Source organism: Zootermopsis nevadensis, unplaced genomic scaffold (genome assembly GCF_977971745.1).
Source record: "Zootermopsis nevadensis isolate Lab colony 2312 unplaced genomic scaffold, Znev_1.0 Znev_ptg000013l, whole genome shotgun sequence".
NCBI classification, from domain to species: Eukaryota; Metazoa; Arthropoda; class Insecta; order Blattodea; family Termopsidae; genus Zootermopsis; species Zootermopsis nevadensis.
Window position 1 is genome coordinate 6510104 of NW_028259145.1, and position 1141110 is coordinate 7651213.

A 1141110-nucleotide genomic window follows, 5' to 3' on the forward strand; every position below is an offset into this window, starting at 1 on the left:
AGAACAGGGTGCTGGGTTGAATACTGAGACAAGATGGAAACACAGAGAATGTGGGGAATTACATAATGATTTTTTTCACCAATTGTGAAAGGGAGCAAATAGGACAGATGAGGAAATATAGTATGCATGCAGGCATTGAGCAATACAAACAATATTTATGTGCGAAGAGACCCCTTGGGAAACCAAAGTGTAAGTCAGAGTATAATATTAAACCGGATGCAGAAATGAGAACGTAGGCTGAATTCATCTGAATCAGAATAGACTCCAGTGGTGTGTTGTGAACTCAGTAAATGTCTGGATTCCATACAAGAATTTTTGGCCAGCTGAGCTACTATCAGACTTTCGAGACCTCAGCTGCACACAGTTGGTGTCACTGCATGACATCAATAGACGGTGCTATAGAGACGTATATTTGTTAAAATTTCTGTTAATCCTATTTGTAGCCACCAGATGGCTCGTAGGTTGCTATTTATTATGGTATTAACAAGTGTGGCTATATAGTATCTTCTTGTTAATGATGAGAGTTAAGTATAATCTTGTTAACAGCCTCCTTCCGGATTTTGTAAGGTATGGACCAGAATAACTTGAGAACAGATGAGATACCTTGTGTTTGTCCGATTGGAAAATAGGGAAGGTATTATTAATCTGTGGTGGGAAGAACCTGGTTGTGCTGCCATCTTATCACACAATGATGACACTACACATAAACAAATTAATTAGTCTGGGCGTAGTATTTGTGGTTTGATTTGTTGTTAAGAATAATTAATCTTCTACTACGGTAACGACATATTTGCGGTTCTAGTTGAAATATGGCATCTGTTGGAGAACAATTAACCTTGGCACGTGGTAAGTTCCTTCTTGCATTTAATACAGTTTGCTGTTGCATCGCTTCGATAAAATTGAATTTTTTTTATTTTGACAGATGTGAAAAGAGCGATCGAATTGCTGGAGAAACTACAGAAAAGTAAGTAATTTTCACTATAATTTAAATAGCTGTTATTGTAAGTCTTATTGCATTTATTGCTACATTAAATTTATATAATGCTTGTAAAACTGCTGTTTGAAGTGTAGGGTGACAGTATTTCGTATTAAATATTTAATTTTAATTTAATACTGCATGTACAGGTGGGGAAGTGCCTGCTACAAAACTGGCAGCTCTTCAAAAAGTCCTGCAAAGTGACTTTCTGAATGCAGTGCGTGAAGTTTATGAACATGTGTATGAGACTGTTGATATCCAAGGGTCACAGGATATTCGGGCATCTGCTACTGCCAAGGCTACGGTTGCTGCATTTGCAGCAAGTGAGGGGCATGCACACCCTCGGGTAGTGGAGTTACCAAAAACAGAAGAAGGTCTTGGTTTCAATGTTATGGGTGGCAAAGAGCAGAATTCACCCATCTACATCTCCCGTATTATTCCAGGGGGTGTAGCAGATCGGCATGGTGGCCTGAAGCGTGGTGACCAGTTGCTTTCTGTTAATGGTGTGGTGAGTGTGTAGGAGGAAGAAATTATTCAAGTAACATCTATAGAAAGTATCTGCTGTAAAATAGAAAAGCGGTGTATATTTATCAGCAAAATACACTTCTGCTAAAAGTAAGGTGGTTCTTTTGAAGTGATGGGCACAAACAAAAAATGATGTAATATATACTCCTAGCTTAAATTATGCAACATTTGCTTCCTGTCACAGTGTCTAGGACGTTTGAAGAATTGTTGATCAGTAAATTCTTACAGTACATTTTAATATGTTTATTGTGGGCAAGTGGTTAGTACTCCTGTTTCATACATGGGAGGTCCTGGGTTCAATTCGTGGTCCAAATATCTGACATCCTGTCTGAGTTTCTTCATGGTTTTACATAGTCCCCCCCTGGCAAATGCTGGTATTTTACCATAAATTCAGCCAGGCCTACTTCTTTCCACATCCTTTCAAATTCATTAATCATCGCTTCATTTGACACAAAAATCTGAACTTTTGACAGGTTAGGCCAGTTTGTTACTTGTGAATGGGTAGTTAGTGTGAGCACATATATATATGAATTTAACACTGTGATTGGCTGAATTAACATCCTTCTCCACACTGTCAATCAAAATACTGATTTGCAGTTAGAAAAGTCTGTAGCTAGTAGCAGACTGCATGAGGTTCCAAGCATGAGCTATGTGTAAGTTTTACTGTCAAGATTGGTTGATGGCGAGGAAGTTCTACGAGAACTTGGACATATATGACATAAATGAAAACCTGTCCTGCCAGTAATCACAGCACATACAAAGTACCCAAAGTGTTCCAGTTTTGTGTTTGATAGTCAGTTAACACTAAATATCAAGTTAAATTGTTGTGGGCTCCGAATTGTGATGAAGTAGCTTATTTTTAAGTAGCTGCAGAACTGTCACTTAGCTATCTAGAGGTATATTTGCAGGTTGAAATAAAAATATATAACTTCATTTAATACATGATAAATTCTTCCAGTAAGAGGGGGAAAAGGGGGTATCATTGTATAAAAAAATACTGTAAAGTGCTGACAGATTACTGTTAACCAGATTCAGGTTTGTAATTATTTTGTAATGTGAATATTTATTTTTATTTTATTTTTGTTGCCAGTCAGTGGAGGGTGAGAACCACGAGAAGGCAGTGGAATTGCTAAAACAAGCACAGGGCTCAGTGAAGCTCGTTGTACGTTACACGCCCAAAGTGTTGGAAGAGATGGAGTTGAGGTTTGACAAACAACGTGCTGCACGGAGGAGGCAATTTCAGTAGAACGTATGTCACATGACATTCTCCCATATTTTGTTTTGCTTCATGTAAGACAGCTGTGTTTAGAATTTTATCATTTGAGAAACTCTGTTTGCACTGGTCATGAAATCATATTCCCAACAATTTCATAAAATACTGTCATTCATATGTACCATGATAAGTAACACAAAGCATTACTAAGTGAGCAACCAGGTTGCCCTGTACTGTATGAAAGATGTCTCAGCACTCGTAGTTTGTTTCATTAATGTCTTAGTATGCTGTTTCGTAATGTAGAGCTCTGTGAAATAATTATTGTCAATCTTTGCGTTCCATCAATATCTGTCTATAAAGTCTTAAAACACTGATGTAAAAGTACTGAGGAATACCAAAACCAAAGTTTGGATGTATGTATATAGATTATGGTATTTGAGGTACTGTAGTAACCAGTAACCACCAAATAAAATATCAGATTTATACTGTTTTGAATTGTTTGTATACATGGTTATTATTCTATTATTAAATATTTATTTTTAATTGTGTATGATATTATGGTATAAGACATATGTAACATTTTATAAACAGTTTTAATGGAATTGTCAAGCAAATTATTCATTATAAGGAGCTTAATTACATTGCCCTAGAAGTATTAATAATTATTCTGTTTACCTAAATTTGTGCCAGAAATGTGGTACTTTCTCAGTTTTGGTGGTGGCTTTCTATCTTTTTCTATCTTGTGTATCAAATAAAGGTTGAAACATCTGTGTTACTGAATGATGTGCTGAAACTAGTAATACTGTTTGTCACATCTGTGTAATCTTATGTTGCACTCACTGTCAGGAGTACTATCTTACTAGTCCTTGAAAGTGAAATGAAGAGGCATGGCTCGTTCTGGAATAGATAATATCTTATTATTTTTGTAGAAAGACAGGCTGAGTTGTTAGTCCATGTTCAGGAAGTGAGGAGGATGCATTTATATTGTTCGAGGGAAATATTCTATTCAAATTATCATGAATAAAAAGGTTTTTGAGTCATTTATAGATGTCTCACAAACAGGGAATACAACACATGGTGTATTAAGTTAAAGGGATACACTGACAAGAATATTACGGAACGAGTGGTATAGCTTTTGAGTAGATTTTTAATGTCAGAAGTGGTTTACAGTTGTACTGTTATTTTCATAAGTACCTTGCGGCAGCAGAAAAACTGACAGTGACAGTGACATTGAAGTACGCTAGTATTAGGCTATGTTTGATACAGAGCAACATAGTTTATGAAGTTTAATCAGCATATTATGGATACAAAATGGGAAATTCACATGAGACTATAAGAAATTTTAATATTGATGATGCATTTATTATTTAATGAACAAGCATAATATGGAAAAAATTATCAATACCCATTGAATCCTGCTCAGGAAATCCTAATTGCACTTTTCTTTTCTGAAATGAATTGAAACGTATTTTGAGTTGTTTGAAATTAAAACCTCCATAATGTGGGAAATTTAACATTTTTTCTGTGATACTCTGAGTTTTTTTTAATAATTTTTCAATGACGCATTCTGCACCTGATCCTTGAAATGGCATAAGTGTAATTTTCCTGGGCTTGCCTCTGCAAGAGGGGTTCTTTGTAATCATAATTCTTTCTACAGTGTGTCATTTGGGAGAATCACATAGTTTATATATTTTGGACACCCAGTGCCTAATTTCTAGAATTGAACAAATCAATAATTTTCTGTGAGTTGTTTTTTACAAAAATAATGTTTTCTTATATATTTATTTCTTCCTCCTAGTATATGCTTATAACCACGGTGGTCTAGCGGTTAGAACGCTGGCCTTGTAATCCTGGGGTCTCGGGTTCGATTCCCGGCGGTGCCCGAAATTATAACTTGTGTTGGGCAAGGCCGTGGTCTAGGCAACACGGAGTTTTCCTCCGTGGCATCCGAACAATTACTCCTTTCACACACAGAAGAAGTCAATGGCAAACCACTTCTGGATCATCTGCCAAGAACGTATATGAACAGGTCCCAGTCCGAGAAAAGGATGGAAGGATCCTGTTCATATGGACCTGTCGTCAGACAGAACACTAAATAATAATAAGATGAGGTGGTCTAGCGGTTAGAACGCTGGCCTTGTAATCCTGGGGTCTCGGGTTCGATTCCCGGCGGTGCCCGAATTTTTAACTTGTGTTGGGCAAGGCCGTGGTCTAGGCAACACGGAGTTTTCCTCCGGGGGCTTCCCCGGTTTCTCCGTGGCATCCCAACAATTACTCCATTCACACACAGAAGAAGGCAATGGCAAACCACTTCTGGATCATCTGCCAAGAACGTATATGAACAGGTCCCAGTCCGAGAAAAGGATAGATGGATCCTGTTCATATGGACCTGTCGTCAGACAGAACACTAAATAAAATAAATAATAGTATATGCTGTCAAGAGAAATTCACTGTGTTGCAATAGTTTTGGACATATCTGTGCTCTATTTCCAAACTTTAAAATCAGTACTCTTTCTGGTGTATGAGCCGGGATAGCTCAGTCAGTATATTGATTAGCTACAGGCTGGACGACTGAGGTTCGATCCCCGACGGGGGCAGAGGATTTTTTCCTCTAGCGTCTGCATCCAGACCAGCTCTGGGGCCCACCCAGCCTCCTCTACAATGGGTACCGGGGGTCCTTTCCCGGGGGTAAAGCCGGCCGGGGCGTGATGCTGACCACTCACCCCCATCTAGTGCCGAGGTCAAGGAAGAGAGGAGCTATACGTCCACTCACCCCAAATGCCTTCATGGCGTATAGTGGGACAAACTTTACTTTACTTTTACTCTTTCTGGTGTTGTCTCACCAAGATGAACATTTTTTGTGTGTATAATTTTTCATACAAATTGCCATTGTATAAGATTTGGACAACTTTGAGCCTTTTTTTCTAAATAGGCAAAAGTAAAAAAAATTCAGGGTTCGCTTTCCAAGAGTGACATTTTTTGTATTTACCTTTTTCTCTATGGCACACCATTTGGAATAAATGTGCTAGTATATTAGTTTTTTCGATACCATTGTGCCTAATTTTTTAAACCAGAATTCAATAATTGCCTCCTGTTGTTCTTTCAGGAGGATCATTACTTTTTTGTTAATTTTTTCTGTGAAACTGTTGTGTATTTTTGACACCTCTATTCCTAATTGTCATAGTAGAAAGCAGTTACTTTTTTCAGAGTTGTCTCTCCCAGTTGTTTACTTTTTCAAAATTTCCTGAAAACTTTATCATTATAGCAGTGAATATTTATGTTTGAGGTGAGCAGCAAGGCACAATCTTGACAGCCTTTAAAAGTGAATGTGCAATATCATGAAAATTGTCCATGCCAGTAAGATTTGAGGCCCATGGTGGTGAATGTGAAGATGGATGTTTTCTGAGTTGTAGCAAGCACAGTGTAGTCTGGTAGAAGTTTACCAGTGTCTCATCGACCTGATGAGACACGGCGGCAACGACCTCTGAAACGTTAGTAAACTTCTACATGACAACACCAATATAATAACAGTTGCAAGTCATCCACACTGATACATAATTACGTTATAGATTGTGTCATCAGTGGCATTTACAATAGTGCGGTAATGCTAGTTATAAATAATTCCGCAATGCACAGTAGTGCGCTGGTAGCATATCAAAGTTCTTCATACGCTATATAGTAATGGCGCTATTACATGTGTGCGTTGTACGGAAGGAGAAAGTTCAGTAGTTAATCCTACGTATTCTTCTTCGTTCTTTCGCTGTGTTCGAGTTAGATGCGTAGAGTAGTTATTGTTTGTGTCATTGGAGGCAGCTGTTTATTTCCTATTTGTTTCTGCATATTATAAAATATACTATTTTTCTTCAAGGTACTACATTACAGTAACCTACTTCTTGAAAATCAAGGTAAGTAATTTAGGTTGAACTAAATATATGTAGTTTATATATGTAGATTTACAACAGTGTATTTTAGTTTTTAATTTGGTGGTAAATATTGTAACCGTTATGATCATAACCGTATTTGTTTAATTGAAACAATTTAAACCAATAATTTTTCTCGAACAGCACAACTCGTTTGGTATTCGCTCTGTGTTAATGACCTCTGCCAGCACTTGTTGACATTTTATGAGATGTACGATGTGTGTTCATTTTAAGGGGGCTATGTGAATAGGAACTTTCAAAGTTTGCCCATTATTTTCATAATGTATTACACCTGAGAGGATCTACAAAATGCTATCAGGCCCATAATTCACATAAATAAAAAATACCTTTGTAATTTGTCAACCTGAACCATCAGTGTGGGAATTTTATGCCTATACTTTTCCTTTGAGTAAAGCATAAACTTTATACTACTGAATTCCCACCTTACGAGAAATCTTGATCTCAACAGTGATTTCCATCTTTTGGCTTAGAACATGATATAATATAAATTAATGTTACTGGAAATTAATATCATGAGTAGTGGTGTTACTGAGAATAAAGAACACAGTATTGCCATTTTGTTTAGATGTATGACTACTAATTTTGTCACCAATCCAAATTACAACAGAGAGCATATGCATTTCATGTTTTGTTGCAATGGTGACTTGTTTTGAAAGTGGTGATTTAAAATTCAGAAACTTATTACAAAAGAGTATAAAATAGCTTTTGCCAGGACAGACCTGTTTGTATCTTTGAAGAATAGTGCTAGAGAAGTGTGATTATTTAAATGTTGCATAAAATAGTACATAAACATGTGCAAATGAAGGGCAGAACAAGCTACATGTACAGTGTGGCAACTGACAAAATGTGAATTGGGTGTTATTCTAACCACAGGAGAATCCATGGGATCATGTTTATGAAAGATGGATAGGGCTGGAAATGAAAGAATGGTGCTTGAGAATATGACATTCCAAAGGATGTTTATTGTCTGAGATGTAGGATATTTTGTGCTTAAAGTTTAGTTTGTCAAACTAGACTGTAGTCTAGGTAAGACAGAAGGACCGGTTAATCTGTGTCAGCAGAGCAAGCAGGGACTGAACACCTTCTTGTGAAGATGGTGTTGAGTCTCTGGGATCCATAAAGGACACAGTGTCTTTACTTCTCAATAATATCTCTGTTCTGTGTTGTTGGTTTAATGCACTTTCTGTTGTAAGCTATAATTGAAGCCTGACCCAAGTGAATGTGTTTAGTAACAACTGGCACCTGAATTTGATGTATCTATTTTTGGTAGTTTAGTTATGGCAATGGTAATGCGAGAAGAAAGGAAAGTCTGTTGTAGGATGTGAATTATTGAGCACTCCAGGTAACTGTTCTGTATCCATGGATACATGTGCATTATACTAGCCATCACCAGATTGCGTGCTCAAGGGCCACAGCAGAATCATACGTTACATGAAAAGCATAACCCAGGTAAGGTGAATGAAAACATCTCAGAATTTGCAGTGTAGCAAAGCTAGCATCACTGTTTTGTTGAATTAGAGTCGAACGGGACTTTGGGAGGCCTTTAGTTCCTTCCTTGGCCTTCTGTATGTGTATCACATCTACAAATTAAGGTAATGAATGTGAGTACACAAAAGGGAAGTGATAGCAAATGTAAAGCAGCAATTTTTTTTATGAAGTGCTGTTCATATTTTTATTTAATAAGGTAACATTAAGCAGTGTGAACAGAACAATGCTCTGCAAATTTTGAACACCCATGACACACCCTGATTTGTCAGACATGACAGCACACCACAAAATTTTGCTTCACGAAAAATCCCGTAAATATGGATCTACATATAAATTCTTGCACTACAAGAATGCAGGCATAAGAAAACAAAACAACACGTGTTGAATTAAACTATTGATGATGACCCTATGTGTGTTTATTACGAATTCTAATTGCATTTTAAAAATGTAACGTGCTAATATGCGTTAGGTTGACAGTCCGTCAATGTTTTTATTATAGTTTCACTGTTTATTAAGACTGCACTACATATTTCGACCTTAAATGGTAATCTTAAGGTGGTTTGTGATAGACTGTGTCTTAAGCAGCTTTCCTCGTTCAGTAGGCTGTAGTTGAGTTGAACTACACTTCTCCGTTGGTAACTACTTCTACATAGTCCACTCTGATTAAATACAGTGAGCTGGTTAAGAAACAGTCCATTACGTGGTTGAGTGAGCAACAGAAAAAAAATGTACGTATATAGGGGTCTGGCATCAACACGCATTCTTCAGGAAGGTGGTCCAGCGTCACGTTGTGCTTTCTCAGTTCGAGAATATCTCGATAACACATTCAGTGGACGGGGATTTGATATGGCATGACCACCCAGACTTGACAACATGAGATACTTGGCTCTAGGGCAGAGGTTCTCGCCATTTTTCGTTGGCGTACCACAGATTCTAATTTAACACACCAAATTTACCACTAACCAAATGCGTTCAGGGAAAACTTATTTATGTTAATATTATCTTTTGATTTTCTTAATTAGTTCGCGTACCATAGGTTGAGAAGCGCGGCTCTAGGGCATTTTAAAACATTTCTCAGCAAGATTCAAAAGCAGCCACCAGGGACTGTTCCTATGCTATTCGGAATTCAGCGTGGAAGAAATTTTCTGAAAGAATATGGAAACTGATCAAACAATGAGCGGAGAATGGAGGGCGGGCAAAGGGACTTTCTGGCCACTCTGTATATTTGCATGCATGCCAACTGAAAATTGAGAGTCGAATTGCTTGAATGATATACGTGAAGCCAGTTAATTTGTCACAGTTCTTATATACGAGGTGCGATCGGAAAGTTTCTAGACTGCGCCTATAAAAACCCGTACACTTATCTCAGGTATTAAATTCATCCATCACCCTCGAAGTAGTTCCCCTGCCGCTGCCAAGCCTGGAAGCATCCCTGGAAATCTTTCTTTGTCAGCCTGTCAAGCACCATCTGCGATTCTGCATGAATCTCTTCTATCGTCTTAAATCTCCTTTCCCTTTAGCTGAATTTTCATCTTTGGGAAGAGGAAGAAGTCACACGGAGCTAAATCCGGCGAATAAGGAGGGTGCGGGATGACGGCCATGGTGTTTGAGGCCAAAAACTGCCGAACTTTGAGGGCGGTGTGCGCTGGCGCGTTGTCATGATGCGTCGCATGTGAAGTTCTTCCTTTAGAATCAGCTGACAGGTCCCATAGCCTATCCCAACAATGTCGCACAAGCCGTTGATGGTACGACGTCGATCTTCGTGAATGGCCTGCCGAATCTTCGTAACATTTTCGGGCGTTGTGCTCGAAGATGGTCGTCCAGAACGCTCGTCATCATCGACAGAGGTTCGGCCATTTTTAAAACGTGAATGCCACACAAAAGTTTGTGCACGACCCATTGCGGACTCCCCAAATGCTTGCTTTAGAATTTCATAGGTTTCCGTAGCCGTTTTGGCGAGTCTTTGGCAAAATTTGATGCACACGCCTTTCCGAAATCGCAGGAGGGTCGGTGTAATGCACTACCAAAACGCTCGTAACTAAGAAACAAATGCTAATTGGATGATGCCGGCTGGCACACTGATTCACTATGAATGTAGGCCGCACCCCCTAGCGGCAGAAGCTCGTACTACATCCGGTTCGCCCTCCATTGACACAGTCTTGAAACTTTCCGATCGCACCTCGTAGGTTACTTTGTCAGAATTGTTGAAAGTATCTCTGCCTTATTTCGATTCTTACCAATGTAAGGTGAGTCCCAACCGTGAAATGTAATCCGCCAGCAGTTGGAAGGCAGTTTCCTATAATGAAGAAACGTAAAATATGTAATTGTGATAACATTAGAAAAAATTAATATCAGGAGTTGGGGGCCATCGGCAAAGAGACTGCAATTACGTAATTCCATTATATGAAAAACGTGTTATGAGGCGTACAAATTGATTGCACTGACCTTGGAAATGTTACGCAACAGAGAAACGGACCAGTAAACTAAAACCATCATGAGAAACACTTCAGAGGAAAGTTTTTAGAAATCATTCAGATGTAATCATGTTTTTATTTTGTAATAAACCGGAGGACAAATTAGTTTGATGCTACCCTTCTCCCCCTAATAAAATTTGAATCATGGGACTGGTTTCTGGAACTTTAAATCCAGCGCGTCCACTGATCGAATTTTCTAACGTGAACTTGTACGAACAGTTTTCTACGTGTTATGTAACTGTGTATACGTCGGATTGCCGAGTAAATGTGTACTTAGTTTCTTTCTGTGCAGGAAACAGGTTCAAGTACGAATATAATATTGTAATCTGCAAACAAGTTGGCGTGTGGGTGACGGCACAATTCTAGAATATGGTTAGCTATCTCCTACTAACTGAACACACATTTTACTATGAACTGGATATCATGACTTGGAAGTATTTTCATAACTCAAACCTGAGATATATGTTTTCAGCAAAGCGTGTCCAAGACTTCCGCCACGACCTTTACGAGCAGCTACGCGCCAAAGTAGTTTTCCCCTTGGATATGCATGTTAAATTGCATAACTTTTTTTTTTTGTAGGGAATATGTTCGCGTATTGAAGGTGTTCGAGCAGATATATTTGTGTTGCACATGTTCGGCACAGTTTACCTGTTTTCCGCTGGAAATGTAGTCCCGTTTAAAATGTTATTTTCAGTACAGATGCACAATTTACAACACTCACAGGTGTTTAAATGTTTGTGTTATTATTTCCTAGTACAACAACATTGTAGTAAATTTAGTTCAAGGAAAAAAGTGAGCACTTCAAGACAAACGTTGGTTAGAAACTAGTGCAACTTCTCTCATAAAAAATTGTTTGTTCGTTAGTGCTTACCTGTGCCACACAATGTGTGCTGTAAATACACCATGGAATAAACTGAACAGTAGGTATTTAATATTCTGGAAAAGTACTGAAAATTTAATATCCAACAGTAAGCGTCTCTGAGGCAAATGTTTCTTGAGGGTGTAAGCCAGCTCAAAGATGTAGGAGTCAGAATATTGTTTGCACTCAGGACCATATATTTTCATACCATAAAAACCCAACTTGCTACCAGGTGATTAAGCAAATTACCTTTCAGACTACGTGTAACCCTGCAGGGCTCCAATTTACATCACTGCTGCTCGTTTGTCTATTGATACGTGTGGTACAGCTGGGGAATCGTCGAGCCTGTTTAATTTAAATTTTGTATTGGAGAATGTTGCAAAAAGATTTGAGCTTATTTTAATTGTCACTTGGTCAGATATTCGTAACAACCACTTCACATAAGAGCTTCTAGATGCCCTCCAGCTGTGCTTTAGGGGTTGAGGTTCCAGCACGAGGGGTCTCATCACATGGCGGGAAAGATTGTCCGGGACATGAGGGTTGTCATTGCATGGCCACCTCTGTCGCCCGACCTCACTCCTTCTGATTTTTTCCTATGGGAGGGGGGCCGTGTACAGAAATTCAGCTGCCCGCCTCGAAATTCATGGCGGTCTTTGGCCATGTCGAGTTTTAACTTTGTCTTTGTTTTCGTGTCGCATTTGATGTCGAAAACAGAACGTTAGGCGACGTTCGTTGCTTAACATCTGCTGCATGGAACGAGTGCACGAACTTTCTCCTCTCTGCACAGAAGACGCCTTGGTGTAGGAAAATAGCAAATGGATATTAAACAGGCTCATATACCAGTAAACATAAGAAACTTGATATTAAGTTTAATGTAATGTGCTTTTACTTCGGGAGAGCCCTTTTCGAGACAGCATTTTAGCAGAACCCTGGAAACAAAATCTAATGACTTGAGTATTTGTTTTAAATTTAAAGCCATACATTTAGAAATTTTAATTTGCGCCATGTTTTAGGAAGCAGTTTTGTGATCCGTTTACCCAATGCGGCGGTTACACCCACTTGCTGACCGTATGGGAGTTGAAGTTGGGAACAGTCGTTGAAAGCTGTTCGTAAGCCAGTTTCAGCTTTTCATTCTTGTTGTCGAATATATTGAGAACGTCGTTCTGTTAAGCTACGTTGAGACGATGAACGCGCCTTCACAACTGCATTTGAAATGTGTGGAAACTCTTCTTTCGGAGCTGCCCAGAAGTTGGCCAGGCGAACGTTAACGAAGAACGTGAAGATTTTAAACCTTTCGCCTGTTGAAATGTCAATTAATCCCACACATTGTTTTGTTAATTATCCTTAGTCTGAGACAGGGCATGTTGCCGGGCATTGTAACCGAAAAGCTTCTGCCATAGGTGGGAAATACTTGTTCACTGTGACTTATATGTGTGTCATGAATGTCCCTGTGTGCCTTGAACTTCACATCACTTCTGAGACTCAGATTTCAATAAAAGAATTCATCTAGTGTCTGTGCCATTTCTTTTGTACGCAGTTTTACGCAAAGAAATACATTTTTTCACGTGCAGAGACAATTAATGTCTCTGCACGTGGAAAAGATATTGTGTTAGCCCGACTTTTGAATGATAGATTTATTTTGTTAAAATCTGAGGTTCTCGTGGACATGAGTATGAATATGGCCGCCTCCATCGCCAGAGTGGTGATGGAGGCGGCAGGATTTCCTCAGATGTCGGTTAATGTCTACCAGACAGGCCTGTTGAATGCCAGGAGGGGTGGCCAACACTGAATACCAAATTTCCCAGCGTTGTGTGATTGCACGAAGCGCAAACTCTTCGTCGTGATAGACATCCAACCTTTGTGTACAGAAGCAGCGTTATGTAACAGCTACTGCCATTTTATTCACAGAGCGCGCTGACAGTTATTGACTCCATTTGGGCTGGATTTTGTAGCATTGGTCGTCAAAATCTCGTCTGACAGTTTTCAGTGATTTTTAAATCGTTTTGACAACAGCGTGACGAAGAATCTTACATTGGCTTCTGGTGCAATGGCTTTAAGATTTGCAACAGAGCAATCATCGATTGTTCGCCATCTGTGTAAAAATCAACATGTTTCTTGTTAAGGCCGTCTTCAGCCATGTACAAGCGAAGTATATTTAACAGGCAGACATGTGCGCGTACATCTCTGCTTCAGCTTACCGTAATAAACGTGTATCTCATATGCAAGTAAAACAGGAGTCTTGAGGTTGTGTATGAATGTCTTTAATGCGTTGAAGTAACTCACATTCAGTGTTACAACTCACGTTCTGCAGTCTTTTCGATTCGAAATTTTGGAGGTTATAATCACAGTCCTACGAGGTATTGAGTAGTGTGATAGCTGATGTGTATGGGCTTGAGACCTGTGTATTAATGCAGCACCTTATCGACGGAGTGTTCATTTCGCATCGAAAGGTTCTGTTTTTTAAGATGACATGTAGATTTATTAACGCGTGAGCCTTTTTATACAGGGTGATCGTAAAGTCGTGGGACCCACATTAACTCTTTCGTGTCGATTCGGCGGGAGCTGCTGCGTCCAGTGTCTTCGGAAACTTCACGGTATCTCAGCGTTTCCGATTCTCATCTACGAGCTGAAAGTTGCTGTATTAAAATTTAAAAAAGAGCTGAAACAACCGCGCACGATTTAATGAACTGACGACTCGCACGGCGAACCAATGTCCACGCCAAGAGCTTCTTGTGCGCAATGAAGACCATTACAAGACATCGGTTCGTTTTTCCGTAGCTTGCCTGGGGTAGAACTGAATCCACCGATTATGGCCGTTGACCTTGTAGGGAGTGCCCAGTATGAGGACTACTCAATGAAGGAAGGAGTTTCCGTCGGTCAGTACAATCTGTGTCAGTGCAAAAGTGTGGAAACCTGATAATTGTTGTCTTGTGACTGTGCTGAGTTGACAACATGGCACCTGTTCGTTGTAATCTCCTTTCTGGTCATTAATAACGCCTCGTATCACAACACTCAGACAGACAAACCACCGACGTCTTAATCAATGAAGGACGAAATGAAAGCCTGGCTATTGGAAATGAACATCCCATTTTGTGACAGCGTGTTGAAAGCTCAACTGTACGATTTAATCAAATTAAATAAGCCAAAGCACAAATATTATGTGATTGATCAGATTTTAGCAGACAAAGAACGTCTGTGCTGAGACTTCCGCCGTACAATCCCGATTTAAACACCAATAAACTTATTTGGGCAGACGTAAAACAATGGGTTGCAAGCAAGAACACAACATTTAAAATTAAGGTCGTCGAGCATCTGTGTCGCCAGAGGTTCGAAGAAATTGGGCAAGAGGAATGTGGAAAAACTAGAACAGATTTATTATGAGCAAGAAGGCATAATCGAAGACGCTATTGAACGCATTACAATTGAAGATAATGGAGTGACCAGCAGCATCGGTAGTGATGAATCGAGTGATGTCAGTAAGCGATGGTCTGTGAGGAGTGGAAGATTTGGAAGAGGACCGAAGAGTTGTGAAGAAGATAAAATCATCTAATACTCTCTGCAGTGTTAATTTTCTAGTGAAATCGACTTTCCTGTGTTACATACCGTGGTGGTATTTTATTTGGAGTGTACTGTATGCGGCCTGCTGCCATCACTACCAGGAAACTTCTGGTAACTGACTCGCTCCGAGGTTCCAGTTTACAAACGTTCAGCGGCCAAAAACGCTGGAACGCAGTATACGTAACGCTCGGTTAATTTTGGCAACTTTGCAATACGTTAGATGATGTTACGACAGGTTAGGTTAGGATAGTCTGAGTTGGGTTAAGCTAGGTAGGGTTAGATTGTTAGGTTAGGTAACGTGTTAAAAATCTTTGTCACGTTTCGACATTTATGACCACATCACATCACGATGTTACATTACGTCACGCTGAATCACGTTTGGTCACGCTTTGTAAATCGTCACGTTTCGACACTTATGGTGATCCATCGTCACGACCTCAAAGCAGATCACGCCTAGTCACGCGCGGTCACTAAGTCAAGTTTCGGCACGCTTGCGTTATGTTACGTAAGGCTCGGTTACTTTTGGCTACTTTGCAATACGTTAGATTAAGTTTCGACGTGCTGGGTTAGGTTACAAATGTTCAGTTTGGATAGGTTGGGTTAGGTTAGGGTAGGTTAAGTTTGTTAGGTAAGGTTTTGAAATTTTTTGTCACGTTTTGGCACTTATGGCTACAATTCATCACGCCGTTACCCGGTGTCCTACATGAGCGGTGCGAGTTGCGTGGGTGAAGTGGAAATATCAAACTGGCTGTTTGTGTGGCGCTGTCCTAGGTTACAGCGAAGCGGTCAGTGGCCAAAGCCGAGATCAAATATTTTGATATTTTCGAGCAGGTCGCTGCGCTGGCCAGTAAGGCGCATGCGCAGGAAAGCTCTGACTCTGCAGTACAGGGAAGGCGCATGCGCAGGAAGGCCGTGTGTTTCTCTCACGGAGGACACAACAAGCGATTGCCTTATGTCATATGACACCCCATGCTTCTTATGCAGCTCGCACAGCTCGCTTCTTATCGCTTACGTAGGACATTGCCTTACAGTACGTCACGCTTTGTCAGTGTTGGTCACGCTTGGTTAAGCTTTGTAAATATTCGTCACGTTTCGACACTTCTGACCACATCTAGTCACGCCATTACTGTATGCCACGCCTAGTCACGCTTTGTCACATTTGATCACGCTTGGTAACTCTTAGACACTTTCCAAGATTTCGTCGTATTTTAACACTTATGGTGACCCTCTTCACGCCTTTATAGCAGGTGACGCCTAGTCACGCTTTGTAAGTCTTCATCAAGTTTCGACTGATATAGTGATCTCTTGTCACTAGGACAAAGCAAGTCGCGCTTTGTCACGCTGGGCACACGTGGTCACTAAGTCACTTTCCGACACGCGTACGTTATGTTACGTATGGCTCTGTTAATTTTGACAACTTTGCAATTCGGTAGATGATGTTACGACAGGTTTGGTTAGGTGGCGTTAGGTTAGGATACGTTCGTTTGGATTAGGTTAGGGTAGGTTAGGTTAATTTCAGTTAGGTTAAGCTAAGTTAGTTTAGGTTAGTTTGTTACGTTAGGTAACGTTTTGAAAATCATTGTCATATTTCAACACATATGGCCCCATCTCGTCACGCCGTTACATTACGTCACGCCTAATCACGCTTTATCACGTTTGGTTACGCTTTGTAAATATTCGTCACGTTCCTACACTTCAGGCCACATTTCGTCACGCTGGTACAGTACGTCACGCTTTGTCTCGCTTGAGCACGCTTGGTCAGGCTTAGACACTTTTAAAATATTCGTAGTATTTTAACACTTATGGTGACCTCTCGTCAATCCTTTATAGCAGGTCACGCCTAGTTACGCTTTGTAAATCTTCGTTAAGTTTCGACACATGGTGATCCCTTGTCACGAGGTCAAAGCAGGTCACGCTTCGGCACGCTTAAGTTATCTTACGTAAGGCTCGGTCAATTCTGGCTACTTTGTAATACGTTAGATTAAGTTTCGACATCTTGGGTTAGGTTAGGTTAGAAATGTAAGCTTGGGTTAGGTTAAGTTAGGTTAGTTAACGTTTTGAAAATCTTCGTCACGTTTCGACACTTATGGCAACATCTCATCACGCCGTTACATTACGTCACGCTTATTCATGCGTTGTAAATCTTCGTCTAGTTTCGACACTTATGGTGATCCCTTTTCAGGACGTCGAAGCACGTCACGCCTAGACACGCTTTGTCACGCTCGGAAAGCGTGGTCACTAAGTCATGTTTCGGCACGCTTACGTTATGTTACGTAAGACTCGGTTATTTTTTGCTAATTTTTAATACGTTAGATGAGGTTACGAGAGGTTAGGATAGGTTGGGTTAAGTTAGTTTAGGTTAGGGTATGTTAAGTTAGGTTAGGTTTATTTAGGCTAGTTTGTTAGATTAGGTAACATTTTGAAAATATTCGTCACCTTTCGGCACTTATGGCCACATCTCGTCAAGCCGTTACAGTACGTCACGGTTAGTCACGCTTGGTCAGGCTTTTAAAATGTTGGTGATGTTTTAACACTTAAGGTGTCCTCTCGCTACGCTTTCAAAGGAGGTCACGCTTTGTCACTAATATATATAACTGAAGATAATGGAGTGGACAGCAGCATCGGTAGTGATGAATCGAGTGATGTCAGAAAGCGATGGTCTGTGAGGAGTGGAAGATTTGGAAAAGGACCTAAGAGTTGTGAAGAAGATAAAATCATCTAATACTCTCCGCAGTGTTAATTTTCTAGTGAAATCGACTTTCCTGTGTTACATGCCGTGGTGATATTTTATTTGGAGTGAACTGTACGCGGCCTCCTGCCATCCCTTCCAGCTAACGTCTGGTGAGTGACTCGCTCCGAGGTTCCAATTCACACAGTTCAGAGGCCAAAAACTCTGGAACGAAATATAACACCCTGCACTTCGGCCCGTCTTTCCAGGCATATTTCTTGACAGGTAGATCCTCGTGCCGCCGAGCTTCCTGAAGATGTAGTGCCTAAAAACCGAAACGCCTATCGTTTACCAACTCTGACGAGTGAGGCAGCACTCACAAGGGAATGGTCCGGTTGGTCATGCCGAAACCTCACCTGAAATTTTGCTCGTCTACAGAGCCCATCTAGTAATGATTGTACACAAAATTTCAGCTGATGATGCGCTGTGCAAGGGTGCGAAAAAATTGCTCAAAGTTGGTATGTATATTTAAAATTCGCGCCGCTGCGCATGCGCGTGACAGCAGCGCGGTATTCACCGGTACATTGCAACGGAGGGCGTGGACCAGGCGCTGAGAGGGCAGTGAAAGATTAGTCTCCGCGGAGCTAGAAGCTTAACTATTGTTGTTTGCGCGTAGTAGAGGAGGTGATTTAATGACACTTTGATTAGCAGATCTTGAACTGCAATGTGGAACGCTGTCAACGTTTTGCGACTATGAAGGACGCAGTATTACAGCTAGTCCACACAACACGTTTGAAAACCAGCAGATGTGTGACCTTCTTATGCAGATTTTGGACAATCAAGATTTCTGTCCAGATCATTTCGTCGAAACCACTGACACGCTGGACATTTTAGACAATGAATACGAAGGTACTGAACAACCTGATAGCGATGTACCAGTCAGTCGGTCATCAAGCGATGACGAGCAGCCATTACCTTCAAGCTAACACCCTAGTCCGGAGAAGAGACCTAATGAGAGTGTTGATTCCTAATATAAAATATACTGGAGAAATACCCGTCAAAAGTAGCAACAACAATCTTTTGAAACCCACCACCATTCATTGCACATTACACCCGAGGCTCAATGAAATTTTATAAAGTTAATTGCATCAATGCTCGATGGGCTCTGTAGACGAGCAAAATTTCAGGCGATGTTTCGGCATGACCAACCGGACCATTCCCTTGTCGAATTATTGATGGGGTGGACGTTTAGACAGTGTGTCGTAGGATTCGAGGTTCTCGCGTCGGTGAGTCCAAAGATGGCTGTCTTCTGGGTAACCGTTTGCGCGAGACAAAAAGCCCGCAGGTCCTAAAGCGTCTCGTCGATATTCTGTGTTAAATGACGATACAGAACGCGGGCGATATTTCCAACACGCGGTAAAACACTTCTTTTGTTCTTTTGATTTTAATATGATTTATTTTTGATGATTCTGTCAGGAGTGAGTTTTCCTTCAGCCTTTATTAATGGCACGTTCGTCTTTCAAACGAGGTTTTGTTACCTAGCTGCCATATTTTTAGCGTCCGTCGGCCCACAGTTCTGCGCGGTTTATGTGGTTATATCACCGTGCAGAGTTTGAACGTTAATTTGAGAGAGGGAGTAATGCAGAGCCTTTCGAACGTAGTTAAACGGTGAGGTAGATATTTGTTACCTTGCCTTGGCACGTTACATATTCTGCAGTGTTTATTACATCCGCTGTCGGTCTGTGACATGCTTCGGTCTCGTGTTCGAAGCCCAGAACTGCCCGGAGGAACTCGGTTCTTCGTGTAGATCTTTTGGTGGTTTCTTGGAAATTTTCAGTTTTGTTTTACCGATTTTTCTTTCTTATACTGACCTCTAGTATTCTAAATTTCAAATTTACCCAAGTTTACTTTAAAAATATAAATTGTTTTCATTTTTAATATGCTGGTATTTTTAAGGTTTTGGAAATTCCTCCTTCCACCCTAGATTACAATTTGATGTCCTTGTGGCTTGAAGGAAGCGTCTGTAACCTGTTTGATATTTGAATTAGGATGTATACAATATGTTAATGTAATTATAATTTCATAGAAACAAAGGTTAATGACTAACACTTCCTTCAGAGTGACGGCGAGTTCTTGGCTGTGGAACAATAGTGAGTTCGCAGTGACTTGAGAAGAAACGTTTCCTGTTTGTATATTTAAGTAAGCGTCATTATGCAAGTTAGAAGCTTTTAAAATTACCATTGGACGAGTAATCCTGGAATTATTAAACGTACACTCAGGATGCTGGATCGTCTTGTGGCCAAGAGAGAAGACTTTGAACTTGAACAGTTCGGCAGAGAGCAGAGAAATTTGTGACAGATTTAAATAAGTATCAGCGATCGCAGTATGGCGCCTTCCCAGAAGGAACTTGCGATAGGCGCAGTTTGGAAACGAGGGCAAATGATGATTATATCGATTTCGCTCCTGCGTACTGACAGCAAAAGCCGGCATTATGTTAATATTTCCCTCTCATGGATGTTAATACGATCTTATGTTGCACAGATTGTGCATGAGAATCAATACGTACGTTCATCAAATCTTAAGCCACGAACCTCAGGACAGGGCAGCATTTTCTCCAGCTCCGTGAATCGAGCGGAGTTCTTCTTGGGAAACTTTACCGTCAGGCAGCCAAGAACATGTTTCTATTTTAAACGTCCATTATCGTGTTCATGAGAGTCCGCCACTGGATCTTATCCTAAGCCAGTTGAATCCAATCCACACACATCGTATTTAAGATCCGTTTTAATATTATCTCCGCGCCAAGGCCTCTGAAGTTGTTGCTTCCCTTCAGGATTTTTTAATAATCTCTCGTTTCGGTCCTACGTGTGCCCTGATCTTGACATCGATTTGATCATTCTAGTAATTTATCTTTGCTTCATTAAAGAATTTGATGCTGTAATAACAGTGATTTAAAAATAATCACACACACACAGGGCGTCCGAAAAAGATGTATACAATATTCAGTTAATTAAATAAAGGAATATTATTAAACTAAGCCATCACATACGTCAGCATTGGCACTTGGTGAATTAGCGAATGTACGGACCACACTAGTGGGTTCCCCTGGCAAACACAAGACGCGGACATTTCTGACAAACTTAATAGTATTCCGTGTTCTAATGTGTATCACCGACGATACGAAAATCCTCTTCTTCGGGGGACTGTGACATTCCGGTGAAGCACGTACCAAACAGAGCCCGAATCGGAGGGTAGAATTCGACGCCCCTCCTTCTAAACGTAAACCTATTTAAATAATTACTTTGTTGTGGCCAGGAGGCCTTGCGTTGGTCTCTCAGATTAGAGGTCGACACGGACCGGGTCTTGTAGCGTGGATAATGTTCTAAATCGGACCGAGTTCAAGTGGTCGCAGTCTAAAGGTATGGCCGTGTGGGGCTTTCTCGGGGTCATCTCTTTTTTTCTCTTTCTAAAAGAAAAAGTTATTCGATGATGCGCTGATGTTATGCTCATGAAACAGTCGGAAAATTAGTAACAAGCATGGAGAGATGTGACGCTGCTTGCAAGTTGCGGGTTTATGGTCATCGAGGTAAGAAGGAAGTGGACGTGCGCGTTTGGTGTGAATCCCCAGTTTGTGCCTGAGATAGACAGGTCGGGGGTGGAGGGGAAGTACGGAAGATAAGATTGGGCGATTCTCGTGAATGTTTTACAGCGTACAGGAACTGAATGAGAAAAATGTTGTCTCCATTTTTTTGTATACAACCTTCAGTTTAAGGGGCTGATAGGAGGTTCACCTTGAAACAACATTGTGTGTGGTGAGTCGACTGTTTATCTTCATAATAATTTTGTTGTGTGACTTGGCGCATTAATAGACTCGTCGGTATATGCCGACGTTTAGGAGGAACTAATGCCTCCATCTTCGGGGCTGAAGTGGCGATGCTCCAAGTTCCTTTGCAACAGAGAACAGTCATCCAGCCTGTCTTGGTGTCGAGCCCCTTTTGGGACTCGTGACCGGGTCTGGCGGTCGTCATGTGGCGTCCTCTCGGATAAGATGGCGAGGCAAGACTGTCCGTTGTCATCAGTGACGTCCCTTGCCAAAGCTGTACATATTTACACGTCACGGTACGCGTGTGTGCAGACTCGACATTAGCACTTCATTATGTGTAATATATACGACGAGGCTTGTGTCCAGGCCGTGTGCAGCGAGCGGATTATGCCTCGTGTCAAATTGTCCTTCGGTACGCAGGTTCGACCGTCGCCAAGTTTAAGCCTTCTGTTCATGTTTCGTGTATAGGCTTTGCCTTTTCCGATACTGCGAACATTTGTTTTGTGATAATTCTGTGTCACTTCCGATTGCTGCCTGCATAACGTTCGGAACTTTGAACGCCACGTGCAGATCGCAGAACCGCGTGCGTCTTGGAAAATTACCAATGGCGTTCGTGTCGTGTCAAATATTTCTCGACTCTTTCGTGCCGCCATTGATTCCCACTCTTTAGAGCATTGATTGTGGTGTGCCTTGTTTTGGATTTCCGCCACTTGAGGGCCCCTACACCCCCCCCCCCCGTCTCCTTCCTTTTCCCGCTCTCCATCTTTTTTTACTGGTTGTGGGGCGCCCCGGATGATGATCACTCCCCCAGCCTTCCCCCTGTTAGTTTCCAAAATCTTGTCTTGCCTGGGTGTTTCAAAATCGTCGTTTCGGCAGGGTTGAAATCCGGTAGGTGCTGGCGTCCGTCGTCGTATGTCCAGAATATTTGGACTGGTGTTGTTTTGTTTGCTTTGCTTTGTAGGTCAGGCCCACGGGCTGAGTTCGGCCTCTCAAGCGAAATCTAGAACGCTCTCAGTGACCTACAAGTTCATACAGCGGTACAACCCTGGGTACATAGATCACATCCTCACCGTCGGGCACACTTCGAATTTCACATTTCGTTAGAATATTTTATTTGTTCTCGTTTCTGCCTTTCCTCGTCTCCTGCTTCTGTAGTTTTGTCTTCGCGTCTTTAAACGTGAAGTTTTTGACGCATGCGCCTGAGTTACGTTCCTGGCTTTAAAGGCACTTCGATCTTTAGGGTTATCATCGTGCATTGACATTTGTATAATTTTATAGTTTTCTTAAATAACCTTCAGAGGAACTATTTTGTTTACTATCACAGCTTTTTTCCCATTCTGTTTTTACCATTTGCCCTAATGTGCTTCATAAGGCAAGTCACAAAACTGGAATAAAGTTTGAAAATGCTTATTGCATTTCCGTACTTTATATTAAGCTTTCTTCTTGTCCTTGCCTTGTTTTTGTTTTGCCATTCCCAGTAACTGTTTAAGGGCCCCGGGGGACTGCGAAGAGACAGTGCTACTACGTTGATGCGTGTTTTTCGAGAAGGTGGTGACTATCTGAACAGTCATTTTCTGACGAAACAACACTCCACATGAAGGCGGCTATCTTCTAGGTTGCGCCGTGTAGTGTGATAAGAGTTTACAAGAGTTTCAGAGATCCCAGCCGACTCATCTCCCTGATGATGGAGACAGCCAGGACATTTGAAAAACTGGGAAACTCCTACCACGCTACACGGCGCTACAGCCCACTGAATACCTAAAACATCAAAGAGGGCGGATTTGTTTGGCTTGTATAAAAGGCAGAGCTAATAAAATGCTCTTCCCAATGCCCTGGTACATAAATATACAGGGTGATTCTAAAAGGACTTTACAACTTTGAAAGTGTATAGAAATTTATTCAGAAGTCTTACAGAGTCGGCTGAGGTGTGATTTTGTAGCAAAACAAATCAAGTTTTACCTCAAACAATCATTTTGGTTCGATGTTATTGCCATTGGTGATACTGCAGACATCCCACCTGAAATCAATTTCTTGCCAAACACGATCCAACATATCCAGTGTCACTTCTGCAACTGCGGCGGTGATTCGAGCTTTGAGCTCAGTGAGACTGGCAGGTAAGGGTGGCAAAATCTTTAATGGAACCCCATAAGAAAAAATCGAGAGGTGTCAAATCTGGAGAACGAGGTGGCCATGCTATCGGCCCTGTTCGACCAATCCCCCGACCTGGGAAACGGTTATTGAGGAAATCCCGGACTTCTGTGAGGTAGTGAGGTGGCGCGCCGCCTTGCTGGAAGTGAATGCGTCCTTGGCCATCTTCGTCTAACTGTGGTATGAGGAAATTTTCGAGCATATCCAGATACACGATACAGTTGATGGTTCTCTCATGGAACGGGCCGTACACTTTAACTTTGCTACTGGCAGAAAACACATTCACCTTTGGGCTGTCACGAACATGTTCCAGAGATGCACGTGGATTTTCGCTGCCCCAAATCCTGCAGTTGCAGGTGTTCACCTTACCACTGACATGAAATGATTATGTAGTCAAGTAATGTTTCGTCTTTCCCTATCCGATGCAACATTTCTGCACAGAATTCCTGACGAGCCATTTTATCTCCGTCAGTAATTTCTTGCACAATGGTAAGTCTGTATGGTTTTAAGTGAAAACGTTTTCGTAACACGCGCCAAACGGTCGGTTGTGGAATGCCAGTCTCACGAGATGCACGTCGCGTTGATTTCGCATGACTACGGACAAATCTCTCTCTCACTCGTTCCACGACAGAATCAGAAACACGCGGGCGACCTGGAGATTTGTCATGGCGAACAGAACAACCAGACTCAACAAAATTCTTGTGCCAAGAGTAAATTATAGGTCTACTGGGAGGATCCTTGCCATACTGGGTGCGAAAATTCCGTTGAACCATTGTCTCCAATTTCGTTTCTTCAAACCAAAGCACACAGCGAGCGCGATCCGCACCTGTGAAAGTAGCCATTTTGAAATGCACTGCCGCTTGCGCTCGCGGTGACGGAATTCGTTTCTACAGCACAACGTGAGTCAAACTTGATTTGTTTTGCTACAAAATGACACATTAACTGATTCTGTAAGCTTTCTGATTAAATTTCTATACACTTTGAAAGTTGTAAAGTCCTGTTAGAATCACCCTGTATATTCATCATTGTACAGTCACCAATGCATATTCACTACAGTTATCCTTTGACCACGTATTTCTTAAAATGGGGTATTTTATTTCTTTGGGGAAAGAATTATACTTCGGGCATGTAACTGTTATTTTAAAACATCTGTAAACATCGAGTTGGGACTACAATGGGATTCGGTTTTGTGAAGCAGTTTCTGTGAAGAGTCACTTCACTTGTACTGTTGAGGCAACTTCCAGAAACTGGTTTCTTTTTGATGTGTGTGTGCGCGCGCGCTCGCTGCTGTTCTTCTGACTTTTGTTTTACATTGAGATGCCTAAGTGCATTCGTAGATACAGAAGAAAACGTTTGGCCTTGGCAGTGCCAGCGTTGTTCTGGGTATGCACGAATCTTGCTTTACAAGGCTTAAAACTGGATCATTTTTCTTTCTGTTCTTCTTTCAAATTAGTTTCATTGTTGACTCTGACACTTCACAATAATTTGATGTTCCTTCGTCTGCAGGTCAAATCCACTCCTCGTTTACACTGGTAGTTGACATACACTTGGTTTATCATCTCCACAGCTTCCCTATGCATGGTTTTGCCCTTCTTTCGACTGCTGGTCATTTGTAAAGTGTTCATTTTATGTCGTAAACAAATAGAAGACACAAAATATGGCGCATTATTTTCTCAACTGGACTGCATCGATTTTTAGACACGTTGTTGCTGTCGGCCTTCCGTGCTGCCAAGGTCAAAGCTTTTCAATTGCCTGACGAACAGTGGATACCAATTATCCTCATGACTGTGAGAACGTCAGATCTGACTTATTGTTCTGATATAGATTAATTTATGAAGCAGTTTTCATGTGTGATGACATCGCCTGTGTCTGTTCCAGCTGCTTAGCTGACCACGGGATGGCAGAAGCCCACTCAGCTGTTGCGTTCTCCTTCTCTATCACTCACGAAGGCTGGGATGTCAACTTTGATCGGGAAGTCCTGCACCTGGTCTGGCAGTCTGGAATTCGCTCGTGGAAGAAACGGCTTGCTAGATTCAAGGTAAAAATGTTACACTCATATTTAACTTCAATGATGTTTGTATAGATTTGTCATTATTACATGGAAAATTCAACAGGGTATTTTAATTATTTTGTTTGGGTAACATATCTTCACTGAATGTGCCTTTGTTAACACTTTTTTAATTAATGATTATTTATAATTAAACTTTTTTGCAGTTCTCATATGTCACACTGGTATATGAGACACCTTCCTATTTTCGTGGTATTCATGTTTCTAGCCATTGAACTAACATCATCAGCACGAGCTGAAGTGTCCTCTTCATTTTCAGTCTCTCCTGACTTTCTTGCGCCCGTCCTCGTGTCATATACTAAAGCAAGAAAAAGCAATTGCAATAAAGCATGTCTTCCTTTTAGACAATTCTGAACAGGAAATGCATCAGACAAATGTTTACCCATTTGCATTTTACAGTAGGTTCCTTCTATACCATAACTAGTTTTGTTAGTTTGTTGAATTTGTTGGGATTCTATGCAGTACTTGTCTCATAACAGAGTCATTGTACTCCAATTGTTTTTCTCCAGTATCTGTTAAATGCAGAATATCGTCTGTTACATGGAAACAGAATGTAAATTAATCATGCACACATGAAGTAACAGACTCGATCGTCCTTAACCCCAAAACTGGGTTTCATACCAAGTTTACCAATTTGAAGGATTTGGCTCACTGTGAACCTACATTTGGCATTGTTAATCAAAAAGGTTATGAGCCGGCGTAGCTCAGACAGTATAGTGACTAGCTACGAGCTGGACGACCGGGGTTCGATCCCCGACAGGGGCAGAGGATTTTTCCTCTAGCATCTGTGTCCAGACCGGCTGTGGGGCCCACCCAGCCTCCTCTACAATGGGTACCGGTGTCCTTTCCCGTGGGTAAAGTCGGCCGGGCGTGATGCTGACCACTCACCCCAAGTGCCTGTATGGCACAAACTTTACTTTATTTAATCAAAAAGTTTGGTACTTCTAAACAATTAATGCTGTTCAAGCCCAGTAATGAAGGTTATAGCATACAGAGTAGATGGTACTGCAGAATGTTTTATGAAGATGTTTCTCTAGAACTTCTGGTGTATATTAACATTGTGATGTATGTTATTGTGCAGTTCCATACATAAATGTGCACTGAAAAAAGTTTCCTCTAAATTTGTAAACCTTGCTGGTGTAGAAATGTGCTCATACTTTAAAGTGTTCTGTAAACAAATCTTACACTTGTGGGCATGCGAGTTAGCCACAAACTTTATTCATAAAGAAATTAAATGTCTTGTAGTGTGCATGAGTACCACATTACTTATGCAGAGAAAGAATCAGCAAGGATTTTGTGAGTAAGAATCCATCAAGAGACAGAAACAGTTTTACAGTATTAATAAAACTTATTGATGTTTTTCTTATTTATTAGAATGTGTGTCTGTTTCTTTCATGATTTCTTTTTTTCGTTTCTCTCTACTTTTATTTTGTAAGAACTAACGTATGCGATTTTCTTTTTCAGAATAATATCAAGAATGGGATCTATCCAGCTCCATTACAGAGCCTTTGGGCAATTGTTGCCATTTTGGCAGCAGTGCACTTCGCTAAATACGGGATAATTCACACGTCTGTCCATATAGTCTTGATGCTGTTGCCAGCGTATGTATTTGTACATTCAAGTCATTCTGTAACCAAACCCGTTGCCCGTTTATAATTTAGAAACCTACAGAATTGGATATTGCCTGTATTGATTGTACAGCATACTATTATATGATATTCACCCTTTAATGTTTGTTTGATGTTAGGTCAACGCTGCTGTGGGAGCTAGTGGCATGTACGCTACTGGGCTTGATTGTTTGGCTTGCAATAATCTACTCAATTCGCTACTTGCTCAAGATACTTCTCATGTACAAAGGCTGGATGTATGAGCAGCGAGGGAAGGGTCGTGTCATTTCCAGGTGTACCATGATTTGGTTCCTTTTTGTAAAAATTCTCTCCGGTGGTAGCAAGCCGTTGCTCTACAGCTACCAAGGGTCTCTTCCACGCCTGCCCCTTCCGTCTCTCAAGGACACCATGAGCAGGGTAAGATTTATGTTTCTAATTAGTTTTGTACTCATGTTAAAAGAATAATGAAATCAACTCTAAACAAGTGGTTTCATTCATGAGACTTGATTTCAGAAAGTTACTAGACTGAAACTGTCACTGTTGCACCCTGTACAGCAGTGGTCCCCAACGCAGCACCCGCCAAGGCTTTTTTTTGGGTGCCCACGTTGTTACGGAAAGAGGTTATACTGAATAATGAAGGCCGTTCAACCACGAACATTATAAAATCAAAGCGCAGATCTTGACTTACTGATGTCCATCTTGACGATTGTTTGTGAGCAGCAACATCATCCTACACTCCCAAATTTGAAAAAACTGCCCAATGAAATGCAGTGCCAAACATCACACTAACTTCCCACTTGAGTAATAATAATTGTACTTATAAAACTACGTATTTTTGATTGCATGTTTTCTTGTATCATTAAACGTCATGTTGTTTTGTGTATTATTTGGTGTCCATATCTTATTTGTCCAGAGAAAAGAAAATTTGGCTTTGTTAATTGGTTAGTGCCCGCCACGATCTCATAAATAATCAAATGTGCCCGTAGGCACAAAAAGGTTGGGGACCACTGGTGTACAGAATCTCTTGATGACTTTGTCAGTCTGTGTCCTGAAATGCATTGATTTTCTCTGATTCATCAGTGCAAATGGTTTATGCACTGGCACATAAATTTTACTACAGCAGTGGTTGTGACATGGATTCGTGTGGCTCGGCATTCACAGTCACTGGATGTCGTGGAAAATTTCCATTTTTGCGTGGCTCTTGGCATCACGTGCAGAATGTTCTGCATGTGAGCATGAACAGAATTTAAGCATCCAGTATTTTCCAGGAGGTCATAGACACATCATAATATTTATTGCTCATATTGTGTAATAAACTCAGGGCAACACCCACATGTAACTGTGGGAAACTGCATGCACAGGTCTTCATCCTTCCCAGTTCACGTTAACTGGCTCTATGAAGGTGATGGTGATAAATATAAACATGTCTACAGAAATGTATCACATTTATTTTTGCGTTGAAAAGGTACATGGAAAATAGAGAATTTTAAGTCTGTTTCTGAAAATTATAAAGTTTTAACAAGGATGGAAGCTTCGGTTTTGGAGGATAGTCTGCATCAACTGTTCAAGACTTTCCAACATTTTAGCAAAGGTCATAATTTTATGTTTTTATATGGAGAAGTAAAAAGCACACTTAATTATTTCAGAACAAAGCTTCTTGTTAACATCTTGTGCTATAGTATTATTTGGAATTTATTCTCATTTTTTTTCGTGTCCAATACACACCATTCAGCATGGTGTGCATTGGTGGTTAGCAGGATTCATGACCCATCAGTACATGGGTTCGATCAGGACCGCAACATTTAACGCTCCTGCTCTGACCCCCTTTTTGCGAGATGGTGATGAAAGTGGAGTAATTGTTGGGATGCCAGGGAGAAACTGGGGAAACCCCGGAGGAAAACTCCGAGATGCCTAGACCACGGCCTTGCCCAACACAAGTTGTAAATCTGAGCACCGCCGGGAATCGAACCCAGGACCCCAGTATTACAAGCCCAGGGTTCTAATCGCTAGACCACATTTTCATTATAGAAAAGGAGAAAAAATAACTAAAAAATATGAAAGGGGAGGAAAAGAAAAAGAGACATGGAAGGCAGAGAGAAACAGAGTATGACGGTTAGGTAGGAACTTGTATTGACGTGAAGGCCAATCAATTAAAGGTTATGTGCAAAAACAGTAGTTAATCTAACATGGTAAAATGTAAATTAGCTTTGGTGACTCAAGAAGTGAAATTCAGAGGCGACATTTCTGCACCATCTATTATAACTTTCGGGGAATCATCATAATAATGGTCACAAATGTACATATATGAAAATGGTCAGGGTAATTTATTATCAGATGTTTTGAAACCTCAATCAGAGCCTCGGACAGAATGGACCTAACAGTAGGACTGAATGGAAGAGGAGAATTGAGGAGGCCATGGACCGAATACGGACTGGAGAGTCATAGAAGAAGAAGAGAATTTATTATCTATGTCCAGGAGATAATGATTGCTCTGCCAGAAGAGATGCCATGTTTTGAAGTCCAGTTGCATTTACCTGATGCTTGCCATAGTTTGTTCCATATGACATCCAGATATACAGGCCAGGAAAGCCTAGAGACAAATACCGTATTATGTGCTTCGTGTACAGTGTGCTGAGCTTCAGCATTGAGATGTTTGAAGCAGGTCAGGTTGTCCATCATAAAGTAGGTTTGGAACTGCTGTAGAACTTTTCTCCAAGCATGTGTAGCATCACAACACTCATCTTTCCAGCAAGGAACGGGCGCACAATGTCTCGTGGATGGTTGGTAGGTGTGGGAAGGCACGCCTTGGAATAAAGAGATTGTGAAATATTCCACAATGTTATCAGTGGATGAAAATTTCTGATCCTCGAATGATTGACTGACTGAACACGTTCCTCCCAGTCAGTGTATTTTATGACACAATTCAGATGAAAATCAATTGGGCATTGCAAAGAAATGTGGATATTTACTGGGTATAAATAGGAAATAATGAACCGTACAAGATAGACTCTGGGTGGATGAGGTTCCTGACTTGAGGCATGTCTGCACCTGTGTTTTAAAGGGTTCAAATCCCAAAGCAGTATGAATGGTGGAGATATCTGTGACAACAGATATTTCAGTTTGGCTTGATCTGTTGTGCTAGTGGGAGATGAATATCATTGAGAATTACTGAGGGATTGGGCAAGTTAAATGAAACATACTGCAGAGTCCTGTAGTGCAATTGGGAAGTTAACTGTATGTAGTAAATGCAGCCATTAACTAAATCCTGGTGCTGAAATGTTCATGTAAACATCTCTGCCTTATAGGAGCACTCTGTTTATGCAACAAAAAAAGAGAGATGAATGAAACGACTGCTTTTGCTTTCTGTGTGACAATTGGACTCCTGTTATCTGCCATCTTACAGACTGACTTGCTTCGGCTGTATCAGTAGCAGCACAGTATTCTCCTACCAACTACAGTAATCTCTGTGAACTACTGAATTCTCAGGCAAAGTTTGGTATTTGTTCCTTATATTATGTGTTAAAAAAATAAATGTGTGAATATTTTATTTGTCACTCTGTGTATTTACACACAGATACTTTTGATATAAATATTGTTAGAAGTTACCTAAATGTTCCGCGCCATTGTGATATACATAGTTGTTTACTTAAACTATTCTTCATGCTTGTGAGCCGGGATAGCTCAGTCAGTATAGTGACTAGCTACGGGCTGGACGACCGGGGTTCGATCCCCGACAGGGGCAGAGGATTTTTCCTCTAGCCTCTGCGTCCAGACCGGCTCTGGGGCCCACCCAGCCTCCTCTGCAATGGGTACCGGGGTCCTTTCCCGGGGGTAAAGCCGGCCGGGGAGTGATGCTGACCACTCACCCCCATCTAGTGCCGAGGTCAAGGAAGAGAGGAGCTATACCTCCTCTCCCCCCAAGCGCCTACATGGCGTATAGTGGGACAAACTTTACTTACATTCTTCATGCTTGTAAAATGCCGAGTTTCACAGCAGTTCATTATGTATCACTGTCACTGAAATCTAAAGGAAACATTTATGTGGCCACTGTTTTGTTGATGTGCTTCCATGCATCAACTCAGACCCTGTATTAAATGGTCCCAGTGCCACACTCACCTCACAGGTTCATGCAGCCTCCATGGTCTTATTATCAATTGCAAATGAGAAAGTATGAGGTTTGGATTTGCACCCATTGGCATAAAATTATACCGTGTTTGATGAAAATCAGTCCATTTGTTTAGAAGTTGTATGGGGAACAAACATTCAGAAACATTGTAATCTCATGAGTTTACTGTTTATCCTCAAGAAAGAAAAGTACCAGAAATCCATTCACTGGTAATTATAATTTTCAATTTGTTTACTTGACTTGTGTGTGGATATTGTGTGGTCTTGTTATATTAATTTTATTCTGTTATCTTTCTCGGATTTCTGTGTAAATAATAATTTTATTATATGTAATGATTTTTTCCATTATTAGACATGAGGCTGACTTTGTAATTATTTGTAGTATCTGCGGGGTGTGCGACCTCTGCTGAGTGAAGAAGATTATTCGAGGATGCACAAGCTTGCTAGTGAATTTGAGAGAGGAATTGGTGCCAAACTGCAGCGTTACCTTGTTCTCAAGTCATGGTGAGTTAATATTATCATTGCACTTTGTCTCGGCGTTAGAAGTTGTTTGGTTGTTTCTGTAGAAAGTGCTGCATTACGGCTTGTAAGAATTAAAATATACTTGTCTTCACTTTTACTGAAATCATATCGGTGCAGTGTGTCATGTGATAATAATTTTTTCAGGGGGTCCTCTACATGTCAGGGTTACACGCCAGAAAAATGTGATGTGTATTGAAAGAATGCAGCGTGAGAATTTTCTCTGTTTGAATTGCATTAGGTCGGACATGGACCATAAGAACATCCAAACTGTCAAACACTTCATTGAAAACAATTTTAACATTTCTAGACAGTGTTTTTTTATATTAAAGCTTAATTTACTCAGTTTTAAGACAAAGGTGCATTCAGTTGACATTTTTAAAATGTGTCTACCGCAGTGTGAGAATTTTCTGCAATGTTCGTTGCAGCATTTTTTTCACCTGAGTACCGCAAGGCCCTCGAGTTATTTGGGTTCTCTTTTTAAAGAGAGGCAGGGATTTTTTTCCTTCATCCTGTTTATTTAGTTATAGCATAATGTTTTGGAAACTGACAGACAGTTTTCTTTTGTTTTTATTTTTTAACCAAACAACGAGATGAAGGAAAATATTGAAAAATATGTATGAATTTAAAGAACACTTTTTTTGTTTAACAGATTTTTCCCTGATTGAATAAAATATTATTATTATATTAATTAGGTATGTGAAACATTTACAGACAATTTTTGGAGTACTCAGGCTATAACTTAAGTCCTTGTGTCAGACAACAGAATATTTTTGCATTCTCTTACAGTCGTGGTGTGACATGTGTTTACAGGTGGGCTACTAACTATGTGTCAGACTGGTGGGAGGAATATGTGTACCTGCGTGGTCGCTCCCCTCTTGTCGTCAATTCAAACTTCTATGGTATTGACGCTATCTTGATCAACCCTGTACGTACCCAAGCAGCACGTGCTGCAACTGTCATCAGCATCTGTTTGCAGTTCCGTCGCCTCATTGAACGCCAGGAACTGGAGCCTGTATGTTAACCTATGTTATGTTTTGAACACAAAGGCCAGTAAAGGTCAGGAGTCTCCATAGGTCAGGTTCTTTAAACACAATATCAAGAGAATCAGCAAGATATAGGCTAGATTTAGTGGGAGGATGGAAAGTCTGATGGGACGAGGGTGGCACTGAACCAGCAGATGATTATACATACTATGGATATGAGAATACTGATCATCGCTCAGCTACAGGATTTTTCATATGTAAGGGGATCATATGAGCAGTTAAGAGGGTACAGTTTCTTTGTGATTGAAGAGTGTGTTGGTGCGATACTGTTATTCTGGATGCGCATGCACCAACTGAGGATATATGTGATGACATGAAGAGCAGCTTTTATGAGGAACTAGAGCATGTATTCAGTTTCCCTGATGAGCATCACATGGTCATTTTGTTAGGAGATTTTAATGAAAAGTCAGAGGGAAGATATTTTCAAACCAACAGTTGGGAATGAGAGCTTAGACAAAAGTAATAATAATAATGGGGTGAGGTTAGTAAACTTTGCGACATCAGAAACTTTAGTTTTTGAGGGTACAATGTTCCCATGTTGCAAAATTTATAAATACACCTGGAGTTTTCCTAATGGAGAAATTCTTTTAGAGGTGCTGGCTGTGATACTGACCACTGTTTGGTGGTTGCAAAACTTTGGAGAGGCTATTGATAAGTAAACAAAGAGCACACATGTGTGATATGCAGGGATATGATACAAACTTAATTTTTATGCATTCTGTGCTGGAAGTGCATAGGGACACCACATTATGGGCTGATTGTGTCTGTCCAGTCAATTCAACTCGAGAACTAGTCGACAGATTTGGTTGAAATTTGATGTGGAGTTTGTTCCATTCTATATGACCTCAAAATTTTACTTTTGAATATCCTGTGATTGGTGATTACAAAATGAAATAAGGAAAATCATGAGTTAGATATTGAGGTGCTGCGATATGGTGGTCAAATTGGGAAATCTCTAAGAAGGCGGATTTAATTCCTATACATTCACATTGTAAAGAAAGCATCAGGATATTATGTGTATTCCAGTACCAAACACACTTTCTAAGCTTGTTGTTCTAAGTTAGAGTATTAGTGCAAGATATGGGCCCATTACTTGTACTGTATTGCGTGTGTAAGACGTCTGACAGGTTGGCCAAGTGGATCTTGTTGAATGCCGTAATATTCTTAGCATGTCTGTGGAGGCATGAAAATGATTGCACATCTCCTTAGTTTCCAACTGGGCAGTGCAAAATTATATTATGTCCCTTCGAATGGTATGGCTGAGGATGGAAAATTCATTTCTCATTAAAACAAGGTGTGCTTCTAGAAGCATGTCTGCAAAGTCATGAGAAGTGCAATGTCATTAAGTGCATATTCTGAGACCCACATCTTGATGTTACCCTGATAAACATTGGTGCTGTTAGTGATGCACGTGTTGAATGCTTTCAAGAGAAATATCCGTGATGGAAAATCAATATCAGGGCAAATGTAGCCCTGTCATTGAGGGTGCATAATGCTAGACAAGTGTAAATTATCAGGAGGTACATTTTCGGTGATTTAAATATTCAGTTTCTATTTTAATGTCATTGCTGCATGTTTGAATTAGTCCACATTTCAGTTTTGGTTCGGTCAGACCTGGGGAGTGATAGACAAAATTAAGATAATCATTATCCCAGCATTGAAAACCTAAGATCCAACTATTTTTATACATGTGGCAAAATGTTATTTTTTGTCATGTTGTGTAATAACTTATTACATTAATGTTGCAGATATTGATCCAAGGGCTAGTGCCATTGTGTTCGTGGCAGTATGAACGTGTATTTAACACGACCAGAGTTCCTGGAATGGAGACAGATCGCATAGTTCACCACACAGACTCAAAACACATTGTTGTATATCACAAAGGAAGATACTTTAAGGTGTTCATATATTTTCGTGGTCGCATCCTCAGATCTTGTGAAATTCAAATGTAAGTTTGTCATCTGTAGAAAAGAATGAAGTCAGAATTTGGGCACTGTGAAAGATGTAATGCAACAAGTGAACTGCAGCAAGCATAACCATTTACAGTTTTGGATGTAAAGTGTTCATTTGCTCATGCTGTAATATTATCAATGTGTATGGCTTTTTATGCGGGGGGTCAAAGCATGTAACATACGCATCCAATAGTATGTGGTCTCTTAGAACAGCGACAGATAGCAGTGGCAGGTGAACAGTGGTATTTCAGAGTAACCTTTGGTATTCAGAATTACAGCAGTAAGCTTTTGCTTGCAGTTTGTTTTGTATTAGATTAGATTTGTCAGTGCTCAAGGCCTTATTTAGATGATTTTTATTGTGTCCTTGATGCTTCCTTACTGTCCTTAAAATATTTACTTCCTTTCTTTGACTTTCTCCTGCTTTTCCTTCAACTTTCACAGTCTTTTCCATTGTTTTTTATTTTGTTATTCTCATTTTAAATTATAGTGAAAAATTACTTTAAGTAGTCACAATTTAAATATGACCCATGAACAGATAATTTAAAGTCAACTTATAACACAGACAATGAACAAGTGGAGTAACACTTGCGATCAAGCTAGAAGTAATCAGGGAATTCCACATTTACTTACATGAGGAATGTGATTCAGTTTGGCATTTTTCATTTCCATGACATTTTCAACAAGACCAGTCAGTATTCACAATAATTTTTAAGGCAATATTGTGTTTAATAGAACATTTAAGGTAGCCTGTAAGAAGCCTCGTTATGCGCACAGGCCATGATAATACTCCAGCATTAAGAAATGGGAGAAATGAGACTTGTCACCTTCACACTTTGGCCTCCTTTATCCCCTGTGGTCATTTACTTATAACCAGTAGTTTAAAAGAATTAAATCGGAAATAATTGCTGGTATAATGAAAAATATGTATCATTCATAATCAAGGTAAGATTTGGACTCCACAAATGAGATTATAATTTTGCTTAAATGTTTTATTAAAAATAAGACTTTAACATTGTAAAAATGTTTGAGTAATAATTATGAGAACAAAAGCTGAGATCCGAAATGCTGTGACTGATGTGACCCTTAGGCTTGTCAGTCTTTCAACAAAATGTCTGTATTGAGCGTGATGACAGATTTTGCCACTCTTATATTATTCTGAAAATGCTGATCTACAAATGTTGTCCCATCAGGGAAGGTATCTGTACTAACGGCTTTCACTGTCTTGTGCTTCTCATAAGATTTCTTAATGTCATTGATGTTGAACCTGTTATTTGTTGCTGTCACATTTATCTGTTCTGCCTCCTTATCCAGACACAGGCACCAGTGCACTTTTGTTTTAATTTGGTCTGTAAAAGTGGTTATTTAAAAAAATTGTTTTGTTAAGAACCTGATGAAGACTGGTATTGTTAATGCTTTAAGAATAGTAAGTCTCATAATGTTGTTCTTTCTTTGGTATAATTCATCGAACGTTGAAGGAATAATGGGATACAAAAATTGTTGTATTGTTTTCTTTTTGTAATTAACAACTTTATTTACATTATTTTGTTGCTTATTGAATCAGCCAGTATGAAGAGTTTGACAAAACATTGTATAATGGTCTATTCTAAAGGGTTATGACAATAGCGTAATACAATATGGATTGTTGGGTTTTGGGACCTTGTCCATCGTCTGATGTTATAAAATCTCACAGCTTTTTGAGGACTGGATCTGTCCTTGTCTTTCCCTTTACCACACGTGAAGACAAGGACAGATCAGTCCTCAAAATGCTGTGTAATTTTATAACATCAGATGACAGACAAGGTAAAACAAATCCAACAATCCACATTGTGTAATGTAGTACGTTCATGAGGCACTGGGTTTGACAGTTTTGTGCATTTCCTCAGTTTCTCCAGATCCATTCTGAGACCGTTTTGGAAGTGCATGCCACAGGCACCTCCCACAGTTTTTGCATCACATCATTCATAATGATTCTAACATGTCAATGTCTGATATGATGATGTTAATTAATATAAGAAATGAAAGCACTCGGACAGACGGACCTAACAGAGGACCAAATGGAAGAGGAGAATTGAGGAGTCCATGGATCGAATACGGACCGGAGAGCCATATAAGAAAAAGAAATGAAAGCAACTGTGAAATGTGATGTAAAGCGTTATTAGTTCTACAAGTTGGGAATTCATTGCAAAACAACATTTATTTTGCAGGCAGCTTGAGCAGATACTGTCTGATGAATCACTGCCAGCCAAAGGAGAGGAAAAGTTGGCAGCTTTGACTGCAGGAGAGCGAACAGCTTGGGCAGCAGTGCGCCGGGAATTCTTTTTCAAGGGGTTGAATCGTCAGTCGCTGGATGCCATTGAAAAGGCTGCCTTTGTAGTTGCATTGGATGACTTCCCTTATGAGTTTGATGAGGTACGGTGTTACTGAAGAATATGTTGAAGATAATCATAATACTGGTGTAGATTTGAAAACCTTATGTTCTTTGATCACTATTTGCCTTTTATCATGAATGAAATGTGAGCAAGATACTGTTTATCAATTTCAGCTAAAGAAAATACATTGCAACAATATTTGTTTACACTGTGTAGTCACCTTCAGCATGTACTTGTATTTTGCTACATGTAAAAAGTATTAAAATTGTATGTCTTCGTTTTCTTATGCTAAATTCTTGTATTTTGAAGTTTAGTTTGTGGCGATTTATAGTTTTTCTTTTAACATATGACTGTAAACACACTTTTGTTCTGGTATTCTGTCTTGTAGCATGACCCAAGTAAATTGGACCACTATGGACAAATTCTACTGCATGGGAAGGGATATGACCGTTGGTTTGACAAGTCCTTCACACTCTGCATTGGCTCCAATGGACGGGTAAGCCACAAAAAATAAATCATGACATTACAAAATATATTCTCAGAAAAATAGAAGTGCATGCATTATGTGTTACGAAATTTGGTAACTGTTCCTCATGTAACCGTCTCTCATGTCTAACAAGTAAGAAAATTAATGCTGGTAGTGAACAATGCGACCAAGTACTTTTTAAACATATATAATCACTTCCTTCATATTGTTTTGTATAGTGCAGAGAAGTGTCTTAAGAACCTTTTTATATGAGACTTGTATCTAGTAAGAAAAACTTGTCAGTCGTGGCAAAGTTTGCAACCTTACTCATTCCAAGCACCATCTTATTTCTCAACTTCCTCTTTGTTTTGCATATCCACAAGCCAATCCATATTCAGCAGAGGGCAGGGGGGAAGAAATTTGAAATAGAACTGCCTGTGGAAAATATAATACTAATGAAAGTTTTATAAGTGGTTGAATAAAAAAAAGCAAAAGATGCTGCAAAGCAGTGATAGTCAAAGGGCTTCTTTTGGCCAGAAAGCAAACTCTTCTGAAATAGGCTATGTAAGTGAGAAGTGTCAGTTCAGCTGTGTCATACCAAGTAAAATATGCCTTAGCATCGGCAAAGGAACATGGATCTCAAGTTTCAAGGCAAGTTTGGGGTGGATGGTGAGGTTTCTTAGAGTAAATTATTTGTGTGATAAAACTAAATATTTCCCAGTACTTCTACATGCATGTGAATGGGAATTACTGTTCTGGGTTTTGGTGCGCCTCTACCATGAAAAACCTTAATTGTCACAGGAATTATTGTGTTTTTGAAATTATGTTATCAGTTTGGAGTGAGCGGCAGCAGTGCTTGCACTTTTTTTTAGATTGATAATGTTGATCAAACGCATGTATTTTAAAATGTCTCTTAGTATGACAGTGAACAGTAAAATTGAGAAGGGTGTTACAGTAAGAACTGCTGATGTTGAAAAACAACAGTGCTCCATAATATTGCTCATTATGGTGGACAGCAGAAAATTTCTGCCAGTCACACCTTTAAGAGAGAAACACTACCAAAAGTCAATGTGAAAGTTGTGTTAATTCAATCAAAAGAAACTTGATGCATTTATCATGATGTGATCCTGTATTGGATCAAATGTGTGTGTGCATGTGTCTGGAGGGCTGACATTGATTATGTATCTGATGTTTGCTTGTATAAATCTTCCTTTAAAACAGTGGTGAGAGAACAGTTTTGTAACAGGTATCAGGAGCTCAGCTATTGTATTGACTGGCTATGGACTGTACGACCGGGGTTTGATTCCCACCGGGGGCAGAGGATATTTCCTATAGCCTCTGCATCCAGACCGACTCTGAGACCCGCCCAGCCTCCTGTTCAGTGGGTACCAGGGTCCTAACATTCAGCATGCATATTTATTCAATATGCTTCTATAAATATTATTTTGTTTTTTGTTTATTAACACAGTAGGGGGTGAGGTCTATTCAAGGGTGCAGCATATTTGAGAAAATACAGACTGGTCCCTTCAAATTGTCAAGTATGAGGAATATTTGTATGACTGACAGAAATAATTACAAACAGGATCTAGCTCAAAAAATTTTCTGGTGATCAGTTTACAATGTGATGGAAGTTTTCTTTCCTCATTTCCAGATTGGCTTCAATGCAGAGCACTCATGGTAAGTACCTGCTATTCCTTCATCAAATTGAATTTGCTGTTCTTCAGGTGGTATGGCTGTCTGTTTTTATTGCTGTTGTATGTTGATAGATTTTCAATCATGTAATGAATTTAAAATTATTGAGGTTGATTGATTGTGGTATAGAACAGTGGTATTCAACCTTTTTTGTTCACATACCCCCAGATATAATTTCTCTTCAACTTTGTACCCCCAAAGTTGTTGGTGTATAATTCAAGTTATACATAGTATATAATCTACATCTTAAATAAATTACATTGCTGATTATTCAGTGTTTATCATAATTTTTTTTTTAATTTCACTTACCCCTAAGATGTCTTTGCGTACCCCCGGGGGTACAGGTACCCCAGGTTGAATACCACTGGTATAGAAGACTAACTGAATTCTTTTTGAAGATAAACAATAAGAGTTATTAACAAACAGATAACTAATGTGTGTTTCTGTCTGAAGTGAATAATTCTCTGTTTAGATAATCACAAAGGAAACCCCAGTTTGAAAGTGGAAATTAATTTTTTTGTAGTCATTTGAGTTGTATGCGAATTTAGCGGTGACAGCTGCAGTCTGAACCGTGTATTGTCTTTTTATGATAATAAAAATGTGCACAAGTTATTCCAATTTGATTCTCTTTTAACAGGAATCATGTTGGAAAGTGCTATAGAACATGTACCTAGTATGTATGAAATGGCAGAACTAGCCATTGGGAAGTTGAAATGTTATAAATCTCCAGGTATTGATCAGATTCCAGCAGAATTAATTAAAGCAGATGGCAAAGGGTTGCATATGAGGATCCATAAGCTTATTCAGTTAATTTGGAATAATGAAGAGATGCCACAACAATGGAATTAATCCATAATTATTCCTATTCATAAGGAGGGGGACAAGACTGAGTGTGGTAATTACCGAGGAATTTATCTGCTATCAACCTCATACAAAATTCCATCAAACATTCTTTTGGCAAAATTAACCCCATATGCAAATGAAATTATTGGGGATCACCAGTGTGGGTTCTGACGAAACAGATCAACGATTGATCAGATCTTTTGCATTTGTCAGATACTAGAGAAAAAATGGGAGTTCAGTGGAACCATACATCAATTATTTATAGATTTCAAAAAAGCCTATGACTCTGTGAAGAGAGAAGTGTTGTATAATATTCTTATTGAATTTGGTATACCAAAGAAGCTAATGAGTCTAATACAAATGTGTGTAGGTAAATATGTATCTGAAACATTCTTCATCAAGAACGGTCTAAAACAAGGAGATGCTTTGTCTCCCTTGCTCTTTAACTTGGCGCTAGAATATGCCAACAGGAAAGTCCAAGATAGGCAGGAGGGTTTGCAATTGAATGGGATACATCAGCTATTGGCATATGCTGATGATGTTAATTTATTTGGGGATGATATAAATACAATAAAGAGGAATGCAGAAGTTTTACTAGAGGCTAGCAGACAGGTGGGGCTAGAAGTAAATTCAGAAAAAACTAAGTACATGTTAGTATCTCGTCATCAGCAGACAGGCGGGCAGAATTATCTTAGGTTGGCTAATAAATCCTTTGAAAGTGTTACAAAGTTCAAATATTTGGGAACAACAATAACAAATCAAAATGATACTCATGAGGAAGTTAGGAGGAGACTAAATTCCAAAAATGCTTGTCACTTCTCAGTTCAAAATATATTAAGGTATCGCTATAAATGTTTATGGAATTAGCAAATTTTAAAGTTTTCTTGTTGTAGTAATACTCTGCGACTAGGACATTTATGTATGTCACTATTTAAGGTTATATACTATAAAGCAGCATGTTATGGGTGTTTGTCGAAAAGTAGATTAGATGAATTGTAGAGAGAATTTTGAGATGTCTAAAGGTTTATCTAATACCGTTATATATTTAAATTTGTGCCACTTGTTTTAATCAAATGCATCAGTTCAGTTTCCTGGGACATGGGATTGACTGTAGCTTGCTAAGTCAGTTGCCAGATACAGCTTACATTTACTGACTTAGAACCTGGACTATCTGTTTGGTCAGTAGCAGATTATTCTCACTTGATGTATTTCAACAACAGGAAAATGAGTACTGTTACAGGTACAGTATTTATGATAAACAAACATGCTACATGTTGCATTGTACAATAACATACCTTCAGTGCAGATCATTACAGGTTCTGCAAGTACCAGTGATTTTCTTGGTCTTACAAAACCAATTACATACTGCTTTTGAACAGTAAACCCTGTTACTTATGTTCATGGAATGCACATTTTCTGTAGTTTACATGATTCTTTTAAGCCCCTTTAATTTATTGTTTTTGTTCCTGCAAAATATGTGTTACTTCACAGGAAATTCTTGGGGTGTTATCCCAGTCATGTGACTGGTGGGCTTTTCTTTTCAGTAGTTGTCTACTCTGCAAGCATAATTTTAGTTTTTGTTGTGTAATTTATTTCAAAACAGCTGCAATCTTAGCTGAGCCTGCTACATGTACTGCAGTTGTCTTATTTGAATTTGCATGTTAGATAAGGTGTGATGACAATTCAGAAGGGGAAAAACTTGTTTTTTAAAAGAAAAACTCAGCATATTACAGAATGTGACAGACACGTGGGGAAGCATGTCCTTGGTGAGTAAACATTTGTTATCAGCACTAACTCTGAATAATGTAATTCAAACAGTCGTGCCATTGTAATAATTTGGTATGCATTCCAGTAAAGTATTGAGATGAAAGAATCTTACAATTTTTATGTTTCATTCAATTTACTCCAGTTTCTATCAGTCTCCAGAAAAGTATACGTAGGGTTGCACTGTATGTGATATTTACTTTGACCATAATGTTTACTTTGAGAATTACCAAGTGTCACTGTTGTACCATTATAGTAAGACAACTTTAATTACCACATGCATGTGCATCCACAATAGTTCACACTTTTTATTTTAAAATTTAGAATTTAAGTTGGTGTTAATGCCTGCAAGAAAACTACTTTCTCGGGAAATTGTAAGAAAAATATTAACTATGAAAAGAGTTCGTACAGGAGTACCTCAGAGATATTGCGGGTTCGGTTCCAGACCACCGCAATAAAGCGAGTCACACGAGTTTTTTGGTTTCCCAGTGCATATAAAAGTTATGTTTACACTATATCGTAGTCTATTAAGTGTGCAATAGAATTATGTCTAAAAGGACATTGAGAGAATTACCAAAATGTGACACAGAGACACGAAGTGAGCACATGCTGTTGGTAAAATGGCGCCGATAGACTTGCTCGACACAGGGTTGCCACAAACCTTCGATTTGTAAAAAACGCAATATCTGTGAAGTGCAATAAAACGAGGTATGCCTGTATTGTAAAGCATTGTTGGCTCATGATACCAGATATAATTCCTGTTGTAGGAGTAATTTGTATATGTGTGTAGGCCCTTTGGCATATTTTCTTCATTTGATGTCATTGTTCTATTGGTTACATCTTGACATGAATGGTTGTTAAGCCAGATTCATATGTTCTGTTCATTATGTTGTTTGTCCCTTCAGAGTAAACCATAAGTGCATTTTTTCAGGGCGGATGCAGCCGTCATGTCACATGTCTGGGAGTACATCATCATGGAGGAGGAGACGTCTCTCATTGGGTAAACACTGGCTACAGACTGAAGCAATATACACCTTTCTTTCAGTTTCTTTTTGTCAGTGTCCTCATATCTGAATTTTGAAATCTTTCTGTTAGCTGCGGGACTTAACAGTATGCAACCACTGGATGAAGACAAGTTGTTCTTATAATGACAGCATTAAACCCTTACTTTTTTGCCAGGGCAGCCAGAAATTACAAGTGACACAAAATTATGAGGAATTTGACATCATCCTAAGCTTCTTCCTCCTCTCGCATATACATCAGGCATTTAAATCTTCTATGGGTCGTTTCTCGTACGCTGTACATTCGCCTGTAAGCTGTACTCTCTGGCCTGTAGCCATCAAACTAAGAACCATATTGAGATATTTTTTGAAATTTGCTATGACATAGGCACTGAAGTTTTGGTTTGTATACCAATAACCTTGCATTAGGAGGACAACAGACCAGCCAGACAAAGAAAATAAAACTTTTACCAAAACTAACATTCAGCATGCTATGGACTTACGAGATGTCACACACACACTCACCCTGGCAGGTTTGCAAATTTGGAGCATTTTGCACTTCTAGATGACAATGACATTAGTGGAAAAATTTCTTGTGAAGACAGTTCTGAAGGTGATGACTTCATACAGTTACTGCTACCATAAATACACTTAATTGAAAGATTATATTGCATCACAGATCTTGGGTACTGAAGAGAATTTCACAGAAGCCAACACAAAGATCACACTAGAATAAGAACTGCCTGCCCTTCATAACCTCCCTCCCCCCCAAAAAAGAAATTTTATATATATGCCAAAATTTTCGAAATGTATCCAATTCTTCAACACTTTAACAAAAATTTACACAATTTGTACCCCCAAAACCAGGATATTGGTATAGAAGAGTCTTTGACTCTGTGGAAAGGCTGTCTGTCTTTCAAGCTGCCAAGTTTGGGATAAAATCTTAACAAGCTGTGTGGTTCCAGCACAATATGTCTGATCCATAATAATTTGTATGGACAAGGCATGGAAGTGACCAACCTTTTTATGAATTCGGACACAAAATTTGGTTTGTTGGGTCACTGTCACAGACTCTGGATGGGCAGTTTTTATAATTCTCTAGATTTAGCATGTTTCCTGAAATAAAAGGAAACTGATTGTATGTGTTCTTCCCTTGATAAAAGCCTCACACCCAAAGTAAAACCAAAAAGAAAAAGAGGAGATTATTTGGGTCTATGTTTAAGGAACCTAATTGCTGACGTAGATGATGATAAGATAATGGTGATGATCTCCACCTACAACACAGGTGACATGAGGTACAAGTGTCTGTAAAGGCATGTACACACCAAGAAACATCTCATTAGCAGAGTGTGCCAACAGCTTGTGCAAAGATCACAAGTTGTTCATGCTTGCTGTTCACGTGGCGTGCATCTGCGTGTCGGATGTTCTGTGAAGTCGTACCCATTCAAATGCTGGACTTCATGTTCTCAACTTTTTGATGCTCGTGTCTGTGTTGTGACAGAATTATTTTCATCTTTCTTTCGGTTTTGCTCAGTTTGCTCTTGAACTAGAAGTGGTCTGATTCCACGCATCATCCTTCTTGTTTTTAATTCTGTCATTTAATTTTAATCTCATAACTGAATTTTTGTGTTATTTTTAGATGAATATTAACATACTTTATATAATCACTGTTCACACAGCAGGTTCAATCAAGTTTAATTTATTAGCATTGGTACCAGTGCAGTTACAATCAGTTATCCTTGTTAAGTATGTCAGGAAACGCTGAAACTGGAAATGTTGGTCCTTAATTAGTTTTCCCTCCTGTCAGACAGACAGTCGCTTGAATCGAATTCTGTTCTCTTGCCAGATGCTTAAACACAGATCACTCTTCCTTTACCAATCAAGTAACAAGTTTTTGTTCTGACATTGATGTTGGAACTTCATTTGCATCCTGTCACGTCTGCATTGTCATTCATCCCATGAACTTTTCAGTTGCCAACTTCTGTTTTCTGACTAATTTTCATTCTACATTTGTGGTTTGTTTCTATTATTCTTAGCTTTTTTTTCTTTTTAGTAGACAACCTTCTCCAGTAGTTTTCTTCTATTGTTTGTGTCTTTACTAAACATTTTATTTTTCAGTTTCTTTATGTTGGGTGTTGGCTCCTTGGTTCGAGATACGTCGACTGTTAACAGAATTGGGGATGGGCAGGTGACCTGCACTGACAACTACAATGTAAATTTTTCAGTGACTTCAACTTTTTTGTGTGTAATTGGTTATGGTTTCTCCTTGGTTTACCAGGGCTGATGCGCCAGTCATGAGTCACATGTGGGAGTACATTGTCGCAACTGAACTTGAAAATGGGTAACCATATGTTAATGTTATGATTGTTTGTGGTGTGATACTTAAAGTAACTCTCTAACTGCTACAACTGTTGCATTGTAGACATGACATATAGGCACTCACTGTGCAAAGTAACTTTTTTTTCTAATTCTCCAAATTATTACAGCATGATGATCTGGGTTATGTAAAATAGACAGTATACATTACATAATTGCGATATTAACATGAATATGTTTGGGTTTTGTGCTATACCTTTAGGACATTGCTTGCATTTAATAATTGCTTGGCAGGTCATAAATGTACATAACAGTGTTCTAAAAGTTTCACTTTCCTTATATTACTTTATTCATTATAATGTACAACATAATTTATGCAGCAAGTTTATATTTGTGCGTAGTTTGTGTGACTGAAGTAAATACAAAATGTTCGGACAGGCGAACCGTCAGGTGGGGTATGGTGAGGGAAGCTAAGTTGCAAATAGTTATCAATGAATGTTGTCAGTTGTACATAACTGTATTTTCTCAACTACTCCGTGAACATTTTTCCAAGAATTTGTAACCAAAAACTTGGGTACACCACTTGTTCGTAACAAGGTTGACAGTAATATTCATTTCCAGCACAGTTTCACATTTTCCTCTTCCGTACCTGCACGTCAAACCAGATGCAGCTGCAGCGTGTGTTTGAGGTACTGCATTCTGTTAAACCCTGGTACTACAAAAAGCATGGGGTCATGATCTGTCACAGTTCATGAAAGACAGGAAAATAATTGAAGAAAAAAAGCAATCTGAAATTGCACTGCTTGGACAAAATATGACATAAGTTATGTAAGAGACTGGAAAATAGGGAAGTGTTGGTGCTGCATGTAGTCATCTTTTATTTTCTCTTCTTTGTGTGATCTCTCTTCCAGAATTAATAAAAAATATTTGTGTGAATTTACTGAATAGCCCTTCAGCCACAATTGCTTTGCAGCAAAATTGAGTTTGCTAAAATTTATAATTACTTTGATGAAACAAGAACTTTTTCATCATGTGATTTAAGTTCTGTCATGTTCCAAAATTTTAGACTTTTATCAAGCAAGTGTAAGAATGTATGAGCAGTGTGTGTGTTCTGAACTCTGAACAGCACACCATTTTCAAATGCAGTAATGCAAATGATTCATGCAACAAGAAGCAGTTAATGACTTGATTCGTAACATATGATATAATAACGTGTGCATGTGTGTGTGAATAAGTAGCATAAAATACAAATAAATCTGCACAATATTTCCCAAGAACAATGTGCACTAATGGGCTAAATCACATACACAGTCACATTATTAACATTTACTCATCAGATTTACTTTACATTAAAGAATTTATCTATTTAAAATTTACTGTCATGCACTAAGGTTTTCTTTCCTGAATTTGCGTAAGTAGCATGCAAGAATTAAAAAATGTTGGCAGAATGTAATGTATAAGTTTAATTTTTCTGACAGAAATCTGTTTTTAATATACATACTAAAATCCCTCTTTGTGTATCTCTAAACTGTTCCTGGAAGGTCGATGATAGGGTGAGGTCATGACACAGCGCTGCACCTCATTTCTTTTTATTCATCTCTCGTTCTTGCAACTTTGCTACCAAACTAATAACTTGTGTGAGCTGCATGTTTGTGTACAATGTGTTGATATTCCAGGTGATGGCCACATTTTCATAAAGCATTACTGATTGTAAGAGTGATCATTATTTTATAATAAGAGGTAAGATATTAATTAAAATATCTGAAGTTACTGTTTCAGTTTACTGGCATACTTCACTGTGTATTTTAAGATTTGTAAGACAGAAGTTTAGGCATATAAGAGAAGTTTTTATTGAACGCTATACAAAAGTTTTCAAAAGTAAATTTGTCAGTTCAGGTAAGAAGTGTTCTCTTTTCCACCATTTTATAAATTTGGCTGTTACATTTCATTTTGCAATCCTGCAGCCAAAAGGCAACACTCTCTGCACCGTGACTTAAAGAAAAGTAGACAAGGAAGTGTGTTAAGCTGCAGCACTAGAAAGGCACTGATGGGAAGCAGCATGTCCAATATGAATTTGTCTCTCAAAATACAGGTTTTTCGTGCAGACTTATAACATAAATTTCATGTTGAGGAGTTAGCCTATTAGTGGACACAGGTGTTGATCCATTTAAAAAAGAAAATATCCATGTTTTCAGCAGTTAGAATTTGCTACTGAAATCATCAGTGAACAGCTGTGTACTTTACATTATAATACAGAATTTAATATTTACATTTATGAGGCCCTAATTTTTATTCAAATCTAAGATAGCCGGCCATTTCTTATTGTTCGTAAAATATTTTCCCCAGACTCGGCAGTCTGCAATTGATTCTTCTTGAGATTGGTACACAAAATGGGCAAAAATCTATTCTTTCCCATGTATTCGGCACTTGGCTCATGGTAATCCTTTTCTTCATCACTGTATCTCATACCTTTGTCTTGTCAGTATTCTTGCTTTTGATTGAAAAAAAGGCACACTAGATTAATCTGTAACTAAGATAGGCATAGAAAAATTAACTTTTGATAGTGGAATTGGATTTTCAGTTCAACCTTCTCAGTAAATTTTGGCCTCCTCTTTGTGTCAGTTTCTTAAAGATCCCTTAATCATAAACCTTATTTAACCATCCACAACCTGAGAGCTGATATGTGGTTAAAAATATAGAATTGCACATATATTTGTTTGCATTGATAAATAAAATAATTGCACAATACATAACCTAAGTATTTTTATGACCCAAATAACTACATTGTTATTATGCAGTATACATTCATATTTATTTTATAATAATCCATTAAAGTATTCTGCATATATTTTGTTTATGATCAGGATGACAGCTTTCTCTTTCATATTGCGATAAATTCCAGGAGGCTTATTTCAGAACAATTGTATGAACAGAAAGCAATTACTACTCTTGAGAATTGTATTCTGTTAAATCCCTGGTTTTCTTCCCATTTATGTGTTGAACAGTTTGAATTTATTATGTTTTACTTTAATATTGTACACTGGGGACCAGAGACATTTTCCATTAAAGGTTGGTTTCCGTTTAAAATGGTCCATTTCTGTCATGTTATATTGTCTTATGAAGTCAGAGTGTATGCCCCAGTAGAGCGCTGAATTTGAGGTTTGCACAGTGATGTTAATTTAAGTGACACTGTTAATTTTTTTGCCAAAAATTGATACATTTGCTTCAGTAATGTAATGCACTGCCTTTCAGTCCTGTGCTTTATTTTTGCATTTGCTTTATAATTGCTTCTTAATTTTATGGCTTAAAATTTAAAAAACAAAATAATTCCATCTGGGAAGTGAAACTGTAGCACTATGTGTTTAGGGAATTCACTTATAAAATCTGCATTTGGGAATAGCACCACTGTAAATGTTAATATAGTATTATTTATGTAATTCTTGTTTCTTAGAAAGGAAGATTTTATTAAATTTATGGCTAAAGATTGCTGTGACATTTTCATCCTTTAAGTACACAGCAAAGGTGTCAAAGTTCAGTGGTTGTCAAACTGCATTTAGTATTCTTGGGTGTCTGCTGACACAGCCCCCTTCATACATTTCTGTATGTAATACTGCAGGTTAGGAGAATTACATGTACAAATACTGTACTCGTATGCTGATAATATTCTTATCTACCATGTTAAATATTTCATATGTATATTCTCATCTGCTCTTTTGAAAAGTGATATACCAGGAAGTAAAATTGAAATGAAAAATCACGTACTCATACTGTCAAAATCATTTGAAAGTTGCTATATTAATGCTGCAGAACATCCAGATGTTAATACCACAGCATTGTTAGAAATCCCAAGAATCAATTAAATTCTATTTTGTGGCCTTGTTTGTAGCCAAAAGACATTCTGAGTGAAAATCGTATGAAAAATACTGTTTTGTAACAGTGTGTTTTGAAAATAGCAATTATACTAATTGTTGTTTTTTAATGTATAGGGAATATCTTACAGCATACAATCTAATTTTCTGTTAAAATTCTGGAAAAGTATCAGGATCAGTGTAAAAGAATGAGAAGAAGTATCATAAATTAGTAGTATTTAATAGTGTTTACAGTATTTTAATGTTATGTTTAGTATAGTAAATATTGAGGTGTGTGGGTAATTGAATATGAAGTTATATTGCAAGACTCGTCCTTTTATTCAACATCAGTATTTGTTTTTTATGTGATGATGAATAATTTACAATTTATTGATCCCATGAATATAAATTATAATTTAATTGTAGATATGGAGAAGATGGGAGAACAAAAGGTACCCCAGAATTCACACCTCCGGCGCCTATCAGATTACAGTGGAATCTCTTGCCACCTTGCATTGCTGCAATTGACTTGTCATATCAGGTAAGAAGGTGCGGTAGAACCTTGATGTAGCAAATATCAGTGAACCGTTGTATTTTAACTTTGTTATTTTGTGAGTTTTTTGCTGTTGTACTGTGTGTAGTTAGCTCTGATTTAATTCTTCCAGATTTTCCTTGATATAGGAAGGTTTTTACAAGGACTTTTTGTGTAATTATTGGGCCCATTTAGTTTGCTCTGCAAATTGGGAGGAAAAGGAAGAGTGGACTAATTAAGAGTAATTATCTTCAACATTGGATGATTAAAATACATTTATTAGTATAATGTATTTTTCTTTGTAACAAAAGCCTTTGTGGTGTGTAATACTGAAACAGTTGCATTTTGTTTTTAAAACAAATTGCCTGAACTTCTAAATGCCATTTGAAATAATATGTATTTTTAAGTATTCTAAGAAAATTAATATTCCGCTTTCATTATTTGCTCAAAAGAATTATAGTTTATGTAAAATGTTCTTGTTGTTTTCTTTTGGTTTAAGGTTCTACATTTTGTAGTTATAGTGATGTAGAGTTGCTTCATTTCATCCTGCAGGTAGCGTTGAGCCTGCTGAATGACGTAGACCTGCGAGTTTACATGCACAGTGCATATGGAAAGGGTTTTATGAAGGAGTGCCGCATAAGTCCAGATGCCTTTATACAAATGGCTCTTCAGCTGGCTTATTATAGGGTAAGCTAACACTAACTGGAGCTTAACATGATTGTCTTCTAAAATGGAAGGCTCCTGGACTTGGCTAAAATTTATTCCATGTGTTCTGTCTTGTGATGTTCAGATCAAAAGTTCTCTTGATCCTTTCAGGGTAAAATTAATTATACATATTTTATAAAAATATTTGTAGGCATATCCATATTGTCTGTGTGGCCAAATTGTGAACACACCATCCTCGTATATGTGCCGGCATTTCAGCGTTATAAGGGTGAAGTCAATGGCTTCGACTTTGAAAGCCATCACAGATATGTTGGGTACCAGAGGGGATAATGGGAATCCCATGGCTGTGCCTTGGACTTGTCAGTAAACTGAAAAGAGGGAACATGTTGGCAAAATGTATTGGAAGTAGTGTCATATATAAAGTTACATATATTGTGTTAGCAAAAGCACTGTGAAGTGAGTAGTCTGCCATTAGATGGTATTCTTTCATGGAATTCCAGGCTTCTGGCAAACACATTGAGAAATACTCATTAATAGAATCCAAAAAGGACATCCAAACCTTGTGTGATGTTTTACAAAATTCATTTCATAAAATTTGAGAAGCTTTATTAATGGAAAAGACTTAAATGCAAGATAATCAGGCACTTGGGGAGGTACAACAATGGAACCTTGACAGTGAATAAAACCTTCAGTTACAGATTTGTTGCTTAATTCTATTGTTACTCTGTTGTAAAAATTTATGTGAGATTCTTAAAATAGTCTTCAGTTGTGTAAAAAATGTTGTGTTAGTGGTAACACTTAAATACCTTCCTGGCTTAATTTTTAAAATCCCTCACAACCATAACACCAAAACAGTGGGCACAGGACATGTTTCATCAACTCAGGTTTTTAAATGGGGTGCAGTGGTACATTTTAAATATCCTTTGAAGTTCAGGTAGTTTACATTTTAAGGAAGGGAACAGTGAATTAATCTCCGGAACTTCTTGACTGCAAGAACAATAATATTACATATCAACAACTGTTGAGAAAGCTATGTTATACTAAGAAGATGAAACTCTAATGAAGGACACCATTGTATACTTACTAAATACATTCAATTAACAGGATGCTGGCCGGTTTAGTTTGACGTATGAAGCATCCATGACGCGGCTGTTCCGTGAGGGGAGGACTGAGACTGTACGTCCTTGCACCATTGAGTCAGTAACATGGGTCCGTGCTATGCTTGGAAACGTTGCGTCGGTGAGATGAATCTGGTCAAGTTAAACTGTAAATGCTGTACAATCTGAATGTTAATATGTCGTAGCATTCTTTATGTGACTTTTACTCTCACATTTACATAGTTTTCTCTGAAAATATATTCAATTCATATAATGCAGCTGTGGTTTTTTGGTAGGTGGAGGAGCGTGTGCGGTTGCTGCAAATTGCATGCAATGTACATCAGGTAGCATACCAGGATGCTATGTGTGGTAAGGGAATTGACCGTCACCTTTTCTGTCTGTATGTGGTATCTAAATATCTGGAGGTAGACTCTCCATTTCTCAAAGAGGTGCTGAGTGAACCTTGGCGATTATCTACATCCCAAACACCTCATGGACAGACACCAAAACTTGACTTGAAGAAGTATCCTAGATGCATCTCTGCGGGAGGAGGTTTTGGTCCTGTTGCAGACGATGGATACGGAGTGTCATATATCATTGCAGGAGAGGACCTCATCTTCTTCCACATCACAAGCAAGCGGAGCTCGCCTGAAACTGTAAGTTTAAATGTAACTTAACTCCTTGAAACAGGTTTCCTCTTGAGAATCTGATAGTTACTTGGTCAAAAATAACCCATCTGTTTGGACTCAGAACATACTTATCCAGTTGAGTCTGTTCCACTTCTTCATGCCATTTCTTTAAGATCCATTTTAGTATTATCCTGTAGTCTCTACCTAGCTCTTCCATGTGATCTCTTCCCTTCAGTTTTCTGGCCAAATTGGATTGCATTTTTCATCTCCTCCATGCATGCTACATGTCCACACATCTCATTGTCCTTGATTTTATTGTCCTAATAATATGTATTGAAGGATACAAATTATGGATTTCCTTTTTGTGTAATTTTCTCCAGTCTCTTGCTACATTTTCTCTCTTAGGTATAAAAACTCTCCTCAGCAATTTGTTCTCCAGTACCAACAGTCTTTCTTTTCTTTTCTTTTCTTTCTTTCTCTTCTCTCCCCCCCCCCCTTTTTTTTTACATAGGGCTAGGGACAATGATTTGCATCCATATTATAATTTAGTAGTCATGTTGTTTCACAGATTGGAAAATACAAGATTATGGACTCATTGATAGCTGGCATTCCCAGAATTTAATTTATTCATAACTTAGTTATGAATAAGTTTGATCTGTTCCAATCTAAAATATATTAATTTTGCCACATTTTAAATGGTTATATTGACTATACTGTCTTACATTTTTATATATTTATTGTATGGTATTAAGGTATCACTGTTATGATACTGACATTTTTATTTTGCCTCTTTGCACCTCCCAGCACACATCTGTATTGGAGCTTATTTTGTGTGTTTCAAAATGCTAGGAAAACAGGAACCGGACTGACTGATACATTGCAGATGATGTGAACAATGACATGGCCAACATTTGTTGCGCATGTTTTGCTTCCTTTCGTAGATTTATTTCTTTCTGAGATGATTCTTCTCTAGTTACAGTATATATTTTTTATTATAAATGACCAAAATTTGCTTTCCTCTTACATGGTTAAATAAAAGTATTTAAATAAAATGAAGTGTTTCAGAGGAATGCATTGAAGTTTTATTCCTTGCGTTGCTCCTGCAGGACTCAAGCCGCTTTGCAGTGCATATACAACAGGCACTGTCAGACATAAAGAGTTTGTTCCTAGAATGGAGACAGCTCCAGCAACGACAGAAGAATCAGAAGCAGTAATGTTGTACATGCTTAGGGACCCAGCAGCAGGCATTCCACGTGACTGAGCGGCAGTGCGCAGCGTGTTCTCCCGAATCTCTCGTCTTGTTTATCTTTTGTTGAGATTGTTTTATTCACTGGAGAATTTGTTTGGATCTGCAGAATCTGTACAGAAATAGAACTTTTTCCTTTGTAAATCATGCACCATGATACTTTACTTAACACATTTACCCCTATATTCCATTCAGTTTATTTGTTTACTGCTGCTTTTACTGGACTAGTGTAGGTCAGATAGCAACATGTCATTGGAAGAGCACATAGTCTTCTCATCTGTTGCTAGATGGTGCATGTGCTTACCTTTTATGATTCCTTGAGCATGTATAGGTTTCATTTCTTTGCCGTATATTAGCAAAATATTCTTGTGCTGCTAAAAATGGCTGGGCTGAGAGGTAAGCCAGCAGTAGAGTTTGTGGGGGTGAGCATGTTCATGTGTTATGGAGTATTATCAGTGGTTCTTGTTTATAAGGTCCTACCCTAACAGGTCTGTTTCACATAAAACACAGGAAATGTTTAAATGCTGTACTCTCTCCTTACCTGTATCATGACATCATATGTTGCTTCTTATCTCATCTCAATAACCAGTGGGTTCTTTCCAGAGAACCTGAATTTTGGTGCATATTGAATCTTTATGTATTTATATTATGCCTTGAAAAGAAGATTTTTTTTGTAAATCTTTTACCTTTTAAAGTAATTGTTTTATTTTAACTTCTTGTCCATTTTTAAGCTGGCATTGTGCATGACAATTTGTTAGGATGAATCGTGTTGTGGAGTGATATACCATTATGCCCTGTTGTGAAAAATTTAAGGTCAGAGGGAATTTGAAGAGTAGGCAGGATAGAACTACAATGACTTCGTGTGTGTGGGACCCTGTGTTTCATTCATATGCCCCTCCCTCATGTAAATTGACTCTTACAAATGTAAATCAATGCAATTTCAACATGCAACTGATCAATGCAATAATTGTTGTTGACTGTTATAGTATAATTTTCCTTTTTAAGTAATGCTTGAACTTTGATGTTGGAAGTCCTATTTTTAAGTAAGCAACAACGAATCTAGTTAAAAAGCATATTGATTATGAACAGAAAGACTTGTTTCTGTGACAGTTTCATCTCACACATGTCTTGTGTCTTGCTTACATTCCAGTGATGGCAGTTGCAAGTAATGTAATATAACAGCTGGAAACTAACAGGAATAGCAAATGATCTAGTAACAGTAAAGTTTCTGTTGAATAATTGAAGGAAAAGCATGATACAGTCATCATGTCTGATCATTTTACCACAAAACTGTTATTTCATTTCTATAAATATTTTATCAAGTTATATCTATGAAATTGTGACATGAAGTACTTACATGCAGCAAATACTATGGTCATCCAGATTTGACCCAAACTTTTAATCATACCATGCTTTGTAAACCATCTTATTTGTTTTATGTTCTGTATTTTTCTTGAGGTACTCTCCATCTGCATATTTACACTAGTTTCATCTGTGCAGGTTAGAATTTTTAGGACAAAAATCAAAAAACTACTGAAATTCTGGATCAAATCTGAACCACCCTTGTACTCCTAAATCCTCTCATTCTTACTGGGAAATTTATTCCCTACCTTAAACCTTTGACTGCTGAGGATTTCTGCTTTGTGTGTTGGAAGAAACATACAAGTACGTAAATTCAAATGCTTGTAAAACGATGGTAAGTATGTACAGTTTGTCACTGGCCATACAAATATCATTAGAAGAATTATAAAATTCTGTACATTACAGGGGAAGAGAGATGCTGTGATATGCATAAACCCACACGGTGGTCAAAGGTTTAATTTAAAGCAATTTTTCTCCATAGTGAATGAACCTTATGTCCAGAATTTTATTCCTGTTTAGTAAATGGAGACTTCTCAGATTTTTATACACAAATACTACTTATTGTTATACTAAATACATAAGTTACTTATAATGTTGGCTTTAAGGGAGTTTCTAGCTTGTTTTCTCTTTTGTGATGAAAGTTTTTTTGAAAAATGTTGGTAAAACATTGATGTATTTCTGCTGCTTTGTACATATTTACAGACAAGTCTTTGTGAAAAGAGTTCAGAAGATACAGTCATATCATTGCCATGGTGAAGGTGTTTGCATCATAACATGTGAATGCATAATGGTGTTGGTGTTAGTTCATTATGTAAGGCTCAAGGTGAACAAATTTTCTACAGTACACAAAAGTTCAAAGTGTGCAAAGAAACTATGAGGAAGATTTGTACATGTGATTACTGTTTTCAGCATTACCTCTTTGTTTCTAAGGAAAATAAATTTTAAAGAATCTTTATGTTGTAAATATAGTTTCTGTTTTATGGAAATCACATTGTGAACTACTTAAGAATAATGAATCCCATTCATTTCCATCTGAGCCAGGGTAGCTCAGTCATATAGTGACTGGCTATGGACTGGATGACCAGGGTTCAATCCCCAATGGGGGCAGAGGATTTTTCCTCTAGCCTCTGCATCCAGACCAGCTCTGGGGCCCACCCAGCCTCCTATCCAATGGGTACCAGGGTCCTTTCCCGGGGGTAAAGTGTGGCCAGGGCGTGATACTGACCACTCTCCGCCATCTAGTGCTGAGGTAAAGAATGAGTATGGGCTATACCACCTCTCCCCCCATGCACCTAAATGGCATATAGTGGGACAGCTTTAATTTAATTTAATTCCATTGCCATCCAGTTTCTTCAAATCCCAAGTCTCCTTCATGTACCTGAAACTAATTTTTAGTAAAGATTCCTTTTAATTTATGCGGTGTGATGTACATTATCATGTTTAGGTATAATGATTGAACTTTGTATGACCTATGAACCTTGGGCCAGCATACACATCGTGCTGTACCACCAGTCATTCACACAGACAAGTGCCCCATCATACATCTTCATGGTATGGTGCTCACCTTTACCTTTGACAGACTCCATAATAGAAAAACTTACTTGTTAATGGAACACAGGTCAGCCACGCCATAAGTAAGAATGCTGTTGCCACCTGAGCTATCACAGATGGGGTGACAATGTGGCACATTACAAGAGTATGAAGTAACAGTAAAGAAAGTGAAAAATAAAACTGTTTTTCCCAAAGAGAAAACAGTGGAGTGACTACACCTGACATTTTGGCCAGGAAAGCAGAGGAGGGTCCACTGCCACACTGCAAAACTGGAAGATAACAATCACCTGGTTCCCCTTGTCAGCGTAGAATCCTTATTTATACTCATTGATTTATCAATAAATTGTCACATTGAGTTTGGCATGACTGCCATTGTGGTAATAAAGCTCACTCTGCTTCTGTGAGATCTTTATTCATAACATTAACATTTAAATTTTTCATGTTTTGAATGAAAAAGTGCCTACTTGAACACACATTTGGAATAGAATAGAGAGCGTGAAATTTCTTTAACTGTTTTGTATTACCATTAATGTGACTTCCGATTTTTATTCAAAGTAGCATGCCAAAAGGAAGGTGGTAATTAATGTTTCCCGTGATGTTGACTATTTAGAAATTATATGTTTACGCACACATTTGTTCAGAACCTGCCTGTTAACTTCTATCACATTGGAATAGGACATTTCAGTGCTCAAACTATTAGTGTGTTGATCAGAATGTAACTTGGGGATATAACCGTGTCCATACAGGTGGCTAAAATTTCATTGACAGTTATAAGAATATGATTATGATGAGAGGATAACTTTCTGGCTTCAGAGGCTTTTGATTAATGTGCACAAGCAGAAAATATTTTAGCCACATGATTACTAAAGAACGCCTTGTTTTTGTTACACACAAATTTAACCGTATTTATTTGTAAGGTAAATTTTTGGTAGTCTGGCTACTATAGGATGTTAAAATTATGTAAATGTTCAGTAATATTAGATCTAGGAAGTAAAAGAATAACTTGTGTCCATTAAAATGTTATAAAGCTAATTGAATAGCTGTTGACAGTTGTGTCACCTTTGTCAACATAGCCAGTTTGCCAGCTGTCTTCAATGATGGCGTGTTTATGAGTTTACTGTGTTCATCACAGAAGTTGCCATCTGTTGATAGTTATGCTCATTTGTCGGTATACACGTGCCTTGCTTGTCTTTCCAAATCACTGATGTCAAGACACTTCTCACACTATCACCCCATAAGAGTCTTACTGCCAAAGGCCTCCTGCATTCCTCTACGATTCTTTCTGACATTTGCACAACAGTTGGTAGATAGCTTTTGTGTTCAGGTCATTAAATATTGAGAGGAGAGAAAATTGTCGGTATAAATTTTGTGGCCAACCCCTTCCACTCCCCTTGTGAGACTTCTCACCATCTTGTGTTGCTGCCGTTGCCTGTGTTGCATTTTACATTTATATTGTAAATGTAGCCTGTCATGTCACAAAGTTTGTAAATGTTGTACAACAGCGGTTATGTTTCTTTGGTATGTATTACTTGAAAATAATACTCCCTTTTATCAACACAGTGACTTCATCTACAGTTAAATGTTCAAATGCATTGTACAATTTAGCATCAGTGTCATTGAGTGTATCAAATAGAGATCTTATTTTCAAAAGTCTGTCTCAGTTCTTGTCATTCTTGACTGCTTCATTATTATCATCACAAAAATGCCTGGGTATCTGAAAAAATTGATTATGCTTCATCATCTTACTGCAAAATAGCACATTGAACTGTTCAAAAAGTGGACCAGTAATCTTTCAGTGTGTCTTACTCATTACATCCCATGTGTGTGGCAAGAGCCAAAAATACATAATCTCCTGCGATGTCTCATCAGGAAGTAGTGAGCATCTGTCATTGTCTGGTATGCCTAATTATTAGTTATACAGTAGACTCATGATTATCCAGGTTGGTTGGGAAATATATTTTCCCAGACAATTCACAAAAATTTTAAAAAAAATGTAACAAATATGTAAATGTATTTACAGACATACACTACTAAAATGTTTAAAGATTTACTAATAACAGGAAGGATTTTATATACAGTACTTTTTTTAAAAAGGATTCCAACAGATAGTAATAACTTTCTATTGTTGTAAACTTCAGGTTGTAGCAACAATTTATTTATGTTAATACATTAAATATAAAATAATTATTGTATTTATTCCTTTCTTTTTAACTTTTAAATTACCAGGATTTTAAATTCCCTGTTACCCAATTTAAATCCCACAGTTACACTACTCTGTGCATGTTCCTGTAAAAATAATGTATATTTGTTTAAAACCCACATACAATAATGAAATAAAATACATACAGAAATGTTTACTGTCACTTAGGATCTGTTTCTCAAGCTGCTGCTCTGCAAGAGTATTTGTGACGGAAAGGAATGTTACACATATTTGCATTTTCTGCTATCGTTAGATTAATATTTTGATATTATTACTCCCTTTGCCTTAAAATGTGAATGCATCATGTAAACGTTTTTTTCCCCAAGACAAACAACTGTAGAATTCTTTGTTCCTGCTGTATACCACAGAGAGATAAGTTCAACCAACTTTTCTCCCCCCATAATACAGTCTGCCATTTGAGGGTCAATTTTGCTTGGTACAGTTTTCAGCACATAGAAATGCACAGACCAACACCACGGGCCTCACAACAGTATACACTCACTGCATGATGTTTCCTCGTGTGCTTCTTCTCCAGACAGGGCAACTAGGATGATGTTAGGCTCAGTCTACCTCATTGTATTCTTTGCATTTACAGTCCTCTCTTTCACTGCAAGGAAAAGGCCACAGACAAGTTGTTTCCTTAATTGTCATTTTATTTCACATGACTTTTGTATTATAAAGTAATTTATTACAACCTTTATTATTATTGTTCCAACTATTCACCAATTTATAGGGTATTTACTTCTGTGTACCCAAGACAAACCTTGCCCCTGACGTACATAGTGCAGCAGCTATTTCTGAAATACATTTTGTTTTTAATATGTGTTACATGTATTATATTATTATTATTACTGCATTCTGCGACTTATGTCACACCTCTTGCCCATCCTGTCACCTTTATCAGCATAGCTTGTGTGTGTTATAGTTTGCACTACTTGGAGTTCAAAGCATTATTCACATCAAAAATGAACTCATGTGTGCTGGAAAGACTAAAGAGTCTTTCCAGCACACTGCTGTGATATTGCTGTTATCTCCACTTAACAATATCCTATTTATTTCTTTTCAGGGCTCTAGTGTCAACATTTTGTGGCTTATGTCACAGTTAAAAATTTCCCCCTTGTAGAGGTTATCAGTGATAGTACACCTTGAAATATTGCAAATTTAAGTACATATTATTCTTATTTTCCACAGACGATTCTACTTCTGCATTTGTCATAGGTGGGGGGAGGTTGTATTATCAGCATAATATTAAAACATGAACAAACAGGTTTTGAGTAATGACTTTAGACATGTCTAGTACTGTTTGTTGTGCACAGTAGCTCTACTTGTGCCCTCTATAGAGAATAGATGCACTGAAAATTTATCATCTCTTTAGTTGTGATACCTGCCAGTGGCAGGCTGCTAATTGCTTGTAAGATGTAACATTGACGACTACAGATTTTATTCTTCCAATAATAATGTGGCAAAAAACTGCAAGGAAGAGCTTTAAGTATTCACTGGAATAAGAATAATCCTAGATATCAGGTATTTCATTACAAGCCAACCCAACACTGGGTCTTATAAATCCTTGTACCTATCTAATAATACTGCTTCTCATCATCTGCGAACTATTCTGATTATCAGTTTTTAATCAGCAAAAATGTTTGTTCCAAATAGCTGGCTCCTCGTGTTCAAGCTTCTCTCTGAATCCTAGTCTAACAGTCCTCGTGCCATAATTTCTTCACTCATACAATACCCTCACAAGGGACCTGTTGGTTGTTTATTGATAATAAATTTTATGTATAGGAGAAAATAATGCAAATAGGCAGCGGACATTTGACCATAATATTAGACCACACCAATGATAAAGGTACGGTGAAATGAACTATTGAATCATAGAAGGCACATATTAGCATGTCAGTAAATGACATGAACCCTTCAAGAATATGTTGCTGTCGCGAAACCCACGGCCACGGTGGGCCAACTAGCGATACGACTGTCATGTCTTAAAAGACAAATTAGGTGTTAATGGTTAAACAGATGTCAGGGCATTATGTGAGCCACAGAAAGGTTTTAGGGTGCCTGCATTAATTTTGTTATCTCTGTATTATTCGGGTTAGCTTATACATATAAATTTATGACAGCAATATTTAAAAACTCCTACTAGTTGACATAAATTTAAAACAGGTGTTATATCTGTGATGGTATCTACTACGTATTCCTCTACAGTTAAGACAGAAGAATAAAAGTACATTTTGGTTTTAACCTTCGTCATCTGTGCATTGTACTGTGAAGTGTCATATACTAGTAGTTTGCAGTTGTTGACGGGATGGACAGGTAAGTTTGTGAGGAAGCGGGGCAGACCAGAGCACTATTAGAAAGCTAGGCTACGTCATGTGTCTGTAGTCTGCCACATTTAGCGTTCGAAGTTTGTTGTAGTTGAGTGAATAAGTCGGAAGTTCGGGCGGGGGATTGGCGATTGACGAACCATAGCACTATTAGAAATAATAAATACAGAAATTGGCCTGCATTATGTGTTCCTCGCTTGAGACTGCGTGGCCACTGTGATGACAGATTTAATGTTTGAAACGAATTAATTCAGTGTAATTTCCGATCAAAATAATGGAAGTCGAATACTAGGTAAGCTTGTTACCGACAGAGGTACCGCTACCACAATGTAATAGGCTGTTGTGATAGATGGCAGTATGTAACATTTTATGTCTTTTGCATATAATTATCATCTGCACCAAAATAATCCGGTACTCCAGAGATACGTGCTGTGATTGGTAATGTTCGATCGGTTTGTGTTCAAAGCAGGTAATGTCGAAGTGCGAAGGAAATAGTGCGCCTCGTTATTTCCAATTTTATAATGGAAACTGGGAAAAACTACCCATATTTAAAGGTACAAGTGTAACATAGTTGTTAGAAATATATTAATGTGCCAGGTGGTGAAACATTTGTTGACAAATTGTAGATTGGAATCACTTTATTTCGCAGAATGCTTTACAGGTTCTGATCTAACTTATCATATTCTTTTGGTATTTGAATTACACGGAAATTGTGTAGTTGTTCCTTAACGTATTCGAATTAACTGCAGCCAACTAACAAAATAAATTCACTTCGTGAATCCTTGCTGATATAAATGTGCCCGTTGTGAAAGTATAGATTTCAGGCATCAGTGAAGCACATGATATTTATACCATATTTGATAGGCTTACTTGTCATAAACACTTAGAACTGGCAGTTTTTGTGGAAGCTCACCAACATTTTGTCAGCACATCCTATTGAGTATACAGCCTGACAGTTACTGACAAACTTCCCAAAGAGCTTAGACACTGGGTTTGCAAGATTAAACTTTCTGCATTCATCTCTTTCATTTGGGTTATCAAACTTTTGCATTAAAATCAAGATTGAAAATCTATTGCATTCGTCACATGACAGTGCCATCTGTAGCAAATAATTATCTTACACTCTGATGTTTTGATTTAAAAACAGCAATGTAAAATAACAGCCCCATACAAGCTCTTAGTTCAATGATGTCAACATTGTGCATATCAGTTGCATTCTCATCTTCTTAATTTACTTTTTTTGTGCACAATATCTTGTAGAATTTCATCAGTTATTAGTAAATTCCATGCCTGAAGTGGCTGAGCTTGTGTTCTAATTCTGGCTGGAAACAGGATTCCAGGAAGTTAAATGATTATATTATGCTTTGGCATCTTGCTTCTTGCGACAAATTAACTGGTGCCCATTTGAATCTGTTTTTACCAATAAGAACTTTCCTAAATTTGTTTCCTTCGTGTAGCAAAGAACTTTTTACTTCAGTTTAGAACAGTTCTAAATTTAGGTCATGGTCACTTCTTAATGTGTAGTTCATTGTTAACTTCACTGAGGATTTCTTCATCAAACCACTCCTGCCTTGCTTCAACAAAATTTGCATCGTTTTCCAACATCTGTTGTGAAAATCTGCCTCCACTCACCATCTGAAAAAGTAGCACTTTCACAGAGATACAGTCTTGAAGATGTGCATGGCTAATAAACTTTACATATGCAGACCTAGGCAATCACTGCCATGTCATGTGAAACACAGGGAGTAGGAAATGAGATAGCTAGGGAACGGATGGAATGGTAAAATGGCATTAACTTCTTGCATGTTCTGAGAATTTGATCTTTTAATTTAAGGGTTAATGTTACTCACATGGATATAAGAACATGACTTTGGGTTGAGTCACTATTGGCAGATGTAAAGTGTGGAAATTAGTATAAGTCAGCTTAAACCTAACCAGTCACCAATTTTTGATTTTAGGGAGAAACTGAGAAGTCTGCCCAATCATGAAAATAAATTGTTCAGGTGTCATATTACAGTACATTATATTTGTCATTGATTTTGAGTTTACCCACAATCAAACAAGCTGTTATAAGCTACATAATTATCTTAACCATCAAAGAATTTGGATATTATGTAAGGTCACTGGCTCAAAAAAAAACCGTTGCGCATCCAACACCATTTTGTGAATATGTACCTTTATTTATTTTTACTTAGCAAAACAACAGACTTCTGTTGGTAGATAATATTAGTAGGACAAAACATTGAACAGAAGCATGAATGACTGGGTACCATATTGTAAAGATATAGAATTTTTATTTTGTAGGATTTGAGTATCTCATGGCAGTGAGTACAAAGATGACTGTCTTCAGGGTTGTTGTGCCACGTAGTCTGGTAGAACGATGGAGGCAGCAAGGACCTCTGAAATGGCCGTCTTCAATTTTTGTTTTTTTGTTCAAAGAATGTATCACATTAAAGTGTATTATCTTGACCTTGCTCAAAAAGCTGAACTGTATTTTTGCTTATACTGTGTATAAATAATACCTAAATCCTAACTTTGTTTTTACATATTATGAATACAGTATTTCTGACTCAGTTTAAAGTTTTTGTCTGAAAGTTAGAGATCTGAAATTATTTTAATCAACCTTTCTATATGTATGTCACCACAGTGAAAACTTGAAATGTCAAACTTTAAATAGGGCTGCCTGTTGCATTAATTGAATTGGATGTTTTTGTAGGTTGGCTAGCACCAGTTCCTGACAAAAGGCATAAAGCATTTTGTAAATATTGTAAGAAGGAATTTCGTGCGCATCGTACAGATCTCCGCGCCCATGCTCGTTCAAAAAAACACCAGAAAGCAGGAGACACATATTTCAATGATTCAAAGAAGGTATTAAAATTTATTTTGCTTCTTTTCTCAGAATTCAGATGTTTTTCTGACTTCTTTTGCATGTGTGACGTTCATTTTCCCCATATATGTAGGAAGTTCCGAAAAGCTGGTAGGAAAGTTTTAAGAATTTTGAATGTTTACTGCTGTCACAGTTTGTTGTACAAGCATCACTAGCTGTAGAATCTCATGCGTGAAAAGAGAACTAGGTATAGATGGGAGAATCTACTATAAAAATTTGGTGATTCCTCATTGTCGCCAACCAATTTGTCGTCAAAAAATGACGTCATCAACAATGTCACCTTATATTTGTTTATACTCGGCATTGTTGTGTTCCACAACAATGCTGAGTAAACAAATAACGCTTCGCAACAACTACTCAAGGGTTAAAACACTTGAATGAGACACTAAACTAATCCCCTCTTGGGGGGTTAGTTTAGTGTGTTACTCAAGATTTTAAAATGCAAACCCCCCCCCCCCCCCGAAGGGGGGCTGGTCAAGTGTTTTAACCCTCCATTCCCTTCGGGGGGGGTTACTTAAGTGTCTTACTCAAGATTTTAAAATGAAATCAACCACCCTAAAGAGGGGTTGGTCAAGTGTTTTAACCCCCCGTTAGTTTCTTACTCAAGGGTTAAAACACTTGAATGAGACACTAAACTAACCCCCCCCCCCCCCCGAAGGGGGGGGGGGTTGGTCAAGTATTTTAACCCTCCATTTGGGGGGGGTTAGTTTAGTTTCTTACACAAGGTTGGTTGCGTTTTAAACACTTGACCAACCCCCCCCCCCCCCCCCCCAAGGGGTTGGTTGCATTTCAAAAACTTGACCAACCCCCCCGAGGAGCTCCGAAAGGAGCGCTCTGCTCTGGTAATATTAAAATAGAAATCAGTGTTGGCTGGACCTATCTAGCACATGATAGGGACCATTGGTAGGCTGGTATGAAGACATTAATAAATGTTTATGTTCTATAAAAAAGCAATGAATTTCTTGACCAACTGAGTGACTGTTACCTTCTCAAGCAGGATTTTGTTTTATGGAATTATAGTCCTTCTGGGATTTTATAATCCCTGGGTGAAGGTTGTCTATACACTGTGTAGCCAAGTGACCCATCAGGTTTCCTGCTGACTGGGACATCTAAAAGCTGAAGCTACTGTCTGAACTTCATCTAATACAGAAGAGGTTGGTGCTAACAACACTCTTTCATTGTTCATGGATGATCTCTGATGCTGGCAGCCTCGCTGTGGAAATTGAACACCTTATGAAGACCTTCAGACAAAATTTCCAAGACATCAAACAGGATTTCTGTCACAAGAAAGAGTTACAAACACAACAGAAAAAATCTGACTAGCATAGCCTTGCTGCTTTACCAATTAACCATCTCATACAGTATCAGCAGACTGCTTAATAAATACATTGCCCTTAGTGGACTAGTGGTTAGCATGCTTGCCACTGGACCAAAGGTTTGAGGGTTCAAACCCGGCTGAGGTCGATGGATTTTTAAGGGTGATAAAAATCCATAGCACAACTTCCTTTGGAGGGGAAGTAAAGCCGGCGGTCCCATGTCGTAGATTTGTATCATGTAAAAGAACCTTACAAGCATGAACAAGATGTTTCTTAAGCAAAATTCAGTGACCATTTCTCACCCCAGTCTCTCCTGATTCACTACTAGATGGCTCTAGCAGACAAATTAGGATTGAGTAGAAACTGTGCAGAGGCAGTGGGCTTTTCACTCACTACTCATAAATCACACTTTAAAGACAAAGAAACCTCCCACATGGGAGGAGGCCAAGGCTCAGCTTCAGGCTGTTGCGCCATAGAGTCAGTCGGTCAGTCAGCTAGCTTGATAAATACAACATCAAGAGTATCAACATTCTGGCCAAGAAAAATATCCACCTACTCAGACCAGTTGCCAGTATCTACCACATCCCTTCTGAATGTGGTAAAGTTTATGTGGGGCAGACTGGCAGAACCATCAACATTAGATGCAAGGACCATATGAGGCACATTTGCCTTGAGCAGCCAGAGAAGTTGGTGGTGGCAGAACACTGGATTGATACAGCACACAATATACATTTCAATGGTATCTCCATACTAGGGATGGCTGCTAGGTACATGAATTATCTTGTGAGGGAAGCCGTTCCTATGAGGGACTCATGACAAAGATGCACGTGCTCATGAAACATCCAATATGGTAAATGTTTTTGACATATCTGTGGAGACTTGAAAGTGGTCACACTTCTGCTTGGTATAAGCTAAGCTGTGTGAAGTACTGTTATTTCTTCTGTGAATGATGCATCTGAGCATGAGAAAGCAATTGCTCAGAGAGACAATGGTCTTTTTGACTTAATGAAAAATGTCATTAAAGCTATAGATTGAAGTGTAAGTGGGTTCCTATTCTTAAAATAGATAGATAGATAGAAAGATGAGATATTTATGGGCCCACAGATTAGAGGAATTACGAGAGACGTTATGTGTTTTGAAAATTAAAGTATAATTGACAGAGGAGCTTGGAGGGCATTGATGACAAACTTCCTTGGAAATAGCAAGGCAGAATATTATGAATCTCTTGCTGAGGTACTTATGAATCCCTGCAAAATCATGGGATGCAAATGCAAAATATCATTATAAATTCCTTTTATGGATTTATATCTTGACATTTTCTGAACGTACTTGGGTGTTAGTGTCTAACACGGGGTAGTTTCAACAAGAATGTTCATGATGGAGGTGCGATGCAAATGGAGCCCCAGCATATTGTCTGACTACTGCTGGATGTTGGTAAGGGATGCCCCAGTGGCAAAATCCAAACATAAATCTCCAATAGCTACATTTTATTTGAGTGTAGAATGCAATTTCTACTTTGATATTGTTATTGCATCTTTTGATTAGTCCAAATTTAATTTTTGTGTCTTCCAAATTGGTGAGTGATTGACACATTTTGAGGCCATTTTTGAACTCGCTGTTAAAAAGCGACCTATCTTTGTGAGTGTGACAAAAACGTTTTTATTGTCTGCACTTTCCCAAAATACAGTTATCAAGGTCTTAGCATGAGATCAAATTGCAATAAATAAAATGTGACTAGATGAGATAGGGGTGGTTATGTGCTATGCAGCTATGTGAGGCTCTCCTTGAAATGGCTGTAGAGTGAGTGGTACACCATTTATGTTGTTTCTTGCAATGTTGCCATTAACCTTTGTTATGATTCAAAACAGTGCTCTTTGTATTCATAACTGTACATACTGACAGACAGGCCTGTACATATCCTGAATGCCAAGTTGCCATGATGCCTAAAATGTTCATGATAATGCTTAGAATATTCTGTGTATTATTTTGACTGTTTTGTGTCTTTTCATATAATTAATATAATGTAATATTTGTATATTCACACAATATAATTCTGATTCCAACATGTAAAGGTAGATCCAGGCATTGGCAAATAAGTTTACATTAATTATATTTCCATTTTTTGGTATATTCTTTCTCCTACATTTTGCAGGTGGCCCCTAAATTAAAGATAATTTGTGCATGCTTACCTTAAGATGTCCATTTTCTATATGCTAATCAGAGTTTAATTAAAGTTTTATATTACTTCACATGGTCCATGTGAATTCCCTGCCTACAGAATGGGAATTATATACATGTAAATCCTTTATGCTGCTGTAATAACCAGATTTTTTTTCAGGATCAAAATCCAGATATTAGTTCACAAAATGTTGCAAAGGCTGACAAAACTGAAGTGAATAGCACCAAAGGTTGGGAAGAAGTAGATCCTGTGAGTACAAAGCAAGGTGAGAATCTTGTGAAACCATTAATGTGTAGAATTTGATATTAATTACTTTACTGACTTCTTTTCCAGAATGTTGCTCAAGTGGAAGATGCCACTCCAACGTGTATGGGAATGATGGCTGTAAGTAGTGAAAATTATGCACGTGTGCTTACTTGTCTGTAAAACCATTAGTTTTGGTTGGATTGTAATGGTTTTTAGTGTGGTGGAATGTCACAGTTATCAGTGTACACAGTTTTAACCTTTGTCATAAGGGAATAAGCTATTTAAGTGCCTGTACTGTACTGAGCGTGTATGCAAACTTAGCCCCTGTTCAATTTCTATTTTATTCCTCAAAATTTGTGCCATTGTTATGAGAATCAAATTATGTTCTGTTGAGATAAGTAAAGTTTTCTACTGGTTCCCACTTTTGAAAAGTAGAATATGTATGTAAGATTTGAGGTTTTCACAGCGGTGAGTATGAAGATTTCTGGGTTGTTGCGCTGTGTAGTCTCATAGATGTATACCAACGTTTCAGAGGTCATACTGCCTCCATCATCAGGGCGATGTATGAATATGTATGTTAGTTTCTGTATCCAGCCCTCTGAATGCACCCGCTGCGTCATATCCTCACCCCTAGCACACTACGAACACTTGATGTAGGTCAGTTTCTGCATTCAGAACTTCTAGGAATGCACTGACATACCCTATATTTTGAGGTTAAGTGTCATTTCTGATTGGTTATTTTGGTTCAAATGTTATTCTACAATATGCCCCTGAAGAAGGTGCTGTAGTATTAAAACTTGTATGTTGATTAAAATTGCCTATATGTAGCAGGAAATTAATGTGACATTAATAGGAATATAATGTACAGTAGCATTGAATCCGAAAATTAAATTTGCTTTCCATAAGCCTAACAGAAAATGAGGGAAATGGAGATCTCTTTCCCATAGACACAATGCTATAATTCATGGAGTCAGTCTCTGTGTTGCATCTAAAACATCATAAAAGGTAGTGAAAATGTAATCAGTGGTGTAAGTGGAAGGACCATCATACTAGTCAGACAGTGAAAATAACGGATTGACCGTGGCCTGATGATGATATTCTTCTTTGAGTGAAGTATGATGTTCCTTTGTCATGATGATGTAGCAGTGTCAGAACATTTTGCCAGATTTAACTCATATTCATTGACTTGTAGGAGAATCATTTCATTGGTATAAGTAGCAACCCTGTTTTTCTATTTTAAAAATTCAATAACCATTTGTTGATATTTTACAGTGTATGCAGCTCATGGGTGCTGAAAATCAAGATGTTGTGACATGTGGTGTTTCAACTCAAGTACTCGATCTCGTACGCGGTGTTCCTGTTAGTCGTATGGCCGTCACACTTTGGCTGGAATGTGGAAACTCATGGACACAGATAAGTGAAGGGTGAGGTTTCAATCAGTAATTTACAACATAGTTCTGGAATGCCCCACTTAATGGTACCTGCACCTTGTCATTGTGGTGGGGCTTGAGTACCTCAGTGACCCCAAGAGCTATGCTGGCGGTAGCATAGCTACTGGTAGGGCCTCCCTAGCCAGATTGGTCGAGGGGTAGAGGTGAGACTAAGACAGGTACCCTGGTCCTCCAGGTTGGGGGTTGGTCGCAAGGCTAACAACCTTACACCGTAAAAAGGAAGATGTTTCGAAACCTCAATCGGACCTAACAGAAAGAAGGCAGCAGAGGATAGGACTGAATGGAAGAGGAGAATTGAGGAGGCCATGGACCGAATACGGACCGGAGAGCCATAGAAGAAGAAGAAGAAGTTCTGGGATCGGAGTATTTGATACTTTAAGTTCTGATGGTTTACGTTATTATGTGTGAAAAGGGCGGGCTGTGTGAGAAGCTTCTGCTGACTGTTGTGCTCCAGAAAGAGGGATACCTGTTCAGTGTGCATGTCTGCTGAGTTTTACCTGTAATGTAATACCATAAATAACTCAGTATGCAGTGTTACAGCTATGTGAAGAGTTACATGATGTGAAACAAGAGTGGACAGATGCTTCCTTCTTAATTTTTTGTACCTCATTCTCCTTGTTGATATATTGTAGATACAAGTGTATTGTTGCAGAGCTATTTATGTTACATATGAACATAAATTATTTTTTTCTTACTCGAGCTGTAGAATTTAACCCTGTGCCTCTGCTAACATAGAACGTAATCAAAATTAGAAAGCCCTGTTCTTTGTAACATGGTCTAATGTAAAACTAGCCCAGTATTGAAGGAATGTCATGTCAGTGCAGCTACAGAACCAGTTGTATGAATAGTAGTTGGAGAAAGTGAGGCATGGGCTTCATATTATTTCATGTCCATTCACATTTTCAGTCCTAAAACATTCATTATAGGATAGATAGGATTTGAGGTTTTCATGGTGCTGACTCTGAAGATGGCTGTCTTCTGGGTTGTAGTGCCATGTAGTCTGGTGGAAGTTTACCAATGTTTTAGAGGTAGCAGGTACCTCTGAAACATTGGTAAACTTCTACCAGACTAAGGTAAAAACAAAACAACCCAAAAGACAATTATTTTCATACTCATTGCTGTGAGAGCATCAAATTCAAAATAAGGAATGTGTTTGCCAAAATGGCACACCAGATAGTCAACTAAGTTACATGCATTGGCTCCAGTTTTCAGTGGGTGATAATGTGAGATGGCAAATTAAGATCTGGCTCTTAGCTGTCTCCCAGTGACATGTTGTCCATACCAAATATGATTCAAGTACTTTATGTGTGTATTGTTGTTCAAAGAACACACAACAACCTTTACTGTATGGGAATAAAGATTAAAACCTCCCATATTACAAGGCTGCTCTCCAGATTTTAATTTTGGGATTAAATTGTTTATCAGTATGCTGTGTGCAAGTCTAGATATATATTGTACACATTAAATTATATTGCTCTAAAGGAAGTTTACATCTTGTATGATTTTATGATATTGTAGGCACATGTAGACTTGTATAGTGACATTGCATTAAAGTTTTATACACAGAATGTTTTCTTCCTCCAAAATACAATTCCATTAAGGTGGGAGGAAGTTCAGAAACATTGTTCTTTGTGTAAAGTATAATTATTGGGGGAGAATATATATATTTCGACACCCCTGAACTTGAAATATCATATCCTTTTGGTTCATTATTACAATTTTTCCTTCATCGTTATAATTGTTAGGGCTTAGGGAACTAACTTCAATTGTAGCTGTATAATTCTAGTTGAAGGAAATGGTTGACCCTACAAAGAAGGAACTTAAAGTTAATTTTTGCATTAACTTTTACTTTTTTCACATAATTATTCTCTCTCATAACTTCTAAACAGTATGGTGGTCCAAGAAGTTTTATTTTTGTTATGTATTTTTATAACTGAATGGTACAGAGTGAAGGGGTTTGATCCCTGATGTGGACAAAGGGTGTTTCCTCTAGCCTCTGTGTCCACCCAGCTTCCTATATAATGGGTACTGGGGTCATTTCCGGTGGTAAAGCGCAGCCGGAGCGTTGTGCTAACCACTCACCTTCCCCCTAGTGCCTGCATGACATAATGGGACAGCTTTACTTTATTTTATGGTACAAAATGAAACTTCCTTATTCAACTCTTCAGTCATTCACCTGAAATGCTCCAAATTCCATGCACTAGTATGTATATGGCTAATTGTATAATAATACAAGATCCAAAGTACCTAAGCACCAACATACTTTGTTCATCAATGGCCAGGTCTCAGAATGTTAAAACATTAATCTGCATTCAGAATTACAGATGCTGGTGGTTACTGCACCAATTTGCTGAGAATGAATGAAGTAGTGGCTGGCCGTTACAAGATGCATTTTGAGGTCAAAAAGTATTTTACACTTGGGCTACACGATACATTTTATCCCTTCATTGAGGTGAGTAGATATATCAGTAGTCTGTTCTAGGTAGAGAGCTATACTTACAAAATAAAATAAAAACAATTATTTTATTTAGTTAAATGTTCAAAACATCAAATGATATTTCACATATATTGAACCTTAACCCTGTGCCATCCTCATTCATCATGCTCTTGCCTGAGCCTGTAGGATTGCTTTTTTAAAATTGCCTTTTAACTATTAAATTAATACTGTGTAAAATTAACACACCTTTTGAAAATCTTATACACAGGGTTATTCATAATTCCCTGACACATTACAAAAAATCGCCTGACTTGAATGGTGCAATAATGGCAACATAGGACATGTCGATATGACGTACCTCATAAATGCTCTATGACCATGCGCTGCTTCATTGGCCACTCCGTTCACCCGACCTGACGCCATGTGATTTTTTCTTATGGGGGTTCGTTAAAGACTAGGTCTTTGTACCGCCTCTGCCACGGGATCTGCCTGAGCTGCGAAGACGAATCATCGCTGCCATCTCAAATCAATTGTGACATGCTGCAGCAGGTATGGGCGGAAATGGATTATCGGCTTGACATCTGCTCGTCACAAAGGGTGGACACATAGAGCATTTATGTGGTATGTAAAATAAACTTGGAGAGTTTCTCTTTCTATCGGCATGTCCTATGTTGCCATTCATTGCACCATTCAAGTCTAGCGATTTTCTGTAATGTGTCTTCAGTTTCAGCATTTTCAGATTTATGAATTCCTTAGGCCAGTTTTTTTGTCCCAGCCTTGCTGTTCCACAAGCTAGAGCCTCCTTTGCTAAAGCAATTTCAATAGTTTTGTTGAGGTGAAAAAGTTGTAAAACTATATATGGTGCCTGTTTCTGACATATTCTTCAGTTATTTGTAGAACTGTTTGCTTCCCCAGCAATAGATCCCAGAGCTCTGCCTCTTTTCTACTCCTGTAAATTTGGCAACAACAACAACAACAGCAGGCATCCATTAATACTATCTGCAAGATTCTATCCTTTGATACTCCACTTGGTTTTCTGGGCACGTACGGTTTCAAATGAAACCGCCCTTTCAAACTAATCACGGCCTCGTCCACTACCAAGTTGTGACTGGGCAGGTTAGGTTCTGAAAATTGTCTACAGTATCTAATGTCTGCCTTACCTTGTACAGTATGTCATAGTTTTTGTTGTGTTGTTCAGGTCTTTGTTCTTCATCTTTGAGATGCAGATACTAACAAGTCTTTTGGGCATTTTCATTGCCAAAGCTTGCCAAACAATGGTGCATGTACAGAAGTCACCATAAAAATAACCATCTATTTCTGGAAGATCCATGGTTCCCATATATATCAAGATTCCAGCATAAGCTTAAATTTCTTCTGCATTTGTTTCTTCCCAACTGAAATCATTTACACCTGATTTTCTTTGTGAGAAAGGAGCATGTTTGTTTCTTTATTTCTTTGTTTCATTTGCTATGTCTCAGTAAAGAGACTGTCTGTAAACAAATTGAAATAATCTTGATTCTATGGCAGATGAAAGTAAAATTTTTGGACAGTACATAGACTATATGAATATGCAAGATAAAATGAGAAACTTGAACAGTTGCCGCCGCTGACGGTGTATGTTGTGCCCGTGTAAGGTGAGAAATAATTTTTTTATTAACTTTTGAAACCGCACCATTCTTTTGTGTATACCTGTATAAAACTCTACTCACCAGACTAACATTCTTTTTCCATATCAAAGAATTCCAACAAGACTGGTTTTTAACAAGTTGGAAAATGTTTACAATTACCATGTTGGGGACTCCTTGTGATTGTGATGTTACCTCTCTGGCTGGGGATTCCCCATTATAACTTATGCTTGCACTGGTTTGCATGATATGTTGAAGGCCTTTCTTCTGTTAGAGGTACAATTTTTTTATGTTTGAATTGCCTCAGGTTACTTTTGATGTGTCAGACCCAGTTGAGCAGTACCATGTCCCATTACTTCTCAGCCCATTTGGATATATGGTGTATAGAGGAAGATAATTTACTATCATCTCAGTGTACTTTAAAACTTGGTTCATTAAATGATGGTACTCCAACCTGTGCAGGTGAGTTTCCAGGTTTAAGAGCTTCCATCACTAGGGACAAACTGCACAAAGTTGGAATGAATTGGATTATCATCTCAACATCTCCCATGTAACTCACAGAGCACATGTCAAGTCTCTGTGAGGTGTTTACAAAACGTTGATAGTTCTTCTGGTTTAGGTGTGAAATTCTAAGTATGCCGAATTTGCCAAAATTGAAGGGAATACTGCAATAACATAACGAGTTGCAACATATCACATTTGCAGATGTTAGTCATGATAAAATTTTGTTAAATAGCAATACGTGAAGTGAAATTCCTGACATATGTAATGGTTTAGTTTATTAAAATGTCTTTATCTCATTTACTGAATGTGTGTATACATCTATATAGGACAGCCTGTGTATATAATATTTTGAAATCTTAGGATAATTGTAGTAATAAGTAAAATTAATAATGATCAAGATGCTGTTTATTACTTTCACATCACATAAAAAATGCAGTTTTTATAGATGTGTAACAATTGTGTTATGGGTCTGTTGACTGTGACATTTTATATGTTAATCATCTTCACCATTCAGTAGCAGTTAGTGAATAATAGTCATATCGGTGCACCAGAGGTGACACATCTTTCAGGTAGCTAACGTTTTTAAATGTGACTCATATACTTCTCCTGTATGTTGCATAAAATTGCTCTGATTGATTTACCCTTTTCAGGAGCATTGATTATTCTTCATTGCACTCGTGCTTCGAAAACATGAGAGCTGGATGATGATCATACCTGAAACACGGAACGTCAGTGAACTCAGCATTGTGCTCGTCAACTTCGGCTTTCTTCCTTGGAAAGGAGTGAAAGAAGTGAAGTCATGCAAGTCCTAATGCATATGGTGGACATCAAACTTATTCAGATCTTTGCTTTTTTTGCCACAGTATGTCATTCTTAAGGTAAAAACACCTGAGGAACTTTGATGCTTCTTTGTAAGAGCAAAATCTCTCTCTGGCAGAAGATGGTTGTGACTGCTCGCCGATCACTCCGTATTTTCCGTCTTACTATTTATATCCACAAAATAATGGCAGTACAGAGCATTGTTTAATCTTGTCTGTGTAAACAGATGGTCTGCAAGTTTTCTTCCTTTGAAGAACTTAACTAAATAAGGTATTTTATTACTGCTGTGTTTTGCTTTGTCTTCTGACCACATACACGTGCATTCCTTGTCCTTACCAGTCATGAATACTCGAGTTACAAACCCACGGCTTTTTTTCTAATAAACTTGGTGAACTGTCTGTTGTGGACTGAGACAGGTACTGTGATGCAGGGTCACACCTGGGCTTCTTTGCACCATCAGGAAGCCCAAATGTGTCTGTATTATTAATTATAAATGTTAACATATTGTCTTAATCTGTCATAAATAAAAAATATAAAATCAATAAAAATAAAGAAAGAGACAAGAGAGAACCATGAGAACATGACTTCATGTTATCCAAAATGTGTTTTTAATCTAAATAATTGATAATTAACACATGGGTAATTCTGGTGGGTTAGGATTGGCAGTGGGTAGGATGATGGAATGCAATGGTGTTGGGTATAATCTTGTATCTCTGGGGCTGTGACTGCATCTCCGTAAATGTCATTACACCGTTGGCTCCAGAATTGGCAATGTCTGTTGGAGATGAAATGAAGTAGTAACCTATAAAAGTTTGTCAAATTTAGCACACGCTGATTGTTGTTTTATAGGTCATATATTGTAGCATTGGCCCTGTGATAATGAAGGTCCAACTCTTTTAATGCACCGTTGTTATTTTCACTTTGAGCAGACTCCTTCAAGACTTCTAATATGTCATGAGATATACAGGTGCAAAACTGATGTTAAACCCAATACTAAAGTTCTGTACATTCTGAAGGAAGTTCTAAACATTGCTCTTTAGCCCAAGACCCATAGAAGTTTTGATAAAGGCTTCATGATGAAAGGTCACAGCTGAAGTAAAATTTATAGTAGTTGTTACTGTATTTTGCTATTCTGCTAATATATGGAGGCAGCAAGGATCTCTGAAACATTAGTAAACTTCTACCAGACTACACGGCGCTACAACACAGAAGACAGCCATCTTCCACTCCAGTTACTTAGTAGTGAATGTACTATAGCAGCATCCAGTAGGCACTGTGCTTGATGTATGATACAAGTACGAAATAAAGTATAACATCAGTTTAATTGCCACCAATCATCTCAAAGCAACATTGACACAAATATTTTCTGAGGAGTAAGAAAGTTGTGCTGTTGTATATGGCTGAGCTGTGGTATTATCCATAATTATTCTTGCACATGGTTATAGTGATATGTATAGTGTGTGTATATGTATACTAATTTATAGCAGTATTAAGTACTATTAATTATTTATAAGTTAATGGATGTGTGAAATATGTATCACAAAACGGTGGAAACCATTTGTACATCTTTTGTAACTTGGTATTCTTCCAGTGTTATTTCTGACCAGGATGATTGCAACTAAAACATAAACAGGATGTGTACACTCACATTTCTGAAGTCTGTCAGGTACTAAAACCTAATCCGTAGTCTTTGTAGGAAACAGAGGAAGATTGCTGAGGATGAGGTAAGTTTGTGAAAATAGATTTGTTGGTAAAGAAAAAAGTGAATATGGAATGTAGATGACTGTCTTCTGGGATTTTTCACTGTGTAGTATAGTAGAAATTTAATAGCGTTTCACAGGTGCTACTGCCTCCATAATCAGGGAAATTAAGTTTTGGTAAATTTCTAATAGACTACATGGCACATCATACTTACCACCATGAGGACCTGAAATAGCACATCAGTGTATGTCACTCAATTTGCTGGCCAATATAAATATTGGCATACAAATTGCTCTTCATTTTTTGGAATAGTGTAATCCATGTCATAATTCTGCTGCAAGTTTGATAGATTATACTGTCCGTACTCAGAGAGGATCTTATTTCTCGAGGGTTCAGCACACTCTTATTTGATTATTACATTAGTAAACTTTTTGTTAAGATCCTTTCTCAAGTGTTACCATTCTCCACCACCATCCACACTCCCATCGCTTGCTTAGCTGGGGAATCGTGAATCATCTCACTCAGAATCCAATATCATGTAAATATCTACGATATGATATACTACAGAATCCTCATGTAAGCAGTGGGATACAACATAAAAATCTGGTGTCAGATGTGGCAGGCATCGAACCTGTTGCTGCAGGACCATTAAAAGATGGGAATTCGTGGGATGGGACCAGTTTGCTTCTGTCTAAAATGTTAAGGGACAGGCAGTGATACACTTTGGGAAAACAGAACATAATGTGTTGAGTAAAGAAGAAATAAATTAGTTTTAATGTTCAGGGGAAACTAATAAAACTGAATGCACTCTCCTACATTGCTGTGGAAACTTTACAATGGAGTAAGCGTAAATCTAATAGAGAGGTAAACCAGCTGTGTGGTACAATTCAAACCAAGTTTAATTTTACATTGTAAACCTTGCAGTAATGAGAAAGCAGCAGAGCAGGTAGACTGAGACTACTGAAAGAATGTAGAAGCAACCATGGGCAACTGGACCAGGAGGACAAGGCAACCCATCTTACACTTTGGTAGTGTGTGATGCTTAAACTGAATGGTGTTACACATCAAGCCACTGGGAAGCTGCAAAATGTGTGCTGCTACCATCATAGAGGAATCACAGGGGTAGGTTTTGCTGAGAAGTCTGTGCCTCTTAACACCTGCTAGTTCAAGTACCCAGGTTGCCAAGGCAGGAAGGTCCAGTGCCATAGCTTAGGGGTATATGAGTATAGGAGAAGCTGTGCAGTTGATTCTACCTTTCAGATTTTGCCTTCATAGAAAATTTATGAGATTAATAGTAATTAATCCATGTTATTAAAACACATATAGATTTGTATTGAACCAAATAAGCTGATATTGAATAACAGCAATAATATGTAGGAACTTGGATAAGCTCTTTCATAGAAAAGAGGACATTTGATATCCATCGCAAGCCAACTTTTCAAATTGTGATGAGGAAAGCAAGAATGAAATGGGTTCAGAAAATCCAAACTTCATTGTCTTTGTGTTTATGAAGCAGCACTGTTAAATTGTTATGAGGGAGGAAGAGAGGGAATATTTAACATGTCTGTATTCTTTTGTTTTGTTTTTAATTTGTTTTATGTAGGGGGTCCGTTCAGACAGGTTACACACAATCGTGCATATTAGAAATTACAATACTTTCGATGAAATAGTATAGACTGCTCTTTGAGAAGAAAGTGCCATTGTGTCTAAACAGGATGGATATGAAGGGGAGCCAGTCCTAATAAATGTGGTCACTTTGGTAAGCTTTGTCAAGTGTTACTGTAGGGAAAGAAAATATGCATGTCAATTATGTTGTTGAGAAATGAACAGGTATTGCAAGAGACCTGACCTGTTTTTGCTGCAAGGAAAAGAAGCACTTTATTTTTCCAATCTTTACCCACACATTCATTCAAGCTCTCCAGAACCATTTGAGGTTTTAAATTAATCTGTTCTTTAACTTCTACCTTTAGGTTCTTGAAATGAAATCCTCTTCTTCTATGGATCTCCGGTCCATAGCCTCCTCAATTCTCCTCTTCCATTCGGTCCTATCCTCCGCTGCCTTCTGTTAGGCCCGTCTGTCTGAGGCTTTGATTGAAGTTTCAAAACATCTTCCTTTTTTTTACGGTGCAAGGTTGTTAGCCTTGTGACCAACACCCAACCTGGAGGACCAGGGTACCTGTCTTAGTCTGACCTCTCCCCCTTGACCAATCTGGCTAGGGAGGCCCTACCAGTAGCTATGCTACCGCCAGCATAGCTCTTGGGGTCACTGAGGTACTCAAGCCCCACCACCACGACAAGGTGCAGGTACCATTAAGTGAGGTGAAATTAAATCTCTCTGTATTGAATTGTTTGCTCATTTACTTACTGAATGCATCTCCTTAACTTGTGCAACAACAAATATTGGCCAGTACCTTACCAATACATTGACTGCTAATTGTATAAGTACTTGAACTTTACCTCTCATCTGTGAAGACATGATCGGTCTCATTGGGTTTATACATCATAATCCAGGTTCATATGTAAATCATTATGTGGAAATATTATAGTCTTCAAAACTGTATTTTTTAATGTGGTAAAGTTTACTATTCTAACATCATTCTCATTCATGATAGGTATTATGTAAACTCTGTTTGATAATACCTTTGCTTCTTATTTTTCTTTATAGTTCTCGGACATAATGCTCGTGTGGCGAGTACGGAACTGAACAATTTGTATGCACCGAGAAACTTCCTTTCCTCCACTCTCTCTGATGTTGCTTGCTGTTGGCCTGTTAGAGACAAGGACTTGATTTTGTTTGGTTATTCCCCCCATTTTTGCTTGTATGTTTAAATGTTACATTCTTATACAGTTTGTACTATGAGCCAGCGTAGCTCAGTCAGTATAGTGATTGGCTACGGACTGGGAGACTGGGGTTCGATCCCCGACGGGGCAGAGGATTTTTCCTCTAGCCTCTATGTCCAAACTGGCTCTGGGGCCCACCCAGCCTCCTATCCAATGGGTACTGGGGGTCCTTTCTCGGGAGTAAAGCCGGCCGGGGCATGATGCTGACCACTCACCCCCATCTAGTGCCGAAGTCAAGAATGAGTAGGAGCTATACCTCCACTCCCCCCCAAGCACCTACATGGCGTATAGTGGGACAGCTTTACTTTACTTTTACTATACAGTTTGTACTTGATATACAGAGTGAACACAAAAGAACTTTATACTTTGAGAATTCTACAGAGAGCAAATGTGGCATACTTAGCTCTTCATACCCACACTAGTCAATAGAAAAATTCTCAGTTTTCTTTCAAATGACCTGAGTGATTGTTATTATTGCTTGTCTCCAATAAAGCTCATAAAAATCAAATTGCTCAGCGAGTCATGAGATGCAGCTACCACAAACAACTGTCTCCAAAATCCTGCGTTTACTTATGAAACCCTTCAAACTTCAATTGGCCAGGCTCTGAAACCAGGACATTAGGCTGTACAATACAAATTCTGCTGCGAGATCCTAGCCAGGATTGAAAACGATGATTTCCTGCAGATATCAGGTCTGTGAGGTGTGTATAAAACTTTAAGTTTCTTTACCGACTGGTGTAGGTGTGAAGTTTCTGTATAATTTTGAAATTGTAAAATTCTGTGCTCACCTTATATTGTTCTGGCCATTGCCTAGTCACTTTAGATATTGTCCATTCCATCTTTAAACATGCCAAATTCTGTGTTGTCAGTAGTAACTTATCTTACTTTGTGTTTATCATGGCCTATCTATTATTTATATCACTTTATTTAATACATAATCATTGTGTCTTCTGACAACATTCTGTTTTCTTATTATCTCTGCAAGTGAACTCCACAGTTATGTTTATGTTGTCATGGAAATTTGATGACAGTTTCAGCGTGTTTATGGCAGTGTCCCATTCAACATACCACCTCAAGTTCAAGAGGTAGCAGAACGTGGTCTTGTAAATGCATACATTATGGTTTATACTGTTTTGTCTCCTCCCCTTAGTCACTTTATGCCCCATGTTCCTGGTGTAGTTTATTGATATTATAAGGAACATAATAGGCTGTATGCTGGTCCATCTAATCCTTGTATTTCTGATGACCTCTATTGAGTTGCAGTTTGAATTTGGTAGGTGTAGGCCTGCCTCAAGGTTGTCAAACATGGAAGCAGCTTGTTATAAGCTAAATGGACTGTGTCGTAATGGAGTTTAACAAATCATGATATGATGATAGATATTGCCCTCCAGATTTTGTTGCTGATGATGCAGGCACACCCTCGTGGCACTGTCAACAAAGTGTGTTCAAAGCTGATGCTTTGGTGGCTGCTACCTGAAAACATTATTCTCAGCCTAATGAATATGAGTGGTAGTCGCTGCATGCTGCTTCATTCTGTCACTCTCATTTCAGAGGTCATCATCCAGTGTGCGACAGAAGCACATGAAATCTGCATTTTGAGGAAATGGGGAGGCATACACTGCATTATAAAAACATTATCCTTGGCAAAATTAATGATTAGTCTGTTTTATCACAGGAGGTAACAGTGGAAGCTGGTGCACCCTCTGTCTCTCTTGGTCTCTGTTCCTCTCATTTTAATGGGCATCACCTGCAGACAATGTGCAACTATTCTATTGGGAAATGATTTTGCAGGCTGTGTGTAACAACATTATGCACACTGTGACTGGCTATCAAGAAATTGCTACAGCCAATGTCTTTTGAACTTAACAATTTAAATGTGAGAAGTGCTTCAGGGAATATTAATTTAAGAACTTTGATATGGCTTATAAATGTCTCCTTTTTATTTTTCTCTTAAAGTCAGATGTGGCTTATATACACAGCCTATATTTGCATACATACAATATACCATTTGAATTTCACATGCAAATGGGATTAACTTATGTAATTTATAAGTATTAAACTTTCTCATACCTAAAATGATAACAAAAGTGGTGGCAAAATATTTAGAAAGTGAAAGTAATCAATTAATTAATTTGCAGAAAAACAGAACTTCAGTGCACAGTATTTTGTGAAAAAATTAAAAGTTGCTTTATCCCATCTCTTTTATGCTATTAAATTGAATGGCATTTTCATCTGCCCATTCCATGAAACCGTTTCCTAATGCCACAATGCATTCCAGAAGATTCAGGGCATCATTCTCTGCATAGTGACTGTTCACAGGATCCCTCTTTAAGAGGAACCTGTAAACATCATCAAGTTTAAAGCTACTTAATGTGTTTTGCAGTTTTTCCTTTGAAAGCAAATTGAGTCTCTTCTGTGTTGGACAGGAAACATTTAAACAACCCCTTTTTCCTTCAGTTATCTCAGAAGTATCAACTTCTGGTGTGGTGGATTTGCAGGCTTGCAGCAGGTTCCGGAAGCCACATAGGGAATCAGCGCACATAATGTGGTCAGGAAATGCCTGTAAGACACAAATTATCAGTATATAAAAATTAAACTTCTCTCTTCTTATACCAAGAGATCTTAGAGTAACACCATTATGTAATGGTTCCTATTTGGAAGACTTTAGGTTCACAGTCTAGTTCATGATTTTCCTCAGGTCCTCCAGTGAAATTCTTTATAGAATGTTGTAGGCTTGTATTCAGGAGAGACCTGGTACTCACGATAACTTTGCCATTTCATTTGATGCTATGTATAACAGGGCTGTGGAGTTGGAAGCAATTTTAGGTGGAGTCGGTAAAAATGTACCGACTCCGACCTCGACATAAAATCTTAAGAACACTTTCGCTACCGTGTGGGCTGCCGGCGGCCTCATGCTTAGGGATATTCAATGACGCATTGAGCCACATGGTGTGGGATGCCTTGTAACTTTGGCTCCAGTACCTTAAGAATACAACTAACTAACTAACTAACTAGATGGCTTACCGAACCCGAAGGTTCATCACCGAATTAACCAAAGCCCTCCACCGGACCCTGTCCTGGGCCAACAAAATCCAGTTTCCTTCAACTCCTATCTCGGATAGATCCCGCCTGAGATTATCCTCCCATCTACGTCTAGGTCTCCCCAGCGGTCTCTTCCCTTCAGGTTTCCCAACCAGTACCCGGTGCACACCTCTTGTCCCATCCATGCGCGCTACATGTCCCGCCCATCTCACTCTTCTCGACTTAATCACCCTCACAATACTGGGGGAGCAGTACAGATTTTTAAGCTCGTCATTGTGCAGTTTTCTCCACGCCCCATCGTCTTCCCTCTTAGGCCCAAATATCCTCCTCAACACCCGATTCTCAAACACCTGCAATCTGTGTTCCTCCCTCTGAGTGAGAGACCATGTTTCGCACCCATACAAAACAACAGGCAAGATTATTGTTTTGTATACTTTAATTTTCAGGTTCTTAGAAATCAGACGGGAAGACAAAATATTTTGGACTGAGAAGTAGCAAGCATTTCCGGAATTTAGTCTCCTCCTAACTTCCTCACAAGTATCATTTTGATTTGTTATTGTTGTTCCCAAATATTTGAACTTTGTAACCCTTTCAAAGGATTTATTAGCTACCCTAAGATAATTTTGCCCGCCTGTCTTCTGATGACGAGATACTAACATGTACTTAGTTTTTTCTGAATTTACTTCCAGCCCCACTTGTCTACCAGCCTCTAGTAAAACTTCTGCGTTCCTCTTTATTGTATTTATATCGTCCCCCAATAAATTAACATCATCAGCATATGCCAATAGCTGATGTGTCCCGTTCAATTGCAAACCCTCCTGCCTACCTTGGACCTTCCTGATGGCGTATTCTAGCGCAAAGTTAAAGAGCAAGGGAGACAAAGCATCTCCTTGTTTTAGACCGTTCTTGATGAGGAATGTCTCAGATACATATTTACCTACTCGAATTTTGCTGCAGGTTTCATTTAAGCACATTTTTATTAGACCCACTAGCTTCTTTGGTATACCAAATTCAATAAGAATATTATATAGCACTTCTCTCTTCACAGAGTCATAGGCTTTTTTGAAATCTATAAATAACTGATGTACAGTCCCACCGAACTCCCATTTTTTCTCTAGTATCTGACGAATGCAAAAGATCTGATCAATCGTTGATCTGTTTCGTCTGAACCCACACTGATGATCCCCAATAGTTTCATTCGCATATGGGGTTAATCTTGCCAAAAGAATGTTGGATAGAATTTTGTATGAGGTTGATAGCAGCGATATTCCTCGGTAATTACCACACTCAGTCTTGTCCCCCTTCTTATAAATAGGAATAATTATGGATTCCTTCCATTGATGTGGCATCTCTTCCTTATCCCAAATTAACTGAATAAGCTTATGGATCCTCATATGCAACCCTTTGCCACCTGCTTTAATTAATTCGGCCGGAATCTGATCAATTCCTGGAGATTTATAACTTTTCAACTTCCCAATGGCTAGTTCCACTTCATCTAAGCTAGGTTCTGGCACCAACAGTTCAGCTGTATGCATTTTAATCTGTCTAATATCACCAGTATCATGAACATTTAAGAGCTCGCTAAAGAAATTTTTCCACCTATTCACAATTTTTATTGGATCTGCAAGCAAATTGCCACTATCATCCTTTACCAAATTAGTCTGGGGTTGATATCCTTTCTTAAAGTTATTAATGCCTCTGTACAGGTCTCTGATGTTTTTTTCCTTACTATTTGTCTCAAGTTCAGCAATTTTGCCCTTCAGGTATTCCCTTTTCTTAGTCCTAAAGGTTCTACTAGCCTCACGTCTCACGTTACATAGATTATCCGCATTTGTTTTGTTTGGGTTCTGCAACCATTGAAATTTTGTTTGCTTCCTTCGATCTATTAATTTTGAACATTCTTCATCAAACCACGGTTTATTTTGCTTTCTCCTGTAGTATCCTAGTTTCTCTTTTGCTGAAATTTTGATGCAGTTTCTGACATTTTCCCACTCCCTGTTGATGTCCACACTTTCATTATCCTCATTTGTCTCTAAAATTTGAAACCTATTCGAAATTTCAACTTGATATTGTTCCTTTGCCTCTCCCTCACTTAATTTTTTCAAATCAAATCTTTCTGTGTCAAAATTTTGTTTAGTTCGTCTACTTACTGAAAGCCGCTCCCTCACTTTTGCTACCACCAGATAATGATCAGTGTCGCAATCTGCTCCTCTGAATGATCTCACATCAATTACATTTGTCTGCCTTCTCTTATCTACTAAAACATGATCTATTTGATTGTGTGTTCTGCCATCTGGGGAAGTCCAAGTGTATTTATGAACATCACGGTGTGGAAATTTTGTACTTTTTACAATTAAATCTTTTGACGTAGCGAAGGTCACTGCTCTGACGCCATTATCATTACTAAGTGCATGGAGACTCTCGCTGCCTATTGTGGGTTTGAAGACATCCTCCCTCCCAATTTTTGCATTGAAATCTCCTAGCAGAATTTTCATGTGATACTTGCCAAATGTATCAAATACTGATTCCAATTCTTCATAAAAGCTATCCTTGATATCATCGCTTTTGTCTTCAGTTGGGGCATGAACATTAAGGACAATGATGTCGCACCAACGTCCTTCCAAAATTACGTAAGACAACCTGTCACTAACAAATTCTACTCTCTTAACTGCTGCCCTAATTCTGCTATGAACAAAAAAACCCGTCCCTAGCTGATGATTGTCATTCCCCTTTCCATAGAAAAATGTAAAATTGTCCACTGGGATCGTGCCCTCCCCCTCCCATCGCACTTCCTGCACTGCCACTAAGTCTAACTTATAATTCCCTAATTCCCTACACACTGATTTCAGTGCCCCAGCCCTATAGAGGCTCCTAATGTTCCAGGTACCAAATCTCATGTCCTTTTTCAATTGCCGTGGTCGTGCCAAAGAGTCCGTCCTGATCCGAGGCTTGGTTGATTTTTTCGTAACACATATTTTTTTTAAAGGTGAAAGGTTGTTAGCCCTACACCCAACCCCCAACCTGGAGGACCAGGGTATCACTCTTAGTCTAGCGCATCTCCTTAGACCTGTCCGGCTTGGGTGACCCTACCATGAGCCGAAGCTCAGGCCGGCATAGCCCTAAGGGTCATTTGAGCACGCAAGCCTCCTCACCCGGCAGATTGCCTTCGACAAGGTGGTGATACCTTCGAGAAGGACCTTAAGAACTATCTACAAATCAACCGATTTCTGCAGTAACCATTAGACGTATATTTAAATACTGGGAACGACCCGTTCTTCAAGTTCCTGAGCACTGTGGGTCCCAACTTTCCATTGACTTGATCTATAGACATTCGGTAGGACTCCTTGGACGAGGGATCAGCCCTTCGCAAGGCCTCTACCTGTACACAGGACAGCACAACACAGAAAAACGCAGACATACATCCATGGCTTGAGTGGGATTCGAACCCATGGTCCCAGCGACCGTGCGGCCACTGCAGACCCTGTATATAGGTTGTAAGTCTAAAAAGTAGTCTGATGATTAAGGTGGTGGTGATGAAATCTCTTGTGGTACCATTTACTATTATTAATACATATTGAGCTTTTATGAAGGAGTCAGAGTCAGATTTTAGTACTGACTCCACAGCCCTGATATATAAACTGCACAGTTAAAGCAGTGAAATTTGTAACTCAAACATCAGTCTTTAGCAACCAGTGCTACATAAGCTATGCTGTTGACTACCATTAACCAATGGCATATAGCGGGACAGCTGTACTTAAGAGGTGCAAATATCACTCCCCTTTCATTAGTTCAAGATATCTGGCAAGCTGTTGTTACTAAACATAGAAAATACTGAAAAAAGTGTATTCTTTGGAGTATACTGACAATCCAGAGGTGTTTGTCACATTGCAGTGGTTCCCAATTTGTGGTTCGTGAGCCCCTTAGGGGTTAGAGAAAAATCAATAATGATGGATTTTTGCAGTCTTAGTTAATATGATGATAAGTAATTTGGACTTTGTTCATTGACCACTATGTTTAATTGTTCATATTCACCTTGTATTTTGGAAGAAGATGGATCACCGAAGGATAGGTATTTGGTGACACTGGGTGCAGAAATTGTCAGATAGAGGAACTTTTATGGTGCCCCCAACTCCATCCCTCACCAAGTACCATTACTGCTGAGACTGTGGGTTATAGCTTGTGGTGGTTTTCTTCCTGGATACTGAATCAGATAGTAATTAAACTGAAAGAAATTCTTGCATATACCATGCTCAGAATCATGGACACTTGTGTTATCTGGATTATTGAATTTTTGGACCTTGTCCATCGCCTGATCTTATAAAACACATTTCAAGAACTGGATTTGTTCTCATCTTCAGGTGTAATGAAGGGGGCATCTACAGTAATACTGACATGTCACACATGCTGTTTAAATGTAAATTATCTGTTTTATGCATGAGTACAATGTTAAGGTCACAAGTAGTCCCAAGATTCAGAGTCTGGAGGGTACTTGTATTTTGTATAATCACTGTGATGCTAAACGTTTTTGCTTCTTTGGAGGTAAACTGTTAGACTGAGGAGAGGTTGGCCATGTGTGTGGCTGAAGTGGTTCGCCTGTGATTCGTGCTTACATTAACACTGCCAAAGTGATAAGAATTCATCATTTCAACCAAATTGTACTGCAGCTAAAATTTATATTAGTGCACAAATGCATTTATAAGATGAAAATCATTCTTTAAAAAAGTTTCCATTAACAGGACATAAAAATACTTGATAAATTTTTAATGCATTGCAGAAAAGGAAAATCTTTTCTAAAATAGCATTAAACATAATGGGATCATCTTCAGGTGGTTACATATAGGATACTACTGATTGTTGAAGATGATGTGGATATGTTAATACAATATTAGTAGTTAAAATGGTTATACCACTGAGTAGAAGTTATCAATGCTAAAATTAAAATTATCCTGCAAGACCATTATAAATACACACCTGGGAGGGAGAGGAAGACCATGAAGTGATAGCACATACAGAGATATAACCCAGTCCTTCCTTAAAAACCGTCAGATATGATACAATTACATTTTGGCTGTAGAAGTGTCATGTGCAGGCTAAAGGTGGCGACTGACTTGTAACATTTGCCTGTAATGTAACGTGTTACAAATCGAACATTACACAAGTGAAGACAGCGAACGGAGCCGCTCGATGCGAGCCGCTCACGCTCGCGGGCGCTCCATCGTGTTGTTGGTTTTTTCGCAAATCCCTTTGAGTGTTACATTACAAGTCAGTCAGTCAGTCGAGCGGCGTCGTAACGAGCATTCACGAGTTCTTTAGATAAGAGTAGCGTATTAAATGAAACAAAGATAACACAACCTCCACGTCCGACATATTGAATGAAATGAATGGAGCACACACGAGCACAGTCGAGCCAAGCGTTCAAAACGAGCATTTGATACGCCTCACCAGTTGTGGTGTAATGTAACATGCTCGCCGCGAATGTTACATTACAAGTAAATGTTACAAGTCAGTCGCCACCTTTAGATGTGTGCCAGCATTGCTTGCTTTTTGTAGTTCCTTTAGTTCACAAAATACAGTATAGTGCAGAAGTCAGTGAATGAGAATTCCATCGACTGCATTGAAATTAAAAGGGGAAAACATGTTTTCAATTATACTACAAATGCTTAGACAGACTCTTTGCCGTCTTGCTCCCCCCCTTGCCCTTTTAATCTTCCCTTCCTCTGTTCCAGTTATGCAGCTGAAGCTTGCGATTATGTTTCAGCCACTGTAATTGCTCTTTCTTCTCAGCACTCAATATGCAAAAATGGCAGTGTTGCTGAAAGGATTAGCTGAACATTGTGCCAAGCCGTCTCAGTCAGTTTCTTTATGAATGACTGAACTTGGTCTTGCACATTGAAAGGTGTAGTGTTCAGCCCTGAAGAGACAAATTTAAATAATTTATTGTTAGGGACAATATGTGCCAAATAATCCAAAGCAAGGAGCCTGACAGGATCTTGCAATTGGATGGCTTTGTGAAAAGGGTGGGTGGAGAGACAAAAATTTGCTTCTGAGGTTAGGGACTGCATTTCATACCTTGCCAATCTTGAACAGTTCCGCTTGGAGGATGGGGAAGTCAAATCGAAGACCATTATGAGCAATTATGCACACTGGTTGTGGTACTCTTTTCATAAAGCCATTTAACATATTGAAGAGATGTTCATCAAATGGATTCTGATGCTCTAATAGTTCATTGGTTAAGTCTGAAATACATTACATTTTCATTTAATCTTACTCAGTTATAAAAGTTAGAATATGTATGCCTGCCTTAAACTTACAAGATGCCTGCATACATACACTGGACAGGAATTGTGAATGTGAAGTAAAAAAATAAGTTGGACTACAGCTTGACCAGACCCGACCTGCCCTACAGTCTATAGCATGTAGCTAGAACCTTCATTCTGGAAAGAAATAACAAATCAACAAGCTCTGTCCTATACAACTGCAGACAATACAGGATTATTTAATTAATTTCTCAAGTGGTTTTGACGTAATGGTCTAACCAGCTCTTACAGATATATACCAGATAGGCAGAATATGTAGCTACTACTTTGATACATTCATTTTTAACAAAAAGAAATGGATCATGTTCTTTAAAGATGTAAGACTTGAGGTTCTCACAGCGGTGAGTATGAAGATTTCTGTCTTCTGGGTTATTGCGCTGTGTAGTCTGGTCGATGTTAACCAACGTTTCAGAGGTCATACTGCCTCCGTCATCAGGGCGCCCTGATGACGGAGGCAGTATGACCTCTGAAACGTTGGTTAACATCGACCAGACTACACAGCGCAATAACCCAGAAGACAGAAATCTTCTTTAAAGATGTCACCATATCATAAGTCCACAATCATCGTGACAAATGATGGTAGGAAAAAAATTCAGACACTTTATTCAAGTAATAAAGTACACCTTCCATTCTCTGAAAGCACATAAACTGTACAACTACTACAATTATGTTGGAACATTGTTCTCCAACTTTAAGTACAACCCAGACCCTCCTTACAAATATAATCTATAATTTGTCCTCATATCTTAAATATTCACAATTTAGGTTAAGTGACATTGCAGTTAGGTATGGTAGGTCTAGTTCTGCCTCAAAACAATAATTGTGCTATAATGGAGAAGGAGTATCAGCAACCAATACAGTATCTTATTACTGAATTGAATTCCTCTTGTAATTTCCCAGCTACTAGCCAGAGGCAGCCTACCTTTAGCTAATCCTGATAAGAGCCTAAAATGATGCAGGCTATTACTAAATGTGATTAAATGATACACACTAACAAGAGTATATGTTCTATTTTGGCTTTTCATCTTTGAATCAGTAGGGCTGTAATAGTATCTAACAGGTATTAAATAATGGTTTGCATTGTGAATGGCTATATTTCAATACACTTCAATATGTATGTATTATGGAAGGCTAATATACGATATGTGATAGTGCAAGAAAATGTTGATGAAAATTTTGCGTAAATATTGCAAAGTTATAACTTCAAGTACTTTAATGTATTAAAAAATTCAAAAACAACTTTAGTGGCTCATTCCTTGGCAAGAAATATATTAAAGGATGTTGCATATTTTGAGATGAGAAGATAATGTTTACCTGATCTTAACCTGTGTAACTTTGATTCAATGGTTACAGTCTAGCAGAAAACAAACAAAATGAACCCACATATGCAACAAAAGTTGATGTAGTACATCAAATTCCATGGAATAAAGTACTTAAGACATTTATAGTCGCTCTGATGGTAAAGTAATTCCCCATAATTTATTTACCATGTTAGTCAGTTAACGAAGAACTGGGGGATATTTTTTAGTTTCAATCTTATTAAACCATACTGATCTGTGTAAGATAAGTCTCGTAAATACCTTATCCACTAAAATGTAATCTAACCTAACATCAGCGGCGAATATCATATAAAAGTACAAATTTAACGTACGTGTAATGTCAGACGCACGTTTTGAAATTCTTCTTCTTGGGGAGATACAAATAGATAACTTAGACAATACTCTAGGCACAGCAACTCCATTTATTAGACCATTTCTATATTCAGTTATATGTTCTCTCAATGCAGCAACCATTGATATTTCCGTTATTTTAACGGGTTTGTCATATGGCAGGCCTGTTGTTTCTAAATCTAATATTACAAACGATCTGATTCGATTTTTCACACATCCCTGTTGTACCACACCACCCATTTAATTTAGAAGCACTGCATGTATCAAAATCACAATAATTTATTATCAGCACATTTGTCACAGATTATAAGATGTTTTATGGTTAGGGTTCGGCTAAACTAACGAATAAATCGATAGTGAAATTTCTGGATCTAATGGCTGTGAGTATGAAATGACAGTTGTCTGTGATATTGCACCGTGTGTTGGTATTGTCTGTGTACAAACAGGCCGATATTTCAGAGGTGTGTACTGCCTCCATCATCAGGGCGATAGCCCTGCACCTCTGAAACGTCGGTTAACTTTTACGAGACTAAACGCTCACTTGTTTATATATCAAGTGATCGGGAAGACTAGAAGGAGTATTCAATTATTTAATATTCCCTTTTACAAATACCACGCTAGGTAGAGTTATTGGGCCTTTCGTCTAATTGCTCACACCTAACACATGTACAGACACGTGGTAGAGACATACTTTATAATTGTAAGCGTATACGATAAGGTGTCGAAATGTGGCTGGTCTACTCCTTCAGCTTTCCCTTCCCCTAACACTGTATAAATTCTGGGTAAGTACGAGTCTGCAAGTCCAAAACGCATTATAAAAATAATACAAAACAAACGACATAGAGACACCATAGAGAAATATCATATACAAAGAACACATAAACAAAACCTTGCACTAAACGACAGCAACATTTACACGAACAATCCGATATTTAACATTCTACAGTCCATTGACCCAACCCCCTAAACAACTTTCACCCAATATATATAGCCACACACGATACCTACAACTCAGTTGCTGTCTGCCATTCAATAACAACGGACACGCACCTCACACACAACCCGGTATGTTATAATACTTTATATTTTGTGATTGTATTTCTTATGCTTGTATTACGATATATTTGAGTAATTCCTTAAAATAATATAAAATTAGAGTAATATTATTCCATTTCCTATGTCGGTAGCCAGAATCACGATATGAAAATTAAAATTGATTTTGCAGATATAGGCACCCAGACGCGTCTCCAAAATTAAATGAAAGAAGCCTGGAGATGTAATAAAAACGGATAAAACATAAGCAATATAAGCAGAGCAACAGATACACCAGATTTTAATTTTAATTTTGATAGACCTGACGATGATAGAATTGTATATCGAAACATGTCGTCAATTTTAAAATGTAACAATTTTATGTGAAATTTTATATGATTTTAACAATAAGCTTGTGTAACGACGGAAAATAAAAGTACTGTATTGCAGAACATCATCTTTTTACCCCTATTCGAATAAATAGTCAAATGAAAAAAATAGGATGATTTATTCGTGTCACATTCAAGTATGGAAAATATTAATATTTACAATTATATAATTGTACCCGTCATTTTCTGTACATAGAAGCCTGTCAGTATGTGCCAGCAGAGACCTCAATCTTCTTAAGGGACTATCAAGACTTAAACTACATATTACAAACATAGAAGATGACCATCTTCTGGGATGTTGCGCTGTGTAGTCTTGTAGAAGTTTACGGACGTTTCAAAGGTGCTTGCTGCCACTATAATCAGGGCAATGTTGACTACACGGCGCAAAATTCCAGTAGAAAGCAACCTTTTATACTCGCCACCGTGACAACCGCAGCGGTAGAGTATATCAGCGTGTACATAGATAAGATGTAGAAGAATTTATCTATATAAAATATTTAAAGCTGTAAGTGGCAGAAGAAATGTTGAAGAAACTGGGGGAAGATATTTTAAAAGCAAAATCATATATCATTTTAAAAGTTGGCTGTCTTCTGGGATGTTGCGCCACGTAGTCTGATAGAAGTTTACCAACGTTTCAGAGGTAAGTTTTGCCGCTATTATCAGGCGAACGTTGGTAAAGTTCTTTTCAAACTTATTTTTAGAAATGGTCGTAGTTAGTTTCTCTAAATATCAATCTCCACTATTTCTGGGTTCAACTCCCAGAGAGCCATCCAACCAAATTGCTTCTTACACAAGACAAGTTTCCTGATGGGACAATCTCACACCAGTAGCAACAGCCCCTAGTTTAAGAAGTCATGGCTTTCAACCAGGACGAAATTCTCGTTAGCGAAAGAGCACCTCTATGTTGACACAGATAATACTGAAATCTTTCCTTTTGTTTGTGACAATCGTTGGCAAGGAGTGAGGTGTGTGCTAACGCACATAATGTGCTACTTCGTTCATAGCTGCTCAAGACGTCGTCAGTTGGTTACATCTCGGTTGATATCTTAACAGTGGTTAGCTCATGAGTAGATAATTTCCAGTTCGGAGGAGGTAGACGTTGTCAGGGAACGATTATGACAAAAATAAGTCATCAGTACCTTTATTTTTGATCACTACTATGTTGCATATGTCATACTTTGGCAATCCACTGTTGTAGAGTAAAAAGAAGTTATTTTCTAAAATAAGATGTCTGTTGAGAATAAAGGTATTTGTAACGCGGATATGCCTGTGCATGACACAGGGACAGGTAATGTTCTTTCAAGAAGATTAAATAAGATTTTGGAGACAAGAATTGAAAATGATAAGGAAACCTTGGAAGCGCTAAAGGAGCTTTCGACGTTTTTTACTGAAAACACCTTACAAGCACGAAGAAATTTAAGAAGTAAAATAGAAAAGCGAAGTCTTGTTATAAACGAGGTATTTTTACAAGTTGTGCCCCAATTAATGTAAAAAATATTCCTTAGTAAATTGGATTGTGATTATCTTAGATGTTAAAGTAGGATCAAGTGATGAAGTGAGCTGCTGAATCACATTTTCAGGATTATATTACTGAATATGGGCATCAAGGTGGGTTGTACAAACTTTCAGCCAATACATTCTGAGAAAAATTAGTGCTGATCCATAAATCTTGTATATCTGACAGTTTAAATAGTGGGGATATTTACATATTTCTGAAAAACATAGCCTGCCACATGCTAAAAGTGCCTGAATTCATTAATTAATATATAGGGATTTAGTTGCAATAAAAATTGAAATCGGAACTTCCACTATGTTGATATCTACATGTCAAATAAAAATAATAAAACTCGATGGTGTGGTTTAAACTTCATTATTTTCTCTTTTTTATTTAGTATGGAATGACCGTGGCACTAATGCCACTTTCACCTTGCAAGTTCATGTATCTGCCTTGTTGGTATCACTAATTTAGGATGTCAAGAAAGTATGAAGGCCTGCACTGGTATGATGTCCATATCAGATTTTGTCAGAATCCTTCCAGTGATTCTGGAGTTGAATCATGTGGCCAGATGAGTAGATGTGGTCAGATCTATAGGAGTTAATTTTTTTTGCACATGTCCAGAGAACTCACGAACGTAATCACCGATTCATCATGGGAAGGTCCATTCACTAAGAATCTTTTTATAGGATTTCCTGTCAGCTTTCCGTGATGTGAAAGAAGTGCTAGATGCCATCTATAGTGATGTTTCTGAAATGAATAATTCAGTTCAGAAAATGATAAGCCGTCTTCAGGCAACAAAAACTCAGACACACCATCTTATTGATCAGACAACAAAACTTCAAGCAGAAAGGTACTGAATCTACATTAAAATACTTATGTGGAGTACATGATTTTAAGTGTTTTTTATATATGAAGACAAACAGCATTGTACTACATGAACTGCAACTGCTAACTCAGGATTTGTTGAATGATGAATGATGTTTGACTGGACTGATGTGTGAGTATCATCTGTATTGTTACCATGGTAATCCATACTATAGCAGTAGGTGAAAACGGTTTTATCCAATATTTAAACAAAAGTCACAGTAGCATTACATACTCTTCGCATTTTTAAATTCTTTTTTATGATTTCCTGAATGACAAGTGAGATTTAATTGTCTTATGCTCACTTACAGAAGGTAAATGCAAATTCAGTAAAGGAGGGTTGTTTAGGCTGAAGTAGGCGTTTGTTACGTTTAGTAACTCTAAATAAAACTCATACTCCTTTCTGCTTTACACGATGTCCAAAAATGTCTTTCATCATCTCTCTTCCTACCACCTTGTCCTGAAAGGAGCTGCTGTCTGTAACTTATCCTAACCTAGTGGCCCACTCATGTAGCTACTGAAATCTTTTTGCCATCCTTTCCTGAGTGCCATGGTCACCAAAACTTATTTTGTCATTCCTTTTCCTCATCAGATGGCTCTTAGAAGAAACTTTTTATTGATTCTTTTCCTCAACCACATGTTTATTGTCAATTGTTTATCAATGCACTCTGCCATACGAAATTCACCACCTATTTGTGTGCCCAATAAAGTGCTTCAAAAAAATGCCCAACAAACGTATTCATCCTGAAGATGGAAACTGCAGTGTTAGCTGAAATGTTGGATAACTTTTAACATTCAACATGGCTCATCCCTGAAAGCTGAAATTTTACATTGAACCTCAGTTGTGAAAACCTCAGTACACTTAAGTCAGTAGTAGGAAAAGTTGCTTAAGAAGTTGTCAGAAAAAAGATCTTTAGTGAGCTTTAATGAATTTATGCAATTATAGAATGTAATTAAATGCTGAAGATACCAACTGTGAATGTTGTGGACACAAAGCCACCTTATATAGTACTTGTGCAAAGAAACAGGTTGCAAACCAAGAGTATGAGGGGCACACAAAAAGTAATTGCTAGTCTTATTTCTTATTGTTTGTTAGCAGTTTTTACCTTTTTCAATGACACTAGGAAATTCAGTCAAGTGGACTTCACTGTTTCCATTTAAAACTATTTAATTCCATGTAAAGGCCATCACACTTGAAGAAACTTTTGAAGGAGGTGTCTCAACTATTGCATGTGATTTATAGTCACTCATAATGAAAGCATTCCAGATTTTCACATCTAAAATGAACATGTATTTATTAAAATTTCCACTTTACCTTTTAGACATGAATGTTTTCAGAAAGAGGGCATTTATTGTTACCTCCTTTATGTTTTATGTGGGTCAATGGTGTTATACTCTGGTCATGATGTATATGGAGCAGAAATAAACACAGACAAAAAACAAGAACTTGCAGGTGATATGCTACTTTGCTGTTACGTAATATGTACTTCACTGTGTGATTATTATTCTGTTCCAGGAACATGGCATTAACTGTGTTCAGAGTACATCCCAACTCTCATACAATAATAAGTCAATATGATATTGCTCCCTGGTCAGTGTTTGTTGTTGTATGGTTCATACACATCCTAAATAGACTTTAGTAATGTAGTTTGATATTAAGAAATTATTTTTATTGCAGCCAGACATTAAGTCTACAGAAAGAGGTAGCAGGTGCATTCCTTAGAAGTTTTCAGCTTTCTCCTGCAGAACAGGCCGTATTGCGTGGTTCCTCACGTGAATGTGCGATCACGGATGAGTTCTTCACAGTTTTAGATAGAGTTCAAAGTATTCATAGTAATGGTCGAATGTTAATGCAGTCTGGCCACCAGACAGCTGCACTTGAAATCATGGAGCAAATGGCTCTTTATCAGGTATGTTTCACCCTTAATGTTACCACATTAATGTTATGCTGTATGGGTGTGAAACTTGGCCTCTCACTTTGAAGGAGGAACACAGATCGAGAGTCTTTGAGAACAGAGTGTTGATGAGGATATCTGGATCTAAAAAAGGAGGAAGACCAGTCATTTAGAAAATTGCATAATGATGAGCATCACAGTCTGTACTCCTCACCTGGTATTGTTAGGGTGATTATATTGAGGTGGGGGGGACATGTGGCATGCATGGTGGAGGGAAGGAGTGTTTATAGGTCGTGCGAGTAGTGGTGGCACCTAAATGCACAATGTGTAAGCCAAGAGAGGAGAGTTCAGTAGTAGTGGGGATTGCACAGCCTCAACTGCAGTGACGCACCGATCTAAACACAGCTAGAACTACAAACCAACTGAAGCTGACACCCCTCTAGTGCTTGCTTTGGATGGGTCCATCTCATATGACCAAAATCAGTCCTTTGCACAAGTGCCAGCACTTCTCGCTCGACCTCTACAAGATATTGGTTGGGAGGCCTAAAGAGAGGAGACCACTGGGAAGACCTAGGCGGAGATGTGAGGATATCGTTAAGATGGACCTTAGGGAGAGAGGAATCAATGGAGCAAACTGGATGCAGCTAGCTCAGAAATAGAGTCCAGTGTCAGGCTTTAGTGAGCACACTGATGAACCTTCTTTGACAAGCCAAGTATACAATTTACTTTTCAAAGAAATTTCTGCACCGTAGAGTGAGTGACCCCATGCCATTCAGCAGTTTCTCATATTACAGCCAGCAGGGGATATGGGGATTTAAATGCCTTGCACTTTAAAGGTTAAAGCTCAAACAAATTAAATTGGACTGGTTAGATGCTACATGTCCAAATAAACAGACCTCTGCTAATAATAGTCCATAGCATTCCATAAATTTTGTGCTTATAATTCTTTCAGATCATAAAATTATTCTGTAGGTGATTAAGTCTAAAATTTTTATTTCTAGGAAGCTGCTTTAGAAAGATTGTATCGTTGGACTCAGAGCCGTTGTCGGAACATAGAATCACCAGAGACAAGTATTCTTCTTAGTATGGCCATGTCACGACTGCAGGGCAGACCTGTTTTGTTCAGGTGAGTTTTTATTATTACATTCTTGTTTGGAGGCAATCATCCTGTAATTTGTCTTTGAATGAAACCTTTTAGTCAAAAACAGATGTAGATTTATATGGCATTTCTGACAGAGAGTCCAAGAATGGTTCACATATTTTTGGTGTTTCAAGTTCCCTTATTACTGATGGATTTGTTGACCTAAATCATAATACCCATATTGTCATGTGTACATCTGGTTGTGTCTGGGAGGTACAGTGTAATACACGTGATTCAGATGTGAAGATGAGAATAGTTTTACCAATGTTAGGGTCATCTATGATCAAGACTGTGTTTCAGAAACTAACAAAGCTGCCATCAAGAAAATAATTAATTGTAACAGCAGTGATGGAATAAATTCAGATTTAAAACAAAAACCCAGTCTTAATTATTGATATTTGGTACAGTTCACTGTATATAATAGCAAAAATTAGCCTGTCTCACCCTGTTTCTCCAATGGCATATCTTAGAAGAAAATGGTAAATACAAAGAAATTTCTTCTTGCAGAGACAACACAGAGAAAATTGCCTTTCTTAGGAGCAATGGTGTCCAAAAATATTTCCACATCAATATATGTGACATTAACCTAAAAGGAAGATGTTTTTGAATGCAAGGTGACTACACTGAAAATTTTGAGTGAATACACGAAACTCATGTTACTACAAACATGCAAAATGTATTAAATATTTGAAAGGATGTTATACATATCACTTATAAAGTCTCTTCCTGTATTCACTTTGACTAATATGTGACTCATTTTGCCATTCCTTTTGTCTTTCTCGCCTTCAGTGTTCTCACATTTGCGGCTCTTCAGTGTTCTCACATTTGCGGCTCGTACTCACGTCCACTCCCAACATTTCCGATTTCATTTTCCTCCCACAGAATGTCATCCTCCCTCCTGGCCATTGTGTTGTGACAGGTGTTTTATGGCCTATGGCCTCTGACCCTGAAACATATTTCTGTCTCTCTTTTTTGCTTGCTACTGTCATAACTCAATATTTTGTGAACTTTGTTATCAACTGGCCAAAAGCTAAAAGCATATGAAAGCTTGATACATATCCTTGAGTTTAAATACATTATGTATTTAGCAATCAAATTTTTTATGGTCGTTGATTTTGTGACTCTAAAAGTAGGGAAAATGCCCCAACCTCCATTTGGGTAAAATGGCACATCATAGAATGGAAAAACTATGTAATAGTCCTTGAGAAGTTAGTAGTTGCTTAAATGCCATGCATAGAGTAAACCTTGTTTGAATGGCATTTTTTGGAAAATTTCTCTGGTTTAGAAAAAATTGTATTTATTTTCAGAAAGCATCTTGCTTAAGTACACACATTCTTCTTTCTTTTCAAGTACTTTTGTTCCTTATGTGCTCTCTGGAATTTATATGGAGCAATGTAGCTTAAGGTGATTCTTAATTGTATGCAGTGAATATAAGGATTGTGTTCTGTTCCTAAAATAAAGCCAGGAAGTTCCTACGAACATGTGGTTGAATCCACTTTGTTAGTGAGATTAGGAAATCAAATATTGTTTCTTTTCTTTACTGGGTGATGTATGGTCTTAATGTTGTACTTGGTCAGCAATCTGATAATCTTTCCTGAGACTCTCAAGTCCCAGTGAAATGTTTTTGTAAATGTGAGTGGTCTATTTTATTACAGTTTTTGTACACTGGGTGTCTTTAGAGGAAATTATGAAGTTCAGCTTAAGCTTCATGTAAAACAGGGGTTAGGCTGAGGCCAGAACGTATCAGCTTGACTGCTAGTTGGTGATAGTTGAGCTGGAATGAGCAAAAATTAAATTTACAGATGGATGGACCTTTTCATTATGCATTTCCTACACAGATGAGATAAGAAAAGTAAATAGAAGTACATACTGTTAAGTCCAAATTTTTCTCATAAATTTAAATTAGTTGCCGCCTTGAGAAACTTAATTTTCTCTTCCAGGTATGTGTTGGATGAATACCGAACATCCCGGCGATCAGTTTTGGTGACAGCATTTATTGATGCTCTAACACAAGGTGGTCCAGGAGGCACCCCAAAACCCATTGAAATGCATGGTCATGATCCAAAGCGCTATGTGGGTGACATGTTGGCATGGCTCCACCAGGCTATCCCTAGTGAAAAGGACAACCTGCTCATCTTACTGAAGGGCTGTGATAAGACAGGTGTTGCCATGAAGTTTTGTTCATAATTATAGTTTATGCATACATTGTTATGTAGAACCTAGCGAAAGCACACATTCTTTGTGTGAATTTTCGTGGAAAGAAAAAAAATTATTCATTGGTGTGGGTATGTGCTTCGAGATTCTATTTCTCATGTTTGAAGGTAAGTGAAAATGAGTACTCATTTTTATGTCTCAAGGTGAGTTTGCCTTTAAATGTCTTGATTGAATCAACGTTTTTTGCTGTTCGAGTGATGAGAATACTTCCATCCGCAGTATACAATCTGCATCAGACTTCAGATTCAGCATTTTGCATGTCCTTGACTCCAGAGTTGAATCTTACAGGGATGCTGCATCAGCCGGTTTGCAAAATATAGTCATTGAATCCATTCAACATGGTGGTGGCACATTAATTGCAATTTCTGACACTTATGGATGTGAAATGTTAACCTTTATCTTACTAGCGTTTCCTGTCTGGGAACGTAAGTTGTGTACTCAGCCCTACGAACGTTCCCGGAGCGGAACTCAAAACTTGCAACATTGTAAGTAGACTTGGCTACGTCTTTTGGCCTCTTTTAGGGGCTGCAAATATTGAATCACTTTCTAGGGTTTTTACAAGATCAGCCTGAGCTGTCAAACCCGAAACTATAACCATAAAAAGCAATAAACATTGTTATTGTCAAGTGGGTTTCGGCTTTGTTTTCAGACCCCCTAATCAAAGCTACTCACATTCCTCGGCATGATCTGTGAAAAGAATGTGTATACACTGAAGTAGGGGAAACAAATTTTTCTGTGTGGTCATTAGTTCACAAGTTAAGTAAAGTTACTATGGCCTATTTAGGCAATTAAGATATTAACTGCATTTTTAAAAATCTCTATGTACTCTGTTCTATTCGAATAAATATGGCTTTTATTTTGTCAATTTATCATGTTTACTTTAGATAATATTAAAGTTTTCCGTGGAGCCTGCACAAAAGTTTAAAAACCTACAAAGAAACTCCATAGGGCTGCTACCACTATGCCATTTAAATCTCCGTCGTTTAAAGGTTAATCTGACATGGAATCATGTGAAGAATGCAACTCTTTGTGAGAGACGGTTTTAGTCCATTGATCGGTAATCATTATTCTGCACACAACACTAAGGTGGACATATTAAACAATCACTTTATGGATGTTTTGTCTTGTTTTCTCTTCTTGTATCTTTCCCCCTTATGTTAGCTGTGTAATAGGTTCCAGCAGCTGTTTTATCAGCATGTTAAAACAAAGAAATTAATTATTATTTCCCTCTTGGTGATAATGTAGTAATTACAGATTTTAAGAATGTAAAATGTTCGGACATAACCTTAAATTTTCACTGTCACCTATTTCTTGACTGATAAGCTATATTACATGCAGAATTTGAAGATATGTTTTATAAGATCTATTTCCTTGCCATATTTCAAATGAATACCTGCACATTTTCCTTTGTAATTGCCAACAGAATGTAAATATAGATTTCCTGCAGCTTCCATTTTGTTTTTTGCATTATAGAAAGAATTTGCATTAACAAATATTCCAATTTTTGAAAAGTATGTTACTGTATATACTTTTTTAAGTTCATGCATTTATTATATTGTTATTATCAAGTGCACAAAATTAAAAGGTATAAATTTTGAGTAGCCTCTAATAACATAATATTGACATCAAATGTAATTAAAATGTGTCTGGCAGTTCTGTTTAAAGAAATGCTGGCAGGCAGAGTGACAGACAGGCACAGTCTTCTCTGTATGATTTTATTTTGTGCACATTGTTCAAAGAACAGATTTTAAGTGTGAAAGATTTTGAAATTTAAATTATTGATAGCAGATGTGTTAGCATTTCATCTATGTTGGGGTGGAATTGGTAGTGGTAGTGTCAAGAGGGGCCTAATCTGCTATTTTGAGAACTATTACTGCATTAGTGTTTTCTTTGTTCTGTTACCTTATGAATATATATTTGCATAATCAAAATTGAACTATGCTGAAATAATCAAATTGCATATTTATTGTGATACTCTTTAGTGATAACCACATACTAATTTGTTGCTGCGTTATGTTGTTTCCAAGTTGAAACAGCAATGGACAGAGGCCATGTTTTGTGATTATAAAAGCTGGTTACAATGGTTTGGCAGCCAGAAGACCACTGAACAAAAGGATTTTATATGTTAGTCATTCTTTTCTTCCCAGATGTCTCAGACCAAATTCTACAAACATTGTCTCACATTACTGAAGGAGTTTGTCATCCGCTGAAAGTTCGAGTGGAACGCATGTTAGCAGTAGACACAGATGCCACTGTGCTATATTCTGTCACCAACTTGGTTTGTTTTTATAAGCAAGTCATTGGACAGGTAGGAATTGTCTATTAATTGGTACTGAAGTGTCTTAGTTTTGATTTTGTGGCATAAAATGAATACAAAGGAGAAGACAGTCTGTTATCTTTTGCAGCCGCTGAAAGTATGTGTAGATCTCGGCAGTTCCATGCATTTTTTGCTGGTTAAGAAAGGCATTCTTACAATTATTTATTTTCATCCGTCTTATCACAATATTTAAAATTTCTTATAATTAAGATAATAAAATATTATTGATGTTCCATATCGATTGATCGATTTACACTTTGGAACATCCTTTACACAACATGTTTCAGTTTTTATAAAACCATCTTCAGGTGTATAAGATTTTCGAACTTAAAACTCAAATATTATTCCATTTGGTGATGTTTTATGCCATTTGTTTTTCGAATTTGGGCGAGGTGTTGTCTTTTCTTAAATTTAATCAGATGTACATATCGGTCTGTAAGTAGAAGATTGAAAGAAACACTAAAGAATTTGAAAGAATTTATAAAAGAATTTAGAGAGTAAAATGCAAAATATATACATTATAGATAAAAGTATCAGTAAGATATAAATAAAAACAAATAAAACATACCTTAGATGTAGGATTGATTGTATGTTCCGATATGTCCAGAAGTACGACTGTCATCGTATAGGTGTGGGTCAATACTGACTGTGGTTGCTTGTGGAAGGAGTAAGTGAAAGGTGGCTGTCGGGGTTGGGGTTAATGATCTGTAGTGCATTGAAGATGGGGTTATTAAGGAATATGTTATTGTCATTTAGACAAATGTTTTGTTTATATGTTTGTTGTATGTAATATTTTTCTATTGTATTCCTATGTTTTTTGTTTTGTACTATTTTTAATATGTCCATTGTTTCGTTTATTGTATTATATGCATGTCCTGTATTTAGAATATGTTTTGCGTATGCAGAACTGTCTTTATTGTGTCTTATGGCTGCAATATGTTCTTTGTATCTATGTGTGAAAGTGCGGCCAGTTTGTCCTATATATGTTAAAGGACAGTCTTTACATTTTAATTTGTAAATACCCGGTAAGTTATATTGATTGTTTATGTTTATTGGTGGTTTTTGTTTGAGGAGGTTTATTATTGTGTTTTTTGTTTTGAAAGCGATTTTTATTTTGTTTTCTTTAAATAGTTTTGTTATGAATTTGGTTTCCTTACCTATGTATGTAAAAGTGGCCCATTTATCTTGTATGTTTTCATTTTCGTTAGGTTTTGTTGTTTTATTAGGTTTTATATTTATTTTGTGATTATTATATCCGTTTTCATTGAGAATTTGTTGGATGATGTTTAATTCTATTTGTTTGTTTTTTGTAGATATTGGATATAGGTTTTTTCTGTTTAGTAAGTAATTGATGGACATTTGTTTATGTTCGAAAGGGTGGCAAGAAGAGGCATGTATTATGGTGCTTGTTGTAGTTGGTTTTCTATAAATTTTGAATTCAAATCTTTTTGTTTTTCTAATTATAGTTAAATCTAGGTAGTTTATTGTATTGTTTTGTTCCAGTTCTATTGTAAATTGAATATTTTGATTTATGTTGTTAAATTCGTTAAGTACTTGTTGAATATTTGTCTTTTCCGTATTGTAAATTATTAATATGTCATCTACGTATCTGCTATAGTATTGGATATGTTTTTATTTAAAATGTTTATTATATTATTATGTTCTAAGTATTGGAGGAATATTTCAGATAATATGCTAGACGTGGGGGCACCCATAGGTAGTCCAGTATTTTGTTGCCAGTATTTGTCATTAAATTGAAAATAATTTTGATTAATAATAAGATTTGTTATTATTTTAATTTCGTTTATTATTTGTGTATCGAGGTTTTGTTTATTTAGTATATTGTGGATGATATCTTGTAATATATCTGTAGGGATATTAGTGTACATGTTTGTAATATCGAATGAACACATATGTAACTTTCTATTGAGATTGAGTTCATTAAGTTCGTTAATTAAATTTATAGAATTTTTTATGTTGAATGTATTTGGTAAATTGCAGTATTCTTTTAAGAGAGTGGCTGTTTTTGATGAAATTTTGTATGCAGGAGCTGATGTCCAGTTTATTAATGGTCTAATAGAATAGGGATTTTTGTGTAATTTTATGAGTCCTGTAATTGTGGGTGAAGTCGCGCTGTAATTATAATATTGAGTTTTTGGGGGGTTAAAAATGTTTTTACATTTTTGGGTTATTTTTTGGATTTCCTTTTGGTATTGTGGTGTAGGGTTCTGTGTTAAATTTGTAAAAGAATTTTTGTTGATGAATTGTGATATATATTGTTGGTATTGTTCCGTAGAAAGTATAATAATACTAACATATGGAAAGAATTTTGGGATATCATAGAAAGCAAAATAATATATAAATTACAAACTGAACTTACTAAATTAAGTATAATAATAAAGTATAATTAAGTATAATAATAGTTTTTCCTTTGTCTGCTTGTGTGATTGTTAGTTCGTTTTGTTGTAATTTTTGTTTTATATTTTTTATTGTTTTCCATTCATTCATGTGTATTTTGTTATATTGTGTATTAAGTTTATTTTGTTTTATTAAGTGTTCGATGTTGTTTCCTATTAAGTGGCGTAGGTGATCTTGTTTATGTATAGGTATTAGGTTAACAGCGGTTTCAGCTTCTAATGCTAAATTTTCGATCCATGTTTTTTGTTTGTGGTGAAGATTGTATTTTAATCCTTTGCTGAGTAATGTGTATTCGTGTTGTGTGAATTGGGTGTTTGTAAGATTTTTAATGCGGCAAGAGAAAGGATACGGTGGTACTTCTGGTTGGTAGTTATTATCATTATTATTATTTATTTGTATTTTGGCTTTAAGTTTTTGAAGTTTATTATTTTGTTTTTGGTATAATTTAGTAAGTTCAGTTTGTAATTTATATATTATTTTGCTTTCTATGATATCCCAAAATTCTTTCCATATGTTAGTATTATTATACTTTCTACGGAACAATACCAACAATATATATCACAATTCATCAACAAAAATTCTTTTACAAATTTAACACAGAACCCTACACCACAATACCAAAAGGAAATCCAAAAAATAACCCAAAAATGTAAAAACATTTTTAACCCCCCAAAAACTCAATATTATAATTACAGCGCGACTTCACCCACAATTACAGGACTCATAAAATTACACAAAAATCCCTATTCTATTAGACCATTAATAAACTGGACATCAGCTCCTGCATACAAAATTTCATCAAAAACAGCCACTCTCTTAAAAGAATACTGCAATTTACCAAATACATTCAACATAAAAAATTCTATAAATTTAATTAACGAACTTAATGAACTCAATCTCAATAGAAAGTTACATATGTGTTCATTCGATATTACAAACATGTACACTAATATCCCTACAGATATATTACAAGATATCATCCACAATATACTAAATAAACAAAACCTCGATACACAAATAATAAACGAAATTAAAATAATAACAAATCTTATTATTAATCAAAATTATTTTCAATTTAATGACAAATACTGGCAACAAAATACTGGACTACCTATGGGTGCCCCCACGTCTAGCATATTATCTGAAATATTCCTCCAATACTTAGAACATAATAATATAATAAACATTTTAAATAAAAACCATATCCAATACTATAGCAGATACGTAGATGACATATTAATAATTTACAATACGGAAAAGACAAATATTCAACAAGTACTTAACGAATTTAACAACATAAATCAAAATATTCAATTTACAATAGAACTGGAACAAAACAATACAATAAACTACCTAGATTTAACTATAATTAGAAAAACAAAAAGATTTGAATTCAAAATTTATAGAAAACCAACTACAACAAGCACCATAATACATGCCTCTTCTTGCCACCCTTTCGAACATAAACAAATGTCCATCAATTACTTACTAAACAGAAAAAACCTATATCCAATATCTACAAAAAACAAACAAATAGAATTAAACATCATCCAACAAATTCTCAATGAAAACGGATATAATAATCACAAAATAAATATAAAACCTAATAAAACAACAAAACCTAACGAAAATGAAAACATACAAGATAAATGGGCCACTTTTACATACATAGGTAAGGAAACCAAATTCATAACAAAACTATTTAAAGAAAACAAAATAAAAATCGCTTTCAAAACAAAAAACACAATAATAAACCTCCTCAAACAAAAACCACCAATAAACATAAACAATCAATATAACTTACCGGGTATTTACAAATTAAAATGTAAAGACTGTCCTTTAACATATATAGGACAAACTGGCCGCACTTTCACACATAGATACAAAGAACATATTGCAGCCATAAGACACAATAAAGACAGTTCTGCATACGCAAAACATATTCTAAATACAGGACATGCATATAATACAATAAACGAAACAATGGACATATTAAAAATAGTACAAAACAAAAAACATAGGAATACAATAGAAAAATATTACATACAACAAACATATAAACAAAACATTTGTCTAAATGACAATAACATATTCCTTAATAACCCCATCTTCAATGCACTACAGATCATTAACCCCAACCCCGACAGCCACCTTTCACTTACTCCTTCCACAAGCAACCACAGTCAGTATTGACCCACACCTATACGATGACAGTCGTACTTCTGGACATATCGGAACATACAATCAATCCTACATCTAAGGTATGTTTTATTTGTTTTTATTTATATCTTACTGATACTTTTATCTATAATGTATATATTTTGCATTTTACTCTCTAAATTCTTTTATAAATTCTTTCAAATTCTTTAGTGTTTCTTTCAATCTTCTACTTACAGACCGATATGTACATCTGATTAAATTTAAGAAAAGACAACACCTCGCCCAAATTCGAAAAACAAATGGCATAAAACATCACCAAATGGAATAATATTTGAGTTTTAAGTTCGAAAATCTTATACACCTGAAGATGGTTTTATAAAAACTGAAACATGTTGTGTAAAGGATGTTCCAAAGTGTAAATCGATCAATCGATATGGAACATCAATAATATTTTATTATCTTAATTATAAGAAATTTTAAATATTGTGATAAGACGGATGAAAATAAATAATTGTTAGACTATTCACAATATGACGCAATTACACTATCTTATGAAAGGCATTCTTAACACAAAAATTAATTATGCTTCTCGTAAATATACAGAGAACTGTAATTAGTGTGCTCAATTACATGTTTGAATTTGTAACATGTATGTATGATAATTCTGTTGGTTGGAATGTGTGCCATCTGTAAGTGAGGAATCAAATGATGTGAAAATACATTTTCTGTATCATCATGAACCTTCTGTATCTTATATTGAACTATGCCACATATTCAATGGTTTCTTCAATCAGCAATTCTAGCTATAATTAGTCCAAACACTGCAACAGGATGTAATACACTTTAACCAATGAAGAGACCTAATTAACAGTAGAGAAAAATAAAACATACATCTGTAACTTCCGCTAACCAGCATGATAGAACCTTACACTTCTCATGTATGTTATCAAATGAAAATGTGTGTTGGCCCAATGTCTCGTCACCTTCGAGTGTTTACAAGATTGTACTGACAATTTTTACTAGCTTTCATACAGGAAGCTTTATTATAAGTGTAAATAAATTGCAATACAAGTGAAGTGACTCTTCACAGTAAAATGCTTCACAAAACCCAACCCCATTGTAGTCCCAACTTTTTAAGCTGATGTTTTAAATTGTAATTATATGCACAGAAATTTTTGTTTCAAAAAATTGAAAATACTACATTTTGAGAAATACAGTTTTAAAGACCTTGAAAACATAACTGTGCTGAATATATTGGTATAATAGGGCTTTGGAAAGAACATATTATTAGCTTTGAAATGAGCATAGAATGATCTTTGTACCTTGATTACAAGTTATGGACTGGAGCAGGGTGAGGAGCCTTTGGAATTGGGTGTTGTGGGACTCAGTTGGAATGGACTGTAGAGGATGCATTGCTCAGAGTAATTCCCCATGTGGGTCACCTGGATGGATGGGGCAGAGTCTCATTTGTTGGGTGTGCCCTAGTATGTGGTGGAGTCCTGAGAGAGCCAGATATGCCATATGGAAATTATCCCCAGTGCAGAACTCTCCTATTGGTTAAGTTTGGTTGTGAACTTAGTTTGCATTGGGTAAGTTTAGTTTTGGTGAGGTTAGGATAGGTTGGGGCAGATGATGACCTGTCTAATTATATTAGGTGGGTTTGTTGGGTGAGTGTGTATTAGATTGGATTTGATTAGTGTGGGTTGAATTAGATCAGGGTGGGTAAAGTTGGGTTGTGTTGTGTCAGGTTAGTTTTGGTTGAGTTTAGGTAGGTTAGATTAGATTGGCTTAGGTTAGTTCAGATTAGATTTGTAACTAAAAATTAGCAAAGAATGCGTGTGAAAACTGTATTCGAGGACAGCTTATACTTTCCAGTGTTCTTTGAGTAAGAGTGATCTATGTTGACATTTCCTGTGAGCTGTAGTTATCAACGAAGGAACCTGCTGACATTGTCACCTGTGACGTGGCATGAAGAATGTGTGTGAAATTTCAGTGTATTCTAAAGAGTACACATTTCTAGTCTTGTTTTAATTTTATCTGTTTGTTTGTGTATTGTTTGGAGTTTCTGTGCACTAGTTTCTTTCTTGTGTGAAGATGTTACTTGCTAGATACAATTCATTTTTCTTTTTCTTGTCATGCTGTTTGTATTGCTGATGTTATAGAGTGGCAGCCACTTTTCTCTCCTGAATGTGGTTCTGTTAACCATAGGTGGTTCCTGGAAGTCAGCTGCTGACTACGCTTGAAGAACTGCAGGAGTTAAGCCAGCACACATTCTTGTTGGCACTCCAAAGCCAAGTGAGGCAGCAGTTGAGTGAGTGTGTAGAGACACCACCATCTGACTTATCGCCTTCACCAGGTGTTTCCCAGTTGTTGAACCTCCTGCGGGATGTTCTGTCTGTTGGCTGTATAGCTGAAGGAAGACAGCAGGATCTTCCACAGGTGAAGAATAAAGGGCTGTGTGATATATTTTGCTTGTTGAAGACTAAGCCAGTGTCAGCATTGGAAAGAGATGAAGCAGACGCGAACTGCACTTCACATTTTGTTAATACTGGACAGAACTTGCAATAAAATACTTACAAACTGCTTAAGCTCAAAGTTAGAATCCAGCTGGCAACCCCATAATATGGGGTTTAAATTTCTTGTTCCCATACAATAAACATCATTGTGTGGTCTTTGCACACGTGCACGTACACAGAGTATTTCCGTGATATTAGAGGTGGACATCGTGTCATTGTGAGAGTGTTATTGGATTCCATTGAAGTCCAGCACATCCTCACCATTTTCAGTATCAAATTTTCTATGTTAAATATGTGAGTTGTATGTGTATATTGTAGTTTACATGGTACAGTGACCACGTCCTGTGACTGTAGTCGTGGTGGTGATGAGTGACAATGGTAGGGTGGTACATTATTATTTTTATTGGCAGAATAGGTCTGTATTTTAACATAGTCTGTGGTTCACACTGTATCTTATCAGGTTAAGGTGAGGCCCCTTAACCTTTCACCACTGTCTTTTCAGATTGTGTCAATTATTGTGGAACCACTCCTTCAAGCGATAAATGAGAGCGCTACTAGACTGCCTACCTCTGACATGGCCGTGTACCTCCTAAACTGCTTGTACCAAATGCAGTCCACACTCTCCTTGTATGAGTTTGTGGACGAACTGTTGGAAAGACTTCAGGTTTGTGTTTAACTTTTATTTATTAATGCTCACTTACACTTTCATGGTTATGATCAGAGAATTTCCACCATGTGGAAATGTTTGCAGGTTATGGATGTGTGTTTCTGGAGTACCATATTGTGGCCTCTGCTGACAGTTCCACAGGTATTGCAGCATTACTGTCACTATCACTACTACTGTTCCTTTGTCAGTAGAATTTCATTTGATGTCAAACTGTTACTTCCTGTATTCAGATCTATATTTTGAACTGATAAGTTTATGAGTTGGTGATTTCATACATACAAAATAAAGTAAATTACACCAAAAACCTGTGGGGGAAAAAAACCAAATTTTACTTAGTTGTCTTATATATCACGTAAGCTTGGATCTTTTCGAAATGTGGGATGACGTATCCTCTTTCATAAACGTCTTGTTTTACCAAAAAATATTTTAAAACTGAGGGAGATGTGATTATTTGTCTGAAGCCGCATGCTTCTAAAGATCGAAGAGGCATTTAAATGACCATTGGGTATCATACAAGCAGAGTGGAGTTTTTAAATAGCCAACAGTTTGAAGGGGTAAGGGCCATAATGAGAGATATGGCAGTCTGTGATAATATATGTAGATCAGTGATGTACAACTCGTATGCTGTGTGTTTCGTTCCAAAGACAAATTGTACATGGCTTGTAATTAAGTTCAGTTCAGTGCACAGTGCATTTCCATATACATGTTTTTATGTGGGTATCTGTAGATTGTTTCTACCTGAAGAACCTTTGGCTCATATAACAACATTGTGGTGGCTATTATGATGACACCAGCTGTACACTTGTAACACTTCCATTTATGGACTTCCAAGCACTTGATTTTTGTTGCACAAGGAAATGTCTCAAAACCATATATCAGAGTCTGATTTTATATAAAATAAACTGAAGATTATATTATATAGATCTGTTATGGAAAATTAAGAAAACAGAGTTTGAAGCATTTTTCTCAATATATATTTTAGTACCCATTTTTCTCTTCATGAATTTTCCTCTATGTAGATTAATATTCCTGATCGTTGTCATTTAGTGTTCAGTTGAAAACTTGCAATTAATTTTAATGGTCCATTATATCGCTAAATTACCCATGATTTGCTTCCAATTCAAGGCTCAGTCTGATGCTCAGTTGGATACACTGACTTCAGAGCAGGCAAGTTCATTGGTGGCCAATTTGAACCTTGGCTCAATCTACACAATACTGCAAGAGCAAGGCAAGGGAGCTCTGTCTTCCGTCCCAGGCATGGAGCCAACAGGCCTCAAGAACTTTCTGGTTTGTATACATTTTTATTCATACGATTTTTAACACTTAGTACTGTGATACGTTGCCAAGACAAGGCACATGCTTGTTTGAAGGTTCCCTTTCTTATTTTATACCAAGTCTCATATGAGTGGTAAAAAGGCTGGGAAAACTGTATTGAGTTCAGGGGAGCCTATTTTGGAAAGGAACATGCTTTAATGATTCAGAGCAAAGGAGGCATGTGTTTTGTATAGATCATTCTCGGTCCTTATTGAACAGCCCTCGTATCGAGGAGTAATTCCCCTGAAGTATTTCCTCTGATTGTGTTATGATGGAGGCCCCCAGTGTGGCACAGAATACAAAGATTCTAGTGTCTCCCCTCCTATTGGCAGGATGCTGCCAATAATTCCAGATCATGCTCCTTAGATATTTGTTATAATAAATGGTGATTTAATTCATACATGTGGAGGGAACATCTTTATAATTTTCTTTCTCTTACATTAATAGCTAATTTTATGTGAAAACAATGATTCTGATCATATCGATGGAAGAATTCTTAATGGTGTTGATGGTGTCATTAGAACTTGCTTACTTATAGTGTAAACTCTATAAAACTTTAAAAATTAAAGGGGGAAAAGGAAATTTTGTAGTGGAATTTTAATTGATATATGTAACGTGTTATGTTGTTGCTAAAAACTTGTAAAATAACAGAAGGCGTACGTGGGTTCCTTTTCAAAAGTGTTGCATATATTTATGGAGATATTGTGAATTCATGTAATCTTAAATATTATTAAGCACTGCGTAGTCTTGTCTTCTGTCAACATTTTTATGGATTTTTGTTTTGGTTAAGTGCTCCCCTTGTCAATTACCCAGTTTTTAAAAAAGTCAATTTTGTCTCATAATTTTTATTCTGAAATGCTGCCACTCAGTCCTATTAAAAAATGGCCAAACCACTGGATCAGCATGTACTTGGTCATCATCTGCAGATTTTGTATGATTCAGGGAACTCGTCTGGTCATTTGGTACGTAAATATTGAGATGGCAGTGCCTGTAAATATGGAAATGTGGGTACTTCCCAGCTATTAATAGCAATGTAATTTTTTTTCTTTCTACAAGAGCTGTATAGAGATTGATTGTAAATAAAGAGAGAAAGTAGTGCAAAAATGATTTAAGAATGCTGATTTAATGTTCTGGGTGGAATGTTACTATCGCTGTACCTTTAAAAACTTCAGAGCAAGTTGGACGCCTTCCTGGTGATGCAAGATGTGTTGCTGCTGCCTCAGATTTGCCTGTTGCTTAGCGGCACGCATCGTTCCATTGTACAGCATCGGGCATTTGAAGTGATTGCTGCCATATACAGACAGTTGTATGAAGCGGTACATGATCCTGAGAACTTATACCAGAATCCGGGGGTTCTAATGCCACGATCTCCAGACCAAGTTCTCAAACTTCTTATTGGGTAACACCATCTCTATATTGCAGTAAAATAAGTCGTTCTAGGCACCAAATCTGCAATATCATATTTTGTGAAACAAAGCAACATTCTAGTTTCTGGTCTGAGGCTGATAATTTGCCCTCCTTGGAAGCCTGTCAATTAAGAAAACTTCCAAAATTTGAAGTGTAGTTTCATAAGTTTAAACATCAGAAGGAAAAAGTTGGTACTAGAAGTATTTGTCAAAATTGTTATTGTTAATAAGAAATGTATTTGATACAAAAACAATAAAAAGATATATATATATACACACACACACACACACCAAATGTTCAACCACAATTACAGTTAATGAACCTAACATACCTTTTTATGTATGACTAAGTGTGCGTTAATGAATAATCTGTCAGTGCAATTACCTGACTACAGCTACTAATTTCATACAGCCCAGAAACTTATTTGACATCACGGGCAGTGGAACATCTCAAACAAAATGTGACAGAAGCAGTGTATTTGCTGAAGGGCCATGTTCTAAAGAACTCTAAAAGTAGAATAAGTTCTCATTTAAAAGAAACTGCTAAACATTATTTTTAACAGGCTGCTATGACAACATGTAAGAAAACTATTATATGTCATTTGCACGATGTACGCCTACTGGACTGACAGTCTCTCCACCCGTCCGTGTTTTCTTCTGTCCGCTTGAATCAATTCACGGGACGGGTTTTGATGACATTTTGTGTATACTTTATGCCATTTGAGGCTACCCAAACTTGTACATTTTTTTAACTTCCTGCAATCGACATGGCAGACGAACGATCTAGGATCTTCGAAAATTACATAATTTCGGTACAGTAATTATTTGCAAAATGTGAGAAAAACATCATGGCGGTAGCATGAAACAAGCCCTGAAAGTGTACTGCGGTAGGGCCCCGCTTTATGGCGATCCGCTAATACGGCGCTCAACAGCTGAGTCAGAGAAGTGCGTCCGGCGCCATTTTCTCGTCGCTGATTCAGTCTGTTTACAGCTTTTGTGCGCTCTGCGTCTCTCTGTATTTCTGGCAATTTTTCAGTTATTACAAACTGTATATTTATATAATATTTTTGTGTTACTACAGTGTAATTACAATGGCGTCTAAGGGTAGTAGCGATAAAAAGAGGAGTTGTAAGCCTCTTACTTTAAATGCCAAGTTAGAGATGATTAAACTTCGTGAACAAGGCATGTCTATGGCTTCCGAACCATCACCAAAACCAATAAGATTCGTTGAAGAGTAAGATGATGAAGATGTGCCATCTCCTTCATCCTTCCTACTATAAGCATATCAATTTTCAAATTTATATTCACCAATCACTATAAGCTGAGGACAAGGTGTGTATTACTGATATTCATTTTACTTTCATGTCGTTTTCTTAGGCCTAGCGCTATTGTGCACTTACTATATGATAGTGTAACATCTTATTAGGCTTTGATATGCATTTACAAGTGAAATAAGGCAAAGATCCGCTTTTCGGCGATTTTCGCTTTACGGCGGGGGTCTGGTCCCTAACCCGCCGTATAAGCGGTGCCCTACTGTACCGGAAAACGCACAACAATATCATGAATTATTTACAAAGTGCGTTTGAAGGTATTAGAGCCTCCTTGCTTGTTAGTTCCCACTTTGGCCACAAGATCGCAGCATTGTCAACCTCAAGACTTTTCTCATTCGTCACTTTATCACCGCTCGCAGGATATTTAATAATTATTTTGAGGCCTTGCAAAATAGCACAACCTCAGCACCAAAATTCATCCAAATCCATCTCTTGGTTCTCGAATTGAATCGACTGGACAGACGGACACGATCAGCCGATAATTCGTTTTTTGCTATGTATTTTGTGGGAAACGTATAATAACGAATTTTGTAAAGTTACAAATCAAAGCGAAGTAAGATACAATACGTTTTCTGTTCCTTATAAAGTTATTTACAATTAGCAAGTGGGACAAGTAGCACGCATTGAAAAGATGCGAAATGAACACAGGCTTGCATCTAGAAAACTGAAGGGTCCACCTACTTGGAAGATCTCGGAGTAGGCGGAAAGATAATATTAAAATGCCGCTTTCAGACATTGTTAGCTAGGGTTTGCACTGGATCTTGTTGGCTCAGAAGTGAACATTGGTTCAATAATAGGATGGAGTAATTTTTCGTTTATTTGAGCGACTATTAACTTCTCAGTAAAGCCTGACAAGTGAAAAGAATGCATTTAATTTTCCTCACAAAATAAACTAAGGGGCAATATATTTAGTCCAAGGTCATTGAACTACGATTGCAGTATATCATGAATACAGTAAATATAAGTCAAGTTTAACAGGATATAACAAAACACAGTTCAGAGTTTGGATGGTCGCTGCAATTTGCAGCTACGTTTAAATTATTTTTAGTTTTATATTTACTTGATGCGCCTTGCGAAAAACTCGTGCCAGTCATGACAGACGCCCGAAGTAAGGTAGCCATTTAACCAATGAACGAACGTGTTACAGTGTGCGGTGTTGTGTCTTGGTTATGCTGTGTTATGCTATTGGCTGTAGTTTTAGTTCATGAGATTAGTTTGATGTGATGGAATGCGGAATGATACTACTTAAAAAGGAAACGCCAGTTATTAGTTAACATCACGCGTTAACGAACAAATTGATTATAACTGATATTTATAAGGCATAGTTGTCAGATGAAGTTTTATTCTTTTGCCTGAGGGTAAACATATAAATGGTGTTCAGGCAATTTGATGCACGTCAGAACCAATCTGGCAAGGAGTAAAAACTATTTGCAAGATGGCGGAGTCGAGTTATTATCAGGTGAGTTTATGGTGGTATTTTTAATAGACTTATTGGCTTTTAATGAGGTTATGAAAAAGTGATGAATATTCTTTCTTCTGCAGTGTATGTTCCACAGACTTAGATTTTAGTTGCAATAGTAACTGTGAGAAGTAAGACGTACGTGATGTTTTAACCTAGTAAGCTATTGAAACAGGTTCTGATTCTCGCTTGTTTGACCTTGCTGAATAAACCACCCACCTGTCAAATTCATCTGTGTATGCGTAATTCATAAGCACATTTTTAATTGTTTATGTGATTGATGTGTTGCCACGTTAGACAGATCTTGTTGCTACATATTCGTTATTCCTTCTAGCTGAAGTTCAAACAAAATGTTTCACCATACTTGACAATAGGGGAAAGTTATTTTTAAGGTTCCCTCATGCAATTTTTAGGTTAATTATTTGTGGAGATTTAATCGTATAAATGGTACGTTCAGTTTGATGAACTAGTTGATTAACTTGATTTTTTATTTTGTAAAGTATACCAGAGAATTGAAAAGAATAAGAATTATTGTTATGTGATAAAGGGCTGTTTTCAGAACCTGGCATCTTTATTAAAGTGACCAAAATTTTTGAGGTTTCAGATATGCTGACAGTGCAGCATATTTCCCGAATGAAAACTGGTTATTGTTTATTCTAGTTCTTCCATGTTTCTTGGCTTCGTGTTACTTGACCCATTCCTCAAAAATAATTCAAATGGTGTCAGAAATGTCGGGACTGGGCTGTGGAGAGACCTGTCAATAATACCACATCTCTCAATATATTATTCTGAGAATTTATTGTAGTGATTCCAGAAGAATAGTGTGGCCTGTCCTGCATGAAATGAAGTAGTGTGATGTTTTCCCAGTGGCTGGCCACACATACTCATAACAATTCGTATAGTATTTATTGTGTCTCTCAGAATTAAATATCCAGTTACTGTGGTGGATGTGGTACTGCATCTTTGGACAACTAATTATTTTCCTTGTAGTGTTCAGGGCTGTCTGCTGCCCAGTAATTACATTTGTGCCAATTTACAAGCTTGTCAATATGAACCACTTTGTCAGCACCCTACAGAATGTTTTCAAAGAACTGTGTCCAGTCATCATTCCATCCCACAAAAATTTCTGCTAATTTCATCCTTCTGTCTTAGTTATCAGCAAATCTTAGTGAATAATGTATTCCCCACAACTTGATTTGTTAAAGTAAGTTCAAAAATAAAATTCATACAACCATTTAAAAATAGGTAGTGACTTGTCATACAGCCTGTGTGTGGTTTTCAAAATGCAGTGGCTGTTGCACAAAGCTATAATTTGTAGAATGTTTTCGGGCACGAAGTATAATTCACTCAGAAGAGTGTCTTTATTGATTCTGAAATAACTTTGATGACTCTAAGTCTCAACTAGGCAGAAGTTATGCTGTCATATATGTGTTGAATTGGTGGAACACTTCTTAGTAGGGTGAAACGTAAATGCTTACCCCATTAAATTTGTCCACTAAGATTCGTACATGAACTTTCTCAGATTGAATACAGGCTTCTGCAGTAGGTGCTGCCATCAAATTGCCTCAGCTGTGATTGTTTCTTAATCCTTAGCTGTCTTTTGAGGCTTTCTTTTCCATGTGTGTGTGATATAAATGCTGCAGTTTAGTGGTTAGTATCAGTGATTTTTCTGATATAAGTCCATGTGGAATGGCTGAGTCTTTGATTCAAGTAATTTTGTATTTTTAAATATTTTAGTGACAGTATTACATATAAATATATGTTCAAGCATTATAGCCGCTCAGTGATAGGAGCTTGGCTCCCCGGTAGATACTCGACTCTCTCAGAAGTGTTCACAGCATGTAACTGCCGACAACTAGAGGCTGAGGCTGTCGCTATTTCTGAATATTTCACACTATTTATTTACTTGAGAATGATATAGATATTACTTGGCTGTAGCTGTAAGAACATGATTTCAGTTGAATTCTGGAATTATAGTAGACTTGCGTGCGACTATTTTCAAAGTTTGTTGTAGAAAGCCAAACTAACGTGCTGCTGTAAGTGTCCTGTCCCTGGTTCGAAATATTCAAACCCAGTGACGTAGTCACTTGCATACAGCTCTTGCATCTAATTGGCTCTTTCAGATTTCCTCACTCGCACCTTACAATGCATTGCCCAGTTACATTTGTCTGCTGAGTGACAATGAACCATAAAGCCCAAACTGACTTTCGACATATTGAAGCCACAAAAAGTTAAAATTTTGAAAAGGAACTTAAAACAAATTCAGATTAATAAATTAAATAGTATGATTAAATTACCTCAACAGAAGATGCAGTTTGGACCGTTAACAGCATTTTCTGATTTTTAACATGTAATATACATGCCAGGTTTATTATTTACAAACTAAAAAATATACACATTTTATAATTATTGATAATAGGCAGTTTTTCTTTGGAAGCAGGTATTAAGCTCTGACAGAAGAAGGTGCCTGCCATTTAGGGACCCTGAAGGTTCATTATCCACGTTAGGTGGGTCACTTGGTCACCACGGCATGGCACACCATCAGGTTGAGGATGGAGGAGAAGGCATCCAGATATGGAGGGGAGCTATGAATATGTTGAATAAGCAGTCACGAACAGCCGAAAAGGGGTGATCCTCCAGATTGGGGGTTGGGCATGGGGCTAACAACCGCTCACTATATAAACTTTATTTTGTAATGAAATCTCTCAAAGCGCTTCTGATCTGGACTTATTCTTTGGCTCGACCGAAGCAGTGTAAAACGGGCATGAGATTTGGCGCATGGAATTTTAGAGATGTCTTTACAGGGTAGGTTCAACCAAGTCGGTAGCAGGGAAGTTAGAGAAATACAAGCTAGATTTAGTGAGGGTACATGAGGTGGGAAGTGGAGGGATATCAAACAGCAGAAGATGATACATTTTTCCATGGAAAAGGAAACATTAATCACCGCTTTGGGACAGGATTTTTCGAACATAATAGGATTATTTCAGCAGTTAAAAGAACAGAGTTTGTTAGTGATATTGTACTGCATGCCCATTCCCCAACTGGTATTTGACCAGTTCCCTGGGTACCAAATGAAAATTTTGCTAGGAGATTTCAATGCTAAGGTAGGGATGGAGGACATTTTTAAACTGATTATTGGTAAGGAAAGTCTGCATAAAGTTAGCAATAATAATGGGGTCAGAGTAGTGCTTGGGAAAGTATTAGGGACAATATCAAGACCGTAGACAAGGAAAATATAGCATATTGCAAGCTAGTGCATAGTAAACTATGGTTTGATGATGAGTGCTCAGAATTAATAGACAAACGGAAACAGGTTAAATTACAATAGTTGCAAAAAACCCAGCAAAATCAGTGGTGCACATTTAGAACATTTAGGAAGGAAAGGGAATACCTAAAAAGCAAAATTAATGAACTTGAATCTAATTACAGAAACAAAAATATTAGAGATTTATAGGGAGGCGTAAATGAATTTGAGAAAAGTTACGAACCTAGAGTTCATATTATCAAAGATGAGAATGGTTATCTGCTCACAGATCCACACAGGGTTTGAAAGAGGTGGAAAAGTTTCTTTAACCAGGTGTTAAATGTTCACAGGGTTTATGACATTACACAGATAGATGTACATAAGGCTGAGCCATTAGTGCCAGAACCTAGCCATATCGAAATGGAGTCTGCTGTTGAGAAGTTTAAAATTATAAATCTCTGGGTACTGATCAAATTCCAGCAAAATTGATCAAACCGGGGGTGAAACGCTGTGTTCTAAGATACACAAACTTATTTTCTCTGTATGGCATAAAGGAGGAAATGCCACAACAGTGGAAGGAATCTATTATTGTACCAATTCATAAGAAAGATTATATGACTGATTGTAATAATTATTGAGGAATTTCCCTCTCATCATCTGCCTACAAAATTTTATCCAGTATTCTACATGGGAGGTTGACTTCATATGCCAATTAAATTATTGGGGATCTTCATTGTGGGTTCTGTCATTATAAATCTACAACTGATCAAAATTTCTAAAAGGGAGGGAGTGAGTGAGATCATGGAGAAAATTTCATAATGATGAGGTTCACGGCCTATACTCCACACCAAATATTGTTAGGGTGATTAAATTGTGGAGGATGAGGTGGGCAGGACATGTTGCACACATGGGGGAGGGGAGGGGTGTTTACAAGGTATTGGTTGGGAGACCTGAAGAGAGGAGATCACTTGAAAAAGTTATGTGTAGATGAGAAGGTGGGAGGATAAAGTTAAGATTGACCTCAGGGAGGTAGGAATTGTTGGAGCGAACTGGATGCAGCTAGCTCAGGATAAAGTCTGGTAGTGGGCTTTTGTAAACCTGGTGATGAGCCTTTGGGTTCCATAAATAAAGTTGGCTATTCTTTGGCAAGGCAAATTATGGAGCTTTCATTATGCAGTTTTCTTTAGCCTGCTGTCACATTCTCCCTTTTTGGTTCAAATATTCTCTTAAGCACTAACTGCATAGAACAGAGTTCTTCTTGAGAAGCTAATGGTATGTGCAGCCAGTCAAGGAATTTCCCACATTTTATGAAACCCAAAGGTCCATTACTATGTATACAAGAGCATACCACTGGTGCAATCCTGAGCTAGATGATTCTAATCAACACTCCAAAACCCAGGTTCCCTGAGATCCATTTTAAAGTTATCATCATATTCACACCCACATCTTCCAAGTGGTCACCTCCCATCAGGCTTTCCACCCAAAACTTTATGCACGTTTTTATCTCCCAGTGCATGCTACATGCCCTGCCCAGCCCAGCCCAGCCCATAATCCTTAATTTTATCACCCTAATAATACAGGATGTCCCAGAAACTTGTATACACATTCAGTGAATGAAATAAAGACTTATAATAAACCAAACCATTACATACATCAGCATTAGCACTTAGTGAATTAGACAAACTATGTAGTTTTCACCGGCCTCCTTTGATTTCACCTTTCTTATGTCCAATTATTCTCCTCAGGACCCTGTTCTCAAACACCGTCAGTCTGTATTCTTTCCTTAAATTGAGAGACCAGGTTTCACACCCATACAAAGTAAAAGGTAAAGCTATAGTTTTGTGTTTTAATTGTGTTTTTAACTAGAAGACCAGAAGACAAAAGATTCTGAAATGCAAGGTACCAACTGTTCCCTGGATTTAGTCTGCTCTTAGTTTTCATGTGAATGCAATTCTGTTTTCTTAACATTGTTCCTAAGTATTGTAACTTTTCCATGTTTTAAAGGATTTTTAGCTACATGTATATAATGATTCTGTTCTGTAGTCTGTTGCCATTTACATTGTCATTATGATGGACGTCTTCCAATTCATTAATGGATAACTAGCCATACTGTACTCGCAATAACATGAGAAAATTAGAATTTTCTTCTTTCAACACGGCTTCAGTAGGCTGACATGGTTCTCCCACTGTTTAAACAGGACTGAAACTAGTGACTGTTGTATTGTAATGACTTTGTCTTTTAATCAGGTAACGTGACAAGAACACATACTTTGTTACTAGCATCCAGTAGAGCTTGTATGCCCTTCTTTGTGATGTTTATGCTTATATCCAATAAATTAACATAATGAGCTTGGACCAGATTCTGATGTGTACTATTCAGATACAAACCCTGTTTGTTTTGTTGGACCTTCCTGATGGTGTCTTCTAAAGCGGAGTTGAAGAGCATTTGTGATGGGTTGTCTTGTTTCAGATCAGGAAATATATTTGATAAGTATATACACATACATACACACAGACATACCTATAAACATTTCTTAATTATTGTAACTAGTTTTATTGAAAAACTGAGTTCAGTGACACTGATGTAGTGAATCCCTTGCAACTGAATTGTAGGTTTTTTTGAAGCCAATAAATAGCTGATTTACACGCAGCCTATTGTACTCCCATCTTTTCTAAAGTTCTTGATGGATGCAGAATATCTGATCAGTAGACAATCATTAATGTCAGAATCCGCACATACAGACCTGAATATCTGCATTGAAGTTAACCTCTACAGAAGAATTTTGAGTAAAATGTTACATGTAGTTGATGATGGTGATATTCTTCAGTAATTACTACAGTCAGTTTTATCACTGTTATGAATAGGTACGGTAGTAGAATATTATTGCTGGGAGTTCTCCCTTATTCAGAATAGAATTATCAAGTTTAAGGAAGAAGACTTGAATTTAGACGATGAATGACACTACTTTGCTACTTCTAATGGAAAGTGGCAACATGATGGAAGTGTCTTTACAATAAACTCATACACAGAGTTCATTTATGTGCCCAGCAAAGACGTCACAGATGAAGAACGTGAATCTTGCTTGTCCTACAACAACTTCAAGTACCAGAGACCGTCGCCATTATATTCCAATTGCAAGCAGCGACGATCGGGATTCGTGCTTAACGACTATACGCAGTGTAGTTATATTAATTAGAATAATTAACATTAATGTTCTTAGGTAGGTGATATCGCAGCGAAATGGAAGTGACGTGTATTGCGTTATCACGGTCGGGACTCTACCGTATCTTATCTTATCGAGTATGTGTAGCTGGCGTGAGTAATCTTTCACTGTTGAATTAATTGTTGTGCGTCTGGTCCGGTAGTCTTGGGGTCTGTTGTCTGACCGAGTGTCTGGAAGGAAAATGCCGTGCGGTTCGTATTATTAGCACGGCTATGTTGCTTTAGCCGTGTCGTGGTGACAGAATACACCAGTCAAGGAGCCGGAGGATGAGTTGTTTCAGAGGCGCTGAAGAGGTATGGAGACCGGAAGTCGTGACGTTGTCGTATTACTTTCCACTTTTGTGTTAACCTAACCTGTTTCTGCACCGTTATAATCTTCTGATGCTCTGTTACTGTCTGCACTGCTGAAACTCTGCGCAGGTGTTGATGCTAGTAGAAGGCATGGCATTCGTTGTGTACGCCGATGCAAAATGTTATACGTGTGGCCAACAGAATGTTTTTATTTTTGGATTAGTTTGCGCTTTTTATTGTTTTAGTACAGTATTATCTGTCGACAGAAAATCGTCTTGTTTCATTTTGTGCACGACTACAGATTACCACGACGACGTCAGGTGTAGCTCAGTCAAAAATCGCGGACTGGTCTGCCGGCGTCAGATCTTCCTGTTAGGTCGGTGTCGATGGCTGTTTCGCAGGGGATAAAGCTTCCGGGAGACGAAGCTGAGAATGAATGGAGCCGTGCCATCACTTCTAGTACGTCTTCGTAGCGTGGTGTTTAAATTAGCACAAGAAAAATTTTACGAGTGTAGGCTGTACTCTGTAGAAAGGCGCGCAGCATCGAGAGGCGTTTAAATTCGTATTTTGTGGGGGTTAACTTCGAGTTGTTACGCCCATTTTCACCCCCCCTCCCCGACTGTCTGGTTTAACCTGTCGCAAATATTATTCAAGCCACGATGTAGTCTGGGATATCCGTTCTTTTGTTGATGACGTGTATCTCGAAGGTTTTAGCGCTTAGCCTAATAGTATCATGGGCTTCTGCACTACTGGCATAAAAAAAGTTTTGTTCGAGGGTTTGAAACTCGGCCGTCTGCTTACGAAAACAAAATATACATGTCGGAATAATTTCATTGTAATTTCTTGCAGGGTCGCTCGTCTGTTTTACCTTCATTTTAATACAGCCCTGGATTCCACGATTTTCCCACTTTTCCCCTGTTTGGCTACTCTCTCCAGTCACGTGCTCTCTCCCACGTTCTGTTCGCATTTCCTCCGCTGACGACGGGGCACGCGCTCTTGTCCCCTGAGCTCGACGGACGCGCCCCCTCGACCGTTTTCTTATTGGCCTTGAGACGCATTTATCCAGAAAGCCACGACAAGAGCACCCATTCTAGACATGATTTGTTCTTTTCGGCATTTGATGACGTTTTCTCAGCTGCGTAGGTTGTATACATTCAAATTTCATGGCGCTTGTGAATGACGGTTTTGAAGGGGTGTGAAACGTTGGGCTGCGATGGCTGTTTTATATTACTGCCACATCTGTTAGGAGGACTTTGTAAAACCATGAATGCCCCCAGTTGTTTGAGTCGGGAATTGAACTCGCGAGGTTCTGAATGGGAATCAGGATATACGACGACTGCCTCGTCGTTCGGTTTCCGAATGTAAACTTCCAGTGTCCCTTAATAGGGAGGCCACCGGGCAAGCTCCCGCGCTGGAGAATGATTAAGTAGGATTCAAGGTTCTCACAGCGGTGAGTCCGAAGATGGCCGTATTTAGTCAGTAAGGAGACATTGGACTGTAGAGTCTTCTGGACATTGATACCACATTATAAATTTGTGACGTCATTGCCGACGTGTCACAGTATTAAGGAACCGCGTGGATTTCGAGTCGATTGTAAACGTGACAGAAATCGAGAAGGTGCATGGGAACGTCGACTGTGACGAGAGAGGTGATTCAGAACGTCGATGCATCTTGCTGTTCAGTTTTTACCTTATGTTCTTAGTTGAATTTGATATAAGAAGCAAATCTGTTGTGTAAAGTTGGTTTGAAACTTTCTGTCACACTCTGAAGCTGACGATAGCCCATCAGGGCAAAAAACCAGCGCTGTTTATTATCGCGTACACAGCAGCCAGCAAGTCGAATGTACGCACGGGTCTAATCAGAAGTCTTTGTACTTTCGCTGTAAACCGAAATCTATAACATCGATAAACACGGCTTATCTATCATTTGACTTCTTATCTCCGTGTTGTAAGTCGTGTGATTCATTGTAGTTGATTATAGAAGTCATTCTTCCTGCAATTTCTCCTCAATTGTGTGTAGGTCACCTTACCAGTGCCCGATTTAGACGTGCAGGGCCTCGAAGCCGTCGTAAGATTCGAAGATCCAGTAACTGGACAATATAAAGATGAATATTAATATTTTATGCTTGGTATGGTCTGTGACGAAGTTGTTTGGAAACAGTAGTTAGTGAACCCACCCACGTGCATTTTCTTAGAGATCGGTCAAGGAGTTTTAAATCATAAAATTAAAACAGTACATTTCCATTTTTTTAGTCCCATCAGTAAGCTATGGCGTATTTTTTCTGCCTTGTGCCCCTTCTCATTTCAGTGCGTGAGCCGTCTCTTTGTCCTGTCAAGGCGGTCGTCTGCCATGACAGGACACACTTTTTCGTGTTCACATCTTCTGGGCACTTAATCAGGTCGCAGCAGAGTCCTTGAGAAGCTGACATTCCCTGCCTTAGTGGAACCCAAAGGCTCATTACATTGTTCGCTAGAGGCTGCTACCGATCCCTATCCTAACCCAGATGAACGCAGTCCACACCCTCTAAACCCTGAGTTACATTTTCATTTTTGCCCGGATCTTTCGATTTTTGTCTTCAAACCAAAATTCTGTGCGCATTTCTCATCTCCCGTAAGTGCGTTACATTCCCCGCCCATCTCAACTTCCGTGATTTGATCAACCCTTTATGACGGTGGTTGAGTAGGAAGCTGATCTCATGCATGCCACATTCTACATCCGTCTCCAAACAAGACCCCCATTTTGTGATTCATATTTCTGGGCACGGAGGGTTGTCAACCAGTGGAGATTCATTGGTGGTTGCAGGCCGAGTACAGCGTCGCTTGTGTGTCAAAACAGTGGCGTTTGACTGGAGCATACAGTTTTGCCTCACGTAGCAAACATGGCAGCAGCAGCCTTCGGAATTCTTAAGGTACAATTTGGCTGCACGCGACAGAGACAAGCGACCGAGGCAGGCGACTGAGTTACGAGACTGGTTTTGAATATTGAACTCATAGGTTTTCTTTGTGTCTTTCGCAACAAATAACACAGCAACACATCATCATCTTCTTATTCTTCGAGTAACCTTTTTAGAAGCATTTTTGTACTCATTTTTCACAGAATATGTGCACGTATGTCTCAACAAAACAAAGAAAACAAACACTTTGCCGCATGTCTCGGTCGTCACCTCAAAAGTGTGTGGCGACAAGCTGCGATGTGTCCGTCTCCCGTCTCTGTCACCTGCCTCGGTCGCTTGTCTCTGTCGCGTGCAGCCAAATTGTACCTTTAGAGGAAGTCGTTCACCGCTTGCTGACTCAATGGGATGCATGTCTGGTTGTGGGCAATGAGTTTATTTAAGCGCAGTAGACATTTCAGTTGAACTGCCCTAATATTTGGCGAAGAGTGCAAACTGTGTAGCTCTTCGTTATGCAGTTTTCTGCACCATCCAGTCACTTGATCCCTGTTTGGTCCAAATATTCTCATAAGCACACTGTTCTCAAACACCATCAGTGTGTGTTCTCTCCACAGTTTGAGAGGCGAACTTCCAAAGTTGTAGTTTTTTTAATGCTCTTAGGTAGCAGACAGGAAGACTAAAATGTTTTTGGGTTGCAAGATTGTAACTATTCCGTGAATTTGGTCTGCTCTTTTTGTTTTAATTCAAGGCTTGCAGATGCTGAGGATACCTGCAAATTCGCCTTTTTATTCGGTGGAGTAGACGATGGGTGTTATCCTGCTTGGGGGTTTGGCAGACGGCTGACGCCTCCTCACCATAAAATTTTTTGTTACTGTTTTTCAACCATTATTTGCAGTGTTGTTCGTCAGAGAAGCACACACATAAAGCTGTGTGTGTGCCTTTATAAATATCTCAAGGATTTTCTGTGTTCATGATACTTCATATGTTTATACGTACTAGGAGGTTTTTGTGTATTTTCTTTACAAACGAATTATCGTTCTCCATTCATGTTTAGTCCACGATTTATACTTGTGATTCTATACTAAACGTTCTCTCTCCTCGTTGCTGGTGTCTGTTTTGGGTTTTTCAAGGGCCGTCAAAGATTTTACGTAACTTAGAGACGTCTGCGAACGATTCTGGAACTGGTCTGAGCTCCGCCATTGCACAGCACCACTGTCACATTTTTGCTGCTTCTCTGCGGTTCTTTGAAACAAGTTAATTTGGCGTTCTGTCTTTCCAGAGTGCGATTTACCCAACGTCCTTGCACTCGTGATGCTTCGTGGGAGGTACTGGCTCACCCAATTCCATATTTTTCTTTATTCTCCAAAATATCTTTGGGTAAAACCCATCTTGAAACTGCAATGTCACGTGCTTCCATTGCAGTATTTTCCAGCATAACCTCAAATTTCTCCTTTTTCCTTGGGCCCAAATCACGTCCTTGAATGTTGAAATGTGGCCAGTAATTCCACTGTTCGTTGTTTGTGCAGGGCGTACACATCAGATTTTTTTCCACAGAATTGTCTGAATGATTTCAAATCTGCTGCAGCAAACAGGATGAAATGGAGGGAGTCTGTTAGAAGTCGTCTGAGGTCACTGGGGTGGCATTTATTTGTATCTGTGCCATCTATAGAATTAATGTGTGACTCCATGAATTTTGGGATCATTGTGCCGATTGAACTGGATACAGAAGGAAGAAAGTTCTTCCGATGCCAGGGCTGCGTTCTACATTAATTTGTCTCTTGCAGGGAGATTACATCCAGCATCCCGTGCTCTACGAATTGAGCCACAAGTACGGCCTGCAGTTGGAATGCGACCCTGATGAGCTGAAGGAGCTTATCCGGCGGGAGATACGGAAGGAGTTGAAGATCAAGGAGGGTGCCGAGAAACTGCGTGAGGTGGCCAAAGACAGAAGAAGCCTCTCCGATGTGGCCACCATTGTCAAGAAAGCCAATACGAAGTTGGCAGAACTGCAGGCGGAGCTTCAGGAGCTCGAATCGCAGATTATCTTGACACAGGGCCAGGGCGCCCCCAGCAGCCCTCCTCTCGCGCTCAACAATGGCCAAGGTGAGTGTCTGCTACCACCTCACTTACTCAAACACGTGCATGTCGTTATAACGCACCAAGAAACACGCTCACTTTTCCCAGCCTGAATGGAGTTGTACACGACAGCTCTGTCCTCTACGACATTCAGGTAAGTTGAGGAGTGATGTAAAGAATGGGAAGTGTTCTTTTCTGTTATCAGGTGTTATTTTATTTTACTGTTCTTGTTTTTACGTAGAATGAAGTAGCAGTTACATTGCTCCTTTATGGCATTGTATATGTAAATAATTATTACATAAATAGTGTTACAGGATGGGTTGAAGAACTTGAAGGGGACAGGGTTAATGTAACGCTGATGGGGTTTGCGGTAAGATTGTGGAAATAGACAAGTTCATAAGTGAGAACGTATTATTTTTCATTTGCTTCTTGACCGAGATGCTCCTTGAGTGGGATCAGGCCCCAGTTTCTCTGTCCGTGTTTACCACCGTACAGACCACTGGGCCCAGGTAGATGGTGCAACGGTTTTTGTTGGTGGGCTCACAGATATGCTCTGCCAATCTGGGTTTGTCATCTCGTTAAGGTTTCTGACAAACGGTGTTTGTGGAAGCAGACCATCGGAGTTCATAATGGCCTGCCTCTCACCCACACCACTCTTGACCTTGTTAGATGTGACCGTCAGTCGAACTCAGAGCTGGGGTTTAAGGCTGCCCACAGCCAGGGTGCCGCTCCTGAGTGATTATGCCAACAGCAACTCCTGCTTGATCCATGTGTCACAGTCCCTTATCATTATCAGTTCTGAGTCCTTGGTATCATGGTGGTCAAGGTACATCTTCGCCCTGCTTTGTGCATCTGACAGACTGTTCTCTCAGAACACGGGCCTGTCCTTACCGACACCGCGCATCAAACATCCTTTCAAAACCGACTGAACCTCGTCGACTTAATTAATGACTTCAAGTTAATGGACTGACCAGATTATCCAGGCCTACGTTGAATGCGGCCCACCTTGAAATCTTGATGTCACGCGGTAAACGACGAGGAAGCGGTCGGTGAGTGCTTTGAGGAGCTGACGAGTGCCATCCTGGAGGTCAAAGTGATATTTGCTCCTAAGTGTCAACCATGAGGCTGCCTCCTGCATCCTCCAATGTTTTTGATGAAACGTGCCTGAAGATCCCATTGTAGAGGCAATGGCAAGTTACGATTTACCTCGCTGTGCACCCCACATTAGTTGAAGTCGCTTGACTGTCCTGCTCCTGCATGTTTTTGCCTTTTGCCAGGCGGAACAGTGTCTGAAGAGTATTCTGTTTTCTTAAATCATAATATTTGTACAATAAATGTAACTGCAATCTACCAAGATATGGTCAGACTTTGGGGTGTCTTGAAGAACAATAGTGCAGTTAATTTTCCAGAACCTTCACACTCCTGCAGTTGTCTCTTACTTTTGAAATGTGTTTTGATATTTGTATTTGTGTAGCTGCTCTGTCTTTGTAAATGAGGTGGTCAGTTTGTTGTTTGCAGATGCAATGCCGTCTCCAGAGTCGGGCCATACGACTCCCACACAAGCGGATGCGCTGTTTAGTGACCTACGTCTTTTGTCCCTTGAGAAGCAACTCAACATAGAGCTTAAGGTAATAATGCAGTCATTCGTTGTTCAAACATATTACTTTTTATGCATTCTTGACATGAATTGGGAAGGATGGCACAGCGACAAAACTTTGAACTCGGCATATCGAACCTTAGTTGGGTCTCTCCATGAAAATGCCAAGACAGAACATACAGGATTATTCGTTATTGCCAGGTCTTGAAAACGGTTCTTTCAGAGGCTATCATACTAGTTTATATTTTTTACAAGTAACTGGTATATTGTAAGATACAAAAACACTTTTTATTTCTGCTGCTAGCATTCTATTCCAGTGTCTATTTTTCACTGTCCATGTTCTGCTCTCCTGAAGTAGCTGATTATCACCCTCTTCAGGTTTGTAGTGTTCTGCCATACTGTATCCATCTTTAAGTGCACTTATTTAAGATTGCTGTTGATCAAATCTTCAGTTAACAATCATGGTCTTTGTTCATTACTGCTGGGCGAAAAATAGAAACTATGTGCTGCTCTGCGTAACCAAATCAAACCAATACTTTGCTGGCCACCAAAACCAATCGTACACACATCGGCACTGAATGTAGTGTAGATTAAGTTTTAAGGTCAGAGTATTTTGTTTATTGTTATTGCAACCATCACGGACTCACAACACCACAAACTAAAGATCACTGTTTTGTGTCATGCCTTTTGTATTATTTTGGGAAAAAATTTGTAGCATTATTTGAAATGTTTTTTATGACTATTTGCAGGTAAAGCAGGGCGCTGAAAATATGATACAGAGCTTGACGAGCGGCCATTCCCGGGACAAGAAATTGTTACAGGAGGCCCAGCAGATGCTTGCTGACTCGCGTGTTAAAATAGAGTTCCTCAAGTTGCGAATCCTGAAGATAAAGCAGAATAAACAGCTTCGACAGCAGCAGGGCGCCAGCGACACGTCCAGCAATGGCGACACTCATCAAGCCAAAGGTGAGAAATAGAATAGTAGCGCTGTACTGAGTCTGTCCTACATGCGCAGTTCCTGCTGCGTACAAATCTTATAAGCCTACACACTGCTCCCGCGCATACACGCAATTCACGTAGTTCCTCAACATTAAAGTGCACAGGCTTTTGTCCATCACAGTGCACATAACACCCACCCAACGTCAGAACTTTTGCCCTGGTACTGCACAGATTATTCTTGCTGCAAGTCAGCAGAAATTTTCTTACATTCTGAAGGGCAGGGACTGGTTTTTGTCTAAACATCAACTTGCCACCAGTGTCTTGTGCGCTTTTGTGCGATGCAGTTTCCATTATTCGGATTTAACTTTTGATATTTGAGTTTGTGTTAATTCCGCCCTGTATGTATGTCATATTACAGAATTGTGCATACACATTTCAGTCATATGACAGTCATCAGTCATCAGTGAATGTACAAGGGCGTTTCAAAAAGTAACAGCAAATTAAATTGGAGATACAAATGATATGTCATTTTTCTACATAATCACCCTCGTTTTCAATACACTTCTCACACCGGTGCACCAACTTCTTTATTCCATCAGAAAAAAATGTTTTTGGTTGTGCCTTCAGCCATGAATGCACCGCTTCTTTGACCTCGTCATCATTCCCAAATCTTCGTCCTGTCATTACGTCCTTCAGGGGTACAAACACATGATAATCAGAGGGAGCAAGGTCAGGGCTGTATGGGGGATGCTGTAACATCTGAAATCTCAATCTCCGAATGGTGTCAAGAGTTGCAGCAGCCGTGTGATGGTGTGCGTTATCATGGATGACCGGAGCGTCGGTCATCACGGATTGATGTTCGCCCATTTTTAAATGCATCTACCCACTCGTACACTCTTCTCTCCATACTGTTGCAGCATTCTTCTATGAATTTCACGAGGTTTCACACCCTCCGACCACAAAAATCTGATGATTGCTCACTGCTCCTCTACGGTGCAAACAGCTAAGGGCACCGCCAATTTGTATCTGCATCCCTTCCAATTAAGCATGCCATGCCATCCCATCCCATCTATTGGGCGGTGTCAAAACCTCCTCTAAGAATGTATCTTCCCTGTGCAGGAGTTTGAAATGCCTGGGGTATTTTTTTCGTGAAATATTGTCAATTTGCTGCTACTTTTTGAAACGCCCTCGTACTACAGAGGACTGCGTGCAGAAGTTTACTTTACTCTTTGATAAATGCGGTTGTAAGGAATGGTTGATGATGCAGTTTATATGAAGAACAGAAACTGTGGATAAGAACAGAGCCATAATTTGTCCTAGTGTCCATGGCAACATGCTTCTTCAACTGTTTACTACCGAGGAACCCTTTTGGTTATAATATGTTTTTGCAGAGCCTTTGGAACAAATGTTCTTAGAAGTACTGATCTTTAATTTATAAAGTAATTGCAGAAAGTACAATTAAATTCTCCTCGTATTTTGTGAAACGGTTTATGCTGTTCAGATGGTTCCATTTCAAAAACAAAGAATTCTGACTGCAGTAGTGTTTATAAACTTTGGTGATGTAAATGTGACACGGGAGACAAGTTGCCTTTAGTTTCATTTCTTAGGAAGAGCTTACGGGAAAGCTTTACATCAGATATATGCAAAATCTCCACCGCGCCCTCAAAGACAAGCATCCGCCCGAAATGTTGTTAGCGGTCTTTGTATTGTCTTGTACTGTACTTTGTTGTCAGGATACGCATTGCTTAATGCATATGAACGGCAGCAAACAATTTTAATGAGCGAGAATGATCTTGTTCAAGTATCATTGAGAAGGTTGGGCGAGAGTGTTACATTGAGGTAGATCTGTTTTTGATTTTGTTTTTGTATGCACTGTAGTACATGATTGTATGCTGGGTTTCATTTTAAATGGTAAGCCTGTACTTGCCTAATATAGTTGGTGCACCTGCTTGCTGGAGTTTGTCAGGTGCAGGTTCGGAAATTTGTATCCTTATGTTGCGTTTGATATTTAATTTTTGTCACTGCATATTTTGAGAATGTTATTTCGTGCAGAACATAACATTTTTCTGACTAACGCTGATTATAAAAGTCATTCCATGTTGGAAGACAGCACTGTTTTTTTTTCCAACATTCTTTTCTTTCAAAAGTCTATTTTGCAATAGAAGGACTCTGTTTTTTCACATGCCAGGATAGCTGTAATAGTTAAAAATTAAAATGTTAAATTTTATTTATTTATTTTTGCAACAATATCCGCTCGGTATGCTAACCTCAGGAGCCACAAAGTGTCACACGACGTTATGAAAGGCTGAAGGTATGGTCAACAGTAAATATCTGAATCAGATCTCTGTTTTATAAATTTTGAAATCTTTCTGACCTTATTTTCAGTGTTTGGAATCTCTTTCACATGCCAAGAGCGTGACCGTGACTCGTAATACAGTGGCTACTTGTACATTGGCTTTAACATGTGCAATAAAAGCACTCATTTGACCAGCCACCGATCATGCCCTATCACTCCTTTTCATATGAAGCTTGACCTTTGCTACATCATACAACAGCCAATCACATTAGTGTGTTGGGGGACAGCCTCCAGCCTTTTGAAAGAATGTGCCAAACATTCTTAAAGGCTGACCATTTGTGCAAGGCTCAAATGCTTTTACTCTGTTTTAATTTTTGGTGGTGAAGGCTGTCTAAATTTTTCATGCGCCCATACGAAGGTACATTCGTATCAGTGCAGAAAAGTGCCTCTGACGGGGAAGAGTGAATTTTCGAGATTCTTGCTGCCAAGTGGACAGTTGACCCCAGACCTCTTGACGTTTCTTTAGATTTTGCCTAGGACATCACAAAAGCTTGCTTATTGCTTGTATGTGAATGAAACAGATAGAGTTCTGTAGGTACTGTAATGGTCGAAGGTTTTCCACTAAGTAGGAACTGCCCACCGCCACGGTGGTCTAGCGGTTAGAACGCTGGCCTTGTAATCCTGGGGTCTCGGGTTCGATTCCCAGCGGTGCCCGAATTTATAACTTGTATTGAGCAAGGCCGTGGTCTAGACAACACGGGGGCTTCCCCGGTTTCTCCGTGGCATCCCAACAATTACTCCATTCACACACAGAAGAAGGCAATGGCAAACCACTTCTGGATCATCTGCCAAGAACGTATATGAACAGGTCCCAGTCCGAGAAAAGGATGGAAGGATCCTGTTCATAATATGTCGCCAACCTCCTGTAAAGGAGACGGCATAATAAAGAATCAGTATCCGTGATCAATATGCAAACTATTTTAAGTGATGAAGGCCAAGTACCTTGGCAGTTAGGTATGATCCATTGTTAGGGGAATGTAAATTACACAAAATTATTTTGTAAATTATGTTTTTTTCCCCCAGTAGTTTTCTCATTAAAAGTGGATTAAGTATTAATATTACTTCGTGGCTGTTGTTTACTAGCCTTGCACCACAGGACCGACTGCCCCTCAGTTTCAGAAATTAGATCTTCGGTATTAATTGATTCCCACGTCGATGGTTTCTGAGTAGATTCCAAGTGGCGACTGAAAAGTGTCGTGTGAAGGAAGTAGTGGTTTGCTACATGCTACGCCACTTTTGCGTGTCCCATGGTCTGTGGCGATACCAGACACTCAGAAGTCGCGGCCAAATCGGTAAGTGAGTGATCTGCTTCACGAGCACTTTCCTACGATTGAAGCAGCACGTCTCTGCGCTACGTAAGTTAGGCCAGCTTGGTGTTGTCACGGTAAATGCAAGATGGCGAATGTTATAGGAACCAAGTTGAGATTTGTTTCATAAGTGACTGAGGAAAATAAAATCTAAAACCGAACTGTGAGCCTACGCTGACGAAGCAGTTCGACAGCTGGAAAAATGTGTGTTTCAATAAGGCATCCACTTCACCGAGTGTTTGTCAACAGTACTTGAGACGGTGACATTCAGTCACATAATCACGAAGAAATTCCCTCGCTTTGTCCGTCCTGAACGTTCACTGGCATGTTGAGAGCTTTCCGCTACTGGACGTCCCAAGGCAGTGGAATTCAATTGACACCCACATGCCCTACTTCAATCTGTGTCTGGATTTGGTCTGCTGAGGATTTACGTCTCTTTCAAGTAGAATTTGAGGTTCTCACGGCGACGAGTACAAATATTTTTGGCTCCTTGTTTGCTACATGGCCAGTTCATCTCGTCTTACTGATTTTACCTCCCGCGTAGTATTTAATGAAGAATTCAAATTAAGTTGTTTCTGATTGTGCAGTTTTGTGCTAGGTCGAAGGGATGAACATGCAGTTTGCACAAGTTCAAGGAAGTGGGTTTAAAGTTACACATATTAATTACTCTCTCTCACACGCTGCTGCATTGATCGTATCAGAGTTACATTATCGCGTGTTCTTTGCCTGAAATTACCGCATTAAGGGCTGATAGTGTCTATCCGTCCACATGCTTCAACTCGCTGGGCGGATTTTGGTTAAATTTCGTATGGACCAATGGGTACCGGTGTCCTTTCCCGGGGGTAAAGCACGGCCGGGGCATGATGCTGACCACTCACCCCCATCTAGTGCCGAGGTCCCCCCAAGCGCCTACATGGCGTATAGTGGGACAGCTTTAATTTAACTTTATAGACACTATGCCATTTGAGGCTTCCCCAGCATCACACGTTGCATTTTATGCAGTCCATGACAAAATGGTGGACACGCGAACTTGTGAGGTGTCAGCGACCCTAGATACAGGATCCTGGATTGACGCATGGTAACATTTGTTTAAAAAAGTATGCAGCTTTCTTGCTGCGATTGTTTGAATTCTGTGAAGCAAGAACTTGGCCGCTGTATGGAACAATAAATAAATTCCGATTGGATGATGTTTCGATTGCATTATCATCTGTGTCCCGAGTCCGTTACTTAGCTTAATGCGTTGCATCGTGGGATTATAAATTACGTAAAAAGCGCATGGAAGTCGTTTGCGTAAGATCGTGGAGGTTTTGGGTTATAATTTTTTCTCTAATACGGTCAATTTAAGTTGAATCTCGACATGATGACTTACAGATACAGGGCGAAGGCGCTGCTCTTGTCTTTGCAGCCGGATTACGCCCTTCCAGTCTCATTGTCATTTTGATTGCGAGAGAGGAGTCTTTTATTTCTATCCATTTCGATTCCTACATTTTGTGTTTCTATTAGTCGTGTCGCTCCGAGAAGTTCGTAGCCGCTTAGCATTGCAGTTGGCGACGAGATGCGCGCGTCTTATCGCGATATCGCAAGTGTTCGGACGCATATCGACGCGATAAGAGGGGGCGGCAGGAACGTCCTGGCACCTGACCTGCTCTTCTCCGCCTCCTGCCCTGCTCGTACTTGACCGTATTAGCCAGAGACCACGTACCACCTCGGGCGGAGGATTCTGCGCCCTGGCGAGTGTGCCAAAAACATCGTCATCAGGAATAATTACGCACTTGCACTCTCCCCGCCCCCCGCCCCACTTCATCCAGCCCCTCCCGTGCCGCCAAACTATGCGATCTAATCTAGGGACGCTTTTAACACCGCGCACCCTTGGACGCTGATGGACATGTTTGCCGCTGTCCTAGTTCGTTTGTTGGTTGACCTAGGAACCGAAGTCGCGGGCAGCTTGAATATTATCAGTGGTCGCGAAGTTCGTCTCAAGTACGTCGACGGTAAAGCCGTGAAGTCGCCCTCGGTTTTAGTCTCCCTAGCTGGGGGAGGGGGGGAACGCAACGTCACTTTTTTGCGCGAAATTTCGTTATTTTGTCCGTGTGTTGTGTCCGTTTGAAGAATTATCTCGCGAGTGCGTGTTTAATCGTGTTTATATGTGGTCTGTATGCAGAAGCTACGTACGCCGGGAGTGTTTTAGACGGAATTCCGGAAATGAGCGAAGGGTGGGCGAAATGGCCACGAACTGTAAAGCATGATGCGAAATACTGCCCAGTTTCTCGTGCAAAAATCGACGTAAACTTACTCCCAGTTTGACGCCATTTCCGCCGAGTGCAGTAACTGTTACGTAATGCGCGTTTTTTGGCCCTCGGCATTGTTAATGACCGCCCCCGCGTCACGGCATGGTTCGTCCGAAAGGGCCTGCAACGCAGGTAACATTTATGAAATGAAAGTTCCAGGAACATGACATCTTCCGCGATGACCTAGACCACTTCGCGATGAATGTGCGGTCGCTGAAGAAGTGGCCGCGCTGGATGATAGTGCGTAGCGATGCCACGTATCAGGTGAATGATGACATTGATGATTTCCTCCGTGCAGATAGATATGAGCCGAACCTGGAGCTGCCGTTGGAGGACCGCGTGGAGGAACTGCGACATCGGCTTAGGATCGAGGCGGCTGTGGTCGAGGGGGCGAAGAATGTGATCCGCCTCCTTCAGAGCTCGAAGGTTGCCGACAAGAAGGCCCTCCAAGAGGTGAGTCCAGCAGTTCAGCGAACTTTTGTAAGAATTTCTATATTCACACGTTATAATAATAAAAATGCAATGTCGTATGCTTCGTGATTAGAATTTGTAACACACTGGTTCATCATCGGTACTTTTCCAACATGTATTAAGTTTTGCGCACTTAAGGCGAAGGTTTGTGTGTGGTTTCATGTTTATGGTCATGTGTAATTCTGTACCTGCCTTGGGTGGGGCGAAATTGTGTGGTGTGTCATCATGTGGCTTTGACAAACTAGACTGTGCCCTGAGTCAAAAGACGTTGAACTAAAGTGAAGATCTTGGGGGAAAGTCTGGATTATTACACACTGAAGTCATTGATCCTTGTAGATTCCGGTTGAAGATGGGAAACTACGTTTCTCATAAACGTCAGTGGCTACCTGTGCATCCACACAGTGTCTCAGCCTAAGAAAGGAACATGTTAATCTTCTCCACCATCAGAAGATTAAATCTTACAATTTGCACTGGGTTTCTTAAGAAAATTCATGTTTCCATTATGAGAACACTGTGTTAAGGATTCCAGGTCTTGAAAATCGTCCCTTCAAGGGACAACATACTGATTTTTATTTTGTAATGGTTACGGGTTTAATTAACAGAAGAAAGACGTTTTTAAAGTATGTTTTATTGTAATTATGACACCAGCTGTACATTTGCATCTCTTCTGAATTCGGGCATCGATAATTTAGAGTTCGCTTCTGTTTTCCCTGCCCGTGGCTTTTATTTGCCTTCCATCAGTTGTAGTTGCTTGTGTCACACGTGTTTAATGACACAAATAAATGTAATCAATTTTGAAGAGAAACATGAATGATTGTGTTGATGTCCGAGGTGTTGGACTTCATCGCAGGGCAAAACGAGTGTGAAGACCGTGCATCGCTCTACCGTCTGTATCCTGAAGTAGGCAAGCTGCTAGCAACAGCTAGGAGCACATTCGAAACTCGTGTCTGCTTGAATTTTTTTTATTCTTATAATTTATTCACGAAAATATTAATTTAAACAGCGAAGTTGTATATTCCATTCAATTCTTAAAAAATTTCTGTGTGGAACTCATACCAAGAGCTATTGCACACAGATGACGAAATATGTTGATTGTGATATCTGAAGGAGAAAGAACAATTTTGTTTGCCTGTAATGCGAAGGTGGTCCACTACCGAAGCTTTCGTTAACGATCAAGATTTTAAATGTTCCATGTTTGAGTCTGAGTGTAGGCAAGTAATTTTGTTAAAAAACTTAAGAAGCGTTTTTGTTTCATGAAGTACGCCAGTTTTTTTCTTTCTTTCAGAATATGACTTAGTATGTAGGATTTTTAGGTTCTCACGGCGGTGATTCCGAAGATGGCTGTCCTCTGGGTTGTAGCCCCACGTAAACTTCAACCATGTTTCTACAACCCAGCAGACAGCCATCCTCATGACTTAGAATGTTTGTCCTTAAAAGGGCTACTTGAAAAACTGGCATCTTCAACAAGATGTCCAGAATCCGCTTGAGTTTGAACCACGGATCTCATTCGTCTCAAAATCGACTGAATGATGGATCGACCATAACGTTAAGACGAAGAAACTTCAACTGTTAACCGACTGTATATTAAATTCATCGTGGGTTTCATTTCCGTTATTTCTGACTTGTTACTTATGATGGACTTTTGTGTGGTTATGTGACGGAGATACTTTGATGCTCGCCCAGAGTGCTGTTTGTTAACGTTTATGTGCCCACAGAGGGGGTGGGGGGGAACTGTTCGTCTGAAACCCTCCGATTCGGCTGTAGATTGTCACCGACAAACTTGACTGGCCTTTGCAGAGGCGCGCTGAATGCCCCAGCGCTTTATTCGCGGACCGTCGAGTGCACGGACATTAGCCGCGTCACTGTCAGTGAAGTTTCGGCGTTCGGAACTGTTTGACACTTTTCCTCAAGGTCAGACGCTCGTATAGATCCTTCCGTAGTTAGATGTAAAGGTTCGTTCCCGCCGAGTTGCCGCAGGACCCGGATGGTGCCTTGACAACCGTCAGAAGTCTCGGTCACCAGGATTAGTCAATTATTCGCCCTTCATTTGGGCCACGAGGCTGCTGGAGGACTTCGCCTGGTGGGCGGTGGCGAGAAATGCACCAAGTACTCGCTTGTCGTACGCCCCACACACTCCCTCCTCGGCGAACTGAGTTTCTGGCCGCTGGTCGCCCGTGGAAATGGAGGTTTGGGCGTTGGGATTCTCTGACGTGGGTGCGGACTCATCTCCTGACAGGCTCTGGGCGTTTTTTTTTAGTGACGTTGCCCCTCTTCATCTGTTGTGAGACAGCCCGTGACAGCTCGTCAGTTGGGCGTTGACAAAAGACCAGTTCCTCGTCTGAAGGCATGCTTCAAGCAGTCGGAGAAGTCGCCCTTAATAGAATCGTTCCAGTGTGGAAAAAACCATTCGTCTGCCTCGAGTGTCTCCTTCCTTTGGGTCAGATGGGCAGTTCGTCCCGTCCAATCAGCCCGGGGTCTCTCAATGTTTGTGGCTTCTGTGTGTTGCGTCCCTAGGTCCTGGAACACGCTTGCATTTGGTCTCGCCTGCTAACCAGCGACGAAAAATCAGCATATCAGTCAGAACCTGGCCTTGCGAACATGATATCACAGGATTCGATGAAACTGCCCTCCACTTCCTGTAATTTTTTTAGTAACCATAATAAGTAAAATAAAAACAGGGAAGTCATCCATCGGCTCTAAGATGGCTGTCTTCTGGGTTGTTGCGCCGTGTAGTTTGGTAAATTCAGTTCGCCATTTGTCGTTGGTGTCTAAAATTGGAAGGAATTTGTCCTTTAAAATATGGATTTGTGAGGCCGAAGCAGCGTCGCCTCTCTTTGAGTTGGTCGACTTGCCTTCGGCGAAGGGTCATTGCTCCTTTGGTTGCCGTGTATACTCGTAGGTTACGTGTGCAGAGTCGTTTGCTTCGGAAGGAACTGTCTATTTTTAAAAAGGCAGCATCAGCAATCGATTCGTCGTGTCTTGGTATCCGATCTTTTCCCGTATAAATGATGTGATGCCGACCAGTTCACTTCGTCTGCCGATCGCCCGCATTTTTGAAACTGGAGCAGTTGACTCATTTCGCCAGGGGCGCGAAAATTGTGGCTGTCGTCATTCTTACTGAAATGCGGTTTGTTAGCGACTTTTTCGCTACCTTAGTGGTAAAAGCTTCACGCCCTGACACACGAAGCATAGATCTGTTTTCATGCTTTATTGTTGATAATGCTAAAACGGAGGACATCTGACGCGGAAATCGTCTGTCTGCGTAAATATTTTGTTCGAAACCGCTTTATGAATTTTGGTGCGGCCTCATTTTGGGTGTCTTCGCGGAACTTCGTCGGTCGCGTTCTGTTTTACGTTCGCGACGAAGGGCTAGAAAGATATTCACGCTGTCACTGTATTGTCTTTATAAAATTATTGGGCGCTTGGCTGGCGAATGAAGGGGACTTTAAGAGGTTAGGCTATCGCAGTGTCTCCGAGAGTTTCCATGTCATTGCCGTGCTGGAGCAGTCGACGTTTCAACTTTGAATGCCATCAGTGATTATTTCACATATTGCGTCCTTGACTGAGTGCAGTAAACTAATTTAATGTTTTCATCTTTATTGGGTTAAAATGTAACCAAAATCGGTGTTATTTTGCTGATATCTATTAAATGTTTTCGCATTTGCGGTAACAAGTGGCTTCATGCAAATCCTTAGACAATTCTTCGTTAGCAAGTGTGTTTTTGTTGCAACGGCGTCGCCACTTGGGACATTTTTGAACAAAAGAATGCGAAATCATTTGGTGCTGCCTCTCAGTATGAGACAGGAAATACTTCATCAACTTGTGGTACCAGAAAGATGATTTTTGTGTGATTGGCAAGTGGCTTTTTTTTCAGCATCTCGTAGCAAACGCGTGTGTGTGTTATCGGATCGGTTGAACAATTAAAAAGGAAACGAGAAAAACAAGGCTGCCAAACCATCACGAGGCGCTGTCTTGAAGATTCCCTCCCTCAGTCGCCTTTGAGCACTGAACTGTTGAACACGACAGCAAATAGACAGTTTGAGAAAGCTCGAACACTTCTGGGTACTTACCAAACGCTTTGTGCCATTCTTGCCTTAAGAAGCCAAGTTCAGATAAACGCGATTTCAAAAGCGCGTGTGTTCAGCAACACATGACCTTCTGAAGGACTGTGCTCCGAAAAGTCGCTTGGTTACAGTTGCCACGACCGGGTGAAGTATTTGCGCTTGTTAAACACTTCCTGTCATCGACTTTTGTGACTCAGCCACCAGTAGCTTAGTTTGACGGCGCTGGTGGCCGAACTGCGGCAGAAATGAGGCGTCCGGACGTGGAGAGGCTCTCTGTCACTCAGTGGAGCCCGCAACCCTCGTCGTGTCCGAGCCGAGTGGGCACCACAGTCCCGGTTCTGTGTGTCGGCAAAGGCACGATCTTACACTCCGCCGTCATGGGCAGGACTTCGATAAAGCAGGAGGTGTTAAAATTGCGAACGTCAGATTATTGCCACTATATAAGCCCGTCACTTCTGAAACTTAAATTTGTTTGCTAAATTTCTCCGTATACGGCGTATTCCTACAGGGTTTCCACAGCAGAAAGTGGCATCAGCGTAAAAACGTCGTTACTCGGAAACGGCGGCGAATCTGGGAGGGGAAAAAAACGTTACTTGTATTTGCTCCTACAGATGGTCTCCGAGACAAGCCCCGTAAGTATTATAGCAGAGCTTTGAATCACCCTGTATAAAGATTTTGTTCTTTAGTCTGGTGAATGTGTACTTGGTTTTCCTTGAGTTTTTCAAAGACCCCCCCCCTTAAAAAACACCGTTCTAGCCGGAACGAATGCTCTCTCTCTTTCTCCCTCCCAAAATTGTTTTCGCGGTTCACGGGTGCTGTAAGACACCAAATCTGCGTTCATCTTCAGGGCGCAGAGGGCTAGACGGGGACCAACCGACGGGTCGCTCTTTTTATTTCGTGTCTACTTAACATTCGCCCTGAGAGAACAAACATGCGCATTCCGTCCTGCTCACCGCCGAGGGTTTGTGTGACTTGTAATGTGCAGCAGCAGTGCTGAAGACTGTCCGTCCCCGAAGTAGAGCTGGAACAGACCGAGGTAACTCGCCCGTTAACGAAATGGAAAACCAGCAGTTGCTTGTGGTCCACTTTTCTGTCCAACCGAATACTGGAAATGGGAGAATTACGTGTGGGAAGTCTTCGGGACGGACGGCCGATCGACTGTGTAAACCGTTTTCAGAGACTGACCACTCACCGCGTACGGGAGTTACGACAGCATCCAGATCTGTAGAAATACATAAATAAAGGCCTTGGGTAACCCATCCTGTGGCTTTAACCAGGAGGCTTTTGCAGCTTTTCAGGGACCTCAAGCGTAACTTAACATTGACCAGTCTGCATTTCAACACGTTTCATACGCGATTTTGCGGTGTCCGGTTAATGACATTTCAGTGTCATCAGCGGCGGTAACAGATGGGGATCTTGCTCAGATCGACTCACGCTTGCTGGCGTCTGTGCCCAGACCCCGCTTTGCCGAAGCTGTCGGAGCTCCCGGTTACTTGAACATTGGGACACGTCTGTTAGAATCGGCAATCACTGGCATAGTTCATCGACTCGGCGTTTGAAACCCGTCTTCCTGGTTCTGTTCGTCAATTTGACGTCGACCCAATGCTGTGTGTTCGATCCTCGGAGTCAGACCGGAAGCCACTCGTGGTCTCAGGCCGTTTAATCGTGCTGTATAAATGCAATTTGGTCACCCCCGTGCGACTCGGTCTGCAGTTGGCAGTATGTCAACTACAACACACGTCACCATAGTCTAAAACTGCTATTTTCTTTACGCAAATGTCAGCCATTGGCAACACTGTTGAGCATTCTGCTCCATTTTCAGATATTACGACAGCAAACCTCGAGCATCCGTCTCAGTTACACTAGGTTCTGAAACGTAATAGCTCAGTGCACGTGATCGGATTTCGATGCGTGGTGTGATGACACCCGTCTAAATGATGGCAATTTAATACGAAGCTGAATCTGCGACTGAGGAAAATAATGCAGACGATAGGTTGACAGTGAGACGTGTCAGAAGACAGACCAGACAGGAAGCCGTTCTAAACACACGAAACGTTCTCTGCAGCATCGAATGTTATGTGACCATCTCTCATCACGAGATCAAAAAGCAGCCCCGTTTAACCTTGTTCACAAGGCAACTTTACTTTTCGCTTCATTTACCAGTGTAGTAAAGACGGCTGCAGCGTTGAAGTGCGTACGCACAGTCAGTGTTGAAGCTGTGTTCTTCCCGATTTCACGTTCCTCTTTGTACCTGATTTTTATTCATTTGTTTCTGATACAAATCTTCTGATGGGCGATTAAGACTCGCCTCCCCCCCCCCCCCACTTCGTTAAGTAAACCTTCTCCTTTGCTTTTTCGCTTTATTTATTACGTCAGACACGCTTTTACGATTGAAAGTTTTCGAGAAAGCCGATAAAATTTAATGTGTGTGTCTCTTGTTCGATGAAGTTCAGTCTGAGCTTCGTATCAGTCAAAGGTTACAGGGTGTTTTGACCGATTCGTACCTAAAAGGAGAATGTGCGCCCTTCAGTAACAGAGTCGCTTCGAGACTGCACCAGACACAGATCCGCCATGTTGTAATGAGTAGCAGGGGAATTGGGGGGGGGGGGGTTAGGTCTGGGTTGACCTTCCACGCGTAATTTCGTGAATATCTGTTCGTAAGTTAAAAGAGGGGACGCATAGACAACACGGTAATCGTATAAATCTGCCCTCCTCTTAACAAAGGGAAGGGAAGATTAGATTAAAGTTCTCGTTGCGTTGAGTATGAAGATGATTGATGATGGAGGCAGCAAGCACCTCTTAAACGTCGGTAATATTCCGCCAGACTACACGTTGCAACGTACCAGATAGCAGTCGTCCTCATGTAGGCTATAAGTCGAACGTAATTTTGCCGAGTTCCATCGGCTGTGGCCATTTAACTCTAGGCTAAATTGTGATTTTTCTCTCTCTCTGCTCTTACTTGCAGATGAACTTAGTAACATCTGCTAGAGCTTCTGTGTTTTTCCTCACGATATTTCTGTCTTCACTCAAACTACATCGTCAGAATAGACCAAACGCTGACGTTTCCTATACACTTCAATGCCCTCTTTGTTTTCATGGACCTTTCTAATGGCAAATTCTGAAGCGACATTTGACAGCAACGATGATGATCCATCTCCTCGCATCACATAATTATGAGTAAGAGACAGGCAGGCAAATATTTGCCTTTACAGGCCTGGGGTTCCAACCCTGAGCCCTGGGCCTCGTGGTCATCTGCCATCACAGTCGTGTTCCGTTGGGGTTTGTGGCCGCTGACGTACACAGGAATGTAGACATTTGAAATCTTTCCATTTTCCAGTATTTCTGTTCCGACATGTCCAACCCAGAATTAAAAATTAATTAACCTGCTCAGAATAGCAACGACCGTGCATAGAATCAGAAACAACGATCAGAATTGAGCACGTCTCCTTCCACAGTACATGATGCCCAAGCTTTGTGATACTGCGAATTTTTGGACAGAATTTCAGCAAGTAAACGAACAAAACCAGTCCGGAATGTCCATGGAAGGATTTCGTTATAAGAAGCTCGTAAATGGTGTACGGTTTGAGGTAGCAGTCTCAGGTTTCCGACTTTCAGAAATGTCAGCGATAATTTGGGCATCAGTAGGTCTTTAGAAAGTATTTCAGATATCAACGCATCATTAAACCTTTGCAACGAGAATAAACCACGCATTTGCAATGAAAGACGTGTGAAACGTCTCTTAAATACGTTCCAGCCAGCTCCGGCGGTTTCCTGTAGTGGTAAACGCCAGGGCATTCGGGCCGGATTGAAGCCGCCCGCCTTCCGAACTCAGATCGATTGACCACGAAGCTAAGGCAAATAGAATTGTTGAGAAACTTTGCCGATGATCTGAACATAGTTAAAACGAGAACGGAAAATAGCGTACAGAATACAGTGGCATTCGAAGAAATAGAATGAACGTGTTGGAGATATGAAAGATTGGGGGGGGGGGGGGGGGGGGACTAATTGCAGATTGCTACAGCAACATCATTATAAATAGATGCAGGTGTTTTAGGGTTTGTAACGTCGGGCAGACTGCAGTGGGTAGTGCTGGGACTTTCTGTATGAGCCTCGTTGTGTTTTGAGGCCTAGAAGTTTACGAGACCAGCCTTTGAGTAGTTTAAAATGTTGAAGAGTTCCTTCAAATGCATGTCTCTAAAGAAATAGAACGGCCTTCTCCTTGGAGACATGAACATTACCAAGTCCATGGAGATGCTAATAGCTCAGGTGGTAAAGGAATTCCCTATCTTAAGCCAGCTTTATCTATTCCACATTCTGACACCCATTTACTTTTAATATCTGTTGTAATATATTTAAATCACATCTAAGCGTGCTTCTCTCACGTTTTACGTAATCGTAATCCAAGTTCTGAAATTCTGTCTCGATGCAGTGTACGTTAAGATCAGCGTTTATGATGTTTGTCCTTGTCAAGTCCCTCGAGGACTCTCCTGCCTGTGTCAGCATGCCACCCCTGGAGGGCCTGTGGGCGTAGAACCGCCTCTCTGCGTTTTGAGCCCAGTGTTGGGAGGCAAACCCGAAATAACTTTCTGCGGTCCTAGTTGAGAACTGGCGGCGTGCCGTGACGCAGTTTCGCCGATGTCTCTCGCGTGTGCGTGCGTTTGTGGTGACCAGTGAATCGACGGCTGTGGTAATCGTTTCCGCAGACCTGGAGGCCCCTGGCACGAGATTATTTGCCGCCAAATTTAATTTTGTGTATCCCCTGGGGGGGAGGGGTGTGACCCAAGCTTTCTTCTTTCTTGCTTTTGGCATTTGCTTTTTACGCAAGCGAGGAAGCAGGGTTTTTGCCCCTTCAAACTTTGATGAATTGTGTACGTTACTGGCTATTTTTTGGAGAGACTTGTATAATTATTCGTCGTTTCTGGTTAGGAACTAGCCCCTACACTATGTCATCAACATGCGTCTAGTGCCCCAGTGCAATTTGTCGAAACGTCGCTCGTTTAAAGGCCTGTTTTCCGCTCGCAGGTATTTTTGTCGAGGTCGCTGCACTTTGTGCTAATTCCGCTTTAGGGACGAAAACGAGTCTTTACTTCTTTCGCCCTACTAACAAGTAACACTCGTCCTACGCGAACTATATTATTAATGGTCCCGAACCCCGAACAGGGGATTCTTTGCACAAAATGGAGGAAGTGAGCGCTTATTGAGGTGGTCGGATCCGCCAGTATTTCGCCGTCGAATTTCGGTTTCGAGGATGTACATGTAGGGCTTAGAGCTGTTGTTATTCTGATCGTGTGTGCCCAATGCAACTCCAACGATGTGTGAAGCTAAAGTGGATTGCGTTTTCTAATAATCGGCGCTTTATACGAACTCTATTAGCTTTTACTTGAGACTTTTTTTTTTTTTTTTTTGATCGAATAGCAAGGAAATACAAGGACGCGAACGTTTTCATGTCGAGTTGTAAGTCGTCCCAAGATTTGTATGTGACGTAGCAAATCATACGTGTACTCCGCCCAAGTGGTCTACACATCACAGTTGTTTCTGATTGGCTGTGTACGCAAGGGCACGTCCATGTTGGAGCAACGATAGTAGGGAAACGCGTTTAGTGTCGCACTCCTTGTCCACCAAAGATAACAGCAACGAGAAGGCGCATTCCATTTTCTTTGCTCTTATCGTTGGTCAGGTCACACCAGTTTTTACGTAATTCAAGTGCAAAAACATTTTACCGAAAAATTAATTAACGCTGCTTTTGTTGGAGGGGTAATGAAACAGCCGAAAGAGAATTCCGAACCGTTTTGTTATGGAAAATTGCTGTGAAAGCCATGGAAACGTACGTAATTACAGCCGATGTCATGATAAAGACCACTTGCATTTTGCTCAAAATTGTTATTGAGAGGGGAATGAAGGAAGTGAACGCCATCTGAAAGATGTCACAAAATGGTGGGAATATTCCACATGGCAGGCCAAAGGCCCACGCAAGTGTCAAGAGGCGTGTATCACGTATAATGTTTATTTGCTATTTGTAATTGTTAATTTAATGGCCTTTTTTATTAAGTGCTGTGTAACATAACCTCAAAAACATGCAAACTTTTAAATACTTGTTTCAAATTCCTCAAAAATCCTGCGTGCCCTGTAAAGTCATTATTGCTTCTTTGAACCCTGTCATTGCTTACTACAAGGTTTAAATAAAGTTTTCATTAATGAATATGCATCCTCGCCTTCTAGTGAATGAGACATGTGAATAGATGCTTCAGGGAGGGCATTTCCTGAAATGTGGCGTTTTGTCGCTTTGCTTTGCACATCCTTCGCCCTCAGTAGTCATGTAATTGCATTCAGTATCATCTGGAAGGCAGTGAAAACAACTGCATGATTACTGTACATTGAACCTGGATTTGTGGCGTTTTTAATCCGAATGTTTTTAAAACAGTGTCGAATATTCCGTCATTATATTATTCATGTGCGGTTTTTAGAATTAGCCTCTTCATTCGGTATTTTCATGTGTATTGACAGGAATAGTCTAGTTGCCGTAGCATTTCTACTGTTTACATGGTTATTCCCACGCGAAATTAGACAACGAAACTTCTGAAGGACGTTGCGATAGATAAATGCCTGTGAATGTGTTTCACCTATTACAGTATACAGTTTATCCTGTAATTTAAATCGTTTTATGTCCAGCGAACGTAGTCGTTGTTATGAGAAAATTAAAAGGTAGATTTTATGGATGCGAAGATTCATATCAACTATTAATATTAAAAATAAATTTCTTACAAAATGTTTATAACGATATCTATATGACATAGTGGGAAGCAAGTGGAAGACATTTCGTGATACTTTTAGACAAAATACCTCTTCAGTTCGTGTGAGGAAGTCAGGTGATGGCGACCTCCTCTGGCCGGCAATATTTGCAGAACCTACTCCTTTTAAGACATCGCTTTAAAACAGGGACGTCGTGAGAAATTTCCCGTCAAGTTACGATGATGGTGAGGAGGACTTTGAAGACGCGTAGTTCGTGTATCATCGAATGAGGTGAACTGATGGTGTATGAATGTTGCGTGGGCAAGGGTTTGGAAGAAGGCGGCCGTGGCATGTTTGGTTGTGGGGTCCTTCGGACCAAAACATTAGTTGCTCAAGCTTTAGTACCTGTGCCCAGTGCGTTAAGTTGAGTAGTACGGGTGGACGGACATACTAGTGGATGCGACCTCCCATTATGCTTTCATTTACCCATTTTCTGCAAAGAACACTTGTTAATGAGGCTGCTGAACGGAAGCCTCAAAACCCTTTCTCGTATCTCTTTGGTTTTCCTGACACACTTCATGTTTTAGACTTGAAGGTCCAAATAATTTATCAGCCTGCTGATTCAGCTTTCTTTCAGTGTTTTTATATAGAAGATATGTGTATCGTATGATGATTTCTGCATGTCTGATCCCCATCAGTAGCTGTCTAAACAGTTGTTGGATTTTGTTTAAACTTCTATGAAAGTTATGTCATAGAAGCCGCTCTGTATTACAAAGAATTCCAACATTGTGATTATGAGAATTTGCGAGTTAGAAGCGGCATTAGTGCCAACTAATTATTGGTTTTGAAGTCATGTGTAATAGCAAAATTGTCAAAGATGTGTAATTTTGATGAATTTATTTTAAGAATTAAATGTAACAACATTGCAGCCTCAGAATCTGCATATAGCTTTCACTTTGATGATGTCAGTAAGAAATTGCATTTAGGTATGTGAAATTATGCACTGAGACATACCATAACTTTGAGACTACATCTTCCACTCGATAACTTACTATAGGATACCATTTCAGTGATTGTTGTAGTGTTATAGCATTTAATTAGTGCGTGATGAGTAAAGATAATTAATATTAACACTTTTTTATAGTACTGAGTATATTGTCCCTAGGTTTCATTTTAAAATTGTTTATACATGGGGATTTTATTTGCCATATATACATTTTTATGCAACAGTTGCATGAAACTGGCTCAGGAAGAGAGAACGTACCTGATTGCGGATATTTTAAAAAATTATGTTTTGTTTTTTGGTTTTTAATACGAAGAAAGGTGCAGGTAGCGTGTTGTGTAATGAGTTTTGTTAACTGTTACTAAGAAAACTGTTTTCTTTATGGGATCCTCCATTGTTTTTCTCTTTTGCTTGTGTGGTGATGTGATCAGTTCTTTTTAGAAAGCACATGGAGTTTGGCCTGTAATAAAATTGCATTACAACTGAAAGCTCTTGATGAGTGAGATGTTAACATTTCCTGCAATATGTATGGGCGACCTGGAATTTCGCAAGAATGGTCCTTACATGCTCAGCTCACAGTATCTCACTGCCCACCTGTTGGTGCTGCACCGCCTCCAGAACATGACTCCAGTGGTGTGCGTATGCAGTACATGTGGGGTGGAGAACCTGTGTCACCACCACCGTCTTCATCAAACATTCCGCCTAGAACCTGTTACGGTTTCCAGCGCGGCAACATCCTCTTCACTACTCGTCCTCCACCCCGAGAACCGCAATCTGCCCCAACCGCAACACACCGAGTTGGGGCAACGCATTTGTTGGACTCTGGGTATAGCAGTGAACAGGTGTCGCCAGGGTCATATGCAAGCCTCCCCACACGTAGGCCATCCCAACCATACAACCGCCGATGCAAGAGCACGTGCAGCATTGTTCTGTCTGGCACTGAGCACCAGGGAGTAGCCAGTGCTTCTATGAGACCAAATACGGAGTACAGCAGCGCATGTAAGTGTGGTGACCCCACCTGCGTTCATCAGCACCGCTCTTCCCCATTGCCAGGTTATAAGGAAGTTAGACCCAGAAGCCCAAACTTTTCTCCATTGCCAGAGATTTGCGAAGTCTGTGGAGGTGGCAAGAGTCCCACAGCTATTAGACGAGGATCAGCAGCAAATACTTTTACAGCACATTTTTGCACTCATGTACCCGAACGAGTATTACGAGACGTAGATAAACGGAGTCAGGATGTTGCATCTCAGACCTCGGACCATATAAGTGCCACTGCACCTGACCTAGGTGTGACGTCAGTATGCCAAAATAAGCCCATTCAACCCAAGATGGGAAACAAAGTGGTGTATGGTGGTGCAAGGCGGAAGACTGATTCAGAACTGCTCCAGCTTCCAGTAATCAACGTAGTAGAACCCAATATCACCCACATGAAGGCAAGTTTAGGAATCCTTTCTTTCATGCTTATAAATGCAATATTATTTATCAGACGGACCATATCTTTAAAAATATTACTGTGTGATAGTGGCTAAATCCTTGTTGGCCACTGATTTCTCTTAAATGGTTTACAGAACGTCCTGATATGTTGGAAATGCTGCTCTGATTAGATAGTTGTGAATGAAACTGTTTTGCAGTTTCAGCATTACATGCTTATTCTAATGTTATGTGATTTTAATGTACAACACGGATTCTGTTGGCTACTAGTGAGACCACCCACCATTAAATATTTATTATATTTTTCCGTGTCAAGTATTATATCTTATTGCAACTGATCGAGAGCTTTACAAAAACAATGCATAATCAGAATGAATTATTTAATAACCACCCCTGGACACAGCTGTCAATAGAGAAACAGTTTGTTTAACAAAATTTCTTATCACATGTAAAAAATTGGCTTGACTGGTTTTGTGAATCATATTAGTCTGTAACCAGTTTAAAACCAAATTGCTGCTGATAACACTTTTGTTCTTCACAACCTGCACTGAGCGTCTGACTGATATTTGTAGCTGGCTCAACTGTCTGGTCCGTTTGATCTGTCTGTTCAGTGATGTGCAGTGTAAACAACTGACTTCTATTTGTTGTTGCCTGCAGCCCACCTCCCGACTGACCCGCTCACCAGCTCGTCTGTGTGGTCAGTCCCCTCTTCTGTCTGGTGGCCCAGGTCGCAAGTCTCAGGGTTCACAGTGCACTCTTAGCCAGCCCAAGGACAAGGGGCAACACAAACCCCGTACTGTCCACATCGACGTTTACTGCACCGGTTCTGAAGATGCTGATGCAAGCTGTTCCAGTGATGACTCAGATTCATTTTCATCTCCACAGACTGTTTTTGAATCAGATAAACTTAAGGTGGTTCACACTCACATAGATAAAGATAAATTACCTGCAGGTTATCCCAGTCGACAGCACCTGGAGCGCCAAGATAAGGTTGCGCGTGTTGCGTCACGCCGCAGTGAGAGCTTCAAGTATGAGATGACTCGCACAGCAGAAGAGCAGCAGGTAGCAAGGGGCTATGACAGTGATGATGGTTTAAGCTCTCACTACCCTTCACAGATCAGTTCCTACTCAACTCTGCGAGGTGCAACTGATACAAGTGTGCCACAGAGTGAGGTCACGAGCTCTGCCTCTCGCAATCCTTCATCATCCACCATCTCTTCATCAAGCATGGCCCTAAGTGATGAGTATGACTCAGCAGCAGCAACCTCATGGAAGGACACAGTCACTGATCTAGATTCCTTGGTCCAGAGTTCGTTGAGCCTTGCCCAGAGTGACAGTTTTGAGTATGCTGATGTGGCAGATAGGCTTCGAATTCGTGAAAAGGAGAAGGCTTGGGCTGATGACGGGGGTGATGGCGACGGTTCAAAAACTTGGAGGTCTCCACATGTTGAGCGGAAGCATCTCCTGCAGCAACAGAAATTTAAGGAATTTCTTGAAAAACGTCTTGGAAAGATGGCTTTGCCTGTGTGGAAAGCTGAAGTGACGGAGGATTCGGATGATGATGATGAGACGGGTGATGCGTGGAGTTTCTGTGGTCCACAGACACACCTTTCTCCACAATCTGCAGGCAAAGCACTCAAGAGAGAAGACACTGTGAAGAGAGTCCCTTCGGGTAGGGGCAAGGGTGAAATGAGATCGGTGACTCCTGCTAAAGGTGCAGTGACAGCAAAGGCTTCGTGTTTACCGAAGCCGCCGGCCCTTGATCTTGGAAGCCTTAGCGATTCTGGACCACACAGATTTATGTGTCGCACATCCATAGGCCCATTTGGTGAAAGAATGCCAACACCTCCACCATCCAAAGTTACAACTAGTGTTACTTCACCTTTCACAGATATCCCTGGTAAACGGACTGATCAATTGTCCAAAGCAGAGAAATTTGGTACAATTATTGGCACATTTCGGAAACCTGGTCATCATGTGGGACCTTCAAAAAATCCGGACTGTGCGTGTGAACATTGCCGGAAGTATTATGAGGACAGTGGTTACCGCACACGAACACGTTCTGTAGGAGATATGCCATTAGACAGTGTGAATTATAATTGGAAGAATATGCAACCCCGTGATGCTCAGGGCAACATCAATGTAACTGGCAAAGATTCTGATATGGAGAGCAGTAGCATTACAGAAGATGCATGTACTGATAATGAGAATTATGAAAACAACACTTCCCTAGTGTGATTGATAGTGGAGATGATTACTGATATGTGCTATGAATTGGACAAACAGATTCTGAAAACAAAATAAATGGAGACACATTTCTACCCCCTTCCATTATCTGTCACTAGTTTGGTCAAAATGACAGCTGATTGATACTTTCAGGTCACCTGACTTCATATTGTAAGCTTAAAGGAGACAAATCTGAACCAACCAGTAATGCATATTTGCGGTACATTCTTGACAGCCACAGGATGGGAGGGCCTGTAAATAAATATAGGTGGCACCACAGACTGTGTGAGATTTCTGATTCTCATGGCTGTGAAGATGTCAGTGCTGGTGTTCTTGGTTGTAATTCCATGTGGACTTGTAGGTAGATACCAACGTTTTTGAGGAACATACTGCCGCCATGTTCAAGTCCACATAGCATTGCAATCCAAAAGACCAACTTTGAACAACAGTGACTGATGTGTAAACTTTCTCTAGTGTGAACATGAACATTTCTTTGTAAACTTCAGGATACTTAGATGATTTTGAAGTGTTCAAAGCTGTAGACTAGAAATATTTTATATGGAAATAATAAATTAATTTTCTGCAAGACTGCATTGGATAATGAGGTAATGAGAATAGACCAGGTTTTTTCCATACTAAGGAATGTTATCCCAAATCCTTGTACGGCCTATCCAAACTGCACAATGTCACATATTGAACTGTTAGAGTACCATCACTTATTTAACTTTTACACAAAGAAAAGTTGCATTTGCTACAGTGTGATGTTTTGATTAGCTGTCCACTGACGTCCATTGCAGTGCAGAAGACTAATGTGGATTACAAGAAACATTGATGTCCGCAGATAAAGAATAGTGCAGTCTACCAGATCAAACAGAACAGATGTTTTCTTCTGTATCTGAAGACAGAGTAGCAATTGAAACATTGTGATTGTTGAGGCATTTTTGAAACTCTGAACAGATGATGGATGAAGTTCAAAATAAACAAATGAAGAATATAATGTCATCACAAAAGACACGCAGTAAAGAATTGAGGATTGTCTTTCCACTGTTTAGTGATAACAGTAGCAGCTTTTGATATTAGAAATTGTTTTATTAATTTGTATTCTTCAATTAGAAAAGAAGTACTATAATACCCAAGATACATTAATCGAGATATGTCTAACAGAACTGCATAAATACTGTGGAAATAACGCTGAATTTCTCTCATAGGTGGGAAAAGAAATTGGTCTACAAGCAAATTTATGCAAAAGAAATATGCTGATTTCAGTATAGCAAAACAGAAATAAGCAATAGAAATAAGGTTTAGGAAGAAATTAGGAGAAAGGTCTGAAGTTGTTTATTATTGTCTAGCTATAAAACCCGTTCACTTTCCAAGGTGTTGTAGATTAGTAAAACAACAATTTTGCCATTTGTGTTTTATGGGTGCGAAACAAGGTCTCTTGTTCTGAGGGAAGTACATCAGTTAGACGTATTTGGAAATAAGATGCCCAGGAACGTGAAGAAGGACAATGTAAGTGAGCAGTTTGAGAAGTTACATAACAAAGCACTTTGTGATGCAGTATTTCAATTTTTTATCCCAAGCCCCAATATGAGGTCCATGCTGCCTCCATCATCATGGCGATGACTCATATACGGCACAACAACCCAGAAGACAGCCATCATCTGTGTATATGTATTCATGCACATGTGTGTGTGTTTGTTTGTTTGTTGTTTTTATTGCACTCAAATTTTGGTTACCAGAGGAATTAAAAGAAATGTCTATTGAATATTTTAGAAGTGTAATTATGTATGCCAAATGTGCAGTGCTTAATCATGAAAAGTGAAGTGAAGAAGAGAATAAGGTAATCATTTGGACATGACAAATTATTTGTTATAAAATTCTGAGTTGCAGTAGAGAAATCGATTTCATTTTTAGTGACCCCAGTTTCCATGTTGATGCTAACCGTAACTAATACTGATAATCATGCAGCTATGCACAGGCAGTTTGACATTAGTTACTGAAACTGAAGAATCACACAGCTTATGTATCAAGTGTATCTTAAGTTAGGTGTTTGACATGTGTCAGTAAGCTGTGAACTGAATGGCCAGTTTATTTGCTGGTATCAAACAGTTTTTCTGTGATGATAAAGAGACTGAATATGATTTGGCCACATACTTACTGAATCTGAGGTGTTAGACACATGGTTCCATGTCTTGATGGCTCATATACTGCTCAGTGGCATTGTGCTTAGCCTCAAGCTTGACATGTAAAAGTGACTACTACATTATCCAAAAACCTTTTCAAAAACATATATGTGTAATAAAATATACTTCTGCTGTGGTTGGTTAATTTTGGTTCTGCTGTTGAAGAATGGTGGTGGTGGTGTTTCTTTTTTCACAGGCACAAGCAAGTCTTGCAGAGTCAAGTCGGAAGTTAGATTTGCTTCGCAAATCGCTTGAACTTCGTAGACAGGAACTTCCACCTGACTCACCTGCAGCTGCCCAGCTGAAAAGGGAGTTGCAAAATGTGCAGGCAGCTAGCCCTGTTCCTGTTACGTACACCAGTCTGCAACCCTTTCATGGTCAGGGGGATGGCACCAAGTCTGCTGGTCTGACACCGTCGTCCTTCACGCGATGTGCAGCTGTCACTGGGAAACTGGAAGTAAGGTGAGCCTTACTCCTCGTATTCACTGATTCAACTCATTGTCAATCAATGACAGAAACAACAATTCTGGTTACGCCATTGACTGTGATCCCAAGTACGCAAATCGCTGGTATCAGTGTTGTGGGAGGCTCAGCATGTGATCCTAAGAAGAAATTAGTAACATCACAGCTCCCACAACAGTAAAAATAAGGACTAACCCAAAAGAAACAAGGGCTTTTGATTTTTGTGTGCTTAAGGGTCATTTTATAAATTGAAAATTGTTCTACTTTATCAACTCCATTGAGGAACATTAAGAGATATGAAATTCTCACAACAGTGAAGACGTCTTCTGATTTGTGATGCCATGTAATCTTCTTGGTGGTTACGGACATAATTTTTTATCATAAATTCTTATGCTTATTTTCTGTTAAGACTGTTTTGGAAAAGAGAAAAGGAATTCTCTTTAAGTCACTAAAAATTATGGAACATGTCATGTAGTAATCAAGAATTGATGATTGTTTACTTATTACCCTGATGATGGAGGCAGCAAGGATCTCTAAAAAGTTTGTAAACTTCTACCAGATTATGCAGCGCTAAAACCAAGAAGACAGCGATCTTTGTGCTGATTTATTGTTCACATCTTTTATAACAGTGGTAAACACTTTACAAATACACTGCATCATGTTGTTCATAGCTAGTCCCTACAAAGTTCCTAAAAAGCAGAGCCCATCCATATTTTTGTTTATTGTGAATGTAAAATTCCTTCTGAAGAATATATAATCACAGACTTGCCACTATTATGTCATAGGAGAAATTGTTCCTTGTTTTGGAAGAGCAAAGTAGCTGTATTGAATGAAGGAGACTTTTATACAACTGAAACCACATAGAAATAGTCTAGTGAAAGTAAATTCGAGCATTAATTATCAAATTCAGTAAAGCAGGAGAAGGCAGTGGAATGGTTTCTGCATAATTTCATATTAGATAGACAATCATCTGGTAAAAAATGCCATTAGGTGTCATTGTGGCCATCAGTTTTGATATTTTGGGTGCATTTTCTGAGTGATGTATACTGAAATGATGAATGATGGGTTAATTGATTTAAACTTTTTTTAAACACTCTAGATTGATGGGCTGCCAGGACCTATTGGAGGAAGTTCCTGGGAGATCTCGGAGAGACAAGGATGTCTTATCCAGTCCGGGTGATCTGCGGTCCTTCGTGAAAGGTGTAACGGGACGCAGTTCGAGCAAGTCATACAGTGTTAAGGATGAGACAAGCAGTAAGTTCTTCATAAGTAAACAGACTGTTGTCCTGATGTCATAAGTATACAGTACCCTGAGGACGAGGATGAAGACGGTTCTCGAAACGTTGATGTTTTCTCCATTAAACGTCCCTACACGGCTGTTAGTCCAAGAAGAATTTGTTATAGTATGAGGGGTGACTTGACATCTGTAGTATGGAATAAAACAAGATGTAAACATATTGACAAACATGCATCATATTCCAGCAGAAGTTAATTTCATTGCTGAGTAGGAAAATGTTCTGAAACCATCCATTGCACAAGACTATGACAGCAAAAACAGTTACAGTGAAACCTCGATGCATCGTTTTTGGCGGGGGTGGGAAATAAAAACGATGAATATGGGAAAACGATAGTTGCGGGAAAGCATTCAAAATTAAAAAAAAGAACTGAATGTTTCTCTTTCAAAGTTACTTCTTTTTACCAAAAAAGTCTTTAATGTACAGCTGGTTTGTCGAAACTTTACGTTTTGGACCAAACAGAGCCCTTTCCACGTTCAAAATGTTTTCCTCGTCACGTTCACTAATATTATGCTCATAAAAGAACGACTTCACTTTTGCCAATGCTTTGGCAAAACTCGGCACAGCTTCGGGCTCGCTCCCACCCCCTTCGCAGACAATAACAGGAAGAATGGAAATACTATTATTGCCGAACTCAACGAAACGTAGCTGTAGAAGACACTGAACCACTGGAAACGAGTTGAACCAGAAGAATGAAAAGTGTCGCCCGCCTTTCCTTTGTACTTATAATAAAAGCATTTCTGAAGAAATTCACACTGCACATGCCATCTGGCATCGCTGGAACGAAATATGAGTGCACCCTAATTAAACTCATAACATTTCTGACAATGAGCACCGCCATTCACTCCAACTATCACCCCTGCACCACTGACCCCTCATTCCAAAAGGATCTGTGCTGGTTGGGCAGCATAACAGGTTACCGCTACTGCGTATTCCAAAAACATTGTGCGTCTTTCGGTATTAATTTATCTCAAAACCCAGCATTTTAAATTCTAAAAACATCGCGTAAATTTCGTTATAATTTCTCAGAAACGATCATTGCGGGAAAATTGTGGGTCAGGACTAAGATTTTTGAACGATCGATGCGATAAAACGATAGTTCGAGGAACGATAGAAGCGGGAAAATGTAACATTATTTTATATGGGATGTATCCGGGACCGAACAAAACGGACGATGCATCCGGGAAAACGATAGTTCGGGGAACGATGGATAGAGGTTTCACTGTACTCCCTTAGCAGATGGACATGGAAGTGGATGAAAAATGTATTGTCACCTCCTGGACCTTTCAGTTCTGAACAGTTTTGTTTTCCTCACTTCTAGTGTTTTAAAATTGTTTCATCGAAATTTCAGACCTGCCTTGTTCAGGTATCTAATGGGGGGGATATCTACCACAGACCACCCCACAGGAAAGATCAAGCATTTCCACAACTCAGCTGACTTGATGACATGTGGCAGTGATAAATGGCCCTCAGAAAGAAGAAGCCCTTCAATACACATTACGTGGTTCAGAAAAGGTCAATATTTGTTGTGTGAAGCAAAGTTTTTGGCACATGGGGAACTATCACAGATGTTAAAAGTGACCACTGTAACCTCTAGGCACTGTTAGCAGTGGTGAACAAATGAGTGACCAGTGCTGGCCAAGCTGAACTAGAGGGCTGCTATTGGTGGGAAGTGTGATACGTCAGAGTTTTACACTACTATACACAGACTGAAAACATTAAGCAGTTAAGAGTAGCGTGTAGTGAGTGCACCTCTAATGTGTTCTGCGGGTGTTGCGATAATATTCTAAATTAAATCACTGTGCCACTGTGAGGTAATCTTAAAGCTGTACCCATTAGAACACATGAAAGCCTGTTGTCTGTTGTTCGTTCAGTGGTTGTGGAATGAATGCTTTTAGGATCAGTCGTCACTCACCGCGAAATCTTGCGCATGCGCGTATATCGAATTCCTAGCAGGGATTTTCTCCTGATCTGTGGACTGTACTATTATGCTGTACAGTGTGGGGGGAAAAGTCTGGTTTTAATGCTCCCATGTATCTTGTACAATTGCAGATGAGATTATGGCAGTTATAAAGCTGGATAACCAGACAGTGGCCCAGACCAGTTGGAAGCCCTGTTCTCAACAAGCTTGGGACCAAAGGTAATTTAATTTAGATATTGGATATCTTCATTTAAACTGTGACAAAACTTAGTTACAGGTATTTTATGATATAGTCAGTAATGTGATTTATAGTATTTTACCGGGTTTTGCTGTTTTTTTGGGCAAGTGGGAATATTTTCTTTAGTTTTAGTAAGAATTGTTTTACGTGTCCAAGCGTTTGTGAACTCTTTAATTACCAGTGGTTATTATATTGGCACACACAGCTTTGTTTCCAGTTGCATAGATCATACCAAGGATTCAGTCCTGCATAGAAATGTCATGTTCACAGAGGAGACGTGGTTGTTGGGGGGGGGACAGCTTCAGTACCCGCATTATACAACTACTCATGTTACGAGTGAAATTGGCATTTATGTAATATTGGAATCCTTCATGTTAGTATATTTATGTGGTGACTAAAATACATACAATTTAAGGTACCTACTGCAAATTACATATCTTTCTAACATTATAATTAGAAAGTAGGACTTGAGGTTTTTACGGTGGTGAGTCGTCCTGGAGATAGCAAGTACTTCTTAAACGTCAGTAAACTTCTACTGGACTGCATGATGCAACAAGCCATAAGACAGCCATCTTCATTATAATGAGAAGCTTCACATTTTGTAATTGCATATATTTTTTTGTTATTGTGCCTGCGGAAGGTCATTCTGATAAATAGAAGCCATTGGACTAACTTCTTGATCTGAGGAACCTGGATAATACCTCCAGTGGTTTGGAACACCACTGATACATTATTTTATTAGTTATAATGACTGTCATAGTGCCACAGTGTCTGTCTGAAACATTGCTCATTGTATTTGCAGTTCTCCAAGGCTTGCATTTTATCAGCACATATTGTTATAAATCATTTGTTGAATGCAGGTTGTCTTGGAACAGTGATACAGACATCTCTTTGAAATATTTTGTCAGTAATAGTGGCATCACTGTCATTTTTCTTTTCTGTTTTGTCCAGGTTTTCAATTGACCTGGATAAGTCACGGGAGTTGGAAATTGGTATATACTGGCGTGACTGGCGATCTCTTTGTGCCATCAAGTTCTTGCGCCTAGAGGAGTTTATTGATGATATCCGCCATGGTATGGCACTGCAGTTGGAACCTCAGGGATTGCTTTTTGCAGAGGTAATTATCTAATTGTAATCTATTTACTTACACAACTCTGAAGCATACTGTATTTTGGTTGCCATTTATTATTTTTATTACATGCAGAACTCAGAAAGTTCATAAAACTTCGTTGTTTTGTTTGGTGCCATGTGATAGAGAAATGTTCTTTTGATATGAACAGGCATTTTAAAATACATATCCTGCTAATTTAAATCTGTAATCAGATAAAATGCTAGAAAATTTCACAAAGATTGCCATGTATTTGTACCATACTTATGATTTGCTGCTAGGTGTGCATTTGCTTCTTTTATGAGGCATGAGTTATAGCCCGATCACACTCCACCCAACTCTTGATGTCTCACCAGATTCATTCCCTGAGGCCCTCACAAGGGCTATTCTTCAACCCCTCTCTCTCTTTTTCCTTTCTCTCCATCCCTCTCTCACACGCCCATGCTGTCATATTGGTCTCCACCCACGCTTGATTTGACACCTGCTCCCATTGGCTGGGGGCAGGCAACTTCATTCACTGTCCAGTTCCTATAAACGTAGCCCCCTCCACCCAATTGGCACCCTGATGACAGAGGCAGTATAACCACTTAAACATTGGTAAACATGTACCGTACTACATGGTGCAACAACCCAAAAGAGAGAAATCTTCATACTCACCGCTGTGAAAATCTCAAATCCTACAGATGAATGCATCTGTTTGTAGTTTTCGTCATTTCTCTTGTGTATCGAGGTGTTGAAATTTTTATAGCTCAGCTGTTTAGCACATTTTGTTGCCTTGAACAAAGAGAGTAACTATTAGGTTTGCTGTATAAGCAGAAGAAGAAAGCTATCTTCCTTAAAACATGCTTGGCAACATTTTTAGTGATTTATTTATTGCATTGCTTACTTCATAAAATCAACACAGATTTAACCTTAGGCTTCCTTATTGGTCAGCTCTTCATTTTTAGGAGTGACCCAGATTTTGTTGTCATGATCTTTCTAGCAGATCAAGAATTAATCCTTTCAACCTGAGCTACGCTAGGAGTTGTGACTATTGACCTTTGCCAGATAACCCATAATGTAAGACACAAGGAGTTGATTGGGTGTAGTTACAAACTGTGTAGTAAGTAGCATTCAGGATTAGCATTATCTGTACCTTATCCATCATATCTAAAAACAAGCATGCCACATGTTTTGCAATTACAGGTAACATTTCCGGTTTTTTTGGGATGTGACATATTTAGTTTTTAGCACAAGATTAAGGCTTTTATTGATGTTTTAGATTAAATTTGTGAATCCAATGATATCACGGAAACCTAAACTCCAGAGACAAAGAAAAATCTTCAAGCAACAAGTAAAGAACTTCCCACGTGCAAATCAGATGAACATCAATGTAGCAACATGGGGTCGTTTGCTCAAAAGGTCATCGCCTTCAATCCAAAACAACCATACTCAACCAACGTCAGAAAGTCCTCCATCAGGTATGAATATTTCTAGAGAAGTAATTTATTGGCATCTGACGTGATTGTCACGTTCAGACACACTTGTAGTTTAATTTTCTTGTTTCAGACTCTTTGATATTCATATGCTCGTATTTAATGCAGCTCACACTTTAGGCTTGCCTTATATTTCTTGAAAATTTCCGCAATTGGGGATCATGTAGGTCTTTGATTTCCCAACCAGTGTGGCACAGAAATTGAAATCTGTATATTATGAGAGCCTCACTTAATGGTACCTGCACCTTGTCTTGGTGGTGGGTCTTGAGTACCTCAGTGATCCCAAGAGCTATGCTGGCGGTAGCATAGCTACTGGTAGGGCCTCCCTAGCCAGATTGGTCGAGGGGGAGAGGTCAGACTAAGACAGGTACCCCGGTCCTCCAGGTTGGGTGTTGGTCGCAAGGCTAACAACCTTGCACCGTAAAAAGGAAGATGTTTCGAAACCTCAATCAAAGCCTTGGACAGATGGACCTAACAGAAGGCAGCGGAGGATAGGACTGAATGGAAGAGGAGAATTGAGGAGGCTATGGACCAGAGAACCATAGAAGAAGAAGAATGTTATATACTAATTTATCATGCACTTTCATACAAAATACATTCAAGTGTGTTTTGTACGGCTGTTTCAGGGTACAGTAATTTAGATTTAAAATATTATGTACTAATAATAATAGTAAAGACAAGTGCAGTAAAAGCCTGATCAAATAAGTATGGCTAGTAATGTCAAATAACTCTTTATTGTAATATCAGTGCTATTTTATTATTTGCTATGAGTGTTTTTGATCACTTTCTGCCTAATAGTATTTATGGCTAATATGGTTTCTGGTGTGACTGAAAAATGTGAAGGGAAGTGAATCTCAATGTTCACACACTTGTATGGTGACCAGTCATCTAGCTGCAGTGGGGGTAAAAGAGTTTGTTTATAGGAAACAAAATGACCAAACTTGTATTAGGCTCATAACTATATGGTGGTCCTTTGGTTTTGTGTGCTCTGTAAACATGGTTAATGTATATTGTTCAGGTGGTGTAGTGGTCATTTTGATTTAAAAACAGTTCTTTTCTCCTCAATCTGGGCATTTAACTGAACTGTATTGTGAGTAGGAGCAGATTTTATCTCTTAAGAACCAAGCTACTTGCCGACCCGCAAAGAAACTTCACTAACTTTGGAACCAATAACCCAATTTAGAAAATTCTTTTGGAAGGATGAAATGCACACTTTTCAAAAATAACATATTGTAAAAGATAATTCTGGGATATGGACCTCACCGAATTTAGAAGTTCAATGTGAAATTCTTTGACAGAGGCCAAGAACACAATCTGGGCACCCCTAAATGACAAAGGAATTGAAGTTCTTATGGTAGTGAGTGTGAAGTTGAGTAATATACAACTGCACTGTTTAAATGATGATTTGTGTGATTACAACATATGCATTACGAAAACACTTCTCCTGCCATGACTTGTACTTGCATCTTTGACTTTTACTTCAACACTATTCTGATGTATGATCTGAAGCTTTCATGGTGACCATAATGAATTCTTCTCTGGCTGTCAGCTGTGTCAGGTGATTTAAATTTGAGAACACCAACATTTTGAGAACCACCCTCATCCTCGTCCTCACAGTACTGAAGTCAGACTCATCTTTCAACTACCTGACTTGGGTGGTAGCCTGAGAAGAATTCATTAAACACTCTTCTGCTGTGCTACCCACTATTGCACCAAGTGAGTATGGATGTCAGAATGAAGACTTTGGTGTTGAACCTAGTTCCAAATCTTAGAAGTGTCATGGTTTTCTTCAAATTAGGCACACATGATGGTGTCTACTTAATACATGTCTGGCATACATAATGTAATTAATTGAATGTAGAGAAAAGCCACGTATGGACAAATACTAGGAGATTACAAATTATTGGAATTGTGATACCATCTGTATGCTTACATCACTTTCAGTTTTGTCATTAGCTAATTTTATAAAACAAATCAAAGCAAATAAGAGATACTGTTATAAACTGTAATCTCATACTCTCAGGCTTTCCACATGTGTCCTACAGACCTGAATGACTTGTACATACAAGTTTTGTGTTTATTGAAATTAATTGGCAGGATGACATGCTTGCTTCAATTTCATAGTGATAAATAGGTGACATGTGCACATTGAGGCAAAAAAATTATATAAATTTACAAGTGACTATCAGCTCAGGTATAATATTGCATCTACCAACCATTTTATGCAGTCCTTTGCTCACATGGTGCAGTTGGTGAATAAGATATGATTTAGCCTTAAATTAACTACCCTGTGTGTAATGTATTTAAAAATTACTTCTTTTGAATGAGAATTTAATACAAAATCAAGTTTATATTTCATACGCCCAAAAAGTTTGTAATAACAAGTAAAGTGAGGGAAGCATACAGGGGTTGTTCCCTTCAGACTGCTTGCTTAGTGCCTTCCATACTTTGAACATTTATTCCATCTCTCTGCAGACTTGTATGTAGAGTGTTATTGCACTCACTAATATAAAGGTGTGTTGTGTAGTATTTTCCAGTTACATGTTTATGGTGATTCAAGAGAAGTTTGCCAAACTCTGTGGGTACATTACTGAAGTGATTTTTCGTAAGAAATTCTATTAAGATGGGTGTAATTTACGTTAGTTAGAAAGCAAGCTAACAATTTACCAGAGGCAAAGGAATTTAAACTAAACATTTTTCATAAATCTGAAACTGAAATAAAATGTTATTTCATAATGGAACATATTTCAAAAAACATGGGGGGGGGGGGGGGGGGGGTTCCTGTCACTGAAATGGTTCACCAGACAAGATAGTGTCAATTGGTTTGGCACAGGAGAATTGGGAAATGCATCCCTAAACTCATTCTGGCAAGTTAAGTATGAAGATGCTGGGTAGTGTTTGACAATGAACATTGCACTTGTGAAAAGATATCCTTGCACTTCGACTGTTGACAGACAAGTGAAAGACTGGCATGAGCAGGTTACAACATGACATGACCTGCATGATCTCTTTTATAGTGACAGTGATATTGTGATCATACTGTACTTCAGAAGCACAAGCCGCAGGTCATGCAGGATGCAGTTAATACCCTGCCTCTTCCTCAGATATACACTAGAAACTAAGCATTCAGATGTGACATTCTGCATCCACCATCATACTGTTTACATTTCACTGTATGAGGTACGGGAGGTTTGCAAACTGTCTTTCTGGTTGCTAACAGTAGAAGTTTCTAATAATGAGAATTTATGAATCAGATAACTTTGAAGATTATATGACAACCTCTTCAATGTGCTGTATTATCTTTCAGGTATACAGCCACTTCAGTTGTCGTTTGACATGTCTTTGACAGAAGATAAACCTGAGGCTCCTGGTGAAACGCCTGATCCGCAGGCAGTTGGGTTGTCTGGAACACGCCCCCTTGGACTTGGTGTAGCTGTACTACCCCCTCTGCCCCCTGACACAGCTGTATCCATGTCATTACTTCCTTCAACTATTGCTCAGAAGAAGCGAAGTTCAGCATTACCTGCACCTCCACCCCCTCCGAGACTTGATGTGGAGGTATGTGAGGTTATGGTTTGTTAATATTGTTCCCTACCACATGTTACTGAACATAAAGTAAGTGAACAGAAGTTTCTTGGTCATGTGTTAAATAATGTTCTCATAATGCCGCCTTGTAATGTTCTTGAAGGACCTTGCCACCTATACCTGTAGCTGCACAATGTACAGTATATTGTAAAGTCCATTTGCTGGTGTTGGAGTAATTTTGCACAGATCTGTATACCTTCTTTTAGATAAATATTCTGCTGACACTTTATCTGAAATTCTCTGTTTATGTTCCATCTTGATACATGGAATGGCAATGTCTGGACAGAAGTTGATGTAATTGTTAGAGTAGGTTTGATCAGCATGTGGGAAGGCACCCATGCTACCCGGCAGCAGCTCGGCTATTCGCTCGATGCACTCCTTGTAGTGCTTTGTCCTCCCATGCTGTTTTATAGCTGCAGAGTGCACTGCGGGAGTTTGACTTCCTGCACACAGAGGAACGCAGTTCACCTGACCTGGGTCCTCCACCGCTGCCACCCACTGCTCGGCCATCGACCAGCACTCCAGAGGAACGCTCACCCTCACCCCAACCTGTGGTCCAGTTTCCAGAGGAAGAGGTACATGACCCTCCCTTACCATACTTCAATGGAACTATGGTGCTTGAGCTTCTGACCTGAACCATGCCAAAGGTGTCACATATTCTTCCTTGTCCTGTTACATTTCTGGCCAACAGCTAACTTCAACATTAACATTGCATTTCTGGGCTTAGTATATTAACTGTCTCTACTTCCTGAAATTCTTCTTGGTTTAATTAGTCCCTCAAAGTGGATTAAAGTAGATAAGTTCTTCTGGGTTATGAAAGTGATTACCAGCTTGTCAGAGGTAGTTTGCCTCCATCGTCAGGGTAGAATGCTAATATAGAGGTGAAGGAGTGGTAACCACCAACAAGACTATATGAAATCCTAACCTGGAAGACCATAATCCACATTTTTATTGCTGTGAGAACTTCTGATCTCATGCAGTTCATACAAGGCTACATGCATGGGCACTGGAACATTATTATTATGTTCTGTATTTTTGGTTCTTGCATCCATCCTAAAAAATACACTTTGCTGACCAGTAACATTATCTACCCTTGTACAATCTTAACAAACTTGTAAGGATTTGGTAGAAGTTTTGGCAGATAAAATTACATTTATTTTCAATCAAGAACATTATTCAGTGACTTAGAAAAAGTTGGCTTGGGTAGGGGGGCATACAGTCAGATAAATATGTTACATCTTGTAGTTTGGTACCATATGAGGTGCAAAGATGTTACATGTGTGGCTGTGACGCAAGAAACGCCATTCTGAAGCTCTGGTGCAATGTGAAAGTTTCTCTTACTTTATCTCTTTTCCAACTTTCAAAGAATAAACAAAAAAGAAAAGTTCAAAATGAAAAATGTATGTAAACTATGCTGTCAGGCTGATTATTTTTAAACTCTGGTATGGGGAAAATTGATTCATACAAAATAGCCTACATTTTATTTGAAGATTCTAGCCCTAAAACTGAAATAAATAGGCCATTTTTTTCATGTCCTGTAATGTGTTTAAATTTCCATATATTCCAGCTGCCTGGCGAAATAGGGGGATTTAAAGGTTAACCTTGATCTTTCTCCATCATCCAGTACACTGACATCTTTCCTGGCAAAACCACTCAGAAGCCATGGATTCTAAATACTTATTTTCTGCATTTTGCGTTAGCTCTTATGTCACCAGTCTTCCGTCACCTGGAACAGCTAATCATATTTTGCCTCTTGTCATCAAAATGGCAAGTAATATTGAAAGCCAATCCTAAGTCTTCTTATTTAAATCTTTGATTAGCCACTCACTTCACAGACATCTCATCAAAGACTTCACAGGGATATATTATTTAAAACTTCATATTCTAGTCTGAGCAGTCCAGTTTCATTGTCATAATTTAGTTTTGAACATTTCTGAAATTGGAAAAGTATTTATCATAATCACTAAAAAATTTGCAACTATCTTTCGCTGTCCAAGCAACATAATCACAATGAAGAAAGCTGTTGGACTGAAGAATTTCAGATTCTGTCACAAGATGGATACCTTGAATTTGAAGAGATAAGCCGTCTTTCTTCTTGTATACCTGGGAGAGACTGATGGTGTGGGGTGGTTTAATTGTGTCTTTACAGACTGCCAGCTGCAGGATGGTCAAGCAACCCATTTCTGACACATGTTCTGTTTGTCCAAACATAAATTACTTTGAAATCATAAAACAGAAAATAATGTTGTATTAAGTGTTGGAAATGTCCACCACATTCAGGAATGCATGCGTTCTATCTTTTCCCCATGTTTGATTCAACCCAGTGAAGAGTTTCTGAGGAGGCTAGGGCTCGATTTTGGGCTGTTACGCCATAGTAGTAGTAGTAGTAGTAGTAGTGAAGAGTTTCTACAGTGACATTTGAAATGTACAGCTCAGTACATTGTTTCAATTCTTCCATTGTGTGTGGGCTGTTTTTGTGCTTGTTCTCTTTCATAAACCCCTACATCTGGGGATCAAGGAGGTCACGAGTTTCAATAAATAATAAGACCACCAAAGAACTCTCTCATCATCTCAAATGGTCAACAAAAACATGTTGTGCTTTCAGATCTAGTGTCAGTATCTTTGTGACCCACCTTACACACACTTTCTTGAACAATACGTGTTTATGAATAACTCTCTCTACACTCCCAACACTTTGGTTACAATTTTATGCACTTTAATTCATGTGTTTTCCAAAATCACCTCCTTACCTTGAATGTTCATATCTGTGACAGCTGTCATCTGCACATAACCTTGTGGTAAGTTAGCAACGTGGACAAACATTTTAGAATTAAAAGAGTGTCCTTTAATTACATAAATATGGTTATGCTAAGTTGCATTTAGAGAAACCATATTTTATTCGCTGTGTATTTCCTGTAATTCAGCTCTCTAGCAGTCTCACACTTCATACTTCACTTGGTAGTCATTTTATAAAGTGCATTCCCAGGTAATGAAATCTTGGTTCAACGTGAGGCTGTTTGTTCTCTGTTATGAAATCTCTTACAGGTGGGACTCTTTGCCAGTCCAAGTTTGAGTAGTTGCCGCTTTTAATGAGAGTCTTGTCAATTGGAATTGTCATTTCTCTTGTCTTAGCTGGTTCAGTTTTTAATTCTAATAATTCCCTAGTTCTTTTGTCAGAGGATTTCTGAAGGAAACCTGTCACATGTTTTGTCCACTGATGTTTTCTCTTCATCCAATCCCTGGTGGCCCACGAAGCCGCTCTTTCCGAGATGCTACGCGTCATTTCAGGTTGTCTAGATGCAAACTGGATTAAATTATCGTGGGATTTTTGGTTATTAGTGGATGTGTTGAACTTTTGGCTTTTATTAATTAGAGAATCCATTTGTTAACATTGTATGGGCACTGAGCTGAAAAATTCAAGACACTTTAAAATTTCATGTAATTGCTTCTACCAAAGTTTATGTGATGTCGAATGTTATTGTCGAGTATGTGAGTGAACTTGTGTTTTTTCTTTCCTACACCCTTAGCATCTTGCTGTTGGCATGTTTTCTTCCTTAGTCCTGTTGAAAATGGCATGGCTTGAAAGTAACAAATGGCAGAATCAACTTCACTTGGTCTTTTCACACGTAACTAAGTTAAGTGAAATAAAATCAAGCTTTTTATAATGTAATGACCATTCATTATGAATCATGGACACAGAAAATATGTTCACTGAGAATTTCTGATTTCATTCAGTTGAAGACAGTATATGCAGAACACTGTATTTTGACTTATCAGTATCAAAACATCGGGTAATGAAAGACAAGATGCCATAATCTATGATAAATTTTGGCAGCAGATGGAGTGATTTTTTATTCATCAGACATTTCATTTCCTCATATACGAGGGTCACTCATTAAGTAATGCCCCACATTTTTTTCCTCAGAACATATTTATTCAAGATGGCTCAAATTTAGTGACAATATAAATCAATGTTTCCTTTAAACATACTATTTTTCCACATAGTCCCCATCAACTTGTACGGTTTTACGCCAGCGTGGAACAAGTGCATGCATGCCTTGCCGGTACCAGCTCTTGTCCTGTGCACGTAGCCATGTCCTCACTGCTTGAATAACGCTCTCGTCATCTTCAAATCTTGTTCCGCGGATAGCATCTTTAAGTGGCCCAAAGAGATGGAGTCGGAGGGTGGATGGGGCAGCACCGTTCAACCAAATTTGGTGATTTCTTCCCGGGTTCTCAGACTTGTGTGAGGGCGTGCATTGTCGTGCAGGAGCAAAATTTCTGCTGGATGCTTGTGAGGCCGAACTCGTCGAAAACGCTTCTTGAGGGTTTTCAGGGTCCTGACGTACGCGTCTGAATTGATGGTCGCACCTCTTGGCATCACATCCACAAGAATGACCCCATCACTGTCCCAAAAGACAGTCATCATGACTTTTCCGGCGGAGGGAGTTGTCTTGAATTTCTTCTTTCTCGGTGATTGAGGATGATGCCACTCCATTGACTGCCTTTTTGTCTCTGGCTCAAAGTGGTGTATCCAGGTTTCGTCACCTGTAATGATCCGGGACAGAAAGACCTCTCCCTCAGCATCAAAACGCTCCAACAATTCAGAAGAAATCGTTTTCCTTTGAATCCTGTGGTCTGCTGTGAGACTTCGTGGAACCCATCTTGCGCACACCTTCGAATATGCGAGAGCCTGGATAATTGCAATCACACTTCCATTGCTGACTGAAAGCTGTTGGGCCAATTGTCGAGTTGTGATGCGCCGATCCTCACGAATAATGGCATCCGCGCGGTTCAACATGTCTGGAGTGGTGGCTGTGGCAGGACGCCCAGAGCGCGGCAGATCACGGAGCTCGGTTTCTTCACTTCCTGAAGCTTTAACTCTCTTAGCCCAGCGACCAACGGTGCTCCTATCGACTGCACAGCTTCCATACACAGCACACAAACGTTTATGAATGTTCACCACCGTTTCTTTTTCAGCAACAAGGAATTCAATTACAGCTCGTTGCTTGTAACGAGAGTCGTTCACAGACGCCATTTTAACAGTTTACTACAGCTCCGCTATCGGTTGGAATCATTTGAAACTCCGTACACGAACGCGGGAAACATCAAATCTCAAGCATGTAAAAGTACACTTTTCTATCTTCATTATTGGCTGAGAAAAAAAATGTGGGGCATTACTTAATGAGCGACCCTCGTATATTTTTGTAGTCCATCCATTCTTGGAACTGAAAATTTAGGAGACTTAAGGTACGTGTTTTTATTTTAGGTTGGTAGCTTTGTAAAGAGCACTGTTTTAACATAAAACATAATGAGGGCCTACAGTGTGCAGCAGGAAGATTTCTTGTGGAAAAAGCGTACAAAAGTGGAAATTTTGTGGTTGAAAAACACAAAAAATTCTGTACAGATTTTGCTTCACATGAAGGACCAACCAAAAAAATACTGTTTGGCATTTAGTTTGGTAGTTTTAAGAGACAAGTAGTCTATTTAATCAGCGGAGAGTCCATGCTGGGTAATTGATATGGTGTGTGAACTTCACTGAGCTGTCCTAAGAGCAACTGATATTACGTTTCACAGCAAATGACCATGAGCTATGTATACCACATTGAATTATCAGCGTATCCATACAAGATGCAGTTATCTGAAGCTTCAAGTGGCTTTAAGAGAAAGACAGGCATTTAATGTTTCTTGGTAATGGGGCAGAATATGGTTTTCCGATGGAGCCCATTTTTATTCAAACAGTTACATGAATGAATAGAATTCTCATAACAGAGCTTTCCAAATTCCAGAGATTGTTATTGACAGTCCCTCATATGCTTGGCAAGTTACAGTTTGGTATGCACATTCTAGTATTTGAATGTTGGAACCTGTGTTTATTGAAGAGACAGTCAGTTCTCAGTTTTACCTTAACGTTTTAAAGAATGGTTGTACCTCGCCTCATGGCTTACAGTGTTATTGACATGGTCTGGTTCCAAAAATATGTTTAAAGGCCTTACACAGCTGGCATTGTTGGATATTTTTTTAGGGAAGTGAGTGCCCTCACGCAGGTTTCCTTGCATGTTTATTGTGGAGGTTTTGATTGGCCACAATTGTAACCACATTTAAAACCATATAACTTTTTCTTGTAATATTCTTTTGTAGTCTAACAGGCTTGTATATTCTGAGTCATCTGTACTATACTTGCAGAACTTCTTGTAGCTTGTACGAGGTGTGTTAAAAGAAAGACCGAACTTTGTAAATAGCGTGCCAACCGGGACAGAGAGTGTGCTGCGGCTACTGAGCGCACCTAGCGGCAGGTTTTGATGACAAACTGCCATTTGCCACGTTCCGCTATGAACATTAGTCGTCGAGCTACATCCGCTTAACTGAGCACATGCACAAGCTGTTCGTCAGATTAGTGGCAAAGTGACAATTAAAGGGCTTGAAGAACAGCGTGTGTGTGAAATTTTGCTGCAAACTTGGTAAAAAATTTTAGAGAGACATTTCAATTGCTTAACCAAGCATACGATGAGCCGGGATAGCTCAGTCAGTATAGTGACTAGCTACGGGCTGGACGACCGGGGTTCGATCCCCGACGGGGGCAGAGGATTTTTCCTCTAGCCTCTGCGTCCAGACCAGCTCTGGGGCCCACCCAGCCTCCTCTACAATGGGTACCGGGGTCCTTTCCCGGGGGTAAAGCCGGCCGGGGCGTGATGCTGACCACTCACCCCCATCTAGTGCCGAGGTCAAGGAAGAGAGGAGCTATACCTCCTCTCACCCCAAACGCCTACATGGCGTATAGTGGGACAAACTTTTACCAAGCATACGGGGAGGACTGTATGAGCCGAATTCAGTGCTATGAGTGGTTTAAACATTATAAAGAGGGCAAAACGTCGGTCAATGAAGATCCCAGGCCTGGACGACCTTCCACATCAACAGACGACGACCATGTCGTCAGAGTTTGTGCTGTGATTCGTGGAAATTGTCGTTTAACTATCCAAGAAGTTGCTGACGAAGTGGGCATCAGCATAGGATCTTGCCATCAAGTTTTGACTGAAAAACTTCAGATGCAAAATTCATGCCGCGTTTGTTGACTGACACTCAGAAAGAGAACCAATGCAAATGGTAATGAAAACTTTCGTAAGAACATCATAACAGGAGATGAGATGTGGGTTTATGGCTATGATGTTGAAACCAAGATACAATCGTCGCAGTGGGTGGAGAAAGGGTCTCCTCGACCAAAAAAATCATGGATGAGTCTGTCAAATGTCAAGGTGATGTTGGTTGTGTTTTTTGATTAGAAAGGCATTGTCCATCATGAATTTGTACCACGTGGTCAGATGGTAAACAAACAGTTCTACCAGAAATTTTTAGTGTGTTTGAGGGATGCTGTGCGCAGGAAGAGGCCTGAATTGTGGGGAAACCAGACTTGGATGTTGCACCACGACAATGCACCGGCTCACGGGTCGCTCCTCATCTGCAGTTGTCAGGCAAAACATCAGACAACCGTTTTGCCCCATCTACCCTATTTTCCGGACTTAGCCCCAGCAGACTTTTTCTTGTTTCCCAAACTTAAAAGCAATTTGAAAGGATGTCGTTTCCAAACCATAGAGGAGATTCAGGAAAATGTGATAAGAGAACTGCTCGCCTTCACAGAAAGTGCTTTCCAGGAAGCATTCCAACAAGGGAAGAAACGTTGGGAACAGTGTAACGCCAGTAGAGGGGACTACTTTGAAGGGGACAGAGCTTAAAATGTTGTAAAATTAGCAATAAAGTCTTTATAGCAAAAGTTCGGTTTTTTTAACACACCTCGTATTCTTCTGAGAAGTTACACATGTCTCATTCTCTTTTGGTGGTGGTTGTATATATGACAACAGAGGTGGTGGGCTAGAAATTAATATTTTTTGTTGTCTGTCATAATGAGAAATGCCTCAGTTGAATCATTCTCCATGAATGTTATACATAGAATGTACTAATTTTGGACAGCTAAATTCTTGTTGCATAGGTTTTCCTCTGTGATTTGAGATGTTTCTTATAATTTTGGTTTGAATTTATTTTTGAGAACATAAGTATCACTGTCAATATTGTTAAAAATTTAGTGTGTAACCAGTGTGTCTTGTAATGGACTTGAGCAACTCAAGTTGTGTGTATGAGTATGCTACAGCTGATTTAGAGTTTTGATTGTCATTTTTTCTGAAGTAGCTAATAATATTAAACAAGTTCTCCTAATAGAATACTACAGATTTTTTCAAACAATCTTGTGTGTGAGTACAAATGGAGCTGATTTACACAGTATTCATATTGGGATTGCAACTTTGTTTAATACATTACATAATAAATTGTTCGTGAAAGGATTCTGATTAAGGTTTGTACTGGAAATTCAGTATCAAATCTACTATTTTTGTATTATGTCATGAATCTGAGATCACACTTAAAAGGGTGTCCGTGAAGCTTTCAAAATGTTTTAGTAAGTGTTCACAGATATGAGTCAGTATTGTTTTATATTTTATTCTAAATTTATTTCTAAGATTATCATTTATATCTTAGAAAAAGCTTGAATGTGCATACGAATCTTGTGATCAGGTAACTTGATGTGAAGCCGCAAAATATCACCCTGCATAGTGAATGTTTTATGCAGATCCTAAATATAAAGCATAATACAATAGAGGAGATTTAATTTCTTAGACAAAGAAGTACAGAAAAAGTGCAGCAAAGTGATTAATTTGACTTGCCTTGAGAAATTATGTTAAATGGTGTTTACTCAGTGTGATATTGAAATACCAGTGGCAGATTTTGAAATATTACGTTATGCAACACAGTATTAGATTATTGCACACAGTTTAATTTTCAAAGACATAGTAGGAAGTGGGAAATTTCTTGACTCACTGAGTGAAAAGGCTTGTTAAGAAGGCCTCTGAGCCATGGAGTTATGTGGTTTACATTCTTTTGTAGGATTCAAAACATTTTACATTTTCTGTACTGACAGTTTTCTTGTTGTTACATTGCAAAAGCTTGCAGAATTGAAACCCTTCACTCTGGTGGCTTAACATTTATGCTTGCCTCATAATATTTCATTTTGTTTACCTATAAAATACTTATAAAATGTGCCCACTGTGTTACCATCTGACAGTACTGTCACTGAGAAGAATGTCTGTTTAGGGCACTCCAGATATTGTTCAGATTTAATTCTTTTTATCTACTTTCTAATGCTGGCTGGATGAACACAGATGTAAGCTATGAGTATTTGACTAGTTACTGGAAAGGGTGGTATGATTCCGATGTACATGCCGACCAACTTGTCTGGCAGGTGGTGTATGAGCAGGCAGGTATGGTGCGGCGCCCATCTGGTCGTGGACTGGAGTACCGAGACAGTGCGTATGAGTCACGAAGGCACTCACAGTTCTCTGGCATGTCTATGGAGAGCTTCCGTTTGCTTAGTGTACTGGGTCGAGGACACTTTGGCAAGGTAAAGATCTGCAGCTGAAAGTCTGAATGTGAATTGTGACAAGTTGAAGCTGCAATTTAAAATAGTTACGCAATGTTACATTCTGTGTACTGAATTGTAATTCTCAACATTTATGATATGGCATTACATCAACCTTTTAAGTAAGGGATTTAAATCAAAGCTCTTTAAATGGATGGCCAGATGAAATCCGAGTTATATAGCATTGAAATGTAGCAGATTACCACTACTTCATTAATTTATAATTATATTATTTTCACATTTTTTCTTTTTCCGAAAATATTCTATCCTCTGTCAGGGAAGTATGGCACAAACATTTAAGGTGTTCATATGCAATAGCAAGACAAACAGATTTACCTCCAATATTTGGATGCAGTTTACAAAAGATGCTCCCCACTGCTTGACAAGACTATGCGGGAAATATACTTGTTTCTATCTGTTATTGTGCAAATGGGGCATGACCAAAGAGACAGGCTGAATGATTACTGGTCCATACTAGAACAGTTGTTATGGCCTTTTACAGAAACACAGTGAAATGAGACAGATTTGTCCATATAGTAAGATTCCTACATTTTGATGACAACAAATATGAACTTGATAAGACAGATGAAAATGATGACAGGTTGTGAAAAATGATAATCATTTCTTATGAAGTAATTGTGCTTTTGGAGGGTGCGATTGTCTTCAGACAGTATGTACCAAAGAAAAACAAAGTCTCTTAATCATTGATCTGTTCAGGAAAACATTTTATAATTTGGTTATTGCTGATTTGGAAACTTCTGCAAAATGTTTTGCATCTGCACAAGTATTTCCTCCTGCTTTGCCACAGGTCAAGTGCATACTTGAATTTCATTGTGATTTGTGATTAGTAAGATACTATACTGTAAGGTACATGCAACTTGTGATAACACTGAACTGCAGTTGAAAGGTGATCACTTTGAGCATTTGCTCTGTTTATTATTATTACCTTTGTGAAGTTATAAATAAACACATTTGCTTGTAGCTCATTAAGGAATCATTTGCGGACTTACATTCATAGCAACATTTTTCATAATCTCAACCCTCTGAACATATGGTATATAATTGACCTAACCTTTCTGACAAATAATTGGAGTGTCTCTGGAGAATGAAAATTGTTGCCACAAATCATTTGAATACAGTCTTTATAGCACTCTTATATCTTCAAGTGATTGAAAATTACCCTTTCAAGTTTTTGTCCCCCCCCCAAAAAAAAAAAAAAAAAAAAACATGACAGCATCCAGACCTTTTAAGGAGGATGCTTTGTTGTCTATTTGAATTTGTTTTTCTGTTGAAGTTTGTAGTGCATAAATCTTTTGATGTAATAAAATCAGAAAAGCATTTCTTTCTTTGAACGTTCTAGTTTTTCAATTGGTCACTTCAGCATTTTGTTTGTGTGTCTGAGGGACTTAGGTTTCGTTACCAAGTCACTATTTTCTTTCCCAGAAAATTGGATTCTCCAAACAGTCTTGCTGAAAGGCCTGACCTCATTTCTTTTCTCCTGTTTTTTTAACAATCAAAACATTGCATCAATACAACTCTTACTTCAGACTGCTGAGTCATGTAGTCACATGACCTGTACTGCCAGTTGCTGTGCTGTTGTGTAGGTGATCCTGGCACAGTATCGCAACACCGGTGAATACTTCGCTATCAAGGCGTTGAAGAAAGGTGACATTATTGCCCGGGATGAAGTGGAGTCGCTGCTTTCAGAGAAACGTATCTTTGAAGTTGCCAACACTATGAGACATCCCTTCCTCGTTAACCTATTTGCTTGCTTCCAGACAGAGGTGAGTACTAGTTTCAAATTTTAAATCTATTACAGTTGCTTTTGACTGTAGTTGGAAGTCTGTGCACTACCTTACACATTGGAAACCTTTAGTAGTTTAGGTTATCATGGCAGTGAGATTGAAGATGACTGTCTTCTGTGTTGTAGTGCCATGTAGTCTGGTAGAAGTTTACTGACATTCAGAGGTACTCCCTTCAGGCCTTCCAACCAATACCTTGTAAACACCCCTACCCACCCCCATGTGTGCTGCATGTCCTACCCACCTCATACTCCTCGATTTAATCACCCTAACAATATCAGGTAAGTAGTACAAATTTATAGACTCATTGACCAGTTTTTGTATGAAGGGCAAGTTCATTGGAAGTCACTCAATCCATGTAACTTAATACTTTGTAACTCTATCCGTAGCACTACTAATGCGGCAACCAAATGAAGCTATCAAGTTAGAACAGTACTAGTACCAGTTTGGTGATGGCACAAAATATTTTGATGTGATGGTAATGAAAGTTTATGATGTAAAATTTGTATCGTCGCTTCTTACAAAGATCTCACACTCAGGAAAGAACATAATTTTGTCACTTGTAATTCTGATTGTGATGCCAGCAGGTGGTTACCTACTTCTCCATCTTCAGGGTTGGTAACCTCATCATCACACCCCAGTGATCACAGTGGGCATGTTCACCACCATGAGAACCTCAATCATGTTTTTTATATTACTGGATACTGGGAACAACCCGTTCTTAAAGTGCCAGAGCACTGCGGGTCCCAACGTTTTTGTTGGCTCGATCTATAGACATTCGGTAGGACTCCTTGGACGAGGTATCGGCCCGTCGCAAGGCCTCTACCTGTACACAGGACAGCACAACACAGAAAACGCGGACAAACATCCATGGCTTGAGTGGGATTTGAACCCATGGTCCCAGCGACAAAGCGGCACAAGGCCCACGCCTCAGACCGCGCGGCCACTGCGGACCCCGTTTTTTATATTACATTGAGTTAATGTAACATCCCATTACACGTTTCTATTGGTCACTCATCATAATGAGTGAATGTAACTGTAATGTTCATAACATTAGCGGCCGTGTTCCATTGATGAGATGAGAATACAAGTAGGTAGGTCTGTGTTTCTAGCAAAACAAACCATTTTTTAGATGATTTCCTAGATATATTTTTGTACGTGGAATTTTCAGGTGTTGCGTGAACATCATGCATTTTTGTGAAAATATGTTACCTAGGCATAAAATGCCCTGAAATGGTTCATTCTGTAAATAAGTTTCTTTTGTTCTGGTGTCATAAATTGCATGTTTCAATAATTCATTAACCTTGAAATGCATAATTTTAAGTAATTAATTTGTGCTTTTGTTGAAATATTTTATATTGTAACTTTCAGTTTCTACAATGTTCTTTATTGCAGTCGCATAATTGTGTAAATTAGTGCACTGATTCAAGTGAGTTGAAAATGAGCTTGTCAGTTTCATTATTTGATGAATGAGAATGGACTGACCTGAATGAATGTTAAGTTTCCAATTTTGAACTGTGACTTTGGTTGGAAACTGTGACCCACACATATATAAATATATATTATAAATGATGCAGGGAACAGATAGTTGTGTATTTACTTGTAAATTGCAGTCAGTTCATATTTTAGAAACTAATGTAATTGACTGTTAATAGTTCACACTCTTCATGCAGATGTTACCTGTTTTGCTTCCAGGCACATGTGTGTTTTGTGATGGAATATGCTGCAGGTGGGGATCTCATGATGCACATTCATGCAGATGTTTTCACAGAGCCACGAGCTGTGTTCTATGCTGCCTGTGTTGTCCTTGGCCTACAGTACCTGCATGAGAGTAAGATTATCTACCGGTGAGTCAACAAGCGTGCCATCGTGGCCATATTGTTATGTTCCTCATATTTAGTAAAGACTAGATCAAGTGTACAACTTTGGCATTCAGGGATGAGCCACATCAAATGTAGAAAGTTATCCAATGTTTCAACAAAAATTGCAGTTGCCATCTTCGGGCCGAATGTGTATGATGGGCATTTTTTTTGGAAACAGGCAGCAGGTGGAAAGTGGAATGTGATGAATCTGATTGTCAGAGCAGAAGAACAAGCTGGTAGTAGGTGATGAAAGGATTTAGCGACTGTATTAATAAGGAGATATTAGAGTTTTTCTTTTCTTTCTTCCTTTCCTATTTCTTTTTGTTTCATTCTTTCTTTCTCTCTGTCTCTCTTTGTGTGTATGCTCGTGCGTGCGCATGCTATGAGGTTAGGAGACATGCTGGAAAATTGCCCAGGTGACAGCAGAAGAGGTGAGAAAAGACATTTTTGGACACCATATGAAGTCGGAAAGAGTGATGAGAAAGTTTTCACATTGTTGAGAAAGGTTCATTGGATGTTTAAGGACGAAGTGTTTCTCTGCATGTATCAAGTTATTTGATTGTTATAATTGCTCTGATCCATTAAATATGGCCAATTGTAATTATCTTATTCGTTTAGAAATGTGGTATATTTTCAATGAATCAAAATGTGGAAAAATACAGAATGAAATGAAACCTACATTCTTAAAGAAGTTATAAACTTGGTGTGGACTAATGGGAAAATATGTTGAGATTTATAAATAAACTGAAACAGACAGTTGCCTAATCCTTGGATAGAAGAAGAACAGTTCAAAAAGAATGGTCAGTAATCGACTTCTTTCAACCAAGGTAACATAATGATTTAGTACATGATGTCTGGTAGCCAAGCAGCTTGTGGATGACTATTGGTAGATGACAGCACTGACAATTCTTATAGACACTGATAGGTTGCAGTACATTTGGATTACAGATGCAACAGATTGATAGAATATACAGTTCATATGGCCACTGATAGATTAGTTCTTAATTCTACTTATAGATGGCAACATGAATAGTTCATATAGTGACATGATATCTAATGACATCACCACAGATGAACATCCTCCCACCTTAGAAATTTTATCATCTGTTACATAGGAAACACCATTTGTGGGAAATTAAATTTATGAGTTTGGTGTAATTTATTTGGGAGGGGGAAGGTATGAAAATCCCCAAGAAAATCAAGTTGGTGTGATTTGTTTCTGGAGCCCAGCTGTGTCATGGGCATAAGATGAGCACAACCATAGATAACTTTTGTTTACAGAAAAAAGAATCACCTGAGATAGCCCAGAGTGTTCTATATAAAATTTGATTGCTGTCATTTGAACCACGCCTAAACCTGGCTTGGACCTGGACATGTCTATGCTACCAGGCCCAGACCTTGCTCTTGGGCTGCGTTGGTCAAGGGCAAGGCCGCAGCCCATGTAGAGCTCTAATTCACTTACATCATTTACAAGTGATATTCTACTTCATGTTCATGGTAATGTACAAAGGTCAGTAATGAGGTGAATGGAGAAAAATACGTATGTAGCTCATCTGAATATCTTGTGTTTTGTTCAGAAAATATTTAACATGCATGTAAGAACAATTTTAGGAACTGCCATAATACTATACTCTCCGTGTGCATGCTGCATTGACCTCTAATTTTGAGTGTGCTTCTAGGGACTTGAAACTGGATAATCTACTGTTGGATACTGAGGGTTATGTGAAGATTGCTGACTTTGGCCTATGCAAGGAAGGCATGGGCTATGGGGATCGCACTGGAACATTTTGTGGCACGCCTGAATTTTTGGCACCAGAAGTTTTGACTGAAACATCATACACACGTGCTGTAGACTGGTGGGGTCTTGGTGTCCTCATCTTTGAGATGCTTGTTGGAGAGGTATGCATCTTTGTTGTTTGCCAATTTATGCTTCTGAAATTATCAAATGAGAGACGGCATGATGGTGAAGAATAGTAAGCCCTGAGGAAAGGGGGAGGCAGTCATTATGACCAACTTGAGGCATTTTCCTTCTGTTTCTGTGGAAGATAAGGAAAAGTGAAAATGACTGGACACATTTGACATTCACATGAGGTATCCACTTGTTTATATAAGGTAGTATGAAATTAACTGGTGTGGTATATTATTATTGTTGCCTAGAAAAAGTTGGTGAGTGTTAAAGGGCCTTCACAGTTATGTACCAGTTACGCTGTTACTTCTCCCTGGAAAATTCTGTGGTGGTCTTGATGTTTGCTGTCTATTTTTTATGTGAGGACTGTGTTTCTGATAAAGATGTACTTGCAGTTCTTGTACTTAGGTTTTCATGGCTCTAGTTTAATATAAGACTCTGGCTTTTGGGGATAAGCAGTTTCGACCCTTGAAATGTGTCCAACATTTTGGCAAACATTGCATTTGCCGTTTTCAGGGTGGATATGTTGATTAGACACTGTTTGGAAGCCTTATATAGCACAGGCAGTAGGCTGTTAGTAGGATGTGATGGATCTGATTGTCAGAGCAGTTGAGCACGTCTCTTTCCAATTTGAGACAAGCACGTGATTAGGAGAGGGGGTGATGAAAGAAGTTTTGTTCATCGCAGAAATTAGGAAAGGATTTCAGCAACTATATGGATGAACCACAAGGGTGGAACAGGGGGTGACAGTGAGTGGCCCTTTTCAGGATCAGGTCATAGGAGAAGAGGTGATGGTCATTCCCAGTTCCCATCTTGAATTAAACATCTTTTGTCTCCACTTCTTACTATGCACCCCATAAAACAAAATTTTCATTACCTCTTTTGTACTTCAACAATGTGCTCATCTCCAGTGTGATAGCAGAACTCCTGTAGTTCAGTAGTCACATCCATCATATACCACTCACCGGCCGCTGCCTGCCGTATATAAGTTTCAAAAAATACTCAACTGACATATTCACCCAAAAGATGGCAACTGCAATGTATGCTAAAATGGATAAATTTCAAACAATAACGCTGCTCATCCCAAAAAGTTGAAGTTTTACTATATTTTTGGAGTTTTTGTACTTAGCCATATGAATATCACAGAACAGGACTGTATGAGGTGCCTAGTAACAAAAAACCACAAACAACTAATTAAAAACTCAGTGTACAAAGTACATAACATAAAGATGAAAAATACTGAGAATATCAAACAGAAAATAGTGTAATAATTTAATAATAATACAAGCAAACAAAAGCAGAACCATAGTTATCATGCAAGTTGGTGAATACGAACAACAAATACAAAATTTCATACTTTACAATAAATTCATACCAATCACATAAAATCCAGTGAACCAATACCATAGAACTAAAAACCATCGTCAACAGCTCTGGTAACAGCGTACCAAAGGAACAGACACAAATACTGCAGGCAAAGCAAAACCCCCCCTGACTTCGCACACATGATGTTCTTTTACTACACAATAACAACCACACTGATAAATTTCAGTAATTTACACAAGAACCTACAATTTACTAGAGGAAACTAATAAACAATGCAATACATTATTTAGACATCACCATTCATAGGGTAAACTTAAAACTACAGTACAGTATACAGGTAGCCCTTGATTTACGCCAGGGATGCGTTCCTGGATGAACCGGCGTAAACGGAATCAGCGTAAATTGAAACTCTTTTATAATGTAAATCAATAGGAAGTCAATGACATGCGTGCCCAGTACCCAAACATTGGCGATTAATGTAATGGCATTACATTTAAAGCTCTGAAATAACGTAAATAAAATAAAGGGAATTTAAAAAATATATTTTATACACTTATGAAAATTTGGGACCCGCAGTGCTCAGGCACTTGAAGAACGGGTCATTCCCAGTATCCTAGTATTTTATACACTTACAATCGGCAATTCGTTGGTCCCCGTGATTGACTGCGATTCTTTCATGTGATTGATGTGTGCAGTCATCTCTGCTATTATGCAATAGTTGCATTCATGTAAGACGCTGACCTATAGAAAATCGCATAGTAAAAATAACCCTGGTACTTCCGCTGAGATTAAATTAGTCATTTGAAAGTTTAAAGCGCCAGGAATGAAATTGCATAAGAGCAAACTCGCATATGCAAAAATTTGCATTTCACAAACAGCTTTTACCAATTCATCGATCTCATTAAAGTAAATTCGCATTAACGAAACATACGTAATTGCAGAGATGACTGCATTTATAATTTTTATTCAAAATCAGCGATGTAAGAATTACGATTTAGTATAAGAATCAGTACGAGATACATTGTAAAACGTTATAAATAATAGTAAAGTATATTTTTTCACTTTTTGACTTGCTGGTTTCAAAATCGGCGCAAATCGAGGGCTACCTGTATAATAAAAACCCACATTAACATGCACAGTGGTACACAACTCGTCATGCCACCTGGCAGAACATAAAATGGTTGCATTTGATTTCTTTTTCAATGAGAAACACATACGCACTACACAGTATAAACAACAACAAGGAATACAATATTATGCAACAAATATCATACAGAAATATCATTATACCAATATCTTCTGATCATGAAGTAGATTAAGTAAACAATCTACATGAGTTTCATTGAGAATTTGTGTTCTTATTATGTATGATTTTGAGTATGTAAGATAGTTTATTGGACTGTCAATGTATAATTTGCATGTAATAAAAGTTGTTTCCTTCTTGTTGTATATTGGACTTGATTTCTCACTTTATTTATGAAACACTAAAGAATTTAGATTATTGGGCTTTCTTCTTAATTCTTTTTGCAGTCTCCTTTCCCTGGTGATGATGAGGAAGAAGTTTTTGACTCAATTGTCAACGATGAAGTTCGATATCCTCGATTTCTATCTTTGGAATCCATTGCTGTCATGAGGCGGGTATGTAGAATGAATGTAGATGTCAGACTGAAGCATGAAGCCGATTATTTTATGCAAATGCCCTTATACTCTGTAGTTAACATAAGCTCATGGATATTTTCAGTGGAATGAAAAATTACATTTCATTCCTTTGAGTATATACACAGTCAAGCCAGCTGTCCCTGACAGGACACAAAAGTCTTGATGAAATAAGAAGGAAAAGGAAGTGTGGACTTTATGAAAGGGGGGTGATGATATAACGGGCATTTTTGAAGGTGGGAGAGGTGTGTGCATTCTCACGTACATCTATATTTTCCCCCCTCCTCTGAAATTACAGGGGGATGTTACTGAGATAACTCACCCGTTAAAGTCGTTGATTATACTGCAGATAAACTTCCTACAATCTGAGAAGCCTATAAAAGGATATCAAACACAAAAGTATCTTATATTCTAGGTGTAGAAACCTTTTAATACTCCTATGCTTAGAATTGCTTTTTATTTCTTTCAGCTGCTACGTAAGAATCCTGAACGCCGTTTGGGCTCAAGCGAACGTGATGCTGAAGATGTTAAGAAGCAAGCATTTTTTCGCACTATTCAGTGGGATGAACTCCTGTTGCGTCGTGTCAAGCCTCCATTTGTTCCCACAGTGGTGAGTCTTCATTATTTGAATTTTATGATGTGGCTAATGACTTAAGCTGACTTCATGAAGGAGAGTCCTCCTTAAGAAAGTAATAGTTTGTCATCTCATCAAATTCTCAGTCTTGTGTGAAACCTGTGAAGATTCATTACTATGTTGACAATCCTTTTCATCGCGTCATTACATACAGTTTCTTCAGGACTCCTTCCATTTACATTTGATTGTCCCCATGTGATATCTTCACTTCTGAGTTTCTGACAAAATTTTTGTACTACCATCTTCTTTCTCCCATGCATGTCATATTCCCTGCCTGTATAATCCTTTTTTGATTTGATCACCGTAGTTATGATTGATGAAGAAGCTCCTCCTCATGACTCTATTCAGCCTCCTGTCACTTCCTTCCTTGCATTTCCAATTATTCTCTTCAGCACCCTGTTCTCAAGCACCCTGTGTTTGTGACTTGTGTTTTTGCACAGCCTTGCCTTCTGAATCTAAATGTATTGGGAATGTACATGCTGGGTCTTGTTACTCTTTATGTAATGCCACTTTGAATCCTAGTTAATCATGAGACACCAGATTGAGACCCAAACAGTGCTACCACTGCTCTTTATGAAGCGTTTCCTGTCAAGTAAGTGCTGAATAATAGAATGCCACATTGACTGGTAACAAAATTTTGAGACAAGAAGTGTTTGTCTACAAAACGTACTCAGCAAGTGACAGAGATTGCTTTTTATTTCTGTGGGATTGATATTTTTTTATAAATTTCATTTATTTTAATATTGGGAAGTTTTACAGTGGTCATGTGTTATTTAACATTTTTAACAAAAAAAATTAAAGCTGGAAGTGGCTTCTCCTTTATCTTTCCCCACAATAAAAATGTTACTATTGGATACGATTTCAAAACGAATATTTGTTTCTAATATGCAGTTTAATGCAAGTTGAACGCTATCTCCGCCTGCCTAATCTTCAGATGTCTCATAGTAGTTTTTTTAATTTTCTAATTAAAAAATAAGTATGTGTTTTACACATGAGTAAGTATGGTAACAGTAACTGAAGGCTATGAGAGTGGATTACCAAATGCACAAATGACAAAAGTGTTTGGGATAAGGAAATGTAAGGTAAAGTTGCCCCTGGTATTTAAGCATGATGCCATGAAGATGTTTTGGAATTTGGAGATATAGCTCCACTTTGTTGACCTTGGCAATAGGTGGTGGTGAGTGATCTGCTTCATGCCCTAGCTTTTACCCCTGGCAAATGACTCCCAATACCCACTAGATAGGGTGTCATTGACCAGAGCCAGTCTGGATATGCTAGGTAAGAGAAAAATCTCTTGACCTGGTGACTGTACCAGCCGAGTGACCCTGTTATGTGAGAACTAAATGAAAGTATCTTACAGAAGGACTTTCAAAGGACTTATATGTGTAAATATTTTAGATTTAATGTCATAATTTAAATTGGCATGTGATTATGAACGTAAGCTAGAGGAGAGTGCTGGGAAAAAAAATTGTGGATTCATTATCTGAAAGGATTTAGCTCATTGAAAGCCCAAGGAGGTCATATTAAGTAATAAATAGTTAGTTGCATTTCATTCTTGTAAGTTTGTAACAAAATAAAGCTTTGGCGTAGAACATTTTATTTGTTCACAGTAAGTTGCACAAGACTGTAAATATTTATTTATTTATGTCAAATGGCAGGTACATAGAATTTTATCTTTGACCCTTTTTTGCCAAGTTTGTAGACCACTTTGCCAACAGAGATGTTGCCCAGGGTGTACCACAAGGAGGTAGGTCTACTTTGCACCCCAGACTGTAAATATAGTAATGCATGTTTTACTCTGCAGTATGCTCAGCTTTGTGGATTTAGAGGTGCCAACTTAAGGTGTTGCTGCCCCTACCTCCACCCCCTCGGTGTAAAATTCATATGACATAATCTTAATGCATGTGACAAGTGTTTTATGTTTTATGGATAAGATATTTTTGATACTATTTTCTTGTTATTAGCATTCTGTGGAGGATGTAAGCAACTTTGATGAAGAATTCACCTCAGAGAAGCCTCAGTTAACACCAGCTAAGGACCCTAGACCCCTGAATGATGATGAGCAGACTCTGTTCAAGGAGTTCTCGTACATGGCGGACTGGTGCTGACATCTGGTGTGCACCATTGCCTTGGGGTCCCATGGAGAGAAGTGACATCAAGTTGTGCCATGTGCAATATTTTGTTTGTAACCTGTCAGCATTGTTCCAGGCGACACAGTTATGCTGTGCACCTTTTACTGCATGTGTCGTCAGTCTGAAACTGATCCAGTCCCAGGAAAATCAGAGGTACAGATTCCAGAAGCCATGGGTACATTTTGCAACTGAAGTGCACTAAGAGTGTTGGAAACTCTTATTACGGGAAATGTTTTTTGTTCTCGAATGCTGTATAGTGTGTGTGTGCGCGCGCGCACGTGCTGCTTACCCTATTGATATTGTTTTCTTATCAAACTTCTGGGTCCTCCTCCTTCAGTATTTTAAATAATTAATTTTTCCAGCAGAAGTTAGATATTTTAATATTGCTGTATTTTGGAGCAGGTTTTGTTCCTCTTATAAATGGAAAATAAGCAAAGCTCAAACTATCGTAATTGAATTGTAGCTTTGCAGTTTATAATACTTAGAGGAGTGGTGTGCTGTACTAATTTGTGGTATTGTAGCGCTTCAGTAAACATGTTCCACCTGTAGCAACAAACAGAAGTCAGCAGTTATTATCATATTACAAAGAACATGTCTTTTAGATCAGAACTTCCTGACATAATGCCTTGTGATGAGCAGTGTTGTTTTTACAGTGATAATTTATTTTTAAATGATATTTATGGAATGTAAGTTTTTTTATATCTATTCTCTTCTCATCCTCAATCCTACAGACATTGTCTTGTGAGAAGCAAGACCAGCCAGTGCTGCAGGTACAGAATATGCAGTGTTTTATTCAATTCTAATATTTGATTTCTTAGTTTTGAGGACAGATGCGAATTACATCCTCAAACTTCTGAAACTTAGTAGTGACTGTTTTTGAACTACCAATTAAGATGTGCGATATTAGTGATGGGCTGCATTTTTTGGAGAGCTCTTGAGTCTTCCAGTTCTACAAGACTGTAGCAGGATCTCTTTTCACCTCATAGAAAAATATTATCTATCTTCTTTCTAATTTGTATGTTGACTGGTGCTTTCAGTTGGATGTGTGACATGAAAGAATGTCCGTTTCCCCTGTACAGAAAAGATAGAACTGGGAATGGGGACTTGTGACCAACGCTCTCTGAATTTATACCACTGACCCTCCATACACACTCTCCTTATGACACTGGACTGCAAATTTAAAAGTATTATATACGTGAAAAGGCATCTAGGTATATTTACATATTTTATAATAGAAGTTTAGTAATTGTACATACCTGTTAACTTAGAGTGAGAATGAAGTTTCAGTTAATATAAAAGTGTTCCTCTGACCATGTGTATTACACTGATACTATGAGTGTGCCAGTGGCAGCTGCTGCGAGTAGCTTCAGGCACGGTGCTAAAGTGGAATATAATGTGTATGAATGTAAGATATCACAGGAGGACCCAGAATGTTGGGTTACAAGAATCTGGAGATTGCAGTGGTGGGGGAAACTGCATTGATTGGGTTATTCAACAAGAATTGTATTTCATAGTCAAGTCATTTGTAACATTGGGGTTGTTTGAACATTAAAATCTTTGTACCATTTCAGTTTCCTTATACCTGTCACAAGATAAATCTGAGCTTCGTTGGCCATTATGAATGCACATGTTGGTGGCCATCTGGCAGAGGAACAGAGGTAGTGGGAGGGAGGGAAAGTGATAGCACATGAAATGTATTGCTCTCCCCTTGCCCTTTCCATCTTGACTTCACCCTCTTGTTGTGATGTAGTCCAGGCTCACAGATATTTTATGTCTAGTATAACTACATATGGGGTCCGCAGTGGCCGCGCGGTCTGAGGCGTGGGCCTTGTGCTGCTGGGACCGTGGGTTCGAATCCCACTCAAGCCATGGAGGTTTGTCCGCGTTTTTCTGTGTTGTGCTGTCCTGTGTACAGGTAGAGGCCTTGCGATGGGCCAATCCCTCGTCCAAGGAGTCCTACCAAATGTCTGTAGATCAAGCCAACGAAAACGTTGGGATCCGCAGTGCTCAGGCTCTTGAAGAATGGGTCGTTCCCAGTATCCCCAGTATAACTACATAATGAAGTTATACTATGTAAAGCTAGCTCTGAAGCATGCAGTGTTTATATTGGTTTTATTTACAATATATATCATAAAGAAAGCAAAGACTTCAATTATTTTTACCCTTTAATATAGAGTGTGTTGCAAAGTAACAAAACTTGTTGCCTCCCATTTAATTATAACGTGGTAAAATCGAAACCAAAACTGCAGTGTTTGTTTCAAAGATCATTTTTGGCCTTTCAGTTGAAGGACAATTCATTGTCTATATAAATGCTTCTTCTGTGTGTGTCCCCCCCCCCCCCCCTTCAGAATACTAATACGACCGTAGTGGAATTCGGGATTTAGTTGTTCCTGCAGTTTATGTACTTTGCTTTTCATCTTACTAATTTCCTCCATTTACCTACATACTTTTTCTTCCCCCCTATTCTGATCGCTCTTTTATTTCTTCATCTTAAACTCTGGTAGAAACATTTGCGTTCGTGATTTTTCCCACAGTTTGCATCAAAATTTGATAAAGATAAAATAATGGTAAAGTTGTCCATGGTTAGTATTGACAGTTTTTGGACCTGTCCATCTTCCTATGTTCAACAAAACAGAGCACTGCGTTTCACGAGATGGGTCTTCTCCCATCTTCAGGTGAAAGGTATCTACACTGTTAGGTCCATTAGATGGGGCTAATCCCTCTCTAATGGTCCCACCCTAAGCTTGAAGATAGGAACAGACCCATCTCCTGAAATGCAGTGCTCTGTTTTGTTGAGCATAGGAAGATAGACAGGTCCAAAAGCTGTCAATACTAACTGTAATTTACCATAATCAGTACCCTTTAGGATTACTGTCCCTGGTGCTAAATTAAGCACCACAATATGACATATGGTTTAATGGAGACACTCTCCACATATTCTTCTTGGCATTAGATAGAAGTGAGTGGTCAGCTGCAACTTCTCTAGGGAAAGAGCCATGTTACCCATTGAATAGGAGGCTCAGTGGGTCCCAGAATTTACACAAACTTGGTGAGAAGTTTCTGTCCCTGCCAGGAAGTGGATCCCAGTTGTCCAGCCCATAGTCTAGTCACTACACTGACTGAGGCAGTCTGGGTTATTTGGCTCAAGGTTCAGTTATTAGCTGTTCCTGCAAATTACAGGGGTCCACAGTGGCCGCGCGGTCTGAGGCGTGGCCTTGTGCCACTTGGACCGTGGGTTCGAATCCCACTCAAGCCATGGATGTTTTTCTGTGTTGTGCTGTCCTGTGTACAGGTAGAGGCCTTGCGACAGGCCGATCCCTTGTCCAAGGAGTCCTACCAACTGTCTATAGATCAAGCCAACGAAAAGTTGGGACCCGCAGTGCTCAGGCACTTGAAGAACGGATCATTCCCTGTATCCAGTATCCTGCAAATTACAGTAATCGTCAGAAGTTCATTCTGTAAATGAATACACTGTATTGATAAATATTGCTACCACATTATTCTGTTACAGATGTTAGAACAAACATGTCACATTGCAACATCAGAAGTGCATGCACATCAGTAGAAGCCAATTAGTTAATTGTTTCATATGTTTGCACAGTAATCATAAACCACCCATAAGATTAAATTCTTTCCACTCAAATTAGCAAGCTATGTGTGTGATGGGACTGTACTTTAACTCTTTTGCAGAAAAAGCTCTTTAGGAATAAACATAAGAGCACAAGATATGAATGAGGATGTTTAAAATTAAATATTTTGATTAGCAGAATCATATTGTAAATATATTTGAATTGCATGCATTTGATAGCCTCTAATTATTGGCTGCTTAGACACATTTCAGAATGCAATGTGGCAGTTCATGGAAATGCATACTCTTCCAGTGAAATAAAATCACAATAACCCAGATTTAATGTTAGAAGCCAAATGTAAGATATGTTTCAAAAATTAAATTTTGGAAAGCAGCATTGGATATAGGCTCACTGTGTTTAACTGCTACGTAGACAGGCTGAAGGAAAACTATGGTATTGATCATCTAAAATCTTGGTTGTTTCTGGGCTTTGTAAAAAGAAGTATCCCTCTTACTAAATTTAAGGTGTAATGTGTCTTCTACATATTCTCTTTTTTAAACACATTAACCATGGCACATGAAATTCATGACTTCCTAAATGCAGTCCCCAGAAAATTATGAGTAGGGGTTCCATTGTAGTGCAAATATGTTTTTAATTTTGAGCCATGGGCTACTTGTTACCTTGATGCTTTGTTAAATATTAGCTGACACAGTGAAGTACCTCAACAAGATCCTTAAAACATTATTTGGACCCTTTTGAAAATACATGTATGCTAAACAGTATTGTGCAAATTGCCTGAATCCAGAATTTGTTGACAGATAATAAAAACAAATCTCTACAGATGCAATAAAACAAAACTACACTTTGTACAAAGAACACAGAAAAGTTAATGTAGTTCCATACACAGCATTAGCATCTTTTAATGTGTGAGACCTCTCATCACATTATACTTCTGAGTATTGGGGGAGAGTCATAGTACTTGCAGCATACTCCCGAAAGGGGCAAGCCATATTTCTTACTGTGCTTCTAAAAGGGGCCAAGTTATACTAAAGCATATTTCCAAAAGGGGCAAGCCAAATCCTTACAGTATATGTCAAGCTGCAATTCTTAAACATATTAGCATAAGCGACCAAGTCAAGGTACAGCATACTTCTAAAAACATTAAAGCTATTATTCTCCAGGGTATTTGTGAAATGGACAGTCATAATACTTAGAGGACAATTCTAAAAGAGGGCAAGCCATTATTCTTACAGTATACTCCTAAAAGTATAGTACACCATAATTCTTCCAGCATATTTCTAAAAGGGGGAATGTCACAATTCTTATGCTGTACTTCTAAAAGGTGTCATAATTGTTACTTCTTCCATAGTCATTAAACTTCTCTGTAGCCATCTCAGGAAATATGAGAAATTAATCTTCTCCTGCTGTCCAAAATTGACACCATCATGTTTACCAGCGAAGTGTGGCATGACTGGTATAGCCAGTTTTTTCTTCTTCCATTTCATTCTTATAATGAATTTTTGAAGAAGAAAAACACTACACGGACAGCCATCCTGTATACCAGTACCTTTTATATGTGAAGATAGGACTTTATTTTTTTAAGATGCACTTTTTTGACATTTTAAACTTTCTGCATTTGGGATACATCATACATTTATTTAATGGCATCTAAGAATCTATATAACATCTTTTTTCTTGAAAACCTACTACTAAATCAAATCTTAAAGTTGAGGAAATATAGTGTGTGTATATATATAAACAAAGAATCTTTATACAACTGGTCAGGGAACTTTACAAAGAAAATTCTGGAAATTAGTATCTTGTGTTGTCAACATTAAGGTGCAAGAAAAGGATTACAATGTGTGGAGAATGAACTGAAGGTTGCTTGGTAAAATTTTGAAGATTACACAGGCTAGACATAAAACATAACCCTTCTGCTTACATCATAATTATACTATGTAGTTGCATTTAAATGAAAATACATAAATAGAATGATTATAGACGTGAAGGACGGATCTTGTTGGTTCAAGTACTGCTAAACGTATGAGTTATAATAGAAGGAATTTGAACTTTAGTCACCTTCACACCATATTAGCAGCATTTCCAATAACTGACATGTTAGCTTTGGCATTTTTGTCCTGTCCTTTTATAAAGATAATATTTTGAAATGGTTTCAGTTATTTAAATTTTTAGGAAGATAAATTTACCTGTTCATTTAGTGCAAATGGGATTTCCTAGTGTCAGAAGAACCATACAGCTATTTCATTGGTAGATCAGATTTTACTGAGCCACTCTCATTGGACCCATGTTAAGAGATGTTACATAACATGAACACTTTCTCAGGCTAAGTGTATAAATCAGTGCTTTGTTCGACCAGTGCAATCTTCCATCATAAATATGGCAGCTTTTGCTTTGAACATGTATTGATATGAACATGCAAATTAGATGATCATTTTGTTTGGGCAGCAATGGGTGACATTTGCTGTGAAATATTTTGACATTCATATGAAATATTTTATTGGCAATACATAACAATTTAAAAATTACAATGGTGCTTTCTACCTTGTGCAGTCTGTATGTAACCTTACAATGAACTTTGTTACTGCTATGACTATTAACTTTGTAGAGGGTTTCAGATTTGCTTTATATGAACATATTGTTTTTTATTAATAAAATGAACATTACAATATGTAATCCATATTTCCTTATGGAATGATTAATCTTACATGATCTCATTTGCCTTTGATGTGAGATGTGCAACAGCAGTACATGCAGACTACATGGGTAAGTGTTACCAGATTCAGTAGACAGAAGTTCCCTGTCCAAAGATCCAAGTTTCATTTCCTTACTAAGATGCCTGTTATTTTTGATTGACAAAAAGCCCAGTGAGAGAATCCAGTCATACCACCCAACCTGTGTTCTGTGGAATTATGGGTTTCAGGTGCGAATTATTCCACTGTTAGATTTCATTTTGGCTGCAAGGAATTTAAATCCAAAGCCATTTCTATAATTTCCAAGAAAGGCAATTTAAGCTGCTACTGATGGATGCCATATTTTTTACGCTGCACATATGCTTCCACTATCAGATCAATATACAGAATGATACTCTCTTAAGGCCCCAGAGTTTCAGCAACAGAACCACTATTTATTCACCAATACTGATAAAATACCTGTCTTTGTGAAACTGTGACCTGCCACATAAGTGGCTGCTCTTGCAGAACTGAACACCATGTTTTAAATCTGCAAATGCACTTTGTAACATGTTCATGCGAATGGCTGCACTCTCCCGCTCAATATTTCATTTGAGGACATTGATGGTACAGACCTTACCTCTCAGTAGGCCAAAAAAAATATCCAATAGGGTTAAATCTGGGCATCTTGTTGTCCAGAGGTCTTTTGAGATAGCCAGGTACGCAGAAATGCTTTAAGTTTCCTTCATGCTTGCATCTCATTCACCACACACTAGGAAACAGCCAGTAGTAATATCATCAGTCAACTAGTTCAATATTGTGAAGTAAACTTCTGAGTTCAAAGTGCAGTCAAACAAAAAGAGTCCCAATAATTCAGGTTCAGGAAATAGCACAATCACACATAATTTTCACAATACAATGGCTCCTCACAAACTGCTTGTGGCTTATCCAACAGCCACAAATTATTTTTGTGCTTACGTATGCACAGACATGAAACCATGCTTCATCTGTAAATCAAATGAAATCCAAAATTCCAAGGTGCTCCACCCTTAATTATTGAAAACTTGTACTAAATTTACATGTCTTTCATTAAGTAGGATTTGAGGTTTTCATGGCAGTGCATCTGAAGATGGCTGTCTTCTGGGTTGTAGCACCTTATAGTCTGGTGGAAGTTTTTGAGGTCCATCAGGGTGATGAGACTGCCCTGATGATGGAGGCAGCAAGGACCTCTGAAACGTTGGTAAACTTCTACCACACTACATGGCACTACAACCTAGAAAACAGCCATCTTTGTGTCTTTCATTGTCCACCGAAACCATCTCCTGAATCACTGACACATAGCGTAGGGTAATTGGGGTCTCATGGGAAAGCCTACGCAAAGATTTGGAAAGTGAAACACTCACGGGAGGGGAATCAGTGGGAAGGCCAGGCAACAGTCTGGATAGAAATTACTTATACTCAGTAGAAAAGCCTGTCAACTTCATTGCAGAGAGGACGGCAAACACAAATGTGGGACTCATCGACCTCTTTAAGAGGCAAGACAAGCCACAGATGAACAGGAAGATTAGGAGAGAAACTTTTGGCTTGATCAGGCCCTTATGGGGTGTGATATGGCTCATGTTGGTATCACTGACTTCTTCTTTTGTGGAAGATGACTATACAACACGTGGCCTCTGCCTAAATTCTCGAGGCAAAAGGAGACCGACACATCTGACTGCTGAGAGAATGGTGGTGGTGGTCACGTGTTAGCATTATTCCTGTTATTACCCATGCTAGAGCCTCACCTTTTTACCTTAAAGTCAAAAGCACAGAGACGCTTATCATGTAATTAATGCAATTAACTTTGTCCTAAAGTTCATAATAAATATGTAAACTCACCAAATTCATTAATATCATTCATCATATTACAAAATAACTAAGAAACAAAAGTGAGTAATTAATACCTTCTTTTGAAATCGAAGGCATAAATCCCCATTTTCTGTCTAAGTGAACATCACACGACAGAAGAGGATTTGCTGGACCTCACAGGCATTGTTGTGCAGCATGACACCCCTCATGGGACACACCAGATCACTTGATAGGTCTTTGTATCCCAATGCCATGCCACTACCACTCCCTCTTGTTTTGAAAATGGCAGCCATCTTCCTATGGGAAACTGGAATGTACCCTCTCTTGTGGGCTAAGTTTAAATATTCCAAAAATGCTACAGTATCAATGCAATGATTGTTTAAATAAAATTAGAGGGTGATTATGTGTAGTGAAATGGAAAGAAATACAGAAGCAGCTATTACCCATTTTAATTCCTATATTCATACATTTGCCTGGTAGATAATTCCTTGGATATCAGAAATGTTACTGCTTATCTAACCTGATCTGACTCTTGTTGCATTATAGGATTTAAGCCTAGTTTCCAACACAACCTATCTTCTACAATCTTTATGTACTGCCTGTTCACTACTTATTTCCTGATCTTTTCTGCCTTTCTCTGCACCTTCATCGTTCACATCAGCACTTGACTCTTCTCTTCCGGATGCATGGTCAGTACTTGCAGAACTGCCTGCAACTTGTTCATTACTGGTACTTGGAAACTTCTCTTTCTCTTCTGAAGACCTGGCTTTAAGAGCCCTGTCTAGCAATCTGTGTTCCATCCTGCGCATTTCCACTTCAATAAAGTGTTTCTGCTCATTGTGCTGCTTCTTTCGACGTGCAGTTTCTGGTGAGTCAGGCGGTACTAAGCCTTGTGTCAGGCGGTAGTAGACTACTGTGGAGTCATGCTCCTTCATGGCCAGTGTTATCCTGAAACAGTCATGTGTAACATGAACACTGCATCCCTTGTTGATATTACTGCAGTGGAATATGTCAATTACATGGTTATCTTTAAATTACCCTTTCTTATCTTTGTCAGTGCAAAGTGTATCTTGCACTTTCTGTATCCATGCAGGGGTGATTTCAGAAGCAGTCGAAAGTGGTAGAAATATCTCCGTTCTTGAGGCAGACTGTGGACCTCTCTGCGTTTTACCCAACAGGTAAATCAAATCAAGTTCATGGCTGTACACGTACCTGACATCTTCCATTGCCTGCACTAGAGAACAGGGAGATAATATTAGCAGTGATATTATTCTAAGGCTATTGTATGTGCAGCTTTGGTCACAGTTACATTTTGTAACAAATGAAGTGGTTCAGGAACATTCCCATCAGCTGTTCAAAGTATTTGTCATTTAATGCCTCCATCTCCAACTCAAAAGCATAAGTATCTCAAATTCCTGCTGTACCATGCATGGTGTCATTCCATGTTAAATCAATGCAAACTTTTCATGACCATCTCTGATTCTAACAAAATATTGCAAAGTAGGATTGGAGGTCTTCTGGGTGGTAGTGTTGTGTAGTCTGAGTACTGATCACTCTGATGATGAAGGCAGCAAGTACCTATGAAATGTATAAAGCGAAGCTTTCGTGGAGACTGAAGTTGATGAAAGACTCTCGGGTTACCAGCCGTGTAAGGTGGCTGAATGGTGAACAAACCATATCTTCTGCCTACGTTTTGTGAGCCATCTCTGCTCTCATCCTCAGGGCTGCTGCTTAACAAATCTGGTCCTCTGTAGCAGGCTCACCAAAGGGAACTGGTGCTACAAAGGACCAGGTTTGTTACGCAGCAGCCCTGAGGATGAGAGCAGAGATGACTCTCAAAATGTTGGCTGAAGATATGGTTTATTCACCAGTAAGCCACCTGACATGGCTGGTAACCTGAGAGTATTTCTACTGCCTATGAAATGTCAGTAAACTTTGACCAGACTACACAGTGCTACAACCCATAAGCCAGTCATTTTCAAAAAATATTGTATGTTTGTTGGGTCTCCATATAAAGTGGCATGAATTTTTACCTTCCTGTATCCACTGATTATAGAGATATAGCATTCTTAAGTTTTAAATTTTCCCATTTTCTAAATAAAATACTTGGCAATATAACACCCTTAGATATGCATTAGATACCTTGCACAAGAGACTGGAGCTCCAGAATTCCACATAATCCTAAAACCAAAACAATTTAGACTGAAAGCATGTGATTCAGCTAAAAGAGTGAATCACTATAACTGATCAGTCTGTCCATGACAATAAAAATTACCCTCAGTTGATTTTATTTTCCAGAAAGACTTGGTTTGATTTACAAGGTGGGACAAATTCACAGCTCAACACATACTGGAGTTAACACAATCCTGGGCTAATACATGAACAACACACCTTCACAGAGGTCCATATAAACCTGGAAAGCAATGCCAACACTGAGCTGATTTCTGCATCCCAAGTTCACCATGTCTTGTTGCTGAAATTATAAACACATGTTTATGGATTTAGAAATGCAAGGTTATGTTCATAAATAAATATGAATGAGCAAATTTAAACACCACAATACACACAACTGGGTGAATTGGGTAATCAGCCATATTTCTGTTCATACTGTTGTTAATGCTTCCTTTTTTTTAACGAATAGACACTTTTCTAATAAACATATTGTACACGCTGTGCCTAGCCATACACATGCACGCTTTAACGTGGTATTAGCACGCCCTGTTCCAATCGCATGGGAAAGCTCGGCCACTCGCTGTGGTTAACACGTGACACTCCCCCGCCCCCTCCCCAATTGGTGATTAATCTCAGCATCTTAGGACGCATTATTTTGTATTCTGATAACAGATATTTTGAAGATCGTTGTTTTCTGGGTTGTTGCGCCGTGCAGTCTGATAAATATGCCAACGCACTGATATTATTACCTTCTGAAGTTCACAACAGATCAAGTTACTATTGCATTCAATTCTGGATAGCCCATGTACCCATGGTAACAAGTAAAGTGAAGTAAAGTAAAGCTGTCCCACTACACGCCACATAGGCGCTTGGGGGGAGAGATGGTACAGCTCCTAATCATTCTTGAACTTGGCACAAGACGGGGGTGAGTGGTCAGCACCACACACCGAACACACTCTACCCCCGGGAAAGGATGTCGGTACTCATAGGATAGGAGGCTGGATGGGCGCCAGAACCGGTCAGGTCTTGGAGGCTAGAGGAAAAATCCTCTGGCCCCGTCGGCGATCGAACCCCGGTCGTCCAGTCCGTAGGTAGTCACTATACTAACGAGTAATTTTCAAATACGTTTTTCTTGCACATACGTATTTGAAATTACTCGTCTGTGATTGGTTAGACAAAAATTAAAATACAGGCTGTAGATAAACAATTTTGTAGTGCATAGAAAACATTTGTACTATACATACGTCTCACAGATTATTTCAGCATGTGTTCGTTATCTGTGACAGCCAACTCTCTGTACTCACAATGACCATTTACATGGTATAATCTGTGGTAGCCAATGATTGGTTAAGGTTATGTTTATTGCTTTTTGTCATGTATTTTTCAACTGTACGCGGTTTGGGGTTACTTTAAAGTATATATATACATTGTAATACAATAGATAAATCTTATGATTTGAAAGATGGGAAAATGAGCTCCAAAAACGAATCTTTTTTCGATTTGATAGCGAAACTGTCGGAATGGTCAACACAAGACGTGGAAGAAAATCTTGCAGACACCCTGCCCGTGCTTTTGATATCCTTTAAATGCTATGCTGCCATGTGTTAAAAGGGAAGGGATGTGGGATTTAGTTTTATTTCTGTCTTAATATATGCCATCTTAACTGAAATTACAGAATACTGGAATGTCCAGATCAAAAGGCATTGTCACTTCAGGCCTTGCAAGCCCTCTTGAATAAGTGTTTGCCTTGTATCCCTGTGAATGATGTTGAAGAAAAACTGTTTCAGTATGTCTTGCCTTCCGCAAGGCAACTGTTTTTGGAGGTAATTTAGTTTTTAAGTTAGTGAAGGACTGTAATATGTTATAAAACTGGCAGGCTCTATACTTGGTTATGATTTGGTTGGCTCTTGGTTTCACAAAGGCTACATAGTGAAAACAGTAATGTACCTTCTCTAGGAATTACATCATAACTTGATACTGTATTGAAGTGACATTAGTGATATAAGTTGTTTATGCTTATGTTTTTTACTTCAGAGAAATGAAGGGACTGAATTGCATATGGGAGTTTATTAGAATGATAATTGTGTTTAAGCAGTACTGCAATTTATAGGGGTGTTGAATTAGTGAATATAAATGCTTAACAATTGGAATGCAATCAGAATAATGTGAACTTCATCGAGGGTAGATGTAATCATGTTGGGGCTTCATAAAAGGAAACAATAATTGTAATAGGAATAACTTTGTTGCCTGAATGAAACTATTAAAATTTGACATGAAGACAAAATGACAAGGTAATAGAAGGTACTGTGCATACTACATATACTACAGTTTCATTCTTATACCATAATTATTTTTTTATCAATGACATATATATGTGCATGAAAGATGGAAATATGTTGTTATAACTCACTCTTTTAAACCCACATTTAGTACATGAAAAATTGGGAAAAGACAATTTCATGTTTTATCATAGGGGAATATTATTGATTGTGTGATGTCACAGGAACAATGCCACAAAACTCACATGCTTTAAGTTAGAAGGGACTTAAAATTATATTTAAACCAAATAAATATACAATAAAACCTCTCTAAGTTGGACACTTACAATTCCACAAAAATGTGTCCAACTTACAGAGGGAAAAATCATCCTTTCAGATTGTGGTGTAAAGACAATGTAATCTGTTTACTTACATAAACCAACTACTGTAGGCTTACTTGAATTAAGAATTGATAACAACAATAATCTTTTAAAACCCACTCCCATGTGTTGCACATTACACTCCAACCTCAATGAAATTTTCTAAAGTTAATTCCATAAATTTTCCCATTTCAGTTAACGCAGTTTGAACTGAAATGGAAGCATAGTACTGATGGAATTAAAATTGTATCTGCAATACTATAGTGGAAAGCCACGGTGGTCTAGCGGTTAGAAGGCTGGCCTTGTAATCCTGGGGTCTCGGGTTCGATTCCCGGCGGTGCCCGAATTTATAACTTGTGTTGGGCAAGGCCGTGGTCTAGGCAACACGGAGTTTTCCTCCGTGGCATCCCAACAATTACTCCATTCACACACAGAAGAAGGCAATGGCAAACCACTTCTGGATCATCTGCCAAGAACGTATATGAACAGGTCCCAGTCCGAGAAAAGGATGGAAGGATCCTGTTCATATGGACCTGTCGTCAGACAGAACACCAAATAAAAAAAAATACTATAGTTCAGTGAAGGGTTCAACAAAAGAATAATGAAACACTCTGACTGCATTCCAATGATGGGTTCAATGTCTTCCACCCTCAACCATAAGCTAATCCTCCAGATAGATGGCATTCCTCAGTCAGAAATTCGAAAGAACAAAATAAATGTAAACATTTCCCTGAAAAGTATTGAAGCTAAGTGCATGAACCTGTCCAACTTACAACAAAAGGGGTGTCCAAGTTCCAGGATAAAAGGGTGTCCAAGATATAGGATATTTGCCGGCTCCAATTAAAAGTGTCCAATATAGAGGGGTGTCCAACTTGAGGGGTTTTACTGTACATCAATTTTAATTATCTTTATTTTTTGAGGCACAAAGTTGTAGCTTATACATAAATCTCTCATTGAAGATTAAGTTGTAGTGGTAAACACTTATGCTCCGTTTTTGGGTAGTATGTGGATTGATCCTACTTTTCTGAAGTCTTTCTTCAGTATCTCTTACAAAAATTGGGTTATAGCTTCAAATGTGTGTCTTTGTCACTGCTTTCCTACCATTAATGAATTAAACTCATCATCTCCACAAATGTTGTGATGAAGTTATTTGACTTTAAACTTTAGAAACAGTCAAACTAACCTAAGAATGCAAAATCACTCATGAGAATCTGTGCGAACATAATGTGTTGTCATTTGATATTTCAAATTGTCTTAAAACATTGAAGCACAATTAGTGTTTCAAAAGATTATGATACACTTTTTTTATGTTTGTTATCTTTCTTTTAGGCATTACAGGGAATTCACGTAATGTTACAGGATGTACAGAGTCTGCAACAGGATGAACTTCTTGACAGTTTGAGTAGCTTACTTCAGGTATGCTATCCACAATGAGTCTTTTTATAGTTCCTTCATTGCTAATAGAAATATGTAAAGAGAGCAGTGTCTTTGGGGTTTCACTTTAGAGTACAGTACCAGGATCTGTGTCTGAAAAATTGAAGATGCTAAAATGTGCTGCAGTTATTCTGTAGGTAGCAGTTTGATGTGAAAAGTCATATTGATGCCACGTAGTTCACTCACTTCTTCTGTATATATAAACGTGTGTCTGTGTTCTGGCTTCATTGTACTCAGAGGTATGTCAACAAGACTGGAAAGTGTTATCCGTACTGAAATACACAGCGTATCCAAGTGCGTTCCTTGCAGAAATAGGTTTGTTGAAAACATAAAACTGTTTTAGGTAGGCCCTCAGTGTTATGAAACCTTAACCATCTTAAACACCCTCATCTAACCCAACCCAACATATGAAACCTGACCGAACTTATCCTATCCTAATTTAACAGCTGAACCCACTGAGGGGTTCAGCCTCAACATGGGACTATGCCCCATAAATGGTACTCTGCCCCATCCATTGGGCCAATCTGCATGGTGGTTTCCTTTCAGCTGTGGATCCTGTATACCTGAGTCACCCCAAGACCCATTACACCAGATCCTCAAGGGCATCCCCTCCAGTGCATATCCCCCTGGGCCACATACTGGGGCATACCCCAGTACCCCTCTGTCTACCCCTGATGAAACTAATGTGTTTCCTGAACTAATGTAACTTAACCTAACCCAATCTGACCTAACTCACCCCAACTCAACCTGAAGTAACGTTACTATTTGTTTGGATGTGTGACATTTTAATAATGTCATGGTATAGTGGGACAAATATAGTACCATTTGAATAACAAAATTCATTACTTCATGGACATACATGTCCCTTCTGTCTCTTGAGGGTCAAACCAAGATACTGCATTACTACTGCTCTCGCTGCCTTTGTATATGCCAGTTAACATGTGTAAATAAGTAAGTAAACCTTAGAGATGTGCCTTCACATCCATACACCTGCACAGTGAAGTTTCCTTTCTGGCAGCATTGACACCAGACTCAGCTGTGTAATGTAGAACATCTTATAAAGTTGGGTGAGTGTTTAACACGTAAATAAAGTCAGAGAAGATTTTGTCTTATTAAAGTAATTGTCTTTGTCAAAGCACTGATAGACTTGGCTGCAAATTTACTTGTAATAGGGGGAAACTGAATTTGATAATGATGAGATGGTACTTACTGACAGCGTCTGAACAATTCAGATAATATGTGGATGCAAATATAAGAAATGTATTCTCTGCAGTATTCTTGTTAATGTACTTGTCAGTATTTTAACGAGATCTCTCTCTTTTATCAATGTAAGTAGTGTGTGTATTTTAGATGAATTTTAGTGTGGTTAACCAGTTTCCCGTACATTATTTTCTCACCACTTTCCTGTAAAGGTAAAAATATGAAAAATTCAAAATTTTTGTCAAATGTAATGTAACAGCATTTTCATACAATGTCAAATTCTTCAAACTAGGTGGCAGCACGCAGGCAACCAAAAATTCGTTTTCATAGCTCAGTGAATGAAGTCAAGTGTCACAGCAAAAGGAGGAGATTATTTCTTGATGTGATCTAAGGTCAAGTGTCGCACTGTACAGTAATTGATGGTTATTCAACTTCAGTCGAACGTCACAGCAATAGGTTTAAATAGAGTATGAATAATACAACAATGATAAATCTAAGTGGCTTATGCCTCAGATGAACTGAATGATGCCTCAGAAGGTGACAGAACATGTTGGGTCTGCAGTTAAGAAACCATGAGTTTTTGTTTTAATTTAATGTTTATGTTTTTACAAATTAAGTGTATTACAATATGCATCGACATGTGAAAACAAATATGTGTTTTGCAGGTGTGCATTGAGATACTGAAATGCATCGACAACACACTTCATTATATACAGGCAGTTGGGAAAGTGCAAGTGACATTGGTTCCAAGTCTTACAAAAGTAACTGTGTCTGTCCTGTTTGAAGCTTTTAAACACTGCAAAGAAAGGTGGGTGAAAGATGGATTTTGCTTTTGTGAGTTTATCAACATCTTCTTTCATTGTTTAAGATCGTCGGTTAGCTGTATCAATCTTCTTCCCAGTCCTCGCTTTCCTTCAACCTGGCCTTCGGTGATATCACTCAGTAATCCATTCCTTCTCATAATATGTCCCAGCCAGTTAGCTTTCCTTCGTGTAATCACCTGCAGAATGTTTCTTTGCTCGTTGACTCTCCTCAATGCTTCTTCGTTGGTCACTCGATCTGTCCACCTGATCTTCTCTATTCTTCTCCAACACCACATTTCAAAACTCTCCAGGTATTTCTGTTCCTTCTTCCTGAGTGTACAAGTCTCTGCTCCATACAGCGCGACACTCCATACGTAACACTTCACTAGTTTCTTCTTCATCTCCAAGCCCAACTTGCTAGTGAGAAGTATCCTCTTCTTGACGAAAGCTGCCTTGGCCATGGCTATCCTTGCTTTTACTTCCTTGGTGCATCGGGCGTCCGTCGTGATTATGCTTCCCAAGTACTTGAAATGCTCCACATTCTCCAGCTGTTGGTTTCCAATTACAACGTTCAATGGTTCTGCTCTCGGTGCTGTCCTCATTACCTTTGATTTTTCAATGTTGATTTCCATTCCATACTCTCTACCTGTTTCCACTAACTTGTCCATCATGTTCTGTAATTCTTCCTCTTCCTTCGCCAATACTACTAAGTTGTCTGCATACTTTACAGTTGTTATCACTCTTCCTCAAATTTTGAAGCCTCCTGTTCCCTCCAGAGCTTCCTTGGCAAGCCAGTCCCCGTACAGGTTAAAAAGAATTGGTGATAAGCAGCATCCCTGTATTACTCCTCTACCTATCTCAACGCTGTTGGTGTCTCCTGAGTCCAGTCTCACTTTGACTTTTTGCTTCATGTACGGGTTTTCGATTAGTCTTCTATCTCTCCAATCAATTCCAATTCTCTGTAGGATCCTCATTAATTTCTTTCATTTTACTCGATCGAAAGCCTTCTTCCAGTCGATGAAGCAGGCACATACTTCTTCCTTGACATCAAGAACTCTCTCTGAAATTATTCTCATAACTCTGATGGCATCTCTGGTTCCTCTTCCTCTCCTGAATCCAAATTGGTCATCTCCCATCACTTCCTCTATCTTCTTTTCTAGTCTTTTAGTCAGTATTCTAGTCATTATCTTCGCCGCATGTGAGATTAGGCTGATGGTCCTGTAATCGCCGCACTTCTTGGAATTGTATATTAATATGAAATGAAATTTATTTATGTTGGTCTCATTTACAAATACAAGTTATTGTGAGATTTTTCACCAGTTATTCCTGGTTTTACACTGTGCTGTCTCATACACACTCTTATTTTACATTCTACTATTAGTTGAATGTTACTATACTGTGCTTTTCTCGTATTATTTTCCTTCCTATGTCCATCTTTATCTAAATGTTTTCTGAAGTTTCATATCTGCATTTTGTTTGTACAGTTTTCCCCACTCCCATTTATGCTTCATCTCCTTATAAGAGACTAATGGAATCTTCAAGAATATTTTTCACTTTTCTGTATCATTGTGTCTCTGTAATAATTATCTGTTGTCTGCTGGTATCCCTTTTCTGCTGACTGCCAAATATATGCAAGTTATGTACTATCTAACTTCTCTGTCACCTTCTTCACCCAGCTTTCAAATCTGTTACCTTTTTGCCATTCATAACATTGTCTTTCAAGGATTTGAGTGTCCAGATGTGTTGTTTACTGCCAGTATTTAACTGTCAACTGATAACAGTTTTGTTTGTTGTCTTGGGGAATTTCTATAAATGTACACCAATCATGTACTGGTTGTAAAAATTTGTCACATAACTTTTGGTACATCTCCTTATAAAATTCAAACCTTCTCTTCCTATCCATTTTAATAATATACCTGTACAGTTGCCCTGAGATGGAATTACATCTCTAGCAAACTCATAATTTTATCAAAGTTCAATTCAGTTTCAGCAACAGAACATAATCAGGAGTTATACTGATAAGTTGCAGTGATCATCTGTCTGTCTTTACATCTTCTCCTTCATTTCTGGTCCATGATTTGTTTCACTGCCCCTAAAAAGCAGCATCTTTGATATTATGATGCCAAGAAACCAAACACTTATCAAGTTCACCTCACTTTTCTTTGTATTGCTGTGCTGTACTTCACTTTTGTTTGCGCTGAAGAGTCCCATCCTAGTTCTGCACACCCATACATTCCATTGTAACACGTTTTCACTTCTGTCTGCTCCTAGTGCTAGATATATGTAAAAACACTAACAATCTCTTGAAGCCTATGTGTGCTTCTTGTTATGCATCTGTCCTTCAGTAAATAAAAACTCAGTAATTACAAGAAAGTTACACCATATATTGGGTTATGTTTCAGTGAGAAGATGTATGGCACATTATTCCAAGCTCTTAGTGAAGTCCTAACATTACTATTCCAGAAGAGTCGTGAATTGCAGTTGCATTTTCTGGAAGTGGTTTCAGGGGATCTTCAGTTCGAATGCATGTATGAGAATGACTTGATGCTTCTTACAGAAAGTTAGTTACTTTCATGACTACTATTTTCTGCTTGTTATTTCAGTTACATTTATAATTTAAATATAGCAAAATCAACATATGGAGTTTTATTGAGATATGCTGGATCTGAACATGAAAACAAACACAAAATCATCAGAAGTAGAAAGTTAATTGAGTTTAGACCATTGAAATTGACAGTTAAATTAGAGGATTGAAATGGACAGTCAAATGAGAGGAAACCTTAGATTTAGTATCAAATGGTAATGTTTGTATTCTCGTAGTAAATCACTACTCACAACTGACCAAGTTAATGTTTTGTGCAATACAGTTTCGTTTATCCTTCGACCACTGGAACCTGCATATCTGAAGCTGCTGCAGACAATAGTACATTGCTTCACCTCTGATATTCCAATCTGTTACAATTTTTTAAATTTTGTGGTGAGATTTGTATGGTCAGCAATAAATTGTACCGTGTTTTGACAAGTGTTTGGAAGTATTGCAAATTTCTTCAAAATGCAAGAGTCAGTGAGCAAAGAAATACTTGGCAATCAAAGGGCTGAACACTACTGACAGTTGTGGGTGCTGGCAGTACTTCTCCATTTCAGATGTGCCCACATTAGGTTTCGGCTGTTTGTCCTGGCCAAGTTATTTGTTGTTTTCCCCCCTACTTCCTTGTTTCTCCCTGTGTGTTTTTATTCTCTTTTTTTCGTGACATATTTCGACTATTTTACTGATTTGTTTTATGAAAAGAGTACAGGGACATCATACCATTGTGTGCCATTGGAAACAGATGCTCTGTGTGTGTGCACACACAGAGTACATTTTTCCTAGAAAGGAAGATCCAGTTGCTCTGATGTGTCAGGGAGGGTGGTGGATGACCACCACCTATATTACTAAGATGTTACACAAAATAAGCCTTTACAATATTGGAAACAATATTATTTATAATACTCGCCCTCGGTGGACTAGTGGTTAGCGTGTTCGTCACTGGATCCAAGGTTTGCGGGTTGAATCCTGGCCGAGGTCAATGGATTTTTAAGGGTGATAAAAATCTGAAGCACAACTTCCTTCAGTAAAGCTGGCGGTCCCATGTTGAGGATTTACGGCATGTAAAAGAACGTTACAAGCATGATACAAGATGTTTTGTAAGCAAAATTCAGCGACCATTTCTCATCCAAGTCTCCTGATTAACAGCTAGATGGCTCTGGCAGTCAAATCAGGATTGAGTAGAAATTGTGCAGAGGCAGTGGGCTGGTCACTCACTGCTCATAAATGCACACTTCAAGACCAAGAAACCTCCGAAAAAGGAAGCGGCAAAAACCCACAACCAGGTTGTAGAGCCAAGAAACAACAACAACAATTATTTATAATAAGTGAGCAACAAAAGTTGGTATAAGAATACATAATGTATAATAACTTTAGACAAATCTTCTTATTTATGGAGAAAAATGATGATATGATGTACTGTGTACTGCTAGGAGAAAAGTTACACCAAGTAATTACAAAAGTGATGTCTCTTTGTTTGAAGAAGAAGTTTTGTTTACTGAGTTTATTGTTATTTAAATGATGACTAAATTTAAGAAACTTCCCTAATTATTTCTTATAGCATACTAGGATTTTTTTTGTGTAATTATACTGATGAGAAACAAGAGTTTTGGTCATTTAAAATTGTACTTGTACTTGACGTTTCTCTGGATTAAAAAGTGTTTGATTGTGTCGTACATTGTCTGTGCCAGTACTAGATATGCTAGGGCAGATAGGGCAGTTGGTGGTTGACTTGGATGTGAAGACTATGGCAGAGCAGTGGAAAGGATACACCCGCCTGGCCTTTCAGTACGTTGAACATTTGAAACCACGCCTTGATGTGACAGGCCCTCTTCAGTTCCTGGCCATGAATATTTCTGATAGCATAGCAACAGTTGTAGAAACAGTAAGTACCACACTGTGGAATCAGAGCTAATTTCATTAGGAAAACATTGTAAATCATTTTCTTCTAGATCTAAAAGAAGTTACTTCCATGATTGAACCAGCATCACAGGATTCATGGAAGACCATGGCCGAGATATGCTACAAATAGTATCCAACACATAATTTTTTCCCTTAATGCTATTGCATTATTCTCTTCACTGGAAAGAGTTTGGAGAAGGTCAACCCAGTAGCATTGTTTTTTAGATGCAATCACTCAGTCCCTACCCCATAATCTTTGGCTAATTCTGTTGCTGATCATCTGTTCTCAAATTTTTCAATTAACTTAAGTACTTGTACAGTCTGTACAATCTTCATGTAATTTTCAGTTATTTTACTCAGGATCCACAAGTGTTAATTGTGATTTCATCTAACTGGCTCATGGTACAATGTAACAGAATTTACTTTAAGACACTAATATTTCAAACAGACCAAATATACCTGTAGTGTCTCTTATTGACACCATGACCATTAAAACAAACCTCCCTACTGTAACTGTGAAGTTGTATTGAAAATTACTAAAGCAGTGGGCTTATATAGTTAAATTCCTTACATTTTGCACAAGTCTTACCAAGCGCTGTCATAATAACTGCGCTGTTACAAGACCATTGTCCTGTTAGCATTCATGTAATGTGGGCAGATGCTCATTTAGGTGACGTAGTACATAGTTATATAATTATGACTTGCGTGATTGGTGCTCAGGACCCGCCTGACATGAAGGCTGTGACACGGGCTGCAAAAGTTGGAAACTTTATGCTGAAAATCATTATCAAGTTCTGTGACGAGTACAGTGGATTCTTAGGCTCCTGTCATCAAGAGTTGTTTCAGATGCTTCTCACATTGCACAGGTACGTGGCTTTGATTCATGAATATTGGTACGCTACTGTTGTTGATTTCATGCTTGATTGATTTGTCTTATATTGTACAACATTGTGTCAGGTGGAGCAATTTTGTGAGATATGAGATGTGAAAATGGTTGTCGAAGGTGTCATAGTATTAGATTGTCTTTCATGTAGAAGGACTGAGGAAACTTGCAGAAGACTCCAGTCAGTATAGGCAGTAAACTGACTGAGATTTGAACCAGGAAGTGGATGGTTTACATATGGTTAGGAGAAGGAGCTGTATTTGCTGTAATCATAGCAGCATTTAGTCAGTGAAACCCTTTATTTACAGGCCTGCCTAACTAAATAGGGTCTCCCCCTCCTGCAGGAAAAACAGTAGGTAAAACAATATTTTTTATTGTAATCAGTAATTTAGTCCCTACAAAATGTCTAAAATAGATCAGAAACCTCCAGGAGGAGGCCCCTGTGCTCCACATAGTAGAGACAACAGTATAAGAATAAGTATTTTGAAAAGTAGACAAACTTCTGAATTAATAGACATTGCTTGATCATAACTGCATCATAAACATATTTTTGATTGCTATTATAATATCCAGGATGTGATTTTTTTAAACATTTTTTATTATATGTAGGCAGTTGTTACATTGTATTTTTAATAGCATTGTGCTTCATCTGCTGTTATTACTATATCATAACCTTTGTTGTCCCACTTTACCAAAATGTGATTCACTGGCCTTAAGTTGTATTCTTGACATGTCAACAGACTGTAGACTCTGACACTGCTTATACAGAGTGGGGCAATGTTCATTCTTCATTTATAAAGATATACTAGTTGGCCACATTATATTAAAATTTATTCAAAATAATTGAAGAACAAGTGCTTGCCATTACAGAGGACCATTATAACAAAGTTACTTCATGAAAATAACACCAGTCAGATGTCATACATCAAGATTAATGCACCGATGCAGAAATTCTTTGTTTGAGTATTTAAGTATGCCAGATGTGTTTGAAACACTTTGCTTTTCAAGTAGCCGAATGAAAAGAAATCACAAGCCAACAAATGTGTTCTTCAACTGCCGAGCAGTAAATTTCTGAATAAATTAATGCCATACCACCAGCCATGGTACTGCACATAGTGGAAAGTGTTATGAATCGAGTGCATCAGTACCTCACGCTTGATGGACAACATCTGATGGGTGTTACTTTTAAGAAGTAAGTTTGTTACAGTGTTCCTCAATAATATCATACACTCGTCTTTCAGTTCACATTACCTTGAATCAGTTCGAATAAACTGTGGTTGACTAGTGCACATTTTGAAATTATAAATGAATGCTGCCCCATTCTGTGTGTGTCTGTTCTGCAGCAAATTACGCTTTAATCTGCAAAGCTCTTATCGTGTGTGAACTAGTGACTCAAAAAACATAAACATCACATCCCTGTGTTGAAATATAAATAATATTCCAAAGTGCTCACATGTGGTAGGGAATAAAGGATTAATTCATAAGTGGTGACCGCATTGCTTACAAAGGTGGGGAAACGTATTAAGGAGATATCAAAATGGCATTACCTGTATCGCTCTGTGCACCAGAAGGAGGAAAAGTTCTTCTGTCATGTCTGTATCATTATTCTGGCTTGCATGATTTCACACATTAACAGCAGACATGCTGAAGTCATGATGTGAGAGATTACAAAGATATGTTCACAGTGATATTCTTCTTTTGGTGTCAACAATGTTATTTCACCTTATCTGCTGAGAGTCAAGGTCGGCTTGTACAAAATGTGCCCCAATCATTTCTTATGATTGCAGACATTGCCATGAGAGCAGCACTGTCTATTGTGCTTATGAACAGCCAACAAATTCATTTTTTGTATTCATCTACATAGAGAAAAGACACATTGCTGATATATGTTTCAGTTCAAATTTACTTTTGCCACAGAGTAGAGACATGCTGTAACTTTAAAGTGATGTACCAGCCAGTGAGGCAGAAACTTCTTCAAAGATGTATAATGTAATATAAATGCCATGGGGAAAACTGAAGTGTGAGCTGGATTTTATCACTGCATTCTGCGTGCCACGGCTCGATAAACGAATTATACGTATAATATAAATTATTTAGTAATGCTCTGTTCATGTCAAGATGCTTCTTGTTTTATATTTTTGTTATGGGTAGTTCAGAGAAATTTATGTTTTTGAAAGGGAACACAGTTTTAATTAAATGCAGCATTTTTAATTTCAGCCTACAATGCCTACATGGAGAGTTTTAAATCTGGTAGACTAAAGATTATTGGCATTCGCTGAGAAGCTCCATATTAGGTTAGCCTCTGAAACACCACTCATTTAAACATATATTCATTCTTCAGGTATTCTCGTCCTTATCTGCAGTTGAAGACAGTACCTGAGGACCTTATACAAAGTGTGGAGACATACGTGACCATAGGGGCTGAACCTCTGCTTACACATCTAATTGCAGAAGTTGAGTTCACAGAGGTAGGGATTTGTACAAAAATTATGCATTCTAATTGGATTTATGATAATATTGCCCGAGAGTTCACACTGCAGAGGCTGTTTCATCCATCTTGGTCCTCGACAGGGGCAGAGTACTTTTCCTCTAGCCTCTGCATCCAGACTGGCTCTGGGTCCCATCCAGCCTCCTATCCAATGGGTATTGGGGAACAGGAATTTACTCTACCATCCAGATCTAAGAGACTAGGTTAAACTGAACTGCCCTGTTACTTGCTGAACTCACTGTCTGGAATCCAAGTAAGGGGAATTTCCAGACTGGCTTCAGTGTTCTGAGATTTGTCTGATTTGGATGGTTTGTGGGACAGCAAACAGAGGAGAACTTCTTGGAGAGAACTATGAATATTTTAGAATTTTTGATGGGATGTTAGAAAAAACACGAGTCAATATGGATAATTCAGCTATAAATGAATTTCTGATAATCTAAGGAGCCCATAGAAGCATTTTAGACACAAGTGTGTCTGATCTTCCAAGTATTTAAGCTTTAAATGTGACATAATTGGATAATATAGTCCCATTCAGCCAGTCACAGAAACATTTCTTGTGCGTGTACAGTTTAAGTAAGTAAATAAGTTCGTCATGACCCTTCTTAATTTGATCATGCTCCCAGCCACTTCGGACTTGTTAGCTAATCTGCTTAATGCAGACCTGCTTGGTGCTTTCCTGCCCTCAGATTTGACTCAGAATTCATGCTGAACCATAACACTAGCTAACTAACTAACTAGATGGCTTACCGAACCCGAAGGTTCATCACTGAATTAACCAAAGCCCTCCACTGGACCCTGTCCTGGGTTAACAAAATCCAGTCTCCTTCAACTCCTATCTCCCATAGATCCCGCCTGACATTATCCTCCCATCTACGTCTAGGTCTCCCCAGCGGTCTCTTCCCCTCAGGCTAACCAACCAATACCCGATGCACACCACTTGTCCCATCCATGTGCGCTACATGTCCTGCCCATCTCATTCTTCTCGACTTAATCACCCTGACAATATTGGGGGAGGGTTCCTAGAAATCAGACGGGAAGACAAAATATTTTGAACTGAACAGTAGGAAACATTTCCGGAATTTAGTCTCCTCCTAACTTCCTCATGCGTATCATTTGGATTTGTTATTGTTCCCAAATATTTGAACTTTGTAACACTTTCAAAAGATTTATTAACCACCCTAAGATAATTCCATAACACTAGCACTCTAGTAAAAGAAATTTCACTAGAAGCATGTGCTGTTCTATTGTGTATGCTATCTTGATGACTCCTGCGTAATGACATTGCCACCAGGGGCAGCTCATTCTCTTGACTACTGAACTTTTACACCAAATACAGTGGTGTTGGCTATGTAGTTAGGTAATTATGTGCAATTAAACCTGGAGGATCCTTTTAGAAAGGCCCTGTGTCCTCAGAAACCTAATAGTTTATCATAAGAATAACTGCTTTGTTTAGAGCTGAGGATGCAAATCCTAATCAGTTCTAGGAGTGAGGTTTTTAAAGTCATATCATACCACAGTAACACTCATAGATCGCAACATGACCCAAGTACATTTTTGGTGACCAGAGTATAAAAGTATGTAGATGTGCTTGTGGGCTCAAGTGGGTTAAACATCGGTGGAGGACATTTGTTTGCTAGGGAAATTTGTGTATACCATTAATAATAAAAATTAGAAACACAAGGTTTTTAAAGTAAATCAAATTCACAGATTCCTTTTGTATTGAGTGATGGCTTATTTAAGAAAGTGACTGGATGGTTGCACCTATATAGCTGCCCATGTTAACAGACGCTAGGAGTAAATGGGTGATTTTCCAGGATGTTGAAGCCCTTGACCCTTCGTCCCCATGAAGTGCCATTGTTGTCCACCCTAGTAGATGGCAGCACAGTACATGACTGCATGCATAATCTGTTGACATGTTAGTGCATTTGCGTGTAGCTTTTCATAAGTTGGTACATTACTCAGTTCATTGATTATGCGTGATTTATTTTGATTCCAGAAATTCATGGCTTATGGTAATAAATTGGTGGAACCACAAAGTGAGCGACTTGCTTTCCTGCTGCTGTCTGTTTCAATTCTCAAAAAACTTCTTCATTGCAATGAGGATGTAAGAAAACTGTGGTTTTGCTGTGATTCAGAAGACAACATACTGTTTGTATTGTTCAGAGCTCTGGATCATTGTAAGTACAGTCTCAGAACAACAACAAATTGTCATGATAGTACATTAGTTTACCTGAACATTCTTCCATCAAACAGGTCCTCACTTTTGTATAAATATATTGCAAAGCGCTGTTGTATGTAGTTGTGTGTTTTTGACCCAGACTACGAGTCTGAAGTCTCTTGCTACATAGATACAGTACTACCTGGCTACGTTAAATCTTTAGTTAGTGATGGAAAATATTGAGTGCTGTTGTCTCAGCTCAGCTACAAGGAAGGAAGGGAGGGAAATTTCTTATCAGTGGCAGGTTCACCTACTGATACAATATGATTATGATTACTGAAATTACTATGTTTTTTATAATGCAATGCAAAACTAAAAGAGCATACTTCTCCGTAACAAAAATTATTGCATTTAACCTGTGCCTGAAACAGTGTGCCTCTCAGCGAGAAATAGATGAATCACTGTCATTTCTGGAATTAATATTAAATCTTCCCCACCAAGTTTATTAAAACGTGTTCTATTTATTCCTCTAATAGATCCCTTGCCCTGTAATAAGTTGCTACTTGTTGTCACATATGAAATAGCACTTTACCAGTTTTTCTTGTTTACATTTTCAGTAACTTGCATCATAAGCTTTTGAATATCAGTTGCACTTTGACCAACATTTTTACAAGCTACTTTGATTGTAACAGTGTTCCAGATAAATTCTGTTGCATTAGGTCTCGGTAATCTTGGGGCAACCATGCAGTTTCATGACCGTGTCCTTGGAGGATGGAGTCTACGGAGTGGCGGATATTGAATCCAAACAAGTTGAAATACTTCAATGTTGTCATTTCCTCTGTGCCACAATATAACTTTTCTAAATCAACAAGGGCCTCTTATTATTACACCTTTTAAATTTAACACCGGTCTTCTTCAAGAATTCTTCAAAACTCCTTACATCCAGGAAATTTAATTTATTATTTCAGTGTTGATAATATACTTTTTAATGATGGAACTTTCTTCACAGCATGAAGATTATGAGTTGTCTGTCTCATTATCCAAAAATCAAAGTAATCAAGTTTAATTTTATTAGAAATGGGCTCATAGTATGTATTTTTATTTGATTTAAAAATTTATCTTGATTTTGATTGAGAAACTATAGCTTTATGTATAATATTGTGAACTTCATTGTGTGTAGTAGGTCTGAATTTAGTTATTGCATTTGAAGACATTTTCTTCATATTTATTTATTTATTTCCCCCTGTTTTGCCCTTCACTGTGTTTTGTTAGTACTTTGATTTTTCAGTAGTGTGATAAAATGTCGTTCCATGCCAAATCATCACATAAAATTCAATCTGACCAACTCATGTTTTAATGAAAGCTGAGGTACAACTCTTTACAGAGGTGAGTTACTATGCCACGTTTTATCCTGTCAGGTGATCGATCAGCCGAATCTGTGAACTCTGTCTGGTGTTGATTTTCAAAAGTATGTAAGGAGAAGATTCTGAGAGACATTTAGTATAGAAAAAGGAATTTTTACATTCTAAACCATTATGTATCTTATACACTGGGTAATACTGTACACAGTTTGAAATATTTAAGTAAACAATTTCATATTAATTATTATTATTTTTCCACTGTTTCCTCATTAAATGGGTTTCATTATGAGAAGCAATTTTAATTTGTTTTTACTTTGTATTCTCATAACTAGATATTTAATGCAGTAAGGGCATAGTTATGTCTAATTAATATTCCATTTTAGACCCATTTTATTGTGTTGCCCTGTTATGGTTAGACTCCATATTAGCGGGGGTCTGCAGTGGCCGCGTGGTCACTTGGACCGTGGGTTCGAATCCCACTCAAGCCATGGATGTTTGTCCGCGTTTTTCTGTGTTGTGCTGTCCTTTGTACAGGTAGAGGCCTTGCGACGGGGCGATCCCTTGTCCAAGGAGTCCTACCGAATGTCTATAGATCAAGCCAACGAAAAGTTGGGACCCACAGTGCTCAGGCACTTGAAGAACGGGTCGTTCCCAGTATCCCATATTAGCAGTTTCTACAAATATCTAATTTATGCTGGAAAATATTTTTTGTTTTTTCCTTCAGGCCATGCAGAAATGAGTTGGGATGTGCAAATGCCTGGCATCAGACATGATGGAGGGCCCGAGAGGATGACAGATTTGTATGAGACTATAGTAACTCATGCTTCAGGACTTGTTTTATCAGCTTCAGGCCAGGAATTCCTTTCAGTGGAGCAGATTCTACTTGAGAGTGTCTTGCAGTCCACTGTGTGGCGGGCTTTACTTGCCATGGACATCTGGTGCATCGTGGCTAGGTAGCAGCTTTCATTTATTATTTTAGTTAGAATTGCCAAGTTCCTCATTTAGTAGATACATTTCTGTATATTATGTTTCCTTTTACGCAAGTCATCAAAACTATTGTAAATCAGGATTTGAGAATTTCACAGTGATGAGTCTGAAGATGGCTGTCTTCTGTGTTGTTGCGCCATGCAGTCTGGTAGAATTTTACCAATGTTTCAGAGGTCCTTGCTGCCTCCATCGCCCTGATGATGGAGCTATCTATTGTAAATTACTGTTACAAAACTTCAGTATATTGTAGTGAACTTTAGGACATATCTTTTCTTGCCATTACTGTGATTTCTGCAACGTTTTGGATGATACGGTATTGTGCAGCATTGTACAGGTTGGGGCAGTATTCATTCAGCATTTTTAGACATGGTAGCTGACTACAGTTATTTAGAATTATTCAAAATAATGTGCATTGAAATGTTGTCGATAAAGATTGATGTACACATCCATTCCATTCATAACACTTTTCAATATATGCTGGGCTTCGTGCACTTCGTTACCGATGCATTTTGATTAGCAGAACACATTTAAAAATACTTGAAATTATTTTTTATGTGTGTTTTTTGAGAATTTTTTGTGAGTAATTCTTTTGGGCCTGTCACTCAGCTGTGTTTGTTGTTGCAGGTCAGGAAGCTCAGAATTGTGTTTCCAGCAATTGTGTCATCTGGCTGAAGTCATGAGGCAACTTGCCCACCACCGCGGTCATCCTGAGAGGACGTACTTGATGGCGATGGCCGACAGACTGTTCTCATTCCTGCCTAATAAACACAAGATGCAGATCGTTGAAATGTTTCCTCCTCAGACTGACCCTTTTCTATGGCAGGCTTTAAGTGTGAAAGTTTTGCCAGAAAAGCTTAGGGCATCAGTGACTGAGAGTTTAATGAGATCTGCCATCTCACATTTAGAGAACTTCTTTACGCTTCCAGCTTCAATTGAGCGATATAATTCTATGGTTCGTATATGCACTTCTTCAAGCATCTAACGCTCAGGTAGTCGAACCACAGGGTCATTGTTGCTAATAGCAAAGCACAACAGTAGATTTAATCAGTTTTATATAGGATTTGAGGTTTTCACAGCGGTGGGTATGAAGATTGCTGTCTTCTGGGTTGTTGCGCTGTGTAGTATGGTCGATGTCCAATAACGTTTCAGAGGTCATACTGCTCATTCATCGCCCTGATGATGGAGACAGCATGACGTCTGAAACGGTAAACATCTACCATACTACACGGCATAACAACCCAGAAGACAGCAATCTTAATCAGTTTTGTTGTTGGGAACGGCATTACACATTGGAAGTGACTTCTTAAAAGAAGATCTGGAACTAGGTAGACACTGTCTACCAGAGTCTGCCCCTGTTCATACCACCGGGTTAAGTAATGAATAATAGGTATTGGAAGTGTTCTTATTCTTCCTTTTGTATATTTACTTTTTCATTTATGCCTGTGTAGATAATTGACCATTTTCATGCATAGATTATTACATCCTGTTCTCTTTGTTTCAGGTGGACACCCTTGCCGCTGCTTCACAGTGTGTAGAAATGCTGAATCCGAGCCAGAGAGACATGTTGTTAGCCGTAACAGGTCATGTAGTGACACTGTGGCAGCACGTTGTCCTTAATGAGACTCTGGCAGCAGAGGAGACGAGTGTCAAAGGATCACAGTGGATGGAACATTTTGTATGCGTTCTGTGCTCAGTTTCTGCTCCTCTTGCTCCCCACATGACGAACTTGCAGTTAATTAAGGTATGCTTATTAGCACTGTGACTTACGTAAACCAAGCCAACATTTCGTATTGTATTCGTAACACATTTGAATCTCCTTATTCCTCTCTCTCTCTCTCTCTCTCTTTTTTTGATTTACCCTTCAAGCCCATCCGATGTTGAATGAATGTCCATGCAGAATGTCATGTGCTGCCAAGATGGCTGTCTTTTGGGTTGTAGCGCTGTGTAGTCTGGTAGAATTTTACCAACAAAATTATTTGTTTCAGGTTCTTGAAAGGCTGAATAACGTCTGTACCTGTGGATCTTCAGTTTTGAGGCTCAAGGTTGTTACTGTTTTAAAAAGACTTGCAAATTTGGTTGTAGAACCAACTCCAGACCAGATAAAAGTGTTCCAGCTCATAGCAGGATTGTTTTCAACTCTTCTGCAAGATGAAAATCATTTGGTGCAACAAATGACTTTAGAAGTGTTCACATATTTTGCACATGTAAACTCTCATGAAAGTATTCTTGCGTTGTCTGTCAAGAAAAGTGTAAACCTTCAACAGAAGACCAGAAGATATTTGCAGAAGTTACCTACAAAGGAACCCGACAAAAATTTCTTATCATACGAATCTTATATTAAACGTCAATCACAGGCGCAGTTTTCACACCGTTGCACATCTTCTGTACAAGCTCATGAGGATGTTGCCAATAGTAAGCTGACGTCAAGAACGGAATTTCGCGCGTCAGATGAGGGTGACACTGGTAATCGGCTCCCAAAAAGGCCAAAATTGATGATTGCCGAGGACAGCGTGATCAAAGTAATCGAAAGACTGAAGAACGATGCAAGCACGGTCGTCAAGTACTGTGAGGACAACAGTCTGCCAGCAGAAACAAAACAGGATATACTGCAAATTGCTCTTCAGTTGAAATCACTGTCTCTGCGCTGAATGTGTTGTGTTGCCAGCACATTTTTTTTTATTAAACTGTGTGTGTGTTATAATTACTTGCATAATTCTCACTCCTAATTTTTATTTACAGGTATTAGCTTTGTGAAATACTGGAACATTCACTTGTGCTACAGAATGCACTGTTTGTCTGAAAAATCGCAGAATTGCGTATGTTACAGTATCATCAAATATATTCCAAGTTAAATTTGTTGGCCCTCAAACTTCTTCCACCTGCATTTAAAAACTAGAATATTACCCATCAAAAATAATGAGAAAATTCCAAGCAGTAAACATTTGTGTCGTAGCGTTGTTGTCTTCATTGTTAACTGACTTTTGACGTGTCAGGTGTAAAATAACAGAAAATAGTGATTACAAAAAATGACCACCGACCACTCGACACATATTTCAACATATGTCACAGTGTAACACAACTGGTGATTACACGTTGGGTTTTTTGTTGAAAAGAATATAATATAGTTGATTATTTCCTGGATTAATATCCGTTGCTTCACAGATCACAGCCCTGATTGTCTGGTTGTAAATGTGTTCTTCGACTTTCATGATGTCGGACAGAAACAGTTTACTCCCTCAAGTCAGTGTGCGCGTGCAGAGCACTTTAAAATAAACAAGGTACGCTTCTGGTTGACAATGAATTCAAGATTGATTTAGTTCATGACTTCCTTGTAGTTTATATACGCTACAGACCACTAGGCCTCAATTCCAGAATGATCTGTGCTAGCTGCGATGTCTATAGGATGGCGTTGAAATATCATACTTTTTCACTGTGTGATGTCCGTCGTTAATCCTGGTGATTATCTTGTGTGGTACTTTCCAAGATGGCTGCAGTTAAGGTGACTTTCTTCTGGACCGGGTCGGACGGTACAGCCCCTCCTCGAATCCTGCAAAATTGGCCAGGCTGTCATAGTGGGCATTACTGTCACAGACCACCTTCACGTGTTTTCGGGAAACAAATGTTATTGCTCCTTGTCAGGGGGAGCGGCAAACAATATTTTACAGAGCAGACGTAGTTATTTCCCGAACACTGTGCCAGTGGGCATTATGGGTTGGTGTTCTGTGGCCCAGCAGGAAGATTGATAGTCTCTGGTCCCAATCTCTCGGGAAGCGACCTTCCTTAACTGTCTTCCCGGGTCGTTACACGAAGGTACGTCCGTTGTTCATGCGCAACTCGCAACACCTCCTGTCACAGTGGTACTGACATGACAAAGTTGTATGAAGCTTGCAAGAATGATGCATACGTCGTCGAGAACAACGGAGAAGGTAGGTCACACTGTTTTTCTTCTCCGCCCTTATCACTACCCGATTGAGGTTATGTGGAGTCAGGGTAAACATTTCATGGCAAGGATCAACACGTCATTTAACCAGCTTGTAGAGCTAGACGAAGGTTCGCAGTGGCCGCGCGGTCTGAGGCGTGGGCCTTGTGCCGCTTGGTCGCTGGGACCGTGGGTTCGAATCCCACTTAAGCCATGGATGTTTGTCTGCTTTTTTTCTGTGTTGTGCTGTCCTGTGTACAGGTAGCCCTGCGACGGGCCGATCCCTCGTCCAAGGAGTCCTACCGAATGTCTATAGATCAAGCCAACGGAAAGTTGGGACCCTCAGTGCTCAGGCACTTGAAGAACGGGTCGTTCCCAGTAGAGCTAGACGGATTATGCTGGTGATGGTAAAATTGAGGGTATTGAACCCCTGCAGGATTAGTAGGAAAGGTGTCCTTCATATTTTTTGTCTCCAGTGTTTTTGAAGTGTGAATATATAGTAAAATATAATTTATATAACGATGTCACGAATTATGTTTGTGCTGTACTCGTCAAGCACGTTGTGTGTAACCCTATGCATTCAGTCGGTCGCTTTAGTCGAGCGAATCTGATATCGGCCTGGGCGGAGGAATACATTCGATGCAATGTTAATGTATAAGCCATATTTGATTACACTTTCATGACGCGCCTGGATGGAAATTTAGCGCCCGGTGTGTCCACCACGGGTTACGTAGAAAGTATATATAGGGATTAAAGTGAAATGAATGAACCATACATATAAAGTCCCCAGAAGTGAGCACAAAGTCTGTTTCCTGCTTGTTGCATGCTAAGGGGGGTGGGGAGGGCTCACTGACGAAATCACGAAGGCAGCGAGGAACCTGGTTCGGATTTTGATGACAGCGTTATTTAAGTAACATTGGATGATGGAAAGGCGAAGAATTATACATTGGGAGATTAGCGTCGTTGGGAATGAAAAAGAGTCGACGATCATTACAGGCCTACCAACATTCAGTTTTCCAGAACAGTTGCCTGTAAAAGAAACGCATCTGAAGCTTTGAAACTGTTGGTCTATGTATATGCTACATTTTTGGATGGTATAAGATACTGAAGCAAATCGGTACGCTGCAAAATTCAGAGACACACAACAATGAAATAAAACGATAATTCTGTCTTCTCAGCTGGAAATACGATGGCATTATTGAACTTTTTGTCCTTTTTACCTTATCCAGGTGCTAACCGGAACACACACAAATCTGCTATCACGCTGAAGCCAGTTTCTAAACCCAAGCAAAAGAAAATTTACATTTTACCGCATTAAATTTCAGATTCTTCCTAACACTGTCAGAAAAATTTAATAAAATTCTATTGAAGAGGTCCTAAAATTCAATAAACAAAAGGGAATATGAAGGTTCTCCTGCAGAACCTTTTGAATACCGCCGTAGGGCATAACCGTTCAATTCCTCAACGAGACTTGGCACACATTATTTGGAACGATTATTGCGGGCAATTTAGCCTGACTCGTATGATCCTGCAGTCCAACGAGATGACAAGATGGCTGTGAATTGTGAACAGACAAGAATTTGAAAGGTTGTCGTGACCTGTCCCAGTGCACCGCCGACAAGCCTCAAGTCACCATAGCTGGCGACTCAACAGATGTTTGTAACTGGGCGCATTTTCAGTATCATTTGTGTGAAAGAAAGCTGGCTCTGGTGGTTTTGTTTCTTACGAGTTGTCTTACGAACTTGTACCAGGTGGAGAGGTTATGTACTGCCGGACGAGAAATGGGCGTTGATGTGAGGATATGGTTTCGTGGTTGTTCGTCTTGAGTGACAGAGATGTCTCTAAAGTAACCCTAGTTGGGATTAGCAGCGTCTGGCCGCCTTCAGAGCCACTTTGGCGTGTTACTGTACTTCGACTCGAACCAGCGATATCCCGAATGAACGTCGCGGAGCGGACTCTGTCAAAGTGGTTACTGACAGTTTACCCTGCGTCTGGAAAAGGTGAGAGATGTTACTCAGTGCAGTTCTTGACGACACACAGTATTTGCTATGTTCCGTTGTGTTCTGATGAATATAACTGCAGGTTTCAGGCACGGTTCTCCGAGGTCACTCCAGTTCAAGTTATTCATCTCGCCCAATTCACCACGTGGTCTTTGTAACCATGGGCACGAAACAGGCGAGGAGAGAATGTCGTCATGGCAACCGTATGACAACAAACTGACAGTGAAGACGGGAAAGTTTTTGATCAATAAAAGCAGTGTTATGGGTGAAGAAGTAAAGTTTTCTCAGTCTTTGGGAAGTGGGCCATCGGTCTGCAGCCGAGCTGCGAGCGAGGTGGGATGACGACGCCTGCCGTGACAAAGGTGAGCTTCGCCTTCCTCTCGTGTTTTGTTGCGTTTTGGTTCCTTTACAGGTGCCAAACTCGTGTATGTGATCATGAACCGATTGATTACTCTGTTCAGAATTCTTCTAACATAAATCCACTAATTAAATTTCGAAGTTGCCAATTATGTTAGAAATGACCGTGAAGTAATTGCAATTACATTATAGATTTTGATGAAAGACTCTTGTAGCCCGAGAGACTTTCATCAACTTCAGTCGCCGCGAAAGTTTCGCTTTATACATTATAGATGTGTTAAAGATATTTCCATTTCTTATGGAACCTGAATGTGTATTATCGTCTTCACAAAAGTTACTGAGGCAATTTAATATAGTCAATGCTAGGTTTACTACTTCTGAAAGATACGTTTTAATATTATTCCACCAACGCCTACGTCTTCCAAGTTGTATTCCTGTCGACATTTAGTTAAATAATATAAACGTAAAATTACGAAGCAAGTTGTGTTTGTGGAAAACTCTGTTTCACAAACAAAGTTTGTGCTTGTGTTTCGTTGTGTTTCCGGAGTAAACTATGGGTTCTGCTCGTTCATTGCGTTAATCATCTTCACTGGACCAGTGGCCTCATTACGCAAGATAAACTTTCGCAGAATTTCAATTCTTTCAATGTCTTTTGAACTTGACGTTGCTTCTGCGGACTGAAATAAAAGAACGTTCGACGAGGAAACTCACAACTGACAGCGATTTCGGGAGCGGAGGGAGATGGGGAGATATTTGTGCCCTCTGTTCAAAGCCGTGCATGGCAGAAGCACACACCGGGATGTCATCATGTGGCTTCTCATGCGTCATACGCCATTCTGAGAGCAGTTTCCTTTGCTGTCATCGGACCGACTTTGACGAAACGTGTTTTAATGTATGTAAAATATATAAGGGTAAGGATATCAGCACCGCATAACTCAGTCGTCTTGTTTTATAATCTGCTCTTCAACTCTTACCACAAAGACAAACCAAATTCAAAGTTTCATGGTAGATAATAATTGCGTTATTTAATCTTTATACACATGATTCATCTTGTTTTATAAGCGACACAGAGGATTGACACGGTATGTGTTCCTGAGCGAAGCGGCGTTAGAAAGACATCGACCTTACGAAAACTTCCCCATTTATAATTTTATAATTTTACCGAAGAAAGAGGTTTCTTTTTGCATGTATCCCTTTTTTGTTTTATTTCAGCCTTTTATACAAATCAACTTAAGGAAATACGTGATGAAACACCCACGATCCAAGCCAGTGTTAATAATGACTTGTACGTACGCTGTACTGAAATTCTTCTTCTTCTTCTTCTTCTTCTTCCGTTGTGTCATATTAGGCCCGCAGTTTTGTTCAGATTCAGAAGTAATTCAGAAATAGGGAATCCATTAGATAATTGTTAGGACACAGTGCAGGAAGAACGTGTCTGTCGCAAGACCGGGGCAGTTACGAGGATCAGTCATTCACACGCGGAGTGATATTATGCAATTTGTTTCGCTTCGCGTTCGTCTGCTATCTTAGTATGGATTGTTGTGCTGCCATAACCTATAAGTCAGAGCGACAGCAGAAGGTGGGACAATGCTTTCGTTGACGCACATTTTATAGGTATTGATATTACATTATCGACTCTCGGAAACAGTGATATAGGCTTGTGTGAGACATAATATATGAATACGTTTCTCTGACGTTTTAATAAGCGAGATATCCTACGTCCAAAATATATTAGGCCCTTAAGTAATGAGAATTTAAAACTCATTAATGACTCAACTAAAATTTTTATACTCCTATAGCTGATGCCATCAAGTCAAAAATCTCTCAAAGGAAAAGTTAGATAACGTAAAGTCCATTTTGCTCCGTGATCAAAATACTGCTTGATCGATAGAAGCAGATTAGTTTCATACTAGGGAATTGTTCTTATGACAGAAGTTTTATTAAAATCCGTGAAAGCGACGTGAGGACAGATTGATCGGGAAATTAACCCTTTGGTTAAAGTTTCTAGATGCACAGAGAACTTGTGTTGGAAAAGGCACAGTGAGTTAAGTCAGGTGATCGGTCAGCCCAGAGTCCTTCAGCTAACGTATACGAGGTGCGATCAGAAAGTTTCAAGACTGCGCCTATAAAAACCCGTACACTTATCTCAGGTATTAAATTCATCCATCAACCTCGAAGTAGTTCCCCTGGGAGTGAACACAACGATCCCAGCGCCGCTGCCAAGCCTGGAAGCATCCCTGGAAATCTTTCTTTGTCAGCCTGTCAAGCGCCATCTGCGATTTTGCCTGAATCTCTTCTATCGTCTCAAATCTCCTTCCCTTTAGCTGAATTTTCATCTTTGGGAAGAGGAAACCTTAGAAAGGAAGTTGGGGTCGGTTCTTGCAAGATCTTTGAGCTCCTGACAAACGAGAAGTCGATTCTGCTTCTGGTCCTCAGACAGGATGCGTCGCATGTGGAGTTCTTCCTTTAGAATCAGCCGACAGGTCCCATAGCCTATCCCAACAATGTCGCACAAGTCATTGATGGTACGACGTCGATCTTCGTGAATGGCCTGCCGAATCTTTGTAACATTTTCGGGCGTTGTGCTCGAAGATGGTCGTCCAGAACGCTCGTCATCATCGACAGAGGTTCGGCCATTTTTAAAACGTGAATGCCACACAAAAGTTTGTGTACGACCCATTGCGGACTCCCCAAATGCTTGCTTTAGCATTTCATAGGTTTCCGTAGCCGTTTTGGCGAGTCTTTGGCAAAATTTGATGCACACGCCATTCCGAAATCGCAGGAGGGTCGGTGTAATGCACTACCAAAACTCCCGTAACTAAGAAACAAATGCTAATTCGATGATGCCGGCTGGCACACTGATTCACTATGAATGTAGGCCGCACCTCCTAGCGGCAGAAGCTCGTACTACATCCGGTTCGCCCTCTATTGACACAGTCTTGAAACTTTCTGATCGCACCTCGTACATAGAATTATCAGCTGTGTGGGCTGTAGGACTGTTCAGCATGGATGCCCACACCTTCTTCACCTTCAGTCGACTGATCAAGTAATAATTAATCTCACGTCGCTCGAAATTTATCGTTTCTTCAAAATAGATTGCACCTGTTATTATCGTAACGCTGCTCACATACCACGCCACGACTTTCACGCCGTGTACACTTGTTTTCGGTCAAGACGATCGTTAAACACAGATTCCTCAAAGCACCTGCAGTACTCAATTGAGTGTCGTTTTATGACTTCACTTTGGCCTTTCTATTCCGTGTGCACAATTAGGTTAATTAATTGGGTTTAGGCACCAGTGGATACCGGTTACAGGTTTCTGGCTCTGTAGTTGATAACCATGAGGTAGATGAGTCGTGAGATTAGGGGCTGCACTGTAGAAACGAGTGCTGATGGATCGAGAAGCGATGTCGGTGGTTAGAGTACAACGAAATGAAGGAAATTATAAAGGTGATGATGATTGTGATTTTTAGAGTCTGCACATAAGGTATGCCGTTGACGAGGCTCCGGTACAGAGTAATTACACTAGTATTGAGTTTTCACACACCATAAAGTTTCAAATTAATCACTGTTCGTTAATTATCTGCGCCAGTAGTATTATGGGCTGCTATAAACTTTAGCATTTAACAAGCAATCTGGATGCCGGTCCTCGGTACTCTGACATACTGAACTCCTCGTTGCTGATGGGATTAAACCAGCCGCCGAGTCGCAGACAAAACGCTATAGAAGCATGATTAAATAATCTCGTAAAGTCCTGTCTCCGACTTCCAAAATTGTTAAAATTTTCAAGTGAAATTGGCTGGTCATAGTCACAGACAAAGGCCAGTTGTTAGTCAGCTGAAATGTCAACCCAGAGGATGGATGTGTCTTTCTGAGAAACCTCGTGACATAACTTGTTCTTGCCCTCAGGAACTTGTAAACTGTTGTTACACATTCATGCTTGATAAATGGTGACGTCCTGTCATTTGGACCTCAATTTCTATCTCTGCTTTTGTCCTGAGTGTATCGAATCGGCCGACACTTGAGCTGACGGGCCGCCCCCTGTCGTGGCGAGCTGCACATCTTCCTGAAGGACTGCAATTTGCGACGGCTTGTAATTTTAAGCGTGCGACCGAACTCGAAAGACAGGCCGTGCATAAGCAATCTTTGCAAAACGCTTGGCAGAGATCAATAAAGTAATCCAGTTCTCTTAAGGTTGGAATAAAAAATACGTCAGATTTTCTTCAAGTCAAAATGCACGCTTAGCGTGTCCTGTTCAGCGTTATTTATTGACGCTTCGCCACTGTTATGTAAATTATTGCTTTAAAAGGAACCGCGCTCTCAGGGGATTCCTTGTGAAACCTTTCTCGACACTTCCCCCCCCCCCCCCCCCAAGACTTTCGCTTTCTCGGTGTCGTGAAGTCTGAAACATAGAAATGTCTTTTGTTTTTATTCACTTAATGAAGTCTGCTTTTCAAGTTTTGTCACCGGAAACTTTAAGTGCAGCCTCTGGTCACACAATATGCCATAATAATATCGAAATGCAATAATTTCGGAGACACGCGGGCACACACAGTACCATTATGGGCCAACGTACAACTGGCACGCAAGACTTGAACCACGGTTGTGGCACCTGTCATCAAGGAACCGCTTGGCGTTTCGCGTGCAATGACGGGCTTTCTAGTCTGCGTCAGAGTACACACGTCCCCTAGACGCCGTTCAGCATCGGAATACAGAGGGTGCGAGGCCCCTTGTCTTCGCGCTGTGGAACAATAGCTTCTGAGTGTGTTGATATGGGAATTTCGCCAAATGTTATATCATGAACTCTGATGGTCGATATTTTGAACTGAACTTCTCATTTAATTTGTTGAGTGTTTGATGGAAGGGATCGCCACGTTTCCGCCCTAATTAAACTAACAGCTACACTTACAAAAGAACGACGAACAGGGAGTTTTAAAGGCGGTAAGGAAATACTTAATTTGTGTAATCGTTCTGATCGCACGCCGGGTAGAACGCAACTACTCGTCTCGCTGGAGAATCCTGGGTTCGACGCTCTTAACAGTTCCAATGCTGAGTGCAGTTCTGCAATTTCTGCATCGAGTAGACGTTTTTTCTCTTTCACGATTCTTAGGGCGCAGATTTTATGTAAGCGTGCGTTAAAAATTCCTCCGAACCGGTAAGGCACTAAGCGGGGGATTCGAGTAACTTTGTAGCAGACAGGGCCTGCAACTCTCCTCAGAGACGAGACCTTGATGTGGGTACAGAGGGTGTCAGAAATATGCGCAGAATTTTGACAGGGAAATCTCTGAGAAAGTGACTTCTTGGAAAGAATGCTGGCGGTGGCATGTTCAATCGCGCGGGACCTCGTAGTTTAATGCTTTTGTTCGAAGTGTTTAGGAGGAATTTAAAATGGTGGGGGTACGCCTTCAGCCGATCGCTAAGAAAGGAAATAAACACAGGCGCTGATGAAGTTTCTTCTGAATTGGTGACTTTTGCTGCAAACACGAATTGGCTTGGGGAAAAAAGTGTTAGTGACGCGGCGACGGCTGTACTTCGTAAAAGAGGGTTCTGGGCAAAAGAAAAATAAAATGAGAAAATTTGAAGGACCGAGTAATTTATTCGGTTACTGTTAATTCTTCATCAAGAAGAATTTTAAAATGAATCGCGTAATGGACACTAAGTTAAGACTGTGATGGTGCCCGTAAGTATGGCCGCTTTGTACGACAGTAAGCGAACATAGCGACATAATTTGCCATGCTGTTGTCAACTAATTACGCCGAGAATGTTTTGCAAAAAAACCTTTTTTTTATTAACAGAGGTAAAATTTCTTCCGGCACTAAGGAACAAGGTGTTGAAGAATTCAGTCATGCACGACGAACGATCAAGACGTTCCCTCGAAGGTACAGCCACGTCGGTCGGACTTCCCCCCTAAGTGTGGCGAAAGACTGGCTTTCCCTTGTTGAAGGCAGAGGCTTGTCTCGTGTTCCTCTCACACGACAGCGTGGACAGTGACTAACGCGTTTCGTTGCAGGAGCAAGCATGTCTGGCGGTCCGGTCAGGCAGCTCTCCCTGCATCTGCCGCCTTCTACGGAGTCCCGTGGTCCGCTGAGGAAGCAGCGGTCAGTAGACGCCGACAGGCCTTGGACCTCGGCTGGTTGTAACTCGGGTCTGCGGGTTACTGCGAGCTCCATCCTGACCGGTGGCCACTTCCCACAGGAAGCCGTCATCACGAGGTCAACTTCAGGTATCTCCATCACAGTTTTGTTCCTAACTTCCTCCTCCAGAGAGTATTTTAGTCTAGGTACGGTTTCTTTGGAATTGTTTATCTTTGAGCTAGACACCGTGTAGTATTGATTTATGTGCAATTTATGAGAGGCTCTCAGTTGGTCAGGGTCTTTTGCGTCGAGCGATTAAGGATAACGAATAATCCTTGGGAACTGAGGACTACAGTTATGGATTATGACAGGGAGAGTGATGTGCCGAGAGCACTAGGTGTCAGATTCCGAGAAAGCGGAAGCCCTGACCCAGTTTCAGCCGGTGGACGACCGTCGGACGCGGCAGTCATTGAGATAATTAACGAGGCGATGCGCCCCGCAAGTGAACCGAAATTAACCAGTCCCTCGGAGGTCCTTTAGGCCATCAAAAGGCTCAAGACTGGCAAGGCTCCGGGCCCGAACGGTGTTCGGAACAGAGTCCTGGGGGTTTCTGCAAAAGAGTGCGGTCCTCCGCAAGCAGCACGTTGATGTCGTGTTTGCACTGACGACGGGAGAGGACTCCGCGCTGCTTTTTCCTAGAGACCCATCTGTCTATTTGTCACTGTTGGCAAGTTCTTCGAGAAGAACTTGCTCACTCTGATCCTCTGGGAGTGGAAGAGCGCGGGCTATGGGCGAAGGGCAGTTGGGGCTTTGACCAAGACAGAACACGAGGCTGGAGATGGCCCGCCTTGCTAAAATAATTAAAGTAAGCTTTGACGACGACAGGCGTCTAATCGGCGTGATTTTTCTGGGTGTGGGTAAAGCCAATAAAGGTTAAATGCCTTGTTTACAAGCTAACCGTTCTAAATTTTCCGACTTACCTCTTAAGCCGCGACCTCATACCTCGACTGCTGAACGTTGTAAATGTCTCTACAGTGAGACACATTCAGATTTCATGACATGCGGGCTGGGGTGGTCCAGGGTGGACCAGGGTGGACTCGTATCCGTACGCTGTTCGGTTTGTATGTGTACGACATACCAACACATCGACGTAGCGCTGTACGCGGACTCGGCTCTCGTAGCCGCTTCCCGCGGTCCATGGCTTCTCGTCGGTTATCTGGACGCCTGCCTGCCTGTAGTGCTGGTTGCGTCATTTGAGTGTCGCCATCAACGTCTCGACGAGCTCCGCTGAGCTCTTTGCCAAGACCGCGAAACGAGTAATCTGGACCTGTGCTGTTTCTCGAGAGCTAACACAGCGGGTCCAAACAGCGCAGTGCCTTGGACAGCCAGGTGAGAAAGTAGGCAGCGGTTGCTTGCCCCCCCCCCCCCCCCCCCCCCCCCCCCCCCCAGCAAAGAGAGAAGCGGCCTATCTGTCAGAAACGCTGCGCCGCTCCACAAGCAGCTAATCCATCCTGTGGTGGATTATGGATGCCCGTTCTGGAGGTCAGCCGCGCTCGGAATCTGCAAGTGTTATACGATCCAGGTGTCCTCGCATTGCGACTATCACGCCGTGGTACGTTGGTAACGGGAAAATTCACGAGGATTCGAGGACTTCATTCTTCGCCGACCTCATCAGACCACTAATTTAGAGTTGCGGGGAACCCCCTAGTTCTGCAAGTTGGCAAGTATTTGTGCCGACCAAGGGCTGACTGAATTCACGCTCTTTTGACCGAGGTGATCTGATGTTCATCAGGCCAACCGAAGGTGAAACCACGGTGAATTCTGGGGGGGGGGGGTTAATTTCAAAGACACCTGGCTCCGGTCCAAATAGAAGCCCGGAGTTCGGCTATCCTCACTGAGGGTTTTCGTGATTTTCCTCAGTCCTTCAAGACACTACCTGAATTAAGCCACGTTCGCTTCCTTCCACATCCTTTGCAATTCATTATTCACTGTCAGCCTCACTTTCGACGCTGTACTGTCCGATCCACTGATAACGTCGTTAAATAAGCTGTAAATAAAATGATGCTGAGCAGGCGAGTCAAGGCTGCTCCTAAGAAGGCGTGTACGTCGACAGGACGGCTCGTGTACACCGTTCTTTTTCGCAGTTGTAAGGCAAATTCCAGGCTGTAACTCAAAAGGGTCAGTCTGTCTACACCGAACTTTGGAGCCATCAGCACCGTTACGTCGGATAGGCTTTCAGCCAAAGCTATTCCAACCTTGCAGGTTCAATTTCCAGGCATTCATCCAACCAAGTTCTTTTCACCAAGGACAATATTGCGTGACGTACTAATCCTCGAACTGGTAGGTTTAGCTCCCATTCTGAACGTGGCATGGCCCTCGGCCAAGACGACAGTCCCGTTAGCAAGAAAGATTTCCAGGGATGCTTCCAGGCTTGGCAGCGGCGCTGGGATCGTTGTGTTCACTCCCAGGGGAACTACTTCGAGGGTGATGGATGAATTTAATACCTGAGATAAGTGTACGGGTTTTTATAGGCGCAGTCTTGAAACTTTCCGATCGCACATCGTATACATTTACCAATTCTCGTACGCTCGTAGGCTCCTCCATTTCTAAGCTCTTAGTTGGTTCGCTGGTTGGTTGGTCTGTCGGGAATGGAACTTCCACTACAATGATTGAGACCCATCGACTGATGAACCTAAACATCGTGAGAACCAATGAGTAACCGATAAGTTAAACTTGTATATTTGAAAATAAACCAGTTAATTACTGCAACTGTCTCCTTCCACCAAGTGTCCTCTTGTCCGAAGGAAGAGTTCTCAGCCAAGTGTCGTTGTGTTACCACAGGCCGCGGAGCAGTGGCACGCCCTCGTGCGGTCAAAGTGGCGTGGACCGACCACCGGCAGGAAGACAGCGAGAATGTGGAAGTGGTAGTCAAGCGCTGCACGGGTCAGCCCAGGCCCGTCACCTGCAAACCCCACCTGCCGTCCATCGGCTGCGACAAGGACACAATTCTGTACACTCGCCAGCAACTCGCCGAGCGGCTAAGGCGAGCTTGGCTGGAACGGGAGCACAGCGGCCGAAGTCTGGACATCTTCCTCGCCCACAGCAACCTGGAATCGAAAGAGGAAGAGGAGGAGGACTCTTCAGCTGACACGAAACAGTCACCCTCACGTGTAGCTGAAGACAGATCCCTATCGGCATCCAGAAACAGCGTTCGATATTCCAAATGTGCAAAGAAGAACGCCTTTCCTTGTGCTCAAAATAATCTAAACAGTACCTTGTATATTTCAAATGCTGTTGGGGTTTCAAAGAACACGCCCCTCAAGAAGAACAGTGCAGCATTCCTAAGAACCAGCCTCTCTGCCCAACAATGTGGGACAGGTGTTGGAAAAGGCGAAGGCGACGTGCTTCTGGCCAGAGCACCAGACGAGCAGGAACCAGTCGGTGCCCATAACGCTGCAGGAGACACCCCGCAGATTGAAGTGCAAGGCCTGCGTAGTTCGGGACTGGCTACAATTGAGATCACTTCCTCCAGTGCTTTTCGAAACGCGGACACCGCGGTTTCTTCAAATGGCAAGGTCCAGAATCACAAAAATGTCGAAGTAAACAAATCAGAAGTAAATCCTAGTAACGAATCCGCTGCAAGTTCTGACAAACGAAATGTTGAAACTTTAGCACGAGACGTACCTCGGGCGATTAATTCCCATTCGAGTTCACGCCTTTGTGACGCAGCAGAGGAACGCGATCGCGGCACTGAAGCCGTCGAAGTTTTTTCTCCACGTGGGAAAGGGTCGTTTTCGGCGGATTCCGTGAGGCCTGGCGAGGCCTCTGGAAATCAGCGCACGGAAGATGAGCAAGAACGCGACGTCAGAGCTAATCGAGAAGAAACAAAGCAAAGCAATGAAGTCTGTGTTGTGGCTGTCAGCGACAAAGAAAGCTGCAAACTTGTTCAGCCACCACGAGCCAGAGTTACGAGCACCGCTGACGTCACGCCCGCAACCGCACGCCGGGTTAACTATCGCAACAGCCTTAATAACACGATTACCGGCAGTTTCTCATCTGACATTCCGCCGTCCACCAAGGTGTGTTCGTCCGCACCGGCTGCCGCAGTCACGAGGTCACCAGCAACCCGCGCCTTGTCGGCGACACCCGGAAGAAGCATTCTGGTGCAGAGGAACAAGAGGCCTCCACTGCAGAGGGGCGTCGGTGTTGACATGTCTGACGACGGCGAGGAGGCGGACAAGGGGACGGCGTCGCAGTCGGTGGCACCAACCAGGCGGCGCGCGAGGACGGCAGAACCACGCCGAAGAATGGGTGCCTGGCAGAGGCCTGGGGAGGACATCGTGACCATGGTGTCCCTGCTGAGCGACACCAGCGACCAGGAGGCGGACCCCACCGGACCGTTTGCCCCCCACGCGCCTTGGCTCGAAGGGAGAGACACTGCCGGGCAGAACCAGGGCGGAGTCGTCGCCGTCAAGAAGCCGTCCAAGTCGGGTAAGTTCTTGTTAATTGCGCACCGCGTCAGTAGTTTCACACGTGATGACGGAATGAATCGTTTCAGGATGGGCCACGATGGCGCCCGCTGCGTCGCGGTGTCTGGGTCAGGTTCTGTCCAAATAAGTGCCCCCCCCTTTTGCAGCGTCTGGGTGCCCGCATTATTCCTTCCGCCGCAAAGGGCCTGAGAGCTCTTGGTAGTAACCGCAAAGTTTTTTCAAATATTGAATCTCACTGTCGTGTTTGTCTTCAGTCTCTTTTACTCCTGTGTGAGCAAATACGCAGCCTTTGTTTATTTAACGACGCTGTCACTAGCTATGACTATGCGTCTTCGAACGATATATTATTAATAAATAATGAATTTGAAAGAATGTGGAGGGAAGTGGTGGAGGCCAATTTAAAGCAGTGCCCCTGTATTAACCGCACGGGCCGAGGAAAGCCACGAATGTGTAGGCGTTTTGTAAGACTTTAATCGCGTACAACTGATTAGGCAATCGTAAATCCTTGATGTCTAGATCAAAAGTAAAATAGTCGAACGTAGCTGAAGTTTACACTTAGACCAGATTTAATTTTCGTTAAAAATAAAGTTGTTTAATTGTGACCTGATACAGTTCAAGTGAATGAAGTGGGCTGGACGATGTTCATCATAATAAGGCCAACAGTGTGCGAGGGCCTACAGGATATCGACCATTATTTTGGGGCGTGACAATTCGATTTTATTAATCTTTCTCCGCAGTCGAATCGAGCCCCGCCACAGCAGCGCCATGGCGAGTAAAAAGGGCGGAAGTTTCATTTGTTCCGTCTGACAACCGAAAAGTTTTGCTCATTAACTTGCGAGAAGCACAAGGGCAGAAACTTTGATGGACTAAGATTGAAGTGTAATTACGAAGAGGCGTGGACTTTGAACAAAAACGATTAATTTGACGGGAAATTAAATCCTGCAGCCAAGTTCTTGTGAACAATAAGAAGCAGATTGCCAAATATTACGACAGACAGAGCGTTTCTTGAATAATTTCTTGTCAAAGTTTTCGGAAGAACTTAGGATGTATGCGTGCTTGGAAGTACTTTTATCTTAAATTTTAAGCAAACACTTAGTATCTTGGCGACTTAATTCTGTACGAAATGCCCGCGAGTGTTTGAAACGCCGAAGACAGATTTGCGTCTTTTCAGTGAAAAGGATTAAATTACAAACAGAATCGATGATGTGTCTGTAATGTTCTTTAACCGTCCTTGGTTAGTTGTTTGCCTCGGCTAGCCAGGGACTCAGGGTCGTTCACGGGGATCGAGTGAATAACGAAGAGATAATAATTAACTGTTGATCTAATTATACTTTTATTATGTATTTTCTTCTTTACACAACTTTATAAAAATCTTAACCTCTACCGTCAAGAAACTTTCCACGACTGCCCACGACACACTTTCCGACTACCACTCGCTCACACCCCTAAGAGACCACATGTGAGTCCTCCCCTACTTTCTCACTTAACACAGCCGAACCTTTGGTTTTAAAGAATTTCGGCCAGCTCGCCCTTGCAGCGTTACTCCACAGGACTCTAATGTCTGGACGGTTACAACCTCCCCAATCCACTCAACTCACTTGATTTTGCCTCCGGAGTTAGTGACAATCTTATAAAATTTTAGAAAATACAATGTTATACAATCAATAGTGTGTTTTACCAGTAGGTAAAATAGAACAAAACACATGAACAATTCATAATAAATGTAGTAACTCATTATCCAGAGAGCTTCTTGGATCACAGTAGACTGGTTAATAAACACTTGTCCCAAATACAGGAATACACGGGGACTGTTTAATACAACAACAAATCTTAAACATGTACTTTTCTAATCTGATATTTGACCTCCTAATTTAATAGCCTGCCTTAGAATTATTAAAATATTTTTAATTTAATCTTCTAAGGGAACATTGTTTTCCTCTTAATTAATTAGTGGTTCTTTGTGGTGCGATGGTTGATGATTTTGTTTACGTCCTCTTATTGCAATCCATTTCTTTACTTCATAACATTGGTCATCGTATTCATTAGTTCTTTTCGTCGCTTTATTTATTTATTTCATACTCGAAGATTCCTTATATTCGTCGCTTTATCTTCCTTGCTACACATTCGAACATTATTTACTTATTTTCGTTTACCATTATGTTATTTCCCTCAAATTTTATTCGAAGCATAATTATGGACCATTATTGATTCAGTAGACCAGCATTTAGCACAGAACAACAACATAAACAGAAACACAAGTTTCAAAGAACAATACGTGCGTTACTACTGAGAACCACTTAAGACCTAAAGAAATGCAATTTTCAGTTTTCTAACAGATGATCTAAAATCTGTTAAGGACCAATATAAGTATATTACGTCAATTGACAACTGTAAAATAGAAGAGCTATCAAGACAGGTCTCTTGCATCCAAAAGAAATTGAAATATATCAGGCATTACAAAATCATGAATTGCCCATTACAAAGATAAACAAATTAAAGAAGTGACAATTCAAATACCAAACAGAACTCTCAATCACAAATCACATCTTAAAACTTATTATCCTTATTATTACATAAAACAAAACATGAATAAACAATAGTCTTCTATTGTACACATTGACCGGCAATTCAACAACCCAGTCGCACATCTACAAGTTATATACTTCCTGAAGCAACCAATTGGGTGAGTGATAAGGACCACTAAAACTTGATACTGAACCATCTTGCTTTGTATTATTTCCTAATTCACACTCATTTTATCATTACTAACACCCAAATGTAGTCCTCACTATCTGTTTTCAGACATAAACTTCCTTTTACTCATCACCACCTTCATCACCTTCTTCCTCTAGGACCTCTTGTTCATCTTCTTCTGCCAGTACCTCATCATCATCCTCTTCCTCACTTACTGGTTTTCCAAACGTTCGTTGTTGGGGACGCACGTCACCAGCATTTGTTTGCCTGCGAACAAACGGTGAAGCCTGCGGATCCATTTGAGGTCTCTGATTTGGTCCTGAGTTGCTTCTTCCATTTCTATCCATAGATTCTGGATCCCGAGGGCTACAATCACGGAAGGCTTCCCGATCATATTGTCGATAAGGTTCCCATCCACGTTGATAATCACGTTCGTGGTACCGAACTTGTTGTAAGCGTGGCGGACTCCTCATTCGTCCATTATCTTGACCCTGATAAGAGCGGTGGTTTCCGTCGTTGAAACGAGATCCAGGGTTTGTTGGGGCTGAAGCGTAGTTTGACGACGACTGATCAGAATCCAACGCCTCTACTTCATTGAGAAACGTTACCGCATCTGGTATACTTTTTGGTGGCGCAATGACCCACGATCTTTGTACTTGAGTTGGAAAGTGGTGTCTAAGCGCTTCTAATATTTCAGTGTCAGTCATGGGGCGATCCAAATATTTAGCTTTGACCACGTATTTCATTAAATGGTCGGCATAACTCATTCGGTTTCCCTTAAGATACCGGTCCTGATAAAGAGAAACGCGGACCTTGGATTAACACGACACATTCCAATATTGTGATAAGAACGCTTCTTCAAATTCTTTGAAACTGCTTATATTTCTTGATATTCCAGACGCCCACGTCGTCACAGAATTTCCTTTCAAAGATTTAACTGCAGTGATTAATTGTAGATGCGGGGAAATATTCTTGAATCTCATATAATCAATTAAAGATTCTAAATGAGCCTTCGCGTTCTGACCCGGCAAATTTTCAAAAGTCGGTAACGCTAATTCAACAGAAAAGCTATCACAACTCTTGCAACAGGCACAGGACCGATTAGCACTTGCATTATCGCCATCCTGGACATTAAAATTTGCATGACGACTTGATCTAGCAGCATCAACGTCAACAGAGTCATTCATGTTAGTAGCTTCCTAGTTTCTTTGCCCCAACTCTTCCATGCGCCCTTCAAGTTGACCCATTTTGCGTTTCAATTGTCGAACTTCGTTGTTACTCTCCACAACTTGGCTTTGGAAAACCATAACCTCTTGATTTACGGTATTGAGAACAGAATCGCAACTATCTTTGTTTAATTGGATTACCTCAGCTAATGTTTTAATTTGGTTGTCAGTCTTCTTTGACAAGGAATCTGAATCGTTGCTTACACGACTAACGCGTTCATTTAATCTTTGTTCTACTTCTTCAGAAGTTTTACGTAATGATGTTAACATTTCTCTCCTAACATTCATCATTTCCTCCTTAGTTTCTTTTAGTTTATTTTCTAATTTCTCATCTATCTTAGCAAAATCCGCCTTAATTTCTTTCTTAAATTCCTTGAATTCTTTCTTCATTTCGGTCAACATATTCAGGATCGTGGTTAACTGATCATTATCCGTGGTCACCGCACTATTATCTACGTGGTTTTCTTCTGTGTCTATAAGCTGACCACGTGGAACGTCTATATCTAATTCACTTGTTTCCACGTCTATATCGCTATCTCTCTTACCACTTCGGAGAGCCCTCTTCGCAGCCATGTTCTCGTTCCGGGTGGAAAGGAAGTCTCTCCCCGCTCCGTCGAACTAGTTCCGGGTGGAATGCTGTATAAATGATGATACTCCCTGCTCCGTCCGTCTTGTTCTGGGTTTATTCCGATCAATATCGTGCCCCAGGTTGAAGCGCCAATTTCTATAACCGTCCTTGGTTAGTTGTTTGCCTCGGCTAGCCAGGGACTCAGGGTCGTTCACGGGGATCGAGTGAATGACGAACAGATAATGATTAACTGTTGATCTAATTATACTTTTATTATGTATTTTCTTCGTTACACAACTTTATAGAAATCTTAACCTCTACCTTCAAGAAACTTTCCACGACTGCCCACGACACACTTTCCGACTACCACTCGCTCACACCCCTAAGAGACCACATGTGAGTCCTCCCCCTACTTTCTCACTTAACACAGCCGAACCTTTGGGTTTAAAGAATTTCAGCCAGCTCGCCCTTGCAGCGTTACTCCACAGGACTCTAATATCTGGACGGTTACAGTTCAGCCACCCAGAATTTTACCTGAATAGCCACATTTTCTCACAGCCGACATCCCGAAGTTGGCTCACTTTCGCGTACGGTGGCGGGCTTTGGTGTTGGACCTGCAGGTTATGCTACCAGTCACATTTTCTCAAGACCTATGGTCATGAAGAATGATGCTGGTATTACCGCCTGTGTTAATGTCAGCAGAAAATGACTTTTGCTTCCCAGAGAAGATTTCTGCCGGATCATGTGATTTCCGGGCCTGGAACTAAATGGATCAGTGACCCAGACACACGGTCATTTCTAATGCAGGGCGCGGTCATTAATGACTTTCTCAGACGATTGTTCATTGCTTGGGAATTGAGGCCTCGAAACGAACTGACAATTGCATAATGATGTTAAAACAGTACATTCGATGTTGCATTGGAATCTCAAGTTTATAACAAAATAGTTTTTCTTTGCCCACCGAATGTGATTCTCCATGATTCGTAGTCCATTCTGCCGTGTGTCTGTCTGTCTGTTTAAGTGAGCGAGTGAGTGAGTATAAAAAATGTCATTCAGAAATTGAGTGAGTCTGCGCTCCAGAATTGTTGTTTTCATCTGAGGCATGTAACCAAGACCCAGGCAACAATGAAACTGTGGGCCTGTACTCACTTCAAGATCGCAATGTACAGAAACAGCGAAATGTTTCTCTTCTTAAGAGCATATTCATTTTTAATTGTTCATGTCTAGAATTGTTTTTATTGAAACAATCACGCATTTAAATTCACATAATTTTTAAAACTATAGAATAATAAGAAAGAAAGAAAGAAGCATTTTAAAATGTACTGAAACCCACATTGTTGTACACAATGAGAGACAAAAGTTTCGCATGTTAATTATTGCACCCAACGACAATGAAACGAAAGTTAAATTTATTTGAAGATTATCTGCATTTAAAAACCTTTAACCGTGGAGTATGTCAAAGATTTCCGTAATCACGAACGTTTTAAATATGCGTGATTCAAGAAGTACTCAGCAGACATGTGCTGATAAAGTTAGTGGGCTGTAAAGAACGACAATTGTAAGACAAAAGTTAAAAAAAAAACATTTTATGGGCGGGAGTCCATAACAAGAAGAACAGTTATAAGGAAAGTTACACGAGTCAACAATGTCGGCTTTCTCATTGTTCATTGTTGTATGAAGGCGACAGGATACAGAAGAAAGTATATAATACTCTGGTTGAACTGACGTTTTTATATGGGAGTTAAAAAGTGCTGACACTTGAAAGGAAAATACGTCAGAATTACGGCAGGTGAAATTAACTTAACGAGAATAGCGAAACACTCTTTGGTGGACTGTAAAAGTAAACATGATTAAAAGTAGAACGTATATTGAACAACATTTAAAATTATTTATAAAACGCATTTGGATTCAACACGTTCACAGAATCGCGAAAGACAAGACGACATCGACACTGGGACACCTCAAAATGAACGTCTTGCTGCGTTGTGATTTGCAAGAAGGGAACTCGTCATGTCCACACAGTCCCAGGAAAATAACTGGTAGCCCCAAAGCATGGATTCTTTTAGATTCTTCTGGATAGGGCTTCACGCGGATATAAGATGTCACAAAACAGCTTGAAAGCCGTAGTGACGTCACTTCCTTTTGATGGTGCGTAATGAAGAACACTGAATTGTGCCTACTTGTCACATCCCTCCCTGCTTATTGCTGCTTAGTCTAACAGGGATTAAGTGCGTCGTTAAAGAAGCAGGCTCTCACCCCCGGATGTCGCTTCAATTGCGAGGAATGTAGGAGAGTTGGTACCAGACAAAACGATGATTGTATCGCAGAAGCAGTGGCTTCAGGGAAGCCGCGATCCGTCGTCATCTCCAAATGAACTCTCTTCAGTTAGCAATTTGTACCACGGATTAATGGGCTAGTGATTAGTGACTCTGGTACCTTTCAGTACTGATCACGTGTAATCGGCACGTGACTGTCAGGGGCCCAGTTCGGTTGTTTGTGATATCAGATTTAATTAATGGAGTGCGCTTTGCACTGATAGGAATGGCTGCAGTCGTCAGTACTAACCAGGAGTTATCGATGTCAGTACGTCGAACACGCACGTGGTACGTACGCTGTGATCCCCTGCTCACCCTCGTCTTATCGAGTCCTGAAATTCCAGGCGAGTTCGTAACGAAGCCGCAAATAAGCGGCAAGCAACTTCGCCACATATGTCCGTCCCTCCCTCCCTTCGTCTTCTCAAAACGACTCGAGAACAGAATGGATTTTTATGAAATTTGATTCTGAAGAGTTTTGATAAAATTTGAAAGATTCCAATTTTTGTCAAGATCGGACAACACTGATGTGCTGCATGCGATAGGGCGTCAGAACTGTTACGCCACGTGTAAAATTTCTGACTTGTCTGATTTAGCTCATCTCTTACCGTGTAATCTCTAAATTACCAGCAAAGGCCGCTAGACGGCGAACAGAAGGCTCGGGACAGGCCGAGGACGCTGAGGACTCTGTTCGGAACACCGTTTGGGCCCGGCGCCTTGAGGCTTTTGATGGCCTGTAGGACCTCCGAGGGTCTGGTTAGTCTCTGTTCACTTGCGGGTGGGGGGTACTCGTATGCGCGCATCGCCTCGTTGACCATCCCAGTATTTGGCGGGTTCGACGGGTCGTCCACCCTCATGCTGACTTAATTTCCTCCGCATGGAATTTAGCTTTAATTTATGTAAGGGTGCGCTTTGCAGAATTCTCGCTGTCTACGACATTCCCCTCAGCTGCCCTGTGTTCTTCAATGCACCGAACCTGTCTTGATCCGACCTAGCCTGCACCGAGGCAGGAGCCTTCATATTTTATAACTTTGTGTTCTGTGTGAAGAGGCCATCGGAGATGTCGCCACTGTTCCACGGAATATTCATTAGGACTTTGCGTTTTCAACGACTCGCCTGATCGACGAACCAAATGCCTTTCCTATAGTTCGTTCGTTCCGGACTGTCTGGAGGTCAACCTGGTTCTAGGTACAGAATTGGATAAAGCAATGGGAAACTTTAAATACCTGGCGGCCTACGGCTACAGGCTGAAATTCTTTCTTAGGTTCGCGTGTGTCGCATTCTCGTCGTATCCGCTCTGCCTCCATGCAGATCGTCGCAAATGTTTTTCTTTTCTGGGAGAACTCACAACTCCGTGCAATGTCATGTAATTTCCTGCAGTGGGATTTTCTCACAGAACACTTCGGCTTTCTACCTGCCGCACGTGTGCAAGATTTTGTATGTCGCGATCTCCACGGGAAATCTGCGCAACGGCGTCCTAGTCGGCTTGTCCTTCTCTGGCTTACAGGACCAGCCATACCAAGACTTCCCCCTTCTTGGCCTTTTGCATCGGTTTTCCGGTAACACCGCGTGCGTTCGAGTGAGTTAAGCCACGGCCTGAAGTTTTCTGTCTGTGGAGAAGCAGCCACGTACGAAAGTCTGGCAACTTACGCCTCGTGCTGGTCTGCTGTTGCGTTGGGAACACTGTGGTCATGTCGGCTGAGTTGTTTCTCTTGGTGTAGTGGTAACACTGCTCAAGCTGTCCAGTAACTGCTTAGTTGTTGTAGGATTAACACACTGTTCGGTGGGTTCTGAGTTCGAACCATTATCTGATAATCGGGTGTCCTGTTGGCACTTTTTAAGTTGACAGACGCGCGCACTCGCCGTACGTAAGAATTTTCCCGTGGTGTAACGCTCGCTCCAGACAGGGCGTCGTTAACAGAATGTGACTGTCACACTGGCATCCTCGTCGATGCAAACCGCACCGCATTCTTGCGCCTTCTGTCAGGAATTTCTTCCTCTCCCAGTGTCATTCCAGGAGAGCCTGCCGACTCCGCCGCGGCCCTCCGCCGCTCCTCCTCCAGTCACGCGCCGTGTCTTACCTGCGGCGTCCTCAGAGGAAAAGAAAGCGGTTCCTGCCCCGGCAAGAGACGCGTCGATCAAGACACCCGGCCGAGAAACCAGCAGACAGAAGGCCACCTCCATTCTACAGAACACGTAAGCATCTCACCCTTCTTAAGCTAGCCGTTGTCGACTTCACGGGTTGGCCCCATTGGCCGCATGTGCGCATTTCCTGCTGTCTGCCCTCGCGTTTCTGTCTCCTCGTTTCCTTTACGTGGCATTACACCCCTGAATTTAACGACGTGAAACACCACAAGAAAAGTTGGAAACGCTTTCAATTCGCGTTCAGACGCTTGTAAAAATGTTAATGTCTTTTCAGGACTTAATTCCATTTTCCAACTTGTCATTAATTTTGATTCAATGCAAAATGAGAAACGGAGGAAATTCAGGATTAGTTCTGAATCTTCCCCTGTACGCAATTCCACTCTTCCAGAACTTGAGGAATCCTGAATACAGGTGACAGGCTAAAAACGTAAAAGATGGTAAGAAACTCTTCAGAAATATCCCTCAATTCTTAATCAAAGAGATCAAACACTTCACGTCCTTGTCGTGCAGTTGCTCATTTAAGTGAACACTTCAATTCAAACGCCTTTTGCCTGATTAGTCTTTCGACGCCAGACAAAACTTTTGTTGTTGCGACTGGCGTCCATTTGTCCAAGTGGTTGTCACTGAGACGCGTCCGACTTCTTAATTTCACGAGCAGCCGACGCTGATCTGAGTTGTGACGCCGTGCGGACAGGCAGAGATCGATACTAATTCCTCAGAGGAACTTGCTTTGCTTTCGAAGCTGAAGGCGGAAACTGTGTTTCTCAGACGCTGATGCCCACCTACGAGTCCACGCGCCGACGCTACCCAGAACAATATGGACATCTTCACCGCCTTCAGAACCTCAAATCTCACTTCCCCAGTCCCATCCGTCAGCTGCACATTCGAATTTGCTGGAAATTTCATATCGTGAAGGTCGATGGAACTTTTCTTTCCATTTCCAGTAACTTCCTGTGATGGTTTTAATAACCATTCGCATCTGGAATCAACTTCGTAGTCGATAACGAGCAAACTGCTTCAAGTTCCCCAAGCCTTTAGATGCGAAGTGTATGAGGTAAACGGAGTCAGAGAATGTGGCACTTCGAAACGTATTTATCGACAGTAAATTCAGCTTCAGTGACCGTCGTTGTCAGAAGCTCAGATGACATTGATGAATAATGAAGTGGAATGAGTGAGGAAGGAGGTGGATGTGTCTTTGCATTTCCGTCGACGAGGAAAACAACAACATGACAAAACGTCTCATTCAGGATAGCAGGTCTAACTAACTAGATGGCTTACCGAACCCGAAGGTTCATCACCGAATTAACCAAAGCCCTCCACCGGACCCTGTCCTGGGCCAACAGAATCCAGTCTCCTTCAACTCCTATCTCCCATAGATCCCGCCTGACATTATCCTCCCATCTACGTCTAAGGTCTCCCCAGCGGTCTCTTCCCCTCAGGATTCCCAACCAATACCCGGTGCACACCTCTTGTCCCATCCATGCGTGCTACATGCCGCACCCATCTAGGATAGCAGGTCTGCTGGTCAGTTTTGAAGCGGGGACCGCTTGTATAGGAAAGCACTCGAACGTGATGTTCCTTTTTGGGGGTGGGGGGTGGGTTTATGATGTGTTAATTCAGTCAGTTTCGTCAGTTGAAACGGCGTGGATGGCTGTGACCGAACATCAGTAGAATCCGCAGTATTCTGTTTCACCTCCTTCCTACAGATGGCAGTGGGGCAGTGCTGTTTTCCCTTGCTGTTGCAAATTGCTTTCCGTGACCAATTTTCGATTTCCGATCACTCTCTCCTCGCGCTGACCTACTAGAAAGGGCCGTCTCGGCCCGTACCTGTTCCTATTGTGACCGGCTTACGGACACTGCTCCTTCATCTTTAAGCGTTCAATTAATTACCGAAATTTGCCTACGTCGAAATGCCCTTTCATCGGGTCTGGCGCTTAATGAATTTTGCTAAGGCTTACCGACCCTCAACTTCTGCAAAAGAATTAATCGAAAATTCTTGAGTTATTTACGATGCTTTACACATGAATTTGTGATTCACCGTCTAATGGCAATTGACCGTGATTGATGACCTCGAACGCATTTGGTCGAAATCCATCTCAGTACCAGAGATGAAGATAAAACCTCGGGCAGGCAAATATCCGAACCCGGGATCTCCCCAATACAAACCATTTAACCACGACGTTTAATATCGCCTGCAGCTTCTGATGAGCAGGGTTAGGTTAGGATAGAATTTATAGTTGACTAATAAATGAATAGGCGTACGTGCCCTTGCAGAGCCAGATGAATCCAACTTACACCCTGGAACACTGCTTATGTAACAACCATTTTAATATTATCTTCCCGTCTAAGGCTTTCCCCCAATGGCTTTCTTCGCTTTGGATGCATGCTCACTTCTTGTGTGGGTGAGTCTCATTATGCGCGGGTGTTGCGTTCCTCGAATTTTCCGCGTATACGAAAACATTAAACGTATAAAATTGTCATTTTTATGTTGGCCGGCAACAGAGTGCACATGACGGTGTCTCTGGTCCAAACGAGTGAGGCCAGTGGCCGGACACGGAAGAGAATTTCGTATTGCTGGAGGTGGCGCCACCGGAAGTAGACCATCTGACGGCTTTTATCTAAACCAGGGGTGGCCAACCCAAATGATCTTTCGGGCCACTTTGGAAATGCATCATAACTCCGCGGGCCACATATAAAATTAAATATCCCCATATTAGATTTAGATACACTATAGACATTTTTTTGGAGTGAAAAATTGAAACATAATGAGTTATTATTATTGTGTTTACTATTATTCTTACATGTAAACATAGATAATATAATAATAATGATACTAAGCATACATTGTAAAGAAATATATAGCACTAAAAATTAAATATAAAAAATATATAAATATGAATGAAATAAAAATAATGAAATCATTAAAAAATATTTATTTTACTAGTGCGATATTTGTTTCTCCACTCTTTCACTTAGCTTTTGCAAATCGATCTCAATTTGGGTATTTGCACATCGTAATTGGTGTTGCAGGTTAGCGTCCGTTATGTTTGAGCGTGTTTTGTGTTTGGTCAATTTCATTTTCGAAAAAAACGATTCGCAGGTGTAAGTTGAACCAAAAGCGCTAACAACTTTTTGTGCCAGATTTCTCAAATTGGAAAATTTCTCTTTTGTGACGTAAGTGTTATAAAAATCTATTTTTGATTCTGATGTTTCAAAAATGTGTTTTAATTCAATATTGCACTGTAAGTCAAGATGCACGCGCATCATGAGTTCGCAGAATAGTTTAATTATTCTGCGAACTCATAACTGTAAACTCATGAATAAAACAGGCAATATCTGTCATATATTCGCAAGAATATTATTTTAAAATCAAAGTTAATTTTTTCTCATAATTTCGACAGATAATTTTTGAATATATGGATGCACAACTAATGTATTTTTTTAATACATTGGTTTTCACTACTTTGGCCATTATAAAATAAATATATTTTGTAAAAGTGTGATGAATCTCGGGGGCCGGAAAAATGTTCAAGGCGGGCCACATGCGGCCCGCGGGCCGCGGGTTGGCCACCCCTGATCTAAACTAAGGTATATCGCGGAGAACGGAGTACCGGCGCTGTTTTCCTGCCGTTGTGGGTCAAAGGCCTCTTTTGCAAGGTAAACGCCCTAAACTTATCCTCTTACTTCGGGAAAACCTTATCGACGTATTTGACTGCCGAACGTCTCCAAATGTCGTGGCGTGCGGTCAGGAGTGACCCAGGGTGGACTCGTCTTGCCTGTGCTGTTCAGTCTGTGTGTGATCGGCGTACCCACACCCTCCCGCCACGTCGAGCTAGCGCAGTACGCGGACGATACGGCTCTAGTAGCCGCTTCCGGTAGTCCATCGTTCTCGTCGGTTACCTGGAGGACCATCTCGGTAGACTGGAGCTCTGGCTACGGGGTTGGAGGATTTCCAAAAACGTCTTAAAACGCACAGATCCGCTCTTTTTCAAGGCGTCAAGACGCATCCATTTTCACAAAACAAGTCCAGTTTGTTGGATCGAAACAGCTCGGGATCTTGAGGTGACGCTCGCCACACCTCAATTAGATAAGAAAGAACGATTAGGCGGTCTTGGCCCCCTCTGCCATCAATGGCGTGCTACTTTACTAGCAGCTTATCCGTCCTATGACGGCAGAACTGGAGGTCTGCTGTCTGTAGCCTCGTCCGGAAGCTGCAAGCATCACGATCCGAGTGTCTTCGCCCAGCGACAGACGCGCCGTGGTACGTTAGTGGCATGAAAATTGACGAGGAGTTGGGGATTCTGTTCCTCGCCGACCGACCACATCAGAGCGCGGACTGACAGGTTCGAATTAAAGTTTGTCATCGTGGAAGACAGTTGTGACGTCAAGCGGCTGACTGAGGTACATAACATGAAATACGATTTTAGAAAGTATATAAATGCACGAAATATTTTTCTTTTGCGAAGAAAATGTTGAACAGTAAACACGCCCTACTATCTGGCCACAAGAACGTAACAAGACGATATTAAAAGAATTTAAGTAGTTTACGCCTTTTAGAAATGACAGAACCTTGCCGAAAGAAAGAAAAGGGGTAAGGGGTGGGGGTAATAATGAAATTGTTCGAAATTACAAAAAGCAAATTGTATGCTTAATAAATTAATAACAGGCTCATATATCAAATCTAAAACTTCTTGACGATGGTGAAGAGTCAATTGAATAAAAATTTCCTTGGATATTATCCATCGTCTAGTAAATATAAAACGTAAAAAAACGACGTTTCGGAGATGGGACTCTATCTCCGTCTTCAGGTTCCTACTCAGTTGGGCCCACTAGATAGAGCTAATTCCTATCTCCGGATCTCCCTATCTTCGTCCGGAGATAGGGATTAGCTCTATCTAATGGGCCCAACTGTGCAGGAACCTGAAGACGGAGATAGAGTCCCATCTCCGAAACGTCGTTTTTTTACGTTTTATATTTACTAGACGATGGATAATATCCAAGGAAATTTTTGTTCAATTAACAGGCTCATACGTTAGAGCAATTTCGGCACGTGTTCTTCACGTGGCTACACTTTGTACCACACGCACCAGAGTGCCATAATAATATAGCAGTCTTCCGCAGTGCACCGAACCCAGGACCGTACAGACGCTCAGATGACGTGAGTCTCTTTCGTGGCGTGCAGTCGGTCTGCCGGAAGACGTGTGCCGTTGACACTGTTGATAGCACGGCACAGAATCACGGTGTTTGGTTGCGTGAAAACAGGAAGTGAGGAAGACCTACTTCTGTCGCGTGTTCGCACTTGAGAATAATTCGCTGTGCAGAAGAACGCACGCACTAATTACAGAACTTCCTTGCGGGGATGGGCGGAGGGGAAAGACTTATAAATGTTGGTTCACCAAAGTTCTTCCCTGTCGTCTTTTTCACGCTCCATTGAGTCGTCTGTCGCGTGACCAAGAACTTCTGTAAGTAATTAATTACACGCCGCTGACGCGATAAGGAACTCACATATGACACCAAGTGGCAATTTTTTCAGTGGCTTGTGGTTCCCGGGTTTGATTCTTATGTAGGAACATTTACGGGCTGTTAATTATTGTTTAGTGCATTTTCTGCCTACGCTGAATCAAGTATGAGGCGCCATTTTTGCTGTTACGCGAATGGCGGTGAAATGATGGTTAAATGATACGCAAGACCAAAGGCTTCTGCACTTATTGTAATCTGATCGCGGGATTGGGAATGCATAAGAAGAGTATTTGTTGCTAATTTAAGGTACTCGCCCGGCATTGGCCTGAGTAACTGAAGAGAACCACGATACGCCTGTCAAGGTAGCCGGTCTTCGAGTTGGCATTGGAACCCGGAAGCTCCTGAAGACAATGCAGGAGGACAGTTACAACAGCCCATTCGAAACTTCTGTCTTGTGATTGAATATTTAGTCAACGAGATTTAGTACGAACGTACACGTCGAAATAATTGCTTTCTTTGAATTACTGCGCTGATCCTATTTCCAAGCACATAATAATCGAAAAGTCACGCAATCTATTCCTCACACTTGTTCGATTTTCAAAAAAGTGAATTACATTGAAATCAAAAAAAGAAAGGTTATATTATGTGCTGGAAATGCACACCGGGTTCATCGATGCATGCATTTATCTTTCGCTCATGTTTGATGCTACGCGGCAGGTTTAGGCATTGTCGCTGCATGTCAGACGAGATTCTGTCGATTTGTTTTGCACACAGGCAGGCCAGAAGAATTGCTGTTGAACACTGCTTTGTAAATAATAACGGCACAAGACTCTGTCCTTTGATTGCCACTGCATTTTTCAGATGGAAGGACAGGCTCAAGGCAGCTTTGTGACCTGTGTCTGACCCTACTTTCACATAACGGTTGAACATTTTTTGATTTCTCTAAAATTTTGAAATTTTTTTAAATTTCTCTTCCGAAACCCAACTCTGCCGGACTCGGTCTCTTGACAGACCCCGGTCTCTGCCGGACCCCGTTCTCTACCGGACTGTCTGTGTCTGAAGTTCATAAATGTCATGAAAAACGAAAACACCAGAAATTTTTCGAAAAAAGTTAATTTTTTTTGTTTTGTGCGCTTTTTGGACATTTTACAGCATTTTTTTATTTTTTCGAAAAAATTTAAAAAAAGATTGATTTTTTTAAATTCTCCCCATCCGACTTCTGGCGGACTGGATCTCTCTTGGACCCAGTTTCTGCCGATCACGATTTCTGCTTGATTCCATATCTGCCGGACCCGATCTCCGCCTGCCCAGGTGTAAAGTGGAACTACTTCCAATTTTCGAAAATTTTTCAAAATTTTGCAAGTTTTTACAAAAAAATTCAAAAAGTTCATACATTTCACGAAAAACAAAAAACACCAAAATATTCAAATTTCTGAAAAAATTTTGAAGTCGAAAATTTTCAATTTTTTTATTTTGTGCGTTTTTTGGACATTTGCCAGCATTTTTTGATTTTCCGAAAATTTTTAAAATTTTGAACGTTTTTCTGAAAATTTCTTCTCACCTGACCTCTGCCAAACCCCGTCTCTGTGCCTGATCCTATCTCTGATGGACTTGGTCTAGGCTGCACCCAGTCTCTGCCGAGCAGGATTTCTGCCTGACCTCTCTGCCGTACTATGCGTCATACCCGATCTCTTCAGGACACGGTTTGACAGACTCGGTTTCAGATGGAACCGGTCTCTGCAAAGACAGTCCGGCAGAGACAGGGTGAGGCAGAGCCTGCGGACGGCAGAGAGCAGGTGTGGAAGGGCATAACCTAGAAGAGACGTATTCTGTTGGTGATCGGATGGGTAGAATTTTGAAAAAAAATTCAAATTTTTGAACATTTTCAAAAAATCAAAAAATGCTGTAAATTGTCTAAAAAGCGCACAAAACTAAAAATTTCGATTTTTTTAAAAAAATGAAGTTGAAAATTCTCAATTTTTTTTAGTTTTGTGCGGTTTTTGGACAATTTATAACAATTTTTGATTTCTTGAAAATTTTGAAAAATAAGATTTTTTTTTCAAAATTCTCCCCACCCGTTATTATTCTGTTCAGCGTTTATGGCCGCTGACCTTGTAGGAAGAGCCCAGTATGCGGACCACTCATTGGCGATAAGAAGCAGAGGGGGTGTGGAAAATAAGCAATTAAGATTGCCACTTGCTTCCGTGTGCGTCAGTGCAGCAGTGTGGACTGTGCTGTGTTGACATGCCACCTGTTCGTTCCAAGTTAGGTTCCAAAACTTTACGCAGTCAGAGCCGAGAAATTGTCACGAACGTCTGCAATTTTATGAAAAGAGAGGCAAGAAGTAAAGATAAAGTGACTTCGCCAGTTTACTTTAAAGAAATACAAACAGTGCAGAAAAGAGTGTCAGAAGCTATTGGAGTGTCTGAAAGGACAATTAGAAGGATTCTGAAAGAACTAGAAGAACACGAGGAACAAGGCACTTCATTTGGAACGCCTGGCAAGAAGCACGACGTCCCTAAGCGAATAACTGAAATAGACGACTTTGATAAATGTGTTGTCCGGCGCACCATCCATAATTTCTATGCACATGAGGGAACTGTTCCAACACTTCCCAAAGTAGTTGTAAAGCTCAAAGAGAGCATTGATTTTAATGGAAGTTGTTCAAGCCTCAGAATAATTGTTAGGGACCTCGGTTTTAGGTGGAAGAAGACCAGGGCAAACAGAAGGGTGCTCATTGAAAGGCACGATATACGGTCTATGCGCTTATCGTACCTGATTGCACTAAGAAAGTACAAAGCCGATGGACATCCAATCATATTTGAAGACGAGACTTACATTCATGGCAGCCATACCAGATCGAAGAATTGGACTGACGATAGTGATTCTGGTTTGTTGGCGCCAACATCAAAAGGCGTCATCGTTCATGCTGGAGGAACAGCGGGCTTTATTTCAAATGCACTTCTCATATATAAATCTAGGCAGAAAACTGGAGATTATCAAATGAAATGGACAGTAAAAATTATGCCCGCTGGTTAAGAACAATGCTAATACCAAATTTACCACCAAACTCCGTTCTGGTCATTGACAACGCCTGGTATAACAACACTCGGACAGACAAACCACCGACGTCTTAATCAAAGGACGAAATAAAAGCCTGGCTATTGGAAATAAACATCCCATTTTGTGACAACGTGTTGAAAGCTCGACTGTACGATTTAATCAAATTAAATAAGCCAAAGCACAAATATTATGTGATTGATCAGATTTTAGCAGACAAAGAACGTCCTGTGCTGAGACTTCCGCCGTACAATCCCGATTTAAACCCCAATGAACTTATTTGGGCAGACGTAAAACAATGGGTTGCAAGCAAGAACACAATATTTAAAATTAAGGTCGTCGAGCATCTGTGTCGCCAGAGGTTCGAAGAAATTGGGCAAGAGGAATGTGGAAAAACTATAACAGATTTATTATGAGCAAGAAGGCATAATCGAAGACGCTATTGAACGCATTACAATTGAAGATAATGGAGTGACCAGCAGCAGCGGTAGTGATGAATCGAGTGATGTCAGAAAGCGATGGTCTGTGAGGAGTGGAAGATTTGGAAGAGGACCGAAGAGTTGGGAAGAAGATAAAATCATCTAATACTCTCTGCAGTGTTAATTTTCTAGTGAAATCGACTTTCCTGTGTTACATACCGTGGTGGTATTTTATTTGGAGTGTACTGTACGCGGCCTGCTGCTATCTCTTCCAGCAAACTTCTGGTGAGTGACTCGCTCCGAGGTTCCAATTCACACAGTTCAGAGGCCAAAAACGCTGGAACCAAGTATACCTGCCAGAACCGGTGTCTGCCGGACAAGATCTCTGACGAACCTGGTCTCTGCAAGATCCGGTCTCTGAAGGGCAGTAATTGCAGACCTAACCCATCCCTATCAGAACTAGTCTCTACCAGACTGTCTACTTCACTCAGTCTCAGCTGGAATCCGTCTGTGCCTCAACCGTTTTCTGCTCTAAACGGTCTGATTCACCCGGTCTCTGCTTGCAATTTTCTTTGACTCACCAGGTCTTTGCTTGAATCTGTCTGAGCCTCACCCTGTCTCTGTCGAACCATATCTTTGAACAGACGGCCTGGCAGATATCGGGTGATACAGAGACCGGTTCTTGCAGGGATCGTGTGGGGAGAATTTTGAATTGAATTATCAATTTTTTCAAAACCTCAAAAAATATAGGAAAATGTCCAAAAAGCGCACAAACCTCTTTTTTTGTGTGTGTGTGTGTGTGAAAATATCTCTACCGGACTCGGTCTCTGCAAGATCCGGTCTCTTTGCAAAGACTGCGTCCGGCAGAGAGCGGGTGATGCAGAGACCGACTCTTGCAGTCTGTGTGCGGCATAGTCCGGGTCTACCAGAGACCGGATGTAGGACAGAGCCTTGCAGAGACGTATTCTGGTGATGATCGGATTTTCAATATTTTCGGAAAATAAAAAATGATGGAAATTGTTTAACAAGGGAATGGTTAGGTTGGTAATGCCGAAACCTCACCTGAAATTTTGCTCATCTACAGAGCCCATCTAGTAATGATTGTACACAAAATTTTAGCTGCTGATGCGCTCTGCAAGGGTGCGAAAAAATTGTTCAAAGTTTGTATGTATATTTAAAATTCGCTCCGCCGCGCATGCGCGTGACAGCAGCGCGCCATTCACCGGTACATTGCAACGGAGGGCATGGGCCAGGCGCCGAGAGGGCAGTGAAAGACTCGAGAAATGTCTCTCTCTCTCACACACACATACATACACGCGCGCGCGTAGTTTATAGAATAAGTAAGTACACAGGAACCATCTATATGTACGTATATGTATTAAGTTGGACAGGTTCGTGCACTTTAGCTTCAATAATTTTCAGGGAAACGTTTACAGTTACATATTTTGTTGTTTTGAATTATTGACTGATGAATGTCTTCTGTCTGGAGGATTAGCCTATGGTTCAGTGGGTAAGAGACATGAACCTATCGTTGAAGTTGATGTCTGCTCGTCATCGCTTGATTACCGACTGACTGGTACATCGCTATCAGGTGGCTGATCAGGTTGTTCATTACCTTCGTATTCATTGTCTAAAATGTCCAGAGCGTCAGTGGTTTCGATGAAATTATCTGGACAGAAATCTTGATTGTCCAAAATCTGCACAAGAAGGTCACACATCTGCTGGTCTTCAAACGTGTTGTGTGGCCTAGCTGTAATACTGCGTCCTTCATAGACCTGCATTGCAAGTCGCAAAACGTTGACAGCGTTCCACATTGCAGTTCAAGATCTGGTAATCAAAGTGTCACTAAATCACCTCCTCTACTACGCGCAAACAACAATAGTTAAGCTTCTAGCTCCGCGGAGACTAATCTTTCACTGCCCTCTCAGCGCCTGGTCCACGCCCTCCGTTGCAATGTACCGGTGAATACCGCGCTGCTGTCACGCGCATGCGCAGCGGAGCGAATTTTAAATATACATACCAACTTTGAGCAATTTTTTCGCACCCTTGCAGCTAAAATTTTGTGTACAATCATTACTAGATGGGCTCTGTAGATGAGCAAAATTTCAGATGAGGTTTCGGCATGACCAACCTAACCATTCCCTTGTAAGAAGCGCACAAAACCAAAAATTTTCGACACTTTGAAAAATATTCAAGTTTAAAATTCTCAATTTTTTTTAGTTTTGTGCGCTTTTTAGACAATTTCCAGCATTTTTTGAAAATTTTGTAAAATTTGAAAATTTATTTCAAAATTCTCCCCACCCGTTACCTGCCAGAACCGCTGTCTGCAGGACACGGTCTCTGATGCACCGTCTCTGACTTACCCGGTCTCTGCACGATCCGGTCTGTGTATGACCCCGGTCTCTGAAGGGCCGTCTTTGCAGATGCGGGTGTTGCAGAGACAAGAGTCTTGCATTTTGAAAATTTTACAAAATTTTCGAAAAATCAAAAAATTCTGGAAATTGTCTAAAAAGCGAACAAATTTTTGATTTTTCGAAATTTTTTAAAATTATTTCAAAATTCTCCCAACCCGGTATGTGCTGGACTATGTCTGGACCCAGTCTCTGCCAGGCCAAATGCGAGGTGGAACGACGTTGAAAATACGAATTTAATTTTTTTTTAAAATTCTCCGCACACGTTCTCTTCCGAGACCCGTCTCTGCCGGATCCGGTCTCTGCCAGTCACGGTGCGAAGTGGAACGACTCAAAATTCGATAATTTTTAAAAATCTTCAAAAAGTTTATAAATGTCAAAAAAACTAAGTAAATAAAAAAAATTCATAAAAAACTAAAAAACAGTCTTGTCCCATTCCATAGCCAAGTCTATCCCAGCCCAGAACCTAGCCTAGCCCACAGTGCACCCCAGCCTACAGTAGTACCCTGCGCACATCCAAGCCCAGCCCAGGCGAACCCAGTGCACCTCAGCAGGAAGTTGTGTGGGCCTAGAGCCAGTATGGGCGCAGAAGTTAGAGGAATAATCCTGTCACTCTGTAGTCCAGCCCGCAGTCAGTCACTATACTGACTGAGCTACCCCAGCTCGTTGGTATCATATTTTTTAATTCTTTTGATTACAGTTTTTATAGAAAATATATCAGTTCACACGAGTCCACACAAAATAGTTTATCTTTGTAAAATACAGACACTGCAACAGCTCCATTCCCCATTACGAGTAACTTCTTACCACGCAAACCTGTGCTTTTCAAAAAAATGCAAGGTCCTACTGCGGCTGTGCAGTGGAGGAACCGTGGCTTTACGCATTTTGAAAGCGAAGTTCGGCGTCATTCCAGTTCTGTATGAATGCAATAGAAATACAAGGCATACCAGGATTTTAATGTTATTTAGGATTGTCTGTGCTCTCTGTAGGATCTGAGGTTCTCACGGCGGAGAGTACGAATACAGCTGTTTGTGAGTTGCATATTCATCTGAAGGGAAATCCTGGGCACAAGAAAGGAATTTTCCTGTTTTGTTCTTTCCGGACTGTACAGTGTCAGGTAAGACCATGCCATGTCATAATGCTAACTGCTGTCCATGTAACTCCATAGGAGAAGCCAGGTGGAACCGTGCCCTGGGAATGCAGAAGAGAACTGCAATGATGACCAGCACGACTGTGCTGAGACGGCGCCATCTGCAGCTGCAGAGGAGTCCCATGCCGGACCAGCCCGCACCCCATCTGAAACGCACAGCACAGGTGATACACATTGTCAAGTTGAATGAAGTTGCCGTGTTGTGAGTATTAACTGAACCTTTTACGGGAGATCTGAAGCATCAATGTCGAGAAGCCTAACCGTTTCGAGACCATCAGTCTCCATCTTAAGAGTTTAATGCAACTAATTTACATTGTTTACAAATGTGAAACTTGGTTTATCACGCTCAGAGAAAAACAAAGGATGAGCATTTTTGAGACCGAATTGGTAAAGAGAATAATTTGATTCAAGAAATATGTAGTTACTTTTAGACCTAAGACAGAGGCGATATATTTCACCGAAATGCTGGTACCACATGCAAAATTATACGTCATAACGCAGGAAACAGCAATCCACTCAGTTACAAGAAAACCCACGAAGTACTTGATCAGAAGCTTATAACATATTAATCAACAACACAGATCGTTTGCTGGAAACTGATTATTGGAGGACAAAACAAAATTGTTTTAAATAAACAGATTTTGAGGTTTGAAGTTAATTATATTTGTTGAGGGTAAGTGTCCATTAGCAAATTCCTGTGACATCAGTGAAAAACTTCTGAGTTTCACGAAAAATGCAAATTTGTGAAGTAACTAGGTGAAACTTTGGGGCCAAAAGTAGGCTTTGTGGTTGCAAAGAAAATGCGCATTGAGCCAACTGTGTTTGTCCTCAGGCGTGGGGTCCACAGCTCCCCGCTGCGTTTCGAAGCCGAGTGCAGACCCTGCTGAGGTCGTCGCCATTCCAGAAGACGTGGAGCCAGAGTTCCAGACCCCTAAAGAACGAGAATGTTGGCAGTTGTACCGCAGGATGATGGAGAAAGGAGTCAGCGTGTCCTACGACACTGTCCTCAGGTGTGGCAAATATAGAACAATTTGTATTCACCATAGTATTCCTCGGGAGTCCGCTTCCAGCATCTTAATGGAACTGCCAAGAAGCTTGGCCGTAGGTTCGGGCCTTCGTTGTCCCAAAGCCAGTAACTCCTGAACTCTCTCAACGTGAAAATCAATCTCTCTTCGTCTTTCCGAATGACGGAAATGTTGATTTTAAAAAAATTGTCATAAAGTCGAAACGAGTATGCGTTAGTGTTTATGAAGGTTCAACATCAGCAACAATGGCAGAACAATGCAGTAAAACTGTTATGATTTCGTTTGCTATCCAAAACGCCAAAGATCAGGATTGTATATAAAACAATAATTTTGCCTGTTGTCTTGTATGATTGTGAAATATGGTCTCTTACCTCGAAGGAAGAACGTAGATTACAAGTGTTTGAAAACAAGCTCAGGAGGATATTTGGCCCTAGGAAGGATAAAATAAGTGCAGAATTTAGAATACTGCATAACGAGGAGCTGCGTGAATTGTACGGGTCACCTAACACAGTGAAATCTCGGAGCCTCCGATGGGCTAGACATGCAGCAGGCATGGAATGGAAAGGCAAGGGGTGCACACAGGATTTTGGTAGGGAATCCTTCTGGAAAACGACCACTGGGCAGACCAAGAAGGAGATGGGAGGATAACATCAAGATGGATCTTAGGGAGGTGGGCTCTATGGATAGCAGATGCATGGAGATGGTTCAGGATCATGGCCAGTGGCGGGTTTTGGTGTTGTCGGTGTTGAACCTGTGGGTTCTGCTACCAGGGAGTTAGTTTATGAACATCATGACCCCCCAGTGATTTCAAATGTGCCCTTGTCTCTCTTGCAGGGGGCTGCTCACACCTACCGAGTACCGCCTGAGGCGCACGTGCTAGTCGGTCAAGACAGACAGAGCAGCGCCTGACGCACTACTGCTTGGACAGATCCTCCAGGTCCTCCAAGTCCAACCGCCACAGCTAACAAGCACACCAGTAGATTAGTTAAGAGACATTTTTAGTCACTCAGTCTTGATTATTAACGACTGCATGTGAACCGCAGTTCATTTAATGTAGAATGGGAGGAGAGGACAATTGTGGACCGTGAACTGCAAAGGATGCGCTGTGAATGGGGAAAATCACTGTCACTATAGTCATTGCACCGCCTGAAATTTGAACTGAATGTCACCCGAATACAAGCAAGGCGTAAGTGCTGGAGGCAGAGAATAACGAACAACGCTGATGTAGAAACTGCTGCAGTTATGAAGTGTCCACCTTTGAACACAAGAACGAATTCCTTGTCATGTCATATTATGTCAAACGACCTACAGGTTATGCATGGCTATTGGTAGCAGACCACAATTTGAACGAAACCAAAGTAGGACTATTTATTGCTCAAGTGTCTCCATGTGTAGCATAGATGCGTCTGCTGGCTGACGCGCAAAGTGAGTGCTGTGGGTGGACTTCCTCTTACGCGTGCTCAGACTCTCATATAAAGATACAGGAACTGAAGTTCACTGTCTGGACGGATGGTCAGGGTGTGGCTGCGATACTTTTTATATGTAATACACATTTGCAAGGTTTATCACAATGCTCCACCACTGACAAGCGGCCTCCTGATTTATTACATGCATGTATATATTGTCTTTGCACAAGTCCTCGCTACAGCTAGGGTACCAACCTGGCACACTGTACTGGGCTGAAGTGCCTCATGCGCGACAGTGGACACTCACCTCCGTTAACTGCCGTTAATTATATCCCCAAGGGTTCCTGCGTGGTTGCCTCTTTCTGCAGTTGTATGTGCATCTTCTGGCCATATCGTCCTCCTGATGATCATGGGGCACAGCCTTCTGCATGCCACTTTCTCGTCTGATCGTTGATGATCTCACAGAGAACATAACACTTGAACTTCACAAAATTAAACTTCTTATGCTGTTTATGGGAATGGACAGTTTTTTGTGATAATCATGAGAAAACTACAAATTGCACACTGTGTGGGAAAAATAGTGAGTTAATTATTATTACAGCATTTGGTACACTGTTACTACTCGGTTTAAAGACTTCAGTCCCGTAAAAGTTATGCGTAAATACTAAATTAGGGCTTTGTTTTCACTGCAGGTTTGCATAACTGGAAGTCAGTATCCACAGCATTCACGCCTCTTAGGTAGTCTGAAAAGGGGTCGCACGCTGTATGTTACAGGGGAATGATCCAGTACTGGAGATTACAGTTGCCTTCCATTAGAAAACAAAAATTGTGATCTAAACTATTTCATTGTGTCAGATCTTATAAATGAACTTCCAAATTACAATCAAGGAGCAAGAGGTTTTGCAATTAAAACTGTAATAACAGGCTTTTGTTCTGTAACAATGTTTGAGTAAGTAGGGTTGAATATGTCTGCAGGCAAATGAAAAATAGCGATAAGGAAGAAATCAGAGCAACAAGCCATACACAAACGTCCCTGATCTCATATTTTAAATTTAAACATACACATTAGTGCCGCTGCAAAGCTAAAAAGAATGTGTTCAGTTCAATCGTACCGTTATCTTGTCCTGACGTCAGTTTTTTTCAGTGACCTCCTCCTCCCTATGCTCAGGGTAACTCAGTCAGAATGCCTGGTTATGAGCCGGACAGAGTTCAGTTCCCGGTAAGGCAGATATAATCCTGTTCGCCACAAAGTTCAAGGAGCATGAGGCTGTCCGCTCATTTTGATCCAGTGCCGAAGTAGCAATACGTCCACTTCCCCATGCGTCTTCATGGCAAGATGTTACTACATTGCATATACAATGAATTCCCTGTTCTGGCAACAAGACCTGACACATGAACTTCTCTGTAGGTATTTCTAAGACTCAAAATGTCCTGAGTTACTCCACCAAGTTTAATAATTCAAACTCTGTCTTAGAGTTTGTATCTATGTTAAAAATAGCCCTGTGATCCAAGTCCTAACTGAAAAGATAACAGTGGCTCATGTGGTCAAAGATTTCACCACATTTTATGGAAACCAAAGTTTCGTTAACACCTTCTTTTAGTCAGATCAAAGCCTTCCTTCCCCCGCCACAAGTTAAATAAGGACAGACAGACATTCAGGGATGCAGCAGCACAATCTCTACTTCTGAATGGTAGTTTTGCTTAGACACAGCATTTTCGGATTCAAATTTGATACGATCGCCTTGGCAGGCTGTAAGGCGGCACACATTCAGACGCGGCCCCTTCCCTCACTGGCTTAGTGCAATGTTTATGCTCTGTCACAATTCCAGCTGGTCTGGATGAGAGCTAGCAGGACTAACTGTCCCTAGATGTGCTTCTGAACACGGGCATCTGTAGGCTATCAGTCCATTGAGTCTAAGATTCTGTGCTGTTACGGTCAAAATGGGGAGTGTTCATGGTGAGACAACCACTTTCCTCATTTTTTGCAAGTGTTTATTTCGTGCATTTTTAAACGTGTGTTGTATCATGCAACCTCATCCCAAGGATCCTTCCATTATTATTTAATTTCATCGGGAGTGTTAGTTAGAATGCTGTGGAACTTCACAGCTCAATGTGGGTCCAGTACCTTACAAGATCTGAATTTCAGTCCCGGAATTTGCTGACAAGGGATAACATGAAGCGTCGCTGACCGCACTCCTCCATTTTCTCATGAACTCGTTTTGCTGATAGAAATCGGTTTCAGCAGCAACTGAGCATTCCCCATTTTAACCACACTTAATTTCGTAATTAATTTTGTAAAGATAGACAGTAGTCTTGCAAACTGAACTGACAATGTTGAATCATAGACAATTATTAATTTTTATAGGTACAGGATATTTTGTACTTTTATCACGTGGCTAAGTATTTGTATGACATAAAATCTGGATATTTAATCCAAACGTTTATTTTAGTGCAAGTATAAGAAATATTTTAATTGCAGAAATATACAATCCAAATAATTGAAAAAACATGTAAAATTATAGCATACAAAAATATTATGAATAAAAACAAACTCAAGATTAGTATCTTTGGCATTCACACGATAGGGAAAAGTTAAATATGGAGCGTAAAAAAGTATACACACATTCAGTAAATGAAATAAATACATTTTAATAAACTAAACCATTACATACGTCAGCACTGGCACCTGGTGAATAAGCAAATACAGAACTGTCAAAATCGTCACAGTGAATTTCATGGAACAGCTGAGAGTGGAGAGCAATCGACTGATCAGCGGCCATCAACACTGCAGCCAGGACGCTGCACAAGACCGTTCAGTTTCTTGCCAGAGCTCTTGTGGTGCTGCTGGCTTTGTGCTGCAAACCACGTCCTGCAACTAAACCCACAAGAAAACGTCAGGTGGGGTTAAACTTGGCAATCATGGAAAACAATCAAAGCAACCAGCCTGCATCATGGAAGAATATATTGTGCTGCTATCTGGTAAGTGTACACCACACTACATTCCCCTCACAAACATAAAACATGGAAATCAACAACAAGGCTAATATTCCGTATTCTGCGCCCATAAAATTCCTATTAGTGCTTGGAGGTGAGTCACAGAGTTCCTGCTGGGAGCAGGGAAGTGACAGTTGCATTTAACGTTGTCGCTGGACACAATCTAATACAAAAGTTCTTACTTAATTACTTACAAAAGCACTATTTAAAGTAAAAGTAAAAGCTAGGTAAAACTTAACAAAAATGTCGGCCTAAGGTCCAAGCAGGTAAAGAGTAACACATTTCCTTTTCAGAATGGTCTGACACAAGGAGCTGCTTTATTACCATTGCTTTTCAACTTTGCTTTAAAATATGCCATCAGTATGATCAAAAACATGCGCCAAAATGATTTGTAACATACACTGCCTGATCAAAAGTATCCGGACACCCCTCTGTAAATGTAAACTCGAGCCTGGATATCACTACGACCGCCACTGCTGCTATAAAAGGAAGCAGAGGGCTCGATGTTGTTCAGTGCTACGCGATACCGACAGAATGGGTGGAGCAAGGGAGCTCAGTGACTTCGAACGTGGTATGGTTATTGGTTGCCACATCAGTAAGCAATCTGTCAGGGCCATTTCCGCCCTTCTCAAGTTGCCCAAGTCGACCATCAGGGATGTGATTGTGAAGTGGAAACGGGAAGACACAACCACAACAAAACTACGGCTGGGTAGACCACTGTGTTGACCGACAGGGACCATTGAGCATTGAAAAAGGTGGTACGGGAAAATCGCATGTCATCGTGTGATACCATCACCCGTGAATTCCGCAGTGCCACTAATTGTGCACCTAGCACCATGACTGTGCGCCAGGAGTTACGAGGACTGGGGTTCAAAGCCCAGGCACCTGCCCATAAACTGCACATTTCACCTGTGAACGCTAAGCGCCACTTTCAGTGGTGTAAAGAGCGCCGCCACTGGGCTCTGGACGACTGGAGACGCGTGATTTGGAGTGATGAATCACGCTATACCATGTGGCAGTCCGATGGGAGAGTTTGGGTGTGGCGAATGCTAGGTGAACGCTACATGCTGGCCTGTATAGTGCCCACAGTGAAATTCGGCGGAGGTGGGGTGACTGTGGGGGTTTTTTTCATGGAAGGGACTCGGTCCTCTCGTAATACTACGGAGCACGTTAAAGGCAGAAGGATATAAGGACATTTTGACCAGCTGCGTGTTGTCTACGGTAGAAGACCAGTTCGGAGATGTGTTTCAGCATGACAATGCTCCCTACCATAAAGCAGGGTCTGTTCGTGAGTGGTTTGTGGACAATAAGGTTCCGGAAATGGACTGGCCAGCCCAGAGCCCCGATCTCAATCCTACTGAACACCTCTGGGATGAACTAGAAAGGCGATTGCGCACCAGACCCCAACGACTCAAATCACCAACTACGCTTGCTACAGCGTTGCAGGAAGAATGGTCGGCCATTCCCCCGGTAACGTTCCAACACCTGGTAGACAGTCTCCCCCGCAGAGTTAGAGCGGTAATAAATGCCAAGGGTGGGCCCACCCCGTATTAATGTCCACTACTGGGCAGTAAATCCAAGGGACACTTAGAGGACGGTTTCGCATAGGTGTCCGGATACTTTTGATCAGGCAGTGTACATCACTCAACAAGGTCACCACAAGGTTTTTGCAAACAACTTTACACCAAGCTAATGGAAGTAAATAAACCATGTCAACAGGCAAGCCAGCGTTCTTCTTTGCAGCAACTGCAGCAGCTACCAAGTTATCCGACTATAGCAATGCCAATCCTTGTACTCCTTTGTTGCCCCAAAGCTTCATCATGTTTTCCCCAAGGCTGAGCTCTGCCTGAACTGCCCAATTAACAATCGTGATTTCAAACTTGAGACACTGATAGTTCACCCGAAAATCAATCTCAAATTTCCTTGAAACCACGCCCGAAGTCGGGCAGCAGCAGGATCAGCAACATGGCAGTTACACAGAACGTCAGAATTCCAGACAAAGGTAAGGCATGGTGGAGCTGATTACAGGCCACTGTACAAATTAATATATTTATAATACAAATGTAGAATGCACTACAAATTAATATGAAGCTTACAAGTCATTACAGCAACATCATGCCTCAAACCTAAAACAGTGAGACGCCAGAGTTCAAAATGACTGGAGAAGAAGAGGGAACTAGGAAGTATGATGAAGAGAAATCTAGACAGCGCCGTTAGTTAAATTGTCCATTACCTTTATTCTTATTATTACGTTTCCTCTTCATAAACCCAGTTTTGTCTTTCTGAGGCCTGACCCTGGTGTTACCAGCAGACTGCAGCACTGTCACAGCATTGTCCACATCACAGTGTTGCCTATGCACATGCAGTAGGGCTGTAAGCTGTTTGCGCTTCGCAGTAGCAAGTCTCCTCAGTTTGCTGCTTTCACTGTCATCAATTTGCTTCGGTCTGCAATATTTCTGTTAAGGAGTACATACTCGGGATGCCAGAATTATACATAATTATTGCCATTTCCAACATCTTCAAACACTTCTCTCCCTTTCCAGACAAATTCCTTTCTTATGTATTTATTTTTTACACTATAGTCATGTCCAAATCAATTTTGGGAAAATTCATTGTCGCTTGGCAAATAAGAAAACATAATTCACTCACGTGATCAGCGTTATCACTGCTTTCTATTTCATTCACTTCTCTCTAATTATGTGATCACCTCTCAACCTTACAGCATAACAAAGATTTATGACAGAAGTGTCAGACTGCCACCTAACAAAACAAATTAACATTGCCGCAGCTTGGATACCAACATGCAGTTATTTCATTTCAAGGTTATTTCCGTTGGTACAGTACAGTAATTTAAACTGATGAATGAAGGTTCAACAACAAACACAATATAATTCATACAGCCACTGACAGGTGCAAGAGCAAGAAATCTTACAACAAAACCTGGTTGACTGTCCCCCCCATCCTGATTCAGCTCATTTTGCTGCATGGTAGTGGATCCTCCTCTTACTTCTTGGCTTAATATTAAGTGCAGGCACTCCAGGGTTTGTTTGTAATTCACAATTTTATTCTTCACTGATACTTTGACAGCCTAGTAAACTGATCGTTCCTTCAGTTCACCATCACAGCTAATTTGATAGCACGTGTGCTTACAGTAAGGGTGACCTGAATTTTGTTCCCAGAGTGGGATTTTCTAATCTCACACACACAAACTTTGTGAGGGGACTCTGTCACCATGGAAGAATAAATCAAACTTACAACCACCTCTGTGTAAGTGTATGAAATGATGTTACACTGTAATAATTTCATTTTGGTCATAATACATTGGGAAATCAACTGCACTCTTCTTCCTCTCATTCATGAATGTGAATAAAGGAAGAAAGAAAATAAATGTAAGGACTTAAAAAAAAGACACTCGTGGCCTTCACAGCCATTAGATCTGGTGACAAAAGGCCTACTTGGGAACTGAATTTGCATCTGACACCTGCAGTGCAATAATTTAAAAATGAAGAACAACCACAAAGCATTCTGAAATGCTGCACTGGTGCTGGTTTTAAAAGAACTTAATCTTTAGCAAACACCAGGAGTCTACAACTTCTGAATCCTGGAGCTTCATGAAATCTATGCCTATTTCTACAAGGGTATTTTTTAAAAAAATTCAATTTTTATTTTACAACTTTGCTATTCACGGTGGATAGGTACAGCCTCTAGGAACAAAATGCTACTTTTCAATGTAGTCTCCATCTCTCTCGACTGCCTTAAGCCACCTCAGAGCAAGGGCATGTATGCCCGCACGATAAGACTCAGGATCAGCGCTTTTGAGCCACTTTTTCACAGATGCCACAAGGGAGTCATCGTCCACAAACTGTCCCACAAATGCTGTCTTTCAGTTTACCGAACAGGTGATAATCTGACGGTGCCAAATCAGGACTGTATGGTGGGTGTGGCAAGACTGTCCACCTCAATTTTGAGATCACCTCCGTGGTTCTCAGATTGACGTGTGGTCGGGCATTGTCAGACCTTTGAAAAACCCAATGTTCCAATATTCTGCACACAAACTGGCATCTGTAATGTCCAGTTGGAGTGATAATTGTTTCACAGTTATGCGTCTGTCTGCCATGATCATGTTGTTCACCTTCTCAACACTGGCTTCCGTCCGCACTGACAGTGGCCTGCCGCTGCGCGGCAAATCGCAAATGTTTCCATGTCCACCTTTGCCTGTTGTTCTTTGTGCCCAGTGGCTAAGTGTGCTGCGAACTCGATAACAGCACGTTGTTCCTGATGAACGTCAAGGACAGCAGCCAAGTTTAACGCTTTCTTCCTTCATGTTATGTTTTAGTTCCCACATTCTGTAGGATTTTATGAAAGTGATTTGATTTGTGACTTGTTTGCATCTTATGCAGTGTTTGCTATTTAGTAACATTTGAAACCTCTTATTTGTGTCTCAAAAATGTAAAATTTTCTTCTGAAGCAGGAAAGCAAGTATAATTTTATGACTGTGAAAGACAAGTGGGTATGCTTGCTGTGCCAAACAATTATTTCTGCAAGTGAAAAGTTAATCTTAAGAGACATCACACGTCACAAGCAAACTGAGTATCAAAGCAAGGGAAAGTATACTTCACATTTTTAAATACCTACATATTCATTGCATAACGTTAATAATATCAAGACCGAACATGTTGCTGTTAAGGATACAGGTCTTCATCATCCATCAGCATATCCATTTCTGTCAGAGCTTTAGAGAACCACCCAGCCTCGTAGTTGCATCTCCGAGCAGCCAGTTCTAGTTGATCCAGCTCCCTTGCCAGAATCACTTGTTGCTTCACTATTGCCAATAAATCACTTTCCACAGGGAACACTGGCAAGTCCTTTCCTGCGTGAAGTAAATGCAAGCTCTTGACATAATTCAGGAACAGTAAACAGTTAAAGGAGGTGATGTCATATGATGAACTGAACTGACATTCACATTTAACTGCAGCAGGAAAGGACAGAACCAACAGCCTTAATACAGCATACAATGTCCTGCTATGGGAGGAAAAGAAGAATGATCCAAAAATAAATCAAATAAGTAAATGGCATAAAAGTTTAGAAAAGTTAAATTCAACAATCACGTGTTAAATGTGTTATCATGAGAACTGGTGTACACAAGACATGCAAGAATTGGCACTGAATAGCATTTGAAGAAAAGTGAAAGTTCTATTATTTGGGTAGTAAAATTTCCTGAAGCATAAAAAATCAAGAGAAAGTTAATTACAGTCAAAATTTTAGTTAGATGAAACATTAATCATAAAAATGTGGCATGGGCTAAGAATGATGCATGCAGACTGTAGACCAAGCTTATACACAGGATTAAGAAATAAATAAGAGGAGACAAACCCAAAACCAAGGCACTGGGCTAGCTGTGATGGTGGAGGCACTTCTAGAAAAATAAGTAGAATTGTCACAAAATAAGATTTCTGATGTGTAAAGCAACACTCACTTCTGCCAAGTGTTCTACACAGACGTGTGTAGTAGGAAACCTCTGCTGGTTCTACAAGCAACAGCGTAAGGCCTTCTTTCTGTGCACGAGCTGTGCGTCCACTGCGATGAACGTAGCTCTGAAAAAAACAGCCTGGAATTACTGCACGTCAAATACCAAAATAACTTATATTAATCACACACTAAATCTTTGGAAGAATGATTTGTGTAGACAGAAGGAAAGTGTTGCAATCTGCAGAGACTGAATGCAAACATGATTCATAACATAATAATAATAATAATCCGTGGCGTAACAACTCCAGAGAGCCAAAGCTGACTAGCTGGCTGCTGGCCTCATGTTCAGATGCCTAAGCAGAGGTGAACAATCATCCAACCAGATATAGGGTGACGTGTGGTCAGCACGATGAACCCCCAGCCATTGCTAGTTTTCATGACCGGATTACGCTACCCATTGTAGCTCCCCAATTTAATCACGATGCTGGGTTGGCACCGGTCCCATACACCGGTCAAAAATCTCATGAGAAATCTTTCCCCAAGACTCAAACCAACGTGCATTCCGTATCACCGGTCCGAAGCATGATGCTTCAGACCGCGCGCCTGATTCATACACATGATTCATAACATAATAATGAAAAATATAATAATTACAGTAATATATCAGAATGGCTGGAAACACTCCTGTGACAGAAAATATAGTTTGACCTTCACTATCTGTCCAGAAGTATGTATTGTAATCATTATATTTCCTGGGCTAGAAGGTATTAAGTAAAGTTAAAAAGACTACCAACCAAGAATACCAATGCTTTGAATTATGATGTAGAAAAATCTAGAGAAAATTACATGCAAAAACCAGTAAAGCAAGGAAATTTTAAGTGTTAAAAATAAGACTGAGGACTGGAAAATATAAGAAAGAGGTCAAAATTATGAAACATAGAACACATTTCATGCCCAGTTTTACATACGAAGAACTGGGTGTAGACATCAAGTGACAAAATACAGAACAGTATACAAGGCTGTACATGCAGCAAAAAGTCAAAGTGAGACTGGACTCAGGAGACACCAACAGCATTGAGATAGGTAGAGGTGTAAGACAAGGATGCTGCTTATCACCAATTCTTTTTAACCTGTACGGGGAATGGCTTGCCAAGGAAGCTCTGGAGGGAACAGGAGACTTCAAAATTGGAGGAAGAGTGATAAAGACTGTAAAGTATGCAGATGACTTAGTAGTATTGGCGAAGGAAGAGGAGGAATTACAGAACATGATGGACAAGTTAGTGGAAACAGGTAGAGAGTATGGAATGGAAATCAACATTGAAAAATCAAAGGTAATGAGGATAGCACCGAGAGCAGAACCATTGAATGTTGTAATTGGAAACCAACAGATGGAGAATATGGAGCATTTCAAGTACTTGGAAAGCATAGTCACGACGGACGCCCTATGCACCAAGGAAGTAAAAGCAAGGATAGCCATGGCCAAGGCAGCTTTCATCAAGAAGAGGATACTTCTCACTAGCAAGTTGGGCTTGGAGATGAAGAAGAAACTAGTGAAGTGTTACGTATGGAGTGTCGCGCTGTATGGAGCAGAGACTTGGACACTCAGGAAGAAGGAACAGAAATACCTGGAGAGTTTTGAAATGTGGTGGTGGAGAAGATCAGGTGGACAGATCGAGTGACCAACGAAGAAGCATTGAGGAGAGTCAACGAGCAAAGAAACATTCTGCAGGCGATTACACGAAGGAAAGCTAACTGGCTGGGACATATTATGAGAAGGAATGGATTAATGAGTGATATCACCGAAGGCCAGGTTGAAGGAAAGAGAGGACTAGGAAGAAGATTGATACAGCTAACCGACGACCTTAAACAAGGAAAGAAGATGACGTTCCAGGAATTAAAGCGAGAAGCCGAGAATAGGGACAACTGGAGAGCTCTTTTTGGGCAGAGCAATGGACCTGTCGTAAGACAGAACACTTAATAATAATAATAATAATACAAGGCTCAGAATACATGGGAAAGAGATGAAAATAAAGCATGAAGACAGCAGAAATGAGTGGTTGGTTAAGCACGAGATGAACGGAAAGCACTGCTTGGGACAGCCCACCTCAACTGAAAATAGGTTTGTTGTGTTTTTCTAATCTGTCTTCTTTAAACACATTCTTTTTTATTCCAAGCTATGGATCCAAGAACACAAATTACTACACCTGTATCTTCTTTTGGTTTACATTTGGTTTTATATTGCCTTTCCAACACCGCTGAATGAGATGATGGTAAAGTATACAGTATTTTGAAACAAAAGCAATAAAATTCTTTGTTATCCTATGATGTGCTGCCTCATCATTTCACCTCTGAAGTACGCGGAACCTGGTAATGGATGACGTGCTGCACACCAGGGACATCCAGTCCACGTGCAGCCACGTCTGTTGCGAGCAGCAAGCCGTGGGGATCCTCTCGGAAACGATCCAGGTTCTTCAGTCTCTGTCGCTGCATCATGTTGGCATGAAGAGGTAATGGTCGACATCGCAGAAGGGTGAGAAGCTGTGCCAAGCGGCGCACACAGCTGATACTATTGCAGAAAATGAGTGTTCGTCCTTGGTGACGCTGGATGAAATAATATAGATAAAAGTCCTTCTCCTCAAAGGCACAAATAATGCGAGCTTCTGTCAAGGTCCCAGCTGTCCCTGTGGAAGAGGAGAAAAGCTTGAACTCTCCCCTATCTAAAAATCATGGGACATGAAGAGGACTAATTTAGGTTCAACCATTCAGCATCATATGAAATGGGAATACTTTAAGAATAATGCACTTCTGACATGGAATGAAAAGCATGAAACTTCAGGTAGTCTGGGCATTCTAACACAAATAATGAAGACATAATGTCATTGCTTCTTAACCCTCTTAGCAGCAGATATTACTGTTATTGGTGCACTGTACGCATGTGGAGATTGGCACAGCCAATCAGTGGGAAATTCCAAGTGTGAATCTAACAGATGCTGAAGTATGAAAAACAAATAATTTGCCTCATCTACTTGAAGAGTGCAGGCCATGTGAAGTCTTCAACACTGACAAATCTGAGTTATTCTATAATCTTTTACCCCCTTCAGGGAAGAAAAGTGCCAAGAGGAAAAATTAAGGAGAAGCAACAGCTACATTAGTGGCAGCCAATAAGGATGGTAGAGAGAAACTCCCCCTACTAGTCACTGGTACATCTGAGAAGCCATTTCCATGCAAATACAGGCATGACAAAATGGCATGGACGACTTGCACTCTCTTTGAGGAGTTCCACAGACAATGAATGCCAAAATGGCAGCTAAGTATAGGAATATACTGTTGTTTATTGATAATTGCTTGTCTAAGGTTTGCAGGAGTTTTTACTGCCAAATGTGACCTCAGCTATGCAGCTAATGGACCAAGTTGTGATCCAGGTTTTGAAGCACCAGTTGTGGAAGCGATTTGTTGGAAGGATGCCACAGCACCAACCTCAACAAGTTCATTCAGACTGTCAGTTTTAGATACTACAGATTTCTGTGTAGTTTCTTGTGACTTAATTAGAAAAGTGATTAGCAACTGCTTCAGAAAAGCTGACCCAACCTGTTGAATGTTTACTTAAGGAGCCACCTTACAATACTGTGTATGATATTGAAGTTAATGATGGATGTAGCTGAACTACAACAGAGGGTAGAAATGGACGTGAGGTAAATCAACTCGACTTTTGAGTTCCTTAATGAGATGCATAAAATGCTGTTTGTACACACTAAGCAATTTTTGCAATTTGTTGTCATTAAAAAAATAATCTCTAAGTTTGTAGTCAGCAGTTTGTAAATAAAGTTTCCTGAGGATGGATTTATACTTTACTTTCTTTCTCCTTCCACAATAAAATGGACCATTACTCAAAGACAAAGTATCCAAGGACCCACATTTTTCATAATTTTTGTGCGCAGAATATGTCCCAACATGGTGTTATGTATTTCAGAAACAACCTGTACATATTACATCATGGACTATACCACAAACAAAATATAGGGAAAATATTTTGAAAACACATGAAATGCAAGCTCACCAGATTCCTTTGTTACATCCACTACTTTTGGGTTTGTAATGCCAAGCATTGTCATGATGTTCTGAAGCTTCTGCCCAGGGGTGAGTCTGAGCTGTTTATTCTGTCTGTTTACACGCCTAGGAGGTTCATGCACCATAGTCAGGGTAGCTGAAAATACAAAATTCTGCCGTAGTCTCTTCTTGTTTTCATCTGCGTTCAGAATCTCCAGCAAGTTATGCAATTCCTGAAAGTGACCTTTCTCCAGCATACGATCCGTTTCATCAATAGCAAGATACCTGAAATAAAACAAACAAAAATGCAAATATCAAACATACATACAAAACCGTAACATTTTATAGTGATTGTCATATTTCCATGCATCCTGCCGAGATCTATGAAATCAGACACACAGGAACATAAGCCTGAAAAACACATTTGCATAAATATAAGCCACACATTCTTCTAATCTGCACCCCTTAAACTAGGGTGTAGCTTATAGCTGGATTATTATTTTAAAGGAGAGATAATCGGCCTGAATCACAGTTGAGTAGAAAATTTTGTATTTCGGTTTCCAACACAAAGAAAAATTGCAAATATTGCAATAGGAAATATATAAAATTTGTTTTGCAGAAGAATGGCTGAAGCTGTATGTAATTATGAGAGATAAATTACTTTGTTTGGAAGGTCACATAAGTCTCAATGTTTTCGCAGTGCAGCAAGTTAACGTAATGGATAAAAACTATTAAATGGCTTAGCAGAAGCCACTTAGAGAAGGCAGATGAAATAATCTGCGTGAGAAACCTGCATTACTTAAGTGAGAGACATACACAAAGGTGTGCATTCTGCCTGATGAACATGAGCAGCAAAACAGTGGCGTCTTACACAGACCAATACTTTCTGTCTTTCTATCAGTTTCTGCCCCCCCCTCCCCCCCCCATTCCAACAGTCACCACTTGCAGAGACACTATGTGATTGCTCTGCATGAAATCTGTGCAGATGACTGCATCATCACTTTAGCAGTGGGGTAGAGAGGGGAGAGAGTGTACACTGCATTCGAGATATATTATCCCGAGCCTATCAAACAACAGCAGTAGTTCAGCTGTTTGTACATAAACCAACTCAATTCTGATGAGTAATGGCAGACACTGATGCATGCTGTCTTTATTTTTGTTTGTTTTCTCTCTTTTTAATGGTCATCACCTGCCAATATCATACAATTTATCTAATTGGAACAGAATTTTTGTGAGACCAGAAGACTCTGTACATGTGGTGTGACTGATTGTCATGAAAAATTTGAAAAAGCTTAAGCTGAGATTCCATTTACTTTTTACTTCTTAAAAGTCAGGTGCAAGTTTTTAACACTGGCAGCTTATATTCATGTAAATATAATACATACATAATGTAAAATACTTCCAGAAGCCCACACAACATTTTAGTAAATGTAATAGTTTCGTGTCTTAACTCACTTGATACTACCAACTTGGGACAGGTGAGGATTACCATCTTGTATGAGCTCCCAAAGCCGTCCAGGAGTGGCAACTACAATTTGTGGTCTGCGACTTAGCAAGCGTTCCTGCTTTTGTGATGCCATACCTCCCACCACAACAGCTATCTGGAAAAAATACACCAACAGCTGAGTCTGGAGTTAATCCAGCTGTTTTTTTGGTCTCAATAAACTGTGAAAACCACAAATTACGTGCAGACAATGTGTAAATGAAGACGTGAGGTTGATATATGACTATGCTATTACATAAAAGACGACCGCTGGAATATTATACATGCATGTAGTACATTTTCCGACCTTCAGATGTTGGTACTCTGTGTATAACTGACCTTAATGCTAGTATACGCAGCAGCAACTGTGAGGTGCTTGTGCACCTGCAACGCCAGTTCCCTTGTAGGGGTTAACACTAGAGCACAAAGCTTTGATTCTGCAGCAACACGGAAGGAAACATCGTCCATAAATTGGTCCCCATCATCGCAGTCTTCAGAAACAGTATCTTTCTGGTATGACTCAGCATCATTTGTGCTTCCTTTGTGAACTATTAAAAGAACATCAAAAAAGCACTCAAAAGTTTATTTACTTGTATGGCTACAATAAATGTAAAACAAGCAAATATTTCCATTTGTACTTTGTTTGCTTCTATGTTCATGCCTTACAGCAAGCGAGCAAGAAGAGAGTTGGGAGTCTGTCTGTTCTGAAACACCACACCAAAAGTTAGCTGAATGGACTCACAAACCTTTTTTATCATTCAGTCCACCACAGGCATCAGATTTTTCTTGGATCTTGCACTGTCATTAACATTACACAAATTACAATACTGTTTTCAAACATCAGTTCTTTGACACCTATGGCACTTGAAGTCATAAAAAATTGTAAGATTTGAGATTTTCACAGCGGTGAGTCTGAAGATTTCTGTCTTCTGGGTTGTTGCGCTGTGTAGTCTGGTAGATGTTTACCAACGTTTCAGAGGTCATACTGCCTCCATCTCTGATTCCATGCACACTACTTATTCATCGCCCTGATGATGGAGGCAGTATGACCTCTGAAACATTGGTTAACATCGACCAGACTACACAGCACAACAACCCAGAAGACAGAAATCTCCATAAAAAATTAATTTTGCAACTGACAACACTGCTATATAACTTTGCAGACAGGTAAATACATTTCAACTCTAAATGGAATCAAGTGTTAAATGACGGGCTGAACCGCCATAATGCCCTGCAGCATATCTGTGCAGATCACAACATGACTCATAACGCCTAACCATTCAGTGTAGCTTCAGACCACTAACAAAAAAAAAAATCTTCTCAGCACTTTACAGACTTTTATTAAACTATCAACATGTTCTGTGGAAAGAACTTGCACAAAGCTGGCAATAATGTTTTTCATAAACAAATGTCAAAAGTTCAAAGTCATGATGTTAGTGTGCCCTATAATATTACGAGTTACATACTAAATGAAAGTTCCACTCAAGAGCTTCCAACCAGTATAAGAGTGCTCTGACTTAATTAAATCAGAGTTACAAGCAGTTTAATGAATCAGAATACAGAAAAATTTAAGGAAAACTTAAAATTTAAAAATGCTGTATACAAGGAAGTACATTTAATACATGTCACTTCTTAGGGAGACCATATAAGCCTAAAACATTTTATTAGAAACAGTAATGGTCATGAATATTTTTACCCTACGTACAGAATTTCTGTTCCAAGGCTTTCTGGGGTATACTGCAAGAATGTAATGAGAGAGTGGTAGTATACTAAACAGCAGTGAGTACAGAAAGTGGATTAACCCTAAATAGTCTACAGTTTATTCAGAGACAGTATGTCAGAGTATGCAGTGAAGAGGCCATAATTTGAAAATGGCTCTTCTGGGTAGTAGCAGCAAGTGGTATGGAAAAAGTTCACAGTCGTTTCAGAGGTCCTTGCTGTCTCAGGGCGAAGAGCCAATGCCGTGAAAAACTCAAATCCCACTTAGGCCATAATTTATGTAATCATTTTCTTCACTTGAAAGCGTTTAAATGCCAACTTAATCTGGCTGTGAAGTTATGTAAGTATAATTTAAATTCCCATATCACAAAGGTTAACAGCTTCAGCAACAAGAGTACAGCCAAACTCAAAAGCCGACCTGCAGCAAAAATTACAGCAGAAATTAAAAGGTAAACATTATAACTACCTGAGCTCCATTTCTTGTCTTCTAGAATTCTATGAAGAATTGGAATTCCAAATGCCAGAGTCTTCCCACTCCCAGTTTCTGCAGCACCAAGGATATCTCTCCGGCCCAGGAGAGCGGCTGGAAGGGTTTTGGCCTACAATAGTCACACAGTAATGAAATAAGGTTATTTACTGTTATTATTCTATCAGGCACTCAAGCTACATTTAAAGCATTTGAAAAACACCATATTGTCTCCAAGTTAGCCCTCTGCCTCCAAACTGTGGAACTAGCTGAACATAAAAGGGTTTAATGGATGACTACATCCAGCACAGCCTACAGTCTACAACACCTCAGAAATAAAAGTGAAGTGGGCAGCCAGGGACTGGATAAACAGAAAACACCTGCAAGACCAAAGTCCCCACCTGATAAAGAAAATGCCAAAATAACTAGTATTACAAATAAACAGGAGAGGCAAGAGACAAAACAATTCAAATGCAGTAGTCCCTTGGTAAGGGAGCTAAGGACAAGACAACTGAAGTAGGATTTCAGGTTCTCACGGCCGTGAGTATGAAGATGGATGTCTTCTGAGTTGTAGCGCCATGTGGTCTGGTAGAAGTTTACCAACATTTCAGAGGTCCTTGCTGCCTCAATCATCAGGGCAATGAATAAGTAACGTGCATGGAATTAGAGAGGAGAAAGTAAAAGTCTGCAGAACACAAGTAAGTTGATGACATACCATATTTACTCGTGCACCCCACGCTGACTTTTTTGAAAATAATTTACCCGTAAAATGGGGTGCACGGCTTACACGAGTATGAATCATTTCACACCTAACTGTATGTCTCTACCTGCTCTTTGTCCTTTAAAATTGGGGTTGACCATTACCTTCTTCAGTTACTATTTTAAAAATGAGTAACAAGGGTATGAGATTACAGTCTTTCACACTGAGAGAGAAACTGAAGATAGTTCGAGTGGCTGAGGAAATCAGAAATCGAAAATCGGGCTGCCGGGAGAAGGTTCATCATCAGTGAGGCATGTATAACAGACTGGAAGAAGAAGAAGAAGAAGAAGAAGAAGGGCATTCTAATGGAGACTACAAGCAAACGAAGAGCCTTCAGAGGATCCAAACCAAAGTTTGAGGTAATCAAAGAGGAGCTAGTGAACTTTATTTGCGAGAAGCGGCAGTTCAGATACGCTGTATCGCCGGAAATAATCCAGATGAAAGCACTGAAAATAGCTGGGACCAAGCAAGTAACAAATTTTAAGGCAAGGTAAGGCAAGAGTGGTTGGTGAGGTATTTTGCCCATAATTTAACCATAAGAAGACAAACCCAGATCGTGCAGAGGTTACCAGACGCATATGAAGAAAAACTTGAGAACTTTTTAAAATACATCATAAATTTGAAGCAAATAAAAAACTTTATTTTGTCTCAAATCAGGTACGCCAAACAAACTCCCATTTATTTTGAAATCCCTTCAAAAACTACTGTAAATGTGAAGGCCCATTACATCCCTTCATCAAGGGGTGCATGAGTAAATATGGTAAAAGTAAACTGAGATTTCATATCCAATAACTTTTAACAAAAGATAAGAACTTCTTCAAAGGTAATGAAAACTACGTGCATGGAAGGGCAAAGTTGTTCCTGTGCTTAAAGTGAGGCCTTACCTCCACTTCCCCCCTTCCAGAAGTGAAGGTAAGGTTAAATGACCATTTATTTCCTTAAAAAACTGCAGAATAAAGTTAAAAATCTTCATAACAAAAAATAAATAAACAGACCTTGAAATACCACCACACTGTTCCACAAGAAAAATTGAATTCATAATAAACAAGATACCCAGCCACACCCTGCCAGTTTCATTATAATGAAACAAATTATTTTTTGTTTACACATGGAACTGGATAACAAATAAAACTGAAAATGTCACTTTACTGAGAAGGTGTTCAGTCACGCTTGACAGCTACTATTTTGGACTAGTTTCTGAATCATACCTGAATTTCTGTGGGTTCTACAAACCCCTGTTCACTGAGTGCTCGCAGTATGGAGCTTGAAATGCCTAATCCATTCCAAGCAGACATTTTGTCCAGTAACTCTGATGACACACTCTTCCTTTCAACTTCACTATCTGATGACTGTGCTTCATATTTATCAGTTTCAAGCACTTCTCTTGATTTGTCAGTCACACCCTTTCTCCTGTGTTTCCTTTTATGGTTGACTTTTTTCCTTTTAGGAGATGGCTGTATGGAATCTTCTTTCCTTTTTTCAGATTTAAGTTGAACGTTTCCATCAGCAGACAGGACACTAAAGCTCTTCCCAAACTTTTTCTGGTAACAAAAATTATGCAATTATTAAAACATGGAGAGAAACATGGTAATATGCTTGCAAAACAGGGTTCTCCACAGCAATGGCAATTTTCCAAGGTGCACACTGATCTGTGATTTGCATGTAGGTATCAAAATTCCATGTTTGTGATTTGATCACAAAATTTTGCAGGCAGCAAGCAGAAGCAACACAAAATCTTCATAATGCAAATGGTTGTATTACAGGACAAGGCGAAGCCCAACACAGAAAATATAAGAGCCTTAAACTTGTGGTCAAGCCTAGGACCATTCAAGTGACTAAGCTGCCACTGTAGCACAGAGAAAATTAAGATAACACATAATCAGCTGAACAAAACGTGGACTGACAGAGACAATGTTTTTATTTTACATAGGAAAATGTAAAGAAACTATGTACAGACGTGACAAAGGATGACAAATGACAGACTCGTCGTCTCCTCATACAGGACACACGACGACGACATGCTGGAACGGTCAGACACAATTAAAATCTGGCCGAGTCTCGATTGATCGGTCATAAAATGAGCTGGCCTTCGAGGATAAACAACATCGTTATTGTCCAGGGTCAACTGCGAAGTATAGCCATCTGAAATTTCCAGTAAAAATATAAATAACCTATATGCCACTAAGAAAATTCAACGCAACATGCACATCCCTACCTTGCACACACTCCGTCTGGTATCGCCTGGAAGTATTTCATAAGTGTTCAATTCCTCTATTCCAACTAAACCTTCAATTCCTTTGGATATTAAATTTTCAGTCAACTGTACTGGTTTCCAGTCTGCGCACTTTCTTTTCCTAACCATAACTGCTACATATGACTTACAGCACCAACACGACTTCTCAAAACCTACAACAACAACCTAGATGTACAACCCAGAAGCATGGATCGGAACACGGCACGATAGTGTTATGTTCATATCTGTGAATTGAGTGGAGCTTTGTGTTTATAATCTGTGACTAGTACTACCAACATATAAAATGTGAAATTTAAAGTTTTCACAGCCGTGACTGCATGCCAATGTTTCGGAGAAATGCGAAACGTTGGTATCTATCGACCAGTCAACACGGCGCCGAAATCTGGAGAAACTTCAACATTAACTCATAATATGGATCGCAGATAACCTAACGGAACATAAACCTGGTTTGCCAGCTTCTAGTTATGCTTGTAACCACCTGAGTGCAATAGAGTGAATAAAATTGCATTATCCTGGGCTTATTTACAGCACTCGTTGGATTAGGGGGGAGGGGGGGGGTTTCAGGCGCATTTTTCATCTCCCCATGCACTAATTCCTTGACTTTGCATCCTTGATTTAAAATCCGAATAATATTTGCTGCAATGCATGTACTATGGAGAACAATGGGCCATTTTCTTCAATTGTTTCTTGAGCTATGATTTTGTTGGAGAGCGAGAAGGGAAAATTCCATTTGGAAAATACAGGCGTGTAGGTGGGAGATATTATTAAAACGGGTCATAAATAGGATTTGTGGGTGTTTATGTGGCTCAGCATAAGTGTCGGTTCTTGCAAACACGGTAATCAGCCTTCAGGAATTTATTTACTTGCTGAGCGAACAAAAACGTTCTCTAGAAGAGCTCCGGCAGACTTATGGCAGTCTGTGAAAAACGCTAGCATTTTATATATATAATTTATTTTGTTTTGTTAGCTTCCTAATATCGTGATTAATTTCTTTTGTTACAAATCGCATGCACCCTTCCAAGTGTTCACCAATAAGACGCATCCTACTTCTTCGTTCGACGTTCTCCATCGAGGCAAATAATTGCTCATAACTACCAACTATTGAACAATTTAAGAAAACGTGTATTCTTATATTAGGTAACTATTCTTCATCACATAGGGTGGCATGATATTACAAGACATGGTCGCGGGCCGCTTGTTGAGAACCCCTGTAATAGCTGAAGATAAGAAGACGCCTACAGACGTATCGGGGCAACAGAACCAATGGCTTACAGAGGCGGTTAGAGTGGTAATCAGCGTACGTACAGTTTAGCCTGAAGTGCAGGTTGCCGTCAGGGACGCCGGAAGCATTGAGGCTCCGCCCCCTGCACGCGAGGTCCTGGCACAGCGGATATACGTCGCTTTTGCCTTGGGGAGTTTGCCGAGCGGTTATTAAGAAAGCTTTTCGTGGCTTTTCTCAGACTCTGTAGTCGAATGCCAGCACAGTAGTTTTTTTGTTCATCTCTCATTTGAAGAACACTTTTATGGGATGTTGCGTTGTGTAGTCTGGGATCACCCTGATGATGGAGGCAGTACATATGCACCTCCGAAGAGTCGGTAAACTTCTACAATTCTTCATGACAAAATCTCACACAAGTGTTCATTTTGTTCAAGATCTCTGCCCTGACCGTCTGTAATTTGATTATTGGAAACGAAAGTATTAAAGCAATTTAACAGCTTTGATTAAGTTATTTCGAAAACCTGAATCGCGACTTTGAATGTTTAAAGACTAGGCGATAGCGTACGTTTGGTAACCAGTCCAGGAAATAACATTACCCTTTTATTTGTGTCTCAAACATCCCGTCCTATCTCGTGAAAACGAATTCCCTACTCTTTGATTTGCGAAAATTCCAAACGTCCTTCTACTCAGTCACAACCACATGTCGTGGAATGCGGGCTGGGGTGGCCCAGGGTGGACTCGTCTCCCTTCTACCCTTCAGTCTGTGTGTGAAAGGCGTACCCACACCCTCCCGCCACGTCGAGCTTGTACGTCGATGACATGACTCTAGTAGCCACTTCCGGTAGTCCATTGCTTCTCGTCGGTTGTCTGGAGGCCCATATCGGTAGACTGGAGGTCTGGCTGCGGGCCCGGAGGATTGCAATCAACGTCTCGAAGATGAATTGAGACGCATCGAAAAGCCACACGAGTGCAGTTTCTCGGACAGCCGAAATAATGGGTCGAGATTGCGCGGTATGTTGGGGTGACCCTTGGCACCGGGTTAACCTGGTCGGCGCACGTCAGCCAGGTGGGAAAGAGGGCAGCTCAACGATTGGGCGTGCTTGGTCCCCTCCGTAACAGGAGAAGCGATCTGTCCATCAGAAATGGTATGCTGCTCTACAAGCAGCTTATCCAGTCTGTGATGGATTACGCATTCCTGATCCTAAGGCCTGCTCCCTGCAGCCACGTACGGAATCTGCAAGTGTTACAGTCTAAGTGTCCTCACATCGCACTGGCACATGTTGGCACATTGGTAAGAGGCAAATTCATGAGGATCGTGGACTCCATTCTTCGCCAACCTCCCCAGAGAGCACAGACTGAGAACTTAGCCTCAAAGTTAGCTGATGCAGGGAACCCCTTAGTACGGCAAATGGCTGACTGAGGTAACCCACGGGCAATCTTGGGATGGGTGGCGGGGTGATGCTCAGTAGACCAGCCGAGGCTGCCCTGGAAAGTCGGCGCAACGAGTGGTCTAACCACTCCACTACCCTGACTGAGGTTTTCCGCGCTCTTCCTCAGTTGTAAGGCATACGCCACTGTATAATTTAAAAAAGGCACGGTCCGCCTCATCCAGTCACGAGCCCTTCAGCTGGAGCTATTTTCCCCTCAAGTCCCAGAGAGAACTTGCCAAAGGGCGCCACAAGGTGCAGAAGGTTTTGTGTTGCTCAAGTAGGTGTGGTGCCATTTGAAGTAACACAGGGAAGTCCAGGGCTTACGTAGAAGTAAACTGTGGGCCGCCATTTCAAAGGCACTACTTCAGCCAGAACACATGAAATCAGAATATCGCTGTGAACACACCGGAAGCACAACGGTAACCAAATTTGTCGACGTCGAATCGTGTTTCCGGAAGCCACGCGGAAAAGGATCGAGTTAACACCGCCTTGTAAATCGCCTACAAGAATTTCAAGTTAATAAATTCTGAAGGAATCTGTAAGGATGGAATTAGCGGTGCAGTTACCAACTGTAGTATTATTCCTCTACTCGCACTGACTGGAACAACAGTTGTCTATTTCAGACTCTGATGCTGAGCGTAAAAGTTAACAGCGCGTGAAAAATGTCGGTACGATTTCGACTATGGTCTGTGCCCCTTTGCGGCTCTGGCGAGACAGAAGGTCTACGAAGAATACGTAGAGTGAGCAGTGCAGACGGACAAGATAACCCAGAGATGGATTAACAGAAGGGGGGGACATATTAACTTTACGTAGAACGTAATTAGAAAAACCACATCGGTTTAATTCTCATGCTGTAATCAACAGAATTCAAAGACTACCGCTTCTTAGATTAGACAGAAATTTGTAGAACTTTAAGTATGATGAAGAAGGGTAATCTATACGAAACGCAATTTCAATTGGAATAAGAAAACTGAATGCATTAATTACATTTCATATTTTTTTAAATACGTAAAAATCACTATTACGCCAAAGAATGATGGGAAGTGGGCGTTAACGTCTCTTCACGATGTGTAGGTCGTGATGATGATGGTAAAAACAATAACAAAACAACAGTGAATGTCATTTGTTATCTTCCGCATTTTTTCGCAAACAAACAGCAGAATGGGGTTTTCTATCACACGCAGATCAGGGATCACAATCAACGGCTTCCTGGAATTGTTTTCCGGGAAGCAAAAACAATTACGAGGTCGTCGAATAACGAGCTTCTAGATGTCAACTACCTACACGCAGTGCAATTATTCTGTAAAAACTGATAGGCCCTCACAGTCTCAAGAATTTGCCCGCCTTCGATAAACATCGAGAGTTCTTAACTTTGCGGACAATACAATATTCTTTTTCATCTCTGAAACTTACGCAGCTGATCATTCTATTGTCATTTATCATCTCCTACGTTCAAACGGTGCCCACTATTTCTTACACAGAAAATAGCAGATACAATTCTGAGATTCGAGAATGTCACAACGGTGAAGCAGACGATGGAGTTCCCCTGGACCGTGGCGCCGTGTGCATAACAGCGTTTCGGAGCCCTGGAGATACAGACTGTATCCTTCTGCGAAGCGTAGGTACAACCTACGTACGAGTCCACACGACGTCACAGCTCAGAGGGACAAAGTCGCCAACAAATGCAATTTTGAGTTTCGTCTTTCAGTCTTCGGAGTTTTTGATTGGGCACGGAAAGACAAAGTACTCTGAATGAAGGGTAGCAAGTATTCCTCCATTGAAATCCACTCTCAGATAATTCTTGAATTTAATATCACCTGACATACTTTAAAACTCTCGCATTTTCAAACAACACGTCGTGTATGTTTACTTTCATAATCTATTATAATTTTGTCCTCCTTTCCGAACACTGATCTACGTCACGTTGAGCGACTTGAGGCGCAGATTTTACTGCGCTGGGCACCCCTGCCCATATATTTTCATTCGTGTTTCTACTTGAAATAACTACGTTCTAAATAGCCAAGCACGCGTCGCTAATTACCGAGGAAAGATGCTTAAAAATGTACCATGGAATTTCCCTCCACCCCCCTACCCCCACCACACGCCGTGTAATTCCAACGTTGTTGCATTTCTAGAGACGCTACGCCTTGAAACCGCCTCAGAATCGGAAAGCCGATGCAACTCGACAACAGGATTTCGATTCCCGACAAGGAAAACAATTCTCAACCACGTGTAGGCTGTCTGCTGTACCCACCCAGCGCCCTAGTGGTCTTTCCTCGGTGGCAAAGTGGACCGGACGTAGGGCTCTTTCGCGCTGCTCCTCAGAGGAGAGAGATTCTTGTGATAGTTTAAGTCAAGTCAAGTCATACAAGAAGAATGGTCTCTGATTACCCTATTACGTATCCGTACACCGACAGACCACGGTGGTCTAGCGGTTAGAACGCTGGCTTTGTAATCCTGGGGTCTCGGGTTCGATTTCCGGCGGTGCCCGAATTTATAACTTGTGTTGGGCAAGGCCGTGGTCTAGGCAACACGGAGTTTTCCTCCGGGGGCTTCCCCAGTTTCTCCGTGGCATCCCAACAATTACTCCATTCACACACAGAAGAAGGCAATGGCAAACCACTTCTGGATCATCTGCCAAGAACGTATATGAACAGGACCCAGTCCGAGAAAAGGATGGAAGGATCCTGTTCATATGGACCTGTCGTCAGACAGAACACTAAATAAATAAATAAATAAATACACCGACAGAATCAAAAATGTAATAACGGCTATTTTTATTTTAAATACATAAAAACGGAAATGACGTCAACTGTAACGAAGTGGATTGAATCCAGCTCCAAAAGACCTTCATAATTATTGCAACATAAGCCCACGAAAAAAAAAAATTGCTGCAGCACAAGGCAGCGAACTCTTTAAGAGTTTGGACGAGTTCGTCGTAGTGACCTAATGGAGTTCCAGGCAACATATATTCTTGTTGATGATAATAATTTTGCATTGTTGTATAATTGTCGGACGGATTTAATAGTACTGCATTTCCGCTTCACCTGCTTTCAGACCAGGCATAGGCACTGTTAATTAGCAGAGTCAACTCGACCTTCCATGTTTTCAGTTTCCTTACTTACAATACTGAACAATCAGTACCACTTCATCTTTAGGTGCGATCGCAACAAAATTGTAGAGATGTTTCCCTTTAGTTAGGTTATGTCTGCCTGTTTATTGAACGTAACAAATCGACAACTACTTTACGAATTTTCAAGAAATTTCGTATCGGGGAGTTTACTAAAATTCGTTGAAAAATTTATAATTTGGTTGAAACTGGGCGACAGTGACGCCCCCTTTACATGAAGAGGTGCCTGGGCGCAGGTGCAAAGCCACATAAGAAACCTTTCGATTGCATTCGCTTGCCTTTGAACACGCCAGGAGGATCAGAGCTTGGCTTTTAATGTCAGGATAAATAGTCTCGTGGTTTCTTTCATTGTCCGAGGTTTGGCCTTGGCGCAGAAACATACAATTACACGAACGAACGAAGCAACGCACAGTATATGTAGCTGCATGAACGTTTTATGAATCTCAGTGGCACTGGAAATGATGGCAAATGAACAATTCAAGGAGACAGAGCAGTCACGAGACATGAATTATCAGGAGGGTAATTATGGAAGAAGAATGTACTTATGCTTCTGAGCAACTTCCTCATAAAGGTGAGGGCACTGAAGAAGATATTTAAGTTTTTTACGTGTCTAACTTTACCGCTTTCGTAGCAATATTCGACTTCTTAAGAACTTGTTTTCACACGTTTATATTTTTAAATGTACTGGAAAGAAATTAACGTTTCTTCGGCAAGAAATAGCCTCTCAGCTGAAAGAGGGAATAATCGACAACTTTTGCAGGTAAATTAATCAGTTGGAATAAAGAAATATGTTTCGTCGCTTTTTCTTAAATGTCTCATACCGTTAAGTCTTTTGTGAATATTTCCTTTCTTGAAACATCCCGAAAACAATAACAGCTTCTTAGAAGTTTGATTAATCAAATTTACAGTGCACAGAAGTCCTGCAATTTATTTTAAGAGTATTTTAACTGTTTTCTCTAAACTGTCTTGCTATGCTCTTGTAATTTAGCAGTAGAAATCTTACATCAAGAGGTTTTCTGTTCTTCTGTAACATTCGACTGCTTGTTTAAGAGTAAACCAGCGCAGTTCTGTGAATTTTGTAATGGAGATAGAATAGCAATGCCCTTAGTGTACGGGACACGTTCATTGTTAAACAGGAAATGTGATACGAAATACGACACGGATTTTCGGATTAACTACAACCAAAAATGGTACAAACGGCCTTGAAATTGAACAGATTCGGTTTAGGAAGGAAACAGTGTTTAAAGATTCTGCGACAGAAATCTTCATACTCACCGCTGTGAAAACCTTAAATCTTACAAATACAATTGTTATTTCAGTACAGACGATGACCTGCTGTTTGCCGAGGTTCGTTCAACCAGTTCTCGCCTTGCTTTTGCTCGTCACTATTCATGCGCAGAGCTGTCTGTCAGGTAAGTCAGTTGATATAGCAGAAAGCAAGCAAAGCAGGGACGAAGTGGGAAGTGAACGTTTACGCGGCAAATAATTTGCTGACAGCGAACAAAACGCGCCCATTACAGGACTCAATTTCAGTTCCGTTGGTGAACAACGCATTTGCAAAGTGACTCACACTAAACAACGTAGGCTGCTTACATATTTCATTGCGATTTTAATATATCGACCCTATCGATAATGGTTTCTTTCAGGTACAAAGCGATATCTCGCGGCAGAAGATGACCTCTCGCTCCCTACGATTGATCAATTATCCAACTCGAACGAGTAGCGAACAAAGTACTTCTACTGACTAACCTCAATTCAGTTCATCATGGTGACCAACAATGCTGCACTAATGCTCTTAAAATAATTTCGCTTCTAGCTTGTTATATGTTCACCATATTTAAAATGTTTCAAATAAAGATTGTGGAACTAAAGCATACCGACGGTGTGATCGCTCAAACCATTTCCGTCTTGACTCGTTGCGGCATTTTATAAAACATTCATTTGCAATGTTTGAGCTGTTTTAAAGTTATAAGTTGTGATCATCTGTATCTCTAAAATGCCTCACGTCAACGACCGAGCGAGAAACTTAGTGACGTGCTAATTTATGAAACCAAGGACATTTCTAAAGGATCGTGGAACTCTGATACGATAATGACGCCTGATTATTTCACGTATTTTCAACAACACGCGCCCTATAATTCAATAGTGTTTTGTGGGAGCGACTTTCATTCAAACTGAAAATAGCAGAGTTGTTCCCAAACATCCGGATTCTGCCACATTTTCAGGCAGTTCACTCATTCGCGTACCCCGAACGTGGTGTTTAATTATTGTTGAATCCTCTGCTCCGGTCACCAGACATGAACATACACTTCACTTAATGGTAACATAAAATTTACATGATTTGTAACTACGTTCAAGTCCTTGGTTCTTTTAACCCGTTGAACACAAACATCATCTAAATAAAATTTTATGAATTTAGTCTGTAACAAAGGAAATACCGCACTTTACTATTACAAGCATCGACTGTTTAAAAAAATAATCGCTGTTTACACTGAGGATCTAACGAAACACGTAAAAGAACAGAATTCAGAGTTATTAATCGCTTTAAAGGATTAACAATTCACACTCGTCTGAGCGTTACAATAATGACCACATCGCTTTCTTTCAGCCGTCAGGATGGATCTGCACTACAAATTCAACGAACACAGCAAATCCAACCACTTCGGCTATGGAAAACAAAGTGGTACGTACTCCTTCAACCTCTAACCACTAGATAATCGTGGGAATTTAAAGCAGTGGCGGACGCTGCATTACGAGGCCACACCACCAAATTGGAGGACAAAAAATGTTTTTCTCGTGTCACAACAGATGCAAAATGATAATAATACGACTACGGTGCGACCTCACTTCGTGACCAGGATTCGCCACTGCTTTGAAGGAAGACGCATCTTCGAATCTGGTGAATATGGAGACAGGGAAGGATAAGTTAGGTTAGGTTAAGTTAGGTTAGGTTAGGTTAAGTTAGGTTAGGTTAGGTTAGGTTAGTTTGGATAAATTTGGTGGATGTGGGTAGGTATCCTGTCCAATGGCGAACTCTGGTACGCGGTGTCTGGAAACTTCCGATTATGCTGAAACAGCCCTTCCTGGCTCTCTAATTCCAAACAGGCTGTCACGAGATGAGCAACTAGCAGTCGATCCGGTTTATAAGCTGAGAAAGAGGCCTAAGATACGTTTTTGCACTCGACTGACAAAAAACTGGTACTGCGTGTATTAAAATTGTCCGCTTATTTCTTATCAGACAAACGCAGTCTGGAAGGGGGGGGGGCACAAAGCCGCTGTTTTCTTGAAAAAACGGCAGGCTGGCGCCGTCTTGCGTGCTAGGGCAAAGGAAATTTCTTTACGAAAGTTCTTCTTCATCCACTGAAAAGGGTAATCCTTCCCATATGCCATTTTCACGTTGACCGTGGCCCGGTACGCGAGTTTGAAGGAAGTTCCTGGCGGCGGATTGGAATCATCTGAAGGACGATGTGATCAACCAGTGGGAAACTTTACTTGAAATTTAAAGCTTAGAAGATTTTCTCGCGGCACCTTGCGTGCTTGCCGAAGCGTCTTTCAAACTGACTTTTTCGTGTCGATTCGGCAGGAGCTTCTGCGTCCAGTGTCTTCGGAAACTTCTCGGTATCTCTGCGTTTCCGATTCTCATCTACGAGCTGAAAGTTGCTATATTAAAATTTAAAAAAAAGCTGAAACAACCGCGCACGATTTAATGAACTGACGACTCGCACGGCGAACCAATGTCCACGCCAAGAGCTTCTTGTGCTCAATGAAGACCATTACAAGACATCGGTTCGTTTTTCCGTAGCTTGCCTGGGGTAACACCCTGCATGTCGGCCCTTCTTTCCAGCATGTTCCTTGACAGGTAGATCCTCGTGCCGCCGAGCTTCCTGAAGATGTAGTGCCAAAGAACCGAAACGCCTATCGTTTACCAAATTCAGATTATTGCTGGGGTGGGCGGTTAGACAGCTAGAAGTAAACTGCTTTCTCTCCAGTCCAATAACGATATATCATGTGAGAAGTGTCGAGTAACAAAGAAAACTCAATTCCTTAACAAAATCGCGAGACTTTTCTTGATTTCCAAAGCACACGACTCTTCTGGGGGGTTCTAAATGGCACAGCCTGTGTGCGTGAATGGACCATTTCTTGCCTCGGGCTCCAGTAATGGAGGTTCCCAGGCCGACGTAAGAAACGATGGATGCGCCTTCTGTGCAGAAGTTTAAGGAGTGACTGTGGCAGGTCCTGCCACGTGGGTGCAGACGTTCCACACGTGTGGAGGCCACAGCCAGAGCCCCGTGAATCTGGACACAACCACAGCAGTGACGAGGCACCACCCACGCATCATCTGGTGGAACTACTCGCTGAAGCCTGCCGCCATGACAGTCACCAACAACGGCCACACAGGTGAGGCCAGTCCTCGAGTCCTCGACGGACAATGACAGTCAATTACTTCAAACGTCCAGGTTTATTAAGCTCCTTTTTTTTACACGACTTGGACATACGGTTCTTACTTAAACAGCTAGCCAGTGGAGTGACGATCTCAGCCCCCACCCCACCCCACACCGCCGAATATACGCGCCCATCTCTACTGCCGAGATCATGCGGGCTTCTTTTTGCAGCAACCCGCCAGGTACGCCTTCAAAGAGTGTGCTTAAGCCAGTGAACTCCGAATTTCAGTTCTGCTGATGGCCACGTGGGCGAGGAAGGAGGACTGTCCGTACCACTGGTCTACCCAGACCTCGGAGGAATACGTCTTCCAACAGGTGCACTTCCACTGGGGCGAGGACGACCAGTCGGGGAGCGAACACACGCTCAACAACGAGAGGCGAGTTCAATTCCTTGCGCCCATGCGAGTCGGCGAGAAGAACTTGCAGACAGTCGTTATTTTTCTGTTTGGCTCACAAAAGGGATCAGTCGCGGGCTGTAAACAGTCCTCGAGGGTCGCACACAAGCGGAAAATTTCACGACCAGTTCAGATTCTCAACGAGTCTGCTTCGTGGTACTTGAAGTAGCGGTCTGTTGTAATCGCCACCAACAAATAAGACAGACGTAAAATAGTAGTAACGTTCCATTGCAGTCTCGTGAAGCACAAAACTGGAAATGTGGGTGTGCTAAGTATTTTCACTTGGAGCTAGAGAAGGAATAAGCCAGTTTGCCCCAAATTCTGCTTGACTATGCCCTGAAATCAGGAAGAGGGTTTAGAAAGCGAAAGACTCTAAAGAATTGTCCTGGGTTCGAGTAACGACGAAAATGGTTTCTGTAGCGACAGACGAGGAGGGTAGGTCCATGAGGTACGTAGTGAGAAAAATACGCGCATTAAAAATGAACGTATAAGAGAAGCTAATAAATGTTCTAAACACGTCTTCACAGTCATAAGAAATCAAACTTGCAATCACGAGGAAATTAAGAGCGCACTAAAACCGGAAATGTTTTCTGACGCGCAGTTCGAAATTTTCGTTCTTCTGTCTGCTAACCAAAACACTAAAATAAAAATATTCAAAGTTAATAGTACCTGTTGTCCTGTACGGGTGTAAAACTTGGTCTCTCACGTTAAGGGAAGAACACAGATTGAGGGCTTTGAGAATTTGGTGGGTAGAAGAAGAGTGCTGACCAAAGAAAGTGGTTACGGGCTTAGAGAATACGTCGGAGGAAGCCTCGACGAAGGAGACCACGGCACGATAAAATAGAAACGGATCTTAGGGCGGATGTGGTTTGGATGAATGTGGTTCCTATGAATGATCCTTCAGGTTTTATACAGGATGGGGGGGGGGGGGGGGTGGCTGGCTGAAGCGTTCTGTCAACTTCTTACGCAGAGCAGTTACTTAGTTCGATGTAAATAGCTCGACACTCATACGAAACGTATTATCTGTAATTTCATCTCGTTGATTCAACCAATATCAGTTACTGTCCACCAATGCAAGCGATCAACCTCACTGATAACACCACCATTTGCAATTTTTCAGATTTGCCCTGGAAATGCACGTGGTCCACTATCGAAGGGATCTTAGTTCTCTGGAGGAGGCGGGGAACTACGCGGCTGGAATTCGGGTCATCGGCGTTTTCTTTCGGGTACTGACGCAGACATATTTTGACGTCACAGCTAGTTACGAAATTTGCCTTGGAAGCCAAGTCATGTAAAGCGATGTCGAAGTTCCCACTCATTCTCTGTCATTTTCCCATGACTTAACGTCATCAACCTCGACCAATGGAGTTACTCCATTAATAGGACTCGAGGTTCTCTCGGAGATGAGTCCGAAAATGGCCGTCTTCTGGGTCTAGCGCCGTGCAGTCTGGTAGAAATATGCCGACGTTTCGGAGGTCTTTGCTGCCTCAGAAGTTTTCTAAGCTTCCGCAGCCAACCAACCAGAAAGCCAACCAAGGGCGGGATCAGTAGCCCAGCCGAGTCCGTCCCCAGGAGAGGCGAACAGGTCGGCGCAACGAGTGGTCTAACTACTGGGTTAGAATGATAGGGTTTCCATGCTTTTCGTCAGCTGTAAGTCAAATGACAGCGTATAATTCAAAAGGGACTCAGCCCGCCTTCCCCAGTCGTGGAGACCTTCAGCTGAGGTGATTCCTCCTCCAAGTGGCAGAAGCCAACAGCCGAATCGATCCGTACACTTCTACGTTCAAATCCCAGGGATCCATCCAAGCAAAATCCATTTCACAAAGGACAAGTTGCCTTGTCTGGTGGCCTTGTGGCCAGGTCGAGGCTGGCAATTCTGCGCCGCATGTTTTCTACGTCCTTCAAGAGTGTGGACGAGGGGCTTGCATGATCGACTCAGGGAAAGGCCGCCTTCCGTCCTCTCCTTGTTCGAACGTAGCTCAATCTCTAAGGCCTCCCGCATCCTGGGCCCTCGCTCGATCCGGACCCTGTACCCACTTCTCCGGCCAAGGTTCTCTGCCTGCACTGACTGGCTCCCGCATCTCAGACTGATTCCACGCACACCACTTACTCGTCACCATGACGAAAAAGGCGGAAAGGACCCCAGAACTGTCGCTAACTTCTGCCAGGCCACACGGCGCTGCAAAATCGTCTCAGCCTCCGCTAGGTTTAGCGTCAGACTGTGCGTCAGATGTCGGTAGGTGCTGAGCAGTGTGATGTCGCGCAGGTTTCGGAGGTGGAGCACAACTACACGGCCCTGCAGCAGGTGGTGCAGGCGCTGCAGGCCGTCAGGTCGGCAGGCTACGTCGCAGTGATCGCCGAGCCGTTTCCGCTGTCCAGGCTAGTGCCGGAGTTCTCGAACCTGTACATGACGTACAACGGCTCACTGACTACGCCGCCGTGCTCAGAATCCGTGACCTGGGTCATCCGGAAAGAACCGCTGACAGTCTCCAGGCATCAGGTATGTCTGTTCAGGATGTATTTTCCACAGGAAGGGGTCAGTGCCAGGGCAGTCGCTGCGGACAACGCCCAACAACATGACCGAGGACAGAAGTTCTAAGATTCGAGGAGCTGAGGTCGGTGAGGATGTCGATCGCGGTCTTCTGTCTTGTGACGTCGCGTAGTCTTCTGGGCGTCGGAGCGTATTCAGAGTTGATGTATGGCTGGCGACCAGAACACAGACGACCACAGCCAATATTAAGTTTGTTTTGTGGAATTCTTGGTTGCTTGAAAAAGTGTGTCGATACGGTTACATCAAATAAGACCGGAAATTGAGTACATTAATCTGGCGAAAGAAAAATAAATTGGATTCACATACTTCGATCGGAGTCCGTGGCTACATTCAGGAAAACCGAGTCGGCTTTCCTCGACATAGTTCGTGCTGACATTTTGTTTTTCAGAAAGGCGGGACAGCTGCAGCGCCGTGTCCAAGGTTAATTGTGGGTCGAAACCCAAACTGCTCGTCGCGCAGCAGCCCGCGCTCCTTCACCTCGTGTAGCACTCTAGTTAATATGATCTACTCAAAGAGCTTGCCGACCGTGTCAAGAAGACTGATTGGTCTGTAGGAAGAAGGTAGCGTGGGGTCCTTCCCCGGTTTCATTATGGACACCACGCGAGCGTGTTTCCATGCCGAGGGGAAGTTCTGCCTGCGGACGACAGCGTGAGAAAGGTTACCGCGCGCCTTGGCAGACGTCTCAGGAGCCTGTTCGGAACACCAGCCGGGCCCGGCGCCTTGCCAACTTCGAGTCCCTTCCTGGCCTGAAAGGGTTCCGAGGGACTTGTTAATTCGACTCACTTGCGGGGGGCATACTCGTATGCCCGCATTGCCTCGTTGACCATGGCAATAACTGCCGGAGCTGTTGCAGCTACTACAATAAAAAGAAAGTTAAAATTGTCAGACGACAAGTGCAATGTTTATCTTTCTCTTACGAACGCAGGTTGACGAGTTCAGAAGTCTTCTGGCACAGGATGGCCGGACAATGAAGCGCAACTGGCGACCAACACAACCCCTCAACGGTCGAATCGTCGTGCAAATCCGATGAAGGAAGAACCGCCCGGCGCTTCAGAAGTTGCGTTGGAAGAAGAAAACATCATCGCGGATCGAGGTTTCCCTCCTGCATACGTCTGCACATGCCGATTCAATTTCCAGATTGTTTTTTTTATGACGACAAGCAAGTAAGAGACGGACGGAATTCTTTGTCTCTACGTTGATTTACAGCTCTACAGACCCGACATGTTTCTCAAGTTTCTTCTTCTTCTACTGTACGTCTGGGCGTAACAAATTTGTACGTACTCGACGCAGTCGTCTTCCGCGCACAAGCAGTCAAGGGCGAGAGCGGACGGTCACTTTTTCTTTGTAGTTGTTATTGGGTTACTCAACTCTACAAAAAAATTGTTAATGCGACTGTGGATACTTCATTACTGTTAACTAAGTCTCTACACATAATTTCTACTGCAGCGTCATAATTACTTTCTTGAGTCGTGAGCAGAAATGTAGGCTAGAGAACAGAGTCCGACAGATATCGCCCAAACTATCGTCACCTAACCCAAAGGTCTACCGTCCCGGTTTGTGTCCTGCAGGCTTCCTGTGCCACGGAAATTGTACAAAAACAAGGCACTGTCGATTTGTTTGTCACACGAGAATCGGAAAATCCATCGCTAAACTCGTTCTGACAGGTTAAGCAAGAACGAGACGCCAGGCAGAGCCTGACAATGAACACTCGTTGCACTTTTTAAAAATACGTCCTTCTACTTCGATTGTTGAAAGATAATCGACGGACTGGCGCGAGCAGGTCACAGCACGACGCGACCTGCGTGGGGTCTTGTACAGTCACATCGAAATTGTATGTTTATTAATAAAATCGAATTTTACTCAGTTTCAATAAAAATCGTTACATTTCGATCATCCTGTCGCCTCCGGTAATCTGATCTCCACCCGTTATCAACTTTCATTTTGCCTACAAGCCATTTCACGTATTATAATACCTTCCCTTTTACTTGATACTAGACCACCTACATTATACTGGAAAAACCTGCGCCCCTTCCTTCCATTGCATCCAAAATCTGAGTTTTCTTCTTGCAAATTTGTTTCCTTGTATTTAAGGTGGGGAAAACATGAACGCTAGGATTCCATCCATATGCCACGCTGGGCAGAAATTATCCCTTGCAGTTTATCTACACGCTCAAGAGCTCTTTTATGCAAGGCGTGTCTTTTTTTAATGTATTTAGATGAAAATATTTCATATTTCTGGACGGAAATAAAAAAAGTAAATTAAGACCCAAACTAATATTCTCTGTAAGATTTGAGGTTTTAATATTCTCTGCGTTTAGTTTTCATTAAATTGGTAAATTCTTAGTTTTTAAATTGTTTAGGCTGGTTATTCAGTTCGGATTTTAGCACAGCACCTTAATTTGTCTTCCGTTACGTTAGGTTCGAATAGAATTTAGGTTAGGATTTTAGAATCGTACAATACGAGGTCGTAATGATTGTAATCCGCAGTATATTAAACAAATGCAATTGACAAGTATTTATGAGAACCAAATGAAATTAGTACATCCTCTACTAAATTTTCAGGAAGTGAATCTTTCATGTCGTCGAAACTTTGCCCTTGCCCGTGTACAGGGGCACACGCGTGCATTATAGTCGGCGCAGTAGTTTTTGGCCGGCGGAGAAGCTATCGGAGCTGGCGGACGGGCCTAGTCTGTGTACTGAGGTGGCGCGGTCAGCGTATTTCTTTTGTTTGGGCGTTCAGTCACACAAGCTCCTCGGTGCAGTCAGCATTATACTATCGCAAAAGACTCGCTCCTAGCCTCCCCCTTGAAAATTCCACCGGCCAAAAACTACTGCGCCGACTATAGAACTGGTTAAAATGCAGTCACGGGACAAAAGACAGGTGTAATATCTCGAATGCAAAACTGCAGTCGGCATGTTGATGTAGATTACCTTACTTATTACAATTGTATGCGCAATGGAGTGTACGTAAATACGAGAACTGAAATCCTATTCTCTGCTTACGAGTCTGCATTCAAAACACATTTTAGTTTAACGGCTATGACTAATCATCATTTTAAGAGGTCCGCCTTACCGGTATTATTCTTCATATTATGAACTTCATTCGACTGCCCACACGAACCAAAGTACCCTGAAGAATGTGGGTGTTGACTCGGGACTTTCGTGTCCATGGCAGGGGCTTAAAATAATGTTCCAGAAGATACACGATCTTGCTTTTAGGTACACTCCAGTGGTGTCTGGGGGATAATTTCTCTGACTTCATTAATAAAATAATGTGGCAGAAGTGCTCCTTCCCGTCCATAATCCCCTCAAACAGACACCAGCAAACGTAATAACGTGATTGGTTATTCGTCAGATGTAAATTGTTCCACGATTCGTTACAATATGGAACACTGTAAAAAAAAAAGACTTATTTTTGTACCGCCCGCACAAATTTTATGTTGTACAAAGAATTTTCTGCCATTACAACATACACAGATGGAAAATCACCCCAGGATTCATTACCCCTCAGGGTTGCTGTGATATTTGCAACTGCAAAGATTGCCAGTAGCAGTGGAGGGAGAAGTTATGGGACAGTTACAAATGCCATGTAACACCATTTTAATGTACCTGGTTGTGTAAATGGCCTAAGAGAACACAGAGGACATCACTGCCTGCATCTCTAACAATATTTCCTTGATGAAAAAGTGCATATACCTTAAATGGGTTCAAGACACAATTTCATTCCCAATCTTGGCACTCTGTCTTCTTCTCATTCCTTTCACTACAACACACAAATTAACAATGAACACAAACTTGATAAAGGAAGATTCAGTTTTAATGCTGCACATTTATGCTCAATGTAAGCAAAATCAAATATTTCAGTGCGCGATAGTCCATAAATGGGGTTTGTTACCGTTCACGGGAATCTTTTGTCTGCCCAACTTTTAAACAACTGCTTTAATTCCCATCCTGAGCTCAACGATTCCAGTCTTCATCCTACCACGTCTGATTTTTATTGTCCGTGTCACGTCTTTATGCGCGGTTCAGGTTTACGCGTGTTGCACTACCAAACTGCAAAACTGTTAACTACAGAGTAAAAGTCCAGTAGTAAGGAGCTTTGAATCACCTTTTCCTAATAAGGCTAATAACCATTTTATAACATTCGCCACAAAAGAGCACACTTACAGCCCCGTTTTATGGGGCTGACTGCTGGACTTAAATCTGAGGGCAAACACTTTGACACATGAAAGACTGAATGCCCACATGATAAAGGATTGTATTATCATCCCATTCAGCAGTCTCTTACTTTCAGATCTTCTGACCAAAACTTTTTATGCTGTCCAAATACTCACCTAAGTTCTTAAACACTCCCCAATCCCTTCTCTCAACGTGACAGATGACGTTTCATGTCTATACAAAGCAAAAGATAAAATTATATTTTGTATATTTTAATCTTTCTGTTTTCAGACGATAGATGGGGTGACACACATGATTAACGACCGCACAGTGGCAAGCATTCCCCAAATTTAATTAAGCACGACTAACACATGGTGAAATAAATTAACAGATATTTATCAAACCACAATTTTTCTTTTTGCATATAACTTCATTTTATACATTGTATAAATGGTGGTTGCATTTATACAAAACACTACATTCAACATTACACTATAATTTTTTTTTCAGGTAGTGCTACTTATAATACAGTTTGCTTGATTGTCCTTCTGTGAAATTAATGAAGAAATACGAAGTTAGAATGCACGTGGACTTAACATGAAGACAATATAAAATATTTTAAGGGGAAAACTAACATTTGCTCATGTAGAACTGGGGTTTGCAAACGTGGGACAAATTCTGATTCAGATTACCAAGTGGACTTATTTAAAGCAAATGGTGGGGATGAAAACAAGTGAAAACTTTTAAGTTGCCATTTTTATCAGTATTTTTCACAGTGTGAAAATGTGGTTTCCATTTGAAGTACTTCCTTCAAATGGGAAACTAATAAAATACGGACTGACCGCTACATCATAACATTTTCACAAGAAAAATACAACACATTCAACACAATCAATTTACATTTAGTAACTGAAGTACTTTATATATGAGTGCACCTAAAAAGCACAGAAGATATAGAATACTCTTCATGTAAAAGAATAAAGGTTAATAATGAAATGCTCTGAGAGCTGATGAAAGTGAACTGGATGTAACATTAACCATCAACACTTATACATGAACACAAACCAAGGAAAAAAAGTGATGACCGATCAGCTTGCGCATTTATGAAAGTGTCAAGAAAAGCAACTGGAACTTATGAAGCAACAATTCTTTCCTTCACACTTATAAGCAAGAAATGCATCCAAAGGCTAAGTTCAGATATAAAAGTATCGTCTCAAATGCTTATAAATGATTTGTGTAAAAAGTCTTGATTGAACTGTCTTATATCACTGCATAAAAGCAAAACACAGTTATCACAAACAATGAAATATCATCTTCATGAGCCTCACACGTATTGCACTATCCTCACTCAATACAACATTGATCTCAATACGCCCATGACACTTAAACAAGCATTTAACAAACATTTTCACTTTGGTAAATTAGCTTTTCTTCTCTCGTTTCTTTTACAACTAAAAACAGAAGGTATTTACAAAGAATGTGCATCAGCATATTTAAATACAATAATTCTGCAAATTTTCTGCTATTCACAACTCTCAGAAACGCATACCGCCACCACCAACTATAAATGCAATGCAGTAGCAAACCATTCTCAGCAGCTTACTTCCACCCAGTAAACCGTGACATTTTCATTATTTTATGTGAACGTTATTTAATTTAACAGTATGCAGAGGATGAGAGACAGCACTTACCAGGTGGTGGGCTTTCAAGTGCATAAATGAGAACAGGACCACTGATTGCTGTAATTTTTAAAGTGCTGTTTCTCAGTCTCTTTGATCTAGAAACTGCTATCTGAATGACCAAAAATCTTTGAACTGTCCTACAGTTCAATTTCTCTTTGTGACACAATTTTCATCCTGCAGCTGAGGTTTGCACACTAATCAAAATGTAGATTGTGGTTTTCTGGGTCGTGATGCCATTAAGTCATGCAGATTGCTAGAATAACTTTTGAGGAACACGGCACCTTTATTTTTACGATAGGAGCTCAAACCTGAAAATATCACCTTCATCTTAAAAAAAGAGGTTCTACCATAAAGATGGATGTGACACGTACCTCTGAAAAATTGCTAATAACATTCAAGACTACAGAGTGTTAAAGGCAGAAAGCCACAATCCACAATGCTGTAGATGTTCCACATTTTATATTTTGAAGGTGTGCTATGACACCACTGGGTTTTGTAATATTCTCGCAGAAGAACAGTGCTCTAAAGAATCGAGGAGGCGGCTCGCGGCACTACAATATCAAACATCGGGTCTGCAAGAACAAATAATATTCATCTTCAGTTCATCTGTAATTCTTTAAAAGTAATGCTACGTCAATGTTAAAAATAGCAACATCGCATCAACAAACATCTGAGAGAAAAAGCTTCCAGTTTAGAAAAGCATCTTTATCATTAACCCTTGTTGTATGAGAACAGGGGATTTCAACCACCATACTACAGGCCTGCCAACCAGGCAATAACTCCGGGGTTGATGGCTTTGCGGTATGCTAGTGCGATGCACAGTCAGTGTGTTGCACAGACGACAAAGGTTAGAACTTAATATAAAATAAATATGTTTGTTCAAGTACATTGAATTTATTATGTTTCGGTGTAATAATATCCAGTAATAAACATGTAGAGGAGGAAGTTTAAAAATATATGGTTATCTACAACAATCACCGAGTTGAAACAGCCATTTACACATACCGTCATCTGCAACGACTTCACCTTTATTTGCATAAGATTCAATTATTGAAGTTCCTCTGCCTTTGCAAAAGTTAAAGGTTTCACTTATGTAGAACATTTTAAAGTTCCCGAGAGACACTACTTCTACGTTGGAGGGTGACCTGGCCTATGCCACATCTCTGCAGATGCTTCAGACACAGAGGGGATGCAAGATTGTGCACATCTGTAGATGGTAACAGCCACGCTGAATACACTTTAAAGACAATTTTGACACTGAATAACGTCAAATCATTTTCACACTATTTTAATGTGATGGTACTTATTTACTGTGATTTTTTTGTGGGGAGCTTTGAAGGTTTGCATCTACTGCAACAAGTCTCACACAATCAAAGAATTTTGGGAAGAAAGCCAAGTCATTAATGGTACGACTGGTAAAAACAACTTCACTGATTTCATCCTTTGCCTGCAGAATTATAGATGCTGAAGACAGAAAACTTTTTCACCCATGAGAAATCTGATTACTCTGACAATCTCTGCAACATTGCACCGTGATATATATAAAAACATAAAATTTATATTAGAAGACTTTAAGTATCAAAGAGATTTGATTGGCCAAACACTGTTCTTCATAATTCCAAATGTCCTGCCATCTCACACACAAACATAATAATAACTTCACTGGCGTCAAGCCGTCTTCCAATGCTATCACATTTACACCTTCACTTACAGAAATATTCAATGTGCATTTATACACGCTCTTATTGTTATATTACTACATGTAATGTACAAGTGAATATTATAACATTTTCACTATTTCTTTACAATTTTAAGACAGAATAGCACTTTGGGTACTTTGTGTTATGTACAAACCAAACAGCTCTATACTGCAGTTTTGCTATAATGCATACAAGACAGGCACCCCAGTGGATTCACATCACAAAAAGAGAACAGATATTATGCTACTTACTCATAAATCATTGCTCATTCGACCACGAGCAGCACAATACACTAACAGCACTATAAAATCACGAAGATTATGAGTGAAGAAATAAACAAATCTTTATTTACAGACTGAAAAACTATATACATTATAACTCATGAGTATCAGTATGACTATATGCATCCTTGTAACTACAGGACTCAAAAAGAATCAATCCTGAAACACAACTTTTCCTGAGTCCTCTTTTCTTCTTCTTATAACTTCAGTCTGCTGACAACTGTTAGAGTGCTTACTTTATATTTCTATTGCATTCTATAATAATCCATATGTGTCATATTAAAGTAAAATGGGTTTCACATCTTATATGAATGTTTCTTACATCATTACGTAGTTCAGTAGCTACAGTGAAAATCACACACGCACACAACACACATAAGATTATGAATATAAAAATTATACGACGTAATGAATTTTTGCCTTGAGGATTTAATAATGATACTTACTAAAACTTATTTTATTATCAATCACACTGTGTTTTTTAATGTAAAAATAACCTAGAAAATTAGAAACCTACATATGGTCTCTTATTTCGGTGGAATTATATGACTTAGTTATTAAGGGAATGTACTTTACTCTTACTCGTGTACCTGTGTATCTCAATATCTCAGGTTAATTCATCCACTTCCTGCAGTTGGGTGCACCACAGTTACAAGGAATCTTATGCTGATCGTCTTCAATGTCAAACTTGTAGTCATACGCCAGCTGAAATTAAGAGTACAGTCTGTTTCAGACCTCTATAAAAGTCATGCAGTACGACGTGTAATTCTGAAGATGGGTAAGGCTACTACAGTCAGTACAGAAAAATGTAGCAGCAGTCAGGAAGATGAAAGTTTGAAAAGATAAAATGAGCACCAAAACAATCATGGAATAAATTTATAAATCATTTACATGAAAATAAAAATATTATCTGATATAATTAAAAATAAATCCAAACCAATGTAAAATAACATCACAATAACTGATAAGAATGGGACAATAGTAAATACTTAAAAATACAACTGCAAAAAGAACAGGCAAGTAATACTGAACAAACAAATACAGAAAATATGATTATGTTTGATACTGATATTTCCATCGCGAGCATAAATAATAATAAAGTCACAGGAGATGATGGAGTGATAGCAGACACGATAAAAGCAACAGGACCAGTAGGAATTCAGTGGATACAGAGAACCTTGAGAAGGATGTGGCAATAAAATGAGATTCCAGATGACAAGAGGAAATATGTGACAGTACTCATACCAAGAACAAATTTAAATTAAGATTTAATAGACCTATATAATTCACTTGCATGATTAATCACATTCTCATTTCCAATATTTTTTTAAAAAAGGACGGTTAATGCAGAATGAGCAACTTTTTACCCACATCTATAAAGTAAGTTTAAAATGCAGCAGAACACCAGATACTGCAATATTCATGATCTGTGCTATTTTATATTTCTATCCACTTTTGCTAATGGGTGTATTTGGTTTTATGTTTCCAAGGTTTTAATTTCAACACTTTACTCCTTTGCTCATTCTTACACAGTATAGAAAAGGAACACTGAACTTTCATACTACAATAAAATACAAAACAATACAATTTTGTTTTTCAGAACATAATTCCGTCAACTCTAAAGGGATGGTAAATTACACTTAAAGTTACTCATTGCCTGGAATTTTCCCATCATCCTGATTTCTTCTTTTTTCAACAAGGATGATGGAAAAAGTCCAGACAATAAATAATTTTAAGTGTAATTCCCTCAGTTGGAGATGGCCTCAGAAAGTACTGGATCAGTTTCACAAGGATGTTCCAGCAAAGAACAGCAATCACAACTGGCACAAACTGATCCTGGAGACTGGGTGTTTGTGTAGTGGTTGACCCAAAAGCATCTGATGAAACTGCCGAATGAGTGGGGTTCTTGTTATTTTGCAGCCCTCTGAAGCCAGGCTCCACATGTAGACTTGCATATAGCAGCATCTTCATTTATGAGTTCCCACAGATACAAATTTGGATGTGCCACTGAAATTGGGGCAGTACCACAGAAAAAGGGACAGTCTCTGCCAATTAGATTAGTATCATATGGTGATTATGCGATGATGTGGTAGGTGTTTGGCATGCGAAGGGGAGAGTAAAGAAGAGATTGGAGAAATGGTATAGATGACGCATAAAAATGGCAGAAGTCACAGCAATAGAAAGGAAAATTTCAGAACCTCCTTTGCATCCCCTGTCATGATGGTGACCAACCTAACCTTGACGAGTGTCCAAGTAGCAGCACAAACGCATACACATCAGTTTGTTTTAAGAACTGTCTAAATGTGCGCGTGCTAACAATTATGACGATAAAGTACATAGATCCACTAATTTTGATACTGCATCAAATACTGTCAACACATAAATTTTCCAACACATGTATCAATGATATAAATGCTATTTGTTACACTTTAGAGCTTAATCAGATCCAAACTGAAGGTGTTTAAGAGGCAAAAACAAAGCAACAGTTTATAAAACCAAAATTTTAAGTTCCTCTGAAAAAACTCTGATTCAAAAAGGAGAAATGAAAACTGAGGGAAAAACCAAACAAAAGCTATAGCTCGAAGTATAAAAATCAGGATTTAACTGTAACTATCAAACACTGACCTCTTCTCCACGGGAGATCCGTCTCTTTGCAAAGATGATTATCCTAAGATCTCGCTCCACTTCTACAATCTCAGCCACACAGTTTGGGTTGCATGAGTGGTTAATGTATCGAGCAAGTCCTCCTGACAAAGTGGCATCCACAACACGATCTTCATCCAGGCGGAACATATAAATACCACGATTCTGCAAAAAGAAGTAATAGCATGTTCTTGCTCTACAGTTCCAGCATACAGCACCCAGAAAAAGGGAGCCACCATGTGTGTGGACAGTCCAGTTTCCTTTCCTCACAAAACACATGGTGGTGTTATGTTACTGCACCTGTCCTTGTGTACCTTCCCTCCAGCAAAATGCATTCCATTTATATCACCAGGATTACAACAGAAAGTGCAAAGTTATCAGAACATATATCATGGCAAGCACAACTGCTGGTTAACAGATACAATGAGCTTTATTCCTCCTCTTTGACTTTTCATCTAATGACAAGGGCTGGTATTCCAGCTGGGGGCTTGAACAGAGACTTAGGGTACGTACAAGACGGAGCCTAGAAGGTCGATGGTAGCCGGGAAGGTAGCAAAGCAGAAGCCGAGAGCGTACACAATGACACTTGTTCCAGGCTTATCATTCATGCTGACTCATTTCCGAGACTGGTAGTTGACGACTAGACGTGCCTGTAGAAACTATGTATTCAAGTAGTGGCAGCGACTATGAGGAATTACTGGATAGTTGTGCTTCTAAATGGTTCTTGTTGCAACAAGAATCATCTCTGTGGGAGTATCAAGTGCATCCAGTCAATGTTGACAGAAATAATTTTGGAGAATAGCACCATCTTTATAAGAAGTTAAGAAATTATCCAAGTCGATTTTTCGAATATTTAAGAATGGAAATTGAAACCTTTGATTATCTTTTGAGTGTGACAAGTGAAAAGATAGAGACGAAATTGAAAAACTGCCATGGAAATCCCATCGGGCAGGAAGAATAACTTGTGCTTACTTTGAGATAGGCTAAAATAGTTTTTGTGCCAATGTGCAGTAATATATATGTTTATCATAAGACATAGGCCGACGTATAATTACGTTTATTTTGCACTAACATTCATTCTGCAATGTTAATTACATAAGATTTTTTTTCGTAGGTATGTACGGGCCAAAATACTCCAAGCACCAAGATTATCAGATATGCTTTCAGAATGTATGTCTGTACGAATCAAATTCCTTATTTGTAAACTGCGTAATAAAACGCAAATCAACTTTTCCACGTTCATTTTACACGGCACCCGTAACTGACATACAAATTCATTACCCGCATGGAATACAAATCGTACTTTGCGCATGCGTGACTTCCGAGCTGGTCGCTTCAAGGGACTGAAAGAATGAAAGATTTCATTCTTCCAGCAACCAGCGAGCTGGCAAGCGACCGACCGCATTCCGGCCCGGCCTCGTCATGTTCACTCATATTTAAAATACACTGTTCCATTCTTCATGCTAGGTGACCATCCCGGTTACCAGCGACCTCCTAGGCTCCGTCTTGTACGTACCCTAACCACCCCTCACCAAATATACAGAATTATGAGGTTGATTAAGTCAAGGTGTTAGAGAGATGTATACAACATATCAACTGCAAAATGTGAAATAAGAGATAGCACTGGGTCTTTGTAAAACAGGGTGTGGACTAAATTTTACTGGTCATCAAAGGGCCTATTGGCTGAATCTTGTGAACAGAACAAAGAACCTTTAGATTTCAAAAGATGTGGGGAACATATTGACCAACAAGGCTACTATCTATTTGACAAGATGAATTCTGATCCATGCAGTGAGTCGTTAGAACTGAAACCCACATCAGCTGCAGGGCGGGGGGGAGGGGGGGGGAAGAAGAAGAGAGAGAGAAGAACAACATATTCTAAGGAAGGTATCAGAACCCAAGAGTAAAATATTAAGTGTGGAATCCAGTATGTTAAATAATAAAGAACTTGACACTTCATAGAGCTAGCTGAATATTAAATGAAGTTCGCTGCAATGACCTCAGATAGGGAAAATAAGAAATGTAATAGGTTTTTCAATGGGCAACTTACCGAAAACTAGTCATCTGGTTGACTGGAGAGACAGATGTGAGGATAAAGCTAAGATGAGTCTTAATAAACTAGACTGCACAGGTTAAAGACTGTGTCATGGCTGATTATGCTTTACTGATGCTGAAACTTCCAATTCTGTTATCAGACAGGTATTTAGAGACTTCACTATGACAAAGACAATGAAGAAATTTATAAAGTTGTGATTTGAATGTTTATCTATTGGGTTGTAATACAACATTGGTTTGTAGGTAGGTACCAACATTTTGAAGAAAAACACTGCCTCCACCATCACTGAAGACAGGGGTAGTACATTCCTGAGCAACACTGGTACCTGCCTACAAGTGCATGTGGCATCACAAGCCAGGGACCAACATTGACATTTTCACTGCAGTGAGAACTTTACAGTAACAATTTTATCAATAAAGTATATTCTGCTGAGTTTCCTTACTAGCTCCTCTGACAGAATTTTTTTCGTGAAAGTCAGAAACAGTTTATATACACATATATATGCATGTGTTTATACGCATATACAAACCACTCCATGAAGAAAATAATAAAAAATCTCATTTATAAGCTGCATCAAGCAAGTTAAAAGACATTAGTTACAATAATTTTGTGACAAACATTCGCACTGTACATTCTGTCTGCCAATCCTGTGAATATGCAATTTTAACTACAGCAGTGTCACACTGTGAGCCAAGTTCCACTGTTACCCATCAGAATAATATAAGTTCATGTGACAAAACTACTTGACTACTTCTCATGTTTCTTAGGTCATGGATTATTTTAGAACACAGTGCACCTCTCTTGCTCAAGTGATGATACAGTTGTCCCACGCGCATTTTGCATGCAGTGGTTGAATATTCGGCAGCCACTGCTAAAATGACAGAGGCAGAAAGAAAGAGACAGCATACACCATCTGCTGCCGAGGATAATGTATTTGGGTTGCAGCCTATCCTATCTCCCCCCCCCCACCCAAAACAAAGAAACAGAGTTATTGGTTTATGTGATGTATGGGAGGACTGTCACTCATGTTCATTGGACGACGTGACCTTTGAAACAAAGTAATTTACCTCTCATTATTTCATTCAGTTTTATTCATAAATGTATTCTCCTACAGAACAAATGTTTAAGTATTTAATATTACTGAAACACTTGCATTGATTTTATGTGCCAAAACAATAATAACAACACTTTCTAAGTGATATGGACCAACTACCTTACCATTAAAAAGGAAACCGATTGATTAAAATTCACTCTTAGTCTCAGGGTATGCAAAAATGTGTGCGCGCGCATGTGCATACAGGCATGTGTATATGAGGGAAGCGTGATGCTAGTTACATGAAAGTAAAAAGTAAAAGTAAAGATGTCCCATGATACACCATGTAGGCACTTGGGGAAGCTCCTACTTATTCTTAATCTCGGCACTAAGTGGGGGCAAGTGGTTAGCGTCACGCCCTGGCCTTGCTTTACCCCTGGGAAAGGACCCCAGTACCCATTGGATAGGAGACTGGGTGGGCCACAAAGCCAGTCTGGATGCAGAGGCTAGTGAAAAGATCATCTCCCCCTTACGGGGATCAAACCCCAGTCATCTAGTCCATAGCCAGTAACTATACTGACTGATAACATCTGAACATTGTACTTCTGATTAAAAAGTAGGAAATAATTCCAGCAATTTTAGACAAATCAATACTTACTCGGGCCTCATACTGCTTCTCTCGCAGCTCAGACAGTTCTGTTCGGATCACCTCACCAATATATTCAATCACCATGGTGTGGCGCTCCAAATCCCTAGCAGCATACAGACCCAGACCTTGGATTTTGGATCTAAAATGATCACCATACAGCTACTGTTAGCATATTATGGGTCAAGTAGTGCAGAACATAGTGCTTTGGTCTTTTCCCATCATCACAACAATCACCTGTTAAAACCAGTATATCTCAAGCTTCAAGATATTTATTTTAAAACACTAATATCTACTAGAAGTGCAATGTAAAAATTTTATGTACTCTTCCTATAATATTTACAAGACACTGCTCACCTACAACTGACTATGTTTATATGCACATGCATTCCTGTGATTCTACCATGTTGTCCTACATTTATTAACTTCATAATGCAGTATTCAGTGGATCCGTATGTATTGACAGAATTCTGTAGGCTAACAGAAACTGTGAGGAAATGGTAGCAACTATTGCAGTGCACAACTGCTCATTTGAAAGGTATAAAACTATTCTATTTTGGACAAAGAAGTAATCCATGCCGGTATAAATGTTTTATACTCATATGATACATAATTAATGTCTCTGTACATTCCAACACACAGTAACTTTAATTTTGCCAAAGTACCGCAGAGATAGAATTTAGCCCAGCTATGCTGTAATGTAAATATTATATTGCTCAGTAGGTAACTCATGAATTATATCGGGTGTTCTAAAACTATAATGACAAACTTGCATGCAGCAAACAACAGTGAATCCTGCATTTGAGGATCAGCATAGGATATATCACAAAGCACATGAAGTTCAATGTTTTAATCCATACATCAGACATGACATTATGGTAATTGTTCAAACTGTTAGCCATTAATCTCAATACAAACTGACGGCACCTCATCAGCGACTCATCCTTCTTCACAAAGACCCCTGTCATATTTTGTGTCCTGTCACAGGCTGCATGAATTCATTATTCATGGCTGTAGGTCTTCCTTCTATTCAACAACTGTTTTGTACATAAGGCTTTTGAGATACGAGGTGCGATCGGAAAGTTTCAAGACCGTGTCAATAGAGGGCGAACCGGATGTAGTACGAGCTTCTGCCGCTAGGGGGCGCGGCCTACATTCATAGTGAATCAGTGTGCCAGCCGGCATCATCGAATTAGCATTTGTTTCTTAGTTACGGGCGTTTTGGTAGTGCATTACACCGACCCTCCTGCAATTTCGGAATGGCATGTGCATCAAATTTTGCCAAAGACTCGCCAAAACGGCTACGGAAACCTATGAAATGCTAAAGCAAGCATTTGGGGAGTCCGCAATGGGTCGTGCACAAACTTCTGTGTGGCATTCACGTTTTAAAAATGGCCGAATCTCTGTCGATGATGACGAGCGTTCTGGACGACCATCTTCGAGCACAACGCCCGAAAATGTTACGAAGATTCCGCAGGCAATTCACGAAGATCGACGTCGTACCATCAACGACTTGTGCGACATTGTTGGGATAGGCTATGGGACCTGTCAGCTGATTCTAAAGGAAGAACTCCACATGCGACGCATCGCAGCCAAGTTTGTGCCAAGGCTCCTGTCTGAGTACCAGAAGCAGAATCGACTTCTCGTTTGTCAGGAGCTCAAAGATCTTGCCGGATCGCCGGATTTAGCTCTGTGTGACTTCTCCCTCCTCCCAAAGATGAAAATTCAGCTAAAGGGAAGGAGATTTGAGACGATAGAAGAGATTCAGGCAGAATCGCAGATGGTGCTTGACAGGCTGACAAACAAAGATTTCCAGGGATGCTTCCAGGCTTGGCAGCGGCGCTGGGATCGTTGTGTTCACTCCCAGGGGAACTACTTCGAGGGTGATGGATGAATTTAATACCTGAGATAAGTGTACGGGTTTTTATACGCGCAGTCTTGAAACTTTCCGATCGCACCTCATAGCTTCAGAGAGAAAAAAATCAAGCATGTCAAGGTCTGGTGACGCCACTGGCCCTGGAACAGGACTTTCCCTCTCCACTATTATCTTCATGAAATAACAAGTAAACGGTAGTAAGGGTTCAATGATATAAGAAGAAGAAGAAGGAGAAAAATTGACCGATACACTGACTACAATCAGGTTCATGTCCCTAATACTGACTGACTCTATGGTGCAACAGCCCGAAGCGAAGCCTTGGCCTCCTCCCATGTGGGAGGTATCTGTCTCCCTAAAACTGAAGCAGCTGGAAAAATAAAGTACCTGGCAAGGTAAACATTATTACGCCACTCTTGTTTCATCTTTTTGTACTGGGAACTCTTTGAGTGGACAAACTGCTTGGAGTAGGGGCATGCTGCTTCACCAGCCATGCTTGCTGTTGGAACGAAAATTGGTCTAGACGATGATCCTGTCCTTTGAGTGTGAGGTCGCTTCCATAGGAACTGGTTTCTCAGTTTGGGTTCTGTCCGGGCACAGCCAGTTGGATTTACAGCCAGTGGCAACTCCAACAGCGGATTTCTTCCATACTTGAATCGATAGTCCGTCAGGGTTTCAACTCCTGTTAACAAAAGAATTAATCACAGAGTGCAAAATCAGCAGTAATTAAAATGGAAAACAATAAGGCCAAATATAATGTATAGTAAGAGTAGCAAATTAGTTATGATACTTCTTCATGGCAAGATGCTTAATTAAGAACCAGGGACAACTTTACTGTTCACTTTACGAGCAAACTTTTACTCAGTCCAAAGCAAATGTCTTCTTTGCTTACATTAGAGCTAAAAAGGTAACAAGACATTATAAGTAACAGATGGAAGGACATCACATCTACGAGGATTTCAAGAGCCACAGCAGAATAATTTCAACAGTTCACAATGGTCTACTTATGCCCGATCTGACAAAACGATTACATTTCCTTCGCCTAACTGGGATATATCCACTGACATCCTCCAATTCTCTTCTGCATGACATATGTGATATCTGAAGTATGAAGAAACTAAATCGTACCTGGCAGACTTTCTAGCACTCGGACAACAGCAGGTTCTGTCAAGCCAAAGAGATCCTCTCCAGAAATGAAACGAGGGAACACCTGCACACCTCCCATCTCCTTCCTGAGGGATGCAAGGGGTTCAAGAATTCTGGCCCACACAGCACGAGGTGTGCAGTCACGCAGTTCCAGGTCATCCTGACACGGCTCCTGGACCAGCACTCGGAACTCAGGACGACCGGCCACATCGTGGATGGAACAGACATAACGACATCGTTTGTTTGGTACCCTCATGCTCCAATAGAAGCGAACCTATGGCCAGAGAGAGACAAAATATATTCACTTGACCCACTTACAAACCCAAATACAGTATAACAGTAACAATATTAAGTATGGCCTATAACGAGACTTCATTACAGCAAGCAAAATCATCTGCACTGTCAATTTATCAATTCTGTGTGTGCAAAAAATCTCATATAAAATAGGGTATTCTTTCTAGGGGGCCTTTGTCACAATGACTGACTGCTAAGTAGCTGCCACCACTTTCAATTAACAATTTGGTCTGAATGTATCTGCAATTTAGCTTTCAAAGCTATCACAGTAGGTGAGCCACAAAAGCAATGTCAACCCACTGTCTATGTCCCTCTCATCATGTCTAGAAAAAACTATGCATTCCAAAATCTGCAACTTCCCCCTTTCAAAGTTTAGCCCAGTGTGGTTCCAAACTTTTTCAGGCCACCAACCCCTTGTTTCCATAAACTAATCCCCAGTACCCAATACTCTATCCTACCCTACAAAAAGCATTCTTCAGAACAGCGGTTTGCAGGACCCACTGAGGAAGACAATGAAAATAAAATTCAAAACAGTAACAATTAATCACACATTTATTCAAAATCCAATTAGAAGTTATTAGTTTAATTTATTCAACAAAATTGATGAACATGATCCAGCGATACCAGCTTTTCAAAGTCTGATAGTCATTTAGCTTGATTCTCAGATACCACATTTAGTAACCACTTTACTGTTACTAAATTCTTAATGAGATGGATGGGACTGACAAAACAGTAAAACTTTAAAGACAAAGTGAGGAAGGTATTTTGCTCTAGGGCTAGAGCCTGGAGTATAGGCTCTAGCCTGGGCAATCGTAAATAAGCAAACAACATGCTCGGAGGGGCCCACCTCCACTGCCCCCCCAGGGGGCGGTACAGCCCACTCTGGGAACCACTGGTTTAGCCAATCAAAGATGTCAATAACATGAGATCCCCTGAACTTGCTCTTCAGTCCAGTTGCCTGTGTCATTACGTATTGTGTCAGGAGCTGAAAACCTTTATCTAATTATGCTTCCTGTTTAAGTTTATAAGGTGTTTAACCCTAAATAAAACAACAAAGTGCTTTGACTTGAACACAAAGTTTTAAGTACAGTATGGTGATCATATCCAAAAGTTAAAATACTTCCTGCATAAAAGAACATGTCACCTAAGAAGAGCAATTTTACAGACGTGTATCAAACATTTTACTCATTTAATAAGTTTAATCAGATTACAGAAAAGAACAGGGAACAAAACAGATGCTCACATAAATCAAACATATCACAAGTGCTTAGCAGCACTCATTAATGCCAAGTTAAGCAGAATTGGTGGTGACTTCCTGATTACATCTATTGAAGTATTTGAAGCTGATAGCATGGTCTTTGTACGAAAGGTTAAGTTTCATGAACATGTGTGCTAAATCTTATGAAGTAGTAAGAAAACTGACTTGTGTATTACATACAGCATTATACATGACAACATAAAATGTAAAGTATTATCAGTTTCTGAGAAACTGGAGATCATTAAGAAGGTAAATGACAAACCACTCAACAAACAACTCAGCAAACAAGTGCCAATGCTAAACAATTTTGTGGTGAGCAAGGAAAATATACTTCAACAACGTATAATTTCTAAGCCGAGCAGGAACAAGCTACAGACTCGTAAGCATAAGAAGACTGAATCAGTGCTTCTAGAGTCATTTAGGCAGAAACTGGTATTAAGTACACAAATTCAATGTCTGATGCTAGACAGAAACACTGAATTAACACCTTCAAATGGATGGCTTGATCGACTCAGAAAGCGTGCTGGGCTTAGCTACAGGATTATGTGTGGGAAATCCAAAAGTGTAAATGAAGACATTGCAGGGGCCTGGAAGACAGGAGTGCTCCAATTACATCAAAGGATGTATTTACAGCTTCCATTTTCACAGCATCATAACACAGATAATCCAAATTACTCTGTAAATAATACAACACCATAACTACAAACTTACAATCTTGTATCCAATTGGATAAATGTAGTTAGGTGTGTGGAAGGCTTGAAGTTGGTGAGGCAACAGTTGACCCACACTCAGGAAGATGAGACTGCCGACTCGTAAAAGATTGTTATGATCCTGATGCATCACAGTTGCCACCTGACGATTCTCATCGCGATTCACATACACTCGTCGGAACACTGACAATGTCGTTAGTTCGTTATCCTTCTCATTCTTTGGGATATGAGCAGAGCAGTAAGTAGACTGTTGAAAGAAATAAATGCATAATTTTAGAATAAAACACTGAAAGAGAACACAGGGCTTAGCAACTAAGACACGAGAAAAATTTTTTCTATGGGTTAATAGAAAACGTGGCCAAAACAATGACATACGACAATCTTAACACCTTTCACCTAAAATCACCTTGTTCTTGAAGAAAACACAGCCATCTTTAACAGCACAACCCAGGTGATAAACATTTGAGCAGCGAAGTTTGAAGCAGCGAATTGTAGCGCCCATGCGATGACATACAACGCAGCTAAGTACAAGACTTTGCTGTAGTGAATTCTCTAGATTCATCAGTGCGCCATTCACGGTCTCATACACGTCATCTGACCACAGGGCACAATTCAGATGCACCCACTTGTCCACATCAAAGTTTAGTAACCTGTAAAAACAATGAGATAAAACACGCTTTTATAGAAAGTGTCTACAAGCACGATCAGTTCTAATATGTAAAATATCTCAACATGGACCGAATAAATTTACTGACCGAACTGAAATTTGACAAACTTAGATAATTCGGTTTACCGCTTTACATGTGACCAAAAGTTTGCCTTAAAAATCTGATTTGTTCAGTTACAGATTTGAACAATATTTAAGGGAGAAATCTGAATTACAAAGTCTAATATAACCCCCCCCACTCTCTCTCTCTCTCTATATTATTATTATTTATTATTAACTGCAAATGGGTTTATACCTGGTGTCAGTGGAGCTACAATGAGACACAACAAAACAATAAGACACAAAAAACCATAAGACACAACAAAACAATACACATCACACAAAATAACACACCACACTCAAAATAAAACACACAAGGCAAAAGTATTTAAACACAACAGATAACCTAAAGTAGATAATTTAAAAATTAATACCAACTAGACATAAGACAGTAACAGTAATGAATTACATACGTCATGAACTGATGCACTCACATTTCATCAGGACCTTCTCTTCACTTCAGTACACTTATGAAGCCTTCCCATCCTCACCCTGATTTACCTCCCTTCTCATCACTTATATATATATATATATATATATGATCAGTCTCACAGTGCACCCATGAAAGCTCATAGAACAGAAATTCCCTTTGTAATTTCAAAGCAAATCTCCAGTGAGATGCCACTCCAACTACATGCCATCCACCAGCATCTTTTGCAAAATAAACTTACTGTTAAACACTATAATCAAGTCTGACATAGCAAAAGTAAAAATCTGTCCCACTAGACATCATGTAGGTGCTTGGAGAGAGATGAGGTATAGTTCCTACTCAGAGGTCCTTGCTGCTTCCATCATCAGGGTTATGATTGCCTTGATGATGGAAGCAGCAGATGAATGTGGGTGGAAGACAATCCATATACGATGAGACCCTGACACAACTGACATTAACCCGTCGACGTGGTAGTTTAAATACCCCGCATATACTGCTGTCGTGCTGTTCCTGCGGTAGTATTTTTTAAATGCCCGTTTAAATTTTGCTGTAAAATACTCTTTTTTTCATAACTTTTGAACTATATGAGATATAATTATGAATTTTTCACTGAAATCCTCTTAAAAGATGGTTTTATAATCTTACCTTATAAGATGAGATGTGTGAGCAGTGGAAGCAAGTCGATTAGAAGTTTAGTTTCAGAAAAAAACGGAGTGTACAACAGCCGGTTCTTTGAATAGTAAGATCTAAGTGTAGGCTTTTGCACAATGCCCATCAACATAAATAGAGCCAAAAGAACGTAAATTTCGTCCACTGTAACATCTTGCCACTTCCTAATCCTAGAGCGAAATGTGAGAGGATTGGCACTTTTTGATATTTCTTGCTGAGCATATCTGTTGGTTTGATCAGCAATGTGCTGCACAAGTGCTATATCGAAAATATTTTCGAATAAACTCACGACATCTAGATCAGCAGTGTCGAACTGGGGACCACATACATTACAAAATGCTTCTCGTGAAGCAGGAAATGAGTCTATATTTTCCCACAAAAACTTGTTGGAAACCACACCTGCATGTACGATGTCGTCCTGTCGACCACGTCTACCATTATCACAATCACTATCGCTAAACACGACAGTTCCCGGTGTAACAAACTGTGTATAATCAATGTCAAATACACTATCATCGTCCGAACTATATTCACTTATACTATCATCTTCTAAAACTTCATTTAAAACTTGTATTTCTTCAAGCTCCGTCAAGGGTCGACTTGTCGAAGAGAAAGCCATTGTAAACTACCAGGTCAGGCGTTTATTTTTAGACTCTCCCTTGCAGGTCATTGGAATGTAACCCTGTTGCCACATGTATACACATAGAGCTTTATTTCCACAACAGGCGAGAACAAACCTCATCGCGCTGGCGTTATTTATTCCATACTTATGGGCGTTTTAAATTAGGCTTTGAGGCTCGCGTGTTTATACGTAAATCCACAAGAACTTTAATTTAAATGCCCGCGTGTGTACACGTAAAACCACGTCTGAGGGTTAATTTTCTGTAAAAGTGTCGCCCTGCATCATGAATTATCATCTCAGTGGCTCCTTCATCTCACCAGCAAAACTTCCTTGACCCACATACCTGTGATTTCTCCATAGACATTTATCTCAATTGCTGGAGGATGTTCTGCTGTACGCATGATGATGGATGTAGCTTTTGCATGATAATGCTAAAGCACATTTCAATCTGGCTGAATGAGAGTCGTTTGGCAGGCATTATTCCAAACTGTTGGTTGTGGTCATAGCCACCACAGTCACCAGAAATTAATCCAACACATTTTCACTTGTGGGGTTCCATGAAAAATGCAGTTTATGCCAACACTGTTGACACCAAACAACTTTGGCAATGCATACACATGCAGCCAACAAGAATCATATCACCACTGGGGTGTTTGAAAATGTTTGAGCCTTGCTTAAACACTGTGCTGACATACATGTTCATGCCCATGGGGGACATTTGAAGCATTTGATGTAAATATTCCAAAAAATCTGAAGACCACCAAAAGTGTCAAGTTGTCAAAAGAAACCAACATTTTGGGAACCATCTGTTCATTACCAAGGATGTAACGTGACTGAATACCTCAAGTCTCCAGCACGTGTGGCTGGGTGCTAGCCAACGGGAGCTAGTGGGCGAAGTCAAGCACTTGCTTTTGAACTTAGAGAAGTTGGAACATTTTTCCCGCAAACTTTCATCCTCTGTAACTTTTCCCAAAAATATTTTTGACCTATGTTCTTAAGACCTTCTTGATTCATACTGCTGTCATAAAGCTTACCTATCATTTATGGCACATATTTAGAAACACTCCGTATGCCCACAACGTACTTAAGTTGTCTGAAGTTTATTTACCTGGCTGTTCCATCACCTACTCCATCTCCAATTTGGTGACAGAACATGCATTTGCGGGTATCTTCAGGAATCTTGGCTGGAGTCATCGTGATACCCATTCGAAACAGCATCTAAGGAAACACAAGCAACATACAACTGTAGAACTTAGTAAGACTTGTGAAAATGAACATGTTTATGATGTCTGACAAATAAACAGAGATTGCCAAAGAGGTTAGTAAAAGAACGGTGAAACATGGGACCACACGTGTTGTTAAGTCATTCAGTCATTTTCTTGGGAGTAGCAAGAAGTGGTTTGTGGAAGCAGTAATCTGTTCTTTTAACATAAAAACAGACAATTAATTGTTGAACAGAAAGCTAACATAAATACAGTGAAATTCCAATGATGCATTTTTATATTTTACATCTTACATGTTTTTACACATTCTTTGTCTAATCCCAATTAAATGAATACAAGTACAACGTAAGCATTAACAGATTTTAAACTTCTGTCTTTCCCAAATTTGTGCATCACTTTCTGCATCTTGAAAATGTAATTTTACCTGATTTTATAACATTCTATGTCATAAAATTACATTGCTACATGGCTAATGAATGATAATTTATTTTTTAAAGGTTTCGTTAGAGTGAAAAAGTGTTTAGTCAACATTATGACAATGAAACAGACATGTGCAGGCTTCAGTATGAAGTAATTTTTCTGTGTGAAGTCAGCGACTCATCAAAGAGTAAAATAGGTAGACAGAATGGACTGACCTCAATGACAATGTTCACCACTTTGAACAATGGCAAAATTTCATCAGCTAATCATTATGATAGAAATCGAGTTATTCCAGGCATGGTCTTAGAACTAGATCCTAATATAAAGTCACCAGCACTTTATACTTCACTGTGTGTGACTACTGGTCACATGGCTTGATTCACAGCTGTCCAGCCCATTTCAAGTAGCACCTACAAGCTCTGTGGACAAACTGGAAAGCATGTAAAACAACAATATCGATGTAAGAATTGAGGTTTTCACAGCGGTGAGTATGAAGATTTCCGTCTTCTGGGTTGTTGCGCTGTGTAGTCTGGTCGATGTTAACCAACGTTTCAGAGGTCATACTGCCTCCGTCATCAGGGCGATGAATATATCGATCTATGATATTCTTGGAACATTCCTAGGTCCTATAAAAGGCTAATTGCTGTGGGCAACTTGATTCACTTCAGTGATAGAGTGTTACGGTCTGTGGAGTGAGCAAGTACAGAATTGTGCTGCTGTGAAAACAGTATCATTCCAGTGACTGTTGCAGAGTGTATTCAAGGTCATATGAGAGTTCAGCCAACTGCAGGCACAGACATACACTGTGCAACAGATTATGCCCCGTGCTTGTCATTCTGTATGGGTAACTGCAGTAATTTGTATTACTAGCATCGATCTTTGGTCAACATATCCATGAAATGCTAGATCTAGTGTGTGAAGATGATGAACTTATTTCAAATCCTTTCTTTGCCTGAAATGCTGCTAACAGAAGGAAAATGAAAAGTACTTTTGATACACAAAAAACAGGCATTATAGCAAAGTTGACCTGCATACTGGAACACAGTCAAACTGACGTCACATTTGGGACTCTCAGTACCCACAATGGACAAGATTGTGAAAAGCTGTGAAGTAACTGAAAGAAGTTATGCCCAATGTGGAACTTTCTCCAAGGAAAAAAAAAATGTGTATGGAAAAACTGGAAGCAGCTACTGCTGCATGGTACAAACAGCTGTACGTGGCTAATGCTTCCACAGATAACATATGTACAGGTAAACCTCGATTTGCGCCAGTTCAGAATAACGCTGCTTTTGAAACCAGCAAGTCAAAAAGTGAAAAAATATATTTTACTATTATTTATAACGTTTTACAATGTTTCTTGTACTGATTATTATACTAAATCGTAATTCTTACATCGCTAATTTTGAATAAAAAATACAAATACAGTCACCTCTGCACTCATTGCTAAGTAGCTGCGAGATAATCTCCTAAAAATCCGCCAACATTGCGCAACAGTCACGTGAGCATTGGTCACTCTTCACGGTGAGTTATTTGCGTTCAGCATGATAAGGGAGTAAGGGAAAATGCCCTCAGTTTGCTTCTTGTTGACACATTGAATGTGCTGAAAACTGTGTGCTAAACGTGTTTGTGTTGTTGTTCGACCACTATTCTGCAGTAGCAACTGTTTTATATTTATAAATTGTAGAAGAGCCACCATGTCTGGTAAGAGAAGTGAATGTGTTGCTAAAAAGTTGCGTAGGTCTATTGCATTAGAAGATATGATGGACGTAATTCGTAGAATAGAAGGCGGTGATACCCGTCGTAATGTGTGCAGAAGTATGAAGTTGCCTCCTTCCACTGTGACTACCATAATGAAAAATTCATATAAAATAAAACAGTCAATGCAACAGGCTACGAGAGTAAGTGCAACGCAAGTGAATTATAGCAGAAGTAAACTTTTAGAAAGAATGGAGAAATTGCTGTTGCTATGGGTGGATGACATGAATCGAACATTCCCTTGACTGAAATTGCTATCACGGATAAGGCGAAGTCAATTTTTGAGGAACGTATGTCGTCAATGTTTGGGTGCCGGGAATGCATGTCATCGACTTCCCATTGACTTACATTATAAAAAGAGTTTCAATTTATGACAGTTTGTCCAGGAACGCATCCCAGGGATAAATCGAGGGTTGCCTGTACATCTAAAGAAGAAGGTCTTGTACAATGTTGCTCCTCTGTGAATAGCAAAATTTTCAGCTTTTAATGATTGAACTGACAAAAATAAAGGACATACAATACTGTTTATGGAAGTCTGTCAAGCAGGGTCAGAAAAAAGGACACCAGAAAAATGGCCGACTATTAAAAGACAGGCATAGTTTTCAATCTGCTATCAAGAAAACCCTCACCACGATGGTACAAAATCCAGACAGTGGATAACTGTGCTCCCTGCATGCAATGCTGATGCTAGAGATAAACTTCTATCTCTTGAAACTTGAATATGGAAGTCAACACAGACTTTAAAGAAAGTCAAGACTGCAAAATACGAAGTTAATAAGAATTCTTGAATAACCACCAACATATATGAAGAATATCTTACATAACTGGATAGAAAATTTGGTGCCATCATCCATGGATTCAGATGCCATTACAGAAAGTAGGGGACTGGAAGGATCTAACCACGATAGATAAGGATTGTCTTGAGACGATATAAAGCTGAAGCCGGATCTCATACATTTTCAGCAATCAAAAATACGAATGTAAAACAAATACTAATGTAATGGCATATAGTGGTTAGCTAAAAAAGTATTACTGTACCATACAACTGGACAGTCTCATAATGATTTACTTTTTAGTACCTTATTAACAGACAGCAATCTGCATTACCTCTGTGACCTCTTTGTCAGTGGGTTTCTTATATTTCACAGCAGGCTGAATAGCTCCAGGAGTCCAGTACTTATATTTCACTCCTTTCCACAGTTTGGTAGGAGGCGGACAATGGGAAGAAGGGGCGATGGCCTGATCATCTCCGGTATGTCGACGGCTCCTCTTGTCACTAGATGTCCCTTGATGCAGAGTGGAGGATGGCACTGTTACAGTTGCTACGGCTGATGCTGTAGGTACTGTTCCTGATGCAGGCTTCTTTTCTAGTTTTTCAAGTGGTACTTCTGTATTTACACTCACAGATTCAGTTTTCTTGCTCTGCGTCTAACGAAAAGAAATGAGGCACAACACTATAAAAATCTTAAATTAAGGATGGACATAACAAAAAGTGTTACATTTCCATATAGAAAAGATGCGAAACAGATATATCAAAGAAGTGCTGCAAAATTGTCAATAAATGTGGAGGAAAGGATCAAACAAACACAGTCCAAGGACAACTTAACAACCTGAAGAATGTGATTCAATATACACAGAACAGGGTGTTTTGTGGCTCTTAGGTGTTATATACGTTTGAAAGACAAAGTTTATCAAAACAACCCACATGCAGAGCACAAATTTAAAGAAAATATCAGACACACAGAATGTAAAATTTCTAAACATGAACTTTGGAAATTTTTAAACTATATTTACCATGTGCCAAGCATGCCTGAGATGTGACAGATGTTACTTCCAGTACCTGCTATAATACAGTCTGATCTTGTACTTACTATGTATGAGCTTATTGTCATCCAATGGCATGCTCTTATGGTAGGTTCCACTTTAATGGCAATACACCATACTTACCATTTACAGGGAAACAGTATATAAGGGTTCACATTATCCAATCCAGTGTTTGAAAATAAACTGATCAGAAAAGTGTTACCATCTACTTTCTACGAACAGCCACTTACAGCCGCGTTTTAAATGCTTACTGGAATGGACTGAGGCTCCGCAGACTCACTCTTCTCTGCATCATCTTGCTCTGTCTTCACGTCTTCAAACTCGTTCAGCTGCCGGTCTACGTCCATCTGCTCATCCTCCTCCTTTACCTTTTTCTCAGATCTCTCATCTTCCTTGACTTTCTCTGTACTTTCTGGAGGGCACACCTTCTTCTGTTGACTTGGAGACTCTGCTGTCTGACAAAGATGGTCCACAATGGCAGCAGCCTGAAAAAGCAGTCATAACCAACTTGTCATTAACACTATGGTATGTGGATGGCAGTTGGTGACACAGAAAGAGAAACAGGAGCCAGGCTGAAATGTTGAGAGACTGCTTCAGTTGCGACTATCACTCATGGTAATGTTAAGAACACCTCGTAAATGATCATATTAAAAATTATAAAAACACATGACTGTTATTCACAACTGTGCATCTATTACACTACATTAACTCATGAACAATGTCATTACACAGCTGTATGCTCAACTCGACATATCACAGCAGTCGGTCTAATTTCATACTCTACCATACCCTTCCACTTCCTATTTCAAATAGAAGTGCACATTAAAAACTGGGTTGTTTGTAGCTTTCTTCCACAACAGTTAGCATTTGCATACCTTGTCTTCATATTTCAATTAACAAAGAAAATAATTATAGCATAAAACAATTTTATTTTCACAGAACAGTTATCTTAACATATGAAAACTATAAGAAATTGAACACCGCCAATTTTAACAACTGACAATCTGATTAGTTGAGCTTCATCATGTGATAATCTTTGCTATGGCACAACAGATAACTATTGAAGATCATTCATTATATGTAGTACAGAGAATAAAATAAAAGCCCAATGTAACAAGTATGGTCTAGAATGATCTGTATGCTCTTCTCAGTGTTAAAGTAATATTTAAGAATATTTTTAAATTGTAATGAGAGTGCTGTGTGAATACTGTGCTATAATTAGCACTTCCGATCAATTTCTGTATATGTGTAAATATATATCTGACAATGCGGCACAGTCATCATTTCATTATCTTTGTAAAAGGAATTTGAACACGGCTTAGTTGCCGCTGCTATTTTAAATCAGCCATGTCCCACTGTTAACACATTGCCATCATCGACCACTCCTGAACGGAAAGTATCCAATTATTTGGATGTTAACAACTCCTGCTTCATTAGATTGCCAAAAGAATATATTCCACTCCGCTCTGATGTCACTGAACACAGGAAAGGAGAATGAATGTCAAAGGTTACACATTTGTATGGCAACCAGCCATGCAGCATCCAAGAGGTAAATGAGCAGTTTATCTTCAGATTATCACAATGATCAGACATGTACTGGTCTTAACCACATAGTGACCCTTGGGTCTTGGATGTGCTGTGAAGTTGGCCGAGTGTACCCTGCATTCTGTATATTCTTACTTAAATATATGTTACATTATGCAAGCTTTACCATCAATATCATTAACACATGAGTAGCAACACACCTCAGGCCATCCACAAACCTTTGCTTATCTCTTGAACATAATATTTATTCACTGACCTACCTGTTTTCTGATAAGTCTTCTTAGTAAAAAATAAATTAGTAAACTGCAACATAATGTACACACTTTCCAAATCTTCACAAAAATGAAAAAGAGTTTTAAACGTTTCCTTCCTTCCATGCTGATTCAACTGTTTATGAGAAACTGTTTGTTAACAGGACAGCATTAAAATTGATTAATAAATGCAATTTATAATCTACAATATATGATGAAACATCTCTTGACCTATTATTCTTTAAGGAACAAATATTAATAAAAGATAACACCAATTATCTTAGACAACTTTGCTTTTACCAAAGACTCTACCATAAATCAAGTGTGACCTGAATGTGATGAGAACTTGCATGCATGTAAATAAGGTATTTATGATGAAGCATGCCCTGCAGCTGTGTTTTGTAACCACCATTACCTTTGTATTTCTCTGCATTCAGCACGTGAATGCTACTTACTTTATCCTCTGATATACTGGGAGAGCGATGCATGAGAGCGAACTGCATGTAGCATGCGGAGCTACAGAAATACAGATCATCTCCATTCTCTACCACATCATCTTTGGCTAGAAACGGCAGTTCTGACGCTTTCTTGCGGATCAAGCTGCTCAGTATCACCACGTCACAGTGCCTGCAGAACTTTGCAGCTCCGTTCAGAATACTCTGGATATCAACTGGAGCTGCAGATAATTAGATAATTAGTCTTCTTGTAATACAGGCGCATATGGAATACGAGATTTAAACCCATGTACTATGGGCCTGCAAACTGTACTTTTACTCTGGCAATGTGTGGCCAATTTTACTGTGTGTAAGCCATGACACATGAGCAATGAAGGTTAAGAAACACCATGATCATTTGAACAGACATGCAAAACAACACTTGTTAACTACAGCTACCAACTGACAGGCCTACTTTTTAATCATGTACCCTTGTGTTGGAACATCAAGTATGACTTATGAGACAACATGGTGTGTATTCTAGTCAACATGTTACACTCATAATCACTTTTTAAATAACTTAAACTTATATCAAGTTTTCATGAACATGTGGCAGAATATTCTTATACTGTGAATTTTGAAGTACCTTCCATTTTCCAATATGAGTAAAAATATAATACTGATATACAATCCCTGTGAGAAAATGGTATACTGCAAACTAAAATGGCCAATGCAGAGCATCCCATTTAAACATCAAAACAAATACGTAGCTACTTCCCAAATGTCTGGAGAATGCAAATGTCATTGCTTTCTGTTCTTTTTCAGGTTGTTCTGTAAAGAAATATGAAGAGTTCGGATTTTTCAGATTTGTACTCATATCCGCATACTGTATCTACTGCTTGGATATCTCCTCCTCATTCCCAGACTGTGTCTGACCAGTTCCCCTAGCATAAGTCCTTCTTTTGACACTACACAAACTATTCACTTGGAAACAACCTCACTTTAGCCCTAAATGGTAGCAACATGGTTCTCTAAAATACTGACATGTACCTGCATGTTCACATGGCATTACATCACAGAAGATCAACAGTGACATCTTCACTGACATGGGAACCTTGTATCTCACAAGTGGGTAATAATTTTCATGTCTCTTATTTACCCCATGGAAGAATAACAAATCGAAGGCTGGATGGGCCCGAAGCCACGATGGCTGTTAGAAAGGAGGCACAATAAACAGACGAAACTCCATTACGGACCATAAGACAGCTATCCAGCTCAGGGCCCAAATGTTGCTATGCCGCTACATGCAAATTCATCTGTACATATCTCACCTCCCTCTTTGCCATCTTTCCCCTTCGTGCGGTAGAGCCCCAGTTTCTGGCTTGGTGGTGTACTGGTCCTCTCCACTATCTGGTATCCTGAGGGTGCTGGAATACTGAGAATGTTTGCCAAGTGACGCAAAACACCTAGGATATCTCCTGCGGCCGCCGATGTTAATGTCAGAGTCACCGTCACATTACCAGCATCACGAAGAGGGGCAGGTGGATAAACACCAAACCGCGTCTTAAGCTGAATGTGGTCACGTGTCACGCCAACATTTTCCTTATCCTAGACAAAGAAGATAACAGTCCAAAAATTATTTGTCAAACCACTCTCCTCACCTGCCATGTTCTTAAAAATTGTCTAAAGTAATATAAAATAAAAGTATCTATAATATATAAAGCTTATAAAGACAAAGCTGGAATCCGCAGTGGCCACACGGTCTGACGCATGGGCTTTGTGCCGCTTGGTTGCTGGGACCGTGGGGTTTGAATCCCACTCAAGCCATGGATGTGTGTTTGTGTTTTTCTGTGTTGTGCTGTCCTGTGTACAGGTAGAGGCCTTGCGACGGGCCGATCCCTCGTCCAAGGAGTCCTACCGAATGTCCATAGATCAAGCCAACGGAAAGTTGGGACCCGTAAAAGGGTACCGGAAAACGTATAAAACATTGTTAAACCGGAAATAGAAGAAGAAAGACAAAGCTGTGGTTTTGAAAGGTTATGCATGATTAATTCATGTTAAATACAGGAATATTTTTCAGCTGTAACATGAGTGCCATTTCATTACTTTTGACATGCGTGACTTTCTGAAATTATGTAAATATGCATGTCTAAGTGGTGTCATTATTTAATTACTTTCACAAAACAAGTCTGAATGTTTTTCAAAATCATGTAAAATTACATCTGGCAATGTGGCTTAGTTGCTACTGCCATTTTTCGCTAGCTGGATCCCACTGGTAACACATTACCACTTTCAATGGCCACTACTACTGAATGGAAAGTATCAAATCATTCAACAGTTGTAGACTAACACTTCATTTAATTGTCAAAATTATTTATGATATACTCAGTTTCTGATATGACTGAATACTGCAAAGGGAAGTGAATCAAAATGTTACACACTTATATTACACGATCTATGTAGGAGCGAATGGCACAGAGACAGTACATCCATGGAGAATCAGAATGACAGTATACTTCTGCAGCGATCAGACATGCAGAAGTGAAGGGAGTAACATGGCAATTTGTCAACCAACTGAGTTGACTGACTGACTGACAATTTCAGGTAATCTGAAATATCCTTTTGCACTTGCAACCAATCAGTCTTTATTTGTTACTTTTGAATTGATTTTACTACTTGTATTTGTACATTTTGCATTACTGAATTATTATTATTATGATCAATTGTTTAATTGGTCCACAAGCAGCCAAAAACTTCAGGCGTGTTGCCGTCATAACTCGGATGCTTGCAGGCCAGGTGAAACTGTAGCCACGGCTCGAACGAGATGGGCGGCTACAGTGAGTTGGGGTCGTGCGCACGCAGTAGTCGGAGCAACCCAAGAAGCATGGCCTTTTGCATCCGGCTGAGTAATGCTTCAGCATTATGCTGGCATGCCGGAATAAGCTTGATGTTAGCCAGCAGTGACGACTTGACTCCTCCAAGAATTCCGATTACAAGGACGACTAATTTAACAGTAAATCCTGGATACAGCTGTCTTAGCTCAAACACAAGGTCTTGATACTTGGTCCGTTTTTCAGCCTCCTTCACAACTATGTTTGTTTCAGCCGGGGCCAAAAACTCGATGACATACATAGTGTATCCAGAGGCATCGATGAGAACGATGTCAGGCTTAGTGGCTGTTAACTGCCTGGTGGGGGGAACAAATAGTTCCAATAAATTTTACATTTGTCGTTCTCAACGACGGACTCAATGTCCCCAGGAGCGTACGGCAAAACGGGGGTCTTATCTATGCCGTAAAAGTGTCTCAGGTGGTAATAGAGTACAGTAGGGCACCGCTTATACGGCGGGTTAGGGACCAGACCCCCGCCATAAAGCGAAAATCGCCGAAAAGCGGATCTTTGCCTTATTTCACTTGCAAATGCATATCAAAGCCTAATAAGATGTTACACTATCATATAGTAAGTGCACAATAGCGCTAGGCCAAAGAAAACGATATGAAATAAAATGAATATCAGTAGTACACACATTGTGGCTGGTTTGATCTTCAATCCACACAACTAAAAGTTTTTCCATGTCGGCAATAAGGCTATCTCTTTTTCTTATGACTTTAGAGTTCATTCGTGTGGCACTTTTAATTCCTTTAACACTTTCTCCTTAGCGTTCACGATGGCACTAACAGTTTTGCGAGCTAAGCTTAGCTTACGTCCTATCTCGGCCATAGACATGCCTTGTTCACGAAGTTTAATTATATCTAACTTGGTATTTAAAGTAAGAGGCTTACGACTCCTCTTTTTATCGCTACTACCCTTTGACGCCATTGTAATTACACTGTAGAAACACAAAAATATTACATAAATATACAGTTTGTAATAACTTTGAAAAATTGCCAGAAATACGGAGACGCGGAGCGTACAAAAGCTGTAAACAGATTGAATCAGCGACGAGAAAATGGCGCCGGACACACTTCTCTGACTCAGCTGTTGAGCGCCGTATTAGCGAATCGCCGTAAAGCGGAGCGCCGTAAAGCGGGGCCCTACTGTATACGTAAAGCAGCATTATGTCGATGAATGTAAGTGCAGCTGGCATAATGTTTACATGCCGACAAAAGATGCATCAACGTCTCTGGTTGCATTCGGCATGCCCTGCAGACAGTATCCGCTACCCCCACACCCATCACCATTCGGCGGTACACAAGTGTGTTTACAACACCATCTTGGCACGCTAAGATGAAATTCTCGGGTTCAGACTTTAGTCCAGCCGACCATAGAAAGGCGAACGTCAGGTCTTTTCACAAGCCCATTTTTTCTACATTTACGAAGAAGGCCCCATGCATGGGTTTATCTGCATGTTTTATTATTATTATTATGAATTGTTTAATTGGTCCACAAGCAGCCAAAAACTTCAGGCGTGTTGCCGTCATAACTCGGATGCTTGCAGGCCAGATGAAACTGTAGTCACGGCTCAAACCACGAGATAGGCGGCTACAGTGAGTTGGGGTCGTGCGCACGTAGTAGTCGGAGCGACCCAAGAAGCACGGCCTTTTGCATCCGGCTGAGTAGTGCTTCAGCGTTACGCTGGCATGCCGGAATGAGCTTGATGTTAGCCAGCAGTGACGACTTGACTCCTCCAAGAACTCCAATTATAAGGACGATTAATTTGACAGTGAATCCTGGGTACAGCTGTCTTAGCTCAAACACAAAGTCTTGATACTTGGTCCGTTTTTCAGCCTCCTTCACAACTATGTTGGTTTCAGCGGGGGCCGAAAACTCGATGACATACATGGTGCATCCAGAGGTATCGATGAGAACGATGTCAGGTTTAGTGGCTGTTAACTGCCTGGTAGTGGGGAACAAATAGTTCCAATAAATTTTACATTTGTCGTTCTCAACGACGGACTCAATGTCCCCAGGAGCGTACGGCAAAACGGGTGTCTTATCTATGCCGTAAAAGTGTCTCAGGTGGTAGTAGAGTATACGTAAAGCAGCGTTATGTCGATGAATGTAGGCGCAGCTGGCATAATGTTTACATGCCGACAAAAGATGCATCAACGTCTCTGGTTGCATTCGGCATGCCCTGCAGACAGTATCCACTACCCCCACACCCATCACCATTCGGCGGTACACAAGTGTGTTTACCACACCATCTTGGCACGCTAAGATGAAACCCTCGGTTTCAGACTTTAGTCCAGCCGACCGTAGAAAGGCGAACGTCAGGTCTTTTGACAAGCCCATTTTTTCTACATTTTTGAAGAAGGCCCCATGCATGGGTTTATCTGCATGTTGTTTGAGCAACAAAGTTTGCTCAGCCTTCTTAACAGTGCCCTTGAATTGATCTGACGTCAGTGTCAAGAGGGGCAACTGTCTTCGCTGTACAACTGAGCTGGTGTCGAAGTCAAGTCCGAGGTCATTTGCTGCTCTCTTTGCTGCCTGAAATATAAACGCCCCTACACCCGCAGACTCATGCGAACATACGAATTATTATTATTATTATTATTATTATTCTCTGCAACTGACTTAAATGATAATGGACTGACTTTCTATTCCCTTACAACTGATTACTTGCAGGAAAAGGGTATACAGCATATACTACCAAGATTGGCATGCACATTACACAAGTTGTGCTTTATAGGTTACTGTAACAAACCTTTTAGGCTTCATTTTATAAAAAGACTTAAAGATCCTTATATCTATTAAATATTCAATGTGCTGGATAAACATCATGTTTTAATTACACCATCCAGCAATGTAACAACTGAGATGTCATTTATAACTGCAACCAATATATGTATGTTGTCACAGCCTGCATTTGAGAAACTAAAGTACAGTTGTGCTATGCAAATGTAATGTTTGTTCTATGGTTAACATATGCACACATCCTGTTCTTGTGTTCTGGTACTGATTTAACTTAGTTATTTTTATTAATTATCAGAACATAAATTTTTCTTTCACATCACCAATGCTGAGATGAGCCCGGATAGCACAGTCAGGACTACATACAAGCTGGATGACTGGGGTTTGATACCTGTCAGGGGTAGAGGATTTTACCTCTAGCCTCTGTGTCCAGACCAGCTCTAGGGCCCACCTAGCATCCTATCCAATGGGTACCAGGGTCCTTTCCCAGGGGTAAACCACGGCCTGGGCATAACGCTAACTACTCACCCCCACCTAGAGCCGAGGTTAAGAATGAGTACGAGCAATACCTTCTCTCCCCCCAAGCGCCTACATGGCATGTAGCAGGACTACTTTACTTCTACTTTAACCAATGCTGCTGATTACTAGAAGGTCAATTCACACAAAACTAAGAAGTAGTCATCTTTATAGCTTCACGACTCACATTTAAGAAATGCAGTTACAATAAATAATGTGAAAGTACATAATTCATGTAACACACTTGATTATAATAATGTATCAATTAAATGATAAAAGAGTGTATACCACATCATTAGTTAACTGATCTTTGCTACTGAACAGTCTGCTGTGCAGAAATAATCTAGTTGCCAGACAGTCATCTTTGTTCCTGATAAACGGTCTCACTTACCACATCGCTAATTTCTTTTGCCATCTGCATGCCTGGGCGAAGACGAATTGGTATTGGAGATATAATAGGGATAATGGGAGAAGAACGTTTCATCCATCTGGTTTCTTCCTCCTTCTCAGAGTCTTCCTCTTCAATAAGCTTCAGACCTAATTAAATATGAACCAGTAAACTGCGTTAGTATAGGACACAAAAGTAAAACAAATTAACAAACAGCATGAACCATAAGTGAATACTGTATCACGAATCTTTATAAAATCATAATTCAGTGAAGTGTAATATGTACCTCAGAGCTACATATTTTTACAGTGAGGTCTTCTCGAGCTTTTCACGTAACATTGACAGAAACAGTGCTTGTAAAAGGGCTGCATGTATCAAGGATTAAAAACCACCCACTGCAATGTGTCCAAAGTTTTGACTGGGGAAACTTCTGTCCTCAAGAAACACCAGTATAACTCCACAGCACACAAAACAAAGTGGAATTAAAGGACAAACATGAGAAGAATGTGAGCTTATTTTGGCAATTATGTCTTACCTTGCTTTACATCATATAACAACAGATGTTGTTACTGCTGATGTACGTTATACTCATTCAGTCATTCTTACTTTTGGACTGATGTCATACCGATTTAAAATTGTGATCGCGAATTTATGTCTTACTGTTTTAATTACAGATGCTTTTGGCTTGAATAAGTTACCCCCTTTTAACATTTCAAGTATAATGTAAATAAATTTTTATATACTTTGAACAGCCCATCTCTGTGAATGCCGCCGTTCCTTTCCGCTTGATTCCTACGCCTGAGGTAGACAATTTTGTTTCCAATTTGACCCCACCTCCCCTATCCTTAATTTCACTATTACTTAAGTGAAGGAATGGATACAGGGTTCAGTACAAAATAAATTTTTGGCCACATATAACAAACATGCCACTGCAGATTTATGTCTTCAGCACAATAAACTTAATATCACTGATCTTATGTGAATGTGCATCAAAAGCAAAATCCAATTTGTACATAAACAGCACACCACATACAGCAATTAAGTACATGGGCCGGCAATGTGCCATACCTGGGAATCTGATGGGCAACTCATGAATCACGCACTCTGGTGATGATGAACTGACAACCGTGTCAGGAGTGTCATTGCCTCGATCACGATTCCCACTCGTCTGTCCATCTGGCCTTTTATCATCTGTTAACAGGACAAAATTTTCAGTCACATATCATTCACCTACAGAGGTGGGATGCACTTACAATAAAAGACCACATGATTCAAGGTAGAGTTTAATTCAATTCAATTCAATTCAATAAGAGGCTGTAGACCATGATAGCACAAAATAAAAAATTTAACAACTCAGCTCCTTCCCTATTATAACCCACAGTTCTGTTACTGTATTCACATTCGCCCTCCACTGGTCCCATTCCTGAGTCAGATAAATCCAATCCACACCTACCATCCATACTTCCTTAATATCCATTTTAATATTTTCCTCCTAACTACATATGTCTCCTGAGTGGTCTCTTCCACACAGATTTTCCAACCAAATTTTTCCACACATTTCTCAATTTCTCCATGTACTACGTACCTTGCCCACCTCCTTGATTTACTCATCCTAATAATATCTGGAGAAGAGTACAAATTAAGGAGCTACTCACTGTAGCAACTAAACAGGCTCACCTGCTATTTACATTCATGGAAAAGGAATGGGTAAAATGCTGATAAATACCTTTCAAAGTAATTACAGCACTACAGCTCTTCAACTTTGCTTTACAAAATTATGTGGAAGAGAAGAAAAAAACAGGGACTGGTACTGAATAAGAAACATCAGCTTTTGTTCTATGCTGATGAGGTTAATTTACTGGGTTAAAACATAAATATTACAAAGAAAAACATAGAATACCTATTAGATGCTAGTAAATAAGTTAGTTTATATGTAAACACACAGAAAATAAAATTCATGTTCATGTCTTGGCACATGACTACAGGTCATATGGAATTTAGTATCTTAAATTAAGGGAAAAAACAGGATGAGGGTATTTAAGAACAGAGTTTTTAGGGAAATATTTGGACCTAAGAGGGATAAAGGGACAGGAGGCTGGAGAAAATGGCATTATGAGCAGAACCATAATTTGTACTCTTCATCAAATATTATTAGGATGGTCAAATCAAGGAGACTGAAATGAGTGGGGCATTTAGCATGCATTAGGAAGATGTGAAAAGCATACAAAACTTCGGTTGGGAAGCCTAGAAGGAAAAAGCCACTTGGACGACTGAGGCATAATGGGAGGATAATGTTGAAATGGAAACAGGTTTCAAGAATGTGGACTGGATTCATCCGGCTTAGGACAGGGACCAGTGGCAGGTTCTCGGACCTTTTGGTTCAACAAGAAAATGGCAGGGAATTTCGTGATTACCTGCTTGTACTGTTACTGTTAGTTTATTAAGAATGCCTCTGCTCCACGGAGTTAGCCTATCTAGTGAATAATTACAATGCAATACAATACTAAACACTCACCATCATTTTCAAGTTTCAGTGCTGCAAATTCTTGGTCATAGAACCCCCTCTGAGTTGAAACTGGAGGCTGTGGTGGTAGTGGGGGAAGGTCTCCAAACGGCTGTGTATTATAATGATCAGACACATGAGCTAAATATGCAGCACAAAATGAACCCTTTAGATCACCATGACGTGTAGAGTAATCGCGTGTTGTACCAATTTTTGTCAAATCACCAGACCCAAAGATGGAGCACACAGCATAATTTCTTGATAAAGCAGGTTCTAAGACGCTCATAGGTGGTAGCTGTCGTAATTGCATCATCAGATTCTCAATGTATGTGTCATAATCTTCATCCACTTTGGAACCCTGCACAGAATAAAGCAGTATATCAAAATCCATAACCAGTGCTTTTAACCATTAATCATCACTTGTGCCCGATATTTTCTCATCTCTGTTACAGTAATATCCTGTTGAAAGCCAACTCACTATTAAGTTGTTTTGTGAATTCAAATGAACAGTTGAATTTGAGAGATTTCCAAGGGCTAGAGGATGTGCAGGCTAATATTACTATCACAGAAGACACAGCTGAATTAAAATACTGAATATACAGGGTCAGTCATAAGTATGTTTACAAACTTTGTGTGCGTGTTCCAGGATAAAAAATAAGAAAAAATGTTCCTATGAACATGGGGTCACAAATGTTTCATTTTCAAATAGCCAAGAATAGTTTTCAATGTATGCCTTTATTGCCAAGTATAAGGACAGGGATGTTCCTTTATAACAGATGCTCAAAGGTTGTTCCTCCATTCTCCACACATGCACGTGCACGACGTACACAAGACTGACGAATTCGTTCATACACACCAGGGTTTCCTCGGATCATCTGGCATGCATTCTGCACACGTTCCCATAGGTCATCATCATTGTTTATGGGTATTCAAGTGACCCCACAGATAAAAGTCCAATGGAGTTAGGTCCGGTGACCTCGGTGGCCATGCTACTGGGCCACCACGCCCAGTCCATCGCTGAGGGTACTGTTCATTGAGATGATCTCTGACGCGACGGGAGAAGTGTGCTGGGGCTCTGTCGTGCATAAACCACATTTGTCTTCTTGTATTTATTATTATTATTTATTTCACTGCAAATGGGTTTTTACCCGGTGGCAGTAGTACATCTTCAAGGAGATGTGGCAAGTGTCTTCTTAAGAATTGCCGATATGAAGGTCCTCATAGACATGATAGAATACGTACATGTGTGGACCAATAAGTATGTCGCCAACAATTCCTGCCCAAACATTAATTGAAAATCTTTGCTGGAAGTTAGATTCACTTTGATATAAAGTCAATTCATTGAAACTTATTTTTGTCTATTATTTCAAAAATGAAACATTTGCGACCCCATGTTCATAAGAACATTTTTTCTTATTTTTGATCCTGGAACACACACATAAAGTATGTAAACATACTTCTGACTCAACCTGTATATTCCTGCCCTAGAGGAAAGTTTAAGCTATGTGGAACTGGTACATCAGCATGTTCTAAGGAAATATAACAGTGACGCTCCAGTTCAGTGAAAGGAATCTACTGTAATTTTAAGTGAAGGTGAGGAACTGGAACTCCTTTCTGAGGTCGGCAGCTTTGCAGTTACAAGATGTTCTACATAGAATTGACTGTTATGAACAAGGCAGTCAATTACAGCTAACTACATAGCCTAGATCTTCTTCCCAGCTATGTGCAATGAGTGATCAGAACTAAATTTAATTTTGTTTAATCAATGCTACCATAATGTTTTTTTCTGTAATATAACTTTTAATTTAACTGGAAAACAGGTTTCAAGACTCAATATATGATATTTCAGTAATTTATGGTTCTGAATCAAGGGAAGTCAAACAAATCATTGTATCAATGTACAATCTCATCAAACACAAATCACATTCTAGTAATCATAAACTGTGATGTCATTTTGGCCTCAAATCCAGGGACAAATATAATCAAGAATCAACACCTTTAAAATATAACAAAAATATGTTTTTTTGTTTGTGTTGAGAAGACCATCCAGAATATGGAAACATTTATATCCTTTGTGCATGCTCCTTGAACACAATCGACTAAATGTCGTGGTCGAGTGATTAGCACTCCTGCTTCATATTCAGAAGGTCCCGGGTTCAAATCTCGGCCCGGAGACCACCTATCCTGACTCCGAGTTTTTTGTGGTTTTCTCAGTCACTCCAGGCAGTACTCATCAAGGATTGTGATTTAAATTAGGTCATGACCGCTTCCTTCCACATCCTTTCCAATTCAGCATTCACTATCATCACCTCATTTGATGCTATAAGGTCTGAGTTACTGAAAAAGCGTCATTAAATAAACTGAACACAACTCCAGCCTGAAGTTTTTTACAGAATAAAATCTGTACCTTTAAGTTTAGTACACACAAGTACTCCATCCCCTATGAGCCTGTCAATATACCTTGTGATTCCACACAAAACAGACTGCAATTCAACATGTAAGGATGAGACAATTAAAGAAATACAAGGCACAAACCACTCCTTTCTACATAAAAAAGCTGCAGAGATAATTTTACTGGTATTTTAAAGCACGAAGATGTTTTCAAAATGGCGAAAGTTGCTGTACTGACATTTCATGTACAAAATAAAGTAAGACACAACAAATTTAATGAAAATATGTTCAGCACTTTTAAGGGCACACGTGGCAGAGCCAACAGGCTCACTGTTGAAACTAAAAGCTGCAAACAGTGAATATTAAACAACAATACTCACACTGACCTTCCGTATGCGCTGCTTCTTAGGAGTTCCTCCACTAGCAGTCGGTTCCTTTCCTTGGCTCTGCCGCCGCTTTTGCTGGTACAAGCGTCTTTTAACTTTCTTTGCATCTGGAAGTACAGACAATGAACGGTGTGAATGCTCCCACTGAAGGTTAAAAAGACTTTTAACATTATAAGCAGAAAAACATTATATACTACTACTAATAATAATAATCCGTGGCATAACAGCCCTATGAGAGCCAAAGCCGACTAGCTGGCTGCTGGCCTCACGTTCACATGCCTAAGCAGAGGTGAACAATCATCCAACCAGATATAGGGTGACGTGTGGTCAGCACGACGAACCCCCAGCCATTGCTAGTTTTCATGACCGGATTACGCTACCCATTGTAGCTTCCCAATTTCCTCACGATGCTGGGTTGGCATTATATACTGGAAATAATTTCACTGTTTACACGAAACATAAAAAATATAAACTGTATGCTCCGTGGAACAAAAGTCTAGCACTTAAAACTTATGCAGTCCAGAACCACAAAAGATGTAAGCACGCAGCAGGAATCACAATTCCAATCATTTGTAACTTGCTTATATTTTTGTACATACCAGAATTATCTCCACCACCCATTATTACAATTATGTATGCCAAATATGTATTAAGCAAAGACATTCAACACATGAGACTAATTTGAAGAAAAACATGAATGTCAATTACCTTTGTGAGACATGGGATTAGGTTCCATGGTAAAATTAAAGTGCAAGTTGTACTTCACTTCGATTTCCATATTTGCTATTCGATGAGTCGATAGCATAATAGACTAACACTGATACAGAAGTCAAATATGTGAGTTTGAACTGTGGTAGAAGAATATTTTTTCTGAATGAACTTCTTGTATATTAATTTAAACTGTGAAATCATATATTATTTAATACATTTCAAAATTTTTATGAGAAGCTCACACCATGAGAAAATGCAAATAGATTGTGATATTTGAAACAATGTGTAATTACTGTTTGTCTGTAGCCCAGTATTATTCATTAGTGAGCAAAAAGCAACTGGTAGTAATATCATCCTTATTATCACTGTTTTATTTATGCAGCATTTTGCTTTAGAATGCCACAATTACAACTATGACCACCACTGAAACGAACACTATGACAGGACTCACCCAATGCTGCCTGATCCTGAGTTGTCTTGTCACAGCTTGCTTCCATTCCTAAATCACCAATCTCATCCTTTGATGGCTGCTCTGTCTTGCCATGAAACTCTTTCTTTTCACTTGCCACCTGCTCTGACGAATCATCTGACACAGTCTCCTTCTTCACATCAGCAGATGGACTTTGCAGCGGAGGTGCAACTTCCTTTTTTATTGTCACAACATGAGGTGATGATAAGGGGGTTGGTTCATGGAGGTTAGATTCAGCCACATTAGCGCAGGACCTCAGTGTTGCTGGAGGAGAGAGGACATTCTCTCTATTTGGAGGGTCTGGCCTCCTGTCAGTTTGCACAGGGATGGACAGAGAAGTAGAAAGTTGTGGAGGGGGTCTTGAAACAAGGGATGTTTCACGTGTTGTCAAGTGTGACAACTGTCGTGATAACTGTGGTGTTTGTGACTGTGGACTGTCATTTGTAAGAAGCGGCGGCAAAAGGGAAGATGGCGTGGGAGGGACTGGTCTTGCCAGCTGAGCTTCTAATGATGGTACTACAGGTAAACTAGGAGCACCATGATGGTGAGTTGGTACAGACGATGTTTGCTGTGACTGGGTTTGAGCACAGCCAGTGTTTTGAAGAAGCTGCTTCAATAATACATTCTGTGACTCCTCCATCCTGTGTGGGAATGCAGGCACTGGGGCTTGCTGCTGGGGCTGGGACAAAGCCTGTGTTGTTGATGAAAATTTACAGCTGCTGACCAAATGCTGCGTCTCGGTCTTTGGTACTATAGTTGCAACTGATGGCTGAGAAGCCATTATGCACGATGTTGCAACAGGTTTTGAAATTGATGTAAGAGTTGGACTAGAATGCTGCTGTTGCTGCATGATAATACTTGTGGTGGGAACTGGTGATTCTTGAAACAGACACAAATCCAAGGTTTCAGTTTTAACTGCTGTCAGCTGCTCGAACTGGCATGACCTTGCTGGTTCCTCCACCTTGATTTCTCCAGCACTCATTCTTCTCTGTGGGTACATGACACTGGAAAAAACACTGCAAGATGACTGGATTCTTGGTGGTGCAGAACTTGCATATGGATACTTTGAAGAGTCCACAAGATCGCTGTTTCTAGAACTTGTTGCAGATTCACTAGAGACTGACAGAATTACATCTCTTCCTAATCTCTCTAAAGCTGATGTTACTACTGTCTCGATATCTCCATCTGTCCTGTTGGTTCCTTCATATGATGTAACATGCTGTATTGCTGCTAATCCAGAGGCAGATGGTGGTGCTGATACTCGTGTCTGCAAGATGGTTCCTGATGGCTGAGGCATGGAAGAAACTGTGGCCTGTGACTGCATAACACTACTACTCACAGTCAGCACAGGTGGTGCTTCTGTTCTACTCTGCACAAACTGTTCTGCTGCCAAACTTTGATGTGACTTTGATGAAATTACTCTGGCAGCAGTGGTTGGTGCCAAAACACTGACACTGCCCTGAGCTGGCAGGTGTGGTGAATGGGCAGGGGAAGGCATTGACAAGCTTCTTGAGATACCTGCAATTACAGGAGATGTTTGTGATGCCACTTGCTGCTGTGTGTAAGCCACATACTGTCTCACAACAGATGCTACAGCTTGCCCTGTATTCACTATGGGTGAGAATCTGCCAGCAGTGGATGAAATCCTAGGAGTCATGACAACAGGACACCCTGTGGACATGGGGACAGGTACTGTTGCAATTTGGCTCACTATCTCAGAAGAAGTCATAATTCCCTGGGGTGCTGCACTCTGACTTGTCTGTGTAGTATTTACTGGAGGTCCACTCGCTATCGTACTCAGTCTGCATGCCAACATGGACTGGCCAGAACCCGACAATCCTCCTGAAAATACAGATCGAGGCAGAACTGCAGTACTTTTAACCACTTTGCTGGAGAGGGCTGTTTCTGGAATAGATTTCACCTCTGAACTGGTGGTGGATGCTGTAACTGTACTCTGAGAGGGTGAACTGAACACTGCTGATGTTTCTGGTGGAATTGCTGAAGGTGCACGAAGAACATCTACAAGTGCTTCGCTGGATGCAGTTGATTCAGTTGTCTGTAATGGCAGTTTCAAATTTGTAGAGGGTTCTATTTGTGATGCAGGTAAGATATTATGTGAGTAAGATGCATTGGTTTTATTTGGAATATCTGAAGTCTTGTCACCATCCTCATAGTCCATTCTCACTTCCTCTCTCTGGTGAGGTTCTATAAACACCGTAGGCAAATTTGATGAAGGCACAGGGTATGGTTTAGAAACTGCTTGAATTTTATTTGATGCTGATAATGAATCTTGAACAGGTGGATGCAGTAATTTATCAGCTAAGGTCAACTCTTTTATTGGCTCTTTATCAGTGACAGGAGGACTGGAAATTGAAACTACAAGTGACTGCTGTGTATCAGATGAACACTTGTCTTCAGTTACAATAACAGATCCTACAATGGATGATGTATCTGGTATGTTGTGCTGCCAACGTCTGCGATCTGTTTCAGTACCTGCAGTTTCTTGCTGTACTACTGCTGCTGCACTCTGTGGCACTCTCTCTACAGTTGCTAGGACACTAGGTCTTGTATCTTGAAAAATTAGTTGCATAGTCTTCATTAATATTTCATCATCATCATCATCAACTTTCTGAGGGGCATTCTGAACTGCGCACACTGATGATGGTTCAGTTCCCACAGACTGTAGTGGTAGCTCATTATTCAAATTTCGGCTTGTGTTCTCCAGCATGCTTGGCCTAGTTACCTGAGAGAACTTAGATGACATGTCAGCCAAAATTTCTGTGTCTTCTTTCTGAGAGCCAGTTGATTGTGAAGTCAAATATTTGCTTCTAATATCCACATCTTTTTCTTCAGCATTTGCTTGAACAGAGGTTGGTGGTGCATGTTTAACTATGTAATTCTGGTTTTCACCAGATGACTGCTTAGTGTCCACTATTGGGATAATGGAAGAATTTGTTTCAACTGTGACAGGTACATGTGGGGAAACAGACTGAGAACTTGTGACTGGAGCTGTGGACATTCTGGGTGGTGGAACCAAAGAATCAACAGACATACTTATACCTCCCAGTGACACAGTTGACGCACTTGCTATCACACTAACACCCGCTGGCGACGCAGTCACCAGCGGCACCACACTTGCTGTCGTGAAGGCCAAATGTTGGCCTACCGAAGCCGGCGGGTACGGTAAACGCGCGGCATTTACTGCATCTGCAACCAGATTTGCCACTGTAGCTGATGTTAGCTGAGAACTGGTAACAGGCAATGCAACAGTTGAAGCAACCGCACTACTGATAAGAGACACCGTAGTTGAAATTCCACTACCACTGCCACCACTCTGTGACCTAATTATGCAAACTGGCACAGCTGACATTGCAGATAAGCTTCCAGCAGAACCCTGGAGAATCGATGTCCTCCGAGGTGAAGAAGATGCTGTAGCTGATTTAATGATAGAAAAAGTGGGTGAAGCTCCAGTCACACTCGAGTGCATGTGAGGTGCACTGTCTGATGTCACACAGGCTGTAGACACTAGACTGTCAGCATGGAGAGGCACTGCAGCTGTTGAACACCCTGGGCTTGCTACTGGTGTGGTTAACCCGACTTCAGACGTGACTGTAATCCCTACACCCTCGGTTACAACTGCAGATGGGCTGGTCAAATATGACGCGGTCAACGTGCTTGGAGTTTCTTGAAGTTTCTCTTTGGCCGAAGTTGCAGGAGGTACTTGTACTGGCAAAGTTCCTGTTGAGTTTGTCAGTTCTGAATCAAGTGCAAATGGTACAGAACAAGGAATTGCTACCGCTGAAGGAACAAGAGAAGTGACCTGTCTTGTGACTGGGGCAACTGCAGATGCTATCAGAGTATTCAAGACAGACACTGTGTCAGTGGCAAAGGTATGTTCCTCTACTAAGAGAGGTGATAAATTCTGAAGCTGGCCCCTGGAATAACTTGTAGCAGGCACAGTAAGGCCTGGGAATGTAACAACAGCTGTTCTGTTTGCTTGATGAACACCTGAAATTGGAAGTTGTGCTGCTGTTGTCAAACCACATGACAGGTCAGGTCTCGCTACCTTTCCACTCGAGCTAATCTGAGTTGTAGCTTCTGATACAACACTTTTAAGAGCTTCACTTGAACTGTCTTCTACTGTGTCCATGCTGGCTTGACAGTGGACTACACTGTCCATTACAGGCATCTCAGCACTGCTAGTAACATTCAAGTCTAGTGTTGTTTGACTGACAATATCAAGCTCAGTCACATTTTCCACATCAGTCACAGGCGTTCTGCTTGCATCATCCAGTTCCATCATGTCTGCATCATCATGCATCATTGGCATCATATCATCTTCATCATCTTTAATTGTGTCAGGCGTTGGCAAATATGGCTCAGGAGAAGGATCCACGTTCATTTCTTCCTGGTCTGGAGATTCTGGCGTATCAGTAATTGCAACAATCTTCTCCTGCTGAAGAGCACCAAGGCTTCGAACAATACCTATCCTTAGTCTCTCATTCATTGAATGAATTTCCCTGCAACCTTCAGGCATGTCAAGAACTGGGTCTCTATCCAACATTCCTGTTACTCTACTGTCCAGAATGTGCATGACATCCATGTCCATATTTGGCATATCATCATTTCCTTCAGCAAGTTCTATTTCTCCTAGTTCATCATCTACATCAGCTGTTTCCATAATATCTCCTGATTCTACTTTGCTCTCCTCATCAACCAAATGAAGAATATCATCATCCTTCTGAATGCAGGAGGTAAGTTTGTCACAGTCTCCCAAGGCATCAACAACTGAGATGTCCATGACAATATCAGAGGATGTTACAATACATTCCTCAATTACATCTGTATCTATGGAGCTGGACACTTGAGCAAGATCACTTTCAAAGACCACAACATTATCACAGTCTGCGTCCTCTATAGCCAAATCTGAAGACACGACGGTATCTGAATCCAAAATATCCTCGTGAGAAATGACAGAAACCTCAATTTCTTCACCACATTTCTCTCCAATCAGTTCTTTGGTATTACTGCTAACCTCTTTTTCTATTTCTACTAGAACACTGGATTTCTCACTTGCTGATTCATCTGATTTTTCAGTACTGGATAAATCTTGTTCACTTATAATTTTGGCTACTCCTGATAAGTTTTCTTCTTTGTTATCAACAATTAACACACTTGAAGGTACACAAACTTCATGAGCCTGAGAAGGAGGAGGGGTTAGAGGTGGAGTATGTGAATTCTCATCATCAAAATCATTGTAATCTACACACACAAGAGATGCAACCTTAGACACAACTGCAACAGTCTTCCCCGGTGTAACAATACTTCTAGTTTCTCTGGCAGAACTACATGACTGCAGAGCACTTTTACTTTCCACCTGACCCTTGGTCTTTGTCCCACATGTACCCACCCCTGCATCTTTGTCCTGGTGCTCTCCACTGCCATTCCCCTTCTCATCGTTGCATTTAGAGCTGCCGTGTCTCCCTCCCCTTCTAAAGCCAGTTCCAGTAGACCACATGGGTGACCCACCACGAAGTCCAAGCTTGAAGTAACCAAATCTTCCAAACATTGCTGGTAATGGCAAAGGGTTTGCTGGGTTGTTTGGATTGCCACCCCCTCCTCCAGGTGCTGTATCATTATCCTGGTGCTCCAAATGGCCCTGACCGAACTCTCCTCCTTGCTGGCTGCTCTGAGGTGTGTGTGGGGTGTGAGGTGTTCGTGGTGTTAGGGGATTTTCAACACTTTGTGGCCTATCAGGCAACACAGGGCTGTTACTGACACTTCCTGTGCTTGAAGGATGCCTCATCTGCATTGGCGAACCAACTGAGTGTGGAAGATTCTGGACCATAGAATTTCGAAGAACTGGTGAACTAGGTGGCTGATTCTGGCCAATCTGCTGATATTGTTGTTGAACCACTGGACTGCACGGTGGCATTGGCGAATTTAGCGGCTGAGTCTGGTTCATCTGCTGAAGCATCGGACTGTGTGGAGGCACCGGAGAATTAGGTGTCTGACTCTGATTCAATGATTGGACCATGGGACTTCTAGGAGGCATTGGGGAACTAGAAGGAAGATTTGAATTTTGATGTTGTTGATGAATAATTGGGCTTCGAGGAGGCATCGGGGAGCTTGGAGGTTGATTTGGTTGCTGCTGAAGCATTTGCTGCTGTTGTCTTTGCTGTGCTAACTGCTGATGTTGTAAAATTTGCTGTCTCTGCTGATGAATCATCTGTCTTTGCTGTGCTAACTGTAGCTGCTGCCTCTGAGCCAGCAGCAAATTTGCTTCTTGTTCTTGTGGCTGCTGCTGCTGCTGAAGCAAGTGCTGCTGCAGTTGTCTTTGAACCATCTGCTGTGGTGACTGCTGGCCGACACTTTGCTGAACCTGCCGCACAACCATCTGACCAGACACGCCTGTTTGTGCCTGCTGAAAATGAACTGATGTTTGTTGCTGAGAATGTCCTGTTTGCTGTTGTCCAGACTGTGACGTAATTTGTTGAAACTGCTGCTGCTGCCCCACAACATTTGACACCACAGACTGTGGACTTCCCAGAGGCGAAGGAGAACTGGAACTTGAGTAGACAATACCAGCTCTAACATTCTGAGTTGGTGATGGCTGACTATACATGACATTGGTGGGTCCCATCTGTCCTGGCCCTTGAATAGGCAAACCACGAGGTCGCAGAAGGGCTGGCTCAGAGTTTCCACTGATAGGAGAGCGTACGAATCGTGGAGGCATATTAATCCTTTAAAAAAAATACACTAAATGTAATGAATTTAGACAGAAAATACAAACAGCTGAATGAAAGCACAGAAATAAAATACTGCAAAGAAATTCACGTGACACAATACTCTTGTCTCTAGAATAAAAAACAACATATTATACAGAAATCTATTATTACTATTTTAAACTACCTTATGAACCATGCCAACAATATTAACCTTTCATTTCCTTTACCGCTAAAACACAACATCTCTTTACATTTACTGTAACATCTGCAAATAAAAGATGGTTAAAATAGAACCATTTCTCAAAAAAACTGCTGTTTTCATGACAGTACCTGTGTGCTGAGTATGTGAACCATTAACAACCAAACCAATTATCTGCCGTATCTGAAATCTGTTTCGCCTGTTTAATATACTACTCTCAATTTCTTCTCCCTCCATCCTATATAAATCTCCATTTGTAATAAATCTTGTCAACGATGTTCATAATCTGGGTTATAAGGCTGTGCAGAACTGCAGGTAGTATCATCATTTCAGAGCAAGATACTCTCTCAATCTTCAGCCCTGAAGATGGAGATACAGGTAGCCCTCAATTTACGCTGGGGATGCGTTCTAAATCTGTGCAAATTTAACCGGCCGAAATCGAGGGCTACCTGCACATATTTATCTGAACTGGTGATATCTACACAGCATTATAACCCAAAAGAACACCAACATCACCTTCACTGCCATGAAAACCTCATATCTCGCACGTATACAATTTTTTTATATCTATGTCAAATTCTGCCATATGCTATGCTAGCAATAACATTCATTCTCTTACATCGTCACAGCAAATACTGCTGTAGTAGTTGTTTCTGCCTTACTGTCCTCACTACTTAGCATATATTACATTAGTTATTGCTGGATTCTACATATTCCCTAATTAAATTAATTTCTCCGCAATTACATTCAGTACGCTGTGAAGCAGGTTACAATGGGCAGTGCTTGTAGCTCATACAGGCAGGCAACTAATGCATACAGACCAATATATTACGAGAAGTTTACTGTCTCACAGAACACAAATTCTATTCTGCAATATACAGTTTTGAAATACAGTAAAACCTCTCTAAATTGGACACTTGGAGTTCCACAAAAATATGTCCAACTTACAGAGGTGTCCAAGGTAGAGGGAAAGAGAAAAATCAGATTGTGGTCTATAAACTATTTACTTACATACACTAACTACTGTAGGCTTACTTGAATTAAGAATTAAAGACAATGGTATTAATAATAATCTTTTGAAGCCCACTCCCATGCATGGCAAATTACACCCCAGCCTCAAAACATTTTCTAAAGTTAATTCCACCAATTTTCGCTTACCTATCGCAAAAGGAAAAATTCCATTTCTGTTAACACAGTCTGAACTCAAATGCAAGCACAGTACTGATGGAGTTAAAACTGTGTCTTCTGCAATACTGTAGTCCAGTTAAGGGTTCAGCAAAAGAATAGTTAAACACTTGCAATGCATTCCAATGATGGGTTCAATGTCCATAAGATAATCCTCCAGAGAGGAGGCATTCATCAGTCAGAAATTTGAAATAACAAAATGTGTAACTGAAAAAGTTTTGCTGAAAAGCATCGAAGTCAAGTGCATGAACCTGTCCAACTTAAAACAAAAGGGGTGTCCAAGATATAGGGTATTGTGGACATGTAAAATTATAGGATATTCGTCGGTTCAAATTAAAAGTGTCCAATATAAAGGGGTGTCCAGGATATAGGGGTTGACGGGTTTTACTGTAGTATCTTAGATACTCTAGAGCGGTGTTGAACAACTGGTGTGCCACAAAATTTCATATCTTCCACAACTGAAATTCATAATACACACTCTGGTTCATTATCGATAGTTTTATTCAACATGTGTAATATTTCATTTTCATGTGCACAAATCCTTTTCGTAAAGCAAAAGTGCTGTCTTGTGTTCTTGACAAATTAGGGTGTGAGGTGGGTGAAAAAATATTGCAAAACACTGCTACAGAGTCACATGTTTAAATCCGTTGCATAACCATGTTCAGGCTCCTATCGCATATAATTAAAGAATAAGGAGATTCTTGTTACTGTAGTAGAAAAGTGGACAAATACTACCACATAAAGAAATGTTTGCTTCCTCTGTGTTGAACCAAAACCAGACAGCAATATAATAAAACAGATATACTCATTTATTTTACTGAAGTTATAAGCTGAATCCAACAATTTATCCTAATATTTCAAATGTATATTAAAGGTACTTTATAATTCCACAGATTGTCACACTGACAATAACCCAACCAAAAAGGGGAGTTCTGTCCCAACCTGAGGCTGCCTCTTTGAAGGCTCTGCCACTCCAGTTATGGTTTGCCCCCACAAGGAAATTGTTGTCATTGTTGAGGACATTGCTTCCCTCACAAACTGGATTTTGCCCCATCTGGCAGGGTGACAAAAGATTTTTTTCTCCCAGCAGCATATTCTCTATGCCTGAGTCATCCTGAAGCCCACTACACCTGAACCCCAAGGGCACACCCTGCATTACATACCCCAATACTACTCTGGATCTCACCAGGGCAACTAAATTAACCGAAACTAAACTTTTTGTTCTGTCCCACCAAAAGTAACCTTCCTGATGATATCCATAACCAACAAAACACAACCTGACCTACTTTGAGAACAACATAATCTAACTTCACCCAACCCAGCCTAATTCAACAACATTACCCAATCCAATGTAACATACCCAACCCTACCAAACTTTCAAATCCAACCCAACTTAACCTAATCTGGCCCACCCTATCCTAACCTAACCCAAACTCGCAATGTAAATGGTGCATAAAAACAACATAAATAGTTATAAAACCTAAAAAAAATTGAAAAGGAAAAATTATCTACAAAGCATTGTTCCCATGAGTATCATGGCAAGAAGAAAATCAGGCAAGAGTTGCACTATTCATAAGTAGCAAAGAAATTAGTAGTGATGCTGAGAGACAGAGCCAGACATATGAAGGGTTAAATAACTACAAAAAACTGCAGGTGGCTCTAATAAACAAGTGAGTTAATATAACTAAGAGGGCTGCAATTACAGTAAGTGTTAAAAATATCCACTATTCGTTCCACGACATGCAATCGAACATTGTGGAATACTAGCTTGCATACATCGCAACACATATGCATCATTGGTTTCCACAACAGCATAAAACTGCTGTCAAGATGTACATGTCAGCTGGCAGATCCCTGTAAACAATTTAATTAAAGTGTCCCCAATATAAGAAGTCTAGAGGGTTCAGGTCCATCAATCTTGCAGGTCATGATACAGGGCTGCCATGTGTAAGGCACATGTCAGGAAACTGTGTGCTGAGGTGCTGTTGGGTCTGCGCAATACAATGCACTAGCACTCCATTGTGTTGAAACCACATGTGAAATCAAACCACCACTGGTACATCTCCATGCAGCACTATGCTTCCTGCAGGAACATACAATAATCAGGGCCACTGAGGGAGTCAGGGATTAGGTACACTTGTCAAAGATACCAGCTGACATATTAATGCTTCAGTGAACTTCATGGCCCCACTCATGTGTGTTACATGGGGATTAAGCTGTGTCCACAAGACGCTGCTTTGACTGCTTAGGATCTCACGTGTCAATGCTGATTTGCCAGACCATAAGATATGCTCCAAAAAGTAGTGGAGATGATGATAACAATCATGAGTTATAAGATCTTGAACCCATGAGTAGTGGTATGGATACAGGTCATCATCTTGAAGGATTAACTAGACAGTGCAATGTTTGACACCCAACTCTCAGGAAATTACTCGTGTACTGCAACACAGATTCTGTGCCACCACATCCAGAATGATCTCTCGGAAGAATGCCAGTGTCCAGCGAGTGCAGTCGACCACTACCCAATGGTGGTGCTGGTAGGATGCTGTCAATCTCCCTCAACCTCTTGTCCAACTGGTAAACCACATTATTATCTGGATGGCAGTGTGCTGGATACCATTCTGCATAAGACCTGGCTGCATTGTTGACCCAGTTACCATAATCACCAAGGATCAAACACATATCACAGCATTTGTGCAACATGAAGTTCATTATAGTTATACTTTCCTATTAATGTCTTACTGCCACAGAATGACTGCACACTGCAACAGTAAGACTACTACTGTGCGGTGAATGTTCATTACTGTCTACCGCAGTATTGCAGAGAACTATTTTTGTATTTCCTGTGCTGCATATCATGTCTTATGACCCCTGGTCTTCCCACAGTGTGATTAATGTACTTGCCCCATTTGACAGTAATGTACAGTGAAACCTCTATCCATCGTTCCCGGAACTATCGTTTTCCCGGATGCATCGTCCATTTTGTTCGGTCCCGAATACATCCCATATAAAATAATGTTACATTTTCCCGCTTCTATCGTTCCTCGAACTATCGTTTTATCGCATCGATCGTTCAAAAATCTTAGTCCCGGCCCACAATTTTCCCGCAATGATCGTTTCTGAGAATTTAAAATGTTGGGTTTAGAGATAAATTAATACCGAAAGACGCACAATGTTTTTGGAATACACAGTAGCGGTAACCTGTTATGTCGCCCAACCAGCACAGATTCTTTTGGAATGAGGGGTCAGAGGTGCAGGGGTGATAGTTGGAGTGAATGGCGGTGCCCATTGTCTGAAATTTTACGATTTTAATGTGGGTGCACTCATATTTCGTTCCAGAGATGCCAGATGGCATGTGCAGTGTGAATTTCTTCACAAATGCTTTTATTATAAGTACAAAGGAAAGGCAGGGACACTTTTCATTCTTCTGGTTCATCTTGTTTCCAGCTGTTCAGGGTCTTCTACAGCTACGTTTCGTTGAGTTCGGCCGTAATAGTATTTCCATTCTTCCTGTTATTGTTCGCGGAGGGGGGGGGGGGGGGGGGAGTGGTGAGGAAGAGGAAGACGACAAATGCGAGCCCGAAGCTGTGCCGAGTTTTGCCGAAGCACACGCTGCATTGGCAAAAGTGAAGTCGTTCTTTTATGCGCATAATATTAGTGAACGTGACGAGGAAAACATTTTGAACGTGGAAAGGGCTCTGTTTGGCCTAAAACGTAAAGTTTCGACAAACCAGTTGTCCATTAAAGACTTTTTTGGTAAAAAGAAGTAACTTTGAAAGAGAAACATTGTTTTTTTTTAAATTTTTAATGCTTTCCCGCATCTATCGTTTTTATTTCCCACCCCCGCCGAAAACGATGCATCGAGGTTTCACTGTAACGATTCCTTCTAGAGAATTCTTCCTTTAAATTTTTGTTCTATTTTGAGGTTTTCTACCCATTCACATTGTTATTATGCACTATTTTTCCCACATCTGTATATGCGCCAACCTCTTACCTGTGGAAATATGCACTATAGAATCAAGTGATTTGACACATGAAAAAGTGAAATGTGCACTGGTATAGAAGCCACACTGCATCCACAGAATGAACTAAATATGGATTAGCATAAGAACATGATGTCCACTCTTCATAATCAGCCTTCCATGTTTTAGGCACAGTGGCATGTGACTGTCTCCTGCCAGCATCTGTAGGGATCCCCTGAGATTTTTGTCCTTTGGTTGGTAAGAGATAATTTGGAATGGGCTTCTATAACTTGCTGTGTATGTAATTTCTTTATTATGTCTGAATTCATTTCATACTCTAAATGAGTACAGCCTATTGTTCTGAGCAATGACCAAGAAATGTAAAGACAACAAACAGTAAATTAAATGATATGGCAGAAAAGGATTTTCCACACATAGCACTTAAATTTTGTAAGTACATAATTACAGTCACTTGAAATCATGCTTCCGCCAATGCTACTGAGAAATCTGTCAAAGACTGTACCTCTCAGATAGCTGCGGCATGCCACAGCAGTAACACCCTGAGACTGACCTAATTTGTTCACCTCCTGAGAACTGTTGCTGGACGGTTCTGTGATCTCCCGTATAAGAAACAGGACTTGTGACAAGACGCCCCATCCCTTGTGGAGTTGGAACTCCCATACGATGCTGTGGTGAAGTCATGCGTGGTGCCCCATGCCCTTGTGGTGAGGCCAGACGGCCCGCTGGAGGTGGGCACACCTGCTGTGGAGATGGGAGAGAACGTAACATCTCCTGAGGTGTGCCAGGACTGAACGGACTTTCCTCACTCTGCAAAACATATGAAATGATTCAATGTACATGGACTAAACTCTCACTTTAAAATGTGAGTTGTGAGAAATAAATGAACTCATTATGTAATAGAAATTGTAACTTGCAGTGACTGTGGTCATATTCAAAGTGCATGCCTTCTGAAATATACACATTCCAATATCTCTTTGGTTTCACTTCACTGAAAAATATGCACAATGTCATGATGCAAAATCCACTTCTTGAGCCAAAGGTTTTGTCTTCAAACATAAAACTTGAATTAAAGTGCTTACTGGACTGTACATTATTCCACTACATGTTTAAAAACTTCTGTGCAGAACTCATAATGAAAGCAAATGAAAATGGATACCAAAATTTGCAGGATGTGATATTTGAAAGAGAATGTCTAACTGCTGTTTGTCTGTAAAGCATACACAGTTTAGTAACTACTTGTCTCTTCTGAATACCACAATCTGCTTCTTTTGGTATCCATTCCCATTTTCTCTTGGTATGAGTTTCATATGGAAGGTTTAAAACACATAATTGAATAATATACATGCGCACAATTTTTATGAGTTCACTGCAAATATGTATTTTAAAGTATGCAAAAATCAGGACTCAATCTTGAAAATGTGACCTTTGCATCAGCCCTATTCCCTGCCTTATTGACTTGTCTATGTAGGAACATGGGCAACCAAGGAAAGTACAGTCTTCACCTCTGTTTTGCCATTGGTCATGTCTTCAAAAAGTAATAAACATTCATGCTTTCCTTCAAACTGACTAGACATACTGGTGTCTTTGCCAAATACAATTCTGACATAAGTAACTGCAATTAACCCCTCGCTGAGGGAAGTCGTCTCCAGACGTGCTGGCATTTAAATTTAGGTCTTCGGAACCACGTTCAATGACGTGCGGCTGTAAGCCTAATTTCAAATGCCCATAAGTATGGAAATAATAACGACTGATATATGATGTTTGTAGTTGATTTGTCGTGGAAAAAGTGCTCTTTCTGTTCATGTTGTGGCAACGTCGCATTTTTGGATCTGTCATGGCAAAGTAAGTGTATGAATGCGTGACCTAAGAGTTTACGGAATCTTCACTGTGGTGATTGTTTGTGAAGGGAAGAAACGTGCCTGTTATCCCAAAAAGGTTTATTTTACAATCTTACCTAATGCTGTGAAGGACAGAGGGGAAAAAAAGTATCTGAAACGGTCAGGGACCCCATAATTTTTCTATAATATATGCCGTTTTCATGTTTTGGTGTGGCAGAATAACAACATTTTAGCACCCCTATATTTACAAGGGTATGGAAAGAAGCCTTCCTAGAAAGAGACAGATTATAACTGTTATGTATGATGCATATATTTGGCCTTCAGTTTGGGGTCAGATGGTGGGGTGAGGCTGCAACATTTCCTCCCGCTTATTCCTGACACAGGCCTCATTGCGTGTTATGCAGGAAACGCCAGAAAAGAATAGAATCTCTTTATTTGTATAGTGTAGTGTGGTGACGTTTCAAGAACTACATACAAAACTCAACATCTTCCATTGCTAACATACACAGTGTTCAACATATAAGATAAGATTACAAAACCAACTTTGAAATTCTAATCCACCTGCTTCCATTCCTCACACAGAGTGCTCATCTTATAAGGTAAGATTATAAAACCATCTTTTAAAAGGATTTCAGTGAAATTTCATTATTATGTCTCATATAGTTTAAAAGTTATGATAAAAAAGTGTTTTAGAGCAAAATTTAAATGGACATCGAAAAAAACCCCACTGTACGAACTCGACTGCGGCATTTAAACCCCCCAGCTGACGGGTTAATGGATGGTGAAGAGAAGTCACACATGGTCAACACATGGAGATTACAAATAAATGTAATTGTGATGCCAGGTGTACACTTACATGAATTTGAGGCTTTGAATATTTCAAATGTCTGAATTCTGTTGTATATGAATAAGAACCAAAAGAAAATGAAAGACATACTCTTCTGATTTTGTAAATGCTGTTGTTAATGTATTCTGAACCAGCTCACTGAAGCATGTCACAAGGTCCCATACCTGCGAGTGTGGAGTGCCCATCCGTGGGGAAGGCTGCAGACTGTGAGGAGACATGCCACTGCTGCTACCAGGCCCTGGGTTGCCTGGGCTATGCTGCAGCATACAAGTCACAGACCCTGGCCCTGGGCTGTGTGACAGGAGAGGCCCTGGACTGTGAAGGGGCGACGGATGCTGCTGCATCATAGGAGAAGGGGATGGTGACATCATGGGCGACTGTGGGGTGGAAGGGTGGTGGACGGGCGAAGAGGCAGGGCGTCCAAGAGGGGAGTGAATGACTACTGACTGTTGCTGTGGAGTGCTGGAACCAAGGACTGGAGGACCAATGAGGAGACTGGGAGGGCCAACACTTCCAGGACCTTGCTGCTGGCGCTGCTTTTGTTGCTGTTTGTTGCGATACTCCTGCAAGTAGTGAGCAGAGTGCACTCAATTACAAATATTCCCTTCAAAACTGTGCTCTCTCTGAGCATCAACCACCGCTGACTCTGGTTCCTTCTCATCATATCCTGAAACATTTTTTTTCAGAATAGCAATAGATCGAATGCAAGAAAGTGAAATATACCAATTAACTTCATGATACCTTCTATACAGGTACAGGTACCAGACAATTTTTATAAAACTTGGATATATGATGTAATGTGGAAACACTGCATTTTCCACTGTAGAAAATTAAAATCTCACAGTGACATCAACAAAATTTCATGTGTACTGCAACCACTTCTATTATTAATGCAATATTAGCAGTTTAAAATTAGGACTGATGTCTAGCCATTACAAAGTAAAACAACTACATAGTGTAATAGGTACAAAATATAAGAAATTGCAACATTTTATATAAAACCTTCACTTAACACAACACCTGTTATGGCCAACAGAGCAGCATTCACCACTGTTACAAACTGAGCATTCACTATTGTTACAAACTGAGCATTCACATTGCCTTGCAGTGTGAATGCTCATCACCTGTCATCACATTTCTTATAAGAGGCATACAATATAAAATACATTAGATTTATAATGTGAACTGACCTCTTTCTTACACGTGTTGTGGCTTCGTAATATTTTATTTTCACCTTCGTTTCTGCCACTATGAATTTCCTACACATAGCGTTTTCTGAACTGCATAATCACAATGATGACAATGATGATAACAAAAGCAATAAACTTAGAACAAGATGCAGAACAGCATACGTTAAAGAAAGAACTACACATAATGTGGAATTAAGAGGGCATCTTACAAATGTCCAAAAGACAAAGCTTGCCAAAACCGACAAAAACAATAAACTAACACATTTTAATAAATAAATAAATAAATGAAACTGGAGTACTTTTAAAAGAGCATGAAACTGATATAACAGTACAGTACAGTATTATGGCATTGTTCAGTAGACAATATCTCTAGTAACATTGTCATGTGTTTTAATGATTCCCTTCCTTTTATTCAGTTTACAGGTAACAATATTTTAAAAAAAGACTGCAAAAGCAATGGTTTAAAAATATGATTTATGCTACACATTACCAGAAAATTGTAAAAGCACAATTACTGCTTCATGCCATTAAGTCAGTCTGTTAATGAGGCCCTAGTCTTTCTTGAGAAGCAAACAGTTGCAAATTTTCATATTCCCCATCTTTCATTCACCCCAAAGGAAGAATCATTGACATCTTCACATCACATCACAGAGCCGTGTACTAACCCAGATAATCCAGCCAACTATTTTAATATTATCATACCATCTATGCTTAGATCTCCCAAATGGTCATTTGCATTCAGGTATTCCAACAAATAAAAGTTACATACTCAAAATAAATGTAACGTCAATAACACACATATATACAAAGTAGATATGTCCAAAAAGTCACTAGATACCGGGGGGGGGGGGGGGGGGGGGGGTAAAAAATAAAAAATTGTATAAAGTAAACCAACATCAAAACTAAATCCTGAGGTGAGAAAGGAACATACAAGTGTACTTGCCATTCATCTTTACTCTTCATCAGGTAAAGCTAGAAGAATGAAAACATACTGTATGTTAGATCGCTAGATCACATTCCCTTCCTCTACAACTAATGACTTTTTGGACAACTAACAATACAAACAGATATATTAGTAACATGCTGTTACCTCGTACACATTCAAGAAGCAGAACACCCAAAATAAATCTACAACTTTCCAAAAGTGTCTAATAAAACAATGAAGTCTCAGCTAATAAATGCTAATGAAGGTAATGAGAGGCTGCCAACCATACTAAATCTATGGGTTTCAAAGCTTCAGTACTACATTACTGTGATGCACACAGCCAAGGCTTTCTTAGTGATAAAAATGAGGAGTGTGGTGGATACCAAATTTCAGAGGAAGATACTATCCACATCTTCAGCACAGTGCCCACTGATAACTTTGGCCATTCATCCATATTCATATTACAACTCAAAAATGGCTGAAAGGATTTTCATAAGAGTTTGTATGGATGTTATGCCAAACTCATACTCTTCAGTTAACTAAAATCAATAATATCAACATGATATCCTCAGACTTGTGAGGTGGGAGGATAATCCTCAACAATCATTCATGATAATGTCTCAATTATACACGTGTAACTCAAAAATGTGCTGGATACGTATCCACGAAATTCCGCAGGAACATTACACTGAGTCTATTTCAAAGTCATACACTTTAATTTCACACAACTGGTGATCACAGTGTGATGAATTTGTCAGGTGGGAGGATATCATCACATGTGATCCTCTACAATTATGTCATTATCCATGAGGCTTCATTATGACATCATCACTTCTTCACTTGCTTCAGCTAAATACTGGAACAGTTAAGAAATTTATATTATCACGGTTTTGTTCTCCAATGGCTATCAAGCTATAAGCAAGGTTCTTCCAGTATTTCATCTCACAGAAGTCAAATCCTGCTGACAGCACCACAACTGTCATGCTAAGTATACGTTTCCTGACTTGTTTTCATTCACATTGGCCTTTACCTAACCTTTCTTTGTTTTCTTCTTCTTCCAAATTCATATTGGCCATTCTATTTATTCAGCCTGTACCTCCCATCTCATAACTGTCTTCATAACAATTTATAAATTTTCAAGAATGAACAAAAGCATAATATTGCACCAAAATGAAGCATAAAGAACAGCATAGTTAGTTACACATGGCAGACTTTTGCCTAGTTTCTTAGAAAGTGCTTTGGGTAGCCACAGTACAAAAGCAAATATCAACTCAGCAGCCACAAGACACATTTCAGTTACTGAATTTTCTTTTCACTTTTCTTCAAAACAACATATTCTTTTAACTGTCACACAGTCCTCCTGCAAAAATGAAGAAAAATATTTTTTGTTTCCATAAACATTTAATACAAACTTCAGTCACCATAATACTTACTCATTCATGTCCTTATTTAATTACACTTTACATGAAGGTATGTGGTGATCGATATGATGACAAAATGGTAAATTGTAAATTAAATATAACAGTAAAAGAACTCTATTGCAAAATAATAACAATAATTTTCATAAAATATTGTGACAGAATGAAATGAGGTAGGAGACAGCTGGAAAAATGTTATTGATGTTGCTACTGCTCTTCTTTCCATCATCACCATCACCACCAGCATAACAACAATTCCACCTTCACATGTTTTCCTGGTATTGTTCCTCTTTAACTAGTGGTGAATCCATTATAACCTATAATTCTTCAGTCTCTTAGCTGCAGCACTAAACTTCATACCCAGATTATCTAAATTTGATTTATTATATACCATTACTGCTGCAGCCAGTGCATTCTTATTCACATATCTAAATCGAAGTGTTTTGCGTCTATCATCCAGATCAGCGTCCTTGAATTCAGCCACGGCTTTGCCAAATTCATAGCTTGCTTTGTCTCACTGCATTTTCCCTCTCTTTTGTGTGTGGTTCTGTGTTGCTTCTGTATTTATCAATGCCAGAATCTCTTGTTCTTCTCGACAATTTTCATTGTCTTATGTCACTTTATCATTTGCATCAGGGAACTAAGCCACTTATGCTTTTATTTATTGGAGATGCATTACAAGTATCCTATTACTTCTAAGAATGCCACTGATCACTGGTGCATTGTATCTGCAATCTAAGAGAATTTATGAAAGTCTGAAGATTTCTGATGATTATGCAACACACTGTGTAAAACTGATTTCTTTTTAACTTTACTTTACCCATCACCTAGGAGTTTTGGAAAACCAAAACATTTTTTGAAATTGGTTCTGCTAGCTTGACCATGGTGCCCAATCAATAATTATTAGCATAAAAATGGCCTTCACATTCCACGTGTGTTGTGTTCCAGTCAATAGGTTTCTGTATTTTTCTACTTAACAATTTTTGTTTTCTTATACACTACATTTTCATCAGTTTGTATATAAAACATCTGTCACAAAGTGTGATGTCAGGGCAGTTCAGTCTCCTGTAACACTGCTCAACAGCCAAAATATATCGGAGATGAAACTAAGCAATTTTTACTAATTTTGAGCTGCTAAACACGAAAATGACATTCATTTTGCATGATTGGTTCGCATTTCGAAGATATTCAAACCAAGCTGTTTCGCTCAATTTTCATAATTTTTAGAATTGCAATGGACTACTTACTTCAGAAACAGCCTGTAAAAGGGTGGAGAAGGTTTTATTGCTTCCTGCAGGTCTAGTCAACATCCCTAAGGGATGTTTAATAAATTGGTTCAGTTGTCCTTGTGGTTCTGTTTGGCAAACAAGTGTTTTGTGGAGTGCGGATTTTGTGTTTCACTTCGTCTTAGAATACTTATGTAGCAAACAGCAAAAACGTTGTTGCGAGTACTTAAATGAGATATTTATAACACTAAAATATACAAAATGTCGCGTTGATGTGTCAATAATCCTAACAACTTTTGTTATATCTGTGGAGAAATGACTTTTGAATCACAAAAACAAAACTTGACCCCCATCATTAAGAAAGCGTACCACCTTTATTTTGGCTGCAAAGTGGGTAACATGGACAGGGCATGGACACCCCATATTTGCTGACTGAAGTGTTCTACAAATCTACGAGACTGGCTAAAAGGAAAAATGCAATCTATGCCCTTCGCTGTGCCCATGGTGTGGCGGGAACCGCATAACCATGTAAACGACTGCCACTTCTGTATGATTCCTCCTGTCATCGGCATAAACAATAAGAAAAAACATCCTTTGATCTATCCAAACATCCCCTCAGCCATTCGTCCTATACCCTATAAAAATATTGTCAATGAACCACTAGTAGTTCAAAGGAAAATAATACTGCCAGCATTGCACATTAAATTGGGTCTGATGAAAAATTTTGTAAAAGGAATGGACCGAAATTTCACAAATTTCCCTGACTAAGTGAATCTAAAATCAAAGAAGGCGTTTCGTAGGTCCCCAAATAAGAAACCTGATTGTTGATGAACATTTTGTTGACATTTTGATGGGAGAGGAGAAAATTGCATGGGAATCCTTCAAGTCAGTTGTTGGGAATTTTCTTGGAAACAACAGGGTGCCAAACTAAAGGGAATTAACAGACAAATTGTTGAAAGCATACAGTAAAATGGGGTGCAATATGTCTCTTAAAATGCATTTCCTCCACTCTCACTTGGACTTTTTCCCTGATAATCTTGGATTGGTTATTGATGAACATATTGAACGATTTCACCAAGATGTTTCTACTCTTGAAAGGCATTATCAGGGGAAATGGTGCACATCAATGATAGCTGATTACTGCTGGTCGGTAGTAAGAGATGCCCCTGGGGTAAAATAATGAAGAAAGGCCAAAAGACAGTGTCTATAAGGTAGTGGAAAAGTTTTTAAACATTTGCATATAGTGAAGTGAAGAGAAGGTCCTGATGAAACGTGTGATTCATTACTGTTACTGACTTATGTCTAGTTGGTATTAATTTTTAAGTTATGTACTTTAGGTTATACGGTTTTGTAATATTATAAGTTGTTTTATTTTGAGTGTGGTGTGTTGTTTTGTTGTGTCTTATTGTTCTTGTTGTGCCTTATGTTTTTTGTGTCTCATTGTTTTTGTTGTGTCATGTCTTTTTGTCTTACTGTATTGTTGTGTCTCATTGCTTTGTTGTGTCTTATTGTTCTTGTTGTGCCTTATGTTTTTTGTGTCTCATTGTTTTGTTGTCTTATTGTTTTTGTTGTGTCTTATGTCTTTTTGTCTTACTGTTTTGTTGTGTCTCATTGTTCTGTTGTTTCTTATTGTTATTGTTTGTGTTGTCTTATGTTTTTTGTGTTATTGTTTTGTTCTGTTTCATTGTTCTGTTGTTATTATTTTTGTTGTCTTATGTTTTTTGTGTCTTATTGTTTTGTTCTGTCTCATTGTTCTGTTGTTTCTTATTGTTTTTGTTGTCTGATGTTTTGTTGTGTCTTATTGTAGGACCACTGCCACCGGGTAAAAACCCATTTGCAGTCAAATAAATAATAATATGGACGAATTTATTGGTAATATTTTACAAAGTACAAATATCTTCAAAACACGTAACTAACTAAGCTTTTTTATTGTCATTTTCGAATTTAGCGGACGAAAATACATAAGAATTGATTAGTTTCATTTCCGATACATACAACTCATTAAAATTTGTTGTCTAGTGTAATTTGTTGGTTCAGTAGTTAAAGAAACTTGATTATGCTGAATTATTTAAATTGGCTTTGGTGCTTGTTCAATCCATTTGTTCTTCATCATTATCATTTCTATTTGTGTACAGACATTGAAATCTAGTTGTCTGCATGGACTTTCATGTTTTATACACTATGTATTCTCTGGCCAGAGCCAGACAGCCCACTATAAAGTGTTTTATCAACTAATCAGATTGCTGGCAACTATTACATTTACTGTACTGTGCACTTTCATAGTGCTTGATCTCGCACAGCAATTATCTCAGTATCATGTTCTCCCTTTACACAGATGAAATGGGGATCCAGGATTGAAAGTATTGACCTAGCACTGTCTTATTTTAACATTCCATTTATGTCTTAAACTATCACTGACATGTTTTGTTTCATTTTGTTTTTCAATTACTGCACATGCTCAAGTATTCCATTAATGCATGCTATGTAGCTTTTCATTCACTTTCTACGTGACAAAGTTTTCCAGTGACGTGATGCTTGCTTTGATGTTTATCATTCACTTTCTGCATGCACAAATTTCCTATAATTCTTGTTCATGTCCTGCTTAGAGCATATTTTTTTGCTGGCAGTTATCATATCTCCTTGATACTTACTCACACTACCATTTTTCATTCAAGAGTACATAAAATAGTTACCCACATGATTACTTTTTCCTTAATAATAAAGTCAAACAACTATATTTAGCTAGTCGACAGAAAACACTAACAAATTCACTCATGTATAATACAATATTCAATATCAACAAACAAAATATGCAATATCATAAAATCTCTTTCATGCATGTTATAGTTTGTAAAAGAATTAATTCTTCAATTGCTTACAGTCTAATACAATGTACAGTCTACACAAAGTAGCTGTGACTCCAAGACAAGAAAAAAGGGGGAAAAAAGATCATGCAAAATTCAAGAACATTTTTCAAGGTTTTGCAGAAAAACTATTTACATAACATAAAGTATGCAAACAGAATATAACAAGATGCATGCAACCCAGAATTATAGCACAACAAAGCATGGAATTACATCATGAGGAAATTCAACAAATTCATATGGTTACCCTCACATCACAATTCAGCAACAGGTGCAAAGAAACAGGCGCCATTGCTTAGCATCGCACAGTTAAACCCCACTCCCTCCACAAACCAGAGTGCCTTATTTTTCATATTTCATTTATGCAGAGCACATGTTTTCCTTAAATTTGATTGTAAATATAAACAGCTTCAAAAAAATTTCTCTTTTTCATCCTAATACCTAAACTAAATTAACGCATATCATTGAACTATGAAAAAATATGCCTGTCTTCATTAACTATATAAACTGAGAATATTTACGTATAATTATATGCTATAATTTAAACTTTTCAGGCTACCCCCTCTCCCTATTTGTCAAATTTAGTAAGGTTTTACTCCATTAAGTTGAGAACTGCACAAACTACACAACTTGAGTTTCAGCTGTTCACATGTATGCTTCCATAATTAGCAAATTATTTTTTTAGTTTGGGGTTTGAAAATGTTTATGAAGAAGAACAAGACATCAATATATCCAAAATGAGAAGCACACGTTACTAATTCAGTTAAAAAATTTATCACCATCTAGTCTCACTGCATGAGCCAGGATAGCTCAGTCAGTACATTGACTAGCTACGGGCTGGGTGACTGGGGTTTGATCCCTGATGGGGGCAGAGGATTTTTCCTCTAATCTCTGCATCCAGACCGGTTCCAGGGCCCACCCAGCCTCCTATCCAATGGGTACTGGTGTCCCTTCCCCGGGGGTAAAGCACGGCTGGGGTGTGATGTTGACCACTGGCCCCCACCTAGTGCCGAGGTCAAGAAAGAGTAGATACCTCCACTCCCCCCCCAAATGACCTACATGGCGTGTAGTGGGACAGCTTTACTTTACTTTTACTTTTGTCTCACTGCACATTACGCAATACAGTAAAAGTAATTTCCACCATTCCACTGACTCCTACAATTTAATGTCTTGTAGAAATATCAGGCATCTTTTATTGGTGATTCTGAACACTTAACATCTACAAACACTGAAATATTAAACCATCATTCAAACTTGCCATTTTAGCGATTCTCTCTCACCTGTATCAACATTCCATGCTGTCGGCTCTGTTTCCGACTAGCATCAAGCTGCTTCTGAAGCACCGACTGCTCACTAGAGATTCTCTGTAGTTCTAGTGCATCTGCCTCTGTCAGCTCATTCCCAGATTTACGCAGCTGCCGCTGTTTGCTATTCAGAGACTACATAAGGCAGCAAAAGAAAAAAAAATCATATCTGCAATTAAACCCTTGCTCTAGTAATACTTATATAAGAATAACAGATGGCAGAAATTTACATTCGTAAAAATATCAGCGTGTCTTTTATCTCCATTAACATGTTTCCTATCACCTGGTGCACATGTGGTCTTTGTGTAACAAAATGCATATTTTATTGTGCTCTATATAACATAAGTATACTTCAGGGAAAAAAGTGGAAGTAGGAGCTCCCATGGCTAAGCCATTTGTTTGTTTATAAAAGGTGCCATTAAGTTGGAAATAATTTTGTACTAAAATTATGTGCATTAAATTTTGTATTTCTGTAATTAACGTATCATATCACATATGAATCTTCCAATTTGCAGTATTGCATCCTGTGGAATATTAGTGTACATGTTAATTATGTAATAGGACCAAAAGCATGTATTTTTGGAAATATATATGTTAAAAATAATCTATAAGGCTATTTGTATTCCTCAATTGCATGAATGTGGGAATCTGCATGATTTCATTCAGCAATTTTGCTAAATATGTAGCAACGTTGTGCCACTTCCTTATCAATTTAATGGGGGTTTTTGTTTACGCAATTCTATAAGTAATTCAATTTTAAAGGGTTTTGACGACGGTAGTTTACACTTAAAATTGTTTGTTGTCAGGACAGAGACTAGCTCTTTCTAAGGGACCCAACAGAGTAGGTACCTCTCACCTGAAGACGGAGACAGAACCAGCCTCCGAAACGTCGTGAATTTTAAAAAAACAGATGATGGAAAAAGTCCTGACAACAAACAATTTTAAGATTAAATTCTATAAATGCTCTTAACTTGGGTGGCTATCGGTTAAGGTTAATTGATTTCCACTTTTTGGGTTCTTTTAGTTTTGAGTCAAGGTACTTAGTGACCAAAAGGAGTCCTGTGTTTGACTTATGATAGACAACATTATGATGGGGCCTAACAAAACATGTTATCTGGATGATAATAAATGTTGTGATACTGTATTTCTGAGAGTAAATGTAGTGGTGACAGTTACATGAATGTGAAACACAGTATCAAGACACGAGCAAAAATTAGAGAATTCTGAAATCAAGATTTTCCTCTGCACAATATATATTTCTTAAATGTTTGGAAAGAACTATTCAATAAACCCAACACAGAACATTTGGCCTAGTAATCCAGACCTTCCCATATGACTTCCAAAACACAGTTCATAAATATTTAGCAATGTTCTTCAGGACTCATCAATCTTTGCTCCAAATAGCAAAGGCATGAGCTTTTTATCACTATTGGCATTTCCAAAGTATGAGACTGGTAGAAAATGGCAGATGCGTGCTAGATGTAAAACAATTTTTCTTGTTGGGAAATTCATGGTCCACAGATGTGATCCTTGGAAGTGTGGGGAATTTTAACAAAGTTCCTAAAAAATTTGGCCACATAAACAGCATATGTGGGTACAAAAAAATGAAGACTTAGATAACAGGGACCTCCCACACAGACCTCTGATAACTGGTCTTTCAAACAGTTTATGATCCACATTCTATTACAAAAAATGGCCAAGATATTTAATTTTATAGAGTAATGCAAAACTCTTAAAATTAAATGACTGCTAAAGAAAATTAAAATATTAGTTCAATGTTAATAACTCACTGTGGGAGAGATGACTTGGAAATATACTTCATTAAGTGATTAATATCTTCAGCGCAGACCAAAAGACTGACACGTCTCATACAACTACTCGGATGTACTTAAATGAAGCTTACCTTGCGTATCTTCCGTAATTTGCTAACTTCAGTTTCATAATACTTCAGTTGTGATGAAACTATCTGATTTTGGTGATTCAACCACTGTTCGTAATGTAGTTGTGTTTGACGATCCTGCTCAGTCATGATATTCTCTGGCGGTAACGGAGGTGTAGGCAAATGAGGAGCATTGAAAAGAGGCACTCGGCCAGCTGAAAAAAATTCAAATAATCAAGTATTTGTTTCCCGCCTTTCATGGCACTACTGAGGGCTTTAATTGTACAACAATGCCACATTTTTGCAGTGGAATCTCTGAAATTTAAGCAAAGATGCACACTAAACACTCAGCTATTTCCTGCAGTAACAAGGTGACTCTTGGAGCTCTGTTCTTGCATAATACCATGGCACAGTTCCATTTTGACTGTAACTAATAATTCAGAAAAACCTTTCTTCAACTGAGACATCTGACAATATTTTTATATAATGCAAACGGTTTGGTAACTACACACAATTAATTAATCTTCTTGAATTAATGATCTGCCTGCTTACAAATCACTCCTGTAAGAATTTTTCTCTTCTTTACTCAAGTTCAAGTCCATGTACCTCTGCTTGTCACACTCCACACTGATCTCCCAACACTGGACTCCGTCTCTCTCGGCATAACACTCAGGCTCATAAGCAATTCATTAGGCACAACCATGTGGTCTGCTTTCTCACTCAGCATTCAGCTGGATTTACGCTAGGTTAGCCATATACAAGGTCTTTAGCTATCCATTCTTCCATTGCTAGCCAGAGGGCTGCCATCAATTAAAGCTGGATGGATGGCCAGAAATTATGCAATCAAGGTATCAAGTAAGTATGACTATATGAAAAAGTGTAAAACTAAACAAATTCCATGCAGAACTGAAGCCACGCACTGTTTACTATCCCAAATGCTACTGAAGTACAAACTGATTGCAAAATATATTGCAATTTAATAACATTTTCCTTTTCAGTTTCAAAAGCATAAAAACAACTTCAGCCATTTTCAAAAGCTACAGAAGCACATGAAAAAGACAATCATGCATCTTTTCATAGTAATGCTATTTCTTAAAGTAAATACATGCACAGTGGCTTCATAACTCAAAGGAGTGTTATAATTCACACACCTGATGCTAGTGCTGAGGTGAGACGTGCTGCTTATAGCAACAGAGAATTTATAAGAATTTTCAATTTAAGGCAGAACAAGCTTGTCTGCTGGACAAGTGTTTAACGGGACTTTCGAATCTACAGCAATGGAAGAATCTGCATGCTAGCATATTGTGAGGATTCTCTGAAATGGACAGGTGGAACCTGATATGCAGCCACCTTGTTGTGGTGAATTCTGGATTGTTTTGCAGCTTACTGTGCAAAACAAGCAAAGACCTGCAACTATCAAACATGATGCAAGAAAGCAAAAACTTTGATGCTGAGGCAGCATCTCAAAGCACTTTGTAACAGCAGCCATATTGCACACAACTCACCAGCTGCCTACAGGGCAAATTTCCAACACCATTAGAATTTAAAACAAAAGAAAAATAAATATGGCCTGTATTCACTCCTTCCTATTATGCAAGCAGCACTGCAATATTCTTGATCAGTTTAACCCGCTGGCATAGACAGCAACCAGGCAAATGCAAGGATCGTCCTTTAAATGAAGCAACAACCACTTCCTTCCACATCCTCTACATTTCAACATTCACTAATCATCCTATAATTTGATGGAATATAATCTAAGCAAGTAAATGTGTCATAAAATAAAACATTATAAAGATAAATGAATAAAATACATTGTAAGCAGATTTAAATTCTTTAGCATGATAACTATGTTATCATGATGTTTATACTAAGCACAAAATAATAAGAACCAGCTTTCCTCTGACAGTGAATACAGGCCAAAATGTTTGTCCTCTGAGTTTCTGCAAATAAGTAAACACATTCAAAGTTCTGGAAAAATACGTATATCATATTAACAGTATTTCTTCACTCAAAAGATACATTCTGCCACATAACTGCCTCATAAAGACAAATCAATACAAACAGAAATGTTCACACCTGTAGCTTCTCCAGGTGTAGACTGCTGCCGCACTAGGACACCACTGGGCCCCATTTTGGAGTCCAGCCCCGAAGATGGACCCGATTGCCACTCTATTAATTTTGATGTGGTTTGTGGTGCAGGTCGAGGGGGATAAGGTGGCCTTAAATTTGTTCCAACAACTGACACAAGATTTGGGCTGGGCAACAGACCTTGGGCTGAAATTGTGAAAAGACACAAGCTCGTAACAAATACAACTTACTTTCAAAAACTAATTTCCTATATTTGACTATCTAAGATGACAATTTACCACCATGAAAAGACAGACAGGCTTCATCACATGACAAAGATGGCTTGAGCAGAAATGATGTGTTGAGAGACTGGCACTTGGGACGTGCTTTCAATTAAATACACTTTTATCTTGCTGTTCTTAATTTAAGAAATCAAGGCTTCTAAGTCAAATGCCTGAGAAGCAGCCCATCAAATACTAAGAAATTCATACATTACACTGAATCTTGTCTGACTTCACTATCTAGTACAATTATTTGCATCATAAAATCAACAAACATAATTCAATTTCCTGTACTACTTCACACTGGATATAAATGCATGCCTCCTCAACATAACTCAGTCAACCTATCTACATCACTACATCAGAAATATGGCAGTAATTTATTTAACCCCACAGTACTATACATAAATGTCTACTTCTCACACATAACTTTACGAAATGGACTAATAAAATGACATTTAATCAGTTAAGATAACATAAGGTCGTGCATGGCTGCAAGTGCACTACCTGGATGACCTACTCCTAGCTTTCCTTGTAATCTGATAGCAAATCCATACACTTTGATCTTAAGCAGAAAATACATGGCCATTATACACCATGTTTGTAATTACCGACATATAAGCAATATTTAACTCAAAATTTGTAAACTTGTTTATGATCAACAAACACAATTTCACATGGTTCATCAGTTGCTGCCATAAAACTGAAAGCCAAACATAAATTTCAGGCACCACAGAAAATCCCAGGCCCACACATTAGCTTGCTTTTTTTTTGTTAAATACCTTCTTCCAGCTCACAACACTCTAAAGTGCCTGTGTTTCAAGCTTTTCCCAACAAAGACCTCAGACTGAGTTGTAATATGTGTAAAATAAAGTAAGACACTACTAGAAACTGCAAGAACACTGCTCATCACAGAGAACTAGATTTACTTAATAATTACACAGAATCACCAATGACTTATCAGTTGAAGATTTCTGTCTTCTGGGTTATTGCGCTGTGTAGTCTGGTCGATGTTAACCAACGTTTCAGAGGTCATACTGCCTCCGTCATCAGGGCGATGAATATGCCAATAGGGTGTGAGGAGTTGGATTTTATAGGCAGGGAAGTGAAAGGTGTAGCCTGCCCCGAGCCAATGGGAGCAGGTATGGGAGTGGACCAATGGTAGCACGTGGGCGAGAGTGGGAGAGGGAGAGAAAGTAGAGAGAGAAAGGTGAGTTTAGTTGTATGGCTCGGGGCAGGCTACACCTTTCACTTCCCTGCCTATAAAATCCAACTCCTCACACCCTATTGGCATATTCATCGCCCTGATGACGGAGGCAGTATGACCTCTGAAACGTTGGTTAACATCGACCAGACTACACAGCGCAATAACCCAGAAGACAGAAATCTTCATACTCACCGCTGTGAGAACCTCAAGTCTTACAGACTTATCAGTTATTTGGTGCCTATGTCACTCACAGCTACTATCATGTCTGCAGCGAAGCCAGTATCTGAGCATGGCAGCTTTGCTGTTTACAGAGAGAACGGGACACAGTAAACATCCCTGGCACATGTATAAATGCGAAACCAAATTTTCTCTTGACAAAGCTGTGCTGTTATCAGTGAATAGAACTGTGCATTACTGAGTAAGAAATAAGTGGAAGAACATTCTGGGGAACTGTACTGTTATGCCACGAGAAATGCACTGTAATCGTAAGTAGAGCAACTCTGCGGCAACTATACTGATAGGTAAATGACAGGAGTGGATAGCATCTGATGGTGTGACATGCAAACAAAGTTTCACAAAACTCTGTCAAATGTTTCAGAGGTTATTACTGGGACAGACACACAGACATGATACACTTTCTTACTAAATATGTAAAACAGACTGAAAAATGGGTTATACAATGACAAATGTAACAAGTGAACAAATATCTTTCCCACCTGGAATCCCCTGAGGTGGTGAGCCAAGACCTGGGGAGCCTCCAGTAGGAGTGGTGGTACCTAACACATCGGCCCTTAGTCGTTCGAAGTCAACATCACTGAGTAACGGTGGTGATGCTGAAGCAGGTGGCGGCTGCTGCTGCTGCTGTTTCTCCTGCTCTCGTTTTTCCTGTTCAAGCAGATCTTCTAGCAAGAGTGGCTGCTCCTGTAATGGAGACTGCGGCACGTTAGTCCAGCACAAGCAGACCACTTTTATTAGAACAAAATCAAGAATTAAAACAATCATAAATAAAATAATACAAGGTAATGCTCCCAATTACCCTAGATGCTCAATGCCATAAGAAAGAGAAACCAGAAATAAATACTTCTAACCTTTAAAAAGTTATAGGCCTTATCAACACAATTTTAAAACCATTGAAAGTTCAGAAAAACTGCACCATAATACATGGTAATACCTTCACATTACCAACATTTTTATATGGGAATGAAAACTGGTCAATGAAAGCAAAAGCTAAAATCAGAATCAGAGTCCCTAAAATGAAATTTGCAAGAACACAAATAAGCCTATGAATGGTCCCAGCCTTGACTGGTGGTGCCCATAATAAACATAAGCAAGCATGCAATGCTGTCTCCAGAAGTAATGAGTCATCTAGTCCAATGAGCAGTACTCATGTGCGCAGCGCATGAACTACTATTTATAAGTTTTGATCATGAGTGCATCACAGAAAGGAATTTTCCGACAAGACAACAGACAATAACAGCAAACACATTACCACAAAATGTACGGCTGTCTCAAGAACACGTGCATTCCAAGAAATGTCTTCTGAGCAATGATGCTTTTTCTGACAGTCAACAGTCTGAAGAAGATATTACTCAGCTGCAGCATAAACAAAGTAAGATTTCTAGGACGAATTGGATAGAAAAATTTAAATGGATAGCCAACAGAAATAATACTTCTCGGTACAAAGTATTTTCAAGACATGAGAACTTTTCAGATACAAATTTGAAGTGGTTAATGATATTTGGGTCCTTTCAAGATGGGGACTTTATGAATCCAGTAATTGCTTGTAATGTTGCTGAAGCAGAACATATGTGTACTCCATTTGCAGCACATCAGAAAAAGACATGAGGAAATGTTTAGTCATCTTAATAATCTTATATGACTGGAAGCTTCTGTGGTGACTAAGTGATAAAATCCTCTCAGGTGACCAGCTGCATCAAATTGGAACAGAAGTCCAACATTTCAGAAACCCTCTGTCTCCATAATCAGGGAATAATATAATGGGCAACCAAAGTTGTTTGTTTGAAGATTTCCGTCTTCTGGGTTGTTGCGCTGTGTAGTCTGGTCGATGTTAACCAACGTTTCAGAGGTCATACTGCCTCCGTCATCATGTTTGTTTATATATATATATATATATATATATATATATATATATATAAAAAATCAGTGTCTCCTTCATGCACAGTCAATGGCCAATGAGCTAAAGGGGCTGGAGTAAAATGGAACTCATTTCAAAACATTCGCTTAGAGTCGCTGTACCTGGAACTTTCAGTCAAAGCAACACAACCATTGCTGTCTTAAGGAGAAAAAAGAAATTAAAAAGAAAAGAAAATAAACTGTCTATCACTGGTCAAAATGTTGGCACCTGCAAAGGCAAGTATCAGAAATATGAAATGAAAATGATGTGACAATGGCCAAGATAAAATTGAAAGCAGGATAAGTGCCATCACAAGAAGACAGAGTAAATTTGAAGAAAAAATTATAGAGATGCTAGAAAAAGTATTACAAGATGTCACGGCAGTTGTTGAGTGGACTGGAAACTTCAACGAAGTGATGAATAGTGAGCTGCAAGTAACATGATGAGACATCAAAGTGGCACGATGAGACACAAACGGAGCTCAACATAACTTGGAAGCCTTACGTTGTTCCTGATGCAGCTGGCAACAGTAAAACTCCCGAATGTACGTGTGTGAAAGCGAGAGTGCGGAAGCAGCACAAGAGGGAAGATATAAATTATTACCATTGCGGAGTGTGGGCAGAGCAGTCAATATTTTGACTGATGAACTAACACAACAATAATCACAAAAATAATTAATTGTAACTGTAGGGAGTGCAACAAATCTACATTGTAAACAAAGGACCCAGCAAGCTAATGACTAAAAATTGACAATATGAAGGAATATTAAATTCATGAAAATCCATTCTGAAATACCAGACATACATCATGTTTGTGGATGGATCAAGACTCTTGGCATTTACCTCCAAACTTTAAACAAAGCCCAATATAAGCAAGTACATGACTAATTAAAAATTTGAACGATTCAAATATTCCCACACAAAATACCACTAAGAGCCACAGTTAGCATAAAAATGACAACTATAGATTAAAGTTAAGGCACCAGGCACCAAACATAGCAGTTACCAGAAAACACATGGCCCATAAACACATGAAACACTACAGGGCAACATGAAAGAAAAAAATAAAGCATACAATTACCACTGTATTATAAAAAGACATCTTATTTCCTCTAGAAGCGAAATAAAATAGACAAATTAGCAAGACGTTAGAAATTCAGTTTTATAAGAACGGAAGTATCAAGACAAAAGAGAACAAGTGACACTGCTCACAGCACAACAACAGAAATCAGATACAGGCACACCACGTGACACAGCCGCGCATTCCTTAAAATTAAAAAGAAAATATTACTGGCAGCAATCACAAACTTCGAGATTTTAGGTTCTCCTGGTTGTAAACATGACAATTCTGATCTTCTGAGTGGTTATTCCATGTGGAACTGCAGGTAGATAGCAATGTTTTACAAGAACATATTGCCTCTATTTCAGGCCTTAAGTGTACTGAAGTCTTCAGGGAATTCGTCCCTGTAATGGAGGCAGTCTGTTCCTCTGAAATGTCAGCAACACAGCCCAATTCCACAGGTTACAGCACACAAAAGCAGGATAAACATTGGCAGTAATCATTTTCCAATGCACTTAAAGTGCTGATGAAATATGGGAATAAGGGAGAAGAATGCAAACTGGTTACTCATAAGGAAGTTTGTGTTCTATTTTGCTGGACAGATGTAAATGTATGAAGTAGTACCTTCACTTCAAAGTGTTTATACTTTCCTGAAAAGCACTGAAACAGGAACTATAGATACAAGTTTCAGATTAATTAAAATATTATGATTCTGCTACTTAAACATCACTAAATGGTGAACTGATATTTTGGATACACATGTTCACTGGAATTAAGCCACAATGGAAGTAACTTGACACGTTCTGCAGCGCAGATCAAAATTAAAAGCCACACATAATGCACTTTTCTCAACAGTTTGCCTCCTAACATAGCTGTTTGAACATCATAGCTACCACTGTGATCTTAAAGCTTTGAAATTTCACTTTTATATAGGGAAAATCAAAAGCAGCTTCAAGCTTTTGATAAACTGACAATTGTGTTAACACCAGATGAAAGCCACAGGCAATAACAAAAATGGGTAGACTAAACCACACATTTCATTCGCAATCTTTGCACCTCCGGTGCTCCTGAAGTGAAAACAAAAATGGTGACTTAACAGCAGCACAGACAGAGCACAGTGCATGTCTCAGTTCATAAAAACAAAGTTGCAAATCAAGATCACTGACAGTTTCATATACAAAAACACCAGCAGATATTCTGTGTAGAAACAGAGTAACAACTCTGCTGACACCAGGTGTTCTTGGAATTTTTGCGAAGAATAGGCAGACCAAGCATGAGCAAATGAGAATTAGCTAACATAATGTGCCAGTCAAGAAATTAATGTACTACAGAAGACAATATGGAGACTGTTCTGTACAAACTGCAACAGCAACCCCAAAGTAAATGTGATTTGTGTTCTACATTGCAGAAAAGTTTACGGCTCATTCTCTTTCACTGAAAAAAACATCTTGGTACTGTGTCCCTAGACATGCTAGACAACTTTCTGATCCTGCGAATTACCAAGGACAGCAGTCTCACAACTGTAATCTTGCAGCTGCCACACTTCAATACAGACGAGGCTTCATGCCAACTAACTCTTTTGTCTAGGCATTCATTAAATGTCATATTTACTGACCATTACCACTCATCTTGAAGAATTAAAGGACAGGACTACTGCACTGATTGCAACAATTATACCAAGCATGAGGTACAGAGAACAACAAGGGAGTCATTACTGCCAAGATGTCTGACACATCACTCGTGGTAGTCATACTAGAATAATGTAATTACTGCAAGTGCAATAGAATGGAGGGTTTTTTCTATCTCACAATGCCACTCACCATCTATGTCTTATCTCAGAAAAGAAAACTTTCACAAGTCTTCATAAGTGTGAAGCTGCCTTTGACATACACTGATAAGATAAGAAACTGTTCTAAGAAAATGATAAATTGGATAGTATGAGATCAAACAAACAGAAAGGTATCTTGAGCTTTGTTTCCACACTTGCATTTTTTCTGGGGGTGGGATTTTAGGAAGTCAAGTACATGATATGGCTGAGCAACAACTTTTATTTTGGTGCTTTAGTCAGTAATGGTTGGTGGTTGGGGGAGGTTTGTTCCAATGGTCATGGTGGTGGACAAAGGGGATGCTACAGGTCTGCCTGGTCTATTCCAGGGGTCATCAACCTGGTCCCTACCGCCCACTAGTGGGTGATTCAAGCTTTCATGGTGGGCGGTGTGGGTTTTTGTCTGTTGTTACAAATTTTGTTCTTCTTCCATACATCGAATACATTGCTAACAACTTCGCGATTTTGACTTTTTAAAATATGCTTTTGCAATTTACTTTTGAATTCCATCTCTAAAATTTGAATATAGATAATAATTCACTGAACACTTCTCGAAGTATTCACGTGGACGAGAGAGCAACAAATGAGCTCTGTAGCCAAAGGCACGACTTTAGTGTGCATAACGACGACGGGGCTTACCACCGGCCATCATTCAGTCTTCGAGCTGTACCTCTTTCATGGTGGTGGGCAGTACGTGCGGCACCGGTGGGCGGTAAGGAAATTTTACCATCAACAAAGATACAACAGTGGGCGGTAGGTATAACAAGGTTGACGACCCCTGGTCTATTCAAACATTAGTGTTGAAGTCACTTCCATTATGTTGTACTGTGTGTCACTTATGTGGATGTGTTAGTTAACACTAGAGTATCCCAGGTAAAATGGTTGAAAATTATAAGAAAACTGTACTGACAATAAATCAAACGACTGAGTTACTTTAATAATCTGAGAACAGAGAATCAGTGACAGAATTAGCCAAGGATTATGGGGTAGTCACTAAGTGATTGAATCCACGAGACAGTGCTATTGGACTGACCTTAGATCTCTTGCCACAATGTGATAGTAATGTGGACTGAAAATTGATGGTGTTGGAAGCTTTACGAGCATATCATGGGTTGAAATAAGTTATGCTGGGTTCAGTTAAGTTGTGTTGTGTGACTTTAAAATAGGTTAGGTTCAGTTAGATTACTCTGGGTTGAGTTTGTGGAGGTTAGGTTGGGTTAGGGAAAGTAAGGTTAGTTTAGGCTGGTTTGGATTATATTAGTTGCCCTGGGGGATATCAGGAGTGGCACTGTGGTGTGCCCCAGGGGTAAGCACTGGAGAAGTGAGCCCAGTGAGGTGGGCCGCGGTGTGACCTGGGCATAGAACATACATGCTTGGGAGAAAACCCTTATGTGGGATACCCAGATGGATGGAGCAGATTAAAATCTGTCCTACTCTGAACAGCAACTCTTTTGTGGGGACGAACGAAACAAACATGAAGGAGCCCTTAAAGTGGAAAATATGCTCCAGACTTTCTGTAAGCCTGGTGAAACAAAAAACTTTTTGAGATAAATAATAACTGGTAGTGAAACTTCAACAGCACAAAAACAAAACACAAGAATCTATGATGTGAAAAAAAGTGGAAATATCAAAATCAAAGGCCAAAACCATACCAATTTGGTTAGATGTGAAAGGACTTATATGTTACAAATTTGTTGCTCCAAGACATTAAACCAAGCATCCAGATTCAACTTTTGGAATGCCATGGAAGCACATTCACCAAGAAAGCCAAAATGTTTGTCTCAAAAAGTGTACTATGCATCATGGAAATTCACATTCTCACACTTGTGGTAAAGTCAGTACCAGTGTTACAACATTTGTCGCTCTTAACCCATTAAAGCAGTGTCATTTTTAATCACTTCAAGCTGTTAAAGAGGAATGTCATGTACATAATGAAAGAGCATTTGGAAAATTACTGAAGCAAGCAGTGTTTGTCAGCAAGACAAAGATGTTGGAATGTGCATCTTAGAAGGTGAATGCTTTAAAGACTATCACAATCACTGCAGGTCAGTGACATTATACACATGTTCCAAGACCAACCTGTTAAGTGTTAGATCTCATACAAACTGAGCTGGCTGCAAATTTCGATACCTGACTTGCACCTTCTACACTAACCAATACAGTACAAGTAAGAGAGCACACACAGTAAGCCACATCACAACAGCAGCATGTACACTCTTTTCCATCTGTAGGACGTCTGGCACCAAGACCATTTGAATAAGTCACTGTAATTCTGTACAGAACTTCAAATGTTCAGCCTACCTCTTCTTCAGAATGACAACAAGAAATTCCTGATTTGGTTTTAATGGTTGTGGAGCAATTGGATGTGATTAAATAGTTTTCTAATAACATTCTTTGGACTAAGACACCACAATTTGCATAAGCAAGCTTCTCATGTGAGTGGAAAGTGACAGAATGGTTAGCTTTAGGCTCAGTAATAATCTCAAATATGAACACTGCAAACTGATGTTAATCACTCAAGTTATTCTCTGTTTCCACGAACAGTTTTCAAAGAAAACAATGCTCCAAGCTCGTCTGATAAAATTCTATAAACTCAAACCGACTTAATCATGAGTATATTTTGGCAGCATTACAGCAAGTAAGTCACAGTTTATATTTGAAGCAGAAGGCTTGTATACTGTCTTCCAAGCTTAATGTTAAAGTAATTAGCAATCACCTCCTGACTGACTCCAATGTCTCCTTGAACTTATATTTTAATTGAAGATGGCTGTCTTCTGGGTTGTTGCACCGTGTAGTCTGGTAGAAGTTTACCAACATCTAAGAGGTTCTTGCTGCCTCCATCATCAGTGTGATGAGTAAGTCACGTGAGTGAAAAGTGCTAGAGTAAGAGGGACTGGATAGTTAAGGAATACCCAAATCCCAATCAGTGGGGACTGGTGTCAGAATCAGGCGAGGATGTGGGAACCAATAGGAGTGCGTGAGTGTGTCACAGCATGCAAGAGAGGGGTGGAGAGAAGGAAAGAGAGAGAGAGAGAGAGAGGTCCAAGAAAGCAGCCTTTTCAAGGGCCCCTCGGAGTCTGGCCGGTGGATCACCGGACATATGGGAGGTGGGTGATCATGATTGGGGGGGGGGGGGGGGGGGAAAGCACGACCCAGAAAACAGCTATCTTCAGACTCACCACTGTGAAAACCTCAAATCCTACATAATACTTTTTAACAGTTTCATTATAGCTAGTCACTTGCACTAATTGTAGAGAACCTTCTTGAGAAGATAATACTAGCTGAGTCAGTGTCTTAAACTGGGAAGTACTGCTCACAGCCATTACTCATGTTGTCGTAAAAGCTGTTAATTGTCCCATAAACTTTCCATGCTGTAGGTGAAATGGGTAAGGATAATGGCACTGCCAGATGTTTCCATTTTACTGCACAGAGACAGTAAGTTACAATAAGAGAAAGGACAATGCAGAATTAAAGAAATTACTATCACTTGCACACAATTCTGGCATAGCAGTGGGAATTTAAATGACTGGCCTTTAAATTCACAATAATTTTGTAGTGCTGTAGTATCTAACTTCATAAAGTAAACAGAAACACGAATTCAGTTGTCTATAATTCTGGCCTCACCTGCAGCAACAGTGGTCTGCGCTGAAGATGAGGTGGTCCTGGGACATGGCCCATTCCACCACCAGGAGGGTGCATCATGCCCCCAGGAACCGCAGCCACCATCTGCGGCATCACTGTTATAGGGGGTGGTCGTGGGGGCCCAAGGGGCAAACCCACTCCTAAACCACGTAGCCCCGACGGTGGCATCTACAGAAAGTAGTAGCAGCAGCGGAGAAGGGGCACAAAAGTTAGGGGTTAAGTGTTAGCAGCAGCCAAGATGCAGTCTCAATCAACAATTCCTGAGCCCTTCCAAGCATGCATAATAATAAGTTCTGTTATGTACTTAGTGTACAGAAACTATCAATACTGATATTACAGAGGCCAAGAATTTAACAGTATAAGTCTACATTGATAAAGTTTATGTTGATCAGGGCCTGAAAAACTTTCTCATAAATGAATTTTGTATGAAGGTCTTGACAGATTTAACATTATTTTCTACAACATGTATAGGATGTTTGTGAAATATAAAGCACAACCTTAGGGGCATGTTCTATACACCCAACCAACGAAAAAAGTCTATGTATCCACGGGTTCTAGGATGCTCCATCTCTGAGTTATGGGCCACTGTATTTTGGAAGAAGGATGAATGATACAAGGTAAACAGCCCACCAAAAAGTGGTAAATTACACATTCTTGATATCAATGTTATAAATTAGTTTTGAGAATAACACCATGACAAAAAAATTGTCAAAGTGTTGTACTTCTGATTCTACACAGCACACTGTGCATCTAATTAAGAATTATCACAAGAGACCAAAAATTCCAGACATTTTATGAACTAACTTGCATCCATCATCCCACCTTCTTTTGTAGTTCTGCTACAACATGAAGTCCCACAGCAAACATGATACTTTTAAGATGGCCCCATAAGTTACCCCATGTTCACAGATATTTTTCACTCTGTGCACATAATATGCCCATAAAGTGGCACCATGTATTTCAGAAACACTCTGTTTACTTCCTAGAGTAACAAAAAGAAACCAGTGAAGTAATAACACAAATATTAAGTCACTAAAGTATAACAACATTATCACCACCACCATTAATAAATACCACGGGCAGAGTCACTGAGTACCAGGTAACTCTTCAGCTGATGAAGAAATCCTCCATCTTATTAAACATCAAGTTTCATTACTGTGTTCACAAGAGCCCACCACTGGACCCTTTCTGGACCTATATAAATCCAACCCATATAATCAGTCGCTCCTATTAATCTCCTCTTAGTCTGCCAAGTGGCCTGCTCCCTACAGTCAGAATACCTATTTCTCATCTCTCCCACGCATGCATTCTGCCCAGTTCATCTTTGATTTGATCGTCCTAATAATACAAGGGTCATTCAGAAATGACTGGGACTTGACTCGAATGCAGGCCGAGAGATTATGACAGTGGCACAATCACACTTCGGCACACTACACAGAGGTCAATGCCATCTTTCTAGTAACTTTCTGATATATGCAGCAAACCAGTCTTTCAGGACAGTAAGCACTGGTCTGCAGACACCGTCGTGAAAATCACCATTCTTAAGGAACTGGCAACCACGCACACATCCTTGCTGGAAAATGCAGCAATCACATAAAGATGAATGGTTACAGAAGGTGATGCTGCTGCAAAACGATGCCAGGCCCCACATCATCCATCAAACAACAAAGACACTGATGCCCCTCAAGGTCATTGTTCCACCACAGCCGCCACATTCATCAGATTTTGACCAATCAGATTAAGCCCTGTCTAACAGGATGAAGTGGCTGGGCAATGGAAGACATGCAAACCTACTTGGGCCTAATGATGATAACGTGAAGAGCATGTGTGTGATCTGGTCCACACTGTCCTGAAAAACTGCTTTGCAGCATCCACAAGGAATACAGTAAAGGTCATACTGATGTCAGTGGGGAGTACACAGGCTGTGTGAAGTGTGGATCTAATCACCTCTCAGCCTCTATTCCAGGTAAGTTCCAATCATTTCTAAATGACCCTCATATTTGGCGAAAGGTAAAAATTACAAAGCTCCTCAACTGCCACCATCATTACTGCTGGTATTTTATATTTCCAATAATTTTTGCCAAATGAATGTTTGCATAGTTTGTAACTATGCATTTTAACACTAATTTCCTTACTTTAACTCAAATGTATCATATGTACCTTAAGTAATGGCAAAGTTTTTACCTTGACAGAATGCAGTTTCATATAGTGTGCCCAAATTAAGCAAAGCAAGACGTCAACAAGTGCCACATTCAATATTCTGTTAACGACTCAGCAAGTACAACACGACATTCAGAAGAATGTGTAAATTTGGTAGGGTAGAGTGGGGGTTCCAGCAATTAAGATCGTGAAGTGCACTCCAGTTTGGAGAACCAGGATCTGCATTCTTTTGTGATTTTGATCCTCATTTATTTATACAGTAAACCCTCAATTTAAGAAATTTCAGACTTAACGGACACCATTTGTTACTGAACATTTTTTTTAGGTGTGAGACATTAGTGGGCATTTTCGGTTTTAACAGATGCCCGTTAAAATCGTAAATATTTACTAATTGTAGCCACATGTGTAGATTTAAGGCCAAAAACATTCTAAAAGACAGTAACTATAATATTAAAATAATTATAAAACACTGTATAGAAGAACTTTTAAAATGCAATACTGTACTACGTAATTATGAACATATTTTATGAGAATATATGAGGTGCGGCATATTATAATGCATCCGTAGTTGTGTCTTGTGTGTTGGTGGAGCAATTAAGGCAGTGGCTGAGTCATACAAGTGCATGTTTTTGTCGAGGTGGAAAAATGAGTGACAGGCTGTTAGAGCAACGCATTAGCACCAAGTTTTGTGCAAAGTTTGGAAAAAGTATGAGTGAAACTTGCAGATGTTAACAGAGGCTTATGGTGCAGAGCTATGAAAAAGTCAAGTGCCCCCAAGTGGCATAAAATGTTTAAAGAGGGTTGGTAAAAAAAAGAGCTTCAGATATTCATTGTAGCAACAACGAGAAGTTGAAAAGTTTTTCACTAACATGCAGTGTTGTTGCTTCAAGATGGGGTTAAAATTTGGGTGACAGAAAGCACATGAAAGTGGCAAGTGATAAAAAGAACTTGAAGATACTGTGTACAGAAAGTACATATAATGTTTGGAGAAACTCTGAGTGCTCCTATAGCGAACACTGAACCATTACGAAAATCCCTAAATGGAAAAGTGCATTAACCATACATATTAAAAGATATCATTTGAGGCATCCCAGAAATTTATTACAATTCTCAGAAAGTGTGGTTTAATGTTACAGTTTTTAATGATTGGTTCTATTAATAATTTCATTCTTGAAGTATGCAAGCATCTAACTGAAGTCCTGAAGATAGCCCCAGAAAATGTTAAGATTATTCTTGTCTTGGATAAAGTTCCAAGAACAGAAAAGCTCAGCAGCAGAGAAGGAAGTGTAAAGTGTTTGATACTGCCACCTAATAATACAATTTCATTCACAGCCATTACAGATCTGGCGATTAAAAAATAAAACGGTTTCTCAGGAACCAAATTCAGGTTGACCGCACCGCTGACATACATGCTACCAACTGAGCTACAACAGTGAAATGAAGGAAGGATTTGTTTACTGGAATACAAAGTAACACTGAAAAAAGCGGAAAATAAAGCTGTGTAATACAAAGAAAAAACAGTGGACTGTCTACACGTGACATTTTGGCCAAGAAGTCAGAGGAGGGTCCTCTGCCACATTTCAAAACTAGAGTAGAATCGTAAGGTAACAATTGATCGGGCCCCTTGCAAGTGGTTTGGGAGGAACATAGACATAATTTATGTTATGCATAAGGTGCAATGAATGTACAGAAATCCTTCCATTTGATACAAAGTACTACTATACAGCTGTGCCAGACCATTAAACTGGTCAGCTGGTGTAGAAATTATAAGACCAGTCAACAGACATAATCCGAACATAATTACTCTAAAATATATTTAACACCATAAAAAAATTTGTATGCACGATAGCGACCTAGATCCTGGGATTTGTCGATCCGTGTTTTATAGGAACACCTTTCAAGGATCTTGGGTATGTACTGGATAAAACAATATCAAAATTTCTCCCAGAGACATAGACGGCAAAATGAGAAGCAGAGTCAGTAATGTGAATAAATGCTGGCTGTTCAGGATTTTGGATGCCGCACACGTACATAGGAAAGATTAATCACCACATTTAATAACGTAAATATTCACAGGGCAGTAATTTTAACGAGTGTTTACATGGTAAGCAAACAATCCAATTATGTACTCTTTGTGTTTGCTAGTTGTAAACACTGTCCATTATCCGTACCACTGAGTTTCCCTTGTTCATTTATTCACATATGAATTCAAAATGGTATACCAATTATGAGATATCCAACTGTATGAATCATTTCCCACCAACTTGTGAAAAATATAAACAAACTTTGTCAGTAATAAGAATGAAATACAAAAGAATTATGGAACATAATAATACTGTCAACATAGAAAGTAGTAAGAAAAACTGAAATACAAATTGAAGATGGCTGCCATCTGGGATGTTGCATGCTGTAAACTGGTAGTTCATCAACATTTTAAAGATACTTGCTGCCTCCATAATCACGGATCGGCAAACTTCTACTAAACTACGTGGTGCAACACCCCAGAAGGCTGCTGTCTACATACTCACTGCCACAAGAACCTGAAATCTCACCAAAATAATTTTTGTTTGCAAACATGCATTACATAAAAGACAAACACTTCACACATCACAGATAAGCAACTCAAGTATGATGTAAGTCCCTCGACAATATCAAAAAGCAATATGCCACAAAAAACTTAAAAGGGCTCAGTAAATGATGCTCAAAATAAGTGAAATACGATATTCCATCAATATGTCAAACTTAATAGCAAACTGCATAAATTCCAAAGGCACCAACCACCAAATTATTATTTTGAGCACCAGCTGTTAAAAGAATAAAACACCACATTAATAAATTCTACTGTTATACTGGACCAGTTAAAAGTGATTTCAGGTAGCCCTCGATTTATGCTGGGGATGCATTCCTGGAAACCGGCGTAAATTGAAACTCTTTTATAACGTAAATCAATGGGAAGTCAATTACATGCGTTCCCAGCACCCAAACATTGACGAGTAGTATAATGGCATTACATTTAAAGCTCTGAAATAACATAAATAAAATAAAGAGAATTTAAAAAATATATTTTATGCACTTACAATCGGCAATTCGTTGGTCCCTGCGATTGACTGTGATTCTTTCATGTGATTGATGCGTACAGTCATCTCTGCTGTTATGCGATAGTTGCATTCATATAAGACGCCGGCCTATAGAAAATCGCGTAGTAAAATAACCCCGGTACCTCCACAGAGATTAAATTAGTCCTTTGAAAGTTTAAAGCGCCAGGAATGAAATTGCATAAGAGCAAACTCGCATATGCAAAAGTATGCATTTCACAAACAGCTTTTACCGATTCATCAATCTCATTGGAGCAAATTCACATTAACAAAACATACGTAATTGCAGAGATGACTGTATTTATAAATTTTATTCAACATCAGAGAAGTAAGAATTACGATTTAGTATAAGAGTCAGTACGAGATACATTGTAAAACGTTATAAATAATAGTAATTTCCCCCCCCCACTTTTTGACTTGCTGGTTTCAAAATCGGCGTTATTCTGAATCAGAGCAAATCGAGGGCTACCTGTAGTTCGCCAAAGAAAAATATATATTTCTGTGCAATCAACACATGTTATGTATATTTTTTTATCTCTACAAGAAACACTAATCAATGTCAAAACTCAAAAATGACATCATTTGACACATGACAAACCTAGAAACACTTTTGAGGTCTCTAAATGTGTCCTGGTATCATGAAACGTACACGCGAAGTGAAGAAACAATATGTGAGGGAAAGTTACAAAAGTGAAGGAAGCAACAAAAAAATTCCAGAAGAAAAATACCCTTTAGCTAGACAGAAAAAGTTCTGTTCAAAAGTGTTCAACATGTGGATAAAAATTCCAGTTTCATCTTAGTCTGAACAACGAAATTAAAGCTTTCACAAATGCATGTCAGAGTAATCTGTTATCCCAACCACATCCACAAAATAAACAGAAATAACACATTAAAATCATTAAATGAGACAATAGAATTTTGCAGACAGTTTCTGACTACAGAAGAGCAGCAAGCAATTTTTTTATGGTTTACGTCTTTTCACTGCATATTTAAATTTTACTCAGGCTTACGTGATTCTGAATTGCCTGCTACTGAAATTTAGAAGGAACATTCTATTGTTGCTTGATGAATATCCATCATAAAGGTTTTCAACTGAGATACACTACTTGATTAACCATAACTAAAACCCACTACATAAAATGCACATACCAGAAGTGCATTGACTAATTGTTTGTGGGGAATAAAACTGAATGCCCTGCGACTGAAAGTAGATATTCTTTTATTGTTGCAGCAGCTTGGAATTCCGTGTCTGGTTTTAAGTAATGAATAAGTGAGCGCAATGCGGATGAGCCAGTTCCTTGCCCTTCCTTCCCACTGCCAACAACCACGTACAAGAGACGTAAGTAAATGGCATGCTCACAATGGAAGAGACCCTTTCCAAAAGACAGGCAAAAATTCTCATGAACAGAGAAAAACTGATAATGGATAACACAAATTGGTGACAGTAGTATGTTAGTGTTTAAGTTAATCTGTGATTCAAATTAAAAGTGATATAAGTATCTGAAATATAAATTAAATTTCTCTTAATTCTCAAACTAAATTTATCCTAATTCTGAAACTAGTGTTTACCGTCATTATTATACTGATATCTCTAGTATTGGTTCCTGTGCTCAGTAGAGAAGCCCATGATGAAAAATCACTTAATTCAGAATCAGTTCATTCAAAGTTTGTATCTTTCAGTCCCTATCACAATTTGCAGGCCCCAGGAACGTTACAAAACCTGAAGAGAAGGAAAGCAGTCAACTTTAGACACATGCAAACAGAAGGTTAAACACTGCAGACGATCAGATAAAACAGTGACACAGACATAAATAAAACCACTACACCACATTCAGTCTCCTTCCAGTATAAAAAAGCACTCACCTGCTGGCATGGGCCAGGGTAGGGTGGTGGGGGCCCAGGGTAGGGGGGTGGAGGTGGGGGAGGAGCCAAACCCATTGCACTGACTCCAACCCCAGAGTGCTGTATGACTGGACCTCCTGGAACTACAGAAATAACTCTTGCAGGACCTTCCCTAACAGCACCTGGAACCATCCGCATCTGTACACGCTGCTGTTGAACTGAAACAAACAGAAATCAAGTGATCAATCTGTTTTAGCCCTTGAGTCATACATGGTTCAATACATAACAAATGTAAGATGTTTGAGATCTTAGACCAGCTAAGGAACAGTACATCTGGCCCATCTGGTAAAATGAATGGTTGAAATATGTGAGGCTTTATACAGTAAACACACCTGGGTACCACCAAGGGCAATACTGTGCATGATAAGAGATTAAATGCTCTGCAAGCGATAACATAACACAGTCAAACAAGCAAATTTTGACTTAAAGAAACTGTGATGCATTATTCTAGCCCAAAGGAAATGGATAGCTTTATTGGTCTAGCTACTTCTGCAAGGCCCATCTTTTACAATCAGCCACACACATTTTCTGAAAATTACAAGCTGTAACAAAGTACAACCCTTAAAGGAGAATGTGCAGCTTGCCACCCCAGGGAGCTATCTTGTCATCTCAACTAATATTTAATTTGCCACACTTATGAAAAAGACAGAGACATAGTGCATGTCTGAATGACAGGTTGTCATCATTTATCAAGTATGAATGTGTAACTGTTTCCAAGTTCTTAAGTGCAAGAATAAGGTATCTCACAAGCAGCATCAGAAAGTTACAAACTCTGAATTGAAACTTCAGCAACAACCAACAAATGACATGTGAAAAATTTACAATTTTTGGAAGATAGAGGACTTCACAAGACTTTTTAATCAGGCATCTTCAAACCACCACTCTTCCTGGAGGTCTGCTGTAAGCCTTAAATCAGTGAAGTCCATGGCAAACAGCCAGACAGTTTAGTCACATCGTCAACCAAAAGTTCAGTTTTCAGAATACCAAAGATCAGCATCCATTATTTCTACATTACAAACTTTCATATCAGTCTGTAATTCTACCAGCCCAGACAATCAATATACGTTAAAAATTTGAAGGTTCATGGTGACTAAGTACCAAAGCATCAACAACAGCAGACCTACTGTGTGAAGTCCATTCATCCAATCAATCACATTACTCCATGATCACTGGTGTCTCTAAGTTCCCTTAATTTTATTGAGCGCCGGCAATCCACACTATTTTCGTAAGATTTGAGGTTTTCACAGTGGTGAGTATGAAGATTTCTGTCTTCTGGGTAGTCAGTGTAGACAACAGGCAGGAATGTCATACAACATCTGTACATAACCACGCAACTATTATGAAAGAAAGAGAACCTTCTTACCATTTTATAACTTCTATTCAAATGTTCTTCAAACTGTGAACAATATGTTGTGTATGTGTGTATAAAATATTGGCAGCCCTGTGGTGGTTTCAGTGCATATCAGTTACCTTGCAAGTGTCCTGCTGGAGGTAATCGCTGGAGATGCGTCACTCCTGTTGGGACAATAGCTGGACTTGAAGCAGTTGGTGGAAATGTGTTCTGGAAGCTCACAGCAGTTCCACCATCTGGAGAAACCATTCTTCCAGCTCCAACAGGCCTACTAATTGGCGGCTGCAAAATAAAAACACAAAGTAATCAGGCACTAAATTGAATGTATTGTTTTGTGCAATCCTAAATGACAATGGACTGTACTAGTATTTGTTGATGACAAACTGATTAATCATCAGGTTATTTTATGATACTCACTGAAATACAGAAATAATAAATAATAAAGTTAAATGAGATGGAGAGATGCTCATAAATGGTATTTACACACAAACTGAATGCTATCACGTAAATGTACGTTTTACGGCATAAAATTTGTCCTAATTATCAGTAAACATTCACATTGAAGTACTTTGGTCTCCTCACAAGTCATCCTTCACTTCTGAACTGTGCATACAAGTCGAACAGCTTCACTCATACCTCAAACACTGCAGATGCCACTACTTTTCAGAAATTGCCTCTTCTAATTTTTGTGTAAATCACAGTTGCAACAGTGTATCACCTGCGGTAATGCAAGCAAAGTGTGTGCAGTTAAAATGTGATCCTTTTATAACATCTATTATAAGTAAAAACAGTTAAATGTGTACATAAAAATTGGAACAGAGCAACAGAAAGACAGTTCAATGTCAACTGAAACGTAACTAGAGGCTACAGGCACTGTAAACCTGTCGCATGTAAACAGAAGTATTGCTTTCAAATTCTGAGGCACACCTAACAGATTAAAAATTCCAAATGCAAAAATAATCTTACATAAAATGCAAGACAGTGTATATCATGTTTTGTACAATAAATTACATTAACCCATCGACGTGGTTTTATGTGTATACACGCGGGCATTTAAATTTCAGTTCTTGTGGTTTTACGTACAAACATGCGAGCCTCAAAGCCTAATTTAAAACGCCCATAAGTATGGAATAAATAACGCCAGCGCGATGAGGTTTGTTCTCGCCTGTTGTGGAAATAAAGCTCTGTGTGTATATATGTGGCAACAGTGTTACATTCCAATGACCTGCACCGGAGAGTCTAAAAATAAACGCCTGACCTGGTAGTTTATAATGGCTGTCCCTTCGACAAGTCGTCCTTTGACGGAGCTTGAAGAAATACAAGTTTTAAATGAAGTTTTAGAAGATGATAGTATAAGTGAATATAGTTCGGACGATGATAGTGTATTTGACATTGATTATACACAGTTTGTGACACCGGGAACTGTCGTGTTTAGCGATAGTGATTGTGATAATGGTAGTGGCGGTCGACAGGACAACATCGTACAGGCAGGTGTGGTTTCCAACAAGTTTTTGTGGGAAAATATAGACTCATTTCCTGCTTCACGAGAAGCATTTTTTAATATATGTGGTCCCCAGTTCGACACTGCTGAACTAGATGTCGTGAGTTCATTCGAAAATATTTTCGATATAGCACTTGTGCAGCACATTGCTGATCAAACCAACAGATATGCTCAGCAAGAAATATCAAAAAGTGCCCATCCTCTCACATTTCGCTCTAGGATTAGGAAGTGGCAAGATGTTACAGTGGACGAAATTTACGTTCTTTTGGCTCTATTTATGTTGATGTGCATTGTGCAAAAGTCTACACTTAGATCTTACTATTCAAAGAACCGGCTGTTGTACACTCCGTTTTTTTCTGAAACTAAACTTCTAATCGACTTGCTTCCACTGCTCACACATCTCATCTTATAAGGTAAGATTATAAAACCATCTTTTAAGAGGATTTCAGTGAAAAATTCATAATTATATCTCATATAGTTCAAAAGTTATGAAAAAAGAGAATTTTACAGCAAAATTTAAACGGGCATTTAAAAAATACTACTTCCGGAACAGCACGACAGCGGTATATGCGGGGTATTTAAACCACCACGTCGACGGGTTAAAGCAGGCAAAACTGGCCATATTAGTAAAATTCCTGGGAGTTCCAGAGCAAGATAAAATATACAAATCAGGCCTACACCCAAAATAAAAATACATTATTCTCAGTCAGGTGTTTTGAAAGACATATCTTATCCACTTAACACCTCACAGAAGAAACCACACACGCACTGAAGGCATTCAGACAGCTCTATGGTAACTTGTGAGCCCACCACTGATAATGGGTACATCAATGTTCTATATCTGTGGGACCAAGACTAAACTAGTAACAGCAGTAGGTCTTTAATACTGTGATTCCCAAGATTTTTCTTTCATACTGATGTGTACAATTGAGTTACACAAACCAGCTGCTTAGTGATGCAACCACAGGGTCTAGTAACAAGTGATATGCTGCAAGTTTAATTATTTATAATTAAATAACCTAGCAATTAACACTATGTAAACCTGATTTATCGGATAAAAGTTGATTGTTTATTTTTACTTGTGGTCACCTATTCTCTTGTACTGGCCTCAAAATTTACAACCACAGCATCCACCAACACTTAATTGTAAATACTACAGAGTGGCGCACGAAATGATACCCGACTGAAAGTTTAAATAAAGGCTTTAATATTCATATAATGGTACATATACGAGGTGCGATCGGAAAGTTTCCAGACTGTGTCAATAGAGGGCGAACCGGATGTAGTACGAGCTTCTGCCGCTAGGGGGTGCGGCCTACATTCATAGTGAATCAGTGTGCCAACCGGCATCATCAAATTAGCATTTGTTTCTTAGTTACGGGCGTTTTGGTAGTGCATTGAACCAACCCTCCTGCGATTTCGGAATGGCGTGTGCATCAAATTTTGCCAAAGACTCGCCAAAACGGCTACGGAAACCTATGAAATCCTAAACCAAGCATTTGGGGAGTCCGCAATGGGTCGTGCACAAACTTTTGTGTGGCATTCACGTTTTAAAAATGGCCGAACTTCTGTCGATGATGACGAGCGTTCTGGACGACCATCTTCGAGCACAACGCCCGAAAATGTTACGAAGATTCGGCAGGCCATTCACGAAGATCGACGTCGTACCATCAACGACTTGTGCGACATTGTTGGGATAGGCTATGGGACCTGTCAGCTCTTTCTAAAGGAAGAACTCCACATGCGACGCATCATGACAACGCGCCAGCGCACACCGCCCTCAAAGTTCGGCAGTTTTTGGCCTCAAACACCATGGCCGTCATCCCGCACCCTCCTTATTCGCCGGATTTAGCTCCGTGTGACTTCTTCCTCTTCCCAAAGATGAAAATTCAGCTAAAGGGAAGGAGATTTGAGACGATAGAAGAGATTCAGGCAGAATCGCAGATGGTGCTTGACAGGCTGACAAAGAAAGATTTCCAGGCTTGGCACCGGCGCTGGGATCGTTGTGTTCACTCCCAGGGGAACTACTTCGAGGGTGATGGATGAATTTAATACCTGAGATAAGTGTACGGGTTTTTATACGCGCAGTCTGGAAACCTTTCGATCGCACCTCGTATATCTATGAACACAAAGAACAATTCATGGAGATTTATCCTTTATGGATTACATGCTTAATATGACCACCGTTCTGTCTTCCAGCTTCCGAAACACGAATGGCTACGTTCGTGATTACTCGACGGCACATATCCTCCGTAATTTCGCCATACATTTAAACAATTAAAGCCCTGAGTTGCATGATTGAGGCTGTTTTTTTTTGGAAACAGTTTTTCCTTAAGGTAACCCCAAAGGAAATAGTCGCAGGGGTGTATGTCCAGACTATTGGGTGGCCACTTCTGTCCACATCCGTGGTGAGCAGGATATCGGTGAGAAATCACACGTGGACCGAAAATGTCGTGCAGGAAGTCCAAGACAACGTTTGCTGTGTGTGGTGTACCCTTCCGGGTTGATTTTCCCGGGGTTCTTTGCATGGCTACTCTGACAGCTTCAATGTTCTGTGGGCTACACACACTTGCGGCACGTCCACGTTTCTTTTCCAACACTGTAAAATCCTGCTGAAACTGCTGATGAAGTCTGTGAATAGTTTTTGGAGCAGGGGCCCACCACGTACCAAAATGGGCATGAAACCATCTCTGCGTTTCCACGACACTTTTTGTTCCCACAAAAAACAAAACTGTTTGTGTTCTCTGCTGAACCGTAAGTCTTCCCTTGTCTGCCATCTTCTGCATACTGGCGGGAAACCGCGACATAATCACCTCGCGTTAGCTAGGTGATGAATATGCCACCTAATGGTATCTCCATGAACTACTGCACTTACCCACATTACAGAAAACTTCATCCGTAACGTGGTTGCTGATTTATCGTTAAAACAAATAGGGCATCATTTCGTGCGCCACCCTGTACAATTCTCGCAAGATGGTTAAGTAAAGTTGACATTTTTGTGTGTTCAAATTTCATATTTCCACATAAGACCAAGGAACTTGTTAATTCTTTAACTTTACTTAAAACCCTCTGGTACAGGGGATTTGGAAGTTCTGGATGGAAAGTGTTAATGTGATGCCTTCTCGTCTACTAGAAACTGACTACCTGCTGAGAGAGTGAAGACATGGTTGTCTGCTGTAGCTGCTGTGACTGTGGGGTGGCGACAGGTTGTGACACCACAGTGGTTGCAGCGCCAGTAGGATCTCCTTCAACAGCAGTGGATGGCGTAGCAGAGGAACTGTTTGCATCATCCTTGATTACTGTTCTAGAAGATGAAATCTTGCCAGCTTCAACCGAGTCAGCTGGTTTATCAGGTCTGGTGCTCTCACTATTGTTACTGAAACAAGAAAACAATCTAATCACAATTCGTAAGCATATAAAAAAAGGAGGGACCACTGTACAGCAAGAAAATCCATTCATTACTATAAGAGTATCCTCCATGTTTGTTCTAATTACCTGATCACCAACAAAGATAACTCATTAAAAAATCTTTACGATTAAAAGCCATCATTTCTTATCAAGGACTGGGCCCTGTTCCAGACAGCTGCTCAAGGCAACTTGTCTCATTAGTCTTCTTAGTGCCTCAGAGTAGCAGGTGACAAGCTCACTGCCTCCGCACAATTTCTACTCATTTCTGATTTGTCTGCTAGAGCCCGCTAGCAACAAATCAGAAGAGACATGGGTGAGAAATGGATGCAGAATTATGCTTACAAAACGTCTTGTTCATGCTCATAAGGCACAGTTAAATGTCTTTCCTGCCTCCCTTTTTATTGTGTTCCTTGTAGTTTTTATTTTAATACCTGATTTAGCTATAAGTCTGCTATAATGCTGCTTTATAGTAGCATCTTTGATAACATTAATCAGGATTTTATAATACTTAATGTAAAATGTTCTTGTGTTTGCATCATTACTGTACCTCCTCCAGATGTAGATATAGATTCCTCTCATATTTACAAGATATTTTTATTCCTTTGGTAATCCAGCAATTATTTATTTTGCCTATATTTTTAAAATGAATGTGAAAAATAGCTTCAAATATATTTAAAAAAGTATACAAAAATAAGCTAAAGTTATTGTTAGTACCATTATCTTTACAAACAGATTCCCATGTTTCATAAAGTAGAAGTCAAAACCACATGATTATTTACATTCCTTTTTCTTCTGCAGCAATATTATTAATCACAATATACTGGGCATCATGATCTGAGAGACCATTTATTATGGGAGATGTAGAAGATGAGCTAAATCTTAAACTACCCACAAAAATATTATCAGTTGCTGTGCTTGAGTCATTTTGAATTCTTACTGCATAATTTATAGTATGTACGTAGTTATTACTGAGTTTCTTTCTCTTGGTTGTTGTTTCCATTGAGTTAATGCATATTTATGTCACCACAAATTAAGAATTCATATTTTTGGTTGTACAGATACTTTAAAGCAGCATCTAATCCCTTATAAATAGACAAATATCAATCAATGTTGGTAAACTGATTTGATGATGTCATTTTAATTTCAATCTTAATTTAATTTTAACCTTAATAACTTCTAAAAATAGTAGTTAAAATGGTATAACCACTTAGACTACTATTATTGTATTATCAAGTCTACATCAACTTACACGGTCAACAGTATCCCACGTGTAATCACCTGAAGGTGATCCCATTAGGATCGAAACATGAGGAATAATTAACGATTGGGAAAAAAAACGTGTGTATTACTGTATTATTATCTGATGCCTAAAATCAAGATCATCTACTATATCTAACCATACAATTAACCAAGAAATAAATAAACCAACCAAAAAACAAGAAACAAACACACTAATTAACTAACCACCAAACTGACCAACTGAATAAGTAAATAACAAATCATATAACCTACCTGCAAACAAACCACCCAACAGAACACATATTCAACCACTCAACCAACAAGCTAATGAACTGATCAGCCAACCAATCAATCAACCATCTGATTAATTCGAAAGAAGCAGAATCCCTGCTGAGAAGTTTCTCATACACAGTCAAGGAAATAAATTCCCTGCCTCATAAGAAGGAAAGTGAATATTCTTTAGCATGTTCATAGGAGCCCCCTTAACAGTCACTACCACGAGTTACATGAATCCAATCCACAACCCTAAAACATATTTGCCTCAATATCCACTGAAGTTATCATCTGCTCTACATCAAGGTCTTCAGGCCCTTCAAGCTTTCCAAAAACAAATTTGTTTTGTTTTTAGACCTCTGTGTGCACAAAAGCCCTACACATCTCATTCTCTTTGACTTGATCCTAATAATATCTGGTGAAGAGTACAAATCATACGGCTCCTCTTAATGAACCAACAACTGTGCAATTTACCAAGGGAAATACAAACGTGATTACTACATCACATTATATACAAGTTTTTGTAAGTTCATGAATGCTACAACGGATGTTCATAAAGGCAGATAATGTCCTCACAGTATGTAATGGTGAGAAATAAGTTTAAAAAATCTGTAATTCTTCACAGTGATGGCATACAAGACTCTGACATGTGTATTTGTTTCTGTTTCTTAAAAATTAAGTGTTAAAATTACTGTTCTAAAATCAGTGCTCTTTGCAAAAGGGTGCACTAAATACATTGTATCTTATGCTTGAAAATGCAGGAATGTAATAATACTGAAAATATTAAACAAACAAATGTTAACTTTCTGTTACACTGTAAAATATGAACATTATACAAGAAGATAATGTTATGACATATTACATCTAGTAACATTGGTGACATTCGTATCTTCATCCGCTTCCTACCAAGAAGATAATGTTACGATATATTACATCTAGGTACATTGGTGACATTCATATCTTTATCCGCTTCCTACCAAGAAGATAATGTTACGATATACTACATCTAGGAACATTGGTGACATTCGTATCTTCATCCGCTTCCTACCTGTTCTTATCTGGAAGCTCCTTTTTCACACCTTTGTGCTCTTCCTTGCTACTGTCATCTTCTTCCAAGTCCAAGTTCTCATCCAAGATGTTCGTCTTTTCACCGCCAGTCACACTATCCAGTTCCGGATCTGCATACTCCAATATGTTGAAATCATTTCCCATCTCTGTAACCCACATGACACACAGCAACTTATTACTCAATATTTATTCAAATATGACACCAACATTAATAAGTATCTTTAGGTGGGTCTTTTATGCATTGTTTCCCAAATAAATACTGAAAACTGTCTCTGGTAAAGAGCCAAGAGAAACATCATTAAAACATAGAACAGATGCCAACATATCTGATGCAGGTAAAAAAACTTCAATAGTAAAATGCTAAGTAATGCAATATTATAACACAAACTGTAATAAAGAATAAAAGTTAAGAAAATAAATGCAGAAACTCTCATTTGGAGAACTGGTAGAAACAATAAATGTTTTTCAGATTTACACATTTAAGCTTTAAACATCAACTGTATCTTTGTTACATTACCATACAAAGGGATGTTAGAATACATACGAAGGAATGAAATGTCTACAAAGTAAAACAAATAAACTAGATAATAAAGAAGAAAACATCTGAATGTGTTACTGATATAGTTCTTTACCATGATATCACAAGATTTGCATTTCCATCAGATGTTTGGCTTTCAAGTATTGAAGTAACTCCATCGAACAAACTCCTTGAAAAATTAAGTCACTTGTGTAGTCAGAAATTTGGCCATTTTATGCAACACATTTTTTAGAAATCCATAATTCTGAAAATTTCTCCATTAAACAGAAAGAAATGTCTTACAGAGGGGGTTGGCAACTTGTATTTCACAAGCCACATGAGGCTATTCCAACAACAAACATGCAATTCTTGATTAGCAGGCCAACAGCCAAAATAAATGAAGAGGCCTTTTCATTTTTGAGTTGGCTTATCCCACTAATGAGCAAATGTGTCATTCTACAAACAATTAGTTTAACTAACTCTTGAATAATATACTTAAATAAAGGTAAAGTTTTCCCCAGAACTTAATTAAGCAGCACTGCACCATGCACACAACTGTGGGAATTGAGATATATTTCCATATATTCTTAACCTCGGCACTTAGATGGAGGTGAGTGGTTAGCTTCATATCCCAACTGCTTTACCACCAAAGGAACAGCTGTGGTTGTTGTCTCAAAATACTTATATGCTTAAAGTACTCATCTCTAAACTAGCCAGAGCCCACACGACCCAACCTAACCGAATAGTGCTTAGTCCTACCAACCCAACCTACCTTAATCTATGATCACACATCATTGTATGGCTCTCCTGTAAGTAATGGTAATGTTGATTCTACCTCACAAGTTTGCTTTCCCATCATATTGGTAGTAGGAAATTCTTACACTCCAATGCCATAATGTTTATACAGAATTCCATCCAAATCTGTCCAGTGGTTCTCCAGCTGAGTTGAGTGGACAGAGAAAAAGACAGGCATAGCCAGTCCTACACGCGTTCATTTCATGCACAATTCACAAATAACACATGCACACACCACAATGATCACATGTTCATGCAGGTTGTCTATCTTGCAGGAAAAAATGCAGAGGCAGACCTGGATGGGCCCAAAAGGTGATCCTTGCACACACTAAAGCATTCAGACACCTAAAATGCAGCCCTCCAAGAAGTTACTTTCTACGGGTACTATAACAGTTGGCTCTTCCCTTCTAAGGTTCCTGACCCATTCAAGAGCAACACTAAAATTAAAAAACTGAATCCACAATCTATGGCTCAGGAATTGCTGAAGAGTATGGAAGAACCAAAACGGATTGTCAGATGGACACTCTGCAGCTGTATTTAATTACTGTCAATACAGAAGTTGAATATTCGTATATCCACCCAGAAAAAGATTTAATATGGATACATTAAGAAGATTAGGAATGCAGCAACAATCAGTATCAACATGTACAGAGATAATACAGTATAGTGCCAATTATCTGACCCAAATGGCAACAAAGGAAGGCTAGAAAAAAATGTATATATCACAAAAGACTAATGAAAAAGATGCTGGTCAATATCAACTCAATTTACAGTATTATCAAATAATCTCACAAACAAAAATAGTATTTAACATAACAAATTTGTAAATAAAAGATTTTTTAAAGAAATTAGCAATGGATATTTGCTTCTGAGCCTCCTTTTATTTGTGGCAAGGTCACACCTAAATGGCAGTATGTCTGTAGCAATCGCCTGCCCTTGTTGTTAAATGTCAGCAGGTGCAGTCTTCAAAGAATTCAGTCCCTCACTATGACTCATTCTATCAGTTTCCTTCTGCCCTTCATTGTCTTCTTCTCCATCATCACCCCCAACAACAACCACGCTCTTTCTTTTCACAATAATGTTAATAAAAAAATCATTACTTTATGAGAAAGCAGTAATTTCTATCAACAAACTAAAGCATAATCATGCTTTGGCAAATGAGTACATAAAATGTAGAAGATGTATAGTGGGGGAGTATGATTCATTCTGCTACATGCTGAGTTGTTGATAAAATGGGGCATCCTGACACAGCACCTCAGATAGAGCAGAATGTCGGATAATCAGGACTCTCCTATATATAAGAAATCCTGACTCCTAATGACACATTTATGTAAGTTTCACTCCTATTTAAAATTTAGATATACAGAGTCCCTAAGAACTGGAAGTCTCCTTACCCAGCAGTTCCTTGTCATCCCCAAGTTCTGCCAAAATAGCACCCACACCTTCCACTTCCACCATGGCTCCACCCTCCTGCTCCAGTTTCTCCAGTTCAGCCGTCACACTCTCGGGAATCTCCTGAGTGTCGGCGGCTGATGCAGTCACTTGCTGGCCAGCGGAGGGGGAGGCCACATGTTGCTGCAAAGTCTGATGAGCACAGATTCCCACAACTGATGACACAACAGGTGACGGGAGGGTCACCTGGCCCGGACCTGTCGTTGTTTGGCTGACTAAAACAAGTCACCATAAAAGCAGATTAAAACATATGTCAGGACACAGGATGAAATTGGGATTAGGAGTCAAACAAAGTATCAGCTGTAGAAGAACGGTGAAACATGATTCACTTCAAATTTACAAAACTTGTATGTTACTGTCACACATACACTAGCTATAACGAGGCAGGACACAACTAACTTAGAGCCCAAAGAGGTAAAGTGGCAATTTGTACTTCTGAACAAAGGCAGAAACATTGCTGCTAAGGAACACGATCACCAATGTCACCAGTATCGAGTGAATTGCCCAGAATCCAATGTAGGAACTTATGCACAAGAGCTGAATATTTTACAGGCTGGACAGAGAATGAATTTCATAACAAGAATAAGATACCAATGTAGTCTGCAGAGATACTGTTAGGAAATGAACCACATACTTCAAAATGGTTCAGCCTGGGAGCTTACTACATGCAGTATTAATCCAATGGCCAGGGTTGCTTACCAGTAATACTACCCCACATAAAATATATGAACTCGTGATAAAATTTATTAACCCGTCGACGTGGTAGTTTAAATACCCCGCATATACTGCTGTCGTGCTGTTCCTGCGGTAGTATTTTTTAAATGCCCGTTTAAATTTTGCTGTAAAATACTCTTTTTTTCATAACTTTTGAACTATATGAGATATAATTATGAATTTTTCACTGAAATCCTCTTAAAAGATGGTTTTATAATCTTACCTTATAAGATGAGATGTGTGAGCAGTGGAAGCAAGTCGATTAGAAGTTTAGTTTCAGAAAAAAACGGAGTGTACAACAGCCGGTTCTTTGAATAGTAAGATCTAAGTGTAGGCTTTTGCACAATGCCCATCAACATAAATAGAGCCAAAAGAACGTAAATTTCGTCCACTGTAACATCTTGCCACTTCCTAATCCTAGAGCGAAATGTGAGAGGATGGGCACTTTTTGATATTTCTTGCTGAGCATATCTGTTGGTTTGATCAGCAATGTGCTGCACAAGTGCTATATCGAAAATATTTTCGAATGAACTCACGACATCTAGTTCAGCAGTGTCGAACTGGGGACCACATACATTACAAAATGCTTCTCGTGAAGCAGGAAATGAGTCTATATTTTCCCACAAAAACTTGTTGGAAACCACACCTGCATGTACGATGTCGTCCTGTCGACCACCACTACCATTATCACAATCACTATCGCTAAACACGACAGTTCCCGGTGTCACAAACTGTGTATAATCAATGTCAAATACACTATCATCGTCCGAACTATATTCACTTATACTATCATCTTCTAAAACTTCATTTAAAACTTGTATTTCTTCAAGCTCCGTCAAGGGCCGACTTGTCGAAGAGAAAGCCATTGTAAACTACCAGGTCAGGCGTTTATTTTTAGACTCTCCGGTGCAGGTCATTGGAATGTAACCCTGTTGCCACATGTATACACATAGAGCTTTATTTCCACAACAGGCGAGAACAAACCTCATCGCGCTGGCGTTATTTATTCCATACTTATGGGCGTTTTAAATTAGGCTTTGAGGCTCGCGTGTGTATACGTAAAACCACAAGAACTTTAATTTAAATGCCCGCGTGTGTACACGTAAAACCACGTCTAAGGGTTAAAGAGTCACAATATAGTTACATGCCAGCTGTTTACAAAAAAGACTCTTGACCATAGTAACACAAGTGATAAAAGCTTTTTGAAAAGAGAAGCTGAAATTACCTGGAGCCCTGTGATCCACAGAATGTCCTTGCTGTGGAGAGACCCTCGTTAGCCTCATCTGAACTCCTAGTTGATTTGCATGTCCTCCTTCTATAGCAGTGTTCTGTCTCACTAAACGCTGGGTGGCTATAACTGTTGCATTTGGTGCCAACACTCCTTGACTCCCAGAACTATCTGTAGAAAAATACAGCCTTGTTTTGTGTACTTGACATTCCTTCATCTATTAATGCATCATCATCTTTGCACACTACTTCACCTGTGAACTGTATATGTTAGCAGCAACAATATTAATTTCTTAATTTGTAGCTTAAATGCGTCATGTTTGTGTTGATTAAATATATATTTATTTTCACAGTCTATACACAAACGTTGTAATTAAACGATGTTGTTAAAATTATATAATATTAAAACATTATGTTGTATAAAATATTATATTTTGGCGCTTTTTATCGTAAATACGATTTTACATTATTTAGAGCTTTTTTACGACATGTTTCGATGGATAAGACCTCATCTTCAGGTTTATATCAATTTTATAATATCTTAAAATTATTAGATATTTTTATGCAATGTATTATATTGATCTGTGGTTTGTTTGTAGATTTTCCATTTTCATGATGAGTTGTTTGTTTGTAGTCAGACGTTTATTTTCAAATAAAATAATCTGACTACAAACGAACAACTGTTGTGTTCACTCCCAGGGGAACTACTTCGAGGGTGATGGATAAATTTAATACCTGAGATAAGTGTACGGGTTTTTATACGCGCAGTCTTGAAACTTTCCGATCGCACTTCGTATATGTAATATGACATTCTGTGGTTTAATTGCTGCCACAGGAAAGGGTTCAGCCTTTTGTTTTCACATAATGTATAAACCAAGCCACTGGAGCATGTGCACTATTATTCCTCTGGCTTCTCAGTATCGCTGATACAAATTTATTCATCAGATTCACCATGAATTAGAAAATGACAACAAACCTTGTGTGAAACCCAACTGTTGTCGCTGCTGAACCAAGTGGTCATAAGGGTCAAGAGGATTCCGTGGTCCGGCCAGCCTATGTACAATCTGCGTAGGATATCCTATGACTCCTCGCTGCTGATGTATTAACAACTTTGTACGAGGGTCCACACCCTGGAACATGACATATATTCTTTACAAACAGGAAAGAAATAAATATGTAACAAAGGAGTAAAGATGCTTGCAAGGTTACAACAGGTTGAAGTGCTAAATCTTTCTTACATTCTGCCTAACCGTTTCCCCAAATGAACAGCAAAACAATACTGACCGCTTTAACACTGTTCACCGTTTTCAGGAACAAACAAAGTTAGGTCAGCTTATCGGTGATGGAAGTTGCACATTCTCCAACCGTGGTGTGCAGAAGCAACCAGTAACATAGCATACATATGTAAAAATCGGTTTCACTTTAAGTCATTTGTGCATTATGTCCATGAAGGAAGTTCATGCATGCAAACAGTGTACACACACGCAGCAAACTGTGTGGAGAATGGGCATGGCACTTGCTGACACATTAAAATAGTGGGCAATATGCACTGCTCCTTATAATAAGTAGCTGCTTGCAAGCACAACAGCTTATTTGTGTGCGTGTGCGCGCATGCACGTGCATGTGTATATGCATGTATGTGAACATCTTTATCTTCTCAGTTAAAAAGATGCTAAAGACATCAAGAACAATGAATTGTTCATCATTATCTTCACATCTCCATGCTAAGATTGCTGAATTGTCACACGATTAGTAAGACTATGCTGATGTTGGAGACATACCTGAAGACGTGGATCTAGACCCTGCAGTGGGTGTCTAACCCCTGTTGGATTACGAACAACAACAGTGCCTTGGGAAGGAAGTCTTGGTCTTGCCAGAGCAGGAGGTAAAGGCTGACGGAAAGTGCCATCTGAATTTGTCGCGGTGACAGGGTGTGGCGATGTAGGTGCCTGCTGCTGATGGACGACTGGTGCTGCTCCAGACGTTTCAAAGTGGGTAGCTGTTTGCTGTTGTGTCTGCTGCACCTGAGATGTTTGTTGTTGGGTTGCTGCATGGATCCCGCCCTCCTGGCCACTTGGCTGACCATCTACACCAAGTCCCAACACAAAGACAAACTGTACAAAGCAATACCAAACATTTCCTTCCCCAAACCTTTAACTGTTACAGCCTCATAAATGCGGTCTTGTATGTCTGAGGAATAGTGTTCATCACTTTCCTTTTTGTGTGCATGTGTTGTGTGTTTTATCACAGACACTGCTACCTTAATCAGCTATTCATCACAGTCACCAAACTATTTCCATGTTTCTCTGGCACCTTGATAAAAAGATAACATTTTAAATTGATATGTGTGAGTATTCACACTTCCAAACTGAAATGTAGCTTCACTGAAAACGTTTCATTACCACGCCTACATTCAGCAAGGATCACTAAGCAGCTGTACTTAATAATACTGCCACCACCAAGATTTATAATTTAACCATATGGGACATTCCAGACTCTGACAGAAATAAAAAAACTCAACATAAAACTGAATTAGTTATACAAACTTGACAAACACGTTTGAGTATGGATCTGAAGGGTTCTGATGATGGCTTAGTACAATCTGGACTGTAGAGTTTTTGGTACTTCTCCATCATCTGATGTTATAAAACACATATCTCAAGGACCGGATCTGTCCTAGTCTTCAGGTCCCCCCCCCCCCCCTCTTTCACTACACCTGAAGACAAGGAGAGACTCAGTCCTCAAAGCATTGTGAATTTTATAACATCAGATAATGGACAAGGTCCAAAAGCCCAACAACACAGAATGTTTAACACGGTATAAGGGCATTTTAAAAATGAATTATTTCTGCACAAATTGATAAAGCAACTTCAAGAGCCATTAACAAATTACACATCCTCTTATTGTCAATTTAAGGCAAAACTTTGGTCCATGTAAGAATAAAGAAGCAGTAAAGGAAGCAGGGCATACTTCTGCCGATAAGTACTGTTGAGACCAATGTGTCTCTCCAAGCAACTGCATTGTATGACCTTGGTACCATGGTTCCCTCTTCCTGTTTCAGATTGGAAATAAATCAATGGATGACATTTGGAGCAGATACTATTTACACGTTGAAAAGAAAAAGTGCTGTCACCTGGAAAGGATGGTATTCTGGACTCATGCTCACTTGTGCTTTTCTCATAGTTTTGGTATGTAGAACTTGACTTCAAAAGTTTCATCACATGTTTAAGTTACACCCCATATTTTATTTAATTGACATCATTTACAATTTTCTGTGTCAAGTGGGAACATGATACTGTATAAATGGTTAACCAATAGCCTTGCCTTACCTTGCTGGCTCCACAGTCGGGACAGACCTGGCACAGCCTGATCTTGTTCCAACTTCTTGATATGCTGCTGTCTTTGTAACAGATCTCGAAGCTGTGTATTCACCTCAGGACCTTGTTGCTGTTGTTGTTGACTAAATATTTCGCCTTCTGTTCTAGGCCTTGGAGTTGCAGGCTGCTGGGCATATGGGTCAACTTGCTGTGGTCTTGGTGCATGTGACTGGTTTGTGTAAGGATCCTGAGGTCGAGGGGTTGGAATCTGCTGTACATAGGGATCAAATTGAGCAGGTCGAGGTTGGGATGTGTATGGATCCTGCTGCTGTGGCTGCTGCTGGACTCTAGAAGGCGCATATACAATTTGCGGAGTCGGTCTAGTAGCTGCAGAACTGAACTGAGGTCTAGGAGTAGCATATGGGTCTGAGGCAGGGCGTGCAGCTGACACATACACAGGACTTCTCTGAGGTACAGGAGATTGTTGTCCGTTGGCAATGAACTCCTGCCTCGGTGTATGTGGTGGCTGAGAATAAGGGTCTGATGGTGTTTCCGATGGAGTACGTTGAAAAGGATCTACCAAAGATGTACCAGCTTGGGGAGTTGTGGGTGTAACACAGGATACTGGAGACTGTGGAAACTGGTCATGGGGCGACTGAGGAGAGAATGGTGACCGTGGCTGGGATCCTCCTGGAAATGGGAGACGTGCGGCACTGAATGTTTCTGATGCAGGAACACTCTGACGAACAACAGCCGTAGGAGCTCCACGGGGAAGAGTTAGAGTAGTCGGACGGCTCGATGTTAATGGCTCCTGCCGACTAGCAGGATGAGGAGGCGGTAAGGGAGGAGGGGGGAGATTTGGGTGTGAAAATGGAACTGTACTGCCTGGACTCTGAAGAGTATGAACTCTGGATACCTTAACCTGAGGAGATGGGAACTGTGTTCGTGACCCAGGTGATGGAGAAGACAAAGGAGCCACTGCATTAGGATCCTGTAAAAAAACGGAACATTTACAAATTAATACGTAAACAAGTGCCCATCAATGTTTATCAAATGGGAAAATAAGCAGCTGCAGCTTACCACATTTATGTTGGGCAAATTATGATCACTATATTATAAAGACATTCACACATATTCAAGAGTGAAGTCAAACTTTGTTGCAACATTCTTGCCACTGAAGAATTTACCTTTTAATTTCTCAAGAAACAGCATAATTATCTCAACAGCATTGTACTACCTGGATAAATGTAACAGCCTTAAAAACTTTGTACCCCATGCAACAAAAACCATACACACAAAACCAAAGTGATGTAAGTTTACAACTGGCATAGTAATTCCATTCATTCATAATCCACTCACATGTGTCCACACATTTCATGAACTGCAGCTAATTATGCCACATGTCAAAAAAAGTAAAGAATATCAATACCAAATCTGGCGTTTTTAAGAGAAATCTAACCTTTGAAAATGGTGTTTGTAGTGTCAGTTGTGTGTGTGTGTGTGTGTGTGTGTACATGCGTATGTGCATGTGTGGCATCACTGTCGGTGAGTGATGAATGCATGAGGATTCATCAGAAAACTAGGATACTGAGGGAATTTCCCACCCAATCACTTCCACTCACAAAATACCAGTACGGCTTGATATAAAGTTCTGGTTAGTTTGCCCAAAATAGTGACATAATAAGTAAAGTAAAGTAAAGTTTGTCCCACTATACGCCATGTAGGCGTTTGGGGTGGGAGGAGGTATAGCTCCTCTCTTCCTTGACCTCGGCACTAGATGGGGGTGAGTGGTCAGCATCACGCCCCGGCCGGCTTTACCCCCGGGAAAGGACCCCGGTACCCATTGTAGAGGAGGCTGGGTGGGCCCCAGAGCCGGTCTGGACGCAGAGGCTAGAGGAAAAATCCTCTGCCCCCGTCGGGGATCGAACCCCGGTCGTCCAGCCCGTAGCTAGTCACTATACTGACTGAGCTATCCCGGCTCATAATAGTGACATAATGGCAAATTTTAATATAACTCCCCAGTATGAAATCAGCAGTTCTTAGGTTGTTACATGCAGATGGAAAGACAAACAAGGCAATGCTAAGAGGCACATTTATGCAGTGTTTAGTTGTGAATGCACCTAAAATGTGATTTTACCACGAAGTTTATGATAAAAATGTTCAAAATGCTTGGTTCACATTCAAACAATACTACATAAAGCATACTTTTGAAGCTAAATAAAGTAACAATTTTACCTGTGTGGTTGAGACTTGCAACTGAGTAGAAATAGGTGGCACAGCTTGATCAGGGGAAAATGGTACACCGTCTGCACTTATCTGACGATGAACACGTGCCATGGCTGCAAGAAGAAATAATGCATCTGATGCTACTGTCATAATGCAGGGGTCTTGAAATTTCTTCAAAAGTGGGCTGCTAGATCAAAGCTGTATGCCCATGGGCTAGACTATAAGGCCCTTTTCCTTTAAATATGGCAAAGAATATACACACATGAACTAATCTTGTATTCAAATGTAGCATAATAAATTGGATATATTACGTAGGACTCGAGGTTCTCATGGTGCCAATTATTAAGACGGATGTTTCTACCAGGCTACATAGCGCTACAACCCAGAAGACAGCCATCTTCAAGGAAAAACTGGGTTTTTAAAGGGGGGGGGGGGCAAATACCTAATGTGTTTGGTTTACCTTCTATATTTTTCACTGAACCTGTAACATAATTAGACATAACTGGAACAAACGTCTGGTATAAAAACATGTGACTATGCAGTACACTGCAAATAAATCAGGCACATGTGTATGTACTGCTGCTTCATTTCTCACATTTAAAATTCCTGACTGTTACATTTAGTAAGAAAAGCAATTCTGAATAAAACCATTAAACTGTTAACTACAAATTATCTCTATGCAGATTATCTATGTACAATTCTTTGCGTACCAGCAAAATCCCTTGCAACTGAAAGAAGTGTGCGCCTAGGCATAAATCAGCTACAGAATGCCTTATAGTCATTTGTTGTAAAAGTGGAAAAGAAAATACAAACTAAGCCTTGCAGTGATGGGGGGGGGGGGGGGGGGGGGATAAAAATAAAAGATTAATCAAGGGTACCAGAGCAAGCTGCATTCCTGCCCATTACCACAACCAGAAAGGAGCAAGGATGGACAGGGTGATTTTGTAAAACTGGTATTTTGTACCTGAAGTTTGGGCTTTCCTGAAGAAGAGAGGATTATCACAAAAACCAGTGGTGCTGCTACACAATGCCCCAACTCGTCTGAGAGACAGAGTAACAATTTTAAAAATGGCCTCATCATTGCAAACCTTCTGCCTCAGCTCATGGACCAATGAATGACTCCATCCACGAAGTGATGACAGTGTCAAATGGGGTACATGGCATATTTTGGGCATGGCCTTCAATCAATCCAGTAATACTCATTTCATCACGGATGATATTTATTACAGATATGAAAGATCATCATCATCCTGCTCAAGGCAACTTGCCATATTAGTCTTCTTAGTGCCTCAGAGTAGCAGGTGACAAGCTCACTGCCTCCACACAATTTATACTCATTCCTGATTTGTCTGCTAGAGCCCTCCAGTAGCAAATCAGAAGAGACATGGGTGAGAAATGGCTGCAGAATTTTGCTCACTAAACATCTCTCTCATGCTCATAAGGTTCCTTTACATGCCATAAATCTAGGACGTGGGACAGCCGGCTTTACTTCCCCTCCAAAGAAAGTCATGCTATGGAGTTTTATCACCCTTAAAAATCTGACGACCTCAGCTAGGTTTGAACCCACTAGCAAGCACGCTACCACTAGACCACTGAGGGCGACATAGATGATTTGATACAAAATTTGGTCGGAAAAACAGAAGTAAAAGACCACTTGAAACACTTAGGTGTGGATCAGAGAATGACGTTAAAATAGATTTTTTGGAACTCATACATTGAACCAACAACCAAAAAACAACCTTGGGACATAAAAGCACTCAAGCCTGATAATGAATCAAACTTATAGACTGTTCACAGTTACTAATACTTTTAGCATGCCCCTGTGACTAATTTTTAAAGCAAAAACTCAAACATTTTTTCCTGGGATTCTCTCTCCAAGCGGTGCATTTTTTGTGCCTATTACTTTACATGGAAACATTATTAAAATCTTTAGGATAATCATGGTATCTTAAACTTGATACTACTCTGAGTTTTGTTCAGATTTGGTGGGGAAGGCTTTTGGTAGGTATTGAGGAAGCTCATTATGACATTTGGTAGGGACATCATGCCAATGGACTTTAAAAGTATTTTTTTATTCTGAGACACCATTTGCATTGCCTTTACAAACGCTGCTTGGGATGAGTTAACACATTCTAAGCAATGCTTTAAAAAAAGTCATTAAATGAAACATATTTTCTTTTGAATGGGGAAATCATTTTGCTCCAGCATTCTAAAATTTCACTACAACAGCATTCATTATTGTGGAATATTTTCCCCCAAAAAACATTTCGTACTTTGTTAGGGAATGGACAATATTTTCATTATGCTGAAAGTTAATTACACTGGGGTTCCCAAAACTAAAATTTTACAGTATCATCATGGAAGCCAAAGGGAGCTACAGCTTAATATGGTGTGGGCCTGATATTCTACATGTACACAAAGTCCTTACTTTATCAGATGAGAGAAAACCCACTGAATATGCGCACTCTGAAACCTGAGACTGTACAGGAGAGAAGTGGCTCATCCCTAGACCACCAGATTCCCATGTTACGTATAAAGTCCCTTAATCTGTAACTGTAACTACATTCTGGGCAACTCCTTGAACATAAATAAACTGCTTCTGTTCACCACGCAGCTTACTGCTAACCTTGTACCCTCTGGTCGTGTATGGTCTGCTGCTGCTGCTGCGCCTGCTGCTGCCTCAGAGCTTGAAGCTGTTTCCACTGACGTTCTTGCTCTGCCTCCCGACAAGTCTTCTGTTGCTGCATGATCTTTTCCTGGTCCTGCACACACAGGCATTACACTTACATTGCTCATTACATCACTTGCAAATATACAATAACAGGCATGCTGACAAACAATTCTTTCAAAACTTAAGAAATAAGTAACTCAATTCAAATTATATGACACACTAATAAATTTAAAACACACAAAAAATTATTCCTGTCTGCTGCCTTGGTCCCCATACTCATTTATGGTCTGCATTCTGCCATTGTCACAGTACTTTCATAACTAGAAATGACTTGATATTCAACAGAAAATCTAAAACATGTTTTCCTATGCTGCATTGTCAAGTACCACTAATTTTCGGCAGAAAATCTTCATCTCCGCAATAGAAGATTTTTTCTGTGATGCACGAAGCTTCTTGGACAGACCTGTGACTACTTTTTAATACTCACTGACTATCCCAGATTTGTTTCCCCAGTGGAAGATTTCTGAACTTATCATTCTGTGATGTGTCATCACGCAGGTTGGGGCAGCACTCATTAATCGTTTTTGAAGTTACACTAACCGACCACAGTTTATTAAAATGTATTCAATGTAATGAGAAATGAAATACAAGTGTTTGCCATTATTGAGAAATATTATAACAAAGTTACTTCTTAAAAATAACACCAATCAGATATTGCCCATCAAGATTGATCCAATGATTCACTTAAACCATAACACTTTCCATTACACACAGTAATATGGCCAGTGATACAGCATTAATTTATTGGTTGTCAGTCAGTGAACACTTTAAGGACCGTGCTTGAACATCGAATAATTTCTGGCTATGGCAACATTTCTTGGCCAGCACATTTGCCTGATCCGCCAGCAAATGCCATACCAATGGACAAGTTATTGCACATAATAGAAAGTGTTATGAATCAAGTGCATCAATCTTTATGGACATCTAACAGGTGTTATTTTTAAGAAGTAACTCTGTCATGACATTCCTCAAAAATAGCAAACACTTGTCTTTCAATTCACATTACTTTAAATAAATTTGAATAAAATATGGTCAACTAGAGTATTTTTAAAAATGATGAAGGAATGCTGTATAAGTATGTTGGCTACCCCTGTGTCAGATTGTCAAAAGAAACAAAATTATTCTCCTCTGAGTTGTCTCCAGCAGGGACAATTCTGTATTCACCATTCTTCCTATAATGTGCCAGTGTATACATTTCTTGGACATCCCTATGAAAAACATCAAAGTCATTCCCAGGATTGTTCTTCTTTTTGTGCTGACCATCTGCTCTAATAATCACCAATATGTGTTCTGAACATCCCTGTGCCCAATTTTTTAAATAAAAAACTATTTTCCTTGTGTTCCCTAAGGGAATAACTTCTTTTATTTGAATTTTTGCTTACAGTTCACCATTTGCCAGAAATGTGCCATTGCATAACTCCTGTGGACACCCATACACATAATTTTCAACACAGAAAAAATAGATATTCTTCAGGGGTGTCCAATACAAGAACGTGTATCATCCTTTTATCACTTTTTCTGTTAAGTTTCAGACACACCTGTGTCTAATTTTAAATCAAAACAGCTATATTTTCTTGGAGTTGTCAAAAGGATTTTTTTATATCTTCCACTTTTAAGACATGGCATTTCGGAAAAATGTGTAATTTTATGCTGCTTGGACACCCCAGTAACTAATTTATAAAACAAATGTTTATAATTTTCCAGGAGATATCTCTCCATTGGGGAATATCTTTTGTATTTACGATATCAATTGACATGCCACTGCATACATATCTTTCTGGATGTGTGTGTACCAAATTTTCAAAAAAGAAAAAATTCAATTTGATTCAAATAACTTTCCCAGCATTTTCTCTACAAGAGAAGCATCTTTGTTCCACTTCACGCACTTCTACAACCTGCATTTTAAAATATGTGCACTGTTGTATAACCCTATGCCCAATTTTTGAAATAAGAGAATCTATAATTTTTGTAGGAGTTTTGCACAACAAGGAAATTATTGTACTTATCAATTTTATGCAATTCACACTTGGATAACACATGAATGTACTTGTTCTTGGTCAGACCTGGGCCCAACCTTTTAAAAATGGAAATGCTCTACTTTTGTGGGGGAGGAACACTTTTCTGTATGTATCATGTCTGCAGATATATTATGTTATTTCATCATACAACTCTGTACTGCATAAAATCATAACAACACTGCAGAGTTCTTTTCAAATCGCATGTCAGAAAACTGTTGTGAATTTATAAAGTTACAGGTGCAGTAATTTCCAACAAAACAAATAATAATACAAAATGTTTCAAAACTATGATACAAATTTTTATCATCTCTGAATGTTTAAACTTGGGTACATTAACACGAAGCAGATGCTATCCAGAGAATTTGTGGCACAGTCCACACAAGCATTACAGAAATCTTATGTAAAGAAATGGACAATGTAGGTTTAGTATTGAGAGGAAGAGTTTATAAAATGTTACCACACAAAATAGAAAAAAACATCATGATTCAACAATCCATGAAAAAATATTTTGATCTTCAGAATATTGTTCGTCTCCATCTTCTAAGGTTTAACAGACGCTCTGTTGTCCACTTATCCACATAAATGGCTACCAAGTAGAAAAATAATGCAAGCTGGACATATTACACAAAAATGTTGTAAAATGTACAGATAACTGACAAGTGATATTACTAACTAGTAAACCAAGCAAACATCTAATGGCACCCGTAACTTTTCCAAACAAAACTTACAAAATTTATCAAATAATTATGAGCATTAAAATTTTCAAAATTCTACACTGAATGGCAACATTTATTTGCACATTACAAGGCTACATTCGTAACATGTCAGAGACTTAAAAGTGACAATGTTGTGATATAATGAGTTCCAATTACTAAATGTTGAAACAACTGCAGTTCATGAACAGAGGTCCAAAAAAGTAAATCTGTCTCCTTCTTGACACATTTCAGTGTCATTTGCAAATGAAAGTTGTGACACAGCCAAGTTCAATGATTTCATATGCCCTCAATAAACATCACTTGATAGTACCCCTTCTGATCACTTGCATTTCTTTGTACTCCCTTTAAGAAAATTAAATTACTGAATTTGTACTTATTCCAGCATCACTATGTGAACTGTTTGTGTATTGGAGTTATGCTTAATAATACATTTAGGAAATGAAGACTGTTAAGAGATCTAAGCACGAAGATAATTATTTTCTGAGATGTGCCATGCAGTGTGATAGAAGTTCACCAACATTTCAGAGATAATTGTTGCTTCCATCATCAGCACCTCTGAAACATCAGTAAACTTCTACTAGACTACACTGCACATCACACCAGAAGACATTCGTCTTCATATCCACTGTCTTTAGAAACCGAAAGTTCTCACAGATTGGTGCATGTGTTTGTGAAGTCCAGTAAATGTGGCAAATTCAGAAAATCATAAACTAAAAGATACAGAACATATTCAGACACAATCATTATAGAAAGTGTGTAACACAGGTCTTGTCAGTTCACCTCCGAAACTAGTAATACAGACTTTTATTAAATTTAGTAAAAGGCTTGCATGATAAAATTGTTTTGGTTTTAATGCCTACTTTATGTCAAACTCAAGCTGAACTTTAATTATCAATTCATCAGATATGGCTCATCAAAGAACAGAAATTAAATTATTTCATGGTATAAAATATTCATCTCATTAAGACCTACGACTTTTATTTAAAATACGTTTTCATATCAATTAAGTCTGAAGAAATTGAAGGAAAAATAGAGTCTCACTATGTCTAGTAGCTAACTGTACAGTGTGACTCACTCTGCACCAACACACAAAGGCCATGTTAAGTGTACATACTGAATAGCAGTAGCATAACGCAGTCCACAGTCAATGCTTCTGTACAAGCACACAAGAGCAGCGCCTTTCTGTTCTGACATAACCTAACCTCCTCACAATGAAAATGAATCATGGTCAAACTAAAGTGAAACCCTTCAGGGCTGAAAGATAGAGATGGGTTAGTCTTCACATAAATTAACATTAAACAACTAATTTTCATACCTAAAGAAACAACTTACTTAACTCAGCCCTGTAAAATTTTATTCACATTTTGAATTCTGTTAGATATTCATTATTTCTGACACCAATAATTTTTTAACTAGAAAACTATAAGTTTTTAAAAACTAAAATGAACATTATTAATGATATTTTTTGCTAATGTCTCAACGTTCCCCGAGAATACCCTAACAACAGTCTCACTGCACATTTATGATTTACAAATTCAACAGTGATAAATCTCATGCACAGAGAAACTTTTCTCAGTTACCTCAACTTGAAACAGGTTCATACTCAGAATATTTTTAGTGAATGAGTGACTACGCAATACATCTTATTTTTGCACTTTAAATGAAAAACATTCAGATTCTCTACACCATTTGAAGCTCACAAGTTACTTTGCTACCAGTGCATGCTTCTTAAATATCAATAAATAAAGACTGCAGAATGTCTAGAATTCAGTTTGGTATTAACAACTGCAAGAAAATTGCAAAATGCTACATAGGCCACTTTTTAATATACCATTCACCAAAGCATTATACAGCCATTCACAGTTAAGGTGAGTCAGAAAGAAACATTGCCAAATGTAACATGACAACACACGACACCGTACCTACTCAACATTTGCATTCATATTTATTTAAACTATTATAATTAACCAATCAGTCAATAAAGAATGGTCTGTAGCTAGCTGGGTATGCAGAATGTAGAAATTCAAAGCACTCAGTGGATAAAATTTCCATTTTTCTCCCAACAACAGTATGTTAGTGAAAGTGATGACAAGGCACCAAACCTAAATATATGATAATTCTCCTTTTTCAGTGACAAATTGTTTAAAAAAATCAATTTTGTTAATTTTATGAACAAAATTATCACTTCTCTGCAATCACTGAGCAAAGCTGTAATGCATACTGACAAATTTAGTGGCATCTCACAACTGTGGCTTACTGTAAAACTCATGTTTTCATACAGTGGTAAGAGAGAATTATTTCCAAGATCTGTGTCTGATTTCCAACATGAATCTGTTTAGTTCAATAAAAGCAAACACATCAATTTTATCATTATGAAATCCAATATGAAAGAGCTATAAATTCCATTAATCCAACAGCTCATCATTATCCAAAAGCAAAGGAAATCCATCACTTGCTGGCCTGTTCAGCCTTATGCATCCAAAAGCATGTTCAAAGGTCTCCTTGATTTCTTAACCCATGTGATCTGCCATTCTTAACAGTTTCTGAAGTCTGCCTCTTTGCATTCCATAAACATGTTCAATTCAACCAGTTGGTTCTATATTTCAAAATTAAGTTTTCTAGATATCAATATACCTTAGTTTCATTTTCCACTCAACTGCACTTCACTGTTCTAATTAATTTAATTCACGTGCCTGTAATGCGGGTTTTGTATTTTTTTTATCATCCAGTTTTCATTCCTATGCACAGAAGTTAGTAAACTCAAAGTATAGTACACGATTGTGATCTTGAGACTTGTGGGGTGAAGGAGGAAAGATAGCATCTGCCTTTAACGCTTCGGACTTCCTGCATTCCTTGCAAGTCTCAAGATTATAGTCTTGAACTGTATAATCTAATATACTGTATTTCTGGACTACCGATGATCTGAAAACTGTGTTTATAATGCCTCTAATTTTTAAACTTGAACCTGGTATTTAAACCTGCACTTACCACATACCGCGACTACTTGGGATACCATCAATGGGAATATTACAGCTATAAAAGTGCATGGGCTCCAGGCTCCTGGCTTCAAGAATTAGAATGTTAGCTTCTATATCTTTTTTTCCTTCATATCACATTGAATTTTCAAAGTAACCAAAAGTATTGAAACCTGCAGTATCATTCTATCATTTATCATGATTTTCATTTAGATGGGTTTTCAATTACAGAAAACCATTTCTTTCATTTATCTGTTCAGAATGTGTTGACAGCTGAACACAACTGAATTAACTGTAGCAGGTTCGATTATAACTCTAACAACAATCTAACAAAAACTAGTAATTCATTTCCCATCAATTTGTTGCCTTGTAATATTTTACATTTTCCTTCATAGCCTTCAATGAATGGTATTTATACCCCATGTAATCAGCAAAATTTTTCCAATGCAGTGAACGGTTAATGAGCACTGACAGAAAATACATTATGTAAGTGCACAAACTGTAGCATTTTGAAGGTACCTAATTTTCTGTGAATATATGTTAAGACTAAGCAACTACGTGGAGGAAGCCTTCTTGAGAAACTAGTAGTAACCTCAAAAAGTCAAGAAATTCCCAGCATTTTATGAAACCTGAAGTTTCATTACCATGTTCACAACACCCTGCCAACAGCCCCTATCATGAGCAAGATAAATCAAATCTACACACTTCAAAAATAATTCTTTAAGATTGATTTCAAGGTATCCGCCCATCCGTAACTAGGAGTTGCAAGCAGTCTCTTCCCTTCAGGCTTTCCAGTCAAAATTTTGTATGCGTTTCATATGTTAAAACTAAAAACATGAACACTTTCATAACAAATGCATTAGAACTCCTTTATTTCTGATCATAGTTGGAACAATATTGAAAATGTATACTCTTTAGAGTGCACTGAAATTCCAAAGGAATTCTACATGCCACATCACAGATGTCAGCAGGGCAATCAAGGGAATAAGAAACTGCAATGGTCCTGAAGGCAACACTGGCCTTGGTTCACAATCTTACAAAACGGCCCAAAATAACCTCAGTTCGTTGTTGCAACAATGTGTTCCAACACTGACCTTGGATCACACTGCTGCAACATGTTCCTACAATGACCATGTATCATGGGGTTGCCTAGTTCCTAGAAAAAAATGTGACAGGCAGACATGAACGGGTCCATAAGGTGTTCTTTGCTCAAGTCAGAGTGTGACGAACACCTGAAAAATGGCAACATGCAGCATGTAACTTTAAAACAGGAAAGCAAAATGACAAACTAAGCAATTCTAACCAAGATTAAAACATTAAAAATTACATGTTTGAAACTGTAGAACCTGCCAAAAGAAAACTTATACAGTTACAAAGAATTATTTAAAAGACAGGATCTCCTTTCTGATCAATGGAGCAGCGATTAAATAAGGATATATATAATCATATTAGTGGAATCATGCAAAGGAGCATTCCAGTACATAACAAAAGTATGTTGACATATACATATGTGAAACAGAAAACCAACACCACAAAAAACAAGCACACAAAACAGCGGCCAACACGAACTGAAGCAGCAGGGACTAAAGGAGGGGAAAAAGGAACTCGCCGGCTGTCGAATCACAGCCAAAACATCAAGTTACTGAAACTGACAAACCTCATCAAACAAACTTACTTCCTCTCTTTTTTTGTCTAAATTTTTCTATGAACACCAAGTACCACAACATGTAAAAATATCCTCTCACACTTACAACAGAAACTCGCCCCAGCAAGCTGACACAGAACAGAAACTTTTATCTAGGCTACTCCACTCACTGTTCATAATTTATTATTTCATGCAATGCTAAGACTTCTTTCCAGTACAAGTGAAAATACTACTTAAAAGGTCATTAATCTCTTACAGTTTAAGGGAAATATAAGATGGATTTCTAATCAGTTTGATATTACAGCATTAAATGAATTATAATGATGAAGTGGCAGGTACATGCAGGGAGTCCAGAAACTAATGCCCCACCTCTTAAAGGTCATTTCCATCACAAAAAATTAGGCAAAAATGTTCTATAACGAAATGATATCTGATGCCTCCTCTCTGAGTAAACTGTAAACTAGAAAATGCAGCGTCACATGACAAGAAATCCTGCTTCTTTTATGTTAGTAAGTGAAGAGCTTTTGATGGACCGTGTAGCAGCATACCGCCAATGTTCAGACTTTCAAGGGAGCACCTTGGGTTAAGTCCCAAGCAAATAATTTGTTTCCTGTATTATAATTAAGATAAAGTAGACACCTTTGATAAGCCATACTTCACACAATAAGTGCCCTTGTCTGATGAGGCACATTTTGCTAAAAAGAAAGTGACAAATTTACACAGTTCTTACCACTCATCACATGAGAATCCACTTATTACACAACATAAATCAGTTCAGGCACAGTGGTACATACGCATCTGGGTAGGCATCATTGGAGATTCATTTATTGGACTTAATATTCTCTCAAAATGTCTTGCTGGACTGCTTGTCAAGCTCCCAGACAATGTATGTACAGATACAGCACAATGTTCACAAATTGCTGAATGCCACATTTCCAGCAAAGATAAACAGAAATAGACTAGTCCTGGCCTCTACAGTTCCCAGATATCAACCATACGTATTGGCTTGTATAACAGTCAATGATTTGACAAGACAATTTTTCATACATATGGGAGGGTGGACAAAGAATGCTTTCTGTAGTTAGAAAAGTAGACTGACCAGCTTCGTAACCATTAGCAAAGAAATACTTGGAGTGCAGTTCACATTACAGTACATACACCACTTGGCCATGCTTTTATTTGTGCCTGTCCTGCACAGGATGTAATTCCTAATTCTACCTTCTGCATTTCCAAATGTAGGATTTCATTACATAACAAACTGTCTGCAGTGTGTGTGGAAATTATACCACTGGCTTAAAGTCATTCTTAATGGCGCATGAATATGCAATCATAATTCAAAATTACCAATTTGTTTTTATAATTTCATAATTCGGCCTACTTATACAAAACTAAATCTGAAAGATCCCCACTGCATATTGCAATTCATGCAGCCCACCTACTTTGTTTTACACTTTAATACAGCAAATGCTTTGCTCAGGATTTGAACCCAAGTTGCTCACTTGAAAATCTGGAAGACTAATTGCATGGTACAATACGACACTACATTTTCAACTCTTCAGTAACTAGTGGGATTTCTTAGACGTGTAACACTGCTGCATTTTCTGACTTTAAATGGTGTTTTACTTGGAAAGTGGGAACTGAATACAACTTCATCACAAACATTTTCACCTTATTTTTCATTGCAAAGATGATCCCAAAGAGGCGAGTGTGTGTGTGTCTGTATGTGTGTTTAAGACAGTAAAATATGTCTTAACAAGTGTTTCAATCCTTTTCAATGTATGATGCTCCTAAGGGCTTTTTACGCACTGTTATAAAATTACAAAATACAAAATTGAAGTTGTACAGTTTATACTTGAAAGGACTAGTCTGTTACAACTAAAGAGAAATTATTTGAAATTATCATGACACGTTTTAAGAATAATATTCTTACATACAGATGTAGGAGCAAAAAACTATAATATGTTAAACATGTACACTTCCCTTAAAGACAATTTGTGTGAATATTGAAACAGGTAACAATATTTATGATAAAAATAACAAAATGTATAAAACTGAGCTTGACAGAAATGAAAAGAAATATTCTAAACAATAACAAATTTTGACCATTCAGGAAGAAAGAAAATTTGTTTGGGCTGGCTCACCGTAGGTGCGACGGAGGGTAAGTCGTACGTTTCTTGACCTAGGGATGGGAGCGTGCGCATTATTTCAGATGGTGTCAGCACTCGAATCTGCTGATCTGTCACTGGATTCACAGTGCTGCTGTTCAAAAGGTTGGGTGGTGGTGGTGGTGGTGGTGGTGGTGGTGGCGGTGGCGGTGGCGGTGTGGGTGTGGGTTGTAGAGGCGGTTGCGACTGGGGCTGAGCTTGCTGTTGTGCTTGTGGCAGCAGATTCAAAGCTCCAGTTGACCGACCAGATGCTGATATAAGCAAGTGGTGTTGGTTTAAGGACTGAGGTGGAGGTGTTAGATGTTGACTTGCAGACCCATCACCCCCAGCAGTGCTCAAAATGCTTCCCATGTTAGTTGTAGCAATCTCTCTCCCACCAACAACAACAACAACATTAGGTGAAGGAGAGGCAATTGGAGGAGGGACCTTCCCGGCAGATACGGGCCGGGGAGGGGATACGACAGCGTTTGCAGGAGACTTCCCAGACTGTTGGGCACAAGGTTTTCCAGAATGGTACTGCTGCTGGACTGCATACTGATGAGGAATTACATGAGAAGCTGTGGGCTGGTGTTGCTGGTTTGGAATCTGCTGAATGATGTGAGAGTTCAAGGACTGATGTGCAGGAGGAGGTACTGATGATATTTGATGAGGATTTGGTGGCTGCTGGGGTTGATTTACATTTGAAGGTTGATGCTGGACAGGAGCTGGATTTGGGGTATATGAATTTACTGGAGACGATGATGGAAGTATTGGTGGTGTGTTGAGAGGGGAGTGGACTTGAACTAAGTCAATGGAAGAAGAAGAGGAGGAAGTTGTTTGCAGTTGTTGCTGCTGCTGTTGCTGTGCTTGGGCCTGCGTTGCCTGTTGAGGGCCTCCACACACCTCTACTACATTTGATGAAGGAGAGATGCTGCCTCCAGCATCACTCTTCTGTTGAACCCAAGCCACTGGTCCTCCTGTCTCTCTTCCACTTGCCGCTTTCTTGGCTAGCTGTGGAGGACCCCCGACGCCGCCGGTCCCCCCGCTTGTCGACGGAGTCGACTGGGGGCTGATGGAGCCAACTGAGGGCTTTGTGATATCCTTGGGGATCTGCCGGTATATAGCAGGGGATGTGGGAATTTCCCACATATACATACAAGTAGTAAAGGGGGAGTCTCAACAGCCATAAGCGAAGTCAAGAGAAGTAAATGTTGATCTCAGATGTGGAGTTTTAAAATTCAATATGCTATTCTTACATTAGTGCAACATTCTATTCTTGGGCCTTCATTGCTTTAACTCAAACTACATGTCACAGTACAGTGGTAAATTATGTACTGTGCAGGAGGCTGAACTGCAAATTCAAATGAAGGAGAGCTGCTACATCTAGCAACCACACACGCAGTACAGAAAGGAGGGTCCAAAACAACTACATGAGCTATAAATAGACTGTTCAGGTACCACTTAGTTACATCTAACATTCTTATAAAATGCTCCTAATGCAGAATAATCATTATTCCTACTTTTACATATATGAATGATAAATATGGATTATATATGCAACAGATGGTCTTAAAAGTCATTAAGCATTAAAATAAGCAGATACAGTAACAGAGGATCATTAACTGATTATACTATAATGACAAGGGGAGGTTATACCTACTGTTACAATCAACATTAACAACAGACTTTAAAAATATCAAAATGTGTAAGATGGGTTGAAGGGTAACATCAAAGAAAAAATATTTCAATTAAAAACAGGGAAATAAGAGAATTCCAACAAAAAGTAAAGAGAACAGCACCAAAGAACGAGATTGAGTCAGTGTAAGAAGGAAACAGCAGAAAAGGCATGTGGAGAAACATCAACAAGGAAGAGGTACAAAGAAGCATCGAATGGCAGAGTTGCAAAAGGCATAACAAAGAAATGAGGCACAGAGAAATCGGTTTAAGGACACAAAAAGAATGAGAAAAGGCAAAGAAAAGATTATAATTCCTAAAAGGGAGTCATGTAAGAAAATGAAACTGAATGATCAAGAATAAAATTATATGGCACACAAAAAATAAATCTAGAGTAGGAGAAGAGGAGAAATACGACCAAGAAAGGGTGCAAAATCATAGATAACTCATAAAAGCTAAGGTGGATAAAATACATAAGTAAGGTGGGTGGAAAAGTCATTAATGGGACACAGGAAAAAGAATGGAAACACATGGAGAGAAGGAAGATTATAAAATGGAACAGGATGAAGAAATAAGTAAGGAAAAAGCAACAGAAGAAGATGAAGAGATATCAATCAAAAGTATAAAAATATGAAGAAACAGAAAGACATCAGTGGACTCACAAAGTACCAAGACAGCTGTGGAAAGGAGAATGTGTTGACCTATTGACCTGAATTTTACTGTATTGCTGGCAGTCTGCAGAATCAGGGAGCCCTACTATCACTGCTGCTGGCAGAACCATCTACTGGCTGTTGTGTTCTATACAATAATCCCAGCCAGTATGATGTTTACATTGTATACTGCTGCATAAAATACTGTTCAAGACCATTGCACCAAAGTATAAAAACTGGCTGTGAGATAAAAAAAATTTATATTAAGAATTTCAATAAATTATTTAAAGAAGACAAACACTGTTCCCCTTGGCCTTTGTAATCTCATTTGTGAAAGCCCACTTCACCAAACCATGGAGAAATTTACCGTCACAATAACAACAGGACCAACTACTAAAATGTACAATATTAATTCAAAGTTGGACCCTGTAAGACAACTCCACCTACAAGTTTATAAACATAGATATAAAAAAATTCAAGTTATTTTATAAACACACTGATTAAATTTAATACTGTGATTTCCTAACAAAGATCTAAAACTCCCAATGTTACTTCTGGCTAATAAAAACAATCAAAGTTGCTACTGTAATAGACTAAATTCAATTTTTTTAAATATTACAGCCACTATTCACAAGACTGAAAAGTTAACCATCTTCTACCCAATAAATTCCCTACCTTTTATGAAACCCAAAGACCGGTTACTACATTCCTAAGAACCTGCAACTGGACGTTATCCTAAACCACATAAATCCAAGCCACATACTCCCACCCTACATAATTACAATCAATTTTAATATTAGCCTCCAGTGTGCACTTATGTCTAAAAAACTGTCTTCCCTCCTGGCTTTGCTACAATACCTTTGCACCCATCTCCCTCACATGTGTTACATGCCCTGCCCTCCTCATTCTCCTTGATCTTATCACCGCATTATTTCATGCAGAGCAGAACTTGAAGTCCAAATATTCTCCACAGCCCCATTCCCAAACACCATCATCAAGTTGTCTTCTCTTAATGTGAAACACCAAGTTGCACAACTACATGAAACAGCAGGTAAAATTACAGTTTTAAATATTTTAAAAACTGACAACTGACTCAAGCAATGTTTGGGCACAAGTATTATCCTGTTATTAGCAAGACAGCAGTAATATGTAACCACTCAATCTCTACTCCAGAATGTAACAATCACACATGCATAATATTTTGCTCCAGGTGGCAATCATATTATCCTCTAACAGTCTCGTGACGTAGCGTACGATTCCACGCGCAAAACTACAAAAGGGAATTTAAAACTCCATTTCTGATACCAACCACAAAGTCTGAGAATCAACATAACAAGCTGGAGGAAATAATCCCACATTTTCATAAATCTACTTATTTTAGAGAGGTTCAGAGAATGATAAACATTTAAAGACACATTCCTTCCTCACAAAAAATGAATAGATAAGAAACACACACATATACAAGTTATAAGTCCCAGCAAGACCCACTGACCACTGACACACATAATATATCCATAATTGGTTCCCATACAGAGTTTTCTTTTAAACTTCAGCAGGGAATGTGCACTCTATAAAGCATAAATATCACATTCTAGCCTAATACAAGCACAAACTTACTTGACTGCAAACAGTCATTTTACCTGCACTTTTTTCTCATTACAAAGAAACTAAAGAACCATCAGCTTTTTAAAAAAGAGTGTATATGTAACAGGTTAGGAAATGATCACACATCATAACAATTCTGCAGTGTTTGCTCTCTTATTTCCAGTTCATATAGTTCACTCGATGCAAGTTATGGCATGCTGTTTGCTATGTAAAAACATACATGACATCTGATCTCTGTGAATAGTGCCAGTAAAGTCAGCTGTCCTTGATCAATCAATGACCTTCACAAGGGTGAGGTGTCTGGCACTTGTCTGGCTGGATGGCAATGTCATCAAGCAGGAACCCACTCAGTGGTTCCACGGCAATATACCTGACTGAGAATTACACACCGAGCCACTTCTGCACACAAAAATGTAATACTTCGAAAAATCTTAGTAAAACCTACCGACAGCAAATATGAAAAAATATTCTGCGGTTCCTGACTTGTTACATGCATGCAGACAGACAAGACACATGCAACAGGCACATTTTGTAACCTCTGGTTTGTGGATGCATCCATATATTGGGACAACAAAACATTTACATATGAACACAAATAAACTGACATGCTCTAATCATAAATGAGAAACCCAATGATATATCAGACGCATCACTTTCTACAGCAGACTCCCTATTATCATTGTGCAGATTATCCATGCACAACACTTCTTTAAATAAATGCAGACACATTCGAATTACACTTTTGAGGCACGTCCACGTTATGCTGCCCCATTTAGGGGGTTTGGTTCTGGGAGGGTCTGCAGAAGATAAGATCAAATAATACCTTTTATTTTGGTACTTTAAGGTCAGTTTCGATGTTGGGGTGTGGAGGTTTCTTCAGATGCTCACGGTGCCGCTGAGTGCGGATGATACAGGTTAGGTTAGGTTCTTTCCAAAATATTAGTGTCTTACAGCTAATTTCATTATGTTAAACTGTGCATCACTTAGGAGAGAGTGTTACTTCACACTTGTGGACCTTTAGTAAGATGGCTGAAAATTGTAAGAAAACTGTACTGACGATAATAATGCAAAAGGAAGACCTTCATTCTTACAATCTCCATGTGGTGCCAATTTTTAATTAATGGTTATTAAGTATGTCATCCTTCAAAATATATTACTTCTGAGCCAATAAGTGCTAAAACAGGAAATCATGTTCGAGAAAGAATGACTACATTTTAAAATTTTATTGTGAAAACCAATACAACTTAAAACAGTGTGGTTTTCACCATATGAGAGAAAAACTGAAAGCTAGGCAGTCTTTGTTGCCCATGCAATGTCTGTCAGATATTTGAACGTGCTGACAGCAGTGATACACATTTCTGGAGGGTTCCATCCACAGCATACATTATGCACTAATTCAAATCCTGTGCAGAAGTGGCCTTCTGCTATCTGATTATCCAGATCACTGTAAATTTACCACTTTTATTCCTACAATCTGACAGGGACCAACCACTACATCACAATGCTATGGCAACAGCCTCAGAAGGTATTTCTCTCACTCGCCACAAGGAATGTAAGAAACTACTGTTCAGAAAGTGAATCATTAAACACAAATCTTCGGGAATGCAGTTCATTATTATTCCACAAGTCAAATGGTGAATCAATCACACTGCAGCCAGAATTATTACTGCGAGAACCAGACATTTGATAAGAGGTGTACACACATTTGGAGGCAGAGTACCCTCTTCATTCTCCATATAGTTCCATGTTAAGAATTTTATCTGGTTTTAGAGTTTGTAAGCATACATACACTTGGTTTCTCCTTCAAACCTCAAAGGCACACAAAACTATTACAACATTTCATCAACAACTGTGTGCATACAAGCAATACTCATTCTGATGTAGCCTTTTTGTTGGAAACTTCCCAGTTGAAGAATATTCAACCTGCTCCCCATGTACTTCCAGTTGAAAAATAAAAGAACAAGTTTCAGACAAGTCAGACACAGTAATACTCATTTGTGTTGGGTTACTTCTGGAAAGACCACTGTTGAATTGCTATGGCTTAATAATACAGCAGAACTTGCAATTTTCCAAAGAAAACATACAAAAGTTCTTCCTTGTAGTGAATAAGTTTCTAATGCTGATCTGTGTGTCAGTAACCATTATTTGTGCATCACTTCATCAAATGCATTTAATTCAAACAAATCTGTAGGCATCTGCTTTAGATTTTGTTCACAAGAACAGTACTCACAGTCTCCTAAGTGACATTCTGGCAATTATGGATAAAATGAAATGCACGACAGACAGTCTTTGTAGCAAGTTGTTTCAGTACTAGATGCACCCAAATGTTCTTTCAGTTTGCTTCCTATTATTAAAATTAATTTTACATTTTTATGCACTACATAAATATACAGAATGAATATCAAATGCCCCACCTGTAATTACATTCCTTGGCTTTACTGCACAGAATTTGTAAATTCAAACTTTTACATTTGGATATCACTGCTTAATAATGAGTATGTGTCATTCACATTGCACTGAAGTGACTGTTTTTAATTTTGTCGTCATAAAATTCACCAATAATCTTCACAATATCATCTTTCAGCATGTTACCAGTTTTAGGCTTTGGAGTAAAGCATTCAATTAACTTTTAGAACTTCTCTGGTCTTTCCAACCATGTCACTTGATGCTCTAAATTCTTTTTGTATTTTCCTTTACTCTAGCTTTCATATGACAGGGTCTGGCGGAGGGCTTTGGTTAAGTTCTGACCACAGGTTATGGATGGAGAATTTCCACAATCAGAACCCATTATGGTCACACGGTATTTTGATATTAAAAAGTTATTAATAAAATTTAGGCAATATCACATTTACCTCTAGAAGTTGTGTAAATAATGAATCTTAAAAATAGGTACTCTATCCTCCCTCTCACTGTCAGTACTACTGTCATCCTGAGCAGTGTCACTAAAATTTTGATTTCGCCAATGTCACTGCCACAGTGTAGAACACTTTCATTACCTCATGTTGTTAGGTCTTTCACATGCACTGATTTTCCACATAAGAATTTGGACATGCCCGTGCGTGCAGAAGCCGTAGTTAGAACTGAATCGAGGAGTGAAATTTTTCTTTAAATGTAAATACAGCCTACAAAACACATAACACAATTTAACACATATTACAACCAAAACTATAAACAACAACAGACAGCATTATAACAACAGTGGCACCTATTAACTAAATTGTTTACAATGCCCAAAAAAGTATATTGGCCAAAACAGGAAGATGAAAACTAGATATAAGAAATACATTCATGCCATACAAAACAACCAACCAACCTAAGATATTCCCAAAACATTGGACACACATATGAAAATACACACAACACAATGACAATAATAAAGAGAACCAGAAAAAGAACATTTCTAAAGTCTTTAAAAATACTACACATTCCTGGCCAGCAAACAAGAAATACATGAGAACGAATCTCATATCAACCACAATAACCCTATTTTTGAAACAATGCACTAAAACCTAAAAATATATCCACTCACATAGCAGCACACTAACCCCTCCCATCCCTAATAAAACACGTCATAACCCCACACCGTTCTTCGACAATACACTATAAGATGTACAGCTCAGGTAAAGTAATGCTCCACAGCCACATATCATATCTACCAATTTTGCAATTTTCTTATTACAGATTACAAAAACACTCAAGACTCACTGAGCTCATTATTTGTGACACAGAGAATAAATAAATGATTGTCCCAATGTAGTGACTTCAAACATGTATTCAAACCTAATGATGGCCACATTGGGCTGAAACATGTAATTAAAGGGAATGGACTGTGAGTGTGTGAAAGTAACTATCAGGAATCAACAAGAATCTGCGTAAACCATTCACAATACCAGTACTGCTATCTGCTGCAAGAGAGCCTTGTAAAACTTTCACGAAGCCCTACTCGTGCTTACAATAAACCATGCTTTTGTCTTGTAAACACTAAAAAATACTCAATTCCTTGATATGTTTTTAGAGTTTCACCTTCACACCTTCAGGTACTAACCTGTAAAATTTATTTTTTTCAGAATTCTAAACTTTAGTTAATTAAAACACTCAAGGTCACATTTGAAATTTAGTAACATTAAACTGCTTTAGTATGGTAATAAAGTTCTATCATACATCATTTTAAAGTTCACTGCTAATGACTTAAAAGAACGCCAATTTCAGCACTGCATTGTCACGGAAACCAGAGCTAGGATCAAATTCATGATCATTCATGAGGCATATTTTCCCCATTGTTCAAAGATTTAAATTACAATATCTCCTCCAGTAAATAAAGTAGCAATACAAAAAATTTCACATAAGCATCTGTAGTAGGTGATTGCACATGACACACACTTCATTACACTCAGCATACATGAGACTGTAAGATGTGCTGATTTCTCATGGAATGCTCCTATATCAAATATACCTCAGGCAAATGACAACTACCAACACAACTGTGCATTTTATAATATGTACTTCTATGCAAATCTGTTTCCACTACATACACAAAAGAACAATATGGTCAAATTTACCAGCCAACACGGAAAGAAAACAGATTGTGCAAGGACAATCCATCACTGTGGGTCAGTAAATCTCTATACTGTTTATACATATTACAATTAAGATAAGGAATTTATCAATAATTTATTTACAAATACACTCTTTTATTATTAAGCTGACAAATTACCATAATTTAAAATTAATGGTACTGTAAAACAAGTCTAAACTTGCAAGTGAATCCACACCATTGGTACAATTTGCAATGGTTTGCTGATGGTCAAAACAAAGATCTCCATTACAGTTACAAAACATATAACATAAGATGGACTGACTGACCTGCTGGGCCCTCCTCATTCTAAGTGCGGCTCGGTTCTCCCTGGCTTGCTGCAGAAAAGGAGCTTTCCGATCTGACGGCAAAGCACGCCACTTCTTCAAAATTTGTTTATATCGATCAGCCCAGACTGTGAACAATGCATACCAATGAGTGCCTTCTGTATACGTAAAAAATTCGGATGCTCTGTCTACAAACAGCTACGAAGAGCGTGGTGTCAGTTGCGACTGCAGCCACTATCTTCAAATTCCGACAAAATTTGACCCATAAATCCATAGCCTTCCACAGTGGCATACTAGTATTATTATATTCCATCTGGATATAATCCATTGTTTTTTGGAGTATTCATCTAGTTTACCTAATGGGCTCCATAGTAGGTACCTTCTTATATACAGTGAAACCTCTATCCATCTTTCTCCGAACTATCGTTTTCCCGGATGCATTGTCCGTTTTGATCCGTCCCAGATACATCCCATATAAAATAATGTTACATTTTCCCGCTTCTAACATTCCTCAAACTATCGTTTCATCGCATCAATCGTTCAAAAATCTTAGTCCTGGCCCACAATTTTCCCGCAATGATCGTTTCTGAGAAATTATAAAGAAATTTACGCGATGTTTTTAGAATTCAAAATACTAGGTTTTGAGATAAATTAATACCGAAAGACGCACAATGTTTTTGGAATACACAGTAGCGGTAACCTGTTATGTCACCCAACCAGCACAGATTCCTTTGGAATGAGGGGAGGTGCCCATTGTCATAAATTTTACGAGTTTATTTCATTCCAGAGATGCCAGATGGCATGTGCAGTGTGAATTTCTTCACAAATGCTTTTATTATAAGTACAAAGGAAAGGCTGGTGACACTTTTCATTCTTCTGGTTCATCTCCTGTCTTCTACAGCTACGTGTCGTTGAGTTCGGCAGTAATAGTATTTCCATTCTTCCTGTTATTGTTCGCGAAGGGGGTGAGAGTGGTAAGGAAGCTGTGCCGAGTTTTGCCGAAGCACATGCTGCATTGGCAAAAGTGAAGTGCATAATACTAGTGAACATGACGAGGAAAACATTTTGAAAGTGGAAAGGGCTCTGTTTGGCCTAAAACGTAAGTTTCGGCAAACCAGTTTTCCACTAAAGACTTTTTTGGTAAAAGGAGGTAACTTTGAAAGAGAAACATTCAGTTTTTTTTTAAATTTGTAATGCTTTCCCGCAGCTATCGTTTTCCTGCATTCATCATTTTTATTTCCCACCCCCGCCAAAAACGATGCATCGAGGTTTCACTGTAGAGGTAGAGACAGGGACAGTCTCTGAAACATAATGAATTTCAGAATTTTTAATGCTTTAGTTGTTATATATGAGCAAATTTGTGTGTCAATGGATAATGTCCAAACAAATTATAATAATTTCTCAAATTGAACTGCTATGTAGTGAATCATAAATTGCCTTATCTGAATGTTCATTTCTGATCTTGATAGATACATGTCCCTTGTACTCCTTACTTCAATCAGCAAATACATAAATAATAACAAAATGCACATATTTTAATTAAATCATACAAAAACTAAAATGACTTTCATGATTTATTTAGTTGTAGTTGTAGTCCTGATTGGGAAAACAATATGTTGGTATTATCACTACAGTCATATAATTTTATTAAACCCTTCACTGCTATGCCCTGGATATCCCACGCTAATGGACATCACTTTGTGTGGGATATTCCAGTCTGTAACTTATATAATTGCATTTCATTTGTTTGATGAGTGAGATCTAGATTCAGTATCAAAATGCACATAGTAGTGCCAGAACTGCGGTCTGGTAGGGGTTTTGATGCAGGTCATACCTGGATCCTTGTCTGACTAATGGAGTCAAATTCAGGTTTTCAGATGAGTCAGGGCAAAATTATACCAATCACAGGCTATGGAACTAACTCCCTTTAGTCTGGGACAGGTCAAGGATGGCTTGGAGATCTGGGGCAAGTGTGTGCGCAGGTGAGGCTGGAGACGAGGCCATCCTTCTCACTTGGTGTGCATACCACAATGATCAGGCAGAATTTCTTTTGCAAATATTAGCCTGGGCAAAGGAATGTACAGGAAAAGCCTATAAAGGTGAGCAATAAAGGAACTGGTTTTCTTAGGGGCAAGGGTGCATTTTTAGTTATGCATTACATTACAAAGATTAGGAACTTCAGTCACAGTACACAATCATGATTTGCCATCGAGTGTAAATGCCACTGATAAAAGTTCCCCTCTTTCTCTCTGGCATCAGCAGTGTTCAACTCTTCCCCTTGCTGGCTAAAATGTTAACAAAGCCAAACAGCGGGCACTCAACTTACCAGGAAATTCCTTTTTCCACTCAGGATGATTTACGTTAGCATATAACACAGACGATATGGTCGCATTACTTCCTAGTTCTTCATCTGCTTCTATTTTCAAAATACTCTGCTTGTTTACAGACGATCCAGAAGTGGAGGCAGCACCTCCCTCTGCAAAGCCCTCAACATCCGCTTGAGACAACCAAGGGCTTGGTGGTTCTGAGAATGGACTACTGCAACATACGTAAAGAGAAATCTTCATCACAGTACGTGTGTGTGTACACCCTGCAGCAATGCAACACTTCACAGTGGGCTTCTCTTCCAGCCACATGATGAGCTGCAGTTCTCATGAAGATGATAATGTTTGTCTTCTGAGTTGCAACACTGTTGAACTTGTAGGTATATACCAAATGTTTCAAAGAAATGCACTGCCACCAATTTGAGGTATTCTTACAAAACTCAGGTATCTACCTACAAGTCCTAATAGCATTACAACCCAGAAGACCAACACTGGTATTCCAGAGGTCTTCCTCATGTCAGATCATGGGCACTATCATCAGCAAAGCAACGAAGAGAATAATAAATGCATCCAATTGTATCCAACATCACTGTTGTAATAAAGTGATGAGAGGTCACTAATGCAAGAATGTGACATGACAAGCCTGGTTCAGATTGCCTCAACAATGTGTTCCAACAATAGTTCACACTGTTGCAGAAAAGTGCTCCAACAATGAATGACCTGAAGTCATGGGCATTGCCTACTTTATATTTATTTATTTAGTGTTCTGTCTGACGACAGGTCCATATGAACAGGATCCTTCCATCCTTTTCTCGGACTGGGACCTGTTCATATACGTTCTTGGCAGATGATCCAGAAGTGGTTTGCCATTGCCTTATTCTGTACCTAGACAAAATGTGATAGACAAGATGTTCTTTGCCCACACCAGAGCATGAAGAACACTTAAAAGTTAAAAACACAGTGTGACAAATGTTCATTAAACAAACACCAATATGGCACATACAAAACTTAACCAGGACTACTGGTTGCATTCACAAGGTCAACACAGTACCTTTCCAATCAGAACCATGTAAAACGATCTTTAGTCTTTAAGCACTTTTTACTGGAAAAGATTTTTTATTTGCTACACATTTAAACTTACGGACACAAAGATCGCACTTCCTCCTTTATCCATTTTACTTCAACAACAGCTGCAGATACTATAAATCCAGTCCCTTCCAGTTACTGAGGAAATTAATGAAACCTCACAAAAAGGCCAACTGAAGCCTCTAATCCAAATTTAAATCAGTCAATCAGGTGATTCAGTACTGAGATTATGTGCTAAGCTACTTATATGACCGCAGTGTTCTGCTCTGAGTAAGCCACCTGCTACTGCCACTTACTTGCTGTACTCAGAGTGGTATGGAGATGGTGGTGGGAAGCTCACTGGTGACAAGTTTGGCTGACCAACTGAAGGAAGAGAACCCGACACTTGAGCCCTTGTTACGCCTGACTGCAATCCTGAAAGATCCACACAGTGTTAGCATTATTAGGTTAAATCAGGTTACACTTCTCCCACATTAAATATCCATACAAAAAGCATAATTAATTTTTAAACCCTTCCCTAATGTGCTGTGCCATTATATCCACATTTTGTCCAAGTCTACAAGAGAACATACTTCTAAATGGCAGTAAGTGATGGCCTTACACAGCAGTCCTCCATGTATCAATAACAATCCACATAGCATCAAGTCTGTAGGCCTTCCCCTAAAGAATATCCCAGTTTCCTTTGGCCAGTGAAGGATGACTCGGGACTCCTGGCATATGTAGCGTTCTCCGCGAATGCGGTAAAGTCTACATAGAGCAGACCAGCCTTTCTATCGAGACTAGGGTCAAGGAGCACTGGCGCCACATCTGGCTGGAGTGACCAGATAAATCCACCATGGCCAAACACAGCATCAATCTGGGCCTCCTCATCCATCTCCAAGATAACAACAGAATTGGAAGTGGACAAAAGGACTTTCTCTTCAATTGTTGCACTTGACAATTCTGCAGCTTCCTTTCCATGTCCTTGTGCAGAACTCGATCAAGAAGGATGTGCCTTTACTTTGCCCACATCAATATTTGTATCAGAGAAACAAGTACAGGTAGCCCTCGATTTACGCCGGGATGCGTTCCTGGACGAACCGGAGTAAATGGAATTGAAACTCTTTTACAGGTGCGGCAGAATACATTAAACAATTAAAAATTTGTGAAATGGGTAATTTATTTTCAGTTAATATAATAAACACTTACAGATTTGTGAAGTCTGTAGAAAAGCATATCATGTGATAACGACTTTTTAAAGACAACATCAGTCAGATGAGCTCTATTGTTCTGCAAACAATCCTCTGCACGTTGCCTGAGAAAGTCCGTTGTCTTCTTCAGCATTTCCACTGGAATTTGCAGAATGGTAGTCCTGATGGATTCCTTCAACTCGTCAATGGTGTGAGGTCGATTTTCGTAGAACTTCTGCTTTAAATATCCCCATTAAGAAGTTGTCACATGGGGATAAATCTGGAGAGCGTGGAGGCCAAGCGACATCACCATTTCTCGAACTGTTTGCATTAAGATTCGTGCTGTGTGAGATGTCGCGCCATCTTGTTGAAATCATACTAAGCGTATATCATTGTGGCGTCGGCGTAGTTCTGGCAGAATAAATTTGTTAAGCATGGCCACATAACGCTCAGCAGTTACCGTAAATGAATGTCCGTTGTTGTCTTCAAAAAAGTATGGTCCTAAAATGCCAAATAAACTGAGTCCACACCACACTGTGACCTTCTGGCTATGCAAAGGTGATTGATGCAGTAAGTGTGGGTTTTCTTCTGCCCAGTACCTGAAATTCTGCTTATTAACATACCCGCTTAGATGAAAATGGGCTTCATCTGATGTTATCAAGTTTGGAAGAAATTGCAAGTGTGTCAATCATTTCCAATAGCTTCGTGCAAAATTCCCTTTTCATAATCAAATCATGAGGCAGTAATTCTTGCACCATTTGAATTTTGAATGGATGAAAGTGCAAGTCCATGTGTAACATTCTCCACACACTCCTATCAGACATGCCTAGTGCTACAGAATGTCGTCTAGCAGAGCATCATGGACTCCGCTATAGGGCCACTCTCGCCCTCTCCACATTTTCTGGGTTGCGCACAGACCGTGGACAACCAGGATTCTTCTTCGGCAAGGCAGAAGCAGTTGACCTAAACAGGCTTACCCAATTTAAAATGGTTTGATGTGTCGGAACCTTACCATTTCTTCCAATGTTAGTCAATGACATGCGTTCCCAGCACCCAAACATTGACAAGTAATATAACGGCATTACATTTAAAGCTCTGAAATAATATAAATAAAATAAAGGGAATTTAAAAAATATATTTTATACACTTACAATCAGCAATTCATTGGTACCCGCGATTGACTGCGATTCTTTCATGTGACTGATGTGTACAGTCATCTCTGCTGTTATGCGATAGTTGCATTCATGTAAGAAGCCGACCTATAGAAAATCGCGTAGTAAAAATAACCCTGGTACCTCCGCAGAGATTAAATTAGTTCTTTGAAAGTTTAGAGTGCCACAAATTAAATTGCATAAGAGCAAACTTGCATATGCAAACAGCTTTTACCGATTCACCGATCTCATTGGGGCAAATTCACGTTAACTAAACATACATAATTGCAGAGATGACTGTATTTATAATTTTTATTCAAAATCAGCAATGTAAGAATTATGATTTAGTATAAGAATCAGTACAAGAAACATTGTAAAACGTTATAAATAATAGTACAATATATTTTTTCATTTTCTGACTTTCTGGTTTCAAAATCGCCGTAATTCTGAATCAGTGCAAATCGAGGGCCACCTGTAAGTTACTTGTTGGCTGGAAAGACAGACCGTGGGGAAGAAGCGTTTGGGATAAAAGATGAAAGAATGGGACGAGCTGCAAATATGTCAGGGCAGGATCACTAATCACAGCTGTGTCAGGTATACAGTGAAACCTCTATCCATCGTTCCCGGAACTATCGTTTTCCCGGATGCATCGTCCGTTTTGTTCGGTCCCGAATACATCCCATATAAAATAATGTTACATTTTCCCGCTTCTATCGTTCCTCGAACTATCGTTTTATCGCATCGATCGTTCAAAAATCTTAGTCCCGGCCCACAATTTTCCCGCAATGATCGTTCCTGAGAATTTAAAATGCTGGGTTTAGAGATAAATTAATACCGAAAGACGCATAATGTTTTTGGAATACACAGTAGCGGTAACCTGTTATGCCGCCCAACCAGTACATTCTTTTGGAATGAGGGTCAGCGGTGCAGGGGTGATGGTTGGAGTGAATGGCGGTGCTCATTGTCAGAAATTTTACGATTTTAATTAGGGTACACTCATATTTCGTTCCAGCGATGCCAGATGGCATGTGCAGTGTGAATTTCTTCACAAATGCTTTTATTACAAGTACAAAGGAAAGGCTGGCGGCACTTTTCATTCTTCTGGTTCATCTCGTTTCCAGCGGTTCAGGGTCTTCTACAGCTACGTTTCGTTGAGTTCGGCTGTAATAGTATTTCCATTCTTCCTGTTATTGTCCGCAAAGGGGGTGGGAGTGGTGAGGAAGAGGAAGACGACGAATGCGAGCCCGAAGCTTTGCCGAGTTTTGCCGAAGCATTGGCAAAAGTGAAGTCGTTCTTTTATGCGCTTAATATTAGTGAACGTGACGAGGAAAACATTTTGAACGTGGAAAGTGCTCTGTTTGGTCTAAAACGTAAAGTTTCGACAAACCAGTTGACCATTAAAGACTTTTTTGGTACAAAGAAGTAACTTTGAAAGAGAAACATCGTTTTTTTTAAAAATTTTAATGCTTTCCCGCATCTATCGTTTTCCCGCATTCATCGTTTTTATTTCCCACCCCCTTCGAAAACGATGCATCGAGGTTTCACTGTAGTATGATTCATCTGCGACATTAATTCAGTTTGGAAACTTTCTAACCTCACATCACAGAGATTACAACTTACTTTCTGCAATACCACCTATAAGTAAACATAAGTGAGAATATAGCAGAGAAATCCAGCGGAATAACAGAAAATCTAGGAACAGTTGCCCAAAGAACCATGTTCATCACAAATCCAAAAGATTTGCCAAGTCTTCAATCTTTTATGTGAAAGACCAGCAAACATATCACCTTCACTTAAGACATATGTCTGACACATACAAAAATCACTCACGCAATGTATCACAGAATCAAGTACCTGAATGGGTAACACTGCCAACATTGTGTGGTGCAGATGTGCGGACTGGGGTACCAACAGGAGCCAACGGAAAAACAGAGTCTTCAGATTCTTGAGATTCATCTGTAAGAACACCTTTGAAGATCTCCTCTACATCCTTACTGTCCATGTTGGGTAGCCCTGTTCAACACAGTTTACAGTCAATTAAACATAGCTGTTATCTCTGAACTAAGATACTATTAATGCACTTCTGTTAATAAAGGCATTCCTTAACATACTTACATCCTGTGCAGCCCAAGTCTGTAGCTGACAGATGTGAGTTCTGATTAAATAATAGGGAAGAGAAACAGGTTTAATCAAATGTTATCTCAAACCTGTAGCAAAATTCATATAGGTAAATATTTATCTGATTCATTTTCCACCAAGAACGGTCTGAAACAAGATGCTTTGTCTCCACTGCTCTTTAACGTTGTCTTAGAATATGCCATCAGGAAAGTCCAAGATAGGCAGGAGGGTTTGCAATTGAATGGGTCACATCAGCTATTGGCATATGCTGATAATCTTAATTTATTGGGTGACGATAGAAATACAATAAAGAGGAACAATAAAGTTTCACTAGAAGTCAGCAGAAAGGTTGGCCAAGAAATAAATTAAGAAAAAACTAAGCACATGCATCCCGTCATCAGACAGGCGGGCAAAATCATATTAGGGTGGCTAATAAATCCTTTGAAAGTGTGACAAAGTTAAAATATTTGGGAATAACAATAACAAATCAAAATTATAATCATGAGAATATTAGGAGAAGACTAACTTTGGGAAATGCTTGCTACTTCTCCGTTCAAAATATTTTGTCTTCCGATCCGATTTCTAAGAACCTACAGATTAAAATATACAAAACAATAATTTTGCCTGTTTTGTATGAGTGTGAAACATGGTCTCTCACTCAGAGGGAGGAACATAGATTGCAGGTGTTTGAGAATAGGGTGTTGAGGAGGATAGTTGGGCCTAAGAGAGAAGACGATGGGGTCTAGAGAAAACTACATAATGATCAAATTAAAAAATTTGCACTCCTCCCCCAGTATTGTCAGGGTGATTAAGTCGAGAACATTTTATGTATTTCGAAGCATGTTTTCACAAATACTTAACTTTTTCATTTTCCAACCCAAAAATAAGTGTGCATGTTACACAGATTAAATACAATAATACTATGACCACAGAATGAAAGGAAGGAAAACCAGATGCCTTTGTGCTTTGTCTAACGCCATTCCATAAATTATAAAATTCAAATCAATGCAACAACCCAATATATATCATTAATCAGCAACCTACCTGTGTGACTAACCATCGACTCCAGATTGAAATTTGGACTAAGAACGTCAGCAAGCTCATCTTTATGACTTGTGCCAGATACATCTGCAGATCCATCAGGCACTGACAGGGAATCATTCAATGAATCATCTGCCAGAGCTGCATCTGTATGAAAATACAGCTTTTTTTTAAAAAAAATTCTTTAAAATGTTAAGGGGAGAGTGAATATGATATATTCACAGATAAAATATATAATACAAAATACTTCGAATCTGTACTGAAGGAATCTCAACAGAAAAACAAAGTAACTTAAAGCAGATAAACTATAAACACAAGAATCTAACATCACATGCTGTGTACATAAAACATTTAACCATTTGAAACTGAAGCTCATCCAAATAATATTTAACACTTGGTAAAAAGAAGCAAAAAAGAAAAGAAAAAGTATAGCTGTTCCGCTACACGCCATGTAAGTGCTTAAAGGGAGAGGAATTATAGATCCTACTGGTTCTTAACCTCGGCACTAGATGGGGGTGTGTATGGCCAGTGCCATGCCTCAGCCGCCCTTTGCACCTGGGAAATAACACTGGTACCCAATGGACAGGAGGCTGGGTGGGCCCCAGAACCAGTCTGGACTCAGAGGCTAGAGGAAAAATCCTGTGCTCTTGTCATCCAGTTCGTAGTCAGTCACTAAACTGACTGAGCTACCCCAGCTCATACTTAACACTCAGTTCCTTTGGAAAGAAAACGCAACACTACTCCGCTACAAAGACTAATTGATTAATGCTGCTGAGGAAAACAATCAATGTTCATACTGAAAATCTTAAGAAACCTGGAAATGCATTCTGTGAGCAAAATAAAGAATTTTGATTGCTGAAGCAGTGATACACATGGTTACCACTGAACTTTAAAGGGTAAATATACTGAAATTTCTAAACTGAGAATTCCAGACTCCACTACACTCCCTCAGTAGAAAGTAGGCAGAAATATTGGTGTCTCTGCTTAACAGACATCTGACATAGGCAGCTGTAATTATAACAGAAAACAGCCACATACAGACAAAATGAGGTGATTACAAATGACTGGAATTATGGCACCAGCTGCATGCTTACATCACTTCCAGTTTGGGACTTAGAAAATTGTAAGTGCTTGGTTTTTTGATGTGCAGAGTGTACAAGACAAAGAGTTCTAAATAAATGTATTCTGTTCCACATTAACATACTTCAAGCACCATGCTGTCCTCACCAGTACTCGCTTAATGAGAAACAGTAACAATCTTCACTGATGCATAAATGTCACATATTCCATTACATTCAAACACTGAAAAAAATTAAACCTGTCAGTTAGAAAATAAAGGAAAAGCTTACCTCCAATATCATCTAGATTGTCCTCACTTTTGGTGATATCATCATCATCATTCATAATAGTGTTGACTAGATCTGTGTCCAGCAAATCACCGGGTAATATGTCCTTCAGACCTTCTGTATCACTTCCATCATCCTGGTCCTATAACCATATGGAAATTCAAAATGTTTCAGAAACAATTTCCCTTTTCTAATGCCTCCAGATTCCTATCAGTCCTCACACCTGCCATAAACACCTCGTCACATTCATATACATTTTAAAAACGAAGCATGAACTTCCCAAGAAAATTGGAATGTAGGAAAAATGTTTGCATGTTCTTTCATTGTTAAAAAAAGAAACATAACAAGGGTTAATACTTGTGATTTGTTATTTGTGGTTTATTTTTTAAGATACGCCAAAGCAAATTAGCATGCGAGCAGCTGTTACAACTTGCTCTTGCCAGTCTCTGCAAAAGTCTTGGCCATGCCTTGCTGAAAATATTCATCTCAGATTTTAATTCATGATATATTTTCAAGTCCTGAAGTCAAGCTCATAGACAACTGCATTTTAAATCACTAATATAATTTCTATCGATTTCCTAGAACTGTGATCACCCTCAAACTGAGTTGTTTGCTTGAATCTACACAATGGCGTCAGTAGCTCAGACTACACAGTCAGACACAAGCTGGTTGTATAAACTTCAGAGGGTAACAAGCAGTGAAAACTGAATGCACTCAGAATCAAATTTTGTGGTTATGGATTACTTTTCCAAATCGGAAAACAATAAAACAAGTACCGCAGTATTCACTTCAAAGAAGTGAAAATATTATGCTCGATGTAACATCCCTGTGCCCAGCAATATGACTGCATGGGAGGCTAAGAGAAGTCACAGCTCAGTTTAAACATGTTGAGAGGCAAACCCAAGTCTGCAAGCCTTAGTTCAGATAGTAAAGCAATGTAATTAATAAACTGTAGTTCACTGTAATAAAATCTGGCTAACACACCAGTCCCTACACAGTGATGCTTCAATCAGTGCCAAAAAAGGGCAAGTTGTTTCAGACATCAGAAACTGTTACTGTTGAATGAATTATATTCTTACCTTCCCTGGAGATTTCAAAGGAACGCTTCCAGACTCACTTCCTTCAACTTTATTTGTGTCTTTATCAAAATCCTTTTCTTGTTTTGCTTTCATTTCCTCCATTACTTTCAGCTCATCCTAAGTATATCAATAATTAAACCATTATTTTCAATTGCATGAGAATCAACAGAAAATAAAGAATACTGAGGTAATAAAAATAACCCTTCATAAAATGTACATAACATCCTTACTATATTCTCCTTGCACCTTGTAATATCATCCTACCTTACTTTCTACTTAACAAAGACAAGAAATCCTTCATAATCTGATGATTCCCATTTCGGTATTAAACTTACCAAGATACAACACCATTCTAGCTGGAAATTCTGACAGCAGAATATGGCAGGCAAAGCACATTCCTACAACCCAGGGCCGAGACAAAATCAAGGACTGTAAGGACATGGACAGCAGACAAGTTCCTAAGGAATCCTACACTGCAGAACTGTACATCCAGCCATCAACCGATTCAACTGCATACAGCAATCCCTCGCCAAGTCACATTTAATTTTGTACATCTGCTGTTTCTAACTGTATAACATGAAAAAAAAAGTGATTTCCACAAAATATATGTATTTGCTGGCAGCAGGGCTGTTAACAGCATCTGAAACTGGTCTCCCATACATATTACCACTGTGGTGTCCTTTCATGGTGCTCCTCAAAACTAACTAATAATTTAATTAATCAATCAGCAGCAGAGTCCTTCTTGAGAAGTTTAAATTTGGTCAACTATTCATAACCCACACCTTCATTACCATTTTCACAAGAGCCTTACGACTTACTATCTTGAGCCAGAACAATCCACTCTATACCCTCCCACAATCTTCCTCAAGATTCATTTTAAAATTATCCTTCCGTCCATACCATGGTCGTCTGAGTTGTCTCTTCAGTCCATCTTTTCCCCCACTGATTTGATTGATGTAATAATATTTGGTAAAAATTCCAAATTATTAGTCTCCTGCTTATGCAGCTTTCTGTAACCAACTGCTATTTCAACCCTCTTAGGTCTAAATAATCTCCCCAGAACCCCCTTCTCAAACACCCTCAATCTGTGTTTTTCCCTAACATCAAGGGAAGAGAAGAATTTTACACCAAACAAAACAGTAAAAATTATAGTTTTGTACATTATAATCTGTACTATTTATATAGCAGATGGATGGGAGGACAAGACAGCAAGCATACCCTCACTTAAACTCGACTTACCAATACGTATTTCTGAATTTGGAGCAAAAAAAATTATTATTATTATTGTTTAGTTTTGTGATCTTTGAACACAAACAAAATATTGCACGTGAGTAATTCTTTCAAAAACTTTATTATACCATAAGAAAAATTTGCATATAAACAGCCTCATTACTACCCACAGTTATCCTGGGCTCTGCTTAGATACTTTGTGCTGTGGGGCAGATCTTAAGTTTTAAATTAATCCACAGTCAAGCTTCCTTGTCAACAAAACTCTGGGAATATGTTAAGACTGATACCAACTAATCTGAACTATAAAATCTGCAGGGTGACACAATACAATGCCACCTACTAGTGCTGTAGGAAAAATGCATTAAATTATGCTGTCTAATCATAAAATGCACTACTCCAGCTAATTTGGCTTCAGACAGTATGAATATGGTCATGATTTTTGGTACAGCCTTCCACAACTTGAAGTTTTGTTTTCTATGTTCCTAAATCCATGATATGCTACTCAAACAGTACAGTCAAACCAGTCTAATAGCCCTGCAAAAAAAAAATTCTTTCCTTGCCCAAGAGACATTCCTCCCACACTGAAAATGCATGGAGTGTAACAACAGACCAGAACTTGCAGAAAAGGATGATCAATCTCATTACCCCAGATCACCCCAAGTTAGTTATCAAGACTATTTTATATGTTCAACCAACTAGATGTACATGAATAAAATTTTACATTCCTAACATAAAATTCACGCCTCAAGAAGTGTATGGTTCCACAAAACCAAACAGTGCTATTGTCAAAGAAGACAGCAATTCTGGGTGAAGCAAACCACTCAATTTAATCTGCGATAATCAGAAAACTTGCAAAACATGGCAAACGTTTAGCACGAGGAACGATCATCGCACAATTATCCAGGAAACCCAGCATAAAACTATTTTTCTACCTCAAAATCATATTCAGAAAAGAGTACCTACTAAACCTACCTGCGACAGCTGTATGATCTTATCATCACTAACTTGTAGTGGTGAAGCACGCTCATCGTCAGAGTCACTACTGCTGTCCACATCCTTTTCCTTTGTTGTATCCAACAAATCTCGACCAAAAAATGCCTCCTGTGAAAATAAATGTGTATTAAATACAAGGGTCGCTCATTAAATAATGCCCCACATTTTTTTCCTCGGAACATATTTACTCAAGATGGCTGAAATTTAGTAACAATATAAATCAATGTCTCCTTTACACATACTATTTTTCCACATAGTCCCCATCAACTTGTACGGTTTTACGCCATCGTGGAACCAGTGCATGCATGCCTTGCCGGTACCAGCTCTTGTCCTGTGCACGTAGCCATGTCCTCACTGCTTGAATCACGCTCTCGTCATCTTCAAACCTTGTTCCGCTGATAGCATCTTTAAGTGGCCCAAAGAGATGGAAGTCGGAGGGTGGATGGGGCAGCACCGTCCAACCCAATTTGGTGATTTCTTCCCGGGTTCTCGGACTTGTGTGAGGGCGTGCATTGTCCTGCAGGAGCAAAATTTCTGATGGATGCTTGTGAGGCCGAACTCGTCGGAAACGCTTCTTGAGGGTTTTCAGGGTCCTGATGTACGCGTCTGAATTGATGGTAGCACCTCTTGGCATCACATCCACAAGAATGACCCCATCACTGTCCCAAAAGACAGTCATCATGACTTTTCTGACAGAGGTAGTTGTCTTGAATTTCTTGTTTCTAGGTGATTGAGGATGATGCCACTCGATTGACTGCCTTTTTGTCTCCGGCTCAAAGTGGTGTATCCAGGTTTCGTCACCTGTAATGATCCGGGACAGAAAGATCTCTCCCTCAGCATCAAAATGCTCCAACAATTCAGAAGAAATTGTTTTCCTTTGAATCCTGTGGTCTGCTGTGAGACTTCGTGGAACCCATCTTGCGCACACCTTCGAATATGCGAGAGCCCGGATAATTGCAATTACACTTCCATTGCTGACTGAAAGCTGTTGGGCCAATTGTCGGGTTGTGATGCACCGATCCTCAAGAATAATGGCATCCGCGCGGTTCAACATGTCTAGAGTGGTCGCTGTGGCAGGATGTCCAGAGCGCGGCAGATCACGGAGCTCGGTTTCTTCACTTCCTGAAGCTTTAACTCTCTTAGCCCAGCAACCAACGGTGCTCCTATCGACTGCACAGCTTCCATACAGAGCACACAAACGTTTATGAATGTTCACCACAGTTTCTTTTTCAGCAACAAAGAATTCAATTACAGCTCGTTGCTTGTAACGAGAGTCGTTCACAGACATCATTTTAACAGTTCACTACAGCTCCGCCATCGGTTGGAATCATTTGAAACTCCGTACACAAACGCGGGAAACATCAAATCTCAAGCATGTAAAAGTACACTTTTCTATCTTCATTATTGGCTGAGGAAAAAAATGTGGGGCATTATTTAATGAGTGACCCTCGTAGATAACAAAAAGTAAAGCTGTGCCACTCTTAGCCATGCACACACCTGGGGGAAGAGAAAGTATAGCTCCTACTCATTCTTTACCTTGGCACTAGGTGGGGGTGAGTTGTCGGCATCACACCCCCATGAAAAGGACCCCCAATACCCACTGGATATGAGGCTGGGTAGGCCCCAGAGCTAATCTGGATGCACAGACAAGAGGAAAAATCTGGTCATCCAGTCTATACTCAGACAGTAACTGACTGAGCCACAACGGCTCCCTATACATTATTAAAGGAAACAGGATACTTCCGTCACCATAGACAAGCATGAGGGATTTGAGTACTTCACAGTGATGTGATATTCTACATTGTTGCAGTGTGTAGTATTTAAGTTATATGCCAATGTTTGAGAGGAAAATATTGCCTCCATCTTCAGGGGTGGTGCACTAACCCACAAGAAAACAATCTAGTAGCATGTGTTTATCACTTGAAGTAAATGTTACAATGCAACATCCTTTTAATAATCATAACACCAAAGTGAAACCCAAGAGAAAAGGAAATTTTTCAACTGTAGGTATCTTTTTGCTTACTACAGGCAGTTACAAATCCATGGCACAAGCCAGAAGACAGCCATTTTCATAATCACCACCATGAAAACCTCAAATCCTTCTGCAATTTACAGGAGTGTTTTACCGTTTTAAATTTTAGCAGTAGTATGAGGCACAGGTCAAATTATTATAAAAAAAAATTAACAACATATTTACAGACTACACAGCGCAACAACCCAGAAGACAGAAATCTTCATACTCACCGCTGTGAAAACCTCAAATCTTACAACATATTTACATGTATAAAAACCACAATTTTTTCAAATTTTCATCTCCTAAAACTAGGTACAGCTTACAACTGATACTTATAATGGCAAGACTGTCAGTCTGCATCAAATTTGATTTAGAAGTGTCACATGGTCTTCCCAGAAAAATGTAAATATTTCAATAACACTAAATACAGAAACAATTGTGCATGTGCATGATTGAGACATTTAAGCTGAATGGTATACTGAACCCGATAACTGTGTACTGGCCTTCTAAAAATCCAAACATTCAAGTTTACAAGGCAGTGAATTTACCAGGACTTTCAGTCAGGTGCGGTGTGTCACCTAGGGGTGTTGTGGGACCATCCTTCTCAGAAACTGACATGTTTATAAATTCTATGTGAAACATCTGCATGTTATCAAGAGTATCAAAATGGCAATGATCTAATATTTTCAAAATGTCATAAGCTTCCAAGCAAAGCAAGCAACGTCAATTGGGACCACAGCATCTGGTGAACAATTTTAATTTCTATTTACTAACCAACACTCACCCACCAAAGTATAATTACCTGCAGGTATGATGGATAGCTCTCCATCAGTCTGTTCTTAGGTCTCCTGCGCTGGGCTTTGCGACGAGGCTTGTCTTCAGGGGCTGAACCCCCTTCTACATTACTTGTGCTTGCTGGTCCTGCTGATGTAGGGGTAACTGCTCCAGACGTAACCTCACCACCGCCCTCTTCATCTTTCTCCTTGTTGCGAGTACTACGTAGCCGGGCATTAAATCCTCCAATTCCTGGGAATCACGGTTAGGTTATGATATTGAAACGAATGTGAGAAAATAAAAGCTCAGATGGAGTGACGCATATGTTAGTTTAAGAATGAATGAATTGGGGAATGCAACAAAGGAGATTGAGTGGTACGTTTTTACGATGTTGGTACAATCATACATAAGCAATTAGTGTACACAGCAGCCCGAAGAAATATCTTGCATGCCTGTCTGAGTTAGTTCATTTAATTTGAACATGAAAGCACCAAGATAATATGGATAAGCTCAGAAAGTATTCCATACAGAAATACACATAATATTTTGGTGACCATTCTCCACAGACCATTTTAGTAAATAAGTATACATACAGAATGCCCAGAAGTGAGTGTTTAAAATCTAGGCAGTAAGGACCTCAACAACATTGGTAAACTTCTACCGGATTACATGGTGCTACAACCCAGAAGACAGGCAGCCATATTCACACTCACCACCGTGAGAACTTAAAATCATACTGATGCATTATGTTTAGACAGTAAAATAACAGAAATATTTTACTAACAATAAATATACAAACAATTCTTTCACAGACAAATAATACTGCATGAAATAATGAGGTAAAACACATTGTTTCCCCAATGCCATACTCCATGGACAAAGGAGTAACTGTGTCCATAAAACAATGTTACCATGCTGACCTTAGAACTCTTGCCAATGAAGACAGTAGTATAATAGCATTATGGAAAAAATGACAGTGCTGGATGCTACAAAGAGCGCATTTTGGGCATCATCTTCCATGAATCCAATAACGCTGGTTAATCATGGATATGATGATGTTGATTTGCTAGGTTTTCTTAACACAGGAATTGTAAGGTTCAAAATTCTTGATATGGTGTGTGTGATGGGAAGTTTTTTAAATGTAAACAAAAATAATATTGTAGAACAGCTACAAAGTGATGCATGTGAACTGGGCTTCCAGCACATGACAGACCTTGACACTGCAAATTCCATCATAAAACAAAAGGTAGAAGAAGATGGGGAGGATAAGAGTGAAGTAGCAGCAGTACAAAGCAGTGAGTGTGTTAATAAAGCATGGCGCTAGATTGTGCTGATACTACTATACCATATGGGGCAGAGGGTTCAAATACAGTGGCATTACAGCAGTCAAGAAAGATAAGTACTGCTGTTGATGTGTCTAAACAGTTCACAAAATCAAGCAACCGTTACAAACTAGTTCTCAAAATAAATTCCGGAACTGTGTAAAAAAAAAGGTAATTTGTAGTATCTTGTGTACTTTCTTCTGTCACAGAAGTTTCTCAAACCATGATACAATGTATATCACTAATTAGAATTTGCAGCTCTGAACAAATACAAGTGCAGGCTCACAGCCACCACCTACAAAACACTGCTATAAAGATACAGCGGGAGAATACCATTACCAATGTCTTAACTTACCAAGTTTCTGCAGATTCCGCTGTCTCTTTCTCCTCAATACCATAACTCCACTTTCAGTAGTGTGAATTGTAAAACCCTCTGGAGGGTCTGGAGGACGCCCATCCTCTCGTGGAGGCACGACCATCCCCTCTTTGTACACCTCCACTGGCTCCATTTTTGCATCCTCCTTCGCCTCATCCAGTTCCAGTTTTGAAATGGGATCATGTTCCAATGAGCTATCTGCAAGAGCATCACAAGGCACTCTTGTATTGCAGGTGTAGGCAAGAACATTATGGTGTTATCTACCACTAGGCTTACAAAATATGAAGTCTAATTATTAGCAAGCAAAGTTCACTACCTTGATAATATTCATTTGAAAGGATATGAAAGAAATGCTCAGCAAATCCAAGGATCGTAATGGTTAGGACAAATGCATGAAAGACTTACCATTTGCTGACAATCTAATACCAAATCAGAATTATAAAAATTTATAAAGAACAGAGTTCACCTCAAACAATTACATTAAATTTGCAGTTTTAAAATGCGAACAAGAAATAACAAAATTATGATTATTCAGGCACAAATTTGGTAAGAAAAAGTATCATAGTAGATTACCACATTTCAGAGCAGGAGGAACAGAACATTTCAAGTATTAGATATTATAATATGACAATAATTTAAAGAATATACAAACACTACAAAGAAATTGTGATACAATTAACACCTTCAGTGGGGGCAAAATGTATGCAATTGCATCACCAGGTGGGGCTTTTTTATCTTATTAAAGATAATGGTGATTTTTTTATATATTACAGACAATACATATTTATTAGGTATGGAAATAAACATTTTCATTTTGTTTAAATTTGTAGCTATTTTACGAACAATTTCACCACATTTTTTATTCCCTTTTATTTACATTGGATTTAGTGGAGTAATTCACTATAACTGCTTTTTAATGTCTTGCAGGACCTATTGTTCACATAGTTAAAAAAACAATTTTCAATTCCATCAAATTAGTTACGAAAAAATCATTAAGCCAAAAACTACTGTTCTGTCATGTATGGTTCCTATTTCTCCCCTGCCATCCAAATCTCAGTGTAAGCGCAAATTCTATGACTTAGAGCACCACCACTGAGTTTAAAAAAAAAATTCTAGATGGCAGAGCACTCAATTGAGGCATGACAGAAATAGCATGCATATATGAGCTTAGCCCACTGAAAAATAGTATTTTTCCTGAAGCGCGCATATATGCGTGCAACCCATCAGGCAGGCATTAACCAACTGTGTATACATGCGCTTAGCCAACTTAAGACCAGGCCTCTAAACCAGTCAGTTAATTTATTTATTTTGGGTTGAAATATTTTCCTAATCTTAGTTCCAAGCACTTTAAACTGACACTGTTCCCTCAGACCATACCTAGACTGCCACCAGCAACAACAGACTCAATGGTAGCTAGAATGCCAGCCTCTTTATCAGCTTTCGTGGGTATCTTCTTGGTGATACGCTTTTTACGTGACTGCTGCTGCTGTTCCATTGTTAGAGACTTGATCTGATGGAGTCCCATCTCAGACAGACAAACACCATCCATGTAGAACTGAGCCTGGGAACTAAACTTGGGTGCCTCTGCAACATGTTACAACACAACAACGCTACCAAACTCTGACCACAAAGAATATGACAAAATGCATTACATTTGTATCCATACTGGACACCCTGGGCTACCACTTTATATGAATCCCTACATCAGAACTGAAAGAAATGTTCATGCAATATTTACAAACTTAATCTAATACTGGCACTTCTAACAATAAATTTGACCCCACTCAGCCTTTGACCAGCAATTTCCTGTGTACATTTACCTACAGCTTGAAACATGGTTGTCAGAACAAAAGAGGCACAAATGCATCTGTAAGTCTGCATTACCAGCCACTCACGTGACTGCTAATACCAGAAATTAGCCCCAAGTGCTACACCATAAGAACAAGAACATCTATCACAATAGCTCGACCACTTGTGAGTCTGTTTCTGCAGCTGTTAGCAAGTTCATATTATTGAGATACAGATTATGACATTCTGAAGCTACGTTACAGAGCATTAAACAATATCTGCTATTCTAACTCTTCTGTTTTCGAATATTCAGAGAATTAAAAAAAGTGGGATCAAAATGGCAAAGACATGTAAAATATGCTGTCAGTCTGGTTATTTAGAAATGATTTATCCTTAGTAATCCAAATTTTATTTGAAAATTCTACATTAAGAACTGAAATCAATATACTACAGTTTATTTCACAATTTTCTGCACTTTAAAGTATTTAAATAACATCTGACTGCAACACAGAATGGAAGAAACTGAATATCCATCAGTTAAAGGTTCATTTATATTCTATATCATCCTTCTTTGCTATTTTATTTTTTAATTTCATTTTTTTATATCTTCATTCTATATATTGTATTTTCCTGTCTCCTTCCATAGTTCTATTCTGCCCGCACATTGGTCAGGCTGCAGTTGGCCACATTCTCACACTCAACTCCCTTGTTCTCTCAGTCCTACCCCCTGATCTTCACCCTCAACCACTGGTGCATCAACGCTTCTGCATTGTCTGATCTGCCCCTGCATCTTAAACCACTTTTCTGTGTGCTGCTTACTGATAATGGATGGGAGTAAGTACCTCCAAAATGGCAAACTATATACCACACAATCGCAGAAGAGTCATCATATTCAGACCCATTACCTCAAATTTTACTGGAAACAACATACTGGTACCCTCCATCCCATACTGCATATGCACCCAGCTCTATCAGCTTTATTTATGTATATATGTTCACTACTAATTTAAGAAGCTAGTAATTTCTTACACTTCAGTTTTTTCTGAGTAGTCCCAGTATTGTATGTATGTATGCAACTTCTCTTTCATTTCCATATACTTGCCATCCATCTGTTGCAAAATCGATTTTTTCATGGTTACAACTATTGTTCAGCAGTTGTAATACAAACTTTGCTTCCTCACTATCACATCTGATAGAACAAATGTGTCCTCTGTATTGCAAGGAAAAAAGTTTGTCATTGACTAGTGATAATTTTTCACTGAATATTCTTTTAAAAATTGATAAAACATATATAATCTGAGAAAACCAGTTTTCTGTTTTATCAAGGTTCAATTCTGACAGGTTTTACTTTGTTGCAAACATGCTTGTTATTTCCTTTTATTTTAATAAATGAGGTCACCTTTCAAAATGTCCTCTCCGAGTGATTACCTGGACTTTTAGTTGGTGTTGGAGGTTTCGGTGGTGGTGGTGTAGGTTGCAAGTGCGGTGGTGGAACGTCCCTGGGGCGACAAAGAACACAGTTGTATCCATCTTCTGCACACCTCTCAGCTTCGGCTTCAGTGTGAATCTGATCACACAAACAATGTAACCACCTAAAAACAATTTGAGAAACAAATAAAGAAAATATGTGTTCCTGGTAGTGTTAAGAAAGCCATCAAAACAAGAAGTTCAAGAGTTTTTGGAATCAAAAAAGAAGGTGGGTTGTTAAAGGTATATTCTTATACTACTAGCAACAAACAGCGTTGCAATAAAAACTATCAGTAACTGCAAAAAGCAACAGAACAAAACTAAATGCCAGTTAGGTGCTGTTTTTTGATGGGGAAATAAAATGACCATTTCATAATTTGCAGTAATGTAAAAAACTGACAGTACCAATTATTTCACTCTGCACATATTCCCACTTTTTCACTTTGGATATAGAGATCCAGTATCTAAAACACTGTATTCTTTCTAGAATACCAGACAGTGGACAAAGTCCAGAAATCCAGTAACAATAACTGAGAACTGCTGTAATATTAACACTAATAGATCTAAGTACAAACCTCTCACACTGGACACACTGAATAATGAGGTCCCCCTCATTATAACCCTCTAAACATGACGGACAAGTCGTATGAGATGCACATGGCCCACATTCTGTAAAACTCTTCTGCCACATACAGTTGAATCCTGGATCATTGGAACCGCATGACAAGCATATAGCACACCTGTAATAAACCATGCACATATGAATTCAAATTAACAATACTCAAATCTGCAATTCATTAAGCAACAGACTCAAGAAACATGTGGCATAGACAACTTTTAAAAATGCTGCAATTGAGAACTTTCCAGATTCAACAATCATATTCCAGCAAGACCTGCATCTCCAACATTGCTATAAAGGAGCTTCCTTGCTCAATTGCAGACAACAGCACTGAAAGAAGTATGACAGGAAAACGCAAGCAAACACACAAAACCCCAAGTATAAATGCAATGAGAACAAAACATAATCTCTACAATTGTGTGTGTTTATGTTCGCTCACTGATAATATAACAAAATTTCAATCAAAAGATTGTGGCAGCTTTACAACCCACCTTCAGATGATTTACTGTTACTTGCGCTGAATTGCAAACACATATGGATGATACTACTTCATCATGAATTATCACCTTTAGAATAATCCTTCAGTTCTGCTGACAATATTTTTATCTCTGTAGAACATGTAAGTAAATGTAGCTTAAACAAAAATTACAAAGTATAAATAGAGGGCTCTGAAGGTGCAGACAGTATGTTCCTTTGAAATACTGTATCTACCCACCTGTCTACGTGGTGTCACATCCTAGAACATCATCATTATCTTCACCACTGTGAGAAATTCAAATCACATGCATACCAAATGTACTGGTGACTTAAAACCAACTCTTCCACAGTCCTCTGATACATTCCATCTTTCATAACAGTTAACTTCAAAACTCTACAATAAATGTTGCATGGTGAGATCAGAAAGGTAACGCAATGTGTCACTGACTTTCTGCATCACACATGATTTATGAAATATCGGTGCATTTAGGGTAAGGCTTCTGTCAAGTCACGGAGGAAAACTAGGTCAAGTGACATTTCTGTCCACATCACTGGCTTGCGTTACTCAGTAATTTAAAACCTTTGGTGGGATATGATGTTGATCTTGGTTTTCTGAGAACACCATGTTCACTTCCATGCAGATACCAACATTTCACAGGATCATACTGTCTTCACCTTCAGGGTTGAAACACTTATAACAGAGGCAGTATGTTCCTTTGAAACATTGGTATCTACTTGTAAGTCCACACAATGTTAACAACCCAGGGCAACATCAACAACTTCAAAGTGAGATCCTCAAATGTGATTTACTGAGGGACAATACATATGTCACAACCAAAATAGTACCCACACTTCCAGTTTCCTCTATACAAATATGTCATGGGTCTTTCCTAAAAATAACAGTTTTATGCATTCTCAGAACACAGAAAATGAACATTTTGCAAAATATTTCAGCCAGATTTGACACTACCATTATTCAACGTCAATCTCAAGAAAATCAGTGACATTCTATGAAGTGAGGAAGGCTAGATTTGTTGCTAATTTCTAGTTCTTTCTCTCTCTCTCATACACTGTTCCTACTAATGCTAAAGCACGAACTAGTTACAGACTGTTACCAATTTCCAACATGATGAGGTGTAATAATGTAGTTCCTGGAATGCCATCACAAAAGCTGTATTTAATTACTTACACATTAACGGTTGCTGTCACCTCTGAAGTAGTCTCCTCGCACACAAATACACTTGGCGAGTCAATGTTTCCGATGATCAAAACATTTCTAAAACTCCTTTTCTGGTATGCTCTTCATGATGGTCACCATATGTCAATGAATGTCAGCAGTGACTGAAAAACTTCAATTTTGGGAATAGCCAGAAATAGCATGGGGCAGATCTGGCGAATATGGTGGATGGTCCAATTTCAATACTGATTTCTTTGCCAAAAACTCCCGAACAGCAAGCGTGTCATGACCGGGGGTCATAGTCATTATGAAAGAATCAAGCATCAGACCAAAGCCCAAGTCTTCTCCCATGTACAGCCTTATGTAACCTTGCCAATATTTCCAAATAACAATGCTGGTTCACTGTTTGACCATACGCAAAGAACTCGAAGTAAACAATGCCCTTGTGATGAAAAAGACAATAAAGAATTTTCTTCACATGGGCTCATCTTTCTTTGCTCTCTCTTGGCCATTAAATGACACCTAACTTTTTCATAGCATCAGCGCCATAAGCCACTGTTAACATCTGCAAGTTTCACTCAAGCTTTTGTCTAACACTGCACATTAAGAAAAAATACCCGCCTTCAGTATCAACTTCTCTCTCTGCAGCTGAAAGCTGTTACAATGGTGAGGAATGCAGAACAGGTTACCAGTATTAAGCTTAGTAACATCAGAACAGCAGTGAACATGCAGAATCCAACAGTACAAAATAAATTAACCAGACATTAAAAACTCAGTGCAGTCAGAATAGGACTGATTTATCAGAATAAATTATCCAAATGTTAGTGGTAATGTGACAAAAATTACTGAATGAAAAATGACCCACAATAAAGGTACTGCACAAACCAAAGCTGTGAGTTGCTACAGGGAAATTAAGTTCACAGGTCAGCAGCACAGACTAAAGTTATTAGTTTGTGTGTATCCAGGTAATGTAGTTATGCCTTGCAAATACATGTGTGGTCATGGAAATTTTAGCTAACTACTTACTTACCGTTACTTCCTGTCAAGTGTTTCCAGTCCCATTAGCAACATATAATTTTTTTAAAAATCTTGCCAATCTGATGCACTAATACACAGAGATGGCCCTACCATACAGACTCATGATGCAAGTTGTAGCATTTGTACCCATGTCTTCAATTTAAGCCCACCACAATAGCATACTGTGTTAAATTTATATTAAACACAAAAGATGCTCATCTTAAAGACAAAACATAAGCACTTTATACCTATTATGTATTATACTTTCTAAAAATCTGCAAAGAGGGAAGTTGCATATGCACGTGCACTCTTGTAGGCTGCCTGCAGTCAGAGCTTTGATGTGACCACCACATGGGAAGAATAGGACAGGTATGGATTCATGAGTCCGTAAGTTATGCACAAAAAAGTCATCACTAAAATCTCATCTAAATAATGAATAGTTTACCATTTGCATTTCCAGTTGCCATGAGGGACATAATCCAGAGGTGGATCCATACAGTATATATGAAATGAGATGTCACAGTCATCACACAGGATCAGTCGTGCTTCATCATTTCTCTGTCCACAGCCTTCACAAACAGTACAGTCCAAACACCTCCACCCTTTCTGAAGAATAACCTTTGTTACCTGAAATTAGTATTTCAGATATCAAGACTGAAAAGGTTTTAAACACAACTAGGTAAAACACTGTACTTATGCCTGCACTTTTCTGAAAATAAACAGCACTTAAGCAGCAAAATTGCATATTTCTTACATCATGCATCTTTAACAAACTCATTACCTCTTGCTTGTAACAAGACAGATATCAGATTAATCTTCTATAAGCAACTTCAATGAACTTCATACACAAAGTAAAGGCAGCAGCAATTGCATACCGGTATATATATAAAAACAAATACAAGTTTGTAACAAATCTGACTTAACCCAACAGTTGGATCATGCAGTACTGTAACTACCTGAAATGCAATGAGGGGGATTAATGTAGTGAAAGAAAGATTCCAAATGACAATTCTCTCTAAAAAAAACTGTGAGACCAAAGACTGGAATGCAGGTCAGCAACAGTACTTAATCCAAGCACCATCTTAACTTTCACATAGCCACATGCAGTTGAAGTGTTTAAGTGTGTGTCAATTTGTGAGGCACCTGGCATACACCAGAAGTGAAGTGAAGGAACCACAATAAGCATAAATGTGTTACACCTAATGGTGTAATAGCTAAACGTTTGCACATATTGGCCATCTAAAGCCATCCTGATGGATGGCTACAAAGGAGCACATGTTCACACAAATGGGGAAAATCAAGATCCAGAAACTGAGGACCTGTGTAAAGATAAAAAATGCAAGGCCACAAACTTGGCCGATATTGGTTGAAAACACATTTAACCCTTGACCCTCTGAGGAGTGATCCTTAACTAATACCCTAATACACTACCAGAGTAACCCTCTTTCCTCCCTCAATATAACTCCAAAACTGATGACTCTTTTAATCAGAAAGTCAAAACAATGAATAATCAAAAAATATGGATAATCCAAAATAATTTGTTCGGTGCATTCACACAACTTCACATATTACTCTTTTTTATACACACACAAAACTGATGTTTATTGTGAGAAACAGTTTGTAACGGTCACTTGTGTTTGTGAGGAGATGCAAGGCAGGAGTGGCAGACAGCAAGATTAGAGTATCACAAGGATTGTAACTAAATGAGGTAGTCAACAAATCTATCTGTGAAATAAAGTGAACGCTGGTATAATGTAATAAGGCTTACAATGTAAATTAAAAGTACAAACCTTAACATTCACACAATACGGATGGTAACACTGGCCACACTGGGCACAGGAAATAAGGCAACCCTCCTGATCTATGCCAATAGCACCACACATGACACACATGTCCTGTGTCAACACAAATTTGTCTTTGGCTGAACACAACACCAGACGATTCTCCACTCCAGGTTCTTCGTCCGACTTATTGAATGAACAATCTGCCTGAGGTCGCTAAAATGAAAAAATTGACATTGAATAAGTCACAGGTACATAAAAATGTAATTTCATAGAATAACCTGAACTGTAATGCTTCAAGCCAGATGTCATAATGAAACCTCATCCTGGGAGAAAGAGTTGACAGAAGAAAAGGCATTCATGACAAAGTGCTACCTTACCTGTCACTCCATGTATTTCCGGCCAAAAACAAGTCACAGATGTACCTAACAAAAGAAGCTGCAGTAGATGCATTCTCCTTCTTAAGTTCCAAGATTACAGAGCAAGACTGAATGTAGACCTATTACTAAACACTGTGCCTCCAGAAGAATGTCACATGGCTTGCTCACAAAATGATCCTTCTCCATGACACTACTGTGTTACCCATACACCAAGGGACTTGCACTCCTTCAGACCACTGACAAAGCATCTCAAAGCAAAATACTTGCATGATGACAAAGAGAAAGACGAGGTGCACCAATAAGGTGCAAGAAGTCAGTCAAGATTTCTTCTACACACAAATCAAACAAGTACTGTACTAATGGTACAAACATCTCAAACTCCGTGGCAATTATGCACAAAAATTAAAGATTCAACCATTCTGCCTTGTTGTTTTCGATATTTACAAAGAAAGCAGTAAATATGTTTCCTAACACATCCTTACTGAACTACCTTCATTTATCTTGACTGCCGATGTGGCAGTTCAAAAATATAAAAGCACATACTGCGGAATGGTGCCCTCATCTTTGACGCAAACCACATACCTACAAGATCAGTACTCTCCTTACCTGTAAACCAAGTCCAGGCACACCAAAAATTCCTCTCATTTTTGCTTTGGGCGCACGCTTACGACCAAACTCCAGGACCCTTTGCCGTTTTTGATAACCACCGACAACCTTGCCTACGGCACTTCCAGACTTCCCTATTCCTTTTGGTCTTCCAGCAACACTGCTTAAACCCAGCTTCTTCTTGGCAATCTTGCTCGCACAAAATGGTTTTCCTTTGCCCAATCCAACTGCTCTTATGGGTCCTTCATCAGAATACTACAACAATCACACATAACACATTTATCTAAAAACCACATGCACAATTTTATCAAATTTCCATATAAAAGTAATGGACACACAACACATTTGAGGATTTTATTTGGTAGCAAGGAGTGCTATGCTGAGAATACACAAGACAAAGCAGCAGACTTGGCAATGCTGTTGCACAAGCTGTGTAAGAAGCTCGAGTATAACATTTTCCTTATTCTTATAGCAGGAACTAAGAAGCAGGAATGAAGCATCAATTGTTAATTACCGCAAGACAGTCCCCACCACATGTAATATTCTCAGTCACACTTTATTCATTTGCAACAGGTTTTCATTACTGTCAAGGTCAACCATAGTTACTATGTCTGTGTCAGCATTTGAACATAGCTCAGTTCATTATGGCTAGTTTATGCAACAGAATAGCAAAAACATTAGTTCACCAAATAAAAACAGTCTACACATCAGTATCTTCACTACATGTATGAGCTACTCATAATATGTGAACAAAAGAGAAATGTTACTTCAGACAGTGGTACAGACCAGAACATTCATGCAGCATATCATATTAACCTCCCATCCCATTCCACTTCAGTAAGACACCACAATTAATGACTGACACACACAGCTGATGTAAAGAAATGAACTTGAAAAACTGATGATTTTAAAGAAAGCAAACATAAGAAACCATACCACTGCCAGAAAGTCTGAAGTGGAAGTATGTGATAGCAGCGGTCACACACAGTAGTAATTGCTAGCTATTATGGTTTTCTTCAGTGATCATGCATGTGTATAGGCTTCTAAAATATGAAAAGCCATAGGCCTATAATATATCAAGTTCCTCATCTTCTGACAAAATAGCCCCATTAGTAAGTTCCTGAAGTTTGGCGAATGTTTCATGGCACACACTATACATTCAGAACCTTTAGAAATATAAGTACTGTATGATAAAATCATCTCTGGCTATCAGCCATGTCAGTTTCTCAAAAACTGGTGTTTCAGGGACAAAATCCTGATGATGGGGATGGAGCTGGTCCCTGAAGCACTGACTTTTAGCCAACTGATATGGCTGATGGCCTAAGAAGATTTTATTAATGTTAGCTGCTCTGAAAGCTGCACATCATACAAGTACCATATGAAAAATTTAAATCACTGTATACAAATCATCTCTTATTTCATTTCCATTATGTGATTCAAGTTTACTGTACCTTATCAGATGAAGAATAGTCCACTTCCATGCTGGTATCTTCTGCAGCACAGACAGATTCCTGAGGCCCAGTCAGACTAGATTCCATTCCAGCATCTTCAGTACCTGCATGAACAACAGTAAAACTCACAAAACACAGTATACAGTACCGGCCACATAAATTGCACCACTTAACATAAGGTTATAAAACATGTTGCTGACAGCACAGGAACTGCTCCCTTTTTCTTCCACACACCTTTACCTGCATGATTAAGGACTGAAAATGTCATCACAGACTCAGCACAGGCTGTGATTATGTAATTTATTTTATGAGTAAATGAGTAACAGCAAAATCCTTTTGCTGCTTCAACTGCATGATAAAAAATTACTGAGCCAAAACAAACAATATTCCTTCACCTAGGCCTGCTCTTATAAATTATCAATATGTTGTGGGCCTTCCACATGCTTAAATTACTACTTTGCACCTGCCAGGCACAGATTTTATTAGTTCTGTAACACATTCACCCCCCCCTCCAAAAAAAAAAAAGAATTATTAATTCTTGCAATGTCCTTTACTTCGCAAGTTTTTAATCAGTACTTTTCTTGCTCAAAACTTGCCAACAGTTCTCTACTAGATTTAAATCTGGACCATTTCCTGGCCATTATAACAGCTGGGTCATTCAATCCATGTGAAGTCATGAAATGGAAGTTGCATCACTGTCACAGAACTTTATGGCATCTGGCAGTCTTACTGTGACTCTTCATGAATTAGTAAAGAAGCACTTAGCTTCTATGCCTCATTATTCCGTGAGATTTATAACATGACTGAAATAATTACCAATAACCTTTAACACAACACTGGATATTATTAAAATTAAAAACCAGACGTATTACAGCTTTACATAGCAATCATCAGGTTTATTATGTTTCACATTAGTTCAAAAAGTTGACAGTATCAGTGGCTGAAACTGACAGTTAAAAGGTTAAAATATCACATTACAATGTAAAATTAGCTTTCTTGATATCAGGTATTACAATTTTTCAGGAAGAATACATGAGAAAACTTTCAGGTATGCTATTTTCACAAAGATAACACAGTAACTCTGGAAACACTGATTTGATTCATACTACAGTGAAACCTCGATGCATCGTTTTCGGTGGGGGTGGGAAATAAAAACGATGAATGCGGGAAAACGATAGATGCGGGAAAGCATTAAAAATTTTAAAAAAACAATGTTTCTCTTTCAAAGTTACTTCTTTTTACCAAAAAAGTCTTTAATGGACAACTGGTTTGTCGAAACTTTACATTTTAGACCAAACAGAGCACTTTCCACGTTCAAAATGTTTTCCTCGTCACGTTCACTAATATTAAGCGGCTAAAAGAACGACACTTTCGCCAATGCAGCGTGTGCTTCGGCAAAACTCGGCAAAGCTTCGGGCTCGCATTCGTCATCTTCCTCTTCCTCACCACTCCAACCCCCCTTTGCGGACAATAACAGGAAGAATGGAAATACTATTACTGCCGAACTCAACGAAACTTAGCTGTAGAAGACCCTGAACCGCTGGAAACAAGATGAACCAGAAGAATGAAAAGTGCCGCCAGCCTTTCCTTTGTACTTATAATAAAAGCATTTGTGAAGAAATTCACACTGCACATGCCATCTGGCATCGCTGGAACGAAATATGAGTGCACCCTAATTAAAATCGTAAAATTTCTGACAATGAGCACTGCCATTCACTCCCACTATCACCCCTGCACCGCTGACCACTCATTCCAAAAGAATGTGCTGGTTGGGCGATATAACAGGTTACCGCTACTGCGTATTCCAAAAACATTGTGCGTCTTTCGGTATTAATTTATCTCAAAACCCAGCATTTTAAATTCTCAGAAACGATCATTGCGAGAAAATTGTGGGCCGGGACTAAGATTTTTGAACGATCGATGCGATAAAACGATAGTTCGAGGAACGATAGAAGCGGGAAAATGTAACATTATTTTATATGGGATGTATTCGGGACCGAACAAAACGGACGATGCATCCGGGAAAACGATAGTTCCGGGAACGATGGATAGAGGTTTCACTGTACTGTCATGTAATCACCGTTTACAAAGCAGATTCATTCAAGATGGATTTATTTGGCAGCAATATGTTCATAATCACAAACACAATCAATTATCCTGGTTTACTGCATCAGTATGAGAATAATTTCAGAGAGAGTTCTCGATGTCAAGGAAGAAGTATGTGCCTGCTTCATCGACTGGAAGAAGGCTTTCGATCGAGTAAAATGGAAGAAATTAATGAGGATCCTACAGAGAATTTGAATTGATTGGAGAGATAGAAGACTAATCAAAAACCTGTACATGCAGCAAAAAGTCAAAGTGAGACTGGACTCAGGAGACACCAACAGCGTTGAGATAGGTAGAGGTGTAAGACAGGGATGCTGCTTATCACCAATTCTTTTTAACCTGTATGGGGAATGGAACGAGCAAAGAAACATTCTGCAGGCGATTACACGAAGGAAAGCTAACTGGCTGGGACATATTATGAGAAGGAATGGATTACTGAGTGATATCACTGAAGGCCAGGTTGAAGGAAAGAGAGAACTAGGAAGAAGATTGATTCAGCTAACCGACGACCTTAAACAAGGAAAGAAGATGACGTTCCAGGAATTAAAGCGAGAAGCCGAGAATAGGGACAACTGGAGAGCTCTGTTTGGGCCGAGCAATGGACCTGTCGAAAGACAGAACACTTAATAATAATAATAATGGGGAATGGCTTGCCAAGGAAGCTCTGGAGGGAACAGGAGACTTCAAAATTGGAGGAAGAGTGATAAAGACTGTAAAGTATGCAGACGACTTAGTAGTATTGGCGAAGGAAGAGGAGGAATTACAGAACATGATGGACAAGTTAGTGGAAACAGGTAGAGAGTATGGAATGAAAATCAACATTGAAAAATCAAAGGTAATGAGGATAGCACCGAGAGCAGAACCATTGAACGTTGTAATTGGAAACCAACAGCTGGAGAATGTGGAGCATTTCAAGTACTTGGGAAGCATAGTCACGACGGACGCCCTATGCACCAAGGAAGTAAAAGCAAGGATAGCCATGGCCAAGGCAGCTTTCGTCAAGAAGAGGATACTTCTCACTAGCAAGTTGGGCTTGGAGATGAAGAAGAAACTAGTGAAGTGTTACGTATGGAGTGTCGCGCTGTATGGAGCAGAGACTTGGACACTCAGGAAGAAGGAACAGAAATACCTGGAGAGTTTTGAAATGTGGTGTTGGAGAAGAATAGAGAAGATCAGGTGGATGGATCGAGTGACCAACGAAGAAGTATTGAGGAGAGTCAACGAGCAAAGAAACATTCTGCAGGCGATTACATGAAGGAAAGCTAACTGGCTGGGACATATTATGAGAAGGAATGGATTACTGAGTGATATCACCGAAGGCCAGGTTGAAGGAAAGAGAGGACTAGGAAGAAGATTGATACAGCTAACCTTAAACAAGGAAAGAAGATGACGTTCCAGGAATTAAAGTGAGAAGCCGAGAATAGGGACAACTGGAGAGCTCTGTTTGGGCAGAGCAATGGACCTGTCATAAGACAGAACACTTAATAATAATAATAATAATAATAATAACTGCATCAGAAAGCACTGAAGCAATGCCACTGGAAATGTTTGTCCCTGTCATCATCCTCCAGTCCATTTCCATGCCACACATTACCCCTTCACAGGTGTTGAACACAGTAGTCTCACTTCTACTCACTTTAACATAGACCACTGTTCCTCCGCTAGTCATGTAACTATTCACTTCTCTTCCACTGGTCAGACATCCAATGCCTGTACTGGCTTGAAACCACCAATTCAGCAATTAGTGAACACGCAAACTGCCAATACCTCACAACACACCGCCTCAAGACCAATTTTGATAAAGCCAGCACTGCTTCCAGAAATTTTGTAGTGCTACTCCTAGTCTACTGGCTTTTCTCTATTCTGAAAATCAACTTTACTAAATCTTTTTTAGAAGGCAGAGTGGGGCAGAAAAGCCTACATATATTCCATGCACATGCATCACTCTACCAGTTTCATGAAGAATGACCTGCCACACTGAGCTGCACTGAGACACGATGGTAGGGGGCCTGTACAATTTCATGGCAAAACTTGTCACACTACTCTCACCCGCCTTTGGGTGGCTCATCCTAAGCGGCCCCGAGGAAAGGTGCCAGTTTAACAATTTCATACCAACCTTCACAAAACAAGAAACACATATGCAAATAACACTGTTATAAACTGCCTTTTAACAAAGACCCTCCCATATATGTGAAATGTCCCCACAGGAAAATATCCATCAGAGTTTGATCCGGTGACTGAGGAGGCCATGCAATCTTCCCCATTATGCACTGCAGCTCCATTTGCTATGCCTCACAATTAGAGCACGTCTTCAAGCAACCCTGGTACAACAGTTTCCAGAAAATCATGATATCACTGAGCAGTCAACCTGTCAGGTCGCACATACAGGCCATGACAATGTCCCTGACAATACCAAGCCAAACACCGACAATGAAGTAAACTTGATACCCACATTCACAGACAGCATGAGAATTATTCAGTGCCCAAAGGTAACTGTTCTGGATGTTTAACATACCCTCAAGTATGAAACATTCTGCACTCATCCACAGAATGTTGTATAAAAGGGCTCGCATGAGCTTCTCCACAGCTGCAAGTGTGGCAACTTCATTGAACAGTGTCTGTACAGTCATGCATTCATAGGTGTTACACGTCCTGTCTCGCATCCACTCCTACAGGTGTCGAAACACATTAGATCACATTGACCAGAATAATGTAGTGTATTCCCGTGCAGCAGCACCAGCTCAACTAATACATGCACCGACATAAGAAGTCTCAATTAAAAACGAACACAGTGTGTATTACTTCTGTTAGGTTTACCTTTGATAACGCAACATATGAACAACTCTATTAAATCTATGGGTATCAAAGTTATTAGCATGCTTTGGTAACTGGTAGTGCATGCTCTTACCTATATGAAAGGACGCAGAGTTTCTGATTGCAGAGCAAAATACGTATTTCTGTCACAGATAGTAACTACGAGTACAAATCATTACAAACAATTCACAAAAGAAATAAAGAATGTATGCATTGCAATACTTACTGTCTTTTCTTTTGGGAAAAACATCTTTCCCTAGCTGTGCACGTGGCTTGCAGATTGGACAGATGTACTCATAGTCAGGGTTACTTTCCTTTTTGCGGTTGTACACTGTCAGATCTGCTTCCGTATCACACGTCCCATGAACAAATCTATAAAACCATACAAAATTAGTTTGTGAATACACTTAATGTCAAGGTGACCATTACAAAATGTTTCACTTCCAGAAGATAACAATTATAGAGGACTCCACTATCTTCTGAGACTAAAAGCAAAGTTGTCCCACCACACACAAAGGAGGCACCTGGTGGTATAGCTCCTACACTTTCTTGACCTTGGTGCTAGATGGGGGTGAGCAGTGGGCCTGGAGCTGGTCTGGATGATTCTGAAATTAACCCTAACTTTGATTGAATCAGTCATTTTTAAAAGGACCTTATTCTACTTTTGGCACAGTGTTGCCACATCACTTTCAACTTAACTCTGTTTACAACAGAAAGAACGTGTCATCTGAAACTTGAAGAAGGAATACTTCCATCATCTTAAAATGTTATAAGAATTCATATGGTTAGGTCGGTGGGTACAAATTTTCAGACACCTCTATCATCATCACAACAGGACGTTACACAAGGATAAAACTTTTTAACTTTGCCGAACATGCATCCAGTGATTTAGCTGGCAGGTGTGTTGCAGTAGCTTACAGCTAAACTACAGTGAAACCTCGATGCATCGTTTTCGGCGGGGGTGGGAAATAAAAACGATGAATGCGGGAAAACGATAGATGCGGGAAAGCATTAAAAATTTAAAAAAAACAATGTTTCTCTTTCAAAGTTACTTCTTTTTACCAAAAAAGTCTTTAGTGGACAACTGGTTTGTCGAAACTTTACGTTTTAGACCAAACAGAGCACTTTCCACGTTCAAAGTGTTTTCCTCGTCACGTTCACTAATATTAAGCGCATAAAAGAACGACTTCACTTTCGCCAATGCAGCGTGTGCTTCGGCAAAACTCGGCAAAGCTTCGGGCTCGCATTCGTCGTCTCCCTCTTCCTCACCACTCCAACCCCCTTTGCGGACAATAACAGGAAGAATGGAAATACTATTACTGCCGAACTCAACGAAACGTAGCTGTAGAAGACCCTGAACCGCTGGAAACGAGATGAACCAGAAGAATGAAAAGTGCCGCCAGCCTTTCCTTTGTACTTGTAATAAAAGCATTTGTGAAGAAATTCACACTGCACATGCCATCTGGCATCGCTGGAACGAAATATGAGTGCACCCTAATTAAAATCGTAAAATTTCTGACAATGAGCACCGCCATTCGCTCCAATATCACCCCTGCACCGCTGACCCTCATTCCAAAAGAATGTGCTGGTTGGGCGACATAACAGGTTACCGCTACTGCGTATTCCAAAAACATTGTGCGTCTTTCGGTATTAATTTATCTCAAAACCCAGCATTTTAATTTCTCAGAAACGATCATTGCGGGAAAATTGTGGGCCGGGACTAAGATTTTTGAACGATCGATGCGATAAAACGATAGTTCGAGGAACGATAGAAGCGGGAAAATGTAACATTATTTTATATGGGATGTATTCGGGACCGAACAAAACGGACGATGCATCCGGGAAAACGATAGTTCCGGGAACGATGGATAGAGGTTTCACTGTATGAACTGTATTAAGTGAAGTCCCACTGGCAGCCTTCTAGTACCTACTGGGTGGTGCAGTGGGAGAGGTTAAATTCCCTGTTTCTGCACAATTAAGGTTGCACGGTTGCTAAGTGTGATTTTCAGCAATGATGTGAAATTTGTGTCTTGATTTCAGAAGGCAGACATGAAGGGTACAGACCATGGCAGAGACGGGATGTAAAAATAACTAAAAAGCCACAGTAACAGCTGCAGAAAGTCTATAGGACAAAAATACATTTCTACAATAAACAAGTAAACATCCTATTAGTGTGAGTTTCCATTAGGCATTATAGCACCAAGAACCAGTTAAAAATAGCATGCACTTGTCCTCCTGACACTAGTTTTGGTGTTAAAAATAGTGGGGAAAAGACAATACATTAAGCATGTAAATACATTAGATGGTTGTCTTCTGGGTCATAGCGCCATGTAGTCTGGCAGACATTTACCAATGTTTCAGACTCTATCACAGGGCAAGGACTCACTGCCCTGATAATGAAGACAGCAAGATCCCCTGCAAATCTGGCAAGCTTCTATAAGACTACACGGTGCTAGCTACGATCAAGAAGACAGCCATCTTTGGACTCACTGCTGTGAAAACTTCAAATCCTGCTATGTAAATACACCATTTTGAGAAGTATTCGAAGTTCATTCCCAACATTTTTTTCAAACTGATGATATACACAGCATAAATTTGAAACTTCAGTTGGATTTTATCAAAACTACAAACAGAAAACCTGCAACAGCATGAACAATATAACTCCAAGCTCTTAGATAACCCCACAAAATACTGTCACAGGCAGAAAATCAGAGACCTTGGCAGCAGTCAAAACCACAAAACTGAGATTAGACAATGCAGAAACTTTTTGTGTAGTTTCTCTATACTCCTTTGTTCAATATATGATATTGCGCCATCTTGCTAGAATCACACTGTCACACGTGTGTTCCCAATCAAACTCTTATGGATGCTCTATATACTTACTGTCTTCTGAAAACCCTCTCCACTACTTGCACTGATCTATATTACTCGACATGAAAATGTCAGTCTTCAGTGTAAGACTGTGTGGTACACAAAATGTGCATTTTCCCTCTGCTGCTGTCATGGCTGCCATGAAGTTGACATGTTCATTTTTTTAAAATACTGACTCTGAGGCCTACCCAACCTACAGCCCAGTGATTACTGGGATCCTTTCACACAGGTAAAGCATGGCCAGGATGTGACGCTGACCACTCACTCCCATCTAAAGCTGAGGTTAAGAATGAGCAGGAGCTGTAACCCCCCCCCAACACCTACATGGTGTGTAGCAAGACAGCTTCACTTTTTTAATATACAATAGCAAAAGATCTAACACATTTATTAACACACTAATAAGTTCTGAATTCCATCAACATATCATACAGTTTGAAAGATTCTCATGGAAACACATGGCCAGTTGGTTTATGCACATCATAGGGTAAAGATGTTTCTTTCCTGGTTTCCTTGACATCCAGTTGCTAAATAAAGTACAGTTTTTGCAATTTTTTTCCTCAAAACGGTGGATAAAGTGTGACCTTTACCTTAGTTGTTCTGTGTCAGCTGACCCTGTGAGTGTTCTCTTTCTTGGGGTATGAACTTCCCCTATCATGCTTCTTCAATGAAATCCCGTGGATATCTTACATGTGGCACTGATTTTGTGCCTAACTGTAGCTTTTGACAGCAATATAAAAATGTAGGAATTCATAAGCACACCTCCAGGCACCAGAAAACATTTTCCTCACTACTTCAAAGATTAAGAAGTAAAAGAATTGATGAACTTTCAAAGTATTGCCTTGAAGTTTGTCACCTAACAGTGTGGGCAATGAACACCTTACGACAAAACGCGATCATGTTTCTGTACATTTATCAAATTGCTTTACAATTATATCTCTTCGAGGACAAAACACACTGCTAATTTTAGTCACCTCCGTCATTTTGAAAGCCCCATACATAAACTATTTTCTCTTTTGTGCCACACTAATTCTTTACATTACAGCATCATTTATATTTCTACTAAAGAAGAAATGCTCTAAACACAAAATGAACAATGATAATGTATGGCACCACAACTTACTTGCGACAGTGCCCACACTGGACCATCTCCCTGTAAGCAGCAGCACGATACGCTCGCCTGCAGAGAGGACATGAGAAGCCTTTGTTGCGTTGCTGGTAACATGAGTCACACACAGTGTAATGAGCATGCCATCGTGAAGACAGACCTGCACCAGGAGTTCTGGATCCACAGTCACTACACACCCGACAACACTGCAGACATACAATTAAACACGGTAATCTGTAAGTATAGTATAATTGGACCATAAACCTTAAAAGCTTTTCTTATCCATAAAATGCATGATAGAGAAACCATTTTGTATCATACCTAACTAACTAATTAGATGGCTTACCGAACCTGAAGGTTCATCACCGAATTAACAAAGCCCTCCTGGGCCAACAAAATCCAGTTTCCTTCAACTCCTATCTCCCATAGATCCCGCCTGAGATTATCCTCCCATCTACGTCTAGGTCTCCCCAGCGGTCTCTTCCCTTCAGGTTTCCCAACCAGTACCCGGTGCACACCTCTTGTCCCATCCATGCGTGCTACATGCCCAGCCCATCTCATTCTTCTCGACTTAATCACCCTGACAATACTGGTAGAGGAGTACAGATTTTTAAGCTCATCATTATGCAGTTTTCTCCACGCCCCATCGTCTTCCCACTTAGGCCCAAATTATCCTCCTCAACACCCTGTTCTCACACACCTGCAATCTGTGTTCCTCCCTCTGAGTGAGTGACCATGTTTCGCACCCATACAAAACAAGGTAAGATTATTGTTTTGTATACTTTAATTTTCAGGTACTTAGAAATCAGACGGGAAGACAAAATATTTTGAACTGAGAAGTAGCAAGCATTTCCAGAATTTAATCTCCTCCTAACTTCCTCATGAGTGTCATTTTGATTTGTTATTGTTGTTCCCAGATATTTGAACTTTGTAACCCTTTCAAAGGACTTATTAGCTACCCTAAGATAATTTTGCCCGCCTGTCTACTGATGACGAGATACTAACATGTACTTAGTTTTTTCTGAATTTACTTCTAGCCCCACCTGTCGATTAGCCTCTAGTAAAACTTCTGCGTTCCTCTTTATTGTATTCATATCGTCCCCCAATAAATTAACATCATCAGCATATGCCAATAGCTGATGTGTCGCGTTCAATTGCAAACCCTCTTGCCTATCTTGGACTTTCCTGCTGGCATATTCTAGCGCCAAGTTAAAGAGCAAGGGAAATAAAGCATCTCCTTGTTTTAGACAGTTCTTGATGAAGAATGTCTCAGATACATATTTACCTACTCGAATTTTGCTACAGGTTTCATTTAAGCACATTTTTATTACACTCACTAGCTTCTTTGGTATACCAAATTCAATAAGAATATTATATAACACTTCTCTCTTCACAGAGTCATAGGCTTTTTTGAAATCTACAAATAATTCATGTACGGTCCCACCAAACTCCCATTTTTTCTCTAGTATCTGATGAACGCAAAAGATCTGATCAATGCAAAAGATCTGTTTCGTCTGAACCCACACTGATGATCCCCAATAATTTTATTCGCATATGGGGTTGATCTTGCCAAAAGAATGTTGGATAGAATTTTGTATGAGGTTGATAGCAGCAAAATTCCTCGGTAATTACCACACTCAGTCTTGTCCCCCTCCTTATGAATAGGAATAATTATGGATTCCTTCCATTGTTGTGGCATCTCTTCCTTATCCCAAATTAACTGAATAAGCTTATGGATCCTCATATGCAACCCTTTGCCGCCTGCTTTAATTGATTCTGCTGGAATCTGATCAATACCTGGAGATTTATGACTTTTCAACTTCCCAATGGCTAGTTCAACTTCATCTAAACTATGTTCTGGCTGTATGCATTTTAATCTGTCTAATATCACCAGTCTCATGAACATTTAAGAGCTCACTAAAGAAATTTTTCCACCTATTCACAATTTTTATTGGATCTGCAAGCAAATTGCCACTGTCATCCTTTACCAAATTGGTCTGGGGTTGATATCCATTCTTAAAGTTATTAATGCCTCTGTATATAGGGCTGTTACGCCATAGTAGTAGTAGTATATAGGTCTCTGATACTTTTTTCCTTCTTATTTGTCTCAAGTTCAGCAATTTTGCCTTTCAGATATTCCCTATTCTTATTCCTAAAGGTTCTACTAGCCTCACGTCTCACGTTACATAGATTATCCGCATTTGTTTTGTTTGGGTCCTGCAACCATTGAAATTTTGTTTGCTTCCGTCGATCTATTAATTTGGAACATTCTTCATCAAACCACGCTTTATTTTGCTTTCTCCTGTAGTATCCTAGTTTCTCTTTCGCTGAAATTTTGATGCAGTTTCTGACATTTTCCCACTCCCTGTTGAAGTCCACACATTCATTATCTTCATTTGTCTCTAAAATTTGAAACCTATTCGAAATTTCAACTTGATATTGTTCCTTTGCCTCTCACTCACTTAATTTTTTCAAATCAAATCTTTCTGTGTCAAAATTTTGTTTAGTTCGTCTACTTACTGATAGCCGCTCCCTCACTTTTGCTAACACCAGATAATGATCAGTGTCACAATCTGCTCCTCTGAATGATCTCACATCAATTACATTTGTCTGCCTTCTCTTATCTACTAAAACATGATCTATTTGATTGTGTGTTCTGCCATCTGGAGAAGTCCAAGTGTATTTATGAACATCACGGTGTGGAAATTTTGTACTTTTTATAATTAAATCTTTTGACATAGTGAAGGTTACTGCTCTAACACCGTTATCATTACTAAGTGCATGGAGACTCTCCCTGCCTATTGTGGGTTTGAAGATATCCTCCCTCCCAATTTTTGCATTGTAATCTCCTAGCAGAATTTTCATGTGATACTTGCCAAATGTATCAAATACTGATTCCAATTCTTCATAAAAGCTATCCTTGATATCATCGCTTTTGTCCTCAGTTGGGGCATGAACATTAAGGATAATGATGTCGCACCAACGTCCTTCCAAAATTACGTAAGACAACCGATCACTAACAAATTCTACTCTAACTGCTGTCCTAATTCTGCTATGAACAAAAAAACCCATCCCTAACTGATGATTGTCATTCCCCTTTCCATAGAAAAATGTAAAATTGTCCACTGGGATCGTGCCCTCCCCCTCCCATCGCACGTCCTGCACTGCCACTAAGTCTAACTTATAATTCTCTAATTCCCTACTCACTGATTTCAGTGCCCCAGCCCTATAGAGGCTCCTAATGTTCCAAGTACCAAATCTCATGTCCTTTTTCAATTGCTGTAGTCGTGCCAAAGAGTCCATCCTGATCCGAGGCTTGGTTAATGTGTTCGTAATATAGTTTTTTTTTTCCAGGTGAAAGGTTTTTAGCTTTACACCCAACCCCCAACCTGGAGGACCAGGGTATCACTCTTAGTCTAGCATATCTCCTTAGACCTGTCCGGCTTGGGTGGTCCTACCATGAGCCGAAGCTCCGGCCGGCATAGCCCTAAGGGTCATTTGAGCACGCAAGCCTTCTCACCTGGCAGATTGCCTTCAACAAGGTGGTGATATCTTCGAGAAGGAATTTTGTATCATATTAATGTAAAATGTCTATGTAAATCTAAAACAGAAACTTACTTTGCATTTCCAACCAATTTTGGGTATTGTTGTGACAATTGGACGGAGACACTGTGGATGGTAAGCCTTGTCACATTTCTCACACAACATGACCTTTGAATCCTCCTCAGGCTGCCTGCACACCTGACACACACGACAGTCAGGGCACTGCCAACCAGCACGGACACCTTTGTGACAATACACAGCCAGCAATGAGTTTCCCTTCAAATACTTCAAAAAACATGATAAAACACAAAAAATTCTCTTATTTTGCAAATGAAAATAATATAGTTATTGCAGCTACTGCACAGTGCAATTACAATCCCACCAAAATCGACATAAGCTGGTGTATCTACAACAATGAAGTGAACATATAACAATACAACATATCGACAGGTAAATTGGTTAAAGCATCAGTCTAATCAACAGTGACACTTAAACAACCTCCTTCCTTCTCAACCCTCATATCAATGTTGGAACTATGACAATTAAAAACAAAAATCTTTCCCATTATGTTTCTTAAACACAGCAGAAGTGGCCTGTAACAATAAAATTTAACTGTTCAATAAGCTTTTTATGCATCATCAATTTGAACACAGCACATAAAACACAACACTCTTCAACATGTTTCAACGATACTACTTTTTCTTAGAACTTCCATTGTTATGAGTGCTCCTCTCTCATTTCTAGATTAACATAAATCTTTTGGCAACTTGACTTTGGGAGTCAAATCAGCACTAATGCCAACACATCATTCACACATCCAACCAACTAAAAAGCCAACTAAGGACAGAGTCTTACACAAGTGCAACATCATCCCTTGCTAGGTAACACCATTCCTGCGTACAAAATGCATTGCTGGAAATGGTAAACAGAGCCTTACAACTAAAATGTGAATTTGCGGGAGCCTCAACTATTCAAACTAGGGTCTGACGCTGCTGATGGTAGGTTATCCTGTCAGGCAACTTTCCCAAAGGAATTTGGTTGGTTGGTTCTCTGGGGTTTGAACCCAGAGGGGGTGGGGTTGCTTTGGCAGAAGACCTCTGCGACTTGGGGGTGGGGGGGGGGGGGGGGGGGGTCATTCACACATCTTGGTTCTCAGTCCCTATTTATACATTCCTTCAAAAGAGCCTAGACTTCAAAGAATGAACACATAACAAATGCTTGAAAAATATTGCATGAAGTTCAAATATTTGGAAACAAGAGTGATACATAAATTCAGAGAAGATTCAATTTGGGAAATACTTGCTACCAAGCAGTTCAAAAACTTGTCTTCCCATGTGCTATCTAAAAATGTAAAGGTTAAAATATACAAAGCTAAAGTTTTAGCTGTTTTGTATGCATCTGAAACCAATCTCTCATGTTAAGGAAAGAACACAGACTAACTCCTCACCGCCGAGAGGCGTAAAATTACGCCCGGCATTTAAATGCTCGGGATTGCAGCTGGGCGTAAAATTACGTCCGGCTTTAAGCCTAATTTCTTCAGCTCATAACTTTGTAACGATTAATGCCAGCGCAATGAGGTTTGTAGTATTCTGTTGTGGAAAGTTTTCTGTGTGTGAAGATCCGGCAACGTTGTTGACAAACCCTTGAACGACTACCTGGAAGTCTAAAAATAGACGACTGGCCTCAGTTTTACAATTGAGAACCCTTCAAGCAGTCGTGTGTTATTTGATGCTGAACAAAGGGCACTTCTAGACGAATTATTGGAAGTGACAATTATAGTAGCTCGGACACTGAGAGTGTAGACTTTGAATATACACAGTTGGTGACACCGAGAACGTTAGCGATTAGTGATAATGAGAGTGACAATTGTGGTGGCGAAAGCCAGGAAGAAATTGTAGAAGCAAATTCAGGTATTGTTTGCGGCAAGTATATGTGGGAAAATATAGAATCATTTACTGCTTCAAGAGAAGCATTTTGTAATGTATATGGTCCTCGGTTCGACACGGCTGGACTAGATGTCGTGAGTTCATTCGAAATCATTTTCGATACAGCTCTTGTGCAGCTCATTGTAGATGAAACCAACAGATATGCTAAGCAAGAAATTTCTAAAAGTGTCCATCCTCTCACATTTCGATCTAGGATTAGGAAGTGGCAAGATGTCACAGTAGACGAAATTTACGTGGTTTTGGCTCTATTTATGTTGATGGGCATTGTTCAAAAGCCTACAATCAGATCTTATTATGCAAACAACCGGCTGCTGTACACTCCGTTCTCAACTTCTGATCAATTTGCTCCCATTGGTCACACACAGAGAGCTCATCTTATAAGGTAAGATTACAAAACCATCTTTTAAGAGGATTTCAGTGAAAAATTCATAATTATATCTCATATAGTTCAAAAGTTATGGAAAAAAACGTATTTTACAGCAAAATTTAAACGGGCATTTAAAAATTACTACCGCCGGAACAGCACAACAGCGGTATATGCTGGGTATTTAAAATTCCGCTTCAACAGGTTAAGGGTACTACAGAACAGAGTGCTGTGGGCAGATTTTGGGCCTCAGAGGGTTGAAGTGACAAAAGGCCAGAAGAACAACGCTGAAGAGCTCCATACCTTGTATTACTCACCAAATATTATTTGGATGATCAAATCAATGACGATGAGGTGGTTGGAATAAGTAGCATACATGCAGCAAAAAATGTACACAAAGCAAAGACACCACTTGGCAAAGATGGGGAAAATAACAATAAATGTACATTAGGGAAATAGGGAAGGTATGAATTGGATTCATCTGGCTCAGGACAAGGACAAATTCTGTGATCTTGTGATCATGTTACTGAACATCCAGGAATTTATTGGCAACATGAGCATATGGTCTCTACACCATGGTATTAATACTTTTGGCTGGAAAGGTCTTACCTGGTAAGAGAGCAAGCCCTACACAGCTTCCATGGTAATGATGTCCACAGTTTGTACACATCATAAGGTTCGACACATCACCCAATGCAAAACAAATCATACAGGTCACCTCTCCACTCACTGCAAAAGATAAAAAGAGTGAAAATGCAAGAACTGTATGCATCTTTATACTTACACTACAAAGTCTTACAATTTTGTCTGTAGTATATTCAAGTCTACCATTATTAGTTATGCGAAATCATAACTAGAGCATTACTTGGTCTAAAAGCATTGGCTACATAATAATAAACTTCAGAAAGATAGCAACAATGAAAGGTAAAGGTGATAAGTGAAGATGTTCCTGACGCTTAATTACATGCAATGAAAACACTTAAAGGGTGCAAAAGTATGGATGCTCTAGAAGCAGGTAAGTAGTTAGCTTCAAGACCCTGGTACCTACTGGAGAGGGGCGTGGGTGGGCCCTACAGCCATGGAGGCAAACACAAAAATATCTGCTCCTGCTGGGAATCAAACCCTGGTCTTCCCAGTCAACAATTCACTCACTATACTGACTATGCTATCAAAGCAACAGAGAGTATTTTCCAAGTATCAAATTTAAAATAACCAACCTGTGACCTTACAAACTTCATCCTCAGATTCAGATTAAATGCAGTCTAATGCTGGCCACTTCAAAGTGCCTGTTTTCATCTTAACAAGGCTCAAAATCCTTCTACAATAGAGTCACGTTCTGTAAAGGAAAGTTCTACTCACACAACAGAGGGACTTGGTCTAGATGTTGGCCGCAAACCATGGTGACAGTTTTACAATCCTGAAAAGCACCCGATGCTGCAGCACAGGGAAAGTGAAGGACACGTGCACAGCTGGTTACTATGCAAGTTATGGTTCCGCCAAAGTGGTTGCAATGGGAGCACCGCCGCTTGCAAGCTTCCAGAACAGCTGGACCTACATTCTCCATCACCAAGTCCTCCGTCCTTGTCACCCCAGATGACCAAAGGGCACAAGACTGATGCACATAAAAGTGACCTAAGAAAGAGCAGAACCAAGCATAAAAATAATCAGAATATAATAACCCTTTGTCATTCCTAAAACTGCAGAGAAAAATAAAACTAAATTCCTTCTTCTCCTGTGCTTAATGTATTAAAATGTGATTTCTATAACTTGTCCAAAGGGATTTGTATTATATGAGAAAAGTTTAAGCAGTTAGTCATACATCTTATAACTGGATTTCTAAATCCAGTTTAAACCATTTGGTTAAATGAATTGATTTCACAGATGCCACTGATGATGACCTCTTGAGGTTGAAAAGCATATGGCAATAGTGTCTTTTTTATAGTGTTAATAGTTGTTTGTTACTTATTTGGTTAGTCATACATGTTTAACTGTAAAATTAAAAAAGAGGTTATAAAACTTACACCTCTATTGTAAAGTTTAAGGTAGGGTATATGAACAGATAAATGTTGCTAGAATTAAATGCTCCAGACAGGGTTGCTGGCATTAGCTAATGGGGTGACACCACTTCCTTTGCAAACAACCGCACTACAGGACCATGAGCCACAATACTAGTTCTGTCTACGGCAATTCTTGTGTGAAAGTCAACTGAACCGATAAAACAATGAGATATGACACTAGCCTTCACAATCTTTGATAATTATACTTCTCCAACAATGACAATGCTACTTACAGGAACGACACAAACTGATAAAACACAAAATATATAACTTACAGAACCACACCCATAAGAAATATTATACTCTTTCAGAACATCTGGCCATAAAAAACCAATAAAAACAAATGTTTCAGAACAAAGATTTTCAAATGATGTAACAATTAATTCATGCATACATCAGACATGCGCATGGGACCACAATACCACATCAACAATTTGACCAAAAACATAAAACAATAAAATCCAGCCAAGAGAAAGAAAACATGTGCAGAGTAATTCATGTGAAAGAGGACATAATCTCAGTTGTACTGTAATGCTGTATCACACCAAACTCCATTTCTGAGACTGTAAAAACTGCAATGGAAAAATCTGATCACACAAGTGTAAGTCATGACATTTTTAATTTTTTAAAGATATCTTTTAAAAGTTAACAGGTTGCTAAAACATAAATATACCAAAATGATTTAAAATTTGTGAATGAGAGATGAGATAAACAGAGGGATTTCACAGTATATTTAGGCAGTTGTTTGGATCAGCAACAGGAAACAACTGTGCGGAGAGAATTATAAATGTTTCAGATAACTTTTACAATCTCACGGGGGCCAAGTATCTTCAAAGAAAACATCAGTAACTTGTCACGTACAGTTACTTACATGTCAAATGTTAGAATTTGGTACAAACTGATATTCATTATGACAGCTGAAAGTAAACTTTTGATGTTAGCTATATAAACAAAACAAGATAATGAAAGAAGAGTACAAATACATTCCTACATAATTGTTGAACAATTAATACCAAACTTACACAAAAGAAATTAGTGTTCTGTAATCACAACAGGATTATAGATTAAAACTAATGCAAACTTACCTGAGATCTCAAAAATGTTAACAATTTCAGGTTCTTCAGGGAACCCTACTATACTGAGTTCATCCAGCTGTTCCACATTAGTACCCAGTAAGGGATTCCTGTAGAAGAAAAGGAAATATTAATCACATAATTACAGCAGAATCTAGCAGAACTCTTCCTTTAAAACAATTCATATCATGCAAACAAAAATGTTTGTTTTTGATAAGACACAGCATACAACCATTTAAAATAAACTCAAAATGTATCTTAAAATACTTTTATACACGATGACACTAACAAATAAGGTGACAAATACCCCCACCTATTCCCAGAAAGTAATAAAAAAAATTCCAGTACAACATTATAAAGGAGAACTATAACATTTTACCAGACTCACCACCATGAAAACCTCAAATTCTACTTAACATTTTACCGGTCTGTAATGCAGCATCCCGGGAGTAATGCCGAATCTCGGTTACTCTGCATGTCACTTTTCACACACTCTGTTCACCTGAACACGAATCAAGCAAATGCAGTCATTGTCTGGTTCAAATGAACAGACATTGAACAGCCTGTGTGGAATGTAACATGTGCAGAAACCAAGAATCAATGTCAACCAACAACCAAAAAAAGTTTAATTATGACAAATATCTGTTATTGGCAATTAAAAGTCTGGAATGGTAAAACTGCCTCCACAACCAAACATCAATTAAATTTATTCACTTTGACCACATACAAGGTGTGACAATTAGGCTCCCAGAATGCCCGCACGTCACATGAGGGTATGCAACAAGACTTAAGTAGCACAAGATTCAAACTAAAAATGGGAGGCATTCCAGTTAGGGTGAGAGATGACAGTGCAGCATTAGTTTGGAAAGACAAACACACACACTTCTCCAGAATGCAATTTTTGTGATAGGCATGGAAATGCCACAAACGCAACAACAGTGGGGGACTAAAATAAACATATCAGCTATGTAGACAACAGTGACAGGATGGCAAACAGTTCTTCCAACATCTGCCGAACATGGAAATAGAAAAAAAATCCATTTATTCGATCTCACCATTCTGAACAGTTTGATCCTGTCATCATCCTGTGATGCAAAATGTTCACACTTCAGACTCACCCTTGTCTGAAACATGCTGGAACAAGGGGTGTCCAAACAGGGTAGTCTGACAGGCCAGACAAACAGGGGTGTCATTAATAATACCCCAGACAGAAGATAAGGCAAGGATAATGACAAGATGACACCACCACCACTTGCAATAAAAGGGATGGCCAAGTGGGGACAACCAACAATGGTCCAAACAAGGGAGTCAATCAGTTCATTTGTAAAACATGGCAAAATACAAAATGTGACAGTGATCTGTGAGAAAGAACCATAAATCAGTGATGACAATTATCTCATTCTATTAAGACATTTTTAAACACAATGATTTATGGAAATTTTTTACTAAAGAAAGATATTACATAAAAAGGGATATGTGGTAAACTTTGGTGCATTGCGAACAAATGGCTAGTATTATAAACTGTGAGTACAGTGGAAAGATTAATGTAATAAAGAAAATTCTTGTTCTGATCTTGATTCATGGGATTTTTCCAAATTCTCATTTCAATCTAATCTTCAGCTGAAAACGTCATTCTTGCACAAGCATAAATACTTTCATTCTAGGATGAACACCTGTAATAATACTGCTATGACAGTGGGACAGAGCTGACTAAGAATACCAGCAATGACCAAGTTCTATTGCCAGACAAAACTTTACACAACACAGGAAGAAAGCAATTTGTTTCACAAAAACAATGAAAAACAGACTATGCCTCAGGCACATACTTACACGACTGTGAAAGTGATCAAAAGCACTCGTTAATATAAAAAATAACTAAATAACATTCTTGTTGCAATAAAAAAATTCTATATTGAACATGCATAAAAAACTTATGAAAAAAGACCTCATTATAGGTTGTAACATGTCTGCAGCAACAAATAAGCAGTCTCAAACCATATACAGTGAAACCTCTATCCATCGTTCCCGGAACTATCGTTTTCCCGGATGCATCGTCCGTTTTGTTCGGTCCCGAATACATCCCATATAAAATAATGTTACATTTTCCCGCTTCTATCGTTCCTCGAACTATCGTTTTATCGCATCGATCGTTCAAAAATCTTAGTCCCGGCCCACAATTTTCCCGCAATGATCGTTTCTGAGAATTTAAAATGCTGATTTTTGAGATAAATTAATACCGAAAGACGCATAATGTTTTTGGAATACACAGTAGCGGTAACCTGTTATGTCGCCCAACCAGCACAGATTCTTTTGGAATGAGGGGTCAGCGGTGCAGGGGTGATAGTTGGAGTGAATGGCGGTGCCCATTGTCAGAAATTTTACGATTTTAATTTGGGTGCACTCATATTTCGTTCCAGCGATGCCAGATGGCATGTGCAGTGTGAATTTCTTCACAAATGCTTTTATTATAAGTACAAAGGAAAGGCGAGCGAAACTTTTTCATTCTTCTGGTTCATATCGTGTCTTCTACAGCTACGTTTCGTTGAGTTCGGCAGTAATAGTACTTCCATTTTTCCTGTTATAGTCCGCGAAGGTTGAGGGAGCGGTGAGGAAGAGGGAGAAACGACGAATGCGAGCCCGAACTTTGCCGAGTTTTGCCGAAGCACACGCTGCATTGGCAAAAGTGAAGTCGTTCTTTTATGCGCATAATATTAGTGAACGTGACGAAGAAAACATTTTGAACGTGGAAAGGGCTCTGTTTGGCCTAAAACGTAAAGTTTCGACAAACCAGTTGTCCATTAAAGACTTTTTTGGTAAAAAGAAGTAACTTTGAAAGAGAAACATTGTTTTTTTTACAATTTTTAATGCTTTCTCGCATCTATCGTTTTCCCGCATTCATCGTTTTTATTTCCCACCCCCGCCGAAAACGATGCATCGAGGTTTCACTGTACTACTATACAATAATTCAATAAAGCACATATCCACAATATACCCCTCGGTGGACTAGTGGTTAGCGTGTGTGCCACTGGACCCAAGGTTCGCGGGTTCAAACCCAGCTGAGGTCGATGGATTTTTAAGGGTGGTAAAAATCCATACCACAACTTCCTTCAGAGTGGAAGTAGAACCAGCAGTCCCATGTCATAGATTTACGGCATGGATAAAAACTTTACAAGCATGAACGAGATTCATAAGCAAAATTATGCTGCCATTTCTCACCCAAGTTTCTCCTGATTCACTATTACCAGATGGCTCTAGCAGACAAATCAGGATTGAGTAGAAATTGTGCGGATGCAGGCAAAGAAACCTCCCACATGGGAGGAGGCCAATGCTTGAATTCGGGCTCTTGCGCCATAGACGAAGATGATATATCCTCAATATACCAAAGCTATAATACTACATTTCATCCTATATTCAATAACACATACTTACCGTGACTTGGCTAGGCCTTTCTGACGCCGGCCAGTGACAATGCTGTGGCTACTACCTCTAGGACTCTTGTCACCACCACTACTGCCAATACTCTCCCTGTCTGCTGCATCTCCAGCATATGTCTCAGATGAGGGACTCATCATCTCAACAGCATCACTCCGCTCCACCGATGTAGGAGATGATTTATATGGTGTGAAACCTTCTGGACAGCTAAACCGCATAAGATCACCTTGACCTAACTGACTTCTCTCACCCAAGTTACAGAGGGCACAAACTTTTCCAGGCCTGAAAAATCAAAGCATAAGTGTAGTGCAGAACCAAGCAAGCCCCAAATTAAGCAAATCATCCTTCTTCTTCCACTGCTAAGCGACTTCAATAAGCTTGGCAAAACTTTTTCCTGACTTCTGTCCTCCATTTTGTGTTACACAGCACTATACCAGAGTGGCCAATTTTTTAAAATCAGTTACATTGCTGTAACCTTACAGCAAACTTCATAATATCAGTACGTGCAGAACGTTCTGCAAGTACTGATGCCATAGAAATCAAGAAAAGCCAAAAACGTGACACAGAGTATTATTCAATGGGGGACTTTGTCAATGAAGGAATTCGGAGAGACATGGGCTGTTCCGATTGACACCACATCCATACTTCCATCATTCACCTCCATCCAGAATGGATATTCATAAAGTGTGGAACTTTACTCCCTGCCTCCTATACACCTTCAAAATAGGATGTGTAAGCACAGGGGTACAAATGTCCTAATATTTACTTTATCAGTAACATGTTGCATGGATGTAATTTGATCAACATAATGCAACCAAACCATTAAACCTATGGAAAAATCTTACCATTGTTCTTGGAAGTATGGAGGTTCTTCTAATGCTATAATTTTCTCTGGTTTAGCAGCAGTAACAGAGCATTCACTTTGTCCAGTGTCTCGTTCAACAAAGTGTGCACAAGTTGTTGGTGTTTCATCTATGGATCTGACAGGACTTGCTAACTCAGGTGGAGGTTCAGCATCTTCCAGAACAGCACAGCCACCATCCTGCGACTCTTCTTTGATAAGAGTTGGTGATTTTTCGATCCCATGGACAAACACATTGCTATAAGAAGAAGAACTTAACAGTAAAGGTGTAATCCACACAGTATCATGTGAAAGGACAATGTTTCTCCCAAAACATTTTGCCCTTTTAAGAATACTGAGAGAACTGCAGACTGAAGATAAAAGTTTCAGATACAATGAAAAAACAGAAGAGGATAATTTCATGCAAGTGCATGAGAAAAGGCAGCAAACAAAGTTTAAGCAATATACCTGGGATAGCAAAGAAGAAATTCATAATTACAGAGCGAAATTTGAGGGTTAGATCCTAAATGCAGAAAAACATATATTGTCTCCTTTATGTACCACAAAAGTCCAAGATCACATGGGAATAACAAAACAAATAAAATAAACTTGAAGAGTATGGTTTTATTATAGAAAATATTTGTCTACATGAGAAAAGCATTCAAAATCTATTAGTTTCCTGCTTGGCAGTCATAATGTAAACCACCATTACAAATGTTATCCCAACAGCTCTCAGAGAATACCTCGCACTATCCTCTATGTTTTGTGGAACAGTCTGAGAATAAATGACACAAGTACTCCTGTCTTTCACAGCTACAGCATTTACAAACATATTCACTATCACACTTTTCCTTACGCTATTTACTACACACAGATTGCAAATATAACATGTGACACACTGTAACAAGACTAATTCTGTTAAGTGCTTTCACTACTGTCATCACAAGTTAAAAAACCCACTCACCTGTTCACCCAAGGTGAGTAGAGTTGAACAACTGGCAAGTAAATGTTATTACACCTAATTTACCTTCGGTTCCTGAACTTCATTCTCGATTGGGGGGGTGGGGGGGGGCATTATTTTGACAAATTTTTGTTTTGGATCAGAGGCAGTTATACCTTTTTGATTACACATGTTACATTCCTAAGTGTACTATTTGCTCTGCATAATTAGCACTAGTTGTGTAGTTTATCTTCCTTTTTATATGTCTGTGTTCTGGCATCAGAAAGCTTTATGGTATGAAATATGCTGCTTCCTTTATGTCATTGTTAGTGAGTATCTTCATTTGTGTTGTGTCTGGTCTGTTGAGTTCAGTCTGAAAAGTGGTACAGATCTGCTGCTTGCTGGCATTATGTTTATTCATATACCTTTTGTTTTCATAAACTACTGATGTCTTACTGGTTGGTGCTGTTCTGAAAAGCAAATGCAAAGCATGGCCAAGTTAAGGTTAGGCTGCAATGAAAGTGGATGACACTCTTCATAGCGAAACTTATTAACCATGGTCGAAGCAAATAAAAATTCACACCGTTATCATACATCAGCAACACAACATGTTCAGTAAACACACAGACACTAAGAAAAACAGAGAATATGAATAACCGAGCTGCTTAAATTTTGACTGCACAAAAGTCAAGACAAGGATGAAATTTCAGTCTAAGTGACTGAAGGATTTTTTATGGCTACAATATAACACTAACAGTGAAGCAGCAAGATGCAATGCATGTTATAACTTAAAGTATCAAATAATCAAGTCCTGTGTTGTTCATATGGTATCTACACTGAAGCACCAGGAAATTCAGATTAAGTAAACATATGGGTCTTCTGTAGGCACCAAACAACTACCACTTCAAATAAACAGATCTTTTCTGTTGGACTTTCCTGCCATCTTTAAGAAGCTAACATTAATTTTCAAAGGAAACCTGATGTATAGCCATGCAAAAGTTAGGTCAAAATTGCTCTTATTCATTAGAAAAGCTAAAAGATACTGTAAGACCAGCAGATGAAAATGTCTGTGAGAATATATTTCAATTACTCGAGAAGATACAAGGAACTCGCCAGACCGAACATTTACTACAGTGAATGTACAAGTCTTTGAGGTGTTTCATATACACATGCAACACAGCAGGAAGGGTGGAGGCATCGTTTACCAGACGTATATTCCTTTCTAAACAAGTCCACTTTTTCAGATTATACAGGACAATGCCAACTAAAAAACTTTTAAATATCCTTAGTTGGGGCCACATACCAATTCCTACGCACAGTTCCACATTCTAGTGCACAAATGCAGTTTGCATGAAACAGGACCATAATTTTGAAAGTATGATATATGCATGTTGATTTCATGCAAACTTATGAACCATTTGTCATACAACACATCTGCAAAAAACTAACAAGGAAGTTAATGAAGCATACCTCTTCCACCCTTTTAATTTTAGTCCAATTGATTTCTTAGCAGACCTTGGAGATGGTTTGTCTTTCCTTGGTCGACCTGGCCCTCTCCGTGCACTGAGTGGCTTCCCACTGATGTGTGAATGTTTGTGCTGCACTGCAGGAGTATCGTCTTGTGAAAACGGAAATCCTACCAAAATAAGAAAACATGGAACATGACAACAATAACACAATTAAATGTGAAAAATAAGCATGCTTTAATTATTAGGTTATTTATTTACTCTGTTCAACTGCAAAAGTTACATAAACTTGAACAAGATGTGAATATGATGAATAGTGTGCAAAAATTAGAAAGAGGCTGTTAAAACCAATTTCCAGATATCTCAGAAACTGGCTGACAAAAACCAACAAAAATCTGTGCCACGATAGCTCACAGCCACAATAATTTGTAAGGAAAAGAAAATACATGGAATATTTGAAGGTATTAATCATAATATTTGGACAGAAAAAGTGAGGAAACTTAATATAACAGGAATTTTATTCAAGATTATTCTGGGTAAAATGATCCAGATGCTGTAGCTAACAACTTAATATTGTATGTCACATATTAACAGTTTCATACACAACAATAAAACACAAGTGCAGATATTAGTTTTCTCAGTTGTTATGCCATGTGGACTTGTAGATACCAAATGTTTTAAAGAACAGGACTGAAGATGTTATGTCTACTTATAAGTTCAAAACTTTAGAATTTTTATTTTTATGCTTTTAAACAACAAACAATGGATAATGTACAACAACAACAACAACAACAATAATAATAATAATGCCAGTAAAGCATTGTGAAACATTTCAGAATGACACTAGACACCACTTGTGGAGCATAAACCCCACTGGAATCAGGAACAAGCACAGAAGGGAGTCATAAGAACACATACTCCAAATTTGATTTTAATACTGGTAAGCCAGTACATATAAAATAACAACACTAAATATTTTAAGTCAGCTTTCTTCCATTCCTGTAATCATGGCAAGCAGTATATGAATACCGCTCATTCCACTGCTACAAAGGATACCATACTTCAAGAGAAGTGCAGGACTGCTAATAGATTAAGTGTAAAAAACCTCCAAAATACAAAGCATGAGTGCTAACCACTTGGCCATGATGTTCAGCGGGAATACAAGTCAGAATCGAGTATTATGAGCACGAGAAAAATACATGAACCTATTTTCACACTACTTCCTTTGCTAAAAAAAAAAAGCACAATTAAATTATAAATATCTTCAATGCTCTTATAAATCACATGACCACTACATCTAAACACAAGACATAACCATATCTTCCCATTCAAACCTCAGGAGCTGGTTAAGTCACAGATGTTACTGGAGGGGGTTTCAAGCAAGGTTTGCCACTTCACATGGCTCATACTTATGCTTGCAACAATTCACAATCAAAGCACAATGCACATTAACTACAAAGATTAATAACAGCAACTAAATTTCAAGAATGGAAAATTAATTAACAAATTATTTTAAAAGCTATTCAAGAAGGTTCTATGTGCTACAGTTGCCAGTACAAATGTCGTTATTGAAAAACCTACTGCAACCAAAATTTGTTGTCCGATTGCTATATATGGACAATGTGTTGTATACGGGCATTGTCGGTATACAGACACTACTGCTATGTTTTATATAAACATAGTTTACTCCTGCATGTCGGTATACTATAAGAATTACAAGGTGTATTTCATATGCTCATAAGATATTCTGTTACATTTTGTAACTTGGTTTTCTCCAAATGTTATTTCAGACAGCCTGGTAAATAAGGTATCCTTGTAACATGGAAGCAAGATACTGACACATGCAATTCAAAACTCCAGTATCCAGCTAAAGCAGACAGCCAAACTGATAAACAGTGGCAGAATACCAAGAATAACACAATGTCCAGAAAGGCAAACCTATTTGTAACATAGAAACCTTTTTGGAAATATAATACAAGGTCACATGCCTTTTTGACCAATACAAATACTGCAAAAAACTGTGATACCAATAGATGTCTTACTCTCTGTACTTAGAGATTCCAATTATCACATTCCATTGGACTTCCCTACCAAAATTAAAAATGCATTTTAGGTTCCCAGATTTAACCTACATCCTCAGATCATTTTAGGCTCCCAGATTTAACCTACATCCTCAGCTCATTTTAACTCCCCAAATTCAACCAAGAATCAATAAAAGGAAGCAAGTATAAGTCATGTCAATCTCTTCACTACTGTGCAATTCTCTCCATTCATTACATCCATCTCATTTCTAATTATTATTCTTAGCACGTCACTTTCAAATAATTCTTACACACATTTGTATTCTTATCCTATTTTAAGGTAATACTACACATGGACTGAGGAATGCTGCAAGAATTTCTCCAATTCCAGTGCCATAACTCAAACCCTGAACTTTCCAATTTTATGAAGCAGGTGAGCAACTGACTACACCTCAACCCCGACTCCTGTGTTGAATGGTGCTGGTTATGCTCACAGTCACAGTAATGGTACCAAATGGTAGAGGGGTTTAAAATCTCTGGCTATGAAAAATAAATAAATTATGCCCAACATAATTCTCACAACAATCAAATGAAAATGAGTTCAGACCTGAAGCTTCTGACTGGCCTGAGGAGCCATGATCGAAGGCCATTTCTTGTTCTGGGCTTGGAACTGATGCTGGATCACCAACTTCCTCCTCCTCTTCTTCCCCTGCTGAACCCTCATCCATTTCCATCTCTTCATCTATCTCCAGTTCACTAGAAGAACCTCCTTTCAAGCATGTAACAATATCCTGCCCATCATCCATTTTGTTACTGTTCACCTCCAATCTTAAAAAAAAGGACTGGAATTTAATTTACCAAGCTTTATCACATCAATAATAACTCAATGATTCTGTTAAACCCAATACACACTTACTCTATTACGCACCAGCCGAAATTAACTTGAAGTACTGCATTAGAAAACACATGGTTTTAACAGCAATAAAAGTTATCAAACAAGCCATTCTTGTGAGACGACCTTGTCTTCAACCATTTGCCACTGTAAATGTAAATAACTCGAATCCTTCTCATTTGGGTGCCATCACTGGACACCCAGCAAGCTTCCATGCACCGTGCTGCCGCGTCATTTGTATGTTCCCTCTTCCGTGAAATTACTGGAATTCATACAGTAGATCCGAAAACAGCAAAACTCACTTAAAAACTATTTCACTTAGCTACTTCGTGTAATCACAAAATAAAGTAAACTTAAAAATATACCGGCATATTTTTACAACATACAAAACGCACAAACCAAACTCTATCCATTGATTATAAAATTTTCCTGTACAGAAACCCACGCCTACTGCCTAATGCAACTTTTGCAAACATACCGATAGATGGAAGAAGAAAGCTGGCGCTAAAAAAAAGACTACATTTTTGACTACAGAAACACGAAGAGGAACAACCGGGCGTCTGCGATATATGGCCGAAATGTAATTCTCAACTTAATTCAAGTTATCATGTGACAAAAGGACACATTCTAATAGAACCTAGATACCTTATTCTTCTTCTTCTTCTTCCAACGACAATTCCGTTTCATGTTGGTAATATGATAGCCAAACCATTCCGTCAACCTTTGGCTTCCCTGTATTCTAAATAGTCCATATATCGTGTTATTTTTCGTAATCTACAATATCTAATACTCCCATTCGTCCAGCCACCTATCCATGCTACCTCTTCGTATAAAAATGCAGAAGAGAATGTTTTTCTTCGACTGTCAACCACAAGAATAGTATCGACCTTTTTAATTGCGAAAACCAAATCAAAGGCGCATAACCTACCTTGAGCAGGAAAAGAATACTCCGTGTTGGAGAAGAGAGCCTCGAAAACAACATGGAAGTTTTTTATTCCCAAATTCACGCACGCAGGTGACTGAAAACTTAAACAACCGAGCAGTTCTCACAAACAGCGCGATCTTGAAAAATGGGAAATATGAGCCGGCGCTGCTCAGTCAGTATAGTGACTGGCTACGGACTGGACGACCCGGGTTTGGTCCCCGATAGGGGCAGAGGATTTTTCTATCCTGTGCGTCCAGACCAGTTCTGGGGGCCACCCCTTCTATCCAAATGGTACCGATAATCCTTTCCCGGGTAGAGTAAAGCCGGGGCGTGAAGCTGACCACTCACCATCTAGTGCTGAGGTCAAGAATGAGTAGGAGATATAACTGATTTTCTCCCCCCTCCCAAGCGCCCACATGGTGTATAGTGGGACAGATTTACTTTTGCTTTTTTAAATTTCTATTTGGAGAGACAGTCCCGAAAAATGATGAGGTTTTGTTGATGACTGTCTTTTGAATTGTTGCACCATCGGGACTGATAATGGAGGCAGCAAGAACCTCTGAAACCTGGTAAAAGTCTACCAGAATACACGGCACTAAAACCCGTGAGAACGTCAAACCCAAAAACTGTGTTAGTTTCGGAAAAATAGGCTCAAGAATATTCAATGAGTCATATAATGCAAAGTCGTGGTTAAAAATTGTAATAACAAAAGAAATTTCTTATGAAAAGAGAACCATGGGGAAGTTAATGGACGTTTTGAAAATTAGTCACGGAAGTGTCAAGAAAGCATACATCGGTGTTTGGAATTAGAGATGGGTAAGATGAATTGATATATGATGTCCAATATTTTGATACTGATATATCACCTCATAATTTCTTTCCCAGTAACAAAGGTTTTAGATAATTGACCAAAAATTAACAAGGGGCTTGTGAGAGCCCCTCTGAGACCCTGTAGCAAATGCTGTACAACAGCAACTGAACTAACATTTTCACTATCATGGAAAATTATAAAGCACACTGTTTAGTTTTGTGGATTGTTTATTTTAAAGTGAAATGGAATCAACATATCTCAACAATAATTATAATGATAATGACACCATCATTGTAGCCAAGCTGAGACTTTTGTAGTCCCACATATATTTGTTGTTTGCTCGTATATACAGATTTGAGTCTCCAACTTTCACTTTGAGATTTATGGAAGTGATGGTAAATTAATATAAGCAGTAAAGTAAAAAGGATTCTGAAGCAATATTAATGGTAGACAGACATGAAAATACATGGTGAGATTAAATTCTACGACCAATAGAACTGGTGGTGGAGAATGGGTTCTCATTTATTTGTTGGATTCTGTTCAGCACGTTTAAACATTTACCTTACAGTCATAGTTTGTGCAGACAACGTAAGATCCTAATTCAGTACATAATACTTCATATAATCACATCTTTGCCATATTGAAAATATAATATCACAACCATTGTGTTCAAAGTAAACATAGCAGTTTTTTGTACATTGGACCACACCCAGCATCATCTTTTCAGTAAACACTTCTGTTCAAACTGGAATATAGGTTTACATGCACTGAAAGTCATGACAGACATTTTGTAGCCGCATTAATTCATTTAATGTAACTGGTTATATGACTTTGGAAAAACTGAATGCTAGGATAGTTTGTTCAAATCCCACTTGAGGCATGAATGTTTATTTGCATTATCCTGCATTGCACTCTCCTGTATAGGTAGAGACCGTGTAATAAGCCAATCTCACATCCAAGGAGTCCTCCAGATGTATTATTTTGAACTACTACCACAGTGCTACTGCAGGGAAATTCAACAAATATGTATATTTCTTTATGAACTTTTATTGCCCAAAAGCTTTATCTTTTGGCATTTAGTGTTGAGCAACATAGAAAAAAATTATTATTCTTAAACCAAACATATATATCGGGATCTGAACCCATGATGGGTTTCAGTTTTATGACCTGTGTTCCTGTAAACTCCCAACCAAAATTATTTAAATCCAGGCACCATTCTTCTATTGTGCTTAGCTTTGAAGCTACAAAAGTATTCTTACTGGGTCTCCAACCCAGTACAATTTTAGGAGGGTTTGTGACTTTTGTTAATGTAATGAAATAAACAATTTTGTTCTCAGAATCATTCTACTATTGTGCTTAGTTACTGAGTTAGAAAAACAAATTTCCTTTGGACTCAAGCCCAGGGAACATTTTCAGTGGTGGTCTTTGTTCCTGGAACTTCAACCCAAGACATTTTTTTTCTGGAATTCTGTCCACTCATTCTGAAATCTGTTCCTGGTTTCAAGGCACAGGCATGAAAAGTTTGGGGGAAATTGCTGGATCCATTCTCAAGCCATAAGTGGGCATACATACTGGCAATTTCAGTTTTATATATAAGATTATTAGTTTCAGAAAGCAATTCTGAACAGAAACAGGTCACCCATAATGGCTGAAGAATTTAGTATGCATTTTATTCACAGAACAGGCACTGTGGCCTGTGTAACCTCATAATGAGTTCAGAGAGAAAGAATATTTCTGACATGTGTGGCTCCTTGGATGGAGAATTAGTCTCTTGTAAGACAGTACAGGAAAGTGTGGACAGCCATTTACATCCAAGTGAGATATTGACCCATGAACATAATATGTGTGCCTTGATATCCATGCATCCCAGCTTGTGCACAGTCTATCTGACTGCAGAAGTACTAAAGAAGTTCCTGTTGTTATTGCTTGTCAGTTTTAATTTTAATTTTCAGTATTCCAACTTCCATGAAACATAGAATACTACATGTAATATACCAAGAAAACACTAATGATTATGTATATGAATTGAAAACTGCTGTCTCAAATATCTAAAATACATAAACTGGTTGATTCACAGAACTATCCACATGTTATCTTTTGCAGAGATATAAGTCAGCTGCTTCATCAAATTCTCATTATCCAAAGACTATGCCTGCTTTATTAAACAAAATTATCAGGATAGTATTACATTCTTAAATAAACTATAACATCAAATCTTACAAACTATAACTAAATTAAAACAACAACTTATATTCCTTACCAGTGCTCTCAGGGCATGTTTGAGTTTAGTGCTGAATAAAACATGTATTAAACTAATTCTGAGTTAATTAACATTTTCATCAAGTGATTATTTGCTTCCAACATACTCTACCTTTCTGCCTGATCATCATGCTAGGTAATTCTCAAGTACCGAAGTACACCTGTCCCTGTGTTTATTCAAGCACCATGCAGGAATATTGGAGGTCAAACTGGACAAAAGGTAACAGGCATTCTACAATGGGTGCAGATGGAGTAGTAGACAGATGCCTCATCCTTTGCTCAGCTAACAGCAGTATGGGCCTGTCCTGCCTCAATTCTGAAGCATTTAAGTGCAACCCTAGTGTGCAAAACTTGAGCAACATGCTTGTATCACAAGTTTTCTTCACTTACAAATGCAACTTAACATGGACTGTTGAGATGCCTGTATCAGGAGAGTAATGTTTGAAACTGTACATATTCTGTCACATCATTTCACGATTAATTCAGTATTATGCTTATCACTGTAGGTAAGATCTATTTTCCTTTAGTGGTACTGTTATTTATATTATTTAACCCTGTGTTCAATCACACAAACTGTATTTTAATAAGTGATGTACAATCTGATGATTACAAGGATAGCACTGTTAATTACATTATAAGTTACCAATATATATAATTCGAGTCATTAATGGGAAAAGAGTAATCAAATTCATATTTTGCCTCCTATTCATATTCTTGGTAATACAAGGTAGTACCATAACATAGTTTCTTATGCAATAGCCCTATGTCTTTATACAGATATATGCCTAACTTTGGAAGAGAACACTTCAATAAAGAAACAAGATTCATGTGGCTCAGGACAGAAACCATGGCAAGCTCTTGTAAACACTATAATGAACTTCCATAAAAGATGGGAAATTTATTGATTGTGTGAGTGAACTATTAGTTTCTCAATTATAATTATGCTCCATGGAGTTATTCTTCTCAGTAGTAGGTGAAGTAAAATGAATGCAGTATATCAAAATCAAATTAAAGTCACACCACCCATATTAAAACACTGATGGTTCCAATTCAATAACATTTGAGTGGAATAATACACACACAAAATTAGTGTGGCTATACAAGAGCCTTCATAGATTATGTCATGCTGTAACCTGCTCACACCAATCTGTCGGTTGTATTGAAACAGTCGAGGTGCAAGAACGTCTTTTTCAGAAGTGTAACAAGTTTTCATTGTTGAACACTACCTGGATATCATTATTACATAACTTGCCAGAATAAGTTTGGGGATACTTTTATCAGTCTTCCTGTTCCAAAGAAATTGGAAATATCTCATCTGACAAACCATTTTTGTGACACAGAAAATCTTCACTGGGTTGCATCGAACAAGAGGAAAATACCAAATGCATGCATTGATGAATTCGATGGACATTTCCAACACTTTATATAACATTTTTTGTTTTCTGATATCAGTAAAATTATTTCTTGACAAATAGAACATATGTCAGAAATTGGTTGCATTTATAATCATTGGAATGTTGAATCCGCAAAATATGTAGGATTTGAGGTTTTCACGGTGGTGAGTCTGAAGATGGCGGCAGCAAGGACCTCTGAAACGTCAGTAAACTTCTACCATACTACACAGCACAACAACCCAGAAGACAACCATCTTCAGCAATAGTTACTTTTAAAATTCTAGTATAAGGAGTAAATTATATAGTCAAATACATTCCTATTCTTTATTCTTCATACCAGGCACAATATATTTTTTAATCAATTCATGATTTGCAGCAACAGTAATTTAAAATTGGTTTACAGCAGTGTTGCTCAGAACATGAACCATGAGCTGTTATTAAAGTAAATGATCAATATTGTGAATGGAAAATTTTCTGTATGTTAACATTCAGAGCACAACAGAAAGGTACTCCAGTATGAGGTATGGTTCTGTTACTTTACATGACTGCTATCTGATAGGGTTCTATTTCCCACTGTTTATGGCATAGCTTCATATTGTAAAGCTACAGGCCACAGTGTACCCACTGCCATGCCAAGGATGGACTCTATAAATTCATTCTCCTTCCTTTTATTATTAAATCATTATCATCCATAGCAATGTTTCATTTTCTCTTCTTACACATAACTGCTAGACATACAACAGATTCTCACACAAAACTGCTTCAGAAAGTGCAACAACAAACTTCAGATACTGTTGTAAATTTCAGAAAACATTCTATATAACCTCAGAATCTCAAAAGAGGTAAGTAAAAGAATTATCATAAGTAATGTATTTTCATAAAATTGTAATAGAAGGTTTACTATGTCATGGTTAGTTTGACAAAATGCAAAGAGGCTTCTTAGTGCTGTTGAAAGCTACAGTTTTGTTCAGAATCAAATATTTGTTTTCTTTGCATGAAATTAATGTTGTTTTATCATAAAACTTTTAAATTTATTCCAGAAATTGTTACTCCTTGATTCAAATGACCTGCTTCCTAAGCTGTAAACAGAAACCTTGCAAATATTTATGCATATACTCTTAACACATTGGAAGGCCTGCTGTGGGAAATAAAAAAAGTATTAATGGATTGTAGACATCTGGGTTGTTCTGCCACATAGTCTTGTAGGTGTTTACCAACATTTTGGAGGAATGTAATAGCTTCCATTTCTCTGAAGATGGCTGGAAGATTCATTCCTCCATTGGTAATTACCTGCGAGATTACACAGCCTCATTGTCCAAATACTACAAATCCACATTTTCAGTATTGTCAAAATCTCATATCTCAAAACACACATGAATGTTACTTCTGTACCTTTAAGCTCTAAGATGTAAATTTAACACACATCATTCAACCAACATCTCACTGACATTTCAAGTTCTCATGGTGGGGTACAAAAAAATCACCATCTTCTAAGTAGGATTTGAGGTTCTAACAGCAGTGAGTCTGAACATTGCTGTCATCCGGGTTATCATGCTGTGTAGTCTTGTAGAAGTATACCGACGTTTCAGAGGTCCTTAACCCAGAAGACAGCAATGTTCTAGGCTGTTGTGCTATATAGTCTGGTAGAATTTTGCAACATTTCAGAGGTTCTTGCTGTCTCTATCAACAGGTGATCCACAAAACCCCCAAAAGCTAGCCATCTCCACACCCACATCTTGTGACAGGAAGTACGAATCATATTCATTTTGCAAACACTGGGTTATGATACTGATCATCTATGCAAGAACTCCCAGATTTCCTACCTTTCCAAAGAAAAAATGTATCACAGTTGTTATGCTGAAAAGATTTTCCTTTTTCATCCAGAAGGGTAACAAAAACTGAACACAACAAATGTATGTGATATTCTAAGAACCACATAATCACATCATACATGGGCAAATTACATACCTACATTAAAACCTTACATCAAAATTCAAACAATTTCATAAAATATTTTATTTCATGATATAAATCACACAGAAATGTAAAACTCGCCATTGACAACTAACTAATGGCACACATACTGTGTATTTATAACTGTTCAGCATTACTTAAATTTGTGGCTTTGAATTTGCAAAATGAGATAATAGAGAAATATCTTAATATTTGTGAAACTTTTTCTCTGAATATTTTGTGATGTCTTGCAACATATCTGTCAGATAGTTCATATTTTATGTGCTGGCATCAGTGATATTATTTACACAAATCTGGTTTAAATTACTGTAGTCTCAGTAAATAAGAACGTTGTTTTAAGAAATTTCACTTAATGGTACCTTATACACATCTGCATACAATTTTACAACTATTTCACACATCCTCTATTTTGCTTTATACCCCAAAGAGACAGTGCAGAAAGGAATTGGTAATAATATTTTATCATAAGGCCATAAACTCTAGACCACACATGATTATTTTGTGTAATAAGTCTTTTAAATGACACAACAGCCACCTTTTACTCTTCTATTAAGAAATGTATCACACAATCCTGTATTTCTGGTTTGTTTCCTACATGCAACATGTGCCTTATTTTATAGATCATATTTTCATTGGTGTAAATGTAATAACTTCACAAATCATGCATCACATTCATTATATCTGAAACAAAGCTAATTATGTGATAATTAAGATGTTGAGCTTGGAGTACATCATTGACCAAAAATGCAGGTGATATCAGTCCATTACTTTAATTTCTAACATTTTGTAGTATAATTAAATTTGTTCTATGGTATTTTACACTATCAAGAACTGGATATATGGATAATTAAGTATAGCATCATTTACACTATCATGATAGAATGCATGTATGGTCTAACCAAGGTGAATGTTTTCCTGTATCTGATAACATGAAGTCACACAGACCCAGTTTCTGTTAAGGGAAGCAATATTGTAGTTCCTTCAGCACAGATATAATATCAATATTTTTCAAAATGTCATTTTTGTAAGACATGCACGTACTTAACCTACATTAAGGGCTTTCAAATCTCAGACTTCCAGAAACACATAATATGAAAACCCCAGTAGCACAAAACAAAATGGGACATTTTCTATTACTAACAAACAATTGAAGATCAAACTTGTATTGTCATTAATATTATACATGAACATAAATACGGCCTCCTGTGAACACGATGAAAGTCCAATACATAAAACTACTAACATAACCTCCACAATCCCCATGTCACTAATACAATTTTGTTCATGAATAATTAAAGGTAAAGATAAGCCTTTTTTTAAAATAATGCTGATTTTCACCATCTGTATTAACTAGACTTCACTTTAAGAACATTAGAGAATACTTTAAAAGTTTGGGGTTAATATAAAAATTGTTTCATATCTCAGTAACATGCGAGCCTCTGAGCATTCTTTATGTTGATATTTTATTCAATGGTAGCCAAATGTTTGACCATGAATGCTTGCTTATGATTTTTGGCATGACTGAAAATAAACAGAACCAAAATCCACCTACTGCTGATGACATATGTCCATGTTACAGGCAAAGTACAAAATCCTGTATTGTATAAAATGACTCTGAATTGTATAAAATGCCAAAAAGTATAAGAAACTCTTTTGGTTTCAAAGTTTGCATAGGCATTTTATCCAATGTCAGTCTTATGTTAAATGAACACAACAATTTTAATCTTAAATGGTTGTATCCTGTTGTTGGGTAACTCCTCAAACCTGCCTGTCTAAGACACATCTCTCCATGGGATACCTCCAATCACTGCCCTGAATTCACATACACCAGGGTGCTCCATCAGTACTCACCTACAGTTACACAATGTAAACTTTGGATCGCACCTACATCCCTGATCTTAAGCTTCACATCATAATTTCCTCTTTATTCATCAGTATCTTCAAACAAGACACTTATCAAGCTGGGCATCTCACAATTCAATCATGTCTAGATCTATTTCAATTGATAACGTCTAAAATTCTGCACAGCAATATCTAAAACAAAAATCACCACTTCTTGCCACAATTTCTATCTTCACTTTTATAACTTTTATTATTTTACCATTTGTTATTAAGACTTTTATCAAATTCAACCCTTCCCAAATAATCACTGTTAAGTCAGCAACATACATACATACATACATATATATATATATATATATAATGCATTACATGTTGAAAGAAGTCTGTGACTCTTCTTAATCACATTATTTGCTGAGTTTCTTTCAAAATAGTGATTACGGAAGTCACTGAACTTACAAAACAATGGTTTTAAGCAGAAGTAAACAAAAGTAATTGCATTGCAGCCAAAAACAGAACTTTGAACATTACATAGAGCTAGTTAGAGAAGTGATCAATGCCAAAAGCTTGGGAAGAAAGCGGCCTTGTCATTATTGGTCTCTGGAAAGGTTTAATGTGCTGGCTGTGCACTAAAGAACAAGCTTATATTGCCAGTAGATGAAGGGAGTAGCATAGCAAAATATCTTATGTGCTTCAGGGAACACATATTTCTATTGGATGTTGTGGACAGACAAGATGTTTATGGAACTTTCAAATATGTGCAAGAATATACCTTGTCATGATTTGCAGTCTCAGTATGTGGTGATAATAATTCATGCTGGTATATTAAGAGTATCTCACAAAATTTGTGAATCTCAAAGCCCTTTGTTATAAACCAGCAGAAGATGTAGCCTATCACATAATTGATATTTACATTGACAGGAACACCATCAGTATTGCAGTCTGACAATGGGAAGGAATTTGTTAGAAGCCTTGATAATTACTGGCCACTACTTATAACTGTGCATGGAAAACCCCAATACAGCCAGGAATGTGTTGAGACGATTAACCAGGACAATGAAGAAATGTTGACATCATGGACACAGGATGAAGGAATTGCCACTGGAATGAATGTGTGTGATTTGTTCAGTCATGAAGAACACAATCTTTCATGGTGGTACTAAAAGATGGCCATCTGAGGTAATATCTGATAGCAAAGTTAAGGTTGGGCTACACACATCAAACTTTGATATACTTTACAGAACAGTGTGCCAGAAGATGATCCAGAGGAAGTTCAGCTGATGATAATGATGTTGCTGATGCTCCAGAAATACATTTCATGTAAAAGGAACAAATTTCGACAGCCAATAAATTTCTGTGTTCTGTGCTTAGAAGAGAACAATGGCGTTCATAAGTGAGAAGGCTGTGGATTCATATTCAAATCATTTGTGGAATTAATTCTGAAGAAATTGAAGGGTATATCCATTATGTAGTAGAAGCAAAAGTGTGACCAAACGGCAAGAAGCAGTCAAAGACAATCTTATCCAATAAGAAAAAAGAATGAAAAAGTCATAAGACAACTTTCCTCCAGTGGAACAAGGATCCAGTGTCCAAGTGTCAATTTCAGAAGCTGATAAAGGCCAAGAAGATGCTCATAACATATTGGATGATGTTATGGAGCTGGATTCCATCACTTTCACACAAGACGTGGTATTTCAAAGTGGTCATACTCCAGATTCCAATTTTCTAAATGCAAAAGGATTCCCTGAGTTTAGATGGCAATGAGAAGAATAGAGTACCCATCACTTAGGTCTGTTGCTACACAGCAATCAGCTGGAACTGGCCACAGATTTATGAAATGCTCTTGCACAGCAATGTTCTACGTATGAAGTATCTGTGTTAGAAACTAAGTTTTCTGTCAACATAAATGCCATTCCAAATTTGATGTGTTGGACTGTCATTCAGCTTTGGTGTTGTGAACTGTCTATCACACATAACAACGTCTTTTTCTTTACAATTATTATTTCCATTTCATTTGGACTTCAGTAAGTAGTAATATTGTGACAATCACTTACGCATTCTGTTTTCACATTTATTACTCCATTAATTTTCTTTGCTTGTAATTAATAAAAACACATTTACTTTATCATACTTTTTTTCCAATATGTTTCAAAAGATTCTGTATAAATCCTATTAACACTTACCTAAATCTCTCTTGACATTCTGTAGAATACTGTGTGTGGGCACACACATACATGCATATATGCCTGCATCTGTGTGTTTTTGCATTTGCTTATGTGTGGGCATGCGTGTGAGTGCATGTTCATGCATGGCGTCTAGAAATGGTAAAACAACGCACTCAAAGCACGTTAATTTTATACTTTGCCAAAAAATTACAGACTTTTATACAATGCCTGAATTATAGACTTTGTCTATAACATATGAAATCCAATGTATTTATTATTTGACCTTGAAATTAAACAATGTAGAATACCTTTTCAGCTATAGAGATATCTATGTAAATGTTCAATATCACATTCATTAAATGAGAAAGAATATTAGAAAATGTAGATCAAAGATATGTTTAAGAAATATGATCAACAAATGTTGAAAAACCATTTAAAATATTTTTATGTACAAGCCTTGGTGTGAGCAAAGTGATTGTCACAGTCTCTAAAGTTTTGAATTTCACTGTATTACAATGAATATTTACTCATGAAATTTTAACTTTATAAATATAACTCACTGTAAACATTTTCTTACGTATCATTGATATTAAGTCATGAATAAGATTTCAAAAACTATGAAAGCATAAATAAATAAATAAATGTACTGCTATATTTTCTATAGTAAGAGAAATAAAATATGATTATCAAATTATCAAACAGTTGAAATGTAAGATACAATCTCAATACAAGCTGCAACATTCAGTCTGCGTGTTTCTGTTTTCCTATAACACAATTTCATAACTCTCATTACGTTGCTCTGTCACTGTATCAAACTGTGTCTAGCTTAGCCACCCGTGTTTAAGTTGTAGCTGTATGACAGGCCATTTCATGTAGAACATAATTGATGAGATCCTTCCTAAACAAGTAAAGGATTCAGAGTTAAAACGATCTTTAAGGCTACTAGCACAGTGGTGCGATCTTACATGCATTTCATATTCTCTCCTATGCTTTCATCATAGATCATCGCAATATATTATGGACCTGAAGTTCCAGCTCATATAATCATCTTTGTCATTTGTACTCATGGCAATCATCATCAAGTTCAACAGCTCAGTCAATTCCTGAATATCACACATAAAATGTTTTGGTACATTCCTCTATCAATGTGACAGAATCATATGTGGTTACTAGTCTCAATTTTGTCTGTTGATGCTTCTTTACATCATTCTGGGAAATCAGTGAAACGATGGAAATTCATTAAGTATTGTCATTTGAGTTTTCCTTTAAATATCACTCGGAATCCTCAGCTGGTAATGTTATTAGGAACTTGGGGGCATGACTTCTTCTCTTAAGAGTAACATACCCTTAATGATAATATTGGTTGGTTCTTAATCTTTCTCTTCTGAGGATGCCATTTAATTATGTATGACTTTTAAACAGTGAATTACCAATGGAATTAAATGAATTTAAAGAATTATTATGCTTACATTCCTTTTAGTACAGCTATATCTGCTACTTATATTATAATGTATTCTGAAGCAAGAGTTGATCATGTGCACAGCTGTATGTATGTATGCTCTTAATTCTCATTTAATCTCCATATATTGTAATTCATACATAATGGACTGAAACCAGCTGGCTTTTATAAATCCATTTCTCCCCTTCTCTGTCAAATTGCACCCATGTTTAACTGGCAATGCAGCAATTACACACCTGGACCTTAAATCTAATCCATTCCAAAATGAAAAACACTGCTGACCTACATTCGTGTTTTCCAACACAACAAAAGCTGCACTGTTTGTTCCATTTAATTTCACTTTCGTATGTTCAATGCATTTCACTTGAAGTTACCAAGATTAATAGAACACATACCACATGAAATTCATTGCCTACACATTTAAAACATTCTTTATCAAGAATGCACACAATTGAATGTAAGCCCCATTCTTTTCTATGTGAGTGGTCATCCATTTTCTTCATCAGGGAGGACAATCGACACAGACTTCCTTGGGCCTCTTGTGATGGCAAATGTTGTAGCTTTGACTGCTTCGTGGCTCTGAGATGGCTGCACACTTGGTTGTATGGTGATTGGTGCAACCACTGTAATTTCTCGCTGTGGTGATCGGAGTTTACGTGGTGATAGTGGTGCAAGTACTGGTGGAAGGTCATTTTTGGTGGTGGCTGAGGTCAGGGAAGAAGATTCATCTGCTGCACCCAAAGTTGGGCTTGTCATCCTGATAAAATAAATAACAAATATCCGGTTACTTTAGGTGGTGTATGTTAAAGACCACTTGTACCTGCACAAGAATAAGATTAAGTGGTCTGGTGCCACAAAATCTCACAACTAGTATGGTGTGGTCTCTCAGACTGCTTCTATATTTTGATATAAATAATACTTTGTTTGCAAATGTATCTATTTATTTACATTTATATAATATTATATAATGTTAGAAACTAAACAGAACTATTATTAAACAGATTATTTATTCTTAATCAAATTTCTTTCAAAAATGGGTGAAATCACTTTCATCCACTTTTGACTGATCCATAATCACACAATAAAAGTTACTTTTAATTAAGATGGGCAAATACTTCTGATGACAGGCGAAAAGAATAAAGGAAAAATCTCTCTAGGATTTATGGCATAGGCAGAATTAAAGTCACTTAGTAGGATGTGCCAATGACAAAGAAGAAAACTATGTAGTTTTTTGTTTATGCGAGATAACTTTGAGAATGCCCTTTCCCATGAATAAGGAACAGGAGCCACTGTAAAATCATGATAAAGTACTAGCTTTTGGAACGGAATTGTCACTTCACAGCATCCTTATTTTTCCTCCCAATTTGTATACAAAAACATCAAATGTCTCGGACAAAATCTTTTGTTGGTCTTTTGTAATATTCAAATTCAAAAGGTTACCCATCACAGTTATTACATTTAATGTTTCTTCTTTAAATGTGTAGTCGAATTCTATTACCGTGGTGTCCAATAATTGGTAAAATGGATTAATTTATATTCCAGAATAGACTGTGTATTTACAGTGTCAACATGGCAAGAATTTATTTTTAACAGCTGGAATACATATATCATGTTTTTCACAAATTTCACTAATTTTCTTGTACAGCTCTTGAAAATATTCATCATTTCTCATTGCAGCAAGAGCAGAATGGAGAGATTTGACACCATCAGCTGCAGATAGAAGATTGAGTTCTAAGCTTTGTAATGATTTACTAACCTCAGGTATGAGCTGAAGAATGGGATGCATCACTTCAAGCGAAACTCTGACGATGATGTGAAAAGTGAAGTCCCACACACACACACTTCATGGATCCAATTACTGAACCTCTTACAGTTTTAAAATGTCTGCCATCTTTGCTCAAAGTGTTTTTAAGTACTAAATAGTTTATGGCATTCAGAGGAATTTATACTGATATAAGCTCACCTTTCCCTTTCCATGGCGGGGGGTGGCGTAGGCGTCCTCGACAGAGGAAAACTCGCAACTTCCCGGCTCACTGACAGGGATCGGATTGACCCAAATGTCTGGTCGGGAGACAGGTTAGCCACAGCAGATGGCACCATGCCACTGCTGATAAGAGAAACAAAGAGATGTCATGGAATGTTCAGCACAGTATACAAGAAATTTGAAATATTCATGATTCCAGCTGTGCCAAGTACTGATGTCTATTGCAGAGCATTGGTGTTATGATAGAAAAAAGTTAGTCAAAGCAGGACTTATGGGAAGGTGGGGGTTCAGGAATCCACTATCAGTTATCAAAGTCTTACAATTATAAGCCTTATCATTTAGCAAGGCAAGAAATATTTTCCATGCTTCTTACCTGATGGATCCTGATGTAACAAGAAATGGCAGGGGTGTGGGGCATGGTGAAGCCGGGGCACTGCTCACAGAACTCCTAGTGCTGGACACAGTGCTGTGGGGGCACTGTGGTGGGCCTCCAAATGTGCCAGGTTTTACGTTAGTCCCCTGACTCCAGCAGAGTGTCCATTGGGACACAGGTTTCCCTTTCATGCCTGCAAAGCAAAATTGAGGCTGCATCTGCATGGTAAAAATGACCTAATAAGATGCACTTGCACTTTCTCCATCCAACACTTGAGTCAAAATTTTCTTACTGGCAGCCAAATGCTTGCAATACACTCTCACAATTTAATACATTTCTGGAATAAATCTGTTAACACACTATGGCGAAAATGAGTTACATTTGTCCTCACTGTAAATTACACAAGGTATAAGGCATAAGGTTTGCTCTAGCTGTGAGTGAAGAAGATCTATAAATGAAATCAACCCATTTGCCTTCTCCCATTGCTTTCACCAGAGCTCAGAAACATTGTCGAAGTTGGTATCGTGTAATGCAAGCGGCCGAGAACAAATTACGAGTAGTATTCATCTACACATCAAGGGTCATTTACGCTGATATTATTATTTTGTAAATTCCTAAAATGTTCGTGTTCTATTTTTACTCAAAATTAATAAATCCCCAACATATCACGAAAGGAGAGTAAGGTGTTTAAACAACTCACAGGTCTAGATATCTTTGGTTATGGCGTATCACGATCGAATCCTAATGTCAACTAACCTAACTTCGATGCCGTTTAAGACAAGTCTGTGAACACACGTAGAGTTTCATTGCAGCAAGTAAGTACTTGGGTTAGACGCGTTTTAACACGTCTCACTGTAGTAACTCAAAATGAAAAAAATTTGATACTTCCTACATGTGATTGGAATCCTAGTGCTGACTTCCACACGCACACTACGGAAGTTTTATTTCTTTTCTAGCTACGTCGCGGCTGCAAACGTGTTTCATTGTACGCATCTGCCGCTCTGAAGCGGGTACCTGAGGAAAATATTTCGCGAACTCACCGAGGGACCTGGACCCCGAGACTGGGCTCAGAGGGTAGAAGTCTCCGTGCAGAGGGCAGTGAAAGCCAACCCTTCGCTCTCGCCTCCTAGCTCGCCTCGTCAGCATGCACAGCATCACCCCTGCAGCGAGCATGATGGCGCCCACGACGATGCAGGCTGGGCCCAGGACGCGCGAGTTGCCTGTGAACGCGATCCGCGCGGCGTAGTGGTCTGGGCCCTCGCCCTGCCCCGGACCGCGGTACGAGGCCGCGGTCAGAACGGCGCCCACCAGGATGAACAAGAAGCCGAACGCCGGAAGAGCCACCTGGCAGTTCGCTGCGACCACCACTCCGGCAACCATGAGGCCGCCTTCGATCTTCTCCACCCTGAGACGAGATATGGGTGCGGGGCACTGCAGTGGGCTGCCCACAACCTCGTCACTGGGCCTGTGAAGGGGCAGATCATCAGAGTCGTTTCCTATGAAAATCTTCCAATAGCTTCGCCACTCCGCCCTCTTGAGTCACGACGCGATTCAACAAAAGCTGAACAGCCGTTTGACACACACTTCAGAAAAAAACAGACCGGAGAAGAAAAATCACGATTCATAAAACTTACCCTCGCGCTAGGCTGCGTCCACTGTGGCCCAGGGACGAAACAGAAGAACGGTAACTACACACATTAGCTTCGGCCAATGTATCTCTCGCAAAAGTAATTGTAAAGATTACTGGGGCCACTTTTCTCGCGTGACTCGGTGAAACCACGAAAGTACAAACGAGGGCACAGAGCACACTTGAAGAACCCGTAGAACTAAATTCCAAGTTTATTTGATTTCGAAATCATTAATTATTTTCAAAAAATTTAATAAAAATCCCATGCTGTGAAAACTGGGTAAGCCACTGTCAGCGTACGGCTTAACCGGAAACAAGAGTCGAGAGAACTGCGGCTATCTGACGCCATCTGCAAATCCAGAATACCTTCGCATTCTTGAAGCCAGTCAGTCCCTCGAGTCAGTTCTTATGAAATGTGAAATGAGTCGAGGGGGATCTAAGAGAAATTGCATTCACACTTTCGGGCATCATTCCGAAAAATTTCTTCTGAGTTTAGATTGAACCTAGCACTAGTTTCGTGGACTAAATAACCTAGCACCGGGGCTGGATCAGCGTTGCTTTCGTAGTCTTCACGTGATAACTGCTTTTTAGTTCTTTATATTCTCACGCTAAACAAAATAATATTCCAAAATGTCCCTGCTGCAACAACCACCAATTCTGGAAACAAAACAAAATTTTGCATTTGGCTGTGTCTTCTTTTAAACAATACTTAAAATACGTAATATTTTACGCATTGCTGCATCCAGAATTTAAATTATCGATGTATGTGACGTATCGAAAGGAAATTAATTACTGTCGCCGAAATTGTGGTTTCGGAAGTGCATGCACAATGATGATCTCGGCGCCTTGCTGGTGATGCGACTTATTTCAAATGCCTGGCAACGGACCAGAGACCCCACACCGAGCTTCGAGCTGCATTAATTAAGGCTGGTTCACACTCCGGGGATGGACGAGTCAGGTCTCGATCAGGTCTCGGACGGGACACGGGACCGATGCGGTACGTCCCACGACGACACTTCGAGAGCAAAGTCTTTTATATACAAATCAAGGAAAAGAGAACGAAGAAAAATACGATACGTGGACGCAGAATGAATTCCTATCAAACTACACTGTTTCGAAAACAGCGCAAAGACCCTGCGAAACACAAACATGAGTACTTCGAAGTTCGAACACATTTCTACCGCGAGTATAACTACAAAAGAACGTTTACGACTGCGTCTAATGTTCCGACATTTGTTATTTAAAATAATTTAATCGTCTTTAGTTTGTAAAGCCCGAGGAGCTTTACTGGAGGACGATTGTTTTCTTGGAGGTCGGGAAGAGGGCAGACGCCGAACGTTCTGAATTGACGTCACTGGTTAAGCTTCCAGGTTCATTCTGGAACTCAGTGGGGACGCCATTAAGTGATCTTAAAATCTGACGAACACAAATTAAACAATTAGAAAGGACATGCGATATTCACATTTTCATGCTTTAGTTGGTTCCAAATTCTTGTCCACTCTTCGTAGTTCCCTTTGCGTTCTGAAAGCCCGTACAAAGGACAGTGTTACACTTCGATTCTGATTAACTTTTTTTTAACACTTCTTCCGTCTGTTCGAGGCATGACGCAACTGCAGGCTCATAAAACAGCATCATCTTCAGCTTCCGTCCAGTTCAGTGACTGCAATGGACGCGTATAGTAAGTCGGTTCTACCGGAAAGAAAAGCGATAATGACGTCTTCGCTTATTCCAACACGGCCAGGTACTTAGAAGACAGTGCACGAAAACCATTTCCTGAAACAAATAAATCACTTCCCCTGAATCGTAGTTGGGGACGAGACTTCGCCACTTCGAACTTACGCGCCCGAATCCTGCTTTTCAGCTTGACGGTGACTGCGTGCCGCCGACGGCAAGAACAACTTGCGACAAGGTATTCGGCATCCTAAGCCAAAGACTCAGATAAAATCAGAGAACACTAAGGCAAGCCCCGAAAATGCAGAAAGAGTCGTCCTGGCGCCTTGCGTTCTGCGCGGTTTTCTTTTTTACGATATAATTCAAAACCAGATGAAGGTGAAATGCACAATTTTGGTGGGAACGCGTGCGAAGATGCACGAACAGCAAAGATACTTAAGTAAAAGATTTCATTTCTATGGAAGTATCGGTTCCATGACAGTGCGAAACCATTAACGAGGCTTATCTCAATAAACAACAACTAATACGTAAAAGTGGCCACCATCTTTGTTACGACCCGCACAAAGAACATAGTTAATGATTTATATGCGTTTGTCTTTTTAACTTAATATGTTCCTTCGCTGAATTTCAACAAATTTAAAAGGCAGAAAACGAACCGGGCATTCATTGCCTGCTTCATTTGTCTCCTCGCCGACCTGCCATCTGTCCCTTCCTCAAGGCGTCGCCGCAAAACCTGTTACTACAATCAAATAGTTCGACGTTGGCACCGACTAAGACAGTCAATAAATCAACCAACCGACTCCTCGTCGTCCATACCACACAATCGGAGGTACTTTGCGTCAGTCATCACGTCGAGATGTTAATCGGTTTCCGCTCCTCCGATGTGACTTCGGCTGTCATCGGAAGTGACGACAGCAGCTGAGAGGCTGGCACAGAAGTCGCCTCTTTGGGTGACCCGAGGTGTCTAATCCCGTACGCAATCGAGATCCGACCTCCGAGTGCGAACGCTTCTTGTCCATCCAACGAGATCGCTATTGAGAGGACGGCTCTACGTTTGGTCTTAAATGACTTGACCGATCATGCCCTCCCGTCCCTCAATGCCAACCAGCCTTTACTGAGGAGACTTCAGAGCCGCTCCAGAGAATAGAAGTGACGCGGTGTTAAGTCAGCTTAATACAACAACGTTCCTTAAGTCTATGATCTACCCCTAGCACGTGAAATCTGAAATCACAGTTGATGCAGTGTCTTGAAATAAGTAACGATTTATATAAAACTAATATTACGAACATACGAAACTAAAAGTTCTGTTTCGGTGTGAAACATGGCCTCGCATTTTAAGAGAAGAACGTACAATGACGGTGCTTGAGAACAATTGGGGGGGGGGGTGACAGGAGGCTGCAGAAAAGTGCTTCATAACAGGTAACTCACGGCAATAAAATGGAGGACGAGCTCGGCGGAACATGCAGCACGAACGCGTGGAAGGCGAGAAAGACACACAGCGCCAGCTTTCAGCAGGAATGACTGAGGGCAAGGGCGTAGAGGCAGTCGTGGTGCGACGTCATTAAAACGGACCACGGGGGCAGAAATGCACGGCGAGTGTCAGTCAGTGAGGTTCGTAAGGTTCAAGACTGGCTCCACTGCATGCAGTCTCGTGATGAGATGACAGCAAAGTGCCAAGGACCAACCAAGTGTCAGCACGTCAAAAACGCCTACGTCACCATCAAAGTCCTTTCGTTGCTTTGAGACGAAATCGGTCGCCTTCGGTGCAGCGAAAAGGAAATGACCGTCGACTCATGAAGCAGGCAAAACTTAAGACACCAACGCCTCAAAATCACAGAGGCTGACATATTTATCGAATTTTCCACAGACAGGACTGAAACAGAAGAGCAACGTCTGCAGGTCGCGTGTTGCGCCTTGTGTTTATGCCGTTCTCTAAACTGTGTCGCACGAAATGCTGCCTAACAGTTAGGTGCATGCAAGTTTCATGACTACGTTCAAGTGGGTGACGTCACAGTAAATCGATGCGTTGCTGTCAACATCAATGAGAAGCGGAAGCGTCATCCTCATGCCTTCTGAGACGATATAAATTTTACTTACTTACAGTTTGTTCAACGACGCTTTTTCAGTAACTCAGACAAGACACCGTCCGACGATACAGACGAGCGTGCAGCGAACCCACACGTGGTTCATGAGATTACTGCAACCTCGTCCTTCGACTTCAGCTGCCGGAGTCCAACGTACAACTTCGGCTTTCGGATGTGATCCGCGTCGAATGACGAGAATTACCCAATGTCTCGGCAAACTCTACACTTGCCATCTTAAGGTTCATTACGTAGTGCGACCAACCAAATGACAAAAGGGCGGAGTCCTGATCTAGCGCGATTATCGTTAGACGAAACGTAAGCACGACTGGAAATGGCGAATAAAGTAAAGTTTGTCCCACTATACGCCATGTAGGCGCTTGGGGTGAGAGGAGGTATAGCTCCTCCCTTCCTTGACCTCGGCACTAGATGGGGGTGAGTGGGAAATGGCGAATGGTGCCCCATAAACTATAATGTGGGACATACTTACCCTTAACGGGACTGTCTGTCGTCTTCGCTGAAGAGGGTCTTCGTGTGTTCAGACTAGGGGCTGCTGCAACCGGTGGCAGGATAATTCAATCAAACAATTTTACCCCTTACGGAAAGAAATGTCGCGAGTTGCCTGACTCCTAGGAGAAACGCGACAGACAGATGTTGAAGGGCCCGTAAGGCTGGAGCGTCGAGAACATTTAATAATTTCCAAAAATGGCGGAATAGATTTTCAGAACACATTCCGTTTTCGTAAGCAAAGCGTGACCCGCAGCCATTTGATGCGTGTGCATTCTTCTTCGTGTCCTCACGACCTGAGAAGGCTATACTCCAATGGAGTACACATAATTTCAACTGCGCCCGCCAAACGTGGCGATCGAATGGTTAGCACTCCTGCTTCGAATTCGGGAGGATCGGCGTTCAAATCTCGGCCCAGAGATCGTCTATCTTGACTGTCATTCTTTTCTTCAGTCTCTCCACACAAACCTTGAATTAGACCACCACTTCCTTTCACATCCTTTCCGATTACTTATTCACTGTCATCCTCACATTCGACGCTGTATAGGCTGATCTACTAGTAAGAGAACGTCGTTAAATAAACTAAATAAATAAATTCAAGTTCGCCCTCCTCTATTTTACGTATCTCGGCGTTCACGTTAGTTCAGTGCAGATTCAAACGTAGTACAGCAAAGCTTGTCGTCGTGCACTGAGTTACAAGTTACTTCCCACGCATTATTTTGTTAAATATAAAATTTATCCAAAAAGTTTCGAGCGGGCGTTGTACATCTTCAGGACGTGCCGTTCTGCCAACTGACCGACGCCTCCAGACTGGATTCAACCGGTCTCCGTCGATCGCCGTGAAGTAAACACGTTATTTGCCACCTGATACAAAACCTGCGTCATGCAGCATTCGAAGGCCTTCAATGAATGTCGTAAGTGTAATTCACGTGTCACGAAACAGGGCTCGCTGTTTGTGATTTAAATTATCGACGCGGACATGTCGCAACACAAAATACGAACGATACGCGGGCATTAAGACTGCCAAGGTCACGTGGCATGAGTCCTGGGTTGTAGCGCCATTTAGACTCGCAGACATTTACCAACATTTCATAAGTGTTTGCTGCCTGCATCATCAGGGCTCGAACCCATGTACTGATGGGTCGTGAATCCTGCTAACCACTAATGCACACCATGCTGAATGGTGTGTACTGGATTTATTTTATTTATTTAGTGTTCTGTCTGACGACAGGTCCATATGAACAGGATCCTTCCATCCTTTTCTCGGACTGGGACCTGTTCATATACGTTCTTGGCAGATGATCCAGAAGTGGTTTGCCATTGCCTTCTTCTGTGTGTGAATGGAGTAATTGTTGGGATGCCACGGAGAAACCGGGGAAGCCCCCGGAGGAAAACTCCGTGTTGCCTAGACCACGGCCTTGCCCAACACAAGTTATAAATTCGGGCACCGCCGGGAATCGAACCCGAGACCCCAGGATTAAAGGCCAGCGTTCTAACCGCTAGACCACCGTGGATACGAAAAGAAAATCATCAGGGCGATGACGACCTCTGAAACGTCGATGAACTTCTACCTCCTACCACGTAACTCTGATAAAATAATCAACCGCAGAACGGATTCCTCCAGAACGTGAAACCTCTGCAGGCCTATATAGTTAAAAGACAGAGCACTGTAATTACTTAATTTACGTGCGTACGGGCGTGAAACGAGGTCTCTTATATTGATACCAAGAGTAAGAAAAGTATTTGGATACATAAAACAGGCGACGTTACAGGCGACTGAAGAAGGCGCAATTAGGAGCTTCGTTGTTTCTGCGTCTTACGAACAATGACGGATGGACTGACAGGACAAGACACAGAGCAGAACGTGAAGTGCGCACTAAAACCGACAGTGCGGAGAAAATCACAAATTCGAAAACCGAGGCGCAGAATTTTGAAGAAATGGGGTCTAACTGTGTGAACTGCATTCAACTGGCTCACCACAGACACCAGAGGCGGGGTGCTGTGTGTGTGTGAACTCGGCCAACGACCCTTGAGCTCCGTACAAGATTGCAAGCTACGTTATCGTTTTATTTCTTTTTATCTAGTTAAAATGTAATTTAATTGGTAGGTTTAGGCCTTCGAACCGCGGTCTTTCACTAATTACAAAGGCCTAAGATTGACAGACGCCATCTTCTTGTTATATAACGACTGACTTTCGTCACGGATGTGCTTGTTACAGCCGTTGCCATGGTAACGCTGTTAAGGGGAATGTCGATATCACGGTTTGCAACACTGGCCATTACGAAAACTTTATCGCCTTGTGCTGAAGTGAGACGGGAAAGGTAAGGTGCATGGCGAGTAGGTAAGTTTATGACAGGGAGCCATCATTACTCGTTTCAGCGTTATATCCCTCGAAAGACTTGAGAAAATCACGAAAATATCAGGAAGGTAGGAGCCGGCGTTCGAGATACAGTGAGGATATTTTCTGCGCCTCGGAACCTTAAAACGATAGAAGAATGGCGACAAGACCAAGGCTGCCTGTTTCGGCGAGGATGTGGAAGCAACAAAGAAAAATGCCTGGTGGAATCCTCTTACCAGGTAACAGCTTGAACGGACATGTGAAGGCCTTCCTCCACGACAAAAATCACGTTAGTGTCAGTGTTAGTACATGCCCAATCACAGTTTATATCACGCATTCCACTATTTCTATCTGTGCCCTTCGTAAGCAGAAATCGTCCACCTATCAAACTCAGACTCCGCCCTTAGTTACCCCCCCCCCCCCCCCCCCCAGCGGCACTGACCATTGTCGTCTGTATTTACTTCACGTCGCTACAAGTCAGTACAAGGAACGTGCCCTGACATCTGCTACTTTGAAGCCGTCTGCTAACGGCGTTCCACCGAAACAAATGACAAGCTACTAAGCAAACATCGCAAAAGGAAGTTTCCGGAGGCCGCATGGAAAGAAACAGCAAACTAGCATCAGCCGTAAAGGATATTTTTATTTGAGGTTGATCGGGAGGAACATTTTGTAACATCTGACTGCAGCGTGGCGTTTGAGCGGTGGCGACATTCTCCCTGCCCAAATCGGACGTGCGCTTTAAGAAGTTTCGCTGCTTATTGACGAATGGCGCCTCTCAAACTGTCGGCACGCGTTGTGATTGAACGAACATTCGAAGTGAGAAAGCTTACGGACAAAGCTCTAATGTGTGTCCTGTAGTCGGAGCGATTGTGTGCGTTCTCCTGACGTTACTCGCTTCTGGGCAGAAGGAAAACGAACACATTCATCCACAAAGTACTGCAGCGGGGAGGTAATGTTTAGAGCAGGGGTGGCCAACCCAAATGATCTTTCGGGCCACTTTGGAAATGCATCATAACTCCGCGGGCCACATATAAAATTATATATCCCCATATTAGATTTAGATACACTATAGACTTTTTTTGGAGTGAAAAATTGAAACAAAATGAGTTATTATTATTGTGTTTACTATTATTCTTACATGTAAACATAGATAATATAATAATAATGATACTAAGCGTACATGCCAAGGAAAAATATTTGAAATCTCGAATTCTGTCACGCAGTTTTAAGATAATTTCATTTGAAATGTCATTAATTCGACGACACACTGTTTGCCGAGATAGGCTGTTGAAGTACAGGCATATTAAAATAATTATCCTGCAGTCACAGCACACAAAACGAAACCAAAAAGCAAATTTTCACTTGAAACTGAGAGTCTGCTCTGCTCTGCTATAAACAATCAACTGTGCGTATCTAGGTATGGTCACTGAGGGCACTTAAGAGTGAAACATAGAACCTGTTATATTAGATGTTCCAAGATGCACGCGCATCATGAGTTCGCAGAATATAGTTTAATTATTCTGCGAACTCATAACTGTAAACTCATGAATAAAACAGGCAATATCTGTCATATATTCGCAAGAATATTATTTTAAAATCAAAGTTAATTTTTTCTCATAATTTCGACAGATAATTTTTGAATATATGGATGCACAAATAATGTATTTTTTAATACATTGGTTTTCACTACTTTGGCCATTATAAAATAAATATATTCGGTAAAAGTGTGATGAATCTCGGGGGCCGGAAAAATGTTCAAGGCGAGCCACATGCGGCCCGCGGGCCGCGGGTTGGTCACCCCTGGTTTAGAGCATCGACAGCTTAACCCCTACTTACCCACCCCACCCCTCTCGTCACCTTGCCCCTCACTTGTAACGGATGTCGAGAGCACAGATTCGCCCCATCAACAACAACAAGGAAGATCCCGCCAGGCAACTGCTGCTGTTCAAAGGGTACTCACATTTTTGCAGAGTGCGGTGCTCCTGGGTGCCTCGCCTCGTCATCCGCAGTCCTCCACCAGCTCGTGTGAACGTCCACTCGCGGATGTTCTTGAGGGCAGTAATTCCATCGAAGGTCCACCAAATGCACAGAACGGGTTTGTTCTTGTCAGTCACAGAGATTTCTGAACCGCAATAAGACAACGTTCTGGACACACTTTACTCCGCCTCGTGTGTGCAGACAAACTCCACTGAGCATTTGCGTTAAATAAACGAGTTCATGTCAACTGCACTTTCGTTACACCAGTGCCACTTGCCTCGCACGTGTCATCGGACGATCAGTGCCCAGAGGAAAGCCAAATGAGGACGTCTTCGACGCATGAAGCGTGTCTCAGAGCCACTGGTCTCTAGAAAGAACAGCCAATGACTAGAATGCCTCGTGTACAGACCGTTCTAGAAACACAGACGTGGGAGGTACGGGAAAAGACCGCGAAGCCACGGCACGTACAGAGAGCCCAGTCCCTCCTTGTCAGTGTATCAAAATGCCACCGACTGCGTCCAAAATTAAAAGGGGAAAATGTTTTCAGTTGGACTATACATGCTCAGACAGACGCTTTGTAGTGTTGCACCCCCTCTCCCGCCCTTTCCATCTTCCCTTCCCCTCCTGCTGTGAAGGTGAGTTTACATATTTCGTTGCCTTGGCAACAGGCTGTGGTACTCTGCCAGCAGAAGACCACAACCGAAACAAGTACTGTCTGTCTGAGCGGAGAACTGACTCGATTCTGAATCCGTGACGTCATCCTCAATACTGTCCTAAAAACATCGCCCCTTACTAAAAATGTCCCCACTGTTGGAGCAATCTGCATATTTGATACTATGGGTGTGTTACCGGTGACTCAACTAACTTATTAAGTTCTATAACCTATGAAATACTGAAAACACAGGAATGACATGAAATACTAGAAAGCTACAAAAGTAATGCAGAAATTGAATAAAAGTGCCAAATACCCACAAAGTATATACGAAATGTTATTTGTAAGTTACAAACATGGTAAATATTGTGTCTGATAAACTTAACACTGGCAGTAGGTAACAAGTTCTTAACTCGATACATCCAAGAGGCAAATTATGAACCTCCCCATGCCGTGTAATGCAAACAGCGAAACTAGTAGATGCTATTAAGAAGAACTGTGCTATTATACCGAATTAATCAGCCATGTGTCTGACTTGACAACTGGGGCTAGATTATCGGAAAGGTCGGTGCGAACGTTTGGCTCAAAATTGTATTAAGCGCAGAACGGCTTCTGGTGGATCGGTGTCGCCACTTTCGACAAAGATAAAGACGGGGCAAGAGTGAAGCTGCGACTTGGTTGGGTCTACTCCTGTGTCATGATTAAAGCGTCGATATTGACCTTGTTTCTTGTACAATGATGAGGTATCATCCTCCGGGTAAAACGACCCAACCCCGCGGGAACACCACAGATGCGGAACGGGACGATGAAAGTGGCGAAGAACAGGCACGTATGGGTGAGCAGCTCGCGGGCGCCGTCGACAGACAGACGGATACGAGGTAAAGGCGGGCAACATCGGATACACTACCCGTCTGTTGCACTGGACCTTCTCACAAAACGAACACATGACGGCCAGACGTTACTGCTCTATTCATCGCTCAATGGAGACGAACATACATTTCAGAAATTTGCCGCTTTTCATCACAATTAACTCGGAATTTGCCGTTAACTCAGGAAGTGTTGGGATTTACACTTCTTTGTGTAGTTGAAACGGCGTTGTTAAATAGCTAAATACTTAGTCATAAGAAGTCAGTATCAAGAACCGGGGGGGGGGGGGGCATAACTGACACATTTCGCAAGCAGCAGAAGCCTAGCAACAAGGCGTAGCTTGAATACGCGGGGTGTGGACTGGTTAATTTCCGATGCTTCAACTGCACAGGTCACAGGCATGAGCGTACTGTCACGAGGGATCCATCTGGAGGGACAGGAAAGACCCGCGGATAGTGAATGCACCGTAGGACGTCTGACGAAAATCACGAAATTACTCTCTATTTCCAGACGCAGTTTGTCCCCCCGAGTACAAGTTACCACTCAGCTAACCTCCTCGCCGCTCTCAAATCGCGTAGCTCCACGACGGAGTCGTTCAACTCCTCCGATGTGGGCGGCGGGACCTGTCCGCCCATATCCGAGGGAAGGCGAGCGAGTCCTTCCCTCGTGGACTATACGTATATACATAGAACCAGGTCCTGGTGGTCCTGGCGCTGCGTCTCTCTCTCACACACAGATCCTCAGCGAAGAAGCAGACCCTCACAAACGAAAGGAACCAGTTCGCCTTAACAAGCAACTTGCATCGCTCACAGTCTGCGCCATACCAGGTGCGCAGTCCGTTATTCTGCTGTTTTGTATGAAAATTTATTTTCTTCACTCCCCCTACTTAATAAGCGTACAATGTTCCATATCTTTCATAAATTAACATCACGTCTGCTTTATATCTTTCTGTTTTTTATTTTGACATTCAATTATAAACTTTCGCTTATAATTTATTTTACGTAATAATTAATTTTGAGAAACGAGACTGTCAATTAATGAACGTTAGCTACCAGCATATGCCTCCAGCAAAGTTATTTATTGTTAAATTTCGATGTAATAAAAGTACAGGCTTTGCAATCCAACCCGGAGCTGAGGATGACTTCACTGGAAGGAGTTTGAGATCGAACTACGTACCTCCGGCCAGAAGATGGCTGTCTCCTGGGTTGTTGCTCCGCGTAGTCTGGTGGAAGTTTACAGAATAATGGATGTAATCTTTTCAAGACACTGTCTATTTTAGGAAAATAACTTCACAATCTGGCATATACAAGATAACTTGATGACGACTAAAGATGTCGCTGTTTACCCAATTTCTAAAACATCTGTACATTTAACAATTGTATAATCGCAAAAGAATTCCGAATTGCACTTTTTACATTGCGGCTTTCTGGGTTGTGTGACACCTTGTACTCTTATGTAGATGGGCACATACCCTGAAGAAATTTTAATTATTAATCGTGAATAGGAAACGAGATCCAATGCCCGGTAGGGATTAAACATTGCAACTTCGGCCTTTTTACATTATTTTACACGTATCGTATTAAGAAATTTTTATTTTTGTTGTATTCATAGAGCAGCCATGTTTTGTTTTCGCCGGACAGCTTTCCTCTGTCGGGGCAAATTCCGCATAAGAGGACAGACGCATTACCGCTGTGGTAACCCCTCCAGTTTAATTGTAAATCATAAACTCTTTTACGAGGGGGTGGGGGCGGGAGGTGCACTGGCAGCCGCCTTCCACTGACCATGACGTATTGCACATGCCCCTTGTGTGCCGTGAATAACCGAACGATGCAAATAAATTAACCTAAAAAGGCATTCCAGTTAAGATGAAATCGAGTAAGGGGAAGGGCGGTTACAGCTTCCTAACCTTGTCCCTCATCCGACGTTATTTTATAGGTTCTTGTTTCTTTTTAAGAGTGAAATAGCATTTACATTATTCCTTGCTCCGATAACGAGTTGGAGCGTCATGTTGCTTAGTTTTGAATTCAACTGTTTATTACTGGTGTGCTGTATGAACAGCCAGATGGTCGATTACAGGCATCAACGCATCACAAGAACAGTGTTAAAAGCTACTTGCAGACCTTGCATAAATTCCTTCTGTACATACGACTTGGGGTGTGAGTGCATATTTATGGCGACCAACGCGGAGTCGAGCCAGTTCACGAACTACCCATGAGAAAAGCATTCCTTCGTCGGATGTGCGACTCGCTGCGGCAATTTCCGTCAAGTCACAGCTATCAAGACTTTGTTTGTTCGTGAATGGTGAGAACAAACGTCTGCATATTTACATTGTATGGGAGGAAGTCAGCATTTCAGTAACAGAGAACGTATCAGGATGATAGAGGCAAATGTTTACAGGACGGACAGTAACATTTTACTGCGTGTTTCAAAAGGAATGGGGGAAAAAAGGAAAATTTTGTTTCACCTCAACTGGTGTAAGCTATAATAGTCCAGGCAGGCACATTTTACTGCTCGGAACCGTAAATATGTTGGACTATCATTTTCGAAAAACTAGAGCATTACGCGAGCAAAACATCACGAATACGGAGGGCGGATGGATTCCAAGTGGCCGCTATCCGAGAGGGATTTTCGCCAAAATTCCATACGCACTTCTTGTTCCTCACTTCCGAGCTACATACCAAGTCCATTTTAAATTTAATTGTCCTTATAATAATACTGGTGCCGTGCATAAATCAGAAAATTTATCTTTCAGTTATAGCCTAAATATCCAACTTCCTTCATCCTTCACAGGCCGACATTTTTTCTAGAATGCTTTGTTTACTGTTATTTTAACTTATGCAGGGGGGGGGGGGGGTAAGACCCAGAGAAAAATGCCGCCCTCTACAAATTTAAAACTAAATTCACAAGAAATGAAGCCAGGTCCCTTTCATTTCTTTTAACAGCAGAGAAGACGGACACAAGATTCATCTAGAGCAGCTCATCGAATGGCTGCAGTCGACAAACACTGCGCTTTATTATTGCATTCGTTTCCAGGCCGAGGGGTTGAGGTCGTCACGGAATGACCAGCCGTTTTACACTGTATCAATTACTAGCGTCTTCATAACATAATTAGTAACAGATTCGACAAAAGTTACGAAAGAAGTACGGACTGCATACTGGGCTAGCGTGAGCGGGGAGCGCAAATTAAATGGCTACCCTGCACACATACACGCCCCCACCCCCCCAATAGCACAGTGAAGTTGGTCGATGAAAATTAAATCGCATTTCGATTCGATCAATAGCATTGCAGGGACTATTAAAACAATCACTGAGCCGTCAAATAAAACTTCCATATCCACTAGCAGCAGCACTACCACACATCACTGTTACAACCTCAACCTCATCCACTGGGCTCTATTTTTATCTGAGGCAGACTTGTTAAAACAGAGCATCCTATGAAACACAAACACATCAACTAGCACTCTGTGACAGGTAATTTAACTCAAGATGTTGATTTGTCACCTTCAAATCTCGCTTCCTTCGTTACATTGTTGATGCAGATATTCTTCTCCTGTCTGGACAAAGTGCACGCCCGATTCTTTCTGTGGCCAGTCGGAGAGAGACACGATGACTAGAATAGGGGTTAGTTTGGCGTCATACGGAGGAAATAAGGAGAGAATTCTGAACCACAAGTCGATTGAGCCCGGCGGCCTACTCCTCCGTTACTCTCACCAACAGAGTACTTCGACCTGAACTGGTCTCAGCTGTGGCACGCTGCTTCCTTCCCAAGCAAAATGGCAGGATATGACGTCACAGACGTCGCGCGGCGATACCCCTCGACCGCTGCTATGTACAATCGATACTTAAACGTGCCCAGAGCCGAAAAACAGCAACACAAATTCGTGGACCATCCAACAAAGAGCGACGGTTTCAATTTGTGTAGATGTTTCCTGTTGTCCCTAGGAATGCGATTTATAAACAATCGACATTAACCTTCACAGAATTTAAGAGGAAATTACTTTCTGGGAATGTTTCCTGGCACGCAATCTAGAAATAAAGTTTAAATATACAAAACCATAATTTTACGGGTTTTGTATGCGTGTGAAACTTGATCTGTCATTTATTTATAGTTTATATAACGACGCTTTTTCATGACATAGTGCTTGGACACTGTCCATCGTCCTTGTTTTAATTAAAACGACGTTTCGAACACCGGAATATGTGTCCGCCATGGAGTAACACTCACCGTGTTGGGCCCAAACGAGATCTGGACAACAGCAGTAGTTACATCAGGGCATTAAAACTAAGCAAGACGATCGACAGTAGACCTGGAGTGTGACGCACATAGAAGCCATAATGTAGCTACAAGTAGGTCACACTCACAAGGGACCGCGAGTCAGAGATGGAGCAGTCGATATAACTCACGGCCGGTCTAACCACAATGGAAACTAGGCGGTCGCCCAGAGCAGCAAAACCCGAATGAATAAAAAAGGACGTGAATAATAATAATAATAATAATAATAATAATAATAATAAGAGAAAATATATAAAAAAAATTGTATTCGCGGTCTTCGCCTTTGTAATATGCCACCAACAATACCCGGCATTGAAACCAAATGGTCCCTGTGTGCAGCAAAGTCAACGATGTGACCTGACAAACACATTGCCTCTTGAAATGTGCCTTTTGTCTTCATCGTGAGATCGCGGTAGACAAAATGAAAAATTTGGGGGTATAAACTTTTGCAAGCTAAAGCAGATCAATACATAGGCCACATTTGTTCCTCAATGTTGCAAGACAAATCTCTCGAAGAATAATACGTCTGTCTGTCGTTCCAAGAGCAAATGAGTGCAAATTCAGTCTCGTAAACAGCGAATACAGTAAAAACGCTGACATCTACTGCAGTCGGCATGCAACTCTGCCACAGACACGCGGTCAATTCAGTAACAAAAATACAACGTAAACATCTCGTTGATGTCGACTGACCGATACTTGAAAAATACAAATCAAACTTCGATACAATTTCAGCTCGTATGTGGCCTGGCGGAACTATCTAGAAAAGTATCAACAGTACGCATTGCAATTCAGTTGGAGAATTTGCAAGCGAATTCGCCCGCCCTAGAGTAGTCGGCAAATTATGAACACTCCTTGAGGAAAGGTCGATTTTGCGACTGAAATAAAGCGCCTGAAAAAGCCGTCGGTCCGGATCCATCCCGATGACAGGCATAAGCAGGCCACGGTGGCGTCCCACCCGTAAGTTCAACGTGCATGTACGTCCACGGAAGCACAAACAAAGGCGGCTCAAGGTCACCGACTGCATCCGCGCTCTGCAGATGTGACGGGGGCCACTGCCTTCTCGCATTTCGCTGCGATCAGTTCTGTGTACTTGCGTCGTACAAGACGTACTCCAGTTTCATCGCAATTGCACGGTCGATTCTGGTTGGAATTTATTTTCTTTAACTCGGGTGCCAAAAGACCGATAAACTTGTTCTCGTTTTCTTTGGTAAATGATTTGACACGAGCCGCTGAAATAGCTAGAGGCTGTACAACGAACAGAACTTCCGAGTGGCGTTCGAGAAAACGTTTGAGCCACTGTTTGCCTGCTGCCTCTTTTTTGGTGGAAGGACTCTTTTCTTCCCAGCATAGTTGAAGGGCAATCTTCTTCAGTGGGTGCTGGTCTTCCTTCTGAGTGGGATAGCTCTCTTCTTCCGAGTGTTCGCGCCGTGTAGTCTAGACTACACGGCACTACACGGCGCTACAACCCAGAAGACAGCCATCCTTTGTTCTTCTTTGCTTTACGTACGTTTCTGACGTCGTGTGAGGAAGACCAAAATGTCTGGAAGCTTTGAAGACCCTCATTTCCTTCGTTATAGGAGCTCCTGCAGCTTGATTAAGTTTATCCTCATTCCAGGTGTTCTGCTTTTTTGGGAAGGCGCCATCTGGTTCAGCGGATAAAAACAAAGTTCGCGTTTAACGGGGGCTTCATATTTTCGTTCTTCAGAGTGTCAGCCTGGCTAATACGGTTAACATTAACGCTCCGCCCCTGGATACATCCAAATACTTGCGTTCTAGGTCTGCATGGGCCGACATTTTGTAATTTCACCCGGCCCGAGGACTATTCGGCCTGGGCACAGCCCAAACCCGAAGTTTATCTTTAAATATATTACCCGCGCCCCACCCAGGCCCGACTACTTTTTATTCCAGCTGGAATTAATCCGGATGTATTTACAGTCCGCCCTTACTATCGTATCATAAATACATTTTACCTTTGACACATAAATGCCAGTAACTCTTAAACTAAATAGACCTCGAACTACAAGTGGGAGGGAGGGAGGAGGAAATGAAGTGGACGGAATTGGATTCCAACGCCTAACTGCGTCGCGAGCACAGGAAGAGCGCGACTACGAATAACATTTTCTTTGCGAAAAGAGAAATGACCCGAAGAAAGCCGAAATACTACGTTCCATTGTTATCACTTGGACCAGGACCGAAGCTGACCTGAAGCCGAACGTACCTTTCGCCAGGGACGGGTCGTGGAGACCCCCGTCGTACGCTTCCGTTTCACCTCAATCCGCTTCGCCAGTTAGTTCACGCCTCAAAACGTTTTTCGTTCCTCTCTCTCTCGCTCTCTCTATGTTTCTGCTTCCTCGGTGTGTAGCTGCTTAACGGGCCCCTTTGACCATCCCCCAGATGACACATGCGTGAATATGGAGTAGCGGCGGAATTATTGATACTGGCAGGGGGAAACAGAAGAAAACCGCGTCCCACCACGTAGAAAACTGTTCAGAATGTCTTCAGTGAAGTGTTGACGCCATTTTCTGTTGGGTTTCCACGTCTGTGCTACGTAGTCGGGACGAGTGTTGATGTCGAAAGGGAGGCAATCGCCATGTAGGCGCTTGGGGGGAGAGTACTTTTGCTCCTACTCATTTCTGACTTCGCCACTAGATGGGGTGAGTGGTCAGCATCACGCCCCGGCCTCGCTTTACCCCTGGGAACGGACCCCCAGTACCTATTGGATAGGACGCGCGGTGGGCCCCAGAACCGGTCTGGGCGCAGAGGCTAGAGGAAAAAATCCAGCCCGAAACGTAGCTCCTCCGTCCATTGCATTTGGCGTCTTCACAAACAGCCGCGGTGTTGTGAGTTCGAGCACTGTTCTTGGGTGCGATGTGAATCTTTTGAAATAGTAATCTGAATAATCTGTGGACTGCTGCTAAGCACAGCGCGTGACTTACCGCGTGCGTCGGCTTCCCCTCTCTGTCTCCTGCTGTTACAGATGCAGCGTCCGCCGTCCACGAAGGAGAGACTGTAGTAACAAAACGCCAATCAGGTTCCTCTGCCGGACTTTGATCGAGTTGAAAACGAAACGAGTTCCATACGCTGCATAGTGACGAATTTTCTGCTGAAAAGATCTCTTATACTCAGCAAAAATCTACGGGCACGCGGTCTGAGCGTAAGGCAGACGTGGAAGCGATGTCGCTCTCTGAATCCCGATGACAAGAGGCAATGTTCCAGAACGCGACATTACGGATACTTCTGTCTGACAAATGGTAGTGCCTTCTCGTTTGACCCCAACGCCAATGACAAGGCGTCTCGGTGCACCGCGCCCATCTGCGGGCCGGCCGGTGAGTGTGACCCAGAAAAAATCCCTCAGATGTATCGTCCCGGCATTTCCACCGCTTCTCCAGGAGATCGCAGGATTGTCGATTGCGCCGGAAGTTTTCGTAACAAAGAGCTGTCTATTTTCATTTGGCAAATGCCAATACATTCATAGCATTATCGTAATATATAAAAAGCGCATTGCATTTTAAGAAAACCGCAAAAGTTTGCAGGGCCTTCGCTGGTAATAACCCAGATCGACTTCCCCGCCTGTTATAAGATCCCACGCACTCACAAAAAGAAATTTTAGCTCGTAAGTTGTTCCTATTAATTTCGAAACTGCACGTGGCGCAATGTTGGTTTCTTTCAAATAACTTGAAGACGCATTTAAATCGTCTTCTTGTTTTCTTCTCCTGCGGTCTCTCCGTCTGTCACTTCGACGCTCTCCTCTGAGCTTTGCGTGTTTTGTACTTCATCCAGCATCTTCTGTATCTCTTCTTCCTCTGTCTTCATTTCTGCATCTCGCTGCTTACTTAAATACCCCGGCAACCAGAAGCAGGCGTTTATCAGCCGCAAGAGAACCCAGGCGAAGAAAGCCAACGCCAGGCACGTGCATGACGTGACCATCATCTGCCACACGTTTACAGAAATTTGTTGGTAACGCATTATTTATAATTTGACGTCGCACGTGGATCTGCAAAGACCACAATTAAAATAATCTCGATTTTCTGAGTCTTCTGACTTGAAAAAATATGTTAAATCCGCCACAATTTAACAATTACAGTCATTTAGATTTTAACCAAGCAAAGCACCGTCTTCTTTAGAAGTAATTTGACATATCTGGGAAAGAAATAACGGTTCCCTACTGGCAGGACGTAAATCAGTTTCAGGAAACTCGAACGTTGAGCGCAGTCGCAGAAAATCAACACGTCGCGTTTCTTCTACTCTTTTTTATCAGAGCCACAAAAGTAAATTCTTCTTCGTGAGAAATACGTTATTATTCCACGAAAACGTTAAGAAGTAATAACTTGTTTCTTCTAGTTATCATATTGTTGCTTGTTAAATATTTTAACTTGTACTGTTGCGTCTCTACTGGCCACGCACATTAATATTTACAGTACGATATTGTGTTCACACCAGAATTACCTGCAAGTAATTAGTTCCACGCTGAACCAAAATTAGCATAAAATTGTCCTTGTAAAAGCGAAACAACAATTGCTTAGATTTGCCTGTCACTTAAACCGAACCAACACGATATATTGTTGAATAATATGGCCATTTATACATTGTTATACACCTGTAAGTACTGTTCTTGTCTCAGAGTTTGAAGTTGCAGAAACGAAACTAACGCACCTTGATCAACGACGTACTTATTGAGTACTATAATGTTGAGGCACAGAAGCAGTTCAACACGAGTCACTTTTGTTCACATATACGAACGAAATATTTTGTTTTGGTAAGTAAATGCACTTCGTCCAAGAATGAGAACATCACCGCCATTTGCGTCGTAGTATTTGAGGAAACTGTACACAACATCAAGTGCCAAACGTAATAATCGATATAATATATAAAGCCTGACTGACATGCAATGTTGACAGCACAGTTGCCCCTGGAAACGGTGCGTTCGCCTGTTTGCAGGCCTCGCAGGCGTTGTTACACGGCGGACTACGTCCACAAAGAGCTCCTGGCCTTCGGAATCCCGACTCGTTTCGTCACGGGCAAAATTTCTGGTTTTATTTTTTCCCGGAATTCAGTTTGCTCTCGTGAATGCAATTTTTATTTCCCAGTGTCGTTCTCGAACATTTTAACTTTGAGCGAGCGTCGTGTTCTCGTGGCGGCGGCACTACGTCCATGGTAACGATGACGTCGCGGCGCGCCATCTTGTCGGAAGAAGACAATCTCTGTCTTCATTTTAGCCGCGATGACGTAGACGGTCCTTTAACTCGTCGGCACACAGCCAAGGCACTGCAGGGCGCAACAACATAATCGATATTCACAAAAGAAGGTACAATTTATTTATCTTGCACTTTTTAGACGTAGGGAAAATTGCTGTGATGAAGATTTTAAGTTCCTCCTGTGGCAAAACAGTGATGGCTCCGTGAATGGAATTTTATGAAGTGCGAGGTCGCAACCGACTGGAAGAAATTTATGATTAAAACCCCAGCGCGACGTGAATATCTCTATTGAACTAAAAATAAACATTCTATCGTACTCCTGGCATAGAATTATAGCAACCGTCAGCAAATTGCATGCCTCAAGGCCATGCGGCTCCAAGTCAACAGTACGCCATTGCTAGCCTTGTTACGTTTCGAGTACTGAGCGTCTTCACTCGCCTGTGCTCCACTGTTTCTGTTACATCCGTGAACGATTTTCCTGTGACTTTGAAGAATGTAATTTGGTGACATACTACGGATGCGAAGGGCACATGAATGAAGCAAGCATCAAGGTTGACTGCTCATACTAGAAGATAAACCAATGCAACAAACTGGCAACCATCGCCTCGTGTTTCTATTGGGCGAGGATGAGGCACGCATGACTGTCGCCTCGCGGCCTGACTGACAGACAAGTGTTTCGGCGTAGCTACTCACACAGAAATTTCGTATAATCTGAAAACCGAAAAAGCAATTTTTGACTTCGTGGGTTGAGCAAAATATTTTAAGAGGTGACTTAATTTCGTCTGGGGACGAAGAAACTTACGTTATGGAAACGTGGCTGGCACCTAATTTCTGATCGGTAAAGATGGAATGAGTGATAATGTTGTTCGTCTGGGTCTAGACTCGTTGGTAGACGACAACGTTTCGGAGAAAGATACTGTCTCCATCTTCAGGGCTGAAGTGGCAATGCTAACCAACCAAAAATGTAACTAACGGCGGAGTGTGCGCGCACGTACCCTGAAAATGGAGACAACATGTCTGTCTGAAATGCTGGCATCGACTTATGCTTCTACACGTTGCCAAAACCCACAGAATCATCCACACTGCCTTCAAAACCCAACACACACTTTTATTTTCTTTCTAATTATGACTACCTGCAACAGATTCTCTGATAAGGAACTTCATTAGTTGAAAGTAAATTGATAACGATATTTGTAAATGTAAATGCCTCTGATTTCATTAAGGTTGACATGAAATTATTACACACGGAATTGCTAGTGACTAGGGGAGCTCGCTGAACACAAGGACATTCTTCTGCCAGGCTGCATACACAGGTATGACAAACATACTGTGACGTGTTGCCGTGAGAGCAGCATAACTATGTCAATAAACAGTTTAGTTGTCTGTTTATTGACATTGTCGCGTCTGGCACTGTTGTCTGTTTATTAACATTATTGGGTTTGGCATTGTTGTATTCTTTTATAGACATTGTTGTATTTGGCATTGTCGTATTCGGCATTGTTGTCTATTTATAGGCATTGTTGATTTTGGAATTGTTGTATTCGTTTATAATTGTTGTGTCTGTTTAATGACATTGTTGTATTCGTTTATAATTGTTGTGTCTGTTTAATGACATTGTTGTATTTGTATAAAAGCAGATTGCGCAGGCCTCCGCCCTCAGTTAGCTTTTTGGTTGGTTGGTTGCTTTAGAGTGGTTGGAAACGGAGAGTGTTGAAGAGTGGTTGGAAAAGGAGAGTGTTGGAGGGAGTATTGAGAGAGTGTGTGGAAAGAACAGAGCTGTGAATCGGGCGTAAGAGAAGTGTGTGATGGAGTCGAGTGAGTGGAGCCAACGAGAGGTCTGGTGTGGCGCTGAGAAAGGACAGGTCGGCTACGTGTGAGCAAGCATCGGGTACGTGGACCGTGGCGGCCGGGGAGGCAGCGTGTGTCCAGTGGGGTGCTACGGGCCGATGTGTAAGCGAAGAGTGTGAAGAGCGCCGAACTCGAGGGACCAGATAGACTCGGAGGACAAGAGTGTGTGTGTGTACAGAGACTATATTCTGGTTCTGACGTGGTGAAGAAGAAAGGCACTGTAAAGCAAGACTGGATATGCTGATGTTGCAGCTATAACTAAAGGAGTTCAGACATTAAAAATCCCAAATAGGGCAGGTTGTGGGACTAAAGGAAGAAAAACTGTAGTAGAAACCAACTATTTATCATTGGACTTGTCAACGCTTCGGAACAAAATTGCAATTCATTATGATGTGGAATTTAAACCTTCACCATTTCCAAAAAGACTTTTGAGACGTGCAATGGAAGAATTCGGGCGGAGAAACTTTCCTGATCGATATCCAGCTTTTGATGGGAGGAAAAACTTGTACAGTACTCGAGGGCTGCCAGAGAAAACTGATAGTTTCATGGTGTATGATCAAGAATCTGTTAGGGTTAAACAGTGTGAGATTACTATCAAATACACATCTCAAGTTAATTTGGGATCCCTCTCTACATATATGAGCAGTGAAAGTACACTGGAAATCCCACAGAAAGCTATTCAGGCTGTGGATGTTGTGCTGCGCAATGCAACATCTTTGAAATGGGTTTGTGCAAGTTGGACGCTCATTCTTAACTCTTCCAAGAGGTAGAATTTTGAAACTCGGTGATGGACTAGAAATGTGGTATGGAGTGTTCCAAAGTGCCACTTTGGGCTGGAAGCCATCTGTGAACATTGATGTGACACATAAAGGTTTTCCATCACCACAAAATGTTGTGGATGCCATTTATGAAATCTGCAGACCTCAAGATGACAGTGAAATGAACTACAATCAGAAGGAGGATTTCAAGAGCTATACCCGTGACTTAAAGGTTGATTTCATGATCCCTAACAATCCAACCAGCAAGCGAATAAATCAGGGTTGACAATCAGGGTAGCAATGCTGCCCCACGTTACAATACCTTCACTGGACATACAGAGTGTACAGAAAGTATTAAGTTTATAAACGTAACTCCACGGGTCTTTTATTTTACCCCCAAGCCATTACCTACAGTATTCTGCAATCCCACCTGACACAGAACTGCATTAATTAAAGAACATGCAATCCAAACAAAACAATTACTTTGCCACCAGCCCTGCTTCAATAGCGATATTCGTGGACAGGGTTCAAGCACAGTATGAATATCTGTCTGTATGTGAAAATAATTTATTTACATAAATATAAATTAAAAGTGAAGTGCAATGACATTTAGCTGGAACAAACGTCTGTCAACATTACAACAGCATCAAATGTGACACAGTAATGAGATTCACAACCAAACATCACATGTTCCATCTTACTGATGAAACTTTTTAATATATCCAAATACATAAACATCTTAAATACATGTTTGTATCTTCTATTGGTCCACAAATAAATATATAATCACTATTTACATAAATTAAACATTCACATCATTCAAAAACACGACTGTACATCTCAGATTTAATTAAAAATATTTGTATACCAAACCTATGAAAATTATTTACCAGATGCTAATAATGTCCAACAGTGGGCACACAGTTTATACAAATATCGCAGGCTAATCAACAGACAAAATATAAAGATTTATAAATGGAAGAGAAACATGTGCGTACAGGACACGCAAAACTGAAGATTCTAGGTCTCCCAGAATTGTTTAATATTGCTAGAAGTAACTTCATTATGTGAATTTAAATTACTAAAACAGCCAAAACTCTATGACCAATGAAAAATGAACAGTAATATGCAGATAAGCTCCACCTTAAAATGGGCCATTCATCAAGGTCAAAACAGAAGTAGCAAGTTCTAGCTGCAAAATATATAAATTACTTACCAAAATCACTTGCAAAGATTAGGCCTAACACGTTCCTTTACACAAAATATGAAGTCCTCACTGCTATGAAGATGGTAACCTTCGTCCTCTGCTGCTTTCTTCTTATTATCCGACTGTTTAGTCGACCTAGTGACTAAATGAAATTTCCAGTTCTCGTGGAAGAATACAAAGATGCTGTCTTCTGGGCACTCACACCATGCAGCCTGGTAGAAGCTTACTGTTTCAGAGATACTTACTGCCTCCATCATCAGGGCAACAAGTAATCTTACTCACTGCCCTGACAATGGAGGCAGAAGTGCCTCTGAAACATTGGTAAAAGTCCACTAGACTCTCTGGCATAATGACCCTGAATCTTACTTAATTACCATATATTTAGCACTCAACAGGCAAGTAAAAAGGAAAACTGTCAGGCAACATCAGGGCAAGCATGAATTTTGAGGTATTTTGCAGATATTTAACAAACTGTCAGTTTGCCCACAATATGAAGTTCAGTTAATTTATGCAGAATCTTCAGTTTTGAACTCCTCTGACAAAATGTGCATCAACAATTCTACATTTTAATTCACAAAAATACCTATTTTCAAACAGACTTGCTCACCTGTGCGAATAATGTGCATCTTTCACAGCCAAGCTCATCTGAAATGTTAATCTGGCAATAAATATCCTGATAACCTGATTAAGATGACTAAAATTTGACAAAAATTAATTATTCACATTTCTATTTTCACATACCAGTATGTTTACCAAAATGAGAAAGAGTATATTTAGTAATAAAAATTATTTATCAAAATAACTAGCAGTACAAATTACACAACTGTGCTGATTACCTAAATGCAACGTTACACTACGTACAGCGGCTCTACAAGCAGTCGCAATTTATAATTTCTCTCACAAATCCCAAATAAACTAACACAATTAAACAGCATGAAATGTTCCAAAAAAGCAGAGCTTCCAAATCCTCGAATACAGCAAAAACAGAATCAACCTCTTCCGAGAACAAACACAGCTCAGCAACGAAAATATCGTAATGCAAACATTCAAACAAGGGCAATCAGCGGTTTTAATTCCAGTGTCGTATCATCTTACTGGAATACCAAGATCCTCTACACAGCACGTGGAAAGACACAGCAAAGTCAGTTCTCAAAATGACAGGAATGGACAACAGCCAACTTTTCGCTACGCCTGCTATACCTAAACACTTACCTCCACTTTGTAATAATCTGAGAGCAGAGACATCACACTTTGTAGCACAAATATCACAAATTATCATCACACTTTAATTTGGGTCTGATTGCTAATGATCATGGTTTGAAAACTCTCACTCATTACCAATCAAATATGAAATTGATTAATTTCTCTTCAGTGACCATCATCAAAACATGCCCCAACTGTAATGATTGGAAAATATTTGATACATAGCAATCCTCACTCATACAAATGTACGTTAGCGCCAAGGCGAGTACGATACAGCCGATCGCTAAAATCTGGATCAGTATTTCGATGGGCACATTCAATTATTCGAGAGAAAAGTGAACAGTTGCACAGCGTGTGAAGGACTCATTACGCGTGGTTTCTCTTTTAAGTACACCAGCACACTGCAAAAAGTCTAACTTGAAAAACAGTATAACAAATTTCACAGGAATCCAAGCAGATAGTCTATGCAATTTTTGCAACAAGCGGTAATGGAGTTCGATTAAGTTTGACCAGATAATAACACAAACAAAAGCAATGAAACACATGTGAGGTACACACGATCATCTTATCAGTACCACACAAGATGACCAGTGCACTGCACTGTCGTTTCTGTCATTGAGGTAAAGATTTAATGATAACGAAGATACACGGTGATGTTTCTGTCCATAGGGATGCCATTCATGGTGACACATCATCAAAACAGTATCAACTAACCTGATATCAGCTACAAACCTGTCCAACTGATGGCTACAAAACATTTTTTGTGAGTTTCAATTACATTTAACATAATTTCTTTTCCTTCTTTAACATACGAATACATGAATATAACGCTAGAATAATAAGGCAGTGATATCAAATATCTTAGTGAAATAATGAATGTTAAATATGACATCAGGTGGCATCCCTAAAAATCATGGAAACTTGCACTCCACTTACTCTTTATGGTATGGCCTCCAGACAGTCTCGAATGTGTGTCCAAGTCTGCAGACCCTGCAAAATGTTACACACGCTGGTTACGACAGGCAGACAAACAGTGTGAACACTTTCTGGGTTAAAGAATAATGGTCATAATTTTAAAATACGGAAGAGGATGGCAAAAAGGGGTTCTATAATGGCAATATTTCCGTAACATTTGAGTACCTCAGTAATATTCTGGCAGTCAACTGGTTTCATAAAAAAAATTACAAGTACAGCCATTTCAGTATCATCTAGGAAATTTAAACAAAGACAATTTATGTATGCACAAACAACAACAATAATAACTGACATGCCACTGAGAAAATGGGAACAAAAGAGAAAGGATGGCTTTCGCCTTGCTTATCAGCATTAAAGCTTTATGTCCCATAGGAAAGAGCCGTAACACCTGCCAGACACCAAGACGGGTGGGCCCAGATCTCAACACAGCAACAACGAAAAAATTCCTGCCTCTGCCAGGAATCAAACTAGCTAACTGATAACAGCATAAGAACGCTACCAGCTGCTGCATACATAATAAAAGATTTTTGCTGAAAGAAAAGAACAACAACTGTACAGGCATCCAACAAACCAAACATGAATGGTAAATATTTCAGGATGACAGCAGACTGCATGCCATTAATTCACACTGCCTGATCAACTCATAATATAATCAAACCAAATTCTGGCAGAAGTGAGAATTGTAAAAGTAAATATGAAGAACGTCTATGTTGGAATAAGTCAGCTGGTGGCCCAACTGCATCACTGCTACCGCACAATGAATATAATAGTACCACATCAAATGAAATTGTTTTGCAATCATATCAAACTACTCTATATACCTATTAAGATCATCCATCACTCATCTCTGAAGAATTCCCAGTCTAAAAGTAAAACGCAGCAAAAGTTTGGAAATACCGCAAAGAGTATTACAGTGATTCATAACTCATACCAATAGAGTAATAAGGAGATGGACTGCCATACCTTCCGACACATTTTGATCTGGAGAACCACATAGCCTGCCAATGTTTCACGAAGATCCAGAACCTTCTGTTGCTGGAATCTTTCAATATCAATTAAAGCTTCCCTCGAAAATTCACTGGAAGAAAAGGAAGACAATCATAAAACACTATACTAAATTGAACAAGTCAGTACTTTGAAGTTTCCCTGGTACAATGAAATGTTCAACAGCATTCTGTAGAAAAATGAATACTTCAGTGATGCGGAGGATTTAAATGCAAACTACTGCTCATGGAAGAGAAAATTTAAACTTCACACTCCCCTAACAGCAGACACTCTTTAAAGTCTGAATACATTTTGATCTAATGGAGACAAATTGGGGAAATCTTGAATAACTTCTCCTATCTACCCCTCCTCACTTGACAAAAGACTGGAACTGCACAAACGATAAGTTAGCTACTCCTGGCTGGAAACATCAAAGGCTCTACTAGCAAGCACCCAGTTTAGTTGGGCCTAGGATGGCCTAAAAGGTGAGTCCTGTTTGACTAAATTCCATTTTCTTGGGGATTTTAAATTTGACTCTTTTAGGCTTTGACTCTGTTTTGGGCTTGCCTCCAGTGCCTTGGTTGTTACACATTCTTTGAACTGTGTGAATAAAATCAATGCAAACAGGGCTGGTCATGTATGTATATCTGCATGATTCAACTTGAGAACTGCTGGACAGATTTGAATGATATTTGGTATAGATATTATGCAAATGGTAATGGCCCTAAAAGTAATACCAACATGGTGGACTAACAAACTTGAGAGGTAGGGTCAACACTAGTGCCACTTGCAATATGGCCATACAATAATATATGGCTACAGATTTTTGTAAAATACAAAATTTTGGTGTAGTAACTCTTTGTACAATGTAAAATAAAAAAACATTGTGGCTGCACACATGCAGGGAAAAAAACAAGATTTAATCTCTCTCCACGCGTGTGAGTGCAGTACATTACCACAGAACTAACACACCTTATGCTGTATTGATACTGATGTTTAATTACAGAATACATTAAGATCACATTATTTGTATTGATGGAAAAAGTTGTTTAATTATGATAAGAGATGCAATCTTTTAGTAATAATTCAGAATTTGTAAAGATGCACAGTGTATTCTGGTACAAATTATACCCTTCCAGTCTTGTTTTAAACAGACCTGACATGCTGTTCCCTAATATTCTTCAGAATATCTAATTTTGTATTAGGTATCACTGTATTACGAGGTGCGATCGGAAAGTTTCAAGACTGTGTCAATAGCAGGCGAACCGAATGTAGTACGAGCTTCTGCCGATAGGGGGTGCGGCCTACATTCATAGTGAGTCAGTGTGCCAGCCGGCATCATCGAATTAGCATTTGTTTCTTAGTTACGGGCGTTTTGGTAGTGCATTACACCGAACCTCCTGCAATTTCGGAATGGCGTGTGCATCAAATTTTGCCAAAGACTCGCCAAAACGGCTACGGAAACCTATGAAATGCTAAAGCAAGCATTTGGGGAGTCCGCAATGGGTCGTGCACAAACTTTGGTGTGGCATTCACGTTTTAAAAATGGCCGAACCTCTGTCGATGATGACGAGCGTTCTGGACGACCATCTTCGAGCACAACGCCCGAAAATGTTATGAAGATTCGGCAGGCCATTCACGAAGATCGACGTCGTACCATCAACGACTTGTGCGACATTGTTGGGATAGGCTATGGGACCTGTCAGCTGATTCTAAAGGAAGAACTCCACATGTGACGCATCCTGTCTGAGGACCAGAAGCAGAATCGACTTCTCGTTTGTCAGGAGCTCAAAGATCTTGAAAGAACCGACCCCAACTTCCTTTCTAAGCTCCGTGTGACTTCTTCCTCTTCCCAAAGATGAAAATTCAGCTAAAGGGAAGGAGATTTGAGACGATAGAAGAGATTCAGGCAGAATCGCAGATGGTGCTTGACAGGCTGACAAAGAAAGATTTCTAGGGATGCTTCCAGGCTTGGCAGCGGCGCTGGGATCGTTGTGTTCACTCCCAGGGGAACTACTTCGAGGGTGATGGATGAATTTAATACCTGAGATAAGTGTACGGGTTTTTATACGCACAGTCTAGAAACCTTTCGATCGCACCTCGTATGTTCAACCAACTAGATGTACATGAATAAAATTTTACATTCCTAACATAAAATTCACGCCTCAAGAAGTGTATGGTTCCACAAAACCAAACAGTGCTATTGTCAAAGAAGACAGCAATTCTGGGTGAAGCAAACCACTCAATTTAATCTGCGATAATCAGAAAACTTGCAAAACATGGCAAACGTTTAGCACGAGGAATGATCATCGCACGGGTTTTTATAGGCGCAGTCTAGAAACTTTCCGATCGCACCTCGTATTGTAGATTACTGCTGGCTAGATAAGAATATTTTGTAACTGTGGCCAATGACAAACACCACCAATTTTTAGTATTCATGGTTCTACCAAAGAAGCCTACCATGTGCCAGAGACTCTTGCTGTTTACTTATTTTGTTAGTTAAGTATATACAAACAATGGGTTCTGTGACAACTGTAATTGCCAATTCTTTGTAAATTAAGTTCCCCTGGGACAACCCTGGGTTTCAATTCGGTTTGTAAGAGTGAGAGTTGTGGGTGGGCTAGACCTTTTTGTTCCCTCATCCACCACATCCTTACAAGATGCGAGATCCCAAACCCAGAGAGCCACATTGGACTGTAAAATTCTTTACTTGTTTGATTTTACAACAGTCTTACTAAAGTAGACCTGCATTTATGGAAGACCAAATATTTAAATACCTGACAGCTGCATGGCATGGTTCCTTTCAAATGTCCTTTGTTATCAAAGGGTGAAGTAAAACAAAGTAGGCTAAAAACTAAACGTACTTGAGTTCCTCTTGAGCATTGAGGATGCTGTTCTTGCCCTCCTGAATTCTCTGGTCAATGAGATTCACCTTTAGTTCACGTACCTCTTCTGTATCCACACTCCCAAAGAGACGTGACATCAGTCCAAACTTTCCTGTGGAATGTATAAAGAGATCACATGCATAAACACAAGATGCCAAAAAGATTTTGAACTGGTTTCCCATAAATCATCTCAGTGTCAGTGATAACGCGGACCACTCCCTCGCCTGATTCTGATACCAGACCTCACTGGCCGGGGTTAGGCTCTTCCTTAACTGTCAGTTTCCTGTAACTCTAGCGTTTCCACTCGTGCGGCTTAATCATCGCCCTGATGATGGAGGCAGCAAGGACCTCTGTAATATCGGTAAATTTCTACCAGACTACACGGCATAACAATCCAGAAGACAGCCATCTTCAGACTCACTGTCGTGAAAACCTCAAATCCTACGGCAGCACAAATATTTTATAGTCAGTGACTGACAAACAGTTTACATGGCCACTGATAGATGATAGCATGATCAGATACTCTGGAAAGCCCTGGAGGTTGCCTAGTTCCTAACGGGCTTCCTTGGTGGGGACAAACTCAAAGATGTGGTAGACACACAGACATGGATAAGCCCATAAGGTGGTCTTTTTCAATTTCACTAAGTATAAAGAACACATAATAACCAACAATCTTATCATTCAATAATCATTATCATAATTTAACAGTTACTATAATTATAATCATCAAATAACAATCATCATTATCATCTACAATAACAACAACTATTATCACCATCAAATAGTAATAATTTATAAGGGGTAAAGCATTCACATTTACCAAGTGTCCCTGTTAGACATTTTGAAAAGCAAAAAATAAATGTTTTACTTTGATGGTTCGGTGGTGCTCCATACAGTGGAACACAGAAGAACTGCGTAGATAAAGTGCATCGTTAGAATCGTGCTTATTCCTCAACTAGCTGGCTACTAGTAAGCCAGGTAGTCAAGCTGCAGAGAGTGGCCTAACAATGCTACGCTGCTTGGAGTTGGCTAATGATGCAGTCAATCAGGTGGTTCCACTGCATCCACAGAACTGTTTGTCTAGCATCTCTGTCACTTTCTCTTCCAATTCAGCTTAGCACTTGTTTAATTAATTCATTTTTCTTGTGCACAGCTCGCAGTACATAGGCTGCTTAATATTTTGTCCTGGCCACCACTCATTTTTCTCATCGTAATTTTTTATTTCCTCTGGTTGTTCACTCTTGTGGGTTCTTTGAACTGAAAGATGGATTGATTCCAAACACTATTAGGTTCACAATACTTCCTTGATTAATGCCCTATAATTTCACATATCACAGTTTTGATTATAGATACTCAGTTTCTGGGCTTGTATTCAGTTAAACCACTCATGTATCCAAGTTTACGCTTGACTAGTTCTAGACGTCTGTTTACCAGCAATCAGCACAACTCACTCACTCAGCTTACACAGTCATAAAAATGGCCACAGAAGAGTTAATTTATGTAGTGTGTTCCAAAACTTTCCAGAATAAACAATGCCAGCAAACGGGTTTCTACTTTGGACGTCAGAGTCACAAAATTTACCGGTGTCGGCATGCAAACAACCCCCCCAGTAGTGGCATGATATACAGCCAGCTGCCTGGAGTGTTGTCACAGCTAGCCATGCGATAATAATAAACAACAAATAATGATCATTTAATAATTATTCAATGTCATTTAATAAGCATCATCAAATACTTCACATGGCAGCACAAATGGTTTATTAGGCAACTGATAGATAGCAGCAAGATTCTTCAGCTGAAGCATATTAGTGAGACAGACAATCAGACAGAATACGCCCATAAAGTGTTCTTTGCTTTAGATGCCTGCATAGGCCAAAATTTTAGAATCTTACCTGAGCTAACCTGAGGATCATTTGCCCCAAACCCAAGATGTATCTTCAAATATGTTATTTATTCCTGACCAAAGTCTGACTTCCTTGTATTCCAGCCTAAATGAAGCCCAATCTATTTATAGTCTGCCCTGACTATCATGTCAGTAGTATATGTTTTTGATGCATAAATGCCAACAATCCTTAAACTATTTCACAATACTCTGAAGCACTGAGAGGGGATTCCCAGGAAACTCATTCTCCAAGAAGCACCTTCAGCGAATCCCGAGAGTAAGCACCTTTACGAATTAACAGATAACAATGAACTAGTACTCACCCTTCTGAACATTATCTTTCTCAGTGGCGCATGACACTACTTGACTCTCTGCTTTTTCTAGTTGCAACTGCAACATTTCCTGCCGACGGCAGACTGCTTGGAGGGCTCCAGCGTAAAAGAGATATTCCTTTAGTTGATCTGCAAACAGTTCTTCTTCCTCTAGGGGGATGTCAATACCAGCAGCTACTGAGTCCAGGTAGTGCCCTGCTTTCTGCAAATGAGAACAACACTTCTTTCAATTTAACCTCAAAATAATTTTATAACTTGCCATCAAGTTAGTTTGTGGAATAGCTATTGATTCACACTGAATTATAAAATATATTTAATTAAAAAAATTATATTATAATAACTTTATTTTAGATGTGCAAACATTGTTTATAGTGAGTGAATCATAATTATAACATGATTAATGCTTTTAAAACTTCTAAGTAGTTACATTATCTAAATTACTGTATGGAGTAACCCAGACTTTATTTTGTATTCCTGAAAACTAATCAGCCTAAAAAACATTAAGACACTTAATGAGTGCTTTAACTTCCACTGCTAAAGTTCAAAATCAAAGGCATATGTACATTCCACTGGCTGGATTACCTAGGAGCTTGCTTGGCCATCCCACTGGGGATTACAAGATGATCAGAATCCTCAATAACTTTTGCTTCCACCATTTCTGTCATATGTCCACAAAAGTTGTCTAAAACCAACATGGCCCATTTCCACACCACTTTAAACCACTGGAGGATAACCTTCTCAGTTATCCACCCTCTTTCTTGAACTCTTACAATAATTCCTGGTGGAAAGTTACGTATTAAAACTGTTTCTCCAACAAACCAGAAGATGTCTGCAGACAAATTTAGTGTGACAATGATTTCCAATTATGAATTTTGTGTTTTCTGTTGCTCTCAAAGAAAAGCCACCAACAATTATCTGACTGATTTAAAATATGAGCGTATCCAGGTCAATTTTATCACAAAACACCGCCTGCAACAACGAATGCTAACTATGCATGCTTAATCTTCAGACATCATACTACATAATCATTTTTTCTTTAAATTTGTTTTCACTACTTATATTTTATTTACTCTGAAGCATGTTACGCATGAATATTTTATTTTTTCATTTCCCAAACCAAAAATTAAGGCGTGTTACGCATAAGCATTTTGGTGAATCAGAATGTTAGAACGTTTGAGGAAAACAAAACTTCGAGTGCAATAACTCTGAAATCAACAGACACAGGAAGGAAATTTTTTTATATTTATCATTACTCATCTGACTCTGTAGGCATGAAATATGTAACTGAAATCCATGTCAAATGCTCTGTTGATTTTACATAAACTGCACAAAGTCCAAGAATTCTGGTAGAAGAATTGCAGATCCACTTCCTGTTTACTGCTGCTTGACAGGAAGTGGACTCTTCCTTAACACAAGTGTTTTCTGCACACTCTGAGTAACAAACACACTTTAATTTGAGTATAATCTCCAGGCTAATCACAGTAAGGGAATTAAGTATTACACAGATACAGGTGCATACTGTATACTCATACTCAGTTGCATCTGCCTGGCTTGGGGAAAATGGCAGGGTTAAGTGATGATGAAAGAAAAGACTTGTGTCTACAAAGAACAACATTCTGTGCAAGCCAGCAAATTAAGCTTTAAGAGCAATTTAAAAAAGCATCTGATCATAATAATAAGTGAAGGTAACTATTGCATTGGGAATAAAGTCAGGGTGCCTCCTGCATGGAGAACAATGACTTGCATATGTCTTACATCATACTTTTTGATCAGAATCATCCTGTTGTTTCTCGTCTTCTTCCATGGAAAACTAAGCTCCTCCACAGTGCTTCTAAGGCGAGTGCTACCGAGGTTGAAATTAATCCTGTCACTCAATTTTGCAAGTAGTTTAGAGATGGCTGCTGACAATGTCTCACAGACAGCTGTGGTTCCATGGTCATTAATGGCCCATCCCTTCCTCATTCATTCCTATTATACATTCATTTCAAGCACTTTATGACGGGAATGCACAAAAAATATTGACAATGAAATACCTGCAATCCATCTCCCATTTCCCTTTCCTTCGCACTCCACTCACTGAAGATATGGCCATAATTGGCATGGAGCTTGTGTATCCCATACAGTCGTTCCACCATCCTGGCCCGCACACGCAACAGGTTGCCGAGGTTAGTCTGTAGAAAACAACAATACATCGCATGACTTCAAAAAGTAATACACCTACTGAACTCTGTCGTTCAGAGGTGATAGCTGTGCAGCTAGTCAACAACCTTAAATGGAACCCAAAGGTTCATTACTGTGTTCACTGGACACCATTATGAACCAAATTAATTAAATCTACACATCATCTGTTTATTTAAGATTAATTTCACCCTCAAATTTATGAATATGTCTCTCCAAAGGGTCTCTTTCCTTCAGGTTTTATGCCTATAATTTGATATGCATTTATCTCCTTATGTGTGTTACATGTCCATCCCACTGCATCTCCACATGATTGATAATGCTAGTAACATCTGGTGAAGACTGTCCCCTACAACTACATTAAATATATGTATAAAGTGCTTTATTCAGGGATGTTCACAGAACAGAATTAAGAAACTGTCAACTTTGAAATGGGATGCAGTCAGAATTCTTGACACATGCAGTAACATGAGTGTCACTTAAAGAACAAAATCAAACTGGGATGAAAATGAAATTGGCTTGTGAACAAAGAAGAAACAGTCCCACATATCAAGAACTTCCTCACCTTCGGGACTCTTGTTGAGACATGGATAGTGTCACAGTTTCTTGAATTGTAGTGACTACTAGGTGAATAGCCCACTGCCATCAGACAGACATAAAATTACCAACACTGGAACTCTGATTTTGCGTCCCTTACTCTTAACACATAAATGCAGCTCAGTGAATAAAATCATGCAGTCCACAGGATTTCAACCTGTGGCCCATTCACATGTTTTGTGTTATCCATTCATATTTCTGTAATATTGTACCACCACACATGATGACACATTGGTTACTGCTTAAATTAAATGTTTGATTATAGGTGAATAGCTAAGAAAAATAACAAACAAATTTGTTACCGAAAGTAACTGACTAATATGTGAACATGTTGATCTAGAAATTTTAAGTTTAATATGCTGAAAGGGATGTGTACTGTGAAACAGTGTTTGTGGTTGACCAAATGGGACTATATTGTCCTGCTACATGATATTATTGAACATTTACAGAAACAACACCTTGTGTGTCTAAAATTCTTCTATAGACTTCTGAGATTGTCACAGATCCCTTTGTAATTTAACCACCCTCTTTAAAGAGTGTGTTCTGTTACTAACATCCCCCTGAAACCAGCAAGAATGTTGGAATGTTTAAAATAGCTCCCTCCAAGACACTGTTCTTTCTCTGCTGTCCAGCAAAATGTCAAATCAAGACAGAAATATATGATAATGCTTAAAAAAACCGTTCGTATAGCCAATGTTTTCATAAAATCCACTCCTCCATTTTCTTGTTATTTCAATAGGATAGGCATGTCTTGCTAGAGCACTAATGGCAAGCTGTGGTTACTTGGCTTGATATTAGAGGCTCTTTTTTCTTCATATGTGCTTGTCTGGTCTCCCAGCTGATAAAACACAGAATTGACTTTTCATCTTCTGCTACATAAATAATTATTTTATCCCACTGTCACCTTGTAGCAGAGAAAAATGAACGCTGGAGATAGGATGATTTTTCCCCAAGAGGCAATTCTGACATGTGTGCTCTTTGTTTGCCTTCAAATTGTCATGTAATGGAACAAATGTGCCTGTATGTCTGCATGGTTCAGGTCACTTCTTTTGATTCCCAGCCAATAAGAAGCCAAGGCACTGACAAAAAGAAATTTTAAAAACAGAAACAAGGGCTTGTAATACTGAACTAACTATCAGTACTTCACCACTTTTGAATTTGTTACACAGGTGTCAGCTGGAGGGGGAGAAATTGATTTTATTACAACAAAGATTATGTCATTCTGAAACAATGGTACAGTGTGTTAAAATGTTCCACCCCTTTAATTCCATCTATTTACCAGCATGTCAAAGAATACACAGAAAAACGGGAACAAAATAGGAGAGAAATGAGAATTATGGTGCTGGTCCCAATTTTAAGACTCTGGTAAGCAGGAAAGTTGATTCATCCTTAACAGCCTGCATTTCATTCAGAGATTCTGCATTAAAACACCAATGAACAGACTAATTCACTTTATGATACTCTCTGCACTCTAATGTGTTTAAATAAGAAGTTAACATGACCATAACACCCTGTATCATAATGGTTAATAAATTGCCATGAAATTTCAGTAACTTGGTGGACAGCAAGTCAATAAGTAAAGCCAAACTCCATTCCAAGTATGAAAATCCAATCAGTCAACCTCAAGTTATTATATGGCAAAATGAATAATCTGGTACAGTGCATTACAGTTTTCAGCCACTCTTTACTAATCTATTTCCCAGTATTTTAAAGAATAGAAAATAAAAGGAAACCAAAACAGAAACAGTATATAAATTATGCTGTCAAGATGATAATTTACAAACTTTGGTTTTGTGGGGAAAATGAATACATCCTTATTATCCTAAATTCTATTCCAAATTGTAGGTTAAAACTACAATGAATAGACCATGATTTTATAATCATCTGTACTTTAACTAACTAGATGGCTTAGGGAACCTGAAGGTTCATTACTGTATTAACCAAAGCCCCGGGCCAGCAAAATCCATTCACCATCATCTGTACTTTAAAGCATTTAAATGTCCATTTAATCCAACTGTAAGGTTAAACAAGTAAATTTAAATTCCTATAACTTAAAGGTTAACAGTATTGATGGACAGGATAAAACTAATCTAAGTATAAAATCTACAGACAGTGAAGTTGAAGGAAGACACTCTTCATCTGGGTCATTACTGATGAAGTCCAAGCACCATTAAGGTGACTAATGACATTACGCATACACATTTCAAATCAATAACAGGTTATACAAATAGTTTGGTCATATATCTCTCATGATCACCATGGAGAAGAAAACTCAAGCAGTTTCAGGTTTATAAATTGCCACTGAAATACATACATATCGAGCGTTCATTTGGGTTACACTCTTTATTTCAGGTTAGACAGCTCTTGGATGTGACTTACTCAATTGGTCTAGTAGACATATTTTCTAGGTGCGTATTTTGAAGAGAAAAAAACCCTTCCAAATCCTTAAACCAATACACATTCCATGATAGAAACTAACTTCTCATATATGCATGCAAATATTATCAACACCAGAGAATGGAAACACCTTTCTGCAACAGAAGGCTTTGCTCTTTCATGACCTACCATATGTTTTTACACAGCACAGCAAAAACACATTAAGTGTTAATGACAATGGCAAACTAAAATTTTGCAGCTTTCTTAAGTCTGATCACAAAACTTTTATTTTTCCCAACAGTAGGGTGATGCCTGCTTTCAAGAGTGGTCGCACACCCTTTTAGACGCTTCTGCTGGCTCAGATTTTCAATAACTGTACAGAATTCTATATACAGAAGTCAGAGCTTGCAATAAGTGTACTACTTTACTCTAATCAATGTACATATATTTTTTTTTAGTGTTCTGTCTGACGACAGGTCCATATGAACAGGATCCTTCCATCCTTTTCTCGGACTGGGACCTGTTCATATACGTTCTTGGCAGATGATCCAGAAGTGGTTTGCCATTGCCTTCTTCTGTGTGTGAATGGAGTAATTGTTGGGATGCCACGGAGGAACCGAGGAAGCCCCCGGAGGAAAACTCTGTGTTGCCTAGACCACGGCCTTGCCCAACACAAGTTATAAATTCGGGAACGTGGAGTTAATGAAATAGAAATATACAATACATCATAAGTAATCAAACTGCAAGGGCCATTTATGCTCTCTCTTCTCAATCTACTCTAATCTAATTTAGATGACATGAATTTTATACTGTGCTACAGAAAGGTAACTCCACTCATTTCTTCTACAATTATCAACAGTACCTGTAACTCATTTCCATAGTTTTTGATCGCTTCAAACCTCTTGTCAGGTTTCTTCAACCTTACAGCCACACTCAAAGCTTTCAATTTGGATTCAGCCAGCTGCAAACAGCCTGTAACAACATGAAACAAGTCTCCAACACTTCTAAATATTATTTAATTTTCATTTTAGCAAAAGATTAGAACAACACAATTCAATACTGATAACTTGAGAAAGACATCATTTACTTGTATATAGTGGTATCCACAAACAACTTCCAGTATTTAAAATTGAAATATTTAATAATGAATGTGACAATACAACAAAACAAATCAAGCAATTAGTCCTCTTCTACCCGTCCGCTTACTGGAAGCAGGGAATTTGATGACTGAACACATCACTGGTATGTGCAGACATGACATCTTGCTGTAGGATTATGTTGGCACATCCTTCACGCTATGGGGAAATATAATTCCCTTGCTTGTCCAAATACATGTTACTATTTTTTTTATAATGTAAATCAATGGGAAGTCAATGACATGTGTTCCTGGCACCCAAACATTGACGACTTAAGTTCCTCAAAAATTGACTTCGCCTTATCCGTGACAGCAATTTCAGTTAAGGGAATGTTTTTTGATTCATGTCACTCACCCATAGCAACAGTAATTTCTCCGTTCTTTCTAAAAGTTTACTTCTGCTATAACTCACTTGCGTTGCACTTACTCTCGTAGCCTGTTGCATTGACTGTTTTATTTTATATGAATTTTTCATTATGGTGGTCACAGTGGAAGGAGGCAACTTCATACTTCTGCACACATTACGACGGGTATCACCACCTTCTATTCTACGAATTACGTCCGTCTTATCTTCTAACGCAATAGACCTACGCAACTTTTTAGCAACACATTCACTTCTCTTACCAGACATGGTGGCTCTTCTACAATTTATAAATATAAAACAGTTGCTACTGCAGAATAGTTGTCGAACAACACAAACACGTTTAGCACACAGTTTTCAGCACATTCAATGTGTCAACAAGAAGCGAACTGAGCACAAATGACTCACCGTGAAGAGTGACCAATGCTCACATGAGTGTTGCACAATGTTGGCAGATTTTTAGGAGATTATCTCGCAACTACTTAGCAATGAGTGCAGAGGTGACTGTATTTATAATTTCTATTCAAAATCAGCGATGTAAGAATTACGATTTAGTATAAGAATCAGTACGAGAAACATTGCAAAACGTTATAAATAATAGTAAAATATATTTTTTCACTTTTTGACTTGCACGTTTCAAAAGCGGCGTTATTCTGAATTGGCGCAAATTGAAGCGGCACAAATCGGGTTTACCTGTATCTACAAAAAGCATATATTTTGGAAGTTTTGCCACTAATTCACAAGACTCAAAACGTTTGTTAAAGTCACATCATACATGTAGTGACAATGTGAGATTTAACTTTATTTGCCTTCCTTCAGTTAATTTTTACGAGACTGAGTTCAATACAACACCATACATTTTGGGGATATGACGCTGACCTTTCATTGCAGCACATCAAACATAAAATCACCTCTCACATTTTATTAATGCAAGTGTCAAGTCTTCTCAGGTGACCAACCACGTGTGGAGTCGGGATCCATTACTTTGTGGATTGTCTCTGCCTCCAATATCAGGGTTGGGATAATGTACAGTGCAAGTAAACACATGCAATATTCTGCAAAGGCGAAGAAGAGTGTCTCTATGATCATTTCGGTGAAGTTATTTGGAAACTAAAAAGTATTAGGCTCATCCCTCCTTTTGCCCTAATTTATGAAGGTAGTATAATTACATGTGAAACAGACTCATCTTGTTATTCTATAACATAGTATTCTTACTACAGATTTATCTTTTTTTCAGAAATATGAAACGCTTCCTCTTCTACACCAATGTCATTATAGATATCTGTTATGCTTAGCACCAACTACACATGTAATTACACTTCTCAGATTTTAGAAAATGCCAAAGCTTACCTGCATCTTTAATACATTCCCTCCAGCTTTCGTCTTGCTGCAAAAACCCGATGAACTGTCGATCAAACGAAATAAGGGGATGTGATGCAACACGAAGCAGAAAATTCTGAAAAGCACAAAATCAACTACTGTTATGTGACAAATCATTACCTCTTCAAAAGGTTAAGGCTTAAAAAAATCACAATAATATAGAGATAAAAACTTGAACTTCACCTTTTACACTACAGTAGGGCACTGCTTATACGACGGGTTAGGGACCAGACCCCCGCCGTAAAGCGAAAATCGCCGAAAAGCGGATCTTTGCCTTATTTCACTTGCAAATGCATATCAAAGCCTAGTAAGATGTTACACTATCATATAGTAAGTGCATAATAGCGCTAGGCCTAAGAAAACGATATGAAATTAAAATGAATATCAGTGATACACACATTGTCCTCAGCTTATAGTGATTGGTGAATATAAATTTGAAAATTGATATGCTTATAGTAGGAAGGATGAAGGAGATGGCGCATCTTCATCATCTGACTCTTCAACGAATCTTATTCATTTTGGTGATGGTTTGGAAGCCATAGACACGCCTTGTTCACGAAGTTTAATCATCTCTAACTTGGCATTTAAAATAAGAGGCTTACGACTCCTCTTTTTATCGCTACTACCCTTAGACGCCATTGTAATTACACTGTAGTAACACAAAAATATTATATAAATATACAGTTTGTAATAACTGAAAAATTGCCAGAAATACAGAGAGACGTGGAGCGCACAAAAGCTGTAAACAGACTGAATCAGCGACGAGAAAATGGCGCCGGACACACTTCTCTGAATCAGCTGTTGAGCGCCGTATTAGCGGATCGCCATAAAGCGGAGCGCCGAAAAGCGGGGCCCTACTGTACTCTAACCTCTGAAAATATTTTCATACATTACACCCAAGGCATCGGAGGTATCTAACTAAAACAGTGTTAGGTGTAATATCACTTCAGGGTCTGACAGACATTTTTTCGAGAAGGTTCGTTACTGTGAAGTCTTCTTTAAATACTCACATATTTAGTCGATCAAAGAAATTATAGCATGGCATTACACACTAATGCATTACTGTTGGTATCCTATCAACTCATTGGTCTAGCCTAAATAATTTGTTAAATCTGCTATCCTTTGTACTCACTGATTCAACTGCTATTGCAATATAACTTATCAAATACTATTATGTGTCATGAAAAATACATTTATGAAAGCCCTCTACTTCCATCTCTGAAAAACAAAACTCTACAACCTGATGGCAGAGACATGCATACTATGGTGGAAGGACTAAAGGTCACTAATCCCATACATTCCCTAAACAATGCTTCTCTCTAAACAGACGTATGAAGAATGGTCATTACAGTTTTCTTTAAAACTGTAACATTATGCAAAATGTTTGCATCCAGATTTGGAATTACCATATCAGAATAAATTTAAACACATACTACTGTAACCTGGATGACCTGTTTATTATAGTAAGTACCCATTTAACTCAGTATCTATTAAATAAAACTTATTCCACTGAAAGCATTCTACTCCATACCACATCAATATAGTAAAACAATTCATGAACACTATGAGACACTAACACAATTGCTATGCTCAATTACCTGAAAGATTAAAGAAAATGTTAGCTGTATTCCAAAAAAGATCAAAACCTTATCAAATGAATAAACATGAAATGCTGAAATTGTAATGTATCTTCTCACCTCAAGTCCTGCCCGACGCCTGTCAACAAAATCAGGGTCAAATGTATCTGAAGCAGCTTTCTGCCAAGCATACAGAACTTTTTTCTCTGGTAATGGAGGTAAGACAATATATGGATATGTCACCTCAAGGCAAGTCCGGAGAAGTTCAAATTCACTGTAACGTCTCCATAATGAACTCAATTTGTTCACAATTCCACTCCAATCCAGATCAATCACTCTGTGAATGAAATAAGCACGCAATTCAAACGACAGGCTCAATGATTACTTGTCCATACTAGAACAGTTCTTATGGCCCTTTACAGAAACAGAATGAAACAAGACAAATTCTTCCATATACTGAGATTTGTACACTTAAAAAGAAACTCAGATTGATATGGGCTGACATAAAGCTTAGAGCAAGAAAAGACTTGACAGACATAAAAATAAAAAGACAAATTAAATGTAAACATGTTAACAGGTACACAACATCCTTCAGCAGAACACAGTTCCTGTGACAAGTATGGAAACACTCTGAAGCCAGCCATAGAACAAGTCTATAACAGACACAGGAGGCAGGCAGACATAAGTGAACACATGACAAACCATTACTCTATTAGCAGACTCACACTGAAAACAAAAAAAGTTATTTTTTCCACAGCTGGCCCTTCTAATCTGAACATTTTCATCCTCTTCACCTCATGTGGTTCAATATATCTCTGAAAATTGACACTTGCCTTGATCAGGGAGCTAATATAACAAAAGGGAAAGGTTCCTTGACCAGAAACCACTTCATAGAGAAGGGCAACCCCTTCTACAAGCCAGCCAACCAACCTGACTTGACACACAATATAATGAACACAAGTTCAGCGCCAGAGAAATAAGACAAACTTAAGATGTTTAAAACTGACTGTGGGATTGTGTGCTTCTTGGCGTATCCTTATTTATTTACTTATTTAACAATGCTTTTTCAGTAGCTCAGACTATATAAGGTGTGACAAATAAATTGGATAAAACAAACTGATGGATTAAGAAACTGAGGGACTGAATTCATATTCACTAACTTTGTTTCTATTAAGTAAACGGTGTAGAAATCCCTTATGTTGAGGGTTCCTGCTTCTCTCTTCTCTGCTTCTGTCACACATATTTCCATACGATCAAGAATGCAATCCTGCAACATAAAATCACAACTGCATCAAAATTAGTTTACACAACAAAGTGTTGTCTGGAAATAATACATACAAGTGTAATAGTAGAGATATTCTGTCTGCTGCTGTGATCTTGAACCTTCACAAGCATGCCAGTTGATGAGGAACTGCACACAGGGTAAGGGAATAAGCACTATGGCAACATAACACCAGCCCATTGGCCAGTTGTAGCAGGGGAGCATGGGCTTGCAGGAATACAATTATCAGCATCAGATGGTCAGATAAATACAATTTAATAAACATACCTATAAGCCAGGCTTCAAAAAATTACTAAAAGTCTCAGTACAGCTTCAGAAAGGTGGAAGCTAGGATGGAAAATCAATATTTTCATAAAACTTTACTGTTTGATAATATAGCAATCCTCTAGCAGTTCCATAGTGAATAATAAATTGTAAAGGATGTGGAAGGAAGCAGTCATGGTCTACTTTTAGGTACTAACATGGCATTTAACTGGAGGGACTGAGGAAACCCACAAAAAACCTCAGCCAGGATAGCCAGCCTCCAGGCTGAGATTTGAACCCGGGACATCTCAAATACAAAGCAGGAGTGATAACCACAACTCGACCACAACGTTAATTGAAGTCTCAGAATTTCAGTAACAGAATAACTGCTTATGAACGAATGGCGACCAAATGATGTATGTACCCAATCAGTCCTTGTGAAACTGCATCATGTCTTGTAATATGCTGAAAGTGGTCATCCTCTTGTATAAAAATGTTTCAGGACTATATAAAAGAACAATACCTAAGTTAAGTGCAGCATATTATCCAAATAAGATATATTTTTCATGCCAGCAATACTAACACACTCAAATCAGTTTACTTTGCCTATTTGCGCTCTCTAATGATGTACTGAATAATACTGGGGAGTTAATTAATCGAACAGCAAAAAGATATTAATTTTGTAAAAAATATTAGATTAATGGCTGATGTCAAACCTAGAAATTCATGTAGAAGTCTATTTAAAAGATCTGCTCTTCAAAGTCAATAAATATTCCAATTAATTAATTTAATTGTAAATAACTAAGAATATTTTCAAAACTACTTCCACTATACACAGTGTCAAAACAAGAAGACTCAACTTCATAGTCCAATTGTTAACCTCTCGTATTTTCAGAAGAGTGCATATTATGCATCAAGTCTCACAAGTCTTTTAAATAAAAAGACACAGTTTAAAGTAGCATTAAAGAGATACTTCATTAAACACACCTTTTACTCTGTTGATGAATTTATAATGTTTACAAATAAGTCACAGCAGACATTAGGATATTCTTGTCTTTATCTCCTGTATGTAATGGGTGGATTTATTTGGAACATCCTTTATTTTATGTGAAATATGTATAAAAGTACTGTATTATTATGACTTATTCCACATCTTATTGTCATCTGACCAAACTTCAAAACTGTGTTTATATTTTCATTGGCATTAATTATTGTTCATGTATTCAGCATTGTTCCACATCCTTGACTTGTACTATGAAGGGCATATGGAACACAAATACATTTTATTCTATTCTATTCCGTCACTATCTCTGGTAACATTATGAACTAATATGTACTCATGTATTATTGAGCAACTTACGATTGTTGTCACATGAATGTGATACGACAGGAAACGCACATAAAACATACCACTAAAAAAAACTACTGAAAACATGCAAATGATGCCAAAATTACACAAACCTTTTTTTTATGTTCTTGTATTTCGGTATTAGCATTTCCCTTCTCTTTCAAACTTTCACCAATACAGTTGTCTTCCATATTTGATAAATCGGCAATGCTGCCACCTATTGGAAAGATTTAGGTACAGGTTGTACAGTCAGTTCACAAAAACCCACGTACCATATTCCCATTCGTTCTTCTGTGAAGTAGTCAAGGCTCTTAGTTATTTTGAGTACATTTTAGATATTTGAGGTTTGACATTGTCATCGCAGGGAACCCAGACAAATTTATATGCAAAACAACATGTAGGCGAACAATTTTCTATTCTGCCGCATCACCACTACCTGCGTACGAGTACAGCAGCGAAGAACTCTTTCACAAGTTACTTCTTCACCGAATGGTTTAATTTACCAAATCGATTATTTTACCTAATGGCCCTGTGGTAAATTAGATTCATATGGCAAATTCACACGTTCCGCAAACGTTAAAATAAGCGATTCAGAGACGGGGTCCTACCGAATTCACCTCCACAAAGTTAAGTTAACCGATCGGCTCACGTTGATGGAATGACGTTCACAAGACAGAGAGGCATTGCTGATTTCACATGGTTCGTTTATTTACCTAACGATGGTCACGTTACCATTTATTGAAGAGAGGCTATCACTGTAGGACAGGACTTTGGAAACATACAAATACAAGGATCTCACAATAGAGGGAATGTGCAAAATTGTTCATCCAGATTTAGAGTTATTGGACGTAAGAAACAGTAATAAAGACAAATTATCCACAATTTTTCATCATCACAAAATACAGCAACACTGATTTCAACGAGACCAGTGTGGGTTTCTCCTTCTGCTATCGTTTCGATGGTTTCACAGATTTTGTCCATTGGGTACCGGCGTCCATTCCCTGGGGTAAGGCGTGGATGGGGCGTGACGCTGACCACACACCCGTCTAGTGCTGAGGTCGTGAATCCCCCAAGCACCTATATGGCGTGTAGCGGGGCACCTTTACTTTTATTCAGTTAGGCATACGGTCATACGGCTGTATGGCTATGAGGAAGTGCAATCACAGTGATTAACAAAACGAGTCCGATCTCCTTTAATGTGCCTTGAGAGCTATAAATTGGTTCAAGATCATATTTCTCTTCAATATTTTGAGGCTTGAAAAAACATGCTTCTACAGATGTAAGATATATGTATAATACTTAAACTACAGCTGTTGGATATACAGTGAACCTCCTTTACTAGTAACTCATGCATCAAGCACTCTTAAAACTATGGAAGTTACCATCATTCAAATGATTATAATTATTCAGCCTTTATTTTTCAGATTGTCATAAATGCACTATTAATAAGAGGATTGTACAAGCCTAATTGTGACAAATGTAATCATCTGTAGTCAGGAATGTTTTGTGCACATTTCCACAGATAATTAACTTCATTATACTAATTTTACATACCACATACAGTTGCGATGCTGGTTGTTATCTGTCTTGTTTCAAGTATCAGCTTATATGGCTCATCCCATTAAACTTAACCTGAAGGGTAATGATGGGAAGTAATAGAACTAGGCTATTGCATTATCATTTACTAATCCTCTGTTAGCTTTGGAGATTATTAGTATTTTTAACTTTTGTGTCTCCAGAATGCTTGAAGTATCACCACAAAGTATACAAGAATTTTCTTTCATTTATTTCATAAATAACTACTATCAAAATACAGGTTCTGTAGCAGCTCAATTATTCACAGATAACCAGGTGAGAATAATAAGATCACAACGTCACTTACAGAATGATATATGGCACTGAAATTGTTCAAGACTGCAGGAAAATATAACGTGGAACTATGAACTGCAAAGACAAAGATTTTGGCATTCCAAGGCAAATAACTAATAAGAGCCCAAACTGTATTGAATGAAAAACTAACTAAACAAGTCATCACTGCATTTAAATACTGGGGTATAAAATGAATCTTAACCATTAATATGAAACTAAATACTTTTCAATATATGTGTCACACAATTAAAAGGATATCGGGTGGTACAAGAAGATTTCTATACTAAGGCTGCGCAGATCAGAGTGTGGAATCCTAAACAAACAATAAGGAAACTAAAATGAGGTTCCTAAAGACTGTTGCAGGTTATAGTAGAACAAATATCACAAACCAAGCAATCAGACAAAAACTAAACATACAAATTTAACATCCTAGAAAGAATATCTGAATATCAAACATTATTTAACAATATGGAAAAAATTGATGAAAGTAGTTTGAAAATATTTTACCACTAAATACCAAAAGGTAGGAAAGGATGAGGTAGGCCATAGAACTAATGGAGTGATCAATTTTGACAGGGACATTTTAATAAGACTAACTGCTGAGGTTAATGATGATAAATCAACTTATCAGCAATATAACTAAATGATTCAGCACTGTTCATTGTATTGATTCTTTGTTAAAGAAAAGTCATCAACTTCAGTAGTTATGTAGTGCCTAAGGGTAGGGTAATTTGTAAATTGTGAATTGGAAACTATGTGGAAGGAGGTGCCATCGAACCATATAGAGAGACCACATTGAGGACAGCGAGTCCTCTGGATCATGCTTCAAATATGGGACCTGCCATATACAAAACAGTTATGACATTCAGCCAACATTAAATTATTTCACATGTGGTCACCATCTTCTGAGGTTGCAGTCTAATTAGCATGTCTTATTAATAGTCCTGAAATTCCTTTTTACTGTAATATTAAAAAGGTTATGCAACTATTGTTAAGACCATTTTTTTGCTGAATCTAAAATACTATAACAATATGGCAGCTACAAAATGATATATGTAACTTGTACCATTGGAGATTGGCATGTGAAGGTTTGTATGGAAATAGATGTCTACACTAAACTATTGTAGTTTCCCAATATAGGCACTACTTATTCCTGTTCATAGATGGCTGTAAACATGGTTGTGACATCGAACAAAGCAGTCAGATTAGACACATCTCACTGAGGATTAGTCATTCAAATAGGTTTAAGATAACAATACTTCTTAGAGAATACTGTTAAGAATTGGCTACAGAGCTAATGGGTAAGAACTAAAAGAAATCCCATTCGGAATGAACGAGAAATAAGCAGGAACTTAATGTACACAATTACAACCAGTGGGCATGGAAGCGTTAGATGTGCCAACAACAAATGGGCAAATCAACAAATTAACCATGTAGATAAGAGAACCAACAGTATAAATATCTAGTAGCACAACACACTTTACTGTAGGTGTAATATACTACCGATTCCTTAAAATACATTGATGAAATACAACCAACAGCACCATTAAATATATAATTAACCCTTCAACTGATTTCAAATATAGAGTATGTCAAGCATTTAAACATCTTATTTGCAGTTTCCCATACACTGTACATTCAGCTGCACTTATATGGCCTCTCGTGACAAAACTAAGAATTATAATGTGATGTGGATTGAACTGAGCTATGGTGAATGCCCAGAACATCTTGTCTGTGTAGCAGAAACCTTGGATAAAGGAGCAAGTGGCCAGCCAAACAAAGAAAATTAAGTTTCTACACAGGTTATGACAAACAGATGGAAATGGCAGGGATAACAATAATTCTTTTCTGGTAGGATACACGAACACTTAGTGCCAAACAAAACGTTTTGTGGAATATGTAGACCACAGTTCAATGATATTGACTTGGATATTGCTCAAATGTTCCCAAAGTTTTTGTTGTTGTAGTTCTTATGTAATATATTGTAGAATAAACTAACAAATATGCACAGCACCAAGTTGCAAAAAAGTGTCATGCATTTCACATATTACTCCAGGATGTTCTAAATTACATTTTCTTTTGTGAAATGCTACCTCTGGAAAGTATTGAGCTCAATGTCCAATTTTTTCATTTCATTGATAACCTTACAGTTCATGAATATCAAGGTCCTGTCAAACTTTTCAAAATTTGTCCAACTGTTCAACACTTAAACAAAAAAAAATTCAAAATCTGTTCCTCCAAAAGCAGTATATTGTTAAAGATGAACCATTGACTCTATGGAAAGAGTGTCTGTCAGTATAGACCTCTGAAAGCTCCGAAGTTTAAGATAAAGTCTTATGAACTGTGTGAATCCAGCACAGGATGTCTGGTTTTTCATAATTTATACAGAGAAACGCATGGAATTCTGACAAAAGTAAAGTTGCAAGAACAGTGATTAAACTGTGGAACATCTTCTGGGTCATGGTCACACACTCTGTCTGGATGGACAGTTTTTATACTTCTCCACAGTTAGAAAGGTTCCTGAAACTAAAGAAAACATTGTTTTTGGCATCCTACATGCCAACAAAGAAAATGTTAGTGAAAGATAAATAGCTTAAAATGGGTGAAAGTTATAAAGCTTGACTAGAACTCCCACACAGGAGGAGTTTAAGTAAAATATCAAATGTTGGGACCATACCTACCAGAATGACGGAAAGGTTCCAAGGAATGTATAAAATTATTCAAGAAGCTACTTAATGGTGCCATACATAATTCAACAGTAATATATCAGTCTCTGCAATCAAACTAGGAAACAGATCCATTCAAATTCAGGCTCCATGTCATCAAAGGATTTATACATATATAACATACTAATAGAAGAGTAAAATTATAAACTAGTCTTATGTAAACTGAAGCGATAAAATCTGATACCTATAGACTGAAAATTACAAAAATTGAAAAATTTCACTTCAGAAGTTGAAGGGGTGGTTAAAAATACTGCTACACAATTAAGACCATTGAAAGATTCAAATTCACTCACTAAAAGTTTTTATTGAAAGTGCTCAGTGCCATGATTCCTAATCATATCATTCTATAACAACATTCAGTGAAAAATAATGAGACTACATAACCTTTTATTACAGGTCTAATACACTATTTGAACAGATCAACAGGCCAATCCCACTAACTGCAAATACATACCCCATTACAGTACAGTGAATATTATTACCAGCACTACTACCTCATACAAACAACGTGCTCATGGAGCAGCAGTGCTGCCAGTGTTACTGCTAAGAGGCAGATGGCTGTCTAGCCATGCTTCCAGAACAGGCAAATTCACATCACTCCACCGGGCTTCAGCACTCACTGTGCGGAGAGCCTGCTCCACAATTGATTCAGCAGTTCCAAATTCGCCCTGATGAGTCACATACAGTTCTGATACCTGGAACAGCAGCAGCAACAATCTCAGTGAACATTGCAATGAACTATGTACCATCAGGGTGATGGATGCTGGAGACAGTAAGAACCCCTGAAACGTTGGTAAAACTCTACCAGACTACATAGTGCTACAACCCAGAAGACAGCCAACTTCATAAATCTAATAAATGCTCTTAATTTTATATTTTTCCTCACTGTGATGAGAAATGTTTCATGAAAAATTACAAATATAGAAATGTAAACAGTGGACTGCCATTGCTTACCATGTTGTAACCTTCCAGTGTTTTGAACATCTCAGTTGCAGCATGCACCAGGTATTCCCACATATGAGACTTCCCTGTCAATCTGCAATGAAGACACATCCCAATGTTACTTTACATACACCACAGAAGAAAAATACATCTGGATAAGCAATTAAAGCAAACAGAAATGTATGACTACAAACAAAGATTTTTGCATTATCTTGGGTTCACATTTCCTGTCATAATTTTTTTTCATAAACTGTAATTTGTTTAGTGACTGCAGCAAAGTGAAGAAATAAATAATTGGATTTAAGACAGGTGAATTAACAAGACAGAAGTAAAAATTATACAAAGAATTTTATAATTTGTACTCCTCACCAAGCATTATTATAGTGATCAAATGAAAAAATATGTCAAGGAATGTATCAAGCATGACGTAAGAAAAGTAAATAAAATTTTAGCCAGCAAACTTGAAGGGAAGAAACCAGTATGGAGATTCTGGTGCAGATAGGGAAAGGAGATTAAACTGTATCTTGATGAAAAGGGTGTGAGGGTGTAGACTGAATGCACCTGGCTCAGGACAGGACCGAGCAGTGGGCTGCTGTGAACCTTCTAGTTTGATAAAAGGCAAGGAATTTCCTGATTGCATGAACAACTTTCACCTTAACAAGGACGCAGTTCCATGCAGTTGATGAGCACAAGGACTAAGGTAATTTAGCACTTGTGGTTCTGTTGAGAACAACTAAAACAGTGAGCAGAAATACTGAAATTAGTGGAAAGCTTAACAAAAGAACTCATGCAAAATGTATCTAGTACATCAGTCTGTAATAATGCTAAATTACAATCATGCTAGACAGAAGGCTAGCTGTGAAATGTGCTTAATTACATTTTATAATGCTATGCACTCAATCAGGTACACAATTTCCTGAAAGTGGGTCAACTCTTCAAGTATGAGTACCCCTGCCAGCCACTGCCTCCTGAGAATGACCTCTTTATTTGTACTTCTGTTCCTGAAATGTGTGGTCTGAACCACTTGTGATGTCAAGCACACTGCAAGATGACACTGTGCATACCTCATCAGTGTAACTGTGTCGGTGTATCAATATGACAGTTTCACAACCTGGGACATGTTTTGCATTAACCTCTTTTAACCATATTAGTGGACACATCCTGCCTTGCTAATGCAATGAAAGCTTCATAAGATCAGGCTACACAGTATAGAAAGACATACCTCTGCCTCAGTCCTTCCCAGTTCTCAGAAAGGAAATTGAAAAGTGTGGTGTAGCCAGCAGAACTACCTGTGAGCATGTTCAGAACCAGGCGCACATCTGAATCTGTGAAGTTGTCATTGCTTTCCAATAAAGTGATGTTCAGAATCCTGTGGGAAGAAATGTTTTCTGACACGGACTTCAGTAATTATTACTTATAAACATAAAATAACTAAACAGAAATACATGCCACCAGAGTAACATTCCACAAAGAAAATTTCAATATTCGCCAACATTTTGTAACTCAACCTTCAAACCTTTCTGGGATTATTTTTCTAAATTTACCTACCAAAGTTCTGATCAACTTGTAACACAAACCAATATCTTTCAGCTTTAATTTAGTTTTCTTTGCTCCTCACTGATCTGAGTGCCTTATATTTGACTCTTACACATAATAAAGAGTACAATTATTTTCTAAGGTTCAAGATTAAAAGATCGAAACATAAGTATCAGCTTATATAAAAGCACATAATGTGGTTTCCTAGCAGAGGAGGGAAAAATATACTGTATAAGTGTTCACCCTCATAAAGCAGTAAAAAAGTAAGAAATTACAGTATTTTGGAGAATATCAAACTGGTTGCATGAGAAGATGTAGCAGCAGAGAGAGGAGGCTGTTATGTAAATTTCTTTTTTAGAACAATACAGCTATTTATATTAACCTAAATTAATAAATGTAGAGAATTTAGAAGAAACGTGTTGCTTGAAGTTCCCAATCCCATTACAGCCAAAACTTCATATCTGCAGATGTTTTAAATAATATATAATATATTTTAAAAACATTGGAATCAGTATTTGATACATTTGGCAAGTATCACATGAAAATTCTGCTAGGAGATTTCAATGCAAAAATTGGGAGGGAGGATGTCTTCAAACCCACAATAGGCAGCGAGAGTCTCCATGCACTTAGTAATGATAATGGCATCAGAGCAGTGACCTTCGCTACGTCAAAAGATTTAATTGTAAAAAGTACAAAATTTCCACACCGTGATGTTCATAAATACACTTGGACTTCCCCAGATGGCAGAACACACAATCAAATAGATCATGTTTTAGTAGATAAGAGAAGGCAGACAAATGTAATTGATGTGAGATCATTCAGAGGAGCAGATTGCGACACTGATCATTATCTGGTGGTAGCAAAAGTGAGGGAGCGGCTTTCAGTAAGTAGACGAACTAAACAAAATTTTGACACAGAAAGATTTGATTTGAAAAAATTAAGTGAGGGAGAGGCAAAGGAACAATATCAAGTTGAAATTTCGAATAGGTTTCAAATTTTAGAGACAAATGAGGATAATGAAAGTGTGGACATCAACAGGGAGTGGGAAAATGTCAGAAACTGCATCAAAATTTCAGCAAAAGAGAAACTAGGATACTACAGGAGAAAGCAAAATAAACCGTGGTTTGATGAAGAATGTTCAAAATTAATAGATCGAAGGAAGCAAACAAAATTTCAATGGTTGCAGAACCCAAACAAAACAAATGCGGATAATCTATGTAACGTGAGACGTGAGGCTAGTAGAACCTTTAGGACTAAGAAAAGGGAATACCTGAAGGGCAAAATTGCTGAACTTGAGACAAATAATAAGGAAAAAAACATCAGAGACCTGTACAGAGGCATTAATAACTTTAAGAAAGGATATCAACCCCAGACTAATTTGGTAAAGGATGATAGTGGCAATTTGCTTGCAGATCCAATAAAAATTGTGAATAGGTGGAAAAATTTCTTTAGCGAGCTCTTAAATGTTCATGATACTGGTGATATTAGACAGATTAAAATGCATACAGCTGAACTGTTGGTGCCAGAACCTAGCTTAGATGAAGTGGAACTAGCCATTGGGAAGTTGAAAAGTTATAAATCTCCAGGAATTGATCAGATTCCGGCCGAATTAATTAAAGCAGGTGGCAAAGGGTTGCATATGAGGATCCATAAGCTTATTCAGTTAATTTGGGATAAGGAAGAGATGCCACATCAATGGAAGGAATCCATAATTATTCCTATTTATAAGAAGGGGGACAAGACTGAGTGTGGTAATTACCGAGGAATATCGCTGCTATCAACCTCATACAAAATTCTATCCAACATTCTTTTGGCAAGATTAACCCCATATGCGAATGAAACTATTGGGGATCATCAGTGTGGGTTCAGACGAAACAGATCAACGATTGATCAGATCTTTTGCATTCGTCAGATACTAGAGAAAAAATGGGAGTTCGGTGGGACTGTACATCAGTTATTTATAGATTTCAAAAAAGCCTATGACTCTGTGAAGAGAGAAGTGCTATATAATATTCTTATTGAATTTGGTATACCAAAGAAGCTAGTGGGTCTAATAAAAATGTGCTTAAATGAAACCTGCAGCAAAATTCGAGTAGGTAAATATGTATCTGAGACATTCCTCATCAAGAACGGTCTAAAACAAGGAGATGCTTTGTCTCCCTTGCTCTTTAACTTTGCGCTAGAATACGCCATCAGGAAGGTCCAAGGTAGGCAGGAGGGTTTGCAATTGAACGGGACACATCAGCTATTGGCATATGCTGATGATGTTAATTTATTGGGGGACGATATAAATACAATAAAGAGGAACGCAGAAGTTTTACTAGAGGCTGGTAGACAAGTGGGGCTGGAAGTAAATTCAGAAAAAACTAAGTACATGTTAGTATCTCGTCATCAGAAGACAGGCGGGCAAAATTATCTTAGGGTAGCTAATAAATCCTTTGAAAGGGTTACAAAGTTCAAATATTTGGGAACAACAATAACAAATCAAAATGATACTTGTGAGGAAGTTAGGAGGAGACTAAATTCCGGAAATGCTTGCTACTTCTCAGTCCAAAATATTTTGTCTTCCCGTCTGATTTCTAAGAACCTGAAAATTAAAGTATACAAAACAATAATCTTGCCTGTTGTTTTGTATGGGTGCGAAACATGGTCTCTCACTCAGAGGGAGGAACACAGATTGCAGGTGTTTGAGAATCGGGTGTTGAGGAGGATATTTGGGCCTAAGAGGGAAGACGATGGGGCGTGGAGAAAACTGCACAATGACGAGCTTAAAAATCTGTACTGCTCCCCCAGTATTGTGAGGGTGATTAAGTCGAGAAGAGTGAGATGGGCGGGACATGTAGCGCGCATGGATGGGACAAGAGGTGTGCACCGGGTACTGGTTGGGAAACCTGAAGGGAAGAGACCGCTGGGGAGACCTAGACGTAGATGGGAGGATAATCTCAGGCGGGATCTATGGGAGATAGGAGTTGAAGGAAACTGGATTTTGTTGGCCCAGGACAGGGTCCGGTGGAGGGCTTTGGTTAATTCGGTGATGAACCTTCGGGTTCGGTAAGCCATCTAGTTAGTTAGTTTATATTTTAAAAACTTAAAATGCAGCAGTGTGAGAATATAAGGTTAAAGGTCTAATTTGACAACCTTGAAAACATAGCTGCGCTGAATATATTGTTCTAACAGGTTACTGGTATGGTTATTTTATTAGCTTTGAAATAAGTATAAAATGAGCTCTGTACCTCAAGAATTTATGCTACTGTTTCTAAAATAACTTATGCCCAAAAAATGAGGTTTAGACAACTTCAGATGTCTGTTCTAAAAAATTCCAGTGGCAAGAAAGCAGTAACATTTAGCAGGACTACTGGGACTATAATCTGACAAAAATAATTCAATTTTGAGGGCATCAGGTTGTGACCTGTGTTGATTTGACATAGAATGACCCCAAGAAGAAAATGAAAATAAATAAATACAGAAAAACCCTCAAAATATGATAGCCAGTATTAAGACAACAAAACCCTGGTCTACCAAACATACAGTGAAAATAGAAAATGTTCTTCTTACAAGATTATCAATGAAGAATGTTATGTCTCATTTATTTCATTAACCTCAATGTAATGAAACAACTGAATTACCTCTCAACTTTCTCCTGCTGCCTTGGGCAACCTGCCAGTGTCTTAAGTAGGTAGTATCGCTCTGACCAGTTTCTACCAGCTGGAAAATGAATCAGTCTTTGTAGACCAAACTTCCATTCTTCCATTGTACCCCACTGGAACACTGTGCACATATATAGTTCTGGAACACTGAAACCACAAACAACATGTGACTGTCTCCTTTCTCTTATGCCAAGTATAAATTATAAAATTTTACACTGAGGAAAAGCCACAAAACTTAGTTAGCTATGAAGCAAATAATTCTGCAGAAGCACTTTATAATCTAAACCAGGGGTTTTCAATGCATGGCCTATGGATCAAAATTGTTGGCACGCAAGCCCATAACAGTTTTCTTTAAACCAGGCTCATATCAATAACAAACACAGTGCACTTTCTAACTTTCAAAGAAAATGCTAAATCTTTATATTTCAATGCAGAAAAATATGGTTAGTTCAAAATATTCCATGTAGTATATGGCTATCACTGGTGTGAGGGGCAAACATATGGCAACACCATCTGTTTGGTTGTAGAAAGTGCCATTATATAGAAAATAAGTTGTGGTCAGGACCTGCCTAAAAATGACTTACAGTCTGGTTATGGATGTGTTGTGACATCATGTGTGGTGTGTCCTCTAGTGAGAGCTTGGTGAACAATGAGACTACATAGAAGTTCAACAGAATGCATGCATCATGTATAGGTTTATGGTGTTTAGTTTATGGATAAATGCCTCAAGAGTTCTTAATGTGGTGGGCTGTCTGTCAAACAAGTGGACACAGTACACCAGTGAAATGTTTTGCCAGCTGATACATGGGTGAGGTGATACAGTGGTATATCTTTTCTTGTGGATCTTTGGCAGCCTGTATAGCCTTGGTAGCACCAAGGAATGTGGAATCAGCTTCTTTGCAACCTCTCCAGGGATATCTGACTTCTTTGCCTCTCTATCCTGATGGTCAGTTCCATTGTTAGTATCCTGTAGACAGAATCACTCAGAACAGATTTTATCTTGTTATTGTAGTCCTTGCTTGATAGCACAATGGCTGCAATGCCTTTGCCAAAGGGGAGAATTGGGATCTGCTGTTGTTTCATAGATTCAACACAGCATCTTAATTCAGTCTTGATGTATTCTTACTCATCTGCAGCTTGGCATGTCTTATGATATGGCTGGTCTCCTGTCATATATCTCTCCTGCTATATCCATTGGGAGATGTCAGATAGATTGTTCTACTCTGCTGATGACTTCCTTCAAGATGGATCTGGTGTTTGTAGTTAGGGCAAAATCTAGGCCTTTGCTGAAGACAGTGATGGTTGCTGGATCAAGGGCCTTGTCGGAAGCAGTGGATGCTTGAGTGAGGTGTGCCTGGGCCATATCCCAATTGTATAGTCTGAGAGTTAGGGTCAGAGACAGATGCACATGAACAGTTCCTTGGAACTCTCACCTAGTGTGACATATTCTTTCAAGCAGTAGTGCCAAAGCTAGTTCACTGGAGAATTCTTCTTGAGTCAGCCTTATTGACATGATGTTTTGGTTTCATGCAGGCAGAAACAACATGCTAGTCTCTGCAACTGAGCATCAAGGCCAGTGAGCTAAGCAGTCTTGCCTTCTTTTTCTGAAGAGTCTCCAGTCATTGAATAATATGATGCATGACGTGTGATCTATAGCAGTCGCAGCTACTAAATTCAATGAAGTCTTCTCAGGGAATCAGCAGCATCAGATTATGACAGAAAACTGATGCTTTGAGAACCATCTCAGTCCTCATCATCAGGGATGCGATGGCTGCGGAGCCCAGGAAGTCGCATACACATATACACTCTGTCTAGGCTGCTTGCTGCCAGACTGGGTGGCAGATGGGGCTAGTGAGTGGAGTCACGTGCTGAGCTCTGCTTGACCTTGCTTTCCCATTGGTGCATCTCTAGACCATTTGAGTAGATTGATTACTGGGTGTCACGTGTGACAGAGAGAATGCTTTGTCTCTGCTATAGTTGCTGGAACACAGCCGGATCTCGATGGCTTCGCCCACAAGGCAACCCATGTATCTAGATGGCTTCCACAGTATGGAGATACCACTTAAATCCCTGATGAGGACCAAGACACTTCATGTAATGTCTGTTTTATGCAAATATTTGACACATGTAACTACCTGAGAAGACTTCACTCAATTCAAGGAATTGCCAGACATCTTGGTACATATTAAAACTCACATAACTACTTGTGAATGCTCGTTCTAAATGTAATAAAAGTTATAAGAATGCTGGAAGCAACACAGCTCAAACAGAAGAACATAGGAACTCATAAAAAAGAAGTTCTGATCACCAACCTGTCAAAGTACGGCACTGATCTAAGTCAGCAGACAATGGGAGCAACGAGATCACAGCTTTGGAATTCTTGCCAGAAGATATGGGTGTACATTAAGTAACAAAGGTAACAGAACGTCTTGACAAGGACTGTATACTAACAGAATAATGTAAACAATAAAAATTTGAAGAAAATGTTTACCAAGAAATCTGGAGGCAAATTTGTCCAATAAATGAATAATAGGCATTGCACAATGTGAAAATCCACTTATGAAATGCTAGAACAATTGCTTGAACTCAAAGAATTCTTCACCAACTTAGTATCATCTTTAATTATTGCATTTCATGAACCAGTTCAAACTTGTTACCAAACTCTTCACTTAAAGTGCTAAATCAGAACAGAACCACAGCACTTTATCACTTACCAAACAAAAACTAAACCTAAATCAAATGTTTATTTCAACCAGTTAAAAGCCTTGGCTCCAAATCACACTAATAATTAGAATCTTACACATTTCCAGCATTGGGGTCTTCATTCTGCATCCACACTGAGTATGTTTCTCTAGCATCTGTCACACATGGCTGGTGGCCAAGTTGACACAAGCAGAAACGAGCAAGTGACCGCAATTTTGTCTTCTTACTGCATTCATCTGTTTGAGGAGCTCCCAGAGATTCTGTGAGTCTTGTCAGTATTAAACGAGCATACTCCTATAACAAATTCCATTTATTTTAATAACACCATAATTTATGGTTAAGCACTGCTCCATGAAGGCATGAATGGGTGTGGCTATAAACCTTCATGTATTCTTAATCATATGTTGAGATTTGAATCTGAGTTACCTAACCTGTAGCCACTCACTTTACAGACTGAGCTATCAGGACTTCTAATAAATCAATTAACACACAGAATGAAACACAATCTTGTGCATTTGTTTATCATCAACATCATGGCACAATGGTCACAGGTCGTGACTTGTATCATATCTCAGTCCAAAACTTGCTACAGTGATCAAGAATCTGTGGTGATATCTGAGGTTCTTATAACAATGTCCATGAAGATGGTTGTCTTTGGGATGTAGCACCATGTAGTCTCACAGACACTGGCTGACTTTCATAGGAGTTTATCGCCCCAATCATCTGAGTTGTACACTCCAGAAGACAACTACCTTCACATTTTTTTCCTCATTCTGAAGCACAGGACATTAATAAGCCATGAAACAAACAATTGTACAAGTATTATGTGAATGTATGTGGCAGATACTGCAAAGCAGGGTGATTTGTGCACAGTTTAAAAATACTACATCAATTGTAGGGGTCAATTATCACTAGAGATGAGAAGATGATCACAAGTAGTGAATTAGGAAGAACCTATTTCAAAGTACCATCCTGATCTTCTACCTGGAACAAACAAGTAATGTCATAGTCAGGACAATCAGCCTCCAGCCCAGACTGAAACTGGATGCAAGTGAGACACATTACTGTCTTACTACATTGCTTGTTAACATCATACATCAGGCAGACTTAAGTATTACAAAGATCTTTAGAAACTACTAACCTCAAACTTAAGACCAGCATCAGTACCACTGATGCACCTTCCAAGATGGTCGATCATTGTAAACATGACTTCCCAGACAGACAGATCTGTCTCTTGCTCCAGGATCAGAGTCATGTTGAGAGCAGTTGCCATGTCCAATTCTCCTCCATATGCCAGGTTCCAGGCATCGTGCAACAGCTTCGCTCTTGTTGCAGAGGAGATCTGTGGCCCAGAGCCAAGCAGGTAGTCTAAGAGAAGGGCCCAGTTTTGCTGGTCATAGTTCACCATGAACATACCTGTAACGAAACAATAAATTTAGCTCAGTTCAGATTATTGCCTCCAGTTTAACATACAAAATTTTGTGTTCTATCCATAAAGTAGACAAGATGAATGCATATAGGTCAGATCATGTCTGTCTGTCTGTCTGCAATTTTAAACCCAAAAATCATTGGACAGAGTTGATAAAATCTGGTATGGGCATTATGCCATAGTACACTACCCCCAATTCATATATGTTAATCATTAAAGCTGCCTCCCGCTTCCTTGGAACCCTTCATTGTTTCCATAAATTACTGAAGAAATGGAACAGGAGTTTCTTACTTTCTTTGACAAAGTATTTCCCAATTCCATGGGCATGCCATCAAATCCTACACTTTTCCTGTTCCTACTGTTTTAACAGCTTCTTCCATTTCATTATATGATACAGCCTGCTCCTCTTTCTCTGACCTAGTGTTAAGTCCAAATTATCCTTGTATAAAAGATCCTTGCAATGTTTCGTCCATTTCTCTGCCAATATAAAATTGATTCAGGTGTTATCATTATCTTCAGAGGCCAGTTTTTCAAATATTTTGAAGCTCATTTGCTGTGATCCAGTCATATCATGTTCTATTCTCTTGATAAAGACTTCCCGGCTTTCATGATTCATTTTTATACACTGTAATCCTGCTTTTAATAATATTAAACAGTTCAATAAGAAATAAAGAAAAAAACAAACAAACTTGGGTTAATAAGAAAATGCTGGTAAAATTCTATCAACAAATTTATATTTTTAAGAAATTTCAAGTGATGGATCGCATTAGACAAAATTGAAATGATCTAGGGAACAAACTTCATGCAGGACATAGAAGAATAGAAGTTTATAGAGACATAAATTTGAAGTTCATTTAATTCATTACAAACCAAAACCACACAGAGGTCAAGTGAGGCCATTCAAAATACGGCTATGGAGTTGAAACAGGTTTGATCTTAAGCTGTTCAGGGCAGAAAAAATGCTGAAATAAAGAAATGCCCAGACATCTCACAATATATAAAGCTGCTGCATGCATGGACAACTCACCTATCTCGTCTGGATTGACGATGATGAAGTAGTCGGGCCCGGGCAGGTTGACGATGTTTGTGTGTCTCTCCTCTTTCATCCACATGACTGTATCATGAACAGCACTGGGATCCAGGTTGTCATATGTTACATATATCAAAGGAACCCACCACAGCAGAGAGTCTTGCTCATACACGTCATGAGAATGCTCTTTTAAGAATACATGCTGCAACATTACACCATTAGTAGAACTACAGATACGGGCTTCTACAACCAGCCAGTCCAGTGTTGAATGAAGTAATGGGTGACACATGGACCAGGAAGCTGTGAAATAGGCAGAGAGCTGACAGTTAAAGGGGTCCAAGGCAAAGAAAGGGGTGGAACTACACAGAAGAATGATGCGCGCACCTGACCAAATGCATTTGTGAAGGCTACAACTGCAAGTTGGTGACATTTTCCCTAGATTCTCATGCACACAACACATTATAGCATCTGTTAGAATATATGATTTGAGAAAACTGATGCCTAATTTGAACATCATGGGTATTACAGTGGAGTGAAACTGTTAAGCAGAATAATGTGATCAAACTGGCCATTCAGTAGTTCCAGAAGTACAAAACCTCCCTTTCACGAATTCACCTCATGCACAGAGCATGAAATAAATAGAGTTATTATAACACTTGTGAGAAAATTTATTTTACATCAAACTAATTAGACCAGCATAAATGAATGGTCATTATAGACTGTCTGTACTGACTGACTCCGTGATGCATTAAGATGTGTAAGTAGTTAATAGATAATAAATTGATCAAAAAATTCCTTTTCACTATGCAACCCTCTTTATCATCGTCATCAGAAATAGCAGCACTATATCCTGCCACTGAACCCTGCTCTAAGTCCATTCACTTCACCACAACCTACTTACTAAAGAGTGTTTTTAATATCATCCTTTTATATATATATGGCTTTGCAGTGTAAAGTTTGTATGAATTACTTCTTACTTCCCCCATGTGTGTTTTTATCCTATCAAAATCATGCTAAGTCTTGGTTTATTTAATTTCTTCAGTTACTCAAGATTAAACAGAAGCAAATAATGATGAACTGGAAGGAAGTGGCCATGGCATTGTCCTGGCAACTGCCTGAACAGACTATCAAATCACAAAAAGCCTCTGGTATTTGGCTGAATCTGGGTCCTTCCAGACACAAAGCCAGATTAAAATGTCCAGTTTGTACTGACATCTTTAATGTAACACTAAAGCACCTACCTGCTCTACATGGGCCGAGTTATCATCATAGTCTCTTGTCACAGTTACCACTGGAAAACGATCTTTTGTAATCCAAGACTTTGCAATTTGTTGCACTGTGATTGGTTCCTCTAGGGTCATATCTTCTCTTGCTTGACTGGTTAGTGCTCTCCAAACTTCGTCTTCATTATATGTTTTGAACTTCCTGCAGATCAGATACAGAAATCAATTTGAAGATGGTTGTCTTCTGTGTTGTAGTGTCATGAGTATGGTAGAAGTTTACTACATTTTCAGAAGTCCTTGCTGCCTCTGTCATAAGGGTGATAATCAGCCTTCTTCATCCTCACCACCATGAGACCCTCAAATCCTACATATTCTACCAGACTACATGGTGCTACAACCCAGAAGACAGCCATTTTAATATATATTTATTTTCACAGTCTATACACAAACGTTGTAATTAAATGATGTAGTTAAAATTATATAATATTAAAACATTATGTAGTATAAAATATTATATTTTGGCGCTTTTTATCGTAAATACGATTTTACATTATTTAGCGCATTTTTACGACATGTTTCGATGGATAAGACCTCATCTTCAGGTTTATATCAATTTTATAATATTACAGATTATCCTCACCAGCTATCAGACGTAAGTCACTCCGCACAACACATCTTGAAAATAAACGTCTGACTACAAACAAACAACTCATCATGAAAATAGAAAATCTACAAACAAACCACAGATCAATATAATACATTGCATAAAAATATCTAATAATTTTAAAATATTATAAAATTGATATAAACCTGAAGATGAGGTCTTATCCATCGAAACATGTCGTAAAAATGCGCTAAATAATGTAAAATCGTATTTACGATAAAAAGCGCCAAAATATAATATTTTATACTACATAATGTTTTAATATTATATAATTTTAACAACATCATTTAATTACAACGTTTGTGTATAGACTGTGAAAATAAATATATATTTAATCAACACAAACATGACGCATTTAAGCTACAAAAAGCCATTTTAATATTAACCACCATGTACACTTAGTGAATTTCTGAAGTCATCTATAGTTTCGGACATCGTTAAATCAACATGTGACAAAAAGAGTCTGATTTTAATTTATTCTTAGCTTTAGCTATGGAATGAGCTGTACTCATAGTAACATGTCAGCCACATTGATTCACAGTGCAGTATGTCAAAGACCGAAATTCAGGACACAGATTTTTGATCAGACTTCATAAGTCTGATAATACAGATCACAACTTCAGACCTCAGATTGTGAGTGAATGTGACCAGAGGAAGCAGAACATTTGCCAATCAAATGTAAACTTTAGTGGTATCAAACAAGCAATGTTGGCTCAATACAGAATTGTCTCTTCTGAATGATTTAATTTTTGATATTTCCTGACAATTCATGAGTAAATTTGCCTTTCTATCATCAGTCTTAGTACTGCCCTTGCCTGTGTTTTCATGGTGTACAGAAGAGAATACATTTTTATTGAACAAAATGGTAAAAACTGTGTTCTAAATAGTATTCAGTTATCAAAAGAATCTGCATATTTTAATGAGACTACAAAAGACAAAGGAAGAATCTAAACATCACTGAATACATATGAAACTGAAATGAATACTATGACATCATGTTATAAGTAAAGAGCAAGAACAACACATACTTCTCCTGAAGGAATTTTCTTAGTCCATCTCTGAATGTGACTTCTGTAAGAGTGTAGTTCAGCATTCGGAGCAGCCACTGAACTGAAAACAAACACAATATTATGAGTGTTATGTGTCTAATGGTAAAACTGACTCAGTAACAGGTCTCAGATCCATACTGTACTCAGACTTCAAAGACCTTGCAGTCTCCATTATCAAGAAAAGTCAGAATAGAAAATGTATTATTTTACTTAAAAGAAAAAGATTCTTTTAACATTAAAAAATTCAAAAATAAAAAAGGTGAAAGGGAAATCTAAATATAATTAGTTAAATTTTGTATCTTTAATTCAAGCCTTTAATTTGTAATTCATGGCAGAACAAGACTTTTGGACATAATCATAGCCAATCTATTTGATTCTGGATGATGCAAAGAGATTCATATTAAATCAATTTTTTTTATGCATTTTCATTATAAGCCTATGACTATGTACTTACTTATTCTGTTCAGCCAAGCCCTTCCTGAGAAGCCAACAGTTGCTCAGCCACTCAAGAAGTTCACAACATTTTTTGGAACCCAAAGGTACATTACCGTGTTCACAAGAGCCCGCCTCTGGTCCCTATTCTGAGCCAGTCCATAACAACCCATCCTACTTCTCTAACATCTATTTTAGTATTATCTTCTCACCTACACCTAGGTTTTCCCAGTGGTCTCATTCCTTCTGGTTTGCCTACCAAAACCATTTGTGCATTCCTCTTCTCTCCCATGCGGGCTACATGCCCTGCCCATCGCACCCTCCTTGACTTGATCTGTCTAATTATATTTGGTGATGAGTACAACTTATGAAGCCCTCATTAAGCAACTTTCCCCAGCCTCCTAATAATTCATTCCTCTTAGGTCCAAATATTCTCTTCAGCATCCTGCTCTCAAACACCCTCAGTCTATGTTCCTCCCTTAGCGTCAGAGACCATGTTTCACACCCACACAAAACTACAGGCAAAATTTTAGTTGTGTATTGTTTAATCTTTACGTTTTTAGACAGCAGACGAAAAAACAAAAGGTGCTGAACTGAACGGTATCAAGCATTACCCACATTCAATCTGTTCTTAATTGCTTCATTAATCAAAATTTGATTTGTTGCTATTGTCCCCAAATATCTGAACTTTACCACATTTTCAATGGATCCAATAGCTATCTTTATGTGATGATTTTACCCTGCATTCTGGTGACAAGACAGCAACATATATTTAGTCTCCTATACACACACATTCTTAGTGACTATTTTCTATAACTGACTGCCATAGCTACTACTTGATGTATTAAACGGTTGCCAAAGAATTAAAAGACAGTGGACATAGATTGCTTTGTAACTATAAAATCTTGGGAACAGTTGCTCAGCATATCCCACTCAAACACAGAGAAAACAAGTTAACTGGAAGAACACATTTACTGCATCAGTCGCCTGTTGAAAAATTACTTAAATTATGTTTCATCAGTAATCCAGAATTTAAGTGTTCTTAAATTTTCTAAGAATTCTGGTCAACGGCCCATGGATATGAATGAATAAACAGCACTGACAATGCAGATGTGATGTGATACAGAAAATGTTCCTCATATCATCTACTACTACTCTTAGGAGAGTGAGCTTCATAATAGGCTATCATCAACATCATCATCATGAGTGGTCAATGTGTTATAATTTCAGATAGTAATTTTTTATGTATAAAAAAATTCTTCTGAGAATAATTCATTATACTTAGTCATCATGAAAGCTTCAGATCATACAAGTATAATTATATATGATTATTTGTAAAAGGAAGCCTGATATTTGCAAATCATTTTCATTCTCAGCTATTATTACTTGATTCCAACAGATGAATTTTAAAATGCTGTATGGTGAATTCAAATATACACTTGTTAAATCACTGCCTCATTCTTAGTTCAGTGTACTTACTTCTAATAATCTTGATGTACTCTTCCTGAGAGCCAAGACTGGAATATGGATGGCGCTTGCTGAATTCATAATACAGAGAGTAGCCTGTCACTAGATTCCAGTTCCATTTGTCCTATAAATTATGAAAGATACCAAACACAGCTTAGAAAAACTGTTTTCCATATCCTTAGCAGCTACCCCCTGCAGATACCACAAATTTGGTTTAAAATTATGTTTTTACAGATAGATAAAGTAAGAAGACAAAATTTTATTTGCAAAAAATTAAGACACTGGTTAAATTCAGAATACATACTGAATATAATTCTGAGACTAAGCAACTACATCCCAAGTATCCAAAGAGCGTATATATATATATATATATATATCTCAGAGGGAGTTCAGGCCAGTTTTTGCTCAAGACTTTTTTCACCTCACTCCACATATTCTTGATATGGTTCACTTATGGTAGCCAGTCAATGAGTTTGACATCAGCCTGCCATAACAACCATTCCTGCACCACATGAGAATCAAGAACAGAGAAGTGGTTTTGTTCGGTGACCAGACAAAACCGTACAAGACAAAACCGTACACGAAAATTGCGCACAGAAAGAAGCTCACTGTCATGAATGCTCACACGAAAATTACTCACACGGACAAATGCTCACACGGACAAATGCTCACACTGACAAATGCACACACTGATAAATGCTCACACTGACAAATGCTCACACGTACGAATACTCACATGGACGAATGCCTATATTCACAATACTATAAGTAATTGGAAGCGTTAACTGGTTACCGTAGTAAACCGACGTTTCGGAATCAAATTCAATAAAATATTCTCGGGCAATCAGCCGCGTTAATTTTTTACCGTAGTACACATTCCGTAGTAACCGACGTTTCGGGAAAATGTTCAATACAATCTTCTCGGGCAATCAGCCGCGTTAACGTTTTACCGTAGTACACATTCCGTAGTAAACCGACGTTTCGGGAAAATGTTCAATACAATCTTCTCGGACAATCAGCCGCGTTAACTGGTTACCGTAGTAAACCGAAGTTTCGGGAACAAACTGTCCCCATCTTCAGTGTTTGTTCCGGTCCAAATTACATCTTCTGCTGAGGTAATTTCATCATACTATTTCGTTTTCTTATTATTTTATTAAGCTGAACTTCTTTTAAGGTTTCGTTTCAAAATTTTAACTTCTTGTACTGTTTGGAGTGTGATACTGTGATGGACACTTCCATTTTATGGCATCTACCTAACTGTTTAAGACAAAGAATCAGAAACGTTAACTGGTTACCGTAGTAAACCGACGTTTCGGGAACAAACCCTGAAGATGGGGACAGAGTTTGTTCCTGAAACGTCGGTTTACTACGATAGCAATCAGCTGCGTTAACTGGTTACCATAGTACACCGACGTTTCGGGAACAAATTCAATAAAATATTCTCGGTCAACAACCGCGTTAACCTTTATCTTACTAGCGGTCCTAAGTTGTGTAGTCAGCCCTACGAACATTCCCGGTGCGGATCTCAAAACTTGCAACATTGTAAGAAGACTTGGCTACGTCTTTTGGCCTATTTTAGGGGCTGCAAATATTGAAACACTTTCTCTAGCATTTTGACAAGGTCAGCCTGAGCTGTCAACCCATAAACAGCAATAAACATTGTTATTGTCAAGTGGGTTTTGGCTTCGTTTTCAGGCCCCTAATCAAAGCTTCTCACATATCCTCGGCATGATGGGTGAGAATAATGTGTATCCACTGAAGTAGGGGAGACAAATTCTTCTGTGTGGTCATTAGTTCACAACCATGGCTTCTATCATGTCGAATGAGCTTCAAAAGAACAAAGTAAAGTTACTAAGGCCTATTTAGGCAAGATATTAACTGCATTTTTTTAAAAAAACTCTATGTATTCTCTGTTCTATTCGAATAAATATTACTTTTATTTCGTCAATTTATCATGTTTACTTTAGATAATATTACAGTTTTCCGTAGAGCGTGCACAAAAGTTTAAAAACCAGCCAAAAACTACCACTTTGCCATTTAAATTCCCATCGTTTAAAGGTTAACTGGTTACCGTAGTAAACCGACGTTTCGGGAAGATATTCAATAAAATTTTCTCGGGCAATCAGTCGCGTTAACTGGTTACCGTAGTAAAGCGGTTAACGCGGTGATTTTATTGAATATCTCCCCGAAACATCTATTTACTACGGTAACCAGTTATCGCGGCTGATTGTTATCGTAGTAAACCGACGTTTCAGGAACAAACTCTGTCCCCATCTTCAGGGTTTGTTCCCGAAACGTCGGTTTACTACGGTAACCAGTTAACGTTTCTGATTCTTTGTCTTAAACAGTTAGGTAGATGCCATGAAATGGAAGTGTCCATCACAGTATCACACTCCAAACAGTACAAGAAATTAAAATTTTGAAACGAAACCTTAAAAGACGTTCAGCTTAATAAAATAATAAGAAAACGAAATAGTATGATGAAATTACCTCAGCAGAAGATGTAATTTGGACCGGAACAAACACTGAAGATGGGGACAGTTTGTTCCCGAAACTTCGGTTTACTACGGTAACCAGTTAACGCGGCTGATTGTCCGAGAAGATTGTATTGAACATTTTCCCGAAACGTCGGTTTACTACGGAATGTGTACTACGGTAAAACGTTAACGCGGCTGATTGACCGAGAAGATTGTATTGAACATTTTCCCGAAACGTCGCTTTACTACGGAATGTGTACTACGGTAAAACGTTAACGCGGCTGATTGTCCGAGAAGATTGTATTGAACATTTTCCCGAAACTTCGCTTTACTACGGAATGTGTACTACGGTAAAACGTTAACGCGGCTGATTGCCCGAGAAGATTGTATTGAACATTTGCCGAAACGTCTGTTTACTACGGAATCTGTACTACGGTAAAAAGTTAACGCGGCTGATTGCCCGAGAAGATTTTATTGAATTTGTTCCCGAAACGTCGGTGTACTACGGTAAAAAATTAACGCGGCTGATTTCCCGAGAATATTTTATTGAATTTGATTTCGAAACGTCGGTTTAATACGGTAACCAGTTAACGCTTCCGATTACTTAAGCATTGTGAATATAGGCATTCGTCCATGTGAGCATTCGTACGTGTGAGCATTTGTCAGTGTGAGCATTTATCAGTGTGTGCATTTGTCAGTGTGAGCATTTGTCCGTGTGAGCATTTGTCCGTGTGAGTAATTTTTGTGTGAGCTTTCATGACAGTGAGCTTCTTTCTGTGCGCAATTTTCGTGTACGGTTTTGTCTTGTACGGTTTTGTCATGGAACCGTTTTGTTCAAACTGGATTATTCCATCAGGTTAAAGCACTTTTACAGACAGCACATTGTATAACTTTAGACGTGCTTATACTAAAGGCCATCCAGTTGAATTCCATGCAGCAGAGTATTCCAGTCTCTTCATGGGAGATACAACCCCAACAAAAAACAGACACACGGACATTGCGTGTAGAGTTCAACAACACATGTTGGGAGTTGCAATGTTCTCCCTGTGGTCTGTAAACTAACACTGACCCATCATTTGATAACCTACTGAGAGCCCACACCTCAAAATGCTCTCAGCAATTGCTAGGTGGTAATAGTTCATGTACATTGGTAAGCACATCCATCACCACAGTATGTGATGTTCTGAGATAAGCCTCTTTTAATCTTGAAATAACCGCAAGTTTCTGTCAAAGAAAGTTGTTAGCAGCCTGAAGCTCCCTTGCACTGGCAAAAGGGTTCCTTCAAAGGGTTGAGTTTCAGACACTAACACAGTACCCTGAGTTTTACTGGATATGCATCATAATCCAGATCCTCACTGCCTTTCAACTAGTCCCCAGGTCCAACATTTCTGTAGCCAGTCTCTTGCTGTAAACCCTGAGGACCATACCGTCCACCAGCACTCCTGACACTTAACTGACCCTCTGCAACAACAGCAACAACTTTCTTGAAACTAGGCCTATCATGGTGAGCCACTGAGATGACAAAGGAGTAGGATGGGTTCAAACCTCATATATCAGTTACATTAGCAGATTAACTGATGATATGAAGTGATGTTTAAAAACCCACCCCACACCCACAGTAAAGAGTAGAACTTGCTACTGCACTTTCAAACATAAACAAACAGGGTGATCATCAAAGTAGGCAATACAAAACTCTCTCAGTCTCAGTTACACAAACAAACCATATGCCTACTGAAGTCCAAGTGAAACAACAAGAAATAAATAACAAATGGAACCCACAATAAAGTTAGTACTAGATTGGTTAAGAACAAAGTTGCTTCATATCAACATTATGTTCAATATCTGAGTCCATGCTGAGACAAATGAGATCCATGGCTGAGGCACAGAGATTCTGGATATCGTAATAAAGTTCCAGGTCTTGAAAACAGCCCTTTTAAGGGCTAACATACTAAATAATATTTTGTATAAGTGATTGGAGTACTTTATGAAACAAAAGCACTTTTAACTGTAATTTTGCAAATAGAATTTTTTGTGTACTTTAGATTCAAACATAAAACCCTTAAATCAGAATGACAATGAACAAAATGTCATGGAGAAATAAAAGAAATACCTGCTTCCCTCACCAATGCAGCATACATAATACAGTGATAATATGAATGATAATACTGAAAATTAATTACCCTTTGCTCATTAACAAAAAGTTACTGGATGCATACGGTTTAAAGACAAACATTAATTACATATTATTTTCTGAATATCACAATCTACATATTTCAGTATCCATTTCCAAATTGATTTTGGTATGAGTCCCACCCAAACATTTTGAAAGACAGACTATAGCTGAATAATATACAGCTGCACTGGGCAGTATAAATGAGTATTTGTGTGAATACAACATAAGCATTAAACAAACAAACAAACAAAAAAGACATCAAACATGAGGCTTAGAACTCGTGAATGTGATTTTCATATCAATGCTAGCCTCTTATGTTATCAGATTGTCTAATGACAGATATAGATGTTCAGACAAAGTGCAGTCTTCATATTAATTCTGCTGTAGGACATAGCCTCTCATCTCAGAAATATCATTAATAATAATTCATAATTTCTTTCAAATTAGCCACATATATTGGCATCTTTACTTAGTACACACCCAGCATTGGTAACTATAATTAGTATAAGGCAGAGAAAACCCGCATATGGACAAATATCTGTTGCTTCTCCATTACATGTATCTATTGCTATCTCCATCATCAGGGTGAACCTGATGATGTAGGCAGCAAGGACCTCTGAAACGTTGGTAAACTTCTAACTACATGGCGCAACAATCCAGAAGACAGCCATCTTCGTCTAATATTTTATCTTATATTCCGCAGACTGTTTGTCTTTCACGTTGAGCTATTTTATTTTGTGCCTACTTCATGGGATAAATCATTTCCTTCTTGCTCAACTTTTGCAGTCCACAAATTAACATTGCGACAGTATTTCTGTTACTAATTTTTTATCAAAACATTTCTTTGAAACAGAATTCTGCATGCTAAACATATTTTTTACATGACACCTGTAGCACGCATGCAAATGGTTTGCTATTGCTGGATAATACTAATACTTTTAATAAACGATTAGAATCATACTGTAATATACAGGAAGGAATAACTCAGGCATATAGCATTTCTTAATTATTCAACTAATGAAACAATTTAGTTGAAATTAAATGGCATAAAATTATAAATTAATGACAAAAAGAAACTAGAGCCGTCAAAACTTGTTTCAGTATATACTGACCTGCTTTGCTGCCATAGTGGCCAGATAGTAAGCAAGGGCCTTGTTAATCCTGGCATTACCCCAAGTAGGGCTCACTAGGTGACCGAACCACTGCTTAGACACTTCAGCAGCCAGGCGCCATGACAGAGTCTCTTCATTCACTAAATCACTTTCCCTGATCATGGAAAGAGAAAACACATAACTTAATACCGAATATTTTCAAGGACAAATATTTCTAAATTATAAGTGAAGAGGTTACTAAAGTGGCAATTTATCTAAGGTACAGGTTAGTAAGACCCATTCCAAGGCTCAACACTGGCTAAACTGTCTTCTTTTGTGTTTCAATATAACTCCATCCATTAAGCCCACACTGTAGTGACTTCTTTGAAAATCTTTCAAAATGTATTTAGTCATCTACAGGCTGTTCTTTAGTTACATTTATTTTATACAACTACTTGTTCGTTTTCAAGTGTATGCTTACAAATGTTGCCACAGTAGTTGAATATTCTAGCTTCTTTCGCCACCATCCCATAAACAAACCAACATTTAAGAGGTATGCCAGTTTTTTTTATTGAAGTTAAAATTTTGCTGATGAGATCTTATTAATAACAAGACTGGAAAGTGTAATTCGTCCTGCAGTACACTGAGATTCCACATGTGTTCCTTGCAAATACTTGCTCATGGTACTGCAGCACCTGCTAAGCTCTGCCTCACAAAGCATTCACCCTCACTGTTTAAAGTCGTGCTCACAAACTAGACTCTGCTAATCCACTGTGGTATCCCACGTGGGGGATTCACTAAGCAGGACATCATCTGCCCTGACTCATCCTCAAACCCACCTAACCGAATACTCCAGGGCACCCCTAATGGTGAAAACCCGACTGGGCTGTGCATCAAGGACCACCACAATAGTATAATACATACATACATACATATATATACATACACACACACACACACACACACACACATATATATATAATAGTTGACATGACCTCGCACATCCTTCAGTCAACAGGAGGTGTACCATATATTGCCACGTCCCCACAAGGAAAATATGTTACAGCAAAATTTTTATAGCAGCATTTACAATATTTTACTACTTCCACACATATCTACAAATGTTACTATTCACCATTTAGAGTCCAGTGGTAACTAATTGTATGTCCTGCTTAAATATTCATAACTTTCCTTTTTGACCACACAGTACGGTGATGAACCTTTCGATTCCATAAAGAAAGTGGGCTATTCTTTGACAAACTGAGGATACAATTGACTTTTCAAAGAATATCCTGCGCCCTAGAGTGAGTGAGTGAGTATATTTATGGGTTTTGAATGATTCTTAGATTCAACAGCAGTTACTTCCTTAAACTGAATTAAATAACTGATCTCTGAAATACAGAAGCATTCTGTATTCTTTGTGGTAGGAACCAAATTTTTATACATGATTTTTATGAGCTTCAGTATCAAATGGTTAGTAAATTAGTTAATAACATAAAACAAGAGTTATGCAACAATTGTTTCATGTGACCCTGTGCATGACCTCCATATTTGGAATAGCAGAATTTTATGATCAAACTCCAGTTTCATGAACACAATTTTATAAAACTGGTTTTCTTGTGTATTACTTGCTTCCATGAAGGAAATACTCCCCAGTTTTATGAAACCTGAAAGTTTATTACCATGTTCACATAAGCCTACTGTAAGTCTGTACCTGAGCCAGATGAATCAAGTCCACATCATCATATCCAATGTTTGTAAGACATATTTCAATATTAATGTCCCATCTCTGCCTAGGTCTCCCAACTGGTCCTGTTCTGTCAGATATTCTGACAAAATTGTGCATGTATTTATCATTTTTTCAATATGTGCTACATGCTCAGTACAACTATCATGGAATAAGTCCAACTGGACTCCACTATACTTTGAACCCCCATTTTTTAATATGATAAATATTAATAAAATGTACTTATAAAAGCAAAAGATTAAAATTATAATGCAGCAGGTGATAGTACTTAGTAACAAATCTGCTTTGAAAACATGATTTATTGTAATTCAGCATGTAGCAAAGGTAGTAATATAGACAAATGTATATAAAATAAATGAGAGTGGGGAGGCAGTGTAGGAAGCAACAGGACAAGGCAACGAACAACTAGTAAGACAAATGTTGTATTAAATTCAGTTACTTACTTCAGAATGATAAGTCCCCAGTGGTTTGCTGGCTCAGGATCAGAATACCGAGGTAGGGCCACCATATCGAGTTTTGGTAGTGGAAATGGAACTTTCAGGTAGTTCTCTATAAACTCCGCCACCAGAAATGCCTTTTCCAAAACATGCTGCACTTGGGAGAGGAAGCTGGGTTGTACAAATATGGACATGGTCACAGCACCTGGACAAGAATTAACAGCTTAGAAGAAGATCAGACATCAGCAAAATGTAGACAAGATATATCACACCAGTAAAAAAATACAATGGCCTTTAACCATTCATACTTCAAAAAGAGATTGCAGTTCAGAGATCTTTTGTCTCATATAACAACACAGTCTCTCACATTCACAAATTAATTTGTTTTTCTAGGTACCATATTATCAAAAATCAGTTCCCAAAACATAAGGACATTTTCATTCCTTTTTAACAAATTATTTTTTAGTGTTTTGGTTTGCAGAAACAATCATGACAAGGACAAAGTATTAATTTTTATAAACAGCAACAGGACTGCGCCTCTTTCAGGAGTTCCACCCATTTCTCTCCATCCGTCACATTTCTCCTACAAATCAGGTAACCTGCATGATCCAGGGTCATTGTTAAAACATATTTTTACAATATGGGAAACAAGACCATTGTCAGAGCATAACCATAAACATGGACTACACTACCATAACAACGACCTCAGATACTACTGTTGCCCTTGATATTCCTTTTGAGTAAGAATGATCTATATTCACAGTGGCTTTGAGCTGTGGTTATCAATGAAGCAAAATCCTCATATCACATCCCTTGATGTGGCATTGTGAACAATGATCAAAGACAATGTCACACACTGTTCAGTTACATTTTTTTCCCATAACAGTGCTATGTCAGTTGCCTTTGATAAAAAGGACCAATTCTGCTTGCTTTCAATGCAAATACTGGTGGCCAATAGAATAATCCTGTTCTCTGTTTATTTTGAAGCACATGCCTTGTGTACTTTCAAATCATACAAGAGTTGCAAGGTGCAGCCACAACAAATTCAATTTATGACACTGTACCAATTAATGCTGGGAATCACACACCCCTTCAGTTTGCATATTGCATCTGTAAATGCTGACAAAATGCTTTCTGAAGTGCATTTTGAAGATATTGCTGTAGCCACAGAAATTTTGTTCTCGTGATATACTTTGTAGAACAGATTTATTCATTACATTTTTTTTTTTTTTTTTTTTTTTTTGAAATCTCTTCACTCTTTCTTCTTTTGAGACATTTCCTTATTCAAGTTCCTTACATGCCAGCATTTCATATTTATGGCTAACTTTTCCAGTTTTAAACAGTTGAACAGTCTATGTCATATTGCTCTTCCAGTTCTCTCATTCTGGTTGGTAATGCACTCCTTCAGTTGGGACACACATGCAGAGCGCTTTGCAATCGTAGAGCTTCGCCCCCACTTGACAATCAACTCAAGACTGGCTTTTTGCCATTGTCTTGCTGTTCCTATATGCCACAGACTTGTTTCCAGAATGATCACTGTTACTGGTGGATTTCTTAGAGTGGTGATAACAGACTGCACTGTTTCTCATTGTTTGTAGATTAGCTGAGGGTCTTCCAGAGGTAACGCATGCAGAAAACTGGCTTCACTACAGGAGGGGGGAGGGCAGCATGCAGTTTCAATCCATAATGCGAAAAATAAAAAATTATTAAATTTCATGAAAATCTGTCCAGAGGTTCCTGAGTTGATCATCAGGCAGACAGATATGATCAGCTCTATGTGCATTCACTTCATGTACACCTCGCAAAAATTGCATAACAATAAGGCAAAGACAGCAGGCACCTCTGTTAGTTCATTATATTAATAAGACTGTGCTCTACCTACCTCCAGCATAAGCTGCTTTTGTTACAGATACACTCTCCAAATCCAAAACAACAACTGCCAAAGAAAAGGTTGACATGGGGGGAGTTTCTTGGAAGTGTACCCAGGTCCACTCAGTCTCATTCACCCTTTAAACACAAATCACAACTGTACAAGTTCTTCCAGATAAATAAATAAAAACATTCAACTCTTGAACATCCTCAGTATAATGAAAGCCAGTATTATGATAGTGCAGTACAATGAAAATACTGTTCATCCGCAACAGAAATACCATATCCTCACAAGGAAAAAATACATCACAATAAAAAATACTGGAATAACAAAATTTCAGTGTAATGCAGTGAAACCTCATTCATATTCTAAACAAAATATGTTCTGTTTAACAACATTTTTAAGGGTTCTTTAGAACGTGCTAACCCTTCTGAAGAAACCTTGTACTATGCCAGCAATGCAAGCAGTGTTTCAAAATTAAAAAAAATACTTTGGTTTCTTCTAAATAATTTGTTAAACATGCACTGGATAAAACAAGCACACAGATCTCTATGTGTACTGCAATTTAGATGTCAGTTTAGTGCAGGATTATTCACAATCAAATGGGTCCTGTTTTCAAAACGTCATGTGCATTTTAACCTTGGACGATGGACAAAGTCCAAAAACCCATTTAACCCCTACTATAATATACCATCGTCAGAACCCTACAGAATCCGAGTGTTTAATAATGCTCAAATAACATAAATCCTTCAACACATTATAAGGACTGAAGAGCAAAATAATCGTTTAAATACACTTACATCATAACTTAAACATTTAATGTGGAAGAGTATTAAACAGTGCTTCCAGTTACAGTTTATATTTTCAGTACAGCAGGTGATGGTGTTGTGTTCTGCCTGCAATTTGTGACAATGCGACTTGAAAATCAGGTATGTGAAAATGAGTGTCTACTAGAAAAAGAAAGGTGACTGTTCAAGGGGCCCTCACATATGTCTGGAAAACTATAACTGCTTACTTCTACTAACTCCATTCCATAACTTATGATATATTTTTGGTTTCTCTATTTCTCTGCAAGCAGACATGTGAATGTTATTGAAACACACTTTCACTAGATTTAATTGAAATATCAAACAACAGAACATAAGTAGCTATTTGGCATGCATCTGAATCTTAGAATTTCTTGAAACTGATGCAATGGAAGTTGTGCATCTTGTGGGTCTGCATAAAACATTGAAGAGAACTTAATTTGGCCGTGAGTTTTATGTTCATGTTCTAAACAAGAACAAGAATAACAAAAACAACAAAAGTTCATGATGTTTCAGAAAATTATGGCAGAAAGAAGTTAGTTTCATGGGGAGCAGTGCTGAGAATGCTATAAGGACAGAAACAAAAACTGAGAAATATCAATTAGGAGAACATAAGCTGGAGCACTTCTTCAGTCCAGCAATACTAATAACAATTATGATGATAATTATAGTAATAATGTGTAATTTGCTGGTGTGTACATGCCAAAACTTGCAGACCTCAAAGTCCACAACATCCTGTGGTCTTTGCTCTGTAACAATATCTTAACCAAAACTCACATTTTCTCATTGGATTTGACAGGCATGTTGGAAAGAGCAACCATACGGCTGGTCTTTGCAACACTGATTTTAAATGAAGCCTTCATTTCTGGTTCATCAAAACATGGGAAGACTCGTCGAGCATTTCTTGGTGACATTTTGGTTGCTGCAAACCATCTGCAACATGATATAATGAAACAGCTTGACTGTTGTACACAAAGAACTTGTTATCTGAGGGATTGATTCATTGACCTAAAGAATAAAATTTCAAATTAAATTAGCAAATTTTATAATTTCATCTCTCTTCAGTATGATTTATGTAAGTAATGGCTTAGCTTTTAAGGTATGAGAATAGGGGTTTATATCCGTGTATTACTGGGGTTGTCAGCTGAATTTAGCTCCAGGGTTAATGGTTTAGTGGTATGCTATTGTATCACATGGCCACTTGGATCACACATAGCTCATTTAACCAACAGGCAAACTTGGTGGCCACCCATGAGAGAAAAATTTGAAAGGCAGCAGAAACTGAATAAATAAAAATAAAAATAAATAGTGTAAAATAGAATATAATAAACATATAAAAATTAAAAGGCAAAACAAAAGGAAAGAATAAATGTGTGTTTGCATTTGCAGCTTTGTAAAATGCCACCATCAATATTTGGTATCGTGTAAAAATGACATCTCTGTATAATGAAATCCATATTGTGATCAGTTGGCACATATCCTGACAAATGGATTTCCATGTGAAAGGTTACTTATAGTCATCATCATCAATAGTGCAAAAGATCTTATGCTAACTGATTCTGTTTTGTTTCTAATCAGTAATTTTTGCTCACTGTTCGTGTACCTGTTATCTTTATGGATTTTAAATTCTAATGTGTATTTATTTTAGTAATTATGTGTAAAGTTTCTAATGACAATGTTCAATCAATATCACTCTCTTTTATCATGCAAACTAAACCTCAGACTATAAACACTGAAATTTTATTTACACTAAGGTACAATATTCATTTTCAGATGTTAATTGCAGGGGGGCTCAAAGCTAAAGTTAACCCTTGTTCCAGCCCCAGGATCATGCATAAGTTGAATCACAAAAATGATAAAGGATAATATTCATGTCCTGGTGAGGGATGTATTTACACCTCAACTTTTGTTATTTGGTCGTAGATCCATAAGCAGTGACTCCAATGTCATGCACAGTAAACTTAATATTTCAATTCTAATATTTTGTTATTTAGTCCAGAATGTATCCATATACATCACAATCAATAGGTAAAGGAATCTTATTTTACTCTATGTACAACTCATGTTGTTTGCAGTACAAGGAATAACAAATCTGTGTTTCATAATAAAGATTCTGCCTGTAAGCCAATGGGAGGGGAGAAGGGCATGCCAAAATCTGGCCAGCATCATCAAGAGACAAGAGGAAGGGGTTGGACATGATGAGGAGAACAAGGAAATATCTGCAGAGAAAATGGATAAAAAAAAAACAAGAGATCAGGAAGTGGAAAGAAGGAATTGGCCAGGAATGGGCAGTGCCCTGAAAAGGACAATGTGGTGGCCTAGGTGGCCAGGTCAGGGCTAGCAATGCTGTATTGGATGCTTCCTAAATCCTCTCTGTTGCATGTCCTTCCCCCCCTCTTGCTGGCCAGGCTGTGACATGCTCCCCCTGTCCTATATTTTAATGCAGAATTTAGGTAGAGTCCATTTAAAAATAAAGGTTATTGTGAGACAAAACACCATTTAATATTTTTTAATATTACTATCTATAGTACTTTTGTCACCCCATTTTACCATCTTATCTAAATATCCCCCTAAATTTATAATATGAACATAATTTGCACTGTTTATTGTTTTCCTGTTCCTCATTAACACAACCACTTCTTACTCACAAAATACATTATTCACTTTTTGGTTTCTCAGCAGCTCAGCAGCATGTGCCTTAAATCTTCATTTTCCATGCACAGGGGGCATGTTCCTTTATCCAGTCCCCACCTACTTGCTCTTAGCTTCCAAACTCCCACTTTCATGCAAACTAACGCATTTCTTTAATTTCTGGAGCAGAATTTGAAATATTCTTTTCTACCCCATTTGTGCTTTATCTCATGGCACAATACTAATGGAATACTTCAAAACCCATACGTAACCTGTGCTAGTAGTGTCTTGTTGTCAAAATATCTGGCAAAACTTTGTTTATGCTCATAATTCATATACAGAAGTGTGACAATCAGAAATCTCCTTAATATGGTTAGCAACCAATACAGTTTCAGTACAAAGTTACTGTGACAGAATGGTTCACACATTATTTTTCTACATTTCCACCTATCACGGAGCATTAAATGCTTCAGCTCTTAGGCCAGCAGAGAATGAATAAATAAAATTCAAATTATAACAATCTTTTCCCCCGCTCTACAAATAATAACATCACAAAAACACCCTACTGTCCTCATGTGCTAACCTTGTTTCCTTGGTTCGGTGAAGCTGGTAACTGGCACGGAAGAAACCCTCTGTTGTATCATTAGTCAAGGTGCCTGTGAATGAGAGGTCCAGCTGATAGGCTAGATCTTTCTTCAGTTTGTCTGCTAAGGTTATAACATACCAGTGCTTTGAAGGTTCCTTCTTTGTGCTGGAGATTGTAACAGGAAACAATGATGATAATGAAGACCTTAAACAAATGCAACCAAAGAATATAAAAATATGAAACTGGAGTCAACAGTTATGTTACACAAGGGTGGTTCTAGGTTGACCTGAACTTTTATTAACAAAATATGTCTGCAGCAGAATGACGAAATACACTTTGTGGCAGATGGTGGTGACACTGCTCTAATTCCCACAGACATAGCCATACCCCCTTGTGTCTTTGCATTAGAAGCAATACAAAATGTAGCTGTACCATATTACTCTGAGTGTAGAACAGTGCTGTATCACCAAATTTCTGGTGAAAGTCTCTCTGCAGGTTAAGCCCACAGTATGGGGAAGAGACTTTATCATTTATGTGATTGGCGCAACAAATGTTCTGAATTCCATGGACAGGTTGCCAACTGACCACATGGTCACATGCAGGCAACAGCTGTCACAGATGTGAACACTGAATGAGGTGATTTTGGAATACAGACAAATTAAAGTGTGTGATATTGCATCCACATTGTATGTAAGTGTTGGGAGAATAGAGACAATTATTTGTAAACGTTTATCGTACAAGAAAGTGTGCACATGGTGGGTCCCAACGATGCTGGCATTCAAACAGAAGGCATGTGTTTCTGTTTCTGTTAACCATTTACACCAGACTAAACTGGAGGGAATTGCATTTCTGAAATGATCTGTGACTTGGAATGAGACAATGGTAGACTACTTCACTCTATGACTGATCACTCTCTCTTCCATCAGAAATCTGATGTGGACTCTGACACCATCTTGTACTGCTTCTAACATGAAGGGTATGATTATGTGCCTGAAATAAAAGTAGAATTGCTACCATCTGCCATGAAGGGTATTTTGTCATTGTGGTGCAGACTTATTTGTAAGGAAAAGAAGTCCAGGTCACCCTTGAATCACTCTCATACAATGTTGTTTTACCAACTGAAACACTGAGCGAGAGATGCTAAGATAATTACGATGGTGGATTTTGGAGGATTCAGAGAAGAACAAGACTGAAAAGGTGTACTATCTGCAGTACACTAAAATTTCAATAGTGTTCTTTATGCCATATGTAAACATTCCACTATGCCAAGAATCATATATACATGCATACACAGCGGATTATGGATAAGGTGTCTTCCCCTAACTGTGCACTTAACCTGTGGAGAATTTAAACCAGTTTAGATAATAGAAATGTTGCCTGCCACTAGCAGCAAACACAGACAGCAATCAAAGTTCATTCTCTTTCCAGTAGCAAACTCATCTATGTAGCCATGTAGGATGTACTGACTATCTTTGAACGAACATTTAGCAATTTCCTTAGTTTTGCTGGTCACTTACTCTGACTATTCCAACTTCTCCCAACCCATATGTTACCTACTCAAAATCAGGTGATAATTACCCATATTCCCCAATGTGCCTGAAAGGATAATCAGTCTTAACGTTTGTATCTTTTGATTCTGATGAAGCAGACCCTCCTCCAAGCTGCTTCACAGAAACCTCAGAATGTGCTATGTGCAGGCTCTCATGAGCATGTAATGTTATGGTGTTTGTTGCCTCATGACACGTGATGTTTATGCGCACACGACCCTTAAAGTAACCATCATCAGGAAATGGATGAAGTTCTAGATGGTAAGCCATTGGTGTTACATCCCTTGGTAAATGTAAATCATCAACATGGGCCTTAGCCATGTTGATGGTTGGCACGTCAACACTTCGTCTTGAAATGGAATGGCCTGTAGAATGTTTAGCTTCATAGCCTTGTGATCCTCCACTGGGTGACTGAAAATTATTTAACAGAAATTTAAATAATTAGGTGCAAAGAAATGAAAATCTGTAGGGAATTTTTTATAGATAAATCGTTAATCTTTATCATTATTTGTACATTGGACTGTCAAGTTACATAAGTGGCAAATAGATAAAAGAGGCATTACACTCAACAAAATATAAATTCCTTCTTATCACAAAGGTGTAAATTTTAGGAGAAAATTGAACAGCAGTTAATCCTGGAGACTGGCTCTATGAAGCAATCAAACCTGACAGTCAAAGTGAGTTTCATAAAGACACTATGGTGGTGAGTGACAATAATAACATTGCAAAAGAGCACTCTTTTGGAGTACACTGATATATCAAAAAGCATTCTTCACTCCACATCATGCAGGCCATTGTTGCACTGTGATTCAAGGCAATAAACAAGACCATATACGACACATAATAGCTGACAAAATTGAACACCTAATTAAACAAAACAAAAAGAACGATCAATATAATAAAACACATATTAACGAATGGAAATTAATAAAAAATATCAAACAAAAATTACAACAAAATAAACTAACAATTACGCAAGCAGATAAAGGAAAAACCATCATAATACTCTCTATAGAACAATACCAAAAATACATTACTCAATTTATAAACAAAAATGAATTCACACAACTAACACAAAACCCAACACCAAAATACCAAAAGGAAATACAAAAAATAACCCAAAAATGTAATAACATTTTTAACCCTCCCAAAACACAATACTATAATCACAGCGCCACCGCACCAATCATCACAGGACAAATTAAACTACATAAGAACCCATATTCTATTAGACCATTAATAAATTGGACATCAGCCCCTGCATATAAAATAGCAATAAAAATATCAAACATTTTAAAAGAATATTGTAATCTACCAAATACGTTTAACATAACAAATTCTATAAAATTAATAAACTAAATCCAACAATTAAATTTTCATAATAATAAAAATATACAAATTTGTTCTTTTGACATCAATAATATGTATACAAATATTCCAACAATCATGCTACGAGATATTGTAAGAGAATATAAATACAGATCTAATAAATGAAATTACAAATATAACTAACATTATTATTAACCAAAATTATTTCCAATTCAACAATGAATATTGGAAACAAGAAACAGGATTACCCATGGGAGCTCCCACCTCGAGCATATTATCTGAAATATTCTTACAATATCTCGAGCATGATTATATAGTAAATATATTAAACAAATATCAAATCAAATACTATAGTAGATATGTTGATGATATACTCATGATTTATGATGCAAAAAATACAAATATAAAAAATGTTTTAAATGAATTTAACAACATAAATCAAAATATACAATTCACTTTAGAAACAGAACAAAATAACAAATTAAATTATTTAGATCTAACTATAATACGAAACGAAAATAACTTCGAATTCAAAATATACAGAAAACCCACAAATACAAGCACCATAATTCATGCCTCTTCATGCCATCCAAATGAACATAAACAGATGGCTATTAATTACTTAATAAACCGAAAAAATACATATCCCATAACCACAATAAACAAACAAATTGAATGCAACATAATAAAACAAATTCTAATAGAAAACGGATATAATAATTATGAATTAAAACCCAAAAATAAAATAAACAATGTAAACAACATAAATGAAGACGAAAACGAAAATAAACAAAACAAATGGGCCACATTCACATATATAGGAAAAGAAACCAAATATATAACAAAAACATTTAAAACAAATAACATAAAAATAGCATTTAGAACAAAAAACACAATAAAAAACATCTTGAAACAAAAGCCACAAATAGACACAACAAATCAATACGAAAAACCAGGCATATATAGGTTAAAATGCAGTGATTGCCCGTTAACCTATATAGGCCAAACCGGACGCACCTTTAGTCAAAGATATAAAGAGCATATTACAGCAATCAAACATAATAAAGATCATTCAGCATATGCAAAGCATATATTAAACACAGGACATACATACAACAAAATAGAAAAAACAATGGACATTATAAAAATAATACAAAACAAGCGACATAGAGACACCATAGAAAAATATCATATACAAAGAACACATAAACAAAACCTTGCTTTAAACGACAGTAACATCTACACGAACAATCCGATATTTAACATTCTACAGTCCATCGACCCAACCCCCTAAACAACTTTCACCCAATATATATAGCCATACACGATACTCACAGCTTAGTTGCAGTCTACCGTTCCGTAATATCGGACACGCACCTCACACACAACCCGGTATGTTATAATACTTTAAATACTTTGTGATTACTTTTCTTTTGCTTGTATTACGATACATTGAGTAATTCTTTAAAATTATTCCATTTCCTATGTCAGTAGCCAGGATCATGATATGAAAATTGATTTTGCAGATTTAAGGCATCCAGGCGCAGCCCTCAAAATTAAATGGAAGAAGCCTGGAGGTTAAACAAATAAAATCTAACGGGTAGAACAAAATCAGTATACGCAGAGCAGCAGATGCAACAGTTTTTAATTTTGATTGATAGACCTGACGATGATGGAATGAACATCGAAACATGTCGTCATTTTAAAATGTAACAATATCAAATGTTGAAATGTTATAATTTTATGTGATTTTAACAATCTATAAGCTTGTGTAAAGACGGTGAATAAAAGTATTGTATATTAAAGCACTGTACTTAGAAACTATACTATAAAAGTAACTTTTTGATTGAATTACTTAAAATGTTAAATCGGTGACAATCAAAATGACCATACAAAATACAAGCATTTCTTAATGTAAAATGGTATTTATTTTACCAATTCTGAATAATGTAAGCAAAAACAAGTTATTACAATAGTAAACTTCTTGGAAACTTTCCATCATCCCAAGTTTAATTCAAGAAATGCTGGAGAGAGGAACTTGCCTTACTGCAAGTTAATCTTGAAATACCTTCTAGTGTGTTTTCTAATGTTTACCTTGGAATGGAGAACTTTTCTTGCCGGACTGCTAACAACTATGGTAGCTAACAGTAGAACCATCCCTTTAAGCCAAGGAGCTTGTAACATGGTTGCAGTTTAAATCTTGTGCACTTGCTATAAAAATATCAAAATTCACATAAAAATCTCATTTTACAGTGAAGAGAAAATACATTACACAAATGCTAATTATTATACAACTGAAAGAAAGAGATCTTATCTGCTTCCCAAAATACTAATGACACTAATGGTACAGACTATAAAACGGTTAGTGTGTTGTATGATCTGAAGCTTTCATGGTGAATGGGTTCAATAAATTCTTCTTGGGCTACCAGTCATGTCAGGTGGATCAAAGGTGGAAAAAAAACAGTTTCGAGAACCATCTTCGTTCTTGTCCTCAGGGAGCTGAAGTGGTTGGAGACCAACTAACCCGTGCTGTTTCTTGAGAGCCAACACAGTGGGTCAAAACAGTGCAATGCCTTGGGCTGACCGCTGATACATAGCTTACCTGTTGGACAGCCAGGTGGGAAAGTAGGCAGCTGGTGCTTGCCCCCCCCCCCCCCCCCCCCCCCCCAAGCAGAGGGAGAAGCGGCCTATTTGTCAGAAACGCTGCGCTGCTCCACAAGCAGCTAATCCATCCTGTGATGGATTATGCATGCCCATTCTGGAGGTCAGCCGCGCCTGGAATCTGCCGTGGTATGTTGGTAACAGGCAAATTCACGAGGATTTGAGGACTCCATTCTTTGCCAACCTCATCAGACAACTAACTTAGAGTTTTGACTCAAGTTAGCTGATATGGGGAACCCCTTAGCTTGGCAACTTGGAAGGCACTTGTGCCGACCAAAGGCTGACTGAGGTCACCCAAGGGCAACTGAAGGGGGATAATGTTCAGTGGGCCAGTTGAGGCTGTCCCTGAAAAGATGGTCAAGTCGGCATAATGGGTGGCCTAACCACTCAGCTACACTTACTGAGGTTTCTCGTGCTTTTCCTCAGTTGTAAGGGAAATGACAGGGTATAATTCAAAATGGGCATAGCCCACCCTCCCTAATCATGATAAGACCCCAGAACCATACAAAAAGGAGCAAGAACTGTGCTACTTCCAAATCTTCAACAGCATACGTTTGAATTTTCTTGTGAGGGTCATGTCTGCCTGCTGAAGTCAAGAGTTGTCTACTGTCAAAGGTTTGGTGGAAGAACATGGGCGGACAATGAAGCTTACTCCTGGGTCAAAGACATGTTTTCTCTCACCTAAGGCAATGGCAGGCACAGTTTTACCATCAAAGGTATGGGAATGCATCTCAGTGGATTTTTCAGATTTTCTGAGCTATGAGATCTACGTCGTATCACTATTTGAATATTATTTTGGAAAAAAAATCTATCACCGATTGTATTACAAGTGGACTTCAATTCTTCAGCGTCCTACCGGAAACCAGCAGACTTCCGCTCGGTCTAACTCGCTTATCCCAGCACTAACTATCCTTGGAGATATAACGCACTGATTTTACTTTGTTACGTTCTTCAGTTTAGGTTTACACAGTATTAAATCTATGCACTATATAACTGAAGACCGTAACTTTATTTTCTGGAGTTGTTTGATGCTTGGTGTCAGTCCGAGTGGGTTTATGGTATATTTCCACTGTGACTAACACCTCAGATCTCAGTAATGCAAAATTTCGATAATTTCGCCAAAATTTTCTCGGGCGACTGACCGCGTGAATACGGACCCGTAGTTTACCGTTACAGAGACCTCTTTCTCCATCATCAGAGACAACCAGAAAGGCAACTGAGGGCAGAGTCCTGCGCAAGCGCAAGACATCGTCCCTTGCTATGTAACACCATTCCTGCGTACGGAACGCATAACTGGAAACGGTAGAAGTGCCTTAAAATTAAAACGGGAGTGTGCTTACGCTAACGAATACTTTGTCATGGCGAAAAGCCTTGGCTATTCAAACTAAGGGCTATTAATATTGGGGAGAGTGTGTTCCATCAGGTAACTTGATCATTGTGAGAAGGACCTGGGTTGGATGGCTCTCTGGGATTTGTGCACAGAATTGTTGGGATTGCTTTGTCAGATGGACACATCGTGGGGGGTTCACTTCAGCTGAAGATCTCCATGACTGGGGAAGAAAGGCAGTGCCCGTTTTAAATTATACGCTGTCATTTGCCTTACAACTGAGGACAAGCACGGAAAACCTCAGTCATGGTAGCCTAGTACAGTAAAACCTCTCTAACTTGGACACTTGCGGTTCCACGATAATGTGTCCAACTTACAGAGGTGTCCAGGATAGAGGGAAAGGGGAAAATATCCTTTCATATTGTGGTGTAATGACAATGTGGTAATTGTGAAGTATTATGGAGCCCTTCCCAAAAAAGGAAATTATTGATAAGAAAAATCAAAGGGGTAAATTAAATTTTCATAACTTTTGTTTTCACTAAATTAAACTTACATGGATAAGCTCAAAGAAGGGCACCAATACCTTACGTTTACCGGCAATGTATTCTATTTTACATAATCTAACTACTGTAGGCTTGCTTGAATTAAGAATTAATGACAATAGTATTAATAATCTTTTGAACCCCACTCTCATGGTTGCACATTACACCCCAGCCTCAATGAAATTTTAAATGTTCAGAATGTATTTTTTTAATTGTACTTACAGCATTAGCTCAACATATGATATCACTTAATTCTTGTAAAAAAGTCCGTCACAAAACACTGCTTTTTTGCTTTTGTCTTTGAATTTGCCCATCCTCTTTCTAATTTTCGCCGCAATCCGAATAAAGTTTCAACCATTGCTGGTTGATTATGAGCGAAACCATACCGTTCTAATTCTTCCATGCATTGCAAAGCCCTCTGATGTGTAGGTGGTTCTTCGTACATAGATAACTCTTCTTCCTCTGAAGATTCTTTACACACATCGTCACTTGAAGTCATCACTTTGTCTAGCACATTATCGATTGTTCCAGCAACATCGTCGTGAACCTCTAGAATGTTGTCGAACGTTGAAAGAGCTTGGACATCAGGAATTTGGTTGCGATACTCCTCAGGAAGACAGTTTATTTCTTCATGAAAACTGTCTTCTTCCATCCCTTCCTCTTCATCCTCAATGGAATCTGCCATAAATCCTGCATGTCGGAAACACTTTGCAATGGTTTGAGGAGAAACTTCTGCCCAGGCACCATGAATCCACCGAATGGCATCTAAGACTGTAACGCTTCTTGAAAATTCGGTCACGTCTTTGCACTTATCTGCAGCATTGATTAGTGAATGCATTAGTTGCTTCCTGTAGAGCAGTTTCACAGATTGAATAATGCCCTTATCTAGTGGCTGCACTTCGCTGGTCAGATTTGGCGGCAGAAATTGTATACTGACGTTTGAGAGATTTGAACTGACGTGGCTTGTAGCGTTGTCGACAAACAATAATATCTTCCGATTAGCCCGCTTCATTTTAAGGTTGACCTCGTTCAACCACTCAGAAAAAATTTTAGATGTCATCCAAGCCTTCTTGTTGTGACACCAAATTACGGGAAGGTCGTCCAATTTCACATTGTTCGTTTTGAAAGCTCTAGGACGTGCAGCATTTCCAATAACTAATGGCTTTAATTTCGCTCCTCGCGAATTGCAACATAGCAAAACAGTAATCCGTTCCTTAGATTTCTTCCCTCCTTTACATGTCTCTCTCATTTCTATTAAGGATCGCGTTGGAAGTTGACGGTAGAATAATCCAGTTTCATCCGCGTTGAAAATGTCCTCTTCTGCGTATCCCAACAAAAGGCTTGGAAGTTTGCGTTTCCAATCTTCAGCAGCTTGAAGATCAGCAGAAGCTGATTCGCCAGAAAGGACGTGCAGACTTATGTTATTTCGTTTACGGAAACGATCCAACCAGCCATTGCTCGCCGAGAAATCTTCGGTGTGGAGTCTAGTTGCAATTTCTCTAGCCTTCTCCTGTAAAAGTGTGCCACTAATGGGAATGTTCTTTGCACGACAACACCGGAAAAACTCTAACACTTTGTCATTTAGTTCATCATGAGGTGTTTTTCGTAGTCTTTTTCTGTGTGCATTACAATTCTTTTCCCACGCATCGGTAATTGCGGCTCTGTTGCTGTTGATGTTGGAAACAGTAGATTTTGAGATGCCGTATTTCTCTGCCAGCTTCCTGCAACTTTCTCCTATCTTCAGAAGATCCAAAACTTCTTTCTTCTTTTCCAGAGTTAATTCCACCAATTTTCGTTTCCCCATCGCAAAAAGAAAAATCCAATTTCTGTTAACACTGTTGCAAGCTAACTCAGCTGCAAGCACAGTACTGACAAAGTTAGAACTGTACCAGCAATACTACTGTAGTCCAGTGAAGGGTTCAACAAAAGAATTCCAATGATGGGTTCAAAGTCTCACACCCTCAATTATAAGCTAATCCTCAGGTAGAAGGCATTCATCAGTCAGAAATTCAAAATAACAAAATACTAACTGTAAATGTTTCCCATAAAAGCATTGAAGCTAAGTGCATGAACCTGTCCAACTTGCAACAAAAGGGGTGTTCAAGTTCCAGGATAGAGGGGTGTCCAAGATATAGAGTGTTGTGGACATGTAAAATTATAGGATATTCGCCGGTTCCAATTAAAAGTGTCCAATATAGAGGGGTGTCCAGGATATAGGGTGTCCAACTAGAGGGGTTTTACTGTAGTTAGACCACTTGCCCCCCCTCCCCCCCGTCATAAACTCGTTAGATCAGACTTGACCAAGGGTCGTGTTGACGAGAGGTAGGTCGCCACAAACTTCGCGAGCCTGGTCGCCAATACTAGGTTAGTGGCAGTGGCCTCCAGGTGCTGCAGACCTTAGAATGGCACAGGATAATGATCTACGTCCCTGAGGACAATGATCCCTCCGCGTCCTCCTCCACGAGTGTGGCAGTGACAAATATAATTTGCGAACCTTGGGGCCCGGGCCGTCTCCAAGTGCGTCTCGTTCAGCAGACAAATATCAAAGCCGTGCTGCGAAAAACATCGGCATTCCAAGAAGCCAGCAGCACGGTGAATAACTGTAGGAGTCAGGTCAGCACGTTTGAAAGCGGAAGTTGCTCCAATGTTTGGAATACAGATATACTGGTGTAGTGATTGTAACAATGCTCATACAACTAAAAGTTGACACAACTACATGCATGCGTGGTCACAGTGAATGAGATACTGGGATTAGACCTTAAATGGATCAGCTAAATAAGAAAGTTCACTTATTCTACAACTGGCAATGAGGATTCTACATTGATGAACACAAAAGTCTCGTATTTTATGAGAAAGGAAATGTCAATTTTTATAATAAGAATCGAATATTTTCATCATAACTGGGCAGTACTCCTGCCTGTACACGAGTCAGAACTGGTGGTTTAACTCTGTACTTTCATGTAGTTTTAGAGTATTATTCTTGAAATGTAAGATTGTGTGTAACCTACTAATTGGCCACTCAAGATGACCCCTTGGGGTCGAAACGCACATGGTCTATAGACATAATACTGCTCATTGTCAGTGCTAATAGTTGTTGGATATATAAACTTACACTGAGCTGCTACACTGTATGAAAGGATTTAAGTTCCAGTAAGTTTGTAATCTAGAAACGAAAGTAATGTAGCTCATGAGTTAGCATTCTAAGCTTCTGTGTCGCTCAGACATTTTGTTTGCTATTACTTTCAATTGTAAATGTGCTGAATGTTATTATCGCTAAATACATTATTATCATTATCTGTCGCAGTGTAAAGATGTTTGCGCTGTGTCAATAGCGTGTTATTTGTTTGTTGTAGGAACTTCACTATCTCCAGCGGCCAACATTGCCATCAACAAGGACACGCGCTTATTGTGTTCGAAAGCCTTTCATGGAAAAGTGCGTCGGCCGTGGGTTTGCCATTGTCACCTAAGCTGGTCCACATCAGCGACACTGCACGGCGTTACGGCGGTGACTCCGAAAATGGCTGTCTCCTCGGTTGTGTAGTGGGATACAAATTTACGAACGTTTCGGAGGTCCTTGCTGCCTCCATCATCAGGGCCCTCATCGCCCAGAAGACAACCATCTTAATACTATAGAAATTGAGTGGTTTCGACATTTAAGTGCGCTTTCTGTATTAAGTCCTACGCATGCAGCGGATCTACACCTGTAAAGACACCCCCCCCCCCCCCGGGTCAGTCGTCTGCCTCGGACCTCCCTAATAAAGGAATCTCTCCGGAGAGGTCTCTCGTTATTCCTCCGGTCACAGATCCTGACAAGTATGACGTATTTTGAATGGTCCGTGTCTTGTCATTGCTTTGTATGTTCCAGCGCCATCGAAGCGGAATCGCGCTGTAGGTTCCTGAGAACACAGCCCTTTGTGCGATGTGTTCTATACATGCACGTATCATCAACAAAGAGGGTTAGATGCAGGCCTCTGGGGACAAGACGTAACCTTGTGGCAGCCCTGCTTGTATTGCTCTTGGCGTTAACAATTCAAAATTTTCTACTTGAGAGAAATGAGCTATCAGCACCATTAATTTCGTCTTGCTACTCACTGCATGACCAACATAAAGCCTCCAAAGACGCCCCATTTCATAACCACCCTGAAAATGGCAACTGAAATATTTGCCGAAACACTGGTTAACACACACCAAACATTTGACGCAGCTCTCGTCTGAAAGCCGAAGTTTTACATTCCTCATATTCTCTTACTGGACGAACTTAATAAATCTAAGAGTTCTTGACGATGGTGTTGAGTCATTTGAATAAACATTTTCTTGGATATTATCCATCGTCTAGTAAATAAAATATAAAACATAAAAATATATTATATTTTATTTACTAGACGATGGATAATATCCAAGAAAATTTTTATTCAAAGAACTTAAGAAGTTTTGACCATGCTCGCAATATGTTAGGTCACATTCCAAATCTGCTTAGCAAATAGGTCTTCCATTATTCACGTCTTCTCCCTATTTTTGTGTTGCTGAGAGGACCACATGAATCCAGCCTTGGACCTCTTGAACATTTTGAACTAACTTTGTTAAAATTAATCATTCCAAATTTAACTTATTGCTGATGATCTGAAAATATATCTAGACATAAAATCCATCAAAGACTGCAAAGGTATGAAACCTATTCATCGCCCTGATGACGGAGGCAGTATGACCTCTGAAACGTTGGTTAACATCGACCAGACTACACAGTGCAACAACCCAGAAGACGGAAATCTTCATACTCACCGCTGTGAGAACCTCAAGTCTTACGTATGAAACCTGACATTTGGTACACTAGCGGTGAGATGAAAATGTACATAATTCAACATACAGAACACTAAAATTATATCTTTCGCAAGAACAGCAGGATCCATTTAAATTACTATATCCAAGATGTCATCATTTCGTGAAGACTGCATAAAAGATCTTGGTGTTATGTTTGACAGCAAACTGTATTTTCATTGTCATGTGGCTGGTTCAAAATGTGAAATTAGACACATAATACAAACATATTCGGCATGGTGATTTTATTTTGCCACTCCTTCCCTAAGGCAGTAAAGTGGGTCAAAATTGGTGGTCCAATATGAAGGATTTTTTAAAAAATAATTTAAAAGTAGTCTATCACGTTTTCTATAAAAAAATAGTCCTAATATTCATTTAGAACATACCATAAGAAGTTTCCCATTAGTAAAGAGCAAGCTTATGTTAAAAAGTCAGATTCTGTTATCCACAGTTGCAAAATGTGCACACTTACAGGTACTTAACAATGTTTTGGAGGCACAGACTGCTTCCATCTTTAGGGTAGAATTTCTGCCACCTACAACACTACTTTTGGTGACATAATTCGTAAGACCACAAAATGAACTTTCACCACAATAAAGTCCTCAAATATCAAAATGTCAGCGGCAAAGAAGTTGCCAACTACCAAAGCCAGTAACCACTGAATAGTGCTGCAGTTCATTAGCCAGTTCTAGCAACAGCTAGAGGAGTGAGTAACTAACTAACTAGATGGCTTAGGGAACCTGAAGGTTCATCACCAAATTAACCAAACCCCTCCACCTGTCCGTTCTGGGCCAGCGAAATCCAATCGCCAATAGCTAGAGTAATATGTAATTAATTATCAGTACTACTTCACACCTAATTCTTATAAATTCATAATCATGGTAACAAACATCTCTGTCATCCTCTCAGAAAAGGTATACAAACAGATCATTCGCAACACGTTTAGACTTAAAACACAAAATTCACAAAAGCCCTTTCTTAAACTCACCACAAGACTGGCAGATTATGCACCAACTGTTGAACTGATGGTTTCAGTGAAGAGCCAGCTACGTTTTAATAAAGGACTTACGACCTCTGTGAAGGGTATCCAGTCTTATATGGTAGTGGCGCAAGTCTCAAACTCATAACGCAACAGAAGAGTTTCATCATCATCATCACCACTTACTACATGGTTAATCTAGTGCTGCCATTATGTGACTCAAAGAGAATATGGAGCCAATTATGTCTTAAATATTGAAGGAGTGGGTACTGACAAATCACATCATCTCACATTGGGGGAGGGTGGACAATTCTTCACATTACATAATCCAATGGCTCACATCTCAGGGTTGTACAACATGTGCTAAGAGAACTGCCTCACAGAGGGAGGTCAGACACATTACTGTGCAAATACATTCACTGCCTATTTTTTTCTGCTTATCTCAGGAACTCTACACATGAATAATAATAAATACTTGCACCATGCATTTAAATAGTACTTTGCTCACATCCCAGTTGCAACCAATCACACAAATTTAAGGTTTTCATCACTTTCCAAATACCTTCTGAGAAAAAGAAGTTTTGACTTGGAAACAGACCATGTTTACATGCTTCATTTATTAATCACCACTAAATATTTTATTCCAAATTTTGTATCATGAATATTTTATATATACAAAATGCACACATTCTACTTCCTGCACAGTAATTACAAAATCATTTGTCAGTCAGTTCATATCAGTTTGATGGTGACAGCACCTTCACATCGTGTTGATATGGCTTCATTAAATGGTCAGTATTTCACTATACAAATTAGGCTTTCTCATATCAGAAACCAAAGTGCAGCAGAATAGTGATGACACTTAAATTGTTCACAAGACTGCATTTCATTTCCACCACTAAAAGTAGAATCCAAAGGTCAAAATATTTTTCAGAGCACTTTATTTTTGAAGGCTTGTAATTTACATTCTGTGTTCATAATGACAAACCTTGTTTCACAGTCACACAAAATTATTCTCAACTAGACGTCCTACAGTAGTAACAGACCACAAGTTGAATGTGTATATGAGCCAATAACATGAAACCATATTATGATTTTTGTCATAACATCATGTAACAGTGCCTGAACTGGTCTCTTCTAACATGGGATGCAATTTATGAATTGGAGTTGATGAGGTAATTGGAATGAGTGGAATCCCATTACCCAGTCGACTATATGAATAGTGTGACCGTGAACCAATTACATATGTAACAACTTTCATACACGATCTAGTCACCTTGAAGACAACCATGTCTGTGGGAATACAATGGTTTGTGAAAATGGACAGTATTGTGGAATCCTTATGTGAAGTGAACTGTAGTGGTCAGAATTCTGAACAAACCACCTTAGGATGTTCATAAGATGAAGAAAGATATTACGTAAAGAAATGTGAGCAATATTCTGCAATTCTTAATGGTTACTCAGATTCTAAAGTAGGTGCAGTGAACACTTCTAGCCTATACTTCTTTCCATGATACAGAATGATATAATATTACAAAAATGCATGCAAGCCACAGAAAATACACTGATGCACCACACGTAGCTGACTGATTGAGAAAAACTATCGTAAAGCAATTAGTGATCACCCGTGAGACATGGATCTTACGAATGCAAAATTTCCAAATCACACATAGACTTAGGTCATGTACAAGTATCAGAAAGATTTGGGAATAAGGGTAGACCCTTGGGCACGGAGAACTCCAGAAAAGAAAAACAAGTGACCCACAAATGAGAAACTGTGAACTTGGGGCAAGATAAGCAGAAAACATGTGTAACAGCACAATATGTTACAAATAAATCTACCCATTACATACAGGAGTTGATTACACTACCCATTTATATTATACGAAGGCAAAAAGACCTTAATGAACACAATATTTATTTTCAAGCATTAGAAACCCATGAGGAGAGTGAAAGGAGTGTGAAACTGCATATCTCATTAAAATCTTTCAAAATGTGGCAAAGTTCAAATATTTGGGAACCTTAACAAACCATAAATGCACTAATATGGCTGTCTTCTGGGTTGCAGTGGCACAAATGCTGACTTAACAGATCAGAAGATAAAATATTACAGAACCAAACTGACATCTAACAAGTGGTGGAAATATCGTTGCATTTTGTTCTCAATGATGAAGCCAATGAACCTTAATGTTTCACATGGGGATGGACAGCAACAGCACGGCATGAAGATAATGAAGTAGCCAAGTGGAAACTCGAGTTGTCAAGAGATGGTAGGGAGAAAGCAAAGTGTTTCACATCTTACAGATGCACCCAGAACACTTCACAGCCGTCTTAAAAATGAAATGAGTGCCTAGAGACTTGGATAAGGAAAGGAGAAAAATCACCATCAAGGTGTAGGATTCAAATAGCATAAAAGCAGGAACAGTTTCCCACAATCTTCTGTTGCAACATGTTACCTGCTTCCTGTGTTGTCACAAAAACAGGAATTTTGAAGTGCATGAACATAAATTCTACATGAAACATACAAAATAGCATTTAAGTAAAAGATTCACTGTAAAATATTTTTTTTTATAAAGCAAAGTACCATTATTATAAAATGTAATTCCTGTAAAAATATTTGGCTGACAGCAGCCAAACAGAATGTGAGCCCAACCAATTAAGATGTTTTGTGGTCATATTTTTAAGAATTATGGGTATCTGCATTCTGGTCCTATCATTTTAAAGGTTGAATCTGTACAACATCCAAAAACTGTGTGCCAGTGCTTTGACCTAATCGTTCCTTACATTGTAAGTTGTTCCTTTTGTAACTTTAAGATTCGGTAATTTTGACATTAGGTTCATGCAGAATGTCTTATTATTTCATCGGGATTTTGAATTGTGGGGTGATATTGTAGTGAAAAAGGATCTGTTTTAAGACACTGCTTCAGTATTTATTTTAAGAGAATGAGAAAATTCACAGAAGACTGGCTGATATACAAATATTTATGGATGGAATGATCTCCAAACTAAAAAAGCAGTCTAGACTGAGTAAATTTTAAGTTTTGAAATTAAAGTTAATGTAAACAAAATTTAGTTATAACTCAATAGTACACATTGTTTGTTTATCACATTCAAGAGAATCTCAGTACAGTATGCATGCAATGTAACAACGTAAACAGTGTCTTCAAACATGACTTTCAAGACATTGACTACAATTCTAACATGACATATGTTTGAGCTGCTGACGATGTAAATCACTATCACGAAGGTGTTACGCATAAAGCATCATACAAAGTTTCTTGACAAAATATTTTATTCTCTAGTAGCTGTTTTATTGCTGTGCAGGAAAATATTTTGAGTTTCCTGCTAATCTTACACCATTTGCTGGCATGCTATATGACAGTACGTGCAATATGTGGAAAAATACATGTCACAGTGAAGTTAAGTGATGGAGTAACTCAGTCAGTATAGTGTTTGACAATGGATTGAGTGACCAGGTTTCAATCCCAGGCAGGGCAAACGAATTTTGCTTTAACCAGCAGACTGGCCGAGGGCCTACACAGCCCCGTACACAATGGGTACCATGGAGTAAAATATGGCCTAGGCATGATCACTCACCCCCATCTAGTGCCATGGTTATGAAGAAGCAGAAGCTATACTGCCTCTCCTAACACATGCCTCCATGGTGAGTAGTGGTGATGGCTTTACTTTTACAGAAGTTGCCAACACAACAAAGGAAGCAATAATAAGTCTCATAAAAAACTGCTGTGATCATTTATCACTGACTTCATATAAATCATCGGAGTCAACCATTTTTAAACATGATTTTAAATGTTTGCAAATAAGTATGAAATGCTACCTGGAAAATGGAAGTCAGACAATCTCAATCCCACATTTCTCATAGAAGACTCACTTCTGTTTGCACGAACAAAGAAAATACCAGACGTTGAGCCCTCAAAGAATGCAAGTCTTATGACTGCTAACACACTGCACCCAAAGAAACTTATAGTGTGGTGTCATTACCAAGTGATAAAAATTATGGATTTTACAGACATTTCTGATGTTTGCTAAGAAATTACTTTGTCTTTTGCCTGCAGGGATACTTTAATTTCAACAAGATGGAACCAGGCCTCACACTAGCAACACAGGAGAAAGCCCACTCATACCACTTCCCAGTAGTGTCATCATGGCCACCAAATCTGCCAAACGTCGAACCTTGCGAATGTGTTCATTGGGGTTAATTAAAGGACAGGGAATTTTAGAAATATCTGCATAAATTCCATGAACTGACAATTGGCATTCTGTCACAACTGAATGCATTACTAAAAAACCTTTGACCAGTTCTCTGTGTAATTTCATTATTCATTTACAAACACTTCATAGACTTCAACAATGTCATAATGAATATACTTTGTTGCAAGCAACCATTTTCCCCAGTTTATGACAGGTATGTGAAACTTTCATATGATTACATTCACTAAAGAAAAAGAACTTTCTACATGAACAATTTATACAGAGGTTTCCAGCTTCTAGAGTTTAATAAAAATAAATTTCTTAAACTTCATCACAATTTCACATACATAATTATTATTATCTAACCAATGGACACACATATGGCACAATATACAGTTCACAAGTTAAATGGAATAATAAATTAAATACATGCTGCTACCTCTCTTACATCGACATCACTAGAACTTACACAGTATTAAACAAGATTCTGTGAGATTCTTACCAAATTATACTGATATGTTCTGACATATCTGAATTCTCAAAGACTGGCTAAGCCTTACTTTAAATAGTGTTTATTCATGTAATCATTAAAGAAAATTTCTTCCCCACACAAAAGATTATTCCAGAACAAAGAATCTGATAACAGAAAAGCCACATATAAATAGGGACTCAATCATATCAAAGTATATTGTCCATTTTCTACGAAGATCTGAAATTCATCTTCAATTCTTCTATAAATGTCTGCTTCTTCGATAATTTAAAAGAACTGAAAAAAAAGAGTGTCAATCAAATATTTTGTTACCAACTGAGCTGTGGACTGTTATAGTTCAGGAAGCGTACCCACAGAAGATCGCTTGTGTTTCTATAACAGATTGTGATTCTGAACTACAGTCCCAAAATTACCAGCAGAAGCAACATGGGATGCATTTCAAATCCCATGAACCTCAGATAACTTCCCAGGCACTACAAAAATATGTATCTTGTTTTCCATGCGAAATTAAAGGCATTAATAATAGCAGCACATCAGTGGTCCTATTCCACTGTACTCAGAAAAAAGTTTGCCTAAAGTGTCATAAGCATACGAGGTGCGATCGGAAAGTTTCAAGACTGTGTCAATAGAGGGCGAACCGGATGTAGTACGAGCTTCTGCCGCTAGGGGGTGCGGCCTACATTCATAGTGAATCAGTGTGCCAGCCGGCATCATCGAATTAGCATTTGTTTCTTAGTTACGGGCGTTTTGGTAGTGCATTACACCGACCCTCCTGCGATTTCGAAATGGCGTGTGCATCACATTTTGCCAAAGACTCGACAAACCGGCTACGGAAACCTATGAAATGCTAAAGCAAGCATTTGGGGAGTCCGCAATGGGTCGTGCACAAACTTATGTGTGGCATTCACGTTTTAAAAATGGCCAAACCTCTGTCGATGATGACGAGCGTTCTGGACGACCATCTTCGAGCACAACGCCCGAAAATGTTACGAAGATTCGGTAGGCCATTCACGAAGATCGACGTCGTACCATCAACGACTTGTGCGACATTGTTGAGATAGGCTATGGGACCTGTCAGCTGATTCTAAAGGAAGAACTCCACATGCGACGCATCCTGTCTGAGGACCAGAAGCAGAATCGACTTCTCGTTTGTCAGGAGCTCAAAGATCTTGAAAGAACCGACCCCAACTTCCTTTCTAAGCTCCGTGTGACTTCTTCCTCTTCCCAAAGATGAAAATTCAGCTAAAGGGAAGGAGATTTGAGACGATAGAAGAGATTCAGGCAGAATCGCAGATGCTGCTTGACAGGCTGACAAAGAAAGATTTCCAGGGATGCTTCCAGGCTTGGCAGCGGCGCTGGGATCGTTGTGTTCACTCCCAGGGGAACTACTTCGAGGGTGATGGATGAATTTAATACCTGAGATAAGTGTACGGGTTTTTATACGCGCAGTCTGGAAACCTTTCGATCGCACCTCGTATATAACACCACAATAATACATTTTCACAGATTTGACACATTAATTTTAATGTTTGTATTGCATTTTCACGAATAAGCTAATTACGTAGCAAAGTCTAATATTTATTTTTATTGTTTATTTAATGATTCCACCAGTACATCAGACTACACTGCATCAAATGATGGAGTGATTAGTGCATAATGAAGTGAGAAGAATATGGAAGGAAATGGTTCTGGCTGAATTTAAGGTGATACACTAGCATTTGCCTGTAAGGACCGAGGAAAACCACAAAGCACCTCAGTCACAAAAACCCACTTGATTGCAACATCTGATAACTCCACTTTCATTCCGCATAAAACTGATATGAGAACTGTGGTCTTCTCAGCTGCGACAGCACGTAACCTTGCAGGTGGTTAGTTACCAGTACTTCGAAGGAGTGAAAAAGTTTCGCGATTTTGATATGACTACTAATGACTTACCACAGTTAACAGTCAAAAAAGTATATCCTGTACGCAAATTACAACTGAGGGGCTGAGAAAACAGGTGGCACAAGGTACAAAATAAAAATGTTTATTTTATGTCATACGCAATCCCAACATGCCGAACAACTAGGGGAACAAAGTGGTATGAGTGTGTCACTGATTGGTGCTGATCTCTGTTAATTTTAATTCTTACTTAACACAGAAGTTGCAACATGATTCAGTAAAAAGAGAGTGTAAGTGGCTAGATGGCAAGCTTGGAGAAGCACATGACAAACTGATGGATTAAATATGATAATAGAGTGTCAGTAATTTTATAATGACTTTTATAGTTCTAATGAGTATTTTACCATTTATTTAATGTTTATAGTTATGAAAATCACTCATAAATGAAAACATAACTTCATAGTGTAAACCAGATATGTTAAAAGTACGAACATTAATGGAATATACAGTAATAAAAACACAAACCTATACATTTGATAATTGCTTTGAATATGAGATTGACACTCAAGGTGACTTCAGCAACACAAATATTTATGTCTCAGAGACGCATTCACCTCCCTCTACTTTTACAGGCATACAAAAACTTACACGAGTGTAATGCGTACATGTATGTTTAACAATAGCCTAATTGCATTCCTTTTATTACTTTCTGGATGTGATATTGAAACTGAAGGGGGCCACAAGTGGCAGAGAAACTCAAGTAACTAGAGACAAAATGTAGCTAAGTGATACAGAACCAGTGGTCAGGAATACGAAGGTCGTGGGGGCAAAGTTAAAGACGATCACTCTAAGAATTTAATCATAAATGTCGATTTCAGTGCAATGTTGTACTGGAAGACAAACATACGGACATCTTTCATGAGTTCTGCTCCTTATGTTCCTAGGAACTAAAAAATTCCTTCAAAGTAACTTTTGTTAATATTAAAGAACCATCATGACCTAGATCAAAGCAAGTTCACAAAAAGAGCATATAAAATCCATCTGACTGGATTAAGAACACACAAGAACGTTTTCTTAAGCACCCTAGATATATCAAATGGGACATTTACTAGGGTAACTTTTGGAACTAAGGAAGCTGGTACTACAAAACATGACAGAAGACAATGGAAAGGGGGAACCCAAACACCAGAACAGAAACAGTCAGTCAGACACCACATTCATTCCCTTCCAAAGTACAATGACCATTACGCAAAGCACTGTAAACCACATAAGAAGTAGTTTCCACAACATCTGAGCACCAACAAAATGTATGAATTATAAGAAGATATATGCAAGGAGAGAAACATCACACCTGTAAAGGAACGGCAGTACTGTCATATATTCAATAATGACCTTAATTTCAGCTTTCATCAGCCTTATTCTGATACTTCTAACAAATGTGATTTTTCTTAAATGGCTTTGAATGTTAGTAAAATAAAAGAATTCACTTACACTTGGAAAAATATCAGCCATAAAGTAAAAATCTATTGTAAACAGTGAAAATTAATTTATTTAAGCCAGACATCTCTAAAATGTTTTCTCAAATCTACATTCAAGTGAACTTTCCAACAATTTTAAGTAAGGTACTTGTACCACTTTTTGGTTAGCCCTTCAATTAAAGTGTGTCAATGTGTTCAGATATATGAATCATTGTACTAGTTACTAGTCCTGTGGACATTTTTCAACTTCAGGAAAAATCACAGTAGCCGAGACATATTTTTAACGTAAGAATAATATGGTTAGATTAGTTGTCATATTATTTCAGTTCTGCAGTGGAAAACACATCTTCTATTGAAACTGGTTAACTGTCAATGAATGATGATGTTCAACCCAGAGAACAGGGACCATGATGGCAGCTGGAATGTGATACCAACTAATGTGTAAGAAAGAATATGCTAGATGGAACAGAGTATATTACTAGCAAGATACTGCATGCTCATGTATGTAAGTCGATAAGTATGCACCACTGTTATGCAGTACTTAGTAAATAACGTAATATTACAAGAAAGTAAAGAGAAAGTTACCCATACCCTGGCAGGGTTGTGCATGCGTTAGTTAGAGAAAAGCACTGGGATTAGCACGGGGGTCTTTCTGATTCCGGTAGCGCACTGTCAACCAGACACCAAGAAACTGCAAACAAGAAACATACTGTTACCTTACTACATTTATGTCTACGTGTAAGAAAATGTTACAACACTGTAACTGTTAATTTATCATTTGTTTCCAACACTGTATCTCATAAGCATCAATGGAATGATTATAATAGTGGGATTTTTGTACACTAAACCTTTCCAATGTAACAGAAAATTTTGCATGTCACGTTGTTTACACTGGTTGTCACAAAATGAAAAAATGATTTATCTTTAAGTCACATGCGAGTCATCGGAAGAATGTAAGATGCAAGGGCTTAGTTACAAACATCCCACATCATGAATACATGTTAGGCATTGTCATAAATAGATCTGGTGGCTGTCATATGCAAAGTCAAATACAATTAACATCCCTAGGTATGAATGATTTGTGGTTTTCATGGCAGTGAGTCTGAAGATGGTTATCTTCTGGGTTGTAATGCCATGTAGTCTTGTAGTAGTTTATCATTGTTTCAGAGGTCCTTACTGCCACAATCAACAAGGCGATAATTGCCCTCATTGGTAAACTTCTACCAGACCACATGGTTCTAACATCCAAAAGATAGCCATCTTGATTCCGAGGTATGTCAAGGACAGTCCTAGACAGTGGCAGAAGTTTTACTATGCTGGTAGTGATAAGATACAGATATGAACATTCTGAAAGTAAGGTAAATGAACACTGTGTCATGGAGCATATTACCACAGAGATGCAACTGCTTACACAGACATCATAATATTATTCTTCTGCATAATCACAACCCTTATGGAGATATCTGTCCCGGAACAAAATTAGTATATAAAAGCTCTTTGCAAATAAATCCTGGTCAAGAACTTGTGGAGTCAGGATAGCTCAGTCAGTACAGTGACTAGCTACGGGCTGGACAACTGGGGTTTGATTCCCAACGGGGGAAGAGGATTCTTCCTCTAGCCTCTGCGTCCAGACCAGCTCTTTGGCTCACCCAGCCTCTTATACACTGGGTACTAGGGCCCTTTCCCGGCAGTAAAGCACGGCCAGGGCGTGATGCTGACCACTCACCCCCATCTAGTGCCGACGTCAAGAAAGAGTAGGAGCTATACCCCCACTCCCCCCAAACGACCTACATGGCGTGTAGCGGGATGGCTTTGCTTTACTTTACTTTTTCACAACAACCTGTAGCCATGTCATCACCACTACAATACCCTCATAATCATCCGAAAACCACTGCCCCAATAAATGCTGTTTGAGGGGCATAAGGAGATAAAAGTACGAGGCAGCTAAGTCAAGAATTTCTGTGGGAAGCTGCAACACCCTCCAAACATGCTACTGGAACCACTGTTGGTTGCAACGTACCACAGGAACGTGCTTCCTGCTCGTATCATGTTCCCCATATACAACAATAAACTCCTATTAATTTGCATTAAGAAAATTAATCACAATTTTCCCCACCACATTTGTCCAAATGTCTTGCTACAGTTTTGGTTTGGATTTCATGTGCACACGCATGATCATCTCACTGTTCAAATGTTCTCAACCCACTTTAACAAAATTAACTCCACTCATAAACATTCAGAGCTTGGAAAACCCTTGTACTGACAAAGTTTGATATTGTTATAAATTAGTGACCAACATGATGACACTCACAGCTTATATTTCACATCCAAGAGGTTTACACAATACAGGCCATATTTCATCCATGGCAAACAAATGATATGAAACAAAATCTTCCTTACTGTATGGTCAATTATTTTTAATTGCTTTAACCAAGAAACTCTATTCTGAAGAAACTCAAATATTTCTGGAAAATAACAGTGACACGTATCAGAGGATAAAGGCTAAGAAACAGAAGTGGAACCACAACTTTAAGTCACCAGCACAGCACGAACAAGAAGAATAGCAACAAGAATCCCCTGGCTCACAGTGGGGTCTGCCATCTGGGACTAAACTTAGCAACACTGTCCACAAATACTATACTGGAGGTCCTCGTAAAATTAAAATTTGTGAGAACCACACATAACCACCACCCCAAGTCCACTGGCTGCGTTCATATTGTTATCTGCAGAAGCCATCAAACTGCTTGCAGTGGAGACAAACTGGTGTTATCATCAATACCTAAACACTTTACAACTTGCAGTAAACAGAATTTATGTTATTTTAAAACAGTGAATAGTTCCTAACAATATATTTAATGTCATAACAATTTTCAAATTATGTGGCTGTACCGAGTGTACGTATGACATGAACATGTACTTGGGGAGAGATTGACAGCACAAGCATGATTACTCCTCGTGCTCCAACAAAAGGCCTCACTAGAAGAGTGGAAGGATTTGGACATAAGTTACACACAGACAAATTATTTTCATCCCACAACTTGTTTGATTACTTCACAGAGAAAATAAACAATTGCAAAACATGGATAAGGTGTGCTGCAGGACATAGCACACAAGAATTTCAAATTAAATCGCAGAGGCCCCTCAGTGATGAAATAAAAAAAAGAATGTTTTTAATGCAAATTAATTAATATTTGTGTAAAAATTCAGACCTCACACCCTATAGTTTATACACTGTAACTTACTAACATATTTATGTTTTTCTTACATCTTGCACTCAAATTTAAATGCCTAGCCAGAAAAAAACTCTGTACATCCAATGATACTAGACAACAAATGACTTCTATTAAAAAGTTGCAGACTATAGAAGTTTTGAGGCTTCAGTCTATTTCATGACTTATATTATGTGTCATATCAGTCAGAAAAGAGAAACTCTCTAAGACTGAATAAGAAGAAACATAAATTACAGCTCTATAAATATCACGTAGCTGCCTTTACAATCCAAAGACTGTTATTTTCTACGAATCCGAGTCACTCTCTTCGTGAATGCACTAATCATTAAACTGCATGAACAAACAATGAATGCACCGTACACCAGAAGAATGACTAAAACAATCCAAATTGTGGGCAATTTTTGAATTTGAAAATGTAGTAATTTACACAAGTTGAGCCATTCTCTCAAATGTGTCAAGGAAGAACTGCCAAGGGGGCGCTGCCCTTGGTGTCTGTTTGTAGAACAATATTCACTTCTTGGCAACACTGTGTACTTCTACTTTGCTGGCAACTGTCTCTCCTGGTTTGTAACCCCAGCCCCTTCCTTTTTCACATGAGGTGATCAAAAACAAACAATCCTGTCCTTCATCCGGCATCTTGAAAGCCAGGGATTTATCACATAATCACAACGACTGGAGTTTCTTTAGCTTTGCTTCACCTCCCTCTCTTTCTTGTTGGACTGCAGGCCATCAACACACGAACGAATTTCGTTTAGGCAGTCCAGCACATTTCACTTATTGTGATGTGAAAATCTTGTCTGAAATAATATGATGCGGTAGGTGCCTTGCAAAGTAGAGAGGGGAAGACGTATTTTCCATATATGTTTTTTGTGCGAGTATGTGTGCGTTACTTGTATGGAGGTTTGTCGGTTATGGCACGTGATGCAATATGATATAACTACGTACTGGTAGCTTACAATTGGGAGAATGAAGGCTTTTAATCGATCTGAAATGCTACAGCTGTATTATTTTCTGATATGGTAAAATTATAGCTGATCATGCAGGCCCCTTTCCACATCAGGGCGGGAGTAGGATTCGAGGTTCTCTTGGTAACAAATACGAAGATGTCTGTCTTCTGGCTTCTAGGACCATGTAGTCTGGTAAAACTAATCACCCTGATGGTGGAGGCAGCAAGAACCTCTGAAACGTTAGTAAATATGAACCAGATTACATGGCACTGTAAATCAAAAACCTGCCATCAGTTTTATTACATAGTTTAGCTAAACTATCAACATCTGAGCATATGTTGTGAATAGCTGTAATGTTTAAATGTCTGAAAGTTTGAGAATGACAAAGGGCAGCTGACCATGCGGACTGTCGGCACTGGGTGACGCCAGAGCCAGGTGCTGTGTAGTGCAGAGTAGCCTACTTGTAGGTTAATGAGTCGTAACTATTAGCGGAAACATACGTTACCAATGTGGAATGTTGTATTGTTAAGAGGCATTGTTTGGCGAGAGCTGAGTTTGACTGAAGGAAATGTATGGCACACAGACCATACATACTTTTTGGAAGTTGAGATGTCACTCTGTGGAGTATTGGTACTTGAAGAGTTTATGGTATGATAACTATGGATAGTTTGACCTTTCCGTTGTGATAACTTTGTCATCCAATTTGAGTTGGTAAATGTGTTTTTCTGATAACTGGTGGCTCATGCAAAGGTAAGGCTCCCTTTGTGGTGAGTGCTGGGTTCAAATCTTTTTGCAGGTCCTTTCATAATTCTGCATAAGTACTTTGTAAGTTGGAAATGTAAACTTTTGTTATGTATTTCCTTGTTTCCACAATCCAGTTGAACTTCTCTATAAGTACATCATGTAATGTGGTAAAGTGAGGGCTAGATACTTCAGGTACCTTCCACCATCGGATAAGGCTGTTTTAGAACACCATCACGACGCCTAACAATACTTTTGAGAGTAATATTTCTTAAAACACGAATCTTTTTAGAGTGAGACTGAACAAAATTATTACTAGATCAGCAACTAACCAGCAATATCAGAAATCATAAAAACTACATAGTTTTTCCAGTACTATATTATTTACTATTTATCTAATAAATGATTCATCTGTTGTTGCACAGTCTACACTCTTTGATGAAGAATCTGTGTTATCATCAACAGGACCTACACTGTCACACTCTTTCCCTGATTCATAAGCACTCACACTTCCATGGCTACATGTATTCACCCTAACCCCCTCATCAACAATACTTAATCAATAACACTAGACTGTGAACCATTATGTTCACCATCAAAATATGTGACAGTGCATCACAATAAACTTCCACAACAATTTCTCCTCCAGCTAAAATTGCACTGGGTCTCTTCTGTGTTGCCATACTTGCAGAAAGAGCTGTCGTAATCCTATATATGAGGCACTGAGTAAGTTAAAGTATGAATTTATATTTGGTCTGAAAGCTCATCAAAGGAAGTTGGTGTTCGAAATAACAAAATACATAAGACTGGAGTCTTTAACAAGGTACATGTCTGATGGTCATCCCTAGCTAAGTTGCAGCTGACCTAGAATAGTTATGGTGCAGAGAAGTGGTCTGGTATGCATTGCAGTCTGCTTATCTACATAAATTTGGTGTCTAAACTGTCAAATGTGGAGGCTTCAGAGCACAATACTTAATTTAATATTCAAAACTGAAAACTACTCACCTGAGCTCACTGAAGAGATTGTAAAAAATATTGCTTCCAAGCCACAACAATCAAGTCACCACAGATGCCAACTGCAGTCCCCACCTTCCATATACTGTAGGAAGAAATTTCACCTTACCTCAGTGAAGCTGAAGAATAAGCCAATGCCACCACACAAGTTGAAGGCATAGTTGATTGTGCTTTGTAGCTTCTTCATGCAAGATTGACAGGGGCATCCACCATTACAACATGAAGTCTGCAAAACCACAATTGTTTCAGCATTAGTCTCCTAACAAGCAAAGTAAAAAAAAAAGGTGGATATTTTCCACCAGAGGTGGGAAGTTTTTTGGTTCACCATCAGAGGGAAGCTACATGTAGGAACAGCAGATGGAGACAACACCCAATTCTTCTGACTTCATCTTCCTGTGGCTCTGCAACCAAGTGTGGGTCTTGGCCGCCTCGTTTCAGAGGTTTCTTAGTCTTCAAATTATGCATTTGTAAGTAGTGCCTCTGCACAATTTCTACTCAACCGTTTTTTTGTCTGCTAGAGCCACCTGGTAGAGAATCAGGAGATATATGGGTGAGAAATAGCAGCTGAATTTTGCTTACACAACATCTCGTTCATACTCGTAAGGTTCTTTTATGTGCTGTAAATCCATGACATGGGACCGCTGGCTTTACTTCCCCTCCAATGGAAGTTGTGCTACGAATTTTTATCACCCTTAAAAATCCATCGACCACGGCCGGGTTTGAACCAGCAAACCTTGGGTCTAGTGGCGAGCATGCTAACCACTAGTCCACCAAGGGTGAATCCAATTCTTCTGACACTTCATGAAATTTATTTTACTCTTGTAACAAATTTTAGAATTGTAAGATTTAATGAAAGTTCATGAGAATAAAATACGGTACTGACAATCCTGTAATCTGAGAAGGACTTGATATTTATGCATGCATTTCTATTCATAGAATCTTCATATCTTTCAGCACTCAGTAATCTCTTTATATTCATCCTTTTAAAAATCTTTTAATATCACATCAGATATTCCAACGCCTTGTACCTGAATTAAAACGAGGAAAATGGCCTGCTGGAATCAACTGACAAAAGGATCAAGTCTCATATCAGTTACATCAGACGAAGGCCGTGTTTACTTTTAACACACTCCCAACAGCCCAGCTGGCCATGTGTCACATGACCCAAGTCCTATCTCTACAGTGCTAGCAACTTCTAGTACATCCTTGACTGCATCACCCTCACCATGAATAAAATACAACGAACCAGAATATCCCCCCCCCCCCCAAATGGCCTTGGCCCATCTTCAAGCTTTGTTCCACTTATATAATAGCAACAAAGTTGGTCGTGAAGAGCCAGCTGTGAGCTGACTATCTACAGAGTTGGCATAGTGTGTGGCAAAGAGCAAGAAACAATACTTGGTTTTAGAGATGTGTGTGAAGAGAATGTCTTATAGCCACACGGCAACTAAGCAAGATATTCAGTGACCAAGATTCATGAATAATAACTGCAAAAAACTGCCATCAAAAGGATAACTGTAATTACTGCGGAAATAAAAAATCCATATTTCAGAGATAACCAAGGTATGCAGTTATTTTTGTCATAAAATGAATGCATCTCATTGAAATAATATTACAGTGTGTCCACAAATTTGTCCTATGGACCTAACTAAATAAATCATTAAAAAATTATAGAGTGAATGGGCTTTCTGTTGAAATTTTGACCAATGCATTATTTCCATGGAAAACACTATTATGGCTGAATGTGATGTAACAACAGTGTACAGGGACCAGAAGTTACGATCATGACTCTTGAGTGGCAGACCATGTCACACCATCTCACTGCAGATCAGAGGAAGAGTGCTCGCTTTGCATGTGGCTGGTCTCCGGTTCAGTCCCCAACAGATCCGACTGCTCTTTTCTCCAATGTTCTTCACTCGTTTTGGTCCCTTTCTGTAATTCTTAATTCATTTTACTTGTTTCTATTTCTCTTTGGTTTCATTTGTCTTTATTTCTCACTGCTTTATTTCAAATTTCTTAGTTAAGTGGATTTGAATTAACACAACATTCTATCAAATAACTGCAGAACTACCTACAATAAAAGACAAAAATCAATCATAAAGTAAAATAATGAGACAAAAGTGACATGTAAAACTTATACATTCACATTACAGAAGCTGTTCAAAGTTGCTTCTACTGGCAGCAATACTTTTTTCTAAACATACGATCACATCTGTAAGAACAATTCGCAACATTTCCACTTTAATGTTGCCAGGCCTGCATGGACACATGCAGTTAGCTCAAAAAATGTCCTCCAGTTTGTCCCTATTGTACACCAATGGCTTCAGATGACCCTGACAGAAAGAAAATGCGAGGGTTCAGGTCAAAAGACCTGCCAGGTCATCGAGTGAGGCTGCTGCACCCAATCCACTGGCCTGGCCATGCAGCATTCAATTAATGTTCCACAGCCAACCCACAAAGCACCAGGGTGCTCCACGGTGATACCCCATTTGTTGTAATATGTGTATTGGAATGTGCTGCAGCAGATTTGTAAGGGCATCCCACAGGAAGACATGATATGTTCATGCACAGTCTCTCAGGAACTTGAGAGGGACCTATGACTTGGCTGCTTAAAATTCTGGTCAACACAATGACTGACCAATGCTCTTGAAATGCTCACTTGTATACTAAGTGAGGATCTGCAAGTGCCCAATAATGTTCACTGTACACGTTTATCACTCCTTCCCTTGAAAATACAGCCTCGTACCTCCACGGCACACAAACGACAAAATTAGGCTCCTCATTACGTCACTAAAATCCAATCACAGGAATTCAGTCCGTGGTGATGAAATACCAGTGTGAAATGTCATACCCTGATGTAATGAAAATGGTGTAGATCATGATCTTTAAGAACACCATAGTCAAATGGGGCAGTACAGTTTGCAAGATATCTGCCTTACGGATGTTTGTGGATTTTCGTTAACTTCTTCTCGTACATGATCCACATTCCCTGAGGTGAATCATGCTTCAACATTTGCAGTGCTGTGGCACTCTCCAGACATAATGTGCATATCCACATACTCATCAAAGGCATAATCTATGTTGCCTGCAGGAAGATTAGAGAGTGACTTATGGCTGCCTTCTGGGTTGGTGCAGCGCATAACTTCTACCAGATTACATGAAACAACAACCCACAAGAAAGCCACCTTCAAAACAAAACAAAATTAAAAACAATGAAAAACAGAACAGAAAAAAACAGATCTGTTGGGGATTCAACCCCAAATCAGCCATATGCAAAGGAAGCACTCCACTGCCACCGGGTAAAAACCCATTTGCAGTCAATAATAAATAATAATAAAAGCACACTACCACGGATCTAGTGACAATGTCTGTTGCTCGAGAGCAGTGATCACAATTTCCTTTTCCACATACAAAGTCGCTACAATGTGCTCAACTTTAATCATGCTTTCTGCCAAAATATTGTCAGCTGAAATTGCAACAAAAATATTTGTCTTATAATTCACAAGAATGTGCATACTTGGGTCTGTGGGTGCAAATATTCAGACACTTTTTAAAAATGTTTAAGAAGATAGCATTAAACAGTTTGTGCACAGAATTTAATATAAACCTCTGAAAATTGAGTGTATTGCAGGCAGTGATAACTTCAACAGAGCATAATGCTTACCTCACATTTATCTTGTGGTACTGGTGTGGATGATGGAATGCTGATGTCATTGAGATTATGATCAATTTCACAGCAGTCAAACATTTTCTGCACCTTATGCTTGATATCTGAAGCCACTGTGTTCCATCCCTGCACAGAAAATCGAGTTCTGTAATCTACAGTTTTTATATTCACGTCATACTTAGTTTCTCTGCTTTTCTGTTTGTAGATAAAACACACTGGGACTCACCAAACTGTGCAAAATACATTTAAAACATTGTTAAAAACTTTTAACTTTTCTTTTACATTTTGAACTTTTAACATATAATTTCATCATTATTTATTTACACAGAGAGTAGATAATATGATCCACAGTCGAAAGGCATAGACACAGGGAAATGAACCTGTGATGGCCACACTGGAACAAAACATGCTGTTCAAGTAAATGGACAGGGTACAGAGGGCGTCAGAAGTGATTTACAAGAACCAAGAATAGTTTCTCTTACTGTGAGCCAGATGCATTACACACAGATAATACAGCTCTAAAATAAATTATAATAAATGCATTAATTCTGTTGAGAACCATCTACTTTCTCTAAAAAGTGTGCATTAGAAATATGTACAGTACAAGTACAAATTATACTACAGATGTCACATTACAGTCATGTATTACAAGGGTGGTTCCAGGTTGACCTGGACTTTATTTGCACAAACCACATACACGTCAGAATAACCATACTATTACTTCTTCTGAGTATACTGTCCCTATGCACTGACACATTTTTTGACACTGCCATTGCAGGGCAATGATACCAACAGCAAAGAAGGAATTACGTTGACTGCGTAGCAAATTCAGGATACCATGCTTTAGTCTGCCACTCCAAACTGGACCTCTTTGATTCTGGAGTGGAGCAGTTTACCCATGTCTCGTCAGAAGTAACTATTCGCTTCAGAAATGAGTGAGCGGGAATGAGAGCAGTGTTGTCACCATCTGGCATGAAAGATATTTTGTCATTCTGGTACAGACATATTTTGTGAGAGGGGAGGAGGAATGACCATGTCAACCTTGAACCACCCTTTCCAAGCTGCATCGATGAGGACAAATTAAATTCACAGTACCACTTTAAGTGCAAATGCTCAACCTCAAATATCACTGAAAAACTATTCAACAGATTCTGAACATGCGATGTTGACAGACATTTCAGCCAATCACTTTCCACAACTTACACATAAAAATATAATCTGGCAGTTTTCAGAAACTGTACAATCAGGCTGTTAAGTTAATCACAGTTGTAAGATTCCAGGCCATTAATTTTCCAGCACTGGAAGCTGAACATGCACAAGCAACAACGAAATGTGTGAAGAACAAGATCAGCGCATACTGCGCACACTGTCAAGGGTATAATTAAGCACCTGCTCGGCCAACTGGTGTTGCTGCTCTGCGTTGAAAGCCAGACATGCACAGGCAATGCTGAACTGCACCAGGAACAGCAGGAACAAGATCAGCATGTACTGAAGAGACTGTCAAGGAACTCACAGTCAACTACAAGAAAGTAATATACCTGTCATTAGCCAGAAATCAATCACATCACATTTTCCCTGACATGGATGTTTTATGCAATCTTTTTAGTGCTAAACGTACTCTTTTAGCTTTCCTGTGACTGACAGTTAATAAAGTAATTGCTTGAAGCAGACATTACTGACTGGCCCTTGATAATATCACACTTGCCTAAATAATATATATATGATTGTCAACAAGATGGCAGATAAGAGCACTGGTCAGCAGTTTTGTGACTGCCAAAGATGTAACTACAAGTTACTGAGTTAAGCAACTGAAATTCCAAGCACAAATGGAAAATTCTAAATTAATATTAAGGAGTAAAGAAAAATGACCGAACACAAAGCTTTTGGAACACCTGGCACCAAATAATTCAACATGTAATTAACTTAAGATTGTAAATAGTATAAACAGTAGACTCCCATTTATCTGGGCTAATGAAGGGAAGAAGATGCACAAATAATTAAAAAACAGATAATCCAAAATATTTTGCTTGGCACATTCACAAAACTTCACAATTTGTCTTGTATTTCTTACACAACTGAAGTTATTTTGAAGAACAGTTTATAATGATTACTTGTTTTTATGAAATGTTCCGACCCCCTCACAGCACACTTTTCCCTCATTCCCCCCCCCCCCCCCCACTAACCCTTACATTTTGCAATAGCATTGCAGTGTCTGTCTGTCATGTGTTGAAAGCCCATTTCATCATTTTTCATTGATAATTTCAAAACTTATCACATCACACACATTATCAAAAATTTCAGACTTGCTGATTACTACATTAGAAAAACCTTGCAAATCATTTTCTCCATGATCATACAAGCATTACTGGATTCATGGAAGGCCAACTTGAGGTGTTGTTTTATTGTTGGTAGTTTTCTTACAATTTTCAGCCATCGCACTTAGGATCTACAAAATGTTAACTATAATTTTCACCTAAGTGGTGTACAATACAAGGTAACAAGATTGACTATAAGCCACTACATAATATTCAAAAAGACCAAGTGCACCTGTAGCATCCCCTTCTCCACCACCATGACCACTGGAACAAACCTCTCAACCACATCACTGACACCGATCATAAAATTCTGAAAGAACGGTATTGTTAGACCACATTTTCTGCAGACAATCTCAAAACCAACCACCCCTACACTCCAAGGCAGTCACAGTAAGATGTTGAAAACCTAATTCAAATTTGCTTGTATTTTCTTGTGAAATATGTAGTTCCAGTATTGTACTATGTTGATAAACACAACTTAAATGACAGAATTATTGCAAGCCCCCTTGCCTGAAAAGGTGTCAGACAGCAACCCCCCCCCCCCCCAATGGGCAGTGTGATTAATGACCTGTGGCACATGCAACATATCCAGCTGATACAATGTTCCGGAAACTTTGGTCAGTGTTGCAAACATAATAAAACTTTCAAGTGACTGCTGGAAATAACTATGGACATCTGTTAGTGTCTGGTGTATCTGCAAGTACTACAAGTATGTACTCAAGCAAACATTCACTCCAGTGTTGAAATGAAAAGCATAACAGTCCAACAAGGAGTGTGAAGTCAGTAGACAGTGGGCACAATCAGAGCGCAGAGCAGTGTCTTACGACATACAAGATAGAATTTACACCTGGATAATCAGGTTTGTCTTTTGTGGAGCACAAGGTACTATTTCAGCAAATAACCAACCACCCTTGTAAAAAATGTGAGATAAAGCCACCCTGTGTAAAGAAGATATTGCACAATCAGTGATATGTCACAATCCAAACACCATTTGATGGCTTCACAAGAGATTATGTTAGATTTTATATGAGTCTGCCAGTGACAACGCAATAAAAGACTGATTTGTAAAGTAAAAATGGCAGTCGGTTAGAAATACAAGAGAAAACGTGTTTTCATCTCTTCTCACTTTTATTTAAAGTAATAGTATGAAAATAAAGTGTACGTAGCATAAATGCCATTGTCAGACACAGAACAGAATATGACAGGTGGACATTAGTGACTCCTGCACCACAACTACTTATGAACCTTTTATACTTCCCTATACAATTCACTGCACCCTCCCGCACAACACTGTTATGAGAAACTGTTTCAGACATCTACCGGGAATTTGAACAAGTGTCCCTTCTCAGTCATATACTTGAAGGATACAAAGAAGAGCAGAACTTGATGGTGTTTGATGGCTCCAATCAGACCAAGAATGGAGATTAGGATCAGAAACACTCCACATGCAAGAATCCCACCAACAATGGGAAGGTTTGTCACAACAGCTGAAGCTCTTCCATACACTGCAACTCCAATCAGGATAAATGCCACCAGCTGCAAACAAAGGATTCATCAACATATTAGTTATAATTCCAACTCATGGTTCTGTCTCTCCCTGGAGTTGCCCTTTTGGTCTGGACTTTTTAAAGGCAAAAAGGCAAGTTCAGATTGTAGGCCACTTTTCTTTATCAAGGACAGGGACATCAACTGATTCTTTCCACTGTTGTGGTAGCACTTCCTGGTTCTAAATCGAGACCATAAGCATACGAGGTGCGATCGGAAAGTTTCAAGACTGTGTCAATAGAGGGCGAACCGGATGTAGTACGAGCTTCTGCCGCTACATTCATAGTGAATCAGTGTGCCAGCCGGCATCATCGAATTAGCATTTGTTTCTTAGTTACGGGCGTTTTGGTAGTGCATTACACCGACCCTCCTGCGATTTCGGAATGGCGTGTGCATCAAATTTTGCCAAAGACTCGCCAAAACGGCTACGGAAACCTATGAAATGCTAAAGCAAGCATTTGGGGAGTCCGCAATGGGTCGTGCACAAACTTATGTGTGGCATTCACGTTTTAAAAATGGCCAAACCTCTGTCGATGATGACGAGCGTTCTGGACGACCATCTTCGAGCACAACGCCCGAAAATGTTACGAAGATTCGGTAGGCCATTCACGAAGATCGACGTCGTACCATCAACGACTTGTGCGACATTGTTGAGATAGGCTATGGGACCTGTCAGCTGATTCTAAAGGAAGAACTCCACATGCGACGCATCCTGTCTGAGGACCAGAAGCAGAATCGACTTCTCGTTTGTCAGGAGCTCAAAGATCTTGAAAGAACCGACCCCAACTTCCTTTCTAAGCTCTATGTGACTTCTTCCTCTTCCCAAAGATGAAAATTCAGCTAAAGGGAAGGAGATTTGAGACGATAGAAGAGATTCAGGCAGAATCGCAGATGGTGCTTGACAGGCTGACAAAGAAAGATTTCCAGGGATGCTTCCAGGCTTGGCAGCGGCGCTGGGATCGTTGTGTTCACTCCCAGGGGAACTACCTCGAGGGTGATGGATGAATTTAATACCTGAGATAAGTGTACGGAATTTTTTTTTTAAATAGGCGCAGTCTCTAAACTTTCCGATCGCACCTCGTATGTATATCTGAGTGCAGTGTCCCACCACCTGCACGGATTAGTTCTGCTGCATACGCAAGCCGATGATTTCAACATAAAAATGATAAGCTATGGCATTCAGAATATAAGTTCTCATCAGAACCATCATGATCAGTAATAAAATAACAGAACTGTCACATCAAATATACATTAACATGCTAACATTAAAAATAAATTCAAAAACATATAAAGTTCTCAACTTATAGGTCTAATATTTAAGCAATCAAATGTTCATACAAATACACGAGTAAGAATCCATAACTCATACCTTCAGCCACCTATCACCTACAATAGTGAAACACAAAAGGAGGTCAAAAAGAAATCTAGAATCACAGATGGTGAGATGACACTCAGAAAACAGGCACAGAAAGACCACAAAATTAATCAACACTTTGGATGAACTAATGACTTAATCTCTATTGACCAAAATTTTGGACTACAGAAAGAAATGGTTTTGCTACACTGACAGAATGCAGAGAGACCACATGGAGGACAGAATCAAGGGCAACTATTGAACTACAGGATAAAATGAGGCTAATCAAGTCAAATGTTAATCTAACTCCTTGACAGCCATCTTGTGTTCAAACATACACACACGTTTCACCAACTTTTACCCATCTGCAAGTCTACAACTGTATTTATAATATTTTAGAATTTACATCCATTTCTTATCGAATTTCAAACATGTATCAATTCATCAGAATAAATCATTTATAGTAGTGGTTACAGCTGCTGAGTTTATGTTCCATTTACAGTCTATCTATATAATATGCACTGCTGGTTCCTTGGTTTGTTAGTGAATTTTTGCAGTCAAGGGATTTTGGGCTTTATGGGATAATAATTTTAACCATAGCAATGCTGCTAAGGGATGCCTACTATTTACATGTAGTACAACGCAGCACTGTTATTATAATTTGAGAATGCAGTATATAAAATAAATTAATGTTCTGTAATTAAGCAGAGATATGTAACAATATTAATTTTTCTATACACAAAATTACTAAACTTTAAATTTTATATTCTGCTTTGTGGAAACAATGCAATGAAAAAAGACTGTTTGCCCATCCATTGCCTACTACATACATTTGCTTATATATAACACAGCAAAACAGATTTTTATGTGTTATAACTTTGCATATTTCATAAATAAGAAATGGGAAGCAATGATTTCAATTTTTATATGCAGCTGTTACACTTTCAATAAAGACGTGTTTTTTTAAGTGCTGCTTTGGATTTCCACACCATCCTTGACCGGCAATTTTATACAGTATTATTAAATGGGAGAAATGTTGGATCACACAACAGTCCCATTTTTCCATTGTATAACAACGTAAATTTCATTATATTCGAAGAAAAATGCAGAAATACTCTATGAATCATATAATTGGAACACATCGTTTATTTGAATTATGTAGAATACAGAACAAATTAATCAACTGTATGTAATAAAAATAAAGAGGAACGTATTCTGCCCGGTCTTCAAAAAATCTCAAAATATTACAATAACAATTGTCCTGCATACACGAAAATAACATTCTTGATAATTTTGAGGTTACGCCCCTCCAGGTTCTACATATTTGGAACATCTCGGTTCTCGTTATACAAATACTTGTCATGCATACAACATGTAATGATTACTTACAATATAGAGAATGTTTAACGCTGTGAGGGCATTTTTCGAACACGTAAATCCACCGCACATGGTAAACACATAAAAATATGATGTAGGCACAACAGACTAGCAAACACGATCAATGAAAGCCAACATGCGACTGCTACGATGTCCACAGGCAATACCAACATAAAGATTGGTAACTCAAGAGTTGGCAACGCACATTCCAAATTACATGGCATGACGAGAAGCAAATCCTAGCTAGCATTTGAGGTTTGCCCAACGGTGAGTCCGAAGATGGCTGTTATATGGGTTGTTGCGCCGTGTAGTCTGGTAGAAGTTTACCGACGTTTCAGAGCTCCTTCCCTTCAAGGCGCAACAACCCAGGTGACAGCCATCTTCAAAGCCTAGCTCTGCGTACGAACTTCGTATAATCCCAGCAAATCCTTTCCCGTTCAGCATGGTCATCAGGTCCTCTTCAGTTATTGCCAAAGTTACGTCACAAACTTTCCTCATATGCTTTTAATAATGAAATGCTGGTTTGTGGAATATCTTGCGATCTTTCTAAAGCATTTGGTTGTGTAAATCGTGAATTACACTGTCAAAACAACATTTTATGGAATTTGAAATATAGTTGGCCAGTGATATAAATCGTACCTTCGTGACAGAAGATTCAAATAACACCTGTTCACATTGGGGCATTATATACGACAATGATTTATTGCCAACCATTAACTCTAAACCCATACTCTTTGTGGATGATACTATTATTATTTTGTAGGATTTGAGGTTTTCACCATGGTGAGCATGAAGATGGCTGTCTTCAGGGATGGAGGGGAAGGATCAGAGAGGGAATAATAATAGCTACTTACTTATCCAATGAATGCACAATCTAAAATCAAGAAAAGGGATGTCATAATTCATGGATGTGTATTTCCATATGATATTCTAAAATAAATGACATACAAACAATGTTAAGACAGCTGAAATATTCTTCCCTTCAAAATGTGTTACAAACTACACAATACAGAGACTGTATACAGTGTTTATCACATCAGGATCTATATGAAATCAAATATTTTATGCATTAAAGTCAATGAAAGTTAAAATCTCATCTGTACTAAACATGTGTGAAACTGATCTTTGAGTGGTTAATTCTTCATGGATGATTTTGAATCCACTCTGCAGAAAGTATTAAAAAGTTGTCTCCTCATTCATTCCAAAATCTGTAAAAAATACTGTAGTCACAGAGAATCTGTGAATTTTACCAATGTTACTAGCTTGCAGGTAGAAGGAAAACAAACACATATACTATGTAAACCAAAAACACAACACATAGGAAATGAGATCAAAAGCACATGTGCACACACCATTTAATGATTTGAAAGTTGGTGTGGAATCAGTGCAAGGTGAATCATATTTCTAAACGGATACTCTAACCTCAGAAAGGTATATTTGATTTTGGACAGGTTTTTCTCAGAATTAACACAGGAAGAAAGACTATAGTTCTTCCAACATGACTGAGCAATGATGCACAGAGTCAGTAACCCCATGGCCATAATAAGTGAAGTATTTGGTGAGAAAGTTCTTAGTGAAGGCTTATGGCCAACTCATGCCCCAGACATTATGCTGTAGGATCTTCATCTGTGGGGTACCTTGAATGCCAAAGTATAGAAAAGGAATCCTCACAGATTACAAGAACTTGAAAGACATCCAGATGGTTGAATAGACCATGAATAATCATATACATAGAGCAGCGTTTCTCAACCTTTTTGCCCTTGCGGAACCCTTGAAATAATATTCATGTCTCAGGGAACCCCTACATAAAAATTATCATATATCATTATTAATATCTTTCTTTCTCTTTTATAAACTTAAAGTTCATACGGAAAACATAATATATTTTTTCTGATAGCTGGTTTAAGCAAAAAATAACTTACGTTTTTCTCAAGTTTACTGACAATACAAAAAAACTGAAATCAAACTGCCTGTTCAAGAGACCTCATACGGAGGTTTTCATTCACACAAAAAATTAACCCCACTTTTTTTTAAAAAAAATATAAACTTAAATAACCGATATCGTATATAACACATAAACAGAACGAAAACAGATATTAACTACTACAATAACTAAATCGTTTATTGACAATTTGAAAAGGCGTAATATAAATCAAGGTAAAATGTTATATGAACAAATATATGTATCAAGGAAATGTTATTTTTGAAGGCAATTTAGATAATAAAATTTACCTTTCTAACGTGAAACTTGTGCTTGTCTTTTGGTGCACAAATACTTAATTCGGGGTCGAACTTTAGATAAGCACACACTCATTTCATCTTCAACTGAAAGGAGACGATTTCTATCTTTGTTCTTGATACTTGTTAAATAAGAAAAAGCTTGCTCACACATGTAAGAGGTTGAAAATTGGAGCAATATATTTATAGCCTTCCTATGAATGGCAGGATGCTCTTCTTTCACAGAAATCCAGAACTTGTCCAGGAATAGGTCACTAAATCTCATTTTGAGTGTACGATCAGATTGCAGCCAACAAAGTTCTTCCTCTTCTCTTAAAGTCAAGTTCTCAGGATGAGCAGAAGATTCAGAGTATGGATCCCTCACCCAATCATACACTTGTGTTGAAAGGGAAGGAAAATAATGTTCAATTTTGATCAACAGTTCTTCCAGGTGATTAGCCTATTCATCACTATTTCTCGCGGAACCCTAAGGTTCCGGGGAACCCCGGTTGAGAAACGCTGACATAGAGCAACACCTCTGGCTAGCAAAATTCAATTTAAATACCAGATATGCCATAAGTACACCAGCTCTAAGACTATAGTAATTGAAAAGAAAGGCTTTGTAAATAATTCCACTGGTACAAAAAAGCTCATTACTTGTTTTACTTTACTGTCTGGATACTTTTGTGCACCCTTTGTCAAAATTGCCCTTCTCTTTATGGCTAATAATAAACTACTTTCATTTTCTAAGTTTTATTTCTATTTGGACTTTACATAAAACCAGCATCACATGCACTTCTAACCTGAATCATCAATGTGAAGCAGCTTGCGCATGATCCAGCTGGCCATGAGTCTCACACTAGCAGACTGCTGAACTAAGCCCAGAGCTAAATTCTGGCCAGCAGCCATGAAATACAGGATTTACACTGCATATTCCAAAGTATACCCATGCATGTAGGGTCTCATCCCCTTCTTCTTCGGTTAACAGTTTGGAAAATCTGAATATATTCATGGGGCATCATACGGAAAATACACAGTTCAACACATCTCTAATACTTTGTGGATTTTTTACTTTCATGGGCACTATCCTGTCACCCTCTTCTGTATGTACTCGGTTTCAAATCTCAATTCCAACTACAAGTGTCTTAAATAAAATAACAATTCATTGTCTAACAATCTCTAATACATTTTTTAAACACTGTAAACAATTGTTCCTCTCCCACACTATAAATCACTTTAATACAAATGTACCACTTTTACTTTCTCAATAAATACATTCTTTATTTACATTCTAGCATTATCACAGACTATTAACACACAATAAATTTGTTAAATTCTATTCTGCTTTCCTAGTTAGGCACAAAACACAAGAGAGTTGTCAATCACGACACAAGTTTCAGATGTATGAGTAGTGGGTGGAATTCAAGGTCTATAAATGTCAATCCTATTTTATAAATTTTTAACCCTGATATGACTTATGATTCTGCTACAAATATAGTTATATACAAAGTCTAATTACTAAATACACAAGTTAATTACCAGTCATATGTTTTATGTAAGTCATCTACTAAGTCCATCTACTTCAAACAGAAATTGTGTCAGCCATAAAGCTTGATGCACAATAGTATCACCGACAAAATTGTCTCATAATTTTCTGAATGTCTGAACATAATAAATTCTCATGGAAGCTTGGGATATAGTGTGTATGTTAAACACAGCTAGCCTGCAGGCTTAAATATTAGCAGAAAGCTAGAAAGAAATTGCATAAACATTAACAGAAAAACAAATTTTTTTTAAGAAAGGTTACAAAATGACATATATTATCCATTGCTAAGACATTTTTAAATTGCTATGTGTGAGGTATATACATTTATTTATTTATTTTGTGGTTTATTTAATGACTGTCGGCAGCTGAGACTATATTGCAATGTGATAGGATGATTATCAAACAAAAAACTGCAAGGGATATGAAAGAAGAAAGTCATGTCCTCTTTCAAGGTACTATACAAACATTTGCCTGGAGGGACTGAGAAAAACCACAAAAAGTCAAAAAAGCTGGTCTCTAGGCCAAGACTGGAATCTGGGAGTTCCAAATATGAAGCAGGACTGCTCATCACTTGGCTGTAGTGTTCAGTGTGTAATAGGTCTCAGGTAAAATGAATTTTAATCAATTAAGTTCCTTACTACTTTTGTTGTATGGTGGGTGGAACACCCGATTTTTGTGTCCAAGTCCACACTGACAAAAATTCTGTGTATTAATAATATTACTGTAGAATCATTTCATAACTCCAGAACAAGGGTTTGTTAGCTGGATGCATCATAATACTTTTCCATATGTAAATTATCACATTTATTAATCAGGTTAGCATAGTTAAAATCCTTGTCAGAAACCTATCCAGACAGGGTTTGAATCTCTAAGTTCCTCCAGGTTTTCTGGTATAGTAGCTTCCTACCATATCCTTCCTACTTATTGTCTGAACATTTATAATTGTGTCATATTTCATTAGAAAAGCAGAATGGATGCATCTCCACTCTTACCGCAGCTCATCCCTTGGCAGCAAGCATAAAAATATATTCTGTATATGAAATAATACTGCACATTACTAATGAACTCTGCCCAACTCTGAAAATAACTGATCATTAAAATCTGTTAGTTATTCGTTACTGCTGAAAATTTACACTGAAAAAATCTGTAAGTTTGTGAAACTGGAGTAGTGGAAGACTTGATTAATAAGACAACAAAGAAAGTATAATAGTCACCCATATGATATTACTGTAAAATAAATGTCTACTACTTTCAAGAGATTAGCACACTGCACTTTTTAACCTTAAGTAACTGTTATGTTTTCATATGCTACTGTATTATGCAAGAGTGTATTTAAAGTACATATAAATGCACTCAATTAGAAATTCAACATTTAAAAATTGCCTATCTAGTGATAGAAGAACATGGTATGACATTTGCAATTTGGATATACTGAATAATAATAAGACAGCCAATAAGGGATGTGTTCCAACTTGGAGTTTGGGTGGAGGACTAACAACAGCCCACTGTGAAAAAACAGCGCTACAACATTCTATACAAGACACAACATATTCTGATTTGGGCGCGACTTCACGTGAAGCAGAAAATTTACCCGTGACTTAGTGTCAGCGATGCAGGTGATGACTGTATTTTTATAAAATGTATAAGAAACCCTAATTAACTTTCTAAATATAGGATTTCATTGAGGCTTTGTTAAAACATCAGTTTTTTTAAATGCAATTTATCTAGCATCAAAATGCAGTGGATTAAAAAATAAACTGTATTTACCACATTTTTAAGCCACAGGTTTTCGAACATGAGTAAAATGTTAAGAATTAATCCATTTATTCATGCAAAAAGTTTTCAAACAGCCAGCCTTTACACAAGCAGCTTTAGTTAATTAGAAGTTGAGTATGTCATGGCAGGGAGTACAAAGATGGCTGTCTTCTGGTTTGCAGTGCCATGTAGTCTGGTACAAGTTTACCATTGTTTCAGAAGTAGCTGCTGCCTCCATCATCAGGGCAATGTGAGTGGAATCAGTCTGAGATACAGTAACCAGTCAATCAAGGCAGAGCCTTGGCCAGACCAATCAGGAGTAAGGTCAAGATTGGGCGAGTGCCTGGGAGCCAGTAAGAGAGGAAGAATGCCACAGCCTGGCCAGCCGGGGGAGAGGAATATGCAAGAGACACAGTTCAGAGAATCCACCCTTGTAAGGGCCCAGTGGGTGGATGTTATGCAGGACAAGGAATGCATTCCTTGTCCTTAATGACATCTCTCCATCTTCAGCCCTGAAGATGGTGACAGTACATTTCTTTGAAATGTTGGTTTGTGCCTACAAGTCCACGTGGTGTCAAGACAAAGGATCTAATTTTGTAAAACAAGCCTCATAAATGCAGACACAGGCTCTGTTATATGCTCCATTTCAGGTTTTGTATATAATTCTAATATATAAACTGGTCAAGAGAATGAGCCTGCTTCATGACTCTCAGATCTAGGAGGAAATTCAATGTTGTGGTAAGACTAACAACAGTTGTCCCAAGGAATGCATATCACAAAATTTATTCTGTTAATTATTATTCATCTATTCTTGTCCTGACATACCTTCATCAACTGGGAAAAGCACTAAGAAATAGAATCCCAAATTGCAAAATACCTACAGAGAATGACTACAGATGGCTCCTTCATGGATCATCTAATGAAAATGTGCCAAACATACATTTCATACGGAAGGATTTTAAGTGTGAAATTTTCCTCTCTACTTTCACAGCTAAACTTCCACAGACAAAACCCATGCATTTTGAGAGAAAGACTATTTTTACATACAAATAGACTGTCTATAAGTTTGGAATGTCTACAGTAAATGAATGGGAGTTTCTAATGACAGCCACATAGATTGCCACAAAACTAGAATAAAAATATGTAGTTTAGGCCCTTTTACCACAAGCCGGATCTGACATATATAATTTGGATTTTCAGGAAGCAAGTACTGCTGGTATAGAAATCAGATGGTAAGCCTCTCAAGTAAAATAAATTCCAAATCAAAAATGCCCAAAACATTTGCTAACAAGAAACAAAGATCCAATGAGAGGGAGATCCAGCAATGATATGTCTGGGAAGAATTCTGTTGCATCACATGGTGATATAGGGAGAGTCAAGACTACTGGTCCTGATGGGATGGAAAGAGGAAAGGGGCATCAACTGCCCTTTTGCAAGGGCTTCATATACATGTTGCTTCACTAAAGATGACTGCTTCCAGACTTTACACCAAGTTCCAGAAATACTGGACTAACCTGCAAGCTGACTATAAACTGCAACTTGTAATGCATAATATTATTAGGTATCCTGCAGTATTTTGTGATTATAATTTTCATGTCTATTATATTATTTCCCATAATCCAATCAGACTCCTTCTTGAAATGCTAATAATCACAGTAAACATTTTCCAGCTGTTTATGGAACCCAGGAGTTTGTTGCCATGTTCACAAGAGTCTATTACCGGTCCCTATTCTGAATGAAATAAACACAGTCCACACCATCATACCCTGTCTATTTAAGGAAACAGTCTTCTATATATGCCCATATCTCCCAAGTTGAGGTTTTCTAACAAATTTTTTCATGCACACATCATCATTCCTATACCTGGAACACGCCCTGCAAATCTCATTCTTCTTGACATGATCACCCTAATATTATTTTGTTAAGGGTACCAACCACAAACATTATACCATGTCTCACAAGCAGTGTAAACTGAAATGTATAAATGCTCAGTGAATAAACCCTGCAATTTATAACCCACACTGTAGACCAAGCATGTCAAACTCGCAGCCCGCAGGCGGCCCAAAACGAATATTTTTGCGGCCCAGCCAATATAACGATATGTAAGAAACGTTTTAATAAAAATTTCGTAACTTAATTTGAAGGCAAAATTCAGTGAAGTTGGCATGCCTGGATTTTACAAATATTTACCTGCCAGGTTTGAAAATACTCGAAAATTCGCATATGAAATTATTTCCATGTTTGGAAGTACTTATCGGTGTGAGCAGTTATTTACAATTATGAAAGGAAATAAGTCTCCTGTCAGATCCAGAATTACTGACATTCACCTTGGGTTAGTTTTGAAAGTAATCACTGCGAACAAGATTTCCCTCGAAGTAGGAAAGATAGTAGCAGAGAAGAGATGCCAAGTGTCAGGAAGAAAACATTAATTTTATCGTTGTTCTTTTTTTATATACTTTTCGAAATAAACCTACGTTTCTATGACAATTGAAGTTTTTTTTCTGCGGCCCACATAAACTTGAACCTTGTTTATGTGGCCCATGTTAGCCTTTGAGTTTGACATGCTTGCTGTAGACCTCTGACATCAGTGGCATAACATCTGTTCTGTTAACTCCCATATGCCATATTATTCTGTCTACTGTTGATATTTTGATCGACATAACATTTCCTATGTTGCAGGGAAAATTATACTACGGTGTAGCACATATGTGACAAGGTTTAAAAAAAAATAAGGCACCCAGAAACCTCAGACAATTTTCCCTTACTTTTCCCAGTACATTTTGATAGTAAGGATAACTTCTTTCTTATGTAAAAAGGTTATGCAAGTAACGAGCTTTGACGAGGAGACTCCAAGAAGAAGACACAGTACAAGACCTGATTTTAGACTCTGACTCCCACACATCTGAAGATGATGACAACTGAAAAAGGGGGTGATAGGACTGAGACAGACTGCGCACAGTGGATTCACAGTACACAGCAGTCTTAACCTTCTGCACCTGTAATACACCAGTTTACAAGGGGTCCTAGTGGCTTGAAACAAAATGAGTCACTCAATGTAAACAGAGATTCTACCTCACTAAGCATTTTCGTGCTCATTTATCATAAAAATATACAAATGCTGGTGGAAGAGAAAAACAGTTATTAATGACCATTACCTGGACACACTTCATGAAGAATGCTCACACAGCCAGACATACTTGGTTCTATATTTTATTGCGCAAATGGATCATGACCAAAGATAGTGGCCCACAGCAGAACACACTTTTATGGCACTTCAGAGGGACACAATGAAGTGAGACCGGTTCTTCCATACACAGATTTTTACAGCTAAAAAAAATGTGAACATGTTCACAAATATGCATCATCCTCCAGCAGAAGGCAATTTCTGTGCCGAATATGGAATTTAGAGCCAGCCACAGTACAAGTCTACAGCAGACACATGGGGTATGTACACAGGGAAAAGTAACTCCATCCACTGGCCACTTGACCCAATCTGACAAACAACACAATGAACATTTGCCTTCAGAAGGAAAATGAGTTTGGTGCCATGTATGTTCTGAGAAAAACAAATAAATGAGGACAAAATTCAGACATCCAAATTGCAAAGTGCAGTTATGGTTAATCTGTGCCTCAGAGTGTCACACAAAATTACATTTCGGAGACTGTCCAACAGTACACCGGACCACAGAACCAAAGTACTGATATGATACCATTATTTTACTCAAAATTTTTAATACAAACATGTTGATGAAATAAACAGGATGAGATAAGCTGATGCTTTTTTAAAAGTATGGTTTGTATTTCTATTTGACTTTGATGTTTTGTGGGACAAAAAGAGAGTATGTTCATCTGCAGAGAACTATAAATGTTTTGACATTTTTGGAATTTCCATGGGGATGTTAGTAAGCAAACCTATTCTTTAAAGTGTTCAGTTCAATTAAAAATGAATCTAAGGAGCCCACAGAAGCATTTTTGACACACAAGTGTCTGTCTGACCTTACAAGTACATAAAGCATTTCATAATGTCAAGGTATAACAGGACAACAAAGTCCCATTCAGAAAACTAAAAACACATTTCACAAGGTATGATGTCACTTTTGGCACAGAGGTTAAAACACTCCAAAAACAATATTCTTTAAATACTCTGATCTATCAAGGCCTCAACATGACATTGATTACTAAATATGCATTACATATACAGAGACTTAAATGAACTGAGATTGGAAAAAATTATAAATTAATTTGTAATGGTACATTTATCTGAGGTATGAATCCATTTAGATTTCATAATTCATCTGTGCCCATACTATAAGAATGTATCATTTCTTTCATGACTGAGATATTTCTTCATCTGTGAAATTGTTACATGCAAGCAGAGTGAACAAACATACAATCTACCAGAATTACATTAGATTGCATACACCTGTATGTAGCATAATGGGGAGGATATATATATAGGTTGGGGGAAAAAAACAATGAAAGTTTCAGCAGAACACAACTGGCAGATTATCTAAGGATCTGCTTTAGTACAATGGATGGTTTCAGTATTTTAGGCCAATTAGAGCAATAACAGCTAACAAGTTTTGTATTAAACTGAAAGAGTAAATAAAATTTCTTACTTCATATAAATTTTGCATAAGTTTTACATTGGAAGGTTCATGGTTCACACAATTGAATTTATATTATTCAACTACGTGAAAATAATATATACAATTAATATTGTCTAAAATTAGAATTTACTAATATCTGTTTTTAAAATATGTTGTTTCATAACTTTGAAACAGTTCATCTTCATGTAGGAAACATTTACTATCAGTAAATCACCATATAATTAGTGATTCACATTTTTCAACATTAAAATCTAAAAATAAATACATATTAAATACAACAATGTGCTTCCTCATTACAGCTATGCAATGTTTCACAAATATGAGTATAAGTACTTAAATCTACTTCAGATTTATTATAAATAGTCTACTCATCACTTTATTAAGTTCTTTTCAAATATACTTCCTATGCAAATAGAAAAAAAAAAGCTTTGAATGTTTAAAACACCCTTGCACTTCCTCTCCATCACATCACAAATTATGTTGTCACATCACAACAGGATGTTGTGTGCACAAAAGTCTACATTTATGACACTGGAAATACTTCCCAGTCCTCAGTCACTCAAAAAGCAAAATTTCTTTCCTTAATTTTACCGATGAAAGCCAAGAAAATCTGTAAGTCTGTCATTCCAGTCTTGGAACCACCGGAAGATGGGCGGTGGTTTTGAAGTTGCCGACCCAGGTTCTGCAGGCATGTAATCCTCTCCTCTAATGCAAAAGTAACTCCTGATGGGGCTGCGGCACATGGGACATCTGTCTAACTTTCCAAAACAACTGGCACAGATGCAGGTATGCCGACATGGCAGGAGGGCTCGTGACAGGGGGAAATATTGGCAAACGACACACAACTGTTCTCCTGCAGCATTCCACACAGAGCCACTATCTTCATCAGAGGTGGTTGTGCACAGCAAGGTCGTAGATCCACCTCGTGGCATTCTCCCACTCTCACCTGTGTTGCAGTTTTCTCGTATCCCAAGTGACACTGATGGCTCATCTTCATAATTAAGGGGATTTCCGGTGGCCAAATATAATTGCTGGAACAATTGACAATATCACCTCAAGTTAAAAATGCCAGTACCAAACCACTACTACTGGCAGTGATGCCACCATAACTGCAACACCAACATCTGCATCTCTTCCCTATTTATGGCATCTACCTACCAATTCTGGAACTTCTGCCCAGTATTTGCCGTTCTCTGGCCCAGCTCAACTTCTTCCCAGTTTCACTTCCATTCTATTTTTCCCACCTCTGCCCTCCATCTCCGTTGGTCTGCAAAGCTACCTCCACCTCCCCCACCACATGCTTCAGTCTAGTACACATCGTCCTCTTCCTCACAATTTTCCACTTCTGTCACCTCTACACACACCCATTCTCTGTTCCCATCAACCACATAATCTACCCCACATGTTCCCTCAACTTGCCCACTTATCAAACTCCCCTGTAAGTTTCTGCACTTCCTCCACAGTCCTACATCTGCCAGCCTTGTGTTTTCTTACAACTTCATCAATGTAACTACTAAAGAACACTCAAGACAATCACAGTCTTGCTTCAAATCCAATTTTGGGATGAATTCTGTCCATACTCCCTTCTCATCTACCTCTTTCCCTATCTTCATCTGTCTACGCATCTCTCTCAATCCACCTACGAACTTGTATGAGACCTGCTTCTTGCACAGCTTCCATAACAGTGCATCCCTGACCACTATCAAATGCTTTCTGTAAATCAATAAAAACCAAAACACTCAAATTTCTTATTATAAAAATATTGTCCTCCATTCTCCTACTCTTTCTAAAACTCATCTGCAAATTTGAAATATTCCCTCTCCTCTCCATCTAATCATTTAATGTTTCAGCAAGTATCCTTGTATAAATTCTTGAAGCTGAAATCAAAGCTATTCCTCTAAAATCCCTGTCAACCATCTCCCCTTTACCCTCGTCTATCAAGTGTAATAGAATTGTCTTCCATACTGTTGGAAACTTTCCTGTCTCATAAATTTTATTAACTTAGTTACCATTCTTCCAACATCATCAATACTGCACCTGTCCCTCCAGAATTTCACAGGTAATCCATCTATCCCCGTGCCTTTAACTCTGCTTGCAGTTTTCATATATATAGTGACTTCCTGTATGTTTGTTTCTCTATCCAACTCACCCAGCCTAATTCTCTCCAAAAATTTCTGGCAGCAAGCTGTACCATACTGCTTGTCTCCCTAAAAGCCTCTTTAAATATTCCTTAACCCGACTTAGTTTTAGCTTATATCCGTTCTGTTTCTTCACGTGGGTCAAAGTTTTAATGTGTCTCCACAACTGATGCATTTTTCCCGTCTAGCCAAGATTTTTCTTTTCCTGCCAGGTTCTCACAACTGAACAATGGAGGTTCATAATCAATAAAGAGGTATTACTCTGGTCAAGGAGTATAACTAAGTAAATGTAACATACTGTTAGATGATGTACAGGTAGCTCTCGATTTACGCCCGGGATGCGTTCCTGGACGAACCGGCGTAAATTAAAACTCTTTTATAATGTAAATCATTGGGAAGTCAATGACATGCGTTCCCAGCACCCAAACATTGACGAGTAATATAATGGCATTACATTTAAAGCTCTGAAATAACGTAAATAAAATAAAGGGAATTTAAAAAGTTGTCAGTGGAACCACGGTTCCGGAGAATTTGACGTAAATACGTCATACATGCTTTACAATTGAGTAAAGTTTGATTAAGACATTGCTTATTTAACTTGAATTAGTTACGCTTAAGATGGGTCTGTGGTAGATGAATGTAATGTAAGGTAATGTAAGGTAATGTAAGGTAATGTAAGGTAAGGTAAGGTAAGGTAAGGTAAGGTAAGGTAAAGTAATGTAATGTAATGTAAGTTAAGGTAATGTAAAGTAAAGTAATGTAAGGTAAGGTAAGTATGTAGGTAACCATTGTTGTTTATTTGTTGATAAACAGATGACGTTTCCTAGGTAACATAACAATGAAGTTACACTTTTTCGTTTCCCTTTTTCGTAACACATTTTTGCCGAATGACACTGACCCTAAAATACAGACGTATTTACGTCAAAAATATATTTTATACACTTACAATCGGCAATTCGTTGGTCCCTGCAATTCTTTCATGTGATTGATGTATACAGTCATCTCTGCTGTTATGCGATAGTTGCATTCATGTAAGACGCCGACCTATAGAAAATCGCATAGTAAAAAGAACCCCGGTACCTCCGCAGAGATTAAATTAGTCCTTTGAAAGTTTAAAGTGCCAGAAATGAAATTGCACAAGAGCAAACTCGCATATGCAAAAGTTTGCATTTCACAAACAGCTTTTACCGATTCATTGATCTCATTGGAGCAAATTCACGTTAACGAAACATACATAATTGCAGAGATGACTGTATTTATAATTTTTATTCAAAATCAGCGCTGTAAGAATTGATTTATAAGAATCAGTACGAGATACACTGTAAAACGTTATAAATAATAGTAAAATATATTTTTTTACTTTTTGACTTGCTGGTTTCAAAATCGGCGTTATTCTGAATCAGCACAAATTTAACCAGTGCAAATCGAGGGCTACCTGTATTATACAAGTTTATGTATCCTTGTATAATGAAGATTCAGAATACATTGTATACATATATTCCTACCTTCAGACAGGACAGCTGCCCATTGGCTTGCTTCAAGTACTGTGCCAGGATACTTGTTGGCAAAGTGCAGACAGAGTCTTTAATGTGAACCACATTCACTAGGGCAACCTGAAACATACGTCAGTTAAACAGCGTTTCAAATTTCAATAACCAGTGCTTTCGCCCGCACCTTCTCATTCTTACACACAGCACAAAGTGTCTCACCGTTTCATCTGGATGCATAGTGTGTCCCTCATTCCTGATGAGGAAGATAACAAGAGGATAACAGAGTCGAGGAGGCGTGCCCAGATCTAGTGCCGGCTGGGGAAGGAACAGTGTGAATACTTCTTCTCCGTGTGAAGTTTTGCTGTGATACAAGTCAAGGTTCTCATATTCAAACAAGTATAAAATTGATGTGTAGCGGACAGAACATGTACTCTGCACTTTGGGGATCCCAAATTCTTAATTATGACCTGGGGCCTGGCTTTTCATGTTTGGAATAGTACCAAGACAGTTTTATTCCCCATGTCTGCAAGTTCATAATTTGTAAGTCATCCTGCCATTTGATGCTACATAGCAACTATATCTCATACAGAATCATTAAATAAAACACAAAATGCAAGCAAATACTTATGTTATCCATTACTGGACTGCTCTTACTTTGGAAATGGCTACTATGTTTTACTTTGTCAAGATAAAATGCTGCTGTAACATTCAGACCAGAATATGCATTCTTCCAGTTCAAAGCACCTCACCTCACCTCACCTCACACTGCAAGGCAAATGCTGGAATGTGTCCCTAAACAATGCGCGCACACTTAATAAATAAAATAAAGATATTTTAATTTACTAAACCATTACATATGTCAGCACTGGGACTTAGTGCATTACTAAATTTAGTCCACGTGTTCAAAATGACTACCACCAGCTTCATAGCGCAGCTGACAGCAGTGAGCAACTAACTGAAGCGGTCACCATATAATGTGTCTACATCTTTTTGGGACACACCGTATGTTAATCAAACAGTCCACATTCATCAGATACTTGAGAAAACTGGAATACAAGATGAATGGAATGGTCAGGGCATGCAGCACATGGAAAAGATAAATACATACATTATGGTCAGAAAATCTGAAGGGAAGAGGCCACATGAGAGACCTAGGCATAGATGGGAGGATAACATGCATATGGATCATAGAGAAATAAGGCTTCAGGATAGAATCAGAATTTGTTAGGTTGAGAACACAGCCTATTGGAAGGCTCTTGTGAACATGAACCTTTGGGTTACACAAAAGCAACGAATTTCTTCAACACTACCCATTTTCCAAACGTAACAACCTCCCCCAGTTGCCCGATCTTCTCATACAGTCTAGTACATTTAAAACGATTAACAGTTCCTGATTAATGGTAGTTTTGTAAAGAACAGAAGTACACAAGTAATTGCAGAAAAATGAATGAGTGTGTTCACTGTGTGTGGTTGTTGTCCAGAAAGAAGGTCCAAGTCATCTTGGCTGCGTTTCCACTGAAACTTTTTCTTCTTCTTTTCCCTTCTTAGAAACACGTGTTGCCCATCAAAATCTTGATTCAGTTACTTAAAGAGTATTGCATGATTGCATCACAAACTTTGTCACTGTGTAACACTTGCAAATTGCCACAATTCATTTCTCTTAGTACTGTAAATGTCTTCTGAAGAACGTGTCTAAACACTGGAGTTCATGTTCTCTAATGTAAATACAGTGATTGAAAGTAAATTGCAAGATAAAGGATACTGTAACACACATCCCTTGTGTTGGTAGTGACCCTGAAGGATTGTTCCCTGCTCCATCTGCCCCTCCAGCACACTCCAAGGGCGCCACAGAGACAGGTGCAATTCCCGGATGGAGACGCCCCAGAATGCCTCCAAGGTATAAGGCACTTGGCTTGATACCATGCACTGTACATCTGTAAGTGAAACACAGCAAACATTAGAAAGAAATATGCCTTGTATCACAAAACAGCTGTGAAGTTCATACTTTCTTGTCAAGTATAATTAATTCTCTACTTTAAAAATGTCAGGTCCCTGCATATCTCTGGTTAGTATTCAAAATCAAGGGAAGACAACAGACTACCGGTCCACAAGTATAAGACTTCCGACTTCAACCAATCAAGTGGTACAAAGTCCGAGTCTTTGACCGGTTGCTGCAATGGCTACACCGTCATGTCCTAGGGTCAGCGTCCACCGTGACCGGCACGTCTCGGTTCCCGAAACGTCCAAATTATGTGCATTTACACTCACAAATTTGTGTAGACTGTTCATTATGTATGGTGGGGAGCGATTTAAGGACCCATAGCGACTGAGTTTATCACACAAAGTTTGTAAACATACTTTTGACTCACCTTGTACATTTCGGAGATATTTACAAGTAGAGAGTAACCTTACAAAATATTCCAAGTTCTGAATGCACACACATTCAGGCATCGACCATTACACGTGACTGATTCATGTGCATTTCAACAACCACCACGAAAATAAGTCCAAACAGCTTGGGCAATTGTGTCCAAGCGTGCGCATTGTCAGTCTACTCGTTACAATTTCCCGGGACAGAAGATCACGTTCGTCACGCTGTGATAACCAACCACAGTCGCCACTTTCGTGGGTGCAGGAATCCTATGGCGCCCAGCAACTAACGCAATTCACCATCTTCTTTATTTTCGACAGCAACGCAGAGGGCGGACAACGGCGAACGCCATCAGTCCGACGGCCGCGGCTCAGCTGGACAGAAAACACACCGACTCACTGTACCGATCCACCCGTAATGACCATTCGTCGGGTTTCAATGACACTCTACGCAACAGACGTCAACGTTCGATCGAAGCTCCGTGTCGTTGTCGAAGGAAATTCCCTTGAGATTGATAAGGAGAGAGCGGAAAAGGTGGTAATCAGATGGGGCAAGGTCCCGAGAGTAGGGCGGATGCGGAAGAACCTCCCAGCCGAACTCTTCGAAGACGTCTCTGGTGAGCTTTGCGACGTGGGGTCTGGCGTTGTGTGCAGCACCCACGAACCGAGTTTCTCGACCTTTCCCATCGATTGCAGGTATCGAACGATTGTTGAATCGTCGCATCCCATCTCTTCTGCCAGTGCTCGAGTTGTTTGCCGGATATCAACGTGGATCAGAGCATTCAGACGGCCCTCATCGATAATGGAGGGTCGTCCGCAGCTCGGAGTGTCACTCATGTCGAAATTGCCCTCCTTGAAGAGCGCAAACCATTCCCGGGCTGTTCCTTCGGCAAGAGTCTTCTCCTTAGACGGCACAAAAGTTTCGGGCGGCTTCTGCAGCTTTGGAGCTTCGACTGAACTCGTAGCAAAGAAGGTGTCAGAAACGTTCGTTTTTGTCAGCTGGGCACTCCATAGTTTTTAGCCTGAAATTTTTCTTCATTAATTCAATCGAAAATTTTCAAAACAGATCCACAGGGTTGACGATGCGAGCTATCAAATCGTATATAACATTGCGGCCTCAGGCAAATTTTATCACGTCAAAACTTTGATTCATTGAAAACGGCACGAACTTATGCACCAACCCAATAAATACGGGACATCTTCCATTCTTACACGAAGCTGACGCCAGGCAAGCATTACAACATCCATCCTTTCTTTCAAGTCTTTTGTGCGTTCTCTGCCAGGGAGGAGAAACTCATTACCGGCTGGTAGTGTCTGTCCGTCCGCATGATCCAATTCCAGAACCACTAGATGGAATCAGATAACACCTGCTCTGGGTGATGCGCCACAGAGCACTACCTCAAAATCATACTTTTGAATATCTGAAGATAAAAATGAGATAATTGGCGGATGACGAAAGTTGTGAGTGCTACCACCAGCAGGACAATGAGGTGCCGCAATCTGGTCGCCAAAGTTGAAACTATCTCACAAGACTACACACAGCTCCATCTGGTAGCGGAACTCCGAACTAAAATCACGCTGCAGCCAAACGGAACGTTGAAACGGGGAATTTGTATCCACTTGTTATGCAGTACATGGCTACAAGAGCATGGGACAAAAAGTAGGGTTATGACGGTTACCATGCTAAACATTATCAGAAAGAGATAGTGCTTACCATGCTAGCCCCCAACAGAATGAGACAATACGTAAATTTACCACAAATACCATGAACACGGTGATTGCCATGGTAACCATCGCAATAATTGTTCCGACAACTTCTACGTTTGCAGCAGATAACACAGTTTTGTCGGAAACCATGGTTACTGTGGCCGACAGCAGGGGGAGTCCCTTTTGGTGGCCAGGCAAAGGGGCTGGCTGGCAGATTGTGACCTACAAGGCGCGGAGGAGGAACATGTCGGCGTTTCCATGTGTCTGACTACTTTAAGAATGGTTGGGTTATGGTATCTTACGGTCAAATGAAGGTTAAGCTGCGGGGGGGGGGGGGGTTCTGTTAAAGGCCTGCCTTGATGTTCACAGATCTCTTTCCGCGGGCAAGGCGGATTTAATATTCCAAAATGCGCCTTATAAAGAAGGTATGAGCAAACTGTATTCCGAAACGACAAAATACAGTTTCCTCGTTGTTTTATTACAGCGACAAATCAGTACTCTATCTGCATCTTCAACTTCCTCAACGAAATCGGACACTTTCATCATTTGGACACGAAAACAGGCCACTGAAACACGAGCGTCAGAACCGTCTGGACTTATCGGTGTAGTAACTCCAAAACATGTCCAATGACAGGGACAAGGAACGCCAGCCCAAGCTTCTGAACTGTGTGCAGAAACACAATCTATCCTTTTAAGCACTTGATTTACGTTCTCCGGACAACTACGGTGGTGCTGGATCTCAAAAACGGAACAAGGAAATGAATTCTCTGGCAATTTTAACACCACGAGACGTCATTCTGAGTAAACTCTGCCCTTGTTTCCTCAAAATCCATTTCCTTGTGATCTTCCATGTGAAAACTTTTGTTCAACAGGTTTCCCAACAAAAGTTCTGCATGCATTTATTATTTTCCCACATTCGAGAGACGACAAATGCTTCAACTCATTGACAGATCCTTTCAATGCATAGCAGAGCAGAGCCGACGGGGTTTGCTAGGAGCACGGTCTACGACTACTTGCAAATCTGTGTAATGCGGCAGAAAGCAGGTCCACCTTCCCACGTCATCTCTCCCAAAGCTGAAAATTTCTTATTTTTCAGCTACATTACTTACGCATAAAAAAGTGCTAGAGTCGTTGGTGGTATTTTCCACAAAGAAACGATCTCTTTGTGGTAGACAATTTGCGATGTCTGGAAATGCCCAACCACTTACCCTTCTCCGGAGCCGACTTTCGTATTAAGACTGGAGGTTATGTACGCACACAAGTCCACACGCACGGCGTCACGACACAGGACAAAAACACTGAGTTTATTTGCCCCTTTCTCTTAGCTTCCAAAAAAAGACAAAATCCACCTGTTGCACAGAGTAAAACTTCGAGCAGTGAGCCCCAAAGTGTGGCCCTGGCGTTCGCGAGAGAATAAACACAACGGCGGGTGTTTTTAAATGTGAGACACATTATTTTTAAAATCCGAAAATTCAGCCGTCGCTGCTTGCTGAATTCTGCGGTTAGAACGCTGGCCTTGTAATCCTGGGGTCTCGGGTTCGATTCCCGGCGGTGCCCGAATTTATAACTTGTGTTGGGCAAGGCCGTGGTCTAGGCAACACGGAGTTTTCCTCCGGGGGCTTCCCCGGTTTCTGCGTGGCATCCCAACAATTACTCCATTCACACACAGAAGAAGACAATGGCAAACCACTTCTGGATCATCTGCCAAGAACGTATATGAACAGGTCCCAGTCCGAGAAAAGGATGGAAGGATCCTGTTCATATGGACCTGTCGTCAGACAGAACAATAAATAAAAAATACACCATTACATAAGTCAGCACTGGCACGTAGTGTTCAAAATGGCCACCAACGTTGCTGGTAGGTCGCTGCGCAAGACCGTTCAGTTTCTTGCCGGAGTGTTGCTGGCTTTGTGCTCGACACCGTCTGTGCTCTTTGAACACATTCTAGAATTTCCAGCGCCACTTCGAAATTAATCTGCTTTGCTCCAAACTCAATCGACCCATAAGCCATTCTGCGCATCTGAATCATGGGAAGAAAAAAACACACGTATTGCGGTGCCATCTGTTAGGCTATGTGTAAACCACTCTACGTTGCCCTCGCAAACACAAGAAACGGAGATTGATAACAAGGCTAATTAATATTCCGTCTTATAATGCGTGTGCACATTTTTTGGAGCACCTGTTTTTTTCTCTGGTTGGCAGGAAGGGTAGGTGGAGGTTTCACAGCTCCCGAACCTAACCTAACCCTCACAGAGCACATCTCTGGAATCTCTGCTGAGTTTCCCAAGCAGCTGTAATCGTTCATGATGAAGACACAGTTTTGGGAATAACCTACAGAAAGTAATCAAACTGAATGTTTTAGCGATCTTCATAAGTTTCTGATACAAAATTAGTGAAAAATGGATCAGGACACTAAAACTAACAAAACGACACACCTAAGAAGCCTCTCGGAAACATTCTTGAGGTAGTTTCTCGTGTCGTCAGACATTACGTCCCATACAGAGTCAGCATGGGCGTTTTTAGCAGTCGGGAGTTTCAATTGGAATAATCTGTAAACCATTCTTACCGAATGTCGAATTTCGTACGAAAGTCAAAAGACGTTTCCATGGACTTTCCTTGTGGAATCTCCTCATTTCCTTTGTTCAAGTGATTCCTCTTTCCAGGCAATGCTTCAGTTTCAGCGATCGGCTTTTCCTCTACGATTTACAAGTCGTGTCTCTTATCTCATAATTATGGGTTCCAGTATGAACATGAGCTTCCTCATTTACCTGATGACTGTTCTAATGCACACTCGAAATAATAAGATCGAAAAATGGGCGGGTGTTCGTGGAATGGGAACGTCTGGGAAACAATGGGTTAAACCATCAGGAAATGGGAACACCTTCTCCAGGATCTTGGACAAGCTGTCCCCACCCTCTCCCAAGCCGCTTCAGGAACTGGGTTGCCATTGGTCCGGACAGCGGTACGTTATTCAACAGACTATATTTCGACCACTCGACTTGGTCTGGTGCAAACAGATCAGATGGCGAAGATGAAGAACACCGGTAGTTAGGATCGGTATGTATTCTGGCAAGAAAAATGTTCCCATGTGTACCTCTCCCGACGCCCCTTTTGTGATTCGAAGTCTGCGTCACCTGCTTGCTACACTGAAGAGGGCGATCGACTAAGCGCCGTTAACACAAGGACGAAAGGATCCGCGCGCAAGAATAAGGAAAAAACACATAAGAGGGCAAGTGCTGCCGATCTTATGGAGTGCGCTGTCCTCTCTTACGAGGTAGGTGATTTACAACTTTCACTTTCGTCAGCCAGTCGTGCCGAACGCGTTACATAATAACTGGGCCTTCGACACGGAGCAGCCGGTGAACCATACCCACGGACAACCAGCGGCGAAGTTGACGACGGACATCAGAAGAAGGTCGATGCAAAACTTGCTCTCTCACGAACATCGCACTCGGTGCTGACGAGAATATCGCCTAGGACCTGGAAGGGCGGAAGTAACAGGACAAGAGAGTGGGGGGAAAAACTGCGTCATTAGAAACTTAATAGTTCGCAGGCCTGATCTTCGCCGTATATTATTACAATGATCACACAGAGGAGGACGAGAGGTGTGAGGCAAGTATCACGCACGAGGAAGATGAAAAATGCTCACAAAATTTTTGCCGGGACAAATTGGAACACCCAGATACAGATGGGAGGATGACGTAAGAATGGGTGTCAACAACTAGAGGGTGCAGACTGGGTTGATTTGGTTCAGAGTCCTGTGAACGAGATTCTAAACCGTCGGTTTCATAGAAGATAGAAATTTCCTAATTGGCTCAGTGACTATCAGATGCTAAAGGACTCTAACACGTGGCGCCAGTTACCAGAAGAATGATTAAGCAAGATACAGCATGGCGGCTTATGGAATAAGGGAACATTGCAGAGTATTTGGCAGCAAAACCTTAACGTAAAACAATTCAGTTTAAACCGGCAAAAATTAAGTCTTGGACAAACGAGGTGGAATCGGGCGCAAACGATGGTGGTAAAATTAACTACTGTTCAAGGGATGACAAATAACTGTGCCGATTGCATGGGAATATCGAAGGAAGAAAAATACATGGAGACAAGAATTCGTTAGAAAGCGACTAGAAAATGTGTACAAGGAAACCACAAAGTCTAAATATAACGTAATTAAAAAACAGGGGGGGGGGAGACTAACTGAAACATGCAGAAGGCTTTTTTCCCGTTCTGTGTAAGTTTCAAGTGTGAACTTCACAAGGGAAATTCACGAAAACAACTGTCGATATTCGGCTGACTACGAAATGTGGGGAAGTTTTAGTCCAGTTCCTCGCCATTTATGGCGGAAGTGAATTACACAAATTATCATCATGGTGTGATAACACAGAAAGCAGACCGACCCGAGGGTAATTAGCACAGGCTTCACCGTGGCTGAGAAATGAACCAGGAAAATGTGAGAACTTGAATACGTCCTTGTTGCTACAGTCCGAGCCGCGGACATGTCACTCGTCGCAGGCCTCGTCGTAGTAATCAGTAATCAAAAGAGGAAGAACAAAGGTACAATTTGGCTGCACGCGACAGAGATAAGCGACCGAGGCAGGCGACAGAGTTACGAGACCGAGACTGGTCGCTTCCTGTCTTCTCTCTGTACAATAGTATGAAGTACAATTACGAGCGCGAGACAAAGACAGGCGACAGAGACAAAGCACAGGAGACCGCTCTCGGACCAGTAGTGTCTCGCGACGGGCTCAGGTAGCACGTGTGTTGTTGAGTAAAATAATGGCAGAAATTAAATTTACTGGTGACCAAGATGAGCAATTGGTAGAATTAGTAGCAGAAAACCGACCACTGACCACCGACAGAAAGATCCTTCTTCGCGTCTGGTTTTGAATATTGAACTCATAGGTTTTCTTTGTTTCTTTCGCAACAAATAACACAGCAACACATCATCTTCTTCTTATATTTCGAGTAACCTTTTTAGAAGCATTTTGTACTCATTTTTCACAGAATATGTGCACGTATGTCTCAACAAAACAAAGAAAACAAACACTTTGCCGCATGTCTCGGTCGTCACCTCAAAAGTGTGTGGCGACAAGCTGCGATGTGTCCGTCTCCCGTCTCTGTCGCCTGCCTCGGTCGCTTGTCTCTGTCGCGTGCAGCCAAATTGTACCTTAAGTCTCCGAGACGTGTTCAAGAATCGAGTGGACGATTATGTGAACCGCACAGTCATTTCGAAATAATATGTAAGTCCACCTCTCACGACGAAGAAACTTACGCATATTCGCAATGATAAATTGTTTTATAATAAGAAGTTATGGCTATAATTTAAAGTTAATGATATTCTTACTATAACCCTCCTCTGTTTAGGGTTATCTTTAACGCTGGAAGAATCTGTTCTTAAGGTACGCAGAAATAAAGTGAATGACCATGAAAAGTTACATTTTGAATAAAGCCCCTAATTATAAGCCATATGAACAATTAAGAAAAGTACGTACAGTCAGTTTGCCTACATCACACGTAAGAAAACAATTCGCTGCTTACGTTAAACAACCCAGAATCGCATTAGACGCGGGGATTTGGATCTGCACGTCGCAGAATTACGCACATCGTTTAATAAATAAATAAACTACAAACCACTGTGAGGGAACAAAATTTCAGCAACTTCCTTATTCAGACAAAACTGCAACTATTTCAAACTGCACGCTCCTACAGCACAATAAAGTCTGTAAGTTCATTTCGCACAAACTTCGTTCCATATTACAGCAGGTGGGTCGATGAAACCATCTGCAAAGTCAATATTCAAATAATACGTTTCATACACACAATTAAAAGGAGGAAACGCGAAGTTTAAACCTTTTGAACGCTACGCACGAGATTTCTCGCTAACAACTAGCCCGCCCCTCTCTTCAGGACGTATTTCGGCGTTTGAGAACATCACTGGCAGGTGAAGGTAAAAGTGCTCGTGGCTTTTCAAGAATTCAGACGACTACAGACAGATTAACATAGAAACGAAGACGACTAGCAGAAGGTTCTGCGAACAAGAACCGGTTCGCAAAGAGATCAAGGATCGACTGCAGATCGGCAATGGAGACGTCATTATTTTATTTTTACTTTTCCTTTTGCGACGGAGGTGGAATTCCAGTCAGCAACGAAGGGTCGTCCAGTCAGTCGGCGGAATCTCTCACGACGTTCGGTACAACCCGGGTATATTCCACGCCGTCCCCGCCGAAGAAAGAGTGCGTCTGCTTCACGTTGCCTGTGAACATCGATTACACGGACAGCTGTTCCACTCTCCAATTACGCGGCGACCTCGACCAGCGAGCCTCGCACGTACCCGAACAAAAATAAATCGGCAAAGAAGCGACCATGACCTACTGTGGTTAACTATCGCGGCACATTCATCTTTCGAGAACAAGGCGTCGCACCAAAACAATCAGAACCTAACCCACTTTTGTAATGTCACGACGGGGCGGGCGGGCGACTGTCTCTGGGGAACTGCGGCCGCTGACGGGCCCAGTGTCCGTCTCCCTTATGACACGACAAACCCGAAGGGCTCACATTAAGATAACATTTCCCAGTGCCAATTTGGCCACCAAAAATCAGATACGGTCTGCGCTGGAAGAGAACCCGGGATAACGCGGTGAGACGCTGACGACTAACCGGCGAAGCTTCGGCAATCCCTGTATAACCCACTTTATCGACAAGCTGCACCCAGTGTTCCTTGCGAGACTGATTCAGAGACGACCGCTTCAAAAAATATATTTCAGAATCTAAACCCCCCGTGAAACAGAAAGACACTATAAATACGCTTCGTGGTAGAATCAGGCTACAAGAAGAGCTGGAAATGCCTCTCATTATTCAGTTCACAAGCCATTATCACCTAATCCTAAAGATTTTAGAGCATTACGATCAAAATAAATACTTTCGCCAGTTGTTTTAATGGTTACAAAACGCGGTCTCTTACTTTGTGTGAAGAAAAATGAATCTGAAGGTTTCAAAACGAAGCTCTCAGGAAAATATTTCGCTCTACGTGGGCAATTGAAGATGTAAAAAACGAAAAAGGAAAGCTGTCCCGCTAAACGCCATGAAGGCACTTGGGGGGGGGGAGGCGGTATAGCTCCTACTCATTCTTGACCTCGGCACTGGATGGGGGTGAGTGGTCAGCATCACGCCTCGGCCGCGCTTCATCCCCTTGAAAGGATCCCAGGACCCCGGTACTCATTGGACAAGAGGCTGGGTGGGCCATCGGGCCGGTCTGGACGCATAGACTAGAGGAAAAATCCTCTGCCCCAGTCGGGGAATGAACCCCGGTCGTCCAGTCCGCAGCCAATCACTATACTGACTGACACCTACTCCAGCAGAAAACAAAATTTCATGAAAATGAAGGAGACGACTGAGCCAAACACGCGCCCAGCGCGAACAGAATTCCGGTGCAGAAACCGCTTCAAGGAAAGTGCTTGCTCGACCAAGAAGGACACGGCACCCCGCACCAAGGTAAGTCTTCGGGGCAGACGCGACCTGGAAGGGCGTGGCATCACATACCTGACGCCGCACACGACATTAAACGTTTGCTAAGCAGGGAACAGCAGTGGCGGACCGGGCTCGATTTACGCCGTACGGACACCAGTCAGCCACCCCGCAGATGGAGAGAAATAAGAAGAAACTGCAGACACGAAAAACAAAGTTGTGATGGCGACGGCACCAACATTTAAACACAGCTCAGAGTCTGTGTCACAAGGCGTAGTTTCTCTTCATTCTGAAATGCCGATGCGAAAAGAAAACTTCGATACAGGGTACAGAAAGGGCCGAATACTTTCTGGATCTTGAGGAACGGCCGTACATGATCTACACGTAAACAGGGAGACTTCGGCTCGAGAGGCCAAGTCAAAACGTGACGTAACTGACAGTGCCTGAAACCCCGATTACCAAACACCAACCTAGCCGGTGCAGTTCGTAAGCCTACCTGCTTGTTGCCACAGAGCGCCCCAACACGGAATCGAACTATTGTACGTAATACGCCTATTTCACTCACCAGTAACAAAGAAATCTGCATGTCAGACTCACACAAAGCTGTTTACGATACATACAATTTATGCCGACAGCGACTGCATTCGACTAAATTATTCTCAGCGTCGTTTACTCTTGGCGTCCCAGCAGCCTAGAAATTTCCACAAAACTTGGCGTGAACCCCATGCCGCTGCTGAGCACCGCGTCCATTCATCTCTAATTAACAGCGTCTTGCTAGCAACTCAAACGCCTGACAGCAACAGCAGCGCCTAGAAACTGTTTCTAGGCCTAGTGACGCATCGCGCTTAAACAAGTCTCACGATCTGCACACATAAGGAAATTTGAATAGTATTATTAGAATATGAATCTGAAGGCACGTTAGATGCCTTTAAGGAACATTAACCTAAGAGGTGAGCAATGGAACAGTAAACACGGCCAATGATTCACTTTAGCGTGACAAATGTTTAGAAGAACAGAGGACGTTCAACTGCTTCTTTAGACTTAAGCAAATAATTACAAGATGACAAGACTGTTAAAGACAAAGGCACTTCGGGGGGGGGGGGGCTGAGCTTGATCGGTCTTATCCATTGCAAATTACATTAGCAGCTCTTTCTGAGAGGAAATCGCGACAAATTCATTCCTTTCACCGTTTTCACTTCTATTAAGAAACGAATGGGACGGGCTCAAAGAAATACTCACGTAATTAAGTAATGCATATTCATAGGAAGAACTACAAGCCATATGCGATTATGACGTCACTATATTAAATGTCGCTAACGGTTCGCCCGCCACGAAAACCAGCTATAATGTGAATTATGTTAATCCCGTCGAGCATAATCGCGTACGCTTGTCTCTGGGCAAAAAAGTATTACACATTCTCTTTCTCCTATAAGTCTTCTGCCTTCCTACTTCCTATCTCTGCTCGTAGGAGTTCAGGGAGGACATTTTGAAACACGTAGTTGAAAAACGAGTGTCTACGCGCGCACAACGAGCAACTTTTTTTTAATCAGGGCGCAAATTATCGGTGGCTTTACTTAGTGCATATTTGGCATAAGCAACTGTAATTAATGGAAGGCGCGCGCAAAAGCGACATAAAGACCAGCTAAAGGTGACTGATTACAAATGAAAGGAATCATGAAGCCGGATGTACGCGTACATTACTTCAGGTTCAGGACTTGGAAAATTTCAAGAGCTTGATTTTAGTTGCACAGAGTGAACATTTTAATTAAATTAAGTATGTCCATTAATCTAGTCGCTAAATTAAAAATTTTGAACAAAATCTGAAGCAAAATCCGTACATTTAAATACTTTATCATGCGTTTCTAATACAGAATGATCTGAAAGAAGAAGATGATTTATCGTCACTGATTTTCAGCTTTGCTTTGCAATGCGCCACTGGTACGGAGAAAAACACTCGACTGCTCGTTTGAGACGACTGAAAACCACAAAAATTTACTCCAAACAGTGTTTGCTGACAATGTTTGCATGTGTGTAAAGGCTTTTTTAGGCTGGACGGCTGAACTAGCGTGAGCGTGAGGGTCTTGTTAACGTGGACACTGAGGTGCTTGAACGTCGGGACGCACGAGAAACATTGCAACAAAGTACAATTCGCCCGTTGTTTTAGACATCACTCTATGAATGAAAAGTCGCGTTTTGTTTCGGCGACGCTAAGAGCTTCCGACAGCAGCCAATTCTCCTCTCCGCTCAGAGGCCAGTCGTGCTGCGATGATCGCCCTGATGACGGAGGCAGCTGAAACGCCGGTAAACATCTACCAGGCTACACAGACAGCCATCTTAAGACTCACCACCGTCGAAACCTTAAATCCTTCGTCACCGATGTTATTACATTGAGGGTCGGGCTACCGATGTAAGAAAATTCGTAATATTCTATTTGTCGTCATGATATGCTGTAAAATTTTAATTGCATTTTTAATAATAACCGTAGGAATTTTATTAAAATTCTGCTAACTAAAATGATCGTTCGAAGCGACGTCGAAGTGCGTCTGCTCCGTTCGAAGACTGACCCAAGAAAAGTTCCTTCCTCCCGGGCGACGAGCACTAAAAGAAAAATCCTAACCGACAAGCTAGAACTCATGACTTACCCCAACCCGTCCCGCTACAAAACCCTATAAAATAAATTACATAAGTCAGGTTACACGGAACTTATCTGAAAATTACCTTACCCGCCTTAGCCTTGTTCCTTCGACGAAGCATAAACCATGATCAACATCCCAAAAAATCTTTGAAGATCCTTTCGTGGTTTGGCAGTCACGTGACTTCACTTGAAGGCATTCGTGATCAGGCACGCGCATGCGCGTCCCTAACGAACGATAAATAACCACAAATCTAAAACTTCTTGACGATGGTGAAGAGTCAATTGAATAAAAATTTACTTGGATATTATCCATCGTCTAGTAAATATAAAACGTAAAACGACGTTTCGGAGATGGGACTCTATCTCCGTCTTCAGGTTCCTACACAGTTGGGCCCACTAGATAGAGCTAATCCCTATCTCCGGACCGGAGACGGAGATAGAGTCCCATCTCCGAAACGTCGTTTTACGTTTTATATTTACTAGACGATGGATAATATCCAAGTAAATTTTTATTCAATTGATAAATAACCACATTTAATCGTGTAAAGTCACCAAGAGAATCAAAGCTGAAGCAACCTCTACATTAACCAAAGGAAACAAGCATGCCTACTCTTAAGAAAGTCACATCGCAATGATTAATAATAAAAGAGAGATCTTATTACGTCAAGCACACCGAATATAAACTGATATCAGGATACGCTGGCTGCTTAAAGTAACTTCTGCATTTAAGTCAATTAGACTGTTAAATCAGAGCAACATAATTTATGCGAACTTCTGTCTGCGACTGCTGGCTCGATGTCTCAGAGAAGACGCAAACAGCAGAGGGACAGTGGAGGGGGAGGGAGATGGCTGTTACCGGAGAAGAACAGGCACACAAGGCACTTTCTTCATTATTTTAAATACAGTATAATAAGGCAAATCAGTGTTGGTCCTTTTGGCGAGGCACAGGGCTCAATAAACATGCAAACTGCAATCGTCAGTCATGAGCTTAGTCATATTTTTTTAAGCAATTGTCTTTTCTTTATATCGAGAGTTCGCCTGCATGTTGGCTCATGGTTCTGACCGCCCCGCGTTCATGAACTGCTTCGAATCATTCCCCCATCACCACGACTTGTGTCAGCAATCGTGTTTAGAGCAGTGACAAGACCAATAACTGTTTAAAGTTTTTTCGAACCGGCAACACAGTCTCACCCCGCTTCGATCACAAGATGAAGGGCCGGTTGGGGGGAGGAGGGTAAGTTCACCTCGCCTCTAAAACATCGAGGTAACAACATATTGAAGTCGCAGCAAGAAGAAAGAGCAGAGACTACCACGTCCAGTCCCTGCCACAGGGACCAATCGAGTCCACTTTTTTAAAGTGACTCGGACAGACCAAACGTTCTCTGCATCGTAACAGCGCACAACTTACACAGCATCGCCCTTCATGTTAGCACTTCCTGCTTGCGGAGAACATGTTACACGAAATTAAATTCAGTACACTTTTCACCGAGACACCAAATGGAAACAACGCGCAAAGAAGTAAAATGGGCTTAAAGGACGAAGTGCACACGCAAAATAAATAACGCTATATTTAGATCCAATGCTGAATCGTTTCATCTCACCTGATCAAGCCAAATTTAAATCCACTGGAACCAGACTCATTAACACTGAACCACAAAGTTGACTTTTGACCTCTAACCTTCAAATTCGGCGAGATTAGAATTGGAATCAGTGAAATATCAAACAAACGACTGTCGCGTCTGCGACTCAGACATTAACGCTTCTTAATCAATCGATTCACAGGCATTAATTAAACCACACGAGTCGTTCATTACTGACAAGGGAATGGTTAGGTTGGTCATGCCGTAACCTCACCTGAAATTTTGCTCATCTACAGAGCCCATCTAGTAATGATTGTACACAAAATTTCAGCTGTTGATGCGCTGTGCAAGGGTGCTTAAAAATTGTTCAAAGTTGGTATGTATATTTAAAATTCGCGCCGCCGCGCATGCGAGTGACAGAAGCGCGCCAATCACCGGTACATTGCAGCGGAGGGCGTGGGCCAGGCGCCGAGAGGGCAGTGAAAGACTTGAGAAATGTCTGTCTGTCTCTCTCTCTCTCTCTCTCACACATACACGCGCGCGCGTAGTTTATTGAATAAGTAAGTACACAGGAACCATCTATCTACTATAACAATTTGTGATTAGTCATTGTCGTAAAAAAATAACGTCATCAACAATGTCAACTATAAACAAACTCGGCATTGTTGTGGAACACGACAATGCCGAGTAAACAAATAACGCTTCACAACAAAGAAATCAAAAACTATCAAGCCAGTCGCATTATCACTGCTCCAGAAGCAGCACATCGCCTCCGAACACCGACATAAAACTATTTAAGAAATGAAGAAACGTGAAAGAAGACGTTGCCAACACCAACAAGGTAATCTGATACTGATAATAATACTCATTCAAGTCATACTGCGCATTCAAGGGTTAAAACACTTGGATAAGACACTAAACTAACCCCCCTTGGTTGGTCAAGTGTTTTAACCCCCCATTCGGAGAGGTTAGTTTAGTTTCTTACTCAAGGGGGGTCACGCCCTTACACTAAGTCACGCCTAGTCACGATTGGTCACTCTTAGACACACTTTTCAAATGTTCGTCGTATTTTAACACTTATAGTGACCTCTCGTTACAACTTTATAGTAGGCCACGCCTAGTCACGCTTGATCACGTTTAGTCAAGCTTTGTAAATATTTGTCACGTTTCGACACATATGGTGATCCCTTGTCACGAGATCAAAGCAGGTCACTCCTGGTCACGGTTGGGTACGCGTGGTCACTAAGTTTTGTTTGGTTGGAAATGTTCGCTTTGTTTAGGTTAGGTTGGGTTAGGGTATATTAAGTTAGGTTAGTTTAGGTTAGGTTATGTAAGACTTGAGGTTCTCACAGCGGTGAATATGAAGATTTCTGTCTTCTGGGTTATTGCGCTGTGTAGTCTGGTCGATGTTAACCAACGTTTCAGAGGTCATACTGCCTCCGTCATCAGGGCGATGAGGTTAGGTTAGTTTGTTAGATTAGATAACGTTTGGAAAATATTCGTCACGTTTCGGCACTTATGGCCACTTCTCGTCACGCCGTCACAGTACGTCACGCGTAGTTACGCCTTGCCACGCTTGGTCACCCATTTAAAATCTTGCTGTGTTAAGACTTGAGGCGTCCTCTCGTCACGCCTAGTCACGCTTTGTCACTAATACATATAACTGAAGATAATGGAGTGGACAGCAGCATCGGTAGTGATGAATCAAGTGATATGTCAGTAAGCGATGGTCTGTGAGGAGTGGAAGATTTGGAAGAGGACCGAAGAGTTGTGAAGAAGATAAAATCATCTAATACTCTCTGCAGTGTTAATTTTCTAGTGAAATCGACTTTCCTGTGTTACATGCTGTGGTGATATTTTATTTGGAATGTACTGTACGCGGCCTGCTGCTATCCTTTCCAGCAAACTTCTGGTATGTGACTCGCTCCGAGGTTCCAATTCACAAAGTTCAGCGACCAAAAACTCTGGAACGCAGTATAGCAGGTGAGTTGGGCTTTCGGCACGGTCCGTAGTAGACGTGAAGCTCGCGTGTTATTGACGATAAAAGACGGCTGTACCATTCCACACGCATATTCCTTGAGGAATAGATCTCGTGCGCCTACAACAACCACCATCCCATATCAAAACCGCACCTAAACCTCCTGAGCTAGTCGGGGAGCGAGCCCAGAAGAGATGTGGGCGGTTACATGACAAGACGACTCTAGCAGGCGATTGTTACGAAACTTTCAATTGTGATTGCGTCTGAAAGGGTTCACTGATTCTCCGACTAAGCAGTATCTGTGCATGTTACCTACCTGGATCGAAAGAAAGGTTTGTCATAATTCCAGATGTGAGAGTGACAACTTTCAGGCGTTTGTAGTGGTTACATTTTGTTAAGTGTTAATTGCTTGGTTTTTTCCCCTGGTTGTTAATTTATGTTTGGCTCAACTCCAATTTCATGCCCTTAGAGGAAAAGTAGAGATATATAAATTCTTCTTGGAACTTTATCGACTTCTAGTGTACAAGGAATGAATTTGAATGCTAACATTCGAACAGGTCAAAATGTAAATTCCAGGCTTTCATTATCTCCGTACATAATCCGAACCAAAATATGACTGTAAAAGAATGCACTGTGCTGTTAACAGGCGCGTTCGGCAGACGAGCTCCTTTGTAAGTAAAGTGGTCGTTAAGATGTTCCGATCTTACAAATCGGAACCGAAATGGCAGTTTTTCGTAAAATTCCTTTATCCACTCTCGAGTTATGCCATTCATACAGACAGACGGTCGGAGGGATTTGAATACGCGCTCCACAGGACTGCGAACGTGCCTAAAATTGATGACGTTGATGATGATAATGGTCATAAATGGTGTTACCGGGCATTTTGTTGGCCTGCAGCGCAAATTTCCAGCTTCCTGGTTTCTGTAGCTTTCTTCCCGTCTCCTTCAAAGTTGGAACGAATTACGTGCTCGTGTTTGTTTCGTGAGTAGAGGGCCGCAGAATCTCCCGTTACTCTTTTTTAACCAGAATGATTAGTATGCACTTCTTTCGACAGTAACCTTGGCATACGGTACTTTAATGCGGCAAACACCACGTCTGCGTTTTAGGCAACTGTTATGTGCGGATGGTGATAGTAGTAGTAGAGCTGCAGCCAAGCAGGAGCACACGATTTTCAGGCCCAGGGTCATCAACCTTTTCCAGACCGAGTGTCGCATTCGCTCTTGCTTACGGACTCGCGAGGCGCAATATTACAAATGAGGAAGATTTACCGAAAACTTCTTATTACAGACAATAATTTTCTTTAACAAAAACCGTCAGTGTGTCGCTGCAGCACACCTTCAACGTCACCCAGTCACACTACAGACAAAATAAAGTAATCAGATTCAAGCTCCGGCCGCTTTGCGATGGAGAAAAAGCACGAGTTCCAAATTCACAGGACAATATGTGGGCTCCAGATCCGATCTGAAGAAAATCCGCGTCCTCCAAGTTACTTTACTGGCTCATCAGACGATTACAGAATCGAAGAAATCGACGTCTTCTAATCATTGGGCATCAGGGACTCTTTCTATGAGGGCAAAGCGGCCTCAGCGTGACGCTGACCATTCTCATCCTGGTGACGTGCTACTTGGGACGATGACGACATAACACATTACCCAATCAGAGGCGCTCACACGGAAGCGCCAACAAGGAAAAGCTCAGAACGCAATGGATTCTCGAGATACAGACACACAGGCGAGTTACATAAGCTGCAACAAATACAAAAAGAAAAAATTGCACATCCACACGATGTGTAAAAGATCTGAGAAACGAGAGTGCTTCAATAATCCACCTTTCACTTTAACATTCTGGCCTGCGACTTCAAACGTCACATGGAAGAGACTGGAGTACCCGAATGTTGCAACGACACATCCGACCGTCAGGCCTATCTGTAGCGCTAGTTCGTCCAACCTCCCATCCCGCAGTGGAACAATCTGTTAGACCGAAGACAAAAGCAAACTTTGCAAGCCGGTGGTCCGCACGTTCTTCACAAGGTTTTCTAAAAGCTATTTGCTCCTCAATCTCTCAGCTGTCGACTGTTTCACAAACCAAAATTCTAGTCTGGGTTGTTGTTGGGTATTTGGGCCCTCTTATAAAATTACGCAATGTTTCGAGGTATTCAGATGTGGTGATTGAGATTGGCTCATTCTAACGAACCCCACTTCACAGAACTGCATTTTAGGGTTTTTATTTTTATTTAGTGTTCTGTCTGACGACAGGTCCATATGAACAGGATCCTTCCATCCTTTTCTCATATACGTTCTTGGAAGATGATCCTGAAGTGGTTTGCCATTGCCTTCTTCTGTGTAATTGTTGGGATGCCACGGAGAAACCGGGGAAGCCCCGGAGGAAAATCCGTGTTACCTAGACCACGGCCTTGCCCAACTCAAGTTATAAATTCGGGCACCACCGGGAATCGAACCCGAAACCCCAGGATTACAAGGCCAGCGTTCTAACCGCTAGACCACCGTGGCTTCTATTTTAGGGTTATTTAAAATTTATTATTCTGTTAAAATACACTTTTGTCTTATTATGTTTTATGTCCATGGCATGTTGCTTGTTATTTCTTTACAAATCAGTCACACGTGATAAGTGCTAGGGTAACAGTCTCCGGTGACAATTACACACATTGACGGGCGCATAAGAAACGTCACCTTCGTCTATCAAATGACGCCGAATACAAACGATCCGACGCACACATTCCTGTAAGTTATACCTCGTTCGAGGGATTTCGATTACGAAAAGTAAAACAACTTCCAAGTTCGGCTGCCACGCGGCCAGAAAGGGAAGGCCAACGATGGAAAAATGCGACAAACGCACGCGGACAAGCAGATTAGTTTGTCAGATCGTTTATAAAGTTGTTAAGTTGTGTTTTCCGGTTACCATCTTGAACGTATGTACATAAGTAATTCTGTTTAGTTTTTTAATCAAATCTAAACGAGTTAGTGTCGAAGGTGAAACTAAATGTTCGGAAAAAGAAGTCGGGAAGAGGGCAGCTGCACTCGTTGTGAAGGGACTAAACCACAGTGGCGACGAAATTCCCGACGAAACAATGGAAAGTCAAACGACATCGAAATACCAGACATTGAACCAGGGAACAAGCAGAAAGAATATTTCGATACGAACCGAAATAAGCCGAAAGGAGAACGGAAACTAACAATAGCTATAATATGCACTAAAGGCGCTGTTCAAACTGATTCTGCGCATTGCGACAGGAGTTTATAATGGCGTCGTGGGAAGGGTCAAGGAAGCTGCTCCCTACTGCGAAAAACAAAACAAAAAATCACTCATAGCATTTTTCACCGCGAAATGATAGCAGAAGGAAAGAAATGTCAGCTGAACTTCACAGCGACCTCAACGAAGTCGACAAATGGTTGTCTCGAGAGTTGCTTTTTCCTGGATAGAAGAAACCTGATTGGCCAAAACTACTGAGGATTAAGTTCGGGTTGATCAACTGACGTGTTTTGGATTCGCTGAAGAAACTGAAGGCTTCTAGTGGAAATCAGAAGTATTTTTGGCAGGGGAGTGCGGGGAGGGAGGGCACCGCCAAAGAAAAGTTTCGATATATTTCCTAATCTCGTTTCCTTTGTCAACAAAGACGTCTTAATCTGAGGTGGTTAACCAGTGTCACTGATGGATATTTCAGATATCAGAGAATTTTAGTGTTCACTTTCCTCCTCAAGATGATCCGAGGAAAAGCAACGAATCAGCAAGAAGACAATTCGCCACAGCTTTCGTGTCTCGGGGGACCAGAAATTTCCTTTAAAAAAAGCGACGACGACTGTCCGCCTCCTGGACGAACATTTGCCCTGAATGTGTTCAAGTACGTGACACTGCCATTAAAGCGCTTCTACCGTTCCCAACGTCTGTGAAACAGGATTTTCGGCGCCGGCTTCTTCAAAGATAAAACACCGAAAAAGGGTGGACGCTCGTGTGTGTCGCTTCGCGTCGTGTTAAGCAACGTCACTAAGCCTTGCCTGGACAAACTTTATTGAAGGAGACAAGCACAGAGGTACTGGTACCACAGTTTGAGAACCGCTGGTCTAGAGAAACATTGCGGATGGCGTACAGTCCAGTTACAACCCACTGACGGATGACCGATGATAATTCTTAGATTATATAAAGAAGCTGTTCTAACTGCAGCCTCAGAACAGCGTCGAATAAGATGGGAAGACGATAGATAATGAATGGAGAGCAGGAAAGTGCCTCGATAAAACGAGGAAAACCTCTAAAACCTGGCAATCGGCAACTCGAGAGAGAGATTCTACACGAACCTTGCTCACAGGCTACAAGGGCGAGTGTTGGCTGGCCAGACCTGGATTGTCCGAAGGAGAGAAATGCCTCCTCCCGCCTCATTTATAGCACTAATCATGCAAGACGGATTTAAGAATTGTCTCCGTAACTGTAATACGCTAGTTCGCTTCGAGACTCGGCATTCTTGGTATAACAGAGGCAGCAAGGATCTCTGAAACGTCGGTGAACTTCTACCAGACTACTACACGGAGCTACAACCCAGCAGACGAGGTTCTTCAGTCGTCGCTGAGCAGCGAACCGGACGTCAGACTGCAACTGACACGCCTGCAGAGATTAACGGCGCCTTACATTTGTGCAAAGTGACTGGGGTGACCTTGGCAACAACCATTACAGGAGAACTTGCCAGAACCTGGTGCAACAAATAAATCTTTCAATATTGTTATTTAAATAAAATAGAATAAAATGATTTAAATGACTATGGAGCAGTCATCCTTGAAATGTTCATGTCATAAAAACTCGCTGCATGGAGCAAGTTCGCCTTCCTGAGAAGCTAATAAGCATTACAATTTCGCTTTTATGGCACTGGAACGCTCACAAAATCCCGCCAGCGGACCCTATTCTGAGCCAGATTAATCCAGCCCACATTCTCACGCCCTATTTATCCTCATCCAATCTACCCTTGTGCCTCTCAAGCGACATCTTGCCCTCAGATTCTCTAACAAAAAACCTGCACGTCTACCACGCGTGCTACATGCCCGCCCATCTCATCCTCCTTCATTTGATCATCATCATTGTGTTCCTTCTCTGTCTCAAGTCAAAATATTCTCAAAACGTGATCACTAAGTACAAAATAGATTTCATTTGGATTTAAACTGACACTCAAAAACACGCATTATTTGAAGTTGAAGACTGAGAAGAAGAAAATATTTCAGAAAAGATCCAAGCGTAGGCATTTCGCGATTTGAACATACGAGACACGAACCTTTCAGGATAAAATAACATTAACGGAGGTCTCAAACCAAATGACCTCAAATTTATGAGTAATATCGGGTTTCATGGAGACAAATGTCATCCGTCTGTTAAAAAAGACAGAGTTAAGTTAAAAAATTTGGAGTTGCTCTTCGTGCCTTTTATTTACAACAAAGTTCAGATTACAAAATGAAAAAAAAATCTTTCGGGGGAGAAAAGTCTGAAGTTAAACAGCACTGTTATTTATCAGCGGCAATATGTTAAACACAAATAACATTTACTCCACGGAGCCGAGTCCTTCCTGAGACGCCAGCAGTTGCTCAGCCAGTGAAGAAGTTCCCAACTTTTTGAACTCGCAGGTTCATTGCCGCGCTCACAACAGCCCACCACTGAACCCCATCCTGAGGCAGATGAATCCAGTCCGTACCACCCCATCCTATTTGTCTTAAGATCCATTTTAATATTATACCGCTTCGGGCGTTAAGTAGATCCGGGTCCACATCCGTGCATTCTCCTCAATTTTGCCTCCCACTTCTATACCCGTGACACACACGTGCGACTGCAGACAGACAGACAGATGTCGTGGTGTTATGGAAAAGGAGGGCAAAGCCAAAAATTGGTAAAATTAGATACCACTGTGCGGCCATCGCGAAACTCCTCTTAGATTGCTGTTCAGAGGTTATATCACAAACTGAATCAAGAATAAAAATGCACAAAATTTGCTTTGTTGTGCTTTCTTCTCGTGAACATCGACGCTTTGTGAATTACTACTCTCGTGCACGTCACCAATGATTGCAAAGTTAGGCAGGTGGACTAACGCATAATAAGAACGCACTCTACACAAAAGACAGAATTTAGCAATCTTCAGACTCACCGCTGTGAAAACCTCAAATCCTACAAAGCATAATGGCTTCAGTTTGAGGTGAATGTGTGTGTCTCTCTCTCTCCAGTTTGCCCACCTGACGATAAACGCGTACAAGAAAGCCAAAACAACTGAAGTCAGGGGAAATCGGCAGGAAACATTGGCAATGAAATGCCCACTTGTCTGCGACGCGCCGATTATCTGCAAGCTTCTTGACGTCACAGTCGCGCCTACGGCGTTAAACACCCGTGAATAAGGCTGGTCCTTGACTCACCCACGACCCAGTCACGTCCAAGCCAATCAAAATGTTACCCTAGAAGGAGGACGCGTGCTTGACGCCCGCTCTCCGTAGACGCAGAGAAACACGGCCACAAGCTAATCACGTGTTACTTGCATTGCACAAGACAGGTCTACGACCTATGACTCTGCGGATCTAGGCTTCTAACGGCCCCTTTGTCCATCCCCCGGATGATATGACTGAATATGGAGAGTCGGAGAAAAACCTACCCCAAACAAAGTTCAGACGTCGACTAGCCACTGACGCGAACCTGAGGCGCCGCTGTGACAGGCCGGCGACTGACCGTCTGAGCTACGATGACGTTTGGCCGTCTGTTTTCTTATCCGACTGAATTAGATTACTGGCCAGCTTAAAGCTCCGATCGCTTTACCCCGGAGGAAAGACTATGCTCTATCAACTGGATGGGCCCGACGGCTGATCCTGGCACAGGTTTTAGTGATTTTCCGCAATCATGAATATGATTATTAGTGGATGATGATGATGAATTAGAAAGGGTATTGAACGAACCTGCAATGGTTAAATTGAACATAATATCCCGGAATTTATCTGGAGGGAGTGAGAAAAACAACGACAAACCTCAGTCAGGATTGCTCTCTTTGGGCGGAGATCTGAACCAGGGATCCCCGAATAAAAAAAAAGCGGGGTGGTTGACCTTTCGAACGCAACGCGCACGTGCGCCAGTGAACAAACAAACAAACACACACACACACAGAACCCTGAATCGAAAATGACTAGCTAATGTCGCAAATATAATATATCTGTGTCAGTTCTAGTAATTAAATAGGTGCAAAGGTAATGAGGAGCAAAGATGTTCTACCAGTCTGTTTTCCTCATATAATGTCGGACAAAAATAACTGCAAATATTATGCAAGATCATAATACGTTCTAAGGCCAATATGAATAATCAATAAACAGTCAAACCAGTGTAGGATTTGAGGTTACCACGGACAGACAGGAAATGACCTTTCCTGTTCATCCCGTCAGCCCGCACCCAAGCGACCTGACTTCAAAGAAAGTCCGTGTACTTTCAGGCAAGCCATTCTGACTTTGTTTAGTCTGACTCATTTACTCAATTGCCTAAATGTGCTCTTTTGCCTAGACCTGCGTTCTCAGTCCGGATCTGGACCAAACACCAAACACGACGCTTCGAGCATCAGAGTCCCAAACACTTGAACACATTTTTGGAGCCTAAGTGAACATTTACGAACACAATTTTAGTCTTGGCCGATTTAGACACAACATTTGTTATCCACTCGTGGGTTTCGTTCACGAGAATTTACTTCAAGGGTTAAGTTACTTGCAGTCCCCTGTTTGCAACGAAACTGCTCCGACTCGGCAGCTGCTTGCTTGCATTACACAAACATTCCCTATCGCCTTTTCATTCACAACCACTGGCTTTCAGCCTAGCAACTCGAACACTTACGGGATAAAGTGGCTACATCTCTGGGCGTGTTTGAAAGAGCATTCACGTAAGACAAAAACTGCACGAACATCATAAAGCAACTGACGTAGCAAGTCTAAATAAAATATTAATCAGCCGACAAAGAAAGTTGTTCCGTCAAATGCCGAGGCTGAAAACATGCAGAAAGAGAGAGAGAATATGTTGAGGCGCAACGTCGATTATGCGCCGGGGTTTCGCCACTCTTCGCTGTCAGTCATTCTGTTCAAACTCTTCAGAGCAAAATGGTGATTCATTAGACGATTCCAGTTGCTCGAGCGATCACATCGAGTCGAATGACAGGATAATTTTTTATGACATCGAAATGATGTCGAAGTGGTTGTGGCCTATTTAAGGAAGAACTGAGATGGGCCGCTCTGGAGTAAATTGAGGTAGACTGGGGAGAGCGAGGTGGCTGTCTACTAGTGCATCAGTTTATGCCAACAAGAACTGCAGAAGAAACACGAAATGTAGTAAAGATGGTCTTAACTTGGGTGCAAGTTATGGACGAGCCGGCCGAAACAAATTATGATACAGCACTGGAAGGTCACACGCTTACAAACTGGCAGAATTGAAGAAACACTGCGCCCTTAAAGGGCATAAACTGCATCCTTGAAGAGGATAGTAAAGCTAATGCATGAAAAAAACTATTGCAACAAGAAAACGTAATTACATAACGAAAATCAAATCAGCTAAAAGGAGAAAAATGAAACTTTCACTAAAATTAAACTCAGGAGAATTTTGCAAGCCTCACAGCGTTCGTCAACCGCAAAAAGTGTTAACCAATCCGGTTACATCAGCTGCAACACGTGAGGAGTACAGGCTAATAACGTGAGCACGCTCAAACGACAGCAGATGTAAAGAAGCACGCAGCGCCGTTGGGCTGCCCCAAGTTCAGATCCCGGCCCGGGAGTCGTCCGCTGGTCCACTCACTCCACGACACCAACTAGCCTATACAGCGTACGGCTCTTACAACTCACCTTCACGCGGCGCACTGTATTAAAACATGAGAATCGCGTTGTATACCTGACGCACAATCAGGCCAGTCTCGACACACCAAAGCCACACCCCTGCAAGTTCGCACCACGCCGTACCGCTGTTATCAGAATAACGAAGGAAAAACTTGAATATGTTCGCTGGCGTTATGATTTCAACGCTCCGAGTTCGAACAATTTCATCTACAAAATACTCCAACCGTCCTTTCACTCCAAACTTTCCGTCAGGACGCCCGGCTGGTTACAAGAGATTTTCTGTTGGGTTTCGTTTTGGTAGCTCAGGGGCATGGACTCTCGCCTTCGGGGAATATACGTTGTGGCCATGAAGGGTTCCAGGAACAAGGTGCGAGGCGGTGGGATACGAGGGGATGTCGTTCAGTTATAAATTGTGTATTCGTTTACCTTCATCAGGCATGTTTATTAATTTCGTACTTTCCCTCGCCGCGTGCAGGACTACTCGCCGCCGAGACTAATGAATATTCATCGCCCTGATGACGGAGGCAGTATGACCTCTGAAACGTTGGTAAACATCGACCAGACTACACAGCGCAACGACACAGAAGACAGAATCTTCTATCGCCCTGATGACGGAGGCAATATGACCTCTGAAACGTTGGTTACATCGACCAGACTACACAGCGCAACAACCCAGAAGACAGAAATCTTCATACTCTGATGACGGAGGCAGTATGACCTCTGAAACGTTGGTAAACATCGACCAGACTCCACAGCGCAACAATCCAGAAGACAGAAATCTTCATACTCTGATGACGGAGGCAGTATGACCTCTGAAACGTTGGTAAACATCGACCAGACTACACAGCGCAACAACCCAGAAGATAGAAATCTTCATACTCTGATGACGGAGGCAGTATGACCTCTGAAACGTTGGTAAACATCGACCAGACTACACAGCGCAACAACCCAGAAGACAGAAATCTTCATACTCATCGCCCTGATGATGGAGGCAGTACGACCTCTGAAACGTTGGTTAACATCGACCAGACTACACAGCGCAACAACCCAGAAGACAGAAATCTTCATACTCTGATGACGGAGGCAGTATGACCTCTGAAACGTTGGTAAACATCAACCACACTCCACAGCGCAACAACCCAGAAGACAGAAATCTTCATACTCTGATGACGGAGGCAGTATGACCTCTGAAACGTTGGTTAACATCGACCAGACTACACAGCGCAACAACCCAGATGACAGAAATCTTCATACTCTGATAACGGAGGCAGTATGACCTCTGAAACGTTGGTAAACATCGACCAGACTACACAGCGCAACAACCCAGAAGACAGAAATCTTCATACTCATCGCCCTGATAATGGAGGCAGTACGACCTCTGAAACGTTGGTTAACATCGACCAGACTACACAGCGCAACAACCCAGAAGACAGAAATCTTCATACTCTGATGACGGAGGCAGTATGACCTCTGAAACGTTGGTAAACATCGACCAGACTCCACAGCGCAACAATCCAGAAGACAGAAATCTTCATACTCTGATGACGGAGGCAGTATGACCTCTGAAACGTTGGTAAACATCGACCAGACTACACAGCGCAACAACCCAGAAGATAGAAATCTTCATACTCTGATAACGGAGGCAGTATGACCTCTGAAACGTTGGTAAACATCGACCAGACTACACAGCGCAACAACCCAGAAGACAGAAATCTTCATACTCATCGCCCTGATGATGGAGGCAGTACGACCTCTGAAACGTTGGTTAACATCGACCAGACTACACAGCGCAACAACCCAGAAGACAGAAATCTTCATACTCTGATGACGGAGGCAGTATGACCTCTGAAACGTTGGTAAACATCAACCACACTCCACAGCGCAACAACCCAGAAGACAGAAATCTTCATACTCTGATGACGGAGGCAGTATGACCTCTGAAACGTTGGTTAACATCGACCAGACTACACAGCGCAACAACCCAGATGACAGAAATCTTCATACTCTGATAACGGAGGCAGTATGACCTCTGAAACGTTGGTAAACATCGACCAGACTACACAGCGCAACAACCCAGAAGACAGAAATCTTCATACTCATCGCCCTGATAATGGAGGCAGTACGACCTCTGAAACGTTGGTTAACATCGACCAGACTACACAGCGCAACAACCCATAAGACAGAAATCTTCATACTCTGATGACGGAGGCAGTATGACCTCTGAAACGTTGGTAAACATCAACCACACTCCACAGCGCAACAACCCAGAAGACAGAAATCTTCATACTCTGATGACGGAGGCAGTATGACCTCTGAAACGTTGGTAAACATCGACCAGACTCCACAGCGCAACAACCCAGAAGATAGAAATCTTCATACTCTGATGACGGAGGCAGTATGACCTCTGAAACGTTGGTAAACATCGACCAGACTACACAGCGCAACAACCCAGAAGACAGAAATCTTCATACTCTGATGACGGAGGCAGTATGACCTCTGAAACGTTGGTTAACATCGACCAGACTACACAGCGCAACAACCCAGAAGACAGAAATCTTCATACTCTGATGACGGAGGCAGTATGACCTCTGAAACGTTGGTAAACATCGACCAGACTCCACAGCGCAACAACCCAGAAGACAGAAATCTTCATACTCTGATGACGGAGGCAGTATGACCTCTGAAACGTTGGTTAACATCGACCAGACTACACAGCGCAACAACCCAGAAGACAGAAATCTTCATACTCATCGCCCTGATGACGGAGGCAGTATGACCTCTGAAACGTTGGTTAACATCGACCAGACTACACAGCGCAACAACCCAGAAGACAGAAATCTTCATACTCTGATGACGGAGGCAGTATGACCTCTGAAACGTTGGTAAACATCGACCAGACTCCACAGCGCAACAACCCAGAAGACAGAAATCTTCATACTCATCGCCCTGATGACGGAGGCAGTATGACCTCTGAAACGTTGGTTAACATCGACCAGACTACACAGCGCAACAACCCAGAAGACAGAAATCTTCATACTCTGATGACGGAGGCAGTATGACCTCTGAAACGTTGGTAAACATCGACCAGACTCCACAGCGCAACAACCCAGAAGACAAAAATCTTCATACTCTAATGACGGAGGCAGTATGACCTCTGAAACGTTGGTAAACATCGACCAGACTACACAGCGCAACAACCCAGAAGACAGAAATCTTCATACTCTGATGACGGAGGCAGTATGACCTCTGAAACGTTGGTTAACATCGACCAGACTACACAGCGCAACAACCCAGAAGACAGAAATCTTCATACTCTGATGACGGAGGCAGTATGACCTCTGAAACGTTGGTATACATCGACCAGACTCCACAGCGCAACAACCCAGAAGACAGAAATCTTCATACTCTAATGACGGAGGCAGTATGACCTCTGAAACGTTGGTAAACATCGACCAGACTACACAGCGCAACAACCCAGAAGACAGAAATCTTCATACTCTGATGACGGAGGCAGTATGACCTCTGAAACGTTGGTAAACATCGACCAGACTCCACAGCGCAACAACCCAGAAGACAGAAATCTTCATACTCTGATGACGGAGGCAGTATGACCTCTGAAACGTTGGTAAACATCGACCAGACTACACAGCGCAACAACCCAGAAGACAGAAATCTTCATACTCTGATGACGGAGGCAGTATGACCTCTGAAACGTTGGTAAACATCGACCAGACTCCACAGCGCAACAACCCAGAAGACAGAAATCTTCATACTCTGATGACGGAGGCAGTATGACCTCTGAAACGTTGGTAAACATCGACCAGACTACACAGCGCAACAACCCAGAAGACAGAAATCTTCATACTCTGATGACGGAGGCAGTATGACCTCTGAAACGTTGGTAAACATCGACCAGACTCCACAGCGCAACAACCCAGAAGACAGAAATCTTCATACTCTGATGACGGAGGCAGTATGACCTCTGAAACGTTGGTAAACATCGACCGGACTACACAGCGCAACAACCCAGAAGACAGAAATCTTCATTAGCATCCTTGTTTCCAATAAGAAGGAACGTCTCCTTCTACGACCCTCCCAGTTCATAATTCGCAGTCTTCCTGCTAGCCGCATAACCCGAGGAAGGGTCCTTAAAGAAACAACAAATGTCGCGGCTTAACGATTCACGCAGAAGAAACAAGACTGCAATGCGCACAGCAAAAACGCCTATTACAAAAACGAGATTTTCATACAGCCCATGCGCATGAGGTCCACTTCTCTGAAAGACGAATGAAGTACAGGAACTATTAATTTTGTCACACACATTTTCTGTTTAATATTTACTCCACTGCGCAGAAGAAGTCTTGAAGAGCTGACAGTCACTCAGCTTGCCGAGACATTACCTGTCTCTTACGTAACCTCAAGATCCATTACCACTGTTCAGTTGCACCACTATACAGAGTAATTCGTTTGAAATTATATAAATGTGGAACATTGAAATATTCTAAATTATTGTTGAATTTTATTTCAACTTTCAAAAAAGGCGCAAAAAATTAAAGAAATAAAACAGGAGTTTGTGTCAAAAATCAATGCGCCATATCATGGCCCCTTGGCGTCCACAACACAAGCGACACCCGGCAGCTAAGTGTTTCCAGGTCTTAAGCTGCGTTTCTGGAGTGATTTGCTCGAATGCAAGAGCCATGTCGTCCATCAGACCTCTAACTCATCTTGGGTGTTGTGTTGAGTGTAGACATGGTTCTGGATGTAAACCCGCGCAAAAAGTCAAGCAGGCTCAGAGCGGGTGAATTCGGAGGCCAAGCAGAGGGATCCCACGACCATGTCAACATTGGTTAAGTAATTGACGCACCTCAAGAGACCAGTGCGGAACACAACGCAGGCTCCAAACCTGCGCTAGCCACTGGACACACTTCGCTCTCTGCTACGGTTTCGGCGCCATTTTTAAATTTCTGCGACAGTGACGCATCCATCGTTTAACACCCACCAGCGCTTCACGTGCCTGGATAAAAAAATGAGAACTGTCGTGTGGGGAGAAACAGCTTTTAGTTCAAAAGGATCAGCGCCGAAACAGATTGGCGATTCAAGTACAAATTTAACCGAAATACGAGGTGCGATCGGAAAGTTTCTAGACTGCGCCTATAAAAACCCGTACACTTATCTCAGGTATTAAATTCATCCATCACCCTCGAAGTAGTTCCCCTGGGAGTGAACACAACGATCCCAGCGCCGCTGCCAAGCCTGGAAGCATCCCTGGAAATCTTTCTTTGTCAGCCTGTCAAGCACCATCTGCGATTCTGCCTGAATCTCTTGCCAAAGACTCGCCAAAACGGCTACGGAAACCTATGAAATCCTAAACCAAGCATTTCGGGAGTCCGCAATGGGTCGTGCACAAACTTTAGTGTGGCATTCACGTTTTAAAAATGGCCGAACCTCCGTCGATGATGACGAGCGTTCTGGACGACCATCTTCGAGCACAACGCCCGAAAATGTTACGAAGATTCGGCAGGCTATTCACGAAGATCGACGTCGTACCATCAACGACTTGTGCGACATTGTTGGGATAGGCTATGGGACCTGTCAGCTGATTCTAAAGGACGGAAGCGGCCGTGAAAGTGGCGCAACCACAACTGGCTGCTGCATCATGACAACGCGCCAGCGCACACCGCCCTCAAAGTTCGGCAGTTTTTGGCCTCAAACACCATGGCCGTCATCCCGCACCCTCCTTATTCGCCGGATTTAGCTCCGTGTGACTTCTTCCTCTTCCCAAAGATGAAAATTCAGCTAAAGGGAAGGAGATTTGAGACGATAGAAGAGATTCAGGCAGAATCGCAGATGGTGCTTGACAGGCTGACAAAGAAAGATTTCCAGGGATGCTTCCAGGCTTGGCAGCGGCGCTGGGATCGTTGTGTTCATTCCCAGGGGAACTACTGCGAGGGTGATGGATGAATTTAATACCTGAGATAAGTGTACGGGTTTTTATACGCGCAGTCTGGAAACCTTCCGATCGCACCTCGTACTTCCTAAAATCGTCTGGAATAGACGATGCACGACGATGCTACGAGGGGTTCAGAAGGAAGACGCCAATCCCATCTCGTTGTAGGACCCTTCATCGCAGAGTTCTTAAGCACATAATAATATACGTACATGAGGCGAACGTGCGGATCAGGCACAAAAAGATAAAAATAAAAAACTAGTCAGTACGTAACATGGGGCCGGGATCACAATGGATGCTGATCGAACCCACTTTCACCGCGAGCACAATGGCTCACTGGAGGAGAAACAATCCAGCCCCACACACACATTACCTCACGGCGTGTGAGATAACTTCCCAGTGAAAGTGGACTCTAAATCCACAAAACCGGCTTGAACCTCGGGCTGTGGGTTACATGATACAGCCCGCGTACCGGGAACAAGAACACTTTTAAGGCGCTGTAACGTAATAGGTTATCGCACGGCGAGTTCCCAACACAAGTGGATTTATTTCATACTGTCAGTACAGTCGACAATTTCCTGCGTTAATGCTCGACGCTACGCATCGCAAAGGACGGTCAGTCAATGTGTCCGTCCGCCTGTCTTGGCGTCGAGCCCGTGACCAGTTTGCGTCTCGTGGCGCCCCCTCTGACGCGAGGGCGAACACGTGTGCATATTTTCCAGTGTAGCGTAAGTCCGGGAGACACGACGCACTTTTAGCAACATTTTTTCTAACTCAACGAGAAAACGGCTAAAAGCACTGAGAATAAAGAGATACGTTTAAGATCTCTATTATACTAAGCTGCAAGCAAAATGACTGCAGAAAACAAAGTGTCAGAGACACACGGCGGCAAGGAAAAAATCTGTCTTAGCGGCGTCTCTTTTTGGAAATATTCTGTTAATTCAAAAAGTGACTACTGTTAACTAAAACTTATGAACTTAATTCAAAGTAAGGACGTAATACGGGCATTAAAATATAAAATGGGTGAATAATTCCAATAAAAACACAAAGGTATAATAGAAGTTCAAAAGAATTGTTTAATTATTATGTAGGTACATTAAAAGAAAAAGGTTCCTAACTTTACCCGGAGCCTGAGCTTAAACTACTGAACTAGAGTCCAATCATCAGTAAATGAAATGTTCTCCATTTACTTCTGGTTCCTGCTGTTAGATTCTCGCAAGATCTTTCTGCCGCAGTCGACGCATTTCATATCGTATGGAGAGCAAACCTCGTGAATCCAATTACAGCAACACACACAGTCACCATCTCTCTTGTTTCGAAAGTAGTTTTCCGAGCACTGACAGCGCTTGCTGGTGCCAGAATTGTCAGAACTTTCTTTTCTTTCTTTCTGTTCCTCATTTTTCAAACTCTTCCCACTCTGTGGACCTCAAGCACAGGAAATGTTCGCCTTCGGGCGTTGCCTCTGCTCCTTGAATTCCAAATAACAAGACTGGAGACACGCACTCCGCACCGAAACACGCGTTCGTTTTCTGTGAATTGCGAATCATCAACAAGAGATTACGTCAGTTACCTTATTCAGACAAATTTAGTTCCAAACTACACAAATCACGTGGTTTTCCAATCTTCTGCAAGTGCCGTAAATTAATAACGAGCCTTTGCTCTGCGCCGGCGCATCAGACTCAAAGCACGCTTTTCGTGTGCGACCTATTCCTGTGAAAGAATTCTTTTCTTTCACATCACGAAAAGAATTATTTCTCTAAGTTCTGCATTTTCCAAATATCTTTTCAATACATCACCACATCGCCATATAGAAAGTGGCGCTGGTGTCGATCCCACCTCACACATCGCAGAGTGAAAAAGCTTGCGACGGTCTCGGTGAGGACACTTGATTACTATTTGTATTCGGGTGGCTTATGAGTAAAGGAAAAACGTACGGGGAACGCGGGACACAGCTCGGCGCAATCAAAACATATTAACTCGTTTATGGCGGCGAGTGGTCAGCTTTACCCCCTGACCGATTTTACTCCCGGTACCCAGATGAACGGATGAGCCGGGATAGCTCAGTCAGTATAGTGACTAGCTACGGGCTGGACGACCGGGGTTCAATCCCCGACGGGGGCAAAGGATTTTTCCTCTAGCCTCTGCGTCCAGACCGGCTCTGGGGCCCACCCAGCCTCCTCTACAATGGGTACCGGGGTCCTTTCCCGGGGGTAAAGCCGGCCGGGGCGTGATGCTGACCACTCACCCCCATCTAGTGCCGAGGTCAAGGAAGAGAGGAGTTATACCTCCACTCACCCCAAGTGCCTACATGGCGTACAGTGGGACAAACTTTACTTTACTTTACTTTACTTACCCAGATGAACGGGAGGCTAGGTGGGTAGTACCCAGAGCCGGCCTGGACGCTGTCCTGAAGAGAAAAAATCGTCCCCTTCTACGAACTGAAGCGCGACGGTGCAGCGTGTTGCCTATTTCCTCCCCTGACTGCACGATTCTGAAGGAATGCGAGCAGAGAACGCAGGCTCGGACGACAGAACACTTCCTTTAACAAACCGTGTCTTCGGCGCGCTCCTCAGGTGTCGTTGCTCGCGCAGTTGAAAGAGAGAAGTGCTACTGCATCGGACGGCGAGTTCCGTTCAGAAATTCAGAAGTGCTGCACATTCTACGCTGCATTTGCCAGGTACGACTTCAAAGTTTGCACGGTCGTCATGTGAGCAAGTGCTGACTTACAAACAATATTTGACGTGAAATGCATGAGTAAGTTCATGGCGTATCGCGACACTCGACTACACGTTACGAACCCAAATGAGTAATCAGTCATCGCTCTCAACATGCAAGCACCGGACAATTTCCGAACGGCCGCCAAATTGTTGGTTTGAATTTGGCAAAATATTTACTGCAACATAAGCGGCGTATATTCAAGGATAAACATAAATACACATACATACATATGTATAGCAGCACACCACTTCAGGGCCCCATATTAAGTGTCGCTCCTTTGTCAAAGTTCGAGCGGTGGAGGAGGAGGAGGAGGAGGAGGAGGTGCCTTGGACCTCCAATGTCCACACTAAGTTTAGTGAAAATCGGTTCACCGGCTCGAAAGTTGGCACGCGCGCACAGCCTGGCGATCTATCACACGTGGTTTGCTAAGGTGCTGGGGAGGGGGGACGGGCAGATGAGCCCCAATCAACTTCAGCAACCGCAAAAAAGTGATTCTTTTGGGGCAACTGAGAAGGAAGTTTTGCGATGTGTTCTTTTCATTTCCTGCCATTGGTACAGACCAGTTAGCGCCAGCCGGTTCTCTTCCTGAGTCTGGAAAGCGTGGAAACTCAAGAACCCCCACCGACCAAAGTCCTTCTTGGGAAGCTGATAGTCAACCAGCTTGCGAATAAACAATCAACTTCCTATGAAGAAACAAGTTTAATTACCGTTCACAACAGCCTGCCACTGATCTTGAGCAAACGTACTCCAACGGATGGAGTCTTATCTCCATGCCCTTCACACGCTTTCATGAGAAGGCCATTTATTATTCTCCCAGAGTTTCCAGAAAGAAGACAGACAGCGACATTCAAACGGAGCAAAGCAGAGGGCAACGGAACTGGGCGATGTCAACATCACACGCACGCCGGATTTCAAACGTTTTTCTTCTTGTTCTTCTTTTTCAACGTGGCCATGAGAAGACAAAGAAGTGTTTCGACTGGCGCTCGTTTTTATCAGAGCTGTAAACTGCATTCCATATAAACAGTCATGATGTCACGAGGCCCCTTCTCGTAACAAGTGTCTGAAAGGTTAGTTAGTGGAAGGCGATCATCAAGAGAGTCTGTCTACCTGTTCAGAGTCACGTAGCCACCAGATTCAAGGTCTTTCCGACATTAAGGCTATTAAAATACTCTGGAATACCACGGAATAAAATGAAATTGCAATTGTGGTTGAGTCGACTCAGCGTCCAATTAATGTAATCCCTGTTATTGCCGTGTAGTGCGCTGACTCAGAAATCCTCCTCTCCTTTAGGCCTTTTAATTCTCTTCCCAGGGAAATTATTTGTGCCTAAGCGGGAGGAAGTTGGCATGAGGACGGAGAATGTTCCACGGCGAACAGCTTCATAAGCTTCAGTCTTCACTAAACACTGGGATGGCCAAATCAAGGCGGATGAGCTGGGCGGGGCATGTGGCACGAATGGGGAGATGAGGAATGCGCAGAAAACTCTAGTCGAAAAACAAGAAGCAAGATGCCACTTCGGATATCTAGCAGATGGGACGATAATATTAAAATGCTTCTTAGAGATACACGGTGTGTCCACGTGGACTCGGTCCTCAGGGGCCTTCGAGTTCCATAATACTTCGCGTTTTTCCTGACTACGTGACAGGAAGTTTCTGAAGGAGGACTCAACTCCATCATGCACCTAGTTATTTCACAGTTCCAGTTAAAAGTTTGGCACTGCGTTACCCTTTCAGTCAGCTCGACGCAGTTTTCTTAGTTTCAGATAAAAACGTGCGAAATGACTCGTCCATCCTCAGACGCCAGGACACGAGCACGCACCGGAGGCCTACAACGGCGTATTTTTCGATCAGATGCCGTCGTCAAGAAAGCGTGCATCTGAAGCCTCACGGGACAAGGAGCACGGGGTAGGCACCCGAAGTGTTCAGTGGTAATCCCGAGTACCCGGGAGCTCTCGACTACTAAAGTAGCAGCCGCCATTCATCGCTCTTTAACGCACGGTCTACGCACATTGTCATTTACCAGACACTGACGAAACAGGCTTCCACGAGTCAGCTCTTAAAGTCCAAGCGGGCCCAGTTCTCGTGCAACTGATAGTCGCTCATCTAATAAAATTCTCCGACTATTCACAACAGCACGTCACTGGAAACCTCCCGTGAGCCAGATCAATCCAGTCCGCACACTTCCCCCCTATTCTGCACACGTAAGTTCAAACAAAACCTCTCCCTTTCTTGAATTTACGGCTAAAATCTCATGAGGTACGGTGAGTGCATTAAAAGGCTGAGAAAACGTTAACTCGATCGGGACGGAAACCGGGATCTTCCCGAAAACAGGTTCTGCGCGTCAACAGGTCACCGACCTGCTCGACTGAAGGGCAGGCAGACCGATCCAAACTACGATGCAGTGTATGACTTAGGGTTCTCACGGCGTTCTTTAGTACGAAGATGGCTGTCTTCTGGTCATCACTGATGATGGTGGCAGCACGGACCTCTCGTAAATTTCTGCCACAGTATTCGACAGCACAGTTCAGAAGACAGCCATCTTAGGCTATTCAGCGCTGGTCTTCAGGGCTGCAACGCTGAAGTGAAGATACGAGGTGCGATCGGAAAGTTTCAAGACTGTGTCAATAGCGAACGAACCGGATGTAGTACGAGCTTCTGCCTTTAGGGGGTGCGGCCTACATTCATAGTAAATCAGTGTGCCAGCCGGCATCATCGAATTAGCATTTGTTTCTTAGTTATGGGCGTTTTGGTAGTGCATTACACCGACCCTCCTGCGATTTCGGAATGGCGTGTGCATCAAATTTTGCCAAAGACTCGCCAAAACGGCTACGGAAACCTATGAAATCCTAAACCAAGCATTTGGGGAGTCCGCAATGGGTCGTGCACAAACTTTTGTGTGGCATTCACGTTTTAAAAATGGCCGAACTTCTGTCGATGATGACGAGCGTTCTGGACGACCATCTTCGAGCACAACGCCCGAAAATGTTACGAAGATTCGGCAGGCCATTCACGAAGATCGACGTCGTACCATCAACGACTTGTGCGACATTGTTGGGATAGGCTATCGGACCTGTCAGCTGATTCTAAAGGAAGAACTCCACATGCGACGCATCATGACAACGCGCCAGCGCACACCGCCCTCAAAGTTCGGCAGTTTTTGGCCTCAAACACCATGGCCGTCATCCCGCACCCTCCTTATCCGCCGTGTGACTTCTTCCTCTTCCCAAAGATGAAAATTCAGCTAAAGAGAAGGAGATTTGAGACGATAGAAGAGATTCAGGCAGAATCGCAGATGGTGCTTGACAGGCTGACAAAGAAAGATTTCCAGGGATGCTTCCAGGCTTGGCAGCGGCGCTGGGATCGTTGTGTTCACTCCCAGGGAAACTACTTCGAGGGTGATGGATGGATTTAATACCTGAGATAAGTGTACGGGTTTTTATAGGCGCAGTCTAGAAACTTTCCGATCGCACCTCGTAGTCACGTCTCTCCAAAAGTCTGGTGCCTGGGTACAAGTCCATAACCCAGAAACCAATATCGACAGCTTCGCCGCAAGCCAATCGGTACCTGGCCGAGAATCGACCCCTGTACCTGTCACACCCGTGGCACGGCGTCTGGGCGTCGCTGTGGAATCGGACAAGACGTTTCTCACCTAATCCAAGAAAATAATACTCGGCCAATCACAGGGTCTGGAGACTGACCACGGGCTGGGCGATTCCTGGAACGGCTTCTTATCTTGTCTCGGAGTCCAGGCTGGCTTCGAGGCCCAACCAGCCTCCTACGAAATGGGTGCTGGGGGCTACTACCCCGGAAGGAAAGCGGCTGCCGCGTAACGTTCGCCCCTCACCAAAATATAGCGGCGAGGTCAAGAAAGAGTGGAGCCCACTCTTCTTCTGCCGCATTCGTCTTCACGACGTGGTACTGCGCAACAAATCTGCTGCAGCCCTCGACATGGCCGATCCCCTATTCAGAGATTTCTACCAGATGTTCAAAACACCGAATTCGTACTGATGCAGATAATCGTAAAAATACGCGAAATGCAGTTTGCGGCAGACGAGTGCGGGTCATGAACTGGAAACTTCGGATTTAACGAGTTCCTGACTTAATGCAACTGTTCAGTAGCGGCGAACGCGTCGAACACAGCCAGCCGCAATACTGCGTGCGAACACGTTCTTCGAACAACTGATTCTCGGCCGCGGTATGCGCCAAAAAAAGGCAAACCAGAACCAGGGTTTGCCCCTCAAAACCGCTTTGTATGAGGTAACAGAACTCACGTCACGCGAAATGACGTCATTTCAACTCGTGTGAGGTTTACCGTGGTTCATGAACAAAACGTAACAAAGAAATTAAAGTTCGTGAAATTAGCACTCGTCTCCTTGTGACAAGCATTTCAAACGCACTGTGACGTCCCGGGCACAGCTTACGAAGGCTGATAAGAAAAGAGCAGACAGATGCTAGTACCACGCAAGACGCTGCTTCATACTATGAAATTATATCAGAAGACCCGCGAAATCTCTTGCCTTCATTTGTGACGGCAATTTGTTGCATATGAGATTCTCACGGCGATCAGTCCGAAGATGGCCGCTCTCTGATAGACGTTTGCCAGCGTTTCTGAGGTCCTTGCTGCCTCCATCATCAGGGCGATCACGCAGCCCAACAGGAATTTTATTTACATCTGTACCTTAACTTGACAAAAGTCACTCTGACCACTTCCGCTATATCAACGCAATGTCGACGAAATTAATTACGCTTTCAACAACAGACAAGACTGACATGCATTCTGTAGTGCGCCTACACAAATTTCGAAACACGTTCTTTGCGATACTTCAGTGGCCTTGATGTTCATTTACTGCAGGCCGACTCCAATGTTGCAAAGCCAGACGCCGCAATGCATACGTCGAAAACTGTTTTACTTGAATTTCAAGAACTATTCGACACATCGATCAATGTATCTAATAAGATTTATGGGTCTCATCGCCACAAAATACAGCAACTTATATTTTAGTTTTGCAATAAGTGGCTCTTGTATTAAACCTATGATAACAAAAATTAAATTAGACCTCTCAGCTTTTAGTGAAGACTCCCAGTAGGCCTACGTCGAGTAATTTTAAAGACGAAACAGCGGATGGTCATGTACGACCTCGCTATTCTAAGCGATTTCACCTTTTTTAAAAATAAAACAGAAGTGGCTTGACTTCTGACACACAATACAGGCATCCATATACACATTATCGTACCACGAGACAGCTACACAAGCCACAAAGAAGACAAGAAGACAGTGGCGTACTTTGAAGTCGCGGTTCACCTAAATAATAGTCTACTTTAAAATTGGGTCCGAACCTCAAAGAGAACAACGAGTCTCCATTATAAAGACCAACTGGTTAATGCTGCTCAAGGAAACAATCGCTGATTAATCTGAGAACGAAAAAGACTCGCACATACGACCGAACCACGCCGCAGGGGCGTTCGGTGTTACTGCTTCTTCCGGGTACAAGTCCGGTCTTAACGTCAGCCTGTATGTAACTCGACGAACAAGCTCTTTCTTTCTTTCTTTCTTTCTTTCTTTCTTTCTTTCTCACTTCCCTCAGGGTGCTGGCTGGCTCGGGACCCGCTGCGGAGAACGCAATTAGGCTACGCCGTTCCAAAAAGTCTAGTTCCTCCGTCGGTCACAGAGAACCGCAGTTTCAACAGTCGCCCTCGTGGCTGACACAGAGAATGAAACAACGCATTTATTGAACTTTCGGAAGGATTCCTCGAGTTAGGGATCGACCTACGCGCGCGGACACTGCGTTCATCCGTGCCGTCAGCAAGACTGGAATTCGAGAGGTCCTTACCCGCGCGATATCGTAACTAGAGCTTCCTGGAACGTCGTGTCCCCTTCCGATCAGCACTTCCGTTTTGGCTTCTCAATTTTATTTCCGACTCTGGAAACAACATTAAAACGAATTACATTTCACAAGCACGTGAGCGACTTTTTGTGAAGTCTGCTTCTCACACACGCTGTCTCTGCTGCGGATAAAACAACCGGAGCGTGAGGCTAACTACTCACCTTCACTCGGTACAGTACACTCGAGTGAAGCAAGTCCCTGTGACGTACGCGGCCTGGGAAGTCACGTGCTGCACTACTAGCAGACCGCAAAACGTCGTGCTTGTTCTGATTGGACGTCATCTTTACTGGTAACAATTTAAAACATTGAAGTTACTGAACAGTCAGTAATAATAAAACAAGTAACAATACTACAGGCAGCGGAAAGCAACAAAGACGTGTGAGAAATATATTTGAACTAAAGACCAATGTTCTCCACCAAACAACAGGTTAGGTTAGGTTAGGTTAGGCGTGCGTCCTTTGAAATTTTCTACTGCTAACAAAATATTGCGTACGTCAGTCACCTTATTTGGACAACTTTAATTGCGAAAGATGTAAATCACATGTTCTTCCTGTGTTCTGTGTATCAATAACGAACGGCACGTCACGTGGCGCCGCTCTGGCTATGCGGCAGCGTAGTGAACTAGTCGGCACGGTTTCGTACTATCGATTCAGGTGAAGTTTGGACGCTCTTTTCTTTCATGTAGCTGCCATGTTGTTATTATACATTATATGAATGTTTACTATATCAAAGCTGTATTTTCCGAAAGTCTTTCAGTATACATGGCCCAATTGCAAGTGTCGCTAGTGTCGACTCCACCTCATACGTTTCTTCGCCCACCATGTTGGTATTTCTGAGAGTAGTAAATTTAAAACGACGATTTCAGGACAGTCCCCAACGTCGAAACCAAATTTAATCCAAATCCGTCCAGTGCGGACACAGCGACATGCACGAGTACATTGTAAATAACGCATAACAATAATTAAGAGGTTACGTGTAATTTTCATACTAATACGGTCACTATTGTTCAGACCCTAACCGCTCAATTAATATGGCTGCAGCTGGCAATCTAAATATTCGGGACTCCTCGGCACTGGAAACAGATCGACTTCATTGGGTAGAAATCATCACGAGTTTCGCGATCATCGGCCACTATTTAATAAAATGTAGTGAATATTTTTATATTCCCGCAGGCAATCACAACCCGTCCGAGGGCACCACCGAGGCAGTCAGTCAGTCGCGGGGTGATCCTTGAAAGACTGGAACACTCGAACGACCGCGTAGACCTCAGAACACGGAGCGCTGGGATTCTCCTTCGATTATTCTCAACGTTTTTTCAGCTTGGTTGGTCGTACAGCACGGGATGGGAACATTATTGAGAGTCATAAATTGGAAGGGATGTGAACAGAAGCGCTGATTGCCTAACGTTCCGGCGCTAACACAGACTTTTCATCAAGGGACGGAGGATAAAGCACTTGAACATAACAGCCGGCCACGAGAGGGAAAAAAACACGCGAGCAACGGAACACGAAGCTTGTCACGTTCTTACGTTATGGACTGGCCTTCGACATAATATACAGCCGCTTATGATATTCTTATAAACAGTCGTATTTACTTACACATAAAAATTGCAACGTCTGGCTGCTAGAGGAGCGTACAAGTAGACGCGAACATTTTCTGGGCGATTCAACAGTACCTGAAGAATCGAAGTTCCAAGGTTCCTGACGACGGTGAGACATCCTATGTTAATTTTATTAGTGCACTTACCCTCTACGTGGTCCACGTTTGCGACTAATTAGACCAGGTTTTGACATCCTTTCACCTGAAAATGGAAGGAGAACCAACTTCCAGAGAGGTGCAACTATTTTAATAAAACGTAGACAACGGATACGCAACAGCAGAGACAGAGGCGAATAAGCAGAGCAAAACGAAACAGAACAGTCACAGAACCAAGAGGAGACTGAGTTACCCTTCCACTAAAAATACGAAATTGGGCGTGCATAAACAGAAATCAGCTGACATGAGCATTGGCAAACGACGGTGGCCGCGTATGATAAAAGAGCTAGCGCGACACGATCCAAAAGAAGAGACCGGGGGGGGGGGGGGGGGGGGGGCACGCGCCATCCTACCAAGTTCTGCGAACAAGCACGACTTGGGCAATTACTCGGGATGAGCAATCTCCTGTTCAGACGCTTCGGCCAAATACAAAGGAGAAAAACAGATTGCTGTTTGTTATTTTTTCCAGAGTGCCTTTTTCATGAAAGCCAAGAAGGACAATTAGTGATGGATGCATTCACATTTTCAGTATTCACCAAATTATATTACAATAAACTGCTACATGAAAGTTAATATTTTTATCCTCGTGTGTTTTTCCAAGAAGCGAAATGTCTTGTATTTTGAAATCGGAAACGTAGCAAACCCTTTACTTAGACAGAATTCGTACAAAGACTAGACGTATTTTAAAAAAAACCTACTTCGAGATATTTAACAAGGGCACGAGCACCCAAATGGGGATCAAGACGCTTCGTTCTCTCTGCCACAAGTGCAATCGACCTCGCAACTGCTGCCACGGCAAGCGCGATGCAGCCGGAAGAAGACAGCTGCGACGGTTACGTCATTAACACCCCTGTTCCGAATTCCGGACGTCCCGCCTTCGATTTTGGGCCAAGGCACCCAACGGCGTCTTACGCTTTTCGTGGTGTTTCTCAGTACATCCGCGACGAAAAGGTAAAAGTACCAGGCTCGTCTTAAAATAGGTAACGGCCGTTCCTACCACATCCTCCGACTCGACTCTCGCATAACCCAAGGAATTAAAGAACGAAACAAACATCACAAAGTTGAATTCACTTGGTCACTGCCTCAATGATCCTTGTAGCAAGGTCAAGCCGCAAACCTAAAATAAAAATTACAGTCTATTCGTTGTTTAAGCACGTGTCGTCTACATCAAGGATCATAAACATTTCGTCATGACCTTCGAAACTCTTGTAACATTCGAAAATGCACTCCTGTTCTCGAAACACACCTTAAGAGGGGCGCCGCGTGGTCTCGGTCGCTTGAACAATGTCTGCTTGCCGCAAGGGAGGAAGAAAGGAGTCCTTAAAGGTATAATTTGGCTGCACGCGACAGAGACAAGCGACCGAGGCAGGCGACAGAGTTACGAGACCGAGACTGGTCGCTTCCTGTCTGCTCTCTGTACAATCGTATGAAGTACAATTACGAGCGCGAGACAAAGACAAGCGACAGAGACAAAGCACAGGAGACCGCTCTCGGACCAGTAGTGTCTCGCGACGGGCTCAGGCAGCACGTGTGTTGTTGAGTAAAATAATGACAGAAATTAAATTTACTGGTCACCAATATGAGCAATTGGTAGAATTAGTAGCAGAAAACCGACCACCGACAGAAAGAACCTTCTTCACGTCTGGTTTTGAATATTGAACTCATAGGTTTTCTTTGTTTCTTTCGCAACAAATAACACAGCAACACATCATCTTCTTCTTATTATTCGAGTAACCTTTTTAGAAGCATTTTTGTACTCATTTTTTACAGAATATGTGCACGTATGTCTCAACAAAACAAAGAAAACAAACACTTTGCCGCATGTCTCGGTCGTCACCTCAAAAGTGTGTGGCGACAAGCTGCGATGTGTCCGTCTCCCGTGTCTGTCGCTTGTCTCTGTCGCGTGCAGCCAAATTGTACCTTTAAGCTCTCTTTCTAAGGATGTGCAACAAAGGAGGCCAAGACAAGAAGAAGGAAGATTGCAGGTTAGGTTAGGTTAGGTTCTGCATCCACCGAGCGAACGAAGGCAGCCAGCAAGGCGTTCGTTCACATTTACATCGCAATCTGCGCTTCCGTGACGTTGTTTTAAGAAGGGCAGCGAAGAATTAATTGAAAACGGAGCGGTTGAGGAGAAAGGTTGTGGCCTAATTTAGGGCACTATCCCGCCGTCTACGTGGGGGGACTCAGGTACAGTGACAACTGTCTGCCGGTGATAATCCATTTCCTGAACAGACTGAAGGACAAAATGGCGCTATTCACGCTGCGCACGAACTGTGCACCTGCCTTCATGAGTTGACGCAACGAGAAACTCAAACCAACGAAATGACAACGTCTGTTTGGACACTATGCAGACGAAACTGCCCAATGCCAGGCTCATGCGAACACGGCAACACAATAATGAACATTCGCGTCCAATGCGACACGAAGGATCTAAAACTGCGCCAACTATTATTATCTTTCCCGGCCGACGACGTGATCTCTGGACTAGCTGTGTGTCCACAGGGACGAGAACGTAAGCAGACGCGTCTACGAGTGTGGTTGTGTTTAAATGGGGCGTAACGCATGACAAGCAGAATGGTTTCGTCCTCACCTCGCCTTTAGTAGGTGGCGGAGCTCCATCAACTCTGACCGAGCAGGCTGGCGTAGCTGGAACACATTTGCCAGATAGGTACCTGGTTCGAATCTCGGTCATTAGCCAAAGATTGCTCAAACAAGAAACGCATCATCGTCACCCTGGTGTTGAGACAACAGACACGGCACGTACCACAGCCGTCGTAATATTTCTGTGCAAAAACGTGATTAGGAAGGATTAAGAAAGACTTCCAGAAGTAGCAGGGAGAGTGAGCGGTCGGTAAGCCAGCGCACTGCACTCCATCGCGCAGATCCCAAACAGAACTTGTGGCCAGAAAGTAGGTCCATGTGTTCCACTCATGACCCCGAGACGCCACTTCCGACATTGCCCACGCAGGGGTCGCGGCGTTACGCAAGGAACCGCGGTGAAAGCGACACAGCTCCCGTTTGAAACGACTCCCGCCATCACTCGCAATTAATCGACGAGATCTTTCGTGCGCTCAGGATGCGGAAATTGACGATGCACGACAATCACCAACAAACGTCAGATCAGCTGATATTATCGATGCTGATATTCAGACACGTAATGCTAAATACAAACGGCCTTCCGATCTGTGGTTTCGGAATGGAATATGAAAGGCCGACTTCACTCGCTTTATCCTTTCACCTATTAATTAAGCTTACGCGGTAATACATCCAATTGCACCTTCGCCCTCGGGTTTATCGAATATTTGTTTATTTCCTTGTTTGTTTGTTTAATCGCGCAGTCTGGCGCCTCTGCTCCTTTCGCTTTGTCGGTTACTCCATTCGTCTAACCAAAAATAATTCTGGAACACGCGACGTCCGAGGTCTCACCGCGGTGAGAGTGCCGACATCGGTCTTTTGCGTTGTTAACGCCGTGCGTAGACGCCACGTTTCGGAGGAACATACTTTCTCGGCACTGAAGACGGACGCAGTGTGCTTCTCCGAAACGCTGATATCTACACAGGAGTCTAGACGGCGTTGCAATCCGGAAAACAACACGGACATCCGAACCGCCACAAGTCGTATTAATAGAAGGACCACGCACTTAAAAGCCACAAGAACGAAATGCGTTCTTAGCGACGGGGCGCTTAATAAAGAATTCAGATTGAAACAAAACATTAAAATAAACGCATCCACGACAGGGCGTAGGGAAAATTCGGATCGTAATACAACAGAAATAAGCGAACAAATGAAACTGAAAAGTTGGAAATATTCAAAATCTATTACGTGATGTTACATCACCTGTCACTTGTAACACAGAAATGAGGTTCTTTGCCTTTCTTCATAGTTAAACACCAGCGAGGTTACCGAGGGATACCAGGTACCCCGTCTGCCTAACAGACGCATGATAATACCTAAAAGCCTACTTATAACTGGCACGGTCACACAAATACACACACACTCTCTAACTAAATGGCTTACCGAACCTAAAGGTTCATCACCGAATTAAGAAAGACCTCCACCGGACCCGTCCTGGGCTAAATACACACACACACACGTCCTTATCCACATTTTAACGTCTTTAAGTAGTATTAAAATTTAAGAGACGAAACAACCATCCACGTGGAGCATTAGCAGTTAAAACGTAAGCAGGAAGACGTATTAATTTATTTAATTAGCAGACAAAGGCGCGTTCCGAGATTGTGTGGTCTTAAACACCACAACCCCTTATATTTCAGACGAGCGCGTACTTTTCCACCTCGGTCGGGCCAACGCGTCGTAAGAGAGTGAGGGAATGACAAAGAACGTATTAGCAGCGTTCAACACAAACTAAGCAGACGCCAACAGGAACACAGATGCGTTTCTCAGTATGTAGTTGTAAGACATTCGCTTCTACAGGCGTCTTACATGCACTTGTTACAGAGCACTGACCAGCCAGTTAACTAACTAACTAGATGGCTTACCGAACCCGAAGGTTCATCACCGAATTAACCAAAGCCCTCCTGGGCCAACAAAATCCAGTTTCCTTCAACTCCTATCTCCCATAGATCCCGCCTGTCATTATCCTCCCATCTACGTCTAGGTCTCCTCAGCGGTCTCTCCCCTTCAGGCTTCCCAACCAATAACCGGGGCACACCTCTTGTCCCATCCATGCGTGCTATATTCCCAGCCCATCTCATTCTTCTCGACTTAATCACCCTGACGATATTGGGGGAGGAGTATAAATTTTTAAGTTCGTCATTATGCAGTTTTCTCCATGCCCCATCACCTTCTCTCCTAGGCCCAAATATCCTCCTCAACACCCTATTCTCAAACACCTGAAATCTGTGATCCTCCCTCAGAGTGAGAGACCATGTTTCGCACCCATACAAAATTACAGGTTCTTAGAAATCAGACGGGAAGACAAAATATTTTGAACTGAGAAGTAGCAAGCATTTCCAGAATTTAGTCACCTAATTTCTTCGTGAATATCATTTTGATTTCTTATTGTTGTTCCCAAATGTTTGAACTTTGTAAAACTTTCAAAGAATTTATTAGCTACCCTAAGATAATTCTGCCCACCTGTCTGCTAGCCTTTAGTAAAACTTCTGCGTTCCTCTTTATTGTATTTATATCATCTCCCAATAAATTAACATCATCAGCATAGCTGATGTGTCCCATTCAATTGCAAACCCTCCTGCCTATCTTGGACTTTAATGATAGCATATTCTAGCGCAAAGTTAAAGAGCAAGGGAGACAAAGCATCTCCTTGTTTTAGACCGTTCTTGATGAAGAATGTCTCAGATACATATTTACCTACTCGAATTTTGCTACAAGTTTCATTTAAGCACATTTTTATTAGACCCACTAGCTTCTTTGGTATACCAAATTCAATAAGAATATTATATAACACTTCTCTCTTCACAGAGTCATAGGCTTTTTTGAAATCTATAAATAACTGATGTACGGTCCCACCGAACTCCCATTTTTTCTCTAGTATCTGACGAATGCAAAAGATCTGATCAATCGTTGATCTGTTTCGTCTGAACCCACACTGATGATCCCCAATAATTTCATTCGCATATAGAATTAATCTTGCCAAAAGAATGTTGGATAGAATTTTGTATGAGGTTGATAGCAGCAAAATTCCTCGGTAATTACCACACTCAGTCTTGTCCCCCTCCTTATGAATAGGAATAATTATGGATTCCTTCCATTGTTGTGGCATCTCTTCCTTATCCCAAATTAACTGAAGAAGCTTATGGATCCTCATATGCAACCCTTTGCCACCTGCTTTAATTAATTCGGCTGGAATCTGATCGATCCAGCAAACTAACCGAGAGGAGAAATGTTTCGCTTTCAGAAAACGCACTGAGAACTAAAGGTTGGGTCAGGGTTGCGAACAAGCGGAAGTCACAGGCGCTAACACCCAACGGCGTAAGACTGCCCCTACCTTAATGGGGACTTTGCCGAGAAATAGTTTGCGTACTGCCCACATCGAAATTGCACACACGGCGTCTTGGCACCACAGAGTTATACTAGCCAGCTCGACAAGCGAATCGGATAATTTGCGGGGTTCACACGAACTAGCAGAAGTAAAGCCATCCCGTTACACTTCGAAGTTGGCACCGAACGGAGAGGTGGTCCAGCTCCTACTCATTCCTGACCTCGGCACTGAGTGGTCAGCATCACGCCCCGGCATCGCTTTACCCCCGGGAAAGGACCCCAGGACCCAGTACCCAATGGATAGGAGGCTGGGTGGGCCCCAGAGCCGGTCTGAACGTAGAGGCTAGAGGAAAAATCCTCTGTCTCTGCCTCTGTCGAGGATCGAAGCCGCCCGTAGCCAATCACTATACTGACTGCACCACCCCGGCAAGCGCACGTTTAATACGATACTGACTGGTCGGTTCTGCACGTCCTTACACCCGAATTCTTCGTGATCCACCTACGTCTTGGTATCCTAAGTAGATTCTTTCTTTCAGGGTTTCAGACTAAAATGTGGTATCAAATTCTCGCCTCTCCTACGCGTCCTGGACTTTTACTGCTTACAAAAACAACAAAAGAGCTATCAAATTTGTGTTTACGGCAATTGCAGTTACGTACAATAAACGACACGCAAATAACTGATCGTGTACGTAAGACGGAGAAGGGCGCGCAGTGAGACAGGCCCCTGAACGCACCCTGGAACTTCTTTTAAATGCGCTTCCTCTACCTTCGTGCGCCCAGCTTCGCCTACGTCAATGCCACGTGTTACAAGCAACGGGTACGCAAAAACCCACTTACTTTTGTACATGGCGTGGGCGTGAAGGACGAAATCACGAGAGGTTTCATGGAGACAAAAGAACAAAAAGTTTATTAGACAGGACAGCGTCTATACTGTGTCAGGTCTCAGTCAGCCAATGGAAGATTCCGTTCTATCACGTAAGAAAACACGTAACATGGCACAGGGCGACTTCTATTTAGCAACTGCGCAATGGACTTCCTCCTCCTTCGTAAACAAGTTCGGGGCCTTTGTCTTTCTCTTGATCAGAGATCTGCAAACTACGACCCACGAGACGGGTACAGTTTTCAAAAGTGTATCATGTCACCCGCCGGCAATTATAGTTAAAGACGCAAAAATATTGCATTCACAGATGGAAAACCACTTACCTCTTCTGTTATTAAGTAAGTGGCGATACGACTGATTGTAATAATTATTGAGGAATCTTTCTCTTATCCATCAGAACAGTCAAATAATATCACATCACATCAGCTTTTGGTCTATGTCGATGATATTCATCTGTTGGGCAAAAATATAAATACTATACAAGCTAAGACAGAAACACGCTTAAGGGATGGTATAGTCGGCGCAGTAGTTTTTGGCCGGTGGAGAAGCTAGCGGAGCTGGCGGACGGGCCTAGTCTGTGTACCTGAGGTTCAGTCCGATAAGCTCCTCGGTGCAGTCAGCATTATACTATCGCACAAGTGACTCGCTCCTAGCCTTCCCCTTGAAAATTCCACCGGCCAAAAACTACTGCGCCGACTATAGGGATGTTGGTCTAGAAATAAATGCAGTAAAGACAAGGCGTATGATCATGTCTCGGGATCAGAATTCAGGACGGAACCAGATTATAAGGATAGCTAATGAGTGAATCATTCGAAAATGTTACAGAATTCAAGTACCTCGGAACGACACTAACAAGTCAGAGTGACATTCACGACGAAATCAAGAGCAGATTAAATTCAGGGATTGATTGAGATCATTCAGCCCAAAATCTTTTGTCCTCCAGTCTCAAATAAAAAAGTAAAGGTTAAAATATTCAAAAGTGTAATTTTGCCAGTCGTGTTGTATGGGTGCGAAACTTGGTCTCTCTCTTTGAGAGAGGAATATAGGCTGAGGGTCTTTGAGAAGAGATTGTTGAATAAGACATTTGGACCTAAAAGGGAGGGAGGCGGGATCATGCAGAAAATTGCAAAATGATGAGATGAGCTTCACGGCCTGTACTCCTCACCTGATACTGTTAGGGTGATTAAATCGAGGATGAGGTGGGTGGGACATGCGGCACGCATGGGGGAGGGGAGGGTTGAGAGGCCTGAAGAGAGGAGACCTAGGCGTAGGTCGGAGGACAACGTTACGATGGACCTTAGGGAGATCGGAATTGTTGGAGCGAACTGGATGCAGCTGGCTCAGTGTAGAGTCCGTTGATGGGCTTTTGTGACCACGATGACGAACCTTCGGGTTCCATAAAGAAAGTAGTCTATTCTTTGACAAGTTGAGTAGCCAATCGACTTTTCATAGAATTTGCTGCACCACAGAGCGTGTGAGTGATTATTAAACAAGCGACCGGTTAAAAAATGTGATGAAGGAACAAGCGGACGAGAACTAGACTCGTGCATGCGGCTGAGGAGCGAACCTCAGAGTTGTGGAATCTGACCAGGTGACAACTACAAGCTTCTCAAGAAGGACTGCGCCACTGGCTGCATATGGAAAAGCGGCACAAGGTCGAATGGCCAGATAAGAATCAAAGCAGCAGCTTTCGCCATATTGCATTCCCGACGCGAACAAAACTGCGCCTGGCAGCGGAGCAGGGCTTTCGCGGCCAAGGTCGTCGCCTGCGACCACGTCGAAAGTCTCCCTCCGGGTGGTGACTCCGCCCGCTACGTCTGACTGGGTGACAATGCTACGCACAACTTTTCTCTCGCGGCACACCACAGAATTTCGCCCCGCCAGAAAGAGGGTTTGAAACTACACATAGCCATAAATATGCATCTACAAACAGGTTCTTGCCCTATAAGAATGCAGGAAAATGTAAACAACACAACACATGTTGAATGAAACTTCGATCATGAGCGCGTGCGTGTGTGTTAGTAATTCCAATCATAGAAGATACTGACTTTTCCCAAATAACGTGCGAATATACAATTTGTTATAAAAACTCGCGGCCCACTAGTTGCAGAACACTGCTCGTAGAATCTGCGACTTTCCCACAAAGGATGTTTACGGATGTCGTACGATTCTCAGAATAAACAGCGATTAATTCCACGAACAGAATTATCCAACCGATTATTACAAAGGAGTGGCATCGTTTTCTTATCAGTAGAAACTGAGTTTTTAAATAATATTTACTCAAGATCCGGATTCAAAGGGTTAATCAATATACCGTATTATAATATGCTTCAAGCAACCGAAAAAAAACCCAGCAAAACCTCGTTAGGTTGACCGTCCATCACTAAACTTTGTTATTGAAGTTTCAATGCATATTAAGAGACCACTACATGTTTCGACCTTTTATCAAGGTTCTGCATTAAATGCAATCTGGCATGACATGGCTGTCTCCTGGTACAATCACGGACATCAACACGGTAAAGTAATATGACTGCCATATGACACGTTAAGAATAAAATCCCAACGGAGCGGACGCGATCCTCGCAGGCTGCTCTTGAAAAAACAGAACTGACATCGTCGCAGTAGGAATTCACTATTTGCGCTTGTTATCACGTTTTTTAAAAAAATATCACATGCAATTTTCAGACACAAACACATTCAAATAAAAAGCTGGTGGGGGGGGGGGGGGATAGGAAGGCCAAACGGCGGTGCAGGCGAACGAGAAGTTGTCCTATCAGCAGCGACAAATAAAGTACATAAACAATCCTTCAAGTCGTTAAAATGCTTAGCCTTCAATGCCACAAAAAGAGATCGAAGTGAAAACTCTTCTTTATCGACCTGTTTGTGTGGCAAAAAGTGTCTGAATGTTATGCAAGAGGAATGCATCACGCACGCTTACATCTGGACAACAGGCACAGGAACGCGAAATGCGGCTGCCTTTAAAAATACCTTGTGTACTGTGCCATCACGCGAATTTCTTTGCACATCCACAGAAGAAGAAAAAACGTTCTAATGGCGTAACAGCCCTCTGAGAGCCTAAGCCGACTAGCTGGCTGCTGGCCTCACGTTCACATGCCTAAGCAGAGGTGAACGATCATCCAACCAGATATATGGTTACGTGTGATCAGCACGACGAACCCTCAGCCATTGCTAGTTTTCCTGACCGGATTACGCTACTAATCGTAGCTCCCCAATTTCCTCACGATGCTGGGTTAGCACCGGTCGAAAATCTCATGAGAAATTTCTTTCCACGAGACTCGAACCAGCGCGCATTCCGTATCGCCGGTCCAAAGCATGACGCCTCAGACCTCGCGGACAGAGGGTAAAAACCCTGCAAAATTTTTAACTGCCTCGTGCACTCATCCATACGACAGTACACACTGCACCATGACAAAACGCCTCCCAGCGTTGCTCAACGTCTACGAGGAGGGCCTTCTGAAAAGTGACGGCTCCATTTCCTTTTCTGAGAAAGAAACGCGTGACTGTGTACTCCAGTCAACAAATCAGACTTCCCGCACTTTTGTGCGACGTTTCATAGTCCTGCCACTAGAGAGAGATCCGTGAACCAGAGCCGTGAAAATGGCACCGCGGAAGGAGACGATGTCAGGGCGGAAGAGAGACAGATTTGGCTCTATAAAACGTCCCAAAGATTCGCTGACGAGTGAAAGTCCCTCACGGGCTTATATTTCGTGAGCTGCAAAGAATTCTTGCCGCTAAACTGTCACCAGAGACGAAAACTGCGAGCATCATTCTGAGCAATAAAAAAAACAAGACGCAGACCACGGACAGAAGTTCAAGATCGCTCCTTCTTCTGGCACAAAAATGCTCACTGGCTCCTTAATGGCGTAGTGCGTTCGGAATCTATCATACCCACTGGCGCCACCACATTTGGAGGCACGCATTCCAAGACTTTGTCCTCACGTAAAGAAGACCTTCCTCTAACACGACAAAGAGAGGGTCCGACTTCACGGTCCTGGACCACGCACGGTTCTATCGCGACGGACACGTGAAACTGCCTGGAAGTTGGCGGAAGTGTGCAGACCGCAGAGGCGATTATGTTGAGAAGTGTGTAAAATTACACGACGGAGTCCAAGAAACGTAACTGCTTCTCTTCCGATCTATTCGCGTTGCGGCAAAAGGCGACATTAATCTGCAGTACGCCTTCTTCATTTTTCTTTTCGATTTCGAATGCAATTCTCAAACGAAGCCTTCAGTGAGAAGTTCTGGGTAGAACACAAGATTATTAGTTGCCTTCAAGTTCTTCGATGCATACAGCGAGGCCAGGAAGAACTAAAATTTAAAAATCACACAGGTGTGTAGCGACGCATTTCTGCCCTACATTTCCATTAGTCCAGAATCCGAGGGAGTTCACACCATCACACACGAAACCAAAAATTTCGCACTGTGGCCATATTTGTTATTTTTATGCGTTGCACGACACGCGCGACATGAACGCACATGACTGTCTGCCGCATGATTCACCTCGAGAACAGCTAGACGGAATTGGAATAAATTAGGTATGGACGTTTCGTCACTCGTGCTTCTCGATTTTCTGCAGTCTGTAATAATAATATAGCGGACTAACAAACCTGTGAGGTGGAATCGACACTAGCGCCACTTGCAATAGGTCCACACAGTGATGCAATAATTCTTCGTTTTATATAAAACAACCGCACAAAAGAAAAAAGTTTTGACTTGACCAAGATTCAATTCCATGATATCATGCGTACGAGAAAATGATCCCATCACAGAGCTAAAGAGCGAAAGAAGGCATTAATACCACGTGACTTGCACAGCGTAAAACTAGAGCACTGTGAGACAGATGAAGTAATCAGTTACTAATAACAGTTCTTAAAAAACCTGAAGGCCAACAAAGTTCAACATACGTTGATTGTAGACTACACATTGTGTTTATTGGCCAATTTCCAATGCGAAATTCAAGGCCCTCTGACCGACTACAGGTTGTCCTCCGAATAAGCAGAGAAGAAAGAAAGTGTTTCACGCGTAGTTTCGCGCTCTCCTGTGAGAACTGGAATAGGCTGGACCGCAATTCGCTCGTCTCTTTGCTCACGATATTAGCAGAGCGGCCGCGGTGTCACTGTCGGAAAATTCGACAAATGCTTACGTTTCTTACCGAACTTCGGCGACCGAAAGCGCATCACAGGCACGATCATTAGGCAGGTGTCGGTGAATACCGAAGGAAAATTATTATCCCTGGCCCCAAGAACGCCTGTCTCCACAGCATCAACTACTACAGTGAAAAGTTTCAAGGACATTAGCCACGAAGTGCTCAGAAGATATCAAGTCACAGACTGCTCTTGTCTGCACAACACGACCTTTAGTTCCACGTTCTCTTTGTGGGGTGCGCTGCTTCTGTGCTCTCAGCTAGGTTAGGTTAGGTTAGGTTGACAATTATCTACCTCGAGACGATCATTATCTGTTTGCCGGAGTCTCAGCTGTGCTACATTCACAATCCCCTGTTGGCTCACGTTTGCCAACATCGCGTGTCCTTCGGCAACCCGACGCTCCTATTGGCTTAATTTGGAACTCTGAGCCGGCGTCGATTTGCCAGCGTTGTGTCACATGGCATCTTTCGGCTCTTCTACGCATGAATGATTTCTAGTGTAGGCGTCGCGACGTCGGGTGTCGCTTTACCACAATCATGTCGCACGGTATCCCGGGGCTTCTCTCAGCTTGATTCGGAACTAAGTCAGCGTCAGGACGCTACGCGTCGGCTTGCCAATGTCGTCTCTTATGGCTTCCCTAGATTCATCCACACTCTTTTTGAATCTTTTCAGCGTCGCTGTGACAGGTTCCCCTCCCCCAAACGCCTGCATGGCGGGTCGCGGGACGGCCTTTACCATTTTTTAACTTGCGCTAAACAACTTCCATCGGTTGGTCGTCTCCCGCATTCCCGTGAATAACCGCCGGTGTAACCATCCTGTCTGACAACATGAATGGGTCTCTCACAACCTTGAGTTAACTGCTGATAAGAGTCAACAGGAGGCACTACGAAGCGAGCTGAAGAAAAACTGCGGGCAAGCGGTATCACATTTTAACACGGCAATAACCAAAACAGGCGAACTCAGCAAAACTTCGGGGCCATGTTCCTCGAAATGTGATTGTATAGGGCGGTAATTTTCCCACGGGCTTCTGTCTTACAAATCAAGACACGTTGCAAAAAATTAGTCTGGGGTTGCAACAAATATTAACACTGTCTACATTTCTTAAAGGTAATAATTAATTAATAACATCCCTGTATATGTAATAATCAAACAGATCACTCAGAAAGATAACCAAAACCATTTATAATAAATTATGAACCCAGGGAAACAATGCGTGAATGATACTCGCAGGGTACAGGCGCTATCGACGCACGAAGGTCGCATTACGTGGCGGCCGAAACCCGGGGTCCGCCTCTTTTTACCGAAGGACACACACAAATCAGCAACTGGGCGCGCTCCTGAGTTACACCCAGTCCAATCCAGTTCAGTCCACACGTAGCATCTATTTCAGAAGTCGGAAGTTCAACGCTTCTAATTCGGTAACGTGCTGAAGCCTGAGATCGGATACGACCTTGAACCAGTTCCATCCAATTCACACCCTCGCCAACAAAACAGCACGCTGGACTCTAAATATTTACTAAGTACAAACAAAAATAATTAATCTGGCTTAAGTCTACAAACATTCAATGGGGCACTGGCCAAGGTTTCGCTCTCTCAGCAATTCTGTTCAAACTCTGCACGAATGCGAAAGATGGCAAGTAGAATAACAGCAACACAAATCTCAAAAAACAAAACATTTGCTTTTTGACATATATAAGTAATATTAATAGTGGCCGATGACGGGCGGTTTCTGCTACCAGGCAGTTCTATTTTCTCATCAGCTGCTTGGCCTTGGATGAGGTATCTCCACAAAACTTCTGCATGCATTTCTTCTATCCCAATTCGTGTTGCACGTCCATTCCATCTTACACTGACTGCTTGCGCGTTCATGAAGTCAAACTCGAGAAGAAGTTACTCGTTACGCAATATGCATTCCAAAATCACTTTACCCTCGTCGTTTTAAGTTCCGCAACCAATACGACAGTCAACTGTTCTTTCATTTTTGCTAATACTACTTTCATTCGTATAAAGCACGTCTGAAATAATCTCTGAGACACGTGAGAATCGTCCTCATCTACTGTGCAAGGCGTTCGTTCTCCAAGCGTGACGGTGCGATGCACCCGGAAACTCATCTGACCACACAAGAAAGAACACGCGAGTTCCGTGCGATCATCGATTACGCACGGACCCCCATTTTCAACGAGTCCGGACCTGCGCACAGAGTAACAACAATTCTGGTACTTTAATATGAGGAGCAGAAGATGACTTGAGCGCAAAGTGCAGCTGTGAAATGATTTTTCGACCCTTTGAATCTTCCCTCCTAGGAAGAAGTCCTACTGCTAACATCGAAACGTGTAGTCTGTGCTGCGTCAATTTAATCCATTCCACTCCAGCTATTCAGAGCAAATCTCTGTAAGACGTCGCGTGCTTTCGGAATGGCCTAAAACACGGTGCATTTCAAAGATGTTTGTTTCGTACGTGTATACAAGTCCTGACCTCGCCGGCTTAATCACTCTAACAAGCCTAAGTGAACAGCGCCGTAACGTAATTTTCATGTCACCTGACGTCTCTAAGGTTCTGCAGGATCACATCACTAAAACAGACGTCGTCCTCGTTACCATGCATTTCTCTCATTTTGTGCACTATACAGCGACGTCTCTGCTTGCTACAGTCACGTTTAAAAAAGCAACTACTAAACCCCAGAGCGACAGAAATAATTCGCTGATTACTTTATCTCAGTTAGCATCACTACAAAACAAAGCCTCTAAGGCACGGTTCACATTACGCGGTTTGCGCCGCGCGGTTCAATGATAGTGTTCAGTGTTGGCGACGCTGCAGCCAGATTCACCACGGACGTTGAGGAGGCTGTATGTCTCGTACTTTATTCATTTTACACGTGCTTCATGGGTCGAACCGCGCGGGCAACTGAACGCCTGCATTTGAACTCATGGTAACACAACCGCGCGGTTGAATGTGAACACTTAATGAGCCATCTATGGTAAAAACAACCGCGCGGCGCAAATCGCGTAATGTGAACCGTGCCTAATTCGGCACGACCGAGCGGGCTGGAGCAGCGGTACAGCGAGTACGGGTCGGACGAGGGGGCATCGGAGTGGCAAAACAAGACGTCGAAGTTCGACCAGACACAGAAGCGACTCGATACGACCTAGAAGCGAGCGGCACATCCGGAGGTCGAGACGCGGCTGATAGCAGCAGATACGGAGGCGGTGAGAACTTACGGACAAGCGCAGAGAAGGCGAAACCGCTCGTGTGTGTCTGCATTCCACCCGCCAGGAAATCCGGAGAAGGGGCAAGGTGCGAATATCCAGCAGCGTCCCGGCGGTAACGGCTTACGAAGATACCGCCTGGGCTCTGGAGGGCCGTGACGGAGACCAACAACTGGTGGCGGCCTACCGGTCTCCACCCAAGGCCAGGATCCAGCTGAGCGGCGAATCACTACCTGAGTCTGCAGCAACCGTCAAGCAGTTAGCGCCTACACAAAACGACCACCGGATCAACGACGTGGTCTGACGAAACCGGAGAAGATGACGGTGGTGCACCTGGACAGACTGGTGCCATATCTACGGGCTACCTGATTCGGCGTGCACATTTTTACCTTCCAGAGTCCCGAGCGATAGCCAGAGACATCTAAAAAAAAGGGCAGATACTTCTGGAACAATGAAGCGGAACTTCAAATAGCAGAGCACAACAATGGCTGAGTCAATGCTAGCGTGACTGTCGGTTCAGAACGAGTGGAATGCTAAGAAGCAGTTAGTTCAACGTGTGGAGCGGAAAGAGTGCGCAGTTACCGACTGGAACGAAGACAGCGAAGCAGTGGAGTCGTAGGCAGATGCGTTACACACAGGACGAAGCATGGCATCTACCAAGACTCCGATTTGTAAACAAACACATGATCAATCAAGGAAACAATTAACTGTAACTGGGAAATTTTTAATAAATCCATGTTTCATTCTAAAGAATCCACAATGTTATCACTGACAATTCATTACGATCTGTTGCATAACCAGTTTATAAAAAAACCTTTATTTAATTAGCCTAATAATACTAAAACAATAAGTTCTTCGTTGTAATTTCTTAACTCTCTGGTTAATCCATCTGTCTATGGTCTAAACAATATTTTCAGCGTTTTCTGGAACTACATCACACAAAAATTAGTGTTATCTGAGACCATTGGTAAGAACAGCAGTCACAGTAACAGTTTAACAAATAAGAATTAGAATCAGTTGACAAGAGCAATATACAAATCGTTGCTGCTACTACCACAGTTTGTGAAGTAGAATATTATTCATTACCTAGACACATATTTTAATTTAAAAGGTCACAGCACATTTCTGTTCAAGTTATCCTAAATGGTTGAAAAACATTTATTTAAATACTGCAAATCTGTTCTATCCCCAGTGTGAACAAAATGATGACTCTTTTACTAAGTTCATTCTGATGCAATTACCCGTTCCAACACACGAATTTGGGGGGCACTGCAGCAGATGGAAGAAAACGTTACCTTTCTTTAACTACAAAAGAAAATTCCACGATGTTTGAGAGGCGAGGTAATTAGTCCCCCCCTCCTTCTTGTGGTCCACTGCACTAAGAGCACTGATCTGACAATTAAACTTATTTCTCCTGACTATATGCACTTATCACTATTCTGTAAACACGTACTTTAAAACTGAATTGCAGGATAATGTGTTAACACAGCAGCACACAGTGCATGTCAGTCAGAATGACTCAAACTAAAGTTCGTAGACCAGCATTAGTCAGTGGCAGCCTTCAGCATTGCAAGATGCAGCCATATCACCTGATACTTAAAATATCGAAAGATGCCGCAAGAAGATGATTACCAAGTTCATGACTAACGATAATGGTCAACAGCTTTATTCAGACCTGTGTGTGTCACAAAAGACAGACACATTACTCATCGCAATGTATTTAAAATTATGAAAATACTGTGAATGGGTTCTGTTCAAGTACCAGTCATCTCCGACTCTACTGGCAGACCCTCACTATCACAGCCTCTCAAACAATGTGTGAAGGAATATGACACGCATATATTTGCGCTATAGTTCTTCATAACACAGAAAAAATGCATGTAATGCTTTTACATTATTATTAATATGATTGAGTGTTCTGTCTGACAGGTCCATTGTTCTGCCCAAAAAAGAGCTCGCCAGTTTTCCCTATTCTCCTGAATGCAATGCTTAGGGGGACAAAAAGTTCTGCAATTAAGAACAGGTTCTGATAACATCTCACAAGATCACCTTTCCTTAATACATTTCAATGTCTATAATAAATACAGCAAAAACGATTTATTATGATGATGATTTAACTGTTTTGGTATCCATTTCTGTAAATAATTTCTGCTAATAACAGAGCTGTCAGATATAATCTCGAAGTTCTGCACTGTCACCACTCTTAACTGTTCATTAAAAACATTTAAAAAAAATTAATTTTAAAACTGGGTCAGTTTTAAATCTGTAGGAAGAAGGGGGAAATATAACATGGAGCATATCTACACACTATTATCTGAAATTTCATATGAACTGGACTGGAAAAATCTCAGAATTTCAGCCATACCTCCAATCACATGGAGGTTTTCAGTGACACGTGTGAAAGTGAAGAACTAGTAAAAAAATCACAAAAACAAAATAAATGTAGCAAAATACCTCTCAATTTGCCACTTAATCATGTCGCTTTACATTTGTATCTTTATTTAATTCTGCGTACCTCCTCTTCCATGTGCCATTGATAAGGTCTCACATTCCCATTCATTCCCCTGCTCTTCCTGCCCTCGCCCATTCATCCTGCCAGGGCTTTCTTTGCCTTCACCAACCTTCTCCTACCCATGCATCACAAACTCTGCCCACAGCTCACGTATCACACTGATAATGAAGGTGGTAAGCTCCTCTGAAATGCCGGTCAGTATGGTGCTAAATCCCAGAGGAGAGCCATCTTGATGCTATTCTGCCTATTAGCAGAAGGAACCAACCACATTTGTGGGGTATGACCACAAGTTGAGAAACCCCAGCACAAGTACTAGAATATGGAATTCAGCAACTCACCAGAATGAGAGGATCTGGAAGACTCCTGCAACTTGAAAGTAAAAGGAATGTGAACCTTCATCATCTTCATCTGAGGGATTTGTGGCTGCACAGGATGGACAGCGCCTCCAAACACAAGCTCATCTCCATGCAGACGGAATACCATCATGTTCCTACGTAAAGTTAATATTTTTATTAAACTTGACAACACAGGCTTGTGTTACAAGTTCATAATGAAGAATTATCACTCAATAAATTAACAGATTTTGGTGATACCGAGATTCACACCCCTTCATCGTATCAGAGAATTAATCTGTAGGTGGGAGGATAATAGTAAAATGGATCTCAGAGAAATATAATGGGGTGGTATGTTCTGAATTCATTTGGCTCAGAACAGGGATCAGAGGCAGGCTCTTGTGAACACGGTAATGTACTTTCGGGTTCAAAAAATGTTAGGAATTTCTTGGGTAGCTGAGGGACCGTTGGCTTCTCAGGAAGGACTTAGCTGCATGAAGTATGTAAGTCAACATGCTTTCCTACTTTCACAAACAGCATTGTTTACAATGAGAATAATCATTTTTATCATACTTGTATCTTTCACCTTCAAAGGCTGAAAAATTAATCAATGAATAACTAATTTTTGCATTAAGTGAACAATTTCAGAACATATTTCTATTCATCGTACCTGAGGAAAATTCCGGTAAACGATCACCAAACCTCGACTACAGCAACAATACTGGTTTGTTAATTTAAAAATCATGGTTGGACCCATAGTTGATTATTTCGTAGAAGGCCGGTAATCACACAGCCACTTATCTAATTTATCAGCAGCTACGGCAATTCAAGGAATAAACTATTTCGACTACTCTCATTATCATTTATAAATCAATATTAGCAAAACTAAACACACACGAGTATTTACTTATTGCCAGCGTGAGTAAATTTATATGACTATTTGCTTACCGCATTATGAATAACACCATTGCGCAGAAACATATCACAACCGCTAACACAGAAAATATGTTTGACAGTTCTGCAACAGACACGAGCATAGCTGTCATTGCAACCATCATTGTGTTCAAGTTGACATGTGACAGCACGGTCCGACACAGGATGACTGAAACAGATTGCCACTAGAAACACACGCAACACCACCAAGCGCGTAATGTACCAGCCATGTCGGTAACGACTGACAAATGTGAAAGTGCTGCCGACATAAAAATACAAGCTCTATTCCACCACTCCACTCACTACCCACTGTCCTACATCTTCCGACGTTCGATATAATGCAATACGATACTGAATGTCATGGATTATAAGCAAGTCCTACCTATACCTTCACATGTACGACCTCTCGTGACAAATGTAGGAACTTCTTCCAATATAAATGTGGTGATCTGGGATTTGATGTAAAAATTATTTTCAATTACAGCCTAAGCAAGTGAATGACTGTTTTTGTACTGTACGTAATTTCTTCCAATAACAATGAGTCATTTTCCATCAAGATTCATATTCTTGGTATTTCCTTCCTTGTTCGCTTCTTTGTGACATCTAGTGGAAGTTTCGGCACCAAATGTGATTCATAATATTTATGTGCGTTGTATTTTGTTGTATGATATATATTGTGGTCAATTTGCTTAGACGGTCTGTTTAACCAGTCATGTTTTCAGAAAATAAATTGATATCTGTAGACTTCGAAGTTTTTGGAATTGTACAAGGTTTGTTCTGGAAATAGCAGTCCGAGTTGTAGAATGAGAATTAGAATGTATTGTACATTCCATAGTCCCTTTTAATAAAAGCCAAAGATGTGGAACATGTCACAGTATGTATATAAACACTTCGTACAATAAAATACCAAAACAAAATTGCAACTGCATCGTTATTACATCTATTTATATAAATATTTACAGTATTCAATAATTTTCAATTTAAGTTAATTCTTCTAGAGTATGAGTGAGATAAAAGAATATCTTTTAGTGCTGGCTTAAATAATATTTATATCGTGATTTTAAACTTTTAATGCCATCTAGAAGAGTACAGAATATTTTCATCACTGCAGAGGAAGCACCTTTCTGATAGGTGGTGAGGTTAGATCTCAGATGATGGTGATCATGCTTATGACGTGCATGTATGCAATGTGTTTGAAGTGCTCCATGTAGTCAGCAATGGAAGGCAGTAATGAGAGTAGGAATTAATTTGCAAGGAGTATATTAAATTTCTTAAATTGTTCTCTGCAAGATACTATTCTTTTAACACCTGCTATTATTCTAATGAGTTTCGTTTGAATGATATATAGTCTTTTGCTGTCTGCTAAACTTCTCCAGATGATAATTCCACATGGGTTGATAGAATAGAAATAATCAAAGTAAAGCATTAAGTTTCAATAGTGGTGTGATTGTTCTCATGGAAAAACATTTAATTGGTAAAATATAAGATTTGAGGTTCTGACAGCAGTGGTCTATGTTGGTGCCATGGATTGTAGCACTGTGTGGACTTGTAGGTTTTGGAGCTTCATCTTAAGCCCAGTATGTTCTGCCAAAATGTTAGTATCTAACTACAAGTCACAGCCCAGAAGAACATCATCAGTAGAGTATGATGTCATGAGAAGTTAAGGATAAGAAAGTTATAAATACAAATCATATAGCATGAGTGCAGTCATAATGGAATAGAGGAGCTGTGGATTACAAGAACTAGGTGTTAAGGAGGCAAGAACACATTATTATTGTTGTTATCATCATATTTGTTGATGGTTGCAGTCAAATACAGTTTGACTAATACACAATATCACCATGACTGTACAGACGCCCATGCAGGTCACATCATATTACAACCTGCACACACCAGTCCGTCAGTTATTTTTCAACAGTTGAAGTGCAAGGATGTCTTTTTCACAAGTGCAAAAGATTTCATTGTCAATCACTACCTTGCATCTCATTCTTACTTAACTTGCCAAAATTCATTTTATCTCCCATGGGTACAAGCTGGTGCACTCAGTTTATAAACTTTGATTGGCACTTCTGCTGTTGCCCAGAGATAGGGACTATCTATGTCATCTGGGCCCAATGGAGTAGGTTCTTTACCAGAGGATGGAGACAGATTCCAGTCTCTGAAATGTTATGTTTTGTGCAATTTTGCATGAAGTGCATAGTGAGAATGCATTATGGGCTGGTCATGTCTGTCCATTCAATTCAACTCCAGAAACAACGGATGGACAACTTCAAGATCATACTCTTAAATATCCCATGAGCAGTGATAACAAAATGGCAGATTTAGAATGTTGTGAGGTTGACCCTGAGGTGCTGCAGTCTGGTAACCAAAGTGGAACACATAAGGATATTATGTGTATTCTGGTACATAACACACTTTCCAAGTTTCATTAACAAAAAGTCAAGATGATGTATAATGTCCAGAAAGTGTTGTTGTTTTAACAATACACCATCAACACAAACCACCATATTTAATTTGCCAGAATGAGTTTTTGCACACATTTCCAAGTTCTCCAGTGCCAAACAAATCAACAATCTCTTGTCTGATGAACCACTTCCACGACACAGGAACTCTTCAATGTGCTGCATCAGACTTAAGGAAAAGAGTGAATGCGTGCAATGCTTCATACAACATTGTTTTTTGGTTTCTGACTTCAGTGTAATTTATTTTTTGACAAAGAGAACACGTGTCAGGATTGGGTGCATTACTTTTCAATCACCTTGTACAAGTAGGTGATCCATTGTATAAGGTAAAGAAGTGTCTGTAATGGACATCAATATAACTTATAGTTACACAGAGACAAATCCTGCTCAGATTCAGTGACTGATCTATGTTTTGTACCTTTAATTGTATGTCAGTTGCAAAGATTCTGTGTCACTTTGTAGGTGAATTACTATTTCTCAGTTGAAAAATAATTTTGGGGATAGAATAGAATAGAACAATTTACTTACATCCCATAGGTTCTTGAAAGTACAAGCCAAGGATGTGGAACATGACATGATATGAATATGAAACATACTACAGTAAGAGTACCAATATAAGGTCATTTCATGTCACATCAACACACTTAAGGGGCAGCATTTTTATGACCATCTCTGATTTAATACAATTTTTCTAGCATTTTGGCTCTCCTTAATAAGTAACATGTATGAAATTCCACCTTCCTTTGTCAATTAATTGCAGAAATATAGGATTCTGAAATTGAAAGTTTTACTTAAATTTTACCTCATTCTGATTCATTAAAATGTTTGTAATTCTGATCCTAATTAAGGCAAAACTCAATGTACCAAATTAAATCTCTTTAAGTGGGGATTTCATTTGGTATGCCACCCATAATATTTTAGGGCATGTTAACCTTTCTATCTTGACCCATGACCTAGAATTTATGAAAAAGCATATTGCCAGGTTTATGCAAGTATTTTCCCCACATTTCAATACATTATGGAATGTTGGGTTTTCAGAACATGCCCATCGTCTGATGTTATAAAAAACAGTTTTGAGAACTGGATCTGTCCTCGTCTTTAGGCCTCCTGAAGGGAGCACCTACTCTGTGGGGTCCATTGGAATGAGCTGTATACTTTTAGCATTGGACAATGGACAAGGTCCAAAAACCCAACACTCCAGATTATATTACACCATTGTCAGAACCCTCCAAAATCTATTTAAATAAATCTCTGTAAAGTAACATGAAAGTGATGATGAGATACAATTCTTTTCCTGTTAGTGGTCTGATGCTACAGTGAATAGTTAGGTGTGGTGAGTCATGTTGTGATCTGTACAGTCATGTTACAGGGCATCATTACTCATCCAGCCTTTCAGTTCACATCTGATTCCAATAGAGTCAAGTTGCATTTCCTTATCTTCCAAGTTCTATAGTGGTTTTGTCAAGTGCAAATTATTTCTTTCTTTCTTTCACTTTTGGTATCGATTTACTTTAAGGTCTCCAATATTGGTCATTTTTATTGGAGGCTTTATATTATGTTTGTGGTATGTCCTGAGATACCCAAGTCTAATTGCCTGTCACTGTTTACTCTTGAAGGTGTTCTTCCAGCAACCTAACTGAAATGTCCGACCAACTCACTTCCTCCTGTAACCCTTTGACAAACACTGTACCAGTAGTAAACTTTCTGCAATCACAAAGCAATTTCTGTTTCATTGTTGCCAACTGCTACACAAAAGCATCAGGTGTATTTCCTTTTACAGACTTTTTATACCAATCAGTAAACTATTTCAGAAATTGGTATGTACTAATTTTGAACTTTGTTTTGTGGTTTCTTTTGGGGTGTGCATTTTCAAACAAGTGAAATAATACTGACAGAAATAGACACTGAAATCTTGAGTGTGACCATCTACTGTTGCCATACTTCTGACCTTGGGCCTCTGTTTCAGAATTATATATTTCAGTGTTATAACTTATTCCTATTAGAATTAACAGTCAGTATTAATTTTTTCAAAGAAATTACAGCAATAAAGGATGTCATGGGAATACATTCTAATCTTCATTTATTTTCTTTCAGGTGTCTCCTTCAGAAAGGTTTGTTTTATATTTCTTTATCCAACTTTCTGTTGTTAACAGTTTTTTAATTAATGCTTGTCCTCATCACTGCCTGCAAAATTCAGTGTCATAGCACATAATCTTATTGTCCAAAGATCTTAAGAATCTTGTCCTGCAGTATGGAAGATCTTACCATTTGATCTGATATTAGGGCGGTTTAATCCACATGAGATTTCAAGTTTTCATGGAAGTGACGATGATGATCTTTTGGGTTCTAGCACCATGTGCACTGGTTTGTAGATGCCAACATTTCAGAGAAGCATACTGTCTCCATCTAAAGGTCTCAAGTGACAGTGCTGAGAGTCAGAGCCCAGAAGAACATCATCATCACAGTTTAATCCGGTTTACAGTCCCACATTTATTTCCTTGAGATAATTTTAACAGCTCAAGAAACATAAGTTGCTGCTATTCTCTTAGAACCACAAAATAATTAGTAGAAAACTTCTGAATTCCGACATGATAAATCAAAGTAATTTTGCTGTCATCTTTTTACAGTATACAGTTAAAAAAGGGAAGGAGCTCGAATTAAAAGGATGGTGTATGAACACTGATCGAGGCACTGTACTGGGGCAGTTAGAAGGAGAACCAATGAAGGTGGAGCAAATGTGAGTAGCATATAACGTAGTCTAGTGAAATCAACACTTAAGTTGTTTGTCACTTATGTGAATTCTTATTTCATTCCTGTGGTGTGAAGATAATTTGGTTTCATTGTAAAAAACATTACACAAAGTGCCGACATGAAGAAGGTGTATTTATTCTCTGTATTAAAGACCCAGAGTTTTGCATTGTTATGTACAGTGACCCTTGGGTGACAGAGGCAAAATTCTTTTGCAGAGATTACAGGAACTATGAATGTTTCATACATGAAGATTACATAGCAGAAGTAGGGAGCTTTTTGACATACTTCTTCATATTCTAGAATTGCTTACAAATATGTAGAAATTATTGGCTTATGCTTTCAAGAAAATTACAAGCCCAGAATTCAGTCAAAGCCATTCATTCTGAGTGTTCTTGATAATAAGTCACTGCTGGATTGATATGAATTGTTCTTTGCTCTGCATGAAGAATATCTAAAAGTGCACAATGTGTGGCACATTTTAGTTTTATGGACATTTAATACATAAAGTAGACACTTTCACAATGTCTTTGAGGCACTAATATTTGAAACAGAATCAGTCATGTGTCTTCTCTTAATCTGCGTACCTGTCTGTGAATGTGTTGATTGGTAGATTGTAGTCTTCTCTGGACTGTGATGCATGTAGTCTTGTAGGTATTTACAACATTTTGGAGGTCTGTATCATTTTTGTCCTCGTGTTTACTCCTGAATATGGAGGTGATACATAGCTCTGAAATGTGAGCCGGCATAGCTCAGTCGGTATAGTGACTGGCTATGGACTAGGCAACCGGGGTTCGATCCCCGACGGGGGCAGAGGATTTTTCCTCTAGTCTCTGCGTCCAGACCGGCTCTAGGGCCCACCCAGCCTCCTTCCTATCCAATGGGTACCAGGGTCCTTTCCCGGGGGTAAAGTACGGCCGGGGCATGATGCTGATCACTTATCCCCAGCTAGTGCCGAGGTCAAGAATGAGTAGGAGCTATACCTCCGCTCCCCCCAAGCGCCTACATGGCATATAGTGGGACAGCTTTACTTTTTTACATAGCTCTGAAATGCTGGTAATCAGTTACAAGACTACACAGTGTCATAACCAATAAAATTGACATCTTCACAGTCAAGAAATCCTTGTATCTTGTACCTATTCAATAACAGCATATGGACACTGGGTACTGAATCAATATTAGGGTCATGTTTGTTCATGTGAAATTGGCCCAGCACATCAGTGACTAACCTACCACCTTTTTTGCTTGCACTACTTGCTCACTGAGACATGTTTGGTAGTTGATAAATCGTATTGTAGCGTATGTCAGTGACTTCATAGTGGGTTCTTCAGAATACAAGACGGACTTACTGCACACAATATTTCAACTAATTACTTCTTCGCTTAATGTTCTGTCAAATCATGGTCTTCATCATAGACAGTCAAAATGTCTTCACACTGGTTATATCAGTTGATTTTTACTCCAAAATACATGTGTGAAAAATTCTGCTGCTACGCTTGTTCACTGTTTGCTCACTACTGTACATCTACTTGAAACAGCCACAACTGACCTTCATGTAAGCATGCAGACCAGTGCATTCCCTTATAATAAATATGTGAATATACAGCACCTGAGAAATCTCATTTTTTACGCTCCAAGTCTTTTTATATGTTTTCTCTCCCAAGTCCATTTTTCTGCACCAAATTTCAGTAACTTTCTTAAGATTTAATTAGGCACTTCCCATCATTTATGTAATTAAAAATAATAATGTTTTTTACATTCTATGTCAAAATAAATCCGAATTATTGATTTCTTCCCTAATCAGGTGCTCCCTTCCTTTCCTTCAGTAATCAGTTTGAATCTTGGCCACGTTATTGGCTGTCCTTATCTTTCCTGTCCTGTCCTAAGTCAAATAAACAACCCATGAATACAATGTTTTCTGTATATGAATTTAATTTTTTGCATTCTGCTGTAAAACTGTTAGTTATGAACTGTGATGCTGTTACAGGAAACTCTGGTTGAAATGTACTGGGACCCCAAAGTCCAGGATTGATAAAGCTGAATTTAGAAATGAACGAAGTATAGACAGCTTTTCTCTAAATGAATTTAAAGTTCGACGCTAACTTATTATGTTTTCTTCTCCCCATTCAAAACTCCGATTTCACTTTGTTTGAATCTTGTATCTTAGTGTTTAAGATGTAATTTCACTGTTAACACCATGTGAGGTATTTATACACGTGTTAAATTGTCTATAATGAAGGTTCTTTAGACATTATTGGCACTTGTTAGGCCTCTTCCTTTGAGAATGCTACCAGTATTACACACGTTTCTAATTTTTGAAGCCTCATTCAATTATTACGTTAAAGAACTCAAGATGGTTTGTATTCATTTCATGCTCATGTTTCATTAACCTGACACATAATCCAGCATTTCTATCGTAGTCACAGTCATACATGTATGTTTGAATATTGGCCAATAAAATGCTCATTTATGGTTATTTTTTTATTATTATTGGATTCTGGTTACATATATAACATTTCCTTTGTTTGGACTGAAAGGTGTTGCATTATGAGTTAATTACTTTATTTGTCTGTTATATCTCCTTACCAGAGATTCTTCAAATCTAATGAACTAATTAACTTGTATTATGAAACCTAAAAATCCATTATCAGAGTCACTAAAGACTGTCATAAGAGCTTTCCTGAGCCAGTGAACTCTAATGTTGCAACAGCTGATCCACAAGGAATGCGGGTATGGTACGAGTCATGATTGCTTCCCCAACATCTGTCCTGATTCATCAGTCAAGCCACTGACATGTCCACTAGGATGGGCTGTCTTATGACAGTTCTTTTCTGTTCTGTATCCTCCCATAAGCACTTGTATCAATATCCACTTTTTCCATGCTCCCTTTTGTATACCATGTCTCCATTGGTTCACTGCCTTGTATGCACTTGCTCCACCCACATCGACTATGGTGACGGTGTTAGGTGATGTGACCAAGAAGTGTGACCATTGCAAGAGAGTGTAACCAGACCATTCACTATATCCACCCACTTTCTTTCACCCCTAACATGCACTAATCATATAATTTTATCATCTGTCCATCACTGCTCACACATGACCCAATTGACCATGCCTCGCATTAGCATGCCACGAAATTGCTAACTGCAAAGTTAGTAGTCCCATAGTACAAGTGTTTAAATCTTCTGTTACTCTACGATAAAGATTAAGTAGCATTAAGCAGGCAAAATATTTTTCTTGAGTTTGTGGTCATGTAGTCTTGCGAGTGATTACCAGTGCTCTGGAGGAACATAGTTCAGCATCTTCAGGATGGATGTAGTGTGTTCCTTCAAAACCCTGGAAACCAGCTACAGCAATATCCAGGATTATAAACCAGAGGTTACAGTCTGAACTCTTCGTGCTCTTAAGAACTCAGATCTCAAAAAGGCTTTGTGTCTGTAGTGCTACTGAACTGTAACAAAGTCTTTGTTAATAGACGCTGGGGATTCAACGTTGCAAATAACAAGTCCCACATTCAGACATGGTGGCTATGACCTTGTCTTTTCTGTTAATATCGAATAAAGACAAAATTGTGTATTACTAGGGACCGTGCCCCGGCTTAATTCGGCAACAAAATCAGGGGGCTTCCACCCATCACTTCCTTTCCTCTATTGCAACCAGTCCAATAATTTGTGTTCACATGAAGATTTTAGCCAGTGACACGAAGTGTCGAGCTCAGCTGAAAGGAAGAGCAAGAGGAAATTATAATAAGTAGCAGCTACACTTGCTGCCAAAACATTATGTTACTGTGACTGAAGTTCCTGTACTTGTATAACCTAATGCAGAATTAAATGAGCATCCCTGAAACACCAGTATGTGTCATCTGCTTCTCAACAAAAAATGGACAAATGACAGTCATTGCTGGAATTGGTGACAGAAACTTTCCTGTCAATCTTGAATAAAATTTCTTCTGTTTCTTCCTCGAAAAGATTATTACTTGCCCATTAAACAGCTTCTTGTGTTCACATATGACTACACTTTTCAAGATGTTTATTTTTGATAGTATTCAACATTCTTCTAAAAAAAATTAATTAATTTTTTTAAGAGTGATAATATATTTTCAAAGTTGGAATCTCTTTCCTCACAGCACAGACTGAAATAGTGACGTTCCATTCTTATAGAGTTGGTCTTATCCACGTTAGGTCGCGGATGGAGGAGAAGGCCTCCAAATATGGAGGGTAGCTGCGAATATGCTGAGTAAGCAGTCACCGACAACCGACAAGGGTTGATCCTCCAACTTGGGGGTTGGGCATGGGGCTAACAACTGCTCACTGTATAAACTTTATTTTGTAATGAAATCCCTCAAAGCGCCTCTGACCTGGACTTATTCTTTGGCTCGACTGAAGAAGTGTAAAAAGGGCATGAGATTTGGCGCGTTGAATGTTAGAGATGTCTCTACAGGGTAGGTTCAACCAAGTCAGTAGCAGGGAAATTAGAGAAATACAAGCTAGATTTAGTGGGGGTACAAGAGGTTGGGTGGGAAGGGGAGGGGTATCAAACAGCAGAAGATGATACATTTTTCTATGTAAAAGGTAACATTAATCACCGCTTTGGGACAGGATTTTTCATACATAAGAGGATTGTTTCAGCAGTTAAAAGAACAGAGTTTGTTAGTGACAGGATGTCGTATGCATTTCTGAATTGTCGCTGGTGTGATATTGTACTGCATGCCCATTCCCCAACTGAGGATAAAGATGAAGACACAAAGGACAACTTTTACGAAGAGCGAGAACAGGTATTTGACCAGTTCCCTGGGTACCACGTGAAAATTTTGCTAGGAGATTTCAGTGCAAAGGTAGGGATGGAGGACATTTTTAAACTGATTATTGGTAAGGAAAGTCTGCATGAAGCTAGTAATGATAATGGGGTCAGAAGAGTAAATTTATATGTTTATAACTGAGTAGAGAAGTATTTCGGAATATTATTCTACTAGCAGCTACTAGGGTCGAATGAATAAGGCTGCGATAACGCAAGAGTCTTTGTGATGCCAGCAGTCTGTTCCGTGCCGAGGTTCCAAACAGCCACCGAACAAGAACACAAGAATCAGTTTCCTGAGTTTTCTTCGTCCCGAAAAGATCCGAAATGGCCGCCGCTCAATGCCATCCACACTTTCCACTGACGGACGAGAAGAAACAAGCCATTCCTGATAGCTCGTAAACAAGAAACGGTTTACAATTGAGCACGAAGCGACGTGCTCGAAGTTAGGTTACGTTCGCGTTGCTACCGGAGACATCACGCGCTCCTAGCAAACAGGCAGCGTGCAGCGCAGGCATAAGTCGGCCGACATAGAACAGAAATGTTGTCAGTACAGTGCCCGTCTGCCATCGGTGTGGGCTGTATCGTTGCATAGAGCAGAGGAATGTGACACAGCGCTTCCTGTTATTACAACGGCCTTGCCCAACCTACCACAGCTGACTGGTAAGGACACTCTTGTAACGCACTACCGTCTTTAAATTGACAGGAGGAATCACGCGATTGGTCAGAAAGGTTGACCCTACACTTCCATTGTAGAAGGGCTGTTTGTAATCGGTCTCCGCACTTATTGTTACAAATTCTTTTACGTAGACACTAAATTACTTTGTCTCATAACAAATATAACTGCAAATCTAAAATGGATGCTAATAAAGTAATGAATATTTATCGAGATCGTCACTTTTAGCAGTCTCGATTATTTGTGCTTAATTTCCACTGTGGCAGTCGTCACTAAACATCAGTACCTTCAATTTGCCCGAGTTACGCCTAACCACAGTTTTTCAGCGACTGTGCGTCTGTTAACTGGCGACCTTTAGAAATATTTCACACATGAGGAAGTATGTTCTTCCGAACGTTGCTACCTACGTAGAGGTCCACACAGCGTTACGACACAAAGACCAACATCGTCAAAGGTAAATAAAGATGAAATGCTGTCGCCATGTTATTCCGTTATATTGACAATAACACATAAAATAATATTAGTAGTTTCGAAGTTCTATTGTCTTATGTAATTTCAGGGCTGTACATTCGATGGTGACGTCACGTTGAATTTTTGCACTGTTTAAAAAGCACCGACCCGTCTGTACTGTGGACTCAAATGTTCACAGGAGTTTCGCCTGAATTTCATAATTAAATAATCCAAATGATTTTCATAATTGAATCAGGGGACGGACGTGTAGACCTGCAGTGGAATTCCGAATAAAGGATATAATTCATTCAGAATCCTAAGATTCGTCCAACCCATCTTACACGGCGAGGAAATGTCCTGACTACAGATGAGGCGACCAGTCAGAACCGAATGCAGAGCCGATTTACAGCTGTCAATGAAACTGCATTGAATCGCATTAGTTGCACTAGGTTAGTAAACGCAGGGATGCATTCTCGTCGCCCGGCTAAGTGTACAGATAACTGCAACACGATAGACAGGCTACAGACGCTTGAAGAGATAACAGCGCGCTGTCCGTATCGCAGGGCGCAATCTCCACGTGCCTCAACTCTCTGGACTCTTCTCATGAAGACGTCAACACCTTGTAAAAAATGGAATTCAATTTACAGACTTTCCACTATTACAACCATAAAGAACATATGACAGTAATAATTATGGTCTTTCTTTTCGTTATAAGAAGCGGACTGTCAATACTCGAAACAAACAAAAAAATGTTGATTAACTTATCTTCATTACACAAAGGACTTTTTAATCGAGACTCAACAAATATTGTGTCGTGATACAAATGGAAGGCCAGTAAGGAAATACACCTTAGCTCAAGTGCGCCACGCCACAGAGGCGCTACGTCACTGCTCTACACGCGTCATTTATGCGTTCGCCGTTATATTTGACCTCTGTGAATGGCATTCGAATCCCGTGCTTGCGGATTGCAAAATTGCACGTAAAACGTCGGTCATAGTTGTCCGGTCTAAACCAAAACTCGAAAGTGTCCACAAATTTTAGTAGATCTCCCCAGTATCAATTTTAATGGAAATTCGGTCGGCCTCCCTCGAATTCTTACTTGAAACATACGAACTAAAGTATGATTTGGGGGGGGGGGGGGAAGCCCTCCAAGTCATAATGTTCATACCGAATCACTACATAGCTTGCAGGCCTGCAGTCCCAACCAGTTCTTAAGCAGCGTACACACCAGCCATTGACGAGGATTTGCTGATGCTACACGTAGCGTCGCGAAAAGTGCTATATTCGTAAAGTGTAAAGTTCTACGACCGACCTCGAGTTAGATTTTGCGGTTCTTCGTGGTTTTCCTCTGTCTCTAAAGTACATTTCTGAGAAAATACCTTAAATATCCATTATCTCAGGTATATTTTATAGCCTGCACACGACGTATCGGGAGTTGGCTCTACTCTCGTTTCCAGGCGATGACTTGCTATTATAGTGGCAGATTTGTTATCACATTTTTTAGTTATTCGAGCCTGCGACATTTTGAATACTGGGTTGGTACGCTAACCATCAGACCTGGGGCTGCAGTGCCTTTGTACGTATTTCTGATACACGATTAAAAGTAGCTTAGAGTACTGATACGTATTATCCATCCGAAATGTCTGTGTTCTTAAAAAAAACTTAATGCAATGTTGCAAGCGTCTGATCATCCTCCTGCAAGACCCGTGACGCTTCATAAGACATGTGGTTTAAATTATACGCCACACATCACTAAGCTCATCATGCATGATACATACTGAACCCTAGCACGAACCACGTGCGTCACACACAGCAGCTTCTCTATTACCTGAAGCCATTCTCAGTCCGTTCTGTCACGACCAGATTTTGTCTGCTTCTGACAGACCAAGACTGGCGACTGATTGAGTGTCTGGTAATTTACGGACGCTGCTGGAAAACTCTGGTCGTCACATATTTCAAGATTCTATCCCAGCCTTTGATTAGTGTGACTGGGGAAAGCCACGAACCACCTCAGTCATGATGACGGGTGTCCCGGCCGATATTCGAACCGGATACACACAGAATACAAGTCTAGAGAATTATCCCCATATCAGTTTCAAAATAATCGAAGAAATTGGACGAATGACGCGCATGGCATAAAGATAAATTATAAAGTAAAGGGCATTTTGAAGACGAAGGCAAATCAAGTAAAATGCCCACTTTTAGAAAAAGCATTTCCTGTGCATGGCAAATGCCCTTAAACGCTGTCACACGGCAGTGAAGGTTAAACAAATGACTGTACATTTCGGAGCTACACTGAGGCGAGAATTTAGCTTCACCTCCGGAAAAGACCAACGCAATTGGGGTCGAAGTATCAGTCCCTAGCCTGCCGGGAATCGATTCTCGTCCTTAGCCAACAGCCAGTTACTTCAATGATGAAGCTACCGCCGTTCTTTTATTTAAAACGCAACAGACAAGCCATTTAGCCGGAATATTCACATCAGCGTTCACTACGTCCAGTAATTTTCATTAGCACACTAATTCTGTCGAATTAACTGACTCCACCGAGCAGAGTCGTACTTGTGAAGCTGTTGTACGTTCAGTTGGTCAATAAATTCACCAATTCCGAAATTTCACGGAACCCGAAGGTTCACTGCCAATAGCTAACTACCGGCGAGATCAATGCCAACAAACACCCCAAACCCTACAAACAAATATTATTATCCCGTCCATGCCGATATCTTCCGAGCGGTCTTTTCCGTTCTGGCTTTCAAACAAACATTTTTGTGCATTTCTCATCTCCCATGCACGCTACATGCCCCGCCCATCTCATCCTTCTTGATTTGGCCGCTAAAAGCCTTCGTTAAAGTAGAAGAAAGTCCTAAATCGACAAGACGAAGCACATGTTGAATGGCGTATGATTCTGATTCTGATCTGAACATACGAAATGGCGTCTTCTGACGCACTGCGCCGCGAGGCGCTTTGCTTGCGTGCCAGTTTTTCGGAGGATCTACCTCCGTGCCTGCGTCTTAAAGCGATTCGATTTCAGTACCGCATAGGAGTGTTAATTATTCGATTACGTTTGGACGTGAACTCAATCGCAGGTGATGACAATCACACTCCGCCGGTTCGGGACCTCGGAAGACCCACTGGTGCTTCATCTCTTCGTCGATGACACGCGGGCGCTGCGTTACCGACACAGTCTTCCTTGACTTTCACTGGATGCCTTTCTATTACTTTAGATGACCCCCCCCCCCCCCCCACCTCCCCAGCAAACAAATGTGTAGGTCACAGTTCGACCTGTGAGTCTCTGGATGGTAGTTCGACGCAGAAGGCGTTCGTCCAACACCTGTAGAAAGCAGCGTCTCTTATTAGTGTTTTTCGTACCGGCAAAGCAAAGTGTCTGAGCGTGAACCACAGTGCAGTCTTGTGTCAGCGTCTGCTGAGAACGTCGGTGGCTCGAAGTGTTTACGCCAGTGTTTGTCTTGGTTCGTATCGCTCAGTTTCCTTAAGACGACTTTCACCAGACGCTTCTCCAACCTTAATGCCGCCTTCATGTGGCACAATACAATTAGATTACGTTTAATTGCAGTTTTTATTTAAGTTTCCGTCTTGGACTCTTGTCTGATGCGACAAAAGTCGCGAATAACGCAGAACCGCTAACCTTTCTTTGCACATAGGCGACCACCTATTTCGCTGATGTTCTTATGAAGACGGCAAAAAATTGTTTAGGTAGGCTATTTAGCAATACCGCATCAACTACAAATGTTATTTAATGTCGAACTGAAAGAAATAGTTGTGACCGTTGTTTTCTGGTGTCTTTACTTTCAGTGTAGAAAATGAACTGAAAGTGTTTTGAAAACACAGTGCTTTCGAAAATATCTAGCCCTCAGAGCACTGAGCAGGCATTTTTCAATGTTGTATACGACGGTTACGTGAATAGGGATTTCCCTCTTCTGCGATATGACGTCATGTAGTCTTGTAGGCGGTTGCCAGCATATCGAAGAACTCTCCTGTTTTTTATCCTTGAATGCCACAATCTAGGTTAGGTTACAACAACACTAGACATTTTTGGCAAGTCTCTCCTATTGTCGTTGGAAGCGAAATCAAGCTTTGGTTTGGTGTTCATGCAACTGGGATGGGGAAACAACAATTGCATTCAGAATTCTGGTGGGGAAACCCACTTTCGAAGAGGGCACTTAGAGAACGAATCAGGAAGTGGGCAGATAACATCAAGGTGAATTTGAGGACGCTATGTTGTGTGGATAGGAGGCTGATAACACTGGTTGACGACTGTGTCCATATCGGTAATGGCAGTGTTGACTCAACTGTTGTTATTAGAATGACAAAGAAATGCAGACGCTGCTTGGGACTCTCTTACACTGAATGCCTCACTCCAATGCGTGGATCTGGCAAAACTGAACACACTACAGGAGAACTTCGTTGTTTACTCGTAGCCAAACGTCGCGTTAAGGTCGCTTCCTATTGGCCGAGTTCACATTTGGCAGCACTGTGAGGGCAGCGCTTTCTTGTTTTTCTGAGTCCCTCTAGGCAAATGCCAGGGTTCAGTAAGGCGACGACCGCTTTCTTCCATCATACGCCATTCAGAATGAATATATTTTGTCAAATTGAAAGGCCGTTAAATTAATTAAACACAAAGTAACTTATGACACATCTAAAGAAATGCTTTGCATATATCCATTGTGTTAGGTGACGCTAGTACAGCTGCGAACCCAGAAGCGGAGGAAACTACACTGGCTAACACGGAGACAATGTTGGCACTACTGATAACTGGAAATCAAAAGAGCGCAAGTCACTTTTCATGAAAATCTGTCGAACTCTTCTGTCGTTGTGGAGGGAACGACGTCGCACGCGTTCACACAGTTCTGCGTCTGATTCCTTAAACTTGTGAACGAAGGAATCTGGAAGGAGACTGTCACCTGCTAGGAAATTGTTCGGCTCATTACAAAACACAGTGGAAAAGCGTGATCGTGTTGGAGTACGTGATGCTTGTGATTTTGCGTTCGTCTTTGGCCTTGGTGTTCATGCAAACACAGGGTACCGTTACTAAGCCACACACCGCAAAAATAACTCTGCGTGCTCATAAATGACTGATTACAAAGGTCAGAAACAGCTGAGATGTGACGCTACACCGGAACATATTATTTGTCCTCACAAATTTTTCCTCCTAACAATTAAAACGTAAATTCGGCAGTGTTTTGTAAGAAATCTGGTCTCTTACTTTGGGCGAGGAACACAAATTACAAGTGTTTTAAAACAAAGTTCTATGCAAAACGCGCCTAATTGCACCAAAATAAGATAATTTATTGTGTTACCGATTTTCTTTGGTTTCATACAGACAACCAATTTTTATAATCATATTTTAAAAAAAATTTGGAACGAAAATGAATATTTGCCCAGCAATCGTTCGGAATACCGCAACAACGCGTCACTGATCCAACTTCGGCAAAGTTCGGACAGCTAACCAGTCAACCACGGCGTCTCAGTCCCGTACACAAGTTATCTAATCTAATGCCTCGATGATGTTGCGAAAACACGTTCAGCAGAAAAATCTGATTTATCTTAATCGGCAATTCGGCCTCAAGAAAAAGTTCCTTGACGTCGAAGCAAAGACAACCGAAAGTCGTATGACACCAACACCCACCAGGATTGCGGAGCTGTAACGGAATAAAGTTTCGAAACGTCCGATCACCGTCGGTGTGCAAACAGTGGTTTTATTGCTTAAAGTCTGGGGCGTCTAAGGACAGGCTCATTCTGCACAATATATTCAGTGCCTCATGTTTCATATTCGGGAGGTCCCAGGTTCAAACGCCGGAGCGGAAACAGACTATCCTGTCTAAAGTGTTTCGTGGTATTCCTCAGTCATCCGAGGCAAATGCCAGGAGAGAATCTCGAAATCGGCCACGGCCTCTTCGTTCCTTATCCTTTTCGTTTCATTATTCATCACTCGTTTTGTCATTCGATGAGACAGCTAAAGTTCTGACTGCTGGCAACGTCCTAGCATAAACCACAAAACAAATGAATAAATACATAAACAGTGGTCTAATATACACTGTGACCGATTCGTCCCAATTATGACTAATTTGAAGATTATTAATATTACCACAGTATGAAACAACTAGCACAGCAACACAGTTTAAATAAGTGACTACAAATAAAGTTATCTCAGAAGATGGCTGTCTTCTGGGTCGTTGCGCCTTGTAGTCTGGTAGAAGTTCACCGACGTTTCAAAGGTCCCAGCTGCCTCCATCATTAGGAAGATGAGGCGGCAAGGACATATTATACACTTACATGCATACGATATTTTCAGCGCCTCTCAGCATTTAGGTCTGTTGATTCCATGCTGTGACTTCCCAAAGGCCTGTGAGATCTGATTTTCTCGCGGCGGTCAATGTGTCGACGTAGCCTGAAAGTGAAGACAGTATGTTCCTCCGAAACAATGGCGTCTACCCACAAGTCTATGTGCCCAGTGTCACAATACAGAAGACAGACATCAGTTTCTCCCGACGCCCGTCTGTGTTAACAATGATACTGAAATCTGCCAACGAGAATAACTTGGTTGTGACGAACGGCTGAGTCGAGGGAGGGCCTTCGCCCTGGAGGAATCCCAGTTGCCGCGAAACATCACGAATTTCCTTCTGCGGTAGAGCCGGCCTCGCCTGCATCCTGTTCACGTGTGTTTGGGGAGACACAGGAGAACAAGAAGGCAAATTCTGGAAAGGACTCGAAGACGGTACCTAGGAACCCGAACGCCAGCTCCTACAGCCAACCCGTTCTCCTAAATCGACATTAATAGACACTTGCTGTCTGTCGCCGGCCATTAATGGTCGACTCGTTGGACCTTGACAGTGACACCCTCGCTCTGCGGAAGCTGCGAGTCTGACAGTTCGAATGTAGGACGAAACAAAGCCGGAAGTATTACTTAACGCTCGCCATGACAGGCGTCAGATATTTTGCCAGAAGCGACGTGGCCTTTCTCGTACTCCGGGTGAATATCTGCGTTCCAGGACCGTTTATAGAAGCAAAAGGGGTCGAGAGGGGGGTGTCCACAAATTTTTGGAAATTTAAATGTAGAATTTTTAAATTTTCAACATTTGCAAATTTATTTCTAGGGGTAATGCGAATTTTATGCCTCGAAGTGCACGTTGCAAGAAACGCACGAGGAAATCGTGCGTTTTTGTAGCGCGGAAAAAAACTTGTCTAACTTGTTTGTACGTCAGCATGGCGAGAGAGTTGATTAATGATAGGACGTGGTCGGTGAACACGTTTCCCTTCGTATTCAGAAGGCGTCTGCTTCGATTATGACTGGGATCAGCTAGCCTGTTGGAGGTCCTGAAACCTTCGTCATTTCAAAGAGGCGAATGCGGGGACAAGAGAAGACAGAAGGCCGCCTGCCATCGTGAGCCCTGCTGTGAGGCCTGCGTTCGAATCTCGCCCAGGCTTTCGACAGGGCTGAACTCACAGACTCGTCTGCTGTCGAGGCCGATAATCTCTTTCATCAGTAATCTCTCCCGCTGTTTTTCTACACTCTCTCCATGGAAGTCACACGGTTGCGGCTTGCATGTTTGCGTGTTCGTGTTGCAGGTTAATAAGAATTTATGCAGAGAACTGGCAACGACCACAAAGTTCGCCTCTAAAATCTCGTCGTCAGCTGAAACTGTGTCGCGTCTGGCTGCCCCGATCTGTACAATCGCGTTGCGAATTGCTGTGCGTTTAAGTTGCAGTCTGATCAGGGTTGTCCAACATTCTTTTACTTAGCGCCAAGAATATTACTCCCGTTGGACCCAAGGTCCAAGAAACCCCTCCTGACACCAACAGCCAATTTTCGTGTTCGTCGCTATATGATATGCTCGAACAGAAATTTTATTGAAGTTTCCACAAAACACTAGTGGCATAAAGCTGTAGATTATGCAAAATTTCCTCCTGCAATAGCCTGTACGTATCTAACACAGCCCCCCCATAAAACTTTCATTTAGGGGTTTTAAAATTTAAATAATTTCGCTGGCCGAAAACCGGATTTTCTTCAAATGTCACTCACGCACCCAAAGAGATTGTTTCAGACCCAGAAGGTTCATAAATAGGCCCACCTGTCTTTTGAAAACGAAGGCGAGAAAAGTTTTATGTTTCATGTGGCACATTTCAGACAGGCCTACGTGACAGAGCGTCAAAGACGGGATTCTGTGTTGTTACGTTGGACGTACGAGCTGTCGGTGTCAGGCGACTCCGTGGCACAGAATGCGGGCGAACGTTGACAGGATTTCGTGGCCAAGTGTTGGCAACACTGCCTGCGAAACGGCTGCTTTTATCCACTTGAAACAACCTCGGAGAGTAGGGCTGAGAGACATTAAGATCTGATGATGGAGGCAACAAGCATCTCTGAAACGTCGGCAGATTTCTACAAGACATCCATCGCCATACTCGCAGCCGTCGGAACCTGAAACATCACCGAGATGATGGTGACTGAAATGGCGGCCAGATTGCTGCTTGGCGGGGACGGCGACCGCTTGGACACCCCTCACCTTCCAATCACAAACCGTTTGTGGCCGCCGAGAGAAAGTCCTTCAAGCACGCTCAGCTAGTCAATAAATTCCTCGCCGTTTACAGAACTCGAATGTTCATTACTGTGTTCACAGGCTGATTCTCTTATGGTCAGGGGTTATTGCCCCCGCTCAAACTCAAAGCCGGAGGATCACCCCCTGTCGGCTGTCGGCGACTGTTCATTCAATATATTTGAATCTGCCCTTCATATCGGGAGACATTCTCCTGCGACCGCAACGTGGTGGCAAATGTCCCACTCAACACGGGACCCGAAAATTTTGACATGCAAAGTTTCGTTCGCGATTCTCGCCACAGCGGAGCGGAGTGAACGTGCGGGTTGCAGCAGAACAAGGCGGATGAAGCGATTCGTCGTAAGTTCGGTGACCGACCAGTTTCTGATACACCAAGAACTTGATGGTTTCATTCCCATCATGCCTCTGGAGTTTGTGACGAAGCTCCTCGTCATGTAATTTTCTCTATCCTGCTAGATCAACGCTGATGCGTCCAAATATTCACCTCAGCGCTTTGCTCTGAAATACCCTGGATTGACGCACATTCTCTGGGGACTTTCACTTTGAACCCGCGAAAAATAAAGGAGTTGTCAGAAAAATTTTTGTGCGTCGGCGTCAAAACTGCCACAAGAACACGCGGACGCCGTTCGTTACAGGAACGAATTAAATTACTACCTGGAGCTGCGTTACTGAAGAAATCTCGCAGCAAGAGAACAGCGTCCCAAAATGTAATGCTTCTTTTATCGTCACAAGGCCACCGTCTTGCGTCATCGCCTGGCACTTTGTAATGTTTATCGGTTATTTAACAGGATAATACAATACAAACTGCAATTGGTCTTACTGTAAAAATGCAAGACGCAGACATGTTTTCAACAAACACCTACTGTTGCACCGAACAATCCTTTTAATTCGGTCCAATAATTCCAAAAGAAAAAATACTTTTTTCATTCCTTTAAGCTATCGTGATTCAGAAGAGAAAGTGGGCTATTGCAGTGGCAAAAACCTCGGTTCGTGCTACGCCGCCATTTTCTCCTCCATTCGGTGCACGAACTCTGTCAGTGGTGAACGAAGTGGCTTCAGCGGTAACAAATTCCCGAGTCGACTCTGTTCTTCACTTACGCAGTGCGACGTCCACACAGATCATAAAATGCGTCTGGGATGATTCGTAAATTGGTGGGTGAGTCTCAAGCATTGAGCTTTTAATTTTTTCGTTGTATTCGTGCGTGTTATTTGAGCCTGCAGCTGCGTCCACCTACACAGTCTTGCACAATTCACAGAGGGCAGCTTTAAGACTGAGCTGGCTTCTATGTTCAGTTACCAACTACAGGAATACAAGCGGATCCAACGGCGAGTATTTTGCTACTGTGCCGGAGGCGATGCGGCAACCCCCCAAGCCAACTGCGATCACTGCGTCTGCTTCCGCATTTCCCAGTCTGTAAATGATTTCCGAATGGTTCTTTCAACTACACTGTGTTAAATGCGAAGGACACCTGGCGCCAGAAGGAAGCTGACGGGAAAGTCGACGACTATGTCGGTACTATTCCGCTTTCCTGCAGACATTCGGCAGAGCGAGAACAATTTAATCACAACCTAACCTTCCGAGGTTCGAATGGAAGAGCATTTGACCACAGAACTTTAGTAAAAACCTCCCTTCGTGTTTCTTTTATTTTCCTCTCTTTATTTCTGCATTCCTCGTATCACGGAGCATAATCTCTTAGAGATCTGGGGGGCGGGGAGGTCCTCTGGTAGAATACTGCCCCGGACATCGGCCATCTTCTGTTAAATCAAGAAATTTCTGTGCAGAATTTCGAATTTTAGGCTAGGAGAGTCCGACGTTAAACATGAGCGTCAAAATCCCTAGCAGTCTCCCACAGAAACGATTTGTAGAGCGATAATTTTAACACAGACGCCGATAAATGCGCCAGGAATGTTTAATGTAGATAATTTCATTCAGGGCACAGCCAAAGGTAATTCAGTGCAGTCCTTTACTCATTTGTGTGCTGACGTAACTAATTACAAAGCAAGCACGAGTTAACAAATTGGGGGGGGGGGGGAAACACGCAAACAAGATACTAAATCAGTTCAATTTATGTAATTTGTTTGTTAAAAATAATTCCAGGGACACAGAAGCCAATTTTGCAAGTAGAATACGAGAGACTAAAAAAAATGATCCATTCATAGTAAATTCCATTAATGTCTCCTAAATTTAAAGTGCCGCGGTTATCATAAAACATGACTGAGATAAGAAGGTTTTGTTTTAAATATCCACTCCATTGCAAGTAAAAAGGAACAGATAGAATTTAAAACCAAGGCAAACTTGAATAGGGAACAATGCTTCAAGGTGATACCTCCGCTTACGTAAGGCGTTGATTTATAAACATAAGCCTTCTCCAAAATGCAAAATAACGTGAGACGATTCGGACGACGAACTAGGCTCCGGAGCAAAGTCAGGCTCCAGAAGTAAATCCAGGACACAAAGAACATCCCACGCGAAAGCGGGGACAAGTACAGGGTGTATATAAATTATCTTTACAAAATTTAGTCCTGGATGAAACCTTTATGAAAAGACATGGACACAATGTCTGAGCCTCATATGCGAGGAAATGTCTCAGAGTTTGACAAGAATATTATACGCACCATCTGGCGTAGGAGATCATGATTTTCCTCAGGAATTCGCTGTCTTCGTCCAGTTTCTCAAGCATGGTAACGGCAAATTCCTTACGGGCTACCCTGTCATCAGGACCACCGAAAACTCGTAAGCACGCAGACACGAACGCCTTCGTAAGACCGCATTCGACGGACGCTCCGTCGAATACGACAGGCATTTGCTGCAGCTCGTGGACCGCGGACGAAGATCCTTCCGGGGTTTTCATCAGACACGCGGACGGACGTGCATAACACTTCCGGTCTCCTTCAACTGTTTGCACCAAGCACATGTTGATGATAGTCCTGGTGGCGTCGTCGTCTTGGGATGCGTTGATATGAAATGTCTTCGGACCTGTGTATCCGATTTCGCTCCGACAAGGAACTCCACGTACTCCGTGCCGTCTCCTGCGGGTTCATGGCGACTGACCTGATTCAAAAAGACGCATGCAATGAAGTGGAAAACAACGGGTGGTACTATCTACCGACAGCTCGCTGAAACTTCGATAGCCTCTCTCGCACATGACGCGCAAACTTCTCCGTGTATTTTCATAAAGGTAATTTACATACACCCTGTATACAGGAGAGGCGAGAAGACAAATTAATACCAGAATTACCGAAACATAAAAAAAGCTCGTGGGCCGAGGACCACAGAATATAATGAATAAGGTTGGTATCACACAAAGAAGTAAACATAATCATTGGGAAACTGAAGGAATCGGTGTTCATCAGAACACAGCAGAGACCATCAGTGAAGGGGGCACAGACGTGAGATGATTATGACTCCGTCTAGAGCGGAACAGGAAGACAGTTTGCGAGACGAGTAGAGTCAACCATTTCTGGCCACGCCGGTGGCACTCAAAGGATCCTGGGCGCGGTCCAAGCCCTTGTCATCATCAGGAACACAGAAAAGTTCCATTTCAATCGCGACCGATCAGCTGAAGACTCCGGAGAAAGCTTTGACCTTGGCAGTGCAACCCGCGCCGAGGTCCACCGGCGGTAAATTTTTGGCTACAAATTTCTCAGTTGAAACGTATTTATTAAAACCTTCCATTATGCAGAGTTCAATCCTCGTACCTTTGACAAGGTTCAGACGTTCCCACCACAACATTCATCGTTAATGCCGAGGTCAAAGGTTTTTTCTCTTTGAGCAACAGACAAAACAAATTCTGTGTGTGTCAAATTGAACCAGACAATGGGCAATGTCTGACGCAGTGTTTCCGTAGTGAATCAAACATTGTCAACAACCTTCAGAGCAGTGATTTATAAGTGTGGCACGCGTACCACCAGTGGCACGCGACAGAAAAATTAATACTTGTTCCAGAGTTCTGCCTCCTGTCCGATGAGTCTAATGCAGGGGTCGGCAAACATTTTTTCTAAAGGGCCAAATAGTAAATATTTTAGGCTCTGCGGGCCAAGAGGTAAACTCGAGGATATTTATATAGGTAAGCCTCCTTATGTAACAACAAGAAACCAAGTTTTAACAAATTTATTGAACAAAATGTAACGTAATAATAATAATAAGTAGACTACAATTGTTTGAAATACAGCTCTACTAATGTGAAGAATGGAATTGCCTGTTATGAGATAACATTTCACCAAACTGAGGTTTAAATTCAGTACTCCCTATCATCAAAATTGATTGTAAATAATCATCCGTTAATGCTGACCTGTATTGAGATTTTGCATATTTCATCTTTGAAAATGTCTTTTCACACAGGTAGGTGCTGCCAAATACAGATATAAATTCCCGTGTAACATAGGTTCCCGTTCCACGTATTAAGACTGAGCATGGACAATGTGAGGCGCGTTCAAATGTGGGTGTGTGGTCCATGTAACTTGCAGCTGTGTCTTCAGAGGTAGGTTCTGGTCCCCCGCAGCGAGTCTAAGCAGACGCAATGAGGCGCCTTCAATTGTGCGTCTGACCCATGAAGGTTGCAGCTGGCCTTTAGGGGTGGTACATTTTCTGTTGCGTTTGAGTAGAATGACATATCTCTTGACCTGACTGTTCACCCATCTCGTTTGATGTTCTATATAAGCTTGTGACCCCAAGGCACAGCATCAGAAAGTGGTCAAGAAGTCATTACTTCAACTTCGTGTAACCTGCTGTTCATCTTTTCTGTACACTTTCGTTCTTGTCTTGAGTTTGAATAAAAACTCTTCTTATTAGAAAATACGAACTGACTATCTTCTACAATTGGAATACCTAGTTATTTCAACTTATCCGCGAATCCTGAACAATCCCAAACGTATTACACAACATCCAAGTTTTTGCTACTACCACCAAGATCTGCACCGGCGGCGGCTCCAGGCGGGCTCGCGCCCTGACCCTTCCGCGCACACCGCCGCGCCCTCCTACTTTACCTCAGGCACTTCCAAGAGTATTACACCCGAGCATATGATCTTAATCCGTTCTTAGCTCGCGGGCCGTACAAAAAGAGGCGGCGGGCCGTAGTTTGCCGACCCCTGGTCTAATGCAAAGAAAATGGAACCACTCGGAAAATACTGAAAAAGATTGGAAGTTTCCGGAGCTGTTTAATTCGCCTTTTTCCTGTGTTCGTGCCCGAAGCGTAGCAGCAATGGGGTTCAGCCCTTGCGAGCCAACTGATTCTGATGGAATTGTGAGGGGCGGGGGGGGAGTATTTAGAGAATCGATATGAAATTATAATTTCATGCATTCGTCCCTTTGTTCTGCCTCGAAGGTATTTCGAGGTACTGGCAGGACAGAACCCCAAACTTTTGCGATTTCTGGGAAGAGATCGCTGACGGACGCCGCAGGAACGATCCTCGTGCCTGGCGCCCGTTTGTCTGAGGAATCGGCGATGGAAACCTGCACGACGTGGACGAAACCGTCTTTCGAACGGCCTTCCAGGAAGCGGCAGTGGAGAGGTCGACACATTCTTTCACGAAAGCGTTCTTTGCGACGTTGCATGCGCCACTGACCTTGAAGTGCGCGCAATTACAGATAAAGAGACGTACGTTCTCTCCACTACTGCGCGTCACTTACGTTTCCATGTCATACCGGGGACGAATAACGTTTTCACTTTGTTCGACCTCTGAAACATTCGCGCGGACCAACAGACAAAAAATGCCAATTCAGAACCGTCCGATCTCGTTCGTCCAATCCGATGACGATTCTTTTGCGTGCAGATTTTGACACAGAGTAATTTCATGTCGAGGGTCCCAGCCTATTCCAAGCCGACACCCTTATGCCACGAACCATTCCGCTATTGAGCGAGCAGTATCAATCACTGAGGTCAGTACAGTTGAAACCGCGCCAAGAGAACAGGTCGAATGCAGTCTCATAAAGAAGCCTGACTCAGCTGACAGCTGCGACGAGGGAGGTCAAACGGGAAGAGATTGTTACAGTGGAGATACCAAACAGCCCGAAAACACGGCTTTTTTTTTTGGGGGGGGGGGGGGGGTTTCTGTCGGCGTAATCAAGTGCCAGCACACCCCATGCTGCAATCAGAACAGAATTCCAGGGCGTGAGTTTCGCGCTACCTTCACGCTCGTCCAGTGATTGAACTAAAAGAGGGACTGAACTGCCTTGACTCCGAGACCAGGTCGCAGAATTAGTCCAGAATTTGTGCCGAGGTTACAGTTGAGTTGGCTGGCCAAGGCTGTCGCAGACGCGGGTTGGCGACAAACGGCCATGGAGCAGTGGTGGAAATGCTCTTAGGAGGGGAAACAGAAGAAGAGAAAAACCCATTCCAGCGACACTGTGTGCTTCTTCAGCGACTGATATTCCAGCCCGCGGAATTGCTTTGTGCTTTCTGAAACCTTCACCCTGCAGACGTCGTGATCCATCAGGACGGTGCGGATGCATGAAGCAAAACGTGCGTCGTTTAATTACTCGCCGTGGCAACTAACTGAAACGATATTCCCTGGCCTGCACCATGACGCTGTCAAGTGGTCATCAGGGCTGTCCAGCTCCATTTCTTACGTAACATCCGCAGAACCACATTTGTTCGATGATCGCCCCTCCCCTGACACACTTGTGCCTCTCAAATGAGTCCGTTCACCATTTCAGGAGACAGGTTTCGCGTGTCTCAGTTTCTCAGTGCGTTCTACATGTTCCACGAAATTAATTTCAGTCACTTGAAACAACTACAGTCCACAGACCAGGAGAAAATCCCTGCTAGGAATTCGATATACGCGAATAGAATAGGAAAATTGAGGAGGCCATGGACCGAATACGGACTGGAGAGCCATAGAAGAAGAAGAAGAAGAAGAAGAAGCATACGCAAGATTTCGCGGTGAGTGACGACCCATCCTAAACTCATTCGTTCCACAACCACTGAACGAACAACAGACAACAGACTTTCATGTGTTCTATTGGGTACAGCTTTAAGATTACCTCACAGTGGCACAGTGATTTAATCTAGAATATTATCGCAACACCCACAGAACACATTACAAGTGCGTTCACTACACGCTACTCTTAACTGCTTGATGTTTTCAGTCTGTTTGTAGTAGCGTAAAACTCTGACGTATCGCACTTCACACCAATAGCAGCCCTCTAGCCCACTTGGTAGTAAACATTCCTCCTGCACCGCCCCAGAAACGACTTTCCTCCTCAGGGATTTTCTCCTGGTCTGTGGACTCGCTATTACTGTTGGTGCAATTTTCAGCATCGGTGGCTGTGACGTCTGGGCTTACTGGGGAGAAAGAGATGGCTGGAAAAGTGATGGAAAATATCACGCGACAGACTTCAGACACATATGGAAAATGTTAAAATGGGCCTTAGGAGAACGGGTGGTGAATAAAAACGCAGTTGATCGATTCAGGATACGAGATTCCAGTCGAGGACTTATCTAAATACGTACGGTATCGGATAGATGTTGATCGAAAGCTTACAGCAATGGTTCTCAACCGCGAAGCTTTCAACAGAAGAATGATCATATAGAATTAAACATTCAAATAAAAAAATCAAATTCGTAACTGAGTATGTTTTAGTAACGAGTTATCATAAGAATAAACTTATATTTGCGAAACTTGGAAGCAGAAATTAATGACAATGCTGGTGGTGATTCAACAATGGCTATCAAAGCGCCTCACCCCACTCCTTGCCGCAAATTAATTCCTACGGACTTCGTGTCTTGACAGAGTCTACCAGGAACGGGAAATATCTACGTCTGCGCACGCAAGAAGGTTCTCTGTGGCTCAATTATTGCAAAAGTTTTGTCGAGTGTCTGAAAGAATGCCGTGATGTCTGCTTAAGCTTTTTAAACTGATATGTATATCAAAACTTAATCATGTACCTGTTCTGAGGCAGACAATTCTACACAGCAAACGACAGTACTGAAAAATAGGCACTTTTATCATAAATTTTAGTTCTGAGTTCTGATTCCAGGGTGCCACGAGTACCGAAAAGGTTGACATCCTGTGGTATGCCACACCAAAGGAACCGGAAAAAAGGTTTCTCTGAATCACAGAGAGAGGGCGATGTTGGGCAGAAGAAGGAAGTCCTCGCCGCAAAACTCTGATAAAAAAATGATTGTGGCAAAGTCTGCTTCTGAGCTAGTCGTGAGGGGATTGGCACTGAGTTGTAGCAATCAGAGAATTAAGCCCATAAATTCCTCTGTAGGTCTTCGGTGTTTGAAGAATATCTACTCTGTAAGCAAAGCACAACCAATGGCCTATTTAAATAAATGTCGCATTTTGGCATAATGTTTTCTTTGCTTTTATCGCCAGAATGACAGGGGAGGCGTTTTTTATGGCCCACTTTGTCATCAAGCACAGCTGCACGAAACAGATGTGGCCCTGTACATGTAAACAATAATAATTGTACCTGCAACAGGCGAGGGATAAACAAACTATTTGTGCACCCTCAACTAGGAATCGATCATTCTTACATTTTAACTGATATTTAAGCGGCAGTGAAGATATCAAGAAGGCCTTGGATATCCCTGCCTGCAGCCAAGAAGGAACGAGGGTTTATCAGTCTGAGTGTTAGTGCTCGAGGTTAAAGGTTACTGTAGGAGCTGATACCCAATCGGCAAGTGACTGAGGGAAGTTTAGTGGACACGCAACATGTCTTCCTCACGACAACAACGAGACTCATCAGTCCACGACGCTGCAGTCCGCCTTAACAGAGTAAGAAGTGCTCCATATCACGTTTAATAGGACATACGAGGTCAGAACACAAGGTGCTCAAAAAGTATTTTCACGATATCACGACGCGAGTTGCGAGGTAAGCCACTGTAAGTAGGAATATGAAAAAAAAATTGCGATCATGAAAACAAAAGAGACAAGAGGTGCGGACAAAGCGTTTTCGGCTGTCATAACGAGCGTTGTGACGCAAAGCAAGTTCAGTGGAAATTAATGCAAATGTTATGAACGTGAAACAGTAAAAACAATATAAAAATAGAGCAAGAACACGTGAAGAGCTCAGAACAGATGAACTTTCGAACTGGCTCTGACAATCGCAACGCGTTTGCAGCGTGAAACACGGATATCGGTCAACTAGCAGCTAGGTTTTCGAACACCTGTTTCCTGTTTGTGTCACTTTACTCCTAACATAAGAACATTCTCATATTTTTCACTACTTGCTGTGTGAAGTAAAGTGTTTCTTTGGCACAGAAACAGGAATGACGTCACAGTCATTGAGAATTCGTAATTAAAATGTATGCACCAGGGCAAATGAGGCGATTTAAGTTGTCGGACATAGGGGTTCTGCAAGGAATCTGGGTATGACATTTTGACATTCATTATTACTCTGTTGGTTACAGTTTCCGATCTTGAACATGACCCACCGATCTTTTGCCCACTTCTGCGTATCTTTGCGTTAGTCTTACCATTTTTCGCAAGTGGTCTTCAGTTCATTCTGAAGCGCCAGTGATGTTTCCCCCCCCTCTCTCTCTCTCACTTGATTCGGCTTCTTGTCTCTCAATACTCCATGCACCTTCTTGCTTCTCTCCACGCGTTTCTCTTCTCCATTTCCCAGCCCGTCTAATCCCAATTTTACTGTATTTAGCCACTGTTCCTTTCTCCAAGATTTTGGGTTTGTAACAAGGCTCCCCCCCCCAACCCCCCCGTTTCGAGATTCCGTGTACTCTTCGCCGTCAAGACGAGGCATGGCATGAATCAAGAGAATGGTCACTACACGGACAACTGCAAACAATTGAAATACCAACAAAAGGCACCCGACGTTTCGACGTTATGACTGGCGGCAACCCTTTCTGCTAAAGGATACGGACGTTTTTTCTGGGGAGAATTCTGCCAAATTATTTCCTGCAGATGCCAACCCACGTGCTGACATTACGGTTCATCACCCGTTCCTAAGTCCTACACGTGCGAACTTTGTCTGAAGTATTTTAAGGACAGTCTTCATGAGCCATGAAGTGCAAGTTTTTTGAACCAGCAAAATTTCCGAAATCGAAACTGTTTCTTTCGTCACGTGAAGAATCCTGCCTCACATGCGGCAGAGCTAGTCTCCAACACCGAGGACCATGGAAGTTGTTTGTCTGGCAATGATCTCTCCGCCCCACTCACACGCATCCCCATTCTGCGTGTCTTCAGTCTCACACAACATTTCAAGCGTCGAATTTCTTTTGATGTCGTCATTTAGTCGGTGGTCAACTCTGGCAGTAAACACTCTTTCCACTCGTGGTCTTTCGTCGCCATTCATCTTCAGTCGTTCTGCAACTGACATGGCAAGAAATGAGGAGTCCGAACCACTCACTCACTCCATTTGCTTCTGTTTGCAGATGGACAACGCCGGATTCGAGCACGACAAAAGAACCACGGTGGAAATGGACGAGGTGTCGCCACCTGCTCCTGCCGAAGTGTCTGCGGCGACTGTCAACGGCAATGGTGTCCGCGGCTGCACAGACGTCTGTCTTTCTTTGCATGAACAACATCAACGGAGCCTTCAGCAGTATCAGCAGAAGTCCAAGACTCCTCGACCGCCCGAGAGCCCGTGGCATCGCCTCAAAACTATCTTTCTCGTCAGCACCGTCGTGTTCCTGGCCGTCTGGATCGTGGTGTACGCCGTGCTCAGTCAGATGGCCGTCGTGTGACCACCGCGACAACACGTGACCCGAAACATCCTCCCAATCGCCCGTGTTACTCAGATCGGTACAATCACATCAGAAGTCTAATTTATCGTAAACCGCTTCTTAATCCAGAACGATGCACGAAATGTTAAACCTGAAATGTCATATTTAGATCAGATAAGACATGGCAGGTAAGAGTCCCATTTCGAGCAGTTTCATTTTAAAATAAATAATTGTTCGCAAGAGAAACTTCAACGCGGGGCTTCGTACGGATATCGTGAATGTTAGTAACGGTCACAGCGTTGGATGACTGATAATATTAATCCAATATGAAGCCCTTACAATCGAGACATTTCAGTAAATAACACATTTTCCGTCACATGGGCTCAGGCTGCTGTAATGTCCAGAAGAAAATTATAACAGACGCCTCACAACAGACAAATCCACGTTCGAACACAGTCCGTGCATAAAATTTGGCCACGGACTTTGAAACAGATGTTCGTCTGCTGTGATAATTTTATACGAACTTCGTCACTGGATTCGACAATAGTCTGAGGCAATAGTCTTGCAAACCCCATGTTATGGAAATTTAACAGTTTATACATGTTCATATATTGATCATGGTAAAAAAAAAATTCCTAAAAATTCTTGTAGGCATATTCACTGTCGCCACCCTGAACAGCGGATTCGCAAAGCAGCTATGTTTGAAAAAGCATCGCTTCCTAAATTCGCCAAACAGCCTGCCCCTTTTAATTTACTGCAAATCATTAGTTCAGGTTTATAAATTGAATAAATAAACAGTCAAACAGATCCGAAAAGCAATTTTATGAAAATCGATAAGAACACATTCTGTATTCTGCGCAGATATCAGTTATTTTCGTGAAATTATCTTTCGTGTGGAGGGGGCCTTGAACAGTGTGGATTTTGTTCACGTGTGAACACGAACCTTTTGTAGAATGTGTCACGGCGCGTGTCTCATGAGACACTGTTAATACAAAGTTGCAGGTACAAAGGTGAAATTATGGTCGATATAAGTTGATGAGTAGATGAGCGGAGTGTTCGTCTCGTGTGTAGGCCCATCTGATAAGATACCAGCGAAAACAATTTTTTATGGAGACCAAATACACCGCAGAACTGAGTTTACAGATTCAACCATCTTGTGCACTTTACATACAAAGCCTCGTGAACGCCAAAATAAAATTTTGTTGTCAACAATCGTGCGAAAAATGTTACAAACATGAACGCCCATACCGAAATTGTAAGCCGGAAACACTTTGCTTTGTTTCGTGACGTCCAATCATTTGGAAAACTTTACCGCTTCGTAACAATGTTTTCAACAATGCTGTGTATGTGTGGGTGGGGCTTGACATTGTTGGAAACATTTTTTTGTAATTTTCTTTGCTTTTTGCGACTGATCATGGGAGGGGTTTTCAATAGGACTGTTAATTATTAATAAAATTTTACAGAAATCGTTGACAACGCTGTTTGTAGCACATGCTTTTCAACATTTGGGTACGGACAGGGCTTAAGAGTTGTACAGCTGGAAGCAATGCATGCACAATCCATTTCCATTTTAAACTGAAACGTAATTTATAATTAAATGTATTTCAAGAGTGTGATTAATATGTATTAAACGACGTGTAACATATTCGTTAATATACAACCTGAATGACATTTTCCTTCTCTTACAAAACAGTGCAAATTTCTTATTTAGAAATTCCTGACCTGCAGCTCAATTCCTTACCCCCCCCCCCCCCCAAACAAAAGCTGCTTACAGTTAAATGATGTGACATTATACAACATTTAAAAAAATGCAAAACTATAATTTTGCCTGTAGTTTTGTGTAGATGTGAAACGTTGTCTCGTACTTTAAGGGAGGAACATAAACTGAGGGTGTCTGAGAGCAGGGCGCTGAGGAGAATATATGGACCCAAGAGGGATGTTGGACGACTGTTGGCTTCTCAGGAAGAACTCAGCTCCATGGAGTAAGAACACGTTGTTGTTCTTACCTAACACAGCCGTCATCCCACCTGCTTTAGACAGAGTACTCGTACATGGGCCTGTCAATTTCGTGACCTTCCCTTGTCATATCCGCAGGCAGGGAATAAATGACAAGAAACGGCGATCAGCGAAGCATTTGGACACAAGGCAATTCTGGGTAATGCGTAAGGGGGGGCTGGCATAACAAACAGGACAGTGATATCAACGACGTTAATGTGGGCTTGACATGCAGCACGGATGACAGGCACAGCCGTTGCATGCACGCAGACGGAAGAACCGGAAGACGTCATTGAGGCTGAAATATGGCGGATGCAATTTTCTCTGGGTTGTGCTCTGTGGCGAGCTCGTGTGTGAGAAGACGGATAAATTTAGGAAGACGATGCAGTCTGAATGTCCACTGGCGCGTATTTATACGAAATATTTACAAAGGATCGTGGATCAGATGATGAACGAAACACGACCGCAGCCCACGCCAACACGTGCACACGGGGTGAACGCTTTCAAAACTTTGAATCTGAATTTGGAGAAACTTTCTCATTGGCTGGCGATGAGGTAATACCCCTCATTTCACGCCTCGGAAGTCTTACCCTCCCATCCTCAATCGCTCATTGCCGCTCATTTGTTTAACAAAATTGTCATTGTTGAATTTACAATGATTTTACGATTTTAAAGTCTTCTCAGAGAGGCCCTGTGCTATCTCAAAGTGTCTCCAAAGACAAAAGGATTTTCTGTGTGCACGAGATTTAATTATAAAACAGCTCCTTCCCTCCTCACGACACATCTGCAAATGTTTGCACAGATGATTCATTTTTTGTGTGCATGAAACTTGCGAAAAAAAAACGTTACACAATCCGCTTTGAACAACAGATTATATCAAATTGTGGTGACATCATAATGAACAAGGAGATGCAGACTGATACCACGACAACCGCGAGCAAAGTGCGTGACACAGTTAGAGAAATCAAGATAAGGCAACAATGCGGCCAAGCGATAAAATTAAAAACAGATTAATCTGAGTAGACAAATGACATGTCGAACACAGGGCTGATGAATGAAGACGCCACCAGAGTACCTCGCAGGTCGGAGGAAGAAAGTCAATCAGTCCATTGTGAGATAGGTCATAAACAGCTACGGTGTGTCCTACCAGACGTCGGAATGTTTACAAATTCAGAAGATTCTGGGAAGGTGTCTTCAGCCAGAGAGGGGGCCCCAGCTTCATCGAATACTCCAGATGACGTTCCAGAGTCACCGAGCATTGACATATCCACCAGTTCAAATGTTTCAGAGTTGCCACAATCTACAAAATCGGCAGACGTGTCTAGAAATGTAAATTCAAGAGAAACTTCGCCATCTACAGGAAAGTTCAAATCAACGGCAACTCCCGATGGACTTCAGGAAGAAGACGGGGAAATGAGATCAAGCACCGAGAAAGATTTGGAACTCTCGTCAACAAACGATAATTCAGCGTCCAGCTCGGAAGAAAGACTGTCTTATGGGACTGCTCGGGGAACAGATTTATCAGGGTCTACTTTTAGAGGAAGACGACAGTCACGTGGCTCAACAGAATCAAAACAATTTGCAGTTCCTTCCGATGTTTGGAGTTTCACTAACAATGCGTTTGAACCTGAAGTCACTCAGAAGGAAGATGGCGTCCAGGTAGGTCTTATTATGAAGCTTAAAACGGAAATTTTGTTTAAGTGTATCAACAGGGACACCATCATTTGAAAATATTGCGAATCCGAGGAAACTGACGAGTTTCTTCTGAATGTTACTTCAAGAAGTATTTTTTTAATTTTAGACCGCATATTCAATATCTATTGTAATGTGTGGCACCTGCAGACCTAATACGGGCGTCCTTTATGGAATATCGATATATTGGGGGGGGGGGGGGGAGGACAAAACAACTTTAACACAACTTTAAAACTGTTATAACATTTACGTTTGGAACGATGTTAACTCAGGAGCGTCTGGTTGTATTTGTCAGACTAAACTATTACGAAAGACTCGGTCAGATTTGTGCGGCTACAAAAGTGTAATAGCAAAATAAAATGCTCCTGGATTTCGTGACTTTCTGTTCTCTGCATTTATACGAATGTCAATGGAACATAAAACATTCGAGCAAATATGGTTTCTTAATATGCGTGCAAATAAATACATCTTCTACGAATACTACTACGCATCGATTCTAAAGGGTTCTAACGATGGCGTAATACAATCTGGATGCCTGCCACCATCATCAGGGCGATAAGATCGATTGCTGGGTTCTTGGACCTTGTCCATCGTCTGATGTTATAAAATTTCACAATGTCCAGTGATTGAGAAATTAGCCCATTCTAATGCAGAGTAGGTGCCCTCCCCTCCACTACACCTGAAGACGAGGACAGATCCAGGTCCAAGAACCCAGCAATCGATCTTATCGCCCTGACGACGGAGGTGTATTTTGATAGTTGTTTTTCTTAAATGTTATATTTGAGGTTTTCACTGCGCTAAGATTTCTGATCTGGCTATCTTGGTTGTGAAGTCTTGTAGGTGGTTACTTCTACCCTGCAGATGTTGTCTGAGACGTTGGTTACCATCTGCAAGGTAACTCAGCGTCACAACCCAGAAGATGACAGCCTGGACTCCTTAAGTATTCCTTCCGCCACGTAAAAGGTTAAGTTGAGTAAGTACACATGCAAACGGGCCGATATTCACTGATTCGAGACGCCTCGGACAAAATCGTTCGGCCTTTTTTCGCACTTCGAGCTCACTGTCTCCCGTCTCCGAGCCAGCCTAGGAATTGCACGTTGTGACGTGAGTAATAACGGGAGACCTGGGTACTACTGATATGACGAGGCACACATCAAGTGCCTACTCCGTGCGTGTCGTGTTCCATCGTTTCAGTCCATGTGAGTAGGCCTTTTCTCACACCCGGTCCACGTTCTTCATAAGATTAGTCCGAAGTACGCAACTAAGGACGAATGTTCTTACTTCGTAATCGACAGGTCCAAAGTTCGAATTACGCCCTGAAGAAAGTTGTGTCTATGGTTACCTCATTTCTTAAGAGCAAAGCTAACCTAACCTAACTTCAAGCCGAACGCCGACAGATTTCCAATCCGCCCTTCCCAACGCTACGGAATCCTGTGCTGCTGACAACGCCATTAAATTAATTAGGAAACAAATGACAAATGCTTATCGTTCACAAGCCGTTTCGCTGAAAAATCAGAAGTCAGCGGCTGACAATCAACCTTACGGCGCTCGTGGCACACCTGGGATGTCATTTTCTTTTTGTGTGGCGTACTAGAATTGAATCGGAGAACTCGAATTTAAAATTGAATTACCCATTTTTAGAAATATTGCTTGGCTTGAGCCCGTTCATACAGGGTTTTGGTCATTATTATTTTCGCATCTTTCACTGTCAAGTTTTACTGTAATAAATCTGTCAAACTTTAGCGGCTCTACATGTAATAATCATTTTCTTGAACAGAAATTGTTTCCGGCGAAGGGCAGGCACAAACTCGACAAACCTTTTGCAATAATTGAGCGACGCAGACGTAGATATTTCCCGTTCCTGGTAGACTCTGTCAAGACACGAAGTCCGTAGGAATTAATTTGCGGCAAGGAGTGGGGTGAGGCGCTTTGATAGCCATTTGAATCACCACCAGCATTGTCATTAATTTCTGCTTCCAAGTTTTGCAAATATAAGTTTATTCTTATGCTATTAATATACTCAGTTACGGAAAACAATGCGATATTACCAATTAATTGTTTAAATACGCATATTTAATTTTACATTAATCGTTCTTCTATTCAAAACGCCGCGGCGAACTCAAGAAAAGCTCGCGGCACATTGGCTGCGAACAACTGCCCTAAGAAAATAAACTTCTTTTCTGAAATGAGATCTGAAATTGTCATTGCGGTAAAATTCCAGTTTTGGTCTTCTGTCTTATAACGCCCTGTGGATTTTCAGGTGGATACTAACATTTCGGATGCCCTCCTGAAGACGGAGACAGTATGTTCCTCCGAAACGCGTGTCTTCACTAACAAATCAAGTCGGCGCTACGACCCGGAAGACCAAAATCGGCATTTGTATTTCAAGCGGCGCTGAAATTGCTATCACCTCAGACGTTCACACGGACGCCATACTGTTTTAAAGATGGCAGGATAGGAAATTAAGGTAATTGGTCAGCTGGCCAAAGTTCTTCGGGCATCAGACAATACGACGCCACTGTGATAGTCTTTTCCTGCAAAAACGGGAAATATGCTAAAAACAACATTTACTTAAAACAGGGGTTTCTAAACTTTTCGTGACCTGATGCCACATTCCGCCCTTAGTTATCGACTCCCTGGCCGCAAGGCAATTCATCGAAACTTCATGGCATTTTATTAAAATATTAACTTACTACTGCACGAAGTTCATAAATTACTCATTAATTCCCTTGAATCACGCGAGTCACTTGAAAAGTGCTCTTGCTCAAAATCTGTCATTATCCTGTTGCTGTTATTCGCATGCGTCGCTCCAAGTGATCGGCAGTAAGACGCGTCCTGCTTGTTGTTAGTCAGCTTCTTCATTAAACTGAACGTTTGCTCACAGCGTTACTTTCTGACAAATATTGACGACATTTACAAAGCGCGTTCTTCGGTTATAATAGAAACACGTGACGAGGAAGAGAATTTTTCCTTTATCGTTGAATCACTGTGAATAACGGCAAATTCCAATTGTAGGTTAGGTTAGATTGGGCGTCGTCAATTTCCACCGAAACAGTAACTCAGAAGATCCATCATTCTTTGCCCATTCACGGTCCTGGTGCAGTTGCAATGTTTCTCTGAGTCACGCGTTCCACTTGCATTTACCCCCGCTGAAGTGGAGACACAGAATAGTTACTTAAACTTCCAGGTGGCTTTTCTGTAAGACGTTTCGTCTGAAAGCGTCCGACGAATTGGTAAAATATGCGAACGAGTTCGTCTTAGGCCTTGAAGGCGACAGTTAAGGTCGTTCAAATGCCCAGTCTTCTTCTTATTCTTCTCTTTCTTAGCAATTGGGCCCGGTTTGGCGGGGTCTGCTTTATTCCTATCTTTTTTTGGAGGTTGCTTGATCTATTTAGATCTGGTAGGACTCCTTGGGCGAGGGATCAGCCCGTCGCAAGGCCTCTACCTGTACACAGGTCAGCACAACACAGAAAGAAGCGGGCAAACATCCATGTTTTGAGTGGGATTCGAACCCACGGTCCCAGTGTCCAAGCGGCACAAGGCCCACGCGGCCACTGTGACCAGCGTTCAATTGCTCAGTAATGTTGACAAAATCCACTGAGAATCCCAAACTCATTAACAAAATTCTCTTTCGATTCCATGAAGTCCTGGACTTTGTTCCGCAAAGAAATTGCGCGGAGTAGGACTCCGGATCACTACTCTTAGCAAGCCTGCGGCTGAGACCTTTGGGCAGGACGAACTTCACACCTCTAGTGACGACAGCCAGGGAAGGATTCTGGAATCAAATTTTCTTTATCCACCGCAACGTAAATAATATTGTTATTCCTCCTTTGTAGCCTCAAGAGTGCATGCACGTCGTCCGCACTTACGGCAGACATGTTAATTTGTTTCCGATGCTTCTCTAAGGCACTCCGAACAACTGAGTACAAATCAGCGGCCTTCGTGCTGTTCTCGCGGTGGAGCAACGCAGCCACTTCCGCCATTATTTTTAAATTTTCGTCAGTCCCGGGAACGGAAGTGGCAAACTGTGCAGTTAGTGAGTGTGGTCTTTTCAAGTCACTCACTTTGAGGCGCGTTCGAAACGAAGTGCCAGTGGGAAAGCTCGCATTTCTTCTGTTGCTTGACGTAGCCAGGCGCACACGAACAGACGATGATATGTTGACATAACTTTCACCACCAGAATGTGGCAAGCGACTGACCACGGCCCCCAGCACTGTGCGAGTACCGCAGTGTTGCCACCGTCACTGCCATAGCCGCAAACGTTCCCTGCGGCAAAACAGCTATAAAACTTAAGAGAAATCTCAATAACGTATCGGCGGACTGCGGGCTGAGAACCCATGCTCTGATCAAAAAAAAATAGTATTACTGATGTCATTGGTGTTTGTGTACACTAGTCTACTTCAGTTAGGCAACCTGTGGAGAGGGTTGACGATTTCTAGAACAAACCGGCGAAAACGGGACTGCCCAAGTTTGTATAAGAAAATAAGCCAATATTTAGTTAAGATCTCTCAGTCTGTCGTGGGCGCAGGCCTACTTTGTGAATTCCAAAGACACTCGAGCTAACAGAAGTGTCAAGGCGGTCGTAACATGAAAGATTCTGCAGTGACAACACTGAAGCTGGCGATGCCTGCGATCATCACCGCACTTTTTGTAACCGCGTTGAAGTTAACAGTTGTTCATCTTCCAAACGACTCGTCGAAGAAAAATCCCCAAAAATAATTACGTCACGTCCGTGAAAATAAAGCAGAAGTTAATGTCGGAACGGTACACGCCGCGAATAAAATTGCTTCGTAGGAAGAATCGGCTAAAGCTGTAATTTCTCCACCGAAGTTCCGCGTTATGGCAGCTTACAGGGGCGTGGGCGTCGGTCTCCTCCAAGTAGTCTGAAGGGAGTGATGGACCGACCGACGCTTTTACGTCAGTGAACGAGGTTCAACTTCTGTCTGGACGGTGTCGCAAAAACAAACGTCCATTCTCCTACCGGGAGTCGTACGCCATTTTACCGACTGCCTAAAAATGAGGGCAGGAGACGGCGAAAAGGGCCAAAGTCTGGGAGAATTCAGCGTCTCCTGAACGGCGTAAGCAACAGTTGGAAGTAATCTGGGGGGAAATGGAATTCAAAACGATGGGGAGGGTTTACCTTCAGAGGTCGAACGTGTACGCTTATTATTATTATTATTATTATTCTGTTGTTGGTTCGCAGATCCAAGTGCCCTCGTCGGCGAAGCCCGCTGCCCTGCGCCAACAACTGACAGTCGGATGGGAGGGCACCAAAAACAGAACAATGGTCGTCCTGCTTGCCGCATTCGTATTGTGGGCGATCGTATTCTTCCCACTTCTGCACAGTGAGAAGATCTAGCACCTGTGCCAAGCTCGCGCTGCTGCACGTGGGGGGGGGGGGGGGGCCATGAAATCTGCATTACGTCAATCATGTATCGCATAATAAATTAGGCAATGTGCTTCTATCATGGTATACACAATTTTTTACTTAAGGAACAAGTGTCCGTTTTATAAGCAGACCCTTCCCATAAGACTCTTCAACAAAATAATGTGTGTTTGTTTTCTTAAATGGCAAAGGCCAGAGGATTTGTAGCCTGTGAGGGCTCTGTAAGTCTCTGGCTTATAAAAGAAGTGGTGACGTCACACATGGCATCTTTCTGCTAACGAGTATCCTGTTTCTAGTTACATAACTTTCAGCCTTGAGCGAGATATTGATGGCAGTCATAAAATGCGGGTTGCGAAATTCATATATCCACTAGGGAGTCCTCTAAACCAGTGGTATTCAACCTGGGGTACGCGAAGACATCTTAGGGGGTACGTGAAATTAAAAAAATATATTATTTTATGATAAACACTGAATAATCAGTAATGTAATTTATTTAATTTATTTTAGACATACATTACATACTATGTATAACTTGAATTATACACCAACAACTTTGGGGGTACAAAGTTGAAGAGAAATTATATCTGGGGGTACGCGAACAAAAAAGGTTGAATACCACTGCTCTACAAGACTTACTACGGTCACGCAGAGTATGCGTGTGTTCGTCGAATTACTTACGCACATTGCCGGACAGCAAAGATTTCTGGGCTGTAAACAATACGTATGCCCAAACAGACAAACTTTGTGCAATAACACAGCTCAGTGATTCACGAACTTCTTTCTGGTGCCAGCACTGAAATACAAAAATATTTCGCATTTACTATTTTACATTTAAGAAATGAACTGAGCAGTATTTACTCAGTAGGAAGGATGGACTCGCATACTTGAGACATCCTGGGGTGGATCCTTGTCGCAGGCGAAACTTCCATCACGTATTTCTCGCCGACTGCAATTGTCGTTGAATTTTTGATCCGTCTACACTGAGAAGAGTTAGGTCTGAAAAGCGACTCTTAAAGTGGTTCAGAACTTCACGTTCATTTCTTGGAGTTCACAAAGTGTTTCGGGAATTCCCAATGGCGTTGACAAACAATGCGATCTTCTAGGTTGTAATACTTTCCGTCATCAAAATAAAAACGACTTCTACTCCGAAAATGGCGACGTTTCCTTCTCCATCTGCTAGACTACATGGCGTCACAATCTGGCCCACAATCCACATTCTCACTACAGCGAAAACCCGGAGATTCCACAAAAGTCTCGTAAAAAGATTGCGTGGAATCTCTTTCGTGCTCTGCGCAAGTTGCCTGTGATGTTTGTCAACAAAAAACAAACGGAGACCGTGTAAAGCTTCATTTTCAATGCTCTTTTCGTATATGGCGACTTTTCCTTGGCCCCCACTGAACCCGATGACATGCCGTTTTCTTAACGCGTAAGAAAATAATGAAGAAGTGTCCTTGGCGTTTAACGGGCGGGGTTATGACGTATACCAGGTGTCAATATTATTGGCTCAGACGCGGTGTAGACGTCACTCCCGCCGATACATTGGCGGGTGAGAACGAGAGATCTGTTGAGGAGAAGGAAGCGGAGGGAGGCCAAGGAGTTTCTGTGGAGCTTGGCTAGTGTTAGCTGCATCTACTGACCAGGATGAAGTTGCTCATTGCATTGATTTTTACTCCGTTTATCGCCAGTGTCTGGGGTAAGCGTTTAATCAGTTTTCATTTCCTGTGCTTGTGCAGTATCTGATGTAGGTCCGAACTGTTCCGTTGACATTATCGTCGTAATTCCGGTCACTGGCTACTCTCGTTTGTCGTCTTGGACTGGAAATCTTCATTTCGAACGACGTTTCAGCTAGCGTTTTATGAGTAGCAGCTCTAGAACAATTTCTGTTCTTTAATAATTAATTAACAAGTAACTTCCGACAACAGTCGAAAGTACTAACAATCAGAAACAGGGTTTTACCTAATGGATAAGGCGCAACGTCGTGTTTTTATAGCAGTCGTTAGAGATTTGAGACAATATGCCGACAAGAGAAATGATACTTTAACAACAAATCGTGACAGTGAATAATGAATTGGGAAGGAAGGGAGCTGACAAGTTAAGGTACTATCCTGGCATTTCCCTGGAGGGACTGAGGGGGGAAACCCCCCCCCCCCCCCAGCCAGAATAGTCAGTCCCCGGGCAGAGATTTGAACCAGGGACCTCCAGAATACAGAGCAGGTTGTACTTGTAATCTAGTGTTTGTACCTTACACATCCTAGAATATAAAGTGCTGCAGACTTTCTGGGGTATTCCTGAGTATGCATCAGATCTTGATGAAATTGTTTGGGATGGTCAGTTGATTCATTTTAAGTTTAATTAACTTACTTTACTTAACTTGCTGTTCCAGCACATGGCTTTGGCACTGATAAGTTCTTCCAGTCTCCTAGAAATTGCAGTTGAAGACTCAACTAATCTTTTTATGTTTTAATGGATTATGTAGTGTGTGGAAGCAGTGTTCCTTTCACACATGGGCTTGTGTTATCAGCTGGTCTTAACATAAAATAATGTAAAATAGCAAGTTTTGTATGAATTAATAGTGTAAGATGTTAAAGTAGTCAGTTTTAATAGGGCTAGGAGAAAAGCTTATGTAAAACTGAAACTGTACAGTTCTAACATGACCTACACATCATCAAACACCCCCCCCCCCCCCCCCCCAGTTTGAATGATGATTACGGTAACTTTGTGAATTAGGAATTTCTTACATTACGTCTGTGTTCTAAACCTGAATTCACAAAAATTCTTATTATAATAAAATTAGATAAGATTTGCAATAGATCTGTTCAACCAAAGTTCTTCATATGATACTTTACGATGCCCAATATATCTCAGAAGCTCAATGGCACATACACCATATTGTTTGTCACCCAGCACCTCTTCCCCCTTCTGGGTTATTATAGGGAAATGTTTCAGCAGGCTCTGCATTGACCATCTTAGTTCAATAGCCAGCCCACCTCATAAAGCCAACTCTAATAATACTGGTAATTAATGCTTCGTTATATCTTCAGGCCACTGACCATTCTCATTCTTTCCAGTTTCATGCATGTCTTTAAAACCTTTCTTTTAAAAATACAAAATTAATATTTTTCTCCTTATGTCAAAGTCTACCTTTCAGGAACATTGCACAGATGTGTTTCTGATATATCAAAAGTGTGAGGATTTGACAAACCGTAACTTTTAAACATGTTGTCAAAACTTACGAGTGGTTACCATATCATCAAGAAAGACCCATGGAAATATACATCTGCGAAGTCAAGTTATGGATTGTTGTTCAAAATGTGCTTCCCTCCCCAAAGTACAACTCTGGTTGGTACAATGACAATCTCACTGACCCTTCCAGGAGGTATTTGGTTCATATCTCATATGGAAACTGATTATCCTCAGGATTTTGTGGTTTCCTCCATTTATCTTGGCATTCCAGCATGGTTCCTTGAAATTGGTTGTGACCGCTCAGAATACCCAAATAGTCAACCAGTCGCATGGAAGCAAGTATGTTAAATGTGTAGAAGTTGGATCTTTAGTACAGTGAGAAAACTTGATGTGGGAATAATGCAACATCTCGGAAACTCATTCTAGCTGTACCAAAAGACAGGTTTACTAAGTGCCATTGTTTAGATTGCCTGCATCACAACAGAAAATAGTTCCCAATACAACCATCCACCTGTTACAGTTAAATATATGGTCCATGTAGATACGTAGGTTTCTATGCCTGAGATTATGTACATCTCAGCAACAAATAGCCATAAAATTATTTGAAAAACGATTACATTGAAAAAATGTTGTAGCTACCATGAAATGCTTCATTCATGGTTCCAGTTGCATGAGCAAGTGCATACTTAATATTTTGCTACCCCCAAAAAACAAGAATAAAACTGGATAATTGTCTTTGTATTTATTAGTAAGACTGTGCACTGGTCCTTGAAATGGTGTTGCAAATGCCAATGCTTCATTCCACATGTGATCTTGTTATACATTCCTTGTATGAAGTGCACAGTGAGAACGCATTATGGGCTCATCGTGTCTGTCCTTCTGTCTGTCTGTCCAGTCGATTCAACTCGAGAACCAGCGGATGGATTTGGATGAAATTTGATGTAGAGGTTTTGCTATTCGTACCTTTGGATATCCTACAAAGGTTGATACTGAAGTGAGAGTTGAGGAAATGTCATGAGGTAGACACTGAAGTGATGTGATCTGGAGGTCAAATTGGGAACCATCGAACAAGGCATATTTAATACCCCGAAATGCATGTTGCATAGAACACCTGAGGATATTATGTGTATGGATTACACATTCTGAGTTTGTTTTTATATCTGGTTCAAAATGACATATTGCAATATCAGAACCAGAGAAAAAACTGTGTGAGATTTGAGGTTTTAATGAGAGTGAGGATAATGATGACGTTCTTCTGGGTTTTGGTGCTGTGTGAACTTGTTGGTAAATACATCTACCGATAAGCATACACAGTGCCAAAACCCATAAAAAGAACGTTATAAAGTAAATACCGTTTATCAATATTTTCAAGTGCAGGTAACTAGGTTGGCTTATGCCAGTAAAAGTATAGAAATGTTAACTAATTAATGCAAACATAAAAGTAAAATTAACATTTACTAAAGAAAAAAGGTTATCAAAGGAAAATGAGGCAGTACCTCTTTGCAATTAAAGCAGATTATGTACCAAAAATGTAAGTGCACGCCAAGAGGATGATGTGATGAATGGTGTTACAGGAGATAATGCAAAGGCATTTTTGATAATCTTAAACCAGGAAGAAGCAAAAGAAGGTTAAGATACACAAAATAATTTTACTTGTTGTTTTTATATTTTAGTGTTGAAGCATCGAAAGTAGCCACATGAAAGGAAATGGGCAAATTATATTAAAATGAATGGAGAATATGAACTGATAGTTTCTGGGTAAAGTGGCAGTGTGGAACTTTCAGGTTCAACTAAGACAGCAGTTTACTGGTTAACCAGTAAAGTGAACTGAACTCCATAACTCTTAAAATTCATGTGAATTTTTCAATGTCAGGTGCTGAAAAGAGTAAAATAAGTAACAAAGAGCTTCAAGCCTTTACTGACGAACTGCTCAAGAAGGATGTCAACAATGCTGCGCAGTATATCCGCATAAACTATCAGGGGCATACAAAGTCTAGCAGTACAAGAGATGAAGCTCCAGAACCGTAAGTGTATATACAGTGACATGTGTCTGATTATTCAAGTGTGGACTGATAGGACAGAGAGGCTATCTTTAGTAAATTCAATCTTAATTTAAAGGTCTTGAGAGTATGTTAAATGTTATTAGAAAAGCTTTAAACCTTTCAGTGTGAAATGCATACTGTTTGTTGCGAGATGAAACTGTTGTGCCATAACATACAGTTTTGCTCAAAAGAAATTCAGTGTCAAATCAGCGTCTCTGATACAAATTTTACTTTAACATTAAAAAGTATCTTATTATATTCAGAATGATCAGATGCAGTGTTTGCCGTGTTGTAAAAATTCTCAGTCTGGTAAGTACTGACTGATACGGAATTTGTTAAGGTTGACAATTAAAGATTGTAGTTAAAGTAATTGTAAATAACACAGACCTGACCTGAAAAAGATTAAATGATAAGTTAGTTGTTTGGTCATGTTCTATGGTGGGATAATTAAGGGATATTCAGCTCCTTCTTCTATGGCTCTCCGGTCCGTATTCGGTCCATGGCCTCCGCAATTCTCCTCTTCCATTCAGTCCTATCCTCCGCTGCCTTATTCAGCTCCTAATATGTGCTTAATATCGTATATTAGGAGCTGAATATCCCATTTAAAACCAGTAAGAACGAAATTAATTTTTATGATGTGATGGTTTTTCTGAGCATTTCAGTATTAAAATAAGATAGAAACAAGATTTTTGTTTTGATTTTTATAGTCTTCCCCTTTTCTTTCATTGTATTCTTATTCATGTTTATAATCTTCTGTTCCTGAAAATACGTAACTCCTTTCTTCCTTTCCACTCTTTCCTGCACTTTCTCTCTTGCTTCTCTTCTCAATCATATTCTTTGTCTCCCATTCCTTCATTGTTCTGACCAGAAAAATTGTGCATTTAGGGTCTGAAAGGTTATATAAATTCATGAAAACAAATGATATAATAGAAGCTTACTTTTGGTTGTAGGCTTGTTGTGATCAACAGTCGAGCACTCCAGATTCCAACTATATCGAAGTTACGTCTTCTGTACGATAACTACATCCGCGATGCTGGTGTGAATGAGCATGTAACGCCTGCTGAGCATGCCGAAGAGAATGATCTGTTGGACTCGTTTATTGCCACACCTGTAATGAAATACACGATGCATTTCCTCGCAGACAAAGGTTATATTACTACTTTCTGAGTTGGTCCCCCATACAGCCCTTATTATTATACATCACTTTAGAGTTCATGTTATTTTCATATTTACTTCAAGTGTAGACTAGCATGTAATATCCACCTGTGTTGCTTAACTATGCCCCACTGAATGATATCTGTATTAAAATTAAAATAACTTTCACAGTTAAAACACCTACAGACCCCCTATTACTCCCTCTACTTCTTCTGTAGCATTTGAATTATTATTATTTGACTTTTCCTACATTTTGGTGATTATTATTTACTAAAATTTACACAGACATCTTTAAATTCAAATTTTGTATGCCATGCTTGCAACATCTATAAATAGACAGAATCATAGGAATGAAAATAAAAATGAGATATGGTCAGTGCATGGTATGTTACACTGAATGCAGTACAGGGCATTGCCATTAACTTTCATTTGTGTTTGTTTTAAATTTTAACTTTTATGCAAATGAAGAACTTTAATAGTACATTTCCATCAGAGTCCTTCACATTCCAATTAAGGAAGATTCTGACTCACGAAAATCAACACTTGGTAGCCTGGCGATGTCAGAACATATTTTTAATTTGTAAGTTGTCATCAGTTCTCTTGTTAAGTTAGAAAATTAGGAACTTGTCCTTTTGGAAATTACAGAAATAAAACCAGTGATTACAGTAAAAACAATCTTCTATATCTGGCTCAAAACATGTGAAGTACCGATAACATTAAGATAGATCAATGACCTCTTGCCTCTGTATTATTCCTTTCTTGCATACAATTAGGGATATATACATATACATTATTATAAATTTAGATACTCAACTCTGCTGCACTGTTCTTCTCAGAAATACATATTTATCTGTTCCTGAAATTCCTTATTCTTATGACACTTTACAGTTTATCAGTGCCACAACATAATCCTACCATTTGGCCTTTTGGTCATTAGTTTATGATAAAGGTGGGCAAGGCTGCTCATCTCTTTGTTATCTTCAGTTTCTCTCTCATAGTTCTAAAAATATTTTTTAGGCGAGCCTCATGGTGTAATGTGAATGAAGAACACTTTGTGGATCCATCCATGTCTGTGTGTCCGTCGGTCTGTGTCATGTTTTTTTATGGACTTGGAAACCTGCTTGACCCAGGGGTTGGGGCACTTGTAACAATGTGAATTGAGGTCACTGAAGCAACAAAAGAACCAAGATTGTTGAAACGCATTTTGCAACAAAAGGGGCTGAGGTAATACAGTGTGAATTCAGGTCAGAGTTGGAGTGCACTGTTGCAACAATTACCTTTGGATTATGCTGCAACAATGCCCTTGGATACCACTGTTGAATTTTTTCTAATGGTCGCCATGCTGATGTCAGTGCCTGTGATGTGGCAAGAAAAACAATTTCAGTGTATTTCACAGAGTACTCTTTTTCGGTCTTGTTAGGTGTGTATTTTCTGTCTATCTCTTTAACTCTGACACATGCACAAAAGCAGACTGACACTTCCCAGTTGAGTGTGGAACTAACCACATCCCAAGCACATAGAAAGTGATAGGTAAGCTACACAGCAGAGTCCAAGCAAACAGAGCATTTATTGAGGTTTTCAAGGCAGTGAGTCTGAAGATGCCTGTCTTCTGGGTTGTAGCACCATGCATTCTGGTAGATCATTGCCCTGATGACTGCAGTCAGTAAGGACCTCTGAAGTGTTAATAAACTTCTACTGGGCAGCATTTGCTAGCTGGATTGACTGTGTAGGCTACAAGTTGGAAATAACGTGACGTCTATGTTTAAAAGTGATGGTGCTTGAGAGGATGCAGGAATGGTCATAGACTGTTCAAAGGTAGATTCCATTTATTCCTAAAGGAACTGAGAAAAACATAAAAAATCTCAGGGTAATAGGTCTCCTAGCCAAGATTCAAATTAGGTAGATCCTAGATATAAAGCAGAATTTACAACGCCAAGATTCCAGTCTGAAATTTTATTTGTATGCGAAGCACATTAATAGTACCAACTATATCCATTCCCTTCTAGTTAAGTACAAATTTTGTTTTGTTTCTTGGAATTTCAGGCTTGGTAAGTAGGGATGTCAAAGCTCAGAAAAACCTGCTCAAACAGATTTGGTTCACCATGTACTCTCGAGGTGGTGGCAAGATTGGATCCAGTGCATTTGAGCATGTGTTCCTTGGGGAGCTGAAGCGGGGGGAGGTCTCTGGAATGCACAACTGGATCTTCTTTGGCACGGAGGAGGCACAGAGGCAGGCAGACTACATGGGCTATATTAGGAAGCTGGAACTTGGAGGGGTGAGTTTATTTTAAGGGTACAACAAAATCACAGGTGTTTGAAAACATTGTGCTCAGGAAGACACAACAACAAGGATGAAGTAAGTGAGCAATTTAAAGAATTATATAATGAGAAGCTTAGTGACTTATACAGACGACTTAGTCTTCCTGTGGTAGTGAAATCTAGGATGCTACAGTGAGCTGGGCATGAAAGAGATAAGGAATGAATATATAACTTTTACAGAAAGCTTCTTGGACAAAAGGCCACTTAGAAGCCCTGGAGGAATATGGAACTAGCTCAGAATTATGTTCATTGGTGAAATTTCTGGTTCTTCTGTCATGGTGTCATCATAATTGTGTATTTTATAACAGCAATTTCAGGTCCACACAAAGATTTTCAGGGTCCATGAGAGATATGTGTTATTGGACAAATGGATTGGAATAATTGATTTGTATAATAAGTTAAATTAAATGAATTGAAATTGGGCCTTGCACCACAGCTATTTCTTGATTTTTTTTTTGTGCATGCCCATTCACCTAATCTGCTAGAAGTCTCATACGTCTCTTCAAAAACTGTATCCTACAATAGCAGGATCTTGTACTTTGAGTGAGAGACATCAGACTTTGTTAAAATAATTAGTGCAGCCTTTGATTGGCTGTAGGCTTAATGACCAGTGTTCAATTCCTGGAAGAGCAAGATATTTTTGTCACCACATCCATACCATCTCTGGCGTCTACCCAGCTACATATACTGTGGGTACCATATCGTCTTTAATGGAAATGCAGACACTGGAGAATGAAATGGTCCGTGCACCTGCATGAAGTTCTGAAGTTAGGAATAATAAACCTTTACCTCTGGCATATGTCTGCATTCATAAGGGATAAATTACTTTTTAAATTTCTAAACAAGGTTAAGGGGGTCTGAGAAAGGATTGTATCCTTATTCCTCACAGCTTTACACTTTCACTGTCATTGCTCACATCACTTATCTTATACTCTTGAAAGGTTAGGTTAGGTGTGGAAAACAAAAGAAAGATGGTGAACTTCTGAATGTATTTACATGACTTCGTACTTAGGCATAACTTTGCCCTTACTTTGAAGTTAGGTTTCTTTCTGCAAATATAAGCAGTTGCAGACAGCTGACAAAAGTGGTCCTCCAGCTTGGAGGTTGGTTGGGGGCTAACAATTCTGGTGGTGGTGCGGACAGAATGTTACACGGGGCCTTGGACTATGCCAGATTCTTTGGAACAGCCTAAGCAATGGAAAATGAACATGAAATTTGGAACTGTGAATGTTAGGAATCTGTATAGGTCAGATCTTTTAGAAACAGTATCAAGAGAATTAGCAAAATATAAATTAGATTTAGTGAGAGTACATGTCAAATGAGATAAGTGTGATACTGATGCAGTGCTGATTATCATTTAGGAACAGGCTCTTTTGTACTCAAGATAATATCAGTGGTTAGGTTAGGTTAGGGTTTGTTAGTGATGGGATATCATACTTAATACTATATGGTCATTGGTGTGATCTTACTCTGAATGTGAATACATCAACTGAGCATAAACGTGATGACATATAGGACATCTCTTATGAGGAAAAAGAGTGTATATTTGATCAGTTCCCCCGAGTACCATATGAAAATTTTATCAGGAGACTTAATGCAGAGGTGGGGATGGAAGACATTTCAAAAAATGATTATGAGAATTTACACAAAAATTGTAAAGATAATGGGATTAGAGTAGTAAAATTGGCCACACCAAAATGTCTGGTTTTCAAGAGTACAAGGTTCCCACATCACACAATTCATAAATACACTTGGTCTTCTCCTGATTAAAGTTGCATGATGAGATTGGTCACATCTTGGCAGACAGAACACAACGGTCAGATCTATCATGTAAGTAAGTAAAAATTATAAACTAATTCTCTGGTAATAGAACTCAAGGATTCAGTATTTGTGGTACCAAGTCTTTCCACAGGGCATGTTGTTGAGCCTGTTCAACTGAGTCACATCCTTACAACCTAGTTCCCTAAGATGTGTCTTAATATTATTTTCTGCCTGTCCCTTGGTCATAAAGTGATTTATTTGTGAGAGGTTTCTTAAATAAAATTCTGCAAACTTTTCATCTTTTCCCATATCTGACTACCTATTAAAGATGAAGGATATATTTTGTGTTCTCAACAATTTTCAACATATACATGAAAGTTTTTATTTTTTCAGAGTTCAGGGCATTCTTGATACATTTTATTAGGGAATGCTCTTCATATTTTGTGTTGTTTCACACCTAATGAATTCAAAATTATGTTCTAGAAAGGAGCAATATTGAAACTGCACTACAAGTGGGCCAACGTGATGAAACCTGTTGGCTCAATGTTTGTTGGCACCAGTCCTGAGTTGGAGATGGCTCTGTACACAGTGTGTTTCCTTGTGCACGCTGATGAGAAGTGTCAGGTGCGCATGGCAGGCAAGCACTTCAGCATCAGAACGCACACTTACCGCTATCAAAGCAAAGAGATTATAGGCAGTGCTTTCCCTGAGATATAATGCACCTTCATTCATACTACCTGCCTACATGGAAAAATATCCTTATCTGTTATCAGTAGTGTCATTTCTTGGGACCATATCAAAAGCATGGGGAAATATAGCTACAACACTACCAGACTGGCCATGAAGAGAAACATTGACCAATCTTGAAATGTCTGGTGGTCACAATCTCCGTACTAACATTGGTATAGAATGTGTATGTTTGGAACACTTACATGTTCAGAACACAGAAATTAATTCTGAGCACACAAAAATCTGTGTTGCTGTAATACTTTGAATTTCTCTGAACATTGCTAAAAATTAGATTGAAACTAGACCTTTCTTGATAATAACGGTTAATCATGTTTCATGTTTATTTGATCACTTTTATATATATTTTTTTTACTTAAGTGTCCTCTTGGGTCATCAGAAACAAGGACAAGTAGTTTAGCAAGAATTTTTTTAGTGCCATGATGTCCTGTTCATATTTTAACATTGCATTTAAACCCTTGACATGTTGAATATCTTATTTCAGAAATTATTTCATTTTTATATCCTTAATGATAATTTGCAATTTGAATTTTTGAACAATGAACTGAGAGGAGACAGCAGAAGAGACTTCTTTTTTGCTGATGTTGATATTCAACAAATACATCTGCAGTTGTAGAATATGTTTTAAAGCTGATATACCTTGATTGTAGTGTGAAAAGGGATGAAGATAAAACAGTTCTTAACCGATATTCTTCCTAACTGAAAATGTACTGACAAAAACATTAAATGCAACATTACATTTTTAAACTTAGTAATGAGGTAATATATGTTAAAATGTTATGGTAACTATAAAAATTATAAGCTGGGTTAGCTCAGTCAGTATAATGACTAGGCTGGGCTTGACGACTGGGGTTAGATCCCCGATGGGGGCAGAGGATTTTTCCTCTAGCCTCTGTGTCCAGACTGGCTCTGCGGCCCACCCAGCCTCCTTTCCAATGGGGACTGGGGTTCTTTCCCGGAAGTAAAGCGTGGCTAGGACGTGATGCTGACCACTCACCTCATCTAGTGCAGAGGTCAAGAAAGAGTAGGAGCTATACCACCATTCCCCTCAGCACCTGCATAGACGTGTAGCAGGACTTTAAAAAACCCCTAAAACAATTCTCTTTTGGATATCCTTCTCCAAAAGATTTTTCTACTCTTTGTATTTGCCTGTGTTCTGCTTCAAAATTTAAAAAATTGCACAAAATTTGGGGCTATGTATGATATGGATGCAATGTTTGTTGGATAATACTCAACATTCAACAACACAGTTCATGCCTGAAGGCCGAGTTATGCACCAAACTTGGAAGACTTCTTTTTTTATTATTTAAGAATAATATTGTGATGTTATTGGTGATTACATTGTGAGTGTAACAATATTATCATACACTGCATTTAGTACTTTCACAGAACATAACAAAAACATGAACATTAATACTTATATTGTTACTATATAAATGTTGTTCTTGCTCTCACATTTACAAGTCTGGGAGTAATTCCAGGATTTTATTTTTGGTTTACGGTCATTGTGACCTATTTAAACAATGTGCAGAATATTATTAATGAATCTTCTATTTACTGGTAAAAAAGTGATAAAAGCAACTATTCTCATCTCCTAGAAATTATCCATTTAGATATATTATGGCACATATAGATGTTCACTGATAATATAAAGGAAAGGTCACAGCTTGAATGAAAATTGTGTCACACAAACGTTTATTTTAAATATTCTCATAGTATTACTGTTATTTTTTATAATTATATTCTTTGGTAATAAAATGTTGGATTTAGGGATTTATATTGTGTGGTTTATTTGTGCTTGTTGTGTGACTGATTGTGTTTCTAGAGCACATGAATATCAGTTCCGTTTCAGATAACAATGTTCTGACCTTGTATGTCCTACTAAACTTTTTATCTATCCTAAGTGGATTTAAGAGAACTCAAAGGTCGACTACAGCTTTTCTTCAAAACACTGAATGAAAGCAAACCAATGACATTGAGTGCTCAGATAATAATCATAACAACATACAACAAATTATAGACTCCACATTTGGTTATATGTTTTGGAAATAGGTAGTATGTACATAAGATGTGTGCAACACATTTGTTGCATCAGCTGAGATGTTCCTGGCCCTTTATATCATGTGTGTGTGTGTGTGAGAGAGAGAGAGACAGAGACAGAGAGAGAGAGAGAGACAGACAGAGACGGATGGTAAAAACTAGTGAAATAATACATGAGATTTTATTTTTAAGAATAACCCACTACACCAGATATGTAAGAATGGATGTCAGCTTTAAGCCTTGCAAAGTATTGCTACTTAAATCTGTTCTGTCTTGTGTTTGGTCTCATAATAAAAGTTATTCAATGCCAACATGTTTCCATACAAAGTACAGGTTATGCACATCCAGACTCAGTGCACATTATGTAAGGAATTACCATAGTAAGTCTGGTGTATATGGATTTTGTCCACGCAGCAGAAACACATGTGCAGGTAGGTACAAACCAAACTTTTTTCAAGAACCCAAGATGTTTTCTTCTTGATTATTCACTACAATTTAAAACTGTCATCAAGTTAAAAAAATTATTTTGTTTCCAGTGCGTGAGTTACCTACTGCTGGAATATTGGCAGTTTGAAAACAGTTGCTTTGCATAACAACGGCTTCTTTTCCTTTCCGAGAAGGAAATAAATTGAAGTAGAATGTCACGTAAATTATACAGAAATAAATTAAATAAAGTAAATAGTAATGGAGGGAATTACACAACTACAGCAATTTGCTGATGTGTTAAAAATCTTTTCAAAGCCCGAAGTTAAAAGGGGTTGGCCATTTAAGTCTTAGGATGAAGAATAAACATGTGCAAGTTTACTGCTTCATATGAATGAGCTTATGTACAAACTCTAAAATTACAGCAAATCTTTAATCGTTAGCAAACAAAACTCATTTAGTGGCTACAGTAAGTATAACATCTAAAGGCCCATAGGCCACATCCAGTCCAATTCTTCAGAGGGAAGAATGTTCAATTTATTATGTGTGTTTTGTTCCCAAGGTAATTAAATTTAACAGAACACAATGCAGAAAAAAGATTAATATCAAATACTTCAAGCATAAACAAATGCCATTTGTAAGATTATAGTAGGTTTATGCCCCTGCGTAAGCCAGCGTTTGTGATAGTAAATGTTCTTTCTTATCTTAACTCAGTAAGACTCCTCAATCAGATTTTGTGGAAATATGGCAGTTCTTGGGTTGCTACAATCAGACAAAAAAGCCAGGAAAATGCTAATAGGTGCCACATGTCTGCAACTTTTAGCTGTGAGTGCACATAACACGAAAGAAATAATTGCAAGGACAGTATGAATAAAAATATGTATGTATTGATAATATCAAATGAAAAATTACTTCTAAACTTGCTTATTGAAAACTGACATAACACAACTAAAATAAAATTATGTATTTCATTAATTTTTGAGGCCTCTCACAAGGTGAGTGCCTCCTAAGCTGTAGCTTACACACAATTCTGACATTTATTGCACATAGATAAGAGTGCTTTTTATTTATTACAGAGTATATTTTCTCTTTCAGTCTCAAATAGTAGTTGATGTAACAGATCACCAAATGCCCTCTTTTACAGTTTCCTCTGAAGCATTAGAATCCAGGATAAAGCAAAGTAATTTATATCGATTTGTGACAGCTTACCGCCAGCATGGACATAAAAAGGCAAACATCAATCCTATTGCTATTACAGAAGAAAGGTTTGTGTGCATGTACAAATATTGTATTATGATGGAAGAAATTCAGTTTATTCATAGGAAAAAATAGCCCTTACACAATCTCAAAATCACAATCAAATCTGTGCTGTACCTGAGGGTGCCATGAGATAAACCTTTAGACTAGTACAGTAGTAGCTATATGCACCACTTACTTTAACGTTCATTAACTCTGCATTTTCCCCAGAATGTATTTATGGCATATGAATGACTGTCACAATAAACATCAATTATTTCCATGAGTAAGTTATTGGTACAGCCTATCTTGACAGTGTTAAACTGTTAAAATTCAAGTGTTCCCTACACTGGATTGAATAAGACAGAAGACTAAATCTTTGTGCACATGTGTTGCATTCCTTTAGGTGTGTGTACACGTACATATGCACACTATATATTTTTGTCATTTTGACATAGGCAATTATTGTTTTACAATTCTCTATGAAAGCTGAAAATCTGAATCAAATTTCTATAAACAAATGTTCTTTCTACAATCAATTTTCAACACATTTCAAAATATTTATATTTAACATAAAGAAATATATTAGAGTGGAAATTGATACTGAAGATAACTTTAAAACTTGAGTCATTTCTAAGGTAAATTTTTAAGAAACTGAAACTGAAAAATCAGACACTAAGGTTCAAATATATGAAGGCCCTCTTTGGAAAAGATCTCTGTAAACTGGTTTTACCAGTAACATTATTCTCTATCTGCAGTGCTGCAGCTACACTACGAATTCTGGGGAGAGTCCATGCTGTGGGTTTCCATCTGCATAGTTTGTGAAGTTACTGCACTTTTCATTTCTTTAGGATCACACGCATTACTCCTAACAGCTTTCCCACAGCAGTCATGCTGTTTGTCTATTTCGGTACATTAAGGCCTTTACGTTTTCCACCAAAAGGTCTCAACTGAGAGCCCATTCTTTTATGCATGTGACCAATGCATTCTAATTCATCAGTTTTAGTGCTGCTGCATTTTTGTTGAGCTAATATTTTTTGTCACTCTTTACTGTTGCCGTTACCAAGATACTTTACATATGTAACCCCCTTTGTATCCTCTGATCTTTCACATATGCACAATGCCCCTTCAGCTTCCATTACACCATTTCCTGCACAGTCTGACATATGCAGTTCCATTCATGGTTTCACTGTATTATTTTAATGCAAGACAGAATTATGACAAACACAACGTCTGCAACTTTCCCAATATCTACATTTATGGCAGACACTACACCGTGGGGGTGGGGGGAGAGGAAGTTTGACTTCTTTTCTGCCCCCTCCATCAAATTGCAATTGTGATATGATTTGAACAATAATTTTCTTCAGCAGCTGACTGCATGCACTACATACACTGAGTACTGAACATAATGTTTTGCTGGCATCATCCCCCTTTCCTGTACAGCACATTCCACACATAAACCTGAGATTTACTTAATGATCACTATAAAAGAGTTTGGCTGTGTCAAAGGGATGTTCCTTATTGAAGATGTGACAAACAACAAGACGCATATATTATCATGCATTCTTTGCAAAATGCATTTAAGTTATTACATCCACCTTGTACTACAAAATAAATTTACAAAGTCTGAAAAATTAAAAATGTCTAAATCTTCAAAAATTTACAAAATCTGTAAACACCCACAATTTTACAATTTTTGGAATTTTCAAAATCCAGAATTAAAAGTTTCATAATTCACACATTTGAAATTCCAACGCTTAAAATTCATATTTAAACCTAACCTATACTAAACTAACATAACAAACTAACCTAACCTGTCCCAAACAAAACAATCTTAACATACACAAAAACTTCCAGAGTAACAACTGTAAACAAATTCTGACAATAGCCACCAGATCGCAGCACTTCACTGTATAACCTCACCATTTCCTTCATCCGTCATTTTGTTATCACAGCTCGTAGGTTATTCTAAAGTATGATTTTGAGGTCATGCAGAATAGCACAACCTCCACAGCAAATTTCATCCCAATATGTCCAGTGGTTTTCTAGAGTTGAATCAACTGACACGCTGTCTCACATGACCAGCCCATAACAAATTCTTTGAGTAAACAAAGCATAACTAGGCATATGTTCATCAACATCTTTCAAAAGAGACACAATCTGCATTTTTATAAATACACAGTATGAATGTCCTAATGACCTTTGACAAATGATCAGTCAGTATCCACTAATTGAAAACCTGTTTTCTGTTTCCAGCTATCTACTTTTTATTGCATAATTCTTCACAGAAATTCTTTGCAGAAAACACTTTTATGCATGAAGAACTTTGTGGAATGTGAAATGACTAAAGTTGAAGGGGTGACTACAATATTTACAATGAAGACATTAGTCTTCTGGGTTGGAATGCCATGTGGATGTTTAGGTCGATTCCTGCAGTCCACATGGCCCGAGAACTTCAAAAGCCAATATTTACACTGTTCCCACACATGTCAATTGCTTTTATTCACATTACTGTCACTTTAATTAATATTTACAATACTTAAAGAATATCTCTTGTTCTCATGCTGATTTCCATTGCTTTTTCTTTAATCAAACTTCCTTATTAGCCCCATTACAACCAGAAAATACAAACAATTTTCAAAGCGTGTTTGCCTGCCATACTTTACCTCCATAGAACTTATGGCAGCAATGATAATGCTGACTCTAGAAAGTGTAAATTTCTCTTCAAAGTAAGAATGAGTTCACAAATGTAGCTAAAGAACATAACCAATTATTGCTTATAATGGAGATGTATTGTGTTTTCTTTGAAATAACTGATATTTTAATACTGAGCTAAGTTCATCTTATAAATTCCCACTAGCAATTTAGTCAGTTTCTTAATTAAAACAATCAACTGAAAGTGTGTGAAAATAGTTGGGAAAACTGTTCTTATGTCATTCTAGATTCATGAATAACAAGTTGTGTACACTTCATATACTAACATATGCTCTGTACTAGTTCACCCAGTTAATACTGTGTAAAGATTATATAGTACTTAGTAAGTAGAGAATTTCTCTAGCAGGCATGTTTTATAAGATGTGATATTTACATTAGCAGAATGACATGTTGCAGTGTTGTGCCCGAGATTGAACCTGGTTATTATGGACTGAATGAAAATGACACATTTGCATTCAGTGGGATTCTGTCTGCACCAGTCGCTGAGGGTACAGTGGCCAATGCGATCAGTTTCCTACAGAAGACTTATAGTAACACTATGAGTGCAGAATTCAGTTACCTTGAGGTATTTGTTTTATACTATGAATCAACTGCATTGACATTCACAAAATTAAAACACGTTAATCAAGACAGACACTGGCCTTGAAAATTGTGCACTTCCAATGAGGAGAAATAAACATTTCCCACCACCACTTCAGACAATAAAGATACTGTCATAATTAAAGGGTGTGACTACTATTTATGTATCTCTACTGTATTTCTCCCATTCCCTACTTTGTACAGTTCATCATCATACTTCTCCCCTGTATCAGGTCACATAAGTTGTTATAGTTTCATGCCACCTCTTCAGTTGCTCCTCAATTCTTCCTCCTATGCATGTACAGTTGGGACTTCACACGAATCCCTTTTCATGGTCTCAACATTTAAATCTGTGAAGAAATTACAAGCACATCTATATACCAAGTGACTATTACTGTGCAGACAATATATTTTTGATGCAGTTACTAGAGCTGCTTGGAGGAAAAATTTCTCCCATTATTTGTTTTGTTTTTCTTTCTGTGCAAATCTGTCTGTACAGCATCAAATTTACATTCTTACAAATGTTCCCAGAAACATTGGCAGTTTGGGGTCTATAGCAGTCAACCTCCATTCTGAAGGTCTTGATACAATTTCTCCTTCATGACATCTGCCTCAGTTTAATGTTATGATCAGATCTGTGTAAAGTATCATTATTGTTGCAGTACACACTAAAGAACAAATGTACATGAACAGAATCTGAAAATTTTCAGAATTCAGAGGAAGCAGAATGGTTTGCAGAGCAAATGGAACAATTAGTACACAAAGAGCTTGATCACAGCAAAAGAAAAAATCTGGCTAAAGAAATGCTTAAATCACAGGCATTTGACAAATTCCTAGCTACTAAGTTTGTAACAGTGAAGAGGTATGGAGGAGAAGGTGCAGAGAGCATGATGGGCTTCTTCATGGAATTTTTCAATACATCAGCAAATGGTATGTGCTAATAAGACATTTAAGCTGTTAAAAATAGAAAATAAAGAATTATGGCCGTCATACATGCTGCCCAGAATGATTGAATACTTCCAAACATATTAGGTACAATAACCCTAAGGATCATTACCATTAATATAAGCCTTCCAACTTTATCTATCAAGACATCATTAAATATTAAAATCTAATTCACCAACATTAATTTTAATACTGTCTTCATACGTCTTTGTTGGTCTTTCAAGAGACCAATTTCCAAAAAGTTTCCTGATCCAAAACTTCATAGTCATATCATGTTTTCAATCTGAATTACATGTTCAGTCCTTCAGTCCATCATAATTTCCTTGATCCAACTACTCTTTGGCAATCAAAGCTGGTGCACACAAGACAAACTTCCGTACTATTAATATCCATCATTCCACACTTAAAACATCTCATCTGGTTCCATATATCTTCCTCAGCATTTTGTTTTCAACTCATTATCATCAGGCAGAGTAAGTGAGAGCACGTTTCACAATCATGCAAGCAAAGAGTAATATCAACTTTAAAAAATACTGAGAATGGTGTTACAATTGGGATCACTAAATTCTTGAACTATGTCCACTGACTGCATTTTTAAAAAAGAACACTATGTTTTGGAAGCTGGGAATGCTTCCGTCCTCAGGTTAAAAAGGGAGAAGAGCCACCTACTCAGTTGGGTCTGATAGAAAGAGCTAACCTCAATCACTGGTCCAGCAGTTTTAAAAACATAAGAATTTAGTGATCCCAGAAGGGTGATATGTAGTGACTTTGAATAATGATGAAAATATGCTGATATTTGAATTGAATAACTGATTGATTGGTGAGCATATGATTTAGTGCATCGTATCTGACTTATCTCTGGGATATAGCCAATTCAGGCTTTCGCAGATCTTTCATGATTTTCCATAACATTCTGGGATAAATAATTATGTAGCACATTCAAAAACACTGTGACTGTGCTCTCTCCAGTAATCTCATTTCCACTCTCACATGTCAACTAACCTTGTAGTTAATACAACACTGCTAAAAAATGTATGAATCAACACCAGATATGAGAACAGGAAAATTTTTCCACAAGTTAAAAATCTTGTTCATGTTAGTAGTACAAACAAAATTTATAGATTACATGAGAATCAATTAATTTTACTGGTCTTCTAGCATAACTTGTTCTCTTTAATTTATACCTCTTTCAAATTTCAAAAGCTGGTGTGGAACAGGTGATAATGTGTATGCCACATCGCGGGCGCCTCAACGTGCTTACTGGAATGCTTCAGTTTCCTCCAGCAAAACTCTTTAGAAAGTTTAAAGGAATATCAGAATTTCCAGAACATATTAAAGCTACTGGGGATGTTTCAAGTCATTTCAGTAAGTATACCTTTTAAATAGTAATGAGGTTACTGATAATTATCTTGGAGCTACTGTTTTAAGTAATCTTTAATTCTCATGTCAATTTTTCAGCATCTTCAATTGATCTCACCATTAATGGGAAAACACTTCATGTAACAATGCTACCAGGACCTTCTCACCTAGAGGTACGTCATCATAGTAAGCTGTGAAAATTATGTAAAGTTTAATTGCAACAGTCTGCAGTGTATAGGTAGGTCTTGTTTTCTTCCACACAAAAAAGAATCGAAATATATCCAAGTGCAGCAACTTACTTTTACCATTTCCATTCAGATTTAACATAAGATCCAATCCTTGGAGTGAGCCATGAATGTAAAGTAAAGCCATCCCGCTTACACGCCATGTAGCTTCCTTGGTGGGAGAGGAGATCTAGCTCCTATTCATTCTTGACCTCAGCACTAGACAGGGGTGAGTGGTCAGCACCATGCCTCAGGTGCGCTTTACTCCTGAGAAAGGACGCTGGGTGGGCCCCAGAGCCAGTCTGGACACAGAGGCTAGAGGAAAAATCCTCTGCCCCCGTCGGGGATCGAACCCCGGTCGTCCAGCCCATAGCTAGTCACTGTACTGACTGAGCTATCCTGGCTCACCTGAGCCATGAATGGCTGTATTTAAATTCATAGCTGCAGATACATAAAAAATAAATCTGCTTTACAAGTGGGAACACAGCTGTATTGATTTAAAACAGCAGAAGTCTTATAACTTCTGTTATCATAACATACTATTTACTATAGTGAAGGGTTATTAACTAGATTGGGTCCAGTAACAGGCTCCTGTGAACAGAGATGAACCTTCAACTACCATAAAACGTGAGGAATACATTGACTAGGTGAGTGATTATAAACTTCTCAAGAGTATCCTAGTTTAGTGTTATCTGAACACCATATTCCCAAGTGGGAGAACTTCTAGGCTACCTCAGAATAATTATTCAACATACACATAGCTCCTGCATCCACAGCTTGCTTATGATGGAATCTATTAGTGAGATTTCATGTTATCAATATTGGTCATTTAAGCTGTAATAGCAGAGAGTGTAATTATTGACTAAGAAATCTGATGTTATCATTTGCAGGCAGCAAATCCAGTGTCCATGGGAAAAACAAGGGCTCGACACCAGTCACTAAAGGAAGGAGGGTATTCTCAAACACATTCTGCTGCATGGAGTAACAAAGTACTCAACTTGCAGGTGAGTGTACACATATGTTTAATAAGCCTCAATACATCAAATTTTCTCAACTCTTTCAGCCCAAGTTAAATTTACTATCTTGTGTGTGCCCCTGCTCCAGGTTTTGTCTGCATAATTATCATAAAAATGTTTCCTCTTGAAAAAGAGATACAAGTATTTCTTTTGATCAAAATCACAAAAAACTATGAAGAAACAATATAACAAACTTTACAATTCAGGTTAAGGACAGAATGTTTCATGCCCAGCACGTGTTCTGATTACTGTGTCTAGTATATATATGGAAGATCAATGGTTAAAACTGACATATTTCTGTCTTCCTCAATTTCTTTAGGCAGTGTCTTAACTGCTACCTGAGCAGATTCTTTGAAGCTATGGCAACTTTCAAATCATAGTTTGTAATATCACTACTGTCTGCATTAAGCAAGACATAAAAGTGTAGAACTTTAAACTATGTAACCAACAAGAAGTATCATATTGAACTGCATACTTCCTTTTACCTTAGTCGATGCTAATTTTTATGCAGCAAGCATAAGCAATTTGTCTAAACTTGTATGAAATGAAAGAGGCATGCATTTTCATACCATGGAATAAGTAAGTGAATAATTTTCATCACCTAAAGGTGAATGCAGATAATTATACTCCGAGGTTCTTCATAATTTATACTCTTCACTTAATATTGTTATGGTGATCAAAATAAGAAAACTTAGATTGATGAGGCATGCAGTGTATTTTAGATAAAATAAATAAGAAATGCATAAAACAATTTGGTTGGAAAATCCTTACTGGGGAAACCAACAGAATGTAATGATATGAATCAGTTCAGGACATGGCTTTACTAATGACAATGATGAGTCTTGTGGTATATAAGAATGGTGGGTGTCTTGTATAACTACCTAATACTCAAGATAGACTATGATTTTTGCATCATCAGGTGCATGGTGATGCAGCTTTTGCAGGCCAGGGAGTGAATCAGGAAATGCTGGAATTGAGTATGGTTCCTCACTTTGAGGTTGGAGGTTCAGTCCACCTGGTTGTTAACAATCAATTGGGCTTCACCACACCAGCTAACAGGGGACGGTCATCCAGATATTGCACTGACCTTGCTAAGATCATTTCAGCTCCAGTTCTACATGTCAATGGAGATTTCCCAGAGGTAGGTACAACTTTTAATAAACTCAACATATTAAGTTATATATGCATGTTATCGTATAATGTGTTACTTTCTAGCACCACCAGATATCACACTAAGCAGTTGCCACGCTGCGATCTGTTGAGACTCATCCCCTCGCTTGGAGGATTTGCTACTACCACCAAGATCTGCACCGGCGGCGGCTAGGCACTATTTGGGAGGTCACAGGTTCTAATCCTGGCCCAGAGATCACGGTTTTCATGGATTTAAGTCAAAACATGACTGCGTCCTCATATATCCTTTCCAATTCATTACCTAACAATTATTCTATCATGCAATGATATATAATCTGAGGTACTGACAGCATCATTATTTAAATCACAGCTACAGTAGACTTTAAAGTCTGAAGAAGTGTAAAGTCCCATTCACACCTAAATAACATTTCCAAAAACAATCAACATTGGTCAACATCATGGAACAGAAAGATTTTGTAACCGTTTCCAGCAGCGTTACGTAGGGTCGGATGGGGCTCAATAACTGCTTATGGCATCAGTGCTAACAAATAAACTGTTTAATACAGACACAATGTCCCGGCAACTATGGTGTTTGTGATGTGGAAGAAAACAAACACTACCATTATAAAGATAATTACATCAATTTAGACCTGTACTCTGCAGAGGAATGGAATGAAAATTTTGTCTATAGTGTGGACAGAATATTTAATGTGATTTAAATTTTAGTCTCACAATGGAAAAGAGAATAGCATGGAAACAAATTACCTTTTACTCTTGATATAAATTGATTTTTAAATAATATAATAAGTCAGTCTGAAGGATATGTCAAAGTGTGTTCTTTCTACTTCCTGAAATATATTTATTGCACACTGTGCACTGTCATTCTTTAAAAAATATATGTCTTTTCCAGATGGTGGTGAAAGCAACTCATATTGCCTGCAAATACCAACGAAAATTCCGCAAAGATGTATTTGTTGATCTCAACTGTTATCGTCAGTGGGGCCATAATGAACTTGATGATCCTACTTTTACAAATCCAGTCATTTACAAAATCATCAAAGCTCGAAGGTAACTCTGGAAATATGTCAAAAAATATTTAAGAAAGAATGGATTGTAAGATGTTACTTCATCATCATCATCATGAACATAATCAAGGATCAGGTCTCAAGAACTGTTCCTTTAAAGCTCAAAGTGTTCTTGGTCTCTCCATCTGCATCTAGGTCTTACCCTATCTTGCCATCTCCAAGGGTGATGGTGGAGGGCTAATTTGGATTGGGCAACTCCTATCCATTCATTTCAGGTGATCTAATCAGTTCTTCTGATACAATTTTATGTCTTCTAATATGCTGTTCCCTTTAAACTGTTACAGATGTCATAATTTCCTTCATGGTCCAGTATTGTTGCCTAATAATGGTCTTAAGAATCTCATTTGTGCTGTTTCTAGTTTTTGGGCATCTCTCTCATTTATGGTCTGGGTTTTGCTGCGTGTTACAAAGCCGCTGTAGAAGTGAAATTATGTAATCATAACTTTGTGTCTGTTGCCATATATTTTGTTTAACTGTTCCATTCATTTTGTTGTATCTTTGTAACTTGATATTTACGTCTTCTTCCTCATTTGATATTACATTTTCTGCTAGTTAAAAGTAGGAACTCGTTCTATAATTTTGCCTACAATTTCTACATGAACCCTTTATATGTTTTTACCCCACAGTGCAATTTTTATTTTGGAATCAAATATTTTCATATCATATTTCTTAACAGTTTTATTTAATTCACTGGCTGCTTCTTTCAGTTCATCTTCGGATCTTGATTTCATAACGTAACCATCAACGTACAATATCATTTGAATTGTTTTCCCAGCAGTCAATTGGATGCTGTTTTGAGAGGATAGCTTCCATTCTTCTAAGGTTTTATTAATGTATGCGTTAAACAAGTCTGGTGATAGTCAGGATTCTTGTCTTACTCCTTTATGGATATAGTTTTGGATACAATTTCAGACATTATGCACCCTCTGTTTTTCTCATAACACAACGTTTCGTAGACTGCATCTATCTCCGTCATCAGGTAAAATACTACACTGTGGAGTCCCTTAGAAGGAGCTAGTCTCAATTACTGGACACCTACAGGCAGCTTAGGAGTTTCTGTGATTTGGTTTCATACAGATGATCTGATTTCCCTGCATCATAGAACTGTTCCAGATATGTATGCTGATGTCTTAGTCAGTGAGGGTGTGATAACTAAAGAAGAGATGGAGAGTATTGTGGCTGAACATTCAGGATGGCTTAACGATATCTTAAAATCCATAGACACATATATTCCTCAGGTAAGAAACAAATAATTGATTTAATGGAATTAATTAATCAGAGGAATAAGCTAAGGTAAATGCTTACAGCTAATTTGTTTGTGAATCTGTATTTCACATCCGGTAAGTGAGATAAAAAGCTTCAAACATGGGCAATTTATGGCATATTGAAGTACAGCCCAAACAGCATTATTGTTTTGTCTTTGTTACTACACACTGCTTTTAAGCAGATGGTCATGAAATTTCTTTAACATTTATTATTGTACTGTTCTTCCATTAAAGTAATTGTTAATCAGCACTTAACCACACAGGTAAGGACTGTGGGTCACTGTGTACTGACAGCATGTCCACGTGACTGATTCAAAATCCAAAATTGTGATAAAGATTTATTAAATTTTAAACATTCATTCCTTATATAGAATTCTTCATCACAATGTCAAAACGATTCTTCTAACAATGACTTTTCTTTCACTTGGATAAGCATAATATACAACAGAATATCAGCTGAACATACATTCAATAAGCCCATGTTGCAGGGCAACAGTTAATTTCATGGTCAGAGAATAACTATTAATACATTTATATTTCATTCAGTCTTGTGATTTCTAAAGTCTGCACTCTCTGACTAAACTCAGTTCCTAAATATTTATTTCCCCATTCAGTGACTGAATCTCCTGATATATTTTTAAACATCTACATACAGAATGTATTGGAAATACGTGTTATAACTTACGGGGTGATACTACGGTCAAAAACAACAAGAACAACAAAATTCCACATAAACATGTGTCTAACATAGCACATGGAAATAATTATCCCTATTTCATGTAAGGGATACAAATAATGTCCTGTTATAACTAATGCTATTGCATTTTAATTTAGAGCAGGCCTTTGTCTACTTGTGGTAAGTACAATGACCTCTAGGTCTGTATGGAAACAAAATAAGACCCATGTTTATATTGAGCTATTTTATGTTTCTGAACATAGAATTCACCCTACACATATTTCTTACATTCTGTATCCAAGTAAATGCAGTCAGAGAAACTGTTTGACTGACTTGTAGCCTATTATTTCAGGAAACGTTTCTGAGGAAACACTGGGCAGGAATCCAGCAGGCTGATGCTGCCATCACAGTCTGGGACTCTGGGGTTGATGTGGATCTACTCAGATACACTGGAGAGAAATCCGTTGCTTATCCACAAGATTTTGTAAGTTTATTACTAAAATATTCATATTTGATGTCAAATACAACAAAATACATGGTGTAGAATATAGGGCATGAACTTAGTTACTTTGCATATGCCAAAATAAGAACTATATCAGTTGTCATATAATTATTTTGGTGCGTTTCAGACCATTGACTCATCATAAAAGCTGTTTCTTAGAAGTTACCATTTACTTTTCAAACATCATATAAAACATTTCAAAATTTTGAGTTTGAGCAACCGTAACAAAAACTACCTTTCAGGAGCATGGATATTGAAATTCACTTCTCTGTTAAAGTCTAAAGATTGATATTTTGTGTTCACCATACTACTTTGTAGAACATCCCATAAGTAATTTCTGTGTTACTGCCCTTCTATAATCCAAGCCCAGGTTACTGTTTAAACTATTATAATACAAAATTTATAGCACTATAATGTCTGAATTAAGGAATATTTACAAATTCAAATAATACATTTGTTGTTGTAAAAGTAAGGTAAGGAGAGCAAGTGAGAAAGAAAGATGTCTGATATGTATGGAGCAGGAAGATGTTATATATTACTGTAATGTAAGGACACTAAGAAGTAGAAGGTGAAGTATTTATGTAACAAATGGCTTAATATAAATGAGAAGTTAGATATTAAGAGAATAATAAAGTTGTATTAAGGTGGCTGATTTAAAAAATATTGGTAGTTAGATTTAAATGGGAGAATAAAGTCAGCAAGATTTAATTACAAGTAGACAGTAAGAGAGAAGAGAATTATAGGTGTGCAAATATGAATTACATAGTATGAGTGTAGCTGTAATGGAAGAAGGTGCTGAAAAGCTATGGGCCAGAAGAACCCAGTGTCAAAGGGACACAGCCCTATATGTAAATGACCATAAATGTTACTACCATAATTATCAGATGAAAACTCTCTATTACCTATTTGCAATATTGTGATAGTAATAATCTGTAACTGTAGCTGAAGCTACTGTTTTATCTATAGCAGTCAATCAAATATTTACAGCATATTAAATAAGTAAAAGAGAATTTACCTATTAATTGACTACTTCCCTCAGTATCAAACAGATTGACAAGGAGCAATTAAATATATATTAACTTACAATCTTATAATAATAATTAAATATTAAATTTGCTCTAAGAAATGGAAGAGAAAATATAGGAATATGTTTTATAGATTACATGTTATTTGGTAATTATTATTGCTAAGGAAAATTTTTAGAAGTACTGTTGCTTATTTACCAGTATTAGAGTACAATTATTTATTATTAGTGTTCTGTCTGACGACAGGTCCATATATTATGAACAGGATCCTTCCATCCTCTTCAGGTTGTCAGGGACCTGCTCATACATATATACATTCTTGGCAGATGATCAGAATTGGTTTGCCATTGCCTTCTTCTGTGTGTGTGAGTGGAGTAATTGTTGGGATGCCACGGAGAAACCGGGGAAGCCCCCGGAGGAAAACTCCGTGATGCCTAGACCACGGCCTTGCTCAACACAAGTTATAAATCTGAGCACCACCGGGAATTGAACCCGGGACCCCAGGATTACAAGGCTAGTGTTCTGACCGCTAGACCACCGTGACAATATTTTTATATAATTGCTTGGCATGGAGAGGGTTCAGTTTCTGAAAGAGAGTCCTCCACTTTCATTCAGATAAGGCAAGTAAAGAAAGACTGGATAAGATTTAATTAATAATCAACAACTTCATAAAATCTTGTAATAAACAACCAAATTTATAGGTCTCACAGCAAAACATGGTATGGTATTCATACTCTCTCGGCAAATTATCTTTTCAGAATATTCATCCTCATTTGCTGAAAACTCACATAAGTGGGCGTCTGAAAAAAATGTCTACTGGAACTGAAATTGACTGGGCAACAGCTGAGGCATTGGCTATTGGATCACTTCTGTACCAAGGTACTGCCACTTGTTTCATATCCCTGCTTATCTGGAGATAAAACAGCCAGGCTGCTGGTTTGTGGTTAAGAATGCACAGATCTTTAATATTAGGTTCACTATACATCCTATATATGTATTGTTACTAGATAGTGTATACAGTTTAAGTATAAAAAAATATATGAAATTGATAAATAGATTTGATCTGAGAGTCATGTTTGATTAACACTTGTCCCTGACTATACTTTTGAAGCTAAAGCAAATTTAAACAGTATTTCAGAAATTAAGTTTGTATCACAAATAAAATAAACACAATACATTTCCATTACAAATATCAATTTTTGTGACACCAAAGAAAGTAATCACTATTTAATCTGAGATTTATAGAAAACAAATAAATGCACAGTGTGGACATTATGCAGATTTCTTGACTGTTAAAGCAGATGGTACATATAGTTACTACTGGGCTGTAAATAGTTCAGGAACATAAGTAAAGCTGACCCACTCTGCGCCATGTAAGCACTTGGTGGGGGGAAGGGGGTATAGCTCCTACTCTTTCTTAACCTCGGCACTAGGTGGAGCGCGTTAGCATCATACACCGGCTGCGCTTTACTCCCGGGAAAGGACACCAGTACCTACTGGATAGGAGGATGGAATGTCCCTGATAAAAATCTAAGATATTTTCTATGGAAGATTTTCATGTTGTTCTCAGCTGTTAGAAACAAATTATAGCATAGGATCTCATGACTGTTTCCTTTCACATTTCAAGCTCATTGTTCCCAGTGATTTATTAAGACTATATAGATCCTGAATCCTTTAAAGCACCATTAACTAAACTAAAAAAAATATATTACACTGAAAGTGGTGATAGAAATGGATTTTCAGTACCAGCAACTAAGATTTTGATGTCTGTATGCCAATGAATTAAGTATGATGGATCTTAACAGTTCCACTAGTAGAAAAGATGCCCATAGTACAGGGCATATTCTCAATAGCTGATCAAGTAAGTTAAGTATCCAAGTGGCCTCTTTCAATGGGGCTTTCAAATCAAAATTGTGTATGTTTCTGCTAAAGATCAAAATTGGTGTCAATATTAAACAGCTAAGAGAGGAGCTATACCTCCACTCACCCCAAACGCCTACATGGCGTATAGTGGGACAAACTTTACTTTACTTTACATTCTCAACACTAGCTAAGTAATCAATGTTAAAAGAATGCATTTTGATCTTTATCTGGGCAATATTATGGTTATCTATTAATGCATGGCTAATGTCAGAACATGCTTGCCACATGACTGCAAACAAAATAAAATGTGTAAATTTTGAGGTTTTCACAGCGGTGAGTATGAAGATTTCTGTCTTCTGGGTTGTTGCGCTGTGTAGTCTGGTCGCTGTTTACCAACGTTTCTAAGGTCATACTGCCTCCATCATCAGGGCAATGAATATGCTGGTCACAGGCTTTGTGATTTGATAAAATAATGAAAAACAGGGCTTATGAAAGGAAACACAGGTCACCATAGCATACAAAGCAATGTTTGGCTGTCATTAAAAATTAAGAAACTGAAAGGGACCCTCAAGAAATACTGAACAGCATGACAATCAGACTATCAGATGAAAAATCTGTCAAACATTCTGAACTCATCCAGTGATGGAGACTAGCTCCTTCTAAGGAACCCCTTGTCGTCCTTATTTTACCTGATAACAAAGACAGATCCAGTCCCTGAAATGTCATGTTATGAGAAAAAGCAAACAATAGATAATGTCCAAAATTTTAGCCAAAACTATTGCAATACACCATCATCAATATCCTTTAGAATGATCTATAATGACTTTCTGTGTAACATGATGCAACATGTAATATGCATACATTGTTTTTATGAGCAAAATTGTGACAATTATTTGTAGTGTTATGGATGTAATGATTTTTTATGTCAAGAGAAGTAAAATGTAGCAATTTCATATTGTTACATTAACAATTTTATATACATGCCATAAATTTATTTAAGAATTTTCTGTTTGATAGTAGATGCCCTAGTTTGGTGAACCTCATAATTACACAGTACATGTCCTAAACGCATTTTATTTTTAACTTTATCGTGTTCAATAATGTCATTAGCTGGATAATATTGACAACAGCTGGTTTCAGTTGTTAGCTGTAGCATATACAGTAGGGCCCCGCTTTTCGGCGATCCCCTAATACGGCACTTTTCAATCGCGTACATATGCCCCACGCGCTCAACAGCTGAATCAGAGAAGTGTGTCCGGCGCCATTTTCTCGTCGCTGATTCAGTCTGTTTACAGCTACTACTGATATTCATTTTACTTTCATATAGTTTTTTTAGGCCTAGCGCTATTGTGCACTTACTATATGATAGTGTAAACATCTTATTAGGCTTTGATATGCATTTGCAATTGAAAAAAGGCAAAGATCCGCTTTTCGGCAGGGGTCTGGTCCCTAACCTGACGTATATGAGGTGCCATACTGTATAGCCTACATTTTTAAAGCTGGATAGGATAGAATCATTCTGCATGTCCCTTGTTTACACTCTTAGTTGGCTAAAGGCATTATCCTTTCTTACCCTGTTCTAAAATTACAGGAATACTATTACAAAACATGGAACTTCATAGTCAGTATGCTTCATTCAGCAAAATATGTCATATTAATCAAAAACATAAATAGTTATGGCATTTCTGCAGTCCTTTTTGACAAGTAAAATGAAGTTCCACAATAAATAAAAATTTTCCACTTTTATTTGCTATAAGAATGTTTATCTAGCTCTTTATGGTAGTATGAGGTGCAATGGCAATTAGGATGTTGTTATTCTCATTCCTACTGCATCAGATATATTTAAAATAAAATCTGTTGCTTCTCAGGATATAATGTGCGGATCAGTGGGCAGGATGTTGGAAGAGGAACATTTTCTCATCGTCATGTTATGTTAGTTGATCAGAAAACTAATGAAATGTACATTCCATTGAACAATTTGATTGAAACACAAACAGGATATTTGGAGGTTTGTATGACATGTTTCTGCCATTTGTATATATAGAAGGCACATACTCAAATTTTCATTTCAACACAATATTTAAATTAAGGCACTTTGTGTGAGGAAAAAAATTCAGTTCACAACATATCCTCCAGTTAATATTGTTCTTCTGGATTTTGGCACTGTGTAGATTCATGGGTGGATGCAAAAATTTTTGAGAAGTGGATATCAACAGGGAGCAGGAAAATGTCAGAGACTGTATCAAAATTTTTGGCAAAGAGAAACTAGGATACTACAGGAGAAAGCAAAATAAACCATGGTTTGATGAAGAGTGTTCAAAATTAATAGATCGAAGGAAGCAAACAAAATTTCAATGGTTGCAGGACCCAAACAAAACAAATATGGATAATCTATGTAACATGAGACGTGAAGCTAGTAGAACCTTTAGGAATAATAAAAAGGGAATATTTGAAAGGAAAAATTATCAAGATTTAAACACATAGTAAGGATAAAAATGTCAGAGATCTCCATAGATGCATAAATGATTTTAAGAAAGGATATCAACATCAGACTATTTTGGCAAAGGATGATTATGGCAATTTCCTTGCAGATAAAATCAAAAATTTGAATTGGTTGAAACATTTCTTTAGCCAGTTCTTAAATGTTTATGGGACTCATGTTAGACAGATTAAAATACATACAGCTTTACGGTTAGTGCCAGAACCTAGTTTAGATAAAGTTAAACTAGCCACTGGAAAGTTGAAAAGTTATAATTCTCCAGGTATTGATCACCAGCAGAATTAATTAAAGCAGGTGGCAAAAGGTTGGATAAGGAGATCCATAAGCTTATTCAGTTAATGTGCGATAAGGAAGAGATGCCACAACAATGGAAGGAATCCATAATTATTCCTATTCATAAGAAGGGGGACAAGACTGAGTGTGGTAATTACTGAGGAATTTCTCTATCAACCTCATATAAAATTCTATCAAACATTTCTCTGGCGAGATTAACTCCATATGTGAATGAAATTATTGGGGATCATCAGAGTGGGTTCAAACGAAACAGATCAACGATTGATCAGATATTTTGCATCTGTCAGATACTAGAGAAAAATGGGAGTACAGTGGGACCATCGTCAATTGTTTATAGATTTCAAAAAAGTCTATGACTCTGTTAGGAGAGAAGTGTTATATAATATTCTCACTGAATTTGTTATACCAAAGGAGCTAATGAGTCTAATAAAAATGTGCTTAAATGAAACTTGTAGCAAAATTCATATTTATCTGGCACTGAACGTCATGGTTGAGTGGTTAGCACTCCTCCTTTGTATTCTGGAGGACCCTGGTTCAAATCTCGGCCTGGAGACCGGCTATCCTGACTGGGGATTTTCGTGGTATTCCTCAGTCCCTCCAAGAAAATGCCGAGATAGTACCTTAAATTAGGCCACGTCTACTTCTTTCCACAACCTCTCATGCAATGCTAAACCGTTAAAGCTGCTGAAAAAGCATTATTAAATAAACTACAAATAAATAAACAAATTGACCATTATACCTACAACATATAACACATTACAATACAGAATAAATATAAGCATCACTAAATATGTCTTATAAAGTCAATAATAAGTGTCACCTCAAATTTCTATGGAATGTTCCAGCAGAAGGAAGTCTCTTTATTAAGTAATTTTTTACAGCACAAACAAGATATACATAAAGTATTTTGATACCAAAAACTCTCAAAAATGAAATGATTAATTGAAAATTTTTATGAATGTTATAAATGAAGGATTTCTGTATTTAGAATTCTTGAGAAAAGTTTTACATGAACAATCAATTTTACTTTTCCAATAAGAGTAGACTGCCACCCTTGCTATACTTAGAAAAAGACAAAGACTGCCCTATTAAAAATAAACATTCATGTAATCACTTTCATGACTTGTATTACTGAATATAAAGTAATGTTCTTTGCAGGTTGCAAACAGTATCTTATCAGAAGAGGCTGTGTTAGCGTTTGAATATGGTATGAGCATTGAAAACCCAAATAACCTCATCATTTGGGAAGCTCAATTTGGTGACTTCTTCAATGGAGCTCAAATCCCCATAGACACCTATATTACAAGTGGAGAAAGCAAGTATAATCCCATAAGGTGTTAGACTTGATCCTTTTATATTAATACATAACAAAATTTGATTATCAAATAGTTCTGTAGTAACTGAAACAAACAGTCTCTGCTTTACCATACATTATGCCACTTTAAGTTAAGGTCTGACGCTTCTGTAGGCATGTCATGAGACTTTGAGATCAGTTTTGCTGCTCTCATTTAAACCTTTCAGTCAGCACAGCTAGCAAACAAAGGCTTAAAAGTAATATTTCTAAGGGAAAATGAGTAGTAGAGAAGAACTAATATTGGTTTCTCAATTTGGAGTCAAATTTTTTTGAATTTCAGACTACATGAATAAAGGCAGTGGAAGTGCTCTGTAACAAGGTGTGCAAATTGAACTTCACTGAAATACATTCTTCTGCTCTTCATAGTCTATTTCTAATAAAAATATGTTCTGTCATATTGTGTGGTTGCTACAGCAAAATGGATGATGTGTAGTGGTTTGACAATGCTGCTTCCACATGGGTATGATGGAGCGGGGCCAGAGCACAGTTCATGTCGAATTGAACGCTTTCTTCAGCTGAGTGACTCAAATGAATCAAAGCCAGATGGTGATGATGTCAACATTCACATTGCAAATCCAACAACTCCAGCTCAGTACTTCCATCTGCTTCGAAAACAGGTTTGTGTCTTTGAAATTTACAGCACTGGCTGTCATTTCTAGGAATTTGAACAGGTGCCATTATTTTAATCTGGTAACTTTATTTCTACTTGCCTTCTGTCATGAATGTATGATTTAAACCACTGGCCAGCTATACTAAACATTCCATAAAAGAGTAGTTTTTACAGTAATAGTTCATGATTTACAGAATAAAATGCTTTAGAAAGATTAAAAGATGTTCCACTATAACATGCATTTTATTATTAAGAGCACTTAAAAGTTCATCCATAAAACTGAAAAGGGCTTTATCAGTTGAGAGACTTACCCTAAATCCAAATATTTCACTTGCAAGGAGATTGTTCAAGTTGAAAAGTCACTTCCTATCTAGTACATGACTTTCTCAAATACCTTAGAGACTGCTGTTAGTATTGAAATTGGTCTGTAGTTAGATATCTAAAAAAATTTTTTGTTTTTTTTTATATTGAGGTTAAACTTTTGAATATTTAAGTCATTCTGGAAAAACTTCTACTAACACTGAGTGATTGCAAAGATAACTTCCTAACTAACTAACTAGATGGCTTACGGAACCCGAAGGTTCATCACCGAATTGACCAAAGCCCTTCATCTGTCCCTGTTCTGGGCCAACAAAATCTGGTCTCCTTCAACTCCTATCTCCCACAGATCCCATTTGATATTATCCTCCCATCTACGTCTAGGTCTCCCCAGCGGTTTCTTCCCTTTAGGCTTCCCTATCAACATCTGGTGCACACCTCTTGTCCCATCCATGCGCGCTACATGCCCCGCCCATCTCATTCTTCTCGACTTAATCACCCTGACAATATTGGGGGAGGAGTACAAATTTTTAAGTTCGTCATTATGTAGTATTCTCCAGACCACATCGTCTTCTCTCCTAGGCGCAAATATTCTCCTCAACACCCCATTCTCAAACACCAGCAATCTATGCTTGTCCCTCAGAGTGAGAGACCATGTTTCGCACCCATACAAAACAACAGGCAAAATTATTGTTTCATATATTCTAATTTTTAGGTTCTTAGAAATCAGACAAAAAGACAATATTTTGAACTGAAAAGTAGCAAGCATGCATATAATGAACAGTAATGCAGTCTGCACAGCTTTTGAGTAAAGTTGTTGATATTTCATCAGAACGAAATGAATTTCTTTGATATGAGAGAATTTATTATTCTTTTAGTTTCATTTACTGTTGTGGGCATAAGATTTATGTTTGGAAAGGTTTTACGGATTGCTTGAGTAAGGAACTTTGCTGGGTCTTCTGTTGTTATGGTTGTAGTGTCATTGTTCACTCTTTCTATTATTAAGAATTATTGCAATGATTTGTTAACATTTGAATAAAAATTTTCTTGGATATTATCCATCGTCTAGAAAATAAAATATAAAACGTAAAACGACGTTTCGGAGATGGGACTCTATCTCCGTCTTCAGGTGCCTACTCAGTTTGTTAACAGTTTGTTATTTTTTATTGCATTATCATTTACCTTTATTAATGGGGCCACTTCTTCTGTAGAATATTTTTGTTTCCTTTTTTTATAATTTTCCACACTATTTTAATTGTGTAGAATCCCTAAACATAGCAACAAATATGTGTATCTAAACTACACTGTAAAAATAATGTTATAATCAACCTTAAAATAAATAAAAATTTATTTCAAAATGATTCTGGGCCAGTAGTTTAATTGGCCCCTTTTAGATCAAGTTATTGAAATACTTTACAGCAGGCTTGAACAACTTGAAAGTACATGTGGTCCAAAATGGAAACTGCAGAAGTGCTTCGGATCACAGTCACATATTTCCTATATGATAATTACATTAGTTAAAAGTATGTGAACAGTAAGCATTAATAATGTGTAAATAAATACATTAATGTGTTATTTTAATAGCTGTATTAATTAAATTCAAATACTGGTGCATTATTTTAATATTCCAATTTGTAAGTGCGCGAATTCGGTAACATGTTGTTATTAATTTTTTTGGTTATTAGAAAGTACAGACTTGTATGATGGGTCAGGTACGGTAACTTTAAAGAATGCAGGTAAGAAAATAAGATTAATGTGTCCCACAAACCAAAGTATTTAATTTTTAATCTGGAACTTAAAAGATGTAACTAAGCTGAAAAAAAGCAAAAATTATTTTTGAGGTTGCATTGCATGTCAATCAAGGTAACCCTTAACAAAGATCGGTCGAGCCGATCACCCCTATGCCAGTGTCAATCTTTCCGGGGGCCACATGTTGGTACTTTCAAATAAACGTCGACTACAAGGCTGTAAAGAAAGTTACAGGGTTTAGCTGAAAATAAGGAGACAATTCACACTTACGTATGTGGGTCTGTCACAAGTAAAAGACAACTGACAGCCAACATACGTAAGTGTGAATTGTCTCCTTATTTTCAGCTAAACCCTATAACTTTCTTTACAGCCTTGTAGTCGACGTTTCAAAGCGTTTCCATATTTATCATAAAAGTTACCTTCGGTTATTGGTGGACTGTGAACTTTTGTTAGTACATGTCACGTTTACTCATCCAGACTTTTCGCATGAAGTCGTCACTTGTCCTGGACCGAATATATCCACATTTCAGTCGTTTTGGTGGTTAGGATTTCTAGTACATAATCGCACTTGCCGTTTCCAATTTTTTTACCTAAGAGATCTATTGGTTAGGCTTGTGAGATAGATATCACATAGGTGTTTCCTCTGTGGCCATTAGTTTATAGGAAGCACCAAATGTGAATCCTGGCTGCTGGATTCTGTCTAATTGGACTTCATCTTCATCAAGTCCCATCTGCCATCCATTTTCTCTTGTCAAAGTCCTGTTGCAGCCTAACCCTTGCAAAGGCATGGGCTCATACAATGACTTATATCTTCATTTAACAAATTAATCTTGGGTGGGCTAGAATCATTACAATCAAAATTAACATAGTTCATATTCACTGGGATATGCAGTTCACTTTGTATCATTACAGGTCATGCAAAATTACAGGAAGCCTCTTATTCTTGTGACCCCAAAAACTCTGTTGCGGTTACCAGAAGCCACTTCAAGTCTTACAGATATGGGACCACAAACCACATTTACACCAGTCATAGGTAAGGTGATATCATGTGTGCCTGCTTTCCTCACATTCAGGAATGTTTCAATGGCACTTTTTAACTAAACTTTTTATGGCCATCCTTCCCTTTTTTTGATCTGAAGAGGTCAGTGTTCATTTCAGTATTGTTTTGGTCTTCTTTTGTGACTTTGCTTTTGAGTTCACATGGGCTAAGTTTGTCACTGTGTTTAGTTAAACACAACATCAACAATATGAAGGTGCAACCACTGCTTAATTAAGTGCTACATTTGCATGCAGATAGGAATAATTTGCTAACTTGTTTTTGTCATGTGTTATCAGGTTTACTGGTATTTCTAGATCTTAATTTTGTCATAGTTTGGAATTTCATTGGTGATTTATTCTGGTGAGGTCAAAAACAACATCTAATTTTCAGCCAGAACATGAGGCTGGCTGACCATGCCTCCAGCTACAGCATATGTGTGTTCACAAAATGGGTTGAAACCAATTCAAAAGGAAATTCTTCAGATGAACAAGAGTTTTGCATGAACATTTGAGTAGCTTCTGTAAAACTCCTCATTATTGAAGAAGAAATGTAAGACATATATAAATTATTTGTGTTATGCAAATTGGATACAGAGAGAAACATAACAGTTCTTAATCATTTGGTAAATAGCCTGCAGGGATACTAAAATATTTCAATTACAGTGCGAGGTTCTCAGTGAGAAGACAATTTTTATATGTATTGTTATCTGCCAATACTTAGTCTGAAGATGACTGTCTTCTAGAATATTGCACTCTGTAGTCTGGTAGAAGTTAACCAACATTTCAGGGGTGCTTGCTGCCTCCATTATCATTGTGATGACCAGGGGCTGCACACAGTCCTGAAAAGTCAGTGAACTTCTATCAGAGTGCATGGTGAAAAATCCCAGAAGGCAATCATCCTCATACTTGCCACCATGAGAACCTGAGATCTTACATTGCTTATCCTTTTTGATTGTTCCCTTTTTATCTCATTACATCCCAGTAAAATAGCATAACTCATTTCTTATGTATTTTGAATTTTGGTGTTTTGAAGAAATTGCACATCAAACTGGAACCTGTAGAAAAATTATACCAAAGTAACAATCAGTTTTGAAGTCATACATAATTGTTTTTCGTCATAGCCTTGTACTTCCCAGAATGAACAGAAATTTTCAGACGAGGGTCATACCCAGAATGAGTGTGATTGCACGCACGTGCTCATCGGAAAAAGAAGAAGAAAGACAAAACGGGGATACAAATTTTCACAACTCAGTAAAATATATGTTACTTGAATTTACTAAAGTCATTGGGTATATTTATATATTGAAATAAATGCCCCAGAGGGACTTCTTTGACTTTATGCAGCTGATTAGGAAGGAAAGGTGGTCTGTTGATTTCAGTGGGGACAAAATAATTTGGAATCAATTAAAAGAATTTCCTGTGCATCAACAAACACTGCATGAAGTCAAATTCATAAATTTCAATGACAAAGAACATAATTTATTTCATATACATTATCTTCCATTTCATCAGAATAGAACAAAGATGTATTATCATTGTGTGTAAGTAGAAAAATTGCTCTTCCTTATAAGTTGTTCTACTCCTTGAAATACACAAATTGTCGACCTTGTGCTATATGAGTTTTATGTGTGTCTCAAAAAACCTTCACTCAGCATTACATAATCATGAATAATACTATTAATACTCAAATTTATAAGGGGAACTGGACACTACATAATAGGCATTCCTCAGTGACCTTTGATTTTAACCTTCCAAGTAAGGAGCTAGAAATCCCAATTGTTGACAGACCCTGAGAACCATGTTCTGGCTCTCCTAGAAAACTAACAAGTAAGTTATGATGATTTCCCTTCCTCAGAGCAATACAAACAACTGACTGGACAATGGAGATCAAATAATAATTGACTACTTTCACTTTCCACAGATTTTATACAGCAGATTGAATATAATTGAAGAACTCAAAAGAATGAGTTGTGGCCATCTAAAAGAATAAAGTATAATTATCCTGAGGAAGAAAGGAGTGAACAAATGCAAATATAGGGAAACATTCTATTTTAAACATTCATAACAGGCCAACTAGAACCTCTGATAGAAAGTATTATGATTATTTTATATATTGCTTTACACTACAGTAGGTCATTTCTGCCCATTAAATTACTTTGTTGTCTTTTAATGAACATTGGTGTTTCTCAAACTTCTTATGTAGATGTGAATTTAGAACTTCATCACTGATAGATAAAAGTAAGTAAGAAAAGTAAAGCTGTTCCACTATATGCCATGCAGGCGTTTGAGGGGGGGGGGGGGGGGGGGGGGAAGGTGGTATAGCTCTTACTCAACCTCAGCACTAGATGGGGGTGAGTGGTCAGTGTCACGCCCTGGCTATGCTTTACTCCCGGGAAAGGATGCCAGTGCTCATTGGATAGGAGGCTGGGTGGGCCCAAGAGCCAGACTGGATGCAAGGGCTAGAGGAAAAATCTTCTGCCCCTGTTGGGGATCAAACCCCAGTCGTCCAGTCCGTAGCCAGTAACTATACTGACTGAGCAACCCCAGTTCATTCATCACTGATAGATTCTTCTTTAAAATTAAAACATTTAGGAACTGAGAGGCAATAAAATTGGGCGGCTTTTTAAGACATGCAGAAAGGCGAGACAATGAAATTTTGTATTTTCCTTTAACTTCCTTTACTGGAAGTAGTTCCAACATTAAAAGGTTTTATGTCTGAGTTCAGCATTAAATTAAACATTCCCTTCTGTAAGCACTTCAAATTCTTACTTTTTGCAGTTCAAGACCAAAGTCCAGCTTAAAGAATTAACTTTGAGACTGTTTTGAGATACAGTTACTATTTAGGTTGGGGTTCATACTGAAGTATGTAATTAGAGACACAATGTGCAGAATTCCTGGATTTGAGCTCAATTTCAGAATCACTGGTGTTCTTTATTATATGTTAATTACTTTCTAGTTGCTTCTTATTATGAACAGTTATTTTAACTGTATACATTATTATACCCCTGGTGTACATTTTTATTGTAGGTGATCAAATGAAAGATGATGAGAAGGTTCAAAGAGTGATATTTGTCAGCGGGAAACACTACTACAGTCTTGTAAAACAACGCATAGCCTTAGGTGCAAAAGATGTTGCACTTGTGAGGTTGGAAGGACTGTCACCATTTCCAATACTCAGTTTGCAGCAGGAAGTAGCCAGATATAGAAATGCTAAAAGTAAGCAACAGTGTTTAACTGCTTTGTGTGTTATATAAACATGACAATGTTTTTAATAGACATCCTATTTAAAGTGATGGGAATTAAGTTTATCAATACACTGTCAGGTGTTTTTCTCATTTATTCAGTTGCCCTAAGGACATGAGATTTGGTACTTGGAACATTAGGAGCCTCTATAGGGCTGGGGCACTGAAATCAGTGTGTAGGGAATTAGGGAATTATAAGTTAGACTTAGTGGCAGTGCAGGAAGTGCGATGGGAGGGGGAGGGCACGATCCGAGTGGACAATTTTACATTTTTCTATGGAAAGGGGAATGACAATCATCAGCTAGGGACGGGTTTTTTTGTTCATAGCAGAATTAGGGCAGCAGTTAAGAGAGTAGAATTTGTTAGTGACAGGTTGTCTTACGTAATTTTGGAAGGACGTTGGTGCGACATCATTGTCCTTAATGTTCATGCCCCAACTGAAGACAAAAGTGATGATATCAAGGATAGCTTTTATGAAGAATTGGAATCAGTATTTGATACATTTGGCAAGTATCACATGAAAATTCTGCTAGGAGATTTCAATGCAAATATTGGGAGGGAGGATATCTTCAAACCCACAATAGGCAGCGAGAGTCTCCATGCACTTAGTAATGATAACGGTGTTAGAGCAGTAACCTTTGCTACGTCAAAAGATTTAATTGTAAAAAGTACAAAATTTCCACACCGTGATGTTCATAAATACACTTGGACTTCCCCAGATGGCAGAACACACAATCAAATAGATAATGTTTTAGTAGATAAGAGAAGGCAGACAAATGTAATTGATGTGAGATCATTCAGAGGAGCAGATTGCGACACTGATCATTATCTGGTGGTAGCAAAAGTGAGGGAGCGGCTTTCAGTAAGTAGACGAACTAAACAAAATTTTGACACAGAAAGATTTGATTTGAAAAAATTAAGTGAGGGAGAGGCAAAGGAAAAATATCAAGTTGAAATTTAGAATAGGTTTCAAATTTTAGAGACAAATGAGGATAATGAAAGTGTGGACATCAACAGGGAGTGGGAAAATGTCAGAAACTGCATCAAAATTTCAGCAAAAGAGAAACTAGGATACTACAGGAGAAAGCAAAATAAACCGTGGTTTGATGAAGAATGTTCAAAATTAATAGATCGAAGGAAGCAAACAAAATTTCAATGGTTTCAGAACCCAAACAAAACAAATGCGGATAATCTATGTAACGTGAGACGTGAGGCTAGTAGAACCTTTAGGACTAAGAAAAGGGAATACCTGAAGGGCAAAATTGCTGAACTTGAGACAAATAATAAGGAAAAAAACATCAGAGACCTGTACAGAGGCATTAATAACTTTAAGAAAGGATATCAACCCCAGACCAATTTGGTAAAGGATGATAGTGGCAATTTGCTTGCAGATCCAATAAAAATTGTGAATAGGTGGAAACATTTCTTTAGCGAGCTCTTAAATGTTCATGATACTGGTGATATTAGACAGATTAAAATGCATACAGCTGAACTGTTGGTGCCAGAACCTAGCTTAGATGAAGTGGAACTAGCCATTGGGAAGTTGAAAAGTTATAAATCTCCAGGAATTGATCAGATTCCGGCCGAATTAATTAAAGCAGGTGGCAAAGGGTTGCATATGAGGATCCATAAGCTTATTCAGTTAATTTGGGATAAGGAAGAGATGCCACAACAATGGAAGGAATCCATAATTATTCCTATTCATAAGAAGGGGGACAAGATTGAGTGTGGTAATTACCGAGGAATATCGCTGCTATCAACCTCATACAAAATTCTATCCAACATTCTTTTGGCAAGATTAACCCCATATGCGAATGAAATTATTGGGGATCATCAGTGTGGGTTCAGACGAAACAGATCAACGATTGATCAGATCTTTTGCATTCGTCAGATACTAGAGAAAAAATGGGAGTTCGGTGGGACCGTACATCAGTTATTTATAGATTTCAAAAAAGCCTATGACTCTGTGAAGAGAGAAGTGCTATATAATATTCTTATTGAATTTGGTATACCGAAAAAGCTAGTGGGTCTAATAACAATGTGCTTAAATTAAACCTGTAGCAAAATTCGAGTAGGTAAATATGTATCTGAGACATTCCTCATCAAGAACGGTCTAAAACAAGGAGATGCTTTGTCTCCCTTGCTCTTTAACTTTGCGCTAGAATATGCCATCAGGAAGGTCCAAGGTAGGCAGGAGGGTTTGCAATTGAATGGGACACATCAGCTATTGGCATATGCTGATGATGTTAATTTATTGGGGGACGATATAAATACAATAAAGAGGAACGCAGAAGTTTTACTAGAGGCTGGTAGACAAGTGGGGCTGGAAGTAAATTCAGAAAAAACTAAGTACATGTTAGTATCTCGTCATCAGAAGACAGGCGGGCAAAATTATCTTAGGGTGGCTAATAAATCCTTTGAAAGGGTTACAAAGTTCAAATATTTGGGAACAACAATAACAAATCAAAATGATACTTGTGAGGAAGTTAGGAGGAGACTAAATTCCGGAAATGCTTGCTACTTCTCAGTCCAAAATATTTTGTCTTCCCGTCTGATTTCTAAGAACCTGAAAATTAAAGTATACAAAACAATAATCTTGCCTGTTGTTTTGTATGGGTGCGAAACATGGTGTCTCACTCAGAGGGAGGAACACAGATTGCAGGTGTTTGAGAATCGGGTGTTGAGGAGGATATTTGGGCCTAAGAGGGAAGACGATGGGGCGTGGAGAAAACTGCACAATGACGAGCTTAAAAATCTGTACTGTTCCCCCAGTATTGTGAGGGTGATTAAGTCGAGAAGAGTGAGATGGGCGGGACATGTAGCGCGCATGGATGGGACAAGAGGTGTGCACCGGGTACTGGTTGGGAAACCTGAAGGGAAGAGACCGCTGGGGAGACCTAGACGTAGATGGGAGGATAATCTCAGGCGGGATCTATGGGAGATAGGAGTTGAAGGAAACTGGATTTTGTTGGCCCAGGACAGGGTCCGGTGGAGGGCTTTGGTTAATTCGGTGATGAACCTTCGGGTTCGGTAAGCCATCTAGTTAGTTAGTTAGATTCAGTTGCCCTGGTGCTCATTGGATATGAGGCTGGGAGGGCACTGGAGTCATTAGGGATAAGGTGGCAGCTGAACCATCCCACCTCATATGTGAGGTTTCAATACATAAAGAGAAATAAGACACTTTTTATTTTTTCATTATTCTCATTTACAGTTTAAATGTTTTGCTTTCAAAACTGGGTGAACTAAGAGAAAGAGAAATTAAAAATATGTAAACATGATAATGCCACAATGTTTTTGTACTAATATTAAAGTTATTAACACAGGGAATTCTGCTTTTAGTATTTATCTGGAGTCAGGAGGAACATCAAAACATGGGAGCATGGAATTATGTCCGACCACGCTTTGAGAACCTTCTTGGGCTAAGAGTAAGTACTGACATTGTGATGTAGTGGTTAGCAGATATGGTTCATATGTGAGAGGTCACAGTCTCATATTTCAATTGGAGATCAACTATCTTGACAATTTTATCATAATTTTTCGGTGTCTGAAATGAAAATACTGAGACAGTACCTTAATGTAGGCTACAATTATTAAATAAAACAAGAAACAATAAAACAAAGCATATGTGTTATATTGTTGAAATGTTGATAATTGCACACATTCTTTAAGTCTTATTTTACTCTGTTCCTACCATTGATCTGATTTTAATTACCAGTGAAGACGTAGCTTTGGGATAATAACTAACATTCAAAGTGAGTTTCAATAAGTTTTCTCAATTTAAGTAAATTACCAGTAAGGAATCTTTCCTTCATTTATTCTCTGAAGAAAATTGAAAAGTAATGTAATTACAAACTTCAGGTAACAAATGAATATTTTTCCTTTGTTTGTAGGATGTTATAAAAATATGAATATCATCAGCTTGTCATTTTTTTACAGCTCAAGTATGCAGGTCGAAGACCACTTGCAGCCCCTGCTGTTGGAATTGGACAACTGAATCAGAAGGAGGCAGAAGAAGTCATTACTCAGCCTTTCACTATACGATGAAGAAGATTGTGAACTGAAACTGCTGTAAATCATGCTCTATGAATTTATACTGTATCCAATATTTTGATTGGTTATGATTTCTAAAAACATCTTTATTTTTTATTTGGTTTGTCTACAACACCACTGAGTATTCATACCAGCAAGGAATGACAATTTTATTAAAATTTTTACTTCACAAATAAAGTGTGTAGAATTTACTGCTCTTCTGTTAGTATTTCTTATTTTTCCCTTATCACCTTCTCCTAATCTCAGCACTATATTATGAAGAGAATAAAATATCTCATAAGATAAACCTTTTTAAAATGAAGTTAAGATTCCAGCCTGAGAAAATATCTGTAAACTTTCTACTGAATTGTGGATTGTAATTTTCTCATACTTTCCAGTGAAAGTTCAGCATACTTAGTCATGGAACTATCACTTGAGTTATTATTTTGGTTTGCTATGAAAATCGTGCAGGGTAATTAGTTTTGAAAGAAATGACAATGAGTCCACATTACAAGATTTAATACATTTCCTTATTTTGTAGGTAAGTTATGTAGAAACAAATAATCGCATTTTCAGAATTATTATTTGATATTACCCTTTTCCTTACATAAAATCACTGAAGTGATGCAACATACCATTTTTATAACTCAAAGTCTACAGAAAGTCCTGGTTACAAGGTAAAACACTGGTAAGATAGGTCAGTGTCTGCGACATGTTATTTTTTTTTGTGTTCACTGAAACAGTTCTTGGGTTCAAACATAGGCGCATATAATCCTGCATCACGTTTTGCATGCCTGTATGGCGTGATGTGGAGCAATGACAATACTGTACTGTAGTGTGCACATTGGTAAGACATGTCCCCTACAGGCAGACTGATAATATCTTGTCTAGAAACCATGAATGCCTTCAAACTTATTTTGAGATACGAGTATACTCACTTTCCTTGTCCTTTACAGATTTCACAAGACTCCAATAAGACCACTGGCAACAGACATGCATAATTTCTTCAGTGATAATGTTCTTGCTTCTAAACTCCTTTCCTTGTACAGAATGAAGTTACTGATGATTGAAACATTAATGAAAGGTAAGCACCACTTTCAACTCTGTTTCATACTGAGATTTCAGCATGTGCGCTTTAACAAGTCCGATGTTTACATAGTATTGTGCGGACATAAAATCCATCCAACATGTCATCTCTGTTCTTCCTTGCCACAGAATGCCTTTTCCAACTTTCCGTAGTGTTGCAGTAATGCCACTATTGCTACTCCTAACACAAAAATCACCTCTCTTCATGTGTCATTCTCAAAAGCTTTTCTTCACTGTGCCACATTCATAAATTAGCTTCTTAAGCCATGGAGTTGATTATGCATATGGTACACTCAAGTCCATGTGTGTCACCTGTAACAGTTTTTCATTCAACTGACTTTAGTGGTTAACATACCTGATTTGTATTCAGGAGATAACATTCATATCTAGGCCTAGATGTGCTATCCTGACCCAAGTTTTCTGTGGCCTTTGTCATTCCTTCTTCGCAAATACCAAGTTACATTTGTAAGATTTACCTATGGTATTTATTTGCTGCCCAGGGAGTAGGAGGTGAGCAAGACCCATAGCTGCAGGGTGAGAGTGTTAAAGTATTTATTGCATGACCTATCTCTGTCTTAACAGGTAAGAATACACGATTGCTGTACATGGTGATCTTTCATTACTGCTATCATGAATACAAAACAGCTTTTTCAGGCAGAGCTGCAGATACAATAACAATGAAGTAAGCCAAAAGACCTCTTCCTTGCAAATGTTAGGGCCATTAGATCTGATCTGATGTTATGCAAACTGTTTGACCCAATTTCATTTATGATCTTAAAGCCTGCTTTGAGGTCTGTACATGAAAGCCCTTCCTCTTAATCCATATAGCCTGGCATCCATTAACATGATTTCTCCACTTCTCCTGGTACCCCTTAATGCCATTTTATTAACCTCATACAAATTCCTTACAACCTAAATTCGCTGTCTCTGAGTTACTACTTTCATTCTAGGCAAGAACCTCATTTTTGCTGTTTAACCCTCTATTTACCTGTTGTTCTAAAGGCCCAACATTCACTTCCCATACAGCCTACAAAGATTTTTTTTTGATATGACATTATGAAATCTCAACTGGACTGCCATGCTCATTTATTTACTGTAATATCCTGTCACTTCTTCATTCATTTTATTATATGTCCCAATATTTATATACCGGGTTGTTCCGGTGTGTAGTCTGGTCGAAGTTTACCGACGTTTCAGAGGTCATTGCTGCCTCCATCATCATCTACAAACCAGAAGACAGCCATCTTCAGACTCAATGCTGTGAAAACCTCAAATCCTACACATTTATATACTTCTACATTTACATCGTTGACCTGATCCAAAATTGTTCAGTTTACTATGACTTTTGACCTAATTATATACTTCCCTCTCATTGCCACAACTCTCGATTCATTTTCAGATATCTTCATCTTACAGATTTCCAAAATCTTGTTCAAACTAAACCTCTTTCTACAAATGTTCCTCTTCTTCCGCTAATAATACTTGCTCATCAGCATACAAAACTGTACCTACAGGGAAGTCTGCACAATTTTTATGTGTACAGGTTTTGCCATTTCCCATAATTGTATTTGGGCCAAACATAGGCTTACAGTAAACAGAAGAGGTGATAATCTGCATCATCTATGGCCCTCATTTGCTAAAATTGTATTTGAGTATTTTTGTAGTGTAATTTTATATCCTTCTATTCCTGATTATGTTTGTCAGTAATAAACATGTAGCGAATTACAAATATCTACCGTATCATAAAATATGTCCAAAGCTGGTTGTGTACATATGTACTGGCTTCTTAATGTCACTGACATCTTCCAATTCATAGTCACCATTCTTCTCTATCCACCCATTGTCCATCAAATCATCTTTGCCATTACATTCTGGATTCCTTTCATCCATTTATCTTATGGTCTTCCCTTTTCTTTCTTGGTGATATCCACTCCAGCATTTGTTTTGTCTATTATTTGCCAGTCTTTGAACATGTCCATATCATATTAATTGTATTGTTCTTACATCATCCAAAATATAAATTTGTAAACCCACCTACAGCCTATTTGGTTTGGGATTCTTTCTTTCCTTACTATTCTTGCAAATTGTCTCCAGAAGTCCATTTCCATCATTTTTTTTCCATTTTAAAATGCCAGTCACAGAGGTCAATATTGCATTAATGTGTTCCAAGGTCATTGTTAAACCTTGTTTGTTCCTCTGTAGTTTCAAGGTTGTGTTGAAAGCTGGATTGGTAGTTTGCTAGATGTTTGATTTTCTAATATCCTGACTAGCCTAAAGTTGATCATTCTCTCTAGCAAATTGAAAACACAGCTGGTGAGACATATTAGGTGATGGCTGCATGAAAGGGAATGATCTTTACCTGCTTGTAAGATGGGGACTACTAGCACCTCTCCCCATTTTGGTGGAGAGGAGCACCTCACTCTAAATCTTGTCGCACATGTTCAGAAAGAACAAGGTAGAAGTCTCAACAATTGGCTGTGAATGGTGTCAGGCCCAGCAGATGTTAACTGTGTATGCATTTTAGAGTACTCTCCACCATACAGAAGGGTGAGTTGAGATTGTGGCTTTCTTTGCACGTTTTAACCAAGTTAACAAACAGTTACTAGTACTGTATTCCACTCAGACATAAATTAATTTACAAATATATCAGTTCCTGCACTTTTATTAACATGCACAAAGATTTAATATGTAGGTTAACAATAATATCCATTCAGTTAATAAATTAAATTTGTCTGTAATCAATGTAAAACACACTGAACACTTTTTGATGTAAGTGTAAGCATGCCCTGACTTCCAACTACTGGTATTTCAGAACTTTTCTCTATAACTAATCTGCAAATGTGAGAGGCAGTTTACTAAGCAGTACATTTCTGAGAACAGGTATCAGAATGTAATATTATATTTGGATTTTCCAGATTGACATTTAATAAAAAGATAAAAAATCCTTTAATGTACTGTTAAGGTAAATCTTAAGAGTCAATGGCCTACATTTTGAGCTACTCATCGACAATTAGACAAGAAAATCTTATTGGGAATCCAGTTTTTATTTTGACTACAATTCAGCAGTCCTTAATGCTGATGACACCTACGGTGCACACACCAGCAGGAAAAACTGTGTAGACACCAGTGACTGCAAGTTCTTTCACAGAGTGTGCTTAGTCCCTTCACCCTAACATCTGTGCCTGGTTACCTGATTATATGCATCTGTGATTGCTTGTACTATATGAGTTGAAAATGCGTTTCAAGGTACTTGTAAGATAAAAAGCTTAGGGTCTACTACATTACCTTCCAGTGACTTCAGTTATGGTTGTTTGACCTTTATGACCTCTTTCCAGGTGGCAATGGTGGAAATTCCTGCTTTTCAGGCAGGACAGTCCACAATGAACACAACAGCAGAGGAGCTTTACAGCTTAACAAATAATACATGTTGAACTGCACTGACTATACAGACAAATACTGCAATCTTATAAGTACTGCTTCACACCATTAATAAACACCATCCTGTACTTAAATGCATGCATTTCATCACTAAAATTAAATAGAAAACCTCAAACAACAGCTCCAATTGCTGCTTTAACAACAACAGAAATGCATGTATAATATTAATTTTCCAAAAAATGTGCTTAAGAAGCTACTTACCTATTAAGAAACGCACATTACTTTGTATTTCTATATCAATAATCTGTTTTGTCTATAATATGAAAATTTGTATTTGAAGACATTCAAGTAAACATGACATTAATGGAAACAAAGCAATCCTGGTCTCTACTCCATGAAGAAACAAACTTTCAATGCTCTGGTCGTGTAGTCAAGAAGCTGGACTATGAATGGTGACACAGACACTCTTGTCTACAGAACATATATATATATTTACACATCTGGCTTTAGTTTCATTGCACCAGACTCACCAGATACAGAATCTCTCTCATGCTCATGTCAATGGCTTGCCAACATTGGACCTATATTTATGATGTTCCACCATATCAATATGTGAAACAATGAAAGCAATGATGTGTTATAGTACTTTATACTTGCGTATATTTCTAATATGTATACAGCACAAGTGCATAACTACAAGTTTGTGGTACATGAATAATTAAACTCACAGATTTGATGCTTCTGTCAAAAGACAATGCCTAGTACTACCACAGCTGAATAATGTAATGAAGTGCAATACCATTATAGTACTTGGCAATTTTTAAAAGTGATTTGTTGGGGAAGGAGGTAATAAAATGGAAGAATGTTACATACAGGCAGAAATTGGAACATGTCAAACATAACATACCAGAGAATCGAGAGCGTATTTCACTAGCATAACAAGTGCACTCTACCAAACAACTTACACCTCCACATGTCACATCCTGCACAGTCTTGTTTGTCCAAGTAACACTGGTTGTGTAGTGGAACGAACAGCAATGCATTCATTACACTCAATATTAAACCATGTTTTAGAAATATTTTTATGGCACTTGGAGAAGGTAGTTTTACTGTCAGTGTAAGATCACCAAACACCTACTTCTCATCCATCTATACAGCACTTGGAAACTGGATGGACTATGTAAAAATAGCTATAGATGTTATTTTAAAAATTCATTTAATTTTAAACATTTTCCAGTATTTGAGATGGTAATAATTATAACAGACGAACTTCAACCACCGTGTGATTGGCACACCTCCGACATGACTCACGACCTCAGTCAATGTTTTCTTCTCAGCTTTGTACAAAAGAAATCTCAAAACATACTCATATATTTACTTCACTCTCAAAATGTTAGTGTATTTTCTTTAACTAAAAATTCATAGATATACCAACATTAATATGTAATACCTTTCAAAAATACAATGAAAATTTACGACATAGCACGAAGTTTACACTTAGAAATTTCTGCTCAAAAACAGCACAAACACATTTAAGTCTATTTACATATGAAGGGAACACAAAATAAATCAACAGTCTTGTATGACAGAACAGATCTTTAAAAAAGTTGGCTAACTCCAACATCATTAGCTTGACAATATGACCCAGTCACACATAAAATCTTATTCAAGGATATGCAAAATGCAAATGTTATGGCTTGGCTCAGTGTCTGGGCATTCTTAAAGACCCACACACAAACACTCTGGCCTCACACTTTTAAATTTGATTTCACATTATATATAAAGCACGAGGGCAGTAACTGTATTAATACAGACACTCCACTATAGGATATATACAAAAAAAAAAGTGAAACTGAATACAAATGTAAAAACAGCCTCAAGAAACATGGCATGGAATACTATAGCTGCATACCATTTTGATTTGGCAAGAACTCCAGATCATGTTTTCTCTGGCACCACTGGAACAATATACAAGGTGAATACGTGTGGGTTTCACTTTTCCTTTCAAACATTTGCAGCACAGGGCTGAATATCCGACTTCGCAATTTTCTTACTGGTTACAGTAAACAGTTATATTTATGTATATTTACAATGATACTGTCATACACATGCATGCATACCAACATACACACAAATAGCACATTCATTCAATGGCCTGAACAATATATGCAGAAAAAAGAACACGATCATTACAAATTTTTCACAACACATTCAAGACCATTAATTTATATCTGTATGTATATCAATCAAAAGGAAATAATAATAATAATAAAAATAAAGAGATTCAATTACATTCTTGTCTCTTCAATCACTGGGATCTAGCACATTATGTGTGTAGGCCTTGCTTTATGAGGGGACTGGTGTAATTCGAGGTAATTAGGCATCCTCACATCCATGCACAAGTGGTCAAGGAACAATGTTTTTCCCCACTGCAGGGAACTACTTGTAGACACACTCACTTAAGCAGAACTTGCTGCCTGTCAGCATGAAAAATGATAACTTAATTGACCATGAGGGTATGTGACTCCATAGGAGCTGCTGAATCATACAAGGTATCTGTGTCTTGTGTTGGCTCGCCCTGAAGCTGACACTGATTTGTTAGTGTACCAGCACCACAGTCACAGAAAAACCTGAAACAAAAGGTCACAATATAATCAGAAAAAAATTTATGAAACTGCAGTAATACTATTGCCAGTCCAATGCAATCAGATACAATCCAAAATTCCAATGTAACTCTGACTCTAATAAATGGTAGCTGTCTGAAATTCTTGATGTAGCACAGTATTTAACGACAGTTCTTATAGCACGTCATAGTAGGTAGGAGGAGGTGCTGAGAGTTAACAGTTTAGTCAACACAACAATAGTGATCTGAGTACATGATGACATTTGTGTTACAAAATCTGTATTTTGGGAACAGCCATGCTGCAGGGCTAGTCTAAGTTTCAGCTCAGCCTCTGTTAAATTTATGGGATGTACGTGCAAGTCCATTTGGTGGTTTTCTTGACTGATAAAGTTTGTTAACTCGTATCACACCACCCGTTTCAAAATTCCTTACATGTTATTCTGACACATTACACTCAAATTCTATTCATCAGTTCTTCAGTATGGAAATGCACCAGAGTGACCATAAAGAAAAGTGTTTCAAAACAGGAATCTTTCATATTTTGAGATGAACCTGGACAGCCCAATCAATAAAGTGATTGGATGTGGGTCGGACCACTATTCACCACCATGTTTAGACTGGTTTCAGGGCCCAACTTATCTTGTGATATAAGAGACCACAGAGTGCAGAAACCAGTGAGAAAATTGTCACAATTATCACACAAAATAATATTCAATCAGGCATGAACCAATTGAAAAAATGGGTCTGAGTTATAATCCAAGAAAATGACACTCATTCAACTCTGATGTTGATAAAAATGTGACTGACTTGTCAATACTTATATTTTTCTGTGTAAAGAGTTATCCAAACTTAACATTTAAATGATGGGTATATAAATCCCTTATTTAGAAAGGTGGCTGGAATATTTATGAATGTAAACACTTTAAATAGTAGCAAATTGTTAAATAAATAGTATTTTCACTGCAGTGTTAAGTCTAAAATTTCTGAATACAATGTAGGCTATTACGGATGAATCAATTTTCCCCAGTATAGTTTACATACATTTTTTGCTTTGAAGGTGTTTTATTTTCTGTTTATTCTTTAAAATGTTGGAAAACAAATTAGTAACACAAACTTTTAACACACTGTACCATAGCTTCAGAATGGTGTGTTTCCTCAGTCACAGTAATTTATAAGGTTGCTTTTAAACAACTTATAGCCACAGATACCCAACTGCTCAAGGTCTGTCTTGTGACAGTTGTTTCTATTCAGACATCTCTGGCAGTGCATTTCATCAGTCCTTGTCAATTTCAGCAGGGATACATAAGTCTGGTAATCATTGAGGAAAAGTGATCTAACTAATGCAGATTTAAAATCACGTTTGTAATAATTTAGTTCTGAGAACCATATTTCAAGCACAGAGGAAATTTACAGGCTAAAACAGACCCAAGTGTCATGAAATAGTTATTTATGCACGACAATCAATATACAGGAAACAATCATAATTTTTATTTTACTTATTGTATGTGAATGACCCATGCATTTCATGAAAGAATAAACACTGAGTTAATTTCAAGTGCCAAAGTCTGAAATGTTGACCTTCTGCACAATGATAGGAGACAGATTCTTACTGAGATTTCTGCATTTCAGTGACAACAGACATGAAAATTATGACAGGTTATGGAAAATAAGAACTATTCTAGATATGCTCAATGATAAATATGCTAAATATTAAAGCCCAACTGAACATTTAGCAGTCAATGAAATCACTGTGCTGTTGAAAGGAAGAAGTTCCCAAACTATATATACTGAAGAAACACAAAAGGTTTGGGATACAAATCTACAAGCTATGCGATTCTAAGGAATACACATACAACAGTGTACTTAGGAAAACACAGGAACATGCAACAACCACAAAGACTGCAACTCACTCAACTATGTTAGAACTTACTACAGGGTATTATTATTATTATTAAGTGTTCTGTCTTACGACAGGTCCATTGCTCTGCCCAAAAAGAGCTCTCCAGTTGTCCCTATTCTCGGCTTCTCGCTTTAATTCCTGGAACGTCATCTTCTTTCCTTGTTTAAGGTCGTCGGTTAGCTGTATCAGTCTTCTTCCCAGTCCTCGCTTTCCTTCAACGTGGCCTTCGATGATATCACTCAGTAACCCATTCCTTCTCATAATATGTCCCAGCCAGTTAGCTTTCCTTCGTGTAATCGCCTGCAGAATGTTTCTTTGCTCGTTGACTCTCCTCAATACTTCTTCGTTGGTCACTCGATCCGTCCACCTGATCTTCTCTATTCTTCTCCAACACCACATTTCAAAACTCTCCAGGTATTTCTGTTCCTTCTTCCTGAGTGTCCAAGTCTCTGCTCCATACAGCGCGACACTCCATACGTAACACTTCACTAGTTTCTTCTTCATCTCCAAGCCCAACTTGCTAGTGAGAAGTATCCTCTTCTTGACGAAAGCTGCCTTGGCCATGGCTATCCTTGCTTTTACTTCCTTGGTGCATAGGGCGTCCATCGTGACTATGCTTCCCAAGTACTTGAAAAGCTCCACATTCTCCATCTGTTGGTTTCCAATTACAACGTTCAATGGTTCTGCTCTCGGTGCTATCCTCATTACCTTTGATTTTTCAAGGGTATATCAAATCTAAAAGTTCTTGACAATGGTGATGAGTCATTTGAATAAAAATTTTCTTGGATATTATCCATCGTCTAGTAAATAAAATATAAAACGTAAAACGACGTTTCAGAGATGGGGCTCTATCTCCGTCTTCAGGTTCCTACTCAGTTGGGCCCACTAGATAGAGCTAATCCCTATCTCTGGACAAAGTAAAAAAGTGAAAGTCCCAGAATATAAGAACATCACCACACCATCCATCCGTGGGATGTAAAAGAATAAAATATAAATAGTAGAAACATAATTCGTTAAACATTTAACAAATTATGTTTCTTTTACGTCCCACGGATGGATGGTGTGGTGATGTTCTTATATTCTGGGACTTTCACTTTTTTACTGTCTAATGAAACAGAAAAGGAATGTCTACTGAGTTGTAAAAAAACTTCAAACTAAAAGGGGGTGACAAAGACTACAGCAAAGAGTGACTTGATAGCTGTAGTATGGAAAGACAAATGAAACCTAAACATACTAATAAACATTCGTCGTCCTCCAGCAGAAGAAGATTTCTGCAATGAATATGGAAACTGAGAAACCAACCATTGTATAAGACTATAACAGACACATGGGATATGCAGACAAGAGTTACTGCATGAAAAACATTTACTCCAATAGCAGAAGCACATAGAAATGAACACAAAAATTATTCTTTCACCTTTGGAACCTTTAAATTTTGAAGTTTTGTTCTACCCACTTCAATTTTCTCATTGAAATTTCAGACTTACTTTGGACAGGGAAGACCAAGTACTGTCAACAGATCACAAGAAAAACCTTGCTGGGGGAAGTCATTTCTGGTGTGGTGCGGGGGGAATGTTACTTATCAGCTGAACTAGAGGGTTGCTATTGGTGGGAAGTGTGACATGCCAGAGAGTTATGCTACTACACACAGACTGAACACATCAAGCAGTTGAGATTAGCGTGTATTGAGTGCGTCTGTACTGTGTACTGTGGGTGTTGTGACAATATTCTATATTCAATCACAGGTGATTTAAAGATGCCGAGTGTACGTAAACAGGGAAAAACTATTCACGGGGAAGCGCGGGAAATAATATCCAGCGTAGTGAAGCTGTGTGATGAGGAAGCAAGACGGAAAGAGCTAAAATTTCCCTTGACCCATGCAACAGACAGAGCAGGCAGATACGCGGGTGTACCTAAGGCTTTAATTAATAAGGGAAGGCGAGAGTCAAAAGATAGAGACGAGAAGGGCACACTGTCACCTTTACACACGCCAGGGAAACACCGGCCTAGACCTACTGACAGGAATGTCACCATTGACTCCTTTGACATGTCAGTGATAAGGCGGACTGTGCAAGAATTTTACGCAACACAGAAGAAAGTACCAAGCTGCCCCAAGCTACTGCCCATAATTAAACAAAAAATTGACTTTCCATGGGGTGTTGATTCTCTATGGAATATTTTACATAACAGGGTTTAAGTGGAAGAAATGTCTAAGTAAGCGCAAGATCTTCATTGAAAGACCAGACATAGTAAACTGGCGAGGGAGGTATTTAGTGAATATTAAGACGCTTCACAATGAAGGAAGACAAATATTCTACATAGATGAAAGCTGGGTAGACAGCAATTTAACTTTCAAAAAGTGCTGGCAAAGTACGGAAGTTAAAGGGGTATGCTCTGATGGAAATGCTGGAAAAAGACTGATTATGGTTCATGCTGGATCGCGTACTGGTTTCCTTCAAGGTGCGGTACTGATATATAAAGCTGGCTCGGCAAGTGGCGATTACCATGGTCAGGTGAACAGTACAAATTTTGAAAAGTGAGTTAGAGAGAAAATGTTACAGAATTTGCCCCCCAGTTCAGTGGTAGTAATTGACAACGTTCCATACCATAGTGTACAAGCAGATAAAGCCCCATCAAAATATTCGGTTAAATCTGAAATGATCTCATGTTACAGCGGCACGGAGTTTTCTGTGATCCAGCTATGAGAAAAGGCCAACTGTATGACCTAATATTGACTAGGATACCAGTAGAAAAAAATTTCAAAATTGATCACTTACTAAATGCCAAGGTTACATTGTAGTTAGGTTGCCTCCATATATGTGTGACCTTAGCCCAATAAAACTAGCATGGTCTAAGGTAAAAAACTATGTTCGCAAGAACAATGTGACAGGGGATCTGTCTTTGAAGTGGCTGCTGGATTTATCAACAGAAGGGATTGCAACTTTGACTGCAAAGGATTGGGAAGGATACTGCCAACATGTGGAACAACTGGAACAACAATACTGGGAACGGAACGGGGTTGTTGCTGACGTGACTCATTAATTATTTCCAATCCAAATGACAGTAGCGATGACGAAGAGACTTCTTGTGAAGATGTTGAGTCTGAAGAAGCAACTGACTTTTCTGACTCTGAGCTCGCTCAGCCACTGTGAGGTAATTTTAAAGCTATACTCATTAGAAATAATGAAAGCCTTTTGTCTGTTGTTCCTTCAGTGGTTGTGGAACGAATGCTTTTAGGTTGGCTAGTAGCAGCTTGTCACTCACCGCGAAATCTTGCGCATTCCTACCAGGGCTTTTCTCGTGATCTGTACATCCACAACTCAACAAACAATTTGACATAAGACACAACGAACACTGCCTCTAAGAAGGAAGATGAGTTAGGCAGCAAGTGTGTTCAGTGAAAAACAGAGAAACATGGAAAAAATTCAGATATTCAAAATGCAAAGTGGGGTCATGTGTTGATCCTTGCTTCAGAGAGCATTATACACAATTACATTTTTTATGATTGTCTGAAACTACACTGGGAAAAGTTGAACATAAAATGTTATGTGCTGTAATTATCTTATTACTTGCAGCATGCCCACACTGGTACTGTGCGGAAATTTGACAAATGCTTACATTTCATATCAATCTTTATTGCCTGAAAGCTTACCATAGGCCTGATCATTCAGTATGTACTGATGAACAACAACACACAGAAAATATCTCAAAATCCACCATATTCACTGAGACATGAAATCAGGTCAGTTTCAGGTATGTGACCTTAGTTTCTGTAATATCCTCATTGAAACAAAAAATGTTCTTTGTGTCATTCTTCTATCTTGCCTAGTTTCTGACCTAGACAAAGTCTTCACCAGGACTCAAACTCAGGACAGATTTAAAGGGTTGTGGCCTTTTCTCCTGCAATTTCCTCAATTAAATAAAACTTTGGTCTTGATAAAAATTTTCTGTCGTGCTTAGTTTCCAAGCAACGACCCTGATAAGGACTTGAACTCAGGACAATTTTTTGGAGTTTTTACCTTTAAAACATCTCTTCCTGTACACATGGAGGAAGGATACCAAGTTTGGAATAATTTGGTTTATCCATTCTTGGGCTATAAGTGAACGTGCACACATCCATAATTCCAAAATCTTAATTTTATATATGAGTTAAAAAAAAGGGGGGGGAATTGAAAGGCGGTTGAAAGGGTGTGGATTTTATAATAGGGATTATGAAATCAGTTAACACTTTTCTAAAGTGCTTTTAGATATTTCTTTCTCATTTTGGCATTTTTCAGTAGAACAATGAAAAAATGGATTGAAGAAAACCAAATATTTTCAACAAAATCTTCTCGGGCAATCAGCCACATCAGTTGGTTATATGAAGAGACTGATGGGTTGGGAACAATCTCTGCCCCTTTCAATGGGGGGGGGGGGGGGGGGGTCCCCCCACATCAGAACTGTGATAATGGGGACAAACATGGTTCCTGAAATGTCGGTCTCTATGTGTAACTAACTGAGGTGGCTGATTACCTGAGATTACCTCAGGGCGATGATTGATGTAAGCAAGGACCTCTGAAACATCAGTAAACTTCTGCCAGACTACATGGTGCAACAACCAGAAGACAGCCATAATTGTAAAACATTGTTTCCCCATTTATACTTTGACTAATATGGTTGTTGTTCTTTTTACCCAGCTAAAATTAATTGCATACGTTTTCTTAAATCTATGTTAGGCACTACACTAGATACTTTAGATGTATCAACACCCAGCATTCTGTATTCAGATATGGCAATTTTTAATTACATTAAACTTGTATCTGTCCATTTATGTTAAACTGGTATGTAACAAATTTAAAATTTCCTTAGTGGAAAGAGTTAAAGAAACTCACAAAGATGTTGAACATACCTATCATGTCTGATGAATTCAACTTCATGTCCAGCATGGCAGGTTTTAATACAGTTGACACAAATGGCATTGCGATCTGTTGTGTTGCATGTCTGACATCGATAAAAGTCATGCATTGGAAATGAGGTGTAGCTGGAGATCTTGTACAAACACTGCCCATTGGCAACTGCCTTTTCTACTGCATCTTGATTATTAAAAATCTTGTTATCTAATGATAAAGGAACAAATTAAAAACTTACATTCCACAACAAAGGTAGGGGGAAAAAAAGTAATGAATCAGACACGACAGCACCCACTACACTTTTGGTGCAACACTTATGAAGAAGTGGTAGCCCTTTCAATGCTGAAATGAAGGTCCCAGGATGTGAGGTGAGAAGTGATGAGAGCACATCATGTTAACAAACACTGAAAGGACTGACATCATGCCTGTAAGAAGATTTAGGATTAACCTTTGCTGTGCCACTTAACTGCACTGTTTCCTGTAACCAACAAGTTAGTATTTCCTATAAGAATGTAATATTTAAGGTAAGAACATGAACTCATTATGAGGGCTTGATGTATGAATGTGTTTAAATAATTTTCAAAAAATTTACCAACACACCTATCATTGCTAACTTTTATATTTAAAAACACTTCTGCAATCTCACAACTGCTTAAAAGTGAGAAAAATCAAACAAGTGTCTAGATCACACTCAAAAAATTAAACTCGCAACATGGCAGTCATGTTGCAGATCTGTACAACTTCAAACTCTTCACATTAGATGGCAGCATCTTGCAGACAAACAAGAACAAATTTTTATGGCTCAGAGAGGAAGTCAATGTCACAGCAAAGCAGAAAGTCATTCTTTGAAGTGGACTAATATAACATCTTGAAGCTCATCGCAATGCACAAACATCTGATTAAATTTAAACAATGTAGCAACAAGACTGAAATAAGCTGTAACACATTTAACCACATATGAATGTATTTTCTATTATGATAAACATGACAAAAGGTTAAAAATATTATTTTCATACAGTAAAAATTTCAGCATAACAAAGTTTTGTTGACTGATAAATGGCATTTTGTTATAATAAAAGGCAACAGAAACAAGCTAATAACATGAGATTTATTATTTTTACAAAGGTCAATGCATTTTTGTTGAATGTGTTGCACAATGCATGTTTGTAAAAATACTTGGTGTGTAAAAACAACTGTTCATCCTTCTATTACAATGTAAACTAGAATGAGCTAACATTTATGTGATTATGTAAGTTATCCTTTGCCAATTAATTACATAAATTATTATTAAACTGGTTGTCCACCAAAGCTTATGGATGGTCCAGCAGGCTGTGTCACAGCATCATACTGGCAAATCTTTAACTCAAAAGTTAAAAGTCCACCTAGCAGTCCTATACTATGGGTGTTTTAATATCCTATTTACATATAATAAAAGTTATTATGCATTCTTTTTATAAGAAGACATACATGAAGCATTTCAGTAATACTTGTTATGGACATCATGCCACCCACCGACAACTGGAGCCACTTTGTTTACTTCAAACAGGTCCCTAATCACCATCAATTTCATTACCACTGTTACTAGATTCTAACCCTGAAGCATTTTCTTCTACACAGTCAAATACTGACACAATATCATCATTACTGGCTGCTTTATCATGTGTTGGAAGGATTTGCAAAATGCTTTGTTCCTAGCAAAGATTGTCATCAGAATGTTTTCATCCAATAGTTCACCTAATTGACATCTAGACTACAATACATGCACAGATTTTTATGCTTGTGGCATCTAGTGCATGCTCAACAAACTATATGAAAGTGTTTGCTTAGGAATTGTTAACACATTCCATAAAGAAATGAATTAACCTGAACAATTTTCTTCCCTCCAGATGGGGACAGGTTTTACTTACACCAACATTCATTATTGTGAAAAAAATTCCCATAACAGTATATAATACTTTGGTAGGGGATGAATAATATTGTGATGTGTTGGGGTTGGCATTGTTGAACTGTTTAATGACATTGTTGTATTCATGCATTGTTGTATTATTATTGAAATTGTTGCGTTTAGCATTGTTGCGTCTGTTTATTGGCATTGTTGCATCAACCATCCGCGACTATGGCCACTGCCAGAAGTTCGAGCAACGAGCGGGTCGCGTAAAGGTGCGAGCCGTCGCCGCTACAGTCGCGGATGGTTGGGACCGGGTGACATTAAGAAAAGAGCAGCTGGAGGACCAAGATGTGGGGCAGATCTTTCAAGAGATGGAAAGGGGACAACGACCCCAGTGGGATGACATTGCTGACCGTAGCCCGGTCTACAAGAGCTACTGGGCACAGTGGGACTCCCTAGCGATTAGGGACGGCGTGCTAGAACGACACTGGGAGTCGGCGGATGGTAAAGCGAAGACGGCTCAATTGGTCCTGCCACGAAATAAGATAAAGGAGGTTCTGGCCGAGGTTCATGGAGGGTCTTCCGGGGGACACCTGGGAATTAACAAAACCCTGGACAAGGTCAGGCGGCGGTACTACTGGCTACATTCTAGGAGCGACGTGGAGCAATGGTGTCAGCAATGTGACACATGTGCCGCCAGCCGGGGCCCCAGGACCAGAAGTCGCGGCCTCATGCGCCAATACAACGTGGGCGCTCCATTTGAGAGGATCGCCTTGGACATCGCGGGACCCTTCCCGAGGAGCGACGCAGGAAACCGCTATCTCCTGATCGCAATGGATTATTTTACGAAATGGCCAGAGGTCTATGCCATACCCAATCAGGAGGCATTAACAGTGGCAGATGTACTCATAAGCAATTTCTTCTGCCGCTTCGGAGTTCCGAGGGAGCTGCACAGCGACCAGGGCCGGAACTTTGAATCCCGATTGCTCCAAGAAGTGTTGCAGCGTCTGGGGGTGGCCAAGACTCGCACCACCCCTCTGCACCCACAGTCGGACGGCATGGTAGAGCACTATGTGAAAACGGTCGAAGAACATCTACGGAAGGTCGTCTCATCACATCAGCGGGACTGGGACACCAGACTGCCTCTCTTCCTCCTGGCGTACCGAGCCTCGACCCACGAGACTACGGGGGTAACACCGGCCAGCCTAGTGTTTGGGAGGGAGCTACGCCTGCCGTGCGACCTTATGTTCGGGTCTCCTCCAGATAGGGAGAAGTCGACAACCGATTATGCGGCGGATCTCGAGGAACGACTCTATGACGCGCATAACCATGCCCGCCAGCATCTGAAGATGGCCAGCGACCGGATGAAGGCACGCTATGATCGCCTGGCAAACTCGGCTGGCTTCCAGGAGGGAGATCGCGTGTGGTTGTATCATCCTACCCGGACAAAAGGGAAGTCTCCCAAGCTACAAACATCTTGGGAGGGCCCCTACAGGGTGGTGACCAGAATCAACGACGTGGTTTATCGGATTCAGCGGCATACCCGGGCCCGGATGATGGTAGTCCACCTGGACAGGTTGGCGCCGTATTCGGGTGCTGCTCGGGACGAGCAGCTTTCAGGAGGGGCTAGTGTGATGTGTTGGGGTTGGCAGGTGGTAGAAATTGTGGGCTTTAAAGAGTAAAATGATCACACAGATCTCCAAGAAACATGTGCCAAGCAAGTAGTGAATTAGGAAAGGACATGAGGTGGTTTTGTAATTTCTTGAAAAGGAAGCTGGAAAATAACATTTTAAATGAAAGAAATGGAAATATTTATTTGGCTGCGATATATATCAATGTGGGCATGGCAATACAGTTTCACATTTTAACTGAACGCCATTCTCCATCACATACCTCGTAGCAATAGGTTGTTGCAGAAAATAACGGAAAGGTGAGGTCCTAGATATATGTAACAACAGATTTTACTGTAATACTTGCCTGTAACAATGGGCTGGACACCACTTGCAAGACAAAGTCCTCCAAAACGATTATTAAATATCTGGTTCACTTCTAATGTTGCAGTGGCGTTATTAGTAATTTCTACTCCTGCTGCTAGTCCATCAAATATCCGGTTCCGCCTGAGAATGGGATGACTCTGTGTAGATATAAGAACTCCAGCCTGTGCATTACGGAAGATGTCGTTCTCTTCCAAGATACCTTGATAACACAAAAGAGTAAGTAGAAGTGGAAAGAAATGTGACTGCAGTGAACCAACTGTAATAATAGTTTTTCTCAATACATTATTTTAATTACCTTTGCCACCATTGAAGATACATATACCTCCATCCCTGCCATCAAAAATTTTGTTCCGTTTAAGTGTTGGATTAGAATCTGTTTTGATCCAAACACCTGCCATTGCATTGTCAAAGATCTCATTCTGCTCAAGGAGTCCCAAGCCGCCATTATAGACCAAGACGCCACCATTCTGACCGCCCCAAATTTTATTACCTCTGATTATTGGATTGCTGCCAGTTCTGAAAGTAAAGAACAAATATTCCCTTCTGTTAACGTCAATAAATCATACAACATTCACCATCATAAGTAGTGATGTGCGAACAGAATTTTTTAAGTTCAGACGAGTTCAAACTGAACAGTATTAAAATTCTGAAGTTTCAAGTCAAGTTCATGTAAAAAATCACCTTGACACCAAACAATACACTTCACTAGATATACAGTATATAGCAGTTTCCTAAAAATTTAGAAATTTTTGCTACCAACTAGGCCTACATAAGTCATTTGAACAAACCTTCAAAAACTTTTTCTGTAACAATATATCACTTTAATTATCACAACCACATTCATGCACACAATTTAATGATTGGCATAACTTTTTAGGAACAATTAAGAATTCAAATTCGTGGTAAGAGATCCATTTAAATAAACTAGATACATAAGTGTCTTGTTTAAAAACTCGTACTATACTTCATGTTGTGGTGAAGATGCACCAGTTACTCCACGTGTTTGAGGTTCACATTTGCTCTAAGTACAGTCACAGTGGTTCCTGCAAACAGAAAACTCTCTCACTAGCAACTTGTGTGTCTGGTATGGGCAAATAATGTTGAGCCAGAGGTTGAAGATAGTGGTACTGCCAGGCATTGTCTTTCCACTATACACAAGGGTCTTCATGCCTAGGAAGAACAGGCTCCAGTTAAGTATTTGCTGATCTGTTCCTGGACATTTTCAGTAGGTTTGTTCATTTTGGCAAGTATGTCAAAAGAACTTCACAGTGAGCAGGATGGTTCAGAGCTTTCTCAACTTCTTCCTCTTGTGACTGTGGATCTGGAATATGTTCATTGACTTCTTTCTCAATTAAATTAATTGCCAACTTGACCTCATCTTCTGTCACCAGTATGGCTTTAAATCTAGGATCCATAAACACGACTGGAGCATTTGGTTTTATTTTCCTATAATTGGGAAAACGAGCTTTGAAAGCTTTTAGGAACTGTTTTGCTAATGCCAAGCCACTCCCTTTTCCTGTAGATTTTATGTAATTGTCCAGCAGGGCTTGTATGCTGATTAATAGAGGAATTACCACGGAGAGGACTGGATATGATTCTCCACTTAACTCTATGCATGCTTGGTCGTAGGTTGTAAATATTGACCATTTCACTTACTATCTGCCCTTCAGCTTAATCAAAACATTCCACCTTGCCACTCTCAGCTAACTCAGCAGAAACTGGTCCAATCTGTTCATCAAGTCTACTAAACATGTGATACTCTTCCATCGAGTATCACCATCCTAAATGAGACTGTGTTCAGGTTTTCCCATCTTCTTTTGCATACGAACAAGTTTTTCTCATGCTTGAACACTACAACGATAATGCACTATAATTGACCATGCTTTTTGGCAGAGATCATTGAAGTCTGGAGTCAATTTCTTTGCTGCATTTATGGCCAGTTGCATTGTGTGGGCAAGACAGGGTATAGAAATCCATTCTGTTGCAGTGTGTGCTGATACCATGTATCTGGCATTATAAGTAACAATGCATATTGGTACTGTATATACTTCTAAGTTCCTTTCCCCTAAAACAGTTTCTGGTTTTTCGTATACTACACATGGAATATATTTCAGGTATAACACTTCAAAAGAATACAGTTCTTGAAGGAACGTGATAGCTAGGTCCCACTGTATGCAGCAACTCTTGGAATCCTGTCTTCCGCCACTGAATATGGCTGATAATCCAATACTATAACTTTCCAATAGCCATGGTAATTAATTGCTTTTGCTTGAGGTCCAGGATTCATTTTCACTACTTTCATAAAGCTACTGCCTTGTCAGCTGTTCTGAAGTTTGTTTAGTTGTTCCCTTTTTACTGGTCTTTTTTTTTTGCTTCCAGTATTATCTATTCTAATGTGGATGCTTGGCCAAATGTCGAACCAGTGTTGCGCTTCCAGTAGTCATTTTGAGCAAACGTTCATCGCACACGTTGCACTGTGCATCACTGTTTGATGTTTTGGTAAAAAAATTCCACACAAGTGTACCTTTCTGGGTTTCTTCAGTCACTGAATATTTAGAAATTTTTAATTTTATCAATTAATGGGGTAATAATATTATTGAAAAATAGTTATTCCACAGATTACTAAGCTTGTTACACGGCAAAAGAAATAATAATAATTGCTAGTAACACATAACAGTTCACAACTTCCTTAACAATAACAATAGCACACACTTCACATAACTTTTAAGGAGGCAAAAATTACAAGCACAGTGCAACAGTGAAAAAAGTCTCGCTTTTAGTGCTCGTTAGGAGTGATATATAGTCTTGTTTTATTATGACATGTTCGGATTCCTATTTCTACAGAGTAGTTCGATTAAACACATTTTTGTTTTGCTTAAAGAGTTTGATTTTAGAGATGACAAACCATAAACATGAGATCAGCCAAATGGTGCACTGCACGTTATGAGCTGATGCTCATAAATGATAACAAAACCAGAACAAAGTTCAACAAGCAAAAAACATTACATTGGAGTTGATTGTGGTCTGTTGCAGATGGTTACAGATAATGCAGTAATATATAATATCCAACTTGAACCATGAAGATGGAGGGAATATGTTACATGATATTGGGAATCCCTGAATTGAGGACCCCCCCCCCCCAAAAAAAAAAAGGCAGTCAGAAAGGTGTTATTTTGAATATGGAATAAGCCGCTAACTGCTACAATATAAATTATTACCAGCTCGTTTTTTACGTGCCTGTAATGTAATTTTTTAATTGTGTTATACAAATTCTGCCTGGGAAATTTTTCAGTCTTCTGAATATTAAAAGTTAAATTCTGGTATAAAGCAAAGTGAAAGTGTAATTTTGTAGTTGGAAGAATGTACTGCTAGCTTACAAAATAAGATTAATAAAAATCTATAAATATAGCCTGAATATCATTTAAAATTTTACAGGCCTATTTAAAATGAAGCAGTAACAACAAGAATTATATGAGAATTTTTTTATCAAATCAATAAGTGCAACCATTATTAAATTTAATAAAACTGTTTCAGCAGGGGTGAAGTTTTCTTCACGTGCACAGGAAGGCTATGATCCTGTTCTCCAAATAGTAGGCTGCACACGTGTCTACGCTTTGTCAGCTCTCAAGTATAATTCTTTCAACTATGACAATTTCTGCAATATTTTGGTCCAACTAATTTAGTGTTTCTAAAATCATGAGAACACTCATAATCATTGTTCCAAAATAACTGTACACTTTGCAGTTGAACATTATACAGGCTAAGCAGAGAAGAACTTTACACTTTAAAATAATACAGAAAACAAATGCAGCATACTTCACACCCACACCAGTTGATAGAAAAACTCTCGTAGTTTTGTTTCAAATTACCCAGGTGACTGCCGCTACTGCATATTTTTGCTAGAAGCCACTAGTCTGAAAATGGCTAGCCCACAACAGAGTTGGTGTGTTTTGCAGTTAGTGAAGAAAGAGCGAACAGCTGTGCAACATGCATTTTGCATACAATTTCACAAGGATACACACAGCCAAGTATCCAATTATGCTGCAATGTTTGTCAGAGTTAAGACAGAAAATCTCAACTGCCAGACCGTCCGTCAGTAGGGACACTGCACAAAGTTTGGGATGAGTTGGATCATCTTCTCGGCACCTGCTGTGTGACTTGCAGAGCAAACATTAATTCTCTATGAGGTGCATACAAAACTTCAAGAGTCTTTATATCAACTGGTGTAGGTGTGAGGTTCTAAGTATGCTGCATTTGTTTTCCGTACATTTTGAGAGTGTAAAGTTCTTTTGTGCTCACCTGGTATTTAATCCTGCTTGTCACATGGAACTGACACCCCCCCCCCCCATGCTCATTATTACTTCACATTAGCAATCCTAAGCTATTAATTGAGATAACTGTTACAACATTCTACTAGATTTGTTTCGGTGTTGTTAGGTACCATCCTTAAATGTAAGTTGTGATTACTTTATACAAATATAATTATGAAACATTAATTAAAAAAGACTTTCCCATTAGTAAATGCATTACCTTATTTGAACACCAGAATACAGATGATTGAAGATGTCATTATCTTCCAGTTTCCCATGTCCATTATCATAGAAATATACGCCAACCTGCTTTCCTGAATGGATCCGATTTCGCCGCAGGACAGGCGTGCTACCAGTAGTAATCCATACACCAGCTAGTGTGTTGGCATATACTTCATTTTCTTCTATTAGACCTTGGCCCTTTTCATGTACATAAATACCACCATGCTGACCGTGGTGGATCTTGTTGTGACGCACAATTGGATCACTGTTTGTTCTAATCTGTATTCCTGCTAATGCATTTCCTGAAGTACAACCAATACTCAGTAATTATCCCCATTCAAGAAAATATTCCACATATATAACAGCCTGTACTAACTTCAGAATGTTTGTAACTGGAGTGTTTCATATTAATACAACATTCTTAAAACAAAATTAACAAATGATGAAGACAGACATAATGAATTCAATGCAAAAACTAAAACACATTTCTAAACACTACTATCACATATGCATAAATGGAGCATACATGCATAAACAATGGTGATAAATTGCCATAATTTAAAACTACCTTTCTGGTACAAATGACTGGTCTATGAGAGAACTAGGTTATTTTGGAATACTCAAAAACAGCCAAACTCATCAGCACAGGATACCTTTGGCAGTGAAAAGTGTCACATCCTGAAAATCTGACTACAAATTACCATATTCTACTTCTAAAACAAACACTTCATATAACTCATATTTGATGGTTTGTTAATATATTCTCATCTCATGTTAAGATTTCTTTTCCTAGCACTGTAACTAAAAACAGAGAGAACTATAAGAGACAATTCAGATCACAAGTAATAGCAATCATCAGTATAATGAACAACAATATGAAGAGAGAAGAAGTCAATTCCCCAAATTCCGCGTATATGAAATATGTCTCAGGCAAGACAATGTCCAACATAATATTCATATATCTGTATAACTGTATGTGTCCATTATATGTAATCTGAAAGTAATTTAAACAACTACAGCCAAGGTACCTTGCAGCAACTACAACTAAAATAAAATGCACTTGCACAATGATGAAATGCCACATAATATCCAGCATAAAGATTCTTTAACAGAATCACTGAATCTTGATGAACATCATAGTCTCAGCAGCCTTGATTGTCTGAACTGGCTGGCTGGCACTACTATTTAGTTTCTTCATACTACAGTCACACTCAGATTCAGGTTTCACTGCCAAAATAGGGGCATTTAAAAATATAACTGAGAATATGGTATACTGAGGAATTTAAATCCTCTCACTGAAATGTTAATGATCCCTTTGTATAAGAATATTTTCTTGATATAGGCTTATCACAACATGCTCTCCACATGAAATTGTTTCAGTTGTTTCAGCCAAATTTCACAAGTTAAAATATAAAAACAAATAATACATTTATATTAATACTGTTCCCTCTTCCCCTAGTGACAAAACTGTGGAGTGTTCTTCTAGTAATTGACCTGATAAGAGTCAAATCCTAATGAATGCACCAAAATTCTCATACTGCATATATTTCCTAACTTGTTAAATTACACTGCACCATCACATAATGTGTACCATTATAGTGTGACATTCTGCATCTTGAACCTCAAATTCTGATAAGACTTTGTGTTCATAAAAAATCCTTGTGATAACATTTATGTAACAGGGACACCTTAGATCAATGTTAAAGGGAGTCACAGCATCACCACCATATCACACTCTGTATTTTATTGTGAACTGAGAGTGAATTGTACATTCTTATAATAAAACAGATTCCAACAGGTAAAAATGGTGTAGCTCAGTCATTCTTGTAAAGGACTTAAAATCTACTTACCATAAATATTATTATGTTCAATTAGTCCCCGCCCTTCTCCAAATATATACACTCCACCTTGATGGCCATTGTATATCTCATTGCGTCGAATGGTAGGATTGCTATTTGAAGTAATCCACACTCCAGCAAAATTATTAGAATGAATCTTGTTGTCAATGAACTGACCCAAGCCATTTTCATGAACATATATACCACCTGTCTGCCCATGATGAATTTCACAGTGCACAACTGTAGGGTTGGCACCTGCTTTCACTTCAAAGCCAGCAATTCGGTTGTTGTGAATGTCATTGGCTTCAAAGTAGCCCTGTTAAAACAATAATTCACCAAAAGTACTTAACATAAAATAAAATATGAATGTTCTGACTTATCAGGTCAGAGTCTGTGGACAAATAGCAACAAGACAATGTCTACTTTCATGCTAAATTTATGTAAAAAACATAAATACTTGTATAATTCAGTGCACTTGCCACAGGTCTAGTGTGGACAGCACAAGGACAATTCCATCACATCACAAAAATTATCACAACTCGTTAGGCTGTCGAGCCCTAATGACAGCATCTACAAAAGAAATTACAGAAATTCTTCTCACCAGTCCATTATCAAAGGTGAAGATGCCCACATCTCTACCATGATGAATGTGATTCCTCCTCATAATGGGGTTGGCAAAGTTCTTGACCCAGATTCCTGCCAGAGCGTTGCGGCTTATCTCATTGTCTTCGTATGTGCCTTGTGCATAATCTGTTACATACAGTCCCACATTCTCACAGTCACTTATGTCACAATGCCTCACTACTGGATTTGCTCCCACGCCACTTACGCACACAGCAGCACCAACTGTAAAGTAAGAGTGCTCCTTTGCAGTCTCACCAATATGTAGCAATTAACTTACAGACTTGATAATGAAGAGTTCTTTTACAGAAGGTAAGCCACTGAACAGCTTCAGATATTCCCTACCTTTTATGGAATCTTAAAGTCCATTACCATATCAGAAGAGCATGTCAATGGGCATTACACAGACCTGCATCAATCCAGTTCACACCTTACAGCCATTATCTTTAAGATGAATTTTAATATCATCAATTCTATGTAAGGTCTCCCAAGAGGCATCTTCCCTTCTGGTTTACCAATTAAAATTTTATATGAAATTCTCATCTCTCCCACATGTGCCCCATGCATCTCACACTCCTTGGCTTGAACACCCTGATATTTGGTGAAATAAATTGTAAAGCCCCTCATTATGTAATGTTATCCTTCCTCCACTGATTTAATCCCTCTTAGGTCTAAATATTTTCTGTCTGGCCGGGTCACCCCGCTACGGTAACCAAGTAGACCGTACAGCCAGCAACTCGACGCTGAGTGTCGGGTGGCAGGAAATAATGAGACTCCCTAAGGGGGCCAACGGCTTTGGGCGGAGGAGCCCATTTAGGTGGGGTGATGGTCCCCTCAGTGGAGGAAATGCCACTGAAATCCATCATGTAGTGTCTGTTCTCCAGGTTAGGGGGCGGCTGCAAAAGGCGTCTGCTCTCCATGTTAGGGGTGGCCTAAAAGAAACCTTGAGGAAAGCAACGGGAAACTACCTCAAGATTTTCTTTCCCAAGAAAACCCATCATGGAACGTGTCTAATGCTGGGTCACCAACTTTCAACATTGAAAGCTGGACTGATGATGATGAGGTCTTAATATTACCCTCAGTACTCTGTTCTCTATTTACTCTTTTATGATGAAAAATCAAACTGTCAAATAAAATATCAAAGCACAAGAAAATGGGTAGCACTTCACAGCAGTGGATCAACTTTGATAGCACCACGATGGGCTGTTGGGGTTGTTGGCCCACACCCAACCTTGAGCAACCCTTGTCAGCTGTCTCCACCATCCACAACCTGAAGATGAGCTATATTAAATATGTAAGCACACAATTTCTCAAGAAGGCAAACAGCTTATGTTTACATAAAAGGACAGGAATGAATAAAGTGGACTGGATGCAGCTACCACAGGATAAGAGTCTGGTGACGGCTTTTGTAAACACGGTGAACGGGTTCCATAAAGAAAGTGGGCTATTCTTTGACATGCTGAGTATACAATTGACTTTTCAAAGATTGTCCTGCACCTTAGAGTGAGTGAGTAAATTTTCAGTTCAAATAATACTTACTTAAACATGCTAAGAAACAAGTACAATACTTTTTCAATATTACATAACAATAGATAATTACAAAAGAATTTTGTTTACAAACTATTACCTTAAAATGTTAATACTATGCACTTTTACTGATATGTTTAAAGAATTCTAATCTGTGGGGAACTAAACGGCAGCCTGCATTATTCCCACACGCTACGTCAAGCAAGGCAGATAACTGTCTAAATCACTCACGCCTGTAACAATGTCATCACCCAGTTGCCCAATCCAGTTCCATACATCAGACTTGTCAGATTAGAAGTTACACTAACCTTACTTCACTCACTCATGTAATATCAAGCCATCCACATCACCCAAGGTTTCAACACTAGAAATATCAGATCAGCAAATGAAAAACTCAAATGAAACTCAGCATAAATTCTAAATTTATCTATGCTTTTGCAAACCCATTACCAAGAAATGGCCATATGATATATTTATACAGTGACAGTGCTAAGAGGAAACTTAAAAAGAAATTGCAACTGATACAAGATTTTAAATTGTAACACTACAATCTAAACTCATGCTGCTACGCAAACTTCAAAGTCAATGTGAATTATGATTGCTAATTTAGGTCGACAGGCTATTCCAAATTATCTGTACTTTAGTATAAATTAAAAAATCATCAAACTTTGTTCATGGCAACTTTCAAAAGAACATTTTTTGTATTCTGAATGTTTTGGATTTGCACTCCTTCATCCTGGCATGAACAAATTATTATAATATCCATCTGCAGCAAAAAGATGTTGAATACAGAAAAACAAGATTAAATGGTAAACATCATCATCCAGTTACTAACTGGGATTCTTCTACTGCATTGTAAAAATCATAAATAAAGATGGTAATTTTATGTTACAATGTAGTAAACTCATCTGAACATTTCTGGATTCTAATAAACGCTAATGATATGAACGTGAATTCTGTAATTTAATGTTTCTGAATAGAGAAATTATTTTCTGCATTCTTGCAAGTAAGTTGTAACTGTAAGGAAAAGTTGTCAGTGGAACCACGGTTCCGGAGAATTTGACGTAAATACGTCTATACGGAAAGGAAGTTTATATACAGTGAAACCTCTATCCATCGTTCCCGGAACTATCGTTTTCCCGGATGCATCGTCCGTTTTGTTCGGTCCCGAATACATCCCATATAAAATAATGTTACATTTTCCCGCTTCTATCGTTCCTCGAACTATCGTTTTATCGCATCGATCGTTCAAAAATCTTAGTCCCGGCCCACAATTTTCCCGCAATGATCGTTTCTGAGAATTTAAAATGCTGAGTTTTGAGATAAATTAATACCGAAAGACGCATAATGTTTTTGGAATACACAGTAGCGGTAACCTGTTATGTCGCCCAACCAGCACATTCTTTTGGAATGAGGGTCAGCGGTGCAGGGGTGATAGTTGGAGTGAATGGCGGTGCTCATTGTCAGAAATTTTACGATTTTAATTATGGTGCACTCATATTTCGTTCCAGCGATGCCAGATGGCATGTGCAGTGTGAATTTCTTCACAAATGCTTTTATTATAAGTACAAAGGAAAGGCGAGCGAAACTTTTTCATTCTTCTGGTTCATATCGTGTCTTCTACAGCTACGTTTCGTTGAGTTCGGCAGTAATAGTACTTCCATTTTTCCTGTTATAGTCCGCGAAGGTTGAGGGAGCGGTGAGGAAGAGGGAGAAACGACGAATGCGAGCCCGAACTTTGCCGAAGCACACGCTGCATTGGCAAAAGTGAAGTCGTTCTTTTATGCGCATAATATTAGTGAACGTGACGAAGAAAGCATTTTGAACGTGGAAAGGGCTCTGTTTGGCCTAAAACGTAAAGTTTCGACAAACCAGTTGTCCATTAAAGACTTTTTTGGTAAAAAGAAGTAACTTTGAAAGAGAAACATTGTTTTTTTTAAAATTTTTAATGCTTTCCCGCATCTATCGTTTTCCCGCATTCATCGTTTTTATTTCCCACCCCCGCCGAAAACGATGCATCGAGGTTTCACTGTATTGGCTTTATTCTAAATATTTCCTTTATACATGCTTTACAATTGCATAAAGTTTGATTAAGACTTTGCTTATTTAACTTGAATTAGTTACGCTTAAGATGGGACTGAGGTAGCTGAATGTAATGTAAAGTAATGTAATGTAAGGTAAGGTAAGGTAAGGGGAGGGAAGGTAAGGTAAGGTAATGTAATGGAATGTTTTATAGGTAACAACAATGCCGAGTAAACAGATGACGTTTCCTAGGTAACAACAATGCTGAGTAAACAGATGACGTTTCCTAGGTAACAATAATGCCGAGTAAACAATTGACGTTTCCTGGGTAACAACAATTCCGTGTAAACGCGACGTTTCCTAGGTAACCAGGTTACACTTTTTCGTTTCCCTTTTTTGCCGAATGACCCTTCAATATAGACATATTTACGTAAAAAACACTAAAACAGCAAGTGGCTCACAAGGAATTATGTATTTACCAGGCCACAAACTTTACTGTTACTTTAACTTAAAAGCAGGGATATATTATATCTCCAAAATATTGGGGGAGGTGGGGAACTCCAATGTCTGGGAAAGCTGGCTGCCAGAATCAGTAGAGTACACACAGTTTATTTTTCCTTTTGCCACTGTCTCCAGACTAGCTCCAACAAGGGGACCTGGTTGATTGTGATAGTTCAGGTGGTAGCACCCTTACAGCATGGCTGACATGTCTTCCATTCCCAACTAATGCTGATGATGTGCTAATATTACACTTTATGAGAATATAAAGATACAGTGAATAAGAAAAATAAAACCATATTTTCCAAAGAAATTGAGTGTCTATACCTAGCATTTTGATCAGAAAGTCAGAGGAGGGTCCACTGCCATACTGCAAAATCAGCAAGTAATTGACCATGACCCCTTTTAAACGTCCATCCAGCCTCCTATTCAATTGGTAGAGGCCAAGCGAGAAGTGCTGGCATTTGTGCAAAGGACTGAGTTTGATCGTATGAGATGGACCCATCCGAAGCACACGCTAGAGGGGTGTCAGCTTCAGTTGGTTTGTAGCTCTAGCTGTATTTAGATCGGAGTCTCACCACAGCTGAGGCTGTGTTGACCCCTACTACTACTGAACTTCCCTCTCACGGCTTACACATTGCGTATTTAGGTGCAACGACTACTGGCTCGGCCCCTACTAGGGTCTCCTGCTGCACTCATCCCCACAGTACCGAGTTAAGAATGCCTGGAGCTATACTTCTACACCTCCCCTCATATGTTTCCATGGTATTCACGCTTAATTGAAACACAAGGGACAACTTTACCTTTACCTTATTCACAATAATGTAACTTATGATATATCAATACACAATTCCAACATCTTTGCCTCTGTTCTACCAACAAAAATTGTGGTAAAATAATGAAAGCAAAACAGTAGCTTTGGAAATTAGTATTTTCATATTGACACTCTATGGACAAGAAAGTTGCCAGGTGCACCACAGCTGACAGGTCTTGCTTGGTTTGTGAATGCACAGTGATACTTTGTGGTGACTGGTGGGAATGCATATGGTAAAAGTGGTAATATTCTACATTTAAACATAACAGATATAAATTTTATGAGTCAAAAAAGAAGTTTGTAACTGTGCCTATAACATGTAACAAGAGTTGAATAATGATCTGAGGCAGTCACGTAAGATCAAGTTGAAACAACAAAGACAAAAGACTTGTTCTATGGACATTCCCACCATATTGCAAATGGCACATAAAGCCAAGAGAGAGTGAAAGCGTGACATCAAGGAATTACATCCAAAGCACACTAAACTTTCACTTGATGAGTAATAAAATAATCTATTTAAATATACATCTGTAAAGAAAGGTATGTTTTGTAGGTGCATATCTACAGTACATGCTTATGACACTCACCAACTGATGTACTACGTATGATGCAGTGGTCTATTGTTGGACTACAATTTTCACCAACTTCCAGGCAATAATGCTTATGATGTGGAACAGTGGATGTCACATCAGGAGAGAATTTGAGCGTGAGATGACCAGCATATGCTTGCTTGGCTCCCTCAACAAACATAACAGTGGACTCTGATTCCCTCTCCAAGATGACTGATTCCGCCACATTGCCTGGGGCAGCCCCAATTAACGCAACATCAGAGTCTATTACAAGAAACTCTCCACGGTATGTCCCAGCGTGAAGAAACACCAGAGCACCATGTCCATCGCTTCCATCACCTGATCCAGAGCTCGTTCCACGTTCATCCGCATAGTCAAGGGCTCCCTGCACTGTATTGAAGTAAGAAATATTGCGGCCCTGGAATGTCAGGTCTTGGTAGCCTGGCCGAACATGAACACCTCGGTACAACTGATGGAAACTTTCTTTCCAAGGGTTGGCATGTCCTGAGACCTCTCGAGACATGAACTCAAAGCGACATGGTGCAGGGTTGAAAAGAGGCAAGTCGTACTCATACACATGTTGGTATAAGTTTTTCCTGAAATAAAGTGTTGCATCAATTATCTTTACACACTAAAATAAAAAGTACACTTCAAGACCTCCATGTTCATGGAGGAAAAAGTTCGAGAGTCCTGTGAATACAGTAATGGACTATAATACACATACAATTAATTCCACATTAACCATGTGCGGATTATTCAATTTCCAGATAATCTGTGCATGACTTCTCTGCATAAATGGACAAGTGTGGCTTTTGGCAGCTTTCCACAAATACTCTCCACTTCCGGGGGAGGATCTACAGAAGGTATGGTTAAATATTTATTTTTCAGTGTTTTATGATCAATATTGTTGGTGGGGTTGGGAGATTTTTTCTAGTGGTCATGTGGTGGAGAGGGGATGCTATAAGTGCACTTGGTCTTTTAGAATATTAGCGTCTTACAATCAATCTTTAATGTATATAGTCTTGGAAATTGCCATTTTTTTCTAACATATATTTCAAATAGACAAATTTATTTACATTTTCCACCTCTTTTCGTTTACTTCCAACACTACACTTTTTCTTCCATTTTTTGAGACTTTTAACAATATTTCAAATCCATATTAGTTGCTTACTCATTCCAAATGGCTCAGTCTTGTCTCAAGTTCCTTCAAATCTTCATAAAAGTGTTATTGCTATATAATAAATGCAGTGATATTTTGTATAAGTGGTGAAATATAGTGATGATACTGACATGAAACTGAAAACTGTAAGTAGCCAACAAAGTTGATAAAGTCAGTGACAACAAAACATATAGCCCAAGAAGGTGCTAAGTTTTTTAATCCAAGGAGATGAGTGACCTAAACGTGTTCTATAAGATCCCAATAACCCAGTGCAATATATTGAGTCTTTTTATTACACCTGAATCTGCCAAACTAATAAGCAGAGAAACAAACAGGCTTCCCCAACAGCTTTTAAAAGCATACCAAGTTAAAACAGATGAATTACACAAATAGTAGCCTAATAATGAAGTCATAATAAGGACTAAAGGAAGGTAACATCCACTTTTTCTGGAAGGGTTACTGACTGGTCTCACCTACTCAAATTTCTTCACTTTGTTCATAACAGTTACAACAAAGCCACCTGCAGTTCCAAAATATTGTATAACTGGCAACCTATATCACCTGAATGCAAAGTTTGGGATTCTGGTAGCCATTCTGGATAAGGTGACATGTCAGCAGATAAATCTCAAATGATGGGGAAGGTTCATTTGTCATGTAGGGTACACAGCCCCTCATAATGATATATATTTAGTACATCATTTAACTTGAGTCAATCTAAATCTGAATTAGACCAGATGAGTATGTAAATACTCAGTGCTATGGCACAAAAATTTCTGTAACTAATGGTTTCTCTTCTGAAACAAAGATACAATCTGGGGGGGGGGGGGGGGGGGGAATCTTGCAATGAGACAAACAGTCCCTGTCTAGACAAAGGAAGACAAATTTAAAGACGGAAAAAATATCTAGAAAAAAGTGTTCATATACAAAGACAAACTAAAGACCATGAAATTAAAAGAAATAAAAAAATATTTGACAGCACTAATTATAGCAAGCTGGTTCTAATTTCAGTTTGAGAACAAAACTTTTTAACTGCATCAAACAGAGCCTTCTGAAGCTATAACAGTACACGTTTACACGTTGATACAGTGGACCACCATCTTGTTAGTCAAAATTGTATCGCAATTTCATTTCTAATACATAGACCACACTCAGGACCGCATCATGCTTCAGTCAAAAATACATTAGTGACAACTTTACTGCAACTGAAATCTATCACCAGTGTACTTATAAAGTTAAACTTGTAACCATTTGAAAAAAATCAAGTAACTCTCATGTAAATTAAAATATAAACACATTTCTGATAACTGGTCTATAAAATAGTTTTTAGTCATAATTTTATAATAAAGAATAACTACAGTGTTGCATTTTAAAGAACAGAGAACTTCTAAAATTAAATGTTGTAATAACCCACTGTGGGAGAGATAATGCCCCAGAAACATATCACTTAAGTGATTAAGGAGACAAAGTATAGGGATATGGAAAACCTTTAATCCGTGCACACGGCAGAAAATTTCTTGACTAGGAGTGACTCATTAGCTTCTAAAGAAGAAATCTGCTTCATGAATCAGATCCAATGTCAAACACAACCTGATGTGTAAACCTGTACTAATATTACCAAGAGAGGATTGGGTTGAGATGATATTCCTCATACCTTCCTGGAGGAAATGTATGTCAAACCATAAAGTAACACTGCTAGTTCACCTGTTTTCAGAGCATAAAAAATAACCCAGACATTATAACTTACCTGCACGGAATAAAATTATTAACCTTCTGCAAAAACTACCCTTATGCTGCACATTAGTTTGTTACTGCTAAGTTAAAAAGAATGTAATTTTACAGTAAAATCTGCAGACACACCAAACAAATACTAAACACTAAATTTATAAAACAATTTTTTCAGAAACTTCTAGCTGCTTAAAATTGAGAAACATTGCTGCAAGTGTCAAAATTACATTCAAAACATTAAAGTAGCAACAGCATGACAATCCCATGACAACATTACTCACAAAAGTGTTCAAACCAGCACTACACAGATAAACAAAACTGTGACTTCATAACTCAGGAAGCAGAATTGAATTTCATGGAATGAGGAGGAAATTATTCTTTGGTATGGAGTAAAGCTTAATGTTGCAGTATGCAGCAAGGCATGAGCACCTGAATACAGCTCAATGTCACATTATAAGGGTTGGCAAATTAATGACACCTACACTACCACAATATTTTAACATACACTGCAATAATGACATACCACAGTTCAGTGTCATTGGCAATGGCTTGGAAGCGCTTACAAACTTGGCTCACTCGACACAAATCCTGTTCCAGTAAGTAGCCAAATATAGTTAGGAGAACCTCATCTGGCAACTCATATTGCAAGTAATGAGCTGCTGAGATAGCAGAACAAGCTAGAAAACACAAAATGAGACGTTAATAATATACGTCATATACAAAATAAAGAGAGGTTAATAATATATATTATATATAAAACAATGGAAACCAGTGACAGTTCTTTCACACACATCAAAGTCACAAGAAAATTAAATCTTTCTTTCTTTATTTCCTACCGCTATTTTCCATAGCACAGGGCCTCCTTTTGTAGGTTTCCTTGGTCTATGTGAGTAGTGAGTGACCAGCCCACTGACTCTGCACAATTTCTACTCAATCCTGATTTTGACTGCCAGAGCCATCTAGTAGTGAATCAGGAGAGACTTGGGTGAGAAATGACAACTAAATTTTGCTTACAAAACAACTTGTATCATGCTCGTAAGGTTATTTTACATGCTGTAAATCTATGATATGGGACCGCCGGCTTTACACTCCCCTCCAAAGGAAGTTGTGCTACAGATTTTTATCACCCTTAAAAATGAATCGTCCTTGGTCGGGTTTGAACCCACAAACCTTGGGTCCAGTGACAAGCATGCTAACCACTAGTCCACCAATGGTGACAAGAAAATGAAATACATGTCACAAATCAAGTAATATGTCCAGAAACAATTGAAAGATACTAATGTAACTGTTTAATTAATTATGTAACATATTTTAAACATACTTATGAATGTAGAATACAGAGCTGTCTTAAAATATTATTAATCACATAATACCATATTTACTCATTTATAACATGCACCCTTATTGTTGGCTGGAAAATTACAAATCAAGTATTTGTGAACAATGTGCTTCAAAATAAATAAAATACACGTAGTGAAAAAACAAATAAAAAGATTATGTAGTGTGAAATGTCAGAAGGTTAGATAGACAGAGTTGGCATTCAATTTAAATATCAATAAATATCAGCTTTGAAATTATGTCTCCCGTGTGCAAAAAAAAAAACCATTTCCTTCTACCTTTAAATATATGTTTTGTATTATACAAATCCTCATTTTAAGAAGAAATAATTCCACAAAAAGGTACTCACATTCACTCGTGACTGAACATGTTCGACGTGGCCTTTTACGAGCAGGGAGCATTGATGCAGAGTAATTTGTGGAAGCTAAGACTGATGAAACAGGTGTGCCACTGGTGCCAGCAGCAGCGTAATGGTGGGGCGGAGATTTCCGACGCAGGTCATACGGTGAATGATGGCTAGAACTACTGCCACTGGTGCTGCCACCACTGCCTCCATTTACATCAGGAGTATTAGTACTGCTAGTGAATGCTGCTGTAGCAGCAGCTGCCATAGCCGTAGAGGTTGCAGAACTTGATGAGGCACCTGTTGCAGTAGAACTGCTTGTTGTACTGCCTGCTCCAGGCATACTTTGATTTGGTTCTTGACATGGCAGCTCACATGGTTCTTCTAGGAACATGACATATGAAGCTCATTATTAATTTAAAATAGCCACAACATGAACTAAAATTAAAACAAAAAAGAGCAAAATAATTTCCATGTTAAAAAAAATTCCATGCTGTGTATATTTAAGTAGAACAACCAAATGACAATACCTGCAGACATGTAAGGTACTGACACAGACAATAACATGAATATTTACAATAACATTGTGTTTGTGTACGTGCCCCTGGTTGCATTCCACATGCAGCCACGTCATATTTAATTAGAAACCTACATTATTACCAGTATGAACATGACTAATCAACAAAACCATCAAAAGCAAAATAACATTCATTCATACTAGTAACACAAGAATATGAAGCAAATGCTATCTAAGAATGACAACAGTATTCTCCTACAGCAAAAACTCATTTTAATTCCAATGTTATACAACAGTATGCATAATCCTATACATTTCCACAAAAAAGACCCATATGTTTCATAACCAATAAACTCACATTAAATTCTGACAAAACAAATTTAATGAAATTTTGTACCAACAACAGCACTAGTGTAAATCTAATTATAGGGCATGATGATAAAATAATCGAGGAAATAGAAACAACAAAATTTCTTCCCCTACAAACTGACAACAAATTAAACTGGAAAACACATATTCAACACATTATCCCAAAACTAAGCTCGCCATGTTTTGCTATGAGGACAGTTGCAGCACTCATGAAAACAGAAACTTTAAAATCAGTTTATTATGCTTACTTCCATTCCATCAAGTTATGGAATCATTTTCTGGGGAAATTCAATGGACAGCAAAAAAGTATTTTACATTCAAAAGAGGATCATTAAATAATGGCAGACACTAAAAGGAGAGCCTCATGCAGGGAATTATTTAAAAAGTTTAATATTCTTCCAATACCCAGCGAATTCTTGCTCTAACTATAATCATTTTTAGTGGATAACATGGAAAAATTTCAAACAAATTCAGATATCCACAACATAAGGACAATCTTCATGTGCCAAATTCTAACCTCAGTAAATATTAAAAAGGAGTTTACTATACTGGAATTAAGTTATTCAATAATCTTTCACATACTATCAAAAGTTTAAACCACGATATAAAAATGTTTAAGCCAGTGATAAAAGAGTATCTCCTATTGCACTCCTACTCAGTAGAAGAATTTACATAAACCAAAAAGTCTCAACTATTATAAACACATATAAGTAACAATGGTGATGGTTTCTCATCATAATTATTTTGCTGTAATACTGTAGTTTAAAAAATCTTTAAATAGCTGTTACAACTATGTATTTACATTTGTACTAGAAACAAGTATTGTATTTGTGCTATAACCTGTTCTACATCCTTGGCTTAGGCCTATGAAGGATCTATGGAATGTAAAAAAATGCTATTCTATTCCATTCTAAAAGACAGGAATCATCAAGGAAATTTTGACTTACTTTTCTTGTCCAGAACATATTGCAAAAGTTATGCTTCCACATGTAAACGATAAGCTACACCAATGTACATCGTATTAGACATTAAGTTAAAAAACAACTATATCTGTACATTTGAGTGGAATGATGGTATACAGAAGTGGCTACTTCTCTTTAATTTACTGCCAACTTAACTAGTGCAATAATTACACCCATAATTTCAGGCTGTTCTCATTCTAAATGTTAACTGTTACTAGTTTGTACGCATTACTGTCTGAAATTACAGAATGAGGAAATATGAATTTATGGTAAAAATCAATACAAATACAATTCATCTTGTTTCAAATTATGGAAAACATTCTGAAAATTATATTGTATGAACTTGGTAATTATGTATCAAATCACATACAAACGGACTACAATGCGAGTGAAATTGCATGGTGTGAACATATGAAGTCTGATACAATGCTATGCCTCTTTTATATTCATGATTTGAGACTTTTAATTAAAACCTGGGAGTAAAGGTTAAATTTGGATATGTGATGATCATACGATTTATTAACATTTTATGGAGCATATCATTTTCTCTGAATTAACTTTACTGGTACAATGCTGCATGAAAATACAATTCGTTATAACAAACACTGCAGTAATCTGTCACTTGACATGGACCTAGGACGAGTCCAAACACTTGGTCTTGAGCAGAAACAATCTTCCAGCTTACCAGAACTCGATCGTGATGGAAGTGATATCCTATTAGCGCCCTTTCTTCGTGATCTCCTTACACATGAACGCGATGATGTGAAAGATGCACTCGGCATTTTATATTTTCCTTTATTTTTCACCATAGAATGTCCTAAACAAAGAATACCCTTCCATCAACCCAGGCAGCCATTTTCTCATTCAGAGGGCAGTTCACTGACGGACCAATACAGAAGCTTCCTTTAATCACGTGACTACAGTAATGTCAGTATGGAGAGCTACATACTTAGAGAATATATTTGTTTAACAACTGCAGGAGCATGCTTTCTTCTCTCTGTTGTCTATGTTGCAAGTTTGTATATATGGAAGTCTCCACACAGCAGGTAAAAATATTACCGTCTCCTACAGATTTTACACAAGTTACACAAATTGCAACCATTATTTTCGCTGTTCGCATGCGACAGTGTTGCCAAATGTATCGCACAAAAGTGATGAACTCCCTAAATCCGGTAATAGTTTTTGTAGAATTATGAGAACTGCTAATACAGTATAAATTATGCTACAGGCAGCTTCAGTGCACATTATTCTATTTCGAAAAAAATCATAGTGTAATTTTGCTTTTATATTGTAGGGACCATCCATCCACAATAAAGAAGAGATTCCTGAGTGTTTTCATAATGATGTTTATATCTCCATTATTTTTATATTATTTTTCCCAGGAACATGTTCTTCAAAAGGTGAGTGTCACCACTTAATGCTTGACGTTTATGTCATTTTTTTAAGAAGAAGTTAATCTTCACTTATATCTCTGTAACATCATGCCACACTTAGAACTATTAATTGAACATGTGGCCAAAAGGTATCACATGTCAAAAGTGGAAGTACTGGACACATTGATAGAAGGGTATTGTTCATAAGTTGTCATGTTACCCCATATTACTAATTTTTAAAGTAATGCATGATGATGAACAGTATGGGTGACTTATCCACGGTTTCCATCCATCAAGGAAGGGAATATGGTTTTGCCAAATTAAAATTATTTAGGAATGGTGCAGTGTCCTGTGAGAGCATGTGAAGAAGGCACATAAACACAGACGCTATCTCATAGTTGTAAGGTAATTGTGTAACTCACTTATTCTCTTCTTAATGAGTTTTATACAATCGAGTGACTAGCCTTTGTTAGGACATGATTTTATAATTAAAGTTACGAGAGCAGTAGAATTTCCTGTTCAGTACTGATTCTCTTGAAGTTATAAAATTGCATTATGTAATTCATTTTCTTCTAAACTATCAATATGCGTTGATTTTTAAGTTGCAAACGTTTACCTCTAAAGGAAAAACAACAATCTCCAAGCTTTAGTTTAATTCAGGTTCATCATCCTCTAACACAACTAATGGATGCACTTAAAATGGTCATGTAACAAAGTGGCAGACATTAGGTTTTAAACTCCTGCGTGTTAAGAGTGTCCGAAATGTGCTTGTGTGAGCCGCTTCTCCTTTCCTACTTTCTCATATGTGTTTTAAGTTTAAGATAAAGTATGGAAGTTTGAGCAACAGAAGTTACACCAACAAAGACATGGAAATGCATTGAACAGCCACGCAAGTGGAAGAGGAGTGAAACAAAGAAAATGAGGTTAGTTTGAATAATGGTTTTAGTGTAATTCTCTTGTTTTCTTTTCTTTACCGAGTGATTTCAGTAAAGACTACTGAATTTTACTGGGATCTTTCATGCAGGTATTTAAAGACCTGTCTTTCCCATTCTTCAACATGCAACCAGAAAACGAGATACCTTCTAGTGTACCACATTGACAATGAAGGAAGTCAAAGACTTTGACAGTATCTTCTACAGATATGTTGATAAACTGAAACAGGATGCATTTTTGCTGAAATATGTTTCTGTTAACCCCATATTGCAAAAATTACCATAGAACTTGAAATACATTCAAAGCTTTTCCAAACTATTTTATACCAGGACCTTTGGTAGGACTGTCATTTCTGAAAACCTTGCATACTGTGCAGTGTTCATCTGAAATATTTAAAATCATGCATACAAAGAAACTGTTTACACTTGAAAAACACTTGGTGCCAAACGTACTTTTACCTCATGAGGTCATTATCAGTGGCAAAAACATTAATTCATTCACAATTCATAAGACGATGGTTTGTTATAAAGCACTGAGGGTAGGGAATTTAAAACCAGATTTAAAGAGCATGTCCATGACATTAGATTCAACTTGACCAGATCAAAATACTCTTAACACATCCTCGTCACAGACATGAATACGCCCTATGGAAGATATCATGGACTTATTGAGAATAGCCTCAAAAGGCAAAATGCTTGACATTTTAGAAAATTTCTGCATCTATAAAACTAGCAAAACGCTAAACATCATAAACATAAACATCACCCATGACTCTAATGCGTTATTTGACCTGGTACTAAACAGAAACAAAGTTAAATGTTGTATGCAATAGATGGCCACACTGTTCGGTCAGAAAGATTTTAAACCCTGCACACTTATTTTTAAAAACACAATAATACCCACACCACATTGAAGTTCACAATCCGGGCACAGACTACGAAACCACTGCTCACCATATACCAGCAATGGAAACCTCAAGCTTAGCATTAAACTAAGTTACTCAACTTAAGATAATACACCAACTCATGTTCAATTAAACGTTCAGTGTGGTATTACATGAAGTATGGTTTTGTAAAGTGCGACCTTTTCATGCTCAGTGCTTTATAACAAACCGTTGTCTTATGAATTGTATGATTTAATAGACTAATGAATTAATGTTTTTGCCACTGATGATGACCTCATGAGGTCAAAACGCGTTTGGCACTACGTGTTTTTCAAGTGTAAACAGTTTTGTTTGTATGCATGATTTTATATATTTCACTGTCATTTTTGTTTGTCAAAAAGGCTTTCCTCAGACTGTTTATTGCAGGTTGAGAACTGTTCTGTGAAGTCTGTTGTCAAAATGTGTGCAGATACTGGAGGGCCCCTGGTAGAAGGGAAAGGTGGTGACCATATAAATAAGAAGTATGAAGACAGAAGACATTTAGTTATAAAATTGATTAAGAAATACAAATGCATTGAAGCTCACTGCAGAGTGGAACATCAGTCTGGCTGTACCTGTCATCTAGCTTAATTATTAGCAAAGTGTGTTGCAAGTCTCGAATGGAACTAAGAGTAAAGTCAGGATTCTTTTGCATAGTATTCAGTTTGGAGTGCAACATAGAATATGGTCATCCTACAACAGTTTAGTGCTCCAGGTGTCTGGAATTAACAGCAAAGAAGAGGACCCAGAAAAAAATCAAACCTTATAGCAGCAAAGATAGTGCATGCTCTCAGAGCAAAGGCATTTCTTGATCTTGTTAAGGGGCCAAGACCTGACCTTATGCTCAGTTTTGATTGCCAAGAGAAATTTCCTCTCCCTAAGCTTCCTAACCAGATGGTTTACCACAGCTGCCAGCTATATTTGTGTAATTTTAGAAATTTACCAGCGTTATTTTACAGAAAATCTGGTATCATCTGGTAGTGCCTACAGCCATTGCTTGATGGAGGGTGAGTATGTGAAAGCCTCTGCACTTTATGATAGCTTAAGAAAAGCAACTTTACCAATAAGAAAGCTTTACCTAATTGTGGATAGACATGGTGGGCAGAATAAGAACTCCATAGCAATAAGAATGTGCTGCCTAAGACCAATGTGTGCACCAAACCACATTGAAGTGATTGAACTGGTGTTCCCCATTGCTTCATACCACCTGATGGTGTCTTCAGAAATATTGAAAAGAAAGTGAGGTGTGTGTAATTCATTGTAGATTCCAAAGAAAAAACAAATATAATGGGAAACCACATGATAGTAGAATAAAAATTTACTTGGATATTATCCATCGTCTAGTAAATAGATATATAATATATTTACTAGACGATGGATAATATCCAAGTAAATTTTTATTCAATTGACTCTTCACCATCGTCAAGAAGTTTTAGATTTGATACACATGATAGTAGCTATGCTGGGAAGTGATTGTCAGGATTAACTGGTAAGAGGCAACAACGAATAACATAAAACTATGAGGGTTATGACACTTTCACCTTTCTCTGTGCAAATGGTTGGTACAAATGTACCAGTCCAAGGGGAACCATATTATAAAAGCAGATCAAGACGTTTTAAAAGAGTGATAAAAAAAGAAGAGGTTTGTACATGTTGGACCCTGAAGCAGGAAAATGTGTTATGAAACTGAAGGGCATTCAGAAACTTCTGGAAAATCATTATGGTGAAGGATGGGAAACATAGTAGCCTACAATTCTATGCTACAGTAATCTCAGCCTCTCAACTGGGGAGTTGCAGCAACTAAGAGGAAGAGAATCTTTACTGTCCTCTTATTGAGTCTGCGAACTGATTGTTTGATGTGGTACATATAACAGCCAGAAGAAATTCAGTTGCAACAATGAAAAAATGTTCAGTTTGTATTTAGTATTATATAAACAGACTTTATGATATATGTTGTATGTGCAATTCAAATTCAGCAATGTCCTCAATGCAAAGCAAGGCCAGCATTCTTCATATTTAAAAACTTAATTTCGGGCAAATAATCACGTGTATTTCAAATTTTAAGTACACATGTTGAATGTCATGCTGTGTAGAGGAAAAAAAAATTGAATATCATCCCAAGTGCCCTTAAGTGTTTCTTGTGCTTTTATCAAATTGTGGATAATTTGGAGTTTGCTGACTTTGCTTTTAAACCCCTCATATATGAGTTGTTGTCACAAAAATATTTTATGGGATTTATATGTTGTGTTAGAATAGTACAAACTTTCAAGTCCTTCCATCTAAAGGCCACCTCTTAAGTCTGTCATCATTTCAGTATTTTGATGACAGATTTTAGATGTATCAAGATGGGAAGGTCTCAAATGGTATGCTGAGGTCATTTAGTTTCTGTTGTATTCATGTCCATATTTGAAAGAAGGGCCATAGGGTTTTGAAGAAGGATGACCATTCCTTCAGTACCCTAACAAGAGCTGTGATGAAGATGACTGTCTTCTGGGTTGTAGTGCCATGTAGTCTAGTAGAAGGTTATCTAAAAACATTTCAGAGGTCCTACCTGCCTTCATCATCAGGGCAATGAGTAAGCAGTGCACATGTAATCAGTTTGAGATACAGGAACCAGTCAGTCAAGCAAGGCCTTTGCCAGACTAGTGAGGAATTGTGTCAGGATGAGGCTTTGGCCTGGGAGCCGGTTTAAGAGGTGGGCATACCACAGCCTGGCCAGCAGGAGGGGGATGGAAATGCAAGAGAGAGTGGTCCAAGAAAGCCATCAGTATAGGGGCTCCTCAGGGTGGATCATCAGACATAAGGAGTTGGGTGTATGTGATGATGAGGACAAGGAATGAAGGAGTATACCTGGAAAAATGGATGGAATAACACGATAGATTAGAGGTAGGAAATAAGGACTGGCCGGGGCCTAGTGGTTTATTGAAAACAACAGCGTAATGGCTAGTGGCCAGGTCAGCACTGGTGTATCGGATGCTTCCTACATCCTTTGTGAGAGTTAATGAGGGGCTGCCATAACCAGCTCAGGCAAAGGCCATTCTCCCTGTTCTTGATGTTCAGATGTAGCTCAATCTCATTGGCCCCCCTGATCATGCAGTCCATGTATCTAGATTTGGTGGAGAGGATGATGGTGTCCTGTAGTTGAATGCAGTGGCCCAGGTTGATGCTGTGATGGTTATGGCAGATTTGTCTGGTGCTCCTTGACTCTGGTCAAGATGGAACGGCTGGTCTGCTCGATGTAGACTTGACCACACTTGGAGGGCACACTGTACACACCAGGAGTCCTAAGTTGTCCTTCGCAGGCCAAAGGAAATTGGGGATCTTCTTTGGGGGTAGGCCCACCAACTTGATGTTATGCCTGGACAGCAGCCTGCTGATGTGTTGAAGGTCATGTTCATGTAGGGCAGGAAGGTGACTGAGACAGGTTCATGGGGGTGGTGTAACTCTTGCCAGTGGATTGAGAGCCCATCAAAATTGTTGGTTGCTGTAGCCATTATGCCTCGGTGTGGTCCTGATTAACTCAAGTTCACTATGCAAGCTCGTGTAGTCACAAAGGGATCTGACCTTGTGCACCAGTGTGGAGAGCATGGCCTGTTTGTTAGAAGGAATAATAATAATAATTTATTTACATTCCATGGATCCATAAGACAGTCAGATGACAATAGGATGTGGAAAAAGTCATAATAATAATAATAATAATACAATACATATTATAAAGTACAATTTAAACTATTATATAAATTTCACATAATACAAAAAAAAGTATTCACCTAGGGAAATGATAAGCTACAAATAGATGTACCATTACACACAAGAAAAATTTATCACTTATTTGTATACAACATAAATTCATTGACAGAGTAAAAGGAGTGTGTAATTAAGTATCTTTTTAATGCTACCTTAAATTCCTCCTTATTTACAAGACTTGTGAGATTTGATGGTAGACTGTTGAAAATTTTGATTCCTGCATAATATGCACTCTTCTGAAAGCATGAGAGGTTGGCAATTGGTCTGTGAAGCTGATTTTTATTTCTTGTGTTGACACTGTGTACAGCAGAATTAGTTTGAAAGAGTTGTTGGTTATTTACAATAAAGTTCATTAACGAGAATATGTATTCACAAGGTAGAGCTAAGATCTGCAATCTCTTAAATAAGACTTCTACATGAATTTCTAGGTTTTACACCAGCCAATAATCTAATAATTTTCTTTTTTAAAGTGAATATGTTTTTACTGTTTGATGAATTACCCCAAAAAATATTCCATACTTCATTAAAGAGTGAAAATAGGCAAAATATACTGATCTGAGTGTGTCAGTGTTACTGACATGCAACAGAGATCTTACTGCATAACATGCGCCACTTAACTTAGGAATCAGTTTATAATATGATTTGTCCAATTTAGGTGATTATCAATTTGCAAACCCAAGAATTTTGTGTTTATTGACTCTTGTATATACTTCCCATTATAACCAATACTTAAAGCAAGCTGTGGTGAGTTATTTGTTATAAATTTTATTATATTCGTTTTATCTAGATTTAGGGCCAGCTTGTTAGCAGTAAACCATTTACTCATATGATACAGAACTATGTTTGATGTTGAACAGAAATCATCAAAATTTTTATTAGAAATTATGACACTTGTGTCATCAGCAAATATTATGGGTTCTGTTAAAGTATTTATTGTTTTTATTGTTGGAGGAAGGTCATTTATGTATATTATAAAAAGCAAGGGCCCTAAAATTGACCGTTGGGGAACTCGTTCCCCAGTTTGAGAAAAAATTTCGTTTGTTTTTAGGTGCTTTTACTTCGACCTTTTGTTTTCTATCTGTTAAATAGGATCTGAACCATTGCGCTGCTATTCCTTGAATGCCATAAAAATGCAATTTATCCAACAAAATTTCATGATTTACACAGTCAAAAGCTTTTGCTAAATCACAGAAAATTCCTCCAACATGCATTTTTTGGTTAACAGATTTTAGCACATTGTCTGTTAGTTTGAAAGCTGCATCTTCAGTGGATACACCTTTCCTGAAGCCAAATTGTTCCGGGACTAATATGTTATTAGCATGCATATGATGACTTAATCTATTGTACATAATCTTCTCAAGCACTTTAGAAAAAGTAGTTAAAAGTGAAATTGGCCTGTAATTTGTCATACTGGTTTTGTCCCCTTTCTTGTACAGCGGTCATACTACTGATATTTTAAGGCGGTCCGGGAAAATGCCTGTGTATAATGAGTGATTACAAATGTGGGTTAATGGACGACTAATTAAAGCTGAACAAGCTTTCAAAATTTTACTTGTTATTTCATAATAACCTGATGAGTTTTTTGACTGAGGGACTGTATTACACTCAGTTTCAGTGGTTGGAATGATATTAAGGCCAGAAAATTTTACAGGAAATGCAGCTTTTAAAACAACAGTTAATACAAATAAATTCATGTCTCATTACATTGTTGTTAGTTACTTACATAAATATTTATAGTAATTAACAATTTTCAGTTTAAATAAATTCTGTGGATTAGGCATAATAAGATAAATGATAATCTTTCAGTATGGCTTAAATGATTTTGTCATTTAATGCTGGCTCTGAGAGTATCAAATAATTTGATCCTTGCACAAGTAAGCACATTTCTGATATGTAGTGAGATTAGAATTTGGCTTATGTCATGTTTATCCTTGTGTTTATACTATGTATGTCAAAATTTGTTTGGCACTTCTCCAATGTACAATGGTAATGAGAGTAAGAATTCACTATAGAATATATCAAATTTTTCCTCAAGAGACTTTTTTACGCCTGATGATTTAATTTTGGGTGTTAAGTACTCTCCGTCTCTGTTGAATTTCCTCAGAAGACATGATGGAATAGAAATAAGCAGAGTAAACTAATTTTAAAATATCTGTTTTCAAGAGTGATTTTACTGTCCTCATGGCAAAGCATACTGATCGTTGTTTGGAGATAATATATTCGTTGTGCTGCTTTTAATTTAAGGTATGAATTTGGAAGTCACAGAATTTTGTAGTTAATGCTTCAGTTGTTTTATTGTCATAACTGATATTGAATTAATACATGTTTTGTTGTTTGCAACTTTCATGAAGTTTGTCTTTCTTTAATGTGAGTTCTTTGGCTTTTGAAGACGGAGATAAAGTCCCATCTCCGAAACGTCGTTTTACGTTTTATATTTACTAGACGATGGATAATATCCAAGAAAATTTTTATTCAATTGACTCTTCACCATCGTCAAGAAGTTTTAGATTTAAACCATTTGTTCAGGTTAGCAAAGATATCATTAATAGAATTTTGAAAGTAGTCACTACCAGGATGATTAGTAATACTAGTATCATCAGGTTGGGGGTTGGACGTAAGGCTAACAACCTTTCACCGTAAAAGAACATCGTTACGAAAAAAACTAACTAAGCCTCGGACAGGACGGACTCTTTGGCACTACCATGGCAATTGAAAAAGGATATGAGATTTGGCATTTGGAACAACAAGGAGATGCTTTGTCTCCTTTGCCCTTTAACTTGGCGCTAGAATATGCCATCAGGAAAGTCCAAGATATGCAGGAGGGTTTGAAATTGAATGGGGCACATCAGCTATTGGCATATGCTGATGATGTTAATTTATTTGGGGGTGATATAAGTACAATAAAGAGGAATGCAGAAGTTTTACTAGAGGCTAGTAGACAGGTGGGGCTAGAAGTAAATTCAGAAAAAAACTAAGTACATGTTAGTATCTCGTCGTCAGCAGACAGGCGGCAAAATTATCTTAGAGTGGTTAATAAATTCTTTGAAAGTGTTACTGAGTTCAAATATTTGGGAGCAACAATAACAAATCAAAATGACACTCATGAGGAAGTTAGGAGGAGACTAAATTCCAAAAATGCTTGCTACTTCTCAGTTCAGAATATTTTGTCTTCGAAAATTAAAGTATACAAAACAATAATTTTGTCTGTTGTTTTGTATGGGTACGAAACATGGTCTCTCACTCAGAGGGAGGAACAAAGATTGCAGGTGTTTGAGAATAGCATGTTGAGGATATTTGGGCCTGGGAGAGAAGGTGATGGGGCATGGAGAAAACTGCATAATGATGAGCTTAAAAATCTGTATTCCTCCCCCAATATTGTCAGGGTGATTAAGTCAGGAAGAATGAGATGGGCGGGGCATGTAGCGCACATGGATGGGGCCAGAGGCGTGCACTGGGTATTGGTTGGGAAGCCTGAGGGGAAGAGACCGCTGGGGAGACCTAGACGTAGATGGGAGGATAATATCAGCGGGATCTGTGGGAGATAGGAGTTGAAGGAGACTGGATTTTGTTGGCCCAGGAAAGGGTCCGGTGGAGGGCTTTGGTTAATTCGTTGATGAACCTTCGAGTTCAGTAAGCCATCTACTTAGTTGGTTAGTTAGTATCATCAGCAGAGAGTGTAAGGTTTGGACTGAGAATTGGTTGTTGGTGGTTGATATGTAAGAGGTTAAAATGAGGACCAAGTATTGAACCTTGAGGGACTCCATGATTTGAAACAACCCAGTTTAAGTATGTGTTATAATTTGAATTAGGAGATTTAGTTTCTACCTTTTGCTTTCTGCCATGGTGGTGTGATTTAAGCCATTGTCTTTCTTTACCTTGAATTTGATAAAAGTTTAGTTTTGGTAGTCGTATGTCATGATTCATACAATCAGATGCTTTAACAACGTCACAAAGTATTTCAACATACATTTTATAATCAGAGGTATGTAAGATTTTGTCTATGAATTTGAACAAGAGTATAACAGTTGAGAGCCCTCTTATGAGTCCAGATTATTATTCTGTGAGGATAATGTTAGTGGTGAAGGAATTTGTTACTCTCTTGTACTTGACTTTACAAATACAGGTAACCCTTGATTTATGCCTGGACGAATTGGTGTAAATTGAAACTCTTTTTATAATGTAAATCAATGGGAAGTCAATGACATGCGTTCGCAGCACCCAAACATTGATGACTTAAGTTCCTCAAAAATTGACTTCACTTTATCCGTGATAGCAATTTCAGTCAAGGGAATGTTTTTTCGATTCATGTCTTCCACCCATAGCAACAGCAATTTCTCCATTCTTTCTAAAAGTTTACTTCTGCTATAATTTACTTGTGTTGCACTTACTCTCGTAGCCTGTTGCATTGACTGTTTTATTTTATATGAATTTTTCATTATGGTGGTCACAGTGGAAGGAGGCAACTTCATACTTCTGCACACATTACGACCAGTATCACCACCTTCTATTCTACGAATTACGTCCATCATATCTTCTAATGCAATAGACCTACGCAACTTTTAGCAACTCATTCACTCCTCTTACCAGACGTGGTGGCTCTTCTACAATTTATAAATATAAAGCAGTTGCTACTGCAGAATAGTGGTCGAACAACACAAACACGTTTAGCACACAGTTTCCAGCACATTCAATGTGTCAACAAGAAGCAAACTGAGGGCATTTTCCCTTACTCCCTTATCAGAAGTAATTGACTATACTGGTAGCTTAAAGGAACACTAATATACTGTGGGTAACTTTTGAACAATTTTGTTGACATTCCATCATAACTGCATGAGTTTCTTGACTTAAAATAATTATGTTTTTATTTATTTTATTTGCTGCTGTAGGCAATTGATGTAAGGTTCTAAGGATTGTTTTGATCATGAATTGAATTGCCTTTTTCTCTGTTGCACTTTTTATACTGATAAACTGTCAGTAAGTCTGTTAAGATTACAGGGAATTGGTCAATAAAAACAACATACATTGCAATGTGACAACCAAATGAGAACAAAGCACATGTGAAATATGTGACATTTATGCTTTTTGTACACATTAAGATTCAGCAATTTTGATTTGAATTTTATATTGACTTTAAACTTTAGGATGAGTATATATCTTAATCCAATATGTTTGTAAAAAAAATGTCAATGGACAAATTCAGTCTGTACAGACATTCTGGTGATTGAACCCCTGACTTCCTGAAAACAAGGTAGGAATTGATTTATTTTACTTCTCACACAATTAATACAAACATGATAAGTACTGTATAAATATTGGGTTGAAGAAACATGAATTTATAAGGTTGTGGGGAAACTGATCATATTGTGTTTTAAGGCAGGATTTTTTTTGTAGGTGACAAAATGTTCTCAATCTTTTTCTTTTTTAACTGTTGTTACCCATCATACTTCCGCATTGAAATATCTGAGATTTGAAGTTCTCACAGTGATGATGATGATGATGATGATGATCTTCTGCGTTTTGATGCTAGATTCAAGTGTTTCAGAGAAACATACTGATCCTGTCTTCAGGGCTGAAAACAGTTTGAGACAACATGTTTTTCTTTGAAATTCTGGTATCTACCTACATGTTTTCATGTCATAAATTTGCTTGGTCTAACATAAAGCAATTCTAGTTATAAAGTAGGAAGAATAGACTTTTAATTCCTAGTTTTCGGAATAGTGTTTCTGACTTGTATCTGCAAAGTAGTTTATTTGGATCTTATCTGGAAAATCCAAAAATTGTATCTCGCAGTAGACTAGAACCACTTTTTGTTTTTCTTCTAATTAACTTAACAGTATCTATTCTTACATATACCAGGAAAATAAACAGCATTGCTTGAAAATGTTCCTAGCTGTGCATGAAGAAAGCCAACTAGAAATGAGTGTTACCAGCATTTGAAGGAATTAAACTCAATTCTGAAAGATTTGTGCTGCAACCACTACATATTATTGATTATGAGGTTGTTTAATGGTGTCGTTAAGAGTGCAATTTCCAATATTACCACTGAGCCAAGCTGCTTGTCTCAGCCAATATAGCCTTTGGATCAAAGAGTGTGAAGTTCATCCTCTGCTTCGTCTAACAAAGCAAAACACAGTCAATTTAAATATTCCATGCTGTGCTACATTTTGCGTAAGAGTTTTCCAGTTTGTGTGGTGTGTACAGAAATATTGTCTGCGTAGAAAATTTAAATGTAAGTGGCCTGTGATTTACAGGATACAATAAACTTAAATTGAATTGCAAGAAATTGAATTGAAACATGTGGAACCTCGCACCAGTTTCTGTATTGCTTGGTACGTTTGTGTATAGGTGGCTTTTCTTTTTTCAGGCTTCTTTGTGGCAACTGTTGGGTCTGAGAATGCATGGTCTGCTCCCTGCTACTGTTATTCCAGTGTTTCTTACAATGGTTCTCTTTCTTGGTCCACTCAGCATGCAGGGCTTCAGTGGATTATGGAAATTGTATGCTGGTATGTCTGCTAGATCAGAGGAACTGGGTAAATTAGGTTGAGTGCAAGACAGGCAGATAGTCCCTTTGAATTCACAACATAATATATTTTCACATTTTTTTCAACAACATATGTAAAATAAGCTGTTTGTAATTAATGTCACCCTTGGTGGACTAGTGGTTAGTGTGCTCACCACTTGACCCAAGGTTTGCAGGTTCAAACCCAGCCGAGGTCAGTGGATGTTTAAGGGTGATTAAAGTCCGTAGCACAACTTCCTTTGGAGGGGAAGTAAAGCCAGTAGTTCCATGCTGTAGATTTGTGGCACATAAAAGAAGTGTTTTAACCCCCCATTCGGGGGGGTTAGTTTAGTTTCTTACTCAAGATTTTAAAACTTGACCAACCTCCCCAAAGGGGGGGTTGGTCAAGTGTTTTAACCCCCTTCCTTTCATTGTATGCCGAGTAAATAGATGACGTTTCCTAGGTAACCATTGTTGTCGATTTATTGATATTGATCTTACACATTTTTGTGACCCATCTTCTTTACACTTTTTTGCCGAATGACCTTGATAGACGAAAGGAGCGCTTTGCTCTAGTAAGGACAAATGCCTTGATCAGCTGTCGTGGAATGGGTCAATATGCTCATTCCTTGAAGTTGAAATTAATGAAAATTAAAATACATAATACTGTGTTATTACTCATGTTATTAGGAAAATGTTTCTGCATTTGTACAGCAGTTGCAACTCCTGTTGGCCTGTGAAGTATAAATAAGTTTAGTTTTGTATGGTAATCCTCAAAACATGGATACATACACAATCATACCTCCCACTTTGTACAACTGAACACAATTTGTGCAACCTTTCCATGAGCAGAACATGCAACAGTGTAGCTTCTTGCCTTTGTTATAGCTGGACTCTAGACATGCTGATTTTGTGGTCACAGCAATTGGTATCCCTCTTTTGACAGGCCGAAGGCACAGTTCTCTTCCAGAAGAAAACCTCGGTGATGTAAGAGGAGTCCCACTGTCAGGTAGACAGTGGGAGGAATGTTTCTCAGTCCACTTCCATGTATGACAGACAACTGTTTGCTGTGTTTCGGTTACAGTCTTCCATAATGGCTGATTTTAGAGCATTGTCATTCTCATCACTGAAGTTACCTTCTGCGAGTGGTTTGTGCATATTTGTCAGCATGCAAACTTTTTGCTTTTCTTTCCAGATGATTTCTGTCATAGTACTAACATAATGACCTTGTGCTAGATGTTAGATGAGTTATAAAATCTACTGTAGAATTTAATCAGGATGTCGGACAGTTTCAAGTTTCCACATTGTCATAATTTTTATCAATTCTGTCAGGTTGTTTATTGTCAGTAAAATGTAGGAAATGAGGAATATGAATGATTGTCACATTTCTTCATAGTATTACTACAGAAGGTCAGTGGTCCATTGTTGACCAATAAATACTCTGCTGCTTCCTGCATATTGGGGAAGTCCCAAGTTTGACTTCTCACCAGTGCTGGCCTCACCTTTATGATATTTGATATTTTCACAGTGGTGAGGATATACACGCCCATTTCTTGGTTCATCTTGCTTTTCAAGTTTATACTTCAGATTCATGGTAAAAGAAACATCTTGATATTTCTGAAGCTGGCTGTTCTATGCAATCAAAGAGAAATCTGACTGATAATAGAGTGTTTCATATTCTTGCATTGCTCTATAAGGGTACCTCCTTTGTTCTTATTCTTCAAGGACATTCTACAAATCAGGTATGAACTACAGTCAAATTGAGCTTCTGATAACAGGTGTTTTCAGTCAGATGAGGCAGTATGTGTGTTTGGGTGTTGATAGACCAGAGCGGTATTAGAAGTTGTTGGCAATGAGAAGAGGTGGTGGCTGTTTGGAGGATGGTATATCATAGCTAGTATCACAAGTTTTGAACACAGAAATTTACATAAGTATTCTGGTTATTCTAGTCAGAACAACTGTATTTCCTCAATTTTAAGATGCACTTTTTTACATTACTAGAGCAAGGTCAGCCTGGTAGTGTAATTTCTTGGATGCATACACTGCTTGGTCCATGGGCTGTATAATGGTTATGATGGGGGCAAAAACTGCAAGAACAGTGTTCAGAAGTTGGTCTCACTTGGATGACAAGGGGCATTGTGTAGAAGCACTGCTTTCTTTGTAATTCTTTCTCTTCCAGGAAAGCTCAAACTTCTGCACCAAAATGTTTGTGTGGAACCAGTGTTTAAAGTCTCTATCTATCCATCCATGCTTCACCCTTATTGTGTTTCTTGCAAGGAAATGTTTTAAAATTTTTGAAATTTTCCATTCTACATATTCAGTAATTTTTGGGGTTAAATTAATATAAAACCTGAATTGAAATTGAATTGTACAGTGTTGAAAAAAGTTATTTCTTTCTTGTTTTTGGTTTATATAACAGTGTTGATCAAGTGAATATGTTATATCATCAGAACATTGGATGATTATGAATAATGTTCTTGGAAGAATATTAACATAAGTGACTCTGGCATTTTTTAGGTATATCAGTATTTATCTGTAGAGAACCTCCCAATAAGTATCCAATATTACACTATGTTTAGCAGATGAACAGTTAACATAGATAACTGATATGGTAATGCCTAAGCCCACCATTGTACGTGATGCTGAGCCAATCCATTTCCCATCTCCACAGCCCACTTTCCTGTGATTCATCTTAATATTATCCTACATCTTCTCAGTCTAAAAAATTGTCATTTACCAATGCTCACCAACAAAAACTTTCTGTCATTCTTTGATTCCTAATCGTACATATATACCCAGAACATTTTGCCTGGATTTCACTATCGTAAAGTACAAGGCAATATGTGGAAATTCCTTGTAGTAATAGTTAACATAGTGCTCTGAAATAAATAATAAAAGCATTTGGGTTTTGTATTTTACTGTTTTAACTGCAACAATTTTGCATCTTTGTTCAAGAACTACAGTACTATAGCTTAATTGCTTTCCTTCTAGAACCCATGTACTGGATGTCAAATTTAACAAACTTAATTTGGCTTCGTAACCATGTGGTGGCACCACTATCTGAAGAGTTCACCTTCAGAGCCTGCATGTTGCCTCTACTATTGCAGTGCTACCGACCAATGACTGCAGTTTTTGTTTGCCCACTGTTCTTTGGAGTAGGTAAGACTTTTTCTGAAATCAACAAATATTAATTTCTGACACGCATGCTCTTTTGGTGGCCTGTATTAATTTGTTTGAAACATAATGAAGTATGGAGTAATTTCTTTGTGTAATTTATCTAACAGCAAACAAATATTCACTTTACAAATAAAAATTGTTAGATTACAGGCTGGTGTCAAACTTAGAAATTAATGTATAAGTCTCTTCAAGAGATTAATGATCTTATCTCTTTCATGTGAATGCATATTCTCCTTAATGAACTTTGCTGTAAATAAACAGGTACATTTTCAAACTAATTCTGCTGTACACAGTGTCAACTCGAGAAATAAGAATTAGCTTCATAGACTTATTGCCATGTTCTCAGAAGAGTGCATATTATGCACACAAAAATTTTCAGTAGTGTACCATAAAGTCTCAGAAATCTCATAAATAAGAGGACGTAATATAAAGTAGCATTAAGGAAATAATTACATATTACTTTACTCTGTTGATGAATTTGTAATGTTTACAAAAACTTAAAATGTTCATTAAGGTTTTCTTGCCTTTATGTAATATAAATGGGTAGTATAATTTATCTACTGTGTGAAATGGGTGAATATATTTGTAACGTCACTATTTTATGTGAACTCTTTGTTTATAATACGTGAAATCTATATAACAGTATGAATTGTACAGTCCGCAGACCAGGAGAAAATCCCTGCTAGGAATTTGATATACGCGCATGCTCAAGATTTCGCCATGAGTGAAGACCGATCCTAAAAGCATTCGTTCCACAACCACTGAACGAACAATAGACAAGGCTTTCATGTGTTTTAATGGGTACAGCTTTAAGATTACCTCACAGTTGCACAGTGATTTAATCTACAATATTATCGCAACACTCACAGAACACAGTACAGGTGTACTCACTACATGCTACTCTTTAACGGCTTGATGTTTTCAGTCTGTTTGTAGTAGCATAAAACTCTTGATGTATCACACTTCCCACCAATAGCAGCCCTCTAGTCCAGCTGATAAGTAACATTCCCCCCGTACCGCACCAGAAACGACTTCCCTCAGCAGGGTTTTTCTCATGATCTGTGGACAGTACTTGTAATATGTGTTATATTATTATGACTTATTCCACATCCTATTATCATCTGACAAACTTATGGATCAGCAGAATGTAATAAAGATTGTGTGTGTGTGTGTGTGTGCACGCGCACAGTCTATACCAAAATATCTTGTTGATGATTAAAATATAAAACTGTTTATATTACTATGTTTTATGTAAGCTTATCAATTTGTTTAGTGTTTAGATTACTTCCTGGTAGAGGAACTATTGTTTTGTCTCTGCTAATAGTGAAAGGAATGTTTCTGTATTGTTTCAGCTCATTTTCATCATATGGTAGAACGAATGAGAAGTGGTTTAGATCTCAAAAGGGCTTTAATGATATCATGTAAGTGTTGCAGTAATATCACAGCACTAGTGGGTTTATTTAAGAATGTAATTGTCTAAGTTTATTTTGGTTTTTAATCTATTTAATTTTTATGAATTTCATTTCAGGTTTTCAGTTTTCATATACAACATTGTTTGGTGCCTATTCAGCATTTCTGTTTGCAAAAACTGGTGTGTATAATTCTAACTCATTGGGGTTTAGCTAAATGGGAATTAGACTGAGATGTACATTCAAAGATGTCAGAAGTCTCATAAATTTGGGGGTGGGTGGTGAAGTGCCACCTTTGTGTAGCCATTTTACTTTATTTTGGAAATACATTTTACAAAGTATATGTTTTTGAATTAATTGCAGGTTCTTAACGTTTACAATATATTGTCATTGTTACTGTTTATTATTTAATTTGAAACTGAATTTATTAATTATACTTACTGATAATACATGTCACCACAGTTAATTAATTTTATATTGTTTGCTTTGTGTGTGCCTAGCATGGACAAAAAACTAACTAAAATTATTTTATTTTAATTTGACTATCACTCTGTATGTTGCAAACTTAATTTTGTAATGTAACTTTCTGGAGACTGGAAGTACAGTTAACTCCTGATTATTCAGTCTAATGAAGGGGAGAAGATGGATGAATAATTGAAAAACATGAATAATTTAAAATATTTTGTCCAGTTGATTTTCAAGACATCACAAATTACTGTACGATTTTTCATGCAGGTGATGTTTATCTTGAGAAATAAAGTCACTTGTTTTTATGAACTGTTTAGACTCCTCATCATGGCAGCATAAATTTTTCTTGTGGTTGCAGTGTCATGGTATTCAAACCCTCTCTGACCTGTGTAGTGTAGTAGTGTCAACACTGGAAGCTTCTCACATTTGTCCTTCTCAACTTCTGTTCGTTTTCTTCCAGCAACTTTGACAGTGTCTGTCATGTGCCGGAAGCCCAGATTACAAGCAACACTCTGTAGCCATTCTTCAACATCATCTTTGTTGGCATTTACAGAACATGAATTTCAGACTTGTTGATTTTTTTGTTAGAAAAACTTTTAAAATATTTTTTCTCTCTAACACTGTTATTTATTTTCCTTAATTCTGTTGTGGTGTCATCTCCATCAACAGAGTTTCTGAGATCAGCCTCGTAGTGTCGTTTCATGGACAGAATCGCTATTTGGTACATGGGCTGTATAATAGCTCTGACACTGGGGACAAGAATTGTACAATGACAAGGCCATATTCAGAAGTCAGTGTGCTCTCTCTTGGATGACAAGGGGCATTGTCTAGCAGCAACACTGCTTTCTGTAGTGCTAATTCTCTCTTTCAGGAAAGCCCAAACTTCTGGAACAAAATGCTTGTGGGATAAATTTTCAAAGGTCTCCCATTCTATTCGTACTCCTTTCTAGTTCCAAAAATGGACAGGAATGCAGTTTGCTTCAGTACCCTTGAGTGATCATGGCTTTTTAAATCACTACAAGTTTAAGTTTGTGATTTCTCTATGCCTGTCCACAGCACAGGCACTCTTTAGATGATTTGTGCCCTGGAGCACATTTCTGTCCATCAGATGCACTGGTTCTTGTTGGTTAGCCTTCCCAGAACCAAACATTCCCTCTCTTCACCACTATGATCATTGGACCATACCTCTCCACCATACCACTGATATGCCACTATATCTTCTGTAGACTATCCTAAACCCAACTCCATCCCCCTGTTTTGAAGAGAACACTGGTTCTGAAAGACATTGAAGCCTAGTTCACATGTATCCATACATGTACAATCTGCCAACTGGATAAGTGGTGAAACTTGCCGTGCACCATCAGGTTGGTAAAATGTTGGGGTTCAACCATCCCTATACTTCCAAATTTCTAACATTGCTGTCAGTACTGAGATAAGGCATTTGAGCACCCAGGGCCACCAGGTTGAAATATTATCATCCCAAATTAAAGAACATAATCTTACCTCTTAAAAAAGGAGTTGATTCTAATATGGAGGTGTAGTAGCACAACAAAATCACATTTACTTGTATACAGGAACAGTTTTAAATTTAATAGTGTTTACAGTAAAACTCTAATTTCAATGGCTGCAAAGTTTATGATTACATCATAAAAATTAAGACATTCTTTAATGCTGAATTCTGTGGGAAGAACACCAAAATTTGACAATCTTGTGCCACAGATTATCTAAAAAAAATTGTTATTCTTTTAAGTTTTCCGAGGGTCCTTTCACATGATAAGACAGTAACAGGCAAAGTAAAAAAAAAGGTATGTGGTTTCTGTGATTGAATAGCAGCCCTGCAAGAACACAGTCCTGTATCAGCCAGAAAAGATCAAGTTATTGCTGATTTCACATGAGACACTAAATTTTATGCTTGATGCTTGAAGCTCTCCACCTCAAACTATTACAATGCATCAGTATCCATTATGTATATTTTAAAAGTAAACTGTTTGTAGTTCCTTTTAATTCAATTAGTTTCACAGCTGTGAGTGCAAAACAAAAATTCAAAATTCAATGAGGCTTTTTGCAAAACTTCACTTTTCTACCTATAAAAAAACACCACCACCACCCTTTAACAGACAAAGCTGAATTCTTGTTGCTTTGTTGAATAATTATTTTATTCTCTCCTAGATATAAAAGTTGTAATTTGCATTTCTTCAGCAATTTTTAGCACAAATTAAGGCTTCTTCAGCTACATCTTCATGTATAATACTTTTAACATACCCTTCAATCCAACTGACTTTCATGAGGCTTGCAAGACTGTCACGTACTTGGATTTCACTGCTTTGTTAACAACAGTTCAGAATTAAATTGCATGTTACTGCTAAGGATTGAGGGTATGTTTGATGGAAAATACTTCTGGGTAATGGAAATTGTTCCTGGATTGGCTGACATACTTGCAAAATTATCATTCAACATATTAAACAGTTCTGTTATTTGTGAATGCTGTGCTTTAATAGCACTTGCTTTAGAAGACCAGTATGTTTCTGAGTGACCTTTAAGCAGTCTGTAATGTGCTTGTTAACATTTAAGAGCAGTTGGTGGAGCTTGAAAAACTAAAATGTTTTGTATTTGAAGAAGCTGCTTTTACATCTGCCAGATTAAAACTGTACTTCACATGGCAGAAATCTAACAATAATGTTCTTTTGCACTTCATTTTATTTTCCTGCCATCTCTATGATACTTACTTTGATACTTTTATGACTCGTTCTTCAAGTGCCTGAGCACTGCGGATCCCAACCTTTTCTTCATTATCTTCGATCTATGGACATTTGGTAGGACTCCATGAACGAGGGATTGGCCCATCGCAAGGCCTCTATCTGTACACAGGACAGCACAACACAGAAAGACGTGGACAGACATCCATGGCTTGAGTGGGATCAAACCCACGGTCCCAGTGACCAAGCGGCACAAGTCCCACGCCTCGGACCGCGCGGCCACTGTGACCCCCGCCATCTCTATGATTAATAGAAACTCTTCCATGAATAAAATTTGTGTGAGGAGTCACTTGGCTGCTCTGTATTTGGTGGGGATCATCTTTCCTTCCTTAACTTCAGAAATTATTTTAGCTCAGACTTTGTTGCCCAGCAGGCCAATAAAGTCATTTTGAATTTTATTAGACAGTAGTTTACATAACCAGTGCTGTGTTTTGATTATTAGTTAGTTTAATAATATCAAGAAAGACCCCAGCATTTTCTTTTCCAATTTTATCATTGGGAACCCCAAAGTGCCAGATTAATTTTGCACAGAAAAAATGCCTAAAATACACTTGAGAATATCCTGCCATTTTTGCTCTTCTTCATTTACTGTTGAATTTAATTAACAAAGTGGTTTTCTTTTATTCTTTTATCCACTGACTTCCATTTCAAGAAATTAGTGCTGTGATCCAATGAATACTCGTGATCTATGCATGAATGGGAGTTTTTTTGCAGTCAGAATATCCTTTCTTGGCATTTTAATAATATGTTGTTTGTTTGCCAAAGAGAATGCAAGGAAAGAAAAATAAATGTTTATTCAGTTTGCAATACATCATCCAGGCTGGTTGTACTACATTTACATCTGAAAGTTGTTTGGTAAACCAATAACATATGAAGCTGTGCTTATCAACCTGGCTTGCTTCAGAATGAATGCCTTTACCTTAGTCAATAATCTGTTCCACTATATGCCACCTAACTTGATCATTAATATTTGGCTGTGATAGAGAATCATTTAAGTTCATAGGATTTTCATTAGTTATTGAACTACTGCTGTTGGTTGAGACATTATTTTGGATTACTAAGACATATGGAGGAAGTTTATTTTATTTTAGAGTTGTGTGCATTAGAATTAGTGCCTTCACAATGTTTATTAGCTACTGAAGTCTCCATATCGCAGATGGGTTCCTGGGTTTCTTTATACTGCAACTCTTGCAAAACCCTACTTGACCATCCCTGCCACTGCTCTGACAGTTTGAATGCCTCTTCTTCCTCCATGTTCTTTTGTCTAAATTTGGCACTGGATGGTTGTTACAACACCATTTTAAACCCATCATGACTGTATAGTTACATGAAAGAGGGAGAACAAGGGGTTAAATTTTTTTTCTCTCTTTTCATGTTTATCAGTAATTCAGACCATGACAATTTCACATGAATACAGTCCAGATTTAGCACCTGCTCATATTAGCATCACAGGAATTTGTGGACAGCAATGCTATTCATCATTTGACAGCCAAAAATAAGTAATTTACCACCACCATTTTACTGCTAATAATGGTGGTTGACAGTCAGTGGCACCAAGTAAGCAGTTAACTGAACAATTAAAATGGCGCTTACCTTCCTAAATATCTGATATCTACCTGTGCTTGGTGGTAATGAGTGTTCAGTTAGTCTCAGAACAGAAGATATGTAGTTTGTATGTCTACAACATGCAGAGACTGGCTATGTGGTTACTTCTTGCATAGATCGTAGTTCTTTACTGTTGACATAATGTTAAATGGAAAATGGTATTGTTTCTAAAGGAAATAATGTTTCTAGAGGAACTTGCAAATAAATGTTTTGTTTTCTACTGTATAGAAACTTTCTGGACATTCTGTATCAGGGGAAAATGCATATCAGCTCTTGTATAGACAAAGTTTATGAATGAATTGCTGTCTTTCACAAACAAAATACAATGTAACAAAAAATATGTACAGGAGTATTTGTGCCACCTCATTTATATTGGGTAACATTTGATGGACAGTATTTTCTTTCACTGTAGTGTATCTGGGAAAGTATGTTGCTGTCCACTGGAGGATCTTAGTGTACTGTAATGCATTCAGCTTGACTTACTACAATATAAATACCCATTTTCTGTGGAGATTAAATTTCCTTGTGTTAAAAGTATGTACATTTATACACAGTAACACTACGAGGCTGCCTATTGCTACACATTTCAGTGCTCTTCTACATCATGTACATAGCATATCATATTTATTTGATAGTCTTGTTTTTTATCAGTGTTTTATTTTAATTGCAGGTCATTTTGTGGCACCATTTGCAGTTCATGCCTTCTGCAACCACATGGGATTCCCAGATTTTGCAGAGATTCTAACATATAAGGACCCTCAGAGAATGCTTTTGATGTCACTATTTGTTCTTGGATTGGTGGGCTGGTGTGTTTTGCTTACACCATTAACAAACCCTACTTGGTATAGCAATCACTTGTTCTGGAGGAACCACTGATAGACATTCAACTTGGTGTTCTTCCTTGTATGACAACACTTAGCATTGTGAAGTCAGACAGTCAGCATTCTGTGATTAATGTTGAAAGGAACAATTAATTTAATAACATGCTAATGGAATTAGTATATTCATGAAGTTATTTAACCAAGAGCTTATTGTGACTGTGCCCATCTCAAAAAAGTATTAAGTAACAACAATAAATAGCTGATTGAAAGTATGGATTATCTTTCAAAACAATAAAACATCATGCTGTGTCAGACTGTGGTAATATAAGGTATTTGCCAGTAGATGGTTCTGCCAATAATAGGTGTACATAATTCGGTCAGTAGGTGGCTCTGCCAGCAGCATAATTAAACCATAATTGTTTTGTATAAGATCACACTAGGAGTGAGTGCACTTTGATTTAATGTACAAAAGAATCTACTGCAAATGCATCTCATACAGTGCCAGTGAGCTACTCAAGAACAGGTTGGATGTGCTGGAGAAAACATGTCTGACAAAACTGAGGTTTTATTAATAGGTGTACTGTGTGAAGTGTGAAGTTTTTGGTGCATTAGCATTTAAAGCTGAAGAAAGATGAAATGTTCATGGCCCATGTGTGTTTCCCTCATTTGTTGCCTGAAAATCTCTATCAGTGGAAGGAAAAGATGGGAGGCCTCTGATAGGGATGGTGAGCAAAAGAAGCAGAGGCAAGCTTCTGGTACTTATATTAATTGAGTAATTTCTTGTTATAAAGTTTTTAATTATGTGCTGCTTGTTGTGTATGGATGGTGAATAGGAAGTATAGGAAATTTTGTCAGTTTCAAGTTTCAAATTGTTATAAGGAAAGGTGATTTTAAAAAATGTAGGTATGAAAAGAAATATATTGTTCAGCTTTTGAGTGAATGAATTCTGATTTCATTATTAACAAATCACTGTATATTAACTCTTACCACAAACAAAACTGGTGTAATGGAAGATGGTCACACATAACACTGAACTTCGAAAGACAAACAAAGTTTGTATTTTACTTATTTATATGTGTTACTATTCATAATTCTGCATCAGCTACACTAAGCATTCAACTTTCAGTGTAATAGGTGAACAGTAAAGAGAATATTGGAATGAGTGTCAGAACTAACTCTGCCCTGTAGCAAAATCTTTAACCATTGATGGCTGAACATAATTTTTCACAGAGTTATTGGGTTTTTGTACTTTGTTCATCATCCAAGGTTAAAATGCACATTGTTTCTCTCTTTCAATCAGGACTTGCATTTACTGCATTGTATGTGGGCAAGTGAAATGAGAACCTTAAAAATTCTTTCACAGCTTGTATATTGCAGGTAGGTTCTGTACAGATTTTTTCATTTTCAACATAGTCCCCATTGCATTTCCTCCAGTGTCACCTATACTTCAGGTTCTCTTGAAAAAATCCTTTGGTTGTTTGCACAGACACTCATGCACTGCCTTTTACATTTCTTAATGGGAGCAGAAGGTCTTTCTGTCTGTTACCTCCTTGAGTGCCCCAGATGTATGGTAGTTGGAAGTGGCAAGGTCAGGCAAGTATGGAGGATGAGGGAGGCACTTGAAATGCATGTCCTTGGTGGTTGTAGCTCTTGCACAGGCAGTATGGGCTGAGAGTGCAGTGCTGCAGCAGGACACTAGCACTGAGCAGTCCATGAGGTTCCGATCTGATTCTTGGTTTTAAATGATTTGCATGGAGGTCACAATATGTGGAACTGGTCACTGTGGACCCCTTGGACATGTAGTGCTCTTCAAGTGGATCTCAATGATTCCAGGAGGGTTAGTAGAATTTCAGAAGTTTCTCATTGCAATATTGGGAATATTAAGGAGTGCTTATTTTAATTGTAATGCTACTATATTTACCTGATCAATTTAATCAAAATAAGATGGAGAGTGGAAAGCAGTATCACAGATTTCATAATAATTCTTATACAAGATAAGTACTTGTGATATTCTAAAAGGGTTCTAACAACACAAAATTATCTAGCCTATGATGCACTTCTTCTACAAGCAGTTCACAGCTCAGCTCTTTCCGCAATAACGAAAGCGGATTGTTGATGGCAATAATGAAACACAACGATGCCCAGTAAACAGATGACATAACAATTAGTTTCTGAGATAAAGGAATGGAGTGCAATTCGTTTCATATAGGCTTTATACTGCACGCATAAGAAATGAGAAAAGAGCCTTACAGCATGCCCAGCCAACATTGTTGCATGCGTGGGTTAGAAATTCCAATGCTTTTTCTTGCATTGTTATACATGCAGGTGTTCACATAAAGGCTGACCATTGTCTGTCCATATTTACATATTGTTGGTAGTTGAAAAAATACAAAGAGAATTACTCTTACTTATAATTTGGTTACCTTCAATCATAAATGTAAAATGTGAATAATTAATATCAAATGTGTTCCCTATCAGAAGGAAATAAATTTAAAAATAATGAGAAGAAGCATAAGAAGGAATTGCAATTTCATCTGCCCTTATTTAAGAACATCATCACGTTTTATTATACTTGATTCATTTTAAAAGTAATTTTTCAAGGCCCTGGGGCTGTTGACCCCATCACCCATGTGCCAGGGAAAATGTTTCCGGGGGCCGCATGTTTCGCAGTTCTGGCATAGACAATGGTAGTGTAATCACCTCTGAAGTTGGCAGATCTCTCTTTTCAAGGAGACTGAGATGGAAATCATAATTTTTATCTCTTTCTGGTTCTAATCCATGTAACAATGGAGACTTATACCGCTCTTGCTTTTAAAGCCCAACAACTGAACATGTAATTTCGTTCTGACTTGTTAGGTTCATATTTGATTCACCTACATTTCCACAAGACTCACACATGTTTAATATATACACACAAGAAAGTGTTTCAAAATTTTTAAATTGAACTGAAAAATTGTAACCAGTGTAACATTTCATGCTGCTAATAATAATGCAGTAACTTAAGAACAGACCTGATGATGGTTATGTAATAGCCGAAATATGTAGTCTAAACAAGAGAAATATTGCACGAGTAAGCTTTTGGGAAATAAACACTTATAATTATCAGTGTTTATTTGAACATTTCAGTAAAATTCATTTCAAGAAAATCCACAGAAAAAAGAGCGCATTCTGCTTAGTTCAGGCAATTTATCTGTACGTTATTATAATCGTCATTACCAAGCAGAGAAAGCAACAACACAGAAGACAGCCATCTTCATTTTGGATGTTTGTCATATTCCCCTCCCTGGGCCAGAAACAAATACCTATAGGTAATCCTGAACTACATCGTGGTCACCAGGCCTAGCGACAGATGTAACCACAGATTATACAAACATGAGTTGTAACCACTTTCATTTTTCTAAATAAAATAATGTCTGACAATATCAAAAGTTGGTAAGAGTTCATCTTGAAAATTGCTCCTTCAATATTCTTACAGACACCAACTTCGAAAACAGGGCTTCCTTTCAGCTTCTTTCTTCGCCGTCCAAATGCTGCATGGACTGTGGTGCTATTCCGTTCATTCTCATGTGTTACGCGACTGACCGACCGCTACCGATCACTCACCATGTAGTAGCTGACTACAAGAAACATGGCCGACATTACACACGGGCGAGCGGGACGCTAAATCGACATTGGAATTTCACAAAACATTAGTAATAGTATATCTTCTTTTGACTAAGCAAATAAACCGTAAACAGCGCGATGATACATTTTAAATGTTATTTATGGTCCTCTTTGCCATCCATTCCTGACATTACACATGTGTAATACTCAACTTTGTCGTTAACACTTTCGTCTGTTTTTCCATGCCGGGCCATCCTTACTGCTGGGCAGCCGCACTAGGTCCCATACATCAACTATACGATGTATGAAATACGTAGCACTACATTTTAATGCAAATTATTTTGTCTGAATTATCAGTTTTCCAGAAATTGATTAAATAAGGTTTGCCTGTAAAGACATTTTACATTTCTAAGCATACTTTGTTCCCTCCACCTTTCTGCTAAAATGTAAATGAAGATTCTGGTTCTGAATAAAAGCAGGTCCCATGTCTGCAAAACAATGCTGTTGGAAGACACAACTGCTGCTATTCCATTTATACCTGACACATAAAATTTTTCTTTATAATTATAAATAAAAACTTAGGTTGAATCATGTGCAGTAATGTTTGTTGAATTGTATTTTTCTCTTCCTGTTTAAAAAATCAATATAACATGACGAAGCTTTCAAGAGAAACCTGTTCTGATAGCTAGAAGCTAACTTCATAGTGATGAAGTGTAGCCAAGACATAAAATCTGTAATTCCATCAACCAAATTGTGCATGTCTTTGTGAGAGCTACAGTGTTGCCACAAGATATCTTCTAAAATAATTTACTGTTCCCAAAATATTATCAGACTAAATATCATACTAATACAGAAAACAGCAAGTAAAAACGTAATTAAAGACAAAGTAAAATCTTCACCTACATTAACTTTTAAAGAAAGAAAGTAAAGAAGTCATGGTTTTCCATTCGCTCCTAGTTTATTTGAAATACATACTCTTTCAGAACTTCGTGACAGCAATCCACATGAATTAGTTTTATCTGATTCTGAAGCAACTGGGGTTTGGTACAGAGTGGTTGCAGATCTCGTAGGATGTGCAGGAGTGCAAGTGGTGGCAGAACTGTCCTTTGCCAAGATTTGCTTCGCTTTCCTCAGCGTCCTTTCTTGATCTCTCATTAGAGTCTCTAACTTGAATATCATACACTATAAGAAAATCATTAGGGTGTTCATTAGCCAATGAGCATTAAACTTTGAGCATTTTACATCCACGCAATGTTCTTACATTTAAAATTAAAAGATATGGTATGACTGTCATGTGTCAAGATCAGTATAACTACATCAATGACAGACAATGAAGAAAAATCATTATTACAGCATGCTGTGTCCAATGGACGTTTTCCATCCATAACATTGAAATGGTTAATTTATATAGAAAACATGGCGGTCATACTACACAGGGTATTCAGGAAGGCCAGTTTGTTGATATCTACCAGTCATTGTCTCAAAAATACACTGTGTGAATGAAATACTCTATCTTTTCTATGGCGCAACAGCCCGAAGCTGAGCCTGGGCCTCCTCCCATGTGGGAGGCTTCTTTGTCTTTGAAATGTGCATTTGTGAGTAGTGAATGACAAGACCACTGCCTCTGCACAATTTTTACTCAATCCTGATTTGTCTGCTAGAACCATGTAGTAGTGAGACGGGTGAGAAATGGCTGCTGAATCATGCTCGTAAGGTTCTTTTAAATGCCATAAATCTACAACATGGGACCACTGACTTTACTTCCCCTCTGAAGGAAGATATGCTACGGATTATTATCACCGTTAAAAATCTATCGACCTTGGCCAGGTTTGAACCTGCAAACCTTGGGTCCAGCGTCGAGCACACTAACCTCCAGTCGACAGAGGGCGACAACGAAATACTCTACCAGCCACATTTTGCTTGAAAAATTGTTTCATCTACTTAGAATTTAATGAAATACCCTAAAACATATTTTGGCCTACACGGAAAGTGGTCACTTGTTCAAGGAGTCCTACCAAATACCTATGATTCATACTTTCAAGTGACTTTCGGATCTGGAAGAGGTCAGAAGGCCTAAACCATAAAGACTGACGATGTAAAGTGGCAGTCAAAGCAGTGCCCCTACAAACGATACAGTTTCATCTACTGGCTCTACCTTGGGTCCTCTCTTATTTAACATTTTTATTAATGACCTTTGTGACAAAATCAAGTATTCTAAATCTGTGGATGACTGCAAAGCTCTTCTGATATTGATTGCGTACATCAGTGGTGTGATGATAACAACATGGAACTCAACATAGAGAAAACCAAAATGATATCGTTCACACGTAAAACTAACAGTATTCATTTTAATTACGTTTTTAGTGGCTGTTTAATCTTGCGTACTAATTGTGTAAAAGATCTTGGTGTCTTGTTAGACAGTAAACTGTATTTGTCATTGTCATGTAAATTTTGTTCATTCTCAGGCACTAAGGACCTTAGGGCTTATTCGTTTTATTATATATAATTTTTCCTCTCTAGAGAGCCTTGTTGTTTTATAAAATGCTTTAATTAGATCAAAGCCTGAGTATGCCTCGGTTGTATGGAATAATCTTACACAGACAGATTATAATAAATTAGAAAATATTCAAAGGAAATTTTCCAGTTTGTGCAATTACCAATTTTTTCAGTTTAATAACTCACGTAAATATGAATTGATCGTAACTACTTTAAATTTTAGAACACTCTATTCCAGACGACGACAACTCGATGCTTTATTTCTTGTTAATGTCTTTAAGGGCAAAATAAATTGCCATTCCAGTATGGACAATGTTGTATACGTGTGCCGCCAAGGCAAATAAGAGAAATTTCTACTTTTAGTGTGAGCAGTGCGCTAAGACATAGTCCTTCAGCCAGGTGCGTCATCGCTGCAAATGACGTATGTAAATCTTTGGACATATTTAGTACAAACATTATTTCCCTTGAGGGCAAGTTCTGAATAGGTTATCATGATAGATGATCTAGGTTGGTTATTAGTTCCTTGTATTCCTTTAACGTTTTACATTTATATTAGCATTTCCCTAGGTGGATTATTTGCTTTTATTTGTATTTCTTCATTTAGTGTCTTTGTGTATAATATTGTCTCTATTTTGGGTTTGCCTATATTTAATACTGTACATATATATGTTTAGTTAATTTGTTTGTGAGATATATTTTCATTATTATTGTATGTATAATCAGCCTATCGGGGCTGCAGTCGCCACAGCCGGCTTTATAGTAAACACGTGTTTCAGACCTCAAGTTGTCTCATATCATCATGTTTTAAAATCAAAATGTATAAAGATTGCATTTTTTTGCATGGATGCTACAGGTTCTGACTATTTCACCCCCCTAACCATTAAGAATACAAGAAACTTCTGATTAAGCAGTTTTCTCCAACCTTGTGTTGCTTCCTTTCTCTTAGGACCGTATAACCTCCACAGAACTGTTGTCAAATACAGGTAACCCTCGATTTGCGCCGACTCAGAATAACGCCGATTTTGAAACGAGAAAGCCAAAAAGTGAAAAAAATTGCTATTATTTATAACGTTTTACAATGTTTCTTGTACTGCTTCTTATACTAAATCGTAATTCTTACATCGCTGATAATGAATAAAAATTATAAATACAGTCATCTCTGCATTTACGTATGTTTCGTTGACGCGAATTTGCTGCAATGAGATCGATGAATCGGTGAAAGCTGTTTGTTGAAATGCAAACTTTTGCACGTGCGAGTTTGCTCTTGTGCTACAGCGAAGAGGAGCGTTATGGCATCCATGAGACATTATCGTGAAATTTTGAAAGAAAGAAAGAATAAATCACGACAGTCCACACTACATACCTTCTTTAAGAAACATGGCGGACCTCAACCAGGGACGTCGTCAGAGAACTAACGGCGCTTTATTTTATTTACGTTATTTCAGTGCCTTAAATGTAATGCCCTTAGATTACTCGTCAATGTTCGGATGCTGGGAAAGCATGTCATTGACTTCCCATTGATTTACATTATAAAATCGTTGCAATTTACGCCGGGGTAAATCGAGGGCTACCTGTACCTTCAGTCAAATTGAGCTGAATTCCTTCCCAGAGTAAATTCTTGGATTTTTAAACTGGCTTGGCTAATGTATTGTATTAGAAAATTTCATACCTTGAATGATTTTTGGTAGTGGTGAGACTATTTGTGTTTCTTCCCAGTTTCTGAAGTACCCAAAAGTTGGCCATGACTGCTGCCTTATATGCCCTTTTAAATTAATTTTTTATTCATCAACCTATAATTTAGTAGGATTTGAGGTTATGTTTGACAGAGTATGAAGAAGGCTGTCTTCTGGGTTGCAGTGCCATGTAGTATGGTACAAGTTTACCAACATTTTGGAGATCCAGAGGACAGTCATTCTACTATATGACAATACTTGGACTGAACTACTGACAGCATTGTTAAATAAATCAATAAATGTTACATTCTGTGGAGTAGAAATATTTACTTGGCGAAGAAACTACAATACTTTAAGTAAAAAAAGATCCTTAAACTAGATATTTTAATGTGTCACTGTACCTTCAGGAGCTGAGCAGTCTGAAGGGGACTGGAAGAAGAAGCTGAGGATTTTATATACAAGAAATTAATGAAGCGAGAAATTTCTTCTCAGTTTTTCATTAGGAGATGTATATTTGTATGTTTTGTCTTCTGGAGACAGTAGCTCCCCATTACATGGAGAATTGTTGAGAATATATAATTAATGACAAATCTTTGTCATATAATATATATCACCATCACAGAATGTAAGATATCTCAAAACTAATTGTTCATTTACTGTGTAATACTTTTAAGGAAGTCAAGAGTTCATAATATTTTCATACCTTTGTTTTTTAAGCTTTGCATAGCCAAGGAAGTATAACCGTCCTTGGTTAGTTGTTTGCCTCGGCTAGCCAGGGACTCAGGGTCGTTCACGGGGATCGAGTAAATGACGAACAGATAATAATTAGCTGTTGATCTAATTATACTTTTATTATGTATTTTCTTCGTTACACAACTTTACAAAAATCTTAACCTCTACCGTCAAGAAACTTTCCAAGACTCTTTTTACGACTGCCCAGACACCCTTCCCGAACACCACTGCTTGCTGCTGGCTCACTCCCCATAAAGACCACATGTGAGTCCTCCCCCTACTTTCTCACTTAACGCAGCCGTTTCTTTGTTTTTAAAGAATTTCGGCCAGCTCGCCCTTGCAGCGTTTGCTCCACAGAACTCTAATGTCTGGACGGTTACAACCTCCCCAATCCAGTGTGGTGAGGGTCGAAACTTAAGATAAGCGACACTCAACTCACTTGATTTTGCCTCCGGAGTTCGTGACAATCTTATAAAATTTTAGAAAATACAATGTTACACAATCACTAGTGTGTTTTACCAGACAGTAGGTAAAATAGAACAAAACACATGAACAATTCATAATAAATGTAGTAACTCATTATCCTGAGAGCTTCTTGGATCACAGTAGACTGGTTAATAAACACTTGTCCCAAATACAGGAATACACGGGGACTGTTTAATACAACAACAAATCTTAAACATATACTTTTCTAATCTGATATTTGACCTCCTAATTTAATAGCCTGCCTTAGAATTATTAAGATATTTTTAATTTAATCTTCTAAGGGAACATTCTTTTCCTCTTAATTAATTAGTGGTTCTTTGTGGTGCGATGGTTGATGATTTTGTTTACGTCCTCTTATTGCAATCCATTTCTTTACTTCATAACATTGGTCAACGTATTCATTAGTTATTTTCGTCGCTTTATTTATTTATTTCATACTCGAAGATTCCTTATATTCGTCGCTTTATCTTCCTTGCTACACATTCGAACATTATTTACTTATTTTCGTTGACCATTATGTTATTTCCCTCAAATCTTATTCGAAGCATAATTATGGACCATTATTGATTCAGTAGACCAGCATTTAGCACAGAACAACAACATAAACAGAAACACAAGTTTCAAAGAACAATACGTGCGTTACTACTGAGAACCACTTAAGACCTAAAGAAATGCAATTTTCAGTTTTCTAACAGATGATCTAAAATCTGTTAAGGACCAACATAAGTATATTACGTCAATTGACAACTGTAAAATAGAAGAGCTATCAAGACAGGTCTCTTGCATCCAATGAAATTGAAATATATCAGGCATTACAAAATCATGAATTTGCCATTACAAAGATAAACAAATAAAAGAAGTGACAATTCAAATACCAAACAAAACTCTCAATCACAAATCACATCTTAAAACTTATTATCCTTATTATTACATAAAACAAAACATGAATAAACAATAGTCTTCTATTGTACACATTGACCGGCAATTCAACAACCCAGTCGCACATCTACAAGTTATATACTTCCTGAAGCAACCAATTGGGTGAGTGATAAGGACCACTAAAACTTGATACTGAACCATCTTGCTTTGTATTATTTCCTAATTCACACTCATTTTATCATTACTAACACCCAAATGTAGTCCTCACTATCTGTTTTCAGACATAAACTTCCTTTTACTCATCACCACCTTCATCACCTTCTTCCTCTAGGACCTCTTGTTCATCTTCTTCTGCCAGTACCTCATCATCATCCTCTTCCTCACTTACTGGTTTTCCAAACGTTCGTTGTTGGGGACGCACGTCACCAGCATTTGTTTGCCTGCGAACAAACGGTGAAGCCTGCGGATCCATTTGAGGTCTCTGATTTGGTCCTGAGTTGCTTCTTCCATTTCTATCCATAGATTCTGGATCCCGAGGGCTACAATCACGGAAGGCTTCCCGATCATATTGTCGATAAGGTTCCCATCCACGTTGATAATCACGTTCGTGGTACCGAACTTGTTGTAAGCGTGGCGGACTCCTCATTCGTCCATTATCTTGACCCTGATAAGAGCGGTGGTTTCCGTCGTTGAAACGAGATCCAGGGTTTGTTGGGGCTGAAGCGTAGTTTGACGACGACTGATCAGAATCCAACGCCTCTACTTCATTGAGAAACGTTACCGCATCTGGTATACTTTTTGGTGGCGCAATGACCCACGATCTTTGTTCTACTTCTTCAGAAGTTTTACGTAGTGGTGTTAACATTTCTGTCCTTACATTCATCATTTCCTCCTTAGTTTCTTTTAGTTTATTTTCTAATTTCTCATTTAACTTAGCAAAATCTGCCTTGATTTCGTTCTTAAATTCCTGCATTTCTTTCCTAATTTTTTGATTTTCTTTCTTCATTTCGGTCAACATATTGATGATCGTGGTTAACTGATCAATATCCGTGTTCACCACACTATTATCTACGTCTATATCGCTATCTCTCTTACCGCTTCGGAGAGTCCTCTTCGCAGCCATGTTCTCGTTCTGGGTGAAAAGCTGTATAAATGATGCTACTCCCCGCTCCGTCCGTCTTGTTCTGGGTTTATTCCGATCAATATCGGGCCCCAGGTTGAAGAGCCAATTTCTATAACCGTCCTTGGTTAGTCGTTTGCCTCGGCTAGCCAGGGACTCAGGGTCGTTCACGGGGATCGAGTAAATGACGAACAGATAATAATTAGCTGTTGATCTAATTATACTTTTATTATGTATTTTCTTCGTTACACAACTTTACAAAAATCTTAACCTCTACCGTCATGAAACTTTCCAAGACTCTTTTTACGACTGCCCAGACACCCTTCCCGAACACCACTGCTTACTGCTGGCTCACTCCCCAAAAAGACCACATGTGAGTCCTCCCCCTACTTTCTCACTTAACGCAGCCGTTTCTTTGTTTTTAAAGAATTTCGGCCAGCTCGCCCTTGCAGCGTTTGCTCCACAGAACTCTAATGTCTGGACGGTTACAGAAGAAGTGATGGTTTCATCAAATGATCCTTTATTGACATTACATAACTTCTGCATTTTAATTCCATATTTTAATCATATTATCCTTCTAGAGTTATAGAAATCCTAAACTATCATAGGAAAACAATGGAATACAACGTTTTTGTTGGAAATTCTACTACTGATTGATGAGAAAGGGGAGGATAATACTAAGATGTCTATAAAGGAAGTGTCATGAATATATGATCTAATGCCGAAGGAAACTATGACGCAACAGTTAGTAAAGGAATGGAGTGCAATACGGTTCATTCAGTCTATTATACTGCATGCATAAGAAATGAGAAATGACCCTTGCGGCATGCTGTGTCAATATTGTTGCAGGTGTGGTTTAGAAATTCCAACAATCGTCAAAAAATGACATCAACAATGTCAACAGATATTTGTTTACTAGGCATTGTTGTGGAATACAACAATGACGAGTACAACACAACAATGCCTAGTAAACAAAATTAGATTAAATGCACATTTATGTCTGTTCACTGCGCAGATTTCTCTTAGTACTTTTCTGTGCCAAGCGTAAATTCAGTTCAAATTTTTATGGCCGAGTTCGCCATCTGCTATTTACGCCATTATCCTGCCACGAGGCTGTCATTCTTTTTATGAAGTCGAGTCTGTAAATATGAGAATAAGAGAAGTCCCGTGTTCCTCGCAGGCACAAAATCTGATGCATAAACCACTGACTGTCAAATCGTGCGTCTTCTATATATGTCCGTGTTTTCAAACCACACATTTTATTCGCGCAAAACAACTGATGCTGCGCTCTGCAGGATTGGGTAGGAAACAATGGCGTAACAGTGGCCTTTGGGTTGAAATTGTGTTTTGAGGTCGAAACTAGAAAGCGACTGGTGCGTAAGGGGTGGAATTATTACCCCTCATTTTGGTGGCTTCGATAGGTGGTGGGAATTCGAAACGAAGTTATCGTTTCTTGTCTTTTATGGTCAGAATACAGCAGAAGACATTGGCGTACGAAATTCCTATATTACTTTGCAGCCGTGTAAACGAACGTCTAATGAGCACAATTTCAACGGATCATTCCGAAGAAGCTGAGAACATCGTAGACGGGTTGTAGTAGTCAGGATCTGATTTGAATCATACGACGTTGGCATCGCAGCGAAAGATCGACGCGTCTAGAGACTTTTGTGTGGCATAGCCCACATCCTCAAACATGATTTCCTTAAGATCGGTTTTAATATTGTCGTGTCATCTACATGCAAGTCTGATCAAATGGCCTCTTCCCTTGAGGCTGTCCATCAAAATTCTATACGCATTTGTCATCCCCAGTGCGTGCTACATACCTCACCCATTTCACATTCGTAAATTTTGATCATAATAGGTCAATGAAGACAGGACCGATAGAGAAATATCTATATAACTATTTGACGGGGCGGATGTGATGCTATGCGTTGTTCTTTGCGGTAACCTGCATAAGAATTCGCCTAATAAATTAACGCCGCTAGAAGAGACAAGCAAATTATTGGTTTCATTCAATACCGTTCCGATTAATTAAGCTTGTGGAAGTTCTGATTATGTAAATGTGTATCTTCTGGCGGCACTACCGGTGTTTAAAGCTGTCAAGGTACAACGTTTAGCATGCTAGTATTTACGTAGCTTCACAAATCTATTTAATGCTTCAGATGCAACTAAAAGAACATTATTTACGATCGCACAGATGTATACAGATTTTTCCAGAATTGTAGTCGATGTTTGTTGAGGTCATGCCGCAAGCTCAGTTCCTGGTCAATATTCAGGTACGAGTGTTCATCGACAATGTTGTGTCCCAGAACGTTCGCACTCGGTGACAGCGCGTAGTTAAACAAGTACTCCAATTCGTCCCCGTGCGTTGTCCCTAAAGAATTACTAGAATCGGAGAGGTAATGACTGCCTTCTGGAAAGCTGTTTTCGGAACGCTATGTAGCCTCATATTTTCTCTCCTTCAGAAGCAAAACACATTTTCGAATAATGATAACTTGAAACTCGCCCGGTAGATTATCGACGTTTAGACGCTGCTTTATTCTCCCGAAAGCTCCGCTGAATGAGAACTCGTAATAGTGGAAACCGCTCCCATCTTTTCGACTGCGTCGTTGACGTCCTTCACGAACCAAACATCTGAAATCATATGTGAAATAAAAACGCGCAAAGAGTACGGAGTTTTTATTTTCTTTGCGATACCGGAAACATTTATGCTAGCAGAGGTGATGGGGTCAACAGCCCCGGGCCCTTGAAAAATAATTTTTAAAATTAATAAAGTATAGTAAACCATGACGTTATTTTTAATTAAGGTCAAATGAAATTGCAATTCTTTCTTATGTCTCTCCCCATTATTTTTAAATTTATTTCCTTCTGATAGAAAACACATTACATTTATGATTGCATGTAACCAAATTATAAGTTAGAGTAATTATTTTTGTTTTGTTTTTTCAACTACCAACAATGTGTAAATTTGCACTGACAATGGTCAGTTTTTGTGTGAACACCTGCGTCTACAACAATGTAAGAAAAATATTCGAATCTCTAACCCACACCTGCAACAATGTTGGTTGAGCATGCCACAAGGCTCTTTTCTTGTTTATTATGCACACAGTATAATAGCCTGAATGAACCACTCTTTTGCCGAAGAAACTAATTGTTACGTCATCTGTTTACTCGGCATTGTTGCATTAGTATATATTGGCATCAACAATGAGAATGTTGAATTTGAGAGTGAGCATTGGTGGAGGACTGATCAGGCAGACGCGGTGGGACCGAGTGGAGAGTGGTATGAAAACCGACCACGCGAGTGGAGAACGGACAGAGGTCGCCCAAGGGCAACCGAGGGCGACCGATGTTCAGCAGGCCAGCCGAGGCCGTCCCCAAAAGACGGCCAAGTCGGCACAACGAGTGGTTAGACTACTCGGCTACCCTGACTGAGGTTTTCCGTGCTTTTCCTCAGTTGTAAGGCGAATGCCAGGGTATAACTTAATAGGGGCACGGCCCGCCTCCCTCCCCCCCGATCATGGAGGCCATCAGCTGAAGTGATCTTCCCCCCATGCCGCAGAGGCCTTCAGCCGAAACGGCCCCTCCCTCTCTGGGTTCAAACCCCAGAGATCCAACCAACCAAATTCCTTTGGACAACTTGCCTGACGGGATAACCTCCCATCAGCAGCAACGGATCCCAGTTTGAATGGTCGGGGCTCCCGCCACGACGAAACCCCGTTAGCGTTAGCAAAATTTCCGTTTTTTTTATATTAAGACCGTTTACCATTTCCAGCAATGCGCCTTGTGTGCAGGAATGGTTTCACCTAGGTAGGGACGATGCTTGCGCTTAAACAGGCCTCTGCCCTCAGTTAGCTTTTTGGTTGGTTGGTTGGAATGTTGAATTTGATATCACGGGGTACTAGGCCTATATAAATGGAGGACAACATGGAGAGGAAGTGATTTTAATTCTCATGCAGCAAAGCCTGGGGGCAGAAGATTCAGCAACAACCAAACTGCATCGCAAATGAGCCACATGCATGGAAGGATCCAATATAAGGATCGGTAAAGACGCAAGTAAAGAAACATTTTATTCTGATGGACTGCTGAAACTTAGGGACCGATGGTCTGTCTGTGAGAGGAGAGATGTTGAAGAGAATATATCTAACTACTGCACAGTTATTTTGTCACAACACATAACAAAATGTCCTCATTTATTTTAGTGCATTGAGAAGAGAACTGGATTCCAAGGACTGGTCACATGTGACCATGAGAGGTGTAGGAAAATTCTCTATTCCACTCAGTTCAGTGAGAGGGAAAGCGTTAATAAAAGAATTAGGTAGTTCATCTTCATGAGCAGGTGGAAGAAGCCAATGCACTTATGTGTACATGATCAGCTACTTACTGTCATGGCTCATGCATTTCCACCGATAGCCAGCAAGGCAATTGATTAAATTGTGTTGTGAACTCCCAGTTGTGTCACTAAGTGAGCACAATGCTAAATGGCATTTCTTTTACCTATGGCTCTGTAGCACAACAGCAACAGGTAACTGCACAGTGATGAGTAACCAAAAAATGTGTGCAATCTGTACTTTGTGCATTACACTGTCTTTAATGTTAGTGGTTCTAGCGTGCATTCCACGTTCTTCAAGGTCTGACATTAGCAGAACACATTGTTTCAGTTCCAAAATGGTACTGTTATTTCTACAATAGAAGTTTTGTGAATCCGAACAGAAATGACATTTTTAAAATATTTGTAGAGAAATTGTCTGTTGCTGGTGGCCCATTACGGTTTTATTTTCAATCTGGAAACAGAGGGGTGTATGTTCTGTTGATATTAACAGACTTTGTTTCAGCTGCATTGATAGTGTAATATTGAAAGACTGCATGGACAAGGAAATAGGAAATTGCTGCTTATTTGGAGGTACTACACTACAGTTGCTGGACAGACTGAGAAAATGCATGAGAAATCTGTTAGAACCTGAGTAGCTTGGCTGAAATGAAAACCAACCTGCATAGGCTTATCGTTAATGTGTTCATTAGGGTATTCATACATATTGTCATTGCATGCAAACGTGATTAGATGATGTAGCATGTAAGCTACATAACTGATAATGCCACACCCAAGCAAACAATAAAGCTTGTATGAAATGGAGAAGAGAAAACATCACATATTCCTCCAATTTTAGTGGACTGGTGGCACACTAATAGCCAGACCACTGAAGACAATAACCCTTTCCATGTCACATACCTGCATTTATCCTGAAACAAGAAAATGGTGTATGTTGATGTCTCGCTACTCAAACACTACTTAAGAAGTATACTTACAATTACTGTTCCCCACTGCTTCCATCATCAGCTGACTTGACATGGTCAGAATTCCTGTTCCATGAGTGGTCATCCTCTGTGCTATCAACTTCTTAAAACTCTTTTTCAAGTTAACGAAAGCACCATGCAATTGAGCAACTTCATTTTCACTGTTGGTGTGAATTAATGCTTTCAAAAAATTATTCATCCCTTGCTTGTATTCTCTTTCACTTCAAAACCATATACTGATATAAGAATCTTAAAACTTTGCATATCGTGTAGTGTATTAGAACATAAAATAAGCAAACAAACAACTATTAACACTATATAGTGTTAATAGTTGTTGGTTACTTATTTGATATGATATAAGAATGTTTAATGATAAGTTTATGTATTTCAATACTTGTACAATATGTCAATAAATTCAGTGCTTTTACAGACTAAGTTATTGTGACTTTATCTTCATTCACTAACAAAATGTCAAAGTACCCATTCTTTGGATTGGTTATTACGATGCAATTACAGAATTTGTATACCTAGACAACAGGTTTCTATCTGATCTCTTCTAATCTTAATCCAGAACGAGCCTATTTATCAGCTCAATAATTGTGGTGTGAGTGCACATATGCATAATCTTATAAATCTAAAGGTTTGTGAAGAGGGCATGTTATTAAACTGATGCATATCTTGGATTTATTTCATCTTTTTGCTTTTAGACAAAAATATTTCATAAGCCAGGCCACGCTTCTTTCATTCCCCAGTTCTGACTGGTTCACTCTCCCAGCCTTCCCATCCTCCAACCCCACATAAATCCCTGCACTTCCCAGCCCTGAAGATGGAGATGTTTCTCAAACATGCTGTCATCTACCAGCAAGTCTACATTGCTATGAACCCCAGAAAAACAGCATCATCAATTCATTCAGATGTTATGCTATTATTTGACACCCCTAGCTGTCATAATGACATCTTCTAATTTAACAATGTTTCAGTATTAATTTACACCCAAGCTACAGATGGCATGGACAGAAACAGAATCAGACATCACTTAATTTATATTTATGATAAGTTTTAATAATATGTACTTTGCATGTACAATTTTGTAAGGCAATCTGACATTTCTTTGATATGATTACAAGCAACTGAACAGCCATAGGGCCAACATAAACAAGAAAACTGTTCAAATACAACTTACATCTCGTCTGGCAACAAATGTGAAACAAAATTTATCACCAACCCTGACAGGAATTGAAAACTGGCCATCCAGTCAGCTGATCTCTGAACATTGGTCATTTAAAGTCTCTTTATAGACTAGTTAACAGAGAATTTTATATTTACTGACAAATAACATCCGTCCAATATGTTCACTGTATGGTTACAGAACAATAATAAGAAATCTGAAGAGAACTCAACCTGAAATCAGCTGGTGGACAACAACTTATGAAAACAATACAACCCTTCTGCCTCTGCATTAACATACTAGAGCAATAAAATAGCCATTCAAATCTTTTGTAATCATCTTACTAAAAATATTATAAATTAAAAAAAACGTTACTGATTGTTGTCAAATGCATTGTTAACCTGCAAAAGACAGTAAGAAGACTATCAACATCAAAGAATTTTCAACATCCCTGGTTAAAGCCTTGAACCATAACTGCACATAGTCCACTTCTTACACTTTTAACAATTTCTATGTACAGGTAACGTTACACCACAAGGAAGGGGTCAGTCAAAGGAATATCACAGCACCAACATATCACGAGACTTTCATAGGATAAGAATACTTCTTATGTGAGTGTATGCAGTACTATAAAGGAATTCCTATATAAATTATTATTTGCAAAGTTCTTTATCTCTAAGCCATTTCCAAGGTTCAGAAACACCAGCTCTAGTTAACGACAGCACATTTACGTTTATTGCCCACACACACAGTTTTGTTTGTCACTGGGAGTCACATCTTCAGTACGTTGTATAACCGTCCTTGGTTAGTCGTTTGCCTCGGCTAGCCAGGGACTCAGGGTCGTTCACGGGGATCGGGTGAATGACGAACAGATAATGATTAACTATTGATCCAATTATACTTTTATTATGTATTTTCTTCGTTACACAACTTTATAAAAATCTTAACCTCTACCGTCAAGAAACTTTCCAAGACACCCTTCACGACCCTTACTGCCCGCTGCTGGCTCACTCCCCAAAAAGGACCACATGTGAGTCCTCCCCCTACTTTCTCACTGCACGCAGCCGTTTCTTTGTTTTTGAAGAATTTCGGCCAGCTCGCCCTTGCAGCGTTTGCTCCACAGAACTCTAATGTCTCCACTACCACTGGGAGCATACAGTTCACGTCATTCGACGAAATTTCTTGTGGGGAGGTAAGCCAGTGTCATATGCATATTCTCGCAGTAAGTTGGCCAACAGACGATCAAAGAATTCATCAAGTCTTTTGGCATCTTGATATATCAGACTATGTTTCTGTAAGTGACAAAGAAAGTTCATAAGTACATCCTGTACATCAAGCAATGATGACTTCCAACTTTAATGGCGATATAATTAAAGTCTCTGGTTACATGTTACATCACATCTTTTGTACAATACTAGTAGGATCAGCATACAACCACCCTTTTATTTACAAATAACATTCAACTGGGATCTAGTCAAATGTCTACAAGTTTCTATTTTTAATTCTAAAGTAACTCTGAAAATAATAACACAGTGAAAGAAAACTATGGAGCATGGCAACTGGTAGCTAAACACAGTTGACAAAGCTTTATGGTCATTAATGCAAACCATAAGGCTGAGAATATGGAACACAACAATGCCGAGTAAACAAATATCTGTTGACATTGTTGATGTCATTTCTTGAAGACAACGAGGAATCACAAATTTTTATAGTAAGATTGTTGTGTTGTGCTAGGCATTGTTGTGTTGTGCTCGGCATTGTTGTGTTCCACAACAATGTCGAGTAAACAATCTGTTGACATTGTTGATTACGTCATTTCTTGAAGACAACGAGGAATCTACGTCCAACCCCACCCTTGCAAATCTTCGTTTTCTTTTTTGTTCTTCTGTTCTAGTTGAATAAGTTTTTCTGCGGTTATCAATGTAAGTCGCTCTTCGCTTTTTTTATTTGTTAAGTAGGTCTCATGATTTAGTTCTTTACGTTGCTATTCAGAGGCCAATTTTTCTTGGTCAGTCAACTTTCTACGTCCAACCCCACCCTTGCAAATCTTCGTCTTAAAATCGATCATAATAGTTTTCGTAATCGTAATATATCGAGTATATATGAGTAGTATTATTAGTATCACTTTACCTTGTTGCAGTTGTTGGATTTGGTACCTCAAATAGTTGATAACTTCTGCTTTCACTTTTCTGATGTTTTAAGCCAACTGTCAGTCAATTTTTAATAATGCGACGTGCTGCTTCTGTAGAAGTGATAATGCGACTGGCTTGGTAGTGAAGCGTTATTTGTTTACTCGGCATTGTTGCGTTGTACTCGGCATTGTTGTGTTCCACAACAATGCCGAGTAAACAAATATCTGTTGACATTGTTGATGATGTCTTTTCTTGAAGACAACGAGGAATCACAAATTTTTATAGTAAGACTAGAGAAGAGCGCTCCTTTCGGAGCTCCTCGGGGGGGGGGGGGGGGGGGGGGGGTTGGTCAAGTTTTTAAAACGCAACCAAGGGGATTGGTCAATTGTTCAAAAAGCAACCAACCCCCCCTTCGGGGAGGGGGGTTGGTTGGTTGCGTTTTGAAATCTTCAGTCAGAAAATAAACTAACCCCCCCGAATTGAGGGTTAAAACACTTGACCAACCCATTCTTGGGGGGGGGGGTTGATCAAGTGTTTAAAAAGCAACCAACTAAAATAAACTAACCCCCCCGAATGGAGGGTTAAAACACTTGACCAACCCCACCACTTCGGGTTGTTGGTTGTGTTTTAAAATTTTAAGTAACACACTAAACTAACCCCGCTGTCTCTATCTGATATTTTACTTCTTTACGTCGCTGTTCAGAGGCCAACTGTTCTTGGTGAGTCAACTTTCTACGTCCAACCCCACCCTTGCAAATCTTCGTCTGCTTTCTTCCCCTTCTCTTCTTGTTGAATACGTTTTTCTACGTTTATCAATGTATGTCTTACATCGCTTTGCTTCATTTGTTAAATAGTTCTGATGTTTTAGTTCTTTACGTCGTTGTTCAGAGGCCAACTGTTCTTTCTCAATCAACTATCTTCGTCCAACACCACCCTTTGCAAATCTTTGTTTGTTTTTATTTAGCTCTTCTGTTTATCTTCAATACTTCTGATGTTTTAGTTCTTTACGTCGCTCTGCAGAGGCCAACTGTTCCTGATCAGTCATCTATCTACGTCCAACCCCACCCTTTGCAAATCTTCGTTTGTCTTTCCTTTGCTCTTCTGTTTTTCTTGAATACTTTTGATGTTTTAGTTCTTTACTTCGCCGTTCAGATTCCAACTGTTCTTGGTCAGTCAACTATCTACGTCCAACCCCACCCTTTCCAAATCATCGTTTGTTTTTATTTAGCTCTTCTGTTTTTCTTGAATACTTCTGATGTTTTAGTTCTTTACGTTGCTCTTCAGTGGCCAACTGTTCTTGGTCAGTCATTTCTCTACGTCTAACCCCACCCTTTGCAAATCTTCGTTTGTTTTTCTTTTGCTCTTCTGTTTTTCTTGAATACTTCTGATGTTTTAGTTCTTTACGTCGCTCTTCTGTGGCCAACTGTTCTTGGTCAGTCAACTATCTACGTCCAACCCTACCCTTTGCAAATATTCGTTTGTTTTTATTTTGCTCTTATGTTTTTCTTGAATATTTCTGATGTTTTAGTTCTTTACGTCCCTGTTCAGAGGCCAACTGTTCTTGTTCAGTCAACTTTTACGTCCAGCCCCACCCTTGCAAATCTTCGTCTTAAAATCGACCATAAAGTCAGTTTTCATAATACTTTCTTAATCGTAAATTATCGTATGAGTATCAGTTTACCTTGTTGGAGTTGTGTTCTATTATATCTAACCAATTTGTAGCCATTTGTTTACTTGCCATTGTTTGATGACGTGTGTTCTATTATAAACAACCAATTTGATTATTGTGTTCTATTATAATGTATATAATATTGGTACAACAATGCCGAGTAAACAAATGTAACGTAACGCAATCAACCTTGGTTAGTCCCGAAGGGGAGTTAGTTTAGTGTCTCATTCAAGTGTTTTTACCCTTGAGTAAGAAACTAAACTAACCCCCCCGATTGGGGGGTTTAAACACTTGACCAAAACACCGAAGAGGGTTGGTTGCGTTTTAAAATCTTGATTAAGACACTAAACTAACCCCCGTGTATAAACAAATATAAGGTGATATTGTTAATGACGTCATTTTTTGATAACGATGGCTAATCATTTCGGAGCGCTTCCTGTAATCTGATATTTTACTTCTTTACGTCGCTGATCAGAGGCCAACAGTTCTTGGTTAGTCAACTTTCTACGTCCAAACCCACCCTTGCAAGTCTTCTTTTTTTCTATTCTGTTTTTTGTTGAATAGTTCTGATGTTTTAGTTCTTTACGTCGCTGTTCAGTGGCCATCTGTTCTTGATCAGTCAACTTTCTACGTCCAGCAACACCATTGCTAATCTTCGTCTGTTTTTTCTTTTTCTCTTTTCTCTTCTGTTCTTGTTGTATACGTTTTTCTATGTTTATCAATGTAACTCTCCCTTCGTTTTTCTTTATTTATTAAATAGATCTGATGGATAAGCTCTTTACGTCGCTTTTCAGAGGCCAACTGTTCTTGGTTAGTCAACTTTCTACGTCGAACCCCACCCTTGCAAATCTTCGTCTGTTTTTCTACGTGTGTTATTAATATGGTCTCGTTTAACAATGTAAGTCTTCTTTCGCTTATCCTTATTTGTTAAATAGATCTGATGTCTTAGTTCTTTACATCGATGTTCAGAAGCCAACTGTTTTAGGTCAGACAACTTTCTACGTCCAACCCCACCCTTGCAAGTCTTCGTTTGTTTTCTTCTGCTCTTCTGTTGTTGTTCAATAAGTTTTTCGCTTTTCTTCATTTGTTAAGTATGTCTGATGTTTTAGTTCTTTACATCGCTGTTCAGATGCCAACTGTTTTTAGTCAGACAACTTTCTACGTCCAATCCCACCCTTTCAAGTCTTCGTTAGTTTTCTTCTGCTCTTCTGTTCTTGTTGAATAAGTTTTTCTGCGTTTATCAATGCAAATCTCCCTTCGCTTTTCTTTACTTGTTAAGTAGGTCTGATATTTTAATTCTTTACGTCGCTGTTCAGAGGCCCACTGTTTTTGGTCAGTCAACTTTCTACGTTCAATCCCACCCTTGCAAATCTTCGTCTGTTTTTCTACATATGTCGTTAATATGGTCTCGTTTATCGATGTAATTCTTCTTTCGCTTTTCTTTATTTCTTAAATATGTCTGATGTTGTAGTTCTTTACGTCGCTGTTCAGAGGCCAATTGTTCTTGGTCACTCAACTTTCTACGTCCAATCCCACCCTTGCAAATCTTCGTCTGTGTTTCTACGTGTGTCGTTAATATGGTCTCGTTTATCAATATAAGTCTTTTTTCGCTTTTCTTTATTTCTTAAATAGGTCTCATGTTGTAGTTCTTTACGTCGCTGTTCAGAGGCCAACTGTTCTTGTTCAGTCAACTTTTTACGTCCAGCCCCACCCTTGCAAATCTTCGTCTCAAAATCGATCATAAAGTCAGTTTTTATAATAGTTTTCATAATCGTAATATATCGAATATATATTGTTGGAGTTGGTACTTCAAATACTTGATAACTTCTTCTTTCACTTTCCTGATGTTTTAGGACAACTGTTAGTCAATTTTTAAGAATGCGACGTGCTGCTTCTGGAGCAGTGATAATGGGACTGACTTGATATTCTTTGATTTCCTTGTTGTGAAGCGTTATTTGTTTACACGGCATTGTTGTGTTCCACAACAATGTCGAGTAAACAAATATCTGTTGGCATTGTTGATGACGTCATTTGTTGACGACAAATTGGTTGAAGACAACGAGGAATCACAAAGTTTTATAGTACTAGAGCAGGGCGCTCATTTCGGAGCTCCTAGGGAGGGTTGGTCAAGTTTGTAAAACGCCACCAACCTTTTGTAAGAAACTAATCTAACCGCCCCGAATTGAGGGTTAATACAATTGAACAACCCCCCCCCTTCTGGGGGGTTGGTTGCGTTTTGAAATCTTAAGTAACACTTTAAACTAACTCCCCTTCGGGGGGTTAGTTTAGTGTCTCATTCAAGTGTTTTAACCCCTGAATAAGAAACTAAACTAACCCCCCGAATGGGGGGGGTTTAAACGCTTGACCAAACCCCCCCACTTTGGGGGGGGGGGTTGGATGCGTTTTAAAATCTTGAGTAAGACACTAAACTAACCCCCTTCGGGTTTGTTTAGTGTCTCATTCAAGTGTTTTAACCCTTGAGTAAGAAACTAAACAACACCCCGAATGGTGGTTAAAATACTTGACGAACCCCACCTCCGGGGGGGTTGGTTGCGTTTTAAAGTCTTGAGTAAGACACTAAACTAACCCCCCATCGGAAGGGTTACTTTATGTCTCATTCAAGTTTTTTAACCCTTGAGTAAGAAACTAAACTATCTCTCAACTCCCAATGGGCGGGTTAAAACACTTGACTAACTCCCCCTTCGGGGGGTTGGATGCGTTTTAAAATCTTGAGTAAGACACTAAACTATCCACCTTCGGGTTGTTAATTTAGTGTCTTATTCGGAGAACTTTCTCTAATCTGATTTTTTACTTATTTATGTCGCTGTTCAGAGGCCAACTCCTCTTGGTCAGTCAGCTTTCTACGTCCAGCCCCACCCCTGCAAATTTTCGTCTGATATTTTTCCCCTTCTATTTTTGTTGAATACGTTTTTCTACTTTTATCAATGTAAGTATTACTTCGCTATCCTTTATTTGTTAAATAGTTCTGATGTTTTAGTTCTTTACCTCGCTGTTCACAGGCCAACTGTTCTTGGTCAGTCAACTTTCTACGTCCAATCCTACCCTTGCAAATCTTCGTCTGTTTCTCTACATGTGTCGTTAATATGGTCTCGTTTATCAATGTAAGTCTTCTTTCGCTTTTATTTAGTTATTAAATAGGTCTGATGTTTTAGTTCTTTACGTCGCTGTTCAGAGGTCAACAGTTCTTGGTCAGTCAACTTTCTACGTCCAACCCCACCCTTGCAGGTCTTCGTTTGTTTCCTTCTGCTCTTCTGCTCTTGTTGAATAAGTTTTTATGCGTTTATCAATGTAAATCTCCCTTCGTCTTTCTTTATTTGTTAAATATGTCTGATGTTTTAGTTCTTTACGTCGCTGTTCAGAGGTCAACAGTTCTTGGTCAGTCAACTTTCTACGTCCAACCCCACCCTTGCAAGTCTTCGTTTGTTTCCTTCTGCTCTTGTTGAATAAGTTTTTATGCGTTTATCAATGTAAATCTCCCCTCGTCTTTCTTTATTTGTTAAATATGTCTGATGTTTTAGTTCTTTACGTCGCTGTTCAGAGGCCAACTCTTCTTGGTCAGTCAACTTTCTACGTCCAATCCCACCCTTGCAAATCTTCGTCTGTGTTTCTACGTGTGTCGTTAATATGGTCTCGTTTATCAATGTAAGTCTTTTTTCGCTTTTCTTTATTTCTTTAATATGTCTGATGTTGTAGTTCTTTACGTCGCTGTTCAGAGGTCAAAAGTTCTTGTTCAGTCAACTTTTTACGTCCAGCTCCACCCCTGCAAATCTTCGTCTTAAAATCGATCATAAGGCCAGTTTTCATAATACTTTCTTAATCGTAATATATCGAATGAGTATCAGTTTAACTTGTTGGAGTTGTTAGAGTTGATACTTCAAATAGTTGATTACGTCTTCTTTCACTTTCCTGATGTTTTAGGCCAACTGTCAGTCAATATTCAAGAATGCGACGTGCTGCTTTTAGAGCAGTGATAATGCGACTGGCTTGGTACTAAGCGTTATTTGTTTTCTCGGCATTGTTGTGTTGTACTCGGCATCGTTGTGTTCCACAACAATGCCGTGTATAAACAAACATAAGTTGACATTGTTGATGACGTAATTTATTGAAGACAACGACTAATCACAAATTTTTATAGTACTAGGTCAGTCAGACGTTTTAAAATCTTGAGTAAGACTCTAAACTAAGTCCCCGAATGGGGGTTAAACACTTGAACCCACGTTTTGGGGAGGGTTGGTAGCGTTTTAAAATCTTGAGTAAGGCACTAAAGTAACTCCCTTCGGGGGGTTAGTTTAGTTTCTTTTTGGTTGAATATTTTTATTAGTATCAGATTACCTTTTTGGTGTTGGCAACGTCTTCTTTCACTTTCCTTCATTTCTTAAATAGTTTTATGTCGCTGTTCGGAGGCGATGTGCTGCTTCTGGAGCAGTGATAATGCGACTGGCTTGATAGTTTTTGATTTCTTTGTTGTGAAGCGTTATTTGTTTACTCGGCATTGTTGTGTTCCACAACAATGCCGAGTTTGTTTATAGTTGACATTGTTGATGACGTAATTTATTGACGACAACGACTAATCACAAATTTTTATAAGGAGAAAAGACTAGAGCAGGGCGCTCCTTTCGGAGCTCCTAGGTGGGGTTGGTCAAGTTTGTAAAACGCAACCAACCTTTGTTAGTCCCGAAGAGGTTTTAGTTTAGTGTCTCATTCAGGTGTTTTAACCACAGAGTAAGAAACTAAATTAACCACAACGAATGGGGTGTTTAAACACTTGACCAACCTCCCGAAGTGGTTTGGTTGTGTTTTAAAATCTTAAGTAAGACAATAAACTAACCCCCGTGTATAAACAAATATAAGGTGATATTGTTGATGACGTCATTTTTTGACGACAACGATGGCTAATCTTTTCGGAGCGCTTCCTGTAATCTGATATTTTACTTCTTTACGTCGCTGATCAGAGGCCAACAGTTCTTGGTTAGTCAACTTTCTACGTCCAACCCCACCCTTGCAAGTCTTCTTTTTTTTCTCTTCTGTTTTTGTTGAATAGTTCTGATGTTTTAGTTCTTCACGTCGCTTTTCAAAGGCTAACTGTTCTTGGTTAGTCAACTTTCTACGTCCAATCCAACCCTTGCAAATCTTCGTCTGTTTTTCTACATGTGTCGTTAATATGGACTCGTTTATCAATGTAAGTCTTCTTTCGCTTTTCTTTATTTCTTAAATATGTCTGATGTTGTAGTTCTTTACGTCGCTGTTCAGAGGCCAAGTGTTCTTGGTCAGTCAACTTTCTACGGGCAACCCAACCCTTGAAATTCTTCGTTTGCTTTTTTCCCTTCTGTTCTTGTTGAATTAGTTTTTCTAGGTTTATCAATGTAAGTATTCCTTCCCTTTTTTTATTTGTTAGTTAGTTTATATTTTTAAGATTATACGTCGCTATTCAGAGGCCAATAGTTCTTGGTCAGTCAAATTTCTACGTCCAACTCCACCCTTGCAAATCTTCGTCTCAAAATCGATCATAAAGTCAGTTTTTATAATAGTTTTCATCATCGTAATATATCGAATGAGTATCACTTTACCTTGTTGGAGTTGGTACTTCAAATACTTGATAACTTCTTCTTTCACTTTCCTGATGTTTTAGGACAACTGTTAGTCAATTCTTAAGAATGCGACGTGCTGTTTCTGGAGCAGTGATAATGCGACTGATTTGATATTCTTTTGTTGTGAAGCGTTATTTGTTTACTCGGCATTGTTGTGTTGGCATTGTTGATGACGTCATTTTTTGAAGACAAATTGGTTGAAGACAACGACTAATCACAAATTTTTATAGTATACTAGAGCAGGGCGCTCCTTTCGGAGCTCCTAGGGGGGGTTGGTCAAGTTTGTAAAACGCAACCAACCTTGGTTAGTCCCGAAGGGGAGTTAGTTTAGTGTCTCATTCAAGTGTTTTTACCCTTGAGTAAGAAACTAAACTAACCCCCCCCCCCCCGAATGGGAGGTTTAAACACTTGACCAAAACACCGAAGGGGGTTGGTTGCGTTTTAAAATCTTGAGTAAGACACTAAACTAACCCCCGTGTATAAACAAATATAAGGTGATATTGTTGATGACGTCATTTTTTGACAACGATGGCTAATCCTATCGGAGCGCTTCTTGTAATCTGATATTTTATTTCTTTACGTCGCTGATCAGAGGTCAACAGTTCTTGGTTAGTCAACTTTCTACGTCCAAACCCACCCTTGCAAGTCTTCTTTTTTTCTATTCTGTTTTTTGTTGAATAGTTCTAATGTTTTAGTTCTTTACGTCGCTGTTCAGAGGCCATCTGTTCGAGATCAGTCAACTTTCTACGTCCAGCAACACCATTGCTAATCTTCGTCTGTTTTTTCTTTTCCTTTTTTCTCTTCTGTTCTTGTTGTATACGTTTTTCTATGTTTATCAATGTAACTCTCCCTTCGTTTTTCTTTATTTATTAAATAGGTCTGATCGATTAGTTTTTTACGTCGCTTTTCAGAGGCCAACTGTTCTTGGTTAGTCAACTATCTGCTTCCAACCCCACCCTTGCAAATCTTCGTCTGTTTTTCTACGTGTGTTATTAATATGGTCTCGTTTAACAATGTAAGTCTTCTTTCGCTTATCCTTATTTGTTAAATAGATCTGATGTCTTAGTTCTTTACATCGATGTTCAGAAGCCAACTGTTTTTGTCAGACAACTTTCTACGTCCAATCCCACCCTTTCAAGTCTTCGTTTGTTTTCTTCTGCTCTTCTGTTCTTGTTGAATAAGTTTTTCTGCGTTTATCAATGCAAATCTCCCTTCGCTTTTCTTTACTTTTTAAGTATGTCTGATATTTTAATTCTTTACGTTGCTGTTCAGAGTCCAATTGTTCTTGGTCACTCAACTTTCTACGTCCAACCCCACCCTTGCAAATCTTCGTCTGCTTTTTTCCCCTTCTGTTCTTATTGAATACGTTTTTCTACGTTTATCAATATAAGACTTCCTTCGCTTTTCTTTATTTCTTAAATATGTCTGATGTTGTAGTTCTTTACGTCACTGTTCAGAGGCCAACTTTTCTTGGTTAGTCAACTTTTTACGTCCAGCCCCACCCTTGCAAATCTTCGTCTCAAAATCGATCATAAAGTCAGTTTTTATAATAGATTTTATCATCGTAATATATCGAATGAGTATCACTTTACCTTGTTGGAGTTGGTACTTCAAATACTTGGTAACGTCTTTCACTTTCCTGATGTTTTAGGACAACTGTTAGTAAATTTCTAATAATGCGACGTGCTGCTTCTGGAGCAGTGATAATGCGACTGACTTGATATTCTTTGATTTCTTTTGTTGTGAAACGTTATTTGTTTACTCGGCATTGTTGTGTCGACTTCAAGAATGCCAACAGATATTTGTTTACACGGCATTGTTGTGTTCCACAACAATGCCGAGTAAACAAATATCTGTTGGCATTGTTGATGACGTCATTTTTTGAAGACAAATTGGTTGAAGACAACGACAAATCACAAATTTTTATAGTAAAAGAAATACTAGACCAGGGCGCTCCTTTCGGAGCTCCTAGGGGGGTTGGTCAAGTTTGTAAAACGTAACCAAACTTGGTTAGTCCCAAAGTGGAGTTAGTTTAGTGTCTCATTCAAGTGTTTTAACCCCTGAGTAAGAAACTAAATTAACCCACCCGAATAGGGGATTTAAACACTTGACCAATCCCCGAAGGGAGTTGGTTGCGTTTTAAAATATTGAGTAAGACACTAAACTAACACCCGTGTATAAACAAATATAAGGTGATATTGTTGATGACGTTATTTTTTTTGACAACGATGGCTAATCCTTTCGGAGAGCTTCCTGTAATCTGATGTTTTAGTTCTTTACGTAGCTTTTCAGACGCCAACTGTTCTTGATTAGTCAACTATCTACGTCCAACTCCACCCTTGCAAATCTTCTTTTTTTTCTCTTGTTTTTTATTGAATAGTTCTAATGTTTTAGTTCTTTACGTCGCTGTTCAGAGGCCATCTGTTCTTGATCAGTCAACTTTCTATGTCCAGCAACACCATTGCTAATCTTCGTCTGTTTTATCTTTTTCTTTTTTTCTCTTCTGTTCTTGTTATATACGTTTTTCTATGTTTATCAATGAAACTCTCCCTTCGTTTTACTTTATTTGTTAAATAGGTCTGACGGATTAGATTTTTACGTCGGTTTTCAGAGGCCAACTGTTCTTGGTTAGTCAATAATCTACTTGCAACCCCACCCTTGCAAATCTTCGTCTGTTTTTCTACATGTGTTGTTAATATGGTCTCGTTTAACAATGTAAGTCTTCTTTCGCTTATCCTTATTTGTTAAATAGATCTGATGTCTTAGTTCATTACATCGATGTTCAGAGGCCAACTGTTTTTTGTCAGACAACTTTCTACGTCCAATCCCACCCTTGCAAATCTTCGTCTGTTTTTCTACGTGTGTCGTTAATATGGTCTCGTTTATCAATGTAAGTCTTCTTTCGCTTTTCTATATTTCTTAAATATGTCTGATGTTGTAGTTCTTTACGTCTCTGTTCAGAGGCCAACTGTTATTGGTCAGTCAACTTTCTACGTGCAGCCCCACCCCTGCAAATCTTCGTGTTAAAATCGATTATAAAGTCAGTTTTCATAATAGTTTTGGTAATCGTAATATATCGGAGCTCCTAGGGGGGGGTTGGTCAAGTTTGTAAAACGCAACCAACCTTGGTTAGTCCCAAAGGGGAGTTAGTTTTAGTGTCTCATTCAAGTGTTTTAACCCCTGAGTAAGAAACTAAACTAACCCCCCCCCCCGAATGGGGGGTTTAAACACTTGACAAACCCCCCGAAGGGGGTTGGTTGCGTTTTAAAATCTTGAGTAAAACACTAAACTAACCCCCGTGTATAAACAAATATAAGGTGATATTGTTGATGACGTCATTTTTTGACGACAACGATGGCTAATCCTTTCGGAACGCTTCCTGCAATCTGATATTTTACTTCCTTACGTCGCTGATCAGAGGCCAACAGTTCTTGGTTAGTCAACTATCTACTTTCAACCCCACCCTTCCCAATCTTATTTTTTTTCTCTTCTGTTTATTGTTGAATAGTTCTGATGTTTTAGTTCTTTACGTCGCTGTTCAGAGGCCATCTGTTCTTGATCAGTCAACTTTCTACGTCCAGCAACACCATTGCTAATCTTCGTCTGTTTTTTCTTTTTCTTTTTTCTCTTCTTTTCTTGATACAGTATTTTTATTTTCCGTCTATACACAAACTTAAAATAATGTTGTTTAAAATGATCTAAAATTATAACATTCTCAGTAGACACTGCATCATGTTACATTTTTTGTATTCGACATGTTTCAATGTGTATTACATCATCATCAGGTGTATCAATTTTAATATATTTTAAAAACTGTAGTACATTTTGCCTTGCGTTTATTGATTTATTTTAATTTGTTTAATTTTAAATTCTTGAGTAAGACGCTAAACTAACCCCCCTTCGGAAGGGTTAAATTATGTCTCATTCAAGTGTTTCAAACCTTGTGTAAGAAAACGACGACTAATCCTTTCGGAGCGCTTCTTGTAATCTGATATTTTACTTCTTTACGTCGCTGATCAGAGGCCAACAGTTCTTGGTTAGTCAACTATCTACGTCCAACCCCAACCTTGCAAGTAATTCCCCCTTCGCTTTTTTTATTTGTCAAGTAGGTCTTATGTTTTAGTTCTTTACGTCGCTGTTCAGAGGCAAACTGTTCTTGGCTAGTCACCTTTCTACTTCCAAACCAACCCTTGCAAGTTTTCGTTTGTTTTCTTCGGCTCTTCTGTTCTTGTTAAATAAGTTTTTCTACGTTCATTAATGTAAATATCCCTTCGCTTTTCTTTAATTGTTAAGTAGGTCTGATGTTTTAGTTATTTACGTCGCTGTTCAAGGCCAACTGTTCTTGGTTAGTCAACTATCTACTTCCAACCCCACCCTTGCATGTCTTCTTTGGTTTTCTTCTGCTCTTCTGTTCTTGTTGAATACGTTTTTTCGTTTAGCAGTGTAAATCTACCTTCCCCTTTCTTTACTTGTTAAGTAGGTCTGATGTTTTAGTTCTTTACGTCGCTGATCAGAGGCCAACTGTTCTTGATCAGTCAATTTTCTACGTCCAACCCCACTCTTGCAAATATTCGTTTGTTTGTATTTGCTATTGTGTTCTTGTTGAATACGTTTTACTGCGTTTATCAATGTAAGTCTCCTTCGCTTTTCTTTATTTGTTAAATAGGTCTGATGTTTTCAGTTTTTTACGTCGCTGATCAGAGGCTAACTGTTCTTGATCAGTCAACTTTCTACGTCCAACCTCACCCTTGCAAATCTTCGTTTGTTTGTTTTTTGCTCTTGTGTTGTTGTTGAATAAGTTTTTCTGCGTTTATCACTGTAAGTCTCCCTTCCTTTTCTTTATTTTTTAAATAGGTCTGATGTTTTAGTTCTTTGCGTCGCTAATCAGAAGCCAACTGTTCTTGATCAGTAACTTTCTACGTCCAACCCTACCTTGCAAATCTTCCTTTGTTTGTTTTTTGCTCTTCTGTTCTTGTTGAATAAGTTTTTCTGCGTTTATTAATGTAAGTCTCTCTTCGCTTTTATTTATTTGTTAAATAGGTCTGATGTTTTAATTCTTTACTTCGCTGATCAGAGGCCAACTGTTCTTGATCAGTCAACTTTCTACATCCAACCCCACCCTTGCAAATCTTCGTCTGTTTTTCTACATATGTCGTTAATATGGTCTCGTTTATCAGTGTAATTCTTCTTTCGCTTTTCTTTATTTTTTAAATATGTCTGATGTCGTAGTTCAATACGTCGCTGTTCAGAGGCCAATTGTTCTTGGTCACTCAAATTTCTACGTCCAACCCCACTCTTACAAATCTTCGTCTGCTTTTTTTCCTTTCTGTTCTTATTGAATACGTTTTTCTACGTTTATCAATGTAAGTCTTCCTTCGGTTTTCTTTATTTGTTAAATATGTCTGATGTTTTAGTTCTTTACGTCGTTGTTCAGAGGCCAAATGTTCTTGGTCAGTCAACTTTTTACGTCCAGCCCCACCCCTGCAAATCTTCGTCTTAAAATCGATCATAAAATCAGTGTCATAATAGTTTTCGTAATCGTAATATATCGAATGAGTACCAGTTTACCTTCAAATACTTGAAAACATCTTCTTTCACTTTTCTGATGTTTTAGGCCAACTGTCAGTCAATATTTAAGAATGCTAAGTGCTCCTTCTAGTGCAGTGATAATACGACTGGCTTGATATTTTTTAATTTCTTTGTCGTGAAGCGTTATTTGTTTACTCGGCATTGTTGTGTTCCACAATAATGCCGTGTAAACAAATATCTGTTGGCATTGTTGATGACGTCATTTTTTAACGACAAATTGGTTGATGACAACGAGGAATCACAAATTTTTATAGTATAAGACACGGGGGTTAGTTTAGTGTCTTACTCAAGATTTTAAAACGCAACCAACCCCCTTCGGGGGTTTGGTTAAGTTTTTAAACCCCCCATTCGGGGGGGTTAGTTTAGTTTGTTACTCAGGGGTTAAAACACTTGAATGAGACACTAAACTAACTCCCCTTCGGGACTAACCAAGGTTGGTTGCGTTTTACAAAGGAGCGCCCTGCTCTAGTCTTTCTTTCTTACTATAAAAATTTGTTATTTCGTCGTCGTCAATAAATTACGTCATCAATCAACAATGTCAACAGATATTTGTTTATACACGGCATTGTTGTGGAACACAACAATTCCCAGTACAGACAACAATGCCGAGTAAACAAATAACGCTTCACAACAAAGAATCTTCTTGCTATAAAAATTTGTGATTTCGTCGTCGTCAATAAATTACGTCATCAATCAACAATGTCAACAGATATTTGTTTATACACGGCATTGTTGTGGAACACAACAATGCCCAATACAGACAACAATGCCGAGTAAACAAATAATGCTTCACAACAAAGAAATCAAAAAATATCAAGCCAGTCGCATTATCACCGCTCCAGAAGCAGCACACCGCATTCTCGAATATTGACTGACAGTTGGCTTAAAACATCAGAAAAGTGAAAGAAGACGTTTTCAAGTATTTGAAGTACCAACTCCAACAAGTCCATCAAGGTAAACTGATACTCATTTGATATATTACGATTACGAAAACTATTATGATCGATTTTAAGGCGAAGATTTGCAAGGGTGGGGCTGGACGTAGAAAGTTTACTGACCAAGAACATTTAGCCTCTGAACAGCGACGTAAAGAACTTCTACATCGGTAAGAGTTGAGGAGAAAAAAACAAGACGCTGAAAAAGAAAGTATAAAATATCAAAGTAAATTAGTAATGAAGAACCAAGAAAGACTGCTAATAGCAGCAAAGGCAACCAACCCCCCCTTCGGTGGGGGTTGCTTTTTGAACAATTGACCAACCCCCTTGGTTGAGTTTTAAAAAATTGACCAATCTCAACCCCGATGGTCAAGTATTTTAATCACCATTCAGGGGGGGTAGTTTAGTTTCTTACACAAGGGTTAAAACACTTGAATGATACACTAAACTAATTGTTTTAACCCTCCATTCGGGGGGGGGGTTAGTTTAGTTTCTTATACAAGGTTGGTTGCGTTTTACAAACTTCAACCCCCCCCCCCCCGATGCGCTCCGAAAGTAAATTACGAAAACTATTATGATCGATTTTAAGACGAAGATTTACAAGGGTGGGAAGAGCGAAAGAAGACTTACAATGATAGACGAGACCATATTAACACCACACGTAGAAAAACAGACGAATTTTTGCAAGGGTGGGATTGGACGTAGAAAGTTGACTGACCAAGAACAGTTGGCCTCTGAATAGCGACGTAAAAAACTAATCCATAAGACCTATTTAACAAATAAAGAGAATCGAAGGGAGAGTTACATTGATAAACATAGAAAAACGTATACAACAAGAACAGAAGAAAAAAAGAAAAAAAAGAGAAGAATATTAGCAATGGTGTTGCTGAATGTAGAAAGTTGACTGATCAAGAACAGATGGCCTCTAAACAGCGACGTAAAGAACTAAAACATCAGAACTATTCAACAAAAAACAGATGAGAAAAAAAAGAAGACTTGCAAGGGTGGGGTCGGAAGTAGATAGTTGACTAACCAAGAACATTTAGCCTCTGAAAAGCGACGTAAAGAACTAATCCATCAGACTTATTTAACAAATAAAGAGAAACGAAGGGAGAGCTACATTGATAAACATAGAAAAACGTATACAACAAGAACAGAAGAGAAAAAAATAAAGAAAAACAGAAGAATATTAGCAATGGTGTTGTTGAACGTAGAAAGTTGACTGATCAAGAACAGATGGCCTCTAAACAGCGACGTAAAGAACTAAAACATCAGATTTATTCAACAAATAACAGATGAGAAAAGAAAGAAGACTTACAAGGGTGGGGTCGGAAGTAGATAGTTGACTAACCAAGAACATTTAACCTCTGAAAAGCGACTTAAAGAACTAATCCATCAGACCTATTTAACAAATAAAGAGAAACGAAGGGAGAGTTACATTGATAAACATAGAAAAACGTATACAACAAGAACAGAAGAAAAAAAAAAAGAAAAAACAGACGAAGATTAGCAATGGTGTTGCTAGACGTAGAAAGTTGACTGATCAAGAACAGATGGCCTCTGAACAGCGACGTAAAGAACTAAAACATCAGAACTATTCAACAAAAGCAGATGAGAAAAAAAAGATTTGCAAGGGTGGGGTTGGACGTAGATAGTTGACTAACCAAGAACTGTTGGCCTCTGATCAGCGACGTAAAGAAGTAAAATATCAGATTACAGGAAGCGCTCCGAAAGGATTAGCCATCGTTGTCGTCAAAAAATGACGTCATCAACAATATCACCTTATATTTGTTTATACACGGGGGTTAGTTTAGTGTTTTACTCAAGATTTTAAAACGCAACCAACCCCCTTCGGGGGGTTTGTCAAGTGTTTAAACCCCCCATTCGGGGGGGGGGGGGTTAGTTTAGTTTCTTACTCAGGGGTTAAAACTATTGAATGAGACACTAAACTAACTCCCCTTGGGGACTAACCAAGGTTGGTTGTGTTTTTACAAACTTGACCAACCTCCGAAAGGAGCGCTCTGCTCTAGTACTATAAAAAATTTTGATTTCGTCGTCGAGTGGGAGCAGCTTTAGAGCAGACCGGAAGTCACCTGCGATCGGAGCTACCGGCACCTGTACTACGACAACCCCGGTCCAGGAAGCATCTTTTGGAAGGGGGGGAAGATGAGCCATGTCTCATGGCTCGAGTAGCCTATCTGCTCTCTCGAAGTTCTTTGGAGTCGGCGGCTTCGAGACCCTGATGAGACAGCAGGGCAGACAGTCTGTGTGTGTGTGTGTGTGTGTGTGTGTGTGTGTCCGCCGGGCAGAGAACGACTCGAAGAGGGAGAGCTTGGAGACAGATAGGTCTGATATTTTTTGGGTTGTTTGACGTAGCTAGTCGTAACCCCGACCGGAGCCTGAGCCTTGGGAGTTTGTTCTCCTTTTGAATTCATATATATTTTTATTAAATATCCGTTTTTTGTTTAATCGGGGGTTCATTTATTAAGTTTTTGGCTTAACCGCTATTACCATCCCACAACCGTACCACCTTCCGGCCTGGGATAATTTGGTCCAGTCACGAGAGCCAGTAGGGCTGAATTGCCACCTCACAGATTTTGCAATTATGGAGAAGAATCTTCATTCCAAATTAAAACAAATATATTCCGCAGAGAACTTGTGAGACCTACTGATGTTCTAATACTCCAATTTATATGATGAACTATCATTATTTATAAATTAACAATCATTCCATTTATTTAACTATTTCCATGCATAATTTATCAAATTTAACTTTAAATTCACATAATCTCTATGTATGCTTTTTAACCTATAAAAAAGCATTTTTTAAATATATATCATAATAGAAAATTTCAAAGCCTAACTCCACTAATCAAACATAAAAATGAAAACTAAAAACTAAAAGGTAGATTTCCTGCAGTCAAGTTACTGTTCCACATTCTAACAAATATGCAATCTGAATATTCTTCAATAATGGCCACTCTCCAGCAATAAAACTTGGTTTCTGGAGACCACAGCCCAAAATTGGAAGAAATCTGTACAATATTTATGGCAATGGAAATAAAACAATTATAATTGATCCATAAATATGTCAAAACCAAATTGACATTGGGCCAGTAAACATATCGTAAAATATGATCTGCGTGGGTCGGTAAAAATAAGAAAATAGCCACATAGAACACAGAGCCAACAGGCAGATATATTATCACAAAAAACACAAATACAAATAATATAAAAGAACTGAACTAGAACTAGAACTACCACAGGTGAGCCGTCCGCTGTGAGCTCAAAACAAAGTAAAACACCAGACTTACCGCAGCGGACGTCTCAACCGGTACAGGGCAGTACATCACCCAAATCCAAATGAAAAATTTAGAAATGAAAGCCAAAAAGGAATTTGTTATGAGTTACCGGTGAAACCCTGTACCGAGGTGATCTCCCAGTCTGAAGGAGCGCAAGGGAAAGGTAAAGGGGCTGGGGAAACAGAATAGTTCTTTATCCATGGCACAACGTAAAACAATTACTTCTTTAAAACACCAATCCTTGTAAGGGAAAGAACCCTGAATAAAAACTTCTGGAGGACTATGGGGGTTGGACATCGGGCTAACAACCCAATTCTGGAAGAAGCTGACACACTGAAAGGGCCGTAGTGGTAAAGAAGAAGAAGAAGAAGGACATATAATGAAGAATATCGAAACTTTCATTTTGTTTGTATGTCTTCTTCCTTTGTGTGTGTGTGTGCGCGCTTGCTTGCTTGGGTGTGTGTGTGTGGCGTGTGGGGCGTGGTGTCGTGTCGTGTGGTGTGGTGTGGTGTGTAGTGTGGTGTGGTGTGTTGTGCAGTCGTGTCGTGTCGTGTCGTGTGGCGTCGTGTCGTGTCGTGTAGTGTGGTGTGGTGTCGTGTGGCGTCGTGTCGTGTGCAGTCGTGTCGTGTGCAGCCGTGTCGTGTCGTGTGCAGTCGTGTCGTGTCATGTGGTGTGGTGTCGGGTGGTGTCGGCACACACCACACCACACGACACGACTGCACAACACACGACACGACACGACACGACACGACACCAGGCCCCACACGCCACATACACACACCCAAGCGCGCGCGCGCACGCACGCACACACACACACACACACAAAGGAAGAAGACATACAAACAAAATGAAAGTTTCGATATTCTTCATTACATGTCCTTCTTCTTCTGCTTTACCACTACGGCCCTTTCAGTGTGTCAGCTTCTTCCAGAATTGGGTTGTTAGCCCGATGTCCAACCCCCATAGTCCTCCAGAAGTTCTTATTCAGTGTTCTTTCCCTTAGAAGGATTGGTTTCTCTATACCTATGCAGCCCCTTCTACCCTTGGTTTTCTGTCAGGGTTTTCCTTCCCTTAGCCTTTGGGGATCCCTCCCCTACCCACAAGGCAGTGGGGGCAGCACTTATTTACTGGCGATGCTTATTCGCCAGGTCACAGGACCTTCACTGAGCTCATGTGGTATTTGATGGGTGTAGCCTGCCACCAGCTACACTCCCACGCTCTCCGGTCTTGCCGCCTCGGTCCGGGACTGCTTATTTGGGTCTCCCCTTATTCGCAGCTAACCCTCATATCTGAGGGACATTCACTATCAGCCACCTGTCGCCCGCCCAGTAGCTGAGGCTCGCCCTGGATTACATGTCTGCTACAACTGAAATAAACAAACACGACGTCCCATAGGTAACCATTGTTGTCGATTTGTTGATGCGGATCTTACACATCTCCGTTACACATTTTCGTTACACTTTTTTGCTGAATGACCCTTCCGTATAGACGTATTTACGTCAAAATTCTTGCTTTATATTATGGAACTCTTAAGGTTCATTGTCGTGTTCAGATCATCCACCTATCTAAAGTCAATTGAATCTGTTAAATTTTGTGCGGTACATGTCTCAACCATCTCATACTCCTTCAATTAATCACTCTAAAATGTTAAATTGAATCATAAGTATGAAGTTCCCCATTGAGTAAGAAACTAAACTAACCCCTCCGAATGGGGGGTTAAAACAATTGAATTTTAAAATCTTGAGTAAGACACTAAACTAACCCCCATTCGGGTGAGTTAGTTTAGTGTCCCATTCAAGTGTTTTAACCCTTGAGTAAGAAATTAAACTCCCCCTTCCAAAGGGAGGCTTGGTTGAATAAGACATAAAACTACCCCCCCCCCCTTCGGAGGGTTAGTTTAGTGTCTTATCCAAGTGTTTTAACCCTTGAATGCGCAGTATGACTTGAATGAGTATTATTATCAGTATCAGATTACCTTGTTGGTGTTAGTACGTCTTCTTTCACTTTTCTTCATTTCTTAAATAGTTTTTGTCGCTGTTCGGAGACGATGTGCTGCTTGTAGAGCAGTGATAATGCGACTGGCTTGGTATTTCTTTATTTATTACGTTATTTGTTTACTCGGCATTGCTGTGTTTCTATACCAACACAACAATGCAGAGTATAAACAAATAACGCTTCACAACAAAGAAATCAAAAAATATCAAGCCAGTCGCATTATCACTGCTCGAGAAGCAGTACTTAGCATTCTCGAATATTGACTGACAGTTGGCCTAAAACATCAGAAAAGTAAAAGAAGACGTTATCAAGTATTTGAAGTACCAACTCCAACAACTCCATCAAGGTAAACTGATACTCATTCGATATATTACGATTACGAAAACTATTATGATCGATTTTAAGATGAAGATTTGCAAGGGTGGGGCTGGACGTATCTTCTTACTATAAAAATTTGTGATTTCGTCGTCGTCAATAAATTACGTCATCAATCAACAATGTCAACAGATATTTGTTTATACACGGTATTGTTGTGGAACACAGACAACAATGCCGAGTAAACAAATAACGCTTCACAACAAAGAAATCAAAAAATATCAAGCCAGTCGCATGATCACTTCTCCAGAAGCAGCAGACCACATTCTTGAATATTGACTGACAGTTGGCTTAAAACATCAGAAAAGTGAAAGAAGACGTTATCAAGTATTTGAAGTACCAACTCCAACAACTTCAACAAGGTAAACTGATACGCATTCGATATATTACGATTACGAAAACTATTATGATCGATTTTAAGACGAAGATTTGCAAGGGTGGGGATGGACGTAGAAAGTTGACTGAACAAGAACAGCGACGTAAAGAAGTTAAATATCAGATTAGATAATGCGCTCCGAAAGGAGCGCGTTGCTCTAGTCTTCTTCTTACTATAAAAATTTGTGATTTCGTCGTCGTCAACCAATTTGTCGTCAAAAAAAATGAAGTCATCAACAATGTCAACAGATATTTGTTTACACGGCATTGTTGTGGAACACAACAATGCCCAATACAGACAACAATGCCGAGTAAACAAATAATGCTTCACAACAAAGAAATCAAAAAATATCAAGCCAGTCGCATTATCACCGCTCCAGAAGCAGCACACCGCATTCTCGAATATTGACTGACAGTTGGCTTAAAACATCAGAAAAGTGAAAGAAGACGTTTTCAAGTATTTGAAGTACCAACTCCAACAAGTCCATCAAGGTAAACTGATACTCATTCGATACATTACGATTACGAAAACTATTATGATCGATTTTAAGACGAAGATTTGCAAGGGTGGGGCTGGACGTAGAAAGTTTACTAACCAAGAACATTTAGCATCTGAACAGCGACGTAAAGAACTTCTACATCGGTAAGAGTTGAGGAGAAAAAAACAAGACGCTGAAAAAGAAAGTATAAAATATCAAAGTAAATTAGTAATGAAGAACCAAGAAAGACTGCTAATAGCAGCAAAGGCAACCAACCCCCCCTTCGGTGGGGGTTGCTTTTTGAACAATTGACCAACCCCCTTGGTTGCGTTTTAAAAAATTGACCAATCTCAACCCCGATGGTCAAGTATTTTAATCACCATTCAGGGGGGGGTAGTTTAGTTTCTTACTCAAGGGTTAAAACACTTGAATGAGACACTAAACTAATTGTTTTAACCCTCCATTCGGGGGGGGGGGTTAGTTTCTTATACAAGGTTGGTTGCGTTTTACAAACTTCAACCCCCCCCGATGCGCTCCGAAAGTAAATTACGAAAACTATTATGATCGATTTTAAGACGAAGATTTACAAGGGTGGGAAGAGCGAAAGAAGACTTACAATGATAGACGAGACCATATTAACACCACACGTAGAAAAACAGACGAAGTTTTGCAAGGGTGGGATTGGACGTAGAAAGTTGACTGACCAAGAACAGTTGGCCTCTGAATAGCGACGTAAAAAACTAAAACATGAGACCTACTTAACACATAAAGAAAAGCGAAGAGCGTCTTACATTGTGCAACGTATTTATGGGTGCAAAACGTGGTCTTTCACTTTGAGGGAGGAACATGGACTGAGGGTCTCTGACAACAGAGTGTTGAGGAAGATATTTGGACCCAAAATTGGGGTGGGACAGATAATAGAGAAAAATGCATGACCAGCTCCACGGTCTTTGTTCCTCACCCGATGAAGAGGTGAGGTGGGCAGTAATTGGTTTGGAGGCCTGAAGGGAGGAGACCTCTGGGAAGACCTCGGCGTAGGTGGGAGGATAACACTAAGATGGACCTTAGGGAGAAGGGACTCGCTGGAGCGAACTGGATGCAACTGGCTTAGGATAGACCACGGTGGCGGGATTTTTGAACACGATGACGAACCTTCTGGTTCAGTAAAATAAAGTGGGCTATTCTTTGACAAGCCGAGTACCAGTCGACTTTTCATAGAATATCTTGCACATTGCAGTGTGCGAGTAGCGTGATGAGGCCTGATCTACGCATGCGGTAGAACAACTTAGAGCTTTTGTGACTGTTGCCAACTGTAATTCTCGCGTACATATAATAAATTTAAATTACATTTTGTGCTTGTAGTGTATATAAATGTGTAACTTAGGTAGGAAAGTCCTTAATCATGTAAACTCTTAAGCACTTTTAGTTCTACACAGAGAGAAAAACTCGAAAACTTTATGCTTATGAAAAGGCGTAGCCTTCATTTTCCAGAATTTATTTGTTAACTGCCTAGTTCGGCATCAAAGTCATGCAATTTTTATGGCATATTTTTGTCGTAATTTTTTTAAAATCGGTTCACCAGAGTAGAAGCATCTAAGATATTATAGATTACATTGATATTTTATACGTAATGTCTAGGCACGTAGTTTACATACAAGAAGATTTAAATTATGCGAGTAGTGACAAACACGCGGCATGACTTAATATTGCCTAAATCAGTCACATCTTCAGGTTGATTAAACCAAGAAGAGTGAGATGGGCATGGCATGTGGAGTGCACCGGATATTTATGTAAAGCCTGAGGAGAAGAGGCCGCTGGGGAGATGGGAGGATAATCTCAGGCGGGATCTATGGGAGATAGGAGTTGAAGGACACTGGATTTTGTTGGCCCAGGACAGCAAACGGTGGAGGGCTTTAGTTAATTCGGTGTTGAAATTACGTGTTCCGTAAGCCGTCTAGGTAGTTCGTTAGTTTTATGTCACATTTCCAACTTTGGCGTTTTGTGTTGGATCTCAACAGGCATTCTGTAACAAAGAAACAAATTGAGTCGCTGGAGCAGAAATCCTGCATGAGAATCTAACAGTAGCCTAGGTAATCTAATGTCTCGCCTTTTATGAAACATGAAGTTTCATGTCCGTATTTACAATACCCCTCCTCTAAGTCACATCCACAAGCAGACGAAGTCAATCCACACCTTCATTCCTCACCTCTCTAAGATTCATTTTAATATTATCCCAGCAACGCATAGAACTCTTAAGTGACCGTTTCGTTTCAGGTTTTCCGATTAAAAAGTTACACTTCTTGTCCCGCCCATCTCATAACCTTTGATCTGACAACCTACAATTTATTAATTAGTGAAGAGACCTATAAAGCTCCATGTTATGCAGTTTTCGCCATTCCCTTGTCAGTAACTCTCTCGCAGGACCAGATATTATTCTCAATACCGTGTTCCCTCTCAGTCACTCTCAGTTTATGTGCACACGCGTCAGTATGAAGAAAAATCTGTAACAACGATGGACTGTTTTTCAGGAGATGGGGTCAAACCAATATCGCAGCTATTTTCACAACGGCGGCAGGTACACCGAAATATTGGTCCCTCTGAACGAGATGATAGAGCAGAACCTCTTGTGTGACGCGATGTTGAGGTTGGAGGACGGCGGCGTCTTTCCAGTCAACAGATTGATTCTGTCGAAGCGCAGTGAATATTTCAGGTTTGTTTATTAACTGACGTGGTTCATTAACATGTGAAATAAGGACATAATAAACGTCAATTCGTATGTGAAATGTTATACCCCCTTTGTTGCAGAAACCTGTATTTTTATACGGCTGAATGGTTTTTTGACGTAAATACGTCTATATTTTAGGGTCAGTGTCATTCGGCAAAAATGTAACGAAAAAGTGTAACGAAAAACTAACGAAAAAGGGAAACGAAAAAGTGTAACTTCATTGTTATGTTACCTAGGAAACGTTAAACTTCATTGTTATGTTACCTTGGAAACGTCATCTGTTTATCAACAAATAAACAACAATGGTTACCTACATTGTTACCTTACATTACCTTACATTACATTACATTACCTTACATTAGAGCCACGGTGGTCTAGCGGTTAGAACGCTGGTCTTGTAATCCTGGGGTCTCGGGTTCGATTCCCGGCGGTGCCCGAATTTATAACTTGTGTTGGGCAAGGCCGTGGTCTAGGCAACACGGAGTTTTCCTCCGTGGCGTCCCAACAATTACTCCATTCACACACAGAAGAAGGCAATGGCAAACCACTTCTGGATCATCTGCCAAGAACGTATATGAACAGGTCCCAGTCCGAGAAAAGGATGGAAGGATCCTGTTCATATGGACCTGTCGTCAGACAGAACACTAAATAATAAATAATACCTTACATTACATTACCTTACCTTACATTACATTACTTTACATTACATTCATCTATCACAGACCCATCTGAAGCGTAACTAATTCAAGTTAAATAAGCAATGTCTTAATCAAACTTATCTCAATTGTAAAGCTTGTATAAAGGAAATATTTAGAATAAAGCCAATATATAAACTTTCTTTCCGTATAGACGTATTTACGTCAAATTCTCCGGAACCGTGGTTCCACTGACAACTTTTTATTTGTTCATTGTCATGAATCTCACGTCGGTGAGGATGAAGACTAATGTCTTTTGGACGTTGCGCCGTAGAAACTGAGTGGCATTTCAGGCGTACTTACTGCCTTCTACCTTGATGATGGAGGCAGTAAGCACCTCTGAAACGTCCGATGTCTTCTACGAGACATCACGACGCAACATCCCGGAAGACGTACGTGGTTTTTTGTACTAATTTTTAAGCGCGGTTGTACCAAGGTGACAGTCAATCGATATGAAGGGAGAATTAGAATCCATTTCCAAAACGTCTTGGTTTTAATACATAACGACGACCGACAAAGTCCAGAAGCAAGTTGGTAATGCACCTCTGTCACGCCAGTGTCCGGAACATTGAAAGCTGCTGTGTGTTGCTCTGTCTGAAATATAACAAACTGTAACAAAGAACTTCACGAGAAATGTTTTGTTGTTAGGTCAGAATCATTCGAGAATTTATGCTTACGTTAATTTGCTTGTGTTTTGAATAAAGATACGGTGCGTTCTTGAAATGATAAATGTACTATAACCGTGAACAACTGCTTATGTTTTCCAACAGACGTTTCTCACGTCATGTTACAAGCTGTGACCCTCTTTCAGTTTTCCGACAATCAAATGTTTCTGTTTGTCTTGCACTGCAAAGCCCTTAATTTGTAATAGGAAATTGTTTGCTGGTTTGTGATCACTTTTTAAAGGCCGCGAAAAAACATTGGCTTCACTTTTAAGTTGTTTATTGTCGGGAAAATGTTTTGACAGAACAAATAGATTTCTTGTTACGAACTGATCAATCAGTGGAATGTACAGCCTGCGATGTATGTTGAAATAATTGTGTTAATTTGCTGGTTTTCTTTAAAATTTCTGTAGTAGTTTTTATAGCCTCAGATATCTTTTGAAGGAGTCAAGGGTATGTAAGAAACGAGCTGACCACTCTTTATAGTACAAATGTTCGCTGCTTGCTATCCGATTTGTAAGTTATATTCTGTTAAGCCTAAGCACGCTCTTCACCCTCTTGCAGTTAATCTGGACCCATTAGTACACATTCGTGGAGTTTTTGAAGTATTCAGATAACAAAAATTCATCCACCACATTGACAAAAGAATACTTTTTTTGGTAACGTGTTATGTAAAAACTTAAAGTTTATGAGCATGTCTTGTAATTTTCTGCTCGCCGTTTCTCGAAATCAGTGTAAATCGACGACTGCTTCGTGACGTTTCAGGAAACTCTTCAAGGCAAAACTGCACACCAGTGAGAAGTTTGATATCCTCCTGCACGGAATTAGCTCAGACGTGATGACCCAGATACTGGATTATGTTTATTTTCGCGAGGTGGACATCCGCTCAGACAACGCGTGTCAGCTGCTCGTGGCGGCTGCCTACTTGTGTATTCCGGACGTTCGTAAACTCTGCTGCGACTTCCTCAAGAACGCGATAAACGTCGAAAACTGTATCGGCATCATGCAGTTGGCAAGGTAATTGATGTTCATTTTTCATTTGCTGTGATGACAGCCTTCTTCGCTGGAGCGAATCACCTTTACTCTAGGCAGCAGCCGAGTGCCGGGTCGGAGATTAAAGCCTCTGACTGAGGACTGGGCAAATTATAAAGCTTTGTAGGTCAGGGCTCTTGGCGGTTTATTATTAACGTCAGTATAGTGACTAGCAACGGGCTGGACGACTGGGGTTCGATCCCCGGCGGGGGCAGAGGATTTTTTTTCCTCTAGCCCCTGCGTCCAGACCGGCTCTGGGGCCCACCCAGCCTCCTCTACAATGGGTACCGGGGTCCTTTCCCGGGGGTAAAGCCGGCCAGGGCGTGATGCTGACCACTCACCCCCATCTAGTGCCGAGGTCAAGGAAGAGAGGAGCTATACCTCCACTCACCCCAAGCGCCTGTACGGCACGTAGCGGGACAAACTTTACTTTACTTACTTTATGTTTTGATCGTCATTATGACCAGCAGACCACCACTAATTTTACCATGTAGAACATTAATCACGACCTATTGCAAGGTCATAATTAAATCTGTCTTCCTCTCGAATTCCTCTTCTTCTTTCTTTCTTTCTTTCTTTCTTCCTTGCTTCTAACATAAGCCAGACAGCGTTTCTTAGGGCCAGACAGCGTTTCTGGGGAAATTCTAAAACTGGGTGGGGAAGCCATGATTCCATACCTGGCGCGATTATTGGACGTAACAATTAATAATGCCACTATACCAAGGGACTGGAAAAAAACCATAGTGGTTCCTATTTACAAAGGAGGTGATCGATCATTGGTCACAAATTACAGACCGGTCAGTTTAACATCGGTGGTCTGCAAACAAATGGAACACGTTATAGCATCGTACCTGAGGAAAAACTGGGAGGAAAAGAATTGATTATTCGAGGGTCAACATGGGTTCAGGCCGGGATATTCATGTGAAAGTAAAATAATCACGGTTTGCCAGGACATTGCAGACACACTGGATAACGGAGGAAGGTTAGACGCGATAATAATAGATTTTTCGAAGGCCTTCGATTTAGTTCCTCACGATCGGCTGCTTATGAAAATCGCGGCATCGGGCGTGGACTCGAGGATAGTCGTATGGGTAAGGGAATTCCTTTTAGGCCGAACGCAGAGAGTTAGAGTAGGAGGGCAATTATCAGAGGAAGTCAGAGTAACGTCAGGTGTACCGCAAGGGAGTTTATTGGGTCCACTTTTGTTCCTCGCGTACGTAAATGATATTTGGAGGAACATTGAATCGACTATTAGACTTTTTGCAGAGACAGAAGACTGTATAATATATAGTAAAATTATAAATAGTAAAGATATAGAAAAGATGCAGATGGATCTGAACCGTCTGGGAGAATGGGCGGTTGAAAATGCTATGAAAATCAACCCAAGTAAAAGTAAAGCAGTTAGTTTCACGAGAAGTCGGGTGAAGGAACCATTAAACTATTTGTTACGGGACCAAATAATTCCGGAAGTGAGCAGTTGTAAATACTTGGGAATACTCTTAAGCAGCGATTTAAGCTGGGCTGATCAAGTAAATTATACGGTGAAGAAAGCCTGGAAGGCACTTCATTTTACAATTCGTGTTCTCAAAAAGGGAAATGGTAACACTAAAAGTCTAGCCTACACATCACTAGTGCGTCCGATTCTGGAATATGGGGCGGAGTGCTGGGATCCTTACAGAGAGGGGCAGATAAATGCGTTAGAACGGGTGCAAAAGAAAGCATGTAAATTTGCATATCACAGGAGCGATTCGAACTGGGAAACCCTGGCACAGCGTAGAAAGATAGCACGTATATGTGCTCTCTTCAAGGCGTGTACGGGAGAACGTGCATGGAAGACAAAGGCCATACTACCTGAGCAGGGTCGATTATATTCGGAAAATTAGGAGAGAAAGTAAAGAACAGATATCGGAAAATATTCCTTTGTAAATAGGACCATCCAACTCTGGAACCAGCTACCTGCGGATGTTTTAGGGACTCTCCTGTAAACCAAGTACTTTTAGGAAGAAGGTTAGAAATGTGATAAATGAGGTGAGGTGCAGTGAAGGGAGGTAAATCGGGGTGAGGATGGGAAGGCTTCATAAGTGTAGTGAAGTGAAGAGAAGGTCCTGATGAAATGTGAGTGCATCAGTTCATGACGTATGTAATTCATTACTGTTACTGTCTTATGTCTAGTTGGTATTAATTTTTAAGTTATGTGCTTTAGGTTATATGGTTTTGTAATATTATGAGTTGTTTTATTTTGAGTGTGGTGTGTTGTTTTGTTGTGTCTTATTGTTTTTGTTGTCTTATGTTTTTTGTGTCTTATTGTTTTGATCTGGCTCATTGGTTTGTTGTATCTCATTGTTCTGTTGTGTCTTATTGTTTTTGTTGTGTCTTACTGTTTTGTTCTGTCTCATTGTTTTGTTGTGTCTCATTGTTCTGTTGTGTCTTATTGTTTTATTGTGTCTTATTATTTTGTGTTTTATTATAGGACCACTGCCACCGGGTAAAACCCATTTGCAGTAAAAAATAAATAATAATAATAATAATCCTCCCAATATCAAAATCAACATTCAGCCCCACATCTTTTTGCATAAAGCAAAACCTCTGTTAACCAAGCCTCAATTATCCGATTCCCGCATTCTTCTTATTGCGCCATCTCCGAACGAAGGTTGGCGATCCACATGGCAAACATTGCCCCCGAGACTGCCGCTCGAAAAATGTCTATTGAGGTGCATCCGAACCATCTTCTTAGGTCTTTCATCCAGGAGTTTTGGGGTCTACCGATCAATCTTTTTCCTTGGATTTTGCCCTCGATGATCAGTCTTCAGATCTCATGATATGGCCCAAATACCGGACCTTTCTTTCCTTAACGGCAAGCAGTAGTTCCTTTTGCTTAATCATGAGATTGAGAGCTTCGATATTAGAGACTTTTTGCACCCAGAGTATTCGTAGAATACATCGATATAAATACATTTCGAATGCTTCGATTCTTTTCTCCATGGGAGAATCAAGAGTCCAGCTCTCGCATCCACAGAGAAGTGTAGAGAACACATAACATCTCAGCATTCGAATCCTCAGTTATAGACTTAGTTCGAATCTAACGAAAAACCTCCTCATGTCACCGAAGGTTTTTCTGGTTTGTTCGATTCTTGATCTTATTTCTTTTTTGTTGTCACAGTTCTGGTTCACTATGGTGCCCAGATATTTAAGGGAAGTCACTTGTTCGACAATGTTGCCATTGTTTCTTAGAGTTATATTTCTCGGTAATTTTGAGAATACCATTGCTTTGGTGTTGGATGTGTTCATATATAAACCAAACCTTTCACTGTATTGCACAATGCTGTCAACCATTTGCTGTAACTCAGCAGGACTGCTTGCTATGATGACCGAGTCGTCTGCATATCCTAAGTTATTAATTGTCTTTCCATTCACCTTGATTCCACTTGACTTTTCATTGAGTGCCTCTCTAAATATTGCTTCTGAATAGATGTTGAACAGAAGCGGTGACAGAACACAGCCTTGGTGAAAACCTTTTTTGATATTAATAGCTTCCGATGTTCTTGCGTTTACCCTGACTTCAGCTGATTGATTCCAATAAAGATTGGCGATAATATTTAAATCCCTTCTGTCTAAGCCTGCGGCCTTTAAGATCTTAATCATTTTTTCATGTATATCACAGTCGAAAGCTTTACGATAATCGATAAAGCATGCATAGTGTAACCGTCCCACTCCTTTCTGCTGTTGGAGTTGCCCGGTTCGGTTCCAGTCTTGTCGATCTCTGTCGTATGTGATGTAGTAATTCGGGATTTCTGCTCATGTAGGCATGGAAATTTTCTCAGGGAATATTACATGGAGGGGTATAAGCTGAATGCCAGCGAGGAAGGTTTCGGTAATGGTTTTGAGATTGAAGTTCGTAGTTTTGCAAGAACAATTTATTTCTTTTGCAATTAACATTCACTGGCCGAATCGAGCTACAAAACAATTCAGGATGTTGCTTCCTCTGAATTCCAGAAAAGAGTGTCCTCGAAGAAAACTTTCCTGTCCTTTAGTCACAGGACTTCCCCCCTTAACTTTCACAAAAAATGATCTATTTGGGCAGTAATGATGCGATGCTCGCATTGGTCAGCTCAGCCCTAGCTCACGTGGACCATTCAAAAACCCTTTAGCCAGCGGGTGCCCCTGCAAGAATTTTGGCGGTCACACGGTGCCATAATTCTTGCCTTTACAGTCATTGCTTGTGTAACTTTCTTTTCTTTTCTTTTAAGTGTGAGTGAGCCGTCTGCACTGAATGCAGAGCACCTACCAATAAACTGACCCCTGGCCTGAAAAGGACGCACTTGCCTAACAAGTGAAACGCGTAAATCTTTATTACTTGTTTCCAAATTATATTTATTTGCGCCTCACCGGGACTCGAACCCAGAACGCGCGGTCATAATAGATGTCGATATTCATGTCTCGACATCGCTGTGTTAAAATGTTCAGGGAAAAAATTGCATCTCGTGTTCCTACCCCATTACGAAAGATGAATTGTCCTCACATTTTCTATAAATTCTTGTATGAATTATTCTAAGGAATACTTTTAACACATGAGACATAAGGCTTATCATCCTATAATCATCGCAATGCGAGGAGTTGGTTTTCTTCGGTAATGTGACAAAAGTTGGTTTTAGCCAATCAGATGGAATATTTCCATTACTATATATTTTGTTGAAAAGCGATGTAAGCAGATTCAAACCTATAACTTCCTGTTCCGCTATCACTTTGAGTACTTCCGCATATATTTTGTCGGGACCGGCCGCCTTTCCGTTCTTCTGTAATTTTATTGCGTGCACAACTTCTTCTTTGGTGATGTCAGGACCTAATTCGTTCACAACTTCTATATCTTCTAACTATGGTAAAGCTGGTCTATCATCATGATAGAGCATTTCCACGTATTGCTTTCACCTTTTAAGTTTGTCTTCTGTCCCGTTTATTATTTCATTATCAGCTTTCATTAGGATTGCTGTTTGATATTTACGTTTTTTATTTGCCAATTCTTTGACATTTTTGTGTAGGTTGAAAGTATTATATTTCTCTTGTAGTAATTCTATTACCTCACATTTTCCTATTACCCACCGTTCTTTGGAAGCTCTACATTCTCTTCGTATTTTTTCTATTGAGCTCTCTGTACTTTTCTGGATTAGATGTTTTGTACTTTCTCCTCTCAGTCATTAAATCCAGAATTTCAACCAGATCGGTTGCGATTGGGTTCCACCGGCGAGAGTGTTTAAAGCGATGTCCACAAGGAAAATCTGTATTGAGTTTCTAATTATTTGTTCATATACATGACCACGTTCCCCTTTCATCGCTCATCCGACTTATCGGCTTATCCGACCCGTGATTCCCCCATATAGTCCAGTTACACGAGGTTTCACTGGATTAACACACAGTTAACACAACGTCGTTTCGCCAAGGTTAATGCCAGAATTAAAAATTCTACACTTCTCATCTCACTGCCTTCTTCACTTACGTACACCGTGCCCTTGTTTCAATCTAAAACCTTATCACAAGGACGAGCGGGTATTGCCTGGGAACCTTCATAGCCGAAAACTTTCTATTTTGCCACGGAGCGTCTCTTATCGTTCCCTCTCCACATGTCTGCTCTCAGTCTCGTTCATTCGGGCTTCAAAGGGCTAAGGTAAAAACTGGAGGCCAAATACTGTGGTGTGCAAATGCTTGAGTATCCAGTTCTTGCTGAAGTGTTTCATTGTGTCAGAGTTCGATTCTGAGTCGGCTCTTACCCTCGCTGTCGCAGGTTACACTTCTGCGCCGACCTTGAGACTACCGCTCGCCAGTTCGTTCTGTGCCACTTCGTGCAAGTGTCTCAGCAGAGCAAAGAACTGCTGGAACTGCCTCTAGAGGACCTGCAAGCGATAATCGAGGCCGACGAACTGGTCGTGGAGGACGAGAAATTTGTGTGGAAGTGCATTCTCCGGTGGATCAACCACGACCCGAACAACAGGAAAGGTCACATCGCGGGCCTTTTGAAGGGCGTCAGACTGGGACTACTGGACACAAAAATTTTCAAAAAGGTAAGTATGCCCCTGAAATCATGGATGTTTATGGAAAGTGAAGCCCGCATTTTCAGTTCCATATTCACACGTGTTCGTAAATAATTAATGCAAATGCTGAGCCTTTTTCTTCGACACGTGTAAGCCCGTTTGTCTGTCTGTCCGTCCGCAGTTCCAGCTCGAGAACGTCTGAACGGATGTTCATTAGATTTAATAATGATGAGCTTTAACAGAATCTCTTGATATATTCCAATTCTGGTTAAAATCTTACAATAACAACGTGAAAATTACACAATTCTTTTGAATGCCTTATCTCGCGCAAAATTTCCTGCGTAAGTAATCCTCAGATTGCCTTAGTTGCCATGGTTACAGTAACGACCTGTGCAATGCCGCTGGTAACACGCTCGCATATGTGTGTGTATGTGCAAAAAAATATTCGATTCGTCCTTTTATGCAGATATGTGATTGGAGTTAATAATCGTCTTTATTCATCGTCTGTAAGTTTGACAGTCCGTCGGCTCTACAATCCTTTATTGCAGTCTCAGCCTTTATTAAGATCGATTACGCGTTTCAGTTCAACTACAGCATTCCACATACAAACGTCCATTCAGCTTGAATAGGAAATTCCTCACCAGATAAATCACGTCTTTTGGCGCAGCGTTCTACTTAACCAAAGATCCTACTGCCATAAGAAGCGTATCTTAGCTGCTACAACAATTTCACACATCTCAGACGATATATATATATATATATATATATATATATATATATAGTCAACCCGAGAACGTGTAGCATGATAATCTTCAGCTGACTGACCACATAGGGACAACAGATATCGGAAAGGTGCAGCAAGAAGGCTTCGTTCTACCTCCGAGAGTAAATTACCCTAGGGGCTTCAAACTCATAGACATCTTTAACATTCTAATATTTTAACCGTCATCTCACGAAGCAGCAATACAACTTATGATATTGTTTCTTCCATACCAGCATGTGCTTTTACCCGAGAGAAAAAATGTTTCTACTCTAGATCAAATGATTGATTTCAGCCACTCACCTCTTACGAATACGTGTGAAACAATCTCACGGATCCATGAATACGTTAACTGCTTCAAATGTATTTACAACTTATCATTCGTATCTACTAGTTTCGAACACTTAAAGAGAACGACCTGATAATGACCAATTAAGGTCGAAACGTGCAATGGATCTTAATAGACATCGAGCCCATAATCACACGCTGTTGTTTTGACTGGCCATCCACCCAACCATCAACATGTAGCAAGTTGCCTCCCTTGAAACTCGAAGAAACTAATTGTCATAATTTTCTTTAGATGCTACGTAATTTTGACGATTAATTAAAGTTATCGAATCAAAAAGAATGTGATCGCAACGTTCATCTCGCACGGGTGAGACGAGAAATAAGTTATATTTTTGAATGTAACTCGAAATGCAACCATTACTGAAGTATTTAACTTTCGGTTGAAACACATTTCAATAGTTTTCTCTAAGATCGATTTAACTTTGATATCGGTTCTCTCCACAACCTGTGCATTTGTTAAGAGCGTCGTTACATAAACCAAAAAACATATTTTCCTGTATATACCACAGTCTATTTCGGTGAGTTCCCAACCAAATTATGTGTGACTTTCTTGTCTCCTCTGCAACGGAACATGGCATCCCTTCATAAAAAAGTCCACATTGAACTGTTTAACAGGTGTCAAAGCACCCGTACGTGACGAAAAACGAGGAGTGCAGACCCGTGATCTCGGAGACGCTCACATTCCTGCACGACGTGAAAAGGTTGACGAAGGAAGACAAGGACTTCGTGACACCAAGGATTGCCCGCCCGCGAATTCGACAGGACCTTCTGTTTGCTATTGGTGGTTTTCGCGGCGGAAGTCCGACAGATGTGATCGAAGCGTATGACGCACGAGAAGACCGGTGGAGTGTGGTGAGTTGCACAAAATTCTACTCTTACCACGCCTTGTTAAATGAAAAACTACTTTTCCTCTGTTTTGCTTGTTTTTAATAAGTAATTGTTGTATTTAAGCTTAATCACAAGGACCTCTTAACCTCTTTATTTCGTGTCCGTTTATTTCCATTGCAGTGAACCCTTTTTTTATTTTTTTTAATTTTTAGTTTAGTTGCGTCATGTTTGTGTTGAAATTCAGTATATATTATTTATTATTTCAGTCTATTTATTTTATTTATTTAGTGTTCTGTCTGACGACAGGTCCATATGAACAGGATCCTTCCATCCTTTTCTCGGACTGGGACCTGTTCATATACGTTCTTGGCAGAGATGATCAGAAGTGGTTTGCCATTGCCTTCTTCTGTGTGTGAATGGAGTAATTGTTGGGATGCCACGGAGAAACCGGGGAAGCCCCCGGAGGAAAACTCCGTGTTGCCTAGACCACGGCCTTGCCCAACACTAGTTTTAAATTCGGGCACCGCCGGGAATCGAACCCGAGACCCCAGGATTACGAGGCCAGCGTTCTAACCGCTAGACCATCATAACTTAATTTTAATTTTAAATGTTGTTGTTAAAATTAAAATTAAAATTTAGCGCTTTTCATCGTTATTACGATGTTACATCGTAATAACGATGAAAATTAAAATTAAGTTTGTGTATAGACTGAAATAATAAATAATATATACCTTTTTTAAGTTAAGCTCCAAAGACATAAATTAAAAAAGAATAAATACATAAATTACACAGGTGCTGAGACTCGTGTAAGATCTAATAGGAATCGACGAAGGATATGAAGTTTGCCTTAAATACCGTTTACAATGAGCGTCCTTCATCAACTGTCATGGCAACCTGTCTGCTGATTTTAGACATGAAACGAAGTCATCGTTGATCGTCAGTGGATTTCAACGTAATAAATGAAGCACTGATCAGTGTCGATGTTGGCCAACTGGGTGGTAGCGCCTCGTGAATTAGTAGGCTTACACACTGTTTGGGGTGCGGTGGGGATCATACTGCCTCCAGCTTAGCGTCGACGAAACCCAAAACACCAACATCTGTCTTTACCATCGTACGAACCTGAAATGTCAGCTGTTGATCATAAATTAATTCTGCATTTGCTGTCGTACTTGACGAGAGCTTCTCTTCGGGTCTTCCTGTTTCCTTCGCCTTTCATAATTCCACGATTGCTAGAAGTTAATTTCTCACGGTGTTTGTCGAGTGCCACCCACCACGGTGTAACAATTTCGGTCCACTGTTGGGGGTTGTACCTCTGCTCCGGTGGTTGGTCGCTTGGACTCTAATGTAGGGACTTCACATCCGTAGACCAAATGACCCAAAGAAACATAAAGCCATAATCTGTCGTTCCTGCAGGTGGAGGGGGTCGACTCGATCGATCCGCGATCCTTCCATTGCACGGCAGTAGTCGGTTTCGACATTTACATCATCGGTGGTTGCGACGACGGCTTCAAACATTTAGACTCATGCCGCTGCTTCAACGCTGTTACGAAGACATGCCGAGAGGTGTCGAATATGCATGAACGCAGGTAAGGTGCAGCTTGGTAACTAAGGAACTCCTTGGAGCAGAGTCCTTCATAAAAAGCTGATGGTCGCTCCCTTAGTCAAGATAGAAATGTGGGCAGGGGCTGTAAAATTCTACCACTCACATACAGGAGTATCGTGCAAAGTGTGAATAGCTTGAGGACTTTTGCGACAATGTTGGTTTTAAGAATACGATTTGCTTGTTAATTCATTTGAATTATGATTTATCAATGACGAGCGAACAATTGCTTTCTGCGAGAGGAAATGCATCTGAATGAGTAATAAATGAGCATAGCAGAGCGTGTACTTTTTCTCGTTTCAGATCCGATTTAATGGTGGCAGTTCTGCGATGCGCAGTTTACGCTATGGGTGGTAAAGATTATCGTTGGATTAAGAGAACGGCTGAAAGATACGACTGCAAGACGAACCAGTGGTCTTTGATCGCTCCCATGAACAGAAGACGACGCGGTGCAAGTGCGGCTGTGCTGAATGGTACGTAAATGCTGTGAAACAGAAATGTGTGAATTAGAGCAGAAGTCGAGGCGTCTGTCTGTCTGTACGCGTATAAGAACGCAAGAACGGTAAAGGAATCGGGGGATTTGAGGTTCTCACGGTGGCTAGTACGAAGATGGCTGTCGTTTGGCTTCTGCCGACGTCTCAGACGAACTTTATGACTTCATCATCAAGGCATTCCTCTTCGCTCTTAAACTTAGTTTCCCTCACTCCACTGTCCTATATTCTTTTATTATCTCTTTCTTTTATCCGTGCTACGTACTACGTTATTTCTCAGACTGCAAAGGCTTGAATTTCTGAGTGCGTGATGGTTTCATCTGCTCTTATAAGCTGTCGCTGTACATCGTCTTCTGCCTTTGTAGTGTACTCTAGAAGTGAGTACAAACAACAATAAAACTATCAAACTGGCTCTCATATAATACAGATGTAATATGTTTTTGAGACAGTTAATAATCTCATGTAAATAGCACATTATATTATAAATGTAGAGCACCGCTTGGCAGCTCGTGCCATACATCTCTGGTACCAAATTTAATAAAATTCGTTTCACAGAAGATGTAACTTACCATCATTTCTATTATGCGTTAATTTAAGAAATTTATGCTGTTTATATTAAATTTTATCAGTTAAACTCGTTTCCATTGACACGCTGATTGTCTGCATTCGAAACAAAGAAATATATGAACAGAGACAGCCTTGTCTTTGCAGTTTCTGTGACACGAAGGGGGACATTAATAGATTTACAAATTTAAGTACGGATTGTCCCATGTTTGTGCTCTGCACGGACCAGTTTAATATCTCTCCCTATACCAAATGTGTGTACAGTTCGTGTCATATAGGTAATTTGTTTTTACAGACAAAATATACGTCGCTGGTGGATATTATGATTACAATTATCTAAAATCTGTGGAAGTTTATGACCCGGACACCGACCGATGGACGTTCGTTGCACCAATGCTTTCTCAACGTAAGCATTTTGCTTGCGTCGAGATCCACGGCTGTCTGTACGCCCTAGGTGAGAACTCTGGACATTCTGAGTGATGCTCCTCTATACTTCTTACAGAACTTCCTATTGTGAAATGTTTTCTTGGTTAGCGTTGAGTGACTGAGATTTTATCAACAACAATTTTCTCCTGTCATTACAGAGCTAATTTGTCAGTATTTTTAACCCAAATACGTGGTTTCAATTACATTCTCCACAAAGAACACTTAACTAACTAACTAACTAACTAACTAACAACCTAACAACGCATAATCTCTTGTGGTATCTCATTTGCCCCATTTGTCACACACTTCCAGTTTTAAAGGTAGATATTTTGTTCTTGTAGCAAGGAAATTTCAGTTTGCCGTGCTGTTATCCCCAAAAAGCCGGTGGTTTAAAGCAGTCCCTTCGCAGACTTTGCTTTCCGTCACTTGTTTGTGTAACGCCCTTTTGAACAGTGCATCTTATGTTGTTGTTGAACGCTATTTTCTCACGCAGTTTCATGAAGCAGAAAGCAGATGTCGGGCGCAATTTCCTAATGCTACAAGTACGAAAATAATATTGCAGCTATTTCATTCTTAATTTCGTTCCTGGTACTAATATTTACACTGCAAAATTAAATCAGTTTTCTTCGTTCTATTTCATTCGTTCGTTCCGATTCCGGAATTACAAATTTTAAGATCGTAAAGTCCGTTGGGTAAGACGGTCGGAGTGTGAAGCATGGAAGTTACGATAAATACAAACATCTAGAAAGTTATAATTGGTAATGTTGAAGATAAGATACCACTTGTGAGACATATTCTTAAAATGGAGGATATTATTAAGATGTTTTTACGGAACTAGAGTATGTGGGAAGGGTTCAACTACCGACTTTTGTGAATAAGGTAATGAATCTTGTGGTTCCATAAAGGCCAAACATTTCGTGGCCGTAATAAATATCAAGGAGGCCTCGTTGAATGGGGTTAGAATAAGTTTCGTTTGGCAGCTTTTTTTATATACTGTGACCTGTTACGGATTGTGTGTGTGTGTGCAGGCGGACACAACCGGACATCATCCGAGCTCAGTACCGAAAAGTATGACCCTGCAGAAGACACGTGGACCGAGATCCCTGACATGAACTTCTATTCATATAAACTCGACGCAGAAGTGATCGACGACACGATCTTTGTCTTCGGTGGACAATTTAAAGAGGACGTCCGCTTCCCCCATAGCGCATGTTACAATGACGAGGAAAATCGAAGGTTTGTTTCTTTGTTTATTTGTTTGATTGTTCAGGACTGTATAATTACAAAATGTTACTTTGGAAAAGCTCTAGGAAGTGAATCATTTCCGGTCAAAATAACCGGGATCTTGCGTCTGCTGCGTCATGTAGTGACGTAGAAACTGACCGACGTTTCAGAGGTTCTTACTACATACGTAGGGTTTTGAATACAACGCGCGAAAAATGGGTGAGAGGAAGGGGGTAGGATGAAAGCAGGCAGGGCGATGTTGCGGTCAAGCTGAATCGTTAAAGCAGGGGAAAATGACTAGGTAATGCTAATCAGACGTAAACTGTAAATGAATTAATAAGAAGCTCTTCGAGTAAGTTTCTTTGATCAGTGGCACTCTCTTGGGCAGGAAGTTTCTGGCTTTCAGCACATCAGCATCGCCATAATCTTCGGCTTTCATCAAAGTGTTAGGCCCGGTTCAGGTTTAACGACGCCTATCCATCGCATGTTCCCATTTCTGATGGAAGTTTATTTAAAAATGGCTGTCTCTTGGCGTGTTTGACCTTGCAGCCTCGCGTCATCTGTTGGCTGAGTGAGTAAGCAGGTCCAGAAATATGCCAGATGGCACAATTCTTCATACTTGTTTGTGCAAGAGCCAAAAATCCAACAGAAATTCATTCGATTTTGGTTTGTGTCTGTTTTACGTCTAGCAGAACCTCTCCAGAACTATTTTTGGTGGGACAACAATTTTTTGAAAATATATTGCTAGAAGAGGGAAATATTTTCATGGGCGCAATTCTCAAACAAAACACGCTTGTCTCTTAAAGAAAGTGTGTGATTAAACTTTTTATTCTGACCGAAGATAATGGCATAATGAATTGTACGAAACGTAGCTAGCGCAGAACATAATTCATTTGACAGCGATTTAAAATAGTCATAGCCTCTCCCTCCACTTTGATGTAATAAAATGTGTTGCGTTATAATAGCACGATGGCCTGGGTTCTATGTGCATGAGTGAAAGAAAGATCACGTGGGAAATGTTCTGAAATATGTTGTGGCAATCGTGCATTGAATTCCGATTGGGGGAATTTTTGTTACGTTTGTCTGGAAACAAATTATAAGCAACGACATTTCGGTGGAAGCCTGTGCCCTTACCCTAAAGCAGTTTACCATTCTACACAAAGACAGAGCCAGCCCATGAGACATTGATATTTTTAGGTCAACACATTTTACGACTCACAAAGATAATTCTTTTATACTTATTCTATACCGAAATCTCTGTTATTTTAGAACCCCAAAAGTAAAAGTATATATTTTTAAGAAAATGGATAATTTATTTACATAAATGCACTGACATTCAACTTACTTTTCTATTAAGTTATATTATATAAATCATTTATGGTAGAAGACGCAATCCTTCGTGAGTTACATCATCTCATGTTGAGCTACAAATTTTCGGTAACTGTGTCCGCGAAATGTGTTAAAAATTTGTCTTGAGTGTAGATAATACTGATGGATGATGAAAAGAGTTTGTTTTCACTTTTAATATTTCAAATTGCAGGTAAAAGGTGACAAACATGATTGTTTGTAGATCCTATCTGTCGACTTGTGTCATCAAGAACCTACCTAATGCAAGCGATTACGTCTACAAAGACAGAGACAAATTAATGAAAGAGAAACGTAAAAAATTGTTGGATTGGGAATTTAACCATCCTTCCACACACAATAGTCCTTCTGCTGATGTAGCCCCGGGTTCAAACCCAGTAGCTAGGCCGGCGTTGGTGCGGTTACAACGTTCGTTACTTCGTTGCGCGAAAAGGGCTAAAGGTTTTCTCAGGATACCTTGATATAGGGTTAGTCGTCGGGCAAGGATCTCTGACTCTCAGGGAATATACGAGGAAGGCCTTACTTCGAGCTGCGCTCGCGGGAAGACAGCGAAGTACTAGTTGAGCTGGTGCAATTCTTGTTGTTGTTGTTGAAATCAGTCAATTTATTCACGAATTGAGACACACTGATGCAAAGATATAATTATGTTGATATTTAGGCAGTGCAATGAATCGGCTGTTTATATACTGAAACTTTGCGAACAGAACACGTCTGCAACACTTTAGAGAGCGCCGCAACAACACAAGCGCGCTATCACAGTAACTATCCTTAAATGTTCATTTGAATACGGCGATCCGATTTGTCGCCCAAAATTACCCCATAACACCGGAAACGCGCCGAAAAGCCATATTCGAATTTCATTGGTCCCATTCGCAGTCAGGCGACTGTTCTAGGGCAAACGTCATTCTAAATCTGGAAAGGCTTATATTTTACGAGTGCGAAAGCTTTGTGAATGTCACGCCGCCTGTAGGCGGAAGGTCTAGAAGAAAGACGTTCAAGCGACTGATTGTCGCTAGTCTCTTCCAATTTAATACATTAAACATTGCCAAAATTCATAAAATCAATCACATTTGGATGAAGTAAGGCGTATCAAATATCCTCTAATCAAACCTCTTTCGTTTATATAAACCAGATTAATATGCCAAAGGTTCAACCCGTATGAACTTGGACTGGCACAGAAAAATCAATAGTTTGCAGTTGATTACAACCACGACGAACACATTAATTTTAATTACTTTCCTTACGAAAATAATGTATAAAACTAGGAATTGATGTAGGAGCTACAAAAAAATAAAGAAAAATATTGTTTGCAGCATAGAAGGAAAAATTATTTCTCCTCGTTATTTTGTGCACAAGAAGTCCTATTAAAATTAATTATTTTACAGACGTTAATTTTATCTAAAATATTACCATCCATCACCAGCCTCCTCTACAATGGGTACCGGGGTCCTTTCCCGGGGATAAAGCCGGCCGGGGCGTAATGCTGACCACTCACCCCCATCTAGTGCCGAGATCAAGGAAGAGAGGAGCTATACCTCTACTCACCCCAAAACGCCTACATGGCGTATACTGGGACAAACTTTACTTTTTTTACCATCCATCAACACACAGCAGTTTCACTTTGCGTCTTGTATTAAATAAAACCACTTGTGACGACATGTTTCGAGTTACGAAATCATCATCATGGTATTAGGGGAAGATTAAATGTTTTGCTTCATGAACTTCATTTACAAAAACGTCATTAAGAAGGCAACACACCGAGAATTTTGTATTGATTTCTGATCTAAGTGTGATATTTTAAAAAATTGCAAAAGTACATTGGCTGAGTTGCCCCAGTAAAAGTAAAAAAGTAAAGTTTGTCCCGCTATGCGCCATGTAGGCGCTTGGGGTGAGAGGAGGTATAGCTCCTCCCTTCCTTGACCTCGGCACTAGATGGGGGTGAGTGGTCAGCATTACGCCCCGGCCGGCTTTACCCCCGGGAAAGGACCCCGGTACCCATTGTAGAGGAGGTTGGGTGGGCCCCAGAGCCGGTCTGGACGCAGAGGCTAGAGAAAAAAATCCTCTGCCCCCGTCGGGGATCGAACCCCGGTCGTCCAGCCCGTAGCTAGTCACTATACTGACTGAGCTATCCCGGCTCATGAGTTGCCCCAGCATACCGGGTAATTGTGACATGTCCTTGGGGAAGTACCAACTATAATCGTCTAGCCATGAGGCCGAGCTCGGACATTGACCACCCATCAAGGATGAATCAATGTTTCCGTTTTCAATACATTCACACCCGCACGTGTCGCGAAGGATCAGCGGAACATAGACCTACATTTGTCATTGTCAGCTGTCCTTTCGAAAAATCCACATCCAAGAAATTCCAAAGTTCTTGTAACTGTATACTTTGACAGGCCATTGCAGTATTTCACCCCTAGGAGGTCGGACCCCTATTACTTGGGTTTATGCAAAAGTAGGCATAAGTGACCTAGCGTCACCACGCGATGTAAACTGTCACAGTTGGCCTCGGGTATTGAACTGACCGATCAGAGAAAGGTTATTTTGACTTAAATTTAATATATTCCATCAATCACAAAACTAAGCGGGAAGTCGAACCAATGATGTTACAAAATTTCAGATTTCGGAATGAGTGGGAGAAATTAATTTATTTGAGAGGCAGACTTCTTTTGAGAGGAGTCGTGAGTTGCAGTTGTAAGTTGTCAGTCGTCAGTCAGTCGTTAGTCGTTAGTCGTTAGTCAGTTGGCAGTTGTGATTTGTCAGTTATCAGTTGTTGCAAGTTGAAACGGTATCACGGACTCATCGGTGTACTACATTAACTTTGACCAATATCGTGCGGAAAATTTAATTTAGCGATCACCTGAAAATAAATACATAAAGCCATAGCTGAGGCGATCTTTAATTAAACCTCGTACACACGGGATAAGAGTCTCAACTTTAGAAGGTCCGCTTTTGAGGAGGTTCATTTACACTTGTGATTATTACCGGGCATTTAAATTAGCAAGATAGGTATGCACGATTATTGGAGCGAAATGCGAAAACTTGCTCGAGTCTGCGTTTTGACTACGAACTGTGGCAGTTAACGGGTTCGCCGTGATCTTGCGGCAACTTCTCCGACACATTCGTACTGCAGAGCAGTCTGAACAACTGCTGGCAGGCGTTACATTAAGATACAACAGCTGAACTTTCAAAATAAGTAAATCTTAATTTTCTTTTCAGTCTGTATTATTCTATTTACTTTCTGCTACTGTCTGGCGCCGTAGCCGCGTGGTATGAGGCATCATGCTTCAGACCGGTGATACGGAATGCGCGCTGGTTCGAGTCTCGGGGGAGAAGAAATTTTCTCATGAGCTTTCGACCAGTGTATGGGACTGGTGCCAACCCAGCATCGTGAGGAAATTGGGGAGCTACAATTAGTAGCGTAATCCGGTCAGGAAAGCTAGCAATGGCTGAGGGTTCGTCGTGCTGACCACACGTCACCCTATATGTGGTTGGATGATCATTCACCTCTGCTTAGGCATGTGAACGTGAGGCTAGCAGTCAAGATAGTCGGCTTTGGCTCTCTGGAGCTGTTACGCCATGGATTTAATTTTAATTTTAACTTTCTGCTACTTCCTTGTTTTAATTGTTACTTCTTTCTCTCTTCCTTTTTATTTTTTCTCGTATTTTATTTGTGCCCTTTCGGATCTTATTTTTTCGTTTATGTATTGATTTCCTTGTGTTCATTTACCTATCTTACCTTTTAGCCTTGAATTTACAAGTAATTATGCTGAACCCTGCGATTCGTGCAAGATGGTTATAAAACTCTCTTAATTTCTGTTATCATTCGCGACATCCTGCAGCTAACAAAACTAACCAGACGCCTTATCGCATCTCTGTCTAACTCGTTACACTGAAATTCATTTCCCACTCTGAGGGATCAGCAAATTTCTAAGCTGTTAGAGGACGCAATCGAAAAAAGTGACAATATTTAGAGAATAAGAGGCAACTGAAAGAATTGTAAAATGTCTTAACCTTTTCTTTATAAATCGCATTCTTCACCTAATATTATAAGGCAATTAAAATGTGTATGTGATGCACAGAATATGTAGCACGCATAGGAAATACGAGATAGTCATAAAATCTAAAGGAAAAATACCACTGGGAATAATCATGCATACATTGGAAGGTAATATTAAAAGCAGGAGCGCTGTATGTAAGTCTCCATTGTGACAGCATTTGGAATCAGAAAGAGAACAAATTATGATTTCCATCTCAGTCTCCTTTAAAGAGTTGGATGAGCCAGCCTCAGAAGAGAATCCATTGCCGTTGTTAGTAGCTTTGTAAATTCGTGTCTCTTGGCGTTCTTTGCGGGCCTCATACCACGAGACTGAGTCGTAAGACATTGTCCGGCATTATTTCTTGAGATTTCTTCGAGTAATTAATTGGTACTCCCCTGGATTGGTTCCCAGCGACTCGAAGGGCAAGTCCAGTAGCATTGTTGCTGCCTTCCAGCCTCTCGATACGCGCTATGAGGTGGTATTTCCCCAAATTCGATGTATGGTTATACCGCCATGACTCGGTTTGCTACAATTTAAAAATAAGGAGCCATTTAAGTCTGACAGGAAACAACATGAGATAATTAGGATTTCAGTCGCACATTCCTTCCTTGGAAAGAGAGACCAGCCAACATCAGAGTCAAATACATTACAATTGTCTACGCCAGGACTAGCAAAACACGCGGCCCGCCGAAACATTTTCTCTGGTCCAGGGGCGATAGGCTCAACAGCGCACATTACTTCGAAAAATCAAGTTTAAAATCAATCAAGTATAATAAAACCCGATATTGTTTTTAAAGAAGGATAAATTAAATTGCAATTTTATCTTCACACCTCTTTATTTATAAATTTATTTCATTCTTATAGAGAAAACATTTAATATTAGGTATTTTTACGTAAATACGTCTATACGGAAGGGTCATTCGGCAAAAACAACGTTACGAAAAAGCGTCAGGAAAATGTGTAAGATGCTTACCTAGGAAATATCAACAATTTGTAAATATGGATCGACAACAATGGTCAGCTTGCATGCATTGTTATGTCACCTAGGAAACGTCATCTGTTTACTCGGCATTGTTGTGTTAGATTACTGCCGTCAACAATCCGTTTTCGTAACAAGATGGATGACATTTCATTACATTACATTATATTTCATTACATTACAGAGACGTAAATATAATTTAAATAGAGAGACGCATTTACGTCAAATTCTCCGGAACCGTGGTTCCACTGTCAATTTTTTCTTACATTTAGGATGGAATGTGACCAAATTCGAGTAATTCTCTTTCTATTTTTTCAACTACCAATAATGTATAAATATGGACCGACAATGGTAATCTTTTACGTGAAAACCATTGTGTATAACAATGCAAGAAAATTCTAACCCACGCCAGCAACAATGTTGGCTGAGCATGCCTTAACGCTCTTTTCTCGTTACTTATGCATGCAGTATAATAGCCTGAATGAACCGTATTGCACTCTATTTATTTACTAACTGTTACGCCATCTGTTTACTCGGCATTGTTATGTTTCATTATTGCCGTCAACAATTTGTTTTCATTATTGCGGAAAGAGCTGAGCTGTGAATCGCTTGCAGGAGAAGTGCGTAATACACTAGATAGTTTTGTGCTGTTGAAAACCTTTTAGAATATCATAAGTACTTATCTTGTATAAGAATTATTAAGAAATCTGTGATACTGCCCTCCACACTCTCCATTTTATTTCTGATTCAGTTGATCATTGACGGTGGACATCGTGGTCTCTTATCACTGAACAAAGTTTAAGGTAAGGGATTCCTAATTTTATTATTATTATTATTATTATCATCATCATCATTATTTGCAATTGCATTTGTAATTGTCTGCGGTATCGTGAGTGTTGGTGTGTAATCGTTAAACACTCATATGCCAGCACTTCCATATGGAAGATGTCATTGAATCTAGAGGACTCTACTTCTGTAATGTTGGCTACCGGAGGAATTCTGCACACACCTTCGTCCTTAAGGGAGGATAGCAGCTGGTTGTATTTATGTCATGTTATTGGTAACGCCTGATTGTCTGATTTTATTTGTGCTGTCACGAATACTGAACAATTTGAGGTAGAATTGAGGTTGAAACGTTTACTACAGCACGAGGTTTTTGTACTTCAAATACCTTCTGCATTTATGGTAAATATTTCAACTTCGACAGCAATACGAAGGAATCTCGTGAATTAATTTCGTTAACTCTTTTAATCCGAAGATGGTCTAAAAAAAGTTAAGAACTCCTAATAATCACTGCTTACAGTGCAACTCATAAATACAGAATGTAGCGTTAAAAGTTGCTAAAGCTGATGTTACATGCACGGACTACCACTCTGTTAGAAGTGTCGTGAAAACTAAGAAGCTTTCCTTGAGTTCAGTGCGTAACAGTAGCCATAGTCGCTTGTAGCTTTTCAGTTTTAAACGATAATAAACCAACTGGCAAGTATTAAAACTTCATATTAACTGCTGGCATTGGAGTAAAGGAACGTAAATTATGTTTCTGGAAATTAAAATCGTAGATCCTACTTTGATAAATAGTGTCGGAAAACTTTTTGATAGGTCCGAGACATGATATATTTAGACTAGACACATTTTAAATTTAATTTGGTAACGACTACTTCGATAAAGAAGAACACAGAAGTTTTACTTGACGCTAGTAGAAAGTTGGGGACGAGTGATGTTTTCCGAGCTTTTCCTCAGTTGTAAGGCAAATACAAGGGTATAATTCAAAAAGGAGGATGGCCCTCCAACCTCAAATCATTAAGGCCTTCAGCTGACGTGACCCCCACCCCAATTCGCACAGCGACTTCTGGGTTCAAATTCCAGACAACTCTCGAACCAAAATCCTTTTCATGAAGGACAAGTTGCCTAACGCGATACCTCTCATCAGCAGCAACAGACCGTCAATGTTTCCGCAGCGACAAAACCCTCGTCTTAGTTATAAGCCTCTGTCTACCATTTCCAGCAAAGCGTTCCTTACGCAGGAATGGTGTTTTCTAGCAAGGGACGATGTTTTGTGCTTGCGCAGGTCTCTGCCCTTAGTTAGGTTTTTGGTGCTGCTAGGTCCAGAGACAGGGTCTAGCTCTATGGATTGGGCCCAACAGAGTCAGTTTTTTACGTGGAGACGGAGAAAGACTCCAGTCTCCAAAACGCCATTTTATGGGTTTTTGGTCTTCTACTATGCATTAGGTCCAAAAAATAGTTTGCTTCAACGTCTTAACAGAGACTCGAACCAAGAATTGTATTCGGGTCTGTGACCTTAGATCCTGTAATTTCCTCTCCGAAAACAACGCATTTTGCCTTGGCGTCGCTCTCTTATAGCGGTTGCGTTCCTGTCAACAGAAACCATTCTTCTTGTAAGGATTCGAACCCAGTGCCTTTACTTCCGTAATCTCCTCTTCGAGGCAAAAACTCTGATCCTGTCTCGCTTAGTTTCGGATTTATAGGAACCGCCCTTAAGGAAATCAAACCCAGGACAATTTTCCCAGGGTTCAGACTCTGCGGTATTTACTAAGGGGGTATACGACAGTTTCTTACAAATTCATCTTCTGGGTCTCAGACAGTTTTCGGGCTTGTGACCTTAGTCAGTCAAATCATTTCCCAGGAACAAAAAAAAATTGCCTCGGCGCCATTCTTCCCTAGTCCTTGCTGTCCGAACAACATAAAACATCGTTCCCGGGATTCGACGGAAGGAAACATTTTCTATGGCCCAGCGCCCGGGCCCCTCAAAAATCATCTTTAAAGTTAATGAAGTATACTGAATCCGGGCGTTATTCGTAAATAAAGGCAATTGGAATTGTAGTTTTCCTCACGTCTCTTCCGATTATTTTTAAATGTGTTCTCTTCTTATGGGGAAAGTACTTACTCTTATGACTGAATGTAACCAAATTATAAGCTAGAGTAATTATCTTTGTTTTGTTTTTTCAACTACCAACAATGTGTAAATATGGACCGACAATGGTCAACTTTTATATTATGAACTCCTGTGTGTATAACAATGCAAGAAAAAGTTTTAAAATTTCTAACCAACACCTGCAACAACCTGTTGGCTGAGCATGCCGTAAAGCTCTTTTCTCGTTTCTTATGCATGCAGTATAATTGTCTGAATGAACCGTATTGCACTCCATTCCTTTACCTAAGAAACTAATTGTTACGTCATCTGTTTACTCGGCATTGTTGTGTTTCATTATTGCCGTCAACAATCCGCTTTCGTTATTGTGGGAAAAGGTGAGCTGTGAATCGCTTGTAGAAGTGCGTCGTAGACTAGATAATTTCGTGCTGTTAAAAAAACTTTTAGAATATCACGAGTACTTATCTTATACTAGAATTACTAAGAAATCTGTGATACTGCCCTCCACTCTCTCCATTTTAGTTTTGATTAAATTGATTATTGCCTGCAGACATCGTGGTCTCTTACAATTGAACGAAGTTTGAGGTTAGAGATTCCTATTTATTATTGTTATTGTTCATCACATTTACGTGTTTTCATCTGCATTATTTAACTCGTGTAAGAGAATTAGGCTTGTCTTCTTTTTAACACAACTTCAAGTAATATTAGATTGACTTCTCTTTGTTTACGGCATCAATGATAGTAAAATAATATTCCAGTAGGCAATTAACATTTTACAATTTTAAAAGAATAAAACGTGATTCGTAGTCCAGAATCTTAATAAAAATATATGGATGTTAAGAAGTGGGGTTTATATTCTGAATAATAATTCTAACACTTTACATCTCTTGATACATCGGCATTATTGAAGCGTTTTAGGGAACTGTGAAGAATTCTTATTTCGGTTTTACAAGCCAAATTATCAACGAATCTCCCTGTTATTATCCCCTTACGACAGCAGATTGAATCCGAGGAATGCTTGCTATTATTGAGTGCAAAATATTTTGTCCTCCGATCTCATATCAAAAGAAAATTAAGATTAAAATGAACCAAAGCGTAATTGTGTCAGTTGTGCTGTGTGGGTGCAAAACGTGGTCTTTCACTTTGAGGGAGGAACATAGACTGAGGGTCTCTGAGAACAGTGTTTTGAGGAAGATATTTGGACCCAAAACGGGAGTGGGACAGATAATAGAGAAAAGTGCATGACCAGCTCCACGGTCTTTGCTCCTCACCCGATGTTGTTAGGGTGAGGTGGGCAGTAATTGGTTGGGAGGCCTGAAGGAAGGAGACCTCTGGGAAGAAATCGGCGTAGGTGGGAGGATATCATTAAGATGGACCAAGAACCTGAAAATTGAAGTATGCAAAACAGTAATTTTGCCTGTTGTTTTGTGTGGGTGCGAAACATGGTCTCTCACTCTGAGGGAGGAACACAGATTGCAGGTGTTTGAGAATAGGGTGTTGAGGAGGATATTTGGGCGTAGGAGAGAAGACGATGGGGTGTGGAGAAAACTACATGATGAGGAACTTAAAAATTTGTACTCCTCCCCCAGTATTGTCAGGGTGATTAAGTCGACAAGAATGAGATGGGCGGGGCATGTAGCACGCATAGATGAGACAAGAGGTAGCGCCGGTTTTGGTTGGGAAGCCTGAGGGGAAGAGATCTCAGGGGAGACCTAGACGCAGATGGAAGGATAATGTCAGGCGGGATCTATGGGAGACAGGAGTTGATGAAGACTGGATTTTGTTGGCCCAGGACAGAGTCCGGTGGAGGGCTTTGGTTAATTCGGTGATAAACCTTCGGGTTCGGTAAGCCATCTAGTTAGTTAGTTAGTAGGTTAGATGGCACCATCAGCCTGTGTCAGATTCCTCCATGAGGAGTGCCGTTTTTCATAATTATGCTTTTGTGCCTTCCCACACTTCCCAAGTTACTTTCTCTAAAGTGGTCTGTGTCAGTATTGGAGTACAGGCGTTATCTTTACCTTGAGCAGAGTCATGGAAGTTGCTTGTGATCGATGACACTGATGGTTCTAATGGTAATACTGTTCTTGTTCACATGGACATTGAAAATGTTTCCAGTGTTTGAAGATAAACACGAGTTCACTTGTGTGGAGTTGTACATTTTAACATGGTCATTTTTCAAGATCCTGTCTTTCTTCTAATGGGGATCTCCAGAAGACTTCATAATTATGTCTTGGGGTAAAGAATGGCAGCAAGTGATATGAAATATGAAACTGTCTTTGTGTAGTTATTTGGGGCTTACAATTCATGCACTATATATCAGTTATGGTTTCCATCTCACGAGTCAATCTTAATATGTCCTTTAATTTCGTATTGCTGTCCTGCCATGCTTGATAACTACCAAGGTGTATTTTATTAAGAAATATTATGTAATATAACAGGTAATTTTATATGCTAATATAAATTAATTTTTGCTTTCTTCATTATTTTTAGAACTTACTGACCTTTGGAATGGCAGACAACACTCCATTGGAGGTAAGATTTTGTTTGATTTTTAAGTAAAGGTTAAATAAAATTCAGTTACACGTTTATGAATGGAGTGATTGTACTTGGAATACAACTTTTATCTCACATTATTGTGGAACTGTTTCATTCTGTAATGCAGGGGTTTTCATGAGGAACTGATGCCTACTTAGCTGGTAAAACATTCCCTATGCTTTGTGGAAAGCAAAGGCTCATTACCTGCATTGGACCTTATCTGAAGCCATTTTTGAGACACTTGATGACCACTTTGTTATGAGCTTATTCACAACCTTATTTACAGTGCTACATGTAGCATAGAAAGGGTTAAATTAATTTTGTAGTGGAAGTACATTTGGCTAGTTCATCTGACCTATCTTCTTTGTTTAGCTACTAGATGACAAACATGATAATTGGATCAGAACTGTCTTTAAAAAATTAATTATGCATACGAGGATGTATTTGATTAACTGCTGACAACTTTCAGCTGTTTAAACTACAACACAACTTCGTTGGGTGTGGCAGTGTTGAAATTTTAATAGTGAAAGAACAAGAGATTGAGCCTTATACTATTTTAACTGAACTACCAAGCCACCTGTATATCTGATATGTTGAACTAACGCTGTTAGAAAGGGACATTGTATGTATAACTCTTGTTTACCTAAACAGATAGTCTCTCTTGTATGTTAATTTCTTTGAGTGTCCAGTTTGGAAAATGTTTACCACAGATTCTCACTTTTATCTGCAGATAGTAAATGGTTTTGCAAGGGAGGCAAGACGGAAGAGTACAGAGGCATTGATCGCTGGAGAAGGGGGTTCAATGTAGGTGAAACCTTTTGTTTTAATTATCAGTGTATCAATATTTCTGGATGCAAGACTGTAATATTTATGTTTAAGTTTTGCAGTTGTACGGGTATTTTGATTCTGGAACAGCCAGTCTAACCTGGTCAGCAGAACACAAGATCCTCTGTACAATTGTTTGTCACAGAAAAATTGTTCTTTCTCTCTTATAACTTTATTGATTTTTTCTCCAGGAATGACGATGAAATGGAGTTACTAAGTCGACTAAGAGAAACCATTGTTAAAAACCCTGGGGTGGAGTGGTCACAAGTGGTTGGCCTGGAAGAGACCAAAAATGTTTTAATGGATGGAGTAATATTCCCCCAAAAGTTTCCAGAATTGTCCACTGGAAATCTAAAATCTTGGAGAGGGATATTGCTTTTTGGGGTAAGACTTTAAATATGCTGTCATGGCATAAGGACTTTGATGTCACTTTTTTCACAACAGACCAGCCCCTGAATGAATACACAGAATCGCATGCAGGGCGTACAGTTATGTAATTCTATCATTGGGTTGATTTGCTACAAACAGCAATAGAATGTTGTTTCTTAATGTCATGTTAGAAGATTATGTTTCCATGGCACGACATATTGTGTACTCTTTATTAGATAACACACTTAATGAAACGCGACCATCTACTGCAAATTTTGATACAAACACGGGTCTACATTAAGTGAAATTTCCAGCCAGTTACGTATGCAAAATAGCAAAGATTGCAATTGGAACGTAAATGTTCTCCAGTATGGTATACAGAATTGTTGGCTTTGTTACACATTCTGGTGTATTTAGATTGCAAAGTACCTGGTGGTGTTCTTTGCATAGTTTACAAACACTAGAAAGTTTGTGCAGTCTGTCATGGCGAACGTTTATCACATTAATCTTTTTTCAGCCCCCAGGAACAGGAAAGACACACTTAGCAAAGGCAGTTGCAACAGAGGCAAACAATTCCACATTTTTCGCAGTCTCATCATCAGACCTGGCATCCAAGTCGGTTGGAGAATCTGAGAAACCTGTCAGAATCCTGTTTGAACTGGCAAGAGAGCATAAACCAAGTATAATTTTCATCGATTATGTGGATTCACTTCTTTATTCACGCTCTTACAATGAATCTGATTCAGCTAGAAGAATCAAAGCTGAGTTTCTGGTTCAGATGGACGGTACAGTATTTTAAAACAATTCCTTTATACACAAATTGTGCACATTCAATGCCCATGTCCAGTAACCTCTGAGCCACCTGTAATTATGTTACCTTAATGTAAAATATTCTGTATTGTGACATTTGAAAGGTTTTATTTATTTATTTCTTCGTTAGATGTCAGTAGCTGATGGCTGTATAGAAAGCTGACATGACAAACAAAAATTAATTTAAACTTCAATAGAAAGGAAAATTTAAGAAACAAAAATTGCTTCACTTTTCAGAACAGCATTATGATTAGGAGAGCAGGTGTCTGTATTGGTGCTAGACACATTGCAAAATGAGCATTAATATTTTGAACAAAATCTTCTAGATAGATAGCACGTGATGTTGGTTTGAATATATTGCTTGTAATACAGCAAAGTGGCCGGCGGAGGCAGACACTGAGCGACTAGCTTGTGAGTGCTTTTGATAAAAGTGTAGACATCAGAAAGCGTTCCTTTACTTTGTAATTAACAGATGATCCTTAGTTCTGCAGATGATTGCATCAGTACGTAATTCAGAGAAGTGAACTGTAGTAGATGTCACCAAATTTCATGCTTCAAAGTCACAGCAGTCATGCAACGTTCCAACACAAACAGTGGAGCCTAGGCAAATAAAAGAGCTTAGAACTTGCGGCATAGTGAAGCTAACATTGTACTGGTGACTTAGAGACAGGTAGTGGAGGCGATGAAGTCCTTCCAAGACGTTGAAGCATGCGGTTTGGTCATGCCTGCTGTAGGACTCATATCCTTGAGGGGCTTTTATTGATTTATGAAGGGACAAATTCTTTTCCATTCTTCTCAGGTGTTCACTATGATAACGATGGCATACTAGTTTTAGGGGCTACTGATATCCCTTGGGCGTTAGATGCTGCTATTCTAACAATGTTTGAGAAGAGAATTTATATTCCTCTTCCTGAAGAGCAAGCCAGATTACAGATGTTCAAATTTTATTTGAGAAAAAATTCACACACTCTGGAAGACGAGCATTTCAAAACACTGGCCGAGAGGACAGAAGGGTAGGTATATTACTCGAGAATAAATTGGCATAATTGGTACAAGTACCAAAAGCACATCAGAGAGAGGTGGTCTGTATTAATCTTCCATAAGTCCTACTTGAAGCTCAAAAGGAACTTCAGATTTCTCAAAAATAACTCATCATACAAAGAAATGGTACTTTATAAAGTATACCTCTACTTAGAAAGTTACCTTAATTTAAAACAATTTTTGAATTTGTACATTTGATGCAATTCAAGAAAAATTGTTTATGCCTCTTGGCAGTATAATGTATGTTCAGTAATGGATCATAATGAAGTTTGCCGATCAGCTATAAACCACCTTATCATACTTTAGTTACAAAATGAAACAAGGAGATGGACAGACATACTTCTCTTTGTAACTTTCTGTAGAAGCAATTCCAGACCACTGTTCACTGAACATTTCTTACTCAGTTTTGATACTAAGCTCCCGTCTTGTGTGGCACTCCTAGACACAGTCTGTGTATTGAGGCTGTGCAAGGGAAAGGAAAGGAAAGGACACATTGGATAGGAGGTTGGGTGGGCCCCATAGCCAGTCTGGACGGGAAGGCTAGAGGAAACATCCTCTGCCCCCGTCGGGGATCAAACCCCGGTCATCCAGTCCGTAGCCAGTCACTATACTGACTGAACTACGCCAGCTATGGGAATACAATGTTTATTTAATTCAGTTTTTAATTTTAAAAAATTTTATGGCCATTGAGGCATGGAAATTGCTTTTCTGCTTTGCCACTTTTTTGTTAGATGTAAAAATTCTCATTTGTTTCAGTACAGACAAGTAACAAATATTAGGGTATGAAACGATATTTTAGCAATTTCAATTGGTCCATTGGATCAGTCACCTAATTGATTGTCTTCAAGAGGATGTACGTCTGAGTGAAATATAACATTTTTAATTAAATTAACTTCCCTGCATGCATGGCAGTGCAATTCCACAACCACTTCAAAGGCTTGCTGATAATTTCAAAAGAATGTGCAAGAAATTCCTTGTCTTAAGCCGTTTTTAAAACAAATTGATAACAAAATAACTTGGTATTTAGTGCTTCAAAATCAATGCTGCTGTGAAATGGAGAGCTGAAAATTTCATTTGTGGTCCATTGGTTACTGTATTTTCTTTGCCCTGCCAACTGACCACTGTGTTCCATCTTCTACTAATGTCAGGATCTAGAATGTTTGGAGGTTTATGAGCTCAACTGAAAGGTCAAAGTTAAACGCATCACTACACCAACATGTTCCGTGCTTGTGGTTGTATGTGCTTTCAACAGTAGGCAATTCATGAAGAAGAAGAAGAAGAAGAAGAAGAAGAAAGAAAGAAAGAAAAGACACACACACACTTAAGTATTGTTTGGCCCATTGTCATATGATTTCAGAACCAGGTATTTGTACCTGTTAGAAATCCACTGTATACACTTGCATCTTTTCGTCACAGGTATTCTGGTGCTGATATTAGTATTGTTGTACGAGATGCATTGATGCAGCCTATAACAGAAATGACAACTGCGACTCACTTTCGGCCTGTCACCGAGTCATCCGATAAACATTCTAGTGTCAGTGGGGAGAACCTCCTTACACCTTGCTCAACAGAATACCCTGGGGCTGTTGAAATGTGTTGGAAAGATGTGGAAGATGGAAAGCTGTTTGACCCACCAATCACAATGGTGAGTGTATCTGGTGTTGACAGCTTCAGTGTTGGAGTTCTGGTAAACGACACAGCAGATGTCATGAGGGGAGGGGGATTGAAACTGAATAATCACATCAGTTACTGATCTGTTTTGATTCCAATTTAATAAAAGGAATGAAAATATTATTAGAATCTTGTAAAGAAACAAGCTAGAGACACCATCAGAAAATAGAACAAAATCATAATAAAGAATAGCTACTAAATCCTTCAAAAGTGTGATGAAGATCGAATTCAATGGAACCCCACGTTTACTCTTTTCCAGGGATTAATAAAAAATGGTATAACTGGGAAATGTTAGGAAAAGCAAAAATATCAAGCTTTGTACGTAACCTCAATACCCAACAAAAATGTAGGTAAATTATTAGGCAATGTAGGGCCATTTTTACAACATATATAATTCCCAGAAACAGGAGGAATATATTTACTTCTTAAAAATATAATCTGACATTTTGCTTTGTTGCCCTCCTCCATGAATGTATTTTTCCCCTATTGTATTCAGAGTTGATATTGATCGCCCAAGTTTTTTGTTTGTTGCCATAATTTCTTATTGAACCAGAATATATAAATATAACTGCAGTTCAAGTAGCAGGTACAGCTCGAATAATGGCCAACTTGCAAATAGCGACATTTGAAACAAAAATGATGCAAGATGGTGACTAACTCATCACAGGAGCCAGTGGTCGAGAATAGAAGTAGGCCAGTCACAACAAAGGTGGTACAAAACCTTATAAATTCAAATCATATTATATATTTTGTACAATATAAAACAATTGGAATGGTGGGGAAACTAACTGGGCTAAAAATAATAATGAAGTCAAACATGAATACAAAGTAGGATTCAAGATTCTCACAGCAGTGAGTCTAAAGGGATGAAGTGACAAAGGATTGGAGAAAAGTACTTAATGAGAGATTCATAATTCATACTCTTCATGTACTGTTGTTAAGGTTATTAAATTAAGAAATTCAAGGTGGTTGTCACATATAACATGCATGAGGGGAATAAGAGAATTAGGGTGTGAAGGTATGGATTGGATTCAAGTGGCATATGGCATGATCCATTTATGGTCCTTGTAGCACAGGCCTTCTTGAGAAGGTAGTAAAAGTCCCTTTACTAGTCACATGCTGGCATATGGAACCCACAAATTTATTACAGTGTTCATAAAAGGTTGCCACTGGACTCTGAGTCCATTTCATGAAGAGCCTTCTTAATATTGTCTTCCCATCTATGTGTATGTCTCTCAAATTCTCTTCCCTTCTAATTACCCTACCATCTCCTGTGTATGGTACACATCCCACCCATCTCATCCTCCTTGGTTTGATCGCCCTAATAATACACAGCAAAGAGTAATGTTGTTGCACTGTTTCCATAAAAGCAGTGGTATGTTCTGAATGTTGGACAGACCATAGCAAGTCCTATTACTATAGTGCTTCCCTAACATAGCTTTGCTTTGTTAACAGGAACACATGATGCTGGCACTTGCCACTTCAAAACCAAGAGTGGATGATGAATACATGGCAAAACTAAATAAATTTGCAGAAGATTTTGGTCAGTGGGGATAACTTCGATACAACTACTATTTTCTCTTGTATAATACTTTAAAAGTTTTGGCGATGGTACCCCTTTCAAAATTTTTGCAAAAATTTAAAAATGATTATAAATGTCATGAAAAGCGAAAATAACTAAAACTTTTCGAAATAAACAAAATTGAATTCGGAATATTTAAAAAAAAGTTTAGTTTTTGCGCGTTTTAGACAGTTACCTATTTTTTTCCCTTCTTCTTCCCCAAAATACTCCCCACCAGTTCCATGCGAGAACCGGTCTCTGCCGTACCCTGACTGTGACAGACTCGTTCTCTGCGGACTCGGTGTATGCACGATACGGTCTCTATGACCCGGTCTCTGACGGTCCGTCTCTGAAACGACCGGGTCCAACAGGTAGCGGGTGAGATATAGACCGCGTGAGGCAGAGATCGAGTCCGGCAGAGAACGGATCTGGTAGGGATTGGGTTGGGAAATTTTTAAAAAATGCTGGAAATTGTCCAAAAAGCGCACAAAACCAAAAATTTTCGAAGATTTTTAAAAAAAATTGAAGATTTTTTTAGTTCTGTGAGCTTTATATAAAATTTACAGCATTTTTTATTTTTTTGAGAAATTTTGAATTTTTTTTAAAAATACTCCCCACCTCGTTCCCTACAAGAACCGGTCTCTGCCGGATTTTGTCTCTGCCAGACTCGGTCTTACACGATCTGGTCTCCGACCTGTGGTCTCTGCAAAGGCCACGACAGGCAGAGAACGGGTGGAACAGAGAACGAGTCTGGGGTAAACCGTGTGTGCCAGAGATCGGGTACGGCAGAGAACGGTTGTGGTAGGAATCGGGTTGGGAAAATTTTGAAAAAGATTTCCAAAATATGCTGGATATTGTCCAAAAAGCGCACAAAATCAAAATTTTGCGAAATATTTGATTTTTTTTTTTGAAGTTGAAATTCTCACGATCTCAGTTTTATGTTTGATTTCAAGAAATACTGTCTGAGTAGCAAGACGGTAACGCAGTTGACACTTTAATATGCACAGTTCTCATGCTATATGATGTGAGATCCTTGACAGAATAATGATGTAGTGAAAACAGATGAAGAACATCCCATTCAAATGTCATGACACCATGTAGCATGTACAATTATAATTGATGAGTATAACATATCCTTATTTTTGTACTATAAAATTAAAATATCAATGCAGTTAGTGAATTGTTCAATGATAACACTATTTAAATCAAACTGCATTTTACTGACAAAAAATTTTAGCTCTCAGTTTGAAATTGTGTATGATAATAACATCCTACAGTGTACAAGAAACAAAAAGAGCCACTTCCTTTCTATTTTTAAATACAGGTAGCCCTCGATTTGCGCCGATTCAGAATAACGCCGCATTTGAAACTAGAAAGTCAAAAGATGAAAAAAATATATTTTACTATTATTTATAACGTTTTACAATGTATCTCGTGGTGCTTCTTATACTAAATCGTAATTCTTACATCGCTGATTTTGAATAAAAATTATAACTACAGTCATCTCTGCAATTACAATTATGTTTCGTTAACGCGAATTTGCTCCTATGAGATCGATGAATCGGTAAAAGCTGTTTGTGAAATGCAAATTTTTGCAAATGCGAGTTTGCTCTTATGCAAGTTCATTCCTGGCGCTTTAAAATTTCAAAGGGCTAATTTAATCTCTGCGGAGGTACCGGGGTTCTCTTTACTATGCGATTTTCTATAGCTCGGCGTCTGACATGAATGCAACTATCGCATAACAGCAGAGATGACTGTACACATCAATGACATGAAATAATCGGAGTCAATCGCGGGGACCAACAATTTGCCTGTTGAAACTGTTTAAAATATATTTTTTAAATTCCCTTTATTTTATTTACGTTATTTCAGAGCTTTAAATGTAATGCCATTATATTACTCGTCAATGTTTGGGTGCCGGGAACGCATGTCATTGACTTCCCATTGATTTACATTATAAAACGAGTTTAAATTTATGCCGGTTCGTCCAGGAACGCATCCCCGGCGTAAATCGAGGGCCACCTGTATATGTTTCATGTATTCCATGCACCCCAATTTTAAAAATGAATAATTTTGAACTGCTTGTATAAAGTAAATATGTGAACTTTAAACTGTGAAAATGATACAGCACGCAAATTGCGGCTTACTTAGAACTTCACACCCACACTAGCCAATAGAAAAACCAATTATTTAAATCAGAACATTTTCCTATCCACTTTTTAATCTATTTTGCTTTGTATCTTTCAACTTTTGTCCACCATGTTTTCAGGCTAGTCTATCTGCTTCCCCTACCTCTTTCCCAGTTGTTTTTACTACCATGTCTTTTGTTTCACTTCCCCAGATTTTTAACATTACCTTTGCATTTATTTCCAATCTGTATCACTCGCTTTTCTCAGATTAGACTTCTCACAAGGACCTTCACATCTATAGACACAAATGCTTCTAAATCCATTTCACTTTTTTTCCCTGATTTTGTTAGACTTCATTCATTATAAATTATAATTTTTAAGAATAAAGACAAGTATGTGATCATGTCTCAACATCAGAATTCAGGACAGAACCAGAATATAAGGATAGCTAATTAATTGTTTGAAAATGTGACAAAATTCAAATACTTCGGAACGACACTAACAAATCAGAATGACATTCAACTGACGAAATCAAGAGGAGATTAAATCCAGGGAATGCTTGCTATCATTCAGTTAAAATGTTTGTCCTCCCATCTCACATTAAAAAATAAAAATTAAAATACACAAAAGTGTAATTTTGACGGTTATCCTGTATGGGTGTGAAACTTGGTCTTTCACTTCGAGGGAGGAACATAGATCGAGGGTCTTTGAGAACAGTGTGTTGAGGAAGATATCTGGACCTAAAACGTAGAGACAGGAGACCGCTGGAAAGACCAAGGTGTAGGTGGGAGGATAACGTTAAGACGAACCTTAGGGAGATAGGAATTCCTGGAACAAAGTGGATACAGTTAGCTAAGAATACAGTCCGGTGGTGGGTTTCTGTGGACACACTGATGAACCTTCGGATTCCATAAAGAAAGTGGGCTATTGTCTGGCAGGCCGAGTATACAATCGACTTTTCGAAGAATTTCCTGCACCACAGAGTGAGTGGTAACATTAAAAAATATTATTGTTAAAATACACTTTCTTGTCTGACTCCTAACCTGGTCTTAAACCATTGTAACCATTCCATATTTGTCTTAAAACAATTTTTATTTAGTTTGTATGTATTTTTTTACTTTTCTCAAAAGAACTGTTGAGACCTATTTGTTTCTAGATTTTTCAAAACCCATTCTCTTCACACACTGTGAGCACTATTTTACAGCCCACAAATATCATCACTAATCACAGTCAAATTGTTCCTGGACTGTCTTTACAATGCTGCATTCAATAAACGCAATAAGATGAGCTGTTGTAAGTTTGCAATTTTCAACCTGCATGTTCATGTAAACAGAAGTTTGTTTATCATTCAGTACACGTGCACTGCTGTGTGAGAACACACCTGCACACCTCTCAATTCTTGTTCAATAATCGCTTGCTAAACACAAAACTAACAAAAACCTACAGATGTCCGTAGTAACAAATGCACATTTTCACTGATTTAAGGAGAATTGCCAATAACTCGGAATATATAGTGAAAGATAGAGTTGTCTCTGCATAAGCATCACAACACGGACGCGTACAGATGGTCTGTAGGTAAATTTCCATCCATTTAAAAGAGATTAAGTTACAAGTCAAATAGCAATGCGATTACAAGAATGTTAAAAGTTGTTGCACTTTTATAATTAAGCAATTCGCTGTGCGACCCCTAGCAATTAGACCCCATCACCATATATGTCACTTGCAAACACATTACTGATCCCCCCCCCCCCCCTTACGGTTTCTTAATCCACCCTGCACAGGTAGCGTACGAAATAAATTCCCTCAGGACTAGTAAAGTTGCTGGAAACATGTGTTACTTAAATTCCCAGCACAGAACAATTTATTGTAAATAAATTCCATAATATAAGTTTAAATTCTCTCGATGGACAACTAGGTAACTCAGTGAACTTACAGAAGAATTGTTGGGTTACATTTGATGAAACGAATTCTCAACTCGAACAATAAAAATCAAAACGTAATCTTAACTGGCTTAATGTAGATTCGATTACTAAGAGTTGGGATTTCTTCCAAATCATATGCAATTATTATACCATCACGACCACCCACAAATGTTGGAATCAGGAAGTGTTCTTTTTCAGTAAAGCATTTCAGTCAGTGTAATAGCTAAACTGAACGACCCGAAATCAATTCCCGGGAAGGCAGCTTATTTATCTTCCAAAGAAACACACACAACGACTCCGAGACCCTACAAAAGATATTTTAGTTTTGATTTACTTTACTTTACAAATATAATGTTTGCTGAGACACTTCTCAGTTATTCTAGAATAAATTACTAACAGTAAGTCTTATATCTTAATGCAGTTTTTCTCTAATTAGGTAGTGGCGTATCTTTTACTAAAAATGAAACGCCTGTAAACTGACAACTGTAGGATTTCAGTTTCTCACGGCGGTGAGTACGAAGATGAGTTGTAAGGCCGCATAGTATGGTAGTTTACCAAACTTTTAAAAATCCTTGCTGCCCCCACCATCTTCCATATCTTTCCAGTGACTTTCTGACGTAGTTAACCGTGATAGAACATGTTTGTTCGCTCGTTTGCACAAACGTAAATAACATTTCTAATGGACAGCCGGAAGAAGTTGTAAAGCAGAATAACGGGCTGCTTCATTTTGGCATAATTCACGAGAAACGAATTTCAGATGTCTCAAACAAACCATCAATATATTTAATTCTATTAGAACTGTTGAAATTCCTGATACTCACAAAATTTTGTCTTCCCGTATGCTCTGTAAAACGTAAAGACTGGAATACTGTAATTTTGCCCGCTCTATTGTCAGTAGAAAGCTTGACCTCTCAAAACGAGGCTCACAGATGTGTTTGAGAACAGGTGTTATGATATTTGCCCATTTTAGCTTAAATAGAGCAGGATGACGGCTTTCATCTTTGCACCATTTATAAAACCTGCTACTGCCTAAAATGATATTTTCCTTTCCCTGTGGAAGTTTTTAAGACTTTCTTTGGGTTTGTCTTCTTCAGAGACAAAGAGAACTTTATAATCAAGTAGAAAGAACGAAATGTTGTTAGACAGAATATTTTACATTAGCTTCTAATCAACCTTCCACTTCATGAACTCTAACAGCTGTTTCACCAGCCAGCTGCAGAATCTATTTGCCGTCTTTGAATTAAAAAATTCAGAACGTGTAGTAACATCACTGGCAAACAGGAGCTCCTTCCAGTACTCTGAACCCCTGTTTAAGAAAGAACTTTCCCCCCAACTGAAACTTAAATTCCTTTATTTTACAATGGAGTAAGACTCTTTCTCTGTGGAATTGCACACACTAACATGAACAGGTCCATTCCCCAGATCATACAAGAGTGACTATGGAGCAATAGTAGAATGTATATACACAGTTATTATTTGGTGGACTGTCTGGGGTCATTCAGAACTTTCATGAATGGACACTAAAGTATTTGCCATTAGGTCTAAATGAGTTCTTGTTTTATTTTTGAATCAATGTGTCTCTATATACAGTTTAATTCACAAAGAAAATCAGAGTTGCTTATTACCAAAAACAAAAAATCCAAAATGGAGAGATTAAAATGTCTTTTTAAAAATAAACAGGTTGCCTCATGAAATGAGATAGCTTGAATGCAACTAATTAAGAACATTTGCCATTGTGAAGCAATGAAAATCAGGCAACAATATATAATATACTTTTCTCTACATTTTTTAATGTTTAACATGTTCTGCTGTTGGTAAGCAACCTGAAGTATACCTATAATTTTTTACTCTCTCCACTTTCTTTCATATAATTTACTGTTAGAACCTTGTCAAGATGGCAATCACAATTCTAGCCAAGATTATTAGAAGTTACCACATCGAAGTGTATTTTATTTTGGATCAGAATTCCTAACTCCTGCTGTCATAATGCCTGCAATTAGGTCTGGAAGAAAGACTAAACAGCATCAACCAATTGGTTTTCACTCACGTTTCTAACAGACTCAGAAATATAAGGAATAACAGCGAGGCTTTCAGTTATAGTCAAGAATAACTTTTACTTTGTCAAAAATTAAATGCTATTTTCATTATTCTAATCTAACATAACCTAACTTAATTTTAGCCAAGATTACCAAAAACCAACACTGTTATGATCATATGAGAAATAATATTTTCAGCCATTAATCATTTTCTATTATTTTTGCATCCTCAGTGCAACGCAATACCAATGAACCTATCTGGGTTTCATACATAAAATTTAAACTGGAAACTTAAATAGTATACGTATACATTTTAAAAAGTTAAGTTTAATGAGGTTATTAAAAATAACAATTTAGACTGATGTAAATAAATAATGGCACAAGAACATAATTGTAAGCTACATTTTGTATGCTACCTCATACTCATAAGTTCATTACACCAGAAAGAAAAATTAACCTGCATACAAGGTGCGATCGGAAAGTTTCAAGACTGTGTCAATAGAGGGCGAACCGGATGTAGTACGAGCTTCTGCCGCTAGGGGGTGCGACCTACATTCATAGTGAATCAGTGTGCCAGCCGGCATCATCGAATTAGCATTTGTTTCTTAGTTACGGGCGTTTTGGTAGTGCATTACACCGACCCTCCTGAGATTTCGGAATGGCGTGTGCATCAAATTTTGCCAAAGACTCGCCAAAACGGCTACGGAAACCTATGAAATGCTAAAGCAAGCATTTGGGGAGTCCGCAATGGGTCGTGCACAAACTTTTGTGTGGTATTCACGTTTTAAAAATGGCCGAACCTCTGTCGATGATGACGAGCGTTCTGGACGACCATCTTCGAGCACAACGCCCGAAAATGTTACGAAGATTCGGCAGGCCATTCACGAAGATCGACGTCGTACCATCAACGACTTGTGCGACATTGTTGGGATAGGCTATGGGACCTGTCAGCTCTTTCTAAAGGAAGAACTCCACATGCGACGCATCATGACAACGCGCCAGCGCACACCGCCCTCAAAGTTCGGCAGTTTTTGGCCTCAAACACCATGGCCGTCATCCCGCACCCTCCTTAATCGCCGGATTTAGCTCCGTGTGACTTCTTCCTCTTCCCAAAGATGAAAATTCAGCTAAAGGGATGGAGATTTGAGACGATAGAAGAGATTCAGGCAGAATCGCAGATGGTGCTTGACAGACTGACAAAGAAAGATTTCCAGGGATGCTTCCAGGCTTGGCAGCGGCGCTGGGATCGTTGTGTTCACTCCCAGGGGAACTACTTCGGGGGTGATGAATGAATTTAATACCTGAGATAAGTGTACGGGTTTTTATAGGCGCAGTCTGGAAACCTTTCGATCGCACCTCGTAGATGTCCTGCTTCCCTTCAAGTAAATGCGAGTTTTCAATGTGTGTTAATAGCCCAGCCTAAAACAATATGGCTTCTGAGTTGTAAGCTACAAGGGCTCCAATAAGAACAACACCTAACTCTTTTAGAATTTTCTATCCATTTAGGTAACAATTTTATATTTAATTTACATCTTAAGACAATGAAACCAAATACATTTATAATTTACTCCGGGACATATTTTACGACAAGTGAAGGAGCCCAGCATTATAATGTCTCAAATATGTATATGGTAACTACCTTAAAACAAACTACTTTTAACAAAATGTCAGTATAAATAAAAATCACTATTAATTGAAGTATATTTTACATAAACACTAATACACATACAGATATGAACTATCCCACTTTTCTAAATTTTATTATTCATAAAATGACAAGAAAATATATACACATTTATAGTTCGTTACAGAATGTCTACCCCTTCGCCTCAAAAAAGAACTACTTAAATCAGTAACTTATAGTATGTAAAATGTTCTTCCTATTTGTGAGTTTCAGGCAATGTGGTGACCAAATATAAACAGGTATAACAACTACTACATCTCTTTCTGACTGATATAAAGCACTACAAAAATTGATTCTTACATCTCTTGATGAATGTCAATACGAGCAATTAAGATACTTCAATGTGTTTCTGTAATTCATAGCCTAACTGGTTCATTTTGTAAACAGCTTGCAAGGAGTTACGTAAAACCCATACACAAGGTGAAACACATAAGTAATGAAAATTTCCAAATAAAACTATGGAAGTTAGAAATTAATATTATGCTGTGTAAGACTTGAGGTTCTCACAGTGGTGAGTATGAAGATTTCCGTCTTCTGGGTTGTTGCGCTGTGTAGTCTGGTTGATGTTAACCAACGTTTCAGAGGTCATACTGCCTCCGTCACCCTGATGACGGAGGCAGTATAATATTATGCTGATTAACTTTTGTTCAGACCCGCCATAACCTTCACAAAGACCTCACATAGTTTGTAGTGCACAGTTTTCCACCTATAATCAACAGAAACTAAACAAGGGAATTGATTTAAAACACAGTACACTGTTAAAAATTCATTACTTATATAACAAACATCAACAGTAGGATTGTCAAGATGGGACGCATAATTTTGGAGTCACAATTCAACCATAAAGTGCAATAATAATTTTGTTTTTGAGTATTACCAAAACAAAACAGCCTGCCTGATATAACTAATATGAGGACATGATCTGAATGGCTCCCTGGTTCACACATTAAGAGCTTTTGAAACTGTTAGATTAATGTACCTGCATGTTTAGCTTTAACATTACGTGCATTGTATTTTCAAGTCAAAAAGATCAGTTCAGAGATGTCAGAAGCGACATAATGGACAAGATGATAACAGCTTGGCACACCAGTTATTTCTGTACTTAGGATTGGTACCTTCAACATCTCACATTTCCTCATAGCAATTCAATCCTTCCGACACCTCTGGATCAGTTAGTATGTTATTATTCTAGGAAATCTTAAAAATAAATCCATTTCCTTCAATAACTTTTGGTAGTTTCATAATTATTACTTCTGTTGGAAAGCATGTATGAATACATATATTTTAAAGATTTAAAGTTTAAATAAAAATGAACACAATATGAAGACACAGAAGCATTATTTACACAAAAATTTCCATTCTATAGACTATAAGTTGGTTTTGTATTACAACAGAAAAATTAAAAAACAAACTGTTGTCGCCAGACTAGCAATTGTATTGGTACCAACATGATATTCTTCATCATTTGTCAGAAAGCTCATGAAGCAAAAGAATTCAAACCGGGGGGGGGGGGGGGGGGGGGGGGGGGCCCAGACACTAATTGATAATTAGAGTGACATAGTTTTGACAATTTTCAATCTTACATTATCATTAAATAAATTTTACAGCCAGCTTATATGCATTGTATTTCACAGTGTACATTTAGAAGTACAATAAAACCCCTCAAGTTGGACACCCCTTTATATCGGACACTTTTAATCGGAACCGGTGAATATCCTATAATTTTACATGTCCACAATACCATATATTTTGGACACCCCTTTATCCTGGAACTTTAACACCCCTTTTGTTGTAAGTTGGACAGGTTCATGCACTTAACTTCGACGCTTTTCAGGGAAACTTTTTCAGTTTCATATTTTGTTATTTTGAATTTCTGACTGATGAATGCCTCCTCTCTGGAGGATTATCTTATGGACATTGAACCCATCATTGGAATGCATTGCAAGTGTTTCACTATTCTTTTGCTGAACCCTTAATTGGACTACAGTTTTGCAGAAGTCACAGTTTCAACTCCATCATTACTGTGCTTGCATTTGAGTTCAGACTGTGTTAACAGAAATGGTAGGCAAAAATTGGTGGAATAAACTTTAGAAAATGTTACTGAGGCTGGGGTGTAATGTGCAATGCATGGGTGTGGGCTTCAAAAGATTATTATTAATACTATTGTCATTAATTCTTAATTCAAGTAAGCCTACAGCAGTTAGTGTATGTAAGTAAATAGATTATATTGTCATTAAACCACAATCTGATTGTTCTCTTTCACACTATCTTGGACACCTCTGTATGTTGGACACATTTTCGAGGAACCCCTAGAGTCCAACTTGGAGAGGTTTTACTGTATCATTCAACAGGAATATGTATTAGCGCTTAGAAAATAGAAACTGGAAAAAAATAATATATTTTTCATTTAGGCAAACGAGTCAAAGGAACTGTGAACTTGGCTTGTTCTCTAAAACTAAATGTGGGCAATTTTTTCAACTGAAGCCAGCTTCCATCCCAAGAACAGAAATAACCAGATACTTCACCACATAATGTTGACATTTAGTAGATAAACACTGTGATTAAAAGTGTTTCCAGGCTGAATTGTTACAAAAGCAACAGAGAAAGCTTATCAAAATAAAATCACATAATTAAAAACACGACTGCTACACAATCAAATTTAAATAGAGTTCAACTTTATACAAATTTTGTTTTCTTATTATTAATAATAATATTATGTATAGTGTAGTGCTATTGCTAGCATTACAGTTACTCTAAGTAGAAGTATGTATTTATAACAAACTATGGTAATATTTTATACATGCTTCTCAACAACTATCAACAGTTACTTCCTTAATAGCTACAAAATCAGCCACTGTATAGATACACAACCTCTACTGAGTTAAATCAAATACTTTGGTTTTCTTATTTTCCTGTACAGAAATTATACACAACTCAATTCTGTTTCTTTCTCCATGTTTTCATTTCATAATACAATTACAGAATACTTAAAAAAATTGTGCAATAAAAATGCAAGAAACCCTTATCACTGTGAGAGTTGGCAACACTGACGTGTGTAGATGATTTAGGTCACCTAAATATGATATAAAATGATGAAATAATGAGCATTAAACAGCATGAAACAAAAGCAAACACCATAAAAGATAAAATGTAAATTTGCCTTTTCAGAATGCACCCTGCAGTGAGAACCTGGAGATAATAAATATTCTATGTATTGTAAGATTTGAGGTTTTCACAGCAGTGAGTATGAAGATTTCTGTCTTCTGAGTTGTTGCGCCGTGTATTCTGGTCGATGCTAACCAATGTTTCAGAGGTCATACTGCCTCCGTCATCAGGGCGATGACGGAGGCAGTATGACCTCTGAAACGTTGGTTAACATCGACCAGACTACACAGCGCAACAACCCAGAAGACGGAAATCTTCATTCTATGTATTCATAACTCCCATCATTAAGTGGAGGTTATGACAAGTTGCACTAACAGATTGCTTTACCTGTCCTGGTTTCCATTTAGTTAAAAGACTTGATCTGCAGATAATGACTGAGTAACATTCCAAATTCCCCTGCCACAGATCAAACTGTGGCTATCCAGTGTGTATCTGATATCCAGACAGACACAATCAAGTGAACATAACCTGGCCATACAGACAAACAAAGTGATACTGAATACTTCTAACCCCAGCAGTAGAAATGGTAAGAGGAGCCTGGGTTCATTATATGGCAGTCCAAGGTAAGTCTATGAAATTTGAAAATAAAAGTTTTCTTCAGTAGCTACTGTAAAGTTATTTTGAAGATTAAAATGACACACATGCCAAGTCAATAGATATACTGTAGTTCATGGTATTTGAGAAGATGAAAATTGCCTGCCAGTAACGCATGACAGATCAAGTTCATTGATCAGACACAGAATTTTCTCCCAAATCATATAAGAAATATAATTACCCCAGCACTATTCACTTAAGGATACCATTCATCTTGGTTATGGCACCAGTGATCAATATTTCAGCACCCTTTTTAAACAATCTTTAATAAAAGATAAGTTCAGATCGTTAAAAAATTAAAACTCTGATTAGCAACAAAAAAAGAATAACTGTCAATACCAACTTAAAGAAGTCTAACACCATTAGATCCAACAAGGCACATTTCCTAGGTGCACCCACATCTGTATTTAAACTACAATATAAAACATGACTTACAAAATCATTAACAGGTAGCAGCTTGTTGAATTTCGGATCTTGAAATGCATGCATTTCACTGCTGAGTGTTGTTTTACATCACAATTCTAACTTCTTATCTTCTAGAGTAAAATAAATTATGACAGTACTACTAACAACAAAATATCTACTACACTGATCCATGAGCCAAAATTGAGTGGCAGATGGCTTCTGATTCGATCTGTTATTTCAGATTAAGATTATGTAACTTTCTACTTCATTAGTGGAGAATTGCCAATGTGCTCTTCGAATAGATTAGTATTCAATCATTTCAATAAACTTTTTGGTTTACACAGTACTGAATGGCTTTTGTTAGGATTATTGCACATGATCGGCTGGAAGGGATGAAAATGCAATTGGCTAGTGTACTATCCAGGAATTTGCTTAAACACATAAACCCATGAAAATTTCAGACAGCTGGACTCTGACCAAAACACGAATGAGTTGTACTTCAACACACAAACTTTCATCTTATATTTCTTGTTACCTCTTGAATTGATTGCCATGTGAATATGAGCCAGCAGCATTACCACAGTGCTTTCAGACAAACTAAAAGTTTCACCAATAAATGTAACATTACTCTATGAATTCCATATCTGAACTTAGAAAACCACACAGTCTAGATCAGAAATAGGACAGTCTGGTTGAGACAACAGGATACCCAGTATGTGTATCATTTGGTCATGGGAATTGACAGATGGTGAACTTCATCCAACTGAATGTTGCACCAGAAATGTCGACAGTAGTTGCTGATTATTTTAATATTTACATCAGACAAAATCAGCACAAACTTCATAGTGGAACTGAGATTCAGGAATATTAACAAGAAAATAAGTCAGCATTATAGAACAAAAATTAAATTTCTTTATATTCAGAATTCATTCCATTTTATCCAAGTGGTAGCCATATGTTATTATTTTTATTCTGTCTAATATTTCATTTAGATCCCAGTATCCTAATACAAGGGATTTGGATTTTGTTGTTCCTTTGCAGTGCCTTTACCAGATGTTTGTTGAGTACAAAATTTCAATTGCAAAATTTTGTTGTTCAGTCTGTTAATACAAACTAGACATGGAAAAGTTTCTTCTTAAACACTGAGTTTTTCACAAATTCATTACTTAAAATATTGTCTCATCCAGATGTTAGTATGTTTCACGTTATCCTTAATTAAGAACGCAATGTAACTGCTCTTTTCTTTGTTCTGCAAACAACTGTTCAAAAAAGTTCACAATTTAACTGTATATCACTTCAGAAACTATCTTACTAGCTCCAAATTTACAAGTAATTACCAACTTAAGGCTTAAATTAGACTTGTACTTTTCATAAAATGTTTTTTTCCATTATAATTAAAATTTACAGAGTCTTAAACATAACACAATACATGAATTTAACTTCCCTTCATACCATATGCCTGTAAGATAGTTCTGGAGATTTATTTGTCACCAAGCATCTATCCCTATTCTGAAAATGATATTAGCTGTAACACAAGAGGCAGTGATGGGTGAATTAATTTCAGACATTCATAATTTGGAATGTTACCACATCTCTGTTCCACAAACGTTTCCTATGAAAAGTCAAATTTGTCTGGCTGGAATTTTGCTGTCTGTTAAATCCTTTTTTGTTTTGTTTCCTTTACAGTTGGAATTTGTAATTGTCCCAATTTCTTGTAAACAAAACATTGCAGTATTTCAAAATTATAGGACAAAAATATTTATCTCAGGGATTAAACAACTTGTCAATGAAACCATTTTGTTCCCAGTGAATACATAACCTTTTAAAACTCACTGGTAACTATATGTACCTTCTGCATCCCGTATAAAATAATGTTACATTTTCCCGCTTCTATCGTTTCTCGAACTATCGTTTTATCGCATCGATCGTTCAAAAATCTTAGTCCCGGCCCACAATTTTCCCGCAATGATCGTTTCTGAGAAATTATAACAAAATTTACGCGATGTTTTTAGAATTTAAAATGCTGGGTTTTGAGATAAATAAATACCGAAAGACGCACAGTGTTTTTGGAATACACAGTAGTGGTAACCTGTTATGTTGCCCAACCAGCACATTCTTTGGAATGAGGGGTCAGTGGTGCAGGGGTGATAGTTGGAGTGAATGGCGGTGCTCATTGTCAGAAATATTATGAGTTTAATTAGGGTGCACTCATATTTCGTTCCAGGGATGCCAGATGGCATGTGCAGTGTGAATTTATTCACAAATGCTTTTATTATAAGTACAAAGGAAAGGCAGGCGACACTTTTCATTCTTCTGGTTCATCTCGGTTCCCGTGGTTCAGTGTCTTCTACAGCTACGTTTCATTGAGTTCGGCAGTAATAGTATTTCCATTCTTCCTGTTATTGTCCGCGAAGGGGGTGGGAGTAGTGAGGAAGAGGAAGACGACGAATGCGAACCCGAAGTTGTGCCGAGTTTTGCCGAAGCATTGGCAAAAGTGAAGTCGTTCTTTTATGCGCGTAATATTAGTGAACGTGACAGGGAAAACATTTTGAACGTGGAAAGAGCTCTGTTTGGCCTAAAATGTTAAATTTTGACAAACCAGTTGGCCATTAAAGACTTTTTTGGTAAAAAGAAGTAACTTTGAAAGAGAAACATTCATTTTTTTTAAATTTTTAATGCTTTCCCGCAACTATCGTTTTCCAGTATTCATCGTTTTTATTTCCCACCCCCGCCGAAAACGATGCATTAAGGTTTCACTGTATAAGACTTTCCTGTATATCACAATGGATGAGGATAAGAATAAAACATCTTGTAAACCTCCACACAATGAGAACCACATTATCGTTGCATCTGACAACCAATTAAATACACACAAAACAGAACATTTTATTTAAATGAAGGACATTTGCTTTTACAAAATGCTAAAATACTCATATTCTGAAGTATAAATTACGAATATGCAACCAGAGACTCAAATATTCTCTTCAGGAAGTCAGACCAGCTGATTTTGGGACAAAATTTTGTAACCAGAACATGATTAGTTAGCTGCACAGAAGATATCATATGGACCATGAACACCTGTTTTACAAGCTAGGAACAATATGATTAATTTACTTTTTAACAAGAATCAGAAAATCACTGTCAGACCAACAATTGCGATGGCATGCTTATTTATATCTCTTGCAAATCACTGCGTACGCATAAATAAATTAACATATCCATTTGGTTCAACTACAACTGGTAAATATGATTACAAAACAAAAATGTAAATTATTTGGTTGTAATAGAAACAACACAGATACCAAGGGGGATATATTCATTTAGTACTCTGAAGTCACACTTTGATCATCATACTGAATGAAATACTATAGATTCAATTTACATTTAGATGGAACACAAGTAAAATTCATATTAAATTATTCATCTGCAATACTTTACCAAGACGCAAACAAATAGAAGACTTGGATTTAAAATGGAGTCCATACATCCATGTTCTCTATAAAATATTTCAACCATTAGAAACTGCATCTAATATACAGTGATTAATACAAGCCAATTAGCACCTAATAATTGATTTTGTCTTATATGTAAAAGCAGTTCTATCTCTGACATTTTGTAAGATGTAAACAAAAAGTATTGCCCTTGTAAGAAATGATTCAGAGAAAGAAAGAATATATATATATTTGTGATAATACAACATCAAAGGAGCCCATAAGACATGCATACTTAAATGGGGAACAAAATACTTTGAATGGAATTGTCTTCACAGACATAAATTTGCAATTCCACATAAAAATATATGTAAAGTGTACTCTTCTTGCACTTTGAATGCAATCTTATTCTCTCCCACTTTGTTGGCCTCTTGATTTATTAGCTAACACATTTCCAGATCACTGATTTTATCGTCATAATTAAAAGTTGGTCTGATTCACACACTAACGATAGCATGCTTCTTTTAAATTTAATTCCAAGCACAGTAAACGGTACCTCAAGTTAAACATGTAACTTTATTTATGGACTTAGGCACCGAGGACAGAAAGGCAACATAAAAGCAATGTCATAATGCAGATGAAAGTTGTTATTAATTAAATTGCAAATATTCTTCTCTTTCCTGTTTGACTGAAATAGTACATTTCCCTGATGTAGCATTTTCCCTCTGCATTTAAACACAATTAAATCCACATTGATGATTCAGTGCTGAAATTCTATCAACACTCACATCCAGGAACTACAGGATTCCATCACATACATCCCAGGTATCATATTTGGCTGACTTACTGTCCCTTCTTAGTTTAAAAAATTCTCTCACAAGCACCAGTGCTTTCTCAGTCATACACTTCAGTCTGAGGGAATAGCAATAATTTCCTCGCAATCTGTGGACAAAAAAAGGTCAAATGATTATAATCACTTTAACCTTTGGGAGATATTATATTAACATGCCTAATTTAATAGTAAGAAGAGCCAGAAATATATTGTTTTGTAACTGATGAAAAAAGAAACTCTGAAGGCTGACTTACAGATTCTGTTACAGCCAAAGCTAACCTCAATTACCCATATCACAGGATTACAGGCTGCTAAGTAAATGCTTTGTGAGTTGTATGAAAAGCTATCCCTCAACATATTTCTTATATTAATCACCTAAAATATATACAATTCTTTATGCAGACGTCATATCAAGGATAGCTTTTATGGAGAATTGGAATCAGTATTTGATACATTTCTTTCATGAAGTTATTCACTTGTGGAATGAATTTCTAATTCACTTTTAAAAGGGGTTAGAGATACAAGTGTGAAGATTTATATTAAGGGACGGAACCCCACCGAAAAAAAATGTTTTTCTAAGAGGCTAAATTTCGTTTCTTAACTACTTTTTATAGCCCACAGTACGTAATGTTGAAAAAGTGGAAGAACCGAAAAGAATTGAACTTGGGTTGCAGAAATACTGTAATCATGGAAAGAGTCGGAACTTGGCACATGGACAAACGAATTTGCCTAAATTAACAGGTAAATATGAAGAAACTGGCAGTGTTTCCTACCTTAATTGAATAGATCGCTGCTTCTCAGTTATTCCAGTCATGCCACCACCACCCACTGCCATATTAAAAGGAGGACTCCCAATTTTCCCAAAGACATTACCCTGAAGATAACAACGCAAGTGCTTGCCGAAACATCCAGAAACCAACATTTTATTACGCTGCTTATTCCAGTAAGCCGAAGTTACACATTGAAAAAGCCAGTTGCTGCTTACTGTAATGGAGAATCAGTGGCTGCGATGTTACTGCAGGCTGTTTCATTCCACTACAGAGAGCATTGACGATGATTCTTCTTCGCCGCTCTGGCTGCATCCACGCAGAAGGTTCTCCTTAGATGTTTCTTCATACAAGTTTTCTCTTCTGTTGCCCTCCGCCATCTTCAGGATTCAGGACGTGCCTCCTCTTCTGTGGTATCCTCGTGTGAGCCTGATGCATTGTTATCTGCAGAACCCGATCTTCTGTGACCACCCCTTCACATGGTATCACAATCCTCAGAATCGTCTATGGGATTCTCGAGGGGTGATCGGTGTCACATGTAGGGTCTCCAAATGAAAAATTCATAATCGTATTTTATGTTCATGGGACAATCAAACTTACTCTTAATACATTAACGTGTGAGAATTTTTGTTTTAGTACACCTCATTATATTTTGTGCTGACAACTGGTTTATTATTCTTTGAAGACTGCGTCTAATATTTTAATGTTTTTACAATTAAAACTAAAGAACTTTTATCATAATTCAGCTTTCTCTTTCGTAATGTTAGTACCATTCAGTTTAATGAAGTAAGTGGGACGTGTGTGAGGCAGTGGTGAATACTTTGACCACGCATGGCACTGGCGATGGAAGACAGCACCAGATATTTCAGACAGTGTTATAAACGCGTACAAACAAACCTTTACTCTGGAAAGGTATACTTATTCACGAGTATATAAGTTATATTTATATAATATAATATAATATTATACACAAATTCACAAAACTTGAATTTAATCATGTAACTCAAAACAATAAATTCTGCAAGCAGATGAAGCAGTTATTTGAGTTTAATTTCGAGGTCAGAGGCTGAGAGATACAGAGAAAACACAAAGTGCGAAGTTGATGTAGTAAACTTGCTCAGTGAGAAGTTGTCTTATGCAGTCGAAGCATTTTTGGGTGCAGGTACTCAGATCAGACATTCGTGTTCTGTACGACGGTATCGTAACATTCTACAGAAGTTCCGTATTAAAATCCTAATTTCTCTGCAGTTTTCTGTTGAATCTCCATACAAAATTTGTTTGAATTCTACTCTGAGCAAAACTTCAATGCGGGTGGCATTACAAACTAGAAGACCGACATCGACACGGACTGAGTTCCACTGTCTGGGCACATCTGATATTTTGCAAGTGTTGGGGAACTCGATGTAAGCAGGTCACTTAGTTCTGAAATTAAATAAGATATCCCACCTGGTCCTTGATTGGTGGATTCAGGGATGCAGTCAGGTGAGGAAGCCAATGGGGCACTCGACACCTGCGCTGTTGGATACTCAATCTGTTGACACGAAAACAGGAATCAGTTGCTTGTAGTAGTTGGTTCAACAGACACATTCGCCCTTTTTAGTGGTTCCTTGCAACAAAACCCAAGTTCGAGGCAACTATTTTTGCAGTTAGCATTACGCATTCAACAGAAGTGCCCCTTTGCACCATTTCAGACTCAATTAGACTTTGATGCCACCTGCTGTTAAGTCGCGCGACTAGAGTAATTTTCAACCTGGAGGCCATTTCACCCTCGTCAGTATGAAAGACGACCGGGAATAAAATTTACCGACGAACTCAGCAAAACAGGGTTGCTTCCGTGCGAACACTGTCCAAATACTTAACAACGATCACAAGCGAATTTCAAATAAGAAAATGGAGCAGAAGACAAAAAAGGAACACGTGGGATAAAACAGCTGTTTTATGGTCATTTTAGCTTCATTAGTTTATTCTTGTTTACGACATTACGTAATATAACTTCGGGTAAGCTGCTCGACATCTGATAAGTACAGCCCGCCATGATTGGATAATGCTTTTTGGATTAAGTTCCAGGTTGCAAGATATGACCGAGATGTGTCTATGGTCTTAATTTATTAATCTAACATTTTTAATATTGTTGTGACATTCAAGCGACACAGAAAAACAACACTTTCTTGCAGATCCTGAAAATGGTAAATATTGTCAGAGCTTATCTAATAATTAATTATTTTCTTGCATATGTTTTGAAAGATGAGTTATAAAATATCACTTATCATGTGAGGCAAAAATAGAGAGGATTTTTACTTAACTTTGTAACTTGCAATACGTAAATTGTGTACAATCAGGTACTGAGAAACTAATGTAGGTTAAGTGTTAACACTTACTGTGGTTGCACGCTCCAGGGAGGTCTCGTCCAAGGATGGTGACACAAATGAGAAGTTCTGCAATAGAAATTAAAAAAGTCACATTTAACAAAATTCTTTTGTGTTGGAATGTCTTCACTGCAACATTTGTAAGATCAGAAAAATGCGTATTTGGAAAGAAGTTGATAATATCGTAATAAAAAATCTGTCTGTCAAACTAGAGTTACGGTGCACAAATATCGGCCAAGGCCTAATAATGACATCAGAATTATTACTGACTGTAACACCTTGTATGGAACGTGACCCTCGACTTCCAACACGTGTCCTAAAAGGGCCAGAAATTAGCCTTGTTCTGATGCGACATGCAATAAAAGTAGGAAAATTACATGTTCTCATCTTGAAAGGGTCGTCGCTCCTGCAAGACCGAGGGTCAGACGACACACCGAACTGGTTTTCATCGGTGCTGATGATGTCGTCGAGATGTGGGAGGAAGGGTGGTGATATCTTCTTCGCTCTCAGTTCATCCCCGTCGATGGGCTGTAGATAAAACACAAGCATAACAGAGTGAAGAATTCTGGCGAAGCAGACAAGAGAACACCTCAGTTTGTTATAATTGCAGGGATTACAAAATTAAGTCTTCTGCATTGATGATTTCTTGTTAAGTGTTTTGTAACGTCGCACTTACTGGGAGTAAACTTTTAAGATGTCTAGTCGTGTCCATAAGATTTGTACATGAAATAAATTTCAGATCAGGTATCGTGAAACTTTTATATTACGATTTGCTCTGGGATTACAACAATTTTCCTTCCGTTGTCTGTCTCTTGACCCCTTAATATGTCACTGATCTCGAAATATTTTGTACATCGCAATGTCGATGTAAGTGGCCCTGGGCAATTTCCCTACGTTAAGGACTGCTGGGAATGTAGACTGAACTTTTTATTTATTTATTGAAGTTTTGAAACAGCAGCAACTTCTTGAAACATTATCGATAGCCTTGAAACTGCACTTTGCTTCCTTAGAAATACATTAGAGTCTGACCTTCAGTTATTCAACGTTCAATTTTTACGGACGTGCTCCATTTTGTAATCGGCCGACTCAGAGTGTACCAGAATGAGTCGCACTTCCTGATCACATTTCATTCACTCCATCTCTTTAGATTATTTTTTATAGCCTTCGATAACACGAGCGGAGATCTACTTTAGTTTCTTAACTGAAGTTACCAATTTCCCATAACGAAGCGATTTCTTTCATTAAATGTCGAGTGAAAAGAGAAAGTAGTTCATTTTACCCGCGGAACAAATTTAAAGTCTTACAAAGACTAGATAAACGTGAAACTATGCAACAAGTGGCAGAAGAACATGGCGTCAGCAGCGTTACCCTCGTCTGATTCGTTGGTCATCTAAATTATCCGATCGTCCTTCGATCCCGTGTAGATTGAATAATCGGGACTTTGGTTTCTTACGTCCAGGAAGAAGATGGTTTAGAACTGAAGCATTTCTGTACAATATTTCATGGTAACAGATTTGGGAAGACAACTTACGGTGTAGAAAGGATGGCTCTTGATTTCCTCGGCGCCCCTCGCTTCACCACCTAGGCGAAAGTTCGGGTCTCTAATCAGCAACATTCCGATGAGACTCGAGGCACGTGGTGGGAAAAAAGGCGGTAAGACGGGCTCTTGAGTCAAAATTCGGCTGTAAAAGAGAATCGAATTTGTAAATCTGCCTTTACAAAGTACATCTACGTTCCCTGTTAGTATTTATTTATTGCTGTCAGTTTTCCTGTAAATGACTCATTTAATCTAAGCCACCAAAATAGGTTTTGCATTTTCATCTATAATAATATCTTGAGATGTTTATCTTTGTTTTCTGTTTCCTTCCCTGTCCCTCACATTTAATTTAACCCCTGTATAATATTTTGTTTCGGGTAGTTTTCTGCCTGAAATTTGGTTTCTTCCATGAAGTTGATTCTCCGCGAACTTCACTGGTATTAAAACGGATAACAACTGGTCCTCTGTTAGGGTCAAACTAATCTGTGTAGGACTTTGTTGAAAAAACATTGCTCTTCGCAAATAAGGAGACTCACATAAATAATGCCTGAATGTTCATTTCTTCGAACGGCCTGGAGTACGACAACATCTCATATATCAGAACTCCCAGGCTCCACCAATCAGCTGCCTGCAAAAGTACAAATTAGGACAAGAGCTTTAATCAGTCACTCCCATTTCTTTGCCCCCTCCAGAAACAGAAATAATGGATTCTGCTTCCTGTAATGTACGCTTGGTAACTGATGCATATATTATGTAATTATAAGCAGCTGATATACATATAAATGTGGTACTCTTTAATGTTACTTTTTCGGTGTGAGATATGAGAAATATTTGCCCCATTATTGAATTTATATTCGTTGTACCGGACCTTCAGATTATTCCACTGCGATGTTGTGTTTGTCTCCGTTACACAAAAGTACGAAATAAGTATTTTCACATCTTCATGGAAGAAAATACTTACCATGTCGTGTCCTATCCTCCGGATTACTTCGGGGGCCATGTATTCGGGAGTACCGCAGCAGGAGTACGTTAGTTTGTTCTGTCGATAAAAACAAGATTTTAAATAAGTTACATGTGACAAGAAATGAGACACAGAAACAATTCCCTAACTGTGGTACAAGAAAGAAAACTTTGAGGATTGCTAACACCCAAGGATGCCCTTCAGACCCAGTTCTGTTCATCTTCTGACGTCTATAACATGTTTCTCCAACGTAATGCGTGTTGGCGTCTTTTTCATTGTCTTCCATGTTCTTACTCGCCCTACTTAACTGGCACAGTGTAATTACGAAAATGTATCCCTTAGGAATACACGGTTAGCTGAATGTTTCACGTGTTTTCTAGGTCCCAGCATTTGTGATTTAAGTTCCTTGCCCAAAGTAAGACACGCGTTTCACAGCCATACAAAACACCTGGTAAAACCGTGCATCTTGATGTTTAATGTTTTGCAAGTGGATATGATACTTAATGGTGGAAGTATTTGTGGAATTCTAAACAGCAAATTACAGACAACAGGCAATGCTGTAGGTAATAAATTCTGCCCTTGTTAGTTGACACCCTCAGAATCTGAGAACTTGCGATGTCCCTGTTAAATGTAAGTACAAAAGAAGTACTCTCTGAATGTGCGTGCCGACATTTCAGATATTTATATTTTTATAGTTCTGAGTTCCCTCAAATAAAGAGAGTTACTCCCTGATGAAGAGAGATGCCCTCATCCTCTACATTCCAGCTTACTCAGCAAATTCAAGAGACAGAATAAAGCAGTTGGCACTAAACTTACCTCCTGATCAGACGGAAACTCTTTTGACACGCCGAAATATGTCAGAACAACATGGTCCGCGGCGTCCAGGAGGATGTTTTCCGGCTTTACGTCCCGGTGTAAGATTCCCAACTGAAAGAAACAAATGAACACGTCTCAAGAGCATTGGGGAGAAGCAAACGCATTTTGCATTTGCGATATGTGCATTTTTATGCATTCTTTATGGTTGATTTAACGACGATGTTCGTATATAGATTATATATATAGCATTAGACTTCGTAGATCGATCATAATTACGAGGTGCGATCGGAAATTTTCCAGACTGCGCCTATAAAAACCCGTACACTTATCTCAGGTATTAAATTCATCCATCACCCTCGAAGTAGTTCCCCTGGGAGTGAACACAACGATCCCAGCGCCGCTGCCAAGCCTGGAAATCTTTCTTTGTCAGCCTGTCAAGCACCATCTGCGATTCTGCCTGAATCTCTTCTATCGTCTCAAATCTCCTTCCCTTTAGCTGAATTTTCATCTTTGGGAAGATGAAGAAGTCACACGCAGCTTAGAAAGGAAGTTGGGGTCGGTTCTTGCAAGATCTTTGAGCTCCTGACAAACGAGAAGTCGATTCTGCTTCTGGTCCTCAGACAGGATGCGTCGCATGTGGAGTTCTTCCTTTAGAATCAGCTGACAGGTCCCATAGCCTATCCCAACAATGTCGCACAAGTCGTTGATGGTACGACGTCGATCTTTGTGAATGGCCTGCCGAATCTTCGTAACATTTTCGGGCGTTGTGCTCGAAGATGGTAGTCCAGAACGCTCGTCATCATCGACAGAGGTTCGGCCATTTTTAAAACGTGAATGCCACACAAAAGTTTGTGCACGACCCACTGCGGACTCCCCAAATGCTTGCTTTAGCATTTCATAGGATTCCGTAGCCGTTTTGGCGAGTCTTTGGCAAGAGATTCAGGCAGAATCGCAGATGGTGCTTGACAGGCTGACAAAGAAAGATTTCCAGGCTTGGCAGCGAGCTGGGATCGTTGTGTTCACTCCCAGGGGAACTACTTCGAGGGTGATGGATGAATTTAATACCTGAGATAAGTGTGCGGGTTTTTATACGCGCAGTCTTGAAACTTTCCGATCGCAACTCGTACATGCCGTGCATTTTAATTAACTAATTCTCGTGTTTCAGCAGGTCACTATCTATGAATCTCGCTTACGTAACTACAGAAAGTATTATTATTAATGTTCTACTACACTGAATTGAGAGATATGAAAGTTGTAGAATGAACTTTTCTGGTTATGGAGAATTACTTGGCGGCTAAATAATGAGACATGACAGAACTAACCAAAGTCCTTGCTTACTAAACCCGGGAGCATTCTTCTGAAGAAACAAGCTAAAATTCAGGAATCACCATTTGTTGTGGTTTTAGATATTTCTCACAGAAATTACAAAGGATTCGACGTACTGTGAAAAAAATAAATGGAATTTGAAGAGAACTCTGTAGCACTGAAATCAGTAATCCAGTTACTTTTCATGTTTTGTGCCCCGCGCTCTTTATTATGCTGTTCAGCGGGAGTGCTGGTTGCCTACCTCGTGCAGGTGCTGGAGGGCCAGGATGACTTCGGCGGAGAAGAATCTTGTTTCCTTCTCCGTGAACCGCCCTCGCTGCTCCAGAAGATCATTAACGTCTTTACCTGCGACGTAATCTGCAACAATAAAGACGAGATCACGTTGTTGTGATGACTCTTAGGCCACTGAATGCTGATGTATTGTATGTTTAATCCGACAACTGTATAATTACAAATCGAAGCTTTGCAGAAGGCTAAAAAGTGAAATAGTTTAACGGGAAGCGAAGAATTATTCCACAAACGGGGTACGTATGAGGACCCTACACATTTAGTTACGGTGATGTTTCGTTTGATGTACTCACCCATTACGAGATGCAGGTGATCATTTGACTGAAACGCGTAGTGGAGCTGCACGAAGAAAGGAGTGTCGCGTGTTTCTTCAAATACGCGACGCTCCGTCCACGCGTGGTCGATGTCATTCCTCTTGAGTAGTCTTCTCTTCATGTTCTTCATGGCGTAAAGTTTACCGGCGTCGCTTCCGTCCTTCTTCCTCGCCAGGTAAACTTCGCCAAACCCTGTAACAGAATCTCAGTTACGTTTCATCTTGATATCTGCTCAGGTTGTATCAGTAAAGTCTCCTTTCAAATAATTATGATATTCTATACCCCTTTTTTCAATACCAAAACTTCATGATGAATATAAAATTCATAAATACATGGTTCGTCTTCTCTTTAACAAGCTCTAAAACACTCCGATAGGTCAAGCCCTTGTGTACAGGATATTCGTGTCATTTTTAAAGTAGGCCCTACCCCAAAGAAAACGTATCTCCTTGCATAGACCAGTCTGTTAATAACATCGATAAGGTCCCTATTTGATCTGAGAACCAACTTAAATCCCCCAAAAAACAGAATGCATTAAAACGTTGAAGCACTCTGTTGGTCCACAGTTAACGCCAAGCAGTTTAAACGTATGCGGGGTGTGGTGGTAAATCGCCACGCATTCTTAACTTTTACATTAGATGGATACGAATGGTCAGCTCCAAGTCTGGCCGCTTTATCTAAAAAGGAAAAGCCTCCATTAAACAGGAGGCTAGGAAGGTCTGGCAGCTGTTTGCGACGAAATGTCCTTGTCCGGATTTGAACCAAGTTCGACCGAGTCACTACTGCCCACTCGCCGAGGTGTTGCGGCTTATCACATTTGACATGTACTGTTGTTGCTCTGGGAGAAACGCAGAATAAACTGTCTCTTCTAACTTCGTATCTCTCGCTTCGTGATAAAGAAAAACGAGATTCAAAATGGACCTCTTCACAAATGCTACTACCTATGTTATTTATCTTTGAGATGTGGCAACCACGTGGAAGGAAATATTTTGTTACGTGTTTTTTTAAATTTTTAAAAATACAACAGCTAATGAAAATTAATGTTGAATGTGCAGAGCATAGAACACATTACTAGGAACTTAAGATAGAAGAACAGCATAAGATCATTTTATTGTAATTCGAATTACGGATCCCACTACCCTCGTAAATAAATTAAACTTAAACGAGTTTATTTGATGTAATTTTTCACAATAAAATGTGCTGTGAAAACCTTAATAAATAAGAAAAATTATGTGAAGTGTCGTTCGTGACTCATGTTGAAAAGTTTGATTCACAGCAATTTCGTCTCGTATTATCTACTTCCTACTCCGCAGAAATTAAGTGAAAGTAGGGTTGTCCAAACTAGAGTCGTCACGCATTGAAGTAATTTCGATGTAAAATATTTCTGCCAGTTGGTATTCCTCTTAGCTTTAGTTTTCCGCTTAACATACTAGAAATAGCAATCTAACATTCGAGCACATTTTCAAAACCACAGGCAGTTCCCACTCTTACGAATGGTTACGTTCCTGGAGACATTTTGTAAAACGAGTCGCTATTTTCAATAAGTGCAATATTACCTTCGTTACTTAGGAAATGTTTAAATCAGTCATGTACGCCTGGATCTTCCGAACGGCCTCTTCTGACCAAACTTACCAAACCAAAATTTATTTAAAATTATTCATGGTCAGGACTTTGTCCATCGTCTGTTCTTTAAAAAGTCCTCAAAATGAATAATTTTAAGTGTAAATTACTGTCATCAAAACCCTTAGGAATCAACATTTATTAAACACGTTATCTGCTTAAAATAAATGTATAATTTTGGCTTTCGGGTGAGAACCTCGTCGAATGTTTCATGTCATCCAATACTTGACCCCCCCCCCCTCCGAGGGGGCGTTGGTCAAGTGTTTTAACCACCCATTCGGGGGGGGGGGGGGGGGGGGGTTTGGTTTAGTTTCTTACACAAGATTTTAAAACGCAACCAACTTTCCTTAAGTGTTTGAGGTTAGGTTATGTCGTCATAGGCATACTAAAATATGCTGGTCCTAGAACAATTTGGCTTAAAAATATTTATCCACTGAAGATACAGCATTCAGACTAACAGACAATGTTCTGAAATCTGTTAACCACAAAAATTCATATTGCACGAATATTCTGTATTTTAGCAAAAGCTTTTGATTCTATAAATCATAAAATGTTGTTAACCAAATTACATTTTTATGGCATTCGAGGAATAGCTGAAGAATGGTTCAGGTCCTTTCTAACAGGAAGGAAATAAAGGGTTTAAGTAAAATCACCTAAAAATAATCAGAATTCTTTCTCAAACTGGAGAACAATAAAATATATCAATTCAATTCTATGGCCATTGCTTTTTATAATTTATAAATGACTTTCCTCCAGCAGCAAATAACTTAAAAGAACCCATATGATAACAAAATGAATAACAAATAACTCACCACAACATGTTTCAAGTACTCGCATGCAAGAGTTACCAAATTGATGACCGCCTAAATTTGGCAAAACGTTGATTAACCGACAGAGTAAATTTACTTCAATGTAAATTGCATTCGTGTGACAGTGATTTAAAGTCAACTACAGTTTTACAGCACATTACAATCACAGGAGAAAGCATCATCTCTGTATTCCCAATAAGTTAGAATTTCGGGTGATTTTAATTTCTTTCTGAGGAACTGATGGAGTGAGAAAGGAGAAAGTCTTTGTTGCTAGCTTAAATTTCTTTACGTCATGATTCCAACTTCTTATAGTGGATGGAAGATTATTAAAAACTTTGGTTTCACTATAGTAAATTAATTTCTTTATTTGCTGAGGTTATGTTTGGCATTTGTAGGTTATGTTTGCATCTGTATCCGTAGACATCTGAGATTATTTGAAACATTCATGCTGTCCACCACAAAATGATTTTAATAACACATGGAATTTGCTGGATATGAAGAATATTAAATTCCTTAAATAAATTCCCTACATGATTTACTCCTTATTACTCTAATGGTTATCTTTTGGATAGTTTTCTGCTGTCTACAGTTTCCCCAGAAAATAATGCCATATATCAAGATGTTAATTAAATTTGTTTTGTCAAATTTTAATGTGTTAGTTAAGTGAAGCATATTAAGTAGTTGCAAGAAATTAGCATTGACACTCAACTCAGTTTACTGCATCTATTTTCATTTTATAATTAACAATGGAGTAATTTGAGGGGGATTTATCTAATAGAAAAGAATATTCATTTTACAAAAGAATATTGTTAGATCAATGTCTGGTGTAAAACCTGAAATTGTATCTGTTTAAGAGGTTAGGGCTCGTCCATTTGAATGCATTCTCATCAGTGAACTTCACAGTTTCAAAGTAATTCTGCTATACACTGCGTCAACACAAGGAATAATAATCGGTTTCATAGACCAATTGGTAGCCTCTTATATACTTGGAAGAGCGAATATTATTCTGGCATCAGAATGTTCATCAGCCTACCACCAAGTCTCACAAATCTTATAGATAAGAATGCACAAATTAAAGTAGCATTAAGGGTTAAAAATGGCTTATGTCAAACGTAAATCTTATTGACTTATCGTGGTATCCCGTGGTGTTAGGATGCAACGCTATAAATTCATACTTGGTACAGTTTTAGGCAGCTGGATTTTACACAAAAAGAAATCTGGTTTACGTGTTCATCGCACGTAGTTTGAAGACAGAGACACAGTGAAATCTACAGAAACGAAATGTCTGGAAAGTGTTGTTCCAGTGTAATAATAATTCTCAAATACACGGGCTTATCTAGGTTTATCTGCACATCAGTCCTTAATCGTTTTATACAAATGTCTGACTAGAATCTTCTGACGAAGGGAATTCGTGGCGTTTAACAATTTCTGGGGAATGGCCAATTCTTTCCGAAACCTCTCCCACTAGATATGTACGATCATAACCTCTTATTAGAAGTCAATTTAGTAACCCCTGTAGTTTACTTCGCACTGCAATTAATTAATAAACCTAAATTTATATTATCAGAAAGAAAGCTTTTTAAAGCTATACACTGAAACCATGTTAGATCTTTTATGCATTCTTTGTTTAAACACACAGAATTTAATTGTGGGTTTAGAAATATTATCAGAAAAACGACGATTATTTCTCTAAACAGCATTAGACAACTCATCTTTACAATGGATACGAGTTCTGTTATCTGTGATGTAGACACATCATTTTTAAAAATTATTTTGACAAACTCCGTGCTTAACATGGGTTTAAATAAGAATACGAACCATAATCATTAAATCCGCAAGTCCACACGACTTTAAATCTGAGAAGACCATCAACGACATATTTACTGTCGTCAAAACGTTATATCTCGCAAAGCTCACATTTGGATTTCATATGTCATTTAGATGCATATATAACCTACGATAATTCCAGGTCGTCTTGGAAAGGAGCTCGAAAAATTCTAATTACATACGTACAGGCAGTCAGAGATTAAAGATGGCCTACTCTTCTTTCAGACGTTTAAAACAATTGAGTCACTCTGCTCGCTTCAAACTTCTTTGACCGGACATGCGTTGTGATACGTAATATTTTTTATTGGAACCTGTCAGATTGCGAGTGTCACTATCCACTTTAAACGGAATACAAATTACAAAGAACTGAAAACGGGCATTCATAAGCATTACAAATGTTCGTTCCTTGAGTTCACAACCGCGAGGAAGAACACAGGAACTTCCATCCAGCTGACAAACTAATCTGCATATGTCGGAGTAGCTAAGTTCAAATGGGCTGTTTATGAATAATTATATGCAGAAATTAATATTATCATTTGTAGGATTTGAAGTTTTCACAGTGCTGATTCTGAAGAAAACTGTCTTCTGTGTTGTAGCGCCGTGTAATCTGGTAGATGTTTAGCGACGTTTCAGAGGTCCTTGCTGCCTCCATTGCCCTAATTATGGAGGCAGTAAAAACGTCGGTAAACTGCTATCAGAATACACGGCGCTACAACCCTGAAGACAGCCATCTTATAATATTATCATTATTTCACTGCAAGTTCCAGACTTACAAGAACACCTTTTAGTCTCTCATTTCAGGCTGCACGAAGCTCTTGATGAGTGACTACCGTATTTATCACTCAAGTGACAATGCACTTTAAGCGGCTAAAAAAATAAACAAACACAGGAACGCAACTGTTCTGCAAATTTACAAATATAATAACATAATTAAACTATATAATAAGGCCTATGTATGGCAAATATTTAACATACTGCATGAGACTGGGGTTAGGACCTTGAGAGGTCGGGAAGGAGACACAACTATCTGAGGGGTAGTTTCCCCCTTGATTATAATAAACACTATTTTCAATAGGCGAATCGCGAGGTTAAAAATGTTAATGCCAGTCTCCGTAGCCACGCGGTCTGAGGCATGGTTCTCGTTGCTGCGACCGTGGGTTCGAGTCCCACCCAAGGCATGGAAGTTTATCCGCGTCCTTTCTCTTCTAGTCTGGTTGACAAAGACTGGCCACGGAGGGCAAGGCGAAACCACCGTGGTATCTTAGTAAGACTAACCCCGTAATGGGGGTGGCGCAGGATTGTAGAATAAAAAAAGGGTAAATTATTTCAATTAAGCCTGTAGATTAAAGATCGGAACTGAGCTAGCTCAGTCAGTACAGTGACTGACTGCGGACTGGACAACCGGGATTCGATCCCTGACAGGGGCAGGGGATTTTTCCTCTAGCCCCTGCGTCCAGACCGGCTCTTGGGCCCACTTACCACCCAGCCTCCTCTCCAACAGATACCGGGGTACTGAGCACTCACCCCCATCTGGTGCCGAGGTTAAGAAAAAGTAGGAGCTATACCTCGTCTCACCCCACCCAAGCGCCTACATGGCGTGCGGCAGGATAACTTTATATTTTTATTGTATATTAAAGGTATATTAGCACATGCCACTAATTATGATATTTGTTACAGGATCTCGACATGTCCGCCAAGACGACTTCAAGATCATCAAACTTCTAGGAAAAGGAGGTAAGTACAACTTCCTGTTAACAATCGGCCGATTACCCGTGCATTTCTCTGCTTACAAAATACGGACCTGATTTCTGCATCATTAATGCATCTATTAAGTAGGCAGAGAAGAAGATCAGCGTTTTAGAGCGTCCTTCCTAGCCCATGATCAAGTGCAATGCAACTTAATCGGCAGTGAAATAACAAGAAATACGTGTCTGTGGCTTATTTTCTCTTCGTAATGTTAACGACATTCTAATTTCGCGTTCTGGTTTACACTGTATCGAAATACCGTAACATCGGAATTGATAAACACGAGAGGTAGTTCTTCTTATGCACAATGTCAATTTCCCTTTACTTTAACGAAATCAGAATTAGGGATCTTAAGAATTGTGTAGGCCATATTCTGCCGAACAAAATTCTTCTATTCATGAATGCTAAAAAACGTTAGAATGTGGATCATTTACCAACTGCCAACATTTATTTGCGGAGACATTTAGAAACGCAAGGTTTCAAACAAGTTAGAATTAATCAAATTATGTTGACAGCTCGCGAATCGGTTCAAGGACCACTCCATGGAGATTCAACACATAAGCACTTTAACGATAAAAGTTGCAATCATGAAATCTCACAGACCTAAACGGTATTTCATCTTGTTTCTGTCGCCAAGCAGGAAACAATATAATCTAGTAATATCCTGTGCACAAGGGCTTGACCTATCGGAGAGAGTTTTAGAGCTTGTTAAAGAGAAGACGAACCACGTATTTATGAATTTTATATTCATCGCGAAGTTTTGGTATTGGGAAAAAAAAAGGGTAGAGTATCATAATTATTTGAAAGGAGACTTTGCTGATACGACAGCCCGTACCTGTACAGATATCACGATGAAACATGACTGAGATTCTGTTACAGGGTTTGGCGAAGTTTACCTGGCGAGGAAGAAGGACGGAAACGACGCCGGTAAACTTTACGCCATAAAGAACATGAAGACATCACTGAAGAGAAAGGACATCGACCACGCGTGGACGGAGCGTCGCGTGTTTGAAAAAAACACGTGACTGTCCGTTCCTCGTGCAACTGCATTATGCCTTTCAGTCGAATGAACGCCTGCATCTCGTAATGGGTGAGTACATCAAACGAAACGTCACCGTTACTAAATATGTAGGGTGCTCATACGTACCCCGTTTGTGGAATAATCCTTCGCTTTCCGTTAAACTATTTCACTTTTTAGTCTTCTGCAGAGCTTCGATTTGTAATTATACAGTTGCCGAATTAAACATACAATACATCAGCATTCAGTGGCCTAAAAGTCCTCACAATAACGCGATTTCGTCTTTATTGTTGCAGATTACGTCGCAGGAAAAGACTTCATTGAACTGCTGAAGCAGCGAGAGAGGCTTACGGAGAATGAAACAAGATTCTTCCCCGCCGAACTCATCCTGGCCCTCCAGCACCTGCACGAGGTAGGCAACCAGCACTCCCAAATTCCCTTTATTTTTTCACAGTACATCGAATCCTTTGTAACATCTGTGAGAAATATCTAAATTCACAACAAATGGTGATTCCTGAAATTTAGCTTGTTTCTTCTGAAGAATGCTCCCCGGATTAGTAAGCAAGGATTTTGGTTAGTTCTGTCATGTCTGATTATTTAGCCGCCAAGTAATTCTCCGTAACCAGAAAAGTTCATTTTACAACTTTCATATCTCTCAATTCAGTGAAATAGAACATTCATAATAATACTTTGTGTAGTTACGTAATCGAGATTCATAGATAGTGACCTGCTGAAACACGAGAATTAGTTAATTAAAATGCACGGGGTGTAATTAAGATCGATCTACGAAGCCCAATGCCATATAATCTATATACTAACATCGTCGTTAAATCAACTATAAAGAATGCATAAAAATGCACATATTGAAAATGCAAAATGCGTTTCCTTCTCCCCAATGCTCTTGAGACGTGTTCATTTGTTTCTTTCAGTTGGGAATCGTTCACCGGGACGTGAAGCCGGAGAACATCATTCTGGACGCCGCGGGCCATGTTGTTCGGACAGATTTCGGCCTGTCGAAGGAGTTTCCGTCTGATCAGGAGGTAAGTTTAGTGCCAACTGCTTTATTCTGTCTCTTTAATTCGCTGAGTAAACTGGAACGTAGCGGATGAGTGGATCTCTCTCCATCAGGGAGTAACTCTCTTTATTTGAGGGAACAGACTATCAGACTATTAAAAACGGAAATATCTGAAATGTCCGAAATGTGGGCACCCATATTCAGAGAGTACTTCTCTTGTACTTACATTTAACAGGGGCATCACGAGTTCTCAGATTCTGAGGGTGTCAACTAACAAGCGCAGAATTTATTACCTACAGCATTGCATGTTGTCTGTAATTTGCTATTTAAAATTCCACAAATACTTCCACCATTAAGTATCTTATCCACTTGCAAAACATTAAACATCTAGATGCATGGTTTTACCAGGTGTTTTGTATGGCTGTGAAACATTCAGCTCACCGAGTACTACTAAGCGAAAATTTTTCGGAATTACACTGTGCCAGTTAAGTAGGGCGAGAAGCAACGCAAACAAATATTTGACGTTGAAAGTTTTTGGAAAGTAAGAACATGGAAGACCATGAAAAAGACGCGAACACGCATTACGTTGGAGAAACAAGCTATGACGTCAGAAGATGAACGGAACTGGGTCTAAAGTGCATCCTCGAAGTTTTCTTTCCTGTACCACAGTTAGGGAATTGTTTATGTGTCTCATTTCATGTCACATGTAACTTATTTAAAATCTTGTTTTTATCAACAGGATAAAAGAACGTACTCCTGCAGCGGTACTCCAGAATATATGGCCCCCGAAGTAATCCGGCGCATGGGACACGACATGGTAAGTGTTTTCTTCCATGAAGATGTGAAAATACTTATTTCGTACTTTCACGTAACTGAGACAGTGGAATAATCTGAAGGTCCGTTACAACAAATATAGATTCAATAATGGGGCAAATATTTCTCATATCTCACATTGAAAAAGTAACATTAAAGAGTAAAACATTTATATGTATATCAGCTGCTTATAATTACATAATATATGCATCAGTTACCGAGCGTATATTACAGGAAGCAGAATCCATTTTTTCTGTTTCTGGAGGCTGCAAATAAATGGAAGTGACTGATTAATGCTCTTGTCCTAATTTGAATTGTTGCAGGCAGCTGATTGGTGGAGCCTGGGAGTTGTGGTGTATGAGATGTTGTCGTACTCCAGGCCTTTTGGAGAAAGGAACAACATTCAGACATTATTTAAGTGAGTCTCGTTATTTGCGAAGAGCAATGTTTATTTTCAACAAAGTCCTACACAGATTAGTCTGACCTTAACAGAGGACCAGTTGTTATCCGTTTTAATACCAGTGAAGTTCGCGGAGAATTAACTTCATGGAAGAAACCAAAATTCAGACAGAAAACTACCCGATTACAAAGAGCAAATATTGAACCAAGATTACACGGAGAGTAAATTAAATTTGAGGGACAGGAAAGGAAACGGAAAACAAAGATAAACGTCTCAAGATGTTATTATAGATGAACCATCTTTCTTGCTTCTTGCATAACCCATTTCGGTGGCTTAGATGAAATGAGTCATTTACAGGAAAACTAACAGCAATAAAAAATACTAACAGGGAACATAATGGCAGATTTACAAATTCGATTCTCTTTCACAGCCGAATTTTGACTCAAGAGCCCGTCTTCCCAGAGTATTTCCCACCACGTGCGTCGAGCCTCATAAGAATGTTGCTCATTAGGGACGCGAAATTTCGCCTAGGTGGTGAAGCGAAGGGAGCAGAGGAAATCAAGATCCATCCTTTCTACGCCGTAAATTAAGACAATCTGTTACCATAAAATATTGTACAGAAATGCTTCAGTTCTGAACTGTCTTCTTCCTGGACGCAAGAAAGCAAAGTCCCGAAGGATGATCGGATAATTGAGACGACCATCGGAAGAGACGAGGGTAAGGCTCCTGACGCCATGTTCTTCTGCTACTTGTTGCATAGTTCACGTTTATCTAGACTTTGTAAGACTTTAAATTTGTTCCGCGGGAAAAATAAACTACTTTCTCTTTTCGCTCGACATTTAATTAAAGAAATCGCTTCGTTATGAGAAATTGGTAACTTCAGTTAAGAAACTAAAGTAGATCTCCGCTCGTGTTATCGAAGGCAATAAAAATTACTCTAAAGAGACGGAGTGAATAAAATGCGATCAGGAAGTGCGACTCATTCCAGTACACTCTGAGTCGGCCGATTACAAAATGGAGTACGTCCGATAAAACTGAATGTCGAATAACTGAAGGTCAGACAATTGGGACTCTAATGTACTGCTAAGAAATCAAAGTGCAGTTTCAAGGCTTTCGATAATGTTTCTATAAGTTGCTACCGTTTCAAGACTTCAGTAAATAAAAAAAAAGTTCGGTCTACATTCCCAGCAATCCTTTGCATAGGGAAATTGCCCAGGGCTACTTACATCGACATTGCGATGTACGAAATATTTCGAGCTTAGTGACATATTGAGGGCCCAAGAGACAGACAACGCAAATAAAATTGATTGTAATCCCAGAACAAACAGTAATATAAAACTTTCACGATACCTGATCTGAAATTTCTTTCACGTACAAATCTTAAGGACACGACTAGACATCTTAAAACTTTTCCTCCCAGTAAATGCTACGTTACAAAAACTCTTAAAAAGGTCTCAACAATTTATATCAACGCAGAAGACTTAATTTCGTAATCCCTGCAATTATAACAAACTGAGTGTTCTCTTGTCTGCTTCGCCAGAATTCTTCACCCTGTTATGCTTGTGCTTTATCTACAGCCCATCGACTGGGATGAACTGAGAGGGAAGAAGGTATCACTACCCTTCCTCCCACATCTCGACATCATCAGCGCCGATGATGTCGATGAAAACCAGTTCGGTGTGGCGTCTGACCCTCGGTCAGCGGGCACTTGGCCTCGCAGGAGCGACGACCCTTTCAAGGTGAGAACATGTAATTTTCCTACTTTTATTGCGTGTCGCATTAGAACAAGGCTAATTTCTGGCCCTTTTAGAACACGTGTTGGAAGCCGAGGGTCACGTTCCCTTCGAGGTGTTACAGTCAGTAATAATTCTGATGTCATTATTAGGCCTTGGCCGATATTTGTGCACCGTAACTCTGGTTTGTCAGACAGATTTTTTATTTTCATGGGCCTACTCTCTGTTTTACAGCGAAGATACGATTTTATCAACTTGTTTCCAAATACGCACTTTTCTGATCTTACAAACGTCGCAGTAAAGACGTTCCAACACAAAAGAATTTTGCTTAAATGTGACTTTTTTAATTTCTATTGCAGAACTTCTCATTTGTGTCGCCGTCTTTGGACGAGACCTCCCTGGAGCGTGCAACCACAGTAAGTGTTAACACTTAACCTACATTAGTTTCTCAGTACCTGATTGTACACAATTTACGCATTGCAAGTTACAAAGTTAAGTAAAAATCCTCTCTATATTTGTCTCACATGAAAAGTGATGTTTTATTATTCATCTTTCAAACACACGCAAGAAAATAATTAGATAAGCAGTCGTAGGCTCTGACAATATTTAACATTTTCAGGCTCTGCAAGAAAGTGTTGTTTTGCTGTGTCGCTTGAATGTCACAACAATATTAAAAATGTTAGATTAATAAATTAAGACCACTAACACATCTCGGTCTTATCTTGCAACCTGGAACTTAATCCAAAAAGCATTATCCAATCATGGCGGGCTGTACTCATCAGTTGTGAAGCAGCTTACCCGAAGTTATATTACGTATTGTCGTAAACAAGAATAAACAAATGGATATAAAATGACCATAAAACAGCTGTTTTGCCCCACGTGTTCCTTTTTTGTCTTCTGCTCCATTTTCTTATTTGAAATTAGCTTGTGATCGTTGTTAAGTATTTGGGCAGTGTTCGCAATGAAGCAACCCTGGGTTGATGAGTTCGTCGGTAAATTTTATTCCGGATCATCTTTCATACTGACGAGGGTGAAATGGCCTCCAGGTTGAAAATTACTCTAGTCGCGCGACTTAACAGCAGGTGGCATCGAAGTCTAATTGAGTCTGAAATGCTGCAAAAGGGCAGTTCTGTTGAGTGCGTAATGCTAACTGCAAAAACAGTTGCCTCGAACTTGGGTTTTGCTGCAAAGAATCACTAAAAAGGGCGAATGTTGAACAAACTACTACAAGCAACTGATTCTTGTTTTCGTGTCAACAGATTGAGTATCCAACAGCGCCGGTGTCAAGTGAACCATTGGCTTCCACACATGACTGCATCCCTGAATCCACCAATCAAGGACCAGGTGAGATATCTTATTTAATTTCAGAACTAAGCGACCTACTTACATCGAGTTCCCCAACACTTGCAAAACATCAGATGTGCCCAGACAGTGGAACTCAGTCCATGTCGATGTCGGTCTTCTAGTTTGTAATGCCACCCGCATTGACGTTTTGCTCAGAGCAGAATTCAAACAAATTTTGTATGGAGATTCAACAGAAAACTGCAGAGAAATTACGATTTTAATACGAAACTTCTGTAGAATGTTACAATACCGTCGTACAGAACACACATGTCTGATCTGAGTACCTGCACCCAAAAATGCTTCAACTGCGTAAGACAACTGCTCACTGAGCAAATTTTACTACATCAACTTCGCACTTTGTGTTTTCTCTGTGTCTCTCAGCCTCTGACCTCGACATTAAACTCAAATAACTGCTTCATCTGCTTGTAAAGTTTATTGTTTCGAGTTACATAATTAAATTAAAGTTTTGTTAATTTGTGTATAATATTATATTATATAAATATAACTTATATACTCGTGAATAAGTATCCCTTTCCAGAGTAAAGGTTTGATTGTACGCGTTTATAACACTGTATGAAATATCTTCTGCTGTCTTCCATCGTCAGCGCCACGCGTGGTCAAAGTATTCACCACTGCCTCACACACGTCCCACTTACTTCATTAAACTGAATGGTACTAACATTACGAAAGAGAAAGCTGAATTATGATAAAAGTTCTTTAGTTTTAATTGTAAAAACATTAACATATTAGACGCAGTCTTCATAGAATATTAAACCAGTTGTCAGCACAAAATATAATGAGGTGGAGTAAAACAAAAAAATTCACAAGTTCATGTATTAAGAGTAAGTTTGATTGTCCCATGAACATAAAATGCGATTATGAATTTTTCATTTGCAGATCCTACATTTGACAACGATCACCCTTCGAGCATCCCAGAGACGATTCTGTGGATTGTGATACCATCAGGAGGGGTGGTCACAGAAGATCGGGTTCTGCAGATAGCAACGCATCAGGCGGACACGAGGAAAGCACAGAAGAGGAGGCACGTCCTCAGTCCTGAAGACGGAGGAGAGCCACCGAAGAGAAGACTTGTATGAAGAAACATCTAAGCAGAACCTTCTGCGTGGATGCAGCCAGAGCGGCGACGAAGAATCATCGTCAATGCTTACTGTAGTGGAATGAAACAGCCTGCAGAAACATCGCAGCCACTGATTCTCCATTACAGTAAGCAGCAACTGGCTTTTTCAATGTGTAACTTCGGCTTACTGGAATAAGCAGCGTCATGAAATGTTGGTTTCTGGATGTTTCGGCAAGCATTTGCGTTGTTATCTTTGGGAAAATTAGGAAGCCTCATTTTAATACGGCAGTGGGTGGTGGTGGCATGACTAGAATACCTGAGAAGCAACGACCTATTCAATTAAGGGGGGAAACATTGTCAGTTTCTTCTTGTTTACCTGTTAATCTAGGCAAATTCGTTCGTCCATGTTTACAGTATTTCTGACCCCCCCCCCCCCCAGTTCAATTTTTTAATTCTTCCACTTTTTCAACATTACGTACTGTGAGCTATAAAATGTAGTTAAGAAACGAAATTTAGCCTCTTAGACCAACATTTTTTTTTCCGGTGGGGTTCCGTCCCTTAATACAAATCTTCACACTTGTATCCCTAACCCCTTTTAAAAGTGAATTAGAAATTAATTCCACAAGTGCCTAACTTCATGAAAAAATTACAGTAGTGCTGGGCTTAGATTTTCAAATGTCGTTCTGTCAAAGCACCACATAATCTGTAAAACCTAACTTGGGCTGAATTTCAGCAATTTCCCCTTTCAAAAATGATAAGGCGTCGCATTGCAGTCTGCCTTCCACTGTGTTATGTATCCATATCTGAGCTGGAACTATTCCTCGCATGTTCCTCCGCTCGGCCCATTACCTAAAAACAAGCAACAGTTTCCAAAGACTAAATTTCTTACCCGTTCCTTTTTCGCTAACATTCCTCCATCTATGCTCACGACCCCACAATATTTAATAACCAATCAAACTAAATCATCATTTAATCACTAGCCACGGCCTATTTTACTGTTACTGAGAGAAGTAAGCCGCCAGGTCACAGGATTATCCTTGGTATGAGGGTCGTGTATTTCCCACAATGCGCCTTATTCCCTGGCTGTGTCATCTTAAATACGGTTTGGATATTTCATAACAACTTCGAAATTACGCCTCAACCCAGGGCTAGCATCCACGTGGCTAGGAAGGGAGGGGACAGGGAAGGTTTCAGCAGCCACTTCATTAGGATGACAGGGACAACTTCGATCTTCACCGAAACCTTCAACATTATTCTCCGACGAAGTTACACTTGAAATTCAGATTTTCTTTCAGGCCAGAAGACCGAACATCATCCACTGCTTGTTGATCAATTTGCACTCTGCATATCTTGTGTTTCCCCAAATACCATCAAGTTGCAATTTTTCCATTTATATGTCCCCACCTCTCCCCTAGAAATAGGCAACAAGAAACCAGCCCAACTGTGAGTGAGCTCTTGTCGGTAAATTCACATCTGCATCACTTCTCTCCCATTATTCTTGATTATCGTGAGCCTTCCACTGTACATTCAAGTTCTTCCTTTGGTTGTCAAATTTTGTAAATCTCTGCAGAGGTCATAAAAATTTCGTGTGTTCTGGTATCAAACATCGGCCGTTTCTCTAATTTAGGATCCACGTCACAAATTCGTATTTGACTGTCGCATTCGAGGTTTACGTTTGCTAACACTTCAAAACGCAATTCATTCTATCAAGGCCTACTTATACATTCATTTTCAATTTCCAAATTGTGGTCAGCAAGTAAATAATTAAATTCTGTAAACCGTTTGTTTTCTCAGCCTTCTGCTGTAATTTCCACGCGTCATTTCACGTTGGTAGATTTAAGTTATGTTTCTTTGTAGACGTTTAATTAGTTTGCTAAAGTATGCAATTCTTCATTTTTTGGAATTCATTACGTGACAACTGCATATGGAATTGTATTTAACGTCTGTCATATCGATATTCAGAGGTTAGGATTCGTCTTCTATTACGAAAAGAGTATTCCTATGATTTATTTACGTTGCTCCCACAGGCTGGGATAGTGTATCATAATTTTCCAGTAGACCTATCGTGAAAATTCTAATTCTATTCAGATTATCGTATACTGTGTAAGATTTGAGGTTTTCACAGCGGTGAGTATGAAGATTCCTGTCTTCTGGGTTGTTGCGCTGTGTACACTGGTCGATGTTTACCAACGTTTCAGAGGTCATACTGCCTCCATCGGCAGTATGACCTCTGAAATGTTATTTAACTTCGACCAGACTACACAGCGCAAGAACCCAGAAGACAGAAATCTTCATACTAAGAATCGCCCTGATGACGGAGGCAGTATGACCTCTGAAACGTTGGTAAACATCTACCAGACTACACAGCGCAACAACCCAGAAGACAGGAATCTTCATATCGTATACTCCGTTATAAGCGATTGTCCCAGCTAAATCTTAACGAGATTCATTTTTCAGTCTATATTCGACCTTCATGACTAACAATAAAAATTGCAACTTTATATTTTGTTGGCAGTCTTCATCTCCGCGGCCCCCAGCATATGATTACTTTGTTTATTTGTGAATTATACATTTCAGTTCTCCTTAAATCATAAATTCAGCTGTCGTTATTTGCCTAAGTCGTCCTCTAACGTGATGAAAATATAACAATAATATAATTATTTATACGATAGTGTTGTGCACTCTTGATTCCCTTCAATTAGGATGGTCAGGGCATAATAAAAACTTCCCTTCACATTTTAAATCTCGTCGGCCAGTCAGCTCTCTTCAAATCCGAATAAGACGTATAATGTTTCTCTCCATTACGTCACCCACCTCCGGTGCAGATTCCTAGGGGAAACAAAAGATATGCAGAGAGCAAATCTCGTGGTCAACCGAGGAACAAGTCTTCGCCGTTGCCTGTACAAAGAGACAGGCTGACTCCATTCTTAGTCTTGAGAATTGCCTCCCTAAGATCCACCTTGATATTACCCTTCCATCCCCTCTTGGTCTGCCCAGTGATCGTTTTCCAGAAGGATTTCACACCAAAACTCTGGACTCACCACTTACCTCCCCCATTCGTGCTGCATATCCAGCCCATCGGAGCTTCGTAGATTTCACTATCCTTATTATGCTAGGAGACTCGTACAATTCACTCAGCTCCTCGTTATGAAAAATCCTAAATTCCCCACTTATTTCATCCCTCCTATGTCCAAATATCCTCCTGAACACCGTTTTCAAACGTTTGTAATCTACGTTCTTCCTTCAAAGTAAGAGATCATGTTTCACAACCATACAAGACAACAGGCAAAATTATTGTTTTATATTTCCCCATCTTCAGTGTTTTTGATAGTAAACGAGATGATAACAGTTTTTGAACTGAATAAATTCAAGCCTTCCCCGAATGTATTCTACTCTTAACTTCATGATGGACCTCATTTCTATTTGTTATTGTTGTTCCCAGATATTTACATTTTGAAACATTTTCAAATGACGTGTTACTTTTAATTATGTTCCGCCATTGTTACTGATGTACTATGCCCATGTATTTAGTTTAATCTACATTTACCTCTAGACTCATTTCCTTGCTAGCCTCTAGGAGAGTTTCTTTATTCTTACAAACTGACCATCAGCATAGGCAAGTACCTGGTACAGACCATTCAATTTTAGCCCCTCTTGAATCCCTCTCACATTCTTGATGACGTGTTTTAGAGGAAAATTAAGAAGCATTTTGGACAAAGCATCTCATTTAACCAAAATAAAGTAACAGATCAATAATACTTACACGGTGTCCCACAAGTCCCGCAAACCGAAGTTCGCCATAAAAAAAAAGAAGAATGAGAAGAAGAAGAAAGAAAGAAAGAAAGAAAAGAAAAAAAAGAAGGAGAAGAAGAAGAAGAAGAAGAGAGAGTTTAAATTGTCCTGCACTTTTTTGGCTCATCCCGTGAGTCTTTTGTCTTTAGTCTCGCGAAAACGGTTAATGAGCTAAAAGGTGGTTGCCCGCATCATTACGAAGCCGCACATAATATTCCAGTTTAAATTCTTCATACGACTGCGTTCGCAAATAATTTTGAGTAATAACAACACTTCATGCTTCTTTGATTCCTACCACACTAACACATTATTTAATAAGTAATCTTCGGGTTGAGTTACTTTTGGGACATACTGTATGTATAATGAAAGTGCCATAATTGTAAGATTGGTACATTGCTCGTATGTTTGTCTTCATTATAATGAAGGGTTTACTGCACAAACATTACCAGCCAGAACATTCAAGTTTACTCGGAGCTTTGTTTAGTTTTTGTTAAATCCTATAAAAATAATATTCTACTAAATAACGCAAACATTACTTATAATATATTTAATTTCATATATATTTTGCCAGAGGTATAAGAATAATTACACTTTAAAGACGTCAAAGATAAGTTAGTGTTAAAATTTGAAAATTATCGTGGCTTATCACATTGTCGCATGTACCGCAAAAATGCCCTTATTTTGCAGAACCAAAACGTGTATTTCTCTTGTGTGTCGGTAAAAATAGCTTCATCACTTCACCTTCATAATTTACCATTGACCCATTAGCAATTAATGTTACTGGGAAGCTCCTATTTGCAGGCGGTACACAATTCAAATCTCCGAATTCAAACAATCTTCTTATACACATGTCTTCATAAATCACAGACATATTTGTTGATATGACTTCAGCTGCTCGACTGTTCAGAACCAATCCATCAAAGTGATTCTTCAGAAATTTCTGCCACATAGCAACACATGGAAAATTCTCTCGTGTGAGAAACTCAGTTTCGTTAAAAGTGTGCCTTGTCGTGTTCTTGCACTATGCCCTTCAATTTGTTAGATCATATTTCGATTTAGTAAACTATTCACATCCCTCTCACATATGTTTTCTTCCTTGTAAAATGTTGCAAATACGAGCTCATTAATTTGTGTGTTTTCTATTGTTTTTATTGAAATTTGTTGTTATTCCATTTGTTATTTAATTTGTTTACAAATTCTGAAGTAGGTCTTGCAATTTGTATATTCTCTGTGTGCGCGTGCGCGTATGTATGCATGTATATATGTATGTTTGTATGTATCGGGTCTTATATCATGATGTACAGCGTTTTCCCACATTGTCCTTATTCCCTTCTTCTGAAAGAAATTCTTGATTAAATTTAGTATTTCACAGACTCTAAAATATATGACAGGTTTTGATGAAAGGTTGTTAGCCTCATGCCCAACCCCCAAGCTGGAGAACCACCCCTCGTTAGCTGTTCGCAACTACTTGTTCAATATGTTCTCAGCTCACATACGTTTTTTAAAATTGGTTTATATATTAAGTAATTAATATTGTTTTTTAAATTTGCATATTTATTTATATTGTGCTGTAATCTGAACTGATTCGTTAAACATTTAACTAACAAAATTTCTCCTTTTTGCGTAATTTCTTATCATAAAGTTTGTTTAGTTTTCATTCATTAATAATATTTGTTCCTTACATTTGCCTGGTTCGTATTTATTGAGTCTGTTTAATGCTACTTAATTTAATTAAATTTCCGTAATTCTTATTTTAGTTCCCGCTTTAATTTTAAAACTATGTAATCAGGGCCACTTTAACCAGTGGGAAAATTGGGCAGCTGCCCATGGTCCTTTAATTTTATGGGCCCCCTCCACCCGACCGACGGTTCTTAAACGTGACAAAGTATTTCCAAATTTCTCTACAAACATTTTTGGGACGTGTCAGCAGTAAGTCTGATGATACTAGCATTCTTACGGCAAAATTTTATTCGATTCTGTGCTGTTTGGAGTGGGGAGCGCTATCAGAGTAGCACACATATTAAACAGTTAGTTCACTTGTTCTTTGGATTCACCTATTTGGGCTGTTGAAACACAAAGGACGTTCAACACGTTTCTTTATCCGTGGGTAATCTTGGCATTTCACACTTCAGCTTGAATGTATAAAATTTTTAGATTATTCCATTGCTGGGCATGAATAGCGCTTGGTTTGGTACCACAAAACTGATCTCCATATCTGAACCCATAACATAGCAGATCAACCGATCAACAGGATATTTCAAAACTCCTTTTTAAATGAAGACTCCAAACATTCCAGTTTGTTTTGGTCCATTGAATGTTAAAAAATCAATAAGGAAAAATTACGCAGTCACAAAAACCACATGATTTTAATATTTTGACACCCGGCAAACTATTCACATCGCAAGAATTTCTTAACGGAACCAATTTACAAATTCAGTACACATTACGCAGTTTTTAAATGCTTTAAATCTGTCTCAGCCTGAATTCTGATGTAACTGGAGCCCTCTCCAGTGTCCTGAGCATTAGCAGCAATAATCTGAGGTAGACTGTCACATGTTCTGCAGATTTATCCATCTGTATATGACACTGTTGGCTAAGCAGCCATGGTTCTGTGGTAAAACAAAATGTTCTCGCTTCCCTACCTTTCGGTGGGACTGGTGTTTGTTCCTTGTTCTTACAGCGACCAGCAGATGGTGACACTGTACCTGGAGCCTCTACAGCAGTCGCATCACCACGTGCAGGACACCAGTAGCTATCAGCTGTTTTCATACCTTTGGTCACACTCCGAAGACCACTGTTTCCCTGGAACCAACATTTTACTCTGTAATTGTACAAGTATTAGACAAAATAATTTCTAGCAAACTACAAAATTTTCAACTGAATGTAAACAATTTAATTAATACAAAAATAATGAACATCTCATGGCAAATTCCCATACGGAAGTCAGGTCTTTATAAAATGGTCTTCCCCAAAATCACACCATAATGCTAAATTGTCTAAAAGCAATAATAAAAGAAAAACAATTCAATTCAATTCAATTGGTGTTGAAAGCAGAAACACATTTGGTTGCGGGAGTGATCTTCAAATTACGAAGCACAGTACAAGCAGAGACGTCTGATCGATCCCACTGGGTATAAACATTAGGACAATCCAAAGTGGATCAGCAACCTTTAACACAGTTAATAATAAAAATGGCATAAACTTCAGTCTAAAAAGCAGTGTTGAGAGATTCAATCCAAGTAAAATATCTTCATACTTATAGTTACAAACACCATCAAAATCCTGCATAACATAAAGCAGCACCAAACTATTCAGAACTAACCTACTAGATGGCTCAGAGAAACCGAAGGTTCATCATCAAATTAACAGAAGCCCTCCACCAGACCCTGTCTTGGGCCAACGAAATCCAGGATCCTTCAACTCCCATCTCCCATAGATCCCACCCCGAGATTATCCTTCCATCTACATCTAGGTCTCCCTGGCAGTCTCTACACCTACCAATACCTGGTGGACACCTCTTGCCCCATCAATGCGTGCCACATGCCCCGCCTATCTCATTCTTCTTGTCTTAATCACCCTGACAATACTGGGAGAAGAGTACAAATTTTTAAGCTCATCATTATGCAGCTTTCTCCACACCCCACCCTCTTCTGTCCTAGGCCCAAATAACCTCCTTAGCACCCTATTCTCAAACACCTGCTATCTATGTTCCTCCCCGAGAGTGAGATATCATGATTGGAACCCACACAAAACAGGCAAAATTACTGTTTTGTACATTTTAATATTTTGAACTGAAAAGTAGCAAGCATTTCCAGAATTTAGTCTTCTCCTAATATACTCGGGAATATCATTATGATTTTTTACTCTTGTTCCCAAATATCTGAACTCTGTCACTTTCAAAGGACTTATTAGCCACCCTAATATGATTTTGATCACCGGTCTGCTGACGAGATACTAACATGTACTTAGTATGCAACTACACTGAAATAAACTGAACGTAAGAGAACAAAGCAGAAACAAACAGAACCAAACCGAATTAAAGAGACAGAACCCAAATCTGCCTATCCTAACATAACTTAATTTTTGCCACACAATATAAAGCTAAAAATCTGTCGCCAAGCGACACGACGCGTGTCATCTCTGACACAAGATTTCATATAAGGCGAATGCCATCACTTGACCCTTTGTGGTTGGATATATATGTTCCCTCGTGCCTCGAGAGTGGATAAGCCAATTCACACCAAACTTTGCGTGCTTTTGTCTTAGACGCAGAAAGGCATTTTAGTTTATTAACTCACTTTATTACAGCTACAATATCTGAGCTTTTGAACAGCTTCTCCAGCTCGATATTCATTCTAATTCTCCATAGGCCATTGTCACGTATCGGACCAAATATCTGTCTTAAAATTTTCCTTACCCAGGACATAAGCATTCTTTCAGCTAGAGATGTTAAAGTCCAGCATTCAGATCCGTACAATACTATAGGTCGTATTATAGTAGTGTACAACCGCACTTTAAGGTTTTGGTGGATATACCTTTTCCTGAGAACTTGGCCTAGAGCATAGGTTTCAAATATTAGAAACAGATAAAATGATGAAAGTGTGAATATCAACAAGGAATGGGAAAATGTCAGAGACTGTATCAAAATTTCATCCAAAGAGAAACTAGGATCCTACAGGAGAAAGCAAAATAAACCATGGCTTGATGAACAATGTTCAATATTAATAGATCAAAGGAGGCAAACAAAATTTCAATGGTTGCAGGACCCAAACTAATAAGGACAATCTTTGTAATGTGAGACGTGAAGCTAGAACAACTTTTAGGAATAAAAAAGGGAATATGAGAAAGGCAAAATTATTGAGCTGGAGACAAATACAAAGGACAAAAATATCAGAGATCTGTACAGAGGCATAAATGATTTTAAGAAAGGATATCAACTCCAGACTAATTTGGTAAAGGATAATGGCAATTTACTTGCAAATCCAATCAAAATTTTGAATAGATGGAAATTTTTTTAACCAGTTCTTAAATGTTCACAAAACTGATGATGTTAGACAGATTAAAATACATACAGCTGAACTCTTAGTGCCAGAACCAAGTTTAGATGAAGTTGAACTAGCCATTGGGAAGTTGAAAAGTTATAAATCTCCAGGTATTGATTAAATTCCAGCAGAATTAATTAAAGCAGGTGGCAGAAAGTTGCATAACCTTACTCAGGTAATTTATACGCAAGAGATGCCACAAGAATGGAAGGAATCCATAATTATTCCTATTCATACGAAGAGGACAAGACTGAGTGTGGTAATTTCTGAGGAATCTCTCCTATCAACCTCATACAAAATTCTATCAAACATTTTTCTGGTGACATTAACTCCATATAAGCAAGAAATTATTGGGGATCATCAGTGTGGGTCAGATGTAACAGATCAACAACTGATCACATCTTATGGATACTAGAGAAAAAAATGGGAGTACAGTGGGAATGTACATCAATTATTTATAGATTTCAAATAAGCCTATGACTCTGTTAAGAGAAAAGTGTTACACAATATTCTCATTAAATTTGGTATACCACACAAGCTAGTAAGTCCAATAAAAAAGAGCTTCAATTAAACCTGTAGCAAAATTCCTATAGGTAAATATTTATCAGAGTAATTTTCCATCAAGAACTGTCTAAAACAGGGAGATGCTTCGTCTCCCTTGCTCTCTTTAACTTTGCGCTAGAATATGCTATCAGGAAAGCCCAAGATAGGCATGAGGGTTTGCAGTTGAATGGGACACATCAGCTACTGGCATATGTTGATGATGTTAATTTATTGGGAGATGATATAAAACAATAAAGAGGAACAGAGAAGTTTTACTACAGGCTAGTAGACAGGTGGGGCTAGAAGTCAATTCAGAAAAAACCAAGTCTGTGTTTGTATCTCATCAGCAGACAAGCAGGCAGAATTGTCTTAGGGTGGCTAATAAATCCTTTGAAAGTGTGACAAAGTTAAAATATTTGGAAACAATCACAAATCAAAATGATACTCATGAGGAAGTTAGTAGGAGACTAAATTTTGGAAATGCTTGCTACTTTTCAGTTCAAAATAATGTCTTCCTGTCTGATTTCTAGGAACCTGAAGATTAAAGTATACAAAACAATAATTTTGCCTTGTTGTTTTGTATGGGTGCAAAACATGGTCTCTCACTCTGAGGAAAGAACATAGATTGCAGGTGTATCAGAAAGGGTGTTGAGGAGGATATTCAGGCCTAGGAGAGAAGATGCTGGAGTATGGAGAAAACTGCCCAGGATAGGGTTCAGTGGTGGGCTATGGTTAATTCACTGATGAACCTTTGAGTACTGTAAGCCATCTAGTTAGTTAGTTATGGATTCTTTCAGGAATTGCTAGGTGGAAGCAACACCATTCAGTACACAAAAACAAACTTATGTAAACACATGAGATTGCTGATGTTTTCTGATGATTTGCATGTGCTCTTGAAAAGTGAATTGTCATGTCATACGGAGAAAAGCTTCCAGCACAATGTAAGTACAACTTAATCTCTAACTTCTTGAGGATCTCAAATATCAGCTTACTAAGATGTTACATTAAAGTCACGATCAAGTCCTAGTACTGACAAAAACCCGTGTAGCATTAGCCAATTTCAGAATGAAACTATACCTCAATTCCCCCACGTCTTCATAGCATGGTGCTTAGTTAAGCATCACAGATAAATTTGCATTGTCTTTATAAGTTTAAAAAAACTGATGCTTATCTCAACTTAAAATTATTACACAGAATGATTTACACTGCCTGCAGTATCTTATTCATGATTTTCTAAAAAAAATATCATTTGAAAGAGAATTGTTGTATAACCTACTAGTCTCTTCTCACATTTCAATAATTTATACAAATCTTATATTAAACATTTTTAAGTTTGTTGCTTGAATTCACATCTCAAGACCAAATACAGATTATGATGGAACAGAGATAATTCTGTGCACATAATCCTCCTGTAAATTTCAAACACGAAACGCGATTTTGTGTAGGCCTACATATAGCAGCATCCTTCACCTAAACATAAGCCTATCTAAAAATAAACAGAAAAATAGTGAATCTGGATTCAAACCCACCTTAATCTTTAACAGCAAAAATAACCCTTCATAATAACACGTTTCATATTGTTTTAACATAATGCACACTGCAAGACTCTGGAATCTTCTACTCCACAAGAGATGGTGAATTTTATGCAGCACGCGATTGCGCAAACACAATTCATATTTACCCAATTCTCGACCGACATTTTTAAGCGTTCGTAAAATAGAAGCCAACACAATAAATACACACAGTCACTTAATAGTAATCTGTATCACAGTTGCCACACTCTATTACAATGAAAATCATCCATACTAAATACAATCTATATTTTATTACGACATAACTATCTCCCAACACCACGCTACCAAGTCACGAGTATTAACGGATGTAACTTTGCAGCTATGAGGAACAAAGAGCATCGTGCCAACCTAAGAGAACCAAATGTACATATTTAAAATATCTGCCATAAATTAGTTTACTTTCTGTACTCAGTCGATTACTTCTTATTTTTTCAGAAAAGTACATTGTAAACGAATCGTGAAATAATTCTTAAAAACGATCATCACGCTACTAATTTCATGCATTGTATGCCTTCACAAACGAGTGAGGCTCAGCTAACAAAAGTGGTGCACCAAACTGGAAGTTGGTGAACCTGGCTGTATAACACAAACTTAATTTGGTGATATGCCGCAAGTGTTCGTGTACTTTTTCAGACAGTCCTACCCCATGGACTCATTTTTCCATCTAAAGACACAAAGATTACAATATGAAACACTACAATCTTAACTGTTGCTTAGTATAGGCCAATATTAAAAAATATTTTAGGGAAGTAAAACGTGGATTGGACTGATCTGGTGCAGGGTAGGGACTGGCTGTGAGCTACAGCAAACTAGACAATCATTTTCATAAAGAGAAGACAATACCTTCACTAGCCGAGCCTATTAGCAGCTTCTCAATGGCTGTGCCCTATGCAGTATTTTACTTGTTAAATATACAAAAGTACTTTTTTACGATTTTCTTGCGAATAAAAAGCAATTGCACTCATATTTTCTTGGTGGTTGTTGCCAATTTGAACCTCATACAAATGATATCAAACCTTGTATAGTCTTCCTCACCTTTAATATTACAGGAATAGGTTAGTAAATGTCAACGATGGATGTGCTAAATCAGGGTTGAATGTGGTTTTGATGAGAAGTAGAGGTATCATCATGACTGGTCCCTTTTCTATTATAAACAGAATGCCTCTTAAAACTGGATACACTATCACAACTTGAATTCATACATTCCACCATACAACACATTCACTCATAATTTATCAAATACAAATAAATGTTCATAAAGCTTAATGTACTGCAACCTCAAACACATCAAATTAACCTGACCCAATTTTTAAACTGCTTGCCTCAGTTTATTTATGAACTATTCATATAATTTAATTTCTCAAAGTTGGTTCTAAAATTATTTTATAGTCATAAATATGATTGATTTATGAAGAGACATCTGCTCTGTTTAATAACTGGTATCCAAACATGTGTAAGTTTAAAAATCTTTGAAGACCACAGCTTCTAAAACACCCTTCTCAGTTTCTAATTTGATTTAAAATTCCTCACAACTCACTGGAAGATTTCAGTCAGTCCCTTCTACTTATGGAGCTTCACCCCTCAGAGAACATCTCTGATAGGCTGGCTTCTCACAATGTATACTTTTGACTGTTGAAATCAAGGAAAGCCTTGCACTTTTGCCTTTATCCATTTTCCTTTAAGTATAGTTTAGCCAGTCTGTCACAGTTGAATCAAATGGCAGGTCCAACTTGCATGCAATGAGTTCGTAACTGTGTCCTTGACTGCTAGCTCTGTGCAATGTATACACTTTATAATCCTATATAAAAATATCCAATAATATCGCAGAAAAATGAGTAACAAACAGAAAGAAACATGATCCTGGAAGAACTCATACTCTTCCATTCAATACATTCATCAATGCACAATTTATAATGTAATAAGTATGCAATAAAGGAAAGGGTGTTATGTTCATGGGTTGTTACCATAAGACATATGTTACAGTGATGACCAAAGAATCACCACATGATGACACTGTCTTCCTGAATCACCAGAATTACTGAAGATGCCTGTAATTTAAACTTGTAGTATATTGATACATGCCACTTGAAAAATAGGGCTTCAAACTCGTTTCTTCAGAATGATAAAAAATCAACAAATATTATACTCCTTCAAAGGTAGGAAATTGTGTGGAGTTGCAACTTGCCACATTGTCACAAGTGCCACATATCTGACATTCATACAATCCTTACAATAACTAAATTCTGTCAAATCTGTAAAGGTTACACATCACTTTTATATGCATTCCTTGCACAGTGTATAAAATGCTGAGTTTGTGACCATCCATCTGTTCATGTTTGTTCTCGAAAAGCTGGCTATACTTTTCAAAATTTCAATGATTTCATATTTGATATTTTCCTAAAACTTCTGAGCGATTTTAATTTTCGTCAGAATTAGTACCCCAATGTGCATGAAGCTGATGTCAAACTAAATATTTTTTTGAATGAATCACCATATAATTCTCTGTACATAACCAGCATTATCATATTCATAATTGTCTCAAAAACAGTTGGTTATAAAAGTAACTGTTGTGAACTTAAAATACAGTCTATTTGGCTGTCTAAATTACTTCCAAGTACAAGGCTTAGGAGACCTTAAGGTACATCACCAAATTAACTAATTTCTCCTACAACTTTTATATTAATTACTTTTGAATATGTTGAATGCCAACATAAATTATGTTTATAAAATGGTTACAACAAAATTGTCTGTTTACTGTTGACCCATTACAGTTTTATTTTCATCAAGTAGGGAAGTGCCAACTGGGGTGATGCAAAGTGGGGAATTAGTCCCTGACACATCTAATGTAGATATGAAAGCCCAGAAGGATGGCAAATGGTGTTCTCGTGAAGCTGCGAAAGGTCCAGCAAACCAGTAGTGGATTGAAACTGGTTTCAAAACATAGCAAAGCCTCAGGAGGATGTTTTGTATAATGACCCATAAAGCAACCAGACACATCATAGGAGAAAAAAGAATAAGTTAGGATGGGGTGACAAAAATGCATAAAGAATACTGGTGGAGATATGTGATGGAAAACAATAACTTGTATGATGAAGAACTGGAAAGTAGGATGTTAAACTGGATCTCAGGTAAGCAGTAGTAAAAATTTGAGGTTGATTGAATTCGTTCAAAATCATGTCCAATGGTAGCCTTTGGAATTTGCAATATTGATTCCTTTGGTTCTGGTACCAAAGTGTCAGTTGCTAATATAGACATAAAACTAATTTCATCATAATACAAATGGTACGTTATAAAGCTCAAGGATTACTTTCTGCAGTAGTTCATTAGTTATTAATTGCCATGAATGTTACGTTATGTTCCCAGATGGACCACGGACTGGTATAATTTGTATTGTGTACTTACCAGTCTGAACTCCAGAAATGTTGGGTACACATCCTCTACTCATGTCAAATGGTACAGCAGAGTCAGCTTGTTTGCTGTGATGTCTGATACTATGTAAGACCATTTCACATTCAACGGTCTCTGTGATGGCTGCTGGAACAGCCCCTCCAACTGCGGACACCACCAGCTTTATGTTCCCCACTGTGTGTGGCGCATCTGCACAAGCAACCCCACTTAATATATTTCAGGATCAGAGAAATAAACACATCATCCATTAATAAAAATTAGAGAATAAATTATTTATTTAGGGTTTATTAAATTATACTTCAAATAAGTCAGTTTACTCAGCATTGAATAACCAGATGAGTGGGAAAGGATGGCAGATAAGAAAGCATATACTGCCCATACTATAAAAATTATTTCCTGGCAACAGTACTTTGTAGCTCGCTGACTCACCTCCTGGGTCAATAAGTGTTTGGATTATGTAGTAAATGAATTTGTCTTCTTATACATGCAAGACAGTGGTGCAGACAATAAATTCAGTTTGATCCCAGCTATAGTAACAACCAAAGTGTTGTAAACACCTTACCATTACTTTTTTGGCATTAAAATATGTTTGATAAAGTACGAGACAATGGGAGGAAAATAAAGGGATGAAACTGTTTGGAAGGAATTTTTCATTAATTTGTCATGAAGGAAAGCATGATGATGAAATGAAGACTGGCCAAACACGCTTACGAAGAGGACCATCGGATAAGTTGGAACGTCAAGTTTCTTCAAATCGAAAGAAACAGTACTTATAGAAAGTACAAAGAATCAGCTCACATGGCGTGATTGGCGAACCCCATTAGTCAGTCCAGTTTGGAAATTTCGCCCATATGGATTCCATTGATCAACAAGGAAGTCAGCAGTAATATGGTTTAATAGATACCGATAACTGTGTGCAACACTTGTCCTAAGTTACCCAGTAGACTCTTATCTCTCAAGGAGGACAATAGTGACAGGTTCTTTCCTGCTTATAGGATGCCTGCAGTAGGTTCATATCCTCCCGTACAGAGACTTTTATGGACCTATTTTAAGAACTCCAATATGAATTTATGTGACACAAAATATGTCATAAAAACACAAAACAAATACTGTACACCAATACCTATTTAGTATGATGTGCAAGTGCCTATACAGCAAGCTTTCCTCTAATACTGTGAAACACTCCGTGGAATGTCTCTAATTCTGATAAGCACTGATTTAAATTTTTGCATGAATAATGGATTAGATTTTCTAGCTTGAAAATTGTCATCTGTATGAACAGAGTGTATGCTTGCTTAATGTAGCAAGAGGAGTATCACAATTCCTTCCAAACTGTTATCATCAGTAGAAAACACTTGTAATTCTTTTAAACCAACAACACCACCTGAATAAGAAAAGTCAGAAACACGCCTGTGCTCATAGTCTGGATCACTGCCACTGATTTTACCGACTTTCATTCTCACGTGGGTAGGGAATAACACTGTGTGTAACTGCAAACCATTTTGAACACAATGAATATGAACTATCGAACTATCTAACCGCTGCTTAGAAGAGAAGTGCATGATACTGGATTGCTACTCAGCATACAAACTCATTTCACAGTTTGTTAGCAAAATTGTGCTATGTTTATTCCATAAAACAAAGGGGCGCAACATCTTATTCAGTCTTTGTTTTCAGGTAACATAAGCTCCGTGATAAAAAAAAATGTTGGAACTTACATAACCCTCTACGCTAATTCTTGGTTTTTCTTGCTTGTCACTTGCACACTTGGCTCATTGTCCATTCACTAGAACAACATGTTTCAGTCTGTGGGCACCATTACATTCAAATCCCTGCTTTTATGTCATTGCTACCAAATGTCATTTTTGAGTGGTTAGACTCCTGCTTCATATGTGGGAAGTCCTGGGTTGAAATCTCAGCCTGGAGACTGCCTATCCTGACTGAAGTGTTTGCAGTTTTTCTCAGTCCTTCAAGGTAAATGCTGAGATAGTAACTTAAATTATGCCATGACCGCTTCCTTCATTTCTCTCTCTTTGTCATCAGTCTTCCGGCTGCTTTTATGCAGTCCTCCATTTTCGCCTATCTTGCGCCAATCTCTTCATTTCCACATATTTCTTGCAGCCCACATCCTCAAAAATCTGCGTCACATATTCCAATCTTTGTCTCCCCCTACAATTCTTCCCTTCCATTACCAAATTAACCAATCCTGGGTGTCTCATCCTATCTCTTCTTCTAGTAAGATTTTCCCATAACTTCTTCCTTCGCCTATCCTATTTAAAACCTGCTCATTTTGTACTTTATCAGTCCACTTAATTTTCAACACCCTTCTATAGCACCACATTTCAAAAGCTTCTATCCTCTTTTCTGGCTTTCCCACTGACCATGTTTTGCTTCCTTATAGCACTGTGCTCCAAACATATAACTTCAGAAAAATCTATCTTAATTCCAGGTCAACCCTTAGGGCTATGCCGGCTTGAGCTTCGGCTCATGGTAGGGTCACCCAAGCCGGACAGGTCTAAGGAGATGCGCTAGACTAAGAGTGATACCCTGGTCCTCCAGGTTGGGGGTTGGGTGTAGGGCTAACAACCTTTCACCTTTAAAAAAAAGATGTGTTACGAAAAAATCAACCAAGCCTCGGATCAGGACGGACTCTTTGGCACGACCACGGCAATTGAAAAAGGACATGAGATTTGGTACTTGGAACATTAGGAGCCTCTATAGGGCTGGGGCACTGAAATCAGTGTGTAGGGAATTAGGGAATTATAAGTTAGACTTAGTGGCAGTGCAGGAAGTGCGATGGGAGGGGGAGGGCACGATCCCAGTGGACAATTTTACATTTTTCTATGGAAAGGGGACGGGTTTTTTTGTTCATAGCAGAATTAGGGCAGCAGTTAAGAGAGTAGAATTTGTTAGTGACAGGTTGTCTTACGTAATTTTGGAAGGACGTTGGTGCAACATCATTGTCCTTAATGTTCATGCCCCAACTGAAGACAAAAGCGATGATATCAAGGATAGCTTTTATGAAGAATTGGAATCAGTATTTGATACATTTGGCAAGTATCACATGAAAATTCTGCTAGGAGATTTCAATGCAAAAATTGGGAGGGAGGATATCTTCAAACCCACAATAGGCAGCGAGAGTCTCCATGCACTTAGTAATGATAACAGTGTTAGAGCAGTAACCTTTGCTACGTCAAAAGATTTAATTGTAAAAAGTACAAAATTTCCACACCGTGATGTTCATAAATACACTTGGACTTCCCCAGATGGCAGAACACACAATCAAATAGATCATGTTTTAGTAGATAAGAGAAGGCAGACAAATGTAATTGATGTGAGATCATTCAGAGGAGCAGATTGCGACACTGATCATTATCTGGTGGTAGCAAAAGTGAGGGAGCGGCTTTCAGTAAGTAGACAAACTAAACAAAATTTTGACACAGAAAGATTTGATTTGAAAAAATTAAGTGAGGGAGAGGCAAAGGAACAATATCAAGTTGAAATTTCGAATAGGTTTCAAATTTTAGAGACAAATGAGGATAATGAAAGTGTGGACATCAACAGGGAGTGGGAAAATGTCAGAAACTGCATCAAAATTTCAGCAAAAGAGAAACTAGGATACTACAGGAGAAAGCAAAACAAACCGTGGTTTGATGAAGAATGTTCCAAATTAATAGATCGAAGGAAGCAAACAAAATTTCAATGGTTGCAGGACCCAAACAAAACAAATGCGGATAATCTATGTAACGTGAGACGTGAGGCTAGTAGAACCTTTAGGACTAAGAAAAGGGAATACCTGAAGGGCAAAATTGCTGAACTTGAGACAAATAATAAGGAAAAAAACATCAGAGACCTGTACAGAGGCATTAATAACTTTAAGAAAGGATATCAACCCCAGACCAATTTGGTAAAGGATGGTAGTGGCAATTTGCTTGCAGATCCAATAAAAATTGTGAAAAATTTCTTTAGCGAGCTCTTAAATGTTCATGATACTGGTGATATTAGACAGATTAAAATGCATACAGCTGAACTGTTGGTGCCAGAACCTAGCTTAGATGAAGTGGAACTAGCCATTGGGAAGTTGAAAAGTTATAAATCTCCAGGAATTGATCAGATTCCGGCCGAATTAATTAAAGCAGGTGGCAAAGGGTTGCATATGAGGATCCATAAGCTTATTCAGTTAATTTGGGATAAGGAAGAGATGCCACAACAATGGAAGGAATCCATAATTATTCCTATTCATAAGAAGGGGGACAAGACTGAGTGTGGTAATTACCGAGGAATATCGCTGCTATCAACCTCATACAAAATTCTATACAACATTCTTTTGGCAAGATTAACCCCATATGCGAATGAAATTATTGGGGATCATCAGTGTGGGTTCAGACGAAACAGATGAACGATTGATCAGATCTTTTGCATTCGTCAGATACTAGAGAAAAAATGGGAGTTTGGTGGGACCGTACATCAGTTATTTATAGATTTCAAAAAAGCCTATGACTCTGTGAAGAGAGAAGTGCTATATAATATTCTTATTGAATTTGGTATACCAAAGAAGCTAGTGGGTCTAATAAAAATGTGCTTAAATGAAACCTGTAGCAAAATTCGAGTAGGTAAATATGTATCTGAGACATTCCTCATCAAGAACGGTCTAAAACAAGGAGATGCTTTGTCTCCCTTGCTCTTTAACTTTGCGCTAGAATACGCCATCAGGAAGGTCCAAGGTAGGCAGGAGGGTTTGCAATTGAATGGGACACATCAGCTATTGGCATATGCTGATGATGTTAATTTATTGGGGGACGATATAAATACAATAAAGAGGAACGCAGAAGTTTTACTAGAGGCTGGTAGACAAGTGAGGCTGGAAGTACATTCAGAAAAAACTAAGTACATGTTAGTATCTCGTCATCAGAAGACAGGCGGGCAAAATTATCTTAGGGTGGCTAATAAATCCTTTGAAAGGGTTACAAAGTTCAAATATTTGGGAACAACAATAACAAATCAAAATGATACTTGTGAGGAAGTTAGGAGGAGACTAAATTCCGGAAATGCTTGCTACTTCTCAGTCCAAAATATTTTGTCTTCCCGTCTGATTTCTAAGAACCTGAAAATTAAAGTATACAAAACAATAATCTTGCCTGTTGTTTTGTATGGGTGTGAAACATGGTCTCTCACTCAGAGGGAGGAACACTGATTGCAGGTGTTTGAGAATCGGGTGTTGAGGAGGATATTTGGGCCTAAGAGGGAAGACGATGGGGCGTGGAGAAAACTGCACAATGACGAGCTTAAAAATCTGTACTGCTCCCCCAGTATTGTGAGGGTGATTAAGTCGAGAAGAGTGAGATGGGCGGGACATGTAGCGCGCATGGATGGGACAAGAGGTGTGCACCGGGTACTGGTTGGGAAACCTGAAGGGAAGAGACCACTGGGGAGACCTAGACGTAGATGGGAGGATAATCTCAGGCTGGATCTATGGGAGATAGGAGTTGAAGGAAACTGGATTTTGTTGGCCCAGGACAGGGTCCGGTGGAGGGCTTTGGTTAATTCGGTGATGAACCTTCGGGTTCGGTAAGCCATCTAGTTAGTTAGTTAATTCCAGGTCAATGTTTCCTTCATTTACAATTCATTATTCATTATCATCCTCTCATTCAATGTTACATGGTATGAGCTACAGAAACTGCGTCACTGAATAAACTATAAATAAATATGTCATTGCACTGGTGATCGTACTGTCTCCTTCTGATGTAAAAAATTAATGATAGAATAATAAGTTTAAAACGTTTCCACTTACTTAGTACAGTGATGATGAATCCTGATCATGCAGGGAGCAAGGACCTCTGAAACATTGGTAATCTTCTACCAGACTATACTCCTCTAAAGCCCAGAAGACAGCAATCTTCAAGTCCATTGTGTTTTTGATCTGTAAACAAAAATGTTTAAATTAGTAAATGTTATATTTACATATATGTATATGATGTGGAGTAGTCAAGTATTACCTTACCTGAGTTGTGGTTAGTCATTGTACAATGATGCATCTATCTTATTAGGAGTGAAGGCTGTTTACTGTGTTGTGTGTGCAGCATTTTTCCACACTGTGCAGAAATTTTGCTAATAAAACAGACAGATGCATCATACCTCACATCATTCTGGAACAAAGCACCACAACACAAACAACTCAGATAATGCAACACTCTTACTACTACACATCATATACACATATAAATGTAAAAATTTTCTGTTTACAGATCAAAAACACACCAGCAATGACCAATCTCGGCAAAAACATTTTTAATGAAACTTTTTAACCAGTTCGAAAAATTTTAACATATACATTTTTCGTCATTTCTTAACATCGGGAGGAGAAAATACAATACAGTAAAGTCAAAAGCAAATGAACCTGATGATGTCGATCTCGTGTATAGAAAGTGAACAGTGTAAAGTTATTGAATAACAAAAACCAATACTCCACAAATCACACAGATTACTACACTACCACTGCTGTAATTTATATAAACATTTGCTTACTGTGATTAAGACAGTAGAATAAAAAATTATCCTTACAATAGACTCTTGAGTGTAATTACTTTAGCCTTGCCACCATTAACAATTCTTCTTGAGAAACAGTTACTTCCCTCTTCTTCGCACTCAGCAAACGCCGCCATTCCATCTGATGGCGTCACCAACGTAAGACTATTACAGTTCTGGGGTGTAGTGTTACCACTGCAAGGCGTTACAAACCAGAAGACAGCCACATTCATACTCACCGCCGTGCGAACCAAAAATTCTACTAATAAAACTAATATACGAGGCGCGTCCCAAAAGTAAGTTTCCCTGGGGCCGTTTACAGAAACAAAACACAATTTCATGGAAATATTTATTGCAACAGATACAGCAAGTGTCCAGCTATTTTTCAACATATTCGCCACCGGAATTGAGACATTTGTCATACCGTGGGACCAACTTTTAATACCTGTGTCGTAGAAGTCTGCCGCCTGGGATTGGAACCACTGTGTGACAACCATCTCCGCCTCTCTGTCATTCTCAAAACGCTGACGCTGACCGGACAGGAATTTCTTGAGGTGTAGGAAAAGATGGAAATCACTGGGAGCGAGGTCCGGGCTGTAGGGTGGATGATTAAACACCTCCCAGCTGAACTCCTGCAGGAGACTTGCTGTCCGTCGAGCCGAGTGCGGCCTAGCGTTATCGTGCAGGAAGACAATACCGGCACTAAGCATCGTTGCAGCTGTTGAAGATGGAGGTTCTTATTCCAGCTCCCGCCGACTGTGAAGTGCGGTCAGTGATAAAGTTTTTGAATGCACAGAGCATAGCGCCGATCGAAATTCATCGTCAGCTGTGCCGGGTCTATGGGCCTAACGTTATGAGCAAGCAGATGGTGCGTCGCTGGTGCAGACAATTTTCAGCGACGGGCCATTCAGAACAAGCGGCGCGGGATGCTTAGTGCCGGTATTGTCTTCCTGCACGATAACGCTAGGCCGCACACGGCTCGACGGACAGCAAGTCTCCTGCAGGAGTTCAGCTGGGAGGTGTTTAATCATCCACCCTACAGCCCGGACCTCGCTCCCAGTGATTTCCATCTTTTCCTACACCTCAAGAAATTCCTGTCCGGTCAGCGTCAGCGTTTTGAGAATGACAGAGGCGCGGAGATGATTGTCACACAGTGGTTCCAATCCCAGGCGGCAGACTTCTACGACACAGGTATTAAAAGTTGGTCCCACGGTATGACAAATGTCTCAATTCCGGTGGCGAATATGTTGAAAAATAGCTGGACACTTGCTGTATCTGTTGCAATAAATATTTCCATGAAATTGTGTTTTGTTTCTGTAAACGGCCCCAGGGAAACTTACTTTTGGGACGCGCCTCGTATGTCACGTCTAGTTTTAGGGCTGAGTTGGACCACATTTCTCACACCGGACATTACTGAATAACTCTTGCAACAAATGTGCCAAGATAGTATCGAAGGTGGTAAGAGTGTGTACTGTGTATCTAACAAGGGAATGGTTAGGTTGGTCATGTCGAAACCTCACCTGAAATTTTGCTCGTCTACAGAGCCCATCTAGTAATGATTGTACACAAAATTTCAGCTGCTGATACCCTGTGCAAGGGTGCGAAAAAATTGCTCAAAATTCGAATGTATATTTACAATTCGCGCATGCGTCTGACGGCAGTGCGCCCTAGTAGTGGCACGGTATTCACGGATACAATACAACGAAGAGCGTGGGGCCAGGCGCTGAGAATTTAGTCTCTGAGGAGAACAAGCCAAATGCGAAATAGATAATGTGCAATTAAACCTTTAATTCCATGTTCGTGGTGTTAAATGAATATGAGTGTCAAAAATGGCGAGAAAATTTAAGTAGTTCTTAAAACGGTTTTTTATTTAAAAGTCTAACAAAGCAGCATATAAAAATGAAAATCATTATATATCTGCTTAATTAAAGAATATTCTTCAACTTCGGTACGTCAAAAGATTTAATTGTAAAAAGTACAAAATTTCCACACCGTGATATACATAAATACACTTGGACTTCTCCTGATGGGAGCACACACAATCAAATAGATCATGTGTTAGTAGTTAATAGAAGGCAGACAAATGTAATTGATGTGTGGTCATTCAGAGGAGCAGATTGTGACACTGATCATTATCTGGTGGTAGCAAAAGTGAGGAAGCGGCTTTCAATAAGTAGGCGAACTAAGCAAAATTTCGACACAGAAAGATTTGGTTTGAAAAAATTAAGTGAGGGAGAGGCAAAGGAACAATATCAAGTTGAAATTTCAAATAGGTTTCAAATTTTAGATACAGATGAAGATATCTTCTGGCCTGTCACTCCATCAATACTGTTTACTGCAACAAGTTTTCGCAAATATCGCTCTTTGTTTCAGGACAAGAACCGCTCACACAAAGAATGTGCACATGAAATATATGCTATTTCAACGCTTGTGAACCGAGAGGCAAAGGAATATGAACTAAATTCATTTGAAAAACTTATACGAACAAATTTAAAGTGTAATCGTAAGCAGAAGAATTTGTCGTGCCAATTTCGGAAGAAGAATGTCCTACTGAAAAGCTGTTGCGACAAGACAGAATGCCTCCACATTTTCACAAGGCATTGATAGACAACTCAAATTGCAAATCTCCAGAGAATTTTATTGGCTAGGGTGGGAACATGACTTGGCCACATTGTGTGTATGATCTTCCTCCCCTTAGAGGATTCTCTTGGGGGTACAGCAGGATGCTGTGTATATGACAACACTGGCTTCCACTTTGCCAGAACTTGGAAGAATTGGCTACAGTCACCCTCGAATTCCTTATTGTATTGACAGAAACTGAATATAATTAATTTAACTGCCAAGCCACTCACAGCGCCCTCATTAAACATGTGAAATGCAGGTCATGAAAAATTGATCAATTAAACTACTCAAATGCATTTACCTCTCATACCCATGCCATGGAGCTGTGTCATAAGGGATATGAAGCCATTGCCTTCAAGCATCAAGTTTGGTGACAGCCATTACATTTTCTTTCTGTTTTTGGGTGTAATGTGTATGATAAAAATGCATGTCATCATGCCAGACGCCAGCCAGCCGACTGCACCGCATTCAGTTCAATGCTTCGGCCTCCTATCACGTATACCGACTAGTTTATGCACGTGTCCTTACAAACTCCATGAAGTTACTACTTGTGGCTCCAAACCCTCACATTATTATAATTTGTTTTCTTGTTACTTTACATTAATCATATGTTAGGTCGAGTTACATAAAACCAAGAGCTTGTTATTATCAGATTGTTAACAGATAAGAAACTTACATAGCTGTAGCCTTTGCCGATGATCATCTCTGGTGCCATGTACTGTTTTGTGCCACACACTGAATATGCACGATCACCCTGAGGAAGGAAACAACACTTTGAGTAAGGGTGAGAAGAATTAGGTACACAAAACAACTAAAAAGTGTCTGATAACAGAAAGAAAAATTTATCGTGTCTAAAAGTGAAGACCACCATTGAAAATGTCCTGAGCGGCTTCCATTCACCTCCTACCATCATAATACAATTTTGTAAAATCCCTCCCAATGCTATGCTCTGTTTTCCTTAATGGTTTTTGAAACTGTCATTTTCCAAGAGATTTTCCTACCAATACTCTGCATCATTTCTTCTCTCTCTACACATCCCACCCATCATAAGTAATATCCTTTAACTGTGACGCTACTCAGCAGGCTGTATGTACCACAAATTTTTCTTCATGTAATATTTAAACTAAGGAGACAAGGGTCCACCAAGGACTGTAGTGCGAACTGAAGAGGAGGAAGGAGAAGAAGAAATTTGTATTATCCCTTTCAGTATCCAATATTACCCTTTTATTAAAACACTTGCACCTGACTTTCTTTCTTCTAAGCACAGAACACGTTTAAGTATCTTAGATCTTTAATTCTGGGTATACTAGGCAAGATGTTAATGGCTTCCGAATAGAATAACAGCAACTACTTACAAAACTCCAGTAGAGATGTAGGCATAATATTTATACACTTCAAGTTTACCTCCTCAAATTCACAGGCCTTGTGACATCTTTTAGTTACACTGTACACAAACACACACTGTGTCAAATTTAAGGCACCTGAAACCTGTCAACTCTTTACAGGGCTCATACTTGACTTCCCTGTCTGATGGACAGCGGTCCACATAGCGCTAACATTTACAGTCTGTGTGTCTTTGTACGCACACTGAACAAAAGATGAGGTGGATATAACATTTACCTTTTTATACCAGGCAAAATCTTTGCATAGGCCGTAATCTGCTACAGCAATGTGGCCTTGAGCGTCTACTAATATATTTCGCAGTTTCAGGTCTCGGTGTATGACTCTTAGCTGAAAGAAACAAATTAACAAATAAATCCTTGGACAGAGGGGATAAAATATGGTACATCTTGCATTCTTATTGTGGTCATGAGATGCAGTTTCAGTACTTTGATTTTCTGTTACATATCACCGGAACTAAGCTGTCACGTTTATTACTGTTATTGATACAATTAAATACCACTAACGCCAACCAATCTCAACTGTAGCTGTGGCTTCAACCATGATTATGAGTGAGGATCTAAAATGTTGCTTGTGTGCACAGAGCAGGGATGAAGGTTTATCAGGCACTAGGCAAACATTCAGCTTTACCACCGCCCACCCCTCCAATTTCATTTACTTTGAAAATTAATATTGTACACTAGTCTGAGTACAGATTCCACATTATCTTTCAGATTCTGTTGATATGATAAGAGTCAAGAATACAATACTGAATGTAATATATTGGCATAGTTCTGCACTTCACACAAAATATGTACAGAAAGAGACACATGTTAGAATTTAGAACTTACGAAGGAGACGAGTAGAAAGAGAACAAGAAACTAACAAAAGTGAAACAGAACCTATTAGCGTATGGTTTGCCATTAATCCCACGTACAAATATAATAACTCATATGAGTCAAAGGGGGATGCTCTCCAGAATATTCAATTGTTTGCTCCATTTTGATGTTATTAATTTTTAGTTATCTGTTCTTGTTCAGATGATGAACCTGTTAAATCTTCCAAACTTTTATCCCTGCTTCAAAAGTAGTGTTTACAGACTCTGGGACTTCACAGGAAGGTGAAAATGGAAATGTCTGTATCCAGAGGGGCATTAGACTATTAAAACAATTCTCTCGTTTAGTTTCTCACAACAGTTTTTGAAAGTACGGATTGTCTCATGGGAGCATACAACATCATATTATTATGCTAAAAGTTAGTATCGCACAAGTTCCATGGCAACCAATTATTGTACAGAAGAAATCTGTCATTGACGACATAAACATGACAATGCTAATCAAATATGCCCCTATTAAACCTGAAAGAATTATTCGCAAGAATTACGTGATCATCGCTACTATACTTTGTTAGTACTTGAGACTTTTCCCACAGAAATTATAAATGATTGGTATGTAGAGAATAAATGACGTATCGAATGAAATTAAAAAATTCTGTAGCCACGCAATCAATCAAGCAGGTTTTATAGTGCCTTGTTATACATTTTATTGAAGAGAACTGCAGTTGGACTGTTTGCCTACCTTATGCAGATACTCCACAGCTTCAATGATTTCTGCCAGGTATAATCTCGTTTCATTAACTGAAAACACTCCTCCCCACTCCCGCAACACATTGAACAGGTCGCCACCTGCATAATATTCTGCAACAAGAATAACGAAACTTAGTTACCATAAGGACACCTATGACAGTGCAAACTACTGTGTTGTATATTCATGTATAAAACAGTGTTACTGCCAAATGACGCTCTGCACAAGACTGAAAACAGAACGATAGTTTACAAACTGACAATGGAATATTCCACCAGTAACATCTGATTGCAAGACAATACCTGCAGCACAAGTAGGACCCTTCACACAATGTTATCAGACAAGATAAATATTAACCACAACCTTCTTCCCATCGTCCACATGGTGGCGACTGTCTGTACTGTTTTTTATAAAAAAACATTTAACTGGCAGTGGAATTAATTTTTTACAGGCCTACTATGTTCTCTTTCCGCTCCTCTATAAACATAAATCAAAGAAAATGAACAGAAAAATATGTGTTAAAATCATGGCACACATCATCGAAATCGATGTGGGACGTGACAAACCTTAGTCAGTAAAGAGACTCCCACATGCATACATCTTGTCTCTCAGAGCAGAGAACTGAATTGACCTTGAATACGTGACATCTAGTTAATTGCATTCCCAAAACCATTGCCCTTCCACTCTTAATGCAGTCTGCGTGATATGTTATAATGAACTAGACACAAGTGACCCCCTGACTTATGTACTGAATTCCACACAAACTAAGCGATACTTAAAATTCAAAAATTGGGCAGAACACTTGAAAGCTACAAAAATAATGTAAAACTAAGCGTCAGCAAGTGATTAATTCAATTTTATGACAAAAAATTATTAAAATGTACACTGAAACCACTGTTACTAGGACAACGTTAATGACTGTGATGATTAATCATTCAATACAAGAACAATAATCTCTAAAAGAATTAACAGGCCTTTCTAATCTGCCCCCAACAATTATTCCGTTATTCATAATGGATTCAAAGTGGGTGAAATTGACTTTAGTGTGTAAATACCAATAACCTGAATCATTTATCTGACTGTACAACACTTTACATCAGAGTCATTTGATCAGCATGATTCTTCCAGTTCAAGTGGTTATCAATTTTCAGACAGCAGAATTTTAGTTTGCCGACTCTTCCACATATTTTCCATTATATCCAACACTTAATGCACAAAGTGGTGAATTATTTGTTAAAAATTGTATTAAATTATACCTAAACTTAGGACTAGCTTGTTTGCAGTGAATCATTTTCTCATATGAGAGAGAACAGAATTCGCTAATGTACAGAAATCATCAAACTTTTTATTGGAATGTACAACAATTGCATCATCAGCAAGAATTATGCATTCTGATAAGTTTTATGTTTAATGAAACTTAACTGATGTAACTTATGAAGAGTAAAACACTATAATTTACACCTTGGGACTCTGAGCGTCACTGTTCCCCATTTTCACTACCTCGCTCTATTTCCACTTTGTTTTCTGCTTATGAAAAATGATCTTTACAGGTTTGAAGCAGTTTCTTGAACGCCAACAAAATGTGGCCAACAACATTTGATGATTTAAGAAGTTCTTTTGTTTGTTTTTTAAAAGACAAAGTACTCTTCATGCATGCATTTCTTGACAAATGCCTTTTAACACATTGCTAGGTTGAATCCTGCATTTTTGGTGGTTAAACGTTTTCTAAAGCCTGACTCCTCAGGGACTAATACATTCCTTGTCTGCATGTAAGGGCTTAATCTATTCTACATAACCTCTAATTTATTAAAGAAGGGGGTTAGAAGTAAGATAGGCACATGATTGGTAATTCATGATTTGATACTGTAAAGATTCCATGATGCAGACATACCTCCTGATACTTCGAAACACAGAAAGAAGGTAATGCCCCACGGAAATTATACTAAGCTTGTGATTACAGCTGTAATTAGTCCTGTAGCTCGCCTAAAGGGCCTATCAAAAGACTTTCTATGTTGTAATATGTGCCTATTTAAAATAATGAAACTACTGTGTTTGTGACATGTTCTGCTAACTTTTCTCTCTTACTCTACACTTCGCATCGCTGTATTGTTTACTTCACATTTCAAATAACGCAGAGTCAACAATAGTTTTTTATGTACTCACCTTGCACGAGGCACAACATCGTTTTTGTCTGGAAGGCATAATACAGACCCACCAGGAATGGAGCCTCCAGACCCTTCACAAGTAAACCACGTTCAGTGCGGTACTGTTCGCAGCCATCTTTCAAAGACATAATTTCTTTAATATCCATCGCCTTCATGGCATAGAGTGTACCATCGTCCACCCCGCAGCTCTTCTGGACGAGATACACTTCTCCAAAACCTGAAAAAGCACACAGTCAAGTTTCCTGTTACTATATTCTCAACAAAGGCTCTGATATTTGTAAACACTCTCCCTTCATTAAACTACAATTTTGTAAAACTGTGTGTACAAAATCAAGCCTTCATGACTAAAAACAATATTTTTTCAACGCGCGTACTGCACAGGCCCATTATTCAGGAAGCTATAAGGCCACTCACCACCAGTGTGATAGTTGCAAATGATCAGAGGCCGTAATTTTAAGCTGCTACTGTGAAAAGGCCTGTCGGGTAACAAAAGAGTAGGAAATCCCACTTCCTCTGTGATATTTTCAATGGGAAATTATACATTATATATCATCAGAATTATTTTAATTTTATGACAGATAGTCTTACAATGTTTTTGTGCTTAATCTTCTTTGGAGGGTCTCTGACCCAGGCACAAAAATTCTATGCAACGATCTGATTAAATTAGAACTGATAACACAAGTTAATTCTTGCAGTCCTTTAATGGATGCTGTTTAAATCACGTGTTCCCAACCACACTAAAGTCACTTCTACGCCCCTTCTTCTGGCTAAATAAAAAAATTATGCACATGTAAACTGTGGGCATGTATGAAAAATTCAATTCTCACGTGCCATATTAGCCAACATACACAAATGATAATATCGCATGCATCACGTTAAAGAGCAAATGAGCATAAGAACAAGTCATTTGTCTTTTATCTTTCATTACGCTTAGTCCAGCAAATTATTAAGTTGCAAATATTCCGTCCCAGTCAGAGGACACGCACAAAACGTCGGAACAATTTATTATTCTCACAATCAGGAAATGTTAGCCCCACGTCCAACCCACAAGTCGCAGAATCACCCCTTGTCGGCTGTACGCGAATTCTTGTTCGAAACACTCCGTATATGGCGGCCATAGTCGATCGTGATCCTGGTTTTGTGTGGCCTACGGGGCAAAGTTCCCTCCCTCTCTGCAGCCATTCTTGTTTCTGGGGCTCACCTAGCCTGGTGTCCCGTGACCACCGAGGGTCAAGCAGGCCGAAGCGTGAAGATGACGCTTGGGCACAGGAACAATTATCGCAATAAAGAATTATCTGAGACAGAATCGGAATCAACGCCTGAAAGTTCTCTAACTTAACGAAAGTAAAACCACGAAGTACTCAAGACAAAGCTGACAGGTTATCCAAGCGATATTCAGTTCGAATCTCGTACAACGACATAATCCGCACCTTGTCGAAGGCAAATTCCTTAGCAGTTCCTAAAATCCATTCACACATTCACCCTGTCCCATTCACAATTCATAACAAACTTAGCATCCGCCATTCGAAGCCGCCTGTGAGATTAAAGAAATTCTGTGGCACCATAATTTAAAAAAAATTAGATCCAATTTCTGTCCCCTCTTAAAACACGAACAAAATATCGGCTTAATCCAATCGCAGTAAACTAACATAAAAAATAAAAAGGCACAATTTAAACCAGCATTGAAAAGATACTTAATTACACACTCCTTTTACTCTGTCGATGAATTTCTAATGTTTACAAGTAAGTCGTAATTTATCTATTGTATATAATGGGTGGATTTATTTGTAACTTACCTCTACTTCATGTGAACCCTTTGTTTGTATTTTTGTGACATTTATATAATAGTATGACTTGTATTTGTATAACATGTATTGTATTATTATGAATTATTCTACATCCTATTGTCATCTGACTAACTTATGGATCCATGGAATGTAATAAGGATGTATGTATGTATGTATGTATGTATGTATGTATGTATGTATGTATTGGCACCGGCTAACCCCAGCTTCCTGGTTCTTCTCAGTTACTTTAAAGCAAGCACAGAATGTACTCCCGCGATTTATCATTCATAACAATCCTGTCATATTTAAATAATGGATACGCAACATTATCAGTTGATAGTGTTGAAGCAACAAGAATAAACACTATATTATCAGTCATGGTGAACGCCTTCTAACTGGTTTACCCATCAAACTACGTATACCTCATCCCTCCTGGCCAATGTCCGCAAATATCTGAAAACAGTCAAGGAGGCCATGTTACCACAAAAACTTTTCTGATATTTGGGTAACCCTACAAATTATACAGCACTTTACTTTTGAGACATCTGGTGGCATCCGTGTTAGTCGACAGTAATACAGAATGAAGCTATTTTTGTGTTGCCAAATAATAAAACTATTTACGTACGAGGATTTATCAATGGATTTAATGCTCGTGTGCTACTCGGAGCTACTGAAATAAACTGTGAATAAATAAAAATACATGGTATACTATAACCACACAAAATCAGCAGATTAATTATATTAATTACAGGCCTCATCATTAAACGTGCGTCGGTTAATTGGCCCGTAAAATTACCCCAGAAACCAACATCCTAACAGAGACTCGAACCGAGGACTGTGTATTCGTGTCTGTGACCTTAGACCCTGCAATTTCCTCTCCGAAACGAAAGAATTTTGCCTTGGCGTCGTTCCTTTATCGCGGTTGCGTTCCCGTCAACAGAAACCATCCTTGTTGGGACTCGAACTCAGTGTCGAGGCCTTCGTTTCCGAAATCTCCTCTTCGAAGCAAAAACTCTGATTCTGGCGCCCTTCTTCTGTCTCGCTTAGTTTCGGTGCTAAAGGAAGCTCCCTTGCTGGAAATCGAACTCAGGACACTTTTCCCAGTCTTCTGAACTTCCAGTGTTCTCTCATGTGTCTTAAGGAATAATCGCGCCATGTTTCTTCTTCAGGAGCCACAAGCGAACGAGTAAAGAAATGTCAAACATCAATTTCGAGTTTACACATGACCAGTGGACACTGCGGTATTTACTAAGGGGAAATATGACAATTTCTTACAAATTCATCTTCTGGGTCTCAGACACTTTTCGGGCTTGTGACCTTAGTCAGTCAAATCATTTCCGAGGAAAAAGACAGAATTTGCCTTAGCGCCATTCGTCCCTAGTGGTCGCTATCCGAACAACCGAAAACATCTTCCCCGGGATTCGAACGAAGGAAACATTTTCTCTGACCCAGGGGCGATGGGCTCAACAGCGCCCGGGCTCCTCAAAAATCATCTTTAAAATTAATCAAGTATACTGAAGCCGGGCGTTATTTTTAAATAAGGGCAATTGGAAATGCAGTTTTTTCTTCATGTCTCTTCCGAATATTTTTAAATTTATTCTCTTCTTATAGGAAAAGTACTTAGTATTAATTATCGAATTCTTGCATTTATGAATGAATATAACCTAATTATAAGTTATATTAATTCTCTTTGTATTTTTTAGCTACCAACAATATGTAAATATGCAAATACACCGTGTGTTACGTGTGGATAAGAACGTACGAGAATGTTCGAATTGGGGGGGGGGGAGCATAGAATAAGAAGCTGCAATAATTATTCACTATTTAAAATTGTATTTAAGCTTCTAATATAATAGAAAAATATATGCATTCAAATCCAGATATAAGATAATAATGCAAAATTATTACCACAAAACTTGGCGAGACAGATGAGGGGAGGGGGAGGGAAATAGGTGAGAACAGACAAAAATGGAGCCAATGTGGGATCTTTAGACAGAATACAAATTGAGAAATGAGGGCAGGCAAAAGAAATAAGAAAACGAAACATAATTAAAATATATAATAACAATAATCGAGACTTGTAATAACAGAGGAACCAGCTCTTGTAAGTGCCATCAGGACATCAACATCAGAAATTACATAAAACATGTGGCAGAGGTTTCCTATGGTCTTCGGGGAGTGGATTTCAAGACCACATCAGGCACAGGCCGTCCTCCTGTTCGTAAGGCGTAGCTTGAACTCAGCATCCCCTCTGATCATTTGGCCCAAGATTCTACTGAGTTATCCTGGCTATAACTTAAATAAATTATTAACTCATTCAAAATAAATAGAACATGCATCAGATGGTCAGAGAGGACCCTGAGATTAAGCTAAACACTAACACAATGCTTCCCAAACCTTGGGTAAATTACCCAAAAAGGGTTAAAAGTGGTTTTTCTTTGGGTAACGACACACTTCGGGATTCACATTAAAATTTACCGTAAAAGTGTACAAGAACTCTAAAGAAAGCGATCAGCCATTGTGCACCGATATTCTAGAAGAGTCTAACAAGTATTTATTTATTATTAAAATATATAATATAATTCAGGTCTATACACAAACTTTATTTACAGATGTTAAAAATTAAAATTTAAAATCTGCGATATTCATCGCTACTACGATGTTACAATACTGCGCCTTCATTTACTACATGTTTCGATGCGTAGCATCATCTTCAGGTTTTGCCTTTAAAACTACTTTATATTATAATGCAAGTTTTTCATTTATTCATCTGTTTTGTAAATTATTATAGTATGTGTTCTGTTGATCTTCTTATTTTATGTATCTTATGTTTGTTTTCCATTATTCTGTGAATAAATTAATTAACATATGAGTTATTTATTTTAATGTAAATAAGTTTGGAATATTGTTGTATATTAGTAAAAGTAAGAACACAATAACATACCATGAATCGTGATGTACGGTGTATCTTTGTCTGATCAGGTTGACTGTCTGTTCGTGGACTGGTTTTGTGTATAGATGCGGGTCGTATATATAGGTAGAGGGTGTCAGGTGCTTGAGCAATGCGTCTTGTGCGTCTTGTGCGCAGGAATGGTTTCACCTAGGTAGGGACGATGCTTGCGCTTGCGCAGGCCTCTGCCCTCAGTTAGCTTCTTTGGTTGGTGCTTGAGTCAATAACCTGAATTGTGTTAAATATAGGGTTATTTAAATGTGGGTTGTTGTCGTTTAGCGCAATATTTTGTTTATGTGTACGTTGTATATAGTATTTTTCTATGGTTTCTCTATGTCGTCTATTCTGCACAATCTTTATAATGTCCAATGTTTGTTCGATTTCCCCATATGTGTGCCCCGTGTTTAATATATGTTTTGCGTAAGCTGAATGATCCTTATTATGTTTTATAGCTGTTACATGTTCTTTGTCTCTTTGTTTAAAGTTACTTCCTGTTTGGCCTATGTAGGTTAAAGGACAGTCTATGCATTTCAATCTATATACACCGGGTTGTTCGTATTGGTTTTTTGTGTCTAATTGTTGGTTTTGTTTTAAGATGTTTTTTATTGTATTTTTTGTTCTGTATGCAACTTTTATGTTATTATTTTTGAATATTTTAGATATGTATTTAGTTTCTTTACCTACATATGTGAAGGTGGCCCATTTATTTTGAATATTTTCGTTTTCATTATTATTTTCATTTTCATTTTTTACCTTGTTTTTTGGTTTTTGTTCATAATTATTATAACCATTTTCTTTTAGAATTTGTTTTATTATATTGCATTCAATTTGTTTGTTTTTAATGGTTATAGAATATGTATTTTTTCTGTTTATTAGGTAGTTTATGGCTGTTTTTTTATGTTCGTTAGGGTGGCATGAGGATGCATGTATTATTGAAAATACCCAGTCCTACATAGTCTTCACTCGACCACAGACGCAAACACCACAATCACAACTCTGGTATGTATCTTATATTTCTATATTTTATAAATATTTTCTATTTTCCAAACTCTTTTTCATATAAATAATTAATAATTCGAATGTCAACTAATTATTTCACAGAATACAGAACGACTGATCTAAAAAATACAAAACAAGACGAACAACAAATAGAACAACAATGGTCAGCTTTTATATGAACACCTGCGTGTACAACAATGTAATAAGAAGTATTGGAATTTCTAAACCATACCTGCAACAATATTGACTGTGCATACCATAAGGCTCATTTCTCATTTCTTATGCATGCAGTATGATAGACTGAATAGACCTTATTGCACTCCATGACTTTACTAATTGTTACGTCATAGTTTCATTCGACATTGTCGCATTAGCAGGTATTGGAGTCAACAATCAGCTTTCGTCATTGTGGAAGGAGCTGAGCTGTGAATCCCTTGTAGAAGAAGTGCGTCCTAGAAGAGATACTTTTGTGCTTTTAAAACTCTTTCACAATAACCATCACTCCATTTTAATTCGCCGGAGGACATCGAGGTCTCTACGTCTTGAAGAAAGAGTGACGTAAGTGCATCCTATTTATTATTATTGCTTAAAAAATTTACAGGTTTTCATTTACATTTGTGTTCTCTTGGAAGAGAATTAGGCTTGTCGTCTTTCTAACACAAATTCAATTTATACTAGGGCAGAACGCTCCTTTCGGAGCTCCTCGGAGGGGTTGGTCAAGTTTTTAAAAAGCAACGAACCCCCCCGAAGGGGTTGGTTGCTTTTTAAAATCTTGTGTAAGAAACTAAACTAAACCCCCCCGAATGGAGGGTTAAAATACTTGACCAAACCCCTTTTTCGGGGGAGCTTGATCAAGTGTTTAAAAAGCAACCAACCCCCTTTCGGGGGGGTTGGTTGCGTTTTAAAATCTTGAGTAAGACACTAAACTCGGCATTGTTGGGTTGTACTCGGCATTGTTGTGTTGTACTCGACATTGTTGTGTTGTACTCGGCATTGTCGTGTTCCACAACAATGCCGAGTTTGTTTATACTCGGCATTGTTGATGACGTAATTTATTGACGACAACGAGGAATCACAAATTTTTATAATAGATTCCATTAACTTCTGTTTGTTTACGGCATAATTTATAATAAAATAATTCCGTTAAACAGTGCGGGATTCGAATTTCTAAAACAACAAGACATGTCAGTAGCCGAAATTCTTGATGAAACTGTTTAAACCCTTGAAAGCCTGGTGGTAAGTATATATACCACTTGCCTGCTTTAACAGTCAGTAGCCTTTCATTATGCATTTGTGGGATTCGTTTGATTCTCAGGGTAAAAAGTGATAATTTCCTTTAAATTCATTAACCGGTTGATCTTTGTAATGGTGAAGTGTAGTGTTTTCTGTGCGGTACGGACTGAATTTTTCCAGTGATATTTAGACGAGCTTCGACATCAAATGTTTAATGAATGGGGCCTCTGTTACGAAAGATAATTATGTCACTTTAGATTTCTCGATCCATGAACTGCAAAGAATTCGTTTTATTTTTATTAATAATTGTCTGAATAAACTGAAATTCACTCCATTCTGAGACCGTCCACTGCTTAACTTCTAAGGTGCCGCTGGTCGACATCGCACATCATCAGCTGTCCGGGGGTGGACGCGATGTTGGTGTATGTAAAATGGAGAATGTTTTTAATTTTGGAGCATGTGATTGAGCTTGGGTATCCAACAATACCTCGCAGATCTGAATTGAATTTTACGTTGAAAAACATATCAGAAAATAAGATCGGGAATTATTTTTCCTAGTTCCGTTCGCTTCGATGTAGAGTGCGCCGGCCTTACTCCCAGTTCCATCTTCAGTGTCATCATCTGTCCAGTGTGTTAATTTCCAGCATATTAGCGTAGAATACTTCTGTAATTCTGTAATTGATCATCCATTACTGTCTCAGATATTATGAGTTGCTTTTTCAATAATAATTTCTAATTTCGTCTGATTAAAAATTCTTCTTCTGGTTTGCGCAACCGTGTAGTCTTATTGGTGAGAACCACAAAAGAATGTATCGCCTCTGTTGAGGGTATAAGTCACATTACACTGTTGATGGTCGCGATGTGTTCCTCCGAAACTTTTGTAACCACCTAGATGACATCACAACTCATAAAACAACAAATTTATATTTTTGTATCATGAAAGAAGGTTGCTGGCCCGTCATGTCGTTTACATAACAGCTGCAAACTCTAATTATTATTACTTCAAGAATAAATAGAAACAACTTTCGTCCTTTTACGTGGCAAATCTCTCCTCCGGTAAACGGCTAGATTCATTCGAAGCTTAAAATAGTCTTTGTTTGGCCCTAGCTATGAACACGTGTTGACTGTACAATGACCAATACCAAATAACCTATCGTTAGCATGTCTTAGGTAGGAACGCATGCAGATCAGTTGTGTTGGAACAGTTCGACCGTTAGGGTAGGTCCGCCAAATACTGGAATACGTTGTGTCAGCCATGTTTGAGTGATATATTTGTACATTAGGGGCGGCTTTATTTGCAGTTATTTGTGAACGACGGATCTGGTGTTGAAACGTGGGATATTACCTTGCCAAAAGGAGTGCATAGGTTAGTAAAGCGTAACTAATCATTGCTTTAAAGTTGAGTGAGAATAATTTATTCGTTGCCGGTCTAAATTTTTAGTCACATAAAGTTCATGTACTTTACTTCGTGCAGTATTACTCAATTTTGGAAAGAAAGCGAATATTTTCGTCATTTGCTTAAAATTTTGTATTTGCAGAAGGAATAATTGATATTTGGTATGTTTCTAAATCATGGAGAGCATTGTGATTGGACATTGGGTCCAGTGAGCTGAGGTTTTCGCGGCAGTGGGTATGAAGACTGTCTTCTGGGTTGTAGCACCGTGTAGTCTTTTCTTATCTTACTATAAAAATTTGTGATTAGTCGTTGTCTTCAATAAATGACGTCAACAGATATTTGTTTACTCGGCATTGTTGTGGACCACAACAATGCCGATTACAACACAACAATGCCGAGTAAACAAATAACGCTTCACTACCAAGCCAGTCGCATTATCACTGCTCCAGAAGCAGCACGTTGCATTATTAAAAATTGACTGACAGTTGGCCTAAAACATCAGAAAAGTGAAAAAAGAAGTTATCATCTATTTGAAGTACCAAATCCAACAACTGCAACAAGGTAAAGTGATACTAATAATACTACTCATATACTCTATATATTACGATTACGAAAACTATTATGATCGATTTTAAGACGAAGATTTGCAAGAGTGGGGCTGGACGTAGAAAGTTTACTGACCAAGAACAGTTTGCCTCTGAACAGCGACGTAAAGAACTACTACATCAGACTTATTTAAGAAAGAATACTTACAATGATAGACGAGACCATATTAACGACACACGTAGAAAAACTTATTCGGTAAGAACAGAGGAGAAAAAAAACAAGACGCTGAAAAAGAAGGGGGGGTTGGTCAAGTGTTTTAACCCCCATTGGGGGGGTAGCTTAGTTTCTTACTCAAGGGTTAAAACACTTGAATGAGACACTAAACTAATCCCCCCAAAGGTGGGGTTGGTTTAGTGTGTTACTTAAGATTTTAAAACGCAGCGAACTTTTAGAACACTTGAAACTAACCCCCCCGAAGGGGGGTTGCTTGCGTTTTAAACACTTGACCAACCCAACGGAAGGGAGGGTTGGTCAAGTGTTTTAACCCCCATTCGGGGGGTTAGTTTAGTTTCTTACTCAAGGGTTAAAACACTTGAATGAGGAGGGATAGTTTAGTGTCTTCCTTAAGATTTTGAAACGCAACCAACCCCTCCGAAGGGGGGTTGGTTGCGTTTTAAACAATTTACCACCACCCCGGAGGGTGGTTGATCAAGTGTCAGGGGGGTAGTTTAATTTCTTACTCAAGGGTTAAAACACTTGAATGAGACACTAAACTAACCCCCCCTCGAAGGGGGGGTTAGTTTAGTGTGTTACTTAAGATTTTAAAACATTAAAACACAACTCAATTCGGGGGGGGGGTAGTTTAGTGTATTACTTAAGATTTTAAAACGCAATCCCCCCCGAAGTTGGTCAAGTGTTTTAACCCTCCATTCGGGGGGTTAATTTAGTTTCTTACACAAGGTTGGTTGCATTTTACAAACTTGACCAACCCCCCCCCCCCCCCCTAGGAGCTCCGAAGATTTGAAAGGGTAGGGTTTGACGTAGAGTTGACTGACCAAGAACTGTTGACCTCTGAACAGCGACGTAAAGAACTAAAACATCAGAACTATTTAACAAATAAAGAAAAGCTAAGGAAGACATACATTGATAAACGTAGAAAAACTTATTCACCAAGAGTAGAAGAGAAAAAACGCAGATATGTATGGATTGGGTTAGACGTAAAAAGTTGGCTGACCAAGAACAGTTGGCCTCTGAGCAGCGAGGTAAATAACTAAAACATCAGAACTATTTAAAAATGAAGGAAAGCGAAGTAAGACTTACATTGATAAAAGTAGAAAAACGTATTCAACAAAAACAGAAGAGAAAGAAATCAGACGAAAATTTTCAAGGGTGGGGTTGGACGTAGAAAGCTGACTGACCAAGAACAGTTGTCCTCTGAATAGCGACATAATGAAGTAAAAAATCAGATTAGAGAAACTGCTCCGAATAAGACACTAAATTAACACCCCTAAGGGGGATAGTTTAGTGTCTTACTCAAGATTTTAAAACGCATCCAACCCCCCGAAGTGGGAGTTAGTCAAGTGTTTTAACCCGCCTATTGGGGGTGAGAGTTAGTTTAATTTCTTACTCAAGGGTTAAAACACTTGAATGAGACATAAACTAACATTCCGAAGGGGGGTGAATTTAGTGGCTTACTCAAGAATTTTAAACGCAACCAACCCCCCCGGAGGGAGGTTCGTCAAGTATTTTAACCACCATGGGGCGGTAGTTTAGTTTCTTACTCAAAGGTTAAAACACTTTAATGAGACACTAAACTAACCATTCTGAAGTGGGTTAGTTTAGTGTATTACTAAAGAATTTAAAGTGTTTAAACCCCCCCATTTGGGGGTTAGTTTAGTTTCTTACTCAGGGTTTAAAACACTTGAATGAGTCACTAAACTAACCTCCCGAAGGGGAGTTAGTTTAGCGGGTTACTTAAGATTTCAAAACACAACTAACCCCCACGAAGGGGGTTTGTCAAGTGTTTTAACCACCAATTCGGGTAGGTTAGTTTGGTTGCTTACTCAAGGGCTAATACACTTATATTTGACACTAAACTACCCCCCCCGAAGGGGAGGTTAGTTTAGTGTCTTACTAAAGATTTTAAAACGCAACTAACTTCCCGAAGGGGGGTTGTCAAGTGTATTAACCCCCCATTCTGGTGGGTTAGTTTAGTTTCTTACTCAAGGGCTAAAACAATTGAATGAGACATTAAACTCCGCCCCGAAGGGGAGGGTAGTTTAGTGTCTTACTAAAGATTTTAAAACGCAACTAACCCCTCCGATGGGGGGTTGTCAAGTGTTTTAACCCCCCATTCGGGTGGGTTAGCTTAGTTTCTTACTCAAGAATTTAAAACGCAACCAACCCCTCCGATGGGGGGTTGTCAAGTATTTTAACCACCATTCGAGGGGTTGTTTAGTTTCTTACTCAAGGGTTAAAACAATTGAATGACACACTGAACTAACCCTTCCGAAGGGGTTTATTTTAGTGTCTTACTCAAGATTTTAAAACGCAACGCAATGTTTAAACCCCCCCATTCGGGGGGTTAGTTTAGTTTCTTACTCAGGAGTATGAATGAGTCACTAAACTAACCTCCCGAAGGGAAGTTAGTTTAGCGTATTACCTAAGATTTCAAAACGCAACTAACCCCCCGAAGGGGGGTTGTCAAGTGTTTTAACCAGCCATTCGGGGGGTTAGTTTAGTTTCTTACTAAAGGCCTAAAATACTTGAATGAGACACTAAACTACACCCCCCCGAAGGGGAGTTATTTTATCGTGTAACTTAAGATTTCAAAACGCAACCAACCTCCCAGAAGGGGGGGTTGGTCAATTGTTTTAACCCTCAATTCGGGGCGGTTAGTTTAGTTACTTACACAAGGTTGGTGGCGTTTTACAAACTTGACCAACCCTCCCTAGGAGCTCCGAAAGGAGCGCCCTGCTCTAGTACTATAAAAATTTCTGATTAGTCGTTGTCGTCAAAAAATGACGTCATCAACAATGTCAACAGATATTTGTTTATAAACAAATATCTGTTGGCATTGTTGATGTCGACACAACAATGCCGAGTAAACAAATATCTGTTGGCATTGTTGATGTCGACACAACAATACCGAGTAAACAAATATCTGTTGGCATTGTTGATGTCGACACAACAATGCCGAGTAAACAAATATCTATTGGCATTGTTGATGTCGACACAACAATGCCGAGTAAACAAATATCTGTTGGCACTGTTGATGTCGACACAACAATGCCGAGTAAACAAATATCTGTTGGCATTGTTGATGTCAACACAACAATGCCGAGTAAACAAATATCTGTTGGCATTGTTGATGTCGACACAACAATGCCGAGTAAACAAATATCTGTTGGCATTGTTGATGTCGACACAACAATGCCGAGTAAACAAATAGCTGTTGGCATTGTTGATGTCGACACAACAATGCCGAGTAAACAAATAACGCTTCACAACAAGGAAATCAAATAATATCAAGTCAGTCGCATTTTCACTGCTCCAGAAGCAGCACACCGCTTTCTTGAATATTGACTGACAGTTGTCCTAAAACATCAGGAAAGTGAAAGAAGACGTTATCAAGTACGTATTTGAAGTACCAACTCCAACAAGGTAAACTGATACTCATTCGATATATTACGATTACGAAAACTATTATGAAAACTGACATTATGATCGATTTTAAGACGAAGATTTGTAAGGGTGAGGTAGGACATAGAAAGTTGAGTGACCAAGAACAATTGGCCTCTGAACAGCGACTTGAAGAACTAAAACATCAGACATATTTAACAAATAAAGAAAAGCGAAGGAAGACTTACATTGATAAACGTAGAAAAACGTATTAAACAAGAACGGAAGAGCAAAATAAAACAGACGAAGATTTGCTAGGGTGTTGTTGGACGTAGAAAGTTGACTAATCAAGAACAGTTGGCCTCTGAACAGCGACGTAAAGAACTAATCCATCAGACCTATTTAACAAATAAAGAAAAACGAAGGAAGAGTTACATTGATAAACGTAGAAAAACGTATACAACAAGAACAGAAGAGAAAAAAAAAGAAAAAGAAAAAACAGACGAAGATTAGCAATGGTGTTGCTGGACGTAGAAAGTTGACTGATCAAGAACAGATGGCCTCTGAACAGCGACGTAAAGAATTAAAACATCAGAACTATTCAACAATAAACAGAAGAGAAAAAAATAAGATTTGCAAGGGTGGGGTTGGAAGTAGATAGTTGACTAACCAAGAACAGTTGGCCTCTGATCAGCGACGTAAGGAAGTAAAATATCAGATTACAGGAAGCGCTTCGAAAGGATTAGCCATCGTTGTCGTCAAAAAATGACGTCATCAACAATATCACCTTATATTTGTTTATACACGGGGGTTAGTTTAGTGTTTTACTCAAGATTTTAAAACGCAACCAACCCCCTTCGGGGGGTTTGTCAAGTGTTTAAACCCCCCATTCGGGGGGGTTAGTTTAGTTTCTTACTCAGGGGTTAAAACACTTGAATGAGACACTAAACTAACTCCCCTTCGGGACTAACCAAGGTTGGTTGCGTTTTACAAACGTGACCAACCCCCCTAGGAGCTCCGAAAGGAGCGCCCTGCTCTAGTACTATAAAAATTTGTGATTCCTCGTTGTCGTCAACCTATTTGTCGTCAAAAAATGACGTCATCAACAATGTCAACAGATATTTGTTTACACGGCATTGTTGTGGAACACAACAATGCCGAGTAAACAAATAACGCTTCACAACAAATAAATCAAAAAATATCAAGCCATTCGCATTATCACTGCTCCAGAAGGAGCACGTCGCATTCTTGAATATTGACTGACAGTTGGCCTAAAACATCAGAAAAGTGAAAGAAGACGTTATCAAGTATTTGAAGTACCAACTCCAACAAGGTAAACTGATACGCATTCGATATATTACGATTACGAAAACTATTATAAAAACTGACTTTATGATCGATTTTAAGACTAAGATTTGCAAGGGTGGGGCTGGACGTAGAAAGTTGACTGAACAAGAACTGTTGACCTCTGAACAGCGACGTAAAGAACTAATCCATCAGATCTATTTAACAAATAAAGATAAACGAAAGAAGACTTACATCGATAAACGAACCATATTAACGACACATTTAGAAAAACAGACGAAGATTAGCAATGGTGTTGCTGGACGTAGAAAGTTGACTGATCAAGAACAGATGGCCCTGCTCTATCTTACTATAAAAATTTGTGATTCCTCGTTGTCTTCAACCAATTTGTCGTCAAAAAATGACGTCATCAACAATGCCAACAGATATTTGTTTACTCGGCATTGTTGTGGAACACAACAATGCATTTTGAATCAATTTTTAACACTTCTTGCAGGTCCATCACTCCTGCCGATACTGTTACTTCAGATTTTTTGCCCATCGCTTCTATTTCTCCTGCTGAAGTTAGCAAGGCGATCAAGCGCCTCAGACCCTCAAAGTGTGTGGGGTTAGATGGAATTCCTTCGTTAGTAATTAAGGGTTGTTCTGTTATTTTCACTCCCTTATTAACCTATATTTTTAATTTAAGTGTAACTAGTGCCACCTTTCCGTCCCTGTGGAAAGAAACAGCTGTTGTTCCTGTGTTTAAAAAAGGCAACAGTTCCATTGTTAGTAATTATAGACCCATCTCTATTCTTAATAACTTTTCTAAAATATTTGAACTTATTGTTTATGATCACTTGGAAAATTTTCTTAAGTACAGATTAAATCCCTCACAGGATGGTTTTCGTAAATTTAATTCCACAGCAACAAATTTGGTTACTTACCTTAATTCCGTTTTACCTTCAGTTAGTACTCAAGGACAAACAGATTCAGTATACTTTGATCTTACTAAAGCATTTGACTTAGTCCCTCATAATATTCTTCTTGGGAAACTTAGAAACTTTGGACTATCACCCAGTTATGTTGACTGGTTCCATAGTTATCTTTCTGACAGGCAATCTTTTGTTCGTGTATCCAGAACTCTTTCGTATCCTTATCGTGTTAAGTGTGGAGTGCCTCAGGGTTCCACCCTAGGCCCCTTACTTTTTAATATATTCATTAATGACATCTGCGACTCCATACATAATTCACACTGCCTTTTATTTGCTGATGACTTAAAGATATATCGGAGTATTAGCGATGTTTATGACTGCAAACTGTTACAGGACGATATTCATTCAGTGCAAAATTGGTGTCTTGTGAATGGGATGCAACTTAATTTAAGTAAAACTACTGTTATATCATTCACCCGGAAGACAAACAGTATTTACTTTAATTACAATTTGTGTAACAACCTGGTGGCACGCTCCCATTGTGTTAAAGATCTCGGTGTTCTCTATTTTCACCAGCATATCAACTATATATTCTCACAAGGCTTAAAAATGCTGGGTTTGATTCGGTACATTACTTCTTCCTTCTCCACTGTTGATAGCCTATTGGTTTTGTACAGTACTTTATTCCGTTCCAAAATTGAGTATGCATCCGTTGTTTGGAACTCTATTACTCATACTGATTTCTTTAAATTGGAAAGGATTCAAAGGAAATTTGTAGCTCTATGTTACGCTAGATTCTTTAATGGCGTGTGTGCTTATAATTATGATGAAATATTAGTTAGATTAAACTTCTTATCGTTACATTTAAAAGCGTCAAACGTCCCGTCTTACCTGGTGTGAACCGTATTCTTCACTGTGAACCGCGGTAGCTCAGTCAGTTTAAGAAAATAATGTCTGAATACGAGCTACGCCATCGAGATTCGATCCCCGACAGGGGCAGGGTCTGTTTTTTCCAACCTCTGCGTTCAGACCGGCCCTGAGACCATCCTGCCTACCAGGGGGTAAAGCGCATCCGGGAAATGACGTTGATCGGGTGCCGAGCACTGGCTACAGGATTACAATCAGCGTCTTAATAGTACTGTAGTGCTGGTTGCCAAGACTGCGAGGCGCATCCAAAAGCCCAGGCCAGTCACGTTGTTTGGTGAGCCAACACAGCGAAACAGTGCGGAATATTGGGATGACCTTTAATCGACGGCTGACCTGGGCGACGTAATGCCAGCCAGCCTGGAAGAAAGACGGCTTGAAATTGGGCGCTCTGACCTCCTTCGTCAAAGGAGAAGTGGCTTGTGTTCCACTTTATAAGAAACTTACCTAACCAATGTTGGACTGTGCATGCCCAATCCGGTGTTCCGCTGTTTGTAGCCATGTCTGGAAGCTGCAGATGTCGTTGTATCCCTGCATTGCAATTAGCGCGCGTTGATTTGTCAGTAACAGACAAATTTGGATTTTTGTTGTTGTTGAGCGCGTCGTATTATTAACTGCGACCTCCGACTCGAAAATCAGCTAATACGGGAAGCCCCTTAGTTCTGCAACTTAGAAGGCACATTTTCCGACTAAGGGCTGACTGAGGTCACGCACGGATAATTACAAATTTTACAAATAACAAGTTACAGATCAGTAAACAAGACAAGATTGCTTGTGAGAAGCGACTGAAGAAAGAATTCTGTCGTTGCTTGCGCCAGACTGTTTCTTGTTTCTGGGTTAGTGTTAACAAGTTGGAAATGTGCTTTGCGATGAACTCTTAATCGTAAAACGTATTGTTTTTAATCACACATCCACCTAGTTCTCGTCTCCCAAAAAAGGCCGGTCTCCGGATCAAGATTTGAACCCGGAACCTCTCGATGATTGGATTCAACTCGCTCTTGGAGTTACTCATGTCTTTTCCTGGGTTGGAAACTCTGTCAACATGACTGCCATAATTGGTAGATAATTCACACTCCGCCAAAAGATATCTACCGGGAACCTGATCACGTCATTTAATTTTCACCCGAAGTTCCTAGCAGACGTGAGAGTGGGTGCAAGAAACCAGTTCCGATTTTCGGAGCGTGTTTGGACACGCTCCAAGACTACCTCTCTGTCTGACAGCTCCCTGACTCATCATCAGCTGTCTGTGAAAGCAAATCACTGACTGGGCTGACAGAGACCTGTAGATCATCGTAACTTTGAACAGATGAAACACTAAAACCCGAGACTCGGATGTGAAAGTTCCCCAACACTTCACTTCGTGATAACATTTTCTGTTCTGCGCGGTCATGTATATAGATGATTTGCAAGGGGTTCATCTTTCTTCCAAGGAGTTCTGCTAAGTGTCTAAATAGTTTACGAAACCTTTCATATGTGAGGCGGCCAAGGTCATTGACGTACTGTGGAACCACGAAGTAAATGTTTATTTAAAATTGGCACTGTAATGGAATTGAAACGTTCGCAAGGCGCATGTTACAAGTTCCTACAGAGTTTTCGCATGGTACGAATGAAGCATACTCGGCTTTAGCAGCGAATTGGATAGGTGTGTCACGATGGAACTTGACACCCAAGACAAGACAGGTACCATTGCGGTAGATCCTATTATTATTCAGACATTCTGGGAGTAAAGGCTGTATTATGACAAAAATTATATTCCTGATAATATTCTAAAATAAATCTGTGTTCCATTACAGGTGTCGTGGTGTTACAATGTCGGAGGAAGAGTTGAAAAGCGTTTCTGTGGACTGCTGCCACGGTACTGAGGGAACAGTGGATTTTATGCACAGTGGAATATCATCACACCAGACGGCAGCACGGTATGTCCGCACGCCACCACCTCTGCCAGACAGCTTCAATAACGGAATCATGCTTAGGTATTTTAAAAGATCATCATTTACCTGCACCATCCGGTGCGCCTTGCTGCTTGGTAATGCACTATCTACGAGCAACAGCCTACCTTAGGCTGATCGGGCTCCATTTCATCCCGATTCGTGTACTAAGTATGCCGGCGTCTGTTTCACGCTTTAAGTAACTTGATACTTTATACACCAACTACACGAGCGAGAGTACAGCATGTGACTGAAGTTGCTTGGCTGGCGAGGAAAGTAATGTAACATTTGTTCTAGTCCTTATCGTGCAAGACTCGAGATGTCTTTCTTAACCCCACTTTTGTTGCCCGGTTTTCGCATTACCACTGAAAGAAAATATCCCGCAGACTCGTAAACAGTGGTGGAAATATTTAGTAGATTGTTTCCGAAATATACAGAAGAACTTTAGTTGATTTTGTGTTTGCGTAAAAACAAGTAATATCGATGTAATCGATCTTTTATTACGCTTCGTTTTCGAGCTGTGACCTTCACTTTAAAATAACACAAAGACCCTTGTCTACAAAGAATTTGGTTGTTACTTTTGTGCATAGAACACTTCCCCCAAAACTGACGCCGTGTATTTCAGAATCACTCTGTATAGATTTTGATCTTCTGGGCTACGTCTTGTGTTATCAGCGTTTCGCAGGAATGAAGTTCACCGAAACGCTAGACGGCGTCACATGGCTGAAGACGGTCGCTTCTCTCACCACTGTGAAACATCTTGCATTTTGCAGTGGATGTGAAATAACAGAAGGTCTCTTGAGCTGAAAACCAGCATTTGAAGGGTTAAGGCTACTGCTAAATAACGTTCCCCCAAAAAAGTAGACCCTTGTCTACAAAGAATTTGGTTGTTACTTTTGTGCATAGAACACTTCCCCCAAAACTGACGCCGTGTATTTCAGAATCACCCTGTATAGATTTTGATCTTCTGGGCTACGTCTTGTGTTATCAGCGTTTCGCAAGAATGAAGTTCACCGAAACGCTAGACGGCGTCACATGGCTGAAGACGGTCGCTTCTCTCACCACTGTGAAACATCTTGCATTTTGCAGTGGATGTGAAATAACAGAAGGTCTCTTGAGCTGAAAACCAGCATTTGAAGGGTTAAGGCTACTGCTAAATAACGTTCCCCCAAAAAAGTAGTCTCGGAAAGTTTTTATGTATACGCTATATTTCCACGTAAACTCACAGTGAGGCCTTAGATAGCCCAAATAGTCAGTCTCCGGAAAATAATTTGACGAATTTTCAAGAAATTGGCATTTCGCGTTTACACGAAAGATTATCGGGAAATTAATTTCTGTTCATTCCAATCAAATGTGGCCTCTACATTAAATCGCACGAAACTAAAGGACAATATATGTCAGAATTGAATTTGAAATATGTTTCGATTCGGCGATTACAGTGGGCTCAACATAATTTAGAGCTTGGGCTACGTCACGAAATTGGAAAGGGCGTGTAGGAGTAAGACAACAAAGAGTCTGTCTGAGTACGTATAGCGTAACTGAAAACATTTTTCCTCAATTTAATTCCCATACAATCAGTGGCGTTTTGATACAGTGACCTTTACAGTGCATTGTATTTTGTGAACCAAGGTAAAACACTTTAGCCTTTAGCCGCTGCTCTGTTGTAGCGTAATGCAATAATTTCGCATTCTGCAGTGTACAAAAGCGACCGGGCTGACCGGGGACTGGTTTGTATGTGCTGTCGCTTTGCCTGTGTGTTTGTAAAGAGGGCGAAACAAGGCACCAACGAGCCTGCATGGGCAAACAAATGATGGCGTAAATTATTCTAACCTGCACACTGCACCAGCCGTTTGTGTAATATTCATTTGTTAAACGGCTTTCAAAGAGTCAGGTTCTGTGTATTTTTTTCAAAATGTGAAATGCTTTTTCATTGAGTGCTTATTTTATTTTATTTTTTTCGTATTCCTTAACCTTTGAATTTCTATTTTTGTACAATTCGCCTTTCACATGCCAAATAACCGAAAAATCAGCACTGATCAATAAATTCCGACGAAAAGTCTTTGCTACTCAAGCTTTGTTCACATTAGTCAAGTTGCTTGAATTACACCATCTTGAATTCAAGCTTGGGTTCAAATTTAGGCTAGGTTCGTTTCATGCCTGGAAAAGTAAAATTGCCTCGACAGAATTACTGCGTGCTGGTTTCCTAAAGACTGAAATGTAAACTTTATTGAAAAAAAGAAAAGAAAAAGATGTTTACTGAATTAAGAAAATGAAACATATCAATGTGTCCAACATGCCCACACTTATGAAGGAGTTGGCCTCAGAAGATGGAGAATTCCATAAAAAATCACCTGAAGACGACGAACCACACTAAATAATTATTTTCTGCGTCACTTGTCTTCGAATTAAAACTTTTGTTCATTTCCTGGCTGTACACTATTTTCATCTTTAATTCTTCTTCCAACACAATCTGTATTTAACTGCCCAACGCTGAGTTTCTCAAGTGATTTTACATTCTTTTGTCTCTCGCATTTCGATATCGATAATCGACTTATTGCTTTTAACCTTCAGTAAATATTTCGTATTTCTCGTCCACTCCAAATATGTGGAAACAACAACAATAAATATTATTAAAACCAAATTATAGACTTTCAGTCTACTTCTGGGTGGGGTGAAACAGTGTTTTAACGCATTGCAACAAACTGGAGAGTCGAGTTAATAGTTCACATTCTTCAAGTTAGATTTGATGTTCTCAGGGCGGTGAGTACGAAGGTGGCAGTCTTCTGGGTAGAAGTAACTAATACCAGACTACACGGCGCTACAACCCAGAAGACGGCCATCTTCAAGATATTTCAAGGCAAAAAAAGCTGAAATGGTTTCTTCTTCACTTGAAATTTTAAACAGTTTTATTAGTCTTGAATCGTGCTTGAAACGCAGTTCAAATTATTCATGTTCTTTCAAGTTTTTGTTGCCAAGCAACTTTATTGGTGTCAACAAGGCTTTGCTTCCACTTCAATATACGCGACACACACGCGCATGCGCAAATTTGTGATGGCGCGAAAAATATCAAAACTTTTCCGTATCGCGCAAGCCGTTTGTGCAATTACTGGAACTGTTGTTTTGCATGTATACGCTGGTGTTGTGTAAGGGCCCTTTAACTGTTATCTAAGCTCGGAGTTATTTTTAGTACATATTAGTTAGTGAATAGCAAAGAAAAGTATTTTTTTATTACATTTATTCCAGCCTGCCCATAACTTGGCGGATCGCCAAGGATGTGCAGTGGCAATGAGTTTTCAGGTACTCTGAGCCAATAAGCGTCACCGACTACTATTCGCGACTGTAATCTTGAGACTTGCAAGGAATGCAGGAAGTCTGAAGCGTTAAAGACAGACGCTATATTTCCTCCTTCACTCCACTTCCTCACCCCGCAAGTCTCAAGATTACAGTCGCAAACTATAGAATCTTATTCTTTAGCGGCATGGAGTTTTGTTTGTGAATCTCTGAAGGAATTTGGGGAGTGCTGGCTTTAGTTACTTTTTCTTGTAATTTTGAAAATGGAAGACAAGCCAAACAAGCGTTAGGTTTTCCACAAGCAGGCCAGAGACATAATTTTAAAGGGGAAGCAGGTAGCGGTCTCCGGTTCACGATGTTCGAAGCCTCAAGAACAAAGAGTCGATGCAAAGGGTGTTGGGCTGTTCGACGCGTTGTTGACAGAGGAAAGTTTTCGCTCTATACAAGAGGATGCATGAGTTTTGAATTACAGGTTAAAAACTGAGAAATAATAAAAAAAACAGGTATGGATGATTTTGACAAAAATATATATTACGCCGTGAAGTGTTTGCATTTTACGAACAGGGGAAATTTTCCTCTGCTAAGAAATTGGTCGTCGAAACGAAGGAAGGAAAAATATTCCAAGGTAGTTAGTGTTGTCAATTTTGAAATCCATGAATTTTTTATGTGCGCAAAATGTAATGACTGTAGAAAGTTGCTACCGGCATGGTTTGATGCAGTATCCAAAAGAACAATGCATAAAATTAAAGTAGACAATTACGGGCTGCAAGTGTGTGTATACTATTTAGTTGAAACGTGGGTGAATCAAAACCACATTCGTAAAAGTTGTTGTTGGGTTAGTGATGAGCTAGGAGTCACTGTTTGTGATGGTGGTAGGCTGGATCAGATGATAGACGTTTCGTTCCAGAAAACAAAATAATATATCCGTCCAAGTGAAAAAGTAACTCCGATTACCACGGGGAAATTGACGCTGAATTATTTAAAAATTAAGAACAGTGTCGTATCTTGCCTCTAGTCTGCTATGGCCAACGTTAATGACATCCATCAACCTCATTTATGTTGGAGATGCCAGTAACTACAAGCAATAAAAAGCTGATATTAACTACTTGGTTGTCCATCAGCAACATTCCACACATCGCAGAAGTGTTGCAGTTCCGATGAACTGGATGACGCTGCACGAAGTCGCCGTCAGTTGGCAGTGCGTTAGCCTCCTTGTCATTACCAGTTTACAGTCCCATTGAACTCCCCTTTGCACAAGTGAAATCGAACGCTGCAAAAGGAAACGCCAATTTTAAAAATGCTTACGTTGACAGTTATTTAAAAGGCAGTGGACTCCATCGACTCTGTGTTCAGAAAAGTTTTGTCCGTCATTTGGAGAAACTGCAGGAACCATGTTCTGCAAAATAAATTACGCAAGTTAAAGATGAAGACTGAGTCGGACTTACAGATACGTTTATCAAATACGTGGTGATGAGGGCTCGCGTATTAAATGCCGGTCAGCAGGCTAGAAGTCAGTACGCATCCGGAAGGTCCTGCGACCTATCATCTCGATGAAAATTATCGATTCTTTTTGTCCCAGAGCAAATGCTGAGTTAGTATCCAAATTCTCATGCAGCCCTCCCAATGCCAATATCAAAATTACGCCCTAAAAGGAACCCCCCCCCCCATATCAATATCAAAATTTGCCTTAATGACACCCTCCCAAGGCTTATATAGTAAATATCCAAAATTTTGCATGAACGCAGTAAGACTCAAACCAAGCTCTCTCCTTTCTCCACTTCCAAATGCCTTACCTACACTAAACCTGCTTCTGCCAGAAGGACGAGAGGGCACTGCCTGGGGACCTTCGTTGCCGCAAAACAAAATTTATGCCCCCTCCCGTTAAAACAGAACTGTTAATAGCTACTAGTCCACTTTCTCTTCTCTCTCTCTCTCACATTGACTTCGGCTTCAAAGGGTTAAGGATGAGTTGTAGGAAACCATGTTTGGCACAGACGAGAGACACTGCTGGTGATCTTGACAGAAAAGTTGGAAAGACCGAAAATGGTTAAATAGTGGGTAACTTTCGAAGAAACAATGGTGTCAACGAATGGAGAACGGTTGAGTGATCTTTATAAACAATGCCAGCTCAAGGTACAAATGGTTTTCTCTAACATATCTATAAAATACACTAGGGACAGACCTTTCCACCGACAAATGATCGCACGAGAGACTTCTGTTGATAACCAACTTCCTTTTCAAGTATAAGAACGCATTCCCGATGTTCCGTGAAGGTGTTTCAAGCCAGAATTGTGCATGCATTCCTTGTCTTTGGCTTTAGTTTTTATTGTGTGCCGTTTTTGTATACGCGACAATATTTAATAATTCTATTAAATTAATTGATACAGTAATTAAATTCGCGGACGGACGGAAGGTAAAAAATGTTTACAACATTCCGCTGACATGTTGCATGTCCTTGGTACTAGACTCGTTTATGAGAAGTTTACGATGAAAAATCGGTTTTCTAAAAATTTCATGCAGTCTCCGTGTTATATTCCGAAAGCTATTTCCAGATGGCTGCAGGTGTGCAGTGTGTGTTACGAAAAGACATGGCTATGTGTAATTAAAATACCGACTTTGTGTTCCGAAGGACATAACATACACATTCATGTGTTTTGATACGTTTGTGAAATGCGAAGATTCGACTCGACTTGACATGCTGAATGGTGTTCTAAAAACATTATCCCTTACTAAAATTGTACCCACTATTGAGCAGTATAATATTTGAGGGTGAGATGCCAGTGATCGAACTTGTTCGTTGAATTCCATGTAAATCCTGAATACTAAAAATACAAAAATTAGACGAAACACTAGAAAACTAGAAACCAATGGAGTTCTCCCTGTTGCTTCCATCCAGCAGGTATTCTGTACTTATAGTAAATACAGGGTTAAATTGTCTTCAAAAATTTGCTCGTGAATGAAACCCTTATGAAAAGACATAGATCGATCGTAATCTGTGAGAGAAACTCTCAGGTCCAAAGACGTTTCAGAACAGCGTAACAGAAGACGCCATCATCAAGGATATCGATATGTGAGTTGCAAATGTCCACCTCATTCGACAGTGCATCGGGTGTTACGAAAACGTTTGTGTCTGTATGCTTGCAAGATGCAAGTAGTGCGTGTAGGCAGTCACGATCTGAAGGACAGAATTGCAGCTGCTATTGCAATAGTTGATTTTGACATGCTGCATCTTACATGCAGCTTGAATATCGTTTGGACATGTACGTGTGACAATAGTGCCTATGTTTAATGAATGTAATGTTCAGAACAGACGACGCTCAGACAGTGTGTCTACGTCTTTTCATAAAGGCTTTTTACAGAACTGTAAAGATAATTTGTGTACACCTGTATGTACGAGGTGCGATCGGATAGTTTCCAGACTGTGTAAATAGAGGGCGAACCGGATGTAGTACGAGCTTCTGCCGCTAGGGGGTGCGGCCTACATTCATAGTAAATCAGTGTGCCAGCCGGTATCATCGAATTAGCATTTGTTTCTTAGTTACGGGCGTTTTGGTAGTGCATTACACCGACCCTCCTGCGATTTCGGAATGGCGTGTGCATCAAATTTTGCCAAAGACTCGCTAAAACGGCTACGGAAACCTATGAAATGCTAAAGCAAGCATTTGGGGAGTCCGCAATGGGTCGTGCACAAACTTTTGTTTGGCATTCACGTTTTAAAAATGACCGAACCTCTGTCGATGATGACGAGCGTTCTGGACTACCATCTTCGAGCACAACGCCCGAAAATGTTACGAAGATTCGGCAGGCCATTCACGAAGATCGACGTCGTACCATCAACGACTTGTGCGACATTGTTGGGATAGGCTATGGGACCTGTCAGCTGATTCTAAAAGAAGAACTCCACATGCGACGCATCCTGTCTGAAGACCAGAAGCAGAATCGACTTCTCGTTTGTCAGGAGCTCAAAGATCTTGAAAGAACCGACCCCAACTTCGTTTCTAAGCTCCGTGTGACTTCTTCCTCTTCCCGAAGATGAAAATTCAGCTAAAGGGAAGGAGATTTGAGACGATAGAAGAGATTCAGGCAGAATCGCAGATGGTGCTTGACAGGCTGACAAAGAAAGATTTCCAGGGATGCTTCCAGGCTTGGCAGCGGCGCTGGGATCGTTGTGTTCACTCCCAGGGGAACTACTTCGAGGGTGATGGATGAATTTAATACCTGAGATAAGTGTACGGGTTTTTATAGGCGCAGTCTAGAAACTTTCCGATCGCACCTCGTATTATGATGTGCTACATTTTCAAGTACTTCAGCCCACTTCCTATAAATAACAATCTATTGACTTTTTCTTTCAAGTCTGTGTTCGTCTCAAAAGTAAACTAGGATCGCTTTGCCTTTAGCAGAAGTTAAATACGTTTCTTCACTCTTGCTTTACGTATTCCAACTAATACCAGTTCTGCACAGGATTTCCCTAATTGATAGCAGGAGATCTCACCGCGAAGCGTGTGGACTTGAATTCTTGGATGATCACTGCTAGGGATTTGCTTCTGTGTGATTAAGCCAACAGAAACTCATACTTGATGGACTGGACTCCTGAAACCGCCGCTCCTTTCACATGTAATGCAACCTGACGCCTTGATATAGTGTTTGTCAAAGACTTCATCCTACGTTACATCTGATTGTATGTCCTGGTCGTCACCACATGCCGATATCCTTTCAGAACCTACCAGTCAGCCCAGACTATGCACAAATGGACTGGGATGCAATCCAGGCTTGAAATTTCACATCTCTCATAAATTGTACATTTTGACCATATACAGTGGATTCCGGTTAATTGGGACACATCGGGGCTAGAATACTTTGGCCCAATTAAGCGGCTGCCTCAATTATGCGAAGTTCCACATAAAGAGTTAAAAATGTTAAAAAAATAATTTAAATGAATTCTGGAACAAATGGTGTAGATCAGAGAAAAATATTTATGCTACTGATGGCCCAATTAATCAGAGCCTACTGTATTCTTTATTGTTTTCTTATGTGTTTGCACAATACCATTTCTGTGAATCTAAAATAATTTATATATTAAGCATCTTTTTATCCCATAGTTGATTGGTCTGAAATGTATTTATATTTGTTAGAAGCATGAAATTACAGCATCAGAAATTAAACAGATTGTAACGTACAGTGTTTGTATAAAAGTTTTCAGAATTCAATACTTATTCTTTTTCCGGTTTAACAATGTTTGTACATTTTCCGGTACCCTTTACGGGTCCCCAACTTTTTAGTTGGCCTGAAATATAGACGTTTGATAGGACTCCTTGGACGAGGGATCGGCCCGTCGATAGGCCTCTACCTGTACACAGGACAGCACAACACAGAAAAATGCAGACAAACATCCATGGCTTGAGTGGAATTCGAACCCATGGTCCCAGCGACCAAGCGGCACAAGGCCCACGCCTCAGACCGCGCGGTTACTTCGGACCCCAGAATTCAATACTGAACAGTAGATTAAATTTTCCTGTTGAGAATTATCTCAACAGCAGTGTGGATAATAATCTTCCCTTGTCATCAGAATCGGCATTTAATGTCTTGCCTGGACCAGGTTCCTCATGCTTGTGTAGAAGAAACTTCATCCACTCTTTGAGTTACACCAATTTTCAGCAGTCCAAATCTTGTGACTCCGTCGAGTGCAGTCGGCAGTGGGGGCCAGGTGGTGAAGAAGGTCCCTAACATGGGATTCTCCAGTGGCAGTTCTGCCACCAGTCAGAAGAAACCCAATGAATTGAGCCACCTTCCAAAGCGGCTTCCCGTGGACATTGAGTTCACAAATCTCGCCTACTCTATATCTGAAGGAAGAAGACGAGGTAAGTTTGGAAAGTGTGATGCGTTACTTAGTAACATTTTATGAAGACTTACCAACTAAATAACTAATTGACTTAGTAATTGGCTGAATAAGTAGTTATATATTATTATTATTTATTTGACTGCAAATGGGTTTTTACCCGGTGGCAGTGGTCCTACAATAAGACACAACAAAACATAAGACAACAAAAACAATAAGAAACAACAGAACAATGAGACAGAACAAAACAATAAGACACAAAAATCATAAGACAACAAAAACAATAAGAAACAAGAGAACAATGAAACAGAACAAAACAATAACACAAAAAACATAAGACAACACAAACAATAACAATAAGAAACAACAGAACAATGAGACACAACAAAACAGTAAGACAAAAAGACATAAGACACAACAAAACAATGAGACACAAAAAACATAAGGCACAACAAGAACAATAAGACACAACAAAGCAATGAGACACAACAATACAGTAAGACAAAAAGACATGACACAACAAAAACAATGAGACACAAAAAGCATAAGGCACAACAAGAACAATAAGACACAACAAAACAACACACCACACTCAAAATAAAACAGCTCATAATATTACAAAACCGTATAACCTAAAGTACATAACTTAAAAATTAATACCAACTAGACATAAGTCAGTAACAGTAATGAATCACACGTTTCATCAGGACCTTCTCTTCACTTCACTACACTTATGAAGCCTTCCCATCCTCACCCCAATTTACCCCCCTTCACTGCACCCACCCATCTATTCCCTTTACTGCACCTCATTTATCACTTTCCTAACCTTCTTCCTAAACGTACTTGGTTTACAGGAGAGAGTCCCTAAAACCTCAGCAGGTAGCTGGTTCCAGAGTTGGATGGTCCTATTTACAAAGGAATATTTTCCGATATCTGTTCTTTGTTTTCTGCTCCTAACTTTCCGAATATGATCGACTCTGCTCAGGTAGTATGGCCTTTGCAATCTGTCACCTATAGCTTTCCATGCCCGATCTCCCGTGTACGCCTTGAAGAGAGCACATATTCGTGCTATCTTTCTACGCTGTGCCAGGGTTTCCCAGTTCGAATCGCTCCTGTGATATGCAAATTTACATGCTTTCCTTTGCACCCGTTCTAACGCATTTATCTGCCCCTCCCTGTAAGGATCCCAGCACGCCGCCCCATATTCCAGAATCGGACGCACTAGTGAATACTATGTAAACTATGAACTATGTAAATAATCATCTAGTAACTAAGAAACCAACCAGCTTTCTAACTAACTCTGTGGCTAACTCACCCTTCTATGTAATAAGAACAAGAATTTATATCCAGAAATAAAGGCAGCCACAATGTAAACTTGACTACTGATCTCACTGCGAGCTTTGGGCAGAGGCGTCTTTGCTTCTTATAATGTTTATGCTAGCCAATGACAACACGTCTCTTTCTGTTTCAGGGTACAAAACTATCCTTAAAAACATTAGTGGGAAGTTCCGGTCAAGTGAACTGACTGCAATCATGGGACCATCGGGAGCTGGGAAGAGTACCCTCATGAACATTCTTGCTGGCTACAAGTGGGTAACTTTCTTCGTGCGTTCATTCCAAAAATCTAAAAACTGACATAAAATTACAATTACATTCACTGTGTGCCACATACGGATGAAACAAAAAAAAATATACAGAACATTTAATTTGGTACCCATGTATACGTGGGAGGATAATATAGAATTTGATTTTGGGTTGGTCATGAGAACACGAGCTTGTAATGTACAGGCTCAGGATTTGGCTTTTGTGTGGACGGTGATGAAACGTAGGTTTTGTACCAAGAGGCAGCTCTTTTGAATACGTGGATAATATCCGTTGTTTGAGTAGCCGGGTGTTACGTAGTTATTAGCTGTCAAACTGTGTCAGTGTGTAAGAGATAGCAAAAGTTTGTAACACTGTTACTTTCTGTTCTCTAGAACGTCACATTTTAATGGAACTCTGCTTATAAATGGGAAGGAGCGCAAGCTGCGGCACTTCAGGAAGATGTCATGTTACATTATGCAGGACGATCAACTGATGCCTCATCTTACTGTCCGTGAAGCTATGACAGTCTCTGCTAATCTAAAACTGGGCAAACAGACTTCAAGCAATGCCAAACGTATCGTCGTAAGTAAAGCTCTATGGACTGCGTATGAATATCTTACTGAATTTAGGAATAAATTATGTCTAGTATATCTTCTGCTGACCTTCCTACAACGAACCCCGCGCACCTCTGTAGCAGGCACCGAAAGTTGTTCGTCGATAGCTTAATTTCCTCTGCGTGAAAGAAAGTCACATGAATAATTATGTGTTGACTACAGTATAATTTTTTTAATCAGCGTACATCATTTCAGGATCCTATATTAAGTGGTGCTATTGTCGCCCAAACCTTGCAACTTTATATGTCTGCCATGTTGGTATTACTGATTGTAGGAACTTAAAAAGTATGAATTTGAGGTAGCCTCCAGTGGCACAGTATCCATACTAGATTCTATCAGAATCTGTCTAGCAGGTCTCAAGCTGAAACAAGTGGACGGACTGACACGATCAGCCCAATATCAGTTTGTTTAAACTCTGCAAAGAATGCACAAAGGGAGTCTGATCTGTAACCATGATGAAAGGTCCATGTGGCTGATTCCAGCTAATTTATCTACCTTTTTGTCCATTTACTTCCAAGACGGGCTCAAGGGGTTGAATGGCACACTTCTTGGCCTTCGAACCGTGGATAAATCAAATTGCCAGAAAGACAGGAATATCAGAAATATCACCAAGTCAGATTGATGGGATAGCGCTTTACCATTATCTGTGATTATTAGTACACAGTTGGTTAGTGCATAATGGAATAACAGTATAAGTGTACAAATTGTGTTAAGACTCAGGATACAATTTTTTATTGTCCTGTGTTTCGTTCGGTATATTAGTATTTTTGTACCATACGGTTGTTATTGCAATTCTTGTCTCATCAGTGGTCATGATAGTGCACTTTTACTGTATTTGCCCAGATTGAAGAAATAATGGAGACACTTGGACTTGTGGAATGTTGCAACACTCGAACTACAAACCTCTCTGGGGGACAGCGGAAGCGCCTTTCTATTGCCTTAGAGCTTGTGAATAATCCACCAGTAATGTTCTTTGATGAACCAACAAGGTGAGACTTAATGCGACATATCAAAGGTCTTACAACTCTTGAAATGGGGGTAAGATACAGTGATTTATTCAGAAGAGATTAAATCTGAAAACCTGAAATAACAAGAAGTTCTGAACAGATCTTCTGATGCCCACAATCCTTCATCCTTCTGTGAGTTTCCACTAAAATGCACATTCTTTACCTTTGATTTGGGTAGAACGCATGTATACTTACATTTTTTTATGTCTGTTGTTACCAGTAATTTAATGAAAAATTTTACATTTGTTACACCTTAGATTACATACATACATTTTTATTACATTCCGTAGATCCATAAGATAGTCAGATGACAATAGGATGTGGACAAATTCATAATAATAATACAATACATATTATAACGTACAATTCATACTGTTATATAAATAAATCTCACATAATACAACAAAAGGTTCACCTAAAGCAATGAAAAGTTACAAATAAATCTACCCATTACATACAGAAGATAAATTATCACTTATTTGTAAACAACAGAAATTTATTGAGAGAGTAAAAGGAGTGTGTAATTAAGTATCTTTTTAATGCTAATGATTCTGCTGGCTTTCTGTAGTGCCATCAGCTACTAATATCAACAGAGAAATAAATTAACTGTAGCGTTTCATACCAGTATGCAGCACTTACAGTGGATAGAGAAAGAACACAAGAGCAAAAAGTATCCTGCTCATGATTGTGTTGATTCAGGCTGGCCACCATCTTGGGGAATAGAGTAGTGATAGTGTGAACCAGCCTGATTTTAAATTTAAATGCCTCAAATCTTTTATGTGCAAAATTGTTTTGCCTGAAGCACCAACATTCAGCAAAACATGGTCTTATGTTTCTTTGACATGTGGGGTTGTTGACATATTTAGAGTTAAACAATATAATCCCAACTTTATCCTTGATGGGTTCAACCATTCAGTAGCCAAAGATGTATCATTCATTTTGGGAATCCAGAAGGAAATATGAATTTGTTTAGGTTGCAGATTTCATCAAAAGAAATCATTACTGTAAACCAGTAGTCCCCAACGCGGTGCCCGCCAAGGCTTTTTTGGGCGCCCGCGTTGTTACGGCAAGAGGTTATACTGAATAACGAAGGCCGTTTAACCATGAACATTATAAAATCAAAGCACAGATCTCGACTTACTGATGCCCATCTTGACGATTGTTTGCGAGCAGCAACAACATCCTACACTCCCAAATTTGAAAAACTGGCCAATGAAATGCAACTTCCCACTTGAGTAATAATTATTGTACTTATAAAACTACGTATTTTTGATTGTGTGGTTTCTTGTATCATTAAACGTCATGTTGCTTTGCTTATTATTTGGTGTCCATATCTTATTTGTCCAGAGAAAAGAAAATTTGGCTTTGTTAATTGGTTGATGCCTGCCACGATCTCATAAACTCTCAAATGTGCCCATAGGCAGAAAAAGGTTGGCGACCTCTGCAGTAAGCAGTTGAGTATTTGTCATTTAATCTTCTTGTACTGAGATGAAGTCAGCACTGATTAGGCATGATGTATCAGAGCAACAGGTCAGGCCCAAACAACATAATGCACAGAAAGAAAGATCCGTGGTCATGCTCAACTACAAAATAATGATATTCACTGTGACATATACACAGCATGTTAATGTGAGGAATGATGATATTCTTCTGGGTTTTGGCATACAGTCTACATGATGCCAGAACCCAAAATGGCATCATCATTTTCCTCACCTTGTAAACTGCAGTTCTAACATAAGTAATAATTGATCACTGTTGCAGTGGTTTGGACAGCTTGTCAAGTTTCCAGTGCCTCTCCCTGTTGAAGTCCCTGGCTCAAGGTGGACGCACAATCATCTGTACCATTCACCAGCCGAGTGCCAGGCTTTTTGAGATGTTTGACCACTTATTGATTGTAGCTGAAGGACAATGTATCTACCAGGGCAGTGTTCAGGGGCTAGTGCCCTTTCTTTCCTCGGTGGGATTTGAATGTCCGAGCTACCACAATCCAGCAGACTACGGTATGTATCCGATTGAGGAGTAATGTTCCTTCAGAATTGTTCTCCTGTCGTAATTTTAGTTCAGAATTCATAACAGTCCTGTGATATAGTTTATGTTTATGGAAGGGACATGTGACTGTCAACTTCACAGTTTGAACAAATTAATACTTGTTCACAAACGTGCAATTACAGTTAAACAGATGTATGATTACATTTACCATGAATCTGAACAGTAAAGTGTGATTCATTTAAATATTGGGGGAATATGCATGTTAGATGTATTATATTCACAATAATGTAGAGCTCAGACCAGGTGATACATATATTTTTATAATGCAAAAAGTTTTTTAGTTTCTTCTTTAAGCAATTAATAGCCATGGATCATGACTGAACTGGCTGTGTGTGTGTCACAGTAGTTTACTGCTAAATCATTGTTAACCTCTGAGTGATGGTCTGGCTGGCAGTCCGGCTTACAGGCATTAATTTTGCCCTCCTCTGTAATAAAGGTAATGAATTTAGGGTGAAATTGCCACTTACTATTATGCCGCAGAAATAAATAAATATGAATTTGTAACAACGATCATGAATATGAGTGTATGCTAACATCGTATCATGGCATAACAAATGAGAGACAGAAACATGTTTTAAGCTCAGTAGACGAGCTGTCAGAACAATAATCATAGCTATAATTTTGTGGTAATTCTGTAAGATCGTGGTCATGTAACCAGTGATGTGCAGTCTCCCAGGCCTCTGCCAGACTAAATTTCCCCCATACAAGCTGTGCTGAAAGGCCTGAGGAAGCAAAGGAAATATCAGTAGACACAAAGAAAGTTGAAGAAAATTAGATATTGTTTCTGCTGCTTTCTCCCAGACTGTACATCACCAGTTAAGGTTAGAAAAGTGGCAGATAATGTCGAGAAAAGAAGGACTAGTGTCAAATAGGATCTATCAAAAGGTGTGAACGTCGTGGTTGACTCCTGCTTTGTAGTTGGGAGATCCAAGGCTGTTATGATGATGGTGTTATAAGATGGCATGAAACTACCACCATATTTGATGCTTAATTGGAAAACTGTGCCTGAGGAGCAGCTGCTTGTGCTGTTTGCATTTGAGGTAGTTTGGCTTGACGCTACAGATCATGTCATACCAATTGCTTCCGGTTTCCAGTGATGGAAGTGGCTTGTGGCGAGCATGGTGAGTGCATTCCTAAGCTGGTGATGGCTGTGAACAGTGGAAAGTGCAACAATCTAAATCAACAGCAGTCTGCATCTAATGTGACAGAAACGTGCATAGCTAATGATAACGTCAAGGACAACACTGACAGTAAGTGGAAGCGTTAGACTAGCTGCATCAGTTCTAACAGAGTCAATCGAAACTGAAACTTATACATGTTAGCCTATTACTACTTTGCCCCTCTCTCTTATGTGTTACTGTTTTTCTTAGTACAGCAAGAATCAGATGTAAGAATTTATGACCAGTAACGACAAGTCTGTTTTTACATATGGTTTTTATGCGTGGTTAATATATCGTTGTTAAATATAGGAGTATTTATGGTTGTAATGAGAGTGCCGTTTCCCTATTCTTGATATAGTGGGTGTTTTCGATTGCTCTCTCCAGTCATGTAGGTGCAGTGCCAATGTGCACATAGTTATTTAATTATTTTTTACAAAGTGAGTATGACCATTCCCCATAACTGCAAAAAATTGCTTTTGGTAATGTGGCTTAGTCAGTAATGCTATTCTGATTCAGCTGCATCCCACTGGTATTGTCAGTGATCATCATTAAACTGAAAACATAATTTTTTAGATGGTTGCCAACAAACATTTTATTTCTGATATGACTGAAAGGTGCAAAGGGAAGTGACCAGCCATGTACGAGTGGCGACAGTAATGTGTCAGTTTGTCTGCTAGTTCAGTCATTTAATATAAGCTGAAATACAGACTGAGGATTCTTAAAGTTAACCTGGAATATTTTTCTTGCTTTAGAACCACCCCTTAGTAGATCTTGTGACTAGTCACCTTCAATAAACTGTCTTTACATTTGAATTTTCAGATGATTTTACTCTTTGCATTTGTTCATGTACAAATAAATGAATGCTCATTATTCTCTGCAGCCACTTGACATTTGACAACAGATTGAATGTCTATTCCTCTATTACAGTCATTAATGACAACACAAAAATTTTAGGTATTCAGCATTCTTTCATTTCCATTCTGTATAAGCGCTGTGTGTCAGATAACAATTGTGATTTAGCAGTTACAACACTGACCTCTAATGTTTATTTTTATAAAAGTTTTAAAAGCAGTGCAACTTTAAAAAAACTGAAAATACTTCACAAATATAACAGGTTATGTCTGCCTTCTAGGAATGTAACAACTGATTTGTCATTTATAACTGTAATCGATAATTTCGATATGTATGTTGTCAACCTAGATTAGAGATACTACATCGCTTCTACTTATGTAGACACCACGTTTGTTCTATATTGCACACATTGTGCATCCCATGTTTGTTCAAAGGTTAACACTAACTCATTCGAGGTATGCATTCTTGCAGATGTCAAAGTAACATAAATGTCTTATTTTTGTGAAGTTATACAAGTACTAGCAGAGTGTGTAGAGTCTGAAGTGTAGTATTTTGAAGGCAACTGAATCAACAATCATCTTAGTGCTGCCAGAATCGAGACAGGCTTCTGTGATGGAATTGTTTGAGTTCCACATACTTTCCATTCAGGTATTGGTGTTTTATATATTTGCAGGGCTACTTCCAAATGGCATGCCTGAGTGCATGACTGGAGGCACAGTGTCAGTTCCAGGAGTGGCCTCTACCACGTCTATTTTTGACTCAGATGAGAATCTCAAGCATTGCAAACAGAATACAGAGTTCCCAACTTCCAGTTTTCTACAGTTCTACATCCTACTTAAACGAACATTCTTATCCACCATGAGGGATCAGGTGAGCAATATCTGTAGCCCAGTGATGTTAACGTTTTATAGTTCTACGTCCTGTTTAAATGTGCATTCCAGTTTAGAACTTGGGAACCAGATCAGTTATGTCTGTAATTCTAGATCCTTCATGCGGCTCAAATGAACAGTACTGTCCACTGTGATCATACTCAAGTTAATATCTTTCCAGATATACATATCTCTCTGAAGTGTGAAATCAGGTAAATAATTTCTAATAATGTTGAAACTTTACATTTCTTTCTTTCTTTCTTTTTCAGACATTGACACAGATGAGGTTTTTCTCTCACATAGTGGTCGGCCTGCTCATAGGGATGATTTACTTTGGCATTGGCAATGAAGCCTCTAAAGTAATGAGCAATTCTGGGTGCATTTTCTTCACCATACTTTTTCTAATGTTCACTGCCATGATGCCAACCATTCTCACATGTAAGTGATTTTTGTTTTCATTGTTGTTAGAGCCCTGAATGACAAAATGTGAAGGTAAAGTGGTTGTGACCTGCTTGAAACACTATTCCACAGTTTGCTTGAAGGAACACTACTACAAGAAACATCAGTCAGAATAACTGGTCTCTGGACTGAAGCGGGAAGACAGAATATTCAAAACAGAGGGAATGTGAGTGTATGGCATCTGGGAGCTACATACTTGGTTGAAATCCTGGCTAGTGCTAGTTGTTCTAACCATGGTCTTTCATGGTTTGTTTTAGGTTCTCCCAACACAGATAATAACTTCAAGGAAAGGAACTTATGCCTAACTAACTCCACAGAGCATAAACCTTCGTGAGAAGTTAATAGTTGCCTAGCCAATTAAATTGCCTACCTTTTGTATGCACTGTTACTCATCTTTCTATATGTGTTGCATTCATCTCCTTCATAGGACCACTCTTATAATGTTTGGTGTGGACAACAAATTATTGATATCCTAATTATGCAATTTTTCCGGCCTCCCATTACTTCCGCTTAGATACCTCTCAATGATTTGTTGTCTGTAAATACCTAGTACTTGGAAGACACTGCTGCTGTGTACAGTGAAACCTCGATGCATCGTTTTCGGCGGGGGTGGGAAATAAAAACGATGAATGCGGGAAAACGATAGATGCGGGAAAGCATTAAAAATTTAAAAAAAACAATGTTTCTCTTTCAAAGTTACTTCTTTTTACCAAAAAAGTCTTTAATGGACAACTGGTTTGTCGAAACTTTACGTTTTAGACCAAACAGAGCACTTTCCACGTTCAAAATGTTTTCCTCGTCACGTTCACTAATATTAAGCGCATAAAAGAACGACTTCACTTTCGCCAATGCAGGGTGTGCTTCGGCAAAACTCGGCAAAGCTTCGGGCTCGCATTCGTCCTCTTCCTCACCACTCCCACCCCCTTTGCGAACAATAACAGGAAGAATGGAAATACTATTACTGACGAACTCAACGAAACGTAGCTGTAGAAGACCCTGAACCGCTGGAAACGAGATGAATCAGAAGAATGAAAAGTGCCGCCAACCTTTCCTTTGTACTTGTAATAAAAGCATTTGTGAAGAAATTCACACTGCACATGCCATCTGGCATCGCTGGAACGAAATATGAGTGCACCCTAATTAAAATCGTAAAATTTCTGACAATGAGCACCGCCATTCACTCCAACTATCACCCCTGCACCGCTGACCCTCATTCCAAAAGAATGTGCTGGTTGGGCGACATAACAGGTTACCGCTACTATGTATTCCAAAAACATTATGCGTCTTTCGGTATTAATTTATCTCTAAACCCAGCATTTTAAATTCTCAGAAACGATTATTGCGGGAAAATTGTGGGCCGGGACTAAGATTTTTGAACGATCGATGCGATAAAACGATAGTTCGAGGAACGATAGAAGCTGGAAAATGTAACATTATTTTATATGGGATGTATTCGGGACCGAACAAAACGGACGATGCATCCGGGAAAACGATAGTTCCGGGAACGATGGATAGAGGTTTCACTGTAGTGATTTGAAACTAAAAAGAGCTCATTTCAGCTTCTCATTAATAAAGATCAATACAGAAATCAGTAGTCTGATAACACCCAATTTCTTTGATTTCATATGAAGCATAAGAGCATAACTAAGTGATGTTTTATATCAAGTGTACTAGATAAAATAACACATAATTCTGCGATGGTTATTTTGTTTCTATTTACCATGTAATGTTCAGAAGACATCAGCTGCTTTAGAGAAGTTTACTATGTAGATGTTATAATGTATCATTTGCAAGTGTTTCCTACAGATGAAACGACTGATGTTTGTTATTTTGTTTTGTGTAAAGTTCCAGTAGAAATGGCCGTGTTTATGAGAGAACATTTAAACTACTGGTACTCCCTGAAGTCTTTCTACTTTGCAAAAACAATGGCAGACCTTCCTTTTCAGGTAAGAATCAGTCACAAAATGATGGAGTTGCCTTTGACTTCCAAAGCATTGCTTTTGTCAGATACGCTTCATGTTAGAGTTTTCTTATTTCATGCTGTTCTGTCAGCCTCAACTGTGATGATTGATTACAGATTGTGTTTTCAATCATCTACGTAGTGATTGTTTACTTCATGACATCACAACCACCTGAAGTGATGCGGTTCATGATGCTACTTACCATGTGCATTCTCACATCTGTTGTCGCTCAAAGCCTTGGTCTCCTCATAGGAGCAGCCATGAGTGTGGAGGTATGTATCATTTTCTGGTCACAGTTCAGGGTTGGTGATCTAGGGTTAAGGACTGCTGTGGTAATGGTCTCAGATTCACATCTAAGAAGTTGCAATGTAAATTATTCTTTCACCTCTGGGAAAGTCAAAGTTTTGTACGTGTGGAGTATGTGAGACTTCTGCGAAAGCCCCGCCAGTTTTCATCACCCTATGTTGTGAGGAAGTGGAATCCTGTCCTCATAACTGAATTATTTCACTCTTTCCAGGTTGTAAAAGGTCAGAAATATCAGAATTATGTAAATATGACCATACAATAACTTTTAGAACACTTGCCTATAATATATTTTATAGGGTTGAATGGTCAGAGTAATGGTGGGATGCACAAGAAGTATCAGACAGTATGCAGGCTTGTTTATAATCTTGAAAAACAAAATTCTATACATGAAGCATGAGATTTATGAGAATTTTTTAATTATGTACTTTCCTTTATTATTGAACATGGACTTCTGTGTGATGATCACTTAAAAGACTTTTAATGTCATAATCCAGGAGACCACTTTTGACATTTTTAGTTCCATGGGAACCTAAGAACTCAGATTTGTTGTTACTACAACCATCAACTCGAATCATTTAGTTAAAGTGTGATGTTTCTTTCAAGTATAAATCTATAGCACTGCTCCTATGAAACTCTTGAACGTACTTGCATTCATACTATATGAAACCTTAACAAAGGGAACCATTCAGATTACAGGTAAGTATGTTTATTCCTTGTCATTATTCAGAAATATTTTAATGAATTATTTAGCAAATTGCAGAATTTAAATTTTCCTGTAAAAATAGTTTTCAGAGAACAAATTTGCTCCTGGCCTGTTCTGTAAAAATATAATTTTACAGTGCAGTATTTTCATTTCAGAATGGAATGTTTTTTGGGCCAGTAGCCACAGTGCCAATTCTTCTGTTTTCTGGTTTCTTTGTGAACTTCAACACAATACCTGGCTATCTGCAGTGGGTGACATATGTTAGTTACATTCGATATGGCTTTGAGGGAGCGATGATATCTATATATGGTTATGGGCGTGAGAACCTGTCCTGCTCAGAAGAATACTGCCACTTCAGGAACTCAACAATGTTCCTTGAGGAGATGGACATGGCAAGAGCAGAGTACTGGATAGATGCGGTTGCCCTCGCTGGTTTCTTTCTCCTGCTCCGTTGTGTTGCTTATCTTGTACTTCGTTTGAAACTACGCTTGATGAAATGAAAAAGACAAATCAGTGGCCAATCATGAAGCACAATTCAATTAAGTTTAATTCTTAACTCCTGTGTTGCTATGACAGTGAGTTGCAGTTAAGAATTAAAATGTAGATAATTTATTGTGATATGCCAATTGTAACATCTTTGTGCATTGTAAAGTCTGTTTATAATGCAAATGAAATGTGACCATTATGGAGAATAATGTCAACATATTTACTGCTAGGCATATAAAAGCAGGCCTTAATTAAATACATGGGCTTAAAGCCCCTGGGTGAGGTTTTGAAGTGTCTGAAAATTATATTTTACTAATTTCAGAAAAGGAGATATGATAAATTTATATTAGTTTTAGTAACTTTGAGGATGTGGTCCCATGCCTTCAGGATGTAGAACTCCACACTGAGCACAAAAATATTTGCTGTCCTGTTGATGTTCTTTTGAGAAAGAAGAAAAACGTTTGCACCTTTAGTAGACTTTGAGGTTATGGTGTGAGCAGCCTTCATTGATTGTCTAGCTCTGTGTAGTTTATGGATTACCAGCGTGTTTGAAAAATGATTCCTTTGCCTTTGGTTAAAGCTGGCATACTGCAGAAGATAAAAGAATAATCCCTTCTGCAAATATGTTAGTGTTTTGTTCTTGATAATCCAAAATATACTAAACAGTTTAGTTCACATTATCTGTATAAATATCAAAGATTCACTTTGGCTTCACCTTTGATGTGCCTGCCCTTTTACACACGTCATCTGAATTTTCTGCTGTGTGTTCTGCTACTACACCATTCTTTGATATTCTGTGACTATACTTTCATGGAACTCATAAAAAACCCACAAAAAACTGAAGGCCAAGAGATCAGCTGAGAACTCTGTACAGTGCCAACACACAACTGCACATGTCTGTGATCTGTTATGTAGACAGCACTGGATGAACAAGTATTACTGTGCATTGTAAAAATAAGGGAGCAGACAGGAGGAAAAGCCACCAGACATTTTATAATGCGTTGATATGTAAATGAAAACTTCATGCAACTTTATACATATGTGATGCCATTTTCCCAGTAGTATTTATGTTATAAGGAATGATGTGCTAAATCAGGGGATTTCAGTGTGGGCAATAAATAATAAAAAAACATGATTTTGGCAGTAAATGTGTTACAATAGTACCACAAAGAACTTTGAACTGTTGATGACAGAGTGTTTATTTGAGAACAGTATCTTAGCACATCCGATGTTTACTTCATTGGCCTATGAAATGGTTGTTTGAAAGCATGTTTACAAAGCTGTGGAACACATTTTGTTTACAAAAATATTAATTTATTTTTTATTTATTTACAAGTTCCAAGAATCCAATAGTGGATATAGAACACGTCACAAACTCAAGTATAAAAACATAAAATACATACATTAAAAAATTACATCTAGACAAGCAGCGTACTAAATTCAAGACAATATAATTAGTATTTTTATTACAATAGTTATCAAATTAAGTACTCATTCACAGTGTAAAACGAGTGAGTAATTAAGAAATGCCTTAATGCAACCTTAAACTTTTTAAAATTATTTGAGGTATTCTTAACCTCTGTGGGTAATTTATTAAATATCTTTATACCCGCATAGTGAACTCCTTTCTGATAAATAGTTAAATTGGCTTGGGGTAGATACAAATTTTGTCTCTGTCTAGTATCAATAGTATGAGAGTCAATGTTTGATGGAAAGAGTTTTGTTTTGTAATACAAACAATAATAAAGAAAATATATATTGTGATGCCAACGGTAAGATATCTAATTCTTTGAATATATTTCTACACGATACTCTATTGCTACATCCCATCATTGTTCTAATTGCCTTTTTCTGAAGGAGAAAAATAGTGTAACTACTAGATGAATTTCCCCAGAAAATGATGCCATAGCTCATTAAGGAATGAAAGAAAGCATAATAAATTGTCTTTAGTACTGAAATAGACATGAGTCCTGCAGTAGTTACCATTATTTTGGAAGAACAGAATTCCTTTATCTTATACCCTTTTCTAATGTGCTCATCCATAACTTTGGTACCATCAACAAGACTATATGGTATCACAATCCAGAGAACCGTAATTTGAATTCTCAATACTGAGGAAAACTTAAATCTCATAAAACTTGTGGAGCTCGATTTTGTGGCAAGGATAGGGATTTTTTCAGAGACTTCACATCCATGTTGGGTCTTGTTTCCTATTTAATATGTGTGAGTGGCTCTTTTGTTGTAGGTAATGTAGCAGGTACATGACTCTCCCTATTCACCTCCATATATTAGAGGCTAGAAATGCAAGGAGCTTCTCTTCCACTCTCCCTGTGTGAATTTAATTTTGTGATGCTTAAGTACGGAGATGACTTCAACAAATATTACTTCTTGTCACAGATAATTGGTTGCTATATCTGTCACTACAAAAAGTATTACATATTTTTTACATTGATGGTTGGAATGTAATAGTCTGGGGGAAACCCGGGTAGCATAAGTATACCCTGGTATCACTGCCATTCATTTCCCTAAACATAAGTGAATGAGGCTTCACCAAGTTCAGGACATAGGGAATATGCTGCAAAGCATGGCTGTGGAGTCGGAAGCAATTTTAGGTGGAGTCTGAGTCAGTAAATATGTACCGACTCTGACGATATAAAATCTTAAGAAAATACTATTTTAACACTTTCGCTAGTGTGTGAGCTGCCGGCGGCTTCGTGCTTAGGGAGATTCAATGATGCATTGAGCCACACGGTGTGGGAATAATACTTTGTAACTTTGGCTCTGTTACCTTAAGAATACAAACTGTCTACAAATCAACCGATTTCTGCAATAACCATTAGACTTATATTTAAATATAGGTTGTAAGTATAAAAAGTAGTCTGATGATTCACGTGGTGGTGATGAAATATATTATGGTATCATTTATGATTTTAGTAGGTTTACCATTATTGATAATACATATTGAACTTTTATGAAGAAGTTGGAGTCGAAGGTTTTAGTATCACCTCCACAGCCCTGCTACAAAGAAATCTGGTTTGGCATGTAACTGTGCTTCATTCATATGGGCAGAGACTAGGGACCAGGATACCTCTCTGTTCCCAAAGTGGCTAGAGAAGGTAAAGAGATATCTTGCTAATACAAGCATTGTACTTAAATAAAGGAATGTACCATTTTGACACAGTTTTATGATACATGAGAATCCTGCCCTAAATACACAAATATTTACAAATAAAAGTGAATTTCAGAAACTTATTTGTTGGCCATGATAGTTCATGCCAGGTTCCTTTCTTCATATCTGACTACCATTTTGTTCAATATGCCTTTTTTTTGTCATGAATGGAGTTAAACAGTCTTCATTAATTAAATATGATAATAAACCTAACCTATAAAAGAGTTTGTTTTCCCTCTTGGTTACAATTAAACATATTTTAATATGTCAAGCTTACCTACTAATATTAATATCCTCCTTTTATTCTAAGGAATGAGTGGCACAATGGTCCTGAACACACACACACACACTAAAATTAATAGTTGGCACACTACATCTGTCCTATATAAAGTCAGAGATGATAATTGGCTCTGACATCTGAGAACCCTGCATAACCTATTTTGTGGCCATATTGAATTTAGAAAGAATGCCAAGTTGCCATTCTCATGAAAGGTAAAGCAATTTGTAACCGAACTCTGAAGGTAGTTGATCAAATAAACAGAATCTGCAGAGTTTCGTTTTCATGTTGCTCTCAAGAGTAATTATGGCAATGGGAAACTTTTACAACTATATTATGTATGTTCTTCACAAATTATAACTCACTGCTACAGAAATAGAAATGTATCTAAACCTATGCTATATGCTACATGCTACTGTGATGCACGGCCAGCTGATCTGTGTGAATGCCATGACACACAAAGGTCAGAAACATATTTTGACTTTGGAGAGAAGCTTTCACATAACTGTGCATTCATAGAGAATTCAGATTTTGTTTGTAATGGAATATTTACAAATGGTTGCTAATTATATACACATATGTTGCTGTTATTATTATTAAAACTAGCTTCATGAATATAAACATGGAGGGACATAGAAATGCCTGGAAAGGACACTACAGAATATCCTCTTCTGCCTAATGCTGGTACCACATTCCAGAAATATGACATCCATACAGACTTTCATCTTTCAGGAATTATAAAATGTTTCACAAATATAATAAAATTTTGACATTTATCATACTGGATTCTTCATCTCTTTTGTCAATATTCATTTTAATTTGTAAGACATTTAAATGAAACCAACCAATGATGAATTGTGGCCTAGAAGTCAGATCATGCATTAATGCAATATTATTAAATTCACCCAACAATTATACTACAACACTAAGATATTGTAACAATGACCTGCTGCTGCTCTTATATAGTAAGAATTTTTTTTATATTCCTCTGGTTATAATGATCTGGCAGTGCTTTGCTATCGAGAATGGAGCATTTGTGATTGAATCCAGCCAAATTCTTAACCTGAAGAACTTCAGCTGAAGTTAGATAACCTTAAGTTTTCAGCTTTTGGGGATTTACTTTGTCTTGCCTTGAAGGTGTTCATATATTTGGAAAAACAATATACTTGCATTAACCCTGAAGTTGGTATCTGCAGTGTTTAAAAAAGACAATGGAATACCTTCAGCATGATGTAGTTAATCATCAAAAACCAAAGTTACGCAACCCATGCTAACCTAAACTGTACTAACTTGCAAATGAAATCAAAGCTAACCATGAAAGAGAACATATATATGGGATCAGAGACCATCCTGGAATTTGGTGATGAGGTACTGTAACCTGCACTTTAACAACATTATTTTATGAAAATCAAACTAAAATTTTCAACACACAGAATCTCAGTAATGAAAACTAGACAAGATGGTTTTAATAAAGGGCTGAATATGATATTTAGTTATGACTGCTCTAATTACATGTGAATATGATGACAATTCTTTATTAAACTTGTCATTTTTTGTACATTTGCAATATTTAATGTTGTTTGTGTGACTGTCTTCATGTATGGTTTGAATATAAATCAAATACCTGACTGTGCAAATATATTTATATATATATATATAAAGATTCAATAGATACAGTCCATACTGGAGTGCACAGTTTCTGTATTTGTATTTTGTAGTTTGACATTCTGAATACTTACATCTTTACATATGTGACAAATTTCATCCAAAACCATCCATTAGTTCTTGATTTTAATCAAGCAGACAGACAAACAAGACCAGCTCTGTATGTGTTCAGTTCACACACGTCATGCAAAGAATGCACAATAACCAAGAGAAGTATTAAGTTAATTTACAGGCAACTGTTACTGTTGCATTAAATTGTTATACCAGTAATAAGCAAGCATTGATATATTGGCCAGATAATGGCTTTGTAACAAATGAATTTTTTCATTACAGTGACCATTAACCTTTTCAGGTGAGTTTGTTTTATCATTTGACATCCTATCAATTCTGAAGCATATTTTTAACATTTGAAATAATCTGTCTGATAATGGGTTAGAATGTGACAGCCCTAAATTTGGGCTGGACATCTTTTCAGGTCAGTTTTCATTTAATTTTCTTACAAATTTTAAATTATTTGTCACGTTCTTACCCTGAATTTAATGTGATTTTCCATACGTGAAACTAAACATAACAAGAATACCTTAATCAACAGACTTGATTATGTCCTCTGGACTAATTTTGTGAAAATGTGTTTGGTGTTGGAGCTACTCCCTCATTATAAACAGTAGCAACGTGATGATCATGTTAACTTTTGAGGTTAAAACAATACAAGCACTATGAAATGTAGAGTAATGAAATTTTATGTGGTGACAGATCTTTGAGAAGTATGCAACTTTCATTAAGATGTTTTTTTATATTGATATAATAACTTATGAATAATTTAATTTTCACATGTTCTCCTTTGTAATATGAGAAAAGGAAATTTAAACTCCCATAATATAGGTCTGCCAGCTGTCTGACCTTTCAATCCATAGTTAACACATTGCAGTATGTTAATGCAACACAAGGACAATAATGGTTAAATTTTTAATGATGAGATGTTACAACATACCTACATGTATCTGCAGTACTGAACCACACAAAGTCTAATCTTTTAGAACTTTAAAACACATCATGCCTATGGCAAGTGCACTTATTGCCATAATTTCTCATAAAAATGTTTGTTGTTATAGAGTGATAAGTAAAATGCCAATACAATTCAGCCAAGTCAGTCAGGGTTTTTTAATAAAAATTGTTCAGTATCATTAAATGTGTTAGACACGGATGAACTCAAAATAAAGCATTTTACTGTAAGTTGTGTGCAAAGAATGAATGGAAGCTTGCCAGTTCTGGTTTTATGTGAGATTTAACTTTATAACAACTTACATATTGATTTCTAATTATAAAACATTTACAGGCTGTTGTATTTTAAAATCTTCATATTCCACAAAATGTTGCAAATTGACTATCTGAGTGACAGTCAGCACCTGAAGAAGATGTGTTTCAGGCATTACTTCAAGAAATTGTAGTTAATATGTAGAGGCCTTGTTGTTGTAATTGTCAAACATCAACAGTATAAAATATTACAATATGATAAGCCTTCTTCCTTGATGATGTGTAACAGGCCTATAACTGTCTTCAGTTGTCCAGAGGGCTGATTCCACTCATTTCCCCTTTGCTGAATGGCTGTGTCACTGTTGCTGTTACCAGATTTTGTTTCTAGGTTAACTATAAACTTTTCAGACATTCTTTCGGTTGCCATTTCAAGTCTAAAATATATTCTTCTTCAGTTGTCATTATGTAAATGCTTTGGGTTGTCCATTGCTCTTTGCTTACAGAGCTAAAATTTGTCTGCTGTGTTCATAATGTTAAAGCTAACATTCCTAGCAGCAATAAAATCCTCCACTAGGGCCCATATCAGTTCGTTAGGGATTTTGTAATATCTCATGTCCTGCTTCCATTTGCTTACAATGAAAATGATTTCTCAGTTATGACTCTGGATGTTTCCATCTAATTTTGAACTATAAGAGCCACTTTTCATCATAGATCACCAAAACTACCTGTTATTTCTGAGTGGCACTCTATTAGTGCAAATTACAATATGAGTCACTCAAACACGTGTACTCCATGTTTTTGGTATTGCAAAACTAATGCTAGTTGTTAGACCTCACCAACTGTACGTAAACTTACTGCACACTTTAACATATGTATGGACATAATGTGCAAGAATTTTTATGCTATCAGCACCCAAAATTAAATCCATACCAGGCCAAAACATTTTGGTATGCAACAATTCTAACTCAGATAAAACAGGTAACTCAAAAGATTGCCAGAATCATATTTTTAGTTATTAAGATAGGACAAAAAAGAAATGACTGATTTTACTGTGCAACATGGATAAATCCACCAAATGCATGTGGAGGTTAGCTTTCAAATACCATTTTGCTTATATGTTAGTAACAAAACCAACTAAACAGTAAATAAACGATAGATATGAATTTATTTTTATAGTTTAGATGCGTCATGTTTGTGTTTTCAATTGATACATATATTTATTCTTCAAGTCTATACACAAACCATTTTAATATTGATGTTTAAAATTAAAATTGATATAAATAATTCGCGCTATTCATCGTTTTTCTCGATGTTACAATTTGCGCTATATATTACAACATGTTTCGATGTCTCAGCATCATCTTCAGGTTTATTTTTTAAAACTATTCAATATTTTTTAATGCACGCTTTTCGGTAATTGTAGATTGTAGGTTGTAGTTGTGGATGTTCCTTTTATCTTCTGATTCTTTGCATATTATGTGGCGTGTTTATATTATTTTGTTCATTATTTCAGAGTCTGTGAACTGACATTCACCCGATCAGACCTGTCCAGCTGAGGACACACGACACATCCAACTCCTGAAATAATGAACAAAATAATATAAACACGCCACATAATATGCAAAGAATCAGAAGATAAAAGGAACATCCACAACTACAACCTACAATCTACAATTACCGAAAAGCGTGCATTAAAAAATATTGAATAGTTTTAAAAAATAAACCTGAAGATGATGCTGAGACATCGAAACATGTTGTAATATATAGCGCAAATTGTAACATCGAGAAAAACTATGAATAGCGCGAATTATTTATATCAATTTTAATTTTAAACATCAATATTAAAATGGTTTGTGTATAGACTTGAAGAATAAATATATGTATCAACAGATATGAATTTGTTGTGTCAAAAATCTCCAAATATTTTAAAATGATATTTTATGCTTTTTATATGTTGGAATTGGACCTTACTGGGGGCCCTTTCCCTGGGGTAAAAGTGACTGGGATGTAGAGGTAATGGTTCACCTTGATTGAGTGTCAAGGTCAAGAGAGTGCGTCTGTACCTCTAACACCCAATATGTTGTCAAGGTCAGGTGCTTAGTATATACCTGAGATGTGACTGGCCCCATAAATTAACATTTTGCTGGTCTGTTTGTATAGTCTGTGTTAGTATTTATATATACTCTATCATAATTTGGAGGAAAAAAAGAAAACTATTATTTTAAATTTTTCATTTATATTTTTATTATTTAGGAAAAAAAAATAATGTAAAAGCACACATTATGGCACAATATTTAGAACTATGTAGGAATTGTACAAATGAAATTTACAAAATCAATCTTTATGTTTTAAGAATGTTCTACAAAGTTGACCCAAAATTCCTATTTCCATAGAAATGAAGGGGGAAGAAAAACGTTCGTACATGCAATTGAGACTTCAATTTGCTAGGAATTTTAAATTCATACACTCAACAAAGATCTTTCAGCACATAAACTGGCATAAAGTCCTGAAGATTGTTTTAATGTAATTATCAATCACATTTTAACGAAGCATCAACCAAATACAGAAAGTCTGCCACAAATCAAGGAACATTCCTTTTTCTATATCCTCCTCTTTCATGTAAACCAGATTTGATATTGAAACTGTTTTCAAGAAAGTTTGATGCCACTGAAAAAATAACTTCCTCTACCTAATGGAAATTGGTAATATGAGAGAGGTTCAACCAAGTAGATGTTTCACTTCTGGGACGTTGTGATAATTGTCCTGATGATGGAGATAATAAGCACCTCTGAAACGTCTGCACAGACTGCACAGCGCAACATACCAGAAGACTGTCATCTTCATGTGAAATCTCGTGTGGTTCAGCCAAGTTTACATGCACTCACCTTTATTTTAAAGACAGAGGAAGTTCCTCTGACAAAAAGTGTTTAACTCAAAGTTATCCATTGGAGTGGTAATGAATTTTAGTAGTCATCATCAAGGGGCACATGCGAGCGAAAGCTCAGAACTAGCAGAATAGCAATGCTGTGGTATTGACGTAGTGCCGCGAGGAAAGGTGTTGGGAGGGAAGTGAGGTCCTTTTGCGGCCTTGTATGAAATTTCGTGATGGCTACTTTATTTTTTGTATAGGCCCCGGGAGGATAATTTATTGAATAACAACTTTTACAGAAACAACCGATTGCCATCACCTTGCCGCCGTTGTGCGAAGTTGTATTTAAGTCAGGGTTTTCACAAATAACATTTTAAAAACACTTGACAGATATTAGTTATAATTGCATTTCGTAACACAGGTTTTCTGTTCACAAGTTGTCGCCTTGCAACTAGTGTATTGCTCCAAAATTGGCAACACGAACGGTGGCAGCTGAATACTGGAAGCGGTTGAGCTCGTACTGTCGCGTGAATTTCTGAAACATTGTGGCTGTTCGAATTTATTTCCTAAGGACAGTTAGATTAGGTTAGAATTTTAGGATATCAGAGCCCTGCATTCCAATTACACGAAACACTGGTTGACCAATACCACTAAAATACTCATGTCCTGGAAAAGGGAGCAATCTTATTGTGTGTCACGCAGGATAAGCAAAAACAGGCTTTATTCCTGAGAGAAAGTACTTTGTTCATGTCCACAAATTCGAGACTCCCATTATCATTCATATATGAACTCTGATAGTTCTGTAGACTGGAATGAAAACGGAAGAGCAATCCATTATAATCGTGGTTAATGTCAGCTGTCAGTCTATCATCGTATACAAAGACCCCAACACAGTGTCACGCAAAAAAAGACATTCAAGAATGGCTATGAAAGAGCTGTATTGAATATGATCCTGCAGAAAGTATACCCGAATCACTCTTTCACTCTGTGCCGTATAGACGTAAAAAAGTGTATGAACAGGTTTAGATGGCAAATGAACTGGGTCACCTTGTTATCGGATTATCTCCTTTATATTGTTCGGATAACCTAGCAGATCTCGTGTTCGGTATGTAGGACAGTTGCAGGAGGAACAAGTTGTTCGGGGTTGAAGTTGTGCAACACATCAGTATTCATTCAGGAGACGAAAATTATGACAATGAAGTGACTCGGAAACAGAAGAGGATGATAACAGTGACGAGCCATCGGCTGTTCCATTATTGTAAGTGTGTTGTTTTATACAGTCGATAATTATCACAATCCTCCATCATTGGCTAACCAACCAACTTACACCAGTACAAGACGTTATCCCATGAGAACGAAACGCGTTGCTGGAATTGATTTACTGTATCTTAAAACTCTTACGCTTACGCTAACAGGATTTTTTCTTTGCAGAAGGCCCTACCATGTTCAGATTTGGGCGTGTTGCTCGTGATGGGAAGTTGATCGCAGGTAATTTATCCCTTACGAAAAGGCCTTTGGTTGGATGGAGCTGAACCCAGGACTGAGATTGCTTTGGCTGAAGGCCTGCATGTTTGGGGGTAGACAGGCCATGCCCCCTTACAGTTAGTTACCTTGTGTCATTGGCTTATCTCCATGTGCCTTTAAATGTTGCGTTTCGTAGCTCTGAATACAGTCCAGCTTCGTGTCAACCGCATTTGTGAGTAGCTGACTGCAATGTCTGACAGAATTTAGTGGTTATAAGGATTTCATGTCAATCAACTAGCATCCAGGGCTGTGTTAAACCAAATATTACATGTTGTTATGATGTTGACGCTAATACGCAGTTCTAGCTACCAGAATATTCTACGCTTTGAGATTGAAACAAGTCGCTAAATTAAAACCCCATTAAATATGTTCACGGCATTGGTATTGTATATAGACATCTGGAAAACGTTTGTAGTTACGTATAAAACGCAAAGATTGAATGTAGTCTACCAGAAACAACATTTCAGAGGTACTTAATATAATTTGATTAGTTATATATTTCATGTTACACAGTTGTTTATACAAATAGGGTGATAATTGTCATTGTAAATCGTGTATGTTATTGTAACGGTTCATGGGCGGTGACATTTACAAGGAAGTGACTGGAAACAAGTTCTTTACTTCGATTTGCGGAAATGTTTGCGACTTATTTTTGTTTTTCGTGGACTTTGTACAGTTTTGCAATAAGTTATCTACATTTTTCTTTTTATATGTAGATTTGGTTTCTTCGAAACTGTCCGCTGCATGCACAAGAAATGTGGGTTGTGCATAGTCCACAAGCTACAGGTTGATAGCATTATTAATCTACTTCTGTTGACTTGAATCAACCAGTTTTGTTTTTGGTTTGTATGCTATATGTGAAGAGTCCTATGTCATAGTGAGCTTACAAGCGTTAATTTTTAGGCTTGAACTGTGCAGAAATCGGTGTGTCTTGGCATGTTGCTTGAAGTAGGAAACTTTGTATACACATATTACGAGGCGCGTCCACAAAGGAAGTTTCCCACTCGTCCCACAGCTAGCAAACCTTATATTGCGCGAATCGACTGTTCGTACGTGATAGAGCAATGACGTAGCATGGCGCATGCACTAACGGTACTTCCCGCGTTCTAACAGTAGCATCGTTGCAGCTGTTGAAGATGGAGGTTCTTATTCCAGCTCCCGCCGACTGTGAAGAGCGGTCAGTGATAACGCTAGGCCGCACACGGCTCGACGGACAGCAAGTCTCCTGCAGGAGTTCAGCTGGGAGGTGTTTAATCATTCACCCTACAGCCCGGACCTCGTTCCCAGTGATTTCCATCTTTTCCTACACCTCAAGAAATTCCTGTCCGGTCAGCGTCAGCGTTTTCAGAATGACAGAGAGGCGGAGATGGTTGTCACACAGTGGTTCCAATCCCAGACGGCAGACTTCTACGACACAGGTATTCAAAAGTTGGTCCCACGGAATGACAAATGTCTCAATTCCGGTGGCGAATATGTTGAAAAATAGCTGGACACTTGCTGTATCTGTTGCAATAAATATTTTGTTTTGTTTCTGTAAACGGCCCCAGGGAAACTTACTTTGTGGACGAGCCTCGTACATGTAGGAAAGACAAAGAAGCTCTGAACTATATATGCCATCTTATTTTACCTTTTAGTATAACTTCTGACATCCCAAATTATGACCAGTCCTAAGGAAGAGAAAGTTGAAGTCTCTTGTCTGTTAAGGGGTTCATGCTTGTACATTTCATACATTTAAACACCATGGTCTGTGCGAAGTAGAATACCCATTTATAAAACATCCTTGCACTTATGGCTTAATGTAAAATGTAGTAAATATACAGCTGTGCATTAATTCATTGATCTTATTTGAAAATATAGTGCATACACAAGATTATTATGCCGTCTTACATGTTTTGGAAACATTACTCTATATTTTGCAATCTTTCTTATTTTTAGTTATGGTTTCTTGTGGTAGTTTACATATTTTGCCAGTCTTGTTTCATGATGCAGGTATAGCAAGCAGAATGTCTATTTTGGCATTCATATTTCTGGGGCACGGAAAAAGTGATCAAGGTCTATGATGCTTATATAAGATTGTGATTCATACAATTCTGTGTATGATTTGAGGTTTTCACAGTGGTGAGTCTGAAGATTACTGTCCTCTGGGTTATTGTTCTGTGTATTCTGGTAGATGTCCACTAACATTTTAGAGGTCATACTGCCTCCGTTATCAGGGCAATGACGGAGGCAGTATGATCTCTGAAACGTTTGTGGAAATCTACCAGACTACAGAGAGCAATAACCTGGAAGACAGTAATCCTCATACAATTCTATTGTACCAGTGGCTGTCATAAATAATGTAACAGTTACCAGTAATTAACTCGCTGGGTTCTTTTTTGAAATATGGGTACATTAATCTCACGGTGATTGAAGATATTTGTATGTTCATAGCAGAAGTCAAACAGTTGTACTGGGGTTGTATCTGACTGTCATATAACCTCCGGAGGCTTGACATTACTGCCAGTCATTTCATGTGTTCTATGTGCAGGACTCTTTTCTTTGGCTAGGTATAGAAAGACGTGCCATAATCATGTTGATAGATGAGTTCCATAGATCCTAGTAGGCAGAATGGAGATGGAATGATATTGACAGGGTACAAATTGAGGGACCTATCCCATTGCCATTTTGTCCACCACAAAACCCACATGGACTATCCTAGGAGTGAATTCAGGCTATTATCGTGAGAAGGTGGCATTTAAATACCTATACCATAACACAGCCTGACACATATCGTATGAATGTAATGCACTGTGATACATCTAATCACATTTGTAAATAAATAGCCACACTGCACCCAAAATACATTTTTTTTACAAATTAATAAATTGCAGCAGCAACCAACAAAGTGCATATTTCAAGGTCACATGAAAAATGTTGTGCCACTGCAACATGAACAGCAGTGAAGACACTTAAGGACTCGCACCATAGTGAAGGTAGCAACACTGTACTGGTGACTTTGAGGTGTTAGGTAAGGGGGGCAGGGTGAAATTCTCTCATGGCCTTGAAGCATGCGATTTGGTGACAGCTACTGTAGTGTAGTAAATTACTCTTTGGTACGCATACGTTGCACACATTTAATTCCAATTAAAATATAACCCAACAACAAAAATTAAATCAGAAGCAGGTCCACCTTCTGTAATAGACTTTCCCAACCTCCCCTGACTCATGTTGTCACTGTGGTTGCTAGGCCGCTGCTCGTGCCGGTTGTACAGAAGCTGTATTCTTGAACATTTCTTTCTATGAAACAGAATGTTGAACAGACTGTTACCGACACTGACCCAGAAATGCTGTGCAAAGTTGCATGAAGAACACAAAAAGAGTCGATGCTTGTCTTTAAGAAGGTGACGGACATTTAGGGTTGGACATTAGATGGAAAATTCTTTATACAAATGTTGCATACAACTTAAGTTATTTTCCATGTATAAAAAACATTAAAATACATTCAGACTTAAAATGAACTACATTTAAGTAAGAAAATTGTGCAACCGCGATCCAATTATATATGACCATATGCACCCAAGCAACCGCGCCATCTGGTCGACCAAATGGCATTTTATTGTTGGATTACAAATTTTCATTACCTACATAATTTGGTAATAATATACGATTTGTAGTGCTGGATGTCTACAACAGAAAGTGGGCTTTATGAGTTCTACTCACGACTCCTTTTTAATTCGTTAGGCCCTTATGTGTACAGTTGGTTGACTACAGACAGGATGTGATTTCTACATAAATTTTTTAAAGATGGTGCAACAACCCAGAAGACTATCACGAATACCTCAAATCCTACAAATCAAATTTTTCAGTGGGTTGGTAATATCGCTTTGTGGGTGCATGTTTTAGTATTACCTGAGTGAATGATAATATAGAGGTTTGTGGTTTTATTCAGTCTCTTTAGACAAAAAAACCATTATAATACCTCTGAAACTCCACTAACACCGCCTTCAACATCCTTGCCTGCTTACCTCTTATGATTACCTTACAGTCTCATTCGACAGCGTGTCTCTGGTTGAAAGAGCTTCGACTCTGTCCTGATTCTTTCACCTTGAAATTTGTCATGCACAACAAAAGACATTGAGATGTCTTAGAGACTGGCTCAGCTGATACTAGCCATTATATAACTAGTCCTTTTGACAACAAGAAACTAGAAAGAATATTGGAAAACAATGAAATTTAAGAGAACTGATGGAGCGGAGTAGAAATCAAAATAAAGTGTGTTAACGAATCTGCAAATCTGGGGTGGGGTGGGGTGGGGGTCGAAACAAAAACAAAACAGCAACATTCTGTAATTAATTTTAGTCTTATATTTGAAGACACATGAGGAAAAAAGAAAGACTGGATCAAGTACACTTTACGTATTCTTTTAAACATAATTTTCAAAAATTATTTCCTGAGGCCTTTCAGGTATATTTTTTTTAATTAACCTATGTTGAGCACTTATATGAATTCTGTGATTGCGATCTGACTCCTCTGTGGTTAGCCATTTATTACATGAAGCATTGCATTATTCTTTGCTTTAATGTGAGCACAAATGTGTCATGATATTCTTATTGTATTGGAAATGAATTTCCCTGTTGCTGTGCTCCGCCGTGTTTGACTCATAATGCACAGTTTTTATTTCAAATGGCTATTATGTCACATTAGATATTTTAAGTATCAATTATGGTGACCCTGGATTAGGAGTCTGAAGTGACCATCCGCACGTGGTGAAAAGGAAACAATTTCAAACTGTGAATTTGTCTGGAATTTTACAGCAGTGAAAATATGAATATTTGTCTTTTGGATTGTGATGCTGTGTAGGAAACTATCTAAATAATTCCTGTTGTAGAATACATTTCACAAAGAAAACGTATAAAACAATCATCATTATCTTTACAGACCAGTTGCTAATCTTAAGTCTGGCAAAAAGAGTGCTATTCTCTGATAAAACAAATAATCTCCTCCCAGAATTAAATGTTTTTCCATTAACTGTAAACAATTTCAAATAGTTCTGAGGGAATTTATGTTTATTGTGATTTTCTACCTTACGGGATAATATTTACGAAAGTGTGTGTTGTTACAAATGTTGCCTTGGTAATGCTTTCATGGCAAATTAATGTAAAGATGCTGACGAGGGATTTTTAGTCCTTATGCAATAATATTTGACCTACTGGTCATATAGACTGTATACTAATGTATTTTTATGCGGTGCTTTGTGGAAACAATTCACTGAAAGCAACTCCTCCATGGCCTAATTCGTTCCAGCACAGTAGAGCACGTGCTTACATGTTGACTCCTTGTGGCTTTGAATTCAGTTCTTTGTTTTTGGTGCGCTGCTTCAACAACTATGCCAGTTACAGCGCAAAAGAAGAACGCAATAATAAATATACGAAGGTAACAAGAAAGAAATTTCAAATAATTACGTTATGAGTTTAGAGGACGTTAATACACAAGGGCAACGTGCTACTGAAACATCAGCATCTTTGCAACAATAATTCAGTTGAACGAAGTCTATTAATTTAAAAGAAGAAAATATGTGAAACAGGTTGCTAAATCAGAGAATTTACATAATTAGGTTAGTCAGTATAGTGACTGGCTGCGGGCTGGGCCGTTGGGGTTCGATCCCCGACAGAGGCAGAGGATTTTCTTCTAACCTCTGCGGCCCACCTGTCCAGTGAGTTCCGGGGTCTTTTCCCAAGGGTAAGAAGCGGCCGATAAAGGCCGAGTGCCCTAAGCTAACGAAGGTAATGAAGTGTAACAGGCTATGAGGACAAGGTCGAACGAAGTTAAGAACGATTCGCGTCAGCTTGACCCTGAGGCCCTATTAATGGGGTAATAATATCCAGATAAGTTATCAGACTGGTTATGGTGGATTTGTTTTTCGTAAAACCACGCTGACAAGAATTCAGTTTTGAGCTTAAGAAACGTTAAATATAATGAATGACAAGTTCAAATAGTTTGGGAAAAGTATGAATTATAGAAATGGGTCTTAGTTACCGACAGAGGCAGTGTTGCGTTTTTTAAACAGGGACAAATGTCCGTGTTTCAATACAGTAGGAAAATAATACAGAGTTTGGCTTGGGTTAAAAATTTGTTCGAGAACAGGAACAAAGATCTCATGAGGATAAGGAATGACTTTCATTTTTATCAGCTGCTTGTTACACTTTTCAATAATTTTTTTTAAATATTACTTTACATTTTCTTGTTAATCTTGCTGGGCAAATTTCCAGTTATTAAACATACCTAGTGATATGATGATTATTATTTGTTAGTTGTTATAAAAATGATTATTAAATGATGATTTGCTTATTATGAGTATTTTATGATAACTAGCAGAGAGCTTGAAGTCTTACAGCAAGGAAATTTGACAAAAGCTTACAGTTTACCATAGACCAGATCATTCAATTCATCTAGTTTTATATCAATGGGAAAATTATCATCTCTAAAGTCAAGAACATTTGTCTTTATACAGTATAATCTGTAGAAGTTAGTTTCAAGGTATTTGTCAGGACTTTATACACATTCCGTATAAATATAAATAGCAGTTGGGCCCGATATTCCTTCTCGGGTAAGTTGCACCCTAAATTTGTTGAATTCTGAAACATATAATGTCAAACGCTTTAGTTTCATTCGTAATGTCTGAATGAGAATTTATATTGACGATATTTTAAGGACGATTCTTAAAATAAGAGATATTAAAATTAAATATTCTTGGGAATGTAATTATTGAAAGTTATTATGATGCAAATAACAATTCTTTGTAACAGTATCACTGGGACACGCGGGCAACTGCCCTCTTATTAAAAAATAACATTAAATAGTCGTGAGGTGGAAATTGATGTGCTGCGACCTGGTGGCCATTTTGGGTATTTGTTTACAACAGTTACCATATTACCATTGGCAACCACTGTTATGCGTTCTTTGAATGTTTACCTTGGTTATTCTGGTAATGGTGGTTCGCATTGATGTCAGCTGAAGTGATTGTGTATGCTAAGATTGTTTTTGTTGGGACAGATTAGGATAGAACAGGTTCAGACACATTTCGCGTGTGTTAAGGTTGGTTAAGTCAGATCCTTTAGACTAAGTTAAAATGTGTTATGTTAGAACATCGAATATTTTGGATATTATGCATAACCAAGAATGCAGAAACTCTCCTACAGGCTGGCAAGGAAATAGACCTAGGAGTAAATGTAGACAAATCTCAATACATTGGCGTAATACGGGACCAACAGCTGCGGAACATAATTATAAGTAACACATCGTTTGAAAATGTTTCAAAATTGAAGTATCTGGGAACAACAACAAATAAATGAGGTCCATGATGAAATTAAGAGTAAAATTCATTCGGGAAACGTTTGTTTTATTCAATTTACATACTGCTATCATCTCGTTTACTATCCAAAGAACTGTAGATCAGGCAATATAAAACAATAATTTTGCCTGTTGTCTTGTATGGTTGTAAAACATGGTCTCTTACCTTGAAGGAAGAACGTAGATTACAAGTGTTTGAAAGCAGAGTGCTCAGGAAGGTATTTGGACCTAGGAGGGATGAATTAAATGGAGAATTAGAATCCTGCATTACGAGGAGCTGCGTGAATTGTACGGGTCACCTGGCATAGTGAGGATAGTGAAATGTAGGAGACTGGGGTGGACAAATAGCACGCATGGAGGCAAAGGGTACGTACAGAATTTTGATGGGGAATTTTACAGAAAAACGACCACTGGGCAGACCATGAAGGAGATTGGAGAATAAGATCAAGATGGATCTTAGGGAGGTGGGTGGGCTGTGAGGATGGGAAATGGATGGAGTTGGCTCAGGATCGTTTCCGGTGCCGGGCTTTGGTGTTGTCGGTGTTGGACCTGCGGATTCTACTACTAGAGAGTTAGTAGATATTTCTTGTGACCTTTGTTCGCATTTGTTTCCTTTCCTTTAGTTTAATTTGACTTGCGCTGTTTCTTCCACGGTCTTTCAACGATTCTTCTTTATTTTTGCCACTGCCTGCCTCTGCTTATTTAACCGATTCTTGTTTCGTTCTGCCGTTTCTTTTAATCTCTTGATTCCTTTTTGCCATTTTCGTCTTCATCGGAAAAATCGAACTTTGCAACAACAGCTAATTTGGCTGAAGCTTTTTGGTCATTCTCTTGGTAAAGTAAAAGAAAAGCTCTCCCACTACACGCCTTGGAGGCGCTTGAGGGGAGATGCGCTATAGCTCCTACTAATTCTTGTCTTCGGCACTGGATGGGAGGGTGAGTGGTCAGCTTAACCTCCGGTACCCACTGGACAGGAGGCTAGGTGGGCCTCAGAACCGGTCTGGACGCAGAAGCTAGAGGAAAAATTCTCTGCCCTCGTCGGGGATCGAACCCCGGTAGTCCAGTTTGTAGTCAGTCACTGCTGACTGAGCAGCGCCGGCTCGTCATTCTGTTTGTGTGTGTGTAACCAGTGGATGTTTCTTTTTGTTTTGATGTCGAAAGTCTTTGAAGATCGTGTTTTTGTCTATACTGCTGTACTGGAAGTGGGTAGGAACTAGTCATATACATGCCTAGAGGCGAAGTATTTACTTAGCTTCTTACACAATTGTACTATTTTTAACATGCTTGTAACCGGATGTTATAACCTGAAACGCGTTAAAGTAAAGTTAATTGTACGAGGCATCCTTGTGTTTCTCTATCCCATGCTCACACCCGATGTATTTGCGTGATGCATTATATCTGACCCGGTTCAAGAATACCGTGGGAAAAAGTAAAGAAGAAGGCTTTGTCTGTGAACTGACATTCACCCGATCAGACCTGTCCAGCTGAGGACACACGACACATCCAACTCCTGAAATAATGAACAAAATAATATAAACACGCCACATAATATGCAAAGAATCAGAAGATAAAAGGAACATCCACAACTACAACCTACAATCTACAATTACCGAAAAGCGTGCATTAAAAAATATTGAATAGTTTTAAAAAATAAACCTGAAGATGATGCTGAGACATCGAAACATGTTGTAATATATAGCGCAAATTGTAACATCGAGAAAAACTATGAATAGCGCGAATTATTTATATCAATTTTAATTTTAAACATCAATATTAAAATGGTTTGTGTATAGACTTGAAGAATAAATATATGTATCAACAGATATGAATTTGTTGTGTCAAAAATCTCCAAATATTTTAAAATGATATTTTATGCTTTTTATATGTTGGAATTGGACCTTACTGGGGGCCCTTTCCCTGGGGTAAAAGTGACTGGGATGTAGAGGTAATGGTTCACCTTGATTGAGTGTCAAGGTCAAGAGAGTGCGTCTGTACCTCTAACACCCAATATGTTGTCAAGGTCAGGTGCTTAGTATATACCTGAGATGTGACTGGCCCCATAAATTAACATTTTGCTGGTCTGTTTGTATAGTCTGTGTTAGTATTTATATATACTCTATCATAATTTGGAGGAAAAAAAGAAAACTATTATTTTAAATTTTTCATTTATATTTTTATTATTTAGGAAAAAAAAATAATGTAAAAGCACACATTATGGCACAATATTTAGAACTATGTAGGAATTGTACAAATGAAATTTACAAAATCAATCTTTATGTTTTAAGAATGTTCTACAAAGTTGACCCAAAATTCCTATTTCCATAGAAATGAAGGGGGAAGAAAGACGTTCGTACATGCAATTGAGACTTCAATTTGCTAGGAATTTTAAATTCATACACTCAACAAAGATCTTTCAGCACATAAACTGGCATAAAGTCCTGAAGATTGTTTTAATGTAATTATCAATCACATTTTAACGAAGCATCAACCAAATACAGAAAGTCTGCCACAAATCAAGGAACATTCCTTTTTCTATATCCTCCTCTTTCATGTAAACCAGATTTGATATTGAAACTGTTTTCAAGAAAGTTTGATGCCACTGAAAAAATAACTTCCTCTACCTAATGGAAATTGGTAATATGAGAGAGGTTCAACCAAGTAGATGTTTCACTTCTGGGACGTTGTGATAATTGTCCTGATGATGGAGATAATAAGCACCTCTGAAACGTCTGCACAGACTGCACAGCGCAACATACCAGAAGACTGTCATCTTCATGTGAAATCTCGTGTGGTTCAGCCAAGTTTACATGCACTCACCTTTATTTTAAAGACAGAGGAAGTTCCTCTGACAAAAAGTGTTTAACTCAAAGTTATCCATTGGAGTGGTAATGAATTTTAGTAGTCATCATCAAGGGGCACATGCGAGCGAAAGCTCAGAACTAGCAGAATAGCAATGCTGTGGTATTGACGTAGTGCCGCGAGGAAAGGTGTTGGGAGGGAAGTGAGGTCCTTTTGCGGCCTTGTATGAAATTTCGTGATGGCTACTTTATTTTTTGTATAGGCCCCGGGAGGATAATTTATTGAATAACAACTTTTACAGAAACAACCGATTGCCATCACCTTGCCGCCGTTGTGCGAAGTTGTATTTAAGTCAGGGTTTTCACAAATAACATTTTAAAAACACTTGACAGATATTAGTTATAATTGCATTTCGTAACACAGGTTTTCTGTTCACAAGTTGTCGCCTTGCAACTAGTGTATTGCTCCAAAATTGGCAACACGAACGGTGGCAGCTGAATACTGGAAGCGGTTGAGCTCGTACTGTCGCGTGAATTTCTGAAACATTGTGGCTGTTCGAATTTATTTCCTAAGGACAGTTAGATTAGGTTAGAATTTCAGGATATCAGAGCCCTGCATTCCAATTACACGAAACACTGGTTGACCAATACCACTAAAATACTCATGTCCTGGAAAAGGGAGCAATCTTATTGTGTGTCACGCAGGATAAGCAAAAACAGGCTTTATTCCTGAGAGAAAGTACTTTGTTCATGTCAACAAATTCGAGACTCCCATTATCATTCATATATGAACTCTGATAGTTCTGTAGACTGGAATGAAAACGGAAGAGCAATCCATTATAATCGTGGTTAATGTCAGCTGTCAGTCTATCATCGTATACAAAGACCCCAACACAGTGTCACGCAAAAAAAGACATTCAAGAATGGCTATGAAAGAGCTGTATTGAATATGATCCTGCAGAAAGTATACCCGAATCACTCTTTCACTCTGTGCCGTATAGACGTAAAAAAGTGTATGAACAGGTTTAGATGGCAAATGAACTGGGTCACCTTGTTATCGGATTATCTCCTTTATATTGTTCGGATAACCTAGCAGATCTCGTGTTCGGTATGTAGGACAGTTGCAGGAGGAACAAGTTGTTCGGGGTTGAAGTTGTGCAACACATCAGTATTCATTCAGGAGACGAAAATTATGACAATGAAGTGACTCGGAAACAGAAGAGGATGATAACAGTGACGAGCCATCGGCTGTTCCATTATTGTAAGTGTGTTGTTTTATACAGTCGATAATTATCACAATCCTCCATCATTGGCTAACCAACCAACTTACACCAGTACAAGACGTTATCCCATGAGAACGAAACGCGTTGCTGGAATTGATTTACTGTATCTTAAAACTCTTACGCTTACGCTAACAGGATTTTTTCTTTGCAGAAGGCCCTACCATGTTCAGATTTGGGCGTGTTGCTCGTGATGGGAAGTTGATCGCAGGTAATTTATCCCTTACGAAAAGGCCTTTGGTTGGATGGAGCTGAACCCAGGACTGAGATTGCTTTGGCTGAAGGCCTGCATGTTTGGGGGTAGACAGGCCATGCCCCCTTACAGTTAGTTACCTTGTGTCATTGGCTTATCTCCATGTGCCTTTAAATGTTGCGTTTCGTAGCTCTGAATACAGTCCAGCTTCGTGTCAACCGCATTTGTGAGTAGCTGACTGCAATGTCTGACAGAATTTAGTGGTTATAAGGATTTCATGTCAATCAACTAGCATCCAGGGCTGTGTTAAACCAAATATTACATGTTGTTATGATGTTGACGCTAATACGCAGTTCTAGCTACCAGAATATTCTACGCTTTGAGATTGAAACAAGTCGCTAAATTAAAACCCCATTAAATATGTTCACGGCATTGGTATTGTATATAGACATCTGGAAAACGTTTGTAGTTACGTATAAAACGCAAAGATTGAATGTAGTCTACCAGAAACAACATTTCAGAGGTACTTAATATAATTTGATTAGTTATATATTTCATGTTACACAGTTGTTTATACAAATAGGGTGATAATTGTCATTGTAAATCGTGTATGTTATTGTAACGGTTCATGGGCGGTGACATTTACAAGGAAGTGACTGGAAACAAGTTCTTTACTTCGATTTGCGGAAATGTTTGCGACTTATTTTTGTTTTTCGTGGACTTTGTACAGTTTTGCAATAAGTTATCTACATTTTTCTTTTTATATGTAGATTTGGTTTCTTCGAAACTGTCCGCTGCATGCACAAGAAATGTGGGTTGTGCATAGTCCACAAGCTACAGGTTGATAGCATTATTAATCTACTTCTGTTGACTTGAATCAACCAGTTTTGTTTTTGGTTTGTATGCTATATGTGAAGAGTCCTATGTCATAGTGAGCTTACAAGCGTTAATTTTTAGGCTTGAACTGTGCAGAAATCGGTGTGTCTTGGCATGTTGCTTGAAGTAGGAAACTTTGTATACACATATTACGAGGCGCGTCCACAAAGGAAGTTTCCCACTCGTCCCACAGCTAGCAAACCTTATATTGCGCGAATCGACTGTTCGTACGTGATAGAGCAATGACGTAGCATGGCGCATGCACTAACGGTACTTCCCGCGTTCTAACAGTAGCATCGTTGCAGCTGTTGAAGATGGAGGTTCTTATTCCAGCTCCCGCCGACTGTGAAGAGCGGTCAGTGATAACGCTAGGCCGCACACGGCTCGACGGACAGCAAGTCTCCTGCAGGAGTTCAGCTGGGAGGTGTTTAATCATTCACCCTACAGCCCGGACCTCGTTCCCAGTGATTTCCATCTTTTCCTACACCTCAAGAAATTCCTGTCCGGTCAGCGTCAGCGTTTTCAGAATGACAGAGAGGCGGAGATGGTTGTCACACAGTGGTTCCAATCCCAGACGGCAGACTTCTACGACACAGGTATTCAAAAGTTGGTCCCACGGAATGACAAATGTCTCAATTCCGGTGGCGAATATGTTGAAAAATAGCTGGACACTTGCTGTATCTGTTGCAATAAATATTTTGTTTTGTTTCTGTAAACGGCCCCAGGGAAACTTACTTTGTGGACGAGCCTCGTACATGTAGGAAAGACAAAGAAGCTCTGAACTATATATGCCATCTTATTTTACCTTTTAGTATAACTTCTGACATCCCAAATTATGACCAGTCCTAAGGAAGAGAAAGTTGAAGTCTCTTGTCTGTTAAGGGGTTCATGCTTGTACATTTCATACATTTAAACACCATGGTCTGTGCGAAGTAGAATACCCATTTATAAAACATCCTTGCACTTATGGCTTAATGTAAAATGTAGTAAATATACAGCTGTGCATTAATTCATTGATCTTATTTGAAAATATAGTGCATACACAAGATTATTATGCCGTCTTACATGTTTTGGAAACATTACTCTATATTTTGCAATCTTTCTTATTTTTAGTTATGGTTTCTTGTGGTAGTTTACATATTTTGCCAGTCTTGTTTCATGATGCAGGTATAGCAAGCAGAATGTCTATTTTGGCATTCATATTTCTGGGGCACGGAAAAAGTGATCAAGGTCTATGATGCTTATATAAGATTGTGATTCATACAATTCTGTGTATGATTTGAGGTTTTCACAGTGGTGAGTCTGAAGATTACTGTCCTCTGGGTTATTGTTCTGTGTATTCTGGTAGATGTCCACTAACATTTTAGAGGTCATACTGCCTCCGTTATCAGGGCAATGACGGAGGCAGTATGATCTCTGAAACGTTTGTGGAAATCTACCAGACTACAGAGAGCAATAACCTGGAAGACAGTAATCCTCATACAATTCTATTGTACCAGTGGCTGTCATAAATAATGTAACAGTTACCAGTAATTAACTCGCTGGGTTCTTTTTTGAAATATGGGTACATTAATCTCACGGTGATTGAAGATATTTGTATGTTCATAGCAGAAGTCAAACAGTTGTACTGGGGTTGTATCTGACTGTCATATAACCTCCGGAGGCTTGACATTACTGCCAGTCATTTCATGTGTTCTATGTGCAGGACTCTTTTCTTTGGCTAGGTATAGAAAGACGTGCCATAATCATGTTGATAGATGAGTTCCATAGATCCTAGTAGGCAGAATGGAGATGGAATGATATTGACAGGGTACAAATTGAGGGACCTATCCCATTGCCATTTTGTCCACCACAAAACCCACATGGACTATCCTAGGAGTGAATTCAGGCTATTATCGTGAGAAGGTGGCATTTAAATACCTATACCATAACACAGCCTGACACATATCGTATGAATGTAATGCACTGTGATACATCTAATCACATTTGTAAATAAATAGCCACACTGCACCCAAAATACATTTTTTTTACAAATTAATAAATTGCAGCAGCAACCAACAAAGTGCATATTTCAAGGTCACATGAAAAATGTTGTGCCACTGCAACATGAACAGCAGTGAAGACACTTAAGGACTCGCACCATAGTGAAGGTAGCAACACTGTACTGGTGACTTTGAGGTGTTAGGTAAGGGGGGCAGGGTGAAATTCTCTCATGGCCTTGAAGCATGCGATTTGGTGACAGCTACTGTAGTGTAGTAAATTACTCTTTGGTACGCATACGTTGCACACATTTAATTCCAATTAAAATATAACCCAACAACAAAAATTAAATCAGAAGCAGGTCCACCTTCTGTAATAGACTTTCCCAACCTCCCCTGACTCATGTTGTCACTGTGGTTGCTAGGCCGCTGCTCGTGCCGGTTGTACAGAAGCTGTATTCTTGAACATTTCTTTCTATGAAACAGAATGTTGAACAGACTGTTACCGACACTGACCCAGAAATGCTGTGCAAAGTTGCATGAAGAACACAAAAAGAGTCGATGCTTGTCTTTAAGAAGGTGACGGACATTTAGGGTTGGACATTAGATGGAAAATTCTTTATACAAATGTTGCATACAACTTAAGTTATTTTCCATGTATAAAAAACATTAAAATACATTCAGACTTAAAATGAACTACATTTAAGTAAGAAAATTGTGCAACCGCGATCCAATTATATATGACCATATGCACCCAAGCAACCGCGCCATCTGGTCGACCAAATGGCATTTTATTGTTGGATTACAAATTTTCATTACCTACATAATTTGGTAATAATATACGATTTGTAGTGCTGGATGTCTACAACAGAAAGTGGGCTTTATGAGTTCTACTCACGACTCCTTTTTAATTCGTTAGGCCCTTATGTGTACAGTTGGTTGACTACAGACAGGATGTGATTTCTACATAAATTTTTTAAAGATGGTGCAACAACCCAGAAGACTATCACGAATACCTCAAATCCTACAAATCAAATTTTTCAGTGGGTTGGTAATATCGCTTTGTGGGTGCATGTTTTAGTATTACCTGAGTGAATGATAATATAGAGGTTTGTGGTTTTATTCAGTCTCTTTAGACAAAAAAACCATTATAATACCTCTGAAACTCCACTAACACCGCCTTCAACATCCTTGCCTGCTTACCTCTTATGATTACCTTACAGTCTCATTCGACAGCGTGTCTCTGGTTGAAAGAGCTTCGACTCTGTCCTGATTCTTTCACCTTGAAATTTGTCATGCACAACAAAAGACATTGAGATGTCTTAGAGACTGGCTCAGCTGATACTAGCCATTATATAACTAGTCCTTTTGACAACAAGAAACTAGAAAGAATATTGGAAAACAATGAAATTTAAGAGAACTGATGGAGCGGAGTAGAAATCAAAATAAAGTGTGTTAACGAATCTGCAAATCTGGGGTGGGGTGGGGTGGGGGTCGAAACAAAAACAAAACAGCAACATTCTGTAATTAATTTTAGTCTTATATTTGAAGACACATGAGGAAAAAAGAAAGACTGGATCAAGTACACTTTACGTATTCTTTTAAACATAATTTTCAAAAATTATTTCCTGAGGCCTTTCAGGTATATTTTTTTTAATTAACCTATGTTGAGCACTTATATGAATTCTGTGATTGCGATCTGACTCCTCTGTGGTTAGCCATTTATTACATGAAGCATTGCATTATTCTTTGCTTTAATGTGAGCACAAATGTGTCATGATATTCTTATTGTATTGGAAATGAATTTCCCTGTTGCTGTGCTCCGCCGTGTTTGACTCATAATGCACAGTTTTTATTTCAAATGGCTATTATGTCACATTAGATATTTTAAGTATCAATTATGGTGACCCTGGATTAGGAGTCTGAAGTGACCATCCGCACGTGGTGAAAAGGAAACAATTTCAAACTGTGAATTTGTCTGGAATTTTACAGCAGTGAAAATATGAATATTTGTCTTTTGGATTGTGATGCTGTGTAGGAAACTATCTAAATAATTCCTGTTGTAGAATACATTTCACAAAGAAAACGTATAAAACAATCATCATTATCTTTACAGACCAGTTGCTAATCTTAAGTCTGGCAAAAAGAGTGCTATTCTCTGATAAAACAAATAATCTCCTCCCAGAATTAAATGTTTTTCCATTAACTGTAAACAATTTCAAATAGTTCTGAGGGAATTTATGTTTATTGTGATTTTCTACCTTACGGGATAATATTTACGAAAGTGTGTGTTGTTACAAATGTTGCCTTGGTAATGCTTTCATGGCAAATTAATGTAAAGATGCTGACGAGGGATTTTTAGTCCTTATGCAATAATATTTGACCTACTGGTCATATAGACTGTATACTAATGTATTTTTATGCGGTGCTTTGTGGAAACAATTCACTGAAAGCAACTCCTCCATGGCCTAATTCGTTCCAGCACAGTAGAGCACGTGCTTACATGTTGACTCCTTGTGGCTTTGAATTCAGTTCTTTGTTTTTGGTGCGCTGCTTCAACAACTATGCCAGTTACAGCGCAAAAGAAGAACGCAATAATAAATATACGAAGGTAACAAGAAAGAAATTTCAAATAATTACGTTATGAGTTTAGAGGACGTTAATACACAAGGGCAACGTGCTACTGAAACATCAGCATCTTTGCAACAATAATTCAGTTGAACGAAGTCTATTAATTTAAAAGAAGAAAATATGTGAAACAGGTTGCTAAATCAGAGAATTTACATAATTAGGTTAGTCAGTATAGTGACTGGCTGCGGGCTGGGCCGTTGGGGTTCGATCCCCGACAGAGGCAGAGGATTTTCTTCTAACCTCTGCGGCCCACCTGTCCAGTGAGTTCCGGGGTCTTTTCCCAAGGGTAAGAAGCGGCCGATAAAGGCCGAGTGCCCTAAGCTAACGAAGGTAATGAAGTGTAACAGGCTATGAGGACAAGGTCGAACGAAGTTAAGAACGATTCGCGTCAGCTTGACCCTGAGGCCCTATTAATGGGGTAATAATATCCAGATAAGTTATCAGACTGGTTATGGTGGATTTGTTTTTCGTAAAACCACGCTGACAAGAATTCAGTTTTGAGCTTAAGAAACGTTAAATATAATGAATGACAAGTTCAAATAGTTTGGGAAAAGTATGAATTATAGAAATGGGTCTTAGTTACCGACAGAGGCAGTGTTGCGTTTTTTAAACAGGGACAAATGTCCGTGTTTCAATACAGTAGGAAAATAATACAGAGTTTGGCTTGGGTTAAAAATTTGTTCGAGAACAGGAACAAAGATCTCATGAGGATAAGGAATGACTTTCATTTTTATCAGCTGCTTGTTACACTTTTCAATAATTTTTTTTAAATATTACTTTACATTTTCTTGTTAATCTTGCTGGGCAAATTTCCAGTTATTAAACATACCTAGTGATATGATGATTATTATTTGTTAGTTGTTATAAAAATGATTATTAAATGATGATTTGCTTATTATGAGTATTTTATGATAACTAGCAGAGAGCTTGAAGTCTTACAGCAAGGAAATTTGACAAAAGCTTACAGTTTACCATAGACCAGATCATTCAATTCATCTAGTTTTATATCAATGGGAAAATTATCATCTCTAAAGTCAAGAACATTTGTCTTTATACAGTATAATCTGTAGAAGTTAGTTTCAAGGTATTTGTCAGGACTTTATACACATTCCGTATAAATATAAATAGCAGTTGGGCCCGATATTCCTTCTCGGGTAAGTTGCACCCTAAATTTGTTGAATTCTGAAACATATAATGTCAAACGCTTTAGTTTCATTCGTAATGTCTGAATGAGAATTTATATTGACGATATTTTAAGGACGATTCTTAAAATAAGAGATATTAAAATTAAATATTCTTGGGAATGTAATTATTGAAAGTTATTATGATGCAAATAACAATTCTTTGTAACAGTATCACTGGGACACGCGGGCAACTGCCCTCTTATTAAAAAATAACATTAAATAGTCGTGAGGTGGAAATTGATGTGCTGCGACCTGGTGGCCATTTTGGGTATTTGTTTACAACAGTTACCATATTACCATTGGCAACCACTGTTATGCGTTCTTTGAATGTTTACCTTGGTTATTCTGGTAATGGTGGTTCGCATTGATGTCAGCTGAAGTGATTGTGTATGCTAAGATTGTTTTTGTTGGGACAGATTAGGATAGAACAGGTTCAGACACATTTCGCGTGTGTTAAGGTTGGTTAAGTCAGATCCTTTAGACTAAGTTAAAATGTGTTATGTTAGAACATCGAATATTTTGGATATTATGCATAACCAAGAATGCAGAAACTCTCCTACAGGCTGGCAAGGAAATAGACCTAGGAGTAAATGTAGACAAATCTCAATACATTGGCGTAATACGGGACCAACAGCTGCGGAACATAATTATAAGTAACACATCGTTTGAAAATGTTTCAAAATTGAAGTATCTGGGAACAACAACAAATAAATGAGGTCCATGATGAAATTAAGAGTAAAATTCATTCGGGAAACGTTTGTTTTATTCAATTTACATACTGCTATCATCTCGTTTACTATCCAAAGAACTGTAGATCAGGCAATATAAAACAATAATTTTGCCTGTTGTCTTGTATGGTTGTAAAACATGGTCTCTTACCTTGAAGGAAGAACGTAGATTACAAGTGTTTGAAAGCAGAGTGCTCAGGAAGGTATTTGGACCTAGGAGGGATGAATTAAATGGAGAATTAGAATCCTGCATTACGAGGAGCTGCGTGAATTGTACGGGTCACCTGGCATAGTGAGGATAGTGAAATGTAGGAGACTGGGGTGGACAAATAGCACGCATGGAGGCAAAGGGTACGTACAGAATTTTGATGGGGAATTTTACAGAAAAACGACCACTGGGCAGACCATGAAGGAGATTGGAGAATAAGATCAAGATGGATCTTAGGGAGGTGGGTGGGCTGTGAGGATGGGAAATGGATGGAGTTGGCTCAGGATCGTTTCCGGTGCCGGGCTTTGGTGTTGTCGGTGTTGGACCTGCGGATTCTACTACTAGAGAGTTAGTAGATATTTCTTGTGACCTTTGTTCGCATTTGTTTCCTTTCCTTTAGTTTAATTTGACTTGCGCTGTTTCTTCCACGGTCTTTCAACGATTCTTCTTTATTTTTGCCACTGCCTGCCTCTGCTTATTTAACCGATTCTTGTTTCGTTCTGCCGTTTCTTTTAATCTCTTGATTCCTTTTTGCCATTTTCGTCTTCATCGGAAAAATCGAACTTTGCAACAACAGCTAATTTGGCTGAAGCTTTTTGGTCATTCTCTTGGTAAAGTAAAAGAAAAGCTCTCCCACTACACGCCTTGGAGGCGCTTGAGGGGAGATGCGCTATAGCTCCTACTAATTCTTGTCTTCGGCACTGGATGGGAGGGTGAGTGGTCAGCTTAACCTCCGGTACCCACTGGACAGGAGGCTAGGTGGGCCTCAGAACCGGTCTGGACGCAGAAGCTAGAGGAAAAATTCTCTGCCCTCGTCGGGGATCGAACCCCGGTAGTCCAGTTTGTAGTCAGTCACTGCTGACTGAGCAGCGCCGGCTCGTCATTCTGTTTGTGTGTGTGTAACCAGTGGATGTTTCTTTTTGTTTTGATGTCGAAAGTCTTTGAAGATCGTGTTTTTGTCTATACTGCTGTACTGGAAGTGGGTAGGAACTAGTCATATACATGCCTAGAGGCGAAGTATTTACTTAGCTTCTTACACAATTGTACTATTTTTAACATGCTTGTAACCGGATGTTATAACCTGAAACGCGTTAAAGTAAAGTTAATTGTACGAGGCATCCTTGTGTTTCTCTATCCCATGCTCACACCCGATGTATTTGCGTGATGCATTATATCTGACCCGGTTCAAGAATACCGTGGGAAAAAGTAAAGAAGAAGGCTTTGTCTGTGAACTGACATTCACCCGATCAGACCTGTCCAGCTGAGGACACACGACACATCCAACTCCTGAAATAATGAACAAAATAATATAAACACGCCACATAATATGCAAAGAATCAGAAGATAAAAGGAACATCCACAACTACAACCTACAATCTACAATTACCGAAAAGCGTGCATTAAAAAATATTGAATAGTTTTAAAAAATAAACCTGAAGATGATGCTGAGACATCGAAACATGTTGTAATATATAGCGCAAATTGTAACATCGAGAAAAACTATGAATAGCGCGAATTATTTATATCAATTTTAATTTTAAACATCAATATTAAAATGGTTTGTGTATAGACTTGAAGAATAAATATATGTATCAACAGATATGAATTTGTTGTGTCAAAAATCTCCAAATATTTTAAAATGATATTTTATGCTTTTTATATGTTGGAATTGGACCTTACTGGGGGCCCTTTCCCTGGGGTAAAAGTGACTGGGATGTAGAGGTAATGGTTCACCTTGATTGAGTGTCAAGGTCAAGAGAGTGCGTCTGTACCTCTAACACCCAATATGTTGTCAAGGTCAGGTGCTTAGTATATACCTGAGATGTGACTGGCCCCATAAATTAACATTTTGCTGGTCTGTTTGTATAGTCTGTGTTAGTATTTATATATACTCTATCATAATTTGGAGGAAAAAAAGAAAACTATTATTTTAAATTTTTCATTTATATTTTTATTATTTAGGAAAAAAAAATAATGTAAAAGCACACATTATGGCACAATATTTAGAACTATGTAGGAATTGTACAAATGAAATTTACAAAATCAATCTTTATGTTTTAAGAATGTTCTACAAAGTTGACCCAAAATTCCTATTTCCATAGAAATGAAGGGGGAAGAAAGACGTTCGTACATGCAATTGAGACTTCAATTTGCTAGGAATTTTAAATTCATACACTCAACAAAGATCTTTCAGCACATAAACTGGCATAAAGTCCTGAAGATTGTTTTAATGTAATTATCAATCACATTTTAACGAAGCATCAACCAAATACAGAAAGTCTGCCACAAATCAAGGAACATTCCTTTTTCTATATCCTCCTCTTTCATGTAAACCAGATTTGATATTGAAACTGTTTTCAAGAAAGTTTGATGCCACTGAAAAAATAACTTCCTCTACCTAATGGAAATTGGTAATATGAGAGAGGTTCAACCAAGTAGATGTTTCACTTCTGGGACGTTGTGATAATTGTCCTGATGATGGAGATAATAAGCACCTCTGAAACGTCGGTCAATTCGTACCAGACTGCACAGCGCAACATACCAGAAGACTGTCATCTTCATGTGAAATCTCGTGTGGTTCAGCCAAGTTTACATGCACTCACCTTTATTTTAAAGACAGAGGAAGTTCCTCTGACAAAAAGTGTTTAACTCAAAGTTATCCATTGGAGTGGTAATGAATTTTAGTAGTCATCATCAAGGGGCACATGCGAGCGAAAGCTCAGAACTAGCAGAATAGCAATGCTGTGGTATTGACGTAGTGCCGCGAGGAAAGGTGTTGGGAGGGAAGTGAGGTCCTTTTGCGGCCTTGTATGAAATTTCGTGATGGCTACTTTATTTTTTGTATAGGCCCCGGGAGGATAATTTATTGAATAACAACTTTTACAGAAACAACCGATTGCCATCACCTTGCCGCCGTTGTGCGAAGTTGTATTTAAGTCAGGGTTTTCACAAATAACATTTTAAAAACACTTGACAGATATTAGTTATAATTGCATTTCGTAACACAGGTTTTCTGTTCACAAGTTGTCGCCTTGCAACTAGTGTATTGCTCCAAAATTGGCAACACGAACGGTGGCAGCTGAATACTGGAAGCGGTTGAGCTCGTACTGTCGCGTGAATTTCTGAAACATTGTGGCTGTTCGAATTTATTTCCTAAGGACAGTTAGATTAGGTTAGAATTTCAGGATATCAGAGCCCTGCATTCCAATTACACGAAACACTGGTTGACCAATACCACTAAAATACTCATGTCCTGGAAAAGGGAGCAATCTTATTGTGTGTCACGCAGGATAAGCAAAAACAGGCTTTATTCCTGAGAGAAAGTACTTTGTTCATGTCAACAAATTCGAGACTCCCATTATCATTCATATATGAACTCTGATAGTTCTGTAGACTGGAATGAAAACGGAAGAGCAATCCATTATAATCGTGGTTAATGTCAGCTGTCAGTCTATCATCGTATACAAAGACCCCAACACAGTGTCACGCAAAAAAAGACATTCAAGAATGGCTATGAAAGAGCTGTATTGAATATGATCCTGCAGAAAGTATACCCGAATCACTCTTTCACTCTGTGCCGTATAGACGTAAAAAAGTGTATGAACAGGTTTAGATGGCAAATGAACTGGGTCACCTTGTTATCGGATTATCTCCTTTATATTGTTCGGATAACCTAGCAGATCTCGTGTTCGGTATGTAGGACAGTTGCAGGAGGAACAAGTTGTTCGGGGTTGAAGTTGTGCAACACATCAGTATTCATTCAGGAGACGAAAATTATGACAATGAAGTGACTCGGAAACAGAAGAGGATGATAACAGTGACGAGCCATCGGCTGTTCCATTATTGTAAGTGTGTTGTTTTATACAGTCGATAATTATCACAATCCTCCATCATTGGCTAACCAACCAACTTACACCAGTACAAGACGTTATCCCATGAGAACGAAACGCGTTGCTGGAATTGATTTACTGTATCTTAAAACTCTTACGCTTACGCTAACAGGATTTTTTCTTTGCAGAAGGCCCTACCATGTTCAGATTTGGGCGTGTTGCTCGTGATGGGAAGTTGATCGCAGGTAATTTATCCCTTACGAAAAGGCCTTTGGTTGGATGGAGCTGAACCCAGGACTGAGATTGCTTTGGCTGAAGGCCTGCATGTTTGGGGGTAGACAGGCCATGCCCCCTTACAGTTAGTTACCTTGTGTCATTGGCTTATCTCCATGTGCCTTTAAATGTTGCGTTTCGTAGCTCTGAATACAGTCCAGCTTCGTGTCAACCGCATTTGTGAGTAGCTGACTGCAATGTCTGACAGAATTTAGTGGTTATAAGGATTTCATGTCAATCAACTAGCATCCAGGGCTGTGTTAAACCAAATATTACATGTTGTTATGATGTTGACGCTAATACGCAGTTCTAGCTACCAGAATATTCTACGCTTTGAGATTGAAACAAGTCGCTAAATTAAAACCCCATTAAATATGTTCACGGCATTGGTATTGTATATAGACATCTGGAAAACGTTTGTAGTTACGTATAAAACGCAAAGATTGAATGTAGTCTACCAGAAACAACATTTCAGAGGTACTTAATATAATTTGATTAGTTATATATTTCATGTTACACAGTTGTTTATACAAATAGGGTGATAATTGTCATTGTAAATCGTGTATGTTATTGGTGTTGGCAGTAACGGTTCATGGGCGGTGACATTTACAAGGAAGTGACTGGAAACAAGTTCTTTACTTCGATTTGCGGAAATGTTTGCGACTTATTTTTGTTTTTCGTGGACTTTGTACAGTTTTGCAATAAGTTATCTACATTTTTCTTTTTATATGTAGATTTGGTTTCTTCGAAACTGTCCGCTGCATGCACAAGAAATGTGGGTTGTGCATAGTCCACAAGCTACAGGTTGATAGCATTATTAATCTACTTCTGTTGACTTGAATCAACCAGTTTTGTTTTTGGTTTGTATGCTATATGTGAAGAGTCCTATGTCATAGTGAGCTTACAAGCGTTAATTTTTAGGCTTGAACTGTGCAGAAATCGGTGTGTCTTGGCATGTTGCTTGAAGTAGGAAACTTTGTATACACATATTACGAGGCGCGTCCACAAAGGAAGTTTCCCACTCGTCCCACAGCTAGCAAACCTTATATTGCGCGAATCGACTGTTCGTACGTGATAGAGCAATGACGTAGCATGGCGCATGCACTAACGGTACTTCCCGCGTTCTAACAGTAGCATCGTTGCAGCTGTTGAAGATGGAGGTTCTTATTCCAGCTCCCGCCGACTGTGAAGAGCGGTCAGTGATAACGCTAGGCCGCACACGGCTCGACGGACAGCAAGTCTCCTGCAGGAGTTCAGCTGGGAGGTGTTTAATCATTCACCCTACAGCCCGGACCTCGTTCCCAGTGATTTCCATCTTTTCCTACACCTCAAGAAATTCCTGTCCGGTCAGCGTCAGCGTTTTCAGAATGACAGAGAGGCGGAGATGGTTGTCACACAGTGGTTCCAATCCCAGACGGCAGACTTCTACGACACAGGTATTCAAAAGTTGGTCCCACGGAATGACAAATGTCTCAATTCCGGTGGCGAATATGTTGAAAAATAGCTGGACACTTGCTGTATCTGTTGCAATAAATATTTTGTTTTGTTTCTGTAAACGGCCCCAGGGAAACTTACTTTGTGGACGAGCCTCGTACATGTAGGAAAGACAAAGAAGCTCTGAACTATATATGCCATCTTATTTTACCTTTTAGTATAACTTCTGACATCCCAAATTATGACCAGTCCTAAGGAAGAGAAAGTTGAAGTCTCTTGTCTGTTAAGGGGTTCATGCTTGTACATTTCATACATTTAAACACCATGGTCTGTGCGAAGTAGAATACCCATTTATAAAACATCCTTGCACTTATGGCTTAATGTAAAATGTAGTAAATATACAGCTGTGCATTAATTCATTGATCTTATTTGAAAATATAGTGCATACACAAGATTATTATGCCGTCTTACATGTTTTGGAAACATTACTCTATATTTTGCAATCTTTCTTATTTTTAGTTATGGTTTCTTGTGGTAGTTTACATATTTTGCCAGTCTTGTTTCATGATGCAGGTATAGCAAGCAGAATGTCTATTTTGGCATTCATATTTCTGGGGCACGGAAAAAGTGATCAAGGTCTATGATGCTTATATAAGATTGTGATTCATACAATTCTGTGTATGATTTGAGGTTTTCACAGTGGTGAGTCTGAAGATTACTGTCCTCTGGGTTATTGTTCTGTGTATTCTGGTAGATGTCCACTAACATTTTAGAGGTCATACTGCCTCCGTTATCAGGGCAATGACGGAGGCAGTATGATCTCTGAAACGTTTGTGGAAATCTACCAGACTACAGAGAGCAATAACCTGGAAGACAGTAATCCTCATACAATTCTATTGTACCAGTGGCTGTCATAAATAATGTAACAGTTACCAGTAATTAACTCGCTGGGTTCTTTTTTGAAATATGGGTACATTAATCTCACGGTGATTGAAGATATTTGTATGTTCATAGCAGAAGTCAAACAGTTGTACTGGGGTTGTATCTGACTGTCATATAACCTCCGGAGGCTTGACATTACTGCCAGTCATTTCATGTGTTCTATGTGCAGGACTCTTTTCTTTGGCTAGGTATAGAAAGACGTGCCATAATCATGTTGATAGATGAGTTCCATAGATCCTAGTAGGCAGAATGGAGATGGAATGATATTGACAGGGTACAAATTGAGGGACCTATCCCATTGCCATTTTGTCCACCACAAAACCCACATGGACTATCCTAGGAGTGAATTCAGGCTATTATCGTGAGAAGGTGGCATTTAAATACCTATACCATAACACAGCCTGACACATATCGTATGAATGTAATGCACTGTGATACATCTAATCACATTTGTAAATAAATAGCCACACTGCACCCAAAATACATTTTTTTTACAAATTAATAAATTGCAGCAGCAACCAACAAAGTGCATATTTCAAGGTCACATGAAAAATGTTGTGCCACTGCAACATGAACAGCAGTGAAGACACTTAAGGACTCGCACCTTAGTGAAGGTAGCAACACTGTACTGGTGACTTTGAGGTGTTAGGTAAGGGGGGCAGGGTGAAATTCTCTCATGGCCTTGAAGCATGCGATTTGGTGACAGCTACTGTAGTGTAGTAAATTACTCTTTGGTACGCATACGTTGCACACATTTAATTCCAATTAAAATATAACCCAACAACAAAAATTAAATCAGAAGCAGGTCCACCTTCTGTAATAGACTTTCCCAACCTCCCCTGACTCATGTTGTCACTGTGGTTGCTAGGCCGCTGCTCGTGCCGGTTGTACAGAAGCTGTATTCTTGAACATTTCTTTCTATGAAACAGAATGTTGAACAGACTGTTACCGACACTGACCCAGAAATGCTGTGCAAAGTTGCATGAAGAACACAAAAAGAGTCGATGCTTGTCTTTAAGAAGGTGACGGACATTTAGGGTTGGACATTAGATGGAAAATTCTTTATACAAATGTTGCATACAACTTAAGTTATTTTCCATGTATAAAAAACATTAAAATACATTCAGACTTAAAATGAACTACATTTAAGTAAGAAAATTGTGCAACCGCGATCCAATTATATATGACCATATGCACCCAAGCAACCGCGCCATCTGGTCGACCAAATGGCATTTTATTGTTGGATTACAAATTTTCATTACCTACATAATTTGGTAATAATATACGATTTGTAGTGCTGGATGTCTACAACAGAAAGTGGGCTTTATGAGTTCTACTCACGACTCCTTTTTAATTCGTTAGGCCCTTATGTGTACAGTTGGTTGACTACAGACAGGATGTGATTTCTACATAAATTTTTTAAAGATGGTGCAACAACCCAGAAGACTATCACGAATACCTCAAATCCTACAAATCAAATTTTTCAGTGGGTTGGTAATATCGCTTTGTGGGTGCATGTTTTAGTATTACCTGAGTGAATGATAATATAGAGGTTTGTGGTTTTATTCAGTCTCTTTAGACAAAAAAACCATTATAATACCTCTGAAACTCCACTAACACCGCCTTCAACATCCTTGCCTGCTTACCTCTTATGATTACCTTACAGTCTCATTCGACAGCGTGTCTCTGGTTGAAAGAGCTTCGACTCTGTCCTGATTCTTTCACCTTGAAATTTGTCATGCACAACAAAAGACATTGAGATGTCTTAGAGACTGGCTCAGCTGATACTAGCCATTATATAACTAGTCCTTTTGACAACAAGAAACTAGAAAGAATATTGGAAAACAATGAAATTTAAGAGAACTGATGGAGCGGAGTAGAAATCAAAATAAAGTGTGTTAACGAATCTGCAAATCTGGGGTGGGGTGGGGTGGGGGTCGAAACAAAAACAAAACAGCAACATTCTGTAATTAATTTTAGTCTTATATTTGAAGACACATGAGGAAAAAAGAAAGACTGGATCAAGTACACTTTACGTATTCTTTTAAACATAATTTTCAAAAATTATTTCCTGAGGCCTTTCAGGTATATTTTTTTTAATTAACCTATGTTGAGCACTTATATGAATTCTGTGATTGCGATCTGACTCCTCTGTGGTTAGCCATTTATTACATGAAGCATTGCATTATTCTTTGCTTTAATGTGAGCACAAATGTGTCATGATATTCTTATTGTATTGGAAATGAATTTCCCTGTTGCTGTGCTCCGCCGTGTTTGACTCATAATGCACAGTTTTTATTTCAAATGGCTATTATGTCACATTAGATATTTTAAGTATCAATTATGGTGACCCTGGATTAGGAGTCTGAAGTGACCATCCGCACGTGGTGAAAAGGAAACAATTTCAAACTGTGAATTTGTCTGGAATTTTACAGCAGTGAAAATATGAATATTTGTCTTTTGGATTGTGATGCTGTGTAGGAAACTATCTAAATAATTCCTGTTGTAGAATACATTTCACAAAGAAAACGTATAAAACAATCATCATTATCTTTACAGACCAGTTGCTAATCTTAAGTCTGGCAAAAAGAGTGCTATTCTCTGATAAAACAAATAATCTCCTCCCAGAATTAAATGTTTTTCCATTAACTGTAAACAATTTCAAATAGTTCTGAGGGAATTTATGTTTATTGTGATTTTCTACCTTACGGGATAATATTTACGAAAGTGTGTGTTGTTACAAATGTTGCCTTGGTAATGCTTTCATGGCAAATTAATGTAAAGATGCTGACGAGGGATTTTTAGTCCTTATGCAATAATATTTGACCTACTGGTCATATAGACTGTATACTAATGTATTTTTATGCGGTGCTTTGTGGAAACAATTCACTGAAAGCAACTCCTCCATGGCCTAATTCGTTCCAGCACAGTAGAGCACGTGCTTACATGTTGACTCCTTGTGGCTTTGAATTCAGTTCTTTGTTTTTGGTGCGCTGCTTCAACAACTATGCCAGTTACAGCGCAAAAGAAGAACGCAATAATAAATATACGAAGGTAACAAGAAAGAAATTTCAAATAATTACGTTATGAGTTTAGAGGACGTTAATACACAAGGGCAACGTGCTACTGAAACATCAGCATCTTTGCAACAATAATTCAGTTGAACGAAGTCTATTAATTTAAAAGAAGAAAATATGTGAAACAGGTTGCTAAATCAGAGAATTTACATAATTAGGTTAGTCAGTATAGTGACTGGCTGCGGGCTGGGCCGTTGGGGTTCGATCCCCGACAGAGGCAGAGGATTTTCTTCTAACCTCTGCGGCCCACCTGTCCAGTGAGTTCCGGGGTCTTTTCCCAAGGGTAAGAAGCGGCCGATAAAGGCCGAGTGCCCTAAGCTAACGAAGGTAATGAAGTGTAACAGGCTATGAGGACAAGGTCGAACGAAGTTAAGAACGATTCGCGTCAGCTTGACCCTGAGGCCCTATTAATGGGGTAATAATATCCAGATAAGTTATCAGACTGGTTATGGTGGATTTGTTTTTCGTAAAACCACGCTGACAAGAATTCAGTTTTGAGCTTAAGAAACGTTAAATATAATGAATGACAAGTTCAAATAGTTTGGGAAAAGTATGAATTATAGAAATGGGTCTTAGTTACCGACAGAGGCAGTGTTGCGTTTTTTAAACAGGGACAAATGTCCGTGTTTCAATACAGTAGGAAAATAATACAGAGTTTGGCTTGGGTTAAAAATTTGTTCGAGAACAGGAACAAAGATCTCATGAGGATAAGGAATGACTTTCATTTTTATCAGCTGCTTGTTACACTTTTCAATAATTTTTTTTAAATATTACTTTACATTTTCTTGTTAATCTTGCTGGGCAAATTTCCAGTTATTAAACATACCTAGTGATATGATGATTATTATTTGTTAGTTGTTATAAAAATGATTATTAAATGATGATTTGCTTATTATGAGTATTTTATGATAACTAGCAGAGAGCTTGAAGTCTTACAGCAAGGAAATTTGACAAAAGCTTACAGTTTACCATAGACCAGATCATTCAATTCATCTAGTTTTATATCAATGGGAAAATTATCATCTCTAAAGTCAAGAACATTTGTCTTTATACAGTATAATCTGTAGAAGTTAGTTTCAAGGTATTTGTCAGGACTTTATACACATTCCGTATAAATATAAATAGCAGTTGGGCCCGATATTCCTTCTCGGGTAAGTTGCACCCTAAATTTGTTGAATTCTGAAACATATAATGTCAAACGCTTTAGTTTCATTCGTAATGTCTGAATGAGAATTTATATTGACGATATTTTAAGGACGATTCTTAAAATAAGAGATATTAAAATTAAATATTCTTGGGAATGTAATTATTGAAAGTTATTATGATGCAAATAACAATTCTTTGTAACAGTATCACTGGGACACGCGGGCAACTGCCCTCTTATTAAAAAATAACATTAAATAGTCGTGAGGTGGAAATTGATGTGCTGCGACCTGGTGGCCATTTTGGGTATTTGTTTACAACAGTTACCATATTACCATTGGCAACCACTGTTATGCGTTCTTTGAATGTTTACCTTGGTTATTCTGGTAATGGTGGTTCGCATTGATGTCAGCTGAAGTGATTGTGTATGCTAAGATTGTTTTTGTTGGGACAGATTAGGATAGAACAGGTTCAGACACATTTCGCGTGTGTTAAGGTTGGTTAAGTCAGATCCTTTAGACTAAGTTAAAATGTGTTATGTTAGAACATCGAATATTTTGGATATTATGCATAACCAAGAATGCAGAAACTCTCCTACAGGCTGGCAAGGAAATAGACCTAGGAGTAAATGTAGACAAATCTCAATACATTGGCGTAATACGGGACCAACAGCTGCGGAACATAATTATAAGTAACACATCGTTTGAAAATGTTTCAAAATTGAAGTATCTGGGAACAACAACAAATAAATGAGGTCCATGATGAAATTAAGAGTAAAATTCATTCGGGAAACGTTTGTTTTATTCAATTTACATACTGCTATCATCTCGTTTACTATCCAAAGAACTGTAGATCAGGCAATATAAAACAATAATTTTGCCTGTTGTCTTGTATGGTTGTAAAACATGGTCTCTTACCTTGAAGGAAGAACGTAGATTACAAGTGTTTGAAAGCAGAGTGCTCAGGAAGGTATTTGGACCTAGGAGGGATGAATTAAATGGAGAATTAGAATCCTGCATTACGAGGAGCTGCGTGAATTGTACGGGTCACCTGGCATAGTGAGGATAGTGAAATGTAGGAGACTGGGGTGGACAAATAGCACGCATGGAGGCAAAGGGTACGTACAGAATTTTGATGGGGAATTTTACAGAAAAACGACCACTGGGCAGACCATGAAGGAGATTGGAGAATAAGATCAAGATGGATCTTAGGGAGGTGGGTGGGCTGTGAGGATGGGAAATGGATGGAGTTGGCTCAGGATCGTTTCCGGTGCCGGGCTTTGGTGTTGTCGGTGTTGGACCTGCGGATTCTACTACTAGAGAGTTAGTAGATATTTCTTGTGACCTTTGTTCGCATTTGTTTCCTTTCCTTTAGTTTAATTTGACTTGCGCTGTTTCTTCCACGGTCTTTCAACGATTCTTCTTTATTTTTGCCACTGCCTGCCTCTGCTTATTTAACCGATTCTTGTTTCGTTCTGCCGTTTCTTTTAATCTCTTGATTCCTTTTTGCCATTTTCGTCTTCATCGGAAAAATCGAACTTTGCAACAACAGCTAATTTGGCTGAAGCTTTTTGGTCATTCTCTTGGTAAAGTAAAAGAAAAGCTCTCCCACTACACGCCTTGGAGGCGCTTGAGGGGAGATGCGCTATAGCTCCTACTAATTCTTGTCTTCGGCACTGGATGGGAGGGTGAGTGGTCAGCTTAACCTCCGGTACCCACTGGACAGGAGGCTAGGTGGGCCTCAGAACCGGTCTGGACGCAGAAGCTAGAGGAAAAATTCTCTGCCCTCGTCGGGGATCGAACCCCGGTAGTCCAGTTTGTAGTCAGTCACTGCTGACTGAGCAGCGCCGGCTCGTCATTCTGTTTGTGTGTGTGTAACCAGTGGATGTTTCTTTTTGTTTTGATGTCGAAAGTCTTTGAAGATCGTGTTTTTGTCTATACTGCTGTACTGGAAGTGGGTAGGAACTAGTCATATACATGCCTAGAGGCGAAGTATTTACTTAGCTTCTTACACAATTGTACTATTTTTAACATGCTTGTAACCGGATGTTATAACCTGAAACGCGTTAAAGTAAAGTTAATTGTACGAGGCATCCTTGTGTTTCTCTATCCCATGCTCACACCCGATGTATTTGCGTGATGCATTATATCTGACCCGGTTCAAGAATACCGTGGGAAAAAGTAAAGAAGAAGGCTTTGTCTGTGAACTGACATTCACCCGATCAGACCTGTCCAGCTGAGGACACACGACACATCCAACTCCTGAAATAATGAACAAAATAATATAAACACGCCACATAATATGCAAAGAATCAGAAGATAAAAGGAACATCCACAACTACAACCTACAATCTACAATTACCGAAAAGCGTGCATTAAAAAATATTGAATAGTTTTAAAAAATAAACCTGAAGATGATGCTGAGACATCGAAACATGTTGTAATATATAGCGCAAATTGTAACATCGAGAAAAACTATGAATAGCGCGAATTATTTATATCAATTTTAATTTTAAACATCAATATTAAAATGGTTTGTGTATAGACTTGAAGAATAAATATATGTATCAACAGATATGAATTTGTTGTGTCAAAAATCTCCAAATATTTTAAAATGATATTTTATGCTTTTTATATGTTGGAATTGGACCTTACTGGGGGCCCTTTCCCTGGGGTAAAAGTGACTGGGATGTAGAGGTAATGGTTCACCTTGATTGAGTGTCAAGGTCAAGAGAGTGCGTCTGTACCTCTAACACCCAATATGTTGTCAAGGTCAGGTGCTTAGTATATACCTGAGATGTGACTGGCCCCATAAATTAACATTTTGCTGGTCTGTTTGTATAGTCTGTGTTAGTATTTATATATACTCTATCATAATTTGGAGGAAAAAAAGAAAACTATTATTTTAAATTTTTCATTTATATTTTTATTATTTAGGAAAAAAAAATAATGTAAAAGCACACATTATGGCACAATATTTAGAACTATGTAGGAATTGTACAAATGAAATTTACAAAATCAATCTTTATGTTTTAAGAATGTTCTACAAAGTTGACCCAAAATTCCTATTTCCATAGAAATGAAGGGGGAAGAAAGACGTTCGTACATGCAATTGAGACTTCAATTTGCTAGGAATTTTAAATTCATACACTCAACAAAGATCTTTCAGCACATAAACTGGCATAAAGTCCTGAAGATTGTTTTAATGTAATTATCAATCACATTTTAACGAAGCATCAACCAAATACAGAAAGTCTGCCACAAATCAAGGAACATTCCTTTTTCTATATCCTCCTCTTTCATGTAAACCAGATTTGATATTGAAACTGTTTTCAAGAAAGTTTGATGCCACTGAAAAAATAACTTCCTCTACCTAATGGAAATTGGTAATATGAGAGAGGTTCAACCAAGTAGATGTTTCACTTCTGGGACGTTGTGATAATTGTCCTGATGATGGAGATAATAAGCACCTCTGAAACGTCTGCACAGACTGCACAGCGCAACATACCAGAAGACTGTCATCTTCATGTGAAATCTCGTGTGGTTCAGCCAAGTTTACATGCACTCACCTTTATTTTAAAGACAGAGGAAGTTCCTCTGACAAAAAGTGTTTAACTCAAAGTTATCCATTGGAGTGGTAATGAATTTTAGTAGTCATCATCAAGGGGCACATGCGAGCGAAAGCTCAGAACTAGCAGAATAGCAATGCTGTGGTATTGACGTAGTGCCGCGAGGAAAGGTGTTGGGAGGGAAGTGAGGTCCTTTTGCGGCCTTGTATGAAATTTCGTGATGGCTACTTTATTTTTTGTATAGGCCCCGGGAGGATAATTTATTGAATAACAACTTTTACAGAAACAACCGATTGCCATCACCTTGCCGCCGTTGTGCGAAGTTGTATTTAAGTCAGGGTTTTCACAAATAACATTTTAAAAACACTTGACAGATATTAGTTATAATTGCATTTCGTAACACAGGTTTTCTGTTCACAAGTTGTCGCCTTGCAACTAGTGTATTGCTCCAAAATTGGCAACACGAACGGTGGCAGCTGAATACTGGAAGCGGTTGAGCTCGTACTGTCGCGTGAATTTCTGAAACATTGTGGCTGTTCGAATTTATTTCCTAAGGACAGTTAGATTAGGTTAGAATTTCAGGATATCAGAGCCCTGCATTCCAATTACACGAAACACTGGTTGACCAATACCACTAAAATACTCATGTCCTGGAAAAGGGAGCAATCTTATTGTGTGTCACGCAGGATAAGCAAAAACAGGCTTTATTCCTGAGAGAAAGTACTTTGTTCATGTCAACAAATTCGAGACTCCCATTATCATTCATATATGAACTCTGATAGTTCTGTAGACTGGAATGAAAACGGAAGAGCAATCCATTATAATCGTGGTTAATGTCAGCTGTCAGTCTATCATCGTATACAAAGACCCCAACACAGTGTCACGCAAAAAAAGACATTCAAGAATGGCTATGAAAGAGCTGTATTGAATATGATCCTGCAGAAAGTATACCCGAATCACTCTTTCACTCTGTGCCGTATAGACGTAAAAAAGTGTATGAACAGGTTTAGATGGCAAATGAACTGGGTCACCTTGTTATCGGATTATCTCCTTTATATTGTTCGGATAACCTAGCAGATCTCGTGTTCGGTATGTAGGACAGTTGCAGGAGGAACAAGTTGTTCGGGGTTGAAGTTGTGCAACACATCAGTATTCATTCAGGAGACGAAAATTATGACAATGAAGTGACTCGGAAACAGAAGAGGATGATAACAGTGACGAGCCATCGGCTGTTCCATTATTGTAAGTGTGTTGTTTTATACAGTCGATAATTATCACAATCCTCCATCATTGGCTAACCAACCAACTTACACCAGTACAAGACGTTATCCCATGAGAACGAAACGCGTTGCTGGAATTGATTTACTGTATCTTAAAACTCTTACGCTTACGCTAACAGGATTTTTTCTTTGCAGAAGGCCCTACCATGTTCAGATTTGGGCGTGTTGCTCGTGATGGGAAGTTGATCGCAGGTAATTTATCCCTTACGAAAAGGCCTTTGGTTGGATGGAGCTGAACCCAGGACTGAGATTGCTTTGGCTGAAGGCCTGCATGTTTGGGGGTAGACAGGCCATGCCCCCTTACAGTTAGTTACCTTGTGTCATTGGCTTATCTCCATGTGCCTTTAAATGTTGCGTTTCGTAGCTCTGAATACAGTCCAGCTTCGTGTCAACCGCATTTGTGAGTAGCTGACTGCAATGTCTGACAGAATTTAGTGGTTATAAGGATTTCATGTCAATCAACTAGCATCCAGGGCTGTGTTAAACCAAATATTACATGTTGTTATGATGTTGACGCTAATACGCAGTTCTAGCTACCAGAATATTCTACGCTTTGAGATTGAAACAAGTCGCTAAATTAAAACCCCATTAAATATGTTCACGGCATTGGTATTGTATATAGACATCTGGAAAACGTTTGTAGTTACGTATAAAACGCAAAGATTGAATGTAGTCTACCAGAAACAACATTTCAGAGGTACTTAATATAATTTGATTAGTTATATATTTCATGTTACACAGTTGTTTATACAAATAGGGTGATAATTGTCATTGTAAATCGTGTATGTTATTGTAACGGTTCATGGGCGGTGACATTTACAAGGAAGTGACTGGAAACAAGTTCTTTACTTCGATTTGCGGAAATGTTTGCGACTTATTTTTGTTTTTCGTGGACTTTGTACAGTTTTGCAATAAGTTATCTACATTTTTCTTTTTATATGTAGATTTGGTTTCTTCGAAACTGTCCGCTGCATGCACAAGAAATGTGGGTTGTGCATAGTCCACAAGCTACAGGTTGATAGCATTATTAATCTACTTCTGTTGACTTGAATCAACCAGTTTTGTTTTTGGTTTGTATGCTATATGTGAAGAGTCCTATGTCATAGTGAGCTTACAAGCGTTAATTTTTAGGCTTGAACTGTGCAGAAATCGGTGTGTCTTGGCATGTTGCTTGAAGTAGGAAACTTTGTATACACATATTACGAGGCGCGTCCACAAAGGAAGTTTCCCACTCGTCCCACAGCTAGCAAACCTTATATTGCGCGAATCGACTGTTCGTACGTGATAGAGCAATGACGTAGCATGGCGCATGCACTAACGGTACTTCCCGCGTTCTAACAGTAGCATCGTTGCAGCTGTTGAAGATGGAGGTTCTTATTCCAGCTCCCGCCGACTGTGAAGAGCGGTCAGTGATAACGCTAGGCCGCACACGGCTCGACGGACAGCAAGTCTCCTGCAGGAGTTCAGCTGGGAGGTGTTTAATCATTCACCCTACAGCCCGGACCTCGTTCCCAGTGATTTCCATCTTTTCCTACACCTCAAGAAATTCCTGTCCGGTCAGCGTCAGCGTTTTCAGAATGACAGAGAGGCGGAGATGGTTGTCACACAGTGGTTCCAATCCCAGACGGCAGACTTCTACGACACAGGTATTCAAAAGTTGGTCCCACGGAATGACAAATGTCTCAATTCCGGTGGCGAATATGTTGAAAAATAGCTGGACACTTGCTGTATCTGTTGCAATAAATATTTTGTTTTGTTTCTGTAAACGGCCCCAGGGAAACTTACTTTGTGGACGAGCCTCGTACATGTAGGAAAGACAAAGAAGCTCTGAACTATATATGCCATCTTATTTTACCTTTTAGTATAACTTCTGACATCCCAAATTATGACCAGTCCTAAGGAAGAGAAAGTTGAAGTCTCTTGTCTGTTAAGGGGTTCATGCTTGTACATTTCATACATTTAAACACCATGGTCTGTGCGAAGTAGAATACCCATTTATAAAACATCCTTGCACTTATGGCTTAATGTAAAATGTAGTAAATATACAGCTGTGCATTAATTCATTGATCTTATTTGAAAATATAGTGCATACACAAGATTATTATGCCGTCTTACATGTTTTGGAAACATTACTCTATATTTTGCAATCTTTCTTATTTTTAGTTATGGTTTCTTGTGGTAGTTTACATATTTTGCCAGTCTTGTTTCATGATGCAGGTATAGCAAGCAGAATGTCTATTTTGGCATTCATATTTCTGGGGCACGGAAAAAGTGATCAAGGTCTATGATGCTTATATAAGATTGTGATTCATACAATTCTGTGTATGATTTGAGGTTTTCACAGTGGTGAGTCTGAAGATTACTGTCCTCTGGGTTATTGTTCTGTGTATTCTGGTAGATGTCCACTAACATTTTAGAGGTCATACTGCCTCCGTTATCAGGGCAATGACGGAGGCAGTATGATCTCTGAAACGTTTGTGGAAATCTACCAGACTACAGAGAGCAATAACCTGGAAGACAGTAATCCTCATACAATTCTATTGTACCAGTGGCTGTCATAAATAATGTAACAGTTACCAGTAATTAACTCGCTGGGTTCTTTTTTGAAATATGGGTACATTAATCTCACGGTGATTGAAGATATTTGTATGTTCATAGCAGAAGTCAAACAGTTGTACTGGGGTTGTATCTGACTGTCATATAACCTCCGGAGGCTTGACATTACTGCCAGTCATTTCATGTGTTCTATGTGCAGGACTCTTTTCTTTGGCTAGGTATAGAAAGACGTGCCATAATCATGTTGATAGATGAGTTCCATAGATCCTAGTAGGCAGAATGGAGATGGAATGATATTGACAGGGTACAAATTGAGGGACCTATCCCATTGCCATTTTGTCCACCACAAAACCCACATGGACTATCCTAGGAGTGAATTCAGGCTATTATCGTGAGAAGGTGGCATTTAAATACCTATACCATAACACAGCCTGACACATATCGTATGAATGTAATGCACTGTGATACATCTAATCACATTTGTAAATAAATAGCCACACTGCACCCAAAATACATTTTTTTTACAAATTAATAAATTGCAGCAGCAACCAACAAAGTGCATATTTCAAGGTCACATGAAAAATGTTGTGCCACTGCAACATGAACAGCAGTGAAGACACTTAAGGACTCGCACCATAGTGAAGGTAGCAACACTGTACTGGTGACTTTGAGGTGTTAGGTAAGGGGGGCAGGGTGAAATTCTCTCATGGCCTTGAAGCATGCGATTTGGTGACAGCTACTGTAGTGTAGTAAATTACTCTTTGGTACGCATACGTTGCACACATTTAATTCCAATTAAAATATAACCCAACAACAAAAATTAAATCAGAAGCAGGTCCACCTTCTGTAATAGACTTTCCCAACCTCCCCTGACTCATGTTGTCACTGTGGTTGCTAGGCCGCTGCTCGTGCCGGTTGTACAGAAGCTGTATTCTTGAACATTTCTTTCTATGAAACAGAATGTTGAACAGACTGTTACCGACACTGACCCAGAAATGCTGTGCAAAGTTGCATGAAGAACACAAAAAGAGTCGATGCTTGTCTTTAAGAAGGTGACGGACATTTAGGGTTGGACATTAGATGGAAAATTCTTTATACAAATGTTGCATACAACTTAAGTTATTTTCCATGTATAAAAAACATTAAAATACATTCAGACTTAAAATGAACTACATTTAAGTAAGAAAATTGTGCAACCGCGATCCAATTATATATGACCATATGCACCCAAGCAACCGCGCCATCTGGTCGACCAAATGGCATTTTATTGTTGGATTACAAATTTTCATTACCTACATAATTTGGTAATAATATACGATTTGTAGTGCTGGATGTCTACAACAGAAAGTGGGCTTTATGAGTTCTACTCACGACTCCTTTTTAATTCGTTAGGCCCTTATGTGTACAGTTGGTTGACTACAGACAGGATGTGATTTCTACATAAATTTTTTAAAGATGGTGCAACAACCCAGAAGACTATCACGAATACCTCAAATCCTACAAATCAAATTTTTCAGTGGGTTGGTAATATCGCTTTGTGGGTGCATGTTTTAGTATTACCTGAGTGAATGATAATATAGAGGTTTGTGGTTTTATTCAGTCTCTTTAGACAAAAAAACCATTATAATACCTCTGAAACTCCACTAACACCGCCTTCAACATCCTTGCCTGCTTACCTCTTATGATTACCTTACAGTCTCATTCGACAGCGTGTCTCTGGTTGAAAGAGCTTCGACTCTGTCCTGATTCTTTCACCTTGAAATTTGTCATGCACAACAAAAGACATTGAGATGTCTTAGAGACTGGCTCAGCTGATACTAGCCATTATATAACTAGTCCTTTTGACAACAAGAAACTAGAAAGAATATTGGAAAACAATGAAATTTAAGAGAACTGATGGAGCGGAGTAGAAATCAAAATAAAGTGTGTTAACGAATCTGCAAATCTGGGGTGGGGTGGGGTGGGGGTCGAAACAAAAACAAAACAGCAACATTCTGTAATTAATTTTAGTCTTATATTTGAAGACACATGAGGAAAAAAGAAAGACTGGATCAAGTACACTTTACGTATTCTTTTAAACATAATTTTCAAAAATTATTTCCTGAGGCCTTTCAGGTATATTTTTTTTAATTAACCTATGTTGAGCACTTATATGAATTCTGTGATTGCGATCTGACTCCTCTGTGGTTAGCCATTTATTACATGAAGCATTGCATTATTCTTTGCTTTAATGTGAGCACAAATGTGTCATGATATTCTTATTGTATTGGAAATGAATTTCCCTGTTGCTGTGCTCCGCCGTGTTTGACTCATAATGCACAGTTTTTATTTCAAATGGCTATTATGTCACATTAGATATTTTAAGTATCAATTATGGTGACCCTGGATTAGGAGTCTGAAGTGACCATCCGCACGTGGTGAAAAGGAAACAATTTCAAACTGTGAATTTGTCTGGAATTTTACAGCAGTGAAAATATGAATATTTGTCTTTTGGATTGTGATGCTGTGTAGGAAACTATCTAAATAATTCCTGTTGTAGAATACATTTCACAAAGAAAACGTATAAAACAATCATCATTATCTTTACAGACCAGTTGCTAATCTTAAGTCTGGCAAAAAGAGTGCTATTCTCTGATAAAACAAATAATCTCCTCCCAGAATTAAATGTTTTTCCATTAACTGTAAACAATTTCAAATAGTTCTGAGGGAATTTATGTTTATTGTGATTTTCTACCTTACGGGATAATATTTACGAAAGTGTGTGTTGTTACAAATGTTGCCTTGGTAATGCTTTCATGGCAAATTAATGTAAAGATGCTGACGAGGGATTTTTAGTCCTTATGCAATAATATTTGACCTACTGGTCATATAGACTGTATACTAATGTATTTTTATGCGGTGCTTTGTGGAAACAATTCACTGAAAGCAACTCCTCCATGGCCTAATTCGTTCCAGCACAGTAGAGCACGTGCTTACATGTTGACTCCTTGTGGCTTTGAATTCAGTTCTTTGTTTTTGGTGCGCTGCTTCAACAACTATGCCAGTTACAGCGCAAAAGAAGAACGCAATAATAAATATACGAAGGTAACAAGAAAGAAATTTCAAATAATTACGTTATGAGTTTAGAGGACGTTAATACACAAGGGCAACGTGCTACTGAAACATCAGCATCTTTGCAACAATAATTCAGTTGAACGAAGTCTATTAATTTAAAAGAAGAAAATATGTGAAACAGGTTGCTAAATCAGAGAATTTACATAATTAGGTTAGTCAGTATAGTGACTGGCTGCGGGCTGGGCCGTTGGGGTTCGATCCCCGACAGAGGCAGAGGATTTTCTTCTAACCTCTGCGGCCCACCTGTCCAGTGAGTTCCGGGGTCTTTTCCCAAGGGTAAGAAGCGGCCGATAAAGGCCGAGTGCCCTAAGCTAACGAAGGTAATGAAGTGTAACAGGCTATGAGGACAAGGTCGAACGAAGTTAAGAACGATTCGCGTCAGCTTGACCCTGAGGCCCTATTAATGGGGTAATAATATCCAGATAAGTTATCAGACTGGTTATGGTGGATTTGTTTTTCGTAAAACCACGCTGACAAGAATTCAGTTTTGAGCTTAAGAAACGTTAAATATAATGAATGACAAGTTCAAATAGTTTGGGAAAAGTATGAATTATAGAAATGGGTCTTAGTTACCGACAGAGGCAGTGTTGCGTTTTTTAAACAGGGACAAATGTCCGTGTTTCAATACAGTAGGAAAATAATACAGAGTTTGGCTTGGGTTAAAAATTTGTTCGAGAACAGGAACAAAGATCTCATGAGGATAAGGAATGACTTTCATTTTTATCAGCTGCTTGTTACACTTTTCAATAATTTTTTTTAAATATTACTTTACATTTTCTTGTTAATCTTGCTGGGCAAATTTCCAGTTATTAAACATACCTAGTGATATGATGATTATTATTTGTTAGTTGTTATAAAAATGATTATTAAATGATGATTTGCTTATTATGAGTATTTTATGATAACTAGCAGAGAGCTTGAAGTCTTACAGCAAGGAAATTTGACAAAAGCTTACAGTTTACCATAGACCAGATCATTCAATTCATCTAGTTTTATATCAATGGGAAAATTATCATCTCTAAAGTCAAGAACATTTGTCTTTATACAGTATAATCTGTAGAAGTTAGTTTCAAGGTATTTGTCAGGACTTTATACACATTCCGTATAAATATAAATAGCAGTTGGGCCCGATATTCCTTCTCGGGTAAGTTGCACCCTAAATTTGTTGAATTCTGAAACATATAATGTCAAACGCTTTAGTTTCATTCGTAATGTCTGAATGAGAATTTATATTGACGATATTTTAAGGACGATTCTTAAAATAAGAGATATTAAAATTAAATATTCTTGGGAATGTAATTATTGAAAGTTATTATGATGCAAATAACAATTCTTTGTAACAGTATCACTGGGACACGCGGGCAACTGCCCTCTTATTAAAAAATAACATTAAATAGTCGTGAGGTGGAAATTGATGTGCTGCGACCTGGTGGCCATTTTGGGTATTTGTTTACAACAGTTACCATATTACCATTGGCAACCACTGTTATGCGTTCTTTGAATGTTTACCTTGGTTATTCTGGTAATGGTGGTTCGCATTGATGTCAGCTGAAGAGATTGTGTATGCTAAGATTGTTTTTGTTGGGACAGATTAGGATAGAACAGGTTCAGACACATTTCGCGTGTGTTAAGGTTGGTTAAGTCAGATCCTTTAGACTAAGTTAAAATGTGTTATGTTAGAACATCGAATATTTTGGATATTATGCATAACCAAGAATGCAGAAACTCTCCTACAGGCTGGCAAGGAAATAGACCTAGGAGTAAATGTAGACAAATCTCAATACATTGGCGTAATACGGGACCAACAGCTGCGGAACATAATTATAAGTAACACATCGTTTGAAAATGTTTCAAAATTGAAGTATCTGGGAACAACAACAAATAAATGAGGTCCATGATGAAATTAAGAGTAAAATTCATTCGGGAAACGTTTGTTTTATTCAATTTACATACTGCTATCATCTCGTTTACTATCCAAAGAACTGTAGATCAGGCAATATAAAACAATAATTTTGCCTGTTGTCTTGTATGGTTGTAAAACATGGTCTCTTACCTTGAAGGAAGAACGTAGATTACAAGTGTTTGAAAGCAGAGTGCTCAGGAAGGTATTTGGACCTAGGAGGGATGAATTAAATGGAGAATTAGAATCCTGCATTACGAGGAGCTGCGTGAATTGTACGGGTCACCTGGCATAGTGAGGATAGTGAAATGTAGGAGACTGGGGTGGACAAATAGCACGCATGGAGGCAAAGGGTACGTACAGAATTTTGATGGGGAATTTTACAGAAAAACGACCACTGGGCAGACCATGAAGGAGATTGGAGAATAAGATCAAGATGGATCTTAGGGAGGTGGGTGGGCTGTGAGGATGGGAAATGGATGGAGTTGGCTCAGGATCGTTTCCGGTGCCGGGCTTTGGTGTTGTCGGTGTTGGACCTGCGGATTCTACTACTAGAGAGTTAGTAGATATTTCTTGTGACCTTTGTTCGCATTTGTTTCCTTTCCTTTAGTTTAATTTGACTTGCGCTGTTTCTTCCACGGTCTTTCAACGATTCTTCTTTATTTTTGCCACTGCCTGCCTCTGCTTATTTAACCGATTCTTGTTTCGTTCTGCCGTTTCTTTTAATCTCTTGATTCCTTTTTGCCATTTTCGTCTTCATCGGAAAAATCGAACTTTGCAACAACAGCTAATTTGGCTGAAGCTTTTTGGTCATTCTCTTGGTAAAGTAAAAGAAAAGCTCTCCCACTACACGCCTTGGAGGCGCTTGAGGGGAGATGCGCTATAGCTCCTACTAATTCTTGTCTTCGGCACTGGATGGGAGGGTGAGTGGTCAGCTTAACCTCCGGTACCCACTGGACAGGAGGCTAGGTGGGCCTCAGAACCGGTCTGGACGCAGAAGCTAGAGGAAAAATTCTCTGCCCTCGTCGGGGATCGAACCCCGGTAGTCCAGTTTGTAGTCAGTCACTGCTGACTGAGCAGCGCCGGCTCGTCATTCTGTTTGTGTGTGTGTAACCAGTGGATGTTTCTTTTTGTTTTGATGTCGAAAGTCTTTGAAGATCGTGTTTTTGTCTATACTGCTGTACTGGAAGTGGGTAGGAACTAGTCATATACATGCCTAGAGGCGAAGTATTTACTTAGCTTCTTACACAATTGTACTATTTTTAACATGCTTGTAACCGGATGTTATAACCTGAAACGCGTTAAAGTAAAGTTAATTGTACGAGGCATCCTTGTGTTTCTCTATCCCATGCTCACACCCGATGTATTTGCGTGATGCATTATATCTGACCCGGTTCAAGAATACCGTGGGAAAAAGTAAAGAAGAAGGCTTTGTCTGTGAACTGACATTCACCCGATCAGACCTGTCCAGCTGAGGACACACGACACATCCAACTCCTGAAATAATGAACAAAATAATATAAACACGCCACATAATATGCAAAGAATCAGAAGATAAAAGGAACATCCACAACTACAACCTACAATCTACAATTACCGAAAAGCGTGCATTAAAAAATATTGAATAGTTTTAAAAAATAAACCTGAAGATGATGCTGAGACATCGAAACATGTTGTAATATATAGCGCAAATTGTAACATCGAGAAAAACTATGAATAGCGCGAATTATTTATATCAATTTTAATTTTAAACATCAATATTAAAATGGTTTGTGTATAGACTTGAAGAATAAATATATGTATCAACAGATATGAATTTGTTGTGTCAAAAATCTCCAAATATTTTAAAATGATATTTTATGCTTTTTATATGTTGGAATTGGACCTTACTGGGGGCCCTTTCCCTGGGGTAAAAGTGACTGGGATGTAGAGGTAATGGTTCACCTTGATTGAGTGTCAAGGTCAAGAGAGTGCGTCTGTACCTCTAACACCCAATATGTTGTCAAGGTCAGGTGCTTAGTATATACCTGAGATGTGACTGGCCCCATAAATTAACATTTTGCTGGTCTGTTTGTATAGTCTGTGTTAGTATTTATATATACTCTATCATAATTTGGAGGAAAAAAAGAAAACTATTATTTTAAATTTTTCATTTATATTTTTATTATTTAGGAAAAAAAAATAATGTAAAAGCACACATTATGGCACAATATTTAGAACTATGTAGGAATTGTACAAATGAAATTTACAAAATCAATCTTTATGTTTTAAGAATGTTCTACAAAGTTGACCCAAAATTCCTATTTCCATAGAAATGAAGGGGGAAGAAAGACGTTCGTACATGCAATTGAGACTTCAATTTGCTAGGAATTTTAAATTCATACACTCAACAAAGATCTTTCAGCACATAAACTGGCATAAAGTCCTGAAGATTGTTTTAATGTAATTATCAATCACATTTTAACGAAGCATCAACCAAATACAGAAAGTCTGCCACAAATCAAGGAACATTCCTTTTTCTATATCCTCCTCTTTCATGTAAACCAGATTTGATATTGAAACTGTTTTCAAGAAAGTTTGATGCCACTGAAAAAATAACTTCCTCTACCTAATGGAAATTGGTAATATGAGAGAGGTTCAACCAAGTAGATGTTTCACTTCTGGGACGTTGTGATAATTGTCCTGATGATGGAGATAATAAGCACCTCTGAAACGTCGGTCAATTCGTACCAGACTGCACAGCGCAACATACCAGAAGACTGTCATCTTCATGTGAAATCTCGTGTGGTTCAGCCAAGTTTACATGCACTCACCTTTATTTTAAAGACAGAGGAAGTTCCTCTGACAAAAAGTGTTTAACTCAAAGTTATCCATTGGAGTGGTAATGAATTTTAGTAGTCATCATCAAGGGGCACATGCGAGCGAAAGCTCAGAACTAGCAGAATAGCAATGCTGTGGTATTGACGTAGTGCCGCGAGGAAAGGTGTTGGGAGGGAAGTGAGGTCCTTTTGCGGCCTTGTATGAAATTTCGTGATGGCTACTTTATTTTTTGTATAGGCCCCGGGAGGATAATTTATTGAATAACAACTTTTACAGAAACAACCGATTGCCATCACCTTGCCGCCGTTGTGCGAAGTTGTATTTAAGTCAGGGTTTTCACAAATAACATTTTAAAAACACTTGACAGATATTAGTTATAATTGCATTTCGTAACACAGGTTTTCTGTTCACAAGTTGTCGCCTTGCAACTAGTGTATTGCTCCAAAATTGGCAACACGAACGGTGGCAGCTGAATACTGGAAGCGGTTGAGCTCGTACTGTCGCGTGAATTTCTGAAACATTGTGGCTGTTCGAATTTATTTCCTAAGGACAGTTAGATTAGGTTAGAATTTCAGGATATCAGAGCCCTGCATTCCAATTACACGAAACACTGGTTGACCAATACCACTAAAATACTCATGTCCTGGAAAAGGGAGCAATCTTATTGTGTGTCACGCAGGATAAGCAAAAACAGGCTTTATTCCTGAGAGAAAGTACTTTGTTCATGTCAACAAATTCGAGACTCCCATTATCATTCATATATGAACTCTGATAGTTCTGTAGACTGGAATGAAAACGGAAGAGCAATCCATTATAATCGTGGTTAATGTCAGCTGTCAGTCTATCATCGTATACAAAGACCCCAACACAGTGTCACGCAAAAAAAGACATTCAAGAATGGCTATGAAAGAGCTGTATTGAATATGATCCTGCAGAAAGTATACCCGAATCACTCTTTCACTCTGTGCCGTATAGACGTAAAAAAGTGTATGAACAGGTTTAGATGGCAAATGAACTGGGTCACCTTGTTATCGGATTATCTCCTTTATATTGTTCGGATAACCTAGCAGATCTCGTGTTCGGTATGTAGGACAGTTGCAGGAGGAACAAGTTGTTCGGGGTTGAAGTTGTGCAACACATCAGTATTCATTCAGGAGACGAAAATTATGACAATGAAGTGACTCGGAAACAGAAGAGGATGATAACAGTGACGAGCCATCGGCTGTTCCATTATTGTAAGTGTGTTGTTTTATACAGTCGATAATTATCACAATCCTCCATCATTGGCTAACCAACCAACTTACACCAGTACAAGACGTTATCCCATGAGAACGAAACGCGTTGCTGGAATTGATTTACTGTATCTTAAAACTCTTACGCTTACGCTAACAGGATTTTTTCTTTGCAGAAGGCCCTACCATGTTCAGATTTGGGCGTGTTGCTCGTGATGGGAAGTTGATCGCAGGTAATTTATCCCTTACGAAAAGGCCTTTGGTTGGATGGAGCTGAACCCAGGACTGAGATTGCTTTGGCTGAAGGCCTGCATGTTTGGGGGTAGACAGGCCATGCCCCCTTACAGTTAGTTACCTTGTGTCATTGGCTTATCTCCATGTGCCTTTAAATGTTGCGTTTCGTAGCTCTGAATACAGTCCAGCTTCGTGTCAACCGCATTTGTGAGTAGCTGACTGCAATGTCTGACAGAATTTAGTGGTTATAAGGATTTCATGTCAATCAACTAGCATCCAGGGCTGTGTTAAACCAAATATTACATGTTGTTATGATGTTGACGCTAATACGCAGTTCTAGCTACCAGAATATTCTACGCTTTGAGATTGAAACAAGTCGCTAAATTAAAACCCCATTAAATATGTTCACGGCATTGGTATTGTATATAGACATCTGGAAAACGTTTGTAGTTACGTATAAAACGCAAAGATTGAATGTAGTCTACCAGAAACAACATTTCAGAGGTACTTAATATAATTTGATTAGTTATATATTTCATGTTACACAGTTGTTTATACAAATAGGGTGATAATTGTCATTGTAAATCGTGTATGTTATTGTAACGGTTCATGGGCGGTGACATTTACAAGGAAGTGACTGGAAACAAGTTCTTTACTTCGATTTGCGGAAATGTTTGCGACTTATTTTTGTTTTTCGTGGACTTTGTACAGTTTTGCAATAAGTTATCTACATTTTTCTTTTTATATGTAGATTTGGTTTCTTCGAAACTGTCCGCTGCATGCACAAGAAATGTGGGTTGTGCATAGTCCACAAGCTACAGGTTGATAGCATTATTAATCTACTTCTGTTGACTTGAATCAACCAGTTTTGTTTTTGGTTTGTATGCTATATGTGAAGAGTCCTATGTCATAGTGAGCTTACAAGCGTTAATTTTTAGGCTTGAACTGTGCAGAAATCGGTGTGTCTTGGCATGTTGCTTGAAGTAGGAAACTTTGTATACACATATTACGAGGCGCGTCCACAAAGGAAGTTTCCCACTCGTCCCACAGCTAGCAAACCTTATATTGCGCGAATCGACTGTTCGTACGTGATAGAGCAATGACGTAGCATGGCGCATGCACTAACGGTACTTCCCGCGTTCTAACAGTAGCATCGTTGCAGCTGTTGAAGATGGAGGTTCTTATTCCAGCTCCCGCCGACTGTGAAGAGCGGTCAGTGATAACGCTAGGCCGCACACGGCTCGACGGACAGCAAGTCTCCTGCAGGAGTTCAGCTGGGAGGTGTTTAATCATTCACCCTACAGCCCGGACCTCGTTCCCAGTGATTTCCATCTTTTCCTACACCTCAAGAAATTCCTGTCCGGTCAGCGTCAGCGTTTTCAGAATGACAGAGAGGCGGAGATGGTTGTCACACAGTGGTTCCAATCCCAGACGGCAGACTTCTACGACACAGGTATTCAAAAGTTGGTCCCACGGAATGACAAATGTCTCAATTCCGGTGGCGAATATGTTGAAAAATAGCTGGACACTTGCTGTATCTGTTGCAATAAATATTTTGTTTTGTTTCTGTAAACGGCCCCAGGGAAACTTACTTTGTGGACGAGCCTCGTACATGTAGGAAAGACAAAGAAGCTCTGAACTATATATGCCATCTTATTTTACCTTTTAGTATAACTTCTGACATCCCAAATTATGACCAGTCCTAAGGAAGAGAAAGTTGAAGTCTCTTGTCTGTTAAGGGGTTCATGCTTGTACATTTCATACATTTAAACACCATGGTCTGTGCGAAGTAGAATACCCATTTATAAAACATCCTTGCACTTATGGCTTAATGTAAAATGTAGTAAATATACAGCTGTGCATTAATTCATTGATCTTATTTGAAAATATAGTGCATACACAAGATTATTATGCCGTCTTACATGTTTTGGAAACATTACTCTATATTTTGCAATCTTTCTTATTTTTAGTTATGGTTTCTTGTGGTAGTTTACATATTTTGCCAGTCTTGTTTCATGATGCAGGTATAGCAAGCAGAATGTCTATTTTGGCATTCATATTTCTGGGGCACGGAAAAAGTGATCAAGGTCTATGATGCTTATATAAGATTGTGATTCATACAATTCTGTGTATGATTTGAGGTTTTCACAGTGGTGAGTCTGAAGATTACTGTCCTCTGGGTTATTGTTCTGTGTATTCTGGTAGATGTCCACTAACATTTTAGAGGTCATACTGCCTCCGTTATCAGGGCAATGACGGAGGCAGTATGATCTCTGAAACGTTTGTGGAAATCTACCAGACTACAGAGAGCAATAACCTGGAAGACAGTAATCCTCATACAATTCTATTGTACCAGTGGCTGTCATAAATAATGTAACAGTTACCAGTAATTAACTCGCTGGGTTCTTTTTTGAAATATGGGTACATTAATCTCACGGTGATTGAAGATATTTGTATGTTCATAGCAGAAGTCAAACAGTTGTACTGGGGTTGTATCTGACTGTCATATAACCTCCGGAGGCTTGACATTACTGCCAGTCATTTCATGTGTTCTATGTGCAGGACTCTTTTCTTTGGCTAGGTATAGAAAGACGTGCCATAATCATGTTGATAGATGAGTTCCATAGATCCTAGTAGGCAGAATGGAGATGGAATGATATTGACAGGGTACAAATTGAGGGACCTATCCCATTGCCATTTTGTCCACCACAAAACCCACATGGACTATCCTAGGAGTGAATTCAGGCTATTATCGTGAGAAGGTGGCATTTAAATACCTATACCATAACACAGCCTGACACATATCGTATGAATGTAATGCACTGTGATACATCTAATCACATTTGTAAATAAATAGCCACACTGCACCCAAAATACATTTTTTTTACAAATTAATAAATTGCAGCAGCAACCAACAAAGTGCATATTTCAAGGTCACATGAAAAATGTTGTGCCACTGCAACATGAACAGCAGTGAAGACACTTAAGGACTCGCACCATAGTGAAGGTAGCAACACTGTACTGGTGACTTTGAGGTGTTAGGTAAGGGGGGCAGGGTGAAATTCTCTCATGGCCTTGAAGCATGCGATTTGGTGACAGCTACTGTAGTGTAGTAAATTACTCTTTGGTACGCATACGTTGCACACATTTAATTCCAATTAAAATATAACCCAACAACAAAAATTAAATCAGAAGCAGGTCCACCTTCTGTAATAGACTTTCCCAACCTCCCCTGACTCATGTTGTCACTGTGGTTGCTAGGCCGCTGCTCGTGCCGGTTGTACAGAAGCTGTATTCTTGAACATTTCTTTCTATGAAACAGAATGTTGAACAGACTGTTACCGACACTGACCCAGAAATGCTGTGCAAAGTTGCATGAAGAACACAAAAAGAGTCGATGCTTGTCTTTAAGAAGGTGACGGACATTTAGGGTTGGACATTAGATGGAAAATTCTTTATACAAATGTTGCATACAACTTAAGTTATTTTCCATGTATAAAAAACATTAAAATACATTCAGACTTAAAATGAACTACATTTAAGTAAGAAAATTGTGCAACCGCGATCCAATTATATATGACCATATGCACCCAAGCAACCGCGCCATCTGGTCGACCAAATGGCATTTTATTGTTGGATTACAAATTTTCATTACCTACATAATTTGGTAATAATATACGATTTGTAGTGCTGGATGTCTACAACAGAAAGTGGGCTTTATGAGTTCTACTCACGACTCCTTTTTAATTCGTTAGGCCCTTATGTGTACAGTTGGTTGACTACAGACAGGATGTGATTTCTACATAAATTTTTTAAAGATGGTGCAACAACCCAGAAGACTATCACGAATACCTCAAATCCTACAAATCAAATTTTTCAGTGGGTTGGTAATATCGCTTTGTGGGTGCATGTTTTAGTATTACCTGAGTGAATGATAATATAGAGGTTTGTGGTTTTATTCAGTCTCTTTAGACAAAAAAACCATTATAATACCTCTGAAACTCCACTAACACCGCCTTCAACATCCTTGCCTGCTTACCTCTTATGATTACCTTACAGTCTCATTCGACAGCGTGTCTCTGGTTGAAAGAGCTTCGACTCTGTCCTGATTCTTTCACCTTGAAATTTGTCATGCACAACAAAAGACATTGAGATGTCTTAGAGACTGGCTCAGCTGATACTAGCCATTATATAACTAGTCCTTTTGACAACAAGAAACTAGAAAGAATATTGGAAAACAATGAAATTTAAGAGAACTGATGGAGCGGAGTAGAAATCAAAATAAAGTGTGTTAACGAATCTGCAAATCTGGGGTGGGGTGGGGTGGGGGTCGAAACAAAAACAAAACAGCAACATTCTGTAATTAATTTTAGTCTTATATTTGAAGACACATGAGGAAAAAAGAAAGACTGGATCAAGTACACTTTACGTATTCTTTTAAACATAATTTTCAAAAATTATTTCCTGAGGCCTTTCAGGTATATTTTTTTTAATTAACCTATGTTGAGCACTTATATGAATTCTGTGATTGCGATCTGACTCCTCTGTGGTTAGCCATTTATTACATGAAGCATTGCATTATTCTTTGCTTTAATGTGAGCACAAATGTGTCATGATATTCTTATTGTATTGGAAATGAATTTCCCTGTTGCTGTGCTCCGCCGTGTTTGACTCATAATGCACAGTTTTTATTTCAAATGGCTATTATGTCACATTAGATATTTTAAGTATCAATTATGGTGACCCTGGATTAGGAGTCTGAAGTGACCATCCGCACGTGGTGAAAAGGAAACAATTTCAAACTGTGAATTTGTCTGGAATTTTACAGCAGTGAAAATATGAATATTTGTCTTTTGGATTGTGATGCTGTGTAGGAAACTATCTAAATAATTCCTGTTGTAGAATACATTTCACAAAGAAAACGTATAAAACAATCATCATTATCTTTACAGACCAGTTGCTAATCTTAAGTCTGGCAAAAAGAGTGCTATTCTCTGATAAAACAAATAATCTCCTCCCAGAATTAAATGTTTTTCCATTAACTGTAAACAATTTCAAATAGTTCTGAGGGAATTTATGTTTATTGTGATTTTCTACCTTACGGGATAATATTTACGAAAGTGTGTGTTGTTACAAATGTTGCCTTGGTAATGCTTTCATGGCAAATTAATGTAAAGATGCTGACGAGGGATTTTTAGTCCTTATGCAATAATATTTGACCTACTGGTCATATAGACTGTATACTAATGTATTTTTATGCGGTGCTTTGTGGAAACAATTCACTGAAAGCAACTCCTCCATGGCCTAATTCGTTCCAGCACAGTAGAGCACGTGCTTACATGTTGACTCCTTGTGGCTTTGAATTCAGTTCTTTGTTTTTGGTGCGCTGCTTCAACAACTATGCCAGTTACAGCGCAAAAGAAGAACGCAATAATAAATATACGAAGGTAACAAGAAAGAAATTTCAAATAATTACGTTATGAGTTTAGAGGACGTTAATACACAAGGGCAACGTGCTACTGAAACATCAGCATCTTTGCAACAATAATTCAGTTGAACGAAGTCTATTAATTTAAAAGAAGAAAATATGTGAAACAGGTTGCTAAATCAGAGAATTTACATAATTAGGTTAGTCAGTATAGTGACTGGCTGCGGGCTGGGCCGTTGGGGTTCGATCCCCGACAGAGGCAGAGGATTTTCTTCTAACCTCTGCGGCCCACCTGTCCAGTGAGTTCCGGGGTCTTTTCCCAAGGGTAAGAAGCGGCCGATAAAGGCCGAGTGCCCTAAGCTAACGAAGGTAATGAAGTGTAACAGGCTATGAGGACAAGGTCGAACGAAGTTAAGAACGATTCGCGTCAGCTTGACCCTGAGGCCCTATTAATGGGGTAATAATATCCAGATAAGTTATCAGACTGGTTATGGTGGATTTGTTTTTCGTAAAACCACGCTGACAAGAATTCAGTTTTGAGCTTAAGAAACGTTAAATATAATGAATGACAAGTTCAAATAGTTTGGGAAAAGTATGAATTATAGAAATGGGTCTTAGTTACCGACAGAGGCAGTGTTGCGTTTTTTAAACAGGGACAAATGTCCGTGTTTCAATACAGTAGGAAAATAATACAGAGTTTGGCTTGGGTTAAAAATTTGTTCGAGAACAGGAACAAAGATCTCATGAGGATAAGGAATGACTTTCATTTTTATCAGCTGCTTGTTACACTTTTCAATAATTTTTTTTAAATATTACTTTACATTTTCTTGTTAATCTTGCTGGGCAAATTTCCAGTTATTAAACATACCTAGTGATATGATGATTATTATTTGTTAGTTGTTATAAAAATGATTATTAAATGATGATTTGCTTATTATGAGTATTTTATGATAACTAGCAGAGAGCTTGAAGTCTTACAGCAAGGAAATTTGACAAAAGCTTACAGTTTACCATAGACCAGATCATTCAATTCATCTAGTTTTATATCAATGGGAAAATTATCATCTCTAAAGTCAAGAACATTTGTCTTTATACAGTATAATCTGTAGAAGTTAGTTTCAAGGTATTTGTCAGGACTTTATACACATTCCGTATAAATATAAATAGCAGTTGGGCCCGATATTCCTTCTCGGGTAAGTTGCACCCTAAATTTGTTGAATTCTGAAACATATAATGTCAAACGCTTTAGTTTCATTCGTAATGTCTGAATGAGAATTTATATTGACGATATTTTAAGGACGATTCTTAAAATAAGAGATATTAAAATTAAATATTCTTGGGAATGTAATTATTGAAAGTTATTATGATGCAAATAACAATTCTTTGTAACAGTATCACTGGGACACGCGGGCAACTGCCCTCTTATTAAAAAATAACATTAAATAGTCGTGAGGTGGAAATTGATGTGCTGCGACCTGGTGGCCATTTTGGGTATTTGTTTACAACAGTTACCATATTACCATTGGCAACCACTGTTATGCGTTCTTTGAATGTTTACCTTGGTTATTCTGGTAATGGTGGTTCGCATTGATGTCAGCTGAAGTGATTGTGTATGCTAAGATTGTTTTTGTTGGGACAGATTAGGATAGAACAGGTTCAGACACATTTCGCGTGTGTTAAGGTTGGTTAAGTCAGATCCTTTAGACTAAGTTAAAATGTGTTATGTTAGAACATCGAATATTTTGGATATTATGCATAACCAAGAATGCAGAAACTCTCCTACAGGCTGGCAAGGAAATAGACCTAGGAGTAAATGTAGACAAATCTCAATACATTGGCGTAATACGGGACCAACAGCTGCGGAACATAATTATAAGTAACACATCGTTTGAAAATGTTTCAAAATTGAAGTATCTGGGAACAACAACAAATAAATGAGGTCCATGATGAAATTAAGAGTAAAATTCATTCGGGAAACGTTTGTTTTATTCAATTTACATACTGCTATCATCTCGTTTACTATCCAAAGAACTGTAGATCAGGCAATATAAAACAATAATTTTGCCTGTTGTCTTGTATGGTTGTAAAACATGGTCTCTTACCTTGAAGGAAGAACGTAGATTACAAGTGTTTGAAAGCAGAGTGCTCAGGAAGGTATTTGGACCTAGGAGGGATGAATTAAATGGAGAATTAGAATCCTGCATTACGAGGAGCTGCGTGAATTGTACGGGTCACCTGGCATAGTGAGGATAGTGAAATGTAGGAGACTGGGGTGGACAAATAGCACGCATGGAGGCAAAGGGTACGTACAGAATTTTGATGGGGAATTTTACAGAAAAACGACCACTGGGCAGACCATGAAGGAGATTGGAGAATAAGATCAAGATGGATCTTAGGGAGGTGGGTGGGCTGTGAGGATGGGAAATGGATGGAGTTGGCTCAGGATCGTTTCCGGTGCCGGGCTTTGGTGTTGTCGGTGTTGGACCTGCGGATTCTACTACTAGAGAGTTAGTAGATATTTCTTGTGACCTTTGTTCGCATTTGTTTCCTTTCCTTTAGTTTAATTTGACTTGCGCTGTTTCTTCCACGGTCTTTCAACGATTCTTCTTTATTTTTGCCACTGCCTGCCTCTGCTTATTTAACCGATTCTTGTTTCGTTCTGCCGTTTCTTTTAATCTCTTGATTCCTTTTTGCCATTTTCGTCTTCATCGGAAAAATCGAACTTTGCAACAACAGCTAATTTGGCTGAAGCTTTTTGGTCATTCTCTTGGTAAAGTAAAAGAAAAGCTCTCCCACTACACGCCTTGGAGGCGCTTGAGGGGAGATGCGCTATAGCTCCTACTAATTCTTGTCTTCGGCACTGGATGGGAGGGTGAGTGGTCAGCTTAACCTCCGGTACCCACTGGACAGGAGGCTAGGTGGGCCTCAGAACCGGTCTGGACGCAGAAGCTAGAGGAAAAATTCTCTGCCCTCGTCGGGGATCGAACCCCGGTAGTCCAGTTTGTAGTCAGTCACTGCTGACTGAGCAGCGCCGGCTCGTCATTCTGTTTGTGTGTGTGTAACCAGTGGATGTTTCTTTTTGTTTTGATGTCGAAAGTCTTTGAAGATCGTGTTTTTGTCTATACTGCTGTACTGGAAGTGGGTAGGAACTAGTCATATACATGCCTAGAGGCGAAGTATTTACTTAGCTTCTTACACAATTGTACTATTTTTAACATGCTTGTAACCGGATGTTATAACCTGAAACGCGTTAAAGTAAAGTTAATTGTACGAGGCATCCTTGTGTTTCTCTATCCCATGCTCACACCCGATGTATTTGCGTGATGCATTATATCTGACCCGGTTCAAGAATACCGTGGGAAAAAGTAAAGAAGAAGGCTTTGTCTGTGAACTGACATTCACCCGATCAGACCTGTCCAGCTGAGGACACACGACACATCCAACTCCTGAAATAATGAACAAAATAATATAAACACGCCACATAATATGCAAAGAATCAGAAGATAAAAGGAACATCCACAACTACAACCTACAATCTACAATTACCGAAAAGCGTGCATTAAAAAATATTGAATAGTTTTAAAAAATAAACCTGAAGATGATGCTGAGACATCGAAACATGTTGTAATATATAGCGCAAATTGTAACATCGAGAAAAACTATGAATAGCGCGAATTATTTATATCAATTTTAATTTTAAACATCAATATTAAAATGGTTTGTGTATAGACTTGAAGAATAAATATATGTATCAACAGATATGAATTTGTTGTGTCAAAAATCTCCAAATATTTTAAAATGATATTTTATGCTTTTTATATGTTGGAATTGGACCTTACTGGGGGCCCTTTCCCTGGGGTAAAAGTGACTGGGATGTAGAGGTAATGGTTCACCTTGATTGAGTGTCAAGGTCAAGAGAGTGCGTCTGTACCTCTAACACCCAATATGTTGTCAAGGTCAGGTGCTTAGTATATACCTGAGATGTGACTGGCCCCATAAATTAACATTTTGCTGGTCTGTTTGTATAGTCTGTGTTAGTATTTATATATACTCTATCATAATTTGGAGGAAAAAAAGAAAACTATTATTTTAAATTTTTCATTTATATTTTTATTATTTAGGAAAAAAAAATAATGTAAAAGCACACATTATGGCACAATATTTAGAACTATGTAGGAATTGTACAAATGAAATTTACAAAATCAATCTTTATGTTTTAAGAATGTTCTACAAAGTTGACCCAAAATTCCTATTTCCATAGAAATGAAGGGGGAAGAAAGACGTTCGTACATGCAATTGAGACTTCAATTTGCTAGGAATTTTAAATTCATACACTCAACAAAGATCTTTCAGCACATAAACTGGCATAAAGTCCTGAAGATTGTTTTAATGTAATTATCAATCACATTTTAACGAAGCATCAACCAAATACAGAAAGTCTGCCACAAATCAAGGAACATTCCTTTTTCTATATCCTCCTCTTTCATGTAAACCAGATTTGATATTGAAACTGTTTTCAAGAAAGTTTGATGCCACTGAAAAAATAACTTCCTCTACCTAATGGAAATTGGTAATATGAGAGAGGTTCAACCAAGTAGATGTTTCACTTCTGGGACGTTGTGATAATTGTCCTGATGATGGAGATAATAAGCACCTCTGAAACGTCTGCACAGACTGCACAGCGCAACATACCAGAAGACTGTCATCTTCATGTGAAATCTCGTGTGGTTCAGCCAAGTTTACATGCACTCACCTTTATTTTAAAGACAGAGGAAGTTCCTCTGACAAAAAGTGTTTAACTCAAAGTTATCCATTGGAGTGGTAATGAATTTTAGTAGTCATCATCAAGGGGCACATGCGAGCGAAAGCTCAGAACTAGCAGAATAGCAATGCTGTGGTATTGACGTAGTGCCGCGAGGAAAGGTGTTGGGAGGGAAGTGAGGTCCTTTTGCGGCCTTGTATGAAATTTCGTGATGGCTACTTTATTTTTTGTATAGGCCCCGGGAGGATAATTTATTGAATAACAACTTTTACAGAAACAACCGATTGCCATCACCTTGCCGCCGTTGTGCGAAGTTGTATTTAAGTCAGGGTTTTCACAAATAACATTTTAAAAACACTTGACAGATATTAGTTATAATTGCATTTCGTAACACAGGTTTTCTGTTCACAAGTTGTCGCCTTGCAACTAGTGTATTGCTCCAAAATTGGCAACACGAACGGTGGCAGCTGAATACTGGAAGCGGTTGAGCTCGTACTGTCGCGTGAATTTCTGAAACATTGTGGCTGTTCGAATTTATTTCCTAAGGACAGTTAGATTAGGTTAGAATTTCAGGATATCAGAGCCCTGCATTCCAATTACACGAAACACTGGTTGACCAATACCACTAAAATACTCATGTCCTGGAAAAGGGAGCAATCTTATTGTGTGTCACGCAGGATAAGCAAAAACAGGCTTTATTCCTGAGAGAAAGTACTTTGTTCATGTCAACAAATTCGAGACTCCCATTATCATTCATATATGAACTCTGATAGTTCTGTAGACTGGAATGAAAACGGAAGAGCAATCCATTATAATCGTGGTTAATGTCAGCTGTCAGTCTATCATCGTATACAAAGACCCCAACACAGTGTCACGCAAAAAAAGACATTCAAGAATGGCTATGAAAGAGCTGTATTGAATATGATCCTGCAGAAAGTATACCCGAATCACTCTTTCACTCTGTGCCGTATAGACGTAAAAAAGTGTATGAACAGGTTTAGATGGCAAATGAACTGGGTCACCTTGTTATCGGATTATCTCCTTTATATTGTTCGGATAACCTAGCAGATCTCGTGTTCGGTATGTAGGACAGTTGCAGGAGGAACAAGTTGTTCGGGGTTGAAGTTGTGCAACACATCAGTATTCATTCAGGAGACGAAAATTATGACAATGAAGTGACTCGGAAACAGAAGAGGATGATAACAGTGACGAGCCATCGGCTGTTCCATTATTGTAAGTGTGTTGTTTTATACAGTCGATAATTATCACAATCCTCCATCATTGGCTAACCAACCAACTTACACCAGTACAAGACGTTATCCCATGAGAACGAAACGCGTTGCTGGAATTGATTTACTGTATCTTAAAACTCTTACGCTTACGCTAACAGGATTTTTTCTTTGCAGAAGGCCCTACCATGTTCAGATTTGGGCGTGTTGCTCGTGATGGGAAGTTGATCGCAGGTAATTTATCCCTTACGAAAAGGCCTTTGGTTGGATGGAGCTGAACCCAGGACTGAGATTGCTTTGGCTGAAGGCCTGCATGTTTGGGGGTAGACAGGCCATGCCCCCTTACAGTTAGTTACCTTGTGTCATTGGCTTATCTCCATGTGCCTTTAAATGTTGCGTTTCGTAGCTCTGAATACAGTCCAGCTTCGTGTCAACCGCATTTGTGAGTAGCTGACTGCAATGTCTGACAGAATTTAGTGGTTATAAGGATTTCATGTCAATCAACTAGCATCCAGGGCTGTGTTAAACCAAATATTACATGTTGTTATGATGTTGACGCTAATACGCAGTTCTAGCTACCAGAATATTCTACGCTTTGAGATTGAAACAAGTCGCTAAATTAAAACCCCATTAAATATGTTCACGGCATTGGTATTGTATATAGACATCTGGAAAACGTTTGTAGTTACGTATAAAACGCAAAGATTGAATGTAGTCTACCAGAAACAACATTTCAGAGGTACTTAATATAATTTGATTAGTTATATATTTCATGTTACACAGTTGTTTATACAAATAGGGTGATAATTGTCATTGTAAATCGTGTATGTTATTGTAACGGTTCATGGGCGGTGACATTTACAAGGAAGTGACTGGAAACAAGTTCTTTACTTCGATTTGCGGAAATGTTTGCGACTTATTTTTGTTTTTCGTGGACTTTGTACAGTTTTGCAATAAGTTATCTACATTTTTCTTTTTATATGTAGATTTGGTTTCTTCGAAACTGTCCGCTGCATGCACAAGAAATGTGGGTTGTGCATAGTCCACAAGCTACAGGTTGATAGCATTATTAATCTACTTCTGTTGACTTGAATCAACCAGTTTTGTTTTTGGTTTGTATGCTATATGTGAAGAGTCCTATGTCATAGTGAGCTTACAAGCGTTAATTTTTAGGCTTGAACTGTGCAGAAATCGGTGTGTCTTGGCATGTTGCTTGAAGTAGGAAACTTTGTATACACATATTACGAGGCGCGTCCACAAAGGAAGTTTCCCACTCGTCCCACAGCTAGCAAACCTTATATTGCGCGAATCGACTGTTCGTACGTGATAGAGCAATGACGTAGCATGGCGCATGCACTAACGGTACTTCCCGCGTTCTAACAGTAGCATCGTTGCAGCTGTTGAAGATGGAGGTTCTTATTCCAGCTCCCGCCGACTGTGAAGAGCGGTCAGTGATAACGCTAGGCCGCACACGGCTCGACGGACAGCAAGTCTCCTGCAGGAGTTCAGCTGGGAGGTGTTTAATCATTCACCCTACAGCCCGGACCTCGTTCCCAGTGATTTCCATCTTTTCCTACACCTCAAGAAATTCCTGTCCGGTCAGCGTCAGCGTTTTCAGAATGACAGAGAGGCGGAGATGGTTGTCACACAGTGGTTCCAATCCCAGACGGCAGACTTCTACGACACAGGTATTCAAAAGTTGGTCCCACGGAATGACAAATGTCTCAATTCCGGTGGCGAATATGTTGAAAAATAGCTGGACACTTGCTGTATCTGTTGCAATAAATATTTTGTTTTGTTTCTGTAAACGGCCCCAGGGAAACTTACTTTGTGGACGAGCCTCGTACATGTAGGAAAGACAAAGAAGCTCTGAACTATATATGCCATCTTATTTTACCTTTTAGTATAACTTCTGACATCCCAAATTATGACCAGTCCTAAGGAAGAGAAAGTTGAAGTCTCTTGTCTGTTAAGGGGTTCATGCTTGTACATTTCATACATTTAAACACCATGGTCTGTGCGAAGTAGAATACCCATTTATAAAACATCCTTGCACTTATGGCTTAATGTAAAATGTAGTAAATATACAGCTGTGCATTAATTCATTGATCTTATTTGAAAATATAGTGCATACACAAGATTATTATGCCGTCTTACATGTTTTGGAAACATTACTCTATATTTTGCAATCTTTCTTATTTTTAGTTATGGTTTCTTGTGGTAGTTTACATATTTTGCCAGTCTTGTTTCATGATGCAGGTATAGCAAGCAGAATGTCTATTTTGGCATTCATATTTCTGGGGCACGGAAAAAGTGATCAAGGTCTATGATGCTTATATAAGATTGTGATTCATACAATTCTGTGTATGATTTGAGGTTTTCACAGTGGTGAGTCTGAAGATTACTGTCCTCTGGGTTATTGTTCTGTGTATTCTGGTAGATGTCCACTAACATTTTAGAGGTCATACTGCCTCCGTTATCAGGGCAATGACGGAGGCAGTATGATCTCTGAAACGTTTGTGGAAATCTACCAGACTACAGAGAGCAATAACCTGGAAGACAGTAATCCTCATACAATTCTATTGTACCAGTGGCTGTCATAAATAATGTAACAGTTACCAGTAATTAACTCGCTGGGTTCTTTTTTGAAATATGGGTACATTAATCTCACGGTGATTGAAGATATTTGTATGTTCATAGCAGAAGTCAAACAGTTGTACTGGGGTTGTATCTGACTGTCATATAACCTCCGGAGGCTTGACATTACTGCCAGTCATTTCATGTGTTCTATGTGCAGGACTCTTTTCTTTGGCTAGGTATAGAAAGACGTGCCATAATCATGTTGATAGATGAGTTCCATAGATCCTAGTAGGCAGAATGGAGATGGAATGATATTGACAGGGTACAAATTGAGGGACCTATCCCATTGCCATTTTGTCCACCACAAAACCCACATGGACTATCCTAGGAGTGAATTCAGGCTATTATCGTGAGAAGGTGGCATTTAAATACCTATACCATAACACAGCCTGACACATATCGTATGAATGTAATGCACTGTGATACATCTAATCACATTTGTAAATAAATAGCCACACTGCACCCAAAATACATTTTTTTTACAAATTAATAAATTGCAGCAGCAACCAACAAAGTGCATATTTCAAGGTCACATGAAAAATGTTGTGCCACTGCAACATGAACAGCAGTGAAGACACTTAAGGACTCGCACCTTAGTGAAGGTAGCAACACTGTACTGGTGACTTTGAGGTGTTAGGTAAGGGGGGCAGGGTGAAATTCTCTCATGGCCTTGAAGCATGCGATTTGGTGACAGCTACTGTAGTGTAGTAAATTACTCTTTGGTACGCATACGTTGCACACATTTAATTCCAATTAAAATATAACCCAACAACAAAAATTAAATCAGAAGCAGGTCCACCTTCTGTAATAGACTTTCCCAACCTCCCCTGACTCATGTTGTCACTGTGGTTGCTAGGCCGCTGCTCGTGCCGGTTGTACAGAAGCTGTATTCTTGAACATTTCTTTCTATGAAACAGAATGTTGAACAGACTGTTACCGACACTGACCCAGAAATGCTGTGCAAAGTTGCATGAAGAACACAAAAAGAGTCGATGCTTGTCTTTAAGAAGGTGACGGACATTTAGGGTTGGACATTAGATGGAAAATTCTTTATACAAATGTTGCATACAACTTAAGTTATTTTCCATGTATAAAAAACATTAAAATACATTCAGACTTAAAATGAACTACATTTAAGTAAGAAAATTGTGCAACCGCGATCCAATTATATATGACCATATGCACCCAAGCAACCGCGCCATCTGGTCGACCAAATGGCATTTTATTGTTGGATTACAAATTTTCATTACCTACATAATTTGGTAATAATATACGATTTGTAGTGCTGGATGTCTACAACAGAAAGTGGGCTTTATGAGTTCTACTCACGACTCCTTTTTAATTCGTTAGGCCCTTATGTGTACAGTTGGTTGACTACAGACAGGATGTGATTTCTACATAAATTTTTTAAAGATGGTGCAACAACCCAGAAGACTATCACGAATACCTCAAATCCTACAAATCAAATTTTTCAGTGGGTTGGTAATATCGCTTTGTGGGTGCATGTTTTAGTATTACCTGAGTGAATGATAATATAGAGGTTTGTGGTTTTATTCAGTCTCTTTAGACAAAAAAACCATTATAATACCTCTGAAACTCCACTAACACCGCCTTCAACATCCTTGCCTGCTTACCTCTTATGATTACCTTACAGTCTCATTCGACAGCGTGTCTCTGGTTGAAAGAGCTTCGACTCTGTCCTGATTCTTTCACCTTGAAATTTGTCATGCACAACAAAAGACATTGAGATGTCTTAGAGACTGGCTCAGCTGATACTAGCCATTATATAACTAGTCCTTTTGACAACAAGAAACTAGAAAGAATATTGGAAAACAATGAAATTTAAGAGAACTGATGGAGCGGAGTAGAAATCAAAATAAAGTGTGTTAACGAATCTGCAAATCTGGGGTGGGGTGGGGTGGGGGTCGAAACAAAAACAAAACAGCAACATTCTGTAATTAATTTTAGTCTTATATTTGAAGACACATGAGGAAAAAAGAAAGACTGGATCAAGTACACTTTACGTATTCTTTTAAACATAATTTTCAAAAATTATTTCCTGAGGCCTTTCAGGTATATTTTTTTTAATTAACCTATGTTGAGCACTTATATGAATTCTGTGATTGCGATCTGACTCCTCTGTGGTTAGCCATTTATTACATGAAGCATTGCATTATTCTTTGCTTTAATGTGAGCACAAATGTGTCATGATATTCTTATTGTATTGGAAATGAATTTCCCTGTTGCTGTGCTCCGCCGTGTTTGACTCATAATGCACAGTTTTTATTTCAAATGGCTATTATGTCACATTAGATATTTTAAGTATCAATTATGGTGACCCTGGATTAGGAGTCTGAAGTGACCATCCGCACGTGGTGAAAAGGAAACAATTTCAAACTGTGAATTTGTCTGGAATTTTACAGCAGTGAAAATATGAATATTTGTCTTTTGGATTGTGATGCTGTGTAGGAAACTATCTAAATAATTCCTGTTGTAGAATACATTTCACAAAGAAAACGTATAAAACAATCATCATTATCTTTACAGACCAGTTGCTAATCTTAAGTCTGGCAAAAAGAGTGCTATTCTCTGATAAAACAAATAATCTCCTCCCAGAATTAAATGTTTTTCCATTAACTGTAAACAATTTCAAATAGTTCTGAGGGAATTTATGTTTATTGTGATTTTCTACCTTACGGGATAATATTTACGAAAGTGTGTGTTGTTACAAATGTTGCCTTGGTAATGCTTTCATGGCAAATTAATGTAAAGATGCTGACGAGGGATTTTTAGTCCTTATGCAATAATATTTGACCTACTGGTCATATAGACTGTATACTAATGTATTTTTATGCGGTGCTTTGTGGAAACAATTCACTGAAAGCAACTCCTCCATGGCCTAATTCGTTCCAGCACAGTAGAGCACGTGCTTACATGTTGACTCCTTGTGGCTTTGAATTCAGTTCTTTGTTTTTGGTGCGCTGCTTCAACAACTATGCCAGTTACAGCGCAAAAGAAGAACGCAATAATAAATATACGAAGGTAACAAGAAAGAAATTTCAAATAATTACGTTATGAGTTTAGAGGACGTTAATACACAAGGGCAACGTGCTACTGAAACATCAGCATCTTTGCAACAATAATTCAGTTGAACGAAGTCTATTAATTTAAAAGAAGAAAATATGTGAAACAGGTTGCTAAATCAGAGAATTTACATAATTAGGTTAGTCAGTATAGTGACTGGCTGCGGGCTGGGCCGTTGGGGTTCGATCCCCGACAGAGGCAGAGGATTTTCTTCTAACCTCTGCGGCCCACCTGTCCAGTGAGTTCCGGGGTCTTTTCCCAAGGGTAAGAAGCGGCCGATAAAGGCCGAGTGCCCTAAGCTAACGAAGGTAATGAAGTGTAACAGGCTATGAGGACAAGGTCGAACGAAGTTAAGAACGATTCGCGTCAGCTTGACCCTGAGGCCCTATTAATGGGGTAATAATATCCAGATAAGTTATCAGACTGGTTATGGTGGATTTGTTTTTCGTAAAACCACGCTGACAAGAATTCAGTTTTGAGCTTAAGAAACGTTAAATATAATGAATGACAAGTTCAAATAGTTTGGGAAAAGTATGAATTATAGAAATGGGTCTTAGTTACCGACAGAGGCAGTGTTGCGTTTTTTAAACAGGGACAAATGTCCGTGTTTCAATACAGTAGGAAAATAATACAGAGTTTGGCTTGGGTTAAAAATTTGTTCGAGAACAGGAACAAAGATCTCATGAGGATAAGGAATGACTTTCATTTTTATCAGCTGCTTGTTACACTTTTCAATAATTTTTTTTAAATATTACTTTACATTTTCTTGTTAATCTTGCTGGGCAAATTTCCAGTTATTAAACATACCTAGTGATATGATGATTATTATTTGTTAGTTGTTATAAAAATGATTATTAAATGATGATTTGCTTATTATGAGTATTTTATGATAACTAGCAGAGAGCTTGAAGTCTTACAGCAAGGAAATTTGACAAAAGCTTACAGTTTACCATAGACCAGATCATTCAATTCATCTAGTTTTATATCAATGGGAAAATTATCATCTCTAAAGTCAAGAACATTTGTCTTTATACAGTATAATCTGTAGAAGTTAGTTTCAAGGTATTTGTCAGGACTTTATACACATTCCGTATAAATATAAATAGCAGTTGGGCCCGATATTCCTTCTCGGGTAAGTTGCACCCTAAATTTGTTGAATTCTGAAACATATAATGTCAAACGCTTTAGTTTCATTCGTAATGTCTGAATGAGAATTTATATTGACGATATTTTAAGGACGATTCTTAAAATAAGAGATATTAAAATTAAATATTCTTGGGAATGTAATTATTGAAAGTTATTATGATGCAAATAACAATTCTTTGTAACAGTATCACTGGGACACGCGGGCAACTGCCCTCTTATTAAAAAATAACATTAAATAGTCGTGAGGTGGAAATTGATGTGCTGCGACCTGGTGGCCATTTTGGGTATTTGTTTACAACAGTTACCATATTACCATTGGCAACCACTGTTATGCGTTCTTTGAATGTTTACCTTGGTTATTCTGGTAATGGTGGTTCGCATTGATGTCAGCTGAAGAGATTGTGTATGCTAAGATTGTTTTTGTTGGGACAGATTAGGATAGAACAGGTTCAGACACATTTCGCGTGTGTTAAGGTTGGTTAAGTCAGATCCTTTAGACTAAGTTAAAATGTGTTATGTTAGAACATCGAATATTTTGGATATTATGCATAACCAAGAATGCAGAAACTCTCCTACAGGCTGGCAAGGAAATAGACCTAGGAGTAAATGTAGACAAATCTCAATACATTGGCGTAATACGGGACCAACAGCTGCGGAACATAATTATAAGTAACACATCGTTTGAAAATGTTTCAAAATTGAAGTATCTGGGAACAACAACAAATAAATGAGGTCCATGATGAAATTAAGAGTAAAATTCATTCGGGAAACGTTTGTTTTATTCAATTTACATACTGCTATCATCTCGTTTACTATCCAAAGAACTGTAGATCAGGCAATATAAAACAATAATTTTGCCTGTTGTCTTGTATGGTTGTAAAACATGGTCTCTTACCTTGAAGGAAGAACGTAGATTACAAGTGTTTGAAAGCAGAGTGCTCAGGAAGGTATTTGGACCTAGGAGGGATGAATTAAATGGAGAATTAGAATCCTGCATTACGAGGAGCTGCGTGAATTGTACGGGTCACCTGGCATAGTGAGGATAGTGAAATGTAGGAGACTGGGGTGGACAAATAGCACGCATGGAGGCAAAGGGTACGTACAGAATTTTGATGGGGAATTTTACAGAAAAACGACCACTGGGCAGACCATGAAGGAGATTGGAGAATAAGATCAAGATGGATCTTAGGGAGGTGGGTGGGCTGTGAGGATGGGAAATGGATGGAGTTGGCTCAGGATCGTTTCCGGTGCCGGGCTTTGGTGTTGTCGGTGTTGGACCTGCGGATTCTACTACTAGAGAGTTAGTAGATATTTCTTGTGACCTTTGTTCGCATTTGTTTCCTTTCCTTTAGTTTAATTTGACTTGCGCTGTTTCTTCCACGGTCTTTCAACGATTCTTCTTTATTTTTGCCACTGCCTGCCTCTGCTTATTTAACCGATTCTTGTTTCGTTCTGCCGTTTCTTTTAATCTCTTGATTCCTTTTTGCCATTTTCGTCTTCATCGGAAAAATCGAACTTTGCAACAACAGCTAATTTGGCTGAAGCTTTTTGGTCATTCTCTTGGTAAAGTAAAAGAAAAGCTCTCCCACTACACGCCTTGGAGGCGCTTGAGGGGAGATGCGCTATAGCTCCTACTAATTCTTGTCTTCGGCACTGGATGGGAGGGTGAGTGGTCAGCTTAACCTCCGGTACCCACTGGACAGGAGGCTAGGTGGGCCTCAGAACCGGTCTGGACGCAGAAGCTAGAGGAAAAATTCTCTGCCCTCGTCGGGGATCGAACCCCGGTAGTCCAGTTTGTAGTCAGTCACTGCTGACTGAGCAGCGCCGGCTCGTCATTCTGTTTGTGTGTGTGTAACCAGTGGATGTTTCTTTTTGTTTTGATGTCGAAAGTCTTTGAAGATCGTGTTTTTGTCTATACTGCTGTACTGGAAGTGGGTAGGAACTAGTCATATACATGCCTAGAGGCGAAGTATTTACTTAGCTTCTTACACAATTGTACTATTTTTAACATGCTTGTAACCGGATGTTATAACCTGAAACGCGTTAAAGTAAAGTTAATTGTACGAGGCATCCTTGTGTTTCTCTATCCCATGCTCACACCCGATGTATTTGCGTGATGCATTATATCTGACCCGGTTCAAGAATACCGTGGGAAAAAGTAAAGAAGAAGGCTTTGTCTGTGAACTGACATTCACCCGATCAGACCTGTCCAGCTGAGGACACACGACACATCCAACTCCTGAAATAATGAACAAAATAATATAAACACGCCACATAATATGCAAAGAATCAGAAGATAAAAGGAACATCCACAACTACAACCTACAATCTACAATTACCGAAAAGCGTGCATTAAAAAATATTGAATAGTTTTAAAAAATAAACCTGAAGATGATGCTGAGACATCGAAACATGTTGTAATATATAGCGCAAATTGTAACATCGAGAAAAACTATGAATAGCGCGAATTATTTATATCAATTTTAATTTTAAACATCAATATTAAAATGGTTTGTGTATAGACTTGAAGAATAAATATATGTATCAACAGATATGAATTTGTTGTGTCAAAAATCTCCAAATATTTTAAAATGATATTTTATGCTTTTTATATGTTGGAATTGGACCTTACTGGGGGCCCTTTCCCTGGGGTAAAAGTGACTGGGATGTAGAGGTAATGGTTCACCTTGATTGAGTGTCAAGGTCAAGAGAGTGCGTCTGTACCTCTAACACCCAATATGTTGTCAAGGTCAGGTGCTTAGTATATACCTGAGATGTGACTGGCCCCATAAATTAACATTTTGCTGGTCTGTTTGTATAGTCTGTGTTAGTATTTATATATACTCTATCATAATTTGGAGGAAAAAAAGAAAACTATTATTTTAAATTTTTCATTTATATTTTTATTATTTAGGAAAAAAAAATAATGTAAAAGCACACATTATGGCACAATATTTAGAACTATGTAGGAATTGTACAAATGAAATTTACAAAATCAATCTTTATGTTTTAAGAATGTTCTACAAAGTTGACCCAAAATTCCTATTTCCATAGAAATGAAGGGGGAAGAAAAACGTTCGTACATGCAATTGAGACTTCAATTTGCTAGGAATTTTAAATTCATACACTCAACAAAGATCTTTCAGCACATAAACTGGCATAAAGTCCTGAAGATTGTTTTAATGTAATTATCAATCACATTTTAACGAAGCATCAACCAAATACAGAAAGTCTGCCACAAATCAAGGAACATTCCTTTTTCTATATCCTCCTCTTTCATGTAAACCAGATTTGATATTGAAACTGTTTTCAAGAAAGTTTGATGCCACTGAAAAAATAACTTCCTCTACCTAATGGAAATTGGTAATATGAGAGAGGTTCAACCAAGTAGATGTTTCACTTCTGGGACGTTGTGATAATTGTCCTGATGATGGAGATAATAAGCACCTCTGAAACGTCTGCACAGACTGCACAGCGCAACATACCAGAAGACTGTCATCTTCATGTGAAATCTCGTGTGGTTCAGCCAAGTTTACATGCACTCACCTTTATTTTAAAGACAGAGGAAGTTCCTCTGACAAAAAGTGTTTAACTCAAAGTTATCCATTGGAGTGGTAATGAATTTTAGTAGTCATCATCAAGGGGCACATGCGAGCGAAAGCTCAGAACTAGCAGAATAGCAATGCTGTGGTATTGACGTAGTGCCGCGAGGAAAGGTGTTGGGAGGGAAGTGAGGTCCTTTTGCGGCCTTGTATGAAATTTCGTGATGGCTACTTTATTTTTTGTATAGGCCCCGGGAGGATAATTTATTGAATAACAACTTTTACAGAAACAACCGATTGCCATCACCTTGCCGCCGTTGTGCGAAGTTGTATTTAAGTCAGGGTTTTCACAAATAACATTTTAAAAACACTTGACAGATATTAGTTATAATTGCATTTCGTAACACAGGTTTTCTGTTCACAAGTTGTCGCCTTGCAACTAGTGTATTGCTCCAAAATTGGCAACACGAACGGTGGCAGCTGAATACTGGAAGCGGTTGAGCTCGTACTGTCGCGTGAATTTCTGAAACATTGTGGCTGTTCGAATTTATTTCCTAAGGACAGTTAGATTAGGTTAGAATTTCAGGATATCAGAGCCCTGCATTCCAATTACACGAAACACTGGTTGACCAATACCACTAAAATACTCATGTCCTGGAAAAGGGAGCAATCTTATTGTGTGTCACGCAGGATAAGCAAAAACAGGCTTTATTCCTGAGAGAAAGTACTTTGTTCATGTCAACAAATTCGAGACTCCCATTATCATTCATATATGAACTCTGATAGTTCTGTAGACTGGAATGAAAACGGAAGAGCAATCCATTATAATCGTGGTTAATGTCAGCTGTCAGTCTATCATCGTATACAAAGACCCCAACACAGTGTCACGCAAAAAAAGACATTCAAGAATGGCTATGAAAGAGCTGTATTGAATATGATCCTGCAGAAAGTATACCCGAATCACTCTTTCACTCTGTGCCGTATAGACGTAAAAAAGTGTATGAACAGGTTTAGATGGCAAATGAACTGGGTCACCTTGTTATCGGATTATCTCCTTTATATTGTTCGGATAACCTAGCAGATCTCGTGTTCGGTATGTAGGACAGTTGCAGGAGGAACAAGTTGTTCGGGGTTGAAGTTGTGCAACACATCAGTATTCATTCAGGAGACGAAAATTATGACAATGAAGTGACTCGGAAACAGAAGAGGATGATAACAGTGACGAGCCATCGGCTGTTCCATTATTGTAAGTGTGTTGTTTTATACAGTCGATAATTATCACAATCCTCCATCATTGGCTAACCAACCAACTTACACCAGTACAAGACGTTATCCCATGAGAACGAAACGCGTTGCTGGAATTGATTTACTGTATCTTAAAACTCTTACGCTTACGCTAACAGGATTTTTTCTTTGCAGAAGGCCCTACCATGTTCAGATTTGGGCGTGTTGCTCGTGATGGGAAGTTGATCGCAGGTAATTTATCCCTTACGAAAAGGCCTTTGGTTGGATGGAGCTGAACCCAGGACTGAGATTGCTTTGGCTGAAGGCCTGCATGTTTGGGGGTAGACAGGCCATGCCCCCTTACAGTTAGTTACCTTGTGTCATTGGCTTATCTCCATGTGCCTTTAAATGTTGCGTTTCGTAGCTCTGAATACAGTCCAGCTTCGTGTCAACCGCATTTGTGAGTAGCTGACTGCAATGTCTGACAGAATTTAGTGGTTATAAGGATTTCATGTCAATCAACTAGCATCCAGGGCTGTGTTAAACCAAATATTACATGTTGTTATGATGTTGACGCTAATACGCAGTTCTAGCTACCAGAATATTCTACGCTTTGAGATTGAAACAAGTCGCTAAATTAAAACCCCATTAAATATGTTCACGGCATTGGTATTGTATATAGACATCTGGAAAACGTTTGTAGTTACGTATAAAACGCAAAGATTGAATGTAGTCTACCAGAAACAACATTTCAGAGGTACTTAATATAATTTGATTAGTTATATATTTCATGTTACACAGTTGTTTATACAAATAGGGTGATAATTGTCATTGTAAATCGTGTATGTTATTGGTGTTGGCAGTAACGGTTCATGGGCGGTGACATTTACAAGGAAGTGACTGGAAACAAGTTCTTTACTTCGATTTGCGGAAATGTTTGCGACTTATTTTTGTTTTTCGTGGACTTTGTACAGTTTTGCAATAAGTTATCTACATTTTTCTTTTTATATGTAGATTTGGTTTCTTCGAAACTGTCCGCTGCATGCACAAGAAATGTGGGTTGTGCATAGTCCACAAGCTACAGGTTGATAGCATTATTAATCTACTTCTGTTGACTTGAATCAACCAGTTTTGTTTTTGGTTTGTATGCTATATGTGAAGAGTCCTATGTCATAGTGAGCTTACAAGCGTTAATTTTTAGGCTTGAACTGTGCAGAAATCGGTGTGTCTTGGCATGTTGCTTGAAGTAGGAAACTTTGTATACACATATTACGAGGCGCGTCCACAAAGGAAGTTTCCCACTCGTCCCACAGCTAGCAAACCTTATATTGCGCGAATCGACTGTTCGTACGTGATAGAGCAATGACGTAGCATGGCGCATGCACTAACGGTACTTCCCGCGTTCTAACAGTAGCATCGTTGCAGCTGTTGAAGATGGAGGTTCTTATTCCAGCTCCCGCCGACTGTGAAGAGCGGTCAGTGATAACGCTAGGCCGCACACGGCTCGACGGACAGCAAGTCTCCTGCAGGAGTTCAGCTGGGAGGTGTTTAATCATTCACCCTACAGCCCGGACCTCGTTCCCAGTGATTTCCATCTTTTCCTACACCTCAAGAAATTCCTGTCCGGTCAGCGTCAGCGTTTTCAGAATGACAGAGAGGCGGAGATGGTTGTCACACAGTGGTTCCAATCCCAGACGGCAGACTTCTACGACACAGGTATTCAAAAGTTGGTCCCACGGAATGACAAATGTCTCAATTCCGGTGGCGAATATGTTGAAAAATAGCTGGACACTTGCTGTATCTGTTGCAATAAATATTTTGTTTTGTTTCTGTAAACGGCCCCAGGGAAACTTACTTTGTGGACGAGCCTCGTACATGTAGGAAAGACAAAGAAGCTCTGAACTATATATGCCATCTTATTTTACCTTTTAGTATAACTTCTGACATCCCAAATTATGACCAGTCCTAAGGAAGAGAAAGTTGAAGTCTCTTGTCTGTTAAGGGGTTCATGCTTGTACATTTCATACATTTAAACACCATGGTCTGTGCGAAGTAGAATACCCATTTATAAAACATCCTTGCACTTATGGCTTAATGTAAAATGTAGTAAATATACAGCTGTGCATTAATTCATTGATCTTATTTGAAAATATAGTGCATACACAAGATTATTATGCCGTCTTACATGTTTTGGAAACATTACTCTATATTTTGCAATCTTTCTTATTTTTAGTTATGGTTTCTTGTGGTAGTTTACATATTTTGCCAGTCTTGTTTCATGATGCAGGTATAGCAAGCAGAATGTCTATTTTGGCATTCATATTTCTGGGGCACGGAAAAAGTGATCAAGGTCTATGATGCTTATATAAGATTGTGATTCATACAATTCTGTGTATGATTTGAGGTTTTCACAGTGGTGAGTCTGAAGATTACTGTCCTCTGGGTTATTGTTCTGTGTATTCTGGTAGATGTCCACTAACATTTTAGAGGTCATACTGCCTCCGTTATCAGGGCAATGACGGAGGCAGTATGATCTCTGAAACGTTTGTGGAAATCTACCAGACTACAGAGAGCAATAACCTGGAAGACAGTAATCCTCATACAATTCTATTGTACCAGTGGCTGTCATAAATAATGTAACAGTTACCAGTAATTAACTCGCTGGGTTCTTTTTTGAAATATGGGTACATTAATCTCACGGTGATTGAAGATATTTGTATGTTCATAGCAGAAGTCAAACAGTTGTACTGGGGTTGTATCTGACTGTCATATAACCTCCGGAGGCTTGACATTACTGCCAGTCATTTCATGTGTTCTATGTGCAGGACTCTTTTCTTTGGCTAGGTATAGAAAGACGTGCCATAATCATGTTGATAGATGAGTTCCATAGATCCTAGTAGGCAGAATGGAGATGGAATGATATTGACAGGGTACAAATTGAGGGACCTATCCCATTGCCATTTTGTCCACCACAAAACCCACATGGACTATCCTAGGAGTGAATTCAGGCTATTATCGTGAGAAGGTGGCATTTAAATACCTATACCATAACACAGCCTGACACATATCGTATGAATGTAATGCACTGTGATACATCTAATCACATTTGTAAATAAATAGCCACACTGCACCCAAAATACATTTTTTTTACAAATTAATAAATTGCAGCAGCAACCAACAAAGTGCATATTTCAAGGTCACATGAAAAATGTTGTGCCACTGCAACATGAACAGCAGTGAAGACACTTAAGGACTCGCACCTTAGTGAAGGTAGCAACACTGTACTGGTGACTTTGAGGTGTTAGGTAAGGGGGGCAGGGTGAAATTCTCTCATGGCCTTGAAGCATGCGATTTGGTGACAGCTACTGTAGTGTAGTAAATTACTCTTTGGTACGCATACGTTGCACACATTTAATTCCAATTAAAATATAACCCAACAACAAAAATTAAATCAGAAGCAGGTCCACCTTCTGTAATAGACTTTCCCAACCTCCCCTGACTCATGTTGTCACTGTGGTTGCTAGGCCGCTGCTCGTGCCGGTTGTACAGAAGCTGTATTCTTGAACATTTCTTTCTATGAAACAGAATGTTGAACAGACTGTTACCGACACTGACCCAGAAATGCTGTGCAAAGTTGCATGAAGAACACAAAAAGAGTCGATGCTTGTCTTTAAGAAGGTGACGGACATTTAGGGTTGGACATTAGATGGAAAATTCTTTATACAAATGTTGCATACAACTTAAGTTATTTTCCATGTATAAAAAACATTAAAATACATTCAGACTTAAAATGAACTACATTTAAGTAAGAAAATTGTGCAACCGCGATCCAATTATATATGACCATATGCACCCAAGCAACCGCGCCATCTGGTCGACCAAATGGCATTTTATTGTTGGATTACAAATTTTCATTACCTACATAATTTGGTAATAATATACGATTTGTAGTGCTGGATGTCTACAACAGAAAGTGGGCTTTATGAGTTCTACTCACGACTCCTTTTTAATTCGTTAGGCCCTTATGTGTACAGTTGGTTGACTACAGACAGGATGTGATTTCTACATAAATTTTTTAAAGATGGTGCAACAACCCAGAAGACTATCACGAATACCTCAAATCCTACAAATCAAATTTTTCAGTGGGTTGGTAATATCGCTTTGTGGGTGCATGTTTTAGTATTACCTGAGTGAATGATAATATAGAGGTTTGTGGTTTTATTCAGTCTCTTTAGACAAAAAAACCATTATAATACCTCTGAAACTCCACTAACACCGCCTTCAACATCCTTGCCTGCTTACCTCTTATGATTACCTTACAGTCTCATTCGACAGCGTGTCTCTGGTTGAAAGAGCTTCGACTCTGTCCTGATTCTTTCACCTTGAAATTTGTCATGCACAACAAAAGACATTGAGATGTCTTAGAGACTGGCTCAGCTGATACTAGCCATTATATAACTAGTCCTTTTGACAACAAGAAACTAGAAAGAATATTGGAAAACAATGAAATTTAAGAGAACTGATGGAGCGGAGTAGAAATCAAAATAAAGTGTGTTAACGAATCTGCAAATCTGGGGTGGGGTGGGGTGGGGGTCGAAACAAAAACAAAACAGCAACATTCTGTAATTAATTTTAGTCTTATATTTGAAGACACATGAGGAAAAAAGAAAGACTGGATCAAGTACACTTTACGTATTCTTTTAAACATAATTTTCAAAAATTATTTCCTGAGGCCTTTCAGGTATATTTTTTTTAATTAACCTATGTTGAGCACTTATATGAATTCTGTGATTGCGATCTGACTCCTCTGTGGTTAGCCATTTATTACATGAAGCATTGCATTATTCTTTGCTTTAATGTGAGCACAAATGTGTCATGATATTCTTATTGTATTGGAAATGAATTTCCCTGTTGCTGTGCTCCGCCGTGTTTGACTCATAATGCACAGTTTTTATTTCAAATGGCTATTATGTCACATTAGATATTTTAAGTATCAATTATGGTGACCCTGGATTAGGAGTCTGAAGTGACCATCCGCACGTGGTGAAAAGGAAACAATTTCAAACTGTGAATTTGTCTGGAATTTTACAGCAGTGAAAATATGAATATTTGTCTTTTGGATTGTGATGCTGTGTAGGAAACTATCTAAATAATTCCTGTTGTAGAATACATTTCACAAAGAAAACGTATAAAACAATCATCATTATCTTTACAGACCAGTTGCTAATCTTAAGTCTGGCAAAAAGAGTGCTATTCTCTGATAAAACAAATAATCTCCTCCCAGAATTAAATGTTTTTCCATTAACTGTAAACAATTTCAAATAGTTCTGAGGGAATTTATGTTTATTGTGATTTTCTACCTTACGGGATAATATTTACGAAAGTGTGTGTTGTTACAAATGTTGCCTTGGTAATGCTTTCATGGCAAATTAATGTAAAGATGCTGACGAGGGATTTTTAGTCCTTATGCAATAATATTTGACCTACTGGTCATATAGACTGTATACTAATGTATTTTTATGCGGTGCTTTGTGGAAACAATTCACTGAAAGCAACTCCTCCATGGCCTAATTCGTTCCAGCACAGTAGAGCACGTGCTTACATGTTGACTCCTTGTGGCTTTGAATTCAGTTCTTTGTTTTTGGTGCGCTGCTTCAACAACTATGCCAGTTACAGCGCAAAAGAAGAACGCAATAATAAATATACGAAGGTAACAAGAAAGAAATTTCAAATAATTACGTTATGAGTTTAGAGGACGTTAATACACAAGGGCAACGTGCTACTGAAACATCAGCATCTTTGCAACAATAATTCAGTTGAACGAAGTCTATTAATTTAAAAGAAGAAAATATGTGAAACAGGTTGCTAAATCAGAGAATTTACATAATTAGGTTAGTCAGTATAGTGACTGGCTGCGGGCTGGGCCGTTGGGGTTCGATCCCCGACAGAGGCAGAGGATTTTCTTCTAACCTCTGCGGCCCACCTGTCCAGTGAGTTCCGGGGTCTTTTCCCAAGGGTAAGAAGCGGCCGATAAAGGCCGAGTGCCCTAAGCTAACGAAGGTAATGAAGTGTAACAGGCTATGAGGACAAGGTCGAACGAAGTTAAGAACGATTCGCGTCAGCTTGACCCTGAGGCCCTATTAATGGGGTAATAATATCCAGATAAGTTATCAGACTGGTTATGGTGGATTTGTTTTTCGTAAAACCACGCTGACAAGAATTCAGTTTTGAGCTTAAGAAACGTTAAATATAATGAATGACAAGTTCAAATAGTTTGGGAAAAGTATGAATTATAGAAATGGGTCTTAGTTACCGACAGAGGCAGTGTTGCGTTTTTTAAACAGGGACAAATGTCCGTGTTTCAATACAGTAGGAAAATAATACAGAGTTTGGCTTGGGTTAAAAATTTGTTCGAGAACAGGAACAAAGATCTCATGAGGATAAGGAATGACTTTCATTTTTATCAGCTGCTTGTTACACTTTTCAATAATTTTTTTTAAATATTACTTTACATTTTCTTGTTAATCTTGCTGGGCAAATTTCCAGTTATTAAACATACCTAGTGATATGATGATTATTATTTGTTAGTTGTTATAAAAATGATTATTAAATGATGATTTGCTTATTATGAGTATTTTATGATAACTAGCAGAGAGCTTGAAGTCTTACAGCAAGGAAATTTGACAAAAGCTTACAGTTTACCATAGACCAGATCATTCAATTCATCTAGTTTTATATCAATGGGAAAATTATCATCTCTAAAGTCAAGAACATTTGTCTTTATACAGTATAATCTGTAGAAGTTAGTTTCAAGGTATTTGTCAGGACTTTATACACATTCCGTATAAATATAAATAGCAGTTGGGCCCGATATTCCTTCTCGGGTTAGTTGCACCCTAAATTTGTTGAATTCTGAAACATATAATGTCAAACGCTTTAGTTTCATTCGTAATGTCTGAATGAGAATTTATATTGACGATATTTTAAGGACGATTCTTAAAATAAGAGATATTAAAATTAAATATTCTTGGGAATGTAATTATTGAAAGTTATTATGATGCAAATAACAATTCTTTGTAACAGTATCACTGGGACACGCGGGCAACTGCCCTCTTATTAAAAAATAACATTAAATAGTCGTGAGGTGGAAATTGATGTGCTGCGACCTGGTGGCCATTTTGGGTATTTGTTTACAACAGTTACCATATTACCATTGGCAACCACTGTTATGCGTTCTTTGAATGTTTACCTTGGTTATTCTGGTAATGGTGGTTCGCATTGATGTCAGCTGAAGTGATTGTGTATGCTAAGATTGTTTTTGTTGGGACAGATTAGGATAGAACAGGTTCAGACACATTTCGCGTGTGTTAAGGTTGGTTAAGTCAGATCCTTTAGACTAAGTTAAAATGTGTTATGTTAGAACATCGAATATTTTGGATATTATGCATAACCAAGAATGCAGAAACTCTCCTACAGGCTGGCAAGGAAATAGACCTAGGAGTAAATGTAGACAAATCTCAATACATTGGCGTAATACGGGACCAACAGCTGCGGAACATAATTATAAGTAACACATCGTTTGAAAATGTTTCAAAATTGAAGTATCTGGGAACAACAACAAATAAATGAGGTCCATGATGAAATTAAGAGTAAAATTCATTCGGGAAACGTTTGTTTTATTCAATTTACATACTGCTATCATCTCGTTTACTATCCAAAGAACTGTAGATCAGGCAATATAAAACAATAATTTTGCCTGTTGTCTTGTATGGTTGTAAAACATGGTCTCTTACCTTGAAGGAAGAACGTAGATTACAAGTGTTTGAAAGCAGAGTGCTCAGGAAGGTATTTGGACCTAGGAGGGATGAATTAAATGGAGAATTAGAATCCTGCATTACGAGGAGCTGCGTGAATTGTACGGGTCACCTGGCATAGTGAGGATAGTGAAATGTAGGAGACTGGGGTGGACAAATAGCACGCATGGAGGCAAAGGGTACGTACAGAATTTTGATGGGGAATTTTACAGAAAAACGACCACTGGGCAGACCATGAAGGAGATTGGAGAATAAGATCAAGATGGATCTTAGGGAGGTGGGTGGGCTGTGAGGATGGGAAATGGATGGAGTTGGCTCAGGATCGTTTCCGGTGCCGGGCTTTGGTGTTGTCGGTGTTGGACCTGCGGATTCTACTACTAGAGAGTTAGTAGATATTTCTTGTGACCTTTGTTCGCATTTGTTTCCTTTCCTTTAGTTTAATTTGACTTGCGCTGTTTCTTCCACGGTCTTTCAACGATTCTTCTTTATTTTTGCCACTGCCTGCCTCTGCTTATTTAACCGATTCTTGTTTCGTTCTGCCGTTTCTTTTAATCTCTTGATTCCTTTTTGCCATTTTCGTCTTCATCGGAAAAATCGAACTTTGCAACAACAGCTAATTTGGCTGAAGCTTTTTGGTCATTCTCTTGGTAAAGTAAAAGAAAAGCTCTCCCACTACACGCCTTGGAGGCGCTTGAGGGGAGATGCGCTATAGCTCCTACTAATTCTTGTCTTCGGCACTGGATGGGAGGGTGAGTGGTCAGCTTAACCTCCGGTACCCACTGGACAGGAGGCTAGGTGGGCCTCAGAACCGGTCTGGACGCAGAAGCTAGAGGAAAAATTCTCTGCCCTCGTCGGGGATCGAACCCCGGTAGTCCAGTTTGTAGTCAGTCACTGCTGACTGAGCAGCGCCGGCTCGTCATTCTGTTTGTGTGTGTGTAACCAGTGGATGTTTCTTTTTGTTTTGATGTCGAAAGTCTTTGAAGATCGTGTTTTTGTCTATACTGCTGTACTGGAAGTGGGTAGGAACTAGTCATATACATGCCTAGAGGCGAAGTATTTACTTAGCTTCTTACACAATTGTACTATTTTTAACATGCTTGTAACCGGATGTTATAACCTGAAACGCGTTAAAGTAAAGTTAATTGTACGAGGCATCCTTGTGTTTCTCTATCCCATGCTCACACCCGATGTATTTGCGTGATGCATTATATCTGACCCGGTTCAAGAATACCGTGGGAAAAAGTAAAGAAGAAGGCTTTGTGATGGTAAGAGGAGACGGTAGAGTCGGGAGAATGTGGTAAAAGTTACCAACAACAGAAAGGAATCAATATGTGTGCTGTTGTCATTAAACAGCACTGGACTGGAATCCGCAGGGAACACGGAGACCTGGCCGTCCGAGGAAGACATGGAAGAGAACGGTGGAAGAAGAGGCTATGGAAGCTGGTAAAACTTGGAGTGAAATGAAACGCTTGGCTGTCAACAGAACTAGATGGATGGTCTTTACTGCTGCCCTATGCTCCACTAGGAGTAACAGGAAATAACTAACTGTTGTCATTAAAACATACGCCATTCTGTTTCGGTAATTTCACTTCGGTTTCTAACCGCGTCATTTAATGATGATCTGTTACGGAACTCGTAGAACGTGTAAAATCCCGGATGTGCGTTTCACTAATTTACTTTTTTGTTACGCCAAACACCGGCTTCAGTGCAATGTGCGAAGTATCGCATATTTACATTTAAGTTTTATTAAATATTGAATATATGACCCGAAAGCTCAATAAAGACTGTATATCATTGGGGGGGGGGGGGGGGGGGGTTAGAAATAAATTTTAATAAAACACAATATTTATGTACAGAAACCAAAGAAGAACATGATATGACATTAGAAAGAGGCGAAACCATCACCAAATGTGAATATAAGTATCTTGGAGTCAAAATTACAGCTGATGGTAAACATGATACAGAGATTAATGAAAGAATTCGAGCCAGTAGGAATTCTTTAGGTGCACTAAATTCAATATTGTGGGATAGAAATATCACGCGGAACAACAAAGTGCACATATATAAAGTCATCATGAAAAGAATTCTTACTTCTGGCAGGTAACAGAAAGAAACAAGAAAAAGCTCCGAGCAGTTGAGATGGATTGCTGGAGGCGCTCTGCTAGAATATCCAAAATGGATCACGTTCGTAATACTGTAATACGCGAACGAATGGAAATAAGCAACACTGTAATCGATGACATCAGCACTAAACAATTAATATGGTTTGGCCACGTCCAGAGGATGGACACTCATTGACTACCTCAAAAAGTAATGCATTGGGTGCACCCGGGCAAAAGAAGAAGGGGTAGACCACGGAAGATTTAGAGGAATGGCATAAACGAGGCCATGGAAGAAAGAGGTCTAGAAGTTGGACAATAGATTGAGAAGAAATAATGTAAACGGGGAATCGGAGGACGGTGACAAACGTTTTAAACTGATATGTATATACAGGAGGATTCGAAAGGTTAGGGCCAAACTGAAGGAGCGTGTAGAGGGACTCAGAGAGAACAACTTTCGAATAGGAATCCATGTCCTCCGAAGTTATCCTGAGTCAGTCGAGGGCAGCCTGATAACATACCGCTGAAATAATCGTACTTTGCTATTCTCCTACTAGCTTAATTTTGAATCACACGTTGTTGGGAATTGAGTATCTTCCCTTCTCGAGCTATTTGGACGTGTTGTGTGTGGCATTGTTGTGTCTGTTTATTGACATTGTTGCGTTCGTAGACATTGTTGTATCATTATCGCCGTCAACAATCCGCTTTCGTTATTGAGGAAAGAGCTGAGCTATGAATCGCTTGTATAAAAAGTGCGTCGTAGACTAGATAACTTTGTGCTGGTAGAAACGTTTCAGAATATCAGAGTGTGCGCAACACACGTATCTCAGATTCTACAGAGGCCCCTGAGCTATTTACATTGTGTTTGTGAGTTGATAGTGACAGGTGTAAATACCCCTACCTTCAGTGGTCTCGACTGACTCAGGATAACTTCGGAAGACATGGATTCCTACTCAAAAGTTGTTCTCTCTATACGCTCCTTCAGTTTGGCCCTAACCTTTCGAATCCTCCTGTATATGGTGGGAACGTAATATAGTACAGAATATTCCAGTCCTAAGTCTGTTGCGGGCTTTTGCGAACATGGTAATAAATTCTTCGATGAAAGGCAGGGAATATCGACTAGTTGAGTGTGTAACAGCTTGTCAGGGACTGTGCCATGTGGAGCGAGTTCGTTAGTAATTAGTTGTTTACCGGCCTCAGTGAGCTCTCGAATACCGTGATCTTGGGGTTCGAATCCAACTCGAAGCCTGGAAAAATGGGTTGATTGCCCTTCCAAGGAGTCGAACCAGCGGTAAAGGCATCTTCACACGTCCCTTCATTCTGATAGGACAGCAGTATACAACCTTAGAACAGGCATTTCTTAATAATTACAGGGGCAGTCATGTTACTTGCATACACAGTAGAGCTTTCCACTGTCGTCGCTTCTAATACGGCGCTGCATACACATTAATGCACCTTTCAACCCATGTGGGCTGTCGTTTTTAGTGACTACAAAACCTGCTGTGGATGTAGAAAATTTTGATTTAAGTTGTAGACAGATACTTGGAGTTTTTACCCTACTGTTCATTTATATTTCCTTGGAAACTGCATATGATTTAAGGAAATGTATTGACAAGACATCCTTAGTGGCATCAGGTTTATTACGAAGGTTATTTTACGACTTTGCATATAATTCAACACACTCTGGCAGCAACTTTTGAAACTGTTTCCATGGCCACCTTTGATTGATTATAGCTGGAGGACAAGGTCAGTGTAGTTCTCGCCAGTTTAAGGGTGAAAAAATGTATATTGTTTTGTGGTTGTGTTGGATTAGAGGCACGTAATCTTCTGTTGCTATTTGCGCCTATACACACTTTGACTCGAATGAAAACTGAAGGCGTCACAGAAACCTGTATGGTTGACTTGTATGCGCGTGTGTACAAGGCGAACATCAGACTTACGATTAAAGGTAACCAAGAACCAGGAAATGACGTAAACAATATACAGAAGGCTGTATAGAGGCCTTAACAGTGAGCCTGGGAATAAAACGGCCTTGCCAATGAAAGGTAGCTGTGTTCGAGGCCTGTCAGTGTATATATTACCGACAAACTATGAAATCGCAATGTATAGAATGCCTAAAGTCAGTAGGCAAAGTACGAAGTTCATGCATTCTGTGGAATGCCCAGGCACTTTATAAATTGCCCATAACTTTTAGGCAATGTATGAAAGTAACAGTTTATTTTATACTTCGCCTAGGTATTCTATAGAATACCTAGGAATTTTATAAAATGCCTCAGATTCTTTAGGAAAAGTATATAACAAAGAAGTTTCTATAATAAGATTTATACAGTTTTATTTTATCTCTTATATTTGCAAGAACTTAATATAATTTGTTTTTGACGTAAATACGTCTATATTTTAGGGTCAGTGTCATTCGGCAAAAATGTTACGAAATAGTGTTACGAAAAAGGGAAACGAAAATTTGTAACTTCATTGTTATCTTACTTAGGAAACCTCATCTGTTTACTCAGAATTTTTGTTACCTAGGAAACGTCATTGTTATGTTACCTGGGAAACATAATCTGTTGTGTTACATTATTGCCTCAACAATCCGATTTCGTTATTGCGGATAGAGCTGAGCTGTGAATCGCTTGTAGAAGAAGTGCGTCGTGGAGTAGATAATTTTGTGCTCGTAAAAACGTTTTACAATATCACAGATAATAATTATTAAGTAATCTGTTGTTGCGTTAGTTTGTTGCGTCATACTATGTACAAGATGGATGACAGTGAAGCTAAAAGACTCCATAAAACAGAATATATGAGACAGTACAGAAAACGTAAAAACATAGAAGTATTAAATAATGAACCTAAAGTTTCTAAAAAAAATCCAAAAACTAATGCTGAACGTATGACGGAATTTAGAAATCGCAAGAAGGAATTATTATCAAATAATGAACCTCAGGTTCCCGAAAAAATACCAAAAAGTAATTCTGAACGTATGACGGAATGTAGAAATCGCAAGAAGGAATTATTATCAAATAATGAACTTCACGTTCCCAAAGAAATTCCAAAAACTAATGCTGAACGTATGACGGAATTTAGGAATCGCAAGAAGTAATTACTACAAATTAATGCTTCCACATATTAGCAAGTACAAGCGTTCCTACAAGAATCGCGCAACCAAGGTATGACAATGCAACAGAATATTTTCATAAGCATTTTAATGAAAATATATTTGGATACGCTTGCAAAGTATGTGATCGGTTATGGTTTGAAAAAGATTTGAAACAAGTTACTGATAGCCATTTATATTTATTGGATACGGAGTTTGTAAATGAAAATGTATCCCAATTTAAGGTATGCACAACATATTGGCTATCTTTAAATAAACAGCAAATACCTATTTTGTCTAGGAGTAATGGATTTGTGTATCCACCATACCCCACTGATTTGCCTCCTCTAGATTGCATAAGCGAAAGATTAATATTTCCTAGACTTCCATTTATGCAAATTAGGAGGTTAAGACATCAGTTGAGTGCATTTGGGATACTGGGACAAGTAATCAATGTTCCAGTAGATGTTAATAATATGGTAACGCTACTACCTAGAGAATTGGACGATTATTACAGTTTCAACGTCCATATAAAGAGAAACTTGCTTCACAAATCTACGTATCTGGAAGGAACTGTGAAGAAAGATACAATAAAACGTTGGCTTACTTATTTGATTAATACTCCATTGTACAAACATTACAAGATTACAATTAACGATGCATTTTTCCAAAAACAAGAAACCACTAAAGAATGAAATAAATGGATAGAAGACATAAAATTGTCAAGTGATGTAGAATTGCTTCTAGCTCAACAGCAAACTCTCCTGTGGAATGAGGATAAATACGAGGTGCGATCAAAAAGTTTCAAGACTGTGTCAATAGAGGGCGAACGAGCTTCTGCTGCTAGGGGGTGCGGCCTACATTCATAGTGAATCAGTGTGCCAGCCGGCATCATCGAATTAGCATTTTTTTCTTAGTTACGGGCGTTTTGTAGTGCATTACACCGACCCTCCTGCGATTTCGGAATGGCGGATTTTCATGAACAAATCAAATTTTGCCAAAGACTCGCCAAAACGGCTACGGAAACCTACGAAATGCTAAAGCAAGCATTTGGGGAGTCCGCAATGGGTCGTGCACAAACTTTTGTGTGGCATTCACGTTTTAAAAATGGCCGAACCTCTGTCGATGATGACGAGCGTTCTGGACGACCATCTTCGAGCACAACGCCCGAAAATGTTACGAAGATTCGGCAGGCCATTCACGAAGATCGACGTCGTACCTTCAACGACTTGTGCGACATTGTTGGGATAGGCTATGGGACCTGTCAGCTGATTCTAAAGGACGGAAGCGGCCGTCAAAGTGGCGCAACCACAACTGGCTGCTGCATCATAACAACGCGCCAGCGCACACCGCCCTCAAAGTTCGGCAGTTTTTGGACTCAAACACCATGGCCGTCATCCCGCACCCTCCTTATTCGCCGGATTTAGCTGCGTGTGACTTCTTCCTCTTCCCAAAGATTAAAATTCAGCTAAAGGGAAGGAGATTTGAGACGATAGAAGAGATTCAGGCAGAATCGCAGATGGTGCTTGACAGGCTGACAAAGAAAGATTTCCAGGGATGCTTTCAGGCTTGGCAGCGGCGCTGGGATCATTGTGTTCACTCCCAGGGGAACTACTTCGAGGGTGATGGATGAATTTAATACCTGAGATAAGTGTACGGATTTTTATACATATACAAGCCTCACAAAAATTCCTTGGCTGGTGCTAATCTTTGGCAATCGCTGTCGTGTTTTCCTCTGATGCAAGTAATGAGGCAAAGTGACGTAGAATTTTCTAACATACTAACCAAAATTGGAAACGGCGATCGTCTTGTGCCCGAAGAGAAGGGCCTGATGGAAAGCCGTTTTACAACTCCTGAACAAGCCATGTTGGATGCTCCTGGAGCCATAAGATTATTCCATCGCAATGAAGACGTTCCGGAGTTTAATAAGACGGTGTTTAGTACAGACGTTGCTGTAGATTGTGTGGCAGACAATGTTTTTAGCGGGTACCAAAACCGAGAACAGTTGACTAGCATGCGCTCCAAGTTGCACAAGATAAATGTTGCTGAAACGGGAGGACTGCCGTTTGTGATCAAGCTGTGCGTTGGGAAACCTTATATGATTACTAGCAACGTCGATGTAGAGGATGGTTTGGTTAACGGTAGTATGGCAATTTTAACGTACATTGAATACAATCCTGAGCATCCCGCTCGTGTGCAGCGGTTGTGGTTGCATGTTGAGCCCAAAACTGCGGGACAAAGGGCTAGAATGAAGTGTCGTGCTACAGTAGCTTCACAACCAAACGTACTAAAATATGATTGGACACCATTAAATAGACGAAATGGTACTATCACATTTAAAAACGGGCAACTTAAATATAAACGATTACAATTCCCGTTAGTTGAAGCTGGAGCTCTAACGGTTCATAAGTCGCAGGGTGGTACGTTTCAACAAATTGTATTCAATTACAACAAGAGTCTAGATCATCAGTTGGTGTACGTTGCCCTTTCTCGCGTTACATCGTTGGACGGTTTGCACATCACAAGCAGAAACAACGACTTCGTGTTTTATCATGCCAAAGGAACAAACAACCCGAAGGTAGAGGACTTGCGCACTGAGCTGAGGCGATTAGAAACACGTTGACTGCTTCGGTGAGAGCATTCATAAGGAGTGCTGGTATTCGTGATCTAAAAATGACTACTCTAAACGTACAGAGTTTAAAAACTCATGTGCAAGACATAGCAACGGATACAGTGATAACTGATACCGATATCCTCGGGCTCACCGAAACGTGGATGCACAACAACGAAACTGTAAATTTGGAAGGTTATAAATGCATCACGTGATGAACAAAGAGCAGGCGGAGTGGCCATGTACGAGAAACATGGAGCAACTACCATGCCTACCCCACATCTGTTGATGAAGCTACCTAAGGAGGATGGAGAAGATTACAGAATAAATGCAGCTGAAAAGAGAGGTGATATCTGTGCGGCAGAGTGTATGGTCAGTGGTGAAAAAGTTTTAATTGTAACTCTGTATATTTGTAACCACATACCTATTGATGATTGTAATAGATTTATTTTGAGTCATTTGAGAAATTATACAAAGATGTTTTCAGTTACGGCCACTGAAGATCCTAATACAATGCCGATAATATTGACAGGAGATTTTAACATTGATTTAAAGAAGGAGGAAAATCAAAGCTTTCTCACATTTATGGAGGAAACGTTTGGCTTAATGTTGATGTCAAATCCTGAATGTAGTACTACTAGATCAAAATCTTGTATAGATATGGTGTTTGCACGAAATGTTGATACTCTAAAATGTACAAATTTTATAATATATTTCAGCTACCACAGACCCATTTTAAGCGTAACTAATTCAAGTTGAATAATCAATGTCTTAATCAAACTTATCTCAATTATAAAGCGTGTATAAAGGAAATACTTAGAATAAAGCCAATATATAAACTTCCTTTCCGTATAGACGTATTTACGTCAAATTCTCCGGAACCGTGGTTCCACTGACAACTTTTTAATTCTCAAAACTTTTGTTATGTTCCGATTCAGTAGCTTGGTGTTTTCGCGACTATCTTGCACAACCTCCATCTTGAGAGCTTACCCAATCGACTTTGATTAATTTTAATTTACACAACCAAACAATATTAACATTACGGTTTATTTTATACTTTGTCTACTGACTTTAGGTATTCTGTACATTGCCGGTAACACATATATTCTTAAACGAATAAGAAGAAGAAAACTCCAACGCCAATAAAGAGCGCCCATGTTACCTCAGAGAAGGCATAACAACTAATTTTTATTCAGCATTTACGTGGAATGCCTCACTGCAGTTATAAAAGCCTAACATAAGAGACACTAATCCGATCATCACAGAGCGCGTCGTGAAGATGATAGATGTCGCGGGTTTCGGAATAACTTTGGCAGTCCACCAGGATGTGTGCCACGATAAGTTGGGCACCACAGTTCCTATAGACAGGTTCCGGCTCATCACGCAGGTGCATATGATCAAGCAGGAAGCGTGTGAGTCTTGACTTCTTCCTTCCTGATAACACAGAAGTATGATTGCCACGCCTGCGCAGTTGGCTTAACAACACGTAGTTTTCTTCCTTGACTATTATTCCATTCGTCTTGCCACGAGGATAAAATTTCGCGATGCAGGAGGGTGCAAACATCACAGCAGAGAGATCTCTCAGACAGCAGCGTTCCGTCCAAGGCTGCCGCATCGGCGACCTCGTTGCCAGGTAGGCCGGAGTGTCCGGGTACCCAACAAAAACACAACACTTCCCCGATTCCAGGAGGTAGGACACTTGGATCAGGATCTCGGCAAGGATAGGATGGTCAGGAGAGTGACCACTTTGACGATGTAAAGCGCTTAAGGAGTCTGTACAGAAAAGATGATGTTGAGGTTGGCTGCAGAAGAACAGAAGAGCTCGCAACACTGAACATCCTCGGCTCACCACCGTGGAAACCTCACATCTCACACAGCTCTAGTACATAGCAATTTTAAGACGTGCAGGATACAGAGGAGGGAATGTGTACCCCACTCTTTAAGTTGAGCCTAGTGATTATCTTCATAGAATTTGCGGTACGCGTTACGGTGCTCAGTCCATACAACTGCCCATAAAAAAGGGATCGGCCCACAAGACTGAATGTTTGCGTAGATCTTTCTTAAATTTTTTCACGTACGGAGAGAATTTGGCAGCACTGCAGCTAGTTAATTCAGAACGTGCTAGCGGTTGTAGAAGATACAAGCTTACAAGGCGAACAAGTTGAAGCAAATCACATGATCTTCGATAACTACAATGCGCCGTTCCAAGTCTTGTCAACTTTTTTTTTTTTATTCGAAGTTCCCGCTCGAGGAAGTGAGTAACCATAACAATTGTGTCGTGGGAGGACATTTTATGCACCTCGTGTGTGTAAGTCAGGAGTCGGACATTGACATGTCTTGTAAACTTTCTTCCTTCTCTGTCTGTGTGTGTTTTACAGCTATTATTTCTTAAATTGTGACTCGTAAGTGATGGTCGTCGTTATCCTAACGAGCGGCCTGAAACAGCGATAATGGGTCTTGGATACATTCCAGAGATACCCGATTCGATTCCCGGACGGAGACATTCTGGATTAGTTTTTTAAATCTACATGAATCGCTGTAGAACAGTGCTGGAACACGGTCTCACATCGTGACAGCGGTCACGTTTCATTTCTCGGATCATAATTTTTGTCATCCTACACGTCTTTTAATTCGACAAACGGCTCATCCGGCCAATGATGGATTGCGCATGCCCGTACGCATGAATGGTGTAACCTAACAACCGAAGATATCTTACGCTTGCGCAGGATTCCGCTCTTAATTAGCTTTTTTTATTGGTATCTCTTATATGTCGTTAACTCTCCGCTGAATTTTGCCGCCGAGTGGAGAGTGGTGGTTAATATTCAAATTAATTTCAGTTTTCCAGTAGCTGAAAGGTCGCACCCAGTTTTGCCATTTCGATCAACGAGCTTAGTATCGATATTGGATAGAAAGAATACTGTCACCATCTGGCGGAATTGTTACATACCATTGTGACAGTCGCTCTTCTTTTTGACGTGAAAACGTCTTTAAAATCGATGCCGGGTGTGGGGAGGCAATCGCGCCCAAATGAGCGACCAGTTTCTGTCGAAGTAATTTCAAACTTCAATAACTCGGCTAAAAATAGACATAGCGCCGCCATCTTAGTCTCGTTTTAAAGAGGAAGGATGAAAGTTTGTGCCAGTACCGCTCCGACATTCGTGGCTGCCAGACGTCGCGAACTGCGCACGCGCAAAGTGAACCCACGATTTTCGACTTTCCGGATTCGACACGTGTCCATAAACGGGGTCATATTTCAGAGACTAATTAACCGATTGAACCAAGTGTTGTTTTGAAGAGGAGTGTATATGTTACAACTCATCCTGGCCTCCAAGTGTGTATCTCAAAAACTCAAAAAGATACGAGGCTGTGAATTTGAAAAAGTTTGAAAATTTCCCGATTTGACATTTGCAAGAGGTATTCAAATAATTTCAAAGTCATATGTATCCTACTTCTCATACCACTACCCTGTATTCAATAAATGTAAGTTGAAAATGAATTAAACGATTCAAAACAAAAATTTTGTTTAATTTCAATATACTATACACGTTTAAAGTTTGAAGATGATGCTTCGCATCGAAACATGTTGTAAATGAAGGCGCAGTATTGTAACATCGTTGTAACGATGAATAGCGCAAATTTTAAATTTTAACATCTGTAAATAAAGTTTGTGTATAGACCTGAATTATATTATATATTTTGATACTATACACGATTAACGTTTTCACGAAAATAACTGCGGCAGTGTCCGATACTGCCTATCAATTTTTTTTCCCCACTGGGAAGCAGAATGAAAAATAAAATGCGAGAATTTGGTACTCGCCATCATGTAGTGTTTATTGTTATGTACGTGACCTTGGGGTGTGTGTCACAGTCTGATGACGGTAAGTTAAGTGCGTCAAATAAGCGTCATCAGGGGTAGCGTGCGTCACAATCAACGTGTCTGGAAAACTCCACTTGACGTCACACAGTCATGGTGCATTGGATGCGCCCATTAAATACTAATTAATCCTATAATTTTCACATTTTTCGATGTATATTTTTTCAGAAATGAGGCTGCTGCGACCGAGTCGTATCTGTGTGACCATTGCATGTGATATGGATGAAATGCCTGTTCCATGCATACGCTAATCTAATTATTTAAATATGTGTTTTCGATTGGTTTACTTGATCATCGTACTGGTCCGTAGAGCATTATGAATGACGTTGACTTTGAGCCGATGCAGGCGAAGTGAATTTTATTTTCGGCCCACATGCAACGCGTTTTATTTGAAATATATAGGCCTATATAATTTTTTTTGGAATATGGCGTACGCTTATCGATATTCTTACAAGAAATCACATGTTGTTGATTAGATTTTCATCAGTAAATTAATAATTGGAACAAATTAATATCGAGAGCAAAAACACGTAATTGTAGAAAAAGCGTTCCAAATTGGAACTTACTTCACTTTGTTGTGACGAAAATTTGACACATCGATTTAACAAAGTTGTTGAACCGAGTTTCGGTTCACCTTAAAAACTCGCTGACTCGGTTGCTCGTGTATTCTACACCCCGAGATATTCGTGGGGAAACCAAGGAACATTGAAGGCAGTTGAACATAACAATCAATTAAATTAAATCCCAATCAATTTTGAAGTTAAACAAACAAAAATGAATTTAATGTGAAAAATTGATAAAAAAGCAAGTACTTGAAATGCTCCACATTCTCCATCTGTTGGTTTCCAATTACAACGTTCAATGGTTCTGCTCTCGGTGCTATCCTCATTACCTTTGATTTTTCAATGTTGATTTCCATTCCATACTCTCTACCTGTTTCCACTAACTTGTACATCATGTTCTGTAATTCTTCCTCTTCCTTCGCCAATACTAGTGCTTTACAGTCTTTATCACTCTTCCTCCAATTTTGAAGTCTCCTGTTCCCTCCAGAGCTTCCTTGGCAAGCCATTCCCCGTACAGGTTAAAAAGAATTGGTGATAAGCAGCATCCCTGTCTTACACCTCTACCTATCTCAACGCCCAACAGCGTCCAGTCTCACTTTGACTTTTTGCTGCATGTTACACCTGTACATACAGCAAAAAGTCAATGAATATATCAGATACAAACTACTGAGAAACTCATGTAGCTTTCATGTTGTCACTTATTGTGATTGGGCGCTCCTGGTGGATTTCTTCCAAGGAAGGTGACTCAAAAGAATTATTCTGTGAAACCAATTATGAAAGTGACATGTAAGCAAGCACATTCATTTGCACTGAAACGCCTTTACTGCTGTGTTTGTAAAGAAATTATGTGTCTCTGGAAACAAGCTGATAAAATCATATCTTCGCTGTAAAAAACGTCAATCGTGTGTAGTATATTGAAATTAAACAAATGTCACATTTATGGCCAAAGTCGTTGTCTAAGAATGTTTTTTAAAGTAGTTGTCGGCCCCGGTACAAGTCCAATTTTGGGCCCCCGTCCCCATATTGGGTATGCCAAGTGGGTCCGATGGGTCTGGGTCGACCTCCATTGCACTCTCCATCTCATCAGCAACAAAGTCCACATCAATACTTGACCCAGGCTCGTCAGATGCCGCCTGAGTTGTCCGAGCGCCCTTACGTTGCCTATATTTGCGGCAGTACTGCGCGTTGGTTTTGGGTCCGGGCCCGGCGTTTTCGGTGTCATTTTCTTTGGAATTTTGTGCTCTACGCATTCGTGCCCGATTTTTGTAATTCTGGTTGTACTTTGCCCTCATATATCGCGACATTTTAAGAAAATCGGGAAATTTTCAAACTTTTTCAAATTCACAGCCTCGTATCTTTTTTAGTTTTTGAGATACACATTTGGAGGCCAGGCTGAGTTGTAACATATACACTCCTCTTCAAAACAACACTTGGTTCACTCGGATCGGGTAATTAGTCTCTGAGATATGATCCCGTTTATGGACACGTGTCGAATCCGGAAAGTCGAAAATCGTGGGTTCACTTTGCGCGTGCGCAGTTCGCGACGTCCAGCCGCCACGAATGTCGGAGCGGTACTGGCACAAACTTTCATCCTTTCTCTTTAAAAATGGATAAAAATAATGTGTACATTGTGGGTGTCAGTGAAGTTCGATGGAGGGATCAAGGTGATTTCGAGTCTGGAAACTATCATATGTACTACTCGGGAGGTGAGAGTGCTGAAAGAAATGTTGCAATAGTGATGCAGAAATGGATCAAGAAAAGTGTAATCAAAGTGCAAGCGTGTAGTGACAGATTGATGTATATCAAGTTGAATGCAGAACCAGTGGATATTCTAATAATTCAGGTGTACATGCCAACATCGGATCATGACGATGAAGAAGTGGAAATAATATATGAGAAGATAGAAGAAATCATCAGGACAGAAGGAAGAGAGAAAGTGCAAACCATAATAATGGGAGACTGGAACAGTGTCGTGGGGAAAGGAGCAGAAAACAACATTGTCGGCCCTCATGGACTGGGAATAAGGAATAGGAGAGGGGACATGATGGTTGACTTCTGCCGAAGAAATGGACTGGTTCAAGAAGCATCACAGGAGATTGTATACGTGGAAAAGCCCAGGAGGCAGGAACAGATACCAGATAGACTATATCTTAGTGAAGCAACGATTTAGGAATAGCGTAAAGAATGTGACAACAGTGCCATCAGCGGACATCGACTCAGATCATAATATGTTAGTTGCAAACGTCAGCACCAGAATGAAGAAAATCAAGAGTAGGGGGGTGAGGAAGAAGAGATGGGACCTGGAGAACCTGAAGAGCGCGCGAGACGAAGTAAGAGCAGAATTGGAAGGAAAATTAAGTGAAAGTGAAAGCGAAAGCGTTGAAGAGGAATGGACAAATGTCAAGAAGTGCCTAACAGTGGCATTAGAAGAAAAGGTTGGTAGGATGAAGAGGATACCAAGGAAGGCATGGATTACACAGGCTATGCTCGATAAGATGGATGAGAGGAGGAGATGGAAGAATATCAACAGTGAAGAGGGAAGACAGAAATATCGAAGACTGAACAACGAACTGAGAAGAGAAACAGACAAGGCGAGAGAAGATTACATCAACAAAGTATGTGATGAGATAATGACACTCCAGAGAATTGGAAGATACGATTTGATGTATGCAAAGGCGAAAGAACTAGGATGGAAAGAGAACAAAGGAATTCGAACACAGGAAATAGAAGACCCATCAGGAAAGATAGTCAGTGACCAGAATGAAGTTAAATCTGTGTGGGAAAATTATATTGAAGAGCTCTATGACAAGGCCAATCGACTGGATGAGAAGGAGATGGAATTGGAGCCAGAAGAAGAAGTAGAGGAGGTCGACAAAGGTCCAGAGATACTGAAGAGCGAGGTAGAGAGGGCCATAAAGGATATGAGAAGAAGAAAAGCTATGGGAGATGATGAAATCCCATCGGACTTATTGAAAGAACTTGGAGAGAAAGGAGTGAAGGTTCTTACTACACTCGCTAACAAGATATACACCTCCGGTGAGTAGCCCAAGGACTTTCTGGAGGTAACAATGATTCCATTACAGAAGAAAAAGAATTCCAAGAAGTGCGGCGATTACAGGACCATCAACCTAATCTCACATGCGGCGAAGATAATGACGAGAATACTGACTAAAAGACTAGAAAAGAAGATAGAGGAAGTGATGGGAAACGACCAATTTGGATTCAGGAGAGGAAGAGGAACCAGAGATGCCATCGGGGTTATGAGAATAATTTCAGTGAGAGTTCTCGATGTCAAGGAAGAAGTATGTGCCTGCTTCATCGACTGGAAGAAGGCTTTCGATCGAGTAAAATGGAAGAAATTAATGAGGATCCTACAGAGAATTGGAATTGATTGTACATGCAGCAAAAAGTCAAAGTGAGACTGGACTCAGGAGACACCAACAGCGTTGAGATAGGTAGAGGTGTAAGACAGGGATGCTGCTTATCACCAATTAGTTTTAACCTGTACGGGGAATGGCTTTGCCAAGGAAGCTCTGGAGGGAACAGGAGACTTCAAAATTTGAGGAAGAGTGATAAAGACTGTAAAGTATGCAGACGACTTAGTAGTATTGGCGAAGGAAGAGGAGAAATTACAGAACATGATGGACAAGTTAGTGGAAACAGGTAGAGAGTATGGAATGGAAATCAACATTGAAAAATCAAAGGTAATGAGGATAGCACCGAGAGCAGAACCATTGAACGTTGTAATTGGAAACCAACAGATGGAGAATGTGGAGCATTTCAAGTACTTGGGAAGCATAGTCACGATGGACGCCCTATGCACCAAGGAAGTAAAAGCAAGGATAGCCATGGCCAAGGCAGCTTTCGTCAAGAAGAGGATATTTCTCACTAGCAAGTTGGGCTTGGAGATGAAGAAGAAACTAGTGAAGTGTTACGTATGGAGTGTCGCGCTGTATGGAGCAGAGACTTGGACACTCAGGAAGAAGGAACAGAAATACCTGGAGAGTTTTGAAATGTGGTGTTGGAGAAGAATAGAGAAGATCAGGTGGACGGATCGAGTGACCAACGAAGAAGTATTGAGGAGAGTCAACGAGCAAAGAAGCATTCTGCAGGCGATTACACGAAGGAAAGCTAACTGACTGGGACATATTATGAGAAGGAATGGATTACTGAGTGATATCACCGAAGGCCAGGTTGAAGGAAAGAGAGGACTAGGAAGAAGATTGATACAGCTAACCGACGACCTTAAACAAGGAAAGAAGATGACGTTCCAGGAATTAAAGATAAAAGCCGAGAATAAGGACAACCGGAGAGCTCTTTTTGGGCAGAGCAATGGACCTGTCGTAAGACAGAACACTTAATAATAATAATAATAATAATACGGTAAGGTTGTACTGAGAAAGTCCAAAATAACATGCAGCATTATAAATTACCTCACCTCTAAATTTGGTATAATAATGTGAGTTACCATGGGGACACCCACGAACCCAGTCAAACCCATTAAAGTCCCCAAATAGACTACGCGGAAATTTTGAGTGTTAAGCTTAGCTTCCAAAGAACTACAGTAATTTTCAATAATTTTGATATCCATATTGGGCGGAAAATAATGTTTACCAACAAGTAAATTAAAACCATCGGGAATAGAAATTTCTATCTAAACACATTGATACGTAAGTTCAAGTTCGTACCTACGTTTACAACCAGAAAAATAACGGCGAACTGCAATTAAAACACCACCACCACCAGTTAAATTTGAATCCGCGTAAGCTCTGTGTGAACGGAAAACAAAATAATTATCGAGAAACAGATTGCGATTACAATAAGAATTGTTAAGCCATGTCTCAGTAAGTCATATAATTTTGGAGACAAACATTGCCGAAAAGACTGGTACTTTTAGTACGCAAACCCCTGGCATTTTGATAAAAAAATTCCAAAAGTATCGGTGCACCTGTCAAAGGACATGGCAAACGATGCGGATTGTCTAAAAGTCAAGATCTATTAGCGCTTGCACCATGCGACTCACAAATACTGACGTCACTCGCCAAAATATTGCTGTTGGACGTTGAAGCAGTTGGAGGTACTGTTATCTCTGAAGAGATAGGTGTACTGGAGGAGAACACTTGTTCTGCAGTAAGTCTGCCTAAAACGTAGCAATAAGTCATACATTAGGCCATACTTCAGTATAGTTAATGAGAGGAAATTCATCTTCATTAACAGATACATGAAAGGATGCACATGCATTAAATTTAGTTTTCAGTCTGGTACAAACCAATCTTTTAAGACTTAACTGATCCTTTAAAGATTTCTCAATACCAACAGCCGAAACGTCAGGAATGAAGCGAGAACCAACAGGGAGAGAAGAAGAAGTTCTCACACCAATCAGAGGCTGGCGCCGTTGGTTCACAGTATTGATCAAAGGGAGTTCCAGAAGCAAGCTTCTTTTTGTAACTGTGGCGAAATCATTAGAATCAGCAGCGTAAACCTTTGATTTCATACCAGTAGAAAGTGCTTCTCTATAAATTTTGGTTCCTGAGTCAGCAGATGCCGAGGCAGGACAAACTTCTTGTTACTTAATACTTGGACAGACCATTGCAGTATTTCATCTTCAGGAGGTCGGACCACTATTAATCGAATTTATGCAAAAGTAGTCATAAGTGAGGCGATGTAAACTGTCACAGTTGACCTCGGGTACCGAACCGGCCAATTAGAGAAACGTTATTCTCACTTAAATTTAAATTATTCCACCAACCACGAAACAAAGCGGGAAGAAAACCAATGATGGTACAACATTCAGGTTTCGGAATGAGTGGGAAAAATTAATACATTTTGAGAGACAAACTTCTTTTAGAGTCAGTTGTTGCAAATTCGTACTCAAGTTTACACGTTGCAAATTCTTAGTTGAAAACTTATGTAGTAGTCAGTTTCGTCGTCAAGTAGTCACGTCAATTCAGAATTGGCTATCGCGGACGCATATGTCTATTAAATTAACTATGTTCACACACAATAGTGCACTATCTATCAGTATCGTATGGAGGAGTGAATACACAACAATCACCTGCAAATAAATACCTAAAGTGACACAGCTGAGGCGACCCTTAATTAAAACCAATAATCACGTGATAAGAGTCTCATGGATCGTCCTATCCAACGAGATTTCTTCATCGTACTCGATCCCACCTTGGCAACACGCTGCTAAGAGGAGACCGTTACAAATCGTCGCAAACCTGTAGTGATTCTTATAGTTTAAAAGCTGTGTTATGTATGAATTCCAATATTCATCCAGGAAATATAGACCACATTATTGGCAATAGTTGGCAACAGCAAGATTTCAACATGCACCAGGCTTACCACCAGCAGAAAATACCAGTGCAGCGAAAGAAACATTGTCAACAGAAGAGGAGAGGAAAGGAAAGGAAAACATGGCAAACAAACACCAAAGTGTCATCTTGCTGTTGTGCGGAATCAGAGAGTCCCTAGACCGCCAAACACATTCATGGTTTTCTCAAACGAATGGCGTAAGAAGATGGTTCTCCAGTATCCGGAGGAAACCAACAAAAAGATCAGTATGAGGTAAGACGGTAGATACACAAGACCATGACCCCTTATACAGCTAAACTGATTCGATCTGACCCAGTTTTCTGAAGGTCGAGGGGTCGAGCTACCCTCATATAGTAGCGACCAGACATCCCAGACCGGAAAGAACGAAGCAATAGGTATAGAATGGGAGGAAGAAAGCGACTGTGAGCAGCTAGACGGGCATCAGCCCACGTTAAATGAGACAGGTCTAGAAGTCTTAGCTCCGAGTACATCAAGTAATGTAAGGAAATCGTCGCAGGACCCATTGCTGACAATATTACAGTTGCTACAGGCAAACAAACAAGAAAACGTTAAGTTAGCAGAACAACTGACACCCACTATTCGGGAAGTTAAGCATGATTTTAGGAACGCCACGCAGAAATTATCTGATAAATTTGAAGGTAAAATGCAGAAGGATAGCAAAGATCTAAACAACAGAAGTGGCAAATTGGAGAAAACAGTGGCGAATAAGACTAAGAAGTTATCAGAGGATATTGTCACAGTGCAACACGATTTAAACGGGAGCGTAGAGAATGTTCCACAGGAGGTGAACCAGTTTAGACAAGAGGTTACTGAAGAAAGACATTCATTGAAGGAAAATACAGGTGAAAAAATGAACAGGCTTAACAGTAGGTTAGAAGGACTAGAGAGAGCCACTGAGAATAAAGTAGCAAATTTAAATGTCCAGGTAAACGAACTCCAAACACAGCTATCCGAAGTTAGAGAGGGGAGAGGCAGATCAGCTGAGCAAGGTAGTGGGTCAGTCAATTGCCATTGTTCCCACCAGCAAATGACTCCAGGTTACAACCCTCCAGCATCCAACGAAGCGGTGGATAATTCAAGCTTAAGGCATGAAAACCAAAGAAGTATCGAGGAACTGCATGTAGCATGTGAATCGAGTGTGCCTTGTGTGAATGCATCCTATGTACGTGAGTCAGCCTGCTCGAATATAAATTTTGGCACATCACCTGCCATTTCGGATCATGCCAGTACTGTTGGGTACCTGGCAGATCTTCATCCTTGCTTTTGGGCAATACTCTGGTTTATCTATTTCTCCAATTATTTCTTTCTTTATGCACCATCACTCATTCATTTATTTCAGAACTATCACACACATATTACTAAATGTCTGTCTCAGGAATTATAAATGTCAAGTTTGAATTCTTATCTGGAACAAGTCTTCTTCATTCTCATGAATAATGACTATCTACTGGTTGCACTTTAACTTTCACTAAAGTCGCACTGTACGCTGTCGTTGGTACAAGCACAGTTCTAAAGTAAAAGAAGAAACCACAGAATTTATTTATAATTACTGATAATTCCGTAATGTACAACTGTACTCCAAAGAATGGTGCTGATTTGAAGATGCATAGACTAATCACATAATTTTTTCAAATGTATTTATCGAATAACAAAATACTACGCACTTAAATGCACAAGACTTTCACTGAGAATAACAGTCACTTTTATTCGATGAGATGTACTGACGTAAAGGTTGAAACAAAATTTCCATGATTGGCGACATATGACCAATCACATGTCAGGACGTGGGCAGCTGAACTGAAGCTGGGAGAATTCGGAGCTACCAACTGCTCAACTTTCTCACCCTGCGCAAATATTACTGAATTACAAATTTAGCCATCGTCCGGTATACTGAAAAAAACCCACAACGATTCATATAAATTCATATAAATGTTTGGTGTAGATACCTCATAACACTGTTGAAACAGGTCTAAATATGTGAAAGACTATAAGCAGGTGTGTTAACCATTCTATCATCTTCGGACGTTCGTGATTTTATTTTCTAAGATGTGGCACACTGACGCTGGAAACTTAAACAATTGAGAACGAAAGTTTGGTACGTTAACGTCATGTCATTACATTTTAATCTGAGCTAGAAATCAGTTGTTAGTTGTGTCTTCATATTGTTTAAGATCCACAGTTCCAATTTTCCATATTATTATGCCGTCACGGGACTATGGAAGTAAAATCGCCAGGAGTTTGCAGTATGCTATTATGGTAAGTAAAATTTTGCCCTCCACTGCATTTTCGTTTTAATGAGACCCGGTATAACGTAGTCCTTTTTAAATTGGTGATTTGTTGCATCTTTTTTAAAGATTTATTAAAAGCATATGCAAGGATTTCGTACAGCAGTTGGCCATATTCACTTTCTTTACCTTAAGAAATGGTTCTCGTTAAGTATGAATTTGAATTAAACACTTTTTCCTGTGCTTGTAATATGGCTTACAAATTTTTCATATACTTATTTTCTATTGTAGCTGATTTGAAAACAAAAATTTAAAGAAATCTATAATAAGAATTTAAAAAAACATTTCAAAATGGATCTCAAAAAACGTCGCCTAAAGCCTTATGTATTACAGAAAGTAATATCTGCTAGTGGGTACAACCCTAAACTTGTTCGGTCCAATTCTTTTCCTCACTGTAATTTTCATAAATCAGTTTGATATTACATGCACATCTTTTACTGGTCTCAAAACCAGCTTGTTTGTAGTAATAAATATGTTATGCATATTTTCCCCATTTTACACTTTGTTATGATACTGAGTTTGCTTCCACATCCTTCACAATTTGTGGGTATATATGACGACATTGTCGTATAAGCCGATCAGACTTTTGTCACTTGGAAAAGAAGCACTGTGTGTTCCCTTATGATTGTTCGCTAATATTCAACATGTTATTGGTAAATAAACAATGTGACTCATTCTCCTGAACAAAGATTTAATAAATGAAGACCCTGAAATGCTTCTATCAATATTAGAAAGTTCATGTCATGCAATAAGGATATAAAATTGCTCTGTTATCAGGGTATTTGATCACAGTATATTATATAATGGCAGTGAGCCGATTAAGTGTTGGTCATGTCTTTCTGTCTTTAGTGATCCATGCTGCAGAGTGACATGGAAGTTCGCCAATTAACACCAGTCCCCTCGTGCGTGTAACCCACTCTAGGAAAAGGTTTCAATTTGTGGAGATGAAACATACTATTTTCGATTTCACAGGTTATGATTAGCCAATGTGTTCAAAACCAGTTTAAGCTACAACAATCACCTTCCACTGGTTGGTCAACATTTTGTTAGAGTGGAGTATGAGAGCAGTCAACAGCACATTTAGAAAACTTCAAAGACACCTAGCTTTCTAGCAGGGGTAGGGTTGAACCAAAGCTCCCCACCCACAAAAAATTTCCATCAACACATTCAAAATCTTATGTGCGTCGCATATTAACATTTCCTTGTGTGACTGGGTCTTCTGTAATTTCAAAATTCTTAGTTTTATGCGAGTCTTGTGACCCAAAACGTCAAGGTAACCTTGGTGCCAGACGTTTGGCTGTGAACCCAATATAAAGTCAATGAATGGTATGTCAGTCAGAATACTTTTAATTGTAAATACTACCTGAAATATTTTTTTTACAAATGTCTTAAGCATTAAATATCGGGGATATAATTTGTGAAACCTCAACAGAAGGCATTAGACAGAAAATAAGATCGGAGGCGTGCAGGACGTTCTGAGCAGACAGAGCCAACAAACCTTCTTTCAGCTTTTCACACTCAAACAACTCGCTATTCCTGATAATTCTAAATATGCATGACATACGGTTTTAATGCTCGCTTTGCGTTGCGTTCCTTTGTCAAACACCTTACCAAATAAAGGGTGTAGACTCTGTTTTAAAACCTTTAATACAAGCAGTTTCTACAGATGTTTTAATAATAATAATCATCTATTACAAGGATTGGGCCTATTGACCCGTTCCAGGACAGATTCTCGGGCAACTTGTCCCCGTTAGTCTTGTAGGGTGCATTTGTGAGTAGTGAGTGACCAGCCAACTGCCTCCGCACAATTTCTAGTCAATCCTGATTTTTGTCTGCTAGAGCCATGTAATAGGGATCAGGATACACGTGAGTGAGAAACACAGCCGCTGAGTTTTGCTGAACAGCATTAATTCTCTCATGCTTGCAGGTTTACCTTTTGTAAATCTAAGACATGGGGATGTTGTAGTATGGATTTTTATCACCCTCGACCAGGTTTGAACCCGCAAACTGTGGGTCCAGGTCCAGTGGCAAGGACAATAACCACTAGGCCACGGACCGCCAAGGGTAGCGTCTTAATGTCTGAGTAAATTATGCATTAAATAAAACATTTACTTTGTAAATCTGACAAGGACTTAACTTTCGTCATATTCTTTAATTATTGTTTTCTTTTAACAGGGAAGGCCAGCCCCGCCGGCTGAAGAAGAATATGCAACGTCGTACAAGATCTACTTTTCAAGGAAAATAAGCTACTTTTAAATATTTTTAATGTATGTTAAAACATGTTTAATAAAATTGTTATTTTTATAAAAATGGGGTGTTTATTTGTAATGAAAACCCAAGTGTTGCACTTCCGGTTTGACGCTTCTTCTCTGTCAGCTGTTTCCTCGTGTACATTTATTCAGCTTTATGAGAGACTGCCAGTTCAAAAACGTGCTTCCAAATATATCTTTTTCAATCGGCTGCCCCCTGCCACAGATTCGGATATTTGTCTTTAGGAAGAAGCCACAGTCGCATTTTTAGATATGGGCCAAGATCAATTCGTATAAACTGCAGAATGGGTTCAGCATCTTGTTTTGATGCTCCTGAATGACTATCAGATATTCAGAAATGTTGAGAACAATGCTCTGCTGAAACGGAAGTGTACGCACGAAGACAATTTCATATGGCTGCTGGAATTGTTGAGTGCGTTCATCCACCACACCAACCACGACTCGTCTTGTGTTTATTGATAAAATATTTTCTAGCAGCTTGGAAAGTGACAAGAATTATGAATCAGCTGTGAATGAAATAACTGTAATTACCCCCAGAAGGGCAAGGCATTGTTGTTCATTTTACTTACAAATTGGAATTTCCCATGAGGTTTGGTATTTAGCTGATTCAACTGCCTGGAAATTTGCGTCACGAATTTGAACGTTCAATGCCACTGACTGGTTGTCCTATTTTGATAAGGAAAACTTCTAATAATGATGAAACAAAGCCCGCACAACTTCGCCTTTGAATTTAGTCAAGGAACACCTTTAAATGTCTTTGGTTTAGGTCACGTGGCATTAAAAGAATCAGGTACACTGACTACAGCAGTCATAATTTGACGTAAATACGTCTATGAGGAAGGGTCATTCGGCAAAAATGTGTTACGAAAAAGGGAAACGAAAGAGTTTAACTTCATTGTTATGTTACCTAGGAAACGTCATCTGTATATCAACAAATAAACAACAATGGTTACCTAGGAAACTTCACCTGTTTATCAACAAATCGACAATAATGATTACCTAAGGAACATCTATTTATTCTGCATTTTTGTTACCAAGGAAACGTCATCTGTTTACTCGGCATTGTTGTTACCTGTAAAACATTTCATTACATTACCGTACCTTACCTTACATTACATTCAGCTACCACAGACCCATCTTAAGCGTAAATAATTCAAGTTAAATAAGCAATGTATTAATCAAAATTATCTCAATTGTAAAGCATGTATAAAGGAAATATTTAGAATAAAGCCAATATATAAACTTCCTTTCCGTAAAGACGTATTTACGTCAAATTCTCCGGAACCGTGGTTCCACTATCACTTTTTAAATACCATATCTTTGCAATGCTACTGCATTAATTCATGCTGGACTCTTGCATACACCACTGAAGAAATGTCACCATGAAGATGGCTAACTTCTGTTAGAAGTTTTCGACGAACGTCTACCAGTAAAAACCCATGAGACAGCCATCTTCACACTCGCAGCCAAGAGATCTTCAATTCTCACTGACAGACAGCCATAGAGTAGCGTCATCAGTTACTATGCCCACAAAAGTTAAAAATGTTGCTTCTGAAGAATACATAGTAATATACATACAAGAAATTCCATCCTTTCGTCTTTTGTCATGTCTACCCTTACATTGAAAGTTCTTCAAAATCAAAATCTTTCACCGTGTGCAAAGAGAGAACGCGCAGTTGACACGATGTACGTTTACTGAGTTTCTGTGTCTTCTGAAATATCAGCTATCCGCCTTCGTACTGCCGTTACATTTAAACTTATGGATCCAGACTTTTTGTGTATGCTTCATGTGCATCTGTACCCTACAAAATTTATTTAATATATAGTACATCAAAACTGCTGCGTGTTTTCTGAATACTCTGTGTACATTGTAAAATTGGCATAACTGAAAAGGTTCGCGACCAGCGCGCCTAGCAGTAGTGCAGTATTCACTGGTACAATACTATGGATGAATCCTACCACTAGACATGGACTTTCTCCGTCAGTGGTACCAGTTATTTCAGTGCATGTTGGACAAAATATTTTGTGACAGAGCCATTCAAATCCATATTTTTCAAAGAGACAGCGTACTGAAAATGCAATCGTTTATACATCATCAGTTTCCATCCCCTCAATTTTGAAACTTCTTGTACAATTTTGTTGTATTCCAGTCCCATACGTAGCACTTGCCATCAGCGTCTCCTGACACCAAGTAGCTGAGAAGAAATAGGATTAATGACGATATGGAAAAGATTAGAAAATAATTTGATTTCAACAAGCACTGAAATCTATCCACACTGTGACTAAATTTATTATTAAAATCAAGTTTCATCATCTTATAAATAACTTGAAAATTTATTTAAATTCTCTTGTATAAATCAAGCCTATAAAATTGTACAAAAACTATAAATGAATAAGCAAATAACTATCTATTTAAAATAATCATTTACGTATGAAGGAGACAAAGTTGTTTCTTCAGCAGAATGAAATTAAGCAGATTTAGCACACAACAACCAAACTCTAACATGGATAAACAAGTAATATATTTTAAACAAGCTTCAAATACAGAAGTGTGAACACTTTCCACAATTTTCAGTTCAATTTCTGGACATCCAGCCCTATTATACAGTGTTAAATTATTGCCATTTAACATTAAATTCATTGCTCCACCCCTAGAGAAACATAAAATAAGAATTTCACTTAAGTCAGCTCCTGAATATTAGTCCTCTGACCTTTTATCCTCGTTACTGCTATGTACTTATTTTCATGGCAAAACTTTTAGGCAGGAGCCCATGACACCGCAGCATCAGATGCAGTTCTCACTTGTAGTGAATGAGACATACCTCATATCAGGTGAGAAGTCAAGAGTGCAAACTGAGAATATAACAATCTTGCTGTCCATACTCTGACAAGCCAATCACTTCTGGTTTGGCGATGGTGTCACTGCAGGCATTGAGTGCATTGTGGGGTCAGCTATATACTTCGTAACCACTGGAATGTCCCTGGAACAGACATTTCACAATGAATGAGTGCAAGTAAATACTGTGTTTGTGTGTGTACAAGCAGAACGTTTTTGATAAAAATTAACCATCCAAAATTGGGGCGTGGCTTATACATGGAATATTGCATACTTTTTTTTAAAAAGAAAAACTAGATACTCTGAAGTAAAGAAGCAGTGATCCCACAGCTGACTGAGCCTGCAATGTCGATGTTGCATGGTGTGAAACTCCCAGTACAGACTGCTAGTGTTTGAGATAAATGAATAATGTCAAAATGAACTAGCCAAGAATTGATGTACTTCTGTTGTTAATTCAATGCTAACACCCTTTGTCCTCATGAATGAACCATTTTAATATTATCCTCCCATCTACACCCATATTTCCATGTGGGTCTCTTCTACACCACATGCCTGCCAACAATGCGACCGTCAATCATGTACACATTCATACTAGAAATATTTTTAAAAATGGTTTATAGGTACAAAGGAAGAAAATACTGCAGTTAAGCCTGAAATGTATACACTGACTAGCTTCAAAACAATGAGAAAGTTTCTCCTCTAGCAACAAAAGTTTTCAGTACTGGAGAAACATAATATAATATGACATAAACCAAACCATAACCTAACCTGAATGAACTAATACTGTTTACTCAATGAGCACTACAAAGTCTATGTGAGACATATTTTCATTTGGTAAATACAGAACGAAATAGCCTCAATGCTTGGAGCCCAACAGTTCTTCTATTAGTGGTATCTGTCTCACTTGACGAGATGACAGAGACTGCACTAGTATGATTTCACCTTTCGAAAATTCCTTTACAAACATACTTTTTCACACTTACAACTTTGTACTGTTGGAAGTGTAACAGAGGACTTTTTTTTTTGTAAACTGTTTCAGACTTTTCACCCCCCCCCCCAAAAAAAAAAAAAAAAAAACTATCAGGAATAACTGCTGCAAGCCAGTGAGAGACCAACAGGTCAAGTGATGAAATTTATAAGTTACGTTTCTTCATAGGAGCAGTGGAAGAGTGACAAAACTTTCAACATTTACAGAAATGAACGCCCTGGAAACCAAATGTGGCAGCTAATGAACTAGCCATGAACTGATAAGTTCTTATGGCATGTAGTCTGGTAGAACTTGTCAATGTTTCACAGGTCCTTGCAGCCTCCAACATGAGGGTGATAAGGCCGAATTTCCCAGATGATGAAAGTAGCCAGGACCTCTGCTGATTGTGGTTCATCCATTATGATCTGCCCCTGTCAATAAGGCTAACAGCTTTCCTAGTGACACCCAAAATGAAGCCTTTCTGTTCATCAGTCGCATAATTCTGTAGATATCGGCAACTCAGTAGCCATACCTAAATATTTTGGCTGAATGTTTTTCTGGCCCTGTGATTCTCCACCAACCAACAAAAGGCACGACATGCATCTGAGTTCCTGTAGTTACATGTCCCGACCCAGTGTCACATTCACTGTACATCTTAGCTGAGGACTCTCTGCTGTACTGGTAAATGTGTTTACCACATTCTTCATTTCAGGTTGATCAGGTGTCATGCCAAAGAGTAGAGGACCAAACAGGACTGGCATCAACTTCTGCATGTGGAAGAGTCTGCAAGACAAGACGAAAAATCAACATTCCTACAATCTATAAAGCAATAATATGAAAGATTAACATCCTAATCAACTAATGTTTACTTAAGTCCATTCAGTTCCTATGGTTATATGTAAAGCTCTAATGACAAAATAAACAAAATATCAGAACATGCAAGTTAAAGGCATTCATATCACTGCCTATAAGAACCACGCTAGAGCAGGGGCCAGGTATAGGAATCCTAAGTCTTAACTTTTTAGTCTCCTATGGAGCATATTATACATGTGAATAATCTAGAAATTGTTTTCCTCCTCTTTAAAACAATTAAAAATTTTGGCATTTATGGCTTATTCTACTGCCTGCACAAACATACAGGTCATTGCAGAACCTCCTATGAAATTTCCATACCAAGCAGTAATTTTGGAAAAGGGGTGCTGTAACTCAGAAAGACAAATTTCAGACCTGCATTATGTAAACTGTTGTCATTGCTTTGATGCAAAGAACTCATTCTTATATTTGCCCCAACCCTTTCAGCTGTAAAAAGAAACAGAGTGCTCGAAATTGTACTCTGTATGTTTGTAACACTGCCACAATAAATGAGCAACATTTTTGGAGCATAGATTATGCTCACTTCCAGAAACTTCATTTGGTAATGGAAATATATTCTTATGACTGTCATAACAAATTAACATTTTCATTATCTCAGATCAGGTTATTTTAAGAAAATCCCAGACTAAAAGTAGGCTGACTTAGTCACAACATAACAGTAGACAGATGTAAGAACAACCACAGCATTCTAAATTAATATATCATTTTCAAGGCCATAAAGCCCTGGGCCTCCAACTCCTGTTCTAACGACAGCAGAACAACCAGAAATTAACCCTGTTCTTATGCAGAACTAACTTAAACATAAGATAGTGATTGTTCTGACCTTGAAAGTTTTCACACTCCTGCAACTGAGTGACTTCTGAATGTCTGAAAAGCTCCGTACTCAAGTGGTCCTGTCTGGTGTCAATGATGACCTCATCACCAACAGGTGGCTGGCAGCTTTTTATGACATCTTTCTCCATCTGATGCCCTGTAGGACGAAGCATAAACATAAATGGTATGGACAAGAATGCTTATTGTAAATTCTGGCACAGTGAAGCGAGATCACCTCTGTTTAAGACTCTTCAATTGTGGAGAAAATGGAAGCATTTTGAACTGAAGTCTTTTGGATGGTCCGTGCTTTAAGTTACTTAACAATACAGAATCTCCTGTGAGGAAACTTTGAAGACATCCAATTATGCCAGAAACATTTTAATAAGCCAGAAACGATGTCAAAAGTCTCCAAATGTGTACTCTCACTATGCTTGATTTTTTTAGTACATAACAGGGAAAAGATTCAGTTTAGAACTAAAATACTTAGCAACCTTGTAATATTATAACTAGAAGAATATGCCTCTTGACTTCCAGAACACAAACCTCCCCTTTACCTATACGTTTTATGGGATCCTTCTCTAATAATGTGCTGACATAATATGCCACATCCAAGGAAAATTTCAATGGCATCTTTCCTGTCTAAATCAGAACACATTTGTGAAAGAGAAGCCAATTCTTACATTTGGGTTATGCTACATTGTCAACAAATGGATGTGAAAACAGTGACAGAATTAATGATGCTTCTCAGTCTTAATAATGCGGCTCCTAACAAAATAGCATACAACTACAGAGTTACTATTATGTTTTTCAGCGGAATTGGCAGCTGAGCCAAGGTCTGCTCTTTGTGAGTGATTAATCTTCGTAAAGGAGGTCTGCTGGTGAGTAGCTAGACCTCAGAGTGTAAAGAAACCCCGTGGTAGAAGCATCGGCAGCCAGTTCTTAGGTGTACTTTGAATAGTGTTATAACCATTCACTGGAAAACAATGCTACATCTTGCACCACGGTATATTGTTTCCTCACCTTCTCACCCCTCCACCTCCCTCCTTTACTTCCTACCAAGGCACAGTACATGTGATTAGTGCACGCTCCAGGCCCCCATTCGGCTGAAAACCATTATAATCTGGACTCGACATTTTACAGATATTATCAATTTTCAGAAAGTATACACTATTTTCCTCTAGCCTCTGCGTCCAGACCGGCTCTGGGGCCCACCCAGCCTCCTCTACAATGGGTACCAGGGTCCTTTCCCGGGGGTAAAGCCGGCCGGGGCGTGATGCTGACCACTCACCCCCATCTAGTGCCGAGGTCAAGAAAGAGAGAAGCTGTACCTCCTCTCACCCCAAAATGCCTATATGGCGTGTAGTGGGAAAAAATACCTTCTCGAAGGTATCACCACCTTGTCGAAAGCAATCTGCCGGGTGAGGAGGCTTGCGTGCTCAAATGACTCTTAGGGCTATGCCGGCCTGAGCTTCGGCTCATGGTAGGGTCACCCAAGCCGGACAGGTCTAAGGAGATGCGCTAGACTAAGAGTGATACCCTGGTCCTCCAGGTTGGGGGTTGGGTGTAGGGCTAACAACCTTTCACCTTTAAAAAAATATGTGTTACGAAAAAATCAACCAAGCCTCGGATCAGGATAGACTCTTTGGCACGACCACGGCAATTGAAAAAGGACATGAGATTTGGTACTTGGAACATTAGGAGCTTCTATAGGGCTGGGGCACTGAAATCAGTGTGTAGGGAATTAGGGAATTATAAGTTAGACTTAGTGGCAGTGCAGGAAGTGCGATGGGAGGGGGAGGGCACGATCCCAGTGGAAAATTTTACATTTTTCAATGGAAAGGGGAATGACAATCATCAGCTAGGGACGGTTTTTTTTGTTCATAGCAGAATTAGGGCAGCAGTTAAGAGAGTAGAATTTGTTAGTGACAGGTTGTCTTACGTAATTTTGGAAGGACGTTGGTGTGACATCATTGTCCTTAATGTTCATGCCCCAACTGAAGACAAAAGCGATGATATCAAGGATAGCTTTTATGAAGAATTGGAATCAGTATTTGATACATTTGGCAAGTATCACATGAAAATTCTGCTAGGAGATTTCAATGCAAAAATTGGGAGGGAGGATATCTTCAAACCCACAATAGGCAGCGAGAGTCTCCATGCACTTAGTAATGATAACGGTGTTAGAGCAGTAACCTTTGCTACGTCAAAAGATTTAATTGTAAAAAGTACAAAATTTCAACACCGTGCTGTTCATAAATACACTTGGACTTCCCCAGATGGCAGAACACACAATCAAATAGATCATGTTTTAGTAGATAAGAGAAGGCAGACAAATGTAATTGATGTGAGATCATTCAGAGGAGCAGATTGCGACACTGATCATTATCTGGTGATAGCAAAAGTGAGGGAGCGGCTTTCAGTAAGTAGACGACCTAAACAAAATTTTGACACAGAAAGATTTGATTTGAAAAAATTAAGTGAGGGAGAGGCAAAGGAAAAATATAAAGTTGAAATTTCGAATAGGTTTAAAATTTTAGAGACAAATGAGGATAATGAAAGTGTGGACATCAACAGGGAGTGGGAAAATGTCAGAAACTGCATCAAAATTTCAGCAAAAGAGAAACTAGGATACTACAGGAGAAAGCAAAATAAACCGTGGTTTGATGAAGAATGTTCAAAATTAATAGATCGAAGGAAGCAAACAAAATTTCAATGGTTTCAGAACCCAAACAAAACAAATGCGGATAATCTATGTAACGTGAGACGTGAGGCTAGTAGAACCTTTAGGACTAAGAAAAGGGAATACCTGAAGGGCAAAATTGCTGAACTTGAGACAAATAATAAGGAAAAAAACATCAGAGACCTGTACAGAGGCATTAATAACTTTAAGAAAGGATATCAACCCCAGACCAATTTGGTAAAGGATGATAGTGGCAATTTGCTTGCAGATCCAATAAAAATTGTGAATAGGTGGAAACATTTCTTTAGCGAGCTCTTAAATGTTCATGATACTGGTGATATTAGACAGATTAAAATGCATACAGCTGAACTGTTGGTGCCAGAACCTAGCTTAGATGAAGTGGAACTAGCCATTGGGAAGTTGAAAAGTTATAAATCTCCAGGAATTGATCAGATTCCGGCCGAATTAATTAAAGCAGGTGGCAAAGGGTTGCATATGAGGATCCATAAGCTTATTCAGTTAATTTGGGATAAGGAAGAGATGCCACAACAATGGAAGGAATCCATAATTATTCCTATTCATAAGAAGGGGGACAAGATTGAGTGTGGTAATTACCGAGGAATATCGCTGCTATCAACCTCATACAAAATTCTATCCAACATTCTTTTGGCAAGATTAACCCCATATGCGAATGAAATTATTGGGGATCATCAGTGTGGGTTCAGACGAAACAGATCAACGATTGATCAGATCTTTTGCATTCGTCAGATACTAGAGAAAAAATGGGAGTTCGGTGGGACTGTACATCAGTTATTTATAGATTTCAAAAAAGCCTATGACTCTGTGAAGAGAGAAGTGCTATATAATATTCTTATTGAATTCGGTATACCAAAGAAGCTAGTGGGTCTAATAAAAATGTGCTTAAATGAAACCTGTAGCAAAATTCGAGTAGGTAAATATGTATCTGAGACATTCCTCATCAAGAACGGTCTAAAACAAGGAGATGCTTTGTCTCCCTTGCTCTTTAACTTTGCGCCAGAATACGCCATCAGGAAGGTCCAAGGTAGGCAGGAGGGTTTGCAATTGAATGGGACACATCAGCTATTGGCATATGCTGATGATGTTAGTTTATTGGGGGACGATATAAATACAATAAAGAGGAACGCAGAAGTTTTACTAGAGGCTGGTAGACAAGTGGGGCTGGAAGTAAATTCAGAAAAAACTAAGTACATGTTAGTATCTCGTCATCAGAAGACAGGCGGGCAAAATTATCTTAGGGTGGCTAATAAATCCTTTGAAAGGGTTACAAAGTTCAAATATTTGGAAACAACAATAACAAATCAAAATGATACTTGTGAGGAAGTTAGGAGGAGACTAAATTCCGGAAATGCTTGCTACTTCTCAGTCCAAAATATTTTGTCTTCCCGTCTGATTTCTAAGAACCTGAAAATGAAAGTATACAAAACAATAATCTTGCCTGTTGTTTTGTATGGGTGCGAAACATGGTCTCTCACTCAGAGGGAGGAACACAGATTGCAGGTGTTTGAGAATCGGGTGTTGAGGAGGATATTTGGGCCTAAGAGGGAAGACGATGGGGCGTGGAGAAAACTGCACAATGACGAGCTTAAAAATCTGTACTGCTCCCCCAGTACTGGGGATTAAGTCGAGAAGTGTGAGATGGGCGGGACATGTAGCGCGCATGGATGGGACAAGAGGTGTGCACCGGGTACTGGTTGGGAAACCTTAAGGGAAGAGACCGCTGGGGAGACCTAGACGTAGATGGGAGGATAATCTCAGGCGGGATCTATGGGAGATAGGAGTTGAAGGAAACTGGATTTTGTTGGCCCAGGACAGGGTCTGGTGGATGGCTTTGGTTAATTCGGTGATGAACCTTCGGGTTCGGTAAGCCATCTAGTTAGTTAGTTAGTGGGACAAACTATACACAAAAGAAAAATGGCACACATTTTCACAAAGATAACATAGCAATAATTTACCCTCAAACTTTAGACCTATCAGAACAATTCTGGAGGAAATTTGCCTTACTGCCAATTTGATAGTACATTTTAGATCAAAACTCAACACAAAATTTAATGTTTTTCATAAACTAGAAAAAAATTTATATTTATGTTGTCACATATCTCAGAAATGTTAACAGATGCAAGTATTAATATTGAAGTTGCAGCTTCGGGCACTACTCAGATATTTAATTATCTTATGGCTATATTATAACACACGAAATACAAGAATACAATGGACATTATAAATATAATATTCTAGAATACAGTACTATAATTTTAGGTCAAGATTGGCAATCCATTCTAGTGCTGGTGGAGAGGCTAGGAGGAAATCCGAATGTTCCCCTGGATTTGCCCTCAGGTGGCATCCCTGTACAATATGCCTACTCTAAATGAGCTAGAGAAACTGGCTGCCAGACTGTTAACAGATATCCAAACCCGATCTCTGGCACCCACTATTACTAACAGTACCTACTTCAACCGGTCTCTGAATCACCTGTTCTTTGTCAGACCCGGACTTTGCACACTGCCCTGAAGTGACCGGTTTATAGTGACACTGTATCATACAGACACCGAGTCCGGCAGTGAAAGAGCCTCTCAGAAACGGCACGACAGTGACCGGGACTGGAAGGGATCGGGTGGGAAGTATTAAAAAAAGAATTCGAAATTATTGAAATTTTCGAAATATAAAGAAAAGCTGGGAATTGTCCAAAAAGCGCACAAAACTAAAAAAATTCAAAAATTCAAAAAACTGTTTAAATATTTCGAAAAAATTTGCTTTATGCGCTTTTTAGACAATTTCCAGCATTTTTTGACAACACTCGGTCTCTGCTAGACCCATAATCTGCCGCGCACACATTCTGCAAGCCTCGGTCTCTGCATCACCCGCCCTCTGCCGGAAGCAGTCTGCCTCACCCGGTTTCCGCCGGTGTAAGTCACAAAAATAAAATTTTTTGAAAAATTTCAACCTCAAAAAAAATATTTCGAAATTTTTGGTTTAGTGCGCTTTTTAGAGATATTATAGCATTTTTCCTTTTTTTTTTTTAAATATTTAAAAATTTTAAAATTATTTTGAAAAATTTCTCTACCCGATCAGTACCAGAAATTGTCTCAGCAGGATTACCTAGCACGGTCTTTCGCCAACTCGGTCTCTGCCACACCTGCTCTATGCTGCCCTCGGTCTCTAGCACACATGGTCTCTGTATCTGCTTCACCCAGTCTCTGAATCACCCAATCTCTACCTCTCCTTTCAGAGACTGCACTACAATGACCGGTTATTACAGGGACCGGATCATACAGAGAATGAGTACGGCTGTGGCTGAGACTCTCAGAGACAGGATACGGCAGAGACCGGTTCTGACATGGATCGGGTGGGGAGAATTTAAAAAATTTTTTTTTAAAAAATCGAAAAATAAATTGTACGGCAAATTGTCCAAGAAGCACACGAATCTAAGAAATTTGAAAATTTCAACTTCAAATTTTTTTTGAAATATTTCGAAAATGTTCTGTTCTGACCCACCTGTGTTCTCTCATTGGTCAAAATGAACAATCGGGATTCGAAGGAAAGAAACATTTTCTCTCGCCCAGGGGCGATGAATTCAACACTGCCCGGAACCCTCAAAAATTGTTTTTAAAATTAAACAAGTATAAAAAACACGACGTTATTTTTAAACAAGTGCAAAATAATTTGCAAAATTTACTTCAAGACTCTTCTCATTACTTTTAAATTAATTTCCTTTCACACAGAAAATATTTAAGATTAATTATTGACTTCTTGCATTTATTATGGAATGTAACTAAATTATAACTTGGAGTAATTCTCTTAGTATTCCTGCAACTAAAAAACTCGGGGCGTGGCTGTGTCGGGGACACGGCCGTGGGTTTTACGTGAATACGTCTGCGTCAGCGGGTAATATTTTCTTTGGGATATGGGAATAAAACGAGTGAGTATGGGCCGACATCAGAAGGTTTAAATTTTTCACGAATTATTTTTGATTTGTCACCAACAAATATTTTACAAAGTTCTCTTTTTATGGCCTAAAGCGATAAATCTAGACGAGATCTTTCATTTGGCAAAAAAATCAGCGAGCTAGCTCATCGGAGTCGCGAGATATACTGCCCGGAAATTTTCGCCCACGCCCAAATTGGCCGCCAGGCGCCGATGGCCCCCACCCGCGCTTCGCGAATACGCGGCGCCAACTAAAGGTCATGCTTGCATCGTAGTCGTATACCCGATCCAACGAGACCACATTTATTTCAATCGTGTTATTAATCACGAAGTTATAGAGTCGGAATGGATCACCCAGCAAACTTTATATCGCCGTTTCCGTCCTGGTACCCCACATGTCGGTCTGATTTTAAAGACGTATTCACGTCAAAAAATTTGTAAATATGGAATGCAGGTGTCTACTATAAAAATTTGTGAATTCGTCGTCGTCAACCAATTTGTCGTCAAAAAATGACGTCATCAACAATGTTACCAGATATTTGTTTACACGGCATTGTTGTGTTCCACAACAATGCCGAGTAAACAAATAACGCTTCACAACAAAAAATTAAAAAATATCAAGCCAGTCGCATTATCACTGCTCCAGAAGGAGCACTTGGCATTCTTGAATATTAACTGACAGTTGGCCTAAAACATCAGAAAAGTGAAAGAAGAAGTTATCAATTATTTGGAGTACCAACCCTAAAAACTCCTATAAGGTAAACTGATACTCATTCGATATATTACGATTACGAAAACTATTATGAAGACAGACTTTATGATCGATTTTAAGACGAAGATTTGCAGGGGTGGGGCTGAACGTAAAATGTTGACTGAACAAGAACTGTTGACCTCTGAACAGCGACGTAAAGAACTACAACAACAGACATATTTCAGAAATAAAGAAAAGCGAAAGAAGACTTACTTTGATAAACGAGACCATATTAACGACACATGTAGAAAAACAGACGAAGATTTGCAAGGGTGAGATTGGACGTAGAAAGTTGTCTGACTAAAGACAGTTGGCCTCTGAACAGCGACGTAAAGAACTAAAACATCAGACATACTTAACAAATGAAGAAAAGCGATAAACTTATTGAACAAGAACATAAGAGCAGAAAAAAACAAACGAAGACTTGCAAGGGTGGGGTTGGACGTAAAAAGTGGTCTGACCAAAAACAGTTGGCCTCTGAACATCGATGTAAAGAACTAAGACATCAGATCTATTTATCAAATAAGGATAAGCGAAAGAAGACTTACATTGTTAAACGAGACCATATTAAGAACACACGTAGAAAAACAGACTAAGATTTGCAAAGGTGGGGTTGGAAGTAGATAGTTGACTAACCAAGAACAGTTGGCCTCTGAACAGCGACGTAAAGAACTAAGATATCAGAACTATTCAACAAAAAACAGAAGAGAAAAAAAGATTTGCAAGGGTGGGGTTGGAAGTAGATAGTTGACTAACCAAGAAATGTAGGCCTCTGATCAGCGACGTAAAGAAGTAAAATATCAGATTACAGGAAGCACTCCGAAAGGATTAGCCATCGTTGTCGTCAAAAAATGACGTCATCAACAATATCACCTTATATTTGTTGATACACGGGGGTTAGTGTAGTTGTCTTACTGAAGATTTTAAAACGCAACCAACCCCCTTCGGGGAGTTGGTCAAGTGTTTAAACCCCCCAACCGGGGGGGGTTAGTTTAGTTTCTTACTCAGGGGTTAAAACACATGAATGAGACACTAAACTAAGTCCCCTTCGGGACTAACCAAGGTTGGTTGCGTTTTACAAACTTGACCAAAACCCCCTAGGAGCTCCGAAAGGAGCGCCCTGCTCTAGTCTTCTTTTACCATAAAAATTTATTTTACTATAAAAATTTATTTTACTATAAAAATTTGTGATTCCTCGTTGTCGTCAACCAATTTGTCGTCAAAAAACGACGTCATCAACAATGTCAACAGATATTTGTTTACACGGCATTGTTATGGAACACAAAAATGCCGAGTAAACAAATAACGCTTCACAAAAAAGAAATTAAAAAATATCAAGCCACTGCTCTAGAAGGAGCACTTGGCATTCTTGAATATTGACTGACAGTTGGCCTAAAACATCAGAAAAGTGAAAGACGACGTTATCAAGTATTTGAAGTACCAACTCCAACAACTCCAACAAGGTAAACTGATACTCATTCGATATATTACGATTACGAAAACTATTATGAAAACTGACCTTATGATCGATTTTAAGACGAAGATTTGCAGGGGTGGGGCTGGACGTAAAAAGTTGACTGACCAAGAACATTTGGCCTCTGAACAGCGACGTAAAGAACTAAAACATCAGACATATTTAAGAAATAAAGAAAAGCGAAGGAAGACTTACATTGATAAACGTAGCAAAACGTATTCAATAAGAACAGAAGGGAAAAAAAGCAGACGAAGATTTGTAAGGGTGGGGTTGGACGTAGAAAGTTGAGTGGCCAAGAACACTTGGCCTCTGAAAAGCGACGTAAAGAACTACATCAGACATTTTTAAGAAATAAAGAAAAGCGAAAGAAGAATTACATCGATAAACGAGACCATATTAACGACATATGTAGAAAAACAGACGAAGATTTGCAAGGGTGGGATTGAGCGTAGAAAGTTGAATGACCAAGAACAGTGGGCCTCTGAACAGCGACGTAAAGAATTAAAATATCAGATCTACTTAACAAGTAAAGAAAAGCGAAGGGAGATTTGCATTGATAAACGCAGAAAAAATTATTCAACAAGAACAGAAGAGCAGAAGAAAACAAACGAAGACTTTAAAGGGTGGGATTGGACGTAGAAAGTTGTCTGGCTAAAAACAGTTGGCCTCTGAACAGCGATGTAAAGAACTAAAACATCCTACATACTTAACAAATGAAGAAAAGCGAAAAACTTATTGAACAAGAACAGAAGAGCAGAAGAAAACAAACGAAGACTTGCAAGGGTGGGGTTGGACGTAGAAAGTTGTCTGACCTAAAACAGTTGGCTTCTGAACATCGATGTAAAGAACTAAGACATCAGATCTATTTAACAAATAAGGATAAGCGAAAGAAGACTTACATTGTTAAACGAGACCATATTAATAAAACACGTAGAGAAACAGACGAAGATTTGCAAGGGTGGGGTTGGAAGAAGATAGTTGACTAACCAAGAACAGTTGGCCTCTGAAAAGCGACGTAAAGAGCTAATCCATCAGACCTATTTAACAAATAAAGAAAAACGAAAGGAGAGTTACATTGATAAACATAGAAAAACGTATACAACAAGAACAGAAGAAAAAAAGAAAAAACAGACGAAGATTAGCAATGGTGTTGCTGGACGTAGAAAGTTGACTGATCTAGAACAGATTGTCACTGTTCAGCGACGTAAAGAACTAAAACATCAGAACTATTCAACAAAAAACAGAATAGAAAAAAAGACTTGCAAGGGCGGGTTTGGACGTAGAAAGTTGACTAACCAAGAACTGTTGGCCTCTGATCAGCGACGTAAAGAAGTAAAATATCAGATTACAAGAAGCGCTCCGAAAGGATTGGCCATCGTTGTCAAAAAATGACGTCATCAACAATATCACCTTATATTTGTTTATACACGGGGGTTAGTTTAGTGTCTTACTCAAGATTTTAAAACGCAACCAACCCCCTTCGGTGTTTTGGTCAAGTGTTTAAACCCCCCATTCGGGGGGGTTAGTTTAGTTTCTTACTCAAGGGTAAAAACACTTGAATGAGACACTAAACTAACTCCCCTTCGGGACTAACCAAGGTTGGTTGCGTTACGTTACATTTGTTTACTCGGCATTGTTGTACCAATATTATATATATTATAATAGAACACAACAATCAAATTGGTTCTTTCTAATAGAACACACGTTATCAAACAATGGCGAGTAAACAAATGGCTACAAATTGGTTGGTTATAATAGAACACAACAATCAAATTGGTTCGTTATAATGGAAAACAACAATGGCGAGTAAACAAATGGCTACATATTGGTTGGTTATAATAGAACACAACAATCAAATTGGTTCGTTATAATAGAACACAACAATGGCGAGTAAACAAATGGCTACAAATTGGTTGGTTATAATAGTACACAACAATCAAATTTGTTGGTTAGAATAGAACGCAACAATCAAATTGGTTGGTTACAATAGAACACACGTCATCAAACAAACATTTGTTTACTCGGCATTGTTGCGTATACCAACACAAAAACATTGTTGTACCAAGACAACAATGCCGAAGTCAAGTGTTTTAATCCCCCATTCGGGGGGGTTGGTTAATTTCTTACACAAGATTTTAAAACGCAACCAACCCCCCGAGGAGCTCCGAAAGGAGCGCTCTGCTCTAGTCTTATTATAAAAATTTGTGATTCCTCGTCGTCAAAAAATGACGTCATCAACAATGTCAACTTGTTTGTTTATACTCGGCATTGTTGTGGAACACAACAATGTCGAGAAAACAAATAACGCTTAGTACCAAGCCAGTCGCATTATCCCTGCTCTACAAGCAGCACGTAGAATTCTTGAATATTGACTGACAGTTGGCCTAAAACATCAGGAAAGTGAAAGAAGACGTTATCAACTATTTGAAGTATCAACTCTAACAACTCCAACAAGGTAAACTGATACTCATTCGATATATTACGATTAAGAAAGTATTATAAAAACTCACTTTATGATTACGAAAGTATTATGAAAACTGACTTTTGATCGATATTAAGACGAAGATTTGCTAGGGTGGGGCTGTTGTTGTTGTTGTTTAATTTTTACTCAAGGGTTAAAACACTTGAATGAGACACTAAAGTAACCCTTTCGAAGGGGGTTAGTTAAGTGTCTTACTCAAGACTTTGAAAGGCAACCAACCCCCTCCAAAGGGGAGTTAGTTTAGCGTGTTACTTAAGATTTCAAAACGCAACCAACCCCCCAGAAGGGGGTCAATTGTTTTAACCCTCAATTCGGGGCGGTTAGATTAGTTTCTTACACAAGGTTGGTGGCGTTTTACGAACTTGACCAACCCCCCCGAGGAGCTCCGAAAGGAAAAGAATTGATGGACACATACGTATTTATCGAAATGTTGGTGTTACAGTCAGCCAAAACAGGAACGGGCAGACCGGCTACTCTGTGGACAGTGTTTCCTTTAGGCAACAAACTTGCTGCGATACCTGTATAAGCCATCTTAGTGACTTTCTTTTGTCGTCCTACTAACAAATGGTACAATGTTTTATATGTGTAAGTTTTACCGCATCCTCCTAGACCATCAATGTAGAAGTATGGGTTTTTGACAGTTGTTTTTTCGTCTATATGATTAAGTATCATGTCAACGATTTCCTTTTGTTTCTCGTTCAGTGACTTATACATTTCTTCACCAATTCCAATGTGTTCCTCAACAGTTAATTCTTTGTTACTTACTGTCTGTAATTTTTTAATTTCCTGATGCAGTGTTGGAAAGTCTTTCAAACTTTTCCTTTCAATAATTAACAATTCATTAATATTAGCATGAGCTTTGTCACGTGCGTCAGAGTCAGAAATTTTATCTTGTTTTTTAAAGTCTTGCGCCATTATATCGATGAAATCATTGAAAAGCTCTACGGGGTGCAATGGGTGACAATGGATTAGAATCTGAACAAACAAAACACGTAGCTGATAAGGCATTTGGTAGATCGCACCTTCTTGCATGCAACGTTTCCATTCAGCGTCATCTTCGATCAGTCCACGTGCTAAACAGGCTTCTGTGAATGTTTGATAAGTGACAGTGTCGTACGTCTTTAAGTCCTCATAGTTTTCTGCGCCTTTCACATTTATCAAAAGAACACGAAGATGGAATGTTTCTTGATCTCTAGGGCTTACACTATAAACGCGTCCGATTGTGTGTTTACCGTCTCTTCGTGGAAACCATGACGTCTGTTTCTTCAAGTTCGTCTTTTGTTCGTATTCAACAGTGGACGCTCCTTTTTCTTCTTCATCATTGGTACCTTTCATTTCTGCTCTCCACGTATAGTGCTTTGGAATTTCGAAATAATAGTACTTTCGTGCGTTTGGGTCCCGTTTGTTCAATTCGAAATATTCAAGGAGCATTGTTGAACCGGCAATTGCTTTTCGAATGTCTTCGTATGTTGCTTCTTCTCCAAATTCGACGGTTTGTTCGTTCGGCAAATGCACAGGCAGACGTATGATTGCATGACTGCGTCTGTGCATTTCATTTTCAAGAATGCAATGTGCTGCTTCTGGAGCAGTGATCATGCGACTGTCTTGGTAGCTGGTGATCTCGTCGTAGTGAAGCTCATCTCCTTCGATGATTGTATAGTTTGTCAAATCACCACCTTTAAAAGCATATTTGAATAGGTACTTTACTGAAGTAATCGATGATACAGACTCAACATTGATGTGACAGTTTAATTCCTGCATCAAATACGGACAGTATGGAACAACGTCTTGATTTGTTGCAACAAATCTATTTTTTGCGGAGTAAGTGCGTCCATTATTTTGTCGTTTGTAGATTGGATAACCGTCTTCGACGATTATTGTGCAAGGAGAATACTGTTTGGGAAAACCTTTAGTACACTCATTTCCCTTCATGCAACGCGGACTACATTGATGAATCATGTTACGCGTAACAATGTCGTAAAGATTTGGTTGTGTTTCGGGGTCTGGTAGTTCAGCGCAAATGAATTTGTCAACATCTTCATCAGTCTTAATTTTTGATCCTGCTTGGAGGTTTAAAAGGATATGTGCATGCGGAAGTCCTCGCTTCTGAAACTCAACTGTGTACACGTAAGCAAGCGACTTTACCATATCTGAATGTTTGGTCAGCAAATCCATCAAGTGATTGAGTTTCAACTTGAATACTCTGTCAACGAAGTCGGGTCTGTCTGGTGGTGTTTCATGTGGTTCGAGATTTTCGCGAATTTCACGCCAATTAGGATTGGTCGTAATGGTGATGAACAAACACGGCGTGCCGAAAGCAGCGACCATTGCCATTGCGTCTTGGTACAGTTCCAACATGTATCGTGGCGATCCAACGAACGATGAGTTCAAAACTTTAATGCGCCCGAGTTTTTTCTTCTTTTCTTTTGCAAGCTTTTCCAAGTTTGCTTTCAAACTGCTGCACTTATCTACACGTTTACCTTGTTGGAGTTGATACCTCAAGTAGTTGATAACGTCTTTCTCACATTTAATTTCAGTATCAACCAAATATTGTTGGAAAAGTTTCCCACTTTTTGTGATTGGATTAAATTCCTTTTCGCGAGTAGCGATTCTATAGCGAGCGAACATTCCTCGTGTTAGACGATCACGAACTTTAGCATCTTTCAGTTTCAGGTCTTTATGCCATTGCATTGTGCCGTAAGGAAACAGAAGGGAATAGACGAAGGGTTCAACTAATGGATTCATTGTCGAAAGACGTCTGAGTCTTTGCTCCTTGGTACATTAAACAACAACATACGAATCAGGAATGTCACCGTCGTCGGTTTTAGGACACACAACAGCGACGTCATTGCTCCATTTCGGATTGTACCTGTTTTTGTCGTCTCCAGGAAGCATCGACATAACCAAGTTTAGCTCCGGTTCAGACTCGTTGTTACGCTCAGCGTTTTCTTTTTCAAGCTTGTATTGGTAGTTCATCATGCGATAGGATTCTGCGTGGACGTTAATGCGCGAAATTATATTAGTTAATTTCGTGACAATTTCTTCTTTGATGTCATCTTTGGTGCCGCCTTTCGAATTCTGACGTGCATTTTCGATTCTTTGTTTGACGGCTTCTTCTTCGTCGATCATAAACAGTTGACCAAAAGTTGCATTCTCGTTATCTTTCAGAAAAGATGCCGCATTCATGTTATAATAAATTTGGCCATGCAATTTAAAACAATATGACCCTGATCGACTAATTCCGAAGTCCATGAGATTCGCTTGAAATGATGCGAATGCCATCATGTTGTTGTAAACACGACATTTGTTGCGAAAATGTCGAAGAGAAAAGAGTTTTCTAAGTTCATCAGGGTATTCAGGCAACGAATGAAGCACAACCTTTCCATGTGCACAACAATCATAAAACGATTTACTGGAACGATGAGTCGATTCATCGAGCCAGTGAAGCGCTTTGCAATGAATACATTCATAGTTCATAGGTCCGAGATAATGTTGTTGATCTTATATCTTAATTGCATCATGCTTGTGTTTCAATACAATACTTTTATTTTCCGTCGTTTACACAAGCTTATTGTTAAAATCATATAAAATTTCACATAAAATTGTTACATTTTAAAATTGACGACATGTTTGGATATACAATCTTATCATCGTCAGGTCTATCAAAATTAAAATTAAAATCTGGTGTATCTGTTGCTCTGCTTATATTGTTTTTGTTTTTAATCGTTTTTACTACATCTCCAGGCTTCTTCGATTTTATTTTTGGAGACGCGCCTGGGTGCCTATATCTGCAAAATCAATTTTAATTTTCATATCGTGATAAGGCTACCGAAATAGGAAATGGAATAATATTACTCTAATTTATAATATTTTAAGGAATTATTCAAATATATCGTATTACAAGCAAAATGAATGCAATCACAAAATATAAAGTATTATAACATACCGGGTTGTGTATGAGGTGCGTGTCCGTTGTTATTGAATGGCAGACAGTAACTGAGTTGTGAGTATCGTGTATGGCTATATATATTGGGTGAAAGTTGTTTAGGGGGTTGGGTCAATGGACTGTAGAATGTTAAATATCGGATTGTTCGTGTAAATGTTGCTGTCGTTTAATGCAAGGTTCTGTTTATGTGTTCTTTGTATATGATATTTCTCTATGGTGTCTCTATGTCGTTTATTTTGTATTATTTTTATAATGTCCAATGTATGTTCTATTTTGTTGTATGAATGTCCTGTGTTTAATATATGCTTTGCATATGCTGAATGGTCTTTATTATGTTTTATTGCTGTAATATGTTCTTTATATCTTTGATTAAAGGTGCGTCCAGTTTGGCCTATATAGGTTAACGGGCAATCATTGCATTTCAACCTATATATGCCTGGTTTTTCGTATTGATTTGTTGTATCTATTTGTGGTTTTTGTTTCAAGATGTTTTTTATAGTGTTTTTTGTTCTAAATGCTATTTTTATGTTATTTGTTTTAAATGTTTTTGTTATATATTTGGTTTCTTTTCCTATATATGTGAATGTGGCCCATTTGTTTTGTTTATTTTCGTTTCCGTCTTCATTTATGTTGTTTATATTGTTTATTTTATTTTTGGGTTTTACTTCATGATTATTATATCCGTTTTCTATTAGAATTTGTTTTATTGTGTTACATTCAATTTGTTTGTTTACTGTGGTTATGGGATATGTATTTTTCCTGTTTATTAAGTAGTTAATAGCCATCTGTTTATGTTCATTCGGATGGCATGAAGAGGCATGTATTATGGTGCTTGTATTTGTGGGCTTTCTGTATATTTTGAATTCGAAGTTATTTTCGTTTCGTATTATAGTTAGATCTAAATAATTTAATTTGTTATTTTGTTCTTTTTCTAAAGTGAATTGCATATTTTGATTTATGTTGTTAAATTCATTTAAAACATTTTTTATGTCTGTATTTTTTCCATCAAAAATCATGAGTATATCGTCAACATATCTACTATAGTATTTAATTTGATATTTATTTAATATATTTACTATGTAATCATGTTCGAGATATTGTAAGAATATTTCAGATAATATGCTCGAGGTGGGAGCTCCCATAGGTAATCCTGTTTCTTGTTTCCAATATTCATTGTTGAATTGGAAATAATTTTGGTTAATAATAATGTTAGTTATGTTTGTAATTTCATTTATTAGATCTGTATTTATATTCTGTCTATTTAGAATATCTCTTACAACATCTCGTAGCATGCTTGTTGGAATATTTGTATACATATTATTGATGTCAAAAGAACAAATTTGTATATTTTTATTATTATGAAAATTTAGTTGTTGGATTTCATTTATTAATTTTATAGAATTTGTTATATTAAAGGTATTTGGTAAATTACAATATTCTTTTAAAATGTTTTGCATTTTTATTGCTATTTTATATGCAGGGGCTGATGTCCAATTTATTAATGGTCTGATAGAGTATGGGTTCTTATGTAGTTTAATTTGTCCTGTGATAATTGGTGCGGTGGCGCTATGATTATAGTATTGTGTTTTGGGATGGTTAAAAATGTTATTACACTTTTGGGTTATTTTTTGTATTTCCACCAGATTTTAATTTTAATTTTGATAGACCTGACGATGATAAGATTGTATATCGAAACATGTCGTCAATTTTAAAATGTAACAATTTTATGTGAAATTTTATATGATTTTAACAATAAGCTTGTGTAAACGACGGAAAATAAAAGTATTGTATTGAAACACAAGCATGATGCAATTAAGATATAAGCTGTACAATTGTCAAATAAATTGCATATATCAATTATTAAATTTAAAACGTAAGGTATTGAAGTGCAATGCTAATATTAGGTTTAACAAACTATGTTTAAAGGAGAGAATAACACCGAAATATGTAAAAATAAAAATACAAGGAAATAATCCTAATATACAAATAATTCAACGAAAGGCAGTAACATTATATTTAAAAGCAGAAATTAAACAATTATACAAAAAGAAATATCAGTTAAACATATTAACCTATAAAAAACATTTAGAAGTTGCAAACATATGGAAGGATGTATGGTTGGACATAGAAAATGAAATAATACAAAAATTAAAAACCGAATTGACTAAAGTATATCAGAAACAAAATAATAAAATAAAAACATTAATAAGTAAAACACGAAACGAAGATAATAACGAATACAAACAAAATGAACCATCACACCATTTCGCATGTCGCGTAAAAAACTTAACAAATATTCAATTCACACCAAATGAATATACTTTACTAAACAAAGGCTTAAAATACAATTTACATCATAAACATAAAACATGGATCACAAACCTAGCACTGGAAGCAGAAACTGCAATAAATCTAATTCCTATACAAAAACAAGATCATATACGACACATAATAGCAGACAAAATTGAACACCTAATTAAACAAAACAAAAAGAACGATCAATATAATAAAACACATAATAATGAATGGAAATTAATAAAAAATATCAAACAAAAATTACAACAAAATAAACTAACAATTACGCAAGCAGATAAAGGAAAAACCATCATAATACTCTCTATAGAACAATACCAAAAATACATCACTCAATTTATAAACAAAAATGAATTCACACAACTAACACAAAACCCAACACTAAAATATCAAAAGGAAATACAAAAAATAACCCAAAAGTGTAATAACATTTTTAACCATCCCAAAACACAATACTATAATCATAGCGCCACCGCACCAATCATCACAGGACAAATTAAACTACATAAGAACCCATACTCTATCAGACCATTAATAAATTGGACATCAGCCCCTGCATATAAAATAGCAATAAAAATGCAAAACATTTTAAAAGAATATTGTAATTTACCAAATACCTTTAATATAACAAATTCTATAAAATTAATAAATGAAATCCAACAACTAAATTTTCATAATAATAAAAATATACAAATTTGTTCTTTTGACATCAATAATATGTATACAAATATTCCAACAAGCATGCTACGAGATGTTGTAAGAGATATTCTAAATAGACAGAATATAAATACAGATCTAATAAATGAAATTACAAACATAACTAACATTATTATTAACCAAAATTATTTCCAATTCAACAATGAATATTGGAAACAAGAAACAGGATTACCTATGGGAGCTCCCACCTCGAGCATATTATCTGAAATATTCTTACAATATCTCGAACATGACTACATAGTAAATATATTAAATAAATATCAAATTAAATACTATAGTAGATATGTTGACGATATACTCATGATTTTTGATGGAAAAAATACAGACATAAAAAATGTTTTAAATGAATTTAACAACATAAATCAAAATATACAATTCACTTTAGAAAAAGAACAAAATAACAAATTAAATTATTTAGATCTAACTATAATACGAAACGAAAATAACTTCGAATTCAAAATATACAGAAAGCCCACAAATACAAGCACCATAATACATGCCTCTTCATGCCATCCGAATGAACATAAACAGATGGGTATTAACTACTTAATAAACAGGAAAAATACATATCCCATAACCACAGTAAACAAACAAATTGAATGTAACACAATAAAACAAATTCTAATAGAAAACGGATATAATAATCATGAAGTAAAACCCAAAAATAAAATAAACAATATAAACAACATAAATGAAGACGGAAACGAAAATAAACAAAACAAATGGGCCACATTCACATATATAGGAAAAGAAACCAAATATATAACAAAAACATTTAAAACAAATAACATAAAAATAGCATTTAGAACAAAAAACACTATAAAAAACATCTTGAAACAAAAACCACAAATAGATACAACAAATCAATACGAAAAACCAGGCATATATAGGTTGAAATGCAATGATTGCCCGTTAACCTATATAGGCCAAACTGGACGCACCTTTAATCAAAGATATAAAGAACATATTACAGCAATAAAACATAATAAAGACCATTCAGCATATGCAAAGCATATATTAAACACAGGACATTCATACAACAAAATAGAACATACATTGGACATTATAAAAATAATACAAAATAAACGACATAGAGACACCATAGAGAAATATCATATACAAAGAACACATAAACAGAACCTTGCATTAAACGACAGCAACATTTACACGAACAATCCGATATTTAACATTCTACAGTCCATTGACCCAACCCCCTAAACAACTTTCACCCAATATATATAGCCATACACGATACTCACAACTCAGTTACTGTCTGCCATTCAATAACAACGGACACGCACCTCATACACAACCCGATATGTTATAATACTTTATATTTTGTGATTGCATTCATTTTGCTTGTAATACGATATATTTGAATAATTCCTTAAAATATTATAAATTAGAGTAATATTATTCCATTTCCTATTTCGGTAGCCTTATCACGATATGAAAATTAAAATTGATTTTGCAGATATAGGCACCCAGGCGCGTCTCCAAAAATAAAATCGAAGAAGCCTGGAGATGTAGTAAAAACGAGTAAAAACAAAAACAATATAAGCAGAGCAACAGATACACCAGATTTTAATTTTAATTTTGATAGACCTGACGATGATAAGATTGTATATCGAAACATGTCGTCAATTTTAAAATGTAACAATTTTATGTGAAATTTTATATGATTTTAACAATAAGCTTGTGTAAACGACGGAAAATAAAAGTATTATAATGTTGTTGATGTTCGTCGTCGTCCATAAAATGTGCTGCTATTAGCAGTCTTCCTCGGTTCTTCATTACTAATTTACTTTGATATCTAATAATTTTCTTTTCAGCGTCTTGTTTTATTTTCTCCTCTGTTCTTACCGAATAAGTCTTTCTACGTGTGTCGTTAATATGGTCTCGTCTATCAATGTAAGTTTTCTTTCGCTCTTCTTTATTTCTTAAATTTGTCTGATGTAGTAGTTCTTTACGTCGCTGTTCAGAGGCCAACTGTTCTAGGTCAGTCAACTTTCTACATTTATCAATGTAAGTCTTCTTTCGCTTTTCTTTATTTCTTAAATAGGTCTCATGTTGTAGTTCTTTACGTCGCTGTTTAGAGGCCAACTGTTCTTGTTCAGTCAACTGTTTACGTCCAGCCCCACCCTTGCAAATCTTCGTCTCAAAATCGAACATAAAGTCAGTTTTTATAATAGTTTTCATAATCGTAATATATCGAATGAGTATCACTTTACCTTGTTGGAGTTGGTACTTCAAATACTTGATAACGTCTTCTTTCACTTTCCTGATGTTTTAGGACAACTGTTAGTCAATTCTTAAGAATGCGACGTGCTGTTTCTGGAGCAGTGATAATGCGACTGACTTGATATTCTTTGATTTCCTTGTTGTGAAGCGTTATTTGTTTACTCGGCATTGTTGTGTCAACTTCAACAATGCCAACAGATATTTGTTTACACGGCATTGTTGTGTTCCACAACAATGCCGAGTAAACAAATATCTGTTGGCATTGTTGATGACGTCATTTTTTGAAGACAAATTGGTTGAAGACAACGACTAATCACAAATTTTTATCTTCTTCTTATCTCTTTATAAAAATTTGTGATTAGTCGTTGTCATCAATAAATTACGTCATCAACAATGTCAACTATAAACAAACTCGGCATTGTTGTGTTCCACAACAATGCCGAGTAAACAAATAACGCTTCACTACCGAGCCAGTCGCATTATCACTGCTCCAGAAGAAGCACGTGGAATCGCATTATTGATAATTTTCTGACAGTTGTCCTAAAACATCAGGAAAGTGAAAGAAGACGTTATCAAGTATTTGAAGTACCTACTCCAACAAGGTAAAGTGATACTCATTCATTATATTATGATTATGATCGATTTTGAGACGAAGATTTGCAAGGGTGGGGCTGTACGTAAAAAGTTGACTGAACAAGAACAGTTGGCCTCTGAACAGCGACGTAAAGAAGTACTACATCAGACCTATGTAATCTTACTATAAAAATTTGTGATTAGTCGTTGTCATCAATAAATTACGTCATGAACAACAACCAACCAACCAAAGAAGCTAACTGAGGGCAGAGGCCTGCGCAAGCGCAAGCATCGTCCCTACCTAGGTGAAACCATTCCTGCGCACAAGACGCATTGCTGGAAATGGTAAACGGTCGTAATATAAGAACGGAAATTTTGCTAACGCTAACGGGGTTTCGTCGTGGCGGGAGCCTCGACCATTCAAACTGGGATTTGTTGCT

The 1141110-nt window shown here is 39.2% G+C and overlaps 36 protein-coding genes, 18 long non-coding RNA genes and 1 pseudogene across 125 annotated transcripts; 36 read left to right on the forward strand and 19 right to left on the reverse strand.

Annotated features, from left to right (window-relative positions):
- The first annotated feature begins 435 nt into the window (after nucleotides 1-435).
- On the forward strand, nucleotides 436-3494 carry veli (L27 and PDZ_signaling domain-containing protein veli). Of its 2 annotated transcripts, none has more exons than XM_087348536.1 (4): nucleotides 436-522; nucleotides 921-964; nucleotides 1126-1484; nucleotides 2592-3494. In XM_087348536.1, exons 1-4 carry the CDS (start codon nucleotides 515-517, stop codon nucleotides 2745-2747), a joined length of 567 nt encoding a protein of 188 aa, XP_087204662.1. In that variant the 5' UTR covers nucleotides 436-514; the 3' UTR covers nucleotides 2748-3494. The 2 variants fall into 2 exon arrangements, with proteins under 2 accessions (XP_087204662.1, XP_021917834.1); XM_022062142.2 differs by lacking the exon at nucleotides 436-522 and adding an exon at nucleotides 618-846 and having other exon boundaries at nucleotides 923-964.
- Nucleotides 3495-6377: 2883 nt separating this feature from the next.
- On the forward strand, nucleotides 6378-58561 carry whd (carnitine O-palmitoyltransferase whd). Of its 2 annotated transcripts, none has more exons than XM_022062102.2 (16): nucleotides 6378-6619; nucleotides 25549-25708; nucleotides 27203-27339; nucleotides 27486-27762; nucleotides 31853-31974; nucleotides 32803-33004; nucleotides 34784-34983; nucleotides 37192-37396; nucleotides 37745-37852; nucleotides 39474-39499; nucleotides 43053-43121; nucleotides 49713-49827; nucleotides 50371-50505; nucleotides 51589-51723; nucleotides 51878-52237; nucleotides 53317-58561. In XM_022062102.2, the coding sequence occupies exons 2-16, from the start codon at nucleotides 25568-25570 to the stop codon at nucleotides 53422-53424; spliced, it is 2340 nt and encodes a 779-aa protein (XP_021917794.1). In that variant the 5' UTR covers nucleotides 6378-6619; nucleotides 25549-25567; the 3' UTR covers nucleotides 53425-58561. The 2 variants fall into 2 exon arrangements, with proteins under 2 accessions (XP_021917794.1, XP_021917793.2); XM_022062101.2 differs by lacking the exons at nucleotides 6378-6619; nucleotides 43053-43121 and adding exons at nucleotides 25034-25053; nucleotides 45401-45463.
- Nucleotides 58562-61284: 2723 nt separating this feature from the next.
- On the forward strand, nucleotides 61285-74939 carry LOC110828926 (putative 5-hydroxyisourate hydrolase R09H10.3). 3 transcript variants are annotated; one of them, XM_087348532.1, is made up of 8 exons: nucleotides 61288-61450; nucleotides 63613-63764; nucleotides 67438-67527; nucleotides 67612-67662; nucleotides 68797-68948; nucleotides 71292-71427; nucleotides 73345-73499; nucleotides 74192-74939. In XM_087348532.1, exons 1-7 carry the CDS (start codon nucleotides 61369-61371, stop codon nucleotides 73432-73434), a joined length of 753 nt encoding a protein of 250 aa, XP_087204658.1. In that variant the 5' UTR covers nucleotides 61288-61368; the 3' UTR covers nucleotides 73435-73499; nucleotides 74192-74939. The 3 variants fall into 3 exon arrangements, with proteins under 3 accessions (XP_087204660.1, XP_087204659.1, XP_087204658.1); XM_087348534.1 differs by lacking the exon at nucleotides 67438-67527 and having other exon boundaries at nucleotides 61285-61450; XM_087348533.1 differs by lacking the exon at nucleotides 73345-73499 and having other exon boundaries at nucleotides 61286-61450.
- A 5881-nt stretch (nucleotides 74940-80820) lies between these two features.
- LOC110828923 (three prime repair exonuclease 2) lies at nucleotides 80821-92267 on the reverse strand. Of its 2 annotated transcripts, none has more exons than XM_022062123.2 (3): nucleotides 92143-92267; nucleotides 88014-88180; nucleotides 80821-81462 (listed from the first exon to the last, which is right to left on the reverse strand). In XM_022062123.2, exons 2-3 carry the CDS (start codon nucleotides 88122-88124, stop codon nucleotides 81091-81093), a joined length of 483 nt encoding a protein of 160 aa, XP_021917815.1. In that variant the 5' UTR covers nucleotides 88125-88180; nucleotides 92143-92267; the 3' UTR covers nucleotides 80821-81090. The 2 variants fall into 2 exon arrangements, with proteins under 2 accessions (XP_021917815.1, XP_021917814.1); XM_022062122.2 differs by lacking the exon at nucleotides 92143-92267 and adding an exon at nucleotides 89913-90437.
- LOC147873858 (uncharacterized) lies at nucleotides 90720-91253 on the forward strand. The gene is made up of 2 exons (XR_015535066.1): nucleotides 90720-90996; nucleotides 91157-91253. It is a non-coding gene; the product is annotated as an uncharacterized LOC147873858 (long non-coding RNA).
- A 58-nt stretch (nucleotides 92268-92325) lies between the features above and the next one.
- On the forward strand, nucleotides 92326-112042 carry Cog6 (conserved oligomeric Golgi complex subunit 6). Of its 2 annotated transcripts, none has more exons than XM_022062118.2 (10): nucleotides 92326-92810; nucleotides 93537-93700; nucleotides 95393-95624; nucleotides 96611-96735; nucleotides 98691-98911; nucleotides 101112-101272; nucleotides 108068-108298; nucleotides 108878-109039; nucleotides 110168-110329; nucleotides 111529-112042. In XM_022062118.2, exons 1-10 carry the CDS (start codon nucleotides 92580-92582, stop codon nucleotides 111757-111759), a joined length of 1920 nt encoding a protein of 639 aa, XP_021917810.1. In that variant the 5' UTR covers nucleotides 92326-92579; the 3' UTR covers nucleotides 111760-112042. The 2 variants fall into 2 exon arrangements, with proteins under 2 accessions (XP_021917810.1, XP_021917811.1); XM_022062119.2 differs by lacking the exon at nucleotides 92326-92810 and adding an exon at nucleotides 92817-92960.
- LOC110837712 (uncharacterized) lies at nucleotides 104319-106935 on the forward strand. Its single transcript, XR_015535067.1, has 2 exons — nucleotides 104319-105960; nucleotides 106096-106935. It is a non-coding gene; the product is annotated as an uncharacterized LOC110837712 (long non-coding RNA).
- Nucleotides 112043-114282: 2240 nt separating the features above from the next.
- Pkn (serine/threonine-protein kinase N) lies at nucleotides 114283-190004 on the forward strand. 3 transcript variants are annotated; one of them, XM_022062085.2, is made up of 19 exons: nucleotides 114283-114552; nucleotides 125985-126303; nucleotides 127795-127904; nucleotides 128623-128839; nucleotides 135062-135216; nucleotides 153067-153332; nucleotides 154432-154586; nucleotides 156680-156767; nucleotides 157738-157903; nucleotides 159156-159354; nucleotides 162677-162927; nucleotides 163368-163529; nucleotides 172241-172399; nucleotides 174022-174201; nucleotides 175915-176066; nucleotides 177761-177980; nucleotides 180844-180951; nucleotides 181439-181579; nucleotides 183568-190004. In XM_022062085.2, exons 1-19 carry the CDS (start codon nucleotides 114529-114531, stop codon nucleotides 183709-183711), a joined length of 3216 nt encoding a protein of 1071 aa, XP_021917777.1. In that variant the 5' UTR covers nucleotides 114283-114528; the 3' UTR covers nucleotides 183712-190004. The 3 variants fall into 3 exon arrangements, with proteins under 3 accessions (XP_021917777.1, XP_087204647.1, XP_087204646.1); XM_087348520.1 differs by lacking the exon at nucleotides 114283-114552 and adding an exon at nucleotides 121173-121313; XM_087348521.1 differs by lacking the exons at nucleotides 114283-114552; nucleotides 163368-163529 and adding an exon at nucleotides 121172-121313.
- On the forward strand, nucleotides 143888-151273 carry LOC147873859 (uncharacterized). 7 transcript variants are annotated; one of them, XM_087348526.1, is made up of 4 exons: nucleotides 143889-144166; nucleotides 147258-147356; nucleotides 147472-148463; nucleotides 149119-151273. In XM_087348526.1, exons 3-4 carry the CDS (start codon nucleotides 147555-147557, stop codon nucleotides 150697-150699), a joined length of 2490 nt encoding a protein of 829 aa, XP_087204652.1. In that variant the 5' UTR covers nucleotides 143889-144166; nucleotides 147258-147356; nucleotides 147472-147554; the 3' UTR covers nucleotides 150700-151273. The 7 variants fall into 7 exon arrangements, with proteins under 7 accessions (XP_087204654.1, XP_087204652.1, XP_087204649.1 ...); XM_087348528.1 differs by lacking the exon at nucleotides 147258-147356 and having other exon boundaries at nucleotides 143888-143985; XM_087348523.1 differs by lacking the exon at nucleotides 147258-147356 and having other exon boundaries at nucleotides 143889-145122.
- A 2271-nt stretch (nucleotides 190005-192275) lies between the features above and the next one.
- Nucleotides 192276-195090, reverse strand: Tsen15 (tRNA splicing endonuclease subunit 15). 3 transcript variants are annotated; one of them, XM_022062104.2, is made up of 4 exons: nucleotides 194764-195090; nucleotides 194234-194315; nucleotides 192881-193076; nucleotides 192276-192790 (listed from the first exon to the last, which is right to left on the reverse strand). In XM_022062104.2, exons 1-4 carry the CDS (start codon nucleotides 194875-194877, stop codon nucleotides 192415-192417), a joined length of 768 nt encoding a protein of 255 aa, XP_021917796.1. In that variant the 5' UTR covers nucleotides 194878-195090; the 3' UTR covers nucleotides 192276-192414. The 3 variants fall into 3 exon arrangements, with proteins under 3 accessions (XP_021917796.1, XP_021917797.1, XP_021917798.1); XM_022062105.2 differs by lacking the exon at nucleotides 194764-195090 and adding an exon at nucleotides 194410-194608; XM_022062106.2 differs by lacking the exon at nucleotides 194764-195090 and adding an exon at nucleotides 194451-194607.
- Nucleotides 195091-195328: 238 nt separating this feature from the next.
- On the forward strand, nucleotides 195329-215309 carry LOC110828916 (FIGNL1-interacting regulator of recombination and mitosis). Its single transcript, XM_022062103.1, has 13 exons — nucleotides 195329-195589; nucleotides 195688-195837; nucleotides 197982-198068; nucleotides 199952-200094; nucleotides 202492-202649; nucleotides 204365-204558; nucleotides 205296-205441; nucleotides 207800-207926; nucleotides 209943-210123; nucleotides 212190-212418; nucleotides 213077-213404; nucleotides 213954-214193; nucleotides 214438-215309. The coding sequence occupies exons 1-13, from the start codon at nucleotides 195485-195487 to the stop codon at nucleotides 215098-215100; spliced, it is 2751 nt and encodes a 916-aa protein (XP_021917795.1). The 5' UTR covers nucleotides 195329-195484; the 3' UTR covers nucleotides 215101-215309.
- A 136-nt stretch (nucleotides 215310-215445) lies between these two features.
- On the forward strand, nucleotides 215446-254051 carry LOC110838856 (uncharacterized). Of its 2 annotated transcripts, XM_087348529.1 has the most exons (9): nucleotides 215446-216378; nucleotides 218123-218371; nucleotides 218454-218733; nucleotides 224739-224951; nucleotides 227644-229293; nucleotides 238099-238288; nucleotides 250756-250901; nucleotides 251570-251747; nucleotides 252597-254051. In XM_087348529.1, the coding sequence occupies exons 4-9, from the start codon at nucleotides 224747-224749 to the stop codon at nucleotides 252640-252642; spliced, it is 2415 nt and encodes an 804-aa protein (XP_087204655.1). In that variant the 5' UTR covers nucleotides 215446-216378; nucleotides 218123-218371; nucleotides 218454-218733; nucleotides 224739-224746; the 3' UTR covers nucleotides 252643-254051. The 2 variants fall into 2 exon arrangements, with proteins under 2 accessions (XP_087204655.1, XP_087204656.1); XM_087348530.1 differs by lacking the exon at nucleotides 215446-216378 and having other exon boundaries at nucleotides 217918-218371.
- On the reverse strand, nucleotides 231827-232804 carry LOC147873860 (uncharacterized). Its single transcript, XM_087348535.1, has one exon. The coding sequence runs from the start codon at nucleotides 232751-232753 to the stop codon at nucleotides 232109-232111; it is 645 nt and encodes a 214-aa protein (XP_087204661.1). The 5' UTR covers nucleotides 232754-232804; the 3' UTR covers nucleotides 231827-232108.
- A 1741-nt stretch (nucleotides 254052-255792) lies between the features above and the next one.
- Nucleotides 255793-272583, reverse strand: LOC110838855 (ATP-dependent RNA helicase DDX24). Its single transcript, XM_022082480.2, has 11 exons — nucleotides 272322-272583; nucleotides 271315-271647; nucleotides 269347-269479; nucleotides 267501-267709; nucleotides 267134-267279; nucleotides 265689-265963; nucleotides 263978-264312; nucleotides 261639-261756; nucleotides 260855-261032; nucleotides 258396-258607; nucleotides 255793-256043 (listed from the first exon to the last, which is right to left on the reverse strand). Exons 1-11 carry the CDS (start codon nucleotides 272466-272468, stop codon nucleotides 255982-255984), a joined length of 2148 nt encoding a protein of 715 aa, XP_021938172.1. The 5' UTR covers nucleotides 272469-272583; the 3' UTR covers nucleotides 255793-255981.
- A 5854-nt stretch (nucleotides 272584-278437) lies between these two features.
- LOC110838857 (carbonic anhydrase 2-like) lies at nucleotides 278438-287424 on the forward strand. Of its 3 annotated transcripts, none has more exons than XM_087348538.1 (8): nucleotides 278438-278710; nucleotides 279464-279551; nucleotides 280748-280822; nucleotides 282373-282537; nucleotides 282811-282958; nucleotides 284097-284202; nucleotides 285243-285476; nucleotides 286453-287424. In XM_087348538.1, exons 1-8 carry the CDS (start codon nucleotides 278684-278686, stop codon nucleotides 286555-286557), a joined length of 948 nt encoding a protein of 315 aa, XP_087204664.1. In that variant the 5' UTR covers nucleotides 278438-278683; the 3' UTR covers nucleotides 286558-287424. The 3 variants fall into 3 exon arrangements, with proteins under 3 accessions (XP_087204664.1, XP_087204663.1, XP_087204665.1); XM_087348537.1 differs by having other exon boundaries at nucleotides 278442-278710; nucleotides 279459-279551; XM_087348539.1 differs by lacking the exon at nucleotides 278438-278710 and adding an exon at nucleotides 278759-278899 and having other exon boundaries at nucleotides 279459-279551.
- A 2655-nt stretch (nucleotides 287425-290079) lies between these two features.
- LOC110838850 (Lost PHDs of trr) lies at nucleotides 290080-470341 on the reverse strand. Of its 15 annotated transcripts, none has more exons than XM_087348840.1 (65): nucleotides 470190-470341; nucleotides 469286-469523; nucleotides 468977-469197; nucleotides 466353-466518; nucleotides 463947-464201; nucleotides 463099-463383; nucleotides 459682-459779; nucleotides 457899-458171; nucleotides 457149-457268; nucleotides 454305-454471; nucleotides 450702-450892; nucleotides 446937-447082; nucleotides 441791-441894; nucleotides 440340-440594; nucleotides 439363-439569; nucleotides 438018-438199; nucleotides 434858-435022; nucleotides 434244-434407; nucleotides 432405-432611; nucleotides 431007-431225; nucleotides 429358-429581; nucleotides 426521-426649; nucleotides 424319-424435; nucleotides 423243-423381; nucleotides 421897-422040; nucleotides 420589-420747; nucleotides 416711-416828; nucleotides 415331-415542; nucleotides 413008-413132; nucleotides 404213-405325; nucleotides 394613-394748; nucleotides 391996-392099; nucleotides 389773-390751; nucleotides 388225-388529; nucleotides 387420-387573; nucleotides 386442-386615; nucleotides 384445-384717; nucleotides 381719-381884; nucleotides 378892-379126; nucleotides 374369-374531; nucleotides 372860-373056; nucleotides 365724-365909; nucleotides 357798-358014; nucleotides 355603-355800; nucleotides 353551-353741; nucleotides 351624-351782; nucleotides 342885-343283; nucleotides 340586-340842; nucleotides 327923-334683; nucleotides 326755-326867; nucleotides 323996-324341; nucleotides 322549-322671; nucleotides 321484-321629; nucleotides 316278-316554; nucleotides 314968-315188; nucleotides 312968-313201; nucleotides 312000-312320; nucleotides 308603-308712; nucleotides 305414-305657; nucleotides 305009-305254; nucleotides 302728-303019; nucleotides 301987-302281; nucleotides 299739-299868; nucleotides 295974-296156; nucleotides 290080-294053 (listed from the first exon to the last, which is right to left on the reverse strand). In XM_087348840.1, exons 3-65 carry the CDS (start codon nucleotides 469173-469175, stop codon nucleotides 293961-293963), a joined length of 20511 nt encoding a protein of 6836 aa, XP_087204966.1. In that variant the 5' UTR covers nucleotides 469176-469197; nucleotides 469286-469523; nucleotides 470190-470341; the 3' UTR covers nucleotides 290080-293960. The 15 variants fall into 15 exon arrangements, with proteins under 15 accessions (XP_087204966.1, XP_087204964.1, XP_087204965.1 ...); XM_087348838.1 differs by lacking the exon at nucleotides 470190-470341 and adding an exon at nucleotides 469907-470104; XM_087348839.1 differs by lacking the exon at nucleotides 470190-470341 and adding an exon at nucleotides 469740-469841.
- An 865-nt stretch (nucleotides 470342-471206) lies between these two features.
- On the reverse strand, nucleotides 471207-504109 carry LOC110838851 (uncharacterized). 6 transcript variants are annotated; one of them, XM_087348858.1, is made up of 6 exons: nucleotides 503374-504109; nucleotides 494629-495012; nucleotides 485485-485909; nucleotides 484445-484637; nucleotides 484051-484194; nucleotides 471207-482844 (listed from the first exon to the last, which is right to left on the reverse strand). In XM_087348858.1, coding segments are annotated over exons 2-6 (1035 nt in total). In that variant the 5' UTR covers nucleotides 494631-495012; nucleotides 503374-504109; the 3' UTR covers nucleotides 471207-482573. The 6 variants fall into 6 exon arrangements, with proteins under 6 accessions (XP_087204984.1, XP_087204983.1, XP_087204985.1 ...); XM_087348857.1 differs by lacking the exon at nucleotides 503374-504109 and adding an exon at nucleotides 499666-499955; XM_087348859.1 differs by lacking the exon at nucleotides 503374-504109 and adding an exon at nucleotides 497341-497359.
- Nucleotides 504110-508789: 4680 nt separating this feature from the next.
- Nucleotides 508790-530414, reverse strand: LOC110838854 (sorting nexin-4). Its single transcript, XM_022082479.2, has 10 exons — nucleotides 530296-530414; nucleotides 528470-528576; nucleotides 527430-527646; nucleotides 525703-525808; nucleotides 523719-523828; nucleotides 519739-519876; nucleotides 517697-517907; nucleotides 515472-515604; nucleotides 512587-512701; nucleotides 508790-511638 (listed from the first exon to the last, which is right to left on the reverse strand). The coding sequence occupies exons 1-10, from the start codon at nucleotides 530371-530373 to the stop codon at nucleotides 511588-511590; spliced, it is 1266 nt and encodes a 421-aa protein (XP_021938171.1). The 5' UTR covers nucleotides 530374-530414; the 3' UTR covers nucleotides 508790-511587.
- A 39-nt stretch (nucleotides 530415-530453) lies between these two features.
- On the forward strand, nucleotides 530454-531825 carry LOC147873861 (uncharacterized). Its single transcript, XR_015535167.1, has 2 exons — nucleotides 530454-531030; nucleotides 531153-531825. It is a non-coding gene; the product is annotated as an uncharacterized LOC147873861 (long non-coding RNA).
- A 120-nt stretch (nucleotides 531826-531945) lies between these two features.
- On the reverse strand, nucleotides 531946-578078 carry LOC110838871 (aminopeptidase N). Of its 3 annotated transcripts, XM_087348854.1 has the most exons (19): nucleotides 577927-578078; nucleotides 569688-569804; nucleotides 566296-566675; nucleotides 564715-564921; nucleotides 562278-562433; nucleotides 560707-560831; nucleotides 558831-559029; nucleotides 556662-556815; nucleotides 550912-551023; nucleotides 548980-549061; nucleotides 547306-547489; nucleotides 546062-546266; nucleotides 544747-545021; nucleotides 543703-543899; nucleotides 540882-541049; nucleotides 536942-537088; nucleotides 535732-535813; nucleotides 535272-535472; nucleotides 531946-534577 (listed from the first exon to the last, which is right to left on the reverse strand). In XM_087348854.1, the coding sequence occupies exons 2-18, from the start codon at nucleotides 569775-569777 to the stop codon at nucleotides 535290-535292; spliced, it is 2946 nt and encodes a 981-aa protein (XP_087204980.1). In that variant the 5' UTR covers nucleotides 569778-569804; nucleotides 577927-578078; the 3' UTR covers nucleotides 531946-534577; nucleotides 535272-535289. The 3 variants fall into 3 exon arrangements, with proteins under 3 accessions (XP_087204980.1, XP_021938192.1, XP_087204981.1); XM_022082500.2 differs by lacking the exon at nucleotides 531946-534577 and having other exon boundaries at nucleotides 535062-535472; XM_087348855.1 differs by lacking the exons at nucleotides 531946-534577; nucleotides 569688-569804; nucleotides 577927-578078 and adding an exon at nucleotides 568611-568731 and having other exon boundaries at nucleotides 535062-535472.
- Nucleotides 578079-578911: 833 nt separating this feature from the next.
- Nucleotides 578912-580604, forward strand: LOC147873862 (uncharacterized). The gene is made up of 2 exons (XR_015535166.1): nucleotides 578912-579345; nucleotides 579986-580604. It is a non-coding gene; the product is annotated as an uncharacterized LOC147873862 (long non-coding RNA).
- A 1856-nt stretch (nucleotides 580605-582460) lies between these two features.
- Tsp97E (Tetraspanin 97E) lies at nucleotides 582461-602386 on the reverse strand. Of its 3 annotated transcripts, XM_022082501.2 has the most exons (7): nucleotides 602181-602386; nucleotides 599261-599428; nucleotides 596967-597065; nucleotides 595575-595703; nucleotides 592020-592136; nucleotides 586570-586669; nucleotides 582461-582895 (listed from the first exon to the last, which is right to left on the reverse strand). In XM_022082501.2, exons 1-6 carry the CDS (start codon nucleotides 602238-602240, stop codon nucleotides 586595-586597), a joined length of 648 nt encoding a protein of 215 aa, XP_021938193.1. In that variant the 5' UTR covers nucleotides 602241-602386; the 3' UTR covers nucleotides 582461-582895; nucleotides 586570-586594. The 3 variants fall into 3 exon arrangements, with proteins under 3 accessions (XP_021938193.1, XP_021938195.1, XP_021938194.1); XM_022082503.2 differs by lacking the exon at nucleotides 586570-586669; XM_022082502.2 differs by lacking the exons at nucleotides 582461-582895; nucleotides 586570-586669 and adding an exon at nucleotides 588279-590387.
- A 677-nt stretch (nucleotides 602387-603063) lies between these two features.
- On the reverse strand, nucleotides 603064-678146 carry LOC110838860 (cell growth regulator with RING finger domain protein 1). 2 transcript variants are annotated; one of them, XM_022082486.2, is made up of 6 exons: nucleotides 677795-678146; nucleotides 676853-677004; nucleotides 617687-617858; nucleotides 616144-616285; nucleotides 615940-616047; nucleotides 603064-613327 (listed from the first exon to the last, which is right to left on the reverse strand). In XM_022082486.2, exons 1-6 carry the CDS (start codon nucleotides 677902-677904, stop codon nucleotides 612884-612886), a joined length of 1128 nt encoding a protein of 375 aa, XP_021938178.1. In that variant the 5' UTR covers nucleotides 677905-678146; the 3' UTR covers nucleotides 603064-612883. The 2 variants fall into 2 exon arrangements, with proteins under 2 accessions (XP_021938178.1, XP_021938179.1); XM_022082487.2 differs by lacking the exons at nucleotides 676853-677004; nucleotides 677795-678146 and adding an exon at nucleotides 618294-620293.
- On the reverse strand, nucleotides 649485-650908 carry LOC110838868 (uncharacterized). Its single transcript, XR_002546264.2, has 2 exons — nucleotides 650787-650908; nucleotides 649485-649962 (listed from the first exon to the last, which is right to left on the reverse strand). It is a non-coding gene; the product is annotated as an uncharacterized LOC110838868 (long non-coding RNA).
- Nucleotides 678147-678410: 264 nt separating the features above from the next.
- Nucleotides 678411-685465, forward strand: LOC110838865 (acylphosphatase-1). The gene is made up of 4 exons (XM_022082496.2): nucleotides 678411-678549; nucleotides 682336-682352; nucleotides 682869-682978; nucleotides 684977-685465. The coding sequence occupies exons 1-4, from the start codon at nucleotides 678492-678494 to the stop codon at nucleotides 685089-685091; spliced, it is 300 nt and encodes a 99-aa protein (XP_021938188.1). The 5' UTR covers nucleotides 678411-678491; the 3' UTR covers nucleotides 685092-685465.
- Nucleotides 685466-688196: 2731 nt separating this feature from the next.
- Nucleotides 688197-709775, forward strand: LOC110838864 (uncharacterized). Of its 5 annotated transcripts, XM_087348867.1 has the most exons (3): nucleotides 688197-688446; nucleotides 689166-689358; nucleotides 707814-709775. In XM_087348867.1, the coding sequence occupies exon 3, from the start codon at nucleotides 707814-707816 to the stop codon at nucleotides 708123-708125; it is 312 nt and encodes a 103-aa protein (XP_087204993.1). In that variant the 5' UTR covers nucleotides 688197-688446; nucleotides 689166-689358; the 3' UTR covers nucleotides 708126-709775. The 5 variants fall into 5 exon arrangements, with proteins under 5 accessions (XP_087204993.1, XP_087204991.1, XP_087204994.1 ...); XM_087348865.1 differs by lacking the exon at nucleotides 689166-689358 and having other exon boundaries at nucleotides 688229-688446; XM_087348868.1 differs by lacking the exons at nucleotides 688197-688446; nucleotides 689166-689358 and adding an exon at nucleotides 698505-698635.
- LOC110838869 (uncharacterized) lies at nucleotides 699645-718591 on the reverse strand. Its single transcript, XR_002546265.2, has 3 exons — nucleotides 718062-718591; nucleotides 717856-717970; nucleotides 699645-700531 (listed from the first exon to the last, which is right to left on the reverse strand). It is a non-coding gene; the product is annotated as an uncharacterized LOC110838869 (long non-coding RNA).
- Nucleotides 709891-717264, forward strand: LOC110838863 (uncharacterized). The gene is made up of 2 exons (XM_022082493.2): nucleotides 709891-711758; nucleotides 716995-717264. The coding sequence occupies exons 1-2, from the start codon at nucleotides 711132-711134 to the stop codon at nucleotides 717148-717150; spliced, it is 783 nt and encodes a 260-aa protein (XP_021938185.1). The 5' UTR covers nucleotides 709891-711131; the 3' UTR covers nucleotides 717151-717264.
- A 117-nt stretch (nucleotides 718592-718708) lies between the features above and the next one.
- LOC110838862 (endoribonuclease Arlr) lies at nucleotides 718709-730161 on the forward strand. The gene is made up of 5 exons (XM_022082492.2): nucleotides 718709-718870; nucleotides 722234-722384; nucleotides 723353-723549; nucleotides 725601-725833; nucleotides 728121-730161. Exons 1-5 carry the CDS (start codon nucleotides 718819-718821, stop codon nucleotides 728352-728354), a joined length of 867 nt encoding a protein of 288 aa, XP_021938184.1. The 5' UTR covers nucleotides 718709-718818; the 3' UTR covers nucleotides 728355-730161.
- A 149-nt stretch (nucleotides 730162-730310) lies between these two features.
- On the forward strand, nucleotides 730311-761814 carry LOC110838858 (putative 2-oxoadipate dehydrogenase complex component E1 homolog). The gene is made up of 19 exons (XM_022082484.2): nucleotides 730311-730855; nucleotides 731992-732112; nucleotides 735195-735363; nucleotides 736088-736307; nucleotides 737526-737687; nucleotides 737781-737854; nucleotides 738796-738909; nucleotides 739841-740062; nucleotides 740963-741120; nucleotides 742240-742375; nucleotides 743431-743562; nucleotides 745364-745484; nucleotides 748337-748476; nucleotides 750421-750577; nucleotides 751031-751233; nucleotides 754206-754326; nucleotides 757359-757547; nucleotides 760913-760998; nucleotides 761510-761814. Exons 1-19 carry the CDS (start codon nucleotides 730453-730455, stop codon nucleotides 761615-761617), a joined length of 3036 nt encoding a protein of 1011 aa, XP_021938176.2. The 5' UTR covers nucleotides 730311-730452; the 3' UTR covers nucleotides 761618-761814.
- Nucleotides 761815-766703: 4889 nt separating this feature from the next.
- Nucleotides 766704-799018, reverse strand: FBXO11 (F-box protein 11). The gene is made up of 11 exons (XM_022082485.2): nucleotides 798883-799018; nucleotides 796356-796733; nucleotides 795192-795345; nucleotides 791803-792380; nucleotides 786335-786579; nucleotides 785746-786049; nucleotides 783894-784197; nucleotides 779659-779879; nucleotides 779344-779562; nucleotides 775478-775685; nucleotides 766704-768696 (listed from the first exon to the last, which is right to left on the reverse strand). Exons 1-11 carry the CDS (start codon nucleotides 799004-799006, stop codon nucleotides 768567-768569), a joined length of 2865 nt encoding a protein of 954 aa, XP_021938177.1. The 5' UTR covers nucleotides 799007-799018; the 3' UTR covers nucleotides 766704-768566.
- LOC147873863 (uncharacterized) lies at nucleotides 779899-783869 on the reverse strand (annotated as a pseudogene).
- A 95-nt stretch (nucleotides 799019-799113) lies between the features above and the next one.
- Nucleotides 799114-822847, forward strand: Sras (Ras converting CAAX endopeptidase Sras). Of its 4 annotated transcripts, none has more exons than XM_022082488.2 (7): nucleotides 799114-799243; nucleotides 799492-799597; nucleotides 811537-811702; nucleotides 814663-814830; nucleotides 816201-816269; nucleotides 816377-816439; nucleotides 821757-822847. In XM_022082488.2, the coding sequence occupies exons 1-7, from the start codon at nucleotides 799131-799133 to the stop codon at nucleotides 821960-821962; spliced, it is 891 nt and encodes a 296-aa protein (XP_021938180.1). In that variant the 5' UTR covers nucleotides 799114-799130; the 3' UTR covers nucleotides 821963-822847. The 4 variants fall into 4 exon arrangements, with proteins under 4 accessions (XP_021938180.1, XP_021938181.1, XP_087204989.1 ...); XM_022082489.2 differs by having other exon boundaries at nucleotides 811537-811675; XM_022082491.2 differs by lacking the exon at nucleotides 799114-799243 and adding an exon at nucleotides 799309-799369.
- A 16384-nt stretch (nucleotides 822848-839231) lies between these two features.
- Nucleotides 839232-841815, reverse strand: LOC147873864 (uncharacterized). The gene is made up of 2 exons (XR_015535069.1): nucleotides 841490-841815; nucleotides 839232-840651 (listed from the first exon to the last, which is right to left on the reverse strand). It is a non-coding gene; the product is annotated as an uncharacterized LOC147873864 (long non-coding RNA).
- Nucleotides 841816-860813: 18998 nt separating this feature from the next.
- Nucleotides 860814-881881, forward strand: LOC110831448 (kelch-like protein 10). 3 transcript variants are annotated; one of them, XM_087348542.1, is made up of 10 exons: nucleotides 860814-860936; nucleotides 864348-864529; nucleotides 866667-866918; nucleotides 872710-872986; nucleotides 874680-874916; nucleotides 876306-876478; nucleotides 876796-876965; nucleotides 877843-878001; nucleotides 879002-879209; nucleotides 880738-881881. In XM_087348542.1, the coding sequence occupies exons 2-10, from the start codon at nucleotides 864351-864353 to the stop codon at nucleotides 880739-880741; spliced, it is 1659 nt and encodes a 552-aa protein (XP_087204668.1). In that variant the 5' UTR covers nucleotides 860814-860936; nucleotides 864348-864350; the 3' UTR covers nucleotides 880742-881881. The 3 variants fall into 3 exon arrangements, with proteins under 3 accessions (XP_087204668.1, XP_087204667.1, XP_087204666.1); XM_087348541.1 differs by lacking the exon at nucleotides 860814-860936 and adding an exon at nucleotides 860989-861327; XM_087348540.1 differs by lacking the exon at nucleotides 860814-860936 and adding an exon at nucleotides 861641-861832.
- A 4244-nt stretch (nucleotides 881882-886125) lies between these two features.
- Nucleotides 886126-899381, forward strand: LOC110831449 (vacuolar protein sorting-associated protein 4). 6 transcript variants are annotated; one of them, XM_087348544.1, is made up of 8 exons: nucleotides 886153-886201; nucleotides 886333-886384; nucleotides 890962-891003; nucleotides 891737-891810; nucleotides 892023-892215; nucleotides 892718-892985; nucleotides 893810-894023; nucleotides 895468-897160. In XM_087348544.1, exons 3-8 carry the CDS (start codon nucleotides 890980-890982, stop codon nucleotides 895802-895804), a joined length of 1110 nt encoding a protein of 369 aa, XP_087204670.1. In that variant the 5' UTR covers nucleotides 886153-886201; nucleotides 886333-886384; nucleotides 890962-890979; the 3' UTR covers nucleotides 895805-897160. The 6 variants fall into 6 exon arrangements, with proteins under 6 accessions (XP_021923147.2, XP_021923149.2, XP_087204670.1 ...); XM_022067454.2 differs by lacking the exons at nucleotides 886153-886201; nucleotides 886333-886384 and adding exons at nucleotides 890465-890543; nucleotides 897178-899381 and having other exon boundaries at nucleotides 895468-895696; XM_022067455.2 differs by having other exon boundaries at nucleotides 886126-886384.
- Nucleotides 899382-912084: 12703 nt separating this feature from the next.
- On the reverse strand, nucleotides 912085-946513 carry LOC147873865 (ribosomal protein S6 kinase alpha-5-like). 2 transcript variants are annotated; one of them, XM_087348546.1, is made up of 13 exons: nucleotides 946383-946513; nucleotides 941691-941850; nucleotides 921836-922048; nucleotides 921496-921611; nucleotides 919929-920039; nucleotides 919113-919190; nucleotides 918688-918779; nucleotides 918146-918296; nucleotides 916992-917142; nucleotides 916627-916683; nucleotides 915695-915779; nucleotides 914467-914793; nucleotides 912085-913591 (listed from the first exon to the last, which is right to left on the reverse strand). In XM_087348546.1, coding segments are annotated over exons 2-10 (1041 nt in total). In that variant the 5' UTR covers nucleotides 941818-941850; nucleotides 946383-946513; the 3' UTR covers nucleotides 912085-913591; nucleotides 914467-914793; nucleotides 915695-915779; nucleotides 916627-916681. The 2 variants fall into 2 exon arrangements, with proteins under 2 accessions (XP_087204672.1, XP_087204671.1); XM_087348545.1 differs by having other exon boundaries at nucleotides 946163-946491.
- On the forward strand, nucleotides 927727-928880 carry LOC147873866 (serine/threonine-protein kinase Sgk3-like). Its single transcript, XM_087348762.1, has 2 exons — nucleotides 927727-927843; nucleotides 928735-928880. The coding sequence occupies exons 1-2, from the start codon at nucleotides 927759-927761 to the stop codon at nucleotides 928878-928880; spliced, it is 231 nt and encodes a 76-aa protein (XP_087204888.1). The 5' UTR covers nucleotides 927727-927758.
- On the forward strand, nucleotides 929856-931228 carry LOC147873867 (uncharacterized). The gene is made up of 3 exons (XR_015535072.1): nucleotides 929856-929913; nucleotides 930628-930705; nucleotides 931025-931228. It is a non-coding gene; the product is annotated as an uncharacterized LOC147873867 (long non-coding RNA).
- LOC147873868 (uncharacterized) lies at nucleotides 931599-935501 on the forward strand. Its single transcript, XM_087348763.1, has 5 exons — nucleotides 931599-931682; nucleotides 932679-932840; nucleotides 933194-933250; nucleotides 934094-934178; nucleotides 935076-935501. The coding sequence occupies exons 1-5, from the start codon at nucleotides 931599-931601 to the stop codon at nucleotides 935273-935275; spliced, it is 588 nt and encodes a 195-aa protein (XP_087204889.1). The 3' UTR covers nucleotides 935276-935501.
- Nucleotides 946310-964287, reverse strand: LOC110827952 (ribosomal protein S6 kinase alpha-5-like). Of its 4 annotated transcripts, none has more exons than XM_087348549.1 (7): nucleotides 963889-964287; nucleotides 961720-961838; nucleotides 960383-960493; nucleotides 959439-959516; nucleotides 955414-955535; nucleotides 949610-949821; nucleotides 946310-946555 (listed from the first exon to the last, which is right to left on the reverse strand). In XM_087348549.1, exons 1-7 carry the CDS (start codon nucleotides 964043-964045, stop codon nucleotides 946527-946529), a joined length of 828 nt encoding a protein of 275 aa, XP_087204675.1. In that variant the 5' UTR covers nucleotides 964046-964287; the 3' UTR covers nucleotides 946310-946526. The 4 variants fall into 4 exon arrangements, 3 of the variants coding, with proteins under 3 accessions (XP_087204675.1, XP_087204674.1, XP_087204673.1); XR_015535071.1 differs by lacking the exon at nucleotides 946310-946555 and adding an exon at nucleotides 946578-946871 and having other exon boundaries at nucleotides 949610-949804; XM_087348548.1 differs by lacking the exon at nucleotides 946310-946555 and adding an exon at nucleotides 946578-946871.
- Nucleotides 964288-969585: 5298 nt separating this feature from the next.
- Nucleotides 969586-1010686, forward strand: LOC110838649 (ABC transporter expressed in trachea). 9 transcript variants are annotated; one of them, XM_087348558.1, is made up of 14 exons: nucleotides 969586-969626; nucleotides 970004-970184; nucleotides 981359-981538; nucleotides 990440-990642; nucleotides 992092-992209; nucleotides 992597-992786; nucleotides 993662-993807; nucleotides 995587-995825; nucleotides 996969-997124; nucleotides 998560-998756; nucleotides 999025-999193; nucleotides 1001060-1001160; nucleotides 1001292-1001447; nucleotides 1010549-1010686. In XM_087348558.1, the coding sequence occupies exons 3-14, from the start codon at nucleotides 981375-981377 to the stop codon at nucleotides 1010555-1010557; spliced, it is 1848 nt and encodes a 615-aa protein (XP_087204684.1). In that variant the 5' UTR covers nucleotides 969586-969626; nucleotides 970004-970184; nucleotides 981359-981374; the 3' UTR covers nucleotides 1010558-1010686. The 9 variants fall into 9 exon arrangements, with proteins under 9 accessions (XP_087204684.1, XP_087204676.1, XP_087204683.1 ...); XM_087348550.1 differs by lacking the exon at nucleotides 1010549-1010686 and adding an exon at nucleotides 1002340-1005846 and having other exon boundaries at nucleotides 969588-969626; XM_087348557.1 differs by lacking the exon at nucleotides 1010549-1010686 and adding an exon at nucleotides 1002340-1005846 and having other exon boundaries at nucleotides 969588-969626; nucleotides 990443-990642.
- On the reverse strand, nucleotides 993852-1001494 carry LOC147873869 (uncharacterized). Its single transcript, XR_015535074.1, has 2 exons — nucleotides 1001378-1001494; nucleotides 993852-997022 (listed from the first exon to the last, which is right to left on the reverse strand). It is a non-coding gene; the product is annotated as an uncharacterized LOC147873869 (long non-coding RNA).
- A 2050-nt stretch (nucleotides 1010687-1012736) lies between the features above and the next one.
- On the forward strand, nucleotides 1012737-1014466 carry LOC147873870 (uncharacterized). Its single transcript, XR_015535075.1, has 3 exons — nucleotides 1012737-1013162; nucleotides 1013336-1013392; nucleotides 1014145-1014466. It is a non-coding gene; the product is annotated as an uncharacterized LOC147873870 (long non-coding RNA).
- Nucleotides 1014467-1024388: 9922 nt separating this feature from the next.
- Nucleotides 1024389-1026120, forward strand: LOC147873871 (uncharacterized). The gene is made up of 3 exons (XR_015535076.1): nucleotides 1024389-1024816; nucleotides 1024990-1025046; nucleotides 1025799-1026120. It is a non-coding gene; the product is annotated as an uncharacterized LOC147873871 (long non-coding RNA).
- A 9931-nt stretch (nucleotides 1026121-1036051) lies between these two features.
- Nucleotides 1036052-1037793, forward strand: LOC147873872 (uncharacterized). Its single transcript, XR_015535077.1, has 3 exons — nucleotides 1036052-1036479; nucleotides 1036653-1036709; nucleotides 1037472-1037793. It is a non-coding gene; the product is annotated as an uncharacterized LOC147873872 (long non-coding RNA).
- Nucleotides 1037794-1047715: 9922 nt separating this feature from the next.
- Nucleotides 1047716-1049447, forward strand: LOC147873873 (uncharacterized). The gene is made up of 3 exons (XR_015535078.1): nucleotides 1047716-1048143; nucleotides 1048317-1048373; nucleotides 1049126-1049447. It is a non-coding gene; the product is annotated as an uncharacterized LOC147873873 (long non-coding RNA).
- Nucleotides 1049448-1059378: 9931 nt separating this feature from the next.
- On the forward strand, nucleotides 1059379-1061110 carry LOC147873874 (uncharacterized). The gene is made up of 3 exons (XR_015535079.1): nucleotides 1059379-1059806; nucleotides 1059980-1060036; nucleotides 1060789-1061110. It is a non-coding gene; the product is annotated as an uncharacterized LOC147873874 (long non-coding RNA).
- A 9922-nt stretch (nucleotides 1061111-1071032) lies between these two features.
- LOC147873875 (uncharacterized) lies at nucleotides 1071033-1072764 on the forward strand. Its single transcript, XR_015535080.1, has 3 exons — nucleotides 1071033-1071460; nucleotides 1071634-1071690; nucleotides 1072443-1072764. It is a non-coding gene; the product is annotated as an uncharacterized LOC147873875 (long non-coding RNA).
- Nucleotides 1072765-1082686: 9922 nt separating this feature from the next.
- Nucleotides 1082687-1084428, forward strand: LOC147873876 (uncharacterized). 2 transcript variants are annotated; one of them, XR_015535082.1, is made up of 3 exons: nucleotides 1082687-1083114; nucleotides 1083288-1083849; nucleotides 1084107-1084428. It is a non-coding gene; the product is annotated as an uncharacterized LOC147873876 (long non-coding RNA). The 2 variants fall into 2 exon arrangements; XR_015535081.1 differs by having other exon boundaries at nucleotides 1083288-1083344.
- A 13415-nt stretch (nucleotides 1084429-1097843) lies between these two features.
- Nucleotides 1097844-1098719, forward strand: LOC147873877 (uncharacterized). Its single transcript, XM_087348770.1, has one exon. It carries the CDS (start codon nucleotides 1097844-1097846, stop codon nucleotides 1098717-1098719), a length of 876 nt encoding a protein of 291 aa, XP_087204896.1.
- A 4684-nt stretch (nucleotides 1098720-1103403) lies between these two features.
- On the forward strand, nucleotides 1103404-1107439 carry LOC147873878 (uncharacterized). The gene is made up of 2 exons (XM_087348559.1): nucleotides 1103404-1103533; nucleotides 1106811-1107439. Exon 2 carries the CDS (start codon nucleotides 1106825-1106827, stop codon nucleotides 1107284-1107286), a length of 462 nt encoding a protein of 153 aa, XP_087204685.1. The 5' UTR covers nucleotides 1103404-1103533; nucleotides 1106811-1106824; the 3' UTR covers nucleotides 1107287-1107439.
- On the forward strand, nucleotides 1104754-1105317 carry LOC110840374 (protein CFDP2-like). The gene has a single exon (XM_022085350.2). It carries the CDS (start codon nucleotides 1104754-1104756, stop codon nucleotides 1105315-1105317), a length of 564 nt encoding a protein of 187 aa, XP_021941042.2.
- Nucleotides 1107440-1110977: 3538 nt separating the features above from the next.
- On the forward strand, nucleotides 1110978-1114081 carry LOC110840375 (uncharacterized). Its single transcript, XR_015535083.1, has 2 exons — nucleotides 1110978-1111742; nucleotides 1113947-1114081. It is a non-coding gene; the product is annotated as an uncharacterized LOC110840375 (long non-coding RNA).
- Nucleotides 1114082-1116492: 2411 nt separating this feature from the next.
- Nucleotides 1116493-1119683, reverse strand: LOC147873879 (uncharacterized). 2 transcript variants are annotated; one of them, XR_015535018.1, is made up of 3 exons: nucleotides 1119541-1119683; nucleotides 1118377-1118627; nucleotides 1116493-1117022 (listed from the first exon to the last, which is right to left on the reverse strand). It is a non-coding gene; the product is annotated as an uncharacterized LOC147873879 (long non-coding RNA). The 2 variants fall into 2 exon arrangements; XR_015535019.1 differs by lacking the exon at nucleotides 1119541-1119683 and having other exon boundaries at nucleotides 1118377-1118747.
- Nucleotides 1119684-1141110: the final 21427 nt, after the last annotated feature.

Bases quoted from the DNA above. Each gene is read 5' to 3' on its own strand.
- veli (XM_022062142.2), top strand. From the start codon at position 810: ATGGCATCTGTTGGAGAACAATTAACCTTGGCACGTG. The intron at 847-922 runs GTAAGTTCCTTC...TTATTTTGACAG, and splicing joins ACAATTAACCTTGGCACGTG to ATGTGAAAAGAGCGATCGAA. The intron at 965-1,125 runs GTAAGTAATTTT...CTGCATGTACAG, and splicing joins GCTGGAGAAACTACAGAAAA to GTGGGGAAGTGCCTGCTACA.
- whd (XM_022062102.2), top strand. From the start codon at position 25,568: ATGGCAGAAGCCCACTCAGCTGTTGCGTTCTCCTTCTCTATCACTCAC. The intron at 34,984-37,191 runs GTAAGTTTGTCA...TTTATTTTGCAG, and splicing joins AGATCTTGTGAAATTCAAAT to GCAGCTTGAGCAGATACTGT. The intron at 37,853-39,473 runs GTAAGCCACAAA...CCTCATTTCCAG, and splicing joins GCATTGGCTCCAATGGACGG to ATTGGCTTCAATGCAGAGCA.
- LOC110828926 (XM_087348532.1), top strand. From the start codon at position 61,369: ATGTCGAAGTGCGAAGGAAATAGTGCGCCTCGTTATTTCCAATTTTAT. The intron at 61,451-63,612 runs GTACAAGTGTAA...ATGTTTTTGTAG, and splicing joins AAAACTACCCATATTTAAAG to GTTGGCTAGCACCAGTTCCT. The intron at 67,528-67,611 runs GTGAGTACAAAG...CTTCTTTTCCAG, and splicing joins GTTGGGAAGAAGTAGATCCT to AATGTTGCTCAAGTGGAAGA.
- LOC110828923 (XM_022062122.2), bottom strand. From the start codon at position 90,171: ATGGGTGGTGTGGTACAACAGGGATGTGTGAAAAATCGAATCAGATCG. The intron at 88,181-89,912 runs GTACGTTAAATT...AATGTATTTCAG, and splicing joins ACGTGCGTCTGACATTACAC to ACTTAACCAATGAACTATTA. The intron at 81,463-88,013 runs GTATGAAATGCA...TGTGTCTTACAG, and splicing joins AACTGTTCAAGATTGGCAAG to GCATTTCCTGACCACATTAT.
- Cog6 (XM_022062118.2), top strand. From the start codon at position 92,580: ATGTCTGTTGAGAATAAAGGTATTTGTAACGCGGATATGCCTGTGCAT. The intron at 98,912-101,111 runs GTGTTGCCATGA...TTTTCTTCCCAG, and splicing joins GAAGGGCTGTGATAAGACAG to ATGTCTCAGACCAAATTCTA. The intron at 109,040-110,167 runs GTTTGTGTTTAA...TTCCAATTCAAG, and splicing joins AACTGTTGGAAAGACTTCAG to GCTCAGTCTGATGCTCAGTT.
- Pkn (XM_087348520.1), top strand. From the start codon at position 121,287: ATGAGTTGTTTCAGAGGCGCTGAAGAG. The intron at 157,904-159,155 runs GTAATTATCTAA...TTGATGTTTTAG, and splicing joins AGGGATTGCTTTTTGCAGAG to ATTAAATTTGTGAATCCAAT. The intron at 174,202-175,914 runs GTGAGTACTAGT...TTTTGCTTCCAG, and splicing joins TTGCTTGCTTCCAGACAGAG to GCACATGTGTGTTTTGTGAT.
- LOC147873859 (XM_087348528.1), top strand. From the start codon at position 147,555: ATGTATGGGCGACCTGGAATTTCGCAAGAATGGTCCTTACATGCTCAG. The intron at 148,464-149,118 runs GCAAGTTTAGGA...TGTTGCCTGCAG, and splicing joins CCAATATCACCCACATGAAG to CCCACCTCCCGACTGACCCG.
- Tsen15 (XM_022062104.2), bottom strand. From the start codon at position 194,877: ATGTGGCGTGTAGTGGGACAGCTTTACTTTACTTCACTTTACTTGTTA. The intron at 193,077-194,233 runs GTGTGTTGTTCA...CCTGTTCTCTAG, and splicing joins TTATATGGACCTCTGTGAAG to TGCAGGCAATGGAAGATGTC. The intron at 192,791-192,880 runs GTAATTTAAAGA...TGACTGTTTCAG, and splicing joins ACTGACAAAGATAAGAAAGG to GATAACACTGGCCATGAAGG.
- LOC110828916 (XM_022062103.1), top strand. From the start codon at position 195,485: ATGAGCTCCAAAAACGAATCTTTTTTCGATTTGATAGCGAAACTGTCG. The intron at 195,590-195,687 runs ATATCCTTTAAA...AACTGAAATTAC, and splicing joins ACACCCTGCCCGTGCTTTTG to AGAATACTGGAATGTCCAGA. The intron at 213,405-213,953 runs GTTCGTATATGC...TCTTTGTTTCAG, and splicing joins TTGAGCGATATAATTCTATG to GTGGACACCCTTGCCGCTGC.
- LOC110838856 (XM_087348529.1), top strand. From the start codon at position 224,747: ATGTCTGGCGGTCCGGTCAGGCAGCTCTCCCTGCATCTGCCGCCTTCT. The intron at 238,289-250,755 runs GTAAGCATCTCA...GTAACTCCATAG, and splicing joins ACCTCCATTCTACAGAACAC to GAGAAGCCAGGTGGAACCGT. The intron at 250,902-251,569 runs GTGATACACATT...GTTTGTCCTCAG, and splicing joins ATCTGAAACGCACAGCACAG to GCGTGGGGTCCACAGCTCCC.
- LOC147873860 (XM_087348535.1), bottom strand. From the start codon at position 232,753: ATGAGTTATGCCGACCATTTAATGAAATACGTGGTCAAAGCTAAATAT.
- LOC110838855 (XM_022082480.2), bottom strand. From the start codon at position 272,468: ATGGTTAGGAAAAGAAAGTGCGCAGACTGGAAACCAGTACAGTTGACT. The intron at 271,648-272,321 runs GTAGGGATGTGC...TTTTGTTACCAG, and splicing joins CCAGACGGAGTGTGTGCAAG to AAAAAGTTTGGGAAGAGCTT. The intron at 264,313-265,688 runs GTGAGCTTGCAT...CCTCTTCCACAG, and splicing joins GGATGTAACAAAGGAATCTG to GGACAGCTGGGACCTTGACA.
- LOC110838857 (XM_087348537.1), top strand. From the start codon at position 278,665: ATGGAAGAAGAATGTACTTATGCTTCTGAGCAACTTCCTCATAAAG. The intron at 278,711-279,458 runs GTGAGGGCACTG...TTGTTATTTCAG, and splicing joins TGAGCAACTTCCTCATAAAG to TACAGACGATGACCTGCTGT. The intron at 284,203-285,242 runs GTACTGACGCAG...GATGTCGCGCAG, and splicing joins TCATCGGCGTTTTCTTTCGG to GTTTCGGAGGTGGAGCACAA.
- LOC110838850 (XM_087348840.1), bottom strand. From the start codon at position 469,175: ATGGATGATGGGCAGGATATTGTTACATGCTTGAAAGGAGGTTCTTCT. The intron at 379,127-381,718 runs GTAGGAAGCGGA...TTCTTGTTTCAG, and splicing joins GAGCTTCCAGATAAGAACAG to TAACAATAGTGAGAGCACCA. The intron at 355,801-357,797 runs GTGGGAAAGATA...TCACAATTTCAG, and splicing joins ACCACCTCAGGGGATTCCAG to CCCAAGGTCTGTTGCCCAGC.
- LOC110838851 (XM_087348858.1), bottom strand. The intron at 484,638-485,484 runs GTGAGTTCGCGA...TTTGCTTTGCAG, and splicing joins CTCGGGGTCCAGGTCCCTCG to GCATGAAAGGGAAACCTGTG. The intron at 482,845-484,050 runs GTGAGCTTATAT...TTATTTTATCAG, and splicing joins CCCGCCATGGAAAGGGAAAG to GATGACAAGCCCAACTTTGG.
- LOC110838854 (XM_022082479.2), bottom strand. From the start codon at position 530,373: ATGGAAGACAACTGTATTGGTGAAAGTTTGAAAGAGAAGGGAAATGCT. The intron at 525,809-527,429 runs GTGAGAAGATAC...TGTGCTTTTCAG, and splicing joins GGCGTCGGGCAGGACTTGAG to AATTTTCTGCTTCGTGTTGC. The intron at 512,702-515,471 runs GTACGTTTAGTT...CTTTTCTTCCAG, and splicing joins AATGCTCAAGAGGAACTCAA to TGAATTTTCGAGGGAAGCTT.
- LOC110838871 (XM_087348854.1), bottom strand. From the start codon at position 569,777: ATGTTACAAGCTCCTTGGCTTAAAGGGATGGTTCTACTGTTAGCTACC. The intron at 559,030-560,706 runs GTAGGTAGAGCA...ATTCTTGTCCAG, and splicing joins AAAAGCAGCTTATGCTGGAG to GTGCTGTGACCATGTCCATA. The intron at 537,089-540,881 runs GTAATTCAGTTG...TTCTTCCCACAG, and splicing joins CAGCAGGAGAAAGTTGAGAG to GATTCTGAACATCACTTTAT.
- Tsp97E (XM_022082501.2), bottom strand. From the start codon at position 602,240: ATGTGCGGTGGATTTACGTGTTCGAAAAATGCCCTCACAGCGTTAAAC. The intron at 599,429-602,180 runs GTAAGTAATCAT...CTTTGTTTGCAG, and splicing joins CGTTAAACATTCTCTATATT to CTGGTGGCATTTATCCTGAT. The intron at 597,066-599,260 runs GTATCCTTCAAG...CAGTCTCTTCAG, and splicing joins ATCAAGTTCTGCTCTTCTTT to TACATGCTGATCTTGTTCCT.
- LOC110838860 (XM_022082486.2), bottom strand. From the start codon at position 677,904: ATGATGGTTGCAATGACAGCTATGCTCGTGTCTGTTGCAGAACTGTCA. The intron at 616,286-617,686 runs GTATCCTTTATC...CTTGTATCACAG, and splicing joins CACAAGGGATGTGTGTTACA to CAAAACTTCACACGGAGAAG. The intron at 613,328-615,939 runs GTAGGAATATAT...CAATTGTTCCAG, and splicing joins GGCAGCTGTCCTGTCTGAAG to CAATTATATTTGGCCACCGG.
- LOC110838865 (XM_022082496.2), top strand. From the start codon at position 678,492: ATGTTTTCAGAAAATAAATTGATATCTGTAGACTTCGAAGTTTTTGGA. The intron at 682,979-684,976 runs GTGAGTAGCATA...ATGCTGTTACAG, and splicing joins CCAATGAAGGTGGAGCAAAT to GAAACTCTGGTTGAAATGTA.
- LOC110838864 (XM_022082494.2), top strand. From the start codon at position 706,138: ATGTCTTCCTCACGACAACAACGAGACTCATCAGTCCACGACGCTGCA. The intron at 706,201-707,813 runs GTAAGAAGTGCT...TTCTGTTTGCAG, and splicing joins CTGCAGTCCGCCTTAACAGA to ATGGACAACGCCGGATTCGA.
- LOC110838863 (XM_022082493.2), top strand. From the start codon at position 711,132: ATGTCGAACACAGGGCTGATGAATGAAGACGCCACCAGAGTACCTCGC. The intron at 711,759-716,994 runs GTAGGTCTTATT...GTTGGTTCGCAG, and splicing joins AGAAGGAAGATGGCGTCCAG to ATCCAAGTGCCCTCGTCGGC.
- LOC110838862 (XM_022082492.2), top strand. From the start codon at position 718,819: ATGAAGTTGCTCATTGCATTGATTTTTACTCCGTTTATCGCCAGTGTC. The intron at 723,550-725,600 runs GTTATATTACTA...TTGGAATTTCAG, and splicing joins GCATTTCCTCGCAGACAAAG to GCTTGGTAAGTAGGGATGTC. The intron at 725,834-728,120 runs GTGAGTTTATTT...ATTATGTTCTAG, and splicing joins GGAAGCTGGAACTTGGAGGG to AAAGGAGCAATATTGAAACT.
- LOC110838858 (XM_022082484.2), top strand. From the start codon at position 730,453: ATGTGTGCAACACATTTGTTGCATCAGCTGAGATGTTCCTGGCCCTTT. The intron at 732,113-735,194 runs GTTTGTGTGCAT...GACATGTTGCAG, and splicing joins ATTGCTATTACAGAAGAAAG to TGTTGTGCCCGAGATTGAAC. The intron at 736,308-737,525 runs GTATGTGCTAAT...AAATTTCAAAAG, and splicing joins TTTCAATACATCAGCAAATG to CTGGTGTGGAACAGGTGATA.
- FBXO11 (XM_022082485.2), bottom strand. From the start codon at position 799,006: ATGGTGAAAAATAAAGGAAAATATAAAATGCCGAGTGCATCTTTCACA. The intron at 786,050-786,334 runs GTGAGAAGAATT...TTGTTTTAACAG, and splicing joins TCACCTTTGATAATGGACTG to GGCTACTTTGAAGCCAATGA. The intron at 779,563-779,658 runs GTAATTAAAATA...TGTGTTATCAAG, and splicing joins TATCTTCAATGGTGGCAAAG to GTATCTTGGAAGAGAACGAC.
- Sras (XM_022082488.2), top strand. From the start codon at position 799,131: ATGGAGAGCTACATACTTAGAGAATATATTTGTTTAACAACTGCAGGA. The intron at 811,703-814,662 runs GTAAATTAGGTT...CTTTCCTTCTAG, and splicing joins TGCTAGATCAGAGGAACTGG to AACCCATGTACTGGATGTCA. The intron at 816,440-821,756 runs GTGTGTATAATT...TTTTAATTGCAG, and splicing joins ATTTCTGTTTGCAAAAACTG to GTCATTTTGTGGCACCATTT.
- LOC110831448 (XM_087348542.1), top strand. From the start codon at position 864,351: ATGGGGTCAAACCAATATCGCAGCTATTTTCACAACGGCGGCAGGTAC. The intron at 874,917-876,305 runs GTGAGTTGCACA...TCGTTCCTGCAG, and splicing joins GAGAAGACCGGTGGAGTGTG to GTGGAGGGGGTCGACTCGAT. The intron at 878,002-879,001 runs GTGAGAACTCTG...GTGTGTGTGCAG, and splicing joins CGGCTGTCTGTACGCCCTAG to GCGGACACAACCGGACATCA.
- LOC110831449 (XM_087348543.1), top strand. From the start codon at position 890,523: ATGACACTGATGGTTCTAATG. The intron at 891,811-892,022 runs GTAGGTGAAACC...TTTTTTCTCCAG, and splicing joins GCTGGAGAAGGGGGTTCAAT to GAATGACGATGAAATGGAGT. The intron at 894,024-895,467 runs GTAGGTATATTA...TTTTCGTCACAG, and splicing joins CTGGCCGAGAGGACAGAAGG to GTATTCTGGTGCTGATATTA.
- LOC147873866 (XM_087348762.1), top strand. From the start codon at position 927,759: ATGCCACTAATTATGATATTTGTTACAGGATCTCGACATGTCCGCCAA. The intron at 927,844-928,734 runs GTAAGTACAACT...ATTCTGTTACAG, and splicing joins CAAACTTCTAGGAAAAGGAG to GGTTTGGCGAAGTTTACCTG.
- LOC147873868 (XM_087348763.1), top strand. From the start codon at position 931,599: ATGTTGCTCATTAGGGACGCGAAATTTCGCCTAGGTGGTGAAGCGAAG. The intron at 933,251-934,093 runs GTAAGTGTTAAC...TCGTGTCAACAG, and splicing joins CCCTGGAGCGTGCAACCACA to ATTGAGTATCCAACAGCGCC. The intron at 934,179-935,075 runs GTGAGATATCTT...TTTCATTTGCAG, and splicing joins ATCCACCAATCAAGGACCAG to ATCCTACATTTGACAACGAT.
- LOC147873865 (XM_087348545.1), bottom strand. From the start codon at position 946,222: ATGTTAAAACAATATGAAACGTGTTATTATGAAGGGTTATTTTTGCTG. The intron at 920,040-921,495 runs GTAGGCAACCAG...TGTTTCTTTCAG, and splicing joins CCCTCCAGCACCTGCACGAG to TTGGGAATCTTACACCGGGA. The intron at 917,143-918,145 runs GTAAGTTGTCTT...TTTTATCTACAG, and splicing joins AGAGCCATCCTTTCTACACC to CCCATCGACGGGGATGAACT.
- LOC110827952 (XM_087348547.1), bottom strand. From the start codon at position 964,045: ATGAAGGCGATGGATATTAAAGAAATTATGTCTTTGAAAGATGGCTGC. The intron at 949,822-955,413 runs GTACTAAGTAAG...AAATATATTAAG, and splicing joins GATCAGGATTCATCATCACT to TGGGGTTGCTTGTGCAGATG. The intron at 949,135-949,609 runs GTAAGTACACAA...TTTTGAAACCAG, and splicing joins CATTTCTGGAGTTCAGACTG to TTTCAATCCACTACTGGTTT.
- LOC110838649 (XM_087348550.1), top strand. From the start codon at position 981,375: ATGTCGGAGGAAGAGTTGAAAAGCGTTTCTGTGGACTGCTGCCACGGT. The intron at 990,643-992,091 runs GTAAGTTTGGAA...TTTCTGTTTCAG, and splicing joins ATCTGAAGGAAGAAGACGAG to GGTACAAAACTATCCTTAAA. The intron at 999,194-1,001,059 runs GTAAGTGATTTT...TTTTGTGTAAAG, and splicing joins GATGCCAACCATTCTCACAT to TTCCAGTAGAAATGGCCGTG.
- LOC147873877 (XM_087348770.1), top strand. From the start codon at position 1,097,844: ATGAGGCAAAGTGACGTAGAATTTTCTAACATACTAACCAAAATTGGA.
- LOC110840374 (XM_022085350.2), top strand. From the start codon at position 1,104,754: ATGGATAAAAATAATGTGTACATTGTGGGTGTCAGTGAAGTTCGATGG.
- LOC147873878 (XM_087348559.1), top strand. From the start codon at position 1,106,825: ATGGAAATCAACATTGAAAAATCAAAGGTAATGAGGATAGCACCGAGA.